At 40.3% G+C, this 924,232-nt stretch overlaps 1 protein-coding gene across 3 annotated transcripts; it reads left to right on the top strand.

The window, feature by feature from the left end:
• The first annotated feature begins 291,287 nt into the window (after window positions 1–291,287).
• On the top strand, window positions 291,288–875,387 carry LanB1 (laminin subunit beta-1). Of its 3 annotated transcripts, none has more exons than XM_067141389.2 (33): window positions 291,288–291,398; window positions 461,961–462,078; window positions 476,977–477,030; window positions 523,180–523,301; window positions 537,096–537,226; window positions 560,833–561,007; window positions 577,524–577,652; window positions 597,661–597,813; window positions 625,005–625,236; window positions 642,059–642,247; window positions 651,843–652,022; window positions 653,816–654,032; window positions 661,145–661,253; window positions 676,622–676,783; window positions 693,363–693,483; window positions 707,199–707,326; window positions 717,889–718,081; window positions 719,423–719,566; window positions 721,619–721,850; window positions 745,526–745,689; window positions 756,073–756,297; window positions 762,424–762,623; window positions 766,036–766,132; window positions 770,915–771,106; window positions 795,268–795,448; window positions 800,012–800,196; window positions 811,785–812,020; window positions 813,877–814,059; window positions 822,643–822,831; window positions 834,463–834,626; window positions 844,169–844,310; window positions 870,946–871,279; window positions 874,401–875,387. In XM_067141389.2, exons 2-33 carry the CDS (start codon window positions 462,006–462,008, stop codon window positions 874,538–874,540), a joined length of 5,376 nt encoding a protein of 1,791 aa, XP_066997490.2. In that variant the 5' UTR covers window positions 291,288–291,398; window positions 461,961–462,005; the 3' UTR covers window positions 874,541–875,387. The 3 variants fall into 3 exon arrangements, with proteins under 3 accessions (XP_066997490.2, XP_066997491.2, XP_066997492.2); XM_067141390.2 differs by lacking the exon at window positions 291,288–291,398 and adding an exon at window positions 399,608–399,712; XM_067141391.2 differs by lacking the exon at window positions 291,288–291,398 and adding an exon at window positions 416,443–416,625.
• The last annotated feature ends 48,845 nt before the right edge of the window (window positions 875,388–924,232 follow it).

Below are 924,232 nucleotides of genomic sequence, written 5' to 3'. Positions count from 1 at the left end.
GTTCCTTTTAGGTTTTGTGGAGTGTACATTGTATAATTATTGAACAGACAATAGAAATCATTATACAGTAGAAACTTTAACAATGGCATCACGAGCAACTGTGTCTAGGCAGGAAATAGAGAGGATTTTATGTAACGAAGACTGTGAATTTGATGATTCTGATGCTGACCCAGATTTCGTGATGATCAGTGGACATGATTCTAATAGTGAATTAAGTGACGGTATTGGGGAAGAAACAGATAATATTGACATTCTAAACATCCGCGAAGCCACTATTTCCAACAACAGTGCTTATAATGCTCCAGGCACAAGCTGCAGGTACGTTCCAGATGAGGGTAATCCCTGTCGTTATTTTGTTGGTAAAGACAATAAGACTAAATGGAAGAAAGACAAATTCCCACAAAATGTCCGCACACGAAGCCACGATTTAGTTTCTACTCATTTACCAGGACCTGTAAGGGATGCTATGAATGTGCACACTCCATTAGAATCGTGGTCATTATTTTTCAATGAACCTCTTATAGACTTGGTAGTTGGTGCAACTAATATTTTTATATGGTCTGTTACATCTAACTACAAGAGTGACCCAACAATGTGCAGAGAAACTACAAACAAAGAGATCATGGCTTATTTTGGTCTCTTATATCTTGCTGGCACATTACATGGAAGTAAAATGAATATTGAGGACTTTTGGGATACAGACGGAACAGGAATTGAAATATTTAGAGCTGGTATGTCTCTGAAAAGGTTCAGGTTTGTTACACGTGTTATTCGCTTTGATGATATCCATTCACGGAATGAAAGGAGGTGTAAAGATAATTTAGCAGCACTTAGGGAGCTCTTGGACCTCTTTGTACTGAATTTTAAGAAGTATTACTCACTTTCAGAATTTGTTACTATCGATGAAATGCTAGTACCATTTCGAGGGAGGTGCCGATTTGGGATGTATATCCCCTCTAAGCCATCAAACTATGGTATAAAAGTCTTCTTGATGGCTTGTGCTAAGAGCTATTACGTTAAAAACTTAGAAGTTTATGCTGGAACTCAACCAGAAGGCCCATTTCGTGTTAGTAATAAGCCCGATGACGTTGTCTTACGACTAGTGGAACCAATAAAAGGCAGTGGTCGAAATGTAACAGTAGATAATTGGTTCACCTCTTACAGCCTTTCGAAGAAACTTCTAACAGAAAACAAACGCTTGTTGGTACTTTGAGGAAAAACAAGTGTGAAATACCAGGGGAATTCCTTGCAAAGAAATCAAAAGAACAATATTCAAGTATGTTTGGATTTCAGGAGGAGGTTACTATGGTGTTGTATGTGCCAAAACGTAACAGATGTGTAATTCTACTTTCCTCTATGCATCACACGGCAGAAATTGATGAAGAAAGCGGTGTCAAAAGGAAGCCAAAAGTCATCACCTGCTACAATTACACAAAGGGTGGCGTTCATGTAGTGGACGCTATGAGTGCAGAATATACAGTTGCTAGAGGAACAAGGCGCTGGCCATTATGTTTATTCTTTGCTGTACTGAATATTGCTGCCGTAAATGCATATGTTACGCTAAAATCCAACCTTGTGGTTATGAAAAGGCGTGTGTTCCTCAAGGAGCTTGCAAAATCACTTGTGCAACCGTACATGGCAGAGCAAGCACACCAAAGTTTTCTGCCTCGAGAAATTCGACTTCTGGCTGCGAGACTTTCAGAGGCAGCTATTGAAAATAGAGAATTGCCGGAGCCTGGGAAAAGAGGTAGATGTCATATGTGTAAGGACAACAAGACAAACTACTTCTGCAAGATCTGCAAAGTTTGGATTTGCCTGACACATGCGGAAATGTTGTGTGTAAACTGCGTTAACAATTGAGGAATTTCACCCGAGTGTAATTGGTTAAAATATTGAACCTAAGCCACTTTTTCTTAGGCATTTGGATAACAAATACGTTCATTTGCATAAAACAGTATTATCAAAATGACATATCAAGTGGACTTTATTTGTTGCGATTTTTTTATAAACATTACTTTTTCCAGCTAAAATTTTAAGCTTATTTTCCTTTTAAGTTCTTTTTATCAATAAAACAATGCAGAAATATAAAATTGAGTTAAAGTTATTGAGAACATTCCATAATAATATTCAATGTATTATATTGTAAAAATAAATCATTTTAAAATGTTTTATGGACGTTTAGGTTTTGGGTCTACCAGACCCAGCCCGACCTTTCTTGTTACATTTTCCACCTGACCGTTCTAGGGTTAATTACCACATAGCCATTATGGTGTATGACCAGGGACCATTTTATTTATGAAACATTGTGTAGTGACTTGTATTGAGTGTCCAAAGAAAGTGTGTGTGTTTTCATTTCAATATGTATGTGGATTATGGAGGTATGAACCTATAAAAATGTGACCCTTTTTTCTTCTCTTTTTTTTAGCAGCGTATAATAATTTTTACCTTGTTGTGGAATGAGTGACAACAACTTGAAATATACTTTGATGGCACTTTCCTGGAAAGAGTGTGAAAAACTTGCACCCATGATTGATACTGGGGCAGGACTGCTTCACTTATCCTTGGCTTCTCTCTTCTATCATGCAGTACGTCTTATTTTTCAACCTGCAATTGTGGGTAAAAGATCAATTTGCAGACTTATGGAGCAGTTTAGTAGAAGAGAAGACCCTAACTAGAACAGGAAGGTTTTGGTGCATAAATGTGGTAAGCAGGGTAAAAAATTAAAAGTGCTATGCAGGTGCTAATTTTAAACATAAAGTATGCCAAAAAATCAAATTAGAAGGTAAAGGCTTCCATGATCCATTATCCATAACTTTAAGCCTATGAACAGGTACCATATATACTGCTCCCTACTCGTGGCTAGGTCTCACCCTAGCTAAGGCACAAGTGTACACATCTCCATGATTGAGAATGCAGGCTGTTCAGAGGCAAGTTCAAGTTCTAGACAGTACCATGTGTTTTTTGTTTGTTTTTTTCTGTCTATGACAGGTACATCCCTCTGTATTTTCAAAGAATGAATTCTTATTTGGACCTAAATATGTCCATTTTAATCAGATGTTGCATAGCATCATTGTTGTAAAATGTCCGGCTCCATGGCTAAATGGTTAGCGTGCTGGCTTTTGGTCACAGGGATCCTGGGTTCCTTTCCCGGCAGGGTCGGGAATTGTAACGATAATTGGTTCATTTTGCTGGCACGGGGACTGGGTATAAGTGTTGTCTTCATCATCATTTCATCCTCATCACGACCCGCAGGTTGCTTAAGGGCATCAAATCAAAAGACCTGCATATGGCGAGCCGAACTTGTCCTCGGACACTCCCGCCACTAAAGGCCATACGCCATTTCATTTCATTGTTGTAAAATCATGATTCATAAAGGGGCTATATATTGAATAAATGTTCCCAAAGCATCGAATTTGGATCATAGAGATTCTGATGTAATTATAAATGGTGCAAATTAAATTTATTTTTATCTAATGTCCCTAGGCAGTACCTGTATTTCTGTCTATTACGGGTACATGTCTCCATATTTCCAAAGAATGAACTCTTATTTGGACCTAATACTCGCTTAACAGATGACCGGTTGATTTTGGTCTGTTGTGCAAGTGCTTGTATATCCGTATGAAGGATATGCATTAATATAGCATCTAAAACAACCTTTTCATAATGACCAGATGTTTTAGGAGCATCTCTAATAGGAGGTAACCTCCGAAGTGCCCCAGTTACACACAAGCATATTGGCAGTCATTTTTCTTCTCTCACGATAGAGACTTGTAATACAGGTCTTGCGACTATACTGCAGTGACTCACCAGAGAGGTACAATGCCATTTAAGGCTTTCCACATTTTTGAAAACAGAGAATTTACTTCTCCTTTAGTAGGTTAGCAATCCTTATTTGCTTACACGGCAAGACTGAGCAATTAGTCTGCCACTGCCAAATAGTGTCTTGGAAAGGCACGCCAGTCTAACTGATGAGCACAAATAGTACGTTCTGGGCAAAATGCTGCACAACCACATGGCCTAACAACCCAAAAGCTGATTCTGATTTTTCTTTTTACAATTTGCTTTACGTTGTACCGGCATAGATGGGTAGGTCTTGTGGTGATTATGGGATAGGAAAGGGGTAAAACTGGGTAGGAAGCAACCATGGCCTTAATAAGGTACAGCCCTGGCATTTGCCAGGTGTGAAAATGGGAAACCATGGAAAAACGATCTTTAGGGTTGCTGACAGTGGGGTTTGAATGCACTATCTCCCGAATGTAAGTTGAAAGCTACATGACCCAACCACACAGCTACTTACAAAAGCTGATTCTATTCCAGTGTTTGAGCAATTCAGCAAGTTTATGGCTTCGACCTGTCAGTGTCCCAGTCGAGTGATTTGGGCTTGCTTCTTCAGTCTGCCCCGGCTTTGGACAGATAGCCCTTGCCTATTTCTCACTCAGGGCGTGTAAGTTTGAGGTGTGAGGCCTATGGGTGACACCCTCGCATTTACACAATCATGTAATTGGTTTGGGGCATCATGATGCCAACCAGTCGCAGAGTGTGACTCATAGCATTTTCAGAATTACTGCCAGCAGAACTTTAGGCCACTCCTCATGTGGAGAACAGGCACTTGTTTTTAGCTGCTCCTCTTGGATAATAAATGCTGCTTGTAATAAGAAAATTCAGTAGCATTTCTTCTACTGAGGTTCCTATTTACCTACAAGTGCTCATCCATCCAGAGCTGTTGTCCCTTGCAGGGAGTCAGATTATTGCCTGCCACTGGACACTTGGCATTGAGTTACTAGCTGCACAGTCTACCCTATTCACTGTAGCAGGGCAAACCTGACCAGACCTACCCTTTTGGAGCTACTGCCAGCAAGACTTTCGGCCACTCCTCATGTGGAGAACAGGCACTTGTTTTTAGCTGCTCCTCTTGGATAATAAATGCTACTTGTACCGTTACTCTTTTCAAGCCTCCTAGTATTTTCATCTCATAATAGTAGCTTAACAAACTTAAGAATTCATTGAAGGTCTCAGTAGTTGGGTTATTTCTGCATACACATTATCAAGTTTCCCTGGCCAATAACTGGTTAAAATGTGTAATATTTTCCTTTTTACTCATTATAATCTTCCTGTAAATTGCACTGTATTTTTTTTTTAATTTTAATTTAGTATTACCTTTAAATTTAGGTGCACAATTTGAGCAAAATGTTCTGAAACCCCTGTGTCAAAATCTACTATTTCATGATCTCACTTTTCTTCAGTCATACTATTAGATGTACTGCAGATGCTATTCCCAGATGTTCTAGAGTGTTGACTTACAGCTGCCTTTGGACCACACAAGGAAAGGAAAATTTCTAGCCTTTGATTATCTACCCCACTATTATTCTCTAAGAAATCTACATTGAAGTCACTTGTGAATATTACTTTCTTATTTACATTCTGTAGGTTATCTAAAATAATTGCATTATTATTATAAAATATTTGGGCATTACTGGAAGGAGTTCTATACATGCATGCAATTATTAACTTATAATCTACTAATTCAGCAAAGCTGTCTTCAAAATGCTCGTTTACTTAAAATAAGTTTAAATTTGATCATTATTTACAAATATACAGGGTGTCGGAGAATTAACTAATTAAAAAAGAAAAGCTCATATCTCTGAAACCATTTTATTTGTTACATTCCAGTTTAGAGGGTTGAAAACAGGTACTTCCAAAGTTTCAATAGACCTCTATGTGAGCATCATTTGTAGCTTGGATTAAGTCTAGGCGAGGGCCGATTTCCTGCCGCACATTCAAAAGTATTTCCTTGGTGGTCTGGACATGCAAATCTGCAATATTGACCACACAAGTGTGATACACTTTTCCTCAAACAGATCCAGTGGGGGTCAACTCCAGCAAATCTGCAAATGTGGCAGCCATGGTTCAGGTCCAACTCTCCCAATCCAACTTTCTGGAAATGTTTCATCAAGAAAGGAGCACACCATGCCAGCATAGTGTAGAGGGGCATAATCCTGTTGAAAAATTCACTGTTATATGAATGCACGCGCATGCCTGCTTCACGCCAGTGCAACTAACTAACAAAACTGTTGGTGTTCCTCTTCCAGTTATCTGAAATGCAGTGTGGTAACTGCAGTACTTTTGGAGATATGGGCCTTTCTTTTTTGTCAGTTCATTCCTGGACATGCTGCACATTAACCTCCACTCTACACTTAATTTGTACAAAAACTTGTAAGTTCTTAACCTTGTAATGCATAATTTAAAATCCATTCTTCAACCAGCCATTGCTCACTTAAACATAAAGCATCATATCCCAGTAATTTTCCTGTCAGTAATACCTCCAGTAGTTTTTTAAAGATTCCAATGGAATAAATTTAGTTCTCCTCTCTTATTATTATTATTATTATTATTATTATTATTATTATTATTATTATTATTATTATTATTATATCAATTTAGGAAGGCTCTGCTTGTTCCGGTAACATAATGGGCTGACTCGGCCTAAGCAAGTAGTCACCCTCTTAATTATGAAACTATAGGTACATATGTCTACAAATATTTACAACAGAAATAATTACAACATATACATTTATAAAATAAATATGCACAGATGATGTTGCTAAACAACTTCTTATCTCCCCGTTTTGGGAATCTGTTCTTAAGTATTACTGGAACTGCGGCCTAGAACTTCATGCTGTTTGGGGTAAGTCGGAGGAAAAGTCATTCCTAGAAACTTTCTCACAATGTGGCAGGTGCTCAGGAGGGTGGATTTCTGTACTTCAACGTATGTGTGATGATGCAGGTTTAATGTGGCCAGAGAGCTATGCAAGCTGTTTGGAATAACACCAGTTCATAATATTACTATTGGAACTGTGGTGACTGATTCAAGTTTCCACAGGCATTGTATTTCTATTGCCAGTTATGTGTATTTTGATATCTTTGTGGCTATTGTTGTTTGCAGATTGGAGGTGTTTGGACAAGAAATTTCTATAAGGGATGCTGATCTTTTTGATTTATCACTTAGAATAATATTGGCCTATTGTTACTGAGCGTGACATCGGTTATGACTTCTCAGTCCCATAGTTTTGTATGAAGATTTTTCGAGAACGGGTGGAGGTGTATATTTCCAATATGCAGTTGATGACTGAAAAAATCCATATTTTACAGAAAGTTTCAGGTGAATGATTTTAGTTACCTGATCATGCCGGTGCTTATAATCGGTGTTGGCCAAGTACGCTGGCAACCAAGAATGAGTTAGCTGGAAAATTTATAATGTCCAATAATGGACCATTTATATTGGTATTATAAATTTACTCATTCGGGACAAATATTTCAGATTCCCTATGGGAATCTACATCTATATCAACTGGGAATGATGCCGGGTTGTCTAAAAGTTTCTGGAAATGTTGAGTCAGGAGGAAATGAGTACATGTAAATTTCGTCTAGTAATAATAGTGTATGCACTCAATTCCTGGGACCTTCTAGTTCTGCAGTTTCTTGATGCTCTGTTGTATTTCTCCAATCTCAACAGCCTTGGTTGCCATATGCTTCACTTCATTAGATCTATCTTCCAGTTCCCTGATCCAGTGGGCTTCAGCATTGTGCTCTATTGGGTGCGACCATACTCCTGACCAATAGCTGTGAATTTTTTCCTTGCTGGGTGCTGCATCTTGTGTTCTCTCATTCAGATTGTTGTAGAACTGGTTCTCATTTCTTTTGAATATTGCATTCTGTGATTTTCTCTCCGTGGTGTTTTGGTATCTTTTGAGGCGCTTGAATAATGCGGCCAACTTTTGCTTCATTGTTTTGGGGGTTTCTTGTAGTACTTTGCTTCCAGGTCCCTCCAGACTCTGCCTTGAGCTGATTTTCAGAATTCAAATAATTTTGTTATTTAGGCGTTTCCCTCTTACTCCATTCTTGTATTGCTGCAGACAATTCACGTACTGGCGGATTTGGATGATGCGTTCTTTCAGGCATTTTGCCCAAGGTGGTTCTCTCAATTTCTTCTTGACAGACATTGTTCAGCAAGATTGGCTTTCCATTGTTCAGTCGTACTGCGACAAGTGCTGCACAGTATATAGCAGTATGTACTTCAGGTAATGTCTGATGCTCTTTCAGATATTCTGGCAAGTCTTTCGAATTAAGATCTTCAATGATTTTTCCAAACGTTTTGGATGATTGGTGCCTTGGCAGTATGGGTCGTTGTGTAGGATTGGTACCAGAATATTCTAGAAGGGCCTTGTAGAATTCAACATGTGTCTTGTCATGGATGTCAGAGTTATCTGAAAGTATTACTTCGGGAGTACTTGTATGTATTGTTACATCGGTATCAGGTGGACTGTTAACAGTTGAGTCAGTCTCGGTACTTTCAAGATGTGGATAGAATTCTTGTGTTACTTCATGCCTGATTCTACTAAGAACAAGTCCAAACCCAAACCCTATGGCAGTACAGCCCTTGAAGAGCCTTGGCCTACCAAGCAACCGCTGTTCACCCGAAGACTTGCAGATTACGAGGTGTCGGGTGGTCAGAATGACTAATCCTCTCGGCCGTTATTCTTGGCTTGCTAAACCGGGGCCGCTATCTCACCGTCAGATAGCTCCTCCATTCTAAATCACATAGGCTGAGTGGACCTCGAACCAACCTTCAGGTCCAGGTAAAAATCCCTGACCTGGCCAGGAATCGAACCCGGGGCCTCCGGGTAAGAGGTAGGCATGCTACCCCTACACCACGGGACTGGCACTAAGAACAGGTCCCGGGATCAAATTGTTCTTGATGATTGATCTTCGTTGATCTGCAATGTGCTGTTCAGTAACTTTCATTGTTGGGTACTGATTTATAAAGGTTGTATGTAGTTGTTGCCTATATCCTGCAATTTCATTTTCAAGACGAGTTATTTGAAGATATGCCTGCATGATGAATTCGTTCATATCGTTGTTCCATTTAATGCGTTTTTGAGCTTACTGATATGAGAGGTCGTACTTGGCACAAAAACACTCACACCAGGTGCGGTATGATAATCGGGTTCTTGTGTTCCGCCATGATCATCTTGAGCTACTGTAGCTTGTTCATGTGACCCGATGGGAGGCCAGCAGCTTACGCTCTCACCACCACCAGCTCACATGCTGTCATCCCTAGCGGTGGCTCCAGAGATGCCCTGCCGTACCCCAGGCAGCGGCATTTTCCGAGGCACAGTTTTGGAACTCTTCATAGTTGATTTTTGGTTTTTATAACCTACAGCCAGGTTATGTGATGTTCAGCCTCTCCATTGCAGACAGATGCTGACCACTTTGCCGCTTGCTGCAAGTCAGACATAAAGTGGATTTGGGTCGCTTCTTCCGCCTTCTCTTCCATTGGGATATGTCCTCTTCTGCCCTTGGAGCCGTTGACCATTTTTCTTGTCAGCTCAGTTGATCCGTGGGTGCTTATTTGGCTAAGCCGTATTCACACCTGTCCTGCATATCTACAGGAGCTTTCCCTATCAGCAATTGGGACGCACCGTGTCTGTGTTGCGGGCCCCTACCCCAGTGTCTTACGCAAGGATATGTCTAGCTCTTACTAAATTCAGGGCTAAACCCCCATGCAAGCTGACCGGGCATGGTTGTTGTTATGATTATTATTATTATTATTATTATTATTATTATTATTATTATTATTATTATTATTATTATCATCATCATTATTATTCATTATTATTTATTTTATAAAACTTGTGTAAATGATTCCAGTGGTCACCTTTTCGTACTTGATGTTCTTAGTTCTAGTTGGTTTCCTTGCCCTCCTTCATTTCGTCTTGTAGGTACTCTTAACATTCAGCTTCTCCAACAACTCCTCTTGGTTGCTGTGATAAAATTAAATCAGGCATCATCAATCGAGAGAGAAATGCCTTCGGAGCCAGTTTGATCTCCGCTCTGGAGGAACGAGAGCAGCTTAGCGAGAAAGTATGGGAAGTGCACGACATAATACTTACTGAAGGCCAATGGTGATTTCTTAATATATTTGCTCTGCAAACCCTGCAGATTCTGGTATTGCTGTCTGTGATGATTGGGATGAAGCACACGCCCTTGTATCCTGGTAGAAACAAATCATGCTGGCTTATTGAGAACAATATGTACGAGAATAATTGCAACTCATTTCTTGCCTTTTTGACTTAAATGCGTATGTGTCAAAGGTAACAAACATAAACAACGAAAATATATTAAAAACTAGATTTTTTTATTTTTGTAAAGAAGAACCTTAATTCTGTTGTGTATTACACATTCGTGCATTTTATGTTATATTTGAGGAAAAATTCCCAAGTCATAGGTGACCTAGAGCAAGGCTTACCTGATGGTTGTGGCCTTGTAAATATTTGTTTGTGATAAATAAATGTATTTTCTGAATATTTTTCCAAATTAGTAAATACTGAATTAACTTGGTGCATATTTTTCAACTGTGAATCCAGTTTACTTTCTCTGTGATAAAACTAAATCAGGCATCATCAATCGAGAGAGAAATGCCTTCGGAGCCAGTTTGATCTCCGCTCTGGAGGAACGAGAGCAGCTTAGCGATCAAGTATGGGAAGTGCACGACATAATACTTACTGAAGGCCAGTGGTGCAAAGGTATAGCACATCTTTCTGGACAAGTTAGATTTTGACACGATACACGTGAACTCACGTGAGGTGACAGTAGTGTGTTTCCGCCTTTATCCTCACACCACAGGATGTTCAAGAATAGTCGGTAGATGTTGCATTTATTATGGAAGAGACTTCAGCACAGCATAGGACATCGACTCCAACAAGTTTCAAACCTTCCTTGGAACAAGATAATTTTATTGTTTAAGAAAATAACACTGCAAAATGTTTAATATGTAATAAAATGTTGAATCACATCGAAGAATTTAATCTGTAGTGCCACTATTCCTTGTGTCATGCCAACAAGTATGATAAATATGAAGGCCGGGAAAGGATAGCTTTGCTAGAAGAACTTAAAAACAACACATTTGAGGATGTACATAAATTTCATATTACCCTACTCAATTCTTTCTGTACTATAATATTTGATAATTCCTCAGAGATGATTTGTTTATGTACTTCAATATTTTTATGTATTTATTCATTTTTAAAGGAGGATATGCATTCCGGTGAAACCGCTATTCGGGCCAACTAAAAGATTGCTTTGCAGATAGGGCATACTTTCAGACCCTTCAATGAGATTGCGTTTGTAAAAAGGTGTATATTTCTGGCAGCCGAGGCCAGGCAGCTGATTTTCACTCTATTACCTTATCCTTTTCTACAATTATGTGATGAATAAAGGACCTAGCTAATCAATCACTACTGGTCTGCATTTAGGGCAGTCGCCCAGATGGCAGATCCCCTATCTGTTGTATTCCTAGACTTTTCTTGAATGATTTCAAAGAAATTGGATATTTATTGAACATCTCCCTTGGTAAGTTATTCCAATACCTAACTCCCCTTCCTATAAACAAATGTTTGCCCCAATTTGTCCTCTTGAATTCCAAATTTATCTTCATATTGTGATCTTTCCTACTTTTAAAGACATCACTCAAAGTTATTCGTCTACTATTGTCATTCCACACCATCTCTCCACTGACAGCTCGGATCATACCACTTAAAAAATAATAAAGGTGTTCTTTAATCCACCTATTCAATACTTTAATTTCCACTTATAGTGGTTACATGAACAGACTATCAGTTAAATGGGACATGTTTTGCCCTCAATTTAGGGCATCTTCAGCCTAAAAACAATCTTCAAGAGTACACCTTATATTAATATGGAAGCTAAAAGTTTAACCAGTTACTAAAATTCTGTACATAAAAATGTGAAAAATTATACATACATGTTAATGGAAACACTGTCAATGATTAAACCATAAACTATTTTGTCAGAGACTAAAACTTATTCTGTTAAAAATTTTAAATTAAAATGGTTCAGTTAAAATTGTTAGTGGAATACCAAAGTGACAATGACATAATGCCAACGACATGAGGGCGTGAAACACAAGCACAAAAATGAATGTCGTAAATACAACATGTTCAAGGCCGCTGATGAAATCGTGAGCATAAGGCGAAACTGAAACATCAGTTGAATTATTGCAGAAAGGGCCCTTAGCACCGGTAGGCAATATTATTGTCTGAGACCTTGTCAGGAAATGTTGGTAGATACTGGAAAATGTTCTCTGGAAGAGAAGGAAAGGAAGGGTGAAGAAGTTGAATGCAAGGAGAGAATTCTCTTTACGTTGTTAGGAACAGATGAGGACTTACATCTTTGTTGAAAGCTGTCATTTGCTATCTACTGTTGCGTTGGTAGCTGCCCTTCTGTTGGCTCTGAGTTTCGTATTATAACTGCTGCAGAGGCGGTAGTGAACTCGGAGGGGAAGGAATGGGGGATCGTGGAAGGGAGGAAAGGATGGGTGGAGTCAACTGTGACGAGGCTGACAAAGGGGCGGAGTTATCTGTTTTGCTGGAAGTAGGCCTAATAATTGGTAGGAATGAGTGGAGCACTAGAGTATGAAGAATTAAATACATTAGGTATCCTAAATTTATTTGAACTAACTGTCTTTAATAATTTTGGCGTTAATTCATGTAAAATGCTTTTAATGTCCGTGATGTAATTGAGATTCTGTTCCTTATTATACATCTGGTCTAAATAGGTATACAAACTTTCTAGTTCATTCAACATTCTCCCTTTTTCTATGTTTCTAATTATCGCTAGGTCTTTCTCTATGGATTCAAATCAGTGACCAGTTTCCCTCATATGCAAACTCATCGCTGAGTATTTCCTATGTTTTTCCACGTTAACATGTTCCATGTATCTTGTCATAAAGCTTCTCCCAGTCTGTCCAACATATGAAAAATTACACTGTGTACATTTGAGTCTGTATACTCCTGATCCCAAATAACGATTTCTGTCATAATTAACTTTTTTATGATTAAAGAATATGGATTGGTTAGTATTAGTAGTTCTAAAAGCTGTATTAAAATTATGTTTCTTGAACACGTTAGTAATCTGGTGTATAGCTGGATTATTAAAAGTAAATGTAGCATACTCAGTTTTTTTGTTTGTCTTTTTCTGGTATCAGATTCGTGGATAACTTGATCTTAAATTTATTGATCAATTTATTGATCATTTCTATTTTGAAACAATTCTGTTTAGCAAGGTACCTAACATAATTCAATTCTTTCTTCAAATTCTTGGTTGATAGAGGGATTCTAAGTGCTCTGTAAATTAGACTGTGAAAAGATGCTTGTTATGTGAATTCGGGTGTAATGAAAAATTGTTTATAGTTGTAGATGATTGTATCGATTTTCTAAATATTTGAAAATAAGAGTGCTATCCTTATGCGTAACAGTTACATCTAGAAAATTCAATGAGTTATCGACTTCATCATCTTTTGTGAATTTCAAATTAAGTTTGATTTCATTTAACTTGTTTAAAATTTCTTGACTATTAGTGACATCTTTGTTTATAATTACAAATGTATCATCTACATATCTCAACCATAAATCAATTCCTTCAATTTTTGCTATTATTTCATTGTGTTCGATTGAATCCATGAATATGTCGGCAAGGATGCCCGATATTGGGTCACCCATTCCTAATCCATTCTGTTTATAAATCTTATTGTTAAATGAGAAGTAATTATTGTCTAATACGAAATTTAATAATCTGGTGAATTCTTCTACTTCCATTTTACTAAGATTACTATGTTTACAACATACATACCAGTTAGGCATAAATATCTCAAGGATAATTTAATAAAACCAACTATTCAATACATTCCACATTTATTGTGGTTTGAATCTACATGAATTTATATAGACTTACCAGGTATATGTTTCACCCTTTTTGGGCATCTTCAGCCTGTGGACAACCTTAAGGTCAAGGTCTGGGACCTTATTTAACCATATATAGTATGAAATATGAACGTTGATGTTACTCAGTGATAAACCTTTTAAAATTAACATGCCATAACAATATTTTTTTAAATGTGAACAATACATAAAAGTGAGTGACATACATTGATGGTGTTATTAACACAATTAAACTTGTCAGTCTTATTCTGTCTAATTTTTTAAAATGTCCTCAACTAAAATGGACCTTCTTCATGTAACATAAGTCTTAGGTAAAAAGTATATTCATCCGGGGGCCCATTTGACCCACATATATCATTTACTTATACTTGACAAAACCAATGTTGAAATGTTTTGTCATCCACAAGTGGAGACTTGAACCGATTGTTATATGTATTGGGACGGAGCTCGATAGCTGTAGTCGCTTAAGTGTGGCCAGTATCCAGTATTCGACAGATAGTGGGTTCGAACCCCACTGTCGGCAGCCCTGAAGATGTTTTTCCGTGGTTTCCCATTTTCACACCAGGCAAATGCTGGGACTGTACATTAATTAAGGCCACGGCCGCTTCCTAACCACTCCTAGCCCTTTCCTGTCCCATCGTAGCCATAAGACCTATCTATGTCCGTGCGACGTAAAGCAACTTGCAAAAAAAAAAAAAAAAAATCAAATCAAAATCTCTTTATTTGCAAATGAGGTGTCTACCTCGGTGGCAAATGTTACACTAAAATACATTATTGTCAAGCACTAAATATTAAATTAACAAGAGAAGAAAGTTTTCCTATAATACAATATTATACAATTCACGCTAACAATTTTTTCTATTAAACACACAGCTCATCCTTAATAAATTTTTGTTGTTTACAAAATTCTACTTATAATATCTCCTGTACTACTTACAAATATAATCAACTGATATACAGTATGTGGAATTACTTCAAATGATAATATACAACTAGTATAAGATTAAACTTTACATTGCATTTATTTACTTTTTTTTTTTAACCCATTCTGGAACCTAAGTAGCATAACGAGCTGCTGCGTCTTAACCAGAGCCCCTTTTGCCACCACACTTTTCAGAGTTCCTGAAGGGCCTTCACTGCTACCGTAGCGGTCCCAGGGCCCTCGAAGTCCCCACTGTACTTCACCCCTACAGGCAGTCCCCTACTTTGGCTGTCCAAACTCCTTAGACCATGGGATGGAATTAAGTTATTCACACACATTTTTTTTATTTACAATAACCTGCACTGGTCGAATGCCCTCTAACACTTCATTTATTTTCTCTGTTGCTGTTTATTCTCTTCTTGAATATCTGTACAGATTTTGGAAAAGGATCAAACACTACCCCTGGTAAACTGTTCCACTCCTTCACACCCTTCCCAATGAATGAAAATTTACCCCAATCGCTTCTGCTAAAATTCCTTCTAATTTTCCAACTGAAGCCTCTCATGGATATCTCCCCATGCTGCTTCTCTTGTATAGGCTCTATATAATCCTATAAGTCTAGTTTTCTCCCTTCTCTTAGTTAAAGTTTCCCACCCAAGTTCCTTTAACATTTCTGATACACCACTCTTTCTCCTGAAATCACCTGTTACAAATCTTGCTGCTTTCCTCTGCACACTATCTATTTCTTTTATTAGGTATTCTTGGTGAGGATCCCAAACACCGTTTGCATATTCCAATAATGGATCAACCATACTTAAGTAACTTTTTTCTTTTAATTCTTTATTGCATCCTTTAAGTAGCCTCATTATGACATGTAACGATCTGTATGCTTTCCCAACAATGTCATCAACATGACCCTTCCAGTGCAAATTACTTTCAAATCTCACACCTAAGTATTTGCACTTGCCATCTTTTGGGATAACTACCTCATCCAAAGTATATTCAAATTCAGTTTTAAAGCTCCTGTTTGTAAAAGTTGTAACAGTTGAGATGCCTCCATTAACCTTCATATTATTTTCTTCAACCCATTGTTGGATACTTTCAAGGTCCCTTTGTAATTCTGAACAATCCTCAATGTTATTTATTTCCCTATAAACAATTATGTCATCTGCATACAATCTTATTTTTGGTGTTATATAGTTCCCTAAATCATTTGCATATATTAAGAAAAGTAACGGACTGATTATACTACCCTCTGCAATTCCCTTCCAAACTTTCTCTTCCTGCGATACATTATTTCACACTTTGACTTTCTGAACCCTTGAATTTAGAAATGTTTTTATCCAACGTGTAACTGTTACGTCCAATCCTATTCCCTCCAATTTCTTTAATAATATTCCATGTTCCACTCTATCAAAGGCTTTGGAAAGATCTATGGCTATGCAATCTAACTGACCTCCTGAATCCAATTGATCTGATATGTCCTGCTGAAATCCCACCAGTTGTGCCTCACAAGAAAATTTCTTTCTAAATCCATACTGGCTCCTCATGAACCAATTTTTGTCATCACATATCCCTCTGATGTACTTTGATATGTGCTGGATACGATTGTTTAACACTACATTAAATTTTGTTGTAAATGAAAATATCAGCATCTTGGTTTCCTGTCATATGTGATGACAATGAATTGTGAAAAATACAATCTTAGGCTGCTGCTTAGTTTTTAGGCTGCTGCATAATTGGGAAGGAATATCCTAGATACTAAAATACAGTCTTGGATGAATAATCATTCTCATATGTTACTTGGCCTTGGGAGGGATCTTAAGATTATCTGTAATAAAGTAAAAAAGAAATTTTATTGATAATTTAGAGCATGCATTGTAACAAAAACCAGTTAAAATAGTACCCCATAAATGTAAAGTGACTTGTTCAATTCATACTAGGTGGATCTGTCTGTTCCGGCGGTGCCTGCCTGACTAACTTTTCTACTCCTGGTATTATATCAATACGATAATGGAGGGGCGGGGTGTGGAGGGAGAGAGGGGTAGGCTGGTCTTTGGAGGTATGCGCTATTGCTTGAGGGGAGTTTCTAGAAGCGGCGTGGGCAGGCTTAACGTTTGGCATGGTGGGTGAAGCATTTGAGAGTGGAGATTTTAATAAATGAGGGATTTTGTTCTGATTTGAATTCACGATATAAATTAATTTAGGTGTTAATTCACACAAAGGATTTTTAATTTCATTGACATTGTTAAGATTTTTATTTTTATTATTGTCCTGGTCCAAAAAAATAATACTGCCGTGAGAAATTCCCCTCTTAATTATTACAGGGTGAGATAAAGCTTTGCCTACTCTAATTCTTTGAGATCTATTTCTATATCTGCTGTATCATGTTGGAATCCTACAAGTTGAGCTTCAGTGGAATAACCTTTCCTAAACCCGAACTGCCTTCTATTGAACCAGTTATTAATTTTGCAAACATGTCTATTATAATCAGAAAGAATGCTGTCCGCCTCTGTAGCGTAACGGTTAGTGTGATTAGCTGCCGTCCTCGGGGGCCTGGGTTCGATTCCCGGTACTGCCAGAAATTTAAGAATGGCAGGAGGGCTGGTATGTGATTGAAATGGTACATGCAGCTCACCTCCAATGGGGGTGTGCCTGAAAAAGAGCTGCACCACCTCGAGATGAGAACACGAGTTTACTTTTTACTTTAGAAAGAATGCTTTCCCAAAGGTTGCATGCAATGCATGGCTTGTAATTTTCAGCTTTATGTCTATCACCCTTTCCTTTGTACACAGGGGCTACTATAGCACTCTCCATTCATTTGGTATAGCTCCTTCATGCAAACAATAATTAAATAAGTACTTCAGATGTGGTACTATATCCTAACCCATTTTCTTTAGTATATCTCCAGAAATCTTATCAATTCCAGCCACTTTTCTAGTTTTCAACTTTCGTATCTTATTGTAAATGTCATTGTTATCATAGGTAAATTTTAATACTTCTTTAGCATTAGTCACCTCGTCTATCTGGACATTATCCTTGTAACAAATAATCTTTACGTTCATAGTCAATTATGTATCATCACAATAGCATATTCACTGGCGATAGACGACAGCACAGATATTAATGACACCTCCCAATTTCTATTTTTATCAGAGACGTAAACATTGACCTTGTGGCAAGGGAGGAACTTTTAGATATAGTGCCAGTGAAACATACTACAACCGCTCGAAATGACAGTGGAGAGTTTTGGACTTCCATGGGGAAAACTTAGTGTCCATAGCAACAGATGGGGCAGGTGCAATGTGTGGGAAGAATACAGGAGTGGTAGGACATCTCCAAAACAAATTAAAATAAATTAACATTCAACATGATCTTCCATCTGTACACTGCATTATACCCCAAGAAAATTTATGTTCAAAGCAGATCCAACTTGGAACTTTCATGGTTGTAGTTACTAAAATGACTAACTTTATATCATATCAATGGGAGTGAATCACAGAGAATTTCAAGAGTTTCTTCGTGACATTGAAATTGAGTATGGTGATATTCCGTATTATACGAACATGGCGTGATTAAGTAGAGGAAAAGTTTTACCTCGCTTTTATGCCCTGAGGAATAATATCGTTCTCTTCATGGAAATGCACAATGAAACACAAGAAAAACTGAACAATGGAAAATAGATACGAGCTTTGGCATTTCTGGTAGATCTTACCGACCACCCTAATGATCTTAATTCCTCCCTCCAAGTTGGAGGTCGTACAATTATTCACCTCTTTGACCATGTTAAAGCTTTTAAACGAAAGTACTGCTATGGGAAAGTCAGTTTGTGAATAAAGACATAACACATTTTTCCACTTTGGTTGCAAACTATTGTAGTAAAACATTAGAAGAATGTAAAGAGGTTTTAATGTCACTATATGATGAATTTGAAAGTAGTTTTCACGATATTCAGGCATTAGAAAAGGATCTTCAGATGTTCGCCATGCCCTTCTCAGTGGATGTGCAAACTGTTAGACCAGAACTGCAGCTAGAGCTGTTTGACTTACACTGTGATACTCAAGTGAAAGATAAGTTCAGAAATATAAACAGATTTGACTTAATTTCATGTTTTCCACAGGAGAGGTTTCCTAGATTGCACAAACGTAATGCACATATTTTAAGTATATTCAGATCAACTTGTTTATGTGAACAGATGTTTTCATTCATAAAGATTTGTAAATCTAGACACGGAAGTAGGCTGACCGATGAAAACTTGAAATGTGCTTTGCAACTTGCCAGTATGCAAACGATAGTATCAAACTTTGACACAATACTATCTAAACGATCCCAAAGGTCCCGTGAGGGAGGAGTACACCAGTGATATGTTTCAGTTTGTGTGTTTAGTTTGTTGTCATAGTCATACTTGCCATACAAATATTGAAATGTATGTTGATGAATGTGCAAAGAATGTGTACAAATCACATGCATTATATTTTCCTTCAGTAAATGTACGTGTCCCAAAACTTCAGTTAGTCGTGAAAATGTATTTATTCAGAACATATTGCACACTGCTGTATATTTCCTCTGTCAGTGAATAATTTTCTGCTATGTTATACCCTTTAATCTGTGTCCTGTTCGTCTCACATGATCCACCCTCCAAACTATGATTATTATTATTTATTATTATTATTATTATTATTATTATTATTATTATTATTATTATTATTATTATTATTATTATTATTATTATTATTATTGCTGTTGTTCTTAAGGTAACATTTCCGAGCGGCAAGTGCAGTACCACCACGGTATGCAACCCACCTGTCCGCTGCCGTCTTGTCACGTGACAGACAGTCATCCCGAGCGGAGCAACTAACACCACCTCCCTAGAGCAGCTACGTGATGACGTCTGAACTAAATGATGATAGCTAAATGTCTATAGCCTCTTAGATAAAGTTATAAAACACCATAGAAATAAATAATTTTATAGTTATCACTTGTTTGTTTCTTGTAATTACTCAGAATTGTAAATAAAATATTATCTTGTTATCTTTACACAATCTTGTACTTTCTTAAATTGTTAATATAACATACAGTACGTGAACTGTTTTACTTATTTGAAGTTTAATAATACCTCAAGACAAAACTCACTGCACTTATTTACATAATGTTGATTGTTCCCATGAATGTTGCACAAACTGCTTGCACCTATTTTCAAATGAGAAATTGAGTAAAGATAAATTTATCGCCATTTATGAGGTCTGTAAGTTGAACATATTGTATTAACACATACATCGAATGAAAGACAGAACTAAAATACTAGGAACCAAGAACTTACTCTACCATCAATTCTCATTGTGGCCTGATGTCAACACATATGTCTTTGATTGCCTGTAATAACCTAACCGTGATCTCATGATCCTTCAGTATGGGAAGCACTTTTTTCTTTTGGTTCACAGTCATTTAAGTTACTTTCTCTAAATCAAAAAACAAAACTATTTCCTCTCACAGCCTTTTTCAATTTCTGTACTTGATGGATACTGAAAATCTGGTCCTGACAGCCCCTCTGTGTTTTGAATCTAAATTATGTTTTATCTCGTTCAAATATTCACCCTATCCACATGATATAAATTGTGACTTTAAAGTGAAACATACTGATCTATATCTACATGATTTAAAATGCAGGTTTCAGGTGATACATATGGATTTACTAAAAGAGATTTTCAAAAAATTGTCAAAAATTAACCCTGAATAGTGCAAGCAGGCCCATTGTTGGCAGCAGTTGGATATCTTTGCTTCTCTATGACTGAGAAGTGATTCAAAAACATACAGTATCTGCCATCTATTGGCTATGTTACTGAAGCTTGCAGTTGTTCGTATCCTCACTGGAAATGCTGTATACTTAGTGTATGTGTGTGAATGTCTACCATTTCTGGGAATAAACTGCTAGCTGGTGAACAAGCTGCTCATAGTCTTATGAAGTAGTACTAGGTAATGAGAAAGTGTTCAAAATTTTGATGAATGAGGGGAATGAGAGTTCTGATTTTGCCCATACGGATGAAGTAGTTGATGACTTCCTTCCTGAAAAATATTGTAAATGAGTAAGTGATAGTGAAGAATTACAACCACCATCTGCAAAGAGGAACAAAACTTGTTTCTTGCACAGTTCATGGAAAATAATTATCCAAGAATTCCTCCTTGAGCTCAAGTACAAAAATGGACTGATGTAACTGTGAAAGGAATGCATTTAATTTTAGGAATCATACTAATAGGTTATGGAAACAAATATACCATAGATAAATAACAATATTATTCCACTCATCTATGCTCCTTTATTTTCTCAGCTCGTGGTATGTAATTGGCCAGGGTTGGGATTTTTAGGTGCAAATTTCAGATTTAAAAAAAGAAGGGAAAATGTGCTCAAATAAGGTATTAAAAAAAAGGGACAAAAAGTTGCTGGTTTATTCAACTAATTCAACGATTGCTCTTTCCTCTATTCCAGTTTATTGAATTACAAACAAGTACATCAAATTATCACTCATCAAAAGAAGTACTTCAAGACATTAAGTATCTCTACTTTTTTTTTCGCTAGTGGCTTTACATCGCACCGACAAGGATAGGTCTTATGACGATAATAGGATAGGAAAGACCTAGGAGTTGGAAGGAAGTGGCCGTGGCCTTAAATAAGGTACAGCCCCAGCATTTGCCTGGTGTGAAAATGGGAAACCATGGAAAACCATCTTCAGGGCTACTGATAGTGGGATTTGAACCCACTATCTCCCGAATGCAAGCTCACAGCCGCGTCTCTACATTTTTAAAAGTAGGTCTGTTTCTATTAGGAGATAGAATGTCTCTGTAGATGCTAAAGCTTCTTTTGACATCCACAGAAACCAGTGGGGGAAACCTTGTATTCACTCGGAATGGCATCTCTACAGATGTGGCGAATTCCTCAATGTCTGGATTCTTCTGAAGACTAGACTCAAGTTTGTCTTTGGCAAAGCCATCTAACTGCTCCCTCATGGAAGTAAAAATATCCCATTGTTTTTCCTTTTCCAGACCATGTTCTTCTAATCATTTAATAACTGCAGGTAGGTACTTGTAACTATGGACACAATATAGTTCTCTCTGCAAATTATGTATTTTCTCCGGTAACAGAAGTTGCTCTGGCTTGGAAATGGCACCTGTATCGGCTGGATCAAAAGAAAGCACAAACTCTCTAATTTTGTCAAAATTCTTACGCAACATAGCAGCACACTCAATCCACGATCCCCAGCAAGTAATGACCAGGAAATTTGGAAGGGGCAGGCCAGTGGTTTCTCTGTAGGCAACAACACGACTCGGAGCTTTCAGTAGAATCTTCTGCAGGGCAGAGATGAATTGATTTGCAATGTCGTATTTGTTCCTTATGGATTCACAGACCCTGTGAAGGGCATGAACCAAACATGTTACATGCTTCAATTTAGGAAAAAAAATGTTTCAATTGGTTAACAGCTGAAACCATATATGGAGCTTGGTCCGTAACCACAAGAAGAAGTTTTTCAAACTCGATACCAGTAGGCCAGAGTCCATAATTGATTGCATTACTGTCCTGGCATTGGCTTTCTGCAGCTCATAATTTTTAACAACATGGGCTTAACTTTCTCCCCTGCTAAGGGAAAAACTAAAATGTTCAGAACATATCTTTCCATTAAATCTATGGTTTCATCCAAAATGATTCCCACATCGCAATCAGACACTTTCTCCTTGATTCTTTGTATGGTTTCTTGGTAAACAGGCTCCATGTAGGTTTTTTTTTTTTTAAGTACTCTCATCGAGCATTGACATCTTTGTGTATTTTTCAAGAAATCCCTTGAAGGCTGGATGGTTCACCTTATTTTGTTGAATTTCTGCTTGTGTAGGTTTAATTGAGTGTTTAATTCCTTCAAATTTTGGCTTTTTGAAGAACTCTGTTGAAACGCATTTTGTAATAGAGGTTGCTGCGATTTTTTTGCTTGAAGAGTCTTATTCATTTGATGCTTAGAGCTGGAAATGTGTTGTTTGATGTGATCTTGCTGGTGTTTTTCATCTAACAAAATTCTTGAATCACAAATAGTACATCGCATAACAGTTCCATGAGTGTCCTTGAAATATTGTTTGCATGATTGAGCCAGAGCAATAAATCGGGCACTGGACACCTTTGGCATGGTAAAATTTAGTAGTACACACGTTTAGTAATGTAACAAAGTGCTAACTCACTCGCTAACTCAATGCGACTATCACACAACTCACTCTTCTGCTCACTCGCTCACTTGCTGTCCACACTGTCTTATAACACCGCGATAGTTACCAGAATGTTCTCATTCATGCTGGAACTGCAGTCTCAGCGATTTCTAGTAGCTTCGAGCAGAACCCAGTCTCAATTCTCGGAACTACGCGGGTGCGGTTGCTGACATCTTTGCGTCACAAGCCTCCGCCTCCATGGAAATAGTTGATGTCTCTCACAGTAACAAACTCACATTCACAAACAGCAGGCTACTGACTCTGGTGGGATAGAATCACTCATTGTCAATTGCATTACTGCGGGCTACATTATAGCGGTAAAGCAAGAGAAAGAGGTTTTGTCGAACACATAATTATTTTCCATGTTGCAGGTGTGCTTTTAACTGCCGCACAGTGTTTACTGAAAGAGTTAGGCTTACTATTCGCACGTACACAGCCAGCTGAGAAGACGTTAATTGAAAGTTAAATATCGTCATTGCCAGTACAAAACCTCCTATGTGATAATATTTTTGGAGATATACTGACCCGCAGCGCAAACATTATGAAGAGCGAGAATGCCTTGACAATATTCACACAATATTCCACCTTAGATGACAGAACCAGCCAAAGTTCTCAGCTAAAATATTTCACATAGTAGGTTTTGTCCCAGCAGCGATGATATTTTATGTTGATTAGAAATCTTATAGAATAAATTGTAATTAAACTTAAAAGAAAAAAGGGGGAAAAGGGGATTATGGGTATGGTTGGGGGGAAAAGGGATAAAGGTCCCAAAAAAGGGAAAAAGGTGCATGAAAAGTGCCTCTTTCCGCAACTGGAAACAACATTTCACACCGTGATATCTTTCCGAACAGCTTTAATTTACCCTAACAAAAAAGGTACGCACCTAAAAATCCTAACCCCGGTAATTGCTATTAAACAATTCTACAGTTCATTCTACAGTTCTTTAATTCCAATGATAACAGTTTCCGACCTCAAGATGACAAATTCAACAAAATCAGCCCAAGCAGAGAACCAGAAGTACCACTTACCAGTGCAAGGACTATAACAACACTCTGTAGCCAGCACCAAATTGTGAGGAATACTGCACAGGGAACATTATTAACAGTGAACTTTGTGGAATTTTGTGATTTTTTACTTCTTCATGTATAATTAGGCTATCTAAAAAAATATAATGTACTATGTGCCTGTACAGAAAATTATAATGAAGTTTATTTATGAGTATGCAAAAACCTAAATTGTGAGGTATATCAGTGCTTCGAAAACCTGACTCTCAACGGGTTAATGATGAAAGACGTACCTTTCTGAAATGTACCGAGGTCTTCTCATGTTTTTTGTGCTTTATTCTAACCATTTGTCAAGTCTGAAGTATTTTCTTCTTTTTTAAACATTTGAGATTCAACTTCATCCTCAGTGTCTTTTTATTTGATTTTTCTGCTTCTTGTTTCAGTCCTTTGACCAAGTACCCTATTCGAGGATGAGGTCTTCCAGAATGTTATTGATATAGTGATTCCACCCTTCTACAGAATTATTTGTTCTGTGTCTCTTATTACTGCAGTTCCACATTTCCATGGGCACTTGTGGATTCTCTAGTTAGTTTACAAATTTGTTGAAAAACTCTTTATCAACTTTTCATCTTCGGGAGCGCTGCTGTGAATGTGGATCCTTCCTACTTCTACTTCCTCGGGCATCAGGAAAGGCGAATGCCACACACATCTGAATTGTAATCGGACTTCCTGATTCATTTTGTGGCCAACTTCCTGAACTCTTTGCCGCAAAGCTGATGTTTATTTCAGTTGGATTTCATTCTGGGACCTCTTCTTTTGACTGTGTTGTGTATTGAACAATCTAATGTATGTGTCTGCTGTCTTATTTGGAAGAAGGACAAGTAAAACAGGTGTTATATTTATCTCCTCACCAGTACTTCTTTTCACTGGGCGAGTTGGTCATGCGGTTAGAGGCGCACGGCTGTGAGCTTGCATCTGGGAAATAGTGGGTTCGAATCCTACTGTCGGCAGCCCTGAAGATGGTTTTCCGTGGTTTCCCATTTTCACACCAGGCAAATGCTGGGGCTGTACCTTAATTAAGGCCACAGCTGCTTCCTTCCAACTCCAAGGCCTTTCCTATCCCATCATCACCATAAGACCTGTCTGTGTCGGTGCAGCGTAAAACCACTAGGAAAAAAAAAAAGTACTTCTGATATCAACATGTATTGTATACTGCTGTGAAGATAGGTTCACTGCTCGGTGACATTGAGCAGAGATCAGCAGAGATGACTAGAATTCAGTGCTGTGAGTTGGATGGTTTAGGGTGGGGTGGGATAGGGTAAGAATTTCTATTAACAATATGTGAGAAATTTGGAATTCTGTGGTAAAACATGAAAGTTGGGATGGACAAACAGGAAGGATAGTGTGGATCACTACGGAGCCAGATCCTCCCATGGTAGCCATCCTCAAACGGGTACCTGCTCCCTGGGATCGCATGTTTTGAAGCTATTTTCTAGGAATTTTACGTCATGTGTTTTGGGACTCGTGTGCTCTGAGATGTAACCATCCTACTGGAGAGAGAATGATTGTTGATCAATATTGTATGGAGAGAAACTAAGTGCATTATCAAGTTGCTCTGACTTATGAACAGATCACAAATGCAGAAGGCTTTGTGAATTGGGATCGAAAATGCAAAACAATTGTTTCTTGGGTGTGTTGAAAGATATTCTTGAAATAAATCAAAAAGGATAATGTACTAATAATGATAATAATGTTATTTGCTTTACGTCCCACTAACTACTTTTACGGTCATCGGAGACGCCGAGGTGCCGGAATTTAGTCCCGCAGGAGTTCTTTTACGTGCCAGTAAATCTACCGACATTGGAGCACCTTCAAATACCACTGGACTGAGCCAGGATCGAACCTGCCAAGTTGGGGTTAGAAGGCCAGCACCTTAACCGTCTGAGCCAGTCAGCCTGGCAGGATAATGTACAGGGAATGGAGTTCTATATAAATACATGTCTATTCAGGAAACTAAAATGAATTATATTTTGTATTATCTTTACAAATCATGATGTGTGGAGTTGAAAAATGCAATGTTTATTTTCCATATTTTGGAGTCAAGTCATTAAAATCAATACAGTCCATATTTTGGCTAAAAAGTGTTAAATTAACAGACTGTGTCTGTCCCATAATTTTGTAACTCAGGAAATCCCATTCATCAACAGTGTGAAGACAGTTGTCTGCGACACAAGTGTGAGGAATGACTTAAGTTACATTCAGCATAATTTTTCATGCACCACAAACCCACTCAAAAGGCTCCAAAACTCTCATCTGTCACTTTCTGAAAGTTTTGAAACTGTGAATAAAACTGTGGAGCAACTGGATCATGGTTAGAGGTTGCAGATGTAGCAAAAATGAAGATAAACACTGTACTTTCAAAGAACCTGTGATATGAAGAAATGGGAAAGGTTGCTGCAATGCTGTGTGGAGTTAACGACGGACTTAAACCCAGTAGACATTGTGAAGTTCAAACACACCCTTGTCACCTCTTCTGATGTTGAACGTAGTTTCATTCAATGTAAATCGTTTTTCTTCTTTTTTTTTTTTAATGCTAGTGGCTTTACGTCACACCGACACTGATAGGTCTTATGGCGACGAAGGAATAGGAAAGGGCTAGGAGTTGGAAGGAAGCGGCCATGGCCTTAATTAAGGTATAGCCCCAACATTTGCCTGGTGTGAAAATGGGAAACCACGGAAAACCATCTTCAGGGCTGCCAACAGTGGGATTCGAACCCACTGTCTCCTGGATGCAAGATCACAGCTGAGCTCCTCTGACCGCACAGCTAACTTACCCTGTGAATATAAATCTATCCTCAGACAATAGAAGATGATTTCCTTTCCAGCACTTAAAAGATCATTTTGTAATCCATTGTTTTGGTAACAGAGAATAAAATATTTGGCGTTATTTGAAGGTCATATTAAAAGGAGTACAGCATTATGTTTCATGTAGGCCTACTTTGTTTAGCTTCATTGAACTGTAACATTAAATAGAAATTACCATTTTTTTAAATTTCAGGTCCATACATAATTCCAGATTTCAATAAAAATAACTAAATATATATGTACATATTTCATTAATTATTATTATGTATAAATTCATTCCTTGATAATGTACCATGTTAACAGTGACAGCTTACACTTCACTTTTATTCTGCTAGTGCACATTGATTCCTACATAAAAATGATAGATAATAAGCTGCCTCATCCGAGGACTCTCTGACGTTGGAGTGAAGCAGTTGAAAATCCTGGCTTCATAGAGGACGCTTTCATGTAGATTTCTGAGGAAGTACAGGGTAGTACAGGCCCTACTCTTTGCACTTTCACGTTCGGTGAGATGGTAATAAAAAGGAGATTGTTTGGGACAGTAGAAGGACTTGTGGTTACGTGGACTTTAGCCAAGCATCTATGGACAATGATGCTTTAAACCACTTTAAACTGTGCATGGAAGATACCAGTTTGATACTGTCCTGTAAATGGTGTTTTGGCTCCAATGAAAGTGAACCTAGCAGAGCAGTATCTCAGTAAACTTATAACATAGTGTGCAGTGATACGGCAGTGAACAATTCTGTAATGGAGATATTGGGTGTATCCTCTTGTGCTGATTCACCACGGTGCTCATTTCCAAAACCTGCCCACCCAGTGTAAAAGAGTGCGTTATATGTTGAAGATGACATGCAATTTAAGTGCAGTTAAAAAGGTTCTAATCACAAGTAGCAATGGTGAGGGTGAAATTAAATGGGAATATTTCTGTAGATTAGTTTCTCTGCAGGAGCTGATACAGTGAAATAAAGCATTGTCATATACAATGGCAAACTCAAAAGTTAAAATTTATCTTGCTGCAGAAACTTTAAGCAATTCCATTTTGCATACTTTGGAATACTGCTTACATTTAGGAATAGAATAACTCCAAGGCTGTGAAGCAACTGATTTGATTTGTTTTTGTTTATCATCAACAGAGTCATTACTTCTCCAATTACAGATGAGAGATGATACAGTAAATTCAAATAATAATACTAACAACCACTGCTACTACTAATACTACTACCACCACCGATGACATATTTATACCCAAACACTTTTTTACTGATCTATTTTGAGAATCTGATCTGTACTCGCTCTAAGGCATTAGTTAAGTATTGCTGTGAAGGGTTCCACACTTCAGAGCAGTACTCTAAACTAGACCAAATAAGCAAGAACTGTGGAGTTTGTAAAATTTATGGACTTAATATTTAATAGTTTGAATTCTTGCCACTCAGTGGGAAAAGGGACGAAGTCTTTTCTTTCTAGAATAAAAAAGGGCTTAGGTGTGCTCTTTGCATCAGTTACCTGAAGAGATTGAAACTTCAGGATGGTACACCAGTACACAAGTCAAACAGGAAAGTCCCCAGTTTGTGGATTTATTATTGTCCTGTTAAGTGTAAAGGAACTGATAGTGACATACAGTACATCTGGATAGATGACACACCTCTTAGTTATTTACTTACAAAAAGAATACATCCGAACCATTTAGAATTGCTCTTCTCATCCATCCAGCTCATAGGATGTGTACAAAGATATGTCCCTCAAAACTCAAGATCACCTTAGGTTTAGAATCGTGGCACTGTTGAAATTGTTCATTACTGCAGTTGTCAGAATCATTTTTAACACTTCATCACAGAGTGTATATAGTGTAAATAGTGATGGAACCACCAAGGAAAATGACCTGTTTATCATACTGTCTTTCAACGTGTGCAATTTAAAGAAAGCTTCAAGACAGCAGTTCCTGAAATTGAGCCTCAATGCACTAAATCCAGTTATAGTGTGTGTCTGTGAAACATGGCTGGAACCATCTATTCACGATGGAGAAGCGTTCTCAGACTCGTATATTCTATTCTGGAAAGATCGAACCTGGACATCAGGAGATGGAGTGCTCATTGCCATGAAACCGGAAATCTGCCCTGTTCACCTGAAGCATCTTGAGACTGATGATGAGGCCATGTGGGTGAGATTTACAAGCAATGGTGCAAAGTTTCTCGTGCCATCAGTTTATCGAGCCCCGAAATCAGTACAGCATATCAATTATCAAGTGTTACAGTCACTCAGTAGTGTGCAACATATCCAGTACAAATACAAATCTATCCATGTAACAGGCAACTTCAGTTTAGATACAGACTGGCAATGTTCAGTCCCTATTCCACAAAATCATCTTGTGAACAACTTCCTTACCATTTCCTATGACCTATTTATTAATCAGCCGATAACAGAACCTACCCGTATCACACTAACCTCCTTCATTAAAGGAGCCGTGCCATGTGAGTGGAAAAGTGCCAATGTGGTGCCGGAAATAAAAAGGACGATAAGGAAAGGGTTGAAAATTACAGACACGTGTCTTTAAAATCCATTGTCGGTAAATGCACGGAGCGACTGGTAGTAAACAACATGCTGGAATTCTTGTGGGAGAATAACTTGCTCAACCCCAGTCAGCATAGTTTTCTCCCTGGGCATTCCTGCATAACATTATTGACAAAGGTCGTTGATGACTGGCAGTTTAATTTGGATCAACCTGATGTGATACAAATTGACTGTATCACACTAGAATGATCCAAGGCCTTCGACCAAGTGTCACATCAACGGCTTCTGTTGAAATTGCAGCAGGTCAGCATAGGAGGCAATTTATTGGCATGGGTGAGATCCTTCCTGGAGGGTCGGACCAAGTGTGTGGTGTATGGAGGCACTGATCACTGGCTGTTTCAGTAATATCTGGAGTAGTACAAAGTTCTGTGATTGGACCTCTCCTCTTCACTGTCTATGTTCTTAATCTCCCAGGCTGTCTCTCATCATCAATGGCCCAATATGCCAACAACACTGTGCTGTGCAGGTGTATAAAAAATAAGAAAGACTCCCTTGCTCTACAATCTGATATGGAGAATCTGTCGTCGTGGTGTGGTGTAAATAGCCTGAATATAAGTATAAATACAGTCAAAATCGGTTAAAACGACTCTGAAGGGACAGTCAATTAATGGTCGTTATAGGCGATAGTTGCACAAATCGGTCTTTTTTGTTGTTCTTGTTGCTAAAAATCTTAAAGTTTTAGACTGCACGCTTAGAGCAGTTAATTAACAGAATAACGTTAAAACTTTAAGAAACATACATGAAATAAGGCCTGTATTTGCAATACAGTATTTGTGGACTGGGCTAAGAGGAATTTTTCTTCTAATCATTATACAGTATGTACAGCAATAAATATATATATATTTTACAATTAGTTTATTGAAAAACCACCTATTCAATACTTTACAGTGTTTGTGACTATGATATAATCATTCTATTAAGGTTGTAGCTGCCCCTGTGGATCCGTGGTAGAGTGTCGGCCTCCGGATCCCAAGATAGCGGGTTCAAACCCGGCAGAGGTAGTCGGATTTTTGAAGGGCGGAAAAAAGTCCATTCGACACTCCATGTCGTACGATGTCGGCATGTAAAAGATCTCTGGTAATACATTTGGTATTTACCCGACAAAATTAATTAAATCTCAGCCATAGACGCCCAAGAGAGATCCGGTTTACTCTGTCTGCCATCTAGTGGACCTAGAATAAAACGGAACGTCGAAATTGACGAGCAGACAGCCAGATGGCATCAAATCGAAATGTCTGCACATGGTAGCTGAGGCCATACGATTATTATTATTTTATTTTTTTTTTTGCTAGGGGCTTTACGTCGCGCCGACACAGATAGGTCTTATGGCGACGATGGGATAGGAAAGGCCTGGGAGTTGGAAGGAAGCGGCCGTGGCCTTAATTAAGGTACAGCCCCAGCATTTGTCTGGTGTGAAAATGGGAAACCACGGAAAACCATTTTCAGGGCTGCCGATAGTGGGATTCGAACCTACTATCTCCCGGATGCAAGCTCACAGCCGCGCGCCTCTACGCGCACGGCCAACTCGCCCGGTGTTTATTATTATTATTATTAAGGTTGTAATGGTACATGTTTCACCTGTCATCGCAGGCATCATCAACCATAAATTCTGTACTCTATGTCAGAGCCCTGGAGTGGATGTTATATTAAAACTATTCTTAAAAACTAATTGTTTACAATAATTTACATTGATGTGTAAGAACATTATGGTCAAATTTGGATTGAATTGGTTAATCCTGTCTTAAAGTTTTAATGGGATATATTTATGTTCCCATCTAATGGAGATAATATAAAATGATGTTAACACTCATAATGCTGATACTGCGTTGACAATTGAAGTCAAGTGGGAGTCAAAATATTTACACAGATTTTTCAGTATATACAAGAAATTAATATGTTCAGCCTGCGATGACAGGTGAAACATGTACTAGTACAAACTTAATAGAATGATATATCATAGCCATAAAGACTGTAAAGTATTGAATAGGTGGTTTTCAATAAACAAATTGTAAGGGGAAAAAATTAATATATTGAATTTCAATACGGTCTAATAATGAAATTAATCACTTGTAGTGTAGTATGCCAGAAAAATATTCAATAATAAGTGAGGAAAGAAGTAGCAACAATTGATCAATAATGTCGCACACTATCTTGGCTAATAAATTAGATGTTCTGTTTGTCCTTCCAAATTGTAGAAATCGTCCAGTATGATACACCGAATTCCTTTGTGCAGTGCTGACATTTGTTTCCCCATTTTCTAATTGCCATATTATGTGCAATTTTCCTTTAATATTAAACACTTCCCTCTTTCTTTTGTGACATCTTCATAGCGATGCTTGCCTTGACTTTTAACAGACAGACTTATTTGAAATCTACACTTTACTGAAAATAAGAGTTTGAAAATAAGCTTTACATTGTCGTCAGCAATTTCCAAATATGTAACAAACAAAAATCATAAATGGACGTTATTGGACGTTCTCTGAAAATGTGATAAAAATATGTTGTTTTATACCATACGTCGCAATAAGTGATGTCGCACTAAGCGATTTTTTTTTAATACACTGTTTATATAGGATTTAGACAGGACCGTTAGATTTCACCATTATATCGAATACGTCGTTAAGAGCAATGTCGTAATAAACTGTTTCGACTGTAAGTGTAAATATATGAGAATGAGTAGGTCCAGAAATCCTGTCATCAATAGTTATAAACTAAGGAAAAATATTCCACAGTGCACTAGTTTCAAACTACTTGGCATAACTATCTGTGACAATCTAAAGTGGAATATACTGTGTGAATAGGCAAGGTGCAAGGCAACAAAAGTCCTGGGGTTCCTATACAGGAATTTAAGAGGCTTCAGTCCATGATCAATAAGGTCAGCTTATCTTTGCTTGGTTCAGCCCGTACTGATGTATGGTGTACCTGCTTGGCATCCCACAAGAGCAAAGAACATAAGCAGGTTGCAGAGAATGCAACACCGCTCTGAAAGGCTTATTAACCATCACTTCCTCTCCCATCCAATACATTACCTTCCATTGAGATAATAGCCAAACAAACTGACCTGAAATCCCTCTCTGCCTCTATAGAAATGAATCCCTTCCAATGCCCATTGTTTGTTTATCGCTGAGCTCAGAGTGGCAAAGGAGTTACCCTTGGTCTGCCTTTTGCCCGTACCTTTGCATTTGAGAAGGGTCTTTATTGACGTTCGCAGAGCTATGGAACTCACTGTCAGGAGATGTCAAGTACTTCCCTCTTCCAAAATTTCAGATGTATGTAAAATAAAATAGAACTGCTGCACGTGTCTGTGAGCATATATGTGAATGAGTGAATGACAGATTGGTAGACTGAAAGGAAGTATGCTACTTGCTTTACGTCGCACCGACACAGATAGGTCTTATGGCGACGATGGGACAGGAAAGGGCTAGGAGTGGGAAGGAAGCGGCTGTGGCCTTAATTAAGGTACAGCCCCAGCATTTGCCTGGTGTGAAAATGGGAAACCACAGAAAACCATTTTCAGGGCTGCCGACAGTGGGGTTCGAACCTACTATCTCCCGAATACTGGATACTGCCCGCACTTAAGCGACTGCAGCTATCGAGCTCGGTAAAGGAAGTATGTGAGCAGAGGAATTTTAAATTAAGTATCTATATATTGCCCCCAAACCACCTGCTCCCAGCCGGTGAACGCGAGGAATCCAGTAGTGGACCATTCGAGTCAGCAGCGATACCATACAAATGTATTTTTAAATGTGGTGGGATTTGGAAGGTGTCAGGCAAATGACACAGAAATACATACAAAACTGAATTTATTAAAATTAACACAGCAATCAAATTCACAAAATACAATCTCTTTCTTGAATTCTTTTAATTTTCAAAATTCTTGAAAAATATTGTCCACTCACTTTTAATTAATTAAAAAAATTTGATTAAGAATTAGATATCCTTCTGGATTCATATTGTTGGAAAATTTTAAACACAACTGGAAAAGAAACAAACTTCTCATTAATGTACTATCAAAATGATATTTAAATTAATTGGGTGGATTTTTACAAATTCTGAATCTCTCTTTTATCAGCTTTAGCTAAGCTTAAAAAAATGAATCTAACCTATCCTGTTGGATTTATATACAAAATTTACACTCATGGAGTATTGTCAAATGTTCCTAGATTCTTGTAAAGTATTCACAAGTTTCACTTATCATCCCAATTCAATAAGTTGAATAAACGTGATTAACCCACACATATTCCAATTTAAATCACAAAATGTAATTTGACTAAAAAATTTTATCTTTGTGTATTGGTTTGTTCAAACAACATCAGCTTCTTAAAAGTGTTTACCCACTTGGTAATTGTCTAGTAAATTATTCTTCTCTCACAACACACTTATGACCATAATCGGGGTAAAAATTATTTAATTAAGTACTGTAATTATTGAAGTTCTAAATTATTTAATTCATTATCACAGACAATATGATTTGAATGAACACTTCATTAGCTTCAGTTTATGTTGATAATGTCCTTTCCTCATTTATTTATCCTTAATTAACTTTAATCTGTTGTTAATTAAATATTTTGTATTTATTACATTTTCCTGTAGTAATTGAAATATATTTCATTTAAATTCACCTGGCACTATTGATTGACTCCATCGGTCTTAAGTTATTACTACAACTTCCCTTTTCTTTCGTGAAATGAATTAATTGATTTTACAAAATGTAATTTCTTTCAAAATTTATTAACCAATGATTTTACAAATTTAATTGCTTTTATTAATCCATTGATTTAAATATCTTCAGTGAACTTAATATGATCTCAAACTCCTATCTAACTTCCTAAAATTTATATTACTTTCCAAATATTAAAAGATATATTTTCACACTAGAAATTATTGTTCAACGATGCACTGAGATTTCCCCATGGCAGAACATGAGCAATCCAACCAAAACTTTAATATCACAAATGGCAAACATATTCACTGAAATAATTATCTACAGCACTCGTACAATCGTGTACGTGTAGATTACTGTTACCATGCAAGTTGGCTTTGCGGTTAGGGGCGCGCAGCTGTGAGTTTGCATCTGGGAGCTAGTGGGTTCAAACCCCACTGTCGGCAGCCCTGAAGGTGGTTTTAAGTCTGATTTATTTCTAAGGCATATTTGACAATCTTATAAATGACCGTAACTCTGTAAAACATTCTAATTATTTCACGAAACTGACTGATTAGTGGGCAGGAACAAGAAAAGGATCACTTTAAAGACAATGACATAAATTATTTATGGGCATGGTACAACGTGGTACATTTTGAATATTCCTAGCGGATCAAATAACTTGCATAAATACGTAATATTGCAACATTTGCATCAATTTTGCAAGGGATTATTATTTTAGACTGAGTGTATGTTTATGAGTGATTATTATTAATAATAGCACAGGTTGCTACCACACAACATACACATGCTCAATAAATTCACCGCATTACGTCTACAATATGACACAAATATCGTAATCACCACCACCATTGGTGAACATTCTATCCTCACACTATCTAGCATTAGATTCATAACTCTTGAGAACATTTCACTTCCTAAAAGAAGTCTAATTTACTAATAGTCAAATTTAAACCCTCAATCACTTTTATCATTATTTTAACCCATACGAACATTATTTTTAATCATTATTGATCCATTTAACCCTTAATTCCCTGAAATATATTAAGATGACAATCTATCATTTGTAAGACAAAATCAAGTCAGAAAGCATATATAATTACATAATCGGAATAAGAATGAGTCTGAAAATCACGATTCACGACACATTAATTTAAAGTTTACCGAAGTAGTCAGTTAATTTTAATTTCTTGTTATTAGTCAGAAAACACAGAGATACCCTAAATAATTGAAAATAACTCAATATCAAATAACTAACTCAAGCATACAACAAATTTAACCAACACCATTAATTGATTGAAGGTGAAAAGATACTCAAAATTACACCAAACTAATAGAAATACTATGGCAAGGAAGAAGATCATTATAAGTTCTACTGAAAAATGAAGAGATAATATACAAATGTACTTAAATTAGCTGCAATGACACTGGATCTGCAGTTGGGGCTGGAAAACTGCTCATGATGTCTGGTGGTCTCATGATGGTTTAATTAAGGTACACCGAGCTCAATAGCTGCAGTCACTTAAGTGCGGCCAGTGTCCAGTATTTGGGAGACAGTTGGTTTGAACCCCGCTGTCAGCAGCCCTGAAGATGGTTTTCCATGGTTTCCCATTTTCACACAAGACAAATGCTGGGGCTGTACCTTAATTAAGGCCACGGCCGCTTCCTTCCCACTCCTAGCCTCTTCCTGTCCCATTGTCACCGTCTGGAATGCCTCCACCTGTATTAAAATTGAAAGTTGGTGCAATTGTAATGCTTATAAAACAGCACATGGCCTTTGCTTTATTAAGAGGAGTGTGTATGAGAGAGAAATGTATGATAAAATTTTTAAATTAGAATCAGGTAATTTATCTACTTAGGATTGATTTGGCGTCTACTGACAGTAACCTGCTTTTCAAACTTAAGAATGAGACAGTTCCCCTTATGTCTTGCTTTTGCAATGACCATTATCAAAGCACAGGGTCAAAATGTTGACAAAATAAGTATTTACTTATCTTGGTGCATCATTTTCAATTTCAGACTTTGTTCGCAGCTAGTACATATATATATATATATTAGACAGTATTATTTGAAGCATTTTGTAAACTATGTAAATATTGTAAATATGATGTTATCTTAAGATAGGTCTAGGGAACATTTTATATATACACGGGGGCTCACCCTTTTTCTCTAGACCTTCCATATTTCTGTACAGAAATTGTGGTAAATAAGTGATACTAATATGCAATAAGGGAGAAAACAGAAATAATCCCAATGCAGAACAATTCAGATCAGCATACAGGAAGTGCAGATTGTAAATCATCAGGAAGTGATGTGCTTCTCTTATTTACTATGGTTTCTTCCCAAGATAGCACTTCTAATGATCATGATTTCTGTGCTACAGATCATGATCATGACTTTCTGAAAGTTTACTCAGCATTCCTAAGAGAAGAAAGGCCTTATTACCTTGAAAAATGTAAAACATAATAATTTTTTTATCCAGCTCATGAAGTTGTGACATTATGGCACATAGCTGAAAATGTCTTATATCTTTGCAGTAGTAACTGGCTTTTTCTGGTTACAGACTGAAGTTTTCTCATCAATTGCAGGGCAATTGTTTTTCAGTAACAATCATTTATTTAATGCTACCAAGCCAAGTGAGGAATCCCATTATATGCCAGCCTGAAAAACCTTCTCTTAAAGTAGTATTTTACAGTTAGCTGCACCATGGATGAAGAGCTATTATGCAAGTACTGAAAGGAGAAACCATAAGGCAGATGTACAAAAATTAATACTTTTCAAGGGACAGCGAATCAGAGCTAGAAAATACATATTGCTTCATGAGAATGAGAAAGCTGGTATGAATTGAGAAATGTGACTATTAATAGATCAATATGAAATTCCTTTTGCTTATTGCAGATTTTATTTCCAATCTATGTTATAAAAAATGTTTCCATAGAAAGGTCACCTTTGAAATGTATGATAATTCATACAGCACTATGAATTTATAAGTAAATGGCACACTCCCACATAGCATGATGGGTCAGCTGTAGACTGCAAAATATGTGCTTACCATAACAGCTAAGGTTCGAATCCCAGCATGACTTTTTTTTTTTTTTTTTTTTTAATGAATACACGTGGCAATGAACACGCCAAGTTTGGCCAAGCTATCTTCAGTGCTAAACGCTTCACTTCATTCTAACATGGCAGATTATTCATGCACATCAAGAGAGCAAATTCTGGCTCTCATTCAACATGGCAATTTTAGCATTCATGAAGCAGTGATTTGGAGGGGCGTTTCACCTAGGGCTGCTCAAAGGTGGATGCAGCAGTGGTGGGTGTGAGGAGACATGGGACGTCTACCAGGCTCTGGTTTAAAGCAGGTTTGTGCTTGGGAAGAAGACAGTAGGTTAGTTGAAACTTCACAGGAGACTCTGGTCTTAAACTTGGTGGAGTTCAAGCACACAACCAATTTTCCTGGATGTCCATACACGATCCATAAACTACTGCAAGAAGCCAGACTCCATTGCAGAAAAGGTGCCGCCAAAGAGCCTCTCTCTTATGAACAGATGTTCGACTGGTGGAGTTAATATGATAAAGATGTTGATTCCCATTGGGAACTTGAAATATTTGTTCCGAATGAGTAAATTTATAACACCCAGTGTGCTAAGTTGGGCTCATCAGTTGGTAAATAGCACACCCCCCAAGACGCATGGTTAGTGCATACCGTGGAGGCCACTGCGTAGGCTACTTGGAGCCACCGGCAGTGCGAATGCACTATGAGAGACTTTGTCTCATTTTCAAAAATTGATGCCTGGCTGGCTATCAGATGATAAAGATGTTGATTCCCATTGGGAACTTGAAATATTTGTTCCAAATTAGTAAATTTATAATACCAATATAGTTGGTCCGTTATTGGACATTATAAATTTTCCAGCTAACTCATTCCTGGTTGCCAGCGTTTTGCCCCAGTTTGCTAAGTTGGGCTCATCAGTTGGTAAATAACACACCCACCAAGACGCACGGTTAGTGCATACTGTGGAGGCCACTGTGTAGGCTACTTGGAGCCACCAGCAGTGCAAATGCACTATGAGAGACTTTGTCTCATTTTCAAAAATTGATGCCTACCTGGCCATCAGATGATAAAGATGTTTCAAGTAGCCTATGCTGTGGCCTCCACAGTATGCACTAACCATGCATCTTGGTGGGTGTGCTATTTACCAACTGATGAGCCCAACTTAGCAAGCACATTGGGGCAAAACGCTTGCAACCAGGAATGAGTTAGCTGGAGAATGTATAATGTTCAATAACGTACCATATATATTGGTGGAGTTAAATCGCGATTGAGATCATGCAATCTTCTCTGACGAGACTTCTTTCTGTTCAGTGGAGTTTGCTCCCGTTCATGTTTACAGGCCATGTGGAGCCCGTTACAACAAAAGATATATGGCCGAGTGTTTACGCAGTGGCTAGATGTCTGTGTCATGTTGGGTGTGGATATTGTCTGATGGGGATGGAGTGCTTCATCAGATAGGTGGCCGTCTCACATCAGACCAATATTTGGACATTCTGCAGAATATTATGGTTCCAAGTGTGAGAGAGTGCAATTTAGATGAAGTTTGTGCTAGACAATTCCCCAATCTGCACGAGTTGTCATGTTCAGGGCTGGTTTCCTGAGCAGGACTACATTGAACTGCTCAGTTGGGTCCCTCAAGCTCCAGGCTTGAACCACATTGAACATGTGTGGGCAAAGTGGGGAAACCCCATATAAAGAAACACTGACCTCGACATCCCCCGCATTCACATGATGCTTTGTGGGGCATTATGCTGGATGCATGGGAGGTCACCCTTGATGAGCAGTACATTAGGAAGCTTATTGAATCAATGCCATGTCAATATCTGACAAGTTGTTCAAGCCGATGGATAATGGACGAGGTATTAAGTCGAGTCTAAAACAGTACTTTACAGGAAACTTATGTGAAAAGATGCCTTCAGCTTATCCTATTTATTTCTCATTTGGAATTTGACAGGGGATTTAAGCCTGGTTGCTTGTAGATAGCTTGTAGATACTAGAGGATTATTCAGGTAAGTTCTGTAACATGTCCCATGTTACACCTCTGTAATATGCAACAATTAATTCCATGTATATTTCTATTTAATTATGTCCCAAATTATAAGGATGTTAAATTTATGAAGCTGCATTTAATTACAGGTATATTTATATTCAAGTAAATAACTAAGTAAAAATATGTGAAGATCATTATAGGTACCGGTATATATTTTGTATATAAGATGTAAATCAGACAGTCTGTATAGGTAGGTCATTGTGACATACTTGAGATGTCCATTTATTTTGGCATGCAACCATTGAGGCTGGAAACTTGGTACTATATGCAGTATAAATGTCACAATACAGCTAAGTCATGCATATCGTAAAGAAAAATTTAAACACAATCAACAAGTGGAAAAAAGTAGGTACTGTTATGCTACTTATGCTTTCCAGAATTATCGATTATATCAAGTTTTGGGTTCCAAGACATACAGTTCAGAAGTGACTGCAAGCTGTGATGAATGACAGTGAATGCAAGCAACAGAACGTTTCTTGAAAGTAGCAGTATTTTTTAATTATTTGCTCCTTCTGTTTACCCAACAGCATACAAGTGGAGGTAGAACCTCTCACTTTGGTTCCCAACGGTTGTGGAGCTGGATGAGGTCATCCCAGACGGACTGGCTGTGAAGGCGTTACTCATTCATAACTGGAGTCTGCGGCAGTCCGTTGCAATCTTGGTGCTTAACCCTGCACATCTTATCTCACGTGCTGCAGGATATGGCTTCGAGACCATAGTGCGAGGGTCACTTCCCGGCAAGTCAGGATCCTCCTTAAACAAATTGATGCCAGTGGCACTTTTCCTGCTATTTTCTTCACTTCGATCAAATCCAATGGCGATGGGGCAAGGATGGTGGAGGCAGATTTTGGGTAAAATGGGAGCCTCTAGTCCGGACCTGCACGTTGGCGGCAGATGTGTGATGGTCATCTTCATGAGACCCGGTGGTTACTCAAGAATTCGGTCCTGCGTCTGTATCTGGACGGGCCTATTTAGGACCACCGCTACCTACCCCAAATGGGGAAAGGCCTAGAAAATGTGGGCTAAACATTGGAAGTCACCCTTTTGCCTGGCCGGGCAGCCGCACCCAGCAGATAATCTCACATGCGGTCAAAATATGGCAGATGAACGTAAAATTATAATTGGATCCTGAAATGTCAGAACATTGCTTGATAACGACACAACAATGACAGACCAGAGAGAAGAACAGCTCTCATCACCCATGAGCTTGCTAGACTAAAAACATAGACGTCGCTGCACTGAGCGAAACTAGATTATCAGCTGAAGGGAAGATCATTGAGTCTGGATCCGGCTATACCTCCTTTTGGAAAGGGAAGGAGGATGGAGAGAACCATATTCATGGGGTTGGATTCACAGTTAAGACGAAACTGGTAAATTATCATCAGCTCACACCCATTGCATTCAGTGAGAGGCTCGTGTCACTCCGTTTACCACTCTCTGAAGATAGGTTCATCACACTCATCTCTGCATATGCCCCCACCCTGAAAGCTGATGAAAAAACTAAGAACCGTTCCTACCACCAGCTGAACTCCATCATCACCAAGATAGTACCATCAGACAAACTGGTACTGCTTGGAGACTTCAATGCCAGGGTGGGATGGGATAATCGGTTGTGTGGAAGTGTAATGGGTCTTGAAAAAGGGATACGTGAGCTTCCCGTTTGGCACTGATAAGGCCCAGAATTTCTTCACTGTTGTCCCCGAACCAGGCATGCCCCTTTCTTTTCACGTAGCCGATGGTTTCCTCAGCTGACTCAATGATAGCCCTTTGGAGTGTTGACCATTCTTGCTCCACAAGACCACATGGATGCACCCCACGATCTAAGCACTGGCACATCCTCGACTACGTCATCACCCGACAGTGTGACAAGAAAGATGTTCTCATCACTAAGACTACGAAGATATTAATGATTGTTGGACAGATCACAAACATCTGATCTGTCAACTCAGAATATCCTTCCATCTGAAACCAACTGTGCATCACCCAAGCAAGCCCCGATTCAAGTTTGCCACTTTCAAACTCTCAGATAAATCCATATCATCAGACTTCCAAAATGCGATCATGAACTGATTGGTAAACAATCCAGTATGCATAAATGACGTGGAGCAAGAATGGTCAACACTCCAAAGGGCTATCATTGAGTCAGCTGAGGAAACCATCGGCTACGTGAAAAGAAAGGGGCATGACTGGTTCGAGGACAGCAGTGAAGAAATTCTGCGCCTTATCAGTGCCAAACGGGAAGCCCACGTATCCCTTTTTCGAGATCCATCATCCAGTGTGAAGAAAGCTGTGTTCCAAGATCTGAAACAGAGGTGTCAGACTCAAATAAGAGAAATGAAGAACAACTGGTGGCAGGAGAAGTCTCTAGAACTCCAAAGACTATCTGATGCCAGAGACCTGCAGAACTTCTGCATGGGAATAAAAAAGATCTACGGCTCATCTCGCTCTTCATTTGGAACTCTGAAAAACAGTTGATGGTGCTAACACCCGTACCGATGTTAGAGACATCCTGGAGTGCTGGAAGGAACACTTCTCCACTCTTTTAAACTGAAGCTCCATTGCTGCTGATGACTTTCTACTGGACATGCCACAAATTCCCCCTCAACCATGGATGGCGATGCCACCAACTTATCAGGAATTCTGTGTGGCACTTGATAGACTGAAACCTAGGAAAGCACCTGGAGCAGACAACATCCCTCTGGAACTAATTCAACGTGGAGGCTTACCCCTGAAAACGAGGCTCTTCACCCTCATCCTGTAAATTTGGGAAACCCAAAAAGTACCCGGCGATCTGAATAATGCTAATATCATCACCAATTTCAAGAAAGGTGACCGTAGTATATGTGACAACTATCGTGGCATTTCTCTGTTATCCATTGTAGGTAAACTTCTCGCAATGATCCTGCTTAGTCGCCTGCAAGTCATCTCCGAGAAGACTCTACCAGAGTCTCAATGTGGTTTCCGAGCCTCCAGAGGTACTGTTGACATGATCTTTTGTGCAAGACGATTGCAAGGGAAATGCAGAGAAAAACAGAAGCCTCTCTATTTTGTGTTTTATGACCTGGAAAAGGCTTTTGATAGTGCTCCAAGACTCACTATGTGGGTATTCTGAGATGCTTTGGCTGTCCTCAGCATTTTGTAGGCCTGGTGCAAGCACTTCATGATGGTATGACTGGACAGATTCTCCATCAAAACAACTTATCTGAACCATTCCCAATCACACATGGATTGAAGCAGGGTTGCATACTTGCTCCAACTCTGTTTGCCTTGTATCTGGCAGTCATGCTTTATGAAACAACAGACAACCTCTGTGTAGAGATTAAATACCACTTTGATGGTGGCCTCTTCAACTTGGCCAGACTTCACTCGCGAAGACATACCATTGTTACTAGAGTAACTGAAATGCAGTATGCTGATGATACCCCACCACCGGCCCTTACACCTGAGGAACTGCAACAGTCAGTCAACAGTTTGAAGGATGCATATGACCTTTTTGGCCTCAACCGTCAACGCCAAAAAAAAAACCAAGGTACTTGCTCAGCCTGCACCAGGGACTAACATCCCAGAATGTAACACTACCATCTCAAACACCAAACTAGAACAAGTAGACCACTTCACTTACCTTTGGAGTATCTTTTCAAAGAGCTGTACTTCAGAAGAGGATGTGGAAAACAGGCTTCATGCTGCCCTTGTGGCCTTTGACCGACTATCACACAGAGTCTTCAGGAATAAAAACCTTACATTTCGCATGAAACTAATGGTGTACCAAGCTGTAGTCATCTCTACACTTCTCTATGGCTGTGAAACATAGACCTTATACTGCCGTGACATTAAAAAAAACTACGTTCCTCATGAACATCAAGCGGGAAAACTACGTCTCTGATGTTGAAGTTCTCGAGAATGCATGTGCTAAGAGTGTAGAAGCATTGGTCGTTGGCCATCGCTTCAGATTAGCAGGACATGTGTGCCATATGAATGACACCAGACTACCGCGCCATATATCCCGTGAGACGTTTCAAAGACCAATTGAAACAAACCTTAAAGATGGCAGGAATAAACCCACAAATCTGGGTAATACTTGCCAAGGGCCATTTACTTTGGCAGCAAAGTGTCTGTGCCTCAGTTCAACACTTCCAACAAGAATGCTGCATACGTGAAGATATTAAGCAACAGGAACACAAACTTCACTATCAATCTATCAAATCCAGCCAAGATCTCCCCCGTACCTCAGCTGCGCGATGTGTGGATGTATGTTCTACACAAGAATTGGCCTGCATAGTCACCGGAAGTATAAACACAAACTGCTGTGAACTGAAGTGAGCTATTAGCCAGGAAATCTGTAAACTTAGAAATGAGTAACTGCCGATGACATCTCCTTCTGTTGCTAGAGTAGAGGCAATCCCTGGAAAGCAATGCTGATTTTTATTGGCTTTCTTAATGAAAGATATTTTTTATCACTGGCATGGACAAAAACTTTACGGAACACAATATCCCAGATATGCTTTACTACACTTGCAGTGCTGTCTGTTGAAAAGGAGATGGTGTCACACGTGGAAGGATTCAACACCAAAGTGATAGAGAAGTTCTGCACTAGGAAGGAGCACCGTATGGATTTTATTTGTTTGGCATTAGGTGAGTTTCTGTTTGTTTAGGCTGTAGCACACTTAGCACTTCTGTCACCAGCTGCCATTGCATATGAAATACATGTTTCATGGATAATTAATGTTTATTGGCTTTCTTAATGTAATTACTATGGTCACAAACTCCTTCCCTGCACTACTCATCATTTTTATCGAACAACAGACACACAAAACAGAACATTTTCCCTTTTTCTTCACATGCCGTTAGCCAGTTTTATCGCTCGTACCAGAAGATTTGAAACACACGATTTCTGCTTTTCCCTAGTTAGCAGATTGTTAGTTTGGAAGTAGGTCTTTTTTATTTTAATGGACACCCGTGTTCTGATATTAAACTTAACACTAGGTGTTGTTTGAAGGAACTGTGATTTTTAATCAGAATTGAAACACTTATATTAAGATGTATAGGCAGACTTTGTGAAACTTCCAAGGCACACAGTTCAGAAGTGACTGCAAGCTGTGAAGAATGGCAGTGAATGCAAGCAATGAAATGTTTCTTGAAAGTAGCAGTCCTGTAAGTTATCTGCTCTTTCTGATGCTAGCATAGAGACATTCTCTGGAGAGCAATGTTGAGCCAGACCTTGAGTATGCACTGTATGCTACTAAAGTGCTGCCACAGGTAGAACTTGAAGCAAATAACTGTTTCACGTGTAGAAACCAAAAATCATACTTTTTCATCAACAGACAGATTTCACAGCCATACGCAGTTTAGGAAGTCTTAAATGCAATATTACATTTTCAAGCTGGCGGGCACACTGTGAACATGTTGTTAAAGCAACTAGTGTGGTTTAGCTCGCTTGAGAGCTTGACCCACAAATGGCATCCAAGCTGGTTGGGGAAGGAACAAGTGACTAATGTAACTGCAGCAGCATGAAGCACCATTGTCAATTCTCTGCTACCTATCATAACAGGTCATTACTAACACACTGCTTGTAAATTATGTTAATGTTGTTACGGCCTGCAATTGACTGAATGATTTGGCAAGCTTCTGTCTAGCACCTCTCCTACTCAGAGGACTGTTTCCACTTTCTGGTCCATCCTAAACCAAGGACATGGAAACTCAAGTGTGAGATGTTGAATGATCCATGCGGAGCAGTAGGAATGTTTGTAGGTATCTTAGTAGAACCAAGTGTACCCTTCCCCTCATATGCAACACGTGGCACATTATTTGGAGCAGGTCTAGCTAGCTCGATCAAGCATCAACTTACTTCACTCGATAGCAAGGTTGGGCTCAGCACGAATCAGCAAATAGAATGGTTCAAATCATGTTGGCCTGAACAAGGTGCTCAATACAAGCACTAGTTGGTACTACTGTCAAACCTCTCTTCTGAGGACTCTGTCAGTTCTGTGGAAAAATATCTGTTACAAGAAATGTCCACTGAAATGATGTAAACATTAATTGAGCATTTTCATTGGCAAACAACATCCACCATAAATACACGGTGACATACGGGAACCAGATGTTTTTCAAATGAACATTACTCAGATGATGCTCAAGGAAAACTAATGTTACTTTTGCCAAATGGAGAACATCATTTACCATTTTATTTAACATAAACATTGTCAGGTATGGGAAATAATGTCACTCAGACGGCAGCTTCAAGTCGTCACCAGAAAACATTCATAACTTGGGCAATACCTCTTGGTCAATCAAACACATCTCTTCTGTAAAGGCACTTTTCAACTCCATTCATGTATGGGGTTTGTGGGTATACACATGTTCGTTTAAGTACCTGGTACCTACCCCCACAGGAAAAAGTCATAAGTCTGGTCATGAAACTTCACCAAAACGTGAAATGAGGTACCCAGAGAACACATTCCCCACAACTCACATGGATGCACAAGTTAAGTTCGGCCGAATATGTTCATGATGTGATATATATACAAGCAGCCATATTATTAAGTGTTTTATTAATTCGACTTCATGATTTAATGATATAGATGTTGATTTCCATAGGGAACTCGAAATATTTGTCCCGAATAAGAAAATTTATTGTACCAATATAAATGTTCTGTTATTGGACATTATAAATTTTCCAGCAAACTCATTTCTGGATGCCAGCATTTCTCTCAAGTGTGCTAAGTTGGGCTCATCAGTTGGTAAATAGCACACCTACCAAGACGCATGGCTAGTGCATACCGTGAAGGCCAATGCGTAGGTCACTTGGAGCCACCGGCAGTGCCATAGGACTGTGAGAGACTTTGTCTCATTACCAAAAATTGATGCCTGCCTGGCCATCAGATGATATAGATGTTGATTCCCATAGGGAACTTGAAATATTTGCCCCGAATGAGTAAATTTATAATACCAATATAAATGGTCCATTATTGGACATTATAAATTTTCCAGCAAACTCATTCCTGGTTGCCAGCATTTTGCCCGAGTGTGCTAAGTTGGGCTCATCAGTTGGTAAATAGCACACCTACCAAGACGCATGGTTAGTGCATACCATGAAGGCCACTGCATAGGCTACTTGGAGCCACTGGCAGTGCCAATGCACTACGAGAGACTTTGTCTCATTACCAAAAATTGATGTCTGCCTGGCCATCAGATGATACAGATGTTGATTCCCATACGGAAAATTGGTATTTGGAATATCCTTTAATAATAAAGAAACATGTACCGGTATCTTTTTGTTTTTTGGAAAATCCACTTAGGTGGGGTGGGGAAAGGACGGATAAAGGGGTTGAACTGTTTTTAGCGGGATACTTATAACTCAAAACCGAAGATGTTACAGACGTGGAAATAGGCATTTGGAATCTCCGTTAAAAATAAACATTTTTTTCGACTTGAGTCTCACATGTACAGTTCTATGTGGCATGGTCATCTTAGCCCCAAAAGACAATACCGGTAGCACAAACTTACACAGAGTTTCTGGGTTACCTGTAAATGAAACTCTATTTTTCGGTGAGTTTTTATTCTAATGTCTTAGTATTGTACCGAGGAACGATTACTTTTAACAAATTACGAAATCCTCGCGAGTGAAGCCGCTGCGGGTAACTGCTGGTTTTTATATATGGTTTACAGTATTCGTGAATCAGCTTCCCATTTTCTTCCTGTTTATGATGTTAACATAGCGATTCTTTGATCTGTTTTGCGACAGAGTTCCGAAATATATTCCTTATCATTTAATTTATTATCAATGCGGATTCCTAAGTACAGTACCGTATTTAACTTCATTCATTAGTTCGATTTCTTGTTTACCAAATTTAATGGCTGCGTGATTGTATAAGCGTTTGTTTGTAAATAGAAATGCCGAGCTCTTTGAGCATACAGTCTCAAATTCGTGTTCCTGAATCCAAGAATTTAAAGTGCTGAGAGCTTGTTCTATAATTATTGCCGCATTGTTCTTCTGATTCTTGATGAGTGTAAATTACAATATCATCGGCAGATTGTAAAATGCTTGCCTTCTTCATTATTAAGGTTTATATTTCTGGTGTATAGATTCAATATAAAATGGGCCTCATTACATCTCCTTGTGGTAAAATTATAGAAGTTGTTCGGGTATGAATTTTCTTATCTAGGTTTCGTAAATATAACTTGCATCTTATGAGCAAAATTTATGGGAAATTCTAGGAGATGCAGTTTCGTTAGAAAGATATTGATACCTATCTACAGAATCGTATGCTCCTCTAATATCCAAGAATCCAGCCAAGGTTTGTTGTTACGGCCCTTTGCTAAAGTCATACCTCTTAGGAGTGTATTTATCGCATCTATTGTGCTGCGGTCTTTTAAGAATGCAATTTGGTATCTGGATACGATGTTATAATATTCGAGTCACCAAATAACATTGAACATTTTTTTCTGACACAGGAGCCCAAAGTTATTTCTCGTTATCTAGTGAGATCGTTTGAACTTTTTCCTGGTTTTAATTTTGGTAAGATCGAGAAGTCATGCCATTTAAATGGCACATATCCATTCCCTATCATATGATTAAAACTATTTATTTTTTAAAATTTCAACTATTTATTAATATTGTTTTTTTATTGAATGTGTGTTGAATATCAAATTAATTTTTATAGCAATTGGCAGATAAATCGATGAAATGAAATCCGCAGTCTAAAGTTGAACGTATTATATTTTATATATGGTTAACAGTATTCGTGATTCAGCTTCCCATTTTCTTCCTGTTAATTTTGTATGTTATATAATCTGAGCCAGGTATGGTGTATTTTCTGTCTTAATCTGTTTTCAGCTTCCTCAAACGTAATATTTTCAAGTAATACTGTGAATTTTTTCGTATATCTTTGAATATTATATAGGCCTACATGCTCTCGTTCAACAAAGACTGGGGTTAATTTTTTATAGAAGTTCGAAGTTCCTTCATAATCAGTAACGGTTCTTCGATTTATGGTCAATGAGCTGTTATATAGTGTCCGAATGGCTTTCCAGATCTCATTTACAGGTGTTAGTCTATTTAAGGACGTACCGGGTAGTATAACTACTCCAGGCAGTTCGAAGTTTTTCATTAATATGCGTTGTATTTCTGCTACAGTCTTCTTTATATTTTAGATTCAGATTGTTAGCTTCCGTTCCATTTTGGCTACCGGTATATGTTTTCAGTAATTTTTCCTTGTTTTTACGAGAGATTAGCATTCTTCATCCCACCATTTAGTAGAATGATTAGAATAATTAATTAGCCTATGTTGTAAGTGATGATACGTGTCGAAGTATTCAGTTATTAGAGTTATCAAATTGTTATAATCATGGATTCCTTGAATATTATAGATCGCTCTTGAAACATGTAAGTTAGACAGCAAGGAACTATCACCATCAGCTGTTTACAAGGGTACTTATAATGATTCTGTTCAAAAAATCAATCACAAATCAAGGCAGGACGTATCTCATGATGATCAAAGCCAAGCAACACCGGTAAACAAGGCCAGGTCAGAAATTGACTACAAGGAATTGGGAATTCAAAATATATGTTTACGTTGTGGTAGAGACAATCATCTAGCGAAGGACTGTAGGACTGATTTTAACAATCTGAAATGCAGTTCATATGGGAAATTCGGCCACATTAAGAAAGTGTGCATACCTACGTACTTTGTTAGCAACAAGAAGGAATTCCAAAATTTTATGCTACAGTTCTTATAGAGGGAATACCCCAGAGATTTGAAGTAGATTTTGGAGCCGGTTTTACCTTGCTATCACGTTCTAGTTTCAAAGCGCTTGACTTACATGTACAACTCCAGAAAGCAGATGTTGCATTTCGTTCTTATACTAAGAATGTGTTTTTACCTGATGGCAAGGTTAATGTTACTGTTTCTTATCAGAATAGAACTTCATCTGAAGAGTTATATGTAGTACCGGACGACTTCGAACCGCTTCTGGGGCGTGTCTGGATCCGTCACCTTGGTACCGTATTAATCTTCAAGAAATTTACCGTGAAGCGGAATCAAATACTAGTCATATCGATATACAGTCAGTCGGTAGTATTACTGAGATAATCAAGAGATTTCCAGAAATTTTCTAGGAAAAGTTAGGGTGTGTGCCAGATTTGAAAAGTGTCTCGTGATACACTGACATAAAGCAACCTCTACAAAGAATAACACAGCTTCTATATAAATGCTGTGGTCAACATGCGCGCATTCTACTGGGATATAACACTTTTCTTTACTTGATTTTTTATTTTTAATAGAAATATAATAATAATAATGTTATTTGTTTTACGTCCCACTAACTACTTTTTAAGGTCTTCGGAGACGCCGAGGTGCCGGAATTTAGTCCCGCAGGAGTTATTTTACGTGCCAGTAAATCTACCGACACGGGGCTGTCGTATTTGAGCACCTTCAAATACCACCGGACTGAGCCAGGATCGAACCTGCCAAGTTGGGGTTAGAAGGCCAGCGCCTTAACCGTCTGAGCCACTCAGCCCGGCATTTTTTTTTAATAGAAAAACTCCCTATCAAACCCCCTTCACATTTCTGCGTAGTATATATTATTCTTGCGATTTCCCGATCTTTTATAGGTTATATTCAATGATAATTGGTCTATGACCGCTCTGATGTGTCTTTTAATGTTGTCAATTGAATCTTATGGGCTACGTCCATCGTAAACAGATTCAAGCCTACGGCACTTTTATTTACATTTGGGGCAGTTACTTTTGTTGCCGATCCATAATGTAGTATAATGAAGTCTTCAGTTCTTTTTATTTTCTCAATATGTCGGCCTTTGGTATTATATCCCGCACTACCCCAAAGTGGTTTGTGTGCGTTGAAATATCGACCAATAATAGTTTTTACCTTTAAATTGGTCAAACAAACAAACCCATTGGTTGAAATTTCCCCCTTGATATCTCTACCTCTTTTCTGATATAGAAGACCCTGCTGCGGAAATATAATCACCATTGGATTCATGTATGAAAACCAAAGAATGCCCTGTACGCACATTTATTTGCATATCTTAAGTTTAGGTTAGAATATTCTTTGACATTCGCAGATTGATTATAATATACTAAACACTAATTATCCGTTATTCCTCTACTCACATAGCACATTACGAAGATCTCATTCACTTTTTCAATTATCATCATAATATCTCATGAAATCATTACGAATACACTCAATATAAGTACCTATTTCAAGACGTTCATATTATTTCTACAACCTTTTAATTTTTCACCTGATAATCCTACTGTGGTCATATTTATTACCCTAAACTAAATGAGAAATCACGTTTACTCCTCTTAACATAACAATGCAGTGTATCTAAAGGCATCCTAAAGACATTAACATGCTACTAATATTCGTTCATGAATCCAATTAGATGAATACCGGTACCAATATTCACAGACTGACATGGTGCGCAAAACGTCACTGGACACTCACATATCATTATCAACTACTTTAATAAATTATAACTAACCTGATAAGGTGGGACATCAATATACATCAAATGCAGCCATAAACTCGAGTAAGCGATCTACGTATCAAAATGTAAATAGTCTCCAGTGTCCTTTCTCAAGTGGATTTTCCGTAATTTTAAATCACCTAAACTAGCACAAGGAAAGTGCATTCTAAAAATACTGAACACTACAAGGAAAAGGAAATTAATGGAAATTCCACTCATCCGACATAAGTTGAAGCAAATACAGTAGAGATAATACGCGACACTGAGCGAGATATCGAGGGACAGCTACTGGAGCTCACTCTAGCGGATAGACCTGAACAGTACTGATTCTCTCATAAGAGCACGTGTATTTTTATGTGACGTTTTTGGTGTTATTTATGCCTTTTCAGTGAGTTGACATAAATAAATAGTAGTGTGTGTCATTCCTTGATATCTCCTCTCAACATGAGGGGAAAGGTATATGCTGTGTTTGGCTGCAGTAATTACGAAGTAGAGAAAAATGCGCGGTCGTTCTTCAGGTTCCCTCGTGACAAGAACATGTAACTAATATTGTGTTTGCATATATATTCTTCCAGTGACAGAGATTTTTATAGTAATTCATAATCTTCTGACCTGCTCGACCCATATTTTAACTGGCATAAAATGTAATACGCATATTTTATTCTATAGTGCAGCAGTTAACCTTCAATACCGATGTGTTGTTGTAGGTGTGATCTGTGGGTTTTGAAATGTCACAGAAGCGATTTGGATAAAGGTGTGCAAGAAAGAAGGAACGTTACGCTTATATAAGAATTATAAGATCTGTTCAGATCATTTCCAGGCCAGCGACTTTAGAAATCCTCGACAATACAGCCAAGGGTATGCTACATTTTTGCTCTAATTGTACGTAAATATTCCTTAAAGCATCATTATCGACAACGTTTTCATACTTTTCTTTCTCTATCCCTCTTCTCAGATTAAAGCCGGGATTTTATACATTATCTTTCTGTTAGTAGGCTTCATGTTAGGAGGAAAATTGTCCAGCTATTAAATGTTAATTCGCCGGGCTGAGTGGCTTAGACGGTTAAGGCGCTGGCCTTCTGACCCCAACTTGGCAGGTTCGATCCTGGCTCAGTCCGGTGGTATTTGAAGGTGCTCAAATACGTCAGTCTCGTGTCGGTAGATTTATTGGCACGTAAAAGAACTCCTGCGGGACTAAATTCCGGCACCTCGGCGTCTCCGAAAACCGTAAAAGAGTAGTTAGTGGGACGTAAAAGAAAAAACATTATTATTATTATTAAATGTTAATTCATTACATCATATGTGTAAGGAATATCTTTCTGTTAGTAGGCTTCATGTTAAGAGGAAAATTGTCCAGTTATTAAATGTTAATTCATTGCATCATATGTGTAAGGAATGTGCCGATATTTTTATTGACAAGTGTCTTAATGTGATGATACAATGTTTTTAAATGAGAAAAAAGACAAATCCAACCGTAAGAGTTCAGGCAGGAATGCTAAAGCTAAAAAAGTAATGCATAAATGAAACATCAAGCCATTTCACACCAGTCCATTTCACTTCTTGTTTATATGTCTAATTTCAGTCTTTGAATAATAACCTTTTAAATAATTCTTCATTCATTTATCCAGAATTGCTTTAGCAACTTCGAAATTAATATCTCAATAACACTTTCTTTCTAGATGTAATTGATTTATCCATTTCCGTAAATACATTTCCATTGATATTTGAATTTAGCGCGATTTGTTCAGGTCAAGTCGCTAGGAGCGCCACCGTCGAATTGTCTCCCATTTTAGCAAATCGAAATCTGTAAGTGTCACGTATTATCTCTACTGTATTTGGTTGAAGTCCTTTTATGACACTACATGAAAATTAAGTATAATTTTCCATGTCCTCAAATTCTAGTTGCTTTACTCTTGGCTGCACACAAATATCCATGAGAGATTTTTTTATAATTAGATTCCTGTTACTAAAAAAACAATGTTAACAATATGGACAATCACAAATAAATTATTAAATTTTGCAGCAGTTAACGAAATTACCGACCACTCTATATCTCTTATCTTCCTCAATTTTGACCTAATAGTGGACCAGTATTATTTCTAGACCTATATTTTCTTCAATTAATATACTGTATATCAGTATGTGTCATCAAACTTCTTTCTGCATCTGTCTCTGTTCAGTAGTTTTTCTATAGGTAATGAATACAACAATATGTCTTTCTCCAGTAACTAGAACAAAGCGAATACACATAACAGTTGAACCTTCATTTCTAGTCAAGTTAATGTTTTCCTACAACCATAAACAGTAAACTTTTTTTCAGATATCTACGCCTTGTAAATCAGTGTCATTTATTATACATAATGTCAGTTCAGTCATATTAGGCATTTATTTCAGTCACGCAGACATCATTGCTGAAAAAGCAGATGAATAATTAATTCATTTATTACTGAAAGTTATTTTTCCTGAGTAATGATGAATTGTGTTCTATACTCACTCAAAACAATTTTTTCAAACCTTTCAAGCGGTTAGAATGTGGAACAATCACGTACGTGAACCCCAAAATCCCTTAAAAAACAAAAACAATATGTCATTGTTCTTGTTTTTAAGTGAACCCTTCGCTTTTAGGCAGGTTATGATGATATACAATACAAATTGACAAAGAAGTCGAAAGATCTATCCACATCAAACTACGAACAAACGAGAGCATGACCGAAATGACATGCGACCTAGGTCAAACGTCGTTTCAGTAAGTTAATAATTTTAAAATGCAACCACCTCCAGCACTGCTCCTTGGCGACATGGTCGAAAGCTTTTTTTTTTTTGAGTGATATTTGGAATTATAATTACAACAAATTTGTTTTTCGAAACTATCATATTTGAAAATGTCCCCTGTTGGTATAATCAGTATTAATCTATTTTCATCACATTTCTCTATAATATTACTTGAAATAAGCATCCTTAAGAATGCACATCTGTCTTGAAGGTTCTTTCAGACATGTTCTTAAATTCTTCATAAATATCTGATAAATCAGGTTACCCATGAAAAAACTTACACCCATGACAGTTTCTTCACAAGGTACCATTGGACACTTCGGGTGACACTTATCCCCCACGCTACCATTCACGTCACCACAAAGCGCGTGTCTACTCTGGCGTTAAGGCCACAGCCAGTTCTTTCCAAATCCTAGCTCTTTTGTATCATTTTATCATCGCCAAAACCTCTGAGCTAGTTAAACGACTGGCAACAAAAAATTGGTGCTTTTTATCCACATGCAAGTAAAAAAAATTCACATATTAAGTAATTTAGTGGTCAGTGATTAAACTCCCTTCGATTGCCGTGATTTTTTAAGACACGATGGATTTTTTCAGAATTAGCATTACGTCGCACCGACACAGACAGGCCTTATGGCGACGATGAGATAGAAAAGGCCTAGGAATTGGAAGGAAGCGGCCGTGTCCTTAATTAAGGTACAGCCCCAGCATTTGCTGGTGTCTAAATGGGAAACCACGGAAAACCATCTTCAGGGCTGCCGGCAATGGGGCTCGAACCCACTATCTCCCGGATGCAAGCTCACAGCTGCGCGCCCCTAACCGCACGGCCAACTAGCCCGGTACCATGGTATTGTCAAATTTTTCACCTTAAGAGGGATTCTTTAATACATGCCATACATACATCTTCATTATGGACTGTTATGCCTTTCAGTGTTCTGTCTGCAAGCCTCTGTGAATTTATTATGCACCTCAACAATCCTCTATTTGCAACTAGCTTTGTGGCTTCATTTAGTTTCACACCTCTTATCTTTAAATAATAAAAAACTGAGCAACCATCGTCACGTTGGTTTCCCTCTACTACTCTTACACTCCGTAGGCGAGACTGTAATTCTCCTAGATAACCTATCCTCCTCCATTCGCCTTCATGGCCCCAGCACCGAAGCCGGTTCATGCGAACAGTTTCATCTATCGAGTTTATTCTTAACTTTCATTTCCTTATTCCAAGTACCTTCGACCATTGTTCTCACGTGTTTGTACTAGCATTCGTTCTCGCTTCTTTCATATGTCTATTACTTCCGATTTATGAATGTGATATCCTAACTTCACTCAGCTTTCCCTCCCGTACAACAAAGTTTGTTTGAAAACAGACCGATGTAAAGTTAGTTTCATCCGAGATCCGGTGCTGGCTCCTATTATGGAAACCCTTTCTCGTGGTGAACATGTTGTCCCATATGTTTTGAGGAATGGGGTTCTGTGTTGCCCTTCGAGACACGATCAAAAAAATAAAAATTGAGGTTCCAGCTGTTCTAGTGCCTATGATTTTCAAGTATTACCATGAGACAACATTGGGAAGACATCTGGGCATCTTCAGAACTAGAGAGAAGATATGGGAAATGTTTATCTGGAAGAGTATGGACGGCAAGATTACGGAACTGGTTAAAGCATGTAAGTCTTCTCGCTTCATGGAGCGATTGTACATAGATTACATCGGACCCTTCCCTCAATCTAAAGGGAATGAGAATAAGTTCATTCTTGTGTGTATGGATAGATTCACGCGGTTCTCATGGCTGTTTCCGACTAGGCTTGCCACTGCTCAGTCCACTATTTCTTGTCTCAGTACTATTTTTGCACCTTTTGGACCCTGTCAATATATTGTTTCTGGTAACGCTAAGGCGTTCACTTCTAATTTATTTCGTAAGATCCGTTTTTTTCTCTCTATCTCACATGTCAAGACGTCTGCGTACTACCCACAGCCATTTCTAGATGAGCGGGTTAATCATAATCTTCGATCTGCCCTGATTGCTTTCCACCACGAAGATCATTCTCGTTGGGACACTTCATTACACTGGTTATCATTAGCCTTTAACTCGGCCATTCATGAGTCACACAAGTTTATCTCCCACATATCTTATGTTTAAGTTTGTTCGCAACACTCGCTTGTCCAATTTGTGGCCAATCAATGAGCTCTTATCAGAGACAATAGGCCCAGAGAATATCGGAGATCTGTGGAGAAAAGCTAAAAATAATCTTAAAGCCTCTCATCAGAGAGTAAAAATTAGGTACGACCGTGGACGGAGACCCACCAATTTAAAAGCTGGGGATCGGATCATGGTTAAAAATGTTGTTCCAGCAGGCAAGCTTCCCCCAGATTTCATGGGCCTTGTGTAATACTTCATTTCCTTACTCCTGTCGCCCTCTTGGTGAGTAACCCTGAAACAGAAGGAATATTTCGTGTTCACCTGTCTCATGTAAAACCTGTATGAAGAATGTTGCTTTTCATTATAGGCCACCAAGTGATGGCGATGACGATTTAATTATATTTCTTTCCTTGGCATTTTATTAGTTTAAGTTTTATGTAAGTTTAAACAAAGAGGCCTTCTGCCCCTGTGGGTTGTGAAAAACCGTAGGCATTTAAGTTATATCCTTACGTAAATTGTAATTTTGTTTAAATACTTTTGTGAAAACCTTCCCTTCAATAATTTCATCACAATTCTGCCACTACAGCCCCTGCCTCCAAACCTGAGCCAGAAACTCCGTACACTCGTCCTCTAAAGCCGCCAACCATCCCTGCACCGCTTGTAACACTGTCTATGAATCAGTTACTGTCGCCCCAAAATTCGATGTTACAGTGCCCTACCTTCACCTGAGGCCACGTCGTGTCAACTGCCGAGGGATGCCGGCGCGGCATATGGGCCCGCCTCGTTCCGGCTATGTCTCCTTCTAAACTGCCTACTTGGGGACTGTGATCATTGGGAGTAGCTTGGAAGCTGGACTCCAACCGCCCACACTATCCTTGGGCAGAGCTATGCTACTTGGTCCTTGGTGACCATCGCCTTGGCTGATCTTCTCAATATACGGGAGGATGGTATCTCAGAGTACCTTGGGGGTCCGGGGACTCCATCCTGACTTCGGCAGTGGTCGTCGTTCTTGCCGTCACTTTGGGCGCAACTGACCGAACTTCTACTACTTCACAAACACCATCAAGATAATCTTACCTACTTCAAAAACAAATTAGGACAGACTATCAAGATACTTTCCAACATATATATATATTAAATATGTAAGTGTTCTTAGATTCAAGATTTCAAAGCTGTTCAGACCGTGGCAAAACCTTAGGGGGTGGAGGTCTGTACCGGGGGTACACCTTCTCCGTCCTGTTAAACTGCACGCGTTCTATAAGGCCATATGTGTTATGGAACTTGAACTAATGTAATGCAAGATACTTGGATTTTCAACAATTAGATGTCTCTACCATCGGCCTAAGTGCCCCCTCTGGCGGGATTAAGGATAATTAATTCTTAATGGAAAGTTAATTTTTACGAGTGGGAAACATTAAGTTTGTGACGATTAATTTCTTCTTGTGTCAAGGTTGTCAACACTTATGACCCCCTCTATCTTCTGTACCTATTTTCTCTAGCCAATTAATATTGGGTGTGTGTACAGATGTCCAGCCTATCTGTAAAGATTTCTGGAAATTTCCCCTTGGAGATGCTATAAAAGCTGGGCTCTTTAAGGCCGTATCGCCATCTTCATCGCTCCAGTTGATTGTGTGCGGCGTGTTTTAAGGAGGCAGGGGCCGTAGATCGGCGTTCGGAAGGCCCTGTAAGCAAGGTAATGGCAGACGTTTATTAATATGTGATAGCTCCGGAAGATAGCTTGAGGGGAAGATTTCAAACTTCTTTTATTTTATGCAAAGTTCTCATTTATGGGTTAAATGCAGATTTTCGGCAAGTGTGAGGACTGTGTTCTAATCCCCGCGGGGAAACATGTAAACTAAGGGAACAAAGAGTGATCACCTTCTGTTGATTTCCATTCAACTTGGTATGGGGTGACTATTATTTTCTGAATCTCTAAATTCTTAACCCACTTTTGGAATTTAATATTTCTCGTTTGGTTACCCGTCTGTAGAATAGGCTTAGCCTCTGCAAGATCGGGCCATAAGCCCACTTAGGGTTTTAGGCGTTTCTCAAAAAGGAGTGCAAGTGTTTCGCCTCCTAGCCTTTTGTTCATGGCCATTCATATTAAACCTTTTCTGTTTTACATTAAGGCCGATTAGAATGGGCACACATTGTCCCTGTTGATTTGTAATGGTTTATAGTCCGCTGTTATTATCAGAGCTGATGAGCTCATTTGTTGTCGCTTATTCAGATTTTCTATTTGTCAAAATTTACACACACACAGAAAAGGGAAAGAAAATTTCAAAATTTAGTGCTTTAATGTAGGCTATTTATGCTCTGGTCATTTCCTTGTCCATCCATTTACTTCGGCACGATCTTACACCTCTACGTTTCACGATATTCCCGGAACAACAACAACAATAATAATAATAATAATAATAATAATAATAATAATAATAATAATAATAATAATAATAATAATAATAATAATAATAATCATTGTTACCGTGTTTTTGTGGTAGTTAGGCGTGAAAGAAGGTGCGGGTGTGAATGGGTCTCAAGCTACGAAATTATAGTGCATGTAAAATTAACAAGGTTATATTTTCTTTTCAAAATAAAGAAATAACAATCATGGCAGGTACAGAGTAGCAAGGCAATACAATTACAATATGTACAGGATTTGGGCTTCGAGCCCCAGCCTCACAATTCTTGAGCAATTAGCCCAGTTTTACCCCAAACACAAGTTTCAACAGAGGGGCAGAAAACCCCATTCATGCCTAGGAGCACTTGTTCCAAAATACACAGTAAGGCCTCCTCGAGGCGCGCAGAAAACAAAATTTTCGGGAAAAGAGCAACTTGCTCTCAAAATTCAGGCCTGTCAAAGGCCACACCTAATTCCACTTTCAAGCTGTCCTCTAAGGACATATACACAGGGGTAAAATACCCAACCTACTGAGGTCTATTAAATGAGAAGAAGGTTAATTACATGACCTCTAAAATAACAATTTGAGAGGAGGCGATCTGCACTCCTAATGCATTTGTTTTAAAACCTAATCTGGCTCTAGGCCACTAATGCAAGGGCTAATCCCATACTACAGAGGTGACTTTAGAAAAGAACAATTTGCTTTACGTTAACGAAGAATAGGTTGAGAAAAATAAGTTCACCTCAAAACAATATGATTGGGAGCTCGAGAGGGTTAAGCACTCTCTATCCCGATATGCAGTTTAAAGATAGAATAGATACATTTTAAGGAAGGTTACATTATGGAAAAACTTCGGACCCGCCCCGAGAGTTAAACTGCTGAGCTAGCAAAGAAAGAAGTTATTAATCGGCCATTACCTTGTTGTTGACCGCTGCCGAAGAAAGAGGCGCTTCCCGCCCCCTGCTATGTACTTTACACACTGAAAGATGGAACAGAAGTGGCGCAGAGACCCTCAAATCAGCAGTTTATATACTCTCGCGGAAAGTTCGAGGCGTTTCAGGAAGGAAAACACCCGCCCACAATCTTTTTATTGGTGGATAACGAAAACCCCTACACAAGATGAAGAAGAAACACATTATTGGTGGAAAATTAATTTAAGAAATTCGGGATTGGCTAAATTCAAAACAAGGGGAAAGAAAGGGTTAATATTGCCAACTTAAACAATGACTGAAAGAAATTTAGCAAAGAACAAACTTTTGAAATTAAATTTTCTCCAAAAAAAAAAAAACAACAGTTCTTTCACTCCGCACTAGGGTGCACTATTGTTGATCTTCAGTAGTGTCCTCTAGAAGAGAAAGTTCACACTTCTTACTACAAGCAAAACAAAAATACGTCGAAAATGACACAGTTCAAAAACTCCAAAATTTCCAGGAAGTGACATCTTCTGAGAAAGTAGAAAATTAATACCGTAGATAAAGTTCAGACTTCCTCCAGCAGAGGAGTTTCAACTGGCGCACATTTTAAATTAGCGGCGTGGAGGTGTACCGCCCGGTACAGATCTCCCCCCCCCCCCAAAAGTTCCTCCAGGGGTGACACATGCAATTTGTTTGGAAACAAGGTCCAAGTTTTGATGTTGATATGGAGATTAATTGCAGAAGTATTTATAGGATTTTCTTAATGTGGTTTGATTCAGTTTCAAAATTTTTGTTGTGACTGGCGAAGTAAAGTCTTTATGTTTGTAGAAGTTGAATTCAGAAGGAAAACTTTAGTTTTAAAGTTGAGGAAAAATTTTCTAAGTCCACCAGATATTGTTGTTGAATTCTCAGGTATAGTAATTGCTGATAGTAACTGTCCATGTAGTTGATGTTGATTAAGTTGGATGGCCAGACCGGCCGTTGCGGCTTGCGTCCAAAGGCGGCCGCTCGGACCCCACAAGTACCCTGAGATACCGCTCGCCCGCACTATGAGGGGAGCAGTGGTGTTGAAGCACGCCGCGCCCGCGGTGAACATATACAGGCTGCGGGCAAGTAGTAGGTCGTGCGCCGCACATCAGCCTTGGCCGGGAGGAGAGCTCCGGCTCGCCGTGCACATGTCGTCCTCGCTGGGGTCGAGGGGGCCCTTCCTCTATTCCAGTCGCGGCACGGCGCCGCGCGGCTGCGGGGGCACTGAAACATTAAAACTAGGCGGCAGAATTTGTTGGACCATCACCTTTTTTGAGGGCACAGGCTTGTGGAGAGGTTGAGGGGCCAGCGGCGTGCAGATATCCATGGCATTAATTAAGCCACTGTGTAGAGTGGAGCAGGAGACGGGAGCGTGGTAATGGCCGTGGCAAGGACAGAATGGCAGTTTAACGGTTCGGGGCAGGTTTCACAAAAATGCTTACATATAAAACAAAATACTATAGAAGGGGCAGAAAGCCTTAAAAGTGAAACTCAAAAAAAAAAATATAACCTTCATATTCCTTTCAAGATAATATGAGGCAAGTTAGCACAGAAATTATACAGGTTTCACCTGCGACAAGTGAACCCTAAATATCCTCTCGGTGGCTGGATTGCTTAATAACAACGTAACCGGCGTAAGGAAATCGAGAATGACACACGGCCCATGGAATCTGGGGGCAAGCTTGCCCGCGGGAACAAAATTCTTGACCATTACTTGGTCACCTACCTTCAAAGGGGTGGGTCTCCGTCCACGATCATACCTTTCCCCAACCTTTTCATGAGACACTGTAAGATTGGCTTTAGCCTTCTTCCAAGGATCTTTAATGTTGTCCGGATCTATTGTCTCAGGTAGAATGTCACTCAGGGACCAGAGGTTAGAGAGCGGCGTGTTGGGAACAAACTTGAACATCAAAGAGGCTGGAGTAAATTTATGTGATTCATGAACCGCCGAATTCAAAGTAAAAGCTAACCAATGCAGGGACGTGTCCCGCCTGGAATGATCTTCATGATGATAGGCAATAAGCGCGGACCTGAGATTACGGTTAACCCGTTCAGCCAGAGATGGTTGAGGGTAATAAGCAGAAGTAGTTACATGAGAGATGGACAAGTCAAAACAGAATTTACGAAAAAGATTTGATGTGAACGCCTTAGTATTATCAGACACAATATATTGGCACGGACCAAAAGAGGCAAAAATAGAATTTAAGCAAGTAATGGTGGACTGAGCGGTAGCCAGCTTAGTCGGAAATAACCAGGAAAATCTTGTGAAACCATCTACGCATACAAAGATGAACTTGTTGGCATTTCCCTTTGACTGGGGGAAGGGTCCTACATAATCAATATACAGGCGTTCCATGGGGCGCGACGCTTGATGCGAAGACAGAAGGCCTACCTTGGTGGACATGGTTGGTTTACTGAGCAAACAAGATTTACAAGCTTTTACTAGTTCACGGATTTCACCGTCCATACCCTTCCAGATGAACCTTTCACGAATCTTTTCACGAGTTTTAAAGATACCAAGATGCCCTCCTAATGGGGTCTCATGATAATACTTGAAGATCATAGGTACAAGAACAGCTGGAACGACAACTTTCATCCTCTTATCATGCCTCGATGGGCAACATAAAACACCATTCCTCAGAACATAAGGGACAACATGTTCCCCAGAAGAAAGGGTTTCCATTATCGGAGCCAGCGTCGGATCTTCACGTTGGTATTTCTCGATATCCCTAAAGAGCATGGGAGCATCTGTTAAGATGGCATTAACATCAGATAGCATGGACTCGGGAGGAGATGAACTATCGACCGGTTCATGGTTCTCAACGTCGTTGGAAAACATACGGCCGAGTCCATCAGCAACAACATTTTCGGTACCTCTGATATGCCGGACATCGAATTGGAAGGCAGAAATACGGATGGCCCAACGGGCTATACGACCAGTACGACGCGGCCTACCTAAGACCCAGCTTAAGGCTTGATTATCTGTCTCCAGGTCGAATTTGACATGTTCCAGATAGAGACGGAACTTCTCTGAGGCAAATAAGACTGCCAACCCTTCGAGCTCATAGATAGAATACTTGGCTTCTTGAGCCGATAGAGTCCTAGATGCATAGGCGATGGGTCGCCTCCCTAGTTCAGTCTCTTGAAGAAGGACTGCAGCTACTGCTGACGACGACGCGTCGGTTTGGACGATGAATTTCTTCGAGAAATCAGGCATAGCAAGTACAGGGGCATTACAGAGAGCTAATTTAAGATCTTCAAAAGCGGCTTGTTGAGAAGGTCCCCACTCGAATTTGATGCCTTTCCTACGAAGAAGGTTTAAGGGCGCCGCTCTATTAGCGAAGTTAGGAATAAACTTCCTGAAGAAATTGACCATACCAATGAACCTGGCGATACCTTTAACGTCCTTGGGAGATTTAAAATCACGGATGGCCTGTGTTCTGGAATGATCGACGGCAACACCATCAGGTGACACAATATGCCCTAGGAATGACATAGAGGGCTTAGCAAAGGCCACCTTGGACAACTTGACAGTTAACCCAGCCTTACGAAGGCGATTGAGAACTTCTCGCAGATGATCTAGATGTTCTTCAAAGGTCTCCGAAAATACGACGACATCATCCAAGTAGTGATACAAGTACTCAAATTTGATGTCGGAGAAGACCCTATCTAGCAGCCTAGTGAGTACAGCTGCTCCCGTGGGGAGCCCGAAAGGCACGCGGTTGTATTCGTATAAGTTCCAGTCCGTGGCAAACGCTGTAAGATGTTTAGACTCTTCGGCAAGGGGAATTTGATTATAGGCCTGATTCAAGTCCAAGATAGTAAAGAACTTGGCCTTACGAAACCATGAAAAACAAGAATGAAGGTCAGGAAGGGGCACAGATTGCAACACCACCTTCCGATTGAGAGCCCTATAATCAATGACAGGCCTGAAGCCTCCTTGGGGTTTCGGGACTAGAAAAATAGGCGAAGAATACGCCGACTTAGAGGGCCTAATAATACCATCCTTCAACATTTGATCGATGATTTCTTTCAATGCCTTCATTTTAGGTGGAGATAGCCTATATGGTGGAAAACGGACAGGAATCGAATCCGTGACCTCAATTTTGTATTCAATAAGGTCAGTAACGCCAAGAGTATCAGAGAACACCTCTGGAAATGACTGACATAATTTACGAATACTATCAGCTGCTCCTCAGGTAGATGTCTAAGGTCTAACAACATCTCATCCTGGGTAGGCGAAATAGATGAACATGATACAGAATTACACTTTAACAAGGGAATTTTACAATCGGACGCAAATTTGAATGTGCACGACCTACTCTGGAGATCGAGCACAAGACCAGTGTAAGAAATGAAGTCAGCTCCCAATATAATGGGGCAAGACAAGTGCTTAGCCACAAACAATTTGATTTTCCATGTAAATTTAAAAATACGAATTTTGACATTTACAGAACCTAGGATTTCCAATGGAGATGAATTAGCCGAAACATATTGAACAGGAGATGAGACATAGTCAGGTAGTTTACAAACAGATTTCAATTTTGAATACCATTGGTCCGAAATAATTGGACAAACACTGCCTGAATCTAATAGAGCTGTTATAGGCTCGTTATTTAACTCAACCTTAAGAAAAGGAACAGGTGCGGGGGTATCCGCCGCAATCCTAAGACATTCTTTGGGGCATTCGAAAGATGAATTTGAAGATAGAATATTCCCTGAATTTTCGACCTGTTTACCATGGGCTGAGCCTCGGGAAGAGGGATTAGTCGACTCAGCCGAAGCCACTAGTCATTTTTTATTATTGGCATAGGTGGAGTTTGCACCAGAAGTTGAGCAGGAGGGGGTGCTATTTGAATTTGGGCAATTTTTGGCGATATGTGAGAAAGCCCCACATTTAAAACAGCCTTGTGATGAACCAGCCCCATTCCTTGTCCCACTCGACTTGATCAGTGGACACTTATTGCGCAGATGGTCGGGCGATCTGCAAGCATAACATTTACGGGGTGTGACTGGTCGGCGAGGTGGAGGCCGAAGATTACTAAAAGAGGGAGGGGGTTCTTTCGCGACACGCAAAGAATCGGCGTATCTAACTCCTTCCGCTGAGACGGCCAATGCTTCAAGTTCAGAGAAGGTTTGCGGGCACGCCGCGAAACACAAATATGACCTATAGGATGGTGAAATTCCTTCCACAATAGCTTGTACAATCTGATACTCAGGGAAGTGAAGAGCAAACACCCTAGTATAGAACTTAATATCTTGGATGAAATCTGCCAAGTTTTCATCCAAGCGCTGTACCCGATAATAGTACTTCTGAATAAGGGAGGACCTTGCTCTGGCCGGGATGAAGTTAGCTAGCAAGTGGGCGTGGAAGTCTTCAATCGATGATTGCTCGGCAATGGCTCTAACTATTTTGTCTGAGAGATTACCTATTGCATAGGGATAGATAATTTGCAAAATTTGACATGGAGAAAGAGAAAACACAAGAGCATGATCCTGAAATTCAACTAAAAATCTTAAAAATGAAATTACGTCACTGGTGGTATTAACGGAAAACTTAGAGATACCTCTGAGCAACATTGCCAATGGATGAGGCAAGCTGCTAAACCCGGGTGACATAGTAGGTAAAGGTTTCAATGGCAAGGAAGTTAATTCAGAACGAATATTATTCAACGATGCACGGCGTTCAGACTCGTTGTCCAATGGGGCAGAGATAGTTTGAGCGGCAACGGTTATCCTATTGGCTTCTCCCTTAGGAGGCTCTTCCTCGCTACCTACATTCATCGTGGTGGGTTGATCAATTTTGGGAGGAACTTCCCCAGTTAACAATTGAGTGACCTTGCTAGATAATTCAGAAATACTTTCAAGCAACGTACTAGCTTCCTTCCTCTGAACGTCATTCAACTTCAGAGACAACAGATCGTTAACTCTATTTGAAAAATGATATAGCCTGGCTTGCACGCGCTTAATTTGATTAGGAGAAGGATCATTTTCGTCAAAAAACTAACTACCGATGCTAGCCCAGTAGTATTCTCGGTGATCGTGGAAAGAGAGTCGTCAATTTCTTTCTCTCCCAAATTGGGGATGGAAATGGGCAAATCAAGGGACTCTCTAAGCTTGTTGGTATCTATCGCAACCGTGCCTCCAGATTGCACATTTCTGATAGTTAACTCATAGATCAACTCCTCCTTGCGCAAATAGTTAAGATGGAGAACATCGCGAGGGCCGGGCATGATGACAGAACAATTTTGAAAAAATCAGAAAATTCCAGCAACTGAGAAAATTGTTAGAGTTTGAATCAAAGCAATGTTTAGCCGTCAAAAGGGGCTAAATTGAGACCCATTCAACCACGCTCTGCTACACTTGTTACCGTGTTTTTGTGGTAGTTAGGCGTGAAAGAAGGTGCGGGTGTGAATGGGTCTCAAGCTACGAAATTATAGTGCATGTAAAATTAACAAGGTTATATTTTCTTTTCAAAATAAAGAAATAACAATCATGGCAGGTACAGGCAAGGCAATACAATTACAATATGTACAGGATTTGGGCTTCGAGCCCCAACCTCACAATTCTTGAGCAATTAGCCCAGTTTTACCCCAAACACAAGTTTCAACAGAGGGGCAGAAAACCCCATTCATGCCTAGGAGCACTTGTTCCAAAATACACAGTAAGGCCTCCTCGAGGCGCGCAGAAAACAAAATTTTCGGGAAAAGAGCAGCTTGCTCTCAAAATTCAGGCCTGTCAAAGGCCACACCTAATTCCACTTTCAAGCTGTCCTCTAAGGACATATACACAGGGGTAAAATACCCAACCTACTGAGGTCTATTAAATGAGAAGAAGGTTAATTACATGACCTCTAAAATAACAATTTGAGAGGAGGCGATCTGCACTCCTAATGCATTTGTTTTAAAACCTAATCTGGCTCTAGGCCACTAATGCAAGGGCTAATCCCATACTACAGAGGTGACTTTAGAAAAGAACAATTTGCTTTACGTTAACGAAGAATAGGTTGAGAAAAATAAGTTCACCTCAAAACAATATGATTGGGAGCTCGAGAGGGTTAAGCACTCTCTATCCCGATATGCAGTTTAAAGATAGAATAGATACATTTTAAGGAAGGTTACATTATGGAAAAACTTCGGACCCGCCCCGAGAGTTAAACTGCTGAGCTAGCAAAGAAAGAAGTTATTAATCGGCCATTACCTTGTTGTTGACCGCTGCCGAAGAAAGAGGCGCTTCCCGCCCCCTGCTATGTACTTTACACACTGAAAGATGGAACAGAAGTGGCGCAGAGACCCTCAAATCAGCAGTTTATATACTCTCGCGGAAAGTTCGAGGCGTTTCAGGAAGGAAAACACCCGCCCACAATCCTTTTATTGGTGGATAACGAAAACCCCTACACAAGATGAAGAAGAAACACATTATTGGTGGAAAATTAATTTAAGAAATTCGGGATTGGCTAAATTCAAAACAAGGGGAAAGAAAGGGTTAATATTGCCAACTTGAACAATGACTGAAAGAAATTTAGCAAAGAACAAACTTTTGAAATTAAATTTTCTCCAAAAAAAAACAGTTCTTTCACTCCGCACTAGGGTGCACTATTGTTGATCTTCAGTAGTGTCCTCTAGAAGAGAAAGTTCACACTTCTTACTACAAGCAAAACAAAAATACGTCGAAAATGACACAGTTCAAAAACTCCAAAATTTCCAGGTAGTGACATCTTCTGAGAAAGTAGAAAATTAATACCGTAGATAAAGTTCAGACTTCCTCCAGCAGAGGCGTGGAGGTGTACCGCCCGGTACAATCATCATCATCATCATCATCATCATCATCACAGAAAACTACACACCCGTCCCGCAGTTTCTGGGCACTAGAAATTGAGGACAGAAAATTAGTGTATTGTAACTTGATACATGCATTTTAAAATACTATTTTTATTATTATTTCTACCTATTTTACATCATAAATTATTATATTTAGATCTCAGTAGTATGTTTATCAGAATGTTTAAGTCCTAGATGTTAAACGGTGTTAAATATTCCAGGACAAACATGTACCCTACACTTCATTATTTACATTAGTAATCATTTTATGTTCTGTTATTTTCCATTGCCTCATTATTTTATAATACAAAATAATTCTCTTGCCTTTCCCGGTGAGACCTACTCTTTGTTTAATAGTTTGACAGTTACAGAAAAGCCCCTCAAGTTGACGCTCCTATATACTCATAAGCTATCTACTTTGTGAACAGCCTATTTGATAAAATGGCGCTGTAGTCGGCTCAGTGAACGTAATGGTACAGCGTGACACTTGACTGCGTTTTCGTCGAACTCGTACTGGGTGTGTGAGTAGCATAGGGTGGATAAGACACGATATCTGAACGCACTTAATAACCGCAATGAGATTGTCGATACCAGCTGTATTGGACATTGCATCTCTTCAGTCGTGCAGGCACAGATTGTCCACAGATCACACTGTGAAAGACGTACCGTGAGTACGTGGATTCTAGCAAAACCATTGCCACCACAGGTAAAATTTCCATGGTGTACAATGCCTCGGTGACGAATGACACCGTTGGCTAGCTCAGATGGTAAGAGTGGATAGACAGTCCATAATGCAGCAGATCACTCATGGACGTTGGAGCAGCAACGCCCTTCAGAACCATCTCCTCGTAATAGGGTACAGAAGCCACTATCCCACTGGGGTACCTCCACTCACCGCACGTCACAAGACTCAGAGTTGGCATGGCCATTGTACTCTCGAAGCATGGAAAGGGGTCACCTGGACAGATGAGTCGGGGTAACAGTTGGTTCACGCCTGTCAGGGTATGAGTGCTTGGAAATGCTCATGAGACAATGGATCCCTTTCACCAGCAGAGTAAATTTTAGGCCAGTGGTGGTGGCATCCTCGTATGGGGATTGTTCACCCGGGATGAAATGGGACCTCTGGTACATCTGCCAACGTCCCTCGCCGGCGAAAAATACAGAAATCTCTTGTCAGATCATGCCCACCTCTTTGTTCTCCTCTAGCCTCTGCAGGAGACATAAACTGTACCTACATCAAGAAACTGTACTGACCCATCGCTTCCGAACTGGCTGATTAACCTTTTCGCTCCCAAATTTCTTTCAGCATTATGCATGCCCCATACTAGATTTTTCTGGACGTTTCGACAGTGGTTTTAAAAGGCCATGAATACTTTGTATTTACACAGCTACTGAAAAGTCATGGATGACAATATTGGCAATAGATTTCTCCTAGCACTTTTCCCAAAACTTGAAAGAACTTGGCGTGATATGTGTCGACAGCTTGTTTCACTGAAACGTATCTCCACTATATGAATAAAAAATCACTCATCATCATTGCCTAAAATGTTTAAAATTTAATCTTTCGTTATGCTTTCTTTACACTCCCGTGCACCCATCTCAGAAGACAGTTGTGAAGGAAAAACACAAGGCACATAATTATCGTAAAAAAAAAAGGGTAAGGCGATTTATGAATCGTCCGTCGTTTGAACAAAATATGTCAACAGCGTTGGACTGAACTCGGAAGTGAACAAGAGCCCATTGCTTTAAATCCGAATTAACTCGTGTTTGGGACAGCGGGAGAAATGTTGACATCCGAGTTAACTCGGGCATGGGATGGAAAAGGTTAATTCAGTGAATACTCCGTGAATATGAGGATTATTTCTTGCAGTGGCGTATGCTGGGAACAAGACGTGGGCTACTACTAGACTTAGGTAAAATGAAATGGTGTATGGCCTTTAGTGCCGAGAGTGTCCGTGGACATGTTTGGCTCGCCACGTGTAGGTATTTTGATTTGACATCCGTAGGCGACCTGCGCGTCGTGATGAGGATGAAATGATGATGAAGACGACGCATACACCCAGCCCCCGTGCCAGCGAAATTAACCAATGATGGTTAAAACTACTGACCCTGCCGGGAATCGAACCCGGGACCCCTGTGACCAAAGGCCAGCACGCTAACCATTTAGCCATGGAGCCGGACACTAGACTTAGGTTATCCCTTTCGATAATTGGTTTAGTGAACGTCTAGCCTTAAGCGTTTTGAGCTGCAGCCAATAGCCAACGGCTGTTTCACAAGCTACTTCGCTGACCTCTGCTACTGTCAATAATCAAAACCTGATCAGTAGAGATGGCAGCCTAAAGTTTCGCATATTTAAGTCCGGCTTTGTGGCTAAATGGATAGAATGTTTGCCTTTGGTCCAATGGCCCCGGTTCAATTCTCAGAATCAACCGCCTCGTACTCTTAATTCCCCTTGCTTGGGGACTGGGTATTTATCACGTCTTCGCCATTCATTTCATCCTCATTAGGTCACCACCAAGCCTATACAGATGCCATGCACCATTATTCTTTTTATTATTATTAAATTACAATTTTGAATTTTACAGCATTACCAGTGGTCGTAATCATCGTTCATTGGTTTATTAGCTTCCTCGAGAGATCAGTGGTGGTGTCCAACCCATTATCACGGGTTCTATTCCGACTAACAAAAGAGAATACTAAGCCTGAAAAATTGCACTTCATTTTAGCAGATCTACCTATAAAAAGAAAACTATTTTACTCCTATACGAGCAGCCCTGCAGTGTCTTTCTACAAGGATGCAGATGTAAACGGAACGTAAAGCCAATAACATTATTAGAAGTAAACGGGAGTGAAATACGATGATGATGATGATGATGATGATGATGCTTGTTGTTTAAAGGGGGCCCAACATCTAGGTCATCGGCCCCTAATGGTACGAAATTAGACTAAATGGAATGACAATATAAAAGTCCAAAATCCTCCACTGACCAGAATTCAAAACGTGAGGACGAAGAATGAATGGATGGACATGAATTTAAAACAATCAGTGGATACGACACGCAATGTCTCGCATTCACAAAAACTGACGTGAAATAATAGTATTACTGACCAAGGGACTGCGTCTATAGCATAATACTGAATCGATGATGCTTTCAATCTAAAGGGGTCCAAAATCCAAGTGATCGACCCCTCGTAATGGTACTTATCGCTAGGAAAGTAGAACCATAGTATTTGTCATGTTGCGGTACTAATCAAAAGTAGCGTAGACCGCGGTATTCCACACATTATGGCACTACTCACAGGTAATGAAATTCGCACATGTAATACAGACCTATGATGTTTCGCACATTGCGGCGCCATTTACAGGCAACGCAAACCTATGATGTTCATCACGTAAGTGTACTAAACACAGGACTCGCGCTATCCCGTGGTGTTCCTCATAGAGTGGGTATTAATAATAGGAAGGCCAGAACCATGGTGTCGCTCATATTGTAGTACTAATCATAGGTACTGTAAAAGCCGGCAACGTACTCTTTTGCTACTAATCACAAACCTATTTGGTACCTAACATAATGGTACTACGCGCAAGTAAAAGCGACCCATGGTGTTCCCCGCGTGCAGGTACTAATCACAAGTACTGTAGTTACATGATTCTAATAATCATCCCTTGGTCGCCCCTTTGAGTCGCCTCTTACGACAGGCAGGGGATACCGTGGGTGTATTCTTCGTCTGCGTCCCCCACTCACAAGGGGTGGAGTGAAATACCAGCGCTTGTTATCTTTGTAATGAAGTCAGAAGTATGAGGTGAAGAAGTATATACGATGAGTAACGCATGGTTTTTAGTTAGCAGTGGCGATCTGATGGAGCGAATCCTAGCACACCTATCCCCTCCCGGTCCCCTCACCTATCGGGCATACAGCAGCAAGCTGCGCGAGGTGCGGTGAAGGGAGAGGGGCGCAGCCCTTGGGCTGCAATATCAGTCTCCGGTGCCTTGCTTTCAGAAATACGTAGGAAGTTTTTTTCTCATTGCTTTACAAGTTGTGTAAATGGAACAGTGTGTCAGATGCTTTCATTTTAATGTGCTTTAGATTTCCATCGTTCTCATTTGAGGTTTCTTTTTGTACAATTTGTTTTTCGTCGCACCGACACAGATAGGTCTTATGGCGACGATGGGATAGGAAAGGTCTAGGAGTGGGAAGAAAGTGGCCGTGGCCTTAATTAAGGTACAGCACCAGCATTTGCCTGGTGTGAAAATGGGAAACCACGGAAACCATCTTCAGGGTTGCCGACAGTGGGGCTCGAACCCACTATCTCCCGGATGCAAGCCCACAGCGGCGCGTTCCTAACCGCATGGCCAACTCGCCCGGTCATTTGAGATTTGGGCTTCACCGTTAGCCTTGGTAGTCTTCAGTATTCGCCACTACTTCCTTGGTCCCCCAGGGTCTCTCCGTCTCAATCCTACTGGGCACATCTGATTCATCACCAGTGTATATGTACATATATTGGACAGGTTTAGTTTGAACTGGAAAACATCCTGCAGTATACATTCTATTTTGAGCTCAGAGAGAAGCATTGAATTCAGTTTTCTCGGAATCTCTGTCAAAGTGTCCAGTAATTCTTAGGCCTACTACCTGAAGGATTCGTGCTCTGCAAGGAAATAAATAATTCATTTCTTGCCGGGTACAGTCTTTGTAAGTCAGACCCTCCGATGAGGGTGGGCGGCAACTGCATGTGTAGGTAACCGCGTGTTATTGTGGTGGAGGATAATGTTATGTGTGGTGTGTGAGTTGCAGGGATGTTGGGGACAGCACCAAATACCGAGCCACTGGAATTAACCAATGAAGGTTAAAATCCCCGAACTGGCCAGGAATCGGACTGCAAGGAAATGATACATTGGCTGAATGGTCAGCGTTGAGGCCTTCGGTTCAGAGGGCCCCGGGTTCGATTCCCGGCTGGGTAGAGGATTTTAATCGCCTCTGATTAATTCTTCTGGCCCGGGGACTGCGTATTTGTGTTTGTCCCAACACTTCCCTCTTCATATTCGGATAACACACTAAACTACCAACCACCACAGAAACACGCAATTGCGATTACATCCCTCCATATAGGGTTGGCGCCAGAAAGGGCAGCCGGCCATAAAACAAGGCAAAATCCACATGTGTGACATAGTTCGCACCCGCGACCCCACAGGTGTGCAAAACACGGTAGAAAAAGAAGAAGTAAATGATACAGTGAGTTAAAACCTTCACTGGACTAAACATATACTGGATGCTTTCGTTGGATATTTTTCACGCTGGAATGCAGTCTTTCAATTAGTTTGTGTCAGACAACACACAATAACAAAACAGATTTTTTACTGTAAGTACTTTTCAACATTTGAGGTACAAATGTAATGGGGAAGCAGAAATTAACAGAATTAATATTAGAAAAAATAAAGAAATTTTTAATCATCTGGTGAAAAGGGTAAGTTCCCGTAAACTTGTATAAAAACATGGTACTGTATTGCCAAATCGAAAGTTTTGGACATCATCAAAAACAGTGTCACTACCACAAATATTGAGCATGAGAGAAAAACTTCTGTGAGAACAAAAAAGAGACTACGCCGGGCTGAGTGGCTCGAACGGTTAAGGCGCTGGTCTTCTAACCCCAACTTGGCAGGTTCGATCCTGGCTCAGTCCGGTGGTATTTGTAGGTGCTCAAATACGACAGCCTCGTGTCGGTAGATTTACTGGCACGTAAAAGAACTCCTGCGGGACTAAATTCCGGCACCTCGGCGTCTCCGAAGACCGTAAAAGTAGTTGGTGGGACGTATTATCGGCACACTTTATCTGGATGCATTTAAACCCTAGTGCTGAATCGGTCGACCTCGGCAATCTTCGAGATTCGTACTGGCAACCTTTGAAACACAAACTATGAATCGCTTAAGCATCGTTGTGCGACATCTGGCGTACACTTTACGTACTAGTACTGTTGTTGTTTACAAGGCAAAGCCAAACTATAGAATTCATGCAAGGAACAAGATTCGCATCGAGAAATGTTATATAATGTGTGTGTGACACAGTTGTTGGCTTAAGATAATAACGGTTTAAAAACTTCATATCGATCGATCATATTCGGGATTCAATTCAGATTTTATTTTCATTCAGTTGGCAGCACTACCGGAACCGGGACAGCTCCCTCCTTACTCCTCAACCCCGTACACAAATGCATCCAGATAAAGTGTGCCGATAATAAAGCAAATAACATGATTAAAAAGAGACTACGGAAAAATACTCATGATGATCAAATGACGAAATGTTTTTTTTTTTTTTTTTTCATTATTGCCGTGCAAGAAACATCCCTATCATCGTAGTGCTTCCACAGGAGAAAGCGAAAGAAATTGCCGTCTGCCTTGAATTGTAGGTTTTCACGCCAGCACAGGGTGGTTTGACCGTTCCTGAAAAACAAACATTACTTTTAACATCCATAGCGGAAAATAAGAAGAGGACATTTTCAACGTCGATGAAAGTGGGGCGTTCTAACATCAACTGCCCACATGATCATTAGTTGAAAGGTGAAGACTTGCAAGATGGAGGAAAACTGAAGCCATTGATTACAGGAAATGCAGCACGTCCTATGGTCTTCAAATTCAACACCATAAACAATGTGAACGATCTTCTCGTAATTCGGTGTTACAACAAAAGGCATGCATGACATCACATTCTTTCCTGAGTGGCTTAGTGACGCAGAGTGCGAAAAGAGAAAAATTCTGTTATTTGTAGACATTGCTGCCAGCCGTATGAATCTAAGCCTTTCAAATATTACCGTGAAATTTTTGCCACACAACCTGTAACAAGTTGATGACTACTGATAATTAATATAATGAATAAAAATATATGAATAAAATTACTCAAAAACTTAATAAAATTAATGAGCATAATTAACCGAAATGTCCGTAGTATGGGCGCCAGAGTTCACCAGAATGGATCCCTCGAATTTAGATAAGAGCATGATAGACTTTATATCCCAGGGCGTGTACATAATGCTGCGTACTGGTACATCTGCTGCAGGCCTTACCTAACCTCCTGAAAACGACTAATTAGGTAGGAACTGCACCTAGGTTCATCAATAACACTGATTCTAAAATAGCTAACTATATTCTTAACAAATTCCGTGCATGAGCACCTCATCAACATACAACATTATACATATAATACACACATAAAATATTGCTGGAAGACTCCATATTTACAACAACAACAAAAATAATGAAAATCGTGGGAAAACGAAAGCGAGAACTAAGTTACCATTTGTAAATAGTCCGATGAACAATGTACATGTATGAAGATAAATACCCTTCACTGTCTCTTTATCAATTCGACTTACCGATTCTCATAATCGGCAGTTATCACATCACACAGATACTGTACCTTGTACTACTGTGTTCACATATTTTAACACTTGTTGTAAAGATATATACACACGTCTGTCGATCCTCAACATATAAATTTATGGAAAGTCTGAGATAGCTTTCACCAACATATAATGCTAGGCCGCCACAAGTGCTACAATACTTAATGCGCAAGCACTCTCCACAATCAGCCACTTTCCACGAACATAACTAGACTACGCTCCACGAACGTTTGAAGTCCAGTCCATTGCAGCCGTGTCACTCCAGTACCGTGTATCAGCACCACTTCCTTCCCGTACAGTGCCTCAGTTGTAGTTGTAGTTATCTTCCTTCTCGTTCCTTTACAATCACCTCTGCAATCACCCTTACAATGTTTCTTACAATGACCCAATCACAATGTCCTGGTTGCCGCCGTATGATCAACCTTTATAGACATCAACATCCCCCTCCTCTCAGATGAGACGTCTTGATTGGTGCTTGCCCACCAATCATGAGTGAACCTCTTGTCAAGACCAAGCCCTGAACTACTTCTTCCTCCCAAGACAATAACAAACTCTCGGGAGTTTTACATGAATCACCAAATTTCCCTGGTACAACAACCAGCTCATCTCAACAGGCTGGGATATATACATGCCTAATGGAATTTCCCGACACAAGTACATTACAACAAGCACTGGGGCAGCCAGATGACTCATTCAAATTACCAGAGTTATTAAAGCAATGTTTTCCCACTCGTGCAAAACAAATTACTCATACCTACATATGTGAATATCTTCCAGCTTACCAATATAAATGGCAAAATATACAAATGAAATACTAATAATAATAATAATAATAATAATAATAATAATAATAATAATAATAATAATAATAAAAGAATACTGACAATAATATATCTAACTTCTACATATAATTCGGGGGTGTGATATATGTACTATCACAAACCTTACGTGCGACGTTCAGCCACTAGATAGAGGAATAATAGAGTCTAAAACACTGATCTGCAGGAAAAAACTTCTCCGCTCATTAATAAGTGCTGCAGGTAAGGGCAATAACGCAATACAGTAGAGTTTTTCGCAGCATTAGTGTATTTGACGCAATTCGTTGTGTTTATGACGTCTGGGACGATGTTTCTCGGTTAACCATTCAAAAGAGTTTCCGGCGAGCTGGATTTCTTCCAGAATCCGATGGAAATGCAGAATAAAATAATGAAGACATCTGGATGAAATACGTTGCCTTCCCGAAGAATATCGGATTCAGTTTCCCACTTGTATCCATATTTGACATCATTTTGGAGGTTCACGAAGAAATCGGCGAAACAGTTGAAAATGTGCTGCAGAAAGTGATTTCGAATGGAGTGAATCCTTCTGGGGAATCTTTAGGAGAAAATGAATATGGTGAAGGAGCAGCAAGAGAAGTAAAAAAACTGCATTGTGTTCCCATCTACACACGAGAGGGCCATTGTGTGCGTTTAAAATTGAAAAAACACGCCTTCAAACATAATAACCCCAAAGTGACAGAAACATAATTTGCATTGCGGCAAACTGTGTAAGTATATGGACAAAAGGAAAGATTAAAGAAAAAGAGCAGTACCTGGTGACAGATTTCTCTTTTCAAGAGGTACCTGATTACGTATGTCTGAGCTGACTTTGTTAGTAAGTACAGTACTGCATATAAATACAAAATAAAATATAACTTGTTATAAACATAGGAAATAGGTACTGTATTACAGTATGTAGTACGTTGAGTATTCAGACTGGTCTGATCCTCAACAACTCCGCCATCAGCTGTCATAAATGGCCTAGGCGACCCTGAAGAGGCACACTAGGGTGATGAGGAGCGGGGTAGTTTTACATTGCTGTTCTTACCGAGCCAGAAGTTGTTATTGCATATCAGTATGCCAAGCCCACTGAAATACACACACCAACCGACCCTAGAGCGACATTTTCACACCATTAGTAAGAGGGACTGGCTGCACAAGGAATGGTACTACTATATAGCATTGCTCATACCTCAGTACGAGCTCGACAGCTGCAGTCGCTTAAGTGCGGCCAGTATCCAGTATTCGGGAGATAGTGGGTTCGAACCCCACTGTCGGCACCCCTGAAGATGGTTTTCCGTGGTTTCCAATGTTCAGACCAGGCAAATGCTGGGGCTGTACCTTAATTAAGGCAACGGCCGCTTCCATTCCATTCCATTCCTAGCCCTTTCCTGTCCCATCGTCGTCATAAGACCTATCTGTGTCGGTGCGACGTAAAGCAACGTTCCTACCTCAGTGACTTTCGTATTGCCAAAGCCACGGACGAGACTGGGACAGTTCAGTGAAAGTAACACTTTCTAGAAGGCATAGTGCACTGTAAACACTAGGTCTCGGCAGCAAAGGTAGGTATTAACTTACAGTATTGCTTTATTATTATTATTATTATTATTATTATTATCTGCTGCAGCAGCAGCAGTAGTAGAGGTATACAACGTTCATCCTGTTCCCTCCAAGTTGGATACTTTTTTTTTGCAAGGGGCTTTACGTCGCACCGACACAGATAGGTCTTATGGCGACGATGGGATAGGAAAGGCCTAGGAGTTGGAAAGAAGCGGCCGTGGCCTTAATTAAGGTCCATTCCCAGCATTTGCCTGGTGTGAAAATGGGGAAACCACGGAAAACCATCTTCAGGGCTGCCGATAGTGGGATTCGAACCTACTATCTCCCGGATGCAAGCTCACAGCCGCGCGCCTCTACGCGCACGGCCAACTCGCCCGGTGGGATACTTTTTATACAACCACAAGGGTGGAGAGGTTTTACTGTATATGGAATTGTTCCTCTCTTTCTATTTTAAGTTTAGATTCACCATTGAGATATTTGACTTTAAGTTATTCTCTCACCCCCCTGCAAACTCTTTAACAGATGTGCCTCTTTCATTGTTTCGCGCCATCTTTCCCTCTTTGACCTTTATTTTCGATATCCATTAACTATTTTCAATTCTTAGCAATTATATATCCTGCATCTACTCCATTCTGCTGAATAATAATAATAATAATAATAATAATAATAATAATAATAATAATAATAATAATAATAATAATAATAATAATGTCGTGTGGCTATTTCTAGCCGAGTGCAGCCCTTGTAAGGCAGACCCTCCGATGAGTGTGGGCGGTATCTGCCATTTGTAGGTAACTGCGTGTTATTGTGGTGGAGGATAGTGTTATGTGTGGTGTGTGAGTTGCAGGGATGTTGGGAACAGCACAAACACCCAGCCCCCGGGCCACTGGAATTAACCAATTAAGGTTAAAATCCCCGACCCGGCCGGGAATCGAACCCGGGACCCTCTGAACCGAAGGCCAGTACGCTGAGTATTCAGCCAACGAGTCGGAAATAATAATAATAATAATAATAATAATAATAATAATAATAATAATAATAATAACACACTGGTACTGGTAGGGCTTCCCACGCCTACATTTTGACTATTAGTATGTGCCTTGTTGCTGTAAGGGCAGAGAACAGAGGCTTGGAGGAAGCTGTGCTCACTTATCTTGGATCACAGCTGCTTCCGGTAGCAACTTCCGTCTGAAGGGTGGTAATGCTGGCTGATAGTGGATGCTCCTCTACGGCTCTATGCAAAATTAAACACAAAATTCAGAAAATGCTTTCAAGACGATGTAGCGGCAATTGAGAATTAAAAGTGCAGGGGCAAAGAAAATAATATACAGACAACAAACAAAACAGTACCCGGGTTTGTAGGATATAGCGCCCGCGGGGGGGGGGGTATACACATCAAACATCAAACCTGGAAAAGAAAAGCTACAAAATTCTCTGAGCGAATTTCGACAGAGAGTTAAAGGTACCGGTACCGGTATTAGTAGTTTTTTGAGGTTTTGATTCAATACTCTACAATACAAATTTCACCAAAGAAACCACAATTACACATTTATTACAATTAAAAAGAAGTTTGCTGTGATTATACAATTTAAATATTTTAGTATTTGACTACACACAAAGAAACTAACAGACACTAAAGAGATTGCCACACTGAAGAATGCGCGCGGCAAGCGGGTGAACCGTACCTCAGAGTCCATGACCGTGGCAATATATATATATATATATATATATATATATATATATATATATATATATAAAAAATATTATATATACACATAGCTCTGCTACCCTTCCTCAGAGCATATACAAAGTCTCCACTCCATGCTGTGGCTCTATACAAATCGGTTAGCGTGGACGAACGATATTTTGAGCGTATTTCCGCTAGTAATTTTGTTAATAATTAAAGAAAATAAAGGAAATAATTAGGTGATAAGACAACAGGCTTTGAACAAATTGCTTTATTTTATAATTCCTGGCTCAGCCTGCCAAGATGAAATAAAAATATAATATTTTCTCCAGAAAGTGGGGGGCAACTGCCCTCCACCTCGCCCCCCATCATCCTAATCGCCGCTACTGGCAAAAGGTAACCCGTTTCCTCTTATGTTAAAATATGTTCTTTGATATGATTTTGTGTCATATTTCCACGTAGTTATTTGTGTGGTTCATGAGCAGTTCAACGGAGTAGGCTCATGGTTTGTTGGTTTTGAAACGTTGTCCAATATAACACAGTAACAACTATTGAGAAAGAAAATCACTGTACTTTTTTCAAGTGTCAACAATGTTCTGCACGTTTGATGAATCCTAATGGAACCTCTTGGTTACACTTCTGCAATGACTCTACAACTTTAAAAGTTTTCAGTTTAAAAAAGTAAGAACCCGCATTTCCGAACTTTACTTCTGTCCTGACAGATCGAAATACCACTTAGTCGTGCAGTTCGTCTCCTTACTACCAACTTGCCCCAACCCAAAATTTGCAACATTTGTTGGAAATCACCCAGAAGAAATAGTGGGGCTTTTTTTCTTTAGATCGTTTCCAGGACTCGTATCAAGTAATCCTGGTGGGGGGTCTTACCAGAGACTTATACGCCCTTTCCTCTACATCCTTACTAAAACCCCCAAATACCCCCATAACCATATGAAGAGATCTGTGCCTCCTTATCTTTTACAACCTCGTTAACGAGATTGCCCCAAATAAGACCTTTCCTTTCACTAACGCCCAGGTACTTGCAGTGATCCCCGTGAGGACTTTCATCCCATCAGCACAGAAATTAAAACTGAGAGGGCTTTCCCTCTTGGTGAAACTTTCAATCTGACTTTTCATCCTGCTTGGCTGGTGTCCATCTCACAACATTGTTGAGGTCCTTCTTTGCAATCGCTCATAATCCTGTAACATACTCATTACTCTATACGTATAACATCATTTAATATTAAGAAAAGCCATTTCTGTGACACCAGTTCTTTAGTTGTTTCATTTATATATATAAGAAAACATTCATGTCCAATCATATTGCCTTGCCTTGTGTATCAGGGTTTATTAAAATTGGAATAGAGATTTATTTTTCCCGAATTGAAAACATAAGATAGAAGTTCAATTCTTCTATTAACTTTACTAAATAAAATACATTAAATAAGTAGAGAAAACATAAAAACCTTTAAGCCCAGAAAGAACAATAAAAATTAGTGACAAAGGTAAATAAGCCTTTCGCGCCAAATACATTAGCTTATCATACCGAAATCGAGGGAATGTACCCCGAATTATAAAAAAATTGTAGGCTTTAAATTAGCCATCATTTGAATAATGTTATAAGTTATTTCATTTTAACATAATTGTATAATAATATTAAATGCCACGTCGCTATTCTGACTATCCAGATAGTTATACCTCTTGAAATATTGTTTCAAGCCTGGGATCAACTGTATTATTTCCTATAAATATAGTAAGTTCAAGAGAATGATATCAGTCTCAACCTCCGGCCGAACATTCCTACTACCGAGCTCGATAGCTGCAGTCGTTTAAGTGCGGCCAGTATCCAGTATTCGGGAGATAGTAGGTTCGAACCCCACTGTCGGCAGCCCTGAAAATAGTTTTCCGTGGTTTCCCATTTTCACACCAGGCAAATGCTGGGGCTGTACCTTAATTAAGGCCACGGCCGCTTCCTTCCCACTCCTAGCCGTTTCCTGTCCCATCGTCGCCGTAGGACCTATCTGTGTCGGTGCGACGTAAAACAACTAACAAAAAAAAAAAAAAAAAATCCTACTCCGAACTGCCCATGTTAACTAACTTCTAAATATGGCAGAATAGTGCGGTAGATTTAAGCTCTACATATAAAGTTCACCCTTTTATTAGAACATGGCAACCTAATCGAATTTAAACTTACAAAATAGCGCCTCTTAAAATAGTGCCCCTCTTAATTGTTACAGGATCAGATAATGCTGTGCCTACTCTGGAGTTCTTTTTTTCTAGAAATGTGTCCACCCATTCAACCACTCTTTTATCTAGTCCAGTAGCCCTTATTTTCATCAGTAGTCTACCATGATCTACCCTATCAAAAGCCTTGGATAAATCAAGCGATACAGTCCATTTGACCACCTTAATCTGCTATCTGCTATATCATGCTGGAATCCTACAAGTTGAGCTTTACTGGAATAACCTTTCCGAAATTCGAACTGCCTTCTATCAAACCGGTCGTGTCGTCTCAAAACTCACGAGTCCCAAAACTTACGAGTCCCAGAACTCACGAATTTCAGGAAGAGGATTAGTAAGAACAGGTTTCTCTACCTGGGCCAGTCTCAAAACTCACGAGCAGGGCCAGTTCTTCTTTGAATGGATAAATGTCCACCCTATTACTGATGGGATAATGGAATATTTTTAATAATCGAGTAACTTCCATCCGATTATTTAAATAATCGAATGAGTTTCAAATATCATTCCGTTATATCGCACAGATTAATCGGATGTGTCATGAGTAATTTTTTTTCGGTTTAAGTGTGTCGGGTAGACAATCTATTGAAATAAGCGAATAGATGAACTCTTACGAAAAATGGAATATCCAAGTGTTGAAATTAAATGAGTGAATTAACTGTCTTGATCTTTAATATCTCTAAATAAAAAATTCCTTATTCAAGTAAATGCCGCCTTCTGGCTACATAATGGAACTAAGCCCCAGTACTACCAATTGACAGATTCTTTTAAACTAGCAGCGGACAATATACCTACTTTAATTTTATGTCGTCCGGCTGCATGCATAAATTGTTAGCATGCTGGCCTTTGGTCCAAGGGGCCCAGGGGTTCCCGGGTTCGATTTCCGGTCGGGTCGGAGATTTTAACTTTCATTAGTTAATTCCTATGGCTCGGAGACTGGGGTTCGTGCAGTCTTCAGCATTAAACTTCATCTTAGGTTTCGCCTCATTCTCACAGACGTGCAAGTCACCTTACTGCGCCAACTCTAAAGACCTGCACCAGACCTACCCGGAGGCCACACGTCATTATTATATGAAAGGTAAAAAAATGCATTATATTAGCTTTAAGACAACAGCAAAATGTTTAATAATAATAATAATAATAATAATAATAATAATAATAATAATAATAATAATAATAATAATAATAATAATAATAATAATAATAATAATACACCTCGGTCTCTTTCAAACACCAGCCATTATTTTTCCCCTGTGGGTTGGGTTGGCAGAATAACATCCACAATATCCCCTGCCTGTCGTAAGGGCAGCGTGAGTCACCGCGCACCTCATCCCTCCTGCGGTCATCGCAAGCACCTGCTGTCCGGAGTCATGAATTTTGAGACTCATTAGAAAGTTTACTTTAGCTACCAGTTTATATTCGTGAGTTTTGTACTATTTGTAACTAATTTGACTCCGTGAGTTTTGAAACTCGTGAGTTTTGAGACGTAACCAAACCGGTTAGTAATTTTGCAAATGCATCTAATACAATCAGAAAAATGATTTCCCAGAGCTTACATGCAACCCGTGTCAAGTTGACTGGCCTGTAATTATCCGCTTTATATCACCTATCTTGGTCTTTTTCCCAATTTCTTGGGGTTAGCATTTCGTATGGATTTAGCTCAGTTTTACAGCTGTATCCTTTCCCTGACAGCAAACTTACGTGGGGATGCTTTGGTGGTAGTTGGTAGTTTAGTGTGGTGAGTTGTGTGTAAATGAAGAGGTATGAACACAAACTCCCAATTCTCGAACTAGAGGAATTCACCATATGCAGTTAAAACCCTTGACCCGGCCGAGAACCGAACCCAGGGCCCTCTGAACAGAAGGCCATTACGTTGAGCATTCAACCAGGGAGCCGGACTTGATTGGCAATGCATGTTTAATGTAATATCCTTAATGACTGAATAAATGTTATTCTGGTCGAATATAGAGGTGCAACTCATATTAGAACCCTGACAGTCTGAAGGCCACGGCTGTGATGTTAGTGATCCGAAGATAGGTATTGAAAATGAAAATCCGCAACCTCTTTCCAGTCATTCGACCAGGTCAGGAATGGAAAGAATGAAGGCCCCATCTAGCGGTGAGGATAGGATTTGTGCCGGCTGCCGAAGCACTCCTCCGGGGCAGTGATTAATGAATGACAGATGAAATAAAATGATGCTTTTCCTGACGGTAAACTTATGTGGGACTCCCACGCTGGTATCTTCATCTTGTCGCGATGTGGGAGCTTGCGTGCCTAAGTGATCCTGAGAGCTATGCCGGCGGGAGCATAAGCTCCTGGTAGGGCCACCCAAGCCGGACAGGTCAAAGGTGATAGGCCAGACTAAGAGGGATACCCTAGTCCTCCAGGTTGGGGGTTGATCATGGGGCTAACAACCCTATATCGGAAAAACAACTCGTTACGAAACTCACAGACAAGAATAGCCGGACTGATGATAATGGTAAACGACCCACGCGAGGAAATGGAAGATGCAAACGGAAATATGATATGTATGTAGCAACCTGGAATGTACGAACCATGAATAAACCAGGGGCCCTAAACAATCTAAAACAAGAAATGGAGAAATATAATATTGGAATAAGGTGGTTGGGACACGTGGAGAGAATGCCAGATAATAGGGCTGTCAAGAAGATCTATAAGGGAAATCCAGGTGGTAGAAGATGGAAAGGAAGACCCCGGAAAAGATGGCTGGATGATGTGGAGGAGGATTTAAGAAAGATGGGAATAAGAAGATGGAGGAGGCGTGCAGAAGATCGTGAAGATTGGGCTACAATCGTCAGAGAGGCCAAGGCCCTACAAGAGCTGTAGCGCCGAGGAGTAAGTAAGTAAGTAAGTAAACTTATGTGGGAATGTTTTTGTGGTGGTTGGTAGTTTAGTGTGGTGAGTTGTGTGTAAGAGGTACGTACACAAACTCACAATCGTCGAACTAGAGGAATTCACCATAAGCAGTTAAAATCCCGGACCCAGCCGGGAACCGAACCAAGGGCCCTCTGAACTGAAGGCCATTACTGGAATGAAATATTACAAGGAAAATCGGAGTACCCGGAGAAAAATCTGTCCCGTCTCCGCATTGTCCAGCACAAATTTCACATGAAGTGACCGGGATTTGAACCACGGAACTCAACGGTGAGAGGCCGGCGCGCTGCCGCCTGAACCACGGAGGCTCTACACGATAGAAAGTGTTCAGTATATTTTCTTCCGTTGGTTATTCTTTGTGGGCCAACGGCATAGCCGTGCTGAAACACCGGGTTCCGTGAGTTACCGGAGTTAAGCACAATTGGTGTGGTCACCACTTGGACGGGTAACCTACGAGCTGTTGGCAAGAGGAGGAGTGGAAAGGAACTGGCTATCCTACCGCAAGTAAACTCTGGCACCAGCTATGGGCTCTAACTATACCACCTACGTCTAAGTTTGGATCAGACACCAGCATTTCTTATTCTGTATGGTAAACTCGTTTTGCTAAATTCAGAATATTGTTCGATGGTGGCGATACAAAACAACAGGATTGTTGGCTCCAGAATATTCTCTGTAATGAGGCTTCTCATTTTTTCTGACACTTCTGAATTCCTCTAAATTCTTTTTAAGACAGGTCAAATTCTTACGTGACCACTCCCATTACATTCCTTTCTTTATGTATTGCATTGTTAATTACTACGGTTCGGATGTTTAAGACCTAAAAATTGCCCAAATATGCAGGCAAATATGCTAAATAGCTAAATATGACATAACGTATTGTACCAGGAAGGCATAGGCCCTGGCACACACGAGTTATAAATCTTTATTTATGAGTGAACGGCTAAGTTCCGATGCACACACAGCTGTGTGAGAGAAGGTTCTCGTTCTCACTGCACTGCGTGAGGGAGACCGCATGAGTGGAGCAAGGTCAAGTGACGTCCGCACTGCCTGTAGCTTCCCTCCCCTCAGAATTCTCTCGAGACCATTTTTGAACTTTTTAACGTCTGGATCAATTAACATGAGACCAACACTAAATTGTAGCCCATATTCTGAAAGTACATCCCTGCAAATTTGAGATCAATCCGTCCGGTGGTTTCCAAGATATAACAAGTTAAAATTTGGGAAGTATTATCACTCCTTCATCACCTGATTCCGAGCGCTGCTCGCAGCCAGGTATAAATAAGTCAACGAACCGAGGTTATAGCCAGTGTGTTCTGCGATTATGACAGAAGGACAGTATGCTCCGTCGCGATCCGCGAGGACGTAGAAGTCACACTCGAACACTTTGAAATTGTGCGAAGACGTCGCAAGTAAAGTTTCTGCAGCGTCGCGACGAAGGAAATGTTCTAAAATTTTCTCCGACTAAATCGTCGTTATATAATATTTAGGAGTGTGTTAACCGAGTGAAGTTATAATAGAAATTGTCAATTGAAGTGTCAAATATTTCATTTATCAGTAAACGATATTGTGGACTTCGTCATTTTCACGTAACTCTGAACTTTATCATTGACTGTGACGATATTCTAAGACATTGCGTGTGATAAACTAAACTTCTAATTTGTGACCATTTTAATGATTCTGAGACGCATTCCTCCTATACTAGTACAATTGTGGGCTGTGTGAGATACTATTCCACTAAACATTCACCAAATAACAAGGTTAAATGTGACTATTTTTTCGTGTATTCTCTCGAACTTTCGATCACCACTACGAGAAACTAACTGAATGTTAAGAACTTTTTATGACAATATTAAGTCGTACGGACTCGTGTTATGCAAATTCAGTCATAAAATCTTAATCTATGAACAGTATTATTCCAGAGACTGTTGTAGAGACTGGTGTTAATGAAATTTTTTCAAGTGTTTTATGGACTGTGATGATTATTCTAGGTCGAACCTCAAACATAATCAGTGACTATTGTGAACTGTGACAGTGTTAAATCCTAATTCTATAAACTCAGTGTGTGTGTGTGTGTGTGTGTGTGTGTGTAAAACCGTGTTTTCCATGTTGAAAACGATTGTAAGTCATTACTTCATTAACCTGACTTACAAATCATACTGTAGCATAGACTGTGATATTCTAAGTCACGTATTCATTACCGTAAAACAAACGTGAGAATACGAACTATGCATTGAGACTTGTGTCAGTGTATGATACTAATCTTAATGATAATTGAAAGCTCTATAGTGCCAATTGAACTTTCCGTGTTCCGACATTATCTCAAAGAACATCGGAAATCTTCGCAAAATGTTGTGAGATTCTGCTGCATAGAACGTCGTTTCCAACGTGGGATTAACGTGGTTTTGTTCGATCATGGTACCCATCGAGGGACGTCGACGAGGGATATTTACGTGGTATCTTCACTGAACGGACTTGTCACACTGTTGGTGCTGAGTTCGAGCCTTGGCTGCACGCTGCAGAAAGTTCCAGCCACCAAGCCGCAGGACAGCACAATACCAACAGTTATAAGCAGATTCCTGGTGATCTTCTCATATTTTGAGTGAGCAATTCCACTAAATGACTTTTAACAAAGCACTCAGTTAATCAAAGTGCTCCAACAACAGAAATGTGCTTCGTATGAATTTCAGCTTGCATTTCATAATAATTCAAGAAGGCTTCATGTCTTGGTCTTGAACTGTAAATTCCTTTCCAAAATCTTTTATAACTTGAAATAAAATCAACTTAGATGAACTGTAGGAGTATACAGCAAGTGACCAAACATTTTTTTTATTTGAACTATCAACTTATTCATGAAAGTGTGTGTTAATATTATGTTCAAAAATATTAGAAAAACTGTAGGCTTGCATCACGAGTGATGGACTTAATGAAATTCAAGGTGCAAAGTGTTATTTTGGTATTTAAAACCATATTAGATAAACTGTAGGGTGTTTACGATCTCTAAGAAAGTGGTATTTATTTTGGATATTTTAATCCATTGGATGTCTCAGAATACAACATCATCGATATTTTATTTTGCATTTTTGAAAATATTGGCTGGAAATTTGAGTTTGAAGTTTCAACTGCAGGGTGATTTTCATGAATATTTTAAATAAATATTGTCAACAAGATTTTAACATCTATTATTCGCCCTGCGATACTATTCATCTCTGTACCTGCTCCAATAAGAAACCGAACACTACCTGAGATCCTTCCCATGCTCTGGCCCCCTAATCTACAAATGCTTCATTCCCCACCCTGAAGGTGTGGGCGGGCCACCTAGAGGGTAATGCCCTCTCTCTGGCCAGGAGAAATGACGGGGTTGGTGAGAAGTGTGAATAAGGAGATGGGAAAAGGAAGATATTCTTTATTAGGGCTTGGCAACGGAGATGGAAATTGCGGGGGATGTGTAGAAGGAGTGGAGGGTTATACTAAGGTGCTCTTGTTGGAAGGAAGAGTGAGGAGGTGGAGGGTTGCTCTGATGTTGCATAAGGAGGTCGTGAGGAGTTTGATGATATCAAGTGTTGGAAGTGGTGAACGGACGGGTTGACGATGTTGGTATGGAGGAGGGGTTGGCCGGGGGCGATGACGTGTATTGTTGACGGGATGTCTAGGGAGTGGTTGCGGAGGGGATCGAGAGGGTTCCACTTGATGTAGCTGGCGGTATATGTACGCTCCCGTGCTGATGAGGCGCTGGACGTCATCTTCTGTAGGTAGATGGAGGCAGACCAAGTATGTTGGACCGTAGACGTTCTGGATCCTGAATGGTCTTCGGGCAGGGACGCCTTCCGGGTGGAGTTCACTGAGTATTTCACGGTCAGAGATGGCGGGATTCACACCGCGAATGACACAGCTGTACATGGCCTGAGATGTTGTTGTTGGTGGTGGTGGTGTCGACAGTGATGGTGCGGCGGTTGCTGATGTAGTGGCAGGCGTAGCAGAGACGGCTTCTTCTTCTTCTTCAGGTCGCTGAGGTGTAAGGTAGCGGGGGGGGGGGGGTATGTACAGAAGACTGGGTCTGTCAGGGGTGTCAGAGATGGGGAAGGACAATGACATAATTGGGGAAGGATGAGACAGAGATATAGTAGTGAAAGGAACGAAAGGATGATTATGTGCAGATGTGGTGGTGGTTGTGGTGGTGGTGATGGTAAGGGCGGAATGGTACACAGACATGATGGGGAGCTGACTTTCCAATCGTGGAAGCAGCTAAATGCTTTGTTGAGTTCGGCTGGGAGCTGTATTAAAGATGTGGAACCACCCGGCCGGCAGCAAAAATGATCGGGAGTGTCTTCGGGGAGTTGTCGCAGATCGGAGCTGTCCGTATTCGCAGAGATGCTGATGGTGAGGGTGATGCTGATGCGCTGTGTTGCCCCCTCCTTCTATGTTATCTGCCCCCCCCCCATAATCCTGGTACAGTATGTACTTCCAACGAATGATTTTTTGCTACAAGTTCTTTCATATTAAAGATACTATTCCTTATACCATCTTATTGCAGTACTTCAGTTAATTCCGTTACTAGTTCTCTCAGTTTGATTCCACTCGTCTCTGTCATACATTCATAATCACTAATTGTCTTTTTTCTCTTTTCTTTACAGGTTGCCTTACATCGCACTGTCACCGACCGTCTTATGGCGACAATGGGACAGGAAAGGGTCAGAAGTGGGAAGAAAGCGGCCGTGGACTTATTTTAAGGTACAGTCCCAGCATTTGGCTGGTGTGAAAATGGGAAACCACGGGAAACCATCTTCAGGGCTGCCGACAGTGGGGCTCGAACCCACTATCTCCCGAATACTGGATACTGGCCGCACTTAAGCTATCGAGCTCGGTTAATGAGTAATTAAACTAGGGTCTGTACTGAAGATATTTTAAATTATTATTATTATTATTATTATCATCATTATTATTATTATTATTATTATTATTATTATTATTATTATTATTAGAGTCATCAGTCCATAGACTGGTCTGATGCAGCTCTCCATGCCACCCTATCCTGTGCTAACCTTTTCATTTCGACGTAACAAGGCCTTTTGCATCCTACATCTGCTCTAATCCGCTAGTCATATTGATACCTTGGCCTACCCCTACCGATCTTACCGCCTACACTTCCTTCAAAAACCAACTGAACAAGTCCTTGGTGTTTTTTTGCTATTTGCTTTACTTCGCACCGACACAGATAGGTCTTATGGCGACGATGGGACAGGAAAGGCCTAGGAATGGGAAGGAAGCGTCCGTGGCCTTAATTAAGGTACAGCCCCAGCATTTGCCTGGTGTGAAAATGGGAAACCACGGAAAACCATCTTCAGGGCTGCCGACAGTGGGGTTCGAACCCACTATCTCCCGAATACTGGATACTGAGTCCTTGGTGTCTTAAGATGTGTCCTATCATTCTATCTCCTCTTCTCGTCAAATTTAGCCAAATCGATCTCCTCTCACCGATTCGATTCAGTATCTCTTGATTCGTGATTCGACCTATCCATCTCACCTTCAGCATTCTTCTGTAACACCACTTTAAAAAAATTCTATTCTCTTTCTTCCCGAGCTAGTTATCGTCCATGTTTCACTTCCATACAATGCCACACTCCAGATAAAAGTCTTTAGAAACATCTTTCTAATTCCTATATCAATGTTCGAAGTGAGCAAATTTCTTTTCTTAAGAAAGTTCTTCCTTGCTTGTGCTAGTCTGCATTTTATGTCCTCCTTACTTCTGCCATCGTTAGTTATTTTACTACCCAAGTAACAATATTCATCTATTTCCTTTAAGACTTCATTAGGTTCGAACCCCACTGTCGGCAGCCCTGAAAATGGTTTTCCGTGGTTTCCCATTTTCACACCAGGCAAATGCTGGGGCTGTACCTTAATTAAGGCCACGGCCGCTTCCTTCCCACTCCTAGCCCTTTCCCGTCCCATCGTCGCCATAAGATCTATCTGTGTCGGTGCGACGTAACGCAACTAGAAAAAAAAATAAGACTTCATTTCCTAACCTAATATTTCCCGCATCACCTGCTTTCGTTCGACTGCACTCCATTACTTTTGTTTTGGACTTATTTATTTTCATCTTGTACTCCTTACCCAAGACTTCGTCCATACCATTCAGGAGCTTCTCGAGATCTTCTGCAGTCTCAGATAAAATAACAATATCATCGACAAATCTCAAGGTCTTGATTTCCTCTCCTTGGATTGCGATTCCCTTTCCAAATTCCTCTTTGATTTCCTTTACTGCCTGTTCTATGTAAACATTAAAAAGGAGGGGGAACAAACTGCAGCCTTGCCTCACTCCTTTCTGGATTGCTGCTCATTTTTCAAAGTCCTCGATCCTTATCACTGCAGACTGATTTTTATACAGATTGTAGATAATTTTTGGTTCTCGATATCTGATCCCAATCACCTTCAGAATCTTAAATAGCTTGGTCCAATCAACATTATCGAATGCCTTTTCTAGATCTACGAATGCCATGTACGTGGGTTTGTCCTTCTTAATTCGATCCTCTAGGATCAGACGTAAAGTGAGGATTGCTTCACGTGTTCCTACATTTCTTCTGAAGCCAAATTGATTTACTCCCAACTCAGCTTCAACTTGTCTTTGCATTCTTCTGTAAATAATACGTGTTAAAATTTTGCACGCATGAGATACTAAACTAACGGTGCGGTAGTATTCACACTTGTCAGCACCGGCTTTCTTGGGAATAGGTATAACAACATTCTGCCAAAAATCGGATGGTTTATTATTATTATTATTATTATTATTATTATTATTATTATTATTATTATTATTATTATTATTATTATTATTATTATTATTATTATTTCTTAATATGTTTACCTTCCAGGGTTGGTTTTTCCCTCGGACTCAGCGAGGGATCCCACTTCTACCGCCTCAAGGCCAGTGTCCTGGAGCGTGAGACTTTGGGTTGGGTGATACAACTGGGGAGAATGACCAGTAACTCGCCCAGGCGGCCTCACTTGCTATGGTGAACAGGGGCCTTGGCGGGGGATGGAAAGATTGGAAGGGATAAACAAGGAAGAGGGAAGGAAGCGGCCGTGGCCTTAAGTTAGGTACCATCCCGGCATTTGCCTGGAGGAGAAGTGGGAAACCACGGAAAACTACATCGAGGATGACTGAGGAGGGAATCGAAACCCACTCTACTCGGTTGACCTCCCGAGGCTGAGTGGACCCCGTTCCAGCCCTCGCACCACTTTTCAAATTTCGTGGCAGCAGAGCCGGGAATCGTACCCGGGCCTGCGATGGTGGCAGCTAATCACACCAACCACAACAGCACAGAGGTGGACGTTATTCTTCTTCTTCTTCTTCTTCTTATTATTATTATTATTATTATTATCATTATTATTTATTTTCCACAAATTGCAGATGCAATTCAGGGACGATGAAATGAGAAAGGACATAGCCCACATACACGAATGTGCCTTCATCCCCACTTAAAATTAAATATTATAAAATTACAATTATATTCTAAATAATGTGCTTATATACAGTTATAGTATTTACATAGACATTTAATTACATAATATTCAAAAGACCTGTTCAATATTCAAGTAATTCGACACACACACATACGCACATGCACACTTGAAACTCCACATACCGGATGGTCCACGAGCCCCTTGCGATCCAATTTTATGCATCCCTTGACATTTACTACAATTTATAAAGACATCGGCCCTTCTCCCTAAACTGGGATAACATAACGAGATGTGTGTTTACGGGCTAGAAGACAGCAAGAATCGTGGGCGCCACTATTAATTCATTATGGGTGCCTCAAATAAACCCGTAAAACAAGTACAGATACGCAGAACATGTACTTTAAAACAGGAGGTGGACGCACAGACCGGGTACTGTATAGGCTGGGAAGTGGGCGTCGTAGATGTAGTGTCGCAGTAGCTCACATGGCAAGCGGACGTGGAGATATGTGATAGTGGACAGTCTTCGAGGTAGGAGGTTCGAATCACACTTAAGAATTTTTTAACAGCCAGTTGCCTGGGATGTGGTAAGGTTGCATAATTGATAGCTTCCAAGGACTGATTTGTTTATTTGACCCTGAAAATAACAATTGGTATGGAGCTGTGTTGATAGAGTCTAGGAAAAATTTAACAGGATTTCAGTTATCCACGTCGTTTGACGCAGCACCTGCTCGAACTGACGACCTCCGTGGTCGATACAGAACTGCGCGCGATGTTGTGAGGACCGCCTGGCCTGTTGCAACATCTCTGGTGAAACGGATCGGCATGCCTCGTTCATGAGCTGTCTAAGGTGACAAGTACTGGCCGGCTCCTGTGCATACACCACTTGTTTTACATCGCCCCTCAGACAAAATACCCAAGGGTGTAAGAGTCGGGCGATCTGGCGGGCCAGGGGACAGCCCCCCCCCCCCCCTTCCTATCCATTTATCAGGATACGTCACATGGAGTTGGTTCCGGACGACCACCGCCGCGTGCGGAGGAGCTCCGTCATGTTGAAACAACATCCTGCAACGGTCAAGGTGTGGCACATGTTCCAGAAACGGTGGTAGTTCATCTTGGAGGAACCGCAAATAGCGTTGGCTGGTCAGATGGTGCTCAAAGAGATGGGGACCGATGAGGTGATCACCCATGATTCCACACCGTACATTCACGCCACACTGTACATGAAAAGCTGTCTGTCGCACCCATTGGGGTTATCCACACTCCAGTAATGCATATTATGGCGATTAGCGGGTCCATTGTTGTGGAATCGTGTTCCGTCCGTAAATAAGAGAGTCGCTTGGAAAGCAAGATCAGTGTCCATATGCTGTAGGATCCATTGACAGAAAGTCACCCGGGCATCGAAATCATGACCATGGAGCTCCTGGTGTAAGTGCAAATGGTACGGGTGAAACCGGTGTGTCTGTAATATCCGCCTAACAGACACTCGGCTGATGTTCATCTCCTGTGCAATGGCACGTGTGCTAGTATGACGGTTACGCCGGATAGCGTCGAACACGACCCCTTCATTGTCAGCAGACGTCACGGGATGATCTCGAACAGGCCGTGTCCTTCCCAGGGATGCAGTATCCCGCAGGCGTCTTTCCACATTCCGAAATGTCATGCCTGTCGGTTGTCGTCTATGCGGACAGCGTTCTTGGTACAGGCGTTGTGCCTGATATGCATTCTGTCTAACTTCTCCATAGATAAGAAACATATCCACTTACGCGTCGCTGGAATAAATCTCGAGGCAGTGAATAAACTTTGTGTTGTGAATTGCTTCGAAGGAGGGGAGTTTGCGCAGCTACATACTTACCTGCCATCGCATGTTGTTGTCATTCCAATGGGGCATACATTACCCTACCCGTGGTCTACGAAGCTTGGAACATGTACGACGTAGCTAATTGGCCACAGGCCATCATCTTCTCATACTCGTTCAACCCAGCACCATACACAATGCAACGATACATACGGTCTCTTAAGAGGGTCAAATACACAAATCAGGCCTTGGAAGCTATCAAGTATGCAACCTTACCATATCCCAGAAAATTGGCTGTTAAAAAAAATGTGTGTGAATCGAACCTCCTTACCTCGAGCACTGTCCACTACCACACCTCTCCCCGTCCGCTTGCCATGTGAGCTACTTCGACACTTGACGTACGGCGCCCACTTCCCAGCCTATACAGTACAATGCTCCCGGTCTGTGCGTCCACCACCTGTTTTAAAGTAAATGTTCTGCGTATCTGTACTCGTTTTACGGGTTTATTCGAGGAGCCCATAATGAATTAATAGTGGCGCTTGCGATTCCTGTTGTCTTCTAGCCCGTAAACACACATCTTGCTATATTACCCCGGTTTAGGAAGAGTGACCGATGTCTTTCAGAATTGTAGTAAATGTGAAGGGATGCATAAAACTGGATCGCAAGGGGCTGGTGGACCACCCAGTATACTTCAGCTAGGCCGGCTCATTCATACGCCCATATAGTCTAACTCACACACGATCACATAAATTTCATTCGTCCTCTCATGCATTCTGAACGTTCACACAGTAGAAACATATCTTACGTACATAAGGTTTCGTTATATATACATTCTTTTGACCTCCACTATCAGCTCCACTATCACAAGCAGTTCTTTTATCTGTGATGAGAGTTCATTCCGTCCGCCTCTGCGGTGTAGTGGTTAGTGTGATTAGCTGCCACCCCAGGAGGCCCAGGTTCGATTTCCGGCTCTACCACGAAATTTGAAAAGTGGTACGAGGGCTGGAACGTGGTCCACTCAGCCCCTGGAGGTCAACTGAGTAGAGGTGGGTTCAATTCACACCTCAACCATCCTCGAAGTGGTTTTCCGTGATTTCCCACATCTCCTCCATGCCGGGATGGTACGTATCATAGGCCACGGTCGCTTCCTCCCCTCTTCCTTGTCTATCCCTTCAAATCTTCCCATCCTCCCACAAGGCCCCTGTTCAGCATAGCAGGTGTGGCCGCCTGGGCGAGGTACTTGTCATCCTCCCCAGTTGTATCCCAGACCCAGCGTCTGAAGCTCCAGGACAGTGCCCTTGAGGTGGTAGAGGTGGGATCCCTCGCTGAGTCCGAGGGAGAAAGCGACCTTGGAGGGTAAACATATTACTCAGGTATCCTTACGTCAGCTCTATCAGTATTAATGTAACAATGAAAAATGAAATGTCGTATGGCTTTTAGTGCCGGGATATCCCAGGACGGGTTCGGCTCGCCAGGTGCAGATCTTTCTATTTGACTCCCGTAGGCGACCTGCGCGTCGTGATGAGGATGAAATGATGATGAAGACAACACATACACCCAGCCCCCGTGTCGTAGGAATTAACCAATTAAGGTTAAAATCCCCGACCCGGCCGGGAATCGAACCCGGGACCCTCTGAACCGAAGGCCAGTACGCTGACCGTTCAGCCAACGATTCGGACAATGTAACAATTTAGACTTCGAAATTGCCTCTGTTGAAAATTTTAAGAAAGGTGAGAAGAGAAAGGTAATTTCGGTGCTATTGAAGTGGTTACGAGCCCCAAGTGCTAAGACAGGTAAGAAGTGCCCTTGTGGTATTTCCTTGTATCTTAACAAGTGCAACATTCCATTGGACCCAAGTACCCGCACTGCAAGTCTATATATATAAAATAAGAGTTTTGACTGTACATTGCTCAGAATTTAAAAAGGATGGTATTTATGTATCGGTCGTGTCCACAGTAACAAGGAAATGCACTGATTAATTTTCCGTAATTTCTATCTGTCTATCTGTATGTAATGTACACGTATCACGAGAAAACGGCTGAAGATAATTTAATGAAAATCAGTATGCAAAGTCGGGGAATAAGATGCTACAATCTAGGCTATAAATAATTTTATTCACACTAAGAAAAATTGTAGTTTAGGCGAAGGTCTAAAATTCAATTTTTCAAATATTTATATTATTGGTAGTTCTATCTTAATGAAAATCGGTATTCAAAGTCGGGGAATAAGTCGCTACAACCTAGGCTATACATAATTTTATTCACGCTAAGTGAAATGGTAGTTTAGGGGAAGGCCTAAAATTTAATTTTCAAATATTTACATTATTAGTGGTCCTATCTTAATGAAAACCGGTATTCCAAGTCGGGGAATAAGTCGCTACAACCTAGGCTATACATAATTCTGTTCACGCTGAGTGATATGGTAGTTTAGGGGAAAGCCTAAAATGTAATTCTCAAATATTTTTTATTAGTGACCCTATCAATAAATACTACATAACTAAAGTTATATGTATTACATTTCCGATCATTATACATTTTTACCGTACCGGCTCTGATAACAGAGATGTTCATGAATTTCGATTTTTGTTGCTTAAAGTCCATATCAGCGCCGAGTCACGAGAAAATGGATGAACACTATTCAGTGAAAATCGGTATGTAAAGTTGGGGAATAAGGAAATACAGTCTACGCTATAAATAATTTTATAAGACGCCCTAATATCACAGAGTCGAAAGAAAACTAAATGTGAAGGCCTACAATATAGAAAGCTCATAAAATTTATCAACAATAACATTACGTTGACCATTGTTTGTTGTGATTTGCTTTGTGACTTCTGTTGCCACTCATCTCCGATAAACCGGGCGAGTTGGCCGTGCGGTTAGGGTCGCGCAGCTGTGAGCTCGCATCCGGGAGATAGTGGTTCGAACCCCACTGTCGGCAGCCCTGAAGATGGTTTTCCGTGGTTTCCCATTTTCACACCAGGTAAATGCTGGGGCTGTACCTTAATTAAGGCCACGGCCGCTTCCTTCCCAATTCTAGGCCTTTCCTGTCCCATCGTCGTCATAAGACCTATCTGTGTCGGTACAACGTAAGGGTACGTCCAAGATGCACGCTGGTTTTCTGAGTCAGACAGTCGGCGCCGAGTCGACATAAGAATGTCCTGTGTTTTTAAGCGGGACTGGCCATAATGCACCTGCGCGCAGGAAGCCTGCGCACTGGTAGTCTGACTCAGATATTTACCGGAATGATTCGTTCATTCTGGTTTCAGACAACCTGCCGCGCAGGCTGTTGATTTTCGTGTTGAGTGTGGTAATTCGCCCAGTTCTTCGTAAGCCTGTGTTCAAATTTTAACAAAATAAAACAAAACGTATCCGAACTCATTCTGAAATATTCAAAAATCTGTTTTCGTCGACAAGTAACTGTGGTAAAAGGTGCTTGTACTTCCCGTAAATATATCTTAATTCATTTATTGGATGTATATCACTTCTCATTCGTTTTAACTTGGTTGTAACATTTGTGATAGTACATATATCACACCCCCGAATTATATGTAGAAGTTAGAGATATTATTGTCAGTATTCGATTTATTATTATTATTATTATTATTATTAATATTATTATTATTATTATTATTATTATTATTATTATTATTATTATTATTATTATTATTATTATTAGTATTTCATTTATATATTTTGCCATTTATATTGGTAAGCTGGAAGATATCCACATATGTAGGTATGAGTAATTTGTTTTTGCACGAGTGGGAAAACATTGCTTTAATAACTCTGGTAATTTGAATGAGTCATCTGGCTACCCCAGTGTTTGTTGATGTACTTGTGTCAGGAAATTCCATTAGTCATGTATATATCCCAGCCTGATGAGATGAGCTTGTTGTTGTACCAGGGAAATTTGATGATTCATGTAAAACTCCCGAGTGTTTGTTTATAACTTGGGAGAAAGAAGAGGTTTACTCATGATTGGCTGGCAAGCACCAATCCAGACGTATCATCTGAGAGGAGGGGGATGTTTATGTCTATAAAGGTTGATCATACGGCGGCAACCTGGGACATTGTAAGGGACATTGTAAGGGTGATTGTAGAGGTGATTGTAAAGGAACGAGAAGGAAGATAACTACTACTACAACTACAAGCAACCGAGCTCGATAGCTGCAGTCGCTTAAGTGCGGCCAGTATCCAGTAATCGGGAGATAGTGGGTTCAAACCCCACTGTCGGCAGCCCTGAAGATGGTTTTCCGTGGTTTCCCATTTTCACTCCAGGCAAATGCTGGGGCTGTACCTTAATTAAGGCCACAGCCGCTCCCTTCCAATTCCTAGGCGTTTCCTATCCCATCGTCGCCGTAAGACCTATCTGTGTCGGTGCGACGTAAAACAAATAGAAAAAAAAACTACAAGCAGTAACACTGTATGAAGGAACGACAACTGACACTGTACGGGAAGGAAGTGGTGCTGATACACGGTACTGGAGTGACACGGCTGCAATGGACTGGACTTCAAACGTTCGTGGAGCGTAGTCTTGTTATGTTCGTGGAAAGTGGCTGATTGTGGAGAGTGCTTGCGCATTATGTATTGTAGCATTATATGTTGGTGAAAGCTATATCAGACTTTCCATAAATTTATGTTGAGGATCGACAGACGTGTGTATATATCTTTACAACAAGTGTTAAAATATGTGAACACAGTAGTACAAGGTACAGTATCTGTGTGATGTGATAACTGCCGATTATGAGAATCGGTAAGTCGAATTGATATAGAGACAGTGAAGGGTATTTATCTTCATACATGTACATTGTTCATCGGACTATCTACAAATGGTAGTTTAGTTCTCGCTTTCGTTTTCCCACGATTTTCATTATTGTTGTTGTTGTAAATATGGAGTCTTCCAGTAATATTTTATGTGTGTATTATATGTATAATGTTGTATGTTGATGAGGTGCTCATGCACGGAATTTGTTCAGAATATAGTTAGCTATTTTAGAATCAGTGTTATTGATGAACCTAGGTGCAGTTCCTACCTAATTAGTCGTTTTCAGGAGGTTAGGTAAGGCCTGCAGCAGATGTACCAGTACGCAGCATTATGTACACGCCCTGGAATATACAGTTTATCATGCTCTTATCTAAATTCGAGGGATCCATTTCGGTGAACTCTGGCGCCCATACTACGGACATTTCGGTTAATTATGCTTATTAATTTTATTAAGTTTTTGAGTAATTTTATTTATATATTTTTATTCATGATTTTATTTATTATTATCATCATTAAAGTTACACATTGTCACTTAGCAGCAATAGAGCTGCAACCTGTTCTCTTCTTAGTTCCATGCTACACTGATGAGTTGTATTTCATATATTTTCTTTTGTGGCAGCTCTGTCTGCGCTGACAACCAGCTTTCATAATGGCCACATCCCACCTGCCACTCGGAGTCAGACATTCAGCGCCGACTGTCTGACTCAGAAAACCAGCGTGCATCTTGGACGTACCCTAAAGCAATTAGCATCTCCGATAAATGGGATTACTCCTGCGTACCGAGGATTTTTTTAAAATTTGCTTTACGTCGCACCGACACAGATAGGTCTTATTGCGATGATGGGATAGGAAAGGGATAGGAGTGGGAAGGGAGTGGCCGTTGCCTTAATTAAAGTGCAGCCCCAGCATTTTCCTGGTGTGAAAGTGGGACACCACGACAAACCATCTTCAGTGCTGCCGACAGTGCAGCTCGAACCCACTATCTCCCGGTTGCAAGCTCATAGCTGCGCGTTCTTCTTTAGCATGCCATTTCTCTGATTCATAAATTTTCTGATACTACTGGTACGTAACACACTGGTTCATCATGGTATTCCAGCTATTCAATCCGTACTCTGTGGCACTGATTGGAATGAGACATGAATAATGGCAGAGAAGTATTCACGGCTATCTGCGGCTTGGTCATTCCAGCACTGGGACTTTGGACTGTTAGATCGGCACCGTAATACTGTTCGTTAAAAGGGTTTTTCATTTGATCGAGTATTTTATACGATAACATTGCTTTTAATCGCTACATTCCTACTGACCTATGTTGACTTCAGGTAGGAAAACCACAAAGACAGTCTTTCTGAGAATCCCGTAGCGAAGCACGAGTGCATCAGCTAGTTTTACATAAAAGGATTGTTCTAAATCACTTAATGTAAAGGATCAATCAATCAATACTGATCTGCATTTAGGGCAGTCGCCCAGGTGGCAGATTCCCTATCTGTTATATTCCTAGCCTTTTCTTAAATGAACGCAAGGAAATTGGAAAATGATTGAACATTTCCCTTGGTAAGTTATTCCAATCCCTAACTCCCCTTCCTATGAACGAATATTTCCCCGCAATTTGTCCTCTTGAATTCCAACTTTATCTTCATATTGTGATCTTTCCTACTTTTATAAACGCCACTCAAACTTATTCGTCTACTAATGTCATTCCACGCTATCTCTCCGCTGACAGCTCGGAACATACCACTTAGTCGAGCAGCTCTTCTTCTTTCTCTCAATTCTACCCAGCCCAAACTTTGCAACATTTTTGTAACGCTACTCTTTTGTCGGAAATCACCCAGAACAAATTGAGCTGCTTTTCTTTGGATTTTTTTCCAGTTCTTGAATCAGGTAATCCTGGTGAGGGTCCCATACACTGGAACCATACTATAGTTGGGGTCTTACCAGAGACTTATATGCCCTCTCCTTTACATCCTTACTACAACCCCTAAACACCCTCATAACCATGTGCAGAGATCTGTACCCTTTATTTACAACCCCATTTATGTGATTACCCCCATGAAGATCTTTCCTTATATTAACACCTAGATACTTACAATGATCCCCAAAAGGAACTTTCACCCCATCAACGCAGTAATTAAAGCTGAGAGGACTTTTCCTATTTGTGAAACTCACAACCTGACTTTTAACCCCGTTTATCAACATACCATTGCCTGCTGTCCATCTCACAACATTTTCGAAGTCACGTTGCAGTTGCTCACAATTTTGTAACTTATTTATTACTCTATAGAGAATAACATCATCCGCAAAAATCCTTACCTCTGATTCCACTCCTTTACTCATATCATATATATATAATAAAACATAATAATACTGCCTTGAGGAATCTTAATTATTACAGGGTCAGATAAAGCATCACCTACTCTAATTCTCTGAGATCTGTTTTCTAGAAATATAGCAACCCATTCAGTCACTCTTTTGTCTAGTCTAATTGCACTCATTTTTGCCAGTAGTCTCCCATGATCCACCCTATCAAATGCTTTAGACAGGTCAATCGCGATACAGTCCATTTGACCTCCTGAATCCAAGATATCTGCTATATCTTGCTGGAATGCTACAAGTTGAGCTTCAGTGGAATAACGTTTCCTAAAACCGAACTGCCTTCTAAAGAACCAGTTATTAATTTCACAAACATGTCTAATATAATCAGAAAGAATGCCTTCCCAAAGCTTACATACAATGCATTGCAATAATCGTGGTCGCCACGACATTTACATAATTTGATTGCCCACCCGAATTAATTGTATATATACGTATCATGTATCATATGTAATTTTATTCATTTTTAACGTCCATCATCATCATTTATGTAATTGTACGTAAGAACGAGAAATAATTTTTAATCTATCTATATATATATATAATAGCTTGTCCTGACTGACTGACTGATTCATCATCGCCGAGCCAAAACTACTAGACATAATGAAATGAAATTTTGGGGATACATTCATATTAAGATGTAGGTGCTCGCTAAGAGAGGATTTTTGGATATTCCGTTGCTAAGGGGCTGAAAAGGGGGGGTGAAATTTTAAAATGAGTGCACCTATATCTCAAAACTTTAAAAGTTTACAAATGTAAAAATTGGTATTTGGAATCTTCTTTGAAAATAAGGAAACACGTATTTTTTTGTTTTCAGAAAATCCCAATAGGAGCGGTGAAAAGGGGTGAAAAAGGGGTTGAATGCCTTTAATCAGGATACCGGTACTTATATCTCAGAAACTGAAGAAATTACAGACCTGAAAATTGGTACTTTTGATCTCTTTTAAAAATAAAGGAACACGTATTTTTTTGTTTTTGCAAAAGCCAATTAATGGGAGGGTGAAAAGGGGGTGAATTTTTAAAATGAGTGAATCTATATCTCCAAACTTTTAAAGTTTGCAAATGTAAAAACTGGTATTTAGAATCTTCATTAAAAATAAAGAAACACAAATTTTTTTGTTTTCGGAAAATCGCAATAGGAGGAGTGAAAAGGGGTGGAAAAAGGGTTGAATGCCTTTAATGAGGCTACTTATATCTCAGAAACTGAAGATATTACAGACCTGAAAATCGGTGTTTGGGATCTCCTTTAAAAATAAAGAAACACGTATTTTTTTGTTTCTGGAAAATCCAATTAAGGGAGGGGGGAAAAGGGGGTAATATTTTAAAATGAGTGTATCTATATCTCAAAACTTTTAAAGGTTATAGATGTGAAAATTGATATTTAGAATCTCCTTTAAAAATAAAGAAACACGTATATTTTGTTTTCGGAAAATCCTAATAGGAAGTGTGGAAAAGGTTGAAGAAGGGGTCGAATGCCTTTCATGAGTCTACTTATATTTCAGAACCTTAAGATATTACAGACCTGAAAATTGGTGTTTGGGATCTCCTTTAAAAAAGAAACACGTATTTTTTTGTTTTTGGAAAATCCAATTAATTGGGGGGGGGGTGAAAAGGGGGTGATTTTTAAAAATTTGTGTATCTATATCTCAAAACATTTAAAGTTTATAGATGTAAAAATTGGTATTTAGAATCTCCTTTAAAAATAAAGAAACACGTATTCTTTTGTTTTCGGAAAATCCCAATAAGAAGGGTGTGAAAGGGTGAATAATGGGTTGAATGCCTTTAACGAGGCTACTTATATTTCAGAACCTGAAGATATTACAGACCTTAAAATTGGTATTTGTAATCTACTTTAAAAGTAAAGAAACACGTATTTTTTCGTTTTTGGAAAATCCAAGTATTGGGGGGTGAAAAGGGGGGGGTGAATTTTTTAAAATGAGTGTGTCTACATCTTAAAACTTTAAAATTTACAGATGTAAAAATTGGTAGTTGGAATCTCCTCTAAAAATAAAGGAACACGTATTTTTTTTGTTTCCTGTAAATCCCAATAGGAGGGGTGAAAAAGGGTGAAAAATGGGTTGAATGCCTTTAATGAGGATACATATATGTCAGAAACGAAAGATATTACAGAACTGAAAATTTGTATATGGGATCTCCTTTAAAAATAAAGAAACACGTATTTTTTTAGTTTTTGGAAAATCCAATTAATGGCGGTTAAACAGGAGTGACAAATTGGGGTGAATTTTTTGAAAGACTATATCTACAGAATATGTTGGAAACGTAAAATGTTACAGACGTAAAAAGTGGGTGTTTGGAATCTCCTGTAAATGTAAAGAAACATAGGTGATTTGTTTTTGGAAACTCCACTTAAGGGGAACTCAAAAGGGGTGAAATTTTAAAATGAGAATTTTTACACTATATCTAAAAAAACTTAACATGTTACAGAAGTGAAAAATGGTATTTTTTATCTCTATTAAACATAAAGAAACGTGTATTTTTAGTTTTCGGAAATATCGCTTTGGCGGAGGGGGGGGGCGGTAAAAGTGACTGAAAATGGTGTTGAATTCTTTTAATTAGGCTACTGATATATCAAAAATGAAGATGTTACAGACGTGAAATTTGATATTTTCAATCTGTTTTAAAGGTAATGAAACACGTATTCTCTTAAAATCCAATGAAGCGGGGGGGGGGGGGGGATGAAAGAATTGAAAAATTAATTGGCTTAATTGTATGAGAATACATACATCTAATAAAAACTAAAGTTGTTACAGACGTGAAAATTCGTATTTGGATCTCCTTTAAAAACAAAGAAAAACGCGTTTTGGGCGGGAAACCATCTTGGAGGGCGGGAGTGTAAAGGAGTCGAATTCCTTTCATGAGGACACATAAATAAAAAACTGAGGAATTTAGAGTCGTGATAATTGGTATTTAGAAGATCCTTTACTATTAAAGAAACAAGTATTTTTGCTGGAAAGTTCACTTAGGTGGGGGGGGGGGGAGAGTAGTGTGAAATGAAATGAAAAAAGTAAATTACTTTTATGGGGATACTTATACCTCAAAACTAAAGGTAATAGACGTGAACATTGGTGTTTGGAATCTTACTTAAACATAAAGAAACAAGCCTTCTTTTAATTTTTTTTTTTGGGGGGGGGTGCGGTAAATAAACTTAACGGCGGTGGGGTGTAGAAGGAGGTGAGACCAATTGATTTTACTGTTATTAATGTACTTATAAGGATCCTCCGTTGCTCAGGCGGCAGCGCGCCGGCCTCTCACAGCTGGGTTCCGTGGTTCAAATCCCGGTCACTCCATGTGACATTCGTGCTGGACAAAACGGAGGCGGGACAGGTTTTTCTCCGGATACTCCGGTTTTGCCTGTCATCAACCATTCCAGCTACACATAATAGTAATAATAATAATAATATTAATAATAATAATAATAATAATAATAATGTTCCGGACCGTCGTCAAATGTGCTGACCGCGCTGGAAACGGCTCCTGGACGGCTAATGACTAAGAATGCAGTCCGGCCGCGTGTTCAGTGCCGCCAAGGCACCCAATATGACACCACGCCGTATCTTCTGAAGGATTTTATCCATATTAAAAATGATTATAGGAAAAGATGGCAAAGATTTACGGACCCAACTGACCGGGAGGAATACCTGAGCCTAGCCCGGGAAGTACGAAATCGATTGCTGGAAAGGAAGATTGAAAAATGGGAGGAGACACGCCGTTATCTAATAGAAAACGAGTCAGATCGGGAATTTTGGTGGATTCTCGCCGAAAACGAGTCAGATCACAAATTTCGGCGGATTATATATCTAAAACAATAAGCATTCAATTATAAATTTCAGTATAATACCGTAGCGAAGCACGGGTATCTTGCTAGTATATATATATAAAGTAACTTGTCCTGACTGACTGACTGATTCATCATCGCCGAGCCAAAACTACTGGACATAAAGAAATGAAATTTTGGGGATATATTCATATTAAGATGTAGGTGCTCGCTAAGAGAGGATTTTTTGATATTCCGTCGCTAAGGGGGTGAAAAGGGGGGTGAAATTTTAAAAAGAGTGTATCTATATCTCAAAACTTTAAAAGTTTACAGATGTAAAAATTGGTATTTAAAATCTTCTTTTAAAATAAGGATACACGTATTTTTTTGTTTTCTGAAAATCCCAATAGGAGGAGTGTAAAAGGGTGAAAATGGGGAAAAATGGGTTGAATGCCTTCAATCAGGATACCGGTACTTATATCTCAGAAACTGAAGATATTACAGACCTGAAAATTGGTACTTTTGATCTCTTTTAAAAATAAAGAAACACGTATTTTTTTGTTTTCGGAAAATCCAATTAATGGGAGGGTGAAAAGGGGGTGAACTTTTAAAATGAGTGAATCTATATCTCAAAACTTTTAAAGTTTGCAGATGTAAAAACTGGTATTTAGAATCTTCATTAAAAATAAAGAAACACGTATTTTTTTTTGTTTTCGGAAAATCGCAATAGGAGGAATGAAAAGGGGTGGAAAAAGGGTTGAATGCCTTTAATGAGGCTACTTATATCTCAGAAACTGAAGATATTACAGACCTGAAAATCGGTGTTTGGGATCTCCTTTAAAAATAAAGAAACAAGTATTTTTTTCCCTGGAAAATCCAATTAAGGGAGGGGGTGAAAGGGGGGTAATATTTTTAAATGAGTATATCTATATCTCAAAACTTTTAAAGGTTGTAGATGTGAAAATTGGTATTTAGAATCTCCTTTAAAAATAAAGAAACACGTATATTTTGTTTTCGGAAAATCCAATTAATGGCTGTTAAACAGGAGTGACAAATTGGGGTGAATTTTTGAAAGACTATATCTACAGAATATCTTGGAAACGTAAAATGTTACAGACGTAAAAAGTGGGTGTTTGGAATCTCCTGTAAATGTAAAGAAACATAGGTGATTTGTTTTTGGAAACTCCACTTAAGGGGAACTCAAAAGGGGTGAAATTTTGAAATGAGAATTTTTACAGTATATCCAGAAAACATAATATGTTACAGAAGTGAAAAATGGTATTTCTTATCTCTATTAAACATGAAGAAACATGTATTTTTAGTTTTCGGAAATATCACCTGGGTGTAGGGGGGGGGGGTAAAAGTTACTGAAAATGGTGTTGAATTCTTTTAATTAGGCTACTGATATATCAAAAATGAATATTTTACAGACGTGAAATTTGATATTTTCAACCTGCTTTAAAAGTAAAAGTACACGTATTCTCTTAAAATCCAATGAAGCGGGGGGGGGGGGGGGGAAGAATTGAAAAATTAATTGGCTTAATTGTATGAGAATACATACATCTAATAAAAACTAAAGTTATTACAGATGTGAAAATTCGTATTTGGATCTCCTTTAAAAACAAAGAAAAACGCGTTTTGGGCGGGAAACCATCTTGGAGGGCGGGAGTGTTAAGGAGTTGAATTCCTTTCAAGAGGACACATAAATCAAAAACTGAAGAAGTTAGAGTCGTGATAATTGGTATTTAGAAGATCCTTTACTATTAAAGAAACAAGTATTTTTTTCGGGAAAGTTCACTTGGGGGGGGGGGAGTAGTGTGAAATGAAGTGAAAAAAGTAAATTACTTTTATGGGGATAGTTATATCTCAAAACTGAAGGTAATAGACGTGAACATTGGTGTTTGGAATCTCCCTTAAACATAAAGAAACAAGCCTTCTTTTAATTTTTTTGCGGGTTGGTGGGGGTGGCGGTAAATAAACTTAACGGCGGTGGGGTGTAGAAGGAGGTGAGACCAATTGATTTTACTGTTATAAATGTACTTATAAGGATCCTCCATTGCTCAGGCGGCACCGCGCCGGCCTCTCAAAGCTGGGTTCCGTGGTTCAAATCCCGGTCACTCCATGTGACATTCGTGCTGGACAAAACCTAGGCGGGACAGGTTTTTCTCCGGATACTCCGGTTTTCCCTGTCATCAGCCATTCCAGCAACACATAATAATAATAATAATAATAATAATAATAATAATAATAATAATAATGTTCCGGACCGTCGTCAAATGTGCGGACCGCGCTGGCAACGGCTCCTGCACGGGTAATGACTAAGAATGCAGTCCGGCCGCGGGTTCAGTGCCGCCAAGGCACCCAATATGACACCACGCCGGATCTTCTGAAGGATTTTATCCATATTAAAAATGATCATAGGAAAGGATGGCAAAGATTTACGGACCCAACTGACCGGGAGGAATACCTGAGCCTAGCCCGGGATGTACGAAATCGATTGCTGGAAAGGAAGATTGAAAAAAGTGAGGAAACGTGCCGTAAAATAATAGAAAACCAGTCAGATCGGGAATTTTGGTGGATTCTCGCAGAAAACGAGTCAGATCGCGAATTTCGGCGGATTATATATATAAAACAATAAGCATTCAATTATAAATTTCGGTATAATACCGTAGCGAAGCACGGGTATCTTGCTAGTTGTAATATATTAGAATATTCCGTGGTAATGTCAAGACAGGTCTTGCGCTAACAGGCTACTTGGTGTCTCGCAATAGTCCAGGAAGGTTAATTTTGGATGGTTCTTGGAAACGTACGCATCAGCAAGAGGAAGTTACCTACCTAATTTCGTTGTTGGGACGCTAAATTACCCCATATCACGTGCTCCTATCAGGAGGGCTTTTTCTGTCAAGGACAGACACTTCATCTATATATCGACAGGGTGATGACGTATATCAGCTCTCATTGGAACGAGATGTCATGTGACAAGGGAGGAAGTGGGAATATGAAGAGGATTTATATAGATCTACACGGCGTGGTGAAAATTGAGTCGATGGTCACGCGGGGGGAGCGGGCTTCGGGGGCCCCCCGATTAAAAAAAAAAGTGGTGAAAATCATTCTGTATTCTGATTCTGCATTCTGCATCCAGCTTTCTTGAGTCTCCATTCTCAGGTAGTCCACGGGCTTTTAGAGAGTCACTCTGCTATCTGAGTGCATCGCTGATGATGTGCTTACACTCAATATTTCCTATCTGCTCTATGAGACTTACTCACATTATTTAGAAAGACAAGTTCATATACCGGTAATATAGAAGGACTGAATGTTTTCAGTCCTCTCTATTCAATTAATTCCGATGTGGAATATCACACTGTAAGACTGGTACTATGTTTTGGTACTCAGCACAATAGGGAGTGATAGATTCAGGGTGGAATCCATTCCATGAAGCAGATGCCAAGAATGATGCTGTTGGAAGAGGGACGACAACGATCAACCACGGAAGCAGACGACGAAAAGATTAACCTCCGGTGAGCATGAGTTAGCCCTGTAATCGCAAGTCCGCGCGTGTAGTATTGAATTGTAATCTCAGTCAGTACTTTTTTAAATTTTGGTAAGAACGCGTTTTTACGTAATTTCATCTTTTTTTGGAATAAAACATTTTTTCTTTTTACATCGTTAAATAATTAACTTTTTAATAGGTTCCCTATGTTTTTCCACATGGTATTTAATGGTCAGTATCCTTATACCCCACGACCAGGATAGTCACATTAAATTAAGTTTAGTACTTTTTAGATCTAAATTCGGTTTCGAATTACATTTAACTTCGAAGCCTGGCGTCCAGCGCGCAACTGTTGTTAATTATCTATATCGGGTGTTTGATCCTTTACAGCATGTCAAACTTATTGGCCTGTAATTTTCAGCTTTATGTCTATCACCCTTTCCTTTATATACAGGGGCTACTATAGCAACTCTCCATTCATCTGGTATAGCTCCTCCGACCAAACAATAATCAAATAAGTACTTCAGATATGGTACTATATCCCACAGTAGCGTAGCCAGGATTTCAGTTTGTGGGGGGGGGGGGGCCCATTCATCCAGAATTTTTTTTTATAGGTGTCCAAACTTCCAGAATTTAGGTGGTGAAGAATACCTAAAAAGATCCAGTAAGAGTGGCGGATTCGTGCGGATTCCGGAAGCGAATAGTATTCTTCTTCTTCTTCTTCTTCTTCTTCTTCTTCTTCTTCTTCTTCTTCTTCTTCCCCGATTTTCCCACACCTGTGGTGTCGTGGGTACGAAGTGTGTCGCACATGTGGATTTGGCCCTGTTTTACGGCCGGATGCCCTTCCCGACGCCAACCCTATATGGAGGGATGTAATCACTGTTGTGTCTTTCTTTGGTGGTTGGTAGAGTAGTATGTTGACTGAATATGAAGAGGAAATTGTTGGGACAAACACCCAGTCCACGAACCAGAAGAATTAATCAAACGCGATTAAAATCCCCGACCCGGCCTGGAATCGAACCCGGGACCCTCTGAACCGAAGGCCTCAACACTGATCATTCAGCCAATGAGTTGGACTCCAGAAGCTAATATTAACATACCGGTACATTATATATAAAATGCTTAATAAAAGTACATTCGTTAAAACTCCTGGGGTGTCTGGACTCCTTGGACGACCCCCCCCCCAGGGTACCTATGTTACTCCCATCCAAACATAACTGCAGCATTTTATATATTCCGAGTACAAGTGAAATGAATGCAAGAATAAACAGTTTGAATAAAGATGCAATATGCTGGGTTAGAATAAATGCGGTAATGTTATTATAATAATGGTCATGTGATAAGCAATAAAGAAGTGACATTTTATACAAATAATACGGCAAAGAAAAAATACACACACACGCGCGCGCGCGCGCGCGCGCGCGAATACAGGTTTCTCGCCTTTCTTGTCCATGGCTAGATGATGAAGCCAAGAGAATGATGGCCCACCGTGACTCGTTATTTCAACATTATAAACAAACCCTAGATGACACAGACTTCGAATCTTACCGCATCTTAAGAAATCGCAGAAAGCAGTTAATCAGAAATAAAAAATGTATACATATCCGGAATTTAGCTAACAACTTACATTTTAATCGCGCATGGGACCAACTTAGAGCTCTGGGAATAGGAAAACATCAACAGAGACAGACAACTCCTGACATTCCACTTGACGAACTGAACGATTACACTACCTACCCCAATGAACTGCACCGACTCTCCGCCCTGCCCTCCAGCCAATCCGCCATTTACATTTCACAATGTCAGAGAAAATCAGGTTAAAAAGGCTTTGTACTCGTTTGAATCAAAGACTACTTTTATACATAACATTATGGGTGCTGTCCTGCCTATACTGACGCACATACTGAACTACTGTCTACTAAACGGAACTTTCCCTCCCGTCTGGAAAACAGCCAATATTATACCGGTACCTAAGAGTTTAGACCCACAATCAACCTCTGACTATCGTCCTATGTCCATACTCCCTGCGCCTTTGAACGTTTAGTATACGAGCAAGTTCTGGAATACCTAAATAAAAATGCTCTTTTGGACCCCTTGCAATCTGGATTGAAGAAGAGTCACGGTACCGCGACAGCACTTTTGAAGGTTACTGAAGACATTAGAAACAAAGCAAAGTCATCTCCGTACAGGCCATGAAGGCCCTTGGAGGGTTGGAAGGTAAGGGCTTCCACTGTCCGTAACCTCGGCACTTGATGGGGTAGAGTGGTTAGCTCTACGCCCGGCCGCCTTTGCCCCCAGGAATTAACCTGTTACTCATTTTTGGTGTAGGCTGAGTGAACCTCAGGGCCATATGCACCTCCGGAAGTGGAGGACTCATTTCTTAAATTTTACGACTTCTTGACGGGGATTCGAACCCACGTCCTTCCGGGCGAGCCGAGCACGCCTTTACCGCCTCGGCCAGGCAGCCCCTAGATATTAGAAACGCTATGTACAAACGACTGTTCACTATACTTATCCTTCTTGACTTCAGTAGCGTCTTTGACACTATAGTAATTTCGACTATGATAAAGAAAATGGAACTGCTAAATTTCGACCTGGCCGCGCTTAAGGTTTTTAGTTCTTATTTGAGTAACCGTCAACAGCGTGTAGCAGTAAACGACAAAGCCTCTAAATGGAAAATGAAACTTAGTGTTACCCCACAGGGTAGTATTCCAAGGCCCCGAATTTTTTTGTATTTATATCAATGACACACCATCTGTGACACGAAATAACACACACCTATGCTTACTATCTTCAAATATATCGACACTGCAAGGCAAGATATTAGCAATCACCTCCGACGACTCAGTGTATATGCACAACGAAACTCTTTTATACTAAACTGCACAAAATATCAGGCAATCACAATTGGATCAGGAAAATTACTGTGCTGCTCAAACAATGTCGAGATCCCGCCTATCCTACTGAATGGTAACATTATTCCCTACAACAAAACGGTTACAAATCTCGGCGTAATGATGAATGGAACAGTTGATTGGTCTGATCACACGAAAGAAATACGTAAAAAGATTTTTGGGGTTCTTCACCCTCTTAAACGGCAGAGGGATGTATTTCCATTTGAGCTACAGGCCAAACGAATACAGACACTCATTCTCCCTATTCTTGATTATTGTGATGTTGTTTTAGTTGACATGACGAGAGAATAAACACTTAAACGAGCACTGAATTCCTGCCTGCGATTTATTTACAATATCGGGTACGATGTTCATATCACCCCATACTATCAGGCTGTCTCATAGCTTATGTCTGATAAACGTCGGCAGCTACACACTTTAACGATGGTCTTTAGAGTGGTAGCTGAAAGTCAGCTACTGTATATTTCTTCTAAATTCATCTTTTTTATCATCATTTCACAACTTAAATACACGTCCTAGATTCATTCTTTCTATTCCACTGCACCGCACAAATAAAATTAATAGATCATTTGTGGTGACTGTCGCCAGATTATGGAATACCCTACCAGCTCAGGTCAGAGAAAGTAACTTCTTTTTAATCACGATTTAAGGTCACCTGCCGCGACTACCTGCTGAGGAGAGCTGAGTGAATGGTTGAAGTATGAATGTGTGCGTGCCTGAGGATTAGTCATTTTAAGAGTTTTTAGTATTAATTAGTTTTAATATTAATTTAGTAATTTATTTAAATTTACTTTCTTCTTCTTCTTAAACTGTTTATCCTCCAGGTTCGGTTTTTCCCTCGGACTCAGCGAGGGATCCCACCTCTACCGCCTCAAGGGCAGTGTCCTGGAGCTTCAGACTTTGGGTCGGAGATACAACTGGGGAGAATGACCTGTACCTCGCCCAGGCGGCCTCACCTGCTATGCTGAACAGGGGCCTTGTGCAGGGATGGGAAGATTGGATGGGATAGGCAAGGAAGAGGGAAGGAAGCGGCCGTGGCCTTAAGTTAGGTACCATCCCGGCATTTGCCTGGAGGAGAAGTGGGAAACCACGGAAAACCACTTCCAGGATGGCTGAGGAGGGAATCGAACCCACCTCTACTCAGTTGACCTCCCGAGGCTGAGTGGACCCCGTTCCAGCCCTCGTACCACTTTTCAAATTTCGTGGCAGAGCCGGGAATCGAACCCGGACCTCCGGGGGTGGCAGCTAATCACGCTAACCACTACACCACAGAGGCGGACTTAAATTTACTTTCAATTCTATTAATTTATGTAGTTTTAACTATTTTAAGTATCTCAGTATTATATTTTTCCGATTAGTATGTGGTTAATTGTACGAGGGGCCCTGGAGCCCTAACTTCGCCACTGTACAGAAGGCACTAATAAATAAATAAATAAACAAACAAATAAATCATCATCATCATCTGTTTACCCTCCAGGTTCGGCTTTCCCTCGGACTGAGCGAGGGATCCCACCTCTACCGCCTCAAGGGCAGTGTCCTGGAGCTTCAGACTCTTGGTCGGGGGATACAACTGGGGAGTATGACCAGTACCTCGCCCAGGCGGCCTCACCTGCTATAGTGAACAGGGGCCTAGTAGGGGGATGGGAAGATTGGAAGGGATAGGCAAGGATGAGGGAAGGAAGCGGCCGTGGCCTTAAGATAGGTACCATCCCGGCATTTGCCTGGAGGTGAAGTGGGAAACCACGGAAAACCACTTCGAGGATGGCTGAGGTGGGAATCGAACCCGCCTCTACTCAGTTGACCTCCCGAGGCTGAGTGGACCCCGTTCCAGCCCTCGTACCACTTTTCAAATTTCGTGGCAGAGCCGGGAATCGAACCCGGACCTCCGGGGGTGGCAGCTAATCGCGCTAACCACTACACCACAGAGGCGGCGATAACAAATAAATAAATACATAAATATAGAATGGAGCGTATGCATATAGATACGTATTTTGTTAGTTGTTAAAGAAAAATACACGTCACAACATATTACACCCTTCCGGGCTTCGAATGGATGACCCACGCATAAGAATGCCTCCACGTAACGGGGTAAACACCCACGGATGAGATTGGATTGAAGAGCGGGTCGAATTGCTTAACGAGCTTCGAACCGCTCCCCTTCCTACTTTCTGTGCCGGCCCGGCAGCATGAGCACTTGGGGGAGTGGTACGTTCGAAAGAAAGAAAACAAATACTTAAGATGGAGCCTTATGTCTATGATATGAAAGTAGGATCTCTGGGTTCAAATGCCTATTGGATACTGCTTAGCACTGCTACAAATGACAAGAATCATAAAATAGGGTTTACGAATACGAATTTATTCAAATATGACAATTTTAAGAAGTTGACACAGCTCTATACAATGACTCTCCACATATGGGAGGAAAAGAAAATAATAATCACTTTAAAATACGAATCGCCCATGGGCGTCGTCTGCATAACGGTATGATTGAGGTTTTGCTACTTGCTATCGTTCATTTCTCCTCATTAGTTCAGACCGTTCATGAAAATCTTATATTATTCTGCTATTTGTTTGTAAATTATGCTCGCGGAGTTACTAGTTTGACACGCAGCACAGAAACAATTCACCTAGGCTCGTTTGGCCTCCCGTTCACTTCACAAAGGCGTGCTGGACACAATAGCACTTTCAGTAAGCGGTCAGGGTTTCTGACTGTAAACTGGAGCACCGCGGGACACAGTGTCCGTCTCAACGACCCGCCAAGAACAACTGTCTCTGCAATGGCCTGCCCGGCCTATATTATCTTGCCCGCCGGAAGCTTGGGGGCGTCAACGTTCACGGTTCATTAAGAACAAGAGCTCCTTTCATACCAAGAATTGAAGATATTTAAATAGTGCATCTTGTAGCCCTCTGTCTCCTCTTTCATTTGAGCAAGGCGTGCTGGACCTACGATCGGCAGTTTTTATGTAATTTGCTTCCCGCCTTTGATTAATTCATTAGCGTCCTCTGGGGGTGGAGTCATCTTTTAAGCGCGACTCTTAGCTTGGGTGACGCCGTTGTTTTCACATGTGTTAGCGATATGTTACATCTTGACAGCTGGTGACCTCATTTCTTCCCCTGAATAAATTATTACATATTTTTAGTCTGGGAACCGCAGAAAATTCCGCTCTATTCAATGGTGCGTCTCACATAATTTTCCTATGTCTGGATCAAAAATATCATCCCATTTTTACGCGCCAAAATCCGACGTTGCCACCCGTGACACGTGCATAAAAAACCGGAAGTTCCTTATGTTAGTTTGGAACTCTGGGAAGCTAAGCCACACCTCGGGGCGTATCTGACTACTCCAGCATCGCGTCCCCTTCTATCTCTCTCTGCAAGTTGAGAGCGTATTTCCGCGGGGGCTTGGCTCTTGCTCTGTCTTCCCTTTGTTTCCCAGGCGCTCCTTCGCGGGTTCCGTTCTGGCCGGACGCCGCTCGATCCCCTTCGCCCATACTGCTACCAATGACGCGACCTTTAGGAGTAATTTTAATGGAGTAGAAAGGCCCACATCATTCCCATGAGCTGTACAGGACACTGTACGGTTTCAATATGCTAGGTAGAGTTTACCTTCTCCTATTAGTTTCCCTCGCGGTTAGGGCCACACAGTTGTGAGCTTGCATCCGGGAGATAGTAAATTCGAACCCCACTGACGGCAGCCCTGAAAATGGTTTCCCGTGGTTTCCCGTTTTCACACCAAGCAAATTCTGGGGCTGTATCTTAATTATTAAGGCCACGGCCGCTTCCTTCCCACTCCTACGCCTTTCCTATCCCACAGTCGCCATAACACCTATCTGCGTCGGTGCGACGTAAAGCAAAAGCACCGTAGTATAAAGTTACAGTTTTGTGACGCTAATATTCGTATCTATAATTTTTATTAACGTGCCAGAAACCAACGACATGGAGCTGTTGCAATTTCAACACCGTTTTAAGGGCCACCGACCCAAGCCGGGATTTGAACCTGGAAACTTGGACTCAGAATGACAGCGACTCAACCAACTAAGCCACATGAAAAGGAAGCGTTTGTGATTATTGTTGTAAATAGATGCAGTTAGTATTTTTACAATGGTTTTATGAGGAGCATTTATTAAGGCGTACGTTTTCCAACTGTCCTAAATGCACGAGGCCGGACAGAAGAACTAGCTGGAAGCTAAAGAGGCCTGCAGGGGTGTCGCTTCCTTCTCTGTTCACTTTTCTAAACCAAACTCCATGGTGTAACAGCCCCGAAGGGCCATCGCCTACTAAGCGACCGCTGTTCAGCCCGGAGGCCTGCAGATTACGAGGTGTCGTGTGGTCAGCACGACGAATCCTCTCCGCCGTTATTCTAGGCTTTCTAGACCGGGGCCGCCATCTCACCATCAGATAGCTCCTCAATTATAAACACGTGGGCTAAGAGTACCTCGAACCAGGCCTCAGATCCAGGTAAAAATCCCTGACCTGGCCGGGAATCGAACCCGGGTCCTCCGGTAAGAGGCAGGCACGCTACCCCTACACCGCGGGGCCGGCTGGTTACTTTCAGGTCTTCTTATTTTAGAATTTGACTTAAGGCATTCTGCATTCGATTCCCGGCACTGACGGAGTTAAGAAAGGCATGGGATGGGGAAGATAACGGGGCTTGTTTGTGGTGGCAATAGAGTGGGACATAGTCTCCCGCAATCGAAATATCTACGACCTGGAAGGTAGTCAGCTTCACGGGGTGTGGTACCAAAGTGGCTTCGTTTTATAAGAAGACAAATTCAATGAAGATTCTACTTCCTCACAAACGAAGAACGATATTATTAATTTTACGAACAGTTTCAATAATGCAGCCGGTTTATGTTAAGAGTACAGAAGCTATGATTGTACATGGTAACAATCAAAACCATCAGTATCTACTGAAGATCCGTCACCGCACTCGGTGTCCGGCTCCATGGCTAAATGGTTAGCGTGCTGGCCTTTGGTCACAGGGGTCGTTGGTTCGATTCCCGGCAGGGTCGGGAATTTTAACCACCAGTGGTTAATTTCGCTGACACAGGGGCTGGGTGTGTGTGTGTTGTCTTCATCATCATTTCATCCTCATCATGACGCGCAGGTCGCCTACGGGAGTCAAATCAAAAGACCTGCACCTGGTGAGCCGAACATGTTTTCGGACACTCCCGGCACTAAAAACCATACGCCATTTCATTTTTACCGCAATCAGTACGACAAGCTTTCTTTTCATATCCACCAGGCGAGTTGGCCGTGCGGTTAGGGGTGCACAGCTGTGTGCTTGCATCCGGGAGTAGTGGGTTCAATCCCCATTGTCCGCAGCCCTGAAGATGGTTCACCGTGATTTCCCATTTTCACACCAGGCAAACGCTGGGGCTGTAACTTAATTAAGGCCACGGCCGTTTCCTTTCCACTCTAAGCCCTTCCCTTTCCCATCGTCGCCATAAGACCTACGGTGCGACGTAAAGCAAATTCTAAATAAAAATTTAAAAAATATTTTCACAACCCCTTCCAAGGATAAGTTGTATCAACGCTACTGGCCTGGACTTACACCCCACCAACTGAAATTATGTTGTGGGTACGCCACTGCATCCACTCACCATTTAAGGTACAAGGTAAGCCAGAAGAATGGTTGGATACTCAAGATACACCACCGTAAATTATGGGATTATGGCTCAAAAGTATAAAGAAAGGTAAGGGACGGGATCTAGTGTTTTAAGTAGAATCCGTATCAATAGAACGTGACTTCCCATTTTTAAAATGTGTCATGCATCGACTGCGATTCAAGCCTGGGCCGTCCTGGTGAGAAGATAAAACCATTTGAACTAAGTTATCACGCCCGCCAATTACAAAATAGTTACCCGCACTTTTGATAGCGCCATTTGAGGTTCCAATCCGTTCCGGGGCATTTGACAAAATTATGGGCCTGCCTATCGAACTTAGGCACGAATCCGCGATTGTCTTGCTACTGTTAGAATTAAAAAAAAAAAACATTTTCATAACTTACCAAGGATGCGCATAGTTCTGGCTTCTCAGCGACAAAACGGCCCCACTTCAAAAAATGAGGAACTAAGTGCAGATCACAATCCTTTCACAGTCATCCCAACGCTGCAACTTAAACACAGCACATCTCTCAACCACGGCACAACCCGAGGATCCCTTGGACATTGTTGTTTCCGGGAACCGATGTGCAAAAGCTGACACGATGTTGTAAGCTTGCAGCTGTTTAAGGCCGAGGACACGGTTTTCTCGGTGATCACGTTCTGGCCCCCTACTGAATAATCCCTTGCTAATTGCCCCTTTACTCATGTCTTGACATTTATGAACACACCGTTACATTCCCAATACTGAGGCCTCTACAGGGAAATATCCCCGCGCATCACAATCCTAAGTGTTTTCCTTTCATTCAAGCAGTACCAATATTGAGAATTATGTACGGCCCCACTGAGCCTTGCTAGTAGATTCTTTGTCGCTACGTTAATTTAACATTTCGGCGTAAGTTTTTAAGTTGTTCGTACCGTACGTAAAACAACGGCTGATCCTCGCTCTAGTTTCAGGAAACATTTTTTTTGGGGGGGCGGCCCCCCTGGGCCCCCCCCTTGGCTACGCCAGTGATATCCCAACCCATTGTCTTTAGTATATCCCCAGAAATCTTATCAATTCCAACCGCTTTTCTAGTTCTCAACTTTTGTATCTTATTGTAAATGTCATTGTTATCATATGTAAATGTTAATACACTGACTGACAGAGCAAATGCAACACCAAGAAGGAGTGGTCAGAACTTTATGCCAATTGCAGGGTAGACTGACGTCACTGAGGTATGCTCATGATGTGAAATGCGCCGCTGTGCTGCGCACGTAGCGAACGATAAATGGGACACGGCGTTGGCGAATGGCCCACTTCGTACCGTGATTTCTCAGCCGACAGTCATTGTAGAACGTGTTGTCGTGTGCCACAGGACACGTGTATAGCTAAGAATGCCAGGCCGCCGTCAACGGAGGCATTTCCAGCAGACAGACGACTTTACGAGGGGTATGGTGATCGGGCTGAGAAGGGCAGGTTGGTCGCTTCGTCAAATCGCAGCCGATACCCATAGGGATGTGTCCACGATGCAGCGCCTGTGGCGAAGATGGTTGGCGCAGGGACATGTGGCACGTGCGAGGGGTCCAGCCGCAGCCCGAGTGACGTCAGCACGCGAGGATCGGCGCATCCGCCGCCAAGCGGTGGCAGCCCCGCACGCCACGTCAACCGCCATTCTTCAGCATGTGCAAGACACCCTGGCTGTTCCAATATCGACCAGAACAGTTTCCCGTCGATTGGTTGAAGGAGGCCTGCACTCCCGGCGTCCGCTCAGAAGACTACCATTGACTCCACAGCATAGACGTGCACGCCTGGCATGGTGCCGGGCTAGAGCGATTTGGATGAGGGAATGGCGGAACGTCGTGTTCTCCGATGAGTCACGCTTCTGTTCTGTCAGTGATAGTCACCGCAGACGAGTGTGGCGTCGGCGTGGAGAAAGGTCAAATCCGGCAGTAACTGTGGAGCGCCCTACCGCTATACAACGCGGCATCATGGTTTGGGGCGCTATTGCGTATGATTCCACGTCACCTCTAGTGCGTATTCAAGGCACGTTAAATGCCCACCGCTACGTGCAGCATGTGCTGCGACCGGTGGCACTCCCGTACCTTCAGAGGCTGCCCAATGCTCTGTTTCAGCAGGATAATGCCCGCCCACACACTGCTCGCATCTCCCAACAGGCTCTACGAGGTGTACAGATGCTTCCGTGGCCAGCGTACTCTCCGGATCTCTCACCAATCGAACACGTGTGGGATCTCATTGGACGCCGTTTGCAAACTCTGCCCCAGCCTCGTACGGACGACCAACTGTGGCAAATGGTTGACAGAGAATGGAGAACCATCCCTCAGGACACCATCCGCACTCTTATTGACTCTGTACCTCGACGTGTTTCTGCGTGCATCGCCGCTCGCGGTGGTCCTACATCCTACTGAGTCGATGCCGTGCGCATTGTGTAACCTGCATATCGGTTTGAAATAAACATCAATTATTCGTCCGTGCCGTCTCTGTTTTTTCCCCAACTTTCATCCCTTTCGAACCACTCCTTCTTGGTGTTGCATTTGCTCTGTCAGTCAGTGTACTTCTACTTCTTAATACTATTCAGCTTTGAGGCCTGAGTTTCAAGTTTCGTCCGAACGCCACAAACACAGTTATACAAGCAACATCGGACATCACATTAAGAGTGAAAAACGATAGCTGCAAGACACTGCCCTTGAGACGGTAAAGGTGGGATCCCCCGCTGAGCCCGAGGGAAAAACCGACCCTGGAGGGTAAACAGATTATGAACGAACGATTTAGTTATATTCTTCTTCTTTTTCCTTCGGACTTAGCGAGGGATCCCTCCTGGAGCTTCAGACATTGGGTAAGGTTATACAACTGGGGAGCAGGACCAGTACCTCGCCCTGGCGGCCTCACCTGCTATGCTGAGCAGGGGCCTTCTGGAGGGATGGGAAGATTGGAAGGGACAGGCAAGGAAGAGGGAAGGAAGCGGCCGTGGCCTTAAGTTAGGTACCATCCCGGCATTTGCCTGGAGTAGAATTGGGTGGAGGGATGGGAAGATTGGAAGGGACAGGCAAGGAAGAGGGAAGGAAGCGGCCGTGGCCTTAAGTTAGGTACCATCCCGGTATTTGCCTGGAGTAGAATTCGGAAACCACGGAAAACCACTTCGAGGATGGCTGAGGTGGGAATCGAACCCACCTCTACTCAGTTGACCTCCAGAGGCTGAGTGGACCCCTTTCCAGCCCTCGTACCACTTTTCAAATTTCGTGGCAGAGCCGGGAATCGAACCCGGGCCTCCGGTGGCAGCTAATCACGCTAACCACTACACCACAGAGGTTATATCATATTATATAATATATTATATTATCGATGGCAAGTTATATTTGCACTCGTATGTTACGAACATATTGCCCTAACCTAGATAGGTTTTTAACGACCTCTGCTATAACTGATGCCTGAGTGTATCGTCTTTTTGCTTTGTTTATTAATGAGAGTAATTATTTGAGGAATATCTATAAAACTGCGTCTGGATACGCTTATTTTATGAGCGTAATATGCTACTTCTTCTAATCTAAATTCTAATTCTCGTTCCATCAGAAGGCCACACGATGGAAGTGATCGGTGCCTAAACTTGTTTCAATCGGACCGAGCGAGTGACTGCGCGATTCGAGTCACGTGGCTATCAGCTTGCATTCGGGAAATAGTAGGTTCGAACCCCACTGTCGGCAGCTCTCAAGATGGTTTTCCATGGTTTCACATATTCAGACTAGGCAAATGGCGGGCCTGTTGTTGTCAAGGGTGTACTATATCTATCAGAACCTTTCTGACACTGTTTTTTTGGATAAGGTGTGTGATTATGGTGTGTGAGTCAGCTTCCGTTTGTTCAGCAATCCGTTTGACATTCCTATCAGGCGGTATGGCCCCGTTTAGTGATTATACTTAATTTTTGGACACTAGTGTATTTTAAACGTGCAAATTTTCAGCACAAAATCGAGCTGTTACTATACTGACATTTTAAAGCATCTTACAAGCGCAAGGGCGCAATACAGGGTAAACAAAAAATGCCGCACTTGGAGGTCGGCATGCGATTCCTCATCCCTTTGCAAGACAGAAGTTTTTATAGCCAAATCGGATCTGGTACTGTTGGAAAACAAGTCGAAAACGAGAAGCTGGCAACACTGTCACATCCTGCAGCGCATCGGAATATAATAGAAAAACGTGCATCATCGCGCTCTACCAGCGCCTCCTAGAGGCGCTGGCTCTACCGTAACCAATGTCGCGGCTCACTGAGTAGACAGCTGGGTTATCAAACCCACATGCACCATGGAGCAACGGCTCGAATCTACGTCAGGTTTTTTTCCCTTTTGTGTGTGTGACGTCAGGTCCCTAGTTCCCGTCGTGTAACTGCGTTTGTAAGCACGACATCCCGTTGTCACATGACAATAGTCGAACACATGACAGTGTGATCCATTCAACTGAATGCATGAGTTGACTAACCACGCAGTGCACAACCATAACTGGTCCTGTAAAGTGAATGTAGGGCGGCTTCCTGATGGGGTACACAAACGGCGAATACGTCGATATGCTTGTAGTGTTGGGTGCATCCGATAACCAAGCTTCTGCTGCTGCTCGTGAGTATGCAGCACGGTACCCTCAAAGGCGCCATCCCGATAAGAATGATTTTCGACACCATGAGCAACGCCTGCAGGAAACCGGTAATCTTCGTCCACAAGTAGTGGACAGAGGTCGTCCAAGGACTAGACGTACTCCACAAACAGAGGACGACATTCTTGAAGCCGTTCACCAATCACCTCGGTGAAGTACCTGTGATATTGCAAGGCAGTTCCAGGTATCTCAAACACTGGTTGTTGACGTGTTGCACGGTGAACAACTGAATCCATATCATTACACGTTAACTCAACACCAGCAGCCAGAAGACCGCATTCAACGAGTACAGTTCTGTGAATGGCTTTTGCAACAAGTTGAAGATAACGAACATTTTATAAAGAATGTGATATAGAGTGACGAATGTAGCTTCACTCGGGAAGGTATTTTAAACCATCACAACTGCTATTATTGGTCTAACCACAACCCACATGTCACCCGTGAACGTGGCTTTCAGGCACGCTTTGGCATAAACCTGTGGGCTGGAATCGTGGGAGGAGTGCTTTTAGGCCCTTGCCTATTGCCGGACAAGTTGAATGCGCCCCGCTATCGTACGTTTCTGGGCGATACCTTGCCTGACGCTTTAGAAAACGTTCTACTTGGTGTTCGGCGACAGGTATGGTTTCAGCATGATGGTGCACCGTCACACTTTGGAATGACTGTGCGTAACTGTATAAATGAAGCGTTTCCAGGGAAATGGATTGGTCGTGGTGGTCCAATGTTCTGGCCTCCACGTTCCCCAGACTCTAATCCATTAGATTTTTATTTGTGAGGACGCTTAAAGGAACATTTTTATAGTACTCCACCCATGGATGTACAAGACCTAATAGCTCGCGTGCATGCTGCATCGGCAATGGTGGATGCAGGTGTGTTGCGTAGGGTCCGGCAAAGTATGCTCCAGCGAGTGGCGAGTGTTTGCAAATGCAAGGTGGTCGCTTTGAACATCTGCTGTGAAGTGAACGTTGCTCGTAAGTGTACGTACCGGCTCTGTGAAGATAAGACTGGACGTCACACGTACACTATGGAATTATTGTGCGTAGCATACTGTGCAATCCGCTGTAGCCCACCTACCGTACTGTATTGTCTTTCCTTGTACCGCATTGGATAGAGACGATGTTACGTTATCCACTGTTATGTTCTACGTATTGGCTTTATTTATGCCATGGACGAAACAAAGAGGTCGTTGATGTCTGTAAGAAGTTCATGTTATGTTTGAATGTTTAAATAAAGGTAACTGTAACGGTAAGACAGAACATAGGGTATTGCATAGTGGAGGTTTACATTGGATACAATTTGTTACATTAACTGAAAAAAATTGGCGCGATCGTGACTCGAACATCGGCGCGTCCGCACAATCGGCATTATCTCGCCTCACTGAGCTAATGAGACAGCTCCAGCAGAGCGCCGAGTTCATGTGACCTGTGCTTGGCCACGCTGCACGCCGTTACAGCGTTGCCAGAGCCTCGCTTCTTAACTCGCATTTCTACTAAACCTATTGGTGGGACTAGGTTTTGCAAGATAAACTTTTGTCGTGAATTTCGACGCGGAACCGCATGCCGACCTCCACGTGCGATATTTTTTGTTCACCCTGTATATCTGGAAGTGGCGAATTTGAACTTACTACCAAAAGAATGAACTAAATCCTTAATTTCATTAATTTGGACTTACCCCGTGTGAAGAAAACAAGGTGAAACTCTTTACGTTTCGCAGAGAACTTTGCTCCGCGTCTTCAGAAGAGCACGGCATAAGCCCAAAAGCCTGGAAGTTATCATGTCTGAAAATAAAACATTTTACAGATTGATACACACACCAATACAGTGGGAAACATTAATACTGAATCGCACAATTATATTGGCTTGAAGATTCAGGGGACATGATCTTGCTATCACTTTTTTTTTTTTTTTTTTTGCTACTTGCTTTACGTCGCACCGATACAGATAGGTCTTATGGCGACGATGGGACAGGAAAGGGCTTGGAGTGGGAAGGAAGCGGCCGTGGCCTTAATTAAGGTACAGCCCCAGCATTTGCCTGGTGTGAAAATGGGAAACCACGGAAAACCATTTTCAGGGCTGCCGACAGTGGGGTTCGAACCTACTATCTTCCGAATACTGGATACTAACCGCACTTAAGCGACTGCAGCTATCGAGCTCGGTCTTGCTATCACTGAACTCTGAGGTATTATGTAAGTGACTGGTGGAGTCAAACTTGTTAGATTGTTAATAGCATAGTTCTAAATACATAATATAATAAAATGAACATAAAATTACACTTTTCAAACATTTGTCTTGAAAATAAGAAAGAAATTGCTTGATTTACATAATAACGTAAACACTTCCGGTGTTGGCACTTCTTTAAACTAGCATAACTTTGACATTGGGCATTAACGCGAATCTGTGCCAGAGTGTTTATTGCACTTATTTAATAATTATTGACACAAAAACAACGATAACAGAACAAAAAACAAATTTATTTTTTTCCATTAAAAAGGTCGTCTGTTGCTCTTCCCTTTAAGTAGCCCATGATTTATACAAACTTTGTATATACGATTATAACTACTTAGCTGGGAAAAAAAAGAAAGAAAAATATAATTTTTAACTTTACACTTAACTTACATATACGGTAAAGGCGTGCTCGGTTCGCCCAGAAGGACGTGGGTTCGAAGCACCGTCAGGAAGTCGTAAAATTTAAGAAAAGATACTTCCACTTCCGGAGGTGCATATGGCCCTGAGGTTCACTCAGCCTAGACCATAAATGAGTACCAGGTTATTTCCTGGGGGCAAAGGCGGCCGGGCGTAGAGCTAAACACTCTACCCCATCACGAGCCGAGGTTAACAATGGTGGAAGACTTTACCTTCCACTCCTCCAAGGGCCTTCATGGCCTGTACGGAGGTGACTTTGCTTTGCTAACTTACATATTACAGCGTATTCGCAAAAACGACAAAAGGGAACAAATCCGACATTGCAGTTTATTTCTTGGGACATCCGTGAAATATCCCCAAGCCCATGATTACCCCTTGGTAATCAATATGCACAATTTATAGGCCTACTGTATTGCATTCACGTCAGTCAAATAATTACGCTTAAATAAAATGATGGATTTTTCCTCGTGTGTTGCGTGTGATTTGTGATTTCTTCTAGTTTGTTCGTGTATTATTCGCTGGGAATAGAAGACCAAAATTCCGTTCATGACTCAGTCTGCTGCACTGGCGTAGCCAAGGGGGGGAGGGGGGGGGGCAGTGGGGTCGGGCTTTGTGCGATTTCTTAAGATGCGGTAAGGTTCGAAGTCTGTGTCATCAAAGGTTTGTTTATAATGTCGAAATAACGAGTCACGGTGGGCCATCATTCTCTTGGTTTCATCATCTAGCCATGGAGAACAAGGGCGAGAAACCTTTATTGGACGTGTGTGTGTGTGTGTGTGTGTGTGTGTGTGTGTTTCTTAGCCGCATTATTTGCATAAAATGTGACTTCTTTATAGCTTATCACATGACCATTATTATTATAAAATTACCGTATTTATTCTAAACCAGAATATTGCATCTTTACTTAAACTGTTTATTCTTGCATTCATTTCACTTGTACTCGGAATATATGAAATTCTGCAGATATGCTGGGATGAGAGTAACAGAGGTTGGGGGAGGGGAGTGGGTTGTTGTCCAAGGAGTCCAGTCACCCCCAGGAGTTTTAAGGAATGCACTTTTATTAAGCATTTTATATATAATCTATATTACTATTAGCTTACGGACTCCGACTCATTGGCTGAATGATCAGTATTGAGGCCTTCGGTTCAAAGGGTCCCGGGCTCGATTCCCGGCCGGGTCGGATATTTTAATCGCGCCTGATTAATTATTCTGGCTCGGGGACTGGGTATTTGACCCAACACTTTCCTCTTCATATTCAGACAACATACTACACTACCAACCACCAAATAAACACACAACAGTGATTACATCCTTCCATATAGGGTTGGCGTCGGGAAGGGCATCCGGCCGTAAAACAGGACGAAATTCACATATGTGTGACACAGTTCGCACCCACGACCCCACAGATGTGGTATTCTAGGTATTCTATACCACCTAAACTCTGAAAGATTGGACACCTATCAAAATAAAATTCTGGATGAAGTACTAATGGGGCCCCCCAAACTGAAATCCTGGCTACGCTACTGGTCTGATGTTCGATTGGGCAAGATAACAAAGCCTGTTGTTCAGTCTGGCGCGCAACAGTGACATAAGAAGCGTGCATATGATCTCGAGATTCTCATGAGTAGGGCCCGGAATTTTATGTAATATGGAAGTGCGAAAAATGTAGTAAATATTAATGAAGTATGCATATTTCTTTCTTTCTTTCTTTCTTAATCTGTTTACCCTCCAGGGTTGGTTTTTCCCTCGGACTCAGCGGGGGATCCCACCTCTACCGCCTGAAGGGCAGTGTCCTGGAGCGTGAGACACTGGGTCGGGGGATACAACTGGGGAGGATGACCAGTACCTCGCCCAGGCGGCCTCACCTGCTATGCTGTACAGGGGTCTTGCGGAGGGATCGGAAGATTGGAAGGGATACACAAGGAAGAGGGAAGGAAGCGGCCGTGGCCTTAAGTGAGGTACCATCCCGGCATTTGCCTGGAGGAGAAGTGGAAAACCACAGAAAACCACTTCCAGGATGGCTGAGGTGGGAATCGAACCCACCTCTACTCAGTTGACATCCCGAGGCTGCGTGGACCCCGTCTCAGCCCTCGTACCACTTTTCAAATTTCGTGGCAGAGCCGGGAATCGAACCCGGACCTCCGGGGGTGGCAGCTAATCACACTAACCACTACACCACAGAGGCGGACTCATATTGTGTACTACTATTATCTATTTAAAGCAAAGTCACCTCCGTACAGGCCACGATGGCCCTTGGAGGAGTGGAAAGTAAAGGCTTCCACCATTATTAACCTCGGCACGTGACGGGGTAGAGTGGTTATCTCTACGCCAGGCCGCCTTTGCCTCCAGGAATTAACCTCGTACTAATTTTCATATGCACCTCCGGAAGTGAAAATCTTGTTTCTTAAATTTTACGACTTCCTGACGGGGATTCGAACCCACGTCCTTCCGGGCGAACCGAGCACGCCTTTACCGCCTCGGCCAGGCAGCCCCTAAGTATATATATTCCTTTTATTATAATTTATGGTTTTGATATGAGACTATAAAATGGTTTTAATCTCCATATTTTATGACAAAGTCATCATTGTTGCTGTAACGGGAGGTATGCCTCTACGCCGCAAGGTTAAATATTGCGCCAATAAGTACTCCTCTACAGGAGAAACTCTGAACTTTAAAAACTGGAACAATTCTTTAGTTTCTCAGAAGATGTCACTACAGTAAATTTTGTGATTAGGCTACGAAGTTGTCAATACTGTGTGGAGTTCAACTTGTTTTGTTTTCCATTGATCAAGAAGTGTGGACATTCTCTTATAGATGTCTCTACTAAAAAACTATGATTATGCCCCCTGGTGCGAAGTTAAGGAACCTTTTAAAGAAATTTTGTATTCATAAGTTTTCTCTTTACTAAATTTCGTTCTTTCATTTGTGATATTAATCTTTTCTTTCCGCCTCTTTTGAATTGAGCCAATCCAGAATTTCTGTAATTAATTTTTGACCAATCATGTATTTCATCTTCGACTTTGAGTGTATTTTCCAGACGGACCAATAAAGAAAGAGGGTGTGGCTTGATTATTTATGAAAGGTCTCGAATCTTCCACGAAGGTATAAAACTGCTGATTTTCTTGTCTCTGGGCCACTCGAACAACATCTAGCATAGTGTATGGAAGTGTAGCAGGAGGCGGGAAGCGCCTCTTTCATCCGGCAGCAGCTCTTCAACAAGGTAATGGCCACTTAACATCTTTATTTCTTGCTAGCTCAGCAGTTTAATCCGCGGGGAAGGTCCGAAACCTTTATTATGTAACCTATCTTCAAACATGTAATTTGCCGTCGCTTTTGTAAAACTTCACATATCTTTAACTGTAAATCGGGGATAGAGAGTGCTTTACCCTCTCGAGCTCCCCTTCATGTTGGATTTGAGGTGACTACGTCTTCGTAACCGTTTTTCTACTCTTCCTTAATGTGTTAAATTTATTCTGTATACGAGTCACCTCCGTAGTTTGGGAATAGCCCCTGATTCATCGGCCTAGTGCCTCTTAGGTTTTAAGAAGTTTCATGTAGGAGTGCAGATTCACGCCTCCATTCAGTTTTGCATTTTGGGCCGTTAACTTAACCTATTATTTTCCTACTAAGGCCCAGTAGGTTGGGTACAAGATACCCCTGTTTCATTGTAAGTGGTGCCTTGATGGCAATCTTGTGTAAAAGTCTGGTATTGCCTTTAATAGGCTTGAAAAATTGAGAGCGGGTCAGCTCTTTCTAGTATCTGGATATGTGCCTCTAGGAGGCCTGACATTACTAGGTGGGAGCAAGTGCTCCATGTTATTAGGGGTTTTCTGCCCTTTGGAAAATATGTGGTTGTGAGCTGAGAGCTCAGGAATTGTAAAAAGTGGGCCTCGAAGCCCAGATCGTTAATTTGTCTCTCCTGGTCTTGTACCTGATTATTTGTTGACTTGTTGTTATTTGTTGAATGTTCAAATTCTATGTGAAAATTATTAATTTTTTAAATAACCTTTAATGCAATTTTAATCAATATCTCAGCTTTGTAGTTAGACCCATTGCAGCCCGCACCTTCTTTCACATCTGCTGTTCCACGGCTATCCCCGTAACAGTTGGTTTAGATAATTTATATAGCCTACTGCTTTCTAATTTTAACAGTGCCGAGCTATATAGCTGCAGTCGCTTAAGTGCGGCCAGTATCCATTATTCGGAAGATAGTGGGTTCGAACCCCACTGTCGGCAGCCCTGAAGATTGTTTTCTGTGGTTTCCCATTTTCACACCAGGAAAATGCTGGGGCTGTACCTTAATTAAGGCCACGGCCGCTTCCTTCCCAGTCCTAGCCCATTTCTGTCCCATAGTCGCCATAAAACCTTATCTGTGTCGTTGCGACGTAAAGAAAAATGAAATGAGAATCCACAGCCTGTTTCCAGTCATTCGACCGGGTCGGGAATAGAATGAATGAAGCCCCCATCTAGCGGCGAGGATAGGAATTGTGCTGGCTGCCGAAGCCTGTCGCACTCCTCTGGGGCAATGATTAATGAATGACAGATGAAATTAAATTATATTGGAGAGTGTCTCTGGAATGAAACACGACAGGGAAAACCGGACTACCCGGAGAAAAAGCTGTCCCGCCTTCGCTTTGTGTCATGGAGTGACCGGGATTTGAACCACGGAACCCAGCTGTGTGGGGCCGGCGCGCAACCGCCTGAGCCACGGAGGCTCGTGCGACGCAAAGTAACTTGTAAAAAAAATTAACAGTATTAAATAATAAAATTAAAGGCATAATCAAAATACTTCAAATGTTAGCAAATAAAGTTATGCCCTGTAAATCGCGGAGTGTATTACACAATCTAATGTTGGAGCTAATTTCCCGTTGCCCTCATGCCCTGAACATTAAACAAATAAATGTTACTAAATAAATATAGAATCCGTTTTTAAATCCCTATTAAGTAACACAAATAGTACAGTATTTTTTTTATTTTTTTTTTTATTTTTTTATTTTTTTTTGTGATGCGCAATGTGTCACCAAATACTTCCCCATGTTTTCCATTCTGATGTTTTGGCACTGATCCGATAAAATTCTCGTGTAGGCTGTGAAGGACCGTTCAACATCGCAGGAAGTCACCGGTGCATATTTTAAAAGATAAATCTAGCTGGGTGATATATCTTCCGGGGGCTCTTCTTGTTCCCCACTAATGATCTTGCAAATAGTTAAAGAGGTTGAATAACCTAAATTTCGTTTCAAGACTGCATGGAGTTTGTTAGAAACTCTGACCAATGAAAAGCACCTAGCCATCCCAGACGCTAAGAAAAGAGTAGTGCTGTTGTATGCATTTGATGCTCTCGGACCTACTGTATTTCACAGACAAAGGGGTAGAAATCGCGATTTTAAAGGAACTTTCAAGCCAACTTTAGTAATTGAAATATATTCTATATGATATGAAATTCGTCAATAATTTTACTCTAATCTGAAAATTAAACAAACTGACACAAAAGTTCCATTTTTTTAATAATTACCTACATGTGTACAAAAATATTACATTCTTCACATAATATGTTAAAATGTCTAATATTACTAAGAATACAGTATGTAAAATGAAACACAGTTATAATGACATCAGGACCACAATTTGTCGATATCATTTTCAGTTCCTACAAGTGAAGAAATGGAATATGCAATTGCGTAAGAATCCGGGCCATACTCATGAGAAAAGCACTGAGAAGTTCTCCCGAGACATTTCCCATCCCCAACGGGACAGTTCCTATTTATAGGCCATGACGCATCACCGATCACTTCTCCTTCGTCCATTACTTCACTGTAAATCACAATACAATACATCTTCCGGCCAGAGAGAGGGTGCTGGCTCGCTTGTAGCCCTTCAGTGTACGGACTGAAAGTTAGAAACAAAACATCCAGAGAGGACCGATCGGAGTGGCTACGGCTCAACAGCTCTGCAGGCGAGTGGGTCAAACTCCACCGTCGGCTGTCCTGAGGATAATTCCTACACCTCACTTTAAATCACCTCCACACACAAATCTTCTGGCGAGAGAGGGCACGTCACCCTATAAGCGGCTTCTCGACGATTCTCAAATCAGTTGTAAAAGACAGCAGAAGCTTGCTGTAACAAAACCCTCACTGCAGAAATGAGACCTCTATTTCTGAAGGTGGGGCTGCATCGTTTATATCCGAAGGGATGGTCGGGTGTTCTCGACCTGCAAACTCTCTGAGAGAAAGAAGTCTTCAGCATCTGTGCCTTCCCCTACCTATCATTAAAAGAAATGGAAGGAGTTTTAAATAACTTCATAACTGAATTCTTTAAGAATTTTGGCAAAGTGACGTAAAAATGTTTTGTCACATCCCTAAGCACAATCAATAACTATTTACTGTGACAAGGATAATATTCATAGCGATATAACGCTCTCATCAGAAGGTTATTTTATGTTCGCTCTCATTATCCGAAATATACAAGCAGGTAGCTATTGGGCTTGCTTCCGGGAGACAGTGGGTTCGAGCCCCACTGTCGGCAGCCCTGAAGGTGGTTTTCCGTTGTTTCAATTTTCACGCCAGGCAAATGCTGTACCTTAATTAAGGCCACGGCAGCTTCCTTCCCACTCCTAGACCTTTCCTATCCCATCGTCGCCATACGACCTATCTGTGTCGGTGCGACTTGAAACAAATTGTTGTTGTCATTGCAAATATTATGAAGAAGAAATGTGATTTTTTTCGCCTTTATTTGTTCTGCCTATTACTGCACTTAGTACAGTCTTTTTAATATTCCAAGTGTGTCTAGATTAAGTGTGGCTCTCCGTTCAGTGGCCCCTCACCTTGACTGAAAAATGTACATCTCACGCACCGTGATTTGGTACTTTAGAGACTTAATATTGTCCAAGATTTGCCTAAAGTTTAAATGATGCCGTCGACGCGCCCTGTTCTTGGAATAAATATATGTGGGAACATTTCCGTCAATTGAGTGCAATGAGCTGAATATCCTGATGCAAACAACAAGCGTACCGGGCACTGAATTTATTGGATTCTCATGGTTGTTTTTTCTCTTTCTCTTATTTTATCATATTTTGAATACTATTTTCTTGTTATTTTTTCACAAATTCTGTTCCTTATAATGTGCATTATGTTTTATAAAATCCACCTGTAAATGGATAATGTCTTTGTTGGTGGTATATGTTTAAATAAATAAATAAACAAATAAATAGCTTAGCACGCCCTTTCTCCGGGTCATGACGTCTTGTTACGAAATGTTCGAGCTCTTACCCACACTAAACAATACAGGTACTAGGATTATACGAGAAGCTGTGGAAATGCGTACAAGTACTAGCAACCGGCCTGAGTGGTGCAGACGGTTGAGGGGCTGGCCTTCTGACCCCAACTTGGCAGGTTCGACCCTGGCTCAGTCCGGTGGTATTTGAAGGTGCTCAAATACGTCAGCCTCGTGTCGGTAGATTTACTGGCACGTAAAACAACTCCTGCGGGACAAAATTTCGGCACCTCGGCGTCTCCGAAAACCGTAAAAGAGTAGTTAGTGGGACGTAAAGCAAATAACATTATTATTATTATTATTATTATTATTATTATTATTATTATTATTATTATTATTATTTTGTTAGTTGCTTTACGTCGCACCGACACAGATAGGTCTTATGGCGACGATGGAACACGAAAGGGCTAGGAGTAGGAAGGAAGCGGCCGTGGCCTTAATTAAGGTACAGCCCCAGAATTTGCCTGGTGTGAAGATGGGAAACCACGGAAAACCATCTTCAGGGCTGCCGACAGTGGGGTTCGAACCTACTATCTCCCGAATACTGGATACTGGCCGCACTTAAGCGACTGCAGCTATCGAGCTCGGTATTATTATTATTAATATTATTATTATTATTATTATTATTATTATTATTATTATTATTATTATTATTATTATTATTACAAGTCCTAGCAATTTCAACGGTGCACAGGCTATCAAATACTTAATACGTGGTTGTCAGACATTAATGATTTACGTAGGAAGTTCTCTTCCCCACCTTTTCACTATTGTTATTTCGATTCGGTGTTTTCCAAATTCGGTTACTGAATGGTGAAGAGGAGTATCTGCAGTTAGTAATAGACTATAAAGTGATACAATCATATAACATCGCTCTTCAGCATAGACTTCTGGTTCTTGAATTTCAGTTTTACCTCCGCCCACCTATCCGACCTGTCACTACCACAGAATACATCATGTGCTGGAAGTTTCATGGCAAGGCAACAGTGCTAATGGACACCATCTCTCCCAATCTTAATACCGACCGCCTTATACGGGATACATGGTGTGAGATTGCTGTATATATTCGATCACTTGCGAAAGAAGTAGTAGGAGTGACGAAAACAGGAAAGCGTTTCGTGGACAAACATGTCTTATAGTCAAATAACGAGTTCCACTCCAAGAAAATCGCCCACGAGAACTGACACCAATCTGGTGTGCTATAGGGAATTCAAATTTGTCACCAAACGAACAGTAGCAACCGCCAAGGACAATTATTTCGTGACCTCTATGAACGGTAAGATCAACCCGGTGGAGCCAATGTTATCTGTACGATCGCCAGATCTCGTCATCATAACATCCACATCAAGGACATACACAAACAGCTCCTTCAAAACTTAGCAGATATACTTAGATGCGTTAGTGTAATTTGTAATGAGCAGTTCCTATATCCAACTATCCCCATAACTAATCCAGTGCGGAATGCAGGACCACACATCACGCCTGCCGAAAATGCTGCTGCCATCAGCCCAATAAAATACAGCAAAGCAGCTGTTCCTGATGACACGCCTGCTGACGTTTGGAAAGGGATGGGACAATGTGGGACTGAAATTCTAGCGAAATTCCTTCTTTAAAAAAAGCATTGGAGACAATGACATACCATCCGTCTGGAAGACCAGTGCCAATCTGGAAAGGTAAGGATATTGCTATTATCTGCTCCAGTTACCGCCCAATTCGTCTACTCTGCCACACCATGAGCGCGTGATTGGTGTACGGCTAGAAGCATCCTTACTGTCTCATCGAATCAATGCGGCTTCGTTAAAGGCTGTCCATGCTGTCCGGTTGCTGGCAGAGAGGCACAGAGAGAAGTGAAGATCTGTCCATATGGCATTTGTACGGGGGCTGTAACTAAAGTAGAGGCTACGTAGTCCAGACACTCACAGGAGATCGGCCATGCGCAAATAGGACACGGGAGCGGTCAGGTGGCGCTGTTGTCGATGGTAGTTGCATTTGACGGGCATCCAGTTGGGAGTGTTGTTGCTGTCTGGCGTTTAAGTGAAGAGTGTCGATTTCACTGTTCTAAAGCATATTTCCAAAAGGTCATCAGTGTTCGTGGATTAAAATCGAGGTTGCCCGCGGCAAAAATGCATCAGAATGCTATCGAGGATTACGTGAAGCCTGTGGCGAGAACGCATTACCGTATAGGGCGGTTGCACGATGAATCAAGGCGTTTCGTGAGGATCGAAATGAGACTGCGGATTTACACCGCACAGATCGGCCGTCCACTCCTCAAGATCGGATTGACATCGTGAGTAGTCTCTTTAGCATAGACCATCGATGGTCTGTCCACCACTGCCCTGTGTGGCATATTGACACTTCTGCTTAAGGAGGAGATGCTGACAGGCCGGGAGGCCTGAGTTATAGCCTCGTAACGTTCGGAGCGTCGCTCCCCCGTGCGCCGTTCTGGTTCGTGCCCGGGGGATGGGCCTGTCCTGGGTGACCACTGACCCGTGGAGGTGGGTGACGTTCCTGTTCGCAGGCCTTGGTCCGCGTCCATGTTTCGAAGCTGGGCCACATAGCCTGACTCGCACGGTCGCGGCACCAATGTGCGTCCCCCTCCACCTCCGTGCTGGAGTCCGTGGCCTCTGCCTGGTCTGTGGAGGCCCGGTCGGTACCAACCAACCTGTTCTTGAGCCCCTTGTCCCTCCTGAGTGTCTGTGTCAAGGCTGCTATATGCCTTTACAGGTGAGACCTAGTGTTTACAGAGCACTATGTCTTCTGGTATAGGCTAGAGCAATTTTGTTACTTTCATTGACCTGTCTCAGTCTTACCCTTGGCTTTGACAATATGAAAGTGAGTGAGGTAGGAGCAATGCTGTTAATGCCATTCCTTATGCAGCCAGTCCCCGCTATGAATGGTGTGAAAATTAAGCTTATAGGGTCGGATGGTACATGCATTTCAGTTTGTTTGGCAGACTGATATGTAATAGCAATTTCTGGTGAGGAAAGCAACAGGAAACTACCTCACTCCCCATTTCCCTAGTACGCCTTTTCAGTGACGCCTAGGCCATCTATGACAGCTGATGGCGGAGCTGTTGAGGATCCAACAAGCCGTAGGGTTGAGGACCGAACATACTAATTTATGTCTCACATTTAGTTTTTTTGCTATTTGTTTTACGTCGCACCGACACAGATAGGTCTTACGGTGACGATGGGATAGGAACGGCCTAGGAGTTGGAAGGAAGCGGCCGTGGCCGTAATTAAGGTACAGCCCCAGCATTTGCCTGGTGTGAAAATGGGATACCAAGGAAAACCATCTTCATGGCTGCCGACAGTGGGATTCGAACCCACTATCTCCCGGATGCAAGCTCACAGCCGCGCGCCTCTAACCACACTGCCAACTCGCCCGGTCTCACAAATTACAAGATATAAAACTAACAACCAAATCTCTTGTTGCAGTATACGGTTCCCATGTCCTTTAGTCCTTGAAAAACAAAAACACATTTTCTCTCGTACATTATTCCTCTAGAAGATAGTCATTTCAACTGAGAAAATAGGCAGTGGCACAAAACACATAGTAAAAACCACATTGCGTGGAAAACACTGCACGACCATTCGAATGTTATGATGAAACACTCTTGAGTTCCATAACGGGATTTTTCTCTGTCGCTGGCATACGTTTCAATAATTTTTGTTTGGCATCTGTTAGAAGTTGAATGAGTGTGTTCAGGAAGCACGTTTCGTTTATCTGGACGTAATAGAGATACCCCATGGAAAGCCGTGTTCGCGCAAATTTCAAGTGTTGCGTACCGAAATCTAGTCATAAAGCTGTTCTGTAAGTTTCAATAGGATTAGCTGATCCTGTCATCTGTCTTGGCGCAGAACAAACCCATTTCCAGACAACGTTGACACTTTCACAGTTAGCAGGCTAATTGTATGCCTCTGTGTGTCCATCCCCAGGCATTTTTTTATTTTGATATAGAGTGGAGATTGGTTGACATTGTGATAGTACATATATCACACCCCCGAATTATATGTAGAAGTTAGAGATATTATTGTCAGTATTCGATTTATTATTATTATTATTATTAGTAGTAGTATTTCATTTATATATTTTGCCATTTATATTGGTAAGCTGGAAGATATCCACATATGTAGGTATGAGTAATTTGTTTTGCACGAGTGGGAAAACATTGCTTTAATAACTCTGGTAATTTGAATGAGTCATCTGGCTACCCCAGTGTTTGTTGATGTACTTGTGTCAGGAAATTCCATTAGTCATGTATATATCCCAGCCTGATGAGATGAGCTTGTTGTTGTACCAGGGAAGTTTGGTGATTCATGTAAAACTCCCGAGAGTTTGTTATTGTCTTGGGAGGAAGAAGTAGTTCAGGGCTTGGTCTTGACTAGAGATCACTCATGATTGGCGGGCAAGCACCAATCCAGACGTATCATCTGAGAGGAGGGGGATGTTGATGTCTATAAAGGTTGATGATACGGCGGCAACCAAGGACATTGTAAAGAAACATTGTAAGGGTGATTGTAGAGGTGATTGTAAAGGAACGAGAAGGAAGATAACTACAACTACAACTGAGGCACTGTACGGGAAAGAAGTGGTGCTGATACACGGTACTGGAGTGACACGGCAGCAATGGACTGGACTTAAAACGTTCGTGGAGCGTAGTCTAGTTATGTTCGTGGAAAGTGGATGATTGTGGAGAGTGCTTCCGCATTAAGTATTGTAGCACTTGTGGCGGCCTAGCATTATATGTTGGTGAAAGCTATCTCAGACTTTCCATAAATTTATATGTTGAGGATCGACAGACGTGTGTATATATCTTTACAACAAGTGTTAAAATATGTGAAGACAGTAGTACAAGGTACAGTATCGGTGTGATGTGATAACTGCCGATTATGAGAATCGGTAAGTCGAATTGATATAGAGACTGTGAAGGGTATTTATCTTCATACATGTACATTGTTCATCGGACTATCTACAAATGGTACCTTAGTTCTCGCTTTCGTTTTCCCACGATTTTCATTATTATTGTTGTTGTTGTAAATATGGAGTCTTCCAGCAATATTTTATGTGTGTATTATATGTATAATGTTGTATGTTGATGAGGTGCTCATGCACGGAATTTGTTAAGAATATAGTTAGCTATTTTAGAATCAGTGTTATTGATGAACCTAGGTGCAGTTCCTACCTAATTAGTCGTTTTCAGGAGGTTAGGTAAGGCCTGCAGCAGATGTACCAGTACGCAGCATTATGTACACGCCCTGGGATATACAGTTTATCATGCTCTTATCTAAATTCGAGGGATCCATTCTGGTGAACTCTGGCGCCCATACTACGGACATTTCGGTTAATTATGCTTATTAATTTTATTAAGTTTTTGAGTAATTTTATTTATATATTTTTATTCATGATTTTATTTATCATTTCCATCAAAAAAAAGTTACAACATGATGGAATTTTTAATCCTCTGTTGGAATAATTTCGTTTATACAGTAGCTCTATATGCGGCTACTTTCCAGTCAGTTGGGATATGAGGATCTTTGAAATTTCTCCAGATATCCGTGATCTGGGGTTGTATTTCGTTCTTCTCTAATATATGGTAGTAGTCGGTAGAACGTGCGTTGTTTCCTATCACTCTTATCGTATCTGCCCCTTGCAGCGCTCTTCTAATACATCGTGTCGGCATTGAATAATTTGGATTTTGCTGACTTGTATTCAAGAAATAAATATCATGATTAGCTCATAATCCTGTCTTAGCAATCAGTAACTCTCGCACTAAAAGCGCTTGGCATTTTTCACCGACTGCGATGAGACCAAGTCCTCCTTTATCTACTGATTCTCTCACTTGTGATCGTGCTACACGAAACAAATATCATCGCCAAGAATAACAACTAATACATAGTTCAACTCACTGGCTTATTTTTACCGGCATGGATAGAATTTGTGCCACATACCACAATTTAGATGAGGCAAACAAGTTTATATGCCACATCTTTTAAATCAGGGTCTCTCAGAGGCACCGGGTGCATGCACTGTGCACGGTGCAAAAGACGATTTCGCTTGGTTGACCAGAGTGCAGACCCCCACTCCTCGATTTGGAGCAATAGCGCTGTCTCTCACATTCCCCACGCCTGTCTCGCTCGCTCCGCCTGACTCCCTCTTCCTCACTTGCTCCGTAGCGCTCCAAATCCGAGCCGAGTTGAGCCGAGCTTAGCCGAGTAGCCCAGAGACGAAGCGTTGGTCCGAGCCGAAAGCCGAATGGGACCGATGCACTGTGCACAGGAACACTGCACCTCAATTTTCACGCGTGAGATTTTGGGCGTTTGAGAGGCCCTGTTTTAAATGACGTTCAAGTTTCAACTCAAACTGATTGACAATGTGGCGCGTACCCTAAAAACTATGGTTGTCCAGTTTATGTCAATATTTTGGGCCATATTAGCAGTGAACACTAATCCCAAAATCTTAATTCTGTCTTTAATAGGTACTGACGCTATTGTTGGCTCTTTTGACCAGATGTCAAGTGGTAATATCTCGTTACTTTTTATAACTGACTTGGGCTTTCTCGTAAGCTGTTATTATGCACTTCAATTGTGGGGCAATGGTTGGTGTCTGCAGTAAAATGGTGACGTCATCAACATAGGCTGTAGCCGTGAACAGTCTATGGGGTTCGGCATAGCGCACATTACAAAGTGGACTGCCCGAATAAATGGCGCAATACTTAGAGCAAAAAGAGACATTGGTAAGGGACATCCTTGCCGTACCGATATTTCAATTAGAATTGGTCTGGAGAAGTGTCCATTAAGAAGTACGCAAGAATGCGCCGAACTATAAAGAGTTCGAATAAGATTGCATATTGCGGTTGGCAGGCCCATGCGTTGCAGCACTCTTAGCAAGTACCCATGATGCACTCTGTCGAAAGCTTTTCGGAAGTCCAGGTTTAGAATCGCGCCTATTTCAGTTGGTTCTGCTTCAAAGTGTAACACTGCATTTCTTACTGCTTGTAGGATGTGGGTTATTTTCCTTTCGGGAAGAGCAAATGTTTGTCCTACTTTGCTTATGTTATTAATGTAATGCCGTATTCTTTTCGCCAATATTTTCATGAAGAGTTTGTAATCGGTGTTGAGGAGTGTTATCGGGCGGAAATGCAATACAGTTCGTGGTGCGGGGACTTTGGTTATAAGGATAATAATTTATATAATTCCTTCATTAATGCCAGTGTAATCTTGTAGATTAGCGAACAATTTTTGCATCAGTGTTAAAAGGGTTGTTTTCATGAAGTGCCAGTACTTTTTGTAGAAAAAATAAGTGAGACCATCAGGGCGTGGAATTGCTCTGGTACTGGCCGTTCGCAGGGCGTCGAATACTTCACTTTCTTCAAATTGACGTAAGAGGTGCTGCCTTTCATTAACCTTTAGCTGTTGTTCGACGAAAGACAGAATGGCCGTTTGATCTAGCGGGGAATTCTCACAGTCCTGGAACGTTCATCTAAGGTATTTCTCTGTTTCATTTAGACAGTCTTTTGGAAAAAAGAGTCGTCTGTTGTCATCTGTATGAAGAGTAGATATTATTTTGTTCTTCCCGTTTTTTTCGTTGGGTACATGATAAAACTGTGCTTTTTCTTCTGGTAAAAGTGATTTAGAACACGAACGAACTAAGGAGTACTTTATGACGTTCTCCCGAATGGCTGCTATTCTTCGTTTAACTGCGGCTATGTGACTGTTTACGTTGTGACCTGTTTGTTGACGCACCAGAAGGTCATTTAATATACACTACCGCTCATTAATTTCAATACACCCAATAATTGACAACTACTTCTCTATAGATAAGGTCTAATACCGTGGGTACGGTTGAGGAAGCAAAGGAATAGTACAACAGTTGTACACAGGTCATAATTTTTGTTTGTGGTCATCAAGATACAACAGTATCCAACAAACAACGTTGTGTACATAAACGTTATGTACCTATCGGATATGTTTGTTTACCTATTTGCCGACGGACGCCGCATTTGGTGCACCGGTGTCGTTCCCTGTAATGATGTGATATCTGCAGCAAACGGCAAGCATTGCCACGATACATAACATGTGGTTCCTGCATGTCAGTTCCTTCGTGACAGTTGAAGTGTGCACATCGCTAGTATGGCTCCACGAGTGGAGATATCCATAGAAAAACGTGCTGCAATTGTAGCACTTAGCCAAGCAGGTGTATCTATTCGCCGAATTGCGAAACAGTGTAGTGTGTCTTTAGGGGAAGTGCAATACACCCTTCACCGCCAGAAGACAACAGGCAGCAATAAGGACATTCCACGACCAGGAAGACCTCGTAAAACAACTAAAAGCGATGATATATATATCAGAATTACCAGTAAGAGAAATAGATTCAAAACAGCGCCCCAAATTCGTGCAGAATTGGTAGAAATGAACACGACAACAATATCTGTTGCAGCAGTAAAAAGGAGACTGATAGAAGCCGGCTTGAAATGATGTGTCACAGCAAGAAAACCCCTTCTAAGGCCCATGAATAAACAGAAGAGACTTGAATGGGCTAAAAATAATCGTAATTGGACATCGGAAGAGTGGACGAAGGTGTTATTCACCGATGAATCGAAGTTCGAGATTTTTGGAACCAAAAGGAGAATATTTGTTCACCGATTTGTAGGGGAAAGGGTAGCCCAGCAGTATGTTCTACCTACAGTTTAACACGGTGGAGGTTCTATTATGGTTTGTGGATGTTTTGGCGGAGATAGAGTTGGCGACATTGTGAGAATAGAAGGATGTATGGATCAGAAGCAGTACCACCGCATACTCCAGTATCATGCAATACCAAGTGGATTGCGCTTAATATGGAAAGGGTTCACCTTACAACAGGATAATGACCCAAAACATCGGTCGGCATACTGTACGAACTACATTGCATCAAAGGAAAAACAGAAAGTACTGAAATATATGGTATGGCCGTCCCAAAGCCCCGATTGTAATCCCATTGAAATTGTCTGGGATGAAGTGGACAGACGTATCAGGGAAGTTAATATATCCAGCAAGGAACATCTCTGGAATATTGTTAAGGATGTATGGAATCATATAGATTCACGATACCTACAAAAACTGATTGACCGCATGCCTCGAGTTTGTGAGGCAGTCATTAAATCCAAAGGAGGATACTTTGATGAAAGTAAAATATAATGTTTGTGATTGTATTATATATGTGTAAGTTAATATAATTATCTTTTGTGAAAAATAACGTTTGATTTGTGTTGTAAATCTTAAATACCAGGGTGTATTGAAATTAATGAGCGGTAGTGTAGTATAGTCCTCCCCCATGGTCTGGTACCTTGACGTGGTGGGGAGGCTTGCGTGCCTCAGTGATCCCGAGAGCGATGCCGGCGGGAGCTTCGGCTCCTGGCAGGGTCACCCTTGCCGGTAAGGTCGAGGATGAGGGGCCAGACTAAATGACAGACCTCAGCTGTAGGTCCTGAAGGAAGAAAATCTTTGTCTCAGGGAGTAGGGAATGAGAACACCATCAGTCCTGAAGTCGCAGCATGGCAGGGGCAGAGGCCAAAAGAGGGCAGCCCCCTCACTGCCCTATAGGCACTGTGGGCCCATATCTCACATGCCCGAAATAACTCCCATGAAAAGTCAAAACGAGAGATACACCGGACTGCTGAACCCGATGGCAACATGGCGAGGAAAACGGATTATGAGATTTGAAACATGGAATATAAGAAGATTAGCTGGAAAGGAGAATTAATTAGTGGCAGAATTCGAGAGAGCAAGACTTGTGCTAGCACTGACAGAGACAAAAAAGAAAGGTCAAGGGGTGGATACAATGGTGAACGATCATGTGCTCATTTATAGTGGAGTTAGCATCAGATTAAGGGCCAAATCAGGAGTAGCACTACTGATCAACAAGAACTTCAGAAACAAGATTCAGGAATGGAAATTCCACACTGATAGAATTCTAACGGTCAGCATACGATTAGATCCAGAGATGGAGCTGATGACATTTATTGTGGTTTACGGAGTGAATGACGATGTAAGAAAGGAGGAGAAGGATAGGTTCCACGAAGAGCTACAGAATGTGGTGGATGACACTCGAGGGGAAATCATTGTATTAGGAGATCTCAACGGCAGAGTCGGAAACCAGCCAGAGGGAAGTGGCGGAGCTGTTGGCCGGCATAGTGAGCCTGTGGTTAACAACAATGGTGAGAGGATTGTTGATTTCTGCGTTGCCAATAATCTCGTCGCTATGTTCCCGCATAAGATGATACATATGTACACGAGGGAAGAACCCAGCCGAGATGAGCGCTCCATCATAGATTATGTGTTAGTGAAGAGAGATCACCTCCAGAAGGTGACAGACTGTCGAGTATACCGTGGCTATGAAATAGGAAGTGACCATTTTCTCTTGATAACAACAATGGAAACAACAGCAAAGGTACAGAGGAAACAACCTAAGAACAAGAAGCAAGAAAAGATTAAGGTGTATAAGTTAAGAGAGAACAGGGAGGTACAGGAGCAGTTCACACACGAAGTGGAAGAGGAGTGTCTGAGGATAGAGGAGAGGATCGAGGAAATGGACCTGGAGGGAAAGTGGAACATGTTCAAGAAGATACTATTAGAAGTGGCAAGTAAAGTATGCGGAACAACAAAGGTGGGGGAGTACAAGAAAAGAACAAGCTGGTGGAATGATGATATCAAGGAAGAAGTAAGAAAGAAAAAGGAAATGTGGAAGAAATACTTAAGAAGCAAGGATGCTGAGGACCATGAGATGTATAAGGAACAAAGAAGAGAGGTTAAAGACCTAGTGAAAACAGCGAAAAGACAGTCTTGGGAAGAATTCGGACAAAGAATGGAGAAAAATTATAAAGAAAACCAGAAGCTGTTCTATAGAGCACTGAAAAACATGAGAAAGGAGAAACAATGCCCTCTAAAGTTTATAAAAGATAAGGAAGGGAAAATCTTAACAGAAGAGAAAGAAATAATGGAGAGATGGAAAGAATATTTTAATGATTTACTGAATGGAAATGAGAATGAAGACAGTCCATGGTCAAGTGAGGAAAGAGAGGAGACGGGGGGAGAAGGAGAACAAGAAGAAGGAGAGGACTTAAGGATAAATGAAATGCAGTTGGCTATTAAACAACTCAAGAATGGGAAGGCCCAAGGACATGATGGAATCGCCCCGGAAATGATTAAGAACTTGGGAAAGAAAGCAGAAAACTTTCTATTCAAGATTATGGTGGAGGCCTGAAGAAAAAAAAGGTACCTAGAGATTGGGAAGTAGCAGTCATCGTCCCCATCTTTAAGAAAGGAGACAATCGAGAGTGCAGTAATCACCGTGGCATATCCTTGTTATCAGTGCCTGGGAAGGTCTTCTCAAAGATCCTGGAGACTAGATTAAGAAAGGAGGAAGAGGCTAAACTTGAAGAAGCCCAGTGTGGCTTCCGCCCAAATAGAAGCACGCAAGATCTCATATTTACTGTTAGGATGGCCAGTGCAAAGCTACTGGAAAAGAACAAGACCCTTCATGCTGCCTTTATTGACCTGAAACAGGCATTTGACAGAGTCCCGAGGTCCAAACTCTGGAAGGTCCTAAAGGAGTATGGAGTTAGCAGGTCACTTTGCAGTTCAATCATGAGTCTGTATAAGAACTGTCGGAATTACGTGCGGACAGGAAATGTGAGGTCAGCAGTGTTCACTACGAGATAAGGAGTCCGGCAGGGCTGCAGTCTTAGCCCTCTTCTTTTCGTCGTATACCTCGACCATATTATGAAGCTGTGTCATGAGAGAATCAAGAAATTGACGGTCGGAAATTATCTCATGCGACCAGTACGATTTTCTGACCTGGCATTTGCAGATGACCTGATTGTTGTTGCCTCCAGCGAACAAAACCTGCAGCACAACATCAATGTATGGGTGGAAGAGCTTAAGGAAAAAAGGTATGGAGGTGAATGTGGACAAGACAAAGACTATGGTTATCAGCAGGAATGAGGAGAGACACTGTATCATGGTCGATAATAAACCATTAGAACAAGTCACCAAGTTCAAGTATCTTGGCTCAATCATCAGCTCAGATGGGAAGATGGAGGAGGAAATAACAGAAAGAATAGGAACAGCAGGGCGCTTGTTTAATGCCATCCGAACAAACTTCCTCAACAAGAAGGAGATCTCAAAGGGCACAAAATTAGCCGTTTACAAATCCACCTTTATTCCCACATTGACCTATGGCTGCGAATCCTGGGTGCTAACAGAAAGAACCAAGAGCAGAATCCAGGCGGCAGAGATGAGGTACCTCCGGAAAGTAGAGGACAAATCCAGGAGAGACAGGATCAGGAATACAGCCATCCAGAAAGTATTGAATATGAAGCCACTGGAGAAAACCATCCAATAATATCAATTGAGATGGTTTGGCCATGTCCACCGAATGTCGACAGACCGCTTGCCTAGGTTAATGAGGGAGGTGAGAGTGGAAGGAAGGAAGGAAGGCTCGAGGAAGACCACGGAAGACATGGGAGGAGGGGATTAGAGAAGCACTGCAGCAGAGGGGACTCTCGGTACAAGAGGCCGTTGCCACTACCGGAGATAGGAGTAAATGGAGATCTCTCGTATCCTCGACACCTCATGGTACAAGAGGACCGGATTAAGTAAGTAAGTAAAGTAAGTGTAGTATAGTAAGAGTGAAGAGTTTTCCTTCTGTTACTTGCTTTTTCTGCTCTTTGCTTCTTAAAGAAGGTTTGAATCGCCGGTTTAACTTCATGCAACCATTTTTGAACAGTTAAAGGTCGCTGATTTGTGAGACGACTGAGCATATCTGACCAAATCTGTTGAAAGTTCTCTTTCACTTGCTCGTCATCTACCAACGCATTATTTAGTTTCCAATAACCCTCCCGATAACAGGTATACTCCTAGTGGTACGTATCTTCTGTAGGACAGCGTGGTGATCAGTTAAGGGTATTATTTTAACACGGATGGCATGTACATTGGGTGCTAGGTCTCTGATTACGTAAAATCTATCAATTGTAGATGCAAATGCTTCTCGGAAATACGTAAACTGTACGAAATTGCCATGTTTACTCTTTCCCATGCACCGCGAAGCTGTATGGCCTGATATATCATTTCAAGTGATGAAGAAGGGTTGAATTCTCCTCTCTGGTCTTTTGCGTGAAATACACAATTAAAATCCCCATCGAAAATTAAATCTTTGTAGTTATGTCGTAAATAGAATGGTAGTTGTGTGGACAGAAACTCCTCTCTGTCATGGCGACGATGTGGTGCAGAGTGTAAGTAGATGTTTATGTACAGTTAATATTGACGTGATCCTCCTCTCGGCTGTGTTTCACAAATATTAATGCTTAATCCAGATCTGTATACAGGCTACTTGTAGTACCTCTCGAGTCTTCCCCAGGATTGGCAATGTATTGGTAATTGTTCCCAAGCTAAGGCAATGTAAAGATGTTAACTTCTTGTAGGAAAAGGATATCGGTGTCTCAATCTCTAATAAATTATTGTAATAGTACCTGTTTTAGCCTCCGTGGCTCAGGCGGCAGCGCGCCGGCCTGTCACCGCTGGATACCGTGGTTCAAATTCCGGTCACTCCATGTGAGATTTGTGCTGGACAAAGCGGAGGCGGGACAGGTTTTTCTCCGGGTACTCCGGTTTTCGCTGTCATCTTTCATTCCAGCAACACTCTCCATTAACATTTCGTTGCATCTATCAGTCATTTGCCATTGCCCCAGAGGAGTGCGACAGGCTTCGGCAGCCGGCACATTTCCTATTCTCGCCGCTAGATGGGGGCTTCATTCATTCCATTCCTGACCCACTCGAATGACTGGAAACAGGCTGAGGATTTTCAGTACCTGTTTTATGCGACTTCTCAGGTAATTTACATTAAGTGATGCTACGGAATGAAGAAGTAGAATGATTAAGGAAAATAACACAGCGCCAATCATAATGATGAGTTTGGAGGTGGAGATGAGTGCTGAAGTTATTTATTCGGAACGTGTTTGATAATTTTAGTGCCTTTCTTTTTGTCATTGTCATCTACCGGCTGCTTTAACCTAGGATCCCTTTGGCTAACTTGAGGTAGTTTTGTTTCCGTAATTTCCAATTCTTCCACCGAATGAGGTCTCTCGTTTTCAAAGGTCGGTGATGTATTATGCTCTTCCCTACTGAGCATGTTTCAGTCTTTGTTGTTGGTGGTGTCAATACATCTCCACCCTCTGTTTTCAAATCTTGAGTTAGTGGAGGCTGTAAATGATTATGATTTATTTCTTGAGTAGCTGTGCTGGCAGTAATAGATCTGACTCAATTGCAGGTGGCCTTTCCTTTTGCAGTATTTTATTATTATTATTATTATTATTATTATTATTATTATTATTATTATTATTATCGTATTGTCGTTCTCAGTTATCTGTTCCCCCAACTAACAACTCTGTCTGCCTGTTCGTCTCAGAAGAGGCCGGAATAGTGTTCTGGTGATCATTTTGTGTTAACTGTGTAGCATCGTGTAAGTCACTAGGTGATGAACTGTGTGAGTTGTCTTCAGGTGTCAACCGCATAGCTTGCAGCGGAATGCGTTGTGTCGGCAGTTTCCCACTCGCCGAGATCGCCCAGGTGGGACTGGCAGGTTGTTCGGATAGCTGGACAGGTTGTTTACGTCGTGGGCATTGGCCCCGTAAGTGTCCCACTGCACTACAAGACGAACACGTAGTAGGCTGATTTTCGTAACTGATCAGGGCTTTATGCCCACCGATATCTAAAGAAGACTGTACATGTTGCTTTAACATTAATGGAATTGCTCGTACACCATTATGGACCTTGTATCGGAAACCTGAGCTCCATGATTCATCCTGAATCGAAAAAATAGTATCATATTTACTAATTTGTTCCACAATTATTCGGTGTGACCTCCGTCGGAAGATTAAAAATTCTCACCAACTTTGTACTAACACCAGCAGAATCAATAGTCACTTTGCTACGGAACTCATTACTGTGTAATGAGTTGCTCACCTGCATAATCCTGTAGTAGTTTCCTGCTTCTTGTATATTATGTACACTTGCCGTGATATACCATTAAGCTGGATCATCTCTATGTAACTTTTTCCTAGCTCCAAGGTGTCAAAAATGCAGTCATGCACTTGGGGCTGGTCGGGGCGTGTCTCGTTCGGTAAAGTTGATCACAATCGTGTTCTTCCTTTCCACTAGCATGATGACCTTTTAACTATGAATACATAGATTTCTTTTAACAACCCTATCTGTCACCAGTGTCAAGAGTTTATCGGTTATTCACTCACACACAAGTAAAAACAGACTCGTTAGACCGTACACTCGGTTCTTGAGGTCCTGGGCTGGCCTGACTTGCACGCACGCTGGTCTAAGTAGAACTGATGTCTGTTAGCAAGGCCTTATGATCAGGCCTCCCGGTAGGAAGATCTCGATGGAAGTTCTCAGCGACATTCTCCTTCCGCCAAGACGGGGGTGGGGCATCAATTCCAGGACTAACAAGGGAACCAACAATACGGTCATATAAAAATCGACAATCAAATTTCGCATAAAGGAGAGGACCACAAGGAAGCAATGTACAAGGATTTAGCTGCCATTTTGAGCTGTAAGATCCTGAAATTGACACGGAAATGACTAATAAGGTTGAACGCGTTAGCATATAGCTGGACTTGGACATCCCTGGTGACTAGCTGAGGCGAGCGCGTTATCTTGAGCTTTCTGTGCAAGTCAGTTAGTTAACACATCCCTTTGAGAAAGCAGCCATGAATCCGGCTAACTTTCTAAAATATGCATTACGTTATTTGCATGAAAAAGGTTTCTCTTCTTTCCGTGAAATAACTTCGGAAGAAAGGGAGATGGTTCGACATGTGATCGCGCCAATTGAAAATCACCCGCACGGTTGCCAGCATTGTCTCGGAGTCATGTCTGGAGAGAAATAGTGACAGCGAAAGTGACAGTCGAAGCAGCAACACCTCACGTGCATCATCTGAAATAGAAGACAGCACACCATTAAACAAGAGGTGTTATGGAACCGAGTTTCAGTCCCCGAGTCTGATTCCAGTCAATCCAGTGATGCGACACCGCAGTCATCTGATACTTCTACCAGTTTAAGATATGCTTCCAGTCCACAGAAGAAAATGAAATACGCTGTAGATCTTGTGAACAAGAGGAAAGCTATACATTCATGGTTAAATCGTGAGGGTAAGAAGTGGCTTTCATTAAGAACTCTTCGCAAAATGTTTATGGTGACGTCACTATGACAACTGTACATATGGAAGAATGAATTAGAATCTACATCAGTAAGTCCCGTTGCGCACAGAAAATTGATGTATAAAAAATTATTTTCTCGCTTTGCAGAAGCAAGAAGGTTGAAGCAGAATGTTTGCGATGAAGACCTGGCACTGTGAGCCTTGGACATTTCAAGAGAGATTTCAATGGGACAAAGTCATTCAAGCGCATTTTCTAGTTGGTTGAGTTGGCTCAAGAAAAAGTACCAAATCAAAAGTAGAAAAATCACGAAATTTGTATCCCGTGCACATCTGCAAGAATAAGAGGGAAAAATATAAAGTCGCAAAGAAATTTGTGGAAGCAGCTACAGAGCGATTCTTAGATTACACCGTTTCTTCAATATACAATACAGATCAGAGTGGTTTCGTGCACGAACTTAAAGCGAAAAAGACTGGCGCTTGTTGGTGAGAAACCTACAGAAGCAGTTGCTCAATCAGTCAGTGCATTCACCCATTCTTATACAATTATGCCTACTCGTAGTATGGCCGGTTCTCTGGAACTGGAACTTGTGGTCCGAGAGTTTTCAAATAAATATTTCATGCCGAAAATATAATTGGAACAGTCACATAATCAGTGAAAATTAAAAAAAAAACAATTAAAGTATTGGTTTAAAGAAGCCTTCGTCCCATTCGCGGAAGACAAGTGTTTGCTATTGTTAGATTCCTGGATTACTTATAGTAATAAATGCCTCCTTGAAGAGATTCCTCCTGACAAATATATAGAAATTGTCCAGATTCCTACCGGCTCTACAGGAAAAGTATAGCCCTTGGATAAGCATTTTTTCGTTTAACAGACATTATGCCGGCTTGTGAAGACTTCCGGTTTGATGTTTATCGGAGAAACAGCATATTGAAAATACAATCCTTCATTCATTTCCACTGTTCTTCTCCAAGTTCAAGGAAATGAAAATTCACAGCCTGTTTCCAGTCATTCGCCCGGTTCAGGAATGGAATGAATGGAGCCCCCATCTAGCGGCGAGGATAGGAATTGTGCTGGCTGCCGAAGCCTGTCGCACTCCTCTGGGGCAATGATTAATGATTGACAGATGTAATGAAATGATACTGGAGAGTGTTGCTGAAATTAAATATGACAGGGAAAACCGAAGTACCCGGAGAAAAACATGGACCGCCTCCGCTTTGTCCAGCACGAATCTCACATGGAATGACCGGGATTTGAACCACAGAATCCAGCGGTGAGAGGCCGGCGCATTGCCGCCTGAGCCACGGAGGTTCTCCATGGTACAAGGACATGATTAAAATTTCATGGTTCGCAACCAGTTACACAACGGAGCAACTTCCTGAGTTCGAAGTGGCTGCAAAATATTGCCTTCGAACAAGTAAGGACCGCCTCTGTGGTGTAGTGGTTAGTGTGATTAGCTGTCACCCCCAGAGGCCCGGTTTCGATTCCCGGCTCTTCCACGAAATTTGAAAAGTGGTACGAGGGCTGGAACGGGGTCCACTCAGCCTCGGGAGGTCAACTGAGTAGAGGGGGGTTCGATTCCCACCTCAGCCATCCTGGAAGTGGTTTTCCGTGGTTTCCCACTTCTTCTCCAGGCAAATGACGGGATGGTACCTAACTTAAGGCCACGGCCTCTTCCTTCCCTCTTCCTTGTCTATCCCTTCCAAACTTACCCTCCCCCCACAAGGCCCCTGTTCAGCATAGCAGGTGAGGCCGCCTGGGCGAGGTACTGGTCATCCTCCCCAGTTGTATCCCCCGACCCAGAGTCTGAAGCTCCAGGACACTGCCCTTGAGGCGGCAGAGGTGGGATCCCTCGCTGACTCCGAGGGAAAAACCGACCCTGGGGGGTAAACAGATAACGAACGAACAAGTAAGGAAATTGTGGCCTTAAAGTACATCACATCTCATTTAGGTTTCACATTCGTTACCTAATACTAAAGTAACCTTCTCGCGCGTTAACCTGCCAGTTCGTTCTATCTCTCTCTCCAGCACAACTGCAACTCCACTCTGCCGAGCGCACGCCAGCAAGATGCAAAGTTTGTCAAGTAGCTGCGTTGTCACATGGATTTTGAATCAAGATTTCGACACCTTCCAGTTCGAAATGGCAGCTAAATTTGTGTACGTAGCCATTTTCTGGTCTCCTCATCCTCTCAGCGAAATTACTCCGTCGGTTTCGATAGGGACTTAATGATCGTTCCCTTGTAAGTTCTTTCACACGGTGCACTGTACCGCGGCCTGTAGTACACGAGCAGCGCTTGTGGAGCGGTAATCGAAGACAAATGTTTAAATCTGTACCTGTACCACTGGAGAGTGAAGGATCACTATAATTTGAATTTAGAGGGTTGGGACCACAGATTTCCAAAAAGAAATATTCTTTATTAAATTTAAAACTTATACATGGGAGAAAAAGTAGTGAATATAATAATCATAAATATCTGACATTGAAAAGGCAGTCGAACTGCAGATAAACTTTACAAAAAGCCATGAAAGCCAATTCTAAAACAATCAAATAGGACTAAGTCCTGACGTTGAAAAGCTGAGGTAAATTTTACGAAAGCGCCATAAGGCAATTGAACAGTATTCCAACAAATTAAGACTCAGCGAAATATGTAGCAAGGCTGCATTAAAAAGAATTAAAGTCACCAGTGACCAAGTTTTGACGGAGAACGTCTTGCATTCATTTCAGCTTAAGCAATAAAAATGTCTGTCCAGCAAGCATTCACAGAGGTTTTGAATTCTTGTCGACCTCTCCGAACTCGGACATCTCCAAACTTCGATACCTCGCAGAAGCAATTCCTCGTCGTCTTTGATCGGCCGGGTGGCTCAGCATCTTTACTCCAATCTCCCTGCCGGATTCACAAAAGCACGCAGCCGACTCCACGATTGGAAGTTAGCTTCCCCATCATGAATTCATACCTTTCCGTCCTGACTACCACCACCACAACTGCAACAACGACCTCCGTCCCCACCCATCCTTATGTTCTCATCACCATACTCACACTCTCCCATCCTTCACCAATTATGACAGCATCACTTCCTATGCCCCCAACCCCTGAACAACCCAGTTTCCTATACATCCCACCCTGCTACCTTCAATCGAAGACGCATCTACCACGCCACCGATTACGACGCCACGCCACCTTCCACAGCAGAAGCCGCACCATCAACGTCGTCACCGCAGCCAACAAAAGCCCACCACGCCAAGTTCAGTTGTGTCATCCGCGGCGTTGATCTTCACATCTCTGAACAGGAAGTACTCCATGAACTCCGCACAGAAGGCATCCCTGTACGACGAGCATTCTGCATAATGAACACCTCTGGTCCGACCTATTTAGTACGTATCCACCTCCCGGCTGAAGAAGGCGTCCATCACCTCATCACCAGCGGAGCATACATCCATAGACACCTGCACAAAGTGGAACCCTCTCGCTCCCCTCCCCAAACTTTTACCAGCCATCCCCTCTCCAACACACGTCGTCGCACCCGGCCAGCCCCTCCATATCAACCTGGGCATCACGTCCGTCCACCCCTTTTCCCAACTCGTTCCTTCTTCTCACCACCCTCGACAGCTAACCTCATAAGACTCCTTACTACCTCTCTGTGCAATATCGCAGCAACTCTCCAAATTCCCACCCTTCAACTCGGAACTCTCGTCTGAAACTCCACTACTTCATAATTCACATCTCCCTTGACAAGAGGCCCCCATCATTCCTCCTCCACCAAATATTATCTTCTTTTCCCTTCTTCTTCATCCATCACATCCACTGTTCTCTACCACTTCTCCTGGCCTGTGAGAATGCGTTACCCTCTAGGTGGCCCGCCCCACCCCTCGGGCGGGGAATGAAAACGCCTTCGTATTCCTCGTATGAATTCTGCTTTATGACGCGTGGCAGAGCTAAGAGCCAGGGTTCTTGCCCAGGAGAAAGCGAAGATTGGCCATCGCTGAGTAGATATGCGCTGTTCGATCGGGTGGGCCAAGTCAGCCCTAGTTGTCTTTCTTATTGAGTCCCAACATTGACTACTGTCGGATTTTTATTATGGACACTCGAGTTTAGACTTTCATTATAAACGAACCAATAGGCCTATTGCAATGCGAATTACACCAATATTTTCCTTGTTTAATTCTACGTTAGCCAATATAAGACACATTGTTTTCTACGTTCATTAAATATTTTCATTTGTGGTTGTAGTAAATATTGCCCGGGTTTTTTGGCTTCTTCTCTAGGAAGCGCTCACTTAGGAATATATACAAGGAAAACTACTTGTCTGATGGTAATTAAATTTTTATATGTTATAACCACATGTATTTGTAGTGTAATGCTCAAGTTACAATTTTTTTCAACCACCCCGAAAAAGTTCTTATAATTTTTCTAAAGCAACTCTTTCTCAGCCCAGGATAAACGTACAGCAGTAAACTTGGGCTTGTTTTGAAGCACTCAGTCATGGTTACCAGAAACTACAACAACTGTAAACGTACAGTGTGGTACCGAATTTATGAAGAGTAATATTGAAAGGAGGTTTTGTGTACGCCGGACCGTGCGATTAACAGCAGGCCGGGTGGTGAAATCGGGCGCAGTGTTGCCGTGTTCAGTTGTACCGTAATCACGCGCGCAACGAACACAGCTTTTCGTTTACTTTCAACCTTTAATTTTATTTCCTCTTATAAATTCCACTTCCCATCACCTTTTCTCATAAAGGCTTTGGACCTTCAATGGCAGGTTTAGAAATTGTTGACTTCCTGATTTAGAAATATCACACTACAATTTTTACAAGAGTTATTTGCATTATTATTTACATATATTTACAATATTTAATTCTATCAATTTTCTTTGTCTGAAAAATCACTGTGTTACGATGAATCGGGAATGATGTCATTCATGTTGATTATGACTGGCTCGAAATAAGGGACATTTTCAGACAGTGCATCTTTTTCCCAGTAGTGGTCTTCAATTTTCTTAGCGTGTTTAATACATTGTTTCCAGAGTTCAGGGGCCACGGTACGTAAGGCATCCCCACATAAAGCGTAAATTGCTTCCATACCTCTACAGTTTTCTAATGTGTTAGCCATATTTGTTTTTGCTATTTTCCCTTTTACGTAAGCCCAAATGAGCTCGATTGGATTAAGCTCGCAATGGGCCACTGGTAACCAAACAAGCAGTACATCTGATCGAAGTCGTTTAGTCAGTTGTTCCAGCTTCTCTAACGGTGTTTGAAATAAAGGCCTGGCAAGGACAATCAGCTCTGATTTAGTTAATTTGTTATAATCGTCAACTCAAGGTGGTAGTGAAATATTCTTTGATGTTATCCAGGATATAATTTCAGGTTTCAGCCATGGCATGGTTGGTTTTTAGATGAAAGATCGACCATCGTATGACATGGAGCTTGATCTATAACGATGGCCGACCTTTGAGGCAGTAAACTCAGGACTTTCGTGAACCATTCTTCATAATGAGTCGAGTTCATCTCATTGTGGTAATCACCACTTCCTTTATTGCCAATAAAACAAAATTCTGCACCGTCAAGAAATCCTTCTTCACTCCCGATGTGTAAAATTATGATGCGTTTCCCAGCTCCAGACGGTATTTTGAACCCTCCACGCCATCCATAAATTTTATGAATGTACCCTCTGTGCAGATTATAGTTGTCAAAGTTGTTTTCTAAAGCTTCAACCACGTTTTCTTGCCACCCATATTTCATAGTATGGTTCTGTCCGCACCAGGTCTCGCCTGTAAAGAAGATCTTGTAGCCCTATGGTCTTAAATCTCTAATTCGTGTAAGGTAAGTATGTCGGGATGCAGCAACTGTCACAGATTCCATTAGCACTGGTTTCCTGTTTAGTTTATTGAATCGGAATCCCAAGTTTTGAACTACTTTCAAAAGCGTAGAAATTATCATATCAGGAAAATCCGCCATATTTTCTAACAGTTTCATGCGGAGGCTTATAATTGTGGGAAAAATCTTATTCATATAAAATCGTGCACATTCATTCGTATTGTGCCGAAAATAAAATCATCGGGATGGATTTTCGGACGCCCCGGTCTCACACACTGCTTCTTTCTTGACCTGGATGACGTATTTCCATCATTCTCCTTTGAAGCGGCTCCTACTCTCTTCGCTGACGACAGCGATAATCCAAGACAATCTGCCACTTTCTGGTACACAGGGAACCTCTTGTCTCCTTCGTTTTTCCCCTCACATTGAAAGAAACAAATAGCACTCAAAATCATTGCAAGTCAACCCTCTGATAACGGCGGTCTCGGAGGCATATTGAAGTGACGTGACCAACATGCAGAACATAGGACAACTCAAAATAGCTTGCGGACAAACCAAGATCACGGGCATTCCGTTTCACAACTGCCCTGGGCGAGTGTACACGGTAACATGCGCCTTTATGAGAAAAGGTGATGGGAAGTGGAATTTATAAGAGGAAATAAAATTAAAGGTTAAAAGTAAACAAAAAGCTGTGTTCTTTGTGCGCGTGATTACGGTACTACTGAACACGACAACACTGCGCCCGATTTCACCACCCGGCCTGCTGTTAATCGCACGGTGCGGCGTACACAAAACCTCCTTCCAATATTACTCTTCATAAATTCGGTACCACGCTGTACGGTTACAGTTGTTGTAGTTTCTGATAGCCATGACTGAGTGTTTCAAAACAAGCCCAAGTTTGCTGCTGTACGTTTATCCTGGGCTGAGAAAGAGTTGCTTTAGAAAAATTATAAGAACTTTTTTCGAGGTGGTTGAAAAAAATTGTAACTTGAGCATTACACTACAAATACATGTGGTTATAACATAAAAATTTCTTTACCATCAGACAAGTAGTTTTCCTTGTATATACTCCTAAGTGAGCGCTTCCTAGAGAAGAAGCCAAAAACCCGGAAAATATTTATTACAACCACGAATAAAAAATATTTAATGCGTCTTATATACGCTAACGTAGAGTTAAACAAGGAAAATATAGGTATAACTCGCATTGCAATAGGCCTATTGGTCCGTTTATAATTAAAGCCTAAACTCGAGTGTCCATAATAAAAAATCCGACAGTAGTCTGCCGTGTAGCTGGTTGTGAAGAGGCTTAGCGTTGCAGCATTCCGGCGAAGGCTGAATCAGCCTGAGTAGTCCTGCTCAGAAGGACGACGACGACAAAGAGTTTCAATTCCACACCCTAAATAGGTGGGGCGGGCCACCTAAAGGGTAACGCCCTCTCTCTCTCTGACCAGGAGATTGGACGGGTTGAGGAGATGTGATAGGAGAGGGAGATGGGTAAGGAGATGTGTAAAGAAAAATGGGAGGTGAGAAGAGGGCCTCTTGGTTAAGGGGGAGGGAGAGTGTGTATTGTTATTGATAGCTTTATTGACATGTAACGATAAGAAAGAGTTTACATGCTTACATAGGCACAATAGAACATAACGGCGATGGGAAGAAGGGGAGGTTTATTCGAGGTTGGTAGGGGTAAGGTGGAGGGCGAGGATGTGAAATAATGAAGAGACCTTAACAAGAGAAGTGAGTAGAAAACGGAGATCAGATATAGATGGTGTTGGGGAAAAGAAGCTGGGTAGGGGAGGATAAGAACGGATATGTGGGCTAGGTGGATGGGAAGGAGGAGCAGGCGGGGGACGGCGACGGGGTGTGTTAGGGCGGGTCAAAGTTTGGGGAGGAGAGCGAGGCGGTTCGACTTGGTGGTGGCGGCCGTAGAGATGTGTACCGTTGTCGATGAGTTGGGCGTCGGCGGGAGTCGGAAGGTGGAGTCGCACAAGATATGTAGGCCCAGATGCGTTATAAATCCGGAAGCCTCTTCGAACGGGTGATCCTGCCAGGCGGAGTTAATTTGCTATTTCTTCAGCTGGTATAAGAGGGTCCACGTCGCGAACAACGCAGCTGTACAAGGTGGTGCGGTCGGGAGGTGTTGGTGACGATGGTGGACGAGCTGTGTCTGCAGGAGTATCGGTGGCAGTTTCATTGGCAGGTGGCTAGAGCGATGCGGACTGTTGACTAGATTGGTCAGGGATGGGAGGGATAGGGATAGTAGACGTCATAATGGGGGAAGGATGGGATATAGCCACAGTGGTGGTAGGAATATGGGGGGAGGTGTGAGCAGAAGTGGTGGTGGTGGTGGTGGCAACGGGGATGGTGTAGAAAGAGGACGAAGTCTGTTGTTGTGGGTATATTGAGGTGGCGTGGTTGCTACGGGCGGCTCAAAAACGTCGTCAAAGTACAAGGTGCCACTTGCCGCAGGTAGATGCCGATGTTCACACCGTCGTTGAGAAGTTGCTGAACGGCGTCTTCCTTTGGAAGTTGAAGAAGGACCCGACGTGTTGGAACGAAGTTTTTCTGTACACGGGATACATTTACAGCTGGGATGCAGTTTATGCGGAGTTGGTGGAGCAGGTCTTCGTCAGAATAGGTGAGATCAACGCCACGAATGATACAGCTGGGCATGTTGGGGAGGCCGACGTCAAACTTAGTGTCAGCCGATGTGCTTATTTGAGGTCGACGGGGTGCTAAAGTAAAGATGTGGTCACCCGGCCGATCAAAAAGAAGAGGAGGTGCTTTGGAATATTGTGCAGTCCACAGGAGAGAGGTCGATGAAAGACCTCAGAATTTTTTTTCGGTGGGGGGTAGGCCTCCGAAGCCCGCTCCCCCACGTGACCATCGACTCAATCTACATGGCCTCCGACATGCTATTATTTTCTAAGAAGAAAGAGATAGCAGGGAAGAGTGGGAAGTGATACAAGGAGTATTTGCCGGTTTCTGAGTAAACTCGCTACCACAGCAGCCTGTTTCCATGTCAGACACGTTACCAGGCGAGGTTGTATTGGTTGGATGGTGTTGATGTGTGGTACTGAAGGGTCAGGGAAATACCACATAGGCAGAAAAGAGGAATAGCCTACATGTAAAACCTGACATCTTGTGATAGCACATGCAAGGATGTGGGCTGGAAAAATCCAGTGGTAGTGTTAGTTGGGAACAAGTATCATGCACAAGTCATAAACCTATTCCTCGTCATTCCATCTGCCAGGGGATCAGTCCGTCTGGGCACTGCTGTGACTAGCGCGGGCCTTAACGGTTGCGGAGCCATGTGTCGAGTACCACTAGGGCCCGACGCACAACGCCACCACCTTGGGGTCCCTCGTACCCAGTCTCCGATCCCGGAGAGTGAGGCCAAGCCCGCCGAGGCGGGGGCCTCCTGGAAGCGGGTGGGTCATGACGCCGGGGCTCCTTCCTCTCTGCCCGCGCCATGGCCCGGTAAACAGGGCAACAGCGATGGGAGGCGCGCAGTTGGCGCACACCGGCGCCTCCTTAAACGCTGCGCAGGCCGTGTAGTGGTGATCACCATCACAGCGGTTGCACCTCACTAGGAGCCCACACCTCTCCTGCCGGTGGCCCCACCTCAGACAGCGGAAACATTTCAAGAGCTGCTGAGGGGGACGTTTCAACATCACCTGACTGCCGCTACCCGCTGAGGTCCTCTCCTGATTGGCTCCTCGGTCGGCTGCTGTCCTGGTAGCAGTCCTGGGTTGCGGCTGGGTGGCCCTCTCTAGGTGAGCCGACGTCTTCTTCTTCCTCCTGGTCCCGGGGCGGCGTCTTCTTCCCGGGGATCTCTTCTCAGCTGGGGAAGAGGCCTCTCCCTGGTGGCCCTCATCCCGGCCTGGTGACCCTGGGGTAGCGGGTGGCTCCATTGCGTCGCCGTCTTTTTCCTCCTAAGGTTGGCTGCGGTGGCGTCGGTCGGTGCTAACACTCGACTGCGTTCCCTGTCCTGTGGGGCGCACGTCGAGGTCTGCAACTCGACAGATATGCAGGCAGGCTGGGCCTGGACAGAAGCCTCAGAACGCCAGGGGGCGTCCTTCTCCACTGACGTGCTGCCATCCACCGTCACGGGCGCTTTCCTGGTTTGCGCCCGGGTTATAGGCCTTTCCTGGTGGGCCTGGGTCTGCGTCCACTTTGCCCTGGCAGGTGGTCGACGTTCCTTGTTGGCGGCCTTGTTGGTCTGCGTGTACTTCGTAAAGTACAGCGGTACAACTGGGCTTGCGCCGTCGCGGCGCTCGGGAGCGCCGCCATCGTCCTCGGTCCTCGGCCCCGTCTTTGGGGCTGCCTCCTGGTAGCCAGAGACGTCCAGGTGCTCCCTGAGTCCAGGTAGCCGGACGACCTGGTAGTGCTGGGACACCATCTCCTCGTAGGCCTTGAAGCGGGCCGCGTCCTTGGGGCGGATGATGACCGCCCAGCCAGGGATCACCTCAGCGATGAACTCGATGCTCGACTGTCCCATGAACTCGGCAGCCGCGTTGAGGAGGTCGAGTATGCGGACCGTCCCTCGGTTGGTGCGCATCCCCCAGTGGTTGTACACCAACAGCGACGGGAGTCTGACGTCCGGGGCGACCCCTGAGCTGAGTTCCGCTTGTAGTCTCGCTACGGCTCCCCTGTAGTCGTAGCCGGCCGGTGTCGCTGGTAGGCTTAGCTTCTCCATCCTGGTCCTCCTGAAGAGAAATCCTGAAAGAGAACAGAAAGCGAGCACTGAGAAGTGCTCAGCCCTGACAAATGCTCCTTCGGAAAAGTACTAATTAGTACAGTTGCCTGGCTTGCACTTAGGAAGTACAGATCGCCTAGCGAGGATGGGGACAGCGGAGCGAGAAGCATGTACGTGTCCTCGCTAGCACAGTCAAGCTCATCCTCGGTATAAGACCTCAGAAGGTCAGACGCAGTCCGTATATGCAGAGTAATGCGCGGCGAATAACACAGTAAAACCTAACACAGAAAGAAACTAATTTTAATTTACAGACCCATAATAAACAAATAACGGGAAAAATCTTGTGCAAGTCTTAAAAGAACAGAAACTCAATAATACATAATAGAAAAAGTAAATAAAACTGCAAAACAAGAAACAATAACCGCGGAAGGTTACATTACATTCTTCACAGCCAATAACAAGGCAAGTTGCCTGTGACGTCACAATGACGTGGATAGAAAGACCTCGAAGCGAGGTTGGACATATTGAATCAGCAACATGTGCTGCAGTCTGAAGTGAATCACTGCAGAAGGAGGGTCGCAGAAGGCGACTCTAAAGAGATGATTAAATCATAAGATATGAAAGTTATGAAACTAAACTTAAATTAAATATGTAATGTAATTAGAGCAATCATCATAATCACGATTGAAATGAGTAACTACAATATATTTGTGGAAACACGAACAGCTTGGTTCGTTGGTTCAGTGTAACCTGCGGAGAACAGAAATTCATAGGAGTCATCACTCATCAGTCGTCCCTGCTCGTTCTCCGCCGTCATCATCGTACTCCTCCTGAAACAAATGCCTGGAAGAGAAGTAGTACTGACAGGGGCTAGTTGACAATGCTCTTAGTGTGTACTTAAAAATACACTACCAGTGACCATGTTCTCTTGGAAAAGTACTGAAGAGTACAGGTTGCCAGACTTGTACTGATAAATACTGACAAGCCTGGCGAGGAGATTGACTAAGAGGGAAGCACGTACGTCCTTCCGCTATTGCTGCCAACTTGCTGCTTCAATTCTGAGGTTGTCACTTAGGGCTTATAGCTCTTCTTATGTAGCACAATTGGTAGTTGGAGAAGGGAGGGGAGGGAATGAAAGCACTTTCACTGCACCAACCCCTGAGCAATGGTATGTCCTGGATTTGTCAGGACGCCGACGATGTGTTGAGTTGTGACGATGTGACGAATGAAGGTTCATAAAACGTAGTACCGGTACGAGACGATTTAAAGTTCGTGGTGAAGTTAAAGATTGCTGGCCGATGAATGGTGAGTAGATAGGTACAGCGGGAGTCGGCGTACTACAAGAACATATATCAAATTCTGCAAAAGAATGCTAAGTACACTTCTAATCGAAATCAAAATGAAATGATAGCGTTTTGTGAACAAGAATTACGAGAGTTATTGGTTACGGAAGCAACTGAGAATGAGAACGTGATGATGTACAAACCCAAATAATAACGCATCCTATTTAAAAATAGTGGCTTCTGCAGCTCTCTGTTCCAATGAGGAATGTAACAAAAGTATTTGTCCACTTGTACTTCACACGTACTTGACTCACAGATTAAATAACCCTTCGATATCCAGTTGAATTTCCTTTGGCAGCAATTTTATCATGGACTGCACCAGTTTTGCCGTGATTTCTGGGTCTATCATCTGCTACTCTTCAAGATTTTTTTTTTTTCTAGTTGCTTTACGTCGCACCGACACAGATTCTTCAAGAAATGTTGGCTTCCATCTTTCCTTACTTTTTCCTCAATTGCTGCCGTCTATGTTTTAGTTCCATCGATAAATGCTCTTCTTCTACTGCTTTCCGCACGTTTGTGGGGTGCGAACTGTGTCGCACATGTGGATTTGGCCCTGTTTTAAGGCTGGATGCCCTTCCTGACGCCAACCCTATATGGAAGGATGTACGGTAATCACTAGTGCATGTTTCTGTAGACCGGGCGAGTTGGCCGTGCGCGTAGAGGCGCGCGGCTGTGAGCTTGCATCCGGGAGATAGTAGGTTCGAATCCCACTATCGGCAGCCCTGAAGATGGTTTTCCGTGGTTTCCCATTTTCACACAAGGCAAATGCTGGGGCTGTACCTTAATTAAGGCCACGGCCGCTTCCTTCCAACTCCTAGGCCTTTCCTATCCCATCGTCGCCATAAGACCTATCTGTGTCGGTGCGACGTAAAGCCCCTAGCAAAAAAAAAAGTTTCTGTAGTGTTTGGTAGTGTAGTGTGCTGTCTGAATTTGTGTTGGAAAAACACAAACACCCAGTCCCCGGGTCAGAAGAATTAATCAGACGCGATTAAAAAATCCACCCGGCCGGGAATCGAGCCCGGGACCCTCTGAATCGAAGGCCTCAACGCTGACCATTCAGTCAATGAGTCGGACCCACCGACAAATGCTCTATGGGGTTTAAATCTGGCGACTGGAGTGGTGTTTGGAGCACATAAGATGTATTGTAAAACAATCAATGCTTCAACGACCCAAGCAGTATGTTTCGTGTCATTATCTCGTTGGAAGTTGTAGTCAGCTGCAGTCCCTATTTTTTTGACGCGATATTCAGACGCTGCATTAAAATGTTCAAATACATTATTCCATCCATCGTTGCATGTGCTATGTATAAGTTACTTACAAACAACAGCCTCCGACATACACTCCGATATAATGATGCCCCCCCCCCCCCCATGTTTAACTGTAATTTGAAGGTTTTTAGTGTGGATTTCCTCGTTCTTCTTTTTCCACACACGACAATTTGCGGACGTATCAAACAAGCCGCGTTTACATTCATCTGCAAATAACACTCGTTTCCAGAATGTAAGTGGTTTACTAACAAATTGTTTGGAAACTCCAAACTCTTCCGTCCGTTTACCTTAATTATCCAGGTTGTTTTATTTTTTAATTATATGTAGGCGACCTTCCATACCAGCTCTGTGTAACACTCGTCTTGCAGTATCGGTAATGATGTTCGTCCCACTTCACGATTCTACATCTGCTCACGGTACAGAACTAGAAACATGCGTCTCTCTTCACGTTTTGTGAGCTTCCTAGGGCGTCCTGTTCGTGGTTTTGAACCTGTGAATAATATCTTCTACTGTTGATCGTGGTATTCCTGCCTTCTCAGCAATTTGTTGTTGCGAATGTCCTTCTTTATAAATTCTCTCCCGTTCAATAGTGCTTTCCCTTGTCTTATCCATTCTAGCTCTGAACGTGATGATTACGTATCGTACCATCAGCACGTACGGCTCGCAGGAGTTCTGACTCATGTGTTTTCCCATGTTATGAGTAGGGCCCGGATTTATATGCACTAAAAACCTGAAAATATGCATGCAAATATGCACTAAAAAGTTACAATATATGCACGGAAAATAAGGAAATATACTCTTAAAAACAAGCAAAATAGGTAACTAGTAGTCTTTCATTGTTTTCTGGAGACAAACTATGTCTGTTGTCCGTCAAAATGAGTTTATAGGCTGAAAATGATCGTTCTACATCAACTGACGTAATTGGACAGTACTTATACATGGGCACCAACGTTTCGGAGCATACATCTGGCAAGGATACCCTAGTTCCACTCAAGTATTGACTAATTAACTTAATCTTCTTCAGTCCTGGGTTCGAATTCAACACCTTTTCTAACTTGCATTTAATCTTCTCTCCAATTTTGCCTGGAGGTAATTCAACGAAGATGCAGCTTTTTCAACGAGATCAAGTGATTCATGGAGGCGAGTACCAGAAGATTCTAAGCTCTCAATGGCTTTTGGAAGTTTAGAAAAATGTGCATGAATGAAATTCACATCTTGATAAACAGTAGCGGTTTCAAACACACCTTTTGCATCACGTACACACGCAATATGTTCATCTTCAAGTTTTGTAACCACTTCTTTCACTTCATTAAAATGTTCCTGATAAAATGATACTGCAGATAACCATGTCCCCCACCTAGTCAGGGCAGGTTCAGGTGGCAAAGGAACTTCAGGTAGACAATCTTTGTAGAGCTGGACACGAGCTGGTGCTTTCAGAAACAGTTTCTTCCCACATCCAATTAAATTGTTAACAGCTGGAAACTGTGCGCGTATTTCTTCTGCAATGCGGTGTAATCCGTGCGCTAAACAGGTTACGTGTATGAGTTTTGGATAAAATACTTGGAGGGCCTTTGCTGCTTTCAACATATACGAAGCTGCATCTGTGAGCAGTACAAGCACTTTACAACAATTAGTCTCAATTTCAGATGGCCACAATAGTCGCAGAGAATCATTTACAAATCTTGCTATTGTGCTATGGTTGGTTTTCTCTAGTACTTTACAAGCAAGAAGATGTGGCTTACCGGGTTCGTCTGGATGTAATTTACCAACCACGAAATTTGCTATGTAACGGCCACACGAATCCGTTGTCTCATCCACCGATATCCAGACACAGTTCCTTCCGATATCAGAACGGATCAATTCCAGGGTAGATTCATATAGCGGAGGTAGGTAATTTTTCCTAAGAGTTGATTCTTCTGGTATTTTTTGATTTACGCAATATTTCTCGAGAAATGATCGCAGAACTGGATTGTTTAATTTATTCCATGGAATGTTGCTGCATACAAACGCCCTACAAAGATCATTTGAAAATGTTTAAGACTACAGGACTTGGGCTTTACCTGTGTAAGAAGTAGTTGTTGTGGTGTGCTGTTCTTCTCCTCCTTTGCTTTAATATGTGCAGTTGTTTTTGAATGCTGTTCAAGCTGAAATTTCTTTTCTCATTTCACTTCCTTTGAGCAAACTTGACAGTACACGATGACACCATCTGTTGAATAGTCCCTATTACCCGACACCCACTGATTTAGTAAATCTCTTCTGCTGCTCTTTTCCTTAGGCATTTTTTTAAAACTAACACTTTTAGAAATGAGATGCAGGGCATTAAAATGGAACGTAACTAGTGAACTGAAGATACTTCTGTCCTGACCAAGTGCCCAGCCCCCTGAGATTATTATCTGCTGTGGTAGAGAAAGGAATTCAGGGAAGTCCAAGCCTGCCTACCCACACCTAAGCTATCTGTTGCCATTGTCAGTTGTGAAAGTAAAGTGCCATTACACAGACAGTCGAAAATACCAACTAGCGAGGGATGCACATAAAATAGGCAACTAGCTAGGGATGTACAAAACAGATTTATTTTAGTAGTTCTTGTAATTATCCTTAAATTCAGACATTATATACCGGAATATGCTGTTACGTGTAGAATATGCACTAACCCTCAAAATATGTCAAAATATGCAATTGCATATGCGCATATGCATTTTTTAAAAATCCGGGCCCTAGTTATGAGTTAGACATCACAGATGGCGTGGGAGGACATCAGTAGACGAATAAGTTTGGATGGTGTCTTTAAAAGTAGGAAAGATCACAATATGAAGATAAAGTTGGAATTCAAGAGGACAAATTGGGGCAAATATTCGTTTATAGGAAGGGGAGTTAGGGATTGGAATAACTTACCAAGGGAGATGTTCAATAAATTTCCAGTTTCTTTGCAATCATTTAAGAAAAGGCTAGGAAAACAACAGATAGGGAATCTGCCACCTGGGCGACTGCCCTAAATGCAGATCAGTAGTGACTGATTGATTGATTGATTGATTGATTGATTGATTGATTGATTGATTGATTGATTGATTGATTGATTGATTGATTGATTGATTGATTGATTGATTGATTGATTGATTGATTGATTGATTGATTGATTGATTGATTGACAGAGAACATAGCGAATGAATACTTTTGCGTTACCTTTTATTACGCTACGTTCATACATTCATATATTATTAAGGCGGGGGGGGGGGGGGGAGGGGCTACACCTTTAAACATAGAATCGAGTGCATTTAACTTTTTTCCCGCAGCAATGGAAACGAACACTAAAAGGAAACTTAGTATGACAAACCTATTATTCCTATACAACAGTGGCGTATACTGAGGGCTACCAAGGCTATCAGTGAAGCCCAAACCTCAAATGCGAGCCATGGAAATCTAAAGCACATTATATTGTAAGCATCTGACACATTGTTCCATTTGCAAACCTTGAAAGCAATGAGAAAACACGTCGCACGTATTTCTGAGAACAAGGCTTCGGAGACTGATATTGCAGCCCAGACTCTCGTCCCTTCCCATCGACTCGCCTCACGCGGCTTGCTGCTGTTTGCCTACAGGCGCGCGGACCAGCGGAGGATAGCTGTGCTAGGCTTCGGTCCGTTAGATCGCCACTGCTATCACCATGCGTTACTCATCGTATATACTTCCTCGCCTCATCCTTCTGTCTTAAATATATAGATAACAGAGTGCTGGTATTTCACTCCCGTTTACTTCTACATCCTTGTAGGAAGACACTGCAGGGCTGCTGTTATAGGAGTAATATAGTTTTCTTTTTATTGGTAGATCTGCTAAAATGAAACGCAATCTTTCAGGATTGGTGTTCTCTATTGTTGGTTGGAATCGAACCCGTGATCATGGGTTGGACACCACCACTGATCTTCCGAGGAAGATAATTAACCATTGAACGATGGGTACGACTGCTGTAAAATTCAACATTGTTATTTAACGATTATGATGATGATGTTAATAATAATAATAATAATAATAATAATAATAATAATAATAATAATAATAATAATAATAATAATAATAATAATAATAATAGTGCATGGTATCTACATAGGCTTGGCGGTGACCTAATAAGTATAAAATGAATGGCGAAGACGTCATAAACACCCAGTTCCCAAGCCAGGGGAATTAACAGTATGAGGGGGTTGATTCTGAAAGTTGAACCGGGGCCGTCGGACCAAAGGCAAGCATTATATCCATTTAGCCTCAAAGCTGGACTTCAATTTGCTAAACCTTAGGCTACCAACTCGATTGATCAGGTGTGAGTATTGGCGGTGGCATAGGCCAGGGCAGTAGCTTGTGAAGCAGCCTTGACAACACAGCAGGCAGCTCCGTTGGCTGTTGGATGCAGCTCAAAATGCTTAAGGCTTGATGTTCCCTAAACCAACTATCGAAAACAGGTAGCCTAAGTCTAGTGGTAGCCCACGTCTTGATACCAGCATAAGCCACTGCTATACAATATGACTTCATATTTGGAAATCAAATAACCCTATGTCATTATATATAATTCTTTCTTTCTTAATCTGCTTACCCTCCAGGTTTGGTTTTTCCCTCGGACTCAGCGAGGGATCACACCTCTAACGCCTCAAGGGCAGTGTCCTTGAGCGTGAGACACTGATTCGGGGAATACAACTGGGGAGGATGACCAGTACCTCACCCAGGCCGCCTCACCTGCTATGGTGAACAGGGGGATGATTGGAAGGGACAGACAAGGAAGAGGGAAGGAAGCAGCCGTTGCCTTAAGTTAGGTACCATCCCGCCATTTGCCTGGAGGAGAAGTGGAAAACCACGGAAAGCCACTTCCAGGATGGCTGAGGTGGGAATCGAACCCACCTCTACTCAGTTTACCTCCCGAGGCCGAGTGGACCCCGTTCCAGCCTTCGTAACAATTTTCAAATCTCGTAGCAGAGCCGAGAATCGAACCCGGGCCTCCGGGGGTGGCAGCTATTCACACTAACCACTACACCACAGAGGCGGACCATTATAAATAATTCATTATTCAAAATGGCGGTTTACCATGGCCACTACTTTGCCGTTTCCCTGATCATTTCCAAACACACGAACTTTTTCTACATCTGCTCACAGTACAGGACCAGAAACATGCGGATTTTGAACCACGGTGCGCAGGCTGGGTGTGTGTGCCGTCTTCATCATTAGAATTCATTATTCATCCTCACAGGCACGCAGGTCGCCTATACGGCGTCAACTCGAAAGACCTGCACCACGTAATTATTATTATTATTATTATTATTATTATTATTATTATTATTATTATTATTATTATTACCGTGATTTGGTGGATCAGCAGAGATGAAAGAAGGTGCCGGGGTGAATGGGTCTAACTACTTTGTCAAGAAAGAATTTAAACTGAAATGGAAGGTTATATTTTCAAAAAAGCAACAATTTCTCACTTAGTGAGATAACAATAATATAGTAATTTAAAAACAAGATTTAGAAAAAAATCCAAGATTTCGAATCTTTAACACACTTCGGCTACAAGCCCTTAGTTTTACAATTTCTGTGCTTCCAGATCAAACATTACAGAGGAGCGTAATTTTACAAAGGGCAGGAATCCCCAAATACCTGGAGCGCTTGCTCCTTAATTTACCATGTCAAGCCTCCTAGAGGCACTTTTAAAATACTTGAAAAGAGCATACATGCTCTCAGTTTTCCAAGCCTAGTCAAGGCAACACCAAAAATATCTTACAGTTTCTGGCCTTCCATGTCCTCATTTACAAATTGAAACAGGGGTATCTCGTACCCAACCTACAGGGCCTTCGAGTAGAAGAAATAACAGATAAATAAATGGCCCGAAAACAAAATGAAAGGAGGCGAACACTTGCACTTCTCTATGTAGCTTCTTAAAACCTAAAAGGCACTAGGCTGATGAAACTATGGAGGTGACCCGTATAAGAAAGAAACTTTAAAACATTAAGGAAGAGAAGAAACTCAGTTACCAAAACGTAGTCACCTCAAAACAAAAATGAAGGGGAGCTCGAGAGGGTAAATCACTCTCTATCCCCGTATTACACTTACAGATTTTATGAAGTTTTTGCATAAACCGGCAGAGAATTACATGTTTAGAAAAGTAGGTTACATTGGAAAGGTTTCGGACCTTTCCCGCGGGTTAAACTGCTGAGCTAGCAAGAAATAAAGATGTTAAACGGCCATTACCTTGCTGAAGACCTGCTGTCTGATGAAAGAGGCACCACCCGCCTCCTGCTTTACATCCACACACTTAAATAGCTGTTGATCAAATGGCCAAGAGACGTGGAAATCAGCAGTTTTTAAACCCTCGGAGAAGATTCGAGACCTTCATGAGTAAAACAGTCACACCCTCTCACTTTATTGGAGAATTTAAAAGTTACACACCAAATCGAAGAAGAAGCCAGTGATTGGTAGGAAATTAATTACAGAAATTCTGGATTGGCTAAATTCAAAACTGGCGGAAGGAAAATATAAATATTGCCAACCCACAAAAGAATGAACGAAATTTAGTAAAGAAAAAACTTATGAGTATCAAATTTCTTCAAAACAGTTTCTTCACTTCGCACCAGGGTGCATGATCATAGCTTTTTAGCAGAGACATCTATGAGAGAATGTCCACACTTCTTGAAGAAGAACTGGCAACTTTGTAAACACAAAATTACGGTAGTGAAATCTTCTGAGCAAAAGTAAGTTAAGTTCCAAGTTCGGTGTTTCTCCTGTAGAGAAGGTTTCATTGGAGGAAGATTTAAAAGTGCGGCGTAGAAGTGTACCGCCCGGTACAATTATTATTAGTAGTAGTAGTAATGTTATAGCTACAGTGAAGTCCATCAAGTATAAATATTTTTTTTCATGAAGTTATATTCAAGTAGTCAATTTTTCATTCATTTTCACCTGGAAATATTATTTTAAACTTAAGCAGTGAAGCTAGTCAATAATTCTAGTATATATTCTTCTTCTTCTCTATAAAACAGGGCGTCTCAAACGCCCAAAATCTCACGCGTGCAAACCGAGGCACAAAGGATCTGTACACCGTGCATCGGTCCGACTCGACTTGACTCGGATGGTGTAGTGCACTGAGAGCGACGAAGCGTTCGGTGATAGACGGCTTGTTCGTCAGTAAAATAGATAAGCGCAAGACAACAACATAATAATGGAGCAACCTGTTTCGAAGAAAGCAAAGATTTCCGAAAGTCCATTTCAATCGAACTGAGAACTTTCGTATTTTTTGTCAGTCGTGACAATAAAGCCAAATGCTTAGTCTGTGGGACAATAATTACGTGCGTAAGAAACTCGTCTATTGAAAGACACTACAACAGACTGCATTCGGAAAATTATTGTGAAATCATAGGAGACGCCAGAGTGAACGAATTAAGGAAGATGAAACATCTTGAAGAAGAGCATTCTATATCCATAAATGAGGTTTGTTCCAGTACTGTAGCATTTTTATTTTGGTTACGGGTACTACAGTTTAAAAGAAATTGCATTCCTCTCAAACGTGTACAGTATGTGTATTTCTAGTTCATTTTTTTAATACATCTAATTTACGACGAAGAAGATGAAGGGTGTAGTGACGTTGCTCTTAGAGCTAGTTATAAAGTTGCTTTACTGTTAGCAAAAGCTGGGAGGCCGTTTGTCAGGGGGGTGGGGGGTAATAATAAAGAGTATTTTGTTGGACATGGTAGGGGCAATGAATCCTACATTAGCTCCAGCGTACAGCACAATACCACTATCCAGTATGACAATAACTCGGCGAATCAGAGACATTGCAGGTAATTGGTAGCCAAAACTGCAAACTTCTTAGCGTATTCCATCGCACTTGATGAGTCAACGGATATTAGCGACACGTCCCAGTTAGCCATCTTTTTACGTAGCGTAGACGATGACTTACATGTAACGGAAGACCTCCTAGATATGATTTCAATGAAGGACAATACTACAGGGGCGGATGTTTTGGAGCCGTCGAAATGGCAGGTGAAGGAGTAGGACTCACTTGGGAAAAGCTATTTTCCGTGACAACAGACGGGGCGCCAGCAATGCGCGTTAAAGTCATAATAACTTAATGTTATTGGCTTTACGTCCCACTAACTACTCTTTTTTAAGGTTTTCGAGGACGCCAAGGTGCCGGAATTTAGTCCCGCAGGAATTCTTTTACGTGCCAGTAAATCTCCCGACACGAGGTTGACGTATTTGAGCACGCGTTAAAGTAAAAGGGTTTATTGGCTTACTAGGGAATAAGCTTAATATGCCGACTTTGCCTTCCATTCATTGTTTCGCTCACCAAGAGTTTCTTTGAGCACAGCTTATCAGTCTTCAAGAAGTGATGAACTTAGTGGTGCGTATCGTGAATTATATTCGTTCTCACGGGCTCACTCATCGCCAGTTCAAAGAATTTTTGTATCACTTGAGGAAGAATATTCCGATATCCCCTACCATACAGAGGTACGGTGTTAAGCAAGGGAAAGGTGATTTTCCGATTCTTTTTGGAATACTCCACGCCGTTGCTGAGATTTTTAAGGAGGAAAAAGGACGTCCAGATCCACCTTTACATAACTCTCAATGGGCAGCTGATAGAGGATTTTTAGCAGGGACTATGGCTTTTCTAAAAGACCTAGATCCGTCACCGCCCTCGGTACGACCGGCTTTCTTGTCATTATCCACCGGCCGAGTTGGCCGTGAGCCTGTGAGCTTGCATCCGGGAGATAGTGGTTTCGAATCCCACTGTCGGCAGCCCTGAAGATGGTTTTCCGTGGTTTTCCATTTTCACACCAGGCAAATGCTGGGGCTGTACCTTAATTGAGGCCGCGGCCGCTTCCTTCCAACTCCTAGGCCTTTCCTATACCATCGTCGCCATAAGACCTATCTATGTCGGTGCGACGTAAAACCACTAGCAAAAAAAGACCTAAGTGTGAAGTTCCAAAAAGAAAATCATCTCATGAACGACATGGTCAACAAAATTAAAGGCTTACCAACAGAAACTTGAACTCCTCAAAAACAACTTTTCGGAAAAAAATACGTAACACTTTCCTGAGCTAGGTAAGCGATATAAACCCGTGTTATTCAGCCGCCCCTTCCAAGTTAGTTTTATGCAACCCGCAATATTGACACTCCGTCCTGAAAACCTCTACCCTTCCGGTATGCTCAGACAACACAACCGGATATCTTGGTATTTACCGCCTCACCATGATAGGACGCCATAATATAATACTCATATTAAACACTGGAAGGCATGGGTGTGCCTTCCACTTCATATGAATCTGAAAACACTAAATTGTACGTGTGACCGCAGTAAACCTAATACATGCTATAACAGTGCGAAGTACGGAATCGTAGCGTAGTTGGTAAAGGAACGGTGGTGAGGGCTTGCGTGTGAGGTGGGAGGTTCGAGTCCGGGGCGAGGATTCCCTAGTTTTGAAATATTTGTTTAATGCGTACCGCACGTAATGTAAGTTCAGTACCCGCTTTCAGGGAAATTGTGTGTGAATTAATGTGTTTATGGCCCTAAGAAGGGCCGATTACTTAGCAGGCCCGGACACATACGAACCGGAAATAATAAGAATACAACTGCCCTGACACTGTTTTATCGCAGCAAATGCTCGATGTGATGACCGTTTTGCACACACGGGCCCGGTGTCATAGATCGTCTTTCGCGCTGAAGCATTCAAAGTGATAAGTTGCCGGAGGTGGTCGGGGTTTTCCGGCGCTTAACTGTAAACGACGTTCTTCAAATGCCCTGACAATAAGAAGTCTAACGGCGTTGAATTCGGTGATCTGGCAGGCCAAGAAACAGGGCCTCCTCGTCCTATCCATTTTCATGGAAGTTCCTCATTCAGATGGTTAGGAACGGGTAAGTCGAATGTGGCGGAACTCCATCCTGTTGAAACCACATCGTCAAACGATCGTGCAGGGACACATCTTCCAGCAACAGTGGGAGTTCCTGACGCACAAAGTGCAGGGAGCGTGGGCCCGTCCAATGGTCCTCAAAGAAATAAGGCCCAATCAGGCGAGCCTCCAAGGTTCCACACCACACATTCACTCCCCATCGTACGTTATGGGCCGCCTGTCGCACCCAGTGAGGATTGTCCGGACACCAATAGTGCATGTTGTGGCGATTGACGTTCCCATTATTATGGAAGCGTTATTCGTCCGAAAACAAGATGTGCGATACGAATGCTGCATCATTGTCCAGCCTGCTTCACAGCCACCGACAGAACTCCATTCGAGCTTCGAAATTCCGCCCATGGAGCTCTTGATGTGGCGCAAAATGGTATGCGTGAAATTGTTTTTCGTGCAGTATTCGCCAGACAGACGGCTGTCTGGTGTTGTTCACCTGTTGTTTTAATAATGTTATTGGGGCCGATGACCTTCGATGTTAGGCCCCTTTAAACAACAAGTATCATTATCATCATCATCATCATCAATAATGTTATTGCTTTACGTCCCACTAACTACATTTCACGGTTTTTGGAGACTCTGAGGTGCCGGAATTTAGTCCCGCAGGAGTTCCTTTACGTTACATGTTACAAACTTCATATTTGGTCCGTATTGAAAATGTACATCAATTTAAGGTTATTAAAATTTTATTAGTCAACCTATTCAATGCAAATGATATTTGCGAAGTTAGGACTTACATCCTATTGAACTAAGGTCTAAAGGGACATGTTTCGCCCTTTAAAAGGGCATCATCAGCCTTTTTACACTCATGCTAAAGATAAAAATCAGGATCCTGATTGTCGATATAAGAAAAAAATATAAAATGAGAAAAAAAATTAGAATGAATATTATACAATATGTGCAATCATGAGTTCTTAAATGACAATTGACAATTAAAATATCATTTAAAATGTTTGCGAAGAAATGGGAGTTGGTACGATAATTACATCAGCAATCGTAAAATGATCTTATAAAACTGAACAAACTAGGCCTTAACCAAATAAATAATAAGAAAGTCTATGGCTAAAGTTGCCGTATCAAGGTTCGTGAAATTCGGCTGGAAGCAACCTGATTTTAAATGTAGAGCAAATGGTTAATAGAATCCAATAGCCACTCAAGACAACATAAAACCTCTCTCGTTGAAAAGTCGTAATGAAACTGTAGTATGGCACATGTAGATTATAAAGTTGTGTCCAATCAATCCATTAATCTCATATTTTACGAAGTGAGATCGCGGTCTCAGTATTTTTGTTGAAGGAGCTGTGAGAAGTTAACTCGTTCCGAGACCATACAGGCAACTAGTTCATACCGCAAAAACCGAGAACATTCTGCACTATATTTCTTCAATAGTCAATCCACATTCAAAACTACAGCCAACACGTAAGGATGTTCCCATTTAACCATCGGTATACGAGCTGACAAAATCTGTGCAGCGGCACTTATTAGTTAACTTCTCACAGCTCCGTTCCTATCTTTGTTATATGCAAGCACATGTCTTTGTATCTATGTATCACTACTAGTCAATAAAGCAATCTATAAACTACACCCCTCTTAACGAAGAGCCCATTTCTTCTTCATCTCCTCTCCTTTTCACATCTCCATTTACCCATCTCCCTCCCTCCTGGCCAGAGAGAGGGCGTTACCCTTTAGGTTGCCCGCCCCACTCCTTCGGGGAGGGGAATGGAAACTACTCCTCGTCGTCGTCGTCGTCGTCGCCTCTACGGTATGCACTAGCCAAGTGTCTTGGTAGGTGTGCTATTTGCCAACTGATGAGCCCAAATTAGCACATTGAGGCGAAACGCTGACTACCAGGAATGAGTTAGCTGGAAAATTTGTAATGTCCAATAAGGGACCATTTATATTGGTATTATAAATTTACTCATTCGGGGAAAATATTTCAGGTTCCCTGTGCGAATCTACATCTATATCATAAGTGGAATGTTCCGAGTGTCAGTGGAGAGATGGCGTAGAATGGCATTAGTAGACGAATAAGTTTGAGTGGTGTCTTTTAAAGTAGGAAAGATCAAAATATGAAGATAAAGTTGGAATTCAAGAGGACAAATTGGGGCAAATATTCCTTTATAGGAACGGGAGTCAGGGATTGGAACAACGTACCAAGGGAGGTCTTCAATAAATTTCCAATTTCTTTAAAGTCATTTAAGAAAAGGCTAGGAAAACAACAGATAGGGAATCTGCCACCTGGGCGACTGCCCTAAATACAGATTGATTGATTGATTGATTGATTGATTGATTGATTGATTGATTGATTGATTGATTGATTGATTGATTGATTGATTGATTGATTGATTGATTGATTGATTGATTGATTGATAAACAGAGTTGTGAGTTTCACCAAGAGGAAAAGTCCTTTCAGTTTTAATTATGTTGATGGGGACCTCATGGGGACCACTGTAAATACCTAGGTCAGGGCCTCTCAAACGCCCAAAATCTCACGCGTGAAAATCGAGGCGCAAGAACTCCGTGCACTGTGCATCGGTCCCGCTCGGCTCGGCTCGGACCAACGCTTTCTCTCCGGGCTACTCGGCTAAGCTCGGCTCAACTCGGCCCGGGTTTGGAGCACTACGGAGCAAGTGAGGAAGAGGGAGACAGGGGGGAGCGAGTGAGACAGGCGTGGGGAAAGAGAGAGACAGCGCTATTGCTCCAAATCAAGGAGTGGGGGTCTGCACTCTGGTAAACCAAGCGAAGTCGTCTTTTGCACCGTGCATGCACCCTGAGAGCCCCTGACCTAGATGTTACTACAACGAATGATCTTCATTGGGGTAATCATATTAACGAGGTTGTTATAAAGATTACAGATCTCTTCGCATGATGAGAGTATTTATGGGTTGTAATAAGGAGGTAAAGGAGAGGGCGTTTAAGTCTCTGGTAGGACCGCAGGTAGAGTATGGCTCCATTATATGGGACCCTCAACAGAACTACTTGATACGAGAACTGGAACAAATACAAAGGAAAGCAGCAAGGTTTGTTTTGGGTGATCTCCAACAAAGGAGTAGTGTTACGAAAATGTTGCAAACTTCGGGCTGGGAAGACTTGGGAATAAGGAGAAGAGATGCTCGACTAAGTGGTATGTTTCGAGCTGTCATTGAAGAGTTGGCGTGGAATGATATAACTGGAAGAATAAGGTTGTGTGAAGTGGGAAAGATCATAATATGAAAATAAAGTTGGAATTCAAGATGGCAAATTGGGACGAATAATCATTTATAACATGAGGAGTAGATTAGGAAATGACGTGTTAAAGGAAGTGGATGAATACTGTTACTTCGGTAGCAGAATAACTCATGTTGGCAGAGGTAAGGGGGTCCTAAAATGCAGACTAACATAAGCGAGGAAGGCCTTTCTTAAGAAAACAAGTTTTGCTCACTTCGAACATCGATATAGGAATTAGAAAGACGTTTTTAAGACTTTTCTCTGGAGTGTGGCATTGAACATGGAAGTGAAACATGGACAATAGGTCTTTTTTACAAGTTGCTTTATGTTGTACCGACACAGCTAGGTCTTATGGCGGCGATGGGACAGGAAAGTGCTAGGAGTGGGAAGGAAGCGGCCGTGGCCATATTTTTCGATATATATCTGGCATAATACAATTGAATCATATGAGTGGTGAATTAGGAAAAACAATAGGAGCGTCTGGCTCGAGTCAGGCCACGCAACTGACAAGCCAGTCGTTTTTGAGTTGGTCGTTTGAGAGTTGATCGACGAGTGCGTTGCAGTCGCGCAGGTGGACGAGGAATGTGCAGTTAACAGGAGTTCGACTGTGAAATGACTCCCATCCAACGCTGATGTGATATTTTTTTGAGTCGGATCGCAGTGGTGTTGCACCGGTGGACGAAGTGCCTAAGCTGAGAAAGATTGAGGTGGGATCCCGGAAGAGGCGATGTCAGCCGGTCAGTACGCTGAGCACATGGATCACAATATTGATATTCATTGAAGATTTTAACATTGCTACAATATGCCTAAAGTAGCACAGTCAACCAGTTTAAAATTTTAAAAAGTTACGTATCAGAATAATTTAAAGATGTTAGTTTTTATCAAGTGACAGAAAGAGATATTTTGTAATTTGTGTCCATGTACAGTAACGTCTACTCTAATGTTGCTGGTACAGCAACACATTTCAACGAATAAGCATCAGGCTAACAAACAACAGAATTCCAATGAAAGGCAATGTTTCTGACAAGACCAACAACTTCGAGTGTAACGTCTGAGTTCAACACCGATCTCTGCCGTACTATCTATCATCCCTGCTGACATCCCTTCAAGCTGAATAATTAGTGCTTCAGGGAATCCCTCGAGAAATATGCTAAATGAACTATTCCGGATGAGTCAATGTTCAAAAAGATTTACTGTCCAGTCAAATACGATTAAACTGGTAAGGAGATAAGACATGTCATTAAAGACTGTTCAATTTGGGTTTACATCGACGAAAACACAGACAAAGAAGGCAGACTGCTTGGCAACGTAATCATTGGTTTGTTAGGTGAAGATCATAAATGTAATAACTTTGTTGCATTACGCGCTGACGAATGTGAAATACAATTTCCTGAGCTATTCTCCGAAGCGACTTATGTGGACTGACTTGCAGTCTTGCCTGTATATCGTCTAATCTCTCTTGTGTGAGAGCAGTTCTCCTCCGCAGTTTTTTTCTTTTTAGTTACGGAACCAGTACTACGCCACTCTTGAATGAGTTGTTGCGCGTACCATTTTGATGGTATTTCAGAACCGGGAAACTCCCTAAAAATTTTCGAAGATACCTTTTAACTGGTTTCTTCTCCTTCTTGTGCAAATAAAACTCGATCAAAAATATTTTCTGCGCTGTAGTGTACTTAACCAACGCGATAATAACCTTACAACACACCATAAAAGTCCAATCGTCACTAGCGAACTGAGCGACAGAGCAAAGCATCTGCTGCCTCAGTTGTCAGCACTTCTTATCACGCCGGGTTTGACACAAGGCATATGGCACTCACTCGGGTATTCCCAGCGCTCGTGAGCAGAAGTGTGAAGTCTTAAACTATACTTCCTGTATTAGCTTCCCGCCCTCCGTCAATTACTTATCTGCCAGCCTTGTTAGTATTACGTAGGCGACGGTTCAGAATACCGTACGATTTGACTGTGTGTGGTGTCTGCCATTTTCCTATGTTTCCAGTATGCCAAAACAGAAAGCCAACATCGGACAAATACGTGATATTGCTAAACAGTTTAACGCAGATGGTATTCAGAGCTACGGGTCTGTTCTGAGGTACAATGTTTATGACAATAATAATTGATTAAAAACACCAAAGTAATCGTGTTACGCAGCGTTAGCCAGCACAAAACGCGTGAAGAACAAGATACTACAACGTAGTAAAGATGGAGTACGACAACAATTATTAATTGGCGAGGCAATGGCTTCTTGAAATTCAAGACATAAACATGAAAATTATACTGAAACAACAAAGACAGTTGTGGCGTGTGCTATTACCCTTTCCAAGCTTAACAACCCTGTTATGAAAACATACTTGCAGAAATATACTGGGAAGTGTGTTCCACATGGGAGCACCTTATGAAAACCATATATTCAGCCACTTCATGAAAAAAAATACAACCATGAAAGTAATAGCTGAAAATCCAGTACAGTAGCGTAGCCAGGATTTCAGTTTGATGGTGGGCGAGGGGGGGGGGGCATTCATCCAGAATTTTATTTTGATAGATATCCAGACTTCCAGAGTTTAGGTGGTATAGGCTAGAATACCTAAAAAGGAAATGAGTGTCCTTGGATCCAAGTAAGAGTGGTGGATTCGTGCGGATTTCAGAAGCTAACAATAATATACTGTACATTATAAATATAAAAGGCTTCATAAAAATACATTAGTTAAAACTCCTGGGGTGTCTGGACTCCTTTAACGAAACCCCCACCTCCACCCCGCCAGCAGCTGTTATTCCCATCCCAACATAACTGCAAATTTTTATCTATTCCGAGTATAAGTGAAATGAATGCAAGAATAAATAGTTTGAGTAAAGATGCAATATTCTGGTTTAGAATAAATTCGGTAATAATAATTTCGTGTGGCTATTTATAGCCGAGTGCAACCCTTGTAAGGCATACCCTCTGATGAGGGTGGACGGCATCTGCCATGTGTAGGTAACTGCGTTATTTGATGGAGGATAGTGTTATGTATGGTGTGTTAGTTGCAGGAATGTTGGGGACAGCACAAACACCCAGCCCCCCGGCTATTGGTATTAACCCGGCCGGGAATCGAACCCGGGACCCTTTGAACCGAAAGCCAGTACGCTGACCATTCAGCCAACGAGTCGGACAATAAATACGGTAATATTATGAAAATAATGGCCATATGATAAGCTATAAAGAAGTAGCATTTTATACAAATAATGCGGTGAAGAAACACACAACATATATATAGAATGTAAGGGGTAGGGTATAGATATTTTGTTAGTTGGTAAAGGAAAATACACGTCACAACATATGCTAGGTAGGGTTTATCTTGTCCTATTAGTTTCCCTCGCAAGCCTGGGATACAGAATTATAGTAGTATCAAGTTACAGTTTTGTGACGCTAGTATTCGTATGTATAATTTTTATTAACATAGCAGAAACCAACGACATGAAGCTGTTGCCATTTTAACACCGTTTTAAGGACCACCGACCCAAGCCGGGATTTGAACCTGCGAACTCGGACTCAGAATTGCAGCGACTCAACCAACTGAGCTACATGAAAAGGAGGTATTTGTGATCATTGTTATAAATAGATGCAGTTAGTATTTTTACAAAGGTTTTATGAGGAACATTTATTAAGGCGTACGTTTTCCAACTGCCCTAAATGCACGAGACCGGACGGAAGAACTAGGTGGAAGCTAAAGAGCCTTGCAGGGATGTCGCTTCCTTCTCTGTTCACTTTTCCGAACCAAAGTCCATGACGTAAGAGCCCCGAAGGGCTATCGCCTACCAAGCGACCACTGTTCAGCCCGAAGGCCTGCAGATTACGAGGTGTCGTGTGGTCAGCACGGCGAATCATCTCCGCCGTTATTCTTGGCTTTCTAGACCGGGGCCGCCATCTCACCGTCAGATAGCTCCTCAATTATAAGCACGTGGGCTGAGTGTACCTCGAACCAGCCCTCAGATCCAGGTAAAAATACCTGACCTGGCCAGGAATCGAACCCGGGGCCTCTGGTAAGAGGCAGGCAGGCTACCCCTTCACCGCGAGGCCGGCTGTTTACGTTTTGGTCTCCTTATTTTAGAATTTGACTTAAGGTATCCTGCATTCGATTCCCGGCACTGACAGAGTTAAGAGAGACATGGGATGGGGAAGATAAAGCCTTGTTTGTGTGTGCAATAGAATTGCCCTTAAGTCTCCCGTAATCGAAATACCTACGACCTGGAAGGTAGTCACCTTCACGGGGCGTAGTACCAAAGTGGTTCCTTTTTTAAGAAGACAAATTAAATTAAGATTCTACTTCCTCACACACGAAGAACGATATCAATTTTACGAACAGTTTCAGTAATGCGTCCGGTTTATGTTAAGAGTACAGAAGCTATGATTTCGACTGTTGGATATAATTACATGGTAACAATCAAACCATCAATATGTACTGAAGATCCGTCACCGCACTCGGTACGACCGGCTTTCTTTTCATTATCCACCGGGCGAGTTGGCCGTGCGGTTAGGGGCGCACAGCTGTGAGTTTGCATCCGGGAGAAAGTGGGTTCGAACACCACTGTCGGCAGCCCTAAGGATGATTTTCCGTGGTTTCCCATTTTCATACTAGACAAATGCTGGGGGCTGTACCTTAATTAAGGCGACACTCCGGAGATAAAAATCGTTATTTTGGTCATTTTGGAGAAATTTTTAAATACTGAAATTGAAAGGATTGAGTTTCTTTTTTCTTATCACGAAATTATTCCGCTGAGTTCAAAGAATTATTCACTGTAACAATGTTTTGTTTGCCAATTGTAATTTTACGTTTAAATCCCATTTTTCACCCATAATATTCTGCCAAATGTAACAAAATTTGTATGGTATATGTATCACAGCTACGTTAAAAAACCTGTGTATGGAATTTTTTTATTGCAAAATTTTTCAAGTAGTAGGGATTTTTAAGTTCAAAATTTTAGAACGTAAAAATTATACAAACTTTAGTACGATATATCTCCTTATATAAATTATGTACAGAAAAATCGATACGTAGTGCTTTTAAAAGAGGTATTTTCTACCTAATTACGTATTTACATTAACATGTTAATTACATTTCGTGAAGAAAATGGAATTTAAAATGTCCAAAGCAAAATTTATTTTGGAAAAACTATTAATTGTATATGAAAAAAATGTTCGTGATATCTCTACTTTTATGTAGGTGACATTCCCACAAAGTTTCGTGAAAATTCATGCTTTAGGTAAAAATATCTTTTTATCTCCGGAGTGTCGTCTGGCTCCATGGCTAAATGGTTAGCGTGCTGGCCTTTGGTCATAGGGGTCCCGGGTTTGATTCCCGGCATGGTCGGAAATTTTAACCTTAATTGGTTTATTTCGCTGGCACGGGGGCTGGGTGTATGTGTCGTCTTCATAATTTCATCCTCATCACGACGCGCAGGTCGCCTACGGGAGTCAAATCAAAAGACCTGCATCTGGCGAGCCGAACTTGTCCTCGGACACTCCCGGCACTAAAAGCCATACGCCATTTCATTTTTCCGCAGTGTCGTCTTAAGGCCACGGCCGCTTCCTTCCCACTCCTAGCCCTTTCCTTTCCCATCGTCGCTCTAATACCTACGGTGCGACGTAAAGCAAATTCTAAATTTAAAAAAAAAAATTCACAACCCCTTCCAAGGAAAAGTTGTATCCACGCTACTGGCCTGAAGTTATTTCGTGGGTACGCCACTGCATCTACTCACCATTTAAGGTACAAGGTAAGCCCGAAGAATGGTTGGACACTCAAAATACACAACAATAAATGATGCGGTTATGGCTCAAAAGTAGTAAAGAAAGGTAAGGGCCGGGATCTAGTGTTTTAAGTAGAATCCGAATCAATAGAACGTGACATCCCATTTTAAAAATGTTTCGTGCTTCGAATGCGATTCAAGCCTCGTCCGTCTTGATGAAAAGATAGAACCATTGGAACTGCGTTATCACGTCTGCTAGTAACAAAATTGTTACCCGCACTTTTGATGGTGCCATTTGAGGTTCCAATCAGTCCCCGGGCAATTGACAAAATACATATACGTAGTACAGTCATTAAATTCTGAGACTGACCGCATGATGGCGCTGTGGTGCACTATAGCGCATAGGTGGCGCCGTGGTATGGTACCATGTCAGTTAGTCTCTCGTTCCTGCAAGAGTCAGTTGAGTGCATGCACTGGAAGCAGACGTACGGTCGTTGTTGTGTCGGTGATTTGAATGCGCCAGTCGGACCCTGACATGTCACAGTTTGAGCAACGTGCAAACATCAATTTCTGCAAGAAATTAGGCAAAATCGCTGCCGAAACGTTTGAAAATATGCAGCAAGTTTACGGTGAGGGTGCATTGAGTCGCAGTGTTGTGTTTAGGTGGCACCGACATTTTTTGCAAGGACGGGAAACTTTGTAAAATGATGTGCGTACTGGTTGGCCACAAACAGTTCGAACGGAACGCAAGATCCAAGTGTTGCAACGTTGGTGCGTGCTAACCGCTCCCAAGCGGTAGACGATCTGGCAGCAACAATAGGGGTCAGAAATGGTACTTGCCACGCGAGCACACAGCTCTGGTTCACATCTCATCTCTACAAGTGGTCCCACAGCAACGTCTCTTCTTTTTTTGTCGGTCAGGTGACGCCACAACTATACCTACTGCACCCTTCCGCCGGCAATCAAGCATATAGGCTGGCACCAAGTCGGAAGTCGGCCTCCCCAACATGTACACCCTTATCATCCGTGATGTTAATCCTGCTCTCTCCAATGCGACATCTACACGGAACTCCGCTCAACAGGCATCCATACCGCCTCCAGACTCTACGCCGGACCAGACCCATCGTCTGATGTACTCCTGTATGTTCCTTCTTCCGACGACTACTTCAACCTTCTAGATAATGGAGCATGCATTCACCGCCGCCTCCATCGAGTCTAGCTGCACCACCACCACCACCACCACCACCACCACCACCACCACCACCACCACCACCACCAACCACTTCTGCTCACACCTCCTCCAACATTCCTATAACTACTTCAGTTATGTCCCATCCTTTCCCCTTTATGACGTCTCCTCTCCTCATCTCTCCCACCACTGACCAATTTCGTCCCGAGTGCACCTCACTTCAGCCACCTGCCGAGGTAAATGCCACCGAAGCGCCTGCAGATACGGCCCGTCCACCGTCGTAACCGCCGCCGTTCGACAGCCCTACAACCTACAGTTGCGTCGTTTGCGGTGTGGACCCTAGCATATCATCTGAAGACATCGTCCAGGGACTCCGTCAAGCAGGATTACCAGTGCGCCGAGCGTTCCGGATCTTCAACGCAGATGGACCCACGTATTTAATGAGACTCCACCTTCCTACACTCGACGACGCTCAGCAACTTATCCACCATGGTATACAGCTCAACGGCCGCCACCACCGGGTTGAACAGTCTCGTTCTCCTCCTCAACATTTAACCCGTCCTGCCACACCTCGTCGCCGTCCCCGACCTACCCCTCCCCATCAACCACCTAGTCCACATATCCGACCTTATCCACACCCACCACCCTACTTTTCGCCACCATCGCCAACTTCTCACCTCCTCTGCCTCCTACTCACTTCTCTGGTTAATTTCTCCTCCTTCTATCACATCCTTGCACTCCACCTTTTCCCTTACAACCTTGGTTAAATCTTCCTTTATTTGCATCTCTGTTATACATGTCTTTGTATTTGTAAATCTGTCAATAAAGCGCTGGATACCCTACACGTCTTTATTTTCATCTCCTTTACTTATTCAAACCGCTATTACCCATCTCCCACTTCTCTCAATTCTTCCCAACCCCGTCTAATCTCCTGGCCAGAGAGAGGGCGTTACCTTTCAGGTGGCCCGCCCCACCCCTTCAGGGTGGGGTATGAAAACGAGGAAACGTAACGTACTTGCCAGGTCGGTAGATGCAGAGTGGGTTGTTGTCCGTGGCTCAACGCCTCTGCATTCGGGAGACGGGCCTGGGGCACAGTGCAGGACTTCACGCCTGGTCCCACCCGTCGGCTTTCCTGATAATGGTTTTCCGTGGTTTTCCGTTCTCCTGCACTAAGGCGAATGCCGGGACAGTTCGTAGTATAGGCTACGGCCGCCTATCCCCTCACCTTCTCCGCACATCTCCTTCACCGTAACAAATCTCCCGGCCTGAGAGACGGCGTCACCGTCTAGGAGGCCCGCCTCCCCCTTCAGGGGAGGAATGAAAACGTTTAGTATTAGTATTATTACTTGCTGCAAAATTCTGACGGATGACCTCAACATGTCTCGTGTTATCCAGCACACTGTGCCACGAATCCTGTCGCAAGACCAACGTGATGATCGCATGACGATTTGTGGTGACCTCATCAGTAGTGCTGACGATGATCTGACGTTTCTCAACCGGATAATAACTGGAGACGAAACATGGTGTTTCCCTTCAGCGGTGCTTGCATCAGCTATGCCAACATTGACAAACGTGCATAACGGCCAACGGCGACTATTTTGAGGGTGGATGTGGTTCTGTTTAAGTGGTTAACGGCCAACGACGACTATTTTGAGGATCAATGTGGTTCTGTGTAGGTGTACGCCGTGTAATGCGGCATCGTGTACAACGTACGGAGTCGTGTGGGTGCCTATCCTGCAGGCGTCAAGTCTCAGAACTTAATGACTGTACTACGTATATAGGCCTACCTATAGAACTTAGGCAGTCATCCGCGATCTGTCTTGCTACTGTTAGAATAAAAAAAAAACTTTTTTTTCATTACTTACCGAGGATGCATATAGTTCGGCTTCTTTAAGATAAAACGGTCCATCTTCAAAAAAAGTTACTTATATGGCACAAAATGAGGAACTAACGTGTAGCTCGCAATCCTGTCACAGTCTTCCCAAGGCTGCAACTTAAACACAGAACATCTCTCAACCACGGTACAACGCCAGGATTCCTAGGATATTGTTTCCTGGAACCGATGTGAAAAAGCTGATACGATGTTGTAAGCTTCCAACTGTTTCTGGCCGTGGCCCCGTTATCTCGGTGGTCACGTTCCGGTCCCCTACTGAGTAATCCGTTGCTAATTGTCCTTTACTTCATCTCTTGACATTTGACAACACACGGTTATATTCCCAATACTGAGGGCTCTACAGGGAAATATCCCAGCGCATCACAATCCTAAATGGTTTTCATTCACTCAAGCAATACAAATATGGAGAATTATGTATGGCCCTACTGAGCCTTGCTAGTAGATTCATTGTCGCTACGTTAATTTAACATTTCGGCCGAAGTTTTTAAGTTGTTTGTTCGTTCGTTCGTAATACGTTTACCCTCCAGGGTCGGTTTTTCCCTCGGACTCAGCGAGGGATCCCACCTCTACCGCCTCAAGGGCAGTGCCCTGGAGCTTCAGACTCTGGGTCGGGGGATACAACTGGGGAGGATGACCAGTACCTCGCCCAGGCGGCCTCACCTGCTATGCTGAACAGGGGCCTTGCGGGGGATGGGAAGATTGGAAGGGATAGACAAGAAAGAGGGAAGGAAGCGGCCGTGGCTTTAAGTTAGGTACCATCCCGGCATTTGCCTAGAGAAGTGGGAAACCACGGAAAACCACTTCCAGGATGGCTGAGGTGGGAATCGAACCCACCTCTAGATAGTTGACCTTCCGAGGCTGAGTGGACCCCGTTCCAGCCCTCGTAACACTTTTCAAATTTTGTGGCAGAGCCGGGAATCGAACCCGGACCTTCGGGGGTGCCAGCTAATCACACTAACCACTACACCACAGAGGCGGCAAGTTGTTTGTGCCGTACGTAAAACAACGGCTGATCCTCGCTCTAGTTTCTGGAAACATTTGTGGGGACCCAGGGGCACCCCCTTGGCTACGCCAGTGATCCAGTATACACTATTTTCTACCAGATGAAACATGTAATAGGCCGAACAGATATGTACCAAACGTTTTAGTAGCAGCCCTAAATGGAAGACAAGTGAAATCCATGCTGTTGAAAATGTACTTTCTGAATAAAACAAAGAATGCCAGTGTGATGCAAAGTTTCAATGATGCATTTTGGCCTGACGGAATACAATATGATCGAGTGTGTCTAGTACTTACGGACCAAGTTTCTTACATGTAATTGGCATTTGCCAAACTGAAACCTATGTACCTATTGAAACCGTACAGTGTCCTGTACAGCTCATGGGAATGATATGGGCCTTTATACTCCATTAAAATTACTCCTAAAGGTCGCGTCATTGGTAGCAGTATGGGCGAAGGGGATCGAGCGGCGTCATGCCAGAATGGAACCCGCGAAAAGAGCACTTGCCAGACAAAGGAAAGACAAAGCAACAGCCAAGCCCCCGCGGAAATACGCTCTCAACTTGCAGAGAGAGATAGAAGGGGACGCGATGCTGGAGTAGTCAGATACGCCCCGAGGTGTGGCCTAGCTTCCCAGAGTTCCAAACGAACATAAGGAACTTCCGGTTTTTTATGCACGTGTCACGGGTGCCAACATCGGACTTTGGCGCGTAAACAATGGAATGATATTTTAATCCAAACATAGGAAAATTATGCGAGACACACCATTGAATAGAGCGGAATTTTCTGCGTTCCCCAGACTAAAAATATGTAATAACTTATGCAGGGGAAGAAATGAGGTCACCAGCTGTCAAGATGTAACATATCGCTAACACATGTGGATACAGCGGCGTCACCCAAGCCAAGAGTCGCGCTCAAAGTCGACTCCACCTCCCGAGGGACGCTAATGAATTAATCAAAGGCGGGAAGCAAATTACATAAAAACTGCTGATCGTAGGTCCAGCACGCCTGGCTCAAATGAAAGAGGAGACAGAGGGCTACAAAATGCAATATTTCAATATCGTCAATTCTTGGTGTGAAAGGAGCTCTTGTTCTTAATGAACCGTGAACGTTGACGCCCCCAAGCTTCCGGCGGGCAAGATAATATAGGCCGGGCAGGCCATTGCAGAGACAGTTGTTCTTTCACGGGTCGTGAGACGGACACTGTGTCCCGCGGTGCTCCAGTTACAGTCAGAAACCCCTGACCGCGTACAAAGAAGTGTTATTGTGTCCAAAAGCCTTTGTGTAGTGAACGGGAGGCCAAACGAGCCTAGGTGAATTGTTTCTGTGCTGCGGGTCAAACTAGTAAAAACCGCGAGCATAATTTACGAACAAGTATTAGAATTCGGCTGAGAAACTGCCGGTTTAATGAGTCAGTGAAATTCATAATTAGGTATCACCCAAAGTGTTACTTTGAATCAGGGGCTCGAGTCTCGTGAGCCACCCGATTCTTACTGTGAACGCGCCCGCCGTGGTTTGAAAGACCGTCTTATTCGTGGGTGTAAACTCTGAAATAGAGGACGTGTGACGAGTGTAAAAGTGTTACCCACTTGGATTACTGTAAGATTTCAGCTGTGACGAGTTCCCCAGGATGTCGGACTTGTATGGACCAGGGATGAAGGACTGCACGCCCGCCACCTACCGAGTGGTCATGGAGTACTAAGAACTTCACCATGGGTCTCCCGTGGATGGAGAAACAACGGCCACCAAACAGATGAGTGATGTCCAAATTTAATTTCTAAGCATGACATAACCCGGGGATAGGATTAGCGTTCTTTTGTAAATATCAAAATGTCGTAAGTTAATGCATGTCCTATATGGAAATTTTATTGATTTTTATAATGTTGAAGTAAATTCAAGGGAGCTAAATTCCCGGACGACTCATATTTCTTTCTTAATGATTAGCTTATCGTGAGGGTTATATTTTTAGTAATATGTGGAATGTCCTAGCAAATATGGGAACAAGGTTAGGAGAATATTTGAGTTTCCCGTAGGGGTGGTTGGAAAAATAGTGCTGGCAAGCAGGGAAACATGTCGAAATATTGGTAGTCACTGTCCCACGTGGTTGTCGGATATGCCAGGGAAACTCATGGGTCAGTCAGACAATGCATGCCTAGCTTACAGATATAATCAGTGCATGGACTGCAAGAAAGAAGAAATCCCGACCGGGAGAGGTACATATTGTGTGATTTAGATAAGTGTGAGGAACCATGTGCAAGTCTCCCGTGATTTTTGATTAATTGGCCATAATGGTTTGGAGTGTTTTCTTTTAATCTATAGCCGGGGTGAGGCCCAGAGGCAGGAGTCCCTAATCTTTGATCAGAAGGTCTAAATATAAGTGTATTTATGTGGTATGAACGAGGAGCCATGAGAGCCATATGCCCAAGGGAAGAAGATACGCGATATGAGACATAGTGAGAGGGCCGAATGCCCGAGTAATTTACGATGAAATGAGTTAGAAGTGATTGTGCCCATAGTCGGCGCTCAGCGATAATAATGAGAGAGAATAAAAGAGTATTTTATGGGAATTCCACGATAATATAAATAAGCAAATGAAATGGGCCATGGATGTGTCCCCGAGACGAGAGGGTGAACGTTTGAGGGAGAGAAGAATCTGAATGGCCGTGCGAAGTGAATGGCCGGCCTTCCTTTTTTTGTGAATGTCTAGCTCTCGCCCTCGTGACAAAAGGATTCCGTCTCCTATTGTGTTAGGGCTTGGAGCCCGGGTCTGCCCGCGTTCTTTTGTTTGGGTTAAATGGCTTAGCTAAGAATACTTGTATAATGATAATATCACGGTAACTTCTTTTAAAGATATTTAATAAATGAGTAGGGATTCCCCCAGATATCCGGCGATATGAGATTGTAGCTATTCTAGGGATCTACAGAAACCCACAGTACCTCTCGGTCGGGAGCCTGCCAGTTCGACTCCGGATTACAATGGCGCCCTTGAGCGAGCTGCTCCAAGCTTGCGCTTTGGGCCGGAGACAGTGATAACCATGCTGTTTCTTTTCTAGGAATGGCTCTCCTGTGTGCATGAAGTGTATATATCCATATATCTGTGTATGTTTCGTAATTATGTGCACATATTTTTGAGTTCAAACAGAACCTATGTGCACGTTGTGTGGTCTTGGTGACAGATGAGGAGTCCGGGGTTTAGCAAAAATGGTATTTGTGTTTGTTTGTGCATTATGCAAAATGTGTCTTTTAATATGATATTATGTAATGTAGGCCCCGGTTATGATTCGTGCTTAGAACAGCTAGTAATATTTGTGTATAGGGACATCAGATCATCTCACGGTGTGATCGACAGAATAATGTACAAAATTCATGAACGGTATGAATTAATGAGGAAAAATGAACGATAGCAAGTCGCAAAACCTCAATCATACCGTTAGGCAGACGACGCCCATGGGCGATTCGTACTTTAAAATGATTATTATTTTCTTTTCCTCCCATATGTGGAGAGTCATTGTATAGAGAGCTGTATCAACTTCTTTAAATTGTCATATTTGAATAAATTCATATTCGTAATCCCTATTTTATGATTCTTGTCATTTGTAGCAGTGCTAAGCAGTATCCAATAGACATTTGAACCCAGAGATCCTACTTTCATATTATAGACATAAGGCTCCATCTTAAGTATTTGTTGTTTTTGTTTTCCTTTCGAACGTACCACTTCCCCAAGTGCTCAGGCTGCCGGGCCGGCACAGAAAGTAGGAAGGGGAGCGGTTCGAAGCTCGTTAAGCAATTCGACCCGCTCTTCAATCCAATCTCATCCGTGGGTGTTTACCCGTTACGTGGAGGCATTCTTATGCGGGGGTCATCCATTCGAAGCCCGGCAGGGTGTATACTTGGCGCCCTTCGTGGCCGGGCATTGTTTATAGTGTACGCTGGAGCATTTTGAGTAAGAGATAGGCCGCCCACAGGGAGGATAGTGTGCTAGGATGGAGTCAAATTGCCAGGTTCGTGCCACAATCTGATTACATTTGGTATCGAACGGGTTGGCAGTTATTTGGAATGGAGTACCCGCCACGTAACCGAACGGATGGAGACGTTAAGCACATGTCCGAAGTGCTAAGATTCATAATTATAAATTGGATTCTGCAAGGGTTGTTCAGATTGTGTGATACTCAGCAGGACTGTCATGGGCATCGTACGGGTGTGCGTAAGTCACAACTCGTGATGATAACTCACACAAGATCAGCCATGAAAGGGAGCGACGTGAATAATAAATAGGATAGGAAAATGACAAGAACAGAAAAATCATGTGTCCAGTTTAAGTGGAAATCCGCATGAGTGTCGCTCATAAATTAAAATGGATACCCGGGACAGACTATGAAGCTGTCATTTCTTTGGGAGACAACGTTATGGTTCTCTCAGTGTGAGGTTAAAACGGCCGGCAAAATTCTTCAAATTTCGCCAGTTACGGGTATCGGCCAAAGATTGTGCGCTGAAGTAACAACATTTGGCAGATATAAATATTTTTTCGAGAGGGCTTTAGACGCCGCGGATAGAATAGGGTACCTCAACCCATGCTCTAATTTTTGCGCAGTGACGGATGCGATGTTGCCAGTTTGAGACGGGTAATTGTCTGCTAACGTCATCTTACCAATCTCAAGGTGATAACATCCATTAGTGACTGGGGTATGCCATGTTTCCGGCATACGTAAAACCGAGCCCACGGTAGGCCGCGCGCGAGATTGGAAAACTTATTCCAGGTTAAGGGCTAACGTAGAATCAGCATTCTTATTGTTATTATTATTGTCAAATGATATGACGGAATTTCCTATACAATGAATTATGACATTAATATGGTAGGGGGCGTGACACAAGCCGTTTGTAGGCCCAGTTTGGATTGATTTGTTGGAATTTCGAGTGAAGTTAGGTCACGCTGAAATTTGTATTAAATATTTAAATGTATCTATGCTTTCTGTCGATCACCGGTGGTCAATTTTCTGCCCACGGGAGATCCGCTTTCTCCAAGATTGAATTTAATATGGACATGGAGGTCATGAGGGATATGATGCGCCAATTATTGGCAGAACAAAAAGAACATTTCGAAGAAAAGGCAAAGGAAGACAGGGAACTTTTAAGGGAACAATTAAATCAGCTAGGCGAGCAGGCAACAGACGTTAAAGCGCAGCTAGACAAGCAGGCAACAGACGTTAAAGCGCAGCTAGACAAGCAGGCGGCAGACGTTAAGGCGCAGTTTGACACGCAGGCAGAGCTTTGCCAGGCTCAGGCGGCTACGAATAAGGCTTCGTTAGACGAGCTCGCAGAGGATGTGAGATTAGGTCGTGAACGTAGCGACGAGAACGCCGCGAGGCTGGAGGCAAAGATGACTGAGGCGTTAGAGGGGAAGTTGGAAGACGTCATCCAGCAATTAAAGCAAGTGGAGATTAGGATGACGAATAGGATCGACGTGACGGACACTAGGGTGAGCGCGTGCGAGGAAGAGATGGAGAAGGTGAGCACCCGCGTAGAGGATGTCGCAAGAGACATGCAGGAGGCCAAGGCGGAAGTCCGAGAACTAAGGACACAGACGACGGAGGCCCTCGACAAGGTGGCGAAGGAAGTCAGTGACCGCCTGACCCAAGTGCAGGATATTGCGACGGCTAAGCTCAAGGAAGTCCAGACTCAGGCCCATGGAGAAGTCATGGAGCTTCGGAAGGAGGTGACCGAAGAGATGGAAGCGGAACAAGAAGAAGTCCGAGGGAAAATCCAAGGCCTGAACCGACAGATGGAAGAGTGGGGCAACAAGACTCACAAGGCTGCCGTCCAAGTAGAAGTCCACACGGAGCTTATTAAGGAGATCCGGGAGGAGGTCGAGTTGTTAAAGTTCCAAGAGGCGAGAGGTGAGATCGTGATGCGATCGATCCTCAAGAAGCAGGATAGCGTTGACAGAGTAAGTCCGCCCAGTAGTATTGGTCACGAGGCCAACGTTGACATTTCGCAGGGAAATGAAAATGCACAAGTGCATAATGCACCTCGGGGACAATCGACCCCGCAAGAGAGTGGAGCAATTCCGGTATATAATCTCCTCCGGATGACGAATGACGAGCCGAAGAAATTCGGTTCAAATACTCATCTTACCCCGAAAGGTTTCCTTGCTGAGGTAGACCAATACTTCATTGATCATCGAGTTCCAGCGGACCGAAAACTGAGAGTAGTCGAACGGTACTTAACGGATCAGCCTTTGGTCTGGTACCGGGCGTTCAAATATTGTTTCGATGGGTATGAGGAGTTCCGGCGGCGTTTCCTCGAGAAGTATTGGGGGTTCGAGACGCAACAGAATTTGAGGCTAGAATTGTATTCGCGAAGGTATTCGGGTGCAGGGCAGACCCGCTTCTGCGAGTACTTCGTGGGCCAGTTGTTGAAGTTTAAAGAACTGGATAGTCCTCCCACAGAGCTAGAGTTGATTTCCGCCATCGGGAAACAGCTTCCACCGGAAGTGCAGAAGGTGCTCATAGCGGCGAATGTCCGAAATGCGGTCGATGCTGAACAAATATTGAGGCAGCTCGATCAAACGAGTGGAATGCAGGCGCGACATCGCCATAGCGAGGCGGTCCATGTTGTCGACTTAGCTCAAGATGAAAGCCCACCGAAAAGGAAGAACCAGGGGACTAGTACGAATGAAGTTCGGGAGATGTATCCCTCGAGAATTAGGAGTGATTGGGGTCCCCAGACATGGAATGGACCGAAACGGGAATACCAGGAGGGCTGGAACACCCGCGAACCAGGACCCCGTGAGAGGATGAATCAGGGGCCAAGGCTTCGGTATCGCCAGTATGGACAGCGGAGGAGGCCGTACCAGAACTGGGGACCGAGCGGACAACGGTCGACAGGGCAACGACCAGGAAGGAGGGAAGAGTACATACGAGATCGCAGGAATGAATCGCGACAGTATGTGGAACAACTGCGAAACACGCCGCCCGGTATTGACAAGTGGCAGAGACCCATACAGGGTATGGCCGCCGCGGGAATGTGCGAAGGGGCAGAAAGCCTGCAACTGCAAGCCCACAAGAAGGAAGGACGGGGAAGAGAATTGAACCCCCAGGCTCCGGAGTATGCCATTAGCTCCGGAGCGCAAAAAAAAATTTCGCATAACCAGTGAGGAGATAGCCTGCGGTTCGGGGAGCAACCATTCTTTCGATTCACAGAGGACGTCAGTTACCATAGCTGCGTGGGTGATCCAACCCGAGGATTTGATCGAAGACGCACACCGACAGAATAAGAGGCTTATCAGGGAATTACCAGTGGTGTACATCAGAGCTAATGGATTGCGCGTGCGCTCTCTTGTAGACACGGGAGCCAGCGTAAGCGTCGTATCTAGAACGCTCATACGGGAAATCCAATCGAAGGAGCAGATCCCATTATTACCGGTCTCTAACATGAAGGTACGAGGAATCATCCCAGATCGCACCACAGTGTGCAAGGCTCAAGTCTATTTAGATTTGCAGATCGGAGAGGCCATTACTTCACACCCATTTATCATCCTCGAGAAGATGGAATACAACATTATATTAGGTGCCGACTTCTGGAGGGACTATAAGGCAGTTATCGACATGCACCGCAATGAGATCAGGCTAGAGTTCAACATGCATTCCGAAGGGGTGAAACTAAACGAAATTGGAGACGGCGTAGTCGATGAGAGGATTTGGACTACTCAAGTGACCTATGACGAGGAAGTCCGTCCTGATCAGATTCTGGATGGGAAACATCAGGAAGAAGAGATAATAATCGGACTCGAAAGAATGGTTGCAAACTTGGAACAGGAAGAAGAAGAACCGACATTTGAGGAGGCAGTGCTATCAAAAATTAATAAGGCAATGATAGGTGAAGAGGGAAGAGCTAGACTGAAAGAAATCTTGGAACGCCACCGCGATGCATTTGGGTCACACCCGGGAAAAATTTCGAATTTCAAATACAATTTCGTCGTCACAAGTTGGGAACCTTTTCGACGGAATCCGTACCCGATTCCCGAGAAACATTATGCCAAGGTACGACCTATCATCAAGGATATGGAAGAAAACCAGTTAATTTCCAAATCTCCGACGCCATTTTTAAACCCTTTAGTCATCGTGGAGAAGACGAACGGTTCGCTGAGGGTGTGCCTAGACGCACGTGCCATTAACGAGCGATTGGTACCAGAGTACGATAGGGCACCAAACATTAAGGATATCTTGAAGAAGTTTAGTCACAAAAATTATTTTTCTGGGGTCGACTTGAGATCGTCCTACCACCACATTGAGTTGTCAGGGGAATCAAAGGTACTGACGGGATTCATGTTTGACGGACAGACGTACGTCTACAACCGTTTGCCGTTCGGCGTCAAGAACGCAGGATCGGCCTTGATAAGGGCACTTGATAGGAATTTGAGCGAGCAGGTGAAGAACTTTACGGTGCGTTATGTAGACGACATTTTGATTGCGAGCGAGACTCTGGAGGAGCACTTGGAACACTTGAACCTGTTATTAGCAGAATTGAATAAAAACAACTTTAAAATTAATTTGGATAAGTCGAACTTTTGCCAGAAAAGCATTTTGTTCCTGGGACACGTCATAGATTCGGAGGGTGTTACTCCGAACCCCGTTAAGATTCAAGCTATTCAAAATTTCCCCAAACCCACACGAGTCAAACACATCAGGCAGTTTTTGGGAATCTGCGGGTTTTTCGCCGATCATTGCCCTAGTTACACTGAGGTGGTAGCTCCTCTTCAGGACCTCCTGAAGAAGAATAATAGATGGAAATGGGATTCAAACTGTGACGAAGCTTTCCAAAGGACAAAAGAATTACTTGCCAACAGCATCAAGCTTGGGTATCCCGACTTTTCGAGCAAATTCGTAGTCCAAACCGATGCATCCATGATAGGTGTAGGGGCGGTATTGTACCAGGAGACGCCGGATCAGGAAAAACGCAGAAACTACATCGCGTTCATGAGTCGTAGACTTCGGGCTCATGAGTGCCAATATACCGTCACGGAATTAGAGATGTTGGCGATTGTTACAGCCCTCAGTCACTGGAGGAAGTATATATACGGATTCCCGGTCGTGCTGCGGACAGACCATAAAGCTTTGACCTTCGCTTTGAAGTCGACGATGGCATCCGAGAGAGTAAACCGCTGGACGTTATTCATCCAACAATTCGACTTAGAGATCGAACATTGTGCAGGAAAGGACAATGTGATTGCCGACGCATTAAGCCGAAACCCCGAACCGGAAACCCAAGTTATTCATCACATAGAGTTGAGCGGGGGTGACCGTGAGACGTTGGATAGGCTACAACGCATCGGAGAAGAGCAAGAGAATTGGCCCGCAACCAGACGATTGATCGATTTCTTCCGAAAGAGGATACCAGCAGGAACGCCTGAATACCAGGAGAGTGAGAGGCAGGCACCAAAATATAACTATTTCAACGGGATCCTTCACCAGTTCATAGAAGAAGATCATACGAAGTACCGTATTGTTGTTCCGCCCGTGCTGCAAGTGGAACTGATTTGGCTCGCACATCATTCCATCGGTCATGCGGGAATCGATATAGTTACCTCGACACTACAGGAGACCTTTGTCTGGCCGAGAATGAGGCGGATGATTAGGACCGTGTTGACAACATGTGATACTTGTCAACGAATCAAACCAAATACCTATCTCCTGCGGCAACCACCTAAACCGCTGTTGCCAGAGAAGCCACGAGAGCTATTTGCGATAGACTTTTACGGGCCCTTGCCCAAGGCAATTAGAGGGTTACAATTCATTTTGGTCTGCGTAGATGTTTTCTCGAAGTATGTGATGCTGTGCCCAGTACAGAAGGCAAACTCCAGGTCGGTATTGACACAGATCCGAAATAAGATCATTCCATCTATGGGGAAGCCAGACAAGATATTGAGTGACCATGGGTCTCAGTTTACGTCCGCCATGTTCAAACGCGAGATCGAGCAACTCCAAATCCAGCATATCTTCAGTTCTCTTAGGCATCCTGAATCCAATCCATCGGAAAGGATCATGCGCGAAATAGCGAAATTTTGCAGAGTTTATTGCGCCAGACAGCATTGGCGATGGGTTGATGTTCTTCCAATCATCATGGAGTGCATCAACGGGACGATTCGTGAATCTACGGGGCAGATCCCGATAGCGGTACATTTTGATCAGAAACCAGAGAGAGCGTGGCACCGCGTGCTACAGTGCCCCGAAGACCCCAGGCCTTCGGCTGAACTTCGTGTGAGGATAGCTTTGGACCATCTCAAAGCCCAGGCAGAGAAGAGGCTCAGACGTCATCGGAACCGGAGATTTCATAGACCACTTCGTGTGGGAGAACTAGTTTTAGTCAAACGACCAGCCATGTCCGACCCTCCGAGGAAGTACTACCACAAGTTTGCAGAACTTTACATCGGGCCGTATAGGATAATCCAGAACCTAGAGAATAATGCCTACAAAGTACAGTCAATGGATGGGAGAACAGAGGCCACTTACAATGCTGCGAATCTCAAACTGTACCATGCCCCAGGACAACACCCTGAAGAAGGTCCGGAGGAAGAAGAACCAGGAGAAGCCGAGGATGACGAGGACAACCCGGATCCAATGGAAGAAATGGAAGCCGATGAAGAAGATGATGCCGTGAATCACATTGTTTTGGAAGAAGGGAGCGAGTCCGAGGCATCAGCCTGTGAAGATTGTCCAGAATGTTCTGAGAGGACCGGTCTTAGGAACGCTTTAATTAATCTATGCTACCAGATACAACTGGAGAACACAGAGTTGACCGAGAAGGTCCACAAGTTACGCGACCATCACCAGTGACTACTTTCCGAGACAGTTTAAAGGGAAAGAAAAATCCCGAGTTCGTGATTTTTCTTTGATGAAGCAGGAGGAGAATGAAACCGTACAGTGTCCTGTACAGCTCATGGGAATGATATGGGCCTTTATACTCCATTAAAATTACTCCTAAAGGTCGCGTCATTGGTAGCAGTATGGGCGAAGGGGATCGAGCGGCGTCATGCTAGAATGGAACCCGCGAAAAGAGCACTTGCCAGACAAAGGAAAGACAAAGCAACAGCCAAGCCCCCGCGGAAATACGCTCTCAACTTGCAGAGAGAGATAGAAGGGGACGCGATGCTGGAGTAGTCAGATACGCCCCGAGGTGTGACCTAGCTTCCCAGAGTTCCAAACGAACATAAGGAACTTCCGGTTTTTTATGCACGTGTCACGGGTGCCAACATCGGACTTTGGCGCGTAAACAATGGAATGATATTTTAATCCAAACATAGGAAAATTATGCGAGACACACCATTGAATAGAGCGGAATTTTCTGCGTTCCCCAGACTAAAAATATGTAATAACTTATGCAGGGGAAGAAATGAGGTCACCAGTTGTCAAGATGTAACATATCGCTAACACATGTGGATACAGCGGCGTCACCCAAGCCAAGAGTCGCGCTCAAAGTCGACTCCACCTCCCGAGGGACGCTAATGAATTAATCAAAGGCGGGAAGCAAATTACATAAAAACTGCTGATCGTAGGTCCAGCACGCCTGGCTCAAATGAAAGAGGAGACAGAGGGCTACAAAATGCAATATTTCAATATCGTCAATTCTTGGTGTGAAAGGAGCTCTTGTTCTTAATGAACCGTGAACGTTGACGCCCCCAAGCTTCCGGCGGGCAAGATAATATAGGCCGGGCAGGCCATTGCAGAGACAGTTGTTCTTTCACGGGTCGTGAGACGGACACTGTGTCCCGCGGTGCTCCAGTTACAGTCAGAAACCCCTGACCGCGTACAAAGAAGTGTTATTGTGTCCAAAAGCCTTTGTGTAGTGAACGGGAGGCCAAACGAGCCTAGGTGAATTGTTTCTGTGCTGCGGGTCAAACTAGTAAAAACCGCGAGCATAATTTACGAACAAGTATTAGAATTCGGCTGAGAAACTGCCGGTTTAATGAGTCAGTGAAATTCATAATTAGGTATCACCCAAAGTGTTACTTTGAATCAGGGGCTCGAGTCTCGTGAGCCACCCGATTCTTACTGTGAACGCGCCCGCCGTGGTTTGAAAGACCGTCTTATTCGTGGGTGTAAACTCTGAAATAGAGGACGTGTGACGAGTATAAAAGTGTTACCCACTTGGATTACTGTAAGATTTCAGCTGTGACGAGTTCCCCAGGATGTCGGACTTGTATGGACCAGGGATGAAGGACTGCACGCCCGCCACCTACCGAGTGGTCATGGAGTACTAAGAACTTCACCATGGGTCTCCCGTGGATGGAGAAACAACGGCCACCAAACAGATGAGTGATGTCCAAATTTAATTTCTAAGCATGACATAACCCGGGGATAGGATTAGCGTTCTTTTGTAAATATCAAAATGTCGTAAGTTAATGCATGTCCTATATGGAAATTTTATTGATTTTTATAATGTTGAAGTAAATTCAAGGGAGCTAAATTCCCGGACGACTCATATTTCTTTCTTAATGATTAGCTTATCGTGAGGGTTATATTTTTAGTAATATGTGGAATGTCCTAGCAAATATGGGAACAAGGTTAGGAGAATATTTGAGTTTCCCGTAGGGGTGGTTGGAAAAATAGTGCTGGCAAGCAGGGAAACATGTCGAAATATTGGTAGTCACTGTCCCACGTGGTTGTCGGATATGCCAGGGAAACTCATGGGTCAGTCAGACAATGCATGCCTAGCTTACAGATATAATCAGTGCATGGACTGCAAGAAAGAAGAAATCCCGACCGGGAGAGGTACATATTGTGTGATTTAGATAAGTGTGAGGAACCATGTGCAAGTCTCCCGTGATTTTTGATTAATTGGCCATAATGGTTTGGAGTGTTTTCTTTTAATCTATAGCCGGGGTGAGGCCCAGAGGCAGGAGTCCCTAATCTTTGATCAGAAGGTCTAAATATAAGTGTATTTATGTGGTATGAACGAGGAGCCATGAGAGCCATATGCCCAAGGGAAGAAGATACGCGATATGAGACATAGTGAGAGGGCCGAATGCCCGAGTAATTTACGATGAAATGAGTTAGAAGTGATTGTGCCCATAGTCGGCGCTCAGCGATAATAATGAGAGAGAATAAAAGAGTATTTTATGGGAATTCCACGATAATATAAATAAGCAAATGAAATGGGCCATGGATGTGTCCCCGAGACGAGAGGGTGAACGTTTGAGGGAGAGAAGAATCTGAATGGCCGTGCGAAGTGAATGGCCGGCCTTCCTTTTTTTGTGAATGTCTAGCTCTCGCCCTCGTGACAAAAGGATTCCGTCTCCTATTGTGTTAGGGCTTGGAGCCCGGGTCTGCCCGCGTTCTTTTGTTTGGGTTAAATGGCTTAGCTAAGAATACTTGTATAATGATAATATCACGGTAACTTCTTTTAAAGATATTTAATAAATGAGTAGGGATTCCCCCAGATATCCGGCGATATGAGATTGTAGCTATTCTAGGGATCTACAGAAACCCACAGTACCTCTCGGTCGGGAGCCTGCCAGTTCGACTCCGGATTACAATGGCGCCCTTGAGCGAGCTGCTCCAAGCTTGCGCTTTGGGCCGGAGACAGTGATAACCATGCTGTTTCTTTTCTAGGAATGGCTCTCCTGTGTGCATGAAGTGTATATATCCATATATCTGTGTATGTTTCGTAATTATGTGCACATATTTTTGAGTTCAAACAGAACCTATGTGCACGTTGTGTGGTCTTGGTGACAGATGAGGAGTCCGGGGTTTAGCAAAAATGGTATTTGTGTTTGTTTGTGCATTATGCAAAATGTGTCTTTTAATATGATATTATGTAATGTAGGCCCCGGTTATGATTCGTGCTTAGAACAGCTAGTAATATTTGTGTATAGGGACATCAGATCATCTCACGGTGTGATCGACAGAATAATGTACAAAATTCATGAACGGTATGAATTAATGAGGAAAAATGAACGATAGCAAGTCGCAAAACCTCAATCATACCGTTAGGCAGACGACGCCCATGGGCGATTCGTACTTTAAAATGATTATTATTTTCTTTTCCTCCCATATGTGGAGAGTCATTGTATAGAGAGCTGTATCAACTTCTTTAAATTGTCATATTTGAATAAATTCATATTCGTAATCCCTATTTTATGATTCTTGTCATTTGTAGCAGTGCTAAGCAGTATCCAATAGGCATTTGAACCCAGAGATCCTACTTTCATATTATAGACATAAGGCTCCATCTTAAGTATTTGTTGTTTTTGTTTTCCTTTCGAACGTACCACTTCCCCAAGTGCTCAGGCTGCCGGGCCGGCACAGAAAGTAGGAAGGGGAGCGGTTCGAAGCTCGTTAAGCAATTCGACCCGCTCTTCAATCCAATCTCATCCGTGGGTGTTTACCCGTTACGTGGAGGCATTCTTATGCGGGGGTCATCCATTCGAAGCCCGGCAGGGTGTACTATGTACTGTGACCTGCATTGCACGTACATGACATCGAGTTTCTTAAGCACTAAAAGACGAATATTCATATGAAAATACATTTGCGTCTAGAATTAAGAAATTGCTGTAGCTTCCGTGGCTCCGGCGGCAGCGTGCCGGCCTCTCACCGCTGGGTTCCGTGCTTCAGATCCCGGTCACTCCATGTGATATTTGTGCTGGACAAAGCGGGGGCGGGACAGGTTTTTCTCCGGTTACTCCGGTTTTCCCTGTCATCTTTCATTCCAGCAACACTCCCCAATACCACTTCATTTGTCAGTCATTACTCATTGTCCCAGAGGAGTGCGACAGTCTTCGGTAGTCGACACAATTCCTATCCTCGCCGCTAGTTGGAGGCTTCATTTATTCCATCCCTGACCCGGTCAAATGGCTGGAAACAAGCTGTGGATTTTTCATTAAGAAAGGAATATGGTTCTTGTCCCAAATTGATCCATTTGTGTCCTCCATTATCCCTGAAAAATGTAACATCATCATGGATAAACCCTATATAGTGTATATCGTGTAAAACTGGTTTTTGGTATTGCTTGTGTGAATAATTACATTTAAAATTTGCACCTTTCTTTGCACCTTCTTCGACGAAATTAAAGCGCATTTTTGCATCTTTTAGCTAAGATTTTGCACCTAAATTTCTAGCTCTAATAATATCACAGATAATACGACGATGATGATGATGATGATGATGGTGATGATGATGACGTTTGTTGTTTAAAGGGGCCTAACATCTAAGTCATCGGTCCCTAGTAAGTCACTTCCTGGTTACATCTTTCTTCTTTTACATCTGAAAGCTCGGCCATGCCCTACGTTTGCAGAGCTAGCTGGTACATCCCAAGCGTTCAGTGCATCTCTCCTCGAAGGCAACGAACTTGCCATCTGAGTCACAGAATAACCCAAGTGCTCACCCCAAAATACAACAACTTGCACAATTACTATCCCCTTAAAACTGTAACACAGAAATAATATGGCGTCTGAAATCAGTCAACTACAATATTTAATCAAATAAATTTTGTTTTGAACAATTGGCTTTACGTCGCACAGACACAGATAGGTCTTGTGGTGACGATGGGATAGGAAATGACTAGAAGTGGGAAGGAAGCAGACGTGGCCGTAATTAAGGCACAGCATGGTCTGAAAATGGGAAACACGGAAAACTATCTTCAGGCCTGCCGACAGTGTGGTTCGAGCCCACTATATCCCGAATTCAAGCTCACAGCTGCTCGCCCCTCACCGCACGGCCTACTCGCTCGGTAAAGAAATAACAATATACCACTTTATGAGATTGACATACGTTAATCGTAATTGATTGCGCGTAAATGTACTAAATTTAGGGGCTGTAATATGATCATGTTAGAAATACAGATCTATTTTCCATTTACTGTGTTAATACACATATCAAAATCATTTGCATTACCCCTGTGTGTCACTTAACTGTGTCGCTATTTTGTCCTGTTCAATGTATACCGGGATACAACCGTTAGGATATTTTAAATATACTCACAACTGCACGCAACCCAATCCAGGCAAAAGGCGTAGCTTAAATGACAGGCAGTGCTTCAGTTGAAGTTGTAGCAGGAGTGTGGAAGCATTAGAGATGTGTTCTAAGCAGTGTAATGAGCATCTAGGTTGGCACGACGTGCATTCTCGACATGTCAACGTGTACTCATAATAACATTACGTCAAGAAAGATGGTCCACGAGGGCAGTTGCTCGGCGCGTGAACAGTAATCAAAGTGATGTGGTTCGATACACGGAAGCTGTACAAAGAGACAGAAACTGTCTTTCACAGGCCGTCCAAGGGCTACGACTATAGTCGATTTCGGATTTCAGCTAGGAGGAACCCTGACCGCAATGCCACCATGCTGAATAATGATCTTCGGGCGGCATTTCAACTCAAACTGTGAGAAACAGGTGGCACGAGGCACAACTTTACTCTCGACGCCCATGACGAGGCCAAGGACGCGGTACTGATGGCCCAACATTATGGTGAATGGTCTCTATTGGCATAAAGTCCTTTTCACAGACGAGTGTCGCATAAGCCTTGTTCCTGACAATCGTCAGCGACGAGTTTGGTGGCAAACTTCACGTCTCAGACACACTGTCCAGCAAGGTGGCGGTTCCCCTTTATGCGGGGTCATTGTACGCCACTCTAGGTCATAGAGGTTTTACGATGGAGGGACGACATTCTCCGACCCAGTGACGCCGTATTGCCAGCATTTTCGAGAATAATTTGTCTTAATGCACGATAAAACGCGCATCAATCGTGCGGTTCTCGTTAACGACTTCCTTCATGATCACGATATCGTTCGACTAGAGTAGCCGCCATATTAAACCCCTGTCGAACATACCTAGAATAAATTAAAGAAGTCTATTTATGGACGTCAAGACCCACCAATCACTCTGCGAGATCTACTCTGAATCACCATTGAGGAGGGGGATAGTTTGGACCAACATTACAAAACCTTGATGAACTAGTAGCCAGTATGCCAAGATGAATTCAGGCTTACATCAATACAAGGAGACTTGTTATTCAGTAACTCAAATTGAGAAACAATGTGTATTGTTGTAGAAGCTCTCATTTGTTGTTTCGTTGGGCAATAAAGAACGCTAATATGGTACGTTTCCTTGTAAAGAGTCAGAAACTGTATGGTCCGAGTTGTTGCAAAACATATTTTAATGTTTGAATACAGCCAGTCATGTCGGAAACAGTTTTTAAAAAATACTGCTGTAGTGCATCGAAAATAATACGGTATTAGCCTATATTCTGGGACAGGTGTCTCCAATTATTTTTCTCTGGGGTCCGGATTGATAATATTGCAATAAAGGGGTTTCCGGGGTCCAATGAATAAAACAGGTGCCAGTCTTGCTTACGGTAATTGGATACCCCGTACAATAATTATAGACAAAATTAAATGAGGTGTATATTAGTATCAATTAGCACTGTATTTTCCAGAATTTTTAAAATTTCAAGCATTGAAGTGTTTACATACAATACATTCACACACAACATTTCGGGTAAAACATACGTGCACCCGCTGGCCATTCCGTCCCGCGGGTGCCCAGCGTATGCTACTCCACCAGAGTGACGTTGCGGCTACGTTACAAGCCGTGAAGGATGGGCGAAGTTCTCCCAGTCAGTCTCGATCACTGCGGCGATACACGAGTTTGAAATGGACGCAGGAAATAATGAAAGAAAGAGGACAGAAAAAAGTTATTTATATTCACTGCAGTTTATGTATGTAGACCAGATACAATAAAGAGTTAGACCTACAACCTCAAATATGTTTATAATGTACGTAATGAATTACAATTTTCACTATTGCATTTTAAGAGGTGCTTTAGAAACAGTTTCCATAAATACGGAGTTAAGGTGGATATATTGTTGCTTGTGGTTGTTTGGGTTTAAATTATCTGATAAACTCACGAACAATCCAATCATGCTTACCGGGAATAACATCAATGAGGTTATTTACTTGAAAGCATACTGTACTGTACATCTACCTGGTAGATATATTTACGTTTTTGTTGTTGGACAGTAAATATCTATGTCCTCACTCGTGATGAAACTCCCTCTCACCATTTAGCGGCTATCTGTTATCAACGGACCCCTGTTAAATTTTAAATACTATTTTCAGAAATTCAGTGAACAGGGAAAGTCACATAGCACTACAGCACTGTGCAAAGTAATTGATGCATTATGTAATTATATTAATTTTTGCTTAATTAATAACAGGAATTTTACTTTTTTAAATGAAAATAATCTTATTGTAAATCGTAGCTTTGTGATTGCTCACAAATTAAAAACGAAACAGAATTAAAATGAAATGCTCAATCGTCGGATTATGTGGTCTCTCCTTGTACTTACCTGATTACTTACACATACAATTGTTGATGGGCGCCAGCTACAAATAAATGTAACGATAATAGAATGAGAATCTTGAATATCTCTAGGGTGTGAGGTAATAAACTTACTTTGACAGCATAACGTATAGGTTCTGGGAAAAGGGCATTGACGTTTGGTTTTCCAACTAAAATTTGAGGTTATCTGATCTACCATTGAAATAAAACAATTAATTTTATTTGATACCAAACAAAATATATTCTTTAAATTTAGAATTTAAATGGTGAGATTTGCTGCGATAATTTGAATGATAATATAAAACTTTGAAATTACAACTGAAAGAAACTCTAGGCATTAAATTTGAAATCCTCTTGACCGGACATTTAAATCTGTACAAGAAATGTATCCCTCACTGTTTCAATTAACAGTGAACACTTTGAGTATTAATATGACATATTCCTTTGAGTTGGTATCAGGTGTAGGTATCTCAAACCTGATTTGGTGAAGTATCACTTTAGTTTCACAAACGAAATATAGCATGGCTTGAAAATATAATCACACTTCACAATCAAGTTTACAAGTAATTCACTGAATTACGACGACTCAATATTCGGTTGTCACCGAACTGATACAAGAACTCGACCGAACAGGTACACGAAACACACTCCGAACATTTAATCCATTTGGTCACTGACGACTACGTATCCATATCACTACCACCTCAGTAGAACTCCTGATGGCACGGCTCTGCATCCAACTGACTCACTGACCAACTGTGGCCTCACTCTCCATATGAATGTCCATCGACCAAGGATCCATCAAACTGACTCCTCGCTATAGTATACTCCTCCTTACATAGACACTAGTTGTAACATAGTATAACACTCACGTCATGGTTAAGACAGTCCATGATATCACTCACACCCAGCTCCCAAGTGCGACAGATTGTGTTGAAATAGCCTCAGGCAAACTAGGAACTCCCTAAATTATCTCATGCTCCTAAATGCATACAATGACAGAGCGATGAGTCGACAGTTACTGTAACAGTATCGCACCATGTGCTGCAACGTCTTAAAAGTTGTTTCACAAAATAAATCCATATCTTATATTAGGCAGCAAATCTCACTCTACATTTTCTTAATGCTAACATATACACACATATATATACATAATAAATTAAATACAATGAAGCAAGTGATAATTAATTCATAGCGAAATCAGATTATAGAATTGAATCAAATAATAATAATAATAATAATAATAATAATAATAATAATAATAATAATAATAATAATAATACATAGGAATGTTTGTAACGGGATTTGAACCGTTACAGCTTGTACGCTAAAATCCTGTATCTTTGTAGATGGTAACACAAACATTATAACGTGTCGGTTTTATTTGAGTGAATAAGTATAAGAAAATAAAACTGACTGTATATATCGAGCGCAGTATAAATCAAACCGGAATAACTTGAAGAGGTCAAGTTTTTAATGGAATTATAGAGTTTTATTCTAAATAATGTATCCCAATCAGCACATCGGTGAGTAGGGGAGGAGAGCTTCGTAATTGAACGTCAATGCTCCCTCGCTTTCCTATAAAGTGTGCTCGCTCTCTCGCTTCACTGTGACGTAGTGGCGGGACTGTCCGGCTCCATGGCTAAATGGTTAGCGTGCTGGCCTTTGCTCACAGGGGTCCCGGGTTCGATTCCCGGCAGAGTGGGGGATTTTAACCATCATTGGTTAATTTTGCTGGCATGGGGCCTGGGTGCGTGTGTTGTCTTCATCATCATTTCATCCTCATCACGACGCGCAGGTCGCCTACGGGAGTCAAATCGAAAGACCTGCGCCTGGCGAGCCGAACATGTCCTTGGACACTCCCGGCACAAAAGCCATACGCTATTTCGTTTCAGTGACGGGACTATCGAATGAAAACTACCGAATTATTCGAAAGTCGTAAACTGTCGTTACAACCGATTTTTCCGTTTGCATTAGGTTCTTCATTCGGATCACAAATTCCAATTGTTTCCACTAGCAAACGCTGAAATCGGCCTCCTCTTTTTATTATTGTGCACTTTTTTATAAATACTTTCCATATACTAACCTTGAACCTCTAATAATTGAACATTAACTTTAAATGAATGGAATTTTTATAATTAATATGTGCAATATTATTTGGTCCTAGGAAAATATGCTGTTCTTTTCATTTAGTTTACGAGTAGTTTGCTTTAATTATTCATCATCATCATCTGTTTACCCTACAGGTTCGGTTTTTCCCTCGGACTTAGCGAGGGATCCCACCTCTACCGCCTCAAGGGCAGTGTCCTGGAGCTTCAGACTCTTGGTCGGGGGATACAACTGGGGAGTATGGCCAGTACCTCACCCAGGCGGCCTCACCTGCTATGCTGAACAGGGGCCTTGTGGAGGGATGGGAAGATTGGAAGGGATAGGCAAGGAAGAGGGAAGGAAGCGGCCGTGGCCTTAAGTTAGGAACCATCCCGGCATTCGCCTGGAGGAGAAGTGGGAAACTACGGAAAACCACTTCCAGGATGGCTGAGGTGGGAATCGAACCCACCTCTACTCAGTTTACCTCCCGAGGCTGAGTGGACCCAGTTCCAGCCCTCGTACCACTTTTCAAATTTCGTGGCAGAGCCGGGAATCTAACCCGGGCCTCCGGGGGTGGCAGCTAATCACGCTAACCACTATACCACAGAGGCGGACTTTAATTATTCACATTACTTTAATATATGGTGTCATTACAATAAGGTGTAAACCTAACCTTCGTCTGAAATTACTTAACATTTGTTATTTTATGAACAGGTGATCTTATTTTCATCAACTTGTGGTTAGGGGCACAAAAATACATTTTATTTAAAACTATCAAATTACCCGTGGTTCGCTACGGTATTATAACGAAATTTATAATTGAATGCTTAACGTTTTATATATAATCAGCCGATATTCGCGATCTGACTCGTTTTCTGAGAGATTCCGCCAAAATCCGCGATCTGACTCGTTTTGTGAGAGATTACGGCAAAGTTCCTCCCATTTTTCAATCTTTCTTCCAGCAATCGATTTTTTACTTCCCGGGCTAGGTCCAGGTATTCCACCCGGTCAGGTTGGTCACTAAATCGTTGCCATCTTTTCCTATAAGGTTTTTTAACTTGGATCAAATCCTTGAGGAGATCCGGGGTGGTGTCGTCTTGGGTGCCTTGGCGGCACTGAACCCGCGGCCGGACTGCATTCGTAGTCATTACCCATCCTGGAGCCGTTTCCAGCGCGGTCCGCACATTTTGCGACGGTCCAGAATATTATTATTATTATTATTATTATTATTATTATTATTATTATTATTATTATTATTATTATTATTATTATTATTATTATTATTATTATTATTGATGTTCTGGACTCCACAGCAAGATGCAAGACCGCTATTTGGCGGTAAATTACATCTGCTGCCATTGTCATTGATGACAATATGACCAGCACCATTGTCGCCCGTAGGCAAGTGCGCAGGATATCTGGCGATACGAATGACATACTTCCGTGCATTATTGACCTTATTATAGTGGTGAACAATTGCATGGTCAATCTCATTCCTATCGTTTATTTCAAGTGTTTAAATTTTTATTTATATGCGAGGAGAATTTACTGCAATCTAAGAAGGTTCTTCAAAGGAAAAGATGGCTCTTGAAAACGAACCTTGGAAAGATTAAAAATGATCGGTTTATGATCAGAATAAGTACATTGAAAATCCACAGCCTGTTTCCAGTCATTCAACCGGGTCAGGAATGTAATGAATAAGCCCCCAGCTAGCGGTGAGGATAGGAATTATGCCGGCTGCCGAAGCCTGTCGCACTCCTTTGGGGCAATGATTAATGAATGACAAATGAAATGAAATGATATTGAAGAGTGTTGCTGGAATGAATGATGCCGGGGAAAACCGGAGTACCAGGAGAAAAACCTGTCCCGCCTCCGCTTTGTTCAGTACAAATCTCACATGGAGTGACCGGGATTTGAACCACGGAACCCAGCGGTGAGAAGCCGGCGCGCTGCCGCCTGAGCCACGGAGGCTCCTTATAAGTACATTATGAACAGTAAAATCAATTGGTCTCACCTCCTTTTTCACCCCACCGCGGTTAAGTTGATTTACCCCCCCCCCCCCCCCAAAAAAAAAGAAGGCGTGTTTCTTCATGTTTAAAGGAGATTCCAAATACCAATGTTCACGTGTGTTACCTTCAGTTTTGAGATATAAGTATCCCCATAAAATTAATTCACTTTTTTCACTTACTTTCACACTCCCCCCTTTATGAATGAATTTTTCGGCAAAAAATATTCGTTTCTTTAATAGTAAAGGATCTTCTAAATACCGATTACCTTCAGTTATTGAGGTATGTGTCCTCATGAAACGAATTCAACTCCTTTTCACACCCGCCCCCAAAGACGATTTCCCCCACCCCCCCCCCCCCACCCCACCAAACGCGTTGTTTTATTTTTAAAGAAGATCTAAATACCAATTTTACGTCTGTAACAACTGTAGTTTTTATTAGATGTAAGTATCCCCATACAATTAATTCAATTAATTTTTCAATTTTTCACTTCCCCCTCCCTTCATTGGATTCTTCGAGAATACCTGTTTCTTTACTTTAACAGGAGATTCCAAATACCAGTTTTTACGTTTGTAACATTTTACGTTTCTGAGATATACTGTAGATATAGTCTTTCTAAAAATTCACCCCAATTTGTCACTCCTGTTTAACCTCCATTAATTAGATTTTCTAAAAACAAAAAGAAATGTTTCTTTATTTTTAAAGGAGATCCCGTATACTAATTTTTAGGTCTGTAATATGTTCAGTTTCTGAGATATTAGTATCCTCATTAAAGACATTCAACCCCTTATTCACACTTTTCAGCCCTCCTAATGGGATTTACAGAAAACAAAAAAATACTTGTTCTTTTATTTTCAAAGGAGATTCTAAATATCAATTTTTAGATCTGCAAACTTTTTAAGTTTTGAGATATAGATACACTCATTTTTAAAGTACACCTCCGTTTCACCCCCCCCCCCCACACACACTATTTAGATCTGCAAACTTTTTATGTTTTGAGATATAGATACACTCATTTTAAAAATTCACCCCCTCTTCACCCCCCATTATTTGGATTTTCCAAAAACAAAAAATACGTGTTTGTTTATTTTTAAAGGAGGTTCCAAATTTAAATTTTCATGTCTGTAACATCTTCAGTTTTTGAGATATAACTCTCCTCATAAAAGGTGTTCAACCATTCCCCCCCCCCCTCCTTTTCACCCCCTCTTCATGGGATTTTCCGAAAACAAAAAAATAAGTGTTTCTTTATTTTTAAAGGAGATTTCAAATACCAATTTTTATGACTCTAAACCTTTAAGTTTTTGAGATATAGATATCCTCATTTTAAACATTCACCCCCATTTTCACCCCCTTAGCGACGGAATATCCAAAAATCCTCTCTTAGCGAGCACCTACATGTTAATATGAATGTATCCCCAAAATTTCATTTCTCTATGTCTAGTAGTTTCGGCTCGGCGATGATGCTATTTTTTTTTTTTTTTTTTTTGCTATTTGCTTTACGTCGCACCGACACAGATAGGTCTTCTGGCGACGATGGGATAGGAAAGGCCTAGGAAGTGGAAGGAGGCGGCCGTGGCCTTAATTAAGGTACAGCCCCAGCATTTGCCTGGTGTGAAAATGGGAAACCACGGAAAACAATCTTCAGGGCTGTCGACAGTGGGGCTCGAACCCACTATCTCCCGATTACTGGATACTGGCCGCACTTAAGCGACTGCAGCTATCGAGTTCGGTAACACGGCGATGATGAATCAGTCAGTCAGTCAGTCAGTCAGTCAGTCAGGACAAGTTATTTTACATATATATATGAAACATAATGACCACAATTACTTTAATGGGGACATTTTATCTTATTTTATAGACCAACGTATTTCACTTTCCAATCACTTCACTCGAACATTGTGTAACGTTTGTTACTAGTCTCATTATTTCCGCTTATATCACTACCAACAAAAGAAACACGCTATAAAAATCAGTAGTATAATACAACAATCCACATTTTGGTAATTACTAGCAAATGACGTTTTGCTAGTTACTACTACCCCAGTACAAAACGTATATTACTACTTTATATCCGATTTCAAACCGAATGAAAACTATCGAATGTTTTCATTCGATGGTCACGCTTCACAATCAGTAGTCTACCGATAGTTTAAAACATTCGATATTCCCATCACTACTGTAACGTATGCTTGTTAGGTAAGCTGCCCGCATGTACGTCACGCCAGCCCAGCCACACTGGGCTAGCCTCAACGGACGCCCAGCTGAACACCTCTGGAGTAAAAGATATGTTAAATCCAGTGTTTATACGCACGTTTCATCATCATAATTATACACCTAACCTCATTAGTGAGAGAAGTTTTCTTTTTTAAAAATTCTCTCAAAGTTCAGAATGTACAAAGTTCCAGCGGAGCTTAAGCAGTCCTCAAGTGTTCGTTAGTAATTCTGGATCTGAAATTATTTCTCACAAAATTCATACTGGAAAACATGTTTTCAAGCATATATATTGACCCAAACATTGTCAGTTCATATTTCGATAACTTGCACCAGTTAGGGTAAGAATCACTATCAAGAGAGAACCAAAACGACACATCAACTTTCCCTGCCCTTTCTTCTGTCATTTGCAGTTGTGGCATTTCCATATGCAATTCTGCAGTTAATTTGCTAGTTTACTATCGATTGAGAATGGTTTTTCCACAGCCTGTAAAAGTCTTCCAATTTGTTGAACTGCATGAATCGTTCATCAAATTCTCTGTTCAGCTGGCACAAAAATCCGAGAATGTTCTCAACAAACCATTACAAGATACCGAAGTAGGTTGGGAAAATTAATTATTTCCTCCTTCAGATTTTGATTAAAGAGGTTAGCTGTTGCTTGCTTCGCACACGAATTCAAAAATAACGCTTACTACACCGAAACAAGGTAGAGGCAGCTGATTAGAGAAAACTAAGTAAACACTCATTGCCACATTTGGAGCAAATAGAAAATATTTCACTCTCATATCTTCAAAATACGATACTGTGATCTATGGAGCAAACATTTGTTTATTTATATTTATTTGTTGACTTAATTTATATGGCGTGGCTCAGGCAATGAAGCCTGCTGTTATGCCAAACGATCTTACATGTGCTGCATTGTACAAATTACAGAGTATTATGATTCCTAATTACATATAATTAATAATAAAATTAAACTTAAATAATAGTTATAAACAAAAGGTAAATTTCTGAGAGTTACTATATAAAACATCAAATACTAATTTCTTAAATCTATGTACCATTTATAACATCTTTTTTTAAATACATTTCTATTATGTATGTCTCTAATTACAGCCGGAAGGGAATTCCAAGAGCGTATGGTTGTTGGTATGAATGAGTTGCCGTAACCGGTCATGCGGTAAATTGGGAAGCTCAGCAGGGAAAAGATTTTTGACCTTGTAAGTATGCTGTTTGGGAATGACAAGTATTTGAGATCCGTTCTCAGATAACTTGGTGTCTGTAGGGAGGACGTTGTGGACAAGCGAAACAGAGTGAAGGTTTCTTCCCTCCGCCAATAATATAGCCACGACAGTTGCTCAAGGCAGGGTGATATATATGACAATACCTGGGCATATTTAATACAAAACGGACGCATGTATTATAGGCCCGCTGAAGTTTAGCGTTAAGTGTGGGTTTTTTTTTTTTTGCTAGGGGCTTTACGTCGCACCGACACAGATAGGTCTTATGGCGACGATGGGATAGGAAAGGCCTAGGAGTTGGAAGGAAGCGGCCGTGGCCTTAATTAAGGTACAGCCCCAGCATTTGTCTGGTGTGAAAATGGAAAACCACGGAAAACCATCTTCAAGGCTGCCGATAGTGGGATTCGAACCTACTATCTCCCGGATGCAAGCTCACAGCCGCGCGCCTCTACGCGCACGGCCAACTCGCCCGGTAAGTGTGGTATTTAGGTTGTTGTATATTACGCCACCATAATTGAATGAAGCTTTGAACAAGTAACTTTCTCGTATTTAGTGGAAAGAGAACCCGTAAACTTTTAAGGGAGTGCAAAGAAAAGAATAAAAAAACCTAACCAAACCCCACGGCACTTAACGCCCTTGAAAGGGCTCTGGCCTACCGCGACCGCTGCTCAGCCCGAAGGCCTGCAGATTAGGAGGGGCCGTGTAGTCAGCACGACGCATCCTCTCGGCCGTTATTCTTGGTTTTCTTCTTGACCGGGGCCGCCATCTCACCGTCAGATAGCTCCTCAATTCTAATCACGTAGGCTGAGTGGACCTCGAGCCAGCCCTCAGGTCGAGAGAAAAATCCCTGGCTGGCCGGGAATCGAACCCGGGGCCTCCGAGCGACCGGCAGGCACGCTACCCTTACACCACAGGGGCCGGCAAAGAAAAGAATATGGGCCGATGACCTTCGATGTTAGGCCCCTTAAAACAACAAGCAAGCAAGAAAAGAATACTCGTTGGCAAATTTTCGTCGTGTGCTCCGTTCAGTTTAGGTACTTATCAAAAATGAGGCCAAGGTTTTTTATAGCTTCGTTTATTTGTATTGGTGTTGCGTGAAATAGGATTGGAGGAATTTTAACACTTTTCAGTTTGCTATGATTATATTTGGATCCTATTATGATTGCTTGCGATTTGAATGGATTTACTTTAAGAGAATAATGTTTAGTCCAGTCTTTTATATTTTCCAGGTCATCGTTTAGTTTGTTAATGACTAGTTGGATGTCTTTCGGGTTTGTATGTACTGTATATATAGTTGAATGTCACCTGCGTAGAAATAGTATTTACACTTTTTTTATATGTTCTGGTGGGTCATTTAAGTACAGCGAAAATAGCAGTGGCGGTAGAACACTGCCCGCTCGAGTCCCACTGTCGGCAGCCCTGAATATGGTTTTCCGTGGTTTCCCATTTTCACACCAGGAAAATGCTGGGGCTATGTCTTGATTAAGGCCACGGCCGCTTCCTCCCCATTCCTAGGCCTTTCCTGTCCCATCGTCGCCATAAGACCTATCTGTGTCGGTGCGACGTAAAACAAATAGCAAAAATGAACACTGCCCTGAACTATGCCAACTTCAGTTTATTGCCAGTGTGACACTTTCGTACCTGCTGACACGCACTGACGCCGCCCAATTAAATGGGAATGCAACCGCGTCAGTGCGCTTGAAGAAAATTTTTGTGCATGTAGAGCAGCTTAGCTAATAATATTTCCCCGTCCACACAGTCAAATGCTTTACTTACAATTACAGTATATCTAAAAGTACAAGGATAGTCATTTTTCCTTTGCCCATTTCTACTTGAATGCCATTTGTAACTTTTAGTAGTGCTGTGGTTAGGTCTAAATCCTGACTGGTATTTGTCGAGTAAATTGTGTTTGTTTTGAACGACCCTTTCTCTTATTTTATTAGGACAGAGAAGTATGCAAATTGGTCGAAAGTCTTCGGGTTTTGTTGGATTGTTGATTTTTTTATCGGTCGTATTATGGCACTTTTCCACATATTGGGAAATATTCCCGTCATGAGTGAGGTATTTATTATATGAGTAATTGTTGGGAGAACAATTTCAAAGAGTCTTTTAATTAATGTCAAATTTATTCCATCTCTGGCTTTATTTCAAGATTTGCTTCTCAGGCGTCATTAAAAGTTACATGTGAAAGTAATATTCTTCTCCATCGTGTTTTCTTTTCGCATGTAGTCTGTCGATCGTTTCCCTTTTAGTTCTTTCGTCTGTATGTGAATTTTGTGAGCAGAAATATTTATTTAATTCGTCTAATGGTAAGTCAGTGTTATTTTTTTCTTTCTTAATCTGCTTACCCTCCAGGGTTGGGTTTTCCCTCGGACTCAGCGAGGGATCTCACCTCTACCACCACAAGGGCAGTGTTCTGGAGCATGAGACATTGGGTCGGGGGATACAACTGGGGAGAATGACCAGTACCTCGCCCAGGCGGCCTCACCTGCTATGCTGAACAAGGGCCTTGGTAGGGGATGGGAAGACTGGAGGGGATAGACAAGGAAGAGGGAAGGAAGTGGCCGTGGCCTTAAGTTAGGTACCATCCCGGCATTTGCCTGGTGGAGATGTGGGAAACCACGGAAAACCACTTCCAGGATGGCTGAGGTGGGAATCGAACCCACCTCTACTCAGTTGACCTCCCGAGGCTGGGTGGACCCCGTTCCAGCCCTCGTACCACTTTTCAAATTTCGTGGCAGAGCCGGGAATCGAACCCGGGCCTGCGGGGGTGGCAGCTAATCACACTAACCACTACACCACAGAGGCGGACCAGTGTTGTTTTCGTCGGTTTTTTTGTCAAACCAATGTTCTGAAGAATTTTCCAAACATTGGCAGAATTGTTATTTTTTATAAGATATCATGTGTATGGCGTATCCTAGCATTCCTGATGGTCTGAGTTGTTGTGTTACGCAATTTTTTGTCCTTTTCGAAATTGTCCGCGGTTGGATTTTTTAATATAATATTTGTAAGCTGCATTTCTTTCCTCCATTTTGCATGAATGTCTTGCGTCAGCTAAGATGATGGTTTTCGTTTCACTCGTGCTGTCCGTATAGGGGCATGTTTGTCATACAGTCCTAAAAGTATTTCGTTAAACAAGGTTATTTTGTCGTCAATGTCATGTACGAGCTGTACGTTGTGCCACGGTGTTTCGGGTGCGTCCCCAATGAACGCCTCTTCGTTTAGGCTTTCGACGTCTCGATAAGAGATTAATTTAGGCTCATATTTGGGGCATTTCATTGAGTATGTTGCGTAAATAAAGTCATGTTGGGAAAGTCCGGGAGCTGGGTGTTGTCCATGAGTCTGCATTCTATCAGTATTGTTTGTAATAATTAAATCAAGTCGTGTATGGGAAGTAGGTGTGTGGTGTGTAGGATTTAGGGGAAGGATCGTCATATTGAGTGAGGTAAGCATGCTTTTCAGTCGTCTAGACCGGGCGAGTTGGCCGTGCGGTTAGGGGCGCGCTGCTGTGAGCTTGAATCCAGGATATAGTAGGTTCGAATCCCACTGTCGGCAGCCCTGAAGATGTTTTTCCGTGGTTTCCCATTTTCACACCAGGCAAATGCTGGAGCTGTACCTTAATTAAGGCCACGGCCGCTTCCTTCCAACTCCTAGGCCTTTCCTCTCCCATCGTCGCCATAAGAGCTATCTCTGTCGGTACGACGTAAAGCCACCTAGCAGTCGTCTAGATTCAGCAGAGTCACATATTATCATGTCAGTATTGTCCGACTCGGCTGAACGGTCAGCGTACTGGCCTTCGGTTCAGAGGGTCCCGGGTTCGATTCCCGGCCGGGTCGGGGATTTTAACCTTAATTGGTTAATTCCAATGGCACGGGGGCTGGGTGTATGTGCTGTCTTCATCATCATTTCATCCTCATCACGACGCGCAGGTCACCTACGGGTGTCGAATAGAAAGACCTGCACCTGGCGAGCCGAACTTGTCTTCGGACACTCCCGGCACTAAAAGCCATACGCCATTTCATTTCATGTCAGTATTAAGTCACCCATTAAAATCACATGCTCAGTGCTTCCTCCAGGTCTTCCACATATTTCGTCTTCGGTGCACGATAAACAACACCCAGTAAACACTTAACACTGCGAATTTCTAATTCAATAAATAGAAACTCCGGCCCGTTGTGAAATTCGCTTGGTGTTTTGCGTATTTCTTTGAATTTCATATCCTTGCGCAGATACAGTATATCCCCTCGACTCCCCCACCTTTTCCTACTCTATCGCTTATTATCAGCGTGTAATCTTCCATACATACCTACTAGTAAAGACGGGATACTTGGTTTCAACCACGACTCGGAAATCAATATGGCATGGGAGCTGTTGTTAGAGAATATGTCTGAGAATTCAGTGAAATGGGAAAGAAGGCTCTGTGTGTTCACGTGGTCCACCTGCAGAGAGCCTAGAGGTACAGGAGGAATGTCGCTGGGGCAGCCAGCAGTAGTTTGGGTTGTAGTTTGACCGGCCTGCGTTTGGAGAGGGGAGATTTGCAGGCTGTAATTAGAGACATTTGTTTCCTTTAACCTAAGAAAAGCCAACTTGACAGCTTCTAAATACAAACTGAACTAATTCCCTGGAATTTAGTTGCCTAATCTAAGTTATCAATAAAATTTAACAAATATTTACAAATTCTAGATGTTTTCCTAATGAATTACAGGCTTCGCCTAGTTTTAGCTTAGGCTCATGATTAACTAATCGTCGTTGCCGGGACAAAACCTCCTATGTGATAATATTTTTGGAGATATACTGACCCGCAGCACGTACCGTATGAAGAGCGAGAATGCCTTGGCAATATTCACACAATATTGCACCTTAGATGACAGAACCTTACCGGCCGAAGTTCTAAGCTAAAATGTTTCACATAGGAGGTTTTGTCCCGGCAGCGACGTAATGCCGTTTAGTTCTAGACGATTTGTGACCCGATCCTGTCACCTCGTTTCGCTATGAGGCCCGGTTTCTTCAACGAATGTTAAGGGTTAACTCTGCTGTTAAGGAGACTTAACACATAATTTAACAAAATGGTCGCCCCATCAAGAATTGTTAACTCTAACAAATTGTTAATACTTGTGTTAAATTAACCTGGCAGCAGCCCTGTGTTAAACCTCTTTAACAGCTGCTAAAATTTCAAAATGGAGGCATGTAGAAGACGTAAGTTTGAAGCTTTACTGCTGTATGAAGTCTATTTATAAACTGAAGAAGGCAAAGGGCGACCCATAGGGGCCTACTAAGAAATAACGACTTTTTAGAGTTGTCAGAAGAAATATTTCTAATTACCAAAGCCGTTATGAACAAGGTACTAGACAGATGAAACTTATCAGCGTCTCCAGTGCAGCAGTTGCTTATAGATTTTACAAGGAGGGGTCAGACCCTGCGTCCAATCGATATCAACGAGCTAATGTACCTGTTGGGGGACACTCAACAGTAACTCGTGTATAAGGATTTAGGTCAATACGCTTTCGTTTTCGAAAAAAAATGAGGACAAATCTCATGAGGCAGGATCCGCTTCGGACCACATAGAGGTGATAGAACACTAAAATGCGAGCACATTTTACTTAAACTTATCAGGTCCACAACCTAATGATTTCCGAAAATTTATGAATACCCCGATTCTAATGCAACGCGTATATACTTGAAGAGTCCGCCATTTGAAGACCCGTGTTCTAGGAGACTTTATACTTTGTAACCTGGCGATCTCTTTCTGGTAGGTCTTTAGAAAACTTCGGGAGGAAGTGAAAACCGATCTGTCCTAATATAAGCTAGGCATTTGCTTCTTTCATGAGTGCTATGACAGGCAGTTTGTTTATTATTCTTACTCCCACCGACACGTGCAATTAACTGCACAAAGAAGGAGTATTAACATAGCGGCTTTACTCCACTCTATCTACTTTTTGTACTTTTGTATTATTTATGTACTGAATGAATACTTGAATACTATCAAACTGTGACTAGAGCGATTTCAATAAGAGAAGTACCGAGATTCAGTAGATGGCCTACACATCTCTCGTGAAATCAAACCTCTCTAGTCCGATTGCCTCGACACAGTTTAGCAGGGTGAGTAGTACATCAGAAGCTGTTTGTCTACTAAGTCTTCAGCCCGGTGGTTGGTTGGAACCTTAAATAGCACACCAAAGGTAATGCGGTTATAAAGAAATAGCAGGATGCCAGAATGAAGCGTAGAAGGCAGGATGAGGAGTAATGTAGTTTGCCATTGCTTTCCTCATTGGACCAAAAAGTTCCTTTGCAGCACGATCTGTCTCATGTTTAGCACCTTTTATAACATCCAGACGCACTATTCGTGGCCTGAATGTCATTAATCAGCACGGATAATACCTCAGTAACTTCCATATTGTCGTACCCATACATGACTGACAATGGAAGTATCAGCTAAAACAGGTCGAAATCTACCTTGACATTTTTTGACACATTCGTTGTACTACGAGGACAATTTGCGGAAAATCAGTCTCGAGATTTAACTGCAAGTCTCCGAAATCGTGTGGTGAATCTGATATATAGCTCAATGGAATGTGGCGCCAGTACTCTACATGTAGATGCTGGCTGGAGTGAATAGCCCTGTGGCCGAAGTACCCAAGGCCAGTGATAAGCAGAGCCGCACGCGCTAGTCAGCTATGGGGGTGTTTCACTGCATCCAGCTGTCCGGCTCCATGGCTAAATGGTTAGCGTGCTGGTCTTTGGTCACAGGGGTCCCGGGTTCGATTCCCGACAGGATCGGGAATTTCAACCATCATTGGTTAATTTCGCTGGCACGGGGGCTGAGTGTATGTGTCGTCTTCGTCATCATTTCATCCTCATCACGACGCGCAGGTCGTCTACGGGAGTCAAATCAAAAGACCTGCACCTGGCAAGCCGAACATGTCCTCGGACACTCCCGGCACTAAAAGCCATACGCCATTTCCTTTTTTACTGTATCCAGCAATAACGTAACTGTTTTGATGGTTGTTTTAAAGAAAGCAAAGCAATGAAAATTAATAACAATGCTGTTGTTTTTACGTCGCACTAACTACTTTATTGACGGTTTTCGAAGGCGCCGAGTTGCCGGAATTTTGTCCTACCGGAGTTCTTTTAAGCGCCCGTAAATCTACGGACGTATTTGAGCACCTTCCAATACCACTGGACTGGGGCCGGATCGAACCTGCCATGTTGGGGTCAGAAGGCCAGCGGCTCCACCGTCTGCGCCACTCAGCCCGGCCAGTGCAAATAAGTTCCTCGGAGGATGACGTTTTAAATCGTATTAACGTAGCGGAGCTTGTAATGAGTTATTTCCGCAAAAAGGCGTTTTTGTTTTCAGGAAAAATTACTTCCAAAGAAAAGGAAATGGGACAATATCTGATTGATTTGATGGAAAATAAACGTAGAGGAATGCAACGTATTGAGGAGGTCTCTCCACAGTGGAGACAGTGAAAGCGACTCAAGTGATTCCGTTTGTAAAAACCTTATGCTGATCGCAAGCGAAGCTCCTGGTCCCAGTTCGAAACTAGAATATGGCTCCCCGGAATTTAGTGAATCTTCGAGTTCGCTACCATGCAAATCGTCTAGTTCTAGTTATGTTCCTAGTCACGTAAAATGTGTGCCAGAAAACATCAGTATGGAGTAAAAGGAGAGGGCTGTAAAATTCTGGCATAACAAAGGTGGTAAAAAGCGATTATCACTGTCAAACGTCCACAAATATTTTAGTTTAGTGAAGTCGGAGCGATATCATTTCTTGTGGAAGAAGCGGTTGGAAAATAGGGCAAGTCCGATTGAACAGTTTAAAAAAAATGTATGAAAAACTCTATTCCTGTTTCCAGGAGGCAAGAAGGGGAAGGTGAAATGTACTGTAAGTAATGAAATGTCGTAAGGCTTTTAGTGCCGGGATATCCCAGGGTCCGCCTCTGTGGTGTAGTGGTTAGCGTGATTAGCTGCCACCCCCGGAGGTCCGGGTTCGATTCCCGGCTCTGCCACGATATTTTAAAAGTGAAAAGTGGTACGAGGGCTGGAACGGGGTTCACTCAACCTCGGGAGGTCAACTGAGTAGAGGTGGGTTCGATTTCGACCATAGCCATACTCGAAGTAGTTTTCCGTGGTTTCCCACTTCTCCTCCAGGCAAATGCCGGGATGGTACCTCACTTAAGGCGACGGCCGCTTCCTTCCCTCTTCCTTGCCTATTCCATCCAATCTTCCTATCCCTCCACAAGGCCTGGGCGAGGTACTGGTCATTCTCCCCAGTTGTATCCCCCGACCCAAAGTCTGAAGCTCCAGGACACTGCCCTTGAGGCAGTAGAGGTGGGATCCCTCGCTGAGTCGGAGGGAAAAGCCAACCCTGGAGGGTAGAAGAAATAAAATGAAATGAAATGTCGTATGGCTTTTAGTGTCGGGATATCCCAGGACGGGTTCGGCTCGCCAGGTGCAGGTCTTTCTATTTGACGCCCGTAGGGGACCTGCGCGTCCTGATGAGGATGAAATGATGATGAAGACAACACATACACCCAGCCCCCGTGCCACTGGAATTAACCAATTAAGGTTAAAATCCCCGACCCGGCCGGGAAGCGAACCCGGGACCCTCTGAACCGAAGACCAGTACGCTGACCGTTCAGCCATCGGGTCGGACTGTACTGTAAGTGATGAAGATTTATGAATGTGGGCTCTGAAAATTGCACGTGAGCTATCTATCGAAAAAAGGTAATTTCTCCGCCTCTCATGCCTGGATCAGCCTATTCAAGAAACAACACAGAACTGGGAGTAGGAAAATTAAGAAATGTGTATCCCCTTCGCATATTCAGGATGAAAAACAAAAGAATAAGTCTGCAGAAGAATTCCTGGAGACTGCTCGAGAACGATTCTCCTTTACACCCCGTCCTCTATTTACAACACTGATCAAAGCGGGTTCAAGCGCGAAATGTGATCGAAAAGAACTCCATCTTTTGTAGGTGAGAAACATACGCACACGATAGCACAATCAGTTAGTTCACCCATACATTCATACACCGCAATACCAACAATCAGTATGGACGGTTCTTTGTTCCCTACATTATTTATTGTACTGCAGGAGCCGACCGGAACCTTCGGTTCTCTGGTTTCAACAAAAAACATGTTTAAAGCAAATAACATCGTTGTCGTTGCCACAAAATCAGGAAATGTGGGGAAAACAGAACTGAAAATATGGTTTAGAGAAAAAGATCCGTTTTCTGAAGACAAGGGTACCCTGCTTTTCGATTTGTGGACCACATACTGTGATACAGCTTGTCGTGAAGACATTCCTCCACGCAAAGCAATCGAACTGCTTCAGATTCCTCCAGGTACCACGAGCGTTATTCAACCGTTAGACAAATTATTCTTCTTGCAGTGGAAAGCTTTTTACCGCCGATTAACATAAATTCTAACTTCTCGTAACGATGTTAAAGTTGAGGTTCACCACAGAGACACAATCCTTAAACTGCAGTCCTTCATAACCTTTTCAGTTTTCATCTCCACGATTTCGGGATATGATACAATATTCATCGTTTGGAATGAATTACACAAGAGAGCGACCTCCCGAGTTCGTAGTGCCCGCTGAATATTGTTCGGAGAAGAAGGAGACGTGTGAAGAACAGTACGACAATGAAGTTCTAATTCGTTGTGCTTAGTGCACAAAAATCTTGTGTTATCATTGTACCGGGCGGTACACCTCCACGCCGCTAATTCAAACATTGCGCCAGTTGAAACTCCTCTACTGGAGGAAGCCTGAACTTTAACAACCACATTAATTCTAAGATTTCTCAGAAGATGTCCCTACTGTAAATTTTGAAGTGTTCTGAACTATGTCAGTTTCGATTCATTTTTGTTTTCTCTGTAGCAAGAAGTGTGAACATTGTCTTCTAGATGGCACCACTTAAGAACTACAATTGTGCACCCTAGTGCGAAGTGAAGGAACTTTTTTTGAAGAAATTTTGTAGTCATAAGTTTGTTAAATTTCTTTCTGTCATTGTTTGAGTTGGCAATGTTAATCCGTTTGTTCCGCCAGTTTTGAAATTAGCCAATCCCGAATTTCTTAAATTCATTTTCGACCAATCGGGGCTTTCTTCCCCAACCTGCTCTGTAACTGTGTTCGGTAACCAATAAAATTTTGTGGGCGGGTTGTAATCATTCATGAAACGTCTCGAATCTTCCACGAGGATATATAAACTGCTGTTTTTCTGGTCTCGGTGCCACTTCAGTAACATCTTTCCTAGTGTGATTATATAGCAGGGGGCGGGAAGCGCCCCTTTCTTCAGGCGGCAGTTCATCCATCAGGTAATGGCCTGTTAATAACTTCTTTGTTTGCTAGCTCAGCAGTTTAACCCTCGGGGCAGGTTCGAAACTTTTACCATGTAACCTTCCTTTAAAATGTAAAAGACACTTGGTATAAAGTTCTGTCTCTTTAACTACAAATTGGGATAGAGAGTGCCTAACCCTCTCGAGCTCCCACTCATATTGTTTTGAGGTGACTACATTTTTATAACAGTTTCCCATCTCTTCGTAATGTAATAAAGTTTTATTTCGTGTCACCTCCGTAGTATGGGATTAGCCCTTGCATAAGCGGCCTAGGGCCAAATTAGGTTTTAATAAAGTGTATTAGGAGTGCTGTGTATGCCTCCACTCAAGTTGGTATTTTGGGGCCATGTCATTGTCCTGTTTCTTTAATGAATAGGCCTCAGTAGGTTGGGTATTTTTACCCCCTGTTTTTATGTGTCCGGAGGACAGCTTGAAGGTGGAGTTTGGTGTGGCCGTTGATGGGCTTGAACTTTGAGAGCGGGTTGCTCCTCCTTAAATTTGGCTTCTGTGTGCCTCGAGGAAGCTTTACTGGGTAATTGGGAGCTAGTGCTCCTTGGTATGATTGGGGTTTTCTGCCCCTTTGTTGAACCTTATACATAAGTAAAGTTGGGCTCTTTGCTCAAGGATTGTGTGACTGGGGGCTCGAAGCCCGAAACCATTAACAAATTGTAATTGTACATTCTTAATTTGTTGATATACAACTGAGTTCCTGTTATACTTGTTATTTCTTGATCTCGAAAAGAAAATATAACCTTTGTTAAATTTTTAATTAATTTTAATTTCGTTGTTGAGACCTATTCCACCCAGCACCTTCTTTCACCTCTAACTACCACGGATAACTCCGTAACAAGTGGTAGCAGAGCGTGGTTGAATGGGTCTCAATTTAGCCCCTTTTGACGGCTAAACATTGCTTTGCTTTCAAACTCTAACAATTTTCTCAGTTGCTGGATTTTTTTTTTTCAAAATTTTTCTCTCATCATGTTCTGCCCTCGCGAGGTTCTTCATCCTTTCTATTTGTGTAAAGAGGAATTAATTTATGAACTATCTCTTAGAAACTTTCAATGTTGAGGCACGGTTGCGTTGGATGCCAATAAACTTAAAGATTCCCTTGATTTGCCTATTGCCACCCCAACGTTGGGAGAGAAAGAAATTGACGATGCTCTCTCCACGATCAATGACATACTACTGAGCTAGCATCTGTAGTTAGTTTTTTGAAGAAGGGAATCCATCCCCTAACCAACTTAAACGGGTACAAGCTCGACTATTCCATTTTTACAATAGGCTCAATGATTTATTGTCTTTAAAGTTGAATGACATTCAGGGAAAGGAGGCTAGTGCCCTCATTGAAAATATTTCTAAATTGTCCAGTACTGTCGGTCAATTGTTATCGGGGGTAACGACTCCCAAGACCGACCCGCCCATAGCGGTAAACACTGTCAGTGAGGAAACTTCTTCCAAAGGGGAAGAAAATGGCACATCTGCAGTTGCTCAAAAGACTCCTGCCCAGTTAGAATCCGGCCCTGATCGTCGGCCCTCTGTTCCGCCTTTCTTTTCGAATAATGCTCCCTCCGAGCCTCCGTCACCCCCTAGGCAAGTATTTACTATGTCACCTGGGTTCAGTAGTTTGCCTCATCCATTAGCCATGTTACTTAGGGGTATTTCTAAGTTTTCGGTCAACTCTACCAGTGATGTAATTTCTTTTTTGAAATTCTTGGTCGAATTCCAGGATCATGCTCTAGTGTTTTCCCTCTCTGCTTCGCAAATCCTTCAGATTATATATCCATATGCCATAGGGGTCCTCTCAGACAAGATAGTTAGGGCAATTGCTGAACAGTCATCCATAGAAGACTTCCACGCCCATCTGTTAGCTAATTTCATTCCGGCTCGAGCTAGGTCATCTCTAATTCAGAAGTATTACTATAGAGTGCAGCGACTTGATGAAAACCTGGCAGACTTCATACAAGACATCAAATTCTATACCAGGGTGTTTGCTCTTCACTTCCCTGAAGAGCAGATTGTTCAGGCGATTGTGGAAAGGATTTCACCATCCTACAGGTCATACTTGTGTTTTGCTTCGCGTCCTCAAACTTTTGCAGAGCTAGAAGCATTGGCTGTGTCAGCCGAAGGAGTCAGATACGCCGATACCTTGCGTGTCGCGAAAGAACCCCCTCCATCCTCTAGTAGTTTTCGGCCTCCACCTCGCCGACCCATCACACCCCGTAAATGCTACGCTTGCGGGTCGCCCAACCATTTTCGCAATAAATGTCCATTGATCAAATCTAGTAGGACTAATAATGGAGCTGGTTCATCCCAAGGCTGCTTTAAATGCGGCGCGTTCTCCCATATTGCCAAGAACTGCCCTAATACTAACAGCACCCCATCTTGCTCAACTTCGGGTGCAACTTCCAACAACAATCAAAAGTGACTAGTGGCTTCGGCTGAGTCGATCAATTCTTCATTCCGAGGCTCAGCCCCAAGTAAAACGGCCGAATTCCCAAGGAAAACTCAGGCTTCAAATTTAGCATTTGAAGGTCCCAAAGAATGTCTTAGGATTGCGGCGGATACCCCAGCACCTGTGCCTTTTCTCAAAATTGAATTAAATAATGAACCTGTGAGTGCTCTTTTAGATTCTGGCAGTGTTTTTTCCATTATCTCGGCCGAATGGTATTCGAAATTGAAATCTGTTTGTAAACTTCCTGCCTATTGCTCGTCTTCAGTTCAATATGTTTCGGCTAATTCTTCTCCATTAGAAAACTTAGGCTCCTTAAATGTCAAAATTCGTATTTCTAAATTTACTTGGAAAATTAAACTGTTAGTGGCTAAGCACTTGTCTTGCCCCATTATATTGGGAGCAGACTTCATGTCTCACACTGGTCTGGTGCTCGATCTTCAGAGTAAGTCGTGCACGTTCAAATTTGCTTCTAATTGTAAAAAACCCTTATTGAAATGTAATTCTGCATCATGTTCATCTGTTTCGCCTACCCAGGATGAGATGTTGTTAGACCTTAGACATCTACCTGAGGAGCAGGCTGATAGTATTCGTAAGCTGTGTCAGTCGTTTCCAGAGGTGTTCTCGGATACTCTCGGTGTTACTGACCTTATTGGATACAAGATTGAGGTTACGGATTCGATTCCTGTCCGTTTTCCACCTTATAGTCTAGCTCCACCTAAAATGAAGGCGCTGAAAAAAATCATAGATCAGATGCTAAAAGATGGTATTATTCGGCCCTCTAAGTCGGCGTATTCTTCGCCTATTTTCCTAGTCCCGAAACCCCAAGGTGGTTTCAGGCCTGTAATTGATTATAGGGCTTTCAATCGGAAGGTGGTGTTACAATCTGTGCCCCTTCCAGACCTTCACTCGTGTTTTTCATGGTTTCGTAAGGCTAAGTTCTTTACTATCCTAGATCTTAACCAGGCTTATAATCAGATACCGTTAGCAGAGGAATCTAAACACCTGACGGCTTTCACCACTGATTGGAATTTGTATGAGTACAACCGCGTGCCTTTCCGGCTCCCCACGGGAGCAGCTGTACTTACGAGATTGCTAGATAGGGTCTTCTCCGACATCAAATTTGAGTACCTGTACCACTATCTTGATGATGTCGTCGTATTTTCGGAGACTTTCGAAGAACATCTAGATCATCTAAAAGAAGTTCTCAATCGCCTTCGTAAGGCTGGGTTAACTGTGAAGTTGTCCAAGGTCGCCTTCGCTAAGCCTTCAATGTCATTCCTAGGGCATATTGTGTCGCCCGATGGTGTTGCAGTCGAACACTCTAGAACACAGGCCATCCGTGATTTCAAGCCTCCCAAGGACATTAAAGGTATTGCTAGGTTCATTGGTATGGTGAATTTCTTCAGGAAATTTATTCCAAATTTCGCCAATAGAGCGGCCCCCTTGAACCATCTTCGTAGGAAAGGCGTCAAATTTGAGTGAGGACCTTCTCAACAAGCCGCTTTTGAAGATCTCAAATTAGCTCTGTGTAACGCCCCCGTTCTGACCATGCCCGATTTCTCCAAGAAATTCATCGTCCAAACCGACGTGTCGTCGTCGGCGGTAGCTGCAGTCCTTCTTCAAGAGACTGAACTAGGAAGGCGACCCATCGCCTATGCATCTAGGACTCTATCGGCTCAAGAAGACAAATATTCCATCTATGAGCTCGAAGGTTTGGCAGTTTTATTCGCTTTAGAAAAGTTCCGTCTCTATCTGGAACATGTCAAATTTGACTTGGAGACCGATAACCAAGCCTTAAGTTGGGTCTTAGGTAGGCCGCGTCGTACTGGTCGTATAGCCCGGTGGGCCATCCGAATTTCTGCCTTCCAATTTGATGTTAGGCATATCAGAGGTACTGAAAACGTGGTTGCTGACGGACTAAGCCGTATGTTTTCTAATGATGTAGAGACCCCGGATCTGGATGATGGTTCTTCACCTCCCGAGTCCATACTATCTGAGGTTAATGCCATTCTGACTGATGCTCGCATGTTGTTTAGGGATATTGAAAAATATCAGCGTGAAGATCCAGTGCTGGCTCCCATTATGGAAACCCTTTCTTCTGGGGAACATGTCGTCCCTTATGTATTGAGGAATGGTGTTTTATGTTGCCCGTCGAGGCATGATCAAAAAATGAAAGTTGTAGTTCCAGCTGTTCTTATACCAATGATCTTCAAGTACTATCATGAGACCCCATTAGGGGGGCATTTAGGCATCTCCAAAACCCGTGAAAAGATTCGTACCGGGCGAGTTGGCCGTGCGCGTAGAGGCGCGCGGCTGTGAGCTTGCATCCGGGAGATAGTAGGTTCGAATCCCACTATCGGCAGCCCTGAAAATGGTTTTCCGTGGTTTCCCATTTTCGCACCAGGCAAATGCTGGGGCTGTACCTTAATTAAGGCCACGGCCGCTTCCTTCCAACTCCTTGTCCTTTCCTATCCCATCGTCGCCATAAGACCTATCTGTGTCGGTGCGACGTAAAGCCCCTAGCAAAAAAAAAAAAGATTCGTGAAATGTTCATTTGGAAGTGTATGGACGGAGAAATCCGTGAATTGGTAAAATCTTGTAAATCATGTTGGCTTAGTAAACCCACTATGTCAACTAAGCAAGGGCTTTTGTCTTCTCATCAAGCGTCGCGCCCCATGGAACGTCTCTACATCGATTACGTAGGACCCTTCCCCCAGTCAAAGGGTAATGCCAACAAGTTTATCCTTGTATGTGTAGATGGTTTTACAAGATTTTCTTGGTTATTTCCGACTAAGCTGGCTACCGCTCAGTCCACCATTACTTGTTTAAATTCGATCTTTGCTTCTTTTGGTCCGTGTCAATATATTGTGTCTGACAATGCTAAGGCGTTCACATCTCATCTATTTCGTAAATTCTGTTTTGATCTGTCCATATCTCATGTAACTACTTCTGCTTATTATCCGCAACCATCTCTGGCTGAACGGGTCAATCGTAATCTGAGGTCGGCGCTGATTGCCTATCATCATGAAGATCATTCTAGGTGGGACACGCCCCTGCATTGGTTAGGTTTTGCTTTGAATTCGGCGGTTCACGAATCTCATAGGTTTACTCCAGCTTCGTTGATGTTCAAGTTTGTTCCTAACACGCCGCTCTCTAACCTTTGGTCTCTGAGTGACATTCTACCTGAGACAATAGATCCAGATAATATTAAAGATCTTTGGAAGAAGGCTAAAGCCAATCTCAAAGTGTCTCATGAAAAGGTTAGGGAAAGATATGATCGTGGACGGAGACCCACCAATTTGAAGGTAGGTGGCCAGGTGATGGTCACAAATTTTGTTCCCGCGGGCAAGCTTGCCCCCAGTTTTCATGGGCCGTGCATAATTCTAGATTTTCTTACGCCGATCACGTTGTTATTAAGCAACCCAGGCACCGAGAGGATATTTAGGGTTCACCTGTCCCAGGTGAAACCTGTGTGATTTCCGCACTAACTTAGCACGTTTTTATTTTTTTATTACATTTTGAAAGAAATCTGAAGGTTATATTTTTGGTTTCAGTTTGAGGCCTTCTGCCCTTGGGATTATGTTCTTTGTTTCCTAATGTTCATTGTACAACCTGCCCCGACCAGCTAAACTGCTATCCTGTCCTTGCCATGGCCATTACCACGCTCCCGTCTCCTGCTCAACAACACACAGTGGCTATTTTAATGAAATAAATATTTCCACGCCGCTGGCCCCTCAGCTCCACCACAAGTACTGTACCCGAAAATCATTATGCTCCAACAAATTCTGCCGCCGAGATGTTAATGTTTCAGTGCCCCCGCAGCCGCGTGGCGCCGTGCCGCTACTGGAGTAGAGCACGGGCCCGATCTACTTCAGTGAGGTCAACCAGTGTACGGCGAGCCGGAGCCCTCCACCCGGCCAAGGCTGATGTGCGGCGCACCTCCTGCAACTTGTACGCGGTCTGCAAACATTCGCCGCGGGTGCGGCGTGTTTCAGCACCACTACCCCTCTCATGGTGCGGGCGAGCGGTATCTCAGGGTACTTGAGGGGTCCGTGAGGCCTCCTCTGAACACAAGCAGCGGCGGCTGGTCTGGCCGTCAAACTTAATCAACATTGAATGTACTTAATCAGCTACATGGACATTTCATATCAACAAATACTGCATTTTTGGATTCTACTGCAATATTTGGTGGACTTAGAAAATTTTTCTTCCCTTTCAAGAATTAAAAGTTTTTCCTTCTGAATTCAACTACTACAAGCTTAAAGACATTACATCAAAAGTTACTACAAAGTATTTTGAAACTGGATCCCATCAATTTAAGAAAACTTGTTTGTAAATCCTTCTGCAATTAATTTCTATATCAACATCATAACTTGGACCTCATTTTAAAACAAAAATTTGTGTTCTTCTGTGTTACCCCTTGAAAGGACTTTTGGGGGGGTCTGTACTGGGCGGTACACCTCCACGCCGCTAATTCAAACATTGCGCCAGTTGAAACTCCTCTACTGGAGGAAGCCTGAACTTTAACAACCACATTAATTCTAAGATTTCTCAGAAGATGTCCCTACTGTAAATTTTGAAGTGTTCTGAACTATGTCAATTTCGATTCATTTTTGTTTTCTCTGTAGCAAGAAGTGTGAACATTCTCTTCTAGATGGCACCACTTAAGAACTACAATTGTGCAGCCTAGTGCGAAGTGAAGGAACTTTTTTTGAAGAAATTTTGTAGTCATAAGTTTGTTCTTTGTTAAATTTCTTTCTGTCATTGTTTGAGTTGGCAATGTTAATCCGTTCGTTCCGCCAGTTTTGAAATTAGCCAATCCCGAATTTCTTAAATTCATTTTCGACCAATCGGGGCTTTCTTCCCCAACCTGCTCTGTAACTGTGTTCGGTAACCAATAAAATTTTGTGGGCGGGTTGTAATCATTCATGAAACGTCTCGAATCTTCCACGAGGATATATAAACTGCTGTTTCTCTGGTCTCGGTGCCACTTCAGTAACATCTTTCCTAGTGTGATTATATAGCAGGGGCGGGAAGCGCCCCTTTCTTCAGGCGGCAGTTCATCCATCAGGCAATGGCCTGTTAATAACTTCTTTGTTTGCTAGCTCAGCAGTTTAACCCTCGGGGCAGGGTCGAAACTTTTACCATGTAACCTTCCTTTAAAATGTAAAAGACACTTGGTATAAAGTTCTGTCTCTTTAACTACAAATTGGGATAGAGAGTGCCTAACCCTCTCGAGCTCCCACTCATATTGTTTTGAGGTGACTACATTTTTATAACAGTTTCCCATCTCTTCGTAATGTAATAACGTTTTATTTCGTGTCACCTCCGTAGTATGGGATTAGCCCTTGCATAAGCCAAATTAGGTTTTAATAAAGTGTATTAGGAGTGCTGTGTACGCCTCCACTCAAGTTGGTATTTTGGGGCCATGTCATTGTCCTGTTTCTTTAATGAATAGGCCTCAGTAGGTTGGGTATTTTTACCCCCTGTTTTTATGTGTCCGGAGGACAGCTTGAAGGTGGAGTTTGGTGTGGCCGTTGATGGGCTTGAACTTTGAGAGCGGGTTGCTCCTTCTTAAATTTGGGTTCTGTGTGCCTCGAGGAGGCTTTACTGGGTAATTGGGAGCTAGTGCTCCTTGGTATGATTGGAGTTTTCTGCCCCTTTGTTGAACCTTATACACTGACTGACAGAGCAAATGCAACACCAAGAAGGAGTGGTCAGAACTTTATGCCAATTGCAGGGTAGACTGACGTCACTGAGGTATGCTCATGATGTGAAATGCGCCGCTGTGCTGCGCACGTAGCGAACGATAAATGGGACACGGTGTTGGCGAATGGCCCACTTCGTACCGTGATTTCTCAGCCGACAGTCATTGTAGAACGTGTTGTCGTGTGCCACAGGACACGTGTATAGCTAAGAATGCCAGGCTGCCGTCAACGGAGGCATTTCCAGCAGACAGACGACTTTACGAGGGGTATGGTGATCGGGCTGAGAAGGGTAGGTTGGTCGCTTCGTCAAATCGCAGCCGATACCCATAGGGATGTGTCCACAGTGCAGCGCCTGTGGCGAAGATGGTTGGCGCAGGGACATGTGGCACGTGCGAGGGGTCCAGGTGCAGCCCGAGTGACGTCAGCACGCGAGGATCGGCGCATCCGCCGCCAAGCGGTGGCAGCCCCGCACGCCACGTCAACCGCCATTCTTCAGCATGTGCAAGACACCCTGGCTGTTCCAATATCGACCAGAACAATTTCCCGTCGATTGGTTGAAGGAGGCCTGCACTCCCGGCGTCCGCTCAGAAGACTACCATTGACTCCACAGCATAGACGTGCACGCCTGGCATGGTGCCGGGCTAGAGCGACTTGGATGAGGGAATGGCGGAACGTCGTGTTCTCCGATGAGTCACGCTTCTGTTCTGTCAGTGATAGTCACCGCAGACGAGTGTGGTGTCGGCGTGGAGAAAGGTCAAATCCGGCAGTAACTGTGGAGCGCCCTACCGCTAGACAACGCGGCATCATGGTTTGGGGCGCTATTGCGTATGATTCCACGTCACCTCTAGTGCGTATTCAAGGCACGTTAAATGCCCACCGCTACGTGCAGCATGTGCTGCGGCCGGTGGCACTCCCGTACCTTCAGGGGCTGCCCAATGCTCTATTTCAGCAGGATAATGCCCGCCCACACACTGCTCGCATCTCCCAACAGGCTCTACGAGGTGTACAGATGCTTCCGTGGCCAGCGTACTCTCCGGATCTCTCACCAATCGAACACGTGTGGGATCTCATTGGACGCCGTTTGCAAACTCTGCCCCAGCCTCGTACGGACGACCAACTGTGGCAAATGGTTGACAGAGAATGGAGAACCATCCCTCAGGACACCATCCTCACTCTTACTGACTCTGTACCTCGACGTGTTTCTGCGTGCATCGCCGCTCGCGGTGGTCCTACATCCTACTGAGTCGATGCCGTGCGCATTGTGTAACCTGCATATCGGTTTGAAATAAACATCAATTATTCGTCCGTGCCGTCTCTGTTTTTCCCCAACTTTCATCCCTTTCGAACCACTCCTCCTTGGTGTTGCATTTGCTCTGTCAGTCAGTGTACATACGTAAAGTTGGGCTCTTTGCTCAAGGATTGTGTGTCTGGGGGCTCGAAGCCCGAAACCATTAACAAATTGTAATTGTACATTCTTAATTTGTTGATATACAACTGAGTTCCTGTTATACTTGTTATTTCTTGATCTCGAAAAGAAAATATAACCTTTGTTAAATTTGTAATTAATTTTAATTTCGTTGTTGAGACCTATTCCACCCAGCACCTTCTTTCACCTCTAACTACCACGGATAACTCCGTAACAATCATCATGCAATTTATATCAGTCATTTCTGCTATAGGGGAAGGTGGGGCAAGATTAAGTAGCGGGGCAGAACGGGGTATATCTCTTATCTCCACGATAAGTGGTGCAATCTGTCGGAATCTTTTAGAACATTGACATCACGTGGCTACCTGCTATCACATGGCAGTTCACCACCATTCCTTGCATGTGTCTGTGCTATTTTGGCCACTGTCTAGTATTCTGCCATTGCTTTGCGACTAGTGTTGGCTACTGAATGCATGATTCGAAACAGTGTATCGATTCATTCAAGTGTCCAAGTGAATCGATTCACAGGAACGGCGAGCTCACGGCACACGATTCAGCTTACTCCCAGCGGACAGTGCTGAGTGGCGCACTCACTGGACGTTGACGGGGAGCCGAGCTTCCGCTGCAGCGAGACAGTGAATCATGGCACATCGAAAGAATCGTGAACGAGCGCGGCTCAGTGAGACACAAGATACACACGGCTCCTTATCGGCACACTGGACAGTGGACACTGGCGGAGAGCCGGGCTTCGTCTGAAGCAATACGTACAGGGCCATGGTACACTTGAAAGAATTGTACGCTAAATGGACTCCCGAGCTCAACTCATTTGAAAATATTACCCACTTGCATTCACTGACCTCTTCTTACAGTGAGATTTAAATAATAGATGGATTTATTTTCAGAGTTAAAAAGGTAGTCAAAACATAATTCTAAAGTAGCTAATAAGTAGGAAGGCTATTAGGTTATACTATTTATTAGTTTAATGAATCTCAGTATTATAACTTAGTTAACATTTGACAATTAATTAAACTCGACTCTAGCCTGCCCTATAACTATGAGTCATGCTCATGACCACTCAAAAGTACCTGTTTTATATTGGGAAGAACGGCTCAGTATTGTCTCAGTTCGTATGTCACATCGTTGCACAAGACTTCAATATTATGCGGACAGTAAGTGAGCCGACTGACGCAATAACTTAACCAACAGTATGTTGAATCAGAAAACCAGTGGGCTACTGTACATCTCGGGTAGCCTATACAACATATGACGATTTTTAAAAAAATCCTCTGCTGATAGAAAAATACAGTACATATTTTCAAAAACGACTTAGCGAGTTGGACGTGCGGTTAGTATCGCGTAGCTATGCGCTTGCATTCGGAGGATGGTGGGTTCGAATCCCACCGTCGGCAGCCGTTAAGATGGTTTTCCGTAGTTTCCCCATTTTTACACCAGGAAATCCTGGGACTGTACCTTAATTAAGGCCATGGCTGCTACCTTCCTAATCCAGGACCTTTCCCATTCTGCGTCGCCGAAAACCTTCGATGTATTAGAGTGACAGCATTTTTTCCAAGAAAGGAGTTCATAGTATGAAGACCAGATGGCAGCAGCGACAATGAATGCTGTTGCTACTGTCTTACCATTACATACTACACAGATGCAGTAGGAGCGGTGACTCTAATGTGCCGTAAATCGGATCACTGTATCGATTCAGTAACGTGAACGGAATCAAATGAATCGATTCAGTAAAATGAATCGAATGTCCCATCACTATTTGCGACTCGTCAGCATTCTCTCATCTCGAGTAAGTAGAAATGATATACATTCAGATAACATGTTATATTATGATTTGGAAGTGTGCCTTATGAGCTTCTTATTCCATTATGTTACTTAAAATATTAGAATTACTTTTGATGTCTAGATCTCATAACTGTAAAAATGTGCTTGTGGGGAAAAACAGGGTGGGGCATAATGGGGTAGTACCCCGTTCTGCCCCACTTCATCTTTGATCACATTTTATTTATTCTTATGGATTCCTTTTTCGGTTCTATGATTCGGAATGGTAAGAACATATAAAAGGAAGACGGAAAGGCAACATTGGTGCAGTGTATCCATGGAAGAAGCCGTTCAGGCTGTTGTGAATGGCTCTATGCAAGGAATGGGCCCATAATTCATGTGCAGGTGTTGATACAGACGAAGAGGATGCCACACACATTTGTGCATTACGTGAATAGAACTGTGTATTCAATTTGCATTTTCTTATAAGGTATATTTGATATTGAACTCATAAAAGATAAACGTATCCCATTTTGCCCCATATAAGGGGGCAGAACAGGGGCTGCCTGGTCGAGGCGGTAAAGGCGTGCTCGGTTCGCCCGGAAGGACGTGGGTTCGAATCCCCGTCAGGAAGTCGTAAAATTTAAGAAACGAGATTTCCACTTCCGGAGGTGCATATGGCCCTGAGGTTCACTCAGCCTACACCAAAAATGAGTACCAGGTTAATTCCTGGTGGCAAAGGCGGCTGGGCGTAGAGCTAACCACTCTACTCCATCAAGTGCCGTGGTTAACAATGGTGGAAGCCTTTACCTTCCACTCCTCCAAGGGCCTTCATGGCCTGTACGGAGGTGACTTTGTCTTTTTAAGGGGCAGAACGGGGCAAAATACTTTTAATAATGTATTTATTTTATGAGTTGAAAGGGCTAGATGTTCGTTCTGGACACATGTTGTACTTCATGACAGCGTAATAGACGCATATATGCAATAGAAATAATACTTTTAGATTATTTGATGACAAATAACCAGGTCCAAACATTAAATACCCCGTTTTGTCCCACTTTCCCCTACTTTTGTGAGTGCCTGACGAGTGAAACAATACAGCTTCAGAGGGGGTCAGGAGACTGCATGCATGTAGGCCACGTCCCGCCACACCACAACTCCGAGCTGGCTCAGGGATCTCCAGCTGCGCCACCCATCATGCTTGTGTACCAGGATTCCAGGTACGATTTCGGAGCCTTGAGTTAAATATGGAGGGCGATTCTCCGCACACTATCCTCTTATAGTACAACGATGGTGTCAAAAAAATTCAAGGTATATTTCGACATGTTTTATCTGATACTTCCCTTGTGAAACTTCGGTGAAAGCTACATTTTGCTCTGACCTGTGCCAAGAGACAGATCCAACAACGTAGCATCCGTCAAGAAATAGCCACAGACAGGACATTAGAAACAGCATTCTGAAATGAAAAAATGAAATGGCGTATGGCTTTTAGTGCCGGGAGTGTCCGAAGACAAGTTCGGCTCGCCAGGTGCAGGTCTTTCTATTCGACACCCGTAGGTGACCTGCGCGTCGGGATGAGGATGAAATGATGATGAAGACAGCACATACACCCAGCCCCCGTGCCATTGGAATTAACCAATTAAGGTTAAAATCCCCGACCCGGCCGGGAATCGAACCCGGGACCCTCTGAACCGAAGGCCAGTACGCTGACCGTTCAGCCAACGAGTCGGACATTCTGAAATGATGTACATTTTTTCACAAGTTGCTTTACGTTGCTCCGGCACAGAGGGGTCTTATGACAACGATGGGATAAGGAAGGGCTAGGAGTGGGAAGGAAGCGGCCGTGGCCTTCATTAAGGTACAAGTTGTCTGGTGTGAAAATGGGAAACTACGGAAAACCATCTACAGGGCTGCCGGCAGTGGGCTGTGGACAGCGGCTGCCACTACCTCGTGAATGCCAAACTCACAGCTAGGCGCCCTAACCGCGCGGCTAACTTACTCGGTGAAATGATAAACAGTAGTAAGGTGGGAAAGTAGTTCTTCGGGATCACCTTTCCGACGGATGTGCCCACCTAAATTCCCTGCTGAATAATATTAATGAAACCTTGGCCTTCAGAAACGGAAGAAGGTCTTCCATTTACGGCAAAGTTGTTCTGCAATAGCATTTTTGTGAGTCTCTAAGCTCCTCCAATGGCACACATCACAACAACTAACGAACTCATAACAACGAACACAGCAATAGACTATAGAAATCACAGAGTTAAATAGTAATAATACGTTTCCATGTAATCATATTTAGTGGCTGCCTAGACGAGGCGATAAAGGTGTAATCGGAAGGACGTGGGTACGATTCTCCATCAGTAAGTCGAAAAATTTAGAAACGAAATTTTCACTACTGGAGATACACTGAGGTTCACTCAAACTACACAAAAACTTAAAACCAGGTTAATCCCTGGAGGGCAAGGGCTGCCGGTAATAGAGCTAACCACTTTATCTCACTTAGTACTGAAGTTATATATTTGCTAATGATTTAACGTCGCACTAACTCATCGAAGATTTTCGGAGACGGTAGGATGGGAAATGTAGCGGCCGTGGCCGCAAATAAGGTACAGCCCCAGCATTTACCTGTTGTGAAAATGGGAAACCACGGAAAAACATCTTCAGAGGTTGCCGACGGTGGGATTCGAACTCACCATCTCCCCAATGCAAACTCACAACTGCGCGACTGTAACCGCTTGGTCAACTCGCTCGGTAGTTTATGGACAGTGGAAGACTTTACTTTCTACTCCTCCAAGGGCTTTCGTTGTCTGCAAAGCGATGGCTTTGGATGTTTATTACTGATTAATTTTAGTTCGATGCAAGCATTCCTGTCCCCCACATGTTTAATTTGTCGAATCCGACTACTCGTATAGTTTTGTAGCACTATGTGCCATGTTGGAAACAATTACATACCAAGTCGCTGTAGTAGCGCTAAAGATATCTCTCACCGAGCTCGATAGCCGCAGTTGCTTAAGTGCGGCAAGTATCCAGTATTCGGGAGTAGGTGGGTTCGAACCCCATGACGGCAGACCTGAAGATGGTTTTCCGTGGTTTTCCATTTTCACACCAGGCAAATATTGGGGCTGTATCTTAAATAAGGCCACGGCCGCTTCCTTCCCACTCCTAGCCCTTTCCTGTCTCATCGTCGCCACAAAACCTAGCTGTCGGTGCGATGTGAAGCAAAATGAAAAAGAAATCTCTCAAAGAGGATACTGTATAATATCTGCTATCTGTTCCTCAGCAACTTCCTAGCAGTTAATATGACCATTATTATGACCAGCCGTTGCTAAACAGCATAATTAGCACGTGACGTGTAGAAAAGTGTGCTAATACTGTTTTGTTGCCATACCATTTAGCTCACACAAATGCATCTTAGCAAGAATTTAACACTCGGGTGCCCTTCAGAAGGTCACCATATTTATCATGTGGATAGTTCTACATCATCATTAGATTTCGGAGGAGAGTTGCCTGTGCAAGTCACTGTCAGTATCAGTACAACCTAAACACTGTGGATTTGGCCATAGGGAGAAAATATTCGATTTGGCTACGTCGAAGTAGCATGTTCACTGTATCGAACGACACGCTAATGCGAGGTTTACAGTTATTTAATGCGGGGCAGTATTTACTCCAATATTAAGAAGTGCCTGCTCAAAAGGCGCTATTTACGTCATATGAAAGTTGTGGGAAAAAGCAAGGAACATATAATGAAAGACTCATGGAACGTCATCATCAAAGGAAAGTTTCCATTTCCCGACCTGAAGGGGAGGGCGTGGTACGCACTCATGATCGGGTATGGTACACATTATAATGAATCACATCGTTTTGGTCGGGATTGCTCATAATATTCGATAGTATTCAACTTACTGCAATGCATATGGAGGGGCTGTCTGGCCGAGGCGGTAAAGGCGTGCTCGGTTCGCCCAGAAGGACGTGGGTTCGAATCCCCGTCAGAAAGTCGTAATATTTAAGAAACGAGATTTCCACTTACGGAGGAGCATATGGCCCTGAGATTCACTCAGCCTACACCAAAAATGAGTACCAGGTTAATTCCTGGGGGCAAAGGTGGCTGGGTGTAGAGCTAACCACTCTGCCCCATCACGTGCCGAAGTTACGAATGGTGGAAGCCTTTACCTACCACCCCTCCAAGGACCTTCATGGCCTGTACAGAAATGACTTTGCTTTGCTTTTTTTGCAATACATATGGACGAAATACTAGTTTTTATTTTGAAGTGGAAATAGCACCTTCTGAACAGACACTCCTCTACTGTAGAGGATTGATGATCCAATATTTCACCCCTGCATTAGATCAGACCAAAGTATTGTTTACTGTGTATGCCTTTTTAAAAATGAATCCACGTCAGAGTGATTGTCATTATAACGTTTCGATACATAGGGAGACATGCCGCTGGTGGAAACTATTTAACCACTTCGCAGCTGTCACTTTCACAAACGAAATTACAACACTATGTCGATTTATTAAAGAGAATATCCCAGTGTAACGGATCAAACACCAGAACAAACTAAATTCTGACAAGATAAATTGTCGTTATGACCTTGCTCCTCGATGGCGATCGTAATTAACATGCCCACGAGTCACGATATAGATAATTAACAACAACTGCAAGCTGGGCGCCAGGCTTCGAAATTAAATGAAATTTGAAACTGAATTTAGATCTAAAAAATACTAAACTTAATTTAATGAGACTATCCCAGTCGTGAGGTATAAGGATACTAACCATTAAATACTATGTGGAAAAACATAGGGAACCTACTAAAAAGTAAGTTATTTAACGATGTACAAAGAAAAAGAAAGTGTTATTCCATAAAAGGATGAAATTCCGTAAAAACGAGTTATTCCCAAAATTGAACATTACTGACAGATTACAATAAAACACAACACGCGCGGACTTGCGATAACAGGGCCAACAGGTTCACCGGAGGTTGATCTTTCGTCGTCTGCTTCCGTGGTTGATAGTTGTCGTACCTCTTCCAACACCATCATCCTTGGCATCTGCTTCATGGAATGGATTCCACCCTGAATCTATCACTCCCTATTGTGCTAAAGTACCAAAAACATAGTACCAGCCTTAAATATGAAATTCCACATCGGAATTAATTGGATAGAGAGGACTGAGAACATCCAGTCCTTCTATATTATATGAACTTGTCTTTCTAAATAATCTGAGTAAGTCTCACAGAGCAGATAAGAAATATTGAGTGTAAGCACATCATTAGCGATGCACTCTGATAGCAGAGTGACTCTCTAAAAGCCCGTGGACTACCTAAGAGTGGAGACTCAAAAAAGCTGGATGCAGAATGATTTTCACCACTCAGTGTAGATCTATATAAATCCTCTTCACATTCCCACTTCCTCCCTCTATGTCACGTGACATGTCGTTCCAATGAGAGCTGATGTACGTCGCCACCCTGCCGATATATAGATGTAGTGTCTGTCCTTGACAGAAAAAGTCCTCCTGATAGGAGCACGTGATATGGGGTGATTTAGCGTCCCAACAACAAAATTATGTCCTTCCCTCGTACTGTTGCGTACGTTTCCAAGAACATAGTACCAGCCTTAAATATGAAATTCCACATCGGAATTAATTGGATAGAGAGGACTGAGAACATCCAGTCCTTCTATATTAAATGAACTTGTCTTTCTAAATAATCTGAGTAAGTCTCACAGAGCAGATAAGAAATATTGAGTGTAAGCACATCATTAGCGATGCACTCTGATAGCAGAGTGACTCTCTAAAAGCCCGTGGACTACCTAAGAGTGGAGACTCAAGAAAGCTGGATGCAGAATGATTTTCACTTTTTTTTTTCGGGGGGGCCCCCGAAGTCCGCTCCCCCCGCGTGACCATCGACTCAATCTACATGGCCTCCGACATGCTATTATTTCTAAGAAGAAGAAAGAGATAGCAGGGAGGAGTGGGAAGTGATACAAGGAGTATCTGCCGGTTTCCGAGTCAGACTCGCTACCACGGCAAGAGTTTGTGTTAGGTATATGGTGTTGAAGTATGGTATTGAAGGGTCAGGGAAAAACCACATAGGCAGAAAGAAGAAAGAGCCTACATGTAAAACCTGACATCTTGTGATAGCACATGCAAGGATGTGGGCTGGATAAAGTCCAGAGGTTGTGTTAGTTAGGAATAGGTGTCATGCAATCATAACCATTTCCTTGCAATTTTCTGTTATTATGGGGATCAGTCCTTATTGTCACTGCCGGGTCGGCTCGGGTCTGCTAGCGTCTGGGCTTTGGGCCACAGGTTCGTCCCATTGTCCAGCAGCCAGCAGTCCCTGGTGCCAAGTCTCCTTTTGGAGAGGGGGGAATTAGAGCCAAGCCTTGCATGCAAGGGGCTATCTTCTTCCTCCTGTCGATGTCCCTCTATGCGGTGTTGTTTGAACACACTTGTCACTGCAGATCTAAAACTAAGGTTATTAATAACATATGTATATACAAGTTCTCATTGGAGTGCCGGCTGTTTGTCTGCTCTCGTGTCCAGCGTTCAACCTAGATAGGAGTGAGATAACTTATTAGACAGATAGATATTAGTGCTGTTTATAGGGCGCGGGCTGGTGTTCCGCTCCCATGTCTCTGTAGGGGGCCGGGGGTGGATTGATACGTCCTTGGCCGTCTGGCTGCGTTGCCGTCGTCTTCTTAGGTTGTACTTTTTGTCAATCTTCCTCGCCTGGTCCCTGGGTCTAGGACAGCTGAAACATATTTACATATTTACATAGGTGTCTGCAGTGTGTGGGTTAATGTGGTATATAGGTGTCAGCTTGGCGGGAGGGGGTTGGCTATCGGCCCCTCGCCCACCCAACCCTGTGGCTGAACAGAATGTGCTTCGGTGTAGGATACTTTTTGTACAGATCGACGTCGTAGCGTCCGATCCCGCTTATTAACGTGTTGATCTTATTACTCCATGACTTTCTGTACATGTTTAGTGTCTGTTTACGTATTTGGTGCGTTATTGAGCTGACTTTCGCAATACTGCGTAGTTGGCGTATTGGCGTGTCGAAAGGGAGTCTGGTCGCTGCTCGTAGGCATTTATTTTGTATTAATTCCAGCTTATCCAGGTTCGTCATTGCAGTGAACCCCCACGCTGGGGCTGCGTACATGATTATTGGTCTGATTAGGGCCTTATACATGTTTATGGCTACTTCCGTGTTAATACCGGACTTTTTGTTCAGTATAGGATATAGCTGGTTAAGTCGTATGTGTGCTTTTCTTTGGATATCATTGATGTGGTGTAGCATGGTGAGCTTTCTGTCTAGGATTACTCCTAGGTATTTGACTTTGTCATGCCACACTATATCTTCTTTGAAAAGCTTTAGCGCTTTTATGTTGACTGGTCTGCGTGTGAGTCTGTTCTTCTTAGTGAACAGCACTGCTTGGCACTTGTCAACATTGACCTTGATGCGCCATTTCGTTAGCCATGGCTCGAGAGTTCTTAGTGCTACTTGTAGCCTCTTTCGAGCGCACGCTAGCTGTGGATGTTGAACTGTGATAGCGGTGTCATCAGCGTAGAGGTGTGTGGTAGTGAGTTCTGTAGTAGGCATGTCGTTTGTATACAGGATGAAGAGGATTGGGCCGATAAGGAACCCTTGGGCTACACCCGCTCTAATCCTGCGTGTACTAGACAGCGTGTTGTGTACGTCTACTTTGAACTCTCGGCCCTCCAGATAAGATTTAATAAGTCTTATGTAGCCTGGGTGGAATTCGTGGTCTATTAGTTTTGCTAGTAGGCCTTCGTGCCAGACTTTGTCAAATGCTTTCTGGATATCAAGGAAAACCGTTCCTGTGTCTCTTCGTTTGTTGAGACCTATGGTGGCTTGTTCTATGAATCGAGTGAGCAGTTGTGGGGCAGAATGTGCGTTCCTAAAGCCAAACTGCTCGTTGCGAATTATACCTTTTTCCTTGATATGCCCTATTAACCTTTTCAGTAGTATTTTCTCGAATACTTTACTGAGGGCGTCCAGAAGGCTGATGGGCCTGTAGTTGTTGGGGTCTGACTTATCTTTGCCTGGTTTTCCAAATACGAGGATCCTAGCCCTCTTCCATTGTTCAGGGTAATATTGAAGTCTGAACATTGCATTGAAGATGTTGGTAAGTAGTGTTAGGGCTTTGTGAGTTAATTTCTTAATTATTATATTCTGGATCTCGTCTGGGCCAGGCGCCTTCTTGGAGTTAAGATGACCTATAATCCACTTAATTTCGTGTATATTTGTCCTCTTAACCTCCGGCTTAGGTGCGTTTTCAAGGAATTCTGCTACCTTTGCCTCAGTTTGCCTGATGAAGGCTGGGTCAGATGGTATTTCGTTTGGAGTGAAAGCCGCCTCTATGGAGTCCGCTATGATTTCGGCTTTATCACGGTTCTCGTATACTGGGCCGTTAGGTCCCTTGATGGTAGGGATGCTGTGTGTTTCTCGCGTGAAGTGTCTCGCTAGGTTCCACACTGGCCTGGTGTTGGTGTCGAAAAGTCTGAGGTGGTTGTTCCACTTTTGCGACCTGTATTCCAGTAGTTGAGTTTGTATTTCCGTGTTAAGTTCGTTTTTCATCTCGCGGTCTTCGTCTCTGTGATGTCGAGCCCAGTTGCGCCTGTGGCTGTTGCGCCTGCGTATTAACTCTTTTATGTGAGCTGGAATCTCGAAAAGAGGGGATTCTTTGTGTTTGCTTAGCGGTATGCTCGCAGTTGTGGCTGTTTGAACTTCTACTAGGGTTTTGACTGCTTCGTCAATTTGGGCTGTGCTGTCTATTAGCATGCCTTCGCTTCCCTGTAGGAGTGTGTCTAGCTTGCGTTCGAATTTGCCCCAGTTGGCTGCTTTATAGTTGAGCCGGCGTCTGGGATTTTTCTCATATTCCTCTGGGTTCGCATCTAGTGTAAATATCACTGGTTGGTGCCTCGACCCCAGGTCGTTCACTACCTTAATGCTATGCCTTTGAGGAATATGTCGCAATAGGGCTATGTCAAGTATGTCGGATACGTGATCGTTCGGTGCTAGGAACGTGGGCTCACTGGGGGCTGTTACCACATAGTCCTGGGATAGCATGTGGTCATACAGCCTTGTGCCTGCTGGGTTTGGTTTCAGGCATCCCCAGGTGGCGTGTTTCGAGTTTAAGTCCCCTCCTAGCACTGTGTTTCGATTTAGCCCTAGTACTGTTTCTATGTCCTGAGTGTTAAGGCTTGTCGGTCTGGAGTATGCTGCTATGACATTTATAAGTATTCCCTGCACTGGTAGGGCTATTCCGCATGCCTCTAGCGTGACCAGCTCTGGTATGTCTACCTCCATGTGCTTGATGTCCTTCCTTACCAGGACTGCCACTCCTCCAACTTTGTTAGCCTTATCGCTTCTGTGCATTTTGTAGCCTCTTATAGTGAACTTCCTCCCCGGAGGGAGGAAGGTCTCTGTTAGGAGAGCTACGTGTATTGTGTTCGCGGCTAGGAAGGCTTCGAGTTCATATTTCCTAGACCTGACGCCCTGGCAGTTCCATATTAGAACTCGAAGCTCCTGCGTGTTATTGTTATTATTATTATTATTATTATTATTATTATTATTATTATTATTATTATTATTATTATTATTATTATTATCTTCGTTGGGTTGTTCAGCCATCCGGGGTTAGGAGTTCGGAGATTGCATTAGCCAGGGGTAGGGGAGCATGTTGGCCATCATAACCCCAGTGGTTATGGCTACCGACAGGTTCAGGTTCGGAAAGAAAGTTTTCAGGATTTCTTCTATCCTTTCCCTGAACGCCTTTACTCCCATGTTCCCCGCTGGCTGTTGTGCCAGTAACTGTGTAGTTGGTGAGATTGGTGTGGTGGGAGGTGGGGGCGAGGGGGTGGTGGTGCGGATGCCGGCTGACTATCGGCAGGTTCTCTGCGGGGGGTGGAGCTGGCCTGGGGTGGGCCTTCTAGCAGCTCGAGAAGTGCTGGCGTGGACTTAACCTGCCTTTGTTTGCTTACTTGGTGCTGGGCCTTCTTGTTGTTCTTGATTTTCACCACTCAGTGTAGATCTTATATAAATCCTCTTCACATTCCCACTTCCTCCCTCTATGTCACGTGACATGTCGTTCCAATGAGAGCTGATGTACGTCGCCACCCTGTCGATGTATAGATGTAGTGTCTGGCCTTGACAGAAAAAGCCCTCCTGATAGGAGCACGTGATATGGGGTGATTTAGCGTCCCAACAACAAAATTATGTCCTTCCCTCGTACTGTTGCGTATGTTTCCAAGAACCTTCCAAAATTAACTTTCCTGGACTATTGCGAGACACCAAGTAGCCTGTTAGCGCAAGACCTTCTGTCTTGACATTAGAACGGAATATTTTAATACATTAAAATTAAAAATTATTTCTCGTTCTTACATACCAATTACATAAATGATGATGATGGACGTTAATAATGAATAAAATTACATATGATACATGATATATATATATATATATATATATATACAGGGTGTTAGGTGTATACGTGCAGATATTTCTTGTAACAATCGAGAATGATGTGTAGAACCAATATATATCAATTTTTTAATAATCGTCGGAAGTTACTTTCGTGAGCAGAGGGATATGATGTTTTTAGAGTAGTTAATACACCTCTCTGTTGTGAAAGGATAGCTTTGCTCTGTTTATGTATATGGGTAGCCTGTCCACAATAACAGCTGAAGGCTGGTGCTACTGGATCATGACAAGTTACGTACCACTCTTGTTAAACCGGTTTTGTTCATGTGTTTGGGCAGCCTGTCCAAGATAACAGCTGAAGGCTGGTGCTACTTGTTCATGACAAGTTACGCACGATTCTTGTCAAACCGGTTTTGTTTACGAGTATGTGCATCCTGTCCAAGATAACAGCTGAAGGCTGGTGCTACTGGTTCATAATATGTCACATAACATTCTTCCCAAAACATTTTGTTTATTTACGATCAGCCTGTCCACGGTAAATTTTTAGCATTTTGTTTCCATTTCAAGATCTTCAGGAAGCCTCCGTGACTCAGGCGGCAACGCGTCGGCCTCTCTCCGCTGGATACCGCGGTTCAAATCCCGGTCACTCCATGTGAGATTTGTGCTGGACAAAGCGGAGGCGGTACAACTTCCTCCGGGTACTCCGGTTTTCCCTGTCATCTTTCATTTCAGCAACACTCTTCATTAACATTTAATTTCATCTGTCGGTCATTAATGAAATTAAATGGCGTACGACGTTCAGTGGCGGGAGTGCCCAAGGACAATTTCGAATCGCCGGGTGCAGGTCATTGCCCCAGAGGAGTGCGACAGGCTTCGGCAGCCGGCACATTTCCTATCCTCGCAGCTAGATGTGGCTTCAATCATTCCATTTCTGACCAGGTCGAATGTCTGGAAAGAGGCTGTGGATTTCCATTTTCAAGATCTTCAGACTCCCTTGGTCATCGATCTCGGTTAATGGAGATGTATCGAATAGCCGGTGTTAATGTGGGCTCTGTTGCTGTTAGGTCCTTTAGGGGATTGGGATATTTGTGGTTATCAGTCCCATGCTCTAGTGAGTGTGAAAATGGCCTGATCATCTGTGTCGGTACGGGGTCTGTAAGATTGTGTGGTATTATAATTATTCGAGAGTGGAGTTAGGATAAGTACTCCAGGACATGAATATGCTACTATCCCGCTTTGTATTGCATAAATGGAGAATGAACAAGGCAAAATCATGCTGGCGTATACGTAAAGAACTTTCGTTGCGTCAAAAAAAAAAATACTTGAGATAGGATATAAAAATAGGTAGTATTGAAAGTGAACTATTAAAGCACATCGAACATTTTGTTTCAACCGGATAATGTACACGTTATTAAACTACATAAATTAACGTACCTACAGTTCATCCTTCCTAACGAAAAGATCATGTATAATGGTAGAATAAAAAATCATTAACTGATTGCTGCTTTTGCAGGGCTTATTTACCGCATCAAAATTCAAGTTTAGGGGCTGAGTGGCTCAGACGGTTCAAGCATTGGCATCCTGGCCCTTACTTGGCAGGCTTAATCCTAGCTCAGTCTGGCGGTATTTTAACCTTCTCAAATACGTCAGATAAGGATGTAAGAGAGAGAGCATATTTGTCTCTGGTGAGACCCCAACTAGAGTATGGTTCCAGTGTATGGGACCTTTATCAGGATAACTTGATTCAGGAACTGGAAAATATCGAAAGAAAAGCAGCTCGATTTGTTCTGGGCGATTTCCGACAAAAGAGTAGCGTTACAAAAATGTTACAAAGTTTGGGCTGGGAAGACTTGGGAGAAAGGAGACGAGCTGCTCGACTAAGTGGTATGTTCCGAGCTGTCAGTGGAGAGATGCTATTTGCTTTACGTCGCACCGACACAGATATGCCTTATGGCGACGATGGGAAAGGAAAGGCGCAGGAAGTGGAAGGAAGCGGCCGTGGCCTTAATTAAGGTACAGCTCCGGCATTTGCCTGGTGTGAAAATGGGAAACCATGGAAAATCATCTTCAGGGCTGCCGACAGTGGGGCTCGAACCCACTATCTCCCGATTACTGGATACTGGCCGCACTTAAGCGACTGCAGCTAACGAGCTCGGTAGTGGAGAGATGGCTTGGGAGGACAGCAGTAGACGAATAAGTTTGGATGGTGTCTTTAAAAGTAGGAAAGATCACAATATGATGATAAAGTTGGAATTCAAGAGGACAAATTAGGGCAAATATTCGTTTATAGGAAGGGGAGTTAGGGATTGGAATAACTTAGCAAGGGAGATGTTCAAAAAATTTCCAATTTACTTGCAATCATTTAAGAAAAAGGCTAGGAAAACAACAGATAGGGAATCTACCACCAGGGCGACTGCCATAAATACAGATCAGTAGTGATTGAGTGATTCCTATCAATAGACTTACTGGCACGTTGAAGAATACATGTGGGGCAAGATTCCGGCACCTCGGAGTCTCCGAGAACCGTAAAAAGTAGTGGGACGTAAGCAAATATCGTTATTATTATTATTATTATTATTATTATTATTATTATTATTATTATTATTATTATTATTAAAATAAAAGGTATCCGTCACACTCAAACTTTGTAGCTCTTAATTTGTCACAATACATGAAAAAGAAAATAGTGAACTGTCAAGAACTCCGAATTTTTATCCGAATTGTTAATCATAACTCTACCGGGCGAGTTGGCCGTGAGGTTAGCAGCGCGTAGCTGTGAGCTCGCATCCGGGAGATAGTGGGTTCGAGCCCCACTATCGGCAGCCCTGAAGATGGTTTTCCGTGGTTTCCCATTTTCACACCAGGCAAATGCTGGCCACGCCCACTTCCTTCCCCTTCCTAGGCATTTTCTATCCCGTCGTCGCCATAAGACCTATTTGTCTCGGTGCAACGTAAAACAAATAGCGAAAAAAAAATTAACTCTGAACACGGCTCCGAAATTACTAGAACATGTACCTCAAAGTCACCATTCCGTTCCCTTATAGGAGGTGCTCGAAATGTCGTCCGTTAACTGGACGACAGACGTCAATGTGGTGACAGCATAAATCCCTCACCCACCTCCATGTCAGCTCTCACAGTTACGATGGCATCCCCAATACGTCGTCTTACAGTCAATTCATCGGCATTTCCACTTGGTACACCAAGTCTTTGAGGTGCGCCCAGAAATAAAAAATCTAGTGGATCGAACTCGGGTGATCTCGGTTGGCAGCTGACGAGACTATACCGACAAACCCACCGATTGGGGAAACGGCGTTCTAGTGATCGACGAGCGTACCTACTGAGGTGAGGAGGTACCCCGTCGTGCATGAGCGACATCCGCTTTCGTATCTGTAGTGGAACGTCGTCCAGAGGCTCTGGCAGAGACAACTGCATAAATTGGAGATAACTAGAGCCAGTCAGTTGCGCAGGCAGCTCCAATGGTCCAAGAAGCAGATCTCCCGAATTTACAGCCTTAATATTTTTAGAAAACCTATGCTGGAAATAACCTTGGTGAATGGCATGAGGGTCTTCTTGCGCTCATGTAGGGGCATTGTGAAAAATAATTATACCCCACCCCACTGGTAAAGGATGCCTCATCTGTAACCAACTCACTGTGCGGAACGTCTGCATTACGTTCACATTGTTACAAGAATCAGGTACAGAATTCAGCTCTTGGTAGGTAATCCGCTTCTTGGAGATACTAATTTTTTTTTTTTTTTTTTTTTTTTTTTTTACAATTGCCTATCCCATCGTCTTACTGCGACGATGGGATAGGAAAGGAATGCGAAAGAAGCAACCTTGGCCTTAATTAAGATAGAGCCCCACTATTTGTCTGGTGTGAAAATGGTAAACCACGGAAAACCATGTTCAGGGCTGCCGGCAGTGGGGTTCGAATCCCCTGTTTCCCGAATGCAAGCTGATAACTACGTGACCCAAACCATGCGGCTACTTGCCCAGTGAGATGCTGAACTTCGTGGTAGTGCTGTGGGTACAACAGCTGTTCACGGAATGTACGATGAGCAGTCTAGTTAGATGTAACTACTTGTCTTGCCAAGCTCCTTTGGCTATAGTCGGTCCCGCTTGGACAAGTTTTCTTTTTAATCCTTCTTCCCGCCGAAGATCCAAGGGATCGCGTTGCAATCCACAGCACTCGATCTGAGAATGAAGCGAGCCTGATTCTCGGAGCCTTCGGTACACATCGGCGAACGTTCGACTATTGGAAATACGGCAGTTTGGAAATCTTCGTCTGTACAGCTTCCTCGCCGCATGTGCAGTTTCTCCAGCTGTCTGTAAACGAGGTGAATATCAGCTAATTCGGCACATGTAAATGTTTCCGTTATGTAATCAATTGGCTGCAGTGATGTTAACCCAAGACTGCGGGACAGGCAGCAACAACTTGCGAACAGTGACAGTGGGGCAGGTAGCGTGGAGCCTACATCTAGTGTCGCATTCACTTGTTTACTCACTACTGCTGAATATAACGTCACTCGGATTGCTTACATAAGAGCTGCGTAAAATCATTTCCTCATCTGATTGGTATACGTAGATTTAACAATGTCTTGACATTCAAACGTATTAGGTTCGATACGGCTCAGCCCGGTGATATTTGAAGGTGCTCAAGTACGTCAGCCTCGCATCAGTAGATTTGTTGCAACTTGCTTTACATCGCGCCGACGCAGATAGGTCTTATGGCGACGATGGGACAGGGATGGGCTAGGAGTGGGAAGGAAGCGGTCGTGGCCTTAATTAAGGTACAGCCCCAGCATTTTCCTGGTGTGAAAATGGGAAACCACGGAAAACCATCTTCAGGGCTGCCGACAGTGGGGTTCGAACCCACTATCTCGCGAATGGTGGATACTGGCCGCACTTAAGCGACTGCAGTTATCGAGATCGGTATCAGTAGATTTAGTAGGAGCCTTCCAACTCCTAGGCCTTTCCTATCCCATCGTCGCATTAAGACCTATCTGTGTCGGTGCGACGTAAAGTCCCTAGCAAAAAAAAAATTTAGTAGCATGTAAAAGACGTCATGTGAGGCAATATTCTGGCACCTCGGTGTCTCCCAAAATCGTAAAAGTAGTTAGTGGGACGCAAAACCTATTATTATTATTATTTATTATTATTATTATTATTATTATTATTATTATTATTATTATTATTATTATAGTTGCTTTACGTCGCACCGACACAGATAGGTCTTATGGCGACGATAGGATAGGAAAGGGCTAGGAGTGGGAAGGAAGCGGCCGTGGCCTTAATTAAGGTGGAGCGCCAGCATTTGCCTGGTGTGACAATGGGAAACCATGGAAAACCATTTTCAGGGCTGCCGACTGTGGGGTTCGAAACTACTATCTCTCGAATACTGGATACTGGCCGCATTTATGCGACTGCAGCTATCGAGCTCGGTATTTATTATTATTATTATTATTATTATTATTATTATTATTATTATTATTATTATTATTATTATTATTATTATTATTATTATTATTATTACGAAGGCTAGACCGGTTTACGAGTACAGCATGGCCCGCACGTGGGCCATCACCCCTCTACCCCAGCGACAAGGGGAGGAGTACACCAACATACGTTTGCCTGCGATAGCAAACAGGTTCAACAACTCCCTTACTCTGCAACTGTAGTTGAGCACGTGACTCAACGACACGAGGACAGTATGACATAACCAGCGTTTCCTACTACGGCAATTCAAAACACATTAGCTCCTAAAATATTTGGCTCATTTATAGGGAAACTAATAGGACAAGGTAAAATGTGCATAGTATGTGTTGTGAGATGTACTTTTCTCTACCGACTAGCGAAATATCTGTACGTATACACCTAACACTCTGTATATACAATTAATTCGGGTGGGCAATCAAGTTATGAAAATGTCGTGGAGACCACGATATTACATTCGCGCCCCCCCCCCCCCCCCGATTCTGACATTAGCCACCATGTGCTCAGGCAGCTAGGAATGCAGTCCACAACTGATCCCTAAAACATTACAGGAGAGATCCTTACTGGGACTATGTGTAAGTAGGGTAGCATTCTGCTTCACAGAATTTTCACCGGGCGAGTTGGCCGTGCGGTTAGGGGCGCGCAGCTGTGAGCTTGCATCTGGGAGATAGTGGCTTCGAATCCCACTGTCGGCAGCCCTGAAGATGGTTTTCCGTGGTTTCCCATTTTCACACCAGGCAAATGCTGGGGCTGTACCTTAATTAAGTTCACAGCCGCTTCCTTCCCATTCCTAGGCCTTTCCTATCCCATCGTCGCCATAAAACCTATCTGTGTCGGTGCGACGTAAAGCAAATAGCAAAAAAAAAATGCACAGAATTTTCACCGAGCACGCTCAGAACGTTTTAAGCAAGCCTCGGACCTTTGGGAGTAACGGAGTCTCACTTCAATTTGACAGGCGAGGGGCCCGTGGGAATAGCTTGAAATTCGATGGCGAGCTATCGTTGTTAATGAGGCTTACGAAAGAAAGAAAGAAAGAAAGAAAGTAGAACTGGTTGTGTCAACAAAGAGGATACTTCTGGATGTGTTAGGAGTTAATGATATTTGGTTAAGAGGAGATAACGAGGAAGAGATATGAGATTGGGTAGTGTGGGTAGGACTGTTCATCATGAATACTATTATAAACCTCCTGGAACTACCTGGCCGTCTCCGCCAATTCCAACTCTGCAAAATCCAAATATAATTGCAAGTGACTTGAACTAGATGGAAACTGAAAACCTTAAACTTATCTATGATGCCAAGGACAAGGCTTCCTTCTCTTCTGCACGATGGAACAAAGAATACACCCCCGATATCTGTTTTGTAACGCAGTTGCAACACCCAATCAGCAACATACGACGCACACTGCTCAATAAATTTCCTCACAGTCAGCACAGACCAATAATTCTCCAGTCTGGCGTACTTGTGCCTATTGTTCACTCCTGCCCGAAACAGAGATGGAATTTTTAAAATGGTCAATTGGGATGAATTTTCTAAACAGATTGACTCCAACCTGCGATGGATAAGACCTATCCATAGTAACTACTGCAGATTCATCGGTGTAGTTAAAAGTGCAGCAAAACGATGTATCATAAGAGGATATCGTAAACAATACATCCCCGCCTGGAACGAGGAGAGTGAAAGGCTCTTTAAAGAATTTGAGGCCAGTGGTGATCCAGATACAGGTTCTGAAATTTTACAATCCCTAGATGGAAACAGGAAGATAATTTGGCAAGAAACTGTAGAGTCCAGCGCCCCTAACCGCACGGCCAACTCACCCGGTTCTTGATATGTTTACCACTGTTACTGAAACATTTTGGATTGAACATACTAATATGCCGCGGGCAGTCTTTGACAATGCATCAAACATGTCCTGGATGTATTCAGGCCTAAAGGCTAGAATTCTCGATGCGGTACTGATGTCCCGCGTGCAGGTCACTCTCTAAACTTAGTTCTAGTTGGCACTCACGCACTGTAGCTGTATCACTCTTCACTTTGCTTCAGGAGCTGTACAACGTTTTTTTACCTCGGCACATACATGGTCAGTGTTAAATCAATATAAGAGCACAACATTAACGACCAGAAGCGTTTCCGGGTTGGGCAGACCAGAACAGTCAGTTGTTCCGGAACATTAGGAGCTTAAGGCGGAGTGTTTCGGTACATTGTGCCGGCACACGGGACTGTAACTGCGCAGTAGAGAGAACTTCGTGAGGCAACATGACATGCTCCGCTTCAGCAGGAATGTGCTGCTGTACCGGACGTGCTGTGTGTAGTTACGGCCAAAGTAAAGTTGCACGGAACGTGATGGAACAGTCGGAACACTGAAATTCGTGCCCAATAATAATGTTTAGAGGCTGCTTTTAGGTGAAGATTTTTTCGGTTAATATGAAATACACATAACACGGTTACAATGGCAGTACAGGTGTTTAAAAGTAACTAATCCAAGGATATTTTCACCAGTTGAATGTAACAGCCTATATTGTGAGTAATTAGGGCAAGGATAAAACTTCACGGCACGTGAAAAAGCTGTCGGAACTCTGAAATAAGCACCCAGAAAATCATGTCTAAATGTTGTTTTTAGGATAAGAATGTTTTAATTCATTCTGAAATACACCTGCCACAAGTACACAAGTCAGCAGTAGATGTGTTTACAAATGTCACAACGTTATTTTCACCAATTAAAAATATATTCACACAGTTGAAGAAACATTCGTCAGTACTCTATTTACGTACACAATATACAACCAGAACACGAAAATAAAATAATAACCCATACAAGCAAAACGCGAAGATAAAATTAAACACTAGGAATACAAGCGGAACAGGAGATTAAAAGTAAAACTAGGCCTATACAACAAGAACGCGAAAATAAAAATGGTAGGATGTTTAAGTTTCAAATGTCTCGTCATTGTGCCGGTTGAATCCCTTTGCAGACAAAATAGAAGAACATAAATTGCATGTCACTCTGTCCTGTTTGATTCAAGTGAAAAGGTCGTAAACAGAACTCCGGTGCGACATTATTCAAAGTTTACCGTCTTTCATATTATATACATTACTAGGCTTCAATGAAGACACTCTTACAAAACAGAACGCATTAAGTATCCCCATGTACCGAAGGCCAGTTGCCGGTGCAACGGAACTCACACAACAAAGAGGATACCACGGAACACGGAGCATTCCAGCATATGGCGGCACACTGCCGGTATCGACAGTCAGCTGGTAGGTGAAGGGCAGTGCATAGTGACGCTTCTGACGGGACAGCGAGTCACTGTCTCGGTCTCGCTTGAGAATGTTCCCGAACAACTGACGCTCCGTGTTCCGGAACAGCGGAACTTAACTATGCACCGGCACAGAGTGCCAAAACAGGGACATAGTGCCCAACCCTAGGGTTTCCACTACAAGATGGTCTTCTAAATATGACGCTTTAAGAACCAAACAAGCAGAATAGCCAGCAATAATCACAGCTCTTGAAGCAATGGAAAGCGACACAGATCGGAAATATGGTACTCGAGCAGAAGCTAAATGTCTTCCAAGGAGGTTAAAGCGGTTAGAAAAATGTATACTGGCCCAGTTATGGGCCACTTTTCTTTTCATGTTACATAAGGTAAATAAATACGTTCAGAATGAAAACATCGATGCAATGACCGCAGTAGAAGTTTTCAAGCCACTCATAAAGTTCTTTGAAGAGCTCAGAGGACAGTTTGATGTGTATGAAAACAAAGCTTTGATTTTTGTGAAAACAAAGTGTATGAAAATGTCGAGAGACGTAAGACAACAAGAAAATTTCAAGCTGACGAGTCCCAGTTCCGAGCTGGCGAAGTCCGCTTTTCTGGAACAGTCAACTTCAGAGTGAATATATTCCTGCCCATAACTGACAAAGTTAAACAAGAACTTACAATGATAATGACTGCTAACGAGGATTTTACCAGAAAGTTTGGTACCATAATAAAACTTTATCTGTTATCTAACGACAGAAGAACTTGAAGCTGAGGCTAAAAACTTGTTGTACTTTTTAAGGAGGATTTGGGGCCACTGATTTCTTATGAACTGGTCCATCTCAAATCACACTTAGCAGCAAACAACATAGGAAATAAAAAGCCGTTGCCTCTGTGCAAATGTCTCAAAGAGAATAAATTACAAGATATATATTCCAATGTAGAAATATTGCTGAGGTTGTTTGTTTGTACACCAGTTACGAACGCATCAGCTGAGAGGTAAGTACAAAATAACTAAAAACTTAGTCTATCTTTTTTTTTACAGACTTGTCAGCTTCCGCTTGCTAATCTAAACTAAACATAATATACTCATTTTATATGTTATATTCTTTCTTTCTTTTTCTTTCTTTCTTTTTTAATCCGTATAACCTCCAGGGTTGGTGTTTCCCTCGGACTCAGCGAAGCATCGCACCTCTACCGCCTCAAGGGCAGTGTCCTCGAGCGTGAGACATTGAGTCGGGGGATACAACTGCGAAGAATGGCCAATACATTACTCAGGCAGCCTCACCTGCTATGCTGAACAGGCGCCTTGCGGTGTGTGGGAAGATTGGAAGGGATAGACAAGGAAGCGGCCGTGGCCTTAGGTTTGGTACCATCCCAACATTTGCCTCGATGAGAAGTGGGAAACCACAGAAAACCACTTCGAGGATGGCTGAGGTGGGAATTATACCACCTTATACTCAGTTGATCGCCCGAGGCTGAGTGGACCCCGTTCCAGCCCTCGTACCACTTTTCAAATTTCGTGGCACAGCCGGGAATCGAACCCGCGCCTCCGGGGTTGCAGCTAATCACGCTAGCCACTACACCACAGAGGCGGGCGACACTTTTTATTTTTATTTATTTATTTATAAGATTATTTATTTATTTATTTATTTATTTATTTATTTATTTATTTATTTATTTATTTATTTATTTATTTATTTTATTTATTTATTTATTTATTTAAGGTGTCCACTATTTGCCACGAAATTTGAAAAGTGGTACGAGGGATGGAACGGGACCTACTCATTCTCGGGAGGTCAACTGAATAGAGGGGTTCGATTCCCTCCTCAGCCATCCTCGAAGTGGTTTTCCGTAGTTTCCCACTTCTCCTCTAGGCAGATTCAGGGATGGCACCTAACTTAAAGCCACGGCCGCTTTCTTCCCTCTTACTTGTCTAACCCTTCCAATCTTACCATCCTCCACAAGGGCCCTGTTCAGCATAGCAGGTGAGGCCACCTGGGCGTGGTACTGGTCCTCCTTCCTAATTGTATTCCTGACACAAAGTCTCACCTTCCAGGACACTGCCCCTGAGGCGGTAGGGGTGGGATCCCTCGCTGAGTCCGAGGGAAAAACAACCCCGGAGAGTAAACAGATTAAGAATCACAGAAAGAAAGAAAGAAAGAAAGAAAGAAAGAAAGAAAGAAAGAAAGATTTATTTAAGTTAATTTTCCTGTTTGAAAACGATCAAACAATACCACAGATCAAACCTGCATCAAACGAAGCTTAATGCTCTCGCTCTTCTGAGCATTGAAAATGATATAACAAAAATTTTGGATTTCGATAGTACGATTCAGTCATTTGCCTGGTCCGAGGCCAGAAAGAAAGTTTAAAACTGTGTTTGTGTTTGTACATATTTCGGGGATACAATTGGGAAGGAGGACCAGTACCTCGCCCAGGCGGTCTCATATGCTATGCTGAACAGCGACCTTGCTGGGGGATGGGAAGATTGGGAGGGATAGACAAGGAAGAGGGAAGGGAGCGGCCGTGGCCTTAACTTAGGTACATCCCGTCATTTGCCTGGAGGAGAAGTAGGAAACCACGGAAAACCACTTCGAGGATGGCTGAGGAGGGAATCGAACCCCGCTCTACTCGGTTGACCTCCCGAGGCTGAATGGACTCCGTTCCAGCCCTCGTACCACTTTTCTAATTTCGTGGCAGAGCCGGGAATCGATCGCGGGCCTCCGGGGTTGGCAGTTAATCACACTAACCACACAGACGCGGACCATATTTCGATTATACTATTTATAAATACATAGACAATGTTAATAATCAAGTGGTGTGTTTTTTGTTGAACACATTTTCTCTATGATTAAGAAAGACAAGTATTGGAACTGTAAGTTATTTGATTGTTTTACAGTCTACCCTTGCTGCTCAATCTCTGTATATTGTGTGATTGTTGTTATCAGTCTTTTATTCTTATTGGACGATAGTTGAAAATGCATATAATGTTCAAGACCCCGGTAAGGGCGTACTTTCAAATTTTGGTCTAGGGCGTAAACTGGTCCTAATCTGAGCCTGGTGATAGGTTAGGACCAATTAGAGACATGTCAGTTCACAGCCATTTCGTATAGTTTTCATCACATCGAAGTTGATATTAAACGTGTTTTTCATATTATTTTTAATCTAGGGCACGCAAATGGTCCACAGCAGATGTGACAGCTTGCGCCATGTTAGTACTACCATTAGAGCGTTCAATAAAGGCATAAAACCGGACATAAGGCTGTAACGCAATAGTAAGTTTCGCTCTTCTCGCGAATACAGAGTTTTAAGGGTTGAAACTCCACGCTGGAAGTAGCTGCGCGGAATTATGCATCATGAATATACACTGACTGACAGAGCAAATGCAACACCAAGAAGGAGTGTTTCGAAAGGGATGAAAGTTGGGGAAAAAACAGAGACGGCACGGACGAATAATTGATGTTTATTTCAAACCGATATGCAGGTTACACAATGCGCACGGCATCGACTCAGTAGGATGTAGGACCACCGCGAGCGGCGATGCACGCAGAAACACGTCGAGGTACAGAGTCAGTAAGAGTGCGGATGGTGTCCTGAGGGATGGTTCTCCATTCTCTGTCAACCATTTGCCACAGTTGGTCGTCCGTACGAGGCTGGGGCAGAGTTTGCAAACGGCGTCCAATGAGATCCCACACGTGTTCGATTGGTGAGAGATCCGGAGAGTACGCTGGCCACGGAAGCATCTGTACACCTCGTAGAGCCTGTTGGGAGATGCGAGCAGTGTGTGGGCGGGCATTATCCTGCTGAAACAGAGCATTGGGCAGCCCCTGAAGGTACGGGAGTGCCACCGGCCGCAGCACATGCTGCACGTAGCGGTGGGCATTTAACGTGCCTTGAATACGCACTAGAGGTGACGTGGAATCATACGCAATAGCGCCCCAAACCATGATGCCGCGTTGTCTAGCGGTAGGGCGCTCCACAGTTACTGCCGGATTTGACCTTTCTCCACGCCGACGCCACACTCGTCTGTGGTGACTATCACTGACAGAACAGAAGCGTGACTCATCGGAGAACACGACGTTCCGCCATTCCCTCATCCAAGTCGCTCTAGCCCGGCACCATGCCAGGCGTGCATGTCTATGCTGTGGAGTCAATGGTAGTCTTCTGAGCGGACGCCGGGAGTGCAGGCCTCCTTCAACCAATCGACGGGAAATTGTTCTGGTCGATATTGGAACAGCCAGGGTGTCTTGCACATGCTGAAGAATGGCGGTTGACGTGGCGTGCGGGGCTGCCACCGCTTGGCGGCAGATGCGCCGATCCTCGCGTGCTGACGTCACTCGGGCTGCGCCTGGACCCCTCGCACGTGCCACATGTCCCTGCGCCAACCATCTTCGCCACAGGCGCTGCACCGTGGACACATCCCTATGGGTATCGGCTGCGATTTGACGAAGCGACCAACCTGCCCTTCTCAGCCCGATCACCATACCCCTCGTAAAGTCGTCTGTCTGCTGGAAATGCCTCCGTTGATGGCGGCCTGGCATTCTTAGCTATACACGTGTCCTGTGGCACACGACAACACGTTCTACAATGACTGTTGGCTGAGAAATCACGGTACGAAGTAGGCCATTCGCCAACGCCGTGTCCCATTTATCGTTCGCTACGTGCGCAGCACAGCGGCGCATTTCACATCATGAGCATACCTCAGTGACGTCAGTCTACCCTGCAATTGGCATAAAGTTCTGACCACTCCTTCTTGGTGTTGCATTTGCTCTGTCAGTCAGTGTACATGAGTAGGCTATTTAGATCAGTGAGGGTTCAAACTCTTATTGAGTCATGCCTTTTTAAATTTCCATTTCGTACTCGCCTAGGCAACCTTGAATAATAATGTTATTGGCTTTACATCCCACTAACTTCTTTTACGGTTTCCGGAGACGCCGAGGTGCTGGAGTTTAGTCCCGAAGGAGTTCTTTTACGTGCCATTAAATATACTGACATGAGGCTGACGTATTTCAGCACCTTCAAATACCACCGGACTGAGCCAGGATCGAACCTGCTATTTTGGGGTCAGAAGGCCAGCGCCTCAACCGTCTGAGCCCCTCAGCCTGGCGAGGCATCCTTTACGAAGACTTGAGTTTTCTGAAGTCTCAGATATTCTTCTAAAGAAGTTATAATGACAGGATATACACTGACTGACAGAGCAAATGCAACACCAAGGAGGAGTGGTTCGAAAGGGATGAAAGTTGGGGAAAAAACAGAGTCGGCACGGAAGAATAATTGATGTTTATTTCAAACCGATATGCAGGTTACACAATGCGCACGGCATCGACTCAGTAGGATGTAGGACCACCGCGAGCGGCGATGCACGCAGAAACACGTCGAGGTACAGAGTCAATAAGAGTGCGGATGGTGTCCTGAGGGATGGTTCTCCATTCTCTGTCAACCATTTGCCACAGTTGGTCGTCCGTACGAGGCTGGGGCAGAGTTTGCAAACGGCGTCCAATGAGATCCCACACGTGTTCGATTGGTGAGAGATCCGGAGTGTACGCTGGCCACGGAAGCATCTGTACACCTCGTAGAGCCTGTTGGGAGATGCGAGCAGTGTGTGGGCGGGCATTATCCTGCTGAAACAGAGCATTGGGCAGCCCCTGAAGGTACGGGAGTGCCACCGGCCGCAGCACATGCTGCACGTAGCGGTGGGCATTTAACGTGCCTTGAATACGCACTAGAGGTGACGTGGAATCATACGCAATAGCGCCCCAAACCATGATGCCGCGTTGTCTAGCGGTAGGGCGCTCCACAGTTACTGCCGGATTTGACCTTTCTCCACGCCGACGCCACACTCGTCTGCGGTGACTATCACTGACAGAACAGAAGCGTGACTCATCGGAGAACACGACGTTCCGCCATTCCCTCATCCAAGTCGCTCTAGCCCGGCACAATGCCAGGCGTGCACGTCTATGCTGTGGAGTCAATGGTAATCTTCTGAGCGGACGCCGGGAGTGCAGGCCTCCTTCAACCAATCGACGGGAAATTGTTCTGGTCGATATTGGAACAGCCAGGGTGTCTTGCACATGCTGAAGAATGGCGGTTGACGTGGCGTGCGGGGCTGCCACCGCTTGGCGGCGGATGCGCCGATCCTCGCGTGCTGACGTCACTCGGGCTGCGCCTGGACCCCTCGCACGTGCCACATGTCCCTGCGCCAACCATCTTCGCCACAGGCGCTGCACCGTGGACACATCCCTATGGGTATCGGCTGCGATTTGACGAAGCGACCAACCTGCCCTTCTCAGCCCGATCACCATACCCCTCGTAAAGTCGTCTGTCTGCTGGAAATGCCTCCGTTGACGGCGGCCTGGCATTCTTAGCTATACACGTGTCCTGTGGCACACGACAACACGTTCTACAATGACTGTCGGCTGAGAAATCACGGTACGAAGTGGGCCATTCGCCAACGCCGTGTCCCATTTATCGTTCGCTACGTGCGCAGCACAGCGGCGCATTTCATATCATGAGCATACCTCAGTGACGTCAGTCTACCCTGCAATTGGCATAAAGTTCTGACCACTCCTTCTTGGTGTTGCATTTGCTCTGTCAGTCAGTGTACTAAATATCGCCCCGCCACTGTGGTGTAGTGGTTAGTGTGATCAGCTGCCACCCCCGGAGGCCCGCGATCGATTCGCGGATCTGCCACGAAATTTGAAAAGTGGTACGAGGGCTGGAACGAGGTCCACTCATGCTCAGGAGGGAAACTAAGCAGAGCGGGTTCGATTCCCACCTCAGGCATCCTCGAAGTGGTTTTCCGTAGTTTCCCACTTCTCCCCTAGGCATGTGCCGGGATGGTACCTAACTTAAGGCCACGGCCTACCCCTTCCATTCCCCCATCCCCCGTAAGGCCCCTGTTCAGCAAAGCAGGTGAGGCCGCCTGGGTGAGGTACTGGTCCTCCTCAGTTGTATCCCCCGACCCAGTCTCACGCTCCAGGACACTGCTCTTGAGGCGGTAGAGGTGGGATCCCTCGCTGAGTCCGAGGGATAAACCAACCCTGGAGGGTAAACAGATTAAGAAGAGGGCGATTAAATATCGCCACATAAGCACCGTCTACGGACAAATGCCCCTGAAGCATTATGCTAGACTCATTCAACGAAGTAATGAGTAGATAATCTATGCGTAGGTAATGCTTGCAACTGACATGATTCTTTAGCACACTGTGGCGTTTGCAGCAAGGTAAGTCTGTCTGCACATTCGAGCTCATTGTCGCCTGGAGTGGCTACACGCTACTAATCGCAGCGAGCGTGTGATCTTTTCTAAGGATTCAAAGTTTGTATCTACTTTACAAGATTTATATTATACTCTTTTTTACAACTTACTTTACGTCGCACCGACACAAATATGTCTTTCGGTGACGTTGGGATAGGAAAGGTCTAGGAGTGGGAAAGAATCGTCCGTGGCCTTAATTAATGTACAGCCCCAGCATTTGCCTGGTGTGAAAATGGGAAACCACGGAAAACCATCTTCAGGGCTGCCGACAGTGGAAATTGTATACTTGTACAGGCATTCGTAATTAAGGTTTAACTTCATTAAGTCTCGAAGGTCAATTTTCACCTTACGGCTACAACGAATGAAGCGCACTGCACTTATTGTCAACATTATGACACACCTATTCAAGCAAGCAACTGCGCACATTCGACTCAAGAAACGACTAACTCCAGTCTGGACTTCATACGTACGGCACATGAAACACCACATAGTAATCTTTGCAGCAAAGTGCGAACACCTATTGTACGGTTAGCGCAAAAGCAAACATTATGTATTCACGGGATGGTTATGTGAATGTGGTACTATTTTATGGGGAAGTAAGGTAGAATTCACGGGAAGCCAGACGCTTGTATCAAGGACGATGCCCTAGACCAGGGATGGCGAACCTATGCCACGCGTGTCATTAGGTGACACGCGAACACGATTTCGGTGGCACACCACATGACCATCTTAACATTTTTATGTACGTTTTGTACTCTAGACTATACATATCTCATCCATCGTATAGTCATAGTGTTTCAGGTTTAAGAAATAAATACCGAATATCTAAATTCTAGTTCCATTCGAACGTCCATTATGGCAACACTACAACACCCACAGGTCCGGAAGTCAAGTGAAATAAATGTCAGATGCAGCCGACGAGCCATTCGCTCACCCATATCAAGTGAATTAGTGAAGTGTGGCTTGTGTGTGGTTTCCAGCATCGCGTAGTTTTTCTTAGTGAGTAACTGTTTATTGTTGTGAATTTTGTAAGACAAATAGTTGCCAAGAAATTATCCCAATATTGAGATATGGAGAAAATATCGCGCTTTATTTCAAAACCTCATATTGCACAAATGAGTTTCTTTTTTGAGTGGTTAGATATTGACAGTTTAGAAATGGAGCAGACTGAATTTTAAGAAAGCATGTATGGGTGAAAAAGTTCGTACAACTTGACGAAGCATTAGTGAAAATCGGATGTGCTGTGGATGGTGAATACTCTCCCCAGAAGCCGGAGAACTTAATACTTGAACAGTGGAACAGTCTCCCACAAAAGAAACTTGCTACAGCGCTACTTACTTTGTTTGGGTCATCATACGCCTGCAAGCAGATATTTTCTACAGTGAACGTTGTGAAGACAAGTTATGAACCTAACATAAATGACAAAGCTACTAAGTATTTTTGCGGTATTCGCAAAATACGATCATGAAACATGCAATCACATGTATTTGGTATTTTACAATATACACTGACTGACAGAGCAAATGCAACACCAAGAAGGAGTGGTCAGAACTTTATGCCAATTGCAGGGTAGACTGACGTCACTGAGGTATGCTCATGATGTGAAATGCGCCGCTGTGCTGCGCACGTAGCGAACGATAAATGGGACACAGCGTTGGCGAATGGCCCACTTCGTACCGTGATTTCTCAGCCGACAGTCATTGTAGAACGTGTTGTCGTGTGCCACAGGACACGTGTATAGCTAAGAATGCCAGGCCGCCGTCAACGGAGGCATTTCCAGCAGACAGACGACTTTACGAGGGGTATGGTGATCGGGCTGAGAAGGGCAGGTTGGTCGCTTCGTCAAATCGCAGCCGATACCCATAGGGATGTGTCCACGGTGCAGCGCCTGTGGCGAAGATGGTTGGCGCAGGGACATGTGGCACGTGCGAGGGGTCCAGGCGCAGCCCGAGTGACGTCAGCACGCGAGGATCGGCGCATCCGCCGCCAAGCGGTGGCAGCCCCGCACGCCACGTCAACCGCCATTCTTCAGCATGTGCAAGACACCCTGGCTGTTCCAATATCGACCAGAACAATTTCCCGTCGATTGGTTGAAGGAGGCCTGCACTCCCGGTGTCCGCTCAGAAGACTACCATTGACTCCACAGCATAGACGTGCACGCCTGGCATGGTGCCGGGCTAGAGCGACTTGGATGAGGGAATGGCGGAACGTCGTGTTCTCCGATGAGTCACGCTTCTGTTCTGTCAGTGATAGTCACCGCAGACGAGTGTGGCGTCGGCGTGGAGAAAGGTCAAATCCGGCAGTAACTGTGGAACGCCCTACCGCTAGACAACGCGGCATCATGGTTTGGGGCGCTATTGCGTATGATTCCACGTCACCTCTAGTGCGTATTCAAGGCACGTTAAATGCCCACCGCTACGTGCAGCATGTGCTGCGGCCGGTGGCACTCCCGTACCTTCAGGGGCTGCCCAATGCTCTGTTTCAGCAGGATAATGCCCGCCCACACACTGCTCGCATCTCCCAACAGACTCTACGAGGTGTACAGATGCTTCCGTGGCCAGCGTACTCTCCGGATCTCTCACCAATCGAACACGTGTGGGATCTCATTGGACGCCGTTTGCAAACTCTGCCCCAGCCTCGTACGGACGACCAACTGTGGCAAATGGTTGACAGAGAATGGAGAAAAATCCCTCAGGACACCATCCGCACTCTTATTGACTCTGTACCTCGACGTGTTTCTGCGTGCATCGCCGCTCGCGGTGGTCCTACATCCTACTGAGTCGATGCCGTGCGCATTGTGTAACCTGCATATCGGTTTGAAATAAACATCAATTATTCGTCCGTGCCGTCTCTGTTTTTTCCCCAACTTTCATCCCTTTCGAACCACTCCTTCTTGGTGTTGCATTTGCTCTGTCAGTCAGTGTATATATGTAATATCATATTATGAAACACAATTTGGAATTAGGGATGGAAGTCGGTGGTGGCGGTGTTGAGTAGGGGTGGAGGTTGTATCCATTATAAACGAAAATAACAAGTGGCACAGTAAACAGTTGAGAATAATAATCCAGACCTAAAATGGCACACTAGTTGGAAAAGGTTCGCCATCCCTGCCCTAGACTAAGGCTCAGTGGTGGCCGGTGTTCTGTTGGTTCGGGGAGGAAGGGGGGGGGGGCATAGTACTTTCTTGACGACTGTGACAGAAAAGAGTTGAGCTAATTGAGATCTTAAGGCTGCCCTTATCAGCTGTTTTTGCTACTGTATTTGGATACAGAATGATAATTACATTTAAAGGATACCATAACTGAGGATCTGATGTGAAAATTATGTATATAGGCTACGGAAAAAGTCAATCTTTATTTGTCGAACTAGATAAGCTGGAGGTCAATAAGTCCCCTGGAAAAGTAATAGCTCAGAGCTATGATGGTTCGAATGTGATAAGCGAGCAACACACGGGTTAATGTATCCACAAAGACGCACACGAGATGCTGTCAGTTGGTACAGTTATATTTTCACATCTATTTACATGTATTTACAAATTTACTCACAGTTCACAAACAAAACACTTCACTCCGAGAACATGAACAAAGCCGCTATTTTAAAACAAATTAATAACACAGAACATAGAGGTAACAACCTTGGACCACAGTTGAAACAGATGACTACCGACTGCCTACATCGGCATGTCAGCCTAACCACAACACGTGTTCACCAATGAAACTCCTACTAAACAATAACTCGTCGTTACCATCAAGACCACCTCCTTATTTTGTATGTGCCTGGCCAGGCTTCTAGAAAGCTACATTACAAAATATACCTTATCGAAAATTCGAGAGTGCATAATACATAGATTATAATGTATGGAATATTCTCAATCGTTCTCGTGCCTATACCATTCTGAAAGTTACAGTGTGTTTCACAATTATGGATTACAATTTATATATACAGGTAAGAATAAATTATAATATTAATTCACAGGTATTTATAGTAACGGAACTGATATGTGTCTATGTACAACACATGTATCATGACATAACCTCACACACAACGCGATCGTATCGTAATAATAATACAAACACTAACTGGATGTAACACTTCACAGCCATACATACAAGTAATAATAATAATAATAATAATAATAATAATAATAATAATAATAATAATAATAATAATAATAAGCCGCCTCTGTGGTGTAGTGCTTAGCGTGATTAGCTGCCACCCCCGGAGGCCCGGGTTCAATTCCCGGCTCTGCCACGAAATTTGAAAAGTGGTATGAGGGCTGGAACGGGGTCCACTCAGCCTCGGGAGGTCAACCGAGTAGAGGTGGGTTCGATTCCCACCTCAGCCATCCTGGAAGTGGTTTTCCGTGGTTTTCCACTTCTCCTCCAGGCGAATGCCGGGATGGTACCTAACATAAGGCCACGGCCGCTTCCTTCCCTCTTCTTTGCCTATCCCTTCCAATCTTCCCATCCCTCCACAAGGCCCCTGTTCAGCATAGCAGGTGAGGCCGCCTGAGCGAGGAACTGGTCATTCCCCCCAGTTGTATCCCCGACCAAGAGTCTGATGCTCCAAGACACTGCCCTTGAAGCGGTAGAGGTGGGATCCCTCGCTGTGTCCGAGGGAAAAGCCGACCCTGGAGGGTAAACAGATGATGATGATGATGATGATGATGATGATAATAAAGTAAATGCCTGCACTCACCTGATCTGTGAGTTTCACTGGGATTAACCCCCTGCCTGCGAGCCGGCGAGCTAAAACTTGTAGGCGCTTTTGTGCCGGGTGGAAACTAGGCGAATCCCCTACCTCAAGGGCCACACACAAAACAGGCCCGTTCATTAAACGGTCTTCCTTCATAGCATAAATATAAATGCTACTCTCTCACAGTTTCATTATCTGTCGTCATTCGTCAACTAAGAGATAAGTACCCTTTCCCACGCATTACAAATTTATGGCACTATGATCTCATGACATCAAATCCAAATAACATGTTTTCGTCATGTGACTGCTAGCTCCTGATAAGAAATACGGAATAGCTTGGAGACAGACTGGAGTACAAAATTAAAAAAAAAAACGTAAAATGGATAAAACACTAAATTCCGCTATAATAAATCTAGAATTCCGCCAAAAAATCCGCTGTCCGCTAAGTGATATATTTCTCCGCCGACAACAGACTTCTAATTCCGCCAAATTTAGCGGAAAATCCGCTAAGTTGGCAACACTGCTGTCGTCGTTCGGAAGACCCAACTGCTCAAGGTAATAGCAGTAACTTTTTTAACATGTGATAGCTCTAGGCAGATAACTTGAAGGGAAGTTATCAAACTTCTTTTCTTAATGTAAAATCTTTTCTTTTATTGCTTTACGTCGCGCTGACACAGATCGTTCTTATAGCGACGATGGGATAGGAAAGGCCTAGGAGTGGGAAGGAAGCAGCCGTGGCAAGCTCACAGCTGCGCGACCCTAACCGCACGGCCAACTCGCCCGGTAATATAAAGTCTATAGTTTAAATGCAATGTTTCGGCAAGTTTGAGGACTTTGTTCAAATCCCTGCTGGGAAACATGTATTTTAAGGGAACAAAGATAGATCTCCCTCTGTTGATTCCCATTCAACTTGGTATGGGGTGACTAAAATTTTCTAAACATCTAAATACGTAACACTCCTTCGGCATTTAATATTTATCGTTTAGACACCCCTCTGTAGTATAGGCTTAGACTCTGCAACTTCGGGCCATAAGCCCATTTAGGGTTTTAGGAATTTTTCCGAACAGGAGTGCAAGTGTTTCGCCTCCTAGCCTTTTTTCCATGACCGTACGTGTTAAACCTTTTATTTTTACTTTAAGGCCATTTAGAATGGACACTCATTACTCCTGTTAAGTCGGTAATTGTTTATAGACGAGTGTGTAACAGAATGTTGAGCAGAAGCGACTGTAAACACAGCATTTGAAGTTCGCAAAGCATAATTTTGTAAGAAGACTGGACTACAGTAACCTTTTGGAGCTTAGTCTCCTAGAATGTAAATGAGTGGAGCAAACATGCTCTTGTGAAAGTGTACTTGTTTACATTCCTTATAGATTATCATGTCGATAATTTTCTCCAGTTTGTACCTGATTTTTGGACTTATAGTCCGCTGTTTTTATCTAAGCTGACGAGCTTATGTGTTGTTGTTTGTTCCAAATCTCAAATTTTAAAATTAAAAAAGGAGGAAAGAAATAACATTTCAAAATAAAGTGCTTTAAACCTCTACTGCATACTGTTGCCGTTCGGGAACTTATAACTTTTCACATACGGTCGTGCGAGTATACTTGCGCCTTGCAATGGGTACGCATAGCCAGTAGGCAGTAATGTTCGGTCTTTCAAAGACCAAGGGGAAAGTTTTCATTTCCCCTTCCCTAAGGGAAGGGGCGGGCCACCTAGAAGGTTACGCCTTCTCTCTGGCCAGGAGGTCTTTCAATGCTGAAAGCTTAGTGTAAATTCGTGAAAAATCCACATCACATACGAGTGTTAAGGTAGTAGCCCCAGTTAAGAATTGCTGGTATATCTAAAACACTGAACGTATGTTGAACATTAAAGCTTGAAATTTTTTTCACCAAACGAAAACGAGAAATAATTCATGAAGTAGAGGGTTAACGTATGTTCTGGTCATTTCCCCGTCCGCCCATTCACCCCGGCATCTTCTTACACCTCTCTGTGGGGCCGATGACCTTAGGTATTAGGCCCCTTTAAACAACAAGCATCATCAAGCATCACACCTCTCTGTTCCACCCATTTCCGTAACAATTATTATTATTATTATTATTATTATTATTATTATTATTATTATTATTATTATTATTATTATTATTAGGCACAGATAATAACTCACGAGGATATCACTGTCACCACAAGCGGTTACAAATGACAACCGCACCAGGAAAATAACACACACTATTTTCAAAGCTTAATAGCGTACAGAATAATCAAAACGATGCACGAACATAAAGAAAGATTACAACCAGGGCCGATGACAAGGGGGGCAGAGAGAGCATATGAATTAAAAATAAAAATTTAAATTTAAATACATTTGAATGCCAATAAGAATACAAGAATACGAATAACATCGCGCAAATTTTGCACTAAAATGACACCAAGGTGATTCCAAAAAATTGCACCCCTTGGTGTAACTTTGGAGCATTATTGAAGCAAATTTGGTTCAACAGTGGTGTTGCCAATAAAGAAGGTTGAAAGAAATACTCGGTGTATATCTGGTGCGAACTTGGTACAGAAATTGTCTGATTAATGTACTTCATTTTTTTTTTACGTCGCACCGACACAGATAGGTCTTATGGCGACGATGGAATAGGAAAGGGCTAGGAGTTGGAAGGAAGCGGCCGTGGCCTTAATTAAGGTACAGCCCCAGCATTTTCCTGGTGTGAAAATGGGAAACCACGGAAAACCATCTTCAGGGCTGCCGACAGTGGGATTCGAACCCACTATCTCCCGGATGCAAGCTCACAACTCTGTTGGTGTAAAAATGGTGTAAATTAATTTAAAAAATAAGTGGTCAAATTATAGTGCGGTTTGGTGCATTTTCATTGCTGTTTAATCATTGCATCCATTGTCACTTCTGCACCAAATTAGCACCATAAAAACACCACGTTTGCACCGATAAAAAAATTGCACCAATTTTACACCATTATTACACCATGCTTCTTGTGTGGGCTACTGTAGTCGAGTCCTAGTTCGTGAACCATGGGCAACGGCTGAGTGGCCTAGTAAGTGGTCCTGAGAGTCGGGATACCAAATGCTACGGAATGGGAGAGGGCACCTCGGACATATTCTGAGTATGGGACTTCCTTGAGCTCAGGCGGCTAGGGCTATACAATCCACCGTGGCCCCTAACCCGTTAGAGGAGAAATCCTCACTTGGACTATGTGTAAGTAGGGTAGCAACCTGCTTCATGAATTTACCGAGCTCAGAACATTTTAAGCAAGCCTCGGACCTATGGGAGTAACGGAGTCCCACTCCCATTTGAGAGGCGAGGGACTCCTTGGATACAACTTGGCGAACGAAATGGAATTCGATGGGGAGCTACCAATATTAATGGGGCTTACAGAAGAAAGAAAGCCGGGCTGAGTGGCTCAGACGGTTAAGGCGCTGGCCTTCTGACTTCAACTTGGCAGGTTCGATGCTGGCTCAGTCCGGTGGTATTTGAAGGTGCTCAAATACGTCAGCCTCGTGTCGGTAGATTTACTGGCACGTAAAAGAACTCCTGCGGGACTAAATTCCGGCACCTCGGCGTCTCCGAAAACCGTAAAAGAGTAGTTAGTGGGACGTAAAACAAATGACATTATTATTAGAAGAAAGAAAGTAGAACTGCCTGAGTCAGCAAAGAGGATGCATCTGGATGTGCTAGGAGTAAGTGATATTCGGGTAAAGGGAGATAAAGAGGAAGAGCTAGGAGATTATAAAATGTACTTGACGGGTGTTAAAAAGGGTAGGGCTGTTCATCAGGAATACTATTGCACGCAACATAGTTTCGGTTAGGCACGTAAACGAGCGAATGGTGTGGGTAGATTTGGCAGTTGGAGGAATTAGGACGAGAATTGTCTCAGTGTATTCAGCATGTCAGGGTGCAGATGAGGATGAATTTGACAAGTTTCATGAAGCATTGAGTGACATCGTAGTCACGGTCAACAGCAAGGTTAGGATAGTGCTAATGGGCGATTTCAATGCGAGAGTTGGAAATAGAACTGAAGGATACGAAAGGGTGATAGGTAAATGTGGGAAAGATATGGAAGCTAATGGGAATGGGAAGCGTTTGCTACACTTCTGTGCTAGTATGGATTTAGCAGTTACGATTACATTCTTCAAGCATAAGGCCATTCACCGTTACACATGGGAGGCTAGGGGTACCAGATCCATAATAGACAATATCTTAACCGACTTCGAATTCAGGAAATCTATTAGGAATGTACGGATTTTTCGGGGATTTTTCGATGAAACCGACCACTATCTGATCTGTAGTGAACTAAGGCCTAGGGTAGAGAAAGTGAAAGCTGTCTGTAAAGAATTAGAATAGAAAAACTCTACGACGAGGAAATCAGGCAGAAGTACATCGATATATTTAGTAGGAAGTTCCGAATAGTGGACAGTAAGTAGGCTCAGGATATAGAAAGAGAATGGGTGCCATACAGGGAATGCCTAGGAACAAACTGTGTGTAAAGATGGGGAAAAGCGAACATCTTGGTGGAATGATGAAGTGAGAGCAGCTTGTAAACGTAAAAAGAAGGCTTATCAGAAATGTTTTCAAACAAGGACTGGTGCAGACAGGGAATTGTACATAGATGAAAGAATCAGAGTGAAATAAATAGTTGCTGAATCCAAAAAGAAGTCGTGGGAAGATTTTGGTAATAACCTGGAAAGGCTCGGTCAAGCAGCAGGGAAACCTATCTGGACAGTAATAAAGAATCTTAAGAAGGGAGGGAAAAAGGAAATGAGCAATGTTTTGGGTCATTCAGGTGAACTCATAGTAGATCCCAGGGAATCACTGGACAGGTGGAAGGAATATTTCGAAAATATTCGCAACGTGAAAGGAAATCTTCATGGTGGTGCCGCGAACAACGGAGCTCATGGGGAGGAGGAAAATTATGTTGGTGAAATTACGCTTGAGGAAGTGGAAATGATGGTAAATAAACTCCAGTGTCATAAAGCAGCAGGAATAGATGAAATTAGACCTGAAATGGTGAAGTATAGTGGGAAGCCATGGAGTGTTGGTAAAGTACCTTTAGATTGGACAAAAGCAGTAATTGCACTTATATATAAGCAAGGGAACACGAAGGATTGCAACAACGATCGAGGTATCTCGTTGATGAGTGTACCGGGCAAAGTATTGACTGGCACCTTGGAAGGGAGGGTGCGACCAGTCGTTGAGAGGAAGTTGGATGAAAACCAGTGTGGTTTCAGACCACAGAGAGGCTGCCAGGATCAGATTTTCAGTATGTGCCAGGTAATTGAAAAATGCTACGAGAGGAATAGACAGTTGTGTTTATGTTTCGTAGATATAGAGAAAGCATATGACAGGGTACCGAGCGAAAAGATGTTCACCATACTGGGGGACTATGGGATTAACGGTAGGTTGTTAAAATCAGTCAAAGGCATTTATGTTGACAATTGGGCTGCAGTGAGAATTGATAGTAGAATGAGTTCTTGGTTCAGGGTACTTACACGGGATAGACAAGGTTGTAATTTTTCACCTTTGTTGTTCGTAGTTTACAGGGATCATCTGCTGAAAGGTATAAAGTGGCAGGGAGGGATTCAGTTAGGTGGAAATATTGTAAGCAGTCTGGCCTATGCTGACGACTTGGTCTTAATGGCAGATTGTGCCGAAAGCCTGCGGTCTAATATTTTGCAACTTGAAAATAGTTGCAATTAGTATGGTATGAAAATGAGCCTTTCGAAGACTAAATTGATGTCAGTAGGTAAGAAACCCGAGATAAGTAAATGTGAAATTGGTGATACAAAGCTGCAACAGGTATATAATTTCAAGTATTTAGGATGTGTGTTCTCCCAGGATGGTAATATAGTAACTGTGATTGAATCAAGGTGCAATAAAGCTAACGCAGTGAGCTCGCAGTTGCGATCAACAGTATTCTGTAAGAAGGAAGTCGGCTCCCGGACCAAATTATCTTTACATCGGTCTGTTTTCAGACCAACTTTGCTTTATGGGAGCGAAAGCTGGGTGGATTCAGGATATCTTATTCATAAATTAGAAGTAACAGACATAAAAGTAGCGAGAATGATTGCTGGTACAAACAGGTGGGAACAATGGAAGAAGGGTACTCGGAATGAGGAGATCAAGTCTACGTTAGGAATGAACTCGATGGATGAAGCTGTACGCATAAACCGGCTTCGGTGGTGGGGTCATGTGAGGCGAATGGGGGAGGATAGGTTACCCAGGAGAATAATAGTCTCAGTTATGGAGGGCAAGAGAAGCAGAGGGAGACATAGACGACGATGGTTAGACTCGGTTTCTAACGATTTAATGATCAGAGGTATAGAACTAAATGAGGTCACAGCACTAGTTGCAAATAGTGGATTGTGGCGATATTTAGTAAATTCACAGAGGCTTGCAGACTGAAAGCTGAAAGGCGTAACAGTCTATAATGTATGTATGTATGTATGTATGTATGTATGTATGTATGTATGTATGTATGTATGTATGTATGTATGTATGTATGTATGTATTACACCAATTTTTGGTGCAAACTCTGCCGTCAGGGTCTGATGGAGTCAGGTAAGTCTTGGTTATAAAATAACCTGCAAGTTCGCAGTTCTGGGCTAAATTAAGTGAGGGGGTGGGTAGGGTGTACCGGGTTTTAGGGCCCCGGAACATTCGGTTGCCTGGAGCCTGAGAATCCTGTCACCGGGCCTGATTACAACCAAAGCAGTGGCGTCCACTGAGGGCTACCAAGGCTATCTCGCACAGCTTGCTGCTGAATGCCTGAAAGGTGCGGGGACTGGGAGATAGGTGTGTTAGGCTTAGGTAGGTCCGTCAGATTACCACTGCTAACAAAGGAGAGAATGATAGTTCAAAGACTCGAAGTTCTCCGGAAGTTTCCGAATTGACTGACACATGCGTTTCTCATCGTATACACTTCCTCACCTCATACTTAATGATACAGATTACAGAGTGCTGGTACTTCACTCCATTTTGCTTCTACATCCTTGTAGAAAGACACTGCAGGGCTATTGTTATAGGAGTAATATAGTTTTCGTTTTATAGGTATATCTGCTAAAATGAAGTACAATCTTTCAGGTTTTTTTTTTTTTTTTTGCTTTACGTCGCACCGACACAGATATGTCTTATGGCGACAATGGGACGGGAAAGGCCTAGGAAGTGGAAGGAAGCGGCCGTGGCCTTAATTAAGGTACAGCCCCGGCATTTGCCTGGTGTGAAAATGGGAAACCACGGAAAACCATCTTCAGGGCTGGCGACAGTGGGGCTCGAACCCACGATCTCCCTTTCAGGTTTAGTGTTCTCTTTGGTTGGTTGGAATCGAACCTGTGATCATGCGTTGGACACCACTTATCTCCCGAGAAAGCTAATAAACCAGTGAACGATGGGTACGACTGCTTGTAATGCTGCGAAATTCAAAAGTTTACTTTAATAATAATAATAATAATAATAATAATAATAATAATAATAATAATAATAATATGTATGTTGGTATTCAACCCGAAGGCTGGTTTGATCCTCTGCAGCTCCGCCAACAGCTGTCATAAATAGCCTAGGCGTCACTGAAGAGGCGTACTAGGGAAATGAGGAGTGAGGTAGTTTCCGGTTGCTTTCCTCATCGAGCCAGCCGTTGCTATTACTTATCAGTAGAGACGAGAATTATAGGCACTAAAAACAGTTAAAATAGGCAGGCATATAGGTTCTTAAATTAGCCAAAATAGGCATGTAAATAGGCACGAAAAATACTTATAATTTAATAACACACTCAATTACTATAAAAGGAATTTACAACAAGCAACTTTTGAATGTTTTCCAGTAACAATCTTATTCTTCTGTCAGGCAGACAGTTTTGTCCTGAGAGAAGAATCTCTCAACATCACAGGAAGTGATTGAACAAAACTTCAATGAAGCCAGTTTATCTGGTTTTAGTTCAACTGCTTCACTGTTTTGTCCTGAGAGAAGAATCTCTCAACATCACAGGAAGTGAATGAACAAAACTTCAATGAAGCCAGTTTATCTGGGTTTAGTTCAACTGCTTCATCTACATCCCCTCGTGGCACCCTGACAACTTTTACCGTCGCTTTCCATCATGGATTCTGCTTCAGGAATCTTATGGAACGTTTTGCTGACAGCGGCTACCTTCCCGCAGGTTCGGTCAAAACTTCTCCTGACTTCTTCCACAACCCTAAATGACACAACCAGGGGAAAGCCACTATTCTCCAAATCGGTGACTGCTCCCGGCAGCTTGTTGAAGTTTGAAGATGCTCCAGTTTATGCAGGGGGATATTAGCTCTCACCATTGCAGTGCACAGGTCTATAGATTTGCTGTTGGTCGCTGTTTACAGTGGACAGGTAGTAAAGCTGCGATGACACCACTTTCTGTACTAGTGTCAAATGCATCGCAGTATTTCTATGTTGATCTATATGGCACATTTGATCTTAAAATAATAAAATTGACTTAAATTACAATGTTCCTAAATCTTAATTTTTTTTTTTTTTTTTTTTTTTGCTATTTGCTTTACGTCGCACCGACACAGATAGGTCTTTTGGCGACGATAGGATGGGAAAGGCGTAGGAATGGGAAGGAAGCGGCCGTGGCCTTAATTAAGGTACAACCCCAGCATCTTAAATTTCTACAGGTGCGCTAATTGGCAATAATGCTTAGTATAATCATGCATTTGTTTCATAAAAAAAGAAAAAGGCTATTAGAGGTGATGTTTCTAGAAGTAAAAGACTTTAAAGTAGGAACAAGAGAATTCGTAATTTACATGGAAATATGTCCTCAAAAATGTTCAGTTATAATCTGGCAGTTTCCTGTCGAGTTTACCGGGTGAAAAAATAAAAAAAAATGACGTGAAAAGATACCGGAGTAGCGTAGGGGAGAGATCCTACCTATATTCTTGCCAGGGACTCATCAAGCTGCCCCTAGCAGTATTCTTACTTGTATAGGAGAATTAAAATGGAGGCACTAAAAATCACAGATTTGTGAACATTTTATATGTTGCTATTCACCTGCTTTCATCAGCCGGGTCAGCTGCCATGAAGACTATTTTCTGTTGCCTGCAATAGATCCTGCATATGTGTGCCCACAAGGCTGCCACCCTCGTTGAAAATTAGAAAGCCGCGTGATTTGAAACTGTCGTGGCATGCGCCCATAAACTTACTTTTTGTCACAATTTAGCAAGACTATAGATGGGATGCTAGAGCTTACCCACCCTAGACTCTTTTTGCTTGCCCCTCCCCGCCAGCACAACGGTTACTAACCGGACCTCACCAATCCAGACCAACGGTCTTTTCACTGGCCTGATCTTGTGAAGATAGTCTTTGCAGCCTTGTAAAACACTCTGTGACATCGTCCAAGCTGTCCTATCCTGTATGTCTAACCTCTGTAACATCGTCGTAACGGCACCACATTCGATATCCATCCTATGTTTCGCGAAGGCTTAGTGGAAGCGTAATAGAGTTCATTAGAGCCTACACATAGCGCTGGTGAAAGTTACTCACGATTTTTAAACAATTAAATTTCAGTTCTAGTCCGCGTCTATGGTGTAGTAGTTAACGTGATTAGCCGCCACCCACGGAGGCCCGGGTTCGATTCCCGGCTCTGCTGCGAAATTCGAAAAGTGGCACGTGGGCTGGAATGCGGTCCACTCGGCTTTGGGAGGTCAACTGAGTAGAGATGGGTTCGATTCCCACCCCAGCCACATTCGAAAAGGTTTTCCGTGGTTTCCCACTTCTCCTCCAGAGGAATGCCGGGATGTTATCTACGATAACTTAAGAACGCGGCCAATTTCTTCCCTCTTCTTTGCCTGTCCCTTCCAATCTTCCCATGCCTTCACAAGGCCCCTGTTTAGCACAAAAGGTTTGGGCGAGATACAAGTCCTCCTCCCAAGTTGTATCCCCCAACCAAAGTCTCACGCTCCAGGACACTGCCCTTGAGACAGTAGAGGTGGGATCCTTCGCTGAGCCTGAGGGAAAATAGATTACGAAAGAAAGAAAGAAAGAAAGAAAGAAAGAAAGAAAGAAAGAAAGAAAGAAAGAAAATATTTCAGTTGTGAATCTCTGCTTTCACAGGAAATGAATCAGAGTTCAAAATACCGATTTTTTATTTTCATCCACTCTGTGACAAGAGACCACGTGGCGTTCTAACTCCTCGTTCAGTAATTAAATGATTATTTAAATTTTAGCAATATAAGTTATTGAAAGTTCACGACTAATACAGCATTGCAACAAAACAACTTTCCACAATACGTAATTTAATAGGCCTATAAATGCTACAATGCAATGTGATCGTAGTTCAGTCACAAAAAAAAAAAAAAGGATAAAAGGAACAAACGAACTTTCCTCCTTACAGCGAGCTTGGCAGAAGACTACCCTTCCATCAATAGTTAAATTGGGATCACCTGTGATCCACCGCTTCAGCCAGTAGGACTTCGACGAATTTTCTTTGCAATTAAGTTACAATTTTCTTTGCGTCACGCCGACACAGATAAGTCTTATAGTAGCAATGTGATGGGAACGACCTAGGAGTGGGAAGGAAGCGACCGTGGCATTAATTAAGGTACAGCCCCAGCATTTGCCTGGTGTGAAAATGGGAAACCACGGAAAATCCTCGTCAGGGCTGTCGACAGTGGGGCTCGAACCCACTATCTCCCGGATGCAAGCTCACAGCTGCGCGCCCCTAAGCGCACAGCCGACTCGCCTGGTGATTTTTCTTTGGGCATTTCCACAGACACACTCCTTCTTCACAATAAATCACAATACGTTCTGAAGATAAAGCGTACGCGTACAACAGTTCACATCGAGAAGGAGGTATAAGGGGTACGGGTTGTGCAACGTAGTTCGACGTTGTCAAATTGTTCCTTGTTTCTCCTGACGGAAATTTCCCAAGAACTACTTCTGGTGACTTCCGAGAATTTCCATTTTTGTTCGTGGTGTAAACAGATCTTGAGAAATGAAGGAAATGTCGAGCACATAAGTTACTGGAAGAAAATCGGCTTCTTTAAAATAGATTAAAAAGGTATCGAAGAGGCAAATATACTCAGAATAGGCACAAACCCCTGAAATAGGCATTTATATGCACAATAAAACCAAGGAAATCTAGCTTAAAGGACCCCAAAACGGATTTATATCTCAAAAGCCTACGTTTCTGAACACAGGAATAAAATAGGCAAATAGGCAAATTCCCGCCTCTACTTATCAGTCTGCCAAGCCCACTGAAATGCATGCACCAGCCGACCCTATGAGCGATATTTTCACATCATTCATAACAGGGACTGGCTGCATAAGCAATGGTATTACTAGCATCACTCATACCTCAGTCACTTTCATATTGTCAAAGCCAAGGAAAAGACTGAGACAGGTCAATGAAAGTAACAAAATTGATATAGCCCATACCAGAAGACATAGTGCACTGTAAACGCTACATCTCGCCAGCAAAGGAATAATAATAATAATAATAATAATAATAATAATAATAATAATAATAATAATAATAATAATAATTGTACCCGGAGGTACACCTCAACTCCGCACATAAAAGAAGCGCCTTTATGAACTCCTTTATCGACCAAAATGTGAAATTGCTACTACAGGAATTTGGGACATTAATCTGAAGATGTCACTAGTGAATAATTGTGAAGTTTATCATTTCTAAGTTTCCTAAACTGATTGGATTTATTTTGTTTTGTTTGGCTGTACATCAAGAAGTCTGGACATTTCTCCATAGATGCCGTTACAAAAACGGAGGTCATGCACTCTGGTGCAAGGTGGAAGAACTTGTAATTTAATGAAGTCTTGTGTTTCTAGGTTTTCATAACTGAATCAATGTTCATTTATTTTTGGGTTGGCAACACTTTTTTTTCATTCCGCCAGTTTTGAATCTGGCCAATCATGAATTTTTGTAATTAATTTTCAACCAATCCCGCATTTCTTGTTCACTTTGAATCAGCCAATAAAAATTGAGAGGTTGTGTCCGGATTAGTCCAGAATTCTCTCGAACCTTCCCTAAGGGTATATAAGTTGCGGCTTTTCAAGTTTCCTTGACTCATTGCTCGTCGTCTTTCTGAGGGTATGTATTAAGGCAGGAGGTGGGGCGCCTCATTCTTCGGCAGGCAGAACATCAACCAGGCAATGACCACATAAATTCTATCTTTCTTGCTGTCTCCGCAAACTTATGCGAGGGGAAGGTACGATTTTCTAACTATGCAACCAACATTATCTAAAATGTAAAGTTCCGTTCGGCTAATGTAAACATTTCATAAAGTCTTTAACTGTAAATCGGGGATAGAGAGTGCGTTACCCTCACGAGTTCCCCTTCAACTGGGTTCGAGGTGACTAAGACTTTGTAAATGGTTTTTCTTCCTTTCTGTAATGCCTTAAAGTAACCTTCATTCGAGTCACCTCAGTAGCTTGGGATTAGCCCCTGTATATCTGGGCCGAGAGCCCCGTTAGAATTTTATTCTTCATTATCTAGGAGTGCAAGTATACGCCTCCATTAATTTTGTGTTCGGGCCAGTAATCTAACCTGTTCTTTGTCCATGAAGGCCCAGTAGGATGGGTAATAGATACCCCTGTGTAAAAGTAACTTATATTGTAAATCGTGCCTAGAGAGGCCAGTGAGTGTAAGATTTTTGATGTAATGTTGCCTTAAACGGGCTGTTAGAAATTTGTTAATGTTGGAGAGCATGTAAGGTATTTTCTAAGTTTTCTGTAATTGTGAGGGTTGCCTCTGGAAGGCAACTTTTGGAGCAAGTGCTCTTGAATTGCGGGATTTCTGCCCTTGCCTAAATTATACCTCATTTATAAAATTGTAAATTGTGTAAACTTGAGCTGGTAGCTCAGAACTTGTAAATCTGGGGCTTGTAGCCCAAAGCTGTTAAATTCTCTATTCTGGGGTTCTCTATTTTTAATCCCCTAATATGTCATTGTTATTTCACTAACTCAAAATTTGTTAAGTTTGTTGTTTTTGAAGAAATGCAACCTTCAGTTCAAGTTTTAAATTACTGTAATTTTGATATTGTAGATAGACCCATTCACCCCAGCAACTTCTTTCATGTCTCTGCGATCCACCAAAACACGGTAATAATAATAATAATAATAATAATAATAATAATAATAATAATAATAATAATAATAATAATAATAATTGTACCGGTTGGTACACCCCTACGCCGCACCTTTGAATTTTCCGCGTTAAGTACTCCTCTACAGGAGAAACTCTAAACTTTAACAACTTTATCAATTTATAAGTTTTCTCAGAAGATGGATCTACCATAAATTTTGTGATTACAAAGTTGTCAATACTGTGTGGAGTTCAACTTGTTTTGTTTTCCATTAATCAAGAAGTGTGGACATTCTCTTATAGATGTCTCTACTAAAAGACTATGATCATGCACCCTGGTGCGAAGTGAAGGAACTTTTCTTGAAGATAATTTGTACTCATAAGTTTTCCTATTACTAAATTTCGTTCTTTCATTTGTGGGTTGGCAATATAAATCTTTTCTTTCCGCCAGTTTTGAACTTAGCCAATCCAGAATTTCTGTAATTAATTTTTGACCAATCGTGTTTTTCTTCTTCAATTTTGATGTGTAACTTTTAGCCAGCCAATAAAGTTGAGTGGGTGTGTCTTAATTATTCATGAAAGGTCTCGAACTTTCCCCGAGGGTTTAAAAACTGCTGATTGTCACGGCTCGTCGCCACTTCAACAACATCTAGCTTAGTGTATGGAAGTGTAGCAGGGGGCGGGCAGCGCCTCTTACTTCGGGCAGCAGCTCCTCAACAAGGTAATGGCCGTTTAACATCTTTATTTCTTGCTAGCTCAGCAGTTTAACCCGCGGGGCAGGTCCGAAACCTTTAATATGTAACCTATCTCTTGAAACATGTAAACCTTTTTCAGTCTTTGTAAAACTTCATTTATCTTTAACTGTAATTCGGGGATAGAGAGTGCTTTTCCCTCTCGAGCTCCCCTTCATTTGATTGGAGGTGACTACGTTTTCGTAACCGATTTTCTACCCTTCCTTAATGTGTAAAAATTTTTCTTATACGAGTCACCTCCCTAGTTTGGGAATAGCCCCTGTGTCATTGGCCTAGTGCCTCTTAGGTTTTAAAATGTGTATTTGGGAGTGCTGATACACGCCTCCATTCTTTTTGCGCTTAGGGCCATTTAAGTTAACCTGTAATTTTTCTATTAAGGCCCAGTAGGCTGGGTACTAGATACCCCTGTTTCATTGTAAGTTGTACCTTGATGGCAATCATGTGTAAAAGCCTGGCATTGCCTTTAATAAGCTTGGAAAATTGAGAGCAGGTCAGCTCTTTCTGATGTGATAAAGAGCCTCTAGGAGGCCAGATATGGTTTTTGGAACTAATGCTCCTTGAATGAAGGGGTTTTCTGCCCTTTGATCAAATGTGTGATTTGGTAAAGTTGGGCTAGTTGCTCAAGGATTGTGAAATTGGGACTCGAAGCCCAGAATTTGGAAAGACCCCTGAACTTGTGCTTTCGTTTGTAAAGTTATCATTGTACCTGTGTTTTTTTATTGTTATTTCATCTAGTGAAAATTTGTTAAATCTTGTTGTCTATTGAAAATATAACCTTTATTGAAATTTTAATTCATCTTTTGGCCTTGTAGTTAGACCCATTCCAGCCTGCACCTTCTTTCACCTCTGCCTTCCACGGGTAACTCCGTAACAATAATAATAATAATAATAATAATAATAATAATAATAATAATAATAATAATAATAATAATAATAATAATAATAGTGCATGGCATCTGTATAGGCTTGATGGTGAGCTAATAAGGATGAAATGAATGGCGAAGATGTGATAAACACCCAGTCCCCAAGCCAGGGAATTAAGAGTACGAGGGGGTTGATTCTGAAAATTGAACCGGGCCCATCGGACCAAACGAAAGCATTCTATCCATTTCACCACAAAGCCGGATTTTAATTTGCTAAACCTTAGGCTACCATATCCACTGATCAGATGTTGATTATTGACAGTAGTAGAGGCCAGGCATTAGCTTGTTAAAGAGCACTGACAACACAGCAGGCTACTCCTTTGGCTATTGACTGCAGCTCGGAACGCTTAGGGCTTGACATTCACTAAACCAGCAATTGAAAATGGGTAACATGAGTCTAGAGGTAGCCCACGTCTTGATCCCAACATACGCCACTGAACCACAGCGTACATCTACGGACCAGTATCACCGCACTCATTCAAGTCTTCCGCGCGAAAGCGAAATCGCACACTGCTGCCAACCCACACGAAATGCGGGATGCAAGCCAGAGGCCTGTGTTACTTCACCTTTGCAATTTGAATCAACATTCTTGGTCTCAGGTGTTACGTTTCATTATCACTCATTATTATTTTTCGTCTTTAAATATAAATTAAAAATAGTGCAAAGAAGGTGCCGGCCCCGCGGTGTAGGGGTAGCGTGCCTTCCTCTTACCCGGAGGCCCCGGGTTCGATTCCCGGCCAGGTCATGGATTTTTACCTGCATCTGAGGGCTGGCTCGAGGTCCACTCAGCCTACGTGATTACAATTGAGGAGCTCTCTGACGGTGAGATGGCGGCCCCGGTCAAGAAGAAAACCAAGAATAACGACCGAGAGCATCCGCCGTGCTGACCACACGACACCTCGTAATCTACATGCCTTCAGGCTGAGCAGCGGTTGCTTGGTAGGCCATGGTCCTTCTGGACTGTTGCGCCATGGTTTTTTTTAGCAAAGAAGGCCATGAAATATTATTTAATGTAATTATATGCAGCCATGGTTGGCGCATGATCGTGGAGGGGTTTGTGAAGATGCCTTTACTCCTACGGACTCTGCCGAGATTAAAGCCTCTTCCCGCACCCGTCGTCCCTCCGAAACCGTCCACCTGCGTGCTTCCCCCGTACATCTCTCTCCCCTCACTGTCACTATATCCTGGGACGAAGCTCCAGTGTCCCTGACTCATCTACAATCCGAAAAAAAATACCAGCCAACTGCGCGCTAAAAGTAACTCACTTAAGTTTGATATTGCGTAACAGTCTTCCTTATTGGTGAGACTTTACAGTTTTACGATGGAATGTAATTTTCTTAGCGTTATTCGAGTCCCTTTTTTGACATCAAATATCAAGAGAAAAAGAAATTCGTTCTTAGGGAGTACACCGTCCGGGAGTCCTTACGGGCCGGCCGCTACTGCTACGGCTGCCAACTGCAGATACATTTCGAAGTGTTGAAAGACGGTTGCATGCAACGTGGCCATTTCATATACCCCCCCCCCTTTCGGGATGACCCAGTGACGTCTGGAAATAACGAGGAAGCTGTTCAAAATGCAACTGATACAACCCGCATACAAGCTCACGGGCCATTGGAAATGAACTGAACATCAGTCATGTGTCTGTACTGCACATATTGTACCGCCATAAATTCCACCCCTATCATCAACTACGCCAAGAACTTCTCGGAGATGACTTTCAAAAACCAATAGAAATTTCGCAATGGATATTGCAAAGAGTTCCAGCTGATGCGGAATTCTTAGCGGACAGTCTCTTTAGTGACGAATCCAGATTTCACAACAACGGAACTGTTAATCGTCTCAACTTTCGTTACTGGGGCGTTGAAAATCCTCACTGGATAAAGGGAGTTCGATTTCAGATACAATGAGGTGTCAACGTGTTGTGCAGGATAATAGGTGACTACATAACTGGACCACATTCCTTCGAAGGAAACTCACGGGACGACGCTATATACAGATTCTTCCTGAATACCTCCCGCCCTTATTGGAGGAAGTGACCCTTATGGCACAGTTAAAAATGTGGTTCCAGAAGGATGGAGCTCCTCCACACTGGTCGTTGGAAGTATGGGACCACATGCACATGATATATCCTGGACGATGGATGGGACGACGGTGCCTGTCACATAGCTGGCTAGATCACCTGACATTGTAACGTTCCAGACGTCACAGTGTAATTATGTTAATTTTATTATATGTAATTAATTCAGGAATTTAACGTCATGATATTTATCTTGGTATGTAATTGTATTATAATTCATGGTTGATCATTTGCTCACTATCATTTCATTACTTTGTAACTACGACTTGTAAACGAGGGCTGAATATCCTAATATTCACTTAGATTCTTGCGACATTCGTTTAAATTTAACTTGCAGTAGATTTCCTCTATCTTGCCACATCACCGAGGAAGAAGGAAGGACAAATTTAGACATCAAATTCTGGGAAAAGCGAGCACGTGTTCAAGCGTTATAACGACAGCTACCGTATTTCGACCAGAATAATTCAAACTGATCACCGCCTATATTTTCAAAGGAGCGTCATGTTGCCATGGATACTGAGTGAAAGGGCTAATAGAAGAACAGTTGATATCATGGTTAAGACCCATCAACTCTAATATCTGGAGTGGGGAGAGACGTGTCAACTGATTGGACCACGTGTAGCGACCTGTAATTAGAGCCAGAGAAGGTTATAAAAGGGCGTGTTGGAGCTCTTGGCTTCATTCTTCTTTATTCTTCTTGATTCTGCATTCATTATTATTATTCTTCTGGATTCTTGATTCTTCGATCTTGTATATCGCTGTAGGTCTGTGAACTTGTCTTATGGTTGTTGTACCATAGTGGACTAGTGTGATAGTTTATCACTTCTACATTAATTACTTCGCTACCACGACGTGGTACTTAGGAATTGCTGAATGAGGGGTGTATAGCCACTCTCATCAGGAAGTACGTACAGCTCGGCTACTAGACCGGTTTGTACCAGTCTAAGACAATAGGTAGTATTAAACTAGATAGAAATGAAACTTCAGGGCACATTTTCAGTAAAGTTGGAAGGATTATTAATTGTGTATCCTCTCCACATAACCCAAGGAGGTTTTTCTAACTATGACTTAGGGCTCATCTCCAATATATGGGATAGAGCATAATAGGGAGTGTTAGTGTCGAAGCCATCTTCCAATTACTGGTCGGTGCACTTAGCAAGGCAGGAATGGTACTTAGCTGCAGATGAAGAGATCTCAAAGACGACCGGTGATGTTCCAGCTACAAGGATGGAAGCTTTCCAAGGACCAGCAGAACAAGACTACATGGTGAGCAAGCGAGTTAAAAATATTGCAAGTTTTCGCGAAGTAGAGTCATTCAACTTTTTGTTAAATTCATTTCCTGTTTTAAATTCAGTTCTCGTTAAACCGTCGTCATTTATATTCAATATAATAAATAGTATTTTTCTAGTTCACTTTAATCAATCTGCCTTAATTAGCCTTTTGATTTCTAATTCTCCGGCTTAATTATTAGTGCACTATCACCCCACCCCTGTGATAAGAGTCCGTCCAAGCTTGATTATAAATTTTTATCTTTAAGTCATCAACTTAAAGATTGGCGCCCTTAGCTTGCATGGTTGCATTTCTCGTTCAATGATTGTTCTCCGAAAAGGGGAAGCCACATAGTTGGCGCCCAACGTGGGGCGAGAAAATCATTAAGTACGGAGCAGTTAATGACAGTAACGATATCAGAATTCGTATTATGGGTAAAATTTGGATATCCACGTTGCATTAGGAGTGTTTGATTGTGGTGAGGGTCATGGCTGATCAGACGAAAGAGGAGAGGATGTTGCGCAGTGGACGGGCGATAAAAGGCAATAACGTATTGAGTTCAGAGGAAGAGTTGTGTAGTCTAGTAGAGGAAATTGAAGATAGAAGTGTAAGTAGTATGGAGAGTGAAGGCAAGCAGAAAGAAGTCAGTATGGAGTCAGATGATAGTAGGATGGGGGGCGAAGAGGAAGTAAACACTAACAATGAAAGTAATAACAATGATCAGTTAATGGGAATGATGCAGTTAATGTTGAGTAAGATAGAGGACAGTAAATCTGAAATAAAAAATGAATTGGAACAAATTAAAACAGATCTAGAACAAACTAAATCAGAAATTAAAAATGAAGTAGAACAAACTAAATCAGAAATTAAAAATGAAGTAGAACAAACTAAACGAGAATTAAGTAAGGCATTGAATGAACACAAGGTAGAAGCTAATAAAAGGATGGACGAACATAGCAAACAGTTACAAGAATTATTTAAACAAAATGAAAGATTTAACAAGCAGATAGAGGAACAGAAAGAGATAACTAAGCAAAACAAACAAGAGGTAGAAAAGAAATTTGTAGAGCAGAGGAGTGAGTTGTTGGAATTAATGGGGAAGGAAAACAACTCTACTAGGGAGGAAGTAATGAGGCAGGTCACTAGTATTGATAAGAGAGTTGAGACTCAAAGAGGGGAAATACGGGTATTCAAAGACTACGTCCAACAAGAGATAGACACAGTAAAGCTTAGAATAGAAGATGAGACGCGGGCAAGTGAAGAAAGGTTTGCGATAGCTGAAGAGAATAAGATTGAAATTAGGACATTGAAAGAGAAGCAGGTTAATTTGGAGAGCGAAATTGATAGGAGAGACAAAGATGTAGAATGCCGGATGGAGAAAGCAGAAAATCAGTTAAAACAGGTGGCAAAGGATAAACAGGTTTTCACGGGAAAGCAATGTCTAGGAAATAGCTACATTAGGGAAATTGAACTACCTAAATTTAATGGGAAACAAACGAACCCGCTAGATTTCCTTAAGATGATAGAAAAGCGATTTGAAAAGCGTCTAGAGGAAGGGTCTATGGACTGAGAAGACGTTATGGAAAATATTGACCATGCTTTGGTAGGAGAAACTCGGTCTTGGTTCATGGTATATAGGCAAACGATGACGAACCTGAAAGAATTCAGAAATAAGTTTAGAGATAAATTCTGGAATGAAGCGATACAAGCTCGGGAGAGAGAAAGGGTGGTATTTGGGAGGTACAAACAGCATGAGGGAGTCACTATGACCGAGTACTTCCTGGCCCATGTCATGATTTGTCAGAACTTAGATGGTATAACCGAGGGGTCTGATGTAGTAAGACTACTTTTGAGACATTTTCCGGACAGGGTGAGAGAAGCGGCCTGCATGCAAAGAGTTGGTACTATTCAGGAGATGGAGAACCTACTAGGCAGTTTTGATGCTTTAGGTAACCTTAGGAGTAGAACGGAGAATATACAGAGCTTTAGTCATCACAACGGAATGAGACATAACGGAAGAACACAGAATCACGAAGCTCGCAATCAGTTCAGACCTCAGCATAACAGTAGGAGCGGAGCACCTGAATGTAGGACAGGAAATTCCCAACGGGGGCCAGAGCAATGTACTAATGAGTCCAACGTCAATACACAAAGGGAACCTTTAAACTAACTAGAGGCTGTAATCTTAGGTCAGAATTCCAGCCTAGTACGAAGGTAGCGAAGTGTCTTGTCATGAAAGTGTTACCCTATGACCTAGATGTTAGAGACGATTTGTTGTATGAACCCGAGCAGAATAATGGAGTTTCAAGTAATAAAGTAGTCAATCCCGTTGTTAAATTGAAAGTTTGGGGGGCGTGGGTTAAAGTTTTGATTGATTCCGGTAGCCAAATATCATGTATTAGTTCTCAGTGGTATGAGTCATTAGTGAAACAGGGTATTCAGTTGGAGGAAATGCCTGTTAAGTCTACTTTCATCATTACGGCTGTTGGAAAGAGGTCTAAGCAAATTTGTAAACAAGTAGCTGTTCCGGTCTGTATTAATAATTTTATTAGCGTTCAGATATGTTTGGTAATTCCGCATTTGATATTTGATCTTATCTTGGGATCTGACTGGTTAACGTTAAAATTGGCTCAGTTAAATTACATTGATTCAGTGCTAAATTTGAGGTGGAATAATGAGGATATCAAGGTCAAGTTTGAGGAGGAAATTCAGAGGAAAACGGAAGTTAGTACAGTGTGAAGAATGAGAGAGGTTTCTAAAGTTAATGAAGAGGCTAGTGAGGGCCTGAAGTTGTGCCAGTTGTGGATTAATGAGGATAAAATATGTGGCTTGAAAGAAGCCGTAAGTAGAAATCAGTTTAATGAAGTCCAGAAGGACAAGTTATTTGAAGTGTTGTGTGAACACGTGGAGATTTTCTCCGAGAAACCTGGTGTTACCCATCTGTACGAGCATTCTTTTTCTGTGCTGGATAAGACTCCATTCAGCGGACCGCGGTATCCGATACCACACAAATATGCCATAGCCGTAGAGGATCAAATTCAAGCTATGTTAGCAGACGATGTGATTGAATTATCAAACAGTCAATACGTTAATCCCTTAATTGTCGTGCCTAAGTCTGATGGATCAATACGTCTGTGTATTGAATGCGAGAACGTAGTGAATGGTTCATATAACATTAGTAGTTTACGGAGATACCTGTCGTGTGAGGTGGCTGAACCGGATTGTGAGATATAGGTCAGTAACTCGGGGAAGTTGCTACCTGTTATGTCAGACTACGAGCGGAATGAGTTTGACTCTCAATTGTGGTGGTATTTCCTAGTTGTGTTTGTAAACAAGGGAGGTGTTTGTGTGTAGCGGTAGATTTACGCTCGTTCATTGCCGATAGATCATCTGTTTTCTGTATGTGAGGCCATGAAATGTTATATCTTATCTGTTTTCTGAGATGTTACCGAAGGCTAATTAAAGCTGACGATGGCAAATAATTAATTTTCCCGTATGTGCATTTCTAACTCGCAATAATTTTACCGTGAGCTTAAATCACGTGTGTATTCGTGTGAAGTGTATTGCATCCTGCTTCAAGATAAGGTTGAAACATTCGAGAGAGTGATTAAGGTGTAAATTGTTTGTATCATTTGTTTTCCATGGTTTTAATGTAAAAGAATGGAAGAGAACGTGTTACTGCTATCTAGCAAAGAATGTCGGAAAGATGGAGAGTAAAAGGACTAATAGACACTCGGGAGAGTTTGTAATCTGAATTGTATATATATTATGTTATATTCTCAAAGATAATCTTGTTTTTAAAAAAATGGAAAGTTGCTCATGTTGGGAATAATTTAGTATCTAAACCTCAAGATGAACTGAAATAACAGACATTCGCAATGGTAAGCAGTCTAAGAGAGATATGGAAACAGTGAGATATAATTAATTGTATAAAAATAATGTCGCTCGTAATGGGCAGGTAATAGAGGTATTTCAAGTCAATGTGGGAGTAAGAGTGTGAGTTCTCAACTCATGTGATATTTGTTAAGAACTCATGGGAGCGTATGTAACGTTCCAGACGTCACAGTGTAATTATGTTAATTTTATTATATGTAATTAATTCAGGAATTTAACGTCATGATATTTATCTTGGTATGTAATTGTATTATAATTCATGGTTGATCATTTGCTCACTATCATTTCATTACTTTGTAACTACGACTTGTAAACGAGGGCTGAATATCCTAATATTCACTTAGATTCTTGCGACATTCGTTTAAATTTAACTTGCAGTAGATTTCCTCTATCTTGCCACATCACCGAGGAAGAAGGAAGGACAAATTTAGACATCAAATTCTGGGAAAAGCGAGCACGTGTTCAAGCGTTATAACGACAGCTACCGTATTTCGACCAGAATAATTCAAACTGATCACCGCCTATATTTTCAAAGGAGCGTCATGTTGCCATGGATACTGAGTGAAAGGGCTAATAGAAGAACAGTTGATATCATGGTTAAGACCCATCAACTCTAATATCTGGAGTGGGGAGAGACGTGTCAACTGATTGGACCACGTGTAGCGACCTGTAATTAGAGCCAGAGAAGGTTATAAAAGGGCGTGTTGGAGCTCTTGGCTTCATTCTTCTTTATTCTTCTTGATTCTGCATTCATTATTATTATTCTTCTGGATTCTTGATTCTTCGATCTTGTATATCGCTGTAGGTCTGTGAACTTGTCTTATGGTTGTTGTACCATAGTGGACTAGTGTGATAGTTTATCACTTCTACATTAATTACTTCGCTACCACGACGTGGTACTTAGGAATTGCTGAATGAGGGGTGTATAGCCACTCTCATCAGGAAGTACGTACAGCTCGGCTACTAGACCGGTTTGTACCAGTCTAAGACAATAGGTAGTATTAAACTAGATAGAAATGAAACTTCAGGGCACATTTTCAGTAAAGTTGGAAGGATTATTAATTGTGTATCCTCTCCACATAACCCAAGGAGGTTTTTCTAACTATGACTTAGGGCTCATCTCCAATATATGGGATAGAGCATAATAGGGAGTGTTAGTGTCGAAGCCATCTTCCAATTACTGGTCGGTGCACTTAGCAAGGCAGGAATGGTACTTAGCTGCAGATGAAGAGATCTCAAAGACGACCGGTGATGTTCCAGCTACAAGGATGGAAGCTTTCCAAGGACCAGCAGAACAAGACTACATGGTGAGCAAGCGAGTTAAAAATATTGCAAGTTTTCGCGAAGTAGAGTCATTCAACTTTTTGTTAAATTCATTTCCTATTTTAAATTCAGTTCTCGTTAAACCGTCGTCATTTATATTCAATATAATAAATAGTATTTTTCTAGTTCACTTTAATCAATCTGCCTTAATTAGCCTTTTGATTTCTAATTCTCCGGCTTAATGATTAGTGCACTATCACCCCACCCCTGTGATAAGAGTCCGTCCAAGCTTGATTATAAATTTTTATCTTTAAGTCATCAACTTAAAGATTGGCGCCCTTAGCTTGCATGGTTGCATTTCTCGTTCAATGATTGTTCTCCGAAAAGGGGAAGCCACAACATTACTCCACTAGACTTGTTCCTCTGGGGTTATTTAAAGGAAAGAGTCTATGAATAGGGGACAGAGAACCCGAATCATTTACGGCGGTTCATCACTGAAGCCTGCAGGCAGGTTCCACCACATATGTTGCAGTAAGTAATAATGTCTCTGCTCCACCGTGCTCAGATTTGCATTAACCGAATAACCATACACATGCCTATTGCACCTCTGTCGGTACCGGTAATAGATTACTTTACTGCAAATAGCTATTTTAAGAGCTACTTAAAAGAAACACCGGGCGAGTTGTCCGTGCTGTTAGCGGCGCGCAGCTGTGAGCTTGCATCGGGGAGATAGTGGGTTCGAACCCCATTATCGGCAGCCCTGAAGATGGTTTTCCGTGGTTTCCCATTTTTCACACCAAGTAAATGCGTTGGCTGTACCTTAATTAAAGCCACGATCGCTTCCTTCCCACCCCTAGCCTTTCCTATCCTATCGTCGCCATAAGACCTATCTGTGTCGATGCGACGTAAAGCCAATTGTAAAAAAAAAAAAAGCAAGCATAGCAGAGTACCTGCAACATAAGAACTGATCATTTCCTTCTTAATCCGTTTACCCTCCAGGGTTGCATTTTCCTTCGGACTCAGCCAAGGATCCCACTTCTATCACTTCAAGGGCAATGTCCTGGAGCGGGAGACTTTGGATTGGGTGATACAACCGAGAAGGACGACCAACACCCAGCACCCCGCCCGGGTGGCCTTACCTGCTATGCTGAAAGGGGCCTTGTGGGGCGAAGGGATAAACAAGGAAGAGGGAAGGAAGCGGCCGTGGCCTTACGTTAGGTACTATCTCGGCATTTGCCTGAAGGAGAAGTGGGAAACTACGGAAAACCACTTCCAGGATGGCTGAGGTGGGAATCGAACCCTCCTCTACTCAGTTGACCTTCCGAGGCTGAGGTGGACCCCATTCCAGCCCTGGTCTTATTACGCTTTCTGTAATTCGCTTATTCGTCTCAACGAAATCAGCATTAATGATACAAATACAGAATGATGGTAAAGAATCGTGAAAATTTTGTATCACAGAAACGTCATATGCCTGTTAGTTGGAGTTCGAGTCCGATGTAGGAATTCGTTGTTAATGTTCGTGTGAGTAGCGTTGTTGAAGATGGATCTAAATCATGATCAGTTCTGACCGCTTCTGTGGTGTAGTGGTTAGCGTGATTAGCTGCCACTCCCGGAGGCCCGGGCTCGATTTTTGAAAAGTGGTACGAGGGCACAGCAAGTGAGGCCGCCTGGGTGAGGTACTGGCCTTCCTCCCAGTTGTATCCCCCGTCCCAACGTCTCGCGTTCCAGGACACTGCCCTTGAGGCGGTTTCTCGCTGAGTCCTAGGGAAAAGCCAACCCTGGAGGGTAAACGGATTATGAAAGAAGAAGAAGGGAAGTAGTAAGACCAGACATTGCTGAGAGTAGCCAAAGCAAAACAAAGTCACCTCCGTACAGGCCATGAAGGCCCTTGGAGCAGTGGAAGGTAAGGGCTTCTACTATTGTTAATCTCGGCACGTGATGGGGTAGAGTGGTTAGCTCTACGCCCGGCCGCCTTTGTCCCCAGGAATTAACCTAGTACTCATTTTTGGTGTAGGCTGAGTGAACCTCAGGGCCATATGCACCTCCGGAACTGGAAATCTCGTTTCTTAAATTTGACGACTTCCTGACGGGGATTCGAACCCACGTCCTTCCGGGCGAACCGAGCACGCCTTTACCGCCTTGGCCAGGCAGCCCCTGCTGAGAGTTGCCAAGGTCAATATTTTTAGGTTAGGCTATAATCTGCGGCTTGCATAAAAGTGAGTGAATAGTGGCAGCTGTAAAACCCAGTACACACACATAATTATTCGGACACCTTAACTGTAGCCTTTGCTACACACTATGGCCCTATGGTTCAGAGAAAATATTATACACGCAAGCTAGTTTCTGACAGAACCCAATTTGACAGTTTCAACACGGCATTGAAATGTGTACTTTTAGTTAACAGGAGAGGACCAGTGACCCTGGAACCTCAGAACTCAGGTAACGTGCTTCAACAAAATTATTCGGACACACGTCAGTTGCCATGCAGAGGTAGTGTTTAGAAGAGCCACGGACAGTGTGAACGTAAACATTCAGTGAGTTAGTGTACTGTGTACAGCTTAAGAGAAAATCGTCCACAGAGGAAGAGATAGTACAATCGAACAGAGGCAGCTAGTAATTTTTCCACCATGCCAAATGTAAAAGTTGTCGTCAAATTGCTGAAATGTTACAAATGAAGAAAATACAGTCTCTGATATTATCACAAGATTCCGGGAGGAAGACAGGATTGAACATCTACGGCAATACGAGACGCCCAAGAACTTATTCTGTGAGAGAAGAGAGTTATATCACCAGAAAGACAAAAAATGAACCCAACTTAAGTGCTCCAAATCTCGTTATGGCGACTGCCGCAGACACCGGAAAGAAAGTGCATCCCAAAACGATACGGAGAGTGCTCAGAAGAGGTAACTTTCATGGCCGTATTGCAAGAAGGAAGCCCTTCATAAATCAAATAAATCGAAGAAAGAAAATGCTGTTTCCCAAAGAGCATGTTAGAGAGGACAATGAGTGGTGGAATGACGTTATAATTGCTGATGAGAGTAAATTTAACATATTTCAGTCTGATGAGAGGATAACAGTTTGGCGGCGTCCTGATACTGAGCTTCAAGAGAAAAATCTGAAAGCAACTGTGAAGGATGGCGGTGGACATGTAATAGTGTGGGGGTGCATATCGACGAACGGAGTTGGTGAATTGGTTTTTATTGAGGGTAAAATTGACCACTTTCAATACCTTAGAATACTGAGGTAGAATATGAAAAAAAGAGTGCCGAAAATATGTAGATTGGTGAACATTTTAAGTTTTATCAAGATAACGACCTAAAGCATATGGCCTGGTCTGTAAGGATGTGGTTATTGTTTAATTGCCCAATGGTGCTTTATCCTCCCCCTTAATCACCAGACTTGGATGTGACTGAGAACCTTTGGGACAAAGTTGATAAAGAAATAAGAAAAACAACCATCTCATCTAGAGAACAGCTGAAAAACCCACTTCATGAAGAGTGGCAAAAGATATCTCCCGATAACATCAGGAAATCAGTGGAGAGCATGCCAAGTCGACTCAGGGAAGTAATTAAAATGAAAGGAAAGACAACCAGACGCTGAACCTTTAGGATCATAAGTAAAAAGGAAAGTGTCCGAATAATTTTGTGCAATATTGGTTTTGGTTTTATTTTGTTTTTTAATTATTATATTTTCATTGACAGTGTTCGTTAGAAGAATGATGGACGTTTAGTTTTTATATTCCTCACAGAAACTTGTATTTAATTTATATCAGTGATTTATTATTACTGAAATCACTAATACAAAGGAAAATGTAATAGATCATGTCCGTCCGAATAATTATGCGAGTCACTGTATATACACTGACTTAGCAAATGTCATGGGATAGTCACCTAATAGCGTGTGGGGTCTCCTCTGGCCCTGCGAACTGCAGTGAGACGCCGTGGAAGTGAGTTGACAAGTCCCTGGTAGTCCTCTGGACGCAGCTGACACCAAATCGTTTGCAGAGCGGCCGCCAATGCTGATCTGTTCGTGGCTGCAGGATCCATGGCACGAAGCCTGCGTTCCAGGACATCCCGGATATGCTCGATAGGGTTCATATCGGGGCTCCTGGGTGGCCATGGCAGTCGTTAGACCTCCACTGCATGTTCCTGGAACCATTCTCGGGCGACGTGGGAGCGATGTGGCGACGCGTTATCATCTTGAAACACCGCAGAACCGTCTGGGCGCTGGAAGGCCAAAAATGGGTGGAGATGGTCTCCGAGCAGCTCAACATACCGCGTACCATTCAAAGTCTCTTCCAGAACAACTAGGGGGCCCATTTCATACCAGGAAAATGCACCCCAGACCATAACAGAGACACCAGCGCCCTGGACCACACCTTCGAGGCAGGCGGGATTCATCTCTTCATGTGGTCTGCGCCATACACGGTGCCTCCCATCGGCATGGTGCAGTTGAAATCGTGATTCGTCCGACCATATCACGTTACGCCATTGTTCCAATGTCCATCCCTGGTGACTGGCTACAAATGCGCGTCGTTGTGCCCAAATGACGTTGGGTTAACAGTGGCACCCGTGTACGGCGCCGGCTCCCATACCCCATAGAACCCATGTTCCTACGGATTGTCCACTGGGAGACGTGTCTAGCACGGCCTGTGTTGAATTGAGCCGTGATTTGTTGCACGGTTGCCCGTCTGTCACTATTGACAATCCGTCTCAGATGTCGCCAGTCACGGTCATCGAGGGTGGTTGGACGGCCGGTCGTTCGTCTGTTGTGGACGGTGACAACCGCATTCAACCATTCACGATACACCCTGGACACGGTTGATCTTGTGAAGCCGCATTCCCGCACCACTTCCGAAATCGCACTTCCCATCCGTCGAGCACCGACCACCATATCCCGTTCGAACGGTGTCTGCTCACGACGAAGTTCCATAATACACCTGTCACATGCACGGCCACTGCTCACAAGGTCTCCTATACAAATGCCGCTGGCACAGGGGGCGTGTGGTGCGCAGACAACACACCTGCGCATCAGTGCTCCGCTATCCCATGACATTTGTTCAGTCAGTGTATATTAGAATCTGCTTTACGTCGCATAAAATAGGGCTTTTGGCGGCGATGGGATAGGAAAAAGGCTAGGAGTGGGAAGGAAGCGGCCGTGGCATTAATTAAGGTACAGTCCCAGCATTTTCCTGGTGTGAAAATGGGAAACCCATGGAAGACCATATTCAGGGCTACCGACAGTGGGGTTCGGTTCGAACCCACTGTCTCCCGAAAGCATGCTCACAGCAGCGCGACCCTAACCGCACGGCCAATTCGCTCGGTCAAACAATAATTTTAAAGTAAATGTACAACTATGCTATTATGTACACATGCACACGTTTTTAGAGAAACTCTTTATGAATAACTACAATTATCCACGCGGTCACGCAAATACAAAGTAACCTTCACTATTAAGAAACTTGCTTGCTTGTTGTTTAAAGGGACGTAACATCTAAGGTTATCGGCCCATTCCGGTAGGAATATGCCGGATGGCTTACTCCTCATTCAGCGCTCATAGCAGTGCTCTTCACCCATCGTTATGTCCGACTCGTTGGCTGAACGGTCAGCGTACTGGCCTTCGGTTCCGAGGGTCCCGGATTCGATTACCGGCCGGGTCGGGGATTTTAACCTTAATTGGTTAATTCCTACGGCACGGGGTCTGGGTGTATGTGTTATATTCATCCTCATCACGACGCGCAGGTCGCCTACGGGTGTCGAATAGAAAGACCTGCACCTGGCGAGCCGAACCCGTCCTGGGATATCCCGGCACTAAAAGCCATACGACATTTCATTTACCCATCGTTATGAAAGAATACCGGTAGTTAACACACGGCCAGTACGTGTGGCTGATTATCAAGATATCCCAAGCTCCTCACAAGAAGCAAACATAATTTTCTATCTCGCTCTCTCTCTCTCGAATGATCGACAATATTGTCAACAAGTTCCCAATATGAATCAAGAGCAAAGAGCACGTTACAGTCACTTGTGAAAATAATAATTTCGTGTGGCTATTGCAGCCGGATGGAGACCCTTGTAAACAGACCCTCCGATGAGGGTGGGCGGCATCTGCTGCGTATCGGAAACTGCGTGTTATTGTGGTGGAGTATAGAGTTGTAAGAATATTTGAGACAACACAAACAGCCCAAGCGAAGCGAATCAATTGTTTACGATTTAAATCTCACGACTCAGCCGGGAATCGAACACAGATTCCCGAGGCCCGAAGGCCAAGACACAGACTACTCAGCCATGGAGCCAGATACGGTACTTACGTGAATGAAAGAACTCGGGGATAATTTTGGCTGATTAGAATGCAGACGGAGGTGTCTAGGCGATATTCTGACATAGGGTGTTTTACGCATCGCTCCAAATGTTGCTGCTATATTTCCCTTCAACAAAATGTGTAAAAGGTTGATGATAACGCTTAATTCAAATTGATATAATTATTTAGTAGTAATACGAAAGAGACGAGGCATTCAGTAACTACTAACCGATTTACTTCTCAGGTGGCAAATTGGATGTAGGCTACTACTGTATATAACAGGTCTACTTTTCACTCTGAACAAACAGATTTTAAGCTTTTTAATATCAGCCCAGACTTCCTGTGTATCGCAAAGTAAAATGCTTCTAAATAGATGGAAATATAAGATGATTTCAAAATCCTGTCGAAACGGGAAAATGTAATGATTTTGATGCTCTTCATTCACCAGTATATTTCATTAAACCCGAACTACTGTAATTAAATTATTAATTTGCTCTCGCGGGAACTTCTTACGATTTTGTTACTGCCGGAGACCCGTCTTGAATCTCAAGGCGCTGTTATTTCATTTGCTCATCCCCAGAGAATCTTTCATTTATTTCCTTTACTTCTGATAGACCTGAATTTCAAGGAGACGCATGACACCTGTACACTCATTTGAATTGCTACTGTTGCTATCGTAGTCTGTGAAAGCAATGGTCAGTTATTAAATGTTATTGTAAGTCAAGCGCTGGTGTAGGGAGTGTGTTCTCTCAACGTAACAGCGCACCGACTAGTCCAACTCTGCTAAGAAGTTAAATTCTTATGAAGTGTGATAATTTTGTGCGTGAACTTCTGCGGCAGTTTATGTATGAGGTGAGTGCTGTGAAAGATATTGACTAGTTGACTAAAATGTGCAAAGTTGGTTTTCGATCACTCTTTATGAGATATAAAGTTCTTTTTGCAAATTAATGTCATTGTGACATGACAAGTGACATGCGTGAGATCAGTCAGTATCACATTGTAGCGGCATTTTTGTATACCTCATTGATATCGTCTGTCACACATGATCTCGTGTGCTAGATTGCTGGTTTGTTTTCAGGGGTGATTTAAAAACTATATCGTTAGTGCGATGAATTAATTACCTTGTGAACGAAGATTTATGTTATTGAAGTCAGAGGATTGTTCTGCAGAAAATAAGTTTCCGTACTGTTGTGTTTCGTTTGTTTACTTACGGTGCGCTGCGCTCCGTATTAATTGAGTACGGTACTTCAGTGCAGCAGACCTACGTCGGGACTCGAACTGACCGCCTTCATGTGATAGGCGTGACACAGGTGGTCAGTCAGCGCCGTGGGAGTCGTAGATGGTGTTGCGATTGATAATTACTTTTTTCTTTTGTGGGATTGCGCCCGTTATATATTAGGTAATATCTTGAATGTCCGTTTTGGTTTTAACTAGTATAACATGAGGTGGATATGGTCTGGGATTCGGTTCTGGATGTGGGCAGATATTTTTCGAAGCCGACATTCTTATTCAACCATCTCGCTAGAGAATATATTTTGGTTTATGACCTGGATTTCCCCCCCCCCCCCCCGGAGGGTTTGTTTCTCATTTTGTTAGCCAGCAACATCTCTTAGTCCTGTCAGAATTCACTGTCGGGGCTGTGAAAAGCATGAACTATAATCTTTTTTACTTTCCAAACCTTCTTAACTGTATCAGAATTAATTCGCTAAATTACTGTGGTAGGAACAAGAAATAATGCCGTGACATTGCCGCTAAATTCTCACGAAACTGGCCGTATTTCGTGTCCCGATAAATGCACGTGAGATTTTCGAAACGATATGCAATACTGCAAGTCTCATAATAGAAGATTATGTACTTATGACTTGCAACAAGAGAATCATGTCGAAAAGTGAAAATTGTAAATCCTAATGCCCATTCGGGTGCCCCTTTCTAATAGAACATAACTATCATAAAGAGCTTCAAACTCCCCCTCCCCATCCCCCCCGCCAACCTACATTTTAAAATCAAATTTGCATTTAGTTTGATAGGCTTACAGAAACTACCTTTGTACTATTTGACTGTGTCCTGTTCTTTCAGAGCCAGATTGTTCGACATTTCCAAAGCGTTGGAAGATGCGAGATTGTAATTGTCTTTTTCCTAATTTTGTATTCATGCCTTATATATTTTTCTCTTACTCTGTCCCACCTTTCCCACTTCATACTTTACGGGGAAAATAACTTACGTTAGCATATAAATACGTTTTATATTGAGACAAAGCATAAACTTATTTCACATAAAATTAATAGGCTTATTTTTTTGGATCTTCAGCCCAGATACCCCTATTTCATTGGTTTAATTTTGACACACATATTGGTCAACATTTCTCATGTTTTTTACGTATTATGACAGGTAGATACTGTTACATTTACTATAGCCCTGTCCCAGATGTCTAAAACTATCTTGATGAGCAAAACATAATTTTCGAATATTAAATTGGGGAGGTGATGTTAAATGCTTTCCAAAATGTCTGTGGAGTTTCAGAAATATCAATAAGTTGCCAAAAGAGACTCAGATAAAGTGATGCATGAATAACCACTTGAAAAGGAGTAGTAAGTTGTATGTCATTTTTGCTACTTTTCAGTGTGTGCAAGGCAAAATTAACTGTATTTCTTCTCCATATTACTGCTTAGGTCAAGGCTTAGGGTTTGGAGTGAGTGGAGTCTTTCAATATGAACGAATATGGTGGCTATCTATCCTTGAGATGCACCAATTGCCGTTTGTAGCCACTTTGTTATATGGTCCACTTATTTGCATAGACATGGAATGATGTAGGCCTTTTTTTAATTCATTGCCACTTCCGTTAATTTTTTTTTTTTTTTTTGCATAGAGATAGGCCCTATAGACCATAGATACTTGGATACAATTCATACATTGTTAACAAAATATTTAACTATCTATTACTGAAACCAAATTGGTCGCCTTTCTTACTTCTCAGAAGAAATAAAAATAATTTGATATTTTCTTGTGAGCAGAGGCATATCTAGGATTCTCTAAAGGGAGGGGCTAACCTAAAAAAAAAATCACATCACTAAGCAAAAACAAGTAATTGGGACATTTTACTTCTGTAGTGCTGAAATTTCCCAAGTTTATTTTAAGGCAATTGTTACAGTATATTAAACTCTAATTAAGGTAATTAATTGGTATTTATTTCACCACAAAATTCCATTAAATAATGTTTGAAGTACATAAACTTTTCTATGTGAAGTTACATATTAGCAGTTTACGTCACAATCAACATTTGACCAGTTAGAAATATTTTTCCCTTTCCTTATAGTGTTTTTTTTTCTTTTTCTTTGCAAGTTGCTTTACGTCGCACTGACACAGGTAGCCCTAATGGCGGCGATGGGACAGAAAGGGGCTAGGAGTGGGTAGGAAGCGGCCGTGGTCTTAATTAAGGTACAGCCCCAGCATTTGCCTGGTGTGAAAACGGTAAACCACGGGGAACCATCTTCAGGGCTGCCGACAGTGGGGTTCGAACCCACTATCTCCCGAATACTGGACACTGGCCGCACTTAAGCGACTGGAGCTATTGAGCTTGGATCCTTAGTCGACACATTCGTTCTTTGAGTTTGCATGCCACAAATACATGGGAGACGGATTTCTTCACCCATTGAAGCGGCCATGTCATTTGCTCCAATAAAAATGTCTACACTTTTCATTGGTATTTTTTCTCATCATATTCAACCTTCCTATTATGGTGCCAATGATGCAGATGATAAATATTGTTTAGGATCTTGGAAGAAGTTGCTTAGTTTCACAGTATGCACCAAAGAGTGAACAACTGTTTCCAAACAAATGATAAATTCACTTCTTTTCAAAGCCATGCCTAAGGCAACAGCTTTATTTAATGTCTCACTACATGGATCTTCTTCTATGTGGTCAAGAAGCCTTACAACGTAATATTAGTTCCTGAAATACAATGAAGCTTTCACGTCTTTTTACCCAATGAATAGGAGAAAATGCCTTTTTCCTTGGTCTTTTTTGACTCGCTGGTATCAGGTTCACTAATAACTAGAGACGAGAATTATAGGCACTAAAAGCAGTTAAGTAGGCAGGCATATAGGCTCTTAAATTAGCAAAAATAGGCATGTAAATAAGCACTAACGTTCAATATAGGCAACAAAATAGGCATGAAAAAATACTTATAATTTAATAACACGCTCAATTACTGTAAAAGGAATGTACAACAAGCAACGTTTCAATGTTTTCCGGTAACAATCTTGTTCTCCTGTCGGGCTGAATGTTTTGTACTGAGAGAAATCTCTCAACTTCACAGGAAGTGATTGGACAAAACTTCAATGAAGCCACTACTTCATCTGGTTTTTAGTTCAACTGCTTCATCTACCTCATCTCGTAGCACCCTGGCTACTTTTACTGTCACTTTCCTTCATGGATTCTGCTGTAGGCCCTTATGGATCTTTTTGCTGACAGTGGCTACCTTTCCAGAGGTTCGGTCAAAACTTCTCCTGACTTCTTCCACAGCCCTAAATGACTCCACTGGAGGGAAAACCTTTCGTCTCCAACTTGATGATTGCTCCCGGCAGCTTGTTGAAGTTTATGCAGGGGGATATTGGCTCCCACCATTGCAGTGCACAGGTCTATAGAAAATTGTTGTTGGTCGCTCTTCACAGTGGACTGGTAGAAAAGCTGCAATGAAAATGCTTTCTGTACTCGTGTTAAATGCATCACAGTATTTCTATGTTGATCTATATATCTTTCCACATTTAATCTGAAAAATAATAAAAATTGATTTAAATTTCAATCTTCTTATATTTCTGCAGCTGGGCTAATTGGCAATAATGCTTAGTATAAACATAATAAGGGCGTATGGCCTCCAGAGAGGCCTAGTACGGGTCTTTTTTTCTCGTAGACGGCCTATTAGGCGACCTGCATGTCTGTGAAAATAAGGGCCCTACCTAGGGTGATTTCTAATGCTGAAAACGCCACACACACTCAGCCCCAGAGCTATTGGCATTAAACAGTTAAGGTTAATATCCCCCGACCCGGCCAGGAATCGAACCCGGGTCCCTGTGAACCGAAGGCCAGTACACTGACCATTCAGCCAATGAGTCGGACAGTATAAACATGCATTTGTTTCATTAATAAAAAGAGGAAGACTATTAGAGGTGATGTTTCTAGAAGTACAAAACTTTAAATTAGGAACAAGAGTATTTGTAATTTACATGGAAATATGTCCTCAAAAAAGTTCAGTTATAATCTGGCAGTTTCCTTTCGAGTTCACTGGGTGAAAAAATAATAAAAATGATGTGAAACGATACCTGAGTAGCGTAGAGGAAAGATCCTTCTTATACGCTTGCATATAAATTCTAGATTTGTGAACAATTTATATGTTGCTAATCGCCGCCTTTGGTCAGCCGGGTCAGTTGTCATGAAGACTAATTTTCTGTTGCCTGCAATAGATCCTGCATCATGTGTGCCCACAAGGCTGCCACCCTCATTGAAAATTAGAAAACCACGCGATTTGAAATTGTCGTGGCATGCGCCCATAAACTTACTTTTTGTCAAAATTTAGCAAGACACTAGATGGGATGCTAGAGCTTACGCACCCCAGACTCTCCCTGCTTGCCCCCTCCCCCAGCACAACGCTTACTAACTGGACCTCACCAATCCAGATCAACGGTCTTTTCACTGGGCTGGTCTTGTAAAGATAGTCTTTGTAGCCTTGTTAAACACTCTATGACATCGTCCAAGCCATGCCATCTTGTAGAGTTCACTAGAACCTGCACATAGCGCTGCTGAAAGTTACTCATGATTTAAAAAAATTACATTTCAGTTGTAGTCCGCTTCTGTAGTGTAGTAGTTAGCATGATTAGCCGCCACCCACGCAGAACCGGGTTCGATTCCCGGCTCTGCCATGAAATTTGAAAAGTAGCACGAGGGCTTGAACGGGGTCCACTCAGCGTTGGGTCAACGGAGTAGAGGTGGATTTGATTCCCACCTCAGCCATCCTCGAAGTGGTTTCCCACTTCTCCTCTAGGAAAATGCCGGGATAGTACCTGACTTAAAGACACGGCCACTTCCTTCCCTCTTCTTTGCCTGCCCCTTCCAATCTTCCCATGCCTTCACAAGGCCCCTGTTCAGCAGAGAAGGTGAGGCTGTCTGGGCAAGGTACAAATCCTCCTCCCCAATTGTATCCCCAACCCGAAGTCTCACTTTCCAGGGCACTGCCCTTGAGACGGTAGAGGTGGGATCCTTCGCTGAGTCCGAGGGGAAAACCTACCCTGGAAGGTAAACAGATTAAGAAAGAAAGTATTTCAGTTGTAAATCTCTATTTTCACGGCACTGGAATCGGAGTTCAAAATACCGATTTTAAATTTTCATCCACTCTGTGACAAGAGACCACCGGCGTTCTAGCTCCTCGTTCAGTAATTAAATTATTATTTACATTTTTCATGATTAATACATCATTGCAACAAAACAACTTTCCACAATACATTAATTAATAGGCCTATAAATGCTACAATGAAATGCGATCTTAGTTCAGCCACAAAAAAGAATAATAAAATAAAAGGAACAAACGACCTTACCTCCTTACAGCAAGCTTGACAGAAGACTACCTTTCCATCCGTTGTGAAATTGGGATCCCCTGTGATCCACCGCTTAAACCAGTAAGACTTCGACGATTTTTCTTTGCAATTACAATTTTTTGCGCCGAACACAGGTAGGTCTTATGGGGATAATGCGATGGGAAAGGCCTGGGGGGGGGGGGGGGGGGGCGAGGAAGCGACCGTGGCCTTAATTAAGGTACAGCTCCGGGCATTTGCCTGGTGTAAAAATGAGAAACCACGGAAAATCATCTTCAGAGCTGCCGACAGTGGGGTTCGAACCCATTATCTCCTGGATGCAAGCTTGCAGCTGAGCACCCCTAAACGCACAGCCAACTCGCCCGGTGATTTTTCTTTAGGCATTGCCACAGACACACTTCTTCCCAATAAATCACAACACGTTCTGAAGATAAAGCGTACGCGTACAACAGTTCACATCGAGGAGGTGGTATAAGGGTTCGACGTTGATTGGTTCTCACATATGTCTTAGAAGGTTGGAGGGTTGAAGGCTTCGAGGTCAAATTATTCCTTGTTTCTCCTGACGGAAATTTCCTAAGAACTATTTCTGGTGACTTCCAAGAATTCCCATTTTTGTTCGTGGGGTAAAAAGGTCTTGAGAAATGAGAAGATAATAATGTCGAGCACATCAGTTACAATACTGTATAATGCACTGGAAGAAAATCAGCTTCTTTAAAATAGATTCAGAAGGCATCAAATAGGCAATTATACTCGAAATAGGCACAAACCCCTGAAATAGGCATTTATAGGCACAATAAAACCAATGAAATCTAACATAAAGGACCCTAAAACGGATTTATATCTCAAAAGCCTACGTTTCTGAACACAGGAATAAAATAGGCAAATTCCCGTCTCTACTAATAACACTCTTTGAAGAGCAGACATTCTTTTCGCAGAAGCAGAGACAAAAGTTTCTGATGAGATAATCCCTAACATATTTTTAGTTTGCCTAATATCACAGCTTTTTGTCATGCACAAGTTCAGTTGATGGCTGAAGCAGTGTGTGTAAAATGCCAATGGTTGCTCATTTAAAATCAGTGTTGGGTTCCAATAAATTTACCCGACATATTTGATCCAACCTCAAACCCCTGAGCCCGAAAATGTTGAAAGTTTAATCAAACTTTTAACTTTTTCATGTAACTAGAGTGGGAGGGGGCTAAAGCTCCCCTTAGCCACTCCCTGGATCCGCTTCTGCTTGTGCGTTTTAGTGACATTTTTCATAGTTATGAAATGCTCATCCACCTTATGTACTTGTGTATTCATTATTTCAAAATATTCACAAATAATGTATTAGTTCTCTTTCAGCAATTTACCTGAGAGTGCAATTCTTTTTGCTGCTGACACAAAATTCAGTTTTCATACAGTACTCCTTAATTACTGGACTTTACTGTAGGCTATAGCACAGTTTCATATCTTGTATTATTTGTTTGTTCCTGCAGGGATTTCCTGTTTCATCACTGAAGTTCACCGTGAGTGACACCTCACTAGCTTTTCACAATGGGGCGGTGGGTCAAAGCAGGCCATTAAATATGGGATTTTGAAATGGAAAATCATGTACCTGTGGTTCAGACTCCACGTTAAAATGAAGGTCCCATGACTCTGATCACAGGAACAAGAGTTGCAATAAACTGCAAGCTTGCTTAAAATTTCACTTGACGTTGTTGATAGCTGAGTGGTACCATTACTGGTTGCTCACCATATCAGCTGCAGTGCGTATCCCATCCAAAGCATGTGGGTTTTTGAAATGAAAAGTCTCAACCTTGTGGTTAAGGTCTCATTGCTATAACAAAAATATAAACAGTTGCGTGGAACTCTATGCTACCTCGCGTTCTTTTAAATTTCCCCACCACATTTTTTGTATTATCTGTTGTTAGGAGTATAATGTTGCTCCACTGTTTTAATTGGCCTTATGCAAAATCTAAAAACCGAGCGAGTTGGTCGTGTGGTTAGCGGCGCACAGCTGTGAGCTTGCATTTGGGAAAAAGTGGATTCAAAACACACTGTTGAAGATGGTTTTCTGTGATTTCCACTTTCACACCAGGCAAATGCTGGGCTGCGCCTTTCTTTTGTTACAATTTGTTTTACACTGCACCGACTCAGATAGGTCTTATGGCAACGATAGGATAGGAAAGGGCTAGGAGTGGGAAGGAAGTGGCCGTGGCATTAATTAAGGTACAGCCCCAGCATTTGCCTGGTGTGAAAATGGGAAACGACGGATAACCATCTTCAGGGCTTCCGACAGTGGGGCTTGAACTCACTATCTCCCGGATGCAAGCTCACAGCTGCGCGCCCCTAACCGCATGGCCAACTCGCCCGGTGGGCTGTGCCTTAAGGCTATGGCCACTTCCTTTGCACTCCTAGCCCTTGCCTGTCCCATCGTCGTCATAAGACCTATCTGTGTCGGTGCAACATAAAGCCTATTGTAGAAAAATGTAAAGTTATGCTTACCAGGTAAAAATGAGTGACCCCTGTCTGGAAATAACTGTACTCTTTTACAGTGCATATACTTCCTTATAGCTGAACATTTGCTCGTACTGTTCTTATTTTGATCACCTCATCAGAGAAGAAATGCAGCTCTGCTGGACCGTTCTTTAAATATTTGCTAATAAAAAAAAGATGCAATTTCATTAGTGCATTTGTTCCCTAGACCACCAAAATACCAGTACAAAGTGTATTCTGGTCTTTAGTCACAGATGCAGAAAGAAAGGAAGAAATACATAAACAAATAAACCAGAAAGATCTGCCATAAATTAGTGAATTTGTTGGACAGGAATGTTCAGAATGGGGAAGTTTTGTATAATTGAAATAGTTAGATAGCTTATTAGATCAGCCATGCTTCAAAAATTATAATGATGACATTTTCAGAGGAATATCTGCATTACTGGGGTTGGTACACCTTGTTTTGTAAAACTATGTGTAATCAATTTTCAGCTGTTTATCAAGAATGATATTGTATTTGCTCTTAAAACTAGAAAAAACAGTATGAATTGTAGCACCTGGAAGTATGGAGGGGTCAAAAGTGACCCTCACTTCATATGTACTTTTAATTTTGGTTGTGAATGAAAAGAGGGTTGGGTATAGGTTTTCTACAATGAAGTTCCAGTGCTCTAAACTGAGTAATCACATTATAAATCCAGATATACGAGTACTTAATGAACTAAATGTCACAGGCAGATAGATATATCAATGTAGGTGCAATCATTTAGAAATCGCTATCTATTTTCTTATGATTCTATACTCAGCATATTCAACTATGCTGATACATAGTGGTACCATATGATTAGCACGTGGTTATGTTCAGTATGTATCTGAATTAAGTTTATCACCCTCAAAGTTCACAATTCACAAACATTGTAGGTGAAGAGTCATTTTCTCTGTTCTAATGCATTTCTTACAGACATCTTTCTGCACGCTTTGCACATGTGCACACCCTTCATGTCCTCCTCACATTCATTGTGGACTGGCATTTCGTGCGGTTGGTCAGTTTGAGGTTCATTGCTGTTGTTATCATCACCATCTGAAATTTGGGTCCTTTATTTCTATTATACGTCCTTGCCTCGGTAAGTTCCTCGGCGAGTTGTAACAGAAACTTTTGGCGTGATATTCTGATATTTGTAAGTTTATTGTGCAGCACCCAAGCGTTTATTCCTGCTAAGTCTAGAATGTTCCTGAATGTGTGTGAATGGCTACCTGGACATTTTCTGGACATTTGGTCCACTACGTCAACTCCATACTTTGTTCCATTGTAACAAGTTACCATGTCTGGCTTCTTCTTTCTATCAGTCCCCACCTGGACATCACGGTGAAGAGAACTGTGGACAAGTACATTATTATTGACCTTACCTTTATAAATGTGTAGGGGTAGCATGCCTGCCTCTAACCTGGAGGGCCCGGGTTCGATTCCTGGCCAGGTCAGGGATTTTTACGTGGACTTGAGGGCTAGTTCGAGGTCCACTCAACCTACGTGATTAGAATTGAGGAACTGTCTGGCGGTGAGGTAGTGGCCGTGGTCTAGAAAGCCAAGAATAACGGCCGATAGGATTTGTCATGCTGACCGCACAACACCTCGTAATCTGCAGGCCTTCGGGCTGAGCAGCGGTTGCTTGGTAGGCCAAGGCCCTTCAAGGGCTGTTGTGCCATGGGGATTGGTTTGGTTTTTTACCTTGATAAATAGTCACAGTTATGTCTTTCTTTTTTTGCAACTCTTCCCTTCTTACCCGATTCATTGTACTAAGAAGATTGGTTCTTTGGGATTTTATCTTTCAGATAGCTGCAGTGATGAAAAAAAATTGGCCCACGTGACATTCCTGCCGTTACATATCAAAGATACCATCAACCTCTCTACAACATAGTCACCCAAACGCACATTTTCAGGGCACTGTTCGTCCTTTCCTAAATAAAGAAACTCTCTTCAATTTCCGATTCAAATGAAGAATCTGATGGAGAGGTTTGAGTGGAATTGTCGCCATTGACTCCGCTGTGCCCATGTCTTCCTGTCACAAATTCCTTCTATGCTCCATTTTTGGGGAATCATTCATAAAATAAATGATGCCAACTGCACAATAGCTACTGGAAATAGCGGATCTACAGACTCCATTCCGACTTACGCTGGTGCAGTGGTAACTCTGGGTTCCATATAACATGGAGTGAGGGAAAGCACAAATTGTGAATACCATGCAAAGGGAACAAAACAAAAGAAAATTATGCAAATAGGAAGCACGTTTTTAAAATCCAATAGGTGTCAGAAATGACCTTTCCGTCCTTTGTAGGTTATTTGAATTGTGGGAGCCACGATGTTACGGCTGGGGCATCCAAATTTCAGTGGTGGTAAATAAAGCCTAATTGGTAAAAGGATCATATAATCTGAACGAAATTTAAGAATTGAATTGAATTCATGATAGGGTAAACAATGACCTCTCTGTCTTTATAGTTTTAATTATTTTTGATATGGAATCTGTTGTCAAGTGACAATGATAGCAAAACAAGTGTTTGGAATCATAAAAGGATTTATCTGAAACAAAATTAGAAAAAAAAAGAGCAAAAGAATTGAGGAAAATTAAGACTTCATGGAGGGGTATGCAAAACAAAACAAGGGAAAGAGGTTAGAAGGAAAGATGTTTTTTATTTTGATGACTATTGCAAACAGTTTTGTTGCAAACAGCTTTCTAAAGATACACAAGAAGATTACGGATGGAATTTTTTCAATAGACAAGGCAAAGCATTGCAACATTCCTATCTGGCCAAACGTATGGAGAGATCAGCAATGCCATGCAAATATTGTATATATTTTCAAGGGGCAGAAATCTAGGTATGTAAAAAGCTGATATTAAATATTTTCCTGGTTTCTAGGAAAAGACTGAGTGTCATTCAGAGTAAAATTTTCATGAACAGGGACTTCAGAAAATTGAGAGGTTCACACACTAACTGACCACATAAATTAATGGGTAATGCATTTGATAGCATATCCCATTATTGTGGTCAAAAGGTAGACCACATATTTTTAGGTCCTAAAAATTTTTACTTTACCTGCCTAAAAAAAACCTCTTTCAGTGCCTCATTTAGGCTTTAGAAAACATAAAATAGGCTCTTAAAGGTGTAAGCAAAGGCAAATAAACCAACACTAGACCTATACGTAGAGTTACAGAGTACAGGAAATAGTATTTGAGTTTCTAAATCGTGTTTATATAAAAGATTAAACTTTCTCAAAAGGTATTGTCAGTTATATGTATTTAAAACTCCACAAAAATTGAAGCAATGAATTCTTTCATATGTTCACACCATAGTTGGCTTCAATAAATTACCAAACCTACTCTAAATTTTCTAGAGAAAACTGTGGCACTTGTCTGTCAAAATCAGTTTATAAATTGAGAACAAACTTTCCACCTCAACAGATGTGACAGGGACATATTTCACTTTCAGCACATGTTGAACTGGAATGTTGCAATCAACTACATACACTGTGTGTATGTCAGTGGTGCTACAGATAACTTGCACACAAATTGCCAACAGGTACACAGGCTTTGAAATCTAAAGGACCATTTTCTTATAAAATTAGGGGCAACGGCACAAATCTTAAGATTCGTATGTGTTTTTCTGTTTTTTTTCCCGCGCAGATCTACCTCCGAAAGTATGAAAGACATTGGTGATCCAATAGTTGTTATCTCCCCTTGTGAGACAAAATACACATTCTACCATTCTATATCCATTGTTGCAATTTTGGATCTTCCTTAACTGGTCACCTCATTAGAGGCCTTGCCATTATTGACTTTTGCATTCATTTCAAACACTTTTAGGCTTTTTAACTTAAATAGGACAATATAGGCAGTAACGTTAAAATAGACAGTTTTATAATGAATAAAATTACTGGTTCAAAGTTTAATCATCCAGGAAATGTATGTAAATAGATTTCTTTAGAACTAAGTACTCAGAAAGGAAAAAAACATTTCCCTGAAGATTCATTGTGTAATCATAAGACAAACCTTAAATACTATGAAAACCCTAAACTGACTGTAAAAACATTATATGATGTTTCTGGGCTATTATAAAGAACAATGTGTAGTGCAGTTAAAACCTACTTTCAAGATGAAGTTTGTTTTTTGCTGTTTGTAGACATAAGAATGATATATTTTACTTTTATGTAGAGTGTAGTAGAATGTAGAACTAAAACTACCAAGCTCGATAGCTGCAGTCGCTTAAGTGCGGCCAGTATCCAGTATTCGGGAGATAGTAGGTTCGAACCCCACTGTCGGCAGCCCTGAAAATGGTTTTCCGTGGTTTCCCATTTTCACACCAGGCAAATGCTGGGGCTGTACCTTAATTAAGGCCACGGCCTCTTCCTTCCCACTCCCAGCCCTTCCCTGTCCCATCGTCACCATAAGACCTATCTGTGTCGGCGCGACGTAAAGCAAGTAGCAAAAAAAAAAAAAGAACTAAAACTGATATACATAGCTTTCCAGCTCAAGCACTCTGTGCTGGGGTGCACCAGCGCTGCACTGAGCAGCACCGTTCCCCTCCTTCTCCAACTACTCCACGCAGTACATTGCATTTTACATCAAGAACAATTATGTGCAAAAATCTTTTCCAACTTTAAATCTGTTATGGATACTGTGTCAAAATGTGTACATTTCTGCAGAAAGCAAGGTTTGAAGCATCGGCGGTTCAAATGATTTTTAAAATATCTCGAGACAGAATGTAGCGACATTCCCTGTTGTTGTATTGTGCGCTCGTTAAGTTGCGCGAAAGTGCTAGCAAACTTCTTTGCAATAATTGAAGAAATTTCGCTGTTCATAGAGATGAACGATTCTCCACAACAAACTTTGCGGAATAAACAATGGGTAGCTGACCTCATTTCCTTGGCGGACATAACGTCTTATTTAAATTATTTAGATATTTCATTGCAAGGGAGAAACACAATGATGAGCACCATATGTGATAGAATTAAGACTTTCAACATGCAGAGTTTGTTATGGAAAAGACATCATGAAGCCGAAAATTTTGACAATTTTACTTCATTAAAATCATTACATTATTTTGTCTACTCACAAAAATCTTGGAGACTATCAGACGTCGTTACAGACTGCACGATGAATTCAATGCCCGATTCAAAGAAATGAATGATATGGCACCTCAACTTGAAATATTTATGACCCCATTTTCAGCGCGTCCTGAAAAATCACCATCATATTTCCAAACAGAGCTGATAAAACTACAGTGCAATGCCATCCTAAAAGACAGGCACTACCACTACAACGGTGATTTAATTTCATTTTACAAAGGTGTTCATCTACAAGAATTTCCCGGACTTCATGTTTTTGCCTTAAAATTTACGTCAATGTTTGGTACAACTTATGCATGCGAACAGATGTTTTTAATTCTTAATTTAAATAAATGTAGAACTAGGACTTCTCTGTCTGATGCTGTCTTAGAGACTGTACTTAGAATTTCTACTGCCAAATCGATTGTAAATATCGGTAAATTAGTTGCCGCAAAACGATGTCAACAATAGTCTTAAGCGCTACATGTACATTAAGGCAAATGCAATGTATGCACAGAATAAATTGTTTGTTTATGTGTTCACAGAATTGTCATAAATAATATTGTTTTCATAAGCTGCGCGCTGACTTGACGACCTGTGGTTCTGCCTCTGCTACTTCCCCTACTTCCCCCACCACGTCTACGGTGCTATAGCACAGCACCGGGGCTGCTGCCGGGGCCGTGAGAGCACCTCAGTTGGAATCGTTTGGTGTAGTAGAAAGCTTGCAGCTGATCCAAGTGATGAATGTAAACTTTCCTACATGATCTGTAATTAAAGAGCTGAATCATGATACAAAATAAGAGAAGACTACTTAAGGAAAGTGGAAAGTAGTCCATCTTATCTGGTCATCGAATTTGAACGTTCACAGAACATTCCTGTTCCTTGACTGAATGTTAACATACAATTTTACTAGAGACCTTTATGGATCTATTGTTTCAGTATTTATGTATTAAATGATGATACATTATTCTGTTATTGCTCATAGAAGCACAAGGTCAGAAGAATGGAAATTCAGTACCTTCCTTCATCTATGATTGCCTTCTGAAAAGCTTTGGACTTTCCAAGTGTAAAAACCATTATCTTTCTGTTTGATGCAGCAGGGGGCCACAACAGAAATTGCACACTTTTCAAGTTTTGTTCTTGATTCAGTAAGATATACTGTGCAAACATCATTCATATGTTTCCAGTCAGAGGTCATCCATTCTCACAGTATGATGAAAACTTTGGAAATTATAGAAAGAGCATCAGCAAGAAGTTACTGGGGCAGGCTATCTTATTTCCATAGCGTGGTTTTGTGCAAGGAAACTCCTTGTCTGCTTGAGGTTGTCATGGACAGAGACCTTTTGAAAGACTGCAATCTTTTTTTTTTTTTTTTTTGCTAGGGGCTTTACGTCGCACCGACACAGATAGGTCTTATGGCGACGATGGGATAGGAAAGACCTAGGAGTTGGAAGGAAGCGGCCGTGGCCTTAATTAAGGTACAGCCCCAGCATTTGCCTGGTGTGAAAATGGGAAACCACGGAAAACCATCTTCAGGGCTGCCGATAGTGGGATTCGAACCTACTATCTCCCGGATGCAAGCTCACAGCCGCGCGCCTCTACGCGCACGGCCAACTCGCCCGGTAGACTGCAATCTAGTATTAAGTACTGTAGTCTTTTCTTTCCAAATCCACATCAAAACAGTTTCATATTAATGAACATGTCATTCTAAAACTTAAATCAGATGGAGTTTTACTGTCTTCTGAATGCTTCAAAAATGATCAGCATGTTTTGAAGACATCAATCTTCTGAACTCAGTGTCTCCAAAGTTGATGATGATGATTATTATTATTATTATTATTATTATTATTATTAATTTCTTCTTAGGTTAGGGCTACTGATATTTGAGTAAAATGGTTATTGCTGAATGAAAACTAAGAAGAATGAAAATCTGTTGAAATCACATTAATCTGATCATGTTATGAAGAGAGAGGATGTATTTTACAATATTTCCTCGTTGCTACTTTTGTGCTGATGCAATCTTAAGTTACTATAGTCATAGTATAACAATATGCTGATTCCTGATTGAAGTGCAGTGAGGTTAAAAATCTGTTTGAAGGATGTTAAGCAGATCGTACTGTTTTTCCAAGTCCTTCCTTTTGGTTTTTCCATTCTTTTCAGAAATATAGATATTTGGGTTACTTTTCACTGGGCTATTTTCAAATAAAAGATGATGTTATGAAAGAAGGATCACAGGTATTTTTTTCCTACAGCTGTACATATAACACACTGAAAATATGTAGCCCACCTGGTGGCCAAAATTATGGTTAGCTGGTTCAAATCCTGTTGTTTGAAAAAATGTTCACCATCAGAATGTTGGCCAGGCGGCTGCAAGGGATGGAGGTATATAAAAAAAAAAGCCTGGATTTCAATTCCAAACCTCTCAGCAGTGTTCATATGGAGTGAGGGCATATGACGCTGTTGATGGTGATTCGTCCATCGGATGGAGAAAGAACTGAACCAGGCGAGCCGAACAAATTCTGGGACCTTCCTGGAATTAAAAGCCATACGCTAAATAAATTCTGAAAATGTGTGTCATATTACAAAGAAAATGTATCAAAAATATGTGTATGTATGTTCAGTCCGTCAGCGATTCCGCTGGTGGGATCCTCAACAGCTCTGCCATCGGCTGTCATAGATGGCCTAGGCATCACTGAGGAGGTGTACTAGGGAAATCAGGAGGGAGGTAGTTTCCCGTTGCTTTCCTCACATCAAAAATATATAATAAACATTAATTCGCTTAATAACTAAATGAAATAATGTACACAGAGAAATAAAATTTTTGGAATTGATTTCCTCATTGGAATATGGGTCCTCTTTCCTATACTGCCTGAGTTATAGTTTAAAGTTGTGGTTTTTACATTTTCTTGTGCCTAAACTCTACATTTACTATCCTTCAATGAGATGCAGAATTTTTAAGCATACTTATGAATTGCCTTTTTGAATCTCTTTAGAAACTTGGCATTTTCACTGAAATATGAATTCTATAACTTATAGTCGGTGTAAGTAAGTCTAGAAGCCTACTTAATAGAAATTTGCTGAGCACACCCAAAACGTTTTTAGCAAGCCTCGGATATACCTGTGTAGAAGTGATAGTGTCCCACTTTCATTTGCCAGGGGCTCCATAGAAAAAGCTTGGGAAATGAAATGAAAGTCAGTGGGATGCTATCATTTTAATGTGGTTTATGGAAGAAAGTATGAATAGTTGAGTCAACAAGGAGGATGTATCTGAATGTGTTGGGAGTTAATGATGTTCAGGTAAGAGGAGATAATTAGGAGGAAGTAGGAGATTAAAAGGTGTTCTTAACAGGCGTTAGGTGGTGAACATATTGGGGTGGGATTTTTCAATAGGAAGACTACGTAGGTATAACACTCAGCATAGTTTCTGCTAGGCCTGAAAATTAATGAATGGTGAGGGTGGATATCGTGCTTGCAGGTGTCAGGCCAAGAATCATCTCAGTACATTCACCATGTGAGGGAGCAGGTGAGGATGAAGTAGACTAGTTTTATGAAGTACTGACATTGTAATCAGGGTCAGCAGTAAGGACAGGATAGTGGTAATGGGCAATTTCAGTTAGTTATAAATATAACTAAGGAATAGAAGAAGGCAGTGGGTAAATGTGAGGAAGATATGGAAGCTAATCTTATATATATATAAAGCCACAAGGCTAACTGACTGACTCACTCACTGACTGACATTAATGTTTGCCCACTTCCAGGTGAGGTAGGAATTTGAAATTCGGCAGTCTGACAGTTATTAGGCTGCAACCCAAGGAAAAATTCCAAAAAGTTGAAATTTTTCATATTTAGCCCCCCTTCCGCCCAATCAAAATATCGGACTGAAATTTCGTATTAGACACTGCCAAATGAGCTAGGAACTTGAGATGTGGCAATCTGATAGCTATTAGGGTGTGTCCCAAGGGAAAATTCCAAAAAGTTCAAATTTTTTGTATTTAGCCCCCCCCCCCGCCGAATCACTCAAATTTCGGTGTTACACTCTTGCAGATTAGCTAGGAACTTGAAATTCGGCAATCAAATAGCTATTAGGCTGCAACCCAAGGAAAAATTCCAAAAAGTTGAAATTTTTCATATTTAGCCCCCCTTCCGCCCAATCAAAATATCGGAGTGAAATTTCGTGTTAGGCCCTTCCAGATGAGCTAGGAACTTGAAATGTGGCAATCTGATAGCTATTAGGGTGTGTCCCAAGAGAAAATTCCAAAAAGTTCAAATTTTTTGTATTTAGCCCCCCCGCCGAATCACTCAAATTTCGGTGTTACACCCTTGCAGATTAGCTAGGAACTTGAAATTCGGCAGTCTGACAGTTATTAGGCTGCAAACCAAGGAAAAATTCCGAAAAGTTGAAATTTTTCATATTTAGCCCCCTTCCGCCCAATCAAAATATCGGACTCAAATTTCTGGTTAGACCCATCCGTTCCAGATGAGCTAGAAACTTTGAATTCGGCAATCTGATAGCTATTAGGCTGCAACCCAAGGAAAAATTCCAAAAAGTTGAAATTTTCATATGTAGCCCCCCTTCTGTCTAATCAAAATATCGGACTAAATTTTCGTGTTAGACCCTTCCAGATGAGCTAGGAACTTGAAATTCGGCAGTCTGATATAAATTAGGCTGCAACCCAAGGGAAAATTCCATAAAGTTCAATTTTTTCGGGTTAGACCCTTCCGTTCCAGATGAGGAGAGAAACTTGAAATTCGGCAATCTGATAGCTATTAGGGTGCAACGCAAGGAAAATTTCCAAAGAGTTACAATTTTTCATATAGGATACCCCCCCCCCGCCCAATCAATATATCGGGCTCATATTTCGTGTTAGACCCTTCCAGATGATCTAGGATCTTGAGATTCGGCGATGTGATGGCTATTAGGTTATAACCCAAGGAAAAATTCGAAAGAGTTCGAATTTTTCATATTTAGCCCCCTCCCCGCCCAATCAAATTATCGGACTCAAATTTCGTGTTAGGCCCTTCCAGATGATCCAGGAAGTTGAAATTAATCAATATGATAGAAATTGATTGGGCTGTAAGCCAAGGAAAAATTCCAAAACATTCCATTTTCTCATGTTTGCCCCTCCAACACCCAATCAAAATCCTCTTCACCCGTCCCTCCAAAAAAATGGCGGACACCATGATGCAGTGCCCTCCAAAAGAATATTTGGCAATGCTCTACATCCAAGCCTGTAACCAACGAAGAAATTGCAACAAGTTCAAATTTTGAATAATTAACCCACTGAAAAATCGAAATATGAAACCAAATTTAATGACGATGCAGACTTTCGTATAGAGCTATTTTGTGGCTGAACGGTAATTGCTATCAATGAACTGATTGCACTTTCGCGTCCTAAAATTAAGATGTCTACAATTGTGGTCGTATGACTTTTAGTCGTATCTCGACCCCTTCTACCTTAGATTGAGCTTTATTTTCCCGGTTTCGAAAAATTTTGTTAAATTTCCATAAATTATTTTACTGATTCACACACTCGTAAGACAGATAGATGCACGAAATTCAGCATGCTCCCTGGCACGACCATTGGCCATATGTAGACCGACTTTCATTATTCTACTGCTATGCATGTATGGGAAACTGACGGAAAACCTAGAAACACTACCTTCATTTCAGCATAATGTATGTACCTTAATAAATTTTTGGCGAAGACCATGGAGATACGGCAAAACCTCAAACAACCAAAATTGTAGGTCGTTGCATTGTCGTCCAGCGTGCCAAGTTTCAAGACTGTAGCTGTCTGCTAAGTTGGCAAAATCTTGTTTAAAACGGTCGAAATTTGACATGGATCGAAATGTTCACCTCCTTCTTTGGTATACATACGCAGGATACTAGAGAATGCCTAAGACAGTAATGTAGAAGACTAAAGGTGTCGTCTGATGGCGCAATCCGTACTTTGATACGACGTACCGTTTTGCAGCAATAAATGTCCTGATCAAAGTCTGCACTATTTAGCGTGCACATTGCCTGGCTCTATATTATATATATATATAAAACCGTCTGGCTCACTATCTAACATAAATGTGTTTCCACTTCGGTATGAGCTAGAAACTTTATATTTGACAATATAATAGCTATTAGGCTGTATTGTGGAAAAGTTCAAAATGTTGATTTTTTGTTATTAAAATTTGCCGCAGTTACATCCTTGGCCTGCAAACGACGGAGAAATTCGGAGTTGAATTGCTTAACGTTTTCATCTCCAGAAATTATCAAAATCTGGAAGCAACTTTCATTATGGTGCTAAGTAACCTTTCGAGGATTTTGCTGGCTAAACTGTAAGTCGTACCGCCAAATGGACACGACGTTCGGATCCCAACATGAAGGGTTCTACAACTTCGGTCCCGGGAATTTTAGTCGTATCATGATCCCTTGTGCCTTGGATAGATCAGCATTTTTCAGATTTAACGTCAATTTCTTACATTTTCCGTAATTAATTTACTGTTTTACATACTTATAAGACCGATAGAATCATGAAATTTGGCAAGGCTCATTGGAACATTCGTGGGCCACATGTGAGCAAAATGCATGACACTAGCACCCTGTAAACATGGAAAAACGAAAGTAATACCTAAACCCTGTACTCCTAATCCAAGGTTCTAAACCAATCTACGGTGAACTCGATGCAGATATGACAAAACATCAAATAACGGAAATATAGAGCGTTTCAACCACGATAAACCTGCCAAGTTTCAAGACTATAGCTCCCCGTTACGTTAGGAAAATAATTTCTTATCTTGTGAGAATCGTACGTAATTTTCACCACGTCGAAACGTTTAACGCTATCTTTTCTATAAATCGTGAATATACGGTACGAGAAAATATTAGATTACCAAATATGTACGCGAACATATGCGCCATCTGGTGGCGAATCCGTTCTTCGTAACGACGTACCGGTTCGTCACAGTAATATTCCATGTGACCACTTGTAATGTGGAGGAATTGGGGGTTTGGGGGCGGAGCCCCCAACGAGCGAAAGCGAGTCTGTATATATAAAATAACTTGTCCTGACTGACTGACTGACTGACTGATTCATCATCGCCGAGCCAAAACTACTGGACATAAAGAAATGAAATTTTGGGGATACATTCATATTAAGATGTAGGTGCTCGCTAAGAGAGGATTTTTGGATATTCCGTCGCTAAGGGGGTGAAAAAGGGGGGGGGGGTGAAATTTTAAAATGAGTGTATCTATATCTCAAAACTTTACAAGTTTACAGAAATAAAAATTGGTATTTAGAATCTTCTTTAAAAATAAGGAAACAATAGGAGGGGGTGAGAAAGGGTGAAAAGGGGTTGAATGCCTTTAATCAGGATACTGGTACTTATATCTCAGAAAATGAAGATACTACAGACCAAAAAATTGGTACTTTTGATCTCTTTTAAAAATTAAGAAACACGTATTTTTTGTTTTTGGAAAATCCAATTAATGGGAGGGTGAAAAGGGGGTGAATTTTTTAAATTAGCGTATCTATATCTCAAAAATTTGAAAGTTTACAGATGTAAAAATGGGTATTTAGAATCTTCATTAAAAATAAAGAAACACGCATTTTTTTTGGTTTTTGGACAATCCCAATGGGAGGGGTGAAAAGGGGTGAAGAAATGGTTGAATGCCTTAAATTAGGATACTTATATCTCAGAAACTGAAGATATTACAGAACTGAAAATTGGTGTTTGGGATCTCCTTTAAAAATAAAGAAACACGTATTTTTTGTTTTTGGAAAATCCAATTAATGGGGGGTGAAAAGGGGGTGAATTTTTAAAATGAGTGTATCTATATCTCAAAACTTTTAAAGTTTATAGATGTAAAAATGGGTATTTAGAATCTCCTTTGAAAATAAAGAAACGCGTATTTTTTTGTGTTTGGAAAATTCCAATAGGACGGGTGAAAAGGGTGAAAATGTGTTGAATGCCTTTAATGAGGCTACTTATATTTCAGAACCTGAAGATATTACAGACCTGAAAATTGGTATTTGGGATCTACTTTAAAAATAAAGAAACAGGTATTTTTTTCGTTTTTGGAAAATTCAAATCATGGGGGGTGAATTTTTAAAATGAGTGTATCTACATCTTAAAACTTAAAAGTTTACAGATGTAAAAATTGGTATTTAGAATCTCCTTTAAAAATAAGGAAACGCGTACTTTTTTGTTTTCGGAAAATCCCAATAGCAGGGGTGAAAAATTGTTGAATGCCTTTAATGAGGAACCTTAGATCTCAGAAACTGAAGATGTTACAGACCTGAAGATCGGTATTTGGGATCTCCTTTATAAATAAAGAAACATGTATTTTTTTGTATTTAGAAAATCCAAATAGTGGGGGGTGAAAGAGGGGTTGTATTTTAAAAATTAGTGTATCCTTATCTCAAAACTTCAAAAATTTGCAGATGTAAAAATTGATATTTAAATCTCCGTTAAAAATAAAATAACACGCATTTTTTTGTTTTCTGTAAATCCCAATAGGAGGGGCTGAAAAGTGTGAATGAGGGGTTGAATATCTTTAATGAGGATACTTATATCTCAGAAACTGAAGATATTACAGACCAGACAGTTAGTATATGGAATCTCCTTTAAAAATACAGAAACTTTTTTTTTTTTGGTAAATCTAATTAATGGGGTTAAACAGGAGTGACAAATTGGGGTGAATTTTTAGAAAGACTATATCTACAGTATATTTCAGAAACGTAAAATTTTACATACGTATAAACTGGTATTTGGAATCTCCTGTTAAAGCAAAGAAACAGGTATTCTAGGAAAATCCAATGAAGGGTCGAGGGGGGTGAAAAATTGAAAAAAAAATTATTGAATTAATTGTATGAGGATACTTACATCTAATAAAAACTAAAGTTGTTACAGACGTGAAAATTGGTCTTTAGATCTTCTTTAAAAATAAAACGACGCGTTTGGGGGGGGGGGGGGAATCATCTTTGGGGGCGGGTGTGAAAAGGAGTTGAATTCGTTTCATGAGGACACATATCTCAAAAACTGAAGATAATCGGTATTTAGAAGATTTTTTTACTATTAAAGAAACAAATATTTCTTGTCGGAAAATTCACTTAAGAGGGGGGGGGGGGAGTGGAAGTAAGTGAAAAAGTGAATTATTTTTATGGGAATATTTATATCACAAAACTGAAGGTAACACACTTGAACATTGGTATTTGGAATCTACTTTAAACATAAAGAAACACGCCTTCTTTTTTCATGAGGGGGGGGGGATAAATCAACTTAACCGCGGTGGGGTGAAAAAGGAGGTGAGACCAATTGATTTTACTGTTCCTAATCTACTTATAAGGAGCCTCCGTCTCTCAGGTGGCAGCGCGCTGGCCTCTCACCGCTGGGTTTCGTGGTTCAAATCCCGGTCACTCCATGTGTGATTTGTGCTGGACAAAGCGGAGGCGAGACAGGTATTTCTCCGGGTACTCTGGTTTTCCCCGTCATCATTCATTCCAGCAACACTCTCCAATATCATTTCATTTCATTTGTCATTCATTAATCATTGCCGAAGAGGAGTGCGCCGGGCTTCGGCAGCCGGCACAATTACTGTCCTCACCGCTAGCTGGGGGATTATTCATTCCATTCCTGACCCGGTTGAATGACTGGAAACAGCCTTTGGATTTTCAATGTACTTATTCTGATCATAAACCGATCATTTTTAATCTTTCCTGGGTTCGTTTTCAAGAGCCATATTTTCCTTTGGAGAACGTTCATAGATTACAGTAGATTCTTCTGGCATATAAATAAAAATTTAAACACATTTGAAATAAACGATAGGTATAAGATTGACCGTGCAATTGTTCACTTCTATAATAAGGTCAATAATACACGGAAGTGTCATTCGTATCGCCAGAAGTCCTGCGCACTTGCCTACGGGCGACAATGGTGCTGGTCATATTGTCATCAATGACAATGGCAGCAGATGTAATTTATCGCCAAGTACAGGTCTTGCATCTTGCCGTGGTGTCCAGAATAATAATAATAATAATAATAATAATAATAATAATACCTAATTCAACTTTCACCCACCCTAATAATAATAATAATATTCTGGACCGTCGTCAAAATGTGCGGACCGTGCTGGAAACGGGTTCTGGACGGGTAATGACTACGATTGCAGTCCGGCCGCCGGTTCAGTACCGCCAAGGCACCCAAGAGGACACCACGCCGAATCTCCTCAAGGATTTGATCCACATTAAAAATGCTTATAGGAAAACATGGCTAAGATTTAGGGACCCAACTGACCGGGTGGAATACCTGGAACTAGCCCGGCAAGTACGAAATCGATTGCTGCAAGAAAGATTGAAAAATGGGAGGAACGTTGCCGTAATCTCTCAGAAAACGATTCAGATCGCGAATATCGGCGAGTTATATATAAAACGATAAGCATTCAATTATAAATTTCAGTATAATACCGTAGCGAAGCACGGGTATCTTGCTAGTATCTAATAAAAACTAAAGTTGTTATCGACGTGAAAATTGGTAATTAGATCTTCTTCGAAAATAAAACGTCGCGTTTTGGGGGGGGGATCATCTTTGGGGGCGGGTGTAAAAAGGAGTTGAATTCGTTTCATGAGGGCACTTATTTCAAAAACTGAAGATAATCGGTCTTTAGAAGATTCTTTACTATTAAAGAAACAAATATTTTTGCCGGAAAATTCACTTAAGGGGGGAGGGGAGTATGAAAGTAAGTGAAAAAAGTAAATTATTTTTATGGGAATACTTATATCTCAAAACTGAAGGTAACACACGTGAACATTGGTATTTGGAATCTCCTTTAAACATAAAGAAACACTCCTTTTTTCGGGGGAGGGTGGTAAATCAACTTAACCGCGGTGGGGTGAAATAGGAGGTGAGACCAATTGATTTTACCGTTCATAATGTACTTGTAAGGAGCCTCCGTGGCTCAGACGGTAGCGCGCCGGCCTCTCACCGCTAGGTTTCGTGGTTCAAATCCCGGTCACTCCATGTGAGATTTGTGCTGAACAAAGCGGAGGCGGGACAGATTTTTCTCCTGGTACTCCGGTTTTCCCCGTCATCATTCATTCCAGCAATACCCTCCAATATAATTTCATTTCATTTGTCATTCATTAATCATTGCCCCAGAGGAGTGCGACAGGCTTCGGCAGCCGGCACAATTCCTATCCTCACCGCTAGCTGGTGGCTTATTCATTACATTCCTGACCCGGTTGAATGACTGGAAACAGGCTGTGGATTTTCAGTGTACTTATTCTGACCATAAACCGATCATTTTTAATCTTTCCTGGGTTCGTTTTCAAGAGCCATCTTTCCTTTGGAGAACGTTCTTAGATTACAGTAGATTCTCCTGGCATATAAATAAAAATGTAAACACATTAGAAATAAACGATAGGAATGAGATTGACCGTGCAATTGTTCACCTCTATAATAAGGTCAATAATGCACGGAAGTACGTCATTCGTATCGCCAGACGTCCTGCGCACTTGCCTACGGGCGACAATGGTTCTGGTTATACTGTCATCAGTGACAATGGCAGCAGATGTAATTTACCGCCAAGTAGAGGTCTTGCATCTTTCTGTGGGATCCAGAACATCAATAATAATTGTTACGGGGTTACCCGTGGACCAGCAGAGGTGAAAGAAGGTACCGGGGTGAATGGCTCTAACTACAAAATCAAGGTTAATCTAGAACTGTAACAAAGGTTATATTTTTTCTTTTCTTCTTTAAAAAAACAAGTAACAATGTAGCAGGTACCAGTAGCAATGAACAAGTCTTAGGAAAGACAAGATTGGTGGTATAAACAGATCTTGGGCTTCAAGCCCTCACTTCGCAATTCCTGAGCTACACGCTCAACTTTACAAAGATCACGACTTTACTTACGGGCAGAAATCCCCTAATACATGGAGCCCTTGCTCCAGCAATTACAATATCCGGCCTCCCAGAGGCACTTTTACAACACTAGAAAAAGAGCTAACGTGCTCTCAGTTCTCAAGCCTACTCAAGGCAATATCAGAAAATTACAATTACTTGCCATCAAGGCACAACTTACAAAATTTGAAACAGGGGTATCTAGTACCCAAGCTATTGGGCCGTAGTAGAAAAGAACAGGTTAAGTAAATGGCCCAGAACACAAATAGAATGAAGGCGTATATCTGAACTCCAAGATATGAAGTCTGAAAACCTAAGGGGCACTAGGCCGATGAAACATCAGCTATTCCCACACTATGGAGGTGACTCGTATAAGAATAATTTAAGACATTACGGAAAGGAAGAAAACCAGCTACAAAACGTAGTCACCTCGAACCAGGGGTAGAAGAAAATAGAAATAATTCAGTAGTCAGCCCCTTTTTATCAGGAGCCAGCACATTTTTTGCCAATATGCATTATGAACACCACAGGTTAGACTAGGATCAAGCTACGTATTATTTTTGAAATATGGCCTTAAGTCGTATAGTCTCAGTTCATATAAGAATGGAAATTTATATTTTAAAGAGATACTAACCCAAATAATCACCAGTCACCTTCAAGGTCAGCGTCTTTTAAAATTACACTACATGTGCCTGTTTGATTTCCCACCAGTAACATGCAACTTGCTTAACAATGCAAACCAACCTTCAAAATCAGTGTAGGGTCTGTTTTTTTTTGGCAGTGGGCCTATGATAAGATGCCATGAACAATGCATTCATATGCTGTAACATATTAGCATTCATTTCCTTGACGCACCTCACTAAAAGTGCACATTCGGGATTCTTCATGAAACTTTCAGCCTCCTGCCGGCCCCGCGGTGTAGTGGTAGCGTGCCTGCCTCTTACTCGGGGGTCCCGGGTTCGATTCCCGGCCAGGTTACGGATTTTGACCTGGATCTGAAGGCTGGTTCAAGGTCCACTCTCTCTACATGATTACAATTGAGGAGCTATCTGACGGTGAGATGGCGGCCCCGGTCAAGAAAGCCAAGGATAACGGCCGAGAGGATTCGTCGTGCTGACCGCACGACACCTCATAATCTGCAGGCCTCCGGGCTGAGCAGCGGTCGCTTGGTAGGCCAAGGCCCTTTGGGACTGGTACGCCATTTTTTCAGCCTCCTGACACTTCGAGTGAGGATAGGATTTTATAGGATAGTATGTTTTAAACATTTCCAGTTTAAATGGTCCTGAAAATCCGGATACACCTTCAGAATGTTTGTCGGTAATACTACGAAAGTTACTGCATAATTTACACTTCGCAATTCCTTCCTCATAGCACAGCCACGGTAGTCATTCAAGCTACGATTCTCTGCATTGTGTATCATTCTCATACTTCTCTGAATCGGTAACATTCAGCTTGCTTAACAATGTAACCAAACCTTCAAAATCAGTGTAGGGTCTGTTATTTTTTTGCAGTATGATAAGATGTCATGAACAATGCATTCATATGCTGTGACATATTAGCATTCATTTTCTTTACGCACTTCGCTGAAAGTACTGAAATTTCCGTTTGCGTGAAAATTGAAATTTCGACGTATTTTTGATGTTTGACCTATCATTGTCTTGAACACCATAAATTTCACGCTGGTCATTGTCGTCCTGAAATCTACAGTCGGCACTTCCATTAAGTGTTTTCTCACATTCACTCCCTTCTGTATCACTTTGTGTTACATTTACGGGCCCTACTTACGAAGAAATCTGAAAGAGTACACTGTTTGTTACTCGCATCAGTCAATTTGTGCGGTTTTGTTCGTTTCAGTTTGCCAATTTTCTCCAGTATAGCACAGAAACGAGATATACACCAACGTTAAATGGCTTCAGAGTTCGCGGGCTTCGATGTCTGATGCTACGTTGCCAATTTTCCATACAGGCACAGGAATAAAAACAATCGTATTTATAAAGTGTAAACTGTTCAATACCAAAATGCTGTAATTAAATTAAAAGAATAAATATTGTTCGGTGAAAATAAAATAATTGATAAACACGCCATTCCGTATGTTCTAAATGCAAAGAATGAATTCCACGGGAATTTACAGTATCAGCACTGCTTTGGCGACAATAGTTGAGGAACGGCTAGTCACGGGAAGGATGGCGGTAAATTAGTGTTTGTGGAATTATTTAACGTAGTAGTTCTCTGAATTTCTCCACAACTCTGGTCTGATCTTTGTACTCGGCTACCGATAGCTGATCATCTGTAATAGAACTCGATGTATTACGATATGTTCACATGAAAGGATACTTCTTTGACGGGTTACAACGATATCTCCCATGACAGCTAGGCAGCTCCCGCGCAGAACTGAAACGTCCAGTTCCAAGGTACGAAGAGCAATTACAGAATTCAAGATTCTGCCAAAAGCACAGAAAATTTTTTTTGCACATATTAGAATGAATGTGAGCTACAGAAAAAATCGTGAAACACCACACGACCTGTTGCTTTGTAAAGTAATGGGAAAGTACATGTAAGGGAACTCCGGATTTCAAAAAATAAATTTTCCAAACCGAATTTGAAAATTCAGGCGCCATGGCGACTGGGCGCCCGGTATTTTTCGACCCCTGCCTCGAACCAATATGAAGGGGAGCTCGAGAGGGTACGTCACTCTCTATCCCCGAATTACAGTTGGAGATTTTATGAAATTTTTACATTAGCTGGCAAAACTTACATTTTAGAGAAGTTGGTTACATAATTAAGTTTTCGGACCTTTCCCTCAGGTTAAACTGCGGAGCTAGCAAAAAAGTAAGATGTTAGATGGCCATTACCTTGTTGAAGAACTGCTGCCTGATGAAAGAGGCGCCTCCCGCCTCCTGCTTCTAACACACACTAAGTTAGATGACGATCATTTGGCCAAGAGACGTGAAAATCCGCAGTTTATAAACCCCCGGGGAAAGTTCGAGACCTTTCATGAATAATCAAGACACACCCACAGGGTTTTATTGGTCAAATTTAAAAGTGACACTCAGAATCGAAGAAGAAATACGGGATTGGTTGGAAATTAATTACAAAAATTAGGGATTGGCTGGACTCAAAACTGGCGGAAAGAAAGGATCAATATTGCCAACCCAAAAATGAATGAACGAAATTTAGTAAAGAAAAAAACTTATGAATACAAAATTTCTTCAAATCAAGGTTCTTCCACTTCGCACCAGGGTGCATGATCATAGTTTATGAGCAGTGACATCTGTTGAAGAAAGTTCGAACTTCTTGATAAAGGGCTAACAAAACAATTAGAAATTCACACAGTACTGGAAACTTCACAATAACAAATTTACGTCAAATTACTGTAGTGGCACCTTCTGAGTAAAATTTTAAGAAGGTCTTGTTTCAAGTTCACTGTTCCTCCCGTAGAGGAGTTCTTGTAGGCGCAACATTTAAATGCGCGGCGTTGGGGAGTACCTCCTGGTACAATAATAATAATAATGTTCTGGACCGTCGTCAAAATGTGCGGACCGTGCTGGAAACGGGTCGTGGACGGGTAATGACTACGATTGCAGTCCGGCCGCGGGTTCAATACCGCCAAGGCACCCAAGACGGTACCACGCCGGATCTCCTCAAGGATTTGATCCACATTAAAAATGTTTATAGGAAAAGATGCCAAAGATTTAGGGACCCAACTGACCGGGTGGAATACCTGGACCTAGCCTGGGAAGTACGAAATCGATTGCTGGAAAAAAGATTGAAAAATGGGAGGAATGTTGCCGTAATCTCTCAGAAAACGAGTCAGATCACGAATATCGGCGGGTTATATATAACGATAAGCATTCAGTTATAAATTTCAGTATAATACCGTAGCGAAGCACGGGTATCTTGCTAGTAGGAACATAAAATAATTACAGGCCTTCTGCTTTACTATGGTATTAAGTGTTGATAATTCATCCTTCAAGTGTAATGCTATTCCCTGCTGTGCAAAGGAGTGTAGGAGCACCGGATCCTTAATGCACTATGTCATAACTGACTTTGAATTCAGAAAATCTCTTAGAAATGTTCAGAAATATCAGAAAATTTTCAAGGATACAGACCACTATCTAATCTACAGTGAGCTAAGTTTCTCTAGACCTAGTATATGGAAAGTTAAATCTGTCTGAAGACAGATAAGATTATAACATTTCTAGGATGAAGAAATTAGACAGAAGTAAGTGGGTCAGAGTAGCAAAAAGTCGCAAAGAATTGACAGCCAGCAGCCTCAGGATATAAAAAGAGAATGGGTGTTACCCAGCGATGCAGCAGTATAAATGGCAAGGGAATACCTGGAAATAAGTATGTGTAAAGATCAGCGGCGGCTGGTGGTATCTGAAGCTGGGTGTTGCATCAACATTTTCCATGTCACACGTTTATATGAGAAGCCTACAGAAATAACAAACTCTGTTATCATTAATGAACTACATTTCTATTAAAATGTATCTGCCAATTAAAACACAGGAGATAAGAGGCTAATTGTACAGTATAACTACAGTTATTCTTGCCTCTCTTGAACTGAAAATTTGCCCTCCTTTTTTTTCCTTTGTTGCAAAATATTGGTAATATTGTGGGTAGTCCAGTATGGCATACCCTAGTTGCATGGAAAAGAAATTATCATTGTGAGAGGAGAGAATTTCTCTATAGGGGACTTACTGGTCACATGCATCTCCCTAAGACCGATACTGGCGAGAGTACTACCTGGTGCTATACAGGCTTAGACTTGTCCCTGTTGAAACCACATTACCTCACGCTGTCCGCTTGGGAGTTGCCGTTGGAAAGCATATCCCCTAAGTTTGATTCGAAGCCAGCAGCGTTTATTGGTCCATTACGAAGCATTAGTACATCGAACGACCAGATATGGTTGATTTTAATAGAAGAAAAGATGACAAATGAATTGTAAAATTATAGGGAGTTGTGCAACTCTGCAAAAATACCACCCACCGCCCCTGGTAAAGATGGGATGAAGTAAACATCTTGATAGAATGGAATGATGAAGTGAAAGGAGCTTGTAAACATAAAAAGAAGGTGTATCAGAAATGGCTCCAAGCAAGGACTGAAGTAGGCAGGGAATTGAACGTAGACGAAAGAAACGGAGCAAAACAAATCATTGAAGTTGTGGGAAGGTTTCGTTAATAACCGGGAAAGGCTAGTTCAAGCAGTAGGGAAATCTTTCTGGACAGCAGCAAATAATTTGGCTGTTTCAGTATATTCTTCTTCAATACTAGGATGGTCATTGAATTCTAATGAAGGTGGAGCAAAGCTAAAGCAGTGTGCTTGCAGCTGTACTCCATAGTAGCCTACTCTGTAAGAAAGAAGTGAACTCTTAAAGGAAATTATCTTTACATCAGTATTTTTTAAGACCAGTTCTGCTGTATGGGTGGAGTAGTTGGACGGTTTCAGGATATTCATAAGTTGGAAGTAACAGTCATAAAAGTAGCAAGAATTATTGCTTAGTGTATTCTGGTGGGAAAGAGAGTAGGAGGTAGATGTTGATTTAAGAAAAGAGCTCATTGCTTGATGCTGTGCATATAAACCAGTTTTGTTAGTTGGTAAGGCAAATTGAGGAGAAATATGGACTCCATCAGGAATTTTTACGAACACAAATGAATATTATTACTTTTCACCAAGCAAGTTGGCCATGCATTTAAGGTCGCACTGCTGTGAGCTTGCATTCGGGAGATAGTGGGTTGGAATCCCACTGTCAGCAGCCGTGAAGATGATTTTCCGTGGATTCCCATGTTCACACCAGACAACTACTGGGACTGTACCTTAATTAAGGCCACAGTCGCTTCCTTTCCACTCCTAACCCCTTTCTATCCCATCGTCCCCATGGGACCTATCTGTGTCGGTACACCGTAAAGAAAAATGACTTTTTCATTAATACTTGAACATTTAAATATCAATAAGTGAATTTGCAATTACATTTTTATCACATTGTTTTGAGATATGCATTGTAATTCTACATGTTGGTAACATGTTTAATTTCAACTGCAAATTCAAATAAAAACCCTTACGATTAACACATGAAATACCTGATGATATTATCAAAACTCTGTTCAACAACTTAATTATAAATAATAGTCGATGAATATTTCTGTGGCACAGAATAATTACCCTCATCCCTAACAAGCAAGCCAGCAAATGAAAGAAGTGGATTATCAGTTCTTGGAACCAGTTAAGGAAACCTAAGTTCAAAATTGAAAAATGGAAATCCACAGCATGTTTTCAGTCATTCAACCTGGTCAGGAATGGAATGAATGGGGCCCCCATTTAGCGGCCAGGATAGCAATTGTGCCGGCTGCCGAATCCTGTCGCACTTCCCTGGGACAATGATTAATGAATGACAGGTGAAATGAAATGATATTGGAGAGTGTTGCTGGAATGAAATATGACAGGGAGAACCCGGAGAAAAACCTGTCCCGCCTCCGCTTTGTCCAGCACAAATCTCACATGGAGTGACCGGGATTTGAACCACGGAACCCAGCGATGAGAGGCCGGCGCGCTGCCGCCTGAGCCACGGAGGCTCATCTTCAAATTTGTATGAGCGAAATGAAATAACAGCTCTGCTCTCTTGAATTTACTTGATAGGAAATGTTGAAAAAGCAGACATTTCAACAGTAGTTACATTCCTCAAATATGTTGCAGAAGGAAAATTTTGGAATGTTCTGAAGAAAGGCAGCAGCTGTGGAAACTGGATGAAACCTCCCCCTTCACATTTTTTAAAACAATTTTCTTTACATCGCACCGACACAGATGGGTCTTATGGTGACGATGGTATAGGAAAGGCCTAGGAGTGGGAAGGAAGCGGCCGTGACCTCAATTAAGGATTCAAGCTCATAGCTGTGCGCCCCTAACCCCATGGCCAACTCGCCCGGTTTCCCAATATCTCATTGGTAGGCATTAACAATCTATGTAATATAGTGTTGTCCCCGTTGTGCCTTTGGTTAAAAATATGTAAGTATAGGCAGTGAACTGACTTTATGAAGATTTTTTTTTTAATTTAGGAACGAGGAATGCGGAGTGTGTCACAGAATTATTTGGTACTTTTTTGATTGTCTTAACTCATATTTGATTATGAATACACCATTTGTCTCACCGAGCGAGTTGGCCATGCGGTTAGGGGCGCGCAGCTGTGTGAATGCATTCGGGAGGGTTTGAAGCTCACTGTCGGCAGCCCTGAAGATGGTTTTCCGTGGTTTCCCATTTTCACGCCAGGCAAATGCCTAGGCTGTACCTTAATTAAAGCCAAGGCCGCTTCCTTCCTCTCCCATCATCTCCATAAGACCTATCTGTGACGGTGCGACGTCAAGCCAGTAAAAAAAATGTGTCTTTGTCCTGAAATTATCATTATCCTTTCGTCGGCAATCAAGGACGGCTAAGTGGACTTTTATGTATTTCACTTACATATCATAAATTAAAATACTTTGTTAGGATTATTACTTGTAATAATAATATCATTATCCAAAAAGCAAATTTAATGGATATCTTTCTTTCTTCCTTTCTTTCTTTCTTTCTTTCTTTCTTTCTTTATCCTTTTAACATCCAGGGTACCGAGCTCGATAGCTGTAGTCGCTTAAGTGCGGCCAGTATCCAGTATTCGGGAGATAGTAGGTTCGAACCCCACTGTCGGCAGCCCTGAAAATGTTTTTCCGTGGTTTCCCATTTTCACACCAGGCAAATGCTGGGGCTGTACCTTAATTAAGGCCACGGCCGCTTCCTTCCCACTCCTACCCCTTCCCTGTCCCATCGTTGCCACAAGACCTATCTGTGTCGGTGCGACGTAAAGCAACTAGCAGCCTTCTTGATTACATTTGAGGAGCTATCTGACGTCGAGATGGCGGCCCCGGTCTAGAAAGCCATAATAACGGCCGGGACGATTTGTCGTGCTGACCACACGACATCTCATAATCTGCAGGCATTCGGGCAGAGACAGTGGTCGCTTGGTAGGCCATGACCCTTCGGGGCTGTTGCGCCATGTGGTTTAGTTTGGAGTTGAGGCTACCGGGCGAGATGGCCGTGCGGTTAGAAGTGCGCGGCTGTGAGCTTGCTCCCGGGAGATAGTGGGTTCGAATCCCACTGTCGGCAGCCCTGGTTCGAATCCCACTGTCTGCAGCCCTGAAGATGGTTTTTCGTGGTTTCCCATTTTCACACCAGGCAAATGCTGGGGCCTGTACCTTACTTAAGGCCACGGCCGCTTCCTTCCACCTCCTAGGCCTTTCCTATCCCATCGTCGCCATAAAACCTATCTGTGTCGGTGCGACGTAATACCACTAGCAAAAGAAAGGAGTTGAGGCTTTAATTACAAACGAGCCGATAGGCCTATTGCAAAGTGAGTTATACCAATATTTTCCATGTTTAATTCTGCACTAGACTGTATAAGACACATCGTTTTAGAAGTTCATTAATTTTTTAATTCCCGTTTGGAGTAAATATTGTCCGGGTTTTTGGCTTCTTCTCTAGGAAGCGCTCACTAAGGAATATATACATGGAATGCTACTTGTTTGGTGGTAATGAGCGTAATGACATTTTTGTATGTTGTAACTCCATGTATTTGTAGTGTGATACTCAAGTTACAATTTTTTTCAACCACCCAGAGAAAGTTCTTATCATTTTTCTAAAGCAACTCTTTCTCAATCCAGGATAAACGTACAGCAAGAAACTTGGGCTTGTTTTGAAGCACACTGCCATGGTTATCAGAAACTACAACCACTGTAACCATATCACGTGGTATTTAATTTATTAGGAGTTGTTGTGTACGCTGGACCGTGCAATTAACAGGGCGGGTGGAGGGGGGGGGGGGGGGGCTGAAATGGGGCGCAGTGTTGCTGCGTTCAGTTGTAGTAATCACGCGCGCAACGATCACAGCTTTTTGTTTACTTTCAACCTTTAATTTTATATCCTCGTATAAATTCCACTTCCCATCACCTTTTCTCATAAGGGCTTTGGCAGGTGTAAAAATGGTTGGCTTCCTAATTTAGAAATATCACACTGCACAATTTTTACAAGTTTTTTACATATATCTAATTCTGTCATTGTTTTTTCGTCTGAAAAATCACTGTGTTTCGATGAATCGGTGCTGCTGTCATTCATGATGATTATGACTGGCTCGAAATAAGGGGCAGCTTCAAACAGTCCATCTCCCAGTAGTGGTCTTCAGTTTTCTTAATACATTGTTTCCAGAGTTCAGGGGTTACGGTAGTAAGGCTTCTCGGCATAAAGCGTTACTTGCTTCCATACCTCTGTCATTCTCTACTGTGTTAACCATATTTGATTTTGCTATTTTCCCTTTTAAGTAAGCCCAAATGAGCTTGATTGGGCCACTGGTAACCAAACAAGATAAACATCTGGTCGAAGTCGTTTAGTTAGTTGTTCCAGCTTCTTTACCGGTGTTTAAAATAAGCTCCGATTTAGTTCTTTCTTTCTTTCTTTCTTTCTTTCTTTCTTTCTTAATCTGCTTACCCTCCAGGGTTGGTTTTTCCCTCGGACTCGGCGAGAGATCCCACCTCTACCGCCTCAAGGGCAGTGTCCTGGAGCGTGAGACATTGGGTCGGGGGATACAACTGGGGAGAATGACCAGTACCTCGCCCAGGCGGCCTCACCTGCTATGCTGAACAGGGGCCTTGATTAGGGATGGGAAGATTGGAAGGGATAGATAAGGAAGAGGGAGGGAAGCGGCCGTGGCCTTTAGGTACCATCCCGGCATTTGCCTGGAGGAGAAGTGGGAAACAACGTAAAACCACTTCGAGGATGGTTGAGGTGGGAATAGAACCCACCTGTACTCAGTTGACCTCCCGAGGCTGAGTGGACCCCGTTCCAGCCCTCGTACCACTTTTTAAATTTCATGGCAGAGCCGGGAATCGAACCCGGGCCTCCGGGTGTGGCAGCTAATCACACTAACCACTACACCACAGAGGCGGACTCCGATTTAGTTAATTTGTTATAATCGTCTACTTCAGGTGGTAGTGAAATATCTTTGATGTTATCCAAGATATTAGTTTAATGATCGACCATCTTATGATCTGGAGCTTGATCTATAACAACAGCCGACCTTTGAGGCGATAAACGCAGAACTTTCGTAAACCATTCTGCATATTGAGTCGAGTGCATCTCATTGGGGTAATCACCACTCCCTTTCTTGCCAATAAAAGAAAGTTCTGCACCGTCAAGAAATCATTCTTCACTTCCGATGTGTAAAATTACGATGAGTTTCCCAGTTCTAGACGGTGTTTTGAACCCTCCACGCCATCCATAAATTTGCGGAATAATACCCTCTGTACTGATTATAGCTGTCAACAAGCATCAGCCACGTTTCTTGCCATCCATACTTCATCGTATGGTTCTGTCCGCACCACGTCTCGTCTGTAAAGATACTGTAGCCATATGTTTTAAAGTCTCACATGGGTAGGCTGTGGCGCATGGGTGACCGATTCGATCCACCTTCGGTACACATGTATGGCATAACCAGAAGAATAACAGGTGCAAGTAGTAAGGCGCAATTCTCAGCCGTTTCCGAGAAATTCATTAAGGAAAAGTTGCAGTGCGCTTTTGTGAAGGCTTTGTTTGCGAAAAAGACGAGCTCGTGGTGCAGCGGCAAGAGCTCCGCTTCGTAGGCGTGGGATCGCTGGATCGAATCCCGCAGATGGACGATTTTTTAAAAATATTCCAATAAATTATTATTATTATTATTATTATTATTATTATTATTATTATTATTATTATTATTATTGTTGTCGTGTTTTGGTGGATCAGCAGAGGTGAAAGAAGGTGCGGGTTGGAATGGGTCTAACTACAAATCCAAAAAAATTGATTTTAGAACTTTTAACAAGGTTATATTTTCTTTTCAAAATCAACAAGTAACAGAATTACAGGTACCAAGTAGCCGAGAAACAAGTTAAGGAAGTACAATTCTAGTACAACTTACAGTTCTTGGGCTTCGAGCCCTTCACTTTACATATCCTGAGCTCCTAGCTCAAATTTAGAAGTGATAACTTTACATAAGGGCAGAAATCCCCTAATACATGGAGCACTTGCTCCTACCTAGCACTGTCAGACCACCTAGAGGCACACATCAAAATACAAGAAAGAGCCGACCCGCTGTCAATTTTACAAGCCTATCAAAGGCCACAACAAACTCTACTTCTAACTGCCCTCAAGGCACACTTACAAGGAAACATGGGTATCTTGTACCCAACCTACAGGGCCTTACAAGAAAAATATGTGATTAATTATAAATGGCCCAAAAACAAGGTGAAAGGAGGCGAGACTTGCACTCCTACATGAACGCTTGTAAAATACCTAAGTGGCGCTAAGCCAATTACACAGGGGCTAATCCCAAGCTAGGGAGGTGACTCGTATAGGGAAAACTTTAACACTTTGAGGAAGAGTAGAAACTCAGTTATGAAAACGTAGTCACCTCAACTTCAAAATGAAGGGGAGCTCGAGAGGGTAAGGCACTCTCTAATCCCCAATTTACAGTTAAAGAAATTTGTAGTTTTTACATAGACTGAAATGGGATTTACATTTTAAAAAGGTTGGTTACATATTAAAGGTTTCGAACCTTCCCCGCGAGTTAAACTGCTGAGCTAGCAAGAAAAGATGTTAAATGGTCATTACCTTCTTGAAGATCTGTTGCCCGAAGAAAGAGGCGCTTCCCGCCCCCTGCTACATATCCACACGCTAAGCTAGATGTTATTGAAGTGGCGCGGAGACAAGAAAATCAGCAGTTTTTATACCCTCGCAGACCTTTCATGAATGATTAAGACCCGCCCACAAACGTTTATTGGTTAACAGCAAAAGTTACACACAAATCGATGAAGTAACACCTTATTGGTGGGAAATTAATTACAGAAATTTAGGATTGGTTAAATTCAAAACAGGCGGAAAGAAAGCTTAACATTGCCAACCCCCAAATGAAAGAACAAAATTTAGTAAAGACAAAACTTATGAATACAAAATTTCTCCAAGAAAGTTCATTCCTTCGCACCAGAGTGCATTATCATAGTTTTTTTTTTGTATAGACATCAGTTAGAGAATGTCCACACTTCTTGATCAACTAAAGCAAATCAAAAACACCTAGTGACATCTTCTGATAAACAGGAGAGTTGATTCAGTTGTTACAGTTCAGGGTTTCTCCTGTAGACGAGTTTCAATTGGCGCAAGATTTGAACTTGCGTCGTAGAGGTGTACCGCCCGGTACAATTATTATTATTATTATTATTATTTATTTATTTATTTATTTATTTATTTATTTATTTATTTATTTATTTATTTATTTATTTATTTATTTATTTATTTATTTATTTATTTAAACTCCTCGTCATGCCCTACACGTGTACCAAAGGTGGATCGAATCGGTCACTCATGCACCATAGCCTCCCCTTGTAAGGTAGGTATGTCGGAATGCAGCAACTGTCACAGATTGATTCCATTAGCACTGGTTTTCTGTTCAGTTTTTTAATCGGAATCCCAAGCTTTTAACCATTTTCAAAAGCGTAGAAATTGGCATATCGAAAAATTCCGCCATATTTTCTAACAGATTCATGTGGAGGCTTTTAATTTTGGGGAATACCTTATTCATGTATCATCTTGTATATTTCTTCGTATTGTGCCCAAAGTAAAATAGAGTTTCGGACACGCCGGTCTAACACACTGCTACTTTCTTGACCTGAATGACGTATTTAATAATTCTCCTTTGAAGCGGCTCCTACTCTCTTCACCGACGACAGCGATAATCTAAGACAATCCGCCAGTTTCTGGTACACAAATCCTCCCTTCAGTATTAGGCCCTACTGCTACTGCTAAATTCAGTACCACATTGTATGGTTACAGTGGTTGTAGATTCTGATAACCACGACTGCGTGCTTCAAAACAAGCCCAAGTTGTTCCCTACTCGCCCCTCCCCCCAGCCCACCCCTTTCACTCTGAAAGAAACAACTAGCACTCATAATCATTGCCTCTGATAACAGCGGTCTCGGGGGCATCTTGAGGTGACGTGGCCGACATCCAGAATATTGGCAGACAACACCGAGTACGTGTCCCCTCCATAATTTAGCCTTCCTTTTCGAACACCAACAATGCGTCCTGTGATGCATAAGCAATAAGCAAGTTAGAACCAATAATTTGATCATCAATATCGAACAAGAGTTCAGTTTTAGGAAGGGCATCTCTAAATACACACATATTCATTCATGCTTCGCATTTGTCACGTAAGTTTTCACGGCAACACCGCCCGATTTCACCACCCCATCTGCTGTTAATCGCACGGTCCGGCGTACACAAAACCTCCCTTCAATATTTTTTCCCATGGCACTACAGCCCTGAAGGGCCTTGGCCTACCAAGCGACCGCTGCTCATCCCGAAGGCCTGAAGATTGCGAGGTGTCGTGTGGTCAACACGACGAATCCTCTCGGTCGTTATTCTTGGCTTTCTAGACCCGGGCCGCCATCTCACCGTCAGATAGCTCCTCAATTCTAATCACGTAGGCTGAGTGGACCTCGAACCAGCCCTCAGGTCCAGGTAAAAATCCCTTACCTGGCCGGGAATCGAACACGCGGCATCCGGGTAAGAGGCAGGCACGCTACTCCTACACCACGGGGCCGGCCCCTTCAATATTACTCTTCATAAATTCAGTACCACATTATATGGTTGCAGTGGTTGTAGTTTCTGATAACCATGACTGTGTGCTTCAAAACAAGCCCAAGTTTCCTGTTGTACGTTTATCCTGGGCTAAGAAAGAGTTGCTTTAGAAATAAAGAACTTTTTTGGGGTGGTCGAAAAAATTGTTAATTGAGTATTACACTACAAAGTGCAAAGACAGTACTGTATAACATTTCATAGGTCCATGTTATTTAATTCAGTCCTAGGGTAGAATGATTAGTAGCACACTCGAACATACTGTAGTCTACAGGTTACCGGAAAATGTCTAAATATATACTGTGTAATCTTTGTGTTTAAAATCCTTTGAATTGCTATAGATTTTAAGAGATGCTTAACTACCGAAACTTAGCAATGAAACGTTTTTTAACGTGACAATAAATCCACTAACACAGATCCCGTATTTGAGCACTGTCAAATGCCAGTCGACTTTGCCAGGGTTCCAACCCGAAACTGCACTTCGGAGGCAGTCAGTTAGAATTCGTTAACAACACATTACCGAACCGTTTGGTAATTTTTTCTGTTAGTCTGCATTTCGAATGATGATGTGACGGTCCTAAACTGTTTTATACGGCCTCTCTCCCTTGCATTCAAAGAAAATTACGTATTCTACAATACACATACTAACATACACCATCCACGCTCTATATGGCGATCGTAACCATCCTAATTATCCTATAACAAGGTCAGCCTAATTACACCGAATTTTGTTTTATAGTGCGTTGTGGTATTACAAGCATGCCGTTATAAATATGTTCTAAATTCGGATTTATAAGTATTTGGTTTATGCATCCTTATTAATTTTAGGGAAACATAACTCAAAATCCACGCGCGTACGTGTCCTTCATGTGAGGCCGATGACCTGGAAGTTAGGTCCCTCAAACAATGAACATACCTACTGTAAATAACCAATGCCTCTTTCAGTCTCTGCTTGCTATGTGGCTTGGTTCTACAGTAGTATTGTTAGTCTGTGTATATGCCAATTCCCTTTGCCCGTCTAGCGTAGGGGTGCCCAACGTACAGCCCGCGAAGGGATTTTATGTGGCCACACGGCCGAGCTTTTATGTGCTTAAATTTGTTTTCATATATACCGAAAAACATAGTAATAACTTTGTTGTAATTTACGGAAAAAGGAGATAAACCATAAGAAAAATCTCTGAATTATTCGTATATTTCTTCTTGACGTGATGTTTCTTTTACTAGGCTGTAGGAAAATTCTAAGATGCATAATTATTCCCACCTTGAAATTAGGTAAGGGTTAGACTTCATCCATTCGCTTTTTGGAATTACAGCTGCAGACCCCCGGAGATTGAAAGACCTGCTGCATTCCACGGGGGATTATATACACTGGCACCGAAAAGTATTGGCACTGACAGCTTTTCGCATATAATAAAATTGTAAGCCTATAAATACTAGTAACATTATATATATGCCATTAACCCTTAATAAAGGAAATACTTTGTACAGTATATTCTTCTTCTACCGCTTTTCCAACACCTGTGGGGTTGCGGGTGCGAACGGTGTCGCACATGTGGATTTAGCCCTATTTTACGGCCGGATGCCCTTCCTGACGCCAGCCTTATACGGAAGGATGTAATCACTATAGCGTGTTTCTGTGGTGGTTGGTAGTGTAGTGTGTTGACTGAATATGAAGAGGAAAGTGTTGGAACAAACACAAACACCCAGTTTTCGAGCCAGAAGAATTAATCAAACACGATTAAAATCCCCGACCCAGCCGGGAATCGAACCCGGGACCCTCTGAACAGAGCGCCTTAACGCTGACCATTCAGCCAATGAGTCGGAAAAAGGAAATACTCTGTATATTAAATTATTTTTCCAACACAACATAAACACATGTAATCAATTAAATTATGGTTTTCTCCTGCTCAAAAAAGTATTGGCACACTGTACGAGGTTTGTTATTGAGCTTTACAAACAGCGCCGCGCGTACCAGATTTGTGAAATCGGAGTTGACAAACAGTTCAGTCGCTTGCTTGACAACCACTTGTCAGGATGAATCCGAAAGGGAATGAGCATTCCGTGTCGTTCCGCAACAAGGTGGTTTTCTTGCATTTGCAGGGTATAAGTTACCGTGAAATTGGTAAAGAACTTTCTGTTACTTATACAGCAGTGCGGACAAACATCAAGAAGTTTCAAGAGACTGGTACAACAGACGATAAACACAGATTTGGATGTCCATGAGTTCTTACATGTAGGGAGCGTCGAAGCATACTTCGTCTTGCACTGAAAAAGCCCTTTAAAAGTGCAAGGTCGATTGTATTGGACATGCAGTCGACGTCCAACAAACAGGTCAGTGCTCAAATTATTACAGCTGATATTCATGGCAGATCTCCCAGAAAGTAACCATTTATTTTTTGAATTAACCGAAGAAAACACTTGCAGTTAGCCAAGGATTACGTCAATAAATCGATTGAATTTTGGAATTTTGTGATGTTTTCTGACGAATCCAAGTTTTATTTATTTGGATCTGATGGAAATGTGTGGTGCAAACCAAATACAGAGCTCCAATCACAACATGTCCTACCTACAGTAAAACATGCGGGAGGAAGCATATAGTTTGGGGATGCATGGCAGCTGCTGGTGTTGGTGACTTGGCAGTTATTGAAGGTGTCATGGATCATCGTAAATATATCGATGCGTTGCGAGGCCACTTACGTTGCAGTCCACAGAAACTGGGTCTTGATGGCATCTTTTACTTTCAACAAGACAACGACCCGAAACATACGGCTCTGCGAACGCGGGAGTGGTTACTATATAATGCACCAAGAAGAGTTTTCACTCCACACAGCCCTGATCTTCACCCGATAGAGCATCTTTGGGCTCACTTTGAGACTAAAGTTTGAAAATTGAAAATGTCGTTCTACATGGAAGCGGGAGTTTCAGACGGTGTTGTTGGAGAAATGGCCGAAGATCTCACGAGAGATTACTCGCAACTTAGTTCCCTCCGTGCCAAGACGTCTACAAGCTGTCATCAACGCCAACGGTATGCACACAGGCTACTAGACTTGAGTTACGTGAATTACAGAGACATTAATTGCATTTGTGTATTGGTGTGCCAAATCATTTTTGATGTGTAGGCAAGCATAATTGGCAGTCATACAAATTTTAGTGAAAAATGGAAGGGTATGTATAGGTATTTTAAGGCAGAAACAGGTTCCAAGAAGGACATTCCAGGAATAATTAATGAACAAGGGGAGTGTGTATGTGAAGATCTTCAAAAGGCAGACGTATTCAGTCAGCAGTATGTAAAGATTGTTGGTTTCAAGGATAATGTCGAGATAGAGGAGGAGACTAGGGCCAAAGAAGTAATAAAATTTACATATGATAACAATGACATTTACAATAAGATACAAAAGTTGAAAACTAGAAAAGCGGCTGGAATTGATCAGATTTCTGGGGATATACTAAAGACAATGGGTTGGGATATAGTACCATATCTGAAGTACTTATTTGATTATTGTTTGGTCGGAGGAGCTATACCAGATGAATGGAGAGTTGCTATAGTAGCCCCTGTGTATAAAGGAAAGGGTGATAGACATAAAGCTGAAAATTACAGGCCAGTAAGTTTGACATGCATTGCATGTAAGCTTTGGGAAGGCATTCTTTCTGATTATATTAGACATGTTTGTGAAATTAATAACTGGTTCGATAGAAGGCATTTCGGTTTTAGGAAAGATTATTCCACTGAAGCTCAACTTGTAGGATTCCAGCAAGATATAGCAGATATCTTGGATTCAGGAGGTCAAATGGACTGTATCGCGATTGACCTGTCTAAAGCATTTGATAGGGTGGATCATGGGAGACTACTGGCAAAAATGAGTGCAATTGGACTAGACAAAAGAGTGACTGAATGGGTTGCTATATTTCTAGAAAATAGATCTCAGAGAGTTAGAGTAGGTGAAGTTTTGTCTGACCCTGTGATAGTTGAGAGGGGAGTTCCTCAGGGCAGTGTTATCGGACCTTTATGTTTTCTTATATATATACATGATATGAGTAAAGGAGTGGAATCGGAGGTAAGGCTTTTTGCGGATGATGTTATTCTCTATAGAGTGATAAATAAGTTACAAGATTGTGAGCAACTGCAACGTGACTTCGAAAATGTTGTGAGATGGACAGCAGGCAATGGTATGTTGATAAACGGGGTTAAAAGTCAGATTGTGAGTTTCACAAATAGGAAAAAAGTCCTCTCAGTTTTAATTACTGCGTTGATGGGGTGAAAGTTCCTTTTGGGGATCATTGTAAGTATCTAGGTGTTAATATAAGGAAAGATCTTCATTGGGGTAATCACATAAATGGGATTGTAAATAAAGGGTACCGATCTCTGCGCATGGTTATGAGGGTGTTTAGGGGTTGTAGTAAGGATGTAAAGGAGAGGGCATATAAGTCTCTGGTAAGACCCCAACTAGAGTATGGTTCCAGTGTATGGGACCCTCACCAGGATTACCTGATTCAAGAACTGGAAAAAATCCAAAGAAAAGCAGCTCGATTTGTTCTGAGTGATTTCCGACAAAAGAGTAGCGTTACAAAAATGTTGCAGTGTTTGGGTTGGGAAGAATTAAGAGAAAGAAGAAGAGCTGCTCGACTAAGTGGTATGTTCCGAGCTGTCAGCGGAGAGATGGCTTGGAATGACATTAGTAGACGAATAAGTTTGAATGGCGTTTATAAAAGTAGGAAAGATCACAATATGAAGATAAAGTTGGAATTCAAGAGGACAAACTGGGGCAAATATTAATTTATAGGAAGGGAGTTAGGGATTGGAATAACTTACCAAGGGAGATGTTCAATAAATTTCCAATTTCTTTGAAATCATTTCGGGAAAGGCTAGGAAAGCAACAGATAGGGAATCTGCCACCTGGGCGACTGCCCTAAATGCAGATCAGTATTGACTGATATTGAACTGATTTTGTTTTGTCAACTATTATTTGTGTTGTGAGAAACCAATTATACTCGAAGAACCTTATGTTTTCTACTGTACATTTCAATAAATATAACAGTGTCTTGGCATCACCTGTATTTGTGTGGAATGAATACATAGTGGCAGGTGTGCCAATACTTTTTGGTGCCAGTGTAGGTGGAGTTGTCTTGGGACATCCACACGAAATGGCCAGTTTACACCCAGAAAGTGCTTTGGGAGGTTCATTGTGGTTTACTACTTTAGTGTGAAATACGAACTACTGATATTTAAAATCTTTTTTTATGGTTCACGGTGTGGGTTACTGTAGTCACGTCCTAGTTCGTGAACGATGGGCAAAGGCTGAGTGACCTAGTAATTGGTCCTGAGAGTCGGGATACCAGTTGCTACGGAATGAGAGTGGGCATCCCGGACTTATTCTGAGTCATCGCCCTCCTTGTGCTCAGGCGGGTAGGACTATAAAATCCACCGTGGTCCCTAACCCGTTAGAGGAGAGATCCTCACTTGGACTATGTGTAAGTAGGGTAGCATCCTGCTTCACGAATTTACCGAGCCCAGAACATTTTAAGCAAGCCTCGGGCCTATGGGAGTAACGGAGTTCCACTTCCATTTGACAGGCGAGGGACTCCTTGGAAACAAACTTGGCGAAAGAAATGGAATTCGATGGGGAGTTATCAATATTAATGGGGCTTATGGAAGAAAGAAAGCAGAACCGGCTGAGTCAGCAAAGAGGATGCATCTGGATGTGCCAGGAGTAAATTATATTCGGGTAAGGGGAGATAGCGAGGAAGAGATAGGAGATGATAAAAGTGTTCTTGACGGGTGTTAAAAAGGGACGTGCAGAGTCTGGGGTAGGGCTGTTCATCAGGAATTCTATTGGACGCAACATGGTTTCTATTAAGCAAGTAAATGACCGAATTAAGTGGGTAGATTTGGCAGTTGTAGGAATTAAGGACGAGAATTGTCTCAGTGTATTCATTACGTGATGGTGCAGATGAGGATGATGTCGACAAGTTATGTTTATGTTTCGTAGATCTAGAGAAAGCATATGACAGGGTACAGAGGGAAAAGATGTTCGCCATACTGGGGGAGTATGGGATTAAGGATAGATTATTAAAATCAATCAAAGGCATTTACTGTAAGTTCCGAACAGTGGACAGTAAGCAGGTTCAGGATATAGAGAGAGAATGGGTGCCATACAGGGATGCCGTAGTAGCACCAGCAGGGGAATGCCTAGGAACAACTGTGTGTAATGATGGGAAAAAGCGAACATCTTGGTGGAATGATGAAGTGAGAGCAGCTTGTAAACGTAAAAAGAAGGCTTATCATAAATGGCTCCAAACAAGGGCCGATGCAGACAGAGAATTGTACGTAGGTGAAAGAAAAAGAGAGAAATAAATAGTTGTTGAATACAAAAAGAAGTCGTGGGAAGATTTTGGTAATAACCTGGAAAGGCTAGGTCAAGCAGCAGGGAAACCTTTTTGGACAGTAATGATCTTAGGAAGGGGGGGGGGGGGGACGATTTATAGTGCTTTGGGTAATTCAATTGAACTCATAATAGATGCCAGGGAATCACTGGACAGGTGGAGGGAATATTTTGAAAATCTTCTCAAGGTAAAAGGAAACCTTCCTGGTTGTGCCGCGATCAACCGAGCTCAAGGGGAGGAGGAAAATTATGTTGGTGAAATTACGCCTGAGGAAGTGTAAAAGGTGGTAAATAAACTCCATTTCGTAAAGCGGCAGGGATATATGGAATTAGATCTGAAATGGTGAATTAGAGTGGAAAGGCAGGGATGAAATGGCTTCATAGAGTAATGAGATTAGCATGGAATGTTGGTAAGGTGAATGCAATAATTGCACCTATCTATAAGCAAGCGAACAGGAAGAATTGCAACAACTATCGAGGTATCTCATTGATTAGTTTTTTTTAACAAGTTGTTTTACGTCGCACCGACACAGGTAGGTATTTTGGTGACGATGGGATAGGAAACGCCTAGGAGTGGGAAGGAAGCGTCCGTGGCCTTAATTAATTTACATGTCCGACTCGTTGGCTGAACGGTCAGCGTACTGGCCTTCGGTTTAGAGGGTCCCGGGTTCGATTCCCGGCCGAGTCGGGGATTTTAACCTTAATTGGTTAATTCCAATGGCACGGGGGCTGGATGTATGTGTTGTCTTCATCATCATTTCGTCCTCATCACGACGCGCAGGTCGCCTACGGGAGTCAACTCGAAAGACCTGCACCTGGCGAGCCGAACATGTCTTCGGACACTCCCGGCACTAAAAGCCATACGCCATTTCATTTCATTAATTTACATCCCCAGCATTTGCCTGGTGTTAAAATGGGAAACCACGGAAAACCACGGGGTTCGAACCCACTATCTGCCGGATTCAAGCTCACGGCTGTGCGCTCCTAACCGCACGGCCAACTCGCCCGGTCCATTGATTAGTGTACACGGCAAAGTATTCACTGGCATCTCGGATGGGAGGGTGCGGGTTGCGGTCAATGGTGTGGTTTCAGACCACAGAGGGGCTGTCAGGATGAGATTTTCAGTATGCGCCAGGTAATTGAAAAATGCTACGAGAGGAATAGACAGTTATGTTTATGTTTCGTAGATCTAGAGAAAGCATATGACAGGGTACAGAGGGAAAAGATGTTCGCCATACTGGGGGAGTATGGGATTAAGGATAGATTATTAAAATCAATCAAAGGCATTTACTGTATGTTGAGAATTGACGGTAAAATGAGTTCTTGGTTCAGGGTACTTACACGGGTTAGACAAGTCTTTCACCTTTGTTGTTCGTAGTTTACATAGTTCATCTGCTGAAAGGTATAAAGTGGCAGGGAGGGATTCAGTTAGGTGGAAATTTAGAAAGCAGTCTGCCCTATGCTGACGACTTGGTCTTCATGGCAGGTTGTGTCGAATGCCTGCAGTCTAATACCTTGGAACTTGAAAATAGATGCAATGAGTATGGTATGAAAATTAGCCTTTCGAAGACTAAATTGATGTCAGTAAGGTAAGAAATCCGAGAGAATTGAATGTCAGATTGGTGATGTGTGTTCTCCCAGGATGGTAATATAGCGGGATTGAATCAAGGTTGAGTAAAGCTAATGCAGTGAGCTCGCAGTTCCGATCAACATAATTCTGTTAGAAGGAAGTCAGTTCCTGGACGAAACTATCTTTACATCGGTCTGTTTTCAGACTAGCTTTGCTTTACGGGAGCGAAAGCTGGGTGGAGTCGGGATATGTTATTAATAAGTTAAAAGTAACAGACATGAAGGTAGCGAGAATGATTGCTGGCACAAGCAAGTGGGAACAATGGCAGGACGGTGCTCGAATTGAGGAGATAAAGGTTAAGTTAGGAATATATCGATGGATGAAGCTGTACGCATAATTCGGCTTCGGTGGCGGGGTCATGTGAGGCGAATGGAGGAGGATCGGTTACCTAGGAGAATAATGAAGTCTGTTATGGAGGGAGGGTAAGAGAAGTAGAGGGAGACCAAGACAACCATGGTTAGCCTCAGTTTCTAACGATTTAAAGAGATACAGAACTACATGAGGCCACAGCACTAGTTGCAAATAGAGGAATTTGGCGACATTTAGTATATTCACAGAGGCTTGCAGACTGAATGCTGAAAGGCATAACGAAAATGTCCCTTTCCAAACGTAGAAAAGTGGACAGTGTGCTGTGCCGTGAGTCGTAGACCTCTCATTAATTGGTAAGATTATCCCAAGGTACAACGTATTGTTTATTTTTCTCAATTTCTTTTTTAATGTGTATAAGGTTATTGTTTGTATTGTCGAATAGCCATGTGAGAGGTTGATTAATTGGTTGGAGACTAAAGAAGAGGGCGCCTGTGTGTGCGTTTTTTGTGTTAGGGGAAGGGCAGGGGATCCCTGTTCAAATTCTGGTACTGTACTTACATTCTGTATTTAACATTCCGAGTGTAATTTGTCCCAAGGGATATTCCATTCTCATTTAAAGCAAATGCGGGATTGCGCTGTACTTAATTTCAAGAACGAGGGCTTTCTTCCTAGTTTCTAGCCAGCGTTCGGAGATCGAAGTGTCGTTTCCGACTTCAGGTATCCTGTCTTTTTTTCCTTCCTCTTCTCCTCTCATCCTCCTTTACACATTCCTGACAAAAACTGAAATACTGAAAAGTGGATAATGTGCCGTGCCGAGAGTCGCAGACCTCTCATTAATTAGTAAGGTTATCCAAAGTTACAGAATATTGTTTATTTTATTGGTCTCACAGCCATTGACCCCATGGTAGCGTGAATCATCCAATGATTTTTGTAACACGTACGCGGGATTGTTGAACAAATATAATTATATTAATGTTGCAGAACAGATTATCGGTATTAGAAGCGAAAGTGTTCAGGAATGTGTTGAAAGTACCTACTGGAGTATTAATCTGAAGGGAATCTAGGTATACGTCGCATGTTTTTACATAATTGAAGTTATGCATCCAAGATATACGTTTTAAATTATCTGAGAGGCAGTGTGTGTGTGGGGTTCGGCTTCTTAGCTGAATAGTCACAGGATCCTGGGTTCAGTTCCCTGTCGGATCGGGGAGTTTAGCAGCGTTTTATTAATTTTTATGACGCGGGGACTGGATGTTTGTGTTATGTCTTAATGCACGCCACTTCATATACACACAATATATTACACTACTACCTACCACAGACACACAATAGTGAATACTTTCCTACAAGTAGAGTTTGCGTTGGGAAGGGCATCCGGTCATAAAACGGGCCCAAATGTGCATTTAGTGTCGACCACAAATAATTGAGAAAAGTCCAGGAAGAAGACGACAGTGTGTGGCAGTATGGAACGCAATTTGTTGAATGTTTTTTCAGCGTTTATTATTTACTACACTTCCTTTGATCACGATGTATCTGTACAAAATTTTAACAAAATGGCGCGGTATTTAGTTTGTTTGCTGTTAAGGCAGTGGCCACAGTCTTAATTAAGGTACAACCCCAACATTTTCCTGATGTGAAAATGGTAAACCAATTTCGGGGCTGCCGATGGTGGATTTCGAACTCACCATCATCCGAATGCTTGAAATGCTTATAGGTATGCTTTTATTTATTCTCTAGCATCATATAATTATAAATGGAAGAAATCACATTTTGTTTCCCCGTCATTTTTAATTAATACACCATCATTTTTTGAGTACAAGGATGATTCAAAACTTGCAGAAAATAGTGTGAATTTTTGGACGGATGAAGATCAGTAGGAAAGCCTAAAACTCGCTTTGCTTGCGATGAGAATTGAGAACTAGTCACTTAGCGGAAAGAGGGAAGAGCAGCTTCCTCGCCACCATAAGAGGACAAAAGAGTTCTTTGAAACTCGAATGCGTGCTACTGTTTCGGTTCATAGCCTACAGCCAGTGTTGTCAAATCTTTGCCTCTTTGTGCTGCACGCGTGTCAAGTGCGTGTATTCGCGCAGTTCGGTTGATTAGGCGCTGGCTGCGTTCTGTCCACGCATATAGCTGTCTCAGCTACTTAATGCTGCTATTCTCAGTGCATGGCTTCGGGCGATACAAACTTTTGTTATTCCGGCATAGATTCGAAGGTAGAGAAAACTGTTTTCACTGTGGGATTGGTCATTGGGTTTCTAATAACTTCCTGTTCACAATTGGTTTCTACCGAGCTCGATAGCTGCAGTCGCTTAAGTGCGGCCAGTATCCAGTATTCGGGAGATAGTAGGTTCGAACCCCACTGTCGGCAGCCCTGAAAATGGTTTTCCGTGGTTTCCCATTTTCACACCAGACAAATGCTGGGGCTGTACCTTAATTAAGGCCACGGCCGCTTCCTTCCCACTCCTAGCCCTTCTCGGTCCCATCGTCGCCATAAGACCTATCTGTGTCGGTGCGACGTAAAGCCACTAGCAAAAAAAAAAAAACAATTGGTTTCTTTTATTAATTTTTGATATGTGGACATTTCCATAACAAAAAGTGTAACTTACCTTTGTGTTGAGGTCAGTCACGAAGGAGTTTTCCAGTTCAAGTAAATGTATATTCATTTGGCGCACGTATGTTAGTATTGAAATTAGGTCAGTTGTAAGTAGTGGTTATTCCTGCCGTTTTGCTCCACATTTCTCAGACCCGCCATGAGTGTGAGGTAAGATGAATGTTTGTGGCGAGTTTTATACGACCTGATGCCTTTCTGTCGTCATCCTCATCAGACGAGTTAATTAGATAAATGAATGACGTGATGTGGTAGTGGGAAGGAGAGGGTGAAACCCCTTGCCGGCACATAGCCTACACCTGTCGAATAGCTCTAATGGTGTTCAAGGCTTAACGTCTCTATCCGACATACGAATCACCATCAACAGCGTCATATGCCCTCGCTTCGTATGAACACTGCGGGGAGGTTTGGAATTGAAATACAGGCTTTCGGTACGCAATCTAGTGATTATCAATTGTGTACCGACACCTCTCGTACCCTGCCGGCAGGTATTCTGGTGGTGAAAGTGTTTTCGACCGGGTAACCCCGGAGTCAGAGCATGTAGACGTGATGCCTTAACGATCATGGATCGTGGCCACCAGGCGACCTTAACCAGATAATCTGAAATAATCAGTAATTACTAGTTATGTCCGACTCGCTGGCTGAACGGTCAGAATACTGGCCTTCGGTTCAGAGGGTCCCGGATTCGATTCTCGGCCGGGTCGGGGATTTTAATCGCAATTGGTTAATTCCAATGGCACGGGGGCTGGGTGTATGTGTTGTCTTCATCGTCATCATCATCATCATCATCATCATCATCATCATCACCACCACGACGCGCAGGTCGCCTATGGGAGTCAAATAGAAAGACCTGCACCTGGCGAGCCGAACCCGTCCTGGGATATCACGGCACTAAAAGCCATACGGCATTTCATCACTAGTTATCACAGAATTAGAAATAATCCCTTTTCTAGAAGGTGGACATAATTTTAGCCATGAAGTTAATAATTATTGCAGTTAATTTTTATAAAAGAAAGACATTCAGGAAATGTATTCGTCTATATTTTAAAATCTGTTTATCTATGTACTGCCTATGATTTTCGTAGATTGCGTTTGATTAATGAATATCTCTTTCATGTTAATGCATGTGCTTTTCTGTTATTGAAACCGGACGAGTTGGCCGTGCGATTAGGGGCGCGCACCTGTGAGCTTGCATCCGGGAGATAGTGGGTTCAAATCCCACTGTCGGCAGCCCTGAAGATGGTTTTCCGTAGTTTCCCATTTTCACACCAAGCAAATGCTGGCGTTGTACCTTAATTAAGGCTGCGGCCGCTTCCTTCCCACTCCTAGCCCTTTCTTGTCACATCGTCGCCATAAAACCTATCCGTGTCGGTGCGACGTAGAGCCAACTGTAAAAAAGAAATCTGTTATTGAACGATAATGTAAACAAAGCTTTTATACATTGTATGTGGATGGGTTCTGTGAAAATTGCCCGAAAGTTCTATGGAATGTTGTATCAGAACATTGACTGACATTAATTTCGCCACACTTCGTCCTAACCACTTGGCCACATTACGGTGAAAATGCTGTATATCATCACAAAGAGTTAAGATTTTAGTAAAAGTTTTCATTCATGACTGAGAGTTTGTTTGCCAGTTGACAGAATATTGGAGGAATGCATTAGCCGTTTTGTGCAATGTGAATTGCAGAGACGTGATTACAATGCACTGCAGTAATCCCAAGTACCATCAACAGTATGCATAGAAAGCCGTTCATAAACACTATATTGAAGATAGTATTCCTGAAAAGTTTGTTTTCATTTTTCATAGGTAATTGATATATACCGAGCAAGTGGCTACGTGGTTTGGCTCATGTGCGAGTAGCTGTCAACTTTCATTCAGAAGATAGTGGGTTCGAACCCCACTGTCGGCAGCTCTGAAAATTGCTTTTCGTGGGTTCCTATTTTCACACCAAGCAAATGTATCTTCATTAAGACCACGGTCGCTTCCTTCCCGCTCCTAGCTCTTTCCTATCCCATCGTAGTCGTCAGTGCGACGTAAAGCAAATTGAAAAAAAAAAAAGTATTTAATATGGTATTTTCCAACAAAAGCTTTATGAACTTCTTATAACGTTTTCGGTAATGATGGCAAAATAGACCTTCTAACACAATAGATTGACGGAGTGAGTTGGTCAATGGGTTTGGGTCATGTAGCTGTGAGCTTGTATTCGTCAGATGGTTGGCTCGAATCGCACCATTGGCAGCCCTGAAAATTGTTTTCTGTGGTTTTCCGTTTTCATACCAGCCTAGTGCTGGTACTGTACCTACATTAAGGCCATTGTCGTTACTTTCCCATACCTGCTTCGCCGAAAAACCGTTTACTGGTATGAGTTAGTGAGCCAAAATAGTGAGACGATAAACCACTTGCTAAAATAACAAAATTGATTTTTAATACAGATAACGTCATGAGACGAAGCGTCTGTTCCCACAGAGTTAATTTCCTTTCGAATTAATTTGGAAGGCTTTTCAGAAATGAGTCGTTCAGTTGCAAAAGCAGCTACATAACTTTTTTAAATTGTGGTGTTGCTGTTTTTTCCCCTCCAAAGAGTCCTGTATAATCCTTTAAGTGCAGAACCATTCATATTCAGATACATCATGCTGTTACAGGCAGATGAAGTTGGGGTTTAGTTTCAAAACCAGCGAAGTTACTATTTCGCTTGCAATACCAGATACATCGGTGAGAAGGCACTGCGGGTGGTTAGTGTTGATTATTGTATGGTATTATCTGATTTTAAGAACTGTTTTCGTATGTGAAATGGAGTGCCATCCAGTTGAAAGGAGTAAACCAAGGAAGAGGCCACGTGCAATAAAGAAATGCGGAGTAGAGCAAGACTGAAAAAGTACTGTCCATCAAATCTTAAACAACATTCCAGAGTGTGTCAAAGAAGTTCGCCTCGAATCAGATGGATGCGTAGGACAGAAGAACTTCATTTTCATGATGGGCATGGTAAGGTGTATGGTTTTTAAACTACGCTCCTCAGACTGTTAGGAAAATATAATTTGTTTTCCCAGTCGTGGGGCATTCTTTCCTTCCGCTCGACAATCTTTTTGCACGAATTGAAAAGGAAATAAAGAGGAGTGACACTATACTCGATCCACAAGCACATACCAATAATGTGTCCCAATTTGGAACCGTCATTCCTCTCGCAGGCAAGGTCTTCGACTGGAAAAGAGTGTTTACTAATACTATCCACGCACCTGCTTGGTAGCACTTTCAATTTAATCCATGAAAGAGATTATTCTTGATAAGAAACAGCAATAGAAATGGAAAAAATCGGTCCTGATTTGTGTAAGCTAGTGAAGGAGCAAGAAATGTGAACAAACATAGCATTTCCATGCTTAACAATTTCAGCTTGACTGTTCTGCCACTTACATTTTACATTACTACCTAAATATATGTTCATGTTATGGCAATGGTGATAATTAAGATTTATATTGTTTCAAAATGGGATACATCCGCGCAGCTTGATTCTAAACCAGATATTTACAAAATGAAAAAATCTCAGCCTGTTTCCAGTCATTCGACCGGGTCAGGAATGGAATAAATAACGTCCCCATTTAGCGGCGATAATAGTAATTGTTTCGGCTCCGGAAGCCTGTTGCACTTCTCTGGGGCAATGATTAATGACTGACAGATGAAATTAATTGATATTGGAGAGTGTGCTGAAATGAAAGATGACAGGGAAAACCGAAGTTCCCGGAGGAAAGCATGTTCCGCCTCCGCTTGGTCCAGCACAAATCTCACATGGAGTGACCGGGATTTGAAATACGGAACCCGGCGGTAAGAGGCCGGCGCGCTGCCGCCTGAGCGACGGAGGCTCCACACATCCAGAATAATTTCCCAATTATTTACAAAACTACGAAGTAATGATCGTTTATATCGGAGGTATGTATGCACTTACCTAATACAAAATTCTGTCCGAGTTTCAAGGTTTACTTCCTTCATGCAGTAGAATTAGTGTTTTATATGTCTCCTGAAAAATGTTGTATTTCTGACTTATCTGCTTTGGAAACTAAACGACCCAATTTGCACTTACCTCTTTGTGCTTCTCTCTATTCCAGATAACATACATATTTAATTTATCGTTTGTTTCATGATTATGATCATTATTAACCCATGTGAATAGACGTGTCGTTTTATAAAAGTCTGTGGCTTGCATGTTTTCACGGTGCACCTCCACTCCACACTACGCTTTTTAAAAATTCTGCCTTTCAAAATGTGTGCCCATCTGTAGCTACCAAGTTTACCCCAATAGTCACAAATCATTTCCGACATAAGAGTAAGGATACGAAAATGTTGCAAACTTTGGGATGGAAAGACTTGGGAGTAAGGAGACGAGATACTCGACTAACAAGGGGAGGCTGTGGCGCTTGGGTAACCGAGTCGATCCACTACTACTACTAAAAACGTTTTCATTCCACCCCTGACAGGGGAGGCGGGCCTCTTAGACGGTGACGCCGTCTCTCAGGCCGGGAGATTTGTTACGGTGAAGGAGATGCACGGAGGTGACGGGGTTGGCGGCCGTGGCCTATACTAGGAACTGTCCCGGCATTCACCTTAGTGCAGGATAATTGAAAACCACGGAAAACCATGCTCAGGACAGCCGACGGTGGGGGCCAGCCGTGGGGTCCAGCTCTGTCCCGTCTCCCGAATGCAGAGGCGTAGAGCCACGGTAGTGCCGTGGCCATCCCTCTTCTGCTCGGTTGGCCACTTGGCCGAAAACCACTCTGTATCCACCGACCATTCAATCCACCTTTGGTACACATGTAGGGGCATGACCAGGAGTATAACAGGTGCAAGTAGTAAGGCGCAATTCTCAGCTGTTTCCGAGAAATTAATTAATTTCACATGCAAAGAAAAAGAGACTTGCAAAGTAATTATTCTCGTGAAATTCTTTAGTTGCAATACCGCTGAGCGATGTAATAACTAATTAATTGTCGGGTTGTCCCTCGACTGACGCAATGCTCATTATATTCTTGTGTTGCATGGTATCTTGGAGAGTTTTTTTAATTATAGCAGGGTGGGTCTTGGAGCCAGCTCTAAAATCCACAAGGGCATACCTATTTCACTTAGTAATTCATGCAAACTCTTCAAAAAATGAAATATATCCTACTCATAAAACCAAAATGAAATGTATAAATCTTTTCTTTCCCCATTCACCTCAGTCGAAAACATAGTTTAATTTGAAAATCTATATATATAAAATAGCTTGTACTGACTGACTGACTGACTGACTGACTGACTGACTGACTGACTGACTGACTGACTGACTGACTGATTCATCATCGCCGAGCCAAAACTACTGGACATAAAGAAATGAAATTTTGGGGATATATTCATATTATGATCTAGGTGCTCGCTAAGAGAGGATGTTTGGATATTCCTTCGGTAAGGGGGTGAAAATGGGGGTGAAATTTTAAAATGAGTGTATCTATATCTCAAAACTTTAAAAGTTTACAGATGTAAAAATTGGTATATAGAATCTTCTTTAAAAATAAGGAAACACGTATTTTTTTCTTTTCAGAAAATCCCAATATGAGGGATGAAAAAGGGTGAAAATGGGGAAAATGGGTTGAATGCCTTTAATCACGATACCGGTACTTATATCTCAGAAACTGAAGATGTTACAGACCTGAAAATTGGTACTTTTGATCTCTTTTAAAAATAAAGAAACACGTATTTTTTGTTTTTGTAAAATACAATTAATGGGAGGGTGAAAAGGGGGTGAATTTTTGAAATGAGTGAATCTATATCTCCAAACTTTTAAAGTTTGCGGATGTAAAAATTGGTATTTAGAATCTTCATTAAAAATAAAGAAACACGTATTTCTTTGTTTTCGGAAAATCGCAATAGGAGTGAAAAGGGGTGAAAATGGGTTAAATGCCTTTAATGAGGCTACTTATATCTCAAAAACTGGAGATATTATAGACCTGAAAATTGGTGTTTGGGATCTCTTTTAAAAATAAAGAAACACGTATTTGTTGTTTTTCTGGAAAACCCAATTAAGGGGGGAGAAAAGGGGGTAATATTTTAAAATGACTGTATCTATATCGCAAAACTTTTAAAGGTTATAGATGTAAAAATTGGTATTTAGAATCTCCATTAAAAATAAAGAAACACGTATATTTTATTTTCGGAAAATCGTAATAGGAAGGGTGGTAAAGGTTGAAAAAGGGGTCGAATGCATTTCATGAGTCTACTCATATTTCAGAACCTGAAGATATTACAGAGCTGAAAATTGGTGTTTGCGATCTCCTTTAAAAATAAAGAAACACGTATTTTTTTTGTGGATAATCGAATTAATGGGGGGGTTGAAAAGGGGGTGATTTTTTAAAATGAGTGTATCTATATCTCAAAACTTTTTAAGTTTGTAGATGTAAAAATTGGTATTTAGAATCTCCTTTAAAAATAAAGAAACACGTATTCTTTTGTTTTCGGAAAATCCCAATAGGAAGGGTGTAAAAGGGTGAATAATGGGTTGAATGCCTTTCATGAGGCTACTTATATTTCAGAACCTGAAGATATTACAGACCTGAAAATTGGTATTTTGGATCTACTTTAAAAGTAAAGAAACACGTATTTTTTCGTTTTTGGAAAATCCAAATATTGGGGGGTGAAAAGGGGGGTGAATTTTTAAAATGAGTGTGTCCACATCTTAAAACTTTAAAATTTACAGATGTAAAACTTAGTAGTTAGAATCTCCTCTAAAAATAAAGGAACACGTATTTTTTTGTTTCCTGTAAATCCTAATAGGAGGGGTGTAAAAGGGTGAAAAATGGGTTGAATGCCTTAATTGAGGATACACATATCTCAGAAACGAAAGATATTACAGAACTGATAATTTGCATATGGGATCTCCTTTAAAAATAAAGAAACACGTATTTTTTTGTTTTTGGAAAAGCCAATTAATGGCGGTTAAACAGGAGTGACAAATTGGGGTGAATTTTTTGAAAGACTATATCTACAGAATATCTTGGAAACGTAAAATGTTACAGACGTAAGGAGTGGGTGTAAATCTCCTGTAAATGTAAAAAATATAGGTGATTTGTTTTTGGAAACTCCACTTAAGGGGAACTCAAAAGGGGTTAAATTTTAAAATGAGAATTTTTACAGTATATCTAAAAAACTTAACATGTTACAGAAGTGAAAATGGTATTTTTTATCTCTATTAAACATAAAGAAACGTGTACTTTTAGTTTTCGGAAATACCACTTGGGTGGAAGGGGGGGGGGTTGTAAAAGTGACTGAAAATGGTGATGAATTCTTTTAATTAGGCTACTGATATCTCAAAAATGAAGATGTTACAGACGTGAAATTTGATATTTGCAATCTGCTTTAAAAGTAAAGAAACACGTATTCCCGGAAAATCCAATGAAGGGTGGGTGGGGGGGGGGGGGGTGGGCGGGGTGAAAGAATTGAAAAATTAATTGACTGAATTGTATGAGAATACATACATCTAATAAAAACTAAAGTTGTTACAGACGTGAAAATTCTTATTTGGACCTCCTTTAAAAACAAAGAAGAACGCGTTTTGGTGGGAAACCATCTTGGAGGGCGGGAGTGTAAAGGAGGTGAATTCCTTTCATGAGGATACATAAATCGAAAACTGAAGAAGTTAGAGTCGTGATAATTGGTATTTAGAAGATCCTTTACTATTAAAGAAACAAGTATTATTTGCGGGAAAATTCACTTAAGGGGAGGGATTATTGTGAAATGAAGTGAAAAAAGTGAATAATTTTTATGGGGATACTTATATCTCAAAACTGAAGGTAATGGACGTGAACATTGGTGTTTGGAATCTCCCTTAAACATAAAGAAACAAGCATTCTTTTAATTTTTATGGTGGGGGGGGGGGGGGTTGGCGGTAAATAAACTTAACTTTGGTGGCGTGTAGAAGGAGGTGAGACCAATTGATTTTACTGTTATTAATGTACTTATAAGGATCCTCCGTTGCTCACGCGGCAGCGCGCCGGCCTCTCACAGCTGGGTTCCGTGGTTCAAATCCCGGTCACTCCATGTGGCATTCATGCTGGACAAAACGGAGGCGGGATAGGTTTTTCTCCGGATACTCCGGTTTTCCCTGTCATCAGCCATTCCAGCAACACATAATAATAATAATAATAATCCGGACCGTCGTCAAATGTGCGGACCGCGCTGGAAACGGCTCCTGGACGGGTAATGACTAAGAATGCAGTCCGGCCGCGGGTTCAGTGCCGCCAAGGCACCCAATATGACACCACGCCGGATCTCCAGAAGGATTTTATCCATATTAAAAATATTATAGGAAAAGATGGCAAAGATTTACGGACCCAACTGACCGGGAGGAATACCTGAGCCTAGCCCGGGAAGTACGAAATCGATTGCTGGAAAGGAAGATTTAAAAGTGGGAGGAAACGTGCCGTAAAATCATACAAAACCAGTCAGATACGGAATTTTGGTGGAATCTCACAGAAAACGAGTCAGATCGCGAATTTTGGCGGATTATATATCTAATACAATAAGCATTCAATTATACATTTCAGTATAATACCGTAGCGAAGCACGGGTATCTTGCTAGTCGTCTATAAGTCTGAACTTGAGCTGTGGTTCCGTCGTATGTAATCAGTATCGTCACTGCCAGAATCCTCTACGCCACTGGTGCATTCATCCAATATCCTAACACGTCTTCTAAAGAAGCACTGCCAATACAGAACTCTGTTGGTCCGTCTTTAGCCATAGTTTGTACTTCAAAACGATTTTCGGACAACAATGAAGAAAGTCGCACCAGAACAGAAAAATTACGTAACCGGCGTTGTGAGGTTCAACGGACAGTTCGAGTTATGTAGTTAGAACAACAGAGCACATTGCGATGTTATCGCAACAGTTCCCTGAACCTAACTGAGTAATTTGAAGTTACTGGGATTGCCAAGGTCAAATGGCATAGAGCAGGATTTCCCGATTTGTTTGTCTCTTTGAGGCCCATTGAGCATATCGTATGCATATCTAAGGACCTCTTAGTCACGGAATATAACTTACCGGTACTGCATTCAGTAAACAAAAAACAGAATTTTGTAATGATACCGTGTTTGATTCTATTCGCATAATTTAGGACTAATATTTACTGTACATTCTTTAACTTCATTTACATAAACATACTTTATACATGCACAGAAATTTTAAATCATTGTGACCCAAACCAAACCCCATGGCACTACAGCCCTAGAAGGGCCTTGGCCAACCAAGTGACCGCTGCTCAGCCCGAAGGCCTGCAGATTACGAGGTGTCGTGTGGTCAGCACGACGAATCCTCTCTGTCATTTTCTTGGCTTTCTAGACCGGGACCGCTATCTCACTGTCAGATAGCTCCTCAATTCTAATCACGTAGGCTGAGTGGACCTCGAACCAGCCCTCAGGTCCAGGTAAAAATCCTTGACCTGGCCGGGAATCGAACCCGGGGCCTCCGAGCGAGAGGCAGGCACGCTACCCCTACACCACGAGGCCGGCAAGAGTCTGTATCTGGAAACTTACTTGAAAAATCCCACTTGTTGCTGTTGTTGGATCAATAGGACGAAGGGCGCTGTTTTCCATAGACCAGATGTTTTACAAGCGTAGTCACTCGAACCGAAGATCAGCCTCTACATTAGAACTGTTTCTGTCCTTCGTTTTCATTTGTGTGAGAGCAAAAAGGGTACAATTACACAGGTATCTTGTCATGAAAGGCATTAAACGCAGTATTTCCTTTCTAGAAATTGTAGTGTATCGGGATGATCATGGGCACAAAAGTCGATCAGAGACGAGGCGTTGTGATACATTCATGGAACTTCCTGGCGCTAAACATGCCACTCCATCTGATTCTCCACCCATATCATACATCAATTTATTTTTTCAGTTTCTCTCTGCCAAGATACTTCAGCTAGTTGATATTCTTCAAGGGAGGACAGTTCATGTTCAGTTTCAAAGAAGGGATTTCTGATCCACGCGATTTTATCAACCAGAGGCGGACAATATGGTCTGAGTGTAGCTATGGGACATTCGATTCATTTGATTCCGTTCACGTTACTGAATTGATAGTGATCCGATTCACGGCACATTAGTCACCGCTCCTACTGCATCTGTGTAGTATGTACTGGTAAGACAGCAGTAACAGCATTCAGTGCTCGCTGCTGCCATCTGGTCTTCATACTATGAACTCCTTTCTTAGAAAAAAATGTTAGTCACTCTAGTACATCGAAGATTTCTGGCGACGCAGGATGGGAAAGGCCTAGGATTAGGAAGGTAGCATCCATGGCCTTAATTAAGGTTCAGTTCCAGCATTTCCTGGTGTGAAAATGAGGAAACTACGGAAAACCATCTTAACGGCTGCCGATGGTGGGATTCGAACCCACCATCGTCATATTTTGTATAGGCTACCCGAGATGTACAGTAGCCCGCTGGTTTTCTGATTCAACATACTGTTATTGCGTCTGTCCACATATGATTGAAGTCTTGTGCAACGATGTGACATATGAACTGAGAAAATACTGAGCCGTTCTTCCCAATATAAAACAGGTACTTTTGAGTGGTCATGAGCATGACTCATAGTCATAGGGCAGGCTAGAGTCGAGTTTAATTGTCAAATGTCAACTAAGTTATAATAATAAGATTCATTAAAGCAATAAATAATATAACCTATTAGCATACCTACTTACTAGCTAATTCATTATTATGTTTTGGCTACATTTTTAACACTGCAAATAAATCCATCTATTATTTAAACCTCCCTGTAAGAAGAGGACAGTGAGTGCAAGTGGGTATTATTTTCAAATGAGCTGAGCTCGAGAGTCCATTATAGCATACGATTCTTTTAGTGTACCATGGCTCTGTGTGTATTGCTTCAGAGAAAGTTCGGCTCCCTGCCAGTGTCCAGTGTACCGATAATGAACCGTGTGTGTGTCTCAGTCATCCGCGACTGCGTACTATTCTTTCGGTGTGCCATGGCTCACTGTATGTCTTGCTACAGCGGAAGCTCGGCTCTCCGCCAGTGTCCAGTGTACCGATAAAGGCGGCCATACACGAGCGGGATTTCCTCAAGGTTCGGCCTGAACAGTCCAATCCATGAGGAATTCCTCAACGTGTGTGGTGGCGTCCTTGAGGCCGCGCTGGGTGCGAGAGATCTAAAAATCCCGAACAAAATTCAATTCTTTTCCGCCTTGAGGCCAAGCAGGCCGGATTTTCCCGGTCTCTTGCTGCGTGCATGTGTTGACGGCAGTGTGCCTTGGGGATTTGTGATGTGAAGTGGTTGTCGGTAGTGTCCTATATCGTCATGTCTCGAGAACTTTTAACAGAATTTATACAAATATACCAGAATGAATCTTTCTTGTGGCGAGTTCAAAAAATTGCCATGATGAAAATTATTTGCAACACCACGTGAACAACCAACCACCATCAGTCAACCTGGAGTTGAACCTTGACAAAATCCCCAAGGCCTTTTCCTTGAGAATATCCTCTCCGTGTGTGGGCGAGGGTTCGCTTGAGGAAATCCCCAAGGAAATCCCGGAGGCTTTTTCCTTGAGGATTTCCTGTACGTGTATGGCTAGCTTAAGGAGCCGTGTGTATCTTGTGTCTCACTGAGCCGTGCTCGTTCGCGATTCTTTCGATGTGCCATGATTCACTGTCTCGCTGCAGCGGAAGCTCGGCTCCCCGTCAACGCCCAGTGAGTGCGCCACTCAGCACTGTCGGCTGGGAAGTAAAGCCCGGCCATACACGAGCGGGATTTTCTCAAGGTTCGGCCTGAACAGTCCAATCCTTGAGGAATTCCCCAACGTGTGTGGCGGCGTCCTCGAGGCCGCGCTGGGTGCGAGAGATCCAAAAATCCCGAACAAAATTCAATTCTTTTCCGCCTTGAGGCCAAGCAGGCAGGATTTTCCGAGTCTCTTGCTGTGTGTATGTGTTGACGGCAGTAGGCCTTGAGGATTTGTAAAGTGAAGTGATTGTTAGGAGTGTCCTATACCATCATGTCTCGAGAACTTTTAACAGAATTTATACAAATATACCAGAATGAACCTTGCTTGTGGCAAGTGAGTTCAAAAAATTACCACGATGAAAACTATTTGCAACACCACGTGAACAACACACTACCACCAGTCAACAGAACTGTTGTATTGGAGTTGAACCTTGAGAAAATCCCCAAGGAAATCCCGGAGGCATTTTCATTGAGGATTTCCTGTACTTGTATGGCTAGCTTAAGCTGAATCATGTGCCGTGAGCTCGCCGTTCCTGTGACTCGATTCACTCGGACACTTGAATGAATCGATACACTGCTTCGAATCATACATTCAGTAGCCAACACTATCTGAGTGTGGATACTAGCAATTCCGAGTGTCACACAATTACATCACATACACTGTCTCGTAGTATTTCTTTTTCCGCTGCTAATTTGTACTATTTACCGGCCAAGTTAAGAGTTACAATACCAGTAGCGGCGATTAGGGGGGGAGGGCGAGCCCCATTCTTTGTGGATAAGTTATCACGTTTTTATTCCATTTTAGCCAGCTGAAACCAGGAATTACTGGAATGATTTTAAAAAAGCAATTTTTACAAGCACTGTTGTCTGATCAGCAATTTCTTTCCTATTTTTACCATTAAATTTGCTTTACGTCGCACAGACACAGATAGGTCTTATGGCGACGATGGGACAGGAAAGGCCTAGGAATGGGAAGGAAGCGGCCGTGGCCTTAATTAAGGTACAGCCCCAGCATTTGCCTGGTTTGAAAATGGGAAAACCATCTTCAGGGCTGCCGACAGTGGGGTTCGAACCCACTATCTCCCGGATGCGAGCTCACAGCCGCGCGCTCCTAACCGCACGACCAACTCGTCCAGTGACCACCGAAACTACCGCTCGACGATTTACTGTCACTTTCCTGACAGTCGAAAGTTCGTTCCTAAGAAATATGCTGTGGATTTTCCTACGAATGCCATATAGAATAAAACCAGAGTATTGTGACACAGGAACTCTTCCTTTTGTGTGTCGGTCGACCTTGGTTTTTCCGTGCTGTGTAAATTCCGCGCGAGCCGTGTAAACTCTGTACAGTATTTAGAAACGGCGCGGCGGTCAGGTGCGCGGTCATTCTCGCTATTTCATCCACCGTCCACTCCAGATTCTCATCCCTGTACACTTTCAAAACAATTTGTTTCGATTTCATACTTAATTTCTCCCTCCCTCACTTTTATTGGCTTTAAGGTATTGTACAGAGCGTTGCAGCATCAAAACGCACATGTTGCTCACATCTGGCAGCCATTATGAATACAGGTCGCTTACAGACATCATTGCCCACAGTTCTTCGATCCATCTTCAACGTCGTAAAAATTATGCGATTTTATCTGCAAGTTCTAACAATGAAACGATCTTGAACAAGGTACTTACATATCAAGCTCATATTTTTTTAAATTTTTTAAAAATAAAATGCTATTTGTTCGGGGCGTCGACCCATGTGGATCTTTTGCCCCTACTGGCACCATATTGCATGAAACTGCGTGTAATTGGAATGGCGCTACTCTGGAATTTTTTTTTTTTTGCTAGGGGCTTTACGTCGCACCGACACAGATAGGTCTTATGGCGACGATGGGATAGGAAAGGCCTAGGAGTTGGAAGGAAGCGGCCGTGGCCTTAATTAAGGTACAGCCCCAGCATTTGCCTGGTGTGAAAATGGGAAACCACGGAAAACCATTTTCAGGGCTGCCGATAGTGGGATTCGAACCTACTATCTCCCGGATGCAAGCTCACAGCCGCGCGACTCTGGAATGTTGTGTGTGAGGAAAGGAATATTAAGGACGTCATAAACACCCAGTCCCCAGGCCAGGGATATTAATCATTACAATTAAAAACGTCTGACCCGACCGGAAATCGAAAGCTCATGTTAAATGTTATATTTTGCTACAAATACGACTGCAAACAAAACCATTCAGTCATATAGGTATGAACGGTAAGAGTAGGTAACGAACTAGATTGACATACATTTGTGTAACATGTTCCACATTTTTACGGGGGAAAATTGATTAGTTGTCAAGCCAATTCACCCGAATATCTAACCAAACTGAGGGAAGCTCCTGACTTCAAACGCAAGCAACAAACTTAGGAACTATTTACCGCTGCGGAAATCTCTTCACTTACAACAGCGTGGTTAACATCAAAGGGACCGCTTAGGACTTGAGTTGAATCGCAGTATAGTGGGACGTAAAAATAATAACATTATTATTAGAGCTCGGAATAAGAGATCTGAAACATAACATCCCTCAAATATATTATCTAACTATTTACTTCATTAAGTTATAGGTGTGAAAACGGTCCGGATCTTCGTGAGCGAGTTCAGGTAACCGAACCTGTAGTTAGTGAGGCGTAGGTTTTTCCGTGGGTTTTCTTCACTCACTTTTGAAAAATTAAAGAATTGTACCTCAAATCATAGGGAAGCTTTCTAAAACTTATTTCCAATTTCTTTCAGATATAGACTCTAAATTGACGCATACAGTCAGGAATTTTCCTTCCCGTTTTATAGTAACACATAAAGTTCATGCAGCTGGTGAACTCTGGATATTATTTGTTTCTAAAATGGGCTATTGGCAGCCGTCGATTTGTCTGCTGCTGTTAGGATGAAAGCTTTGGGAAAACAAAAAGGAAATCATTTTCTTGTTCACCTTATCCACCCCGACTCCCCAATACATAAATAAGGTAATGATGTGCGGGATTCTTACGAAAAGGTTTACGTCTTATTATAGAGCTCGCATTCGGGAGAGTGGGTTCGAACAAAACTATCGGCAGCCCTGAATATGTTTTCCGTGGTTTCCCATTTTCACTCCAGGCAAATGCTGGGGATGTACCTTAATTAAGGCCACGGCCACTTTCTTCCTACTCCTAGCCCTTTTCTTCCTATCCCATCGTTGCCATAAGCCTTATCTGTATCGGTGCGACGTAAAGCAACTTGCAAAAAAAAGTCAGAAATGAACCAACCATCATGGAGTATATTCTGAGGAAAATGACTTCAAAATTAAACCAACAGTTCCTCTGTGCTGAAATCAAATGAATAAAGAAATTTCATATCAAGGAACCACTGGCTAGTGGTTGAGTGTAAAAGTGGCCGTTTTCTATGAAGGTGAAAGTGGTGACTTCTTGATTCCTTTCTCCTGCATATGCTGTGTTTCATATAGAGAACATTTTGTAACAGGAATGTTATATAATAATGAAAGGATATAGGACGAATCCTTTTGCTGAAAATAGGCACTAGAGTAAACCACACTCAAAAAATTCCACTAACTCATTTAAAAATATATAAATTTTGAGAGTTGGTTCCTTTCTGCTTAATGCCATATAATTATGAAATTCCTGCAGATAAATAAAGACAAATAAAAAGAGGAGAGATCGTGGCTTTCCCCTGTTTACAGGTTTACACTATATTGTGTGAATCTATTTAGGTATAGTGTGTATTGTCGGACTGTTTAGTGCACATGCTCTCTATCTTTTGTGGTTTGCGATTCAGTGCTTTTGCTACTTATATAGTGTCGTATATGTAATACGAGGGGCCTGGAGTTCCTCTACTCACATGAATGGGCTTGGTTTCCTTTTGCTGCGTGCTTTTTTTTTGTTGAAGTTAATGCGTACGGAATCTTAGACCCCAACCACTTGAAACTAAACATGTGTTCTGGCAACTTAGTGATCTGAACAGATGCTCCCCTTGTTGCTTCCATCGGAGCAGTGTAGAGATCTGTGTGGTTCTCACGCTGTCATCTGCATTTTAAAGAGGTCCAGAAAGTTTGCTGACTTGCTATTACTTCGGTGTGAATTATTGCTCGGTGATTGGTCCTTCATTTGTACATAGACCAGTACGGTCGGCGTCGCAGTTATTTGTGGCGTGGGACGGTTCGCCTTATGTAGGCCTACAGTATGCACATAACTCTGACGTTTTTCTCATACTGTGACGTAATTTATGAGGCTGGTATCCAGCTGGAAACTACTAGGAACAGACATTTCATTTTGCTTGTGTTAAATGGTAGTAATAACCTGGGAATGTGTCTTTTATAGTTGATACCGTAGATGATGATGGTGATGGTAATGGGCACAGTCCTGTGTGCGCGTAACGTTCGTAGAGGAATTTCGTGGTGTAACAGCCCTTATTTCACGCAACAATACTTCTTATCATGAAGGTATTTGTCTCTATGAACTTCGCATTTCAATTCGACTTGTCTGTCTCAAGCAAGACCGTCTACAATATCAGATCTTAATGCAGCTATCGATATTAGCTAAAATGGAGCTGCGTTCGGTTTGTTCAAATGTAAATATGACCATGTGCGAAGCATCATTTTAGCTTTTTCTTTTGGATTGGTTTGATTAAGAAACGTCAGTGTAGTAATGTTTGTATTGACATTTGGTATTAAAACTAATACGATGGATTAGGACCGTGTCGTGTGCCTAGATGTAAATCGTATTAAAGCAGATGCACACACATTCAAATCAATTGTACTCATCGTGATTGATGATTTCGTAGTTGCAAAGAGTTTATTAGGGTGCATTGAAACGTTCGAGGATGATTTTTTATAGAGAGGATATTTTCCGTGCATTAAATTAAAATTAAAAAATTCAAATTTACTTGCCTTACAAGGAAAACATGAGCTAAACAATCTTAACCGTGTTTTGGTTGCACCTTTTCTTAATGCCGGCACCTTTTTGCATCTTAACTCGATGTCAGCACCTTTCAGCAACCTCTCCCACCTTACGTTTTTGCTCCTTTGCAGCGTTTTTATTCCCATAAAAATTCAACAAAGGAAACCGAACGTCCGTGGTTTAATCTACTTTTCTCCCGTTGACTGTCTTATAAATGGACAAATCTCCTACTTTCTGTATGTTTTTGGTAGAATTTACGGCTTACAGGGTGTGGTATAACATTACTTTTGCTTCAGCGCAGATATATTAGGCAAAATATTTCAGATTAGTTTGAGACTCGTTGAGACTCAATGCCATTAGGCAAATATCAGTTTGCGTTTTATCGCACTTCAGTTAGGCGAAAGCTTTCGAACAGGAAGAAACGGGGGAAGGAAGTCAAATAGACTAATTAGCAATCCCACCAATCAATATCACTGAATGCTGTAGTGAGGAACGAATTTAAAAAAAACCAAAACCCCATGGCACAACAGCCCCGAAGGGCCTTGGCCTACCAAGCGACCGCTGCTCAGCCCGAAGGCCTGCAGATTACGAGGTGTCGTGTGTTCAGCACGACGATTCCTCACGGCCGTTATTCTTGGCTCTCTAGACCGGGAACGAATTTAAACTGTTGTAATTTATGAGTCCTGCTTGTGTCGGTGCGACGAATTATAATAATAGTAATAATTGTCCTACATGTGTGAATTTGTGTCCTAATTGGTTTTGGTACAGTTTGTACATTTACATTGTAAATTTGCACCATGCTTGCACCTTTCTGAGTCAAATTTTGCAGCTAAAATTCCTAGCTCTTTTGATAAGCTATTTTTTCCGAATCAGATCAAAGCTCTGAGTGGTGCCCATCCTAGTACATTTCCCAACTGCTATACTTTTTGAGGTTATAAGAAGTTATAAAGCTATTTATTTTATCTGCAAATTAAGATTATATTCTCCTTGTTAAATCAAGAGGACAAGGTATCAACTGATGTACTATCACTTAAAGTACGGTAAGTATTTACTGATCAACGATTTTTAATGTGTTTATACAAAAAAAAAATGTGCCACCAGAGAACTTCATATCAATTCTACTATTGAGAGACAAATATTATTATCTGAAGTGTAACAGATGGAGTGTAACAGTTTTTTTGCTAGGAGCTTTACGTCGCACCGACACAGATAGGTCTTATGGCGACGATGGGATGGGAAAGGCCTAGGAGTTGGAAGGAAGCGGCCGTGGCCTTAAATGCTGGGGCTGTACCTTAATTGCCTGGTGTGAAAATGGGAAACCACGGAAAACCATCTTCAGGGCTGCCGATAGTGGGATTCGAACCTACTATCTCCCGGATGCAAGCTCACAGCCGCGCGCCTCTACGCGCACGGCCAACTCGCCCGGTGGAGTGTAACAGTTAGGTGAATCATTATCAGAATCATTGTTATAAGAGAATTGAAATGCGTGACACGGTTACGTTTCTAAAACATTTCTTGAACGACGTATTTAAAAGCGTATGGTAATAGAAAGTTCATTGAAATACATTTAGTTTGCCGGTTTGAGTGGCTCAGGCGGCTGAGGCGCTGGCCTTCTGACCCCAACTTGGCAGGTTCGGTCCTGGCTCAGTCCGGTAGTATTTGAAGGTGCTCAAATACGTCAGCCTCGTGTCGTTAGATTTACTGGCACGTAAATGAACTGCGGGACTAAATTCCGGCACCTCGGCGTTTCCGAAAACCGTAAAAGTAGTTAGTGGGACGTAAAGCAAATAACATTATTAATGAATTTATTTCTTAAACAAGTATTGATTTATATAAAGAAGAATTACGGACTGGAATAATTTACCAAGGGTGCCTTCTACTATATCTACAACAGTTCGATGAATTTCCAATTACTTTCAAATAATTTAAGACAAGGCTAGGTAAACAAATTATAGGTATCGGCCTCCTGGGCCACAGCCCTAAATGCAGATCATTGGTGATTGATTTGAAACTACCGCTCTTCGAAACGCATCAGATATTCCCCAGTACTGTTACTTTAGAATGCAGTCGTATCGTACCTATTTCCTGGACTGTACTAGTTCATAGAAAATACTTATGTTTTGAATTTTCCATATACTACTTATCAATATATGTCTATATTTCATTGGTTCTGTTACCCCAAGTAAAGCATTCTTGAATGAGAATGGTAAACTGTTTCCAGAATGTCCGGTTCCATGGCTAAATGGTTAGCGTGCTGGCCTTTGGTCGCAGGGGCCCCGAGTTCGATTCCCGGCAGGGTTGGGAATCCTAACCTTCATTGGTTAAATTCGCTGGCACGGGGGCTGTGTGTATGTGTCGTCTTCATAATCATTTTCAAAGGTTTAACGGAAATGGTTTAGAAAATGCCCAACAATGTTGCCTCCGATGTCCCAAGCCTCAAATATGAAGCAACAACAACAATCATTTCCAACATAATTAAAGTGAATCATTTGAGTCAAATCTTATGACATAATTACTTTCAAGTACAAGACTAGGGTAACGCAATGATCAGTTGATGTTCGATCTCCGATCCTCTGGCTTGGGACAAGACCATCTCCGATAATATCAGACCTTAATACAAAATCAGCATGGGCGACGTATCGGTTGAATGTAAACAAGCCCGTGATACATAAACATAACCTTTCGTACTCCAGCACCCACAGCCACCAGAAAACGAACCACATTTCCCTGCTCTTCTTTGCTTGCCTCCATTTCTACAGTTGGACGAACACCCTAGACCAGTCTGCGCACCGACAATGATGGAGCAGTTAATATTTGTTGTCATCTTGAAAAATTTGGGTATCAACAGCATACGCATCACGCAGATGTTGACTGAAAGGCAACACCTGATCATCCAGAATGTTTAAATAAACATGCTGGTTCATGAGCGGTTCCAATTCATGATACGAAAAACACCACAAAACATCACAGACCCTCCTCCGGCTTGAACCTGACCTTGCACATATCCAGGATGAAATGCTTCATTTGGCCTTCGGTGCACTCGACGATGTGCGTCATTGGAATACAGGCAAAAACGTGATCCGTCAGACCACATTACGTTCTGCCAGTAATAATGTTATTTTGCTTTACGTCCCACTAATACTTTTACGGTTTTCGGAGACGTCGAGGTGCCGGAATTTAGTCCCGCAGGAGTTCTTTTACGTGTCAGTAAATCTACCGACACGAGGCTGACGTATTTTAGCACCTTTAAATACCACCGGACTGAGCCAGGATCGAACCTGCCAAGTTGGGGTCAGAAGGCCAGCGCCTCAACCGTCTGAGCCACTCAGCCCGGCCGTTCCGCCAGTTAGTACTGTCCACGTTCGATGATTTCTAGCCCATTGAAAACGCGCAACTTTGTGTGCCTGTGTGAGCAATGGCCTGTTGCGAGGTGACAGACTCCAGATGTTTCATTGCTTGCAGTTCCCGTCGCAATGTTCTCTCGATTCTCTGACTGCAGCAGTTCGGTAGAAATATAGTATACTCCGCAAGGATTATTTCGTAATATGTTAGTTTCAGTGCTGCTTTTCTTACCTATAAATGATTCTGGAGGAGAGATGTGTTCATTACGCTTGCCAGGGTCCGACCTACCCGCCCCAGGAAGTATATTTACTTTTATAACCTAAAGTAGTGGTCCAGGCGCCATTATCCATTGCTTCTGCCAAGGATCGCGGGCATTGGCCGACGTTACCAACCACTGCAAAAGAAAAAAGACTAAAGAGGCCCGCGAAGTTTCAAAGTGTCATGGCATCGGACGGTAAACTTACACTTTCTCAATTCCTCCTTTAATCTCGGGGCTTACGGCAAGAAATAAAAGTTATTTATTAGCTTTAACGTATTTTTGCACATCCAGGCCAATCTCTGTCATGAGACACTCCCTTCGAGATCGAGATGCTCTTTTCTATCGCCGCGGCGCATACTATCCGCACGGCAAAAAAAATGTATAGCCATATCAAACCAACAACCAGTAGTTGGCAGCAGTGCTATTCTACTCACCTCTACTTACCTCAGCGCTACTAGTGGACAGTAGCGGCGGTAAGAAGCTTAGTGCCCCCCCCTCCCCCCCGCAATAATTTGTAAATGGGCCCCTTGTTTCCTGATAAGGAAAGTTACAAATTTATTTCGTAGTACAAGGTTATATATTATTACAATGAACAACAACGACGACAATGATGATAATAATAAGTTGCATAGTTTGGTTTTTAAATCCGAAAGGAATGCAAATAATACACGTACACGGTGCAAACACACACACAAGAAATGCATATTCCAATTATAGTAACCAAAACACGCTGACCGTCACAATATTAAGAAATAATATCGTTCCTAGGACCAAATAATTTACAACTCAACCGTCCATCGTAGGCCTACTTAGTTATACTGAATGCCGAGAGTTATAAACGGGCTCGAAACTTCAGTGTTTAGAGTTTAGATAAGGGGGATATCTTTGTTATCGCATCTTCGCTGACTACTGGGTTCTCAGAACTGGCTAATTTCTTCAAAAGCCCGTTGATTGTTGTAAGAGGCAGCAAGGGATGGTTATTATTGGAACAGGTTGGGAAACTCCTATTATTTCAGAAATAACTACCGTACTCCTATTGACGAAAGAAGCTCTGCACTACGACGGCCTAAGTTTGGAATAACCCTCTGTAATACAAATAATGCTGTGTTGTGTGCTATAGCTTTATCAATATGTAAAATCACTCTTCAGCTACTAAAGTAAGAAACAGTCACGGGCCCCTCACAAGCCATGCCTCCCCCCCACCCCCCACCCCCCGGCCGGCGTGGTCCATATCGCTGCCACTGCTAGTGGAAACCTAAGTGTTAAACAAAGGACAGTCGCTTAGTGTGCGCCACGAGTGTTGCCTCATATTGCTAACATTGCTGAGTGGACTATATTAGCTTTGCTGCAATTCCTGTCGGGTTTGGAAACGATTTTTATTCACAAGCCGTGAAACGCGTCTCCGGCCCCTCTCAGTCAAGATCCTTTTCAGACCACAATTCTGATGTCATGTTTTGTGGCCGCATGTAGTACACCATTGCTCGTAGACCCGTTGAACAATCCGCTGCGATGCACCAACAAATCCAGCAACTTCACTTACCGTATGGTCATGGGCACGGCCAAACACGATTCCCCTTTTTGCCACTCTGTCACATCTTTACATCTACCCATGTTGACGTACATGTCCGTTTGAAACATCAGTGTCTCACTGATGGCTGCTGCCTTATGCTTACGAAGTGACAGTTCGCGTGCGGTTGAGCACGGGACTCGTTCGCTGCGCAATCTGTATAGGCTTAACGATCCATCTGTGCGTGCGCACTAGGTTGACTAATTTTTTGTCCGGTGAGCTTATTTTTACATTGTAAAATTATTATTATTATTATTATTATTATTATTATTATTATTATTATACTATATATATAAAATTACTTGTCCTGACTGACTGACAGATTCATCATCGCCGATCCAAAACTACTGGACATAAATAAATGAAACTTGAGGGATACATTCATATCAAGATGTAGGTGCTCGCTAAGAGAGGATTTTTGGATATTCCGTCGCTAACGGGGTGAAAAGGGGGGTGAAATTTTAAAATGAGTGTATCTACTGTATATCTCAAAACTTTAAAAGTTTTCAGATGCAAAAATTGGTATTTAGAATCTTCTTTAAAAATAAGGAAACGCGTATTTTTTTGTTTTCGGAAAATACCAATAGGAGGGGTGAGAAGGTTGAAAAAAGTCTCAATGGGTGTAATCAGGATACCGGTACTTATATCTCAGAAACTGAAGATATTGCAGACCTGAAAATTGGTACTTTTGATCTCTTTTAAAAATAAAGAAACACGCAATTTTTGTTTTTGGAAAATCTAATTAATGGGAGGGTGAGGACGAGGGTGAATTTTTAAAATGAGTGGATCTATATCTCAAAACTTTGAAAGTCTACAGATGTCAAATTTGGTATTTAGAATCTTCATTAAAAATAAAGAAACACGAATTTTTTGTTTTCGGAAAATCCCAACAGGATTGGTGAAAAAGGGTGAAAAATAGGTTGAATGCCTTTAATGAGGATACTTATATCTCAGATACTGAAGCTATTACAGCCCTGAAAATTAGTGTATCGGATCTCCTTTCAAAATAAAGAAACATGTACTTTTTGTTTTGGAAAATCCAATAAATGGGGGGCTGAAAAGGGGGTGATTTTTAAAATGAGTGTATCTATATCTCAAAACTTCTAAAGTTTATAGATGTAAAAATAAGTATTTAGAATCTCCTTTAAAAAATAAAGAAACACGTATTTTTTTTTCGGAAAATTCCAATAAAGGGTGAAAAAGGGTGAAAAACGGGTTGAACGCCTTTAATGAGAATACTTATATCTCAAAAACTAAAGATATTACGGACCTGAAAATTGGTATTTGGGATCTCCTTTAAAAATAAACATATTGTTTGTGTTTGGAAATCTAATTAATGGGGGTTGAAAAGGGGGGTGATTTTTAAAAATGAGTGTATATATATCACAAAACTATTAAAGTGTACAGGTGTAAAAATTGGTATTTAGAATCACCTTTAAAAATAAATAAACACATACTTTTTGTTTTCGGAAAATCCCAATAGGAGGGGTGAAAAGGGTGAAAAAGGGGCTGAATGCCTTAAATGAGGATACTTATATCTCAGAAACAGAAGAAATTACAGGTCGGAAAATTGGTATTTGGGATCTCCTTTGAAAGTAAAGAAACACGTATTTTTTGTCTTTGGAAAATCTAATTAATGGGGGTTAAACAGGAGTGACAAGTTGGGGTGAATTTTTAGAAAGACTATATCTACAGGATATCCCAGAAACGTAAAATGTTACAGACGTAAAATTGGTATTTGGAATCTCCTGTAAAAGTAAAGAAACATAGGTTTTTTGGAAACTCCACTTAAGGAGAAGTAAAAAGGGGTGAAAATTTTAAAATGAGCATTTCTACAGTATATCTCAAAAACTTAACATGTTACTGAACTGAAAAATAGTATTTTTGTCTCTGTTGAAAATAAAGAAACATGTTTTTTTGTTTTCTGAAAAACCACTTGGGTGGGGGGTGGGGGGTAAAAGTGACTGAAAATGGGGTTGAATTCTTTTAATTATGATACTGATATCTCAAAAACTGAAGATGTTACAGACGTGAAATTTGGTATTTGGAATTTCCTTTAAAAATAAAGGAATACGATTTTTTTTGTTTTCGGAAATCCACCTAAATGGAGGAGGAAAATTTAAAAATTAGTTGAATTATTTGTATGAGGATACCATTATCTCAAAAACGAAAGATTTTGCAGACGTGAAAATTGGTATTTGGAATCTGCTTTAAAATGAAACAAGCATGTATTCTCGGGAAATCCAATGAAGGGGAGGGGGGTGAGAGAATTGAAAAATTAATTGAATTAATTGTATGACGATACTTACATGTAATAAAAATTAAAGTTGTAACAGACGTGAAAATTGGTCTTTGGTTCTCCATTAAAAACAAAGAAAAAAGCGTTTTGGGGGGAAATCATCTTGGGGGCGGTGGGTGAAAAGGAGTTGGATTCCTTTTATGAGGACACATATCTCAAAAAGTGAAGATGTTAGAGTCGTGATAATTGGTAGTTAGAAGATCCTTTGCTATTAAAGAAGCAAGTATTTTTGCCTAAAATTCAATGAATTGGGGGGCGGGGGAGTGTGACAGGAAGTGAAAAAAGTGAATTATTTTAATGGGGATACTTATATCTCAAAACTGAAGGTAACAGACGTGAACATTGGTATTTGGAATCTCCTTTAAGCATAAAGAAACAAGCCTTCTTTTTCTTGGGGGGGGGGGGGTAGTGTAAATCAGATTAACGGCTGTGGGATGAAAAGAGTTGAGACCAATTGATTTTACTGTTCATAATGTACTTATTCTGATCATAAACCGATCATTTTTAATTTTTCTGGGTTCTTTTCCAAGAACCATCTTTTCCTTTGGAGAACTTAAAGTTAGATTATAGTAGATACTCCTGGAATATAATTAAAAATTTAAACACATTTGAAATAAACGATTGGAATGATATTGACCGTGCAATTGTTCACCTCTATAATAAGGTCAGTAATACACGGAAGTATATTATTCCTATAGCCAGAAATCCCGCGCACTTGCCTACGCGCGACAATGGTGCTGGTCACATTGTTAACAATGACAAAGGCAGCATATGTAATTTACCGCCAAGTAGCGGTCTTGCATCTTACTGTGAGGTCCAGAACATCAATAATAATAATAATAATAATAATAATAATAATAATAATAATAATAATAATAATAATAATATTCCGGACTGTCACCAAAATGTGCCGACTGCGCTTGAAACGGGTCCTGGCCAGGTAATGACTACGAATGGAGTCCGGCCGCGTGTTCAGTACCGCCAAGGCACCCAAGACGACACCACGCCGGATCTCCTCAAGGATTTGATCCATGTTAAAAGTGCTCATAGGGAAAGATGACAAAGATTTAGGGACACAACTGACCGGGTGAAATACCGGGACCTAGCCCGGGAAGTACGAAATCGATTGCTGGAAAAAAAAAGATTGAAAATGGAAGGAACTTTGCCGTAATCTCTCAGAAAACGAGTTAGACCGCGAATTTCGGCGGATTATATGTAAAACGTTAAGCATTCAATTATATATTTCATGATAATACCGTAGCGAAGCACGGGTATCTTGCTAGTTATAATATATATTTGTTAGTAATAACGTAATAAGTTAAACCAAAAAATAATGTTACTACAGTACTTGCTAATTTCAGGAAAAGTAACAACATGCAGTATTTAATCTTGTGCATTTCATTGTGCTTAAAGCGTTCTTACTTAAACTAAATAGGTTAATGTTATTTCTTGATCGTTACGCTTTGATTAATTTAATCTGCATGTGTATAGGGTAGACCTACTTATGTGAAATTCTTTTAAGTAATTGGGAGATGCAAAGACTAATATTGCCGGTATTTTGGAACATTTAAACATGATTTTTAAACATACTGGCAAAGGGTCTCACCGTTGTTTATTTATTTACAATCTGTTTTATGTCGCACCGACGCAGGTAGGTCTTATGGCGACCAAAATTTCACTATTCTGGCTTTAAAGTAGGTCTGCGATATTTACAAAAGTACACAGATAATATAATAAAAATAGTTTTATGCAATATCTTAAGCGATTTTTCATGTGAAAGGATTATACTACAACGTAAACGCTTTTCTGATAAGGAAGATAGGCGGGACGCTCGGCACACTGATTTGCAGTCAATTACAGCGCCTGGCAGACTGGAGTCCACTGACGTCACATACTCCTGCCCAGCTACGCCTGGCACCTACCGTCTCTTTTCTAGTTACCGTGGGAACAGTGGTGTGAGGGTACTCGGAATGAGGATATACAACCTAAGTTAGGAATGAACTCGATGGACGAAGTGGTTCGCATAAATCAGCTTCGGTGGTGGGGTCATGTCAGGCGAATGTAGAAGGATAAGTTACCTAGGAGAACAATGGACTCGGTCATGGAGAGTAAGAGAAGTAGAGGGAGCGAGAATAATGGACTCCGTCATGGAGAGTAAGAGAGGTAGAGGGAGACCAAGACGATCTTTAGACTCATTTTCCACTGATTTAAAAACAAGAGGTATGGAACAACTAAACGAGGCCACAGAGCTAGTTACAATAGATGATTGTGGAGGCATTTAGTAAATTAACAGAGGCTTGCAGACTGAACGCGGAAAGGCCAACAGTTTATAATGAATAGGATGCATGTGTGTATGATACTGAATTATTATTGAGTTTTTTAATTTTCGTGTGTTTTCAATGAAAGGGGACCCGAGGGAACAAAATTTGAATCAATAATAGGCCTAACTTGTAAATCTATCAGTTGATCGCCGCTTTTTTATGAAACATCCGTAGACTCAGCTAATTCTTTTCCAGCTATACCCATGTGGCTTGGGAGCCACGCAAATGTAATTCTGGTGTTTAATTTCCGCAATCCTGCCATTAGATCGTGGATACGTTGCAACCAAGGACTTTAATATCACTTATCTAGATTCGCAGAGCGCGCTGATGCCATGCCGCGCATCGCCGTATTGTGGGCGCTTCATCTTCGAATGCATTGCTAGCTCGTGGTAATGTTTACACTTCCTTGCAAGTTTTCGAATTAAATCATATCTGTTGTAGTATTCTATGTAACGAAATGATGTCAAATATTTTCAAGGAATATGGGAGCTTATACATTGAGATAGTTTAATTGATCGGCAATATTAAAGGGAAGTGATTTAGGCCTTACGTGTGGAATGGAAAGGTGAATTCGCGCGCAGTCGTTATTTGTACAGAGCGCTATCAGAAGAGATCTGGTATTTCTTTTCACGTGTTAGTAGGAATTGAACTGTTATACAATGACCTTCTTCTTCTTCCTGTTCTTGGTTTTTTTCCAATTCATTAAAGTTCTACTCATACAGTTACATTTCAAACCAAACCTCATAGCGCAATAGCCGCGAAAGGCCATGGTCTACCAAGCGACCGCTGCTCAGCCCAAATGCCTGCAGAATATTACGAGGTGTCATGTGGTCAGCACGACGAATCCTCTCGGCCGTTATCCTTGGCTTTCTCATCGCCAGATAGCTCCTCAAGTGTAATAACCTAGCCTGAGTGGACCTCGAACCAGCCCTCAGATCCAGGTAAAAATCCTTGGCCGGGTATCGAATTCGGGGCCTTCGGGTAAGAGGCAGGCACGCTACCCCTACACCGCGGGGTTGGCATTTCATATCCAAGGAATGATACAAATTGTATCTGATTTTTTTTTTTGGAAAGAATTCTGCAGTCAAGTACCGTTGAAACACTATTTTCACAGAATTGGGTAAAACTTGCTATAATTACTTCTCAGAGAGGAATGAATGATAAGCTATGTAGAGTACCTTTCATAGAAACGCCTCATTTCACAGGTTTTCTTTTTGTTGCTATTAGTTATTCTTGGTATCGGCACAGGAGTTTGTAAATATTTTATTATTTATTAATTATTGTGTTATCTAGTCTGCTGAGAGACAGGTATTTTTTATGTTGCGATCTGTAATCATACTTAAGTTGTAGACTGCTGTGTTTTCAATAAAGCTGAAGTGTAGAACCTAAGTTTCAATCACATGTACCTGTCCCGAATGTTCAAACAAATCAATTACAATAACGAACCGTAAGTTATATTAAAGTGAGCGAAATGATAATTTTCAAGGTACCGCTAGACCTATATACTGTTTTTTTTTTCTGTTTTCGGGGACTGAATTTCTAATATATGTTTACTTTTTAAATTTTTGTTGGTAGTGAATTTTTCAGTCTTCGTATTCAGTCTGCTAAATGTTTCTTATTCCTTATGCAGCCAGTCCCTGTTATGAATGGTGTGAAAATATCACTCATAGGGTGGATTGGTGCATGCATTTTAGTGGACTGGCAGACTTATATGTACTAGCAAGTTCTGGCTCGGTGAGGAAAGCAACGGGAAGCTACCTCACTCCTCATTTCCCTAGTACGCCCATACAGTGTTGCCTAGGCTATCTATGACAGCTGTTGATGGAACTGTGGAGGATCAAACCAGCCTTCGGGCTGAATACCCAACAAAACAACAAAAAATGTTATGTGAGCTACCTACTGTATAGACTGTTCAAAGAATTTGTGGAAATTATTCAATAACAATGCAAAATGTGTTCTGTTTTTATACATAAGTAGGACTACCTTTTAATATTACCAAAGTATTTTTTTCCTTGTGTGCACGGTAGTGGGTGTACGCTGTCATTAATTCACTAGGGCCAGGGAATGGCTAAGTTTCCCTGAGGCTTGGTGTTAGACATTGCTGGACACTTTCCGAGAATTAATTTACAGTCCACTTTTACCACCTGAGAACTCAGGATTATTATCTTGCATCATTTCTGCGTAGTACTTGATTTAAAATTAGTAACACGACAGTTTCGGTTTGCGAAATGACTAGAATTTCCGTACGGATCTTCTGGTTCCTATTGCCACATTTTTTAAAATATACATTATTTTCTTTTTCAGTGTATCTAATTAACATCTGTTCTTACTGTCCGCCTCCATGGCTAAATGATTAGCCTGTAGGCTTTTGGTCCAGAGAATCCCGACGGGTGTTTTCATGTGTGCATGTCCGGCTCCATGGTTAAATGTTTAGCGTGCTGGCCTTTGGTCATAGGGGTCCCGGGTTCGATTCCCGGAAGGGTCGGGAATTTTAACCATAATTGGTTAATTTCGCTGGCACGGGGGCTGGGTATATGTGTAGTCTTCATCATCATTTCAACCTCATCACGACGCGCAGGTCGCCTACGGGAGTCAAATTAAAAGATCTGCATCTGGCGAGCCGAACTTCGCCTCGCACACTCCCGTTACTAAAAGTCATACGCTATTTCATTTCCATTTCATGTGTGCATAATGTAAGTTAATGCATGAATTCCATACTACGATCTCGTCAGGCTGAGAAGCGGCCACAACTTGGCAGTACACGCATGGACCTAACTTCCCCAGTCACACGCTTCTGCGCAGCCGGCGGTGTGGAGCCTTGAGTGCAACAGGGGGAATTCTAGGAGGCACGTGTCGATAGACGGGGAGCTTACAACATGAACAGCATCCAATGAATGGACTGTCCGTGTTAGCTTTTGGGCCGGTGTGCAAATCCAAGATAATATCAGGCCGACTTCTGTCCATTGGTAATAGACGCCCTGACAAGGATCCGAAGATACATCAAACAGTCCGTAAATGTTATCCTGACCGGGCGCGGTTAGAGTGCATCAGGTGATAGTGGGTTCGAACCCCACTGTCGGCAGCCTTGAAGATGGTTTTCCGCGGTTTCCAATTTTCACACCAGGGAAATGCTGGGGCCTGTACCTTAATGGTCGCTTCCTTCCCAGTCATAGGCCTTTCCTATCCCTTCGTTGCCATAATATATATCTGTGCCGGTGCCACGTAAAGCCAATTGTAAAAAATGTTATCCGGGCGTATTCGAACCGGATTCGTCCCTCGTGGATAAGCAGTATACCGCCGGCGATTCTGTTTATGCGTCTTCTCAGTATAAGGGATGGTCATGGATAATGGGGAGGGAGAGGAGCCCGCAGTTTGAGCCTCAGCGCTATTTACGTATGACGTACAATAAATACACAGTAATTATATGGATATGTTCATAATAGCGTTCTTCGCAGTACAGTCGGCAATCGTTCACACTTATCAAATGCATGTGCATGTCCACGGCTACACGGCTGAAAGCAACGGGAAACTACAGTCGTAACTAACACCCGAGGACATGCAGCTTTCTCTGTATGAATGATGTACTGACGATGGCTTCCTCCCGGGTAAAATATTCCGGAGGTAAACTAGTCCCCCATTCGGATCTCCGGGTGGGGACTACACGAGAGGGGGCGATAATCAGGAAGATGGATACTGACATTCTGCGAGTCGGAGCGTGGAATGTTAGAAGTTTGAATGGTTGTGGTAGATTAGAGAATCTGAAAAGGGAGATGGATAGACTAAAGTTAGATGTAGTTGGTATAAGTGAAGTACGTTGGCAGGAAGAACAGGATTTTTGGTCAGACGACTACCGAATTATCAATACAAAATCAAACAGGGGAAATGCAGGAGTTGGTTTAATAATGAATAAGAATATAGGGCAGCGGGTAAGCTACTACGACCAGCACAGTGAAAGAAAAATACTTATTGTCGTCAAGATAGGCACCAAACCAATGCCCACCACAATAGTGCAGGTCTATATGCCAACAAGCTCAGCGGATGATGAGGAAATCGAAAGAATATATGAAGAGATAGAAGATATAATACAATATGTAAATTGTAGAATCTAATTGTGATGGGAGACTGGAATGCAGTGGTAGATCAAGGAAGATAAGGTAATACAGTAGGAGAATTCGGATTGGGACAAAGGAACGAAAGAGGAAGTCGGCTGGTTGAATTCTGCACTGATCATAATTTAGTCCTTGCCAATACTTGGTTCAAACACCACAAACGACAGCTGTACACGTGGACGAGAACTGGAGACACTGGAAGGTATCAAATAGACTTCATTATGATTAGGCAGAGATTCAGAAACCAGGTGTTGGATTGCAAAACTTTCCCAGGAGCAGACGTGGACTCTGACCACAACTTGTTGGTCATAAAATGCCATCTGAAGCTGAAGAAATTGAAGAAAGGTAAGAATACAAAAAGATGGGATCTAGACAAGTTGAAAGAAAATGGTGTGAGGCATTGTTTCAAGGAACATGTTGCACAAGGACTAAATGAAAAGGCTGAAGGAAACACAATAGAGGAAGAGTGGTTAGTCATGAAAAATGAAGTCAGTAGGGCTGCTGAAGAAATGTTAGGAAGGAAGAAAAGATCAACTAGGAATCAGTGGATAACTCAGGAGATACTAGACCTGATTGATGAACTACGACAATACAAGAATGATAGAAATGAAGAGGGCAGAAAAGAATACAGGCGATTAAAGAATGAAGTGGATAGAAAGTGCAAGGTAGCTAAGGAAGACTGGCTGAAGTAGAAGTGCAAGGATGTCGAAAGTTGTATGATCCTAGGAAAGGTAGATGCTGCATATAGGAAAATCAAGGAAACCTTTGGAGAAAGGAGATCTAGGCGTATGAATATTTAAGAGTTCAGATGGAAAGCCACTTCTAGGGAAAGAAGACAGAGCAGAAAGATGGCAGGAATATACCCAACAGTTTTATCAAGGCAAAGATGTAGATAATTTGGTTCTGGAACAAGAAGAGGTTGTTGATGCTGATGAAATGGGAGACCCAATTTTGAGGTCACAGTTTGACAGAGCTGTGAGAGACCTAAATAGGAACAAAGCACCTGGAATTGATGGCATTCCCTCTGAATTACGGACTGCCTTAGGAGAAACCAGCATGGCAAGGTTATTCCATTTAGTGTGTAAGATACACTGACTGACAGAGCAAATGCAACACCAAGAAGGAGTGGTTCGAAAGGGATGAAAGTTGGGGAAAAAACAGAGACGGCACGGACGAATAATTGATGTTTATTTCAAACCGATATGCAGGTTACACAATGCGCACGGCATCGACCCAGTAGGATGTAGGACCACCGCGAGCGGCGATGCACGCAGGAACACGTCGAGGTACAGAGTCAATAAGAGTGCGGATGGTGTCCTAAGGGATGGTTCTCCATTCTCTGTCAACCATTTGCCACAGTTGGTCGTCCGTACGAGGCTGGGGCAGAGTTTGCAAACGGCGTCCAATGAGATCCCACACGTGTTCGATTGGTGAGAGATCCGGAGAGTACGCTGGCCACGGAAGCATCTGTACAACTCGTAGAGCCTGTTGGGAGATGCGAGCAGTGTGTGGGCGGGCATTATCCTGCTGAAACAGAGCATTGGGCAGCCCCTGAAGGTACGGAAGTGCCACCGGCCGCAGCACATGCTGCACGTAGCGGTGGGCATTTAACGTGCCTTGAATACGCACTAGAGGTGACGTGGAATCATACGCAATAGTGCCCCAAACCATGATGCCGCGTTGTCTAGCGGTAGGGCGCTCCACAGTTACTGCCGGATTTGACCTTTCTCCACGCCGACGCCACACTCGTCTGCGGTGACTATTACTGACAGAACAGAAGCGTGACTCATCGGAGAACACGACGTTCCGCCATTCCCTCATCCAAGTCGCTCTAGCCCGGCACCATGCCAGGCGTGCACGTCTATGCTGTGGAGTCAATGGTAGTCTTCTGAGCGGACGCCGGGAGTGCAGGCCTCCTTCAACCAATCGACGGGAAATTGTTCTGGTCGATATTGGAACAGCCAGGGTGTCTTGCACATGCTGAAGAATGGCGGTTGACGTGGCGTGCGGCGTGCGGGGCTGCCACCGCTTGGCGGCGGATGCGCCGATCCTCGCGTGCTGACGTCACTCGGGCTGCGCCTGGACCCCTCGCACGTGCCACATGTCCCTGCGCCAACCATCTTCGCCACAGGCGCTGCACCGTGGACACATCCCTACGGGTATCGGCTGCGATTTGACGAAGCGACCAACCTGCCCTTCTCAGCCCGATCACCATACCCCTCGTAAAGTCGTCTGTCTGCTGGAAATGCCTCCGTTGACGGCAGCCTGGCATTCTTAGCTATACACGTGTCCTGTGGCACACGACAACACGTTCTACAATGACTGTCGGCCGAGAAATCACGGTACGAAGTGGGCCATTCGCCAACGCCGTGTCCCATTTATCGTTCGCTACGTGCGCAGCACAGCGGCGCATTTCACATCATGAGCATACCTCAGTGACGTCAGTCTACCCTGCAATTGGCATAAAGTTCTGACTACTCCTTCTTGGTGTTGCATTTGCTCAGTCAGTGTATATGAGACAGGAAAAGTCCCATCCGATTTTCGGCAGAATATTGTTATACCTATTCCCAAGAAAGCCGGTGCTGACAGGTGTGAAAACTACCGCACCATTATTTTAGTATCTCATGCCTGAAAAATTTTAACACGTATTATATACAGAAGGATGGAAAAACAAGTTGAAGCTGAGTTGGGAGGAGATCAGTTTGGCTTCAGAAGAAATGTAGGAACACGTGAAACAATCCTGACTTCACGTTTGATCTTAGAGGATCGAATCAAGAAGGACAAGCCCACGTACATGGCATTCGTAGATCTAGAAAAGGCATTCGATAATGTTGATTGGACCAAGCTATTTAAGATTCTGAAAGTAATTGGGATCAGGTACCGAGAACAAAGTATTATCTACAATCTATATAAAAATCAGTCTGCAGTGATAAGAATCGAGGGCTTTGAAAAGGAAGCAGCAATCCAGTAAGGAGTGAGGCAAGGCTGCAGTTTGTCCCCCCTCCTATTCATTGTTTACATAGAACAGGCAGTAAAGGAAATCAAAGAGGAATTTGGAAAGGGAATAACAATCCAAGGAGAGGAAATCAAAACCTTGAGATTTACCGATGATATTGTTATTTTATCTGAGACTGCAGAAGATCTCGAGAAGCTGCTGAATGGTATGGACGAAGTCTTGGGTAAGGAGTACAAGATGAAAATAAATAAGTCAAAAATAAAAGTAATGGAGTGTAGTCGAGCGAAGGCAGGTGATGCAAGAAATATTAAATTAGGAAATTAAGTCTTAAAGGAAGTAGATGAATATTGCTACTTGGGTAGTAAAATAACTAACGATGGCAAAAGTAAGGAGGACATAAAATGCAGATTAGCACAAGCAAGGAAGAGCTTTCTTAAGAAAAGAAATTTGCTCACTACAAACATTGATATAGGAATTAGAAGGATGTTTTTGAAAACTTTCGTGTGGAGCGTGGCATTGTATGGAAGTGAAACATGGACGATAACTAGCTCAGAAAGAAAGAGAATATAAGCTTTTTAAATGTAGTGTTACAGAAGAATACTGAAGGTGAGGTGGATATATCGAATCACAAATGAAGAGATACTGAATCAAATTGGCGAGAGGAGATCGATTTGGCTAAATTTGACTTGAAGGAGAGATAGAATGATAGGACATATCTTAAGACACCCAGGACTTGTTCAGTTGGTTTTCGAAGGAAGTGTAGGTGGTAAGAACGGTAGGGATAGACGAAGGTATGAATATGACAAGCAGATTAGAGCAGATGTAGAATGCAATAGTTACGTAGAAATATAAAGGTTAGCACAGGAGAGGGTGGCATGGAGAGCTGCATCAAAACAGTCTATGGACTGATGACTCGAACACGTGCCTATCCACTTCCGCTACGATTACTCACTCACTATGTTCTACTGTATGACTGAATGCAACCGCTGTCGCCAAGTACTGGCGAATTGAGCAGTCACAAATCTAGTGCGCTACTGGACTTTAGACTATACATACAGCAAGTGATGTAAAACTGAGCTTGATTTTCAGTACTAGAAATAAGTAACGGCACTTACAAATTATTGTCCAAGTCCCTTATAGTCGACACTGTGTATGCTCAAGGACGCAAAGTACAGTTTACACGTTGGCGCTGACCGAGAGACTGGTTTTTGTTGTTTTCGTTGTAAGACGACCGTAATTATATCCATAAACCGGCAGGTTTATCGTCACAACCAACGCTAAGTAGATCATATCTCGCCGAAAGTAGAGCTCGGCCGGAATGTCGTGGCACCAAAAGGCGCACGGAGCAAATTACGATAGCTGGGAAGAATAGTGGGTACGTTGGAGTTTTGACGGAGAGTGAGGCAGCAAACTGGGCATTTTACAGTGAAGTAACTAGCTGGACAGCTTGTTACGGACGGAACTGACAGACCTCTGGCGAACTGTGTGACGGACCAGTCCATTCCGCAGATCGAAACTAACTAGGAAACCTTCTGATAGGGCAGATAAAAATGTATAATGTTCTCACATTGTTTGACTTTACTTAATATACCTTCATATACATTTTTGCAACAAAGGGCTGAATATTTACGAGAAAACAGAATGCAAAAACTTTACGATATGCGCTTCTTTGATGCGAACAGGTACAATTGAAATCTTTAGTACCTCGGGACCAGCAATATTCATTTCACGCAAGAAGTCAGTACAGCCCTCAGAACCACCCAGTACCTGCTTACACACTCTCTCTCATTGGCCACGTCCATCAGAGGTGTTAACACTTGCACACATCTGAAGAGTGAGGGGAGGTGGAGAAAACGGAAGTACGAGGATATTTAGGATGAATGAAACACACGCGGTGGGAAAGGTACTTGCTTCCCCGCCTGCCCACACGTCCCACTAGCTCGACAATGAAGGGAGAGGGGAATGAAGGGAGGAACCACACGCCTCCTTCAAGGCAACAGCCGTAATGTGTATGTCAACTCATTGAGGGTCAAATTCTCCAGTATCTTTGTCATTCTTGTGTGCGAGGTCTGACTGAAATGTTAGCGGTCTCGACTATGATTTCATTATCAAATGGCATCGCGCTCAACCACTGTAAAAGAATGTCCCTTATTTTCGTCAGTATAGGCCCTCTTAAATAACTACTATAATAATAATAATAATAATAATAATAATAATAATAATAATAATAATAATAATAATAATAATTGCTATCCTCAAAAACCAAAGTAACGTGGCATTAAATAATTATGATAATCAGAGACGCAAGGGCGTTTGGAAAACCGTTCCTATGACGTTATTGTCAGCGCTGATCAAACAATTAAATGCCATACATTCGGGTGGGATTACATCGTGCACACTTCATTGCAGTTAAATTACAGTTTACTAATTGTTTTCCTTGATTAGGAAAAGGTAGTATTGCCGGAATGTTCAACCATTGAAACATCTTAACCCGTTTCTGAAAAAATGGAGTTGGGAGTGGCCTCTGAGTGCGCAACGTCGCAAGTCACACCTCCTGGAAGACGAACACATGTGATGTTGTCTTTGTTACTTCTCCTTCATCCTCAGCGTTGCTCAAAATCTTCGCCCAAATGTTACCTGTTTCCTTTTTCACCCGGAATTTTTGTGATCCCGATTGTTCCTATTGTATGTTACGAAGGGCCGTCACCTGGTGAGCTGGAAGGTTATCTGTATTTACACGGAGTGCCGGTTGCCAGTGTGTTATAGGAAGTGAGTCAGTGTGCAGTGATACAGATGTTGGAGACAAAATTAATTTGTGAAATGTGACTAGAATATTTGTAGAAAAATTTGAAAATGAGAGTTATAAAAGTACAAATGCTTCAGAGGCGGAAACGGAAGTAACGGAAGTATCGAAAGAAACGTGTGAAGTGTTGAAAACCTGCGTCGCCGAAACAGTGAAGAGTTGATCATATAGAGTCCCAGCCAGTCAGATGATTTATGTTATTTATGTTGTTAGAGTAAGCGAACTTGACCCGTGCTCTTACATTGCTATTCAATAATGAAAACTGTAAAAAGCAATGATTTATTGTTAAGACAGCACCACACACAATTAACAACCAGATATAAACAAACCCACATAAACACACATTTCACAAGGAGGTTATACAAACTTAAAAGGAGCAAAGAGAGAATGTAAAGATTGGTCTCTAAGTCTTTGTAGTCCTTTTGATGTAGATGGAGCCACCACATACTCCCTCTCCAGTGATAACGGAGAGATATTTAGCTGGAAAGCGAACAGTTCGTCCAGAACGGGTACACTTCTCTTCTACTGCAGGAAATGGATGATTGTTCTTATTTCTTGGTAGGTGGGCTGTTGTTTTCATTTTGGGAAGGAAATTTGTCCTCTAGAAGGAAAGCAGGTTTCAGTCTGTCTATTGATACAGTCTGTTCACCGTTGGGTAATTGAATCACAAAATGTTTCTCTCTTCTAGTAAGTACTTTGAAGAGTCCATCGTAGATTGGCTGTAATGATTTCCGAATTGCGTCATCACGAACAAATACATGGGAACAAGTTAGAAGGTCAGAGGGAATGAATGTCTTTCTCACTGGGTGGTGTACTGGTTGGACTGGACGTAAGGACTTCTTGTGCTCTTTGAGTTTCAAGACAAAGGACGGTACATCTGTCATTTGTAGCGTCTCCTCCACGAAGTCTGCTGGTAACCTCACTGGTTCTCCATAGACAAGTACAGCAGGAGTAGAACCTAAGTGAGGTATGATGATAGATCGGAGCGCAAGAAGAACTAGCGGAAGTTAGGGCATCCAATTGCTGGAGAGTTGTGTACGCAGTGCAGCTTTTAGTTGACGATGCCAACGTTCGATCTTCCCATTAGCAGCAGGGTGATACGCAGTTGTTTTGATGTGGTGAATGCCTAGGAGTTTCATCAGGTTACTGAAAAGAGAACAGTCGAACTGTTTGCCTCGCTCAGTGGTGATAACAGATGGTTCTTCTGTGTACTGGAGAAAGTCATTGAGAAGAATCCTAATGGTTCCATATTTATGTCACGGATTTGATGTAATGAAGCTCCCATTGTGAAGTCAGATGCGTCAACCAGCAATGCTAACTGTAAGTCACCTGACGGATGTGCCTGAAGGGTGGCATTTACTATTTGTTCCTTAAGTTGTGTGAAGGATTGTACTGCTTCAGGTGTCCACTTAACCTCTCTGCGATCACGCTTGCGTGTGTCTTTACAAAGACTGAAGAGTAAGCGTTGAGTAGCAGCTGTGTCTGGTAATAACCGGCGATAGAAATTTACTAATCCAAGAAATCGTCTCAAGTCAACAATAGTACGAGGTTGTGGGAATGCGCGAATAGCATCAACACGGTCGGAGAGTGGTTTAATGCCCGAAGATGACACACTGTAGCCTAGGAAGGAAATTTCTGAGGCACCAGAAACAAATTTTGAAAGATTCACATTTATACTGTATTTATGCAGTCGTTCAAGGAGGATTCTTAAGTGCTGCTCATGCTCTTCTTCTTTTTGAGATGCAATCAGGATATCATCGAGATAGCAAAACACAAAGTCCACATCTCTCAAAATGGAGTCCATGTACCTTTGAGAAGATTGGGCAGCATTTCGTAGACCAAATGGAATTTGACCGATTCAAATAAACTAAACGGTGTTATAATAGCTGTCTTGGCCACATCGTCTTCTGCGACTGGGATGTGGTGTAAACCTCTGATTAGGTCGATCTTTGAGAAAATTGTTTTACCTGATAGTCTAGTATTGAAGTCTTGGAGATGAGGTATAGGATACCTGTCCGGAGCTGTGATGGCATTGAGGGCCCTGTAGTCCCCACAGGGTCGCCATGAGCCATCTTCTTTCTGTACCATGTGGGGAGGACTGGCCCAAGGACTCTTCGAAGGTCTGCAGATACCCAAGTCGATCATTTTCTGCAACTCCATCTTCGCTTGAGCAAGTTTATCGGGAGGCAGTCTTCTCGCTTTGGCAGCGACTGGTGGGCCGATTGTAGAGATGGTGTGGAAAAATGTATGTCGGTTGCAGTAAATGCTGGATTGTCCCGAAGTAGGCCTGGGTAGTCTTGGAGTAGAACAGAGTATTTGTTGTGAGGGTCAAGTAAATTAACACTTCCTGAGACAGGGGACGATACTGGTAGTCCGTGGGTTGATAAATTAGCTGTGCCATCTATGAGAAGATTGTGTTTTATATCAACTAACAACCCATAGTTATTAAGAAAGTCAGCACCGAGGAGAGATTGCTGAACATCAGCTGTTGTGAATGGCCACAAAAATGATCGTCTCAAACCAAAGTCAAGTGGAATTAAGCGCTCGCCATACGTTTTGATTGGTGTCCCGTTAGCTGCATATAGCAGGCGTTTGCAAGCACGCTTTTTATCTTGTGCTGTGGGAGGAAGAACGGACAAATCCGCTCCTGAATCGATCAGAAATCGCCTGCCAGAGGAGCGGTCTGTAATGGATAAGCGGCGAGAATTTACGTGGCCCACGTCACTATGTGCCGCCTCTAGCGAGGGGCCTGAGCATTTCCCGAATCAGAAGTAAGAGTAAAAACTGCATGGGGGAGTACACTTCTTCGCCTTTTGACAGTATGTGAAATGGTACCAGCATAATGAACCACGTGGTTGATAATGTTTACGGTGAGGTGAACGGGACTTTGAGCGAGAACGATACTGTGGTCGATTCAGAACACTATTTATTGATAATGTTAATTGTTCAATCTGTTCTTCAAGCCTAGAAATCCTATCGGTGGGTGATGCTGACGGTTGTGACTGAACAGCAGATATGCTAGGGCTCGAGTAATCTAATATCCGGTTTGCTATTGTTGCTAGGTTGTCCAGTGTATCACTGGAAGATGCTTTTTTTTTGCTAGGGGCTTTACGTCGCACCGACACAGATAGGTCTTATGGCGATGATAGGATAGGAAAGACCTAGGAGTTGGAAGGAAGCGGCCGTGGCCTTAATTAAGGTACAGCCCCAGCATTTGCCTGGTGTGAAAATGGGAAACCACGGAAAACCATTTTCAGGGCTGCCGATAGTGGGATTCGAATCTACTATCTCCCGGATGCAAGCTCACAGCCGCGCGCCTCTACGCGCACGGCCAACTTGCCCGGTACTGGAAGATGCTAATATAGACCTTAAATGTACTGGTAGCTTTTGCATGAAAATAGTTCTTAAAAAGTCGCCCTGAACTTGTGTTCCAGCAAGGGTTCGCATTTCTCTGAGAAACTGACTAGACTTCTTATCACCAAGTTCGATTTCTGTTAAAAGTTTGGTTACCTTTCGTCCTCCTGATTCCTCGAATTCAGTTATAAGACGAGACTTGAGGTCTGTAAAAGGTGTATTGGATAATGGTCGATTCAGAAAGTCACTTACAAGCTCTGCGACATCAGGCTCGAGCGATCCTATTATGTAATTAAATTTGGTCAATTCTGCCGTAATACCGGCCGTAGCGAATTGTGCTTCGATTTGCATTAGGCATAATTTTACGTTATTTCGCCAAAAGGGTAGTATTTTTACCGAGAGGCATGCGATATGTGCATTTCTGTTCTCGTAAATGTCTGTTGATAGTGTTCCTTCCGTATTCTCAGTGTTAGACATGTTTACAGAAACACAATAGTCACCGGTTACACTGCACAACACTCGAATGCACACGTTTTTATTTCATCACGTCGGGGTCACCACTGTTAGAGTAAGCTAATTTGACTCTTGCTCTTAAATTGCTATTCAAGAATGAAAACTGTAAAAAGCAATGATTTATTGTTAAGACAGCACCACACACAATTAACAACCAGATATAAACAAACACACATAAACATACATTTCACAAGGAGGTTATACAAACTTAAAAGGAGCAAAGAGAGAATGTAAAGATTGATCACTAAGTCTTTGGAGTCGTTTTGATGTAGATGGGGCCACCAGAATGTTATTAATCAGAAAACGATGGTTTACAGACACGCGAAAACAAACACACAAACCAACTGGTCTTCCAAAGGGTAGACCAGTAGTTCACAACATTTACGATCAATGTACGCTCCTTCTCCAAATAAAAACACTTAAGACCGAGCGAGTTGCTGCGCGGTTTGGGTCAAGTAGCTGTCAGCTTGCATTCGGGAGATAGTGAGTTCGAATACCACTGTCGGCAGCCCTGAAGATGGTTTTCCGTAGTTTTCCATTTTCACACTAGGCAAAACTGTGCCTTAATTAAGGCAACGGTCGCTTACTCCCCAGTTACTATACCATCGTCGTCTCTCACAGTGGGTGCGACGTAAAACATACAGCAAAGATATCTCCGTTGTCCTTATTTGGTAAGTAACTTGTTCATGCCTTCCTCACAAGCCATTTACCGGTATGGGCAAGGTAAGGCAAGGCCTACCATCGAAACTGGATTCTCGAATAATCAGACACGACCTGAAATATATTAATTTTGACTTTCTTTAAGCTAGTTTTCCTGGCTCACAATATTTTATATGATTGCAACATATATGTCATGTACGTAGGTAAATAATCAAATTAGAATGATTAATTAATTAGTTCATTAATGCTATTGGTTTTACGTCCATCTCAACTTACTTTTACGGTTTACGGAGACGCCGAGATACCGGAATTGTATTCTGCACGAATTTCTTTTACGTGCCAGTAAATATACCGACACGAGACTGACGTATTTGAGCACCTTCAAATACCGTCGTACTGAGCAGGAATCGAACCCACCAACTTGAGCTCACAGTGCCAGCGCTCTACCGTCTAACCTATTCAGCTCGGCAATGAAATGGAAGTGCTCCTTGATATTTAGTTCCGGTAGAAACGACAGCTTTTTGCTGGAAAATTTCCTTCTTTAACTCTTCTAAAGCGCTATCCATGATTCCCAGGAAACGTTTCACGAAATTGTAGTCATGGTTTGTATTGTACTACTTTTTCAATTTATGTTTCTTTAAAATTGCTACTACAAGCAGCCATATTAAGTGGTTTGTGGTCCCAAATAGGTATAACAAGTAACGTCATTCCCTTTGCGGTTTGAACTTTCGATGTTCTCTTTTATCTCTCGCCACTGTTTTTGCGAGAAAAGTAACTTACATACTCCGTGTTGATCTTTTCAAGAAGCAATAACTGAGCCATCGTTCTTGCTTTCTTGCTTTGAATTTCTTGGAACCAAATCTCTGCTGTAATAGTCACCAGATGTTCAGTGCCATATAAATCTTTGCCAATCCGGCACACTAAAGGAAGACACATGTCAAGACATTCATCGGGTTATTAGAAGGAAAGGCGATTTTGTTCCTGGCATTTCTAAACACTTCAATAACTCATTCAAGATAAAATGTTCAAAAATCCAGCTCAGAGGAAGTCACCACTATTTTTGTGAGATTTTCAAAAATACCTATGTATTAATCAATTTTATTGGAATATAGGAGAAACATGGGCGTTTTCGACAGCGCGTGAGCACCTTTTTGTAATACTATTTAACTGAAATCTAAATATTAGGTCCATGTTGTTTTAGTTGTAAGTTTAATGCTTCGAAGGGTAAACACAGACTGCTAGGGGCCGGGTGATTGTCTATCGCTCCCTTACAATTTAGATGATGACATGGATGGCATTATTGCTTTGTTACTCTTTACGGCGTTGTTGTACGCTATATTTTCACAGAGTGGAGTATGTTTGTATGACTTTACTTAAACACTAATCGTACAGTATACTGGTACGTTCTGTTCCTGTGTGTTTCCCATTATTAATGTGCTAGGTGTCTGGCTTCACGGCTAAATGGTTTGCGTGCTGGCCTTTGGTTTTTACATGTTTATCTCCTCTGGAATTTGTCCGTCTCCTTGACTGAATGGTCAGCGTAGTGGCCTTCTATTGAGAGAGCCCTAGTTTTGATTCCCGACAGGGTCGGGATGTTAACCTCGTTTGGCTGCTTCATCTTGCTCGGGGCTGGGTGCTTGTGATCGTCTTAATACACATATTCATTTACATACAACACATCACATTATAAATCACCACAGTAACAGGTAGTAGTGAAATATTTGTCCACAAAGGAAAGGCATACGATCGTAAAAGTGGGCTTAATTCACATATGCTTGTGTAGACCCCAGCTAGTTGGGAAAAGGTCAGAAAGAAGATGATCTCATCTTTAACTTTCATTTTTTTTGAAAAGTTACAATTGCTGATTTTTCTGTAATACCGTAGCGTGGGGGATTTCGGTTTCTGTCATGAAACCGAATGAAATGGTGTTATACATACATACATACATACATACATACATACATACATACATACATACATACATACATACATACAGTAGTGTCCAGAAGTTAAGCACAAGTTACGAGTAAGCAGGGCAACAGGAAATAGACCTCAAATCGCACGACATATGCACCCACCAACCTTACATCTGCTTCCGTAACCTAACGGTTGGTGTTATTAGCTGCCATCCTCAGGGGCCCGGTTCGATTCCCGGTACTGCCAGAAATTTAAGAATGGCAGGAGGGCTGGTATGTGGTTGAAATGGTACATGCAGCTCCCTTCCAATGGGGATGTGCCTGAAAAGAGCTGCACCACCTCGGGATTAGGACACGAGTTTACTTCACCAACATTACGTGTTCGCTCTGTATAGGATAGGATTGTTCCCTGTTTTGACTAGCGGCGTAACCGCAAGGTAAACACAGCCAGTACCTGCGCCCCATATTTTCTCACTCGTGTTTGCCCTGTTATAGTGTGCGGAGTGTAGCCTCGTGGTGAACGTGACAACATAATGGCACAAGGACGCCATTTGGACCCCATTTTACTCGGTCGCCTGGAAGCAGGCCAGACACAGACCGAAGTCGCCGTATCCTTGAATGTGCCACAAAGTGTCATTTCCAGGCTTTGGAGACGATTTCGAGACACAGAAGATGTTAGTCATAGGCCAGTACCAGGTCGACCAAGGGTAACCACCCCACAGCAGGACCGATATCTGGCCTTAACCGCCCGACGAAATCGGAGTGTACCTGCAAGACAATTGTCGGCGGAGTTTGCAGCCGTCTCAAGGGTTGCCGTTTCTCGGCAAACTGTGTACCGGAGGCTCAGATCAGCAGGGCCGTTTGCCCGACGTCCAGCGGTGTGCGTCCCGCTCACTCCAGCACAGAGACGGGCCCGTTTACTGTGGAGCCGTCAACACCGAAACTGGACCATGAGTGAATGGAGGCATGTACTTTCACAGATGAATCCCGCTTCAGTTTGCAGAACGATTCCCGTCGCACATTAATCTGGAGAAAACCGGGTAGCCGATACAACCACAGGAACATCGTGGAATGGGACCAGTATGGTGGTGGTGGTGGCGTCGTGGTGTGGAGCATCATGTTGAATGGTCGTACGGACCTGCACATCTTCATGGGTGGTCCAAGGAACACTGTTAACGCCACACAGAATTCGACCTAACGCAAAGGAAATGAACCTGCCGTGTTAACTATCTCCGGCGTGTAAAATAGGAATCCTTTCCCAGCCAAGATAACGTACAAAACTATATTAGCGTAAATCAAGAGGGTGAGGGGATGGAAGGGGCTATTCGAAAATACACATCCTTCAACGGAAAAATGATTCGGTAAAGTACGTTAGTAGTTGGTTTATATAGAGGTTAGTGACAATAAGGCTGTTTGGTACGTGTCATTAGCGTCTGCGTATTATAGATAGTCATTATTGTAATGTTGTGTTTGTACTTCGTGACAAATTGTAAATAATTTAGCACAGGGGATGAGGATGATGATGTTGGTGAAATTACTCTTGAGGAAATGGAAATAATGTAAATAAACTCCATTGTCATGAAGCAGCAGGAATAGATGAAATTAGACTTGAAATTGTAAAATATAGTGGGAAGATAGGGGTGAAATGACTTCATAGAGTAATAATAGCATGGTACCTTCTGATTGGACAAAAGCTGTAATTGCATCTATTTATAAGAATGGGAACAGGCAGGATTACAACAACTATCGAGGTATCTCATTGATCGGTATACCAGGCAAGGTGTGAACTGGGATTTTGAAAGGGAGGGTGCGATCCGTGGTTGAGAGTAAGTTGGATGAAAACCAGTGTGGTTTCAGACCACAGGCGGGCTGGTCAGTATCAGATTTTCAGTATGCGCCTGGTATTTGAAAAATGCTACGAGAGGAATAAACAGTTATGCTCAGGAAGTCATATTTTTTCTTTGTCTCTATTTTATTACCCGATTGGATTTTGGTGCAAATCATGTGATTATCGTCACAATTAAGTGATTTTTATTTGTCATATAAATGCTTTTTTTGGCAATTTTTGTCATAAGGTCATATTTTGAGCTATTTTCGCAGAATCGTCATATTTCGGCGGTTTGGCGACAGCTGTAGCTGTGCAATTTTGTCAACTTTCCGAATGAGAAGTAGTATTCACAAAATTGCTTTTCCATATCACATCTGTAGTTAATACAAGTGGAATACTCTGCCTCTTCTATCAAGATTGCGCAGGAATTGTTTTCCTACAGTTTGTCAGAAAGTCTGGCATATATTAAGTCGAACTTTGGAATTATATCGAGTGCAGTTACTCGTTTAGAAGCTGCTAGCTTAGAAATTCATGCAAGTATAAAAATTGTGAGAAGTATTGAACTTTCAGCACAACAGTCACATGGAATAGTTGGCGTAGGTGTAAAATGGAAGCTTTAAAATGTGATTAATCGAAGTGACGCTTTTCGCAAGATAAATGATGTTCTAAGAGGAGAAGGCACCAGTACATTTCAAGATGAGTGCATACTCGACAAAAAACCAAACCAAACTCCACGGCAACTAACGCCCTTGAAAGGGCATGGCCAGCCCAGCGACCGCTGCTCAGCCCGAAGATCTGCAGATTATGAGGGGTCGTGTGGTCAGCACGACGCATCCTCCCGGCCGTTATTCTGGGCTTTCGAGACCAGGGCCGACATCTCACCATCAGATAGCTCCTCAATTTTATTCACGTAGGCTGAGTGGACCTCGAACCAGCCCTCAGGTCGAGAGAAAAATCCCTGACTTGGCCGGGAATCGTACCCGGGGCCTCTGGGCGAGAGGCAAGCATGCTACTCTTACACCACGGGGCCGGCTTGCATACTCGACAGCCGTGATTTCATATTATTCAAATATGCACCAATAACATCTTGTGACATAGAAAGGAGCTTCTCTTCTTACAAGAATGTGTTAAGTGATAATCGGAGGTCTTTCGTGCCTGATGCTTTGAAGATTAATCTTGTCATACACTTCAATACCACCCGCGGAGAAGAATGGAAAAGGTCTGTGAGTTTGCACTATTTGCCCTGCCGCCATACCGTAATGTATCGAAATACATCTGCTTAATTCGTTTCATGGTGCTCAATTCAAACTTTAACGCATTTGAGTAATATTAATGTAATCTGGGCTTAAACGTTCCAAAATATTTTTAAAAAATAGATTGATTTCTCGTATTTCAAACCACCAATGAAGGGTGCAAACATGTTTTGACTTAAAATATTGTGTGATCTGATAATCTTAGCGAACTTAGTACTTTATAGGTATGTATTCAATAATGTTTGATAAGTAAATCGAGGGCAATAGACTGTGAATAACTGCTAAACATGTATATTCAGAAAATTAATATGAAAGTAAGAATAAAGAATTTAGTTAAGAAATATATATCAAAGGAATTGTCGTTTCGATTTAGAAAGGAATTGCCGTTTCGATTTATAACTTATTTTAAAATGACCATATTTAGATTCATCATTTTCGGATCATATTTTGTAATTTTTACGTCATATTTCGTCGCTTTTGAGGCCATATTTCGTCACTTTTGATGTCATATTTGCTTGCTTTGGGCTATTTTTAGGTCTGAAACATCCGAGTCCTAATAATAAATATAGAGGGCAAACAGGAAATATCAAGGACAGAACCCTGTGGAGCTCCAGCTTTCCTGACCCGCCACTGTGAAGTAATATCGTGAGCTGTAACAGCGTTGCTTACGATCTGTAAGGTCAGAGCGGAAAAAGTTTGAAGCTTTAGTACCAAAAAGTTATTCAAGTTTTTTTAACAGCATCTGAATATTGATCGTGTCAAAAGCACTGCTGAAGTCGAGGAGTGTGAATATAGTCACTTGTCTTTCGTCCATCGCTCGTTTGATGTCGTCCGTCACTTTCAGCAAGACAGTTGCTGTATTATGGCCTTTCTTGAAGCCAGACTGCAGCGGATACAGAAGGCAGTGATAGTGAAGACATTCCTGTATTTGAACATGTACCAACCGTTCTAGTGCTTTGGTCGGAAGAATACAAATTTGACGGTAATCGGATAGAAGTTTTGAACCTGAGTTCTTAGGAAGTGGGATGACATTAGCTAACTTCAGAATTATTGGTAGTGTGCCATTCTTCAGACAATAATTAAAGATATGGGTGAGAATGGGGAGAACAGTACTAATAATATTGTGTATAAAAGTGATAGGAATATCATCGTCCCCACTCGCCTTGAATTTAATAAGAGTACAGGACTTTCTTAACTTCATTAGTGCTGACTGTAAGAAAGGCAAAACAGGGGCGATTTTGAGTGACAAGTAATGGGCCGTTATCTGTTTGCTGTCTGCTAAGAGGATTAGACTGAATCCTGTCTTCCGTGAAATACCTGTTCAGCTCGTTAAATGGAATGTCGGGTACCTGGTTCTTTTCCCTCGTTCTGCCTATACCCAGAGCTCGGAAATGATTCCAGGCACTAGCCGTGTTTAAGTTACTTACTGAATCACGAACATAATTAAATTTAAGTTTACGTATCATTTGTTTAGTTTTATTCCTAATTATTCTGTAATTTTCATAGTCAGTTTGGTCACATGTACATTTGTAGCGTCGAAAAAGAGCATCACGCTGAGCGAGACATCATGTTTCTATCCACAGAGGTTAGCCATGAGGCACTCTAAGCTGTTTCTTCGGTGCATGTTCGTTATATAGGCTATGTATTAATGAATTAATTTTACAAATTTTTGTGTCAATATCGTCTAGATTTAAAATGGCATGCTGTAGGCATCCTGTCTTAACTGATTCATGCTGATTTCTTTTAAATTCCTGCATGTTACATAGCTAAGTTTATATTTTGGAATACGAATCGAGTAAGCAAGAAAAATAGTCCTAGGTTCATATCGCCCCATCTGCCTCATCACAATCCTGGATAAAATCCTCATCCGTCGAATACACCCCTACCTGCAATCACTCCACCTTATACCCACATCTCAGTGTGGTTTCCGTCGCGGTCTCTCCACCTCTCACCAGCTTCTTTGCTTAATCCAACCAATAGCCAATAACTTCAACCTAGCCCGTCCGTCCCTTTTGATCACCTTCGATTTTAACCTACCTGCCTTTCGATTCTGTATAGCATCCCGCCCTAATTTTCAAGCTCCACTTCTTCACGCTCCCTGTCTCCTACATCCGGTCCTTCGCTGCCTATCTCACCAATCGTCTCACCTGTATATCACTCAACGGCCAGTTTTCCCCGCCCTTCCTCACGACAGTAGGAGTACCCCAAGTTTTTCCCCTATCCACACTGCTATTTATGCTTTTCGTCGCTGATATCCCTCAACCACCACCACCCATCCAAATCCTCAAATTTGCCGATGACGCCGCCATTCTAGCCCCGCTCCTGTTTGTCCAGAGCATCAACAAATCCCTGCAGCCCTTCCTGAACATCTTCTCCTCCTGGTGGGATCGATGGTTCCTCCGCCTTAATCCTTCAAAACGCAGTCTATCCTAATCCGACCTCCAAAAGGCGCTTCTCCATCACCCGCAATCCAGCCAACCTCCGACTCACCATCGATGAGACCTCTGTCCGTACCCGACCATCCCTCAAATACCTAGGCATCACCATAGACCAGCACCTCACATTCCGCCCTCACTTCCTCAACCTTAAATCCAAATCCTCCAAAAGATCTCATCTAGTACGTCGGCTTGCCGGCACCAGCTGGGGTCCTAACACCAAACTCCTCCTCCTCACCTACAAATCCTTTATCCGCTCTGCCATTACCTACGGTCACTCCGCCTGGGCAGCCGTAGCGCACACCAAACCCAACCTATATCGTCCCCTCCTGTCCCTAGAACCCCGAATTGTCCGTATTGCCCTCCGACCCTCTCCCTTGTTTCATACCAAGGACCTTTATGGCATCTTCCCTTTCCGCAAACTTGATACTCACGTCTCCCTACTCTTCCAGAGATTCCTAGACAAGGCCCTTGATCCCAACATCCGGTCACATTCCAATTCTTACAGACCAATCTAACCCCGCCTTCCATACCTTATACCCACTCCACTACCACAGCATACTCACTCAACCCACAGACCGGCCACCTCCATGGGAACAGGCTGTACTGATATAAACCCTTACTTTCAATCCAACCCCACCTACACTACACCTCCCCAATAGTCATTCTCAGGTGACCACAGTTCTCTGTTCACCATAGGCTCAACTCACCATTAACCTTACAGCATCACCATTTACAATTCGTCTTTCAAATAACATTGAACTATGCGACATCACAGTTTCATTCATAACCTCACATGCACATGTAATTCAGTCATATCTGACAATGTTTGTAATTGTCATTCTCATTCTGTTATTGTAAATTTCATGATATGTCATTGTATGTCCATCTGCTGACCTATTTATTGATTCTAGATGTTGGATCAGAAACAGTATGTACTATATCTTACAACGAAAATAGAAAAAAATAAGAAAAATGCCCCCCCCCCCCCCACATACCTGTAATAGTTATCCCGCTATCACGTTCCATTCAACCACTCAGCCCATTAAAACTACTCCAGAAATTACAATTCCCATCCATTCACCTCACCTATCCATCACTCCTTCCATACCACACCGTCTCTCCTGGCCAGAGAGAGGGTGTTGTCCTCTAGGTGTCCCGCCGTACCCCTTCAGGGTGGGGGATGAAAGTATTTGATGATGATGATGATTATGATGATGAACAACTGTTTAGACTGATATTACACAGATTTAACATAAAATAGAATGATCAAGTTACATCTCACAGTGAGAAGTTGGCGTGATTATAAAGATGAACTCTGATAGCTAATGGGGTTTAGTCCTCATCAGCTTCATGAAGAGATACATAGAAATAAAAACATTGTTGTCTGATGCACAGGTGTCTTACTCGCTATAGTTTCTGTGGCCACCTTCATAAACGAAGTCTGTATCTCTCTTCACTTTTACTAATAAGTTCATGCTATCTTCATTACCACGTAATTATCGCCTTGCGAACAGTGAATGTGAAAATTAGCCCCTCTATAAACTTAACGTTAGTACGCGCGTTGGGTAGAAATTCCACGACACTGAAATCAACATACAAACGCGTCAACATCTCGAATAACACAGACGTAAGAAAAACATGAAACCGCCAGACTTTTTGTCTGAATGGTCAGCGTTGAGGCCTTCGGTTCAGAGGTTCCTGGGTTCGATTCACGGCTGGGTCGGGGACTTTCACGCCTGATTAATTCTTCTGGTTCTGGGACTGAGTGTTTTTGTTTGTCCTAGCACTCTCCACTTCATATTCACACACTACCAACCAGTTCGCACTCGCGACCCTCACAGGTGCAGGATAAGCGGTAGAAGAGGGAGGAAGGAAGGAAGGAAGCCATTAAGAATACTTGGAAGAGTCCACTGGGAAAGTAGCGAAGGTTTGAAGGCAGAATACCCGTTAAGACCAAGAATTATTCACAATCATTTTGCCATGGGTAAAAGAATATCACGTCCTGGTAAGCTTGCCTGCTGTTTAAATTTGAGACGAAGAAACAAAGAAATAATGCACATATGTTGTCGTCGTTTCACGACAGCGGCTTAGGACATCAAGGTCATCAACCCCATGTACTGTGTGTGTGTGTTCCTCAGCCCGAAGGCTGGTTGGATCCTCAATAGCTCCACCATTAGCTGTCATATATGGCCTAGGATCAATCACTGAAGAGGCGTACTGGGGAAATGAGAAGTGAGGTAGTTTCCCATTGCTTTCCTTGCGGAGTCAGAAGTTGCTATTACATACCACACTGCCAAGCCTGCTGAAATGCATGCATCAACCGACCCTATGAGCAACATTTTCCCACCATTCATACGAGGGACTGGCTGCGTAAGGAATGGCATTACTGCCGGGAGCCTTGAAGATAGTTTTCCGTCGATTTCAATTTTCACACCAGGAAAGTACATATCGCTCATACCTCAGTCACTTTCATATTGTCAATGCCAAGGATAAGACTGAGACAGATACATGAAAGTAACAAAATTGCTCTAGTCCATACCAGAAGACACAGTGCACTGTAAACACTAGGTCTCGCCAGCAAAGGCATTCAATAAGTGTAGGGTTACCATATTTGAAAGTGAAAAACAAAAAACAAAACGACGGTAGGGGTTTAAAAACGAAGATAATTCAATATCCAGTGGTTTAATATTTTTTCACTGGCTTGGGTTTTATTTTATTTTATAACACCCGTTTTAGAGACAATACTGTCATACTGTACACGAGTGAGTGGCTGCGTGGTTTGGGTCAGGGTTCTGCAGCTGTCAGCTTGCATTCGGGAGATAGTGGGTTCGAACCCCACTGTCGGCAACCTTGAAGATAGTTTTTTCCGCCGTTTTCAATTTTCACACAAGGAGAGTGCTGAGACTGTACCTTAATTAAGTCTACGATCGCTTCCTTTCCGCTCCTAGTCACCCCCTGCGGGTGGGGGACGCACATGTAGACTACACCCCCGGTATTCCCTGCCTGTTATAAGAGGTGACTAAAAGGGGCGACCTAGGCGCGGACATGGATTGCGGCTTGATATCATGTGTTGGACCTCCTGTGAATGTATTGAGCCCCTCCCATTCACAGGAGGTCCAACACATGATATCAAGCCGCAATCCATGTCTCTGCCTATCGTAGAAGGCGACTAAAAGGGTCACGTGGCCATGGTCCCCTCTTTATTTCGTATTGTTTTTGAGGGTTAATTGTAGACAGATTCTAAATTCTTGTTCTGCGTGCTGCTCGGAGATGGACCTCTTACATGTGCGATTACTGCCGAAAGCCTGCTTGTGACCACCTAGGGATCGGCGGGTGGGAGCGACATGTACCCTTGCAGTAGTATCCGCCTGACAACACAGGTCCCCGCACAGCCGAATGCCAGAAGGACATATTATTATTGTTTTTAATTTTTTTTCACTGTATTTAGTGCTGAAATGAAATGAAATGGCGTACGGCTTTTAGTGCCGGGAGTGTCCGAGGAAAAGTTCGGCTCGCGAGATGCAGGTCTTTTGAGTTGACTCCCGTAGGCGACCTGCGCGTCTTGATGAGGATGAAATGATGATGAAGACGGCACATACACCCAGCCGCGCGCCAGGGAAATTAACCAACTATGGTTAAAATTCCCGGCGGGTCGGTGAGACGAAGATTCAGATCAAGACTCCTGGACTCCTGTGACCAAAGGCCAGCACGCTAACCATTTAGCCATGGAGCCGGACTATATTTAGTGCTCTGTACACGCTGTGTGGTACATGCTATTGCGGGTGACTGGAGGAAGTCCTAGTGCTCATTGCCTCAGTCATCCCATATTAGGTATCGTCCAGCATCGTGCCCCGGGCAATACCGGCTACGACCAGGTGGGTATTGCCTTGGCTGCTTGGTTCGGCCACAGAGACCCCTGATCGGAGTGGGTGGTATTCGGGGAGGATGGTTTCGAAACGTCTTCGACCTGCCCAAGATGGTCCCCCACCGGAGTCTTGTAACTTGTGATTCCTTGAGGGGTTCAACCCCCTGGGAACAAGCGCAGCGTGAAGGAATGGGATCCAGTTTACCTAGGTTTCTGGTTGCTACCAGAACTGATGGGGTGACTTCAAGCTGGTCAAGTCTATTTTGTTTAGCAGGCACATAGAAGGTGCCTACGGCAAACTGGAAGACCTGAAGAAAATGCGCAAAGGTAGTTTGATGCTAAAGACGCGCACTGCCGTGCAAGCTGATCTCGTGCTCAAGTGCGATCACTTTGGCGATATTACCGTCAAAGTGGAAGGGCACAAGACCTTGAATCTGGTTCTTGTTCCATCCATGACCCGGTCAGTGACTGGAAAACAGGTTGTAGGTTTTCATTTTTAACGGCGAGGACGCTGCCACAGGTGCGTTCATTGTCTCCTTCAAACTGTCAGTGTTACCAGAAAATGTCAATGTAATAACCAATCGCTGCGATGTGAGGCCGTACATCCCGCCTCCCATGCGCTGCTACCAATGCTAGAGGTTCGGTCACATGGTATCTCGTTGCTCAAATTAGTCTGTATGTGGTACATGTGGCAGAGGAGCTCACGACGCGGAGGAGTGGTCAACTCCCTACAGGTGCAGTAACTGCCCTGGTCTTCACTCACCTCGAGATCGGAACTGTCCGGTATATCTCGGTTAGACGAAGATTCAGATCAAGACCCTGGGTGGTCTTTCCTACCAGGAAGCGCGCCGTAAGTTCAATGCTATGAATGCACCCGCCAAGACGTTAGACTATCCGAAGATAGCATAGAGTCTTCCAGGTTCATCGTTTACATCGTCTAAACCTGTTGCGATCGCTGCGCCCAATGCGGCTGTTACTCCTGGGAGCACAGCCGCAAAGAGTAAAATCTCGAAAGGAGGGACCACCCCACCTTCGACCACAAAGAAGTCTGTGCCGGCTGGGACTCATAAGCCGGTACAGCAGGGGGGGGGGGTGTTCCAAGCGCCCCCCCCCTCCGTCAGAGGTCGGCAGAAGCCATGCCCAAGGCGGTGGAGGCGGCATCGTCGACGAGGACTGGGAAACTATGTCCCAGCCCGTCTAAACATGAAAATAAGGTGGAGGAGTGGAACGCCCCCACCGGGCGCTCCCGCACTTCTCCTACGAAGGGGAAATCATGCGCTCCAACTGGAGGGTATGAGTCTCCGCCAGCAGGTACGCCTGCTCCAAACCCTGCGCGCTCCCCTCGTAGGGGGACATCTCGCCCCCGGAAAGCGTCGAAGTTCTGGACGTCAGTCCCACCATCTCTCGATGATGGGATGGACGTCGAGCTTTCATCTACATCTACGGATGTTTAGGTTAAAGAGCATCTTTTCGCTCATAACCTAATACTCTCTTTTAGTCCACACTATGGGATTGACGGGCATCTTGCTGAGCTACGCCAACTCATTAGTGAGTTCGCGGCGAGTATAGTCTGTATTCAGGAGACAAACCTCCGACCAGGTCATGATACGGTCTTGAGAAATTTCAGACTATACTCGACAGAACGATATTATGCTCACCGGGCGTCCGGTGGCGTGGGTATTTTTGTTCGTTCTGATATTTGTAGCGAAGAGGTTCCTCTAAGAACCCCACTGGAAGCAGTTGCGATGTGGGTACCGCTGCCTGTCATACTAACAGTGTATAATGTTTATTTTCCACCAGATCAGCCTCTTAACATAAATGATGTCACTGATCTTATAGATTAGCTCCCACCTCCTTTCCTCGTATTGGAAAATTTTAACGCCCATCACCCCATATGGGGCTCTGAAACGCCTTGCCCCAGGGGAAGGGAGTTGGAAACATCAGTAACAGAGTTGGATTTATGTATTTTGAACACAGGTGAACCAACTCATTTCACTGTACGTTACGGCACATACTCTCGCATAGATGAAAGTATATGCAGCCGAACGTTGGTTCCGCTGTTTCGGTGGAATACACACGATAATCTCTGTGACAGTGACCATTCTCCCATTATTCTTTGTTGAAACAAAAATCCGTCGAGGCTGCTCCTCGATGGATTGTTAAACATGCTGATTGGCCATAGTTCACATCACTAGCTGTCTTTAACGACGAGACCAGGCGGACTGTAGACGGCGAAATAACTTACATAAGACAAATTATTCTTGTTACTGCTGAGGAGTCTATTCCCTCCTTTCCAGGGACTCGAGTTCTTATTCGCCAAAGTAAGAAAGGTTCGTGGGAGATAGGTGTCGTCGATGACGTCACATACTTCATCTCAAGCGTGGACTAAACTTCGACGTACTGTATTTCGGGTATCCAAGGATCATCTTCTGTACCGGGAATTTCCATTGCAGGCAGTATCGTCACTGAACCACTCTCGATTGCTAACTGTCTAGCCAGTCATTTCGCGGATGTCTGGCTCCGGGAATTACTATCGTGATTTCCTAGCTGTGAAGCGGGAGGCAGAATGTCATCACCTTGGTTTTGCCACTCAAGCTTCAGAGGACTATGACGTGCCCTTTACGGAGTGGGAACTCCGCAGCGCCTTGGCGCTTTGCAAGGACACGTCTCCTGGGCCAGACAATGTCCATAACCACATGTTGAAACACCTTAGTGAGGATAGTCTATTATATCTCCTTCGTGTGTTCAACGGAATCTGGATAGAGGGTGAGTTTCCGTCTCAGTGGCGAGAGGGCATAGTAATTCTTATCCTCAAGCCTGACAAAAATCGTAACCTTCAATTCACTACCTGAGTCACTGGGACTCACATATTTTTTTTCCCCTATCTTTGTGCACGCCATATTTTCGCACCAAAATTTTCCCGCCACTCTATACCTTCCTTCAGCCGAGCGTTGAATGTGTTGTCGAGAGGGCGTGCGCAAGCGGCGTCCTCAATATGGGTAATCGCGCAAAACACAAGCACTCCCGACAAAAATATACGTAATACCTAACTGGGCATAAGGCCCGACGAAGCAGAGGCTAATCCGTACTACCAGGTGGCTAAGTTGTGGAAGAGTTAAGAGCCGAAATGAATAAATTAAATTTAAAAGATTAGAAAAAACTGTCACCAAATATTAATTTTAGAGGTGGTTTGACGAGGGTGCATCACTCGTGCTTCCTTATATTTCACAAAGACCCACCAGGGCAAAACTCGAAGACCGAGGATGAAGGCCTACATAGAACTAAAGGTACCAGAAAAGTTCCTACATATTAAAATTTAAAGTTGAACAGAAACATAAAAGTACATTCTAAAAGGGGATCATATAAATCTTCCGTAAGTACACACGCAGGAGATCACATACTTGGTAGGCCTGTTCTGCCTACCTTGTCAGTCCATTACAATTCAGAGGGGGCCGATGACCTTGGATGTTAGACCCCTTAAAACAACAAGCAACAATTCAGAGGTAATATAATGAAAAAGAATACTTGTATTTGCATGAACTTTTATTGAATTTCCAATGTTATTTGGCTGCTTAGTAATTTTTATCATTACAAAAAGTATATTATTTATAATTATCGACCAGTAAAGTATCCAAACGATGCAGCCTTTAGAGCAGGGGTTTCCAATTTGTAAGGGCTCGAGAGCCAGTTTGGAAACCTTAGTCATGTTCGCGGGCCGCACTTGAATAGGCCAATTTTCGTAAAATTCTGCAAATAGTACAGAAGCACCATTATGAAATAATATGCATAGTTCAATTGAAATGAGGGTTTGATCATTTTAATTGCTTAAAACATTATTTTAAAATTGCATGAAAGAGTGAAATTTGGAGCCTGGCTGAGTGACTGAGACGGCTGAGGCGCTGGCCTTCTGACCCCTACCTGGCAGGTTCCATTCTGGCTTAGTCCGCTGGTATTTGAAGGTGCTCAAATACGTCAGCTTCGTGTCGGTAGATTTACTGGCACGTAAAAGAACTCCTGTGGGACAAAATTTCGACACCTCGGTATCTTCGGAAACCATTAAAAGTAGTCAGTGGGACGCAAAAATAGTAACGTTTTTACTTGAAATTTGGATTTTAAATGTTTTAAAATAAAAAATAATCTGTTGAGAACAAGTGTATACTTGAAAAGAGGAATTAGTATGAAAGAATAATTAGTTCTGACTTGCCAACGGCCGTAGCCGTGTTGAAACACCGGATCCCGTGAGATATCCGAAGTTAAGCAACATTGGGCGTGGTCAGGAGTTGGATGGGTTGCCACGCGCTGTTGGTGGGGGGGGGGGGTTAAGGGAATTGAGGAGCGGAAAGGAACTGGCCACCCTACCGCACGTAAACTCCGGCTCAGGAACACCTCCGCGGAGGTTCGGACCTGCCTTCGGGCAGAATAACCCTTACCTAGTTCTGACTTGGGTCTATAATGTGTATAAAAATTAACACGTTTTTGAACGAGCTAGTAAATATGTTGGTGATTTTTATACACGTTATTTCTTACAGTGCTCTCACGGGACGCAAAAATGGCTTCGCGGGCACATGAGGCCCGCGGGCCGCCATTTGGAAACCCCTGCTTTAGAGATACGAATCTAGCGGAGTTAGGTTTCTTGTCACTACTGTTATATACTGCAATTTTTAAATCCAATAGGGTAAGTGTGTTCAGGCAGAAAATTATTTAGAGCATCCATGTCAAAAAGCAGATTTTTGGCTTTACTGTTGGCACTACGGTTTGACGATTTTACTGATCGTGAAGCTCGTAAAGAGTCTGATCCATCCTGCCATATTTCTGACGGTCGTGAGACTTTAGAAATGTTTGTGCAAAGCAGTCAGCAAAGCTATTCACTGGGAACCAACGTGACTGTCGATGAAATGCTGATTCCATACAGAGGACGGTCGAAATTCAAAATGTTTATGCCAAATAATCCGGGCAAATACGGTTTGAAAATGCAGTGAATGGTAGATTCGGCAACTTCTTTTATGTACAATATGTATTTATACACAGGAATGGTATCTGATGGATCTGGACTGGATGAGGAGGAACAAAAGAAATCAATGCAACCCAGGCTGTGCTTCGTTTATGCAGGCTCATTTTCAATATGAACATCAATGTTACAACCGACAATTGGTAATCGTCAATGGAGCTTGACAACATTTGGAACTAAAAAAAATAAAATAAAGAATTTCTTCCAGACAAGAGTAGAGCCGTTGGATCTTCTCGGTTTGGCTTTACTAAAGATTGTACACTGGTTAGTTTTGTTCCACGGAAAAATCGAGCAGTGATATTGTGTGGTATTTTTAAATGGTATTATTATTATTATTATTATTATTATTATTATTATTATTATTATTATTATTATTATTATTATTATTATTGAGCGGTGAGTTATGCCCCTCCGACTATTCAAATCGTCCGCCAGCTCTATTGTGTTCCCTACTTCAATTTAATGAACTATCTGATACAAGAAGTTTCAGCTTTAAGGAACAGGTGTCTCTACGGGTGTATTCAAGAAGTATAACAAACAGAAAGAAATTATTTTTTTTGTAAACTGACCATGTTAACCTGTTGACCCTCCAGGGTTGGTTTTCTCCTCGGACTCAGCGAGGGATCCCACCTCTACCGCCTCAAGGGCAGTGTCCTGGAGCGTGAGACATTGCGTCGGGGATACAACTGGGGAGGATGACCAGTAGCTCGCCCAGGCGGCCTCACCTGCTATGCTGAACAGGGGCCTTGGTGGGGGATGGGAAGATTGGAAGGGATAGGCAAGTAAGAGGCCTTAAGTTAGGTACCATACCGGCATTTGCCTGGAGGAGATGTGGGAAACTACGGAAAACCACTTCCAGGATGGCTGAGGTGGGAATCGAACCCACCTCTACTTAGTTGACCTTCCGAGGCCGAGTGTACCGCGTTCCAGCCCTCGTACTACTTTTCAAATTTCATGGCAGAGTCGGGAATCGAACCCGGGCCTCCCGGGGTGGCAGGTAATCACACTAACCACTACACCACAGAGGCGGACCGTGTATTTCATACTTTTGTATACTACCGGTATGTCATGTCGATCTTCTATGTGTGAACACGGCGTAATCTGGCGGGAAGATTTGCCCTCTAGTGCCTTCCGTTTAAAGGTTCATTCGCCCAGCCCACAAGTGTGAGTAAGCATGCGGATGTCTGTTGGATTACGCAATAACGAGAGCACATGGTTAGAATTTCGCAACTCGCTTGCTCCTCCTTTTTCAGGGTGCCCACGCACTGGGCGAGCAAACATTAGTGCGCTCTCTTGTTTAATAGCAATTGTTTTGAGTTCAGTGTAGCTCTAGGATATTAACGTGGCATTCACTGATCGAAGAAATTTGACAGGTAAGATATTCTTTATTTCAAGAACTTTGCAACTATCACACAATAACCAGTGAAGCGACTAATTGCAGTGGGTTCATCTCCAGTGCTTGTACCTAGGTAAATAACCGTGGATGATGAAATGCTAAGATGCATCCGGGAGATAGTGGGTTCGAACCCCACTGTCGGCAGCCCTGAAAATGGTTTTCCATGGTTTCTAATTTTCACACCAGGCAAATGCTGGGGCTGTACCTTAAGGCCACGGCCGCTTTCTTCCCACTCCTAGGCCTTTCCTATCCCATCGTCGCCATAAGACCTATCTGTGTCGGTGCGACGTAAAGCCAATTGTAAAAAAAAAAAAAAGAAATGTTAAGAAGAGCTGAATCACCTGAACTTTTTTTTTATCGGCAGATGCATTTAGTAGATACGTAGCGTATCTTGATATGCGCTCGTCTTTTACGATCCAGCTTGTGGGTTCGAATCCAGTCGGTTGGCATTTAACAGTCAACAGACTTACAGCCACGTTAAAGAATCTCTTTTCAGGGAAAAACTGCGACACTTTGGCATCTCTTAAATTCTCTAGTAATTGAAGCAAATGTAAGCTGCTATTATTGTTAATAATAATAATAATAATAATAATAATAATAATAATAATAATAATAATCATTACGGTCCAACCTCTCGTTCTTACGTAACTGAAGGATGGGTACAGGGTAATAATAATGGTGAGTGGCCTCCGAAGAGACCTGGTACAGGTCTTCCGAGCTGACGTCGTATGGGTGACTTGCGCGCCTATTGATGAATTCTAGTGATGAAGACGGCATACACCCCCAGCCGTCGAGCCATCGAAAGTAACCAATGAAGGATAAAATCCCCGACCCGGCCGGGAATCGAATCTGAGATCCCCTGGACCAAAGGCCAGCACGCTAACAATTTAGCCATGGAGCCGGACGGTGCAGGGCGAGTGAAGATTTTTTTTTTTTTTTTGCTTAGTTCAGTCAATCTGTTTGAATTAATTTGACACGGAAACATTTAAACGACCTCGGATATTGATGGGTGTGGTGAAACTTGGCAGTAGTAGTATTAAATATCGGTGACATTTGCTATGATCTTGGTGACTTACTAGACTTTTCGTGGACTGCGAATCTACGTAAGGCAGACTGCAGACATCAATTCCATAAAGACATATGAACTACTTTTTTCATGTACTTCTTGATTTCGTCCTGTTCATGTGATATAGTTTTCGTTGCTACATTTCCTACCATATTTTTACTTGTCAAATATCTTGGAATTTCTTTTTGTTTCTGTTTAAAGTCGCACTAACACGTTTTCGACGACGCTGGGGTGGGAAAAGTCTAGGATTAGGAAGGTAGCGGCCGTGGCCTTAATGAACATACAGTCCCAGCATTTGCCTGGAGTGACAATGGTGAAAACCACGGACAATCATTTTCAGGTCTGCCGGCATTGGGTTTCAAACCAACCATCTCCCAAATGAAAGCTCACAACTACATGACCTGAAGTGCGTAACCAACTCGCTCGGTGATCTCTGTTGTTGTTTCAGTAAGGAATGAACACATCGGATGAACCAGTTTCCGTGGTGGGGTCATCAGACGTGAACAGAGAAGTGTAAGAGGATACTTAAGAACTCAGTTGCGTTGTTCTACCGGCAAAATTACATTTCCAACCAGCCATTCAGAATTCCTTTCTAAGAATCTGTCATAGTGCCTGTTACAGTTTGTCCATCGCAGGAGAACTTTCCACGAAAACACCGTGACTGTTTAAGTTCCTGCTCCAGATCATCTGAAATACCGTGTATTCTAACATGATATGCTGTATATCTGAACATTTCATCTTTTCTTGTCTCCGCGCTGCACCGGTACGATACCTGAAATAGATGCTGCATGGATAGCCTATGTTGCACCACTGACATTAATTGATTGCTCTTATTAGCGCAAATAAGTGCAGAAAAGGAATTCATAGTACAAAAGTTTATAATTTCACGGTTACAGTAGGTTCGAATGAAGTCATTTCTTCATAACCGTATATGAAGTTAGCGTTACGGAAAGATTAAGCAACTCTTAAAATGTAATCTTTACCGGTGTAAAGTCCTGTCGACAACACTGATTTTCACCTAATGCGAAACTACATACCTGTACTATTTATTTCCATGCCTTCTACATACAAAGATCACATATTTAATATCACCTGCAGGTTTGTTAACTGCGACTGAAGAACGACAGCAAGCGAAGCAGTTGGGGTTTGTTTACGCTACCTGTAACAAATAGCTGGCGAAAACGTAAAAGCCATGGATCCCAACATTCCTTGTACAGTCAAGAACATAAGTCAGTACACATTTCTGCCAAAGTCAAGAAGTCGTAAAATGACTTTTGTCTAGTTAGATCGGGAAAATTGCGGACTGCGCTGTAGCACTAGTCGCGATGGTACAAGTTTCTATTTGATACGTGGTGGAGGACCTTTGAACTACCGTCGCTGCCACACGATACCTAATGGTACATAATGGTAGACCTTGGAACTACAGTATATAAAGACAACAAGAAAATCAGAAAACGATGTATTGTAGTAAAATTGGCAATCGTATAAGAACTGTAATTTTTCTGAGGGCCTTCATAATGTGCGCCTTAAAATGAGCAGTCGCTCTTTGAAATCTGTTCAGCCGTTTTCTCACTATTTCCTTCACTGAAAACTTACGTTATAGCCCTACGCAGGTGGTGGGAACTTGATGATTTGAAAATATAACCTTGGCTTACTCCGCTATAGTTTATTCTACAGAGAGTATAATTTACGGGGACATAGCAGTGAACACATTGAAATTTACGTAGCGATTCCTGAGCATGTACGTTCGGTTATATATCACCTAGTGATCTGCAAATTACTATATATATAGTAACACTAGCAAGATACCCGTGCTTCGCTACGGTTTAAAACTGAAAGTTATTTTTCAAAATTTTACATTTTGGAGAGTCTACTGTCGACTGAACCGGTAAAATACACTCTTAGTTCGTACGTCAAACAGTTTTGGGGAAATGATTATTAATTTTCTTACCTAACAGATATTTGAACCTTGTACAGAAAAATTGGAATGTTTCTAAACCCTATCTCATTTAACATCTAAGATGTAAAAGCGATCAGCCTGTGAAATTTGGGTATTGTACGTCGAACAGTAATGGAGGAATGAATGTTTTTAGGCCGTGCATGTTTTAAAAATATTACTTAAGACTTAGGACATAGAAAATTACCCTTCATATACAATTTTAAGATCGTTCCTGAAACGGATTCCCGTTAGGGGAGAAATATTTTGAAGTATATGATCTTTTACATCTAGGACTTAAACGAAGAACCTTCTCGTAAAATTACAAATTTGTACGTCAAACGGTTTTGGAGGGATGAATAATTTTGTTTGCGGAGATAAATCCATTTAACACCTTAAGGGTGGGATGTTTCAAAATATTTCCTAAGTCACACCTAGTATTTAAAATATATACCGCTATTTGGAATTTTGTCTTCCTAGTTAAGCGGGTTCGGAGGAAGGAATTAATATATCTGTTTTCGGATCTTAACCTCCATATAAATTTAAATTTGTCTCAAACTTTCTGTTATTTAATACGATTTGAAATTTTAACTTCGTAATTCAAACGGTTTCATAGAAGTGAATTTTTGTCATCATTCCTCATTCCCCAGTCAAAAAACCCCTTAGAGGTGTATTATTTGAAGACCACTTCTTATTTAGAATCTAAGGCATAGAATTTAGTGTGTATAGAGAGCAGCTTCGATGTATGTTGTCTGTTGGGTATTCAGCCCGAAGGCTGGTTTGATCCTCTGCAGCTCCGTTAACAGCTGTCATAAATAGCCTAGGCGTCACTGAAGAGGCGTACTAGGGAAATGAGGAGTGAGGTAGTTTCCCGTTGCTTTCCTCACCGAGCCAGCTGTTGCTATTACATATCAGTCTGCCAAGCCCACTGAAATGCATGCACCAACCGACCCTATGAGCGATATTTTCACACAATTCATAACAGGGACTGGCTGCATATGGAATGGTATTACTGGCATCACTCATACCTCAGTCACTTTCATATTGTCAAAGCCAAGGATGAGACTGAGACAGGTCAATGAAAGTAACAAATTTGATATAGCCCATACCAGAAGACATAGTGCACTGTAAACACTACATCTCGCCAGCAAAGGCATGCAGCTTCGATATCTGATTAAAAAAAACGTGATGAAACCTCCCTTATTATTTAGGTCTGTTATATGTCCTAAGCTTGTGGAAAGTGATTAATTATTTGAGAGATTTAAATCTTTAAGTATTATACATTTAACGTGTGTAAGAATTCATAGGCACTTTTAATGGTATACAGTCTCAGAAAAATATTCCTCCAGTTGTGTATAAGTTCAAGATTATTTCAGTTAAACCCCTGAGCTTTACATACAGTATAACTTTCTTTGGCAATAAAGGAAAGGAGTCTGAAATTCGGTCGAGTACCTTGGCTGTTGTGGAGACTTAGTTTTACAACTTCAGCAACTTCTACACAATCCCAGTCCTTATACGTGAACTATTTTGAATTATACCATACTGTATTTGACACCTACAACATCCAAAGATCTTGTAAAATGTCAAATTCATACGTCAAACGGTTTGAAGAGATGAATAATTTTCGTCATGTCGTCACCCCCCCCCCCAGCTGAAACCTCTTAGAGGTGTATCGTTTTAAGACCTTTTCTTTTTTAAAATCTAAAACATATAGGAGCAACCATCATGTGAAATTTTAACCTCGTAGGCTATATCAAACGGTTTCATAGAAATGGATATTATGATATCAGAACTCACCCCCCTCAGTCAAAACCCCTTAAATGTGTGTTCGTTTAAGAACAACTTTTAGTTAAAATGTAATACACATAGGAGCAATCATCATGTGAAGTTTCAACCTCGTCATTTCCGAGAAATGACTTTATCAGGCCCCAAACTCCAGTCAAAGCCCCTTAGAGATATATAGTTTCAAGACCACTTCTCATTTAAAACCGGAGATATATAGAAGCAAAAATCATGTGAAATTTCAACCTCGTATGTTAAACGGTTTCAGAGAAGTAAATATGTTTGTCATCGGACATAACCCACAGTCAAGATCCCTTAAGACCATTTTTTATTTAAAATCTAATATATTGGGGAGTAACCACGATGTGAAGTTCAAATCTCGTATGTCAAGCGATTTAACAGAAATTGCTATTTTTGTAATCAGGCTACCTCCCACCCCCAGTCTAAACCCCTTAGGGGTGCAATTTTAAGACCACTTTTTATTTTAAAATCTATTACATATAGAACAACCATCATGTGAAATTTGAAACCCATAAGGCAAACGGTTGGAGAGAAATGAATATTTATGTTGCAGCCCACACCCCTAGTCAAAAACCCTTAGGAGTGCATTATTTTAAGACTGCGTTTTAATGAAAATCCAAAACATACAGGAGGATCCATCATGTTAAATTTCAACCTCATATGTCAAACGGTTCATAGAAAGGAATGTATTTGTTTTCGGTATTAACCTCCATTTTACTCTTAAGGGCTGAATTTATTTCTAAACTTGTCTTACTTAACATCTAGTACATAAAGAAGCAGTCATTGAGTGCCATTTCAACTTTATGTGGTCAATGGTTTCGGAGGAATGACTATTTTGGTCTTTAGAGTTTTACCCCCGTTTCATCCCCTTAGGGGTGGCAATTTTTGAAACTGTTCCTTAATCGGTGCCAATTGCTTTTTATATAGATATATACCAATTTTCACGTCTGTAACGTCTTCAGTTTTAGAGATATAAGTATCCTCTTGTAAAGAATTCAACTCCTTCACTTCTTTTCAACCCCCCCCCCCCCATCCCTTCCGTCCCTTAAGCGGATTTCCACAATACAAAAAATCACGTCTTTATTTTTAAAGGAGATTCCCAAAACCAGTTCTCACGTCTGTAAGCAACATCTTCAGTTTTTGAGACATATTGTAGATTTACTCATTTTAAAAATGCACTCATATTTTCACTTCTTTCACCCTCTTAAGTGGATTTTCCGAAAAAAAAACTGTTTGTTTATTTTTATAGGAGATTCCAAAGACCAATTTTCATGTCTGTAATATCTTCACTTTTTTAATATATGAGCACCTCTTAAAGGGAACCGAACCCCTTTTCACCTCTTTTCAACCCCTTTAAGAGGATGTTCAAAAAAAGAAAAAACACGCGTTTCTTTATTTTTAAAGGAGATTCCAAAAACCAATTTCTACGTCTCTAAACTGTCAAGTTTTTGAGATATGCATATACTCATTTAAACAATTCAACCCCCTTTTTACCCCCTTAGCGGTGGAATATCCAAAAACCCTCTTTTAGTGAGCACCTACACTGTCATGTAAAATTTCATTTCTTTCTGTCCAGCGATGATAAATCCGTCAGTCAGTCAGGACATGTTACTATATATATGATGTATTGTCTATTAATGTGGAAGAATTCATGCCTATACCTGTTGACTGCGGTATGTTACGGCTTACAAAATAGGCTGCTGAAACACCTATATATTTGTTATTTATGTATACTTTTCTCAAAACATATTTACGATTTTAAGATCAAGCTCAGTGAGTTTATTAAATACATCCATACCTGTACCCCATAGAAATTTTATTCATTTCAGTTAATTTAAATTGCATAAAAATATGCCATAGTTATTGAGTACCGTAGCATTTTCATGTGGTCATAAATTTACTATGGGAGCATGTAAAGGTGGGTGTATGATGCGCTATTTGTGTCCGATGAATTATCGGTCGTATGTTTTTTTCAGGACACTATTATTTTCCGACACGATAAGTGCGTGCACCAATTTTCAGTACTGTAAGCGTTAGTAGTTTATGAGAAAGATGTACCTAAAAGCCAGAATTATACATTATCGGTAAATAGAGAAAGAAAATTGACACCATTATAAACTCACGTACATAAAATTCAGAACAATCCCGTCCCATACTCCTTGCCCTTCAACTTCCTCATCAATTTCCTTCTTTGCAATTTTTCTCCTAGTTCTTGCCTCCTTAGTCATTTGCAAGGCATCTTTCTCCAACTGTAGGAGTCGCTGAAGATCAATGATCCGAAGTGCCTTCCTCATGTTAGATCCAGTCTTGAACCCCAATGAGTCCATAACTTTCAGTCTACTGCAGGCACCATCATTAAAACAGATTACAGCGTCCATCACACACAACTGTATTGTTTTGAGGCCAAAAATTTCGGTCAGGTTCCACATTTTGCCATGCAAACACTTCGAGACAAGGACGGTTTTGCAAGATCAGCATATATAGGCTTCATTGCTTCAACTACATCGTAAGGCAAAGGGTGAGTATGAACAAAGCACAAAGACGGTCCATCTAATAATGTACGTAATTATGGAGCATTCAATTTATTTCGATATTCATAGCTTTGGGTACTCCGGTTTTTCCCGTCATTTTTCATTCCAGCAACACTTTCCAATATTATTTCATCTGTCAGTCATTAGCCATTGCTCCAGAGGAGTACGACTGGCTTCGGCAGCCGGCACAATTCCTTTCTTTGCCGCTAGACGGGGTTTTTATTCATTTCATTCCTGACCCGATCGAATGACTGGAAACAGGCTGTGAATATATAGCTGGACGTGGACACCCCTGGTAACAGCTGAGGCGAACGCCTTACCTTGAGCTTTCTGTACCAGGCAGTTAACACAAGCTCCTTTGAGAGAGCAGTCATGAATCCGGCTAATTTTCTAGAGTATACATTACATTATTTACGTGAAAAAAGGTTTCTCTTCTTCCCATGAAATAATTTCGGAAGAAAGGAAGATGGGTTGACATGTGATTGAACCAATTAAAAATCATCCTATGGCTGCTACCGTTGTCTCGGAATCGTGCCTCATCTGCATCGTCCGAAAGAAAAGACAGCACACCATTGCCAGGTACCACACACAGGTGATACGGATCCGAGTTTGATCCCCGAGTCTGATTCCCGTCAATCCAGTGAAGCGATAACGCAGTCACCTGACACATCTACCAGTCCACAGAAGAAAATGTAACACACTGTAAATTTTGCGTACAAGAGAAAAACTATACATTTATGGTTAAATAAGGAAGGGTAAGCAGCGACTTTCATTAACCAATGTTTGCAACAAATGTATGGTGACGTCACTACGACAGCTGTACAAGTGGAAGAACCAATTAGAATCTCCGTCAGTAAGTTTGTTGAACACAGGAAACTGACGTATAAAAATGTTCTCTCGTTTTGTAGAAGCAAGAAGGTTGAAGCAGAATGTTTGCGATGAAGACCTGCGACTGTGGGACTTGGACATTTCAAGTGAGATTTCAGTGGGACAAAGACATTACCTACTGCTTGGTTGAGTTGGCTCAAGAAAATGTATGTATGTATGTATGTATGTTGGGTAGTCAGCCCGAAGGCTGGTTTGATCCTCTGCAGTTCCGCCAACAGCTATCATAAATAGCCTAGGTGTCACTGAAGAAGCGTACTAGGAAAATGAGGAGTGAGGTAGTTTCCCGTTGCTTTCCTCACCGAGCCAGCCGTTGCTATTACATATCAGTCTGCCAAGCCCACTGAAATGCATGCACCAACCGACCCTATGAGCGATATTTTCACACCATTCATAACAGGGACTGGCTGCATAAGGAATGGTATTACTAGCATCACTCATACCTCAGTCACTTTCATATTGTCAAAGCCAAAGGATGAGACTGAGACAGGTCATTGAAAGTAACAAATTTGATATAGCCCATACGAGAAGACACAGCGCACCAAGAAAAAGTATCGAATCAAAAGTAGAAAAATCACGAAATTTGTATCCCGTGCGTATCTGATTGAAGAAGAGGAACAAGACAAAGTCGCCAAGAAATTTGTGGAAGCAGCTACAGAGTGATTCTTAGATTACACCGCTTCTATACAATACAAATCAGAGTGGTTTCGTGCTCAAACGAAAGCGAAATGGACTCTTTATCATTTGTTGGTGAGAAATATACTGTGCAGAAGCAGTTGCTCAATTAGTTAGGGCATTCACCAATCGTACACAATTTTGTCTACTGTTAGTATGGCCGGTACACTTTTCACGAAAGAATTAATTGTACCATCCGAGGAGAGTTTTCAAAGGAATGTTTCATGCCAAATATATAATTGTAACGGACACAAAATCAGGGAAAAAGGAAAAAAAAAAGAAACTAAAATATTGATTTTAAGGAGCCTTCTTCCCTTTCGCAGAAGACAAGTGTTTGCCACTGTTATTCCTGGACTACTTATAGTGATAAATGCTGCCTTGAAGACGTTCCTCCAGGCAGCAGTATAGAAATTCTCCAGATTCCCCCCGGCACTACAGGGAAAATACAGCCAATACTTTTTATTTTTATTTTTATTTTTTTATATTTTTTATATATTTTTTTTACAATTTGCTTTACGTCGCACCAACACAGATAGGTCTTATGGCGAAGATGGGATAGGGCAAACCTAGGAGTAGGAAGGAAGCGGCCGTGGCATGGAAGCGGCCGTGGCATGGAAGCGGCCGTGGCATGGAAGCGGCCTTGGCCTTAAGTAAGCTATAGCCCCAGCATTTGCCTGGTGTAGAAATGGGAAACCACGGAAGACTCCTTCAGAACCCCACTGTCTCCCGGATGCAGGCTCACAGCTGCGCGCCCCTAACCGCACGGCCAAGTCGCCCTGTTTTAACAGACATTGTGCCGGCTTGTGAAGACTTCCGGTTTGATGTTTATAATAGAAACAGCATAATATTGCAAACGCTGGCGATAGGCCTTTTTAGTAATGATTGAAACATTCAGCTGCATAGGCTGTGGCATAAGGATTTATACATTAAGTTGTTAGTAAGTGGTTGCGTACTTCTCTATCAACATGGTTGCTTGAGGAGATGCTACTTTTATCATAGCCTGTTTTGTTTTGTTTAAGTTTATAAAAATGACTTTTTGCTACAGAAGTGATATATTGTAGTAGCGGTATAGTATATGGTATTATTCCGCTTCATAATTGTTCATAGGAGAGTTCAGCATATTAATCCCCTAAAATAATAAATGCCTTTTATTTTGCACTTAATTGTTTATGGCAACCGTTAAAGTAGTTATTTATTTTCCTGGTACGCGATGATTACAGTGCATGTTGTTCGGCACATTTTATTGAAACTTCGTCTTGAACACATTTAATTATGTATGTTCTTATATGAAAAACAATATATATGCATGTATTACTGTAGTTATCAACGTGATGTACACCACTCCAGGCTTCCGCGATCTGAAAACATCCAGGGCTAGCGCTCGTAACATTTAAGTTACCTTGGCGGGCGGTAACCTGCTAATTCGTTTTTTCTCTCTCCAGCACGACTGCAACTCCACTCCGCTGTGCGCCGCGTCACCAAGATACAAGGGTTGTCCAGTAGCTGCGTTGTCACACAGTTTTTGAATAAAGATTTCGACACCTTCCGATTCGAAATGGCAGCTACTTTTTTGTACATATCTATTTTATGGTCTCTTCATCCTATCAGCAAAATTGCATCGTCGTTTTTGATATTATCTTATCGATACTTCCCTGGTCAGTACTACCAATTGACAATTTCCTTTAACCAGCAGCAGACAATATACCTACTTTAATTTTATGTCAAAGGGAAAAATAAATTACGTTAGCTTTAAGATCACGGCAAGGTATTTTAATAATAATAATAATAATAATAATAATAATAATAATAATAATAATAATAATAATAATACAGCTCTGTCCCTTTCATTCACCGACCATTATTTTTCCCCTCTGGGTTGGGGCGGTAGAATAACATCAGCGGTATCCCCTCCCTGTCGTTAGAGGCGACTAAAAGGGGTCCCAGGGCCTCTTAAATTATTTCAGAAAAGACTACGTAAACAACTGGTAGACAGTCTGCGACCTGGGCGACTGCCTAAATGCATATCAGTGGTGGGTGGTTGGTTGATTAAACGAGCGTCGGTTGGCGACCACGGGGTCCTTAACTGAGTCCAGGCATTTTTTCCACTCGTGACCGGCTCCTTACTTTCACCTTTCCTATCTGACCCCGACGGTATTAGGTTTCCGAGGCCTAGGGCGTCTTCCGTTTTCTCGCTCTTCGTGGTCCTTGTCTTCTTTGGCCGATACCTTCATTTCTTTGAAGTGTAGGGCATCTTTCATTTTCCCCTCTGATTACTGTTAATAGAGGATGGTTGCCCAGTTGTACTTTCTCTTAAACCAGTAATCACCACCACACCACCACCTGTTTTTTCGTTGTTTCCAACCTTTATTTATTTGTATTGAACATTTACACATTTTCTTGGCGGTGGAAAGATCCACTATCACAAAACTCCACCATCATCATGTTGTTCTTTTTTTTTGCTAGTTGCTTTACGTCGCACCGACACAGATAGGTCTTATGACGACGATGGGACAGGAAAGGGCTAGGAGTGGGAAGGAAGCAGCCGTGGCCTTAATTAAGGTACAGCCCCGGTATTTGCCTGGTGTGAAAATGGGAAACCACGGAAAACCATCTTCAGGGCTGCCGACAGTGGGGTTCGAACCTACTATCTTCCTAATACTGGATACTGGCCGCACTTAAGCGACTGCAGCTATCGAGCTCGGTACCATCATCAGTGTTGCCAACTCTAGCGATTTGGAGTCTGATTGAAGTTATTTCGAGACAGAATTTCAAAGACAGTGACTAGCAGCTTCGCCATTTAGAGAAAATTCTGGAGGATTGCGCTTCGCGTAATTGTGTGGGCGCGTGATGAAATATATCTAAATAGGTTCATTTGTTTTTCAGAAAAGTGCAGGTCCCTACCTGTGCAGAACTTACACAGTATACTTCGTTCATTATTATTATTATTATTATTATTATTATTATTATTATTATATTGGCGCTAGAATATAGTAGTTTCAAGTTAAATTTGAATTCGCTTTTAATTTCTGGACATACGGTATGTAAAAAACGCGAAAGACGTGATCAGAAGTATGGGATGATTATTTACGAGCTGACGGAGGAGTTGAAGTCTGCAAGTGCTGCGCTGTAAAACATGGCACAAATGAATCGTAAGCTCTGGCCCCGCGGTGTAGGTGGCAACGCGTCCGCCGTCACCCGGCGGCACCGGGTTCGATTCCCGGCCGGGTCAGGGGTTTTTAATTGTAAATGATTAATATACCTGGCATCGGGACTGGGTGTTTGTGTCGTCCTTAACGTTCCTTTCCTCACATTCAACACTTTACACTTCATTTACATAATACAAGCAGGTTCCTCACATATGGTGCAAGTAGGGGCAAAAGATCTTCATAGGTGGACGCCACGAACAAATAGCAATAGAAGGAACGTAGTTTCGCGCAATAATAGCGACAAGTTATACATTCCTGTGAAAATGATGATGATGATGCTTGTTGTTTTAAGGGGCCTCTGTGAAAATGCTCGTTCATTTCTCCCGTACCAAGATCACACTACGCGCTTGAGATTCAGTCGGAGGTTCTGATACATAATTACGTTTGTACGTAAGGATGCTATCTGTAATATCGCCAGATAACTAAAGTATTAACGGAAGGGACTAGTTTCTCACATTAATAGCGACAAGTTATAAATTCTTGTACAAATGCTCGTTCATTTCTCCCGTAGAAAATTTAAACTACGCGCTTGTAATTCAATCGGAGGTCCTCCGGAAGCACCGATTGAAAGCGCCCGGAGCCTCCGCTCCGTAAACAATCGCTCCGTTAACGGGGCTAAATGTAACCAATTAACCGTGGGCGACTAGTGGTGCAACTAGTCGCCCGACGTACCTGCGCGCGCATCCGAAACATCACTCAAGCTTGTGCTCTCCACCCACATATTTCATTAGCTTGTTGGTGGTAGAGTGAAAATTTTACTCGTTCATGTGCGTTACCATATTGTGATAGTTCTTTTAATGAACATTGAAACATCAAATAAAGCAGCACAACGAATGAAGGAGATGACAAGACTATTTGAAAGTCAATACTGATCGAACAAGTGGCGGTGCGGTTTGGATCACATAGCTATCCACTTGTATTTGGGAGATAGTGGGTTCGACCCCACTGTCAGCAGCCCTGAAGATAGTATTCCGTGGTTTCCCATTTTCACATCAGGCAAATGCTGGGGCCGTACCTTAAGGTCCCTGCGACTTCCTTCCCACGCCTAGCCTTTTCCTATCCCATCGTCGCCATAAGACCTATCTGTACCGGTGCGACGTAAAGCAGATTGTAAAAAAAGGAAAGAAAGTCGAATAAATGCTCAAGAATTAATTTTTGAGTTTGAAAGAAAACCGCCCATTTGAGATTCCAGCATTGAAACGCAAAGTAGAAAAACTAAATTATTGGAAGAGCATTTGAAAGAACTTCATTTCAGAATTCGAAGAAAAACCCCTGGGCGAGAAGAGTGTTCTAGGTAATTTTTATACTATTTGTACTATCCAACGTAGAAATGTATAATACTGTATTTATAAAAATCTATATCATTGAAATTTGTACCATTGTTTCTTTGTCTTGCTATATTAGTGAATTATGGCTGAATTATAGGTCAGACAAGCAAGCCAGCAAATGAAAGAAGTGGATTATCAGTTCTTGGAACCAATTAAGAAAACCTAAGTTCAAAATTGAAAAATGGAAATCCACAGCATGTTTTCAGTCATTCGACCGGGTCAGGAATGGAATGAATGGGGCCCCCATTTAGCGGCCAGGATAGCAATTGTGCCGGCTGCCGAATCCTGTCGCACTTCTCTTGGACAATGCTTAATGAATGACAGGTGAAATGAAATGATATTGGAGAGTGTTGCTGGAATGAAATATGACAGGGAGAACCCGGAGAAAAACCTGTCCCGCCTCCGCTTTGTCCAGCACAAATCTCACATGGAGTGACCGGGATTTGAACCACGGAACCCAGCGATGAGAGGCCGGCGCGCTGCCGCCTGAGCCACGGAGGCTCATCTTCAAATTTGTATGAGCGAAATGAAATAACAGCTCTGCTTTCTTGAATTTACTTGATAGGAAATGTTGAAAAAGCAGACATTTCAACAGTAGTTACATTCCTCAAATATGTTGCAGAAGGAAAATTTTGGAATGTTCTGAAGAAAGGCAGCAGCTGTGGAAACTGGATGAAACCTCCCCCTTCACATTTTTTAAAACAATTTTCTTTACATCGCACCGACACAGATGGGTCTTATGGTGACGATGGTATAGGAAAGGCCTAGGAGTGGGAAGGAAGCGGCCGTGACCTCTATTAAGGATTCAAGCTCATAGCTGCGCGCCCCTAACCCCATGGCCAACTCGCCCGGTTTCCCAATATCTCATTGGTAGGCATTAATCTATGTGATCTAGTGTTGTCCCCGTTGTGCCTTTGGTTAAAAATATGTAAGTATAGGCAGTGAACTGACTTTATGAAGAATTTTTTTTAAATTTAGGAACGAGGAATGCGGAGTGTGTCACAGAATTATTTGCTTTTTTTTTTATTGTCTTAACCCATGTTTGGTTACTAGCTGATGTACCCGTGCTTCGCTACGGGATTCTCAGAAAGACTGACTTGGTGGTTTTCCTAACTGAATTCAACATTTGTCATTACAAAAAACGTCAGTAGGAATGTAGCGATTGAAAGCAATGTTATCATATAAAATACTCGATCAAATGAAAAACCGCACACTTTCTTACTTTCAGCGAACAGTACTACGGTGCCGATCTAAGAGTACTAAGTCTCAGGAATACCACTACCACCACCATCTGTAGATGATGATGTTGCCCGAGTGCCATCAGTGACCGCCCCTGTTAATTGTAAAATTATGTAATTATTGTAAATTGAGATAATAACGTTAAAATATCTAAGCTTGAAATTGATGGATTGCTGTCTCCTTCAATAAGATCATAAAGGGTGTGCTCCCAGATTTTAAGCATTATCCTTTTGTTCCAGTCTTCTTCATGTTTGCCTTCTTTTCCGGCCTACATCGCACATTGAAGATTTTCTTAAATAACTGCCCTTCTGTAATTCCTACACAATGTGTTGACTGGTATATTGATATAGTTTGTTTTAAAGCTGCAGATTTCTGCTTATTGGACTCTGGTAACTGCAGCTTTTCGAACAAAACGGGAAAACCTTTACTAATTGACACAAATGAAGCCCGGGCCTCTCGGCCACTTTCTTCTTCAGAGCTGGTTTTGCTTATGTTCTCCAAATATAATTACGCTGCTGTCGTAAGTGAGCAGTAGCTAAGCGATTGCTCAAGTCGCAAAGCAAAGTATCTGCAGTTGCATACTACATTTTATTAATACGAAATGGAGAAATTGCTCATTCGAGTGAGCCACTTCTCCTGAGAAGTTACTCACTTTTAAACATACGATCCATTGGTTGAACACGACTCGAGGTGTGAAGTCGGCAGGACTCATAACCTGCACTTTCTGTGGATCGTAGGGGTGTAGCTGCATTTCACGTAATACTCGCCAGACAGTCATATGCGGAACATTCATTTCACGTGCAACTGCTCGAGTGCTGATTGCAGGCGCCTCATCCTAGCGATGGGCAAACGATACCCGTGTTCGAGTTAAGATCGAGCCGACCCGATACACGCCGAGGTTCGAGCCTGTTCGAAGCAGCTCGAGCAGTCACGTGACCGAAGGCGGAGTCTGACTCGGGCTACAGCGCGAACGTGGAGATAAGCAAGCAGACGCTGGTGTGTATATATTTATCAGATAGTAGCAGCCTTAATCTCACTCACTTTCACAATTTCTACAAACTGGGATGAGATGCTCTAAACAAATAATTCTCTTGCACTTTCCACGTTCAATCTTGGACTTCCTCTCCCTAGAGCGTGGATATAAATGGCATCCTCCTTGTTTAGCCCGTTTTGGTAGAGGTTCGGTCTCCGCAGACACTTTTCATTTTTTTTTCAGACCCCTTGATATATGTATGCCCTTTGCTTGTTCTTCCGTGAAGGGTCTGACAAGTTCTAGCCCAAGATTTTCCAGATAGTTTCGCCTCTTCGTGTTGCCTTTGGAATTAATTTAATACATTATCTGCGAGTTAATTCCACATACATTCATCATGGTAAAGAACACTGTAAGTGGCTATCGACTACTCTTTCTGCTGCTATCATATTTAGAACATAGAAAGTCTACATGCTTAACTTTTGGACACTAGTATACATACATACATACATATTCATCATAGCCTATTTTGCCTTTCATTGTTTAGTCTGCAAGCCTCATTGAAATCACTCAGTACCTCCACAATCTTCTATTTACAACATGATCTGTGCTCTCGTTCGGTTCCACATCTCTTTTCAATAATTAAATATTGAGTCTAACCATTGTCGGTTTGATCTCTCTGTACTGCTCTTACCGTACTGTTGTCTGAAAAGAAAAAAGTAATTGATAGAGTAAAGCCGTAAGAAAGTAGATAAGACGAAGAATATCATAATTTAGAAGAGAAGAAAGATCGTCAGTATAGTTTAAACAAGTAATCAGTTGAGATATTAAAGGAACAAAAGATAGATTACACGGAATCCGGCTTATGGCTTAATAAGTAGAAGCAGGGTCAATAGGCCACTTAAAGTTAATTTCAGTATCGGTCATTGGCGTGGTACATTGCAGTGAATACTAGGAATCGGGAGGGAGAGAGAATGTGAGTGGGAAGGGACGTGGACAAAGAGCACTGCATGTAATATTTCCATGTAGTGAAGGCCAGGGCATCGAGATTAAAGGCTTGTGTGAGAGGAAATATTCTAATACTGTTGGGTGAAATCTTACGTCGTACTTACACAAACGAACATACGGCACGGCGGTTTTGAAAATTCTGAAGGATTGAATGGGATTATGTGAGAGAACGCATGAATTCGACCACCATCTGAGAAGCTACAAATTGAATGAAAACTCGCTTACTCCAGGCACAACAGCCAGGTATGTTTCATCCCGCTTATCATCATTCACGTGTTTCTAATCGCATGCTTCAAGTAGATAGCATTCCCATAATATGCGATTCCTTTCTAGTTGCGACTTCTCTTTGTGTTTTTAATTTTAATTTTACTACACTCTTGCTAGAATTCATGTGCAGTGCCACGCAGAATTCGACCTAACGCAAAGGAAATGGACCCGCCGTGATAACTATCTCCGGCGTCAGCCAAGATAACGTACAAAACTATATTAGCTTAAATGAAGGGGGTGAGGGGATGGAAGGGGCTATTCTAAAATACACATCCTTCAACGGAAAAATGATTCGGTAAAGTACGGTACTAGTTGTTTTTTTTTTTTTTTTTTTGCTACGGGCTTTACGTCGCACCGACACAGATAGGTCTTATGGCGATGATGGGATAGGAAAGGCCTAGGAGTTGGAAGGAATCGGCCATGGCCTTAATTAAGGTACAGCCCCAGCATTTGCCTGGTGTGAAAATGGGAAACCACGGAAAACCATCTTCAGGGCTGCCGACAGTGGGATTCGAACCCACGATCTCCCGGATGCAAGCTCACAGCCGCGCGCCTCTACGCACACGGCCAACTCGCCCGGTACTAGTTGGTTTATACAGAGGTTAATGACAATAAGGTTATTTGGTACGTGTTGTTAGCGTGTGCGTATTGTAGATAGTCATTGTAATGTTGTGTTTGTACTTCGTGACAAATTGTAAATAATTTAGCACAGGGGATGAGGATGATGATGTTGGTGAAATTACTCTTGAGGAAATGGAAATAATGTAAATAAACTCCATTGTCATAAAGCAGCAGGAATAGATGAAATTAGACTAGAAATTGTGAAATCTAGTGGGAAGATAGGGGCGAAATGACTTCATAAGATTAGCATGGTACCTTCTGATTGGACAAAAGCTGTAATTGCAACTATTTATAAGAATGGGAACAGGCAGGATTGCAACAACTATCGAGGTATCTCATTGATCGGTATACCAGGCAAGGTGTGCACTGGGAGTTTGAAAGGGAGGATGCGATCCGTGGTTGAGAGTAAGTTGGATGAAAACCAGTGTGGTTTCAGACCACAGACGGGCTGGTCAGTATCAGATTTTCAGTATGTGCCTGGTAATTGAAAAATGCTACGAGAGGAATCGACAGTTATATTTGTTTCCTAGACCTACAGAAGGCATATGACAGAGTGCCGAGGGGAAAAGATGTTCGCCGTATTGGGGGACTATGTGATTAAGGGTAAGTTCTTAGAAACAATCAAAGGTATTTATGTTGACAATTGTGTTGCAGTGAGAATTGATGGTAGAATGAGTTCTTGGTTGAAGGTACTTACAGCGGTTAGACAACGCTGTAATCTTCCACCTCTGTTCATAGTTTACGTTTATCATCTGCTGAAAGGTGTAAAGTGGCAGGGAGGGATTTAATTAGGTGAAAACGTAGTAAGCAGTTTGGCCTATGCTGACGACTTGGTCTTAAGTTAATAGCGGATTCTGCCGAATGTCTGCTGTCCATTCTCTTGGAACTTGAAAATAGGTGCAATGAGTATGGTATTATAATTAGCTTTTCCGAGACTAAATTGATGTCAGTAGGTAAGAAATTTGAGCCTCCGTGGTTCAGGTGGCAGCTTGCATCCCTCCATATAGGGTTGGCGTCAGGAAGGGCATTCAGCCGTAAAACAGGGCCAAATCCACATGTGCTACGCAGTTTGCACCCGCGACCCTACAGATGTGGGAAAAAGCGGCAGGAAAACAAATTGTCATAATACCTTTTCATATGCGCAAGTACACATGAATCCTTCCTGACTGATGTATAATAATAACCAATTGATTTTCGTAATCTTCTACAATTGTGTTTAGAATATTGAAAAATGCATCATGCTGACTGGAACAGCCATAGCCTACCTTAACTGTTCGTGAAGGTAACATGTTATATGTAGGCCTACACATTTAAAAAAATTTATTGTACCATTAATGGCAGTTTTGCAGATAATTTAAATATTGGAGTGAGGAAAATTAATTGATCTGGATGTCTTAAGATATGTTCTATCATTCTATCCCTTCTTCTCGTTAAATTTAGCCACATCGATCTCCTCTCACCAATTCGATTCAGTATCTCTTCATTCGTGATTCGATCTGTTAATCTCACCTTCAACATTCTTCTGTAACACCACATTTCAAAAGCTTCTCTTTCTTTCTGAGCTAGTTATCGTCCATGTTTCACTTCCATACAATGCCACGCTCCACACGAAAGTCTTCAAAAACATCTTTCTAATTCCTATATCAATGTTCGAAGTGAGCAAATTTCTTTTCTTAAGAAAGTTCTTCCTTGCTTGTCCTAGTCTGCATTTTATGTCCTCCTTACTTCTGGCATCGTTAGTTATTTTACTACCCAAGTAACAATGTTCATCTACTTCCTTTAAGACTTCATTTCGCAATCTAATATTTCCTGCATCATCTGTCTTCGTTCGACTGCACTCCATTACTTTTGTTTTGGACTTATTTATTTTCATCTTCTACTCCTTACCCAAGACTTCGTCCATACCATTCAGTAGCTTCTCGAGATCTTCTACAGTCTCAGATAAAATAACAATATCATCAGCAAATCTCAAGCTTTTGATTTCCTCTCCTTGGATTGTGATTCCCTTTCCAAATTCCTCTTTGATTTCCTTTACTGCCTGTTCTACGTTAACATTGAAAAGGAGGGGGACAACTGCAGCCTTGCCTCACTCCTTTCTGGATTGCTGCTATTTTCAAAGCCCTCGATTCTTATCACTGCAGACTGATTTTTATACAGATTGTAGATAATTATTCGTTCTCGGTATCTGATCCCAATCATCTTCAGAATCTTAAACAGCTTGGTCCAATCAACGTTATCGATAGCTTTTTCTGGATCTACGAATGCCATGTACGTGGGCTTGTCCTCCTTGATTCGATCCTCTAAGAACAGACGTAAAGTCAGGATTGCTTCACGTGTTCCTACATTTCTTCTGAAGCCAAATTGATCTTCTCCCAACTCAGCTTCAACCTGTTTTTCCATTCTTCTGTAAATAATACGTGTTAAAATTTTGCAGGCATGAGATACAAAACTAATGGTGCAGTAGTTTTCACACTTGTCAGCACCGGCTTTCTTGGGAATAGCTATAACAACATTCTGCCGAAAATCGGATGGGACTTCTCCTATCTCATACATCTTACACACTGAATGGAATAACCTTGCCATGCTGGTTTCTCCTAAGGCAGTCAGTAATTCAGAGGGAATGTCATCAGGTCCTTGTTCCTATTGAGGTCACTCACAGCTCTGTCAAACTCTGACCTCAAAATTGGGTCTCCCATTTCATCAGTATCAACAGCCTCTTCATGTTCCAGAAGCAAATTATCTCCACCTTTACCTTGATACAACTGTTGGATATGCTCCTGCCATCTTTCTGCTTTGTCTTCTTTCCATAGAAGCGGCTACCGATTTCCTTCCTGCAAAGGTTTCCTTGATTTTGCTGTATGCAGCATCTACCATTCCCAGGACCATACAACCTTCGACATCCTTGCACTTCTCCTTCAGCCATTCTTCCTTAGCTACCTTGCACTTAATATCCACTTGATTCTTTAGTCGTCTGTATTCTTTTCTGCCCTCTTCATTTCATGTCGTCGTTCATCAATCAAGTCTAGTATCTCCTGAGTTATCCACTGATTCTTTGTTCATCTTTTCTTCCTTTCTAATATTTCTTCAGCAGCCCTACTGACTTCATTTTTCATGACCTTTTCCTCTATTGTGTTTCCTTCAGCCTTTTCATTTAGTCCTTGTGCAACATGTTCCTGGAAACAATCCCTCACACGCTTTTCTTTCAACTTGTCTAGATCCCATCTTTTTGCATTCTTTCCTTTCTTCAATTTCTTCAATTTCAGATGGCATTTCATGACCAACAAGTTGTGGTCAGATTCCACGCCTGCTACTGGGAAACTTTTGCAATCCAACACCTGATTTCTGAATCTCTGCCTAATCATAATGAAGTCTATTTGATACCTTTCAGTGTCTCCAGGCCTCATCCACGTATACAGCCGTCGTTTGTGGTGTTTGAACCAAGTATTGGCAAGGACTAAATTATGATCAGTGCAGAATTCAACCAGCCGATTTCCTCTTTCGTTCCTTTGTCCCAATCCGAATTCTCCTACTGTATTGCCTTCTCTTCCTTGGCCTATTGCAGTCTCCCATCACAATTAGATTCTACAATTTACATATTGTATTAAATCTTCTATCTCTTCATATATTCTTTCGATTTCCTCATCATCCGCTGAACTTGTAGGCACATAGACCTGCACTATTGTGGTGGGCATTGGTTTGGTGTCTATCTTGACGACAATCATTGTTTTACTATGTTGGTCGTAGTAGCTTACCCGCTGCCCTATTTTCTTATTCATTATTAAACCAACTCCTGCATTTCCCCTGTTTGATTTTGTATTGATAATTAGGTAGTCGCCTGACCAAAAATCCTGTTCTTCCTGCCAACGTACATCACTTATACCAACTACATCTAACTTTAGTCTATCCACCTCCCTTTTCAGATTCTCTAACCTCCACAACGATTCAAACTTCTAACATTCCACGCTCCGACTCGCAGAATGTCAGTATCCATCTTCCTGATGATCGCCCCCTCTCGTGTAGTTTCCACCCGGAGTTCCGAATGGGGGACTAGTTTACCTCCGGAATATTTTACCCGGGAGGAAGCCATCATCAGTACATCATTCATACAGAGAGATCTGCATGTCCTCGGGAATTAGTTACGGCTGTAGTTTCCCGTTGCTTTCAGCCATGTAGCAGTATCAACACAGCTAAGCCATGTTGAGTATTATCATCATCTAGACTGCCGCCCTTGCAACTACCGAAAGGCTGCTACCCCCCTTTCGATGAACCATTCCTTAGGCTGGTCTCTCAACAGATACCCATCCGATGTGTTTGCACCTGCGGCTCGGCTATCTTCTTCATTGGGACACGCAAGCCTCCCCACCGCGGCAAGGTCACATGGTTCGCAGGGGAGGTATACCTGCTTACACATATTTTATCAGACTTAAGCAATATGGTTTCGCTCTCTTCAGTCATGACTCTTATCTGATATATATATATATATATATATATATATATATATATATTGTAAACCCATAAATATAGATGTACCCCTGAATTTATCCGATGTATACAATACGAGAATGTGGGGAGTGAAGATTTTACGTATCTATTGTTTTACTTTTCAGCATGTCAGCAATACCAGCATTAATCTAATGGGTTATTAAGGATAAAATAATTAAAATGGACCGTCCTTTATCATTGTAAAATAAGTAAACATAACAGAGTTTTGGTCGCGTTTTCAACCATTGTTTACAATTGTATTGAAGATTCGAGATTCGAATATACAAAATGATCCATCTACACATGCTAGGTGGTGGCAGAATTGTCTTACATTAGTTCTTGCATGAGCAAGTTGAAATGAACTTGAGCCTAATAATATTTATACATTAACAATTATGATTATATTTACGATAGATGGGCCTGCTTATATACATTTTAATTAAAGTAACCTAATGGGTTCATTATCTTCCATCATTGATGGTTAACTGAACCGTGAAATAACCAGAATTAATCCTGCCAACGTCCAAGGTGATAGCGTTGAATAGAATCAAGTTTGTTGTATGATCACAGTGACATAGTATACATAAATCTATGACTTTAGACAAGGGTGACTATGTACATATTTACAACAATCTTGGTTCTGGTACTACCTACTATACTTATATATTCATGAGTATTTATAGATAGTGTAGTTCGTGGATAGGGTGATAATGGTCACATGTTTCGGATACATTAATATATTGTCTTATTCATATTTTGTGGAAGGTCGTAATCGGAGGTTTAAATAGCAAAGCATCTTCGTACAGGCCATGAAGGCCCTTGGAGGGGTGGAAGGTAAAGGCTTCCACTATCCGTAACCTCGGCACTTGATGGGGTAGAGTGGTTAGCTCTACGCCCGGCCGCCTTTGCCCCCAGGAATTAACCTGGTACTCATTTTTGGTGTAGGCTGAGTGAACCTCAGGGCCATGTGCAACTACGGAAGTGGAAATCTCGTTTCTTAAATCTTACGACTTCCCGACGTGGATTCGAATCCACGTCCTTCCGGGCGAACCGAGCACCCCATTACCGCCTCGGCCAGGTGCAGAGGTTAAAATGCAGTTGATATATATTTCTAAGGTTATTGTTCTTAATGGTTGACTGAGGTCTCAATCATTATGATCAATGGTGAATGACTACATGATGTCGTGGTGTGACTTTCGACAGCATTTATATTAAGCTGTGGCTAGACTATCGGTGATGAGAGGAGGGAATATGAAGGGAGTGGAGGGCGGCGGCGGAGGGGGGGAGGTTACACACATTCAATCCTTCTTAGGGGGGGGGTGGATCTGTGGGTTGGATGAGGCTGTGGTAATAGTGGATCGGGGATGAGGTATGTCGAGGGGTCTTAAAGGGTAGTGACCAGAGTGGATATGTGAGGGGTTGTTGATGGTCAAGGCTATGTCTAGGAATCCTTGGAATAGGAGGAAGACGTGGGTGTCCAGTTTGGGGAAGGGGAATGTGGCATAAATGTCTTTGGAATGATAGAATGGTGGGAGGGGGAGAGCAATGTGAACCAGGCGACGTTCCATGGATAGAAGAGGGTGGTAGGGGATGGGAATGGGCGACGGCTGCCCAGGCAGGGTGACCATAAGTAACAGCGGGTCTGATAAAGGATTATTTATAAGTAAGGAGGAGTTTTGTTTTGAGACCCCAGCTGTTGTCGGCCATTCGGCGAAGCGGCTGGGATCGGCGGGTGGCTTTGGATTTGACATTAAGGAAGTGAGGACGAAAGGACAGGTGTTGGTTAATGGTGATGCCTAGGTATTTCAAAGTAGGCTGGACATGAAAGTGGTGGGTCTTATGGATCCTGAGGTGCTCGGAATTTCGGGTGCCGGAGAGGCGTCGACGATGGTATCCGAGCCACGTGGATTGGGTTCGGTTTTTTTTATGAAGATGCCAACGTTTACACCAAGAGGTAAAGGATTTCAGGTAGGGTTGAAGGATTCGGTTCATGTCTTGGACTGATGGGAGGGGTCAAGGACTGCTGAATTGTCGGCGAATTGTAGGAGCGGTACTGGGGAGGGTGGTTGGGGATATCGCCTACGAAGAGAATGAAGAGCATTGGAGAGAGCGGGCAGCGTTGAGGAACTCCTAGAGACATCGGGAAGGGTTGAGAGAGCTGGTCTTGGATGGATATGCAGGTGGTTCTGTTGTGTAGGTAAGAGTCAACGAATCGGATGAGGGAGTCTAGGAGGGTGAAGAGATGAAGCTTATAAATTAGGGCAGGATGCCAAACGGAAACGAAAGCTTTATTAAAATCAAAGGTAATGATACGGCTGGGGCGGGCTAAGTTGAAATTAACGGCAGTAAACTGGCTGAGACGGAGGTGCTGGTGTGAAGTGGAAATTTTGGGACGAAAACCACATTGGGAGGGTGGTAGGAGGTGGTGGGACTTACGGTAGGGGTGAATGCGGCGAGTTAGGATGTTGTCCAAGATTTTGACGAGGATGGTTATAAGACAAATAGGATGGTGTGAGTTTGGGTCTGACATGTCTTTTCCCGGTTGAGGAGCATGGTGGATCGTTTCCAACTGGTGGGATAAAACCGGAGGTGAGGATGAATGTATATAAGGTGGCCAGTTGTGAGAGGGAGTTCAGGTGGTGCTTGGCGAATGTGTCGGTAGTGGATGCGATCGGGGCCTGGGGCGGTCTCTCGCATTCGGGATAGGGCATCTGTGATGTCGGTGACCGTTACTGGGGCGTTTAGGGCGTGGGGTGTGAGGGAATAGTTCGAGGATGGTTGCAAGTAGGACTGGGATAAAATGAAATATTGTGGTGGTAAATCGTTTGTGAAAGTGGGAGGAGAAGATCTTCATTTTTTCCTCGATGTTTCTTGGAGACCGACCTTTATGAAGGATGGTGTAGTTCGGGGTTCGATGTTGGCCGAGAAGGGAAGATAGCTTACGCAGAATTTGGAAGGAGAGGCATGTTTTATGTTTAGGGAAGCGCAGGTGTCTGACCAAGGATTGGTGATGTTGGGCATGGATATTGTTGGCTGTTGTACGGCTGGTTTGGTGATGCAGGCGGAGGAAGTAAGGAACACGGGTACTGAAGAATTCGGAGAGGTAGTATAGGGACAGTTTCTGGAGATGGCGGATTTTGGGCGGGAGTCGCGGTTTATGAGGTGTGTTAAGAGAGGTGGGAATATGGGCGTCGGAGGCTGAGGTTATTGTGTTATGGATATACTGTGCTGCAGTTTCTAAGGATTGGGCATCAGTGGGAGGAGGAGATGGTTGGGTGAGGGATCGGCTGATATGGGGACGGTATCCTGCCCGCTCTGGCAAGTAGGCTTTAGAAAAGTTAGGCTTTAGAAAAGATAGTGATGATGCGTGGGGAATGGGGTTGATGTGGGGACCATGGTTTGGGTTTTGTAGTAGGATAGGGAGGTGGTCAATGCCTATACTGGGGAGGAAAGAAACTTGTAAGAGGTTTATAAGGGTGTTATGAGCGATAACGGCGTCAGGGGTGTTTTGTGAGGAAGAGCTTGGTGGTCCTGGGAGGGGAATGATTCATGTATTAATGCTGTGTAGGAAAGTGTCAACGTTTTTAATTTCGGTGGCTGTTGTACCATGTAGGTTCAGATCTGCGAGGATGATGAAGTGTCCGAATGAGTTGTGAAGGTAGATAAGGTAATCTTTTGGGAGAGGGGTATGAAATCGGGTGTAGATGGTGGTTTGGTGAAGGATTCTAGGTCGAATATAAATGATTGCGATGAAAGATTCGGGGAAAGAATGGGGGTGCGGGTGGAGATGAATGCGTGTCGGGAGAGAGGCGCACGGCTATGGCCACATCCCCACCCTCCAGGCTTCATTCGCGCACATCACTATGTTGCACTGAGACTTCCTTTTTGGTTATGTTGTGATAGTTCAAGAAGTAGGGCGTGGTGGAAGATGGTATTTACCAATGCTGAAAAAGCCGACATATTACGTGAACATTAAGGCATGATACACCAGATTTATCATGTATCTTGTTTAGTGATGAATCAACATATACAAATCATGCCAAGTAAACTTCCGTAAACAATCTCTATTGGCTCCGTTAGGTGCAAGGTCAGCGTCCATGGATTTTAAATATGTGGTGTGGAATAGTGAGCCATCAGCTCATAGGTCCTTTTTCCATAGAAGGAACACTAGATTCTCAAAAGTAACTCAACCTCCTAAGGGGGAGCCCACACTTAATGGACAAGGGACAGGCACATGGAATGCGACAAAAAGGATATGTTCTAAGTGGGTGCAGCCCATGCAATCAAGAGGAAGCCCGCACACTTATCAGTCAAGGGCATGAACTCTGCCATGTGTCAGCGGGCATGCCCCGTTGAGGTATCGCCTGTTGCATTTCGTAGGACGTGTCCCATCACGTCGCACGTGAGTTTGGTGAAGAGATTTAAATGAGTGCAGCTCAGTAGAGGCAACTGCTAAACATTTTATAGCGGAAGTGGAGAAGCTTGAAGTGCTGTATAATTACAGATTGAAGGATTATTCAAATAAGTACATATGTGAAAATATTTGGCGAGAAATAGGAGAAGCATTCAGCATGAGTGTTATCAGTAATATTTCAGCTGGTAGAATAGGATTCATGAATGTGGTATGTTTCCAAATTTGTGGTTTTTACCATATGAAGTAACTCTTGAAACGTCTCCCAGTTCATTCTATAAAATGTATGAAATTGTGAAGGATCTTCATTAAGTTTTTAAGTTCCTTAGCCAACACGAAAGCACCATTCTCTTGGCAGTCTACATTATATGAGTTGACCCAAAATCTCCTTTTTTGTTCTAGTCACCCGTTTTCTTTGTAATTCCCGAAGTAAAAACAAGCCTTCCAAATTACTGGAGGACATCTTAACTAATGACCCTTAGATGCGTATGTACGTGGCCCATGGGGCACGGGACAGGACAAGTTACGTCAGTCGTGTCTCCTGTCCCATGTCCCATGTGCAAGAAATGTGCGCTCTGACTAACAGACCGACTTCCAAACATGTTAGAGACCGAGCTCGATAGCTGCAGTCGCTTAAGTGCGGCCGGTATCCAGTAATCGGGAGATAGTGGGTTCGAGCCCACTGTCGACAGCCCTGAAGATGGTTTTCCATGGTTTCCCATTTTCACACCAGGCAAATGCCGGGGCTGTACCTTAATTAAGGGCACGGCCGCTTCCTTCCACTTCCTAAGCCTTTCCTATCCCATCGTCGCCAAAGACCTATCAGTGCCGGTGCGACGTAAAACAGATAGCAAAAAAAAAACATGTTAGAAGATGTTTCACTGCAGAAGAGGAGGAACATGTGGTATCAGCATGATGGCAGTCCAGCGCATAGTGCACGACGTACTATATCTTGTCTTAACGAAGTGTTTCCAAATCGTAGGATTGGACGAAGGGGACCTGTAGTTTGGCCGACCCGTTCATCAGATCTGACCACTTTAGATGTTTCTCTGGGATAGCTATAAGACTGTTTACAAGGACATACACCGGGCGAGTTGGCCGTGCGGTTCGGCGTGTGCTTCTATGAGCTTGCATCCGGGAGATAGTGGGTTCGAATCCCACTGTCGGCAGCCCTGAAGATGGTTTTCCATGGTTTCCCATTTTCACACCAGGCAAATGCTGGGGCTGTACCTTAATTAAGTCCATGGCCGCTTCCTTCCAACTCCTAGGCCTTTCCTATCCCATCGTCGCCATAAGACGTATCTGTGTCGGTGCGACGTAGAAGCCACTAGCAAGAAAAAAGACATACCGACTACTCCAGATGATATGAAACGACTACTACTGTCTGCGCCGATATATCTGATGAAATGAACGTGTGGATCAGTCTTTACATAGCAGACTGGAAGCTTATATTGTAGCTGGTGGCCGTCATTTTGAATACAACCTTTGATGGCCAGTTATCTTTCTTCTTCAGAAACCAAACATTTAGTTTATTCACCTTTTTCTTAAGTTAGTGCTGACACATGGAGCAGACAACTATCGGTATTCACAATTTTCAAATTAGGATAGTTCGTAAACTACTAGTACTAGAATCCTGAAAAAAAGGAACCCATTGACATTCTAATTTACGCTAGTTTTATTTTGTTAGGTAATGTTAATGTGCATGGCTCCATTAAAAAAATGGAACTTTCTGAAATAAATGCACATTCTAAAAATTATTAGAATCTGTGTATGACCTACAGTTATGAGCCCTTGCTTATATTTCACTTATGTGAAAACAACACATCAATATTATATTCCACTTAAGAAATATTTGAGGTACATTTTTTGGTGATTCACCTTGCATGTAAACAATTATACTGCCTTGATGAATTCCTCTCCTTATGAATACAGGCTCATATAGGCATTAATGCTCACGTAGTCTAATTCTCTGTTTTCTATTTTCTAGAAACGTAGCTACCCATTCAGTCACTGTTCTGTCTAGTCCAGTTGCTGTCAGTAGTCTCCATGATATACTCTGTCAAAAGCCTTAGATAGGTCAATCGCGATACAGTTCATTTAGCATCCTGAATCTAAAATACCTGCTATATCTTGCTGGAATCATATAGTTGAGCTTTAGTGGAATAACTTTTCCTAAACTGTCTTCCTCCGGGCTAAGTGGCTCAGACGGTTGAGGCGCTGGCCTTCTGATTCTAACTTGGCAGGTTCGATCCTGGCTCAGTCCGGTGGTATTTGAAGGTGCTCAAATACGTCAGCTTCGTGTCGATAGATTTACTGACACGTAAAAGAACTCCGGCGGGACTAAATTCCGGCACCTCGGCGTGTCCGAAAACCGAAAAAGTAGTTAGTGGGACGTAAAACCAAAGACTTTTTCCTTGCTATTTGCTTTACGTCGTACCGACACAGATAGGTCTTATGGCGACGATGGGACAGGAAAGGCCTAGGAATGGGAAGGGAGCGGCCGTGACCTTAATTAAGGTAAGCACCAGCATTTGCCTGATGTGAAAATGGGAAACCACGAAAAACCATCTTCAGGGCTGCCGGGAAATATTATTATTATTGAACTGCCTTCCATCCAATTACTTCGTAAGTTCGCAAATATGTCGAAATATTAGAAAGAATGTTTTCCTAAAGCTTACATAAAACACATGTCAAATTGACTGGCCTGCAATTATCGGTTTTATGTTCATCACCCTTTCCTTTATACGCAGGGCCTACTATTGCAGCTCTCCATTCATTTGGTGTAGCTCCTTCATATTGTTGTTGTATGTTTAGTCCTCAGCCCGAAGGCTGGTTGGATCCTCAACAGTTCCACCATCAGCTGTCATGGCCTAGGCATCACGGAGTGAGGTAGTTTCCCGTTGCTTTCCTCACCGGGCCAGAAGTTGCTATTACATATCAGTCTGCCAAGCCCACTGAAATGCATGCACCAACTGACCCTATGAGCAATACTTTCACACCATTCATAGCAGGGACTGGCTGCAGAAGGAATGGCATTACTAGCATCACTCGTACCTCAGTCACTTTCATTTTGTCAAAGCCAAGGATAAGGCTGGGACAGATCAATGAAAGTAACAAAATTGCTCTAGCCCATACCAGAAGACATAGTGCACTGTAAACACTAGGTCCCGCCAGCAAAGGCATAGCTCCTTCATGCAAACAGTAATTGATGAGTACTTCAGGTATGGTACTTATCCCAAAGCATCGCCTTTATTATCTCCCCAAAATTCTTGTCAATTCCAGCAGCTTTTCTAGTTTTCAATGTTTGTGTCTTATTGTAAATGTCTTTGTTATCGTAGGTAGAGTCCAATACTTTCTTAGTATTGGTCACATCCTCTACCTGGACATTATCCTTGTAAAAATCAATCTTTACATACTGCAAACTGAATACCTCTGCCTTCTGTAAATCCTCATATATACACCCTCCTGCTCAGTAATGATTCTTGGAATGTCCCATTTTGCAACCCGCTCCTACCTTAAATTACCTATACATACTCTTCCATTTTTTAGTAAAATTTGTATGATTGCCAGTCGTGCTTGCCATCATGTTATCCTTCGCGGACTTCATCTCAAGATCCATTTTTCTAGTAAGTTCCTTGAATGTCTTCTTACTTCCATAACCATTTCAAATTCTATATATTTCCAACCTGCACCTCCTTCTTAGTATTTAATTCTCTGTTGTAATATCGTGAGTCTTTACCATTTCTTACCGTTTTTAAAGGTACCTACCTGATTTCACATTTCTCAACAATTGTTTTAAACCCATCCCACAGACTCTTTACATTTTAAGTACCATTTTCCACCGATCATATTTACTTTTTTTTAAACTTCCTCATGCCCGTCTTCTCAACCATATGGTACTGTCAAATAGTCGTACTTTTACAACCTACCTTTCTGTCGCATTTATTCTTACCACGATGTAAACTGCTTCGTAATCACTTGTACCATCTTTTACTTCAGTTTCTGTATAGAGCTCATCTGGTCTTACCAACACCATAGCTGTCCTTCTCAGATTAACTTATTTATCATTTGTTGGTCATGCTCCCCGTCATTTGTATTACCTTCCCAATTGTCATATGGCAAATTGAGATCACCCGCTACAAACACGTTGCTTTGTGTATTTTCCCCCACATAGCTTATCGTAGCATATCTTATCAAATTATTTCGCATCAGCACCACCGCCACCATTTCCAAGTCTGTACACACCAAGAAAATCAGGTTGCCTATTGTCTTTAGAGATGAGCCTTACGCCTAGAATTTCATGTTTCTCATCCTCACCTTTTTCTTTGTAGTTTAGATATTATTTCACCAGTATGAACACTCACCCCTCTTACCGTTCCTATCTTGTCTCTATGATAAATACTCCCGTTCCGTGAGAGAATTTCCGCATCTTTAATATTGCTTGTCAAGCATGATTCAACTCTTGTTGCAATATCTGGTAAATATATATCTATTCCTTTCTTTACAATTACTTCTGCAGTTTAACACTAACACTTTTGTCATTCTTACTTGACTTCCAGCTCCATGAACTTTTATCGCCGCTCCGTAGTCAACCCAGTTTCCTTGCATATACCTCCCTATAAATTTTATAAACGAACCTCCTCCTCATACGTACCATTGCGGTTCAATGAAAGCCATCTGAGCGCATATCCCAATCTCCTATCTACCAACGAGGGACTGCACATCTCGATCCCAGTCTCCCACATACCCACTCCATAGTCTCATTTAAATACCCGATCACCTTCCGTTCAGTATCCCTCCTACATAGTATTCCATTGGTGCCATTGGAACTATAGCAACAACTATAGGAATAATTAAATGATTCCACCAATATGACAATTCCTTCCCATTTTTAGGATTAGCTCTACTTACCTTAACTATAATCCAATGATGACGTGATATTACACGAGAAAGAACTTATCAAGGCCTTCATACTTTACCAGTGTTGGCCGTGCGCGTAGAGGCGCGCGGCTTTGAGCTTGCATCCGGGAGATAGTAGGTTCGAGTCCCACTATCGGCAGCCCTGAAGATGGTTTTCCGTGGTTTCCCATTTTCACACCAGGCAAATGCTGGGGCTGTACCTTAATTAAGGCCACGGCCGCTACCTTCCAACTCCTAGGCCTTTCCTATCCCATCGTCGCCATAAGACCTATCTGTGTCGGTGCGACGTAAAGCCCCTAGCAAAAAAAAGAAAATACTTTACCAGTAAGTAAAGGTTTACGACGAGGTATAATTTTATTTACTATTTCTGAAGTATTCTTCTTCATCTCTTTCTTCTGGGCTTTTCTTCATAGAAGCCTTTCACGTAGTATTGAATTAGGTATTCTCTGGCCTCCTTTAGGTATTCAACTTTTTTTTTTCTATTTTGCTTTACGTTGCACCGACACAGATAGGTCTTATAGCGATGATGGGATAGGAACGGCCTAGGAAGTGGAAGGAAGCGGCCGTGGCCTTAATTAAGGTACAGCCCCGGCATTTGCCTGGTGTAAAAACGGAAAACCATCTTCAGGGCTGTCAAAACACGTTCTTCTGATTCACTGTCATTTTCTGGAATTTCAGTCAACTTAAGCCTCGTCTTGGCTTTTCTCATTTCTAATTCAGCACATTTTTTCTTCATACATTCTTCTCTGAACCTTGCTCTATCTTCTTTCAATCTCTCTGCTTGATCTTTTGCTTTTTGCTTCCTTTCCTGGAATAACTGCCAATCTTTTGATACCACAACACTTGGAATATTTTCCTTCTTTCTTTTTGGCGTTGTTGAAGGTATTCTTTAGGGTAAAATAATGCTTGTTTGAAAGGAGAAGGGACATTGCTTGTGGAACATTCTGCACCAGTAGCATTGGTATGATGATATATATTGTCCTCAAGTGAAGGTTGTATTGTTGGAGTGATTGAAATATTTTCAGCTGGATTTAGATTCTGTGTTGATGTTGAGAGGATGGGCAGAAACTCTGATGATAATCCTTGAGTCGGTGACTGAGTGGTGAAAGGAGAAACCTATGACAATGGCAGTTCATTTTGAGGCATATGTGCTGTGTTTTCTTTTGCAACTGCCAGAATAGTAACTTGATTCATAACAATAGGTGTGGCATCAAGCACTGGTATGTCCTTATCGATTACTAATGGGCTGTTCATTATGGGAGGTGAGCGGACTTCAACAATTTCCACCAACTTCCTCTACAATAAAAATAAGTTTCTGTCCTCTTCTTCAATGTCTTCTATCCAGTTGCCACAGTATTTTTCTGCTTGAAGTATTCACTTTTACTTCACCAATTTCTTTTTCCATTACTTCTATGGTTACTTGGTATTCATGCCACATGCTGCTGGGTTGACGAAATGCTGGGACTTCTTCCCTCCCCTCAGTCGAAGGAATCTTTGAAAAATCAACGGCGTTTGGATCCCATGGTGACAGCCCACACTTTCAAAATCCACTTTTGACTACTTGTGGTGTCACAGAAGCTATTATAGCCTCCTTGAGGAGAGGGGCAAAATGTTTCTTCTTGAGTATAATGTCTTGCCTGTTATGTCGAAATTCATTGTTCTTCTCTCGCCAAGCACTCTTCAATGTCCTAAACACAGCTACATCCATCGATTGTATTAGATGCGTTGCATTAGGAAACAGAGCAACCAAGATAATACCACTTTCCTCACAAAACTTGCTCAGGTGTAGGCACATGTGTGATTTATGTCATCTACAAAATTGGGAGGGGAATCTTCTCCTTCAGAAGCCAAGGATGAAACACATTTGTAACATACTCAAAAAATGTTTCGCATGTCATCCAGCCATTGCTTGGTCTTCCAATTGCCCAATCCTCAGGGACACTTCCAGACACATCCGAAGGTATCCTTTTATGCCTTCATATGCATACAGTGGTGGTGCAATTTTACCCTCTGCATTTGCATTTAAGAGTACAGTTAGACATTCCTTCTCGTCTGTGTTCACAACACTGTACACATTTCGTTCGCTCTTTGGAAAAAGTACTTTAGAGCCTGTGGGGTTCAAGAAGAATGCTGCCTCATCAGCAATGAAAATTCTGTTTGGATGGTTGAGAATGGACTCGCACTTTGCATTAATTAAAAACTGAAGGACTTCGGTAAACCAATTTTGAATCTGTTCTTTGGTTACCTTTGCTCGAGACATTGCTAAATTTTGAGGAGTTCGTATGCTTAATTCCTGGTGTCTCTTCATGAATGATGTGTACCAGGATTTACTAGGTTTACCATCAGTAAACGGACTGTCACGCTTTAATTCGTGCACTAATCATTGCACGCTCACTAAGAGTTTGTTTTTTGTTATCGGGAAACCAGCTTTTCCCATTTTCACTATCCAGTCGCACAGCAATATTCTTCTTCATTTAGAACACTTGGTGGGCCCATTTTTCTTCTGAAAAGGCGTTTGTTCACTCTCGCAGTTTTGCAGATGTTCATCAATGTTGCATGTGGAACACGAAATCTAGTAGCTGCAGTGGCATATGGTGTGCCCTTCTTAACTGCTTCGATGGCATTTTGCATTGACTCCAAGGAGTATTTAAAAAGAGATTCTTTCCCCCTGGCAGGCATGATAAGATAGATACAGGACTCTGAAAATAATGACAAAAGCAATGTTTAGCTCAGAGCATAATTTGCAAATTGAACATACCTTCAACAAACTGTAGTAACTGAGCTATAACATTTTTTGCTATTTGCTTTACGTCGCACCGACACAGTGCTACTTATCATTAATGTAATATTCCATCACCTTTGTGTTCCTTTCCTTCCTGCAATATGATTTACCAATTAGAGTTTGATATGAACTACTGTATTCACCAGAATTTGCTATCACATTGAAGTATACACATTCAGGCTGCCATGTCAACTACTAGACCCATGAGGTTTTGTGGACGGGTTGAGAAGATGGCATACCCTGCCAACTACTAGTCCACTAGCTATATTAGTGACCAATAGATGACACTAACAATATATTTCTTCAGTCGAAGTTATAACTTCTAATATGCTAATATTACCCTCCCGAAAGAATATATTTGGTAAAAATGAATCAAATGACCAAGGTACAACAAAACCCTGCCCAGCAACATACCTGTATTATTACCTCCTCGTTAACACTAACTTTAAGCAGACGCCATTTTTACATCTAATGCTCATACGGCTCTTTATAAAACATCTTTGGAAATATGGAGAAGGTACTACTATATTTCCCTTTATTTCACATGCTGCACTCTGGAATCATAAAAGGGAACATTGATTGAAAAAGATTATAACTTCCCTTACAAGCTTAAGAATTGGTTTAACATCTGTAAGTGCCATCTACTGGTCCACTGTCATCTACTGGTCCTTTTACCTATCATCATGGTGGTGTTGCAAACAGTCAAGCTCATGGGGAGGAGGAAAATGATGTTGGTGAAATTATGCTTGAGGAAGTGGAAAGGATAGTAAATAAACTCCATTTTCATAAGGCAGCAGGAATAGATGAAATTAGACCTGAAATGGTGAAGTATAGTGGGAAGGCAGGGATGAAATGGCTTCATAGAGTAGTCAAATTAGCGTGGAGTGTTGGTAAGGTACCTTCAGATTGGACAAAAGCAGTAATTGCACCTATCTATAAGCAAGGGAACAGGAAGGATTGCAACAACTATCGAGGTATCTCATTGATTAGTATACCAGGCAAAGTATTCACAGGCATCTTGGAAGGGAGGGTGCGATCAGTCGTTGAGAGGAAGTTGGATGAAAACCAGTGTGGTTTCAGACCACAGAGAGGCTGTCAGGATCAGATTTTCAGTATGCGCCAGGTAATTGAAAAATGCTACGAGAGGAATAGGCAGTTGTGTTTATGTTTCGTAGATCTAGAGAAAGCATATGACAGGGTACCGAGGGAAAAGATGTTCGCTATACTGGGGGACTATGGAATTAAAGGTAGATTATTAAAATCAATCAAAAGCATTTATGTTGACAATTGGGCTTCAGTGAGAATTGATGGTAGAATGAGTTCTTGGTTCAGGGTACTTACAGGAGTTAGACAAGGCTGTAATCTTTCACCTTTGCTGTTTGTAGTTTACATGTATCATATGCTGAAAGGTATAAAATGGCAGGGAGGGATTCAGTTAGGTGGAAATGTAGTAAGCAGCCTGGCCTATGCTGACGACTTGGTCTTAATTGCAGATTGTGCCGAAAGCCTGCAGTCTAACATCTTGGAACTTGAAAATAGGTGCAATGAGTATGGTATGAAAATTAGCCTCTCGAAGACTAAATTGATGTCAGTAGGTAAAAAATCCAACAGAATTGAATGTCAGATTGGTGATACAAAGCTAGAACAGGTCGATAATTTCAAGTATTTAGGTTGTGTGTTTTCCCAGGATGGTAATATAGTAAGTGAGATTGAATCAAGGTGTCGTAAAGCTAATGCAGTGAGCTCGCAGTTGCGATCAACAGTATTCTGTAAGAAGGAAGTGAGCTCCCAGACGAAACTATCTTTACATCGGGTTGTTTTCAGACCAACTTTGCTTTACGGGAGCGAAAGCTGGGTGGACTCAGGATATCTTATTCATAAGTTAGAAGTAACAGACATGAAAGTAGCGAGAATGATTGCTGGTACAAACAGGTGGGAACAATGGCAGGAGGGTACTCGGAATGAGGAGATAAAGGCTAATTTAGGAATGAACTCGATGGATGAAGCTGTACGCTTAAACCGGCTTCGGTGGTGGGGTCATGTGAGGCGAATGGAGGAGGATAGGTTACCTAGGAGAATAATGGACTCTGTTATGGAGGGTAAGAGAAGGAGAGGGAGACCAAGACGACGATGGTTAGACTCTGTTTCTAACGATTTAACGATAAGAGGTATAGAACTAAATGAGGCCACAACACTAGTTGCAAATCGAGGATTGTGGCGACGTTTAGTAAATTCTCAGAGGCTTGCAGACTGAACGCTGAAAGGCATAACAGTCTTAAATGATAATGTATGTATGTAAGAAAACGTAAAGCTCCAGTAATACTTCATTCAGAAATTCTCCTCTTAATTATTACAGGGTCAGATAAAGCTTCGCCTACTGTAATTCTCTGAGATCTATTTTCTAGAAATATAGCAACCCATTCAGTCACTGTTTTGTCTAGTCCCATTGCACTCATTTTTGCTAGTAGTCTCCCAATATCCACCCTATCAAATGCTTTAGACAGGTCAATCGCGATACAGTCAATTTGACCTCCTGAATCCAGGATATCTGCTATATAGTGCTGGAATCCTACAAGTTGAGCATAGAGGATGGTTGCCTAGTTGTACTTCCTCTTAACACAATAATCACCACCACCTAGAAGTTAAGCTTGAGTGGAATACCCCTTCCTAAAGCTGAACTATCTTCTGTTGAACCAGTTATTAATTTCACAAACATGTCTAATACAGTCAAAAAGAATGCTTTCCCAAAGCTTACACGCAATGCATGTCTAATTGACTGGCCTGTAATTTTCTTTTTTATGTCTATCACCCTTTCCTTTATACACAGGGGCTACTATAGCAACTCTCCGTTCATGTGGTATTGCTCCTTCATGCAAACAATAACCAAATATGTACTTCAAATATGGTACTATATCCCAACCCATTGTCTTTAGTATATCCCCAGAAATCTTACCCAATCCATCTGCTTTTCTAGTTTCCAAATGTTGTATCTTATTGTAAATGTCATTGTTATCATATGTAAATTTTAATACTTCTTTAGCATTAGTCACCTCCTCTATCTGGACATTATCCTTGTAAACAACAGACTTTACATACTGCTGGCTGAATACTTCTGCCTTTTGAAGATCCTCACATACACACTCCCCGTGTTCATTAATGATTCCAGAAATGTACTTTTTGGAATCTGTTTCTGACTTAAAGTACTTGTACATACACTTAACTTTTTTCACTAAAATTTGTATGACTGCCAGTTGTGCTTGGCATCATGTTATCCTTAGCTGACTTCTTTGCTAGATTCAATTTCCTAGCAAGGTCCTTCAATTTCTCCTTAATTCTACAGCCATTTCTAACTCTATTACTTTTCAATCTGCACCTCCTTCTTAGTCTCTTTTATTTCTATGTTCTAATAAAGTGGGCCTTTACAATTCTTTACCACCTTTAAAGGTACAAACCTGTCTTTATATTCCTCAATAATTGATTTAAACCCATCCCAGAGTCTGTTAAAATTTTTATTTACCGTTTTCCACCGATCATTGTTACTTTTTAAAACTCCCTCATGCCTGCTTTCTCAGCCATATGGTACTGCCTAAACGTCCTGCGTTGAAGACCTTCCTTTCTACCTCATTTATTTTTAATCACGTCAAAAACAGCTTCGTGATCACTAATACCATCTATTGCTTCGATTTCTCTATAGCGCTCATCTGGTTTTACCAGCACCACGTCCAGAATATTCTTCCCTCTAGTGGTTTCCATCACTTTCTGAATCAGCTGTTCTTCCCATATTAACTTATTTGCCATGTGTTGGTCATGGTTCCTGTCGTTCGCATTAACTCCCCAATTGAGGTAAATTCAGATCTCCTGCTACAATCACATTCCTTTCCATGTCGTTTCCCATATAGCTGATTATCTTACTAAATAATTCTGAATCAGCGTCAGCGCTACCGCTTCCCGGTCTGTACACTCCAAAGCCATCAAGTTGCCTTTTTTATTTAGAGATAAGCCTTACACCTAGAACATCTTTAAATTTTTCGTAGCGTACAAGTTCTTCTTTCACCAGAATGAGTACTCCCCCTCCCACCATTTCTATCCTGTCTCTACGATACACACTCCAGTTCCGTGAGAAAATTTCCGCATCCATTATATCATTTCTCAGCCATGATATAGCTGCTATTGCAATATCTGGTAAGAATATATCTATCAAATTACTTAATTCTATTCCTTTCTTTACAATAGTTCTACAGTTCTACAATAACATTTTTATATTATCCCTACTTTGCTTCCAGTTCCCTGTACCTTATCACCGCACTTTAGGCCACCCCGTTTCCCTGAATGTACCTCCCTATCACCCTTCTAAACAAATTTCCTGACTTGTACCACTGCGGTTTAAGTGAAGGCCATCTGAGCGCAGAGCGCAGATCCCTATCTCCTACCCATCCATTAGGATCTAGAAATTTCACTCCCAGTTTCCCACATACCCACTCCATAGTCTCATTTAAATCCCCAATAACCTTCCAGTCAGTATCCCTCCTACACAGTATTCCACTGATAACAATTTCCGCTTCCTTAAACTTCACCTGTGCTGCTTTTACCAGATCTCACATATTCCGAACTATGTTTGTACTTATACCTGCTTGTCTTACGTGTTGGTACCTACGTGAAACACTACCACCTTCTCCTTTCCCTCCTCCTTCTCTTCTACTTTCCTCAACATCTGTCTCAACCTAATTCCTGGATAACAATCTACCTTGATTCCTTTTCCTCCACACACTTTCCCCCACATGTCTAACAATGGGATCCCCCATAACGAGAGCCTCAACCCTATCCACCTCATTGAATCCTCTCTCCTCCTGGTCAGTCCTGTCTTTCCTGACAGCTGCAGAAGCTACTTCCTCCCTTTTCTCCCTCCCATGACCACGATCCACCTGTCTTTTCCTATCCTCTACTCTACATTCCCTTTCCTACCTTTTTTCTCCCTCCTACGTCCACACTTCTCAGCAACAGCTCCCTGTTACTCATCTTCCCTCTGTTGTTCTACCTGCAGTGACTCGTTCCGATTTCTCACAGATACCTATCCTGAATTTTGATCTGGAATGGAGTCCTTAGCCTGCAATGTCCTCCCCTGTAGAACATTGGACCACATGTCTTCTATAATTTCCCCTTTCCTTCCCATCTATCTTTTACACCTTCTGTATCCTGTGTACATAGTTTGAGGGAGGCCTACTTTCCTATCTACAACTTTCTACAACTTTATCCTTTTTCCCCATCTCTCTTGTACACGTGCCGTATCCTGTACATTTTTTGAAGGAAACCTACCTTCCTGTCCTTGATAACCGTAATTATCTTCATCAAACTGTCCAGCCCCTCCCTCCGTAGTACTTACTTACACCTTCATTCCTTAGTCATCCTTTATTTTTCTTATGGAAAAGTGAAAAATCAGCAAAATTAAAATAACTTATTCTGTGAATAAAAAATCTAGGGAAAGAAATATTGTCTAGGATATTACACAAAGCATTATTAATGGAAGTAATGAAATCAACCCTGAAATTAATAACAGACTAAGTAAAGGTACAACAATTTATCATCAAGTCAGAGATATTTTCTGGCATGACAAAGTACCCAAGAGAACGAAATTAACATTATATAAACAGTATTTCATACAATTGTAACATACGGACTAGAAGCGCAGGTAACTAATAAGAGACAAGATAGTAAGATATAAGCAGCAGAAATGAAATTTTTAAGAACATCGGTTAAAAGGACAAGAAGAGATAGAATTCAAAATATTAAAATCAGAGAAGAGCTGAATATAGAACCGTTAGTACAGAACATGCAGGAAGCAAGACTAAGATGGTTCGGGCATGTAAAAAGAATGGGAAAGGAACGGGTAGCAAGAAGGGAATTGGAGAGAGAAGGGAAAGAGACCAGTTGGAAGACCGAGATGAAGGTGGATGGATCAGATTTGGAAGGACATTAGAGAAGCTGGATTGTATGTGGCGGTAGTAATGGAGCAGGAAAAGTGGAAGAACAGAAAGCAGTGAAGGAGGCTTGTAAACCACACCCGGGCGACTGGAGTAGGACATTGTTGTTGTTGATGATGATGATGATGATGATGATGATGATGATGATTATGATTACACAAAGGTCTCAGGACAATGCAGTAATCAATATACCGATAGTACTTAGGCATATTATTATTATTATTATTATTATTATTATTATTATTATTATTATTATTATTATTATTATTCTGGGGTTATCTGTAGAACGCAGAGAGGTGAAAGAAGGTGTGGGCTTGAATGGGTCTAACTACAATATCAAAATTGAATTAAAAGTTTAACTAAAAGTTATATTTCTTTTAGAATTTCCAAGTGAACAATAACAAATTTGTGGATTAAAATAGAGAATCACAGAATAGGGCATTTTACAATTTTGGGCTTCAAGCCCTCGATTTATAATTTCTGAGTTACTAGCTGAAGTTTACAAAATTTAAAAAATGAGAAATAATTTAGGCAAGGGCAGAAATCCCCCAATTCAAGAGCACTTGCTCCAAAATTACAAAATCTAGCCTTCCAGAGGCACCCTTCAAAACTTTATTACAAAACTTTGATCAGAGTTTACACGCTCTCGATTTCTTACAGCCTACTCAAGGCAACTTCACATCACAACCTTACACACTCTGGCCTCGTAAGGCACGAATTACAAATGGAAATAGTTTTACACAGGGGTATCTAGTACCCAACTTACTGGGCCTTTGCGAAAGAAAAAAAACAGGTTAAATAAATGGCCCGAACACAACCAGAATGGAGGCATACACTGCGCTCGCAGATAATGAAATATTAAAAACCTACAGGGCTCTCGGCCGATGAAACTGGGGCTAGTCCCAAACTACTGAGGTGGCTCGCATGGAAATAACTTTAATACATTACAGGAAGAAAACAGTTACGAAAACCTAGTCACCTCAAACCAAGATGAAGGGGAGCTCGAGAGGGTAACTCACTCTCTATCCCCGATTTACAGTTAAAGCCTTTATGAAATTTTACATAAAAGGAAGAAGTTTACATTAAAACGGTTACATAGTTAGACATTCGGACCTTCCCCTCGGATAAGTATGCGTAAACAGCAAGAAAGATTGAATTTATATGGCCATTACCTGGTAGATGTTCTGCCGGCCGAAGAAAGAGGCGCCCCGCCTCCTGCCTTATCACACACACTCAGAAAGACGACGATCAGTAGGCAAGGAAACTTGAAAAGCCGCAACTTATGTACCCTCAGGGAAGGTTCGAGAGGATTCTGGGCTAATCCGTACACACCCTCTCATTTTTATTGGTTGAACCCAAAAGTTACACTCAAAACTGAACAAGAAGCCTTTGATAGGCTGAAAATTAATTGCAGAAAATTTTCATTGGCCTGATTCAAGACTGGCGGAATGAGACAGAAGTGTTGCAAACCTACAGTAGAATTACATTTAAAAAAAAATGAAAGTTAAGAAACCCTATAAACACAAAATTTCTTTCAATAACAACTTCCTTCACCTTGCACCAGAGTGCATGACCATTGTTTATGGTAGTGACAACTGTGGAAAAATGTCCAAACTTCTTGATGTAAACAACCACACAGCAAATAAAACCAGTCAGTTTAGGTAACTTCGGAATAACACAGTTAGGGTAAACTTGGCAAATATGGGCACCATAAGGTATATCTGAAGAAAAGGAGCACTAAAACAACTTCCATTTTCGTGGTAAAAAATCCTTGAAAACTTACAACTATTTCCATTCGAATAAAGATTGAACTAGCCTCTATCCCATAGTGGTTGACATACTGTGCAGCTTCGCAGCAAACCCGGCAACTGCCCATATTTGCCAAACTCTTAAGGTAATATGGGCACATTTTCTGGTAATATGGGCACAAGTTACTAAATCACAATTAGAGCCACTGATATGGTTATATTCATTTTGTATTGCAACAAGGTGGTTGTATTGAACATACATATATGAAATAAGGGTAAATATATATTATAATTAAACACTGATCATGAACAAATGCTACCAAGGAAGTAGAACTAATACCATTATTAAGTTATCAACTCGGAATCACTTGAATTGAATTAGAAAATGTAAGTAAGATAAAACTGGTCAAAACTGTGTGTAATATGAAAAGTAAAAGGATTAATCTAACAGAAACAGTCACATGAGAGCACTCTGAGTCATAAATACTGACAAAGTTTTTTAACTGCCCTCATCACAATAGAAAGAATCGCCTTCCATCTCTACGCACTCCTCATGGAACCACTTAGCACATGAACCAGAACACTTAGACCACTTCTGCCCTTCATTCTCATCATAATAATTCCCCTTACACACAGGACAAATACAGGGAACTTTGTTGCTCCGTATGGCTTTACGCTTTGCGGCTAAACCTCCTCTACTGACTCCTGCGATAGGCCTAGCCCTTTTCTGCGCTGAAGCCAGATTTTCTTCACTTGCAAGTTCTCTTGCAGAACACTTACGTCTTCCCCGGTTACTAGTTGTCATCTTCAGTTTTGAACTGGACTAATTTTTTCCTTTTTCACATACAACATGGCCATCCCTCGTGTTCAATTGGAGTCCTGACTCGTCGGCATTAAATATTCTGGCCGGCTTGTTTAGCAGATTCAAATCCTTCATCTTTTTTATCGAGAATTTTAAGTTTGTCTAGGCACATAAGTTCTAGATGCTTGTAACTGATTACAATCGCAATTTCTTACTGTTATTACAACACGTGACATATCCTCTTTATCCCATTTCTGGCGGATACCCGCTCGTTCATTCCCATTTTGCATCATAATCTGGAAAAAAAAGGAAAAAAATATTTATTTTTTGCGAACTAGCTACGTGCTATATTAATCGATTAACATGAAAACGTACAGATTGCCGTAGAAATAAAAAAGAATAAGTCTATCTCAGAGCCCGTCACGTAAATTTAATGTAATGTGATGATGCCCATATTACCTACAATGTCACTGCCCATTTTTGCCTTAGTGCCACATTTCAGAAGTTGGCATTAATGGGAAAGAACTAACTCCCAAGCGCGTATCCTCTCGCTACAACATACCCTACACTAACCTTGCAAGCTACCCCTAGTAATATTTCTTGAAAAATAAACTTATTTTGCGTGTAGTGCCTTAAGTAAATTAACTGAGTTATTATAACGCCTCGATTTTGGAAGAGTAGACTGGTCTACTTACCTCAAACCATGTTCTTTTCAGCTTCCGTTAGCACAGTAGAAGACAACCTTTAACATACTGAGCAGGCATGACACTTCACGATCACCAACCTAGCAGAGCGCATGCTTCTACTCGCTACCATTGCGTGAAAAATGAAAAATTTCTTAAATCTGCCCATATTACCTTAGTGCCCATATTTGCCAAGTTTACCCTACTTAATACTTCAGTAGTGACACCTTCTGATTAAAGTCTCAACTTTACGTAGTAGCAATTTCACATTTTGGTAGATAGAGGAGTTCAGTAAGGCGCTTATTTTGAATGAGCGGAGTTGAGGTGTACCTCCCGGTACAATTATTATTATTATTATTATTATTATTATTATTATTATTATTATTATTATTATTATTATTATTATTATTCTACTACACGGCAATAGAAATGAATACTGCTGTTAGTTACTGCATATCGAAAGGAATACACAGCAGTGAAGAATGCAAGCAAGATACTACCGTATCTAATAAAATAACTACACTACTATTCTAAGCTGTACGTAGAGAATCTTAATTTCAACAAGTTAACGGAAATCATGGGAACGTGATTAAAAACTTAGATTATTACAGCTGGTTTATTATTATCATTTTGCCTCCTACTCTAGAAGGAACTCAAAATGCCTTTAATGCTGAAAAGAAAGGAGGATGTCTAAAATAATTTATCAATAACTTCGCTGGAAACTACGCCGGTGACCTGAAATGCAAATATCGGAATACAAGAGTTGGATTATTAATTTTTATTCTATCGTATACTAACAGTGGTATATTTGAAAGCGAAGTGCAGCAATAATCACCAATACAAACACCGTTAACTATATTTTCAGTGAAATACCTATATTCTCTTGAAATCTTTATTAACATAATTTACAAGGCTTTCTTTTTGTTTATATCAAGAACTTATCGCCTTCCTTATAGGTGCTACGGATCTGACAGTTCTAGAAACTGTTTAAGAAATACCTTGTCTCGTACCTAGGCCTATAGGAACATAATTTCCGAAACTTTATATTTTGTGCGATTCGGACTCGCACAGGGAATAAAGTAAGTGTAGAAGGAACAAGGGCAGTCCTTGCATTTATCATCGCAGGAGAGAAATCTGATCCGGTTTCATTTTGTTGTTTGGAGACTTATTTGTGCCCTCTTTTTGTCGATTCCCGCTGATATTGGCACTTCTTATCTTAGTCCAGTGATGCTCAGAATTTGAGCCTGAAGTTGGTCGTGTTCGTTTCGATCCCGTCTACATGCATGGCCTGCACGAAAACCTTCCTTGAAACCTCTCTATTATGGTTGTACGAAGTTCGTCATGCCACCAGATTGTAGTTGGTGGTACTATGTGGACCATACTTGTGGAGGAGTTGATTGACACTGTAAATGGTGTCTGAATCTGCGATGGAAGGTATCAAGGGATGATAGACTTAATGCAAGCATTCCTCATTGCAACAGTCATTTCAGTCTGAAGATAAAAACGTTTCCCAGCCTTAAAATTGAAATGGGTGGTTTGGAATTATTCCGTGTACAATATCTCGTGTGGGTGCAGGTATAAAAAGTAGTACTGTATGTGACATCACGGTGCCATTTGATCTGTTTAAATGCTTTGCATGATGTCATGATGAGTGGGATCAACACAGGCTTGTCGCTATGTTGTCAGTTATGTTGTAGGGTGTGTGTGTCTGTGGGCGCTTGCTAGCGTATTGTAAACAGAGGATCAGTCATAAAACCAGACGTAATCGTGTATAGCCTACTTCTATTGGGCTTTGTTCGACCGACCGACCGACGGCTGACTGGAGGTCTCGCTTAGCAGGATCCCACTGCCTTTAATGTCTATTTCCGAGACTACGGTCGTTACCTTTCGTGTATCAAATAGTTCCTCAGTATTTTTAATAAATTATAATGCTATTGGGGCGAGCTTCACTAACTACTTTTACGGATTTTCGGAGACGCCGGGGTGCCGGAATTTTTCCCCGCAGAAGTTCTTTTACGTGCCAGTAAATCTATCGACACGAGGCTGACGTATTTGAGCACCTTAAAATACAAACGAATTGAGCCAGGATCGAACTTGCCAAGTTGTGTTAGAAGGCCAGCGCCGCAGCATTTTTCATGACGCTCATTACGCCACGTTGTTCAAGGAGACAAATTGGCTCAGTGCTCTGGAAACTATAGTTCCCGATTGAATCGGCTATCAGACCTTAAATAAATAATTTTACTAGAAACCGGATGCACCAACGAAGAGTCGTTAGGATACATGTTCTTACGGTCTATGGTAAGGACGAATGATGCGTTTTTCTCTGTGATTATGATAGACCGGATAGCACGTGAATCATTAGTAACTTCCCGTATCTCTATATTTTGGAAGTTATAACTTTTGAACAGCTGTCAGAAGAATGAATATCATCTAAGGGCGGTCTTAGACTAGAGTTTAATTTCTTTCTTAATCTGCTTACCCTCCAGGGTTGGTTTTTCCCTCGGACTCAGCGAGGGATCACACCTCTACCGCCTCAAGGGCAGTGTCCTGGAGCGTGACATATTGGGTCGGGGGATACAACTGTGGATGATGACCAGTACCTCGCCCAGGCGGCCTCACCTGCTATGCTGAACAGGGGTCTTGGTGGGGGATGGGAAGATTGGAAGGGATAGATAAGGAAGAGGGGAAGGAAGCGGCCGTGGCCTTAAGTTAGGTACCATCCCGGCATTTGCCTGGAGAAGTGGGAAACAACGGAAAACCACTTCCAGGATAGCTGAGGTGGGAATCGAACCCACCTCTACTCAGTTGACCTCTCGAGGCTGAGTGGACCCCGTTGCAGCCCTCGTACCATTTTTCAAATTTCGTGACAGAGCCGGTAATCGAACCCGGACCTACGGGGGTGGCAGCTAATCACACTAACCACTACACCACAGAGGCGGACTAGAGTTTAATTACCGTACGTTATATTCTCTTTGACTCTCCGTGGTGTAACGGCTAAAGCTGCTGAACTGCCGATCATGAGGACCCGGCTCCGCTACGAATTTAGGACTGGCCGGAGTGTTTGGACAGGGTCGTATGCTCGAAATATTTAGTATCTTGTGGCCAGAAATAATTCATTTCAGGCAAGAAATCAGTACAGCCCTCAGAACCACCCAGTATTTTATGTACAGTAGAAGGTATATAATACTATGAATAGAGACAGAGATAAAAAATTTCTGGTATCAATACAGAGCTTATTAATTTCAACTAAATTTATCTCGAAACCGGAGGACAATGTTCTCAGTAATACATCAGATTGTTTGATGAGTGCAACATCCAATCATGTGATCTGAGCGCTCAATTCAGGGTTGCTAAACAAACGACGAACAGTGTTTCAGTCATTTGTTGAACTAAATCCTGCCTTTGGTTTGATCTCAATCAGTCCCATTTCATGCTTGAATCGTTGTTGCATTTTCTCGGATCTTTGTTTTACATTAACCTTATCGTCAGCACTTCTAGCCTGCCATTTTTTAATACCTAACGTATAGCTAATGTTTAAAAAACTTTCGAAACAACGAATCCATCCAATAAGTGTTGACAAACCAAAGCCAAAATGATCTTTGTTGCTGTCTTGGATGCATCATTCATCATTGTGGGAGTAGCATCATAAATGAAACACTTCTTTGAGGAAAGAGTTTCGGCCAAGGCGTTGGACACATTTCCATTGGACGTTGTTATACAGCGTCAACTCGAAATACCTGCACCAGGCCTCTTCGGAGGCCACACGCCATTTTTTGAATCAGTCATTGTAAGCAGAAGTGCATGTTTGACAGAAATCGGAGAATCACCAGTGTCGCAAATCGTTGTAAGTAAATTGTTTATCTCTTCGAAGAACTTGTTAGTTTCTGCTTTCGTGAATTCAGTGGTTTCCTTAGCAAAAATGAATTTAATCGGGCGACAAAACACAGGGGACGTTGACCGCGGATTCTGCCAAATGATGATGTTGCCACCGAGTAATCTAAGGGGAACAAAGGAGAAACTAATAGAAACTCATCAGTATGCACACTGTATTAGTCACTGTGTCCAGAACTTCTGTCACAACCCCATTTACTTATGAGAATGAACGAAGAATTCGGGACCACACTATTTGTAACATCTTTCTGAGCTTCTACTAAGCGGTCAATGAATTCATCTAACACGGTTTGTAACTTCAGCACGAGTTTCTATCACTACAACGTTCTCCTCAGGAGAATAACAGGCCTGTTTTGACGTACTCAGATTATGGACATCGGATTTATGTTGTATAAATCACCAATATAAGCATGAAACTATGCTGCAAAAATCGGTGAAATATGCATTTAATTATGCACTTAATTTCATGCAATTAAACATTTGTACGAAATGCAAACGTAACATTCCTTTACTAGACACACGCGATTCACCCCCACCAATACATAAAATTATGATCATAAATTAACAACGGAATGAAAAACAACAAAAAAAAATCACAATACATACAGCTGCGGCTGTACACACACTCTACAAACACTCCGTGCATAGTTTGTGAGACGTGTCAATCCATCAGTGTTCACTGTCAAAACAGTATGCACTCTTCTCCTTGGTTAGTCACAGTGTGTTAATACACATGATCAGTCAATAAGCACGCGGCTGTGAGCTTGCATCCGGGAGATAGTGGGTTCGAATCGCACTATCAGCAGCCCTGAAGATGGTTTTCCGTGGTTTCCCATTTTCACACCAGGGAAATGCTGTGGCTATACCTTAATTAAGGCCACGGCCGCTTCCTTCCAACTCCTAGGCCTTTCCCATCCCATCGTCGCCATAATACCTATCTGTGTCGGTGCGACGTAAAGCAACTTGTAAAAAAATATGTCCGTTGCATATACGTGACACTTCCAACATCATCCAAGTTTGGCAGTGCGTAATTTTGTGGAGAAATGTTTGATCTTATTTCCGAGGGTAGTACTATATATTTTTTAAATCAATACAACAAATCTGTCTTTGCCAAACCGTTTGAAAATATATGAAATATACAGGTCATTTTCTCTTTCTTTACAAATTTCAAGGCCAGTAAATAAAATAGACACGTGTATTCTGACTATTTTTTGTATATCCTAGCTGCACCAGTATTGTTAATAATAATAATAATAATAATAATAATAATAATAATAATAAATACATACATACATTATCATTATAGACTGTTATGCCTTTTAGCGTTCAGTCTGCAAGCCTCTGTGAATTTACTAAACGTCGCCACAATCCTCGATTTGCAACTAGTGTTGTGGCCTCATTTAGTTCTATACCTCTTCTCTTTAAATCGTTAGAAACCGAGTCTAACCATCGTCGTCTTGGTCTACCTCTACTTCTCTTACCCTCCATAGCAGAGTCCATTATTCTACTAGGTATAATAATAATAATAATAATAATAATAATAATAATAATACGTGTTACAGCCAGCACACATGAATACCGGTACAAGTTTTAATTAGCTTTTTTGTAGAGCTTTGCTCTGAAGGAATGGCTCAAATACGAAAGGACGATATAAACTTTTGTCTTTTGGAGTCCGCTTCGACTAAATTTAATTTGAATGATGTTACTGAGGTCTCTGCAAGAGAAATCAAAATGAAGTTGTGCCAGATATTCGTCAAAAATTGCTGCCAAAGGGGTTGCTGTGGGGAAGTCATAGGATCGTTTCCTGACTAAGAATAAAAGCTGGTTGGAAGGTCAGGACATCCAAATCCACGTGCGTACTACCGTGACACCACCTTCTACAGTGTCATTTCAAGATGGTACTCCTGAAGGAATGCCTCGAAAAGAATTTGAGGAGTCCTCATTCAAAATGAAGAAACATCGCGTTGAAGACCTCGTTCGATCGCGAAGTGTTGGGGAGTTGATAGCTGCTGCAGAAGTACCTGTGCGTTTGACAGACATTAGGAAGATTGCCGATGTGATAAGCGAAATGAGTGAAAGTCCAAAGTCTGCAAGTGGTTTCGTCAGTTTTATGAATAAGTTCTTGGGATAGGAATGGGCTCTGGAGTGCAAAGGAAGCGCCGTAGCCTTAATTAAGGTCCAGTCCAGCATTTTCCTGGAGTGAAAACGGGAAACAGAAAACCATCTTTAGGGCTGTTGACAGTGAGATATATTGACAGCGGTTAATCTTGAGAAAACTAAGTCATACACTAGCTAAAGCTTTTCATGATGCCGTGGTGCATCTGTGGTCTGATGATATCCGATGTTATAAAGTGCATCTATTAATTACATACTCTGTAGCTTACAAGGTTAAAGCATGCTAAGGGTTGAACATTCTGTTTAGCAAGATGATTCATTTAATTAGCGCACGGTACGCACCGTGTTGCTGAAACAGTAAGGAGGATTTTCCCCTATGTGAAAACTACTACATCCTAAATTTGACCTAAATTTGGGTAGCAAAATAAATTTGACCAGAAGAAGAGAGAGAATGATAGGGCACATCTTAAGACACCCAGGTCTTGTACAGCTGGTTTTTGAAGGTAGTGTAGGTAATAAGAACGGTAGGTGTAGACCAAGGTAAGAATATGACAAGCAGATTAGAGCAGGTATAGGATGTAATAGTTATGTAGAATTAAAGTGTATGTTCATTAAGGCACCCATCGTGTTAGTTTACTCAGTGTGCCGCTGATTTGCCGCTACCTTCGCAATCAGTGTGCACCAGGTGGGGGCGCGGCGCGCGTCTTCGAAAAGCTATACAAAGATGATGCTTCGTGTATTGGTGTCGTTAGAAGCTGTGTGTGTGTGCATAGGTAGATCAAGGAGTCTTGGCGTACATTAAATCTAAATCTACAATCACGAAACTAAAGACTACCACGTTCGTCAGCTCTGCAAGGATACTCTTGAAGCCTGCGAGAAGTTTGAGAACTCTACCAGAGGGCGCGGGAGACAAGTTTGATGAAATTAAGAATCGTCTTATCAAAGAATCCGAGGTACAATAAACTTGTGCAGATAAGTAGGTCTAGTGTCCTTAGTGGCAACGGAGGTTTGGAACCTAACGAAGAAGAATTTCCCTGTCGGACATTGTGTGTTTTAAATATTGTATGCACCAGATATATCATTCTATGTGGAGAGAAGCTTTTCCTGATACAAAAATGCTTTAGCTGAAAATAGGTAGAGATTTCATTTTGCATTAGTTTCTTTTCTAGACATTGACAGCTGCTGGAATTGCTGGTACCGGTACGTTCTTTGTGTAGCCTATATGTTACCACTTGGAAATTGTGAAATCCTGGGTATTTTTGGGTGTATATGTTCCGGGTGTGTAGGAAGTATAAAACTAGGAAATGAAGTCTTAAAGGAAGTAGATGACTATTGTTACTTGGGTAGCAAAATAACTAATTATGGCAGAAGTAAGGAGGACATCAAATTCAGACTAGTACAAGCAAGGAAAGCCTTTCTTAAGAAAATAAATTGATATAGGGATTAGAAAGATGTTTTTGAAGACTTTCGTCTTGAGCGTGGCATTGTATGGGGGTGAGACATGGACGATAACTAGCTCAGAAAGAAAGAGAATATACGCTTTTGAAATGTGGTGTTACAGAAGAATGCTGAATGTGAGATGGGTAGATAGAATCACGAATGAAGAGATACTGAATAGTGTTGGCTATTGAATGCATGATTCGAAGCAGTGTATCGATTCATTCAAGTGTCCGAGTGAATCGATTCACAGGAACGGCGAGCTCACACAAGGCCGCACTGCACACGATTCAGGTTACTCACAGCAGACAGTGCTGAGTGGCGCACTCACTGGACGTTGACAGGGAGCCGAGCTTCTGCTGCAGCGAGACAGTGAATCATGGCACATCGAAAGAATCGTGAACGAGCGCGGCTCAGTGAGCGGATTTTTATGTGCTAAAAACGTGAAAAATATTTATTTTTTATGTGCTGAAAAACTTTTAAATATGTGATAAAAATTGAAATTATTTTCCTTTAAATATCACATAACTACTCGCGCTCAAGAAGTAAATAAATATAATGTTTTGTATTAGAATATGGTGCTACCAAACGTGCTCCTTAAGGCAAAATGGTGTCTGTGTATGGAAACGTGCTGTATGGTATATTAATTCTTGATATGCCAGAGTAGATATTATGAATGGTTATTTTTTTTTGAAGGCAATGTTTTGTTTAAATATGGCAAAAGCAACCTATCATCTTTGAAAAAATAGTACCAGTTCGTACTCGCCCATCACATGCTGGAATATTAGTTGCTAGAAGTAGTCTCAGAATTGCAGTGAACAACAAAGGTCATCTCCAAATTGTCCATCACAAATGCATGCCGATTATCTCTAAAGAACGCCTTATACTGCGAAAACGATCGCTCCACATCACAGGAAGTCAGACGAGCATAGTTAAAGAGAGGAATGTCACCAACAATAACGCCATCAATTTCGCCAACATGAGCACCCTCTAATACATTAGAAATTTGGCATATTGTTTGAAATCCTCTGTTTTTCCTGAACAAATTTTGATATTTGACCTTTAAGAGTCCCTGTACCTGCGAAGCCGGGACTGAATCTAATTTATTTTCAACAGCGCGCACTTCCTTCACTGTTTCGGACAACAGGTTAGTGGATTTTTCAAGTATGTCTATAGTTTTACACAAGAAGCTTAGATTGGCAGATACAGACGCCAAATCATTTTTCAAAGAGCTGTCTTTTAGTATCTCTTGAAGAATATCAATTAACGACGCGTCGTTTTTATCTAGCACGTTCACAACGGATGCAAAACTTTCGAAATTGTCTGCGTAGTATACCACAGCGCTAAGCCAGGTACCCCACCGCGTAACAATAGGCAGGAAAGGAAGCGCAAGATCCGGGATTTTCTCTTTAAAGAGATCGATTCTTGAGGGTGCTTTTACGAAGACTTTTTTGCCATTAGACACTAATTTATCCACTTGAGGATACTGAGCCCGCACAGTTCCACATAACCTGTGTAGAGCATGAACAACGCAAGTTACGTGTATCATTTTCGGAAAGCTCACAGAAAGGCCTTCGGCTGCCTTTTTCATGTAAGCTGCACTGTCAGTAAGGAAAAGCAATACATGGTCGTATTTTATACCTTTTGGCCAAAGTAAGTGCATGGCTTCATTGAATAACCTAACTACAGTGACATGGTTTACAGCAAGCATTTCTTTACACGCTAGCAAATAAGAATGCTCGCAAGCAGTTTTGTCATTCTTCAACACACCAACTACAACATTTCCTACTTTTCTGCCACTTGAATCAGTGGTTTCGTCAATGCTCACCCACAGTTTTTCGCTATCACATACTGGCCGAATTCTCTGTAAAGTTTCTTCGTAACATTTTGGGAGATAGTTTTTCCTTAATGTGGATTCGTCTGGAGGCTCAAAATTAATGCACTTTGTTAGGAAATCTCTCAGTCCCGGAGTATTTATTTTACCAAGAGGAATGTCGGCGCAAACAAATGCTCTGCACACATCTAAATAATACTGGGAATATTTAGAGGGGCCTGCATTTGAAGTAGCTGGTTCACCTATTAGTAATTGTCGCGAACGCACACGCGAAGCAGCCGCAGTATGCTTATTTCCAGACAAATGCTGGATTACTTGAGAACGTTGATCTGCACGTACTGTTTTACCACACGGTTGGCAAAATAATACTTTTCCATCGGTAGTGAAAATGCTTTTAAATTCCACTACATATTGTTGAAGAAGCGACCTTGTACTCGACTTCTCTTTTGGCATTATTTTGCAGGTTACGACACACGCATTCACGGTGAATCACTGTTTCAATAAAAAGGATAGCAGCGGACATTGAAGGAAATATTCCTTATAAATCCATACAAAATCACACGACCACGGGAATGATATATGGACCCGAACAGCTAACCTTACTCTTAGGAGTGATGAAATTCCACTACCTAATGGTGGGGCAATATTCTTCCGAGTCTCCCATGTCGTAACGGAATTACGTCACCTTATCTCTCCGTGATTGCCTTTCGCTGATTTTCTATAAACAAAACCCGAGAGGGCTGACTCATAAAGAGTTGGAATGACATCATGCAAGGAAACATCTTGTGCAGCAAATCAAATCGCTGTCTAAATGTAACGACGTAGCCAGTGACCAGCAAGTTTTAGAACTTATGGAGGAAAGTCCATAAATAGCCGAAACATTCAGATACATGATGTTAAATACACTGTTAAAAACAATACCGTAATCGCAAAATGAAAATATGAGCATTGTTTTATAACACAGAAGCATTTTAAATTTTATTGATCAACAAATATTGCCGATTTATGTGCTTATTACAGATTTTCTTAAAATATGTATTTACATAAAAAAAATGTGAAAATATGTGTTTTTATGTGAAATAAGGTTCAGTTTTTACACTTGGGGATGCACAATAGGAATAATGAACTTCGTAACTTGGGTTAAACCTTACGCAAAAAAAAAAAAAAAAAAAAATGTAATTACATAAAAATCCGCTCCCTACACATGATACACACGGCTCCTTATCGGCTCACTGGACACGCGGAGAGCCGAGCTTCCGCTGCAGCGAGACAGTGAATCATGGCACATCGAAAGAATCGTAAACGAGCGCGGCTCAGTGAGACACATGATACACACGGCTCCTTATCGGCTCACTGGACACGCGGAGAGCCGAGCTTCCGCTGCAGCGAGACATACAGTGAGCCATGACACACGGAAAGAATCGTGAACGAGCCGGCTAAGTGAGACACAAGATACGCACGGCTCCTTATCGGCTTACTGCAGCGAGACATACAGAGCCATGCTACACTGAAATAATCGTATGCTATAATGGACTCTCGAGCTCAGCTCATTTGAAAATAATACCCATTTGCATTCACTGTCCTCTTCTTACAGGGAGGTTTAAATAATAGATGGATTTATTTGCAGTGTTAAAAAGGTAGTCACAACATAATTCTGGAGTAGCTAGTAAGTAGGTAGGCTATTATAAAAAAATACTATTTATTAGTTTAATGAATCTTAGTATTATAACTTAGTTGACATTTGACAATTAAACTCGACTCTAGCCTGCCCTATGACTATGAGTCATGCTCATGACCACTCAAAGTACCTGTTTTATATTGGGAAGAACGGCTCAGTATTTTCTCAGTTCATATGTCACATCGTTGCACAAGACTTCAATCATATGTGGACAGACGCAATAACAGTATGTTGAATCAGAAAGCCAGCGGGCTACTGTACATCTCGGGTAGCCTATACAAAATATGACGATTTTAAAAAATTCTCAGCTGATAGAAAAATACATATTTTCAAAAATGACTGAGCGAGTTGTCGTGCGGTTAATATCGCGTGGCTATGCGCTTGCATTCGGGGGATGGTGGGTTCGAATCCCACCGTCGACAGCCGTTAAGATGGTTTTCCGTAGTTTCCCCATTTTCACACCAGGAAATGCTGGGACTGTACCTTAATTCAGGTCATGACTGCTACCATCCTAATCCTAACCTTTCCCACCCTGCGTCGCCGGAAACCTTCGATGTATTAGAGTAACCAGCATTTTTTCTAGGAAAGGAGTTCATAGTATGAAGACCAGATGGCAGCTGCGAGCACTGAATGCTGTTGCTGCTGTCTTACCAGCACATACTGTAGTAGGAGCGGTGACCAATGAGCCGTGAATGGGATCACTGTATCGATTCAGTAACGTGAACGGAATCAAATGAATTGATTCAGTAAAATGAATCGAATGTCCCATCACTAATACTGAATCGAATTGGTGAGAGGAGATCTGTTTGGCTAAATTTGACGAGAAGAAGAGATAGAATGATGGGACACATCTTAAGACATCCAGGTCTCGTACAGTTGGTTTTTGAAGGAAGTGTAGGTGGTAAGAACGGTAGGGATAGACCAAGGTACGAATATGACAAGCAGATTAGAGCAGATATAGGATGTAGTAGTTGTGTAGAAATGAAAATATTAGCACAGGATAGGGTGGCATGGAGAGCTGTATCGATCCAGTCTATGGACTGATGGTTCAAACAACATGTTCTACATATCTTGCACATGGAAATACTGTATTATTATTATTATTATTATTATTATTATTATTATTATTATTATTATTATTATTATTATTATTATTTATAACCGTCAGTTGTTGATGAAAGTCAAATAGCGAATTTTAGTACATCTGAGGACTATGCACGGATAAAGGTGTTGCTTTGTTTAAATGTCTGTGCATGTCTGTGTAGACGTCCCAGGGGTGAAATTTAATTAACATTTTTTGCCATTTCTACGAACCTGCTACGCTGTCTAGGCGGACTTGAGCGAAATAAGATAGATCTCGCAGACCAAACACAAAACCCCCTGTGGGTGGGGGAACACAGGCGAAGAATACACCCGCGGTATCCCCTGCCTGTCGTAAGGAGCGACTAAAAGGGGGCGACCAAGGGATGATCGAATTACAACCATGAGACTACTTGTAATTAAAACCACCACGCGGGGAACACCATGGGTCGCTTTTACTTGCATGTAGTACCACTATGTTAGGTACATAATAGGTTTGTGATTAGTAGTGACAGTGTGTGCTTTCGGCTTTTACCAGTACCTGTGATTAGTACCACTATATGAGCGACACCATAGTTCTGCCTTGCCTATGATTAGTACCACTATATGAGCGACACCATAGTTCTGCCTTGCCTATGATTAGTACCCACTATGTGAAGAACACCACGGGATAGTCCCTGTGGTTAGTACACTTATGTGATGAACACCATAGGTTTGCGTTGCCTGTAAATTTGGTTTGCGTTGCCTGTAAATGGTACCGCAATATGAGAAACACCACATGCCTGTGTTACATGTGCGCATTACATTACCTGTGAGTAGTACCATAATGTGTGTGGAATACCGCGAGTCTACGCTGCTTTTGATTAGTACCGCAACATGTCAAATACCATGGTTCTACTTTCCTAGCAATAAGTACCATTATGAGGGGCCGATGACTTGGATTTCGGACCCCTTTAGACTACGAGCATCATGGATTCAGTTATGTGCTTTAGAAGCAGTCCCTTGGTCAGTACTACTATTGTTTAACGTTAGTTTCTGGGAATGTGGGGCATTGCGGTTCGGATCCACTGATTGTTTTAAATTCATATCCATCCATTCATTCCTCCTCGTCACGTTTTGAATACTGGTCAGTGGAGGATTTTGGACTTTTAAAGTGTATTGTAATTGCATTTCGTTTCATTTCGTACCATTAGGGGCCAATGACCTAGATGTTAGGCCCCTTTAAACAACAAGCAGCGTCATCATTTTATGCCATTTAATCAACTTTTTACGTCATTTGAGCATATTTAGGTACCGGTACTCCAGTAGCAGTATGCAGTGTGATAAAACAATCAGTGCTATTAAAGGTTCTGAATTTACCTTTTCTTCCAGTCTTTAGAAACATAATTCGAAAAAAAAAAATCCCACGTAAGCCTACATGCCTTTGTATTGTGCATCCGTAGTAAGCATTGAAGGATATGGAAACTGTGGCAGGCGCCGGCCTGTTGAACGAGAAGTAACTTACGTTTGACGGAACATTTTGTACTGTGGATGTGGACTGGTTTATTCAAGCAGCTGGACGTTTCAACTATATTTTAGAGTAACTGGAGGGCATAATTATAGTGCAAATTTAAGAACATATTTTATAGCCTTAATCACCATGTTTTTTTTTCCGCTACCGTACTTGTTTAACGTGTCACAACACATCGAAGGTTTTGGGTGTCGGAAAGATAGGAAACAGCTGAGATTGGAAAGATAGTGGCCATGACCTGACTTAAGGTGCAGCTCCAACTTTCGCCTGATGTGAAAATGGGGACCCACAGAAAGCTATCTTCATGGCTGCCGATGGTGGGATTCGAACCCACCATCTCCCACTTGGTCACCACTTTTTTAAGCACATGAATAAATGCATATTTCTGAGAAGCTGAGCACATAATTATCAGAGTGCTGTATCAGTAATGACAAAGAAAATTTATGCCTACTGAATTATGAGATACTTATTACCACTTAAGTCTGTGAAAACAGGACACCGATACGCTGAAGTGTTTAAGGTAAACTTCTTAGATGACTTGCTCAGTATATTACCATAGAATGCGTTTAAAAAAAAAGTTTATGCTTAGTGTCAAGGCAAGGATATACTTGTATTTTAATTTTATAACCTTAGCCCCTAATATCTAGCTTCCATACAATAATTTATCACCATACTATATCTTTAGGCACTGTGAATACGTAGCTCAGCATAACTTGAAAAGAACTAGCTAGCGAATGGTCTCTCACACTTCAGGTGGTGGCCTCCAGTATCGAGAATGGTGGATGGGTTAAAATTCTTATTTCATACCCGAAGAGGATATGGCGGGCCTCCTAGACAGTAACGCCGTCTCTCAGGCCAGGGTGATTTGTATCAGTGATGTGGTTTGTGGAGAAGGTAAGGTGGGTGCAGTCGTAGGAACTGTCGCGCGATGTGCAGGAAAATGTAAAACCATGGAAAACGATTCCTAGAACAGCCAGTGGTGGGGACCAGCCTCTCCGCTCCCCGAATGTATAGTTGCAAGGCTCTTTAAAGCTGTTAAGCCAATTCTACTCGGTGTTGAGAAAGGAGCACTATCGGCATTAACCTGTTTTCGATCGTGATGTCACTTGGCCTTGGTAGGTATGCACGATCCTGACAAGAATCTCTTTGGCAGGACAACGAGAATGAGCGATAACAGGAGGCAGGTTGCATGGCTCTATATGGGACCCTTGCCAGGATTGCTTGATTCGAGAACGGGGAAAGAGCCAAAGGAAAACAGGATTTGTTATGTGTGATTTCTGGCAAGAGAGTAGTGTTACGAAGATGCTACAAATTTTGGGCTGGGAAGGCTTGGGCTAAGCGGGATGTTCCGAGCTATCAGTTAAGAGATGGCACGGAATGACATCAGTAGACGAATAAGCTTGAATCAAGTTTTTAAAAGTAGAAAAAATCATAATATGAAGATAGTTGGAATTCAATGATCATTTATAGGAAGATGAATTAGGGATTAGAATAAAAATTCCAACTTCTTTGAAATCATTAAAAAAAAATACCAGAGTAGTAGCCCTTAAAATGCAGGCCAGTGGTGACTGGTTGATTGTTTGTCTACTCCTTAGTCCCGTTTCTTTACAAAGATGAGGTGAGATGAATTTATTTGTCTGATTGATATACATAAATATGTGCTGCCCTGTATTTCGTAGCACAGCAGAATATGCCTGAGAATGGAATAGCTATCTACTTGCAGACTGCTTCATTGGAAAAGTACAGTACAAGCAATGGATCATCTTGTGTAGTAGCCAAAGTTAAATTCCAGTGCACATATTACATCAGACATTACAGCTATCACATGAAATTTCGTGGGGTGAATCCACACCAACGCTGCAGAAAATTTTTGCATACACACCATAAAATTACACAAAGAACGTATTGTATGTGCTACACAACGCCTCGGGGTTAATATTAGGCTGGGCCTGGCTCATAAGAGAGGAATGTGATCATCTTTGTCCACGTGTCTCCATAGATCAGGCGTCAGGAGTGGTGTCTTTCACATAGAAGGACAAGGGTTTGAACTCCACTCATAGCGGAGGCACGGACGTCCATCCGCTATCACAGTCAGCTTGCTCTTTGACTGGGCCGCATTAAACACAATCTTTATATAGATCTCTGACTCATTATGACGTACACAGCATGGGTAAGTGCTATCCAATCCAATCCAATCCAATCCAGAAAACTAGATTACCCATGCTAAACCTCCAACGAAGTCGTCCCTCGAAGACACACCTACTACCCCGCTAGTTGCTTTACGTCGCACCGACGCAGATAGGTCTTATGACGACGATGGGACAGGAAAGGGCTAGGAGTGGGAAGGAAGCGGCCGTGGCCTTAATTAAGGTACAGCCCTAGCATTTACCTGGTGTGAAAATGGGAAACCACAGAAAACCATTTTCAGGGCTGCCGACAGTGGGGTTCGAACCTACTATCTCCCGAATACCGGATACTGGCCGCACTTAAGCGACTGCAGCTATCGAGCTCGGTAAGACACACCTGCAGAAAGTACTTTGGGCCCATAACTACTATACTGATACAATCATCCTGGCTGAGTCTGTGGTTGCATATGTGACTTATATACAGTAAGTTTCCAATGTTTTGTTCATATTCTGTCACTAGCTATGAATTTCCCAAATACTGTACAAATATATAGTCTTCTGTAGACAACTTCTATCTTTAACATGCAAACTTAACACTTTAACACAGAATAGACATAATTATTCGTTCATCAAACACTGGTTCTAATGTCTGCATCGATTGTTGTGCTGTTTGGGCAGTGGCGTTATCCTGATAGAAGTAGGCATACTGCTTTTTTCCCCCAATCAACGTTTCAAAAAAATAGCTGCAGTTCAGAGTTAACAATATCTTTAAAAACGTAGAGCTAATTATTCTGTGTGCAATAATGCCACGCCATGGACTGACTTTGTGATCGTGATGTAGTAGTTCATGCACTACATGAGGATTGCCAGTGTCTCAGTACCATGAATTCTGTGAATTCTCACACCCACTTAAAATGGAAATAAGCTTTGTCGGTTATAATTAAAAGAGAAGAATTGACAATACCATCATGGACATCTTGCAGCATCCACCGACAGACCCTGTTCCTCGCCATTTCCTGAATAACTTGGCTATGTATTGTCTGGAAGGCATTGGCAGCACCACAGAAATGATGTTGAAACTTGCAAATGGTTACACAATTTCTCCTTTAGGAGAAATATCTCAACTAGGAATATCCGTTGTCCAATATCATACTGATAGTGAATACAAATAACATTCAACAACAAATGTAGGAATGCCACACTAATAATGCTAATGTCACTCAGGAACAAAGCAAGTATTTCCCCTGTTCAACTGCGTGATAGCATCAGCTAATGTGCGTTAACTTTTTGCTGCCTCTCCCTGTAATTGTCATTTACCTCCCTCTCAAACTAGATGTCACTTTTACTAATATCAATGAGTGTGACTTATTTAGCAATTTTTGTGACGATAGATCATTGTATTTTACCTGCCAGTTTATAGTATTAGATATAGCAGTCGACTTACATTGGCACAGTCCGAGGGCCTGGTATTCATAGTGTAAACCAAGCATCGTCAATCAAGAGCGAAATGCCTATGAAGCCAGTTTGCTCCCCGCTCTCGAGGAACGAGAGCAGCATAGTGAGTAAGTAGGGGAAGTGCATGACGTAGTATGTACTGAAGGTCAGTGGCGCAAAGGTATAGCACTCTATCTGGACAGGTTAGATTGCGACACGATATGCGTGAAGCTCCGCGAGGTGACAGTAGTGCGTTTCCGCCTTTATCCTCACTCCACATGGTGTTCGGATCTAGTCGGTAGATGTTGCATTCCTAGATTGTACACATTTAATGCTCATATTGTAAGTATATGCGGATCAACTTATTTATGTCAGCAGATGTTTTCGTTAATGAAGATTTGTAAATCTAGATGCATAAGTAGGCTCACCGATCAAAACTTGAAATGTGTTTTGGGACTTGCCAGTACGCAAACAATAGAACCGAACATTGATATAATACTACCTAAATAAGCCCAAAGGTCTTGTGAAGGAGAGTACACCAGTGATATATTTCAGTTCGCGTGTTTAATTTGTTGTCATAGGTATAAATGCCATACAAATATTGAAATGTATGTTAATGAGAGTGCAAACAATGTGTACAAATCACGTAAATTATATTTTATTTCGGTAAATGTACATGTCCCAAGGCTTCAGTTATTCATGAAAATGTATTTACTGTATTCAGGAAATATTACACAGTGCTATATTTCCTTTGTCAATGAATAATTTTCTTGTCTTGTTATACTCTGTAATCTGTGTCCTGTTTGTCTTACATGATCCATGCTCCAAATTATTATTATTATTATTATTATTATTATTATTATTATTATTATTATTATTATTATTATTATTATTATTATTATTATTATTATTTTAGCTGTTGTTCGTATAGTAACATTTCCGAGCAACAAGTACAGTACGGCCATGGTATGCAACCCGCCTGTCCGCTGCTCTCTTGTCACGTTACAAACAGCTGTCCCGAACGGAGCAAGTAACACCGGCTCCCTAGAGCAACTACGTGATGACGTCTGGTGTAAACCGTGCTTGGTGTCCTTGTGCATGCAGTGTCTACTATCTGGGACTTGACGATTCATGCATGCCATTACTTATTTTTATCACTGTATACTGACACGTCCTCGTGAAAAAATATATAATTGATTCAGGTTCGGAGATTAATGTACATTTAAGAAAATATCGAGTTTCAATCCACCACTGGCATGTTGCGTATCTTTAAACCCTTTGTATGATCAATGCTATTGTTAAAACTGTTCGCTTTAATCCTTCATTTTACCAAGCTCGATAGCTGCAGTCGCTTAAGTGTGACCAGTGTCCAGTATTTGGGAGATAGTGGGTTCGAACCTCACTGGTGGCAGCTATGAAGATGGTTTTCCGTGGTTTCCCATTTTCACACCAGGGGCTGTACCTTAATTAAGGCCACGGCCGCTTCCTTCCCACTCCTAGCCCATTCCTGTCCCATCGTCGCCATAAGACCTACCTGTGTCAGTGCAACGTAAAGCAACTTGCAAAAAAAAAAAAAAAATCTTTAATTTTAATTCAGTAGGAAATTTCATTCATTCCAAATCACTTAATGAGTGGCATTCTTTTCCAAAATGTAAAATTGAGATGAATTTATCACTTTTTTGGGAAGGCGAGTCTATGAAGTGGCTTTTTCGAAATGATCAAGAAATTTACTTTGAAATATTTTATTTTTGTGCTACATTTTAAAATTTCTGGTTTCAGGTGCGGCAGTCGGGAGTTGAAGTGAGAGCCTGCTGCTGAGACAAGATGACACCCGGTGAGATACTGCCAAGCCAGATCTCCCGCCTGACCGCCCTCTGCCTGATTCTTGCTCTCACTGGTGAGCCAATGCTTAAGTTACATGATTTTCTTCTTTCAGTTATGCCACCTACCTCACTAGAATGAGAGATTAGAGGGAGGGGTCTCTCCACATCATTTAATTCTTACAAAACTAGAATTGGTTCTGGACAATATATATCTATGCCATTGAGTTTCTTAAAAGTATATAAAAACATTTTTTTTTTCACCTACGTTGAATAGGTTTATTGGTGAAGAAATACAGGGCTTTATTTATTTCTAACAGTTGACCGATACATTCGCCTCTCCACCACCAAGCATGTGTGCAGTGCACACTCTCGGACTCCCTGCTTCAAATGCCTTGTATGCAATACAATCTTACCTTATAACAGACACTGGAAATGTTGTTCTTCCTAGGTTATACAGGCATTGTGTATTGGCACATTCAGACAGACGCGAGTGGGTTCTTCTACTGTAATGTTTTCTTTTAGTTCCTCCAATGTACGAGGATTTGTCTGATAAACCTGTTCTTTCAGTCTACCTCGGAAGTGAAAATCGCACACTGTTAGGTGTGGGAAGCGAGGGGGAAAGAGATCAACACTGATCATTCTGTCCGCAAACACTTCCGAGATTGTAAAGAGGAATTATTCTGCTACATGCACAGTGGCTGAATCTTGTTGAAACTGTCCGAGCGATTTTTCTTCTTCCATCCGTTGATGAAAGAATGGTGCCAAAATATAATCTCATTACCTCTGTGCATTTACTGCCGTTTCATAAAAGATAGGCCCAGATACTCTTCTTGCATTAAAGCACCCCGAACACCAACCTTCCTCTCATAATGAGGAATTTCATATAAACTATGAAGATTTTCTGCACTCCACAAGGCCAGTAAGATGAAATCAGGCCTCATCTGAAAAGAAGATGAGCTGTGGATTGATTAAACCATCATGGACCAATGAAGGATACTGCTCACACTATCACACTCTTGCTGCTGGAACACAAAATTTTAAACAATGGGCCTGTGTATATATGTACTGTTTGAGTTTTAGCAGCTATCTTGCTTAGTGTGTAGAAAAACCGAAACTCCTATTTGTGCTAATTTTGAGAGAGATTTATTCGGCGATTGTTCAAGATTTGCACAAATTTTGTCTATCTTTTCCCCTGTTAACACATTGTGGACTGGACCCGAGTCGACTTCCGTTTGGCTGGCTGAATGTTGCTGACAGGTCCCGAGTTAACTCGTGTTCACGAGACTTGTGTATTTGGTGACATCTGTTGGAGCTTCTGAAACTAGTTAGCAGTCTTGGTTTATAGAATCTCATTGTTGAAGGTTTTATTTATTCCATGCTACCTTTACTTTTCGTTCTTCTGTTTTTAGCTTCAGTTTCTTAGTTTTCCGACATAATGTTTACATTGTTCAAAGAGCCATGTGGTGGGTAAGATGGCGCTTCCCAGACTGACTGAATGTTTAAATCAGAATGAAATATTTAACAAACTGTATGCGGATAACTATTCAAAATACCCAAGTAACATTGAAGAATGTGAGTTAGATATTGGAAGATCTTCTGATGAAAGTATGAGTAGTGATGGTAAAGATATACACCCTTCAGAACAACGTGAAATCTGTATAAGTTGCCGAATGCCCCTTCACCGAGGTCATTGCTACACAACTTATCACACCAGAAAACTTTATTGGGACTCCTTTAGAAGGTTTCTAGTAAATGTTGTTACAATAAGTACAAGGTTAGTAAAGCCAGGCTCATTTGATTCTATGCGTGTGCTTTTGCATTTAGGCTAGTTGCGAAGAAATGGCTGGGCACAGGGGATGGGTAGTGTGAGGAGCATCCGGTAAGCAATGTATTAGAAATGTTTGTTTGTGCTTGTGGTTCTTGTTTTCCAATAAGCCAGTACTGTCAAAATTATTTAGAATATTAATTCCTGTTCTAGAAGGTGGAATGTTGAATATTTTTATTTTTAGATATGAAGTTGTTTCTGACATTTGTTATTTTTGATAATTAATTTTATTATTTTTTGAAAAATTAAATTTCACTTGTAATTGGAGAAACATCTCTGTTAGTGGTATGAAATAAATAGCTGAAATAATTAATTTATATGTATGAGGTATATTACTTTTTTTCATATTTATCTGTTCTGTTCTATTCTGTTCTATTTTTGCTTTCTTGTCTCACTCTCATTCACTGTTTTTTAATAACTGTTAGGCTCTTCAGTCTGTCAAAACTAACTTTGAGTAAATAAATTTCTAAACTACCTGAAAGAGAACACATCCTAACCCTTTTGATGCCAGGCTGTAATGTAGTGGTTGCTCTAAGAATGCCAAGACCATTTTATTGAAAATGCACATGCTGAGGAAAAATATTCTCCTACTTACATTTTTGCAGGTAAATCCCTGTTCTTTTTTTTTTCTTCTCGTAGCACACAGGGGAATAGAGAACATGAGTGTAACTGTAATTGCATTAGAGTTTCATTTTATTCATTTAAAAGTGTATGACTTCTTTATTATTTTTTGAAAAATTAAATTTCAAAATTTGACTTAATTTTTACATTTAGGCCTATAATTTTTTTTTTTTTTTGTAAATCATTGGTATGATTCATTTGTGAGAATATTCAGCTAATTTTGAATAAAAACTAATGTTTTGCGCAATTGTTGATAGAACTTTTTGAGAATTATACATTTTTACAAAATTATGCATGCATAGGTTAAATACACAGTTGCCGGGCTGAGTGGCTCAGACGGTTAAGGCGCTGGCCTTCTAACCCCAACTTGGCTGGTTCGATCCTGGCTCAGTCCGGTGGTATTTGAAGGTGCTCAAATACGACAGCCCCGTGTCGGTAGATTTACTGGCACGTAAAGGAACTCCTGCGGGACTAAATTCCGGCACCTTGGCGTCTCCGAAGACCGTAAAAGTAGTTAGTGGGACGTAAAGCAAATAGCATTATTATTATAATACACAGTAACCTCTTCTTTACTTCGAACACTTGTCAGTTGATAAATTATTCTCTAAAGAATCAAATGTTAAAATATTGCGTATTTTATTCATCTATCATATACTTATCCATCCTTACTCTATTGGAAGTAAATAAACAAACATATAAACAAACAAGATAACAAGTGACACGAAGCAGCAGAGTGCAGGCCTAACCTGCGCGAAATATACAGTGCGTCGAGGTAAGGTTTTATAAGCTTTTATCGATATTTTCAGAGAGTAAAAGCTTCAATCTTTCCAGCGGTATTACTTATGCTGGCATCGTGCAACAGAAATTGAAGATACAGGCGAAAGAATAACGTGGCCTACAGATTGGCCTCTGGCATTTTTAGCAGCAGCTCACATGGCCGTTAGATCGGCCGCTTGGCACTGTAAGAGTTAACCTGGAAAAGAAACAACTTAATTAAAATACAGTGACACGTTTTGTTCTTGAAAGAACATCATCAGATTCTATCGAATCACACTCAAATATTTAGAAACAAAAATATTCATGTTTAAATACTAAGGAACTGGAAATCTGGAACTTACTGTAATTATAAGCACAACTTTAAGACATGCCTCAACACTGCCGAGTTCACATTTTTTGTTGAGTCCAACAACAGAGGAAACACTCTCGAATCAAGGACCCATGGTCCATTTTATTATCAGATCATCACATTTAGTTTTGAATTCAAATCAAGAAATAAGAATCAAGAAATAATTTGCCCTTTAAACTGAAAATAAAAGATCCTACTGAGTGTTTCCCAACAATAATTTTTATAAGCTATTTTATGTGCTTTGAACATGTTAAAAACAGAACAAATATAATGAACAATATTGTTATTCTCACCACTAATGTAAACATCACATCACACTTAGTACCTTAACATAATCAACAGACTTAAAGTCCTGTATCAAGAATTTTATGGATCCTCCAATATTGATTATTTTAATGAAAAATTAACATAGTTCAACTACAAGACTTATAACTTCTGTTTTAACATTCACAATTTATTCAACCATTTTTTAAATGTTACATTTCATCTCATGATTTTTAGCTAGTATCTCACCATTTTTATAAATTTCATTTCTTATATGTGATGTGGTTCGCCTCTGTGGTGAAGTGGTTAGCGTGAATAACTGCCACCCCCAGAGGTCCGGGTTCGATTCCCGGCTCTGCCACGAAATTTGAAAAGTGGTACGAGGGCTGGAATGGGGTCCACTCAGCATCGGGAGGTCAACTGAGTAGAGGTGGGTTCGATTCCCACCTCAGCCATCCTAGAAGTGGTTTTCTGTGGTTTCCCACTTCTCCTCCAGGCAAATGCCGGGATGGTACCTAACTTAAGGCCATGACCACTTCCTTCCCTCTTCCTTGTCTGTCCCATCCAATCTTCCCATCCCTCCACAAGGCCCCTGTTCATCATAGCAGGTGAGGCCACCTGGGCGAGTTACTGGTCATTCTCCCCAGTTGTATCCCCCAACCCAAAGTCTGAAGCTCCAGGACACTGCCCTTGAGGCGGTAGAGGTGGGATCCCCCGCTGAGTCCGAGAGAAGAACCGACCCTGGAGGGTAAACAGATAAAGAAGAAGAAGAAGAAGATATGTGATGTGTATATGTATACTAGTTTAAGGTAACTTGTATTGAACAGGCAGATCCTTTAATACAATATTTAAGATTACACTCAATATTTCAACTTGATTTCAAGTCGATACAGATGTTATAATGGAGCTATTAAAGCTCGTTACTTATGTATCTTTTGCAGATGTAATACTGTTACCATTTTCTATCTCATCGTCACCGTAAGACGTATCTGTGTCGGTGTGACCTAAAGAAAAAAAAAATCTCTTTCGGGTAGTTTATAAATTTATTTACCCAAAGTTAGTTTTGGCAGACTGAAGAGCCTAAAAGTTACAAATTAACTGAGTCTAAACCAAAAAGAGGTGGCTTAAAATATTACAAACTTATTCACTGTGTCTGGCACCTTGGTGACTTTGAAGGAAGTTATATTATTGGCAAACAGGAGTGCAATGCAGTGTTCCAAAGCTTTGCTCTGTCAGTAGAGAACAGTGTTCATGTTGGTAGCGAGAATTTTTTATTATTGTTTTGTATGTTGAACCGACACCCACAGGTCTTATGGCAATGATAGGATAGGGCAGGGCTAGGACTGGGAAGGGTGCAACCATGGCCTTAATTAAGGTACAGCACCAGCATTTGCCTGACATGAAGATAGGAAACCACAGAAAACCATCTTCAGGGCTGCCAATAGTGAGATTCGGACCCACCATCTCCCTAATGCAAGCAGACAGCTACGTAACCCAAACCGCATAGCAACTTTCTTGGTGTAGTAATGAGTATTTAGAGAATTAATCAAGAAGTGACTTACCACATGTGTGATGCATGTTTGGCCATTCTTCAGAATACCATTAAAACTTTATTTTATACTAGTTGATGTACCCGTGCTTCGCTACGGAATTCTACATTGTATACAGAATTCTAGGTTAGGTAGTGTACACGATGTGAGCAAGATTGTCTTAAATTGTATAGCTCTTAATGTTACCCTAGAAACGCAATGGGAGGTCACCAAACATCTTTTCTCATATGAAGACTGTAATGGTTGATCCAATTTCATACCATCAGTCACAATCAGTTTGGGATGTTTTCATTATAATGCCTTTTTACATCCTCGGAAAGACTGTCTTAGTGGTTTTCCCAACTGAAATGAACATACAATGACGTCAATAGGAATGGCGCGATTAAAAGCAATGCATTCATATTACGAAATACTCGTTCAAATTAAACACCGCACATTTTCTCACTTTTAATGAACAGGATTACGCTGCCTATCTAACAGTCCAAAATTCCAGACCTGGAATGACCAAACCGCAGACAGCCGTGATCCGTGAACACTCTTTGGCTTTCTTCGGCGGGGAGAGGCTCGAATAGTGGAGACTCCCAGGGCAAAAAATATGCCCAGTTACTATTCTGTTTCCTAGGAGTACCCGATGAGTCAGAAAATATCAGTTCACTACACTGGCGGTGGAAAAATCTATCTGACTTGAAGGCAAATTTTTCCTCCAAGCCAGAAGAGAAACCCCCCTCTTCACTGCTAGTTTGGAATAAATTGAATGTATAATGTAGAATAAAAGTGAAGAGAAAGAAACGGCTCTTTTCAGAGTTGAATTTGGAGTTATTTAGTGAATATTGTTGTGCTATAATTTGGAAAAGGCCTAAATTATTATTCTAGACCAGGCCATACTACTACTACTACTACTACTACTACTACTACTACTACTACTACTACTACTACTACTACTACTACTACTACTACTACTACTACTACTACTGAGTGAGGCTCCGCCTTAAGTATGCACACTGCTCATTCAAAACAGCGCGTCAGAGTAGGGATCGAATAGCTGAAATACTATGATGATCCAGTATGTTACGTACCAGCTGTATCAGAAAATGTATGAACGAGAGGAATGGCATGCTAAAGAAGAAAGTTTTCTAACTCCCCGACTATTTCCCGCCAATTTTCAGTCAAGCTGTTATACTCGGTACGTAGCAGTAATCCCATCTGTCGAAGTTGAGAGGCAGCATAAGAGACAAAGAACATCACAATAAACAATGGTCAATGTAATATTATTGTTGATCAATGTTATGCACTTTCGATATTATAGGCCTTCACATTTCGTTTTATTCCCACTCTCAAATACCACTCTTATCATAGTCGGTACGGTAAAACTGAATAAAAGATAAATGATCGGAAATTGTATTCTCTATAACTTTTTTATGTAGTACTTTTCGATAGGACCAATAACATTGGTATTTAAAAATTACATTTTAGGTGCCTTCCCCTAAACTACAATTTCATCCAGGATGAATAAAATTGTTTATAGCTTAGACTGTAGTTTCTTATTCCCCTACTCTATATACAGATTTTCATTAAATTCTATTAACCCATTTTCTCCTGGCTCGGCATTGATATGGACTTAGCAGCAAAAATACAAATTCATGAATATCTGTGTTATCATAGCCGGTACAGTAAAAATGTGCAAGACATAAATGGTCGGAAATTTAATTGTTTATAACTTTGGTTATGTAGTATTTACCGATACGACAATTAATAATATAAATATTCGAGAATTACATTTAGGCCTTCCCCTAAACTACCAGTTCACTCAGCGTAAAAATTACTTATAGCTTAAATTGTAGTGGCTCATTCTCCGACTTTGCACACCAATTTTCAATGAAATAGAACCACTAATGACGTAATTATTTAAAACTTAAATTTTAGGCCTTCCCGTAAACTACCATTTCACTCAGCGTGAATAAAATTATTTATGGCCTAGATTGTAGCGACTTATTCCCCGACTTTGCATACCAATTTTCATTAAATTCTCTTTGGCCGTTTTCTAGTGATGCGTGTACAGACGGACGGACGGACGGAAATTACGGAAAAGTAAAAAGTGCATTTCCTGGTTACTGTGGTCATGACCGATGCAGAAATACCATTCTTTTCAAATTCTGAGTAATGTACAGACAAAACTCTTATTTTATATATATAGATTTTGCCCAGATGAGTTTGGCAGGTTGTACAAGTCAGGAAGTCAGGAGTGAACATACCACGCAGGTTCTATATATGACTGTGAAGGGTCACTAATTTCTTCAGGAATATGTCTTGTAAAACTTCGACAATTTATCATTGTGGAGAGTAGTAGAAGGGGAACAGCAAACAGTTGATGCAGTGACTGATGTCAGTAATAAACGGGACTGATTTTACAATTTGCTTTATGTCACACCGACACCGATAGGTCTTACGGCGACAATGTAATAGAAAAGAGCTAGGAATGGGAAGAAAGCGGCCATGGCCTTAATTAAGGTACCGCCCCAGCATTAGCCAGGTGTGAAAATGGGAAACCACAGAAAACCATCTCAGGGCTGACGACTGTGGGGTTTGAACCCACTATTTCCGAAATGCAAAAAACAGGACTGACTATTTATCTCTTTTCTGTTACTAGAACCACTGCTGAAAAATTTCACTGAACAGATGATGATCTGGTCATTCTGTTAGCACTTTCACACTTTTTACACTCCAAAATGTTACAACAGCTGTCACCAGTGGGTTCTGAGAAATCTAATTGACCATAGACAAATGTTTACTTCAACTGAAAGGATTGCTATATCAGGAGTTTTACCTCTTCAGTGTTATAATTTCAGTATGTGTTCAGAACATTTTATGACCACTACGTAGGACCACCTATATCATTCAAAATTTCCCTGAATATTTGTACATTTATAGGAACTATTTGGAATACATTGTTAGTAGTGGGGAGTCAGGTACTGATATGATTCCCATCTTCCCATGTGTAAGAATAATTTCCTTCTGCTTAAATAATGAATTTACAGCAGTTAACTGTGTATTAGCACAAAAATTTGTCATTCTCATTTGTCTCAACACTGAAATTTCTTTTTACGAACTTTCATTCTATCTCTTATCTCGTTTCTGAAATCATCTATAACCATTACTCCCTCTACTTTCATTCCTTTGATCCAAAGAAATTAACACTCTTCATTCGAGTAAGCTTAGAACTCTTTTTTTATGTTGTTCAAACCTTGTACTATAGTTTCATTTGTGTTAAGGTCTTGGTAGCATGTCCAGTGATATCTTCAGTTATATTTCAACTCGCCAAAATTATTCATTTACCAGGTTGTTATATTGGAAGACATTTCTTTTTTGACTTAGTTAATATATAACTGTTAGGTTCTTCAGTCTGTCGAAACTACGTTTTGATGTTTTCTTTTTCAGATATTTTCTAAATTTTATTTAATCATAAATTAATTTCAAAAGCTGAAGAACCGTTCAGGAATAGACTGCCCATTTGTACCTAACACTAATGATAGAATTTTCAAGTAGAGAAAACGTGCATGCTTAATTCAAAAACACTTGTATGCAGTGAAACTACAGACTTTTAATCCTATCCCTGAAGAAGAATGGTTTTCACAAGGCGGTGGAGTCCTTGGGGGAACTTTCTGCATTTGGGTCACCTTAGTAGTCTTAGTAGTCAACTTACCTGCTCAAACAAACCTTAATATGTTGGCGCTAAGTCGGGGTAATATGGAGGGTGTAGAAGTACATCGTACTTCACAAGTGAACTGTGTCCATACTGTCATATCGAAATCGACAATGAAATTTGGTAGAGAGGATGAGGAGTCCATAAGAAAGCAATGTAAAAAAATTCAGCTGCCATTTTGATCTGTAAGGTCCTGAAATTGATACGGAAATGTCTAATAGAATTGCATGTGTTAGCGTATAGCTCGACATGGACCACCCTGGTGACGAGCTGAAGTGACCGGGTTAGCTTGAGCTTTCTGCACTAGCCCGTTGACACATGTTCCTTTGAAAGAGCCGTCATGAATCCGGCTAATGTTCTAGAGTATGCTTTATGTTATTTCCGTGAAAAAGGTTTCTCTTTCCAGTGAAATAACTATGGAAGAAAGGGAGATTGGTCGACATGTGATCAAAATGAAAAACATCCCATGGGTGCCAGCATTGTCTCGGAGTCGTGTCTGGAGAGAAATAGCGACAGTGAAAGTGATAGTGGAAGCAGAGACACCTCATCTGCATTATCCGAAAGAGAAGGCAGCACACCATTGTCAGGAACAAGATGTGTTACGGATCTGATTTTGAACCTCTTGTCTGATTCCCATTAATCCAGTGCAGAGACACTGCAGTCACCTAGCAAATCTACTAGTTCAAGCTATGCTTCCAGTCCACAGAAGAAAGTGAAACAAACTGTAGATCTTGCGTACAAGAGAAAAGCTTTAAGGGGGTAAGAAGCGGCTTTCATTAACCATTGTTCGCAAAAGTTGTCGTAAGGTTACATCACTAGGACAACTACAGGTGGAAGAACCCATTAGAATCTACATCAGTTAAGCCCCATTGAACACTGGAAATTGATGCATACAACATTATTTTCTCGCTTTACAGAAGCAAGAAGACTGAAGCAGAATGTATGCGATGAAGACCTGCGACTGTGGGCCTTCGAAATTTCAAGAGAGATTTCAATGGGACGAATTAATTTCAGCACATGTAATAGTTGGTCGAGTCGTTTTAAGAAAAAGCACAGAATGAAATGTAGAAAAATTACAAAATTTGTATCCTGTACATAGCTACAAGAAAACAAAAAAGATAAAGTCACAAAGAAATTTGTGGAATCAGGTACAGAGCGATTTTTAGACTACACCCCTTCTTCAATATACAATACTGATCAGAGTGGTTACGTGCATGAAATGAAAGCGAAAAGGACTATCATTTGTTGGTGAGAAACACACAGAAGCAGTTGCTCAATCAGTTAGTGCACTCACCCATTCGTACACAATTATGCCTACAATTAGTATGGCTGGTACTCTTTTCCCGAAATGATTTATTGTACTACAGGAGGCAACTGGAACTTTCGGTCCAAGAGTTTCCAAAGAAATGTTTCATGCCAGAAGTATATTTTAACAGCCACAAAATCGGGGAAAATGGGGAAAAAGGAATTAAAGTATTGGTTTAAAGTATCCTCCTTCCCACTTGCAGAAGAGAAGTGTTTGCTACTACTAGGTTCCTGGACTACTTAATGTGATAAGAGCTGTCTCGAAGACATTCCTCCAGGCAGCAGTATAAAAATTCTCCAGATTCCTCCAGGCACTACAAAGAAAATGCAGCTCTTGGACAAGTTTTTCTTCCGGCAGTGGAAGGCTTTGTATCACTGCTTAACAGACATTGTGCCGACTTGTGAAGACTGTCAGTTTGATGTTTACCAGAGAAACAGCATACTGAAAATGCAGTCCTTCATTCAGTTTCAATTTTCTTCCCCACGGTTCAAGGGCATGGTTAAATATTCATGGTTTGCAACCACTTATACAATGGAGAGACCTCCCGAGTTTGATGTGCCTGTGAAATATTGCCTTCAGACAAGTAAAGAAAACTGTGAAGAACAATGTGGCCTCAAAGCGCGTATTCGTTATGCATGGTGCCAAAAATATTTGTGTTTTTATCATGTGATTAATGCACCTCCTTTATATTTCACATTCGTTCCGTAACAATAAAGTGACCTTGGCACGTGGCAGCCTGCCAGTTCGTTCTCTCTCTCTCCAGCACAACTGCAACTCCACTCTGCTGTGCACCGGGCGAACCATCAAGGAGAAAGGGTTATGGAGTAAGCTGGGTTGTAAAAGTTTCAAACAAATTTATTAAAAAACCACCATTCCAATACTTTACAATCTTTAAGTTTAAGATACAAATATTACATTATGTTAAACTGGGACATGTTTGTTTGAAACTTTTACATTCTGTACTCCAATACGGCTATCATAACGAGACTCATAACATGTAAGCTGCATTGTCGGACGGATTTTGCATCAAGATTTCAAAACCTTCCAGGTCAAAGTGGCAGCTAAATTTTTGTACATTGCTATTTTGTGGATCTCCTCATGGTCTCCGCGAAATTTCGTTGTCGATTTTGATATGACAGTATGGACAGTTCCCTTGTCAGGTACCTTGGCTTCTGTTCAGTAATTTTTGCCAAATGAGTGTACTCTGAATGGCATAACTTTTAAATTCGACTGTTCACAAACCATATGGCCAATGGTATAACTATGTCGCTAGTGCTCAATTGCTGCGAGAACAACTGATACAATAAGACTGCGGCACACAGCATTCGTAAAGTATAATACTCAGTAAAGCGAATGAATTACAAGAACGCATTGAAAAACTTCACAAAATCTGAGAACACCCTGCATGCACTTACTAACTATATTTGACACTGAAATGAGGAAAGTAAGTTATTGTGAGGAAATAACAGGTCATTCGCTGTTAAGGTAATGGCTTACAAAGAGAACACTTGCTGGAACCCTCTAATGATATTCAGTGTCACTCTTGCCAGCGCCCAAATAGATGACTAAATTTTTGTGGTTTATTTTCCTTCACAAGCTCAGACAGTTCAGCTTTTCTTATGTCATGACTAGAGCAAGAAAAGTATAAGAATGTAAATTACTTAAGGAAGTACCAAAGATTGTCAACTGTACCAAATTCCTTATACACTGAGCGAGAATACTTAACTATGTGGTGAATGTAAACGAGAGGAATGGCAGCTACTGTACTGCAGGTCTTGAGATTGATATAAATTGATATGAATGGCAACTTGGGATTAGTTGGAAGTCTGCGTTTCAGCACTCAACCAGTAGACAGCACCGAAACATGAATCGCACATAATGTTCTGAGCACCGAGCGGAGTGATTGCTCATGTTTTATGCATGTGGCTATGGAGCCAAGCTCTGCATTCAAGATACTAGAGGGTTCGAACCCCACCGTCGACTTGTCCCGAGAATGGTTTTCTGTAGTTTCCCCATTTTCACTTCCAGGGAAATACCGGAACAGTTCCTGTTCATAATACACAGCAGATTCTTTCCACCTCCTTACTCTATTTCATTCATCATCGTTCATTTCACCTTCATTTGCTCCTTAACTGTGGTTGGCAACAGGAAGGGCATCTGGCCATAAAAACAGGCGATATATTTTCATCTCGCCTCATCCCTGACCCGTATCAGGAAATGGGACTAAGGGATAGACATACAATGTTCAGAGCATAGTGTTGTTTGGTAACATCAGAGGACCCTTCCTGTTCTGCACAACTGCAGGTGCATTTCATCAGTTTCTACACAATAAGTGGTAATAGTTTAACCATCAGGAAATGGCTCTAAATGGACAACACCCAGTACTGTCCACCACATGAACAGCAAAACCTTCTGTGAGGTAAACTTTTGTTTTTGGAAAGTGTTTGGAGGTTTCACCAGCATCTAATGACTATCAACTTCACCTACGATTCCATTTTTCATCATGCATTACAGCAGTATTCATTGAAGGGCATCGTAACACACAGACATTATGCACACAAAGTATACCTGCGGGTTTCCTACAACATTTTATATGTTCTATGCAATATGTTTGGACAGCATGATTTATGGGTAAATCAGTTGCACGAGTCCAAACTTGGACATACTGAACAACAGCAGAAAAGCATTGTTATGTAACGAGAGCAAAGAGCGTAGGCTCTAATGTGTCGTCAACTATTCTTAACGTTTTTATCAGCTGCGCTCCTCATGCTGGAGGCTGGTCACTAGAATGAAATCCTTCAAACCAGCAGTGCACTGCCCATGTTACATTTGAGCCTACGCTCTTTGCCCTCGCTACATAACTATGCTGTTCTGCTGCTGTGCAGTATGTCCAAGTTTGAACTCGTGCAACTGATTTACTCATAGATCATGGTGTCCAAACATATTGCATACAACATATAAAATGTAGGAAACCTGCAGGTATACTTTGCGTGCATAATGTCTGTGTTACAATGCCCTTCAACAAATATTACTGAAGTTTCATCAGTCCCATACAATAGGAGGAAGAAAGGATTGGATGTAGACATTGTGCACTTCAGCTGTTTATTTCCGAACAACTTAGTACTTACTTTACTGCACAGAATTTTTAACATCAAATGGTCACTAAGCAAAATTTCCAAAAAGTACCCAGAATTAAAAACTGTTTTGTTTTCTGTGGACAGCATGTGTTAAGCATATTAGGAATCATCCTTCATATTTGCCCTTGAATTCCTTGCAGATTTTACTCCATGACTGTCTTTATTCCACTTGACTTTTCTTAGATTCATTTTGCAGAAATTATACGCCTACCCACTCTCAGTAACACACCAGATTTTCCTTTCTAAACTGAGCGAATTGACTACACAGTTTGAGTCACGTAGCTTTGAGCTTGCATTTGGGAGATAGTGGGTTCAAACCCCACTGTCAACAGCAGTGGAGATTGTTTCTTATGGTTTCCCATTTTTACAGTCGCTTCCTTCACAGTCCTATCCCATCTGTAATGTAAAACAATCTTCTTTCTAATTTCTTCATTCATAAACATTCCTAGCTCTAAATGCTTTCTTTTGTCTTGTCTTCCCATTGCCGTTCCCCTTTTACTTGTGATTCTTCTTTTTTCTTCCCTCTGTACCTTCACTGCTCCTCCCATCACCTTTTTCCAGTCCAAGTTCTGATGCTTTATGTTGTTCTTAACTAGGTCTTCGCTGGCCACTTTTCTTTCCTTCATAATCCCAGTTAGTTTTGGCATTCTTTCTTCTGTCATCTGTTTAATATGTCCGAATCATATTGGTCTGTTTTTCTCCATTTTATGATTTAACTATGCACTTACCTGTCATTCTCACTTTGTCACCTGTATCATACTTCTCAGAAATTTCATCTCTGAGGCCTGTATTTGGATTTCATTCTTCTTTGTCACTGACCATGTTTTAGCTGTATACATCATAACAAGTTTTTTTAATGCTTCATTGGTATATCTTTGTTTATCGCTTGATTCCATACTCTGTGATAGGAAACAGTACTTTATTGTATCTTACTGGCGATTTCCATATCCTGTCATGAGTTCTCAATTAAAGGTATATTTCATCTACTGTCAGGTCTCCTTCTACCACTACCTATAGCTTGTAGAGCTATTATCAATTACCAGCAACACAAGCAGACAAATTTAATCAATGATTTACAATCTGTTTTGGTGGCTACTATAGAAAGATTGCAGAATATGAAAAATTGGACAGTGGAGGAAGACTAGGAGGTTATTATGATTCAAATTCAAATTGGTAATCATGAGGAAAAACTGTCATTTACTGAGGTAGAGATGACTTGTGCCAAACTAATTTTCTTGGTTTCAGTAATTTTTGATGTAATGTTTCAGAAATTTGTTCCATCAGGGCTGTTCAACAAAGCCCAGACAGCATCATTTTTATATTTAATGATATTTGTACTTTCAGTGATTCTCAAGTATTAGAGTGGGAAAATTAGTAGCATTTTATTCTTTTGATTTCTTATTTTATAATTCGAGTTAAGTTTGGTTTTGTTTCCTGTTTTAGGCCAGTCTTGGACGCAGTCTGCATGGGAGCGCACACGGATATCCCCAAGTAGAGGTGAGAGTATGATTTCCTCCTGAGTAGGGGAGGCTGTTGTACCATGGAACATTTTAAACATTTATATATATAAAATAACTTGTCCTGACTGACTGACTGACTGACTGACTGACTGATTCATCATCGCCGAGCCAAAACTACTGGACATAAAGAAATGAAATTTTGGGGATATATTCATGTTAAGATGTAGGTGCTCGCTAAGAGAGGATTTTTGGATATTCCGTCGTTAAGGGGATGAAAAGGGGGATGAAATTTTAAAATGAGTGTATCTATATCTCAAAACTTTAAAAGTTTACAGATGTAAAAATTGGTATTTAGAATCTTCTTTAAAAATAAGGAAATACGTATTTTTTTGTTTTTGGAAAATCCCAATAGGAGGGGTGAAAACGGGTGAAAAAAGGGTTGAATGCCTTTAATCAGGATACCGGTACTTATATCTCAGAAACTGAAGATATTACAGACCTGAAAATTGGTACTTTTGATCTCTTTTAAAAACAAAGAAACACGTATTTTTTTGTTTTTGGAAAATCCAATTAATGGGAGGGTGAAAAGGGGGTGAATTTTTAAAATGAGTGCATCTATATCTCAAAACTTTGAAAGTTTACAGATGTAAAAATTAGTATTTAGAATCTTCATTAAAAACAAAGAAACACGTATTTTTTGTTTTCGGAAAATCCCAATAGGAGGGGTGAAAAGGGGTGAAAAAGGAGTTGAATGCCTTTAATGAGGATACTTATATCTCAGAAACTGAAGATATTACAGATCTGAAAATTCGTGTTTGGGATCTCCTTTAAAAACAAAGGAACACGTACTTTTTTGTTTTTGAAAAATCCAGTTAATGCGGGGGGTGAATTTTTAAAATGAGGGTATCTATATCTCAAAACCTTCAAAGTTTATAGATGTAAAAATTGGTATTTAGAATCTCCTTTAAAAATAAAGAAACATGTATTATAGGAAGGGTGGAAAAGAGTGAAAAAATGGTTGAATGCCTCTAATGAGGCTACTTATATTTCAGAACCTGAAGATATTACACACCTGAAAATTGGTATTTGGAATCTACTTTAAAAATAAAGAAACATGTATTTTTTCGTTTTCAGAAAATCCAAATAATGGGGGGTGAAAAGAGGGGTGAATTTTTAAAATGAGTGTGTCTACATCTTAAAACCTTAAAAGTTTACAGATGTAATATTTGGTATTTAAAATCTCCTTTAAAAATAAAGGAACATGTATTTTTTTTGTTTTCTGTAAATCCCAATAGGAGGGGTGTGAAAGGGTGAATAATGGGTTTAATGCCTTTAATGAGGATACATATATATCCGAAACTGAAGATATTACAGAACTGAAAATTTGTATATGGGATCTCCTGTAAAAATAATGAAACACGCATTTTTTGTTTTCGGAAAATCCAATTAATGGCGGTTAAACAGGAGTGACAAATTGGGGTGAATTGTTTGAAAGACTATATCTACAGAATATCTGAGAAACGTAAAATGTTATACACGTAAAAAGTGGGTATTTGTAATCTCCTGTAAATGTATAGAAACATAGGTGATTTGTTTTTGGAAACTCCAATTAAGGGGAACTAAAAAGGGATGAAATTTTAAAATGAGAATTTCTACAGTGTATGTCAAAAAACTGAACATGTTACAGATGTGAAAAATGGTATTTTTTTATCTCTATTAAAAATAAAGAAAAGTGTATTTTTAGTTTTCGGGAATACCACTTGGGTGGAGGGGGTAAAAGTGACTGAAAATGGTGTTGAATTAATTAATTAGGCTACTGATATCTCAAAAATGAAGATGTTACATACGTGAAATTTGATATTTGGAATCTGCTTTAAAAGTAAAGAAACACGTATTCTTGGAAAATCCATTGAAAGGGGGGGTGAAAGAATTGAAAAATTAATTGACTTAATTGTATGAGAATACATACATCTAATAAAAACTAACGTTGTTACAGGCGTGAAAATTGGTATTTGGATCTCCTTTAAAACAACGAAAAACGCGTTTTTGGGGGGAGCATTAAATCATCTTGGGGGTGGGGGTGAAAAGGATTTGAATTCCTTTCATGAGGACACATAAATCAAAAACTGAAGAAGTTAGAGTCGTGATTGGTATTTAGAAGATCCTTTACTATTAAAGGAACAAGTATTTTTGCCGGAAAATTCACTTGGGGGGTAGTGTGATAGGAAGTGAAAAAGTAAATTATTTTTATGGGGATACTTAGGCTATATCTCAAAACTGAAGGTAATGGACGTGAACATTGGTGTTTGGAGTCTCTAAACGTAAAGAAACACGCCTTCTTTTAATTTTTTTTGGGGGGGGGGGTAATAAATTTAACGGCGGTGGGGTGTAAATGGAGGTGAGACCAATTGATTTTACTGTTCATAATGTACTTATAAGGAGCCTCCGTTGCTCAGGCGGCGGCGCGCCCGCCGGCCTTTCACAGCTGGGTTCTGTGGTTCAAATCCCGGTCACTCCATGTGACATTCGTGCTGGACAAAACGGAGGCTGGACAGGTTTTTCTCCGGATACTCCGGTTTTCCCTGTCATCATTCATTCCAGCAACACTGTCTAATATTTCATTTCATTTGTCATTCATCGATCATTTCCCCAGAGGAGTGCTTCGGCAGCCGACATAATTCCTATTGTCGCCGATAGATGGGGCTTTATTCATTCCATTCCTGACCCTGTCGAATGACTGGAAACAGGCTGTAAATTTTCGGTGTACTTATTCTGATCATAAACCGATCATTTTTAATCTTTCCTGGGTTCGTTTCCGACAGCCATCTTTTCCTTCGGAGAACGTTCTTAGATTACAGTAGATTCTCCTGACATATAAATAAAAATTTAAACACATTTGAAATAAACGATAGGAATGAGATTGACCGTCAAATTGTTCACCTCTATAATAAGGTCAATAATGCATGGAAGTACGTCAATCGCATCGCCAGTAATCCCGCACACTTGCCTCCGCGCGACAATGGTGCTGGTCACATTTTCAACAATGACAATGGCAGCAGATGTAATTTACTGGCAAGTAGCAGTCTTGCATCTTGCTGTGGGGTCCAGAACATCTATAATAATAATAATAATAATAATAATAATAATAATAATAATAATAATAATAATAATAACAGCAATAACAATAATAATGTTCTGGACCGTTGTCAAATGTGCGGACCACGCTGGAAACGGGTCCTGGACAGGTAATGACTAAGAACGCAGTCCGGGCGCGGGTTCAGTACCGCCAAGGCATCCAAGACGACACCACGCCGGATCTCCTGAAGGATTTGATCCATACTAAAAATGCTTATAGGAAAAGATGGCAAAGATTTAGGGACCCAACTGACCGGGTGGAATACCTGGACCTAGCGCGGGAAGTACGAAATTGATTGCTGGAATGAAAGATTGAAAAATGGGAGGATACTTGCCGTAATCTATTAGAAAACGAGTGAGATCGCGAATTTTGGCGGATTCTCGCAGAAAACGAGTCAGATCGTGAATTTCAGCGTATTATATATCTAAAACAATAAGCATTCAATTACAAATTTCAGTATAATACCGTAGCGAAGCACGGGTATCTTGCTAGTACATATATATAAAAAGTAATTCCTTTAATCCCTTAAAGTCTGACAGTAAGTATTGAGGTTTCCTTTCTAACTTGCTGTTTATTATTTTTTCTTTCTATTTTACCCCCTGTGGGTGAGGGACGCAGATGAAAAATACACCCACAGTATCCTCTGCCTGCCGTAAGAGACGACTAGAAAAGGGGCCCCAGGGGCTCTCAACTTGGGAGCGTGGGTTTGTGACCACAGTGCCCTTAGCTGAGTCCTGGCATTGCTTCCACTTACTTGTACCAGGCTCCTCACTTTCATCTATCCTGTCCGACCTCCCTTGGTCAACTCTTGTTCTTTTCTGACCCTGATGGTATTAGAGCATTTGAGGCCTAGGGAATCTTTCATTTTCACGCCCTTCATGGCCCTTGCCTTTCTTTGTCAGTTACTTTATTTTTCGAAGTTACTGATCCCTTCTTTTTTCTCTCTCTCTCTACCCCCTGTGGGCGGGAGACGCAGACGAAGAATACATCCATGGTATCCCCTGCCTGAAAGCGGCGACCAAGGGATGATTGAATTAGAACCATGAAACTACTTATGATTAGTACCATTACGTGGGGAACACCATGGGTCGCCTTTACTTACGAGTAGTACCACTATGTTAGGTACACAATAGGTTTGTGATTAGTAGCAGCAGAGAGGGGTTCACTGTGGGTTTCCAGTACCTGTGATTAGTACCACTATATGCGGAACATCACGGGCTTACGTTGCCTGTGATTTGTACAGGGTGATTAATTTAAAAGTTCAGAGCGGAGTGCCGAGGATTAGGCACGCTGTGAAGCAGAGACAGCGAGCGCAGTGCCCGTAATGACAAGCGGGCACAGTTGGCTCAAAGAAGTGGCATGATTGCGCCTATAGAAACTAAACGAAACTGAATTCACCAGCTACATAGCTACATAGATGCTCTGGACAAATAAGTAAATGAATAAACAAATAAATAAATCACCTAAGAAATTAAATTGTACTCACCAGTATTTACAGACGATGCTGATAGTGATCTCCTTCAGCTGCAATGCAAGCTTCATATCTTATAATGAGATTTTGAAACACACTTTGTAGTTCATGGACACCGATAGAACGCACAATGTTCCTAATTTCAATTTTTAATTCTTCTGCAGTTCGAGGATTATTCCTGTAAACTTTTCCTTTAAGATTTCCCCATAGATAAAAACCGCATGTGCTTAAATCAGGCAAATGAGTTCACTAAGCCTTTACTGATTATCTGGTCATCATCGAAAACTTCCCGTAACCGTCGCATAGAGCTACGCGCCGTATGGGCCGTTGCACTATAGCCATACCTTTTCTCTTCTTCACTCAGTTCAGCAAAAAATGGTTCCAGAATGTTGAGAATATAACGGTCAGAAGTAATCGTGTCCTAAAAAAATATCAGACCGATAATTCGTCGGGCACTGATAGCGCACCACACACCCACCCTCACATCTTGCAGAGGTCTCGGCTGTAAAATGTGCGGGTTGTCTGTATCCAAGATTCTATTGTTCTGTGAATTGACATATCCACTCAAATGAAACCAGGCTTCGTTGCTCATAAAAAGAAAGTTTGGATCGACAATACCATTGTGGACGCTATTCATTAGCCAATTGCAAAATCGCATTCTTGCATCGAATGAATGAGTCCGATAAGATCGTAAATGTAACAATTTTGTTGAATTACGTGCTGAAGAAGGTGAAATACCACTTTCCTGAGCTACTCTCCGAAGCAAATTATTTGGACTGACCTGGAGTCTTGCCTGTACATCTTCTAACCTCTCCCATGTGAGAGCTGTTCTCCTTCCCTTCTTTTTCTTATTGATTATGGAACCAGTACTTCACCACTTGTAAACGAGCTGATGCACATAACGTTTTGATGGTACTGTCGCACCGGGAAATTGTCTATGGAATTTTCGAAGGCACCTTTTAACTGGTTTCTTCTTCTTGTGCAAATAACACTCAACCAGAAATATTCTTTGCTCTATATTGTATTTAACCATCGTGATAATAACACAACACACCTTAAAAGTCCAATATTTTCTAGCATACTGAGGGACAGAGTGCTAAACAGCTGCGTGCTGGCAGTGAACACTTCTTATCTTGCCAGTGTTGACACAAGCCATATGGCGCTCGCTCGGGAATTCCCACGGCATGTGAGCGGAAGTCTGAACTCTTAAATTATTCTCCCTGTACCATTATATGAGAAACACCACGGGTCTGGGCGTTTCCTGTGATCAGTACCCCTATATGAGCGACACAATTTGTCTGCGTTGCCTGTGATTTGTGCCCACTATGTGAGGAACACCACGGGATAGTACGAGTCCCTGTGATTAGTACAACCATGTGAGGTCACCATGGGTATGGTTGCCCACGAGTGGCACCATTATGTGAGAAACACCATAGGTCTGCATTACCCATGCGACGTACAATACTTGTGAGTAGTACCATAATGTTTGCAGCACCGTGAGTTTACGCTACTTTTGATTAGTACCGCAACTTGAGAAATACTATGGTTCTACTTTACTAGTGATAAGTACCATTATGAGAGACCGTTGACCTGGATTTTGACCCCCTTTAGTTAACAAGCATCATCGATTCAGGATTATGCTTTGGAAGCAGTCCCTTGGTCAGTAATATAGTTTCTAGGAAGTTGAGGCATTGCGGGTCGGATCCATTGATTGTTTTAAATTCATATTCGTCCATTAATTTTTCATCATCACATTTTGAATTCTGGTCAGTGGATGAATTTTGGACTTATAAATTGTCATTGCATTTCGTCTCATTTCGTACCATTAGGGGCCGACAACCTAGATGTTAGGCCTCTTTAAACAATGAGCATCATCATCATCATCATCATCATTTTTCTGTTTTAGAGTTCTGTTACGGGTAAATGTTGTGTCCAATTAAAATCAATTTTCAGAACTAGACAAAGCACAATTTTATTACAGAAAGCAAGTCTATCCGCACTTGCGTTACAAAGATAATGATGATGACTTTCAGAGAATGACAAACATGTAAACTGAAGGAATTGTATTCAATAGAACTTCGGATATTTACAATATGAAAACTTGAAGATTGCAGTGATAAATTCTAGATTACTTGTGTGAGGAGAGTCTGAGTTAGATCCTAACTTACACACATAATATGACGTCTTGAAAGAAATGATAAAAGTCGCGGTGGTGTCGAAAGTAAGCCCTGTATCCCATGGTGTGCATATTGACCGTTGCGTGCTTGGGTTGCAGGGTTCGCCAGCTTGTGGCATTCTGCTCATCTGTAGGTGAGGGGCTTCCTTTATACCCAGCTGCACCAGTGACGAATCCGTTGACTCACTCGCTGAGCTGTCTGGCTGGATCTACCTGGGATGTTCTCGAAGAGCTGCACACGGTGCGCGGCATTCAAAGCCGCACCACAACAGTAAACAATATTTTTCTAGTGAGGTTGTAAAGTGTTCTATGGTACAATATGATGTACGATGGAGCATACCCTCTTGTATCGTGGAACACAGGTAATATAGCTGGGAAATAGCTGTAAAGAAATATTTGAAAACTATTTTAGATTTAGAAACCATTTTTTACTTTCCCAGGTGTCACTGCAAGAGGATAAGCTTTCCCCATAACTTCCCTCACTCCATAGATGTCAAACGTTTATCTTGGATGATTGACAAATCACAAGTCTACTAACTGATTGTAGGAAGACTTCAAGGATTAATAGACAGTTCAATCAAGAGACTAGTTTATGGGAGGTGTTGTGTGAGGGGGAAGGTGACGATTACAATGCCCAAATCAGATGCTGTAGAAAGAACTTCCATTCTGAGATGAGTCTTGACACTGGCCATCAACACTGGAACACGTTCTCCCTTGGAGGGCTTCACAGAGTTAATGAAATTCCTCAAAAACTGTAGGAAGGTTTAGTTGCTTGACCATTCAGAGGAAGTAGCAGCACTAGTTGAAATAGGTGTTGCACCCACCGTACAACATCCTAAGCTTAAAATGAGCTCAAGGAAACACAAACATTGGAGGATTATGAATCGTTGTTGTGCTGAATACTGCAATAATTGTAACAAGCCGGCCAAGTTCAGATGATGTTGCACCCCTAATTTGCTTTATTCTTTTTTTGGAACTACTAGTTTTCCTGGTGTCTGGACTATAGACCTTCAGTCTTTTCACAGTTCCAAATTATTCAGGTGGGATGGGTCTGAAGCAACGATAAATATTGTCGTAGAGCTATGCTAGGATTGCCTTGCTTAATCTTGAACCTCTTAGGGTTCTTATGGTTAGTTCAGAATGGCATTTCATGAATTCCCTTATTCATTCTTCTCTAGCTATTTCTTGTTTATTCCATAACTGAGGGTAATTCTTATTGCTGGTATGGTAAAATTCGTGAGCCATTTCTTTAACACCCATTTTGTTCAGACCATTGTTTCCTTTTTGCAGTTGTTTTCAGCAAACAATTTTCTTCACCTCTCAGAATATACCATATTTTTCTGCTGTCTAGTCTTGGGTTATAAGAGAAAGGTTCAGTTTCAGAGTTTTGAAATGTTGACAAGATGTCTTTAATAGTTTCAGAGTTTTGAAATTTTGACAAGATGTCTTTAACATAGTAATTAACCTCACTCTGTAAAATTTGCAAGCTTTTCTGATAGAAATTTTGGTTTCTGGAGGAGCTTTCTTAAAGATATCTGGATTGTCTGTAATCCTTCAGATGCCTGACTTACTTCTTGGCATAATAAATACAGTAAGTAAATAAATAAATAAGTAAAAAATAAAAAATAAAATCAACAAACAAAGCAAGAAATGATGTTTTGTGTTCCAAGATACAATAGGGGATGCACATTTCAACAAATTTGGCTACGTTGGAGGTTATAATAAATCCCTGAAGTCAGCATATGAATTTACTTACCAGATATAAACACACATTACAGGCTGTTATAGTAACAAACACCAAACACAGTTTTGTTTGTGTGTTACAAAGCATATAAAATCAAGCAAAATATGTTACTTTCAATCCTAAAAAAATTGTTTCTATAGCATCACGCTTGTTGACATAACTGGGTACTACCAAACTGTGGTACCTGCTGGCATTTTTTTTCAATCTATTTGAGTCTGAGTTTGGAAGATAGTAGCACAAATCACAACAAAAAAATGTCCCAAGGTTCAACAGTCTCTCCCACATACGAAAGTTAATAAATATAGATTGTGTTCAGTTGATGTTTTATATCATTAGTGAATAATATATTTTTTGCAGATCATCATTCCTTGTATTTTATTTCTTTCTAAATAATCTCCTTCAGATTACAGTAATTTATTGCAGTACTAATGTCTGTTGTTTTCTGTCTCTGTATTTCCTGATCAAATTCGACATGTACTTGAGTAGCAGTTAGATTAATTTTTTTTGTTTCTCTGGAGGAGTTGTTCAGAGGACACTTTCAGAACATGCAGATGAAATGTTAATGTCAGCAAACAGTTTCCTTCCTTAAACAAAAAAAACCAGCAACAGCAACAAATGCTATTTGCTCTAACAAGATTCATATAACATGCCAGTAAATATACTGGTACTGGTCTCTACAAGCTAAGAAAGTCTCAAACATCTGTCATATATGAAGAAAAATATATTTTCTTTCATTGACTATATTACAAGATATTGGACCACTTTCACCATAAATTTCAGTACAGAACATTTTAATGCACTTTTTCAGTCTTGTACTAGGAAAGACTTTCAGATGGAGTAACATCCTTTCGAACTTTTAGGTTTTCCAGCAACTGCTCATAGAATTTTATTTTAGCTAAGGTGCTTATGGTACATTAGATCATTTTATTCTTATTCCCATTATTTTTCATTGCGATGGTGTAGTTTCTTTGTGTATTGTTACTAAGGATAACGAACTGTGTTTGATATTTTCAGTAGTTATGAACATTATGAAGCTGATGGCAATCTTGTAAGGAAACCTATCTTTCTGCAGTGTAGCCAGCCTGATAAAATTAAAAAATTACCAGTGATTATTTCACCAGATGATGGTAGCTGGCATTAGTGCAGCATTATTACACTTGTTTACCACAGTCCTGCACTCGCTCATGGTAATAGACTTATTATGGTGGATATGCACATTTGAAAGTAACATTTTTACTCCCCTCTACAAAAATAAGACCTTGAATCATTCATCTGTACAGTGATTTAGATGTTTGTTTTGTATTTGAATTGAGGAAATACTTGAAAGAAGGAAAAAAAAAAAAAAAAAAAAAAAAAAAAAAGGCCACATACAGTTAACCTACAAATGATTCATCCTTCTTTCTTGGTAAGTTCTGTACTCTGTTATCGAAAGTCTTGAATTTTCTGTTAATTTATTTCCTAACCATGTTATATCTGCTACTTCAAGTTTTTTATCTCTTGAGTTTTTCCCTCTTTCCTCATTCCATCACCATTATTTTGCCTTTGCTCCACACTGATTCTCATTCCTCGTTACTCATTCCTGCCATTTACTGAATCAAACTGTTCTTGAACAATTCTTTTATCCTTTCCCTAAATCACAGTAGGCCTATCATCAGTATATTATATTTTGCTCATTGTCGTACCTTAATATTCTGTAAAGATGATAGTTCACTTCCCTGTCTTATACAAGTTTCATTTTCAAACCATACTGTTTTGCCCTTGTACATGCTGACGTAACTGCATTACATCAGTCATTACTGATCTGCATTTAGGGCAGTCGCCCCAGTGGCAGATTCCCTATCTGTTGTTTTCCTAGCCTTTTCTTAAATGATTGTAAATAAATGGGAAATTTATTGAACATCTCCCGTGGTAAGTTATTCCAATCCCTAACTCCGCTTCCTATAAACAAATATTTGCCCCAATTTGTCCTTTTGAATTCCAGTTTTATCTTCATATTGTGATCTTTCCTACTTTTAAAGACACCACTCAAACTTATTCGTCTACTGATGTCATTCCACGCCATCTCTCCACCGACAGCTCGGAACATACCACTTACATTAAGTCAATATCAGTAAATTTCCACTTTTTTGATACTTATATTTGCTTTAAGCAAATCAGGTAATCATTTACAGTATATGCTTCGTTCCATTTGGAACATCCTCAGCTATATTACAGCGCTTAGTTGAAATTACAAAGTATATTATCTTCTTAAAAACATCTTTATGAGTACCTTGGTTTGCTTAAAATATATGTGAATTAAAAACAATTAAAATAATTAAAATCAATGTGGGAATGGAGCAGTGAAATGGGGAAGAAAATGGATTTACTTATTTTAACCTGTATTAAAACTCTATTTATTAATTTGAACAGATGTTAAAAATTGTTTTTGTTTCCAGCACTTTTTCCACGATGATGTGTGATTATCTAGTTGTCTACTAATAAAAAGTTTTTGAAAATAATTTTTCTTTATCACTGTTCTATATTTTTTACAACAATGTTCTCTTCTTTAGCTCTTTCCAAGGGGAATGTTGTTTATTTTAATTTTATAAAAGTGTCTCTTGAATTCAGTTAATGCAGGATCCCTGAAGCTGATTGCTCCAAGGACACAGTAGATTTGTCATCAACAACAAGATTTCGGGGGAGCTCTTTTAATAATAGTATGACAGCAATCAGCTTCAGGGATCCTGCATTAACTGAATTCAAGAGACACTTTTATAAAGTTAGAGAGAGAGAGAGATTTATTAAAGAAATAAATCATCCGTCCTCCAATGAAGGAGACCATTTGGATCCGGAATACAGTTTCAATTTCAATGGAGTTTAAAAATATCAAGAAATGAAAATTTAATCGTTGAAGCTGTTATCTTGTATTTTCCCAGGGTTAGTGGGGGAGAAATGTCAATCATGTTCTCAGGTTAACAACATTAGCCTTGGAAAGAGCTAAAGAAGAGAACATCCTTGTAACAAATAAAACAGTGATAAAGAAAAATTCATTTTCAAAAACTTTTTGTTAGTAGACAACTAGATAATCATACATCATAGTTGAAAAAGTGCCGGGAGCAAAAACAATTTTTAACATCTGTTCAAATGAATAGATATAGTTTTAATATAGGATAAAATAAGTAAATACATTTTCCTTCCCATTTCAGCGCCCCATTCAACCATCCACATTGATTTAAATTATTTAATTTTTTAAAAATTCACATAGATTTTAAGCAAAACAAGATACTCATTAATTTTTTTTTTTGCTCTACGTCGCACCGACACAGTCAGGTCTTATGGCGACGATGGGATAGGAAAGGCCTAGCAATTGGAAGGAAGTGGCTGTGGCCTTAATTAAGGTACATAGGGGCGCGCAGCTGTGAGCTCGCATCCGGGAGATAGATTCCTAGGTCTTTCCTGTCCTATCATCGCCATAAGACCTATCTGTGTCGGTGCAACGTGAAGCAAATAGCAAAAAAATTAAGGTACAGCCCCAGTATTTGCCTGATGTGAAAATGGGAAACCACGGAAAACCATCTTCAGGGCTGCCGACATTGGGGCTCGAACCCACTATCTCCCGATTACTGGATACTGGCCGCACTTAAGCGACTGCAGCTATAGAGTTCGGTTAATAAGATTTGATATGGGAAATGAAGCTGATTTCTTGCAAACATACCACTTAGTCGAGCAGCTCTTCTCCTTTCTCCCAAGCTTTCCCAGCCCAAACTTGCAACATTTTTGTAACGCTACTCTTTTGTCGGAAATCACCCAGAACAAATTGAGCTGCTTTTCTTTGCATTTTTTCCAGTTCTTGAATCAAGTAATCCTGGTGAGGGTCCCATACGCTGAAACCATACTCTAGTTGGGGTCTTACCAGAGACTTATATGCCCTCTCCTTTACATTCTTACAACCCCTGAATACCCTCATAACCATGTGCAGAGATCTGTACCCTTTATTTACAATCATATTTATGTGATTACCCCAATAAAGATCTTTCCTTATATTAACATATAGGTACTTACAATGATCCCCAAAAGGAACTTTCACGCCATCAATGCAGTAATTAAAACTGAGAGGACTTTTCTTGTTTGTAAAACTCACAACCTGACTTTTAACCCCGTTTACCATCATACCATTGTCTTTTCTCCATCTCACAACGTCATTGAGGTCATTTTGCAGTTGCTCACAATCTTGTAACTTATTTATTACTCCTACAGAATAACATCATCTGCAAAAAGCCTTACCTCTGATTCCACTTCTTTACTCAAATCATTGATATATATAAGAAAAAATAAACATTCCTTGAGGCCCCTCTTAATTATTTTAAATTATTTGAAATACACTGATTCTCATTTTAAAACAATTGTTTCTGCACCATTACCTTGCTGTACTAGACAAGGGATGGCTCTAGACCAGTGCTTCCCAAACTTTTTGTCTGAAGTACTATCTCTCCTATTTCAATGCTTTTAAGTACTGGTGCTACCTGTACCAGTACCAGAAAAGCACTGCTCACCTGGCAGTCAGGAAGATAAAGTTTTAAAATTGAATCTTATTCTGAAAAGTAATACATATTCTTTGTTAATGGCTAGGCAAGTAATTAGTAATGGGCCTATATATTGCAATTTTGAAAAATGAATAGAATAGATATAACAGAGTAATACTAATGAGATACTTGGGCTTGCATCACAGAAGCTGAATTTTGCACCATGTTAGTGTTAGGTGTGCCTCCACACAGTATTTGTATTTGATGAACACAAGTCTCGAAAATCACTTAAATATGTCATTGAAAAGGGCACCAAGAACTTCATTGCCCTCTTGGTGAGCTTAGGATAGTCACATCGAGCTTTAATCCAAAAATCAGAAAGAGGAAATTTAGAAATATTTTTCAGTGCAGTATTGCATGAAAGTTCAATGTACTGTTCTTTTTGTTGTGATAGTGGTTTCTTATGTCTATCAGCAAAAAAGGATGAAATTGGTGCCCATTCTCTTGTATGAATCCTTGAAGGGGTTGGAAGAAAAACACTGCTCACCTGGCATTAGGAGGCAGGCTTAGGAAGAATTTCCCATTAGATATTGGAGGCCATGCTACAGTTATTTATTCTAAAAAGAACCCTTTCTAATAACATTTTAAGATATTATTCTTGTTTTAAAATTTTGCCCAGATATTTCATTTTGTGCAGAGCCTCCGTGGCTCAGGCGGCAGCACAGCAGCCTCTCACCGCTGGATTCTGTGGTTCAAATCCCGGTCACTCAATGTGAGATTTGTGCTGGACAAAGCAGAGGGGGGATAGGTTTTTCTCCGGGTAATCCAGTTTTCGCTGTCATGTTTCATTCCAGCAATACTCTCCAATATCATTGCATTTCATCTGTCATTAATCATTGCCCCAGAACAGTGCGACAGGCCTCGGCAGCCAGCACATTTCCTATCCTCGCCGCTAGATGGGGGCTTCATTCATTCTATTCCTGACCCAGTCGAATGATTGGAAACAGGGTGTGGATTTTCATTTTCATCTCATTTTGTACTCCCAGTGGTATGCACCATCAGTTGATAAATACTGCTCTAGTCCTTAGAAGTCGAGGAGATTCAAAGGTAAAATCTCCACCTTCATGGTCCAAAAGAATTTTACGAAACCTTACAAGTGATATGTTCGGAATCTCTTCCCACACTTTGGTCAACCATCTTATGACATCTAACAAATCAGTCCTCTTCAGATACTCTTTCTTTAGCATTTCAAGGATGCCCTGGTCCATCGCCTGACAAAGAGCAGTCACATTTGGTGGTAAAAATAATGCTTTGATATCTCTATCTATGAGTTGATCACTGGCAGGATGCGAAGACGCGTCATCAAGAAGTAGCACAGCTTTTCTCAGCAAATTGTTGTCTTGGAGATATTTCTCTACAGCTTGTATGAATTCATTTTGGAACCAGGTTTTAAAGATTTCTAAATTCTTCCATGATTTCTTTTGATGTGTGTAATATGGGGCAGTGATTCCTGATTTTTCAGGTTTTTGTAAACTATAGGTTTCCGTGATTTCCCTATTAATACAAGCCTGAGCTTGTGGTTGCCGGTTGCATTACTGCAAGTCAAGATGGTGGCTCATTCCTTACTTTTCTTGCATCCGGCTACTGCAGCTTCTTTTTTTTGAAGTATGGGTTTTCATAGGGAGCATCTTGTAATATAAACCACTCTCATCGCAGTTGTACAACTGTTCCCCAGGAATTCCCTCCCCATCAGTTAACTTCGAAAGATAGTCTTGAAACAATGGCACAGCCTCATTGTCATCGGATAAAGCCTCTCTACTAATGGTAATCTGGCGAGCACCGAATAGTTTCTTCCACTGATCCAACCATCCATCATTGGCAATAAATTCTGAATCATTTCCTATTTGTCGCTGAAATTGCAATGCTTTTTCCTGCAATATCGGCCCAGTAACTGGCAAGTTTTTTCCTCTTAAGTGTTCATGTTACATAAATAATGCTTCCTCTACTTCTTTATGCTTGCTTTTCAACGTCTCTTTCTCACTTTTCATTCCACTTTCACTATCTTGAGCAGCACACCACTTTTCAATTTCTGCTCGATTTTTCTTCCAGTCTCCAACTGTACTTTTTCCTACCCCTAACTCCAAAGCAGTAGTTTGGCTGTTACCCCAGAATCTAGTCACATAATAGCATGTAGTTTCTCATCCATAGTCGCTACAATTCTTTTCCGTTTATCACCCACTTTGCAGTCTTTAATTAAAACACAATGGAGCACACAAAGCAACAATTTACCAACGTTTATAAGCTATAAATTTCATTTTTGTTCTGTACTGAAGTGCAATTATAAGAATGAATAAATAAATACAATATATTAATTAAATGATATTACATTAGTCTTAGGACTAGTTTCAGCCACTTAGTGGCCATCTTCAGCCAAATAAAAATTAAACAAATTATGTGATAACTAAAATATTTGTATACCAGACAAAGACAATGTTGTAGGGATAATTATAACATTAAAATATATATAATAACTAAAATTAAGGTTATGATCTTCTTGTCAGAATATGATATCTTTAAGTTGACTTCGGACCTCGGGCAAAGAAGTAAATCTGAAAATGATAGCCAGAATTAGGAATGAATTAATATACAGAAAATAAATTAAAAAGGAGACAAATTATTTATGAGACTCACCTCTAATATCTGATGTAGAACAAGCACTGACTTGCTGGAGGAAGCAGGCAGGCCATGTAAACAAAGGAGTGGATAGGGAACAAGCACTGACTTGCTGTAGGAAGCAGGCAATATGAACAAAGGAGTAGATAGGGAAAGGAGAGGTGGTAGAAAACAAGCGAGGAGTGGGGGAGGAAGGGGAGAAGGAGTGTCTAAGGTGGGACTGAAGGTTGAGGAAAGAAAGACTGTTGCTGAGACGTGAAAATTCTCCAAGTTATACAAAAAGGCTCCCTGCTCAATATTACGGAAAATTGTTTTATCCATCTGGAACAGTTTTACAATCCTAACTTCAATCTAAATGAAATTTCAGAGAAATCAAAACATTTTATTTGACCTTTTAATTCCTATCTTTAGTAATCATGTCTCAGACAAAAAGAATTCTTTCTTTTATAATCTCATTTTAACACCCTGCAGAAAACGCAGGATTTTTAATAGTTTTGGAAATTTTTTCAATGCTAGCGTATGCCATGATTATAACAACTTTTGGAATATTTAGATAAATCACACTTTCTTCTACACAAAAATGAGTTTTAATTATCATAATAGTGCAGCAATTTTTAGATATAGAATTATAAAGATTATAAGTTTTACAAACAAAAAAGAAAAAACTGACGCAGCTATGGATGCCAGTTCGGTTAATATTTCAAAATCTGTCTAATATTGTGGACACATCTACTGAAACACATTAATACAGATTCTAATCTAATTGGTCAATTGGCACCGGTATCCTTGTTTACAATCAGAAATTTGTTTTCCCACCGTTTGTTGTTTGATGACAAGGTTGCATAGAGTTGCTGCAAGTTGCCATCTGTACACGGGGAACACCCACATTTTTAGGAAGCGGTATAAAACAGCATTACAAAACCCACTTCAGGTAGCGGTATAGAACTACGTTACGCTTCACACCAGTTTGAAATTAGCTCATTATCTACATTTACTTGCCTGAAGTGCCCAGAATCGTCATGTTTACTACCGGGCGAGTTGGGCTGTGAGTTTGTATCTGGGAGATAGTGAGTTCGAGTCCCACTATCAGCAGCTCTGAAGATGGTTTGCCGTGGTTTCCCATTTTCACACCAGGCAAATGCTGGGGCTGTACCTTAATTCAGGCCACGGCCGCATCCTTCCAAATCATAGGCCTTTCCTATCCCATCGTCGCCATAAGACCTATCGGTGTCGGTGCGACGTAAAGCCACTAGCAAAAGAAAATCATGTTTTCTTAGTGTGTAATTGTTATCCTCATCTTCACATTCTTTTACTTAGTGTGTAATTGTTATCCTCATATTCATTCTCAGAACTCGTGTCTTCCATAAGAACAGCCATTATGGATTCGTTGTCGAAATTTAGTATACTTGGATTAGACATGATAAGTATTCACAAGAATTACACAAAGAAGCCTGCCTCTCAAACACACACTCTTCCCGTCCACATGTACCGTACGTACTTTCCCGCCCATTTCACAGTTGAGAGTCAGCGATGACGCAGCCCCAGGTTATGTAGGAACGTGGGTGTGTTGTTAATGCCTTGAAAGAAGAGCTCCTGACTTATGCTCATTACTAGTATATTTTATGTTTTTAGAAGCATTCAACGGTATCCTAGTGAAGTCACAGCTCGGTGAAATGGCAGCTACTTTTTTTTTAGCTGTAGTGAAAATGTGCCCGTAGATTCTCCGAGCTCCGTCAGCAGCAATGAAATAGCAGGCCCGTAGTTTCTATGAGCGGCGTCTCCAATGTATTAAATTCCCCTCTTGGCAGCAGTCTTTCTTTCCTCATCCTTCAGCCCCACCTTAGACACCCCTTCTCTCCTTCTCCCCTCCCTCCCTCCCTCACCCCTTCCCCTCCCTCCCTCACCCCTTCCCCTCCCTCCCCTTCCCCACCCTTGTTCACTCCCTCCCCTCCTCTCCCTATCTACTCCTTTGTTCACATTAACTGCTTCCTACAGCAAGTCACTGCTTGTTACCTATCCACTCCTTTGTTTACATGGCCTGCCTGCTTCCTCCAGCAAGTCGGTGCTTGTTCTGTATCAGACATTAGAGGTGAGTTTGATAAATAATTTTTCTCCTTTTTAATTTCTTTTCTGTATATTTATTCATTCCTACTTCTGGCTATCATTTCCATATTTACTTCCTTTGCCTGAGGTCCTAAGTCAACTTAAAGGCACCATATTGTGACAAGAAGACCATAACCTTTATTTTTGTTATTATGTAGATTTTAATACCGGGTATATAATTATTCCTACAACATTTTCTTTGTCTGGTATACATATGTTTTAGTTATCACATAATTTGTTTAATTTTTAATTGGCTGAAGATGGCCACTAAGTGGCTGTAACGAGTTCCAAGACTTATGTAATTTTACTTGATATATTGTATTGAAAAGGTCAATTTATTCTTATAATTTATCAACGTACGCACTTTGGACATCCGATAAACAACTGACAAAACAGTAACATAGTGTTGCCAACAGAGCTGCTCTCTAAGTGTGTTCATTGTTGTTTGTGAGCGCTGAGAGAGGGCTTCTATGTCTCGTTTGTTCAAGAGTTTTTTTTCTGATAATTTATGCAATACATTCATATAAACAATATTGTACTGTACCTTAAAATTGAAACTCCACATGTGCCAGAAGCACAAGATATGCATAAAACATTTTGAAAGACTACAAATGTAGCCCGCTTGCTAAAGCTTTGGAAAAGTATTATACTGTATTACAGTACTAAGTAGACAGGATAGTATGGAGGCCAGATAGTCACGGGCTGGATAGCCGAGAGTCTACTGTACTTTAATTCAGATACCACAGTCAATACGAAACTTGAAATAGGTGTTTAATTTCTTGCAATAGAGATACTTCACAAATTAGATATGTGTAAACCAATGTGAAACAAAAATTCACAAATTGACATTGCAAAATCAATATTATTAATGTTTAGGGCTATTTGATTAAGCTGCTCACATATTCTAACCTGTGGTGAATTTCTTTGACTAACAGACATGGAAAGTCCACAGTAGAATGGTTGCCATGTCCTCAAATTAGTTAACTTTACGCTGAAGTTCAACCTATCAAATAAATTGCTATATACTATTATATCATTTATTATTTTGTACAGAAATACTTGTTGATTAACTTTTCTTCGATTAATGTCACTGGATTTGAAAGTTTATTGGTTTTCTTTCTACATTTAATAAACTATCAAAAGGCTTTAGGGTTACTGCAGATACTTGATTCCTTTTCTAAAGCATAGGATTTAAATGCTTTACCAATTAAAACTTTAGTTTCTCTTCAAATATCTTTGTATTTATTTAGACTACACTCAGAAAATGTTGAGCATTTTCTATTATACTTCATTAGTTTTATTAAGGAAATAATTTCCTTTGTAAACGAACATGGGGTACATTATTTTCTTGAAATGTTTTTGTTTAGGTACAGTTCTCTCCATTACTAAATCAAATATCCTACCGCCCATGGTGAGTAACGAACTGATCTTTCTGATTAAAGTAGCATAGTAACTACCCTGATATAATGCCACTCACACTTACCGCCATTGGTAGCGCAGGTATAGAAGTCTTGTACAGTGTTAAGTGTGCTAAATATATCGCGAACTGTTGATTTAAATTTATCAGCAGGAACCCAGAAACTTTATCTTCAAATGAAAATATGGCTCTTACATAATCCTTTATGAATATGAACAGGGTGGATGCTACCGAACCTCATCTGTAGCTCATTATCTCAAATGGTGTAGCACAAGGGATTTACTGTACCTGCTCTGGAAGAATGATAATGGCATACAGTGGGAATTTTCTTATGGCTTATTACTGTGGATTGATTCTGAGAATAGCTTTGCAACCTTGGACTAAGCAATTTCAGGATAAGGAGCTCAGCAGTAGCTCACCTTCACTTGTTACAAACTTCAACCCAGTTTGTGTTATACGCCCTATGTGCACAAGTTTCTACGATGAACAAACGAACCATGTTAAGTCCAAAAGAGATGCAAGAAGTGTGTGATTATTAAAGAACTGTGTCCTCCTGCTAGTTACTAAAACATTTGAAACTATTTTTCATTGTTGTGGGGGAAAACTATAAGCAGGCTGTAGGAGACATTCTAAGTGAAAAATAGAAGTGAACTGTGAAATATCTGTCAGCCAAAAAACTGAAAAGTGCTGAGTGTGAGAAACTTTGGTTATTTGGATATCCCAAGTGAATGCTAAAAATGGAACTGCAACCGATGAGGTTATTAAGGAACAAGCAAAGCTTATCGGTGACAAATTAGGCATTACAGACATGACGTGCAGTAGTATTGGCTGTTTCGTTTCAAAATATGCCATGGGTTGATGCAGCATGTGAAGCTTGGTGAGATGGCGAAAGTTGACCAGGAGTTTTTATAAGAGGGCCACAAAACCTTTCAGTATTCATTAAAAATTATGGTGCAAGTGATGTGTATGATATGGATGAAACTGTTTTATTTTATCGTATGCGACCTGATAAAGCAATATCAAATGTTACTCTAAGAGGTTGCAAGAGATTCAAGGACAGAATAATGATTGTATTTTGTACCAGTGCCAACGGTAATGATGAGAGAAAGGTGACTGTGATCGGTAAGTCTGCTAAACCTCGATGTTTCAAAAAGTTTAACTTATTGGTTTACATTGAGTATAGGAACAATAGAAAGGCATAGATGACCCCTGTCAAATTTCACAAATGGGTCAAAGATTTCAAGAATGACATGTGAGTAAAAAATCACAATGCGTTCCTCATTCTTTACAATAGAAAAGCTTTTGTTACGTCCTCCTGTTCAATACATGTATCCATCTTTTGATGGAGTGATTTTTAATCCGACATATGTTTTGGCTTATTTTGAGCCATCTTCAGTGAAAAATATATATTAAAAGCTACATGAATTGATGTTGAAAGAATATCATTAAAACCAATGAGAAAGAGTATATATGAAATCCAAGTGAGACATGAAGATAAATGGAAAGGTTGGAAACCTCTATGTCTAAATTTTTTTAATGTCACTCTATGATGGTGAGATAGCAGCCTCAGTGTAGAAAGCCAAGAATAACAGCCGAGAGGATTCACGGCGCTGAGCATGCATCACCTCGTTATCTGCAGGCCTTCTAGCCAAACAACAGTCGCTTGGTAGGCAAAGGCCCATCAGGGCTGTAGCAGCCATGGGGTTTATTTTGTTTTGTTTGTTCTATACCTTTATATATTTCCAATTCTCTATCATATTTTGTCTCATTAAAATGTGTTCCTTGTAGATTTTCCGTGTTTGAAACTGAATTGTTCTTTCATTTGCCCTTGCATTTCTCGAATTCTTTTTTCTGTTATCATTTCTGGCATTTTACCAAGTGAGTTGGTTATGCAGTATGAGCTGTGAAGCTGTAAGCTTGCAGTTAGGTGATGATGGCTTCAAATACCACAGTCAACAGCCCTAAAGTTGATTTTGCGTGGTTCACCCTTTTCTCTCCAGGCTGGAGTTGATCTTGTACTCAACACGGGGTGCATTTGTGAAACTTTGGTATCTTATATCGTTTGTTTGGTTTTATTATACAACAGAAGGAAGGTTTTGAAGCCTTCAGAGTTCTTAATATTGATATACTTTCTCTTTGCCTTGTCTGGAGCAGATATTAATTCTTAATTGGCAACATTAACTATGGGTTTGGTGGCTGTTTTACTCTAAATATTTTAAATTGAATATGTTTATCAAACAGTTGGGAAAATGATTGATGAAATGTCATAACATAGTCATTAATATCCAGTGGGAGAGTACTTTATGCCACAGAGCTGTAACTATGTCTCAATGGAATGCTTCTGGATTAACATTATGGAAGTCTCAACATGTAATCCATTTCCTTTGATATGTAGCAGTGCGTATAGGGAAAATATGTCATGTCGAAAGAAACCATTTGTTTTAAACTGTACAAATTTTTGTGGTGAATCATTATAATTTGGAGCTATTGTGTCTAGATTTTAGCTACAGAATGAAGTACAGTTCATATCATCAAATGAATTTTTGTTAGATAGCATGAGTAAATCAGTCCTGTACACTCTGAAGACCCTAATCCAAAATGTCTTTTCAAATCATCTGCAACACGAATGTACTTGTAGTGAAAAATATGATTATACCTTGTGTGTACAAAAATATCCATGAAACCATTTTTGGGTTGGCTGTAGGTGCACGCAAACAATACTTTGCCCACAGCTAACTGAAGTTCAAATGAAAGTAAAATAAACTCTGGCTTACACATGTACAGTAGTCGATAGAAGAGCTGAGAACTACTGTATTTACTCGCATATATATCTCCCACTGTTTTTCCTGAAAATTTCAGCTTAAAAAGTAAAAAAAGTTTCATGGTAACACATAATAGTTTGCATAATGTTATGTTCTGTAACATTTTATTGAATATTAAGAAAAGTATTGAAGTTGGTAGGATTCCATTCGTAGCCGAATACATTCCCCTGCCATTTCCACTTCCTCTTCATGAATCATGCTACCCAGCCATGGCTCATCTACAGTCCTCTATGGCTAATACCCTGCTTTGTCATATTTCATTAACTTTAAATTGCAGCATTTTATGTGAAGCCTGCGGCACGATTACTAGGTTTCTGTGCAAATTGAATCACTCTAATTTTAAAACTTGCCATAAAACTTGAATGCTTCTCTATAACTCGCCTATGAGTGAAATCAGGCTGGAAAGCAAATTAAGGTATTATAATACACCCGGGAGACTGGAGTGAGACATTGATGATGATGAATACACAGGATTCGATCTTATACCTTATGCCTCATATATACAGTACATTGATACACTGAAATAATTGTAGCCAGTTCAGCAGTGTCGCATTCCATCAAGCTCTTTAGGACAGGGAGTACCCTAGGATCTGGAATTACACACTTGCCTTTCACCAGACAAAGGGAGAGATCTGCTGTGATTAAGATAATGGGAGGATTACGGGAAACAGTTCAAACTTAAGCCGAGAGCAGACGTCTGTGCTGCATGTCCATATTTATACTGACAAATGAAGAAAAACTGGTGCGAGGTATAAGAGGGCATTATTTTTTCCCCATCAATTCCATATAAAACAATTAGGGTACATGATATACCCAATGGAAAGATATAAGTGAGTAAATACAGTATTTTATCCTTAATGCTGTTTGTCATCAATACAGCAATACATTAAGGAGAACTCGAATACAACTCTAATTCTATATGCAGATGACATGGTGATCGGGTCTCCTATAAGGGCAGAAGTACAAGAAGCAATTAACAAGCTGAAGAATTGGGCCAGGGAAAATGATGTCAATATAAACCAAGAGAAAACTGTACAGTTGACTTTTAGGAAGGGTGGAAAAGCAGCAGCGACTGACAAAATTGTGTTTTCAGGCAATCCACTAGAGAGAGTTAACAAATTCAAATACCTAGGGGTTACACTGCAAACAACAGCATCATCATACCATCTTCTCGTAGAAGAAAGGACAGCGGCAGCAATCAGGGCAATATACTACATAAGGAATATCAGGAACCTGTCCATCAGCACGGCGATGGCACTATTTAGAAGTGCAATAGCCCCGATCATCACCTACGGCATACAGATCATCTGGGAAAAGTTAAAAATAGGTGAATTAACCAAAATTGAAAAGGTGAAGGCGATGTACGTGAAAAGAGCAATGGGAGTAGGGAAGACAGCCCCCTCATGACTTCTGTACGAGATGATGGGAGAAACCTACTTCATAGAGGACATCAGGACCCAACACCACCTACCATCAACAGGACCATATCAAGAGCTACTAAGGAACCGAAATAAGAAGAGGAAAGAAATACAGCTAGAATTCTACAGCTCACCTGCTATGGTGGAAAATTCCTGGACCAGAGAAAACCAGAAGCAAAGACATGTGATAGCCAGACTTTCAGTACACGGCTTTCACTACAAGCTGTGTATTAACAAGCGATTTCACAAACCAGACGTAGATTGCGTGTGTGTGCTGTGCGGCAAAAATTGTGATACATACCACATACTAAAGTGCACGAAAAGAACAAAGTCGATTACAGACTACAGTAAGGACTAAGATGCTCAACTGAGCGCACCTTCTTCTTATAATTAAATAGGGATGTACTGAAACTGAATACAGCTACCCCACTTCCTCTTTTACATAGCGTATTGTTTCTGTAAAGTTTAAAGCCAGGAATAACCTCTTCTTTTTACCTTATTCCATTCTCTTCATTTACCTTCTAATATATTGAAGTCTCCCATTACTGTTATTTATCCATGTCCCTTGACTTTCCATATTCTACCTTTTCTTCTCTCTACACATTATTTTTCCAATTGCACAATCATCTGTTCTATTGGTGGGTATGTAGACCTATGCTATTTTGACAAATTGAATTGTTGTCTATCTCAACAATGAGAATTGGTGCACTGAGCTTGTCATTGTTACATAATCAACATTAAACTTCGTTGTACTTATTAGAGCTATTCCTGCATTTGCCATTAGATAACTACAGGATCTAAGAATAAGGTACAGTGAACTTTCAGGACACATACCTTGCATGAAGAAGAAGAAAATATTTCATATGAACATAGGTCCAGAAACACTTTGTCATGTTAGAATTCTTTCTCTACAACTCTACTACATAGTACATCAATCACGGGAAACACACATGAACAGAATGTACCAGCATAATACATGAAACTGTTTCTTACATGAAATGTTCAAAATGTCCTCCATTAGTATTGATACATGCATACGCAATACTCCAGCGATACAACAGCATGTCCAGGCTTCACTGTAATACATGTATCAAAGGTAACAGAGGGCATTTTGAACATTTCATTTAAGAAAGAGTTGCGTGTTTCCCAGGATTAATGTACTGTGTAGAGTTGTACAAAATGAGTTCTAACTTGAAAATAGTGTTTTTGGACCCATGTTGATATAACATATTTCCTTCTTCTTCGTGTGAGGAATGTGTCCTGAAAGTTTGGCACTACCTCATTGTTACACCTTGTATATCTAAGTTAAGTCTGTCCTCTTTCTTTGTCAGATAATTGAATCTATCACAGGTACATTAACCCTTAGAACTCACAAGGCGGGACATGCCCGACAACAAAATTATTTTGCACAGATCCTACGTCAGGCAATGCCCGACATGAGTTTCTTCTCTGTATAACTCCTTTGTCAGGTTACACACTCTTGAATCACAGATACAGTAAGCTACTGCCATCTGGTGATGACATTTTGAAGCCCTGTATTGCTACAATATCATTGAACTCAGGCTTTGTGGAGGATTCTTTGGAGACCATACAAGTTTGTAAACAGACATTGCTTAGTAACATGGCGTTGTTCAAGGAGCATGAAAAAAATTAGCAAGACTTTTAAACAAAAGTGATGTTGATTTGAGCGATAGTGGGAGTAAGTTTTAATGAAGCGGTGATGAAGTTTTGTGGAATTAGATTGTGTTTGTGAATTCAGTGATGAAGACCCCGATAAGAAGAAAAATATATAAAATGACAGTGCTGGTACCTCAGCTGACAGCTGGAAGGATTACCATGACTTGGACTTGGACTTTAAACAGATTCCATTCACAGATACATGTCGTGGTAAACCACACCACGGGACTAAACCTGAGAGTGATTTTGATTCTTTTTTAGTTATTCATAACCAACAGGTTATTGATGGAAATTGTGCACGAAACTAACCGGTATGCCAATGTTAACATTCAAAAAGTTACACCTCTAGATGGTCTAAATAGTTGTTCACACTTCATTTATTGTCATCCATAGACTAGAAGTAAAGATTGCAGTTTTCAGTGACCGAGATGTGAAGGGATGATGTCGTGAGACATTGTTTTTCTGTAATGTATGTACAAGAAAGCCTGGATTACATCCTGGCAAGTGTTTTGAGAAGTTCCTCACAAACCACAATTACTGATGAAAATGTGACTGTCTGAGATAATTTCAGGGTTAAAAATGCTGTGCATTGCACCTGAGTATTGTATTATACTTGTATTATATTTATTTTGTATTTGTTTTTCATTTTTATAAATATGCTGCACATATGTTTGTGCAGTCATTTATCCCTCTGTAGGCAAATATTTAAATGGAGCTGGAGAGGCAAATGTGTTCAGAAACAAATGGAGGGCTAAGGGTTAAAGACAGCACATCATGTGGGGAAGGAAAGATATGGAAGAGCTTCTTACCTAGGCAAGGATGCATATTGGAGTACATTTACATAAAACAGGAGATTTTTCAACAATATATCATCAGTTGGAGACAGAAGGGTGCAGTATGAAATGATGTACTGCATACTGGCAAGTCAAACAGTGTGGCACTTACAGCTCATTAACCTTGGCCTGTCAAGGTGACTGCTGCTGAGCAAGATGGCCTGCAGATATTGGAGTGTCATACTGTCAGCAGGGTGATGATCCTCAGTTGTATTACTTGGCTTCCTTGACCAGGCCTCTCATACCAGACAGCTCCTCATTTGGTCTTACAAGGCTGAGTGACCATGTTCCAGTCCTCAGTCCAGGATTAAAATCCTTTGGGTGAGCTGGGGACCAAACCTGGGACCTCTGGATAAGAGGGGGACACAATACCCCTACACCATGTGACTGGCTTTTGTGATGGGTACCTTGACTTTTCAGCTTGAAGGCTGGTTGGATCCCCAACAGCTCTATTATCAGCTGTTATAGAAAGACCAGGTGATACTGAAAAGGTGTACCAGGGAAATATGAGGAACAAGGTAATTTCTTGTTGCTTTCTTTCATGAGCCACAAGGTGCTGTTGCATATCAGCCTGCCAAGATCATTCTGATGTATACACCAACCAACTCAACAAGCCATACTTTCACGCTGGTCATTTTAGGACCAGGCTGCATAAGGAAAAGCATTACAAGCATTATTCTTACCTCAGTCAAGTTCTTATTGTCAAAATTGGAGATCTGACTTAGACATAAATGAAAGAAAAAAGACTTGTTCCTGGCCATACCAGAAGATGTAGTGCATTTTAAACACTCTTTCTCACCAGGGTGCCTTAATATGTTAATGTAGTGAAATTACAGCTGATCTCTTCCTGTATCTTTTGTTGTAATGTCTTATAATGTGTACCATAACTGCCAGATCTGGAATCAGTCAGATTGAACATTATTCAATTCCTGAAAGATTTTGCTCTCCTCTTGAAGAAATCAAAACTGTTGCAAAATTAGGGAGATAATATTTAATGGAGAAACTATGGTATTATTAACCCTTCTTGTACTAATTGTAGGAGAAAGAAAAGTTTTTCTAATGCTTTTTTGGAGAATGAAGGTATCAGGTAAGAAATGGAGAGGTCAATGAAAGGCACAAAAATGAAAACCTATTACTGCTGGGGTCCGAAGGAAACAAAGTGATGAAGGGAAGTGAGTTAAGAAAGATTAATGAGAGTAGTCAGGCACATGCAAGTGGAAGTAATGCCATACTCAGCTGTGATCTTATGCTCGCAGGTTGTGACCCTCTGGGGAGGTGAAGATTCCCAGTGAACTTGTGCAAAGTACGATTTGTTAACAAATTCATTTTCTTTGCCCTAAGCAAAGAAAAAATTTGATGTTGACTCAGATTGCTGGAATGTGTAAGATTCGTGTATTTGTAAAATGCTTGTGAAATAAATGCATATTTTCAAGAATGTCATACAGTTGATTTTTTCTGACCATCTAGGTCATTGACTCCACTCAAAGTACTCTTTAAGTACATAGCAAAAGGATCTACAGTATCGTTTCTTGTACAGAATAGGTACTCAGTAAATGTGTTGGAAAAACAAGGGTAAGTGTAGTGGAATAAATAATTTTTGTAGTTTAGAATGCAATTATTTCATTTAGGAGCTAGGATAAGTTCTTTTTTAACCTATATGGAAACTAGTGATGTCTCTTGCTTTGTTTAATCTTCTGCTGTTTGAACATGAAGCATTTATAAAAATGTGTAATAAGAGACTGTATGCATTCTTAAAAAAAACCCCAGCATTTTCGGATTGCCTTTGTGAACTGTTACATTTTGTTGTGGAGTACATGTTCACAATTTTTGTTTGTCACATTTATTCCAGTGGAATGCCAGAAAATATGTATCAGACTGGCATACCTTGGATTAAAGGTTATTGATTTTCAGAGGCACGTTTTTTGTTGTTTCACGATATCTTTTCTTCCAATAAGTTTGCTCCTGTATAATTCATTGCTAATGGCACAGGAAGCACATGACATAGGAAAGATTCCCACTTACACTGGTACCTGAATTGTAGGTATGTAGTCATTGCTAGACTGGTTCACTAGTATAATTACATGAGTATAGTGTAAGAATGAACTGTTGATGATGAATGACCACAGTGTTTTGGAAATAGGGATGTGGGTGGAGTTAATATGTTAAGGTCATTGAGCTTTATGAGAATTAGAGACTAGTGATTTAAGAAACACCTCCTAACACATGCAAGTGGAACAGTCTCATTTAGAGCCAGTTTTACATGTTCAATTTTTCTTGAAATATTTTTCTCTAATATCATAGCACAGTGATTCATGTCATTAATTTAAATTTAATTACATATTTTCTTCAATAGAAAATTTAATGATAAGAATTAATGTATATTAAGTGATACAAGGTAAGTACAGTATTTGAGACCAGCCCGAGGCGTGTTTCTCCACTTTCTCTTTTCCTTGTCTGTTAGTTTTCTCAATACGAGCTGCTTATTACAGAACTGAGCTGTGTTTGGAATGATATACATTCCTATTTAGATGATGTTAGAAATAACATCACTAGTGTTTTCTCTCTTTATACAGTATTTTTGATATATCTGGTGGCAAAGATCAGACAACAGAGCAGCTGTTTCTAGAGGTACATGATTTGAATTCTGTTGCTCATACTGTACTATTCTGTTTGATGATGTACATATTTACTACCAAGATGTGTTCAGAGTAGTAGAACATTAAGTTTCGGAACAACTTTCTCACTATCAGTTTCCAGAATAGTTTACAATCTCTCTCATTTGCAAACAGAAATCTAAATGTTGGCAGTCAGTTTGATTCTGATTTTTAACTCTTCCCTTTTGTTACTTCCTTGATTATTCTCTATGGTGCTGACAAGTATCAATCAATCCATCATCAATGATCTGCATTTAGGGCAGTTGCCCAGGTGGCAGATTCCCTAGCAATTGTTTACCTCATATTTACATTTATTTATAATTGTTGCTTTGGAAGGATAGCGTTGAGACTTGGCTATTGCATAATGTAAAGTCTGTGACTAAATCCAGAATCTTCTTGCTGACTATAAATCCACTGCGTAGGTGAGGGATAGATTTAATGACTCGTTTACCAGTTTTATCTTTGAAAATCCTGTAACCTTGTGACTCAAAGGCCTATTCATCTGTAAATCTTGTATTCTGAATTGCTGCTATTAGCATTTGATGTTGGGACAAGGTATCAATAATTTGGTTTAGCTTGCCGATCTTTAGAAGAGAATTTATGTGAAAGGCAGCAGTGAAATTCTGGTGTTTGTGATTGATCTTTCCTGGAGTTTCTGATACCTCCAAGCATGTCGGTGAAGGCTTCCCAGAATCGGAATGCCTGCACGCGTCACTCAAGGTGGTGGCAAATTTGTTACCATGTGGGGGTAGTAGTTTCTGCTGACCTTTCCACCATGCTTTTGACATTACACATAATGTAAGTAATTTTTTGCCTGTATTGCCTACTTTGAACAGTTTTGATTCTTATCAAGAAAACGTTCCAACTTTACAATACTTAAAAGTTTATTCTGTAAAATAAAATTGAAGGAACATGTTTTGTCCTTCATGGCAACACCTTCAGCCTCACAATGTATCGAAGTTAAAAGTTAAAGATATAAGCATATCTAAATATATTAAAATATTATATCCTCAATAAAAATTACAATCTGTAGTAATGTATTTAAATATTTTTCTTTGTGTTTCAGTAAACCACATTTGGCAACATGTAATCAAAATTCTTCACTTGTAAGTTTGTCGTTGAGTGAACTCTGATGAAGTCTTATATGTTTCTAGAATTGATGAGTTACTAGTAAAATGGTGAAAGACTAATTGATGTACAGTTTTGGTGTTGTTTCTACTGTTATAGTAAAGTATGTTCTATTGATGAATAAACCAGTTCTTATAGACTTGAGGATCTTGTGTGTAGTATTGGTCTTGTTTATACAGGGGGAAATTTTCTCGTATTACGTTGTTAAAAGTTGAATTGCCGGGCTTGGTTACGAGAAGATGTGGAATAATAATAATGATAATTTCCTCACTGGTTAATTCTTGCCTTGGCTTGCCTTTATGTGGCCTTGTGTAGTACTTACAAGTGAAGAATTTTGATTACATGTTGCCAAATGAGGTTCATTGAAACACAAAGAAAATCATTTAAATAGATTATCATAGACTGTAATTTTTATTGAGGACACAATATTTTAATATTTTGAGATATGCTTGTATCCTTTCTTTTAACTTTCATAAATTGTGAGGGTGAAGATGTCCCAAAGAGGGACAAAAATGTTCCTCTAATTTTACTTTAAAAAAAACCAAACTTTTAAGTATTGTAAAGGTGGAAATTTTTCTTGATAGGAAACAAAAATGCTCTTCACAGTTGGAAAAACTGTTCATTGGGGCTGGCGATGTTTCACACCGACTAGGTTACTACCAAGGTTGTGAGCCTTGGAGAGAGCTTGATGTTCAGCTCAGGCTGGCATTTCTTCCATACCTCACGCTTTGGTTTTCCTGCCGGTACTCAGGTGGCTGATTGCAGTGGTTTCTCACTGGGCGATGGGGGCACCATGTTCCCATGCCATTAACCTTATTCTTCTTCTTCTTGTTTTTAAAAATTCACTTTACCCTCTCATTCTACCATGGGGATCTCTTTGTCTTTCAGTCGTTCAGTTTTTTTTTTTTTTTTTTGCCACAAGCACACTCTGCACAGCTTACAAATGCCTTCTTGAACATGTCCCATTCTACTTACACACTCTCCACCTCAGTTCTGGGTATGTATTGTTTGAATTCATTTTGGAATTCTTTCCTTTTCTTCCGTATCTTTTAACTTCCATACTCTTCTTTTGTTCATTTTTACTACCACCACTCCATGGTCTCTAACAAAGGCTGCTTCTGGCAAGGCTGATAGTCTAACAACTGTCTGTGATTTGATCTTTTCACCAAGAAGTAATAATTTTCTGTCTATGTCATTCTATTTCCCCATTCATATCGTGTAATCCTTCTACTGTTCTTCCTGAATCGTGTATTGCCTACACTTAACCCATCGATCACACAGAAATCCACCAACTACTCTCTCTCCTCTTTTCTTTTTCCATATACAATAGGTAAATTACTTCTTTCATTCCTTTTCTGTCACATTCCATCATTGCATTCAAGTCTTCCATGACAGTCGCTTCCACATTCTTTATTTCTCCTCCGGTGTCTCCAGGAATTCGTCCATATAATCTTCAATCAATCAGTCGCTACTTATCTGCATTTAAGGCAGTCGCCCAGGTGGCAGATTTCCTGTCTGTTGTTTTCCTAGCCTTTTCTTAAATGATTTTGAAGAAATTAGAAATTTATTGAACATCTCCCTTGGTAAGTTATTCCTGTCCCTAACTCCCCTTCCTATAAACGAATATTTGCCTCAAATTGTCCTCTTGAATTCCAACTTTATCTTCATATTGTGATCTTTCATACTTTTAAAGACACCACTCAAACTTAGTGTGGAATGACTTCAGTAGACGACTATCTCTCCACTGACAGCTCGGAACATACCATTTAAAGTAAAGTAAAAACAACAAATTTATTATTTCACCTATTCAATACTCAAATAGCTTACAAAATTAGGATTTCATCCTTTTTATTGCTAAATTATTATAGTACATGTTTTGCTCATTTTCTGAGCATCTTCAGCCACTTAAGAATCTTAAGGCTAATTAGGAATATTGACCTTGAACTTATGATTGATTTGTCATTAGGAAGCTTAAAATTAATGCAATTTTTAAGAAACTTGGTTAAATATAATTTTCTTGTATATTGTGTCAAAATGGTTGTAATCTAAGAATAACAGTTATTCACATTCAATTAACCCGCCAGTGGTTGCTATATGAGCAAAATGCTCACGGTAATTGAAAATCATCTGCTCTTTTATACAGCATGTAGTTTCGAACTTGAGGCCTGATGTACCTTCGCACTGCAGTTTTGAGAGAAGGACGGATGCATTGAAATGCACATCTGTGACCTTGAGAAGGGACAGGGAGGGAGGAATTATCAGCGACCGTCAACGGTGAGCATTTTGCTTCACACGCGACCAGTCACGTTGGCGCTAATTTCTGTGTGTTTTATGGATTCGCTATTGCTGAATATTGTTTTACAGTTGAAATAGTTCTTTGCAACTTATTGTATTAATGTGTTGTGTAATTAGTGCGTGACGATGGCTTCAAGTCGTGACATTTTAGCTTGGTTTGATGAACTTCCTAGTGATCAACTTGAGGGCGAAAGCAGTGACTCGGACTGTGAAAGTGAACACAGTGAACATAATAGGCCTATGGATACTGAACAGTCCAAGCCCGAAGAACGTGCTGATGGAACCGTACCTGGAGAGCAATATGTAGCTGGCGAACAATATATGTTGGAGGCAAATGAGAATTTCATGTTTAGTGACAATATTTACATAGGGAAAGATAAAGTGACAAAGTGGGGCAGACACCCACCAAGAAGAAATCTACGCTCACGTACTTGTGCTGAAAATATAGTGAGTTATCCTCATTGTGTAAAGGGCATTGCGAAAGGCGCACACACTATTTTAGAAAGTTGCGAATTGTTTTTTCCAGGTACAGTTACAACCATTCGAGATTTATTACTATTTGTAACTTTGTGATTTTAACCGTTCTTTATAACCATTTGAGACTTATTCTTATGTTTATTTAATGTGTTAATATATTTATGCTTGAAATTGGTTGGTATTTATTATTAAAATTATAAAATTCTTTTATTAACAACCACCTACTACTCAATACAATATAATACACTCGTTGAATTATAAAATAATCATGAGTTGTCTTAAATAATGGCTTAAATAACGGAACATGTTTCGTTCGGCATAGCGAACATCATCAGCCGTGAATGTACAAAGACTAGGTCAAGGCCCTGAACTTAAGTGATCAAAATTGTTAAAAGAATAACAATGTCGCAATAAAAAGTAATATGATAACATTAGACTTAATTTGTAACGGTATGTACAGATCAACAGCGAGAATTTGTGGTAAAATACATTGAACGATGGCAGTCTGTGAAGTTAAACAAACATGGGGTTGTTAAAGTAAAAAAACAGATATTGTAGACATTTAAAATATACGTCAATGCGTGAAGTGTGGATTAATTCTTGACGATGGAGTTCTTTCAATTGTGCAAAAACAAAAGTTGAAATAGAGTTAATTGAATAGTATGAGTCAAATAGAACCAGTCAAACACGTCATATCATACCATGAGCATTTTGCTCAAAGCGCAATCACTCGCGTTACTTTCATCCTAGTGACCACTGGCGGGTTAAAACTATTACAATTTTCTTTTATAAACGTCAAAATGGCTGGTCTAAGTATAACAGTTATTCATATTCAGTTGAAACTATTATAGTATAAAAGTTTGTTGTTTACTTAAAATGTTTTATTATAATCTTTAAGAATCATTGTCACTTGTTATAAACTTGAAAAAATGACTAAATTACACTCTCAAAACATTTTCAGCTTTATGTCTATCACCCTATCTTTTATTCACAGGGGCTATTATAGCAACTCTCCATTCATTTGGTATAGCTCCTTCATGCAAATAATAATCAAATAAGTACTTCAGATATGATACTATATCCCTACCCATTGTCTTTAGTCGTCTTCTTTTCCTACTGCCTTTTCCCATATCTGTGGGGTCACGGGTGCGAACTGCATCGCACATGTGGATTTGGCCCTGTTTTACAGCCGGATGCTCGTCCTGACGCCAACCCTATATGGAGGGATGTAATCACTATTGCGTGTTTCTGTGGTGGTTGGTAGTGTGGTATGTTGTTTGAATATGATGAGGAGAGTGTTGGGACGGACACATACACCCAGTCCCTGAGCCAAAAGAATTAATCAGAAGCGATTAAAAATCCCCAACTCAGCCAGGAATCGAACCCAGGACCCTCTGAACTGAAGGCCAGTACACGGACCATTCAGCCAACGAGGCGGACAACCCATTGACTTTAGTATATCCCCAGAAATCTTATCAATTCCGGCTGCTTTATTAGTTTTTAACTTTTATATCTTATTGTAAATGTCATTGTTATCACAGGTAAATTTTAATATTTCTTTAGCATTAGTCATCTCCTCTATCTGGACATTATCCTTGTAACCTACAGTCTTTACATACTGCTGACTGAATACTTCTGCCTTTTGAAGATCCTCACATATGCACTCCCCTTATTCAATAATGATTCCTGGAATGTCCTTCTTGGAACCTGTTTCTGCCTTAAAATACCTGTAGATACCCTTTCATTTTACACTAAAATTTGTGTCACTGTCAGTTATGCTTGCCATCATGTTATCCTTAGCTGACTTCTTTGCTAGATTCAATTTGCTAGTAAGTTCCTTCAATTCCTCCTTACTTCCACAGCCTTTTCTAATTCTATTTCTTTCCAATCTGCACCTCCTTCTTAGTCACATTATTTCTCCGTTATAATAAAGTGGGTCTTTACCATTCCTTACCACCTTTAAAGGCACAAACCTGTTTTCACATTTGTCAACAATTTCTTTAAACCCATCCCAGAGTCTGTTTCCATTTTTATTTACCATTTTCCACCAATCATAGTTACTTTTTAAGAACTCCCTCATGCCTGCTTTATCAGCTACATGGGACTGCCTAATAGTCCTACATTTAAGACCTTCCTTTCTATCACATTTATCTTTAATTATGACAAAAACAGCTTTGTGATCACTAATACCATCTTTTACTTCGGTTTTTCTATAGAGATCATCTGGTTTTAACAGCACCACGTCGAGAATATTCTTCCCTCTAGTTGGTTCCATCACTTTATGAACCATTTGCATTAGCTTCCCAATTTAAATTTTGGTAAATTGAGATCTCCCGCTGCAATCACATTCCTTTCCATGTCGTTTCCCACATAGCTGATTATCTTGTCAAATAATTCTGAATCAGCGTCAGCGCTACCCTTTCCCTGTCTGTACACTCCAATGACATCAAGTTGCCTATTATCTTTAGAAATGAGCCTTACACCTAGAATTAATGTTTGTCATCTTTAACTTTTTCATAGCTTACAAATTCTTCTTTCACCAGAATGAATACTCCCCCTCCTGCCATTCCTATCCTATCTCTACGATACACACTCCAGCTGTGCGGGAAAATTTTGCATCCGTTATATCATTTCTCAGCTGTGATTCAACTCCTATTACAATATCTGGTAAGTATATATATCTATTAAATTACTTAATTTGATACCTTTCTTTACAATAGTTCTACAGTTCACCAACACTAACATTTTTATGTCATCCCTACTTGACTTCCAGATCCCTGTACCCTTATCACCGCTCACTCGACCACCCCGTTTCCCTGAATGTACCTCCCTATAACCCTTCTAAACAAATTTCCTAACTTACATGTACCACTGTGGTTTAAGTGAAGGCCATCTGAGTGCAGATCCCTATCTCCTACCGACCCATTAGGATCTAGAAATCCCCACTCCCAGTTTTCCACATACCCACTACATAGTTTCATTTATATCTCCAATCAACTTCCAGTCAGTATCCCTCCTACACAGTATTCCACTGATAGCAATAATCCCCGCCTCCTTATATTCCACCTGCGCTGCATTTACCAGATCCCACACATCCCCCAACTATGTTTGTACTTATACCTGCTTCCGTTATGTTGTTGGTACCTATGTGAAATACTACCACCTTCTGCTTTCCCTCCTCCTCCTCTTCTACTTTCTTCAACATCTGCCTTAACGTAATTCATGGATAACACTCTACCCTGGTTCTCTTTCCTCCACACACTTTCCCACATGTCTAACAATTGAATCCCCCATGACCAGAGCCTCAACCCTACCCATCCACTCTAGGGTGAATACACTTGGATGAATTCCTTTACTCCATTCCCTTTCCTTAACTGCATCTTTATTATTCTGTCACTTATGTAGTCCACTTTACCTACACACTCATCTAAGACCGTGTTGGATATTATCTCCACTTCATTGTCCGGCTCCATGGCTAAATGGTTACATGCTGGCCTATGGTCACAGGGGTACCGGGTTTGATTCTCGGCAGGGTCGGGAATTTTAACCATCATTGGTTAATTCCCCTGGCACGGGGACTGGATGTATGTGTCGTCTTCATTATCATTTCATCCTCATCACGATGCACAGGTCGCCTACGGGCTTCAAATCAGAAGACCTCCACCTGGTGAGCCGAACATGTCCTCGGACAGTCCCGGCACTAAAAGCCATGCGCCATTTCATTTTCTTCCACTTCATTCTTTGTCTTATGTCCTCTACTCCAGTAGAGAGTGTATCCCTTTCTCAACTTCTTTTTTCCTTTTCTTCTCCACTGAACCTCACTCAATCCCATCATAGCTATTGTCTCCTTCGCCTTCCTCTTCTGACCTTCCAGTCAGTGACATGGGGTTGATTATTGACACCTTCTTATCATTCTCTACTGGTTGCCCACATCTCACAGTTCTCTCAGCATAAGATCTGCACGTCGCTTCTGAGTAACGTCCTATCCTTTTCCGAAGCTGATTTAAATGTGCCATTTTCATTTTAGGCTGTTATTATGATGGGGTTGCCACTCCCAAAGTAATTTTAGAGCTACTGCCAACAGGGGATCAGGCCACTCCTGACGTAGAATACAGACATCTTTTGCAGATGCTTTTAACCTGGAGTTGGGTGCTCTGTGGTTTACAGTGTCATTTCCTACTGAGGACCATCACTACCTAAGGAAACTCAGTTGCCCAAAGCCGTTAGTCACCTTAGGGGATTGAGTTAATTATCGCTACCCTGCACTGGGCATTCAGGCATTCACTGTATGGTCTGCTTGTTACCGTAGTGGGGTAACCAGCTAGACAGTTATATAATAAAATATATTAATGTGGATATGAGAACTTAAGAGTGGCTCGAACCCACTATCTCCCGGGTGCAAGCTTACAGCTGCGTGCTCGTAACCGCACGGCCAACTCGCCCGGTTTTAGTTCCTATACTGCTGCTTGTGCACCACATCTCTTGTCTGGATAAAGGCATCTTTTCTGTATCCCAATTTTGATATGTTCTCTTCTTGGTATATACCAGGCTGAGTTTCTCAGACGGTTGAGGCGCTGGCCTTCTGACCCCAACTTGGCAGGTTCGATCCTGGCTCAGTCCGGTGGTATTTGAAGGTACTCAATACGTTAGCCTCGTGTCTGTAGATTTACTGGCACATAAAAGAACTCCTGCGGGACTAAATTCTGGCACCTCGGCATATCCAAAAACAGAAAAAGTAATTATTGGTCTGTAAAGCCAATAACATTTAAAAACATTATTATCATCATTATTATTATTATTATTATTATTATTATTATTATTATTATCATCATCATCATCTTCTTGGTATTATTTTCAGTCTCTTTATGGTTCTTGCACAGTAGCTACTCAGAATTTATATTCTTCTTCACTATTTTCATTTGAAATGATACTGCTCTTGAATGACAAATGAATCTGACCACCATCATATAAGCCTTGTTTCTTTTATTGCATAATGGCATTGTTTTAGCATATTCTTTAACTTTCATCTGTATCATCTGCTGATTGGTTTGGTTTTAGAGACATGCATGCGTAACTAGCTGAATTACCTTTACGTAAAAGTTGGTATTCATTTTAAACAAAAATGTCACCTGTGTTAACACATTAAACACTGTCTTATTTGTAACATGTTAACTGGTGAATATTGAACATGTTAGCCATATTTAGAGGCTTTGTAACTTTGACACTTTTTGAGCTAAATTCTTTTTTCCGTCCTAAACTATAATTATCTGTCTCAGTACTGAACTCATTTGGTTCTTTTTATTTTTGACATTGAAATATGACATATTTACCATGTTTTTGAGCTATTTATCTTTTTCCATTTCAAATCATTCATGTAATCAAATGTCTGACTCGTTGGCTGAATGGTCAGTGTACTGGCCTTCGGTTAAGAGGGCCCTGGATTCGATTCCCGGCCAGGTTAGGGATTTTAACATTCATTGGTTAATTCCAATGGCCCGGGGGCCCCAACATCCCTGCAACTCACACACCACACATAACACTGTCCTCCACCACAATAACACGCAGTTACCTACACATGGCAGATGCCACTCACCCTCATCGGAGGGTCTGCCTTACAAGGACTGCACATGGCTGGAAATAGCCACATGAAATTATTATATAATCAAATGTTTTCATATTAACAAGTAAATTTGTTAACATTACTATTAATATGCTAATTTTAAAAAATGTGATTGTAAAGGTAATCCTTTTTCTACAGTTCCAATTAAGAAAATGTTGACTTCTTATGATAAAGTTAGAAACATTTGGGTAAACAGATAGCCTACTGCTATTATCATCACAACTGGGTGTGTATCTTTACATGAATTACTGATGGAAGATAGAAATCATTCATCATCATCATCATCAACATCATCACTGTTGTCCAGTTCGGATCCTGAATTGTAGTTTATCAGGGTATCTATCATGCTGTTGCTCAAAGAATCAAGACACCGTGACACCATTGTAGGAACGAGCAGGAAAGCAAAGCACAAGGAGTATATTTGCTACTCTTAAAAACAAGCATTTCATATTCTACTGGCAAGGGTCGGTGGTCCGATCTAGCAGCAGTATAAGGAACTGTAACACTGTCATTCATTTTTACAAGAAGAGAAACAGACGTATTTCCAGCATATGATGATTTATTAGTTAAGAAAACCAAGCATGAGCACTGTTTGGGCATATATTTGTCAGTAAATAAGGGAGCCCGAGCAACACTCGTATGCATTCTGTATGCATTCCACTGTTTTGCACCTTAAGAAAATATTTGAATAGCAAGCAAAAATTGCCTGGAATTAATTTTGAAAATAATCAAGGATTGATTCTGAATGTGATACGGACATGAATTTGTAAAGTTTAAAATCATTGTATGTTGGTGAAGAATGTTCTAAACCCTTTATATGTCACAAATTTTTGCACTTCTTCCATTTTTGTCTTCTCATTTGATTTGGCTTTTTAATGATTTTTGAGGAATGGTCACTCTTAATCAGTGCCAGCACCTCAATGTCTCTGAAAGCTTAAAAAATTTAGTTAGTGGTACGTAAAACCGTATTTTACCATCATCTCTGTGTCTCTGAAAATTAAGTTTACAGTTCCTTTCGAGAGCTGCATAACGGACTCTGCAATGAAAATCACTTCATCCACTACTTTAACAGATCCTGCAGACTTGGGAGAAGATGAAGTTGAATCCAAATTTGTAGTGAACGCTAGCTTGACTTAATTTTTGGTAATTCTCTTTCATGCTCTTCATCACACCTCAGTCCATAGGTATTATGTTAAATAGCTACAGACAAAGGTGATACATATTATGTAGTATTGACCAAAAACAAAATAGTACTTACTGTATGTCTCTTTCATTTCTCCAACCGTTCATGAAGTCTGCACAGCCATTCTTTCATAATTCAAGAAGTAATTTAAGCCTTTCGTTTGACTTTCAAAATGCTGGAAGATTGTTAAAGAAACAGGATTACTGGTACATGGTACCTGGTTACTGGTTGCACTTGGCCTGACTGTTGAGATGTTTGTTCTTTTAATGAGCGTGCTAATGGCTGTTGATGACAATGCCGCATCATATATTCGCTGCATTATGACATTGACCTTGCAGTATTTGTAATATTATTTTTCTTGTTTTCTTCCTTGGCTCTAGTTACTCTGTTGTGTTAGAATGAAAGAGTGTGTCCTTCTGTGATTGTAAGTTAAATGGTGCACCTCTTATTCATTTTTTATACCTACTTTTATCTTCTGAGATATTAAAAAAAAAAAAAAATTTTTATGTCTCACTGATTCAGCCACGTGTTATGGTGACAGTGGGATATGATGAAGCTAGGGTTTTAAAGGTGTGAAAATGGGAAACCACAAAAAAACCATTTTCAGGGTTGCCGGTAGTGGAGTTTGAACCCACGATCACCTGAATAAAAGCTAACAGCTACACGGTTGAAAGCACATTGCCAACTCGTTCGGTATTCAATATTCAAAGTATTTTAATAATTATCTTGCTGAAGACAGTTATGATTTTCTTCAAGATCTGCGATTTATGTATAAAGTAACTTGTATTCTATAGGTAACTAGCTGATGTACCCGTGCTTCGCTACGGAATTCTACATACATTCTATACAGAATTCTAGGCTAGGTAGTGTACACGTTGTGAGCAAGATTGTATTAAATTGCATAGCTCATAACGTTACCCTAGAAACGCGATGGGGAAGTCACCAAACGTCTTTTCTCATAGGAAGGCTGTATTAGGGAATTTTCATTGTAATGATAGGCCCGCTTGCCTACCATCAGTCACCACCAGGTTGGGGAGTTTTCATTATAATGGTAGACACTTACTCTCCACCAGCCATTTTACATCCTCAGAAAGACAGTGGTTTTTCCAACTGAAATGAACATAGGTCATTACAATGACGTCAGTAGGAATGGCGCGATTAAAAGCAATACTTTCATATGAAATACTCCATCAAATGAAAGACCACACACTTTCTCACTTTTAACGAACAGTACTATGCTGGAATTCCAGAGCTGGAATGACCAAGTCGCAGACAGTTCTGATCCGTGAACACTCTTCGTCTTTTTTCTGAGGTGCGGGGGGAGGGAGGGGGGAAGGCGAATAGTGGAGAGTCCCAGGGCAAAAACTATGCCTTTTTACTAATCTGTTTCCGAGGAGTAGCCGATGAGTCGGAAAATCTCAATTCACTACAATGGTAACGGAAAAACCTATCTGATTTAAAGGCAATTTTTTCCTCCAAGCCAGAGGAGAAGCCCCCTCTTCACTGCTAATTTGGAATTAAATGAATGTAGAATTTAATCAAAGTGAAGAGGAAGAAGCTTTTCTTAAGAAACGGCTCTTTTCAGGTTTGACTTTTGAGTTATTTAGTGAATTGTGGTGCTATAATTTGAAATAGGCTTAAATAGTAATTCTAGACCAGGTCATACTACTACTACTACTACTACTACTACTACTACTACTACTACTACTAAGTGAGCATCTGCCGTAAGTGTGCGTACAGCTCATTCAAAACAGCGCGTCAGAGTAGGGATCTAATAACTGGAATACTATGATGAACCAGTGTGTTACGTACCTGCAGTATCAGAAAATGTATGAACCAGAGGAAAATGAAAATGAAAACCTACAACCTGTTTTCCAGTCATTGACCGGGTCAGGGATGTAATAAATGAAGCATATATATAGGCTGTTAGTACGATGGGGTCGCCACTCCCAGTGATATATTAATGACTGATAGATGCTATGAAATGAGAATGGAGAGTGTTGCTGGAATGAAAGATGACAGGGAAAACCGGAGTACCCGGAGAAAAACATGTCCCGCCTCCGCTTTGTCCAGCACAAATCTCACATGGAGTGACCGGGATTTGAACCACGGTTACCAGCGGTGAGAGGCCGACGCGCTGCCGTTTGAGCCACGGATATGAACCCGATGAATGAAACCTAAAGAAGAAAGTTTTCCAACTCCCCAGCTATTTCCCGCCTATGTTCAGTCGGGCTGTTATACTCGGTACGCAGTAGTAATCCCATCTATCGGAGTTGAGCGGGACCATAAGAAACGAAGAACATCACAACAAACAATGGTCAATGTAAAGTTATTGTTGATCAGTAACAAACAATGGTCAATGTAAAGTTATTGTTGATCAGTGTTATGCGCTTTCGATATTGTAGGCCTTCTGAAATACCACTCTTATCATAGTCGGTACAAAAAAACTGAATGAAACATAAATGATCAGAAATTGTATTGTCTATAACTTTTGTTATGTAGTACAGTTCGATAGCACCAATAACATAGGTACCGGTATTTAAAAATTAAATTTTAGGCGCCTTCCCCTAAACTACCATTTTATCTCGGGCGAATAAAATTATTTACAACATAGACTGTAGTTTCTTATTCCCCGACTCTATATAGCGGTTTTCATTAAATTCTGCTAACCCATTTTCTCATGGCTAGGCGTTGATATGGACTTAGCAACAAAACTACAAATTCATTAATATCTGTGTTATCAGAGCCGGTACGGTAAAAATGTATAAGACATAATTGATTGGAAATTTAATTCTATATAACTTTAGTTATATAGTATTTATCGATAGGACCGCTAATAATATAAATATTCGAGAATTAAATTTAAGGCCTTCCCCTAAACTACCATTTCTCTCGGTGGGAATAAAATTATTTATAACCTAGATTGTAGCGGCTCATCCCCCGACTTAACATACCAGTTTTCATTAAATTCTCTTCAGCCGTTTTCTCGTGATGCGTGTACAGACAGACAGACAGACAGACAGACAGACAGACAGACAGACATTACGGAAAAGTAAAAAGTACATTTTCTTGTTACTATGGATATGACCAATACAGAAATACCATTCTTTTCAAATTCTGAGCAATGTACAGACAAAACTCTTATTTTATATATATAGATGGAAATGAACAAACAAGTGGAAAGTCGAGTCATATAGCCTGCAGATAGATAGCAACATGAATAGGAACACATAATAAAATAAACACAGTAACATGTCGGCATCGGAAGATGGAGTTCATTGTGTTTATCTTATGTGTTCCCTTTCATTTTCCTACCTTTCCATATATACGGTGGTCAGAAACACAATGAACTGGGTATATGAGCGTTAGACGGTTGGTTATGGTGATAAATAATTAAAAAATAATAATTTGATATCTCGCTCCGTTGTCATTTTATCAGGTGCTGAAGTTAGCAAATCAGATCGCTTTACAGGCGAATTCAAATGGGCTTTGCGAGGTGGTGTTGCTAAATCTGCAGTGACTTAAGACCGGCTTGAGAGCCTCAAGACAACTTTGCCAGGGGAGAGATTTGAACACGGACCTCTGAGCAGGCAGGATTGCACCATAGCAAGTACGCCGTGGTGTGTTTGCGTTTGATACCGACTTCTTGGCAAGGCTCTCGAGCCGGTCTTAAGCCACGTCTAGATTTAGCAACACCACCTTGCAAATCCCATTTGAATTTGCCCACGATGTGGTCTATCTGATTGGCTAACTTCATCAGTTGATAAAGCAACAATAGCACGAGATATCAAATGACATTTTTTGAATTATTTATCAGTGTGGCCAACCCTCTAATGGTCATATACCCCATTAACGTTGTTTTCAATTACCCTATATAATGGCTTGATTTGTCACTTTTTTTTGTTCCTTTTCATTACTTACAGTTATTTACTTAATTTACGCTCACATTGGAGCACTTAAATCAAACCCAAATACATTTATGTTAACAAAGAATTAACTGAAGATTTAGCTTGCATCATCTTCCTTTCCCAAAACCTCTTCATTCTGGCTGACCTGGCTGCCCTTTCTTCATCAGACATGACATATTGTTTGTGTTGTACAGTTTTTAATGACAATCTTATTTGTTTGTTCTTGAGAATCCTTTTTTCTTCTTCTCTATTTTCAATTTGCTTCATTGTAATATTCAGCTCTTCTAAATCATTCTGAACTTCTTTAAACCAATTATTTTTTGTTTTACTTTTCCAAAAGTAATTAAATAGTTGTTTTATTATCCTATCATCATTTAATCTAGAAAGATGACAGAAAAAGGCAATTCTTCTTTTTCTCATCGTATCTATTATAGATTCACTTTCCCTATAAACCACTGCATTAGGCAATAATCTCCATTGTCCATCCACCTGATGTTTTTTATTAATGATTGTTCTGAGTATCCTTCTGTCAACCTTTTGCAGTGAATCAGTTGTTGCTTTGGTGTTCAATTTAAATAGTGTTTCACAAGCATAAGTTGCTTCAGGTTTAATGACGGAACAGTAATGTTGAAGTTTAGCATTTATTGAAAGAGACTTTTTCTTTTACGTTGGCCATGTAATTCGTTGTGCTTTTTTTTTTAACTTAAATTGATGATTTTTCATTGGAGTTCCAAGTTATAATTTCACCAAGATATTTGAACTTATTCACAATTTTAATTTGTTTGGTATTGGCTAAGGTAATGGTTGGTGCTGTAACAGGGAAGGTTGGCATTATTTCTGTTTTTTCATATGAAATTTGCAATCCAACTTTTCTTGCTATGTTATCAAGTTCTTCTATTTGCAATTTAGCTTCTTCCATATCATTAACAAGTAGTGCAAGATCATCAGCGAATGCTAAACAATTGAGTCTTATTTTTCTGCCAATCTTGATGTTAGTTGACACATCTTATTCCATTCCCGCATGATTTTTTCCAACACACAATTAAACAATAATGGTGAGAGTCCATCTCCCTGCCAAAGTCCAGTATTAATGTCAAATGGCTTTGAGAGTTCATTTCTAAATCTGACCTTAGATTTAGTGTTCTTAAGGGTAATTCCAATAAGGCAAATAAGTTTTGGAAGTAAACCAAATTCTTTTAGGATATTCAGTAATGACTCACGATGGATACTATCATACGCCTTTTTAAAATCAACAAAAGTGATAACTAACTTTTTGTTTCTAACCCTATGATGCTTCATAATCCACTTTAAACTGATAATTTGATCTGGACAACTTCTCCCTCCTTGGTATTCTCCAAGTTCACAGTCAAGTTGTTCTTGAATTCTCATGTATAATAACTTTGAAAAAATTTTGTAAGTGATATCCAGCAATCACCTTTTTTATGTAAAGGGTGTATTATCACCATATTCCACTCTTTGGGCATTTTTTCAGTATTCCAAATGTCTATGAGGTATTTATGTAAATTCTGAATGGTTTGTGTATTAGCATTCTTCCATATTTCTGCAGTTAGTTGATTCTCCCCCGAACCTTTGTAATTTTTAAGTGAATCGATGGCTTTCAACACTTCATTGTAATCTGGTGGTATAACCTTTTCTAATGGTGTTTTATTTTTTGAATGAAGGTCATACCCTAGGTATTGTGTTGGTTCTTCATTATTAAGTAATTCTTGAAAGTATTGAGCTAAAATTTCTGCATTCTCTTGATTACTATGTGCCAGTTTTCCATTTGTATTTCTCATCATAAGTGTTGGTGGAGTATAGTTTGAATGGTATTGTCGAAACGTCTTATAAAAATCCCTCGTCTTATGTTGTATAAATGCTTCATCTATGGCGTTTATGATTCTTTGTGATAATTTCTCCTAACTCTTCTGATTTCTTTGGCTGTTTGTTTTCTAGCGTTATTTAGTTCCTCACGGGACTTTTCTGTTCTCTTTTGTTGATCATTCAACCATGCTTTGTGCCTGTTTTGAATCGCTGTGTCACACTCCACATTCCACCAAGCATGTTTCTTTCGTATTTTAACAGGAGCAATTTCTTCAGCTATGGTTTTTAATTTTTCAATTACCGTCCCCAAATTATCGCTTAGGAGTTTTAGACCTTTCAAAATACAGTTTATTATTCATTAAATAACTAGGGTCTTACTTCTTCCTCCTATTGGATTTGGATATTTTGTTCTTTTTTGGCTTTAATTTTATTTTAATCTTGGAAATATAGTGATCTGAATCTATGTCTACCCCATGGAGTACTTTCACATTATAAATTTCTTTGTGATAATTCTTGTCCATGGCCACATGGTCAATGTGGAACTCCCCCAATTTAATATTAGGGCATTTCCAAGTTATTCGTTTGTGTAGTATATTGATGTGTTTGATTCCTTTTCTCCTTTTCAATTTATCTTGTATTCCTAACCTTTGACCACCAGTATACATCTTTTGTCTTTTTCCTTTCCATGTGTTTATCCAGTTTCCTTATCTCACACTTCTCACATCAAGACTGAAGATCTGTCAAGATTACCTCTAAATGTTGAAAGATTGCACCCTTGATGAAGCTTGGAAGAAGAAATGAGATCGTTGGGTGCTGAGAAGAAATGGATGTTTGAGAATCGGGATTGATAAGGAGAGTGCCTATCTGTTTGAAGATGGCAGCGTATAAAGATGTGGAGATTGTTCTTGTTCTTTCATGTCTGTTCTAGCCTTCTTTCCTGTTGCTCCCTCTGTTATTGTTATTGAACTGTTACTGTGTTTATCTTACTATAGGTTCCTATCCATGTTCCTTTTTATGTATGATTTAATTTGTATTTCATATTATGTTCGCAATAATTTCATGTGCTTTCTTTCTTTTAAATTTATTGCCTCTTTGATTTACATTTTTCATTTTTTAATGGTGCAGGTTACGTTCCTCATCGACCACATCCATGTGAACAAAGTTCATGTTATCCTGCCACCGGAAATCTTCTCATAGGGCGAGAGTCTCGATTAAAGGCATCGTCAACCTGCGGTCTGGAACGTGAGGTCAGTATTCAAATTCTTTGCAGTGAACTTAGTTTCATAGACTGTTATCTATAATTGAAGTTGGAACTGCATAGTTTTCACTGATTTAATGAAGGTATAATACATGAAGGAAGTGGATATACCTCAGAGCATTTAATACTATTGTTGCGAATGATGAAACAACATATCGGCCGCACATACCAAAGTTTATTCCATAGGAGCACAAATGCAATTTTGATACAAGTCAGATGGAGGACCAGACTGCACCAAATGAGCAGACACAAACACATCACTCAGAAGGTGATTCAAATATTTATTACACATGAATAAAACACTGCATATGTACACATATGCACAACAAGATTAAGAGGTACACCAAAATCAGTGTACTGCTGCCGGTCGCCATGTTCAGTCTGATAATTAAAAAAATGCAGCAGCACTTTGCCAACTGTGACAAATGAAATGCGGCAGGCAAGTACCAACACAAAGGCAGCAACATACTACCCCCTATGAGGATCTCAACACTCAAAAACAAACTCATGTGTCTAAGCACAATCACTAAAAAATGAATTAAAAAAAAGAAAACTTCAGATACAACACATACAAATATACAACTTATACAAAATCTTTGGGCAATGGGCAGAATTTCACTATGGCACGGCACAAAAGACCAGGTTTAGTATTTACACTGACCACATGAGTAATATTATCACAACTAGGATGCAGCTCCTGGATTATTCCAGTCTTCCAAACCAGAGGAAGAAGGTTATCCTCACTTAGAAGCACCAAATCTCCCACAGTTGGAGTACACTTTCCTACAGAAGACCATTTACGTCTTTATTGAAGTGATTGTATGTATTCCCTTGACCACCTCTGCCAAAAAACGTGATACAGCTGTTGCATCAAATTCTGTTAAGTTAGACAGGAGCGGGAGCCGTTGGATATGTCTGGAGAGGGGATAGAGGTCAATCGTCTCCCTACTAGAAAATGTCCAGGTGTCAAATAGCATTGATCATTGGGGTCGTCAGTCATTGAACAGAGAGGAGTTCAATACAGACTCAATATGATACAAAAGAGTACTCAGCTCTTCAAAATTAAGAATGCATTTTCCTATGGTCCGCTTCAAAAGTGATTTTGCGGACTTTATTCCAGCCTTCCAAAGCCCACCAAAATGAGGACTAAGGTAAGGTAAGGTAAGGTAAGATAAGGGTGTATTCTGCCTGAAGGCAGGTCTGAACCTCCGCAGAGGTGTGCCTGAGCCGGAGTTTACGTGCGGTAGAGTGGCCAGTTCCTTTCTGCTCCTCCATTTCCTTACCCCCTCCCGCAAACAGCGCATGGCAACCCATCCAAATCTTGACAACACCCAGTGTTGCTTAACTTTGGAGATCTCACGGGATCCAGTGTTTCAACACGGCTACGGCCGTTGGCGAAATGAGGACTGGAGGGTGGAATAAACTTCCAATTCACATTCAAATTAGGTGAATATTCTTCTATTTCAGTAGAGGGATCCTTAATGAACTTATTGTTGGCTCCATCAAAATTTGTGCCATTATCACTCAAGATGAGATTTGGAAATTCTCTACGTGCCGTGCATCTTCTAATTGTGGTGAGGAAGTCCTGAGTCATTAGACTCTTCACCGTTACAAGATGTATTGCCTTAGTAACAAGACAAACAAAGAGAGCAATGCATGCTTTAAACTTTATCTTACTCCTTTTGTTATCACCCTTTATGATGACTGGGCCACCATAATCAAGACCAACCTTAACAAAGGGTAATGGCGGTTCAACTCTATACGAGGGTAACTGATCCATTATGTGAGTGGTGAATGGAGGTTTGCTTCTGAAGCACTTGTAACACGAATGGATCACATCACTAATAACTGTCTTTTCATGTGGAATCCAAAATCTGTTACACAAGGAAAACAGTACAGCCTGAGGGCCGGAATGCAGTAGCATCTCATGTTCATGTTTAACAATCAATTTAGTTACAAAGTGTTTCGGAGGAAGAATGATAGGGTGTTTTTCATTATATTCCAACTGAGAATTCATGAGTCGACCACAGACTCTCAACAACCCGTAATCATCAAGGAACAGATTCAAAGTGTTCAATGAGCTCGAAGAGGCAACTACATTATTAGACCTAAAGTCATGCAGTTCCTTCCCCTATTCACTAGTTTGCATCAGACTTATTATTATTATTATTATTATTATTATTATTATTATTATTATTATTATTTTCATTTCACTAATCCTCAGTTCTTCAGGGGTAAGTGGACTAATGAAACGAGCATCCTTAGTGGAGCGGACATTGGTAATACATCTCAGAACGTAGCTATAAACTCGCTTAAGTTTGAGAAAGGAAGAAAACTTCTCTAACTGAGGTGGGTGCACGTTAACTAGCAAGACTCTCAAAGAGGGTTTTGATTCTGCATTCACAGCAGATGGTGTATTACTGGCAACAAAATCAGCATACACTGGGGACAATTCGTACAACCAGGAGGGACCATGCCACCATATATCAAGAAAAAACATTTGTGGGGGTAAAACACCTAAAGACAAGTGGTCAGTTGGATTGTTGTGGGTAGTTACGTCTCCAATCTGAGACTGAAGTGATAGATTGAATTTCAGCAACTCTATTAGCAACAAAGGTTTTCCAACAATTGGCGGGTTTCTGTAACCAACAGAGAACTATCGTGCTGTCAGTCCAGCAGTATGTGGAGAAAGGAATGTGCAATTTCAGAGATTCAGTGACCTTGTTAGGTGAGAAAGCAGTAGAGCAGCACAAAGCTCTAAAGGGGCAATAGATTGCTGTTTCAATGGGGCAACTCTCGATTTGGAAGTCAACAGGATCACTGATACCTGATCATTATCAGATACTGTCCCAACATACACACAAGCACCATAGGCAGCATCTGAAGCATCAGTGAAGCCATGGATTTCAATAACCTTATTCTTAGCAAAGGGCATTACATTTCTTTGTACTCTGAGTTCATTAAGCAAGGGAAGCTCACTGTAGATAGCATTCCAGATTTCAATCTTTCAGATGAAGGTTCTAATGGATCATCCCAATTGATTTTCAACTGCCAAAGAGACTGCAGGATAAGTTTGCACTTAACCATCCAAGGGGATCAAATATCGAAGCAATGATACTGAGAATGCTTCTCTTAGTGACTTCCTTAGGTGCTTTCTTCAAATTTATTTGAAACAGAAACTCATCACATTTAGGATGCCACACAGTACCTAATGTTTTAATAGCTTCATCATTAGTATGGTTACAAGGTGACAACATTTCTGTATCCTCTACAGGGACATTGGCAAGGGCTTCTGGACAATTTGATGTCCACTTTCTAAGATGAAAATGTGCCTTATCAAGCATGGAGGAAATCTCTGATTGAAGCTCCTTAGCTTCTTCACCTGAACTAGTACCTGTGAGCTGGTCGTCAACATAAAAACAAGAGCGAATGATCTCTGATGCAATGGGGTGAGATTCCTTGTGTTCATCAGCAAGTTGAACTAGACATCTCATAGCAAGAAAGGGGGCGGAACTTGTACCATATGTAACAGTAGTAAGACGGTAGTCCTTGATTTCTTCATCAGTAGATTCACTCCAAACAATTTTCTGAAGATTTCTGTGATCAGGATGAATTAGCACACATCTGTACATCTTAGCAATATCAGTCGCAAGAGCAACAAAATAGGTTCTGAACCTTAAAACAATAGACAGCAAGTCAGGCTGAATAGTAGGGCCAGCCATTAACGAAGGATTCTACGCTATCCCATTTGGTGATTCACAACCTCCATCAAAAACAACTCTCAGCTTGGTTGTAGTGCTAGAATTCTTGAGCACACAATGATGGGGCATGTAAAAGCTTAATGAGTTAGCGGTCTCTGGAGGTCCAATTTCCATGTGACCCATTTCACTGTATTCTCGCATGAAATCGACATACTTCCCTTTCAAGTTTGGAAGCCTAGCAAATTTAATTTCAATCTGTTTGATCCTTCTAACAGCATTATGCTTAGACTCAGTTACAGGTGTCACCTCAGCACGAATAGGATGCTTGACAACAAACCTACCAGAATCATCTCTTTGAACACTATTTACGAAGTGTTCTTCACAAGCCTTTTCTTCAGGAGTAAGAACTGGTTGATGAAGTTCTTCAAGCTCCCAGAACATTTGGAGTTTAGTGTCAATAGAATCAAGTATTACAAGATTGCACGATGAGCCTTGTCATTATTCTTAATGCACGACTCAGGGAAAGTGCCTGACAGCACCCAACCAAATTCGGTATCTAACAAGGCGGGATAACATTTCTTATGCAAAATATTAGAAGACACAATTTCGTAGTAGACATCAGCTCCTAACAAAATATCAAATATGTCCTATCACTCAAAATAATATCATGAGGAATAACCTGATTGGAACAATCAATTTCCTGTGCAGGAAGTGTACTTGTGATTGTGTTCACAACTGCACAGTTCAACTTCAATATATAATCTGATACATTAGAGAATAAAGCAAGATTACATGTGGAGCTTACAGGAGACACATTTGCATTGCCTATACCATTAATAGGTAGATGGCAAGCCCTTGTATGGATACCAAGCTTCTTGACAAGATCAGAAGTTGCAAAGGATAACCGACTTGCAGAGTCTAACAAAGCTTTAACTAGTACAATATCTCCTGAACTATCTTTCTCCCCTACACAAGCTATGCTCAGTAAAACATTAGAGTCTAGTCCTGAAACAATCTTCATAGCAGTGGGTGAAACAATTGCAGAACTTGTAGCGTTATTATTATTATTATTATTATTATTATTATTATTATTATTATTATTATTATTATTGCTGCTGTTGATGTTCTTATTGGGAGTTGTTTGTTCCTTGTGAACTAATAAGTTGTGGTGTCCATTACACTGTGGGCACTTGTTTTGCTTACACTGTTTAGAAACATGAGAAGCTGAAAAACACAGTTAGTTTAATTTCCATCACAAACATGCGACGATGATCATTGTTTGTTTTGAATTTCCTACACTCAGAAATGCTATGATTATAAAGTTTACAAACCCTGCAACTCAAGGAGGTGCTGTTGTTGGTAATGTGAAGTGCTTTTAGGTTGGATTTTAACTCTTGTTTTTGTTCAATAACAGGTTTCTTAGATTCTGTCAGCTCTAATGTTTGACATTTTCTTTCCAAGAAATCAGTCAAATTATTTGAGGTGGGATATCTGAGGAGGCAAATTTGTTTTCTCATTCAATTCTATGGTTGGGCTTGATCTTATTTAGAATCAATTCCTGTAGCAAAATTTCGTGAAGTGCAAGTTGACCTTCCAAATTGTCAATAGCACTAAGGTTAGATTTTACTTGATTTATCAATTTTTGATAATCAAAAGAAGTTCCAGTAGTACAATTATGGAGATTGAGCAAATGTTTTACCTGCTGCGAAACAATCATGTGTTTATTATTGTACCTTTCATCAGTTAAATTCCAAGCAACAGAGAAATTCTCAGCACATATGGCTAGGCTATCTATCAAATCCTTAGGTTTGCCTTGAAGAGACAACAATAAGTGGTGTAGTCTTTGCACATTGTCAATGCGGGTATTGTTAATAACCAAGCTTTCAAAGGTGTTCCTGACACTCAAGTATTTTGTCAAATCTCCCTTAAAAACAGGCAGTTCAATGGGAGGGTGTTTCAAACTAGAGCTGGATCGAGTAGAGTTATCAGGAACAATGGATGAATTACTAGGACTTCTGGGTCTTTCAAATGAACAAAGCGATTCTTGAATCCTACCAACTATTGCATCATATCCGTTTTTAAATTCACTGCGCTCTCCAGAGGGGTTTTTCCTAGATTTTGAGTCTAATTCAAATTCTAGATACTCCCTAACAATACTGAATTCCTTTCAAATTTCTTGCAGCCTATTCTGTTTGGAAATCACTTTGTAATGGTTAATGTTATATTGCTTCAAGTAATTTTCAAGATGAGTTAATGATCTTTTAAGCAGGCCACGTTTTTAAACAGCCTTTGCTTCGGATTCAAACACCATGATAAATAGTTCGGGTAATCAAATATTGACAACATAATAATAGAAATCAATCTTACAACTAAGGTGATTATGCAAACAATAAGCTCTATATTGAGTACATTGCATTCATTTTGCATTGTTGGAATCAGTGACAGTCTTTGAATGGGACCAACAACGTAGGTAGGTGCATACAAGCATGAGATAACGTATAATAAGTCCTAAAATATGCAAAATACACAAAGTGGCCCGACACATTATCAATATGTAACTTTATATTGCCTGTGAGAAATCAAGACAAATCTGTTCATTCTATACACGGAAAGTGCTAGCAGTGGGGTTAGGATATTAGGCAGGATGTCCACCTTTGTGAAGATAGGAACAATAAAGACAATGGAACAGACTTACAGTATATAGCGCTGCTGTATCATTATTCATTACTACCACTGGAACCACTCCTTGACTGGAACCACATGGCCAAGGTGACTGGTAAATCCAAAGGATGACATCTGCGATGTAATGTTTGCTGGAGTCCAAATTCCAAGCAGCATTTAACATCTCGAACATCAGGGTATCAGATACAAACTAGTGTAAACAGCTCACAAGAATTGATGCGTTAGCATGTGGTAACATTGCCTGCCCTGTGGTGTAGGGGTAGCGTGCCTGCCTCTCACCCGGAGGCCCCGGGTTCAATTCCTGGCCAGGTCAGGGATTTTTACCTGGACCTGAGGGCTGGTTCGAGGTCCACTCAGCCTACGTGATTAGAATTAAGGAGCTATCTGACGGTGAGATAGCGGCCCCGGTCTAGAAAGCCAAGAATAACGACCGAGAGGATTCGTCGAGCTGACCACACGACACCTCGTAATCTGCAGGCCTCCGGGCTGAGCAGCGGTCGCTTGGTAGGCCAAGGCCCTTCAAGGGCTTTAGTGCCATGGGGTTTGGGGTTTGTGGTAACATTCCTCAGATTGCGAACATGCAATTTCAAAACAATTCCAAAGCAATGTAGACTTCGTTGAAATCTCAATATAACGTATTCAAACATTTGTAGTAGTTAATTTTAAGCACAATATTCTGGTGCTTCAATACAAAAACTGTTCAAAATATTTTTCGTGCAAAGCTCGTTGCTATGTTCAAATGACGGTTGTAGACAGCAATACATGGCAAAGTTTATGCTGTCTAGCACAATATTCAAAGCTGTACATTGTTTAAACATCATAGTTCACAATGGTTCTCATCACATCTCGGAAGGGCCAAAATTTGATGTTGTGCCCGAGAAATCAACATAACACATAACAAAGTTCATTTCCATAGGCGCACAAATAAAGGTTGATACAAGTCGGATGGAGGACCAGACTGCCCTTCATGAGCAGACACAACACGTCACCCAGCAGGTGATTTAAAATATTTATTCCACATGTGGGTACTTGTAGTCACGTCCTAGTTCGTGAAGCATGGGCAACGGCTGAGTAGCCTAGTAAGTGGTCCTGAGAGTCGGGATAGCAGTTGCTATGGAATGGGAGTGGCATCTCGAACATATTCTGAGTCGTGGCCCTCCTTGTGCTCAGGCGGCTAGGACTATACAATCTACCGGTGGTCCATAACCCGTTAGAGGAGAGATCCTCACTTGGACTATGTGCAAGTAGGGTAGCATCCTGCTTCATGAATTTACTGAGCTCAGAACATTTTAAGCAAGCCTCGGACCTATGGGAGTAACGGAGTCCCACTTCCATTTGACAGGCGAGGGACTCCTTGGAAACAACTTGGCGAACGAAATGGAATTCGATGGGGAGCTATCAATATTAATGGGGCTTATGGAAGAAAGAAAGTAGAACTGGCTGAGTCAGCAAAGAGGATGCATCTGGATGTGCTAGGAGTAAGTGATATTCGGGTAAGGGGAGATAACGAGGAAGAGATAGGAGATTATAAAGTGTACTTGACGGGTGTTAGAAAGGGAAGGGCAGAGTCTGGGGTAGGGCTCTTTATCAGGAATACCATTGCACGCAACATAATTTCTGTTATGCATGTAAATGAGCGAATGATGTGGGTAGATTTGTCAGTTGGAGGAATTAGGACTAGAATTGTCTCCGTGTATTCACCATGTGAGGGTACAGATGAAGATGAAGTTGACAAGTTTTATGAAGCATTGAGTGACATCGTGCAGGGTCAACAGCAAGGATAGAATAGTGCTAATGGGCGATTTCAATGCGAGGGTTGGGAATAGAACTGAAGGATACGAAAGGGTGATTGGTAAATGTTGGGAAGATATGGAAGCTAATGGGAATGGGAAGCATTTGCTGGACTTCTGTGCTAGTATGGGTTTAGCTGTTACGAATACATTCTTCAAGCATAAGGATATTCACCGCTACACATGGGAGGCTAGGGGTACCAGATCCATAATAGACTATATCTTAACTGACTTCGAATTCAGGAAATCTGTTAGGAATGTACGAGTTTTCCGGGGATTTTTCGATGATACAGACCACTATCTGATCTGTAGTGAACTAGGTATCTCTAGGCCTAGGGTAGAGAAAGTGAAATCTGTCTGCAAACGAATAAGGGTAGAAAATCTCCAGGACGAGGAAATTAGACAGAAGTACATGGATATGATTAGTGAGAAGTTTCGAACAGTAGACAGTAAGCAGGTTCAGGATATAGAAAGTGAATGGGTGGCATATAGGGATTCTGTAGTAGAAACAGCAAGGGAATGCTTAGGACCAACGGTGTGTAAAGATGGGAAAAGGCGAACATCTTGGTTGAATGATGAAGTGAGAGCAGCTTGTAAACGTAAAAAGAAGGCTTATCAGAAATGGCTCCAAACAAGGGCCGAGGCAGACAGGGATTTGTATGTAGATGAAAGAAACAGAACGAAACAAATAGTTGTTGAATCCAAAAAGTAGTCATGGGAAGATTTTGGTAACAACCTGGAAAGGCTAGGTCAAGCAGCAGGGGAAACCTTTCTGGACAGTAATAAAGAATCTTAGGAAGGGAGGGAAAAAGGAAATGAACAGTGTTTTGAGTAATTCAGGTGAATTCATAATAGATCCCAGGGAATCACTGGAGAGGTGGAGGGAATATTTTGAACACCTTCTCAATGTAAAAAGAAATCATCCTGGTGGTGTTGTGGACAGCCAATCTCATGGGGAGGAGGAAAATGATGTTGATGAAATTATGCTTGAGGAAGTGGAAATGATGGTAAATATACTCCATTGTCTTAAGGCAGCAGGAATAGATGAAATTAGACCTGAAATGGTGAAGTATAGTGGGAAGGCAGGGATGAAATGGCTTCATAGAGTAGTAAGATTAGCATGGAGTGTTGGTAAAGTACCTTCGGATTGGACAAAAGCAGTAATTGCACCTATCTATAAGCAAGGTAACAGGAAGGATTGCAACAACTATCGAGGTATCTCATTGATTAGTATACCAGCCAAAGTATTCACTGGCATCTTGGAAGGGAGGGTGCGATCAGTCGTTGAGAGGAAGTTGGATGAAAATCAGTGTGGTTTCAGACCACACAGAGGCTGTCAGGATCAGATTTTCAGTATGCGTCAGGTAATTGAAAAATGCTACGAGAGGAATAGGCAGTTGTGTTTATGTTTCATAGATCTAGAGAAAGCATATGACAGGGTACCGAGGGAAAAGATGTTCGCCATACTGGGGGACTATGGAATTAAAGGTAGATTATTAAAAGCAATCAAAGGCATTTATGTTGATAATTGGGCTTCAGTGAGAATTGATGATAGAATGAGTTCTTGGTTCAGGGTACTTACAGGGGTTAGACAAGGCTGTAATCTTTCACCTTTGCTGTTCGTAGTTTACATGGATCATCTGCTGAAAGGTATAAAATGGCAGGGAGGGATTCAGTTAGGTGAAAATGTAGTAAGCAGCCTGGCCTATGCTGACGACTTGGTCTTAATGGCAGATTGTCCCGAAAGCCTGCAGTCTAATATCTTCGAACTTGAAAATAGGTGCAATGAGTATGGTATGAAAATTAGCCTCTCGAAGACTAAATTGATGTCAGTAGGTAAGAAATTCAACAGAACTGAATGTCGTATTGGTGATACAAAGCTAGAACAGGTCGATAATTTCTATTTAGGTTGTGTGTTCTCCCAGGATGGTAATATAGTAAGTGAGATTGAATCAAGGTGTCGTAAAGCTAATGCAGTGAGCTCGCAGTTGCGATCAACAGTATTCTGTAAGAAGGAAGTGAGCTCCCAGACTAAACTATCTTTACATCGGTCTGTTTTCAGACCAACTTTGCTTTACGGGAGCGAAAGCTGGGTGGACTCAGGATATCTTATTCTTAAGTTGGAAGTAACAGACATGAAAGTAGCAAGAATGATTGCTGGTACAAACAGGTGGGAACAATGGCATGAGGGTACTCGGAATGAGGAAATAAAGGCTAATTTAGGAATGAACTCGATGGATGAAGCTGTACGCATAAACCGGCTTCGGTGGTGGGGTCATGTGAGGCGAATGGAGGAGGATAGGTTACCTAGGAGAATAATGGACTCTGCTATGGAGGGTAAGAGAAGTAGAGGTAGACCAAGACGACGATGGTTAGACTCGGTTTCTAACGATTTAAAGATAAGAGGTTTAGAAATAAATGAGGCCACAACACTAGTTGCAAATCGAGGATTGTGGCGACGTTTAGTAAATTCATGGAGGCTTGCAGACTGAACGCTGAAAGGTATAACAGTCTATAATGATAATGATTATGTATGTATGTATGTATGTATGTATGTATGTATGTATGTATGTATGTATAAACACCCCATATTTACACACATATACAAAGAATAATGTAGAGATACACCAAGATGCGTATACTGCTGCCGGTCGCCATGTTCAGTCTGGCGAAGATAATATAAGACACGGAAGCACGTTGCCAGCTGTGAAAATGATGACATGAAATGCGGCAGGCGAATTGCCAAAACGAAAGTCGCAACAATATGGATCAATGACCATGCGGTTTTATACCTAAAGACAATCGTGACAAACACCATCGCCAATTAACACGATTGAACAAAATTTCCATGTTAGCACTGCTTGATGTTGATGTGGACTAAGCAACAAAAGTCTAAATTCATAAATTCTTTTATAATAGTTGGCACAGTAAAACCGCATAAGACATAAATGATCGGAAATTGTATTCTCTATAACTTTTGTTGTATAGTTCTTTTTGATAGGAACAGTAACGTAGGTATTTAAAAATTAAATTTTAGGTGCCTTCCCCTAAACTACCATTTCATCCAACATAAATAAAATTATGTATAGCCTAGACTATAGTGCCTTATTCCTTGACTTTACAACTGATTTTCATGAAATTCTGTTCACTTATTTTCTTGTGGTTCGGCGTAGATGTCGAATTAGCACCAAAAATTGAAATTCATGAATATCTCTGTTATAGTTGGTACAGTAAAAATATTTAAGACACGAGTGATCGGAAATTTAATTCTGTATAACTTTATTTACTGGTATGTAGTATTTATTGATAGGACCACTAATGTACAGATATTTGAGAATTAAATTTTAGGCCTTCCCCTAAACTACGATTTTACTCGGTGTGAATAAAATTATTTACAGTCTTAGATTGTAGTCTCTCATTCCCCAACAATATTCTAACATCGGATGGCACTTCTCCTGTATTACACATCTTGCACACTAAATGGAATAACCTCCACATGCTGGTTTATCTTAATTTGGTCTGTAATTCTGAATGTATGTCATCAGTTGCAGGTGTTTGTTCCTATTTAGGTCTCTCGAAGCTCTGTTGAATTCTGAGCACAAAATTGGGTCTCCCATTTCATCAGCATAAGCAGCTGCTTCTTGTCCCAGAACCTTATCGTCTACTTCTTTCCCGTGATACAATTGTTTAATATGTTCCCACCATCTTTCTGCCTTGTCTTCATTCTTTAGAAGTGGTTTTCCATTGGAGCTGTTAATATTCATACACCCAGTTTTCCTTTCTCCAAAGGTTTCCTTGTTTTTCCTGTATGCAGCACCTACTTTTCCCACAACCATACAACCTTAAACATCCTTGCACTTCTCTTTCATCCATTCGTCCTTAGCTGTCCTACACGTTCTGTCTACTCCATTCTTTAATCGCCTGTATTCTTATCTGCCTTCCTCATTTTTTGCATTCTTGTATTTTTGCCTTTCATCTGTCATGTCAAATATCTCCTGAGTTCTTCACTGATTCTTGCTTGATCTTACCTCTCTTCCTAACTTTTGTTCTATTAGCAAAGATGGGTAGATCCACCTATTCAGTACCTTAAATTATATGCTGTTATTATTTATTCATTATATTTATATTATTCTGATCCATAGTTCTACATTTCATACAGATTTATACTTAATCCATAAGCCAAAATTACTTTAAGTAGCTTTGGAACCCATTTTTCTGAATATGATCAAACTACAGTATTATAAAGGTATGCAGAATCACTCTTCAAGCACTTGTTTTTTCCTTTATAGTGTGTTTACAGGTGACAGAAATACTTATTTAGAGCTACTTGGACGTGTACTCAGTTTACCACAGTGCTCATTTCTGATAATAAATATTAAATTTGTAATATGCGAAGTGTCCAGCCCCGCGGTGTAGGGGGCAACGCGTCCGCCTGTCACGCGGCAGCCCCGGGTTCGATTCCCAGCCGGGTCAGGGGTTTTTAATTGTAAATGATTAATATACCTGGCCTGGGGACTGGGTGTTTGTGCCGTCCTTAACGTTCCTTTCCTCACATTCAACACTCTACACTTCCGCCATTCTACTTACACGCAGGTTCCTATCATATGGTGCAAGTAGGGGCAAAAGATCTCTATAGGTCCCATTAAAAAAAAAGCGAAGTAATAACATTCTTACACTTCGACTACACCTTGGGATGACCAGCTTAGTATGTACAAGGTAGTCTATTTGTTCCTGTAGTATGGAATCTTACTTTCTCATCAGTGCTGTCTCAAGCTGTTGGAGAGTTCTGAAGCTGACCAACATCCTCTAATGCATCATTGAAGTGTAACCCATATGTGTTCAGTAAGGTTTAAATCATGGAAACAAGCTGATAATTTGAAATGATCATTACCTGTTTTTAGATATTCATCCACCCCAACAGATCCATATGAGCAGCCTTTTCACATGTGAAAAGAAATCCTAGTCCCTCTATATCCTTAATAATTGGAGCATTGCAAGATAATACCCCCTTATTAAATGAATGTAGGTACATGCAATCAGCATGATGCCATCTCGCCCCATACTAGAACATTACTGCCTCCTTTTTCAAGGACGATGGTAGAGTTGAACCAACTGTCAGGAGGAGGTATATCATATTTCACTTGCAGATGAAGTCTCTACTTTTCTGAGAAAATAAGCTTAAACTTTCTGTTACCAAACACCATGTTTAATGTATCAGACTAGACTTAACTCATCTAGATTTCATTCTGTCATGCTGTTACAACTGAAATATTTCCATATCACTCTATTTCATAGGTTGCTTCAGAACAATTTTAGCATTGAATAGTTCTAATGCTATGTGTGTTGATAACATTATTAACTGTGAAATATTATGCATTGCAAGAAAAGTTGCTTTCCCTATGCTGTATAGAGTGACATCTAAATACTTGAAGGAGGGCACCACATTGATCTTTTCTTCTCCATATGTGTAAATATATTATAGTCTGGCCAAGTTTCCTGTTCTCTATCCTATAATCAAGTTCAAATTCTTGCTTATTTCCTTCCCATATTCATTTTCTTCCATAGCTCAGTTGTTTATAATACAGTTATAGTTTGTATTTCTTGTTTTAGGAACGATATTGTATAGTATCACATCTTGAAGATAGAAAGAAATGTTTCCGATGTGACTCAAGGGATCAATATGCTAATAACCCTGCACGCAGTCATCGAATTGAAAATATTGTTTACAAAAATTTTCCTGGGTAAGTGATTTTTTTTTTTTTTTTAACAATTACACTTCGATAAATATTCCATTAATTTTTTTATGGCATCACAAATAATTTTGCACATGTGCATGCTATAAACTTCTTTTCTGCCCATCATTAAAACATGCCATTTTAATACTACAATTAATTCTTAGTATTCATTCGATTTACCTAAATGATTAGTAGATTTATGTGCTTGTGTAGATTCCTTCCTGCCTTTTAATTATTTTTACTGGTGTAATTGGAATTTTCAGATAAACCTATTTGTTATAATATACAAGGGCTGTTTCTTTATTAGTAGCAACTAATAATTGCAACTGATACGAAAGAGAGAATCTTTATGAAAGGTCTACAGTCCCCCAGTGTAGTCCCTGGCATTATGTAGAACCCATTGCAAGTGATGTGGAATCCATAGTATCCTTGTAGCAGCACCTGTTCTCCGGATGGTGCGAATGAAGTGGTCTGCCACCTGCGGAATGTCGGAAACAGTTCGGAAATGGATGCCACAGTGCAATTCCTTCATATTTAATGAAAATGACAGGGGCTTAAATGTGGTAAGTATGAAGGATGATAGAGTATTTCCCAATGCCATTAAGCAAATAAATCAGCCACCAGTTGCACGACATGCACCCAAGAGTTGTCCTGCAAAATGATAGGAGGCATCTGCAGAATGTGTCGTCATATTTTATGTAATGCTAGCCGCAAGTGATGTTCCAAAAATGTACGGTAATATTGCACAGTTACTGTCTGTCTTTCGGCTACATTATGAATTAAGATAACACCATCACAGTCGTAGACCAGAATCACAATTGCCTTGACATTGCTGGGGTTCTGACGCACTTCTGACTTTTGTGGCAACCCGTAACAACTCCGTTTGTTCAGTTGGTGTTTCAGTTTGGACTCGTACGTTAGGGCCCATGTTTCATCCATCCTTTGCACTCATAGCGTTCAAAGTGGGTTTGCGTAGCATCATATTATTGCCATTTTTGCAGTTCCATCAAACAGTGTGAAACCCATCATGATGCAGTTTTCTCTTGTCGAGGCGGTCTTTCATTAGATGAGACACAGTCGTAGGGGCTATGTCTGTCTCTAGGGCTAACTCGAAAACCGTCTGGGTTGAATCTGTTTCCAGTAACCTGTCGACAAGCTGCAAATCCTTTTCACTGACACCAGGGTGACCCAGCCGAATCATGTTGGCCACATGCTGTCAACTATCATTTGTCACACAATTTGAGTATGTTAAAGTGACCTTGGGTAAACAAGGTTACCAAGGCATAGGTATGTTACTCAAACACTCATCTGAGCAAGCGAAGTGTGGAGTGTGAACACTGGGGCAAATAAAAATATCCATGAGAGAAATAATTGTATTATGGCGACACAAGATTAAACTAAAGCAAATTACGCTCGAGATTTCTTGACCTTAAATTTCACCAAGAATCTTACATGAAACTGAGGAAGATGGAATAACAATTTCACAAGAAAAGATATTCATTGTCCTCATGAAACTTGAAAATTTTATTAAATATGAGCAATTTTCTGTTTCCCTCTTCAAAACCTTTTAAGAAAGGGTGGTAGTGACATAAGCAATGAAAAATTATCTCTTTATCATCACAAGGGGACAAGGATGTCAAAGATTAAGAAAAGAAAAAGAAAAAAGGAGATATCTAGGTACATTTTTACATTACAATTTCAAAATATAGCTCCTATGGTCAGCATATCATTAAATCAATTGAGTTTCAAATAGGAGAAAATAGCTGACACGACCACATGCTACAATCATACATCATGTACATGAATCATTGAATAAGAAACAAAAGAGAACAAGGATACAAGCAAAATAAGTTTTGCCTCTCCAAAACAGACATGTTCAAAAATTCCAAAACATCCATATCACTCGAGTCCAGCTCTTTACAAAAAAAAGAAAAAAATAACCTCCTGAGCATTTGACTCCAGTTTGAAAAATTGAGTGAAAAGGAAGTCAGTTCAGTTGGCCTTGGGCTTGTTGATAAGTACCAGGGAACAGAGCCACGCTCCAAGCTTGCCAAGAATGCCTTAAGGGACAAGATTTTGACTTTGACATTTGTGCTCATTACTTCAAGTTCTTAGAGAAAACTAAAACGCTGAGAAAAAACAGAATGATCATAATCTTTGACTAGTAGAGGCAGAGGGTACACAAGGTAAAACAAAGTGTCTTTGGACCAGTTCTCATGAACCTGAAACTGTTGCACCACACAGCCTTGACAATACGATAAAGTAATGTTATGCTAATTTACATGTGTAAATTAGTATTGCCTTAAATATGACCAGGTGAAACTTTCACCTGCCATGAATTCTATAGATTCAAGCGTTTGAAGTTGACATGTTCATAATGCCGTCTAGCAGAGGCCCATCCCACTTTGTGTAAACACCAAGGGACTGCATGGCATGGCACGGCACAGCACGGCACTTGGCTCTCTTCTCTTGAAACCACAACTTGATGATGAATGGGCGAGTTGACAGAATATTACTCCAATGAAGAGAGGTGACGTAACAAGTCGCATGATATAAGAAAGTTCACAGAAAGGTGACAAGGTGGTTGGCACATGTTTTTCAGATTAGTTTGTTCTAAAATACATTCAAAGTGTGAAGTCACTTGAGGTGAGTGTATCTCTTCCTGAGGCAGGATAATAGGCCAAATTGAAAACTTAATTTCTCGGCATAGTGAAGACATGCTGAATCCAGTCAGCGGAAACAAAGGTAGAGTTAATAAAGCCTGCAGAAAGCCAGTTGTTTGCCGGGTAAACATTAAAAGCAGCCAAGTGGTCATTATACATTGAAGGCTTTGACCGACTGTGCCACAGTTCTGTAAGGCGATACTGATTTCCTGCACGTCTCACAAGGACCTGTACAGCGCTCTTGTGCTGTACAGCCGTGGGCACATTCATTTTTAACCCACCTTTGCTGTTCCTGTTCTGAGAATGTCTTGGATCGCATAAAATTCCTATAAAGGAAAACGGTTAAAAGGTTCCACCTTAGTCAATACAAATTAAGTCTTAGGCCAGTATTCTTAGTCGGCTACTTATTTCTCTAATAAGAATGACTTAACAAAGTTGTACTTATTCGTGAAGTCGACTTAAATGTTTCTTGTATTCATAGTCGTTGGTCAAGTTCTACTTTATTAAGCCGGACTTGATAAAGCGTTACTTATTATGCAGACGCTCTGCACAATTAAGTTGAACTTTATAGTATGAGAAATAGTGCAGCCATCATCACAACAGTTGAATATGCCAGTCTTCCTTCAGACACGGCTAACTAGATGTACGCTGCACTCTTAATTCTGAGTTTATTTGTTTATGTATTTGTCCTTTTACCTGTTCCTCTGCAGCTAAAATTGTAGTTACTTTTTTATAAATGGATACGAAAAGCAGTTGCAAGCATTTTACTTCCGTTCAAAAGGAGGTTTTCAAGGATATTTTATTGAAACATTCTCAAATAATATCTCTCTCTCTCTCTCTCTCTCGTGGGTTTTTTTTTTGTACCGGGAAAAAGAGTGTCTGTCTTTGGGGCCGCTGACACTAGCTTGAAGAGTATGGAATATTTCTAAGGGTGTGGTACGTAAACATTGTAGTTGGTACAGAGAGGGGTATTAGTTCACTGAACTTAGATTTGATTTTATTGTTCATTGGAAACAAATTCATATCGCCTTTCAAACAAGTTGAGTTGAAGCGTTGTACCAGGCTGGAATCTCCGAACTCCGGGATGGTTATTGGACACGGTCTGGACAGGAACCATGCCGTACTGGATGTGAAGTTCTCGACATTCTAGAATTTCTCGAAGTTCTAGAGCAGGGATGGCGAACCTTTTCCAACTAGTGTGCCACTTTACGTGTGGTTTATTATTCTAAACTGTTGATTGTGCCACTTGTTATTTTCCTTTAAGGAATGGCTACAACGTACAACACCCAGCACCTCCCCTCCCCCCCACGTGACTTCCTTTCCAAATTCCAGGGTCTTATTTTGCAAATACTGCAAAAATACATTTTTAAATGTGTAAGTTTTGAGAATACATGATATTATTTGTAAATAAATAAATAAATAAATAATAAATAATAAGCTCCCATTGTAACACACTTCATTATTAAATATTATTAGCAGGCTAGTTGGCTGCGTGGTTAGGGGCGTGCAGCTATCCTTGCTTGTAAGGTCACAGCCATGCTTTCATCAAAACAGACTGTACTGCATACATCTGGGAGTTATCCAAATTAGCTTTTGATTGCTCCGAAACTTCTTCACTCCTCGATTTGTTCTGGGTGATTTCCAACAAAAGAGTAGCGTAACAAAAATGTTGCATAGTTTGGGCTGGGAAGACTTGGGAGAAAGAAGATGAGCTGCTCGACTAAGTGGTATGTTCCGAGCTGTTAGCGAAGAGATGGCGTGGAATGACAGTAGACGAATAAGTTTGAGTGGTGTCTTTAAAAATAGGAAAGATCACAATATGAAGATAAAGCTGGAATTCAAGAGGACAAATTGGGGCAAATATTCATTTATAGGACGGGGAGTTAGGGATTGGAATAACTTACTAAAGGAGATGTTCAATAAATTTTCAATTTCTTTGAAATCATATAAGAAAAGCCTAGGAGAACAACAGATAAGGAATCTGCCATCTGGGTGACTGCTCTAAATGCAGATCAGTATTGATTGATTGATGTTTTGATTATTCTATCCTTGACAGCGGTTCAGCTGGCTGGCATTTCTTTCATTCTCTTAGTTATTTGTTGTTTGTTAAGGAAGTTTTCAAATAATGTGTCGGGCATCAATAAGGAAGTTTATTTCAAGAAATCACCGTCAGGAAGCGGTTTCTCATGCCTGCTGTACTATGCAGTGAAACAGACGGAAACAGCCGCACTGATGTTATTCCTTGGCCGAAAAGATGATACAAAAGAACTAGTTAGTTTTGAGTAATGGTCGATATTTTGTGACACGAACTCTCTTCTTTCTACATTTGGCATGGACCAAACATTTGAATGATTAGTCTCAAAATGTCGCTCTACATTAAATGTTAGGGATACAATTGCTTTCAAACACAGGGAACACATCATTCTATCAGTCCGAATTCCCTTGTCCACTGTTCTTGAAAAATCCGGTCACTACCTTTGTTAAGTTTCTGTTCATTTCAGCACCAAAAACATGTTTGTGAGGTCCGTATACAAAACCACCAGAAAACGACACTTATCTCACTTGACTTTCGGACCTATCAGTGTAGCAGTGTTGCCATTTTGTACATCAGGAGGGGACTAGTATTTAGATTTTCGATACGTGTAACACTATAAGATGTGTATTGTCTGTAGTACAAGACGTATATAAAAACATTATTATGTTCATGTGGCGTGCCACCGAAATCGTGTTCGCGTGGCACCTAGTGACACGCGTGGCATAGGTTCGCCATCCCTGTTCTAGAGGATCTGGGAGTTCTCAAATTTCTAGGTGAATACGTTGCGGGGTTCGATCTCACACGATAATACTGAGAGGCGAGGCGCGATGCGTACACAAGTCCCCCGTATGGCATTCAACTCATTCGTAGCACTGTTAAATGAATTAACATTTACCTTTAAATACTGAATATATTCATTCATTCATTCATTCATTCATTCATTGCAAGTTGAATATGTCGAATGATAATGTAATTGACACTCAAATCTTGATTCAAACACCTCGTTGAATCACCAAGGTTCATAAATTATTACTTGAAAGTAAAACCATTAAACTGGATATCTGACCACATATTGGATGTCAGCTGAATTAATACTTGGGAAAATTCTGTACAATTTATAATGTCAAATTCACAACGTAAGTCCGCTAATATTGGCATTGGCATGACAGACTGGATTGTTCCATTAGATCCGTAATCTTTATCATCACAGTTCCTAACTTACTGACTCCGTCAATTTATAATCTGAACGCAATATTGAGCACAATATCTACAGTTCATGAAAGTTCAGGACACATTAGCACGTTCGTAATAAATTAAGCAAATTTAGCGGCGCTCGGAAATGTCCTATTCCGGCTATAAATAAAAATTACGTGTACTTGAAGACTGTCCAGCAACGTCATTAGATGATCATTAAAGTTAAACTGCACTTGGAAAGAGTCTGACGCTGTCTGTGAAAAATTATTATGACATAGAAATTATAAGTTCAATATGGCACTGAAAAATTCTGTGTTCTCTCGGAATTTCACGAGAGGAAAACAAATTCAGATATGGCGTGGGTATTCTATGTTTCCACAGTCTATTACGATGACACAAGTTTAAACACAAGTTTAGATGTGGCACTCAGAAATATTCTATGTTCCCACAGTTCGTTACAAAATATAAGTTCAGACGTAATACTCGGAAATACCCTAAGTTTTCCACAGTTCGTCGCAAAACACAAAGTTCAAATATGGCACTCGGAAAATTTCTATGTTCTCAAAGTTTGTTTATGAAACACAAGTTCAAACGCAAGTTCAAATGTAGTAGTTGGAAGAGTTACAACACTCACGAGAAAAATTCTATGTTCCTTCAGATTGTCACTGAAACACAAGTCCTAATATGCCACTTGAAGAAAATCGTTAAGTTCCACCTCCGCTGGAACCGAGCACTCGAGATGCGAAGTCACGTCTGACCATAGGTTCGGGCTGCCGCACTTGTAGAGCTCCATGAATCACCCGTACCGCAGAGACGGTGAAGTATTACTGCCTCTGTAGCCTGGATCGTCCTCCCTTTATACCCGGATGTGGCGAAGCATCTAGAAACGGGGATATTATCCACCTCTATAACTCCCAAAGTACATGATGAATTTTCTCGAGAATTTGATAGATTGCATCTGTTACGATGGCCTCCACGTTGGCGGTGTAAAAACAACATCTTAACTACAAGTAGACTTTTACCCATGGGTCGGAATATTACCATGTATGGTCACGCCTGGCTACGTGAAGCTGGCTCGAAGCGGCTACGTCACGGCCATGCATGTCAGTGAGTTCGGCGGGCTGCCTATCCTCCACCTCACGCGAAGTTTAACACACATACTTCGAACTTGGTTTCACGTAGCGGAGTTTCCGGTACTATATATAAAGGTACAAAAATGAAAATAGACGTGAATTAATGAGACAGTTCCAGGCATCTCAGAAACTTACAACTTGGTGCCAGAGTAGCTGATGACCTCAGGATCCTTAGAAAAAACGAAAATTCTCAAAATTCCCTCAGGGGGCACGCTTGGGGGGGCTTCAAATTTTGGGTTCAGCATAAGAATGCAGTCGTATATATTTACCCAGATCAATAACCTATAGGTTTAGTGGGCTTAAAAAACTTTCAGGAAATTCCTAATTTTTATCCCCCTTCCCCCCAAATCAAGCTGGCGGCACAATCTACCAGACTAGCTAGTAAATTGAAATTTGGCAAAATTATAATTTTAGCCTGTAAGCGACGGAAAAATTCCAAGATGTTTAAATTTTTCACCTTTTACCCCTGAAAAGTATAGAAATTTGGAGGCAATTTTAATGATGGTACAGACCTTCCTTTCGAGGTATTTGGTGGCTAAACGGTAAGTCGTATCACAAAGCGGATGACACAATTTTGGTTCAATTTGGAGTGATCTACAACTTAGGTCCTATTATGATTTTTTGTCATATCTCTCACCCCTATACGTTAGATTTGGCTGTATTTCTCGATTGTACATTACATTTTGTGACTTTTGCACATATATTCATATGACAAAGATGTTGATTCCATAGGGAACCTGAAATATTTGTTCCGAATGAGTAAATTTACAATACCAATATAGTTGGTCCGTTATTGGACATTATAAATTTCCCTATGGAAATCAACATCTTTGTCATCTGCTGGCCAGGCAGGCATCAATTTGTGAAAATGAGACAGTCTCTCTCATAGTGCACTGGCCCTGTCGGTGGCTCCAAGTAGCCTACGTAGTAGCCTCCACAGTGTGCACTAGCCATGCGTGTTGGTGGTGTGCTATTTACCAACTGATGAGCCCAACTTGGCATACTGGGGCGAAACGCTGACAACCAGGAATGAGTTAGCTGGAAAATTTATAATGTCCTATAACGGACCAACTCTCTTGGTATTATCGTATATTCATAGTTTGACACACTTATAGGAAAGATAGTCATCGAATTTGGAACGCACACTGTCACGACCGATGCTGGCCACATGTGAGCCAAATTTCATGATTCTAGCTTCCGCGTAAGTATGCGGACAATGATATAAAGTGTTAAAAATGTACTCAAATTTTACCCCTCTCAAATTTTCTAACTCAATCGAACCCATAAATATGGGAGATACGAACAAATGTTTTAGGACCAAACATGTAGAATGATAAAAGTGGCGTCTGATGGCTTAAACCATTTGTCAATATGATGAACCGTTTAGGAGCAGTAAATCTAGAAATGAAGGTCTGCATGTTTATCTGTCATGTATATATAAAAGCAAGTCGGTTTGGAGCGATCTAGAAAGTGTGTGTCTGTCATTATTATTAATACTTCACAAATTGATAGCGACTGTCAGCAGGAGAGCATCTCCTATTGTAATCGATTCTCCCCACATCTACCTTGACTGGCAGTAAGAATGGGGTTCTTCTCCAACTCCTGTGTGACTGGCGTTAGTAAGGAGGACCTACCATTTTAATGAATAATTCCCTTCTCGGTTTGACTAGCAGAAGGCAAGGGAGCATGCATTTTTGTTCAAATCTCTCCTACCCGATTGTGTCTGGCAGCAGACACAGGTGCCCGCTATTATAAACAAATTTACTGAGTAAAATATGACTGGCATTAGGCAAAGTGGCCTGGTATTATAACCGAAACTCACCAACTCGAGTGTAACTGACAGTAAGCTGACTGCCATTAGGAAGTGGGGCCTGTCATTATAATAAGGTAAGGTAAAGATGTATTCTGCCCGAAGGCAGGTCCAAACCTCCGCAGAGGTGTGCCTGAGCCGGAGTTTACGTACGGTAGGGTGGCCAGTTCCTTTCCGCAACTCCATTCCCTTACCCCCCACCAACAGCCCGTGGCAACCTATCCATATCTTGACCACGGCCAATGTTGCTCTACTTCGAAGGTCTCACAGGATCCGGTGTTTCGACACGGCTACAGCTGTTGGCTGTCATTATAATAACAGCATAATTCAGTTTTGATTGACACTAGGGAAGTTGCCTGCCGTTATAATGAAAGCTCCTCATCTGTAATGTGTCTGGAAGTAGGAAAGGGGGCCTGCCATTGTAACGAAAACTCCCCAAATTGATTGTGACCGGCAGTAGACAAGGTGGCCTGCCATTATCATGACTCCACAACTTGCACGTTTCACTGGAAAGAATGTATGGAGTCCTCCCCATGGCGTTTCTTCGATAACGGTAAGAGCTAGGCTATTTAATAAAATCTCACGCACCGCATGTACAGCAATTCATGTAGAAAACCATATGCAGTGTAGAATACCCTAGCGAAGCACGGGTACATTTGCTAGTAGAGAATAAGAAGATGGACACGGTATCTTCTAAGCAAAGGGAAGATGCTTGGTTAAGTATTGCTGAAGAATTCAATTCCTCAATACTGTAGTAAATGTAAGTACAAAGGGGTAATTTTTTTATAATGGTGAAAATACTGTTAAGAAAGCGGTGATTGTATAAGTATTATTATACCTAGCACTAATTTGGTTATAATTTATTATAGCGAGATGCTAAACAATTGCAGGAGGTATGGGCAAATATGAAATGACATCAAAGGAACCTCCTTTTGAATTCCACTTCACTGTAGAATTCAAATAGATCCATAACATTTCTCAAGTATCGCTTTGGAGCACGGATTTCTTCTAACACTTCCTCAAAATCTTTATCCATTTTATAGATTAAGATGCGAAATAAGTCATGGGTCTGCTTGACTTGACGAAGTTCAATTTATTTCATCACATAAGTAACACTTAAATGACCATGAATTCCAATAAGTTCAGCTTCATGAAGTTAGACTTCATGAAGTATATCACTATTAAGTAGGACTTATTTGTGCTGGAATCTGGAATAATTGACAACATAAAATTAATGCCAATACATTTTGTACAAATGTTACTCCAGCAACATCGAGTACAAGTTAAATGTTCATAACATAGGCAATTATCAACTGGAGAAAATTGTTAATATAGTTAACGAAGTTTCAACGACAATCCTACAAGTCAAGCAACATTGAATCAATACAATTAGCCAGATCTCAAAAGGTTTCCTAAAATAATTTTAAAGGATGTTCACCAGATGAGTTTCGTCAATAAAATGTTAGACTTAGATAGATTTTAGACAAATATGTTTTAACTTAGTCATAATTTTATTGTTATATGACTTGTAAAATATTATAAGATTTGTCAGTCAGGTTTACAAGCATTTTAATCTTAATCCAATAGAATAGATTCATGATCTTATATAACCTTAAGTAAATAATAATTGGCTGATGATGCTCACGAAAAAGGAGCGAAACATGTACCATATCAACAACTTAAAAAATATGCAAGTTTTTATTGTATTGAATAGGTGGTAATTAACAAAATTATGAGAATTTTGTATCACAAGTAGGTCTTCAATACGGACAAAAAATGAAATTTATAACCTGCAATCTGGAATAAAGTCAAGATTTAAGTTCAACTTAAACGTAAGTATTACTTATTGCGAATATGAATATCAGCCTTAGTAAACTTTAAAGAACTAGCACAAAAAGCCGTACATGTTTTGGCCTTTATTTGGCCTTCTTCAGCCATGAAAATATATTACCGTGATAAAAACTATTGCATGCAACAGTGATATTAAATTAACAACACTGAAGAGAACTTTTATTTAAAAAAATACATGCATCTATCTATCTATCTATCTATCTATCTATCTATCTATCTATCCATCTATCTATATGTCTAACTAACATGTCCTGACTGACTGACTCATCATCGTGAGCCAAAACTATTGAACATAAAGAAATGAAATTTTGGGGATATATTTATATTAGAGTTTAGGTGCTCACTAAGGGAGGATTTTTTAATATTCCGTTGCTAAGTAGGTGAAAAGGCGGATGCATTGTTTATTTGAGCATAATTATCTATATCTCAAAAACTTAAAAGTTTACAGACGTAAAAAAATGGTATTTAGAATCTCCAAAAAAAATAAAGAAACACAACCTTTTGTTTTTGGAAATCCCCTCAAGGTAGGTGAAAAAAGGTGGAAAAGGGGTTGAGTACCTTTTATGAGGATACTTATATCTTAAAAACTGAAGATATCACAGGCATGAAAAGTGGTATTTGAAATCTCCTTTAAAAATAAAGAAACACGTATTTTTTGGTTTTTGGAAAATCCAATTAATGGGGGTGAACAGGACTGACAAATGGAGTGAATTAAAAAAAAACTATATCTACAGTATATCTCAGAAACATAAATTGTTACAGATGTGAAAATTTGGTATTTGGAATCTTCTGTAAGAGTAAAGAAACATAGATAATGTATTTTCGGAAATTCTACTTAAGGGGAACTGAAAAAGGGGGTAAATTTTTAAAACGAGAACATCTACAGAACATCTCATAAAGTTGACATGTTACAGATATGAACATTGATATTTTTAATCTCTTTTAAAATAAAGAGACATGTATTTTTTGTTTTGGGAAAAACCACTAAATGGGGGAGGGTAAAAAAGACTGAAAAGGGGGTTGAATTCCTTTTATTGGAATAGTGATGTCTCAAAAACTGAAGATGTTACAGAGGTCAAATTTGGTAATTGGAATCTCCTTTAAAAATAAAGAAATGCGTATTTCTTTGTTTTCGAAAAATTCACTTAACGGGGAGAGGGGGGTGAAAGATTTGAAATATTAGTTGAATTCTTTGTATGAGGATATTTATACCTCAAAAACTAAATATGTTGCAGACGTGAAAATTATTATTTGGAATCACCTTTAAAAATAAAGAAACGTGTACTTCTTTGTTTTCGGAAAATCCACTTAAGGGGTGAATGAATTGAAAAATTAGTTGAGTTATTTGTATGAGGATACTTAAATCTAAAAAACTGAAGATGTTACAGGCATGAAAATTGGTATTTGGAACCTCCTTTAAAAAATAAACACGCATTTTTGGGGGAAAATCAACTTTAGGGGAGAGGAGTAAAAAGGGCTTTGAATTCTTTTATGTGGATACTTACATCTCAAAAACTGAACATGTTACAGATATGAATGTTGGTATTTTGAATTTCCTTTAAAAATAAAGAAACACGTATTTATTATTTTTGGAAAACCCACTTAAGGGGAGAGAGGGGTGGAAGGAAGTGAAGAAGAAGTTGAATTCTTTTTGTGTGGATACTTATATTATACCAATGCCTACCACAATAGTGCAGGTCTATATGCCTACTAGTTCAGCGGATGATGAAGAAATCAAAAGAATATATGAGGAGATAGAAGATTTAATACAATGTGTAAAAGGTGACGAGAATCTAATTGTGATGGGAGACTGGAATGCAGTGGTAGGCCAAGGAAGAGAAGGTACTACACTAGGAGAATTTGGATTGGGACAAAGGAACGAAAGAGGAAATCGGCTGGTTGAATTCTGCACTGATCATAATTTAGTCCTTGCCAATACTTGGTTCAAACACCACAAACGACGGCTGTATACGTGGACGAGACCTGGAGACACTGGAAGGTATCAAATAGACTTCATTATGATTAGGCAGAGATTCAGAAACCAGGTGTTGGATTGCAAAACTTTCCCAGGAGCAGACATGGACTCTGACCACAACTTGTTGGTCATGAAATGCCATCTGAAGTTGAAGAAATTGAAGAAAGGAAAGAATGCAAAAAGATGGGATCTAGACAAGTTGAAAGAAAAGAGTGTGAGGGATTGTTTCAAGGAACATGTTGCACAAGGACTAAATGAACAGGCTGAAGGAAACACTATAGAGGAAGAGTGGAGAGTCATGAAAAATGAAGTCAGTAGGGCTGCTGAAGAAATGTTAGGAAGGGAGAAAAGATCAACTAGGAATCAGTGGATAACTCAGGAGATACTAGACCTGATTGATGAACGACGACATGAAATGAAGAGGGCAGAAAAGAATACAGACGATTAAAGAATCAAGTGGATAGAAAGTGCAAGGTAGCTAAGGAAGAATGGCTGAAGGAGAAGTGCAAGGATGTCGAAGGTTGTATGGTCCTGGGAAAGGTAGATGCTGCATACAGGAAAATCAAGGAAACCTTTGGAGAAACGAAATCGAGGTGTATGAATATTAAGAGCTCAGATGGAGAGCCACTTCTAGGGAAAGAACACAAAGCAGAAAGATGACATGAACATAACCAACAGTTGTATCAAGGTAAAGATGTAGATAATTTGGTTCTGGAACAAGAAGAGGCTGTTGATGCTGATGAAATGGGAGACCCAATTTTGAGGTCAGAGTTTGACAGAGCTGTAAGTGAACTAAATAGGAACAAGGCACCTGGAATTGATGACATTCCCCCTGAATTACTGACTGCCTTAGGAGAAACCAGCATGGCAAGGTTATTTCATTTAGAGTGCAAGATGTATGAGACCGGAGAAGTCCCATCCGATTTTTGGCAGAATGTTGCTATACCTATTCCCAAGAAAGCCGGTGCTGACAGGTGTGAAAACTACAGCACCATTAGTTTAGTATCTCATGCCTGCAAAATTCTAACAAGTATTATTTACAGAAGAATGGAAAAACAAGTTGAAGCTGAGTTGGGAGAAGATCAGTTTGGCTTCAGAAGAAATGTAGCGACACGTGAAGCAATCCTGACTTTACGTCTGATCTTAGAGGATCGAATCAAGAAGGACAAGCCCACGCACATGGCATTCGTAGATCTAGAAGAGGCATTCGATAATGTTGATTGGACCAAGCTATTTATGATTCTGAAGATGATAGGGATCAGATACTGAGAACGAAGAATTATCTACAATCTGTATAAAAATCAGTCTGCAGTGATAAGAATCGAGGGCTTTTAAAAAGAAGCAGCAATCCAGAAAGGAGTGAGGCAAGGCTGCAGTTTGTCCCCCCTCCTTTTCAATGTTTACATAGAACAGCAGTAAAGGAAATCAAAGAGAAATTTGGAATGGGAATCACAGTCCAAGGAGAGGAAATCAAAACCTTGAGATTTGCCGATGATATTGTTATTTTATCTGAGACTGCAGAAGATCTCGAAGTTGCTGAATGGTATGGATGAAGCCTTGGGTAAGGAGTACCAGATGAAAATAAATAAGTCCAAAACAAAAGTAATGGAGTGCAGTCGAACGAAGGCAGGTGATGTAGGAAACATTAGATTAGGAAATGAAGTCTTAAAGGAAGTAGATGAATATTGTTACTTGGGTAGTAAAATAACTAACGATGGTAGAAGTAAGGAGGACATAAAATGCAGACTAGCACAAGCAAGGAAGAGCTTTCTTAAGAAAAGAAATTTGCTCACTTCAAACATTGATATAGGAATTAGAAAGCTGTTTTTTAAGATCAACATGTGGAGCGTGGCATTGTATGGAAGTGAAACATGGACGATAATTAGGTCAGAAGAAAAGAGAATAGAAGCTTTTGAAATGTGGTGTTACAGAAGAATGCTGAAGGTGAGATGGATAGATCGAATCACGAATGAAGAGATACTGAATTCATCTTAAGACACCCAGGACTTGTTCGGTTGGTTTTTGAAGGAAGTGTAGGTGGTAAGAACAGTAGGGGTAGACCTAGGTATGAACATGACAAACCGATTAGAGCAGATGTAGGATGCAATAGTTACGTAGAAGTGAAAAGGTTAGCACAGGATAGGGTGGCATGGAGAGCTGCATCAAACCAGTCTATGGACTGATGACTCAAACACACACTTATATATCAAAAACTGAAGATGTTACAGACGTGAAAACTGGTATTTGGAATCTCTTTTAAAAATAAAAATAAAACGCTTGTTTTGTTTTCGGTGAAAAGAATTGAAAAAGCGGGTGAATTTTTAAATTGAGTACTGGTATATCTACAAAATATAAGTAAAAAACTTAACATGTTACAGACGTGAAACTTTGTAGTTGGTAAGTCCTTTTAATAACACTGGAACATTTTTAATTTTCGAAAAAGCACTTAATGGGGGTGAAAAGAAGAGAAAAAAAGGCCAAGCTCGATAGCTGCAGTCGCTTAAGTGCGGCCAGTATCCAGTAATCGGAAGATAGTAGGTTCAAATCCCACTGTCGGCAGCCCTGAAGATGGTTTTCCGTGGTTTCCCATTTTCACACCATGCAAATGCTGGAGCTGTACCTTAATTAAGGTCACGGCCGCTTCCTTCCCACTCCTGGCCCTTCCCTTCCCTGTCCCATCGTCGCCATAAGACCTGTCTGTGTCGGTGTGACATGAAGCAACTAGCAAAAAAAAAAAAAGGAGTTTATTGAATTTTTATGAGTATACTTACATCTCAAAATCTGAAGATGTTACAGACGTGGAAATAGGTATTTGGAATCTCGTTTGAAAGAAACTTTTTTCGACTTGAGAGAAGTCTGTTTCTCACATGTACCGATCTATGTTGCATGGTCATCTTAGCCCCCAAAGGTAATACCACAAACGTTGTTTGCAAAGAGTTTCTGGGGTTAAATGAAACTCAATTTTTCAGCGAGTTTTTTAATACCTTAGTGATTTTCAGATAATGTCTTAGTACAGTACCGAGGAATGATTGCTTTTAACAAATTACAAAATCCACATGAGCGAAACCACGGGTAACTGCTATTACACACATACATACATACATACATACATACATACATACATACATACATCTTCGTTATAGACTGTTATGCCTTTCAGTGTTCAGTCTGTAAGCCTTTTTGAATTTATTCAGTCTGCAAGGCTCTTTGAATTTACTAACCGCTGCCTCAATCCTCTATTTTTAACTAGTTCTGTGGCCTCGTTTAGTTCTATAACTTTTATCTTTAAATCGCTAGAAACTGAGTCTAACCATCGTCGTCTTGGTCTCCCTCTACTTCTCTTACCCTCCATAACAGACTACATTTTTCTCCTAGGTAAACTGTCCTCCTCCATTCGCCTCACATGACCCTACAACCGAAGCCAGTTTATGTGTACAGAGGACGATCCATGTAATCTATGAACAATAAAGGTGAAACATTCAAGCTTTGTCAAACCCTTGTAAGTACCTTGAACCAAGATATCATTCTACCATCAATTCTGACTGCAGCCCAATTGTCAACATAAACGCCTTCAATTGATTTGAATAATCTACCCTAAATCCCATAGTCCCCCAGTATGACGAACATCTTTTTCCTTGGTACTCTGTCATAAGCCTCCCCTAGATCTACAAAGGTTAAACATAGCTGTCTATTCCTTTCATAACATTTTTCAGTTAGCTCATGCATACTGAAAATCTGATCCTGACAGCCACTCTGGTGTCTGAAACCATATCGGTTTTCATCCAACTTCCTGTCAGTTATTGATTGCACCCTCTCTTTTAAGATGTTAGTGAACACTTCGCCTGGTATATTGGTCAATGAGATACCCTGATAGTTGCTGAAATCCTTCCGCTTTCCTTGCTTTTAGATGGGTCCATTTACTGCTTTTGTCCAATCAGAAAGTACCTTGCTAACACACCATGCTAATCTTGTTACTCTATGGAGCCATTTCATCCCTGCCTTCCCACTGTATTTCACCATTTCAGGTCTCATTTCATCTATTCCCGCTGCTTTATAATCATGGAGTTTATTTACCATCCTTTCCACTTCTTTATCTTCGTTTCCCGTTTCCAGCTTCCCGGGTCGGGTTTCCTTTCCACGTAATCACATCATTGTCCTCTTCCCATGATTTTGGTTGTTTGCAATGTCCCCAGGAAGATTTTTCTTTTACATTGAGAAGATTTTATTTTTATTCATTTCATCTGTCCAGTTATTCCGTGGGATCTGTTATGAGGTCACCTGAATTACCCAAAACACTATTCATTTCCCTTTTCTCTCCCTTCCTAAGATTCTTTATTACTGTCGAAAAATGTTTCCCTGCTGCTTGACCTAGTCTTTCCCGGTTATTACCGAAATCTTCCCACAGATCCTTCTTGGATTGAACAACCGGTTGTTTCGCTCTGTTTGTTTCATCTACGTAAAATTCCCTGTCTGCGTCTGTTCTTGTTTGGAGCCATTTGTGATACGCTTTCTTTTTATGTTTACAAGCTGATCTTACTTCATCATTCCACCACGATCATTCCCATCTTTACAAATAGTTATTCCAAGGCATTTTACTTGCTGTTTCTACTCCAGCATCCCTGTATGCCCTCCCCCCATTCTCTTTTTATATCATGAACCTGATTACTGTCCATTATTTGGAACTTTTCACTAACCTAATCGCCCGACTCATTGGCTGAACGGTCAGCGTACTGGCCTTCGGTTCAGAGGGTCCCGGGTTCGATTTCCGGCCGGGTCGGGGATTTTAACCTTAATTGGTTAATTCCAGTGGCACGGGGGCTGGGTGTATGTGTTGTCTTCATCATCATTTCATCCTCATCACGACGCGCAGGTCGCCTACGAGCGTCAAATAGAAAGACCTGCACCTGGCGAGCCGAACCCGTCCTAGGATATCCTGGCACTAAAAGCCATAAAACATTTCATTTACTAACCTAATCCATGTTCTTCTGCCTAATTTCCTCGTCCTGTAGATTTTCAACCCTTATTCGTCTGCAGACAGATTTCACTTTCTCTGTCCTAGGCCTAGAGATACTTACTTCACTACAGATCAGATAGTGGTCTGTATCATCGAAAAATACTTAGAAAACCCATACATTTCTAACAGATTTCCTGAATTCAAAGTCAGTTAAGGCGACATTTTGGAGATAAAGATATTTTTACCTAATGAATGGATTTTCACGAAACTTTGTGGGATAGTCACCTAAATAAAAGTAGAGATGTCACGAACATTTCTTTCAAATACAATTAATAGATTTTCCAAAATAATTTTTTTTTTAAATGTTCAATTCCATTTTTTATATCTTAGAAGTGAAGCTTCCACAGTGTGAAGAATTATTTAATTTAATTTCCGGGTTGAACCGTGTTGTAGTTGTCTGCACATAATTCCAGTTATTTTTGTCATGAAATTTAATCTGTAGTGAACTAAGTATCTCTAGGCCTAGGACAGAGAAAGTGAAATCTGTCTGCAGACGAATAAGGGTAGAAAATCTACAGAACGAGGAAATTAGGCAGAAGAACATGGATTAGGTTAGTGAAAAGTTCCAAATAATGGACAGTAATCAGGTTCAGGATATAAAAAGAGAATGGGGGCATACAGGGATGCTGGAGTAGAAACAGATGCAGACAGGAAATTGTACGTAGATGAAACAGAGCAAAACAACTGGTTGTTCAATCCAAGAAGGATCTGTGGGAAGATTTTGGTAATAACCGGGAAATTTAATTTTGTAATTAGGTAGATAATACTTCTTTTAAAAGCACTATGTGTGTAATTTTTACGTTCTAAAATTTTGGACTTCTAAAAATCCCTTCAACTTGAAAAAATTCTGCAATCAAAAACTCCATATGCAGGTTTCTTAATATAGCTGTGATACATATACCATACAAATTTTGTTACATTTGGCAGATTATTATGGGAGAAAAATGGGATTTAAATGTAAAGTTACAGTTGGCAAACAAAGCATTATTACAGTGATAAATTGTTTGAATTCAGCGGTATAACTTCATGACAAGGAAAAAGGAACCCAATCCTTTCAATTTCAGTCATAAAAATTTTCACCAAAATGACCAAAATATTGATATTTATCTCCAGAGTGTCGCCTTAAGATATTGTCTGTTATGGATCTGGTGCCCCTACCCTCCCATGTGTAGCAGTGAATAGCCTTATACTTGAATAATGTATTTGTAAGTGCTAATCTCATACTAACACACATATCCAGCAAACACTTCCCATTCGCATTAGTTTTCATATCTTCCCCACATTTACCAATCACCCTTTTGTATCCTTCAGTTCTATTTCCAACTCTTGCATTGAAATCACCCATTAGCACTATCCTATCCTTGCTGTTGACCCTGACTACTATGTCACTCAATGCTTCATAAAACTTGTCAACTTCATCCTCATCTGCACCCTCACATGGAGAATACACAGAGACAATTCTCGTCCTTAATTCCTACAGCTGCCAAATCTACCCACATCATTCGCTCATTTATGTGCCTAACAGAAACTTTGTTGTGTGCAATAGTATTTCTGATGAACAGCCCTACCCCACACTGTGCCCTTTCCTTTTTAACACCCGTCAAAGTACACTTTATAATCTCCTATCTCTTCCTCGTTATCTCCCCTTACCTGAATATCATTTACTCCTAGCACATCCAGAGGCATCCTCTTTGCTGACTGAGCCAATTCTACTTTCTTTCATAAGCCCCATTAATATTGATGGCTCCCCATCCAATTCCATTTCTTTGTTGTTATTTGAAATTCATAATAAACTAAGTACTAGGAGAGTTAAATTAAAAATGAAACACATGATGGGTTCAGAACATCTTTAAAATTCCTTGCTGAATAGTGTTGAATAAGGGGATGGAAAACGAGGATAAAAATTAATGGTTTCGAAAATGTAACCGTCATTATGTAATTGTCCTGCTGGTTCCTCAATATGGAACATTTGGAGTGATTGTTGTCTGAAATCCAAAAAATTTATAAAAGCATTCTGACAAAAGGAAAGAAAGAAAAAGAAGGAATAAGGAACGGAAATAATAGATATTTTACAAAACGAGGTAAACAAGTAATAATTTAAAACTGTATATTGAATTATCCTCCTGCCTCGATGCTTACAGATACACACTCAAGTGGTGTTGATGTTTGTATGAGTGCGAGCGAACATGTGATCGCCTCAAAACAGTCCCATTGGAAGCGAGTGGGGAAGAGTGGGAGGGAGTGACCTTGGCGGGAACATCGCTCTTGCAGAGAGCTGATGGCAACCTGTTTGTTTTTAACTTGGGAATTGATTATTATTGCCTCGTCAAACAAAATTTTGGGCTTGACCCAAATTGCATTAAAATTGTGTATTGGATTATTCCTTTGATCACAATGAATGTGTAAGTTTTTCAGTATGTTTAAACTTGATCCCTTCTTGGCTGAAATTTTTTCAACGGCTACCTTGAGCCTTTTTTTAATGTTTAATATATTACGTGCACAGCTAAAAAGTTTTTACCATGTCACTATCATTGTGACCATTTCTCATTTCAGTTTTAACTTTGCAAGGTTACACTGTATTGCTTAACTTTTAATTCTCATATGTTTTATCTAACATTATTATATTTGCACATTGTTTTATGGACTATGTGATGCTTTGTATAATTTGAGTTATTGGCTGATGATGACCTTGACCTAGGTTGAAACTAATGCCATTTTTAAAAGTAACTTTTAATGTAACTCACATTGCATAAAGTGGTGTATTGAAAAGGTGGAACTGTTAATCCTTTATTTAAATGTCATTGTAATCAAAGTTCAGTATGGACCAATCAACATGAAATTTATATTCTACAATTATTTCCTTGCTCACCTTGTGTATATTTTGTGAGATATTTTACACCTTTATTATTGTGTTAATGTCATTCTAGAGTAAATGTGATTTAATATCTCTATATTTAAAATGTTAGGCTGATTATAGTTACACTTTGTTTGAGAGAATGGTTGAACATATTGACTTTGTAGAGCCTTCTGATGAAAACTGTTGGTCTCTAGATTTGCATTTTCTCTTTAAAAACACTATTCCCTTCTAGTTAAAAAAAAAAAAAAAAAAAAAGCATTCTCATTGGCAGTGGCAAGTGAAAATAATGGTCAAAATGCTAACGCTACATGAACTAGGCTGACTGGTCAATTTCTGAAGCAACCTGTTCTTCCCCCAAGCCAACCTGGGGGTAGATGGCAAATGAGTTATATGGTCTAGAAGGAGTTGCTTACTGTCGTTTTGTATTTCTTTTGTCACTCTTACCATGTGTGATAATATCTCAGATAAACTTTAACTTAGATGCTACAGTCAGTCTGTCTGTCTGTTAGGTCATCAGCCCAGAGGCTGGTTGGATCCTCAAATAGCAGCACCAAAGGTTATGCCGTTATAAGGAAACCCCAAAAACCAATGGCAGCACCAAAATGAGGCGTACTAGGCAAAATGAGGAGTGAGGTAGTTTGCCATTGCTTTCCTTACTGGGTCAGAAAGTACTATTGCAGCACGACTGACCCTATGAGAGCACCTTTCATAACACTCAGATGCACTAGTCATGCTCTGAACATCATTACTCAGCACTACCCATACCCCAGCAACTTTCATATTGTCACAGCCATGGATGTTGACTGGCGATTAGGTGGAAGCTACACTTTACTCTGGCCTGTGCCAAAAGATGGATGCAAAAGTACTGTATCCATCAAGAAATGACAGCAGGCAGCCTACAGTCAGTATGGAACTTGAAATATGGATTACATTTCTTGCAATATGTGGTAATTTTGGAGAAATTCCTCTTTTTGATCAACATCATAATTGTTACATTGTGTCTATGAACTGCTACTTCTATCCTGGTGGTTAGCGATGGGAGTTGACCTTCAGTACACACTTTATTAATTGAGGCTTTATTTTTCTCCATCATCTCAGCAAAGTGAGATGACTGCTTGGGAAAAAAAAAAAGTTTTACTCGTAAGCGCCGTTTTGTATGTAAGTTTAACCTCTTAACATACCAATTATTTACAAAATTGTGATCTTTTTTTACCTAATTTTTTTATTGTTAAAATGGGCTATTTATTGAAAACTAATGACAGTGGTAACAATAAAAATACATTTTTCGAACTTAACAATGAAATGTAAGCCACCGAAAAGTTCCTGCTTTAAAATCCCGAGTATACTCTTGATATTTTTTACGGGTTCTAAAATAAATAACACAGCACTAAACAGATGGCAAGTAAAACAACATGACACTCAATACGGTTCAAATGTTTGGGGCTGTGTGAAATGCCCTAATACAAGGATCAACACACAATGCTACATCGCTGGAAAGCCGCTAAAACGAACTGCCTGAGTCACCGACACCCACTACGGTTGAGTCAGAGACATCTGTTGGCAAAAATAGGACCCTAAAGTAATAATTTCATAAACATCTGGCGGAAATATTGAGAAACAACAAGAAACGAGTATATTCGGGCTTTTAAATTAGGTACCGACCAATGAGCGACATTCCCGAGTATACTCGGGATTTTATTTTATATAAATATATAAAACCCCGAGTATACTCGGGCTTTCATGTTAAGAGGTTAAACTGCGATTTCTTCTGTTCATATGGGTCTTTTATTTTTCGGAGTTTTTCTCATGTGTTTCATTGATCATACTGTGTTTTCGTCATATTGCCAGTCCATTTTAGTGGATGAGAAATGTCTCGATGCAATTTCTTCATGTTGTAATTTTTGTATTTAATCATTTATCATCATCGTTGTCGTCATTGTCGAAACCCAAAGAATTTTAATCATACTAGGTGATGGAAGCCAGCCCCGTGGTGTAGGGATAGCGTGCCTGCCTCTTACCCGGAGGCCCCAGGTTCGATTTTAGGCCAAGTCAGGGATTTTTACCTGGACCTGAGGGCTGGTTCGAGGTCTACTCAGCCTACGTGATTAGAATTGAGGAGCTATCTGACGGTGAGATAGTGGCCCTGGTCTAGAAAGCCAAAAATAACGGCCGAGAGGATTCATTGTGCTGACCACACGACACCTCGTAATCTGCAGGCCTTCAGGCTGAGCAGCGGTCGCTTGGTAGGCCAAGGCCCTTCAAGGCTGTAGTGCCATGGGGTTAGGTGATGGAAATTGGTTGTATCGAGTGGTTTTGTAAAGGTTATATCACGATTAAGAACCATTTCAGAAATTGTCACAGAGTGGAATGATAGTATTAAGGATTTAATTTTTGTCGACAACCAACTCTAGTATGGAAGTCTTATGTCTCTGAATGGCAAATACACTGGCCATACTCAACTTTATTGTACAATATAAGCTAATGGTTTTTTGGTTGCTTAGAGTAAACAACAATGATACTAACCACATTGTTGATGATGGTAATGACAATATAAAGTTGAATTCACAACTTTGAGAACTTGGCATAGTAGTTCTTTAACCATGAACATTTTAGAGCACTGATGCACAACCACCTTCAGAGTAATTCCCTTCCCTTTCAAGCACAATTAAGAACATAAAACCAGATGTTGGAATTCATCGCCAGGCATGGCTAATCATTATATTGTGTCTAAGAATGGTTTAAACTTACAAAAAAATTGTAGTTGAGAAATTTAATAAAATAACAGTAAATCAGTAGCTTCTATTTTGCTCTTTCATGTGTCGAATATTAATATCTTTTATTCTTTTGATGTAGGAAAGTCACTCAGTGGAAAATTATGTTTAAATGTGATATTGCATGCTCAAAGGAAGAAAACAGATTCAAAACCCTTTCGTTGAGAATGACCAAAAAACTTGTGTTTAAAAAAAAGTAAATTATATTTTACTTACTTAATTACTTACATTACAACAGCTAGACAAATAAGCTGTGTTGTTTATTATTGCCACTGGAGTATGAATGATGGACTGTTGTTTCATTTCTAGGAGTAATCCACAGCAGAGATCGTGGTGGCAGTCTGAGAATGGAGTGGAGAACGTCACTATTCAGTTAGACTTGGAAGCTGAATTCCATTTTACTCATATGATCATTACATTTAAAACCTTCAGACCGGCGGCTATGTTAATCGAAAGGTCATATGATTTTGGAAGAACGTGGCAGGTATGAAACTTTAATTGTATAGTTAAATGCTGCATGGAGTGATACTGATGATGATTAGTAAATTTGTAAGATAGTGTTTTGTTGAATGCATCTATTATCTGCAATTAGTTTTAAGAAATGTAAGTCTAGAATTGTTAGCAATTTTCTGTTAATATGGATGGGGGTAAATCTGGTTTCATTTTTGTTCTGTTGAAAATATATTTCAGTTCTTGCAATATCTCGTAATATATGAGACTCTTGTTCAAGCACAGATATGATATAATCTGCAAGTTTCACAAAGAGTTGTATTTTTCATTATTGGCATTTTCAAAAAACAAATAAACAAAACAAGGAGGATGCTGTTGGCGGAGTGACACAGACTGTTGAGAGAAATAGAGATTCGACACGCTTCTACGCTCGCAATGTGCACATGACATTCTTGTTAAACACACTGCACTCCGAATTGAAATGCATGTATGTGATAGAAGCCCTAATCGTACGATTATCCAGGCTTATAGCAAAGTTCAAACATACTTACAGTTATGACATGAGACAGGTAGATTTCATACAAAAGTTATTTTTGAACCCAGTACTTAACCCATGCGAGGCTGCATTATTTCATGATGATGATGATGATGATGATGATGATGATGATGGTGATGATGATGATGATGATAGTACTTGTTGTTTTAAGGGGCCTAACATCGAAGGTCATCGGCCCCACTGCATTATTTCATATGATGTAATCTATACCTCACAGAATTCTGAGTAACATCTCCTGTAGCATTTTTATAAGGTAAAATAAAAACACAAATTATTTCAATGATTTGCTTGGATTTTAAACAAAGGGATTTTAGTTGCATATACATGGAAGATATGGAGCGCCTATTTTTTCTCATTCATTAAGTACACCAATTTCTTAGATGCTGGAAAGTCTACATTATTGTACAAGTCAAATATTTTCGGTGTAAAACACTTTTCATGGTCGTCCCAATTTGTTGCAAGTTTCTGAACTAAGCAATGTTTTCCGGTGATCTAAATGCAGACTTATTCCTTATTTCAACATTCTTTCTCTCCTCACTTAACAAGTAATACCACTGTCAAGTGCTCTACCGCTACTCTGCTTGCTAACAGACATTATGATTACAGAACTTCAGCTCACAGCATGTCTTAAACTTCCACCACACTAACCTGATGTTGTTGAGATGGGCAATTGATACCCAGCTGGTCTCAAATAGTTTGGAATGAGTTTGATCTCCTGGCCCCTCACTTGCCCAGCAGCAGGGGCTTTATGATGGTAGTGGGCTTTAAAACTGAAGTTCCCATTCCCCAACAGAAATCCTCACAACTATGTTGCCATTATACCTCTTATTACAATAGACATGAGTCTTTTTTCAGATCATACAATTTGCATGTGCTTTGTTTGCTGTTTGAAATATTTACTTCATTAATTAATATTTGTGAAGTGTATTGCTTTTCAGTTAGCTTCATGCAGTTATGTGGAGTCGTGGGAATCAAACCTGGAAATTAACGCACCATAAAATCCTTAATTAAATCTACCAGTACACGCAAACTATCCTCAACCGAGCACCAGTAGCAGTGGCTCCGTGCTCACGAGTGATACTAAGCCTAGTAGTAGTAGTAGTAGTAGTAGTAGTAGTAGTAGTAGTAGTAGATCTGTTTATTTTTGCAATGGTTTACATTATTTAACAGCTTGAACATTTAGCTATTTTTCTACATAATCACCATTTTGGTTGTTGCATTTTTGTAGACGCTGTGACAGTTTTTGTATGCTCATGTCATACCAGCTTGCCGCCATGCTGTTCAGGAAGTTGTGAACCTCATCTTTCACCTCTTCATCGGTGCTGGCGCCCATCTTGCGCACACCTTCTGGTATTTCAACTTTTTCGTTAAAATTCTGTGAGCAGCATTTCGGGAAACCTCAGGAACCAAAGTGCAGAGATCATCCAGGATGATCCGCCGATCTTCATGCATGATTTGCTCAACCTTCACGACTTTCTCGATGGAAATTGACGGTCACCCACTCCTTTGTTTGTCATGAATTTCATTCCGACAGGCTGCAAACTCTCTACACCACTTACGAACATTTTTGACATCCATGCACTTGGCGGTAACATCCAACAGGAGCTCCATTCCCAACGGCTGCCAAACCAAGACTGAGTGCCTCAGCGCAGCGTGCGCATGTTTATATGCGAGCGCGGGAAACACTCTTCACAATATTGTGGCCAACAGCCACACAAACCGAGTTCAGTATTTTATAAAAAAAATTTAAAAAAAACCTATTTTTTGGACTACCATAGTAGTAATAGTAGTAGTAGTAGTAGTAGTAGTAGTAGTAGTTTTTTGTTATGGCAGGGGAAAATCTTTTAAAGACACCACTCTGTGTGGGAGTTGGATTTCCACCAACTAAAAACCCCTGCCCTCTTCACTCAGACCATTCTGGAACTGCTTGTCGGCATGACATCAGAATGGAGTGATGTATGTTATTAAGTTCTTCCTTTCTCTTCTTTCTCCTTCATCCCCATAATGCTTGTCGCCATTACCTTTACTGTGTTCCAGGCAAACGGGCTCTCTAACATAATCTGAACCAGATTCCCTGGCGTGAGTTGTCGGCCAAGTTGTTGGCAGGCTTTTCTTCGTTCTTCTTCCCATCGAACACAGTAGAAAAAGGTGTGTTATACTGTATCCCTTTCAGAACAGTACCAACAACCATCTCCCTGCGTCTTTCCCATCTTCATGGCGTATACGCCGAATCTTCCATGTCCTGTCAGGATCTGCGACAGATAGTAATCTACCTGCCGATGTCTACATTTAAGCCAGTCTCCTATGTTGGGTATTAGCTTTTTTGTCCATTGGCCAACATCGGTTGTGCCATCCCATCGGTCTTGCCAGTCTAGTAAGAGTTGGTTCCTCGAGGCTTTCTTTTCCTCAGCAGATATAGTTGCACCCCTTTCATGCCAAAGTTTTCTCTCTGCAACGAGGAGGTCAATGGGAATACTGGCAGCTACAACTTGTAAAGCTGCTGTCGAAACAGTTCGATATGCACAGGTAACTCTGAGCAGCATTTTCCTCTGTACTCTTTCCATAGCTCTTCGGTGAATCTTCCTCCTGAGTGCATTGTGCCAGATAGGTAGTAGTAGTAGTAGTAGTAGTAGTAGTAGTAGTAGTAGTAGTAGTAGTAGTAGTAGTAGTAGTAGTAGTAGTAGTAGTAGTAGTAGTAGTACCAGGCAAATGCCGGGGCTGTACCTTAATTAAGGCCACGGCTGATTCCTTCCACTTCCTAGACCTTTCCTATCCCATGATCGCCATAAGACATGTCTGTGTCGGTGCGACGTAAAACAAATAGTAGTAGTAGTAGTCTGCAACCACAGTGGTTTTTTATCAAACTTCCTCTCAGCCACTGATCACACTCTCCCTTCCACGATGTCAATGAATACTTAGCCTGGTATACTAATCAATGCGATACCTCAATAGTTGTTGCAATCCTTCCTGTTCCCTTGCTTATAGATAGGTGCAATTGCTGCTTTTGTCCAATCTGAAGGTACCTTACCAACACTCCATGCTAATCTTATTACTCTATGAAGCTATTTCAACCCTGCCTTCCCACTATACTTCACCATTTCAGGTCTAATTTAATCTATTCCTGCTGCCTTATGACAATGGAGTTTATTTACCATGCTTTCCACTTCCTCAAGCATAATTTCACCAACATCATTTTCCTCCTCCCCATGAGCATGGCTGTTTGCAACACCACCAGGATGATTTCCTTTTACATTGAGAAGATGTTCAAAATATTCTCTCCACCTGTCCAGTGATTCCCTAGGATCTATTTTGAGTTCGCCTGAATTACTCAAAACACTCTTCATTTCCTTTTTCTCCCTCCCTTCCTAAGATTCTTTATTACTGTCCAGAAAGGTTTCCCTGCTGCTTGACCTAGCCTTTTCAGGTTACTATCAAAATCTTCCAACGATTTCCTTTTTGGATTCAACAACTATTTGTTTCCCTTTATTTCTTTCATCTACGTACAATTCCCACTCTGCATCAGCCCTTGTTTGGAGTCATTTCAGATAAGCCTTCTTTTTACCTTTACAAGCTGATCTCACTTCATCATTCCACCAAAATGTTTGCTTTTTCCCATCATGACACAGTTGTTCCTAGACATTTCCTTGCCATTTCTACTACAGCATCCCTGTATGCCACCCATCCTCTTTCTATATCCTGAACCTGCTTACAGTCAACTGTTCGGAACTTCTCACTAATATCATATCCATGTACTTCTGTCTAATTTCCTCGTCCTGGAGATTTTCTACCCTTATTTGTTTGCAGACAGATTTCATTTTCTCTACCCTAGGCCTAGAGATACTTAGTTCACTACAGATCAGATAGTGGCCTGTATCATTAAAAAAATCCCTGAAAAACCTGTACATTCCTAACAGATTGCCTGAATTTGAAGTCAGTTAATATATAGTCTGTTATGGATTTGGTACCCATACTAGCATGGAAGTCCAGTAAACGCTTCCCATTCCTATTAGCTTCCATATCTTCCCAACATTTACCAATCACCCTTTCGTATCCTTCAGTTCTATTCCCAACTCTCGCATTGAAATCGCCCATTAGCACTATCCTATCCTTACTGTTGACCCTGACTACGATGTCACTCATCGCTTCATAAAACTTCTCAACTTCATCCTCATCTGCACCATCACATGGTGAATACACCGAGAAAGTTCTCGCCCTAATTCCCCCAACTGCCAAATTTACCCACATCTTTCGCTCATTTACGTGCCTAACAGAAACTGTGTTGTGTGCATTAGTATTACTGATGAACAGCCCTGCCCCACACTGTGCCCTTCCCTTCCCTTTTTAACACCCATCAAAGTACATAATCTTTATAATCTCCTATCTCTTCCTCGTTATCTCCCCTTACCCGAATATTACTTACTCCTAGCACATCCAGATGCATCCTTTTTGCTGACTCAGCCAGTTCTACTTTCTTTCTTCCATAAGCCCCATTAATATGGATAGCTTCCCATCGAATTCCATTTTGTTCGCCAAGTTGTTTCCAAGGAGTTCCTCTCCGGTCAAATGGGAGTGGGACTCCGTTACTCCCATAGGTCTGTGGCTTGCTTAAAATGTTCTGAGGTCGGTAATTTCGTGAAGATGGATGCTACCCTACTTACACATAGTCCAAGTGAAGATCTCTACTCTACTGGGTTAGGGACCACGGTAGATTGTATAGTCCTAGCCGCCTGAGCACAAGGAGGGCCATGACTCAGAATATATCCGAGATGCCCAATCTCATTCCGTAGCAACTGGTATCCCGACTCTCAGGACCACTTACCAGGCCAATCAGCTGTTGCCCATGGTTCACGGACTAGGACGTGACTAGAGTAACCCACACCATGGACCTTGCTTCTATGATAATGGTGTCACAAATGCAGAAACTTATTAAACACACTAAACTCTTCACATAGTTCAACCAAGTTCACAGTGGAACCAGAAATGAATTGGAGGATCAACTTCTTGGGTATCATGTTCAGTAGAATAAAAATAAACAGTCTTACAAGATATACAGGAAACTAACTCAAGCATCATACACAATAAACAAAGATTCCAATCATCCTACCTCACAGAAATTAGCATGACTAAACGTGATGTTATACAGAGCTATAACTATACCAGTGGGCCAAACCGATTTTAACAACGAAATACAAATAATGGTACAAATCACAATAGAAAACAACCATCTCCCTGACATAGTAGATGAGGTACTTAAAAAACAATAGAAAAACATTAACAAACCCATACCCATAAGATAAATATGTGGTTCTTAATTTCTTGAATAGAAATGTGTACAAAATGGTTAGTGTTCAAAAAGGTAGGATTCAAAATATCATCAGAACAAACAACACATTTCAAAAACAAAATAGTAAATGTAATCTAAATAAAAAAAATACTTTTTGTAAACCAGGAATTTATGAACTTGAATGCCAAGAACCAAATTGTAATGCCATCAAGAATCAATAATCTTTATTATTTGCTATTGACCATATACAATGAAATAGACTTTATCAACTGATAACAATTTAGTACTTAATTTTACTAAGTCAAAATGAACATACACCTTTTATTAAAACTTAATACTAACATTATGCATTTCTAAGAATTCAGAGGTATTATAAAATGGATTTTCTATTAACCAATCATACACTTTTCTTTTAAAATTACTTAAAGGAATGGACTGTGTAGAATGTGGTGAATTATTAAATAGGTTTGACAGCCTGTGAATTGGGATGTCAATGTCTGCTTTGCCCCGAGTATCATAAAGATGAATGTTTTCCCTAGTACTGAATTCTTTTATGTTGTTTTTAACATATGTCAAAGATATAAAATATACAAATTTATAATTGTCAGTATTTTAAGCTTAATGAAGAGAGGTTGACAATGGTCAATTGCACCAGCCCTACACATTGTTCGGACAACCTTTTTCCGTATTAGAAGGATATTATATACATAAGAAGAATGCCCCCATAATAACAGTCCATAAGTGTGTGATTGGAAGAGACCAAAACATGCCATCCTTAGGTAGTCACTGCTAACTAAATCCCTCAATTTCCGTATCAAATAGGCCACTCGTGATATTTTTTTTTACAAACATGATCACTGTGTGTTTCCCAGTTCAATTTGGCATCAATATGAAAACCCAATAGTTTGACTGACTGACTTTCAATATCTTTGGATAATCCTAGTGTGAGAAATTGAGTTTTATCCTAATTGCACAACAGCCTGTTGGATGAAAACCAATGCACTGCAGTTGCAAGAGCTTCCTGCTACATCTGATGGAAACTTGAGATGGTCTGGTGTTTTGTAATTAACGTTGTATCGTCTGCATAGGATATAAGAGCATGAGCTGCAACATTTTGTTGTAAATCATTGACTGCCAGAATGAATAAAAATGGACCGAGGACAGAGCCCTGTGGCACACCAACTGTAACTTTCTTCAAAGTGGCATACCTATTTTTAATTGAGACAAACTGATATCTGTTATTTAAGTATGACTTAATTATGTTCAGTGAGGGATACTCAACACCATACATCTCAAGCTTTGCAAGTAAAATTTTATGATTAATACAATCAAAAGCTTTACTTAGATCACATACACTATGTGATCAAAAGTATCCGGACACCCCCAAAAACATACGTTTTTCATCTTAGGTGCATTGTGCTGCCACCTACTGCCAGGTAATCCATAGCAGTGACCTCAATAGTCATTAGACATTGTGAGAGAGCAGAATGGGGCGCTCCGCAGAACTCACGGACTTCGAACGTGGTCAGGTGACTGAGTGTCACTTGTGTCAGAAGTCTGTACGCGAGATTTCCACACTCCTAAACATCCCTAGGTCCACTGTTTTTGATGTGATAGTGAAGTGGAAACATGAAGGGATACATACAGCACGAAAGCCTACAGACCGACCTCATCTGTTGACTGATAGAGACCGCCGACAGTTGAAGAGGGTTGTCAAGTGTAATAGGCAGGCATCTATCCGGACCATCACACAGGAATTCCAAACTACATCAGGATCCACTCCAAGTACTATGACAGTTCGGTGAGAGGTGAGAAAACTTGGATTTCATGGTCGAGCGGCTGCCCATAAGCAATAATAACATCCCTGTGATGGACATCATGCAGGTCAATGCCAAACGACACCTCACTTTGTGTAAGGAGCATAAACGTTGAATGATTGAACAATGGAAAAACATTGTGTGGAGTGACAAATCACGGTACACAATGTGGCGATCCGATGGCAGGGTGTGGGTATGGCGAATGCCCGGTGAACGTCATCTGCCAGCATGTGTAGTGCCAACAGTAAAATTTGGAGACGGTGGTGTTATGGTGTGGTCGTGCTTTTCATGGAGGGGGCTTGCACCCCTTGTTGTTCTGCATGGCACTATCACAGCACAGGCCCACATTGATGTTTTAAGCACCTTCTTGCTTCCCACTGTTGAAGAGCACTTCGGGGATGGCAATTGCATCTTTTAACATGATCGATCACCTGTTCATAATGCACGGCCTGTGGCGGAGTGGTTACATGACAATAACATCCCTGTGATGGACTGGCTTGCACAGAGTCGCGACCTGAATCCTATAGAACACCTTTGGGATGTTTTGGAACGTTGACTTCGTGCCAGGTCTCACCGTCTGACATCGCTACCTCTCTTCAGTGCAGCGCTCCATGAAGAATGGGCTGCCATTCCCCAAGAAACCTTCCAGCATCTGATTGAAAGTATGCCTGCGAGAGTGGAAGCTGGCTAAGGGTGGGCCAACACCATATTGAATTCCCGCATTACTGATGGAGGGTGCCACGAACTTGTACGTCATGTTCAGCCAGGTGTTCGGATACTTTTGATCACATAGAGCACCAAAGAGATGGCCTACTTGTTTTCAAAAGCTGTTAATATCTGATTAACAATTTCAAGAACAGCAGTAGTAGTACATTTACCTTGTCGAAATCAAGACTGACTGTCGGATAGGAGATTGCAGGTTTCAAAATCGTTGCTAAGTTGATTGTACAAAAGTGATTCAAATATTTTAGAAATTATTGGCACAGTTGAGACTGCACGATAGTTCTGAAGAAATTGTTTGTTCCCACTTTTAAATATATCAGGCAGACAAAATGTAATTTCCACACCAGCTACAAAGAACACAAATACACAGTTTCATACAAGAGACATTCGGCATTCGGCGAATGCATATATGACAACACACACAACTTCACAGACATCAGCAAAGATCCAAAAAATCTACACATCAAAAATAAAAGCGAATCATTGCATATTAAAAAAGGTATCTAAATTTGCATCACAAAAAAAGCTAACCAAGCCAACCTCAGTGACCACACACATTTAAAAAATTCACATCTATTCGCACAACTTAATTATGAATAACATTCCACACTTTTTACGTTAGTGCTTAATGAATCCCACAGGAGGTCAGGAATTAGGATAATCTTATCTGTAGTAAATTCTCTGAATTTATGTAGCATCTTGGGCACTCCAGACATTTTTAGTGGGTTATCATTTATCAATAAGTGTAAATATAATTTTTTACGAGCACTGACATCTTTCTTACAGATTACTGTTACTCACAACTGCGACCTTACTGCGTTAGCTTTTCTGCACCTTGATACTTTTTCACTTGCTATACTACCGTCCTGGGAGAATACACATCCTAAATACTTGAAATGACCTACCTTTTCCATTTTTGTATTCCCAACCTGACATTCAGTTCTCTTGGATTTCTTCACTACTGAGACCTCTTTAGTCATTGAAAGGCTAATTTTTGTATCATGCTCATTGTACCTATTTTAAAATTTTAAGATATTAGAGTGCTGGTTTTGAGCACAGTCAGCTATTAAGACCAAGTCATTGTCATAGGCCAAACTGCTTACTACATTTCCACCTAACTGAATCCCTCCCTGCCACTTAATAATGACCCATGCCAACTATGAACAACAAAGGTGAAAAATTACAGCCTTTTCTAACTCTTGTAAATACCTCAAACCTGGAACTCGTTCTACAATCATTTCTCACTGCAGCCCAATTTTCAACATAAATGCCTTTAGTTTGCTTTTAATAATCTACCCTTAATCCCGTAGTACGGCCAAACTTTCAGAACCCATTCGTCACTCGTAGAAGAAGAAAATATGTTTTATGGAAAAATGCTTTTATTCCATGCCAGAACTCATTTACATAGCACATTAATCATGGGAAACACACAGGAACAGAACATACCAGCATACCTTATGAAACTCTTTTGTACATGAAATGTTCAAAATTACCTCCGTTAGCATTAGCATTGATCCGTCGCATTGAATTTATGCGTTGATGTATCTTTGGAGTGTTGGGTATGATCTCGTGGCTACATTTGGTTAAGTTGTAATTCATAGGTTCAACGCCAATGTTTTATGTTTCATTTGACCGAAGGTAATGTTGGCATTCAACTCATGTCAGTGCTTGTGTTAACATGTGTTTCACTTCATTGCCTTCTTGCTCGTAGCGTCAACTGTTCAGTGTTCATTACGTACACACCTGGCAAGGACGTAACTGTTCCCTTATGGACATGGTTTCTGGTACAGTGCATTAGAAGTGTACAAAAATGCGAAGTTGGCAGATACTTATTTGATGTATGGATTAGCATACGGTAATGGCCATGCTGCTCTGCATTTGTATCTGGTAAGATCTCCAGAATGAAGGTACCCCTACAGGAAGACATTTGAAACAATTGATCGTTGTCGTAGGTAGCATGGGATGTTCAAGCCCTCTACTGTATGACTGGAAGGCTGAGGAAAAAGAGGACACCACAGCTGGAAAAGGCAATTCGTCATGCAATTGATGACAACCCTGATTTTAGCATAAGGCAATTAGATGCAACAAGTAAGGTTGACCACATGACTATCTGGCAAGTGTTACATGAGAACCTGCTGTATCCATACTATTCACAGCATGTGCAGATACTATCAACAGGTGATTTTCCTCATGGGCATAGTATACTTCCACGCATGGCTTATTCAACTTTGAGTCAACTATGATTTTAGGGCAACCGTGGTATTCATGGATGAGGTATCTTTTCAGTATGACCAGATTGTAAATTTTCACAATCGGCATGTATGTGCTGATGTGAATCCTCGCACAACTGTTGAAACACATCATCAACAAAGATTATCTGTCAATGTTTGGGCTGGCATTGTTGCTAATACATTGCAGAGATGCCAACTACTATGGATTTTCCTTACTTTCTATGGATTTCTCACATGTACTACAGCAGTATGGAAGCGGTACTGATTATTATGGATTTTACAAATTCAATTTACTCCTTTTATCATGTCCAGATGTGAAATTAGGTATTATGACTTGTAAGAGGCAAATGTGTTAATTCCAAAAGCCAATGACCCTCCAATCCAACCCTAATTTATATGTTCATAAGAATTGTGCAATATTTTCATCTTTGCGAATGTAAAGACCTAATGCCATTGGCTGAAATTTTGGAGGGTACAGCGTCACCCCAGGAATGCAGTACGGTTAGTCGTATACCAGCTTTGCAACAATAAACTGACCTGAATGAATAAAACTCTGAAATAAACAATGGTAATCTAATGCAAGCAATAACATTTGAAATATACATACCTTAATGCAGAAGACTGTACAGTCCACCAGCTGGCTCAAAAGAAATTGTGTGCTCTCATCTTAATAGAAATTATACTCCTAAAAAAAAACAAGAAAAAAAAAGAGAAGAAATTACATCACATCGACGTGCCACTGTAATATTCATGGATGAGGCAACATAGATAAGGAGTGTAATTTGAAGGGCTGTTTTCAAATTTTCCTTTTTCCCCATAAATATGAAAAACTTAAGTTTTGTATGGGAGGTACGTTGCATAGGAGAACTAATATTAAAAGGTAGATTGTGAAAAAATTTACGAGATGGCAACAACCTGTGACAGTGGGTGTAATTTCTTTGCTTAACACATTACCTGCATGTGTTCAGTTCTTGTTGTATTATGTATGATTTAGTAATGAGTTGTGTGCTTTTATTACAAAACACAGAGTGTTAACAAAGCGATGCTGATGTCACATAGCGCAAGCCTATTTCTGTGTTAAATAAAATAACAACATGTTTAAGCGACAAAGCAATGAAGAGCCGAGGGTTGACGGATAAAAACGATTTGCAGCAAATTAAATATTACCGAAAGCTGTATGTGGACGAGTTTTCCTACCTAAGACCATCTAAACTTTCATAGAACCATGTGTTTTGTGAAACATGTGAGTGTGATTTTTGAGTTAAACATGGAGGACGCGATGACTGCCAATGCCATGTGAAATCTAAAAAACACAAAGTGTACGGGTGCATCAAAGTGCATTGCAAGACGCTCTCGTCTCATTTTTACTACAAAAAGTGATGATAATAATGTTAAACATCAGCGTACGTGATTAGAATTGAGGAGCTATCTGATGGTCAGATAGCAGCCCCAATTTAAAAAGCCAAGAATAACGGCCGAGAGGATTCGTTGTGCTGACCACACGACTCCTCGTTATCTGCAAGCCTTCGAGCTGAGCAGCAGTTGCTTGGTAGGCCAAGGCCCTTCAGGGCTGTAGTGCCATGAGGTTTGTTTACTAGTGTTATACAGGTTGAATATTATTTCACATGTTTCTTAGTTTAACATAACCTTTCCGTATCTGCAGCAGACCATGCTAGACTATTATTCAAGACCATGTTTCCCAACTCAGAAGCTGCTAAAAAGTATGGAAGTGGTCGAAGCAACACAACTACAATAGCTAGAAGCATTTCCAAGTCAACGGTATCAGAAATGGTCAACAGTCTTCAAAGTGCACCTTACTCATTGTCTACTTATGTTATTGCACATTATCTATTGCATCTATTGCAGTCCAATATTTTGTCACATGTTCCAACAGTCTGGTCCAAATTAATTTTGCACATTTTTACCTAGTCAGTTTAAACTCAGGACTTTTATTAGTAACTATAATTATATTATTAATGTGATTATTATATTCTATAAACATGAGTCTAGTGAGTTATTTACAGCTTTACACAAAGTCATCAGTGCAGGAGTGAAAAAGAACGTAAATGATGTGATGCATCTAGGAGAAACCTGCGGTCCTGTAGTTTTCTAACCTGATGAATAAGTTAGTCTAGGAGGCTCACTATCACGAAATGTTATATTCCGGTAAACACTATTGTCGTTTGCATTCCCAGTTGTATGTGCAGAAGTACTTTCAGCATCACTGTTAAATCAAATTATCAACACTGACCTGTGAAGCGTTGTCATTGTTGTGTGCCGTATCCCCTCCTCCATACCGGCCCATTACCTTTGCGTGTCTTCTTGCTTCTGTAGCAGTCACTGGAACTTCCTCTTCTGAATCTTCAGAAACAGCATATGATAGTCTGGGATGATTCAGTGCTTTTTTTAATGCGCAGGTCAAGTCGCTGAAGTTTCACTTGCAATGCTGGAGTTCACTACACCTTCATCTTCACTTGACAGTTCTCTAAACTCTAAATTCAGATAAATAATCGTCACTGCTGTCTAAATAAACGTGCATACGCACTTCTTCTTCATTCATATTTGACGCTTTTATATCGCAAATTCAACTGAGACAATTCGTATTCACAGATAAATACGCCTGGTACAACACACGTGCAGCACTAGTCAATGTAAACACAGCTGACAGGCCGCAGGTAACCACGATGATACACGGCTACATATATCTCGTATTATTTCCATGGAGATAACAGAACAGTTTCCTTTGTGCACAAAAATTTGCTCTAGAACAGGGCCATCCACACAGGGCTCCCCGAGCGCTAGCGCTCAGGCCGCGCTCTAAGCCAGTGCTCTGAGCATTTTGGTAGACGGTAGTTTCGGTTGTGGTGGGAGGAGCATGGCTGCCTGAACGCGTGATCTGCCTGCCGCGCCGAAGTGAGCAGCTGATCCATCAGTCGCTAGTCTAGTCCAATGCGCTTTGTTGACAGCGTGTAACTAAATCAGTTTTGCAGTTGTCATGACTGAACATCATACAAAAAACAAAAACAAAAAACAACAAAAAACGGAGGAGTGGTGAAGCAGCAGCTTTTACAGCAGAATGGAAAACTTCATTTTGCTGTACAGCTTATAAAGGACATGCCAAATGTTTAGTGTGTCACTGAGATTTAAAAACACAATTTGTGCCAACCACAGGGATGATTATGGTGATTTGACAGACGCCAGTCGCCAATAGAAATTGGAAGAATTGAAAGAAAATTTCAAGCAGCACTATTCTTTAAATATTACTGCTTTAATTTTAAAATGCTTGTTTTCAAATGGGAATGAAGAAATGATTTAATTATCTGAAGAACACTAAAATTGTGACGTGCTGTATTTTTCTATTTTGAGGTTCATCAAGTCTTACTCTTATGCCAGGAATTCCTGAGAAATCCTTTAAAGTCAATGAACTATTATTTTGTACCCATTCTTCTTCTTCTTCTCCTTCTTCTTCTTCTTCTTCTTTTCCTGCCGCTTTTTCCCACACCTGTGGGGTCGCGGGTGCGAACTGCATCGCACATGTGGATTTGGCTCTGTTTTTACGGCCGGATGCCCTTCCTGACGCCAACCCTCTATGGAGGGATGTAAGCACTATTGCGTGTTTCTGTGGTGGTGGGTAGTGTAGTGTGTTGTCTGAATATGATGAGGAGAGTGTTGGGACGGACATATACACCCAGTCCCCGAGCCAGAAGAATTAATCAGAAGCGATTAAAATCCCCGACCCGGCCGAGAATCGAACCCGGGACCCTCTGAACCGAAGGCCAGTACGCTGACCATTCAGCCAACGAGTCGGACTATTATTTTCTACCCATTCATCAGAAGAAATAGACATATCACTTCCATTTACACTCATAACATCACTTTCAGCCTCATCTCGACCACCAATACTTCATGTTGTTTTGGAGGGTCACATCATTATCAGCCGAGACACTTTTGTCAGAATAGCTATCAACTAGGAAACCGCAATCATCAACATCACTGGGGCAATCCGAATACTTATCTGCATATAATTCATTAAAATTTTTGTCTGCAACTACGCTCTTGTTCAGTCTGGGAAGTGCCATCTTACCCACCACATAGCTCCTTGAACGATGTAAACATGAGGTCAGAAAACTTAGCAAATGAATCATAAAACAGAAGAAGAACGTAATGCAAAGCTAGCATGGCATAAACAAAAGCTTCAACACTGAGATTCTAGTAGCCTTGACCGCCAGATAGTTTCAGAGGTTTCGACAGATGTCACCGAAAGTACAAGTCTTGTGAAGACAAGTTAACTCGTCTCCCGTCCACAAGGCTCGGCCAGCTAAACACGAGTAAACTCTTCTCCAGTCCGCAATGTGTTAACATACTTTGTGTTTTCATCTGAAAGAAGCAGCTTTATTTTTAATATTGGCATACAACATTAAACGTTTCCTTGATAATCCCAACAGGAGGGGGGGTTACACAAATTATGTTGAGATGCAGCCACTTAATCATAATTCAGCCCATTGAAGAAAGGTTCCTTAAATGAGAGCTGGTTGTCGTGTTGAGGTAGGGGCCGGGGGACTTGAAATAAGGTGCTATCCTGGCATTTACCTGGAGGGAATGTGGCAAATATTCGTTTATAGGAAGGGGAGTTAGGGATTGGAATAACTTACCAAGGGAAGTGTTCAATAAATTTCCAATTTCTTTGCAATCATTTAAGAAAAGGCTAGGAAAACAACAGATAGGGAATCTGCCACCTGGGTGACTGCCCTAAATGCAGATCAGTATTGATTGATTGATTGATTGATTGATTGATTGATTGAAAACCCAGGGTAAAACTACACTCAGGATAGCCACTGTCAGCACCGGGATTTGAACCTCGGATCTTTTAACGTTGCAGCTCCTCAGTCCTCACTTGGAGCGTCGGTAAACATGCTCAGCTATGGAGGAGAATGGAATGCAAAATATTAGGCCAGAATGTGAAAACACAAAATGCGTTTAACCATTCTTCAGTGATTAGTATTAAATTTTGTGCATATTTACAGTCACCATCCAAGCTTTTCTTTTCCCTCGGATCACCCCTATGTAATGTGGAATCACCACTAACCCGTTTCCTTTTCTGCCTTTTACCTTTCCCAGTTTCTGACATAATTTTCATGTTTTCTGTTACTTCCACTAGTAGAACTCTGATTATGTTCATGTAAAATATCATCACCTTCAAAATCAGAACCCATCTTTTCTTGGTTTGCAAACAGACGATATGGCCAGTAAGAAACAATAAATATCCATATAACACTTCATAATTTACATTAATTTATTGTACTGAATACTCTTCTAAGGCAATGCATTATTAAAATGAAAACATCTGCATTTTAAATTCCATTTTGAATTAACTTTGTACCAAAATTAACATGTATCATTGACTACCAAATTCCGTGGTGTTTGCCATCCTGCTGATATTGAGGCACCATCATGTGCAAAATTTTAGTAACAGTCGGTTAGCCCGATTTTGCAGTTCTGTGAAGATGATTTAGATACCCCAAGAACTCCGAAGCCTTGCATTTCTTTATAGATAATTTCACTGAATGTAGTTTATATCATTAAAAGTAGGTAGCAGCATCTAACTCGATTTCCACAAATTTGATGGTTAGCCATTTTTTGCATGCATCCATTCAATTTCTCTTACACTAATTAAGATAAAAACTAAACATTTTTAAGATGTTTCCATATAATACCATCTATTCTATTCTATTCTATTCTATTCTATTCTATTCTATTCTATTCTTCTACCGCCAGTTTAACAGACTTGATGTATTTCATTATAATGCACTGGAAGCAGAGGAATTCTTATCTGAGTAGTTGTTACAAAGCAGCTTTAAAATTAGGTGTAATTAATGCTGAAGAACTGATTATTCTCTTGTAGTAAAATTATATTTTAGGTACTTCCTTTTGTTTTTCAGGTTTACAGATACTTTGCATATAACTGTGATGAAGCCTTTCCTCATGTGCCCAAACATAAACCAAAAACACTAACAGATGTAGTGTGTGAGTCAAGATACTCCAATGTTGCTCCTTCTACAGGAGGTGAGGTAAGATACCCTCTTATTTTCTTCATTCTAGTTATGTTCAAAGAAACTACTGTTGATTGTCTATATGGCCTCCAGGTATTTCTTCTTTTTTCTATCATTGATACTGTTACGATTGAAAGAGTGCCTGTTTTATTACTCTTAAGTTATTTCACACACACACACTCTCTCTAGATATATAGATATATAAAATAACTTGTACTGACTGACTGACTGACAGATTCATTATCGCCGAGCCAAAACTACTGGACATAAAAGAAATTTTGAGGATACATTCATATTAACATGTAGGTGCTCGCTAAGGGAGGATTTTTGGATACTCCATCGCTAAGGGGGTGAATTATTACAATGAAGATATCTATATCTCGAAAACTTAAAAGTTTACAGAAGTAAGAATTGGTATTTGCAATTTCCTTTAAAAAAAAAGAAACACATTATTTTTTTGTTTTTGGAAAATCCCATTAAGGGGGGTGAAAAATGGGGGGAAATGGGGTTGAACACCTTTTGTGAAGAGACTTATATCTCAAAAACTGAAGATGTTACAGACATAAAAATTGAAATTTGAATCTCCTCTGAAAATAAAGGAACACGTATTTTTGTGTTTTTGGATAATCCGATGAATAGGGGGTGAACAGGAGTGACAAATCGGGTGAATTTTTAAAAAGACTATATCTGCAAATTATCTCAGACACATAACTTATTACAGAATTGAAAACTGGTATTTGGAATTTCATTTAAAAATAAAGAAACATAATTTTTTTTTTTTGAAAATCCACTTAAGGGAAACTGAAAAAGAGGGTGAATTTTAAAAATTAGCGTATCTACAGTATATCTCAAGAACTTAACATGTTGCAGACGTGAAAATTGGTATTTGGAATCTCCTTTAAAAATAAGGAAACACGTATTCTTTGGTTTTCGGAAAAGAATCTTAACGGGGGTGTGTGAAATGATTGAAAAATTAGTTGAATTATTTGTATGAGAATGTATATATACATACCAAAAACATCCAAATATGTTAAAAACGTGAAAACTGGTATTTGGAGTCTGCTTTAAAAATAAGGAAACACGCATTTGGAGGGGGGGGGGGGGGATGAAAACAGAGATGAGATCCTTTTATGAGGATACATATATCTCATAAACTGAAGATATTACAGAAGTGATCATTGGTATTTGGAAGCTCTTTTAAAGAAACGAGTACTGTTTGTTTTTGGAAAATTCACTTGAGTGGGGAGTGTGAAAGGAAGTAAAAAAAAAATGGAATACTTTTTCTCGAGAAACTTAACTGAAGGTTACGGACGTGGAAATAGGAATTTGGAATCTCCTTTAAAAATAAGGAAACATGCATTTTTGGGTGGGGGGAAACCAACTTAACGGGTGGGGGTGGAGTGATAAAAGAGTTGAATTCTTTTCATGAGGATACTTATATCTCAAAAACTGAATATGTTACAGACATGAAAATTTGCATTTGGAATTTTCTTTCAAACTAAAGAAACACGTAATCTTTTGTGTTTGAAAAATCCACTTAAGGGGGGTGAATTAATTGAAAAATTAGTTGATTACTTTGTATGAGGATACTTATACCTCAAAAACTAAAGATGTTACAGACATGAAAATTGGTATTTGGAATCTCCTTTTAAAGTAAAGAAACACGCATTTGGGGGGTGGGGTGGAAATCAACATGGGGCGGGGGCGGTGAAAAAGGAGTTTAATTCGTTTTTATGAGGATACATATATCTTAAAATTGAAGATGTTACAGTCATGATAATTGGCATTAGGAAGCTCCTTTTTAAACAAAAAACCAGTTTTTTGGTTTTCGGAAAATTCACTTAAGGGGGATGGTGAAAGGAAGTGAAAAAATTTAATTCATTTTATGGAGAAACTTATATCTCAAAAGCTTAAGGTTACACACATGAAAAGTTTTACTTGGAATCACCTTTAAAAAGAGTAACACTCATTTTTGGAGGGGGGGGGGGGGGAAACAACCTAACGGGCTGGGGTGAACAAGGAGTTGAATTCCTTTTATGTGGATACTCATATCTCAAAAACTGAAGATGTTAGATGCATGAACATTTGTATTTGGAATCTTCTTTCAAAGTAAAGAAACACGTGTTCTTTTGTCTGGAAAATCCACTTGAGGGGGTGAATGAATTGAAAAATTAGTTGAATTCTTTGTGTGAGTATACTTATATCTCAAAAAATTAAAATTGTTGTCCGGCTCCATGGCTAAATGGTTAGCGTGCTGGCCGTTGGTCACAGGGGTCCCGGGTTCGATTCCCGGCAGGGTCAGGAATTTTAACCATCATTGGTTAATTTCCCTGGCACGGGGGCTGGGTATATATGTTGTCTTCATCATCATTTCATCCTCATCACTACACGCAGGTTGCCTACGGGAGTCAAATCAAAAGACCTGCACCTGGCGAGCCAAACCCGTCCTGGGATCTCCCAGCACTAAAAGCCATACGCCATTTGATTTCAACTAAAAATGTTAAAGACGTGAACTTTGGTATTTGGAATCTCATTTAAAAATAAAGAAACACGCACCTTCTGGGGAGGGGGAATCAACTTAACGGGTAGGAAGGGGGTGAAAAAGGAGTTGAATTACTATTATGGGTATAATTATATCCTAAAAACTGAAGATGTTGCAGACATGAAAATTAGTATTTGGAATCTCCTTTAAAAATAAAGGAACACGCATTTGTTTTTTTTTTCTTTTCAGAAAATCGACGTAAGGGGTATGGGGTTGAAAATAAGTAAATAAAGAGTTGAAATACGTTTATAAGGATACTTTATCTCAAAAACTGAAGGTTTTGTAGATGTACAGACATGAAAACTGGTATTTGAATATCCTTTACAAATAATGAAACACGTATTTATTTATTTTTGCTTTTGGAAAATCCACTTGAGGGGCTGTAAAGAATTGGAAAAGCGGGTGAATTTTTAAAATGAGTGCCTATATATCTACATTATATGTCTTCTGGCTCCATGGCTAAATGTTAGCGTGCTGGCCTTTGGTCACAGGGGTAACGGGTTCGATTCCCGGCAGGGTCTGGAATTTTAACCATCATTGGTTAATTTCCCTGGCACGGGTGCTGGCTGTATGTGTTGTCTTCATTATCATGTCAACCTCATCACGACGCGCAGGTGCCTACAGGTGCCAAATCAAAAGACCTGCACCTGGTGAGCCAAACCCGTCCTGGGATCTCCCGGCACTGAAAGCTATACGCCATTTCATTTTACATTATATGTCAAAAACTGAACTTGCTAGAGACAATAAACATGGTATTCCTCCTTTAAAAATACATGAACCTGTACCTTTTTGTTTTCGGAGAGGGCACTTAACACGGGGTGAAAAGTAGTGAAAAATAGTTGAATTACTTTTTATGAGCATACTCACATCTTAAAAACTGAAAATGTTACAGACGTGAAAAATTGATATTTGGAATCTCCTTTAAAAATAGGGAAATATGTATTTTTGTTTTTGGGAAATACACTTAGATGGGGGTAGGGGGAGGACTGATCGTGGGGTTGAATTCTTTCTATGGGGATACTAATGTAGGTCTCAAAAACTGAATATGTTACAGATGTGGTAAAGGTATTTGGAATCCCCTATAAAAATATAGAAACGTATTTATTTTTTGACCTGAGAGAAGACTGTTTCTTACATGTAGAGTTCTATGTCGCATGGTCGTCTTAGGAATTTTCAGATAGTCTCTTAGTACAATGCCGAGGAGCGCGACTTTTGGTTGCTCCTTATGACTTCTGGTCACACTTTATTACTTCTTGTCGCTCTTCATGACTTCCGATCATATTTGAATGAACAAGATAGCGCAAGATAGTTTATGTTTTCCACAACAGGTGGCAACAGAATGTCCAGTTTGGTCATGGCACTCTGCTCCTGGAATTGCAGATGAGCATGAGATGAGCCTTCACTCCCGTTCACATAGGTCACATTTCACTCAACAGATGCTATCAGAATATCCTGTTTCGTCTGGAGCTAGAGCAAGTTTCTTGCACTTATACTCCTTTGTTTCTTAGTCGACTCTCCACGTTGGAACAACAGATTCTTTCATTAAATAATGCAATGTACAAAACATCACCCAGTTCCAGAGCCAGAAGAATTAATCAAAAGATTAAAATCCCTGACTCGGCCGGTAATCGAATCTGGGGCCCTCTGCACCGAAGGTCTCAATACTGACAATTCAGCCAGGAAGTCGGATGCCTTACATGACTACACGTTAATAAATAATTATTTGAAAATATACCGGAGTATACACATTGGCATCTTTTATTTACAATAATAATTATTAAATTAATGTTGTATGGGACACCTTTTTCAATACTATATTATGCAATATTATTGAATTAATTAATGTACAGACACACAATTAACGTTAAATCTGGGATGAACTAAGTGTAAAATCTGAAAAATAAATTATGTTCTAAATTCTGGAGTATGCTCATCATCCAGATCTTGTATTGACATTCATAGAATTGTTAGTGCCATCACTGCTAATCATTACAATTTCAATTGCAAAACAGGAACTGGTAAATGTTGATTCCGTAGTCAGAACATCAATCACCAAATCTACTTGAGTGGTGTTAGCAGTATGCAAGCCACTGGATGCCACTGTAAATAACCACCAGCGGACGCAGAACTGCTAGATGGTGTTTCCACATCAAAATAAAATGAAATGTTTCCGTAGTGCTTGTTAAAATCATGCTGAAATGCTGTTGGACATTGTAAGGACGGCACATGAAGATATGGTTAAAACTGACACATTCTTAATTTTTGACTGGTATAAATTCGCAATTCATTGTGGTTATTTACACTGGATGCCACTGTAAATAACCACCAGCGGACGCAGAACTGCTAGATGGTGTTTCCACATCAAAATAAAATGAAATGTTTCCGTAGTGCTTGTTAAAATCATGCTGAAATGCTGTTGGACTTTGTAAGGATGGCACATGAAGATATGGTTAAAACTGACACATTCTTAATTTTTGGCTGGTATAAATTCGCAATTCATTGTGGTGTCCAAACGGATCAAAGATATATCCATTTGACTGCCACCGTCACTCACAGAACTGCTGAATTAGTATGGTGTAGAGAACATCCAGCTTGGAAGAGAGTGAAGCTGTGTGCTGTTAACACTTGAGTCTGAGTTCTGCTTTAGCTGTGATTCATGGGTGTGCTTACTGGTAGTAATAATGGAGGAGTAGGTACAGTCCAGCTATCATCATTAAAGGGGACCATCATGGATTTGGTAGCTTCAAGGTCTCCAACAGAGACGTGTGGATGCTGCGTTACTGGCAGCGAGCAGATGCTCGTAGTGGGCGTGCTGCATCGACAAAGGTTTGCAACATCACTCTACATAGAGACACACTACGCTCTAGCAGAGTTATCCCAAGTATGCATGATGGAGCCTACAATGTGTGGTTCAAATCGAGGCCTTCGAGTCTGTTCTGAACTGAATGGGAAGTTTCATATCCACATATTGAAGCTGAAGGGTCGGCAAAATATCCAGTAAGGATTATGATCAACATAAAGATGAAGAATGTTAAGTATGAATAATCTGACTGAAGAATTATAACAATATAAGTTCTTATTCATCCTCCTAAGCAGACCTGACCAACAGCTGGAAAGTGCAGATGATGATGATGATGATGATGATGATGATGATTCATCCTCCTATTCAATACATATTCACACCTCTCTGAGGGGGTTAAAAGGTCATATCACTAAATTCATACATGTTTCAACCCTATTTGTGTGTAATCTACAGTGAATTTTTTTCTTCCTTTTTTTCAGCTTTAACCTTTTCCCTGCCAAGCTAAAATGCTGTAGTACTGTTAAAACTGCCAATCTAAATTGAGACAAGATGTAAGGTCTTACTGAAAATTTTGTACTCACCTCAGTTTTGAAGATATATAGATGATTTCTTTTTTTATGATTCATGATATATCCTGTGATTTATTTTGTTGGTGGTTATGCCTTTATGTTAAAATTTTCCACTTTCTGTAATTAATTTTTCCAATTTGAATTGGTATTTAGCATAGTAATACTTATTTCACATACATGTTAATGTCATTGTTAGAACCACTAAACTGTGTTGTATTTTAGTGTTAAGTTTTAAATCTCTATGTTTAAAAATGTCCAAATGATTTTCGCTTTTGTAATTGAAAATTGAAAAGTGAGGTTAGGTTTGGTGTCATGTAGACTTCCATTTCGCTGGTTAACGTGAAGAAAATTGTCATCTTCACTTTCATCAGTAGTAGTAGTAATTTGAGGAGGGAGAATACCATTAGGCCTAATATCTGATACATGAACTGTTGCTCTCTGTCTCACTGTTTTCATCTTCACTAGAAAACTCTATTTGACTTCTTTCAAAATTCCCCTCATGTTAGATTTCTCCACCTTCATATTAATACTGGAAAGATGCTGAGTTTGTTTGGATTGACAAACGTGTGTTCTTATAAAGAAATCGCAAAAACTTGTCCACCTATTCAATACAGTATATATGATGCTCACAATCAGTACGTTTGACACTAATTTGGCCTTATTCAGCTGAATAATTTAGACAAAGTTAATAGCTAAAGCATAAAATGTTAAAAATATACAGACTTAATAATTTATCACCAACATATTAATAATGGCCAACATGTCCGAATACATTAAGATCCTAAAATTACATAATTTAACAGTGTTTTTTAAGATGGGACATTAATATTTCTATGCCTAGTATAAAATCTCAATTATGAATCTTCAAATAGTCAACCTTATGAAATTTTCATAAAAATAGCGGATATACTGCAAAAAAATTGAACACAGTAGTCAGCGGATAATGAATTCCTTGAAGATCTAACGTTATTAGATTGTCATCCTGAGTTACATAAGATTTAACAAATTCTTACATATAATCTTCTGTGAGAAGCAAAATGTCCCATCGCTCAAACATACAGTAAACATGCTTATCTTGATTAATATGGAATCAAGGGATTAATGCCCTAAAATGTACACATGTTCATTCATCAGATTAATCTCGGGGAAACAAAAGAAACAACAGAATAATTTGATAATATGTATAGCAGGACTACAGCTAAAAGACAAAAATTCAACTTTATTTACATCTTATGGGGGCTTGACATGTGGATGGTATGAGGTTGATGTTAAACTGACGTTACTCAGGTTTGAATGTTAAGGCCTATTGTTACTGGTGTAAACCAAAATCGGTGGTAAAAGGAGGGGTAAAGGATTAGCGGAATGGAAGTTTGTTTTGTAGAATATATTTAACAAGACCGCATAAAGTATAAAGTGTATGAGATGTCGTATACTAGTGTGTAGCTCTTTCCCAAGTGTATTGGCAGTGGCTGTCAAAGGGATTCAGAAGTGGAAGGTGATCAATGGAACCCATTTTCACTCTGGGACAGGTCATGGAAAAAAACCTGGGAATATCCAAAGGACATAGTAATTACTTTTATAGACTTAGAGGAGGCATATGACAGCATCCCCAGAACTAAAGTTTGGGGAACCTGACACACTTCTGAATCCAAATTGGAGAATGGGGATTGAGGATCAACATGGAGAAGAGCCAGACAATGGTTATGTCTAGAGGAAGTAAAGGAGGAAAAGAAGCTATCAGAATTGGAGACAGGGAACTGGAAATAGTATAGAACACTCTAATTACTTGGGGAGTGAACTGACAGAACATTGACGACTGGATATCGAATTAGTAGGAGGATACAACTGGGGAGTGCCTTTCACCACCAGATACAGAGATTAGTATGGAATAAAGATGCACCAATGAAGGCTGAAGAAGTAATGTACGAGGGATATTACTTGCCCATAATGACATAAACAGCACAAACCTGGACAGTAACTTAGAGAGATGAGAGTAGAGTACAGACGGCTGAAATGAAATTCCTGTGGAGTATGGTACAGAAGACAAGGAGGGATAGAGTGAGGTATGAAGACATAGGAAAAGAGCTAAATGTGCAAAGCCAAACTGGAATAGAACAGATTGAGATGGTTTGGACATGTCAAGCAGATGAAAGAAGAAAGACTGCCTAGACAAGCACTGGAAAGAGAGGACAAGGAAGACCAGGATTACAATGGATGGACTCTGTGAAGAACAGCATAGGACAACAAAACCTGGACTGGAATGCGGTGCTGGGTGAGGAATGGTGGAGAGACAGGATGTAGTAGAGAGGAACCATATTTGCCTCCATCCAGCGTGAGCTTGAAAAGGGGAAATGCTGCTGCTGCTGCCGATGATGATGATGATGATGATGATGATGATGATGATGATGATGATGATGATGATGATGATGATTGTGATGATGAGTTATGTGATGAAGGAGTAATTCTTATTTTTGGAGTAACATCGACGGAAAGGAATAATATTAACCGAAATGTGTACAGTATGTCCTGATGATTTTATGAACAAGTATCTGACCAACGTATTTCCTGAGGGACAGGCAACCATGCGACTGGTGGGAATATTACAAACCGCAGACAGACCTATACAAAATATCACTTCAGACACGGTTGGTTCCCAGGGTAAAGGAAGAAAATCATTGAGAACTTACAATCAAATACTAGAACCACAAATTAGTGGGCAGAGTTAGTGCACAGCGTTGCTAGGCGAACTGAGAGGATGTTGCGTGGTAAGTACATAATTCAAGTACAGGGAAAAGGTGTAACATCAGAAACTTATCCGTGAAAAGAAGTTAATTAAAAAATATATATATATTTTACAATAAACCTCAAATAACAACAGATGATTATAGTAACCAAGTTTTAACATGAAAATTCGTACAAATTCCGAAAGAGTAACACCAGACATTAACAAATGCGATCGTGTAGATCGTGATTAGATTTGGAAATGACACAAAAGGAGTTTCATCAAGCTTATGACAAAAGATCCATCCATGATAACAATACTGGACAGGAAAAAACAGAGACCTTAAGAAAAAAGAGGTAACTATTTTACGAACAAAGATGCGTAAAGGCCACAGTTTAGATTACAAAACCCAGCAGGGTTATACAACACAAGTAGAAAATAGAAATTAGGTCCATAAAATAGAAGATATACAAAGGGAGAAATCAGAAGATGGGGAAGGGAGGGAGATGGAAACAATCAGGCTGCTTAGATTGTACTATATAGACACTGACCTAACAACATGTGTTTCCGAACAGATAGTTTTTCACGTAAGTACTCTTCAAACATTTGTCCATGGAAAGTCCACTGTGTAAAGTTGAAAATGGACTGGAGATATTAAGTGCTCAAATATTATTCACAGAATGAAGTTCAGGTAGCAATTAATGCCTGAAGGGCATATTGTAGTAAGTCTTTAAGCGAAAACACCATATAAGTTCATGAAAAATTTTTGCTCACCCAGCTTATGCGATGGATTTGAAAAGTGGCGTTCCAAGTAGTAAATTAAAAATTGCTACGGACCAGCCACTTGCAAAAATAACTGCTCCCTCCACTACATATGGTCACACCGGGCGAGTTGGCCGTGCGCGTAGAGGCGCGCGGCTGTGAGCTTGCATCCGGGAGATAGTAGGTTCGAATCCCACTATCGGCAGCCCTGAAAATGGTTTTCCGTGGTTTCCCATTTTCACACCAGGCAAATGCTGGGGCTGTACCTTAATTAAGGCTACTTCCTTCCAACTCCTAAGCCTTTCCTATCCCATCATCGCCATAAGACCTATCTGTGTCGGTGCGACGTAAAGCCCCTAGCAAAAAAAAAAAAAAAAAAAAAAAAACCTAAAAAAGAAACAAAAACAATAAAAAGTCATTAACAAAATCTGTCATAAATGCAAAATTTTTAATACACTAATTGGGCCATTTGATGTTCCATATTCAGCCCAGCCCACTTCACATACCTAATTTATTGAACAGCAGAACAACAAATAGTTTTCTTTTTAAATCGTGCTAATTATATATATCACCAGTATGTACAATTCTTCTGGCACTCAGTTTTGCCAGCACTTCAGGGTTGAATTAATGAGAAACACAATCTCTAGGTAGTGGAGTTCACAATGAGCTCACGGGTGTCTTGTCAATGACAAAAATAAAACATTATTACCAAGTGTACAACAAATAATGAGGCCTGATTATCTGGAAAAGTTGTTGGACATCTGATGTTATATCATTGTACAAGAAAAACAAACAAGGCACTTAATTTTTACAATGGATCCATTGATAACATTTTTTTTTCACATGGACGATGCAATATTGTTTTAAAAGTGAATGAAATACGTAACTAACTAGCTCATCACGAAGTTCCACTGTCATGAATAGATATGAAGCAGATTATTCATTTGGCAAAAATTATAAGTTAATAAGATCATAAAGTAATGAATATTAATCAAATTAAATTAGTAATTTAGAAATTAATAAAACTGTTGTGGAATTCAGTTCAATACGTTACTGCAAAATTAGTATAATTACTGCAAATATGAGGCATGTATTTTAAGTAAGGTCTGTTTGAAAATAAGTACACAACGAAAGGTTATTTCAAAAAAGGAAATTTATTTTCAGAAAGTACATACTTCACTCTATTTTTCGACATAGTTGCCAAGTTTGTTCAAACACTTATCATACCTTGTAACCAATTATAAAATACCCTCTTCATAGAAACTTGCCGATAACCAAGAGTTCACTGCCATTTTCACGTCGTCGTCATCATTGTAATGGTTGCCACTGAGGTGATGTTTGAGGTGAGGAACAGATGGTAATCGCTCGGTGCAAGATCAGGACTGTAGGGCGGGTGGTCTGACCTGCAGTGTGAGGTCTTGCATTGTCATGGAGAAGGACAATTCCCTTTGTCAGCATGCCGCGTCTTTTGTTTTGAATTGCTCTGCGTAGCTTTCTCAGGGTTTGACAGTATGCTTCTGCATTGATAGTGGTTCCTCGTTGCATGAAGTCGACCAACAAAACACCATGCCTAATCCAAAACACCGACGCCATGATTTTGCGCTGGGACAGAGTCTGTTTGGCCTTCACCTTTACAGGTGAGTGTGTGTGTCTCTCCATTCCTTGCTCTGTTGCTTCAATTTGGGCGTGATATGCGAAACCCATGTTTCGTCTCCAGTTACAATCTGACTCAAGAAACCGTCACCTTCTTCGTCATAACGAGTTAAGAACTTCATCGCACACTCAAATCTTTGGTTTTTGTGGTCCTCTGTTAGGAGTTTCGGGACTCAACGGGAGCACAGTTTCCTAAACTTTAGGTGTTCAGAAACAATGTTGTAAAGCACTGATCTCGACATGTCAGGAAATTCGTTTGGGAGACCTGTTATTGTGAAGTGCCTGTTCTCACGAATCTTCGCTTCAACTGAAGCCACCAAATCATCTGTAATCAAAGAAAGTTGACCGGAGCGGTCCTCATCATGGACGTTGTCACGACCATCTTTGAATTGTCGTACCAACTTACGCACTTTGCTTTGCTTATAACAGTATCACCGTACACTTTGCAAATCTGTCGATGAATTTCTGCAGCAGACAGGTTCCTTGCTGACAAAAACCGTGTCACTGACCGAACCTCACACGCGGCGGGTGAGTTGATAGTCTTAAACATTTTGAAAGCACAGAACAGAACCGTACAGGTTAGCTACAGAGCTGAAACTGAGCACAGTTGTTCCTGAGGCATGCCGGTACACGATGCACGTGCTCGTTGCGATATGCGCGCGAACTACTAGTGTCTACAACAAAACGGACCTTACTTAAAAAACACGCTTCATAACTAAACTAAACTTGAGAGGAGACTGTCAACCCAAACTTAACAACATTGCCTAAAGAAAATTCTGCAGAAGAAACACAATAACACATGACAAAACACAATATGATATGAACCGTGTAGGTTTGTCATACTAAAGCTGAAAAAAGAAGATCGCAAACCAGAACTATAAATAACTAATTCCAAATGTAAGCATGCACATGACAGGTAAACATAAATATAGATGTGTGCCTGAAATGAAACAAACATGGAAATGTACATAAATGAGGATTACAGGATGTTAAGATGATGTTGTTGATTTTAATTCGTTATTAATGTTTGTTGTCCGCCTCTGTGGTGTAGTGGTTAGTGTGATTAGCTGCCACCCCCAGAGGTCCGGGTTCGATTCCTGGCTCTGCCACGAAATTTGAAAAGTGGTACGAGGGCTGGAACGGGGTCCACTCAGCCTCGGGAGGTCAAATGAGTAGAGGTGGGTTCGATTCCCACCTCAGCCATCCTGAAAGTGGTTTTCCATGGTTTCCCACTTCTCCTCCAGGTGAATGCCGGGATGGTACCTAACTTAAGACCACAGCCGCTTCCTTCCCTCTTCCTTGCCTATCCCTTCCAATCTTTCCATCTCTCCACTAGGCCCCTGTTCAGCATAGCAGGTGAGGCCACCTGGGCGAGGTACTGGTCATTCTCCCCAGTTGTATCCCCGACCAAGAGTCTGAAGCTCCAGGACACTGCCCTTGAGGCGGTAGAGGTGAGATCCCTCACTGAATCCGAGGGAAAAACCGAACCTGGAGGATAAACAGATGATGATGATTAATGTTTGTTATCAATGTTAATGTTATTTGCTTTACATCCCACTAACTACTTTTACGGTCTTTGGAGACGTCGAGTTGCCGGAATTTAGTCCCGCAGGAGTTCTTTTACGTGCCAGTAAATCTACTGACACGAGGCTGACGTATTTGAGCACCTTCAAATACCAGCGGACTGAGCCAGGATCGAACCTGCCAAGTTGGGGTCAGAAAGCCAGTGCCTCAACCGTCTGAGCCACTCAGCCTGGCGTGTTTGTTATCGTTATTATTATTATTATTATTATTATTATTATTATTATTATTATTATTATTATTATGAAAGGTTTTGTGTACAGGAAATGAATGATTCAAATGAATATGAAAGAACGTGCCTTAATTAAACTTCAGGATAATGTGTCGTACATATACAGTGCCTGAAAAAGGAAAAGTTGAAGTGCCTTGAAGGGGAGGAGGAAATGAAATGAAACTTCACATGATGAGAGGGTATGTGATGTTATTACGGTGATTACAAAATCTAGTTAAATTTACAGAGAACTTGGCAGTATGAGCCCACTTTATGGGTATGACATTGCATCCCCTCTGGCCTGAATGCATGTGTGTGTCATAAAGCTGTTGTATCCTCTCCTGAGGCAAGCTGGCCCACAACTTTGTAACTGGTCCTTGGTATCCTGGATACTGCACTGGGACGGAGTTGCTGTCCGAGCTTGTCCCATACTTGTTCTATCGGGGACAGATCTGGGGATCTTGCTGGCCACGGGAGTACCTCAACATCATTCAGACAGTTTATAGAGACACGTGCTGTGTGTGGGCAAACATTGTACTGTTGAAAAATGGCACCATGATACTGTCGTATGAGAGGCAGGATGTCTGGACATACTGTTGTGCCGTCAAAGTTCCCTCAATCTCTACCAATCATGACCTGAAGTCATACCCGATGGCTCCCAACACCATGATGCCAGGAGTAACACTGCTGTGCCTGTCCAAAACATTGGAAGAATGGGACCTCTCCACAGGACGATAACTGGGCTAGTGCAGAACCGCGATTCATGCTGAACACAATGCGACACAATTCATCAGCAGTCCATGCTTCCCAGTCACTTGTACACCTTCAGATCTCTCTCGTAGGAAATGGGTAATGTTACATTTATCAACTGTGCATTATGTCAAATTCCCTTTCATCATTTCTTAATCCTTCAAGATCATCTTAAGATGTAAACAGTAGAGCTTATAAGCTTGATTTTTGCTGAGAGTATGTGTATGTAAAACCAACAGCTTTTTTTTCACAAAAATTTAACATTCACAATTGCAGTGATCTGAACAATTCTCAGACCTGTGGGAGTGATGGTGTTCCACTTTCATTGGACAGGGCATGGACTGCTTGGAAGCTTCTTGGTGAATGAAGTGGAATTTGATGGAATGCTGTCTGTATCACTAGGGCTTATGGAAGAAAGAAAGAAAGAAAGAAAGAAAGAAAGAAAGAAAGAAAGTATGGGTTCAGTTTCTTCAACGAATGTTAAGTGTTAACACTGCTGTTAAGGAGGTTTAAAACATAATTTTACAAAATGGCCATCTCATCAAGAATTGTTAACTCTAACAAATTGTTAATACTTGTGTTAAATTAACATGGCAGCAGCCCTGTGTTAAATATCTTAACAGCTGTTAAAATTTCAAAATTGTAGCATGTAGAACAACGTAATTTTAAAGCTTTACTGCCGTATGAAGACTATTTATGAACTGAAGAAGGCAAAGGACGACCCATACTAAGAAAGTACGACTTTTGAGAGTTGTCAGAAGAAGGTTTTCTACAAATATATCTAATAACCAAAGCCATAATGAGCAAGGTAGTAGAAGAAATTGAAAATATGTTAGAGTTTCCAACAGATTGAACTTATCAGTGTCTCCAGTGCAGCAGTTGTTTATAGTTCTTCCAAGGAGAGGACAGACCCTGCGTTCTACCGATTTCAATGAGCTTCATTGTACCTGTTTGCGACACTCGACAGTACCTAACTCATTTATAAGGGTTTAGGTCAATATGCTTTCATTTTCAAAAAATTGAGGACAAATATCATGACACAGGATCCGCTTTGGATCAAGTGGAGGTGATAGAACACTAAAAGAAGAACACATTTTACTTTACATGTCAGGCCCGCAACCTAATAATTTCCAAAAAGTTAATTAATCCCCGATTCCAATGCATACTTGGAGAGTTACAACATAATCAAGCGGAGCGGTGGCCGAGTGGTTACCATATTTGTCTGTGAACCTCAACGACGTGAGTTCGAGTCTCGTCGTAGCTGTGGTTCTTTTATTTTACAAAAGAAATTGTTATTTGAAAGAAGATAAAAATGTGAATAAAATTATTATGCAAACTGCAGTGAACTTTATTTTCTACCTCAAATTAATACATGACAGAGAGATCCAGCAGTAAGGCCGCGTGCACACCGAGCGCGCTTCGCATAGTGTGTCGCGTGTAGCGTGAAATGCTATGCATAGCGCAAGGCGTGCTTGCTGTTCACACCGAAAACTCTACGCCATGCTCTCAGCTTAGTTTGGTGCGAGGCATTTTAGGGTGGTCACAAACTAATGCCGTTATCCAAGTACACTAGAAACAGTTTACTGATGGATAACAGTTACCTAAAATTTAAAATAAAAAGAATCGAAAGTGGGTTCATGAATTTAATGAAGAACGAATTACGGTACTTTCAGAGAATTCCATCGTTTGCACAGAGATGCAATACTTTATCGCGATAAATTTTATGATTATTTAAGAATGACAAAAAATACCTTTGACCTTCCAAACCCTGCAACTTAAATATGGCGTCAAGAAGCAGAGAAGTATTGGGAGAAATTCAATTTTCCGAATTATCTAAATTTCCGGCTAAATCACGCTCTTTATATAATAATTATAAATAGTATTTTGCAATATTGTTACAGTTAGCATACACAATTAATCATCGTAACAAAAGTGGAGTAAATGTGCGACAAATATAATTAATAAACAGAAATATTTACTTCCAAACCCACTACTAGCCTGCAGAGTGATATTCTTCATGTTACCACCCTCCATTGGCAAAATTATAAACCGATATGACAGAGTCTGGGAGATTATATGCACTTGTTCACAAAGTGTCCGGCTACATGGCTAAATGGTTACCGTACTGGCCTTTGGTCATAGAGTCCCGGGTTCGATTCCCGGCAGAGTCGGGAATTGTAATCATAATTAGTAAATTGTATTGGCACGGGGGCTGGGTGTATGTATTTATAATCATTTCATCCTCATCATGATGCAGGTCATCTACGGGCGTCAATTCAAAAGACCTACACCTGGCAAGCCAAACTTCTCCTCGGACACTTCTGACACTAAAATCCATACCCAATTTCATCCTGTCACAATGTTAAGCCCAGTAAAGTGTGACAGTAGAAGTAATATTACTGTATATGTTTACTGTAGGAATGCGATACAACTGTTGTAGATACTTAAGTCCACTTATTTTGCAAAACAGTTACATTTTTATAGTTTTTGTGTCTTGGGTTCCATATTTCTTCTCTTTGAAACACTGCATGAATAAATTCTTCTTCCATAGATTCAGAACCAGCTAGGTAACGCTAAGCAATTAACCAACACTGCGCGTTGTCTGGCGCTTCGCTTAGCTGTAAGATAGGCGTTCAGCGCAGCAGAGCGTGGGCGGTGTGAACACCTGGATTACGAACAAAGCACTGGTTATTTTTTATCGTGACGCTTAACGTTGAGCAACACGCGACACACTATGCGAAGCGCGCTCAGTGTGCACGCGGCCTAACTGTGAGAACGTTTAGGCCTATATTAATATTAAACCCTTATATACGAGTTACTGTTGAGTATCCCCACACAGGCACATTGAAGCTCGTTTAAATCAGTTGGACATTGGATCTGGCCTCTCCTTGTTTGATATTATGTTTCAGAATATTCATGAGTTCAAGACAAGAATGAGTAGAATTGTGCAAAGAATTTCTATTTACATTGCAGCATTAACAAGGCATTACATTATTTTCCCCACAATAAAAGAATGCCCGAAAACCATCAAAGACATATCAGTTATCACATTTTCTTAGTGATGTAGAAGCCTTAGATTGCACTCATATAAGAATATATTGAATGTTGTGATATAACAGTCCATTCTTTCATTTTTCAAGCATACTTGCACATTTTCAAATTAAATCTATAATATTTGTCTTGCATTCTTCATAATAACTCTCCTTTTGCCTCTTACTTGACTTGTTTACATCTTAGCGGTCTCTGCTAACCATAACTTACATCAACCATGTGCAGGCCATGTATGTAAAGACTATGTAATACTCTGTAAAGAAACAAAAGATGCTCTCTGTCAGATGTGTTCAGAAATCTGACGGAAATGTGTTAATTTGTCTTTAACAATTCTTTCATAACAAATGTCGGAAATGTGTTCGTTGACACAGGTGTAGAATATATTGGAAGTGGAAAGTGTTTGTAGTGGATTTTATTTGTAAACCTTTTAAGTAGTACTTACTGTATGTTCTAGAATATTTTATTTGTATTCCATGTAATTACCTAATCTGTACAGTGTAAATATTTTTGTAACATATTGTATTTGTAACTAGTAGATTACATTGCTATATTTACTGGAACAGTCCAGAAAGTTTGTGCCTCGAATTTTTGAACAGCGTGTGTTGGCCTTTGTTAGTTACGCATTCGAGAAATAGGTTCTTACTATTCTGGAAATGGAAGGATCGCGATCGTTTGTGTTCGAGAAAATGGTTCAAATGGTTCAAAGATCGCGACCACTGAAAGTGTTGTGATTGGCCAATTCGGGCAAGCTCCTGTGTTCTGATTTGCTACCCCAAGGCCAGAGTTCCCTTTAAAAGGGGCTAGGCAGCATTTCGTGAATGGTCTTAAGTCTCTGAGCCGTCTTGGTCTTGGCCTGCCGAAGTTTTTGACGTCGTGAACGTCTCCTCGGTACCAGCATGGGCATCCTTGGGGTAAGCGCTGTTGCTTTCTGTCCGGTTTTAAGTTCCATTTAAATTTTTGTTGGTGTATCACAAGAGTTTGCCCTAATCGCCACTCTGTTGATCAGATGTGAAAAGCAAGTTTTGATATCACTCTATTTTGTGTTTCCTCTTACCTTCAAGATTGTATTTGTGGAATTTGTTTTGTGCTGAGGTGTATTTGCTTAAACTCTTTGAACTTAAGGCAAAGCTCTTGTCTAGGAATATGTAAAACTATATTTGTCAAAGAAAAGCGTATAGTGTGTGTCTAGATTTGGTGTACTGGCAAATTTGTTTAGGGAGTTAATTTGTATTGCCGATTTTGTAAATATTATGAAAACAAGAGATCACTGTTGGCTTTTTTGAAAAACCGCAACCTTCGCACCTACATGGCCCTTGGTAAGGTTTCCCAGTTCCCTTTCCACTTTCCTGATTTATTATCATCAAATTGCCCCTACTGATATTTACCAGTGTTGTTATCGGCGGAGTTCCACGTAGTTCATCAGATGTTTTATTGTGTGTGTAGTGTTTTAGGTACCCTGTAACTGCACTTACTTTCCTCCCTTTAACTGTGTTCAGTGTAGCCGCATTTGCAATATGTAACTGGCACTTCAGCGGCTATTGCCGCAATTGCAATATGTAACCGGCACTTCAGCGGCTACACTGAACACAGTTAAAGGGAGGAAAGTAAGTGCAGTTACAGGGTACCTAAAACACTACACACACAATAAAACATCTGATGAACTACGCGGAACTCTACCGATAACAACACTGGTAAATATCAGTAGGGGCAACTTGATGATAATAAACCAGGAAAGTGGAAAGGGAACTGGGAAACCTTACCAAGGGCCATGTAGGTGTGAAGTTTGTGGTTTTCCGAAAAAGCCAATAGTGATCTCTTGTTTTCAAAATGTTACTTACAAAATCGGCAATACAAATTAACTTCCTAAACAAATTTGCCAGTACACCAAATCTAGACACACACTATACGCTTTTCTTTGACAAATATAGTTTTACATGTTCCTAGACAAGAGCTTTGCCTTAAGTTTAAAGAGTTTAAGCAAATACACCTCAGCACAAAACAAATTCCACACATACAATCTTGAAGGTAAGAGGGAACACAAAATACTATTACATTTTAGCAAAAAGCAAAAAAGCAAAGTCACCTCCGTACAGGCCATGAAGGCCCTTGGAGAAGTGGAAGGTAAAGGCTTCCACCATTGTTAACCCCGGCACGTGATGGGGTAGAGTGGTTAGCTCTACGCCCGGCCGCCTTTACCCCCAGGAATTAACCTGGTACTCATTTTTGGTGTAGGCTAAGTGAACCTCAGGGCCATATGCACCTCCAGAAGTGGAAATCTCGTTTCTTAAATTTTACGACTTCCTGGCGGGGATTCAAACCCACGTCCTTCTGGGCGAACCGAGAACGCCTTTACTGCCTCGGCCAGGCAGCCCCTACTATATTTTAGAGTGATATCAAAACTTGCTTTTCACATCTGATCAACAAAGTGGCGATTAGGGCAAACTCCTGTGATACACCAACGAAAATTAAATGGAACTTAAAACCAGACAGAAAGCAACAGCGCTTACCCCAAGGCTGCCCATGCTGGTACCGAGGAGACGTTCACGACGTCAAAAACTTCGGCTGGCTCAGCAGGCCAAGACCAAGACTGCTCAGAGACTTAAGACCACTCACGAAATGCTGCCTAACCCCTTTTAAAGGGAACTCTGGCCTTGGAGTAGCCAATCAGAACACAGGAGCTTGCCCGGATTGGCCAATCACAACTCTTTCAGCGGTCACGATCTTTGAACCATTTTCTCAAACACAAACGACCGTGTTCAGAGATCTTGACGGAAATGTGTTAATTTGTCTTTAACAGTTGTTTCATAACAAATGTTGAAAATGTGTTCATGAAACAGGGTACTTTTAACCAAAGTGTTAAATTAATAACATTTGTTAGTTAACATTTGTTAAGTAGAATTTAACACTGAGTTGAAGAAATCTGGCCACAAATGGCTGAGTTAACAAAGAAGGTGCATGTAAATAAGTGGGAAATGATGAGAAGGGAGGCAGTGGTATTGGATTCGCACACAAGTTCAAGAAAAAATGAAAGATTATTTTTATCAATATGTATTAAAAAATTCAATGAATTGTTTAGGCAAAGAAATCATAATTTAAATTCGTGACAAATTTGGAAGTGAGGCACATCTTTCTCACTGTGAACTATACTTGTGTTTAATCATTTCAGAGAGAGAATTTATTGTTAGGTAATATCTCCTTCTGAATCAGTTGTTGCCAGATAACTTACATAAGAAACAATTTAGATGAGAAAAGATTGTAATATCTTCTTCAGACAGATATTTTTGCTCTTAAAAAAATGTTCATTTATCTCAAATGCAATGTTATAGCTTCATATAATGAGCCCTTTGGTTTGTTTCTCTTAAATACTGCCTTTTTATTTCAGATCATATTCAGGGTCCTTCTACCTAATCTACCAATTGATGACCCTTACTCACCTGAAGTTCAAAATCTTTTGAAGATGACAAATCTTCGTATCAATTTTACTAAGTTACACACGTTGGGTGATGATCTTCTGGACAAGAGACAAGAAATTCAGGTAAATATCACTATGTTGATCATAGGCTAGCATGGCAAGTGCCAAACTGTACCTCAAGGCTGATGCCTGGGAAGCCTGGGAGAGAAAACAAAGTTGTGTACTTAGGTCATTGTAATTTCATTTTTCTTCAGATGATGTACACACACTTCCTCTGTTTCATTGGCCAGTAATTCTTAAATGATTGTCAGTGTTTGATGATGGTCATATTTGCTGCTCTAAGAAAAATGACAAGTGCATCTCGGCAGTTCATTGCTTTTTTTTACTGTGTATTTGTACATATTATAAAATCAAGCTTCTGGTAAGTGTATGTCTGTGTTTGTATGGGCTAATGTTGTGAACCACGAAACAGATTTTGATGCTGTTTTCACCATTGTATAGAGCATTAATAAGATTCAATTCTTTAAGAGAATTTATTGATTTGATCCACCTATTCAATACTTGTCATAATATAAGTTCATTTTACACTTCTAGGGTATGTTTCAGTTCATAATTGAGCCATCTTCAGCTAAAAACAAAATTGATTGGTTACTTCAAAAGTGATAAGTTATTTACAAATATCACATTAAATCATATACATTAAAAACACAGTCACTATATCATATTAAAATTGTAGCGTTGTTTTTGAGCACGTACACAAAATAATAATAAATAGCGACATAAAATGTGAATAAGGAAATAGGAAAATGACGCAGTGGCGATGAATACACATCAGAGCATGGAAACGTGACTGATAATTTTCAATACGCAAAATTAAATCATATACAAGGGAACACTTATAGGCCTAAAAATGACAACTAAGAGAGGAGAGTGGAAGGTGCGGGGGCCCCTATGAGATCCATGTACGTATGACATTATGGGAGAGAAAAGACTTACAATAATCACCTCGAAACTCATTATATCAACATAATCAAAACCAATATTACAAGAAACAAGATCATGACATAGCAACTGATACTTACACACAAATGAAGGGTGTTTAAGAGACTAACAAAATACAGTTCCACGACACCAAATCAAGACATACTTAAGTAAGTTAGAGAAAATTTGATTTAAACATAACAGGGTGATGCTACATTACAATGTAGAGTTTAAAACAAAAGTAAGTGATAGAACTGAAATTACGTCAACGGGAACGTAGGGTAAACTCGGACACGTTATATTTAAAACTTTCAAAATTACATTAAGCAAGGAAATACTGAAATACGAAAGAAATTAAATTAAATCAAACAAAACCAGGAAACATTGAGAATAACATTGAAACAACACTTACCAACAAAAACTGGAGCTCCCGAGGGAAGCCCTCGAGCTCGAGCGCTTGCTAGGGCAGTCGGATGTAAATTACGCTGAGCACACGCATAATTTTTTTGAAGCCGGCTTAAGAACGGAAATAGCCCATCACAATTAACCAATAAGAAGCAATTACCACTAGGTTCCCTATCTTTTCGCCAATAGGAAATCTCGTTATTCTAGCGAATGAAAATGCATGACCATATATGGTCATATTAAGATAGTTAGCAACTCCTCGAGATTTCCTATTGCGACATCTATTTCAACAGCAATAACCGCACATGCAGTATAGGATGTTTCACAACTAAAGCACCTTTACATTTTCATCAGATTACAATTTTGACATACAGAATTACAAAAATTAATTTTCAAATAATTCGTCAAGAAATTCTTCAAGTTAAAACGTCCCAAGTGTCTTTTCCTCATGCTTGCTGACATTAATTTAAATGATCAATTACATAAAATTTACATACAAAAAAAGTCACTGTTTGCATCTTGTAATGTTCATACTGTTAAACACATCTTGATGCTTCCTAATTTAAAAAAGATTACAAACATGTTCCAATTACATAAATATATTCCAGCAGAGTCCAGAATTATTTCTTCATTTCTCAAAATACAAAATAAACAAAAATAAAATTCTGTTGTCCTTTCTTGATGCAGTTCTGCTGTTCTTTCCTGATAATACACCTGCCACATCCTCCCCTCCATCAAACTCGAGCGAAGCTCGAGAAAAACAAAACAAAAATTCTTAAACCTTACTGAGGGGGTTGTGACCACACTACATCCGACACTTGACATCACAATACTTTCGTTCTCTTCAGGAATGTCTATACAGGCAAAAACAATTAGAGCATTGGTATCGCTGTCAAACGAAGGCGCTGACCGCGGCCGTTGTCAACGTCTCCATCCATATTGCAGTCCAACCATAGCTCTCTTACAGCCTCAGCACAGTCCACCAGCTTAGTGAACTGGCCCAAAACAGGCGAAGGTTATTGGCACAGCAATACCTACTGCCACCATCAGAACCACCTTCCCTTTCCACCATCAGATAGTAGTGGCCAATAGGTGCGTTGCAGGCTCCAAACAGATACCCCAGGTTGAACAGAGTCAGTGGTATTGCAGTCACCGGAACATAAACAGACGCAGCAGGAACTTGGAGCTGAAGAAATAAGACCTGAACTATCGATGACTTAAAGTTGAGTTTCGAGGGTGTCTTTTTTTTGGTAAAAATAAGAAGCCTCCTTAGGGAGGTTCCCTCTCATAGTTCTGGGGTACCCCAGCCCCCTTGGCATGTGCTATTTCAGAATTTAGGACAATTTAAAAGACTAAAAGGAAATCTGCCACCGAGCTCGATAGCTGCAGTTGCTTAAGTGCAACCAGTATTCGGGAGATAGTAGGTTCGAACCCCACTGTCGGCAGCCCTGAAAATGGTTTTCCGTGGTTTCCCATTTTCACACCAGGCAAATGCTGGGGCATGGCCGCTTCCCTCCCACTCTTAGCCCTTTCCTATCCCATTGTCACCTTAAGACCTATCTGTGCCGGTGCGACGTAAAGCAAATAGTAAAAAAAAAAAAAGGAAATCTGCCAGAGTTTACCCTAGTGCCAAAAACATTACAAAATTCCTAACTATGGCCATTAATAAAATTCTACTTTTACCCCAAAACACATTATATAAATTATACATAACATGGTCACAGCGACCATGCTTATTACAACTAATATTCTTAAATAACCTATAAAATTGCCAATGTATCCGGCCGGATCTTTACCCCCAAAAACAAAAAATTTATTTATAACTAAATCCCTTATAACTACTAAATTAAGTTACCGTGTGCATTCTTAATCACCCAACGTTAAGAAAAAAACAAGCAAATAAAAGGAAAAATTTAGAATGTTGCAAGGGAACTCAAAACAGGGCAATAAATACTTAATTACGTCAGCTTGCAACCATATTCAATGAATTGAGGTTAGTAAGTCGCTATTCATTTACTATATCATGTACTCATAAAATTTTAACACAGATATCTCACATTATGTATTACGTGTCACATCGTTCAAATTAAGGCGCAATTAATCCAAGAATACCAAATCGAAATAAGAAAATCTCAAGCGAAACGATGAAAATAATTCAAGAGTGCGCATACAGAATTCCAACTCGCTGATACAAGAAATAAAAAGGTACAAGTAGAATCTTCATACCAGAGATTACCAGGTAAACGCACAATGCACAAGACTACCAAGCTCATCTGTCCTCCGACACACGACAAACACCCAAGTACACACAAGGCACAAGTGCGACGATTCCTGAATCAGTGTAACCAACCAATGGAAAAAAGGCACGATAAGTACTCACAAAAGAAAAAGGACAGAACATCAAAACATGACCTCAAGTACACTTGAACTTATCACACAACAATGGGACTCTTAGGGCCAATATCGTACTCCCAGGAGAGGAATGGCCTCTCAGCACCTTAAGGCCTAAGTCTCAGTACACACACACACATGCCTTCCCAAGGCACCAAAGAAAAAACACAATTATTTACAAAATGGTAAGACAGATACGGCATGGCTACCCAAATTTTGAACCGTGCTCAGTCTAGAGAATCCCATACTTCTGCAAATTGAGTACATAAATTTTGAAGACGCGAACCCATAATGCAAGAAATTCTTAATATCGATAAAATCGAACAAGACAAAACAAGCAGGAAAATTAACTGACTAGCTTAGCTAAATCGCGATACCTTCAAAATTTCACTAGGGCCAAATTTAAAATAACAGAAATGAAAATCTTGACAGGACTCTATGAATTTAACCGACATTAATAGCTCAGCATACCGACACTGAAATGAATGTTTGCAGAAAATCTTCCTAGTAATCATTCTTACAATCACAAAGGACATTGTTCTCCATCTAGGCACCTAATACCAAGAAAAAGATTATGAGGAATCTCATATCAGATACACTAGGTTTCAAACATGTCACAAGCACAAGTGCAGATCCTAACCCGTCAAATTCGCCCAAAATGTGCCTCAGCCTCGCTGGTCTATGAATATGGTGAGCACGTTTCACCCTACAAGACTATCGCAGTGATGTAGTACCCTTCCTAAGAACTATAGGAACACACGGGTGAATAAATATACGTGACAAGGGAACAGACACTTACACGATGGAAAAGCACAAGACATACTAGGAAATTTTCGAATTTAAAAAATCGCCGGAAATGGTCCTCAAAATGAGTCCCATACCTACTCAGAAACGAACCCAAACACAGCAACAGACCAAAAACATCATATGACCAGAAATTTAAATACATACCGAGCTAAAACACGACACCAAAATAATTTTAAAAGATCACACATGTGGAATACTGCCAAATAAAACACCATAGGCAACAAGAAACAAAATTTTGAAAATACTTTGCTAAAATACGAGATTTGCGAACAGGAAAAACACTAGAAGAAATAGACTAAAATTACGAACTTTAACCTCAAAATTTACGAACAGAAAAACACCCGTAGAAATAGACAAAAATTTACGAACATTAACCTCAAAATTGTTGCCAAAAATTTACCAAAACAGAAATTACAGAAAAACTAACGAAACTCTGTGCTAAAATTTAACCAGAACACAATGATCACTCTGACACTTCACACTACAATTTACGTAGTCTGGAAGAAACACAATATTAAGACATGAGTAAATTTGTAAGATGGAAAATGCGCTTGCAGACTTGAGGTATAGGTCAGTAATCAGGTATCTCTTAACAGATAATCACATTAGCTGTTCAAAAGATAACATGCGGTGAGACAAGGAAGTACAATACTTAGCACGATTTTGCGATGTAGCTTAAAGCAACAAGTAATCCCACAGATGTTACGACCAAAACACATGTATCAAAAAAAAAACTTGACATAATCAAACAAATTGAAATTTATCAAAGAAGACTTTCGGAATGCGAACACAGCACACGAGATATGAAGATATAACTTTACTACAAAACACATGGTCAAGTGAAACCTTGCCACACAAGAAATTAAATTAACGAAACCAAAAACTTGTTACAAATAGTGACATACCATTTCCTCCAACCGTTAATTACAATGTGGAACACAGCAGCACAAACAGCACATCTTGGAACAAAAAACACGTGGTGAGATGAACTCGCGCAAGAATCATGAGAAATAAATAAATAGGAGTTAAGAATACACACGTAACACTTACAACCTCTATTCAAACTTAAGATTTAAAATTAATTTTTGAGAAGTTAGCCGAGAATGATCATTGTAAACCCTTTTTCTTTTCCATAACCACGCTCTGCTACCAATGTAGCGTTGTTTTCGAGCGCATACACAAAATAATAATAAATAGCAACATAAAATGTGAATAAGGAAATAGTAAAATGATGCAGTGGTGATGAAATACACATCAGAGCACGGAAATGTGACAGATAATTTTCAATACGCAAAATTAAATAATTTACAAGGGAACACTTATAGGCCTGAAAATGACAACAAAGAGAGGAGAGTGGAAGGTGCGGGGGCCCCTATGAGGTCCATGGGAACGTATGACGTTATGGGGGAGAAAAGACTTACAATAATCGCCTCAAAACTCATTATATGAACATAATCAAAACCAATATTACAAGAAACAAGATCATGACATAGCAACTGATACTTATGCACAAATGAAGGGTGTTTAAAAGACTTTAACAAAATACAGTTCCACGACACTGAATCAAGACATACTTAAGTAACTTAGAGAAAATTTGATTTAACATAACAGGGTGATGCTACATTACAATGTATAGTTTAAAACAAAAGTCAGTGATAGAACTGAAATTGCGTCAACGGGAACCTAGGGTAAACTTGGACACATTACATTTAAAACCTTGAAAATTACATTAAGCAAGGTAATACTGAAATACCAAAGAATTTAAATTAAATCAAACAAAACCAGGAAACATTGAGAATAACATTGAAACAACACTTACCAACAAAAATTGGAGTTCCCGAGGGAAGCCCTCGAGCTCGAGCGCTCGCTAGGGCGGTCGGGTGTCAATGACGCCGAGCACACGCATAATTTTTTTGAAGCCGGCTTAAGAACGGAAATAGCCTGACCACAATTAACCAATAAGAAACAATTACCACTAGGTTCCCTATCTTTTTGCCAATAGGAAATCTCGTTATTCTAGCGAATGAAATTGCATGACCATATATGGTCATATTAAGATAGCAACTCCTCGAGATTTCCTATTGCGACATCTATTTCAACAGCAATAACCGCACATGCGGTATAGGATGTTTCACAACTAAAGCACCTTTACATTTTCATCAGATTACAATTTTGACATGCAGAATTACAAAAATTAATTTTCAAATAATTCTTCAAGAAATTCTTCAAGTTAAAACGTCCCAAGTGTCTTTTCCTCATGCTTGCTGACATTAATTTAAATGATCAATTACATAAAATTTACATACAAAAAAAAATCACTGTTTGCATCTTGTAATGTTCATACTGTTAAACACATCTTGATGCTTCCTAATTTAAAAAAGATTACAAACATGTTTCAATTACATAAAAAATATTCCAGCAGAATCTAGAATTATTTCTTCATTTCTCAAAATACAAAATAAACAAAAATGAAATTCTGTTGTCCTTTCTTGATGCAATTCTGCTGTTCTTTCTTGATAATACACCTGCCACAAAAATAACGGTCCTCTTATCAGAGGTTGCTTAATGGCTTATAAGTTTGAAAATGTTTTGGTATAGTCTTTGGTAAAATGCAAATAAAGGCGATATGAAGATGTTACTGTTTGTTACAGACATGTATTCTGCTGGTTTCCAGTCAGAAATACTTGAATAATTACACTTATGTAGACTGCTGACACTTTTGTGTGGAGCTATGCATTGTTAATGATGTCAGTATGCAACTTTTGACATAGTCAAACTGGCAGAACTCACGAAGCAGAACTCACGAAGGTCTTCACTCACAAAAAGGACATTTCCATTTGACCAATTATTAATTTCAGGAAAAGCTCCACCTAAAAATTTCCTCAATTTATTCCAAGATTTCTAGCCAAACATAATATTTGGAACAAAACATCTGTAAAAAATTCTATAGTATTCTGTAATATTACTAAAATCCTCAAACTAAATCCCTTGCACACAGTGCACTCTTACGACATCACCAACATGCATGCAAATATCCCAGCAGCAGAAACCATAAATCTATTAAAAAATAAATAAAAAGAACAACTTAAGTAAACTTGAAATAGAGGAATTCTTAAATATTTTAAAGTTGGTATTAGATAATAACTTTTTCACCTTTAACAATAACATCTATGAACAGAAAGGATTGCCAGAGGGATCACCTACTTCAAGCATACTGGCAGAGATTTTCATTGACAATATAGAGAGCACATAAATACTCAATAACATTGGACCCGATATGTATATGATGTTCTCACTATAAAACACCACCAAATAATCTGCAGTAAAACTGTTTTAGATCAGCTTAACTGTGTAAGTCCACATATCAAATTCACACACGAACGAGAAGTTAATAAAACGATTAAAAAAACCCTATCAATTTTCTGGACCTCAAAATGACCAGAAACTATGATTCTCTTAAGTTTAATAATTATAGAAAGCCCACTTAGACAATCAATGTTATTAGAAAGGACTCTTTACACCCAGGCATATACAAAAAAGCTGCTTTCTACAACATGATTCACACAGCTATAAGTATCCCCCTTTCAGGTGAAGACTGCAAGAAAGAAATTAATCACATATAGTACAAAGGATTGCTATCAATATGGCTGTTATAATGAATGAAAACCTACAACCTGTTTTCCAGTCATTGACCAGGTCAGGGATGTAATGAATGAAACATATATAGGCTAGTAGTACGATGGGGTCGCCACTCCCAAAGTGATTTATTAATGACTGATAGATGCTATGAAATGAGAATGAAGAGTGTTGCTGGAATGAAAGATGACAGGGTAAACCGGAATACCCGGAGAGAAACCTGTCCCGCCTCCGCTTTGTTCAGCGCAAATCTCACATGGAGTGACTGTGATTTGAACCACGGCATCCAGCGGTGAGAGGCCGACGCGCTGCCGCCTGAGCCATGGAGGAATATGTTAACAAAATCATTAACAAAATAAAGATTAAGTCACTCACCACCCTGAATAAAGATTCAAAAGGGAGAAAGAGAGTATGTCACTTTTACATATAATAACACGCACCAAATCGCAAACATTTTAAAGAAATGTAATTTCATCATCACGTTCAAAACCAGCAACACAAATGCCAAGGCATTCTATAACATTAACACCTTTAATAATAATAATAATAACAACAACAACAACATCATCATCATCATTATCAACATACAGCAGTGGATGTACACATGAATGAATGCAACCACAAATTCTCTACCGTTAATCAAGACATGCCAACGTGGCGCGTCCCAGGTGGTGGATAGGGGGGTCCTAACCGGCTTGCCGGCGGACTTGAGGGAAATAAAATACCTCTCGCGGACCAAACACACAACCCCATGTGGGTGGGGGACGCCGACGAAGAATACACCCACGGTATCCCCTGCCTGTCGTAAGAGGCGACTAAAAGGGGCGACCAAGGGATGATTGTCTTGAAACCATGAAACTACTTGTGATTAGTACCACCACGTGGAGAGCATAATGGGTCGCTTTTACTTACGCGTAGTACCACTATATTAGGTACCAAATAGGTTTGTGATTAGTAGCACGCAGGAGCACCGTGCGGTTGGCTTTTGCAGTACCTGTGATTAGTACCACCATATGAGCAGGACCATGGGATGATAGCTACCATGGTTCTGCCTTGCCTGTGATTAGTACCCACTATATGAGGAACACCACGGGATAAGGGAAGGTCCCTGTGGTTAGTACTGTTATGTGATGAACACCATAGAGTTGCGTTGCCTGTAAATGGCGCCGCAAAGTGAGAAAACCATAGGTCTATATTATATGTCGAATTTCATAACCTCTGAGTAGTACAATAATGTGTGGAATACCGCAAGTCTCTGCTACTTTTGATTAGTACCACAATATGACAAATACCATGGTTCTACTTTCCTAGTGATCAGTACCGTTATGAGGGGCCCATAACTTGGATTTTGGACCCCCTTTAGACTGCAAGCATCTTCGTTTTAGTGTTAATTATAGCAGCAGTCCCTTGGTCAGTAATCCTATTCTTTTACATCAGTTTGTGTGAATGTAAAGCATTGCGGGTCGCATCCATTGATTGTTTTAAATTCATGTCCATCCATTCATTCTTCGTTCTCACGCTTTGAATTCTGGTCAGTGGAGAATTTTAGACTTTTAATTTGTCATTCCATTTCGTCTCATTTCGTACCATTAGGGGCCGATGACCTCAATGTTAGGCCCCTTTAAACAACAATCATCATCATCATCATCATCATCAATCAAGACATGAAAATCATTCAAATAGCCAATAAAAAGAAATACCTGAATATTTTTGAAAATATTCATATACACCTTGACCAAAAGCACAACCCTATGTAAAACCTTAATGAAACCACAGAAAGAAACAATGTATTATTTGAGGAATTGAAAAACATCAACAATTATTCACAGAGAAAAAAAATAAATAATAATAATAAAAAAATTGCAACAAACATCGAACAAACTACTTTCTCCACTACCGGGCGAGTTGGCCGTGCGCGTAGAGGCGCGCGGCTGTGAGCTTGCATCCGGGAGATAGTAGGTTCGAATCCCACTATCGGCAGCCCTGAAGATGGTTTTCCGTGGTTTCCCATTTTCACACCAGGCAAATGCTGGGGCTGTACCTTAATTAAGGCCACGGCCGCTTCCTTCCAACTCCTAGGCCTTTCCTATCCCATCGTCGCCATAAGACCTATCTGTGTCGGTGCGACGTAAAGCCCCTAGCAAAAAAAAAAAACAAAAAAAAAACTTTCTCCACTCTCTTTGCTCCAACTTCGCCTTCACCTGCACTTCTCCTCGACAGTAACAATTCAAGGCAACACTCGCTCAGACGACCACCTCACCTGACAATATCAACATCAGGGCTGTAAGAGAGGACATTTTGACAACTTAATAATGAAGACATTCATGAGTCCCCCCCACTCCCCGTGTAACTCTATGTCAAGAGGTTCTATATTGGCAACACTGACATTGTACAGCTCCACACACAAGTGTCAGCAGTCTAAATAAGTGTAATTATTCCAGCATTTCAAACTGGCATCCACCACAATACATGCCGGTAACAAAGAGTGGGGTCTTCATATCGCTTTTATTTGCATTTTACCAAAGACTATACATCAAGCAATGTCTTATAGGACTTTTATTTTAATATGATATTGTGTGTGTTTTTAATGCACAAGTTTTAACATGTATCTTTGTAAATAATGAATCACTTTTAAAGTGACCAATCAATTTTGTTTTTAGCTAAAGATGGCTCAAATAAGAGCTGAAACATGTCCTAGAAGTGTAAAATGAACTGATAATATAATTATTATGACAAGTATTAAATAAGTGGATCAAATCAATACATTCTCTTAAATAATTTAATCTTATTAACATTACATATCAATATGGAACCAAAGTAAAAATTCATTAGTTATAAAATTGTATAGAGCATTTATCAAGAAAGGTTTAGGTTTATGAAATATTAATCTGTTATGAAAGGAAGCTGAGTAGCAGCAAATTTAATGCAGGAAGTTGAAGAAGAAACTGCTATCGTAGCAATTTCTTGAATTATGCTGCCTAAAACATCAACAAGACCCCAGATGTCTGTTAAAGAATTGTTGAGCGTACAGACCTCTACAAACAATGTAATACATTTGATATATACCTAACAGTAAAAGATAAACCTTACTAAGCATTTTTATGTTATAGTATTCCGTAAAGAATTATCTTAAAAATTAGAAACCATATTTTGAAATTAATTACATAATCCTTCATTATCAATTCCTCTTTTCCAGCAGACACCGGGCGGGGGCAAATATGGTTCCTCTCCACTTCGTCCTGTCTCTCCACCATTCCTCATTCAACTCAATGAACTGTTTAGGCAAAGAAATCATAATTTAAATTCGTGACAAATTTGGAAGTGAGGCACATCCTTTTCACTGTGAACTATACTTGTGTTTAATAATTTCAAAGAGAGAACTTATTGTTAGATAATATCTCCTTCTGAATCAGTTGTTGCCAGGTAACTTGTCCTATACTGTGCTTCACAGAGTCCATTCATCTTAATCTTGATCTCCCTTATCCTCTCTTCCCTCTCATCCATCTTTCCAGTGCTTGTTCTGGCAGTCTTTCTTCTTTCATCTGCTTGACATGTCCAAACCACCTCTGTCTATTTTGTTCCAGTTTGTCAGTTTTTGCAAATTTAGCTCTTTGTGTATGTCTTCATTTCTCACTCCATCCCTCCTTGTCTTCTGTACCATACTCCTCAGGAATTTCATTTCAGCTGGCTGTACTCTACTCTCATCTTTCTGAATCATTGTCCAGTTTTCTGCTGCATATATCATTATAGGTAAATAATATCCCTGATACATTACTTCTTTAGCCTTCATGGTTATATCTTTATTCCATATTAATCTCTATATCTGGGGGTAGAAGGCACTCCCCAGTTGTATCATTCTACTAATTTCCATATTCAGTCCTCCATTTTCTGTCAGTTCACTTCCCAAGTATTTGAAGTGTTCTGTTTCTACTTCCTTGTCTCCAATTTTGATAGCTCCTTTACCTTTTATACTTCCTCTCCTCATCACTACTATCTCGCTCTTCTCCACATTGATCCTCATTCCTCATTGTTCAATCCTTCTATTCAGCACATTGATATGTTGTTGTACCTCTTCCCTCATCTTCTTGCCGGATCGCAATATCATCCACAAACATCATTACATGCATTCTTTTGTCTCTATAATCTTCCCTTCCTGCTTTTATGATGTCATCCATCACCGTTATGAACAAAAAGCTGACAACACACTCCCTTGTTTAGCACATTGTCAATTCCAATCCAATCTCTTCTAACCACTGTTGTCTTCATACAGCTGTAACAGTTATCATGTATTGCTTTTATCATTGTTATTAGTTCCTTGCCAATGCCCCTGTGTTTCAGGCTTTTGCAAACTTTTGATCTGTGGATGCTGTCTTTTCTTAATCTATAAAATCTATAATCTATAAAAGTCATTACTATATCCTTTCCATACTCCCAGCTCTTTTCCATGATCTGTCTCAGAATGAAAAGGGGTTCTACTGTTGACCTTATAATTGAGTTTCCACCTTTTCTCTAATTCTTCTTTTCACTATCCTTCCCATTATCTTGGCAACATGGGAGAGGACAGTGATTCCTCGATAGTTACTGCACATCTTCATATCTCCTTTCTTGAATATTGGTATTATAACCCCCTTTTTCCAATCCTCGGGCACTTTTTCCTCTCTCCATACACACTTTAGTATTCTGCAAGTCCAGTGGAGTTCTGCTGGTCTTGCAGCCTTAATAATTCCTATGCCTACTTCATCCATTTTCACAGCTTTTCAGTCTCCATCTTTTTTACTGCCAATTCCACCTCTGTCATTGTAATGTCTAATTTCTTCTTTGTTACCTGGATACCTTCTCCACGTCTGGTTTCTCACGTTCAGCAGTTCACTGAAATTTTCTTTCCATCTGTTCATTATCTCTTCTGGTTTTGTCAGTATTACCCCTCCTTTATTCTTCACAAATTCTGTATTCACCTTTTCATTCATACAGTTTCTTATTTCCAAATAATATTTTCTTCCCACAGTTCAAATTCTCCTTTACATCCTTGGTGAATATTTCCCAATTTTTCTCTTGTTACTAATTTTTTGTAAACTCTTTTCACTTCCATGTATCTGGCTCTACTCTCTAATCTTTTGTGTTTTCCATTAACGAGCTCGATAGCTGCAGTCGCTTAAGTGCGGCCAGTATCTAGTATTTGGGAGATAGTGGGTTCGAACCCCACTGTCGGCAGTCCTGAAGATGGTATTCTTTGGTTTCCCATTTTCAATTTCTAGCCCTTTCCTGTTCCATCATCGCCATAAGACCTATCTCTGTCGGTGCGACGTAAATCCACTTGTGTTTTCCATTCCTTCCCAAGTTTTCTTCCTTCCCTTTACTTTATAATTCACTCTATCATTCCACCATGTTGATTCTTTCTCTTTTACCTTTCCTGATGTTCTGCTACGTTTTCTCTGCACAGCTTTCAAATGCACCCTTAAAATAATTTATCCCTCTTTAACACAACTAATATGTGTCTGTGGTATCAGTGTTTGTAGTTCTTTCCTGAACTCTACCTTAACCTCATTTTCCTTCAATCTCCAGATCCTAATCTTTCTTTCTCTTTTCTCTGCTAGTTTTGTGACCTTGCCTACTTTCAACTTTGTTATCACTGCTCTATAGTCATCCCCCAAAAGCTTCCTCAGACATAGCTGTAACATCCATAAGATCTTACAGATGTATTTTTTCCAATATTGCATAATCAATCAGTGATTTTGTTCTTCTGTCTCTCCATCCATACCTGGTAATCTTCTGGCTATTTTTTTAAACCATTTTTTTCTTTTTAAACCATGTTTTTCCTCTTATATGTTGGTTCCTCTGGCAGAAGTCCATTAACATATCCCTTGCTTGATTCTAGTTCCACATGGCCCCAGAATTTCCTCTCTTACCAGTCTCTCTCTTCCCAATTGTGCATTCAGATTTCCCATTATCATTACTTCCTTGTCTTCTACGTATTTCTCCATTTCTTCAAGGAATTGTTCTACATTCTTGTCTTTATTTCCAGTTTGTGGAGTGCATACTTGGAACAGATCTTGTATTCCTGTCTCAGAATGTATCCTTGTTATGATCATTCTGTCATTGATTTTATTCACTTCCTCCACATATTCCAGGACATCCCTTCTGATGATCATTCCTACTCCATTCATTGCATCCTGTCCTGTAAAACAGCCTGTACCCTTCCTGCAGTTTTCTTTCCCCTCTTCCTTTCCATTTTGTCTGCCTGCATAGCATAATGGTTAGCACTATTAGCTGCCGTTCTCTGGGGCCTGGGTTCAATTCCTGGTACTGTCAGAAATTTACGAATGGTAGGAGGGCTGGTATGTGGTTTAAATGGTACATGCAGCTCACTTTGATCTGAGGTGTGCCGGAAAAGAGCTCCAATATCTTGGGACGAGGACACAAATTTGCTTTACTTTCAATTTTGTTTCACTAAGATCAAGGATGGCTATGTTCTTCTCTTTCATGAACTATCAGTTCTTCATTCTTGTCTGTCAGGGTTAGGATTTGGCTGTCCCAATTGGGATATATATATATTCTAACTGTCTTACTGATCCAGTCTGCGATGGTAATGGAGTAGACTGTACAGCCAGCAACTCTGCTCAGAGTGTCGGGCGACGAGATATAACTCAACCCCCTAAGAGGACCAACAGATTCGGGTGGATGAGCTCTCTTAGGTGGGGTGATGGTCCCCTCATTGTAGGAAATGAGACTGGAACCCATCAAGCAGCGTCCGTCCCCAGGTTAGGGGCGGCTGCAGAAGACGTCTGCACTCCCATGTTAGGAGCGCCCTCATCTAAAATGCCTTTGGGAGTGGCGAGCCCATCATATTAACAGCCTGAAAATGGATGCAAATATGATGCAGCCTCGGAGAAAATTTATAATATTTATCAAAATAAAATGTATAATGGTATATAGCCTACCTATCTGTAAAAGATAGGCCTCAATAAGAGTTTTTATGCAATAATATGCAGTAATGGGGAAAAGTACAAAATAAAAGGAATTGGCCTGAATTACAGTTACCTGAGTATTAGTTTACTTAATTACAATTATATTTTTAACAAGTAATTTGTAAAAATTACAATTGCAATTATTCTGCAGAATGCCATTCTTTAGGAAATAACTTTTTTTCACATGGGACTGAAATTTGCAAGAATTTTTTTTTTAATTTTGTGTTTTTCTAAGATAGAGAAATTAATTGGATATCATTACTAAGTGAGATTAAACATGATAGCTTACAACTTTCAAAATAATTGCTCCCAAGCGAAGTTTGCATTTCACACCCAGGTTTTCATTATTTTGAGGGCCAACTAATTCAAAATGTTTATTCAAATAAAGAACTCCTTAATTCTTTTGCTTTCACATGTTTGTTCCTGTTCTGTTATCGAATACGAGCAAAATGATAAAGTCTTTGTACATGTATACCTAAATCTCAGCCATTAACCACAAGAAGCTCCGAGTAAATGAATGTTGTTACATGTTATAAATTTCATATTGGTCTGTGTTGGAATTTTAATATGTAAAAAACTCAACTAACAAGTTTAAAAATTCCACCTTTCAACCACTTTAATAATCTTTGATTATTCTTACATTAAAAGAATTTTAATTTGTTTAACCCTTGTCTAGTCGCGTGAAAATTATTACGTTACTAGTCGCGCATGGAGGTAACCTCCGGGGTTAAAAATGTGCGTCATTTTCGTCCTTTGAGATGTTGTTTTGGCATGTTTGTTTGCAGTATTCTTCGGTATAAATAAAAGAAACACATTTAAGTACTTGTAGGTTATTTTTACACAGTTTGTTTGATCTAAAGGCAGAATACTGTAGACCTTAACTATGTCGAATGATCTTATGATATTAAATTCATGAGACTCGCCATTACCTACGACGATCACATCATATGAAATATGAAATAATATTTTTCTAAAATAAGTTTAGAAGAACAAAACTACTAGGTCATTGACATCCAAAATAAAAAATGATGCACTAAAATATATGGTAATTTAATCGCACACGGAGGGAACATCCAGGTGATGTCATTCGTCACAACAATGATCCCACACTCGCACACAGGATGCACAATCGCGCCGAAATGCTAACAGGATGAGTTCAGTTGAACGAGGAGAAAGGTATAAGGATGGGGAGACCTGCAGTTCAACTGGGAAGTTCAGTACCGTGCAAAATGTAATCGGCCCGGAGAAAATCTCCGTGAGCGACTAATTAAAGGTTAAAAACAATACGGGGACATCACCCGACTAGACAAATTCGAATACCTGGGTGAGATCATCATGAAAAATGGACTGGACAAAGAAGTACTTCAGGAACGAGTATGCAAACTGGAAATAGCCTACCAAACATCCCGCACAATCTACAACAAAAAATTCCTTTCCCAAAACACCAAGATACGTCACTATGAAACAGTTCTGAAGCCAGTAGTTCTATATGCAGCCGAAACCCTATCTCTAAATGCCAACAAAGGACTCCTTGAAGAACTGGAGAAAAAAAAAGAGCTCAAAATTTTGAGACGAATCTTGGGATCAAAGTACAGAAATGGAATCCATCAAAAGATGATGCTTCTTGCTTGTTGTTTAAAGGGGCCTAACATCGAAGGTCATCGGCCCTCCATCAAAAGAGATCCAACGAGGAAGTCTGCAGCAAAATATATAAAATTACTGACACAATCCGAAAAAGACGGGCATGATTTTACGGTCATCTGAAAAGAATGGATGGAAGAAAATTAACTAAAGAGATCTTTCACTTTTTTGATTCAAACCCCAAAACCACAATTTCCTGGTGTAGAAATACCAAAGAAGACCTGCAAATGTTACATATCTCAGCTGAAGACGCCCTTAACAGAGATCACTTCTGCAAGAAAATATTGACGAACGGGCTAAACCGAGACGAGCAACTGAAGAGAAGACACGGTGCCCCTTGGGCAAAGGAGCGCAAGCAGGCCCACTTACAAAGAATAAGGGAAATTTGGGCTCTAAAGAAGGCCATGTTCAGTGTCAAATGCAACAAGACTTAATGTGGTCCTAGATGGCCCCAGTGAATTATATATACAGAGATGCCAACTTTCAAGAAAGGCAATTCGTAATGCAGCCGCTAAGGTACCGGGGGGGGGGGGGGCGGTCGTAGATTATCTTTTTTCTGAGATCTTACTAACTTGCATATCATTGAAAGCTTGTAGTTCCTGTTTGGTAAACGTACAATGGTGATATGCTTTTTCTTTTGATATCATGTGGATCCTCTGCACTAACAGAGAACTGTTCGGAGTTCATATTAGCGCGGAATTCAGTCTTGTTCTTTCTCATCATGCGCATCTGAAAAATCGCGGCTACACACACTTCAAAACATGCGTGAATTAGATTTTGAGGAACGCAGTAAACAGGCCATTCTTTCGAGTATTCCTTCCTAAATTTTTTGAACTATTTTTGGTTTATTACTAGCGTCACTAGTCACGGTTAGGTAATCATACGTATTTTCCTGAACAAAAAATCGCTTCATTATTTCAAACCTTTCGCATTTCGTAACACACGATTACCATATATCCTAGAAGAGCAATATATGTAAATTTGGCAACTGAATCGCAATAAATACTTCTTCAACAGTCACGCACACAATATTCACAATTAAACGGAGCTTGTCATCACTTTGCCGCCAAACCAAAGACAAAAGAACTCGCATATTTGCATGGAAGTCTGATCATGTGACGAACAAAGACAACAACTCTGCAAGATATACCAGTTCACAGGTGCCTATATTTCCGGTACTGGAAGCACACACTGCGTTCGGCGCGTGAAAATTCGAAATATTCTTAATCCAGGGACAGGAAAGGGGTATAAATGATTACTGAGAAATCCGGAAATAATATTCTGAGAATTCAAGCTGTAATGGCATTCCTTGTGTATCTTTTTGACCACTTCATACACTTAGATTTAAAAATCAACTAAAATCATAATTTGAGGTGTGTGATTCGTAAAGGCGTAATTGCGATGGGTAATTCGTAATTATTACGATTGAATCGTAATACTTGGCATCTCTGTATATAAAACAGTACATGTTCTGTTTTCTTTTGAAAAAAATTTCTGCTGGGTTCATAGTTGAAGACTAAAATGCACACAAAGTACAGGTTTCATAGATACACACAGGTAACAACACATTGTTAAGAACATTTTGTCCTAATCATGGAAAAGGCTTAAAAAACTATGAGTCTTTGAGTCTTGTAGCATGTGACATATCTTGTTCGTAAAGGCTCAAGAATGAAGAATTCCAGCTATATACAATCATTCAGGAAAAGAGTGTTTAGCAGGTCACTTGCTGTGAGTGGAAAGGGAAAATTTCTTACTTCGGACAAAATGGATCAGTTGTGTTTGAATTAAACAAGGAACTCCATGTGCAGTTGTTGTATCCAAACCTGGAAATTGGAGAGTATAACTAAGTATCTGAAAACAGCGAGACAAACTAATTGTTATATGAGGTGAATGGTTAAGATTACTCACCCTGTATCACCTCCCATAGCTGACTCACTCCTGATTACCTGCTGCACTCACAGTTACCTTCCTTCTAGTATTATATCTGTGTGTGCCAGTGGGGCCTGCTTGCGTGGTAGAAGGAGGGGAAGTAACGGAGGAAGGAGGAAGCGGTGGCGAAGGACTCCATCAAGGAGGGAGAAAAATTCTTCCTTCCGTAAAATATTTTGCTATTAACGTTAAATAAATTTAATAAGTGAGGAATTGATTTTAAAAAAAGATTCCTATTATCTGAATAGTCATTCAGATTATGTATGTTATTATAAAACTGATCAAGAAAGATGTGCAGGTTCTCCGTTATGTTTAAGAGGTATCCTTTCTTCATTCTCTTTATGACATTCAAATCTTCTTCTGTGGAAGTAAATGTATGTTCTGTCTGTACCATGTGGGTACTCACAGTGGAGAATTTGACGTATGCTGGCATGTGCATGCTCCATGTATTTGGTTGCAAGGCCTTGTCCTGTCTGTCCGATGTACGAGGCCTCGCAATGAACACAGTTAAGCCTTATACACCTGAGGCTGTGTAGTTGTCTTTCTTCAAGTTAACGCTATTGTGATTGAAAAAATGTTGGCATTGGTATTGTGGGTGGAATATGCCACCTGAATGTTTCTTTTCTCAAACAATTTAGCTACCTGTGTAATTTTAGGATTATTAAATGAAAAACAGCAAAAGCAGATTTGTTTACACTTGTCGGGGTTTAATTTTGAAAAAAACATCCTTTTTACTTTCCTTAAAATTTTGTTGATGAAACCTGAATCAAAACCATTAAATTTGGATGTTGCTTATATATTTCAGTTCTTTGAAACATTAGTCATGAAAAAGGGGTAATTTGAGAGCATGATATACAAAACTATAGTAAGCCGCTTTCTTGTGGCGGTTGGCTGTAAATATAATAATAATAATAATAATAATAATAATAATAATAATAATAATAATAATAATAATAATAATAATAATAATAGTAATAATAATAATAATAATACGTGTGAATATGTCAATTTCCTATGGACTTCATAGACAAACTTCTGCTTCTCTCTTATAACTGTGACATCTAAGAAATTTACGGAATTGTTCATTGCATCTTTGACACTGAACTCTACCTTTCTATGGCGTGTCGGAGAACATCGGAGCTATTATTCCTTCTCCGATCATTGATGATGAACATGTCATCAACATATCTTAACCAGTCCTCCAGGCCGTGCACTTGTCCATTAAATTTTGTATGTTCCAAGAAGTCTAAGAAAAAGAAAATTGCCAAAATCCCGGAGGCCAGAACCTCCATAAGGAAGACCCATCTGTGATTACATGTAAAATATTTGTTACTTAAGACAAAGTTTAAAATGTTGATGTAACTTACTATTTCTAATTTGCTTAAGTGACCTTCTCACTCACAATAGCATTAACTTACATAAAGACAAGTATACAGACTACATTTTAACTTTGACCAAAGATTTTTGAAATTATTTCTGGAGAGTCTCTAACATGAAAACACAGTAAGATTACGTCCTATTCCAATGAATCACAACAATTTTAGTGATCACTGTAACTTATGTGTATTTTTAAGTAATCAATATCGTTTTTGGACAATCTAGTCTATCGTGGCTACTTTATGTTTGACACTTTTCTAGTGAATATTGTTTTCACATAATGAACAAATAGTATGAAAATAATTGTTTATGTGCAATGTTCGATGTTATAAAAGCTTTTTAATCATGTAACTGTTTTATCAATTGTATCGGCTGAAGGAGTCCCACAATAGGTACGAAGCATGTACCATAAAACGAGCAATTTATAAATGTTAATAATGTAGTAGTAGTAGTAGTAGTAGTATATTTTATGAATCTGAGTGGTATTGAATAAGATAAAACCAAAATAATTTCCTTTCAAGGTTTTTTATGTCAATGATGTCAATAGGGAACAATGAATATGTGATTTATAAACTGCTAGATGAAAGCAGTAATCTTTTCTCAGAGGAGAAAGAAGGTGCAGGCATGAATAGGTGGATGTAAAAAAGTCGAAAGATTAATTTAAAACTTTAAAATTGGCAGTTTTATTTCTTTTCTTAACCTTTCCCTTCATTTTCTTTTCACATCTAAATACCTTGCCAAGTAATTAACAATTATTTACAAAATTTAGCTCGTAAGCTTGAAGAACACTTCTAAAGAGTTCTAAAATAATCGGATAATAAATTTACAGGCTGAGCTTGAAGCTCCTAATTACAATTTCTCAGAATCTGGGGATGGCTAAGTGACTTTCATTGGTCAGAGTTTCTAATGACCTCCATTCAATCTAGATTATTCAAGTTCTCTTTTTTTTTTTTTGCTTTACGTCGCACCGACACAGATAGGTCTTATGGCGACGATGGGGCAGGAAAGGGCTAGGAGTGGGAAGGAAGCGGCCGTGGCCTTAATTAAGGTACAGCTCCAGCATTTGCCTGGTGTGAAAATGGGAAACCACGGAAAACCATTTTCAGGGCTGCCGACAGTTCTCTATCTGTTTGCAAGATCATTAGTAGGGAACGAGAAGAGCCATCAGAAGATATTTCACCCAGCTAGTTTTATCTTTTAAAATATGCACCGATGATTTCCTGCAATGTGGAATGATCATTTTCAACCTACAGGAGAACTTTATCAGATCAGCACCAAAACATCACAATAGAAAATGTGGAGAAGTGCTTGGTGAGACACTGCACATCATGGTAAAGAAGTCACCATACTATTTGTGTTAGTTAATAGGGGTTTAAAGACAGATTCTATATTAACTTTATTTAGTAACATTTATTTGTTTCAATTTTCAGGGTATGAGGGTAACATGAAATTAGCTTCAGTTCACTGTGTAATATACTCTCTGATTTACAGTGCTTAACATTATTTTGAATATCTGAAGTATTTTGACAATGCCTTTAATTTGATTATTCAATACTGTCAAAATGAGAAAATTGTAAATTATATAAATTATCTAAAGCAACAACATGACTTTGTCATAAAATATGGACGTATTTAAAGCAGTTTTACTGTCTTACCATTAGTCATAATAAAAGGAATATATGAATATTGTTTGTAATTTTACGGTCTTACTAAGCAATAAGAAACAAGTCCTAACCCATCTCAGCTTAATAGAATTCTAATTAAATTTGGTCTAATAATCAAGAATATTATTGATAATACAAATATTAATACCAAAATAATAAATCGATTGATAGTTAAATCACCATGTATATATTCATCTCTCGTTTATTAGTAAGACGGTTAGTTGATAGCCATTATTACACATTTTATGAATATTAGAATTTAATAACATATTTCACTGATTTACTACATTTATATCTACGTATTTTGCACTTTGATATTAAATAAAAGTCTGGACCCTATTGATAAGTATACCAGCCAAGGTGTTCAATCGCATTTTGGAGGGGGGTGATCAGTGGTTGAGAGTAAGTTGGATGAATACCAGTGTGGTTTCTGACCACAGAGGAGCTGGAAAAATGCTATGAGAAGAGTAGACAGTTGAGTTTCTTGCTTCGTAGATCTAGAGTAGGCATATGACAGAGTACTGAGGGAAAAGACGTTAGCAATACTGATGGATTATGGGATTAAAGGTAGATTATTCAAAGCAATCAAAGGCATTTATGTTGAAAATTGGGCTGCAGTGAGAAATGATGGTAAAATGAATTCATGGTTCAAAGTACAAGGATTAGACAAGCTGTAATTTTTCACCTTGTTGTTCATAGTTTACATGGATCATATACTGAAAGAAATTTAATATCTTGGAACTTGAAATTAAGTGCAATGAGTATGAGTATGATATTAAATCTAGCCAAGACTAAAGTGATGTCAGTAGGGAAGAAAAATAAGAGAATTGAATGTCAGACTGGGAATAGCTACAGAACTGGAATTGTATTGGATTTGTATTCTGCCAAGATGGTAGCATAGTAAGAAAGATTGAAATAAGGTGTAGCAAAGCTAATACAGTGAGCTCGCAGTTGTGATCAACAGTATTCTGTAAGAAAGAAGTCGGCTCCCTGACAAAATAATCTTTACACCAGTCTGTTTTCAGACCATATTTGCTTTATGGGAGGAAATCTGGGTGGACTCAGGATATCCTCCTTAAGAAGTAATAGGCATGAATGTAGTGAGAATTATCACTGGTACAAATGGGTGGGAACAATGGCAGGAGGGTACTTGGAATGAGGAGATAAGTGCTAAGTTAGGAATAAACTTGATTGATAAAGCTGTATGCATAAACCAGCTTCAGTTTGGGTTCATATATGGCAAATGGCAGTGGGTAGGTTACCTTAATGGTCTTGGTTGTGGAGTGTAAGAGAAGTAGAGGGAGATCCAAGATGATGGTGGTTAGATTCATTTTCTGATTATTTAAAAATGAAAGGTATGGAACTAAACAAGGCCACAGAGCTAGTTACACATAGAGGATTGTGGAGGTGTTTAATATATTCACAGAGGCTTGCTGTGCTGAATGCTGAAAGGCATAACTGTCTATAATGAATATGTATATATGTTATGTATATATGTTATGCATGTATGTATGTATGTATGTATGTATGTATGTATGTATGTATGTATGTATGTATGTATGTATGTATGTATTCACCTATTTACTTGGATACAGGACATAAATACACAGACAATAACAAGTATCAAAATTCTTTACATGTTCCTTATGGGAGGGAGATTAGATAGATAGGTATACACACGTACTCTGTCATAAAGCACCAACATTCTCAAAGTCACAGTTTAAATCACACACATTATTCGACTACATCATACTAAACTGCCTTTCTAACTGTAATATTTAATTTAAAAAAATCCGTTTCCTGAACATAAAGTCTGCCTGACTAACAAAACATAAAAAAACCCAATATTTTCAAGTTTTACATGCATTTTCACATGGAAATGACATTGATCATTTCATATATAATGTATATTTGAATAACAAATAGATGGAAAGTCATCATGATCTTTTATGAACTTCTTACAGCTGTATTCATCCATCTGTTGCTAGTTTCTCCACACTAGATGTTATTATGATTATACCCTACAGTGCCCGATTACTCGGGCCATGCATTGCCCCCACAAATATCTTCTTAGTGGAATCGCTACATCTCTAGTCAAGTTTATGATAATATCAATGTTTTTAACTATAATAAATGTATGGCATTGTATGAAGCCTTTTGTTTTGTTTTTATGTTTGTCCTTGTCTCCTCTTCCTGTTACTCCCACTTCCCACACCAACCCTCATTGTGTTTATCCTAACTTTGTTTTTATACGGAGATCATTCCATAAGTCATGGGAACTATGGCATAGCATGCGAACTTGTGGCATCACCATAATCGCAATAAATACATTCGAAAGACAGCGGCAAATAGTGCAGATATCAACCAACCGATTGCGACCACATGCGTGGATGGCTCGGTACCAGCACCTGAAACATTCAGTTTGAGCTTGGTCATGCTACAAGATGGATGTAAGCAGAGTGGAACAGCGAGCATACATGAAAATTGCCTTTCTCGCTGGCAGAAATGCTACTCAGTGTCATGCGGAACTACGAGCAGCTGTGGGTGATCAGGCATTGCCATATCGAACAGTTGCATGTTGGGTGAAGACTTTCCAACATGGATGCGCAGCAACGACATTTTCGCAGCTTTCCGTGGCTGTAATTGAACAGTGTTTAACAGAGGGCTGACATTGGACTGTGCAGGAATTACACAAGGCAGGGTAGCTCGGGCAGTAGAGCGCTGGCCTTCTGATCTCGAAGTTGGTGGGTTCAATCTTGGCTTTGTCTGGTGGTATATGAAAGTGTTCAAATACACCAGCCTCATGTTGGTAGATTTACTGGAATGTAAAATAACTCCTATGGGATAAAAATTCCAGCACTTTAATGTCTCTGAAAACTGTAAAAGTAGTTAGTGGGATGTAAAACAACAACAACAACAGCAACAACAACAACAGTGTTATTGTGGATCACAGAGGAGAAGGAGGGTGCAGTCATGAATGGGTGGATGTACAAAAATTGGAAAATCAGAAGATTGATTTAAAACTTTAAAATTGGCAGTTTTATTTATTTTCTTATCCTTTCCCTTAGTTTTCTTTTCAAATCTTAATACCTTGCCAAGTAATTAACAATTAGTTACAAAATTTAGCTCGTGAGCTTGGAAAACACTTTTAAAGAGGTCTAAAATAATCAGGTAATAAATTTACAGGCTGAGCTTGAAGCTCCTAATTACAATTTTTACCTGAGCAGTACTGCTCCTTTAAATCAATAGTGTAGGAGATGGCTCTCCCAGTTGCTTTTACATCAACAGAAAGAGCATTATTGCTCTACAAATTTACAGTTAGGAATCTATTTTCGAAAATTCACACTTTCCAGGCCTGTCAAAGGCACAACCTACATCTAACAAAATCAAACAGTATTCACTGTTTAAGAGGCTCAACAGTGTGATATCTTTAACATGAAAAGAATGAAATAGAATTTAACAGGGGTAACAAGTACCCATTGTACATGGCCTTTCATAAAAACAAAAGGTTACAGTTTACTGGCCCAAAAACCAAAAAGGTGAGGAGGCGAACACTTGCGCTCCTTAATTTGCATTAAATAGGCTAAGCCTATACTGCAGAGGTGACTAGATGGAGATAAATATTTAGGTTACAGAAATTACAAGATAGAAAATGGTTACAAAATCATAGTCACCTCAAAATCAAGTTGAGAGACAATACACCTCACTCTCTATTCTCTGATTTTGGTTAAGTTCTTTTGGCTTGATTTAAATTTTCATATAAAGCTTGAAATTTACATTTTAGAAAATAAAGTGACATTACTAAAGATTTGAAACCTTCCCTTTGAGCTAGCTTTGTAAAACTATCAGATTTTAAACTGGATTTGCCATCACCTTCAGCTGGTGGACCTCCCAAAGACGACGAAGGTGGCTGCCGCCTCTGTTACGAACACATACTTAGACTGGAGCGATCACAAAGACATCATGGCCCACCAGCTCTCTGCTTTTATAGCAGAGAGGAAGGTTCTAGAAAACTCTGGGCTAAGGCCCTGACACACCCCCAATTTTCATTGGATAATCAAATAAATACCAGAAAGTTTTGATTGGCAGAAAAATAAATGCACAAAATTTTTAATTGGCCAACATCTTAAGTTGGCAGGAAAAAAATAGAAGTTTTGTAAACTTTAGCACACCAAAAACAAGGTATAAACAATTCACTTTAGGAAAATTTTTACATACAAAATTACTCTTGAATTTTAATAGCTTATCTTCAGCCCAGAGGGCACGACATAAATTTATAGTAGCGACATCCGTTGTGAAATGTTCACACTTCTTGTACTAGTTGTTGCAAGGTTTATATTTTAGATGACCTTCTCCAAGGCACTTAATTTAAATGCGTGGGGCGGGTGTACCTTCGGTACAATTATTATTATTATTATTATTATTATTATTATTATTATTATTATTATTATTATTATTATTATTATTATTATTATTATTATTATTATTATTATTATCTTCCCACATCAACTGTCATTGTGTTTATCCTATTATATGTTCCTATTCACATTCCTGTCTTTCTGTATTTGTTACATAATTTAAGTCTGGTTCCATGGCTAAATGTTTAGCATGCTGGCCTTTGGTCACAGGGGTCCCGGGTTCAATTCTTTAATTGATTATCTTAAGATGTGCATAAATATTAAATTCTTCACATACTATATAAAAATACATAATATTACTAAGAATATGTAAAACGAAACACAGGTATAACCATATCAGAACCACAATTCGCTGACATTTTTCATCTTCAGTTGTCTACAAGTAGCCGGGCTGAATGTCTCAGATGGTTGAGGCGCCTGCCTTCTGACCCCAACTTGGCAGGTTCGATCCAGGCTCAGTTCAGTGGTATTTGAAGGGGTTCAAAAACATCAGCCTCGTGTTGGTAGATTTATGGGCATATAAAAGAACTCCTGCAGGACTAAATTCTGGCACCTCGGCCTCTTTGAAAACTGTGAAAGTACGGTAGTTAATGGGACGGAAAGCCAATAACATTTTTATTATATTGTCTACAAGAAAAGGCATGGAATATGTAATTACATAAGAATCTGGTTCCTAATCATCACTTGTTAGTGGCACAGTGATGTAAGGCCATACTCTGTAAAGTTCCAAATCTGCCAGGTTTCTTCTACCATAGTAGTTAGATTTTTTTCCCAAAGTGTAGTAACTGTGGACCAAATGTTTATTTTTAGTGTTTTATGCTGGTATTAATGAATACATTTCATATATACTGTTCTATGGATATGAGTCACTTTGGAGACAAATCATTCAATTACATGACTTCTATGGATGACTGGTATATCTCTATATCATGTTAACTACTTCTTTCTGATGAACAGTGAAATTTTTATTTTTTTGTTATACAGAACATGTTTTTTGTACATGTTTTGATTTGTCTGCTTATGATGTATACTGAATTTATCTTCATTTTTGTCCATAGATCATTACTGATATATTGATCACAATATTTTAAAATTTGCAGGAGAAGTACTACTATGCAATTGATCACATGGTAGTTCGTGGTTCATGTTCATGTTATGGCCATGCATCTCGATGTTTACCCTTGCCTGGTGTTCAACCACGACCAGATATGGTACATGGTCGATGTGAATGCACACATAACACGAAAGGACTTAACTGTGAGGAATGTGAAGATTTTTATAATGATCTACCGTGGAAACCTGCCTTTGGCAAGCAAACAAATGCTTGTAAAAGTAAGTTAACTCCATTTTACTTCTTGTTTGACACTTTATGAAGGAGATTGCCTACTGCTCTTGACTAATACTTTATTCCATTAAATCTTGAGATTGTTTATGAATTGATTTTTTTAATGATACAATCTTGTATGAATGAGCAAGAGTTTTGACTGGCTGTGTTGTGGTTTAACCAAGGAGTAGGAATTGAGGACTGACAATGAATTCTGAGAATCCCTGGAAGTAATCCTCAGCTTCATTGTAAATGGTTATCATTCGTGCTAGGAACTAAAACAAAACACTAGTGAATACAATTGATGTATTTCATGCCAGTAGATCAGGCATGGTGAAACTGTAGTCGTGTGCTGAGTCACCATATAACTAGATAATGCAATGTACATTGCATCTATCCAGAGGGGAGGAAACCTGAAGGGAAGTAAAGCAGTAGTCTTGACTCATTATCCTTATGGCAAATACACTGAAGGGCTGCAGAAGAGAAAGATTAGTAGAAGGAGGATATTCATCATCCAAGAAAGAAACCTGGGACATATGAGCACAAATTTGTCTTCAGACCTTACTTGTGATGACAGTATTTCAAAATCATGAATTACATCATTTTAAAAAGCAAACCCCAAACCCCATGGCACTACAGCCCTTGAAAAGCCTTGGCCTACCAAGCGACCGCTGCTCAGCCTGAAGGCCTGCAGATGATGTGTCATGTGATCAGCATGACAAATCCTCTCGGCCGTTATTCTTGGCCTTCTAGACCGGGGCCGCTATCTCACTGTCAGTTAGCTCCTCAATTCTAATCACGTAGGCTGAGTTAATGTCGAATTAGCCCTCAGGTGCAGGTAAACATCCCTCATCTGGCCGGGAATTGGACCCGGGGCCTCCGGGTAAGGAACAGGCATGCTACCCCTACACCACGGGGCTGGCCATTATATCATTTACTGCCAGTTATAATTCATCAGAAAAGTGTTTGTTTGTCATTTATGATCTGCATTTGGTATTCACTGTTTTCATTCTTGAAAATAATTGTTCACTAACGTAAGTTGTAGTGGACTTTGCTTCAACAGAACAGGTGAATGAACTTATCTTTCAACAAAGATTTCAAAATACCAACATCTGTCAACTACATATATCAAGCTTTCCTGGTAAAATCACATTGTAAGCTCAAATTTAAGACATTGTAGTACACTGCTAGCAGCATGTCAAACACGAATGGAAGTGATTTTGACTGCTAGCCAGAGAGGGGATAGGGATTGAGAATCAAGAGAATTGCATAGCAAGACAAAATGTAATTGAAAGTCACATTTTCACCATGGCTGCTCTGGATGAATGAAATTTCAGGAAAGAAAAGTTTAATAGAAGGAGGGTATTCATATTCATAATCCAAGAAAGAAACCTGGGACATATGAGCAAAAATTTGTCTTCAGACCTTTCTTGTGATGACAGTATTTCAAAATTGTGAATAACATCATTTACTGCCAGTTATAATTCAGAATTATGCTGTGTTCCAAGAAAAATACGGCATAATTGCAGGGGTGGATTCCTCAAACATAGAGAAGGAAAAAAGTGTATATACTCGTGTTCGGAAATGCATATTTTCTTGTCGTGGGCTAGTCCCTCAAGGGTTGTGGGCTAACTTGCATGCTTATACAGATGTATCCTGGGCGCCATACCATGTTCAAAATGTGCACCTTCTGCCATAACACAGACTTCTGCTCATTTTCGCATGGAGTTACGCATACGCTGGAGTTTGCTCGGTGTTGTATGTATGGTTTGAAAGGCCCTTTCTGCTATGAAGTGTTGCTTCATCCTCCGCAGGCATCTTGTACATAAACGACTTTGCGTAATCCCACGCAAGGAAGTCCAACGGATTAAGATCAGGTGATTGGGGAAGCCAAGCCATTGGTCCACCTCTAACTATCCAGTGACCAGGCTGACTTACATTAAGGTGTTCATGGAGATTGTGACTAAAATGTGCAGGGGCACCATCATACATGAAGTACAGCTCCTGAAATATTGGTAGTGACATGTCTTTTAAGAGAGTAGGTAACATGGTGTGTAAGAATTGCCTGTAGGCCTACCTTTCAGGCAGTTTGGAACTATGTAGGGTCCCAGCAAGCATTTGCCAAGGATGCCGGCCCAGGTGTTGATGGAGAACCTCTGTTGGGCGAGCCCCTTCCACAGTGGCATGCGGATTGATACCTGCCAATATGTGCTGGTCATGGAATTTTTGAATGCCATCGCGTGTGAACATTGTCTCATCAGACCATAATACCAACGCTGGAAAATATGGCTATGGAATGCACTGTTGGAGGAAACACTGGCAGACCATTAGCCATGCAGGAAATTTCAGCACCAGGGCTTGGATCCACTGTAGGTGGTACGGATACAGTTGTCGCCCGATTCTGACATGAGGAAGGTGCACCTGTCCCACATAAAATCCTTGTCCTGATGCGAGGATTCCGGTGTACATCCTCAAGAACAGCTTGAACATTGTTAGGGGTAGTGGATCTTGGCCGTCCTCTGGTGCCAGATGCAGGTGTGAAGCTGCTCTGTTCACGTAGGTGGTGAAGGGCACATTAAAATATTTTTCCATTGCGGCAGTGATGATTTGGATATCGTTCTTGGTAGAAACGTGCCTCCACCGCGTTTCCATCCGCCAACCCATACATGAAATGTATGTTCGACCGAGCTCGATAGCTGCAGTCGCTTAAGTGCGGCCAGTATCCAGTAAATGCTTACAATATAGTGATTATTTTAATCCACCTATCAATACAAATTGGTTTTGTGTTGCTAGTTCATAATACTACAATACGAATTTACAGGGACATGTTTCGCTTTATTTACAAGCATCTTCAGCCTACATAATTGTCTCAAGGTTAAGACCTGTCATTTGGATTGTTTTTACAAATTTTTTTCTTGAGTATAAATCCATGTTTAGTAATAATATTTAAAAAACACATTAAAAGTATGACAATATGAATTACAATGTTGAATTGAAGTAACCCTTAATTCTAAAATACATTGACGTCCAAAACATAGCAACTACAATTTAAAAATTTGGTTAAAATTGTTTTCACAATTACAGTGTTGAATTGGAGTAACCCTTAATTCTAAAATACATTGACGTCCAAAACATAGTAACTACAATTTGAAAATTTGGCTAAAATTGTTTTCACAATGCTGTGATTGATTGAATTAACTGTAATATGGCTTTAAATTTGAGTCATGAATATAAACTGAAGGTTAAAATATAGGAGCCATTTTTTCTAAAATCCATTGATTTCTGGAACACAGTAACTTCCGATATTGAGAATTTGGTTAATAATTGTGATCTCCAATGCAATTATTTAAAAACGACTATGATTTGACTCCATGTGTAATTTGAGTCGAAATGATATTCTAAAAATCAAGATCTTAGAACATTTGGAGACCAGCTTCTAGAATTTTCGAGGCTTGCTGCAGTTTGGTGATTTGATCAGTGAAAGTATTAGAATAATTAGTTCTTGTTTATTGCGACTTGAACATCCATTGGTAGCAGATTGTATTAATGTAGTTGTAGTTAAAGGGGGGGGGGGGGGCTTCTATCCAAATCTTGAGTAGCTGTTTGTTTCTTTCGAGGTAATAGAATGAGTGAAGCATCCCTTTGATTGCTGCTACAAAGTCTTGTGGTCTTTCTTATGTTACTGTGACTAATGTCTATGTCTCTGTAAATTCGTGTTGTAGTATTATGAAGTAGCAACACAAAACCAATTTGTATTGAATAGGTGGATTAAAATAATCACTATATTGTAAGCATTTATAGCAAATTTCAATACGGATCTAATCATGGGATTAGTTACATGTAACAGTATCCAGTAATCGGGAGATAGTGGGTTCGAACCCCACTGTCGGCAGCCCTGAAGCTGGTTTTCTGTGGTTTCCCATTTTCACACCAGGCAAATGCTGGGACTGTACCTTAATTAAGGCCACGGCCGTTTCCTTCCCATTCATAGGCCTTTCCTATACCATCGTCGCCATAAGACCTATCTGTGTCAGTGCGACGTAAAACAAAAAAAAACAAGTTAAAAAAATGCATGTCCGCATATTTGGGATTGGGAAACCTGCACATTACTTGGGAATTAACACAGCTGAATGAGCAGTTAGCCTCTTATCCCACGTATTTTATAACTCAGGGTACGTTTAAATAGCATAATTGTAGAGTAGTAATTTTATCAGTTGGTTTCCTGATTACAGTATTTTTGTAAGTATGTAAGGAAACTATAGTGATTAGAAGAATTTTTTTTAGTAATAGTGTACTATTATTAAGTCAGAGAGATAATGATTGTAAAATTATAAGATGGATGAAAACGAATGGAATAATCCTAGTAATGTAAGCAAGTACTTAGTTTTAGTTAGAAATATGTGTATACAAAAGTTACAGGAAAGGAAAAGTGATAGTATTTAGCTGTAATCAAAAAGTAGAAAATTATTGGAGGGGCAGTAAAAGAGTAGATAACAGTGGGTATTTTAAGTGTGTATTTAAGTGAAGTGAGGGAATTATGTATAAAGAAAATAAAGGAAGTGGACATGTGACACAGAGGAGAGTTATCGTGTGCGAGTACTGCAGTGTATTAGTGCAATGATGTAATGATATGGGGCTCTGTAGCTCAGCAGACATACAGGAGATAAGTTGGTTGAATCAGCAAACAGTCTTGGATAGACAAAACACGCTGATTCAGCCAAGGGTTAACATGTATATAACTTTTGCTGTTTGCCATGTGATCTGTAGTGCCATTATTAACCAACTATTCATGCAATCCATTATTTAGTTCATTCATAGGTCTGTTTTATTTTATTTATTTAGCATATGATGAATACAATAGTGTATACAATATGTACAACTACCATCTCAAGTTCATAACTAAAGTTCCATGTCAAAAGTTGAGAGCCAGAAAAGAGGTTTGCTTGAGACACAGTGTAAGTCCTCTTATAGAGGCTCTATAAGCACACAAAGGACACTCAAATGCAATGTGATCCACTGTCTGCTCCTCTTCTCTGCAGTCACATTATGGTGATGTCTTCCATCCCCATTTGAAGAGAGTTGCTCCACATCTAGGTCTGTTGCAAATGGAGTATAACTCTGTACAGAATTATTTAAAAAAAAGGAGGCGCAGTTGAAATTATTTGACTAGAGGCAGCAGTTGATCAATGGTGGACAGGCTAGGTTGGTGAGAAGGACCAGAGGGGCTTGTTGACGGATGTGTAGGTAGCAGGTATTTCCAGGTCCAGGGGCAATGTTGCATATTTTGGATAGGATGGAACGGATTTTGAGTGGGGTGATGGGATCGTCTAGAGGATGGTTTGTGAGGGTAAAGTTCATGGAGGGGTGTGAGTCGGGGTTGAGGAGGCTAGGTTTAGGTATAGCTGAGCGCCAAAAATAATGAAATTAGAGTCAGCATGCATGTTGAAATGGCATTTGAAGTGCTGGGCGAAAATCTCCAGTTTCTCCGATGTGTTGACAGGAGCAAACCCGTAGTGGATGATTGGATATCTAGGAATAAGGATAGATGGGTGTGGAGGGTGTCGAGTGTGTTTCACGTATGGGCCCAGAAATGACGGGCGTGGACTGCAAGCAGGTAGTTCCGGATGGAGTGGAGGGTCTTTCAATGAAGGTGGAGGAAATATGGATCGGAGAGCGTATTTGAGTTGGTGAAGGTAGGATTGAGATAGCTTTTTGTGGCTGGATGAAACAAGGGGAAATCAGGGTTGGGAAGATGAGCGGAGGGTGGTGGGGATGTGGGCTGAGGATCAGAAGTGATTGCAGATAGGATGTAGGTGTTTCAGGCAGTCTACGGATTGTTGGTCATTCAGTGGAAATGTGGGTGGGGGTGTGGGGTGTTCCAGGCCTTGGGATAGTGGTAGGAGGGTCAGTCTGCTTGGGTGAAGTTGGCGATTGAGATAGGGGGTGGGGAGGAGAGCGTTGGTTAGCAGAGAGAATTTGGAGAAGGACAGCGATGTGGACACTGCCGATACTTCGAAGTAGAGAAACACATAGAAGGTGGGTGTGGGAATTGTGGACGAACATGGCGTCTGCGATAGTGTTGGAGGAAGGCCGGTTGTGTCCTGGAATAGGAATGAGGGAGCAATCGATGTGGTTAAGAAAGTTCTGCAATCGTTCCATTTCAAGGTGGGAGTGGTATTTTAGATTAAGGTCTGCTAGAAGCAAAAATTGGGGAAAGGCATCACTATTATAATAATAATAATAATAATAATACAGTAAAATCTGCCTTAACGGACACCTCTCACCGGTGGACACCCCTCATTAGCGGACGATTTTCTAGGTCCGTAATTAAATGCCATGTTGTGTATGAGTAATTTACCCCTCTTATACGGACACCCTTTATTACGGACGCAGACACACAATAGCCACGAGAAACTCCAATTAAACCTCTCCTAACGGACACTTTCTTTTTAAAAAATACTGTATTTGTGACCTGTACAGTATGTATTCGCTTCCTTTTTACACAGGCGGTACTTCCAAGAATCGCAGTCACCGTAACTTTTGATCCAAGCTGTACACATTCTTGGAAGGCAACACTAAGCTACGCTATCACTTCCGGAAGTTGTGTGATCTGTCATGCTCGACAGCGCTGGAATTCGTACCTTCACTGTCAGGTTACTTTTCATTGACTCGTGGGCTTTTGATGTGTTCAGTTTTACATTAGAAAGTTGGTGTAAACGTGGGTCCGAGGAAGTTTTTAACTTTAAAAGAAAAGGTAGGCATAATAGACTATCATAAACGTGAGAAGTGTGGTGTGCGTAAACTGTCCGAAGTGTTTAAGATTGGAAAAACACAGGCAGCTGAAATTATGAAAAAGCAAGAGGAACTAGTGAAAGAATGGCATTTAAATGGCAACGAACAGCGCATTAAACTGTTTTAAAGTGGTAGTGGAGCTATTATTGACAAGGCAACACTAGAGTGGTTTGCTAAAATAAGAAGTCGGAATGTCCCTGTGTCAGGACCAATGATGCAAGCAAAAGCGTTAGAATTCGCGACAGAATTAGGTATTGCAGATTTCAAAGCCTCGAATGGTTGGCTAGAAAGATTCAGAAAGCGACATGGTATCAACTTCAGAGTGATTTGCGGAGAATCATCCAGTGTTAATATGGAGATTGTTGAAAACTGGCAAGAAAAAATACCTTCAATCATAGACGGATATGCTCTGGAAAATATTTTGAATGCCGATGAAACTGGAGCATTTTTCCGTGCTTTACCTGACAAAACTTTGTGTTTCAAAGGAAATCGTTGTACTGGTGGAAAAGTAGCGAAAGAACGTCTTACGGTCTTATAAGTTCAAGTATGAGTGGAAAACGGGAGGAGCCCCTTGTGATAGGAAAAGCTGCTAAACCAAGGTGTTTTAAGAATATGGACGTTACGAAGTTTGACATTGAATGGAAAGCGAATAGGAAAGCATGGATGACCAGAGAAATAATGACAGAGTGGCTAGGACAATGGACAGAAAAATGATATGCCAGGAGTGAAAAGTGTTGTTATTCTTCGAAAATGCAGCATCGCATCCGGATACAATTAAGTTGTAAAATGTGAAGATCGTTTTTTTCCCACCAAATGTAACATCTGTTTCTCAGCTGCTTGACCAAGGAGTGATCCAGAACTTCATGGTTATGTACAGACAGTTAGTGATGAAGCACATAGTATCAGAACATAACGGGAATGAAGTAACCCTTCAGACACTGACAAAGGGACTGAATGTTCTCCAAGCAATTTCGTGGATAACCAATGCATGGAAAAACGTTACAGCCTCAACAATTCGTAACTGCTTTCTGAAAGCTGGGTTTCCCGTTAGTGGCGGACGTCCCGAAATAGAATCAGGTACCCTTTCTGACAGCATGGAAACCACACAACAGTTGATTAATGCAGCAGGTTACAGTGTACAAGTGAACACCTATATCGAAATTCATCAGATATTCCAACAGTGGGTGAGAGTGGAGACACGAAAATGATTCTTCAGTCAATCCAAGGGAAGAAGGACAAAAATGAAGATTCTGATGAAAGCGCGAGTGAAGGTGCTGCTAATTATGACTTTGAAGAAAATATGGAAATTAATGTGCTGCCAATAACCTCGTACAGTGAGGCTCTCGGCTTTGTTAAGCAACTGAAAGAATTCTATTATAAACAAAACAATGAAAAAGGTGTAAATTTGACCCAGGATTTAATTGAACATAGTGAAAACATCATTGCTAAACCGAAGTGGACAAAACAAACGAACATTAAGAATTTTTTCAAGTGCTAATATTTTACTGTACTATGCTAGGGATTGCTACATCTACATACTGATTTAAAGTTTCAAAAACTCATATGTTCTTCTTAATTTTAACATGGTGAACGGTAATAGTGTACAGTGTGCTCAATAGAGGTTTTCCGTAGAAGTGTTCTTGTCTCTTTAATACAGTACATCGCAGCTGCAACAGCCCATCTACAACTTCTCATGTGAGTACCGTGTAGTATATTGTACAATACTGTATACAGTAAACAGTTAAAGGTACATTTGCGAGAATTGTTAACACATACTATACATGGGTTGTTGTGTTCCAACTTTTGTTTAATGGTACCGGTTTCATAACTTCTCTAGGGCGCACACCCCTTCATAACGGACATTTTTTTTGGTCCCGAAGGTGTCCGTTATAGAGAGGTTTTACTGTAATGGCATGTGGCCTCCAGAGAGGCCTGGTGCAGGTCTTTTGATTCGATGCCTGTAAGCGACCTGTGCTTCGTGATAAAGATGAAATGATAATGAAGACAACACACACACCCAGTCCCTGTGCCAGGGGAATTAACCAATTATGGTTAAAATTCCCTACCCTGTCGGGAATCAAACCCGGGACCCCTGCGATCAAAGGCCAGCACACTAACCATTTAGCCATGGAGCCGGACAAGGCATTACTAAGGTGGGATATATAGGCTAGTGGTAGTGGGAAGTGGAACTGGTGATAAATGGTGACAACATGTAGGGTTTGGGTGGGGAAATAAATTGCGGCAGTGATGGATTCAGGGAAGGAGAGAGGGAAAGGGGGTGTGTGAATGCGGGCATGGTGTGACATGCATGAAGCTCCTCGGCCAATGTCATGGTGGTGGCGAAAGATGGAAACCCCACTAGCAATGGCCCTATCCTTATCGGTGTGGTGGTGGCATATACATGCTTGCAGATGTCAATTGGCTGCCATCTAGGTAGTGGTGGGGAGTAGGATCCTCACCCTGAAGGTGGGTCCTGGCAAATTTCTGATCGGAAAGCCTTCCGCGACGGAGACACCCTCCGCATTCAGTTCGGAAACAATGGTGTCTTCTGTAGTATCCATGTCCACTCCCCAGATAACGCAGGCAGATCGCTCGGTGATTTCGACCATCCGGGCTGGGCGAACCATGGTCCTCCATTCTCCTCACTGGCTTAGTGGATTCGTCATTCATAGGCTTAATAGGTGATATTCGCAGTTCCGGATTTATAGTTTCATTGCTTGCCATGGCAGAATTTCCCACTTGGTTGTCTAGAGGTGACAGGACAGACGTTCCCCTTTGAGTATCTTCACTGGAGATTAATTTAGTTAAACTACTTGGCATAACTAAGCACTCGAAAGGTTCTTTTTGATTGTTGTGAAATGTACACGAATGAAGAAATTATTTCATTCCCACCTCTAATAGTGGTGGGGGTGGATGGCCCATTCAGCTAGATTAGTAGCTCTTTGCCCTTTGTAATATAAGAAAACTGTAGAATTTATTTATTTGGTGAAGTATGTGTACTATATACATATAATGAAAGATTGTTTTATTTCATTGGCACAGAGGCAACTGCGACCGACAGGACAAACCCCAAGGAAAGGCCTGCAATGCATCCTCACCCACCAGAGCAGAACACCAACAAACACCCAGTTTATTGATCATAAGCACATATTACAGGTTATAAACATGTAGAACAAATAAATATTTACAAAGTACAAGTAAACATGTTGTCACAGAGTGCCAAGATCTGTGGGGAAACAAGTTGCATGACGAGTTTGTGTTGAGTGTAGTGTATGTCAGGAAAGTCCATTGCCATTTGGGAACATATGCCACTCATTACATAATGTCTGTCTTGTCTCTTTCACAATGTTAATGTGCGACCAAACAACAGCGAAATACACGTTCTTGACAAGAATTTAACACAAAAATCTGAGCTGTGAATAAATAAAATAACACTTGTGTCCAAATGTTACATAAGCAACACAGAAACTTCACGGCTCATAGTTGTATTAAAAAAAGACCTTATTGGTGCTATACATCTTCTGGTACAATAAAACAGACTGATTAACTTTGAGTAAAATTTTGTTATTAAATTGTTATTTCCATGATCCTGATTTGTGAAAGAGATTTATTGTTAAAGGTGTATATTAAGATTAGTAATGACACTGATAAGAAGTTATGATGATGATGATGATGATGATGATGATGATGATGATGATGATGATGATGATGATGATGATGATGATGATGATGATGATGATGATGGTGGTGGTGGTGGTAATCACATAAGAATTGTTTTATTATTATTATTATTATTATTATTATTATTATTATTATTATTATTATTAGAGAGCTATAATTCATACAGTTCAACTTGTGAGATTAATATAATCTAAGATATGCAATAGGAAATATAGGGCATGTACTTATGCATAGTGCCTGAAGACAAATTCTGACTGCAGGAGATTCTCGTAGGAAAGTGACAGAACACAGGCCATTGGTAAACATTGTTTTATTATGGTATAGACAGTAAATACACAAGACTGCGTACAAAGGACAGGTCTCCACTGGTTACAGACCTTCGAAATAATCACCCAAGGTGTCCACTGTGCGTTGCCAGCGGTGGGGCAGGCGCTGAATACCATTCGCTGCATGTGTATCGCTAACGTGTGACTCCTCTCTCCGAAATGCTGTTACGATGTCCTCTTTATTAGCAAACTGCTGTCCATGTAACGGCTTCTTGACTTTGGGGATTAGATCATAGTCACATGGGCTCAGATCAGGTGAATAAGGCGGGTGTGGAAGAACCCTTCATCCCCACCGTTGTGACGCTCTCACTCACACACTGAACTTGGGGGCATGCTTAGACCCACACTGTTGTTTACATACACCATCTAGTGGCATCATACGCAAGTACATACCGTACGTTTCCAAATGCATATCTTAGATTTTCCGTGTTGTCTCCTGTTCGCGAGAAAAAAAAAAAGTTGCCATGACTTATGACTCGACCTATGCAATTGGTTCCTCGGGGTGGATTATGTGAGACTACAAAGGAGGGTGAAAAACTGTTCTTATAATGATCAGCAAAAATATCGGCTTTATTAGTGAGAGGGGTATTGTGAATGTGAAGTATGGGATAGGTTGGGAGGGGCTTCCTAGTTTTCGTTTGTGTGATAAAGGTGGTTCAGAAATGTCTCAGGGTCTTGATAGTCATCAAGTTCATTGCATCTGCCTATCCATGATTTAAGTTTGATTGCTTTGATATAAGATAGTGCGCCTGTTGTTCTAAAGTAGAGGGGTATCTGGTACGAGTGTAAACATGATAATACTGTAGTCGTGGGATAGTTGTAGTAAACGTAGGGCTTTGGGTGGTATGGGTGGCTTGGAAGGATGATAACTATGGCAGAGAAGGTGAATATTATCAGCCATTATGATAGCCTGTTCGATTTTAGTAAATTGAGTGCGGAGATTAGTATGGATGTGGGAGTGGGTAGGTCTTCTAATAGGTCAGTTGGCATTTGTAATTGTTCTAGTTTGTAGAAAACATCTTGTAGGAGGCAGCCATGGGGCTGGTTGGTGATGATTTGGGAGGAGTCCTGCAATAGTAAGGAGGGCTGGAACGTGGTCACTACCTATGTGGAGAAGTTTCTGGACAGTACGGGAAGAAGCTAGGGATGATGAATGAGAATGTCAGGGGTAATGTTGGATATGGATAGGGTATGGAATGGGAAGGGGATATTTATGCCCTGGAGAGTCTTACATAGGTTATTAGATTCCGCAAGTTGTGTTTGAGTATAAGAATTAATATCGGTGAGAAAAATATGATGATTAAATGTATCAGTAAATTTAATAAAGTCACTTGGGACTGGATATCCTGATGGTAGGTAAGTAGTAGCTATTACTGTTGATTTTTGAGGGGTGTAAATTTCTAATATTCCGAAAAGTTATTGACGAAATTAAGCATATGTTGTTTAACTGTTAAGTCCTTTCTGACACCAATAGCTACGCTGCCCCGACCTCGATTGGGGCGGTCAGCATGAAATAAATTGAAGGAGCTGATGGTAGGATTTTGTTGTGGTGTCAGAAATGTTTCGTTAAATACAAAAATATCTGGGGCATAATGCAAAGGGAGGTATCAAATAGCGGCCTATTAGCTCTTAACGATCGAATGTTGACATAATAAATCTTAACCTTTTTAATGTATAAATGGAATGGTAATCAGGGGGAAGAACGCAAAATGTATCTTGTTCCCTGAGTATGTAATATCCCCATGTGTATTGAGGACAATTCTGGCCGCTAATTGTATTTGGGAAAGGATGTGAGGGTGGTGGATAAGAAGGACAATCTGTAACACAGTTATTATGAAACTAATAATGTTTTCAGAACTCAGAATAGGAAAGGATGAGGAGGGGGCAGGAGTAAGGAAAGTCCTGTGACATAACGGGGATTACGTTCTCAGGCTTGAAAGGTTTACGAGTAGGTTTGGTTTTGCATTTATAACTGAAAGCTGGGTGAAGCCTTAGGTGAAGCCTTATTTGCACATTGGTTATTGGAATGCTTCTGTCTAGAACAGATAGCACATACCTCCGGCTGAATGCAGGGCTAGCCGGGTGGGTGGTCGTACTTCTGGCACTTGTTGTAGCGGATCTGCTGTGGTAGTGATGACCGGGATGGCTCCATTTGATGGCACCATCCTTCATCAGCGCGTCCAATGAAGCCACGTCCCATGATAGGTTCCGGACCAAGGAGGTGGGCCCGTGTTGATTCTTGATGCGGACCACCCTGTAGACTTGGTGGCCTTCCCTCTGGAGGTGGGCAACCACTTCATCCTCAGTATAGTCCTGGTCAATTCCATATGCAACCACAGACAGGATCGGTGCTGGGCGGGATGGTGGCTCCAAGCATCTGGCTGGCTGCTGCTAAGTTAGATTGGTAGCCTTGGCATGTTTATCCAGTTGATGAGCCCCCAATGTTGGACGTGAAATGGTCATAGAAAGGCTTTGATGTTTTAGAGTTTAATCCTTCTTGAGTCAGTTGGATCTCGAAACAGTAATCCTCAGGGTTGGTGTGAAGCGAGCGATGAGTTGGTATATGAATTTGATGTTGTCTTTGTCCATATCGATGTTGTTGAGTTTGACAGTGTAGAATGGGGTAGGTATCTGTTGTGCTGATGTGAGTGTAGTGGTGGTACTGCAATTACATATGTAAAGTGATAATGCCGGATTCTGAGCTGCCTGTGCACAGCTGCATATATGGCGCTGGATTTTGAGCAGGGCCGGACAGGTTGATGCCAGCTGCGTCGTTTCCCAATGGAGATATCCCCAGGCCATCAGCAGGTGACAGAGGACGCTAGAGGATGGGTGGATGCGACTTGTACGTAGACCCTGTGGTGCCATCAAATGTTTGGTCAAATGTGGTGTTACAGAAGAATGCTGAAGGTGAGATGGATAGATCAAATCACGAATGAAGAGATACTGAATCGAATTGGTGAGAGATCGATTTGGCTAAATTTATAATACCAATATAAATGGTCCGTTATTGGACATTATAAATTTTCCAGCTAACTCATTCCTGGTTGCCAGCGTTTCGCCCTCGTGTACATATGCTCACGACAACTGTATTTCAATTAATCCATCAAAATCTAAAGCTATTATTTTTGGGCAGATGAAACAAATCAGTGCGCTAAAAAGAAAAAACATTCCTCCACTAACTTTATCTGGCAAAATTATTCCGTACGAAAAATCTGTAAGAAATCTAGGTATTATTATAAATGAGTCTTAACTGGAGAGAGCACATGACCAATGTATGTAGAAAAGTGTACACCTCCCTCCACCCACTAAAACATCATCAGAATGTGCTGCCACTAAACATGAGAATTGGGTTTATAAATACTCTTATCCTCCTTATATTTTGCTACTGTGACGTAGTACTAATTGATGCCACGAGAGAACAACTAAACCGATTACAACGTGCTATGAACTCTTGTATTCGATTTATTTTTTCCTTATGCTATCATGTTCATGTTACCCCTTATTATTGTCAACTTTCCCATCTAAAATTTGAACAGTATTGAAACCTCCATGTGGCAGTATTAATATGTTGAGCATTAAACGAGAATATCCCATACTACTTATCTTCACACCTGAATTTATTTTGAGTATTAAACAAGAATATCTCATACTACTTATCTTCACAACTGAATTTCCTTTCCTCTTTCCACCAGCATAACACATGCTCCAGCAGCACACTTGCTATCCCTCTCAGCAGGTCAGTAGCATATAGCGGTTCCTTTGTTGCAAATGGAGCTAGCATATGGAACTCTCTCCCCCATAACATTAAAGTCATAAAAAGCTTAAATCCTTTTAAGTCATCTTGCCGTGAGCATCTCCTTGATGTGTGTCACCAGGTTGAATGAATCTTGTGGTGCGAATGTGTGTGTGTGTGTGTGTGTGTGTGTGTGTGTGAATGTACATTTACTGTGTTTTTGTAGTTTCTAATATTAAGAATATTTTTTGTTCTTATATTACGTTTTTTTGTCTCGTGTTACTCTAGTTTGTAATGGTAGTTCCTAAGATAAGATTAAGAATATTTATTTTGCTTATGTTATTTGTGTTATGATACTTCTAGTTTGTAAGATAAGATTATAAATATTTCTCTCATATGTACAATGCTAAAAATTGTGGTTAAGTGTAAGAGAGGACCACGAGTCCTAATTTTGCCACTATTAATGAAGGCAAATATAATAATAATAATAATAATAATAATAATAATAATAATAATAATAATAATAATAATAATAATAATAATAATAATAATAATAATAAAAAACATTTCTTTTTTTTAATGATTGGTTTAACATCGCACCGACACAGATAGGTCTTATAGCGACGATGTGATAGGAAAGGCCGTGGGGTGGGAAGGAAGTGGCTGTGGCCTTAATTAAGGTACAGTCCCAGCATTTTCCTGGTGTGAAAATGGGAAACCATGGAAAACCATTTTCAGGGCTTCAGACAGTGGGGCTCGAACCCACTATCTCCCAGATGCAAGTTCACAGCTGCGTGCCCCTAACTGCACAGCCAACTCGCTCGGTTATAATATTTTTGTATCAGACTCTATTATATCTATTAAATACTGAAACATTGTCTCATCTTTTTTTGTTAAAATGGAGAGCTAGAAATTCTTTTCTTTAAAGTGATTATAAAATGCATTCACTATGTTAAGAGGGTTAATTTTTATAGGTAGAAGCTTACTTCAGAACGAACCTACATAACTCAAGAATCCTCACAGTGCTGTCTCACTCTCTCTCCCTCGCCCACTTCACCTTTCATCACGCCAGCAGTTCAAAATAACTTCACTCTGATTGGACACTGACGACCCCCACCCGCACATCTTTACCGCCCTGTAACTCGTAGATACATGCTTGATAGGATGTAATATTTGAGGGTTTTATATATTCCAGTGTGCTCTTTTGAATGGTGTATAAATCGGTTTCAAGTTTTCTTAACATTGATTGATGGTCTGTTGTGAGACACACCCTGCATCCACTGACCAAATGTACACGTTGTCTCCAACGTATTTGTTTGGAAACCACTGTCAGCCATTTGTGGGTTTTAACAGACTCCGTTAAGCATTGGTCTTTTTAGCAACGATAGGTACAGTTGATTAGTGTTAGATTAGTGTCACGCCATGAAAGTGCAGAAAACATGTCAGCTCACGGCATTTGATGGTCCGATAGACAGGTAGTTTGATATCTCAGAAAATATGCATTTCCGGACACCTGTGTATATATACACTTTTTTTTTTTCTTCTCTCTATGTGAGGAATCTACTGCTGCAGTTATGCCATTCCCCCCACCCCCTGAAAACCTTTTATGTACTATGGTTCCTAACTAGCAGGGAAAGATGTTGATCAAGAGGAATCTTGGCAGGTAAGTAACTTAGGGATAATGCAGGTTACACCATTAGGAGAATAGACTGTATCAACTGGGGAGAGAGAATCTGCTGCTGTGATATAGAACACTATCACTTTTGAGTCTTAACACAGAGGTTCAGTATAGAATTTGTGTTCTTATGACATTAGTGTTATGCTCTTTACACAATATTTGTTTATGATAATGGTGAAAAGTTCATTCTTCCACTGAGATTATTGTTGGTTCTTGTCAATGATATCATATTTGAGTGAACTAGTCTTGAAGTTCAGAGACTAAATGGAACATTTCTCTGGTTGATTTCTAAGAAGCATTTGTTTGAAAAAATTAATTGAAAGTTGCAGATTTTTAAAATTAATTAATTAATTTATGGAATACCGGTACCCAACAGTTTTGAATAGATACAAATTTATAGTTGAAATATATTTTGTGATTATAGAGTTTAAAAGAGCCAGGAGTGGTTTCAAAATGACTACAAATGATTAAAACTAGTATATAATGGCAGAAAGTGATGGTTTTTCCTTGCCTTGTTATACAGTGCACTGTGTACCTCTTTTCCTGTTTTGGTTTTTCATATAAATTTGTCATTCTGTAAACTATTGCAGAACTATTTTAGATTTTATGTCTTTCAGAATGCAACTGTAACAACCATGCAGCAAGCTGTCATTTTGATGAAGCTGTGTATGAACTGACTGGTAAAGTGAGTGGAGGAGTTTGTGATGGCTGCCAGGATAACACCATGGGACGAAATTGTGAACAATGTCGAGACTTTTACTACCAAGACCCATCAAGAGATATTACCGATTCAGATGTCTGTCAACGTAAGTTATTTATGATGTGTTCTTGGTATTTAGAAAAGTTGTGTTGTTATTTGTATTTTCATCAATGAAATGGTTTAAGTAAAACAAAATCTGGCTAGTTGAAATATGTTTCACCAAGCAACAAATTTCTATGTTTAAAAAAATGCTATAGCTTTTAAATATTGTAGCGATAGAACCAACTTTTGGGTGGTTACGCCATGTGCGTTCGCAGAGTTTTGCATAGACATGCCATTTGGGCTCATCAGTTGGATTGGTACACTTCTCCAAGACTCTGCTTAGCAATGGCAGATAGATTGACTGACTGACTGACTGACTAAGGTTTCCATTCCCCACCCTGGTACAGTACTTGGGATATTAACATCATTTAAAATATTTTTAAAATTTTTAGTTTTACATTCAGGTATGAAGTTCAGAAATTTAACGTAGTACTGATTAGAAATTTTTCATTGGTTCCTGTGCCGAGGTACTCTTTTCTGAAGATAAGGTGGCAAAGATGTGAAGAATGGCATATAATATCCCTGACCCACTCGCAAGCCTACATTTAACAGGATGCAAGTCCATTCAGTGATTACAAAGACTGTAGTGGATGGGATTTTATGATGTAGTTGCTTGAGCTCAGGGGGTTGTGAATGTGTTCAAACAAGGTTTCCAATGGTGTAAAGTTGAAGCGCAAATTTAGGTCAGAATGGGTGGTTAGAAAGTGAAGATTGAATGTTTGATTTTCTGTGGTTTGTAAGTGAATGATAACTAAGGGTCTGTTGTAGGGGTGGATATTTAGTAATGAAATGGTGGGAAAGCGAATTAGGTCCTAGACTGTAAGTGATTGAAAAAATGGAATGGCTAGGTGATATAGGTGGATCAATGGTTCTGATAGAGACTGTGAGGTTTGGTTGATTTTGAAGAGATGCGGGGCGGCGACGGCAACGGCGAGAACACACTGCATAATTACCTCCACAGGTATGGCATTGGCGGGGTTGATGCATGTTGGGACACCTGGGTGTAGAGTGAACTTGATTGCAATGGCCACATTTAGGTGTCGTGGCAGTTCACTGAATGGTGGTATGATTGTTGTAGATGAGACAGTGCTCAAACCATATGGCTTGTGGAGGTGGGGCATGAGATGTTTTCACTTTATGGTGATGTTTACGGATGAAGACTCCGCTGGCCAAGGCACGGTGGACATCTTCGGGCGATGGAAGAAGAATTCTCACCATATAGGTCGGACCCGTGGAGTTCTTGATTCTAAGTGCATTCTTGACTGGAATGCCATTCACATTGAGTTCTGAGATTGTGGTTTCTTCTGTAATAGAGGGGTGAACACCTTGTATTACATAGCTGAGAAGGCGGTAGCATTGTGGGGAGGATGGAATTTTGATGGGTAGGGGTGAAGTAGATGAAAGGGGGTACTTGATTCAAGTTGGTGAGCGCCCATTGCACTGATGAGTTGAGAGGCCATGGTGTCCCATTAAATTGAATGATGACTCCAGTTTGTTTTTGTCGGATGTCCTCTATATCCTTGCGGTCCACCCTTATGGAAAACCGGGAAATGTCAGGGAATTTGATAAATAATGGGAAAACTGGGAAATGTCAGGGAATTCAGAAAAATATATGGAAATTAGTTCTTCTGCCAGATAAAATTGACATACCATATTTATCCATGTAATTGAAACACATTTTTCAGTTTTTATAACATAACTTAAAAAAAACAAGTGTGATCTCAAATGTGAAGTAACCGATAGCATCAATAGCTATATGATCGATCTATTGATCGATCAAATTTTCTATGTTTTGATCTGCTTACTATTGAATATTCTGTGTTGTTGGGTAGTGGCGAGCTTGATGAATTAGGCCTATATTGTGTTCTGAGTTTTTTGAATCGCTTAAATACATGGCTTCCTTTTTATTGCTAGTTGCTTTATGTCGCACTGACACAGATAGGTCTTATGGCGACGATGGGACAGGGAAGGGCTAGGAGTGATAAGGAAGCGGCCGTGGCCTTAATTAAGGTAAACCATCTTCAGGGCTGCCGACAGTGGGATTCGAACCTACTATCTCCCGAATACTGGATACTGGCCGCACTTAAGCGACTGCAGCTATCGAGCTCGGTACATGGTTTCCACAACAAAATATGCATATAGACAAAATTCCACAACCCAACGGATGACTGTGTTTGTTTACTATGTAATGATGTGTGCGATAGTTACTACCTCGTAAAATGTAAAAACAGACAAAAAACACTGACTAAATACAGGAAAGTGTGAAATTCATCACTTAAACCTAATACTCATTCGAGTGCTCATGATTATTATTATTATTATTATTATTATTATTAAATGCGCTGACGTAGGTAAGCCTTGTGTAAATGTGTAATGTATCATTCGGGCCGCTCCATGTTGAGTTTCTAACCTATCTTTCGTGCGAGGGGTTCAGAAGTTTTGAGGCATGACTAGAGCTTGTAATATCACGTGCAGAGTTTCTTTGTGCTCTTCACTTCTGTTTTGCTACGTTCCTGCAAGACGTGCTGATTATACACATTATTCAGGTTCAAACGTATTTCCTTTGAAATATAGTGCTATAAGATGGCTTGAAAACTTTGAAAGTCATTGAACATGCTATAGATATCCTACCTAATTTGACAAATATGTGGAAGGAACAAACAGAGACAAGAAAATCCCAAACTGTAACAGCTTCAAAGTAGTATCAACTTTTCTTAAAGATAAGCTTCTAAAGGCCAAGTTGTCATTTTTATTATTACTTGTTGGAGACTTGGAACCATTCCTAAAACAGTTTCAGACAGATCTTCCATTTATACCACTCCTGTATGAATCTTTCACTGCAACAAGAAAAATGTCCTGAGAAGGTTTGTTAAGGATAAATCACTGCAGTCTTCAGAAAATGTCCTCAAAATTAATTTAGACAGGGAAGACATTCTTCTGCCTGCATCTAAAATTGACATAGGTTATGCTGCTAGAGTAGCATTTTGTGGCACTCCTGGATTAAATGAAAGAGATATATTAGTGTATCGTACAGATTGTCTAAGAGGAATGGTAGTTTTGTGCAAGAAGTTACTGGAACAGTCACTGCTGGTATATAAACTGACTAAAGGAATTTCTTGTTTCGATCCAAGTGTAGCCAAGCAACCTCTAAGCAGCAGACGGCTAAAGATAACTTTAAATGCCTTTGTTGAAAACGAGCAGGTAATGAAGCTGATCATATACAAAGGGAGTTCGCTTCTGTTTGTGGGAATGATACTTTCAAAGAAGTAGTGAATTCTTTGTCTTCTAAAGATGAGAGGTTAGATCACTTTCGGCTCAGCACTGTTTTGCCAACAGTAAATTTGAAAACAGAAAAGTTGGCTTCATTTCTCAAAATGATACTAATATTGTTTCATGTAAATGCTTCACTTGAATGTGGTTTTTCTGTTAATAAAGAAGTGATAGTAGAGAACATGCTACAAGAATCCCTTGTAGCTCAAAGAAGAATATATGATGCTATCTCAAACCTTGGTGGAATTGAAAAGAACATGCTCCTTGCTGCAAGGAATGCTCTTGCTTTGTATGTTCAAAATCTAAAAGGAGAAATGTGAAGCATTGGAAGTAGAAGATTCTTTGCAATAAAATAAGGGAAAGGCCGCTTTGTTGTTGAAAGAATTGAGAAACAGAAGCGGAGGGTGATGGCAGAAGCTCAACAGTCGTTGGTGGCTATAGATGAAGAAATTTCTTCACTGTAGCAGTAATGGTAATAAGTTTTTTTAAAATCTTAAAGTGAATTTAATTACACTAAATTCAACTTCCAAGTTTTGAAGTTTAATATGCACATTAATTGCTCATTTATTTTTTCAAAATATATTTTAATATTACTGTCATAGCTCGAAACTCCTTTTTAATCTTATTTTTTGTCATTGTGTGTCGGGGAAAAAATGATTTTTTTTTTGGTCTGGAAAACAGGGAAATGTCAGGGAATTTAAAAATCTGTTTTTGGCAGACACTGTTAAATCTGAGCAGGGAGGAAAAAAAGGCATCAGGAGATTGGGTGGGGTTGGAGAGCTGAAATGAATGCATTCCTGAGGGGGTAGGAAGCAAATGGGAATGATTAATGGGACATCTTTTTATTGTTATTATTATTATTATTATTATTATTATTATTATTATTATTATTATTATTATTATTATTATTATTATTACTGTTTTGTTATTGTTATTTACCACAAATCATACAGATTATATGGATGGTTTAGTACAAAAGGGCAAGCCCCATGTACATTAGTTGCTTCACAGACCTACTAAGCTAATATATACAATAATTACATTATTCACATATTTACACCTGTACAGTAATTCATTCACTTGATGACTTTTTCTTTCCCTTTCACTCCCTTCCACAAGAGATTTGCATCTTTTTACATGGTTTGTAAACTGCGTTAGAGGCAAGACTTTTATTGTAGGTGGTACCTCATTCCAGAGGTGTGTGGAGTGGCCATAGTAACTGGATTGGTACGAGGTGGTGCAGGCAAATGGAGGGACAAGATTAACGCCTCTGCGGACAGAGAAAAAGGATAGGGAAAGGCGGCAAAATGGGTCAAGGTGGAGGGACTCCAAACAGGAAAACCATGGATTAGTATGGATCTTACCATACTGAGGTAGGCTGTTCGTTGAGCCCCCAGGAAGCCTTTTAGGTTCCTACTAAGAAATCCCATGACTTTTATTGCTTTTCGCCTTGCCTCCTCCGTCTGCAGGTTCCATTTCAAATCCCTAGAAATAATTAATCCTAAAAGTTTGATGTTTGCACACTGCGGTATTACATTCTTATTTGATTCATATATGTTCTCTATGCAGTTTCTTGATGTACTTATCCTAATATATTTACATTTATTTACATTTATGTTTAACCCATTCATGGAACACCATACAGATAATTTCTGTAGGTCTGATTGTAGTTTTCGACTTTCTTCTATATTCTTTATACTTTTATACAGAACAGTGTCATCTGCATATTGTGCCATGTGCGCAGTTACACATCCGGGAAGATTGAGCACAAATAAGATGTATAGCAGGGGACCGATCACAGAACCTTAAACTACTCCTGATGTCACTTTGGTAGGTTGTGACCTGGCCCCTTTGTATATCACACACTGTGTTCGCCTTTCCAGGAAGGATCTCACTCACATCAATATTCTGTCTCGTATACCGAGCTGTTGTAGCTTTAACAGAAGTTGTTCATGCGGCACTTTGTCGAAGGCTTTGCTTCAATCAACTGACAGGCAGTCTACCTGAATCACTGCCAGTTATCAACGACTTTCGTTAAGAAGGTTGCAAAAGAACTCCCCGGGAGGAATCCATGCTGAGTATAGCCGATCAGATCTCCTTCCCGTAAGAATTTAAAAACGTTCCTTGCTACTAATCGCTCCATACTTGTACAAATGAGTGATGTTATTGCCACCGGCCTATAATTATCAATGTTATCTCTTCCTCCACTTTTGAAAATTGGTACTACTTTTGCGCGCTTCCATTCACTGGGTACACAGCCACTGTTAATTGATAAGTTGAACAGGGTGCACAAGAAGGGGGCTAATGCTTCAGCGCACTGCACTAAAATAATTGCAGGTATGTTGTCTGGCCCGGAAGCAGCATGTGGTCGAGTCTTTCAAAGGCTGTTAATTACCTCGTACTCTGTGAAGTAAAGGTTGGAGAGGGAGAGGGGTGATGGCTGAGTTGTGTTTGGGTACATATTTGTACTTTTCTCTGGCTCATTAAAGTTTCCTTTAAATTTCTCCCTGAATGCTGTGGCAATGGCCTCAGGGGAGGCAACAGTCGTTCTGTTAAAGTAGAATGCACTCAGTGCTGAGTTGCCATGTTTTCTATTCAGAAATTTCCACATGTCTTTGCTGTTGCCACTTATCTCGTTTATGTACTTTTTTGTGTTCTTCACGGATGAGTTGCTTGGTTGTGTTCCTCACGCATTTATATTTGTTCCACATAAGATCACTTGTATCCTGCTTCCATTTCCTGTAAAGAGCGTTCCTTTTGCGTATCATTTTCATTATATCTTTTGTGATCCATGGAGAGTTTATCTTCGTACCGATTTTTGCATTAGGCATCGCTTCGTCAACACAAACTTTCTTGCCATCTAGACCACACGGAATTGATGTCCACAGAGTTTAAAGATAATGGGGAGGGTAGATGTTTTCTGTGAAGGTAGGATAGTAGTTCCCAGTCAGCTTCGTTGTAGTTATAGACTTCTCTATTACACTTTTTTACTAGTGGTTTCGTGTATGTTAGGGTGGCTGTAATTGCTAGGTGGTCGGAAAAGCCGGGGATGACTTGTGTCTTCAATACTGAGGATGGTAGGTTAGTAGAGAATAAACTGTGCGGTTAAGAGCGCACCTGTACCTTAATTAAGGCCACGGCCGCTTCCTTCCCATTCCTAGGCCTTTCCTATCCCATCGTCGCCATAAGTCGCCATAAGTCGCCCTAAGACCTATCTGTGTTGATGCAACGTAAAGCAAAAAAAAACAACAGAAAAGTAGGGAATAAATCTAGTATGGAGCTAGAGGTTTTGGTTATAAGGGTTGGTTCAGTAATTAAGTCATCAAGGAACAAGTCATAGAATGCTGTAAGGAATGTTTCTGCTAATGGATTGATGGAATAGGCAGGTGGGGGGGACGATTGCACTGCCAGTCAACTTCCAAGTTAAAATCCCCAGTTATGTATATACCTTTATATTGGTGTTGGATATTTTGTACATGGCTTAGAGACAGTAGTAATTCCTCATTGATGTCATGGGGGGATTTCAGAGGTCTTTTACTCAAAGTGGGGCTGGTCGGCGGAGTGCAGCAGGTAGAAGGGTGAGCTGGTTAGATGAACACATGACAACTCGCTAAGCTTGGGGCCAAGGGAATGCCTGAACGAATTGCATATAAATAACAAGCAAACATAATAACACATAATCAAAGTAAAATAATTACTCACATTGTCACAGAAGATGTTGAAAATGTCCTCCACCTGCATCTACATATTTCTGGCATCGTCTAAGGAAATTTTCATTCACACGCATTAGTTCATCTACTGAGAGCCTAAATTTCTCTCATATTTTGAGTTCATTTAGAGTGTGAGGGTTTGTTGCATAAACAATATTTTTCAATTTTCCCCATAAATAAAAATCGCAAACCGTATGATATGGGGATCTTGCGGGCCACAGTGATTTACTAATTACCCTGTTGTCGAAAATTACCTCAATTAAACTTAGTGACTCATTAGCCGTATGCACGGTTGCCGAGGCTTGCTGGAAATATCCAGACTGGCATTCATTGTCCGTCAATTGTTCAAAAAATGGTACGAGAATGTCATTTCTATCTCTCTGCCCATTGATTGTGGTTTAAAAAAATATAGGCCCTATTATCCTGTGTGCAGTTACTGTCGCCCACACTCCCATTTTCACGTCGTGAAGGGTTGTTTCATATATGAAATTTTCAGGTTTTTCTGAAGACCAGTACCTGTTATTCTGACTTGAAACATGGCCACTTAAATGGAACCATGCTTTATCAGAAAATATTATTAATTTTGGATCAAGTACCCCATCATCAACACAATTTACAATCCAATTACAGAAATTTACCCTGCTCTCATTATCACGTGGACGCAACTCTTAAACAACAGTGATCCTATATGATTTCAATTTTAACATTTTTGTAGCTCGCTGCATGGTGGCAATTGAAATTTGTGTTTCCTGCAAAAGTTTTTTGAGCGATTTTATAGGAGTATGTTCTAATTTTTCACCTACCTCGCTTAATTTCTCCTAAGTAAGCACACGCATTTTTACTCTTCGCTTTCTATTGAGAATTGAACCTGTGCTTCTAAATTTGTTCACAAGTCTTCTTACAGTTTCTCTACCTGGAATGTTCACACCTGGGAATTTTCCCATATACCGCCTTCTAACTTCTCTACAGGAATTTGTTAATACGTATGTGTCGTATATGTGCATGGAGTTTGAGACATTATTGAAACAGTAGGCTTTAACACTTAGAATGTTATAAAATTTTTAAACACAATAATAATTAAACAATAACAACATACACGTCGTAAACAATAACCACTAACACATACACACGTTATAAACTTATAACACTTATAACTTAAAATAGGCTATTAACGAAATAACAAAGTCAACTTTACTCGGCAAATCCTGCTTGGCAGCTGTCTCAGCTCCACATTGCCATGTGCTTGTCTGAGCCTCAGCTCGCCCTTCTACCTGCTGCGCTTTGCCGGCCCCACCTTGAGGGAAAGACCCTGTATTATATCTTTCACGAACTTATGAATATGAAGAATTTTTCTGAGTTAATATTCAATAAACAGGCCCATCAAGGCCAGAATGGTTTCCCCCTTGAATTGCAATGACTTCTTTCAAAGCAAGGAGCAGGTTTATGCAAAAAAAGAAACCAAATGGTAGGTTGTAAGGTGTGCCAAGATATTGCAAGTTTAGGACCAGAAAAACACATGGGTGTAAACATTTCTACAGAGTGGGCCATTGGTAAACAGCCCCAGCATTCGCCTGGTGTGAAAATGGGAAACTATGGGAAACCATGGAAAACCATCTTTAGAAAATGTTGTAAAAAAAAAAAAAAAGTCTTTGAGGAAAATGATTTACGATCATAAGGTAAAGTGCAGCTTTGAAAATTAAACAAGGTAAACATGAAGCTTTGGGAAAAGTGTTTTAGAAAGCTCTGCCTCATGAAAAAGAAATTACTGCTAAGGTGTTTCAAGTGGCTTATAAAGCGGCAAAACATAACCGATCATTCAACAACTTTAAGTGATGTAGGGGGGGAAAAAAAAAAACGAAAAAAAACTTGCATGGTTTGGGTCACTCAGGCAAGAAATATAAACTTGTACACAGCTGACAAGAAGATAAGGAACACAATAAGTTTTTTTTACAATTTGCTTTACATCACATTGACTCAGATGGGTCTTATTGCAACGATGAGATAGGAGAGGGCTAGGAATGGGAAGGAAGTGACTGTGACCTTTAAGGTACAGTCCCAGCATTCACCTGGTGTGAAAATGGAAAACCATGAGAAACCATGGAAAACCATCTTCAGGGCTGCTGACAGTGAGGTTCGAATCCACTATCTCCTGAATGCAAGCTGATAGCTGCGTGACCCAAACTGCACAGCCACTTGCTTGGTCACAATAAAAGTATTTGAAGAAAGAATAAATAAGACATTATGTAGAGTGGATAATGACTTCCAGTGCAAAAAACAAAACAGGGTTGTGGTGTACAAAAGGGTATCAAACATTTTAAAGAGTGAATACTAGTAAATGTGTCAGATAAAGCTAAAAGTTGTTTAAAAAATAATAGTTTTATATTGGAAGGTGATAATGGATAGTTGTAAGATATACATATCTGTAACCATAAAGTGCCTGGAGGAGTTCAACAATACAGTAATACATGCTCTGAAGTGTCCCTAGGTAAAGCATATCTAATAGTGTTTTGGATTTTGATGGGCAACTGAAAACATATGATCCACTGCTGAATGAAAAGGTAGGTTGGATTATCCTTTTTTTAATGTTTATGTTAAGACAATTCCTGTTCATTATTCTAGCCTGCGATTGTGATCCTCGTGGTGCCTTGGATGATGGGATCTGTGATTCTCGAACAGATTTGGTGAATGGTTTGGAATCGGGCAGGTGTCATTGTAAAACAAATGTTGAAGGACGTCGATGTGATAGATGCAAGAATGGTTTCTGGAATTTCAACGAAACAAACCCTCATGGATGTCAACGTAAGTACATGTAGCTTCAGATACCTATTGTAACTTCTCATTGGATTACTATGTTCACATTTTATGATGTATTTCAGTTTCAGATCAGTTGGATGTTGATTGTATTTTTAGAGTTAACCTACCAAACCAAGTGCCATATCCAAACCGGGATGTTGGCAACCTAAGCAGTGCCCTCATCTGGGCTAAGGTCCACTGATCAAACATCCTGAGCCGGAGTTTACTTGCAGTAAACTTCCTGTACGCACCTCTTTGAGAAGTAACATAACATTTTTGACATGCACATACCTCATCTTACATTTTTCTGTTTCCTAGTAAAATATTCCAAGGTAGGAAGAAATTTGATTGAAATTGACACCTCAATCTGCTTGGATACTCAAGCTATCCATCCTTAACTCACAACTACATTAGTAACATTGTGCAGGAATGTCTTGGGAGAAAACTGTGCTGACGGTTGCCAAGAATATAGTTTTGTCATGAGAATTTCAGCGCAGTGTTCACTATTAGCTGCTTCAGGCATTTGCAGACAATAAAAGTTCCAAACTCATATGTACTGAGCCGTTAAACATTGGCTCTACGTTAGCACTTTTCTATTTACACAGCATATCTCCGTTAATGAAGTGGTTGAATGGCACGCACAGAGAGAGTGCAATGGCTTCTGCACTCTGCAGAAGAATCTGTCCAGGAATGTTGTCTGGACCTGTCGCAGCATAGGGTCAGCTCTTCTGTGAACTGGTGATTACGTTGAGTACTAAAGTGTACAGTGTTGATTAGTGAATAGGTGGAGTTGATGCACTGACTAAGGAAGAGGTGGAGGTGATGTCATTGACCGATGCAGGTATACACTTGTCTGGCTTTGGATAGTTTTGTTTAAAATTGTTTCTTGAAATTGCCACTTTTTCACCACTTGTGAATATAGCCACTAAATGGTTCAGAGATCAGATTTTTAGTGTAGCCTGATTTTTTCTACAAAACGTCATTTTAGCATATTTTCCATTTTTCATATACAGAATTGCTTTTCTTCATAATTTTTGTGATTTCCTTGTAATACAGGAAGAATCATTCTTCCATCTGATAGTCACTCTTACCATGGCCTGGTCCACATGTATTGAAAGGGGCTGTCCCACCAGGGGTTCCACACTGTATTTTTGTTACTGTAATTCAGTGTAGTAGGGTTGGGATGGTTCTGAAGGAAAAAGAAATGAAAATAGAAGTCATACATGTACAAATGTAAAGTGCCATTTAGAACTTTTATAAACCAAGTTTAATTCTTCTCTTGAAATTTTAAGTTCTTCAGTTCAAACACTGACGCCATCGACGGGGAGGGGGGAGCAATGGCACATGTTCACTGTGGTTAACTGTATAATTACAGATATAAATAAATACATTTTTGCTAGCAAGTTGATGTTGATATCTAGGTCTGAAATAACACTATAATCATTTTGATAATAATCTCTTTAAACTTTTTAAAAAGTAAAACATTTAAAATTATATACAGAATTGCTGTTCTTCATCATTTTTGTGACTTCCTTGGTAATACAGGAAGAATCATTCTTCCATCTGATAGTCACTCTTACCATGGCCTGGTTCACACAGCTTGTTTTTTTGATTCCAAGTGTCCCCTCCACAAAAATATATAGCTAACATCACCAATACATTCAAGAACATCTTGGATTCAGGTTATTAAGGAGGATAATATATTAACTCTTTGTCAAAAGATTTTTTGCTGATATTTCATTTGCCTGAAGTGTGATGTATGCGATAGATTTTGACATTTGTTTTTTGCTCTTCAACAGCTTGCACCTGTAACACTTTGGGCACAATAAACAATCAGGGCTGCAATGTATACACGGGTGAGTGTACTTGTAAGCGCTACGTAAGAGGAAGAGACTGCAATCAGTGCCTTTTGGAGTACTGGGGACTTTCAGATGATCGTGATGGTTGTAAGCCATGTGATTGTGATCCCGGAGGTTCATATGACAATAACTGTGATGTCATCACAGGGCAGTGCAGGTGAGAGAAAAGAGAGTATTGTGCATTGAATTTATTTTATTATGTTGAATGCTGAATAATATATGATTTAAAGGACAAGAATTGTTTGCAAAGGATTTCTATCTTTAAAAATGATGATTTTGTTAACTGGGAGCAACAGGGTGTTCAGAGAATATAATTCTTCAACAGTAAAGCTCCAGTATGGTTGAAAGCCTACTTGCATCAGGATTTTGCTTCATGCTCTGATTGTGTTTAGCTACCACGGAACCACAAAGTTGTCAATGCCATTACATCTCAGCTGGATAAAACATTGCCCCATTTGTAACTAGATCCCCAACTATAGTTTTAATAATAATAATGTTATTTGCTTTACGTCCCACTAACTACTTTTTAAGGTCTTCGGAGACGCCGAGGTGCCGGAATTTAGTCCCGCAGGAGTTCTTTAACGTGCCAGTAAATCTACCAACACAGGGCTGTCATATTTGAGCACCTGCAGATACCACCGAACTGAGCCAGAATCGAACCTGCCAAGTTGGGGTTAGAAGGCCAGCGCCTTAACTGTCTGAGCCACTCAGCCTGGCAACTATAGTTTTTGGGAGAAGGGAAACATTTTGGCTTCAAGAGACTACTCAGAATTGTCCAACCAATTGGCTGCTGTGTTGTTATATTATCTCACCCACTCAGTGCACTGTGTTCCTTGAAAAATTACAGTGTGTTAAACATCATATGTGCTAGGCTAAAATATTTTTACTTCATAAAAATGACTGCAAGAGAAACAGTTTCCCATTTGACACACACTGTAGTGTGTCTATTTGATCATATATACTGTATACTGGAATGTAAGGGTTGATCGGGATTGGTATTAGTGTATTCCAGAGCAGAGTCCTGTCCTAAACTCACTCAGCATGCTAGTGTCCCAGGCAATCTCTTCCTATGCTCAGCTCAGCACTGAGAAGGTGCTAGCATTAGGGCTGAGGAAAGAGGAACATACCCAGAGGGGAAGCGAGGTGGACCGAGGTTAGGGAGTTTTCCATCCATAATTAATCTGTCATTTATTCAAAGGTAACCAAATATTTACAATATCATAATTGAAGCACCCTTCCAATAATAAACCAATACACTTCTGCTGGCCTCGTACATTCGACAGAGAACAGAAGATCTATTACCAACAGGTAATATAAAAGAAATACAAGTATTACCAGAATGTAACATTAAATAAATACATATTACAAAAATGAAACAGCCTTCATCTTGCCCATAGGCCCCTGGGCTACGACCCCGGCACATCCACACAGCACACACAGAAGCACAACTCTTACCCAATTACACGCCCATTTGCTGCCACAAGCATTAACCTTTCACTCAAGATACACGTGCAACATTCACTTATGACTTGCACTCTGATGCTCGCAGCTCAGCAGTCTCAGGTTCGAAAGGAACCCCAAAGTAGATGCTCCGATAGAGTGACAAATAAATAATGAGACTCAAACGGTGGACACAGTCAGCCACCAAGACTACGCTTGAGAAGAGAAGGAGAAGGAACAGGAGGGGGAACAACCAATGTTGAAACAGCAAATCACATACCAATACACTCAGATCATAGCGCAGGTGCACTTCAAGTGTCTGTAAGTGTCTTTTGAGCCTGAGAGAGTAATTCGAAGTTTCTTTTTACACAATTTTTTAAAATAATTGAAAAACATCAGATATCCTCCCTGCCTGAGACTGGGCCAAGCCCATACAATTCACTTCACACAGTTTTATCCCTGAGCAATTGGAGATACATTATACACGTGCGTAGCACTGAATATTGTACTAACACTTCACACAGTAGCTGTCGATATAACATGTAGTTAGGCTTGTAGGAGTGAGCTGATGAGGTCAGTTACTCAACTGCTTTTCCAGCACGCGGCACACACACACACAATGCCAGGTGTGCCGACTGCCAATACAAGTTCATAGGAGGTCAGGTAAACAGAGCGGGTAGCACACACTGCACACAGGAGTCTAAAGTCTCCGAGAGGTGGACAGCAGACTAGATCACACTGGTGACAATTTGTGTCTCGGGACAGCACACAGCATATCCCCGATGAGGCAGTGGGTAACAGGTATAGAATAATGATGCCCCAACATCACTTAGCACAACACCAAGCACCAAAGAGGGAGGCTGCAATCTTCTCCTAGTGGATCGACTGGCCATCTCGAACCATTAGGATTGGCTTTCAGGATTCTCCAAAGTCTTGTTAACACCATGATTACTCCCAGAGGAATTCCTGTGACATAAATCAAACACAGCAGAAAGGCGGCACCAAAGTGAGGTAAAAGGATTGGGGAAGAAGGAATACATCTCAAACGTAGTAAACTAGTGAACAAAAGGACATTACACACACAGTACATATACTTAATCTAATATGAGGCCTCAAAACAAAGAATTGACATGTCAAACTGAGAAGAAATATATATACAGAACTTAATAAGTAACATGGAAATAACCTTTACAATATCCTAAATATGACCTGACAAATCATAGCTCCAGATATAAATTTAAGGAAACAGAATAACACGTATCCTAATATTGGCCGGACATACAGTGAGCAGCACAAACGTTTACCATATCAGTCATCAGTTTCTGAATAAATTACTATATTAAAAGGCAGAACACTTCATAACTAAGACTTTAGCATGAGACCAATATTATATTACTGAAACTTGGCGAGAACAGCAGTTACCAAAACATTATCTTAATAAAGCATTAAGTGGCTTTTACCTGAGAAAGATGTATTACAAGATATTAGAATCATTCCGTATTGACGGTTTTCACTTTACAATGGCGAAAAATGAGAGTATCCTCCTATTCAATACATCATATATTCCGTCATTAGACGGAGCAAACAAATTCAAACATGTTTCGGCTCGCTTGAGCCATCTTCAGTGAAAAAATTAGGGGGGTTGGAATAATTTACATTGACTTCTAAAGCTCGAATGGCGTGGCCTTCTCAAAGTGATGGTCTCGGTCGCGTGATCGAGTCTATTGTTGGTTTGGTTGTGTTTGCTAGGATGGAAGTAGCGGAGGGGGAAGGGGTGGTGCAGGGCTGGTGTGAGGAGGGGGGAGTGGTGGTGAGTCGGGGAGATGGAGGTGGGGTTTGTTTGTGTTGTGGAAATTCTGACAAATGTATGGAATGAATGTTTCAAGTAGAATGTTCTTTTTCTCGCTGACTTCATTTAAATTGTGAGTGGGGTTCATAAACTGATCTAAATCGATGTGGATGCTCTCGAGAACGTTGAGCAAGGTGCCTTTTTGCTCATAATGCAAGATCTTCAGCTCTTTATCTATTGAAGTGTATTCGTGGCTGGATGCTTTATGATGTTCACTCATAGCTGAAAAACGATTATATTTGAGAGCGTTGCGATGTTCGGCGTATCTTATGACAAAATTGCGGCCTGTTTGACCATGTAGCTGGAATTACAGGATTGGCACTTTAATTTGTAAACTCCAGAGTTCAAATATTTGTTGTTGATGTTGCTATTGTTATTTTTGACAGTGTGTGGATTGAAAATGAGTTTGGAGTTGGTGTGGGAGTTTCTGTAAGCTATTTTGATGTTGTGTTTCTTGAAAATATTAGAAATTTGGTAAATGCTACTATTATTGAAAGTGAATGTGGAAAATTTTTCTTTAAGAGCGGAATCTTTTACTAAGGTAGTCTTGGGTCTGCTTTTGTATCTATTGATGATTCTGTTGATGAAGGTTCTATTGAAACCATTGTGTTCTGCAATGTTGTAGATGGTATTAATTTCTTTTTTGTAATTCTTGCGAGATAAAGGGATAGTTAATGCTCTGAGGACCATGCTATTGTAAGCTGCTTTTTTATGTATGTCTGGGTGCACAGAGGTTTGATGGATGGTATTGATGGTGTGGGTGGGTTTCCTGTATATATTGAAGGATAAAGTGTTGTTGCTGTTGCGCATAATGGTTAAGTCCAGGTAATTAAGGGCTTTATTGTTTTCTGACTCTATGGTGAATTTTATATGTGGGTCAATAGAGTTGAGAAATCCAAGTACTGTGTTGCTGTTAGTAACATGGGAGTCTAAAATAACAAAGGTGTCACCTACAAAGTGTGTCCAGTGTTGAATGCCATTGATCTTGCCAATGATGTAGCAACATTCTCACATCATTCTCTCTCTCTCTCTCTCTCTCTCTCTCTCTCTCTCTCTCTCTCTCTCTCTCTCTCTCTCTCTCAGGGGGGTGGAAGGGGTGTGTGAGAGAGAGAGGGGGGGGAGTCAACACGGAAATGAAGATTGTAACTTACGATATTGATACAAGACATATTTTCTTTCTGCCTTACTGCACAGTTAGGACCTTCTTTCCAGGTGGTTGATTTTTATATATTTTTCAGGTCTCAACTTAGAGACCATTCTCACTTGCCATAACGTACATCAACATCACCAGTCTCTAGCCCTTTTTCTTGCAGACATGACCATCACGAAACCTATTGCCCGTACGTCTTTGCATAACATTAATTGGCTGATACATAAGAAACCCCTATCCCGTATAAGGGCTCCTTACTACAGCTTGCTACATCCGGGAGGAATGCAGAGAGCAACAGACTCGTTAAACCTAGGCTTTCAACTCGGTTCCGAAACTAGCTATGTGGACAGTACTAAAACACTTTGGCTGGCCATAGCATATCATATCATACCATATCTAGTCAGGGCTCTTCATGATAACACGTCTGGGCAAGTCGTTCATCAAAATATTATCTCTGATCCATTTCCAATCACTCATGGATTGAAACAAGGATGTATGCTTTATCGTCGCCATAAGACCTATCTGTGTCCGTGCGACGTAAAGCCGATTAAAAAAAAAAAAAAAAAAAAAAAAGTCTCCAACACTCTTCACTCTTTACCTAGCTGCCATGATATATATGGAACATCTACAGACAACCAAGGTGTAAAGGTCAGATATCGCTTTGATGGAGGACTGTTCAATCTGGCTAGTCCTGCGTAACGGAATTGCAGTACACAGATGACGCTGCCGCACTTGCTCTCACATCTGAGGAGCTGCAACAGTCAATCTGTTGTTTCAAGCTTGCTTGCGATTGTTTTGGTCTCTCCCTTCATGTTCAGAAAACCAAAGTACTCTCACAGCTTGCACCTGGATCGAACCTCCCATCTTTCAGGACCTCCATTGCGGTTACTCCACTGGAGCAGGTCGCCACTTTTTATATCTAGGAAGTATCCTCCCAACAAATGCTAACTGCTCACAAGATGTTTATAGGAGCATTTGGACGTGTATCCTGTTATGTCTTCATGAACAAGGACCTTACAATGCATACCAAGATCACGGTGTACCATGCTGTTGTCATATCAACACTGCTTTAGGGTTGTGAAACGTGGGCCCTCTACTGTCAGAATATCAATAAGCTAGAGTGCTTCCATGTGCAAAAGCTTAGATCCATCTTAAACATCAAATGGGAAGACCGGGTCACCGACCTTGCAGTTCTTGAGAAAGCACATGTTATAAGCATTGTGGCTACCATCATTGGCCATCGTCTCGGATGGATAGGGCACGTCCGTCGCATGAGTGAAACCAGGCTTCCTCGGTAACTTCTGTATGGTGAACTCTGTTCTGGCACAAGACGTCGTGGAGCCCCTTTGAGGCGTTTCAAGGATCAGCTAAAGCGTAGTATGAAAAGAGCTGAACTTAACACTCAGTCCTGGGATACGCTTACTGAGAATTGTACACTTTGGCGCCACACCATTTCTACATCAGTTTTGGTGTTTGAGGAGTAACGACGGCAATGTGAAGAGGATAAACGATAAGCACGGGAGCTCAATCAAGCTCAGTTCTTCCTCCCCCAACCATTTCATGTGATCTGTGTGGACGTATATTTCATGCCAAGATTGGGCTACTAAGTCATATGAAACATATTCATAAATCTTTGTGATTGTGGAAATGTAAACTGCTGAAGAATATGTTTACTCGGATAAGAGTTGCAGCCGACGACGACTACACCTTGATCTTCATCTGTTTTATCAATTTAGCAAAATGTAAATTTGTGCCCGGAAGTTATGCAGCTCTTTCTAGGTGCATCCCCAATGATGGTGAGGTGCATGGATCTTCTTAACCACATACCAGCCTAATCTTAAATTTCTGACTGTAACGGAAATTAAACCTGGACCTCCGAGGACAGCAGCTATTAATGGTAACCGGTAGACTATGGCGGTGGACATCAGTTGAATTAGCTTGACTCTCCATTATCTTGCCAAACAGTTGCTTGTTGACTTCAGTGCTGGCAAAATTCTTTGGAAATGGCAAATCTTTCCAATCCCTTAATTGTCAGACACTTGCCTAGCCTCCTGTAATCATTTCTCCACCATCAGCAATATGTGTGTTACATTTTTTCCTTCATCCCTTTCCAAACAACATTCAGATCTATTTCTACCAGTTGTACCAAGAATTTCCAAACATAGGATGGTTCCTTTGACTATTTTTTATGATGATGATGATGATGATGATGATGATGATGATGATGATGATGATGATGATTGTTGTTGTTTAAAGGAGCCTAACATCAAAAGTCATCAGCCCCTTGTCTATTTTTAAGTGGAAAGTCAATATTTTATGTCTTTCTTGAATTTAAAATAGATTATTTTAATTTTTAGCTTTGAATTGAAATTACTTAGAGGTTGAAACCTTTCTTTTTTGTTTGTTTTAAAATCCCAGATGATTCTCTTCAACCTTGCAACCACATCTAATTGACCTATGTCTCCTGTTGGAAAATATTTTTCTGTTGGTACAATACTAATCAAATATAATGATAATCACATGGTTATATAGGTTATATAGGTTATATGGTTATATAGGAAGGGGAGTTAGGGATTAGAATAACTTACCTAGGGAGACGTTCAATGGATTTCCAATTTCTTTGAAATCATTTAGGAAAAGGCTGGGAAAGCAACAGATAGGGAATCTGCCACCTGGGCGACTGCCCTAAATGCAGATCAGTATTCATTCATTCATTCATTCATTCATTCATTCATTCATTCATTCAATATTTAATCTCTTATATTCAGAACAATGATTTATAATTACCATTGTTCATTTGCTAGTTAATTCACTTTCTCACATATTTCAGATGCCGGCCCCATGTAACTGGACGCACATGTAACCAACCTGAACAGAGCTTTTTCACTGGTAGCTTGGACTTCTTGGTTTATGAGGCAGAATTAGCTCATGGCACTGAGGTAATTATCTTTATTTATTATTGATAGGTCTTTTGTCTTGTCATTTGGAAGCAATTTGATCATTCCCTCTTCGTTTATGTGACCTGTTTTAGTGTTATTCAAGTACTGTTAATGATCACTTCTCAGGGTTTGTGCAGAAACTTCACAGGTAAGGTTAGCTCTCTCTGGACAATTCTGTTTGGTCCTCCAGGAGGCATTTGGTCAAGATATGAAAAAATAGAGGCGAATCAGTACTAAATTTAAGGCCGTGTTCACACTAAGGCGATATAAGATAAGTGATATATCGTAAGCGATATAAGATACACTACACTCACAGACAGATACTTGAAATCTAAAGGGAGGCGATAAAAAAGGTTCACAGCTGCGCGATTGTACAACATATCACAAGTGACATATCTCTCGAAGTGCCGCTTGCTAATCTCTTCAGCGATTAGTATCGTATGATATTTCGAGCTGTGAACATGACGGGAGGAAGAGAAGATAATTCTTTAATACCTTTCATTAATTTAGTGGAACTGATTGGTGCAATTTGTAAACAAATATGTAAAAAATTATCAAATTAAAACAGCTAAATTTTATTAATACTGCTTTTCATATTAATATCTACTTACCTTATATTAATCAGAAGTATTTTATCTGAAGAAATGGCCTTCCTGAGGTGTGTATCTTTATTTTCAAGGGTTCGTGACACTAGACTTTTCAGAAAATGAAAATTTTCAGGATTCATTCCATAAAACTCCCTGAATTTTGATTCATGTTGAGACAGCTTTCGAGAAACAACAGCCGAGCTATGGTGCATGTTGGTAAGATTGTAGGGATGTACCCAGTATTTCCTTTTTCTTCTCATCCTACGCCTGAACCAATAAGCCACTACAACGTCTTCTTCACTTGAACTCATATTTGTAAGTGATGTAGTGAGAATTGTGTTCCCACCAAATTTTTATCGCCCAGGTCACGCCGATTTATCGCCCAGTGTCATGAACCTTCCTAGCAATATATCGTCGCAATATATTCCTTACTATATATCACTTATCTTATATCGCCTTAGTGTGAACGGCGGCTAAGAGATATCTGAAAGAGAAGCAGAATGGTTTCAGATTGGATATCATATTTATGTTAGGAACTGTTAGAGAACATCATTATGAATATGGAAGTAATTCCTACTGACAGCCCCATTTTGGTGTCAACTCAAGTACTCGTTGTGGTACACCAAAATGTCCTATAACCCAGCAAGACATGTTAGAAGCATATGTTAAAACCCAAAGTTATTACAATATGACTTCACTTGTCCCCATCTCCTCTTTTGGAGCAAAGGGCTGCAAAAATTGTCTTCCACTGGTCCCGTTTTTCTGGCTAATGTGTGCTGTCTACCCAGGTTTCATCAGCCTCCCTCATCTCTTTCTCCGTTCTTCTTCTCCAGGTCTTTACTGGTCTCTCCCTTCATCTTGCGCCCTGATGATTCCATCTGAGAGCTTCCTTTTCAATGGGATCTTCCTTCCTTGCACAATGGCCTATCCAGCCCCGTTTTCTTCATTTTATCTGTAGGTATATATTGGTTTTACCTCAGTCCCCTCTTCAAAATTTCTTCATTGGAAATGGTCTCTGTGTGCAGGATTCTTCTGAGGCAGCGGTTGATGAAAACTTGGAGGATCTTCGGGATGTGCGTTGTAACTTTCTAGGTCTCACATCTGTACAAGATAACTGCTTTTACATTTCTACAAAAGATTCAAAGCTTAGTCCTGGCTGAGATGTCATGTGCTTTTCATACCGAATTCAGCTGGAGGAATGTGAGATTTGCTTTCTTGATGCAACTCTTAACATCTGCGCTGGCACCACCGTCCTCTGCCATGTTGCTGCCAAGATATTGAAAGTCTGCAAGAGTTTCAGTACCCTCTCCATTGATTTGGAACCTGGTGTTCACTTGCATTGCCTTTATCTTCTTGCAATTGATATTCATTCCTGCTATAACTCCCTTTTCTTGAATACAACTCAGTTTCTCCTCCATATCCATGTAGTTCTGAGAGATTATGCAAGTGTCATCAGCAAAGGAAAAGATCCTCCAGGCATTACATCAACTTCCACAGTCATCCAGTTTTAGCTCCGAACATAACTTTTCTCATGATCAAGCCCATAGTGATGAAGAAACTGGTGGGAGAGAGGCACCCCTTTTTCACTCTTGAATTGACATGTATTGGTTTGTTCAGTTTTCCTTCATGGAACCACTTTACACCTGGAGTTTTCACAGTAGCTCGTGATGAGATTGATGATTTTGTTGGGTATTCTGTACTTGGCCAGAGCCTTGTACATGAACTCTCTTTTAAAGGAGTTGAAGGTCCATAGGAAGTACACAAACATGATACAAAGCATTGTATTCCTCTCTCCACTGTGATTCTCAGCATATTGGCTTGATCGATGCTGGATCGGTTCTTATTAAACCTAACTTGCTCTCTTCTCAGCTTCTGGTCTCGTAGTCTTTATAATCTGGTTGAGCAGCAACCTCATGAACACTTTCCTTGGGACTGATAGTAAGGTGATACCTCACCAATTGTCATACAGTGTCCTATCCCCTTTCTTAGGCAGTTTTACCAACAGGCTTCTCTCTGTCTTCTGGAATCTTCTCTTATTCCCATACTTTTACACACAGTTGATGAGTAGTTCAGCTGAAAGTTTGATGTCTCCTTTCAGGTTTTCATGGTGGATGTTATCAGCTTCAGGTGCTTTCCCATTCTTCTCCTTTACAGCCACAATAGTTTTCTCCTTAGTTGATGGCTTGATGTTGATTTCCCAGGTCTGGCACTCCTGACTCCTTGCTCTCTTCCTCCAATCCATCATTCTCCTTGCCTCTGCAAAATGCTCTTTTCATCTCTCTAGTTGTTTCTTTGCTCTAGTAAGCATGTTGCTGTCCTTGTTCTTCATGGGGCCTTCCCATCATGTCTTCTTTTTGGAGAGGGTCTTTGTCACCTCATGGAGCATTTTCAAGTAACTGGTTCCCACGGCATGCGTTACTTTGAGGGCTTGATACTCTACCCACTGCCACTTGTCTTGACTGGCTCTCATTTTCATCTCTCTGTCTGGTTCGTTGTAGACATTCTGTACGACAAGCTTCTGTTTTCAATGGAGTTTCTGCCTGATAACCTTCCTTGCTTTGATATTTTGCCAAGTATCATCAGGTATCCATTCCTTCTCTCCTCTTCCTCAGAAGCAAAGCATTTTATTGCACGTCTTCACAAAGATGGCCTTCACTTTACTCCATTCATCCTCAGTCATATTTTAACTGTCCTATCAAGGGCTTCAAACAGATTTCTCAACTGTATTCTGAACTGGTATTTGTGCTGTTCGTTCTTCAGTTTCAACACATTATATCTCTGTTTGGATTTGGAGCTTAGCTTGTTAGTTTTGATCTTGATACAGAACTGTGTTAGCACAAGATGGGGGTCACTCCCTCTGTCACTGCCTCACTCGTTCCTCACATTTAGCATTGGTCTTCTCTACTTCTGTGAAATGGCCATGTGATTAATTTGATTCACTGTCATGCCATCGGGTAACACCCGTGTCATTTTATGGCAGTTCTTATGTGAAAAGATGATTTCTCCTATCACCAGATCTGTCTCTGCACAAAAATCAGTGTTATCTCTGTTATAGTTATCTTCTCTAAAGCCATGGATTCCCATGAGGTGTTCAACTCCATCATTATTAATACCCACCTTGGCATTGAGTCTCCCATCTTGATTACTACATCTCTCGTCTTTTATTCCCTTCATCGTTGTGTTCAGTGTGAAATAACAATTGTCCTTATCAGCTGTAGATGTTTCAGTTGGAGCATAACACTGGACTAAGTTGACATTTCCACTAGTGTTGAACCTGGCCAACACAATTTTTCTGAAATGGGCTTCCATTCAATGAGGCTTCTCTCTGCAGTCTTGTTTAGAAGCATTCCAACACCCTCTAGATGGTCTCCTCCTTCCTTATTCCCTGAGTAAAGAAAATTAAATCCTTCTGGTGTTTGATGCTCTCTCAAATCTTTTCTTCAATGGACCCGAAGATGTTGAGATGGTACCAGGTGTAGGCATAAGTTTTTGCCAGTTTTTGTGGTAAAGAAAACACGTAATTTTCAAGGGAAATTCATTTTTTGTTTATTCAAAATATTGGCCATTGGCTTCTACACATATCGCCCATCTTTCAGGTAAGTTATGAATACCATGAGAGAAAAAATTGTTTGTCTTTTGCCGCAAACCATTCGGCGAGCCATTTTCCAACTTCATCGAAATTGCTGAAATGCTGCTCTGCGAGCACGTGCCCCATTGATGTGAAGAGGTGGTAGTCAGATGGCACCAGGGTGGGGCGGTATGGCAGGTGCAGAACGATGTCAGATCCACGCGATTTCAGGGTGTCTTTACTGGTTTTGCTGTGTGAGACAGCGCATTGTCATGTTACAAAATTATTTTACCATGTCTTCTGGCCCATTCCAGTCGTATTTCAATCAATGCATGATTTAAATGAATAATTTGTTGGTGATAGTTTTGTGCTGGGCTATGAGAGTTCATAATACATAATACTGCTTTGGTCCCACCAGACACAAAGCATGGTCTTCTTGCCATGTTTAAATTGTCGAAACCATTTCTCACATGTTCTGATCAATGGAGCGTGTTCACCATATGTTTGTATCAGCAAACTATGACTTTCCACAGCCTTTTCCTTTTGATTAAATAAGAAAAGCAATGCATGCGGCAAATGTTCTTTTTCAGGCACAAACGTCGCCATGATCACTGAACGACACAACACAGATGCTAGTGTTTGGCGGACTCGACTTGTGTGTGTTTGTTAGGTTAATGTCAGACGTATGTGTCAAATTCATACGCTGCGTACTGTTCAGTTAATGAAACTGGAACCGAAAAGACTTATGCGTACACCTGGTAATTGATCATCTCTGAATAGACCTGCTTGAAATTTCCTGCTTGATGCAGGATTCGTATGTTCCACCATACCATTTTCATGGCAAAAATTGTCAGTTTTTTTATTGGGCTGGTTTCTTTCCGTTGTTGTACGTAGTTTCAGTAAAATTGGGTTTCTTCGGGATGCGAGTTACTTACCCACAATCACAGTATAATCAGGAAAATTCATCAACTTCCAGACATAAATTGACTCGTGCATTTAATAACATTTTGTGACCTCAGCATGGTATTATAAAACTAAGGAAATGTACTAGTATTTAACGCAGTCTTCTGAAATGTCTTGAACATCCATGTCAAATGAACGTTTGAGCATTTTATATGTAGCCTCACCACATAGTGAAATTACTTACTACGTATCACTTAACTATATTGAAGTTGGTTTCAAATCAGTAGCTGTAGTAGTAGAGTATTTAGTAAGGATGAACAAACGTTGTATCATGAATATGTGATGCTATCCTACTATGGAAAGGACAATTGTGCTGAGACTTGTAAACACATTGTGAATTGTGTGGAAATAATCTTGCTGGTTGGTTCGTGGTTCAGAGGTGGTTTATGAAATTCAAAGGGGGAATTCAACCTGTAAGATATGGAGGGGTATGTATTAAGTTTAATTCAAAATTGATGATTTGGGAGTTAGCTGAGTCCTCAAAATTCATTAAATTGCTGTTCATGATCATTTTGTGACCGACAGTTATTGTTAACACTAATAAATGTTGTTTTGTTGCAACATCCAACAGAAATAATTGTAAAATTTGTATTACTGAGAAATATGTAAATTTGCAGGGAACTATAATGTTTGACTTAGCTAAATGCCATGAAGGTATCCTGTTTATATAACAGTGGGCCATTTATCAATTCTGATCTATAAACAGTAGAAGTTCATTATAGCGAGAATTCATAACAGTGAAAAATTTACTTGCTATAGCGGATTGTCGTCATGTCTAATTTTTGTATAAAAGCCGGGAAAACCCCCATACACATTAAAATCAATATGAAACGCAATCAATTAATTCAAAACTTGCATTTTGTGGATGATATCCAAGCTATGGCTTACTTGTTTGTTATTTTTCAAAATCCAATACCAGAAAGTATGTTTAATTTCATTCTGAAATTCATTCATTTCTCGGAATCTAAGTCTTTTTCCTTTCAAAAATTTTAATCATTCTTAAAAAGTGCTTTGTAAAGTCAAATGAGTGCCTTTGTTGTACTGTACGCATTTTACAACTATTTTTAAACTCCAAATATTGCCTTTCGTTATGCCGTATTTTATTGTGGCTGCACAATTATTCTTCATTTCCGTGGGTTTAATGACCGTTAAATTAAAATTGGCATCATAATTTTGAAGTGAACCGGTTTAAAATTTGCCGGCAATATCTATTCCATGCGTCTCTGTGACGATCAGTCAGGAATATATTCTTGCTGCCTATTTTACTCAGCATCAGATATAACCGGCAACCGCTACACGCACGTCTCGCTTGTCGGGTTCGGCCAACTTCAGCGGCTAGCTATGTATAGGTCTAATAGCGGACGTTGAAGGTCAACAAACAAGTTTATTGTGCCACATTATGGCCATTCTGCCCTTGCATTTTTCGTGCACATACCTTACAATTTAATCTTCGACTTCTTTTAAGGTGTTCTTGTTGCGGACCACTGAATGCATTTTTTGTACAGTACGCATTTTTTAGCTATCTTTGTTTCCACGCTAACGCAGAATATTACCTTTAGTTAGGTCTATGCCGTATTTTCCTGCAGTTGCACAATTATTCTACATTTCAGAGTGTTTAATACTCATTAACTTAAAGGTGGCATCATAATATCGACGAGAACCCGTTGAAAATTTGTCGGCAATACCTGTTGCACGTATCTTTACAATACGACTATCCATCACGAAAATATCACTGCCGTCTATAAAACTTAATTTTACTAAGCTGCATTTACAGTAGATTATTAGCTATAAATTTCATTTTTGTTCCGTATTGAAGTGCAATTATAAGAATAAATTGACAATACAATATCAAGTAAATGATATTACATAAGTCTTGGGACTAGTTTCAGCCACTTAGTGGACATCTTCAGCCAAATAAAAATTAAACAAATGATGTGATAACTAAAACATATATATATACTAGACAAAGATAAAGTTGTAGGAATAATTATATCATTAAAATATATATAACAAAAATTAAGGTTATGATCTTCTTGTCACAATATGATGTATTTAAGTTGACTTAGGACCTCAGGCACAGAAGTAAATCTGGAAATGATAGCCAGAATTAGATATGAATAAATATATAGAAAAGAAATTACATCTGACATTAGAGGTGAGTGTCATAAATAATTTTTCTCCTTTTTAATTTAACGAGTTAGCAATTGCTATCGGCCACTTTATTTACACATTTATTACAAAAACGTGTTATCCTCTTTCATTTCAAATTTTCTTTATGGAATAGCAGTCGACGGGTATTACTAATCAACTCCGACATCACCTTCGAATTTCGATGAGAGTACTCGCTAGTGGACATAGCAAGGAAGCGATACCGAAAGTGATCAGTCACATGCAACATAATCGCTGGGGTGCATAAATATTGGTAGCAGGAAAGTCGCGAGCACTTAATCGCATCTAATAACGGATGCGTCACTGATAGGGGTCTCGCTATAACTGAACGATAATACACTGTTTAATATAGGAATTTTGAAGGGACAGGCAAAAATTGTCGTTATAACGGGGTTCTCGTTATATGCCGTACTCGTTATAGCAAACTTCTACTGTATATAAAATAATAGACCTGACTGACTGACAGACTGATTCATCCTCACAGAGCCAAAACTATTGGACATAAAGAAATGAAATTTTGGGGGATACATTTATATTACAACTAGCAGTTTACCCGCGGCTTCACTCGCGTTGATTTCGTAACTTGATAAAACTAATTGTTCCTTGTCACTGTACTAAGACATTATATGAAAATCTCTAAAGTATAAAAACTCACCGAAAAATAGAGTTTCATGTACACCAGAAACTCTTTGTAAATCACGATTGAGGTATTGCCTTTTGGGGCTAAGATGACCATGCTGTACAGAACTGTACATGTGAGAAACAGTCTTGTCTCACGTCGAAAAAATACGTGTTTCTTTGTTTTTAAAGGAGATTCCAAGTACCGATTTCTATGTCTGTAACATTTTCAATTTTTGAGATATAAGTATCCTCATAAAAATATTCAACTCACTTTTCAACTTCCTTTCACCCCCATTAAGTGCCTTTTCTGAAAACAAAAACGTACCTGTTCCTGTATTTTTAAAGGATTTTTCAGATACCAAGTTTCTTGTCTCTAACATGTTAAGTTTTTGACATATATACTGTAGATATACGGTACAGATTTTAAAAATTCACCTGCTTTTTCAATTCATTTCAGCCCTTTAAATGGATTTTCTGAAAGCAAAAAAATAAATGTTTCATTATTTTTAAAGGAGATCCCAAATACCAGTTTTCACGTCTGTACGTCTGTAACACCTTCAGTTTATTGAGATATAACTATTCTCACAAAAAGAATTCAAATTCTTTTTCACTTCTTTCCACCCCTTTAAGTGGACTTTCCGAAAACAAATGTATGTGTGTCTTTATTTTTAAAGGAAAATCAAAATACCAACTATCACGTCTGTGACAGCTTCAGTTTTTAAGATATAAGTATCCTCATGCTCGGAATTCAACTCCTTCTTTACACATACTTTCAAATCCCCTTAAGTCGATTTTCTAAAACAAAGAAAAAAAGAAAAAAAAAGTGTTCCTCTTTTTTAAAGGAGATTCCAAATACCAATTTTCACGTCTGTGTCATCGTTAGTTTTTGAGATATAAGTATCCTCATACAAAGAAATCGACTAACTTTTCAATTCATTCACACCCTCCCCCCCGTAAGTGGATTTTCCGAAGCCAAAAGAATAGGTATTTCTTTAATTTCTTTAATTTGAAAGATGATTCCAAATAAAATTTTCATGTCTGTAACATCTTCAGTTTATGAGATGTAAGTATCCTCATAAAAAGAATTCAACTCATTTTTCAGCCGCCCCCACCCTTGCCCGTTAATTTGATCACCAACCCCCAACTAGAAATGCATGTTTTCTTTATTTTTAAAGGAGATTCCAAATACCAATTTTCACTTCTGCAGCATCTTTAGTTTTTGAGGTATAAGCATCCTCATACAAAGAATTCAACTCATTTTTCAATCCCTTTAATTGGATTTTCCAAAAAAAGAAAAAGTATTTCTTTATTTTTATAGAAGACTCCAAATACCAATTTTCACGTGTTACGTTTTTGAGATATTCTGTAGATATGCACATTTTAAAAATTTGCCCCATTTTTCAGTTTCACTTAAGTGGATTTCTGAAAACAAATTATCTGTGTTTCTTTACTTTTACAGGAGATTCCAAGTACCAGTTTTCATGTCTGTAACATGTTAAGTGTTTGAGATATATTGTAGGCCTAGATATATTTCTTTAAAATTCCACCCTATTTGTCACTGCCATTCACCCCCTATTCATTGGATTTTTCAAAAACAAAAAATATGCGTTTCTTTATTTTTAAAGGATATTCCAAATGCCAATGTTCATGCCTGTAACATCTTCAGTTTTTGAGATATAAGTATCCTCATAAAAGGTATTTAACCACTTTTTCCCCTTTTCACCCCCCTTAATGGGATTTTGCGAAAACAAAAAAACATGTATTCCTTTATTTTTAATGAAGATTCCAAATACCAGTTTTTACGTCTGTAAACCTTTAAGTTTTTGAGATATAGATATCCTCATTTAAACATTTCACTCCCCTTTGCATCCCCTTAGCGACGGAATACCCGAAAATCGTTTCTTAGTGATCACCTACACCCTAATATAAATGTATCCTCAAAATTTCATTTCTTTATGTCCAGTGGTTTTGGCTGGGCGATTATGAGTCAGTCAGTCAGTCAGTCAGTCAGAGTCAGTCAGTCAGAGTCAGTCAGTCAGTCAGTCAGTCAGTCAGTCAGTCAGTCAGTCAGGACATATTATTTTATATATATATATAGATGTAGGTGCTCACTAAGGGAGGATTTTTGGAAATTCTGTCGCTAACGGGGTGATAAGGGGGATACATTTTAAAAATGAGTGTATCTATATCTCAAAAACTTAACAGTTTAAAGATGTGAAAACCAGGTGAGTTGTCCATGCGGTTAGGGACGCGCAGCTATGAGCTTGCATGCGGGAGATAGTGGTTTCGAACCCTACTGTCAGCAGCCCTGAAAATAGTTTTTCGTGGTTTCCCATTTTCACACCAGGCAAATGCTGGGATTGAACCTTCCCACTCCTAGCCCTTTCCTATCCCATTGTTGCCATAAGACTTATTTGGGTTGGTGCGATGTAAAGCAGCTTTGGGAAGAAAGAAAAAAAAAAAAAAAAAGTGAAAATTGATATTAGGAATCTCCTTAAAAATAAAGGAACATATTTTTTGTTTCTGGAAAATCCTCTTAAGGGGTTTGACATAAGGTGAAAAAGGGGTTGAATACCTTTTATGAGGATACTTATATCTTAAAAACTGAAATTGTTACAGTCCTAAAAATTGGTGTTTGGAATCACCTTTAAAAAAAAAAGAAAAGAAATGCGTATTTTTTTGTTTTTGGAAAATCTACCTAAAGGGGGTTGAGCAGGAGTGACAAGGGGGTGAATTTTTAAAGTGATTATATCTTACAGTATATCTCAAAAACATAACATGTTACAGTCATGAAAATTTGTATTTGGATTTTCCTGTAAAAGTAAAGGAATACACATCATTTTTTTCTGAAATTCCACTTAAGGGGAAGTGTTAAAGGGGGTAAACTATTAAAACGAGTATATCTACACTTACCAATTTTCATGCCTGTAACATGTTATTTTAAATCTCTTTTAAAAATAAAGTAACACATGCCATATTTACTCGTGTATTAGACCCCCCTTGGCTTTTTGACATGAAAATAATGAAAAAAATAAATCTCATATTCAAGACCCCCCCCAATGTAATTTGTCAGAGAAGAAACTTCAAAGCGGTCACATGTCTTATTGCAGCTCTGATGACATCGCACAAATTTGTGAATAGTTTCTTCTTTACGACCCACACAGTGAAAACACGCATCAAAATCATGCGGTACACCTGTGTTTTGTAGTTAAGAAATGTCCGCCTCCGTAGGGTAGGCCCACTGCAGCTCTGATGGTGTCGCATAAATAGGTGAATAGTTTTGTGTCCGACCCGTGCATTGCAAGCATGCATCAGTCGTGCTATATGTCTATGTTGCTTTTGTAGTTAAGAATGTCTGCCAGCGTAATGGTTACCACAATTAGCTGCGGTTCGCGGGAGTCTGAGTTTGATTCCCGGTACCGTACTGCTAGATATTTATGAATGGCAGGAAGGTTGATATGTGGTAAAAATTGTGCATGTAATTCCCTTCCACTGCGGGCGTGTCTGAAAAGAGCTGCACCACCTCAGGATGAGAAAACAAGTTTACTTCAGTTAAGAAATATTCATGGTTGTTCCTATTAATACAGCAGGCGAGATTATTAACAAACTGATTGTTTAATATCTCGTAACTCGGGCCAATATAGGTATTTTTTTGGGAGAAGTAAGTTTTGAAACATGGTAAAAACTATCCAGTCATAACAATTGTTTTTCTTGCCAACATACCTAACAAATAATAATAATAATAATAATAATAATAATAATAATAATAATAATAATAATAATAATAATAATATGATGTCCCCACTTTTCTTAACGATTTTTGGAGATGCCTAGCAAAACATACTAGGTATATGTTAATAAAAAACATAGAGACAACAAACGTATCAAATTAAACATTATGATAATAAAACGCATTATGCCACATCTGTAGGTAAGCATAAATACAGCAAACTTTCCTGTAATTTATTTTTATTCTTTCTGTCGTGGAACTTCTGGCACTATCCGGGCGATGGCATACTTAACCTAAACAATGCCGTCTCTTATCTCATTTGCAGTTGTTCAGGTAAATTCTGATGTGATAAATGTAAAGAACAAGCATGAAATATACTTAAAAGTAAGGGTCTGTCTTTCAACGGCTGCAGTTATTAAAAGAATGCTTCCAGTCACTATGTATTACATTCGGAAGTATAACTCGTAACATATGCTAGTTATCAGCTGGTGGTTTGGCACACTTTCTGTAGCATGGCTTTATTTGGAAGGAGTGGCTTCTGCTACATACACAACAACTGGGATTATCACAAACCATTCGGGAATAGATTCACACTGTTTGGACTCTATAGTCGGGAACAAAACTATTTTTAAAAGGTTCAAAAAGATGGAACCTTGAATGCTCTTGATTACAGTGCACAGCTGATGAGATGGCAATGAAGATAACGTCACTTGGAATGACGACGCATGGTAGTAGGGAAGTTGGCGGTGCAAGACGTTAATTCAAATGAAAACAGTGATCAGTTTTACTTGTAGGTTTACTGTGTAGTAGAACCACTGCTCAACTGACAGAGACAAATGACTGGCCATTATTTCGTATCAATATTGTATAATATGATAATATGATACCCTTATCACTTTTCTCTACGGGGTAGAGTATGAAGTGTGACGAATCTTCGTAGTGAGTTTTTATGACCGCATGCCCTTCCTGACTTCAACCTCATCAGAGGAATTAATGAGATGAAACAAATGATGTGAAATGAGTAACTAAAACTGACTATATTTAATTTATATGTAGGCCTAAAAGTCGTGATCACCATTTATTGTCTTTCTACATTTAGAAATACTGCCTTCTAGTGAAAATAGCCAGTATAACTCAAATACATTGATAAGTTTGTTAAAGAATAGTGTAGAATGTTTACATGTACAATGTATAGCTCTTTATAGCCTAGAAGTCATGTGTTCACTGAACAAAATTTGAGGTTATCACATATTGGAACTTCCTTTACTTTTTTGGCTGTAAAGGGGGGGGGGGGGGAGAAGGGTCTAATACGTGAGTAAATACAGTATTTTTTGTTTTCAGAAAAAATGAAGGGGTAGAAAGGACTGAAAAATGGGTTGAATTCTTTTTATGAGAATACTTATATCTCAAAAACTGAAGATCAAAACTCTTTTAAAAATAAAGAAACATGTATTCTTTTTTTTTTGGAAAATCCAGTTGGTTGTGGTGGTGGTGGTGGTAGGGGGGGAACAAATTGAAAAACGAGTTGAATTCTTTATATGAGGATATGGTATTTGGAATTTCTTTTAAAAATAAAGGAACATATATTTGGTGTGGGAGGGAGGGGGGGAAATTAAGGGGGGTGTAAATGGAATTGAATTCCTTTTATGAGGATACAAATAAGAAGTGGACTTAAAGCAAAACACTCCTAAGGGGTTTTGACTGGAGGGTGAGGAATGATGACAAAAATATGCATTGATATGAAACCATTTTGAATTATGAAGTTAAAATTTCAAATGATATTCTAGGTGTTAACCCTTTCCCTGCCGAGCTAAAATGCTGTAGTACTGCTAAAACTGCCAACTTAAATTAAGGTAAAATGTAAGGTCCTACTCAAAATTTGGTATTTGCCTCAGTTTTGAAGCTATATATATTAGTTTTTTTAATGATTCATGATATATCCATCTATATGTCCTGTGATTTACTTTATTGGCGCTGATGTCTTTATATTAAAAATAATTAATGAATTATTAATGTCCACGTTCTGTAATTAATTTTGCAAATTTGAATTAGTATTTGGCATAGTAATAATTTTTTCACATACATGTCAATGTCACTGTTAGAAACACTAAACTGTGTTGTCTTTTAATGTTAAAGTTTTAAATCTCTATGTTTAAAAATGTCCAAATGATTTTAGTTTTTGAAATTGTAAATGGAGGTTAGGCTCGTCGTTATGGTGACTTGCATTTCACAGGTTAACATTAACGTCATTGTCTTCTTCACTTTTGACATGTAGTAGTAGTAGTAGTAGTAGCATCATCGTACCCTACACGAATTCACAGTATAATTCACAAAAAACACAGTTTAAAGCAATACCTCGCGTCAAACAAGCTTGCTGCGCAAAGTTCGTGGCGCACATGACATGGCCAGCGTATCCCAACCTCTCAAAAGTAATAGAAAATGAGAATGTTACATTCTCTTTGTCGGAGTGGAAATGGTATTTACTTGAAGTAAGAGATACCAGGGACCAGCCAACATGCATACGCGAGTCATCTGTTGCGTTAAACCTGAACAAGCGGTATTTGAAAACCAGCCTGTACTGCATCAGATCTCTTCGGATCACGTCAGTTTTAAGATTCACAGAGCATTGGCTTTTTTCAGATCTTGGCAGCCATTGGGTTAAATAACAGAAGGTTTAAAACAAATTTAACCCCTCAGAGAGTTACATGGGGGTTAGGATCCAAAAACGTATATTCATTCCTTCCTTCGAAACAGTTTAACGTACAAAGAAAACATTCCAAATAGCGGTATATATTTTAAATCCTAGGAAATATTTTTAAACATTACACCCCTAAAGAATTAAATGAGGTTAGCTCTGTAAACAAAATTATTCATCTCTCCAAAACCGTTTGACGTACAAAGTTGGAATTTTCTGAAAAATGTTTTCTTTTATATCCTACGTGTAAAATATCGTATACTTCAAAATATTTCTCCCCTAAGAGGTTTAGATGGTGGTTGACGCTCAGAAACACAATATACATTCTTCTGAAACCGTTTCAGGCACAAACTTAATTTTTAAAAAGATGAAGGGTGGTCTTCTATATCCTAGATGTTAATAAATATTTAAAAACATTCACCCCATAAAAAGCATTCATTCCTCCATGACTGTTCGACATACAAAATTCTTTTACAGGTTGGTCGCTTTTATGTCCTAGATGTTAAATAAATAGGATTTAAAACATTCAAATTCTTCCGTATGGGGTTCAAATGAGGGTTAGATCAGAAAATAAATAATCATTCCCCCGAAACTGTTCGACATATGAACTGAGGGCATATTTTACAGGCTCAGCTGACAGTGGACTCACCACAATGTAAAACTTTGAATAATAACTTTCAGTTTAAAACCGCAGCAAAGCACGGGTATCTTGCTAGTCCTAAATAATTATAGCTATGCATTAGCAGGTAAAGAATTTACTTGCACATTAAGAACTATGACAGTAGTATTTAAATTTGAAGTGTTAATTAAGAGTTTTTGTTCAAAGGGAAAGTGTATTTTCATTATACATCCAAGAACTATATCTAAATAATAAATTTAAATGATCAATACAAAATTTTCTTTCAACAGTTCTTTTGCAGCTTTCTATCTCATACTGAATTTAGTATTATTTAATTCTTTGTGTGTTTATCTACTGTATGTCTTGTCTAGATATTTAAAAGAAATCATAAGTATTTAATGATGATGATCTTTCAGAACTGTCAAGTTGTTATACGGGAGCCATACAGAGATGGTCAAGAGAACACCTGGACTGGAACAGGTTTCATGCGTGCATTTGAAGATTCAGATTTAGAATTCAAGATTGACAATGTCAAAACCAGCTTGGAATATGACATTGTTATCCGTTATGAACCTCAGGTATGTAGAATTTTATCTAATAGTATTTAAATTATTGTTTATTTCTGTTTAACTATGTGCAAGGATATCTGTTGGTTTTTTAATTTCTATTTTTTTAAAGATAAATATGCTATTGCTTAATATAGGGAGGAAGGAAAACAATCTCTCTGCTATATTGAAAGAAATAGTTAAAATCAGACATTGGCCATGATCATTAAAACAACATTCATTCATTCATTCATTCATTCATTCATTCATTCATTGATTGATTGATTGATTGATTGATTGATTGATTGATTGATTGATTGATTGATTGATTGATTGATTGATTGATTGATTGATTGATTGATTGATTGATTGATTGATTGATTGATTGATTGATTGATTGATTGATTGATTGATTGATTGATTGATTGATTGATTGATTGATTGATTGATTGATTGATTGATTGATTGATTGATTGATTGATTGATTGATTGATTGATTGATTGATTGATTGATTGATTGATTGATTGATTGATTGATTGATTGATTGATTGATTGATTGATTGATTGATTGATTGATTGATTGATTGATTGATTGATTGATTGATTGATTGATTGATTGATTGATTGATTGATTGATTGATTGATTGATTGATTGATTGATTGATTGATTGATTGATTGATTGATTGATTGATTGATTGATTGATTGATTGATTGATTGATTGATTGATTGATTGATTGATTGATTGATTGATTGATTGATTGATTGATTGATTGATTGATTGATTGATTGATTGATTGATTGATTGATTGATTGATTGATTGATTGATTGATTGATTGATTGATTGATTGATTGATTGATTGATTGATTGATTGATTGATTGATTGATTGATTGATTGATTGATTGATTGATTGATTGATTGATTGATTGATTGATTGATTGATTGATTGATTGATTGATTGATTGATTGATTGATTGATTGATTGATTGATTGATTGATTGATTGATTGATTGATTGATTGATTGATTGATTGATTGATTGATTGATTGATTGATTGATTGATTGATTGATTGATTGATTGATTGATTGATTGATTGATTGATTGATTGATTGATTGATTGATTGATTGATTGATTGATTGATTGATTGATTGATTGATTGATTGATTGATTGATTGATTGATTGATTGATTGATTGATTGATTGATTGATTGATTGATTGATTGATTGATTGATTGATTGATTGATTGATTGATTGATTGATTGATTGATTGATTGATTGATTGATTGATTGATTGATTGATTGATTGATTGATTGATTGATTGATTGATTGATTGATTGATTGGAGGAAAACATTTTCTCAATCAGAAAGTTAGCTGGCAGGGTAGGAGAGGTAGTGATATACAGGTATTAACTATTAGATCGCATGCCAAAAGCCTGGGTTCAATTCCAAACCTATCCACAGTATTCTTATGGAGTGAGGGCATATGATGCTGTTGTTAGTGTTTGTATGTCCAAAGAAGACATTAAGACTTCCCCTTAGTGTTATTTGGCTATATACCAACACTGGGCTTCATCCTCTCCCTACCTCTTCATTATCGTCTCATACCCAGACACTCGGGTTGCCTATGAGCAACAAATAAACATGCACCAGATGAGCTAAACTTGTCGTTGGACACTCCTGGCACTAAAATCCATACGCCGAATGAACGAACACATAAATAATGTGAATTTATTACCAACGAAAATAATTTGTTTAGATATTGGATAATGATAGTAGAGAAGGAGGCGGGGGAAGAAGATTAGATGGATAATCTTGACAGAAGTGAAAAGGAAAACAGCAGAATGGGAACCAGGATTGTTTGTTATGAAAGTCATATTACACAGCATACTTCATGTTCCACACTTAAATTAATGATTCATATGGGTAGATTTGGTGGTTGTACAGATTAGTATTAAGATTGTCTCTGTGTACTAGCTATGTGAAATGGCAAATGAGGATGAAATAGACAAGTTCTAAGATAGGCCTACATTGAATAATGTAAATATGAGGATCAATTGCAAAGATAGTATACTGCTAATGAGCGATTTCCGTGCATGATTTAGGAGTGGTATGAAATAGTAATGGCTGATGGGTCAATGTGAGTATGACTTTGACTCTGACAGGAATAGGAATCACTTACAAGGACTTCCATGCTAGTGGAGGATCAACAATTGGAAATTCACTTTTTGAGAAGGGTAAAGGCACAAGATCAAAGATAGAATGCATCATACATGAGTTAGAATTTAGGGAGTCTATAAGGAATATGCAGGTTTTCAGTGTAATTTATTTTAATCGTACCAATTACTATTTGATCTTCAGTGAACAAAGTATTATTAGGACTGAGATGTAGAATGTGAAGTTTGCCTGTAGATGGATAAAAATGTTATATTGAAGTACATGCACATAATTTATGAAAAATTCCAGAGAATAGATAGGCACATATCATGGTAGAATGAGTCCAACAGGAAACGATCAGAGGGCATCGATGAAAACATGAATTCTCAATTAGGCAGCAAGGAAATATTTCTGGGATGTTGGTAAGAATTGTTGAAAGGAAAGGTAATACAGTAGATAGTGTTTTATGGACAAAATAATGGAATTATCAGTCTGTACGTTGTTTTGGATAAGTCAGGTGAACTTGTAAGTCTCAGAGAAGCACTTGACAAATAGGAATAATATTTGGAAAACTTATCAGTGTAAATGAAAGTCTTTCCAATAAAGTTTTGAACAAAATAAATATTTTGTGGTGTCTGAAGCCATCTCTTTTCAGTTTAGACTTGGTTAATTTAGTACTGTTAGGTGCCAGTCTGCTAAAAATAACTTTGAACAAATAAATTTATAAACTGCCTGAAAAAGAAAACATTAACAGAAATATAGTAAAACCACGATTATCTGTTCTAATGTTTGGGAACGGGTGAACGGTTATGAAAAAGAAAGGTAAGAAAAAAACCCCCTGGATAAATTTTAATGGACATTAAAGTACCATAAAATGCATAACATATATATATATATATATATAAAATAAGAGTTTCAAATCAATCAATCACTACTGATCTGCATTTAGGGCAGTTGCCCAGGTGGCAGATTCCTTATCTGTTGTTTTCCTAGCCTTTTCTTAAATGATTCCAAAGAAATTGGAAATTTATTGAACATCTCCCTTGGTAAGTTATTCCAATCCCTAACTCCCCTTCCTATAAACGAATACTTGCCCCAATTTGTCCTTTTGAATTCCAACTTTATCTTCATATTCTGATCTTTCCTACTTTTAAAGACACCACTCAAACTTATTCGTCTTCCGATGTCCTCCCACGCCAACTCTCCACTGACAGCTCGGAACATACCACTTATAATACCATTCCTGGTTGCCAGCGTTTCGCCCCCGTGTGCTAAGCTGGGCTCATCAGATAGTACTTAGCACACCCAGCAAGACGCATAGCTAGTGCATACCGTAGAGGCTACTGTGTAGGCTACTTGAAGCCACTGGCAGTGCCAATGCACTATCAGAGACTGTCACCTAACCAAACATTGAAAAATTGACAATATCCAATAACGGACCACTTATGTGGGTATTATAGATTTACTCATTAGGGACAAATATTTCAGGTTCCCTATGGGAATCAACATCTATATCACATACCACTTAGTCGAGCAGCTTATCTCCTTTCTCCCAAGTCTTCCCAACCCAAACTTTGCAACATTTTTGTAACGCTACTCTTCTGTCGGAAATCACCCAGAACAAATCGAGCTGCTTTTCTTTGGTTTTTTTTTTATCATTCTTGAATCAAGTAATCCTGGTGAGGGTCCCATACACTGAAACCATACTCTAGTTGGGGTCTTGCCAGAGACTTATATGCCCTCTCCTTTATCCTTACTACAACCCCTAAATACCCTCATAACCATGTGCAGAGATCTGTACCCTTTATTTACAATCAAATTTATGTGATTACCCCAATGAAGATCATTCCTTATATTAAGACCTAGGTATTTACAATGATCCCCAAAGGGAACGTTCACCCCATCAACTCAGTAATTAAAACTGAGAGGACTTTTCCTATTTGTGAAACTCACAACATGACTCTTAACCCCGTTTATCATCATACTATTGGCTACTGTTCGTCTCACAACATTATCAAGGTCATTTTGCAGTTGCTCACAATCTTGTAACTTATTTATTACTCTGTACAGAATAACATCATCTGCAAAAAGCCTTATCTCTGATTCCACTCCTTTACATGTATCATTGATGTATATAAGAAAACGTATCATTGATATATATAAGAAAACATAAAGGTCCAATAATACTGCCTTTGAGGAATTCCCCTCTTAATTATTACAGTGGCAGATAAAGCTTTGCCTACTCTAATTTTCTGAGTTCTATTTTCTAGAAACAGAGCCAACCATTCAGTCACTCTTATGTCAAGTCCAATTGCACTCATTTTTGCCAGTGGTCTTCCATAATCTACCCTATCAAATGCCTTAGATAGGTCAGTCACGATACAGTACAATTGACCTCCTGAATCCAGGATATCTGCTATATCTTGCTGGAATCCTACAAGTTGAGCTTCAATGGAATAACCCTTCCTAAAGCCAAACTACCTTCTATCAAACCAGTTATTAATTTTGCAAACATCTCTTAAATAACCAGAAAGGATGCCTTCCCAAAGCTTACATGCAATGCACATCAAACTGACTGGCCTGTAATTTTCAGCTTTATGTCTATCACCCTTTCCTTTATAAACAAGGGCTACTATAGCAACTCAATCAATCACTACTGATCTGCATTTAGGGCAGTTGCCCAGGTGGCAGATTCCGTATCTGTTGTTTTCCTAGCCTTTTCTTTAATGACCGCAAAGAAATTGGAAAATCATTGAACATTTCCTTTGGTAAGTTATTCCAATGCCCCAATTTGTCCTCTTGAATTCCATCTTTATCTTCATATTCTGATCTTTCCTACTTTTAAAGACACCACACAAACTTATTCGTCTACTGATGTCCTCCCACACCTTCTCTCCTCTGACAGCTCGGAACATACCATTTACATATCAGATGTAAGGCTTTTCAGGCATTTGCTCTATTAACTAGCGTTTTGTCTTAGGTCTGACACTAGACTCGTCAGAGTGGGATGTGTCAGACCCTACCCACTGACGCTGGGTGTATGCAGGTGAGCATCATCAAAAAGTTATTTCATTCCCACCTGCAATTGAGGTGGGCGGGCCACAGCTAAACTAGTAGCTCTTAGGCCAAATGGAAAGGAAGAAAGTGAGAAAAGTGCATTATAGCTGTATGTGTTGTACATACCGGAAAAGAAGACTGTAATGGAAGAGGCTCGAGGATACCGTGACAACAAGCCAGGCCCAGGAGCGACCCGCAAAGCACCCCTCCCGGGCAAGACCCTACAAATACCAGAGGAGACGGGAGGAGAATTTTATTGACTTGACGACGTATCTCGGGCGCGCATATGAGAAAAGTGAATACAGTGAGTTGCTACAAGTGCATGAACAAGTTACTAGATTACATGTTGGACAGAAACAGGTAGAGAGGGGGCGGGGGGGGGAGGAAGGTATAATTAGATGGACACGGGGAATATTGGAGAAGGAAATAATACAGGTTAGTTGTAAGGTTTGTAACGGAGGTGGCAAGTAGACGGAACAGTTCGAGAATGGTAAGAGGCGGGAGGCTGAATGTGGGTTGGGAAACAGGTGGATAAATCGTCTGCGGCGGTGGATCTTGTCGAGAGCGAAGAACTGGGGAACAGGGGGGAGAACGTGCAACGCGGGGTGAGGATCGGGAAGTCTCTACACGATAAGTGCGACAGTGAAGACGGACTCCTTCGGTGAGCAGGCGGGTGACGTCTTTATTGGTGGGAAGCTGAAGGCGTACCATGTACGTCGGACCGCGATCGTTGAAGATACGGAAGATGCGCCGTGCCGGAACCCCTGCCATGATGAGATCGTTAAAGATGTCCTGTTCAGAAATCGCCGGGTCGACGCCACGAGGAACACAACTCGACACTGAAGGTGGTTGATTGGTCGTGGTAGCGCCAGATGCTCCGCGGGAAGCTGGCTGAGCAGTAGTGGCGGTATCCAGTGAATCAGCAAGGGGCAGTTGGGGACTGGGGAGGGTCGTAGTTAGGGAGGGGGTGGTGGTAGACATGATGGGAGAAGGAGGACTGAATGTGAGAGTGGCGGAAGAAGAAGACGGGAGAAGCTGAACAGAGGTAGTAACTGTAGTGGATGTAGTAGTAGTAAGGGTAGGCGAAGACCGATGGTTAATAGAGCAAACACCTGAAAAGCCAACATCTAATTTTTGATATGCTCTATTGGTGGAAAAATATCTAATTCCCTCCATGGGGATTTAGAATTACCATTTGGACAGAAGAGATGGCAGTGGTAGTGAATGAAGGGAGACAGGAAGTCGGGCAGAGAGGACAGGATCAGAGGCCACTTGTTGTAAGAGGTAGTCGGGAATGGGAAGAACTTTGTGCTGAGCTTGAAAGAGAGGGATGGTGCCTTTAGCGATGTATTTTGGTCCATGCAGGGCGTATTCAAAGAAGACCAAAACGTCGGGCGAAGGTTGCCCAGATGAGGCATCTTGGAGACGGAGAACACATTTAGTCGCAATGTTGCTGTCCCGAAGTGAGAACTGGATGTCCTGAGGTGAATGAACGGTGTCCACATTCTTGATGAGACAGGAAGACATGTTGGAGGGAGGCGACAACCAACTAGGCGTCTGCCCATTAAATTATTCTTGGGCTGGCTGAGACAGCGAAGAGAGTGAGGAGAAGAGCACCACCTAGCCGAAAAAAGTATGTGGACAGAGGATGATGCAGGTGAGCTTATCAGAAGCCTATTTATGAGGCACAGTCTGATAACTGCATACGGGAGATAAATCTCCACAATGGAATTATTGCCCGCCTGGCAATTCCGAATGGAAAATTCTAAATTCCCTCTATGGGAATTTAGAATTTTACATACCATTTAATCGAGCAGCTCGTCTCCTTTCTCCCAAATCTGTACATTGCGCAGAATTTAAAAAGAATGGTATTTCTGTATCGGTCATGCCCAGAGTAACAAGGAAATGTACTTTTTACTTTTCCGTAATTTCTGTCTGTCTGTCTGTCTGTCTGTCTGTATGTATGTACATGCATCACTAGAAAACTGCTAAAGAGAATTTAATGAAAATCTGTATGCAAAGTCGGGGAATAAGTCGCTACAATCTAAGCTGTACAAAATTTTATTCACGCTGAGTGAAATGGTAGTTTAGGGGAAGGCCTAAAATTTAATTTCCAAATATTTATGTTATTAGTGGTCCTACCTTAATAAAAATTGGTATGCAAAGTCAGGGAATAAGTCGCTACCACATAGGCTATAAATAATTTTATTCATGCTGAGTGAAATGGTAGTTTAGGGGAAGGCCTAAAATTTAATTCTTAAATATTTACGTCAGTCGTGGTCCTATCTCATTGAAAACTGGTATACAAAGTCGGAGAATGAGCTACTATAATCTAGGAGATAAATCATTTTATTCAGGCTGAATGAAATGGTAGTTTAGGGGAAGGCCTAATATTTAATTCTCAAATAATTATATTATTAGTGGTCGTATCGATAAATAGTACATAACCAAAGTTATATTGAATTAAATTTCCAACCATTTATGTCTTACACATTTTTACCGTACCGGCTATGATCACACAGTTATTCATGAAATTGTATTTTTGTTGCTAAGTCCATATCGATGCCGAGCCACGAGAAAATGGGTTAACAGTATTTAATGAAAATTGGTATATAGAGTCAGGGAATAAGAAACTACAGTCTAAGCTATAAACAATTTTATTCACCCTGGATGAAATTGTCGTTTAGGGGAAGGCGCCTAAAATTTAATTTTTAAATATCTGTTTTTGGTCCTATCGAAAAGTACTACATAGCAAAAAGTTTCAGAGAATACAATTTCCGATCATTTATGTTTTATTCAGTTTTACTGTTCTGACTATGATGAGTGGTATTTCAGGGTCAGAAGAAAACTAAATGTGAAGGCCTACATTATCGAAAACGCGTAACATGGATCAACAATAACATTACATTGACCATTGTTTGTTGTGATGTTATTTGTTTCTTATCCTGCCTCTCAACTCCGATAGATGGGATTACTGCTGCATGCCGACTGACTGAACTGACTGACCGTACTGACTGAATATTGGCGGGAAATAGCTGGGGAGTTAGAAAACTTTCTTCTTTAGCATGCCATTCATCTCGTTCATACATTTTCTGATACAGCTAGTACATAACACACTGGTTCTTCATAGTATTCCAGTTATTCGATCCCTACTCTGACGCGCTGTTTTGATTGAGCAGTGTGCATACTTAACCCTCAATCGGGCGCGCTCTTCCGACGAACACTCTCGGGCGCGTGCGGTCTTTTAGACCGCAGCAATTATTTTCATAATTTATTGTATGGCCTTGGAATCTAATAAAAGTGTTGAAGTTAATACTGTTGAAAGTAAGTTTAGTTTTATTTAGATAATATTTAAAACATTTTTACGTACTCAATGACCGCATTAGAAAAATAAAAACTTGTTGAAAATTGAGTTGATTTTCAAATAAATTTTGAAAGCTTTGAAAAATAACTTTCCGTTCTATTTATTTTTTCTGGTTTGTAAAATGGAAGCTGTTTGAACTAGATATATATTATCGTTCCCTTCATCCATTCTCACTGTAATATTTCTGGCATAAGTAATCATAAATTTAAACACAGTTTTTTCAGAAATATTTGCATTTCAAATGATAAAAACTTCTAATTTTACAGCATAACAACCACCTTTGTGAAGAACATGTATATGAGAGAATTATACAATATTTGACATATATTTGAGTTCATATTCAAGTTCAATTTTGCACTATTTTCTTTATGTGAACACACTAAAGAATTATTGTCATTGTTTTAACCAAATATTGGTATAGTCGACAATCTTTTGTAAAATATCGCCTGGAAAAAATAGCTCCCAGGTTTCAATTGGAGTTTTAACATTCCTGGCTAAACCTTTAGACCCTGTAAGGCATGTTACAATATTATGACCTGGTCCACGACCAGTCCTTGCGAATGTTGGGTGCGCACGCAATTCTGTTTTACCGTCCTTGTCTGTCAAATTCACTTCAAAAACACCAGCACTGCATCCGTTAACACCAGATAGCTCACTATTTGTATCATGGTCAGTAACCTGAAGATTGTCAGTTTCACTTTCATTACCACTTTGTGGCTGCTGTCTGGAAGTATCTTCTGCTGCCTCATCAACTTCTTCCAATAGGCATCCTACTGCTTTGTCTCTGTCTTTCACAAATGCAGTTATTCTTTCACTTTCTTCCTTTTCAACACTCTCTATCAATAATAAGATCCTTTCTTCTTCAGCAGGATCCATATTGAGATGTATATGCACACGAAACTAAACAAATCTAGTAACACACAGCTGGGCGCGTACTGGTCACAATGACCAAGACACAAGTTACACTAACAGGCGCATCGGTGTAAAAGACCACAGACTGACTCAAACATCTACCTTCCTGTCTACAGGGTGTCTGAGGAGGGGCCACCCAATCAGGTGGCTAAATGATCCCTTGGGAGAGATAGTCTAGAGGAGGGGGGGGGGCATAGCTGACCTTCAGACGGATTCCCTGACGAAAACTTTTAGAGGTCGGTCGTTTAGACCGCTACGCGCCCGATTAAGGGTTAAGGTAGAGGCTGACTTAGTAGTAGTAGTAGTAGTAGTAGTAGTAGTAGTAGTAGTAGTAGTAGTAGTAGTAGTATGGCCTGGTCTAGAAAAACAACTTAGGCCTATTTCAAATTATAGCACCACAATTCACTGAATAACTCAAAATTCAACCCTGAAAAGAGCAGTTTCTTAAGGAAAGCTTCTTCCTCTTCACTTTCCTACATTAATTTTATTCCAAATTATCAGTGAAGAGGGGGTTTCTCCTCTGGCTTGGAGGAAAAATTTGCCTCCATATTAGATAAATTTTTCCGCCGTCAGTGTAGTGAATAGATATTTTCCAACTCACTGGGTACTCCTAGGAAACATTAGTAAAAGGGCATATTTTTTTACCCTGGGATTCTCCACTATTCGACCCTCTCCCCGCCGAAAAAAGACGAAGAGTGTTCACTAATCACGGTTGTCTGCAGCTTGGAACTTTGGACTGTTAGATCGGCAGTGTAGTCCTGTTCGTTAAAAGTAAGAAAATATGTGGTGTTTCATTTTTTCGAGTATTCCATATGAAAGCATTGCTTTTAATCGCGCCATTCCTACTGACGTCATAATGAAAATCTGTATGTTAAGTCCGGGAATAAGTTGCTACAATCTAGGCCATAAATCATCTTTTTCACACTGAGAGAAATGGTAGTTTAGGGGAAGGCCTAAAAATTTAATTCACTGAGCTCGATAGCTGCAGTCTTTTAAGTGCGGCCAGTATCCAGTAATCGGGAGATAGTAGGTTTGAGCCCCACTGTCGGAAGCTCTGGTTTTCCATGGTTTCCCATTTTCAAACCAGGCAAATGCTGGGGCTGTACCTTAATTAAAGCCACAGACGCTTCCTTCCCATTCCTAGGCCTTTCCTATCCCATTGTCGCCATAAGACCTATCTGTGTCGGTGCGACGTGAAGCAAATAGCAAAAAAGAAATAATTAATTCTCAAATATTTATGTTAATGGTGCTCCTATCTTAATGTAAATCGGTATGTAAAGTCCAGGAATAAGTCGCTACAATGTAGGCTATAAATAATCTTATTCATGCTGAGAGAAATGGTAGTTTAGCAGAAGGCCTAAAATTTTATTCTCAAATATTTATGTTATTATTTGTGCTGTTTAATGAAAATCAGTATGCAAAGTCGGGGAATAAGTCGCTACAATCTAGGCCATACATAATTTTATTCACGCTGAGTGAAATGGCAGTTTAGGGGAAGGCCTAAAATTGAATAATGATATATTTGTGTTATCAGTAGTCCTATTGAATAATAGTATGTAACTAAATCATATATTATTCAATTTCCGATCATTTATGTCTTATACATTTTTACTGTACCGGGTATGATAACAGAGATATTCATGAATTTGGATTTTTTTTGTTAAGTCCATTTCAGCTCCGCCACGAGAAAATGGGTTATCAGAATTTAATGAAAATCGGTATGTAGAGTCGAGGAATAAGGAACTACAGTCTACGCTATAATTAATTTTATATGATTCCCTAATATTACAGAGTCGAAAGAAAACTGAATGTGAAGACCTACAATACAGAGAGCTCATAACATTGATCAACAATAACATTACATTGACCAGTGTTTGATGCGATGTTCTTTGTGTGTCTGTTGCCGCTCATCTGCGATAGATGGGATTACTGCTGTATCCCAGTTTCTTTTAAAATTTGTTTTACGTCGTTCCGACAGAGATAGGACTCATGGCGACGATGGGCTAGAATAGGGCTAGGAGTGGGAAGGTAGCGCCCTGGCCTTAATTTCGTTACAGCCCCAGCATTTGCCAGGTGTGAAAATAGGAGACCACGGAAAACCATCTGCAGGCTGTCGACAGTGGGGTTCGAACCCACTACCATCCAGATGCAAGCTAACAGCTGCGCGCCCCTAACCGCACGGCGAACTTGCCCTGTCGTACTGAAAATAACAGCCTGCCTGAATATTGGCGGGAAGTAGCTGGGGAGTTACATAACTTTCTTCTTTAGCATGCCTTTCCTCTGGCTCATAAATTTTCTGATACTACTGATAGGTGACAAACTGGTTCATGATAGCATTCGAGCTATTCAGTCCGTACTCAGAGGCACTGATTGGAATGAGCAGTGTGCATATTTAAAGGAATAATTGCAGAGGAGTGTTCACGGCTGTCTGCGGTCTGGTCATTCCAGCACTGGAAATTTGGACTGTTAGATCGGCACCGTAGTACTGTTCGCAAAAAGTGAGAAAATGTGCGGTTTTTCATTTGATCGAGTATTGTATATGATAACATTGCTTTTAATCACTACATTCCTACTGACGACTTCAGCCAGGAAAACCACAAAGACAGTCTTTCATAGAATCCCGTAGTGAAGCACGGGTACATCAGCTAGTATAATCATAAAATATATTCCATTTTACTGGATCAGTCATTGCACAAAAGTATTTTCCTTTTAACATGTGATGGAGGCATGACTTAGTACTCTAATTTTGTATGAACTGAATGCTGTGATTTTCTTTATAATGCTTGCATACTTGGTCAGTTCGTGTTAAATGTCTAATAATGAGTACTGAAGATAGTAATGGTTCAAGATGATTCAGGTTTTGTGAATGGTTCTTTGCTAGCAAGAATAAGACATTGACATTTGACATCCTTTGATGTAATTTTGCTAGAAGCGAGGAATCCATGTTTATAGGGGGATATACTGTATATGGAATGATAAACAAAAGTTAACGCTGGTGAATAATTCTTTCACAAGTAATTCATAAGCAGATAATATAGAAATCACATGGTAATTTGTTATATCTGACCTCCTCCCACCTTGAAATACTTGAGTGATTGGTGACACTTTCTCAAAAAACAACCAATTCTAAAAAAACTGTGTTGTAAAAATGGATGTTTCTGGATTCCTCGCTGGAAACTCTTGCGTAACTAAATTGGCTGTCCTTCTCCATCACGCCACATCTGTCATTTTCACACCAGGCAGATGCTAGGCCTGTACCTCAATTAAGGCCACAGTTGCTTCCTTCCCACTCCTAGACTTTTCCTATCCCATTGTTGCCAGAAGACCTATCTGTGTCAGTGTGATATAAAGTCAATTTGGAAACAAAAAAAAAAACCCAAAAAATCTCATTATATCGCATGACATCTGCCATTGACGTGGGATCTCAATTTGATGTATGTTATATCAATGTTGTGAAGACCTTTGATACTTTAGATCACAAACTTCTCTCACAAACTCTCTGAACTTCACAACGTACTTGGGAGTCTCCTAGCTTTTATCCAGAACTTTGAGTGAAAGATTACAGTGTGTGGTTCTTAATGGATGCAGATTTGCTCTCATCACAGCAGTCTCTGGTGTCACACAGGGCAGTGTCCTAGCTCCTTTCTTTTTGCCTTGTTCATTGATGACCTTATGAATACTGTCTTCCATAACTTATGTGAATTCTTCTTGATTCTGTCACAGATACAATATGCTTGCAAAATGCACTTGATTATTTGATAGCATGGTGTACTACATGGTGTCTTAAACTTAATTCCACCAAATTTTCAACATTTATTTCTTATTTTTTTTTTTACATTATGTAAATCCCTCATATTTCATAATTATTATTGAGAGAACCAACTGATTTCAGTTGTTGATGAGCAAAAACACTTGGGAGTACATTTTGATAAATTGTTTGTTTGTTTCCCACTTAAACAGAGTCACCTCACATGCTATACCACTCTTTGGTTTATTATGCAAGTTTTCTGACATAACAGATATACGTGCCCTGAGAGCGTTTAATTTTTCCTGTGCTTTACTAGTTGTCGAATACGCCTCTTCAGTCTGGCCCAGTTTTTCTTCTTCATATCTCTACTACCTTGACTGTGTACAACCTTTCTTCTGCACAGTCATTAGAGCCAGAGTCTCTGTATGTTTCAACTTGAGTAGTAATTGAGTGCTTTAGAAAATAAAATTTCAGAACTCTTATCACATTAGAAGGAAGGTATTTTTTTCCTTTTCTTCTTTTTGCTAGTGGTTTAACATCGTACTAACACATTGAAGGTTTTCAGCGATGCAAGCATAGGAAAGGGCTAGGATTGGGAAGGAAGCAGCCATGGCCTTAATTAAGCAGTTTAGTGTGAAAGTGGTAAACCATGTAAAACCAGTTTAAGGGCTGCCAATGGTATGATTTGAACCCAACTTCTCCCGAATGCAAGCTCACAGCTTCGTGACCCTAACCACATGGACAACTTGCTCAGTCAGAGGGAAGTATGGTGGTATGTTGTGAGCTGTCAGTGGAGAGATGGTGTGGAATGACATCAGTAGATGAATAAGTTTGAGTGGTGTCTTTAAAAGTAGGAAAGATCACAGTATGAAGATAAAGCTGAAATTCAAAAGGACAAATTGGGGCAAATATTCATTTATAGGAAGAGGAGTTAGGGATTGGAATAACTTACCAAGGGAGATGTTCAATAAATTTCCAATTTCTTTTTAATCATTTAAGAAAAGGCTAGGAAAACAACAGATAGGGAATCTGCCATCTGGGCGACTGCCCTAAATGCAGATCAGTGGTGATTGATTGATTGATTGAGTGAGTGATTGATTGATTGATTGATTGATTGATTGATTGATCGATCGATTGATTGATTGATTGATTGATTGATTGATTGATTGATTGATTGATTGATTGATTGATTGATTGATTGATTTGAGTTAGCAGATCTAAAACTGCTATACGAAGTAGCTGGTAGTTTATTTAGGTCATCTGAATTAGTTTCCTTCCTTCTCCTACTTGTACATTTTCATAGTACCAGAATGAAAGCTCTCTTCTATGAGGGCCAAGGGCCATACTGAAAGTCATGAGCAACATTTTAACATTTTTTTTTTGACAGTAGAAGTGTGTTCCAGCACGCCAAAGGCACTGACACACTGCTCTCTTCACGTCCTGCCTCTCATAGTGCTGGCCTCTCATATACTCCTTTGCAAAACCAAAAAATGGTAAGTCAAATTGTGCCAAGTCGTGACTGTAGGGATTATGTGGCATAACCTCCCATCCAAATTTTTCATTGTTCTCGCTGGTGAAACTAGCACTGTGGAGGCGGGCATTATTGTGTTGCAGGGTAATGTTCTTTCTGGGATACGCAATGCACAATGAAGTTCGAGAAGCATTTCAACATAATGGGGAGCATTTATGGTTAGCCCAGGTTCAAGAAATTGCGCCGGAGTGACACACTCTGCATCCCAGAAGACAGTGCCTATAACTTTGCCAGCAGACTTCACTGTCTTTGCTTTTCTTTCGTTGATGAATTCAAATGGCACCATTCCATGCTTTGTTGTTTCGTTTCTGGTTCGTAATGATGCAGCCAGCGCTCATCCCCCTTAACAATACGCATCAAAAAATCATGTCCATTTCCATATCTGTGAAGAAGGTTCTGAGTGACGGTTTGTCCCAGAACTTTGTGATCTGTGGTGAGTAAACGTGGGGCCCAGCAGGAACAGTCATTTCGATAGTCTAACTAACGAATCATTTCCGGCAGTGCACTGTGTCCTATTGCAAATTTTGCCGCAATTTCACTCAGTGACACATCTGTCCTCTTTAATGTCGTCATCAACTCTTCTCATGTTGCACTCAGTGGACTCGGTTAAAGGGTGCCCGCTACGCACCTAATCTTGCATGCTCGTGTTTCCATCTTTAAAATGTCACTCGTCTCCACAAGCAACAGCAGCCGCTAAGACCGGTCACGTCGCTTGAGGGGTGTCAGGTGTAAGGAATAAAAGAGGACTCCCAAATTGAGTACCACATTGCAACATTTTCCACAATGGTTCACGAGACCTGCATTATTCAATGCAACTTTCTTTTGGCCTTGAGGAGTTCCCTCTTCTATAAATATTGGATTAATTTGCCACCTCCATCAGCATTTGAATTGTTGGCAAGGCTATCATTAACAATGGATTTATATGCAAAACCAATTTTACAAGGACAATTCTATCTCAAGGGCATGTTTTAAAGTGTAATTTTAAGTAAATAAGAAGGAATGAATGTTTGTTTTTCTGTTTTGAAAACTCTAATTAGTGGTTTTAAGCACTATTTTCTGATTTTAGTGTACACAGTGGAAGCTTGTCATTTTTAAGATTCTTAAGTGTTTGACTAATCTAGAAATAAGCAGCTGAAGATATCTCTAAGAGACGAAACATGTCCTGTGAATAGTTTTTTAAAATATTAATGTAATTTCATCGCAAATGTGATTAGAATACGGTATGTATGTATGTATATTACTGAGCTCGATAGCTGCAGTCACTTAAGTGCGGCCAGTAAGAAAATAAAATAAAATAAAAAAAATTGAAAAGGTGGAAATTTCAAGTCTTTAATTTCAAAGTAAGTTGAATGTTCCAAGCTGTCACTGGAGAGACAGCGTTGAATGACATTAGTAAACAAATAAGCTTGGGTGGGGCATTTAAAAGTTGGAAAGATCATAATATGAAGATAAAGTTGGAATTCAAGAGGACAAATTGGTGCAAATATTCACTTATAGACTAGGAGTGAGGGATTGGAATAATTTATAAAGGGAAATGTTCGATAAATTTCCAAGTTCCTTGAAATCATTAGGAAAGGCCAGGGAAACAATTGATAAGGAATCTGCATCCTGGACAACAGCTGTACATGCAGATGATTGATTGATTGATTGAAACAAAGCTTTTTCATAAGTTTATATTGTATGTAGATTTCTCATTTTATTGTGCAGTTAACATGACTTGGCCAGAATATTTGTTTCCAAAGTGACAAATTGTGCCTTTGTTAAGATAATTTTTAGTGTTGTAGGTATAGTATAAATCTAATATTCTCTTGCATATCATTCTGTTTTTGAACTTTTCAGATGCAAGGTCGTTGGGAGGATGTTCGGGTGGTTGTGGAGAGGGATGGACCAGTGAATAGGACAGGGATCTGTGCCAACACTCAGCCACAGGATGACATTAAACATGTGTCACTGCCGTCAGGTAATTTACACAAAAATATGGATAATTGTTAAGAGATCTTGTATTTTGTTGAATCCGAGGCATTTCTCAAAAACAGCTGTGTCCATGATATTTCATAATATTTCTTTCTTTTAATACACACTGTAACATGATGGCAGTGTGGTAAATAAATAAATACAAGACTGGTAGCATTACTCTTAAGATATATTGGCTAACTCTAATTATCACTTACATGCAGGCACACAGTTATATTAGCGCTCATTCTCTGTGCTCTCACTTTTCAGTCACACTAGTATTTCAGTCTAACACAGTTACACTACAGAGTTCTCGTACACATGCACTATACACTATTGCTTGTACCCTAGGGTAGTTTACGAATAAGTTCACTGAACAACTTTTGCGGCTGCACGCTAAATAGTTATAAACGACGAATTTTGTACCAGTTCTGTATTTACTCAACAGTTCATGAATATTTATTCTAAAACAATGTATATTTGTGGGTCCATCTTTATACGTTCACAACAGTCACATAAGTGTGTTCGTGGTGCAGAGTTCGCACCCACACATGGCAGTCCTCTGGTCATGGCCTCGCATCCAACAGCTGTACTGTTCTGTCAGTTCGCATGCAGCACTGCCGTGCTCCGAAGCACACACTCCTTGGCACTGTCCTCACAGAACTGAACTGGCACGATCGCTTCACTGCTTACTCTGATCCAATGACTGACTGATCTCGCACTGAACCATTGGGACTAATTCGGCATGCCTTCCAGATTCTTAAGACAAAGAGAAGTCCCTGGATCTATTTGTTTCTGTTGCTAAGAGGAAGGTTCGCAAGGATGTCACGAAGTAGTGATCAAGGGACAGGCCTTGGGCATCAAGCTTGCCTATGACTGGTTGTAGATGAAGTGAGTGGGTTGGGCCGTAGTAGGTGATGTCACTTGTGGCAGGAAGCCAGATGGGATCGCTCCTCGTAAAGGCCTAGTCATACAAAATGGTGACCTGCTACAATACTGTAGATATACCTTTGCACGCACGCACGCACACGCACACACACACATACACATACACTCTCTCTCTTCTTATTTTCCTTAACCATCACCACATTTTAAACAATCATTTGTGAGAAGTAAGGTTATACATCTCATGTTTATTCCCTTCCATTTCTTATGGTATGTACACTCAACCACACAAAATTTGGCTGCTGTCAAAAATCAAAGAATTTGCCACATTAGAGACCCACCAATCAGGGTACACCTGTACAGTACTGGCCATAAAACAGATGCATTCATGGTATCTGGCTTGTGGACATCACTGAGATCTAATTTCTAGACAGTCATATAACACACAAATAACAAACATTGCAGGAAATTGTTTCTAGAAGGTGAAGGAGCAGCTATCTTTCCAACAAACTTGTTAATAACGTACCTCATCACTAGGATCTGGAAGTTCATGCTCTAAAAATTGAGCAAATATGCATGCATATTGTACCAGGAAAAGTTGACTGTTAATAGCATGAGGTCTTTCTAAGGGGTACTGAGTTCTTAGGAGATGGTACAGAGAGAGGATGGCAAGGTGAAATAAGAGATATTACGTCTTTCATTCCTTTATTTCATTCTTTGGAATGCCCTCCTATTGTGTCACCAAATAATGAATATTTATTTGAAAATAAATCCTCATTCTCGCCCCCCTTTTTTTTTTAAACAACAGAACATCGAAATTAATTCAAATGAAATTTTAACTGAATAATATTTCCCAATTTGATATGTCCATCATATTCTTCATGTCATAAATCAAGGATGTTGTAAATAAATGAGAAATCCTAAAGTCTCTCTCTCTAGGGGTATTTGCGATTTCATATTTACACTTCCTACATGAATTGAGTAAAGCAAATTTCTTCTCGAGAACACGTTAAACTTGAAATCAAATCTAGTCTTTTAAAGTTCTGAGCACACGTTATGAAAAATATGGCAAATTTGGAGTTTATGTTATACTTTCACCATGAATAGTGCACTTAATTGATACCTCAAAGTTCTAATAAATGGGAGTATACGGGAGCACTTTGTTGTTGAAAGTTTTTCTTGACTTGGAAAACGTTAATACTGTTCAAGTAGAATATTAAGTAAACTCTTTAATGTTCTTTGTCCGTAATGACTTAGTTCATAAAGGTCCTGCTTAAAGTCAGAATTTAATGGAAAAGCACTGACATCACCTGATATACGCTTTCTCGAACAGTGGAAAACCACTCTGCGAACAGCAATCTGGGATTCGGCTGTCAGCAGGCCCCAAGCTGCTCCATGGAACCATTCCCGCGTAGTACCAAATCTCCGTCGTTCTACGTCGATCTCCGTCGTTCTACGTCGAAAACGTGCACTATTTGATTTTGCACAGTTATCACTGGTGACTGTTTCACAATTTATCACCATTCACTTTGATGAGAAATACGTTGGAGCGAGTCTTTTATCGTCTATCACGATCATGAGAAATATCGTTCACGGCACAGTTCATCTAACCGCTTACTGCTCACTGTTCGTAGGGTTAAATTAACTTACATTTGGAACACAGTTTGTAATTGCTCAACTTCACAGCAAAATAAATAAGCGACTCTCTCTTGTAACACCTCAATTATTCAAGTATAAGTCCTATACTTCACGATAACACTGGGTACACAGTTAGTCCACCTGCATTAATTTCAAATAGCACAGCCTGTTATGATGACGCGCGAACAGTTCTTCTACACTAATGACAGTGTTCTAGGCTCCCAAGGCAATGAAAGTGTTATAACCTACACTCATGAAATTCAAAGTTCAAATAGTCCAAGATCATTACCATGCGAAGTATTTTGTGTTAACCCCAAGTTGGTTACGGTTATTCACATGTCAACTAAGATATTTACTAAGTGTCAAGTACAACTGTTGTTGAATACTATAAGTCTTTAAGACTTTGAAATTACACACATTCATTTTCTAAGTCTGAATATCAGACGAATTACAAGTCCCACAATGTACAGGTTACTCATTGGTATCGCAGAGACTAAGCATCAACTAGCCATCGAAACTTTCTAAGTTGTGCGAGGTCCGGTCGCAGGAATACTTGGTTTGACGCGCGCAGCGTGATATACTAGCCAGCTGTGAAAGAATGTAGACTTGACGCGAACTCGATGTGAAATTGGTGCGAACTCGACGTGAACTGGATTGCTGTGGCCTGGCTCTCTGCTTATATTCAGTACGGCTCAAGGCTGCTTGCTACGTCACAGAGATGAAATTGGCTTATGTCTTTAGAATGCCTTGACGGAATTTGCTGAAATTAATATATGTTTGCATTTGGAACATGAGCTACATGATGATACATGTCTCATGTCCGAAACTTAAGCGGCTGAAAAGTTATGCCTTTTCTTTCTAGTACCTTCAATGGAGAGGCATGTAACATGTGATATTGACGTCACCTGCAGACTCGTTGCTCGCGACGTGTCCAGCTCGCTACAAGGAGCTTCGCCTTGCGCTAGCACAAGATGTCGGACGCACGAACAGATATTATTGCCGTCCCTTTTTCACATGTTTCGGCAACAATAAAACAATGTACAGGGCTGGAACAGTTCCCGTTACAATATATTCTCTTAAAACTGAAACATACGCACCATTAAATTAAAATAATTAATGTCCCTTTGCGGATATAAAGACGAGTTAGTATTAAATGAATAAACTTACATTATTCCCTTGAGGTTGAAGCAGAAGTGGTCCCATTGCCAATGTTGACTGATAACTTGTGGTTTACATCCATCACTTTGCACAAATTTTAAGTTGAACAGCTTTGTCTGTTCTCTTAGGAAACTCTTTTGAAACGTGAAAAAATTCTTTCCACATTAGAGGATGTTATTGGGATATATTTAAATGATGTTAACTGCTCCATAGAGAGAGGCGCATCTCTTGGTGTAACAGACAGTTTTCCTTGGAGAATGTCTCAAATATCGTAGATCTGTTTATAACCAGAGTATTTTTGAAATGAGATAATTTACTTTCTCTTTTTTAATTTTTGTTCTGTACTAACGGGAACAGAACTTACGAGGGAAGGGCACGTACCGGGGAATGGCCGATCATATGTAAATTTTGCCCACATGTTAAATGAGCCAAGAATAATGCAATGGCCAAATACTCCTTTTGAAAATTAATTCATGCCACCTACAGAAAGCGTTAAAGTGCGTATGTTTGAATTAGCACGCTGGGCTGCGCAGTACTGCACTGCATGCTGGGTTCACTCATCGAGAGGCTGCTACACCACATCCTACCTGCAACTCGCACTGTCTAACAGCTGATTGAGGCCACGCTGACATACACTTAAAGTCGTATTGGACAAGTGATTGTTTGTACACTGCTGGAAAAAGACATTCAACATCCTCAAGGAGAAGGTCATTTTATTTACAGTACAAGTGAGGTGCAGGTAGTTCATCATTGCAGGAGTATATGATTACAAATTCAGACCGAATGAAACACACGTCAAAATAAAGGGTGCCCAAACAGTCTTGCCTATACACAGTGTACCCCCTCTGGTGGAAATGCAGGTGTGCATTCGTGCATGCAAACAATCATAAAGGTGCCGAATGGCATCCTCTATAGATTGTGTCCCAAGCATCTTGTACCTTTTGGTGCAATTCAGGAATGGTTCTTGGAGGCTCTGCAGAACGCAGAAGTTCCCACTTCATCATGTCCCATAGGTGTTCAATTGGCAAGAGATTTGGTGATCTTGCTGGCCAGGGCAGTTGTACACCATGTAGAGCACATTCCGGCACAGCAGCTGTATGTAGATGTGCATTATCTTCCTGAAAACCACATCACCTTACTGTCACAGAAATGGCAGTAGCATTGAGACAACAACCTGTGCAATGTAGCGGGCACTGGTTACGTTACCCTGTAGAAACACCTACTGTGACAACGAGTTGTAACTGATGGCTCCCCACACCATGAAGCCTGGGGTGGGACCTGTCATGGGCAAATGCACTCTGAAATAGGCCACTCACCAGGTCTATGCCGTACATGTGTACGTCCATCACTTGCATACAGACAGAACCTACTCCCATAACTGAAGACATCAGAGCACCCTTCCCCTCTCCAGTCGACTCTTTCACGACAGAGTAGCCTTGCTTTATGGTGTCAGTGGCAGCCTGGTTAGAGGCACATGTGATTGTAATCCTGCTGCAAGCAGACGGTTTCCAGTGGTCCTTGGTGACACAGCAGGTGCAACATATGGCCAGATTTTGTTCCTGGATGAATTTTGGTTGACCACTGCTGCCTGCACAGTGCATCAAATTTGATGCATGTCTGTATTACGATGATGTCTGGAACCTGCTCTATGGGTGTGGGGATGTTCCACAGATCACTGCTGAAAGCAGCTACACACCACCAATACATTGTGCCCATGTGACCCCGTTCAAATGGCTGCATTTGTTCAACAGGGGCATGTACTCATTGGTGGGGCATGGTTGTACCCTAGAATAAATGTTACAAATGCTGTTCACCTCCAACCTCAGCACAGTTACTGCCCACAGAGTCGAAATAGAGTGCGCATGGACAGGCCTCCTGAGCTCCATCTGATCGCTGATGTCCCTGACAAATGAATCACTGACACAACAACCCCTCAGAATGCATATATTATACCCTGGTGTCACTGAACATAGTCCTTGAAGACGTTGCATGGTTTTTTTTTTTCTTTCTTTCCAGGCGTGTATAATGGTAATCAACATAGACAAAGTTATTTTTGCGTTGTAAGAAAAATATGAAGGAGCCTGTGTGGCTCAGGCAGCAATGTGCCTGCCTCTCACCACTGGGTTCCATGGTTCAAATTCCAGTTACTCCATGTGAGATTTGTGCTGGACAAAGCGGAGGTGGGACATGTTATTCTCCAGGTACTCCGGTTTTCTCTGTCATCTTTCATTCCAGTGACACACTCCAATATCATTTCATTTCATCTGTCAGTCATTAATCATTGCCCCAGAGGAGTGCGACAGACTTCGGCAGCTGGCACAATTCCTTTCTTTGCCGCTAGATGGGGGCTTCATTCATTCTATTCTTGATCTGGTCAAATGATGGGAGACAGGCTGAGGATTTTGATTTTCAAGAAAAATATAAAACGTGTAATATTAAGTCTCTCAACATTCAAAAACATGCTGTGCTGGACGCTATTTATGGTATGTTGATGGGTCTGTTTGTTTGATGGTTTGCATCTATTTCAAAGCTTGTGTTTAACTTTTTACTTCAAGTGTCATCAGCAGCTGCCTCAAAACTGACAATGTTCATGTAGACAGCATGTCGTTCTCACTTTTACCTCAAATGACATGTCGTATGATCCTGAAGCAAACAATTCAAGAACGAGTACTTTCAAGAAGGTGATAACTAACCAGGAAACACGTAGAAAAAAAATGTTTCTAGAAGGTAAAGGAGCAGCTATCTTTCCAATAAATCTGTTAATAGCATGCCTCATCATTAAGTGAAAGTTATGCTGCCTGCTCTGACAGTGGGATGTAATAGCTTAGTTTGTAGAGGCACTGTATATGGGCAATACCGTATAAACTGCAGTGTTCGAATCCACCCCGTGCTCGCTACCCCTTTTTGGTATAGCTTACTAGAACCACTTTTAACCACATTCGCTTTTTGGAGTACACTATTAACTGGGAACACTTATCATAATTTTCTTATTTCCTTTCATTTCTCTGTATAGCATTTTGTACAGTAGTATTTGGTCGATTAATAGCTTAGATAAGAAGGTAAGCATAGGGAGAAGGCGCATTATTTCATTTAATTTTTGTTATTACCAACTTGCTTAATTAGATTATGGTAAGGTTATTTTAAGGTTTATACCATTCAGAGAGAGCTGCATGCCCTCAGGTGTTAGTTATGGCTGTGGTTTCCCATTGCTTTTAACTGTATAACAGTATCAACACAGCTAGGCCATGTTAGATATTCCCAAAGGCTGCTACCCCACTTTCGATGAACCATTTATTAGTCTGGTCTCTCGACAGATACCCATCCAATATCGTTGCACCTGCAGCTTGACTATCTGCTTTACTGGTACGCACACGCTTCCCCACCATGGCAAGATTACATGGTTCCCAGGGGAGGTGAAGGAGAAAGTAAGAGAACAGAAGCTTTTGAAGTGTGTTGTTACAGAAGAATGCTGAAGGTGAGATGGGTAGATTAAATCACGAATGAAGATATACTGAATCAGATTGTTGAGAGGATACTGATTTGGCTATATTTGACAGGAAGAAGAGATATGATAGGACACTTCTTGAGACGCCCAGGACTTGTTCAATTAGTTTTTGAGGAAATTGTAGGAAGTAAGTACGGTAGGGGTAGTCCGAGGAGTGAATGTGACAAGCAGAGTAGAACAGATGTAGGATGTAATAGTTACACAGAAATGAAAAGTTTAGCACATAATAGGGTGGCATGGAGAGCTGTATCAAACCAGTCCATGGACTGATGACTCAAACAACAACAACAACAACAACAACAACAACAACAACGGCATAGCACTTTATGGTTTAATGCGCAAAATGTGTTTGTTCCTTGTTACATTAAGTATGATATAAATGGCCTCCGGAGGCAATATACAGATAATGAAGATTGCTGTATTTCAATAGAAGTATTTAGATATGTCTGTGGGCTGGGGAGTGAATTGATAGCTCAGCCTGTAAAACTGTTGGATAGTGTCAGATACTGCAGTTGACAGTTGAGTTTTGAATCCTTTTTTGTGCATTCAATGTTGCGATTGTTGTGTTTGTCATTATTAGCTGTTGCCGGATGCAATGGCAGAGGTAGCTAACTCATCCCTAATGGAATAACTCATCATAGTGAGTTAACAACTGCTATTATATTTTTGCAGCAGCCGGAACATATACTTTTATGTGGAATCCAAACCACACCATGAGCCAGGCCAGTTCTTCCTAATGATGTGCTTTGTCTCAGCCCACATATTTTCGATTGGACTGAGATCTGTGATGCAGGGAGGCCAGTCTATAATATTGATTTCGTCCTGTTCAGCGTAGCATCTCTGGACGATCGCTGAGTGTGCATGGCAGATTGGTCCTGCTGAAAGTGAATTACTCCCTCAGGATACATTTGCTGCATGATAGGACCTTAATATCACTCATAATATGAATGTACTGGGCTGCATCTAACTGACCTTGTATCCCATGAAGTATTCCAAATCCATGGGAGGACATCCATTCCAGTACTGGTAAAGACATGTTACCACTACAGGAAGACACCTTGATGTACTGTGGCTCGTATCGAGCACCCGATGTTCTGTAAACATGTACCGACCATCGCTTGCTGAAGAAAATATAGGTACTTCCGAGAAAACATTTTCCCATTCGTGGTATGTATTTTCTTGACCAGTTGCTAGGCAGTAGTGCTGATGTTCATCGGATAGCTTTGGCTTGGTGGGCGAGCTTCTACTTCACAAGCAGCATTGGAATGGAGCCATTGTGAACTGTATCCACAGACCCAAGAAACCCAGTATTGTGCTTTAATTGCACCGCATTAAGAAATGGATTCTGATGTGAAGCGTTTACCAGCTCATTATCCTGGGCTGGTGTTGAAACATGCCACAATCCATTTTGTTGTGCACTGTTTTTATGTAATGCTGTACTCATATTGAATGGCCATCTTCTGCAGCAGCCAAATTTTGAACATTGGAATGAAACAGTGCAACTATTGTTATATATTTTTTTAGCTTCATCTGATTGCATGTAGAAGAGAAATATGGTCCAGATATGATTTACCAAACAGGTCATAATCCATCTTAGATTGGCTTTCTTGTAGATTTCAGCCCAATCGCAAATGTGTGGGCTGAGACAAAGCGTGTCATGAAGGAGAACTGGCCTTAAACCACACCAAGTTCCCAAGATGACCTTCGGGATCTAGCCTTTGATACTTGAGAGGAGATTGCCAACAGTGAGCAATATATTGCTCAACTCGTGGCTTTTGTTCCCCACAGACTTCAAGCGGTAATTGAAGCCGAAGGCCTTTATACGAGTTACTGGATGAGCTTGTGGTGTGGTTCAAATTCCATGTAAAAATGTATTCTTGGTGCTACAAAAATATCGTCAGCAGCTCACTACCGTGAGATATTCTTATTGGATTCAGGGTCATTTAGCCAGCCCCTCCACGGTGTAGTGCGATGGCTAGTAATGCTAAACATAATAATGACAGTATTGAACTCACAAAAAAGGTAGAGACTTGTATTCGAACTGTGAACTATGGTAACTCATTCTATCCAACTGTTTTCCAGGCTGAGCTATTAATTCACTGACCAGCCCACAAATAAATCGAGGTACTTCTGTTGGAAAACAACAATACCCGTTATTGGTCTATTACCTTCAATCATAGAAATCAAAGACAAGTCCATTTATGTTATGCTTAATGTAACAAGGAAGTAACATGTTTTGTGCATTAAACGATAAAATAATGCATGTAATTAAGCAAGGTAAAAGGAAATAATGTGTCTTCTCTCTATGCTTACCTTCTTACCTAAGCTATTAATTGACCAAGTACTATTGTATGTACTGCTATACAAATAAATTAAACTAAGTAATTACGGTAGTTGTTTCCTGTTAATATTGTTAGTGTATTCGAAAAAGCAACTCTGCTTACAAATTGTTCTAGTTAAAATTCCAAGCCCCATGGCTCAACAGCCTCCATGGCCTACCAAGCAACTGCTGCTCATCTCGAAGGCCTGCAGTTTATGAGGTGTCATGTGGTCGGCACAATGAATCTTCTCGGCCCTTATTCTTGGCTTTCTAGACCGGGCCTGCTATCTCACCGTCAGATAGCTCCTCAATTTTAATCGCAGAGGCTGAGTTTTCGAATTTTGCAATTTTATTACCAATACTTCCACAGTTTACCTGCAACAGTCTAAGAAACTAACCTGATCTGGCATCACTGCTTCTCACAATATCTTGTTGGAGGTCCTGTCTTCACTGTAGCTGCGTCGAATCTGCTCCCGTTGTGGATCGTCACTCGACTGCCCGTTATGCGCCGTCATCCGTTTGGGTGGAAAAGGACGCGGTGTCCCACGAATAGAGTTCACCTAGTCTCGCCACTCCTTGCCGGTTCAGGTGGAGTCCATCTCTGCTGAAGTCCCTGTCGCCAATCCAACTGTTGCCGTCTAAAAATCCAGAACTTTTGGCCACCCACTGAAGCTCTTCATTCAACCAGCCAGTCTTCTTCTATGATACATCTGGTCTCCTGAGTGTACCACTAATTACGACATTTGCCTTCGAGAAATTTTTCTAGTAGAGTTCAGTAGATCATAAATGTCCCCCATTATGTATTCAGTCTGTTGCCTTTTGAGTCATTAGTTCCTATGTGGAGAATTGCTACTTCCACATTCCTGCCGTATTCATCCTCTATTTTCTTGTTCAACTGTTCTCCTCGAATTCCCGGCAGGCACATCACTTTCACTGACTTATTTTCCTGTCCTATATGCCATACGATGTAGAGTCGCCTATCACCACACAATTTACTAGTTTAATATTCTCCACAGATGAATAAGTGCCTACATTTCTCACATACACTTCCTGTAACTTCTTTTGTAGCTCCGCAGTTATGAGATTTGCTTCATTTAATTCTCGCTGAAGTTTGTCAATTTTTGCTTTTTCACTAGTCGCATTCCCATTAATGAAACACTTGTTACATGCCATCCTTTCCTTATCACTGTCCAGGGCCTGTAGCTTAACCATACTTGAAATGAAACCACATTTCACACGTATCACATTTAGCACCAGATCTTAAGTTCCTCTTACATCCCATACACTTCACGTTCACATCCACCACCTCTTCTGAAGCTGCTTGAACAGAACCCAGGTTTAACTCCAAGCCTCCTGGTGGTAATGATTGTCAACGATATGGGTATGCTACAGTGTTCTAAGTGTTGTATTTTATGTTTTGACAGACTGAAAAAGTTTTAAGTTAGACCGCATTTCCTCATGTACTAGACTCCTGGCTTTTCGAGACAAAGAAAATTAAGAAAAAAAGGGCTTGCATATAAGATCTCCCAACATAATTCATCAGAGAAGAACAACGGTTCCGCTTCGAAGCGGGTACAGGCCGTACTACAGCTCCGACGACATCACATATAGTTGTGAATAGTTTCGTCCGTCTGAACCACACAGTGAAAACACAGATCAAAGTCATGCAGTACATTTGTGTTATGTAGCTACGAAATGTCTGCCTCCAATGGCATACTTCAGTTTTGATGACGTCATCCAAATAGGTGAACAGTTTTGTATGTCCGACCCACGCATTAGAAGCATGGACCAGTCGTACGATATGTCTTGTGTTTCATAGTTAAGAATGTCTGCCAGCATAACGATTAGCACAATTAGCAGCCGTTTTCAGAGGCCCCATTTTGATTCCTTGAACTGCCAGAGATTTAAGAGACTGAGCGAGTTGGCCACGCGGTTAGGAGTGCGCAGCTGTGAGCTTGCATCCGGGAGATAGTGGGTTCGAACCCCACTGTCGGCAGCCCTGAAGATGGTTTTCCGTGGTTTCCCATTTTCACACCAAGCAAATGCTGGGGCTATCCCTTAATTAAGATCACGGCTGCTTCCTTCCCACCCCTAGGCCTTTCCTATCCCATCGTTGCCATAAAACCTGTGTCGGTGCCACGTAGAGCAAGTTGAAAAAAAAAAAATTAAGAGATTGAGGAATAGCAAGAATGTTGATGTGCGGTAAAATGCTACATGCAGCTCACCTCCATTTTGGGGGAAAAAAAAAAAAAAAAAAAGGCTGCACCACCTTGGGATGAGCACACGAGTTTACTTTAGTTAAGAAAATATTCATGGTGGTTGCTATTAATATAGCAGGCGAGATGAAGTATGAAAAATTAGTATTTTTAATTGAATAATTTAAACAAATGTAATGAAGGAAGGAGGAAGATTGATAAAGGAGCTTTACTAGGCAGAAAGTAGTTGTCAGAGTGGATAGAGATGAAGAAATCGATGGGGTGTTTTTTTTTTTTTTGTGTGGCATTTGGCGAGACCTGGTGCAGTTCTTTAGAGTTGACCCCCTATAGTATTAATAAACTTGATGACTACATTTGGTTTTATTTGATCCGTATTGACTGGTATATATAACTTATTTATTACATATTACATCAAAAATGTTTCACTTATCAAAATATGTTCAATGTCATATGTAATAAATATACATAGTACATTTGTGACCGAGCTCGATAGCTGCAGTCGCTTAAGTGCGGCCAGTATCCAGTATTCGGGAGATAGTAGGTTTGAACCCCACTGTCGGCAGCCCTGAAGATGGTTTTCCGTGGTTTCCCATTTTCACACCAGGCAAATGCTGGGGCTGTACCTTAATTAAGGCCACGGCCGCTTCCTTCCACTTCCTAGCCCTTCCCTGTCCCATCGTCGCCATAAGACCTATCTGAGTCGGTGCGACGTAAAGCAACTAGCAAAAAAAAAAAGTATATTTGTGTATATTTATGTATGTAATTGTGTCGAGAAGGCCCGGTTTCACAGGATTCTGTTAAGTTGATGCTCTATAGGCAATCTGCATATGTGTGAGAATGGAGCCGTACCGAAGATGAATTCTGATGTTGAAGAATTCACAAATAGCCAGCCCCCAAGGCAGAGAAATTAACCAGTGAAAGTTAAACTCTCCGAGCTAGCTGGGAATTGAATCTGGGATACCTTGGACCAAAGGCCAGCATGCTAACAGTTTAGCCATGGAGCCGAGCATGAATTTGAAGATGTGTACATCAGGGATGCTGCATGTCCCCATTACTCTTCAGTGTGCACCTGAAGAAGCTGAAAGAGGTAGCCTTGGCAAAAGCAAGAGGAGTAGAGTGGGATGAGAAAGAGTGAGTACCATCAAATATGATGATGATATAGCATTGCTGGCAGAATCATAAGAATATTTGCAGAGATTTCTGGAGGATGTTGTGGGGGTCAGAAGGGGTTTTGGAATGACTATGAATGTAGGCGAGGCAAAAGTGATGAAAATCGGAAGAGAACAAGGACCTGTAGATCTATCAATAGAATGGAAAACAGTGGAACATGCAGAGTCGTTCAGATATCTTGAAGTCAGGTGATGTGGAAGTGGCAGCTGTGGAGAAAAAGTGAGGAACAAGAAGAAGTGAGGTACAGATACCTCTGGGAAATCTGGCTTTTGGAAAAGTGAAAGTTTGGGCACATATTGAGGAGATATTGTTTGCAAAGTAGATTGATGGAGTGAAAAACTGACAGGAGAGGAAGACTGCAATACAGAATTCTGGCATACATCGTGGGTGGAACACCACCTTGTCATTGCACCTAGAAAACTGCTATGTGATAATATTTCAGCTTAGAATTCTGATCGGAAAGATTCTGTCATCTTTATCAACAAATTTTGATCCTAAGTGATAAATGTGCTGCAGGTCATTATTTCTCCCTTCAACATTGTCACATAGCGGTGTATCGAGGTGCAAGGACGATATGAACAGATGAATGAAGAAGCACTGGGCAGAGAGACTTTGAGGATATCCAGCTGATAGCTGTCGTAGGACTGATCTACACAGGAGAAGACTGAACATTTCTGGAATATTTTAAGAACTAAGAATTCTTTGAATTAAATGAAATTTTCAATTAACAAAATTTGCAATACTAAAATTTTAGTGTATTTTAAATTATTTATACAAGTGTTGAGTTATGTTATCTTAACACACTTTCATGTTTTAACATTTTTTTGCAGATTCTCGCAGTGAAACTGTGTTTCCACCGGTATGCTTGGAGGCAGGAAAATCTTACATTATTCGCCTCGAGTTCAAACGTCATGACAGTGAAGTTGATAATCCATCAGCATCCATTCTTGTTGATTCAGTGAGTAATTTTGCTTACAGCATATAGAATAATGAAGGTTGTTTTCTCTTCCATACATCCTAAAATTGTGTTTTTGAATACATTTTGTGCCTTTACCTAGTTTACTATTGTAATTACATCCTTCCCAATACCATTTTAACTTTAAGTCTGTCTAATGTTGTTACCATTGCAGGCAAAATGTTAATATGTGGTGTACCAAAGGCCTGTTTATGAACAGTGCCGACCGGCCACTGCTGTTGCATTTACGTGGACAAATCACTCATGTGCATAAGAATCTAATGCATTTAACACATACATACATACATACATACATACATACATGCATGCATGCATGCATACATACATACATACATACATACATTCATACATACATTCATTCATTATCATTATAGACTGTTGTGCCTTTCAGCGTTCAGTCTGCAAGACTCTGAGAAGTTACTAAATGTCGCCACAATCCTCGATTTGCAACTAGTGTTGTGGCCTCATTTAGTTCTATACCTCTTATATTTAAATCGTTAGAAACCGAGTCTAACCATCGTCGTCTTGGTCTACCTCTACTTCTCTTACCCTCCACAGCCGAGTCCATTATTCTCCTAGGTAACCTATCTTCCTCCATTCGCCTCACATGACCCCACCACCGAAGCTGGTTTATGTGTACAGCTTCATCCATTGAGTTCATTCCTAACTTAGCCTTTATCTCCTCATTCCAAGTACCATCCTGCCATTGTTCCCACCTGTTTTTACCAGCAACCGTGCTCGCTACTTTCATGTCTGTTACTTCTAACTTATGAATAAAATATCCTGAGCCCACCCAGCTTTCGCTCCCGTAAACCAAAGTTGGTCTGAAAACAGACAGCTGACTTCCTTCTTACAGAATACTGTTGATTGCAACTGCGAGCTTACTGTTTTAGCTTTACTGCACCTTGATTCAATCTCATTTACCATCCTGGGAGAACACACATCCTAAATACTTGAAATTATCTACCTGTTCCAGCTTTGTATCACCAATCTGACATTCAGTTCTGCTAAATTTCTTACATACTGACATCAGTTTAGTCTTTGAGAGGCTAATTTTCATACCATACTTATTGCACCTATTTTCAAGTTCCAAGAAATTAGACTGCAGGCTTTCAGCACAATCTGCCTTTAAGACCAAGTAGTCAGCATAGGCCAGACTGCTTACTACATTTCCACCTAACTGAATCCCTCCCTGCCACTTTATACCTTTCAACAGATGATCCATGTAAACTACAAACAACAAAGGTGAAAGATTACAGCCTTGTCTGTAATATTTGGCGAAATTGAAAATACGAAATGGATAAATTGTAACTAGAATAAAATATAAATAACAAAATTGGGCACCACCTGCAAAAGATTTACAGGAATAATTTACTCTGTAGAGCACGAAAGAACTCCTTCTCTCAAGGAAACAGTCATCAGGCTGATGAGGCTCCAAACTTGCTTTATAACCTTACTTGTTACTGTTTACCCCTGAAATTAAATTTGGGTAGCATGCCAGGTTTTTCCTTACTTCACCGATAAAAGATTTACCACAAGTTTCACCACATGAATTTACTCCCAAAACAAAATTAAAACCAAACAAAAACCAACAATTATCATCACGTGATGAGACCAATATAAACATACACAGTCAACATCTACAAGCTATACACCACAACTGTACATAGTTCTGAAGGCCATGCTGCAAATTTGTTATATCCTATGGATAAGAAGACTGTCCCTTCCAAACCTTATATACATTAGCACAACAGAATCATCACCATGTAACCTATTTATCCCGGGTTATAACTGTATGTGAAACAAACCCAGTCACCGCACTATACAACTGTTAATAAGCCATAAACATCCACAATGTAAAATGTCTGCTGTGGGATTAATAAATAATGACAACCATGTCATATTATCCAAAGAGTAAGCAAGTAATAAACCCTTGGCCTACGGTTTCATCAAGTCATAATCAGTTCTGTGCACAACAACATATTACCTCCAGATTACCTATAAAACATTGCCCACAATGTGCATTTTCTCGGAGAGGAATAATCCGGGGTCTTACTCACAAAAAAAAAAAAAAAAACAATGCTATGTAACTTCTTCCACCAACTGCTCACCAGGAGTGTGAATTAGCGACTAATGCACGTGTCATGACTCCGTACTTGTACAGCAATGCATCCGTAAAGAACTCATACAGGAAAACTTTGTAGTGGTAGTCTTGATGAATAATAATAATAATAATAATAATAATAATAATAATAATAATAATAATAATAATAATAATAATAAACTCATAGCACGCATACACAAGATGGTTCCTCCAGCACTCCATAATAAGTAAGCTAAGACCCTCCTTGCACGCGCACACATGTATATTTAGGCTCACTCCATGTGGCTGTCCTGTCTGCCAAAAGTATCCTGAGAACATCACTACCATTGCCACGTCTTCAAGTGTCTCTTGGTCAACAAAGTCTTGTTCGAAATTGGAGCTTTCGGATTGGTTACCAAGCTACCGACCCGCAATAGCCATCTTGCACGTTTATCCACATTGATGAATAACCATCTTCAGCATACACTTCCCGCCCTTACCTCGGGTGTCTCAACAACTTGTTGCAACACTTTTAACCAATTTCAACCTTCTTTCCCGATATAGTCGCGGTTTTCCAGGTTGCACAATCTTTACTGCTAGGACATGTTCACATACTCTTATCAAAACAGAAATTTAAACAAAATATAATGATGCACATATGCAGTATTCTGTAACTCCAAATTCTTCTTGCAATATTATGTTCTTACAACTTAATTTAAAAACTTGCATGATATTTACTACTTTATAATACAAATTATTTTACGAATATTTCCTAACCTAAAATTGGGAGAGTAATCGGGAGGTAGTGGGTTTGAGCCCCACTGTCGGCAGCCCTGAAGATGGTTTTCCGTGGTTTCCCATTTTCACACCAGGCAAATGCAGGGGCTGTACCTTAAGGCCACGGCCGCTTCCTTCCACTTCCTAGGCCTTTCCTATCCCACCGTTGCCATAAGACGTATCTATGTCGGTGTGACGTGAAGCAAAAAAAACAAAAAAAAAACAAAAAAAAAAGGAGATAGTCGTATACAAACATTTTCTAACCTAAAATTGGGGATCATACTCTTGTACAGTTAATGTCTAACCCCTGTAAATACCCTGAACCAAAAACTCATTCTACTATCAATTCTTACTGCGGCCCAATTGTCAACAAAAATTCCCTTGATTGATTTCAATAATCTACCCTTAATCCCATAGTCCCCCAGTATGGTGAACATCTTTTCCCTCGGTAAACTGTCACATGATTTCTCTAGATCTAGGAAACATAAACACAACTGTCTATTCCTCTCGTAGCATTTTTGAATTACTGGCGCACTGAAAATCTGATCCTGACAGCCTCTCTGTGATCTGAAACCACTCTGGTTTTCATCCAACCTCCTCTCAACCACTGATCGCATCCTCCCTTCCATTTAATTTCTGTGCATAAATACGGACCATCATTCAATTCAACATTTGTGATACTTATGTTACTCTCAGTCTTTGTACTTGGCATCACCTTCTTGCAATTGTATTATGAACAAGCTGTTGTTATTTGCAAGAGCCTGAGCCATATATTGTACTTCTGACTTAATTTTTTTGTTTCACATATTTGCTCTATGAATTTAAATTAAAACCTGTATTTCCAACGCACTCCCACAGAAGTTTACACTTGCTGTCACTACTAGATATGCAGTAGCAAGTTTCTTTCCTAAGAGTTTTTTTAAAGATTATCCATATTAGCTTAGCCGTTTCACTGGGGGAATAGAATCCTAGCGCTGAACAGTCTGTGGGTAATTATTCAGCACACCTGACAGTTGTGCTAATGTGCACAGTAGCTTGCAGCAGACGAATCAGACTGACAGAGGATGTAATTTTTAATTAATGTTAGATGAATTATTAATTAATATTGATAAGTGGCATTGTGATGATTTAATAATACAGTAGACCTTGATGTAGCCATAAAAATTCACACAAAATGCTGTCAACTTGCGCACATTGATTTTTATTTACAGTTAATTATTTGCCCATTAATCACACATAACCCAGTCAACTGCCATCACAAACAAAACACATCAACAAACCACTATCTTTAACAACTGCCTATCATGAAGCGCATGGAGATTGCACCCTTAAAACAGTTGACTGCTGACTGCTTACATTAGCATGTTGGCCTAAACGCAACACGTGCTCACGAAAACAACTCCAACTAAACAATGACTCCACTCCACCATCAAGACCACTTCCTTATATATTTCGCCTGACAGGCTTCTAGAAGGATATGTCACAGCATATCTTCTAGTAAATTCTAGAGTGCTTAATACATAGTTGCAATTGGAAGGAAGGTTCTCCATAGTTCTCATCGTACCTAGTATTATTCTGGATATTACAGTGTTTTGCACAATACTGTAGTGGATTGCACACCATATACAGTATTCAGGTAATAATAAATAATATACTATTAATTACAGCTTCATAAATATATACAGCAAATAAATGGTCGTATCATCTGTACATGTGACGTAAATAATAATAATACTAATACTAACTGGATGTAAACACTTCATAGCCATACCTCACAAGTCATAATAATCATAATCATAAAATTATAATAATAATAATAATAATAATAATTCGAGCTCGATATTGGTATTATTTACCCATGGGTTAAAGAATATTGTTTTCAAGTTATATCAGTCTATTACACTTGTGTCAACCTTGATTATCTGTGTTAATGGATGGCACACAGTGAACTGTTAATTGGGGGAAAAATAACAAAAAATCAGATATTCCATGTTACCAACGTAAATGGAATTTAAAACTACCTAAATATAATCATAAAATATATTAATCCTGTACTGTTGTAACACCAAGAACTCTGATGCTAAATTTGCTACTACTTTACCTTTCTTTATCCGTTCAGTTTCACTTTATTTTCAGTGGTTAAAACTACATGCTTTTCCTCATAGTCCTGTCACTAGCCAAGCTTTAAGCTTCTAAGTTGGCAGCCTTCTGTAGCACGCTGTAATGTCGTCTGAGCCCAAGGCCAGTGGATAACATGTTGTCTTGTTCCGCTCACATGAATATTTTTTCTGCTTTTGATGTGACGTATTAACAAGATCTGCTGACAGCCTGGAGTCTAGCTGGCGACTCAAGGGATAATTTATTGACAGTTGTGTTTTGTTATTGCATTCAGCTGTAATCGCCCCAAGTTTCAGTATCAGTGTACCAGTTGTTTAATTATATGTTACACAAGTTTCATATAGGAATACTCAACCAGCTGGTTATTACAATGTTTCATAAAGTGCAATCTTTCAAATTGATACTCGAACTGTGGGGAAAACAATTTCAAGATTACAATAACGTTCATATCCCCAATTTAAGTGCTGTTGCAGATGACTTTTTTTTTTTTTTTTTCAATTTCAATTCAATCACTACTGATCTGCAGTTTAGGGGCACACTGCTCACCTGATGCAGAATTGCAGAATCTAAGAAAAGACTGGCAATATTCCAGGAAAGAGTTTCAAAAAGGCTCCAATAGATGGCAGAAGCAATCAAAAATTGCCAGACACCTACAGGCTACTAATCCAACTTACAAATGTAATTTGACTTTCAAATCGCCTAAATGCGTCTGATACAAGTGCAGTTGCTGTTGACGCCAAACCCATTCAGGGGGTTATTAGGATTCAAAATACAGTGGTATGGAGGCAATCTAAGTACTTCATGCTCATGAACTTGTGCCACTTTGTCAGTAAAAAATTTCTTTGTGATTATTTCCTTCCTTCAATTTGCAGAAGTATGGCTGTAACCAGAACTACTACAGGTTAGGAACCCCTAAATTATCTCCTTCCATAAAACAAAGCAGGAACATAGCAGGAACCTTAATACATAGTGTACAATGGTAGCTCGCATTGTTGAGCATGATGGCACATTTCCTGGGAGGCAGATTTGTTAGTAATTTAGTTTGAAACCAATATTTGAACACGTTTGCATCCATTTCATTGCGTGAATTGGCCACTGAATCACCGATGCTGTTGCATGAATTGAACAAACAGTTTGATACCCAACCTTCAGTGCTGCCTGCATGAAGTATTGTGATACACTTGCATCAGAACACAAATGCTTGAAGGCAACACAAATAACTGCCTCCATCCCATCCTTTTTTTTTACTATGGCATAGGTATCATTCCAAATTTCAACCAAGATATTGATTTGGTATCCACAAAATCTCAAATACTTTAGTCTGATTAGGTGTCCATATCTCCATGCTACTCTTCGGCAGACTCCATTATAATTAGTCTCTTATTAAGCGCTCAGAAGAAAAACCAAAGTTTCTTTAATAATTATCGAAAACTGCTTTCTTTGTAGTAAATTTAACATACTTCCAACAATTGAATTAAAAGTTCTAACAGTCAGTTTTTGTAATGCAGGAGGAGGATGATACAAAAATCTCTAAATCTGCTAATATCAATTTTTGTGTACCAAAAAAAAAAAAAAAAAAAAAAAAGTGTTTTTTTTCCTGACATTAAACCATGCCAACCTCGCCTATATTATGAAAAATTTTCCCTCATAGCTTCTCCTATTTTTGAAGTGGAAAATAACGAAAAAAGAAGGGGAGGGGTATAATTATATGTGAGTAATAGTTTAAAAAGAGAGCTTTGTTTGCTGTTTTCTGTCCTAACCTCTTAGCATATAATATTGCCATACCCAAACCATTGCCATGTGGCAAGCTTTTTATATTCCATCACCAGGGGACTGGTCACATGCCTAAATGCCATGCCCATGCTACAGGTACAGAACACTGCAGAATTAAGGCTGCATTGTCTGAAGCCTTGCGACAAAGCGGTGAAATTCAATCACTTTGTTGGTATAATCTGATGAATGCCGCTGGCACAGTGATATCCTTCTTCACAAACTTAGTCGTTTTTCCCTGTAAAGTGTTCTGTCCAACTTCTAATTGCTTTAAAAACCCTTCTCCACAATACCAAGACTTTGTGCAATTTCATGCACTTCAAACTGCATCATTTCGTGATTTACAGCATTACCGTTACCTCTTTCTCTTGCTTGCCTAAGCCACTCCAAAACTACCTGCGTTTTCATATCCACCATCCTTCACACAGTGGAAGGAATGAGATGGGTTTTGCCCCCTGTAATTTCTTTCTGATTATGCCAATAACGAATCATAAACGGTTGCACTTCATATTTACGGCTCTCCGCTCCCACTCTACTTTCTGCGGTATTCAACTGGAAGGGTGCTGTAAAACTTGTTCTCTAGCACATTTTCACTCTTGCCTGTGTACTGGACACTCCCTAATTGCACACTACATGTTGACGCGCAGATGCTCGGAAGCTGGAAGAGCATTGAGAAATCTTGGGTGGGAGGGAGAGTGGCCAAGGCCGAGACCAGTGCACAGGTGGTGCAGAAGTGTGAGTTTTACCATTAACTTTAATGTTGCATTTGCTGCCTGGTCACTTGAAAGACTTTTTGCATTTTTTGTGGGGTCGACAGAGCATATAGGCTCAATAAAGGACTTGACTCGGAGTGTTTATGACCAGGTGCCCTTCATATGATTACCAGCTTGACTGAGATTTTGTCAAAATAACTACCTGCAAATTTCAATACTTTTCCAATAACTTGTTGATATTTTTTTTCCCACATAAGGAACTTGGAGGATTAGAGTCAAGTGTCCTGTGAACTTAATATGTCTGATAACATGTGAGAATATTGTGGGATGTATTTGCAGTTAATTCTTTACCAAGCTCGGTAGCTGCAGTCGCTTAAGTGCGTCCAGTATACAGTATTTGGGAGAAAGTGGGTTCGAACCCCACTGTCGACAGCCCTGAAGATGGTTTTCCGTGGTTTCCCATTTTTACACGAGGCAAATGCTGGGACTGTACCTTAATTAAGGCCTTGGCCATTTCCTTCCCGCTCCTAGCCCTTTCCTGTCCCATCATTGACATAAGACCTATCTGTGTTGGTGCGACATAAAGTAACTTGTAAAAAAGAAAAGGTTAACCCTTTGATGGTCGGGTTTTTCGAAGCACTGACATAACTCACAATTTAGGCTTTTGCACGCTCATAAACAAACCTCATAAATTAATGTAGAGGCACATATGTTAGTTGCAAGAATTGACTGTCATACATGAAAGAAGTGAAAAATCAAATAATCACACAATCTTCAAGATGACTAATGGTTTTTTTTTTTTGTGTGTGTGGTATTTCACAAAATGTGGTGGTGGACACAGATTTTGTAACAGTCTTTGCCCTTTGGTTTTCCTTTTGTAGTGATTTGGTCATTTTGAGGTAGGGAACTGTTATAATTTAAATGAAAGAACCGTAGAATTGATTTATAATGATTACAGAGCATGAACCGAGAAAATACAGGAGTGTGGATGAATGTATCAGTAGACCGCTACTCTTGTACTTCTATGGTATGTTTGTGCACATGACCCTGAGCATAATTCCTAAAAATCAACGCAGTCCTTTCACAATTACATCCGTTTGCTTTTGTACTCAGGCTGATGGAGGAGTTACATGTTACAAATTTCATGTCTGGTCCGTATTGAAATGTACATCAGTTTAAAAAATATTACTAAAGTTTATTAGGATCAACCTATTCAATAAAGTTGAGTTCCTAAAGTTAGGATTTACATTTTATTGTACTAAAATTTGATGGGACATGTTTCGCCCATTTAGGTATGAGTGTAAAAAGGCTGATGATGCCCTTTAATTGTGTTGAATAGGTTGATCCTAATAAACTTTAGTAATATTTTTTAAACTGAGGGAGGAGTTCCTGGATAATTATTTTCCACGAATTGTGCATGATAAAAGTTTTACACCTCTGTGCAGATGGGAGGTCGTAATTCTTCTTAGTCTCTATCACTTATTCCTTCACCCTCGATTATGACATTTTCTGGAACGAAGTTGTCATCTTCATCCGTATGGAAAAAATCGGAATCCTCACTTACATCATTCGTGAAAATTTCAAACATTTTCTCACTATCTAATAGTACTTCAGCGGCCATGTTTTTCAGTTAAGTTAATTTCCAAAGTAAACAAGGGAATTATAGGGTCCACCTATTCAATACTGAAGAAAATTTGTGATAGATTCTACAAGTCTGTTAAATCTTCACATTTAATTTATTTAGTCATATGGGACCGGTTTCGACAAAAATTGTATGTCATCATCAGCCAAGAAAAGAAAACAAACACCAAGCTCGATAGCTGCAGTTGCTTAAGTGCGGCCAGTATCCAGTATTCGGGAGATCGTAGGTTCGAACCCCACTGTAGGCAGCCCTGAAAATGATTTTCCGTGGTTTCCCATTTTCACGCCAGGCAAATGCTGGGGCTGTACCTTAATTAAGGCCATGGCCGCTTCCTTCCCACTCCTAACCCTTTCCTGTCCCATCGTCGCCGTAAGACCTATCTGTGTCGGTGCGACATAAAACAACTAGCAAAAAAAAAAAAAAAAAAAAAAAGACATTAGAAATACATTAAAATTTACATCTCTAGTAAAATTATACCAATAGTTTACAAAATTATTCATATTAGGGCTAAAATGTTTATACAAATGTAAACTGGTAATCGTATTACATTGGTGTATGTTTTATATGATGTGTACAGCATAATAATTACAATTGAGAGATACACTAAAAATCCTTGTACAATACACTTTGTACTAAAATGTATACAATTGTCAATTTATCGGTACTAAATAAGTGTAATATTTTTGTTTACACACAGTTTAATACATTATTAAAAACAGATGGGTATTGTAATCAAGTTTCATGAGGCTAAGAAACAGGTACTCAATTATAAGTCATTCCACAAAAGTATATACAATGATGGTGTTAGAACATTCTAATTGGAATACAGCTTTGTACTTAACAGAAATAATGATTAAAATACAGTAACTGCCAATTTAAACAAAGTAGGCAGGTTGAGTTTATAGATCACTGGTGTCTTGGCATTAAAAGCAAGGTACTAAAATAGAGTTTTTTATATCAGCTTGTTTCATTTTATGCCCATGATTGTCATAAAAATTATGATATGAGGTTGATTAATATAAAATGACCAAGGCTCTTGTTAAAACAGTGTGTCAAAAAAGGATCTTATATGAAAAATCCTTGGTTACATAGGTGGGATTTGTAATATCTGTCTTCAATGGACTCGAATCCCAGGACATGTAATGCAATTGTAGCATAATCGCATAATTGACTAGAGGACTCGTTATGCTGACCACATGCCACCTCGTAATCCACAGGTCTTCGCGCTGATCAGTAGTTGCTTGATAGGCCGAGGCCTTTCAGGGCTGTAGTGCCATGGGGTTTGGTGTTTTTTAAATGTCTTATTACTATGATCTTCTTAATCATTTTGATTCATCCAATACTTATAATTTTAAAATTATAATTCAGATATTCTGATTATACTTTTGAGAAGTCTTTGTTGTTACTACAGCTCTTTTGCTCATTGCTGTTTTATTTGCAGATTGTGCTCCTACCAAGAATTGAAAGTATACCATTCTTTGATGATAGTTCAGTGGCAAATCAACGTCGTCGACAAGAGTATGAGCGTTATCGTTGTGGCGACTATTTCTACACAGTGTTGAAGGGTCCTGTTCATGATGTCTGCAGCAAATACCATCATAACATTGGCTTCTACGTTCATGGAGGAGCATTCCGTAAGTTTTCCTCTGCATTTATTTATGATAAAGGTTTGCAGTCAGAATATTTGTGGGCATAATAGTCTATTGAAAGTACGTGTGGTAGTGATTTTGTAGGGCAGCTACTATTACCTACCAATACAGATACCACAGCTATGCCCGTTATTAGATAGCCTTCATATACAGGGTGCTCCCCAATATGTGGGAAGTAATCAGGGGTTGGATAGTACATCCCAAACAACACAAAAAGTCCATATGATTATCTGCCCTGCAGCTGATCGTTTACAAGTTGCAGATTTTCCAAATTTTTATGGGAAGGATTGGTAATAGTTGTACCTGGCACATCCCACATAAAGTAGTTGTCACCATGTTGGTGTACCAATAAGGATACTGCACTCTAGTACAAGAAGTGCTCAAGATGTCCACCTTGTGCCTGTATGCACACTTCACTAAGGCTCCTCATTGATTTTTGGACATGTTTGAACACTCCAGGTAATGCACATATTCTATGGCAACCTTATCCCACACATTGGCAAAGTACTGCAATGTCTGTAACAGCATGCCTGACACCAAACTTCATCCTAAACATGAATTCGTCCCCACATGACTAAAACAAGCTTATCTCTTAAACAATCAACTGTAGGGCATATGTTCTTCGAGACTCTTTATGTTGTTTTTGCATGTACTATCCATCCTCTCATTACTTCCCACATGTTTAGGAGCATCCTGCATACTAATGCACAGGGCTGTTGACCAAGGCTTTTCATACCCTTACTTCCTACCTGCACACATAGTCATCTCTGGTTTAATGATTAAATTCTTCTAAAACAATTCACATTTCATTGCTATGAAAAGAAATAAAACTGCTTTTGCGTTGCTTAACAAGGTGAAGATTTAAGGCAGAATATTAAATAATCTACGGTAATTTCAACTACAAAAATGTTTTAGGCAATTATTCTGGGTTTTATCAGAATGATTTCTCATTCCAAATCTGGAGAGACTCACCTCATCCATGTTCTTATTAAACCAAACCACCAAATTTGCCTATCAAACTGGTATGGGGCAATATTTATATTTTGTTTAGGGAAACTGTTTATTTATGGATTTTTCTAAATTACACATTTGATTTATAAAATGTTCACTGAAGGTAAATGATCAACATATTTTGATATTTCACACTTTTGAACCTTTTAGCACCTTGCAATAACTCATTTTTGTACAGATTATGCCACAAGTGTTTCAGACCTCATTTCTCTTCAATTCTTGTATAGAGGCTTAATTGGTCTATTTCATACATCAAATATGAATGTTTTAAATGAGGTCAGAGCTAACTTCTTCTATGTATTTATGTATTTTCAGCTTGTCAGTGTGATCCAACTGGTTCTATTAGTTCCTTGTGCTCTGCTCTTGGTGGTTCCTGTCAATGTAAACCAAACGTGGTAGGACGGCGTTGTGATCGATGTGCACCAGGAACGTATGGATTTGGACCAGAGGGTTGCAGAGGTATTATCATATTTATTAGCTATTCAGTTATCTGTTAGGGAGAGAATGATCAAGAATGTCCTTACTGTGGGTGTGTTTTACTGTTTTGTGCTCAAATGGTGTATCTAGAGATGCATGATGATGTATATATTATTCACAAGAACACAGTTTGTATTCATTATAATGATTATTAACAGGTATTGATATAGTCGAGCACATGCTGTAATACACTCGTGAGCAATTGGATTAGAGATACCTGGCTAGTAGCTTTGATTATGCCAGCATTGTGACATGGCATGGATTCTGTAAGACACTGGAAGCGTTGGAGAGCCATACTGATCCCTGCACAGCCTCCTATAATCCATGAAGATTGGTCAGAGCAGGGTCCAGAGCAGCACTCTAGATGTGCTCGGTGGGATTAAGATTGGGGCTCCTCAGGGGTCAGGCAAGCATCTTCACATCTGTGGAGTGCTCATCGAGCCATTCAGCCACAGTTTGGGAATGATGGGCTGTAGCATTGAGATGTTGTACGTACACGTCACCTACAGGATTCTGGAGTTGAACAAAGGGGTGAACTGATATGCCAGCAATTGCTATAATGTTTACTGGTGAGGGACATTGTTGGATGTACCAGGGGTCCCATTTCATCCCACATGAACAGTCCCCATACCAGTATACCACTACCACCGGCCTGAACTGTACCCTACTGGCAAGAGGGATCCATTGCTTCATGTGGTTGACAACCCACTTGTACCCAACCAACTGCATGTACTAACGGTTAATTCTACTAATTTGTTAAGGCAACCCTTTCCCATGCTTCGAGTGTCCATTGTTGGTGTTCCTTTGCCCCTGTCGGTTGTTGTACCTTAAGATGGGTGTTGACCAGAGGTACCCTTGTGAGACACTTAATTCTGTACCACATGCCGAGGAGATGGTTCTGGATGGTATGGCTACTTACACATCGTCATCGTCCAGCATTGAATTGACGAGTGGTCTGCTGCACTGTGGCCTGTCTATCTGCTTTAATGATCCGAGTTAGCTGACGGTGAACCCTGTCATAAATGCGTTGTACACCATGACAGTTGACCCTGGTGGTCGTTTTGCCTGAATCCACGTACTCTTGGCACACTTTTGATACGGTGGACCTTGGATGGCCCAGTGCCTGCACGACTTCAGAGATGGACTGAACGATACATCTGATGCTGACAATCTGGCCACGATCAGATGCACAGAGTTCTCTTGTCTTCCCCATTTTGTAGTCAACTGTTACTTGTAAAGCCCTTACAAGCTCTAAAGTCCCTCCTGTTACATTCCCCAGGCCGAGCATAGCACCATTTCCCCACAACAGCAGATATCTTTTAATATAATTGCCCAGTTCTGTTTCTCCCTCTTCCCACACTGACCCGCCATGTGTTTGCCCTATTATATATGTTCCTCCCTCCCTCCCACGCTCCCTCTCTCCCCCTTTCCCTCTCTCTTGTTTTGACACTAGTTTGTTCCTTTCCATTGCATATTTTGACTCGTCGGGTTCCTTTTCTCCTTCTGTGCTTGTCCTGGGTTCCTGGTCTTCAACCACCTGTATCTTTATCTTTTGTCTCTTCCCATCTCCTGAGTTTGTCTGGCTTTGTATTTGTCCTACACTTCCCACATGAAGACTGAAGATCTGTCAAGTTGGTCCCTCGGTGAGTGTTGATGCCCACCCTCTTGATGACACTGGGAAGCAGAAACGAGCTTGTCGGGGGATGACAAAAGATGGATGTAGAACTGGAACTGATGTGGAGAGAGCCTGTGTATTTGAAGATGGCAGTGTATGAAGATATGGAGATGTCCTTGTCCCTTTGTGTTTGTATTAGTCTCCTATTTCTCTTGCCCTCTCTTCACACTGACCTGCCATGTGATTGTCCTATTATATCTCTTCCTTTCTTACTCCTCCCCTCACCCTATCTCTGTCTGACTTGTTAATTGCTCATGAGTGTATTTTATATTCCCTATGCTTCTGTTTTAAGTAAAAACTCAATTTTTTGTTAAAATTTCCATAATATATGTAGTGATACTTCCATCTTTCAAATTTAGCTTGCGACTGCAATTCGGTTGGAGCATTGGATAATTTCTGTGATGTCCAGACTGGTCAGTGCAAGTGCCGTCGTAACACATATGGACTCCATTGTAATCAGTGTCAACCAGGCTTCTGGAACTTTTCCAACTGTCAGCGCTGTGAGTGTAATGGTCATGCTGATATCTGTGACTCCAAAACAGGTGCCTGTATAGACTGCAGAGGCAGTACACAAGGGCACAAATGTGACAGGTAAAAGTCATTTTGTATTAAAAAAGTGTAATAATTTTACTATGGTTCATGCATTGTTCAATATATTTTGTGTTAGAAGTTGCAAACAGCAATCTTGACAAGGTCAGTGCTATCAGTGTTGTTAATCTCCTATACTTCTTTACCTCCATTTTTTCATACAATATTCTTCTGTCTCACACTTGTCTTCTCAAATTCAGGACTTTTTTTTTCACTCTGTGACCTGTCCAGACTATTCTGTAAGTAGACTCAAATAACTCTGTGTAAATGAAGGTCACTGGATTTCATAATGGATCATTGGGCTCCTTGATGTGTTCACAAAGATGCACACAAAATGCTGTCAAATTGCATACACTTAATTTTTTTTACAAACTGTTAAACATATGTCACACATCAACAGACCACATTTTTAACAAATGCATATCACAATGCACATGGAGATTGCAACCTTGAAAGAGTTGACTGCTTACATTAGCACGTCGGCCTAAACACAACACGAGTTCACAAGTACAACTCCTGTTAAACCATAACTCCACTTGCCCATCAAGACCGCTTCCTTGTATACGTCGCCTGGCAGGCTTCTAGAAGGATATGTCATAATATATCTTCTAGTAAATTCTAGAGTGCTTAATACATAGTTACAATTGGAAGGAAGGTTCTATATAGTTCTCGTCTTACCTAGTTTTTATTCTGTATATTACAGTGTGTTGCATAATACTGTAGTGGATTACACATCATATATACAGGTAATAGTAAATTATATGCTATTAATTACAGGTTCTTACATTAACTAAACTCATACATATATATATATAGCACATGTTTCTTGAGATAACTTCACAAACAACGCCATTGTATCGCCTGTATATATAACTTAACTACGTAAATAATAATAATAATAATAATAATAATAATAATAATAATAATAATAATAATAATAATAATAATAATAATAATAATAATAATAATAATAATTCTAAATGGATGTAAACACTTCATAGCCATACTTCACAAGTAGTAATAATAATAATAATAATAATAATAATAATAATAATAATAATAATTCAATCTTGATATTGGCATTATTTACCCATGTGTTAAAGAATATTATTTTCAAGTTATATTAGTTTCACACTTGCATCATCCTGCCAGTTTTGTAAAGTGTCTCAACTGAATGATAGAGTGGTGACTGAAATCATGATGTATTTGTGTTTCTCACTCATTCTTGCCTTTGTAAATATATATTCACCGGTCATAACTACAATATAATAAATGTGAATTTCTTAGATGTTTATTTCTGTTTGTAAAATGGTGAATAAGGAAATAATCAGCATTAGAGCTTTTTCAGTAAGTCTACCGGTACTTATGAATTTATCAATAATGTATTGTTGAGCATTCTGAGAATGACCGACTTCAAAGAAAGCCCTGAAATTGAAAACCACTTTTTATCCTTGAATAATAATAATAATAATAATAATAATAATAATAATAATAATAATAATAATAATAATAATAATAATAATAATAATAATAACAATAACAATAACAATAATAATAATAATAATAACAATAATAATAATTGGTCCTGAGAGTCGGGATACCAGTTGCTATGGAATGGGAGTGGGCTTCTCGGACATATACTGAGTCATGGCCCTCCTTGTGCTCAGGCGGCTAGGACTACAATTCACCGGTGGTCCATAACCCGTTAGAGGAGAGTTCCTCACTTGGACTATGTGCAAGTAGGGTAGCACCCTGCTTCATGAATTTACCGAGCTCAGAACATTTTAAGCAAGCCTCGGACCTATGGGAGTAATGGAGTCCCACTCCCATTTGACAGGCGAGGGAGTCCTTGGAAACAACTTGGCGAACAAAATGGAATTTGATGGGGAGCTATCAATATTAATGGGGCTTATGGAAGAAAGAAGGTAGAACTGGCTGAGTCAGCAAAGAGGATGCATCTGGATGAGCTAGGAGTAAGTGATATTCGGGTAAGGGGAGATAATGAGGATGAGATAGGAGATTATAAAGTGTACTTGACGGGCGTTAGAAAGGGAAGGCCAGAGTCTGGGGTAGGGCTCTTTATCAGGAATACCATTGCACGCAACATAGTTTCTGTTAGGCACGTCAATGAGTGAATGATGTGGGTAGATTTGTCAGTGGGAGGAATTAGGACAAGAATTGTGTCCATGTATTCACCATGTGAGGGTGCAGATGAGGATGAAGTTGACAAGTTTTATGAAGCATTGAGTGACATCGTGGTCAGGGTCAACAGCAAGGATAGAATAGTGTTATTGGGCGATTTCAATGCGACAGTTGGGAATAGAACTGAAGGATACGAAAGGGTGATTGGTAAATGTGGGGAAGATATGGAAGCTAATGGGAATGGGAAGCGTTTGCTGGACTTCTGTGCTAGTATGGGTTTAGCTGTTACGAATACATTTTTCAAGCTTAAGGCTATTCACCGCTACACATGGGAGGCTAGGGGTACCAGATCCATAATAGACTATATCTTAACAGATTTCGAATTCAGGAAATCTTTTACGAATGTACGAGTTTTCTGGGGATTTTTTGATGATACAGACCACTATCTGATCTGTAGTGAACTATCTCTAGGCCTAGGGTAGAGAAAGTGAAATCTGTCTGCAAACGAATAAGGGTAGAAAATCTCCAGGACGAGGAAATTAGACAGAAGTACATGAATATGATTAGTGAGAAGTTTCAAACAGTAGACAGTAAGCAGGTTCAGGATATAGAAAGTGAGTGGGTGGCATATAGGGATGTTGCAGTAGAAACAGCAAAGGAATGCCTAGGAACAACTGTGTGTAAAGATGGGAAAAGGCGAACATCTTGGTGGAATGATGAAGTGAGAGCAGCTTGTAAACGTAAAAAGAAGGCTTATCAGAAATGGCTCCAAACAAGGGCCGAGGCAGACAGGGATTTGTACGTAGATGAAAGAAACAGAGCGAAACAAATAGTTGTTGAATCCAAAAAGAAGTCATGGGAAGATTTTGGTAACAACCTGGAAAGGCTAGGTCAAGCAGCAGGGAAACCTTTCTGGACAGTATTAAAGAATCTTAGGAAGGGAGGGAAAAAGGAAATGAACAGTGTTTTGAGTAATTCAGGTGAACTCATAATAGATCCCAAGGAATCACTGGAGAGGTGGAGGGAATGTTTTGAACATCTTCTCAATGTAAAAGGAAATCACCCTGGTGGTGTTGCGAACAGCCAAGCTCATGGGGAGGAGGAAAATGATGTTGGTGAAATTATGCTTGAGGAAGTGGAAAGGATAGTAAATAAACTCCATTGTCATAAAGTAGCAGGAATAGATGAAATTAGACCTGAAATGGTGAAGTATAGTGGGAAGGCAGGGATGAAATGGCTTCATAGAGTAGTAAAATTAGCATGGAGTGTTGGTAAGGTACCTTCAGATTGGACAAAAGCAGTAATTGCACCTATCTATAAGCAGGGGAACAGGAAGGATTGCAACAACTATCGAGGTATCTCATTGATTAGTATACCAGGCAAAATATTCACTGGCATCTTGGAAGGGAGGGTGCGATCAGTCGTTGAGAGGAAATTGGATGAAACCCAGTGTGGTTTCAGACCACAGAGAGGCTGTCAGGGTCAGATTTTCAGTATGCGCCAGGTAATTGAAAAATGCTACGAGAGGAATAGGCAGTTGTGTTTATGTTTCGTAGATCTAGAGAAAGCATATGACAGGGTACCGAGGGAAAGGATGTTCGCAATACTGGGGGACTATGGAATTAAATGTAGATTATTAAAATCAATTAAAGGTATTTATGTTGACAATTGGGCTTCAGTGAGAATTGATGGTAGAATGAGTTCTTGGTTCAGGGTACTTACAGGGGTTAGACAAGGCTGTAATCTTTCACCTTTGCTGTTCGTAGTTTACATGGATCATATGCTGAAAGGTATAAAATGGCAGGGAGGGATTCAGTTAGGTGGAAATGTAATAAGCAGTCTGGCCTATGCTGACGACTTGGTCTTAATGGCAGATTGTGCCGAAAGCCTTCAGTCTAATATCTTGGAACTTGAAAATAGGTGCAATGAGTATGGTATGAAAATTAGCCTTTCAAAGACTAAATTGATGCCAATAGGTAAGAAATTCAACAGAATTGAATGTCAGATTGGTGATACAAAGCTAGAACAGGTCGATAATTTCAAGTATTTAGGTTGTGTGTTCTCCCAGGATGGTAATATAGTGAGTGAGATTGAATCAAGGTGTCGTAAAGCTAATGCAGTGAGCTCGCAGTTGCGATCAACAGTATTCTGTAAGAAGGAAGTCAGCTCCCAGACTAAACTATCTTTACATCGGTCTGTTTTCAGACCGGCTTTGCTTTACGGGAGCGAAAGCTGGGTGGACTCAGGATATCTTATTCATAAGTTAGAAGTAACAGACATGAAAGTAGCAAGAATGATTGCTGGTACAAACAGGTGGGAACAATGGCAGGATGGTACTTGGAGTGAGGAGATAAAGGCTAATTTAGGAATGAACTCGATGGATGAAGCTGTACGCATAAACCGGCTTCGGTGGTGGGGTCATGTGAGGCGAATGGAGGAGGATAGGTTTTCTAGGAGAATAATGGACTCGGCTGTGGAGGGTAAGAGCGGTAGAGGTAGACCAAGACGACGATGGTTAGACTCGGTTTCTAACGATTTAAATATAAGAGGTATAGAACTAAATGAGGCCACAACACTAGTTGCAAATCGAGGATTGTGGCGACATTTAGTAACTTCTCAGAGGCTTGCAGACTGAACGCTGAAAGGCACAACAGTCTATAATGATAATGTATGTATGTATGTATGTATGTATGTATGTATGTATGTATAATAATAATAATAATAATAATAATAATAATAATAATAATAATAATAATAAATTTCAATTAATAAACCTATGATAAATCAAAACTTAATTCAAGGAAAGAGTTTGAGTCTCTAGATTCACAAAAGTGGGAAGCCACTTCCAAGAAGGTTTAGAATGTTGCTACTCTAACGATCAATTTAGCAGAATAAAAAGGAACACCCAGGGTGGACTAAGAAAAAATGGACTCGAGCCTGAAATTGCTGGAATGAGATAAGAAAAATTCCTCATCCAGCATAAACTGACTACTGAAGTGATCTACAAAACAAAACATGCTTATGTAAATGCTTGGCTTGAGACCATCAACGAAACCTTCAGGAAGAACAACACTTAAAATCACTCAGATCATTGCCTGTCCATGCAACAACAAGACACCAGGCAAGGATTCCTTAGTTGCCAGACTTCTTAAAATGGCTGATACTGAGCAAGTGGCTGTGCAGTTAGAGTGGTGCAGCTTTGAGCTTGTATTCAGGAGATAATGGATTCGAACCACACTTTTGGCAGCCCTGAAGATGCTTTTCCATGGTTTTCCCTTTTCACACCAGGCAAAGGCTGGATATTATACTTAAACCTAATATCATAGTGTAGTTCACCAATAAGCACTGATTCGCTGGAAATTACATGATTTATTCCTTAACTTACTTACAAACATTTTACACGATTACAATACAAACAGCTTCAAAATACCATGATGAATATTATCTGTGCTGTCAACCTTAACATAACAAAAATACCAAAAAGACACAAGTTTACCACACTTGTCCATCATCAAGACGACCCTGCCATATCTTCTCCATCCTGCTCCCCTTGATCTTTCAAGATCAAATACTCATCTGTGGGAAGTGGTATTAATTTACTCAAGGAACATTTAAAAATCCCATTGGAAGTTTTAACATCTACTGCACACACAAGTCCATCACTACCGGGGTAGGTTTTGATCACAACAGCCATCTTCGACTAGAGCAGTGGGATGTTCTCATTCTTCATTAGCTGAGGTACCTGGTTAACCATCTCTTCTATATATATTGTAAGAAATACTGTAGCTTCTCCCATTTCCTTAGCTGGCACAGATAGACATTGCTAAACTCTGGCTCCAGAAAGGAAACAAACGGGGAACCAACTAGGAAATGTCCAGGTGTTAAGGGAAGGGGGTCGTAAGGACTACTGAACAAAACACTAAAAGAATGAAATGGCATATGGCTTTATAAATTTTCTTGTTAAATGTAAAATAGTTGTTGTCCAGAACAGAATTCAAAAGTTTCATGAACTCATCGATTTCCTTTATTATAAACAGAATGGTTTAGCAATGGGTGACCCAATATCGGGCATCCTAACTGATATTTACATGGACTCGATTGAACACACAAAAATAAGAACTACGAATAATATTAAAGGGAATTGCTTATTGTTGAGATACATGGACTATACATTTGTAATAATTGATAAGGATGTTACCAATAGTAGCAAGATTTTGGAAAATTTAAATAATATAGACCCTAACCTGAGTTTTACTAAGGGAAATGAAGACAAGGGTTCTTTAAATTTTTTAAACATAAAAGTTACATGAACCAATAACACTTTTGAATTTCAGATATATAGAAAACCTACACATTCTCCAATAACTATAAATAATTCCTCATTACACCCTGGTTCCCAGAAACAAGCATTTTTTCATAGATTAATTTACAGAGCACTAAGAATCCCTTTTCCCCTACTACTGTAACTTAAGGAATGAGTTAAACTACATAAGAAACCTAGCCAGACTTAATGGGTTTAAAGTCGAGATGGTAAACCGCTTAATTCATAAAATCAAAAACAAGTTATCCACGAATCTTATACCTTACAAACCAAAAAAGAACTAAATACGCCACTTTCACATATAGTAGCCCAGTAGTCCACCAAATTGCAAAAACTTTCAATAAATATAATATGAACATAGCCTTTAGAACGATTAACACAACTCAAAACATATTTTTAATTTATAATAAGATTAATTATGTCAATAATAGATATTCAGGTTCAGGAGTTTACAGATTAACATGTTCTCAGTGTGGAAAATCATACGTTGGACAGATTGGACGAAGCTTTTATATAAGGTACATGGAACATTTCAACGCAGAAAAACATAATAAATACTTGGCAGCGAGCACCCACATGAAGGAAAGTGGACACCGTTTCACTTCAGTAGAAAAATATCTCACAATAATCAGGAATATGGGCAAAGGTAAATTTTTGAATGAATTAGAGAGTATATACATTTTCTTGGACAAGACATATAATAAAGATCATAATCTTAATGATGACACGAAAGTAAGAAGTCCGCTATATATTTTAACGCCTAAGTTATTAAATTATAAGTTAAAAACTTCATTTTCCCGTATTGAACTGAGATTCACAATTAAAATATCAAGGAAGGTTCAACCTTTTCAATACAAAACGTGTTGCATAAGATGTTCACAATATAATATTTATTAAATAGTTAGAACCGGTTTCGACGCTCATTGCGTCATCATCAGCTACAAAAATCACAAATGGGTAAAGTACATGTCATGAAAATTGCATTAATAACTCTTGCATGGCTGAATACAAATGGTAGACTGCTTTTTCTTAAAAGCTAGAAGAACTTGAGTAAAATATGATGATGTGATGTGACACATAAAAACATAGTAGTTTGATGGGTAAGTATTGTGCATAAAATTGAACTGATGCTTTGAACATAAAAGTCTGAATATGATGATAAAACGATGTGGTAAAAACAAAGTAGTAAAATTGTCCACTCTTCTGATGTTCAATGCAGGCACATAAGTCCAGGTCCGATGTTATATAGCAATACCAACAAAAAGATTTTGTCGAGGCCGGGACACCTGATGTTGGGCGATTGAATAAGGTTGATCTTCGAATTAGTCTCAGCTCAACAGGGTGGTGAGTCTTAAAAGAAAGGAAAGAAAAACTAAGTTAGTGAAATGGAACTCTAAATGGAGTCGCGGCCAAGGATGATAGGATATGAGACTCACCTTGTTTAGTGTGCTGAACCTCAGCACGCTCATATCCTATCATCCTTGGCCGCGACTCCATTTAGAGTTCCATTTCACTAACTTAGTTTTTCTTTCCTTTCTTTTAAGACTCACCACCCTGTTGAGCTGAGACTAATTCAAAGATCAACCTTATTCAATCGCCCAACATCAGGTGTCCCGGCCTCGACAAAATCTTTTTGTTTGTATTGCTATATAACATCGGACCTGGACTTATGTGCCTGCATTGAACATCAGAAGAGTGGACAATTTTACTACTTTGTTTTTACCACATCGTTTTATCATCATATTCAGACTTTTATGTTCAAAGCATCAGTTCAATTTTATGCACAATACTTACCCATCAAACTACTATGTTTTTATGTGTCACATCACATCATCATATTTTACTCAAGTTCTTCTAGCTTTTAAGAAAAAGCAGTCTACCATTTGTATTCAGCCATGCAAGAGTTATTAATGCAATTTTCATGACATGTACTTTGCCCATTTGTGATTTTTGTAGCTGATGATGACGCAATGAGCGTCGAAACCGGTTCTAACTATTTAATAAATATTATGTTGTGAACATCTTATGCAACACGTTTTGTATTGAAAAGGTTGAACCTTCCTTGATATTTTAAGTTATTAAATATGGTCATTCCAAGCAATAGTAAAGTCCCCCAGATATTTAAATCCTTAGAATTAAAAACTCCCTCTACTTCGCTAAATACCGACCCCATGCTTGCTCTTCCAAATAATGCCCCTCCTATACTGACTTTAGCAAGTGAAGCTCCGCCTAACCCCTCTTTCCCTCAGCATTCCCCAGCACCTCTACCGTATCGATACAACATGAGAAGTAGGAACTTCAAACAGACTAACGCTGCAGATACATTAGGACATACATTACATCTGGAGAATGAGTAAGTACCCATTTGCGCCCGTTTTCAGTACGAGCTCATTGAAAGCGTATCTTGGCATCAATTATATTTATTCTGTAAAGAAGGGACAATGAAATAAATCTTGTACAGCGAACGGAGAGAGAGCCCGGGCTTGACATGCAAGTGTTTCGACGAGAGGTTAAAATGCCAACCCTGCCATAAATTTTCTCAAGGACTGAACGAAAAGAACAACAAGAAAGCTGGGGGCGCTGAAAGGCAATTGACTGGGAGGAAACGATACACTCGATATCCAGCTTCACGGTTAAAAGTAGTGTGACAGAAGTGTCCTATAAAATGTGTAAAGGAACGCAATTGAGCCAAGTGATAAATTCACAACAGATATGAACTAATGTCAAAAATACAGAGTGACGGCCAAGAAAATATGGCCAAGCTTGAACAATAGTAGAAAGTCTAACCCTAGCCCGCATGAACAGGGGAAGAATTGAATTTAGGACGAGGAATCACAACTGACCAACCAATGAGGAGAAGCATCATGTTAATTACCCCGGTAGGATTGGTTGAGGGCAAAAGAAACCAAAATGAAGAATATACCAGAGGGAGAGAACAGAGTTGATTAATTTAGCCGCGCAGGATGGGGAAAGGCACTCCTTAATCTTTAGTCGTATCGCATTCGCATTCGTAGTCTTATCGACGTCTGAATTCTTAGTACTATCAGTATTAGCCTCATTCGTCGGACAGATTTATTCTCATTCTCAGAGTTTCAGACTCTTGCACTTGTGAATCGGGAATAGAATTCGTGTTATTTTGGACGTCTCATTTGTACACTTTACTTATTGACTGGTGACATTCGTGTTTACAGAGAGATGCGTTGAGATGCTGTTACATTGTGTTAATATTTAGATATCACTTTACCCTGTGTCACAGAGATGGTTAGGCACCCTGAATCTCACGTGCGGCAAACGCAGTTGTCTGAACTTGTAATAAAACAATAATCAGAGAAACAGTCATTCTTAATCAGAGTTACCATTTCACAGTCGAGTCCGTCAGAACATGTGCGATGGTGGAAGGCGGTTATTCACCATAAAGTGACAAAATGTGTGCTTGACCGACGTCGAGGTCCAAATCGTGTCCCGGAAATACAGAACAGTGTTAATTGGCAGTGCGAGAAATGTTCTGTTGGGCTACAGAATGTTAGCACCTAAATTTAATACCCGTACAAATTCTAGGATGCTATAGTAGCCACACAAACTCAGGAGCTCAGTTAATAATAATTTTGTGTGGCTATTTCCAGCCGAATTATCGTAGGTACAACATCGTAACTGACGTAAAACCTTCAATTATTATGTTTAATATATTTTAATTATACAGTAGAAGTCCGTTATAGCGAGAATTCATAACAGCGAAAAATTTACTCGCTGTAACGGATTGTCGTTATATCCGATTTTTGTATAAAAGTCGGAAAACCCTTCATGCACTTTAAAATCGGTATGAAACGGCAATCAATTTGTTCAAAACTTGCGTTTCCACAGATGATATCCACACTACGGCTTACTTGTTATTTTTCGTAATCCGATACTACATGAAAGTGTATGTTTAATTTCATTCTGAAAAACATATAGTTCCGTATTTCTCCGAATCCAAGATGAACCCCACTTTTTCCTTCAAAAATTTAAATCAGGCTCAAAAACAAGTTTGTAAAATCGTACAGGCCTACGCATTTTTAGAGCATTTTTAGACGCCGAACATTGACTTTCGTCACGCCGTATTTCTTTTTTTTTTTTTGCGGCTGCACAATTATTCTTTATTTCCATGGGTTTAAGGACCGTTAACTTAACATTGGCATCATAATACCGAAGAGAACTCGTTGAAAATTTTCCGGCAATACCTATTCCATGCGTCTTTACAATACAGTGATCCATCAGGAAATTATTCTTGCTGTCTATAAAACTGTTACTTTTACGCAGCGTCAGATATAACTAGCTACCGCTACATGCACGTCTCGCTTGTCGGGTGCGACCAAATTCAAAGGCTAGCGATGTATAGGCCTAATCGCGAACGTTGAAAGTCAACGAACGAGTTTATTGCGCCACGGTATGGCCAACCGCCCTTGCGTTTCTCGTACACATACCTCACAATTTCATCATCGACTTCTTTAAAGCGTCCTTGTTGTGGACCACTGAATGCATTTTTTTTACAGTACGCATTTTTTTGCTCTTTGTCTTCATGCTAACGCCAAATATTGGCTTTAGTTAGGCCTATGCCATATTTTCTTGCGGCTGCAATATTATTCTACATTTCCGAGTGTTTAATAAACATTAACTTAAAATTGGCATCATAATATCGACTAGAACCCGTTGAAAATTTGCCGGCAATACCTTTTCCACGTATTTTTACAATACGACGAAAATATTCCTGCTGTCTATAAACCTTAATTTTACTAAGCGTCAAGTACAATAGATGCGTTATGACTCTGCCACTGAGTAGCCATGGATTTTCTAAGAATTCAAAGGGTCGCATGTTTTGATACCATTCTGCAGATTTGAGAAACGCACACACTGTACTCTCTACAACCGGTAGCGATGTGTAGTAAAGAAGCGGTCGTCAATGAGTTCTGTGCGCGTGTGAAAAGAAGCAGCGTAGTTACCGCGGTAGTTGCCAGAGGTATCCATTATCTTACTGTTAGACCGTGAATGCAACAACTCTTGAGTTTTCTCATGAGATTCTGAGAAAAAAAAAAGGTCTTGGATTCGGAGAAATACGGTATCACTCCAGAGATCTCTGTGTCAAACACCTCGGCTTTCTTCTTCAAACAGCGTCACCTAACCTAAACGTATATGTAGCCTATCATGAAAACATATTTGAAACGCATGTAGAGAAATAACCTCCTTGTGAAAAATTTACATGTAAATAGCCGTAACTAGACGCGAGAAGATACGAAATATCCTCTGAAATCAGTGATGCACTCTGCCATGTCTTGAGGTGTATGACATTCTTATGTAATTTCCGTATATAACATTAAAATTAAGATATCGTTTATTCAGTGTTTATTTTTACGAGTTAACAACTGCTATCGGCCACGTTATTTACATATTTATTACAAAAACGTGTTATCCTCTTTCATTTCGAATTTTTTTTTAGAGAACAGCAGTCGATGTGTATTACTAATCAATTCCAACATTGCCTTTGAATGTCAATAAGAGAGCTCGCAAATGCACAAAGTGAGAAAACTGTGCCGTACTGAAGATGATCGATCACATTTTGTTGCAAATGTTTCAGTTTTCTTATTCAAACAGCGTCACGTATCCTAACTTAACTGTACTATACGTATGATGAAAACACACTTCAAGCGCCGGTAGAGAAATTATACCTTTCTCGCTATAAATTTTCATAATAGCCTTTCCGTAATTTTACCAGACGCGACAAAATACAAACTAACATATGAAATCAATTAAGCACTCTGCCATATCTCGAGGTGTATCCCATTCTTACTTAATTGCAGTGTTTAGCCTCAAAATTAAGCGGTCGTTTAGTCAGCCTTAATTTTTAACGAGTTAACAACCGTTATCGGACACGTTATTCACGCATTTATTACGAAAATATGTTCTCTTTCATTTTGAATTTTCTTTACGGAGCAGCTGTCGACGGATATTACTAATCGACCATCGCCTTCGAATGTCGACGAGAGAAATCGCTAGTGCATGTAGTGACGAAACGATGCCGAAGGTAATCGATCGCATGCAGTATCATTGCTGGGGTGCATAAATATTGGTAACGGAAAAAATCTCGCGCGCTTAATCGCTCGTAATAATGGATGCGCCAGTGATAGGGTTCTCGCTGTAACCGAAGGACAATATACTGGTTAATATAGGAATTTTGAAGGGATAGAAAAAAGCCGTCGCTATAACATAGTTCTTGTTATATGCCGTACTCGCTATAGCGGACTTCTACTGTAGTTTATTTAATGCTAAATTATCTTTTATTAAGTGTTAAACATGACTAGTATATGGTTTCTCTGTAAATATGTAGTATCAAATTGTATAACCTCAAATACGTATTGTATAACCTAAAAATCTATATACCGGGCGAGTTGGCCGAGCGCGTAGAGGCGCGCGGCTGTGAGCTTGCATCCGGGAGATAGTAGGTTTGAATCCCACTATCGGCAGCCCTGCAAATGGTTTTCCGTGGTTTCCCATTTTCACACCAGGCAAATGCTGGGGCTGTACCTTAATTAAGGCCACGGCCGCTTCCTTCCAACTCCCAGGCCTTTCCTATCCCGTCGTCGCCATAAGACCTATCTGTGTCGGTGCGACGTAAAGCCCCTAGCAAAAAAAAAAAAAAAAAAAAAAAAATCTATATAAACCTTAGTCGAAAGCTGTAGAAAATTCCATAATGTTCGTATGTTAGACTTATTGTACTATATTTGGTATATCTGAAGGGTTCTGGAAACTTACAGTAAGTTTTATTATCCAGATACATGTAGAGACATTACGAATGTTGTAGATATTTCCATGTATGTTATTAAAAAGGAAACGATCGTTCGAGTACCCATTTGACTAGCTGGTCGATGGACGTTTCGAGTGTGTTTCATTAGAGTGTTGTAAGAACTCTTCCAGAAGTCGATCATTCTAGATGGTTGGTAGAATAGTATAAGTATCGAGCTGTCAGTCAGTGAAGGCAGTTCTTAGTTCTAAGTTCGCAGATCTTGGTTCTTGGGACTCAGGCAAGTGATGGACTGGGAGTGACTGTTGGGCTCCGAGGTGGAGCCTGAGTACTGGACTCAAGTGAGTCAGGTGGCAGATTCAAGAGAGAGTATGTTTTAGTGCGCGCGTCAGTTTGTTGATATCTGTACTTGTCAGAATCGACTTCAGGGTACTCCGCTATTGAGTGTTTTATATAGTGTAATTTGCGACTGTGTATAATTGTGTGTTGGGTCGTACAGTGTAAATAAAGTAATTTATATAAGGAAGTGAACGTGTTCTCGTGTGATATTTATTTACGTCAAATAAAATCGCAACGTAGAATGATAAATTGGCGACCGTGACAGGACACTTCAAGACTCAGCAATGAAGATCAAACAAATGACCGTGGTGACGTTACGGAAAGCGCTGCCATCCCGAGTTTTACTGACGGCTGGAAGCAGTGCGGACCTACAGGAGAGGCTACGCCAGGATTTGATAGACAGCGAGGACACAGACAGTTTTGACTTCGAAGTCACCTTGGAGGAAGAAACCAATGACCGGGTATGCAGTATGTTCGCTCAACTAACTGCGTTGATTCAGGCCCAATCCGAAAAACTTGAGGGTAAAATTGTGGCCCAGTCTAAAAAAATTGAGGTCCAGTCTGGAAAAATCGAGGCCCAGCCTAAAAAGATCGATGCCCAATACGAAAAACTTGGGCGGAACATCGAGGCCCAGTCTGAAAAGCTCGGGTTGAAAATCGAGGCCCAGTCTCAAGGAATAAAGGACCAAATCAAGTCGTTGGGCAACGACGTACGAGCCTCGGTGGAGTCCGTAGTTCAAGGCCCAGCGGAAACAGCGAGTGCGCTGTGTGATAGCACAACTCTGGAGCCAAGGGTGAAGCCTGCAAGCAGTGATGGCGGCTCCGGCGTCGTACAGATGGCAACTCCACGGGACGACGGGATCATTGCAGCGATGGTGGAGTCCATAGTTCAAGGCCCAGCGGAAACAGCGAGTGCGCTGTGAGAAAGCACGACAGCTCTGGAGAGACGGGTGAAGCCCGCAAGCAGTGATGATGGCTCCGGCGTCATGAAGATGACAACTCCACGGGACGACGGGATCATTGTGGCGACGGCAACCGACAAAAGAGGGTGCCCCATAACGAGGAGACTAGTCTCGGCACAAAATCATATGTCGGTAGGAACGATGAATTCAGCACCCCTGAAAAAGACGTGCGAGCCTCTCCCGTGTACGTCCCGGCAGAACACAAAGGCACGACCAAGGGGAAAGTCAGTGGAGTGTCGACTACCACGCGAGGACCTGCGGATCGTTGCTACGGAGAACAGGGACATCATCAGCCAGATCCAGTGGATCCACCATGGGAAGGTGGTGGCCATCGATTGAACTATCTAGCTGCGATATGTGGACTTGAACAACGCCAACATAAAGACCGTGTGATTGAGGTAGCCTAGGTGTAACTGAATAGCGAGGACTAAGAGAGACGTAGAAATAGATATAAGGACACCTCGATATAATTTAAGACCTAGAATAAGGAATGTACAGGATAGATATTGAAGGTTTTAGGGGGGATAATTGTCGTAGGTAAGACATCGTAACTGACGTAAAACCTTCAATTAATATGTTTAATATTTTAATTATAGTTTATTTAATGCTAAATTATCTTTTATTAAGTGTTAAACATGACTAGTATATGGTTTCTCTATAAATATGTAGTATAAAATTGTATAACCTCAAATACTTATTGTATAACCTAAAAATCTATATAGTCGAAAGCTGTAGAAAATTCCATAATGTTCGTATATTAGACTTATTGTACTATATTTGGTATATCTGAAGGGTTTTGAAAACTTACAGTAATGTTTTATTATCCAGATACATGTAGAGACATTACGAATGTTGTAGATATTTCCATGTATGTTATTAAATAGGAAACGATCGTTCGAGTACCCATTTGACTAGCTGGTCGATGGACGTTTCGAGTGTGTTTCATTAGAGTGTTGTAAGAACTCTTCCAGAAGTCGATCATTCTAGATGGTTGGTAGAATAGTATAAGTATCGAGCTGTCAGTCAGTGAAGGCAGTTCTTAGTTCTAAGTTCGCAGATCTTGGTTCTTGGGACTCAGGCAAGTGATGGACTGGGAGTGACTGTTGGGCTCCGAGGTGGAGCCTGAGTACTGGACTCAAGTGAGTCAGGTGGCAGATTCAAGAGAGAGTATGTTTTAGTGCGCGCAGCAGTTTGTTGATATCTGTACTTGTCAGAATCGACTTCAGGGTACTCCGCTATTGAGTGTTTTATATAGTGTAATTTGCGACTGTGTATAATTGTGTGTTGGGTCGTACAGTGTAAATAAAGTAATTTATATAAGGAAGTGAACGTGTTCTCTCGTGTGATATTTATTTATGTCAAATAAAATCGCAACGTAGAACGATAGAGTGCAGCCCTTGTAAGGCAGACCCTCCGGTGAGGGTGGGCGGCATCTGCCATGTGCAGGTAGCTGCGTGTTATTGTGGTGGAGGATAGTGTTATGTGTTGTGTGTGAGTTGCAGCGATGTTGGGGACAGCACAAACACCCAGCCCCCGGGCCATTGGAATTAACTAATGAAGATTAAAATTCCCGACCCGGCCGGGAATCGAACCCGGTACCCTCTGAACCGAAGGCCAGTATGCTGACCATTCAGCCAGAGAGTCGGACAGGAGCTCAGTTACACATAGCTCATAAGGTGACCATAATTTTATAGTGTCACTAGGCTACCAATGAGACAACATTGCACAAGATATCCCGCAGACGCAGCCTCAGGAGCAACCGATCCAGGAAGAGGGTGCGACAATGGAGAATAGAAGCTGGACCAAAGGGAAGATGGAACTGATATCTGGACATCCTACGCCCACTGCAATGACGGCTTAAACAGGATGGGGCCGTCCGATCCAAAGCAAGGAGTGACTTGAAGGCTGAGTAGCAAACACAGTAACGTAAGAGTAAAAGCTAGAATTGGTAAATGAATCGACCCATTTCATCTCATTTCATCTTGTTTTGTGTGAGAATTGAACATAAGAATGAATGTCATTTGGAAATAAATGTAAATAAGGGTCAAATCAATGTTGATAATTACGTTTCATTCAGTGATAGTTTTTCCTTTCTTAATAAACGCGCAGACAAGCCTCAAATATAATGTCAGGTCTAGTGTAATCTAGTAATATGCATGCTTTGAAATGAATGAGGACATGCATGGATATGTGTGATTTTTCTCCGTATGCTAGAAAATGAAAGTGATTGTTACATGCATGTTGTCAGTTCTTCGATCCTAATCAAGAGTAGAATCATCGAAAGAATTCAAAGTGTTAAATTAAATCAGTGAGAGATGTTCCACCATCAAATGTGTGTTGATAAGTGTTAAAATTCGGCATCTAGGAATGAACCAAGTAGTCAGAGGTAAATTCAGGGAAATGGTCCTGGTGTCATAGGAAGAGATCATATTTACAGGTCATCGTATTGATAGAATGGTCTAACTAAACGTGGATGGATTCTTCATTGTAATGACACGATAGTCATGTGGATTCAGATGGTAAGGATGGAGCTACCAGAAGGCACAGGAATCTTCGAGATAAACAAATTAATGTGCAGATAGGCCTTGGGAAGGTAATAATAAGATTGAGAAGTGTAATTCCTCAAGTTATAGAGATTACGGAGCAAGGATGATCTCCCAGTGTGAAAATGCCGCCAGGGCTAGTGTGGTCGGGCGATGTGAATAGTTATAATATCCCAATGATTGTCATAAATGAAGGCCTATGCGCATTCGTCACCCAGAGATTTATTTAATGAGTTAGACAGTGTCTTTGGTAAGTGACTTGGGAAGGGCATATGCTAGGTTCATTTCAGGGATAGTCATCATTTGTATGAATGACAGACGAAGTGTTCATTGGTTGAGTGTTAATATTTGTGTATTTGGTTTGTGTGTGAGACTGACATTATGTGTTCAGGTATATGCATTTAATTTATTTTGTAAATAATGTGTGTCTGTGGTAAATTGAAATCCACGTGAGGGATGATATAAGTGATTTTATAATGTTGTTTGTGCATAAGAAAGTAATTAGTGCAATTCATTTTACCAAGTGGTAGTGTTAGTCATCCCCTAAATATTTACGTAGAGGTCGGATAGTATTTCACCACAATGTTTTATGGGCATGAAATTTAGCTACTCACGCCATTCAGTGAGAAATAAAATACAAGCACAGTTTTGGTTTTGCTTCAACATTAACCCCTCAGCGCCGACCTCTATACGTTATATAGACCCTCTTTTCTTCCGTAGACGCCGACCTCTATACGTGGTATAGACCCATGAATGGTTTCGCATTTACGGCTATAGCGCGAAGAGTTTTGGAGTTATGGATTTGCAAATTGTTTTGTTTCCAAGAAGAAATGTTGGGTTTTATCAGTGTTGTAAAATAAGAATGAGGATCATTAATATGTAGTTGTTTTTGTAAGGGTAAATATTTGTCAAGTAAGTCTGAGCATTAGTAATCTGTGCTTTTTTAAAGCCTGTTTGCTTCATTCTTTCCCACGTAATAAAATAAAGAAATGATGATATGAGAAGTTTGTCTTTTCGCGTGATGTTCTTTGCTCTATTTGTACATTCAGAGTGCAAAATATTTATCATATTGTCTTTATTTCTCGGCTTGTAATATCTTCGTAACTCTCCACGAGCGCTCTGTGTAGGCATCAGTTAGTGCTGCTTTCTGTCATATGATACGAGAACCAGTTGTTCATGGTATATATCTCGCTTGAAAGATGATGTCTTGACCTTTTATCTGAAATATGTATCGAGTTGGTTTGTTTCGTCATGAATGTTATTCCCCTCATTCAGTTTCGTCCTGCTGCAGCTTCATCGGTCCGTGTGACGCGCCGCGCTCAGCCGTGGTTTGACTGACAGTAATGTGCTTGAAATATTGTATAATTTAGATGAAAGTTTAGTTGGAAGTAGTAGTGACAGTATTATCAGCAGTGATAATTAAATAAATGATGCGGCTGTGGCAGCTGCAGTGGTAAATGATGAGAGTGACGATGAGGAGGAACCAGTATTTGGAAATTTCGTGTAGGAGACTATCGATAATTATACAGGTCAAAGGGAAGTTTTCAACAGTGAATTCGGATTCCTAAATTCTCTAATAATATCCAGACAAGTCACAGGGACAAACACTGAGCAGTTAGGCCTATCTTATCGGGTTCAGCTGGAGGAAGGTTTGTTTACATAATCAGTTCGCTCGGCTGGGAAACAAAATATTCAAGGCCGGCGCGCATCAGATAATACAGTTCCAAGGTTGCAGGAAAGACATTTTATCATGAAATTATCACACAAGGGTGAGAAATACAAACCTCAGAGACGTTGTATCGTGTGTTCAAAACACGGAGAAAAGACGACGTCGGTGTACTGCTGCCAGGAGTGTGACGTTAACGCTAACCTCAATCTCAATGATATATCTGAAATTCCAAAAGTTCTCTTCGATTTTCTGATAACATTTTAAAAAAATGTTCAAATCCCAAACAAGAATTTAATTTTACGTATAATTCGCAATAAGTTTTCCCGATATTCGTTCCGCAGTCCACGCCCACCAGACTCCCTCCACACGCGCGGCCCACATACATCGTCTCAACCCACCCTTACTTCCCCTCTTTAGCTACGTCCGATCATGCAAACCTGCTCAGAGCCTTCATTGTTCATTGAGCGCGGCTAGTAATAGCATCGTTTCACGGCATTTTGAGGTGAGTCCTACATACAATCACTTTATCATTTTGCTGATTAGAGCCACAACACATTTAACACAGGATCGTTAACCGCGTTTTAATATATTTACAGGTTCCGCATTGAACCAGGAAACATTGGTTTCACTAACATCACAAGAAACTACTTTAATGTTTCCACCTCATAGGCCTAAGACATAGAAGATTTTATGCAGAAAATTCCACATGACCAACCTTCACGTTTTTCGAGATGGTTCAGCAGTATACAAGTTGTAGTAAAATGGAACACAACATTTTATCTATCGCTCAACAAATTTAAGGACTCCACAACTGCTTGATCATAAGAATATTATTTAACCAATGAACTTTTATCATACGACTGACTAGCAAGTCTTTTACTTGTCATAATAGTTTTTAATGAGTTAAGGTTTTTGTTATAGATTTAACTGGATTTCATGCCAAACATTTTAAGACATGTCATGAATTTTAAGGTTGCCTTTTTTCCGAAAAAGCTGAAGATGACGCAAGTCTGCGTCGAAACTAGTCCTGTGAAAATTTAATATGTTGTAATTGAATAACAGCATTAAAATTGTATTGAATAGGTGGAAATATCAAGTTTATTTATTGTAATTCTTGGTTCAATACGGAAAAATGAAATTTCTTACGTTAACGTGGGTCTGTCTCGAAGAGTGCTTCGAACTCTACCACATAAGACTAAATTACTAAGGTAATGTGAAATAATTATGTCATTATCTGCATGTACATAGTTCTATCATAAGGAATTCAAAATTTCGTGAATATTGGGCTACTCTTATAATTGTAGTAATGCTTTAAGTGAATCAATGTATTTCAGTCGCGTGTAGTTGAAATCTCATCCGGCCGCGGGGTAGGAAGCTCCTAAAATGGTTGCGACGCTGAGGGGTTAAAGAATTTAAATCCACGAGTGTAAATGGTAATCTTCATGTTAATTATGTAAAGGACTTTGGACATTCATACATGTAAGAAGTTTTACAATTATTGAATCAAGGGATGTTTATTTTGCCTTACTATTTGTTTGTTTATTTTGAATAAATTAGGATCTGTTTTAAATCAACTGTTGCCCATTATTCAGTAGATAGTTTTACCCGTCATACAATGTCTGTTTATCAAAGTATATCTTCCCAAAATCTGTAATAGCGGTGAAAGTTAGAATTTACATAGATGGTTAGGACTAGACACGCCTGAGTGGCTGGCTAGTTGGGGCATCGCCAGATTTTGGTGGCTATATGGGGACATCCCAAGCACCTCTATCGTATTGATACAACACTAGAAGTAGGAACTTCAAACAGACTAACGCTGCAGATACATTAGGATATACATTGCATCTGGAGAATGAGTAATTATCCATTATTCAGCAACGGTTTTCAGTGATATACACTCGACCTAATTACCTGCCGTCAAGTTCGCTTTCTGTTTCATTCCAGAATAACTACGTTGTTTACTACGGACATCCACGTCTACATGGGTCATTTTCTGGTTACACGAAATTGTCATTTAGACCTACCCTCTTTCATTGAATAATTTTAGCAGCGTTTTCGACAAATGCTTCAATGTTCACTAGCATACTAGCATACTACGATTTTTATCCAACATTCCAAGATGTCTTAATCTGTACCGTCTCCAATTCGACTGTATTTTCATCCTAATTTTAAATATTAGACTTCAACCTCATCAAATACTGTATCTTTTAATTGTATTATTCTTATCCTATGAAGCCTTGGTTTTCATAATCTGTTCTCCAGGCATGATATATATTGTTCAAGCTTTTTATCAAAAAGATCCATTTCAGTGCCAGACATGGATTATTTTTAAAATACAATGTGACACAATTACTTTTAGACAAACGTTTTAACTTCTCAAAGTGATTTTAGTATGTGTAGTTGTTTTATTCAATATTTTTGTGCTGTGATTATTATGCAACCACAGTATCAATACCATTAAGTGTTTATCAATACGTTTTATGTAATTTGTTAAGATTCTTCAGACCAGTGTGTGTTTTAAGATTGACCGAGGCTGATGATGCCCAATAAAAAGTGGGTGAAACATGTACCTTTAAAATTCTGGTAATTTCTATGTGTATTTGACCACACAATAGTGGAATAAATTGTATTGAATAGGTGGTATTAAAAAATTACTCCTTGTGTAAACTTTGTGATTAGCTATTTTCAGTATGGAGTAATGACGAGAATAATGGTTTGTAATAGATCTTTGTTAGTTGTTAAGTGGAGTACTCTTAGTACATAAAGGATGCATGTTGTGAAATATGTAGTAAGATGTCAAGTGTATTCATTTATTTAGTGGTAATCTGCAGTGGCTGGAATGAGATATACAGTGGCTTTGTGCACAAACGTCTCATTAAAACAAAGTGAAATCCCGCAAGTGGACACACAAAATGCTACACTGTCCTGAAATACATTTTAATTAGACAAAAATAGGGTACAGTGTTCCAGAAGAGATGTGGAGTGTAAGCCTAAAACTTCATTTATATACTCAGAATATTTTGCTGTGAAAGATTATGAGAGGGACCTAACAGCAGAACATTTGAAATTAGTTCCTAAGAAAAATTATAGACTGCTATGCTTTGCTTTCAGTGAAAAGAAGTCAAACAAAAGAACTGTCGGTCATCATTTTAGAAAATACGTCCATACCCCAAGAAGAGTGCGATTACGATCAAGCTATAACAGAAGAAAATGTGATTGGTGTTGTCAGGAGGGAGAATGTATATTCATGACAAAACGTTTTTAAAGTTAAAGAAAAAACTGATACACAATAGGAGAGAAATCATCAGACTAAAATGAGAAATTCTTAAACTACAACATAAAGGAACTAATGAAATCAGTGTTGAAAACAATTTGTAAAATACTTAGCTCAGTTTTCACCAAAAATTAAATAAATGTTGTTCTTTATGAGAAGAAGGCCGACCCCAAGGTGTAGGGGTTGTATACCTGTCTCTTGCCCAGAGATCCCAAGTTCGATTCCCAGACAGGTCAGGGATTTTTACCTGGATCTGTTGACTGGTTCATGGTCCACTCAGGCTACGTAATTACAATTCAGGAGCTGTCTGACTGTGAGGTAGCGGCCATGGTCTAGCAAGCTAAGAATAATGGCCGAGAGGATCCATCATGCTGACCACAAGACACCTTCTAAAATGCAGAACTTCGGGCTGAACAGCGGTTGCATGGTAGGCCAAGGCCCTTCGGGTCTGTTGCACCATGAGGTTTTGTTTGGCGAAGAAGAAAGTTAAATGGTCAGACAAAGGAATGTCTTTAGCATTCCCTAGAAATACATTGTTGCTCTTTGTCAGGGCTGTCTATACAAAAAAGGGACTTCTTCTGAGAACATGAACTATGTAATACTCCAAGATTATTTTAGAATTTTGGCCATTGTTGGTTTATCCTTGAGCAGAAAATAATGTTCAAAAATTGTTCATTTTGACAAGATGACAGTAAAAAAGGTAATGGAATATGATTATAAAGAAGATGAAGTCATCAGCCCACATTTGTATGTGCAAGTAATAATGGTTTGGGGACTGTCCATGCAGGTCTGGTCTGTTTATGTTGGTCTTGATGTGAAAATGTGCAGCAACTTTTGAAATATTGTATTATTATTCGTGAAAAGGTGAAGGTATGTTACAAAAAATTTACTACAGTGAACTAAAGGCAGCTACCAGAGACGTCATGAATGTTCAAATACTCATAACGAAATGTCCAAAAAATGAACAATCTTATGTTATGTTCTGAGCCGTTTGTATTAATACTTGCAGACATTGAGCATATAAATTAGGAACTCATAATTTCTTACAGAACTCAGTAAGTTTAACTTTCTCTTGTTCCCTGTGTTATGTTTACGCTGTTTAGAGTTTCTCCTCTGTTCTAACAAGTAAATTATTCAAAAACTTCCGAACTTGTTGTCTGTCAATCAATAGCACATAGTTATTGGTACAGTTTGTTGGATTTCTATCACTGCTGCTACAATACTTATTAATTGGGTACAATTCTGAGATAAAAGGTTATAAATGGTTGAATGTTGTAATTTTATAATGGTCAGTGTATATCTGTCACTTTCAGTTCAGGTATTTATAGCAATATAATTACAACAGTAGCTTAAATACATATTTGCCTATCGTTTACTGCCACAGCAGGTTCCTGCTCTGCTGCCCAGCCATGGTCTGGCAATGATGTTGAGTTTTTTTTATAGTCTTTCTGTACTATGAATTCTGTACTAAATTCTACCTCTACTTTACTTCCACTGCAGAAAATAGTATAGTCATCAGAGTCAAAAGAACCCCTTTCCAACCACTTCTTGTATCTCAGCAGTTGCAACATTTTTTATGGCCTCCGCTACCAGGTTGCAAGCCTTCTGATGTGGCACCATCCTGACTTTAATTTCTATCAATTTTTTACTTTGCAGTTGCATCGCAGGCTATTATGGTGACCCTCGAATTGGTGTGGATATTCCATGTCGACCCTGTGCTTGCCCAGGCACTGCTGAATCTGGACACTCCTATGCTAATTTTTGTTCCCTGGATCGTGACACTTTGGATGTATCCTGTGAATGTGATATAGGCTATGCAGGTAAGATAACGTTTTCGAATATCTTCTTTCGCTTTCCATTACTTGCATTGTAAATTAACTTTGTTTTTATTTGTATTTTTAACCTAAATTTCTGTTTGTTATGAGCTTCAAATCATTGTTTACGTTATTTACCTTCATATTATATAAATGAAACTGCTGCTACTTCATTATTTGATTTTTAGTAAGATAATGGATAATATTTACTAGATAATTTTAGCATATATTTCAGTCTGTACCTTGGATGCCAATTATTTATACTTCCTTTGGTTCTTGTGTACTTTTTTTTTGTATATTTTTCATTCCTGTGCAGAAAAGTCCTTATCCATTTGACTTATAGATTGTCCTGTCTGTAAAAATGATTCAATGCAGGAGTTCAGACAGTTCTTCTTCTTCTTCTTCTTCTTCTTGTATGTTGTTGGGCTTAGTTTTAACTCCGTACCCAATAACCACACCGTTTGGTAATGCACTTATTTGTGTTGAAATAATATCCGTAGGTTCTAGGTTGGTAATCTTGGGCAATGCAAGTTTTGGAAGTTGCTTTTCGTGGTTGAGGAAGAATCAGAAGAGTAGGCTTGTGCTGGTAAAGAATGATTAAATTATTAATTGAACCCTATATTAGATTGTAATGAAAAGATAATTTTCGACGATATGTGATATCCATGATAGATATGGAAGTTCTTCTATTATCGGTGAGTTGATTTGTACTGTTGTTAACATGTGTAGATTAAAGGAATAGTCAGGTTATGTAATGTAAGTGTGAGAATGTTAGTGACATGTGTAGGCTAATAAAAGTGACTTATAAGGCGATTTTACATTCATCAAGGAAATTAGTGAGCATATTTACTAATGGTTCCGTAGGAGCATGCATAAGACAAGCGACACTAGTTGGTAGAGGAACGTTATGATTTATTAGTGCTTGAAAAAAATGTTTTTCGTTGGTTAGAATAGTTACAACATTGGAATACTATGTGATGAATCGTACCACTTGCTTGCTGACAGGTGCAAATATCCGTGTCACTGATATGAAATTTATACTTATATTCGGGTGTAAGCGTATGATTGAATCGTAAGCGGATTAGTGTAGTTATATGTCTCCGAGAGTAAGTGCCCATAGTGAACCAAGGGGTTCTTTGCAGTTTCGGTTGTAGTTGATAGTTCAGACAGTTGACTAGTTGTTTGTATGTTACTCCATCTTCTTTTGTTTATTGATGGGCTTCATTGTAGTACTACACCCAGTCGCCAAGTTGACATGGACTTCCATATTTCATATAATTATTCCCTGAATTTGGCAACTTTTATTATTGTTTGAATACTTGCAACATAGGTGTTATTCTTTACTCTGTTGATAAAATATTTTAGCTGTAGTAATAAGTAAACAAATGTACTGTAGTGTTAATTCAAATCAAGAAACAATGAAAAACAGTCTTGTGCGTACTCATTACTCGTCTTAATTTATCTATAATTTTTAATTCAGTAGTATATTGGGTTATTATAAGCAAGGTTATGGGTGGGAAACAAAAGAAAACTAGAATCGGAATGTGCCGATTTCTACTGAGTAAGCACTTTAAGAACCTAGTAACTTCAATTGTTTCTCCAAAACTGTGCAACAACTGAGGGGCACCATTGCATTCAATAGGGACTGAAGTTTAGACTTTGGTAGCAAAATAAATTGCTGGAAGAAATCAACAAACTGTATGGAGTGTGATTGTTGCTCTGATAACTTGGAGTTACAGTAAAACCTCATTAATTCAAAGTCGTTGGGACGCAAAAATTGGACTTCGAATTACGTGATTTTGAATTAACCACCAACTCGTAATTCAGAAATGCCAACCCTTGCAACGTCACAAAATATTATAAGACCCGTTACTGCAAGCAATTAACCTTGATTCACAGTTTAAACCTTTCAAATGGCATGAAAAAAAACCAACCTATTTTCAAAATTTATCCAACAAGGTGTGTTTACAGTATTCAAATAATGCACTTCGATAACTCACTGGCAAACATAACCTCATGCAATTAAGGAAAAAAAAGAAAAAGCATGATTCATAGGCGAGGGGAAATCTATGCTGGGTCCCTTGTACAAGTGCTTCATTCATTGGATTACTGTACTGTACAATAGAAGAGAGTATAAATGATCCACCTTATATCAATACAAATTATGTTGTTAATACAAAATCACAACATTTTACAATACATCTGAGCAAATCACAGTCTTTTCAGTTCAGAAGTCTTCACAGCCTGTCAAATTCACTCAAGATTTAAAGAAAATTCACACATTCTTCTTAACACACACAGAACATCTGAACTTACAATACTTCACCTTACATACCTCTTAAGATTGTGAATATTGTGTGTACCAATCTTGTCACCTTTGTTATTCAACAGGTGATAAGCACACTTGCCAACTTTCTTACCTACGGTATAAGGTCCCTGATACAATTTAAAAAACTTATGAATTTCTTTGTTGTCTGCAGATGAAATGTGTGGAACCTTTAGTAACACCTCCTCCCCTACTTCAAAACTATCTCCATGATGCCTCCCCTGCTGCCTCATCCTCCTATCAGCTGCCTTCCTTAAATTCTTTCTTGCTAAATCAATCACCTTTGAAGATACCATTTCTGCTGAGGATAGATCTATCTTGGTTGCCAATCTCACACAAAAACTCTCTTCCCATTCTTTCACACACAACTTACGTAGACTTTCGTTCGGAACACATATACATTTCACAATCAAAACATCCCTCCTCTTCTGAAAACACACCACAATCGCACATCTTTCATCAATACTCTTCCACACTTCATTGAAATCATTCGTACGATCTTCAGCATCAGATATTCCACTCAACATACGTTTGAATCGACCTCCTGTTCTCTCATACATATTGTCACTCTCACTTTCTTTGAACTTTCTCCAAATACCAAAAAGCTTTGCAACACAATTACTCCTCATAAAATCCTCAAACCCTGAATCCCCATAATATTCACAACCACTCTTATGATTCTCATTATGCACAAAATGTGACCTAACCTCCACTTCACAAAGACTTTCACCCACAGCATCGACAGTTTCCATCCACTCATCCTTATCGGACATACCAACTTCAATCGCCTCAATCTCATTCACACAACCCTTCTCACACTTTCCTTCACTCACACTCTCTCTCTTCCTGAAATCACTACTATCACTGACCTCGAGATCCCGACCATTACTACTAAATTCTCCCACAATTCCTATATCTTCCATATCTTACATCGCTGTTCCCACTCGCACATCATTCATGCCATCAACACTGTTGCTCTTGACCCTCTTAACGGAAGTTTCATTAATCTCAAAATCATCACTACTCTGACACATTATCGACGTAACATTAATCTCCTCAATTACACCAACCTCTACAACATGATATGTCTTCCTCAAGGACTCCTCCTCCACAAAATAATCTTTATCCCCTTTACAACTAACTTCCTTTTCAATTTCTACAACTTCCCAAAGAGCATCAATTACCACAGTGTTATCACCATCAATTTTAGCACATAGTAGGTCCTCCGACAAATCATCCTCGTTTTCTTCACACCCCTTGCCCCCAAAATCTCTCAAATCACCACCTTCCCTCCCTACATTATCAATTCCTTTCTCCACACTACTACCCCAATCATTAGCTGCCGTGCAATGCTTATCAATTAAATTACTTACCTCCTCCCCTACATTACTAATTTTATCACTTAATTCCTTCCCCTGATTACTAATTTGACTACTTAAATTATTCCCTTGATCAATCAATTTGGCCAACTGCTCCAATACTAACTTCATAAACTCATTATTACCCCCCCTTGTTACTTTGATTTTGCTCGCTACCTTCCCCTTCACCCCCCATCACAATTCCATACACTTTTTCCATAGATATATTATCACTCTGAAAACTACTTTCATCAAACTTTGTGTGCTTGTGTCAAAGCTGCTCTCCTCATCATTAACAGACATACTTCCTTTATGCACTTTTCTCCTTCTCAAATTCATTACACTACTATTACTCTTACTATTATTCATCTTCCACTGATAAAACACAGAACTCAAAACATGACAACACACTGATACACAACTCCTAACACAAGCTCACTAAAACACTAGACCAAATGTGCCTATCGAGGTCATATAGCAAGTCTGGATATCATTCTGCCCCACGTTGGGCGCCAATTGTAACCATTTGCAATCTATAGAAAATATGAAATGAATTAACGGTGAGTGAAATAAGTATAAATACCAAGACAATGGGCGCCTCCTGTAAAACAATTACAGGAATATATAACTATGTAGAGCAATGAGTAACTCCCTCTCCCAAGGTGACGGTCATCAGGCTGACGAAGCTCCAGACTTACTTTATAACCTTACCTGTTTACCCCTGAAATTAGATTTGGGTAGCAAGCCAGGTTCATCCATACTCTACTGATAAAAGATTCACTGCAAGTTTCCTTCCATGACTTTATTCCCAAAATAAATAAAAATATATAAATTACCTCAATAATCATCACTTGATGAGACCAACACCTGTTCACCGTTAACAAAGGGAAACTTTACAGACCACTAAAAACCACATACAAAAATAAATCATTTGACGAGACCAACTCGTGTTTGCCGCTTACAAGGTCTAATTACAAACATCTACAAACCACCAACATGAAGAAAGAAACATCACTTTACGAGACCAACTCGTGTTTGCCGTTTACAAGGCAAATTACAAACCACTAAAAAACACCAATTTTAAAAAAAAAGCACTTAACGAGACCAACTCGTGTTTGCCGCTTATAAAGGCAAATTACAAACATCTTCAAACCACCATAAACTTATTTTCACTATTTACATTTATCATACCTTCAGGTAAGAGTCGCACTGCACTCTACTGTTGCAGATCAAAATCGTATTCTGGTAGAGAAAAGTACGACGACTTTCTCTACGTATGGATGCAACCTTCTTTACGAAGAGCATCCCTAACCTTATTTACACACTTCATCGACGTCTTGAGTCCTTCTTGAGTGCTGCGCAGGTTAGTGTGGCGCCTCAGGTTTCTGCAACTGAAACTGGATACTCGGCCGACGATTTCCTCGACCAAGAATCAGCTCTGTGCACAACCACACATCCACTACCGAATCTCGATTCTGTACGCATCACCACATCCACTGTACATAATCTCGTAGAAGAATTGTAGTCCAACTATTATACAGAGTTGGAGTTACAAATAAACACTTAAGTAGCGTCTTTGACCTAACAGCCACCAGAAACTCATTAGCATCAGCGACATATAGCGTGCTCACTCCGAAAACGATACTCAAGAACAATACAACATTGCCTAGGACTATGCGCAAAGTAGCTCCCGCGCACCGGTCCGAGTGAGAAACACACAGAATCAGGGACAGAAACACAATCAGAATCAGAGTCAGAAACACAATCAGCATTAGTGACTTGCCGCACGCGCGTACCTGCTTACATAGGCTCGCTACACGTGGTTATAGCATCCTGGAAAGTTTACTGGTAGCAACGCTCTCACAGGCACTTTTTGACGCGTCACTCAGTCAACCCAACCTCGCTTAAAACAAAGCCCTCGTATTGGCTATTGAGTGTCTGATGTGACATTGAACGTCCACTTACGTATATCCACATTGATCCACTCCAATTCTTCAGCCTATACTACCTGCCGTAGCCCGTGTTTCCAAGCCACTTTGTTGCAACACATCCAACTGACTTCAACCATCCTTCCCGGTATAGTCGCAGTTTTCCCGGTTGCACAATCCTTACGGCTAGGCCATATTTACAGACTCTTACCCAAATGGAAATTTATACAAAATATAATGATGCACATATGCAATATTCCCTAACCACACATTCTTCTTATAATATTACGTTTTTACATTCTTAATAAACAAAATTACATGATTTTAACATTACAAACTATATACGAAAATTTCCTAACCTAAAATTTGGGGCTCGTACATACGTACAGTTACAATTTTTATTAGGGACCGGTTTCGATGTCTTTGGACATCATCCTCAGCCATAACAGGTTAAATGAACAAAGATATTTATCTTACAATACAGAATATAAACCATTAACAATGAGATAATATAAAATGGGAGAAATATACAACTTGATGCTCAAGAATCATTTTTACGAAATGTACAAGTTAAAACTTGATGGTCAGACAATAAAATAGGAATGAAAATGTTATCACTAGTTTAAAAGTCTTTACCATTATGTAATGTCTAAAAGTTTTTGAACGTGGCATAAATAAAAAAAATTTAAAAATTTTGACGTCTGAAAGTTGACGTAAATCGTTGTTCCTGTGTAGAAAAATTGTCGTAATCGTTGTTCCTCTGTAGAAAGTTTGTAACTTGGTAGTGGCCTGTATCTCAGTTTTCATGAGATAAACATTGAGTCATAAGGTGGTTAAGCAAGTGGATCATGTTTACAGTGTTGACATAAGTATGTGTTGTAAGACCAGAAAGTTCAAGTCTGTCAAGGAAATATTTAACACGCCACTGAATTGCAGGATTTGTGATAAGATCCATACTTGTTGTGCAGTGATCACATGCACAAATCTAAAATATACGGGGCAGTTCTGCATCCTGTAAAGAATTATAGGAATGCCATGGCACAACCTCAAAATAAGAAATGATCCCATAAAATATGGGGTGTCTATGAACCCTGGAGTAAGATGTCGGAGTTCACGCAGTTTTTGGTCCTGCACACGAAAGTCAGTCTGAAAACAGAGTGATGTAAAGGTAATTTTGTTCGAGAAGTATCTTCTTTCTTATGGAGTTGGGTTGATGTCACTTCATTAGTTTTGCTACATCTTGATTCAATTTCACCAACTATACATCCCGTGAAAATACTCGTCCTGATTACTTGAAATTATCTACGTGTTCGAGTCAGTATTTTCTATCTGACATTCAATCCTCTTGGGTTTCTTCTCATTTGATATCACTTTAGTCTTGGAAAAGTTATTTTACATACCATACTAGCTGTATGTCTTCATGTTCCAAGATATTATATTGATGGTTTTGAGAACAGTTTACCATTAAGATCTAGTCATTATTTAGAATACGCCAAATTGCTTACTGTATTTCTACGCAACTGAATGCCTTCCTGCCATTTTATACCTTTCAGTAAAAATCCATGCAAACTATGAACAACAAGAATGAAAGATTACAGCCTTGCCTATCCCCTGCAGCTACATTGAACCAAGAACTCATTCTACCATCACTTTTTACTGCAGTGTGATTGTCAATTTTGATGCCTGTAACAACGTACCACTGATCCCATAATCCCTCAGTATGGCCAATATATTTTCCCTAGGTGTTTCATCATACACCTTCTCTACATCTAGGGGGAAAAAATGACAGCTTTGCAAATAAGTCAGTTTTACTCAAAGATAAGGGAATTTTACAAATAGGGTTGCGAGTACATTCTCAGCTTGTCAGCAGCGAGTTCCTGAAGCATGCTGAGGTAGTGGACTTCCTTTTGGGAACAAATTTTTTTCTTTCTACAATACGGTGCAATATATCATATCAATATTTAGAAATCTGCTGGTAGATATTAGCAAATTAGAGACTAAATATTAAATATACTGCATACCAGTTCACTCTGAATTTACCACATACCAATTCGCTAATTTTGATCAGGAAATTTTTACTACTCCTCGAATGGATGTGACATGGCTCATTAAACATGGAAGATGAAATTGGTGTGTGCAACTTTTGTTAGCTGAGAATGGTAAGTTTGACTGTTTTATTAGATCATCTCAGCAGTGTTCCAACTGAAAATTTCTTCAGCATTGTGTGGGAAATATAAGCAAAATTTAGGTCAAATTTGAACACTAACTCACTGAGTGCACCTCTGGTGCAGAAAGTTTAATCTTGCTTCCAAATCACAGTATGTTGCAAGGTAAAGCTCAACAGTGAAGAAGTGACCATAGCAAAGTATACGACAGTTTTGTCCGTTTTGAGTCAGAGGCAGTAACATGAGATCAGATGTTTTGGTCTCTAGAATTTTCAATATTTTTTTTTTCATGCCCAAAATAAAAGATAGTGTCTTGTATTCATTTTGGTGTAACAATCAATTCATGTGGTAAGCCTAGTTCTTTCTCCTTCCCCTTGCATATCCCTGGAACACTTGAATAATGTGAGTGGCGTTGGGTTCTTACCGCCGCCAATGAGTGGGAAGGTTGGAGCGAGCCAGAGAAGTCAGGCTGCTCATCGCCTCCAGGTTTCATCGTACGTTTATCTGGTTTCCGCGCTCCAGAGCAGACGATTCTTCTTGACTTTCGGTCATATTTGAACGAACGAGATAGCACAAAATAATTAACGATTGCCACGACAGATGGCGACAGAATGTCCAGTTCGCCACCCTATTGTTGACACAAAACAAATGAACTAATTCACGTTCTGGCAGATATTATTGATGAAATGAAATGTCATATGGCTTTTAGTGCCAGGATATCCCAGGATGGGTTTGGCTCGCCAGATGCAGGTCTTTCTATTTGACACCCGTAGGCGACCTGCGCGTCGTAATGAGGATGAAATGATGATGAAGACAACATATACTCTCAGCCCCCGTGCCATTGGAATTAACCAATTAAGGTTAAAATCCCCGACCTGGCCGGGAATCGAATCCGGGACCCTCTGAACCGATGGCCAGTACGCTGACTGTTCAGCCAACGAGTCGAACATATTATCGATAGCCTTCTTTTAAGGCTGGCATCTCTATAGGTAGAGGCACCTGTTTGTGGTGAAATGTTTTGCCTAATTTTGTCATGAAAAATAAGTTATTTTGCTATATTTTTTGTTATTTTAATTTTATTTTGTCAATAATTTTGCTAAATGTTATTTCCACTTTCAGCAATAAAGCTAAGGTAGTTGAAAGCACATTTGCAGTAAAACAACATAGTTTCTTCTTGTTTACGATGAGGCCTGCTGGAGACCACATGCCAATTTCAAATTCAATTCATCATTCCTTGTTTCCTCCTCTGTCCTTTTCAGTATCCCTTCATCATTGCACTGTGCTTGATTCTTCTCTCCTCAGACCACTTTGGACCAGGTTTCCTTTTCATTCTTCCTTGGAATCCTTCCATTCTTAAAACTTTCCTTTTAGCAGTCCCTCTTTCTATAGTTTCCTCTTGTTGTATTTTATTCCTGTCTAAATCTTTCTTGACCTCTTGTATTCAGATCATTGTTGACTTTTTCTCCAAAAGGTACTTGAATATCTGTTTTGTCAATCAGTTATCATCCATTGTATATTTTATTTTATTATATTTTATTATTACATATATACATGAAACACGAGTGTTATTCTTCTGCTGAAAACACATTACATATATCAGAGCGAGGATGTTTGGAAAAAATATCCTGTCACTTAACAGGTAGGGCCCAGCCTACGTACATAATTTATACATAATTTTGAAAGTACAAAGATACGAGTTCCCTATTACTGAGAGTCAGAACTACTCTCTTGTTAAATATTATATTACAGTACATTGAGAATGACCTCTGACTATCAACATTACTGACTGAGATCCGCAAAGCCTTCACTCTAGTTTCCTCAAAATGGCCATATTCTGATTTTAGGGAAAGAATAGTAGCAGTCACATCAATATCTTCACCTGCTCTATATGAACTACAAACTTGATCCCTAAACACTGTGTATGATTAAAGATATTCTGATGTTGAAAGTTCTCGTACAATGTGAATTTGCTTTATTAGATGAGACTTCATCATTTTAAAAATCATATTTCATTTTCTTCGTGGATCAAAGAGTAATTCTACCTGATTCCATCAATTATTTTGTGATTTTGCTTAAAGTTTCGCATTTTGAGCCAAATTTGAAAAAAAAATTGCAAAAATTTAGCAATTTTGCACTTCGTGAAAAACACGTGCCTTTATTTATAGGTCTTCTCTAGATCTACATCTAGATTTATATAGTGAAGTATACATGACACTAGATGGAGCAAGAGCTGTTTTAAACTTAATTCAGAAGAATAATAGCTTAAACAAACAAACAAACAAACAAGCAAGCAAGCAAGCAAGCAAACTTTGAGTTTTATGTGACTATTGATATCATGATCATAGCCATTGGTCTTCCAATTTCACATCGAATCCAAACCACAGGAATATGTCTTCATTTCAGTCCTACCCCCTCTGCATTGGGCAGGATTTGAAACACTGCTGGCTTGGAGAGAAGCCAGTGATGATGTCAGTCTGCTATAAACTACTACTTAAGAATAGTGTAGTTGTGCTATTTGTGCTATTTTAATTGTTTGTTATATTTTATCTAATCATTAATTCATATTTGAGAATGTTAAATTTTTCTATATTAACTCTCTCTCTAATTATTAGGGGCTCGCTGTGATGTTTGTGCTGACAACTACTTTGGCAATCCAGAAACTCCTGGAGGATCTTGTCGTGCTTGCAACTGTAGCAAAAATATTGATATTTCCCGTCCAGGAAACTGTGATGTGCGTACAGGGGAATGTTTACAGTGTCTGTTCAACACAGAGGGTTTCAACTGTCATGTATGTAAAGCTGGATATTATGGAGATGCTATTAATCAGCTTTGTACTGGTAAGTTGAAAAAAATATTCACTTTCTTGCTATTCTGTTTGTAGGCTTACATTTTTATGTTTTTTCTTCTTAGTTTTGTCTTTTGTTATTTGTAGTGCTAGTTGAGTAACAACAGTGTACATTCTGTGTGACATCTATATCCTTTATGCTTGTAAATGAGATATATAAGATTGACTTATCCAGACAAGTAGAACGAAGTATACTCTCGGACTAGAACACTTAGCATACAGAAGGAATTGGCCAATGTGAGCATAATTTGGTACACATACCTATTGTTGAAGAAGGATTAGAGATGCAGTGATCTGCAATATCTAGAACGGTCACCAGAGTGCCTTATTGGTGCCACCACAATAATTCAATCTTGTGCAGAGCATCATTCAGTTGCTTAACACAGTGAGGGAGGGTCATCAAACACAGAGGCCCGGTTTCTTCAACAAATGTTAAGTGTTAACTCTGCTGTTAAGGAGACTTAACACATAATTTAACAAATGGTCGTCTCGTCAAGAATTGTTAACTCTAACAAATTGAATTGTTAATACTTGTGTTAAATTAACCTGGCAGCAGCCCTATATTAAACCTCTTAACAGCTGCTAAAATTTCAAAATGCAGGCATGTAGAAAACGTAAGTTTGAAGCTTTACTGCTGTATGAAGACTATTTATAAACCGAAGAAGACAAAGGACGATCCAAACTAAAAAATAATGACTCTTTAGAGTTGTCAGAAGAAATATTTCTAATTACCAAAGCCACAGTGAACCAGGTACTAGACGATATTGAAAATAGGTTATAGTTTCCAACAGTGAGGACAAATATCATGAGACAGGATCTGCTTTGGACGTCATGGAGGTGATAGAAGACTAAAATGCAAACATATTGTATTTAAACTTGTCAGGTCCGCAACCTAATAATTTCCGAAGAATTTATGAATCCCCCAATTCTAATGCAACATGTACCGGTATATACTTGAAGAGTTGCAATCCAGACAAGTGGAGCAGTGGCCGAGTGGTCATCGTACTTGTCTCTGAACTGCGACGACGTGAGTTCGAGTTCCGCCATAGACATACATTTTTAAAATACAAATTAAATAATTATTTCGGGGAATGTGAAGGTAAAAATGTGAATAAAATTAATAATCAAATTGCAGTGAAACTTTATGTTCTACTTTATGTTCTACTTTATATATATATATACAGGCAGAGAAAGAGATCCAGGAGTATCAGTGAGAACGTTTAGGCCTATATTAATTACAGGTAGAAAATAAAAGTGTATTGCAGTTTGCATAATAATTTTGTTCCAAATTTTATCTTAACGTTCCCTCAAATATTAATTTATTCTTCTTCTTGTTTATCTGTTTACCCTCCAGGGTCGGGTTTTCCTTTGGACTCAATGAGGGATCCCACCTCTACCGCCTCAAGGGCAGTGTCCTGGAGCTCCCGACTCTGCGTCGGGGATACAACTGGGGAGGATACCGAGTACCTCGCTGCGCTGAACAGGGGCCTTGCGGGGGGGATGGGAAGATTGGAAGGGATAGACAAGGGAGAGGGAAGGAAGCAGCCGTGGCCTTAAGTTAGGTACCATCCCGGCATTTGCCTTGAGGAAAAGTGGGGAAACCACGGAAAACCACTTCCAGGATTGCTGAGGTGGGAATCGAAACCACCTCTACTCAGTTGACCTCCCAAGGCTGAGTGGACCCCGTTCCAGCCCTCGTACCACTTTTCAAATTTCGTGGCAGAGCCGGGAATCGAACCCGGTCCTCTAATCACAGCAAATCACACTAACCACTACACCACAGTGGCAGATATATTAATTTATTTTGTACAACAGTTATAGCTGCAATGAGACTTGAACTCACGTCTACGAGGTTCGCAGAAAAGTATGGTGACCACTTGGCCACCACTTTGTTTCGCTGTTTCCCAAGTATATATGCCTTGCATTGGAATCGGGGATTCATCAATTTTTCAGAAGTTATTAGGTTGCGGACCTGACATGTTTAAGTAAAATTGGTTTGCCTTTTAGTGTTCTATCATCTCCACTTTGTCCGAAGCGGATTCTATGTGATGACATCTGACCTAATTTTTTTCAAAAACGAAACCCTTATACACAAGTTACTGTTGAGTGTCTCCCCACAGGTACATTGAAGCTCGGTGAAATTGGTTGACCGCAGGGTCTGGCCTCTACTTGTTAGATATTATGCTCGAGACACTTTTCATGTTACTGTAGGCGACTATGTTCACGAGTGCAAGAAAAGAGTGTGTTGAGTCCTGCAAAGAATTCCTGCTGCCATTGCAGTATTACATTATTTTCCCTGCAATAAAGTAATGCCAGAAAATCATTCAAAACATATCAATTATCATATTTTCCCAGTGATAAGAATAAAAGAATAGGCTACCGCTATATCGAATGTTGTGATATAACAGACCATTCTTTCATTTTTTAAGCACGCTTGCATAGTTTTAAATAAAAACTGTAAGAACATTTGTCTTGCATTCTACTTGTGAAGTAGAATCACGTATTAACTCTAGTTGTGAAGCAATGTGTGATGGCCCACTGCAAGTTGTTGTTACTTTTTAAATAGTTTTGACTAGGAGGGAACATTTCAGATTTTAATTTTTGGATTTCTATGGCTTATATAGGTGTGAACTGTAGAATAACAAGTTTGGTCTATTGTATGAAGTACAGTAGATGTATGATGTTCCCTCGAATCCTGCGTACTCAGCGCACCACCAACAAGGCAGCAGTAAGCAGGCCCGCATAGTCATTCAGCTTCTAAAACCAGTGTGTTCTTGAATCACAGCCCCTCTTTTCTACTCCTCTTTTTTCATTCTTTGGTAATTTGGGTGAGATTTTTCTTTGGTATTCTTTCTTCTCATTTTCTCCTGGCAACCAGGTCTGTATCTTTGGCATTTTCTTGTGCTTGGCATTCTGCACATGGATGTTCCCAATGTGCACAAGCAAAACCCGGTGGTCACCATCAAGACTTTCACTTGGAATAACCTTGTCATCAGTGATGAACTGGCTAGCACATCTATCAGTTATTATATACAGTAGTCTATTACTGTCCTCTGCTTCCCATCACAACTGTACCGTGTGATTTTATGGCTGTCTCTCTTCTGAAACCAAGAGTTTTGTATGCTCCGGTTATTCTGTGCACAGAAGTCTATCAGGTTTTCTCGCTCCTGGTTTCTGCCACCATAGTCATGGGGGCCTATGGAGTCTTTGCAGCCTTGCTTATCTGTCCCAACTTGGGCATTCAGGTCTCCCATAATTGTGATGTTGTCTTCCTTTATTTGGTCCTCTAGATCTACAAGAAACTGATCTTTTTCATCTATAGGACGGCCTGCCTGTGGGGCATATACTTGGAAAAAGGCATGGTATACATGGCTGAAGCCTAATTTCATTTTAATGATTCTGTCAGTCATATAACTTATGCCTGCCAACATCTTTGTGGAGTACGAAAGCAACTCCATTTCTGGCTTCATTAGAGTTCCTGCTCCTGTACAGTATAAAACCGTTTCATAAGGTTTTCTTTCCTGAATCTTTACATTTCATCTCACTCAACCCTAAAATCCCGAATGTGCGCCTGTCATTGAGGTGTACAATTTCTTTGCAATTGCCAGTAAGGGTGAGGATATTGAGGGTTTCAATTCTGAGCTGTTTCTTCCTGTGTATTGTCTGTCTCTTCCTGCATCTCCGATGAGCTTCAGGTTGTTGGCCATCATAGGTTCGTGTATTGCATGAAGAATTGTTGTCATGTCTGCTAATATTAACACTTTTATATCCAAGGCTTGTTTTAGCTTTGAAAGCAACAAACTCATCAACACTGTTCAGTTGGCTTGCTAGGCCTAACACTGTAGAGGGTTTTCTATTGGGGTAATCTCCCTTAGTCTTTGGCAGTCTCCTACCACACCTGCAAGGCAGCAGCATTTTGGTGAATTTGTGTGTCATTTCATGCAAAAGGGCTTCACGAAGCCTCCTTAGCCATTGGTTCTCCCTTAGTCGGGTTTGGTACTGACTGCCCAACCCTCAACCAGACAATCACAAGTAGTACTGTCTATTGTCACATATGGTAGCAGGGTTTTCCCCGACCTGACATATAAATGTGGTAATTCTGTGGAATATTAATGGGCAATAAAAACATATATGTCAAACTTCACTCATATTATTTTGTAGACTGTGTCAAATGGGAAGCTGTTTCAGCTGTAGTCATTTTTATGAAGTAAATATATTTTGCTGTGGTGCAAGTGACGTTTAACACACTGTAATTTTTCATGGAATGCATTGCATTAAGTGGGTGGGATAATGCGACATTGTAGTACTCGATTGGTTGGACAATTCTGAGTAGCCACTTGAGGCTAAAATGCTTCCCATTTGACGCAGATGATGACGAAGACGACAATGATGATGATGATGATGATGATGATGATGATGATAGGCTATCACTTGCTGACGAGTATGATTGTCTTCCTCAGATGGTACTGGTGAGTCTATGAGTTCTTAGGTGACCGTGGAGACCAATCCTCGAGCCACAAATTCTTGCAAAATGGTAGCAAACATTGCCAGCAGTGAGATCCAGTTGTTCGAGGGTTATTCATCCTGAGGAACACCCACACTTTCCGAGCAATTCTCTTCTCAGTTTCAAATCTCTGGTGTTGTTAGAAGTTCTTAGGACCTTCTTGGATAAGACGATAACCATACCAGGCTGTTAGCTGCTTTTCTTTCCCATTTAGTGGTGCTGATGTGGCAATTCTTCATGTGTGACTTTAGTATGTCCCTGAACCATTTTTGTTGTCCACCCTGGCAATGACTGCCACCCTTCAGTTGAGCATACATAATTTGCTTTGGGAGGCCAAAATCAGGCATACGAATGACATGATCTGTCCAATGAAGTTGATGTTTCATGATTTTGATGATGATGCTTGTTGTTTAAAGGAGCCTAACATCTAGGTCATTGGTCCCTTTCATGATTTTAACCTCAATGCTCATGGTACAGGCTTCTTCCAAGATACTGATGTTAGTTTGGTGATCTTGCCATTTAACCCTTACGATCCTCCTCAGACAGCACTGATTACATTTCCCCAGGCACTTTGTATGCCTCCTGTAAGTGGTCCAAGTTTCACACTCATAAAGGAGTGTTTGTATTACAGTAGCCTGGTACACATGGAAGTTTTGTCTGAGTATTGATGTTATGGTTATCAAAGACCCTTTGTCGTAGATGACAATGCTCCACTAGCACAGTTCAGGTGATATTGAATTTCAGCAAGGTATGCAAAGGTTTGGATGTTTTGCAAGATTTTGTCATAGGCTGTGATGTGATGGTAGGAGCAGTAGCATTGGCTTTGGATGCGGACTGACACAATATCTGTGTCTTTTGGATGAGACATAGACTGATACTTCTGTGTGCTTTTGTGAAAGCATTTAGGATGGTGTGTAGGTCTTCTTCTGAGCTGGCCAGAACAACATTGTCATCTGCATACTGAAGTTCCATTATCCAGGCAGTAGAAATCTTGGTCTTGGCACGCAGTCTGCTAATGTTGAATAAATCTGTGTTCTATTTCTATGCCCTGTGGTAGTTCACCCTTAGCAAGGCGAAGTACATTTCCAACAAAAATTGAGAATAGTGTGGGAGCAATTACACATCCTTGCTTTACACCAGTAGTGATCTCAAATCATTCTCCAGGTCCATTATTCATAAGGATGTTCCCGTACATGTTATCATATAGGAGTCGAAGGCTCTTGATGAATTTTGGAGGACAGCCAATTAGTGCTAAGATTGTCACACAGACTATATTGCAGTGTTGAACCTCACAATTCATAGTAAAAAAATTATAAGAGAATACTATTATTTGGATACTCTGTGAAATTTTTGTGTCAAACTTAATTCATGCATTTAATTTTTTTAAATTTTTATTAAGAAATGTGCTGTACTTTCACCCAGAAACTTTTATGTATTAGCACTTGAGGTTATGTTATATTACTGGCACCCCAGGACTAGTTTTGTGTGCAAATTTTTGTTTTTGTTTTGGTATATATCAGAAGAGAATTACCAAAATTGAAACTGAGGATTCACTTGCAGTTTGCTATCTTCATTTGGCAACGTTTTCTGAGTTTGTCTGTTCTTTTTTTGTAGAATGTGTATGTGATTTGCTTGGAACTGACAATTCGAGTGGCATTTGTGATCGGAACACTGGCCAGTGTCCTTGCCTACCAAATGTTATTGGCCAGAAATGTGATCAGTGTGCCGAAAATCACTGGAAAATTGCTAGTGGAACAGGTTGTGAACCATGTGATTGTGATCCTATTGGCTCTACTGATGAACAGTGTAATTTGGTGAGTAAAATCCTATCAATATGAGATGGACTTTTCTTTAGTGTAACATATTCTTTATCTTTACTACTCAGACAGTTGAGGCGCTGGCCTTCTGAGCTCGACTTTGCAGGTTTGATCCTGGCTCAGTCCGGTGGTATTTGAAGGCTCTCAAATATGTCAGCCTTGTGTTGGTAGGTTTACGGGCATGTAAAAAAACTCCTGTGGGACTAAATTTTGGCATGTTAGTGTCTCCGAAAACTGTAAAAGTAGTTAGTGGGATGTAAAGTCAATACCATTATTATTATCTCTACTAAACCTGAGTGAGTATTTGAAATGATTTACTTCTGCTAGTCTTTGTAGATCTGTTCTTATGAACAAGCCCGTCGGAAGGCCACGAGTGTTGAGTCTTTGTCTGACACAGTGTTTAGTCAGTTTGAGCCCTGTTGGTGGAAACATACACTCATCAGTAATGAAAGCAAAACACTAAGTATTTCAGACAACATTTAATATTTGTCTGCTTTTCTAACTTTGTATAAATTAAATATTATGATATTAAAACAAAATTGCAATATATTACAAGATAATCAGCCCATTTGAGAAGTTTCAGCACAATAATTGAGAAATAGTATTGTTTGTGACAATCACAACACTAGTATTGCCATTTCCCTCCTTTGGAGAAGAATAACCACAAACAGCTGTCTTACGGTTTATTGCTGTGAATTATCATGCCGTGTATTTTTATGGACATAACAGCTTGTCTACAACAGTTAGTCTCTCTTCAAAGTCGGGTTGTAATGGCTCTTTCTCCTGAAAACGTGGGAGGGGCTGTGGTATTAGCGGAAGATAGACGCAGTATACACTTTGTGGCAGACATCATAGGTATGCTTTGTTCTAACATTTACAGAACTATGAAAAGGTACAGAGAGGACAATATCTACACCAGGAGGCCTGGTTCTGGTCGTAAGAGAAGCACTGCAAGTGCAGTGATGGCTTTCTCTTAATGCAGATTCCTTGTAATTGACACACAACAGATGTGTGAAGACCAGAAATCATTTGCAACAAGTACAGGGCACAAACATCAGCGACAGGACAGTAAGGAGGAGGTTGTATGAAGTGGTTTTAGAGTTCAAGAGGCCCACCACAGGACCTCTGCTTACATGTAAGCACCGTGCCTCTGGGTTGAAATTTGCCAATGTCCACTGAAACTGGACTGTGGAGCTCAGTGGTGTTAATGCACGAGTCCAGATTCTGTTTAAGGCACCAGATGGATGGGAGGGAGTTTAGAGAAGGCCTGGGGAACATTATTCTCCCTGCACTTTCTCTGCAGAGGCACAGTTCAGTGGAGTCTTTGTCATAGTCTGGGCTGGGATTACCATTGATGGGTGTACGGAGTTTGTGTTTGTCGAGAATGGGAGTCTGACAGCCCACTAATACATCGAGGAGATTTTAGTGCATCATTTGGTGCCTTTTGCACCTATCATTAGTGAGAATTGTATCATAATGCATTGCAAAACTCACCCACATGTTGCTGTCCATGAACGTGAGTACCTGAATGAAGTCGGGATTGAATGCATGGTGTAGCCTGCTTGTAGTTATGATCTAAACCTGAGAGAACATGTCTAAGATATGCTTGGGAGACATGCTAGGAATCATTTCCCTGACGTACTGGCTCAACTTCGGGCTGCGCTCAAGATTGCATCCTGAGCATGTCTGATCTAATCACCGGTGTAACTGCGGTTAGAGGTTGTAAAACTCTTTACTGAGAAAGTGGAAATATGTTGTAAGAAGTGGAGAAAGGGACTACCATAGAAACATGCAGAGCTCCAGGTTTTGACGTTTCCAAATTCTTGTTGATACACTGTTGTAATTGTCACAATTAATAATATTTCTCCACTATTGCACTGAAATGTTTCATGTGGGTTAATTAATTTAGGAGATATTGCCATATTGTTGTAATGTCATAATATTTGAATTTGATAAGGTTTCTAATAGACTAGCATTAAATTTTATCTGCCTCTGTTGCCAGTCAGTGTATTTCACCTCCAGAATGTTGGCCGGCAAGGCAGCAGAGGTGGTGATATAGAATTCTTAATAACTAGATTGCATGCTAGAGTCTGCGTTCAATTCTAAACCTCTCCACAGTGTTCACGTGTGCAGAGCTCATGGTATTGTCTGGCAACAATAGGCTATGTGCCCTGACACCAGGTTTCAAACTCTACCTACCTCATTTTCATCATTGTCACACACTAGACAATACTTAACATGCAGTCACTGGACACAAGAACACATCAAATAGTGTAATGATCTTCGCTTTTGAGGCATGCACAGTTAAATGAAGATTGTAACCAACCCACCATTGCAGTTAGTGTATTCTATCCAAGTGCCTGCACACATTAGAAAAAAGACACACACAGACCTCTCCCCCCCCCCCCCCCCCTCTCTCTCTCTCTCTCACACAGAAATCGTTATACTGCACTCCTTGCATATTCAGTATGAAAATGCTAATTTCCAAAATGCATGCTGTTCTTCAACCAGTCGGCAAACCTTACACCCTGAACAAAACTTCTACACAATTTTATATAAAATGGTAACAATCAGGTTTGAAATTTTTAAAAATCATTGGAAGTTCATCTAACCATCTTTTTCCTGGTGTGTTCTTACTTCATTTACTTTTCACTACAGAGTTATTTTCGGTGTCTTAGGTACCTTGAAAGTTGAATTTCGATTGGTTTGTAAACAAATCTGTTTACTCTTTCAAAACTTAGAGTAGAATTGTAAGCTTGGTGTAAGAGTCAGTTTTTGACTATACCTTTTCTTCCTTTGAAGGACAAATTCTTTATCAAAAGTAAGTTCCCCTTTGATTTCTCTCCCTTGGGCTGAGACCTTGATGTTAGGCCCCTTTAAACAAAAAACATGATTTCTCTCTCAGAAAATTCAATCTTCAAGAAAATCCTCCAATTGGAAAAATCTCCGTATCAGTACTTCTGTTATCTTTTAACCTCCTGGTTTACCCATTTTATGAACACTTTCTTGTAGTGATAACTCAAAGTTGAAATATTAGTAAATGTATTTTTGCCACAATTTTTTTTTTAATCCTGTCTTTTCCTTTTGTATTATTTTTCATTCCATCTTCCTGATCTTTTGTTCAGCACAGTCATCATTATTCCATTCATTTTAACAATGTTGTCAGTAACTTGATTGTTTACTACAACTTTAGCTAGTTAATTTTCTGTACAGTATATATTGTATGTAACAAGGAATGAGTATTAATTTCTCATAATATCTGTTGTGAATTTAACAGCAGTCTGAAGGTATGTTCAGTTCTTTGTAACAATTATTGGTTAACATTCTGCATGTAGCAGCAGCAGTAGTAGTAGTAGTAGTAGTAGTAGTTGTTTCATTACTAATCATTTCTGCAAATTTTTGTCCTCAGTTTGATGGCCAATGTACATGCAAGGAAGGATTTGGAGGCCGTCAATGCAACGAGTGCCAGGCTAATTTTTGGGGAAATCCAACTATTGAGTGTCATGGTAAGTCCAATGCCTACAATTTTGCAAAGTAAATCTCTTGGTGTGATGTAATTTCAGTTTCCGTTACTGACAAATATTAGGCTTATCATCTGTTATGAATGAGAAGGGTAGCTATACAAGTAGGATGCGCTAGGGATAAGCAACATGATACCTGCCTTATGTCAAAATTTGTGTATAACATTCCGTTGTGAAAATAAGCTTGTGTGTAAAAATTGTAGAAAGGCACTTGCTGAGTCTCTGAAAAATGTAAAAGTAGTTTGCAGGGTATAAAACCTCGTCATTGTTAAACACGCATGTTGACTGCTATTTTAATGATATCCATTCAGACCTAGTGTTTCGTTTACATCTCTTTTATATTCTGAGGTCTTTTTTTCCATATTTTTCTTTCAGTTACTCTAAATTTTCTGGAAAATATTCCAGGCACAGTTACAAAAAAAAGTGCAAATTTAAACATTCATTCATTATTTATTTACCATAAACCTTTACAGTATCTATGGAAGGCCAGGGAAAAGGACAGGCCCCCTGTATGTTGAAGTGCCCGGAAAATCTTAAGCATGGCTAAGAAAGTTTGGGGATAGTGCCATCTATTTCAAAGTCAGTTTACCTTTAACTTGTTATTGAATTTTTTGTAATTATGTTAATGGAATCATTAATCATTCATCAGTTATCTGCGTTTAGGGCTGTTGCCCAAGTGGCAGGTTCCTTATCAGTTGTATTCCTAGCCGTTTCTTAAATATTTTCAAAGAACTTGAAACTTATCAAACGTTTAACTTGATAAATTATCCCAATCCCTTACACCTCATCCTATAAATTAATATTTCTACAATTTTTCCTCTTGAATTCCAACTTTATATTCATCTTAAGATCTTTCCTACTTTTAAAAGTTCTGCTTAAGCTTATTTGTCTACTAATGTCATTCGATGCCAACTCTCCACTGACAGCTCGGAACATTCCACTTACCTCAATAAAAAGAAGAATATTCCTTGAGGATCCACCTATTCAATACAAGATATAATCGCACTTGATTACATCTACATTTTAAAATATCAAATTGCAGGACATGTTTCACGTTGATTTAGGGATCTTTAGCTGCATATAGTTGTTCTAAGATTAAAATAACTAATACATTTTATTAGGCTATTAACTATGTTCTGTCCCTTATAAAAAGTTTTTAACCCCTCAGCGTCGCAGCCATTTAAAGAGCTTCCTACCCCGCGGCCGGATGAGATTTCAACTATGCGCGACTGAAATACATTGATTCACTTAAAGCGTTACTACAATTATAAGAGTAGCCCAATATTCATGAAATTTGGAATTCCTTATGATAGAACTATGTATATGCAGATAAATACATCATTGTTTCACATTACCTTAGTAATTTAGTTTCGTGTGATAAAGTTCGAAGCGCTCTTTGAGACAGAGATCCACGTCACACTTCTGGCAGCAGTACACCGACACATTCTTTTTGCCGTGTTTTGAACACACGATACAACGTCTCTGAGGTTTGGATTTCTCACTCTTGGGTGCTAATTTCCTGATAAAATTTCTTTCCTGCAACCTTGGAACTGTATTATCTGATGCGCGTCTTCCTTGAATATTTCGTTCCCCGCCCGAGCGAGCGCAATTTGTAAACAAACCTCCTACCAGTTGATCCCGACAAGATAACTGCTCAAGGTTTGTCCCTGTGACTTGTTTGAATAATATTAGAGAATTTAGGACGGTTGCATTCACGAGTCTTTTGAACAGCTTTATATACCACTTAGTCGTTCTCTTTCTTTCAACTAAAATCATATGTAGTAACTGGTCCTTGAGATCAACGCCCCCCCATGCCATAGCTGTAATTTGTTGCCCATAAAAGCTTTACTGTTTCTTTCCCCCTCTTAGTAACACTTTTTGTTTCTTCATTGTGGTATGTGGATACGAACGTAAAATTTTTTTGTCACACCATTTTAGCACAGTGACGGGACCAGAATGCCTAGCTGTTATTTCCCCCTTCTCAAGTTTTTTTTTTTTTTCCCCGTTACTTCCTTGGGAATGTTTTTTCTGTTCAGTTTCAGTTTCCCAACACAATCTGTTGAATGATGATGTTTTAGAGGCCTCGCTAATTCTGGACTGATGTAGTAATTGTCCATCCGTAAGGTGAGTCCGCGGCCTAACAAAGGTTCTAAGAATTTCAAGACAATTGTTGCAGTTTTCGGGGTTTCTGGTGTGATAAGAGTTGATTCACTGAGAGTTCCTTTCCTTGTGTATGCAAGAAAACACCACAAATAACCAGTACTTGACCCACATAATTTGAATGTTTTTATACCAAATTTTGAGGCCTTTAGTGGCAAGTATTGCCGAAACGAGAGGCGCCCTTTCCACAGAGTCAAACTTTCATCAGTAGCACTATTTTCCTGTGGTAAGTACAGGGACTGAAATTTGTTGTTCAAATGACACAGAATAGGATTTATTTTGAACAGTTTTGGAGGCCCTTGGTATGTAAACAAGCTGTTATTGTCTATAAAATGCAAACACCTACAGATCATTTCAAACGTGTCCCTACTTATGACATCTGAAAATCCAGGTGTTGATATGACACTGCTCTTCGAAACATAAGACCAAGATGTTGGCTGTTGTACAATGCGCATCAGCAGAAATAAACCTAACACAGTATAAAATTCATTTACTGTGACAGGTGTCCGGAATCGAATGGGTGACCGAAACGAAAAAAGATTTCCCCAAGCATTTTGATATTGCTCCGCATACCTGTTAGTTTCTTTCACAGTTAACTCTACTACACTACTGTCAAAGAACTTTTCAAAACATTCAACGATTTCGCTGATATTTTCAGCACCACCTCTTGGTCCGAATTCACTGTTGAAAACTTCCCTTTGACCTGTATAATTATCCATAGCCTCCCACACGAAATTTCCAAGTACTGGTTTCTCCTTATCCTCACTCTCATCATTTACCACTGCATCCACCACAGCCACATCATCTATTTCATTGTCACTGCTGCTAATACTGTCATTACTACTACTGATTAAACTCTCATCTGAATTATACAATATTTCAAGCATGTTGCTGTCCGTCAAACCACGGCTGGAGGTAGCCATTGAGCGTGGCGCGTCACACGGACTGATGAAGCTGCAGTGAGACCGAAAGCAGCAGGACGAAACTGAATGAGGGGAATAACATTTATGACGAAACAAACCAACTCGATACATATTTCAGATAAAAGGTCGAGACATCATCTTTCAAATGAGATATATACCATGCACAACTGGTTCTCGTATTGTATGACAGAAAGCAGCACTAACTGATGCCTACACAGAGTGCTTGTGGAAAGTTATGAAAATATTACAAGCAAAGAAATGAAGACAAATATAATAAATAAACCGCACTGTCAATGTACAAATAGAGCAAAGAACATCATGCAAAAAGACAAACTTCTCAGATCATCATTTCTATATTTTATTCTGTGGGAAAGAATGAAGCAAACAAACTTAAAAAATTCAAATAAAAAAAACAGATTAGTGCTCAGAGTTACTTGACAAATATTTATCCTTGCAAAAACAACTACATTATAACGATCTTCAATTCTTATTTTACAACATTGATAAACCTCAAAATTTCTTCTTGGAAACTAAAGTTTGCATATCCATAACTCCAAAACTCTTGGCGCTATAGCCATAAATGCGAAACCATGTATGGATCTATACCACGTATAGAGGTTGGCGGCAGGGGAAGAAAAGAGGGTCTGTACTACGTATAGAGGTCGGCGCTGATGGGTTAAACAATTTTTGTTGCCCTTGTCTCAAATAAAACCACAATAATTTAATTACAATACAAATTATAAAAACAGTACACATGCTTTTCATCATTTTTGTTTTAAAAATCTACATTTTATATAAAAGAGTCTGGCAATATGTGCGCCAATTTTTAAAAAAATGTTGGTAGCTTGACACATGTCTTCTTTAAAAAAATCTTGCAAAGTTTAAGGATCACTGGAATAAGGTTGCTTTTGTTGTATGGAAGAGGGGTCTTCTCACGGTTATCTCTGATGAAAACTTGGACCTTATTTGTCATTGTAGAATGAAATGTGTAGCACATACAGTAGTGTTATTAGAAGTCTAAAAGAAGAAAAAACTAAATGAAGAAAATGTATGAATTCAGAAATAGATATTAATTGGAAGATAGATTGGTCTGACTCACCCCCTAACTTCCTCTCGTGCAGCTAACTCTCTTTAGGTGATGTGCCCTGTCTTACTGGCTATTGCTGTTTGTCTTATGTTGTATCTTTGTTTTACAATGCACAGAGGAGAATGAACAGGGGAGGGGTGGGACTGCGGCAGTCGGGGAGGCATACTTGTTAGTGGACGAGACGATTGGAGGTAGGGGTTTGTTTACTGTTTGAAATATATTTCTGTTTATCCCCAATAACTGGAGGAAATGTGGGATTTGATCGCAAAGTGGTTTTTTTTAAAGTTCTCGATCGTGTCATTCAAATTCTGATTACTGTTAAAAAATTGATCCAGAAATATGTAGGTGTTTTCTAACGCATTCATTAGTCCGCCTAAATGGATATCTCTCTCTCTCTCAATCAAATTTTAGTATGGTATAACTACTTTATCACTATGATAAGACAAGAGCTCTCTCAACAGCAGACTATTCTCAAGCGTGTCCAACGACTGACTTTTTCCTTCAAATTATTATCGACCTGTAGGTTTGAATAATTGTTTTACATTATCATGATAATTTCTTGTACATTATAATTTAATTTTCCTATTGTAATTTCAGCTTGTGAATGTAACCCTGATGGCTCGGCAATGCTTCAGTGTGACCGGACAACTGGAAAGTGTGTTTGTGTGGAAGGTATTGGTGGCGATAAGTGTGATGAGTGTGCTCGTGGCTACCTTGGAGAGTCACCTTATTGTGATGCGTGTGGGGAGTGTTTTGACAACTGGGACAAAATCCTCAATGATCTTGAAGGTAAGACAAAATATGGTTCTATTTTTCTCCATATATACAGTAATGCATTTTTCCTTGTCATTGAACGTTGTTTAGCTTTCAGTATGCTTGCCTGATTGAGTTACCAATATTTAATTGCTGAAATAGTTTCAAAGGTTCATAGAATCTAACAAGGCTTTAATTCTAAATACAGTGTAGATTATTATAAATAACTAGCTGATGTACCCGTGCTTCGCTACGGGATTCTCAGAAAGACTGATTTGTGGTTTTCCTAACCAAAGTCAACATAGGTCATTACAAAAACGTCAGTAGGAATGTAGCGATTAAAAGCAATGTTATCACATAAAATACTCGATCAAATGAAAAACTACACATTTTCTCACTTTTAACGAACAGTACTACGGTGCCGATCTAACAGTCCAAAGTTCCAGAGCTGGAATGACCAGGCCGCAGGCAGCCATAAACACTCCTCTGCCAATATTCCGTTAAATATGCACACTTCTCATTCCAATCAGTGCCTCAGGGTAGGGACTGATAGCTCAAATGCTATGATGAACCAGCGTGTTACGTGCCAGTAGTATCAGTAAATTTATGAAACAGAGGAACGGCATGTTAAAGAAGAAAGTTACCCAATTCCACAGCTACTTCTCTCCAATATTTAGGCAGACTGTTATACTCGTGCGACTGGGCCAGTTGGCCGTGTGGTTAGGGGCGCGCAGCTGTGAGCTTGCATCCAGGAGATAGTGGATTCGAACCCCACTCTTCGCAGCACTGAAAATGTTATTCCGTGGGTTCCCATTTTCACACCTGGCAAGGAGAAGAAAAAAAAAAAAAAACAACCAACTTGGTATGCAGCAGTAACCCTATCTATCGGAGATGAGTGGCAACAGAAAACAAAGCACATCACAACAAACAGTGGTCAATGTAATGTTATTGTTGATCAATTTTATGACCTTTCTATATAGTAAGCCTTCACATTTAGTTTTCTTTCAACTCTGTGATATTAGGGCATCTTATAAAATTATTTATAACGTAGACTCTAATTCCTTATTCTCCGACTTTACATACCGACTTTCATTAAATCCTCTTTACCCATTTTCTCGTGACTCTGTGCTGATAAGGACTTAGTAACAAAAATCCAAATTCATGAATATCTATGATCATAGCTGCTATGGTAACAATGTATAATATATACATGATCGGAAATATAATACTACATAACTAAAATGTTATGTAGTCTTTATCGATACGACCACTAATAACACAATTATTTGGGAATTAAATTTTAGGCCTACCCCTAAACTACCATTTCATTCAGCGTGAATAAAATTATTTATAGCCTAGATTATAGCAACTTATTCCTCGACTTTGTATACCGATTTTCATTAAGATAGGACCACTAATAACATAAATATTTGACAATTCCATTGTAGGCCTTCCCCTAAACTATAATTTTTCTCAGCGTGAATACAGTTATGTATGACCTAGATTGTAGCGACATATTCCTCGACTTCCCCTACCAATTTTCGTTAAGATACGACTATTAATAACAAATATTTAAGAATTAAATTTTAGGCCTTCCCAGAAAACTACCATTTCACTCAGCGTGAGTAAAATTATTTATGGCCTAGATTATAGCGACTTATTCCCCGACTTTGTATATCGATCTTCATTAAGATATGTCCACTAATAACTTAAATATTTGAGAATTAAATTTTAGGCCTTCCCCTAAGCTACCATTTCAGTCAGCGTGAATAAAATTATTTATGGCCTAGATTGTAGCGACTTATTACCCGACTTTGTATACCGATTTCCATTAAACTCTCTTCAGCCGTTTCCTCGTGATGCGTGTACATACAGGCAGGCAGGCAGACAGACAGACAGATAGACAGACAGACAGACAGACAGACAGACAGAAATTACAGAAAAGTAAAAAAGTGCATTTCCTTGTTACTGTGGGCACGACTGATACATAAATACCATCCTTTTAAAATTCTGAGCAGTGTGCAGACAAAACTCTTATTTTATATATATATATATGGATAATTTGATGATGAAATTTTGTTATGAATAATATTAGAATTAATTCCCTAGTTCTGATGAGGATTGACAGTTGAAATATGTAACGCCCCTTCCCCCGTGATGTAAGATTGTAGTGTTCTTCTTTTCCTACTGCTTTTCCAACATTTGTGGGGTCGCAGGTGCGAACTGCGTCGCACGTGTGGATTTGGCCCTGTTTTATGGCAGGATGCCCTTCCTGACGCCAGCCCTGTATGGAGGGATGTAATCATTATTGTGTGTTTCTGTGGTGGTTGGTTGTGTGGTATGTTGTCTGAATATGAAGAGGAAAGTGTGGGGACAAACACAAACACCCAATTCCCTGGCCAGAAGAATTAATTAGAGGCGATTAAAATCCCCCCGACCCAGCTGGGGATGTAAGATTTTAGTGTATATCCTCTAATATGTGTTCTCCTCCAGACACTCATAACTTGTGTTTTTTAATTTTATCTCTCATACTCTCGCACTTCGTAATTTTCATTATGGTACTTTTACTTTGGATATAAGGCCATTTTATCTAGCTTCTTTTACAATGGACTTGTGGCACTTTCTTATTTGGACTAGTACCATGCTTTCGGTTTTAGGAAACTTTAAAATGATAATTTATACAGTATATCTCATAAAACTTAACATGTTATAGAAGTGAAAAATGGTATTTTTTATCTCTGTTAAAAATAAAGAAACATGTATTTTTAGTTTTCGGAAATACCAGTTGGGCGTAGTGGGGGGGGGGGGGGGGTTAAAATGACTGAAAATGGTGTTGAATTCTTTTAATTAGGCTACTGATATCTCAGAAATGAAGATGTTACAGACATGAAATTTGATATTTGGTATCTGCTTTAAAAGTAAAGAAACACGTATTCTCGGAAAATCCAATGAGCGGCAGGGGGGGGGGGGGGGTGAGAGGGTGAAAGAATTGAAAAATAAATGACTTAATTGTATGAGAATACTTACATCTAATAAAAACTAAAGTTTTACAGACATGAAAATTAGTATTTGAATCGCCCTTAAAAACAAAGAAAACCCCGTTTTGGGGGGGAAATCATCTTGAGGGGCGGGAGTGAAAAGGAGTTGAATTCCTTTCATGAGGACAAATAAATCAAAAACCGAAGAAGTTAGAGTCGTGATAATTGGTATTTAGAAGATCCCTTATTATTAAAGAAACAAGTCTCTTTTTTGCCGGAAAATTCACTTGAGGGGGGGGGGGGGGGGTGAAAGGAAGTGAAAAAAAAAAAGTGAATTATTTTATGGGGATACTTATATCTCTAAACTGAAGGTAATATACATGAACATTGGTGTTTGGAATCTCCTTTAAACATAAAGAAACACACCTTCTTTTAATTTTTTTGGCAGGGGGGGGGGTGATAAACTTAACGGCAGTGAGTTGTAAAAGGAGGTGAGACTAATTGATTTTACTGTTCATAATGTACTTATAAGGAGCCTCCGTTGCTCAGGCACCAGCGCCCCGGCCTCTCACTGCTGGGTTCCATGGTTCAAATCCCGATCACTCCATGCGACATTCGTGCTGGACAAAACGGAGGCGGGACAGGTTTTTCTCCGGATACTCCGGTTTTCCTTGTCATCATTCATTCCAGAAACACTGTCCAGTATCATTTCATTTCATTTGTCATTCATTAATCATTGCCCCAGAGGAGTGTGACTGGCTTTGGCAGCCGGCACAGTTCCTATTGTCGCCGCTAGATGGGGGCTTTATTATTTCCATTCCTGACCCTGTCGAATGACTGGAAACAGGCTGTAGATTTTCGATGTACTTATTCTAATCATAAACCGATCATTTTTAATCTTTCCTGGGTTCGTTTTCAAGAGCCATCTTTTCCTTCGGAGAACGTTCTTAGATTACAGTAGATTCTCCTGGCCTATAAATAAAAGTTTAAACACATTTAAAATAAACGATAGGAATGAGATTGTCCGTCCAATTGTTCACGTCTATAATAAGGTCAATAATGCATGAAAGTATGTCATTCGTATTACCAGAAATCCCGCACACTTGCCTACATGCAACAATGGTGCTGGTCACATTGTCAACAATGACAATAACAGCAGATGTAATTTACCACCAAGTAGCAGTCTTGCATCTTGCTGTGGGGTCCAGAGCATCTATTATTATTATTATTATAATAACCTAAATCCAACTGTTATCACCCACCCTAATAATAATAATAATAATAATAATAATAATAATAATAATAATAAGAATAATAAGACCGGGCGAGTTGGCCATGCGTGTAGAGGCGCGCGGCTGTGAGCTTGGATCCGGGAGATAGTAGGTTCGAATCCCACTATCGGCAGCCCTGAAGATGGTTTTCCGTGGTTTCCCATTTTCACACCAGGCAAATGCTGGGGCTGTACCTTAATTAAGGCCACGGCCGCTTCCTTCCAACTCCTAGGCCTTTCCTATCCCATCGTCGCCATAAGACCTATCTGTGTCGGTGCGACGTAAAGCCCCTAGCAAAAAAAAAAATAATAATAATAATAATGTTCTGGACCATCGTCAAATGTGCGGACCGCGCTGGAAACGGGTCCTGGCCGGGTAATGACTAAGAATGCAGTCTGGCCGTGGGTTCAGTACCTCCAAGGCACCCAAGACGACATCACGCCCGATCTCCTTAAGGATTTGACTCATATTAAAAATTCTTATAGGAAAAGATGGCAAAGATTTAGGGACCCAACTGACCGGGTGAAATACCCGGATCTAGCCCGGGAAGTACGAAATCGATTGCTGGAAAGAAAGATTCAAAAATGGGAGGAAACTTGCCGTAATCTATTAGAAAACGAGTCAGATCACGAATTTTGGCGGATTCTCACAGAAAATGAGTCAGATCGCGAATTTCAGCAGATTATATAAAAACAATAAGCATTCAATTATAAATTTCAGTATAATACCGTAGCGAAGCATGGGTATCTTGCTAGTTCGCAATAAGAGAACTGGCATTAAAGGTTTTCAATTATTATGAGATGTAAAGAAAATTGAAAAGAAACTGCATAAAAGTAATGCGTTTTATTTTCATCGCGTGTATCGTGATTGAAATTTTTGATGCCATGATGTATAGTATGAGCATGTCCAGTTCCGTGGCTAAATTGGTAGCGTGCTGGCCTTCGATCCATGGGGTCCCGGTAGGATGGGTGATTTAAACCTTCCTCTTTATCCGATGGTTCAAGGGGCTTGGTGTGTCTGCCGTCTTCACCATTAGAATTCATCATGGGTAGGGCCGCATTTTCATAGTGGTGCTGGTCGCCTATCAGGCATCAACTCGAAAGATCTACACCAGGCCTCTCCAGAGGCCACATGCCATTATTATTATTATTATTATTATTATTATTATTATTACTCGGATGTTTAAGACCTAAAAATAGCCCAAATAAGCAAGCAAATATGACCTCAAAAATGAGGAAATATGACTTCAAAATTGACAAAATATGACGTAAAAATGACAAAATATGACCCGAAAATGATTAATCAAAATATGGGCATTTTGAAATAAATTATAAACCAGAACTGTAATTTTTTTTGTTGTTGTTGCTATTTGTTATACGTCACACCGACACAGATAGGTCTAATGGTGACGATGGTACAGGAAAGGCCTAGGAATGGGAAGGAAGCGGCCGTGGCCTTTATTAAGGTACAGCCCCAGCATTTGCCTGGTGTGAAAATGAGAAACAACGGAAAACCGTCTTCAAGGAACAGTAATTCCTCTGATACAAATTTGTTAACTAAATTCTTTATTCTTACTTTAATATTAGTTTTCTGAATATACATGTGCAGCAGTTATTCACAGTCTATTATCCTTGATTCACTTATCAAACTTTTGTGAACTAAGTTCGCTAAGATTATCAGATCACACAACATTGTAAAAGTTCATGTTTGCACCCTGCATTGGTGGTTTGAAATACGAGAAAATTAGAAATCATTCCATTAAAAAAATATATATATGTATTGGAATGTTTAAGCCCAGATTTCATTAACATTATTTGCATAGATATTTGGCTGTTCCACTATCATACTCATAATTCACATGTAAGAAAATAATTGAAATATTGTCACAGGATCTAAACATTTTCTCGCAGCTTCTTGTGGCCCATAATTTCCTGTAAACGCTTTTGTTAACAGTAGAAGCTTTTCACCACACACACAAGTGAAGACATTTAAACATACAATAAGACTTCCTAAGAGAGCTACAGCATTGCCTACGAATGTAAGCACTAAAACTATTTACAACATTGGGCTCTAACAAGAACATATACATGCAAGATGCATACATTAATTTCTATGAAATGATTTAGCTCTATACCTATGTACCTGAATTATAATGTATAACCATTTTACATTCAACATGCCCAATTTGGACACTTAGACATGATGCTTCCCTATGGCATCTCCTTTTAGAAAAGGGCATAACAATTAATGCTTGACACAAATGTAAAGGTATTCATGTACAGCCAATGATGACTGTTTAAAAGTCAAAACCAGTCTTGTAAGCTAATTCTTACAATAATAAAATTGTATTGATAAGGTGGAACCTTTTCTTGTCTATACATACCTCTAAGATCAGATGTAAAGTCAGGATTGCTTCACATGTTCCTACATTTCTTCTGAAGCCAAATTGATCTCCTCCCAACTCAGCTTCAACTTGTTTTTCTATTCTTCTGTAAATAATACATGTTATAATTTTGCAGGCATGAGAAACTAAACTAATGGTGCGGTAGTTTTCACACCTGTCAGCACTGGCTTTCTTGGGAATAGGTATAACAACATTCTGCCGAAAACTGGATGGGACTTCTCCTGTCTCATACATCTTGCACACTAAATGAAATAACCTTGCCATGCTGGTTTCTCCTAAGGCAGTCGGTAATTCAGAGGTGAATGTCATCAATTCCAGGTGCCTTGTTCCTATTTAGGTCGCTCACAGCTCTGTCAAACTCTGATCTCAAAATTGGGTCTCCCATTTCATCAGCATTAACAGCCTCTTCTTGTTCGAGAACCAAATTATCTACATCTTTACCTTGATACAACTGTTGGATATGTTCCTGCCATCTTTCTGCTTTGTCTTCTTACCCTAGAAGTGGCTTTCCATCTGAGCTCTTAATATTCATACACCTAGATTTCCTTTCTCCAAAGGTTTCCTTGATTTTCCTGTATGCAGCATCTACCTTTCATAGGACCATACAACCTTCGACATCCTTGCACTACTCCTTCAGCCATTCTTCCTTAGCTACCTTGCACTTTCCATCCACTTCATTCTTTAATTGCATGTATTCTTTTCTGCCCTGTTCATTTCTAGCATTCTTGTATTTTCATCGTTCAACAATCAGGTCTAGTATCTCCTGAGTTATCCACTGATTCTTAGTTGATCTTTTCTTCCTTCCTAACATTTCTTCAGCAGCCCTACTGACTTCATTTTTCATGACTATCCACTCTTTCTCTATTGTGTTTCCTTCAGCCTTTTCATTTAGTCCTTGTGCAACATGTTCCTTGAAACAATCCCTCACACTCTTTTCTTTCTTTCTTTCTTTCTTTCTTTCTTTCTTTCTTTCTTTCTTTCTTTCAACTTGTCTAGATCCCATCTTTTTGCATTCTTTCCTTTCTTCAATTTCTTCAGCTTCAGATGGCATTTCATGACCAACAAGTTGTGGTCAGAGTCCACGTCTGCTCCTGGGAAAGTTTTGCAATCCAACACCTGGTTTCTGAATCTCTTCCTAATCATAATGAAGTCTATTTGATACCTTCCTGTGTCTCCAGGTCTCATCCACGTATACAGCCGTCGTTTGTGGTGTTTGAACCAAGTATTGGCAAGGACTAAATTATGATCAGTGCAGAATTCAACCAGCCGACTTCCTCTTTCGTTCCTTTGTCACAATCCGAATTCTCGTACTGTATTACCTTCTCTTCCTTGGCCTACCACTGCATTCCAGTCTCCCATCACAATTAGATTCTCGTCACCTTTAAACCTTTAAACCATAGTGGTCAATTATATTAGGTCCGTATTGACTCAAAATTAATTACACATTCATTTATCGAAACATCTTTAAATATGAGGTTCCACCTTGTCAGTGCTATTAACAGTGTTTTATGTTACTAATGGCCACACATTTTTCAAGAACTTAGAATGTTCTTTTCTTCAGCGGCATGTTAATCACCAATATTCTCTCGGACTTGTTACATCATAAAAAAAGCAATTGTTAATGTGTACTTAACACATTAAAATAATTATAGAAATTTATAATAAATGTTGAATAGTTCTTAGTTATATGATTTAAGAAAAACATTAAATATGTCACTTTATAAAATATACACCTGTAATTCTGATCTCAGAATATTGTTACAAACCAAAAACACATAGTAAAAATTGTTTTTCTTAAGGGTCTGCATCTGTATTAAAATTCTAAATTAATGTATCAAAAGATGAGTATTAGCAGCTCATACTGTTGACCCTCTCAGTCATTAATTACTTCATGGTCCTTTGCAATCTTTGCCTGGTTCTAAAACACATAAAGAACAGAAAAAACTTAATTCAAGAATCTTACTACTGAAAAAAATTAAATATTCAAAATTCAAATGCTACTAGAAACTTACTGAGAAAGCTGCTTGTCAAGTACTTGAAAAAACCAACAATTCCTTGACCTTTATCAGTTAGGAGATCATGCAAGCCAGATAGACGTATCCTTCTCCTTTAAAACAAGAAAACAAATCAAAATTAGAATCATCTTACGATAAAATGAAAAGATGATTTGATTCTATTCTATTGATCCTATTAGTGAATATTTTACTCACTTAATGGTTGAAATGTCCGACTCGTTGGCTGAATGGTCAGCATACTGGCCTTCGGTTCAGAGGGTCCCGGGTTCGATTCCTGGCCGGGTTGGGGATTTTAACCTTCTTTGGTTAATTCCAATGGCTTGGGGGCTGGGTGTTTGTACTGTCCCCAACATCCCTGCAACTCACACACCACACATAACACTATCCTTGACCACAGTAACACGCAGTTACCTACACATGGCACCCACCCTCATCGGAGGGTCTGCCTTACAAGGGCTGCACTCGGCTAGAAGTAGCCACATAAAATTATTATTATAATGGTTCAAATGTTTGCCAAACAGATAAAAACTTGTCGGGTACCAGCACCTTTGCTGCCAATTGACTGCTGGGAAGCAAGCGTGCGGCGGGAAAGTTATTGCTACTAGTTACATAATTTGTGTTAAAAGGGGGATTGGGTCAAGACTTTGGCTACATTAATTGTTCTTTCTTTCTTTCTTTCTTGCTTTCTTCTCTTCTTCCTTATGTATTTATCTGCTAATTTATACAGTACGTACTTCTCGTTCATCGGCTCATTTAAATTTAGTTCCCTACAACTTTTTGGGCCAAATAGATCCATATTCTTCCCAAAATATCCATAAGTCTTCCTTTCATTACTGTGTGTAGTATCTTCAGATCTTTCTCTATGTCTGTAAATTTATTTTGCATATAATTTGCCAAGAATCTCCTATGCTTAACTGCATTTACATGCTCTTTATATCTAATTTCTAACCTTTGCAAATTTAATATCATTATCTACATCATTAACAAATTTTAATAGTTTACCTGGAACTAGTTTCCATTCATCCACAATAACAAATACATCATCCACATTTCTCAGCCATATAATCAAACCTTTTATTTTATCTGCTATTTTACTATTTTCCAAGTAATCCATATAAATGATCTCCAAAATACCTGATGCCGGGGAACCTATTGCCAACCCTTTATTTTGTTTATATATTTTGTCATTAGAGGTGAAATAATTATTTTCTAATGTAAATTTTAACACCGTAATGAACTCTTCAACTTCTGTCATGCTTGGGCCTCTGTGTTCTGAAAAATTCTTCCTAATAATCTTTATTGTATTGGAGGTGGGTATATTAGAGTACATATCTTAGATGTGAGGACTATGAAGTATGTAGTCATCTTCTAGTGAATGGTGCTATGACTCTGAAACAGGATAGGGAGGGTAAATTCCAAGTGCATTCCTCTTTCATTGTCTCTGCTTCCAAGATTATGGTAATCTGTGCTGTGCCATGCGCAGCAACATGTTCGAATGTTTCCAAGTTTGCAGTATTCTGGCAGCAGTGTGCATATAGGCCTACTGGTACGTGGTAGAGAAACGAAGTCCAGTCTCCTCATGATTTCGTCTCCACGCATCACATTAAAATTCTTTTAAACTAGGCTGAGATAATTTTACTCAGTGTGATGATTAGTGGGTGTAAGAATTAATACTTTAAAAAATAACTCTCCGAGATCCGCGAATCCATAAAGTGAATAATCCGCACGCGAATTATTGGGAGTGCACTGTATATCATTATTCTTTTTCTTCTTATTATTAACATTAACATCAAAATAGCCCCTCGGTACCTGAAGACAGAACACGGTAAAATAGAAAGAGTTGATAGCTTTAAGTACTTGGGGGAAATAGTGCAGTTGAAAACTAATGAAAGAGAAGCAAACAACACCAGACAGGAGAAGATGGCTGTGGCTTTTCATAGGACATATACAAGGAAAAAAACCATCTCCAGATGAGCTAAACTAAGGCACTACAATACAGTGATTAAAACGGAATGTCTGTATGCTAGTAAATGCCTCCAAATGACAGGGAAAGCAGGACTGAGAGAAGCTGAGAAATTCAAAAGAAAGATTCTTCGCAAAATAATGGGTCCAAAGATTGTGGATGGACAGTATAGGTTGCGAGGAAGGGAAAAACTTTACCATGACAATGAAAGGCTAACTGAGTCCATGAGAAAACGGAGACTTAAATTGTATGGGCATTTATTTAGAATGGATGAGAAGAGAGTAACAAAAAGGAATTTCACAATACTAGACAGCGGACCTTTAAAGGTGCCACTCTTGCTTTGGCCTGTGCGAGATGCACAGTTGTCTTTCCCATCATGTTCTGTACACAAGAAAGCACAGGCAGCGTTTTGTAATGTTGTTATTTCCTCATAAAAATAAGATGCCATGTATATATATACTCGTGTATCGCTATAGACTCAACCTCTAGTTGTTCCTCTCCGGTCGTTGAGTCTGCAGGCATCTCTCTCTCTCTCTCTCTCTCTCTCTCTCTCTCGACATGGGAATGTAGTCAAACCTACAACAGTTCAGGAGGCTATGTCAAGCCAAGAGTCTTACAACTGGATGGAAATGGACATCAATGAGATGAGAAAGAAGGATGTTTGGGAAATTGTACAAAGGCTGAATAATATCAAGATAATTGGTTCTAAGTGGGTGTTTTCATTGAAATATGACATTGAGGGTAACATTCAGAAATGCCCAAGGTTTTAAGAGGCAGATGAACCATAGTTATGATGAAACATTTAGTCCTGTTATAAAGAGGAAAACAATGAGATTGTTAATAGGTATTGCAGTACGTAAAGGTTGGACTGTAGAACATCTAGATGTAACTAGTGCTTACTTAAATAGTGAAATCATTTGTACTGTGTACATGGAACAACCAGAATTGTTCGTAGAAAAATATGTCCAAAACCATGTAAGTAAATTGAAGAAAAGCATCTATGGATTACCTAATTCAAGTAAGGACTGGAATGCTTGTGTTGATGCTATAATTAGAAGACTAAATTTTAAGAGATTTGTCAAAGAACCATGTGTGTATGTAAAGGAATGTTGTATTATTGGCTTGTATGTTGATGACATAATTGTAATAGGTGACAGAGAAGAGGTTAAGTTTGTTAAAAGAAGGTTGACAGATGAGTTAGAGATTAAAGATCTAGGGAAAGCAACAAACTTACTGTCAATAAAAATAGAACAAACAAAAGAAGGGGTTATGTTGAGTCAAAGTTTGTACATTGACAAATTACTTGCTGATTTTTCCACGAGTGACTGTAAACCGAGTACCGGTAAGACTTTTTTTACTAAGCGGGTATTCAGCAGCTGAAAATGAGGAGCAGGAATTTGATTGTACCATCTATCGCAGTGCAGTAGGAAGTTTGCTTTATTTGTCAAATAATACTAGACCTGACATTGCATTTGCGATAAGTAAAGGTAGGCAAAATTGTCAAAAACCTAAGATTAGAGATTGGAAAGAGGTGAAGCATATCATGAGATATCTATGTGGTACTAGAGATTTTAAATTGTGTTTCAGAAATTGAGAGGAGTCAGTACAAGTGTTCTGTGAGGCAGATTGGGGAGTAGATACTGAGTCAAGAAGATCAGTGAGTGGGTATGCAACCACAGTGGCAGGGGGAGCAGTATCATAGTATAGTAAGAAACAGAGTTGTTGCTAGATCTACCATGGATGCTGAATACATGGCAATGGCAGAGGTGTCTCGAGAAGTAACTTGGATGAAAGATTTCCTATCAGAGCTAGGGCTGGAAAGGTTTATGGATATACCTTGTAGAGTTTTTGCTGACAATGCAGCAGCAATTAAATTGAGTAAGAACGATAATGTGAGTGAAAGGTCAAAACATATTGACATCATGTACCATGTATGTAGAGAACTAGTAGAAAAGGGGTTCATTGAGTTTGTATATGTAGCATCAGAGAGAAATGCTGCAAACTTGTTCACAAAGAATTTATCAAGCAGCAAGCTTAAGAGTTTGTATAAGCTTATAGGATTGCGGTGAAGGGATAATTGGTTGAAGTGTAGTTTTTTTTTTTTGAAAGAAGGGGGGGAGTGTTGGAGTGTTGATATTTTCTCATAGAAATAAAAATAAGATGCCATGTATGTATATATATCTTGGAATAGTTATAAGAAAACAACATTAAGGATATGTGTTGGCAACTGAGGTAAATTGAGTCAAGTGGTTTATCTTGGTTAGCTTTGTTTTTTGAACTGCTGTGTGTGTGTGTGTGTGTGTGTGTGTAGGGGGGGGGGGGTCAGTTGTTGATAACAGCTCATAGTTAAAGGATGTGAGTGATGAAGCTGGTGTTTCTATGGTATAATTTGATTACCTAAACCAGTGTATTGAGTAGAAATGAAGATATATCAACCCAGCGTATGTTTTCTTACTGGCATCACTGAAAACATGTAGGCTGTTTCTGGTTTCATTGTGACTTGTGCTAATCTTCGTTTTACCCAACATTTCCCAAGCCAATGTACATTTCTCAGCCATGGCAGAAATTTGCCCAATATCTCTTTCAGCAGTTCTCCATCCCAAGTGGTATTTAATCTCCAAGTTTCCTGTAGGAGCATTTTTGGCACTAACATCATTGGACTAGCAAAACCGAGAGGTTCGAAGACTTTCTAAGCAATAGACAGCAGCTTACATTTTGTAATTCGGTTACTGGTGAGTCCTATAGTATCGAGATCACAGAAAATTTCATCCACGTTAGTTTCCCATAGTAGTCCCAGCAATGGTCCTGTATTGCTTCCATTCTTTTCTGTGTCCTTGTGAAGTTGTGTGTTAGTCCATCATCGGGGCTGAAATTTTGCAATGGATGTCAGTTCATTTGCTTCTTTGGTGAATTTTCTCAACTCCTGCTCAGAATCAACACTTGTAACACAATTATCAATGTCAAATGATTTCTTCAGTTTTTCAGCTGTTTCCTTTACTTCCTCTGGTGCCTGTTCCAAGTGATGGCGCAGAGTAGCACTTAGCAAGAAAGGACTTGGTGCAACCCTGAATACCACCCTACAATGTCTTAATGTTATCACTTCTCGCGAGTCACAGCTTTTCCACCAGCGAAATTTCAAAAACTGTCGAACCTCGTGTGCTATGCTTATCTGTAAAAATGTTTTGGCTATGTCTGCAATAACTCCAATTGCATTCTTTCTAAACTGAAGTGGTAGATTAAGAATCAAATCTATTAAATTTGGTCCTGTTTCCAAGCAAGAATTCAGCAAGTTGCCTCGAGTATCTCGAGAAGACGCATTGAATACTGGGCATATCTTTGTCATCTCACTAGATTCCTTTATCACTGCATGGTGTGGGAGAAAATATCCTGACCTGCAATCTTCTGCATCTGTAACCATTTCAGTGATACCATCCTTCAACCAATTTTCAGAAACTTTATGATATTCATTAAGCTTATCAATTCTGGAAGGATGTTTCGTCACCGACAGTAGTCTTTTCTCAGCCGTTGTCTGATTATCTGGTAACTCAGGATGTCGTCCCTTCCATGGTAAGCAGACTTCATATCTGTTGTCTTCAGCTGCAACAATTTTGAAATCTCTTCTTTTTTCGTGCCTTCGATTTCAGCTCTGCTTGGTCTTGAATTACTACGACGTCTAGTTCCCACAGATCCCATAAACTGAAATTCTCATTAGTGAGCACAACTACTTGTCCACTTTTTATATTCTTCCTGCATCCCATGATGGTCCGTCCTAACCATGACTCATTTGCCATATTGTCATCATCATCAGTTTTCATGGTATTGCCAGTCCAAACTTTACTGAGGACATCTGCTCCTAATAGGACTTCAATGTCTGGTGCATTGTGACTTTGATCAGCGAGTGTGATATTCGCTACTTTCAACTGAGGAAATATTTTCCGATTTTTCAGTCGTGGAAGAAAATGACACTTTGATCCAACACAGTCATTGAACATTGTAATTTCTGGTCTAAGCTACGTAATTTGATATCATAGACCTTATGTTCCTGCTCCCTCAACTCGCCTCCACCAAAGAGGTTATGACTTAATGTCTCTTCCCCTAAACATTTTAGATTGAGTTCTCTGGGTATGTGATCTACAATGTATGATCTCTGTGAGGCAGAATCTAGAAGAACCCTTGCCAAGTGTGTCGTCCTACCAGAGACTATAGTTATGATAAGTGTCTGTAGCAATGTCTGTCCTCTCTGCTGAGATAGTAAACTGTCTATTCCATTGGTTTGTGAATCCCTGGGGGTATTGTTGGACACTTGTCTTACTTCTGTACACAACTGTGGACACATTATTGTAACATGACACAGATCAAACATTTCATGAAACATTTACATTTCTTAGCATTGTGCCATGCTTTAAGACACAAGTAACCTAACATCTTTCCTTTTGCTTTAGCAAATTCTTCTTGGCTTCTACCGTTAACTTCTTGGCATTAAAACATTCTACAGAAGTATGTGATGATTTATCACACCATAAACATGCATCTTTAGTAGAACATTTACTCTCACTTGCTAAAATACATGCAACAGATGGTACTTTGTCTACTTTTGATGCAGAACTCTTAGCATCAAAACTTAAGCTGAAACCAGATCTGGCGAGTGCAAAGCATTCTTCACTTTCAACTTTTAACCTCAAAAATGCCGGTAGGCTAGGTAGAATATCCTGCTCGTCTGCTTCACTCCTGTTGTTTCGTACTCCTTCCCAGGCTTACATTACATCTTGTGGCAATGAAGATTCCATTGAAGGGTATAACATGGCAGCATTTTTCTCCCAGGAAACTCCTAAGGTTTCCAAAGCTCGCAGCTAAGTTTCCGGTTTATCATGTAAAGTGCTCAGTGTCATACTTTCTCCCCTATTAGCTTGTTTTAGAAAAAGGGACAAAAGCTCACGTACATAAATTTCAATAAGGAGTTCATCCTTTGCAAAGCAAGATTTTAACTGTTCCATAGCATGACGATAATTGGCACCTGATGGTGGGAAACTTTCCACCAGCTCCCTAGCTTTTGAACCTGGTACCATTGATTGCAAAAAATACTGAAATTTATCATCGTCGTCTAAAGATTTGTCAGCATTAATTTTATTAAACTGACCCCAAAATCCAAGCCAGTTCTTTAGATTTCCGTCGCATTTCATAAGCTCCAGTTTGGGGAGACGGAAATTTCTGTTAGGTGACTGTACTATGGCACTACTTATCTCGTAGACCTGGTCTGCAGCTACAGAATGAACTTGAATAACATTTTCATACCTTGTTTTGATGATAATACACTCATCTCTGTAGGTTTCTGCATTATCGTAGTCATTCTGTTAGGCTTCCTCTTCTGCTTTGCTCTCACGTAACAGAGATTCACGGATTTCTGCATCCAGTTTGAAGAGATGATTTGCCGTATATTCCAATACGTTGAACGACGACTCCAATTCCACTTGATGTACGGTATTTTCCTGTAGATTTTGTTTCACTTGGCTGATAGCCTGCGTAAACATGCGTCTCACTTGCAATCTTTCTTTCTTCAGTTTTTCCTGTCGTGGTCGCCATTATGTAAGAGAGTTGCATACCTGCCAACTTTCCTGATTTAGGTGGGAGACTCCCGATTTTCAACAGTTTTTCCCGCCTCCCGATTATTCTATTATTTCTCTTGATTTTAGTTTATTTTTTGGTGAACTTCAAACATTTGTTTTCAAATCCTGCCATTTCTGCTTTGTACACCAGTGGCTGGAAGTCCTTTGCTCATTGGCCGCTTTCAAATGAAATACTGACGTTTATTAATACGAGAAATGCCCACAAATATGCGATGTTTGTTGAAACCTGTATATCGATTGTCAATCTCTCGTTCTCGAGTGCTATGTTCGTGTTTCTTCACATCAGTGTAGTCAATTCTAGGGAACAGTCCCTAGAGTTGGATTCATTTTCAGTAATTCAGTGAAAGAACTTCAAAATAGCAACTAGTGACTTTTCTAGAGATTTTAGGAGCCATTTGGTGACAATTCTGATGAATTTTAATTTATTACTTGATAAAAATAACATTGCGCTTTGCATAATCATGCGAGCGCGTCATGCAATGTAATAATCTATGCATTTGCTGAGTAATGGCATCTAAGTGCATGACTGGTTCACACGTTTGGAGCATGAGCTCATACTATTTTCAGAAGGCTTATCAGAGGACCATCATCTCTTTCACATACTTCCTGTTAGGGAATAGAGATCTTACATCATACAACAGTCGGTTTTGGGATAATTAATGTTATAATATGTACCATAGTACTCCTATATTGCATAAGACATGTAGCATAAGCAGTTTTGACCAATTGCATCTCCTGATTTCTCCTGATTTTTATATCACAATCTCCTGACTTTTAGTTTTTTAAGTTGGGAGGTATGCAGTTGGTTATTATTACAGTATGGAAAATTGAATACACATTACAAGAAAGCACTGATTAAACTATGATTTTGCACATGTTTATTGTACTTACTTACAGATTCCAATTTTCTTAACTTGAGGCACAATTACACACACATGCTTCCATTTTACCAGTCCCTTTTTCTTAGAGTTTATATACATCCTTTACTGCCCATGACAGTCAGAGCTTCCTAGATTTCTAACCTATAAAAACACAAGTTCTACATAATTGCCATGGGTGTTGAAGTGGCTACAAAAGTGTTGGGCAAATATCTCCAGTGTTTCCATGGTTGTGGCTGAAGCGATGCCATGATGGACGATCAGGTAGCAGGGTGTGGACTTGGCACCTAGGAGGCTGTTAAGTTTTTTCCAGAATTTGGTGGGATGGATGTGTAGGGAATTAAGGGTGGTTTGGGCCCAGGAGTGGCAGATGTGGGTTGCTAGATTGTTGCAGAGGGTCTGGCGGTGTAGGTGTAGGAAATAAGGATCACGGGAGGACGTGAATTCTTGCAGATAGGACGGAGAGAGCTTCTATAGGTGGACAAAGTGAGGTGGGAGCCTGGGCAAGGAGGTTGAGCATAGAGTGGTTGGCGTACTGGATGCGGAGAAAGAGGAAATGACAGAAAGGATGAAAGTGTTAAGGTTGTCGACGGAATGTTGGTCAGAGAGAGGGAGTGGAGAATTTTCTAGGGCTTGGGATAATTGGGTACGGTAGGAGGACCAATCTGCTTTGGAAAGGTCAGGGATGAGGACTGGTGGTGGGGGATGAGGGTGGGGGTTGGTGGAAGGAATCTGGAGGAAGACAGGAAGGTGGTCGCTTCCAATACTGGGAAGGAGTTGGACCTTGATGAGATGGATGAGGGAGTTGTGCGCTATGATGGCATCTGGGGTGGTGTTGGAGATGGGGCAGGTGTGGCCAGGAATGGAACAATTTCTGTCGCTGAGTAGAGATTGGAGGTCATTCAGTTCTCGGCTGGATTAGAATGTAAGGTTGAGCTCTGCTAGGAGTAGGAAATGAGGGAAAGTGTTGGAAAGATAAGCGAAGTAGTCTGAGGGAAGTGGAATGTGTGACTGATGGTAAATGGTGGTGAGGTGGAGGATACGGGACCGGAAGTAAACAGTGATAGTAACGGATTCAGGAAAGAAGAGGGGGTGTGGAGGAGTGTGGTTGTGGGTAGGAAGGAATGAGTGAAAGGCAATGGCTGAGCCCCCATGGCCTATGTCATTGCGGTGCTCAGCACGGTGAAAGGTAAAACCAGGGAGATGGGAAAAATGATGAAGGCGGAGCATGGTTTCGTTTAGGAGGACGTGGAAGGGATATTGGGTTGTGAGAGCTTGGAGATGCTTGGAGCAAAAGGATTTGGATGTTTAGGAAGATGAGCGAGATGGGAATAGGAGGCCGGTTTCTGGTAGGGACTAGGGCCATAATCAAACCAATGTCTCAAGGTGGAGTGAAGTTGAAATAGGTGTTGAGGCTGGAGTGGGATGTCAGGAAGTGCAAGTTGAGGGTTTGGTTAGTGGTGGCTTGAAGTTGTGCAAGGACTAAGGGGCGGTGATATGGTTGGATGTTAATGAGGGAGATGGTAATGAATCGGATAATGTCCTCAAGGGTTGGGAATGGGAAGAGGAAGCGGGTTGATTGGGTGGCGGTGTCAACGGTGCGGACAGGTGCGACCATTTCAGGACGGTTCTCGGGAGGGTGTGTGTGTGACTTAAATTGGTGGGAATAAGTGGGATGGGATTCCCTGCAGGTGTTACATTTGTGGGGGGGGAGGCGACAACGACATCACATGGCCGGTGGTGCACAGTGCATGGTGGTGTGTTGGTTATAGACCACGCATCTTTCACATCTATAGGGTTAGGGAGCTGGGGCTTGGGAGGTTTCCACTCAATGGTGGTGGCGGAAGATGGAGACTCCACTGTTCAGGACCCTGTCGACATCCTCAGTTGTAAGGAGGAGGATCCGCGCAATGAAGTTGGGCCTACTGGCGTTCTTGATGCGGAAGGCTTTCTGAACTGCAACGCCCTCCGCATTCAGTTCCTCGACGTTAGCTTCCTCAGGGATATCGGGCCCCATGACTTGAATAACGCAGCTAAAAATGCTGTGACATGGGGGAGGAGGTGGTGTTTTGATGGTTGGGGAGGAAAGAGGTTTAAGGAGTGAGAAGAACCTAACGGAGTAGCTCCTAATGAGTGGGTAAGCCGGTACGTGGTGTCCTCCCTGTTTACCTTGATTATTACCGCATTAGCAGTGGGGCACACATCGACTATTTCGTGTCTATGTAAATTAAATCTAATGATGGTATTGAAAATATTATGGGGGATGCGGAATTCCAGGGTGGGGTTTAGCAGAAGGTAGCTATGGGTGCCGGTGGGAGGTTTTTGTAGGGTACGGGAGTTTGTGATGGGGTGACGGGTGTGGGAGATAGGTGGAAATTCGATGGCGAATTGATTTTGGAGGCGGAAGGTTGGTATCCATGGCATATGATTCCTGGACGTTGCTTTCAGCTGTGGCGGTGACATCAGCGGCCCTTTCCCTTGCGATGTCATCTTCGGAGGTGTTGGAGTTCAATTGTTTTAGTAGAATCTTTGATAATAATAATGTTATTTGGTTTACGTCAAACTTACTACTTTTATGGTGTTTGGAGACTCCAAGGTGCCAGAATTTAGTCCTGGAGGAGTTCTTTTATGTGCCAGTAAATCTACCGACACGAGGCTGACATATTTGACCACCTTCAAATACCACTGGACTGAGCCAGGATTGAGTTGCCAAGTTGGAGTCAGAAGGCCAGCGCCTTAACCGTCTGAGCCACTCAGCCTGGTGGATTCCTTGATAAAGAAGTGCGCTGAGTTGCTGGTGGTGGTAAGACATGGCATGGCTGTGATAGTATCTGAAAGTCCGTGTTAGGACAAGAGAAACCCCAAGAGTGCGCTGGAGTAGTAAGCGTGGAGCTGGGTAGTGAGTGAGATGCTGTAGTGCTCGTAGTGGTAGCAATGAATGACATATCATGCGTCTTATAGAACACAACCAGGGATTGTTCTTGTCGGGTTTACATACCCAGAAAGCCCTAGAGCACTTGCGAGTGTCTTTACGGAGATGAGGCTTGAGTGGCCTTCAGGCGAACCCAGAGATCCTGGGGCTCGCCGTACCCAGCCTCGAAGCACTTGCTGCACCAATAGCAGTAGAAAGTCCTGGGGTGAGACCCCTTTCACAATTGCTCAGTCCACCTGTCTGTCCATGTTTTCAAACTTCTATAAGAAGCCGTATCAGCTTTCGGTGTGCAGGTTTAGTCAGACACGTTAGAGGGCATACCATCACGTAGCACTTAACACTACTAAGTAGCACCTCGTTGACCTCTGAGAAAGGAGATGAGCTGCTTGAAGAAGTGGTATGTTCTGAGTGGTGTTTTTAACCCGATAAGTACTACGCCTGCCTATAGACGAACTGATGCTCCCTGTCCACCACTGCTACGCCCGTCAATAGATGGTGCACGAGAACTTCAATTTTTTTAGTTTCCAGGTTCACTCTCGAGTGCCGGTTCGATCTCTGGCATGTTCTGCTATCTGTTGGGCATTATGTAGAACTAATTGATTACAGTTTATAGCTTTGGGAAGTAACTTACAGAGCTTTTTGTAGACGTCTGTGGAGCTCATCTGTGATGTAAACAGGCATGGTGAAACAACAAGCTAGTTGCTCTCGCAGCGATGTTATTTTGGATCAAAGAATCTTTCGGTTATTAACCACAGCGGAAAGTGATGTTAAAGATGATTATTTTAATGAATTGTTGTGCGATTTTGAAAGTGAGAGTGATACAGAGACTGCTAAATATATTGCGAGAAAGAAACAGAGCCACCTCCTATGTGAAGGAAAAAAACACTGTGAGTTTAAAAGCTATTTCATCACTATTTTCGTGTTGGATGGATGACTTTTCCCCGCCAGTGACAGACTCTGGGAGCCAAGCAGTGTTCGATGATAACCCCAAAATCATCGATTTTTTTAAAATTATTCTGCCAGTGGTGTTGGTGCAGCTGGTTGTTGATGAAAAAAAGCAGTATCACAAACAACTGGTGGAAAACATTGAGCTGTCACTACATTCCAGGTTTAGAAAGTACTTTAAAATATCAACTTATGTACTTGTAAGGAGTTACATGTATTAGTTACCTACAGATTTCAAGAAATAATTTTATTTTGGGCTATTTACTTTGTATAAAGATTATGTACGCATGGGCACAGAAAGTGTAATTTTGTTTTCTCTCAAAATAATATTAAACATAAGTGTAGGATTTTCCATTTGCATTTAGATTTGTAAAGAACCAACATTTATAAACATTTTAAGTTAGTCACCCCACTGATATGTTAAAAATTAAGGCTTTTACAAAAAAGTTTCTTACGAAAGAAAAACTCAGCACTTTTATTTTTATTTTTGCAATTTGTTTTACGTTGCACCGACACAGATAGGTCTTATGGCGACAGTGGGATAGGAAAGGTCTAGGAATTGGAAGGAAGTGGCCATGGCCTTAATTAAGGTACAGCCCCAGCATTTGCCTGGTGTGAAAATGGGAAACCACGGGAAACCATTTTCAGGGCTGCCGACAGTGAGGTTCGAACCCACTATCTCCCGATTGCAAACTTAGCACTGAGGTACTAAGCAGCCAACTGTTAACTCGGCACTGAACAGGTTAAAAATAGGGAAGATCACAATATGAAGATAAAATTGGAATTCAAGAGGACAAATTGGGGCAAATGCTCGTTTATACGAAGAGGAGTCAGGGATTGGAGTAATTTACCAAGGGAGATGTGTATTACTTTTCCAAATTCTTTGCAATTAATTAAGAATTGTCTAGGTAAACAACAGATAGGGAATCTGCCACCTGGGCAACTGTCCTAAATGCAGATCAGTGGTGATTAATTGGTATGCGTGCATAATACATTTTGTACACTATCTCTTTACATCTCCTTGGTACTTCTTTACTCCAGACAAGATTTCTTATACTCTGGTAGAATGAATCGGCCTGTTGTACTCTCTCTTTAATCTCCATGTCCAGCCCTGTATTCTTAAATTAATTCACTCCTGTGAACAATTTCAAGGCTTTGACCACCAATTTTTACAATGCCTTTCCCTTATCTTTCTCAATATCACCACGGTCTTGCTTTTTTTGGCACTGATTTTCATACCGTACTTTTCAATTCTGTTGTTCAGTGGATCAAGTTGTTCTTGTACTTTTTGCTGTTCATTCCCCAGACCACAATACTGCAAATAGTAATAATACCGGGCGAGTTGGCCCTGCAGTTAGGGGCGCGCAGCTATGAGCTTGCATCCGGGAGATACTGGGTTCGAGCCCCACTGTCGGCAGCCCTGAAGATGGTTCTCTTTTGTTTCCCATTTTCAGACCAGGCAAATTCTGGAGTTGTAACTTAATTAAGGCCACGGCCGCTTCCTTCCAACTCCTAGCCCTTTCCTATCAAATCGTCGCCCTAATACCTATCTGTGTTGGTGCGACGTTAAGCCAATTGTAAAAAAAAAAAAAAAAAAAAAAGTAATAACTTCATCTCCCTATTCCCATATGCTTCCTTTGTTTCCATTACAATTTTTTCCATAACCATTAGAAACACAAGAGTTGACAGCACATACCACTGTCGTAATCCAGTTTCATTTCTACACCATTCTGTCTTTCCAACCAGAGTCTAGTATTTCTTCTTCTGTGAATCTGTCTTGAGACAGGTATCAACTGAACTGCCTCCATGATTCTCTGTCCTGAGCATCTTGCTTCAGTTGTTCATAGCTTCTCCCTTGTTTGACATCTGTTAACATTCCAAACCTTCTTCTTCCTCTTACTTTTCTTCCATCTATTTTTCCCTCCATCACCCTCTGTTGAAGACATTTTCTATGTAGTATGTGACCCAACCAGGATAATTTCCTCTTCCTTATCATTTTCATCAGGTGTCTCTTCTCTCCTACTTTTCTTAGCACTTCATCATTTCTCATTTTAGCTGTCCACTTCACTTTTTCCATTCTTCTCCACAACCATATTTCAGAACTTTCCAAATACTTTGTTTCTTTCTTTCTTAATGTGCATGTTTCAGCTCCATACGACACTACACTCCACTTCACTCCACACAAAACACTTGCGAATCTCTTTCTTAAATCAACAGGGATTGAATTAGATGTCGCAAGCCCTCTCACCTTTCCGAAGGCTTCTTTTCCCATATATATTCTGCTTCTTATTTCTTCTGTACAGCTTCCATTCCATGTCAACAAACTTCCCAAGTATCCAAATGACTTTACTTGTTCCAGTCTAGTATACACATACACAAAATGTAAGTATCTACCAAGAAGTACTTTTATTACAAAAATCAATTGCTTCTAGTACGCAGTATGTGTATACTTAATGTGTAATTTAAAGCTCTGATATTTACTAAAAAATGTGAAGAAAAGAAATTGATGTTATGAGACTTTTGCAAAATGTATTTGCAAGCTATTCTGAGATGTTCCCACTACAGACGTGGAGATGTGGTGACAGTCTCTCTCCTTTCTAGAAGAAAACTTTCCTCTATTTTTTGGCATTCTTTTTTATTTACCAGGTCCAGGAATCCACAAATAAATACGAACAACATCAGTAGTTGTGTTTTTAGATCTACATTAGAAATTACTGTATTTGCGTATTCTAGAAATACAAGTCTGATAACTTAAACCAACTTATGTGGTTTAAATTCATTTTTGGAATTAATAAGGTGCAAACTAGAAATCCCATAGATGCATGACAATATTTTACAAATGTTCATGGTAGAGGAATATGAATTGTTTCCATATAAGGTGAGCAAATATGGTGGTGATATTTCTAGGACAATTTAATAAGGACATAAACAACTGGCATTGTTGGTGGTGGTGGTGGTGGTGGTGGTGGTGGTGAAGGGAACTTCAGAACTCTTTTCTTACTGGTTTCATTAAGCTGTGAATTTGAATTCAGACATTCACTTGAAGTAGATTTTTTGCAGTTGATTCCATGTAACACGAATGGTGACAGTTTGTGCATGATTATCTGCACTATTCAACTGGAATCTAGTACTTACGATTTTTGAGTGTTTTATCTCAGTAATAACTGATGTGATGTTTCTCTTTCAGGTGAGACAGAGAGAGTAATTCATGCTGCCTCTAACATCAAACAGACAGGGGCCACAGGAGCTTACACATACCAGTTTGAAAGCATGGAGAAGAAATTGAATGATGTAAAGCAGATGCTCGACAATACCACAGTTAGCATGCATGATCTGGAGTCTATGACTAGACGTGTAGATGGATTAAGGTATGTTTTCATAACCTACCTGATGACAATATTTTACCTACTTAGGTAAGAACTGATTAGTGTAACTTTAAAGTAGTTCTTGCTGCTGCTTGTTTTTGGCAGAGTTGGGAATTAAACTTGGTCCAACTGTGTAGAAAGTCAATAGACTTTCATATTGATCATGTCAATGAACTGAACCCTTAGAAGAGAGCTCCACTTCTGATAGGAAGTGTTTTAGTATAATTATTTAATGTCTAATTGTTGTGTATAATATATAATACAAGGCTGTAATAATGTATTCAGTATATCAAACTGGAAGAAGGAACAGTGAATGCAGAGGAAAGGACACGCACCACTTGAGAAGACTGGTTGTTATTTATTTTTGCCATTCTCTGAGAATTTGTTTCTTTATAGTACTTTTCTTGTTCAGTTGCTACTTCTTCTGATGTTCTCACTTTCCAGTCTGATTATTCCTTGTGTAATGATTGGAGAAGATTCTATAAATATAGTACTGTATCTTGATAAGAAATAGGAGGTTGATCACCATAACCACATACAGTGAACCCCCCTATGGATAGTCACCCTGACCTATAATAACAATCATAATTTAAATGAGGTCACTGAAAATAAATATCCTTTATACGAATTAACACCCAAATTGATACACATCATGAATTCACACCAGAATAAAATCCCGTATCTCTTTAAATCCCCTCACCCAAATGTTTCATCCACCAAACCAAACATCAGGTCTAACCACACTATCCCTGATAACGTCCCTCGAGTAACAACACAGGCACTTAAAAAAGATCAACGTAACCCCTCCCCCCCTCTACACCCCACCCCTCCTTTACTGCACAAGTATAACACCAGGAGTAGAAATGTTAGTCAGGCAGGAGATGCCAGAACAGTCAGTACTACTTAGCACTACCTGGGCAAGTAAGTTATCTCTCAATTGACATATCAACTACTGAAGTTTCTTATCATTACGCGTGCTTCAAAATACTAATTTTAACTTCTCTTTTATTTAATTACAGACAATATCCCTCCCAAAGGCTATTAATCAATTCTACAAGTAAGAATGTTCACATACAACTGTTCGTAACATCAGGACACAATTCAACAACTATGCACCAGCCGGATTTATGACACTGCTTTACGTGACAAAAAAATACGATCATTTTTCAAATGTTACAGCATTTTAATCACAACACTCAACTTACCTAAATTATTCTCAATCTTTAGCTGTTGTTTATAACTATTGGACATTGTTTTCCTATCAAGTTCAGATACAGAATTCTTGGGATTATTATACCCAAAGAGGATTACAATCTTTATCACGACTGTTACTAGCCCAAGACCTGCAAAGTCATGGTCTTCGTTAAAAAAAAATTTCTTTTAATTTTCATTTACATTGTTTTAAATTTATTTCCCATGAGTTCAGACACTATTTATTCTCAATACTCTTAGTTTGTAATAGACATTTTTCTATATTATAATTGTAGCATGTTAACTTAAGATGTTTTAAAGTGTAACATATTATTTTCAGTGTATTCCTTGTATGATTGGTTAGTAATAGGCATTTTTCTATGTTATAATTGTAGCATGTTAACTTAAGATGTTTTTAAAGTGTAACATATTTTCAGTGTATTCCTTGTATGATTGGTTAATGATTCTGACTTTTGACCTTGAGGTTAACTACAGGCTGATGATACCCTTAACAAGGGGTGAAACATGTTCCTAAGAAGTGTACATAGTATTATGTAAATTTCACCCACGTAGCACATGGTATGTATTGAATAGGTGGTACAATAGAATAAATTATTTTGTGATAATTTGCTCACTGTCAGAACTTGCCGCAAACTGCAGCATTTTGTCTTTATTCTTCATTAGGTCCTGCACTGTTGTCACACCCACACCGAACTCTGATGCTAAATTTGAGACTAGTTCACCTTTTTTCAATCGTTCGATTATATTAATTTTATTTTGTATGGTTAAAACTGCAAGTGTTCTTTTTACTGCAGATTTCCATCTCTACAATTCTCGGCTGTTAGAACGGAAAATAAATGTTCAACTTTATCAGTCACTCTCACATTTCCTTACTTTGCACTGCAGTACAGAATGTTGCCTACCTGTCTACTAATAGCGGAGGTTGACTATGACGGACCGCTAGGCTGGTTTCCGATTCCTGAGCATTGTGAATATATACGATGCAGTAGCCTGTGGTGAAAATATTAAAACCTTGACAGAGAATGATATGAAAGATCTACGTACGGCACTCGGAGATGTTACACACCACCAAATAAGTTGTAGGTATCATTCTGAAATAGAATTGACCAGCATACCGTATTCTTCGCTCCGTGGGCTGGGAGAGGGCACATTACAGTACATTATTCTTCAACAATGGAATGGATAGTTTGTGACTGTTGAATTTGAATGGCATCCCTCTTCTTTCGTAACAGTTAAAAGTTAATTAATTTTACACACATAAAATTACGTAGTGAAAAAATGTATGAAGTCATGTCTCCATTGCCAATTGCCGGTCTGTGTGCGTGTACGTACAGTAGTTACTGTACGTTATGATCGTGTACTCGGGAGTCGGAGAGGCAGTGTACAGTTGCTCCAAAACAGAATACTGTATCAATATACCTGGACGTCAAGAGCCGGGCTGAGTGGCTCAGATGGTTGAGGTGATGGCCTTGTGACCCCAACTTGGCAGGTTCGATCCTAGCTCAGTCCGGTGGTATTTGAAGGTGCTCAAATACGTCAGCCTCGTGTCGGTAGATTTACTGGCACGTAAAAGAACTCCTGCGAGACAAAATTTTGGCACCTTGGCGTCTCAAAAAACCATCAAAGTGGTTAGTGGGACGTAAAACCAATAACATTATTATTATTATTATTATTATTATTATTATTATTATTGATGACATCAAGAGTATGCTCATTCAGTTTTGGAGCAACTGTACGTTGCTTTTAAAAAATTGAGATTTTTGTTTTGGCGACGGATAATCCGCAGAACGGTTCATCGAGGGATGGACAATCAAGGTTTTACTGTATGATTCCTTGCTCCTGTGGCTCAGTTAGTGTTGGCCAAACATGTAGGAAGGTACCAACAGGGGTTAAGTTGAGTCCTCTGCTTGTGCAGTGTCTGTCAAATTACTTGATACCAATAAACCAAGCAAACAGAGGTTGTGAAAAGAGAGTGCAACATTTAGCAAAATGTTAATTAATTAATTAATTAATTAATTCGACTTGCAGATCCCTGGCAAACATATTGGCTTTATATTGATCCGTCTGTCATCCTCTCTAGCATAATGGGTTGTGCTATTAGCTGCTGTCCGTGGAAATACTCATTTGATTCCTGGCCCTGTTAGAGATTTGAGATTGGCAGCAGGATCTGGGATATGTTTTCTAATTTTTTTTTTTACAATTTGCTTTACGTCGCTCCGACACAGATAGGTCTTATAGTGACAATGGGATGAGAAAGGCCTAGGAGTAGGAAGGAAGCAACCGTGGCCTAAATTAAGGTACACACCAGGTGAGTTGGCCGTGCAGTTAGGGGCGCGCGGCTGTGGGCTTGCATCCGGGAGATCGTGGGTTCGAATCCCACTCTCGGCAGTCCTGAAGATGGTTTTCCATGGTTCCCCATTTTCACACCAGGTAAATGCAGGGGCTGTACCTTAATTAAGGCTACGGCCGCTTCCTTCCAACTCCTAGGCCTTTCCTATCCCATCGTCGCCATAAGACCTATCTGTGTCAGTGCGATGTAAAGCCACAAAAAAAATTAAGGTACAGCCCCAGCATTAGCCTGGTGCGATAATGGGGAAACCATGGAAAATCATCACGGCTGCCAACAGTGGGGTTCAAACGTACTATCTCCTGGATGCAAGCTCACAGCTGCACGCCCCTAACCGCACAGCCAAGTTTGATTTAGCTTGAAGATGATGCATGCTGTAGCATGTTGTACTGTTTTATGTCAAATGCTACTTTAGTTTCATTTTGTATAAAAATACAACTGTTTGTGTATACAGTGATGGAATAATATAAATTACCGTACGTGGTTTTTTTTTTCAAAACCATGAAGGATTCATCATCATCATCATCATCGGCTTGATAGCCAGTTTTGGGCTCTGGTTAAAAGTTTTCCCAATTTCTCTCTATTTAGAGCTAGCCTTCTCCAATTTCAAACTCTCAGGGTTCATATGTCTTATCTCGCTTGTTCTTCCTGCCTCATCTTAAGACATCCAACTTTCCTAGTTCCTTCTGGAATGGTATTGAAGATCTTCTTGACCAATCTGTCGTCCATATGCAGTAAGTGCTCACCCCATTCCAGCCTCTCACATTTTAAATTTTTTTTTTTTATTAAGTTTAAATTTGTATCTTCTTCTCCATAACCCATCTTCTTCTACTAGCCCGTAAATGTGCCTTAAATATTTTCCTTTCAAATACATCCAGGTGTCCTTCATCAGATTTTGATAATACCCAGGTCTCAAAAGTATGTAAGATCCAGTGTGGCTAAATATATTGTGTATTTCTTTTCTTTCATATATTTTGTATATCATGTTGTAATGCTTTGCTCTACAGGAGTCAGCTGAATAGATCATCTGAATATCTTGTTGGTGTGGATTCCCTAATACAAAATACTACTCAGCGTATCTTGTTTGCCAATGCTACACTGGGACCTCTTCAGGATAGGGCTAACCAGCTCAAAGCTACTGCCCAAAGCTTGAAAGACAATGCTACCCAGCTGCAAGAGGCTAATGTTGAAGGTATGAATTTAGTGCTTATATACTTCCTATACAATGACAAGTTACTCAGTTTTCTTGGATTAGGATACAAATTATAATTTAAAATACTTTCCTTTTGTATTCAGTCTGAATATGTTAATTATTCTTGTAGGCTTTGGGCACACTATGATGTAACCACAATGATGCACACAAAATGCTGTCAACTTGTGTACACGGATTTATTTACAATTATTTACAAATTAAATGCACATAACCTTAATATCTCAAACAAAACTCTTCAGTCCGAGAACATCAACACGCTGCCATTTTAACAATTACCTACCACAGCACCTGGAGGTTGTAACTTAAAAACACAGTTGAAACAGTTGACTACAGACTGCCTACATTGGCATGTCAACCACAACAGGTGTTAACCAGTGAAACTCCTACTAAACAATAACTCGTCTCGTCTCTACCATCAAGACCACCTCTTTATATAGGTGCCTCGCCAGGCTTCTAGAAAGATACGTTACAAAAATACCTTCTCATAAATTCTTGAGTGCCTAACAGCATGATTATAATGTACAGCATATTCTACTATCATCTCGTCTAATCTAGAGCCGTTCTGGATGATACAGTGTGTTTCACAATTCTGTAGCAGATTACACATCATATACAGGTAATAATAAATTATATAATTTTAATTTACAGGTATTTACATTGACTGAAAACCGGGCGAGTTGGCCGTGCGGTTAGGGTCGCGCAGCTGTGAGCTTGCATCCGGGAGATAGTGGGTTCGAACCCCACTATCGGCATCCCTGAAGATGATTTTCCATGGTTTCCCATTTTCACACCGGGCAAATGCTGGGGCTGTACCTTAATTAAGGCCACGGCCGCTTCCTTGCCACTTCTAATTCTTTCCTGTCCCATCGTCGCCATATGACCTATTTATGTCGGTGCGACGTAAAGGAAAAAAAAAACAGCATTAACTGAACTCATATAAATGCCTATATACAGTGCATGTTTCATGACATAACCCCACAAACACTGCGGTCATAGACTACGTAAATAATACTAATACTAAATGGATGTAAATAGCTTGGCTATGGGCTTTACGTCGCACCGACACAGATAGGTCTTATGGCGACGATGGGATAGGAAAGCCCTAGGAGTTGGAAGGAAGCGGCCGTGGCCTTAATTAAGGTACAGCCCCAGCATTTGCCTGGTGTGAAAATGGGAAACCACGGAAAACCATTTTCAGGGCTGCCGATAGTGGGATTCGAACCTACTATCTCCCGGATGCAAGCTCACAGCCGCGCGCCTCTACACGCACGGCCAACTCGCCCGGTGATGTAAATATTATTATTATTATTATTATTATTATTATTATTATTATTATTATTATTATTATTATTATTATTCAAGCTCGATACTTGAATTATTTACCCGTGGGTGAGAGAATATTGTTTTCAAGTTTTATCAGTTTATCACACTTGCGTCAACTATTAGTGCAGTGGCTTAGCTGTAGACTTTACTTCCAGATAAAGTTGCAAACCTTGTGGATCCCGAGAATAACTTTCCTGAAAAATTGTATGATATCAGGAATAGCGTCCGGTCTTAATAAGTCTAAACGAGCCAGGTTGCTCCAGTGATCCCAGAAATATTTGGGATAAGCTAAAGGAAATGTTATAATGACAGGTCCTTGATTATCTATCATTATGAAGAGGGTGGGGAGGGGTGGACGGATAACCAGAAAAGACGCCTAAGCTATTCAAATTTTTTGTACTGTTATTTTTTTATTCTGTTAAAGAAAGCTGTAACTTTCTTCTGAACTTTACTGTCAGTATTTCCCTGATATGAATTCTAATTCTACAGTGTAAATTAATGCCTATAATGTACATGAGGATTTCTGCTCATTCAAATGCATTTTGTAGAGGAATACAGGATCAAGGTACAGTATCCTATTTCTCATCACTGTCCATGGCCACCAATTTGCCATTTTTAAATCTTTCAATTGTTCTGACTTTTATGTCAATGTTCAATACTTAGCGTTTTCTCTTCGGTTGTTTCGGAGGGACTGTGACACAGAAAGACTTTTATATTCAAACTGATAACTGAAACAAATTGACTGTAGTTGAAGTAATGCAACCTTGAGATGGATATTTATAACTTTTGTGAATGATTAGTGACATTCGGTAGGCTAGTCTTCTTGAATGATTTATGTCTTATCTTTATCAAAAATGCATTGCTAATTATATTATATTATATTATATTTTAATAGGGGCATTGCAGGAAAGTGTGAATGGTGGGGGTAATTCTTTTTTATATATTCTCCCAACCAAAATAATTGTAGCACTCGAAGAAAAGCTTCTTATTGATGTACTAGCAGTTACCCGTGGCTTCGCTCGCGAGGATTTCTTAATTTGTTATAAGTAATTGTTTCTTGATACTGTACTAAGACATTGTCTGAAAATCCCTCAAGTATAAAAACTCACCAAAAAATAGTTTCATTTACCCCAGAAACTATTTGTAAACCTTGTTTATGCTACTGCCTTTTGTGTCTAAGGTGACCATGCGACATAGAACTGTACACAAGACTCAAGTCGAAACAAAAAAGTTTCTTTATTTTTAAATGAGATTCCAAATACCAATTTTCACATCTGAAACATATTCAATTTTTGAGGTATAAGTATCCTCACAAGAGATAATTCGGGTATTTTTAAATTTCCTTTCACTCCCGTTAACTGCATTTTCCGAAAAAAATACTTATTCCTGTATTTTTGAAGGACTTTCCAAATACCAAGTTTCACGTCTGTAACAAGTTAAGTTTTTTGCATGTACTGTAGGTATACCAGTACGCCTATTCATTTTAAAAATTCACCCACTTTTTCATTTTTTTCATTCCCCTTTAGTGAGATTTCTGAAAACAAAAAAATACACTTTTGTTTTTAAAAGAGATTCCAAATACCAATTTTCATGTTTGTAACATCATCAGTTATTGACATAAGTATCCTCATAAAATAATTCAGCTCCTTTTTTCACCTCCCACCCCCAGTTAAGTTGATTTCCCTCCCCAAAAAATTGCATATTATTTATTTTTAAAGGAGATTCCAAATACGAATTTTCACATCTGTAACATCTTCAGTTTCTGAGATATAAGTATCCTATAAACAGAATTCAACACCTTTACTTATTTTCAATCCCCCCCACCGCAAGTCGATTTTCCAAAAACAAAAAAATATATGTTTCTTTATTTTTAAAGGAGATTCCAAATATCAATTTTCATGTCTGTAACATGTTTAGTTTTTTTTATATAAAAGTATCCTCATACAAATAATTAAATTAATTTTTCAGTTCTTTCATCCCTCATCAAGCAGTTTTTGGAAAACAAAAAATATGCCTTTCTTTATTTTTAAAGGAGATTCCCAATACCAATGTGTGTTTCTTTACTTTGAAAGTAGATTTCAAATATCAATTTTCACATCTGTAACCTTCAGTTTTTGAGATAAAATATCCCCATAAAAAGAATTCAATTTCTTTCACTTCCTTTTCCAAAAACAAAAAATATGTGTTTATTTATAAAGGAGATTCCAAATATCAATTATCACAACTGTCTTCCTGTCTAGACCCATTTCTTCTAGGATATGAATCATTGTCTCCCTTTCTATGGAATCATAGGCTTTTTTGAATCCACAAATTTGAGCACAGATTTCAGGTTTCTCTGCTTCTGGTATGCAGTGATCAATTTTATGTTCAGGATCTGTTCCACACATGATCTGCTCTTTAAAAAACCTCCCTGATACTCACCAATTTGTGGCTTCAATTGTTTTTCTGCTCTATGTAGCAGTGCCTTTGAGAAGATCTTACGTGTCTCTGGTAGCAGCGATATTCCTCTGTAAGTGTTGACATCTGTCTTGTCTCCTTTCTTGTGCAGTGGGTGTATCAGCGCTGATATCCATCTATCTGGCAGCTTCTCCTCTTCCCAAATCTTGCTCACGATTCTTGTCAGGTCAAACGATCGCTCTATCATTGACATATTTCCAAAAGTCCACAATAATCCCACCTTTTCCAGGTGCTTTACTGCTCTTTAAGGTCTTTTTGGTGCTCCTGACTACTTCCACAGTAGGAGGTTCTGAGTGTGAATTTGGTTCTTTGTGATTGTAGTCAAATTTCTTGAATGGTGGTTCACAATTAAGGAGTTTTACAAAATGGTCTGTTGGGATTTCACTGTTTTCTACATTATTGTGGGCTGTTTTTCCTCCTTGGTTTCTGAAGTTCAGACTTGGTGGATCATATCTACTCAAAGTTCACCTGAATGTTTTATAAAAGTGCCGGGGGTTATTTTTCTGAAAGTCTTGTTTGATCTGGATCAAGCATTCTTTCTTATACTTTCTCCTGAAATTCCTGATGATCTTGGCAGTTCTCTTCCTTGTTTCCTGGAACTACTAATGGTTTTTGGGTGTTTTCTGGGAACACCAATTCACCCATGCCTTCCGGCGTTCTTCATTTGCCTCATCACCTTCAGATGACCACCACGCTCATTTCCTCCTTTTCTCTAGATGAACAGTGGTTTCTACAGTATCAGTCATAGCCTCTTTTAATTGTTCCCATCCCTGATACTGCCTTATGTTCAATTCTCTTGTGAAATCTGTGTGTGTTCTCAGCTTTTCAGTGTCAAACTTAGTTGTTTGAACTGTGTTCCTGATTTTTCGAGATCTTGGGATGATCTTGACTTTGATGTTGGAGAGAAGATGGTCTGAGTCTAAGTTTGCACCCCTCAGGACTTTTACATTTTGGACCTCTTTTTCTGCATGTTTAAAGATTGCTACGTGATCAGTCTGGAACTCTCCCAGTCTGGGGTTGGGAGATATCCACGTTTTCTGTTTTCTCGGGAGGTGTCTGAAGGTTGCCGATTACATGACCAGATTGAAGGTCTTGCATATTTCTATCAGTTGCTCTCAATTTTGATTCATCCTTTTATGGGCTGGATATTCCCCAATGATGTTTACTAATCTCTTTCTTTTCCCAGCATTAAAATCCCCAAGGAGTATGATCACATTGATGGTGCTGTGGATATTGTTTCCTCCAAATCTTCCCAGAAGTCCTCTATTTTTTCTGGGTCTGTTTTGTTGCTCTCATTTGTGGGTGTGTGTGTGTTGATTAACAAGTAGAGCTTATTTGCTCCTTTGTAAGATAGGGTGGAAATTCTGCCATTTCGAGAAGTAAAGTCAGTTATTACTCTTAAGATTTGTTTGTTTACTATGAAACCCATTCCCATGTGAGGTACATTTTTCATCACTCTCTTGCCTGGTTTTCCTTTCAAAGTCCTATACCCTTCTGATTCAAAAGCTGACTCATCTGTGAACCTGGTCTCCTGTAATGCTGTTATCAGGATATTTTGTTTGGACAAGGTATTAGTGAGATGTTTTGAGTTTTCCAACTTTGAGAAGTGAACTGACATTGAATGTTGCAAAGTGAGCTACTCCCTTGCTCTTTAATATCTTGCATGCTGGTGCGAGCTTCCCAGAATCCAAAGACTCACTGATGTTGTTCTTGACAGCGGTGGATTGCTGACCACCTGGGGTAGTGCCAGTGTTTAATCCTTCCATCATGTTGAGTCGAATGATTCGGTTTGGGGCCGATGCCTAGTCATCGACAAGAGGTACAACTGAGGTTATTAGCCCCAGAGGAGTTAAGTTCACAGTTGCTTACTATGGGTTCAGACACTCAGAGCAAGTTTGATATCTGCCCCTAACAGGGTTCAGATACCTTTCACTCCATTAATCCCGAGCATTGGTTTGCCTCCTCTGCCAATTACGTCGTACCGAAGTCCACCTTCTCTGTTGCAGTTGCCGTTGAGGTCTTCACTATAACACTGGCAAGGGACTCTTACCAGATGTTACACACCGGGTCAGTGTGCTCTGGGACTCACATAGGCAGGGACACCACTCCCTGGGTAGGGCTGTCTCCAAAGAGAGTCCCTACCTGTTACCTTACTATTACATATTTATTACTTGACAAAACAGGAAAATAATGACACTAGCAGACACATGTAGTAACATCCAAGTTCTCTGTTAAGTTGACAGCATGTTGTTCACAGAGATTGCATGAGCTTATAACTGATTCTTCTGTAGGCTACACTCTGCATGTACACAAGTTATATCAGAAGATATTTTATTTAGAATAGATGACAGCGTTAGTTCATAAATTATTCAATACCAGATAACATTGAATAGAAAGAAGTGCCTCAGACATCTGGCTTTCTGCATGATTCACAGCAATTGAAATAAGTAACCTTTTCTGTTATTGCACAGCTGTTTCTGAAGTTAATTTCTTCAGTATATACTGCATAATTCAGTGAGACATGCGACTTTTATATACAGTGACCAGATGGATTATCTTAAACTGCATATTGCTGCTATACAGGTTCAGATATTGTGCCTTATTCTCTATCTGCTCAACCTTCTGTTACACTCTTTCCCTGTGCAAGTGTGGAAGAATGTTTCTAGTCAATACTGAGGCATGTGATTAAAGTGAAGTTTAAGGTAAATGTCATCTATGAAGTTTTCAGGGTGACAATTAGAAAGGAGTATCACAAATTGCTGGAGATGGCAAATTCTCCCAGAAGTATTAAAAGTGAGTGCCCAGTGTTATTGACTACTTGCATGTCTATACCATTTTAAGCTGCGCTGTCAAAGTTAAACAGGTACACTTGACAAAATTCCCCAATATTCCCATTGATTTACCTCATTAGTTTGTGTCTTCCACATTATGTAGTTTGACAAAATAATTCTGGTCACCTTAGTGTGTTGTTGTTTGAGTCATCAGTCCATAGACATGTTTTATGCAGCTTTCCGTGCCACCCTATCTTGTGCTAACCTTTTCATTTCTACATAACTGCTGCATCTTACATCTGCTCTAATCTGCTTGTCATATTCATACCTTGGTCTACTCCTACCATTCTTACCACCTACACTTCCCTCAAAAACCAACTGAACAAGTCCTGGGTGTCTTAAGATGTGCCCTATCATTCTATCTCGTCTTCTGATCAAATTTAGACAAATCGATCTCCTCTCACCAATTCGATTCAGTATCTCTCCATGTGTGATTTGATCTATCCATCTTGCCTTCAGCTTTCTTCTATAAAACCAAAATTCAAAAGCTTCTATTCTCTTTCTTTCTGAGCTAGTTATCATCCATATTTCACTTCCATATAATGCCACGCTCCAGGCAAAAGGCTTCAAAAGGCATATTTCTAATTCCTATATCAATGTTCGAAGTAAGCAGATTTCTTCTTTTAAGAAAGGCCTTCCTTGCTTGTGCTAGTCTGTATTTTATGTCCTCCTTCCTTCTGCCATCATTAGTTATTTTACTACCCAAGTAACAATATTCATCTACTTCCTTTAAGACTAATTTAATATTATCTGCGTCACCTAACTTGGTTTGACTGAACTTGTGTTTTGGACTTTCTTATATCCAGTATTTGGGAGATAGTGGTTTCGAACCCTACTGTCGGCAGCCCTGAAGATGGTTTTCTGTGGTTTCCCATTTTCACACAAGATGATGATAATTCAAATGAAAGCAGTGATTAGTTTTACTGTGTGATAAGTCTACTGCTCAACTGACAGAGACAATAATGACTGGTCATTAAATCCTTTTTCATTCTTTTGTATTAATATTGCATAATATGATAAATAAAACTGTATATCCAAACCTTATCCCTTATCCCTTTTCCCCATGAGGTCAAATATGAAGTGAGATGAATCTTTGTAACAAGTTTTTACAACCAGATGTCCTTCCTGACATCAACCTCATCGGAAGAGTTGTTGAGATGAAATAAATGACGTGATATAAGACTGAATAAAATTTATTATATTTACAGTATATATATATATTGAAACGGTAACACCCTACGAGCATTCACGTTTCATTCTTTTATTAAGAGAAGCTCGCTAACACCCGGCCGTAAGCATTTAAAACTTGCGCCGAGCGCACAGGCATAATGGGAACTGCGAGCAAGTTCGCGACGTTCCAGAACACCGGCCAAGGACAAGCGACGTCACGCAGAAGGTTCCTTCGTGTTCCATTGCTGCATGAACGAAATATAAGCGAGTCGCCAGCCTGGGGTAAGGCAGAATGTAAGCAGAGAGCCTGCAGTAAAGCAGAAAGAGAGTGTGCGGTATGCGACGGCAGTGTGCTGAAGGCAGAGAGTGGAGTGAGTCGGCAGTAAGCCGTGAGTCAGCGAGTGTGTGCAAGTAAGCACGTCGCGACATAATTCGTCTCTCGGTCCGGCTGTATATTTGAATTCGTTTAAAGACTGTGTTCTCGCCAGCTTGAATTCATTTAAAGACTGTGTTCTCACATAAACTGTGCCAGCTTTGAATTCGTTTAAAACTGTGTTCTTGCATTAATTGTGTCAGCTTTGAATTCGTTTAAAGACTGTGTTCTCGCCAGCTTGAATTCATTTAAAGACTGTGTTCTCACATAAACTGTGCCAGCTTTGAATTCGTTTAAAACTGTGTTCTTGCATTAATTGTGTCAGCTTTGAATTCGTTTAAAGACTGTGTTCTCGCCAGCTTGAATTCATTTAAAGACTGTGTTCTCACATAAACTGTGCCAGCTTTGAATTCGTTTAAAACTGTGTTCTTGCATTAATTGTGTCAGCTTTGAATTCGTTTAAAGACTGTGTTCTCGCCAGCTTGAATTCATTTAAAGACTGTGTTCTCACATAAACTGTGCCAGCTTTGAATTCGTTTAAAAACTGTGTTCTTGCATTAATTGTGTCAGCTTTATTTCATTTAAAGACTGTGTTCTTGCATTAACTGTGCCAGCTTAATTTCATTTAAAGACTGTGTTCTTGCATTAACTGTGCCAGCTTAATTTCATTTAAAGACTGTGTTCTTGCATTAACTGTGCCAGCATTGATTTCGTTCAAAGACTGTGTGAAAGCAGCGGTAGTATTTCTAGCCAGCCTCAATTTCATTTAAAGACTGTGTCTATCCGTTGAACTGTGTTGCATTATGATCTTAAGTGCCAGTGATAATCTGAAAATCACGACGTACTGGAACTTGGACTGTCATTTATTTCAACAAATGTATTATGCTGGTGGAGTACAGTGCAGAGACTGTACTCGATTTTCTTTATGAAGTGCTTGATCACCGCACCTCGGAAGGTCCTAGATTGTTTCATTTGCGTATTATTCCAAATACGAACTGTGACTCTAACTTTATCCTTGCTGCTGTGGGAACTATTTCGGCGTGCTTCGCCATAGGGAAGTGTCACACCAGTACCCCATGACGTCAAATGTGGAAGCTCCACATTTCCCCGTTCCTGCCTCTGGTTCGAGTCATCAACACTAATACAAACACCAACGACGGAAGACAACGCCGACGCCGACCGCAAGACGACGCAGCCGCCGCGGGACAACGTCCTCTTCACGCCCTCAGGGACAAATCTACAATTCAGCTATAAAAGGTGACATAATGATTTGCCTATTTATTGAATAAACTGAAGGATCCACTTAATCATGAATTTTTCTTTCACTACCCTTCTCTCTTACTCTCTTAGCATGGGCCGTACACGCCTTGTCGTTCCTCATGCTCTCCGATATACTGAAGTACGGGCGTTCCTGTTACAATATATATATATATATATATATAGGCCTAAAGGTCATTTATTCACCATTTACTGAGCTCGATACCTGCAATCGCTTAAGTGTGGCCAGTATCCAGTATTTGGGAGATAGTAGTTTCGAATCCTACTGTCGGCAACCCTGAAGATGGTTTTCTGTGGTTTCCCATTTTCACACCAGGCAAATGCTGGGGCTGTACCTTAATTTTTTTTTTTTGCTAGATGCTTTACATCGCACCGACACAGATAGGTCTTATGGCGACGATGGGATAGGAAAGGCCTAGGAGTTGGAAGGAAGCAGCCGTGGCCTTAATTAAGGTACAGCCCCAGCATTTGCCTGTTGTGAAAATGGGAAACCACGGAAAACCATCTTCAGAGCTGCCGACAGTGGGATTCGAACCCACTATCTCCCGGATGTAAGCTCACAGGCCGCGTGCCCCTGACCGCATGGCCAACTCGCCCGGTGTGTACCTTAATTAAGGCCACGGCCGCTTCGTTTCCATTCCTAGCCTTTTCCTGTCCCATCGTCGCCATAAGACCTATCCGTGTTGGTGCGACGTAAAGCAACTTGCAAAAAATTAAAAAAAATTAAAAAATAAAATAAAATAAAAAATAAAAAAGTTTTCTTTATTTTTTAAATTTGGAAATATTGCCTGCCAACAAAGGCAGCCAGTAAGACTCAGAATACAGTCATAAATTTGTTAAAGAATAGTGTAAAAATACATACATGTACAATTTGTAGTTCTTTATACCCGGAAGTCACTGCACGAAATGGGAGGCTATCGCATATTGGACCCTCCTTACCTTTTGCAGTGGGAATAAAAGGGAGTCTAATATGCAAGGAAATATGGAACTCTTCCCTTTTACTGGTCGCCTTATGTTGACGCATGTGCGATAACAGTTATAACTTGAAAACAATTTTTCTCTTACCCATGGGTAACTAATGCAAATATCGAGCTCGAATTATGATTATTTTATTATTATTATTATTATTACTTGTACGTATAGCTGTGAGGTGTTACATTATTTACGTAGTTGAATGATCGTATAATGTGTGAGGTTATATCATAAAGGTATTATTATTATTATTATTATTATTATTATTATTATTATTATTATTATTATTATTATTATTATTATTATTATTATTATTATTATTATTATTATTATTATTATTATTATTATTATAAGATCGCATTGTTTGTGAGTTTGTCATGAACCGTGCTGTACATAAATATTCATATGAGTTTAGTTAATGTAAATACCTGTAAATTAATATTATGTAATTTATTCTTACCTGTATATATATATATATATTGTAATCCGTAATTGTGAAACGCACTGTAACTTCCAGAATGGTAATAAGGTACTAGAATGGTTAAGAATATTCCATCCATTATAACCTACTTATTTTGCACTCTAGTATATTCTCGAAGGTAGTTTTTTTAAAATGTATCTTTCTGGAAATCTGGCCAGCATTTATATATAAAGACGATCTTGATGGTGAAGTGAGTTACAGTTGCTGTTGAGTTACAGTTATTGGATGAGAGTTATTGTTTAGTAGCACGTGGCTGACATGCCGAGTTAGGCAGTCTCCATGTTGAATTGATCAGTAGTCATCTGTTTTCAACTGTGATTCAAAGTGTAACCTTTGTGGCAATCGGTGTCAGTTGTCAACTGTTTAAAGATGGCGGCTTTGTTGATATTCTACAAATGAAGTGGTTTTTTTTTTTTTTGTGATATGGTGATTAAGGTTATGTGTGTATTAATTTGTAAATATATGTGAAAATATAATTGTATCAACTGACAGCAACTCGTGTGCGTCTTTGTGTTTACGTTAACGTACGTATTCAGTGGTTGTTAAAACGTGGGTGATTTGCTTGTTTGATATGATGATTTCTTAGCCTTACAGGACCATCAGTCTATATCTATGTCAAGCATTGGATATGTCTTTGAAATGTTATGAATGGACAGGACTGATAATAAATTTCAAATTACAGGTGCTCTCAATCTCACTCGAGAAGCCCAACAGCGTTCACAGAGAGCACAAGATGTTGCTAATTCGACTCACAACATCATCATAGACTCGGAGCGTAACTTTAGACGCACTCAGGCACTTGTGAATCATACGAGTATGCAAATAGAAGATGATCTCAAAGAAAGGGATGAGCAGCTTGAACTTCTGACCACCCATCTAAAGGATTTGGAATCTGAGATTCCAGAATTAAATGAACAGGCAAGTTGTAAATCTATCAGAAAATTTTGTAGCTATACCTTATTGCTTGGGGTGACGTGAGTTTTGTGACAGGAAATTGTAATAATGTTATTTGCCAAAGCTATATATCTCTCATATCACCCTCTAATTGTTAATGTAGCATCGATTCACAGGTAATACAATTGAAAATAATTTTACTTGTTAACTTCAGATGTTGGTTCCTATAATAAACTATGGGAGGATCAAAATGTGTTCATGCTGTTGTCAAACCAGCCTTATGAGAATTTTCTCTCATGTTAAATCTTAAATCCTGTATAACTGTAACAAGTGTAGATAGCCCACTAATTACCCATTCCCCCATCAAATAGTGTGTCAATATGCTTTCAAGCTAGACTGACTCTGGGCGAGTTAATACAAACAAAGGACAATATACGTGCATGTGAACTTCACAAAATTAACATAAAGTCATATATAGAAAGATAGGAACATTCGATGAACACATAATAGGACAAACACAGTGACAAGTGTACAGATGTGTTCAAATTATTAGACTAAAGACACTTTTGGCAAAAAATTTACATTTATTACAAGTTTACATCCATGTATATGTTACATTCATACATTGAATACTTAGTGTGCATGCCTTTCTTCTTAACCAACAACTTTATCCTGTTTGGTATAATTTTTACCAAATTTTCACTTGAGTTTTTAATTTCATCATCACTGTAGCCAATTTCCTGTAGTTTGTCCATGAGATCTAGTTTGGTGATTATTGTAAATTTCCTTATTCTTTGCTTGACAATAACACATAAGTTTTCAATGGGATTCATATCAGGGCTATCCCCTGGCCAGTGTAATACTTTCATCTGCTATTCTTCCAAATACTTGAAGACACCTTTGGGTTTGTGGAAAGGTGCCCCATCATGCATAAAAATGACATCTTCATTTGGGAACCACTCACTTATTTAGGGAAAAATTTCCATTTCAAGGATTTCTTTATATTGATTTTGCCTTATTGTCTTTTTGACAGTGTGTAGTCTGCCAGACCTTTCACAGACATCACAGTCCATACCATAATACCATGCTTGACAAATTGTTGAACGCATTCAGACTTGAAAACTTTTCCTGGTCTCCTACGAACAGACTGGCTGCTTTCTACCATCATGGTGAATGCAGATTCGTCACTGAAGCATACCTGAAGGATATGTACAGAATTCCAAATTAAAAAGGATGTGAATAGTAGCACTCAGAACAACAATCGCAAAATTCAAATTAGTATTTTTTGAATGCCAATAACGCTTCACAGTTTGGTGCACAAACTCTTTATTTTGCAATACACTCCACATTCATTTGAGATAGAATTGTATATACTTTTGCCCAATCCTCACTTGTCCACTGTTGAAGTTGTTTGGCCTGCTGCAGTCTGTAATAGAACCTGCAGAAACCAGATTTTGGTATTATGGAAACATTGTATTTTCACGAATATTTCAGTTATTTCATTACATTTTCTCTTCTCATTGTGTTAAGTGACATGCATAAGTTGTCAATTACCAGGCAAATTGGCCGTGCGGTTAAGGGCGCACAACTGTGAGCTTGCATCCAGGAGATAGTGGGTTCGAATACCACTGTCAGCGGCCCTGAAGATGGTTTTTCGTGGTTTCCCATTTTCAGTCCAGGCAAATGCTGGGGCTGTACCTTAATTAAGGCCACGGCCGCTTCCTTCCCATTCCTAGGCCTTTCCTATCCCACAGTCACCATAAGACGTAAAGAAAAAAAAGAAAGACGTAAAGAAAAAAAAGAAAGAAAAAAAATAAATTGTTGTAATATTGTTTTATACTAGATTTCCTTCATAGGTCTCATTTATAATTGGTGTACAGGTTTGTGATAAACGTGGCAACCCGTGCGATAGTGTGTGTGGAGGAGCTGGTTGTGGCAAGTGTGGAGGTATCTCCTGTCAGAATGGAGCTGTAAGCAAAGCTGAGGCAGCATACAGCTTTGCGGAAAAGACTGAAGAGGCTATCCAGAACAAGGAAGAAGAGGCAGAAAAGTTACTGAGAGGAGTAAGTCACTGTTTACAGTATTCTTGAAAATGTACTTATATTTGAGAGATTTGTTTTCAAAATTTTTACTTGTTTCCAGAACATGCAAAGTTGTTATATGTACTCTTTTTGTTTTTTGGCCTGAAAAGTATTACCTATGTGAAAAAAATCCTTCCCTCTCACTTCTCACCTGCTTTGTTTTATCAAATCATTGCTACATAAGGTAATAAGTTCTCCAATTGATAAACATTGTTCTGTTTTCTCCTTCCTAAACAAAATATATTCTATTTACGTACCAAATCAGAAAAACTGTGGTTATGAAATTTGTTATCTTGGTATGATTCAGAGTGACCTTGAATAGATAGTTGGCACACATACCCTCCTCTAGAATTAGTGTAACATAAATTGTCATACATATGGAAATGGGAAATGTCACTACCGATAATTATGTAAAGTGTGTTAGGTACACGTAATTAGGTCCATGTTGCAGTTAATGAACTTCCCCATTAGATAAGATACTACACTGATGAACAATTGAATTAGAGATACCTGGTTAGTAGCATGTAGTGACCCTTTCACCCTGATGATGGCAGTGACATGGACTACACAGTGTATTGAGGGCATTAGGGAGCCATAATGATCCATGACCACTGCACAACCTCCCATAATGCACAGAGATTGATCAGAACAGGATCCATGGTTCATAGGTCCCCTTCAGTAGCATTTCAGATGTGCTCAATAGGCCTCACCTTCATTTGGACCACTTACACTAATGCAATGAGAAACGAACCTGCAAGTACACTACGAATACTATATGTTTAGACCAGCCTCATGTTATTCTTCTCACATGCCCACGGCAGATCTGGGCACGATGAGCACCGAGGAATAAATAGCTGGAGAAACACAACTCATACACAGGTAGAAAGATAATAAAAAATGGAAACAACAAAATAAAAATTAAAAATATCAGTGGAAACTCCAATCAACCAGAGGTAACAGGGCAATACGTAAATACTTACCTACGATGTTCATGGAGACTAGGTCTAAAATGACTAGAGACTAAGTTATGAACTGAACTCGAGCCTATTAAATTAAAAGGATAAAATTTAAAAGGCTATTCCTCCTATTCCAAAATAATAACGCTGATTAAAAATCGAACCAAAGGGGTTTATTAAATAATAATTAAATCAAATAATAGATGGCCTTACATTAATATCAGGAGATAAAATAACACCAAAAGAAAATGGGAAATAGGCCCAGATAGAAACAAGACATGAGACGATACACAATTCACTTTCCTCATAGCATTGTGCCTCCTTATAGCCTGAATCAACCAGCAGGTTCATTCACATGCAGAATACAATCAATCAGAAAATAATAATAGAAATTTTTACTTGGGAACGATTATACAAAGAATGTGTGATGCATAGCTCAGCCCAGAGTAATAAATTGTTACTTATCTCCGTATCAACAGGATGAGTCTTTAACGGTCGCGATACAGACATTCAATGGGATGCCCCTCAACAGTGGTTTCCAATGAACACAAAAAGAAGAAAGATCAAATGTGGCTGGGCCAAAGATCAAGAGAAGGGGGCCTGCGCAGGCATCGAGCCCAGTATCATAGATAAACAAAGCGTAACCAAAGGGAATATGAACACTCCAAAAAATAATGCCATTGGCCCCAAAAGCAAAATAAGAATAAATGACACCACTAGGTAAATGATATGCATCCTACATACCTCACATTCAAACACACGCACCATAGGTTTAAAGGGTCCAAGAAACAGGGAATGCATAAAAGACAACAATGATCAGTAGAACCCACATTAATAATAATAATAATAATAATAATAATAATAATAATAATAATAATAATAATAATACAGGGACTTCCACACATGAACCGTAGAATAAAATCGATGTAAAACATATCCAAGGTACAACAGAGCTTATTCATGCACAGAAAGAGAAAAAAATGGGTCAGCAAATAAATAAATACTAACCCATTACTGAATGAGAAATTAAAAATAAAAGGTAGTTACTGTACAATACCTTAATCAGGCCATACATATATGTGCAAAGGCACGTTTGAAACCTGCGAGTCAATATGAATACCTTAAAACATTTATAATAACGCTTGTAAAAATAAGCGTTTGCGAACATAACCCTGCCATAACCCTTCATCAAGAATGAATACTTTGAAGAAGAGCAATGGAGATAAAACAAGATAGACAAAATCGGGAACAAACGTCGTAAAGTCACAGGACGACAAAGGCGACATCTGTGATCTCCTTGGGCTAAGGTTGCGTGTACAATATATTTCAAAGATTTGGCCATGATACCGGAATCGATGAGTACACAAGTCGGTTATCAGTAAACCGAACCAGATAAAAGCTGAAGTGGCCAGGATATAGCACAATCTTCCCACACCTCCCACTAAAATGTGACCTTACCAGGTGATCAGTCAGGAAAGGCTGATTTTGAACAGAGAGTACACACCAAAATCAGGCATTATGACTAAACGTGCGCACATATACTAAATCTAAAAATCTAATTTAAACTTAACCTAGATACATAATAATAAGAAACGTATCGGGTTAGAAACCCAGAGCACTATATCAGAATACAGTCAATTATGAAAGAGCTGTTATGTGTATGTTAGTGTTCCGACAAAATCAATCCTGAATTTCAAGTTTCTCTTTTATAAATGGTTTATAAAATACATCTCAATCATAATTATTCAGTTTTCCTATACCTGTTACATAACCAGGCTCAAATTTGAACTGGTTCCTCCATTATCAAATGGAATCCATTCACGGAAACTAAAGTTGCGTCATTCTCCTCATCACAGGTTTCAACCTTCACTTCCTCTAGTTTAAGTTTGGTAATGATATATTATTTTCATTGACCTGAAAAACATAAACTATTAGTGTCCTGTCAAACAATAATATACATATGTAAAAGATGTGCAATAATGAGATAGATTCAAAAAGTAATACGTAGGTTGAGTCATTCATGGCAACTATTTTTTTTCTCGTGAACAGGAGACAACACGGAAAATCTAAGATATGCATTTGGAAACGTACGGTATGTACTTGCGTATGATGCCACTAGATGGTGTATGTAAACAACAGTGTGGGTCTAAGCATGCCCCCAAGTTCAGCGTGTGAGTGAGAGCGTCACAAAATGGAAGGCAACAAGCAGGAGCAATGATCGTATATTAAAATAGCAGTTCTATGTGACTATGATCTAATCCCCAAAGTCAAGAAGCCATTACGTGGTCAACGGTTTGCTAACAAAGAGGACATCGTAACAGCATTTCGGAGAGAGGTGTCACACGTTAGCGATACACATGCAGCGAATGGTATTCAGCACCTGCCCCACCGCTGGCAAAGCACAGTGGAAACCATGGGTGATTATTTTGAAGGTCTGTAACCAGTGGAGACCTGTCCTTTGTACATAGTCTTGTGTATTTGCTGTCTATACCATAATAAAACAATGTTTACCAATGGCCTGTGTTCTGTCACTTTCCTACAAGAATCTCCTGAAGTCAGAATTTGTCTTCAGGCACTATGCATGTGTGCACTATATTTTCAAATGCGTATCTTAGATTTTCTGTGTTGTCTCCTGTTCGCAAGAAAAAAAAGTAGTTGCTATGACTTATGACTTGACCCTCGTAGTAAGGAAACAGGCTTTCAAAAGCCTTTACTTTACTCGCTGGAAATCAGTCTTTAACAGGGATACATGAACCTTGGACAATACACAAGTAGCGACATCCTCCAATCTGACAGTCACAGGTCCCAGGAATTCAACAATTTTCTTCGGCTCAGACCATTTTTGACATAGTTTCCTGCTGACGTAGTCGATTGCAGAACTGACAGGAAACTCCTTAGTCAAAACTAGGTCCGCAATCTGGTAAGGAACAGGCTTCCTTCCTTTATTATATTTCTGGGCCACTTTGTCCTTGGCTTTAATAAAATGTTTAGAGGCTATCTTCCATTTTTCTTCTGCACTCATGTGACAAGAAGGTACAGAGAGATATTCGATGTTTCATTGTAGCATAAGTGGATCATTCGTAACTCTAGATTCTTGTGTAGCAGTGTTGAAACCTAGACTAAAAAAACCATAGATAAGAATCCCAAAGAGAGAGAGATTATTATGATGAAAGGCAGATAAACGCATCTTAAGATTATGCTGGAATTGCTCGACCAGGGACAGTTGAGGATGGTGAGGGCTAAGACGAGTGTGCTTTATCCCCCATGTGAAGCACATATTCTGAAAACTAGAACTAGTAAAAACAGAGGTGTTGTCTGACACCAAAGTCTTGAGAGGGCCAAAAATTGCAAAAATATGCTTCGACATCATACGGATAGTGACACGAGTTGATTTTCTGGACCGGAAATAGCCAAATGAATTTTGAGGAAGCATCGATGACGGATAGTATACCAATATTCCCGTCCCGGGATCTCTTTATTGGCCCAAAGAAATCGATAAATAATTTCTCCCCAGGAGAATTTGCAATGCTGGCGGAGTGGAAACAGTCTTGACTATTTCAAACTGGTTTACATTTTTGACAAATGTCACAACTTCTAACGCATTCAAAAAAAATCCTATTTTAAGTTTGGGCAATAATAATTTCGGACAGTTTTGTGAAAGGTTTTAAATAGGCCAAGGTGGGCACCTAAGCATGAATCATGGTAGTAATTTAAAATCATCACGGGTAATAAACATTTTTGAAGACTTGTTTCGGGGACACTTATGACACAAGAGACCTCTCTTTATTTCGAAGGACACCCGGCTGGGGTCATTATTAGAAATTCCGTCCATTATCTTAACACATTCATCGTCTTTTTTCTGAAATTCAACCAAATCAGTAAAGCTCCAGGGGTAATTTTGAAGGACATTGACCGAAAAATTGCAACCAGGACTACTTTCAGTGCTGTCGTCCGGCACTTCACACCATCAAACATGCATGACAGACAGTTGGCCACAACATTGTCCTTTCCTCTCACATGAACCATGGTAAATTTATAGGCAGACAAGAGAAGAATCCTTCGAGCTGTTCTCCTTTTTTTACATTAGTGCTCATTCATGATAACGCCTTATATTATCAGTATGGATCTAGAAATGACTATGTTCAAGGTAGGAATGGAACTTTTCGACACCGAGAACAACAGCTAAACACTCTTTTTCATATGTGTAGTACCTAAGTTCCGCCCCGTGAAGCATCTTGCTGAAATACGTGATAGGGGCTAACCTATCATTCTTTAACTTCTGATTTAGAATGGCAGAAACAGCAATGATAAAGATGTTGATTCCCATAGGGAACCTGAAATATTTGTTCCAAATGAGAAATTTATAATACCAATATAGTTGGTCTGTTATTGGACATGATAAATTTCCAGCTAACTCATTCCTGGTTGCCAGCGTTTTGCCCCATTGTGCCAAGATGAGTGAGCAGTAGGAAGCAGGTAGAGCTGGCACGGCCAGCCAGTTCATCTACCATACTCTCGCTCTTTCCCTCTCGCACACACATTACTTCCCTAGCCTCGGTAATAGCTACCACTCCATGCGGTGAATGGGACCGCATGGTCTTGCGTATACGTATAGTATGTAAACACACACAACCTCGTAAGAAAAACAACAGTTATTGCCATAGAAAACTGTTTTAATTGTAATTAATTTTCTGTTGCTTGTAGGAAGTACTTTCTCTACAGTTTCTATTTAGTGTATACATCAGACAAATGAATACTGTAGAAAAAGTGGTTAAGGCATAAACAAGCTTTGCACTATGAGCATTTGATTAGAGATAGTTCACTACTGTAAAAAAAAAACCAAATTATTGCCATTCGCTTTACGTCACACACTCACACGCACGCACATGCACGCGCGCGTGTGCACACACACACCCTTATGATGATGATGATAGGATAGGCATTTTTCACCATAAGAAGCACGTGAAATGTTGAAGTCCATGGAATGGAAAGCAAAATTAAATTGGTATTTCACAGTGGTCCGGCATATCATGAACATAACTACAACTACAGTCACTTCACCAGCAAAGACTCCTCTAATATCACCTGCCAAAGAATGTTACATGGCAGGCTGTTACATACAGAAATCATGGTGCTTGCACCAGCTTATGTATGCACTGGCTATGAAGAGGGAACTTTATGCTGTTACAGTGTTCCATTTTTTGCCAAAAATCAAGAAGCAAAATATTCTTAAAAATAATATTCAGTGATACAATGATTTTCTGCCATAATACAGCAATGCCGACCTAATTATTCTTCGTGTTATAGAAATAAACGTAATCCGTCTTACTAATAAACGGTGTATAACTTTTATACAAGGTTTATACACCATTTATATGAAATTCGTTACTAATAAACCATGTATAAGCCTCCTGTGTATACACCTGTTATAGTTATTCATTGAATTGCTTATACAGACCAGGACCCTTGTATAAGCATTGTATAGCAGCGAGTAGCGGAAAAAGAAACGAGTGAGCAGTTTATTTTCATGGTATTTACTGGCTGCAGTAATATAATCGTGGTGAAATATTTGACTTATCCTTTTAACATTGAACACACATTGAAAGAATGGACGATAATGTTGATGATCTTCATGATACTTTAAACATAGAAGACATACATCATTTAGAGGTTATGGAGACTAGACATCTTCGTAAAGTAAAACACTTTAATGAGACGTAATGACAATGAAAAAGTATAAAAGAAATGATGGTTGGGCGTATTTTTGTGCAATAATGTGTTACTGCTTAATAGATTTTTGAAATTGCCAGTTTATTATACATTGTCTGCCTCTACAAAGATCTTTCTCAAATTTGAGTATAAAAGGGGACATATTCCTTGACATAAAAAAAATTGTATAACTTGAAAACCGTACCCAATATGATTTCCATACTTTGTAGTTGAAATCGCAGATATATGATGTATAAATGCCTAATAAACTTCTTTGATCAAACCTTTCTTTTAGCTGCAAGACAGTTTTTCCTTTCTCCTGAAAAGTAAGGAATTTGGAATGTGTACCCTTACATTTTCCGTACTATCCCAGTTAGGAGCTCTTGATCTTTTCCATTTCTTTCTTGGCATTCATTACACATGCAAGCTGGAATTCAAGAGGTCAAATTGGGGCAAATATTCATTTATAGGTAGGATTGATTGATTGATTGATTGATTGATTGATTGATTGATTGATTGATTGATTGGAATAAATTACCAAGGGAGTTGTTCAATAAATTTCCAATTTCTTTGCGATCATTTAAGAAAAGGCTAGGAAAACAACAGATATGGAATCTGCCACTTGGGCGACTGCCCTAAATGCAGATCAGTAGTGATTGATTGATTGATTGATTGATTGATTGATTGATTGATTGATTGATTGATTGATTGATTGATTGATTGAAATGTTGATATCAATATAAGCCAATTTCTAGCTGTCTCACTCTGCGTTGCTACTGCCTTTTCAATATGCTGTGCTAATGCGTGACTTTCCAGAAAATTTTGCTCATATATAACCAGCAGAAGCGATCATAAAGGTGGTGAACGTGCGAAATACGTCGGTGAACTGCAGGAAGAGATTCGTACGACTTGGAACTAGTGTATGCATGCTGTATAGTAATACAATGCGTATACCACGTTTATTAGTAAGAAAAATATACAATGCCTATACAGGGATTATTCACTGTATAACTATACAAGTGTTAAACACCTGTATAAGGACTTTTTATTAGTAAGACAGTATATCCACAGACACTTTACCACAGAAAGCGCTTCCAATAGTGCCTGCCAGAGAATACTTCAAGGCATTTGCTAATTAAACAAATAATAGCACGTCTGCCAGCCTATGAAGGGGAACACTATGCTCATTGCGGAGCCAATATGTGCTGCACACAGCACCAAACAGGAAGTAGCACAGCCCACAGCTTCATAGATGAGTGGGAGGGCTGTGTGAGTGACCACACCAACTGTCTATTCCATGCACTACACAGCTGAAGACACCCACGTGAAATTGGCACTTAATATTGGCCAAAACAAAATGAATATTAAGATGTTAACGACCATACAAATGGGTAAATACCTTGGGGATTTTCTTAAGTAATATTACTTTACACACAAATTTAATTAGGTTCAGTTTATTCCTTTGCTAGGTAGGCACCAAATACCTAGACTACCCGCAATACTCTCCACTGATATTAGTATTATAGCAAGCAGTGCGTAATGATAAAATGTATTTTCTTCATTTATTTTAGCGAGGCAATTAGTTTTAAATTGAACATTATTGAGGTGTAGATGTACTAACTTCAGTAGTGTTTTAGTTTTAATTTCTGCTGTATGTTCACTTGGAGGAATAACTGTTATGTCATACTGCATATCTTTTACTACCAATAATTGTGAGTACATTACAGAAACATTGAGATTTCACCTTGCAAGATATCTTAATTGTGGATATTTCTTTTTAAACAAATAATCCTTTCTCCCAGATTCAATTTTTTTTTATTCACTGTATGAGTTATATTTCCTTACTTCAAGAAAAAGGAAGAAGAGTGTTGCAATTGATCATCTTGATTTTTTATTTCAGATTTCCCAAGCCAGGGAAGAGGCTGTCATATCTGGTAACTTAGCTAAGGATGCATATAATACAGCATTACTTGCACACAATCAGTCAGGAAACATGCTCCAGCAGAGAGAGGCTGTACTGAAAGACCTGAAGCAGCACTTCGAGACATCAGGAGCTTTACCTGCTGAGATTAGAACTCTGGCGCAAGAAGTAAGTTGCAACTTTTAATAACTGATGTGAACCTTTCTAGTGTGCTATGAGTGTGTTCATTGTGATGAGGTGGGGACAAGTAAAGATGTGGTGAATTGCCATAGATATTATAATAATAATAATAATAATAATAATAATAATAATAATAATAATAATAATAATAATAATAATAATAAACATTATTATTTTAAATTTAGCTTGCCTATTCTATTCCATCATATATAGATAGTACACTAGTGTCCAAAGGTTAAGCATAAGTTACGAGTAAGCAGGGCAACAGGAAATTGACCGCAAATCGCACAACATATGCACCTACCAATGCTCAGTATAGGAAAAGAGTATTCTCTGCTTTGACTAGCGGCGTAACTGCAAGGTAAACACAGCCAGTGCCTGCGCCCCATATTCCCTCAGTTGTGTTTGGCCTGTTATAGTGTGCGGAGTGTAGCCTCGTGGTCACTGTGACAACATAATGGCACGATGCCATTTGGACCCCATTTTGCAGGGTAGAATACTCTGCTGCCTGGAAGCAGGCCAGACACAGACTGAAGTCGTTGTATCCTTGAATATGCCACAAAGTGTCATTTCCAGGCTTTGGAGACGATTTAAAGACCCAGGAGATGTTAGTTGTAGGTCAGTACCTGGTTGACCAAGGGTAACCACCCCACAGCAGGACCGATATCTGGCCTTAACCGCCCGACGAAATCGGAGTGCATCTGCAAGACAATTGTCGTCTCAGGGGTTGCTGTTACCCGCCAAACTGTGTGCTGGAGGCTCGGAACAGCAGGGCTGTTTGCCTGACGTCCAGCGGTGTGCGTCCCGCTCACTCCAGCACAGAGACGGGCCCGTTTACTGTGGAGCCGTCGATATCGAAACTGGACCACGAATGCATGGAGGCATGTACTCTTCACAAATGAATCCCGCTTCAGTTTGCAGAACAATTCCCATCGCACATTAATCTAGAGAGAACCAGGTAGCCGATACAACCACAGGAACATCGTGAAATGGGACCAGTATGGTGGTGGTGGTGGTGTCAAGGTGTGGGGTAGCATCATGTTGAATGGCCGTACGGACCTACACATCTTCATGGGTGGTCCGAGGAACACTCTTAACGTTCGAAGATACAGGGATGAGGTACTGATACCACATGTTCGATTCTTCAGTGGTGCGGTTGGTCCAGACTTCCTCTTAATGGACGATAATGCCCAACCGCACCGCGCTGCTCTGGTGGATGAATTTCTGGCTGCAGAAGACATTCATCGCATGGACTGGCCAGCGAGGTCTGCGGATCTGAATCCTGTAGAGCATGCCTGGTATGCATTGGGGAGGCAAATTGCATCCCATCAGCCTCCACCAAGGACCCTCCAAGACCTTCGCATTGCCCTTTCGGAGAAATGGGATCGACTGCCTCAAGAGCTCTTTGACCATCTGATAGAGAACATGCCACGTCGCTGTGAAGCTTGTGTGGCCGTTAGGGGTAACCATACACCCTATTAATAGTGTATTTTGTTGTGGAAGACATTGAAAAGTTTTGTTAGTTGTTGTCAAAGGTGTACGTTAGCTATCAGAACCTTTCTGACACTGGTTTTTTTTTTTGGACAAGTTGTGTGACATTTGGTGTGTGATTCAGCTTCCGTTCGTTTGGCTATCTGTCTGACATTCCTATCAGGCGGTATGGCCTTGTTTAGTGATTATGCTTAACTTTTGGACACTGGTGTAAGTTGTCATAGTTACATCTGTAGCATCTAGAGAAATCTAATTTTTCTTCATTAGCCTTTTTGAACTGAACTATTGATTAGGCAGTCACCTCTTTGCTTGAGGTTGTGGAATAAATTTGTATCTTGGTCAGTTAGCATAGAGGAGCACTTGAATTCAAGAGATCTCTGTCAGTATATTTTGTAGTGTAGATAAATTATATAAAATACTGCAACCAAAGTTGAGGAACTCTGGAATTTGCTTATCTAGTAAGATCATATCTATATGCTACATGCTCTCTAACTACAGAAAAACCATCCATAAATTCTGAATAAAACTAGATATTAACCACATGCAAAACAAATGCAAGGGAGCACATACTGGTTAGTATATACACACTATATATTGGAAAATTTTTGCATAACACAGCCCTTATTACTATTGGTAATAGTCATACACAGTTACTCTGTTTTCCCTCAAAATCTCCAAACAGAAAGTGTAACTTACTGTGTTTACCGTTGGTATATTTGTTTGTACAGAATTTGAGTGGCCACTCATACATGAACTATCAGTAAAGAGAATACTAGAGTTCAGCTTTATACAACAAAATGGGAATCTGTAAAACAGTACAGTAGTCTACACTTAAAAGATATCACAATTTCATTTTTCTGTGACACTTCTGGACTAGGATTTTGCAGACTGATCAGTGATCACCAATTAGTTTTTTTCTTTCAAGACAGGAATTGGTTTTTAAATGGTAAGCACAACCCTTTTTACGTGGTAAAATTCTTCTGCAACATCCGTGATGACGTTTCTACCAAAGTCTTCATATCCAGCATACCCATGCTGTTTTCTCCTAGAATAAAACAAATATTGTGTGCTGTTAACCTGGATCTGCCCAGCGTGCCATATATGGCACGGCAAACTACACCGTTTTCTTGGACTCTTATTATTGAAACCGCGTGCACTGTCTCGTTTACTACAGTATTGTCATGTTCGGAGAAGTCCCGCCTAACATCTTATATGGTTTGTTTTAATATATCGTGCTCATTGGTACAGTATAGCTACATAAAAATGAAGTCTTGTTTTCGCGAGTGCCAGTAATGGCTGCACATTTGAAGTAAGTGATTCCTGCTTTACTTCTATAGTTATTTATATGGACCCTGTTGTGCTATATTTTTCTCTAAGGTGCTTTTATGTATGGGGATTAGCTAAGATATGTCTTGGTGATGACTGGTGTCCTTTCATCTGAAGTAGAAGTTTGGTGGTACTTATCTGGCACGCTGGGCGGAAGTGCTGTCTTTCTGCCCGGCACAACTCAGCCTATAATTGTTATAGTTCTGAAGTTCCTTTCAGTTTATTTCATTCTTCTTTATCAGCCTAGCAACGCATAATAGGGTAGGCTGTAAGTTATATGTTATAATTTAACAATTTTTAATCACGCAGAGTAAAATTTTCACATTACATCGACACTACATTGTGGTTTTCTTGTTGAAATGTATCTTTCATCCCGTCTTTTCACATGCTTCACTTTCATGTGCTCATACATTTTCTAGGAGAATTTCATTACGATAAGTACTCGACTTGTTGGATAATGATGAGCTTCCCAACGTAGAAAAGGTATTCATCGAGCCTCCAGACGCTACAGTTTTGTCGGATGAAGATAGCAGGGATGAAGATGGAGGGGGCGTCGCCAACGATTTACCTGATAGCCAGATTCGAGCGAACGCAGAAAATAAGTGGTGGTGGGCAATATTTGCCTGGGTCATCGATGTATAAATGCACAATGTATGGCAGCTGAAACACATGTCTCGAGAAGGCATTTTTCATCTGGATTTTCAATGATCAATTGTCCAGACTTATCTCACACACTACAAAGCTGCTCCCTGGTTCAGCAGATCTCATTGTTTTGAACATAATGCAGTGCAGGAACTTCTGTACGATGGAATGCATCACTGACTTTCTACAAGTCTAGGAGCGAAGAGAAAATTGCCCTGTTAGGCCTAGAACCCAGTGTACCACATGCAATGTAGGTTTATGTGTAGACTGTTTTACTGATTATCATACGCACAAAGGTAATAAGTAATGTTTACTTGCTTTTCAGGACATCACCGTTAGTGCAGTCCTCACATGAACAGGTGACATCTGTATATACCGATGCTATAATTCCTCATACTGAATGTCTGATTGCCGCAAGATGTAATAAGTGATTTGGCTACCTTGTGAGATTTTAGCATTATTATTTAAAATATAAATTAATTTTTTCATACAATTAAAAACTCGGGTCATTTTCAACCCCTATAAAATTATCCCTAGCACCTAAAATCAAACATCTAGGTATTTTTAATAGTTCTAGAACAAGATTATTTTTGTAATATATGCAAATATTGAAGAAAAACATGTATACTGTTGATTTACAAAAGAAAGTATTGAATAAAAGCATATCTGTAGGCCAAATGTGGAACGACATCCAAATTCCCGTATGTGAAACAAAAGACAGCACTACCACCCAGCGTATATGGCACGGGCCTTTTCTTGGAAGTTACATGTCGATTGAATAAAATTAAAGCTTTTCCGGGATCTTCATATGCACATTATCCAAAGCTAAAAGTTACAAGTTGATTCTCAAAAAATAAAATCTTGGGCGGATCCAGGTTAACACATTGGAGATGGCCATATATGAATGTGCTATCCTCCAGAAATTGCAGGATTTTTAATGGTTTTTGAAAATTTTTTAATGCTAGGGTAAGCCATGATTATAACAACTTTTGGAATATTTAGAAAGATCACACTTTCTTCTGCACAAAAATGAGTTTAAATTATCAAAATTTTGCAGCAATTTTTTAATATAAATTTATGAAGATAATAATTTTACAAACAAACAAAACTCTGACGCAGCTATGAATGCCAGCTCGATTAATATTTCAAAATCTGTCTAATATTGTGGACACATCTACTGAAATATGCTAATACAGGTTCTAACCTAATAGGTCAATTGGCACCGTTATTCTTGTTTACAAGCAGTAATTTGCTTTCCCACTGTTTGTTGTTTGACAATGGGGTTGCATCGAGTTGCTGCAGATACACAGGAAACAAACACCCACATTTTTAGGAAGTGGTATAAAACTGTATTACAGAACCCACTTTAGGAAGCGGTATAAAACTACGTTACACTTCACACCAATTTGAAATTAGCTCATTATCTACATTTACTTGCCTGAAGCACCAGAATCATGTTTACTTAGTATGTAGTTGTTATCCTCATCCTCATTTTCAGAAAACACATCTTCCTTAAGAACATCCATAATGGATTCGTTGTCAAAATTTCGTATACTTGAATTAGACATGCTAAATATTCACAAGAATTACACAAATAAGCCTGCCCCTCAAACGCACACACACACACACACTCTCTTCCTTTCTGCATATACCACACGTTCTTTTCTGCCCATTTCACAGCTAAGAGTCAACTGTGATGCAGCCCCAGGTTATGTAGGAATGTGGCTGTGTTATCAATGCCTTGAAAGAAGAGTTCCCAACTTATCCTCATAACTAGTACATTTTATGCTTATAGAAACATTAAAAAAGCCTCCAAGACGCCACGCCAGCCTCTCACCACTTGGTTCCGTGGTTCAAATCCCAGTCACTCCATGTGAGATTTTGCTGGACAAAGCAGATTCGGGACAGGTTTTTCTCTGGGTACTTCGGTTTACCCTGTCGTATTTCATTCCAGCAACACTCATTTCATTTCATCAGTCATTCATTAATCGTTGCCCCAGAGGAGTGCGACAGGCTTCGCCAGCCGGCACAATTCCTATCCTCGCCAATAGTTGGGGGTTTCATTTATTCCATTCCTGACCTGTTCGAATGACTGGAAACAGGCTGTGGATTTTCAGAAGCATTCAGCAGATGAAGTCACAGCTCGCTGAAATGGCAGCTACTATTTTTTAGCTACAGTGAAAACATGCCCGTAGATTCTCCGAGCTCCTTTAGCAGCAATGAAATAGCGCGCCCATAGTTTCTATGACCAGTCTCTCCAGTGTGTTAAATGACACAGTGAATAGACTGCAATTTATTTCTATATACCGTATTTACTTGCATATCAGCCACACCCCTAATTTTTGACAGAATATTTGCATAATTTTTTTGCGCCGATTAATGACTGCACATCCGATTCACGGGTTTGTCACAAGAATGCCTGTCTGCAATAACAAATGGAAAGGGCCACTGCCGTGTACAGTCTGAATTATACCTTTCTGGAGCTAATTATTCAGTTATTAAATAATTGTCATGGGGAAAGTTGACTGTTACTACACGGCTTCGTTCAGGCTAAAATTGGCAAAATTTGTGGAAGAAAATGATAACAGAGCAGCAGGCCATGAGTTTTCTATTCACGAGAAACACATTTGAAATTGGAGAAAGCAACAGGTGGCATTTCATGGCCCAAAATGGGGCATGTTCCCGGATGTTCAATAAGCGTTAATGGAACGGGTGAGGGAGATGCGGAACAGCGGTTGCAGTGTTTCTCACAAAATGTTACAACTAAAAGCACAGGAAATTGTGCAATTCCACGATTTTCCATAAAAATTATTAAAGGCAAGTTGAGGGTGGGTTATTCGGTTTGTGATGTGTAAGGACCTATGGCGGAAAACGTATCAAGAACTACCTAAAGACTGCTTCGATGAAGTTACAGTGTTTCACAGGCATGTCATAAGGTTAAGGCAGCGGAACTACCTCTTCTCGCAGATCGGTAATACTGACCAAACACCTGTGTATTTTGACATGCCAAGGAATAGTACTTTTTCTGAGAAGAGAGCAGCAGGTGTGATGTATTCACAGAGACACACACAAAATGCTACCAGTTCTGTATACTATTTTAGTTACAAGTTATTTCATATTATACACACACAAACTGATAAACTGCCATCATGAACAAAACACTACTATGAAGAATAAGGAAAAACTGCAACCGTTGCATGTCAACTACCATTCCAACAAACTTCGCATACTTGACTCAGAGCACTCGGCTAATACGACTTCCACACAGGCCTCGTCAAAAACAACTCAACTCTACCGTCAAGACTGCCTGTTTATATACGTTGCCTGGCCGGGCTTCTAGAAGAATATGACGCAACATATTTTCTCATAATTTAGAGTCTCCAATAACCTATTTACAATGAATGGATATTTTTATAACTTTCTAGTGCCAAAGATATGTTGTTCTGGATATTACAGTGTGTTACATAATATTGCAGTGGATTATACTTCATATATACAGGTAATAAGAAATTATATACTATTAATTGCATGTTCTTATATTAAATAAACTCATATTAATATATACACAGCAGATGTTCCACGACATATCCTCACAAATAATACGGTCGTCTGTACATAACTACGTAAATAATACTAATACAACTTAATAGCCACACCTCACAAGTAATAATAATAATAATAATAATAATAATAATAATAATAATAATAATAATAATAATAATAATAATAATAATAATGATGATAGATATTTCCATTATTTACTCATGGGTTAGAGAATATTATTTCCAAGTTATGTTAGTCTATTACACTTGCATCAATATCCCCTCTATAGCTTGAAATAATTTCGACAGTCTATCACACACATCGACTTTGCATTGGTCATAGATTGTATCTTCTCTCTTCCTTGATGTCGCTGGATGTGCTCTCCTCCTCTTGACAGGATCGTGCCATGTCGGGGGTCAGTATTGCCTCGCTGCCAGGCTCTTCCTCGATTGATAGTCTGTGTGTTCTCATCATAACCAGATTGTGCTGTGTCATTGGTAGCCTCTCCTCCAGGTGGACCCGTGGCAGTTCCAGGCTTACTCTGTATGCGCAGAGGTTGAGGGACTCGTCGCAACTCCGATGCATGGACATTGACAGGAGGATTGGTCTTTAGTAAGTAGACACCGTGGCCCAACTGCTTATCCACCTTGACGGGACCAACTCACTTAGGTGCAAGGCCTCTATGAAATCCTCCAATCTTATTACTGACTGGGGGTTTACATTGCCACACTTGTTGGCCTGGTAGGAAGATCTGGGTCTCTTCGACATCTTGAGCCTTGGCCTAGGTAAGGGGTCTCTTCTTGCCCAAAGCTTGCTTTTCCTTGATGTCTTGCTGCTGATTATGCTGCCACTCTGCTAGGGAGACAGCTGCATCATCTTGACCAGATGTGGGTGGTGGACGAATCTCCCAATCCCCGGTGCTGTATAACTGTTGACCAAGGAACAGCTCCGCTGGGAAATAGCCAGTGACACGATTGATAAGTCTTCTCAGGGCAAAGAGTGACTGCGGTTTCTGATGGACCCACAGTCGATGTTCTTTGTCTATTAGGTTCCGTTGTTCCGTTGGATTGGCCCCTGGGTTGTAGATAGGGGTGGTCCAGTGCTCCATACCCCATTCAGTCATCATTTCCTGCCACTTCTTGTCGTGAACTGACTCCCGCTGTCTGACGGAATGCACCATGGATAACCGTAGTGGCTGAAATACCTCATCTTGTAGAAGACTGGTGATGTGTCCCGTCGTGGCTTCTGGTATCGGAAAGGCCACAATCCATCTTTTGAAGATGTTGGTGATTACTAGGAGTCCTGTTTTACCCCGTGGTGTTCTAGGGTAAGGACCCATCAAGTCCAGGGCTATGACCTCCCAAGGGCGTTGCGGCCGTCTTCCTCGCCGACTGGAATCTGCCTTCCTGTTGCTCACCTTGATGCAGGCGCAGATGTAGCACCCCCTCACATAGTCCAGGATGTTTTTTCTGCATGCTGATGCAGAAGAATCTTCGTCGGATAGAGTGATATGTCTCTTTACCTCCTGGATGTCCGGCTTCGGTGCTGTCGTGGAACTTCTCGAGGATGTCCGTTGTGTGCTGTCTAGGGATCACCACTACTGCAGGCATGTTGGATAGGTGCGATCTGTACATTAAGAGTCCTCTGTCAACCCGGAAGTTCTTGTAGCACATCTTGAATTCCCTCGGGACAACTCGACTATAGGCGTTCTGTCTCCTAATCCACTGCGTCATGGTCCTTCAGGGCTTGTCTTGTCCTTGCCACTGCTTGATTACTTCAAAGTTCCTTTTTGATGGTCATAAGGACAGGTTCCTTGGGCTCACTCTGGTATTTTCATGGGAACTCCCTCTCGGCAGTGGTGCTTCTTAAAAATTATAACATTTTATTTACAAACACCTATTCAGTACATTACAATATACTCATTGGATTATGGTATAATCATGAAGTATCTTAAATAATGGGACATGTTTCTTTTGGCATAGCGAACATCATCAGCCAGTAATGCACAAAGACTAGGTCACGGCCCTGAGTTTAAAAATGATCAAAATAGTATCCTCATTATCAAAAGAGTAACCGTGTCATAATAAAAGAGTGACCATTAACGATCAATACAATATGAACAATAGACTTGAAATTGTAACAAAATATGTGCAAATTAAAAACAGGTATTTATTGTGGAATTTATTAACAATTCAATTAATTTCATGTTAAAATATGCCAAGTACAAGCTTTTTTAAATGGCGTAATATCTCACTTCTGGACTTTAATTGTATACTGGGCACATATACAATAGAAAGAGTTGGGATTGTTCACATATTTTTGCCTCCGAACATCACAGCCACTTGCCATTTTCACACAAACTAACTCACTTATTCACTCATTTGACTTCAAGTGCACGTTGTAACTTGTAGACAAAGGTGTGACACAGGTTCTCAGATTTTCCTCTCAGACTATGGAGAAACGCAATCTTGGCGTTTTGACCTTGTCTGACATTGCGCATGCACGAACTGCAACTGTTCTATTTGTTCTTACGGTGTTCCTGTATTATTACCTACTCCCCTCCAAAACAGAGCACATACAATATTTTCTCTCAGACATGTCCATACCTGCATTCTATACAACCAATCCAAACCTCATTTACAACAACGAAGCTCCATTAGCATAAACATGAGACGGACTTGTGACAAATCTGTATGTGATACGAAACAGTGGTATTATTTTTTACATAAGGACACTAAATGTAACGTATATAACATACAATTACTTTTATGAGGTTATGTCATGAAACATGCTTGATATATATTAATGTGAGTTTATTTATGGTAAGAACACGTAATTAATGGTATAAAACTCATTGTTACATGTATATATGATGTATAAATCCAATGCAGTATTGTGCAACACACTGTAATATCCAGAACAACGTATCTTTGGCACTATAACTGTATAGAAAATTCTTTTCATTGTAAATAGGCTATTAAAGACTCAAAATTACGAGGAAAAAAGTTGTCATATTCTTCTAGAAGCCTGGCCAGGCAACGTATATAAAGATGCAATCTTGTGAGCGAATGTTAAGTTGTTTTAACGAGACTTGTGTGGAATTCATGTTAGCCGAGTGTTTGAAGTCAAGTATGTGAATATTGTTGGTTTGGTAGTTGGTTGACATGCAAGTGTTGCAGTCTTCTTCATATTCTTTGTAGTAGGCAGCTGTTCAAAATGGTGGTTTATTGATATATATATAGTTTTTAAATAAAATAGTGTACACAACTGACAGCATCGCGTGTGTGCGTCTTTGCAGTAAGATCATGCTTCATAGCTTTCTATTTCACTATCTTGTAAGATCTGTTTTGAGAATGACTTACTTGGTCTTCCCTGAGGCATTTCTCAGCAATATAACCTTCTTGGATTGTTGTTAAGAATGGCATAAATTGTGATTATACCAGGAAAGATGTCATTTGAATATTAATTTTAGCAGTGATATCTCACGCCTAACTTTATGCAGTACTTCAGCATTTGTCATCTTACCTGACTATGCAACTTTAGGCATTTTGCAGAAACACTACATTTCAAAATCCTCTAGGCATTCAACATTATTTTTAGATGCCGTCAACGTTTCTGAGGCATACAGTTATACAGTCCAGGTGGATGTATATAGTATCTTTTTACGAAGAAGGGGATTGGGCCTGTTGGTACACAGTAGTCTATTCTTCTGCATAAAAGCAGGCTTTGCTCGTGCAGTCTGGCTCTTTATTTCCGTTGTTTTGCGCCTACCATTGTCAGTAATTTTATGGCCTATGTAGGTGAGTGTTTTAACTTGTTTCATTGTGGTGTCGTGTATTTTTAAGTGTCTTTGGCGGCTGTGAGACTCATTTGGCCTTTGAAGTGCTAATCTTCATCCCATATTTTTCCCAATGTAAGTGCAATTCTAGAGATCATGGACTGTAAGGAAGATGGACATCTTGCCAATATAGCCTGATCAGAGTAATATAAAACTTAAAATGTGATTTGTTCAAAATATTCTAAATGATATCAATGAACATGTACATTCTCAAACTCTGGTTGATAAGAATTTATTTTAAATTTAGCTGTTAAAAATAAGAAACGAAAAACTGCAGTCGGTTGCAAAGCCATATCCATATAGGCCATAAAGGCATTTAGAGGAGTGAAAGTCTTACACTTTGCCCAACCTCGGCACTTCTTGGGATAGAGTGGTTAAATGGAGAATAATAAAACTGTTTTTCACCTATTCAAAGTTTTATTATTCTCCTTTCAATTGATTTTCAATACGGGATCTAAAATGAGAATAGTCTCTTGCGAAATAGAGTGGTTAGCCATATGCCCAGCCAACTATGCCCCTAGGAATTAACATGGTACCAATTTTTTAGTGCAGGTGAGTGAATCTCATGGCCAAGTGCTGCTCTAGAATTGGAAATCTTGTTTCTTAAAGTATTTTGATTTCCTGATGGGAAATAAGACTCGCACACTTCCGGGTGAACCGAGCACACTTTTACTGCCTCGGCTAGGCAGCTGCTAGTCAATATATAATTTGTTCAGATTACTTTTAGTACTAAAATAGATAGTGTTGCACTGGTTACTTCTATTTTAATATTTTTCCAGGTTTTGAAGAAGAATATTCACTTACAACCCGAGCAGATAACAGAGTTGGCGCAACAAATTAATGAGACAATTGCTTCATTAACCGACATAGACACCATCCTAGCAGATACTGCTGATGACTTGACCTTGGCAAATAATTTGAAGAAACAAGCGGATGCAGCTAAGTATGTTCCATATAATTTGTTCTATAAAGAATGAAGGAGATCAAACTGGTATTAAAAAGATACTTCTTTTTACTGTTTATCAGTTCATGAGCTAGAATTTCAGCTCTCTCTGTACAATAACATCTAGAGAAAAAGAACACTACTCTGATCAGAATTTGTTGCTAGTTTGTTAAAAGTAGAAAAAGGGGCCATTGTCAGGACAGTGCAAAATGATTTATAAATTTCTCTCTGCAATACATATTTCAACTACTAGTAGTGTTAATTAGTGTACGTGCAATGAAATATATCTTTCTGGTCGGTTAGTATTTATATTATGAATTTCATAATCACTCACTACAGTTTCAGATTTTTAATAATTCAGTAAAGCTGATCCTGGTGGTGGTGCTTGGTATTTGTTTTGTTCCCTAGGTAGCGAGTTTGATCCTGGTTGAAGTCAGTGATATTTGAGAGTTTTAAATACAATAATTCCAAATTGTTGGTTCTCAGCATTTTCAAGAACTCCCACAGATTGTAATAATTCTGACACCCTAGCTTCTTACATTCTCTATTGATGGGGCATCACATATAAAACATTGTTATTTATAATTCAATTAACTGTCACTGCACACCGCCTTATCAGAATCTTAGCCCAAGTTGGATTCCCAGTGCTGCCATAAATTTAATAGTGCATGGTTAAAAAGTATATGCATCTCACTTCTATTGGGGGTGTACCTGAAAGTAGCTGTTTCACCTCAAGGAATGCGAGGACATGAATCTACATTTTTTAGCTGTCACTTCTACCATTATTGCTTGTTTTAGGTTACGGTACTCACATCCTAGTTTGTGAACCATGGGCTGCAACTAAGTAGCCTAGGAAGTGGTCCTGGAAGAACACTGCTACACTTTAAATTCTAATTTAAATTCAGTGGTAACATGGAAAGTTTGGGCACCACTGCTATAAAAGTCTGAGAAATAATCACAGCTACACTCATAAGCATTTGCTGGTGATTAATCTGTTTGTGATAGTAAACAAGTCTCATTGTAACGTACTTTATTAGCCAACACATCGCTACAGGAGCCAAGATGAAAGAGCTCTGCAGTCATTAATGATTTCTTATTTGGCAAGATTGGGATGTAAAAACAGCTATTGTGAAGTACAATAAATCGCAGTATAGGAACCCTCAAAATCTGCATTTTTACTTATATCCTTCCTAGTTATTAGAAGATTGACTGTGTAGTGAATTGATCACTCCTGATATATTGTAATCTGCTAGAATTATGTTACTTGCTTGAAAAAGGGTACATTCCAAGTACTATATTGTTTAGCCTGATTTGTGAGTTGGAGTTGAAATGATGGTAGTGGAGATGCTTTGTATGAAGTTTGTGGTGAAAGAGTGACAAAGATGTCCATAATGAAGTCTTCTTGTCAGCATCAGATAAATATAAAATTTAACAAAAGATCGAAATAATATTGATGACTTATAAGTGTGGTTTGAACCCACTATCTCCTGAATGAAAGCTACATGACCCAAACCACACATATAAATAATGAACAGTAGAGTTTTCCACCTATTCTATATTAAGTTGTATTTACAATATTTACATTACATGGGACTAGTTTCAACCCTACTCGGGGTCATCATCAGCCATATTAACCCTTTGAAAGTCAGGTCTCTTAGTCCACTGCACACCCCAAAATTTAGGTTATTGCACATGTTTGCAAAACGACCCTCAAGAGGCGTTATATTTTAATGAAACAAATGAATTTAACATAGTATGTTAACAAGACACCAAACAACTAGTTTGAGCACAAAAATTGTGAAACATCATTTTTAGTAATGTTTTTGGTATGATTATCCACAAAACAAGGTACAGGGAACAATTTTTTACTTGCTTACTTAATCTGCTTACCCTCCAGGGTTGATTTTTCCCTCGGACTCAACGTGGGACCCCACCTTTACCACCTCAAGGGCAGTGTCCTGGAGCACGAGACATTGGATCGGGGGTACAACTGGGGAGAATGACCAGTACCTTGCCCAGGAGGCCACACCTGCTATGCTGAACAGGGGCCTTGGTGGGGGATGGGAAGATTGGAAAGGATAGGCAAGGAAGAGGGAAGGAAGCGGCTGTGGCCTTAAGTTAGGTAGCATCCCGGCATTTGCCTGGAGGAGAAGTGGGAAACCACGGAAAATCACTTCCAGGGTGCCTGAGGTGGGAATCGAACCCACCTGTACTCAGTTGACCTCCCGAGGCTGAGTGGACCCCGTTCCAGCCCTCGTACCAATTTTCAAATTTCGTGGCAGAGCCGGGAACCGAACCCAGGCCTCTAGGGCTGGCAGCTAATCACACCACAGAAGCGGACAACAATTTTTTGAAAATGTCAATTTCTGAAGAATTCTTTGCCAGTGAAACATTCTGAATTCCTGACTTACTGCCATCGAAGCTAAAGCGGTTGGCATGAATCGGTTAGTTATAGTCTCGTCTTCCCAAACTCTGCTATTACTAGGCGCTTTATTTACGTTCGTTCGCCTCAGCTGTAAGACCTCATCCTCACTTTCATTTAAGTCTTCGCCACTTGAATTATTTCCAGATATACTTCCTACATCGTCTTCATCACTGTCTTCAAATACTGAACAATCACTTTCAGTATTCATAATAATTTCACGAACTGTATCGTTGCTTGTAAGCAAGTCAGCTCGACTTCGCGCAGCCATGCTCAATTGTTGGCAATTGACTTGCTAAAGCTGAAGACATCCGCTTAAAACATTTCATTTCCAGCACTCCCCGTGGTGATAACCAAGCCGTGTTGATGGGCTGCATGGTTGATTGTTGTGCAGAATTTGAAGTTTTTTGAATTCTTGTTGAGAAGAAAGACACTGCGTGTGGTGATATTAACTGGTGGAATTCTCAGTTCATAGCGGAAAGCAATGACTTCAAAATATAGCCGACAGATGTAGGGAGCTATCCGTTTTTCAATCGTTGTCCAAAGACATCCAGTTACGAAGATATATCACTTCAAATTCTGACACGCAATATATTGCGCCGTAACCACAGCGGCACTTACCGCTACACGCAATATATTGCGCCGTGACCTTCAAGGGGTTAAGACATACACAAAATAATTTGGCAAAATCCTAAAACATGTTTTCTAGCAGTAAGAGTCTTATGAAAATATAATTTTACAATATGAAGTGTGGTTGAAATGTTGCAAATGAAAATTAAATATTACGTGAAATGTAGGTGAGTAATAATTAATACAAGTACATTATACCTGCTAAGAATTCTGGAACAAAAGTACAAATAAGGTGCTCTGTGTTGTTAAAATTTATACTCGTGGAATTCAGTAGGTCCTGGTGATACATAATGGTTGTTGACTGAGTGCTATGGCAATAAGAATGAACACAAAGTAAACTGACACATACATAAAAATATACAGGTATGTACAATGTCTGAGTAACAAAATGTGTAATTGATACTCTCTGGAAGAAGAGTTGACTAAAACACTGTATCAGCTTTAAGCGGAGAATTTGGCAGTTGGTGTATTAAGTAACCAAGCCGTGTTGATGGGCTGCATGGTTGATTGTTGTGCAGAATTTGAAGTTTTTTGAATTCTTGTTGAGAAGAAAGACACTGCGTGTGGTGATATTAACTGGTGGAATTCTCAGTTCATAGCGGAAAGCAAATTGGACCTCGTGCTGTGCTGTGTGTAGCTTAGCTGATAGTGTGCGACACTATCCACCAAAATTCTTAGCATGTATAATGTACTTGTATTAATTATTACTCACCTACATCACACGTAATATTTCATTTTCATTTGCAACATTTCAACCACACTTCATATTGTAAAATTATATTTTCATAAGACTCTTACTGCTAGAAAACATGTTTTAGGATTTCGCCAAATGATTTTGTGTATGTTTTAATATGGCTGATGATGACCCCGAATAGGGTTGAAACTAGTCCCTTGTAATGTAAATATTGTAAATACAACTTGGTATTGAATAGGTGGAAAACTCTACTGTGCATTATTTATATGTTATCTCAGTTCAATACGGACCAACAATATGAAGTTCACAAACCACCACTTGCTCAGTATATTCTTCATTAATCATTCACAGAAACATAAAACAAATTCAATTATAAACTGACAATAACTACATACATTTATATAATTACAAAATAATATTTCAACTATCATTTTTCTAAAGCTTTGCTCCAGCTGGAAAGTCTTAAGGTGTAAGATAAACGACTTTGTCCAGTGGAGCGTTATCTGGAAACGTGCCCATAACACTGGCAGCATTTCCTAGCTGGATAGCAATTCCTATCTGCTGCCTCAGGAATTCTGTTGAAGAAGAGTCTCCAGTGATTGCAGATAATTGTTTCCCAATATCTGAAATTAGACTTTTAGCCTCTTGACACCACTGAAACTGAACAAACTTATTTCTGTTTAATACTTCAGTAAATGCTGGAGTAGAGACAAAGGAGGACATCATTAAGATAAGTTCCAGATTTGACGTTCCTAAGTATTAAATAGAAATAAATATTTTTATTTTTCTAAATATTTGAGTGTGGATTGATAGAATCTCATGATATTCTTTCAAAAACGAAACATATCATTCTATTCTAATTAAGTTGTTTCTTTTGCAGGTGTAATACTGTTACCATATGTTTTCTCTTTCAGGTAGTTTATAAATGTATTTACTCAAAAGTTAGTTTTGGTAGACTGAATAGTCTAACAGTTGTAAATTGGCACCTGAAGCAAAATAAATACTGATCAGATAAGGTACCAATCACATTTGTATATAGTGACATACCAGCAAAAGGAAGAAAATCCTCACCTTCATATTCTATCCATTGTCGCTGCTACCATCACCACTTGCATTTTTCCAGAGCAAATCATCTTCACTTCTGTCGAGATTCCGACTGTTTTCAATTATCTCCAGAGAAATAGTATCCTGAGCGTGTAGTATCCACTGGCAAAGATGGTTTACGTATCGTGTCTGTTGGTTTTTGTTGTTTTCGCTAACTTCTGCATATCGTCCGCTAAGTGGTCATGAAAGCTGTCCAACAAGAGAAGAGCTGGGCACCTAAGGAGGGATCCTGGTCGATTTCCCTAAACCATTTGTATACAATTGTATACGAGTGGCATACCCATTCACTTTTTCTCTTGTACACGAACGTGGATCCCTGGTGGAAATTTATCTGTTGGTACGGTTTTTCATTTTGGAACCACATACAGCAGAAGTTTTCTTCCGTCAGCTGTTACTGCAAGCATTACCATGCATTTCTGTTTCTAATTCTCAGTCATTCTTACAATAACATTTGTTTTCCCTCTCATATCGATTGATCAACTTCATGGTGGCATATTAAAGCTGTTAGGAGTCTTGGTCTGAATTTCCTATCTGGAAAAGGAGATAAGTTACTCTTCCTTATCACAAAACTATGAAAGTCGATAATTTTTTGCTTGAAATCTTTCAGCGTTCTTTGGCATAACAATTTATTTTATTTTTTATTATTATTATTATTATTTTTTTTTTTTTTTTTGCTAGTTGCTTTACGTCGCACTGACACAGATAGGTCTTATGGCGACGATGGGATAGGAAAGGTCTAGGAGTTGGAAGGAAGCAGCTGCGGCTTTAATTAAGGTACAGCCCCAGCATTTGCCTGGTGTGAAAATGCAAAACCACGGAAAACCATCTTCAGGGCTGCCGACAGTGGGATTCGAACCCACTAACTCCCGAATGCAAGCTCACAGCCACGTGCCCCTGACCGCACGGCCAACTCGCCCGTTACAATGTTGTTCGTTGCTGTGAAATATTAGTTCTCCTCACAAAATTTACTATGCTTACCTTAATATCCAAGATGCTAATCTTGTGTTGTAGCTATTTCATGTCCTTTAAAATATAATATTTCATTAAAAACTGCATATCCATCTCTTTTTTTTTTTTTTTTTTGCTAGTGGCTTTATGTTGCACCGACACAGGTAGGTCTTATGGCAACAATGGGATAGGAAAAGGCCTAGGAGTTGGAAGGAAGCGACCGTGGTCTTATTTAAGGTACAGCCCCAGCATTTGCCTGGTGCGAAAATGGGAAACCATGGAAAACCATCTTCGATGCTGCCGACAGTGGGATTCAAACCCACTATCTCCCGGATGCAAGCTCATAGCTGTGCGCCCCTAACTGCATGGCCAACTTGCCCGGTTCATCGTTTTGCAACGATATCACGTATTCTAGAAGTTAGTCTTCTACTTACCAATTTTCGGGCCATGAAATGCATTATGACACTTGTTGGTAGCTTGAAGTTTGTTTCTCTGATTCCACCAGTACTGCATATTGTACCTGGACACTGAAAACTTACAGCCTGCTGTGGTATTTCTGTGAATCTCAGCATAATTTTTTACCACAAGTTTTATACGATGCAATATTTTTGCATACTTGTTCATTGTGGATTTAATAACAAATAGTTACAAGATCACAGAACACAAACAAAGCATTTGCATAGAATATATGCTCATAACAGACTGCACAGAACATTACTGTGTCAGATCAGTGCTGATTCACACACTGAACTAATCGAGCACTGCAATTTGGAAATACTGGATCTTAAACCACATTTAGTAACTCTTGCAGAACTGTAAGTGCTCAAGAAAACTGGTGTGTTAATTACATATAAACGAAAAGAAATTTTCCACTTTGAACGAAAAGAAAACAGAGTGTGTAAATTTTACGATGGCAAGAACATACCTGCCAACTTTTACGGTTTATCCATAAAATTTACGGCAATTGCAGCATTTTACGGTGTTACGGATGGACGGTGTCATTTTATGACTTCGTGGACAAAAATTTCAAACGTTAACATTCGATAATCATTCCACTTCCGTACAGTCTGTTTGCCTGGGTCGAAGGCAAGTCTACGATAGTTGATTACTCATTCTTTGCTGTAGTTGGTATTCTTAATGGTGTGATGTTTGTGACATTATTTAATTGCATTTAAAGCCAGGATAATAGTTCTTCCATGTGAATCTTAGGTGTCGACAGGCTAGCTCCACAAATTCTTTGTTCCGCTCCGTTTGCTTGTTGTGATTTAACCTATATTCTTTGATCACGTGAGTGTTCGTTGCTCATGAAGTTGGCATTCCTCGATTGTTTTGGCCTTTTAAGGTTGTAACATATTTTAACGAAGTGTTCGAGTTTTTGTGTTACAACTTTGTGCTCCGCAGCTTCCTGTATTTGTTGGACTAATTACATTTGTTCCAGTGACTGGGTATACCGCTATTAGTGAAGTCCATTAAATTATAAAGAAGAATAAGAAGAAGAATTACATTCGTTCCACGTGAGTGTGGTTTTTTTTTTTTTACCAAGTGCATATTCTTAGTTCACGAGGTTGGCGTCGTGTTCATTTAATGATTTAAGACTTTATGTGCTTTGACATATTTTAATGAAGTGTTTGACTGCCTTGAGTGTTTATGTTATAATTTTATGTGACGTTCAGTGATGCAGGTTCCTTCCGATGTTTCATTGGATATCAAGACAGTTGTTCTTGGACGTATTCATACACTATATTGATGATGATGATGCTTGTTGTTTTAAGGGGCCTAACATCGAAGGTCATCGGCCCCATACGCTATATTGCTATTGTAGATTATCATTAATAACTCCAATAAGAAACAGCACTTGATTCAAAATCAAAGAAGTGATGATGAGTTAGTTATTGGCATTCATACTTTGAGCATAATGAATGACCTCCAGGATACAGATAAATCCCTTTTCTTTTCATCAGTGAGAAACTACTTTTGTACTGCTTGTGACTACATCATGAACAAGTTTCCACTCAAGGATGATGTGTTAAAGCATTCTCAAGTTGCTAGGTTAGACAAAATTGAAGATGCACAGTTTTCTTCCATTCATTTTTTTTTTTGGAAAAGTTTCCTATCATGTTATGCAAGGAAGAGAATGAAAGTACAGATGAGGTGGTGAATGAGCTTCAGAGGGAGTTCACAGCTTTTCAGTTAGATGACACTTTGGTTGCAAATCAAAATGCTGCAAGTGATTCAAGTTGGGCACAAATATCAAGAATTCACGGAGCCGATGGACTTCTCAAGTATAACCGAATTTCTAGAGTGATGCTCTCTATTCTCACCATACCCCATAGCAATGCAGAATGTTAACATGTTTTCAGCCTTGTGAAGAAAAATAGAAGAGAATTTAGATCATCCATGTCCATTGAATCTCTGGAGTCTATTTCTCCTTTGAAGACCAGGAGTTCTGATCCCTGCTATGACAAAACATTTTCTCAAGACTTTTTTACAGGAAGCTAAAAAGGCCACAACTATGACTTTAAAGTCGAATTAGCGTGTGATTTGCAGTCTGTATAATATTATTTCTTGCCTGTGTTCCGTTAAACAAGTTTTATTGTGTAAAGCCTTTTTGAATTATCGCATATCTGCTTAATTTATCAGGAAAGTCCTGTTATGTATGCTCCAAACTAATATTCACCACGCCTTCTGCTGTTTAACATGGATTTCTTCTTAATTGTTATGTTCATCTACATATCATTGGCCAATGATGTAAGTAGATATGCTTTCATTGAAGTATCCTTTTTAAAGCATGAATTATTTTATTTTGTAGCCCAGAAGTATTATTATTTTTGTCAAGCTGGGGTATGTCGAGAATTGTTGTTGGACTTTTTTTTGTCACGCGTGAGTTTTACTGATAGCCCTTTGCAAAAGTTGGCAGGTATGCAAGAGTTACGCGAGTGAATATAGTAATTGCCACTTTTAAGTTCTATGAATATTCAATTCTGTTAATGATTGTGTAGCCTAGTCCTTTTGGCTGATGTATCCTATATAATACTGATGCACTGCCACATTTCACTTGAATATTCTGAAGGCCAGTCAGAAACATGATACTTCTGCCTGCAAAAGGATGGATGCTTTAAATGTGACCATATTCCTGGTTTTGTCTGGGGGTCCTCTTTACTTTATTATGTTGGTGTTAGGTCCCAAGTAAATTTTGATCTCATCACTAAACATCTCATTCCTCCAATCTTGAATGGTCCAATGTTCATGAGCCAAGGTCTGGTTCCTTTGATTCACCTAGTTCTCGTGATGCATTGCTAAACTATTAAGCTGGAGCAGTCTTGGGCATACAGTTTGATCTGAGATATGAATGCTTGTAGCTCGGAAGATGTCAGATCTAAGAGACCTGGCAATAGATGGTAGTTGCTTGAAAGGTGCAGTTTCAAGATACAATCCTGGCATTGCATAGTAAAAGTAAGATGACTACTCTGAGGCCTGACTTTAACACTGCCTATCTCCCTTCGTAGTTTTTTCACAATTTGAGTGACATGTATCTACTCAATAACTCTTGCTGAGGAAAAGTTTGTATATCATGTCTATGCATGAACAAACTTCCAAAATCTACTGTATGGCATTATTCGAAACTTTTGTTGTGTTACCTACTTGGTGGTAGGGCTGTGCAGGACATACATGGGACTGAGGCTTTAGAAGGAAATACTATGAGAAGTTATTAGGGCAGGGTAATGTTCATTCTTTTCTTTCCAGAATGGCAGCAGTTGGTGTCTTGGACACAGCAGAGGGTGTAGTAAAGGCTCTAGATGAAGCTAAAGAAGCTCAAGATAAAGCTGATTCTGCAATAATGAAAGCAAATGATGATATAAGTGCTGCAGAAACTGATCTCTACCAGGTATGTATAATATTTACTGCATGTTTAATTTAATACCCTTGACTGGGTATTCTTCAGGAATACTATTGCATGCAACAGTTTCTGTTAGGCACATAAATGAGCTAATTATGTGGACAAATTTAGCAGTTGGAGGTATTAGGACGAGAATTGTCTCAGTGTATTCACAATGTGAGGGTGCAGAGAAGGATGAAGTTGACAAGTTTTAACCTTTTGGCCTACCAATTTTTTGGAAAACATTGTACCGTTACATACTATTTATTTTTTCAGTTATTTTAAAGAGATGTAGACGAATATATACACGGATGTTACACACATATAAACAACTTTTTTAGCATTCCACCATACATTTATGATTTGGAGAAGTCCTCTCATGTGTGTAATGCTAAAAAAACAGGTGTCCACATGTAGAGCAACCTCTCATTTGAGGTACTCTGATGAAGTATCCTTGAAGCACGTGCTGCACCACTCTGCATCGCCTGGGCGGCTCTGATTTCTTCTGAGTTGGAGCCTTTTTGATTGGTTGTAGCCAGTATATCGACCGTGAGGCATCAAGAGAATATTACCAGTGTTAGGGGAATTTGGCAAAAATGCAAGATATTTACAGACATAACTATTGTTTTGTTGTTGTTGTTGTTACATGATCCCAGAACTGTAGGATTAGAAATTTATTGACCACCTACAATTCTGTTGGATTATCTTCTAACCCTTTCTTTACCACAGAGTGAATTTCACGAACTAGCTTACATGTGACAGTAAGTTTAGCTTCAAGTTCCCACATTCAGTCATTACTGACATCTCTACCTGTCAATGTTGTACCTTGTGTAAATCTTTAATTATCCCTTCGGAAACAGAATCAGATCACCTTCATCAATGCCATTTGAAGATGAATTATTTTCACTTTGCAGTGAATCTCAACATCAATATTCTCAAGCCAGTCATCCGCAACACTTCAGGCCGCTGCCATATTTGTTTATAAATAACATGCGGTAAGGTGTGTTTTATTTGTCGTATTCCAGGACCGAGTTACCGTTTATAAAAATGAAGTTCAGGTAGTTCCTGACATCTGTTGGTTACATTTTAAAACTTATAGAACAAACCTTCGCTTACTTGGTAACCATAAGTATGCATCTCTAGGTAGTCCGTGTGCGCGGGCAGAAATGTCCATCAAAGTATGTCTGCATCTTTCACTTGCTGGACAGAACATTCTGTCAAAGTATGGCATGAGGTTAAGAAGCACTGAGTGACATTGAAGTTAGAGTCAACAGCACGGGTAGGATAGTGCTAATGGGTGATTTCAATGCGAGAGTTGGAAATAGAACTGAAGGATACGAGGAGATGGGTAAATGTGAGTAATATATGGAAGCTAATATCGATGAGAAGCATTTACTATACTTCTCTACTAGTATGGGATTAGCCTTTTATGAATACATTCTTCAAACATAAAGCTATTTACCACTGCACATAGGAGAGTAGGGTCACCAGATCCATAATAATCATACCAGTAATCAACTTTGCATTCAGGAAATCTGTTAAGAATGTAAGGATATTCCAGGGATTTTTAATTGATTCAGACCACTATCTAATCTGTAGTGAACTAAGTATCACTAGGCCTAGCATAGAGAAAGTGAAATCTGTCTGCAGACAAATAAGGACAGACAATCTCCAGGATGAGGAAATGAGACAGAAGTACGTGGATATGATTAGTATAAAGTTCCAAACAGTGCACAGTAAGCAGGTTCAGGATATAGAAAGAGAATGGGTGGCATGCAGAGATGCTGTAGTAGAAACAGCAAGGCAATGCCTAGGAATGACTGTATGTAAAGAAGGGGAAAAACAAACATCTTAGTGGAATGTTGAATTGAGGGCAGCTTATAAACTTATAAAGGAGGTATATCAGAAATGGCTCCAAACAAGGACTGATGCAGACAGAGAATTACATAAAGGTGAAATAAACAGAGCAAAAGAAATATTTGTTCAATTCAAGAAGTCATGGCAAGATTTTGGTATAACCTGGAAAAGCTTGGTCAGGCAGCAGGGTAACTTTTTTTTTACTAGTTGCTTTACGTCACACCGACACAGATATGTCTTATGGCAACGATGGGATAGGAAAGGCCTAGGAGTTGGAAGGAAGCGGCCGTGGCCTTAATTAAGGTACAGCCCCAGCATTTGCCTGGTGTGAAAATGGGAAACCACGGAAAACCATCTTCAGGGCTGGCGACAGTGGGGCTCGAACCCACGATCTCCCCGATGCAAGCTCACAGCCGCGCACCTCTACGTGCACGGCCAACTCACCCGGTGGGTAACCTTTCTAGACAGCAATAAAGAATGTTAGAAAGGGAGGGAAAATTAAATGAATAGTGTTTCAGGTAAATCAGGTGAGCTCATAGCAGATTCGAGGGAGTCACTGGTCAGGTGAAAAAATAATTTTAAAATCTTTTCACCATGAAAGGAAAGCTTTTTGTTGGTGTCACACAAATAACCAAACTCATGGGGAGGAGGACATTGTTAGTTTAATGACGCTTGGGGAGGTGGAAAGGATGATAAATAAACTCCCACTATCACAAAGTAGCAGGAATAGGTGAAATTAGACATGAAATGGTGAAATATATTGGGAAGGCAGGGGGGTAAAAGACTTCATAGAGTAATAAGATCAGTATGGAATTTGAGTTAGGTACTTTCGGACTGGAATAAGGAATGGGAATCATTGCAACAAGTACTGAGGTATTTCTTTGATCAGTATACAGTAAAACCTTGATGCATCGTTTTTCGGAGGGGGGGAGATGACGATGGATACGGGAAAACAATGATAAATGCGGCTACCATAAAAAAGTAGGGGAAGGCAAGGTAATAAAATAACATGCACGCGCGCCCACACACACACAGCCCCTGAACCGTCGGAATTAACCAAGGAACGTTAAAATCCCCGGTTCGGTCGGGGCCCCTTGGTTTAAGGCCAGCACGCACTAACCATTTAGCCATGGAGCTCATACTACACGTAACAGCATCGAAATATTTTAACAGAGATGTACACAATGAAAATAAATCCCGGGAATTTTATGTCGTTTCGTTTCACTTTTCTTTATATCTCGTAATAACTGCAAACCTTTAAGGTCAGTTCTTTTGTCGCAAATTAATTATATACATGGATATTAAGGCGATAACCTGCATTTTGGTGAAAATTCCGTAGACCCTTTGTGGACGATAGGTTTAGGTTAGAGATCCAACACGGTGCAGCTCGGACAGTGTCACAGAGGTTAGAAATTCAACACGGTGTCTCTCAGATGATGCAAGGCTGCCAACTTAGGAACAAGTTACAAGACCAGGCTAGTGAAAAACGATTGGTCTGGCTTGATTAAGTCCGGCTTGTAACAAGAAAATTGGGCAGTGGCGGGGAACAAAAATGTCAGACAGGTCCCTAGCATCCCACACATTCCACAAGGTATAATGCAATTAATCACCCTGTGACTAATTTTAAACTGCATGATTTTCTCATTTTCAGCGAAGTTGACAGCTCTGGCCAGCCAATAGCAACAGAGAAAATGGTGGCAAATCTGAGTTTTATAGTGCCTCCATTTTAATTCTTGTAAATAAAAATACTTCTAAGGATCGGTTAGTGGGTCGAGGAGAAGTTTTGGTGCTAGGAGGCTCGTAGTGTGGTTGTGCATGAATAACCTGCACACATCACTCCAGCCTACAAGATCCTTGCTCAAGACTAGCAATTCAGAATCCGTCGTAACTTCTTGCATAACAGGTTGCTGCTATTCTATGCTAGAGTATTGAGCTGTCGCTTTAAATTCGAAAAAATTTTTGCGTATATTATTCTTACAAACAATCGATTAATGCAGGAAAATTGCGGCTGAAGACATATGTTTTTACAATCGATGCGATAAAACGATAGTTCGAGGAACGATAGATGCAGGGAAATTTAACATCGATTTATATCAAACGTTTTTGGGACCGAATAAATTGAATGATGAATACTGGAAAACGACAGTTCCAGGAACGATGCATTGAGGTTCTACTGTGCCAGGCAAAGTCTTCACTTGAATTTTAGGAAACAGGGTGTGATCAATGGTTGAGAGTAAATTGGATGAAATCCAGTGTAGTTTCAGATCATGTAGGGGCTGTCAGGACCAGATTTTCAGTACATATCGAATAATTGAAAAATGTTGCAAGAGGAATTGGCAGTTATGTTTGTTTTCGTAGATGTAGAGAAGTCGCATGACAGAGTACTGGAGGAAAAGATGTTAGCAGTACTGAGAAATTATGGGATAAAGGATTGATTATTGATTATTAAAAGCAGTTGAAGGGAAGATTTCAATAATAACATGGAAGGCTTGGTCAAGTGGCAGGAAAACCTTTCTGGACAGTAATGAAGCATCTTAGAAAGGGAGGGGAAAATAGAAAGAAGAAATGAATACCGTTGATAATTGGGCTACATTGCGAATTGTTAGTGATGATGCTTGTTGTTTTAAGGGGCCTAACATCAAAGGTCATCGGCCCTGAATTGTTAGTAGAATGAGTTCTTGGTTCAGGGTACTATAGGGGTAAGACAAGGTTGTAATCTTTCACCTTTGTTGTTCATAGTTTAAATGGGTCAATCTACTGAAAGGTATAAAGTGGTAGGAAGGGATTCAGTTAGGAGGAAGTTTAGTAAGCCATTTGGCCTATGCCGACAATTTGGTTTTAATGGTAGACTGTGCTGAATGCCTGTAATCTAATATCTTGGAACTTTAAAATAGGTGAAGTGAACACAATATAAAAACGAGCATTTCTGAGACTAAAGTGATGATTATCGTATTCAAATATCTTCAAAAGTTGAAAGCGTGCCACAATAGCTTTATCACTGACTGTAATGACGTCTTCAAGTTGGGTTTCCACAGGGCAGTTTGGACAGTGAAATAGATGCTCAAGATCTTGAATTGCACCTCAGTCACAATCAGTATTTTGTGAACAACCCCATCTTTTGTGTGTAGCCTTTGTTCTGGGCATTCTAGTTATCCTATTAAGGGTCTTGCAGGCAGGCCAGGATTGCAAAGTATGTGCTGGAATTCCTTTTGGTTGGACGATTCCAGTCGGATAGTGTGGATTGTTTTTGCTAGTATTGATTCCTAAGAACTCTTGGTATGGCTGGTGCTGGCCTGATGTTGTTAATGAGACTTCTCCGTGATCTGAGACGCTGTTGTACTATTTCATGATCATAGAGAGGATGACTGTTATCTACCTCTTGTATGAGTTCTCAGTTTCAGCTGCTATTTGCCATTGAATTGAAAGAGTTAACCCACATAGAACAAGCATACTCAGATATAGAGAAAGAAATTGCCAAGTCTGTAGTATGTATGGTTGTTGGATGTGCTCCCCAGCTTGACCCTGTTAACATGCATAGTAAATTATTCCTGAGCCAGGCTGAGTGGCTCAAATGGTTGAGGCGCTGGCCTTCTGACTCCAACTTGGCAGGTTCGATCCTGGCTCAGTCCGGTGGTATTTGAAGGTGCTCAAATACGTCAGCCTCGTGTCGATAGATTTACTGGCACATTAAAGAACTCCTGTGGGACTACATTCTGGCACCTTGGCTTCTCTGAAAACCGTAAAAGTAGTTGGTGGGACGTAAAGCCAATAACATTATTATTACTAAATTATTCCTGGCTCTGACTTTCATACTGACCTAAGAAACTGATCAAGCTGAACTTCAAGGTATTTGACAACAGGGGTTAACTCAAGTTGCCTTCTTCTCCAACTGGTGTTAAGTTTGTGAATAGCATCCCTATTATGTAGATGGAAAATTGTAACCTATGTTTTCCTAGAATTTGGCTTAAGGTAGCTGTCCCTGTAATACACGGACAATTCATTGAGGCAGTTCTGCAGCCTGGATTCTACTTCCCAAAATGATCTAGACTGAGTTCCAACACCAAGATGGTTTTCAGTCCAATAGGTTGATGATCATTAGCATAAGTATTGAAGAGAACTTGTGAATGGACACTGCCCTGTAGGAGATCATTTTTCTGGTTACTCCAAGGACTTTTCTTACCTTGAAATGTCACTTTGAATCTTCTGTTCAGTAACAGTTAAGCTGCAACAGAGCGAGTGCAACATATCGTACTCCCTCCACAAAAGCATTGAGAATACTGATCGTGATTTTCACGAGAGTTAGAGTGTTTCTGATGAATAAGTAACGTACATAAAGAATACTGGAGTTATTGGAGAGTGATCAATGTTAGTTGATTTCTCCATTCATTGTTGTAGGTAAACTGTAGCTCTAACCAGTAGGCTAGCTATACTACCGTATTTACTTGTGTATTAGACTCCATTGCTCATTAGACCCCCCTCCCCTGGCTTTTTGAGACAAAGAATGAAAAAATAAATCTTGCATATGAGACCCCCCAACGTAATTCATCAGAGAAGAACGATTCCGCTTCGAAGCAAGTACAAGTCTTATTGCAACTCTGATGACATCGCACAAATTTGTGAATAGTTTCAACCGAACGACCCCTCGCAATGAAAACACGCATTGAAGTCATGCGGTACATCTGTGTTTCGTAGTTAAGAAATGTCTGCCTCCGTAGCGTAGTCCTACTTCAGCTTTGATGACGTCGTACAAATAGGTGAATAGTTTTGTGTCCGACCCACGCCTTGCAAGCATGCATCAGTCATCTTATATGTCTGTGTTTTGTAGTTAAGAATGTTCACCAGTTTAATGGTAGCACAATTTAGCTGACGTTCTCGGGAGCCTGAGTTCGATTTCCGGTACCATATTGCCAGAGATTTATGAATGGCAGGAAGATTGATATGCGGTAAAAATGGCACACGCAACTCCCTTCCACTGGAGGCCAGTCTAAAAAGAGCTGCACCACCTCGGGATGAGGAAACGAGTTTACTTTAGTTAAACAGTATTCACGGTTGTTGCTCTTAATATAGCAGGTGAGATCAATAACAAAGTGATTGTTTAATATCTTGTAACTCGGGCAATTATAGGTATTTTTTGGAGAGAAGTAAGTTTAAAACATGATAAAAACTATCCAATCATAACGATTGTTTTACTTGCCAAGTATTCATTATTGGTTCCGTATTGAATTAAGAGTACATAAAATTTAATTAACAAAGTTTTAATCCACCTACTCGATACTATACAATAATTATAATGCCTATGCATACATTACAATGTACTAGGGGACTAGTTTTGACCCTGTGTGGGTCATCATCAGCATAAATAAGGTACACTTTTTATTTGTTGATATCCAGGAACAATATTTTGTCGTACATTGATAAAATTAATCAAATGAGCAAAATGTGTAATGTTATAACATGTATATAAAATGGTGAAATACATGAAATGTTATGTGAGGTATTAAAATTATATCGTGATACTAATCAATAGATAGTGAAATGTTCAAGTTAACATATTGTAGTGAGACTATAAATATAGTACCACATCGATTATTTACAATAAAGGTTGAAATATTGCACTTTATATATACATTAAAATTGCCTAGTGATAAAGGTATAAAATGCCAGTCTGAATATAAAGTCCAAATGCTTCTAGTGAATTCTATTGTTCATTACGTCTTCTGTCAAATTTTGAATATATGTTATGTACAACATGGCGCAGAGGGTATCTATCTTGCTTAAAGTCCAGTATTTATGATTCAGAAAATGAATGCAGGCTGAGTATAAGCGACTTCTTATCGTACAAAGTGTTCTGCATATGATGAGAGGTGAAATTCCCAATCCAAGATGGAACCAATGGAACCTAATGATGAGAATAGAAAATTAAATTGATGTGAGGTTCTTTAAAGAAAGGGATGAAAACGAAGAAAAGGAAAAAGAGTACTCACCTTGTGCGGCAATGCGATCGACCTGACCGGTAGTGTGCAACTGGGTTAAGACTGTGTTGGGAATGGCAAGGAAAGCAGGAGGGGAAGAGGTTGGTAAGGGGAGGAGCAACCAGGTGAAGTGGGTAGCATGGGGTAAGGTGTAAATGGTGGGATGGGGAGTAGGGGAGGAACTTAAGGCAGGGCCGAAGGATGCGGGAGTGATGGTAAGTGTCTCGACGAAAGACCTTTAATTAACTTTCAGAATGATTTCTGATCGGCTAAATTGTTTTCCTGAGAATAAATAAATCAAATCAAATATTGGATTTTTCCATGATTTCATTAAGGTAGCAGTTAGCGTTGAAATACTGGTCCAGATGTATGTAGAATTTCTCAATTATACTAAGAAGAGGACCCTTGTTAGCTATTTCCAGGATGTCCATATCTTGTTCGACATTCGTGAAATTATGATTGTAGCCGAAAATTTATTGTATTTAACTGCATTGATGTGTTCAGAATATCTTATATTAAAACTTCTCCCGGTTTGCCCTACATAAGAAATATTAGTACACGAGTTACATTTGAGCCTGTAAACACCTGATTTTGCGTAACTATTGATCTTGTTGATGTGTGACGTATTATATAGAAAGTGCATACTGTTGTTATTGGTTTTGAATTCTAATTTTACACCTTTCTTTTTAAAAATATTTTTTTTGCTAGGGGCTTTACGTCGCACCGACACAGATAGGTCTTATGGCGACGATGGGATAGGAAAGGCCTAGGAGTTGGAAGGAAGCGGCCGTGGCCTTAATTAAGGTACAGCCCCAGCATTTGCCTGGTGTGAAAATGGGAAACCACGGAAAACCATCTTCAGGGCTGCCGATAGTGGGATTCGAACCTACTATCTCCCGGTCTCCGAAGACCTTAAAATAGTAGTTAGTGGGACGTAAAACAAATAACATTATTATTATTATTATTATTATTATTTTAAAAAATATTAGTGATCTTACGAATTTCATTGTTGAAAGTGAAGGCAGAGAAAGATTCTATTTAGGTAATTCTTTCTTGAGTGTTGTTTTAGGATGAAATTTATATTTATTGATTATACTTTCTATGAATTGATTATCGAAGCCGTTGAATTTTGCATTATTGCGGATAGTATTCAGTTCAATAGAGAGATCCTTCTTGGCCATAGGTATGCTGAACGCTCAATGAACTAAGCTATTATATGGTGCTCTTTTTTGGAATTGGGGATGGGTTGAATCTTGACGAATAGTAGTAGCGGATTGGGTGGGTTTCCTAAAAATTTTATAAGTTAAAGAGTCTGAATGTCTTGTGATAGTTAGATCTTGGATGTTGATCTTTTGATCTATTTCTGATTCTAACATGAATTTGATATGGGAATCGATATTATTGAGCCCAAGAAGGGTGGTGGGAACGTTAATTGATTTTTCATATATGATTGCAAAGACATCATCAATATACCTGGCCCATAAGTGAATATTATCAAATTTGTTGTCAATTTTGGTGTGCTCAAGGAAATCGAGGTATATTTCCGCTAAAATACCTGAGGCCGGTGAACCCATTTCCAGACCATTCTGTTGGTAGATGATGCCATTGAACATGAAAAAAATGTTGTTTACGACTAATTTTAGTAAAGTGATAAAGTCTTGAATCTCTAATTTCCTTAAATGACTGTTTTTGTTCAAATTACTTTCAATTATAGGAATTAACTTTGATATTGAATGCTGAGGTACATGTTTACAATATCAAACAAGTGGCGAGAATAATCGGGTTGCATACTGAACTTATTTAGTTTATCTATTAGCTCGTATGTGTTTTTAATGGACTTCTTAGATAAAAATTGATAGTTATTCTTTAAGAAACTTTGGATAAATGTTGATGTTTTGTACAATGGTCTATAATTAATGATTGGGCGAATGGGAACACTGGTCTTATGTATTTTAGGGAGAGCTCTGGCAGTGGGAAGACCTGTGTTCATACTTATAAGTTGACTTTTTTCTTGTTCAGTAAGCAAAAATGATGTGTTGGATCTTTTTTAAGTATGGAAAAAGAGCTATCTGTAAAAAAAAGTTGTTTTACTGATATATTAATTTTTATCCATAATCACCATTGTATTGCCTTTGTCGGCTCTGGTTACAATTAGATCATTGTCTTTTATTTTCTCTCTTAGGGCCTGTACATATTTTTGTTTGGCTATTATTTTCTTGTTATTAATGTTATTGGAAAGGTTGTGTAAATTATTACAAGAAAGGATGTTATTGAGCTTCTTTTTCACCTCAATTCTTAATTAATCTTGTGTATCTAATGACATTTTTGTGATGGCTAGCTCTGACTCTGTGATCATTGTAGTAGTTGAATTGAGTGTATTCAAGTTGGGCCAGTTATGCTTAGGTCCTTTTAGCTAAAATTGATTGTTCGTTTTCACTTAGGGGTGTCTTAGATAAGTTTATTATGGGTGGATGGAACTGCTTGCAATCGTCTATAGTTCTACTATTGTATCTAATTTGATTGTCATGAAGTTTAGAGTTTTTAAATTTATTTAGTTAGACGCTGATGATGACCCACACAGGGTCGAAACTAGTCCCCTAGTACATTGCATAGACATTACAATTATTGCATAATATTGAGTAGGTAGATTAAAACTTTGTTAATTAAATTTTATGTTGCCAGTGTACTGAACAAATAATAATAATAATAATAATAATAATAATAATAATAATAATATTGATTTTATGTCCCCACTTAGACTTTTAATGATTTTCAAAGACGCCAAAGAAAACGTACTAGGGTATGCATTAATTTAAAAAAATGGAAACAACGAACGTACAAAATTAAACATTATGATAATAAAACGCAATACCGCCTTACCTGTAGATATCTATAAATGCGGATAACTTTCGTGTTATTTATTTTATTCTTTCCGTCGTTGAACTTTCGGCACTATCTGGGCGATAACATACCTAACCTAAACAATGCAGTCCCTCTGATCTCATTTACAGCTGTTTAAGTAAATCCTGATGTGATAAATGTTGAGAACAAGCATGACATTTACTTAAATATAAGGGTCCTTGGCTTTAAACAGCTGCAGTTATCAAAAGAATGCTTCCAGTCAGTATGTATTATATTCGGAAGTACAACTCATAACAATACACTAGTTATCAGCTCGTGGTTTGGCACACTTTCTACAACACGGCTTTATTCGGAAGGAGTGGCTTCTGCTACACATACACCAACTTGGGAATCTTAGAGACCATACCCAGAAACCATTTTGGAATAGATTCACACTGTTTGGACTCTATAGTTCGGAACGAAACTATTTTGAATAGGTTCAAAAAGACAGGACCTCAGATGCTCTCGAATACAGTGCATGGTTGACGAGATGGCAGTGAAGAATACGTCACTTGGAATGACAACACACGTGTAGTAGGGAAGTTGGCAGCGCAAGACGATAATTCAAATGAAAAGCAGCGGTCAGGTTTACTCAGGTTTGACATAGATATTGATTCCCATAGGGAATCTGAAATATTTATCCTGAATGAGTAAATTTATAATACCAATATAAATGGTCCGTTATTGGACATTATAAATTTTCCAGCTAACTCATTCTTGGTTGCCAGCATTTCGCCCTCGTGTGCTAGCACAGGTTTACCGTGTATTAGACCCACTGCTCAACTGACAGAGAGAAATGACTGGCCATTAAGTTATTTTGTATCAATATTGCATAATATGATAATAAGATACCCTTATCCCTTTTCTCTACGGGGTCGAGTATGAAGGGAGACGAATCTTCGTAGCGAGTTTTTTATGACCGTATGCCCTTCCTGACGTCAGCCTCATCAGAGGAATTAATGTGATGAAATGAATGACGTGATATGAGTAACTAAAACTGACTCTATTAATTTTATATATATAGGCCTAAATGTTGTGTTCTCCGTTTATTGTCTTTTTACATTTAGAAATATTACCTTCCATTAAAAACAGCCAGTGTAACTCAAATACATTCATTTGTTTGTTAAAGAATAGTGTAGAATGTTTACATGTACAATTTATAGCTCTTTATAGCCTAGAAGTCATGTGTTCACTGCTCAGAATTTGAGGTTATTGCATATTGGACCCCCCTCCCCTCCTTTACTTTTTCTTTGCTGTAAAAGTGGGGGAAAAGGGGTCTAATATGCAAGTAAATACAGTAATAAAGCATCAAGATTTAATGTTGATGGTACAATACTGTCCATTTCAAGTAGAAGCTCAGATACTGGTTATGCTTATGGTAAGAAAATGCAAGTCACAATGTCAAAATTATGTGCTGAATATAAGATTAAATCATGAGAGTTTGTAGTAGCAGAAAGAGAGGAAAAGGCAGTTACAAGCTCTGCTTGGACTTAATTTGGAAAAGTAACTTTAAAATACATGAGATTTGTTCAGTGCCTCTCATATAAAATAAATAGTTTTTTTAAGAAGACAGCTTTGCCCTCCGTTCTTACAAGACACTGGCGTTCTCAGTCGAGCTTTAATATGAATAAAGTTCATGTAAGACCTGAGATGAAAGAAATTTTTCGAGGTTCTTGCATTGAAGTAAGTGCTGTGGATATAAGACAATTTAATATCTTCAATAGACTACAGTTCACAAACTTAATTCAGAAAGGTATTGATTTTGGAGCAAAATACGATAATGTTGGTGCTGTTGACCTTTTAAGTGGCCTTACAATAATATCACTGGTCTGTAAGGCCTGAGCTGTCGCAATTAACCCTTTCACTTTCAAGCTCTCAGCTGATGGATGTGTGAAAACTGTCAGCCATATTTACCACACTATCCACACACTTCTGTTTAAATTACATGGAAAGCACACCAATAAAGATATCAACATGAAAGGTTGTAAGCTTATAGAGTATACATCACTTATTATCACTGCAAGTAAGTTATGTCTCTAAGCCAAACGGGTTCAATGTTTAAAAGATAACATAAGTGGAAACAAAGTCATAAGTTTCAGATCTTGAAAGTTTTGAAGTAATTCTGGGAAATGTTGTTCACTGCCCAAGTTTGTGATTGATGTTAGTAGAAATGCTATATTATTGTTGAAGAGGCTGTTGACACTGATGAAATTGGGAGACCCAATTTTGAGGTCAGAGTTTGACAGAGCTGTGAGTGACCTAAATAGGAACAATGCACCTGGAATTGATGACATTCCCTCTGAATTACTGAATGCCTTAAGAGAAACCAGCATGGCAAGGTTATTTCATTCAGTGTGCAAGATATGAGACAGGAGAAGTCCCATCTGATTTTCAGCAGAATGTTGTTATACCTATTCCCAAGAAAGCCAGTGCTGACAGGTGTGAAAACTACCGCACCATTAGTTTAGTATCTCATGCCTGCAAAATTTTAACACATATTATTTACAGAAGAACGGAAAAACAAGTTGAAGCTGAGTTGGGAGAAGATCAATTTAGATTCAGAAGAAATGTGGGAACAAGTGAAGCAATCCTGACTTTACGCCTGATCTTAGAGGATCGAATCAAGAAGGACAAGCCCACGTACATGGCATTCGTAGATCTAGAAAAGGCATTCGATAATGTTGATTGGACCAAGCTATTTATGATTCTGAAGATGATAGGGATCCGATACCGAGAATGAAGGATTATCTACAATCTGTATAAAAATCAGTCTGCAGTGATAAGAATCGAGGGCTTTGAAAAAGAAGCAGCAATCCAGAAAGGAGTGAGGCAAGGCTGCAGTTTGTCCCCTCTCCTTTTCAATGTTTACATAGAACAGGCAGTAAAGGAAATTAAAGAGAAATTTGGAAAGGGAATCACAGTCCAAGGAGAGGAAATCAAAACCTTGAGATTTGCCGATGATATTGTTATTTTATCTGAGACTGCAGAAGATCTCGAAGTTGCTGAATGGTATGGATGAAGTCTTGGGTAAGGAGTACCAGATGAAAATAAATAAGTCCAAAACAAAAGTAATGGAGTGCAGTCGAACGAAGGCAGGTGATGTAGGAAATACTAGATTAGGAAATGAAGTCTTAAAGGAAGTAGATGAATTTTGTTACTTGGGTAGTAAAATAACTAACGATGGCAGAAGTAAGGAGGACATAAAATGTAGACTAGCACAAGCAAGGAAGAGCTTTCTTAAGAAAATAAATTTGCTCACTTCAAACATTGACATCCGAATTAAAAAGATGTTTTTGAAGACTTTTGTGTGGAGAGTGGCATTGTATGGGAGTGAAACATGGACGATAACTAGCTCAGAAAGAAAGAGAATAGAAGCTTTTGAAATGTGGTGTTACAGAAGAATGCTGAAGGTGAGATGGATAGATCGAATCACGAATGAAGAGATACTGAATCGAATTGGTGAGAGGAGATCGATTTGGCTAAATTTGACGAGAAGAAGAGATAGAATGATAAGACACATCTTAAGACACCTAGGACTTTTTCAGTTGGTTTTTGAAGGAAGTGTAGGTGGTAAGAACAGTAGGGGTAGACCAAGGTATGAATATGACAAGCAGATTAGAGCAGATGTAGGATGCAATAGTTACGTAGAAATGAAAAGGTTAACCCAGGATAGGGTGGCATGGAGAGCTGCATCAAGCCAGTCTATGGGCTGATGACTCAAACCCAACACAAAATGGAAGTATCACAGTTCTACGTGCAATAGATCCAAGGACAGATTAAAATGTGTAAAGTGATGTATTGCTGAAAAAGTCAGGCATTTTTTTTATTAAATACACATTTCTTACTGGAGATGCTAGATTATTATCAGCGTCATCTACACTTTATGATTTGGACAATGAAACATCATTGTTTGAATAATCATCAAGTTAAATGAACTCTCTTCATCCTAGGCCTAACCTAACTGAACTATATATGACTATATCTAACACTTCACTAACACTATACACCTAATATCTGAGAAAACTTTAAATAATAAACTAATACGTAAACTAGATATATAATCTATGATACTGCTTGATTTTACTATAAAAACAGAAACAGACTGACGTGCACGCACGTTTGCCACCAACCACAGTGTAAACAAGGCACAGAACTGCAGTGAGTACATGTTTTGGACTCTGAGAATATCGATTAATACGGATAGTCGGCAATTCCTGTGGAGTATAACACGAGTTAAAATTGCGCTCTTCTTATTCCATGCAAAATGCTGCTACAGTGGAACCTCGATTATCCGTTCCCAGAAGCTACGTTTTCCCAGATTATGCATTCGAATTACACGGTCCCTTGAGCATCCTAATTAAATCACGTTGTAAAAATCCTGCATTATCTGTTCCTCAGATAAACGATTTCCCGGATCAACCGTCCAGAAATTTCAGTCCCATCAATGCTAAATCCTCGATCAAGTGTTTTTCAAGAAACTGTATCTCAAGAAAGGGCAGCTATGGCATATTTATGGATCTTGGTGTTAACACCCCATCATTGCGATAATTAGAGCAAGTACTGGAGGCCTACTGGAAAAGCGATCGGCAGTGAACTTGCATAAGGGACCATCTTAGCACCACATTCGGGTGGTGTTATTTAGAGCATCCTCGTAAATTATAAAGCAGAGAGAGGCCACAACAATTGGAAGGAGACAGAGCGCATTTCGACAACTCTACTTGAAGACAGAATGAGTTTCGTCAAATGTTCGTTCTTGTAAAACATCCACATTTTGTCCAAGGTTAGATGTTTATACTTTTATTTTTTCGATTGTGTCACCAAACAGGTTCTTCGGCACTTCTCTCAGGGCACTGTATAGTCACCGGGCTTTCAGACAGGAATTGAAACTGCTCCTTATTAACACAATTCTACTATTTTAAAATTATTGTATACGATTATGTTATCGAGACCAGAACAGATGTTGCACCTTCATACATAAAGCCATGGGAGGCCTTGGGATTGCCTATTACTGTTTTGGTCCTAATATAAGACTAAGAATTTTATGTTAAAATGTTCAAAAAACCGCAGATGTTTTATTTGCGCATGTTCTATGTAAATAGTATTTTCATTTCCAACTCGTACTGACTTGTGCAGCAAGCGCACTTTCCACCTGAGCTCGAGGTCACGAATAACCGTAATTTCTGAAGTTTCGATGATTGTTTTCTCTTTCCAATTTGATTGTGATTAGTAACTGGCAGAATTGAATATAATGCATTTGAGAACTTTTGAGAATTGATACTCACATTCAAAACCATATTCTCGAGTTCAACATAAACTTTAAAATTTGATGTAGGCCTAATCTATGCGGTACAAGATTTCCAGAAACTGACTATGAACAGTATACTGGAGACCAAATTACAATGGAAGATTAAGAAAAGAAGGGATTTCGCCATCATGTTAGGCACTTTTGTATCTAATGTGCTTTATTTTATTAGATTAGAGAATTAGAGAGATTAGAACGGCTACAAAAGGCGTCTGTCTCTATGTTAGGGGCTGCCTAATTTTGAACCTGGCAGTAGGTATAAAATGCCTTTGGGTGTGGCGAGCCCATCGTAACAATAGCCTATATGGACAAAGCAGATATGGTGCCTCGGGATAAAATATGAGATTAATAAGAATAAATAGCTGGAAAAACACAACACATACATAGGCAGAAAGATAACAAACAAATTAAATCAATAAAAATATCAGTGGAAGCTCAAATCAACCAGAGGTAACGGGGCGATACGTAAATACTTACCTATGTTGTTCACATGGACCGGGTCGAAAATGACTAGGGATGAAGTCGTGAACTGAACTCGAGCCTATTAAATTAAAAGGGTAAAATTTAAAAGGCCACCCCTTCCATTCAAACAATAATAATGCCAATTTAAAAAACAAAACAAAAGATGTTTATTCAATAATAATTAAATCAAAATAATAGATGGCCACACATAAATCTGGAAGAGATAAAATAATAAAAGGCAAAACAGGCCCAAATGGAAACAATACATGAGCTCAAAGAGTATTCACTATCCTCATAGCATCGCGCCTCCTCATAACCTGAATCAGCGAACAGGTTCCATCACACATAAAATACAATTAATTGGAAAATAGTAATAAAAATTGTTATTTGGGAAGAAAATACAATGAATGTGTGACGCATAGCTCATCCCAGAGGAATAAATTATTACTTATCTCCATATCAACAGGATGAGTCTTTAACGGTCGCGACACACGGCCATTCAATGGGATGCCACTCAACAATGGTTTCGAACGAACACAAAAAGAGGAAAGATCAAATATGGCCAAACGAAACATCAAAGGAAAAGAAGGCACATGCAGGCATGGCACCCAGGCTCATAGATAAACAAAGCACAACAAAGGGAATATATACACACATCACAAAAAATGGCAGGGGCTCCAAAAGCAAAATAAGAATAAACGACACAACTAGGCAATATGATATGCATCCTACATACCTCACATTCGAACACTCGCACAAATGGTTAAAGGGGTGCAAGAAACAGGGAAAGCATAAAAGATAACAATGGTCAGTAGGACCCAAATGTAGAAATACGGTTTATAAATAACATCTCATGTGGATATTCAAGGCCAGACCCACACAAGATCGGAGGTCCAAATCACATCATCAATGCGTTTCTCATATACAATTCAAATGCCAAAACAGCACAAACCATCCATGTACAGGCCCTTTCGATACACGACAACATAGTGGGGACATCGGAGAGCAATTTTGTACATTAATAATAATAATAATAATAATAATAATAATAATACATAGACTTCCACACATGAACCGTAGAATAAAATCAATGTAAAACATATCCAAGGTACAACAGAGCTCATTCACGCAATACAGACACTCAATTTTAGTAAGACGCAAATCATTGTACCGAACTCTCACACAAAGAAAAACATAGCTGATATGAATAACTTTACATGGGCAACAACAGAAAGAACAAAATGGGCCACCAAATAAATAAATACTCACGGAGCACAAGAAATAGTGGCCAACCACTATTGTCATGAGGCAATATAAATTGACATGTTACACGAGGCCAACTACAGAAAACAGAATGGAAAAATTAAAATAAAAGGTAGTTACATTACTTTAATCAGGCCATATATATATATGTGCAAAGGCATGTTGGAAACCTCTGAGAGAAAATGCATAATGTCTTAAAGCATTTCAAATAATGCTTGTAAAAACAAGCGTTTGCGGACATTGTGTCGCTTGCCATAACTCTTCATCAAGAATGAATACTGTGAAGAAGAACCATGGTGAAAACTAGATAGACAACATCGGGAACCAATGTCGTAAAGTCACAGGACGACAAAGGCGACATCTGTGATCTCCTTGGGCTAAGTTTGCGTTTACAATAAACTTCAAAGTGTTGGCCATGATACCAAAATCAATGAATACACAAGTAGTTCGTCCATAAACTGAAGCAGATAAAGACAGAAGTGGCCAGGATATGGCACATTTTTCACAGGAAACTGACAAAGTTTCCCCAGTAAAACTGAATATAAAGTATCAAGATTTTTAACTCGCCTACTGGTAATTAATGTTTGAAGCCAGTCCCACGGTCTAACTTGCCTGCCTCTCACCTGGAGGGCCCGGGTTCGATTCCCGGCCAGGTCAGGCATTTTTACCTGGATATGAGGGTTGGTTCCAGGTCCACTCAGCCTACGTGATTACCTTTAGTTGAGGAGATATCTAATGGTGAGATGGTGACCCCGGTCTAGAGAGCCAGGAATAATGGTCGAGAGGATTCGTCACACTGACCATGCATCGCCTCGTAATCTGCAGGCTTCCGGGTTGAGCAGCGGTCGTTTGGCAGGCACAGGCCCATTGGGGCTGTAGTTTGGTTTGGTTTGGTTTGGGAGTGTTTGTAAGATTATAACTATACATATTTCATTTTTGTGATGTTTAGCCAAATTGTTGATTTTTTTCATTCATTCTCGGATTTTCCGTTTTCCTGTGTTGTATTTTATTTGTGTGGTCCCTCCTGGTCCCTCCAAAAACAGAGAATCCAGGTAATGTGTAACGTCCCTAGATTACACGATCCATGACTTTCTATCCAAGGCAGAACACGATGGGGACGTGGTGACCTGTGAAGAATATATCGACAAAGCTAAACGGGAAATTTGTAAGGCTTTGTGGGAACTTGAAAAGAGGCTTGCTGTTGACATAGCCACCATGACTTGCACCACATCTCTCAGCACAAGTAGCTCTTACTCCTTATCATTCCATCAAACTTGAGCTATTTTACGGAGATGTTGAGTGGTGGTCCCGTTTATGGGAGCAGTTTAAAATGTCAGTTGATCAGGACCCTACCCGTTCTACGCTGAACTAACATGTTTTCCTATGGGGCTAGAAGGTGAGCTTAAGTGACTGGTCGATAGAATACCTATGAATGGTAATACCTTCAAACTAAGTATATTCTTCAATGGAAGTATGGAGACAAGAACCAGGTCATTCAGGCCCATTTGGACTACTTAGAAGACCTCAGACCCACTCTCCATGATAGCCCTCAATCACAAAACGCAACATGTTTTGAATATCACCAGCAGGTCTAGGCTTTGATAGTCCTAGGTAAAAACATGAACGTCTGCCTCTGTGGTGTAGTGGTTAGTGTGATTAGCTGCCACCCCCAGAGGCCCGGGTTCGATTCCCGGCTCTGCCACGAAATTTGAAAAGTGGTACGAGGGCTGGAAGGGGGTCCACTCAGCCTCGGGAGGTCAACTGATTAGAGGGGGGTTTGATTCCCTCCTCAGCCATACTGGAAGTTGTTTTCCGTGGTTTCCCACTCCTCCAGGCAAATGCCGGGATGGTACCTAACTTAAGGCCACGGCCGCTTCCTTCCCTCTTCCTTGCCTGTCCCATCCAATCGCCCCATCCCTCCACAAGGCCCCTGTTCAGCATAGCAGGTGAGGCCGCCTGGGCGAGCTACTGGTCATCCTCCCCAGTTGTATCCCAGGCCCAGAGTCTGAAACTCCAGGAAACTGCCCTTGAGGCGGTAGAGGTGGGATCCCTTGCTGAGTCCGAGGGAAAACCGACCCTTGAGGGTAAACAGATTATGAACGAACGAAAAACATGAACGCCTATGGTCGGATACTAGCCCCAAAAATTCCACGAGTCTTCCATGAAAACCTCTGCTGCCTCTGGCTTATCTCCAAGAGGTTGAATACACCTGAGAGCAATATTTCTGCACTGATGGTATTCTTAAATGAAGATGTAGAGGGGCCCCTAATGGTGCAGAAGATCCGCAGTGCAACAATAAGGTACTTCGACATTACCCCTACCGCTGCAGCCGCTTCATGTCCATTCAAAGCAGAAGCAGCATGCAGGACCGAAAAGAACTACAGAACTGGTTTGTTTACTGCGATGGTCAGCACTGCAGGATTATACCAGATGTAAATAGCCATATTATTAAAGTGAAGGCTGCAAACCGCTGTTTCTTTTGCCTTAACCATGGCCACAGCCCCAGGGCATATGCAGTAAAAAAAAAGGAAGAGGACAGTACTCTAACTGTAAAGGAAATCCTTACAAGTCGGTTTGCCACACCACTGGCAATTGGACACTACGAAATCATCAGCAGTAAGTTTTATACTGATCCGTATTGAAATACGTATTACAAATTGGAAAGCGAAAAGCTACAATGGTTCTCCCTATTCAGTACTTCATTTATATAAAGGCTACATTAAGTTGGGGCTAGTTTCGATCTCCCCATGAGATCATCTTTAGCCAAAAATTATGTAAACTTGACAAGTCGTGATATAGAATAAATGAGTTGATCATTGGTAACACATGGTTTCGAAAGAAAAACAGTCAGAAGATAACAAGATTTAGTTAGGGATAATAAAATCAAAACTCTGATAGATTACATTTTGGTTGAAAAAGGTAACATGAAAATGTTAGTAGAAGTGAATCTTTTGAAGGAAATCACAGAGTTGTGATAGCTAAGTTAAAAGATTGGAAAGATAAAAAAGATGACTGAAATTAGGCAGAGAAATCTAAGGGTGTGGAAATTGCAGGAGAAGGAAATAAATGAAGAGTTCCAGACACACATTAAAACAAGTATACCTAAGTAAGACATCGGAAGGGTCAAAGAAGAATGGGCGTACTTTAAAACAGTCGTGGTGGAGTCTGCAGAAAAGACATGGAAGAGTATCAGGAAGGAAGAAAGATCAAGAAACATCCTAGTGGAATGACAGGGTAAAATATATAGTTAAACGGAAGAAACAAGTTTGGAAAAGATGGCGTGGAAACAGAACAACAGAATGCAAAACAGAATACAGGCACTGCAAGAAGGAGTGCTCCAAGGTGGTTCAAGAAGAGAGAAAGAAATGCTGGAAAAAAATTCACTGAATCTCTGCAATAAGATACAACTGGAAGCAAAAAAGATCTTATTCCAGTGAGTTAAAAAGAAGAAAAACCCAGGTGAAGGTGCTAACTTCATTAAAAATGAACAGGAGGAAGTGATGACACAGAAGCAGGATATATTGCCGAGGTGGGGAAAATACTTTGAACAGCTTTACAATGTGCAAAATACCTCAGTACAAGGAGAAATCGAAGAACCAAATTTAGTGCAGATGGAAGATAAGGAAAATGAGGTGTCCATGGCAGAGACTGAATGGGCCACTAAAAGAATGAAATGAGAAAAGGCAGCTAGAATTGACGAGGTCACCATAAAAATGATAATAGCAGTAGGAGCAGTTGGTCTACAGTGGTTGTATAGACTCTTCAGAGTGATATGGAGAGAAAAGACTGTCAAAAGAGTGGACAAAAGGGGTCATTACACCAGTTTTCAAGAAAGGAGACAGGAAGTAATGTGAAAATTACGGAGGAGTGACACTGATACCTCATACAGCTAAGATCCTTGAAAGAATCATGGATAAACGGATAAGAGACAGAGTAAAGGGGAAAAATGGCAGAACACCAGAATGGATTCAGAAGAATATTTACATTGCATCAAATGATGGAAAGGTATTGGGAATATGAAAAGGACATGGTAGTAATGTTTCTAGATATAGATAGATATATGCATATGACAGTGTACCATGGAATTTGGTATGGAAAACATTGACAGAGGCACAGATTGGGAATGAAACAGTGCGGATGGTAATAGCATTGTATAAAAATTGCAAAAGCTATGTTAGAACCAAAGTGGGTCAAACTGAATGGTTCAGAGTTCAGACAGGCTTAAGACAGTTAAGAGTATTGTCTCCCTTACTCTTCATTATCATCATGGATAGAATTCTACATAATATCAAGGAGAAGATGATGAGCAAGCAAGTAAAGTCTATGCTGTTTGATGATGACATTGCAGTTTGGGGAGATAATGAAGGGGAAGTACATACACAAGTTGATTTATGGAATGAGAAGATAAGAAATTTTGGAATTAAGATTAGTACTGCAAAACACAAGACTTTGATCATGACAAGAGGTAACAGAAAATCCAGGGGAGTGATAAAGACAGGGAATGAACCTCTTGAAGTAGTGAAAAATTTTAAATTTTTGGGCAACATGATGTCACAAGATGGAAATTTGGATGGAGAAATTGATTTAAGAATACAGCAGTCTGCAAGTTTCTACCAGTGTGTTAGAGACACCGTATGGAACAAAGATGTACCAATGAAGTGCAAGAAGGTTTTATACTTGAAATGAGGTTCTTGAGGAGCATACAGGAAAAGACAAGACGAGATAGAATACAAAATGAGGAAATAAGGAGAAGCGTGGGAGTGTGTAAACTTCAAGAAGAGAATGATATAGCAAAGTTAAAATGGTTTGGACACATGATGAGAATAACAAGAGAGAGAATACCAAAGAGAACAGTGATGGATACAGAGACTGCAAAGAGGCCTAGGGGACGGCCTAGAATGAGATGGAGGAGCTCTGTTGTGAACTGTATTGCAAATAGAGGAGTCGATAGCAATAAAGTACTAGAAGATGAATGGTGGAAAGATTGAGTAAGGTGGAGGGCTTTGGTACACTACCCTACCCAGAGAGAATCTGGAAAAGGGACTGGAAGAAGAAGAACATTAAAATAAGGTTGTATAACAAATAAAAATTGAAGTCTTAGTTGTTATATATCATTGGATTAAAATTGATTTACAGTCCTGCTTGAAACATTAAGTGAAGTTTCACTTTCTTAAACTTGTAGTTTGAAATAATTTAGTGCAGAATTACACAAATAAAATTTGCATCATAATACATAGCTAACTGTAGCTTGTTTGAAGTAGAATCAAAATTATGTCACAGTTCTGGTAAAATTGTAAGGCTTGTGGTTTTAAGTTGATGTAGTGCTGAGTCACATGGATGATTTTCATCATAAAACAAAGCTTACAGAATGAGACTATTGCTTAATTTAGAGTAGAATGGAACCATGTGGCATTCCGTTAGAGACATCTGGATGTATTAGAAGAAAGTACAAATTCAAGTGAAGTTTGTTTTCCCATTTGGATAGAAGTTATGAATTTGTTCCTAATTGTGGAGCCCAAGGTGTGTTAAGAAACCACAATCCATGAACCTATACAACATCCGTTGGTATGATGGATGATTCCTCTCCAGATTTCACGCATTTGAAGACAGCACGGTTGTGGATTCCTAAATCTGCAGGGATTAGCTAGCTTACCAGATGTGTCCTCCACGGAGGTATCCAGTCCACTTTTGTGGCTAAATCCCTGTTAGACGAAGCTTGCTTGGAGCTGATTGACAGTAGGAGTTTTAAGGTATTGGCTAACCTACTGCAGATAAACTCCTGCTCTCAATACCAGATCGGTGGCCACGTGGCCTAGCCGGGGGTTCCGACTTGGTTCCCATTGTCCAGGTTTGGATAAGGCACATAATTTCATTTGGATTGCTTTTAAGATTGGTGTGTATTATGCACATTGTATGCAATTTGATCAAAGTGCTACTTAATATAGATCTGGTCAAGTAACTATTTTATCATACTGCATGTTGCTATAATATTGTAAGTAACACAATCTACTGGTTACTCTGCTTCTAAAATTGAAATTAGATGTAGAAATACATTGCACTAAAGAGTCATTTAATACAGGGTCTCTCTTCTTACAAACTCAGACCAAATGCATGGTGTTTGTACTCTGCGCTACGGCAGCTACCTCAGCCCAACTTACGTTGTGCGTGGCTACCCTGCTTTAAGCATATATGAAATCTTACCTTATGGAAGATGTTGGAAGTGTCATCCTTCATAATGAGGGACTTCATAAGCACCATTAGGATTTTCTGCACTCCAATAGCGAGAGTTACGACTATTCACACAATCATTAAGATGAAACCAGGCCTCATCCGAAACTAACTCAAGCTGTGGGTAGAATAAACGATCATTCAAAGATGCAAGCTGCCACTCACAGTATCTCACTCTTCTGGCTGGATCATCAGGTTTCAAACAATGGGTCCTTGTAAACCTATATGGTTTGATGTGTAACAGTTTTGTAGCTCTGTGTGCAGAAGAAACCAAAACCCCTACTTGTTGTGCTAATTTTGTGAGTGATTTATTTGGTGACTGTTTAAGATTTGCACTAATGTCATCTAGCTTTTTCTCTGTTAAAACTGTTCATGTTCACACATGTTTTTTATTGAGCACTAAGCCAGTAGTTATAAATTTATTTACAATTATGTGAATCTGTGCTTGTGAAAGTGGCACTTCACTAGGAAATTGCTGAACAAATGCATTGCGTTCCTGTTGAGCCGACTCATACTTAAAATGACTTTTTTTTTTTTTTTTTTACATATGAAAATATGGTGTTGCAATGATAACTGTCTCGCCATGTTAACAGCTGAGACCGTGCAAGTTGGCTGTGTGGTTTGGGGCGTGCAGCTGTGAGCTTGCATCCAGGAGACTGTGGGTTCGAACTCTACTGTTGGCAGCCCTGAAAATGTTTTTCAGAGATTTCCCATTTTCAAACCAGGCAAATGATGAGGCTGTACCTTAATTAAGGCCATGGCCGCTTCCTTTCCATTCTCAGCCCTTTCCTATCCCATCGTCGCCATAAGACCTATCTGTGTCGGTGAGATGTAAAACAAATTGAAAAACAAAAAACAAATGAGATTCAGGCTGCCTACTGATGCTAGGTTGAAAATGTGCACGCTCCTTGCAAGGTCAAGAACTATATGCGCACCTCCCGTATTTCCGCTTAGGTCTCAGAGAGTAAAAACTCTGCTGTGCGATCTGGGTTTTATAAGAGAGACCCTGTACATGTTTTTATTTTTTTTTGCAAGTTGCTTTACGTCGCACCGACACAGATAGGTCTTACGGCGACGATGGACAGAAAAGGGCTAGGAGTTGGAAGGAAGTGGCCGTGGCCTTAATTAAGATACAGCCCCAGCATTTGCCTGGTGTGAAAATGGGAAACCACGGAAAACCATCTTCAGGGCTGCCGACGGTGGGATTCGAACCTACTATCTCCCGAATACTGGGTACTGGCTGCAATTAAGCGACTGCAGCTATCGAGCTCGGTCCTGTACATGTTGCATGTTTCAGTAGATTCCAACATTTCACAAGCTTGATTTCATTGCTTGAAAAGAAATAAATTGTGAGATAGATATACAGGGTGAGTCAGAAACTCTGCGACAATTTCAGAGAGATAGATTGTACCATAAGGAAAAAATGAAATGGCGTATGACTTTTAGTGCCGGGTGTGTCCGAAGACATGTTCAGCTCGCCAGGTGCAGGTCTTTTGATTTGACACCCGTAGGCGACATGCGCATCGTGATGAGGATGAAATGATGATGAAGATGACACATACACCCAGCCCCCGTGCCAGAGAAATTAACCAATGATGGTTAAAATTCCCGACCCTGCCGGGAATCGAACCCGGGACCCCTGTGATCAAAGGCCAGCATGCTAACCATTTAGCCATGGAGCATAGCATGCCATAAGGGACAATTCGAGAGATAATCGGCTCAAATCCCACCGTCAGTAGCACTGAAGATGGTTTTCTGTTGTTTCCTATTTTCACACCAGCAAATGCTGGAGCTGTACCTTAATTAAGGCCATGGCCGGTTCCTTCCCCATCTTAACCCTTTCCCATCGTTGCATCACCAAAAACCGTTGATGTGTTAGTGCAACATTAAACCACTTTGGAAAAAAATAAAAATCAGGTTTTCAGTTAAATATTGGAACTAATTGAAAGAGCAGTGTATAATTTTCATTATTTTTGTTTGTATCCTCAGTCAATCATTCACTACTGATCTGCATTTAGGGCAGTCGCCCAGTTGGCAGATTCCCTATCTGTTGTTTTCCTAGCCTTTTTTAAAAATGATTTCAAAGAAATTGTAAATTTAATGAACATCTCCCTTGGTAAGTTATTCCAATCTCTAACTCCCCTTCCTATAAATGAATATTTGCCCCAGTTTGTCCTCTTGAATTCCAACTTTATCATCTTATTGTGATCTTTCCTACTTTTAAAGACACTCATACCCGCAACTGAACTGTAATGCTGTAAAACCATAAAATATGTTTGGACAGAAAGTCTGTGGAATCCCTAAATGCATATGTTTTATATCAGGAATCTTAACAAATTTAGTATTGTATGTAATTTTGTTGCTCAGTTAGGTGAACTTGCATGCAAGATAATTGATGAGGTTCCAATTTAACACATAAGTGAAGCGCGCATTTCATCTCCCTGTGACTAGGCATGATGAATGACAGTCTTTTGATTAATTTTCAGAATTGATTTAAATAATCTCTTCCTCCCTAACTTCATATTTGTCAGTTAGGTGGCAGTCTTCACGTAAGGGAAAATTGTCAGTAATTTTAAGATATTTACTGAAGATCAATTGTAATTAGTCATATTCATATCATTACAGTAGTGATAACATATGGTACTTTATTTGTTTCTAGATCAGAAGTGAAACGTCTGATGCTCAGCAAAAGGCAAACGAGACTCGGATAGAGGTGGATGCCCTTCAGAAGCGCCTGGGTCCTCTTCAGACCAGGTTTTGGAAGAATGCAAATGATGCCCAAGAAGTAGTTAGTGAGGCTGACAAGTTGGAATTAGAGGCAGCAAAAGCTCAAGCTAGTGCTACAGAACTTGGTTCAAAGTATGAGGAGGCATCTGAGGCTTTGAAGAAAAAATCAAATGAAACTAACAATGCTCATGAACGTGCTGGTCAGCTCCTTGCTAGATTAAATAAGTTGCTAGCAGAGTCAGAACAAAGCAAAGAAGATTTGCTTGGTAAGTTTATATAGAAATGTGGTGTGATTATTATTAATTGCTGCATGGAACTGAAGCGCCAATTTCATCATCTTCCTCCTTTCCCCTTATCCAGCTTCTGCGTGCAGCTGTTTCATTTACTGCAGTATGATCAGACATCCTTCTACACTCTATCATACAGCTCATTGAAGTAACTTTTATTCATCATACACATCTTCTCTTTTATTCATAATATTTTCCACTTCAGACTGATTTTGGTCACAGCACTGTAGTCATTCTACCAGGTTTTCATTTCCGTTTATCTACAGTACCTCTATACTGTAGTTCCTGTTCCTCATAGCTTAGCCAAGTTAAATCCACTGTATGAAAATATAATTATAGCTGGAGATTTTAATACAAATCTGCTGACTGTGACAAACTCTTCATTACATTTACAAAATACGTTCTTTAGCTTAGACCTACACATCCAACCTCTAAATACTACTAATCATCTACATACAGTAAACTGGACGACTCACACTTTGATTGACTTGATCATAACTAACAATCATCAGAAAGTTTTAAATAACAGATAGCTTGCAGTGGCAGGTATTTCTACCCATGATCTAATATATGTCTGCTATTCATTAAAGATGCCTAAATATGAAACTAAATATATAACACGTAGAGATATAAATTATCTGGACAAGGAAAGAATACGGCACAAAGCATATTATCTGCTGTGGAGCGATATTTTTCACATGGATGATATTGATGTAAAAATAAATTAATTATCTGGTCTGGTGTTAGAACTGTATGACAGATTTGCTCCCAAAAAAGAGATCCGGGTAACTCGACCATCTTCTCCATGGTTGACTAGTGGGATAACATCAGAAATGGCAAAGCGTGACTCATGGTACAGAAGATTTAAACGAACGGATATTGCCTGCAACAGGGTTAAACAGTTAATCAGAAACGGTGAATATAAATGCATATGTCAAGCATCGAAATGCAAGAACTCGACAGAAATATGGACACAATTACGAACGAACTTTAGGTTAAAAGTTATAAAAGCAGGTGCCAAATGTATCCCTTAATGATTTAAATTTACACTTCACGTCAGCCAGATCCACTGTAACAGCAAATAATAATAATAATAATAATAATAATAATAATAATAATAATAATAATAATAAATGGCTTAGGGACGTGGCGCCCCCATCGCCCAGTGGGAAACCACTGCAATCAGCCACCCGAGTACTGGCGGGAGAACCGAAGCATGGGGTATGGAGGAAATGCCATCCCGAGTCGAACATCAGGCTCTCTCCAAGGCTTACCACCTTGGAAGTAACTTGGTTGATGTAAAATTACACCGACCCCAAACTACAAGTTTTCAACTGCAAAGCATGGAAGAAAATTCAACAGGAAATTGTACCCCAGGTGGTAACCAATCCACCGTCGCCTTGAGTGATGCAAGCAGGCCTTTGGATTCTGGGGAGGACCTCCCTTTCGGTGGTGCCACGGGGATGTCCGGAGCCCAGTCTTCTTGAGAGTGTACCTTCTCAAAAACATTGCTGCTAGCATGCATGCACAGAGGAAACATTCCTGTCAAGTCGTTCTGCAATAGCGCGGAAGGAAAAGCCACCTTCACGTAGCCCTATTATACGGTCTCGTTCAACTGCAGTGATCTGTTGATACCAGCCTCTTCATCATCGTCAAGGCATTCTTGACGCACTCACAGTCACTCCGTCCAATCTCACAGGTAACTAACGCTCTCGTACGTTACAGGCCGTATTTAAATCAAACCTGATGTGCAACGTCATGGGACCACTACTAGCACCATGCTAATGCGATTTGCCAGAAATTTGAATCAGTGTCATCTTTCAGATGTATAAACACGCCTACCAACGTTCGTTTAATCTAGCTCAAACCCTTGTTGGTGTTTGGATATTTTTTTCCGTCACTGTATTTACAGTAAATGAATGTCACAAAACAGAAAAACTGGTTTGAAAGTATACTATAATATATCGTACCCCAATTCCAAATATTGTTAAAATATAATTTAGACTGATCCTTCATTATTCATCTTAGGTACTTCAACAATGATGCATACATGAATCTGAAAGTAATATAAAATTATTAGTAAAATTGAAAAAAATCTGATTTAAATGAAAAATCATTGATTTTGGTTTTTTTTGCATGCTGACTGGCAGTAGGAAATGGGGCCTGCCATTATAATGAAAACTTCCCAACCAGAACGTTGCACGAGAAGCAAAGTATTGTGAAATTCCCTTGGTGTTTCTCGGATAACACTAAGAGCAATGCAATCTAATAAAATCTTACAATGTGTATAGTATTTTTTCAGAATTCCATATACCGGATGTATGCATAAGTTTTTGCCGGTTTTTGTGGCAAAGAAACGCGTAATTTTCAGGGGAAATTCACTTTTTGTTTATTCAAAATATTGGCCATCGGCTTCTAAACACTTCGCCCATCTTTCAGGTAAGTTATGAATACCATGCCAGAAAAACTGCTTGTCTTTTGCGGCAAACCATTCGTCAAGCCATTTTCCAACTTCCTCAAAATTGCTGAAGTACTACTTTGCGAGCGCATGCCCCATTGATGCGAAGAGGTGATAGATGGCGCCAGGTCAGGACAGTATGCCGGCTGCAGAAGGATGTCCCATCCAAGCCATTTCAAGTTGTGTTTCACTGGTGTGTGTGTTGGTAGGTTAATGTCAGACAAACAAACTGACGTATGTGTCAAATTCATATGCTGCGTACTGTTCGCTTGCGTCATCCGTTAGTGAAACCAGAAAAGACTTGTGCATACACCTGGTACAGTGTAGAATTCCATAGCGAAGCATGGGTACAATAGCTAGTATAAAGATGAATTTGGAATTAAAGAGGGCTAATAGGAGGAAATATCCATTTATAGGAAGGGGAATTAGGAATTGGAATAATTCCTATGAGAGAGTTCTGCTGTATTCATTTAGTTGCAACATTGAGTGTAATTTGTTCACAAATAGGATGGTGTACTATCTGAAATTGCTTATACTTATCTAGTTATTTTAGGAAGAACTTTCGTTATTAATACTGATCCAATCTGTTTATCTGCATATTCATCTTAAGTGGTTAAAATGGTTTTTTTATTTCTTTTGCAGCGATGGAGCGTGATCATGTAGACAATGATAAGGATTTGAGTGACTTGGCGGATGAAATTCAAGAGTTAATTGAGAGAATGACTGAATATTCAATAGACATTGACAAGAAAGCAAATTACTACCGTGATTGTACGTCATAACCTTAAGAGTGTGTTTATATGTGCTGTATAGTGAGATCAGGAAGTGATCTTAAATGTACTGTTAAGTCACAAAGACTTGAGCCGAGTAGTCAACATGTGCCAAAAAGTTGCATCAATGATTAGATGCTGTTATCTTTTACTGATTTTAATATTACTTTAATTTAATGTATTTGTAAGTTCTATGAGACACGTATACGAAGTGGCTGTACTTTGTAATATTTTCTGTCCTTTATGTGTATGTCTTCTTCATGTATGTCTATTTTTTTAACTCTTGTACAAATATTTGCAGAAGTAAAGTATTTTTGCTTATTTGATATAAAAATTGAAAGTTCTAAAATTTCTTTATATAACAAAAAATTAAATGACGTAATCCAACCATGTTCCTTTCCCATAATAATAATAATAATAATAATATCAAATAATGTTCCATGTTCTTTCACATTTCATCTCCTAGGGAGCAAACTACTCATATTCTTGACTTGGCTTGCTAGAACAGCCCACAGACAGCTGCTTGCCAGTGCACCAGTGGTGGCCTGCAGGCTAGCAATAACAACCCGTACGTTCATAGAAGGTTTCCCTTTCAAGCATTGTTGTTCAGTCTACTGTTCTAACACTATCATAAATAATTATCTGAAATAATAATACTATCAGTTTGATCTTGTTCCAGAAAATATATTATACAATAATGGGCAGCGATATACACAAATTACAAATATTTTATAACAAATAATGTACTGTACTCAAAACATAAGGACAAACTTGGCAAAAGTGCAATTGTATATGATCTACTTGAATTAGATTTTGTATAGATGCTTTTTTACAATGAAATTTCCTCTTAGAGCTGCTATGACACCATTTTTAATAATATGAAAGAAACTGTACCCCTTTTTACAGCCAAAAGAGAAACACCTTTTTTACTGACTACAAACCTTGAACAACTTATTCATAAAAAATGGTGTTATGTTTTGAGCTGAACGTATTCTCAGAACATGTTTATGGTTCAGATCTGATAGTCTATTCCTTTTTCTAAACTTGCATATTTTCATCACTGAGAAGAGCTGTTCACATAAGTCTGTCAATCCAGACATACTCAACATCTTTCCAGCATGACTATGAAGACGTGGAAATCTAGCATGAGGGAAATTGTGATAGAAGTCTGATAATATTGTCTTTGTAATGAATTTGTCTTTTAATTCCCCATCACACTGGATATCTATCGGTTCTAACTGAAATTCTGGGGGTACGTCATAAACATTTGATGAAAATGGCGTAACAAATAGTTTGAATTTGGTCTTGAGAGCTCCAAGATCCTGAAATCGTTATTCCAACTGTTCATGCAGAATGTCTGTAATATTGGCATATTTCTCACAATACGATTCTTGCACCAAGTTGATTAACACTGGTTGGATTTGGGAAGTGTGTGATGTTCTGTGCTCTTAGCTGATGTCCCCATAATTGCAATTTCAATTTGAAGGCTACTATTTTATTGAAGAGTTGAGACACTATTTAACCTTTTCTCTATAAGACATATTCAATTCATTCAGATAGCCAGTGATATTGGTTGTGAAAGCCGGAGCTCACACCCAGTTATTACTTTGGAGTTCTGGTACTGCTTTGTTTTCATTTCCATGAACAGCGTTATTTCTTCACGAATTTCAAAATACCAGTGAAGAACTTTCCCTCTGCTGACCCATCATACTTAACTGTAATACGGTTACTCATTGTATTCACTATCAAGGTCATCAAGTAGCTTCTTAAACTGGCGGTCGTCGCCATAAGACCTATCTGTGTCGGTGCGACGTAAAGCCCCTAGCAAAAAAAATAAATAAATAAATAAACTGGCGGTGATTGATCCCAACAGATCAAATAAAATTCACTGTTGTCACCACAACACTCATAATTTTGTTCAGTATTACATTTTGCACACACAGACTCTCTTGATGCAGAATACAGTGAATAAAAACATCTTTAATATCCACTTTCAGGTCAATTTCTTTCAGAGGTTATCCTGGAGTTATTAAGTACTTCCAGGGAATAAAACTACTGGTGAACCACTCTGGCTTGGAGAAACAGAAAATACTTTACTCAGTTTGGACGTACAACCTGTGACAAAGTTCAGTGAATAGTCCTGTACTATCGATATAGATGAACAATGCATGACAGTGACCTTACTGTCCGACTCGTTGGCTGAATGTTCAGTGTACTTGCCTTCGGTTCAGAGGGTCCCGGGTTTGATTCCTGGCCGTGTCGGGGATTTTAACCTTCATTGATTAATTCCAGTGGCCTGGGGACTGGGTGTTTGTGCTGTCCCCAACATCCCTGCAACTCGCACACCACACATGACACTATCCTCTACCATAATAACACGCAGTTACCTACACATGGCAGATGCCGCCCACCCACATTGGAGGGTCTGCCTCAGAAGGGCTGCACTTGGCTAGAAATAGCCACACGAAATTATAACTTGTAGTGACCTTACTGTACTTCGAAATAGTCCCCTCCCATAACTGTGCACTGCTGAGATCGGCGATAAATGTCCTGGAAACTTTGCAAGAAGGTTTCCTTTGGGATGATGTTCAAAAGCCTCGTCACGTTTCATTGGATGTCAGGAATATCATCAAATTTCTTTCCTTTTAAAGCGACCTTTTTCCGACGAGGGGATCCCGGAGAATGCCATTCCATGCTTTGCTGTTTCGTTTCAGGGTTGTACCTGAGACACCAGGTTTCATTCTCGGTGGCAATACAGTTCAAGAAATTTGGTGTCGCATCTGCGGTTTTGACAATATCCTGTGAAGCTTCTAAACTTGCCTGCTTCTGATCGTCGGTCAAGTGATGTGGCACAAGACAAGAACACGTTTTCCTCTTCCCTAACTTCTGGGTAACGATTTGTTGCACGGATTCAGGGTTAATCTGCAGTTCATCTGCTATCATGTGCATAGTTAATTGCCGATCGTTCATGATTAATGTCCTCACCTTCTCAATGTTTCCGTCACTGACGGCGGTCGCTGGTCTTCCGATATGGGGGTTGTCAGAAATACTTCCCGGTCTCCTCGAAAACTTGCGAACCACTCGTACACACAGTTCAAGGACAGTGCTTGATCTTCATAAACACGTACCAGCATCGCATGCATTTCTTTCGGTGTCTTGCCAAGCTTAAAACAAAACTGTACATGGATCTTTCGGTCATTCATGTTCCTGTTCGCAGTTCAGAACCAATGCACTAAACATGCACTGTGTCAAACAGGTCTTACACGGCACACACACAATTGTCAACTGAACAACGTTGGGAGCAGGTGATCACAATCTGCTGCTACGCAGGTGCAGCGTTGTGTGTTGCCAGTATTGCTGGATCGACTGTTCTGACTTCATTCACCAAACGTTATTGTCGCAGGTTGTATATAACGATGTTGACAGCAAACACTTTGTGAAGATTGAGTCTCAGACTGCTATGATTACTCCAGATGTAGAGAATGATCATTAGATCTTTGAACAGAAGATGACATGGTGAACTTTAAAGAAGAAACTTTTGATGATGATGATGAACTTGGGGAAACACTCTTTGATGAATTGGTGGTAAGCCTGGCTGACTAATAATGGGAAATGTAAATAAAATGGATTTGCCTTAGACATTAGTACACAGGAACATTTCAGTGGATTGGTACAAGAACAAAACAAGACACTGTGCAATAGAGAAGTGATAGACTGTTTAACAATTTTTAAATAGTGAACAAGTAAGGTTCCTTTAGCGAACGTTTATCTTATATCACAACAATTGTGTCTTATGACAAGCACATGTAATATAATAATATTTTAACAGTGTACTGGTAACCAATATCTTAAAGGTTCTTGTATTTCAATTATTTTAGAAATCATGTAATAGCAATAGAATGAAAGGTTTTAAAATGCTAAGAGTATTTTGTAAGAAGGCTGATGATGGGATTAGAATAGAATCCCAAAACATGTACTGAAGTAGATAAAATGTAGACAACAATTTGTTATCACAAGCAAGTATTGTCTAGGCCGACCCATATAACATAGCTTATTGCTATAAAATAACATCAAGCAAGATCATAAGGCTTGTCACTAGGCAGGATGTTACTCTTGACACCACCGTGAGTACCAGAGCATTGAAGTTTGTACATAAATTACAGGCTTCATTTATGCTTATGTAAAAGATACCAGCATGGTGTTCACTATAGACCAATGTCAATTTTAGTATGAATTCATGTCAAATTGGATACTATCAATAACTGGGGAAAAGATAACTGAAGCTGTTGTTCAAAGCACTACACCATTCAGGTGCTCATTTCCATGTTAGGATGCCTCACGAGAAACTGTACATCTCCGTTTAGGAAGGTGGTGATAACTTTGGCAAATGTATCTCCAACACACTGCAACTTAACCAACCTCCAAAAATAGAATGACTGCAGCACTAGTGGTAAGATGCCAACAAATCCTTCACTGTCCTGGTTGCATAATGTACTGGAGCCAGAACTAAAGGGAGAATTACCGGGCGAGTTGGCCGTGCGCGTAAAGGCGCGCGGCTGTGAGCTTGCATCCGGGAGATAGTAGGTTCGAATCCCACTATCGGCAGCCCTGAAAATGGTTTTCCGTGGTTTCCCATTTTCACACCAGGCAAATGCTGGGGCTGTACCTAAATTAAGGCCACGGCCGCTTCCTTCCAACTCCTAGGCCTTTCCTATCCCATCGTCGCCATAAGACCTTTCTGTGTCGGTGCGACGTAAAGCCCATAGCAAAAAAAAAAGGGAGAATCAATTCACTCGCTGGATTCATGGTCTACTCAAACCTACAGTTCTTGACCATAGCCTTCAGACATAGGGACCACCTAAATACATGAAGTACTGTCAGCCTCTTGATGTCTATTTCTTTTTCCAGTACAAACTATTTGCACGATGCATAGAAGAGTACTCATAATGACATGCCAAAAGTCATGGGATGTGGTAATAGTTGGTGGCACCACCATACCATAATGTCTTGGAAGTGCCCAGACCTGTATAAGGTGTGATCTGACATCTTGAGAGTGAGTGTAAACACTGTCAGTGCTGATCGTGGCAAGGTGACTTGAATTATAATTTTTTGATAAGGGCATTGTAGTGGAAGCCAGATAATTGTCAAAGTTGTGCAGATATTTAACATTCCTTAACTCTTTCCGCTCGTGTGTCGACAACACGTCGACAGCCGCCATTCAGTGCTAACACTCGTGTATCGAGCTCTGGCCAACACACGTTTTTGCTTGCATCAAATCAGCTTCATGGTCTGTAACGCACTTAAACAGATTCACAACTAAGTATTTTTTATTTTCCACCTTGTCGATACACTAAATTGCTTAACCCTTTCCGGCCCTTAGCGCCCGACTGTTCATTTAGCCTTCCAGTCCTTAGCGCCCGAAAGCGCCCGGCTGCATTATCTGCATTCGTCTGCGATCTGTGCGATAGTTTTTTATTTTTCTCATCAGTGAAGTGTTTATAAGGCATTTATGAACACGCAGCACAATCGACAGGTCTTAGGAAATAAAGGAAGAGAGATAATCTGTCTTGATGTTGCCTAGGCAATGGTCTTGAACTTCCGTGAGCGCGGGTCAGCTGTTTCGTTCGTAAACATGGCGTTATTGAATATCGCGTATATTGAAACTGAGCTGAATATGGGCGAAAAAAGTGACACAGAATCTTTGAGTAGGGGTGCAGGTGAATTTTTAATGAGTGAATAATATATCAACGAAGATAATTTTAGTGATAACACTGATATGAATGAAAACGAATATCGATAAATCGGACCTGATGGCGATGCCATGGCAATTCAGGTAACACAAATATTACATTTCGTTACTCCGAATGATTAATTGGATGATGCTGAACCTGCGCATAATTCGGAAAGAGTATTAGGGGAAAGAGGTTGTTTTTTACGTATGTTAGGAGGAGAAAAATTATTCAGTGACATAGCCTATTGCGCATATAACAATGCAGCCTTCAAACAGTCGCATTCCGGTAAGATAAAAACAGAATGGGAAGACACTTGCCCAGATGAAATAAAATCTTATATACATGGGCATCATTCCACTTCCAAAATCAGGTGATTATTGGTTTTGAGGAATTCAGACAACATGGGAATGTGACAAATGCAGACTGTCTGTGTGTCGAGTATCACGAGGGGGGGTGGGGTGGAAAACACATTATGACTCAATAAACAGAGAAATTGATGTGATGGTATATTTTCTAATGTTATTGAAAATTTGAATTCATTGTGATCAATAGTTTTTACTGTATTTAGCTTTTTCTGAAACAATACAGTCTGTTTCAGTTTTTGCTAAATAATAGGTTGAAACCTGGGGATAAGCGGAGTGAAAATGCGGGCGGGAAAGGGTTAAGGCAACTTATTGGTTAAAAGTGGTACATGTTTTGTATATTATTAACATCTTCGGCCACATAATACTGTTTAGATGAAAAATGCATGTAATGACAAAGTATCAGTGCTTTAGAGGAAGTGTCCTTAAAATTAACATAAGAAGATTGACAATATTAAAAACAAAATAATTAAGAGAACTTATATAAATTCTTTCTACAATTGAAAGCAGTTGTCAAGGAAACACTTGTATAATAATCCATAGAGAATATGTCCTAATGATTATTATTTTCTTAAAAAGTTCATGAAAAAATGGCCATTTTATAAATTATAAATTATACATTTATAAGTAATTGTTGAAATGAAGAAATCCAGATTTCATAACATGGCTCCTATTACTATTGCAGATGAAATATTACTAATTCCTAGTTGTCAATTCTTTTTAAACCTGCTTTCCTCTGGAACAGTATCTCCTGTCATTTTTTTACGGTCTTGTGTCTGGTGTGGTAGTGATGATGCATTCTCTCTTGTTCATGTACTTGAGGAGGTGGAGGAGCAGGGGATATTGGTGTGTCATGAACTTCCTTGTTGTTATCTTCAGCTTCAAAGGAGGAGGAATACGTCGTAGGGCTATCTGGAGGTGGATAGATTCCAATTCTTTTCTTGTGATCTTTTTCAGGCATTTTCAAATATACCAGAATTTTATCATATCACCACCAACAAATTCACTATACAGCAACCTACCTCCAACTTCACCTCATATACACCCTTAACACTCCAAATCACAACTTACTCCATTAATTCACTATACCTACTATACCTACTATACCAACCCATACTACCATCACCATTAAATTCACTATACAGACACCTACCTCGAACTCCACCTCATAAACACACCTCCAAGACATTACAAATAACATATATCCCTCCATATACCATTTCAACACTTACACTTAACACTCAAACAACCACCACTTTTCAGTTCTCATCCCTCTCAACACTTAAATTCTGCCATTACGTCAACACATACCACCATCACCATCAAATTTAGTATACAGACACCTACCTCCAACACCTCATCTGCCATTACGTATTCCACCACTTCTCCATCTCCACACTCAAATTCTGCCATTAAGTATACCATACACCTACAAACACATTTTACCATTAACTTCACTATACCAACACATACTTCATTACCTACCAAAAACTCCATCCAACTCCATAATCATTCACTTAAACTTCAAATTCACTATACAGACGCCTACCTCCAACTCCACCTCATAAACACACCTCCACTTCACCAATATGAATAACATAAAGACTTCACTCTCTTCCTTATATAATCACCATGTCCTCAACAACCATAACCTTACTTACTTACTAATTTTATTAGAGTTTTTGCTTCTTGTTACAATACTCTCATTATGTTCTTTAACTCCCCACAGGTCCCTTAAGCTCCTACTCCTCCCTCTGTTCATACCCATTGCCTCAGACCTTGCCTTTTCACCCCGCACTTCCATTACTTCACTGCATTCACTTCTCTGCCTTTCCTCTTCTCTGGCTATGCCGCTAGCTAGACACCTAGACCTTCCTGTTCTCACTCCGTTGTCTACAGCACTTTCCTTTTCACTGTTTATGTTCACACTTTCACTATGCTCCTCTCTCTGCCTTTCTTCGTTCAGCTTCCTGTTTCCCTTGGTATTTTTCTTGTCACTTTGCCCGTCTTCCCCTTCATTACTTTTTATAGCTTTCCCTTCTTCCACTTTTTCCCCCCATGGAATTTTCCTTACTGCCTTCCCCGACTTCTCCAATATTACTGTCTATAACTTGCCCATCTTCCCCACTAATCAATATACTCCTCTCGCTTACCTCCTCTTGTTTCATCTTTTCTTCTAAGTCCATCAATTTAGTCACATACCAAGTTTTGCTCCAGCTTTTCGTTTGACACTACTAGTTCCTGTCCCCTGATAACTGTTCTCAATCCTTGGTGTCTAGCTCGTATCATATGTTTCTTGAGAATTTTTGCATTCCTGATCCCTTCACTTCCCACGTCCCTCTTAATCCATATTTTTTTCCCTCAGTATGTTACCCGCATTTTCAAGTCCACCACTTTATAAATTGTGAGCGCTTTGTCCTCCATCTTCTCCTCAGGCACACCACATATAAATAGGCATTTCTTCCTGCGATTTTGAGTACTGGCTTCCACTTCTGCTTTGAGCTTCCGTGCCTCCTCTTCTAATTGTCCTATTTTCTCCTTTAATGCTGCAACTTCTTTGGCATTGTTCCTCACTTGGGATGTTGTGATGTTTGCCCTTATTCGGAACCATTTCTTCATTTTGTCAAACTCCCTCGTTTGCTCTTGAATCATATTTTTGAGTTGCTCGAAAGGGCAACCACCTCTTTTTTAATACCCTTCGGAATATTTCCACATCTTGCGAACTCGTGTTTCCACTGGAAGTTGGACTGAGGTTCAGTTCAACTCCGCCAATCCATAGCATTACTATAATTACCGCTACTGTCAGCATCATCTCTCCTTTCATTCCCATTTCCATTCTACACCCTCCTGGTTTCACTTCTTTCTTCTTTCTTCCCTGCCATCTTCCTATTATTGCCCTGTATTGCTCCACACCGATCATTATCTATAACTCTTCACTTCTTTCCTGCACTCCGCTCCTGCGCTCCCCTCTCGCTCTACTGGGACCCTCCACTCAACACATCCGTGCTTGTCTGTGGCTTAGGCTGTACTGTGCAAATTGCAGCAGTACAGACGCTTCCAAGACGAGAACAATCTGATTTAGAAAACTTTAGGGTATATAAGGGTAAACCAGCCATCTGGAATTCCCCTAATAAGGGATTTGGTGATTTCCATGTTTTCTTCCTGTGTGGAGGCCTGGAGGAATACGTAGACATAAGTCACAAATTAAAGGATTTACAGCAATCTATTGGGTGCTCACCATTCTTATTATTACACATCATACTAATAGCCTATATATGATTCATTCATTACATCCCTCAATAGCCATGTGTCTTGGTGGGTGTGCTGTTTACCAACTGATGAGCCCAACTTAGCACACTGGGGCGAAAAGCTGGCAACCAGGAATGAGTTAGCTGGAAAATTTATAATGTCCAATAACGGACCATTTATATTGGTATTATAAATGTACTCATTCAGGACAAATATTTCAGGTTCCCTATGGGAATCAACATCTATATCATGTAGCAGTCTCCAAACTGAACACATGTGAAATCCAAAATGTTAGAGTACTGGAGTAAGGGAGTGATTGATTCTGATCACTACCTAAACCAAGTCAAAGTGAAATTCCAACCTAATAGATCCAAGCCCAAATTTCATAGATTACCAAAAGTGGATCCTGAATACCTTAAACCAAACTCAAATGCGTTTCTTCAGGTCATAAAAGAAGAAGATCCCAAGGATTGGCCTGACTTGTGGTATACAGTTCTAACATCAGTGCAGAAGTTAGGACAGCCCCCGCAGAAACAAATACACAGAGGTGGAATACAGCCTGTGATAAAGCAACTGAAGACAGAATCAAAGCCTGGAAAAATTGGAACGGACACCAGACAACTGAACGATGGAAGGCATTCATTAAGACTCAGAAACTGACAGCCAAGATAATTCACAGGGAAAAGCGCGCATATGACAGGAACAAACTCATAGACATAGAACAGGATTTCATCAGAAACAAGTGTAGGTAGAGCAGGATTTCATCAAAAACAACTGTAGGGATTTTTACAAGACATTGCATGTGAGTCTATCTAGTTATCAGCCTCTGAACATATGTATCCGTAGATCAGATGACACACTAGAGACAAACACCAAAGAAAACTGCAAGATCTACCAAATTACTTCCAAGACCTATTCAATTCTGACCCACCGAAGGAGATGCACTTTGAAAAGCCCATGCCAAACCCAGAATCACATCCAATGATCTTTTAAAAATAGCAAAGCACCAGGAGAAGATGGCATTACCTCAGAGATGTTGAAACTTGGAGGAGAAGAGCTTACTAGAAGAATTCACGCAATCCTAACAAAAATCTGGAAAACAGAAGCGATCCTGCAGGACTGGAAGTGCGCTTTGATTCATTCTTTGCATAAAAATTGTGACAAAACAGATCCGAATAATTGCAGAGGTAATCCCCACTACCCGTCGCTTATAAAATTCTATCTAAAGCCCTCCCTAACCAACTACAGAAACAAACAGATTATTTGATTGGTGAATATCAAGCGGGTTTTAGGAGAGGTCGTTCGTGTGCTGAACGGATATGGAATCTGAAAATGATTCTGAAGATCTGCAGAAGCAATAACACGATAGTCACCTTCGTGGACGTGAAGAAGATGTATGACTCTGTGGACAGACAGACCTTGGTCGACACGCTAGAAGAACTTTGAGTGGATAAGAAGACCAGAAAACTGATACGTCAGACCCTCAGAAACACAACATCTAAGGTGAAATTTTTTGGGGAAATTTCTGACCCTTTTGAAGTACACGAGGTGATGGACTCTCTCCTATCGTGTCCTCTCATGAGTTCCGATTCCCACCAGTTCTGAATCCTTTCGCGAATTAGCTATCTGCCAATTACACTACCTGAGCGAGTCCCGTCAGTTCCAAACACTACCTGAGCGAGTTTCAGCTTAGTTTTCTACAGCAAAATTGTATTAATTTGTGTATTACTGAAACAAATAAGGTCCATTGTTAGAGCCAGTCGGGAGTGCATGTCCTCTTTAATGAATTGGCTCCTCTAAGAGAGGAGGGCGAACGCCATGGACCGGTAGCTCCCATAAGCAGCTTTCACCTTGCCAGTATCTGTATCAGCATGTACATTCATCAAAATAATCAGTTTTGAGTTATATTTACAAAGTTCTTAAAAATAGTATCAGCACGTTGCTTTGTCTTTGTCTGTTTTTATCTTATTTACAACTCATTTAGTAATCAGCACGTAGTTTCGTCAAACTGATCTTTTAACTGAATTATTCTCCTCTTTATACTCTAATCAATATGTACAGCAAAAGAAACTTTTCTTAACAATACAGTTAAATCACCGGTCTCTTCAAACTGTCGAGTTGCTTCTGTCATCCATTGCAACATATTTTCTTTTCCTTTTTGTGGCTTGCAAATTCAATTCTGTCCGCATAATTTTTTCGTCTGAATTTTGAGACTCCTTCTTCAAACACAACACCAAGTCAGCAGTAGGGCAAAAGGGTTCCCAAATACGCGCCAATCAGAGGCAGCGCAGCGGGTCACGTGACTGTGTGCGGGAAATTTGAATACTGTGACATCACTGCTGAGTCAGCACCTAGTAGTAGGGTGATGGACGTTTCCAGCTGAGGTCATTGACCCCTAGTTGAGTAGTAGGCCAATGTATGTTTGCGGATTTTGTGTACGAGAGCAAGCCTAACCTCACAGTCGCTATCTTGAGGGGCCTAACCTTACTTTAACGGCTAGTTGCCCTTCCCGACACCTAAGAGAGCAAGCCTAACCTCATGGAGGGGCCTAACCTTAGTTTTACGGCTAGATGCCCTTCTCGACATGGACAGTCGTTATCTTGAAGGGGCTTAACTTTACAGAACGTAGTTTTATGGCGAGATCCCCTTTCCGATGCTATTTTGAGTAGTAGGACAATGATGATTCTCGCGATGTTGTTTTAAGTACAGTAGTCTCTCGCTCAACCGACCTTCGCTTATCCGACACTCCGTGTTATCCGACACTGGTAGGCTTCATTTGAACTTTAGGTGGATGCAATTCTGGGACACGGGGTGTGGAGGGTGCGACTGTGGGACAAGCACTAGCAGTCATGCGGTAGGATTTTCCAGTGTAGTATTGGTTGGGTGCGGATGTTATAGTTTTCATATCCTCTGTGAGTATGGCGAGTAAACATAAGAAAGTGATTGTTTCTGTGGAAGACAAGTAGAGTGGGTTAAAGAGACTGGACAAAGGGGAAACTCTCCAAAAAATGGCTTCAGATTATGGTGTTGGGCGTGGTACAGTGGGAGACTGGAAACATACGAGGGAATAAATTGAAAAGTGGTGCTCTACCAGAGCAACAAGTGATGCACTGAAAATTAGAAAAAAACAATGAAAAATGTGAGTAGGAATAAGTGAGTGAAGCACTATTTCTTTGGTTCACTAAAAACCAGGAAAAGGTCTTGTCAATATCTGGCCCCATTCTGCAAGAAATGGCGGTGTATATCCAGAAGGAGTTTAATAAAGGGACCCTAATTTTACTGCTAGTGCTGGGTGGCTTGATCGGTGGGAAAAACGGTACGCATTGGGCAGCTTAATATCTGTGGAGAAGAACTGTCAGCTAAATCCGATGAGGTTGTGAAATTTAAAAGTCAATTTCAAGAAATAATTCTTGCTGAAGGATTAACCGGTGATCAGATTTTTAATTGTGATGAGACTGGGCTGAATTTCAAGATGCTGACATCAAAACTCTTGCAGCCCAAGCCAGGACGTCTGCACCTGGCTACAGGCGTAGTAAGAAAAGAGTACTGCATCTACTGTACAATTGAATTAATAAGAAAATAAATAGAGTCCCGTAAAATATAGTACGTAATACAGTATAGTCTTCCTGTTTGTTTTAGTTCATTTTCAAAGTTATTCTGTATTATCCGACATTTTCGGTGATCCGATGTACTCCAGGTCCCGTTTAAGTTGGATAATCGAGACTCTACTGTAGTAGGGCAATGGGGATTGAGCACACATAACCACATGGAGGAGTCTAACCACACAGGGCTATAGTTTTACGGCAATATGCCCTTCCCGACGCCAATTGCACAAGATGGCGGCTGTACACAGCTCTTTATGAGACTGCTTCCTAACCTCACTTTAACAGCTAGTTGCCCTTCCGGACGCCTAAGAGAGCGTGCCGGCGCCATCTTGAAGTGACTATCCTTAGTTTTACGACAAGGTGCCCTTTCCAACGCCAATTGCACTAGATGGCGGCTATACACAGCTCCTTATGAGACGGCTTAGGGGCGCTTGCGCAAATCGCGGCTGCTCTTATGAGACGGCTTAAGGGTTGCTTGCTCAAGATGGTGGCTATACAAAGAAGGCTTAAGCGCGCTTGCGCAAGATAGCGGCTACACATAGGCTCTTGTGAGACGGCCTAGGGGCGCTTGCGCAAGATGGCGGCTATACACAGCTCTTTATGAGACGGCTTAGGGGCGCTTGCGCAAGATGACGGGTATACATAGGCTCTTATGAGACGGCTTAAGGGCCGCTTGCGCAAGATGGCGGCTATACACAGCTCTTTATGAGACAAGATGGCGGCTGTAAATAGGCTCTTATGAGACGGCCTAGCGGCGCTTGCGCAAGATGGCGGCTATACATAGGTTCTTATGGAGAGAGATGCCGTCCTAAGGGCGCTTGCGCAATATAGCGGCTATACAAAGACAGTTTATGTGCGTTTGTGCAAGATGGCGGCTGCTCTTGTGAGACGACCTAGGGGCGCTTGCGCAAGTTGGAGGCTGCTCTTATGAGACGGCTTAGGGGCGCTTGCGCAAGATGACGGTTACACACGGCTTTTTATGGAGCAAAATGCCGGCCATGGGCGATTGTACAAGATGGCGGCTATACACGGCTTATTATGGAGAAAAATGACGGCTATGGGCGATTGCGCAAGATGGTGACTTTACAAAGGCTCTTACAGGGAAAGATGCTGGCCATGAGCGATTGCACTAGGCTATACATGGGCTCTTATGGAGAAAGATGACGGCCATGGGCGCTTGCGCAAGGTGGCGATTGCTCTTATGAGACGGCTTAGGGGCGCTTGCGCAAGATGGTGGCTATACACAGGATCTTATGGAGAAAGTTGGCCCAGGGGCCTACTGCGCAAGGTGCCGGCTATACATAGGCTCTTTTGGAGAAAGCTAGCCCAGGGGCTACTGCGCAAGATGTCGGCTATAACATAGGCTCTTTTGGCCTCCTCCTCCTCCTCTGACGGGACACAGCCGCCCTCCTCCTTCTCTTCCTCCTCCTCATCCGTATAGCAAAAGGGCACGGGACACAGCCGCCCTCCTCCTCCTCCTCCTCCTCCTCCTCCTCCTCCTCCTCCTCCTCCTTATCCGTATAGAAAAATGGAAAAAGGGCACGGGACACAACCGCAAAAGGGCTCCTCTTCCTGGCAAAATGGCAAATGTGCAAAAAGGACACCTCCTCATCTGTAGGGCAAAAGGGCTAAAGGGCTCTTCCTCCAGGCAGAAGGGCTCCTTTTCCTGGGGCGATTGCGTAAGATAGCGACTATATACAACTTCCTAGTAGTTAGGAATTTTTCTGAGTAGTTTTCTCCCCTTGCAAATGCTAAACGTTAAGGAAGCCTCCGTAGCTCAGGCGGCAACACCTGTAGCGAGCGAATTGGCTACGCGGTTAGGGATGCGTAGCTCTACATTAATAATAGTCATATTATTATACTGTAAATTTATAGTACCATTATGTGTTAGTGGCATTCCAACACACCTATACCGGGCGAATTGTTCACGCGGTCAGGGTTGCATAGCTGTAGAGTAATAATAATCATATTTTATGCAGTAATGTTCTAGTAGCATTATGTGTTAATACCATTCCAACAGACATATACCGAGGGAATTGACCACGCGGTTAGGGATGTGTAGCTGTAAGCTTTGCATTTAGTGAACTAATAATCATATTTTATACTGTAAAGTTCTAGTAGCATTATGTGATAATGCCATTGCAACATATCTATACTGAGCGAATTGGCTACGCGGTTTACTTTTTTGCGATATCCCCCTGCCTGACGTAAGTAGTGACTACAATGATAAGCTTATTTCATAAACAAGGTAAGTTAACAACAGACAATATATAAATACATTTCCAGTCCCTCCCCCCTCTCCCTCTACCCACACAGCTGAAAACAGGATTGAACCTGGTTTTTGCGACAAGAACGACAGCTCCGTCCAAGCCATTCAGCGCAACAGAGTAAGCATATACCATTCTGTGTGTAAAAAAATCCTCCGCCGCGAGAGGACGCAGTTCATAGTTATTTGTTTGTCGGATCGGGACGTAAAGCCTTATGCTAACCTCACAGTGCTATTCGATAGAAAAAAGAGGTATGTGTTACTACCTTCCCTTCCTTTTTAACATGTAAGTATCTCAGATAATCAAAATGTAATTGCTAAATAAAATGTGTGTAAGGGCTACCTCACAGCATTTGCTTGTCCGTAATTTTGCGTAATCTATCTATAAACAGAGAGAACGGGGGTTCGAACCCATGCTTTTTTCTAGAGATTTTTTAAGTCTAATATTCAACAGAATGTTCAGTGTTCGAATCCATTACAGTAATAGAAAGAGATTTTTATAGTAGTTAAGTGATGGTATTTTTATTCTACTATTAATCAGAGCGATCAGGGTTCGATTTTATAAGAGAGAGAACGGGGGTTGGAATCCATGATTTTTTCTAGAGATTTTCTTTCTTAATCTGACATTCGACAGAGTGATCAGTGTTCGAAACCATCACAGTAAAAAAGAGATGGTTATGTATTGGTATCTTTATTCTACTCTTAATCAGAGTAATCAGGGTTCGATTCCATGTATTAGAGATTTTTTATTCTAACGATAAACAAAGAGAACGGGGGTTCAAATCTATGACTTTTTTCTGTTACGGTGACTAAGTCAGAGTGATCAGAGTTCGAATTTATACCTGTAATACAGATTTTTTCTGTTGCATGTGTTAGAGATTTTCTTCACGCGTCGGATAGAGGTGTAAAGACCTTTGCAACGGTATAGTTAGGCTTCCTCCGAGGGTAAGGGCATCTGTCCGTAAAAGGAGGAGGAGGAGGGATTGAGCTGACCTCTGTAACTGTCGGGAGGAGGAGGAGGAGGGGGGATTGAGCTGACGTTCGGTATGTCGAGAAGGGCAGCTTGCCTTAAACTAGGTTTCTTACGCCCCTCGAAGCTGGTGTCGTGAAGGTCAGCATGCCTTAAACTAGGGGTCCTTAGACCCCTCCGATATGGTGTCGGGAAGGGCAGCTAGCCATAAAACTAGGGTATTTTGGCCCCACTAATATGGTGCCTGGAAGGGGCATGTCGAGAAGGGAAGCTTGCCTTAAGACTATAATCCTTGGCCTCCCCTCTAAGATGGTGTCTTGAAGGGACATGTCGGGAAGGGCAGCTAGCCTTAAAACTTTAATCATCTCAGGTTAGGTCTCCCCCTCCAAAAATGGTGTCAGGAAGGGGGGATATGTCGATAAGGCAGGTAGCCTTAAAACTTTAATTCTCTGAGGTTAGGACCCCTGTAAGATGATGTTGAGAAGGCCAGCTTGCCTTAAAACTATAATCCTCTGTGTCCTGTCAATATAATAACAGTAAGGTTACGATCGTACCCCTTTTCAAAAAATCTGTGCCTGCACGTGGCTCATTCCCGTCAAGATGGTAGCAGTGAGGTTATAGGTTTCGTTTACTTTTTCAAAATTCCGCGGCAAAACAAGTGCACGTGGTTAGGACTTGTCAAGATGGAAGCTATCATCTTAACAGCTGTCAAAAGCACGTAGATTTTAAATTCCGCGCCCTCTATGTGGTTAAGATGGCAACAATGAGGTTAGGGTCTGTTGAGATGGCAGGAGTGAAGTTATCCCCGTTCACTTGTTCAAAATCCGCGCCCACATGGTTAGGACCTGTCAAGATATCAGCTGCCAAAAGCACGTGAATTTTATATTCCGCGCCCTCTACGTCGTTAAGATGGCAATAGTGAGGTTAGGCCCTGTTAAGATGGTAGCAGTGAGGTTATCCACGTTAACTTGTTCAAAATCCGCGCCAACGTGGTTAGGACCTGTCAAGATGGCAGCTATTGACAACACGTGGATTTTAAATTCCGCGCCTTCTACGTCGTTGAGATAGCAACAGTGAGGTTAGGGTCTGCTAAGATTGCAGGAGTGAGGTTATCCACGTCCACTTGTTCAAAATCCGTGCCCACGTGGTTAGGACTATCAAGATGGCAGCTGTCAAAAGAACGTGGATTTTAAATTCCGCGCCCTCTACGTTGTTAAGATGGCAACAGTGAGGTTAGCGACGTTCACGTGTTCAAAATCTGCGCCCACGTGGTTAGGACCTGTCAAGATGGCCGCTGTCAAAAGCACATGGATTTTAAATTCGCGCCCCTACGTTGTTAAGATGGCAGCAGTGAGTTTAAGCCCTGTTAAGATGGTAGCAGTGAGGTTATCTACGTTCACTTGTTCAAAATCCGCGCCAACGTGGTTAGGACCTGTCAAGATGGCAGCTATTGAAAACACGTGGATTTTAAATTCCGCGCCCCTACGTTGTTAAGATGGCAGCAGTGAGTTTAAGCCCTGTTAAGATGGTAGCAGTGAGGTTATCTACGTTCACTTGTTCAAAATCCGCGCCCACGTGGTTAGGTCCTGTCAAGATGACAGCTGTCAAAAGCACATGGATTTTAAATTCCACGCCCTCTACGTCGTTATGATGGCAGAAGTAAGGTTAGGCCCTGCTGAGATTATAGCAGTGAGGTTAGTGACGTTCACTTGTTCAAATCCGCGCTCACGTGGATAGGACATGTCAAGATGGCAGCTGCCAAAAGCACGTAGATTTTAAATTCTGCGCCCTCTACGTCGTTAAGATGGCAGCATTGAGGTTAACATGACAGCTGTCAAAAGCATGTGGCTTTGTTTACAAACAAGGCCACATGGTCGTGACGTCACGACCACGTGTCCATGTCGTCGTCGTGTCAATGATCTCGGGTGCTGATTCAGCAGAGAAATGCTGATCCCAGTGATTAAGAACCAGCCTAGCCCTTCTACTAAAGCTTAATGTCACCTTCTGCAACAGAGCTCTCAGATTCAATCAGTTTTCCAAATATCTAGGAGTCACCCTTGATCGCACATTGTCCTTTAACAAACATCTCTCAAATGTTGCGAACAAGGTTAAAACTACAAATAACATCATACATGAATTGTGTGGATCTACATGGGGAGCATCGGCAGACATCCTTCGCCGTTCATCTCTGGGTTAGGTTTATTCGTGTGCAGACTATTGTGCCCCTGTCTGGCTTAATAGCTCCTACGCGAAATTCATTGACTCGCAGCTTAACACCACTATGCGTATGATAATAATAATAATAATAATAATAATAATAATAATAATAATAATAATAATAATAATGTTATTGTCTTTACGTCTCACTAACTACTTTTACGTTTTCGGAGACGCCGAGGTGCCGGAATTTAGTCCCGCAGGAGTTATTTAACGTGCCGGTAAATCTACCGACACGAGGCTGACATATTTGAGCACCTTCAAATACCACCGGACTGAGACAGGATCGAACCTGCCAAGTTGGGGTCAGAAGAACAGCGTCTCAACCGTCGTATGATAACCAGCACTATTAGATCTACCCCAATAAAGGTATTCCATCTATCAACAGAAATCGGATAAAGTCTCGCCATCCACCTAGGCCTATACGAGATTCTCAAAGCATGCTGGGAGGCAAGTTCAGTTACCAGGCAGCTTGGAAACAACGGTGGGAATCACAGACAGAACATCTGCTACTTAGTTTCTTCCCCAATGGGCAAACAGTTGCAGGGTTCAACTTACCTCGTCAAACTTGGATAACCTTGAACCGACTAAGGACAAAACATGGTAGATGTAGGGACTCCTTGTTCAAGTGGAAGAAAGTGGCTAGTTCTGAGTGTGACTGCGGTGCTCACCGTCAGACCATTGATCGCATTGCTCATGAATGTGAGCGGCGAGCTTGGACTGGCGATTGGAAGGATGTCATCATGACTACTACTGAGGCCGTTGTATGGATCAACGAGCTTGATGTACAACTTTGAACATTATTCGCATAATTGTGCTGTCCTAATATTTTGTTTCCTGTATGTATTTATTTACTTTTATATTACTACATGTCCTGTAACCCATCAAGTGCTGAGGTTACAAATAGTTGGAAGCCTTTACCTTCCACCACTCCCAGGACCATTGTGGCCTGTACGGAGATGACTTTGTTTTATTTTACATGTCATGTAAATGCCATACGCTAAATAATAACTCAAATATTGTGGCAAAATATTAAACTTGGGTACATAACACTATCCAAATCAGCCCCCAGGGAACAATTTAATATTAGGTTACATGACAACATTGTGGTGTTCAGATCTTGTATATAGTAAATGTACATTCATTCCAATTTCACTATTCCCTTACATACTTTACTATGTACTGAACAGTACTTAGGCGAAGGATCCGCTGTATGATTTTATGAAATTCGCAATACTGTAACTACCTGGCTACACTGATATGGACAATAGCAGTTTCAGAAAATTCAAATGAATGACTTAGGCCTAGTTATGTATAAATATTAAAACTTAGGCTTAAATTGTACATCATCATGTCAACCTCGTGAATTGTATATACCACATGGTGTCACAATGAAGAAAAGGTTAAAAAAAAAGAACATAAAAACAATAATATTGTACCCTTTTGATGACATGTGTGGCAGTGGTCGTCCTGTAGACTTGCCTCGGCTCCTGAAAAGAAATAATACACACCGCGCACGTAGAAACGTACCTCAGGGGTGGTACGTCCATTGCTCCTCGATTTTAGGGCCGATGGGGAATCCAAACAACTACTATGGTTCAAGCTAATCTACAGTAACGTAACCCAGACTAATTTAAAACAAAGTAATAAAATTTATTGACAATAAAATGAAATCACACAAAATTAAACTCAACCAAAATCGGAAAATCGAAATTAATTTACTCCCACTCAAAAGAGCGCAGATAGCACAGAATAATAACGATTCCGAAATAAAAAGTATCCTGAAATCTAAGCCAAAATCTAAAGAAAAACCATCACCTAACTGTACTTGAGAATGATTCAAAATCAACTTAAATTAAATACCTAACTAATTATACTCAAAGAACTGATACTAAGACTAATTCCAACTGTTTCAAGAGTCTTAACACAATTAATTCTTAAGACCAAACATCATCAATGAAACTAGTTCATTACAGCGATAATTCAATTAATTCGAAATATTTAGGTAACACAGATTGCAGACTGTTCAGGGTGCGAAACCATTTCGCCCATGAACACACACTCTTATCTCTAAACATAATTCATTTTAGTATTATTTCGCTCAAACACTGTAATCAAATGGCTTGTTTTTGCCTTTCATTGCTGTCTTTTAATTGAATATTATTGACAGATTAAAACAATTGATCAGCCATGAAAATATAATTTTAAGTTACTCACTGTGACAGTCATTGGACACTTTGGAATTTACAAGTACATTTATTTCTGCCATTGATCAATTAAACTCGCCTTTCTACACATATAGATATTATACCGCTGGTCACTCTTAGCAACCCTTCTAATTGCAACCTATTGCGTTATGTGCTTAGCGGAAGGTTTCCGCACTCTTAATCAAGCAACTTTGAGGCATTTATTTTGACAATAAGTTAATTTATCAAGGTCGGTTCAATGACATGACATATTTTCTCAGTTACATTTAATGGTTGCGATGATTTATTTTGCAATGTCTTTCACTAAGATAAAGAGAAATGTTGCAATTTAATAACGATGACCACCGGGTTGTCCTTCTTTAATATAGCTAAATTAAAGTATCAAATCACCCTTGAAATTATATACAAATATACACAACACTGTCAAGCGTAGTGTTCATCAAAATATAATAAACGAAAGCACATAATCCTAGCCTCCGTGGCTCAGGCGGCAGCGCACCGGCCTCTGACCGCTGGGTTCCGTTGTTCAAATCCCGGTCACCCCATGTGAGATTTGTGCTGGACAAAGCGGAGACTGGACAGGATTTTCTCCGGGTACTCCGGTGTTTCCTGTCATCTTTCATTCCAGCGACACTCTCCAATATCATTTCATCTGTCAGTCGTTAATCATTGCCCCAGAGGAGTGCGACAGACTTCGGCAGTCGGTCCTCGGTCCTCGCCGAAAGTAGCGGCGTTTAAGGGGAACATGGGAGGCAGTCGCTCCCCACCCAAATTCTGGAGAAAATATTACATTTTTATTTCACTTTGCCTGGCTGAATCTAGGAATTATTAAAAACAGGAATTTGTACAAGCCCTGTTGTTTTATCAGCTAATTCTCTGCTTTATTTTCTTTAATTATTAACACAATTATTAACGGACATACGCGCGAAATATCCATGATCCCGGCTAACCGATTTGTATAGCACCACAGCAAGTAGTGCAGACTTTGCATGTGCTGTGAGGAAGGGTAGCAAGGGTATATTTTTTTGCTAAGGTCGTGGACACTGAAGTAGGATTCACTCGCTTGCCGCACGCATTCATCAGTCTGGCAGTCTCTTTAGTGTCTGTTAGTTTTTTACTGTGTAGTCAAATACTGAATTATTGTAATTGTATAATCGCAACGTACTTCTATTTAATTGCATTAAATATGTAATATTGTTCCCTTGCTGAAAGTTTAATTGTAACGTATTGAATCAAAATCGCCAAAAATCTATTATTACAGCACTTACATTGCTACACTGTCAACCTTTACTTCTCTGTCGAAATTCGCACAGAGAGCATAAAATTCCTTACCATTTTGTAGCTTTCCGTTTTCAGTTTTGATGTATATCCCCACCCCCACCCCCAGCCGCTATATCCACAAACCCAGGTACTGTTTGTTGTCTATGTTCTTTAGCCCCCGCACTTTTAATTCCCAATCGCCGCTACTGCTCGCCGCTAGATGGGGGCTTCATTCATCCCATTCCTGACCCGTTCGAATGACTGGAAACAGGTTGTGGATTTTTTCACATAATCCTCTAATACAATATCTATACTGAATTTACAACATATTTTTACATTCATGCACCTTCCTACCTTGATTCGAACACAAATATTAGCGCCCTAACTTTACTCTCACCGTGTCAGATACAACCACGTTGGTTTCTTAACTGGCATCTTTAGTGACTCTGTTCTTTATCTCACTAAATATACCAGTAGCTCATGTCTCCACCATTGTTCATGAGTATGTTAATCTCGGTGACGTAACTATGCAATTTACACTTATGGTCAAATGACAAACAGCACAAGTTATCACGTCAGTACAACACAAATTAAATCACACTTTATAAAATTGTCACTCGCCCGGTTTCAATTTGATTCACATATTTGCTCACACTGGTTTCTACGGTATTGTCGGCTATCAATCCATAAATTATTTTTTTGCTAGTGGCTTTACGTCACACCGACACAGATAGGTCTTATGGCGACGATGGAATAGGAAAGACCTAGGAGTTGGAAGGAAGCGGCCGTGGCCTTAATTAAGGCACAGCCTGGTGTTAAAATGGTAAACCACGGAAAACCACCTTCAGGGCTGCCGACAGTGGGATTCGAACCCACTATCTCCCGGATGCAAACTCACATCCACGCGGTCCTAACCGCACGGCCAACTCGCCCGGTCCATAAATTATTATCCTCCCATAATTTTACTATATTCGTCTCGGAATTTAATCATTTAATGAACATCACATTATTTCTATCTCCTTGCTATCTTGCTTATTGATCTCTTATCTTCATTGGTCAATTTGGTTCCACGATAATATCTACGAGCACCGTCGTCTCTGAAATAATGACTTCATCTGTCATTCGTTATTATATCTTGTCATCCCTGCTAATTACTGGCGTATTCGACTCATTACTTTCTTTTCATCTTTATCCAAGTAGATATGAGCTCCGATTCATCGAGCTAATTGTTTTAAGTTAACGTGTCTTCTTATTCCTTTAAAACGATTATCACTTATTTTCTTCACGACATGGCCTTTCCGGCCTCTTCTTGCCTATGTCAACAATTAATTACACTTGGGATATCATTTCATAATCGCGATCATATTTTCCATCTTCCAGTTGGACCTCTTCATCATGAACATCTCATTTATTTTATCTCATGCAAGTTAGCAATGGAGTCCATATTTACCAATACGGCATTACGATTACTATAACCAAAATATGATTTATTAAACATTAGCTTTTGATTCTACATTTCAAACACGCAGATAATTATAAATCTTTCCTTATACTTTCTGACATAGGGTTATTATTATTCTCACTTTATTTATATTCATTACGCACAAATTAAATAGTTTCACTACCAGAAAATCATACATTACCTCAGATAAATTTATTATACGTTCAAGATAATTGTATTATTATTATTATTATTATTATTATTATTATTATTATTATTATTATTATGTCTCCTTCATAGTCGGTTATTTATTTACTTATTTTGGACATAAATTATCACTGTGACGAATCATTACCAAGTACAGGCGAATTAACTAGTTTTGTAATATAGACGAACATTTTCTGACATTTTCTTCTGCTTCTCCTTCTTCTTCTTTTTATTTTGATTAATCTTTTATTTTTTACAGTGGTAACTCTCCTTCCAAAAATGACTGTATGTTTGCTCCGATAGGCGTCGGATATCTCGGATTATTAGAGCAAATATCAAACCGGCACTGATACACGCAAATTTATCTCATCCATCGTGCTAGATTAAAACATTCAAATACCGATCCGTAAACCTGACTGCTCCAATCTCCCATATGGGCTTTAATAAAAATAATAATAATTGTAATAATTATTAGGTACGTGAACTCATTTTCTACTTCTTATAACTAATCACATAATCCTCCTCGTGGGGATTCTATATCATTCTAACCTACATGCGGACAACGCTTTGCTCAACGTCACCTTAATTACAAAAAAAGGTAAATTCAACATTGTCTTTACCTTGTGCTGGATCATCGGTTGGTTACTGCATTCAGTGGGTCCCCATTTTCATGTCGAAGTTATTCCATGACAAGGGTCGTAATCATGGTACAGGAACCGTAGAATATGCCAATAGAATTCATTTTTATTTCACTGATCACACGCATCAATTTATCACACGTTATTCATGAAGCTTATTCTATATTACACACGAATTACACAAAATTTTACAATTAGGTTATAAATCACGTTTGTCTCTGGAATAGACGATTCGTATAGCCAAAATAATCCTCTACTGATCAGCTGTTCAGACCTTGTCTACTTCTAACTCCCGGCTCCCGTTAACCCTTTGTAAACAGAGTTATTGGCCATTACCCCTTTCTCCCGAACTGGAATGTCCTCTGGAATGCGTCCTTGTCATCTTTCTTTCATATATGTGAATTGTTGGCTACCGCCTGCCCTTCTGCTTGTACAAAACTATGGCTTTAATGAGTCTCTCTTACATGTACTGTCCTTAAACTGCTTCCTTCTCTACTTATGTTCATCAATCGCTAGAGTATAATAGTTACTTCCCTGACAATAAGCTTACCTTCAATGTTCAGCATTTGAGCTAGTAAAATTAATGATACGATTTCATCCCACTTTATTTGTCTAACGATGCAAGTCGGATTAAAGTTTATAAATTGCAACTTACAAATGTTTGTTGAGTCGGATACGTAGGACGGCACTGCTCCGCGGATATTTTGTCATATCTCCAATTCTTCCTGCGACGCGGCTCATACCAAATGATGGACGACTCCCACTGATAGAATGATCTTGACTGATAGATCCTCTTCGTGCTCGGACTGTTTTGTAAGTTTATCTGACCACGCGCCGGAACTAATTTTGAAGAGGGGGTGGTGGATTAATACAGTTAATACACGTTGATATCTCTGATGTCTGTGGCTTAATTAATCAAATAAATGTTGTCCATGACTCCAAATATTGCTATTGCACTGCAGCAAAGAAATATAAAAATCGCACGTGCACATTTAAATAAAATGATAAGCGCCAGTAGTGTAACTTCTCCTAGCGGATTTGTAACGACTTACCGAAGTTCGGCACTTTCTCTTGGATGAATCCACTTCGCCCACTTAAACGACGTAGTTGCTTATAATTAATTATCCAGGTTATAGTTATGCACTTCGATTATCACAAAAATTATTCCTAATTTCATGAAAACAAGAGCACTGTATTTCGTCTTTAATTCACCTCCGAGTCGCGAAAACGAACTAACTGATATTATTACTTCAGTTGGGCGGTTGAAATTTTCACTGTTGACATAGTGCAATTGGATGAAACCAATGTGGCGAGGGGTGTAGGGTATCTCTTTATCCTTGTTTTCAGTCTTCTATCCTCGTGTTTATTCTAGGTGTGGCTCTTTTGTTTCTATTTCCGGTCTTGCCGTGAGAATTTTAAGTTGGCGTTGTCAGCAGGCGGCTCATTAATTTTTATTGCAGGCTTTTGTAACTTAAGTGCAGAACCGAAACACGCCTATAACCAAGTACGAACGATACACTTGAGCACTCGGAGGTCCCTTTGTTGCTTTCCAGTGAAATGCTTGTACTGAATTCACTGTATGTAGTATTCATATATCCAAATCTAATAAATTGATTAATTTTTCCTGAGCCTATTCGCCATATGGGTGCAATATAAAAAATAATAAACACAATCAAAAGTTTAAACTATTAAATTTAAAACCAAAACAATACAAAAGAAAATCAAATGTAACAAAAATACGCTGCCGGAAAAAGCATGCAACACCCTAAAAGACTGTGTTCAATTGCACAAGGGTATAGTATGTGCATACTGAGGGGTTGCTGTGTTAATGATTCATTTGACACGGACATCGGCGATCAGCTGGCGGTCAGGTACACTGTCTTTTTTTTAATCTATATTTATTATTGTCAACATAGTATATTACAATACATTTAATTCAAATACAATATACTTCAAAAGAGAAGATTGCTAGACAACAAACACACACCTTTGTGAGTCAATGACTAACTGGAGTATTCTATGCCAGCGAAAACACAATATACAATAAGTGAATAAAGGAGCAAGAATTTACATCAGATACACACTCCTTGCCGGCAATCACACACACCAACCAACAATTGTCACAGTAATAGGAGCTAGAGGAGTAAGAAATAACAAGCTAAACCATAGAACTCGTGCAGCACTGTGTAAGTTCGCGTAGTAAAATAACACTCTTGTGACCGAGAGAGAAGTTTTAGTAGTTACACTATTCACACAGTTACATTGTTAGATGACTGCTACCAGTTTATTAATAAAGTCCCCAATATAGAGCTTCTTCTGGGGGAACGCGAGGGCTTTGTAGACACTAACACTGATGTCGGCGAAGAGCTCTTGTTTGGTGTAGGGTCGTTTGGCTTGTAACACACAATGTACATACTGTAAGTGCCTAAGAGGAGCACTACGGTATCATTTAGCTGAACCGGTCGCAAGCTAAAGGTAGGTCGAATTGTTCATTCAGAGGCAATATAGATCTGGGGCTGATTTATGATAGAATGTAGTTTCACTTTAAATTCACTCCACACTTGTTGGGTGACGTCACATTCCGTCAGTCTATGTTGGATTGTATCCCTAGGAGCTCGGCAAAATCCACAGGTGGCGTTGTCCTGCATATGGATGCGATGGAGGTTGCTATTTGTAGGAATGATATCATGAACTACCTTATACCACGTATCACATATTATTTGAGGGAGAATGCGATCTGAGATGTTCCGCCAGACTCGGTACCAGTTTATTAACATCGCTGTCCGAACTATTTTCGGGGCTTGATACTGCTGTGTATGCACATACGTATGAAGTTCCTTCGTAGTTATGTCTGGAGATAGGAGAAGACCACGGGGAACGTAGCTCATCTCACATCGCATATACCGTGCATGTGGCGCGTGGTGGTGGATATCGTAAAATGCTGGCGGGTTCTTAATCTCTTCCGGGTTACATATTCCCAGTAAAATATTGCCGGTTCTGCGGTTGTCCGCTGCTTGCATTATTCTGAGATTCCGTAACAAGAAGAGCACTTTACTTTTAAGCTGTACATCAATAAGACCAAGACCTCTTTCAGATTTAGCTAGCATGAGTGTAGGTCGTGCGACGCGGAAAAGTGATCCTTGCCAGATATACCAGCCTACTGCTGAAATTATACGGATGCAACTACTCTTGGCATTGGTAAAATTTGGCTTAAATACCAGATTTTGCTTAGACCATACATATTGACATACTGCACTCGTTGTTGTAACACCACGAATTTATATTTAACTTGGTGCAGTATACTTTTCACCGATGCAAGGGCAAGGGACCATTTTTTTTAATCATCTGATGTATGCTATTACAGAACTGGATGCCGAGTATCTTAATCTCATCAGTGATCTGCATCCATGAAGGAACATTTTCGGAAGTCCTGCTTCGATACCCTATCCGCATAGTTTTAGTTTTTTGGAGGTTGAGATGTGCACCGGAATATTGTCCATAAGTGTCGAGCTCGGTGAAAAGACGCTGGTAGTCAGCATTGCGATCCAGAATTAATGCGACATCGTCAGCGTAGACAAAGACGTCGATCATACCAGGGGGGAAGGTACGTAATATATTGACAATAAAGGGTTCCAAGGATATCACAAAAAGCATCATCGATAAAGGACAACCTTGCCGTACTCCTCTTGTAATTTTGATAGGGTTTGAAAGGTAACCGTTCACAGTTATTTTAGAAGAGCCGCCAGTCAGTATCTTAGCCATCAGAGTGGTAAAAGGCATAGTGAAACCTAATGCTTTAAACACCTCGATCAAATAACCATGGTTAACTCTATCAAATGCGTGATCAAAGTCCAAGGAGAGCAGCTGCCGCCGTTGCTTCTCTACGAGTGACCTACTAATCATATCGCGAATAGCACAGACAGTGTTCAAAATACTTCTTCCCTGAACAGCTCCTGACTGTTGGCTGGAGGTTACATCTGCTAAGAAATTGTTGAGCCGTTGTTTCAAGCAGCGAGTAAGTAACTTGTAATCAAAATTGAGGAGTGTGATGGGTCGAAAGTCGGCTGGGGTCATTGGTTTCCCTTTCTTTGGAATTAGAACTATTTGACCTTCATTCATCTTTGTAATGTTCCTGTCAGGCTGTAGGGCGTTATTGAGTATCAGCACAATTTCGGCTTTGATGATTGGCCATAGCTGTACATAGAATTCCTTCCCCAGTCCATCTATTCCTGGTGATTTATGGGATGCGCTCTGCTTGATTGCTTGATATATTTCGTCTTCCGTTAACTCAGCCGTCAGACTGTCTTGTTCACGGTGCTGAAGCCTTCCACGAATTCCATCGAAAAACGTGTGTCGGTGATCGATATGGGTTACCTCGCCTTCTCCATACAAGTCTTGAAAGAAGTTTTCAAGTGTTGCTTGTATCCGTGGGTGGTCTTAAACAATTTGGCCGTCCTGGATAATAACCTGATGAATATATTTCTGTCGCCCCCTGCGACATTCTCGAAGGAAGTAATATATGGAAGGAGCCTCTTCGCTCTTATAGTGGTTGTCTCGAGCGCGAATTTTCAAACCTTCTTGGTATCTCCTATGCAGTGTCAAGAGCTGGGCTCGTACCTGCTTAATGCGCTGGTAGGTTCACGGATTGGTAGGATCTGCAGTATAGAGCTGCCGTAAACATCTGTAATAAAAGTCCGTAGTCTGGTTGAGTAGTCGTCGACGTTGAAAACTGTATGCCTTCAATAACCCTATTGTTCGAGGTTTAGCATATAACAACCACCAATCTAATATATCTCGATAGTGGTGTATATGTCGTTTCCATCTTTCCCATTCAGTGGAGAAGCGGTCCTGTAACTCCTCTTCACGCAAAATATTGCAGTTTAATTTCCATGTACCCCTTCCACGTGCCGGCCCCATAGTCGGCTGTCTGACCTTACAAATATAAGCACAGTGATTCGAAAATTCCACCGGGCATAAATCAACTTCACGTAGCTCGTCTTGTAAATGGGTGCTAATGTAAATGCGGTCCAAGCGAGACGCTCCCGTGTTGTAAAAATATGTGTAACCAGGGCTGTGGGGTTTCTTCAGTTCCCACGTATCTTTCAATTGTAAACCTTGTATCAGCGCAGCTAACGCAGGGCAGCCCTGAAAGTTACCTGTTTGGTCCTTAGGCGAAAGTACTGCATTAAAATCGCCTCCAAGGATCATGTTACCGTTAAATTGTTGAAGAAGGGGTAAGATTTCTGTCGTAAAAAAGGTCCTTCGTTCGAGTCTTGCGTTCGAGCCCGATGGTGCATAAATATTTACTATTAATAGATCGTTAATACGAATACTAATTCCGCGAGAGTTTAGAAGCAGAATTGGATCGGTGTATTGGATGTGGTCTTTGATGTATATTGCAGTACCACGTTTGTCTTCGTTAACATTTAAGATTTTTTCATATCCAGGTATTGATTGCCAGTCCTCCGTAGCTACTTCTTGAAGAAGGGCAATGTCAACATTCTGGTCACGCAGAAGTTGCTGGAACAGAAGTTGTTTACTAGGAGCATGGATACAGTTTATGTTAAGAGATAATATCGTGTAAGTCAACAGCATGATCCTAAGAGGGACCATTGTATGTCGTCTTCTTAGTAATTATGGGAAAAGAAAGTGGCGAGTATTCGTCGCAATCTTGGACCGTCGTGTTTATTGTTTACTAGCTCGCGTCCCATTCAGTAGTGTTGTCTTCATTCTATAAGTTGACATCCTGATCATTCGAGGTGACATTCCTGATCGGGAAAAAGAACAGAAGGGTGAGCGGGGGCGTGCGGGTCAAGGAGGGGGGGAGGAAGAAACTATTTTCTTTCTGCAACTCTACTCTCGTGTAGACGCGGATCTCTTGTCGTGTAGGGCTTATGGGTTTCTTCCCGCGAGTGTCGTTGTGTTTTTAATTTTGGTGTGATTTTCACCATGGCGGCGTCTTTTAGTGGTGGTTCATCGATCTGTATGCTTGCTGGGGTCCCTGACCCCGTGTCTTGAGTTTCCATAAGCGTAGTATTATCGTCTTCTATTTCTGCAACCCACTGCCTGCTAGTGGTCACTGGATCGGGAGTGGAGTTCTGATTCGGGGGTGGAACATTTATGTCCCCCTCCCCAGCTGTCTCTAGTACCGTAGCAGGTAATACACTCTCCACGTCAGTGTTGGTAGGTGCACTGCTAGTTCCTTCTGGAATGTTGTTTATAATCAAGCTGTCTGTTCCTACAAGGCTGTCTATCTGTGGCTGAGTATTGGCAGATGTTTGGTATTGCTCAGGTGTGTCCAGCTTTGACTGTTGTGTTTGTGGCTGTGTACACATTGCAGTTGTGGAGTCGACCCGGCTGACTGGTGTCTGCGAGACGACTGTGGTGTGGTTAGGTGAGTCATCCGTTTGTTGTTGTTCTGCAACTTGTGGTTGGACCGGGACCGGGTGTTCTACGTGTGTGATACTTGTGGACATCCGCTCAGACTCTAGTGCAGCCAGGGAGTCGCTGTGATATTCATTATTGGCAACTATCTCACTAAGGAGTCTAGGCCCCGATTTATTTTCTTTCTCTCCGCGCCGTATGGGACAGTCCTGTCGAAAATGATCTGTAGCATTACAGAAAAAGCAGGATTTCGGTTGCCCTTCGTAAACTACCTGCGCCCTGTATCCCTCTATCGATACAATGGGAGGTATGGCAGTTTTTAACTCTATGCGCATGGCCCTAATTCCACTGTATATATTATAAATATAGGTGGAGGACCACCTCTCATTCCGGATTTCTCGTACTTTGCCATACTTGCTAAAGAAAGACATTATTCTTTCATTAGGCATTTCTATGGGGAGGTTCATTATTCTCACTAATTTACTATCCACGTCTGCACATGTTATCACCACATCAGATATAGAGCCATTAAATTTGCGTACCTGTGAGTGTCCATTGGTCGTGAGTAGGATCTTCTCCATTAACAGTTTACCGGTTAACTTGATGTAGACTGCTGTTTCCAAATTATCAAGTTGTATGGCCTCCAGTTGGTCGACATTCAACTTTAAAGTTTGTTGTATCCACTCGTGTATTTCCTCAGGGCCGGGTTTATTTGCCTTGTCAGCGAAAGCACATTTAATTGTATTTTTCCGGATGCCGTTGGTTGCCATTTCCACTTTACGTAATTACACTATAGAATAATAGAACACTACACGTCACACGCAATGAGGCAGAGTCGCGCGAACCGCCTCCTGCCACAGCTCAAGCCGGACTGTCCGTGCGCATTCTAGTTTGGCTTTGCAGGTAGTAATTGCGCCGAGGTTAGAGGTGAACAGTGTTTGCAGCAGGTATTCTAGGGTACATCTATGCCCCACCGACGAGTACGCGGCACTGTTGGACAACTGCAGACATTTAAACGGGGTCGCATTGTGGGCGTACGGGAATCTGGATGGACGTATCGACGGATTGCTGCATACGTTGGCCACAATGTATCGGTGGTGTGTCGCTACTTTCAGCAGTGGTCTGTGGAACATTCCACACCAGTAGACCAGGCTCTAGACGTCAGCGTAGTGCAAACACACTTCAAGATCAACGCATTGTGTGAGTAGCGGTGTCCGACCGAACATCATCCAGGAACGAAATCCGGTCATATGTTGCAACTGCTGTCTCACCAAGGACCATTGGGAACTGTCTGCTTGCAGCAGGAATACGATCACATGTGCCTCTAGCCAGGTTACCACTGACACCACAACACCGTCAAGCACGGCTACGCTGGTGTCGTGAAAGATTCAACGAGAGAGAGAATGGCGCTCTGTTGTCTTCAGTGACGAGAGTACGTTCTGTCCGTATGCAAGTGATGGACGTATACGTGTACAGCGTAGACCTAGTGAGCGGCCTATTCCAGAGTGCAAACCCCCACAACACCCAGGTCCCACCTCAGCTTCATGGTGTGGTGGCCATCCGTTACAACTCGCGGTCATAGTTGGTTTTTCTTCAGGGTAACATAACCAGTGCCCACTACATTGCACAGGTTGTTGTCCCCGTGCTACTGTAATTTCTTCTACAGAATGATGATGTGCATTTTGAGCAGCGACGCAGCGTCCACTACGTAATGTACAACAACTGCGCTTGCCAGGAAGATCACCGGATCTTCCGTCAATTGAACACGTATGGGACATGATTAAGCAGGAACATAAGCGTTCTCCAGAGCCTGCAAGAACCATTGCCGAATTGCATCAGCTGTTGCAAGATGTTTGGGACTTTTATACAACCTGTGTCAATAAAGTTCGGTGAATGAAATCAGAACGGTAGATCCAGCAACACTGGCGACACATAACACTGCACCTGCGTAGCAGTAGGTTTTGACCACCTGCTCCTGCTAGTCTAGAGTCTAGTTAGTTGTTAATGGCAAGTGTCAAATCAAAAAGAAATACTCAAATAGTGTATGTGATGTGACTGTGGTTTTTACTGTACTGTAATCTGCACTTAAACACTTATACTGGTATTGTGTTTATATAGTGACGACAATGAGTGGCGATAAAAGTAAGAAATGTAAGTGTTATTTTAATAATGAACTCCAAAAAGAGAATTATTTATTAAAGAAGCGTGAAAATAACCCACATGATGCATTTTGCTCTCAATGCTCAAGTAAGATTAATGTCGCACATGGTGGCGTTTCTGACATCAAGCTTAATTTGAAGACTAAAAAAACATTTTGCTGGTGTTAATGCAGTGGCACTATCATCATCAATGAGTGAGTTTGTTACTTAGAATGAATCAGAAAAAAATGAGATTTTAGCAAAAGAGGCAGTTTTTGCATATCATACTGTAAAACATAATCATAGTTTCAGATCATTAGATTGTACATCAAAGTTAATTTCAACCTTGTTTGTTCAAAAATTCTCTTCAGCAAGAACAAGTGAAGCTATTGTTAAAAATGTTTTAGCTCCTGATTGTCAAAAACAACTGATGCAGGAACTCAGTGAAACCTCTTGCTTTACACTGATGGTAGACAGTTCAAAATATGGTGCTCAAAAACTAGTACCGATCATTGTGAGATATTGTGATGTTTGGGACATCACTGAATGTTTTAATTATTGAACTATATATTTAATTGATAAGATGTATATATTTAATCACTGATAGGTCATTTTAAATATATATATATATAGGGCTTTTATCATCCATTTCAATCATCATTTCATTTCTTTGTATCGCGGCTATAACGTATTCTGAACGAACAAATTATTGGGTAAAGTATTTCAACATCACGCATATTTATAACTTGCAGTAAATTTTCCAATAGCCGTTGTGAGGTGACCAGAGTCAGCAGGCTAATTTCAGCCCAATTCCAGGAAAAGTACGTCATCGAGGTTACGAGAGACCTTACCCTCTCCACCTTATGAAAAGACAGTTGATACATTATTAACACCCACTTTTCAAACTCTGCTTGGGTACGCTTTATTTCAGCGGGAAAGTTCAGCCTATGCGAATGAACGTAATGAAGCAACGTGATGGATTCACAGCTGTACATCGGAGAAGGGATGAGACCTCGAATCTTACTGGACCATGTGATATGGCTGATGGAAGGAGACTTTTGAACCGATATATACCACCGACAAGGGCTGGAGAGGACACTAATTCTCACATTCAGACTCTCTTTCAGACTGACATTCTTATTCAGATTCTGATTCTGATTCTCACGCTTGGAAGATACTCTTACTACGATTCTACGTCTACACATCGGAGAAGATTTTAACTTAGTTCACTTCGCATCTGAGTATATTCTACTCAAAAGTTACTCTCATTGGGACTTGTTATCTCAATGACGAGAGGTAGTCAACGGGAGACCGGTTCTGACTGGTATAGGGGAGGAGAGCTTTTATTATGAATTTAGCTACGCTACTGTTCCGTAATATGGAAGAATACGAATGTATTCTCTCCATGAACATAACCCTTGGTGGTTTTGCATTTAAAATTAGGACTCATTACGACTTTATGTAAGGAGTACAATGGGAAGTGTTAAAGACAGGAAATGTGGATGTAGGATTGGAATCCAACAACAGATGAGGCAGCCTGTTCGAGAGATCCACCCATCTTCAGCTTCAAGACAACAGCGTCTACATTTGGTGAGCTTATGGCATAAGTTACTGCAAGTCTTCGCGCAACAGTTCATTTTCTTAAAGTTAATTTCATTCACTTTTTCTTTTGCTTCCGTAAGTTCAGATTTCGTTAATACGCCGTTACGTCACGTTTTCATCTTAATAAATAGCTGTTTTAATTTGTATTTTATGAAATGATTATTAATGATCCTTAAATTCCAAGTTAGTGTACTTAATGATTTGTGTTCCGTTCACCCCACCCCTGGGAGTTTTTTGAGTCTCATTACGTATTTTTATTTATTATTATTATTATTATTATTATTATTATTATTATTATTATTATTATTATTAATTATCTACTTTTGTTTTCAAGCCATAAGCTTGAAGACTGGCGCCCTTGGGATACTGTTTCTGGAGAAACAATGACATATCATTTATTTATTTTAATATTAAAGTGACCCGCCACGTTATAAATTTGTCATACATCTGTGGGCAAAGTGGGTACGTCACAATATTTTCATGCGCCCGGAGGAATAAATGTAAAGGTTTTAGAACTTGAAATATTGCCAGGGGGAAAAGTGACCTACTGAAAGATTATATATTTTCAGTTTTATGCCGCAATAACCTGGTTAACAAATTAGTTGGAATATCAGCAGAGAACACAAATTACAATTTCGGGGTGCAGAAAGAAAGAAAAGCCAAAAATAACCTGTTTTGTAAATTATCGGCAAGTACTGACAAAAACTTAGTTTGCATAGGCTGCATGGCTCATATTGTTAATAACGGCATTAACAATGCTGCTGATACCTTTCCTATTAATGCCGAGGTTGTTATTGTTAAACTTTTAACGTTTTTTCCTGTATACACTGTCCGAGTGGCAGAAATGAAAGAGTTTTGTGACTTTATTGGTGTGGAGTACAAAAACATCTTATTCCAACATTGGATGGCTGAGAATTTTGCCACCTTTAGAGCACGTCCTTCAATTGTTTGAACCCCTTAGAAACTACTTTGCTTCTCAGAAAAGCATCTTCGTTTCTACCTACGAAAGTGAAAGAGATACAAAGAAAAGTTACAGCTGCAGGATATGACTGTGATTTACAAATCCTGAAGGACACAGTTTGTTCATTTTATGATCAGTGTATAACTTACCTAGAACTCTGGAAGTCAAATGTAGCCTGCTTGAGTCAGTTATCCTGGGTAGATCTGAAGAAATCACTCAAGTGCGAGAATTAGAGGAAAGTTGGACTTTGTTTCAAAATAGTGTGCCACCCATTTCAGTTGACAACATGTTTAATGAGTTGAGTGTGCTAAACATACAGCTCTCTGATAGCACATTAGCAGAATTGGCGGAAAAGGAAATTTCAACAAAACAAAGATGGCTATTTGTGTTCCAAGATTTGACCAAGAATGACATGAAAGTCCCTAGAGATGTTTGTCGGGTTTGTTCTTTCCCTGCCAGGGACTAACGCTTCTGCGGAACGAGCATTTTCATTAAACAATAACTTTAGGGGCCCAGAAAAATCTTCAATGTCAATTGAATGTGTAAAAGCGATCTTGATCTTGCAAATGAACTGTACTTTCACGTGCACAGACACGTACGACCAAATTAGAAAAAACACTATATTGATGAAAGCATTGGCATCGACGGAAAAATACGATTGGGGTAAGAAGAGTACCGGCGATCAACTATCATGTTCCACGACCCTGTCCTAGTTCGTAAAGACTTCAGGCGCTTTTAAAGACTCAGTAAGAATTTTTTTGTTATTGTAATAATCAGATGTAAAGTAAGAAACTTAAAAATAAACTTACTAATGTTTTCTTTTTTCTCACAAAACTTGTAAGTTACTTGTATAAATAAAAAAGATACAAAAGTAAACTTTGTATTCATTTATCCCTCTATATTGGATTTTTGGTGTATCGATTTTTGTGTACTTAAAATTAAATTTTGTAAAAGGGCATAACTTTAAAAAATCTATACGTTAGAGTCAAATATAATCTCTCTGTTCTCAAACACCCTCCCCCAACAAGCAAGCAAAACAAAGCAAAGTCATCTCCGTACAGGCCATAAAGGCCTTTGAAGGGGTGGAAGGTATCCGTAACCTCGGCATTTGATGGGGTAGAGTGGTTAGCTCTATGCCCGGCTGCCTTTCCCCCCAGGATTTAACCTGGTAATCATTTTTGGTGTAGGCTGAGTGAACCTCAGAGCCATGTGGACCTCCGGAAGTGAAAATCTCGTTTCTTAAAATTTACGACTTCCTGACGGGGATTCGAGCCCACGTCCTTCTGGGCGAACCGAGCACGCCTTTACCACCTGGGCGCGCAGCCCCCCCCCCCCCCAACAAGGCTGTCCCAATTTTGACTCTCAAAAATATGGTCGCCGTAAGTATAGGCAAATGAAAATAGTTGAAGATTGAAAATGGAAAAAGTTGAATATACCAAAATGTTAAGTTTCAGGAGCGTAAAAACCTGATTTAGTCCGCCTCTGTGATGTAGTGGTTAGCGTGATTAGCTGCCACCCCCAGAGGTCCGCGTTCGATTCCCGGCTCTGCCATGAAGTTTGAAAAGTGGTACGAGGACTGGAACGGCGTCCACTCAGCCTCGGGAGGTCAACTGAGTAGAGGTGGGTTCGATTCCCACCTCAGCCATCCTGGAAGTGGTTTTCCGTGGTTTCCCACTTCTCCTCCAGGCAAATGCCGGGATGGTACCTAACTGAAGGCCACGGCCGCTTCCTTCCCTCTTCCTTGCCTGTCCTATCCAATCTTCCCATCCCTCCACTAGGCCCCTGTTCAGCATAGCAGGTGAGGCCGCCTGGGCGAGTTACTGGTCATTTTCCCCAGTTGTATCCCCGACCCAAAGTCTGAATCTCCAGGACACTGCCCTTGAGGCGGTAGAGGTGGGATCCCTTGCTGAGTCCGAGGGAAAAACTGACCCTGGAGGGTAAACAGATTACGAACGAACGAACGAACGAAAAACCTGAGTTATCCAAGTTAAGAAGGCAGAGGTAACCAAGAATCCACTGTTAATACTCGGGACAGCCTTGTTTATTCACAACTCTATAACAGAATCTATAATAGACTCAGATCTCCATCTCCCAGACTGTCTGCACTAACTCTCAAAAGTGGAAACAAATTGTGCTCCATCTTCAATACTCACGCTCCAATTAATGAAGATAACACAAAGAATCCAGAGAAAGGAAAAGAATTTTGGTCACAACTTAAAGAAGAACTGTTCAGAACCCCAGAAAAACCTGTCAAGATCTTGATGGGAGGGTTTAATGATGAGATTGGAAAAGAGAGAAAATTTCGAAATATCGTTGGAATATACACGGCTCACAAAAGGACAAACATAAATGGTGAAAGACTGTTAGATGTTTGTGAATCATTTGGCATGAACATAATTTCCACTCAGCTCAAGAGAGCTCCCAAGCGGATGATGACATGGCGATCACCTAACTCCATGATAGGAGAATTCCAAATTGACCATGTAGAGACCACCAGCCCGAAGGAAATAATGAATGTCGGAGTGCAGAAAGGTGCTAATTTTGATTCCGAACACTATCTAACAAGGATAAAAGTGAAGCCCACACCTTGTAACCGTAGAAAGAAACCCCTTAGAATACAGAATTGAATAACTCGAATTCAGTGAAGAAATAGTAGTAAAGTATCAGAAAGAACTCGACACGTTGGAGTCCTATGAGTGGGACAAAATGGTTCGAAAGATTCAGGAAGCAGCGAAACAAACAATTTTTCTTGCTAGGAAGAAGAAACATTCATGGCGGAATGATGAGTGTGAAGAAGCTCTACGAGGACGATCAGAAGCTTGGAACAAGTGGAACTCCAACAAACAGAACTTCGAAGAATTTAAGATCCAAAGGAAAATGACAGCAAAGGTGTTCAATAATGCGAAAAGAAGGTTCGAAAAAGACCAGCTGAGCGTGATAGAACAGAATTTCAAGAGAAACAACACCAGGAACTTCTATCAGACGTTTAAGACAAAACGTCGAGGTTATTCGTCACCCAACATTTTTTTTCAAATGTGATCAAGGTAAGCTGATTACGAGCAGCAAACAGAACTGTGAACACCTGGCTAAATATTTCAAAGAACTGCTCAACAGTGATCCACCTGAAGAAAAACTGACGTTCCAGAAACCAGAAAGCACACTTCATGAATCAACCACGCTAGGTAGGAACGAAATAAAGGAAATCATCAAGAGCTTGAAAAATAACAAACATCTGGCAAGGACTCAATTGTTACTGAACTTCTGAAATATGCAGGGGATAACTTCCTGGAACAACTTGAAATACTCTTTCAACAGATCTGGTGCCACAGGAGAGATCCCAGAAGAATGGAGGGGCTCTATCATCAACCCCCTGCACAAGAAAGGAACCAAACCATATGTCAATAACTATAGAGGGATATCACTTTTGCCAGTAGTCTACATGATACTTTCTATAGCACTCAAGTGTAGGATAGAAGAACATAGTTAAACAATTAGGAGAATATGAAGTTGGCTTTCAAAAGGGGCGGTCATGTGCAGAACAGATTTTTACCATCAAGACCTTAATCAAAACTAAGACATTAGCAGCAGATAAGAAAGTGATAATGACATTCGTGGACTTCAAAAAAACATACGATTCCATAGACCGGGACACAGTAATGGAAGTGCTTAAGGAATTTGGAGTAGACAATAAGACAACACTGCTAACCGGAAGGTGCTCCCATAACAGCTTTGCATAAGTAGCGGCACGTGGAAACCTGGCTAATGGAGACTGATCCGTACCACTTAGCTGCGTGTGTTCAAGTTCGATGAACTTTTGTTCTTATTTATTTTATTTTATTATTTTTTAGATTTATTGTTAAGTGCCGTGTGTTGACTCTTAGTTGATTTATGTAGGATTTACATTACGAATGCGGTTTCGATTAGTCAGCTGTTAATATATTTTATTTTCATATTTCGTTATTCACATTATTTATGAGACTTTAATTTACCGATCACTTGTGGTTTGGTCTAATGGGACAAGTGTAGGTAGACATATTTGTAATTGTAGTCGTAGTTATAGAAGAGTGGAAAGATTTCCTGTTGTTTGTTTTACATTGTGGACTTGTACTTTAATGAAATTAACGACGTAACGGTTTCGTAACCTGAAAGTTGGTTTAGTAAGAACATTTTCAATTGATTTATCACTTTTTTAATTACAATGTTTTATATTTCTTCTAAATGCATAATGAATTAATGTTTTCCTGCATTTCGCAGTTTCGTTCTCTCAAAACGATGTAACGTAAGATCCCATCGGATCAAGTGTTGTTGGATCCTCCTGAACATCTGTTTGGGGTGATGCATGTTTCAGCATCGGGATTCCTCTGTAACTTAAGGGTGTCACGAGATGACAATACATGGTGGAATTTTATTTTTGATTGTGACAATTGCTGTTAACTTGTAATGAACATCATGTTTTCAAGTAATATTTCGCAACCTATCCAAAGTAACTGATAGTCGATTTGGTTCGATTAAGGATCTATTCGGGCGATGTTCCAATATCCGATAAGATATTCGACTGGTGGATAACCTTAAATACATGTAAATCTGGAATTCCACTTGTTGAAGGCCAGATTTTACACGGATCGTGTGGGTTAACTCTCAGTTTATCGTTTGGATGAGTGGTGCCCCATTTTCAGGTTTTCTATTCTTTTCTGGTTTTTGCTGTCCACGAGTTTTACACTGCGTGTCCATTCTTTGGAAGACAATAATAACATGTTTTAAAATATATTTACCACTCACGTTAGGCATTGTGACTGCGTTAAAACATGTTGTGAAATTGTTACCTGACATTTCCTGCCTATTTAATAAATAAAGTATCGTGATTTACATTGAATACATATTTTAGCAAGCACATTTTTTCTCCTCATTAGAAGTAGTTATGCTCTACTCTGAACCCTATCGTTCGGTCGATGGAGTGACAGAAAACAACTCACAACAACCCCAAGATCCGAGATTACGATATTGCTCTACCGAAGCAGCCAAGGCAGACGACCAATGATGGAACGGTAAGTTCAAGGGTTCAATACCAAGGGAACTTTTACGCACTATTATGCCCATATTATAAACTTGGATATTCAACCGAGTTCGGCAAATACTAACTTAAATGGTGCAAAATATATTTTTCAAACGCTTAGTAGACTTCCTGTATTCTTTTCGAAATTTTTAGAAAAATTTGTTTGGGAGAATTTGTTCAACGCAAAGTACCATCAGTAGCACCAACAAGACGGAATTTCGAATCGAGATTAGTGGAAACAATTAAAGAATATAGAATTCATTTATTGGATTTTCTTGAAAACATTGTAGAAAATTTAGGACGTGTACACAGTTGTGAAATCTAGAGGTTTTCTTTCATTTTTGAATAAATTGAACACTATATTTTCTTTGGAAGTACTTTCACAATTGTTTTCCTTCATACTGAACCGTACCAGGCTGTGATCCCAGGACCAAATTTAGGGAGAATTTAGCGAGCCGAAGGTATTCCCCAGGCTGTGAACTGGGAGGCTTCAGCGAGAATAGTCTCGTTTTCCTTGACGGTGCGAGTTAGGAAGCGAGTGCTGAGAGAGAAAACGAGCGGTCAAAAACAAAAAAAGAAAGGGATGGCAACGCAGTTTCAAATGAGGACGCACCGCACTTTCACTGAGGTAATTATTCTGATAAAAAAAACCTCTGAACAACAAATATGGGATGCCGCAGGGTTGACAACCCTTGTAGAAGATGTGATATCTCGGTTATTCCGCCCATCTCAGCGGATCTAGGACGAGGAAAAATGAAGATGCTATACCGTATATAAAGCAGTATCAAACCATAAAATGCAATAATCAAAGGTGCAAGAGCATTGTGCGAAATATCAAATGTCAGTTGGTTGGGTCACCGCACAATGGATAGCGGTTCGTTATCCGGGGAAGAACCTGAGCAAAGCGGAGGTGGGTGGGAGTCGATAGTCTTTGAAGACCCTCGAAGCCAAGCGTCTGTTGTCCTTTATGTGAACGAGTTATGGATAGTGCGTGTCGGTCTGTGTCTTCAAAGAACAATAGGAAACAAATAAATAACCAACAGAACATTTGAATCTAGCGATATCAGTGAGACTAGGAAGGGAAAGTATAGAAGCCGTTAATGTCAGTAAGCTATACAGTGTGATTCAGCAGCCCCTTCCAATATCGTTTGCTGCAGCCCAACTCACGCGCACATGGTTATAGGGGTGCTATTCCCCCGCAGGCGTACTGTATGATACTAATGTTGAGTTGAGCACATTTTGCACACGATTCTGAACGCTAGCGAAATGTTATATCATCCGTTCCCAAAACATGACGCCTTGAAATCATGTAGCAACGTCCTTTTACCATGTAACTATGTTAATGTATCGTGCCTCGTGACCGGGTGTAACGAAGAGGGGAATCAATGCATAAAACTAGGTAACAGGGCAGTAATTAATGTCTTAAACACCTAACCGGATGGCGTATGTCGTACTACCAGCACGTTTCCAGCAGTGTAGCGTAGCGGATGTGGTTAGGCGTTCGCCTAGCAATCGACGGAATGTGTCAGCGGCGGTTCGAATCGTGCATCATTCAAATATGTTTGCATCGGTGTGATGTTTGAATACGTAAAAAAAGGTCCACGTTTACCACATTCGAAGAGTAGAATGACGCTGTTATTCATCTTGTGCCTTGCGCATACTCCGCTGGTTAGGGCCTGAATGTACTGTAATCTCTGCTGTCACTCGGCATGTTTTCCACAGAGGAACACGTTGACATGCTCCTCATTTATGGGGAAGCAAGACAAAACGCGCGCGAAGCACTACGTCTGTACCAGGAACGGTATCCCGACAGGCGTCACTCGGCTGCTACGACATTCCGCCGTGTTGAAAGACGCCTAAACACAACAGGCGTGATTTCCAACCAGCCACCAGTCCGCGATAGGCCCGTTACATTGGGTGAAACAGAAGAGGCCGTTTTGGAGGCAGCTCGTAATAATCCACTAATCAGTACAAGGACGATTTCACGACAGGTGAACACCAGCCAGCCGTCCGTCTGGCGAATACTGCATGAACATAAATTTCACCCATGTTATCTTGAGCTACACCAAGAGCTCCATGGGCGGGATTTCGAAGCTCGAATGGAGTTCTGTCGGTGCCTATTAGGAAGGCTGGGCAATGATACAGCATTCGTATCGCATATCATGTTCTCGGACGAATCGTGCTTCCACAATAATGGGAACGTTTATCATCACAACATGCACTATTGGAGTCTGGAAAATCCTCACTGGGTGCGAGTGAATGGGAGTGAATGTTTGGTGTGGAATCTTGGGGATCACCCGATTGGACCTTATTTTTCTGGGGGCCATTGGACTGGCCCACGCTACCTGCACTTTCTGCGTCCGGAACTCTCACTGCTGCTGGAGGATGTGCCCTGGCAAGATCGTTTGACGATGTGGTTTCAACATGATGGTGCTCCACTACCTTCGACTTTGCCCGTTCGTAACCATCTGAACGACGAACTGCCAGGGGAATGGATAGGACGAGGAGGTCCTGTTCCTTGGCCCGCCAGTTCACCGGATTTAACGCCGTTAGACTTCTTCTTGTGGGGATATTTGAAGAACGTCTTTTACACTCGAGCGCCGGAAAACCCCGACCAGCTCCGGCAACTCATCACGGACGCCTGCCGAGCAATTACACCTGGAAAGCTTCAGCACGCAAGACGATCTATTGGACACCGGGCCCGAATGTGCATAAACCAAAACGGTCATCACATCAAGCATTTGCTGCGATAAAACATTGTCGGGGCAGTTGTGTTCCTATTATTTCCGGTCTGTATGTGTCCGGCCTGCTAACTAATCGGCCCTTCTTAGGCCACGAACACATTCATTCACTCGCAATTTGCATGAAAGCGGGTACTGAACTTACATTGCGTGCGGTACGTCATCATCATCATCATCATCTGTTTACCCTCCAGGTTCGGTTTTTCCCTCGGACTTAGCGAGGGATCCCACCTCTACCGCCTCAAGGGCAGTGTCCTGGAGCTTCAGACTCTTGGTCGGGGGATACAACTGGGGAGTATGACCAGTACCTCGCCCAGGCGGCCTCACCTGCTATGCTGAACAGGGGCCTTGTGGAGGGATGGGAAGATTGGAAGGGATAGGCAAGGAAGAGGGAAGGAAGCGGCCGTGGCCTTAAGTGAGGTACCATCCCGGCATTCGCCTGGAGGAGAAGTGGGAAACCACGGAAAACCACTTCCAGGATGGCTGAGGTGGGAATCGAACCCACCTCTACTCAGTTGACCTCCCGAGGCTGAGTGGACCCCGTTCCAGCCCTCGTACCACTTTTCAAATTTCGTGGCAGAGCCGGGAATCGAACCCGGACCTCCGGGGGTGGCAGCTAATCACGCTAACCACTACACCACGGAGGCGGACGTGCGGTACGTATTAAGCAAATATTTCAAAAATTTGTAATATTCGCCCCGGACTCAAACCTCCCACCTGACATGCAAGCCCGCTCCTCTACACATTTACCAACTGCACTATGGTTCCGTACGGCGCGCTGGGTAGCTCACACTAAGTGTTAGGTTTACTGCGGTCACAATATATGATCAATGTAGTGTTGCGCCAGCGTGTCGGGTTCATATGATCTAGAAGGCACACGCATGTCTTCCAGTGTTTAATACGAGTATAACATTACGGCGTCCTATCATGGTGAGGCGGTAAATACCAAGATATCCGGTTGTGTTGTCTGAGCATGCCGGCAGGGCAGATGTTTTCAGGACGGAATGAATATTGTGAGTCGCATGAAGCTACAGTGGAAAAGGCGGCTGAATCACGCTGTATAAGTGGAGTGAGGGGGAGGAACTAATATTCCCTCAGTAGGGATGGACGATTCCCTAGAACAGTTCGCGCTCAGTACTTTATCTGTAATGCGAATCGCCTAAACATGTGTCAAGAGACGTAATCGTTATACGATTCCTTGTACTGCAGCAGCAGACTAATCATTGCTGCAAGTAGACGGCCACACTAGTGTAATACTCAACGCCAAGATGGAACCCAGGACCTGTTCAACCGTCATCACCTGTGTTATGATGGGCTTCCATGAACAGCCCATAGGGGCTGGTGTATGTCACTATTAACCAACTATTATGTAAGTGATTAGTTTTTTGCAGCCTGCAATATAAATACTATTTTTTTATTTTATTTTTTTGCTATTTGCTTTACGTCACACCGACACAGATATGTCTTACGGCGACGATGGGATAGGAAAGGCCTAGGAAATGGAAGGAAGCGGCCGTGGCCTTAATTAAGGTACAGCCCCGGCATTTGCCTGGTGTGAAAATGGGAAACCACGGAAAACCATCTTCAGGGCTGCCGACAGTGGGGCTCGAACCCACTATCTCCCGATTACTGGATACTGGCCGCACTTAAGCGACTGCAGCTATCGAGCTCGGTAATACTAATTGTTAACGCCACATCACGGCGAAGTGTTTTTTTCTTCGTTAACCGGAATGGGGTCGGTAATGATGTTTTAAATATTGTTAATTTCCTTTCCTTATGGTTTGACTTATAGGGGTATTAGTCACGTACGGATTGTGTTTATGTGAGATCACCGTGTTTAGTTTGCCATAAATCGTAGTTTGCTTGTGTACAGTCGTAGGGTCATCTTGTGTAAAGGACGATAGCACCCACGTGGAGGATTCAACCTGAAGTACCAAGTGAGTTGGCCGTGTGGTTATGGTCGCGCAGATGTGAGGTTGCATTCGGGAGATAGTGGGTTCGAATCCCACTGTCGGCAAACCTGAAGACGGTTTCCAGTCTTTTCCCATTTTCACACCAGGCAATTGCTGTGGCTGTACCTTGATTAAGGCCACGGCCGCTTCCTTTCCACCGGGCGAGTTGGCCGTACGCGTTGAGGCGCGCGGCTGTGAGCTTGCATCCGGGAGATAGTAGGTTCGAATCCCACTATCGGCAGCCCTGAAAATGGTTTTCCGTGGTTTCCCATTTTTACACCAGGCAAATGCTGGGGCTGTACCTTAATTAAGGCCACGGCCGTTTCCTTCCAACTCCTAAGCCTTTCCTATCCCATCGTCGCCATAAGACCTATCTGTGTCGGTGCGACGTAAAGCCCATAGCAAAAATAAAAGCCCATAGCTTCCTTTCCATTACTAGCCCGCCGTTGCCATAAGATCTATCTGCGTCGGTGCGACATAAAGTAAATTTAAAAAAAAGAACGAACCGGGAGTCTAGAGAATAAAGGGCATTTAATTTTAGGTCGTGCGTGTGTAGTGCATGAGATTTGCAGGTATTGTTGGGGTTGAAGATGATCGAGTACAAATTCACACCTTTGCATAATGAGGGTCCTCTTAAATGGTAAGGGGTCGAATGGTTCAGTAATAAAATGCCGCAGTCGAACTAGAGAGTTTAATAGTAGATTTTGAGGCCGAGATAAGAGAATGTAAGGGCATATTAATTATGACCACGATGTCTGTGTGAGTGAATCGTAGACGTCACAGCGAAATGAATATCTACTGTCTGATTATTCGGCGGCCGATGATATGTAGTAGAAAGTAAATAGAATTACGGACTACGATGTGTGTGTATCGCCTATTGGCAGCCTACTGAGATGCTTTGTTATGCCGAGCTGTAAAAGGGATAATCAGGTCACAGCTGTAGCAGGTAGATTTAAAGGGCCATTGTGGGAAAGAACAAGTTGCACACAAGATCAGCATATACTTATTTAAGTGTCATAGCATCTAAGACTCAAAATTTCATTCTATGACATGGTCACTGGAAACGTTTTGTGCAAAGAGAGAAGAAACTGAACTAATTTACAAATGAAGTTGTAACCTTCAAAGACACCCGATATTTCATTTACGTTTTAACTCCCATAAATGTAGTAGGTAAATATAAATAACTGCTGTAATATATCCCCTCTTTCTTAATCTGTTTACCCTCCAGGGTTGGCTTTTCCCTCGGACTCAGCGAGGGATCCCACCTCTACGGCCCCAAGGGGAGTGTTCTGGAGCGTGAGACTTTGGGTCGGGGATACAACTGGGGAGGAGGACCAGTACTTCGCCCAGTCTGCCTCACCTGCTATGCTGAACAGGGGCCTTGTGGGGGGATGGGAAGATAGGAAGGGATAGACAAGGAAGAAGAAAGGAAGCGGAAGTGGCCTTAAGTTAGGTACCATCCCGGTATTTGCCTGGAAGAGAAGTGGGAAACCACGGAAAACCACTTCGAGGATAGCTGAGGTGGGAATCGAAGCCCCCTCTACTCAGTTGAGCTCCCGAGGTTGAGTGGACCCCGTTCCAGCCATCGTACCAAGTTTAAAATTTTGTGGCAGAGCCTGGAATCGAACTTCCGGGGGTGGCAGCTAATCACGCTAACCACTACACCACAGAGGCGGACTGCTGTAATATATACGATTTTAATAATGTTTATTTTAGCTCTTTTTCCTCCTGTTGTATTGAATATTCATATAAGAAATGTATCCGTGTGTGCTGTGTGACATTATTATGTGAATTAATTAATAATCGGTCTGCCTCTGTGGTGTAGTGGTTAGTGTGGTTAGCTGTCACTCTCAGAGGCCCGGGTTTGATTCCCGGCTCTGCCACGAAATTTGAAAAGTGGTACGATGGCTGGAACGGAGTTCACTCAGCCTCGGGAAGTAGAGTAGAGGGATTTTCGATTCCCACCTCAGCCATCCTTGAAGTGATTTTCCGTGGTTTCCCACTTCTCCTCCAGGCAAATTCCGGGATGGTACCTAACTTGGCCACGGCCGCTTCCTTCCCTCTTCCTTGTCTATCCATTCCGATCTTCTGATCCCCAACAAGGCCCCTGTTCAGCATAGCAGATGAGGCCACCTGGGGGAGGTACTGGTCCTCTTACCCAGTTTTACCCCCCCCGACCCAAAGTCTCACGCTCCAGAACACTGCCCTTGAGGCCGTAGATGTGGGATCCCTCGTTGAGTCCGAGGAAACAGAAAACAACCCTGGAGGGTAAACAGATTAAGGAAAAAAAAGGAAATAATTATAGTAAAATAATTTAAAACATTTTTTCTAAGACGACTAACAGCACACCTCATTATCAGGGTTAGGATTGGTCACTGGTCTTGTATCTGTATGTTCACGCAGGGTAATGTTTCGTCTGCTACACAGTAAATTGGTCTCAATGACTGGAGCAAGCTTTTCACGATTCTCTCTCACCTCTTTCCTACGTGTACTATTAATCTACTCTTCTATATTAGGACCTGATGAGAACATACGAACATAAAATTTTCCGCATCCTGACTACAGCTGTGTGTTTGTTTATACGATCGGTAACATTCCAAAGCTTACCTGTACTTTGTAAATGCTTTGGTCACTGAAGTTCCCAATTTTTGTACCGCCATGGCAGCAGGCCCCAATTTCAAGTAGTTACCCCCCCCCCCCCCACCATACACACACCGCTCGTTTTCCTGTTCCTCTAAGAAATAATTGTTTACAAATTAAATATTACAGTTTTCATGATTATGAGTTTTAAAACAGCACATTATGCAAATAAAGTTAATTCTCGTAATTAAATTTATCAAGCCAAATAAAGGTAACAGCCAATTTTTTTTTTTTTGCTAGAGGCTTTACGTCGCACCGACACAGATAGGTCTTATGGCGACGATGGGATAGGAAAGGCCTAGGAGTTGGAAGGAAGCGGCCGTGGCCTTAATTAAGGTACAGCCCCAGCATTTGCCTGGTGTGAAAATGGGAAACCACGGAAAACCATCTTCAGGGCTGCCGATAGTGGGATTCGAACCTACTATCTCCCGGATGCGAGCTCACAGCCGCGCGCCTCTACGCGCACGGCCAACTCGCCCGGTTAACAGCCAAATAACAATCAGGCTGTTTTTATTTTTATTTAAAGAGTATTTGGTTCAGTTTGATAGTTTGTGTGTGAGTAAAAATGTTTAGAAATAAGACACATAAATTACCATTTATTTATTGTAATTTATTTCGATCACATTTAATTTACATTTAGTTTACAGGTTACTTGTATATGATACTACTTTACATAAAGGAAGTTTTCCTTGATTTTTTCCCAGCAAACTCTTGAACAGTTTCATCAGAGTTAGTTTTCTAAGTTAAATCTTTTTCAGTGCACATAAGGACTAATGAACTTAACTTTTCATTTTCGCTTTCATAAATCCTTCCAGGGTTTTCAATTGTTTTAATCCTCCCTCAAGATTAAGATTTTAATACTGCGGGTTTTTAGAACACCTGTCAACTCTTTCCAAAACGCCATTCGACACAAATAACAGAAAGGTAAGGTAAGGGTTATTCTGCCTGAAGGCAGGTCCGAACCTCCGCAGAGGTGTTCCTGAGCCGGTGTTTACGTGCGGTAGGGTGGCCAGTTCCTTTCCGCTCCTCCATTCCCTTACCCCCCACCAACAGCGCGTGGCAACCCATCCAACTCCTGACCACGCCCAATGTTGCTTAACTTCGGAGATCTCACGGGATCCGGTGTTTCAACACGTCTACGGCGGTTGGCAATAACAGAAAAGTTGTCTCGAAATTCTGAAATTTAGTTTCAAGTTTTCGTGCCTCAAGTCTACAACCAGGTTTTACACTGGAGTCTTCAGATAGCTGCCTCAACGATTGTCATATTTCTTCATAACCTTTAACCAAAGCTCTGACAGCGTCTAGTCCAGCAGATGTATGTAATACTCCAGGCAGAAGCTTAATGAGTCGTTCTACAGGCTTTGGCTCTCTTTGAGGTACATATCGTGAAACATTAGCCAACTGATCAGTGTGAGAGTAATCAGGCATCGAATCTACAATGAGAGAGTAGTATCTCGTAGCTTCTTTTACTTCATCAACTACAGTTTTAAGCACACAATTCCCCATAACTTCAATAAATTCATTACAAATTTGAGAAGACAGGTATGAGGTGTGCCCTTGACCTTTGTTACCATATTTCCCGATGTGCTGGGCAAGGAAAGGGTCGTATTCACTGATTAACTCGAGGCATCCAAGATATAAACCATTTAAAGTTGATCCAAAATCCTCATTGTCTCCTTGGAAAGGTAAACGCCTAACTGCCAAAAATCGTACAACAGAAACTGTTCTTAAGATTCTACTTCACCAGTAGTTTACCTCTTCTTCATACCGTGTAGACAGAATTTTATCAACCTGCATTAATTGTTTTTGTCTGGTGATGTACGTAAGAACATTACACCTGTGGTCATGAGAATGTTCATGATGTTTCAGTAGTTCGTAGCTGTGCTTCCAGTCATTAAACCGGTAGACAAATGTGTTTTTGCATTATCTGGTTGAAATAAACAGCATTGAATAGAGAATACTTTCCCAGTTGACTGTGAATACAATAACCAATCTCTTAAAACAACGTCTCCATTGGGAATAGTTCTCTTAACCATGTTTTGAGACAGTGTTCTTTTACCATCATTGTAAGTTAGCAGA

The sequence above is a fragment of the Anabrus simplex genome, chromosome 2, assembly GCF_040414725.1.
Source record: "Anabrus simplex isolate iqAnaSimp1 chromosome 2, ASM4041472v1, whole genome shotgun sequence".
NCBI lineage: Eukaryota > Metazoa > Arthropoda > Insecta > Orthoptera > Tettigoniidae > Anabrus > Anabrus simplex.
This window is presented reverse-complemented; position numbering and strand designations above follow the sequence as displayed.

Excerpts from the sequence above, each read along its gene's own strand:
- LanB1 (XM_067141389.2), top strand. The coding sequence starts at position 462,006 with ATGACACCCGGTGAGATACTGCCAAGCCAGATCTCCCGCCTGACCGCC. Across the intron at positions 642,248-651,842 it reads CGATTCAGATGTCTGTCAAC|CCTGCGATTGTGATCCTCGT; the intron begins GTAAGTTATTTA and ends TCATTATTCTAG. Across the intron at positions 693,484-707,198 it reads ACATGTGTCACTGCCGTCAG|ATTCTCGCAGTGAAACTGTG; the intron begins GTAATTTACACA and ends ATTTTTTTGCAG.